Source organism: Vulpes vulpes, chromosome 7 (genome assembly GCF_048418805.1).
Source record: "Vulpes vulpes isolate BD-2025 chromosome 7, VulVul3, whole genome shotgun sequence".
Classification (NCBI taxonomy): domain Eukaryota; kingdom Metazoa; phylum Chordata; class Mammalia; order Carnivora; family Canidae; genus Vulpes; species Vulpes vulpes.
The window spans coordinates 25,586,818-26,453,155 of record NC_132786.1 but is presented as its reverse complement, the minus strand read 5'-3'; the positions used below and the strand labels follow the sequence as shown (position 1 = coordinate 26,453,155).

General features: G+C 39.4%; 1 protein-coding gene, 1 long non-coding RNA gene and 2 pseudogenes across 22 annotated transcripts; 3 read left to right on the top strand and 1 right to left on the bottom strand.

The window, feature by feature from the left end:
- The first annotated feature begins 85,531 nt into the window (after positions 1-85,531).
- On the top strand, positions 85,532-663,006 carry PSD3 (pleckstrin and Sec7 domain containing 3). 21 transcript variants are annotated; one of them, XM_072763298.1, is made up of 17 exons: positions 85,532-86,102; positions 223,429-223,537; positions 268,207-269,290; positions 272,032-272,427; positions 335,260-335,454; positions 335,556-335,636; positions 337,468-337,580; positions 340,337-340,395; positions 367,623-367,712; positions 462,754-462,797; positions 480,671-480,864; positions 553,792-553,862; positions 585,933-586,090; positions 588,855-588,999; positions 609,466-609,609; positions 633,735-633,793; positions 638,060-640,328. In XM_072763298.1, the coding sequence occupies exons 1-17, from the start codon at positions 85,794-85,796 to the stop codon at positions 638,091-638,093; spliced, it is 3,285 nt and encodes a 1,094-aa protein (XP_072619399.1). In that variant the 5' UTR covers positions 85,532-85,793; the 3' UTR covers positions 638,094-640,328. The 21 variants fall into 21 exon arrangements, with proteins under 21 accessions (XP_072619399.1, XP_072619398.1, XP_025849501.2 ...); XM_072763299.1 differs by lacking the exons at positions 633,735-633,793; positions 638,060-640,328 and adding exons at positions 254,232-254,314; positions 662,653-663,006 and having other exon boundaries at positions 85,586-86,102; XM_072763300.1 differs by lacking the exons at positions 85,532-86,102; positions 633,735-633,793; positions 638,060-640,328 and adding exons at positions 159,168-159,258; positions 254,232-254,314; positions 662,653-663,006.
- LOC112916176 (ubiquitin-conjugating enzyme E2 E1-like) lies at positions 101,892-103,808 on the top strand (annotated as a pseudogene).
- On the bottom strand, positions 253,136-278,417 carry LOC140599653 (uncharacterized). The gene is made up of 4 exons (XR_012002541.1): positions 278,341-278,417; positions 278,074-278,239; positions 258,580-258,677; positions 253,136-257,622 (listed from the first exon to the last, which is right to left on the bottom strand). It is a non-coding gene; the product is annotated as an uncharacterized lncRNA (long non-coding RNA).
- On the top strand, positions 659,640-660,201 carry LOC112916279 (methylsterol monooxygenase 1 pseudogene; annotated as a pseudogene).
- Positions 663,007-866,338: the final 203,332 nt, after the last annotated feature.

Below are 866,338 nucleotides of genomic sequence, written 5' to 3'. Positions count from 1 at the left end.
GGCTGGCCTCTGGGACTAAACCTCTCCCAGGTGATCAGCAGGGCCTTCACAAGAGTAACCAGGCAGGTCCAGCACCGGCTGGGCCACCAGTTAAAGCTGGTGACCAAGCAGCCAAGTCACAGGACCTCAGAGGGGTATGCTGGGCAAAGCTTACAGGCTATGGAGGAGACACCCAAGGCTTAAGGGTGACAGAAGGGGACCCCGGGGGAGTAACAAAATATTTACCTTCTTGAATGCCAGTGAGGGTGTGCCAGGGCCCTGGAACTTTGTATAAATATGACAACTCATTAAGCCTCAGAACAATCTACAGTTAGGCATTATTATCCTGAATTTACAGGTAACACCAGTAGAGCTGAGAAAGGTGGACAATTTGTCTGACCTCACACGGTAGAGAGTGGAGTCTGAATGTGAATGCAGGTCTGTGTTGTTTCAAAGCCTCTGCATGCCACACTGCCAGTCCCTGTCAGAAAGAATGTTATTCCAAAAATGGAGGTCTCAGGAATCAAAAACATGAAAATTACTTTTACACCCTGATTACCTTATCTCCAGTTCTGGCATTGCCTAAAAAGTCAAGACTTTTCGTACTATTACCACAGCATCTTCCATAAAAAATAGCCTGGAAAAACAAAGATTACCCGCTGGCAAGATGTAAAGCAGTGCAACAGCAGCTGCTTAGAGATTGCAGCTTACGTTGTGGTTTCTAGAAATGTATTATGTCGTGTGAACAGAGAGCACCTATGTTGCTCAGTATTTCTAAATTCCATTTGAACTAGTACAACTCAAGTATTTTCCTCTGTTTCCCAGAGCTCTTCTGAAAAACTGGATGAAGTTTACTCCTTCTTACCTTTTCTCTCTCACAGATGTAACTTTTAGCAGGAAAATTCTTCTAAAGGAAGAGAGTGTAAAAGCCTATGAGGTGAATCTCAATCTGAATGAGCATCCTCTAAGTAATTGAAAGCTGATCGCCTCCTCCTAAACCCTTTAGTTTCTGGTTTCTGCCTTAGGAGTGCGCGGTTTAGGTGTGAGCTGAGGGCTAAGGTGGCTTGGAAGGCAACCTAGATGACTGTTGCTTTGAGCTCTTCACTTATTGACAGTATGTCTGCAGGGAGGTGCATGAATAATCTTGGAGCAACCTCATGCTTAAGTACGGATAAAAACAATAAAAAAAAAAAACTATAGGCATTAGTTCTGCCTTTGGCTATGACTTTTTTTTTTTAAGATTTTATTTATTTATTCATGAGAGACACACAGAGAAAGAGGCAGAGGGAGAAGCAGGCTCCATGCAGGGATCCCAAAGCAGGACTCCATCGCAGGACTCCAGGATCACGCCCTGGGCTAAAGGGAGACGCTCAACCGCTGAGCCACCCAGGTGTCCCTGGCTATGACTTTTCTAAAGGTGGCTAAGTGCCTAGCCTCGGTTCTTCCTCTGTAACAGGAGAAGAGATTGCTGTCCTGAGCACTTTCTGAAGGTGCACACGAGTTGTGCCTTTCCACAACGTCAGCTTCATTCAGTAATAAGGCAAAGTCAATCATAATTATAGAGCAGGCTCGAGATCCCAAAGTCAACCACTCACCAGGTGACTAAACGTGGCTTCTTCCATGCACGCAGAGCGGAACAGAAGGCAAGTCACACGACAAACGAGGTAACAGAAGCGGTGACCACACCCGGAGTCAGTCTGTGGGCGCGCAGCTGAGACGGGGCCTCGGTCCGGGGGGTCCGGGTCGGGCCGGCCCTTGGCGCTTCTGCTGTTCCCGCGGGGCAGGGCCTCGGGGATCTCCTGTCGGAGACCTGGGGATCGACCGGCAGAGCCTTCGGCAGCCGCTGCCCTTTCAAAGTGGTCAGACACACAGGGGTCACGTCTGAGGATGCTGACAGTTCGCGGCCCAAGTCCTCCCCGTAATAAAGGGATTGAATCAGTCTCGGGCTCCTGCAGACCCCCTGGTTCTGCGTGTGGTCAGGCCTGGGTCCCCAGGACACCTCCCAGGAGCAGTACCCTTACCTGCTTAGTCATTGCTTGGCACAGGCCCCTGCTTGACCTGAGAGACCCCATCTTGCTCTCTACAATGACCATTTCGTGGGGTTAGTGGGCATATTGAATGAGATTACATGAGACAATATGTGAAAGTGCCTCACACAGTGCCTGGATCGTGATAAATAAAATATTGAATGAACACACAAAGGAATATTTTTAAGCTTTTTTAAAAAAATCATTTACAGAATAATTATACCAGTTTATCATAGAAAATATTTAAGTCCATTTCCCACATAGCTTTCATTCTTGTAATTCATGGCTTATTTTCCTTAGTAGGCTACACATAGTTATATGTCTTTTTTATTTTATATATTTATTTTTTAAATATTTATTTATTTGAGACGAAGAGAGAGAAAGCACACACAGAGGCAGAGGGGGCAGAGGGAAAGATTCTTCAAGCAGACTCCCTGCTGAGCTCGCCAAGAGGCTCCTTTCCACCACCCCTGAGATCGCGGCCCCTGCCGAAACCAAGAGTTGGACACCCAACTGAATCACCCAAGTGCCCTGTACATCTTTTTTTTAAATCACAAATTTCACATAACCAAACAACTTCCACCTCTATTTTCTTTATACGTTGATTTCACAATTAAGTCAGAAACTTATACAGTGTGGCACATTGGTATCTTCATTGTCCAGAGATTGAGTCAAAAGGCTCTGAGATGCCTGCTATTTGCACAGCCAAGAAGTGACTTGGGTCTGGACACCTAATTTGACAGTGCCTCTGCTAAGTCTGCTCGGTTCTCAGTGCACTGAGGGGAGCATTGGGTTCACAGATAGCTCAGGGACAGCTATCATTCTAGCTGACCCTATTAATGAGAGGAGAACATTTTAATACTTGCACACTTTCTCTCATGGCAAGGGTAATGCTTGAGAAAAATGATGAGCAGCAGTGAGCACCAGGTCCCTTATTAGGTGTCTGATGTGCATCAGCTCACACAACCCTCATACCCTTATCCAATAAGGTTGGTCTAGTATTTCCCCCATTTTCTACTGAGGAAATGGGGGAAATAAGTTAAATAACTTGCTCAGGGTCACTTTGTTGCAAGAATTCTATGTCTTTAGTGCCCGTGGTTCTTGGTCAGGCTGCTCTGAAGAATGAAGAGGTAGACCAGATGAAGAGTGGTGGGCAGCAAAGTTTTATCAATCAATAGTACAAAACTCTCTGAAAGGGTTGTCATTGGAGTGTCTAAGTTTAGAGATTTTTAGGAGCTCTTTTGCAGAACTTTCCTAAGCAATCCGAGTGTGCGGAGTCGTGCCATCAGGGCTTGGTCATGTATCTGTCTACCTATTCGGTTAGTGTCCACGTGTGGATGGTGGTTTGTGCTGACATCTGGGGCTTATGTCTTAACTGCCCCCTGCCTGTGATGGTGACAAATGCTTTGTGGTTACTTGTCTTTTTTAGGACGTTTAGCAAAAGTCACTTCTGCAAAAGCTGCAAAACGCAATGTCAGTGTGGTCCTGTCTAAGCTGTACAACAGGATGTCAGTGCTGTTTTGTCTCAGCTGGCCCGACTCCATATCTTCTCGTTGGGCCTGGCCCTGACTACCTAACTGTCCCACTAACTCCCATCAACTTGACTGGTAAGCAGTAGAGCTGGGACCAGATCTAGTTCTGTAGGCAACAGAGTTTTAACCACTGAGCCACAACAGCGAGAGCTGCGAAACATGACATGCTGACAGCACTCTGACCATTTGAAAATGGTAGATGTGTCTGTTACAGAAAATTGTGTATTTGGGGCCCATCACACCATCTGTAGAGATCTGGCTCTTCAGTAGAATTTTCCTCAGAAGGTGATTTTCACGGGAGGAGGCTTTCTGAAGGAGAGACTTTACCAAGCACTGTGGCAATTTGGAAGAAGGAGCCAACAGGGCTTTGTGGAGTTGGGTTCAACTTCACAGATATATTTGAGCTGGATCTTATAGGGTATGTAACAATATGCCAAATAGAGAAACACAAGAACCAGCGAGAAAAAAGAAACAACGTTAACAAAGATCTGGTGACATTTAAAGGACTGGGATAGTCAGGGAATGGCATCTTGAGGAATGGCATTGGAGTAACTGTGTCAACAATTTAGGATATAGGTTGGGGGGCATAACACCAGGAGATTAACCCACGAGGACAAGCTGGCCAGGGTAAAGCATTTGTATGTCATCATTTAGCTAATGGCCAGCCCCTTCTACTTTTTAAATAAGGAAATTCCATGCTCAAATTCTTATTTTAAGGCTATAAAAACATCAAAGTATAGCATCATCTGAGACCCCAGTTGTTTTAATGAGAATGTACTAGGTTTGAGAATGTACTAGGTTGTGCTACAATAATAAACCCCAAATTTTAAGGGCTTAAAACACATTTATTTTTCTCTCCCACACAATGTGTCCCACATGAGCTGGCAAGGGTTTTGCAACACATGATCCCTCAATATTCCGTCTTGGAGCTGCAGCATCTGGAGAGAACACAAGTCCTCCTCATCAGTAAGGGAAGAGGGGATTACTCATACAGCCTTGCCTAACCGAAGAAGAGCTAGAATTGTTGATGAGCAAATGAAATGTTTGGTGAGCTTTAACTGTCTTTGCCATGCCAAGAGGAAAAGAATTTTAAGACAATCTGGCCATGACAAAAGAAGAGCCCCTGGAGGGGTGATAGGTAGGGTTAGATGCAGCACCTGGAATTTGTAGGGCCGGGGTCAAGTAGCCATGAAAACTTGGTCCTTTTGTATCCTGTCCACATGCTTCCACGCTTTATCCCATCCCTGCTCACCTCTACTGAGATATTTGTAGATACTTCAGAAGTAAGCTGATAAACATTCTAGGTCTAGTGGGGGCTGGAAAGACGTGGTATGTGGAGATCCAAGGCCATAGCTAGTTAGTAACCCCAACAAGGTTTCCAGAGTGTGGGTCCCATTGTACCCATTTCCCTTCTCACCTCTCTCTCTTATTTGGGAGAGAAAATAAATGAAGCAACCTCTGAATGAGATGGGGAGGACAGAGGAAGGAGAAAGAGAATAAAGTACTGTATACTAGATCAACACGTGACAAAATGTTAATAGTGGTTGTGAGAGGTGGGAAGATCATGGACTTTTTCTCTCTCTTTTACCTTCTTTCTTTTCTGTATTTTCACATTTCAAAACTAAGTATTATTAGTTTTCGTCATTGGGCAACTTGCTTTATTTAAAACATGATTCATGGGACACCTGGGTGGCTCAGCAGTTCAAGTGCCTGCCTTCAGCCCAGGGCATGATCCTGGGGTCCGGGATTGAGTCCCACGTCGGGCTCCCTGCGTGGAGCCTGCTTCTCCCTCTGCCTGGGTCTCTGCCTCTCTCTCTCTCTCTGTTCTCTCATGAATAAATAAACAAAATCTTAAAAAAAAACATGATACAGAAGCTGTACTATTTATTCTGCCAGCGGCTCTGTGAAGTTGACACTTAAAATTTTGATTTGTCTACATTATGCAATGAAGAATAGAAAAGATTAGGGAAAAGTCCTCCAACTTCTTAGTGAAACTAGTCTTGAACTCAATCAAGGATCTGAGGATAGAGTTGGGCCCCTGCCTGGGAAGAAGATCCCCAGGAAAGGGGCTGGAAGCTGCTTGGGTTGTGGTGGGGGTGGGGTTCTGCTCTCCCAGGAGCACGTTTCTTCAGGGCTCCTTCAACGTCTGATTCCTCTCTCTGTCTAGAGAAAATTCTCCCCCATTTGCTTATGATTAAATAGTAAAAATAATTACTATTGATTTTAAGAATCTTATATTAATATTAATACTTTTAAAAACCCTTTGTAAAAGCCAAACACATGTTAATTATGTGATGATTAGCACGTTTGGCAGCCATGGAGGGGAGGGTTGGGACATTATTTATCTGGACAGACATAAAGATGAACACTGAAAGGACAAGACGTCTGGGGTTTGTCATTGAAGCGATGTGAATTGTTTTCCTGTGTGAATCAAGCCAGGATGGTAACTTGTGTTTATGTCACTATGAACATTCTTTCCCTCTGCATCACTGGAGACATTATGCAGTCATTCTGATCTCCAGCTGTTTCTAATCAGATTAAATGAAAATGAAAAAATACCCTGAACTGAACCCACACCATCTACAGATAGTTCTTGCTTCAAGTAACAGTGGGGGAGTGACATGTTCTTGTCACTTCCTTACAACATATTTATTTCATTTCGGATGGAGAGAGAAGCCTACTAAGAGCTACTAATCAAGCAGAAGATCTCTTCTAGTCTTGCTCTGGATCCCTTGACCTTTGTAGGGCCCACTAGAGAGATTGTCCGCCAAGCCCAGGCATTTAGTACTGTGTTTGAAAGAGGCCACACATTATAGCTAAGGCCTCAGAAGATATCATAGATTCTGAATAGCAGCCAAAGCCAACAAGTACTTTAAATACCAGGGCTAGGAAATGTGTCTGTAAGTAAGAATGCACAACATTTTCTCTTTTGCTGATAGCTGCAAACATCTCAAAAAAAAAATTGCTTCCTATGCTATTATTGTAAAGGAATAAAATGGTAATGTTTTGTGTGAATTGGTAGATTGTAAGTGAAATTAGTAAGAGCAAAATCTGTGTCCTTTCAGTTTCCATTTACTGAACATCTCTGCATCGTAATCTCGCCCTTCTAAATGTCAAGTTTCCCATCAGCATAACTGGGGCAGTACTCCTCGCGCTGGAGTTTTGAGTGAGGCTCACAGCGAGTGAGGAAACAGAGGATGGAATAGTCTCAAAGCCAGAGAAGGGCAGAGTAAGGAGTCAGCCTCACCTTCTTCAGACTCAGAATCTGGGCTCTTAACCTCTAAACTGTAATAGAACTGGAAAAAGCCCATGTAAGAAAATACAGGGCGATTTTTCTCAACTGGAGGAAGAAAAACCTTTTTGTAGTATAAACAAATGAAGAAACCATAAAGGAAAATGTACAGATTTAACCACATGAAATTTTAAAACTTTTATATAAAAAAAAAAAACACTTTCTAAAAGTTTAGGAGGTTAACAACAACTGAACAAAACATTCACGACATGTATAAGTTAATATTCTAAGTATACAAAAGGGACAAATGTCTGAGAAGATGGATACATTTTAAAAAACCGTAAACTAAAAATGTACAAAATAAGAAATACAAGTGGCCAGTAGACATGTAGGGAAATATTCTAAGCCAGAAAAATTACCCAGAACACTTCAGGGCTTGAGGGTATGTCCAGGCTCCGAGACTCCTTGTCTGATTCCCGTTTCTCCACAGGCCTCAGCTTGTCAGAGCAGGGCCCCTGAGGCCTGCCGGGTGGGCCACCACGACGCCCTCGCACCCTGTCCCGCCGCGGGTCCACGCCATGCAGGGCAGCCTGCAGGACAGAGGGCGCTTGCGCATTCCCAGATTTGACTTTCCTGGTGTTGACTATTTGTGAGCTATTCTGCTGAAGCTTGACTTTAGTCATGGGCAGGCGATCACTTAGCTAGTGAGTGAGCCTGACTGACTGCTAAGCATTCCTAGTGAGCTGTTCTTCCCTGAGTGCATGTTGTTTTAGGGTTTCGTGCCTTTGCCTTCCCTGTTTCCTACCGTCTTTGCTTCCCTTCTGCCCCCCAAGGCCAGAGCCGGCACCGCCTCCTCTGAGAAGCCCACGCTGCATATGGCAGAGAGCATCATGTCACCTCTTTACTCTCCTCACACTCCGTGTACGCGAAGACTGACATGCAGGTAAAGCACACAGACCCGTGGGCCAGGCTGTCTGGGCTCAGTCCCAGCTCTGCGGCTTACAGACTGTGTCATCTTGAGCCAGTTCCTTCTCCGTGCCTCAGTATCCTCATCTGCAAGATGGGGGACACAGAAATGCTGGAGGCCTTGAGGTAGGTGACAGGGTGCTCAGGACGGTGACACCTAGTAAGTGCTGTTCTATCATCCTCCTATAAAACCTCCCACTCAGGGTAGTTAACTGTTTATATGCAGAGCAGGACTGAAAGAGCAAAAAAGAGGACCATCAAAGCTCAGTTGTGCAGACAAAGTACAGTTCTTTCAATTTGTTCTTAAAGTTTCTGGGCTTCCTCTTGACAGACGACCGACCGTCACCTCTACTCTTCTTGCTCTGGGAGATGAAGCAACCAAAGTCATTCCAGCTTTGTAAAGGGAGTTTGATCCAATCATTTAAATAGCCCATTGATCATGCTGTCTTTGAAATAATTGCTTAGACTCTTATCTGTGTTCTCCAAACCCACCCACATCCTCCAGGTGGGCATCTGAGGTTTAGGAGGGAGAGGGAATGTCCTGCCTCTGCCTGGGGAGTGTCAGGACCTCCAGGACTGCAGTGCCCTCTGGTCCTGTCTCATCCCCACTGATGGGCCTTTCACTGGTGCTGCTGCTACAATTCACACTCACCTCCCCCTCGCTCAAGAAGACCTGCCAGCCTCTCCCTGCTGATGAGCTCCTGCAGATGCAGCTTCCTCCGAGTCTGTGTCAGGTTTCCCCTCCTGTTCGCTGTCCAGATGGTCTACACTTCCCCCCCTCCCAGCTTTCTTGCTGTTAGTGGCCTCTCAGCGTAGTACCTGCACCACATGAGACGTGTGAGGAGCACAGTAGCACAAACTGGACCCTTTACCTGCCGGAATGTGCTGCCCTGCCCTGATTTATGCCAGGACAACCAGACTCCTCAACTCTCCTGCCCCTAATACTTCCAAACTCTATCAAACATACATACAACCTCTTCTGACCATCTTATTCCTACAGTCCATCGAAGTAGAATGAAGGCCTTCCTCCGTTTCTTGTGGATTGGCTGTCCCCACCTCCCCTTACATGAAACTCTGATCTGCACATCTGGCCTGAAATTTAACAGCTTTCTTCCCTTCATATCATGTCTGCATAGTGCCTGTCTTTCAGGCCTATTTTGTAATGGAAAATCTAATTCAAAAATCATGTCCACTAGAATCTTAATGCTAATGTTTTCCTTTTCTTTTCCCTTTGGCATTCATGCCACAGCCTTAAATCCCCTCAAGGCTGGCAAAGAAAGAAGTTTAAATACTGTCAACTACCCTCTCCAACACACACACACACACACACACAATGGAAACGTGGGCCCCGTTGTTTGCATTTGTTTCCCAGCCCCTGAGCTCCACAGTGACAGACCTCACCCCAACCACTGAGCTGGTCTCTGTCTCAACTTGGACACGGACTGTCCCTACCACTTACCCTTAGGCATCTTACTTGGCCTATCTGTGTCTGTTTTTTCATTTGTAAAATGTAGATAAGAATATAACTTTGTGGGATTGCTCTGAGGGTTAAATAACAATACACAGAAATTTTTCAGAGCAGTGCCTGGCGCACAATAACTGCACAAAAAATGAGAATCATTGCTATCAGCTCAGTACTTCTCCAGAGTGATTTGCTCAATAAATGTTAACTGAAAGATCATACAATGAGGTAGCAACTAAATTTAGGGCATAGATCGGGAGTTCTGATTATCAGACCAGAACTATCAGTTTAATTGCACTGTGTCCTTAAAAAGAAGCCATTTGTAAGGCAGATGCAATACTGCTGTATGTTTTGTAATCATGTGTCTAATCCTTACAGGGGAACTGCAATTAGCCTTTCTTTTGCCTAATGCTATGCATTTAAATATTTAAGACTTATTCCCAAGGCTACTTTTAAAAACTAGGCTGAGAGAAAGTAAAGACACAAAAATAATAACAGCAATAGGGAAGTGAAAGGAGCAGGGCTGTAAAAATCAAAATAGGGGATCCCACTTGCAGCTCTGGTTCATATGAGCCAAATGACTGTGGGTAAGCATCACCTTCCAGTCTTCCTCTTGCAGCTGCACCAGATGTCTAAGTTCATTCCAATAAACAATACTACTCCTTACTTCTTTGAAGAAAGAGCATGTAACATTATGAACCAGACTTGCAGCCTTGAATTTGCTTACATAGCCCTTTAATTTGGTTCAGGATTCCTTCAAAGTCCTCTTGCAAAGAAAGGCATTTGAAACCCACTGAAACCCCCCTTGGACTACAGGAGTCTTGTATTCAGATGGGTCTCTTGTACAACCAGAAATATTGAAGGGGTCTAGATACATGTACTTTAGATCCCTTATCTCAAATGACTTTATTGATTTAAAGATATTGATGAATTTAAATGTAAATTATTTATGAATTAAACAGTAACAGCAAACACTGTTAAACACTCCTTGAGAATTTCCTAAGAAAAAAATTAAAGCGAAAAAATTAAATTAATTTATTTTACTCTTTTTACCCATCATCATGAAGATATTTTTGGTCATACTTCTCAAATTTTCTTCATAATATTTAATACAACCTGGTTTTAATGCTGTAAGAATCTTGGCATATTTTTTTATTATAAGTTAAAAATATTTTATCATTGTAAATGCCAGTAGCAAATCTTTGATATTATATGCATATGAATTTTTTATTTTAATGTGCATACTCTTTTTGAATGGACCTGTGAAAAATAGCATTTTGGGAAAAAGTTAAAGAATTGTCTTTAGTTCCACCTCAATTATCTTAACCTTCTGTTAATTAGTTTATGTGTATATACATAGTCTAATGACTGTTCACTTATCTATTTACCTATCTGAAGTTTAAGAATATATTGACAAAATACTTAAATACCCTGTAACAACATAGTCATGAGTTAAATAAACCACGAAGATGAGAGTGAACATAGTGATATAGACATGCATCAACTATGCTGATGAGAAGGATATTAGCATTTATGAATAAGGTTCCCCCTTTTTCCTAGAGCACTAGTTCTTCACTCAGACTAGTAATTTCTCATTTTCACTTTTTACTTTTAGTTCTCAAAATCCATCCTTTTTATTTTCTGTTTACTTTTTTTTCCCAGAGGGGCAGGGAGAGAACATGTGTGTGCACAAGAGAGAGAGAGAGAGAGAGAGAGAGAGAGAAGGGGTGGAGAGTGAGTAGGGGAGCGCTAGTAAGAGAGAGAATCTTAAGCAGGTTCCATGCTCAGCAGGGCCCGATCTCACAACCCTGAGACCATAACCTGAGCTGAAATCAAAGTTGGATGCTTAACCTAATAAGCCACCCAGGTGCATCAGTTTACTTTTTATTTATTTATTTATTTTTAATTTTTTTAAAATTTATTTATGATAGTCACACAGAGAGAGAGAGAGAGAGAGAGAGGCAGAGACATAGGCAGAGGGAGAAGCAGGCTCCATGCAGGGAGCCCGACGTGGGATTTGATCCCGGGTCTCCAGGATCGTGCCCTGGGCCAAAGGCAGGTGCCAAACCGCTGCGCCACCCAGGGATCCCCATCAGTTTACTTTTTATTTTCATATTATACTCTACTGTTAATTGAGTATCTTTTCCCATTTAGACTTTAGATGCTGTTACATTCCTTTTGTGGAATCTTTAAAATTATCTTTTTTCTCCTGGTTCTCCCTTTCTTCCCTGTAATCTTGTGGCCCTCCTTCTCAGCATGTCATACTGTCAACACAATTACATTGGTTGCATTTGTTTCTGAGCTTTATATTTTTGAGCTTTATATATAGCAAAATTGTGTTTGAAAGAAAACTATCAATCCTGTTAACTGCCCCCAAACTCAATCCTACCCTTGAATCTGCCAACAAATCTGTATGGGAATGTAGGAATTAAGTAATAGTTTGTACTGAACAACCTCTGCTGAGATACAATAGGCTCTCCTCCTAATGAAAAATCATGCTCACTTTCTCTTTTTGTGGGGTAATATTTTTCCTTACTGAGTGATATGCAATTACTTGCGATCAAGAAGGAAGAGTTAATTGAACTGAGATGAAAAGATACATAGAGAGGTACAGTTCCTCCAGCATTAACAGCCCTCCATATGTGTAAGTACAAAGAAAAATTCTGAATCAACTTTTAGAAAGATGGATAAAGTTAGCTCTAATGGACTTGAATAAAACATGTTATTGGTAGAAAAATTCCAAAGGATTCATTTGTCAATCTGTGAGTCTAAAAGTCTCATAAAAAATCAGGAGAATCAAAGAATGTGACAATGGGAAAGGCCTAGAGATCATGTAGAGGCCCACACATCTTAAGGATGAGAAAATGAGGTCCAGTGACAGGAAAGGACCAGCCAGAGGCTCCTGAGGAATTACTGGTAGAGCCAAGAGTAGAACCAGGCCCACTCCAGTGCTCTCACTGGAGTTTGTTGAAGATGCCAAAATCAGTCTTCTGCAATCCACTGCTGCAATAGTTTGTCCTGAAACCTACTGGAGACCTTAGTGATTATCCTAAAATTGACTGAAGGAAGTTGAAGGATATATTTTCCTATTCTTTTGATTGATTTCACAAAAAAATACATTTAAGTTGGAGTTAAAATTCAGGCTACCAAAAATGTCTGTATAATTTCACCATGGTTTTGAGTCTTTTTAGTGTATTGATGGTCTGTTTTTGTATATTATAATAAAGGTACATTGAAGTTTCCCCTATTATAAGTGTATTGTTTAAAACAAGTTGAAGTGTCTGAGTAGGGATGGTTTAACAGAAACACTTGGGAGGAAATTCGAAAGCATGCCTTCAGTATAGAAAAAGAGCAAATGTGTTGATTTTTCTTTTGGGTGTGTTGGTTTTCTTTATGTCTTAGTAATAGCATAATATATGGAAAATTCATAGGACTTTATTTTAGCAAAGAAAATGAAATGGAACAGTTACTTAATGGTACAAGACATTTGGGCAAGAACCCAAGCACCTGGATATCTAAGATCTATAGCCTTCTTTAGAATAGCTGTTCCCTTCTTGTGTGTATGACTTTCATAGTCACAGATTGAACTATACAGAACTCTAACTGCCTCTATGTTTCTATAACTAAACCTCAAGTCTACCTTAAAATTTCATTCTTTCTGAAGATAAAAATCAAAGGCATTTGTAAATCACTTATACCCTAAAGGGTTAGCATCCAAAATATATAAAGAACTTACAGAACTCAACACACCAAATATTAATAATCTAATTAAAGATGGAGGAAGACATGAATAGACATTTCTCCAAAGAAGATGTCCAGATGCACATACACATATACACACACACACATATTACTCAACCATAAAAAGAATGAAATCTTGCCATTTGCGATAACATGGATAGAGCTAGAGAGTATTATGCTACTTAAGTCAGAGAGGGCAAATACCATGATTTCACTTATACATGGAATTTAAGAAATGAAACAAATGAACAAAGGGGGTAAAAAGAGACTAAGAAGCAAATTAAGAAACAGACTCGTAACTATAGAAAAAACCTGATGGTTACCAGAAGGAAGGTGGATACGGGGATGGGTTAAATAGATGATAGATTTAAGTAGTACACTTGTAATGAACACTGGGTGTTGTTTGGAAGTGTTGAATCACTACATTGTACACCTGAAATTAATATTATGCTATATATTAACTAACTGGAATTTAAATAAAAACCTAGAAAAAAGGAAATGTGATCTAAAAAATTACATCACAGAAAGATTCTTTAAGATAGCTCTTTATTTTTCCCCTTGTTCATTTGTTTTATTTTTTAAATTTCACATATGAGTGAAATCATAAGGTATTTGTCTTTCTCTGACTGACCTCTTTCACTTACCATTCATTATACCTTCTAACTCCATTCGTGCGATATATCTATCTATATCTATATATCACATCTTGTTTATCCATTCGTCCATGGATGGACACTTGGGCTGCTTCCACAATTTGGCTATTGTAAATAGTGCTGCTATAAACATACAGGTACATGAATTCCTTTGAATTAGCTTTTTTCTTTTTGGGGGGTAAGTACCCAGTAGTGTGTCTACTGGATCATAGGGTAGCTCTACTTTTAAATTTCTGAGGAACCTTCATACGGTTTTCCAGAGTGGATGCACCAGTTTGCATTCCCACCAACAGTGTAAGAGGGTTCCCCTTTCTTTACATCTTCCCCAACATCTGTTTTTTCTTGTGTTGACTTTAGTCATTCTGACAGGTGTGAGGTGATATCTCATTGTACTTTTGATTTGTATTTCCCTGATGATGAGTGATGTTGAGCATCTTTTCATGTGTCTGGTAATTATCTGGATGTCTTCTTTGGAAAAATGCCTATTCAAAAATGCCTATTCATGTCTTCTGCCCATTTTTAACTGGATTATTATTTTTGGTATGTTGTATTCTATAAGTTCTTTATATATTTTGGAATACTAACCCTTTATCAGATATGTCATTTGCAAATATCTTCTCCCATGCCCTTTAATTTTGCTGATTGTTTCCCTTGTTGTGCAGAAGCTTTTTATTTTTGTGAAGTCCCAATAGTTTATTTTTGCTTTTATTTACCTCGTCTCTGGAGACATATCTAGAAAGAAGTTCCTATAGTCCATGTCAAAGAGGTTATTGCCTGTGTTCTTCCCTAGGGTTTTAATGGTTCTATGCCTCATATTTAGGTCTTTAATCCATTTTGAATTTATTTATGTGTGTGGTGAAAGACACTGATCCAGTTTCATTCTTTTCCAAGTTACCATCCAGTTTTCCCAACGTGATTTGTTCAAGAGACTGTGTCTCTCCTATTGGATATTCTTTACTGCTTTGTTGAAGATTAATTGACCATATAGTTGTGTGTTCATTTCTGGGTTTTCTATTCTGTTCCATTGATCTATGTGTCTATTTTCATATCAGTACCATACTGTTTAATCACTACAACTTTGTAATATAACTCAAAGTCCAGAATTGTGATACCTCCAGCTTACTTTTCTTTTTCAAGGTTGCTTTTGCTATTTGGGGTCTTTTGTGGTTTCATACAAATTTTAGGATTGTTGTTCTAGGTCTTTGAAAAATTCTGGTAGCATTTTGATAGGGATTGCATTAACTGTGTAGATTGCTTTGAGATGTAGAGACATTTTAACAGTATTTGTTTTTCAGATCCATGAGCAGGGAATGCTTCTCCACGTCTTTGTGTCCTCTTCAATTTCTGTCAATGTTATAAAGTTTTCAGAGTATAGCTCTTTCACTTCTTTGGTTAAGTTTGGTTAAGTGAAATTGAGGTATCTTACTATTTTTGGTTCATTTGAAAATGGTATTGATTCCTTGATTTCTCTTTTTGCTGCTTCATTATTGCTGTATAGAAATGCAGCAGATTTCTGTGTGTTGACTTTGTATCCTGGACTTTACTGAATTCATTTATCAGTTCCAGCTGTTTTCTGATGGAGTCCTCAGGGTCTTTTATATAGAGCATTAACTGGACATCCCTGTCTTGTTCCTGACTGTAGAGGAAGAGCTCTCGGTTTTTCCCCATTGAGGATAACATTAGCTGCGGGGTTTTTTTTTATAGATGACCTTTATGATGTTGAGTTGTGTTCCTTTTCACCCTTCTTTGTTGAGGGCTTTTATCATGAAGGTATGTTTGTACTTTGTTAAGTGCTTTTTTTGCATCTATTGAAATGATAATACAATTCTTAAAAAAAAGATTTTATTTATTTATTTGAGAGAGAGCAAGAGAGCACAAGCAGGGGGGTGGGCAGCAGAGGGAGAGGGAGAATCGGGCTCCCCACTGAGCAGGGAGCCTAATGCCAGGCTCAATCCCAGAATCTTGGGATCATGACCTGAGTTGAAGGCAGAGACTTAACTGACTGAGCCACCCAGGTACCTCCATCATATGGCTCTTATTTTTTCCTTTATTAATGTGGCATATCATGTTGACTGATTTGCAAATGTTGAACTGTTCTCGCAACCCAGGAATAAACTCCAAGTGGTCATGGTGAATGATTCTTATCATGTATTGCTGGATTTGGTTTGCTAGTATTTTATTGGGAAATTTTGCATCTGTGTTCATCAGGGATATTGGCCTGTAGTTCTCTTTTTAGTGGTTTCTTTATCTAGTTTTGGTATCAGAAAATGCTGGCCTCATAAAATCAATTTGGAAGTTTTCCTTCATTTTGTATTTTCTGGAATAGTTTGAGAAGAATAGGTATTAACTCTTCTTTAAATGTTTGGTGGAATTCCTCTGGGAAGCCATCTGACCCTGGACTTTTGTTTGTTGGGAATTTTTTTGATTACTGATTCAATTCCTTTGCTAGTTTTCAGTCTGTTAATTTTTCTTGTTTACTTCTGTTTTAGTTTTGGTAGTTTTATATGTTTCTAGGAATTTATCCATTTCTTCCAGGTTGTCCAATTTGTTGGCATATAGTTTTTCATAACATTCTCTTATAATTGTTTGTATTTCTGTGGTGTTTGTTGTTATTTCTCCTCTCTCATTTGTGATTTATTTTATTTGAGTCCTTTCTCTTTTCTTTTTGGTGAGTCTGCCTAAAAGGCTTATCAATTTTATTAATTTTTTCAGTGAGCCAGCTTCTGGTTTCATTGATCTATTCTACTGGGGGTTTTTTTTGTTGTTGTTGTTTGTTTCTATATAATTTATTTCTGTTGTAATCTTTATTATTTCCTTCCTTCCTCTGCTTTTAGGCTTCATTTGTTGTTCTTCTTCTAGCTTCTTTAAGTGTAAATTTAAGTTGTTTATTTGAAAATTTTTTTGCTTCTTGAGGTAGGCCTCTGTTGCTATATATATTCCTCTTTGTTTTTTATTTTATTTTATTAAAAAATTTTTTATTGGAGTTCAATTTGCCAACATATAGCACAACACCCAGTACTCATCCTGCCAAGTCCCCCCTCAGTGCCCATCACCCATTCACCCCAAACCCCCACCCACCTCCCCTTCCACTATCCTTTATTCATTTCCCAGGTTAGGTATCTCTCATGTTTTGTCACCCTCACTGATACTTTCACTCATTTTCTCTCCTTTCCCCTCCATTCCCTTTCACTATTTTTTATATTCCCCAAACGAATGAGACCATATAATGTTTGTCCTTTTCTGATTGACTTATTTCACTCAGCATAATACCCTCCAGGTCCATCCACGTCGAAACAAATGGTGGGTATTTGTCGTTTCTAATGGCTGAGGAATATTCCATTGTATACATAGACCACATCTTCTTTATCCATTCATCTTTCGATGGACACTGAGACTCCTTCCACAGTTTGGCTATTGTGGACATTGCTGCTAAAAACATCGGGGTTCAGGTGTCCCGGTGTTTCACCACATCTGTATCTTTGGGATAAATCCCCAGAAGTACAGTTGCTGGGTCGTAAGGCAGATCTATTTTTAACTCTTTGAGGAACCTCCACACAGTTTTCCAGAGTGGCTGCACCAGTTCACATTCCCACCACCAGTGCAAGAGGATTCCCTTTTCTCCGCATCCTCTCCAACATTTGTTGTTTCCTGTCTTGTTAATTTTTCCCATTCTCACTGGTGTGAGGTGGTATCTCATTGTGGTTTTGATTTGTATTTCCCTGATGGCCAGTGATGCGGAGCATTTTCTCATGTGTGTTGACCATGTCTATGTCTCCCTCTGTGACATTTCTGTTCATGTCTTTTGCCCATTTCATGATGGGATTGTTTGTTTCTTTGCTGTTGAGTTTAAGAAGTTCTTTATAGATCTTGGAAACTAGCCCTTTTTCTGATACGTCATTTGCAAATATCTTCTCCCATTTTGTAGGTTGTCTTTTAGTTTTATTGACTGTTTCTTTTGCTGTGCAGAAGCTTTTTATCTTGATGAAGTCCCAAGAGTTCATTTCTGCTTTTGTTTCTCTTGCCTTCATGGATGTATCTTGCAAGAAGTTGCTGTGGCCAAGTTCAAAGAGGGTGTTGCCTGTGTTCTCCTCTAGGATTTTGATGGAATCTTGTCTCACATTTAGATCTTTCATCCACTTTGAGTTTATCTTTGTGTATTGTATAAGAGAATGGTCTAGTTTCCTTCTTCTGCATGTGGATGTCCAATTTTCCCAGCACCATTTATTGAAGAGACTGTCTTTTTCCAGTGGATAGTCTTTCCTGCTTTGTCGAATATTAGTTGACCATAAAGTTGGGGGTCCACCTCTGGATTATTTATTCTGATCCATTGATCTATGTGTCTGTTTTTGTGCCAGTACCACACTGTCTTGATGACCACAGCTTTGTAGTACAACCTGAAATCTGGCATTGTGATGCCCCCAGATATGGTTTTCTTTTTTAAAATTCCTCTGGCTATTTGGGGTCTTTTCTGATTCCACACAAATCTTAAGATGATTTATTCCAACTCTCTGAAGAAAGTCGATGGTATTTGGATAGGGATTGCATTAAACGTATAAATTGCCCTGGGTAACATTGACATTTTTACAATATTAATTCTGCCAATCCATGAGCATGGAATATTTTTTCATCTCTTTGTGTTTTCCTCAATGTCTTTCAGAAGTGTTCTATAGTTTTTAGGGTTTAGATACTTTACCTCTTTGGTTACGTTTATTCCTAGGTATCTTATGCTTTTGGGTGCAATTGTGAATGGGATTGATTCCTTAATTTCTCTTTCTTCAATCTCATTGTTAGTGTATAGAAATGCCACTGATTTCTGGGCATTGATTTTGTATCCTGCCACACTGCCAAATTGCTGTATGAGTTCTAGCAATCTTGGGGTGGAGGCTTTTGGGTTTTCTATGTACAGTATCATGTCATCGGCAAAGAGGGAGAGTTTGACTTCTTCTTGCCAATTTGAATGCTTTTTATTTCTTTTTGTTGCCTGATTGCTGAGGCTACGACTTCTAATACTATGTTGAATAGCAGTGGTGAGAGTGGACATCCCTATCGTGTTCCTGATCTTAGGGGAAAGGCTCCCAGTGTTTCCCCATTGAGAATGATATTTGTTGTGGGCTTTTCATAGATGGCTTTTAAGATGCTGAGGACTGTTCACTCTATCCCTATACTCTGAAGAATTTTGATCAGGAATGGATGATGTATTTTGTCAAATGCTTTCTTTGCAACTATTGAGAGGGTCATATGGTTCTTGGTTTTTCTCTTCCTGATATAATCAATCACATTGATTGCTTTATGAGTGTTGAACCAGCCTTGCATCCCGGGGATAAAACCCACTTGGTCATGGTGAATAATCTTCTTATGTATTGTTGGATCCTATTGGCTAGTATCTTGTTGAGAATTTTTGCATCTGTGTTCATCAAGGATATTGGTCTGTAATTCTCCTTTTCGGTGGGTTCTTTGTCTGGTTTTGGAATTAAGGTGATGCTGGCCTCATAGAATGAGTTTGGAAGTACTCCATCTCTTTCTCTCTTTCAGATCAGCTTTTGTAGAATAGGTATGGTTTCTTCCTTAAACATTTGATAGAATTCCCCTGGGAAGCCATCTGGCCCTGGACTTTTGTGTCTTGGGAGGTTTTTGATGACTGTTTCAATTTCCTCCCTGATTATCGGCCTGTTCAGGTTTTCTATTTCTTCCTGTTTCAGTTTTGGTAGTTTGTGGTTATCCAAAAATGCATCCATTTCTTCTAGATTGCCTAATTTATTGACGTATAGCTATTCATAATAAGTTTTTAAATCGTTTATATTTCCTTGGTGTGGTGGTGATCTCTCCTTTCTCATTCATGATTTGGTTAATTTGAATCTTTTCTCTCTTCTTTTAATAAGGCTGGTTAATGGTTTATCTATCTTATTAATTCTTTCAAAGAACCAACTCCTGGTTTTGTTGATCTGTTCCACAGTTCTTCTGGTCTCTATTTCATTGAGTTCTGCTTTAATCTTTATTAAGTCTCTTCTTTTGCTGGGTATAGGATCTATTTGCTGTTTTTTTCTCCAGCTCCTTTAGGGGCAAGGTTAGCTTTTGTATTTGAGTTCTTTCCAGTTTTTGAATGGATGCTTATATTGCATTGTATTTCCCTCTCAGGACTGCTTTTGCTGTATCCCAAATATTTTGAACGGTTGTATCTTCATTTTCATTAGTTTCCATGAATCTTTTTAATTCTTCCTTAATTTCCTGGTTGACCCTTTTAGCAGGATGGTCCTTTACCACCACGTGTTTGAAATCCTTCCAACTCCTTGAGTGATTCAGTTCTAGTTTCAAAGCATTATGGCCTTAAAATATGCAGGGGATGATCCCAATCTTTTGGTATTGGTTGGGACCAGATTTGTGACTCAGTATGTGGTCTATTCTGGAGAAAGTTCCATGTGCACTTGAGAAGAATGTGTATTCAGTTGCATTTGGATGTAAATTTCTATAAATATCTGTGAAATCCATCTGGTCAAGTGTATATTGAAAGCTTTTGTTTCTTTGGAGATGTTGTGCTTAGAAAATCTGTCGATTATAGAAAACACTGTGTTCAAGTCACCAAGTATAAGTGTATTATTATCTCAGTATGTCTTAACTTTGGTTATTAATTGATTGATATACTTGGCAGCTCCCAGATTCGGGGCATAAATATTCATGATTGTTAGTTCCTCTTGTTGGATAGGTCCTTTAAGTATGATATAGTGTTCCTCTTCATCTCTTACTACAGTCTTTGGGATAATCTTTAATTTATCTGATATTAGGATGGCTACCCCTCCTTTCTTTTGAGGACCATTTGAATGGTAAATGGTTCTCCAACCTTTTATTTTCAGGCTGTAGGTATCCTTATGTCTAAAATGAGTCTCTTGTAGACAGCAAATAAATGGGTCTTGCTTTTTTATCCGGTCTGAAACCCTGCGCCTTTTGAGGGAATCGTTAAGCCCATTCACGTTCAGAGTTACTATTGAAAGGTATGAATTTAGTGTCATCATAATACCTACTCAGTCCCTGTTTTTGTGGATTGTTTCCTTGGACTTCCTCTTTCTTTTACAGAGTTTCCCTTAATATTTCTTGCAGAGCTGGTTTGGTGGTCACATATTCTTTCAGTTTCTGCCTCTCTTGGAAGCTCTTTATCTCTCCTATTCTGAATGAGAGCCTTGCTGGATCAAGTATTCTTGGCTGCATGTTCTTCTCATTTAGGACCATAAATATATCCTGCCAGCCCTTTCTGGCCTGCCAGGTCTCTGTGGAGAGGTCTGCTGTTACCCTAATATTACTCCCAATAAAGGTTAGGGATCTCTTGTCCCTTGCTGCTTTAAGGATCCTCTCTTTATCTTTGAAATTTGCAAGTTTCACTATTAAATGTTGGGGTGTTGAATGGTTTTTATTGATTTGGGGGGATCTCTCTATCTCCTGGATCTGAATGCCTGTTTCCCTCCCCAAGTTAGGGAAGTTCTCAGCTATGATTTGTTGAAATACACTTTCTGGTCCTCTGTCCCTTTTGGCACCCTCTGGAACCCCAATAAATGTAGATTTTTTTCCTTCTGAGGCTGTCATTTATTTCCCTTAACCTTTCCTCATGATCTTTTAATTGTTTTTCTATTTTTTCCTCAGCTTCCTTCCTTGCCATCAACTTGTCTTCTATGTCCCTCACTGTTCCACCTTGTTAACCCTCATCATTAGGACTTCCAGTTTGGATTGCATCTCATTTAATTGTTTTTTTATTTTATTTTATTTTATTTTATTTTATTTTATTTTATTTTTCATTTAATTGATTTTCAATTTCAGCCTGATTAGATCTAAATTCTGTAGTCACGAAGTCTCTTGAATCCTTTATGCTTTTTTCCTGAGCCACCAGTAGCTTTATAATTGTGCTTCTGAATTGGCTTTCTGACATTGAATTGTAATCCATATTCTGTAACTCTGTGGGAGAGAGGACTGTTTCTGATTGTTTCTTTTGTGGTATTTCCTTCTAGTCATTTTGCTCAATGCAGAGTGGCCAAAAACAAGTTGTACTGGAAAAAGGAGAAAGAGAGAGAAAAGGGGGGGGGGGGGCAACAAACAGAAAACAAAAAACAAGGGAGAGTATCCTCTGATTCTATATACTGTAAATCCCTCGACACCCCCTGGAATTTTCCAGCACTGCTTGGTCAATTACTTGCTTTTCCCCTGTCCTTACAGCTGGTCTTTGGGGGGAGGGGCCTGCTGTGCTGATTCTCAGGTGTGTGCACCTGGGGGAGCTGCCCAGCCCCCTGCCAAGTGCACTGCTCAGTGGGAGCTGTTTATCCTGTGAGGCCCCTGCTCAGTCCCAGGTACAAGGTGACACCAGGAGGAACAACAACAGTGGCAGCAGCCAGCTCTCCAGCTCTGGCCAGCTGCCCAGTAACTACCACAGTGTCCCACTCCGCAGGGGCCTGGATGCTCCGGGGGCGAGGGGCGCTAATCTGCCCAGCTCGGGGCGCCCAGCTACAGGAGCGTCCTTGCTGCCCTGTGTCCTCCCGGCCTCTGCCTGTCGCGGGGAGCACCGGATCTTGGGCTGTGTCCCTCAGTGCCCTGGGCTCCAGGGCCTGCACCACTGTGACCGCGCTCCCGGGGCGCGCAGCCCCCTCTGCCCAGAGGTGCCTCTGGGGCTGCGCAGCCCGCTCGGTGCGGAGCCACTGCCCGAGCCGCCCCCGAGCTGCTCCCGGGGCCCCGCCTTTGCGCGCTGCAGCCCTTTAGGGCGCTCCGCCCGGGGTGTGGGCCACGCTCTCCCCCGAGGGCGCACCTCCTCTGTGAGTGCCCCTGGGAAACCTGGGGGCTCCACTGTCCCTCCTGGGATCCTGCCCGAGCTCCCTGCAAGCACCTTTCCCTCCGGGAAGATTGGTGAAGCTCCTGCTTCTCCGGGCCTGGGCTTTCCTGTCCTGGAGGCTCTCGTTGCCCGGCTTTAGCCCGGCTCCTTGCGGGGGCCCCTCCCCCTTGGATGCTTGCTTGCTTATTTATTTATTTATTTATTTATTTATTTATTTATTTATTTATTTATTTTTCCGTCTTCCTACCTTGATAGAAGCACGAACTCTTCTCACTGTAGCCTTCCAGCTGTTCTCTCTTTAAATCTCAGGCCGAATTCTTAGGTTTTCAGGATTTGAAAGTTATCTGGTTAAGTTGGTGGGGACAGGTGACTTGGGGACCCTACTCTTCCGCCATCGTGCCCGGCCTCCCAATTCCTATATATTCCTCTTTGGATTCCTTTTGCTGCATTCGAAAGGTTGTCCACTATTGTGTTTTCATTTTCATTTGTTTCCATGTTTTTTTAAAAATTTCTTCTTTGATTTCCTGATTGACTCCTTTATTGTTTAGTAGCATGTCATTTAACTTCCATGTATTTGTGGTCTTTCTAGATTTTTTTCTGACTGGATGGCTCAGTCATCTGGGCAGCCAGCTCTTGATTTCAGCTCAGGTCATGATCTCAGGGTCATGGGATTGAGCCCCACTCTGGGCTTCACATTTAGTATGGAGTCTGCTTCAAACTCTCTCTCCTTCTCCTTTTGCCCCTCTGCCAATCTTGCTCTCTAAAATAAATAAATAAATAAATCTTTTTAAAAAATAGTGCCATGGTACGACTTTAATCTTTTTATATTTCTTAAGGCCTGTCTTGTGCTAATATACGATCTGTTCTAGAGAATGTTCCATGTGCACTAGAAAATATTGTGTATTCTGCTGTTTTAGGATGGAATGTTCTGAATATATCTGTTCAATTCATCTAGTCCAGTGTATCATTCAAAGCCATTGTTTCTTTGTTGATTTTCTGTTTAGATGATCTAAGTCCATTGATGAAGGGGAGTGGTAAAGTACCCTAATACTATTGTATAATTATCAATGAGTTCCTTTATATATGTTATTAATTTTTTAATATATTTGAGTGCTCTCATATTGGGGGCATAAATACTTACAATCACTATATCTTCTTGTTGGAATGTACCATTTCTCAAATCTTCTGTTACAGTCTTTGTTTTATTTTTATTTTTTTTATTTATGATAGTCAGGGAGAAAGAGGCAGAGACACCGGGAGCCCGACTTGGGATTCGATCCCGGGTCTCCAGGATTGCTCCCTGGGCCAAACGCAGGCGCTAAACAACTGCGCCACCCAGGGATCCCCCAGTCTTTGTTTTAAAATCTAGTTTGTGGGGCAGCTCCAGTGGCACAGCAGTTTAGCTCCGCCTTCAGCCCGGAGTGTGATCTTTGAGACCTGGGATCGAGTCCCACGTCAGGCTCCCTGCACCGAGCCTGCTTCTCCCTCTGCCTGTGTCTGCCTCTCTCTGTGTGTGTCTGTCATGAATAAATAAATAAAATCTTTAAAAAAATAAATAAAATCTAGTTTGTCTGATATAAATATTGCTGCTCTGGCTTTCTTTTGACATCCATTTGCATGATAAATATTTCTCCATTCCTTCACTTTCAATCTGCAGAGTCTACAGTTCTAAAATGAGGCTCTTGTAGGCAACATATAGATGGGTCTTGCTTTTTAATCCATTTTGACACTCTATATCTTTTGGCTGGAGCTGTTAGTCCATTTACATCCAAAGTAATTATTGATAGATATGTATGTATTGCCATTTTATTGCTTGGTTTGTAATTGTTTCTGGAGACTTTTCTCTGATCCTTTTTTGTCTTTGTCACTTTTGGTCTGTCTTTTCCACTCAAAGAGCCCCCTTTAATACTTCTCACAGGGCTGATTTAGTGGTCACAAACTCTGTAAGGTTTTGTTTGTCTGGGAAACACTTTATCTTTCCTTCTATTCTGAATGATGGCCTTACTGAATAGAATATTATTGGCTGTTTATTTTTCTCATTTATCACGTTGAATATATCAGGCCACTCCTTTCTTGTCTGCCGTGTTTTTATTGAGAAATCACCAGGTTACTTTAAGGGTTTTCCCTTTTAAGTTAAGAACTTCTTTTGCTTTGTTGCTTTTAGGGTTTTTCTTTATTGCTATATTTTCCAAATGTAATTACAATAGTGTTGGTGTTGGCCTGCTTTTTTTGATTTTGATAGGAGTTCTCTGTGCCTCCTGGATGTGAATGTCTGTTTCTTTTCCCAGATTAAGGAAGTTTTCCGCTATTATTAACTCAAATGAATTTTCTGTCCCCTTTTCTCTCTCTTTTTCTTCTGGGACTCCTATAATACAAATATTATTAAGTTTGATGGAGTCACTGACTTCTCTAAGTCTATTCTTGTGTTGCATAATTCTTTGTTCTCTGTTTTGTTCAGCTTCATTCTTTTCCATTGCTTTATCTTCTATGTGACTAATTAGTTCCTCTGCTTCTTCCAGCCTGCTGTTCATTCTATCAAACATGCTTCTAATCTCATTTATTACACTCTTCATCTCTGATTGATTCTTTTTAACTTTTTTCTGTCTGTTGTAAGGATCTCTCTGATGCCTTTTATTCCTTTCTCAAGCCCAAAGTGTATGTTTATGATAGTTGCTTTAAATTCTCCATCAGGCATAGGGGTACCTGGGTGGCTCAGTCAGTTGTGTCTGACTCTTGATTTTGGCTCAGGTAATGGTCTCAGGGTTGTGAGATTGAGTCCCATGTCAGGTTGTGCACTGGGCATGAAGCCTGCTTGGGATTGTTTCTCTCCCTCTCCCCCTCTTTCTTTCTAAAAAAAAATCTCCACTAGGCATGTTACTTATATCTGTTACTTATATCTCTGGCCATGACCTTGTTATTTCATTTGATATAAATTCTTCCCTCTTCTCATTTTTCCTAAGTCTCTGTCTTCTCCTGAGTGTTAGAAAATCCAATTATGTCCCCTGCTCCTAAAAGTAATGGCCTTATGGAGGAGAGATCATATAGTGCCCAGGGCTTGGCACTTCAGACAGTGTCTGCAGCATGTGCCACATGAGCTGTGGTGTTGTGTTTTGGCTGCTCTATCCTTCAGGCCAGTCATCTACAGAGGCTTTCCTTGCTTGCAGTGGCCAGTGTTTGGACCCTGGTCTGAATATGGTGAGTTTTAACTACATGTGCTATGGTGTACTTATTAAATAAGACCTGATACTTCTTCCACTAGATCTATAGAACTCCTTCCACTAGAACTGTAGAACTCTCTGGTTGGGTGCTGTGATGTGGACAGTTTTCTGATGCTTTCTATGGAAGGGTCCCACTGCACTGGAACAAGGCAAGCTTTTCGGAGGAGGAAAGTTCCACCAGAGTGCAGAGGTATGGCATTGGGTGCAAGCAAGTTAGGCAGCCACTGTCAGCACTATACTGCTTCCCATAGGTGGCTCTGTGTTTATGCTGGCAGGCCATGGAGGGAAATGGCACCAGCCAGCTCCTTTGTCCCCACAGACCTGTCTCCATGAATGCTGCTTCTCAGGGACAAACTCCAAGAAGAGCAAATTATCTCCCCACCATGTGCCCCTAGGTGCTCTTCAGATCACTGTCCCCATGCTGTCCTACCCCTGGGTTGTTTGCCTGCCTTCTTTCTATGAGTAGCACGGTGCCCTCCAGGCTCTGTCCCAACCAATCCCACTGACCTTTAAAACTCCAGGCTTTGAGCCCTACTGGTTGCAATAACTCATATAATTCAGCCCCTCTCATTTTTCAAGCTAATGGCTTTGGGGAAATATTCTCTTTGTGTGTTCCCCTGTGTGCTCCTCTCTCTCTTACCCTTTTCTGTGACCATGGCTCTCTCTCCTCTGCAGAACATGCAATCCATTTCTCTCCTAAACTACATCTCCATATTTACTACCTTCTTCAATGTGGCCTTTTCTCTCCCTTTAGTTGTGGAGTTTGTTCTGTCAGTCTTCAGGTTGATTTCTGGGTTATTTAGGATGATTTGATTGCTATCAAGTAGTGTTCACAGGACAAGACTCTGCCACCTTCACTCTGCTGCCACCTTCCTCTACCAACATACTCTTAATTTATAGAGAGTAAACTAATGGTCACCAGAGGGGAGCCGGGTGGGGACATGGGTGAAGTAGGTGATGGGGATTAAGGAGTGCACTTGTTGTGATGATCACAGGGTGATGCATGAAATTGTTGGATCACTGTATTGTACATCTGAAACTAATAGAACACTATATGCTAACTATAGTGAAATTAGCATTTTTAAAAATGAGAATATTACTTTTAGAAATGTAATCAGGGGCGAAGGGGCAAGATGGTGGAAGAGTAGGGTCCCCGAGTCACCTGTCCCCACCAAATTACCCAGATAACCTTAAAATCATCCTGAAAATCTACAAATTCGGCCTGAGATTTAAAGAGAGAACAGCTGGAATGCTACAGTGAGAAGAGTTCGCGCTTCTATCAAGGTAGGAAGACGGGGAAAAAGAAATAAAGAAACAAAAGGCCTCCAAGGGGGAGGGGCCCCGCGAGGAGCCGGGCTGAGGCCAGGGCGAGTGACCCCAAGACAGGAGAGCCCCGTCCCGGAGGAGCAGGAGCTGCACCAACCTTCCCGGGGGAAAGGGGCCCGCAGGGAGTTAGAGCAGGACCCAGGAGGGCGGGGATGCCCTCGGGCTCCCTGGGACACTAACAGACACCTGTGCCCCGGGGAGAGTGCGCCGAGCTCCCTAAGGGCTGCAGCGCGCACGGCGGGACCCGGAGCAGCTCGGACGGGCTCGGGCGGCGGCTCCGCGGAGGGGGCTGCGGGGCGGGAGCGCGAATCCAACAGCGCAGGCCCCGGAGCACAGGGCGCCGGGACACAGCCCAGGATCCGGCCTCCCCCGGGACAGGCAGAGGCCGGGAGGACTGCAAGGATGCTCCTGCCCCCAGCTGAGCAGATCAGCGGCCCCGCCCCGGAGCCCCCAGGCCCTGCAGACCGAGAGCCCCGGAGCTACTGCGGGGGCTGACTCCGGGGTCCCAGAGCTGGCCCCGCCACTGGGGTTGTTCCTCCTGGGGCCTCACGGGGTAAACAATCCCCACTGAGCCCTGCACCAGGCAGGGGCAGAGCAGCTCCCCAAAGTGCTAACACCTGAAAATCGGCACCACAGGCCCCTCCCCCAGAAGACCAGCGAGACGGACCAGTTCCGGGGAAGTCAAGGGACTTAAAGTATACAGAATCAGAAGGCCTCCCGGGTTTTTTTGTTTTGTTTTTTTCTTTTTGATTTCTGTTTGCTTTCCCCACCGTTTTTTCCCTTTCTTTCCTTTTCTTTCTCTTTTTCTACTCTCTTTTTTCTTTTTTTCTTCCATTTTTCTTTTTTCTTTTTCTCTTTTCTTTCCTTCTTTCTCTCCTCTATTTTTCTCCTTTTCCCAATACAAATTGTTTTTGGCCACTCTGCACTAAGCAAAATGACTAGAAGGAAAACCTCACCTCAGAAGAAAGAATCAGAAACAGTCCTCTCTCCCACAGAGTTACAAAATATAGATTACAATTCAATGTCAGAAAGCCAATTCAGAAGCACTATTATACAGCTACTGGTGGCTCTCAAAAAGCATAAAGGACTCAAGAGACTTCATGACTGCAGAATTTAGATCTAATCAGGCAGAAATTAAAACTAAATAGAATGAGACGCAATCCAAACTAAAAGTCCTAACGCCGAGGATTAACGAGGCGAAGAACGAGTGAGTGACATAGAAGACAAGTTGATGGCAAAGAGGGAAACTGAGGAAAAAAGAGACAAACAATTAAAATACCATGAAGATAGATTAAGGGAAATAAACGACAGCCTGAGAAAGAAAAACCTACGTTTAGTTGGGGTTCCCAAGGGCGCCGAAAGGGACAGAGGTCCAGAATGTGTATTTGAACAAATCATAGCTGAAAACTTTCCTAATCTGGAAAGGGAAACAGGCATTCAGATCCAGGAAATAGAGAGATCCCGGCCTAAAATCAATAAAAACCGTTCAACACCTCGACATTTAATAGTGAAGCTTGCAAATTCCAAAGATAAAGAGAAGATCCTTAAAGCATCAACAGACAAGAAATCCCTGACTTTTATGGGGAGGAGTATTATGGTAAAAGCAGACCTCTCCACAGAGACCTGGCAGGCCAGAAAGGGCTGGCAGGATATATTCAGGGTCCTAAATGAGAAGAACATGCAACCAAGAATACTTTATCCAGCAAGGCTCTCATTCAGAATGGAAGGAGAGATAAAGAGCTTCCAAGACAGGCAGGAACTGAAAGAATATGTGACCTCCAAACCAGCTCTGCAAGAAATTTTAAGGGGGATTCTTAAAATTCTCCTTTAATAAGAAGTCCAGTGGAACAATCCACAAAAACAAGGACTGAATAGATATCATGATGGCACTAAACTCATATCTTTCAATAGTCACTCTGAACGTGAACAGGCTTAATGACCCCCATCAAAAGGTGCAGGGTTTCAGACTGTACAAAAAAGGAGGACCCATCTATTTGCTGTCTACAAGAGACTCATTTTAGGCAGAAGGACACCTACAGCCTGAAAATAAAAGGTTGGAGAACAATTTACCATTCAAATGGTCCTCAAAAGAAAGCAGGGGTAGCAATCCTCTGTCAGATAAACTAAAATTTACCCCGAAGACTGTAGTGAGAGATGAAGAGGGACACTATATCATACTTAAAGGATCTATCCAACAAGAGGACTTAACAGTCCTTAATATATATGCCCCGAATGTGGGAGCTGCCAAATATATCAATCAATTAATAACCAAAGTGAAGAAATACTTAGATAATAATACACTTATACTTAGTGACTTCAATCTAGTGCTTTCTATACTCCATAGGTCTTTTAAAAACAACATCTCCAAAGAAACGAGAGCTTTAAATGATACACTGGACCAGATGGATTTCACAGATATCTACAGAATTTTACATCCAAACTGAACTGAATATACATTCTTCGCAAGTGCGCATGGAACTTTCTCCAGAATAGACCACATACTGGGTCACAAATCGGGTCTGAACCAATACAAAAGATTGGGATCATTCCCTGCATATTCTCAGACCATAATGCCTTGAAATTAGAACTAAATCACAACAAGAAGTTTGGAAGGACCTCAAACACGTGAAGGTTAAGGACCATCCTGCTAAAAGATGAAAGGGTCAACCAGGAAATTAAGGAAGAATTAAAAAGATTCATGGAAACTAATGAGAATGAAGATACAACTGTTCAAAATATTTGGGATACAGCAAAAGCAGTCCTGAGAGGGAAATACATCGCAATACAAGCATCCATTCAAAAACTGGTAAGAACTCAAATACAAAAGCTAACCTTGCACATAAAGGAACTGGAGAAAAAACAGCAAATAGATCCTACACCCAGCAGAAGAAGAGACTTAATAAAGATTAAAGCAGAACTCAATGAAATAGAGATCAGAAGAACTGTGGAACAGATTAACAAAACCAGGAGTTGGTTCTTTGAAAGAATTAAGAAGATGGATAAACTATTAGCCAGCCTTATTAAAAAGAAGAGAGAGAAGACTCAGATTAATAAAATCATGAATGAGAAAGGAGAGATCACTACTAACACCAAGGAAATACAAACGATTTAAAAACTTATTATGAACAGCTATACGCCAATAAATTAGGCAATCTAGAAGAAATGGACGTATTTCTGGAAAGCCACAAACTACCAAAACTGGAACAGGAAGAAATAGAAAACCTGAACAGTCCGATAATCAGGGAGGAAATTGAAACAGTCATCAAAAACCTCCCAAGACACAAAAGTCCAGGGCCAGATGGCTTCCCAGGGGAATTCTATCAAATGTTTAAAGAAGAAATCATACCTATTCTACTAAAGCTGTTTGGAAAGATAGAAAGAGATGGAGTACTTCCAAACTCATTCTATGAGGCCAGCATCACCTTAATTCCAAAACCAGACAAAGACCCCACCAAAAAGGAGAATTACAGACCAATATCCCTGATGAACATGGATGCAAAAATTCTCAACAAGATACTAGCCAATAGGATCCAACAGTACATTAAGAAAATTATTCACTATGACCAAGTAGGATTTATCCCCGGGACACAAGGCTGGTTCAACACTCGTAAAACAATCAGTGTGATTCATCATATCAGCAAGAGAAAAACCAAGAACCATATGATCCTCTCATTAGATGCAGAGAAAGCATTTGACAAAATACAGCATCCATTCCTGATCAAAACTCTTCAGAGTGTAGGGATAGAGGGAACATTCCTCAACATCTTAAAAGCCATCTACGAAAAGCCCACAGCAAATATCATTCTTAATGGGGAAGCACTGGGAGCCTTTCCCCTCAGATCAGGAACAAGACAGGGATGTCCACTCTCACCACTGCTATTCGACATAGTACTGGAAGTCCTAGCCTCAGCAATCAGACAACAAAAAGACATTAAATGCATTCAATTTGGCAAAGAAGAAGTCAAACTCTCCCTCTTCGCCGATGACATAATACTCTACATAGAAAACCCAAAAGCCTCCACCCCAAGATTGCTAGAACACATACAGCAATTTGGTAGGGTGGCAGGATACAAAATCAACGCCCAGAAGTCAGTGGCATTTCTATACACTAACAATGAGACTGAGGAAAGAGAAATTAAGGAGTCAATCCCATTTACAATTGCACCCAAAAGCAAAAGATACCTAGGAATAAACCTAACCAAAGAGGTAAAGGATCTATACCCTAAAAACTATAGAACACTTCTGAAAGAAATTGAGGAAGACACAAAGAGATGGAAAAATATTCCATGCTCATGGATTGGCAGAATTAATATTGTGAAAATGTCAATGTTACCCAGGGCAATTTACATGTTTAATGCAATCCCTATCAAAATACCATGGACTTTCTTCAGAGAGTTAGAACAAGGAGGATCCCTGGGTGGCGCAGCGGTTTGGCGCCTGCCTTTGGCCCAGGGCGCTATCCTGGAGACCCGGGATCGAATCCCACGTTGGGCTCCCGGTGCATGGAGCCTGCTCCTCCCTCTGCCTGTGTCTCTGGCTCTGTCTCTCCTTCTATCTCTCAAGAATAAGTAAATAAAATCTTTTTTAAAAAGTATATAAAAAAAAGAGAGTTAGAACAAATTATTTTAAGATTTGTGTGGAATCAGAAAAGACCCCGAATAGCCAGGGGAATTTTTAAAAAGAAAACCATAGCTGGGGGCATCACAATGCCAGATTTCAGCTTGTACTACAAAGGTGTGGTCACCAAGACAGTGTGGTACTGGCACAAAAATAGAACATAGATCAATGGAACAGAATAGAGAATCCAGAAGTGGACCCTCAACTTTATGGTCAACTAATATTCGACAAAGCAGGAAAGACTATCCACTGGAAGAAAGACAGTCTCTTCAATAAATGGTGCTGGGGAAATTGGACATCCACATGCAGAAGAATGGAACTAGACCACTCTCTTGCACCATACACAAAGATAAACTCAAAATGGATGAAAGATGTAAATGTGAGACAAGTTTCTGTCAAAATCCTAGAGGAGAACACAGGCAACAGCCTTTTTGAACTCGGCCACTGTAACTTCTTGCAAGATACATCCAAGAAGGCAAAAGAAAGATAAGCGAAAATGAACTATTGGGACTTCATCAAGATAAGAAGCTTTTGCACAGCAAAGGATACAGTCAACAAAACTCAAAGACAACCTACAGAATGGGATATTTGCAAATGACGTATCAGATAAAGGGCTAGTTTCCAAGTTTCCAAGATCTGTAAAGAACTTATTAAACTCAACGCCAAAGAAACAAAGAATCCAATCATGAAATGGGCAAAAGACATGAAGAGAAATCTCACAGAGGAAGACATGGACATGGCCAACATGCAGATGAGAAAATGCTCTGCATCACTTGCCATCAGGGAAATACAAATCAAAACCACAATGAGATACCACCTCACACCAGTGAGAATGGGGAACATTAACAAGGCAGGAAACCACAAATGTTGGAGAGGATGCGGAGAAAAGGGAACCCTGTTGCACTGTTGGTGGGAATGTGAGCTGGTGCAGCCACTCTGGAAAACTGTGTGGAGGTTCCTCAAAGAGTTAAAAATAGACCTGCCCTACGACCCAGCAATTGCATGGCTGGGGATTTACCCCAAAGATACAGATGCAATGAAACGCCGGGACACCTGCACCCCGATGTTTCTAGCAGCAATGTCCACAATAGCCAAACTGTGGAAGGAGCCTCGGTGTCCATCGAAAGATGAATGGATAAAGAAGATGTGGTCTATGTATACAATGGAATATTACTCAGCCATTAGAAACGACAAATACCCACCATTTGCTTCAACGTGGATGGAACTGGAGGGTATTATGCTGAGTGAAATAAGTCAATCGGAGAAGGACAAACATTATATGTTCTCATTCATTTAGGGAATATAAATAATAGTGAAAGGGAATATAAGGGAAGGGAGAAGAAATGGGTAGGAAATATCAGAAAGGGAGACAGAACATAAAGACTCCAAACTCTGGGAAATGAACTAGGACTGGTGGAAGGGGAGGAGGGCGGGGGGTGGGGGTGAATGGGTGACGGGCACTGAGGAGGGCACTTGACGGGATGAGCACTGGGTGTTATTCTGTATGTTGACAAATTGAACACCAATAAAAAATAAATTTATTATTAAAAAAAAAAAGAAATGTTGTCAGTTCCAAGTATACCTATTGCCATAAAGGGTTTTCAGTCATTTTAGGATTTTCCTGCCCCCTTTTTTCTATTTTGAAGGGTCATATACATTCCAGAGGCTTGTCTAACATCATAGTCAGGGCAAAAGTAGCATTTGGGGAAAACACAAGAGCTCTAGTTGTTTTCTGTCCTACAGTGGCACCTAGTGAGAAGGACAATTGCTTCACCCTTGGGTGTGGACCCCTCTGCATACTGGTGCTCGCTTGAGTGAATTCATCCCTATCTCAGTTTGGGCAATAGCATCCACACTCTTGTCTCAACTAAGAGACACTCTTCATATGTCCTCAAATAAGACCACTGACTTTTCTTTAAGTACGTATCCCCATTTCTCAGTTTTTGCCCACACTATCCCCTCTATTTGTAGTCTTCTCCATTCAGTAATCTTGTCTCAGAACATTATTCAATCTTGGAATATTTGTGAGTTGTGGCCACAGTGGGTCCTTATGCCTGTCTGACAGCAGTCCATCCATGTGAAGTAACAGTTGCCCTCCAGCCTTATGTAAACTGTCCAAAGCCTATAGGTGCATGTAACTTGGGTCCTCAATTACTAACTTTTACATTCAGTTTTTAAATTGAACTCACCATAGACAAGGGAAAAAAATCTGACTAGAGTTATGACAAATAAATATAAGAGCAGAATGGAGAATCAAGAGACCTGCTCCCAGGTCTCATGAATGCCACTTAGCAGGCTGTGTGACTGAGTCCCTCAGCATGTCTGCACCTCTGTTCCTAACTAATACAATGACGGAGTGGGATTAAAGGCCCCTTCAATACTAAAATCAGTGGAAACAGCTTTCTGATGGGCCCACCTTTCCTCTGAACTCTTCCCTCAAGTGAACTTGATTTATGTATTCACCACGACGCACCTCTCTGCTCAGGGAATAGTAATTCCCTCACCTCTGAAGTACTCTGTGGTGTGAATGTGCCTTAAATAATTGAATGAGAGAGAAGGAGAGAAGAAAGAAAAGAGAAAGTAGCTCACTTACAAAAAAAATATTAAGAAGAAATTTTTTGTAAGCAACTGGAAATCTGTAGTGTATCAGGGTTCATTCTATGACATTAAATTAGCATATTAAATTACCTTCACCTTTGTCTTCATTCATTGTATTTTACCTTTATGCTTGTTTATGCTGATGACTGATTATATCACGTTCAGTTAACAGCATAAATAAGATGATCTATCTATCTATCTATCATCTATCTATCTTTTACTTTCAATCTATATACAATTGAGTTTTCATCTCCTAAAATAACTGATTATGGAGATGCCACCTCCTGAAAGAAGCTCTGTGATCCCTCTGAACCAGAAATAATCTCTTTCTGTTCTAAACTTCTTATGTTTTTATCTCTCATATCACCACATATTTTATATTTTTGTATTTGTGTTCTTTTGTATTTTACATTCTGTACTGTAAGGTGCTTGACAATAAAAGAGACCAAGTTTTGTATATTAAAGAATAGCCACAGAATCTAATGCATGGTAGTGCTCAAAATATGTTTTCTAAATGAATAAAATGACAATTGCATTTCACTATGATAAGCTGTGTAAAAAAAAATCAGTGGAATGCAAAAATTTATTTCTCTCTCAGAGGTTGTGGACAGTCAGGTATCTGTGCTTCGGGGTGATGTTTGCTTCAGTTCTGCTCCATGTGTTTTTCACCTGGGACTCAGGCTGAAACAGACACTTCTATTTGGAATGCTCACTTCTATTGTTGAGTGGTTATAAGAAGACTGGTGGGAAATCTCAAAGCTTCTTCAATCATCTATTTGGAACTAGCAGGAGTTACTACTTCCCTCACTACTACACTACTCAGCCGAAGCAAGTCACCCAGCCAAATCCTACTTCATTGGGAAATATTCTTCTCCCAGGAATGAGGAGGAACAGGTTCAGAAGTGAGGGAATATTTACTGAAAAATAATATAATCCACCAGAAAGACAATGAAGGATACAGAACTAAAAATAAGCAGATCCACAGGAGATCTCCAGTGTTATAACAACAGTATTGCCAAGCTAAGCAAGTGCATTCAAAAAGCTCTTTCACATTAATTTTCCATCCTTATATAATTTCTCGTTAGGAAGTTGTTGTATACATAGCTCTAGCCTCCATGAAAAATATACATAGATGAAGAAAAATTCAGATTAGCTATAGAATAACTTGCAGGTCTTCTTCCCCCAGGAGACTAAGAATGATGGTTTCTTTCCATTTCTGACCTAGGCTTAGAGAAAAAATGGATAGAACATCCTTAATGAAATGAAGTTAATTAAAATTTTTTGTATCTTTTTAAGATATAATTTGCATATCATAAAATTCATTCCTTTAGAGTATACAGTGCAATCCAGTGGTTTTAATATATTGAAAGAATTGTGCCACCATCATCACAATCTAAATTTAGAAAATTTTTCTCCTCAAAAAGAAACCAGTACTCCTAGTATTCTCTCCTTATTGCCCATCCCGCAGTCCAAGACAACCGCTAATCTACTTTCTATCTCATCAGATTTGCCCACTCTGAACATTTCATAGAAATGGAATAATAAAATATCTGTTTTCAAGGTTTGCACATGCTGTATCGTACTTCATAATGTTTGATGGCTGAATAGTGTTTCATTGTGTGGATATACTACATTTTATTTATCCATTCATCACTTAATAGACATTTAGGTTGTTTTCATTTTTGACTATTATAAACATTTGTGTATAGGTTTTTGTGTGGACATATGTTTTCATTTCTTTGGGTACATATGAAAGAGTGGAGTCAATGGGTCAGATGGTAATTCTATTAACCTTTTGAAGAACTGCACCATTTTATATCTTAATCAGCAATGTATACAGTTCCCAATTTCTCCACATCCTAACCAATGTTTGTTATATCTGTCTTCTTGATTCTAACATCCTAGCGATAGCTTACTGTGGTTTTGATGTGCATTTTCTAAATGACTAATGATGTTGAATACCTTTTCATATGTTTATTGGCCATTTGAATACCTTTTCTGAAGAAATATCTACTGAAAGACACTTCTCATTTTTAATTAGGTTGTTTCTTTACTACAGAATCCTAAGAGTTCTTTATATATTTCTAGTTATCAGTCCCTCATCCAATAAGTGATTTGCAAACATTTCCTTCTGTTCTGTGGTTGTTTTTTCACTTTCATGATGGTTTCATAGAAAGAAATCCTTTTACCTTAGCTCTTCAGTTTACTTCTTTCATGCCAATGCATCTGTATTTCTTTATCTGTAATAAGATGCTAGACTGGGTGCTGAAGGCTATGACTTCACATGCCTTTGTCCCCATAGTTTCACTTTGTTCATTTTGTCAGCATAAAGGAAGTTAACTTAGCACTGGCTGAGGCTACCTCCTTTAACAGAAACATAATCACACTGCCTGTGTTTGCACACCAACTACACTTGGATGAGCCCTGCGCAACTAGATGAGCCGCAGTTCAGTTGTGGCTTTATGGGAGCAATGTCTGCTCTTACTTAGGTGAAGCTCTTTCTGCCTTGAACTGAAGTTCAAGGTCATCAATGCCTTTCAGCATCACTGCTAGTTCTCCTCTGGGTCATATCACCATGAGATGTATTTTCTGTTATGTTAAGAGTTATTTAACCCTTCAGATTTAGTCCCAAATAATCTAATTTGGAAAGGCATAGTATTGCATGGACTTTAAATGAAGTATCTCCCTTGCAGTGGTGCAGAGAAAGCTTCATTATTTCCAGTTAATGTTCCATGACCATGCCTGCATATTCCCAATCCTCTGATTTAAAACCTAAACATATGAAATGACCTAACAAAAAATGTTAAGCCCATAAATTTCCAAACATGAATGTGACTTTCTAAATCTGAAGTCCCTTGAGAGCCCTTTGTTTCCAATATGCAAGAAGGCCGTGGTGTGCAAAGCCTGCTTTTAGTTTCAGGCAGTTTTCCAATTAGTGAATTGTAAGCTTGTGTGGAGCTATTACAGGTCAAATGTTCTTAAATTAATTAATAAAACTGACTGGAAGCCCAGAGAATTTAGGACAATTTATGGAGCTTTCAGAGCAGTCAGATCTGCTGTGGACAAAGTTAGAGATACTAGTTTCACCACCCTTGCTTCCCAATTTCCTCTTCCAATATATTGAAACTTATTTAAAACATGAAATCATATGCAAATAGTCAAACTCTTGGACAGTGACAATACTATGGTATTAGGTAGAATTTCCCAGAAGAAGTCTTGAGACAAAAATTGACTCCCAAGAGATTTATTGGGTGTGTCATCAGGAACCACTTCTGTAAGAGAGTAAGGGACATGGGCTCAAATTGTATTCTCAGCATCTGGGATGTGCTGAAACTTAGCCCTTGTTATAGGACTGAGGTCAAGAGGTGAACAGGGGTAGGTTCTGATGGGGATACATATCTTGTGGGTAGAGGTCTCTACACTGTCTTCAAGTAAGGGAGGATGCTGCTATTAATAGAAAGGGTGGCCCACTTCTGTAGGCCCAGAGGGCTTGGGGAATTAAGAATTTCAAGATCAAAGGGGGAAGCTGAAATCAACTCAGAAGTCCTTGGCTAAAAGTTTCATCTTTTTTTAGAGGTCTGCTGTTCTCACAATTATCCTGAGTCTGGTAGTCAGCTTTCTCTGCCTTCTCTATCCAGCATTTGAGAGCCTCTTTGTACACTTCAATGAGGTCCTCTTGCTTCTTCATTTGGCTCTCATTTGCCTGTAAATTGCCTTCAGGTTTTCTCTTTTCCAGAGTGTCAACCTATTTTAGTAATAGCTACTGAATTACTTTATAGTTACTATTTTCTCCAGATTTTGGACACATCTGGTTCTTTATACCAGCTACTGCATTTCCTTCCACTGGTATACCATTTCAATTTGCTACTGGTAAAAGGTTTAACAACCAAACCAAGTATTAGTTTCCTATGGCTTAAAAAACAGAAATTTATTCTCTCACAGTTCTGGGGGCTAGAAGTCTGAAATCAAGGTATCAGTAGAGCCAGTCTTCTTCTGAAGGCTCTAGGAGAGAGAATTCCTCCTTCCTATTTTTGGTAGCTCCTGGCATCCCTTGGCTTGTGGCTATATGACTTTACATTTTGCCTCCATCTTCATGTGCCTTCTTCCCAACATGTCTCTGTCTGCATGTTTCCCCTTTTTTCAAAAGGATGCCAATCATTATATTTAAAGCAATCCTAAATTTAACATGATCATCCTGAAACCCTTAACTAATTACATCTTCAAAGACCTTATTTCCTTTTTTAAAAAATTGTTTTAATATTTCAAATCTTTATTTAAATCCCTGTTAGTTAACATATAGTATAATATTAGCTTCAGGAGTAGAAGCTAGTGACGCCCAGTACTCATCATAACAAGTGCATTCCTCAATACCTATCACCATATACCCCATCCCCCACTCACCTCCCACCATCAAACCTCAGTTTATTCCCTATAGTTACCTGTCTTTCTTATGGTTTGCCTCCCTCTCTTTTTTTTCCATTTCCCATATGTTCATGTGTTTTGTTTCTTAAATTCCACATACGAGTAGAATCATATGGTATTTGTCTTTCTCTGAGTGACTTATTTCGCTTAGGATAATACTGTCTGGTTCTATCCTTGTCATTACAAATAGCAAGATTTCATTCTTTTTGATGGCTGAATAATACTCCACTGTATGTATGTATGTATGTACATATATATAGACCACATCTTCTTCATTCATTCCTCAGTCCAGGGACATTTGGGCTCTTTCCATAATTTGGCTATTCTTGATAATGCTGCTTTAAACATTAGAACATGTGCCCCTTCAAATTAGTATTTTTGTATCTTTTGGATAAATACCTAGTAATGCAATTGCTGGGTCACAGGATAGTTCTATGAGGAAACTTCACACTGTTTTCCAGAGTGGCTGCACCAGTTTGCATTCCACCCAACAGTGTAAGAGGGTTCCCCTTTCTCTGCAACCGCACCAACATCTGTTGTTTCCTGTGTTAATTTTAGCCATTCTGACAGGTGTGAGGTTGTACCTCATTGTAGTTTTGCTTTGCATTTCCCTGATGATGAGTGATGTTGAGCATCTTTTCATGTGTCTATTAGCCATATGGTTATCTTCTTTGGAAAAATGTCTGTTCATGTCTTCTGCCCATTTCTTAACTATATTATTTGTTTTTTGAGTGTTGAGTTTGACAAGTTCTTTATATATTTTGGATACTGACCCTTAAGCAGATATGTCATTTGCAAATATCTTCTCCCATTCTGTGGGCTACCTTTTAGTTTTATGAATTGTTTGCTTTGCTGTGGAGGAGCTTTTTATCTTGATGAAGCCCCAATAGTTTATTTTTGCTTTTGTTTCCCTTGCCTTCAAAGATGTGTCTAGTAAGAAGTTGCTCCAGCTAAGGTCAAAGAGGTTGTTGCCTGTGTTCTTCTCTAGGATTTTAGTGGTTCCTGTCTCACATTTAGGTCTTTAATCCATTTTGAATTTATTTTTGTGTGTGGTGTCAGAAGTTAAAGATCCTCTTTCCAAATAAGGTCATCTTCTGAGGTTCTGGATGGATGTGAATATGGGTGGTAGGGGAGAACACTATTCAATCCACTGTAGATAGCTAGTTTTGCCAGAGACCATTTGTGCTTTTCATTGTTGTTGTTAACTATGGAGCAAGAAAATCTCTGGAGAGTCAGAAAACATAGTAACTATTACTCTATGACCTGGGAATTAATATAGTTATTTTGGAGACAAAAAACTAATGCTATTTTTCATCAATATTTCTTCAATAACAAATTTTTTAAATATTTAATCAATAACATATTTGATGTTATTTAACTTGCCCAGAGTCATCCATCTGTGGATGTGAATATGAATTTTAACTTTCTTAGGCATTTAAAAAATTACGAAATATTCAAACATACACAAAACTATGGAAAATAATTTAACACCCAGGAGAGAATGACCCATCTTTAAGAACTCTTTTTTAAAAAGATTTATTTATTCATTTCAGAGAGAAAGAGAGAGAGAGTGGGAGGGAAGGGGCAAAGGAGAGGGAGAGAAAATCTTAAGCAGATTCCATGCTGAGCTCAGAGCCCAATGTGGGGCTAATTCTCATGACCCTGAGATCATCACCTGAGCCAAAACCAAGAGTTGGAGGCCTAACCAACTGCATCACCCAGGTGCCCCATCCAACTTTAAAGAACTCTTAATATTTGGTTGTGTTTGCTTCAGATACTTAAAAAAAATCATAAAAACAGTTAAAGAAACCTTTTACATTATTAGTCTGACTCTATTTCTCTCCCTTCTTTTGCAGAAAGACTAATATGAATTTGGTATTTATCCTTCAGATGACTTTCTTACATCTCTTGATGCACATGTGAACAAACTCGTGGATACATATTTGGAAATGGAGACTGGCTTTTAGGATATGTGCATCAGGGCTGGGACCAGGGTGAGGCAAGCAAAATACCTGGAACACAGCTTTAATGTTGTGTCCTGGGCACCTGGCTTGACTCAACCTGGCTGACCCCAAGCGTAAACATTGTCAGCTTTCATAAATATTACTAAATTACTCTTCCATATGTTTGCACTGATTTACTTTCTCATTGGCAACATGTGAGGGTCCCAGTTATATCACATTCTTGTCAAATTTGATGTCAGACTTTAAATTTTTGCTACTCTGATGGATGTAATCCAGTTTGTTAGTTCAATTTACATTTTGTTTATTACTAGTAAAATTGAGCTTGTCTTCTAAGTTTATTAACCTTTCAGATTCCCTTTTTTCATGACTTGCCTTTCATATTCTCTACCTTTTTCCTACTGTATTGCTTATATTTTTCTTATTGGTTTATAAGTGTTCTTATGTTCTGGATCCCAACATTTTTGTATTCTATAGGTTACAGATATTTTCTTCCAGTCTGTCTTTTGTCTTATATAGTGCCTTTTGTTATGTAAGAGTTTTATGTTTTATTTTTTTAAAGATTTATTTATTTATTTATCAGAGACCTACAGAGAGAAGCAGAAACAGAGGGAGAAGCAGGCTCCCCGAGGGGAGCCCGATGCAGGACTCAATCCCAGATCCTGGGATCATGTCCTGAGCCGAAGGCAGATGCTCAACTGCTGAGCCACCCAGGCATCCCAAGAGTTTTACATTTTAATATACTCAAAAATATGTGTTACTTTTATTGATTATATTTTTCTCTTCCCCAAACCTGATGTTATAAAAGGTAATTTCATAAATTTTACTCTAAGATCAAAAGTTTTACTTTTTACATCTGTCTTTAATATATTTGAAGTGTATTTTTGTGTATGATATAATGTTTTTACATGAATAACCAATTTTCATGAAGATAATCAGCAAAACATGCTTCAAGAATATGCATTAATTTTTGACTCAGGAATTTCATGATTAAGATTTATCACAAAGAAAGGAACAGAGATGTATGCAAAGACTTACTAGAATGATGACCACATCACTGCTTACTATATGGAAGAATTGCAGACAATCCAAATATTTAACAGTGGGAGAACGGATGAAATAAATTTGAATACAGCTATATAATGCATATAGCTATAAAAATAACACATTTGAAGAAAATTAAATGACATGGAAATAAATTAATTATAGGGTCTCATTGGAAAAGGCTGGTTAAAATAGTGTATATGTATGAAATGAATAAATCACAGGATGGAAGTTACAGCATAGGAAATATAGCTAATGATACTGTAATAGCATTGTATGGTGACAGATGGTAGCTACCTTTCTGGTGAGCATTGCATAAAGTATAGACTTGTCAAATCACTGAATTGCACATCTGAAACTAATTTAACATTGTGTGCCAAACATACCTCAATAAAAAATCCAGTGTATATGATCTAATATTATTTTTAAAAGAAAATATAAATACAAGATAAGTTGAAAAGTTATTTATTGAACTATTAATTTTTATTGTCTCTGGGTCATGAAATTATGGATGGATGATTTTATTTTATTTACTTCTTTTTTCACATCTATGTTTTCTATACTTAAGATGTTTTACTTTTTATTAAAAAACTGTAAGTTATTTTGAAATAATCACTCCAAGGATTAAGGTTAACAGAGCATTCCTATGTGATTAATGAAGAAGTCAAACATCCTGCCCCATAGTCTTCCATACCTGTGTGACCACAGGTACTGATCGGAGGTTCAGAAAATGTCATTACATTGCACCCTAAGTTATGGAGGTAGAGGCTCGCTCAAACGATATAGACTTTCAAGGCGATACCATAACCACTTTTAATTCACATTTAGTTTTATACAAGTAGAAATCAAAATTGCAGTTCAATGAATAAACTTTTATGAGGTAAATGTAGGTATTCTGGCAGTTATAAAAGGTGTTAATCTGTTTTGAGAAGAGGCAGGGAGTTTCTTATCGTATAGAGGATGCCATATATGATTTGAAGATACTTTCTCCTGAAATTGTGCAACAAGTGGGAAGTCCAAAATTTCTCCCGACACAAATTAACCAGGTTGTCTCAAAAACCAAATAAAACCTGATGTTTGGTGAGATCTTTCTGAAAGAAGCTTTACTTTTTCATTACCCCAGCAAGACAATATGTACAAGATGTTTTGTGAAAAAAAATTCTGAAAAATTAGATGAAGATAAGATTGTAATTTTTTATATTTTGAAAAGTTTTATGATCATTAAAAAGTAGTAAGATTAATTTAATAGATACATTGTACCCAGAGGTATGCTGGTCAATGATAACAACTGACTCTCCAGAGGGGGGAAAAAAGCTCTGATTTGTAGCATCCACTGATTTCTGTGATGTAAATACTTCCACAGTGGCCAATTTCAAGCTCTCATGGTGACATCATTGAAAGGGGAGTTGGGGAGGGAAGCACAAAATTCACTCTCTCTGGTGTTATCCAGATCCAGCACACACTGATTATACCCAACAGCCATAATTAATAAATATTAGCAATTTTTCCATGGTGATTTTTCACAAAATAAAACATTATGAACAATGTTGATGTCCTCCTTGTTTCTCTCCACAGATCCATCTCCTTATCTTCCTTTCCCAGAGACACCACTATCAAGAATCCAGTATGTATTCTTCCAGACTGCATCTTCACACCTTTACTATAATACATATGTAGTCAAAACTGTAATTATGCTTTGTATATTTTGAATTTTACCTAATATGATAGCAGTATCTATCATATTAGATATGATAGTTCATATTCTTCAGCTTCTTTTTCTCTCACATTATGTTTAGGAAACTTACTCATATTGATACACATAGATGTGGCTTGTTCATTTTAAATGCTCATTATGCTAAATTATATGAAAATATCACAACTTATTTATACATCCTCTTATTAGTGGACTTTTGTTTCCAAGTTTTGCTAATACAAGTGATGCTGTAACCATTGTAGATATGTCTCAGTGTGTAAAGTTACAATGCCTAGAAGTAAAACAAATGAGTTGTAGGGGACGGTTATTTTCTACTTTAGTAATATTGACAAACTGTTTCCTAAATGGTTGTACCAATTTATACTTCTAGTAGAATTATATGAGAATTTCTCATTTTCATATTGCTAATCTTTATTAATTATTACAATAATTGTAATATATAATGTATATGTATTACAATTGTATATGTAACAATGTATATGTATTACAATTGTTATATACAATAGAATATTTTAAGTTATATTTATTGATGTATGTATATTGGTACATTTTTAAGACATCAAATTTATTATAAATAAGCAAACTAGACTATATAAAGAATTCCTATAAATAAGTAAGAAAAAGCAAACAAAATAAAAATGGACAAAATGTATTGCCAGCTGAGTCATAGAAGATGAAGCCCAAAAGGTCAATAAACACCTGCTTAGGAAGGAATGCTAGTCCTCACCTTCTCCCCTTCCTACTTGACACATGGTTGTCCAGCCAAGGACTACATTTCCCAGCATCTTACAATGATTATACTAAGTGGAAAAAATAGACACTCCAATTTTAAAGGAGTTTGTTAAATAAGTCATGTCACATTCTTTTGAGAAATTAAGATTTCCTTTATAAAGTGAGTAATTCTCATCCATTCCAATTTTCTCTTTTCGGAAACACGGAATTTCACCTACTCAGTTTATTTAAAATGAGACAGATGGGGCAGCCCAGGTGGCTCCAGCGGTTTAGTGCCGTCTTCAGCCCAGGGCCTGATCCTGGAGACCCGGGATCGAGTCCCTCATTGGGCTCCCTGCATGGAGCCTGCTTCTCCCTCTGTCTGTGTCTCTGCCTTTCTCTCTCTGTCTCTGTGTAAATAAATAAAGTCTTTTTTAAAAAAATGAGATAGACTTATATACTCCACTGAATTCTTAAAAATCAAAGTTTTATGGCAAGTTTTTTTAGGCTAATTTAAGTTTCTCAAAATTAACACTTAGAAAAATGTCATTTCTTAGATTCAATTAAACCTACTGAACCTATAAGGGAATCTGACAACATGTATGATGTTACGGTAATTTTTTAAACGACAATAAGTTTCAATGATCTCAATTGTAAGGATGATATTATTTGCTCTACCTGTTTTATGAGATTGTTATAAGGACCAAGGAAGATAATGTAGGAAAATGCTCTATAGAATCCAAAATTTATATAATTGTTAGGAATTAGAATTACAAATAGGATTTAAGTAGCATGCATTAGATTTTATTTGAAGTTCCATACGTCTTGTTTCCAGTTCTACTGACATACTCTATATATTATCTACATACATATTCCATACTCCATATCAAGGCCTGACTTTTGATAGTCACTACCATCTCTGGGTGTGTGTGTTGGTGTAGGCTGGAATAACATCCATGTGGTTGAGTACTTCTATGTGAGATAAGACTCTTCTGAGAATTGCTTTTATTCAGAGCTTCTCCTTTCCTAATGGCAACTTAGGAGGCACTTTCCAGATTGTTTTCAAGCCTTTCTTAGCTAAAGCTCATCATTTCTAGTTGTGCCTTGGAGTTTCTTTCTATCACTGATTCAGGCCCCATTCTTCAATGGGGAAAATTGTCAATTTCCTGGAGTTTTGTGTCCAGCTCGTCACACACAATTAAAGCCCATGACAGTTAGGTGGGCAGCACATAAGTGGCATCTCTCTATTTTAGCCTGCTCCATCAGCTCCTCTCCCCAGTAACTCTGTGCCACCACAACTCTGCTGCATGACAGTCCTCAAGTGTGGCCAAGGAAAAAGAGAACTCATGAGGACAGAGGGAAAGAAACAAGAATGCCCTGGAATGTGATTTTTGCTTTATTAGCAATTAGCTGATTTTTAAAAGTTGGAAAGAATTGTATCAATGTGTTGAAGAAGTGAGTATATAGTAGAAGTCTCATTATTTTATTGATATATTTGAATTTTGTTTCAAAAATTAGAACAACAGTGTTCTTGCAACAACATGTAAGATAATTATTTTATGCTGTGTAGCTTATACTTGCAGATGTTAGGTATACGTGATGGGGAATAAAATGAGAACTCAGGTGATTATGTGGTAACCAAGGTGGGGTAATTAGCAGAGTGAGAGTCTCTGTCCTCCCTCCTACCCAAAATGGGGTTAACATTCATTCACTTGTTAAGCGTTTACTGAGGAACTCCTATATATTAAGAGATATCCTAGGTGGTAGACACAGCAGAGGTGGAAAAAGGTGAGGTCCTGCTCTCATGAAGCTTGAATGGTAGGGCATGGAGGAGGCTGAAGGCTAAGACTTAAACAAAGAAGCACATGATAATGAAAATAAATAAATACAAACACATCAGTTTGTGGCAAATGCTATGTAAAGATTTTAAAAAGTGATGTGAAAGAAACTGCAGTCATCAAGAAAGGTCTTTCTGAAAACGTACCATGTAAGCTGAGATCTGAATGATAAAGAGCAAATCATATAAAATCAGGTGAGAAGAACACATAGCTGGAAGGCTCAGCTAATGCAAAGGGCCAAGTTTAACAAGTCCCAGCAGAACAAAGAAGGCCAGTGGGCATGTAGTGGGGTGGTGAGGGCAGATGGCAAGGACGTATGTGTGGATAGGTAAGTCAGATCACGCAGAGCTCTATGAGACAAGGCCAGAATCACAAGTCCAGGGGTTTAATCCAGAATGAGGTCCATTTTGGGGAACTTGGTTCTTAGGAATGAGGTAATGAGGAAGCCTAGGTTCTTAGAATCAGGCAATGCCAGGTTTAGATAGTTTATCTGGGTTGGTTCAAGGACCAGTCTTTAAGGGTAAAGAGCAGACATTTGGAAGATGGAAGCCATTATAGAAACTGTATCCTGCCCTGAAGGAATACACTAGCAGGTACTAGGTAAATTGGTGATGGTCTCAGTTGATGGAGATGAAACATCAGAACAAGGTAGGACAGACTGGCATCCTCTAGGTAAAGGTTTAGTAGGGCTACCATGGCTCTTAACTCATGTAAGCATCATGTAAGCACCAGTTCAGCCCTGTGTATCCCATACGACAGACATGGGGCAGCAAACAAGCTCCCAAACCCACTCGCTTGAGTGTGGGAGCTCTGAATGTACTGCAAGGTCTGACTTTTGTTGGCTAACAACAGCCTCACCAGGTCCAAGCCTAAAGTTGGTAGATCGTTTTGGCAGGGACAGGGCATATGTAGCTACACAGTACTGGAGTAGACTGAGAATGACAACCAAGAGGGAAAGAATTTTGCTTTTAAAGATTCAGGATCAAATTCAAAGTCCTGCACCTTTGAGTTTGGGCACCACTCAAGCCAACCAAGCCTTTCAAGTTTTTGACATTGTAAGGCAATCACTTTGTAAAGGAACAAAGGTAAAAGTTCATTGTGAATAAGACTTGGTTATGTATTCCAAAGGAAGAAATGCCCAGGATTAGGCCAGGCACAAGTTCAGGCTTTATGTGTCAAGAAGTATCTCAGAATAGCAGAAAGTGTCCCTTCTTCAAAAGTGGCATCATATCTGACAACAACATCCTTAATTTTTGTAACCAGGAAAAACTCCTGACAGCCTGAAACCCCATACTCTTCTTACTAGACCATACTGTCTTCCAAGTAAACATATTCCTAAGCTTTTTAATTGATTGTAGTAAAATTAGACCATAATTATGAATTGAAATGAGGCATATTTCATAGAGATAATATATAATATTAAGTTAAAATGTGTGTGCCTGTTTGCTCGGTGGAAACCAAAGATAAGTAATATACCAACTGCATATATCACATGAGGATCTTTCTTAAAAAGTTAACAAGAAAATCATTATTTTTTTATTAGAAGCTTTCGTTTCTTGGTACCTGTGTTCTAGGCACTGTGCTGACCACATTTTGCATGATTTCATGTCACCTCTATTGTGTTATTGTTTCTAACTAAAAGTAATGTATTCAAGGAATCCTAGGATTTGGGGGGCCATCTGATCTGACTTATACCATTTGACTTATGGCAGCTTTTCCATTAATGTAATCTTCTTCACCTCACGGAACTTGGGTAATCACTTATGTGTACTTCTCTCTTTTGAGGGGAGGATGAGGACAGTGACAAATTAACTCAACTAAGTGCTCGGACCATAGATATTAGAGATAGAAAGGCTTTGGGAGGTATAAGCTAGCCTTGTGCCTTCAGAAGATTATGCACAGGAGGGCAGGAGAGGTTAAATCACCTTCTCTGTGCCACAGAGCTAAAAAATGGCAGAATGAAAACCATAGTCCAGATCTTCTGTTAAGATCCTCCCACCTTTTAAAATCTCCTTCTTCTAAACTGAACTTTGTTGTGAAAGCGAGATTCAATGTGTTTGAGATATGGCCCATTTGTACCATGAGATCTCCTTGACCAGTTCAAAGTATAGAGTGAAGAGGTAAGGGTAGAATAAAAAATGGTATATTATGTTTCTACCTGGCGGATTCGGAAGAATTTAAGAAAGGCAAAAAAACAAAATCTGTAGCTCAGAATAGGCACTACCCCAAGGAATAAGATCATAGCCTTATCCCAGTCCAAGCTGGAACAACATTCTACCCAGATGATGAAACAAACATGCCTCCCTCCTGCCCATCTCCACTCACGCATGTCTGTTCCATCCCTCCCATCTGCTGACATCCTAAACCTCAAAACATCCTGAGGCTGCAGGTCAGGATTAAAAAGGGAAGGTGTTAAGAGGTACTTTCAGCAATCTCAAGTGTTTTTTAAAATGCAAGAATAGTAATTCACATTAAAAAGTCACATTGTAGTGTGTGTGTGTGTGTGTGTGTGTGTGTGTGTGTGTTGGGGAGGGAGCACTCTTCCTGATGATTGTGCCTGAATCCTGGTCTTTCCTGACTACTAATGAGATTTCCTGCAAGGCAGAGAAATTGCCTCTCACTCTGTGAAAAGAGCCAGTCCCAGAAAGATCTCTGGAAAGACAGAAAGATCTAAACAAACATAGACCATACATTGATTTAATGCAGATGCTGACTCTACCAGGAAAATGAGAAGAAAGGGGAATATTTGGAGAGAAGCAGCATCTCTTCAAAGGGAAAGCAAAGCAAAGCAAAGTAATACATTAAAAGACAAAGAATTGGCAGCCAGAAAATGATCTTGTAACTAACATTCATAACCATGTCAATTAGAACACATCAAAAAGTGACTCTGGAAGCAATAGAGAAAACGTAGAGCTTTAAAAGAGGGTAAGGAATCCAATCAAAGCATGAAGCTTGCTCACATCCAAGCTGTGAAACTATCACCTCCCTGGTAAAGAAGGATTGAGGCTCAAACTGCTCTTATTCTAGCATGATTTATTTACAGATAAATTATATATCTATAATTAAGCACATAGATTTAACTGAAATGTTTAGCTACAATATTACACATACCATGTTTGTTGAATTATACTTAAATGACCACTTTGAATTTAAAATACCATTAGGGAACTAGGTAGTGGGGGTAGAGTGGGGAAAAGAGTAGAGGATGGAGAACTCCAAGATCTAACTTTATTTGCATAACAAAAGCCCATCCTAGATTGGGGCTTTCCACGCCTTTGTCTGCTTGCTGGAAAGGGGGTCATGTTGGAGTTAAAGTCCCCACGTGAAAGTCTCATCAGCAGATTGAGGGTGTGCTGGTGGACTGAGTCAGTGAGTGAGTCAATCCCTGCTCCACCCAGGAGCAAAATGACAATAGCTCCTTTCAGGGCATAGGTGTGAGTCATGTTTGAGCATCAAGCTCTGCAATGCAACACCATGACATCACCTCTGCAGCCTACTATTTGGCCCACAAAACAGTTGTGGAGGCAATGACTGAATCTGAATCAAATTCAACTCTGTTAAGTTTACCTTTGCAAGGTCAACATCTGCTACTTGCTTTTTGGCCAGCCAGCAATCTAGAAAATGAGTGTAGATGACTTGGTTAATGAGGTTTTAATAATAGAAATCTGGGTCCTGATTAAATTTTGTGCAGCATGTCTTTGAGGATGCTAGTGTATCTTGCAGGATTTCTCAGAGTTGTCAATTATATATAAAAAATTATGACAGCAAATGCTCTTTTAAAAAGTATCCTATATATTAAATATGTATATGAACAACTTTGTGCATATATACACATATATCTATATATTAATTTACTTACATATACATATTATAAGTACTTAATGCTACTGTATCTGTGTGTATATATGTATACATAGGCATATGTGTGTGTGTACATAAAGTTGTTCACTGTAACTTTTTTTTTATTGCAATAATAAATCCAACAATAAATGCCCAACAATAAGATATTTTAAATTATATTAGGGGCCATATATACAGTGGGATGTTATGGAGCTGTTGTCAAGAAAAAAGTGTATCAGCATACATTATGAAAGAAAGCTCTGGGATAGGAAAAAAAGGACCATTTATTTTATTTAAAAAAAGGGATATATGTAAATATAAATGTATATTAAGGCTTAAACAGTCTCTGAAAAATAGGGAAAATAGCTATTAACTGGTTAGGCTCTGGAAAGGTATTTGTGGGCAGGTGAAGGTAGAGAGGTGTGAGGGGGAATTTGTTAAAATGAAGTTTTTCTTAATGTATCTTCTAAATATAACAAACATTAAAGAAGGCACAATGATTGCATCCAATAATCAGAGGCCAAATGTAATTTCTAAGATATTGGCTGCTGAACATATACTGTAAAAAAAGTTCCAAGTTTCCATTCATAAGGATTCAAGTGCCCCCAAAACAATCTCACTGTTAATGTCTTTATTCTGCCCTGTTTTCTCTTTAGCTCTATTTTCAAGGAATTGAGGCATTCTCTTTCTAGGTATTTTCTTTCTCAATTATTCAGACAATCACTGATCTAATAACAAAAGGAAGCTATTAGAGATACTATGTGCCAGATATTACTCATACTTGATAAATTGCATGCCCAAGGGAATATGAAAAGAAGCACATCAACAAAAATAGAATGTAATTCATGTTGATTAATACAATATGTGCCAAACAATTCTTTTTTTTAAAATTCTTATTTATTTATGATAGTCACACACAGAGAGAGAGAGAGGCAGAGACATAGGCAGAGGGAGAAGCAGACTCCATGCACCGGGAGCCCGACATGGGATTCGATCCCGGGTCTCCAGGATCGCGCCCTGGGCCAAAAGCAGGCGCTAAACCACTGCGCCACCCAGGGATCCCTGTGCCAAACAATTCTTGTAGGGGAGGAATAATAGCAGCATATGTTAAGAAATGTATCAAGTGAACATAGGAGATTATGGCCCTCATAGGTTTCAATTATTCAGTGGACTTCTCTGGGTTGTTAATTTTGGATTAGGCATGATGCCGGGCATGAGCAGGGGGACAGTATGGTGAAAGGAACAGATTAAGTTAAAACAGTAATTACAGTGCAATGGAGTAAGTGGTAATGTGGAGGTCAAGAGGAAAATACATCTAAGCAAATGCAAAACAGTATATAAACATGAAAGAATGGGGTATGGAAGGAAAGACAAGAATACTGCTGTTCTTGGGCATGGAGGATACATATCTCCAAATGTCTGTTCAACATGTCCACTTGGATATCTGATAACCATCTCAAACTGTATATACCCTACACTGAGCTTATTCCTCTACTCTCTACCTCCAGCAGCTTCTCCTAGGTCTTCCTCTTCTTAGTGAATGGCAACTGCATCCTTCAGCTGCTCAAGCCAAATGCCTACAAGTCACTATTGAATCTTCTCTATACTCCATATACAAAGTATCAGCAAACTTTTCTGGATCCCCTGAAAGGATCCAGAACCTGATCACAACTCAGCAGTTCTATTGCTTCCATCTTGGTTGATGCCACCATCATCTCTGCTGCGCTGCCCCACTTTACCTACATAGCAGACAGAGTGATCTGTCTATACAGTAAAATAGATCATATACTTCTCCAGATCAAACCCCACCTTGATTCCCAACTCACTCTGAGTGAAAGCTAGAGTCCTCACTGGTTGATCAAGGTCCTGAGTAATCTGACCCTTCCCCCTCCTCATTCTGCTTATCTCCTCTCCACCCACAGAAGTCTAGCTCTTCCTCCAGCTTTCCCCCCCTCTGCCCCCACCACTGCCCCCAGGCTCACCTGTTCCACTCCCTCCAGCTCTTATCCAATGGCCCTTCTCAGTAAATCTAATTGCCCTTTGTAAGTTCCAATTTCTCCTCTCACTCTATCTTCTTTTTAATTTTTCATATCATATGTAACTATCAAACATTCTACATTCTATGTATTTATTTGGTTTATTATTTGCCATTTAAAATCCACCCCAGAATATAAGCTCCAGAAGAATAGAGATTTTTGTCTGTTTGGTTCACTGCTGTATTCTCAGAACTTAGAATAACATTCAGAATATTATAGACATTCAATAAATATTTGTAAAATTCATGAATGAGTGATTGGGGTCTGAATAAAGAATGAAATGATCAAAGTTGAGATTGAAGGGATACACAAGGGTCCAACTCTTGAAGGTGCTGTGGTAAAATTTCATCAAACAATAGAGGGGCACCTAGGTGGCTCAGAGGTTGAGCATCTGCCTTTGGCTCAGGGTGTGATCCCAGGGTCCTGGGATGGAGTCCCACATTGGGCTCCCAGCAGGGAGCCTGCTTCTCCCTCTGCCTGTGTCTCTGCCTCTCTCTCTGGGTCTCTTATGAATAAATAAATAAAATATTTTAAAAAATTAGAAAATCACAGGACAAGAGAGCTGGTTATACCATTTTGTGTGTGTGTGTGTGAGAGAGAGAGAGAGAGAGAGAGAAAGAGAGAGAGAGAGAGAGACTTAAATACATATAGAGTATAAAGAATGCAATGGGTGGGGGTAAGACAGGACAAAATGGACAAAGGATTTGAATGGACATTTCTCCAAAAAGATATCCAAATGGCCAAAAAGGACATTAAAAGATGCCCAACATCATTAGTCGCTAGGGAAATGCAAATTAAAACCACAATGAAATATCACCTTACTAGAATGACTATAATCAAAAAGAGGTAATGACAAGTGTTGATGAAGCTGTGGAGAAATTAGAACTCTCAACCATTTCTGCTGGAATTCTAAAATGGTGCAGCTACTGTAGAAAACAGTTTTGCATTTGTTCAAAAAAGCTAAATGTATAGTTACCATATGACTCAGCAATTGTGTCTTGATGGCTCATTTCTTCTTGTCACTGAATAATATTCATTGCATGGATATACTAAAATTTGTCTATTTACCTATTGAAGAACATCTTTGTTGCTTTCAAGTTTGGGCAATTGTGGATAAAGATTCTATAAACATTCATGTGCAGGTTTTGTATGGGCATAATTCTGTAACTCGTTTGCAAAAGCAAGATTAAATATCAAAGAGCGTGATTCTAGATCATAGGGTAGACCCTATTTAGCTTTGTAAGCAACTGACAACCTGCCTTCTGAAGTGGTTGAACCATTTTGCCTTCTCACCAGCAATGAATGAGTGTTCTACTGCTTCACATCCTTACCAGCGCTTGGTGTCAGCAGTGTTTTGGATTCTAACCATTCTAGTACCTGTATAGTTTGTTTTAATTTGCAGTTTCTTGATGAAAAATGTTGAGTATTTTGGATGCTTATTTGCTATCTTTCAATCTGTATTATAGTATTATATAAAAAGCTTCCAGTATCTCCAATCTAAGTATGAATTGCTTATTTTTAATCTCCCCACATTTCCAACCTTAGATTCCAGTTGAAATTGGGGAACTGAATTTAAGGAATTTAAGGACAGACCATCGCTAGTATGCCCACTCTCTGGTATAGGAAATCACTCATGTAATATGTAAACATTGACTCATAGCATGAGACTGACCATAAAGCCCAGAAGTTAGTCCGTTTGGCATTTCTCCCTAGAAGATACCACTGTTTTTACTACCTTCCTTGCAGTTTATATATTCTAACTTAATTTAATGGCATTTAAACATGCCCAAATAGGCAGAGTGGAAACTCAGAGCTACCTTTGAATCTTCCTTCTGCTTTACCTTGCACATTAATATAGCTACTATACCTCATGAATTCTACTTCAAAATGTTTCTGGAATCCGTGTCATTTTCTTCATCCTCACTGACAAATATCATTGCAATACCTTTTAAACTTTTTTTCCCCCTGCTATTGAGGCCTGATGTGGTGGTAGGAGGCTTCCTATTATGATCAGAGATCTAAGATACCCACTTCTACTTCACCAGAGTACCTTCACTTTTTGTCTGTTTTCTATATTGAGATTCAACATAGATTTAATTTTTTTGAAAGGGTCCTCCAAGCATAAGCAACCAAAAAAAATTCCAATAAACTGAACCTTATCAAAATTAAGACCTTATGTGGATCAAAAGACACAATCAAGAAATGAAAAGAACAGAAGAAAATATTTGCAAATCATGTATCTGATAAGAGTCTTATAACCAGAATACATGAAGAAGTCTTCAAATCAATAAAAAAGAACAAATATGCCAATTTTTAAATAAACTCAGCAATTTCACTCCCAGGTATATATCCAAGAGAATTAAAAACATACGTTCACACAAAAACTTATACATAAATTTTCATAGCAGCAATATTTCAAAATATCCCAAAGTGGAAACAACCCACAGTTGATGTCCATCAACTGATAAATGGATAAACAAAATATGGCATGGGCATACAATGGGATGTTACTCAGCTGTGTAAAGGAATAAAGTACTGATTCATGCTGCAGCAAGGATGAACCTTGAAAACATTATACTAAGTGGAAAAAACAGACACAAAAGGCCACATATTATATGAATCCATTTATATGAAATATCCAGAGTGAACAGATACACACAGAAAGTAAGTTAGTGGTTGCTGGTAGATGGGTAGATGAAAGAACAGTGAATGACTGTTAACAGGTATGGAGGTTATTTCTGGAGTCATGAAAATGTTCTGGAATTATATAGAGGTGACAGTTGAACAACATCGTGGATAGACTGAAAAACACTGGGCGTACTAAAAAAAAAAAACACATTAAAGTGGTGGATTTCATGTTATATGAATTATATCCCAAATAAACATTGCAAAAAAAAAATGGTGTCTTCCAGAAATTATCTAGAGATTTAGAGACAACTTTGTGATCCAGAAAATAAATGGATGGATGAAAGAGACTACTATGGATTTCTGCTGAGGGGGGGTGGGGGGTTTGTGGAGAATTCTTTTTTGCCAGCCTGAGTGATCCTCTCAGATAAGCAGAGTTGGACTTAGTTCTCAGGTTGCCATACTGTCAGGGTCACTGCTGTCGCGAGCAGTTTGAAAATGCAATTGTTCAAACTGAGTGCACACAAATGCCTGTAAGAACATGATGATAGGCCAGTTTAAGGGCTGCTGGCCAATGCCTTCACCTGAGGTAGGGCAGAGCTTTCATACATTCTTGTAAAACTCAGGCAGAAATGAGACTAACTACTAGAAATAAGGAAACAATGACAAAACTAAAAATACCACTATAACTATAAAAGCACATGGGTTTCATACATCATGGGAAAATAATCTATTTATGCATTGAATGCTTTTTCTCTGGCCACCTGTGGAGTTTGGGATAGATGATCCCTTCAAACCAGCACTCATCTGAATTCATTCCCAAAAGAAGAACACAGAAGTACAAGATTTGATTTTAATGGCAAAAGACAAGTGTTTTTTAAAATATGAGCAAGTTAAAAGCTGGTTACCCAGAAATACATCAAATGCTGTACATCTTGGGAGGAAATGGTCTGATGAACCTTTTCTTGGAGCCACTCCCTGATCTACAGCCAGAGTAAGAACAATAAAAAAGATATAGTCGAAGCAGCAAGACGGAGACTCCATGTGGTTGTTGAGGCAAACCCACCGCAAGAGAGAGGAACTTTGAGAAAAAGAATTCAAGAGTGGTTTTCAACGTATGGAGTAGTGGGATCTAGCCTGTTGTAAGTGGAGCAGTCTCCAAGTGTCAACTTCCTTAGGAGACCCAGGATTGTTGAGGGGCCCTGACTGGTAGGCAACCTTGTCTGGATTTTCAAGTTAAGACTAAGATGACCCACGCAGGCAGGAGGAAGGAAGAGGTCCGCGATAGACTGGTATGTAGAAATTCTGTGTAGTGCACAAAGTGGAAAGTTACATTATATCTTGTGTGTTATTGTAGGCTGACAATACTTGAGTTCTTAATTTATACTAGAGCAATAGTACTCAAAAGCAAACAAATAGTAACTTGACAGATATTTGACTATAATCACTGCATATTGTAAGCTATATAAGGAGTTACATATTTAACTCACTCCCAAGGAAAGAGAAATGCAAGGATTTTTTTTTTTAAAGGCAAAGAAAGTATACATCTTTTTGATTAGTTTTCTCATGTTCTGTCATCATGCAAAATGAAATTCAGGTCTGAAGGGCAGTAAGCAGTAACAGATATGCAACAACCATCTGGAGTGGTACATGAGTAGTTGCTAAGGAAACGATTCCAAGAAGGAATCCATAAATGCCTTCACCAAAGCCAAATAATGTGAAGTGTTGTTAAAGAAACAGTGTAGGATTTTTCTTAACTTCTTGGTTAAGGTAAATCAGATCTAATTATATGTTAGATCCTACCATGCTAATTCCTACCCAAATTGCTGAAATCTTTCATGAAAATGAATCAAACTGATAATTCTTAATAGGAAACTTGAGAACAATCAAGCTCTCTCAATGTTGCATAGCTTCTCAAAATAATTTATAATCTTAACAGGAATACCACATCTTCACACATTACTCTCTTCTCAAAACTCATGGGATTCTTTTTCTCTTTGTGTTATACTCAACAGGTCCTACAGATCCTTTTCCTGTTTTAATAAGTTTAGAGAAGGTAAACTTAATTATTTTAATTTCACGTAGACTTGTGAACACAGACTGACCCACATTATAAAGAGACAGCATGCACGTTATCACAGCGTACCTGAAACGTATCTGGCAGCCATTAAATCATCTGCTAAATTACCTTCATGTTTGGGCAGGATTATGTGAATGAGGGAGTGGAGAAGGGAGAAATAACTTTTAGGTAAGTAAGAGTCAGAAGAAAAATCAAGTAGGTGGAGAGCCATGTTCCTCGCCTTGCCTTCTGTGCCATGGTATCCCCCCAGGGAGTCTCACAGCCCCTTAGCTGAAATTCGTGGGGTCAGGTGAGGGGTCTTTCAAATTTCTGAGTGTTTTGGACATCAGGAAGGTAATCTGCTTTGGATATTTGACCATGTCATGACATGACCTCCCCAGGGTGACTGGAGCTCATGACCACATGTATCAGCATGTCTGCAGTTTAATGTAAGAACGTCACTAAGTAGGATAAAAAATGACTGAAACAGCCTCTTGTCAGTTCAGATCAGGTTTTACCTTCAAATGAATTCTGAAAAATCCTTTGGTTTTTAGAGATTATTTTGGAATTGTGGATAAAAGATTATGAACCTGTAATGAAATGAAAGAGCTTGCCCTCTTTGTCTTGGTTGTAGGTGGAAAATAATCTCAGATATCTTCTTCACCCTCTGTGTCCCTTTGACACTTCATAATAGAATATTTTTAAAAAATATTTTATTTATTTATTCATGAAAGACACAGAGAAAGAGTCAGAGACATAAGCAGAGGGCCTCAATCCCCAGACCCCAGGGTCATGATCTGAGCCAAAGACAGATGCTCAACCACTGAGCCACGCAGGTGCCCTATTTTTAAGATTTTATTCATTTATTTGAGAAAGAGAGAGAGAGAGAGTGAGTGTGTGTACACTCATACAAGCACATGCAGTGGGGCAGGGGCAGAGGGCAAGCAGACTCCCTGCTGAGCAGGGAGCCCCACTAGGGGCTTGAACCCAGTACCTGGGGTCACGACCTGAACTAAAGGCAGACGCTCAACCACGGAGTCACCAAGACACCCCTATAATGGAACTTGAGCAAAAGAGCAGCGCTGCAGTGCTCGCTTTGGCAGCACATATACTAAAAAAAAAAAAAAAAAAAAAAAAAAAAAAAAAAGCAGCGCTGCAGGCCCCAGTCTGAGCCCCACTCTAACAGATCTATGTGTCTTGGGAGAGAAATTTGACATTCATTCAGAGATCCTTGTTAGTGATACAGCCCTTCAAAGGATTCTCTAATTGCTGATTTTGGTGAATCATGGTGAGTATATTACCTTCCAGATAATTATCTTGGGAATCTTTCACTCTCTCATTCACCGTCACCTAAATTTTGTCAATCATTTATCTTAGCAGTTCAAGATTATCTGATGATAAAAAAAATGTTTACTTTCCAAGCAAATGTAAATGTATGAGGTATCCCTGCCTATTCTTCTGTTTCTTCTCTTCCCCCTGAGCCCTCTACCACCACTCCAAGTTAAATGGGATTGAAAATATGAGCAAATTCTGAAAAACCTTATTTTGATAACTAGCACAAGCATAATGAGTATAGTCAATGTGAATCTCTTTGGCTGTGAACCAATTTTCATGGCAGAGCTGTCAGTGTAGGAACTGAAAATTCAATTTTCTTGGTCTTCAGACCTACGCAATGAAGAAAAGTTCTTAGCTGGGAGAACTAAGGGCTGTGTTAGCAAGGCTCCATTGTAGCCATGTAGACTAGGGCTGTCTAACAGAAACATAATGTGAGCCATACTTGCCATTTAAAATTTTCTAGTTGCCACATAATATAATTGCCAATAATATACTTCATGTAAGCTCATATCTAAAACATTAATTTTCTGATATGTAACCAATATGAAAATTAGTGACAAAATATTTTACTTTTTTTCACACCATGTCTTTGAAATCTTTTGGCTATTTCATACTTAAAGAACATCTCAAAAAAAAAAAAAAAAGAACATCTCGATTTGCACGAGTCACATTTCATTTTTTTTTTAATTAATTTTTATTGGTGTTCAATTTACCAACATACAGAAAAACACCCAGTGCTCATCCCGTCAAGTGTCCACCTCAGTGCCCGTCACCCATTCCCCTCCAACACCCGCCCTCCTCCCCCCTTCCACCACCCCTAGTTCGTTTCCCCGAGTTAGGAGTCTTTATGTTCTGTCTCCCTTCCTGATATTTCCCAACATTTCTTCTCCCTTCCTTTATATTCCCTTTCACTATTATTTATATTCCCCAAATGAATGAGAACATACACTGCTTGTCCTTCTCCGATTGACTTATTTCACTCAGCATAATACCCTCCAGTTCCATCCACGTTGAAGCAAATGGTGGGTATTTGTCGTTTCTAATCGCTGAGTAATATTCCATCGTATACATAAACCACATCTTCTTTATCCATTCATCTTTCGATGGACACCGAGGCTCCTTCCACAGTTTGGCTATTGTGGCCATTGCTGATAGAAACATCGGGGTGCAGGTGTCCCGACGTTTCGTTGCATCTGAATCTTTGGGGTAAATCCCCAACAGTGCAATTGCTGGGTCGTAGGGCAGGTCTATTTTTAACTCTTTGAGGAACCTCCACACAGATTTCCAGAGTGGCTGCACCAGTTCACATTCCCACCAACAGTGTAAGAGGGTTCCCTTTTCTCCGCATCCTCTCCAACATTTGTTGTTTCCTGCCTTGTTAATTTTCCCCATTCTCACTGGTGTGAGGTGGTATCTCATTGTGGTTTTGATTTGTATTTCCCTGATGGCAAGTGATGCAGAGCATTTTCTCATGTGCATGTTGGCCATGTCTATGTCTTCCTCTGTGAGATTTCTCTTCATGTCTTTTGCCCATTTCATGATTGGATTGTTTGTTTCTTTGGTGTTGAGTTTAATAAGTTCTTTATAGATTTTGGAAACTAGCCCTTTATCTGATATGTCGTTTGCAAATATCCTCTCCCATTCTGTAGGTTGTCTTTTAGTTTTTTTGACTGTATCCTTTGCTGTGCAAAAGCTTCTTATCTTGATGAAGTCCCAATAGTTCATTTTTGCTTTTGTTTCTTTTGCCTTTGTGGATGTATCTTGCAAGAAGTTACTGTGGCCGAGTTCAAAAAGGGTGTTGCCTGTGTTCTCCTCTAGGATTTTGATGGACTCTTGTCTCACATTTAGATCTCTCATCCATTTTGAGTTTATCTTTGTGTATGGTGCAAGAGAGTGGTCCAGTTTCATTCTTCTGCGTGTAGATGTCCAATTTTCCCAACACCATTTATTGAAGAGACTGTCTTTCTTCCAATGGATAGTCTTTCCTCCTTTATCGAATATTAGATGACCATACATTTCAGGGTCCACTTCTGGGTTCTCTATTCTGTTCCATTGATCTATGTGTCTATTTTTGTGCCAGTACCACACTGTCTTGATGACCACAGCTTTGTAGTACAACCTGAAATCTGGCATTGTGATGCCCCCAGCTATGGTTTTCTTTTTTAAAATTCCCCTGGCTATTCGGGGTCTTTTCTGATTCCACACAAATCTTAAAATAATTTGTTCTAACTCTCTGAAGAAAGTCCATGGTATTTTGATAGGGATTGCATTAAACGTGTAAATTGCCCTGGGTAACATTGACATTTTCACAATATTAATTCTGCCAATCCATGAGCATGGAATATTTTTCCATCTCTTTGTGTCTTCCTCAATTTCTTTCAGAAGTGTTCTATAGTTTTTAGGGTATAGATCCTTCACCTCCTTGGTAAGGTTTATTCCTAGGTATCTTATGCTTTTGGGTGCAATTGTAAATGGGATTGACTCCTTAATTTCTCTTTCTTCAGTCTCATTGTTAGTGTATAGAAATGCCATTGATTTCTGGGCATTGATTTTGTATCCTGCCACGCTACCAAATTGCTGTATGAGTTCTAGCAATCTTGGGGTGGAGGCTTTTGGGTTTTCTATGTAGAGTATCATGTCATCGGCGAAGAGGGAGAGTTTGACTTCTTCTTTGCCAATTTGAATGCCTTTAATGTCTTTTTGTTGTCTGATTGCTGAGGCGAGGACTTCCAGAACTATGTTGAACAGCAGTGGTGAGAGTGGACATCCCTGTCTTGTTCCTGATCTTAGGGGAAAGGCTCCCAGTGCTTCCCCATTGAGAATGATATTTGCTGTGGGCTTTTCGTAAATGGCTTTTAAGATGTCAAGGAAAGTTCCCTCTATCCCAACACTCTGAAGTGTTTTGATCAGGAATGGATGCTGTATTTTGTCAAATGCTTTCTCTGCATCCAATGAGAGGATCATATGGTTCTTGGTTTTTCTCTTGCTGATATGATGAATCACATTGATGGTTTTACGAGTGTTGAACCAGCCTTGTGTCCCAGGGATAAATCCTACTTGGTCATGGTGAATAATTTTCTTAATGTGTTGTTGGATCCTATTGGCTAGTATCTTGTTGAGAATTTTTGCATCCATGTTCATCAGGGATATTGGTCTGTAATTCTCCTTTTTGGTGGGGTCTTTGTCTGGTTTCGGAATTAAGGTGATGCTGGCCTCATAGAACGAATTTGGCAGTACTCCATCTCTTTCTATCTTTCCAAACAGCTTTAGTAGAATAGGTATGATTTCTTCTTTAAACGTTTGATAGAATTCCCCTGGGAAGCCATCTGGCCCTGGAGTCTTGACGAGTCACATTTCAAGTGCTCAAGAGCCACATGCTCTTGGCTACCATATTGGACAGTAAAAGGAATGTGAAAGTGTAGAAAGCAGAAGTCTGGGGACAAAATGGCTCCTACTTTGACTCTTCTTTCACATTAATTCTACTACATATTGTAAAGAAATGTAAAGACCACCAACTAGGTGGAAAATAATGTCGGTACCTCCAGTAAGCTAATGAAATACCCAGGACTCATGCTAAGAATTGTGTGTCATTCCTTGGCTAGGTAGAAGTCACACTTTGGATCCAAAATTGGGGTAATAGTGTAATCAGAAACGTGTTGCCCACTGGTCTTTTTGCAAAGAAATTTGCAGAACAGGTATCTCTATTGCTTTCAGCCCTGAACTTCTGCTGGTAGCAACTTAAACTGCTCTAAGGAAAACATGAACATGGTAAATGCTAACAAGTGAATGTTAAAATGATTTAAAAATAAAATTCAAGCATGTTTAGGCAGTTAGCCTTCTTGCCTTCTGGAACCAGGGAATTTAAGTCTTACAATCTTATTGTGCAATAATGAGTTGCATCTAGATTTTGACAACTACAAAATGAGAATAATATTTAGTGTTTATTATAGGCATTGTTCTCAGTGTATTACTTGCATTGATTTGCTTAATCCTCACAATAATTGTATACAGAAGACACTGTATTTTATTCCCACTTGAAGGATGAAGAAACAGACCAAAGAGATAATTTATCCAAGATCACACAGCTAAGAAGAAATGAAATAGTATTCAAGCTGGTGTTAGTAATCATAATTCTGTAACCTACTACATTTATAACATGAGATAAAAATAAAATGAAACCTGATTGCCTTAAATAGAAATCACAGTATAAATGCAATATTAAAAACAATCTTTTAGTGAAAATACCTTTGTTAAAGGAAATCCTATTTGCTGTGGCTTTGTTTTATAAATATATGTATTTTTTCCCTCTTTTAATACACATGTTAGCATAATATGTAGAGTGCTATGAATTTTGCTTCTTTTTAAACCTAATAACTTAGCCTTGAGATCTTTTCACTTGAGCATTAATATAGTATTGAGTAGTATTTCTTTTTTTGATTCCCAAATTTGCTTTATTTTTTAACATTTTATTTTATTTTATTTTTCATATGACAAGTGTACTTTCTAATCCCCATCCCTATTTCCCCCATTCCTCCACCCACCTCTCCTCTGGTGACCATCAGTTTGTTCTCTAGGGTTGAGTCTGTTTCTTGGTTTGTCTATCTCTTTTTTTTCTTTCATTCATTTGTTTTGTTGCTTAAATTCCACATATGAGTGAGATCATACAGTATTTGTATTTCTCTGACTAACTTATTTTGCTCAACATTATACTCTCTAGCTCTGTCCATGTTGTTTTATGATTAAATTATATGTAACAAACTGCTGAAATTTAAACTCATTCATTCATTTCATTCAAATATCATCTATTAGTGAAACTTTCTCTGATCATTTAAAGTATAATAAACTTTCCCAGCCCTTGGCAATCTCAATCTTTATTAATTATAAATTTATACATATAATTCCATATGATAAATATATAAATTATAAATTTATGTATAAATTCATTATTCTGAATTTACTTATGTGTTTGTGCTCTTTCTGTCCTTAATAATGTAAGCTCCATACAGGCCAGATTTTTTTTCTGTTTTGTTCCCTCCTATATCCCCAGTACCTGATAATAATGTTTGGATCTTAGTAAATCCTCATTATGGATTTACTCAATCCTTAATTGAACAAATGAATCACCTTAAAAAAAATGTATTTATTTGAGAGAAAGAGAGTGACAGCCCAAGCTAGGGAGAGAGGCAGAGCAAGAAGGAGAAGCAGACTCCCCACTGAGCAAGGAGACCAATGTGGGACTCGATCCCAATACCCCAGGATCATGACCTAAGCTGAAGACAGATGCTTGAACTACTGAGCCACCCAGGTGCCTCAAATGAATGACTTTTAAAATATTTATTCATTTATTGATGCTGAAACAACACATATAGCAATTAGGTACATAGTCTTTGGAACAAAATAGATTAGAATCATAGCTGCCTTTTACTATTTGTTAAATATTTAAAAAATAGTAAATGCCTTGATCTTGTAAGGTTATTGGGAAGATTAAATAGGACACTTATTTCTAAAAGTAGCATAGAGGCTGGCACAAGGCTATGCTCCATGAATATTGTTGTTGTTAAATTTTTATTACTTATCCATTCATTAAATAAACACAGTGCCAAATACTGTGCTAGGTGCTAAAGGAGTTGGAGTTAAAAAAAAAATACATCTCTTTTGAGATAAATCATAGCTTTTAATACACTGCTGGATTCATAAGAAGTAAAGGAGCTCTTAAAAAAAAAAAAGAAAAAGAAGTAAAGGAGCTCTTTAAGAACATCCATGTCCCACAAACTCTAGCCCACAACCCCCACCTCCCAACCACAAAGTGAGCTGAAAGCAGAGTCAGAAGCTGGGAGCAGTATAGGAAAATGAGAAGTGTAGTGTTTTCCTGAGAACAAAGGCTATAAGCAGTACTGCCCTAAGAAGCTCAGGCCTCGGGGATCCCTGGGTGGCTCAGCGGTTGGAGCCTGCCTTTGGCCTAGGCGCGATCCTGGAGTCCTCGGATCGAGTCTGGCGTCAGGCTCCCGCATGGAGCCTGCTTCTCCCTCTGCCTGTGTCTCTGCCTCTCTCTCTCTCTCTCTCTCTCTCTCTCTCTCTGTCTATCATGAATAAATAAAAAAATAAAAAAATCTTAAAAAAAAAAAAAAGCAGCTCAGGCCAGTACCAGGTGGATAAGGGAAATCTGCCATTCTGACAAAGAGAGGACTAAAATAGTACCTGATTAAGTAGTAGCAAAAACAGACAGAAATTCTGAGGAAATCTACATGATTTCCATGATTTTTTAAGATGATGCAGATATGAGTTCAAAAAGATCACCAAAAATACAAGTAAATAAGCTACCATGTTGCAGAAAAAGGAAACAAACAGGTTTAGACCCCCAAGGATTTCACATTTTTAAATTATTAGATAAACAATTCATAATATAGAAATAAAGGATGGGATTTTAAATTTGATGAGGAAACAAAATGACAGGTATATTTACAAAGGAATCTAATAGCACTTTTTAAATTGAAAATATAATTGCTGAAATTAAAAACTCAATGGAGAGGTGAAATGGGGGATTAATAGCAGCTGAAGAGGGAGTCTCTGAGGGCATACATAGAAACTATGAAAAAGAGATAGAGGCTTGTGGAAAAGAGAATGAGAAACCTGCCATAGGTATAACCAGAGTCCCAGAAGCAGAAGTAGAGAATAGGAAATATGGATGAGAGGTGATAACTGAAGAGAAAAATGGGTTTCTGATGAGAGTAGACTCCCCAAACAGGATAAGTAAAAATAAAACTACACTTAGATAAATCAGAGTGAAACTGCAAATATCCAAGCAAAGAGATCTTATAAGCAGCCAAAGAGAAAATGCAAATCGCTCACAAAGGTATAACAATTAAACCTATAGCAGACTTCTGAACAGAACATAAAAGCAGCCAGAAACTGTGGAATAACGTCATGAATAGTTGAACGAAAACCTAGAAAAGCTGTTTACAGAGTAAGTCTGAAATAACAACCATTATAGACCATCAAGGCTGGGAGAATTGCCACTAGCAGATCTTTACTAAAGAGACTTCTACAGAATCCACTTCAAAATAGAGAAAAGTGGTTCCAGAAGGAAGGTCTGAGATGCAGGAAGGAATGGTAAGCAAATAGATTAGAAAACATCTAGCTTATAATAAAAAAAATTATGTCTAGTTGTCAAACGATTCCAAAGCTCTTGCATTTTGGGGAGAAGATGAAGATAATGGATTACAATTAGGCTTTGTTTACTCAAGAAAGATTACTGAAAAAAAAAAATAGTAATAGAACTTTTTCATTTCCAAACCAGAAGCAAAAAGAGAATGAGAAAGATAAATGAATAGAAGTCATGTTAAATATTTTTTAAAGACAAAGAAGAGGGAGAAAAGAGGTGTAGAAAACAGACAAAAATAATAAAATAAGGTGGAATAAACAAGTCTAAATATGTCAATAATCACAGTGAATGTAAATGTTATCATCTTACAAAAACAAACTAAATCAAAGAGAGAAAAAATTCCAGCTATGTACTATTATACGAGATATGTTTAAAACAAAAGCACCAGGGCAGCCTGGGTGGCTCAGCGGTTTAGTGCCACCTTCAGCCTGGGGCGTGATCCTGGAGACCTGGGATCGAGTTCCGCATCGGGGTCCCTGCATGGAGCCTGCTTCTCCCTCTGCCTGTGTCTCTGCCCCTTTCTCTCTCTGTGTCTCTTGTGAATAAATAAATAAAATCTTAAAAAAAAAAAAAAAGCTCCAGAAAGTTTAAGTACAAGAATAGAAAATGATATAGCAAAAAAAAAAAAAAGAAAATGATATAGCAGATAAATACTAATTTAAAGAAATATTATATTAAATAGCTTTTTGAATAAAGAAAACAAAACCACCCAAAATCTTAACCACAATGATTTTTAATTTTTGTAAATTTTTAATTTTTTCCCAAATTTCCATATTTGGATATTACATTTGTGATATGCTTTTAATTTCAATTCAGTTTTTTTCTTTTTAAAATTATAGTATAATATAATTTCCCATGTTTTCAGATTGTTTGTATAATATTTATTTTGAAGGCAATGCTAACAAATATGTTTGACCTTTTTATAATTCAATTATATTTCTTGCATGACCTTTGCACTAGTGAATTTTATAAGTTCATTACCAACTGTGTGAAGTAAAAACTCATTGTATGTATCCTAAATGCTTAGAACTTAAGAATTTATGTATCTTCTGAGTGCTTCTTGATTTAGGGACTGCCCGTGTTCATTTTATGCATGCCACTCAGATTTTAGAGATTTTGAACATAAGCCTACTTGGTCTTTGCAGGCTGAGCATTGCCCTCCTTTGCACATCCTCACATAGCACCACCCATCCTGCAGATCATTTTATTTGACTCTTCCTGTCTTTCTAGAGGGCAGAAGGCTGCTCAGTTGGTTGGGAGTTGCAGTTGAGGATACAGAACCTTTGTACAAAGTCTCAGGATGGAGTACGAGACTGAAATAGAAGTGCTCAGAAATACCAACAAGAGATGACAACAATAACAAATGTTATTCATACAAGACTTCCTACGGGCTATGCACTGTGTAATCATATTACATATGCCAGTGCTTACTGATGAATCCAGAAAGGCCTCAAATACCTGTCTGATTCTTCTCTTTTTCTTCCTCCCTTCTTTGTTTCCAAATAAATTAGAGACAAGTGAGTAGGCATTCAGGCTTCTTTGCCTGTTTGCAGAAGCTGTAAAGTTGGCATCAATGCTTCCATTCATCTGCCTTTCTTCTGGGTCAAGAGGGCACAATGACAATATGGATTATGAAACAAAGGGGTGTTAACTTGGGGGCAGGAAGTCAAAACAGAAAAAAAATCCAAATAAACACACCATAGAGGTCAATGTTAATGAGCACAGAACCAGCTCACAACTAAGATTTTCCAAGCCTTTAAAGAACTAAGTAAAATTTGATTATGTTTCAATGACTGGCATCACAGAAAAGCCAAATAATAATAAGACAGTAGTGCTGTACATAGACATTACTTACATACATAATTATGACTTTATGCAAGCAGATGAGCTTCTTTGTTATCTCTGACACAAACCTTAGTTTTTCTCCTAGGAGTTGGAAAAAAGTCAATGTGTCAGCAATTCATCTATTTCTGCCTGTTGGTTCATCATGCAGAAATTAAATGAGGTGCATAATGTGAATTTAGATGTCAACATTCTGTTGAATTCTAGAGAGATGTACTAAAATGTTTAGTTTGCATTATAACAAATTTGTGTCAGTCTGAGTTTGTTAAATTTGGATTATGGAAAATTGAAGATTTGCATAAATCTAAATTCTACTAAGGACCCTGTGTTAATGGATTCTTCACATTATTTTCCCAAAGGATAACTTTGATCTGTTCAATCCAATCATTAAAATTTTCATTATGTAGTTTGGAAAGCAATATTTTCTTCAACCTCAAATATTAAATTAATCTTTTGAACAGGTCCTAAAATATTTAGTAGTTTTATCTGACAGGTTAATCATTTGACGTGAACATTATCATGATGTATTAAAAAACAAAATAAAACAATAAAAAAGGTTCGCCCTGGCAATCATTCAGTTGGTGTGTGCTAGAGTCACCTGTAGGCACTCCCCAGGTGCTTCTTGACAAATGGCACTGATCTGGGAATAGAGGCTGGTCAGGCCCCAAGCTCCAGGCCCCAGAACTCAGTTGAGCATGTCTAAGTGAGCTACCTTGGGCCCTGCCCAACTGATAACAACAAGAATGATAATCACTATTTAAATGAGGTGGGTTTTAATATTGTACAACACAATAATAAATATCAGCTTATGTAAAGCAGCCTGCAGCATATGCTGTGTATTGGTTCACTTCTGTAATAGCTTATCCCACAGCTGGCTCCTTCTATAGCTAATGGCCCTGCTACCCTCTTGGATGCCACCACTGTGGATACCAATCTAATCTAAGCCCTCATCCCCCAGACCTAGGCCAATGGTAATCCTTTCTGCATATTCTTGCCTTACCGTCATTCCACTTAAACCACCCTCCACAGTCAAGCTAATTGTGCTCTACTAAAGCTATCGTCGTGTCATACCACCACTGAACAAAGTAGAATGGTACACAACTGCTCTCCTCCATCTGGCTTTACAGTCTTCCCTGTCTGCCTCCTTCCTCTCCTTCCTTGTTTCCTCTCTCCTCTTCTTTCTTCATTCCTTTTGACTTTGGATTGAATTCTATTATACATCTAGAAGAGTACATCTCTTAGTAAATTCTCACACAACTGACTAGCGACCCAGACATTCCTCCTTGCTCCTTCCCAGGCTCTACCCACACACCTTAAAGGTAACTGCATCCTAAGTTCTAAGAGCAGGAATTAATGTAGTCGATCTTTACTTTCATTAACCTCCTACATGCAAGACTCAGGAAAAGGCTCTAACACAGGGAGCATGACGATGTCGTGGGCCCCCTAGACCTTGTCACCTATGGCGGCCAATCTAATTGGAGTCCCACACTGATGGATCCAAATGCCCTGAGATGTCATCTGCCTTAATCAGAATTTGCTCGGGAGCTGCCAGCTGGAGGTGTCAAGGTGACAGCTAATGAGAATTCGGTAGGGAGAAACTGGCAATGGGTAGCATTTGCTGATGATGTTCTGAAGCTAATATATGCATTTCACCTCCCTCCCATTTTCTCCATCCTTGCTCCTTAATCATCTCCCCTACTTCCTACTCAATTGCATTTCAATTAACAAAGCCTCAAAAGGCACCTGAGACTTGTGGCAGTCAATCCATAGAGTCCTCAACTAATACCCAGGGCCTCCTGTATCTCAAGTGAAATGTCTCCTGAGTGGAAGAGTCTTTGATGCTGCTCTTACCTAAAGAACATTCTCCCCATCTTCCAGGAGCAAAGGCATGAAAATATTTTTTTATCTGTGATTCTTTTTAACAGTAATTCAACAAATGCTACTAGTTGTTGCCTTATTGTAAAGTTGAGATTTTTCTTAAGCATTTCTACTGAAAATATAACATAAAAATAGTATATTAAATATTGAAGAAAAGTCAGTGGGTATTACTCATAATCCCAACCTAACTATACAACGAGTTTAATTTTGCATATCATCTCTCAAATCCTGTCCGCATTCATTTCAATTGGCCTGATGTAGCTATTGTAGCTCTCATATCAGAAGATTCAGTAGCTTTTTGTTTATGCAAATGAAAGGAGTAAGTTTTAAAGCACCCCCCTATAAGATAATTTTAGTACAGAATCACAAAGTTTTGCCTTTCTCTTCTACATATCCCAATCATTCCCATTGCTTAACTCAGCTAAGCAAATGGTAGCCACGCCAGGACATAAGGTGCCTGGATTCTTCCTCCTGCGCTGTCAGTCCCTGTTTACATAACACAAGGATGTCATCGTAACTTTGTTAGGCCTCAGAATCTTCAGGAGGAAAGTACAGAAGTTAAGACCTACTCCCATCTACCTCACAGGATGTTTTATTAACTCAATAAATCCATACTGAGTACTTACTACACATGCACGGGGCCCCTGCCAGGATGGGGCAAAGCAGCACAACTAGCTACTAGAGCACCTGGACGGTGGACAGGTGAGGGTTCGGGAAGGAAGAGGTCATGGTTCCACTCCAGACCATTTTTTCCTACAAAACCTTGCCCTTTGACATTCATGTGACTTGTCACACTGCATCCCGTGTCTCTGTCACTTCCCATCACTTCTTCATTCACTTGTTCCCAGACTTCCTCTCCACTCCAAATTCTGTCACTTTTTGTAATTGCAACATTCCTAGGCAAGTCTATGTTAATTCCCTGTCATCTCAGTTTCTTTACCTCTGTCTCATATGATCTTCTTTCCCTCTACTTTAGTTGCCTTCACTTATAGTTGCACTCTGGACAATTTGCACCAACTCTGAAACCTTGAATGCCAACATCAAGCTCCCAAACTATCCATATCCTTCTAGTTTAATTATTTATGTATCCCTACTATAGATATCCTTTAATCTCATCATGCTTCCACTTCATTGATCCTCCCACTTTCTCACTATCCAACAATATTCTCATAAATACCTCCCTTCCTGTTTAGGTTCAATTCCATACTCCACCATTATAATCGTTTTTTACACATGCCATAAATTTACTTATCTGACATTGCTTCATAGATGTGTTATGGGCAAGTATCCCCAGTAGCAGCATAAGGAATGAATTAAATTAGAAGGAAATTGGAGGCAAAACTGTTGGGAAATGATTCCAACAGGATAAAGTGATTCCACAGATATAAATCTAGTTTTTGAAAAGGTAAATGGGCTATATATAAACGTATGGTTGTGCCAATTTACATTTAGTAATATCTTCATTAAGAATTAATAATATTCGACTTGATCAAATAGTTCGACCTTGGGTTTGTCATGGTCAAGTCATCATGATTTTTAAGTAAATTCCCCAGATTATCTCAATCTCTTTATGCCCACAAGCTGTAAAATATTTATAGTTTGTGGCTTGGGGGCTAATCAGGCCTGAAAGTATCTTTCCACAGTAATTGGAAAAAGCCTCCCATACTCAGCTGGCTATTTTTAAACACAAGCAGTCCTTCCAAATCAGATTGCTTTAAACTTGGAAAAGAAGCACTCTTATTCAGGACATGTGTGTAGCAGCTTTGAATGTCTAAGACCCATTTCCTTCAAAGTATCTGGATTGAAATAGTGCCTGGAAAAAGTGACTACAGTAGCAATAAGTTTGAAAACCTCAAAAATAGTCATACAGATTTTAAAGCTGTCTTTAAAAGCAAATAAACAAAAACTAATTTTACACAAATTACCTGTGAAATGAAAGAGGTCAAGAACAGCTCTACTCTAAATAACGAAAGAAATGAACAGTGGAGAAAGAAACGTGTTGAACTGAATTGATGCCAAGAGACCTCTAGCAAAGAGCTATAAATGATTATTTTATTCATTGTTGTTTCAAAATCCAAAAATTGTAAGTGCACACTGGTGTGTTTGGTTCTGTAGTGGTAATGCATGCATGGATATGTTGATGAAAGCAGTTTGCTGCCTACTGAAAAGGAGGTACGACTCAAGCACCCCCCTTCATAGGCTCTGCAGGTGTGGCACCTGCCCTACTTTCACCTACTGGGACATCCTCAACATAGTGGTAACCCAAAGAAAATGATGGAAAAAAAATAAATGGATCTCCTAGGAAAGGCAGCTGAAAAAATTAGTTTTAGTTTTAATAGGACAGAAAGCATTATAGTTCTAGGGTAGTTCTAGGACTAGAATGATTTATCCTAAGGAAAGTACAGTGGAAAAAAAAAAAAGGAAACAAAATAGTTCCAGTAAAAAAACAAAAACAAAACAAAACAAACTTGACAGATTACGACTAATAGATATTTACAATGTGACTAGGTAATTTTATACCAGTATAAAAAATGTAATAGTGACATGCATCTATCATATACTTGGGCCTCTGAGGAGACATTTGAAAGATAGCATGGTGGGTGGAAAGGGCCCTCAGGAGATGGGTTGGTTCCAGCCAGATCTCTGACTCTTACCACCACTGACTTTGAATAGTTAGCTTCCCTTTTCTGACAATTCTTTGCTCTTCTTAGACTAAAATGTTGACATCCACCTTAGCCAGGAGGAATGACATATCATAGACTAACCAGGACAGAGTCTATGGATGTAGATGCGCTAAAGAGTGGAGTAGAAAGCCAGCCTCCAGTGGCCCTCATCCTCTCTGTAGAGAGGAAGTGACATTATCCACTAGGGGAAGAAGCAGGAGCCTATGTGAGGAGAAAGTTTGGAGGAGTGTCTTAGTGAGCAGAAGGAGATCAGGAAAAGCTGGCAAAACCACTGTAACATTTATAAGCACAGATATGTAGTGAACCCGACAAATGGCTCCTGGCAGCAGCAGCATTTCCCAGTGTGTGAAGATGGAAATCGTTGAGCAGTGGGAGTTGGAGAGAGAGTAGGGGTCAGGAAAAGGTCCCGCAGTCAAATCTAAAGAAATATTGCCGCGTGCATTCCCTTTTTGAAGATTCATGGAGTGTATTAGCATATTGAAGGCTCTGGGGAGACCCACAGGAAAGAAACAGGATTAACTATTTAACCCCTGAACTCGCTTGACCATAGAAACTTTTTGAAATGTGCGTTTATGATGGTGACCAGAGGGGACGTGCTTGGGGAGATGGGGGGAATTGGGGATGGGGATTAAATATATGCTTATCATGATGAAAAAATAAAATTAAATGAAAAGAAATCATGCTGGAAAAAACTATGTTTGTTAAAATTTCACCAAACACAATACACTGTTCTAGGGTATAAAACCCAAGCTTGCTAACAGGGTGGCTAACACCCTGAAGGATCGAGCTCCTGCCTCTGCCTGCCACAAACTTAATGTTTAGTGCTGCTAAGCCAGATCATGGGGGGCTCATCTCCAGCGGCCACCCCCACCCCCTCCCCCACCCCCAGTCTGCACACTCCACACTGCCTGGCTAACTATGAGTTATGGTTTCTTTATGTATGTTTTGCTCACTGAAAAAACAAATGTTCTCCCACCTTTCAGACTGGCTAATTCCTGTTCATCTTTTAAGATCTGTGTGAGAAGTATCCAGGAGGCCATGCTTGTCAGGGGTATTTTGTAACTTTGAGTGTAGTCATATATTCAGAAAAATAACTTGCCTGTGCATAGCAATGCCCATTCTATAAATTGCTTTCTTACATATTATCTCATTCAGTCCTTGCTTCTATTCTACAAGGGAGACCTTATTATTATCATCATTTTATAAGTGAGAAAATGAAGATCAGCAAGCCCCAGTGACTTGCTCAAGATTACCCCACCAGGAAATGGCAGAAGCAGGGCATTTGCAATTCAAAGCCAAGGCCTGCCCATACAGTGGGTATGTGAGCTATTAGAAATAGTCTCAAAGCATTTAAAGCGCTTCCTGTAAAAAAATCATCTGCTTCTCCCTCTCTTTCTGTGTGTCTCTTTTTCTGACATCATCACTGCCAGCATGATAGTGTCTGCCTCTTGAATGGGCCTTTAGTGACTGAGAAGGACAGAGAATCTAGGGTGGAATAAACCTCATTTGTACCCTGTGCACATGTCTCTTCTCACAGCTGCTGCTGTTCCCAATTTTCTGCTTGGCTGGATTTTTTTTTTTTTTTTGGCTGGATTTTTTAAAGAGTGTTAACTGTGTTTTTCCTATTGCTAAATGCAAAACAAACAAAAAGCACAGTCACATGTGTATACACATGCTAGTATATGTCTTTTCAAAGCAAATATTTTAATAACAAGGAGCTGGAAAGGATGAAACTTGTCTCTAAATTTTTTTTTTACATCATTTTCTATATATTAAAAGTAGAAAGTGGACAGCCCTGGTGGCTCAGAGGTTTAGCGCTGCCTTCAGCCCGGGATGCGATCCTGGAGACCCGGATCGAGTCCCACGTTAGGCTCCCTGCATGGGGCCTGCTTCTCCCTCTGCCTGTGTCTCTGCCTCTATCTCTCTCTCTCTGTGTCTCTTGTGAATAAATAAATAAAATCTTAAAAAAAAATAAAAGTAGAAAGTGACTAAAGGAAAATTCTCCACCTACAGTTGTAAACGCTCAGCCCAATAAAGACCTGTGCTCTTGTAGGGCTTTATCTTTACTAGTTGCCCCATGCCCTTGACTTGTGTGGAGTTCACTTGGAATAGACTATCCCTAGCCTGCTTATGGTCCATCCTCCCCTCCTGCTGCCCTACTCTCACCTCCAGGAGCTGCTGAACCTGGACAGCGTATGAGGAAACAGCCTCAGAAAACCCCTTGCACCAAGATATTAGTGGTATGGTGGGTTTGCACCTCCCAGAGTAATTAGAATTTTAAAAGAGAATCCACCCTCACCCCTAGGTGACAATTGACCCAAAGAAATTAATCTGTAAGGGTGGAACTATTGGATCTATGTCACTCTGACGAGCATCTCTTTTAAACCAAGCCAAGTCGGGCTTCCTGGCATCTTTCAACTCACATCATATGGAAGGACATTTTCTTTCCCCACTTATAGGGCCATCCTGACTACCAGAGGGAAGGAAGTAATGGTAAGTTGAAATAGAGGCCCTAACACATATGTGTGTGAGATGGAATAAACAACCATTTTCCATCATTGAAACAGCTGCACAAACCTAATGAAAAGCATTCTATTTCAAACAGTTATACTTTTAAGTATTGCTTTCTGCCCTTTACCCTCTACTCTTCTTTTACTCCTTTCAAGATAAATAGGACTTTTTTCCCCTCCTGCTATTATATTTCTTTCTGAAAGGCACAAACTATGTGAGAGAAGCACATTCATTCATATCCAGGCAAGGTAGTCAATGCCGCCTGGTGTGCCAGGCAAAGGGGAAGCGGATCCATGTGCCCGTGTCTGGACATGGCCACTTGCCCACTAAGTTCAGTGAACCATACTGGCTCTGTTCTTCTCCCAGCAGAAAGGACATGCTGTGTCTCACAGACAGCGTTTCTGTTTGCTTCCTGACAGGAACATAGCCTGAGGGCTGCAGAGAGTGACTTGGATGTCTGGCACTAGTTACTAAGGCTGCTGCCTGGCCAAGACACCCTCAGAGTCTCTGTTGATTTATCTAAACCCGGAGGTGCCAGTGTGAACTGTGGGAATTCCTGAAATGTGGTACGAGTGAACCTGGTACACTCACATCCAGCACAGTATGGAGAAGTTGCTCTTGCTAGATCCTCAAAAAATGTTTATTGGGCTGGAGAACTGAACTGAATGCACTAACAAGTTGTCTTTCACACACTCAAAGTCACTTCCTCCTCAAAAGCTTTAAAGGACCCCCTTGCTTTGTTTTCAGGGCACTTCATGATCTAGAACAAACCCCTCTAATTTCCATTGTAAAGCATGCTTTGCACACACTCCATCATTTTGAGCCCTATCATGTGCCCTAAACTTACTACATAACATACCATTTCTGTGCTTTTCCCCTAGGTCCTCCTGCCTTGAATGTATAACTCCCTAATCTTTACCTAGTATAATACTGACATACAAGGCCACCTCGGGTGACACTTCTATGCAACCTGCTGATGGCTGTCAGAATCAATCTCTCTCTACTTGTACCTCTATTCAATATTTATAACCTTCTGTCTTATATTAAAACTGTATTTTTCTGTCTTCTCCATTAAATTACAAGCTTCTGAAAGACAAGAACTTGCCTATATATACACCATTTCTTCATTTTACAAGTATTTATTGTGCTACACTCTGTGCTGGGGCCTAGGTATGAGGCAAAGAATAAAATCATATGGTGCTTGCCGTGGTACTGGGTACCATTGAGTCGAGCACACATATGTGTCATCATATGTGCTGTGAAACCTATTGCAGAGATGCATCCCTAAGTAAATATTTTCTGAACTGTCCCCCCTTCCCTACTCTGATCTCACCTTGATCTTCGAAAGTCAAATGCTCATCATGCTCCTCACATGTCAGTTCACTCCTATTCTAATCTCCTTATCAAATGGGTGCTGGACCACACCCTACATTCTCCTCCAAGCACATTCTCTTATTATTCAGTATGCAAAATGTTCAAATCTTTAAGTTCTGGTTCCTTTTTGCTCAATAATTCCAACTTTACGTCATTTTTCTCCTCTTGTATTTTACCGTAAGAGGTCAGAAGAAACCAAGTCACTTCTTCAACACTTCTGCTTAGAAATTTCCTCAGCAAAGTATCTAGTTTCCTAACTGGCAAGTTCTACTTTCCACAAAGTACTAGAATACAAACACAATTTAGCCACGTTCGTCACCATGTTGTAACAGGGATTGCCTTTTTTTTCTCCATTGTCCCATAGAATGTTCCTGACTTCCACCACATGTTCCTGACTTCCACCACACATTGGAATGGCCTTTAATGTTTGCATTTCCATCAACATTCTGTACATGATTATTTATGTATTTTATTTTTTTAAAGATTTTATTAATGTATTCATGAGAGACACACAGAGAGAGGCAGAGACACAGGCGGAGGGAGAAGCAGGCTCCTTGTGGGGAGCCCGATGAGGGACTCGATCCCAGGATCCCAGGATCACTACTTGAGCCAAAGGCTGCTGCTCAACCACTGAGCCACCCAGGTGTCCCCATGTATGTATTTTCTAACATGGAAACCTTCCTTATAGCTTTCCTTTCCTTTCTGAGCTCCCGCCACAATTGTTTATAAAAGTCCCTGTATGATCATTTTAGCTTCCTCTAACATACACCTGAAGGTCTTCCCACCTTTACCTATAGTCTAATTTCAATGCTACTTCTACCTTTTTAGATATTTGTTGTAGTAGAACCCCATTTGTTGGTATGAATTTCTGTCTTAGTCAACTCAGGCTGCTATAACAAAATACCATAAACTGGGTGGCTTATCAACAGTAGGAACTTATTTCTCAAGGTTCTAGAGTCTGGAAAATCTGAGATCAAGGCACTGGCCAATTCAGTGTCTGATGTTCATCCTGGTTGTACACTGCTGACTATGCCCACATGACAAGAGAAGGAACAGCCTTCTGGCCTCTTCTTTTAAAGGCACTAATCCCACCCAAAGGACTCCATCCTCATGACCTGATTACTTTCTAAAGGCTCTACCTCCAAATACCACCACATTAGGAGCAGATTTAAACATATAAACCTTGAGGTGGGGTGGGGGGGACACTAACATTCAGTACATTCAGCATTCGTCTATTGACTATCTCCAATGTCCCCTCTTCTGAGCCCTGCAGCACGTTGGCCTCATTGCCTCTAAGGACATTTACTTACTTGTGTCTGGATTCAGAGTTTTCCATGTAGGCAGCACCTCCACTGGATCTAAGCTGCTTCTGGGCACTGACTAGTGCGTACTTACCCCTGTAGTCCCTGCCACACAGATGCTCAACAATATTTGTTGAAATGGTGAATTTGTGTCACTTCATGGCAATGACATATATGCCACTGATGTTAGAAATCTCAACTGATGCAAAACAGAGGAGCATAGAGGAAGGGAGGGAAAATAAAACAAGATGAAATCAGAGAGGAAGACAAACCATAAGAGACTCCTAACCATAGGAAACAAATGGAGGATTGTTGGAGTGGGGGTGGGGGGATGGGGTAATTGGGGGATGAGCATTCAGGAGGGCATGTGATGGAACGAGCACTGGGTATTCTATGCAAATGACAAATCACTGAATTCTAACTCTGAAACTAATAATACACTATATGTTAATTAATTGAATTTAAATAAAATAAATTTAAGAAAAAGAAACTCATTTGTTCAATTTGTCTTCTCTTAAAAGGAAACATCAGGATTCAAATTCTTCTCTATAGTCCTAACATGGTAATTATTCAGTAATGTTCTGAGTTAGGGCAGATATTTTTATATTACACATAGAGGTTGAATCTGTGCTCCAGTGAGGTATGGTTCTAGTACTGCAATCTGGGTAGGGTTCGTATCTTTTTATCACTCATCTCCAAAACAAAACCTAGGCCTGTCTCCAATTAACATCATTCCTTTGACCTGAATTATAGCAGAGGTCCAGAAATCCTAAAAACAAAGCAGGGAATCCATTTTGGATAAGTAAGTATTCCCAAATATTATCTAGCCTTCTATTCTAGACTTCTTTCTTCCTGTTACTTAAGGGATCACATCATTCTTTTCTTGGGAGAGAAATTGTGTTTAACAGTAATCCAGGTGACTGGTTTGATTCTGGATCATTTTGCCCTTGCAGGAGTTAGGGAATAAAGCAAAAATACCAAACTCCCAAGGACGGAAGATCGCTGTGTTTTCCCATCAGAGCCTTTACACAGGAGCATTATTGCAGCAATGTAGTAGCATTATTATTGCAGGGTAGAGAGTGATGCTCAATCGATATGCCTTTAGTAATTGTTTTTATTAAGACCTAAGACCTAATTAAACTTCCCTCACTTCTATTTAAACAGTGCCTCAGCGGGAAAGTTGGTATGCCACACACACAGCTTTCCAAGTTCACTGCTGCGTTAGTCGTAACTTGATAGTGTTTCAAGTGAATTTATTGTTTGGCATATATAAAAGATTATCAATATGTAGTTCTGATCTGAGTTTACAACTAAGCCAAATGTTTTACTTAGGGTAGAATAGTTGCAACACCAAATTATTTTGGATTTTTGAGAATGGTTGGGAGTTAGAAAAAAGAAAATTTCTTTTTTTGTGTGTGTTTTTTTTTATTGGAGTTCGATTTGTCCACATATATTATAACACCCAGTGCTCACCCCATCAAGTGCCCCCCTCAGTGCTCGTCACCCAGTCGCCCCAACCCCCACCCACCTCCCCTTCCACTACCCCTTGTTCATTTCCCAGAGTTAGGAGTCTCTCATGTTCTATTACCTTCTCTGATATTTCCCACTCACTTTCTCTCCTTTCCTCTATAATCCCTTTCACTATTATTTATATTTCCCATATGAGTGAAACTATATAATGTTTGTCCTTCTCTGATTGACTTATTTCACTCAGCACAATACCCTCCAGTTCCATCCATGTTGAAGCAAATGGTGGGTATTTGTCGTTTCTAATGGCTGAGTAATATTCCATTGTATACATAGACCACATCTTCTTTATCCATTCATCTTCCGATGGACACCGAGGCTCCTTCCACAGTTTGGCTATTGTGGACATTGCTGCTATAAACATTGGGGTGCAGGTGTCTCAGTTTTTCACTGCATCTGTATCTTTGGGGTAAATCCCTAGTAGTGCAATTACTGGGTCGTAGGGTAGCTCTATTTTTAACTGAAAAAAGAAAATTTCTAAAACTTTTTGAAATCTTTTTTCTTTCCTTTCTTTCACCATAGGAACAATATGTGACTGGCATCAGAATAAATGTTATTGGCAGAAAGTGCTAGAAAGGGAAGGATTACTGATGGTTGGAGTGTCTGGCAAAAGTGTCAGAAAGATGGTGGAATCTATACAGGATCCCAGAAGGCAGTGGCATTTCCAGAGGTGGGGACGACAGAGAAGGGAAGGACCCAACAAGGGTCGAAGTGAAAGCTTTGCATGGAGAGCACACCTGCTCCCATGAGGGGGATTGCATGGAGGAGCAATGGGAGAAAAGTCTGGAAAAAGAGGGAAGGTACAGATAAACCAGTGGCTAAGATTATCCTTATGTTGGAAAGTGATGACCACAGCTCATGGGCATGGCAGACTTGGGGTCTAAGAAGACAGATGTAGCAGCAGCTAGTAATATCAGTTGAATGGGGATGGAGGGAGCATTGAGGGAACTCCAAGTGGGTTGGAATGAGAACAGGGAGGCACTGACAGGCACTTGGCCCCTGTTTGGAGTTAGGACAAAAAGGGCTCAAGTGCTGGCTTTGTCTCTTGTTAATGGCCTTGGGCAAGGTGCTTCATCTCTCTGGGCTTCAGTTTCTTCATCCTATGGCCTCTTGAGGACTAAACTGGATAGCACATGAGAAGTCTTGGCACATGATGGCACTAGATAAAATTGCAGCTACTGTAGAGTTCAATAGAGAAATGAGTCATTTCCTCTAATTAGTTATAAAAAGTGCATTTAAACATAATCCCTATTGATCTAATCAAGCTTTATTGAAGGCTGCTTCTAGTAAACTCATAACACTGTGAGTCACTGAGGAATAATCTAGAACAGTTAGAGATTAAACGAAGGAGGTATAGCCTCTGACTCTGACCTAGCTCTCAGAAAAACAAACACCTCAAACCTCGCTCCTCATACCGCAAACTGTCCCACCCCACCGCACCCACCCCACTGTAAAGGGGAGCCTGCCCCCTGCCAAGCTGCAAGGAACCCCACCTTTGACTGTCCAGAGCTTCCACAGTGGAAAAGTTTTTAGAAACCAAAAGAGCCACCTGGGCATGACACAGAAGAGCATTCACATTCCTTATGGCCATCGCTCTTATCTGTTCAAGAACTTTTTCCATTTCACTTCCAAACAGTCAGCTTGTGTGATCAGATACTAGGGTAGACACCTACCAACTTAAAACAGAAAGAGTCACTCAAAACATACCCATGTGTGTGGAGTCAAGATGGCAGGCAGCAAAGGAAATAGAAACAGAATAGAAACAGAAAATGGGAAAACTCCACCTACTTCTTCCAAAAACTATCATCACAAGGTGGAATATCTGACATGGTGTCAGCTTCTGAAGAAATGAACTGAGCTTGCTTTTGGGGGAGAGACCAAATTGGTCACAGGGGAGTGAGTGTGAAGAAAAAGGCAAAGGACTTGAGGGGATCATTTGCCTCTGGTACTTGAAGAGGATGTGAGGAAATTTTTCTTTTCCTTTTTTTTTTTTTTACCTCTCCAAATCTCAAGTGTTTGTCTACAAAAGAGAAGATGAAGTTGGTCCCTTAATAGATGCATTCTGAAGCAGTGTGGCATCATGGAAAGAGCATAAACTTTGGAGCCTGAAAGACCTGAGTCTGAATCCACTTAATTGCTATGTCACTTTGGGAAAATAGTTTAACTTCTGAAGACTTCTTTGTCTTTGAGACAGTGACTTTGTGAGGATTAGAAGTGACATATATACATGTATCTAAAATGCCCATGGCAGTGTCAGGCATATAGTAGACATTGGGTAAGTGGTAACTGTCTATGTCAGCATTAACATGTTCACTATTATGCAAATCTTGTATAAGCCACTACTGTGAGGTGTACTCTAGCCAGTAGATAGAATATCCTGAAGAATCTTGAAGCCTTATTTGAAATAGCATGAATAGGGACGCTCAGTGCTTATTATTGGCATTGCTCAGACTTTCCTAAGTTTTATCTTTCAGTTCAGTCTGTGTCCCGGCCTCTCTTTAGCTTTTTCGTCCTCCCCAGCCATTGGGGTTTCACTTCTGCCAAGCCCTTCCTCAGTCTCATGCCCTACCCCTACCTCTGCCCCGTTTCTCATTCTTTCTTGACTCAATAATGCATTTTCCAAGCACACAGAGCAGGAGAAGCTATAGTTACTACCTTCTTTTCTTCCTATCAGGCTGTGGATGACCAACAGGTCATAGACAAATTGGACACGGTGACTCCACAAATTTCCCCCTTTAATTGCCAAGGGCAGACCACTGTGGATGCCACCTTCTGAGAGAATGAATGATTGTGGAGGGACAGGTTGTGACTTCTTTGACTTAAACTCCAAAGAGAATACTTCCAGGAATCCTTGGGATTCCCTGGAACATGCACCTCTAACACTTGTTCTCTGGAATTCCAATTCTTAGGAGAATTACTTATCTTCAACTCAGATAACAAATCTTGATTGTACCATTTTTATACAATCTTGAATCATTTAAGCTCTTAAAGACACTAGGGAAACCACTTTAGAACAAATGTAACACATGTGTGGTGAGTAGTTCTTTGCTGGGAATCCAGGCTTTGGAGAAGGGAAGAACACATAGGCTGAACAAGCTGTGCTAATTGGGTCTACCCATTCTAGTGAGGAAAAAGAGCCAGACCTGGATGAAAATCTCAAATTCCTGTACTCTCAAGTCACACTGCGTTAGCAAGTGACTTCATTTCCCTTATTCTCTCTTTTCTACATTTCTAAAAGGAGGATCCTGCTGCCTACTTCCTAAAGTTGTCATAAGGTTTAAGTGAGAGAAACAAGTTCTCTAATACCCCTTCCCAGTGCCCACTCATCCCTTGTTCAGAGTCTAGAATGTTCCTTTTCTCTCTAAAAGTAATAAGAAGAAATCACTAGCAGAAATAGAGTACCATTTAAATTATCTGTTGTTGCGATCGCACCTTACAAATCTTGAAGGTCAGTGCTGGTGCGAGTCAACCTAGATGCTTTCAAAGAAATCTTGAGTATTCAGAGAAATCAGAGACAATTATTTAGATTTATTTTTGATATCATTATAACAAACCCATGCTATCTTAAAGACCTAATATATATTAATTTTGTGTTTACAAAGTGTTCTTACATAGATTATCCCATTTGACCTTCAAAATAATTCTGTAAGGCAGGAAAAGCAGAAATTTATTTCTCAGGTAAATGCACTGAAGTTCAGAAACATGCTGTGATAAAGAAGATGTGGTCTATATATACAATGGAATATTACTCAGCCATTAGAAATGACAAATACCCACCATTTACTTCAAGGTGGATAGAACTGGAGGGTATTATGCTGTGTGAAATAAGTCAGTCAAAAAAGAACAAACATTATATGGCTTCATTCATACAGGGAATATAAAAAATAGTGAAAGGGATTAAAGGGGAAAAGAGAGAAAATGAGTGGGAAATATCAGAAAGGGAGACAGAACATGAAAGACTCCTAACTCTGGGAAACGAACAAGGGATGGTGGAAGGGGAGGTGAGTGGGGGGATGGGGTGACTGGGCACTGAGGGGGGTACTTGACAGGATGAGCACTGAGTGTTACACTATATGTTGGCAAATCGAACTCCAATAAAAAAATTAAAAGAAGAAAAGAAACATGCTGTGAGTCAGAGCTAATAAATGATCACGCCAGGACTCAAGCATATGTGTCCAGACCCCAATTCAGTCTGACTCTTCCCTCATCCCAAATAATTTCTTAGCTCTTAGATGCTTCCCATCACATGAGAAGCATAAAAACATGCATGTGATTATCCACTGAAGAGTAAATATATACATTTCATGACATAGCTCTAATCATTCCATTGGGTCAACCAGTCTTCTCTAGGCCTCAGTAGTATGTGGGCATAAATTCCAAGAGTTACTAACATTTTGTGAGAAACCATGATGTAATAGCTACTATGCTAAGTAAGCCCTTTATATGCACTTCCACCTAATCCAAATTATCAAAAAGGTTAAGTAATTTGCTCAAAGTCACACTGGATTCAGAGAAATGTTTGTCTGGCACCAAAGCACATGTTCTCAATCACAGTGCTATTTACATCATAGCAGAAACCCATGTTTCTCTGGCACTTGCCCCAACTTCTCATACAAAACTCCAGCTTCTCTTAAAGATGCCCCCCAAGTACTTAAGAGTATCCTAAGGAGATGTCTTAAATGTGTCCTCCAAGTAAGTCCTGTCAGTCCTTCTGGAAACTCTTTAGTGACATCTACTTTATTCTCCTACTCCAAACCCCACAATCTAGAAATATTTGGCTGTAATCGGGATCCCTGGGTGGCGCAGCGGTTTAGCGCCTGCCTTTGGCCCAGGGCGCGATCCTGGAGACCCGGGATCGAATCCCACGTCGGGCTCCCTGTGTATGGAGCCTGCTTCTCCCTCTGCCTGTGTCTCTGCCTCTCTCTCTCTCTGTGTGTGACTATCATAAAATAAAAAAAATAAAAAAAAATATTTGGCTGTAATCACTTCTGTGGTAGGTTTACAAATAAAAATTAGAAGAAAGAAGTGTCCTGAACATACCACCACGACCACCATAGTTCTTTTGTACATTGTTTTATTTGGAGGTTGAAGTTCTCAGATAGTTGTGGGAAGGAGGCATCCAGCAATTATTTCACTTCCCTGGGTCTCACATTTCTCAACTGCCAAATGAAGATGATGCCACCTCCTCATGGGATTGTGTTCTGCCTTGAATAGCATAAGGTATGTAAAGCACCTAATGTAATGCCTGGCACCTGTAGAAGCTAAAACAAAAAGATGGTTTCTTCTCACCGAAATCCCTGTTCTGTACAAAAACATGGCTCCTTGCCTTATTAGCAGCCAATCAGTTAACAAACTAGTATTACTGAGGGATTCCAGTGTCCAAGCAAGGACTTTTATTGGATAATGGGTGAATTACATAAAAGGACCAGGCATCACTCATACAGCATTTTTGTTGAAAAACAGTGTGAATCAGGCAGACCTAAATGAAAATCCTGACTGTTAAAAATAAATAAATAATTTTTTTAAAAAAGTTAAAATAAATGTTCTCAATCTCTGGTTCTGATCAAAAAGAAAGAAAGAAAAACAGTGTGATCAGATCCACGTATCATTATTTCTGCGGAGGGTCTAAGACTTGGACATAATGTTGTTTTGCCAAAGTTTTCTCTGCGATGGTGTTTGTCATAAAGGAGGCACCACATCCCATGCGTATACTAGACAGCCCTGGCACATTTCTAAGTAGATATACACAGAGTCCTTTGTCAGCTGCCTGGAAATGCAGCAGAGCTTCTGTAACCTTGGTTGTAGAGAGTGTGCAAAATGTTTAAAAATAAAAATAAACGGAGAGCCCCAACCACCTATCCTGAGAACTTCCCAAGGGAGCCTGGCCGTTGGTGGTCAGCCAGGGCCTCAGCCCTGACATTGCAGGGGTGCCCTCAATGGAAGGCGATGGCTGTATATGTTCTCATTCATTTGGGGAATATAAATAATAGTGAAAGGGAATATGAGGGAAGGGAGGAGAAATGTGTGGGAAATATCAGAAAGGGAGACAGAACATAAAGACTCCTAACTCTGGGAAACGAACTAGGGGTGGTGGAAGGGGAGGAGGGCAGGGGGTGGGGGTGAATGGGTGACAGGCACTGAGGGGGGCACTTGAGGGGATGAGCACTGGGTGTTATTCTGTATGTTGGTAAATTGAACACCAATAAAAAATAAATTTATTATAAAAAAAAGGAAGGCGATGGCTGGGCCTCAGGGGGAGAGAGCTCACACTCGTGTGCTGCATAGCAGCCGACTTTCGGGGCTATGTGCTCAGTTGGTCTCAGGGCATAATTCCCTAGTTTCCTTTCAGTCAAGCTCAAATTGAGAAAGAAAAGACCTTTCCCACTTCCTGCTCTCTTCAGTCCTCATGAACAAGGCCACAGAACTCAAAATGTTCTTTTCTATTGTGAGAGGTATTGAGCCTGTAGTAACATTCTGCAAGTGAATTACTACTCAGTGAACTTTCAGGTGAATCACTGTAGCTCTCACAAAGGCTAAGTATTTTTTTTTAAAAGAAACTAAAGCCCCTTGCATCTAGTTTGTCACCTGAATATTTTTTCTCTTATTTCATCTTTCTCTCTCTTTTTTCCTTATCTCTTTTTCATCTTTATGTCTTTATTTTTATTCGTGCGTGTGTGTGTGTGCATGCGCACTCGAGTGATGCCAAATATTTTGATGTGGGACTATGGGACTAATCCTGGGGAACTCCTTAATAACCACAGAGTTTAAAGAGGAAATTCATTAAAACACTAAAGCTGTTTACAACTGTGCATTATTGGTACAGGCAAGGTAGATTAAAAATACACTTTGAAGTGTCCTGGAGGCTTCATCTATAAATCACGTAGTGTCTCACAAGTCAAACACCAAAGAACAGGTGTAGCTAATATGGAATTTAGGATTAAAAAGAAACAAATAACTTTAGTGTTTTCATTTCAAATATGGGAAGGGGACCTTTAATTAAGAAAAAAGAATTCTGTCAAATGCAACAGGGTGAGAGTGGCGGAGTCTTGACCGTCCCCTCCCATCCCTCATTCCTAGATTGTTCTCCAGCAGTCTGTCTGTTTTTGTGATTTTATGAAGTGAGTGCTGAATCCAGTCCCACAGCCAACATCATCCCTGTTCTTTGAAGACCCTCCGGGTTCTGAAGGTGTGTCATTTGCTTCCTCAGGCTGTCAGTGGAGCCACGGGGCCAAGTCATATCTGCTCACAGCTGCTAGCATTTGCATCCCTGGGCACTGAGATCTGAAACTCGACCCTGGCAAGAGCCAGCCCTACCCCCTTGGAGGAAACGGCTGAACAGCCTGAGCTACAGCAGATGAAAACTTCCTTCCTCTTCATCCAGCCGCAGCACCCCCCCCTCCCCACCCCTGCACCCGCCAGAGCTCTCCCCTCCCGGTTTCCAGAGGCCCAGGCCTGGACAGCAGCCCCAGGGGGCCTGGAGGAGGGACACATTTTCCCAAGTCCCAGCACTGGCTTCCTGGCAGGCCAGGCGCACACAGGGCTTGGTTGCTCCTCCCTCTCGCCTGCTGCAGAAGGGGGGCCCTGGGGCAGAGGAACCCGCTGCTTTCCGTTGCGCCACTCTGAAGGAGGAGAGAGAGGATAAACCCCAGGATCTGGATGTAAGGAGGGGTGGCGTTTACAGAGCCCCACATCACAGGCTTTCCCTGGCCCCTGCCTCCAAGAAATTTGGACGACTACTGCCCCTGTCATGCAGACTTCGTAGCCCAGCTCCCATAATGAGCCAGGAAAGCAGCAAACCCTCCATGGGCTGGGAGCACCGACCCCAGGACCTGTGGAGCATGGACCCTCGGTCTTGGGATCCCTTGAGATGTTCAGTTCCACAGGCCAGCCTGGCTCACACTACTGACAAGGGCAAAAGTGCTGTGCTGAGGAGAGGTGTTGCCACCTGCCAGGTTCTCCCGAAGAGCTGTGAAGAGGGCCCCTGCAGCACAGTGCAAGCCAGGAGAGCCAGGCTCTACATGTACTGTCCGCCCATTCAGACTTGCCGGAGCTCCCCGGCCCCGCCTGCCCCTCTGCCTCTCAAGGTAAGAGAGTGTGTGTGGCTGAAGCCACAGACCCCAGCTGTTCCCCCGGAAGAGGAATAGAGAGTGGGGTAGATGTGCCCACAAGGGTTCCCAGCTCTGAACACTTAGGTGTCCCCTCCACTGTGGATGGGGTGCACCTCAACAGCAGAGGTACTCACCAGCCACGGTCCCCTGGGCCCTGGATCTTTCCTCCGTGCTCTGCCACCTTCCCAGCCATTAGCCACATTTTGTTTGGACAGAGAATGAATAACTATTTCCCAAGATCTCTGCCAAAGACAGGAGGAGAAAAGTCCGGCAGAACAGGACCAGAGCAAGAACAAAAGAGGTGTACAGACCTTTACTGAGCCCTATGCATAATCCAGCCATCATACCAGATGTTTTCTTATATCCTATTTATCCTCATAACCACCCTGAAAAATAGAGGCCCATATCCCCAATTCCAGATGGGGGAACTGAGATGTGGCTAGGCAAAAAATCCTCTTCCTTCCAAAAAGAAAAGAGCAGAAGCAAAGTGTGTTCTCCAGAGTGAGCTCTGGGGACTTTGGGGAGGCTTCATTGAATTTTGTGGAGGCTTTCAGAACTTGGGACTCAGCCACATCTTTACATTCTTGACCTCCTATGGCCCACATCTACTTCCCATCACCCTTTCTTGCCTCAAGAGGATCTATAGCCTCCCAGCTTCCATTTTCCAGCAGAAAGGGAAAGGATGGGTATATCTGTTTGATCTTCAGGGTCTCTTCCAGCTCTTACAGGCTTTATCTCCTCCAATCACGGCCATGCTGACTCTTTGCTATTAGCTTCTTATTCTCTGCATCTCTGACTCCACCTCCTCATCATGCTGATCTCTGCATCTCTGACTCCACCCAGTTCAAGTATATGGCTGCTAAAGTGGGTGGACAAAATAAAAAATTATGCTTTTATTTTCCCTTTCTTCACAGCATGGACAATTTGCTATACTTTGCACATATATAAGTGACAGCAATGAGGGTGAGGAAGACTATGTTTTGGAGTTGCTGGGATGAGATAGAAGAGTAAGGACTCTTATTGGGGTATGTGGAAGGTTGACATGGAGAAGATTCTCAGGGACCTCACAGGAGAAATGGATGAAAATCACATGGAAAATGGGTCTTCCATGGTCTTGGAAGTGATGTGGCTTTATCTAGATTCTGTGGCTCTCTCCTGAATGCTTCTATACATCATCCTTCCTTTCCCTTTCCGTTTGTAATAGGGAGCTTGTACAGTCACAGTTAAGAGTGGGGGAGAAAGGGTAAGCCCAAGTTCTACTCAGAGGGGAACTCTTGGAAAAAGAGAGATGCTAGCTAGCATGCTTCCTTAAGAAATAGTTTACATTCCTTCCTAGTTTTTGTATCCCTCATTTCCTACAGGGATTTAGAAGGAATGACATACCCACGCATTAGAGCCCTCTCTCTGTATGTGGGGTCACACAGTAGTTTATGTACTTTAAGGCTGGTCTGATAACTTGAAAACTCTATTTTCTTACCCTCCCCTCAGAACGGTTGCCATTTCTCTAGGGAGAGGCACCTTGGGAGTTGGTCCAAGTGGTAGATTTCTTACTTGCCTGCCTCACTGTAGCCACTTTTGCTAATGGGCTTCCAGATAAATGCACTATATAAAGTAGGGATTGCAAGGTTCCAGACTAAAAACTTAGATTTGTGTACAAAAGTGTTGGGCCAGGGAAAGAGACTCTCAGTATTCCTGTCTTAAGGGAGAGAAGAAGAGCTAATTAGAGGACTTCTGAGGAGGACCAGGGAATACATGGTCCCTATAGGGTGGGACACAAGGTGGTTAAGAAGCAGGGCTAAAAAAATTAACCTTGGGTTTTCTGGTTAGACGTTATGATTCCTCCACCACAAGAAGGCAAGTTGGGAAATTAGCACCCTCAGACCACAAGTCCTTTAAATGCCCTATGGCAGTTATCAACCAGGTGACCTCTGCCCGGTCTTTTGTGTTAGAGAAGGAGAAATTAACAGACAGAGATTTTCCATCTGCTCAGTCCTGATCAGACTAAGTTGTCTAGATTTAATAGATTAGTGTATGAGAATTCCCCAGTCTTCTCAGAGTTTGGAATTTAGCTATATAAGTCACAGCAAAGTGGCAGAAAGGTGATTAAAAACATCTTAAAAAAAAAAAATCTTCTTGTCACCTGTAAGTGGAAAACCCTTGATTACCCATCATGGGAAATTTCATTTGATGTACTCAAGAAAAATGTGATAGATTGTATTTGTTAAAGTGAAATGCTGGTTATATGAAAGCAAAGCCTACATATACTACATGTGCATAATAGGATTGATTTTCAAGCAGAAAAATCTGGATCTTAAGTATAAACCCTCTTTTTCACAGTACTCCAGATGGCTAAATTTATTCTCTCACAATTGAAACAAATGTGCTTCAATGTGAAAATTGTTGACTTAATCCTTCCAAGTTATCACAGGGAGTAAGTGCAGCAAATCAAATCAAATAAATTTATTGATTCCTAATTTATAGTAAAAACAATTATAGCACTGTGCAACCAACAGAGGACTTCCAATGCACTATTTCCTCTTATTAAAACCTCAAAACTCTATGAGGATATACATTATTATCATCCCCCTTCATGGATGAGGAGACAAGATGCTTGGGGATGGTCAGTGACTTGCTGGGTCCCATAAACAGGATATGGAAGCTCAGGACAGAACTCTGGTTTTCCACTCAGAGGCCAAAGCTGGCCTTCTCTCAGTATCTTCCGAGAAGGTGAGATTTCCTTGGAAGGCAACCCACTACCTCCTAGGACCTGTGATACTATCTTCCTACTTTCTCTGATGGAAAGGATGGGAGAAAAACCCTCAGGAATATCACATCTAGTGACTAGCCTTGTCTAACAAGGGCTGCTTTCTAGAAGCAATGAAGGCCTGGGTTTGGAGGACTTGGAGTTGCAGCTCTGGACAATGCCAATTGAGGGCTATAACATTCCTGTGGTGAGTCTGTCAATGTGAATCAGAAAATGTTCCATGGTCTGAAGCCAGAGCCAGCCCTAACAATTTGTTGGGCCCCATGTTCTGCTGCCTCTCTGTGGGAATGAGAGGAACTGTCAGTGTGTGGCTTTCAATTTGGGGCAAAAGATACAAAGATAAAGAAAAGAGATATAACACAAGAGAGGGAAATAAACCTTCTCTATAATAATTTTGGGAAATTTCCAATTTTCTTAAAACTAGGTCTCCATATCTTACAAATTTTATATTTTGAAATAACAATGACTTTTGGTATGTAAATGACAGAAAATCTTCCATCAAATACAATTTTTATAAGCCCCCTTCCCAAATTTTCACTTACAGCTTTAAATTTCCTAGAAATTTTACCTTTTTCTATTGGTCTTCTTTATTCTCTTCTTCTGTCATCTCAAAAGCAATCACTTTTTTGAGTTTTTATCACCAGCTTCTAGGAGTGTTCAGGTTTAGAAGACAAGGTGGAGAATGAGCAGGACAGACCTGGAGTCCATGAGGGATTTATGCGGGAGGGAGACAGAGATGGGTAGTTCTTTAAACTAGTGAAGAGAAGTAAGTGTCTACTGCCCTTTAGGAAGGCCTTGTCAAGCAGACCAGAACAAAAATAGTTTTAATTTTCTGTGTCTTGGATCGTTTTGCCTTAAATAAGACCCATGTCTGAAATATAAGTTTGTAAAGTGCATTACATTTTTGTTGGAAAGGTTTATTTAGAGTAAAGGTCTCTGGCACTGAAATTAAAGAGTTGAAAATGAAGTTCTGGTTCAGGCAACTAACTAGCTAAGTGGCCCCTGACAACTCATTGAACAAAGCTAGGTTATCACATTTTCTGAGGTCTGTCCAGTTCTGACACTGTAATCAGTATGACTCTATTAATCCAGAGAGGGAAGGAAACTGTTTAATGAAATAAAAGTTAAAACAATCAGCTTGTCTCTAAAGATCAATGATTTTGTAAAATGACCTCACTGCAAGGAAGATACTTAGTGGGCTTGCCTCTCTCAGGGAGGTCTGGGACTCCAGGAGGCACTAGTGTGGTTATATACATGAATAACACAGTGCCTGGCACTTAACAATTAGCTGAAGGAGTGAATAAATAAAGGAATGAAACTTTGAAAGGCTGATTAGCATTCAGTGAGATCAGAGTCAGTGCCTTTTCTGGGCAATAAAACAAATCCCTACCACGGGATTTTTAGGGCTAGAATTCCCAGCCGTCTATCCCCAAATGATTGATACTTCCTTTTTTGACCAGATTCCAGGTGAATTAAATTCCCCTCTGGTGTTGAATACTGACCCCCCCTCCCAGGTATGTATTGTAAATACATACATTTGTAAACGACCCCCTGGAAAAGATAATTTATCTTATCTAGGGTAAACACTTACCCAAATCTGTTGGACTTTTCTGGGCTGTCATAAGTTTAGAAACTGTTCTGCACATAAAATGGTATTCTAGATAATCCTTTACATTAATCCTTCTTGGTGAGCATTTTAGAATTTTAAAAAAGAAATTAGAACAAAGAGCTTGCACAAATGCCTATATAGTAATTTTAACAACAGTATAGATAAATGTGCAATGGTGTCCCTTTTAAAAAATTTTGGTACTTAGGAGACGGTGTTGATTGGATTGAAAAGCTTATCCTTAGTCTATTTTACACTGCATTGGTTTTGACATAGATGTCTTGATTTATTACTTGAATAAATGAAGTCTGAGATAGCACAATGGGTTTCAATTCTTTTTTATCTTGTGATTTGCCTTGGTGTTCCCATGGCAACATTTTCTTGCTCTTTTTCTCTCCTTACCCTTTCCTTTCACATTCAAATACACAAGTCCTGTGGATCATTGTACAAGTCCTACCGTCATAGAACTACATGCACTGCAGTATCTTGATTGGTAGGAGAGAGGAGAGAACACATGGGCGGGCCACTTTATGGTTGGGTGCCCCTGTGACATACAGAAAAGCAATTGGAATGGGAGCTGGGACTCTAATTCAAGTTAGCTAAGTAAGGACAAGTCTCTTCATTCTGGGTCTTAACTCCTTATCTGTAATGTGAAAAGATCAGACTGCCTTCTTCCTATCTAGTTCTATGATTCTAAGTTCTTGCCAAGCCATTTGTGTCTACTCTAAAATTCAACCAAAACTACAGCTTTTGATGACAAATTTCTAAAAGACCATCATATTTAGAAGTTACTGTGAGTTGGAAAACTCCTTTATTAGTAAAATTAGATGCCTCTCCACTATCCAGAGGGTAAACAAGAACTACTTGTTTTTAAAAATACTTATTTATTTTTAGAGAGAGAGTGCAAGCAAGGGGAGGGGCAAAGGGAGGGGGAGAGAGAGAGAGAATCACAAGCAGACCCCCTGCTGATCACAGAGCCTGATGGCAGGCTCCATCTCTAGACCCTGAGATCATGAACTGAGCTGAAACCAAGACTTGGATGCTCAACCAACTGAGCCACCCAGGCGCCCCAGAACTAAATACATCTTAAGGGGCAGCCCGGGTGGCTCAGTGGTTTAGCGCCGCCTTCAGCCCAGGGCCTGATCCTGGAGACCTGGGATCGAGTCCTACATCAGGCTCCCTGCACAGAGCCTGCTTTTCCTTCTCCCTGTGTCTCTGCCTCTTTCTGCCTCTCGTTCTGTGTCTCTCATGAATGAATAAATAAAATCTTTAAAAATAAATAAATACACATTAAAACACTTTATACCAAGTGTTAATTGTTTTTATAAAATATTAGTAGCATTAGACGAGTATTAGTTTGGCCCAAGACATTTGGACAAAGAGAATAAAATTGAATGTTTTTTATAACTATACCTAGGAGTTTTGTCTTGTTATTTTCTTATATTAAAAAGGAAATAAATGCTGAAAGGAGTTGTTCAGTGTTTTTAAAATCTCTTTAATCACTTATTCAGCAAAAGGAGCATTTGAAAATCAATTCCAATCAGAAATTAAGACCTAGAGTGATGAAGAGACTTGTCCTCACTTAGCTACTTTGAATTAGTTCCAACAGATTGCCTCAGTTTAACTTTGAAGGTTTGTGTCCTTGAACAAAAGTGTTCTATTTATAGATTTAGTTAGGGTTCTTGGTTGTGTATGATAGAAATAATCAAGGATTCTATCCCAAATGCAGGGGACTCATTGGATGAAGGACACATGTCTAAGAGTGGGATCTCATAAAACCCTAAGGCAGAAAAGTAAATGGGTCTCAAGACCAGCTGGAGTGAAGGCTCCAGACCTTTCAGGACTCTCTATCTCGTTTTTCTGTTGGTCTCTGCTCTTCTCTGAATTATTTTTGATTTCTGCACATCTGCTTCCTCTATTCCCTCTTCCAAAGGAGGAAATATGGTCACCCACAATTCCCAGGTTTACAGCTCCTCTCTAGAGACAATGCAGACTATGACTGGAACCCTTTAGACCTGCTTCCCAATCTCCTGGGAAGAGGCTCCTTGGTCCAGTGTGGGTTGGGTGTCCCCCCGGTTTACTATGATGAGGGTGGGGGCAGGTGCAGCTCACAGGGTGCTACTGGGTCTGTGAAAGCCCAAAGATGGTGATAAATATGTATATCTTAAGAAGAGACAGTTTCTAGAAACTAATGGGACATGGAGAGGTGGGCAACAAATTTGGACAACCAAGCCAATAAATGACCAAAAACACTTTCAGGTAGTTTTCGACTAAAATTTATAACATGATTGCTTTGTATAAATGTCCTATCTGAGCCTTCTCAAATTTTAGAGAATCCATTTTTATATGCTTTCGGGGAGATTTTTAAAAAGAGCATGCCTGGGAGCACCAGGGTGGCTCAGTGGTTGAGTGTCTGCCTTCAGCTCAGGTCGTGATCCCGGGGTCCTGGGATCCAGTACCACCTGGGGTTTCCTGCAGGAAGCCTCCTTCTCACTCTCCCTATGTCTCTAGTTTCTCTCTCTGTATCTCATGAATAAATAAATAAATAAATAAAATCTTTTTTTAAAAAAAGAGCATGCCTGAACTAAGCAAAATGTTAGGATTAAACTATTGCCTTATGGTTTATGAATAGATTTGCTTCTAGAATCCGTACTAGTTATGACATTGTAAATATTCTCTTGCAAATATGTTTCTTCGTCATAGGTTTTTCAGAGACTATAGGATGCTATAAGATTTACAAGAAATTGAAGTCCTTAGTGAAAGTGGAGTTTATAGACTACCATCTCAGATTCTACATGTGATCTCTTGCACTTTACAGCAACTCACTGGGACTCCTGACCCACTATTCAAAAATTAAGAATAACAAAAATTGTATGGGTAAGCCATATTCCTTGAGCCACATTATATTGATTCCTTGAATTGAACCATGTCAACAACAACAAAAAAAAAAGATGGGCAAAAGAAGGAAGATGGTCCCATATAGTTCACATTGTTAGGCTATTGCAGGGCTGCATTTTTAGGAGGTTTACTTTCCCTCATTTTGAAGTAATCAGCAGCTGCAATGCTTTTTTGGCTGGCCTTTGTGTTGTACATATTTCCTGTGATTATATTTAGTCAACTTTAACTTTTTGGAATTTAACTTTCAATTTTCAGAATGTGTGATTTTGTATTAACCTTTTAATTACCAGGTCCAGCAGATTATGAGCAAAAAGCTTCAGGGCATTATTCAATCACTTACAATGTTTTATCATTTAAAGATCCCACTTTACCAGCAAGGAGCATGGTGACTCTTTATTGAATTCTTAAAGTGATTGTATGATGAAGGAACAATTAAAATGTCATACCATTTATCCCCTGCCATAAGCAAAAAGTTCTCAAGAGAGTTTGTTATATATACTTGATCTTTTTCCATAAAGGATTTCAAGTGTACTACAACTATAGCACAAATAATAAATAAAAATAATGTTGGGCAGCCCTAGTGGCTCAGTAGTTTAGCGCCGCCTTCAGCCCTGGGTGGGATCCTAGGGACCAAGGATGGAGTCCCGCGTTGGGCTCCCTGTGTGGAGCCTGCTTCTCCCTCTGCCTGTGTCTCTGCCTCTCCCTCTATGTCTCTTATGAATAAATAAATTTTTAAAAATGTTAAAGGTAAATAGTAATAAAAAATCAGGTCTAGGAAAATATAAATAAGGATCAAGATGAAAAAGAGATCAAGTCAAAATCAGGAAAAGAACAACAATAACAACATAAGTACCATAAAAGCTTACAGAGTGGTGTTTTTGAGAGATTTGGATTTGCGTTTCTAGGTACCCATGCTGTAAGGGACATGGTTAACTACCTAGTTCCCATTGTGAGAAGGGGAGGAGGGAAGGAATGGAGAAGGGGAGGAGGAGGGAAGGAAAGGAGAAAGGGGAGAAGGAGGGAAGGAAGAAGAGAAGGAGGAAGGAGGGAAAGAAGGAGAGAAGGAAGGAAGGGGGAAGGAAGGAAGGAAGGAAGGAAGGGGGAAGGAAGGAAGGAAGGAGGGAGGGAAGGAAAGGAGAAGGGGGAGAAGGAGGGAAGGAGGGAGAGAAGGAGAAAGGAGGGAAAGGAGAGAAGGAAGGGGGAAGGAAGGAAGGAAGGAGGGAAGAGAGAAGGAAGGAAAGAGGGAAGGAGGGAAGAAAGGAGAGAAGGAGGGAAGAAGGGAAGGAAGGAAGAGGGAAGGAGGGAGGGGAGGAAAGAGGAAAGGAGGAAGGAAGGAAGGAAAGAGGGAAGAAAAGAAGGAGAGAAAGGAGTTTCTTTAACATGTTCCACAGAAATAATTCAGAAAACCAACTTTTGCTTCCCCTTTAAAATAGCAATAAAACAATAACATTTTGGATAAAATCTTTTCTAAGGAGCACTTGATATTTACTATTTCCTTGTTTCTTAAGATGTATATACAACATAATTTAATTTTCTTGATAATTTAAGTAATTTCTATAATAACAGTATCATTCATTAGCAACTTTACATCTATAAGACTATTTGCTTTGTATGTAATGCCCCCAAATACTCTGCTCTCTGAGTTCTTGTTGATTTTTAGTGATTTTTCTGTTTCTTCCATGCTGGCCTATTTCTCATTACTGCTATTAGTGTGCCTACATCCAGCATCCACCACATGCCAGGAAACTAGATAACAAATTTGTTTAAATTGTAAAACAAGTTTGTTAATTATGTAAAGTAAAAGTAAAAAACCTCTATGTGAGGGGTTGAGTGGCTCATTTAGCAGACAACCTCATGAATTTTAATATGGATGTTTCTTTTGGTTTTGTGTGTTCAGACCTGATACTTTTGTCATGACTATGGTCACAATGTGGATGAATAGTTGCTAAAGAAACAACTTCTGTATTCATCCATTCAGTAAATATTTTTTTCTCTCCAGATCTATGGCAGGCACTGTTCTAGGCACTAGGAATCAGCAGAGAATAGAACAACCACAGTTGTTGCTCATATATCCTGTTAAGAGCAGGAAATGAAACAAGGAAATAAGACCTGAACATCAACGTCAGATTGAGACAAGTGCTTGGGAGAAAATAAAACAGAAGGCAATGGTAAGGTGAAGAGTGTTAGAATGAATCATTTGATTTGTGTGGTAAAAGTTGGCCTAACACAGAAGGTGACTTTTGAATTAAGACTTAAATGAGCAGCAGGAGCAGGCCAGCAGAGGATTGGAAAGAGGAAGGCTCAAGGCAGGGTTAACACAGGAGTCCCGCATACCTGCAGGATCACGAGTGACCATGGTTTCCAGAAAAGTCAAAGCCATAGAAAAAGGAAGATCATGGAGAGCTTCATAGACTCAGGTAAGAAGTTTGAATTTTATTCTAAGGACAATGGGAAGCTTTTGGAGAGTCTTAAACAGGAGAGCAACACAGATTATAGGACTTAATATTCCTGACTCCCACTTCCTAATCTTACTGAAAAATCCTTGAGGCACACCATTTAACTCCCTCTGGATGATAGGGAGCTCTAATTTTGTCCTCAAAGTCCTTTAGTTCTGAACCAAAGAGCTATGATGAATCCATGAAGCATTAAGACAGGCTAAGGGGAAGGATACTCCAGTTACTCAAGTATTTGACATTTCCCTGGATGAAACTGCATTCTGGTGATAGACAATCTAGCAGGTCCTTTCAATATTTGTGACTTTGAAAAGTTTGATTTTGTTTAGGATAACAATGTTTAGGATTTAAATTTTTAAAAGTTTCTTTTTTATTATAAAATGTTTATTGTTTATTGTTTATTATTGTTTATTATAAATGCACATAACAGGTGCGCCATAAATATAGCCTCTAGATTGCCCATGGCATAGTCACTCTAAGTGACCTCCTCTTTTACTAATCCCTTCACTTCCTTCCTCATGTCCTCTAGTTTCTCCACCTCAAGTTTGTACGGCATTAAACTATGAGGCTTCCAGGCTGATGACTGGTCAAGCAAGGGGTAGTTGGCATTGTTGGAGTCAATCCAAAATAGAATAAAATTTCACACTATCTTTGGGGTCATACATTTAGCATAGTGGTATATTTATAAAAATATATTTCTCTGTGGCTTAGACCAATGTTTAAGGAGTTCTGGGGTGGGCAGTGACCAAGGAATTACAGTAATATTTCTGTTTGGCTCAGCCTGTTGACCTGGTTTTCTCAATGTACTTTGTGAATAATCTCTGTGAATAATGTCCTCTCAATAGTGATAACTGTTCTCCTAAAGAAATAGCTTTACTCCATGCTTTGAACAACCTATGAAATAAGTATTTTTACCATAAATAATCATTCCTACTTTTCATGCCATCTGAGAAAGCTAATGGCAAAATTCTTCCCATATTCATCCTCAATCTGTTTTAGTAAGTGAACTTTCTCTTACAGTTCTCTGCAAACTGCTCTTCCACCTTTCTGTGCAGTTTTGTGAACTATCTATGGCTGACTGCCTTCTGGGCATTTAGTGGGTTATCTTGTTGTTGGGAGCCTCTGAAGCCCTTTGGGGGAAAAAAGCATTAGAAAAATCCAACTAGAAAGAATCATACTGTTGACTACTGTAAGTTACTTTAGGCATTGTTAAAAGAATTTTTTAAATCTCTTTTTTTTTAGTTTTCAAAATAAAAATGTTTCTGTAGGCCCTTTGGGCAGACATAAAACAGGTGGGACATTCTTTCCCTGCCTTTTATAAGCTTGAAGGTTGAGACAAACAAACATATATGCTAAGAGGCATTCTTAGACATAGATAAGAGACATCAGCAGAATAAGGACAAAGGCTTGCTACTTTGTGAAATAATCAATGTAGGCCTGCACTCTGGTGATGGCCAAATAAGAAGGTTGTTGTGCAAGTTACTACCTGCTCATCATGATTTGAGGAGAAAAGTCACCACTTCTGTTCCATTTAGTCAGGGGAAGATTTATATTTGGGATTAGCTTCAGGAGCTTTCTGAGTGAAGGAAGGAAAAGTATGGCTCATAGAATGTAAGGAGGATTTACTATGGACTTTCTCCTGAGTTCATGTGTAAATTTTCTTATTCATTAATAAGGAACATAACAACTAGTACAGTTATACACACATAGAGTGAATGTTTTCCTAACTAAAAACTAAGATTTCTGGGTTGTGAGTTTATACCTTTTATTCAAAATATAAAAAACAAATTTAGAATAATAGACTGCATTTACTGAATAAAAAATATCACAAAAAGTAGCACATATTTCAGCATAAAAACATGCATCATGTAATCCAACATTGGAGAATTTGAAGTCATGACCAGAAAATCTGGACGTAGACTGCCATGTTTGTGCAGTAGAGAGAGGTAGCACCCCCCCACCCATGGAAAAGATTTCTCCTCACCTTATAAGATTTCCCTTCCCAGGTGGCAGGCAGTGATGGCAACTGATTAAGGTCACTTCGCAAGGTGTTGCTAAGAGACAGCAGACACACAGGGATGGGTCTTGTAAGCTTGATCAAAGCCAGTGAATCTGAAGCTGTTTCCTGGCCAGAGTGCACAGGGGGACAGGGAGGGGAGGTCGGGCTTGGGATGCTTCTTTGAATGTGGCTCCTTGTACAAGGCCCACAATCCTGCCTGTAGCACGTGAAGGATTCTGTCATTTGGACAGCAAATCAAAGCAGGTGATCTGGGATGGGAATGAGCAGAATATGGCCTCTGAACAAAAATGAAGTTTAGAACTTTGTGACACCATAACAATATGTCAGTTCACAGAAGTCATGTATACATTGTCTCTTCTACATCTTTCTTTCCAGACAAAATGATTTTGGAGACCTCTTAGGCCTTTTAATCATGAAGACAGGCCAATGAATTTGTAGTTTTAATATCCCTCCCTTTAGACTTGCCTAGCCTATGCTACAGGTACAACCTGTTGCCTTATGAAAAAATTGGTTCTTACTCTGTTAAGAGCAAGAAAAAGAAGAAACTAGTCATTCATGAATTATGACTATAGTGGGTCTCAAAAGCCATCACCATGTTCAAAGAAAGAACTATTTTATTATTTTTAATAAAAATCACACTAAAATCTCGCTCCTTACTCCCATCTTCCTGGACTAGCAATAAATTCAGTCTCAGATATTTTCAGGGTTCCCTGTCCACTAAAATTGGGTCAAGGGTCCTGAAACTTCCATGGTACAAAAGCATTCATGAATTCTTGCTTTTACTTGTCCCTTCAGGACATAGTCTGCATAGCACCATGGTGGAGAGTACAGACCCTGGAGCCAGATTCTGGGTATGAGTCTCCGCTCTGCCTGCACCTTCCTAGCTGGGTAGCCTTGGGTAACTTATTTAAATCAGTACTTCAGTTTCCTCATCTATAAAATGGAGGTGAGGTGAGTTCTTACCAGATAGAAAATAAGAATTAAGTTCCAGTTTGTAAGGCACATAGACCCATGCCTGGCACAGGGAATGCAGATACTGGGGACCTCCTCCAACTTTGATCATCAGTTCTCCATCTACTACAACCTTTGCCAAAGGTTGTCATTCTAGGCTGTGTGCTTTCAGGTCTGGCAGCTCCATTGCTTCTCTGACCCAGAGCCTGGGGTCTGGACTCTGTGCTTCTGGAAGAGTAATACATAGGAAGGAGACAACTCAGGAGTAGGGGAGTGGAGGTAAATGTCTCTCTAGCTGTAGGCCTGAATAATGATTCCTTTTCTTACCCCCTTCCATCTCCAAATGGTAAAGACTCTCTTTGTTGAATCATAACTTCTGTGTTATGTGCACCTAATATGTGAGTTCTCTATTGAGTCATCATCTCTTGCAGTCCAAAACTGATGGACCTGGGAGGAAAGGAAACGCATTGAAGCTTAGAAACCTTCAGAAAACAAAAGAGAGCTCTCTGTAGTTGGAAACGTGAAGTGATTTGCCTCTGAGCCCTAAAACAAGGTTAGGAAGAGTGAGGCAGAAATATGAAAGCCTGTAAAATCCCGGCTAAGTGCAAGTCATTTCATAAACATACCCACCCTTCCTTTAATTTCTGCCTTCTCCTGTTTAAAACTTCCCGGAGAGCGCTGCCTCTGAGCAGCCCCCTGAGATTAATCAGAATTTTCATTGTACCCTTTGTCAGGCTCAGGTCAACACCTTCCTCTCCCAGACACTTGTTTTAGCATCTTTAGTGTCTTCTGACAGAAGGGAAATGTCTTGAGAGACACTGTGACTTGACATGATAAACCTCCCTAAGACACAGCAAAGGGCTCTGCTTAGAGGGAAGGGCACTGAAAAAAAATCAAGAGAAAATTCACAAATCCCTATTAATAAATTATTCTGCCCCTCAAGATGGTTTAGAGAGGTTTTTAATTATTAGACCACATTCTAAAAATAACTCAGGCTGGGTCTGCCTCGCCTAAGAGGAAATAGTTAAAGAAAATTTAGATTTTACAAAAATTTATTGATAGATAAACTATGCTGGTTCTTTGGATTCAATATCCTGGATTCAAGATTCAAGTTACTTGGTTAGTTCCAGTGTCTTTTTTTTTTCTTTTTAATTTTTGGGAGATAAAACCAACCTTGATTTACACTTTGGATCCTGTTCAGATGCATCTTAAGTAGGATAGCAAAGCAGGGAAAAGCACAGACCCTGGAACCAATGTTCAAATTCCAACACAAACGTGTTAATTATGTGACATTTGGCAAACATTACCTGTAGTTTCTTCAGTAAAGCAGGGAGAGCTTCACCCCAGCTTCCAGCAGCTGTTGCAGCCCCCTCCCTGGGTACCCTACAAGGCAGCTTGGCTGACAGAGCATGGGCTCTGCAGTCTCAATTCTGCTGGTTATGGTGGGACTTGAAATAGGAACTCTAGAACTGATGCAAAGACGAGTGAGAAAAGCTGCACATAGGTCTTCAATAAATATTATTGAAGACTTCAACAAGTCTTGCTCAGGACAATAATGTGCCCAAAGTGCGCAATGATGTGCAAAGTGGAGTGCACAAGAACATCTATTTGGTACAGAAAGAAAAAGATAGACTCCTTTTTATATTTTTACATCTGGTCTTTTAAAATTTTTATTTAGTGTTATAAAATTTATGTGATATATCAATATGATAGTATTCATTGCAATGACTGGGTTCGGGGAAAAGACTTAAACATTACTAGGTATAAGACACTAAAAAGTTATATTAAAAACAAATACTACTTACGTGACAATTTTGTTGAGGTCTTATGCTTCGTGTAGCATCATGATACATCTGAAATAGGGCGGGAGTGCCCAGGACTATGATCTGCTTCTGCTCCAAATTCCAGTGTGTGGAGCGTTTCCCCACACCACCAACCAATTCTATAGCATCTGGGTGCCCTATGATTCGACTCAGTTCTGATGGTATCAACATGGAGACAGCGTCAGATCCCACAGGTTCAGTGTTTAATACCAAACCAGATTGCCACCTTTGCTTCTGAACTATTGCTTCTAGATTGGAGCTTTCCATGACTACTCCTTGAGTTCAATTAATTTGCTAGAGCAGCTCACAGAACTCAGAGAAACAGTTTAGTTACTAGACCACAATTTATTATAAAACGATGTAACTGAGGAACAGCCAGATGGAAGAGACTATAGGGTGAGGTAGGGGAAAGGGAGATAGAGCTTCCATCCTCTCACTGGGCAGGTATGCCACTCTCCAAATCTCCAGTGTTTGCTCACCTAAAAGTTTCCTGAGTCCCACCTTTTCTGGTTTTATGGGATCTGAATTGCACAGGTATGATTAATACTAACCATTGGTAATTGAACTCGATCTCCTGTCCTTCTCCTCTCCAGAGTGGTGTGGGAAGGAGGAACTGGACTGCAGTGCTCCAATTCTAATCACAGGTTAGTTCCTTAGGGACCAGCTCTCACCCACAGAGGGCTTTCCAAAAGTTACTTCGCTGACATAACAAAATGTATCTTCACGGCCCTCATCACTTAGGAAATTTCAAGGGTTTCAGGAGCTCTCAGCCAGGAATGAGACAAAGACTAAATACATATGTCTTATTATAAATCATAATATCACATACAGGCAATAGGCTGTTTTGTGATACTCCTACCCAGAGGGAATCTCTTCTAGTCCTGAATTCCCTACCACCTAAAAATAGGATCTTACCTTATCTTATAGGTTGAGATTTGGAGTAGGGTTGCTAGATTTAGCAAATAAAAATAGCAATATGTGAGACATACTTTTGCTTTTCAGTATAATTATTTGTTTACCTGAAATTCAAATTTATTGGTGTCCTATATTTTATTTAGCAACACTTGGTTGGAGGTGGACTTGTCAACTTGTCCTTGTTTGAAGTCAACTTGTTGCACTCAGCTAAGTGATCTTTGACAAATTATTTAACTTCTCTGAGCCTCACTTTCTTTGTACCCCTCCATTATTGTGAGCATCCTTTTTATAGAGGATGTCAAGTACTTGCACAGTTCTTGCACGTAGTAAAGTTCTTACTAAATTCTAGATGTAGCAGCCGCCGGGGCAGCACGGAGGAGCCAGACACAAAGAGAGGGGCTGTTTGCGGGGTGGGGTAGGGGGTTCACTATGTCGGATGACGATTCAAGGGCCAGCACCAGCTCCTCCTCACCTTCGTCCTCCAACCAGCAAACCAAGAAAGAAACAAACACCCCCAAGAAGAAGGAGAATGTAAAGTCAGCATGAGCAAAAACTCCAAACTCCTCTCTACCAGAGCCAAGAGTGCTGGTCCCAAGGGCGATAACATCTATGAATGGAGATCAACCATTCTGGGGCCTCCTGGATCCATCTATGAGGGTGGTGTATTCTTCCTTGATATCACTTTTACACCAGAATACCCCTTCAAGCCTCCAAAGGTTACATTTCGGACAAGGATCTCTCACTGTAATATTAACTGTCAAGGAGTTATTTGCTTGGATATATTAAAAGGTAATTGGAGTCCAGCACTAACTATTTTTAGAGTTCTCCTTTCTATCTGCTCCCTTCTTACAGACTGTAATCCTGGTAAGGTTAATAATTCTTTTTCTTTTCTTTTTTCTTCCTTATCTGAAAAATACTTGTTTTGATAAAGTACAAAGCTTTTGAAGAACAAAAAGCAGGGATGCCCGGATGGTGTAGCTGGTTGGGTGTCTGACTCTTGGTTTGGGCTCAGGTCGTGATCTCAAGGTTCTGGGATCAGGCCCTGTGTTGGGCTTAGTGTGGGGTCTGCTTGGGATTTTCTCTCCCTTTGCCCCTCCTGCTCATGCTCTCTCTCAAATGAATAAATCTTTTTTTTTTTTAAAGGACAAAAACTAACCTTTTTTGAAAGAAAGTTTCAATCAGGGATGCCTGGGTGGTTCAGCGGTTGAGCATCTGCCTTTGGCTCAGGGCCTGATCCCTGATTCCCGGATCGAATCCCACATCAGGCTCCTTGCAGGGAGCCTGCTTCTCCTCCCTCTGCCTGTCTCTGCCTCTCTTTCTGTGTCTCTCATGAATAAATAAAATCTTAAAAAAAGTTTTAATCAAGAAAAGTTCAATCTGCTAGTTAAAAAAGGCAGCAACTTCTATGCTATAGGAACAAAGTGTTTTAAAACTAAGACTTAAAAAATTGCCTTAGATTTTTACATTTTTCATATGGTTCCCCTAAACCACCTACTTCTAACTAAATGTTGAGTTTCTTTGCTTAATAGTTAGTGGTTCTCAGACTGATTAGGGGTGAGAGGAGGCTAATTTCCTTTTATTATTAAAGATTTACCATAAGAGATTCTATTTAGGTTTCAACTTAATTGTTGGTTTTGACCTGGCAGCCTGGTTTTTTTCTAGGTAACTCATGTAGAGGTAAATAGTGTTATATTGCAACAGCCCAGAGGACTTGAAGGAACAGTCAGTGTGAACACAGCTGGATGTTCATCATAGCCTTGAACATCCCAGTTTTTATTGAACTTACTTAACACTCCAGTTAAGTGGGTGGTGGTTGTTGGGAGAAAAATAGAATGAATTAAGGAGATGAAGCCACACTAGTGCTAAAGCCTGAGCATTCTTTCCCCCTGCATACAGTTTTAGAAAGAAAAAGTGCCCAGGACAATGGAATGGCATTTCAAAACCGATTTTGATCACAAATACTTTGCATATTTCTTCCCAAGCTGTCAATTTATTGGCTAAAATTTGAAACGTTCCTTTCCTTTCTTCAAAATAATTTACATTTTTTTCCTCCAGCTGACCCTTTGGTGGGAAGTATTGCCACTCAGTATATGACCAACAGAGCAGAATATGACAGAATGGTCAGACAGTGGACCAAGAGATACGCCACATAAATTGGGTTTTCACAATGCTTACATAATTTGTCTGTCACAGAGAGAGCTGCTTATGATTTTGAAGGGGTGGGGGAGGGTGGGAGTTGGTAAAGAGTAGGGTATTTCTTTTTTTTATATAAATTTATTTTTTATTGGTGTTCAATTTGCCAACATATAGAATAACACCCAGTGCTCATCGGGTCAAGTGCCCCCCTCAGTGCCCATCACCCAGTCACCCATCCCCCCGCCCACCTCCCCTTCCACCACCCCTAGTTCGTTTCCCAGAGTTAGGAGTCTTTCATGTTCTGTCTCCCTTTCTGATATTTCCCATGGAGTAGGGTATTTCTATAACAGATATTATTCAGTCTTATTTCCTAAGATTTTGTTGTAACTTAAGGTATCTTGCTACAGTAGACAGAATTGGTAATAGCCACTTTAAAAACTGTTATTAGTTCTGCAATATTAGCTGAAATGTAGTACAGAGAATAGACATTTGGGTTCAGTTGCTTGTAGTCTGTAAATTTAAAATAGCTTAATTTTGTACAGGTTACACACATGGCGATTTATGTAAAGTCCTTGCAAGACTACAATTTTTTTTTGTTCAAAAAAATTGGAATTTCTTTTCCCTTCTTGGGAGGGAACATTGATATTTAACAGTTTTTTTTTTTTTAAGGGAACAGACCCGACTTTATTCTTTTGCATGTGTATATCCAGTTATCTCAACATCACTTGTGGAAATTAGTCTCTCTTTTTTTTCCAATGTAATTATCTTGGAATCCTTGTCAAAAGCTAGCTAACCAACACTCACAGTTGTATTATTTTGATCTATATGTCTGTCCTTCACCAGCACCAGTTTTATGAACACAGGATGTTTTCCCACTTATTTAGGTCTTCTTTAATTTCTTTCAGTGGTATTTTATAAAAGCATACAAGTCTTTCAGCTCTAATTTAAGTTTATTCATAAGCATTTCATTCCTTTGATGCAATTGCAAATGGAATTGTTATCTCAAAATCCTTTTTAGTTGTTCATTATAGTAAATAGTATACTACTGACTATTGTATGTTCACTTTGTATCCAGCAACTTTGCTGAATTTATTTATTTATTTATTTATTTATTTATTTATTTATTATATTTATTGGAGTTCAATTTGCCAAATTATAGCATAACACCCAGTGCTCATCCTGCCAAGTGCCCCCCTCATGCCCATCACCCAGTCACCCCAACCCCCCGCCCACCTCCCCTTCCACTACCCCTTGTTCATTTCTCAGAGTTAGGTGTCTCTCATGTTTTGTCACCCTCACTAATATTTTCACTCATTTTCTCCTTTCCCATCCATTCCCTTTCACTATTTTTTATATTCCCCAAATGAATGAGACCATATAATGTTCGTCCTTTTCCGATTGACTTATTTCACTCAGCGTAGTACCCTCCAATTCCATCCATGTCGAAGCAAACGGTGGGTATTTGGCATTTTTAATGGCTGAGTAATATTCCATTGTATACATAGACCACATCTTCTTTATCCATTCGTCTTTCGATGGACACTGAGGCTCCTTCCACAGTTTGGCTATTGTGGACATTGCTGCTATAAACATCGGGGTGCAAGTGTTCCAGAGTTTCACTGCATCTGTATCTTTCCAGTAAATCCCCAACAGTGCAATTGCTGGGTCGTAGGGCAGGTCTATTTTTAACTCTTTGAGGAACCTCCACACAGTTTTCCAGAGTGGCTGCACCAGTTCACATTCCCACCATCAGTGCAAGAGTGTTCCCCTTTCTCCACATCCTCTCTAATACTTGCTGTTTCCTGTCTTTTAAATGTTCCCCATTCTCACTGGTGTGAGGTGGTATCTCATTGTGGTTTTGATTTGTATTTCCCTGATGGCCAGTGATGCAGAGCATTTTCTCATGTGCTTGTTGGCCATGTCTATGTCTTCTTCTGTGAAATTTCTGTTCATGTCTTTTTCCCATTTCATGATTGGATTGTTTGTTTCTTTGCTGTTGAGTTTAATAAGTTCTTTGTAGATCTTGGATACTAGCCCTTTATCTGATAGGTCATTTGCAAATATCTTCTCACACTCTGTAGGTTGTCTTTTAGTTTTATTGACTGTTTCTTTTGCTGTGCAGAAGCTTTTTATCTTAAGTCCCAATAATTCATTTTTGCTTTTGTTTCCCTTGTCTTTATGGATGTGTCTTGCAAGAAGTTACTGTGGCCAAGTTCAAAAAGGGTGTTGCCTGTGTTCTCCTCTAGGATTATGATAGATTCTTGCCTCACATTTAGATCTTTCACCCATTTTGAGTTTATCGTTGTGTATTGTATAAGAGAATGGTATTTAATCTCCACATGTTTGAATTCCTTCCAAACTTCTTGTGATTTAGTTCTAGTTTCAAAGCATTATGGTCTGAAAAAACGCGGGGGACAATCCCAATCTTTTGGTATCGGTTAAGACCTGATTTGTGACCCAGTATGTGGTCTATTCTGGAGAAAGTTCCATGTGCACTTGAGAAAAATTTGTATTCAGTTGCATTTGGATGCATTAGGGGCATAAATATTTATGATTGTTAGGCCTTCCTGTTGGATAGATCCTTTAGGTCTACATTTGTTACTGTGCTAATAAACAATATTAAAACAAAAATAAATAAATAAATAAATTTTATTTATTTAGATGTTATAATCACAGATGACACTGTTACTTGTAGTTTCAAACATTACACAGTTTTACGTATTATTACCTAGTTTCAAGTATTTTTGTACAAGTCTTATCTCCTTTATTAGAAGTTAGGATTGACATCTGCACAGAGATGCACATAATGGGCTTGTAATTTGTTGAACTCTGCATAAATATAGCCTCTATCACTTCCGTGGAGTCTGGTTGACTGGCCACTTGGCTGGCCCCTTCTTCCCATTCTCCTATTCCCTTCCTTTCCCTTCCCCCATAGGAAGAATAAAGCTTGATTCCTAAGTTATTTTAAGCAAGTTAAGCTCTTGTGGAAAGGCTTCAGTCAGTTTTTATAGGCCAAAAGATCCCACAATGTGTATAAGATTTATCGTTCATATTAAATTGAAAAGTTCCCTTGTGTAATTCTTTGGAACTACTGATGAAAATGAATGGTATTCACTAGAACTGTTGTAAAGATTTAATGACACTTGCATTCAAGCTGCTGAAAGTAAATAATTACGCTGCTCAATAGCTATTTTTCTGCAGAATTTAGACAGTTTAAAACAACTTGCCGTATGTTAGCTTGACATTAATTCAGGGTGTGTGAACAATCTCCATTAGAATTGTGGGCTAGATATGATGGAAACAGACATTTTTACAGAATTATGAAGCATAACAAGGATTGGGGGAGGGGACTCCAAGGACAGTGACAGGGTATAGTGGGAAGGACTTCCTGGAAGGCTCATCTGTCTAGATCACACCACGAGAGAATGAGAGGTGCCCAGAAGAAAGAACCACTATGGTCCCCACAGAAACAGCAAGCCCAACTCCAGATGACCTGTTTTTCACTGCACCAAGGCACTTCACTCATCTCCCATGCCAGCTCTTTGTCCTGCGCCCATTTGCTATCAAAAATGAAAGTAAAAAATCAAGACTGAATGTAACCTTATCTTTAAAAAATGTTCATGACCTTAGCTTCCCCCATTTCAACTCTGTTACTCTTAAGTATCCCATTGGGTTACCCATTTCTCAGGTATTCTGGGAGCTCTGGAAGTATCCTTTGAAGAGGAAGAAAAAATTTTCCTTGGCCCAAGATTTTTCTAGCTGGACTAAGAATTAAATTTACAGGAGACAGATTAATAGGAGAAAAAGCCCAGTTTTATAAAGTACACATTGAAACCCAATAATGAAATTGAGACATAAATAAACGACCAAGGCAGGCAGTTTTTATACTTTTTACCCAAAGAGACAATAATCTATGAGGCATTGACAAGGCAAACTTAGCTTTGGGAACTTTGATGGCAAGGAATTGTAAACAGAATCTGGGTTTTGGTAGTCAATTACTAAAGTAACAAGGGTTATTTACACAGCCTGCTCAGCTCTAAATTTCCCATCTCCAGGTGTAAGGATGTCTCTTTACCTCCTGGTATAGGCAGGGTACCTTTCACATGGGAGATTTTTTTCCTGTTTTGAGGGCGCTGAGGATGGTCTAAGTGTCCTTCTTGCACAGGCTGTCTCTTAAGTAACTTTGGCCTCTTAAGGCCACCCAAAACGAACACAGAGTGGTACATTTTGGGTGGCCTGCCCTTAGCCCCTACAGCTCCATATGCAGGCTGCAGAGGAGCCCAAATCAGGGGACTGGGAAGTCAGTCTTGTATTCCCAGTCATGGACTTGAGCCATGAACAAGTGAACTTACGTGAACCTTTGGGCGTGTGGAAGATCCCTTTCTTCCACATCAGTATCAGAAAGCATTTCTCATGTGCCTCACTAATGGAGGGATTTTCTTTCAGAGCCCAGGTGTCCATGTTGAAAGCTAACGGGAGACCCCTGCAGTTGGCAGAAAAGACATAGTACATAGAATGATGCTAGGAGCACTTCTCTAACCTGGCCAGTAAATAGTACGAAGGGCTACATTTGATAAATCCAGTGGTTACCCAGTTGTCTCAAAGGGGGAAATGAGTCACACATTGGTGACTGCTGTGGGTCTCTCCAGAGCAACTCCTACATGCTTTCCCTATCTTGCTGTGCTTCACTTCACTCTGAGCCTTGGGTATCACCCCTTGCTGCTGGCTCAAGACACACCAGGAAAAAGTATGTCTGGACCACCAAACTGTATTTCTATATGATATTTCTGGCTGCTCATTTTTGTGGGATTTCCTGTCCTTTCACAAGCTATTTGAGTGATGCTAATGAAAGTTATGATTCAGACTTGAGCTCATTGAATGCATTGGTTAGAGTCCAAGGGCTGTACTGATGCCCCTTCTGTGGGAGATGTTTTGAAAAATGCAGTGGCTCTTGGTGCAGTGACGACTTTCGGTTTCCTTATCTCTCAAATGAAGATTTGGAAGCAATGTCCCTGGAGTGTCTTCCATCTCTAATATTCTGTGAGCCTCTGAGATGGAATAATAGGTATGAACATGCTATAAAGCACTATAAAGTAGGTGTCACTACTGTTACTTATGTTTTCCTCTGCATCGTATCACAAACTAAGATGTAGCATGTTACCAATTTCTTTCAATAATTCCTTCAAATTCACCAATTTTTAAAAATTATAATTAAGATAATTGAATGTCTACCCAAAGAACTCATCAGTCTTATAGCTTCAGCATTAACTCTCATTCATTTAACAAATATTCCTTTCCAGGCTCTGTGCTAAACAGTAGAGATATAAATAATAATAATAATAATAATAATAATTCACAGATTTGTTCTTGAAGTGTAAATAATCTACCTATGAAGACATATATTGAATAAGTAATTAAAAGTATTATGAGTGTTATAAGGAAGGTCAAGATGCTATAGAAATGTAAAAAGGGGACACCTACCCTGGTTTGAGTGGGTAACAAAAGCTTCCTGCCAGAAGTAACTATCCAGGTTAATATAACAGTTAATATTGTTGAATATTTATTACATGTCATCATGTCATGTGCATTATTTCACTTAGTCTTCACAAAAGCCCCGTCAGGTAGGGTCTATTATTATTTCTACTTATAGACAAAAAAAAAAAAAAATCAAAGCACAACAGGTGAAAAACATGCCCAAGTCTCCCAGCTAGTGAGAGCTAACACCTGGAAACAGGCACAGGTAGTTTTATACCATACACTTTACTGATTCTGGGTAGAATAGAAGCTAGACAAGCTTATCGGCAAAGGCTGGGTCGGGTCCTGCAGTACTTGATGGACTGTGTGAAATTGCACTAGAAGAAAGTATCAAATGGTTATGTGTGAACTTGGGAGGGAGTTTTTCACTGTTCCTTAAGATGATAATATTTTTGTGAAAGAAAAACAAGTTGCTTTAAAATCCAAGAAAGGAGATGGGATGGTTTATATACAGCCAGAAATATTAGGGTTTGTGAGAGGTAGAGTTTCTCTAATGTAAAACTTTCTCATAAGTAAGATAGATGGCAGTCTAATTTTCTAATAAGCCTTGAGTAATAAAACTCAACAATGATCTTAATGAAATTCCACCTGGTATTTATCAGATGGCAATAACAGTAGATATTCACTGTTTTGATAATAAAATAATTTAGCTAAAGTCACAAAGGCATTGATTCTAGCAGGTTCTTTTTCTCAATACTTGGAATTACTGTTTAGGGAAGAAGTGGGAATAATGAGGAAATATTACAATGGTGGTAAGGAGGAATTTTCTTTCTGACATTTTAAGCATAGCTCTAAAAAAGTTTAACTTGAACATTTCTTAGCTAGGAAGGATATAGCATTTAAAAGATAAACGTGCTGGGCAGTATTTAGATTCTTCAGTATTATTAGAACATTCCCACCTTAACTTCAAAAGAAGCAATTTAAGCATGTCCAATATTACTCTATCTAGGTGCATACCAAAAGCATCTTTAATTACTAGGAATTACATGCCACTAAAGCCTAATTAACTAGAATTCAGGTACCTGGACTTCACAATTAACTCAAATTGTATCTAAGGCTTAAGGAAAAATTGCCAGATAATAAAGTGTCAAAAAAATCCAGCTTATATATTTTAAGAGTAAAGCATGTCATGCTGACTGTGCACCTCAGGCCAGGATTCTGTGCATTCCAGTTCTGCTACACTTGGGATTAAAGGCATGAATTTGGAAATCAGATGGACCCAGCTGAGAGTCCTTATTATACTTGCTATTAGTCTCCAGGCAAGTTATTTAATTTCTTGATAGCTCAATTCATTCACCTGCACAAAAGGGATAATAATACTGTCTTGCAGTAATGTAGGAAGAGTCCAAAGGGTTTGCATAAGTAAAGCAGAGAGTCAGCTCAGGTGCTTGGCAGATAGGTGTTCAAGAAACGGAAATCTTTTAAAACCAAGATTTAGCCAATCCAATATCAAAAATAATAAAGAAAAATGACATTACACTTGGTATTCAGTACTCTTATGGAACATTATGCCTTCATTTTTTTCAAAAAATTATTTTTAACAATGATAATTAAAATTAAAATATTTCCTGGTTAACCCTTGGTAAGCTACAATTAAAATCAGGTAACTAGAATGCCCAATTTAGAAAATATTCAGGTTAATAAAGACTTGACTTTTTACATATTCAGAAACTACAGTGTTTTATCTGCAAAAAAAAAAAAAATAGGACCACTTTTCAGAGTCAATGAAATGGTCAACTCTGATTTTAGTGAAGTTTAAATAGACTGCCAGGTGGGAATTAGTGCTATTTTTCTCTGCCTTTTTATCTTTTTTTTTAAAGAGTTATTTATTTATTTTTATATTTTTTGAAGATCCTACTTATTTATTCATGAGAGGCACAGAGAGAGAGGCAGAGACACAGGTGGAGGAAAAAGCAGGATCCCTGTGGGGAGCCCAATGCGATGCGGGACGAAATCCCAGGACCCAGGGATCATGACCTGAGCTGAAGGCAACCACTGAGCCACCCAGGTGTCCCCTTCTCTGCCTTTTTAAGTTAATTCTGAATTTGTCAAGTCTCACTGTCTCACACATGCCTTCTAATTAATTTATTAGTTTGGTTTTTTTGCTGAATACTTTTTAACATCTTTATTTTGCAGGGCTAATAGGCTTTTTTCTTGACTAATTTTGAGTGGTTCTGAATTTTCTTTTGCATTTGAGGCAAAATAGTCAACTCACATACATATGACTTTGAAAAGATCTATTTTTCAAATATAGATTATATCATGTGTGTATAGTAACACCTATGTAAAAATATACTAATCTATCTGGTCAATATGGATTTTGGTATAATTTAATGTTTCTCAAAATGCAAACTTTAGGTTGTAACATAGCTTTTATTACTTTTATTTTAAAAGTTATGTATTTTAAATAATACTGGTATATGCCTTCTGCTTATAGAAATTAATACTGGTTTGTCATTTATTGATGCGAATTCTAAAGATTTCTTCTTAAATTCATTAAGTAATTTGTTGTAGGATTTGAACAGATATTATTCATATGCAGCTAACTTTGTGCATGATGTGTGAGGAGGTAAAACTAGGGAAACAGTGGAATATTGCTGCTCTTAGCTGCACGACTTGAGCAAGTCACTTTTTTTTTTCCACATCACTTTCCTAAGCTTTGGTTTCCTCATCTACGAAATGGAAATTGGACCTTATGATCACCGCACCAATTGTAAGCATCCTGAGCCTACAACCAGATTTTAGTCATCTTTCTCTCCCAACTACCAATATAGTGAGAGAAACACTGTCATGTGACTCAATGTATGACTGTAAGATTGAATAAATTATCTGGAACTGGGATCCCTGGGTGGCGCAGCGGTTTGGCGCCTGCCTTTGGCCCAGGGCACGATCCTAGAGACCCGGGATCGAATCCCACGTCGGGCTCCCGGTGCATGGAGCCTGCTTCTCCCTCTGCCTGTGTCTCTGCCTCTCTGTGTGTGTGTGTGTGTGTGTGTGTGTGTGTGTGTGTGTGACTATCGTAAATAAAAACTTAAAAAAATATATTAAAAAAATTATCTGGAACCCCTTCAATTCTGCCATTTGAGGGTGCCTCTAAGTCTATAGTAATTAATATGTCAATTTTCTTTTCAGTTGCCTACTCATAGAAACACATTGCATAGCCACAAGCTGAATATCCAAACATTGTTTAGTGTGTGTGTGTGTGTGTGTGTGTGTACGCGCAAGCGCACCCTGGACATAAAAAAATACAATGTAGGAAACAAGAGAAGTGTCAGAAATGGTGAATATCCTCAAGGAGTTTACAGTTTACAGGGAAGGTAGTAGAGGGCAAGTTAGGCATGTAGGTGAGCAAATATAATTGGATGTGGCGAATTTCACCCAGGATGGGCAGGTGAACGTTGTCAGCAAGTATGAGGAGGAGATAGAACATGGCCAGGAAGGAAGAGGAGTTTAAAATAAAAGGTAAGAAGAGAAACATTCTAAACAGGATTAGCCGTGTATGTAAAGTTTCAGCAGCGATGTTTTTAAACATGTAATTTAACAAATTTACTAGCCCATGAGCAAAATAGCAATACCTGTTTAGTCCTGCTTCAGGGACATGTTAGTATTTGCAAACTAACATGCTTTTTGGTTGAGTCATTTCATTAATTTTGTCTCGTTGCCAATGATTAAATTATTAGCTATGTCCTTTTTAAATTTTCCAAAATATTCTCTAACTATAAGAATCTTGACCAACTAAATTACTTTATCTCTTTTGCTTGTTTGTTTTCTAAGTATGGTGCGTGTGTGTGTAGGAGTTATTTATAAGGACTGCCAACTATGATTTCACTTATTTCTTTCTGAGAAATTCTTTTTTTTTTTAATTTTTATTTATTTATGATAGTCACACAGAGAGAGAGAGAGAGGCAGAGACACAGGCAGAGGGAGAAGCAGGCTCCATGCACCGGGAGCCCGACGTGGGATTCGATCCCGGGTCTCCAGGATCGCGCCCTGGGCCAAAGGCAGGCGCCAAACCGCTGCGCCACCCAGGGATCCCTCTTTCTGAAAAATTCTAAGCTGGTATAGGAAAATGGGAAAGGGTGAAGACAAATGAGGCATGATCAGATGCCACTGGTGGAGCCTGGCACCTGGCTGATGCCATGCAAATGTGCCAAGGCTATAAAGAAAACCCTGGCTAATGAATGTGCCCTACTGTGTTTTGTGACTGAAGAGGACAAAGAAAGGGCCAGTCACAGTAGGTAAAAGCCAGGAGCCTTCAACAAGGGGTTGTTGTTACCTTGCCAAAGAAGTTATCTAGATAACTGGGTACAGACACCTCCTGAGCCACTTGCTATTCTAAAGCTTCATGCCCTTGCATGACTGGTTGCTTCCATTTATCATCTTTCATTTCCCTCTTTCTTCCTTTAGTTAACTTTGTAATTGAGGGAATTATAAAGAAGAATTTCATCCTATCAATAAAAAACAGCGTAAGAATGAAATGACGATCACTTTGGCTTCATCAGGGAAGCATATTCTACACTAACAAGATTTGTTGACATGTATTAATGTTAGTGTTGAGCTGTATATAAAACCTACAGATCTCTGTGACTATAGGTATAAGGAAACCAACAGTCCTATCAGTGAAGCTGCAGATATTTATGCATTGATAAATAAGAGGTATTGATAGCAAAATCTTTATATAGATATTTCTAAAGCTGCTTCTTAGAAACTCAATTAAATTTTAAAGTGATGTATTTTTCAATTTTCCTCTAGTTTCTTGAAACCACATGCTCCTTAAATCCCAAACTTCAAAATGTATTCACTTCCTTCACCTGACATTATTCACAAATAAGGAGAAAAACAAACCCCAACTCAACAAAATCTAACATTTCAGGGAGTTGGGCCCTCCAAACATCATAATATGATATAATTGTTACCATTTGAAAGATCAATGACATGTAGGGCTCCAAAGCACTTATCTCAAGCACTGATGTTACAGCAGCCCAGGCCAACTTGCTAATCCTTTGGGTCTCAGTGCAGTTACTTGGGATGCAATTTGAGGCACAGCACAAAACTAGAAGTTCCCATGGTTATAGGAGACAGAAGGCACCCTGGACTGGAGGCTGGCTATCCAGAGCTGAAGGGGACTCTGACAGGCTGGAAAAAAGAAAATGGTCCAAGAGAAAGAAAAGCCTTGAACTATCTATCAAATGTTGTTTCTTGCTTATTTCTCTCCTTTCATTGTCTCCATAATCTATTCTTTAACCTTTCTTCTTTTTGTTGTGGGAGTGGTTAAAGGTCTCAACTCAACATGCTACAAACATAGAAAATTTTTAATTTTTTTTAATAACTGATAATAAACTTGCTCTCATAATTTCCTTGATTAGGTACCAAGGGAGGAGAAAGAGGAATCTATTTGATTTCATCAAATAAAGTATCCCCATGTAATCTGATACTGTTTTAAATCCCAGACTTTTCTAAAAGCTTAAATCTCTCACCTTCCTGTTAAGGCTAGTTTTTTGTTCAAGAGCAACTACTACTGCTAGTGTTGGGAAGAATGAGTTGCAGAACTTGGCATGCCCTGTATTCCTTGTCCTTCTCCTAATTTTCCCATTTTTTCCTTTGAGCTGCATCCTATGCAGGAGCAGCAACAGAGCTGGAGGATAGAGCAACCATCTTCCTAGGAGAATGGAGGCAGTCTACAGAATCTAGAAGCCTGGGTGTGCTCACTCTTTGTTGTCCCTGCTATGGTGGCCGTCCCTGGTCCGATTCCTGGCATGATGATGCAGACTCAGGACAGCTGGGTCTATTTGGGTGGAGGGAAGTGCCCATGACTTAGACCTTGATCATTCTGTTTTTCACGGTCTCTACTAAAACAGGGATTATAGTGTAGGTAGCAGACAGAATTTGCATGGGCAGCATTCAGCTCCGAAATGTAACCAGCCCAAAAGATCATTGGAAGATAGTCAAACTTTCTTGTGGCTCTTGCCAACAGTATGTGCTATATCCCTTCAGGCTGGGCAACTCTGCTTTGCATAGTGATCTCAAAGGCAAGCTATTGGCTTTCCTCCTTTGGTTAATTTCATTTGGATCACAAAAACCAGCTGGGTTCTTGCCTTGATACCCAAAGCCACAGAGAACTGGAATGACAATGTCCTCACTTTCTCCTTCTTTGGTGTGCTCCATGCTATGGTCCTCTTTCATTCTATTGTCCTAGGTACTGCTGAGCTCTTGCCATCAAAAATATCCAGATAAGCAGCTGGCACCATTCCTTAATTTCCAGAAACACCTCCAAACTTCAGAGGACTTCTGTACAATGTGCTAAATTATTCCAATTCAGAGAAAAAGAAGGGATACTGGCAGTATCTTAGTTGGACCTAGCTGGTAGAGTAGACAACACTTAAAGTATCACAAAGAAAAATTGATTTTTGTGTGTTCGCATATGTACATGTGCATATGTACAGTTCTTTGAGTTTCAACACACACATATATATACATATATAATACATACACCTGTAAATTTGTGCAACCAACCACTAGTATGATCAGGAAAATATAACCGTTACATCACCCCCAAAAAACGCACTTGTGCTATTCCTTTATAGTTATACATCCCCCTCACTCATAATCCCTGAAAATCATAGATCTGTTCTTCAGTACAAGTTTTGTATTTTCAAGACTGTCATAAAGGTGAAATCATAGGTATATAATTTTTTGAGACTTGCTTCTTTCACCCAGCTAGTCTCAAGGATTTTGAGGTTCAACCAAGTTATTAGTTATTGCATATATCAATAGTTGTTCCTTTTTAATGCAGAGTATTCCACTGCATGGGTGTTCATCCATTTACCCTTTGTAAAACATTGGACTGTTTTCAAGTTTTAGTGGTTATGAATAGAGCTGCTATAAACATTCATGTACAGGTCTTGCATGAACATTAGTTTTCATTTCTCTAGGGAAAATACTCGGGAGAGAGATTGCCAGGTCATATAATATGTTTAATTTCATAAAAAACAAAACAAAACAAAACAAAAAAAACAGGGGATTCCCTTGGTGGCTCAGCGGTTTGGCGCCTGCCTTTGGCCCAGGGCGTGATCCTGTGATCCCAGGATCGAGTCCCATGTCGGGCTCCCAGCATTGAGCCCACTTCTCCCTCTGCCTGTGTCTCTCTCTCTCTCTCTCTCTGTGTCTATCATGAATAGATAAATACATGATTCTTTAAAAAACAAAACAAACCTGCCAACCTATTTTCCTAGAATTGTTCTACCATTTTGAACTCCCACCAACCATGTAGGAGAGATCCCATTTTTCCTTTTGCCAGGATTTGATATTTTCTCTGTTTTGTATTTGTGCCATTCTAATACGGGTATAGTAGTATCCCCTTGTGGTTTTAGCTTGCAATTTTTTAATCATTTAACTTTAAATTTTAAATAATCAATTAAATTTTTTAATTTAAATGATTTTATCATTTAAATCATTATATTTTATTTTCTTTAAGTTAACTCTACCCCAACTTGGGGCTTGAACTCACAATTCTGAGATCAAGAGTCACATGTTCTACCAACTGAGCCAGCCTGGTGCCCCTCATTTTAACCATTTTAAAATATACAAGTCAGTGGCATCAAGTACATCCAAAATGTCACACAACTATCACCTCTATCTAGCTCCATAACTTTCTTATTACCCCAAAAATAAATGCTATTATTTTTAAAGTTCAGTTTTCAATTGTACATTGTTAGTATATAGAAATAAGACTCTTGTGTGTTTACTCTGTATCTTGTGACCTTTCTGAATTCACTTACTAGTTCTGGGAGTTTTACTGTAGATTTCTTGGGATTTTCTACATAGACAATTATGTAGTCTATAAATGAGAATAGTTTTTATTTATTCCTTTCCAATCCATTGAGTTTTTTGTTTATTTAATTTTATTTTTAAAATTGCCATTTTGTTCTTCTTTATATTGTCTGATGCCTTTTAGTTTAATATTTCCTTCAAGAATGGTTGCAATTACTTATCTGAGCACTTTTACAATAACTATTTAAAGTCTTTTATCAGATAATCCCAGTACCTATGTCACCTTGTTGGTATTCACTGACTATCTTTTCCCACATGAGTTAACATTTTCCTGACTCTTTGTAGGCCAAGCAATTTTGGATTGTATCCTGGACTTGTTGAATATTATCTTAAGACACTTAGAACTGTTTAAATCATATGAAGAATACTATTTTTGTTTTAGCAGATAACTGACCTGGTCAAGTTCAGACTACAATTCCAACCCTCCTTTTGTGGTCTGTGGTTCCAATGTCAGTTCAATTTTCAAAGTTTTTGCAGTACTAGTTTCATTTGTCTCACAGGTGCACCACTCAGTGGTCAGTGTGGGAACTGGGTGGAGTTTATCCATTAACTCAGTTCTCAAAGTCTTTGATTTACTAATTAGCATCAAATCCTTGCATGGGTATGACAGGCTTGAGCCTAGGAGTTCATGAACAACTGTACATAGTCAGTTTCCCCAGATGCTCTCTCTTCACTATCTCTCTAGTATTTTCCAGTTCACTAGTTTCCCTTTTTTGATCCTCTGGCAAGAAACTTTCCACTTTCATACTTGTACCATAACTGGGGCCAAATTACAGGAGGAGATATGAGAGGGAGAAGATGAGAGAAATGAAAGAAAAGGAAAGTAATGGGATTTTATCCCACTTCTGAGAGCTGCAACTCCACTGAACAGAGGAAAAAAAGCTTCTCTCCTTTTGGGTTTTGGAGTTGGGGCTCTAGCAGGTTGCTGTTGCCACTGCTATCACTGCCGTCATCATTGCCACAGGATGATCTGGTGGTTCATACCTGAGAAATCGGAAAAAAACAAAAAATAAAGAGGTGATTTCCCCTACACTCTCTGAAATTTAGTAGATCCCTTCATTGTTTCTCAAGGCAGAACTGCAGTGCTTCTCCTGATCTCTCTCTATAGGTATCACAGTGCTCACTTCCACATTTCCAGCTACCTCAACTTCAGGCTGCAGCACACGGAAGGGAAAATAAAATGATAAACTTACCAACAGTTTCAGTGCCAATATCCTTCCCTGATCTGCCTGTTAGTATATATTTCTTTTTTCAGTTCTTCAAATATCTGAACGCTGATTCCTATTTAGGTTTTATAGTTGCATTCAGTGAGAGAACAGGTGGCATGTTCTTATGCCATCATACCTGGAAACAGAACTTCTGATACATTTTGCATGATGTAATTTTTTTAACCCAACCAATTTTGATTTGAAGAAGTGTTGTTAATTAAGGCATTATTATATAAAATTAGAATAAAAGATTACTAGATCTTTCCATGCCTCAGGTTTCTCTTCTGAAAAATGAAGATAATTTTTACTTTACTAAGTTGTTATGAGATTTAGATAAGGTAATGTATATGTAACACTTAGAATTGTGCCTCAAACATAATGTTATATAAGCTTTTGGTATCATCATTATACACCATTTAAAGACATTAATCATTTTTGTAAGATTAGATCTATTTTGATATTTCAAATATATGTGCACTAGAGATAAAAGATAAATTTTAAGCAATTATATAGAATTTAGGAAAAATGTAAAATAAATATAGTATCAATTTTATACTTAACGTATGAAAGTTAAGCAAGTAAAATACAATGAAATTTAAATGTGAAAGTTAAGCAATAAAAAAAAAATCCATTGAAAATTTGGAGTTCTTTCTTTACTATAGATACCTAATTGTAAAAATTAACCATGGTGTTCCTTGAAGGTTATTGCAAATGTGAGTTTTCATATTATATGAATATATAATTTCTCATTGTTTCTCTGAAGAACAATTTAGTACGAATCCAAAGCTCATTCAATTCTAAATGCTGAAAAAAATTGGATTCCTTACTAAAACCACTCCCTCTATTTGGGAAGCACTGAGTCTTATTTTTCAAACCAATAACAGTTTACATCTGCTTAGTTGAATTTTCCTAAAAAAATCCTGTCCAAGTTGCTTTAGAAGTGTCCCTTCCATTCTTCCTGTTGTTTGTATATAGGAACAGTCACACTAACAATTCTGTATATTTTGTCAGGCTTTTTGTTGTTCTCAGACATTCTTGGGGCTTAGTCTTTAAGTCAGGGATCAGACACTCAATTACAGTTTTTCAAAGGAGGAGAGCCATAATTTTAACTTGATTAGCTGACATCATTCTTTAATTTAATTCATATTTCCAAAATGTCAACGAAGTCCATCCCTGTTTCTCCTTAGAAATATTTTCTTCAAATGTAAAGAAAATCAACTCAAAAATCCCAAAATCATGCCTACTTAAATTATACCAGTACTATGTGAAAAGTCTGAGTGAAAAAAATCACTATCTCCAAGAGGCAGTCTCACTAAACTTCTGTACTTGTATGTTGTATCTTACTTGACACCCTCTCCCTGCTCTCAATAGTCATCCTCCAAACCAGTATAGTCCCAACTGGAAGAGATCAGCTTTCACATCTCCTCATGCTGTCATTCTTCCCTTATGCCCATGGGGCTAGCTCAAGAGAAGGCCTACAGAGGACAGGGCAGTTTCTGAATATTGAAATCTACCTTCCCTTGTGCTGGAGAGGAGAGGGCACAAAGTATGTCCTTTATGTCACTGACATCTGAGGAGAAGTGACAATTACAATGTGATCTGGGCTTTCAGGGATTACCTCTAAAACTGATCTGGAGACCCTAAAATTCCCTTCCTTCAGACCTATAGAGTCAGTTGCAGGCCCCTCAACTTTAATTTTTCTCTCCTAGCAACTTCTGAGTGTGAGAAATGAGAGGCACTATCTGCTACTTAATGAGTGAAGGGTGACAAATGGGAAGATGGTCTTTTATTAAGAGAAGATAAGTGCTAACTAGTTGCTCTTGGAACCTGAGTTCTGCACTTCTCTGCTGCTAGACATCCTGTCCATTCAAATCACTCATCAATGCATAGAATGGCCTTGAGGAAAGCCTTCAGAATATCTACAGATTGGGTCAGACACTTTTATAAATAACCAGAGTTTTCTGATTTCTATAGGAAGGTTACTTGGCCTAACAGTGTTTTCAGACAGCTTTAGTCATTTATATGTTGTCTTCGTGATTTTTTTTTCCACAACTAAGTATGTCTAAAGTCAAGATTTGATTTTTTTTTAAGATTTTATTTATTTATTCACAGAGAGAGCACGCACAAGCAGGAGGAGTTGCAGTGGGAGAGGGAGAAGCAGGCTCCCCACTAAACAGGGAGCCCATGCAGGGCTCAATCCCAGGACCCTAGAATCATGACCTGAGCTAAAGGCAGACACTTAACCAACTGAGCCACCCAGGAGCCCCAAGATTTGATGTTCTAATTACATGCTTTCTAGCATATGTTAAAATAGGTACGTCTATCAAAATATATCAGAATCTCTAAGATGGGACCCATGTATCAGATCCCCAGGTGATAATAATGATTTCAAAGATCCCCAGGTGATAATAATGTCTGGGCACTGTTGGTGAGACCTCATGCTTTAGAGTTGTTGCACAAAAAGGTGAGATGTTGTATATGAATGTCTACCCAATAGCTAGCACATAAGTGTTGAATTTCTTATACTTCTACTAACAAAATGGGTGCTTCTTTTGTATTCTTTCACTGATCAGCAGCTAAAAAAATCTCAAATTACAAATAAATATGCTTTTATAGGTGATATATTCTAAATATATGCTTTCATTGGTTTCTATCAGTGAAATCACCATGTCTTGATTTCATAATACTGAGGTAAAGGGCTTCTATTTTGTCAATGCTGGTTACTTGAAGCTCTTTTCTGCAGCAGAATGGTATCACTGTTAAGAATATGACCGAATGGCTACATGCAAGGTGATCAGTTGGCCATGAAATCCAAGGAAGGATTTTTTTGTTTTGTTTTGTTTTGTTTTGTTTTTTGTGGTGGTATCAGGCTCTGGGTATATAATTGTGAATAAAAGGGGTAGATTTTTACCCTCTTCTCATTTATGGTCTAATGAAGGAGAAAGACCGCAAATAAAACAAGCAAACAAATGAACAAATGGGAAATAGAATTACAAATTGAGGAAAGTACTACAAAAAAAAAAAAAAAGAATAGACTGTGGGTGAAAAAAATGGGCGGAAGTAGAACATACTTTACATGTGATAGTGAGGAAAGACCTCTATGAAAGACAAGACATTTATGCTAAAACCTAAAATGTGGGAAGAATTTTACAAAAAAAGAGTAGAAAGAAAGAGCATTTCAGGTTGGAATGCAAAGTCCTGAGGTTGGAAAAAAGCTTGGTGAATTTAGGGAATTGAAAGAGCACCAATGTGATAGGATCCCAGAAAAAAAAAATAAGTAGCACGCTTACTTACTTATTACTGATGTATTTTGGTTTATTCTACACGCTGTGGGAAGTCACTGAAGAGTTTGAGCCAGGGGATTACTATAATTGAATATATATTTTTAGATTACTCTGACGATAGATTGGATACAGGCAAGAATGGAAGCAGAGAACAAGATCAGAGGCTATTCAATGGTTCATGAAGAAATGATATGAACATGGACATGAAATATATTGTGAAGTAGAATTGACAGAAAATGGAAAAGAAATGTAGGGGTTGATTAAGAGTGAAGGAAGAATCTTGAGCAACTTGAACCATGGCAAAGACCACAGACAAATAAGTTGGTGTGTGAGGGTGGGGGTGGTGCATCAAGAGCTCAGTCGGGATGTATGAAGTCTGAGATGTCTCTGAATTCATCCAAAAGGAAAGGTTGGGGAAGCAATTGAACTCTGGCAAGAGGATGGAGCAGAAGATAAAAGTTTAGGCATCATCAGCAGATTGAAGATATTGAAGACAACAGATACAGGTGAGATTACTCAGGGAAAGACTGTAGAGGGAAAAGAATAGAAGTTAGGGCAAAGCCTTGGGCCTCTGAGCATTTAGAGATTAGGCAGCAGAGGAGTCACAAGGATCAGGCACAGACACTGGCCAATCTGAAGAAATGCTGGTGACATCCTTAAAATGGGGTCTTGGAAGCCCCCTGCTGTGCTATTTTATTTTATTTTATTTTTTTAATTTTTTTTTAAAATTTATTTATGATAGTCAGAGAGAGAGAGAGAGGCAGAGACACAGGCGGAGGGAGAAGCAGGCTCCATGCACCGGGAGCCTGATGTGGGATTCGATCCCGGGTCTCCAGGATCGCGCCCTGGGCCAAAGGCAGGCGCCAAACCGCTGCGCCACCCAGGGATCCCTGCTATTTTAAATAAATGTTTCTCAGGGCCCAGAAGAAGATCTAAGACAGCAGGAAGCCTGGGGCAGAAGTGGCTTAGGACTGTAGCTATTTACAAGTGGTACCAAGCATTTCAGTATTTTAGCAACTGGTATAGTCAAAGTGGTGCAGACCAGTTGAATATCAGTACTGGTACCTGTAAAGGAACGAGGAAAAGTAACCAGAGTGGTAGACAGAATTTTTGGTGTCTTAGAAGCTGGAAGGTTTAATTGTGTCTAACTCTGCTGAGATGAGGCAACACGCAGACCTAGATAAGAGAAATTTCAGTGGAAAGATAGGAGTGAAACCAAATTATAGTAGGTTGAGGAGTAAATGAAGAACAGTATGTGTATGCCACTCTTTGAGAAATTTGGCTACAAAATAGAGAAGAAAACTGAGTAAGTGGATGGAGGGATGTGTAAAGAGACAGTAAAATATATTTGCATGCCAGTGAGTAATAGAGGGGAGTAAGTGTTGGTGATACAGAGTCCAGGGGAGAACCAAAATAATACAGCTTTGAGAAGAATAGAGATGAAATAGCACCAAGAGTTCATCAAAAGCTAGCGAAAGAAATGCGGGCAGAGGCAGGCCAGCATGGAGATTTGGTGGTAGCGAGATGAAAGATTACAGCCTTGTCTGAGACCTTATATTTTCTTTTTTAAAAATTCTAAAGTTTTTAGTATTTATTTAAATTCCAGTTAACAACAGTTTAATATGAGTTTCAGGTGTACAATTTGGTGATTGAATACCTACATAAAACACCTAGTGCTCATCACAAGTATGTTCCTAAGGGATCCCTGGGTGGCACAGCGGTTTAGCGCCTGCCTTTGGCCCAGGGCGCGATTCTGGAGACCTGGGGTTGAATCCCACATCGGGCTCCCGGTGCATGGAGCCTGCTTTTCCCTCTCCCTCTGCCTATGTCTCTGCCTATCTCTCTGTCTGTGACTATCATAAAAAAAAAAAAAAAGCAAGTACGTTCCTAAACCTATCACCTATTTAACCCAGCCCTCAGCCCCCTCCCCTCTAATAACCATCAGTTTGTTTTCTATAATCAATAGTCTGTTTCTTGGTTTGCCTCTTTCTTTTGTTCCCTATGCTCATTCATTTTGTTTCTTAAATGCCACATGAGTGAAATCATATGGTATTTGTCTTTCTAATTCATCTAGCTTAGCATAAAACTCTCTAGCTTCATCCACATTGTTGCAAATGGCAAGCTTTCATTCTTTTTTAATGGGTGAGTAATGTATTCCATTGTATAGATAGACCACTTCTTCTTTATCTGTTTGGACTGTTTCCATTTGGACTGTTTCCATAATTTGGCAGTTGTGGATAATGCTGTTGTAAACATTGATGTGCATGTATCCCTTGTAAATTAGTATTTTTGTATTCCTTGGGTAAATACCTAGTAGTGTAATTGCTGCGTCATTGGGTAGCTCTATTTTTAACTTTTTGAGGAATCTTCATACTTTTCCACATTGGCTGCACCAGTCTGCATTCCCACCAACAGTACATGAGGGTTCCCCTTTCTCCATATCCTCACCAACACCTGTTGACCCTTGTGTTGTTATTTTAGCTATTCTGATGGATGTGAAGTAATATCTCATTGTGGTTTTGATTTGTGTTTCCCTGAGATGAGTGATATTGAAGATCTTTTCTTTTGTCTGTTTGCCATATGTGTGTCTTCTTTGGAAAAATATCTGTTCCTGCCTTCTGCCCATTTTTAATTAGATTTTTCTTTTTTTGAGGGGTTATGAGTTTTATAAGTTCTTTATGTATTTTGGATATGAACACTCCAGATATGTTATTTGCAAATATCTCCTACCATTCCATCAGTTGTCTTTTAATTTTGTTGACTTTTTCCTGTGTTGTGCAGAAGGTTTTTATTTTCATGAAGTCACAATAGTTTATTTTTGCTTTTGTTCCCTTTATCTCAGGAGACATATCTAGAAAGAAGTTCTTACAGTCCATGTCAAAGAGGTTATTGCCTGTGTTCTCCTCTACGGTTTTAATGATTCCATGTCTCACATTTAGGCCTTCAATCCAAAATTCCAAAATTGAATCCAAAATTCAATCCATTTTGAATTTACTTGTGTGTGTGGTGAAAGACAGTGATCCAGTTTCATTCTTTTCCATGTTGCCATCCAGTTTTCCCAACACAATTTGTTCAAGAGACTATCTCTTTCCCATTGTATATTCTTTACTGCTTTGTTGAAGATTAATTGACCATATAGTTGTGTGTTCATTTCTGGGTTTTCTGTTCTGTTCCATTGATCTATGTGCTTATTCTGTGCCAATACCATACTGTCTTGATCATAACAACTTTGTAATATAACTTGAAGTCTGGAATTGTGATGTCTCCAACTTTGCTTTCCTTTTTCAAGGTTGCTTTGGCCACTCAGATCTTTTGTGGATCCATACAAATTTTAGGATTGTTGTTCTAGTTCTGTGAAAAATGCTGGTGGTATTTTGATAGGGATTGCACTAAATGTGTAGATTGTTTTGGGTAGTATAGTATTTGTTCTTCAGATCCATGAACAGGGAATATTTTTCTATTTTTTTGTGTCATCTTCAATTTTTTTTCATCAGTGTTTTGTAGTTTTCAGAGTGTAGGTCTTCTACCTCTTTGCCTTGGTTTATTCCTAGGTACCTTATTGGTTTTGGGGCAATTGTAAATGGTATTGATTCCTTGATTTCTCTTTTTGCTGTTTCATTATTGGTGTATAGAAATGCAACAGATTTTTGTACGTTAATTTTGTATCTTGCAACTTTACTGAATTCGTGAATCAGTTCTAGTAATGTTTTAGTGGGGTCTTTCTGGTTTTCTAGATACAGTATCATGTCATCTGCAAATAGTGAAAGTTTGACTTCTTCCTTGCCAATTTTGGATGCCTTTTATTTCTTTTTGTTCTCTGATTGCTATGGCTAGGACTTCTAGTACTATGTTAAATAACTGGTGAGTGTGGACATCTCTGTCTTGTTCCTGACTATAGAGGAAAAGCTCTTAGTTTTTCCCTGTTAAGCATGATGTTCAGCTGTGGGTTTTTAATATATGGCCTTTATTATGTTGAGGTATGTTCCCTCTAAACCTACTTTGTTGGAGATCTTTATCATGAAGGTATGTTGTACTCTGTCAAGTGCTTTTTCTGCACCTAATGAAATGACCATATGGTTCTTATCCTTTCTTTTATTAACATGGTGTATCAAGTTGATTGATTTGTGAATACTTGCAACTCTTGCACTCTTGCAACCCAGGAATAAATCCAACTTGATCATAGTGAATGATTCTTTTAATGTATTGTTAGATTCAGTTTGCTAGTGTTTTATTGAGGATTTTGGCACCTATCTTCATCAGGGATATTGGCCTATAGTTTTCTTTTTTAGTGGTGTCTTCCTCTGGTTTTGGTATCAGGGTAATGCTAACCTTGTAAAATCAATTTGGAAGTTTTCCTTCCTTTTCAATTTTCTGGAATAGTTTGAGAATAGGTATTAGTTTTTCTTTAAATATTTGATAAAATGCTCCTGTGAAGCAATCTGGCCCTGGCTTTTGTTTGTTGGAAATTTTTTTGATTACTGATTCAATTCCTTTGCTGTTTATCAGTGTGTTCAAGTTTTCTATTTCTTCCTGTTTCAGTTTTGGAAGTTTATCTGTTTCTAGGAATTTATCCATTTCTTCCAAGTTGTCCAAATTGTTGGCATATAGTTTTTTATAATATTCTCTGTATATCCATGGTGTTGGTTGTTATTTTTCTTCTCTCATTTGTGATTGTATTTATTTGAGTCCTTTCTCTTTTCTTTTTGCTAAGACTGCCTAGAAGTTTATCAATTTTATTAATTTTTTCAAAGAACCAGCTCCTGATTTCATTTATCTATTCTACTGTCATGTTCTATTGTTGAGTTTTTATCTCATTATTCTGCTCTAATCTTAATTATTTCCTTCCTTCTGCTGGATTTAGGCTCTGTTTGTTGTTCCTTTTCTAGCTCCTTTAGGTTGTTTGAGATTTTTCTTGCTCCTTGAGGTGGACCAAGAAGGTGCATATCTGCTATGTACATCCTTCTTAGGACTGTATACATCCCTTGTAGGTCCAAAGGTTTAGGACCATTGTATTTTCATTTTCCCTTGCGTCCATGTATTCTTTTTTATTTTTTCTTTGATTTCCTGGTTGACCTATTCATTGCTTAATAACATGTTGTTTAACTTCCATGTATTTGTGGTCTTTCCAACTTTTTCCTGTGGTTGACTTCTAGTTTCATAGCACTGTAGTCAGAAAAAACTTATGCTATGATCTCAATCTTTTTGTATTTGTTGAAGCCTGATTTGTGACCTAACATGTGATCTACTCCAGAGAATGTCCCCTGTGAGGGCTTATACTTTCTTAATGAAGAACAGCAAACTGAGGTCATCGCCAATAGTCAAGAGATAAGGTGGGGTTTGGGGAGCAAAAGAAGCTTCTGCCCAATTTCTTTTTGCAAATTTTTACATAGTGAATAGCTTTATTATATGTTTAACTTTCTGTTTCATTTTATTTTTGTCTTTGCTTGTATATTTTGAATCTGTGCAACTGAGGAAGGGGTTAGCAAGGAATACTCAAGTATATTTGCACCAGACAGACATCAGTATTCACTTAGCTTCAGAATATGGAAAGCAGAAAACCAGAGAAAGGGTTTGGAATAGCTGATGAGGAAGCCTGAACAGACACCATATATACTCTGGAGTCTGAATGGAATGTTTTCTGTCGGTTGAAATATGAAAATGAAGCAACTGCCCTGTTAACATGGTCTCCACTAACCCATATCTTGGTTTGCCCATGCATTTTTCTGTGCTAGTTAGATTCCATGCATGGAATATGTCCAATCTTTCCATCAGGAACATTCTCTTTACTTTGTGGTCGTTCAATGAATAAAAAACTCTGACTCACTTCAACTGAGAGGAATGGTTCCAAGACACATTTTAGATTTGATATAAATATTCAAACATCCAGACTCAGCCTGGCCTGGCTAATTAGGGTAGAAGAGAGTCAACTTTCTTTATCCTAAAGCTGCAATGTAACAAACTGCCCAGAGACCACAACGGGTTTCTTTTGTGGCTTCTGAGTGTTAGATTTTGCATTGAAATAATTTCTTTTGTTTGTTTGTACTTGAAAAAGATGAAAGGGAAGGAAGCTACCCCATGGGTGAGAAAGTTGTTATAAATTATCACACTTAGATGAGATTAAAACTCAAAGAAGCAAAACAAAGGGCACAGTATTTGACATTAAGGAGGAAAAGAAAATTCAGACCAAGAACCAAATATTTTCAAGATAATAGAATTATTTTTCATTAGATGATACATTAATAAGGCACATAGCAACACTTTTAGTATAAGACAAATAATTTGGGGGAAGTAATGTGTCCTCTTGACATATACATTAGCATGCAGTGTGGAGCCTGAAGTCGGACTGTGCTGAATTCTGTATCTACCATTATTTGGTAGAATGGCTTTCCAGTCATGTTTAAGGTAATCTGAATACAGGAAAGGAAACGCTGAGAAGATTAAATATCTGTTATCACAGGTCACAGAATGGGGCGTGGATGTAGTTGGGTCTGGGACTTAGCATACTGGTCCTAACTGTATTAATTTTGCTTTGTTAACACACTTTATCTTTAGCATCAATTCTACACTTACCTTTCTAAGCCTTTTGCCTTTTCTTGCTATCTTGGAGATTGAAATAGTCCTTTTACCCCAGAACCAGTGATATAGATCATTGAAAACGCCTGCAAATCATCTAGGAAGTAGATGTGTCATTAGTTATGTATGAACTGCTTCGTCAGTAACCTTCAGCTGTCCATATTAGTTAGGCAAGGCTAAACTCTTCCTTGGCAACATAACACCCCTGAATCTCAGTGGATTAACACGACAAAAGTTTATTTCTTGCTAATGCAAAGTCAAGTAAGGGAAGAGAGATCAAGAAGGTTATGCAAAGGCTTTTCACCGTCACAGTCCAAAAATGACATATATATCTCTTCCACTCACATTAAATAGGATTAGCTGCACTGTGTGGCTACCTGCAAAGGGGGTCAACATGTGGTCTTCTGGGTGCCCAGGAAGAAAGAAACAGGACAGACAAGCTTCTACCATGCATTTTCTTTCTGTTGGCATTATATATATCATATAACCTGTAATGTGTATAGTGTTCCTATTTTCTAAATAAGTTAGTTCAAAAGTCCCTCAAGCCTCGACTTGCAGATATGCCAGAGTTAACAATTATTGGCACTCTTAGATGCTATTAAGGGGAAATTTGATTAGCATGATTCCTGTTTGGGAGTAGGCTTTGAGAAAAAAATCCTATTTTTATAAAATAGTTTCAGATTCATATAATTAGCTTATTAAAACTAAGATTAATTCCCTGGACTGCATTTGGCAAATTCCCAAGTGAAGTTTCTTTGCTTCATTTTTCAGCATAAAGACAAGTAGGGGAGATGAGAGGGAAAAAACAGAAACATATGGGGCAAAGAAGCTGGCTCCATGCAAGATGATTATAGGAAACATAATTTCCTTGTTCCCTTCCTCCCTTCTTTTCTTTCTTCTTTCCTTCAACAAATATTATTCAATCTCTGCCATATGCCACAAACTCTGCCAGGCACCAAGGAAACATTCACAAACAAGGTCGTCATTGTCCCCATATTAGGTTAACACTGAGTGCTGTAACAGATAAACCATCAAATCTCAGTGGTTTAACACAATAAAAGTTTGCTTTTGATTCATGTAAAATCCAAAATGTGTGTTTCAGAGCAGTAGGAGGCTGTTTTCAATCAAGTAGTTCACTCACATGGCTCCACAAATTTTACATGTGACTTCCAAAGTGTATGACTGTAAAAGCCAGCAGCAGGGAAAACACATGGATGATCTCATGGAGGGATGTTTATAGTCCTGGCTGCGGAGTGCTCTCCACCACTGCCATGTCCAAACGCAGGAAGGGCGGGCCAGAGCAGGAAAGACTTACTGCACCGTAGAGAAACAGACTCAAGGAGTCCTCTTTTGGTTTACAGAAATAAAAATAAAAATTTCATTTATTCACTTGTTCAACAAATAATCATTAGTGCCTTCTCCTTCAGGCATTGTTCTAGATACAGGATATACTACAGGGAACAAAATAGACACAATTTGGGACACCTGGGTGGCTCAGCTGTTAAGCGCCTGCCTTCAGCTCAGGGTGTGATCCTGGAGGTCCCGGATCAAGTCCCACATGGGGCTCCCTGCATGGGGCCTGCTTCTCCCTCTGCCTGTGTCTCTGCCTCTCTCTGTGTGTCTCTCATGAATAAATAAATAAATAAAATCTTTTTAAAAATAGACACAATTCTTCTCTCATTAGACTAATGGTAATGTTTAAAATATTCTTAACCAAAAATTCTACTTTTAGAAAAAAGTAGAAAAAATTCTTCTTAAGAAAATCTTGTATATATAAATAAGAAACTAGGGGTGTCTGGGTGGCTCAGATGGTTAAGTGCCTGCCTTTGGCTCAAGTGGATCTCAGGGTCCTGGGATCAAACCCTGTTTTAGGCTCCCTGCTCAGTGGGGAGCCTGCTTCTCCCTTTCTCTCTGCCCCTCCCCCTGCTTGTGTTCCCTCTCTCTCTCTCTCTTAAATGAATAAATAAAAGATCTTAAAAAAAATGAACACTCATACAAAATGTTTACTACATTATTGTTTGTAAAAGCAAAAAAATATGGAAATAAATGTCCATCATTGGAAAAATAAATTATAATATATTTATTCAATAGACTACTATAAAGCAGATAAACTTTGAAAATTTGAGCTACAACTATCAACATGAATAAATCTCAAAACCACAATATTGTATGAAAAACAGTAAATTTCAGAATGATTACTAATAAACCAGAGTTACATTTAAACAAATTTAAGAACCCCAGAAAATAATACTGTATACTCTTCATGAATGCAAATATATTAAAAATTAAAAACATGCATCAACATGGTGAACACAGAATGTAAGATAGTGGTTGTTTTTTCGAAAAAAAAAAAGCAAAGCAGCAGGGAAATGGATTGGGGAGGGATACACAGAGGTCCTTGTGTGTATCCATAAAGCATAAATTCTCTTAGAAGAATCTGAAGCAAATACGGCATAATGTTTACATTGGATAAATCTAGATGTAAACAGGTGAGTGTTCACCATTTCATTACCTATTTTTTGTTATTACATTTGAACTGTTTTTGGTACCCTCTTTAACTGCTCATTGCCTCTATCCTCTTTCCATATTTTTCCTTCCCAAACATCCTACATATCGCCTGGCTAGTGTCTCAACTACTGGTCCTTTCAAGGGGGACATTTTCCCTTCTTGCCTTTAGGTGATGCATCTGAGGCAGTACAGAAAGGCTGTTAGTGGGGAGGAGGAAGGAACAGGGCACGGTGTTAGGCTTTCAAGTGGGGAGGAAATGGTATGTAGAAACATGGTCACTAGAGCTCCCTACTTACACTCAGGTCTGTACCCAAACACCTGTCCTCCCCAGTTAGTCTGACTTCCAAGTCCTGGTGCACCCAATGGACCCACTCACCATCTTGGAGCCTCAAGTCCTGACCTTTAGGCATCATCAAGATTTCTAGTAACAAATATTCCCATTTTGCATGGATAATTTGTCCTCTCTTGATGACTCTGGATTCCTTCCCCACCTTGGACTCCTTGATTAGCTGTAGTCATGCAGAGACTCCACTCCATTCTTCAAGTTCTGAATTTTGACATTGAAGCACAGTTAGAGAAATCCCAAGAAATCCATACATATATTTATAGCAAACCAATTCTCAGCTCCTGATACTTGCTTTTATGACTTTCTGTATTTTTTTCTAACTTTCTGGCTTTATTATCATAGTAGCTTTTCCCGACCACCTGTCCTCTCTTCCAGCCCCCATCTTCTCTTCCACCTACCTTTATTCCTACCTGAGGATCTTGCCGTGGGAAAGCTGAAACAAAGCAAACTGTGGACACCTAGCACAAATGCTCCATTCCCCTATCACCTTTCTCTATTTTTATTTCTACATCTGTTCTCTCTTCTTTTGTTGTAGTTCGCAAGGAAGAGGTTTTCCTATTTGTTCCCAGAGTTAATTCATTTACCTGTGCTCTAAATTTCTTTACATCTAAGCTGAGAGATATTATTTCTGTATCTTGTCATCCTCTTCTAGCATCTTGTGTAGTCTGTCATTTTCAGTTAGCTTTTTGTGGTGTTTTTTTTTTTTTTTTTGATTGCCTGCACTGTTCTAGATGCAGTGGATATAATAAAGAATAAAAATGTGGCTCCTGCCCTCAGCTACTTAGGGTAAGATAGTAACATGCTTTTCCCTTGACTATTATAATATAGTCAGCACAACACCATGACAAATAGTTCTCCAAGTATTCTCAGGAAGGAACAATTATTCTGATGGGGGATTTTTATTTTCTCAAGCTTTTCAACTGCCCTGAAGCCAATTTTCCCCATTCTAGCAGCAAAATTATAGAAAAGGAGAAAATGAATGTAAATTAATTCATTAATCCATTCAGAAAATATTTATTGAGTGCCTATTTTGTGTTAGCACTGCTGGGATGCTGGAGGCTTCTTAATGAGCAAAAAAGGACAAGACCCTTGCATTCCTGGAGCATATAGATAATTGAATAAGAAAAGTCTTAATTATACAACTAAGTATGCTATAGTGAGTGCTAAAAAAGGATGTTGCTGGATCATGTAAGAGCATAATAGAAGATGTGGTCTTCTATTAGAAGCAAAGAAGTCTTCCCTGAACCTGGGATAATGGAACTAGGAACTGAAGAATGAGTGCTGGTTATGGAGGCAAGATGAGGGCTAGCCTGTGCAGAGCTCCAGGATGGGAAGGGAGCTCAACAGGACATAAGCCTAGAGGAGGCCATCAAGGGAAGGAGATACCATGGAAGGTTGGGAGGCATGCATGTCAAGTGAAGAGATGCCATGAGGGAGGGACTTACAGATTGGGGTAAGAAGTTGTATGTTTATTCTAAGAGCCATGGAGTTGTTGATGATTTAAGAAAAAACAGATCATAATCGGATGTATAAATAAATGAGCACTCTAGCCTTAAGGTGAAGAACAGTGTAGAGGGGTTAGGGGTCAAGCACTAGACTTAGAATTGGGAATTATAGGTTCCATCTCCAAGTTTTATAAGTCCAGTGACCTTGGGCAGATTCTTTTCTTCCGGAGACTTCATTTCTTCCGGACAGAGGCTTGTATGTGACTAGGTTCTAGCCCACAGGAGGTCCTTAGCCCATTTGTTTAATTCTATACCTTTTAAAATCTCTAAGCCTCATAGCCAAAATCCATTTGATAGGCAGGGATATGGGTGAGGGATGTAGACTCTGGAACCCACAGCATTTCTGTGATGAGTTAAAAGAACTTCAGGCAAGCCTCCCGGGCCCAGGAGAGGTGGAATCACTTAAATTAGAACACTTTTTTTTCCTAGTTTCCAAATTGCATTTGTCAAAAACAAACTTAGCAGAGCTGACATGGCCTCCTTAACCTACATCATAAGTAATGAGATCTTGATCTAAGAATTATTGCAATCTCTGTCACGAATTGGCTGGCTTGTTTGAGCAGAAGTGCTATGTTTTTAAAATCCTGGCTTCTTCAAGACTTCAATTTTCTGCTCAGTACTGGTTGGAACTAAGAATTTAAGTGTTTCATTCCTTTCCTTGTTGTGATTGTTTTCTACTAATGGGTAATGGGTTAGTCAAATAAGAGGTGAAGCTAATAAGTGGCAGGGACGGGGTCCCAATGCAGAGAGTCTGACTTCAGACTCCAGATTTCGCCAGGCCACTCTGCCTTATCACTAGTTAAAGCATGCTCAGGAGCCAAGAGGATAAACACCTAGATGTCTCCCTTTTCATTAAATAAGAAAATAAAGCCATCCTCACTGTTATCTTCTCTCATAGATCTTAGAGGCACAGGAAAGTGTTAGAAGCATAGGAAGCGCATCCATACCTATGATTTAGGTGTAAGGAATCCCTGAGCTCCTGCCTATGTGTAGGACTACAATGTAGGAAATATGCTCCTCCCTCCTCATTGGAGAGTATAATCTCCTTTGATAGCCTGTGAACCATGCTCCCTTCCCTACTTCCAGTTCATATGTTGAAGTCTTAACTTCCGGCACCTCAGAATGTGACTGTATTTGAAGACAAGGCCTTCAAAGAGGAAATTAAGATAAAATGAGGTTGGATGATTGAGCCCTAATTCAATATGACTGGTTTCCTTATAAGAAGAGATTAGGACACAGACCACACACAGACTGAGGGGCAATACTGGGGGCCAGAGAGAGCAAGTGTTCATCTGCTTGCCAAGGCGGACAGGCCCCAGGAGAAACCAAACCTGCTGATGACTTGATCTTGGACTTCTACCTCCTGAAACATATTTCTGTTATTCAATCCTCTAAGTCTGTGGTGTTTTGTGATGGCAGCCCTAGCAAACTAATACAGAGCCTCATGTAGCTCTACCAAATCCATGTAAAATGAGAAAACCTGATTAAGTTTCCTTGCTTTCCTGCTCATATGGAATAAATCTGACTCTGTGACAGTTTTCTATATTTTGTGAATGAGGCTGCCTACTGCTTAAGCAAATTGCCTTCCATTTCTTTCAACTCAACATCACATAGGTTTCACATTTATTGACCATATTGATGATTTGGAATCTCCTCTCTTTCTTCTTTCTCATTTCTCTTATGAAGATAAATAAGCTAGCACTTTGGCAGTTAAATTGCCTAGAGTACACAAAGTATTATTAATTCAGTAGCGAAGTACCTTTCATAGGTTACCCGTATATCATTGTAAGTTAAATGGGGTTTTTTGTTTGTTTTACCATGATTAGTGCTATAAACCATTTCTTCGGAAATCTTTCAAAGGTGTGGGCTTTGCGGAGACAAAGTACACCCTGCCCTTATAAAAGGATCCCATAAAAGATGTCTCTAGCTGCTTTAGCCACCAAGGTGTTAGGTCTGCCAGAACCCTGTGGCCTGTAGGAGAGGGTAGGGCCACTTCCCTTTGAAGAGCCGAAGAAGTTGGCTCCATTGCCCTACCAGGTTCACTGGCATTTAATTTCAGTCCCCGAGGGCAGCTCTCAAGCTTGGCCTCACCCTGGCTGCTGCTTCTGACAGAAGCTTTAGAGAATGAAGTAGAAGCTTTTGGCCCTGTTCTTTGAAGTGTTTGGTTGTGCCCATACTGTTTGTTCTAGGTTTAGGCAAGCCAAGGATGCTAACTGGTTTGTCAGTGGAACTGCTGCATACAAAGGTGGAAAGTAAATCTGAAGGAAGATTCATCTGAAAAAAAAAATCTAACCATTAAGACACTCAGTGGCCCAACTGAACTTTAAGTAGATGTCACCTCACAGCAGAAACTTCAGAGCAGGAGGCCCATCTGGCCACAGCATTATGGGGCAGTATGATGCCGGGGCAGTATGATGGCCAGCTTCTGCCTGGAGCATGGGCACCTTGGGATCCTTGTTCGTTCAAAGAGGCTCCCATTCTTAGGAAGGAGAGGGGCTGTTCTCTGACTTATTAATTCACATAATTCAACATGTCCCTATTGAATGCCTGCCTTGTGCCAGGCATTATGTAAGATGTGGGAGGACAGTGGTAAATAGACATGATCCCTGCCCTTTGGGCTCAATAGTATAGTTGTGCAGAAGTAAAGGTTGTGTTTCCTTCCCCCACCCACCCTCTGTATCTCCTTCTTCTTTGTCCTTTCTTCCATTCATCTGTCCCCTGTACTTCTACTCCCGGAGGTTTGCATCTGAGGAAGACAGTCACAGGAAGAGTGATGCTCACCTAGGGCAAGAATGCTTAATGGTAGAATTTTATCGTCTGGGTAGAAGATCTTCTATGATAAATGAGCATCTTGTGGACCCTCCAATCACACAATCCTGAATCCCTTGTTTTGTGATGAAGTCTGCACACTGCAGTCATAGTGCTGTAGCCTAGAAGCCTTGTGGAGGTCCACAAAGGCTGCTCCAGAGTGCCAAGAACTACAGGCTTGCAAATCAATAGTGCATGCTGAAATTAGCAATAAACAGCTGAGTGGCATTGCATTTCTCTGTTGAGGCTCTTAAATACATGTCTACTCAGGCACATAGTTTGGTTCCTGCTTCCTGCAAACAGATATATGTCCCCGCATACACAGGAATGAGAGGCCTGCTGGCAGTGAGCCCCACAGAGGTGGTGGGGTTTGTAGAGGGTATGCTGGCAAATATAATTGCTGGCGGCTCTTGGTCCCAAGGATGCCAGTCATAAGATTTAATTCTTAATTCTTCAGATAGTATGTGGACTGAGGATGGATAGGGAGCACTCTTGATCAAAGACAAGTATTCCCCTGAGGCTCACACCTGAGAACTTTGTCCCGGTTCCTACTCAGTTCAATGCCTTTTCTTCTATTGCAGGACTAACCAATCATTTCACTTTTTAAGAATTGAATGATAGTAAGTTTCAGTATTAAATACTGTTTAGCCAACAGTATTTCTGTGAAACTTCTTTTGTTGACTCTAACAAAACATCATCAGATCTTATTAAATAGGTTAGCATCTGGAGTTTCATTTGGATAATCCAACATTGGATCAAATTTGTAAGAAAAAAGTTTATCTTGCCTTAAAAACTTAAGGCAAGAGTATACTTGGGTATTTCAAGAGGCAGAAGGAAATGATAAGGGGAGTACAATTAAGTAGGAAGTAAGCATGGCCCTTTGTTAAGTCTGACTTCAAACAGATGCATGGTGCTGGGAATTTACTTCATATATAGTGAATAAGTAAGTGATGCCCCAAGAAACAAAACTGATCAATGCTGAAATGATGAATAAATCAGGATCCCTATCAGATGTGGAAGTGTAAGATCTAATTATTTCATCTTTTTCTAAACAACATTTTTTGGTCCCCACTGGATGATTCCAATAAGAATCTTGGAATTCTAAACTTGAAACTGATTTCAATTGTCCTTGGTAACCATTTATTAAGAGCATAAGGGATGATGGTTATGGCTTAAAGAGTGATATAAAGAAAAGCATTTGAGAACATAGTAATGATTAGGTTGATAGAATCCTGAATTCAACTGGGATCAAAATGCCTACCTGCAGGTTATTGTGAGAATTAAATGAATTAGTGGATATAAAGCATCTAGCATAATGCCGGCACCTAGGAGATGGCCAACAATTGTTAATAGCTTCTTCTCAGCCCTCTCAACACTAGCTGAGTTTTAGCTGAATCAGATAGTCGGTTTCTTTAGCTTCCTTCCTTTTCTAGGAATTCCTTACCCTTTCAATGGAGATGTCACTAAGGGAAGGAATTATTACCTTTCTTTTGTGCTATAAAGAAACTTCATCTTTGCAAGAGCCCAAAATTTTCTAACTACTTGGTGAACTTCTATAGAGTCAGTCTTAGAGAACAACAACTGGGAACTGCTATTTTCAAGTGCTCTATGCTGTTGCTTAAAAATGTGTTTTATTTTTCCAAGAAAGATGCCTGACATATTCAAGGCAGTTTTGCTACTGTCATTCTCAAGTCCCTTAACGCTTCTGATATATTGAAAATAAAAGACATACGAAAGGAAAATCTAGGGCAGCCCTGGTGGCTCAGCCATTTAGCGCCGCCTTCAGCCCAGGGCCTGATCCTGGAGACCCAGGATCGAGTCCCACGTCGGGCTCCCTGCATGGAGCCTGCTTCTCCCTCTGCCTGTGTCTCTGCCTCTTTCTCTTCTCTGTGTCTCTCATGAATAAATAAATAAAATCTTAAAAAAAAAAAAAAGGAAAATCTAGGCCCTTTGGTCAAGGATTTGATACTGTGAATCTCTTAGTTTTCTATTATCTCTCCTTAAAATTTTCTCCCTATTTCCTGTGAGAAATAAAGTCCAAATCCCTGATAATGCCATTCAAGGATTTTCATAATTTAGACCTTAACTTTTTTCAAAGTCATCTCTGTCTCTCCCTGGAACATACCTAAGTCTTCACATTTTTCTTCACAGGCTTCCTCATCTCTGCACCAAACTCCTCTTCATTCTTGAAGAATCTCTTCTATGAAGTTTTATGGTATTCATAGAGCAAGGTTATCATTCTTTCTTATGTCTTTAAATTCCACAGTACTTTTCATGGTTTATTGTAATTATTTTCATGTCTTTGTCCTCACTGGACTACAAAGTCCTGGAGACCAAGTCCTGGGCACTGGAAGTCGCTAGATTAAGGACTATAGAATGAGTTGAAAAGGAAGTAAATATAGTGAAAAAGAACAGATGATAATTTATATTCATTTAATATCTTGCTATAAGCTGGGTACTTTGTTGCAGTGCTGGATGCTTTCTCGGATATAATTGATAAAATCTTATTTAATCTATTCAACAGCCATACAGGGATTAACCCATTTGCAGATTAGTAAATGGTTTAAGGATAGAGTGACTTCTTTAGACTAATTAAGAATAGAACCTAGATTTGAATCCTATCTGATGTTCCAAAACCCAGGCTCTTTGCAATACACTAGGCTGGCTCAGAGAAGGGAGATGCTACAATGGAAGATATAGGCTGGCATTAGCAAGCAGTATAGATCTGATAGGGGAGGAAAAGCAGTAGGGTACCAGCTAGTGGAGCAATTGAATTGTAAACTAATGAGGGCCTGGATAAGATAATAAGTAGAGAGTACTTAATGAAAGTGATAGACACTGACAAGGAGGAACCAAACTGAGAACCAAGCAAATGAAAAGCTGATTCATAGAAATCACCAATGCAAACAGGACATGGTCCAGATGTGGTTGAGGGACAGAGGACCTGCAGTAGGGGCAGGAGACAGTCCTTGGCCTGGATCCTCAGAGGTAGCTGCTCCAGCATGTGGAACAGAAAACAAAAAAGACTCAGGTCCTGCAAAAAAAAAATCATAATGTGTTAAGTCCTATGTGAATATTTGAGATTGGACATGAGAGGTGGTCAAGGTATTTTTCACCTATGAACCTAAAAGTGACCTGAAAAAATAATAGTCTGGATCCATTTCTTTTTCAGCTCAGATTTGTCAAATTCACAGGGCATATCAGCTGCTGCTCAGAAAGGACAGCACTCAGCCCCATAAAAGCACTGACAGATGAGAGGGCTGTTTGAGTTGTGTTTGGCTGAATATCACAGTATATGGAAAGGTTGACCATAAATGATCACTAAAACTGTTTGAAATATTGTTTATGCAGCATGATTCTGCATATATGAATTCTTTCCACAGCCATTTTGGCTGAGTATTTGCTAGTCTATAGTATTTGACAAAATGTGTGGTCTGATGCTGAACACAGAATTGTCCTCCTGGCTAATATGTGTCAGGTCTTGAGTCTGCTCTTTTTCCAACTCTTCTGTTCTGTTCTCTCTCCCCTTTTCGGACCTTTTATTTCTATAAGGTCCAAGTAGTTTAAGGACAAGAACCAGATAATTATAGAGTAGAGATAAGACAGAGTAAGGGGTATATTTTTCTTTAACTCCCTCTCACTTACATTATTGGCCAACTCACTGATAAGATATTTCTTTATTTGATCTTACCAGAATGGTAGTCGTTTTTAACTGGAGATGAGAGCAATTTTTCTTCTCTTGTAAAGTTGTGCTTTCTTTTTAGGAAGCATGATTCTTTCACAGGCATTTAATTCAATTTAAAAAAGAAAGAAAATTGAACTTTTGGCAGCAAATTCAAGCATTATGAATGAAATTAAAACGCCCAAGTCTGTGCTCAAGAGCATTATGTGGATTTATGATACTCCTTTGAGTTCTTCATGAATTCAGCTATTTTAAGTTTCAGTGACCCGTTAAAAAAGCACTTTCATGCATGGTTTTTGTTTATATCCTCGATTTTTTTTCTAAAGAAAACTGCAGAAATTCTATTGGTGTTTAGACCTGGTCAATTTCATAGACTGCCTACTTTGCTGGCGCAGAATAAAAGTTTCTGGTATTTCAATCACTAACATTCAGCTGTTACATATGATTTTTTTTAACTTTATGTATTATAGAACTAGATGTATCATGCCTGATATATTTCTTCTAAATATGTGCCAGTTTTCCGTGGAAACATGTTGAGGACTTACATAGGACCTTCATCCCACAGTTCATTAAGCATATGGAAGGGAAATCATTTTGCAGAATGTAATTCTAGAAGCTCGGTCACCTGTAAAATCACTTTGGAATCTGATATCCTTAAAAAAAAAGAGCCCACAGGGATGAAATACCATATGTTAGGTGTAATGTGGGAATCTGAATCTTTTTCTTCTCCTTTGTTATATAAGTTTTAAAAACCACATGTTCATCCAGCTGTTTCTAATCAGTTATGTTTTGTTCCCATATAAACACATACACATAAAATAAGACAATTTTAATGAAAAGAGAAATTTTCTTTTTCCCTTAAAGTTTGATGATAGAATTCATGTAGAACTCTAAATTATGAAAATGTACAAGGTAAGAATCCAAAAGAGAATTTACAACAAAATGCATTTTGATTGTCTCTTTTTCTTGTCTCCATTTCTCAAATATGTTCATTCACTTAACTCTATAAAAGCACATATTTTAAAATATTATTAGCAAATAAGATTTTTTGGTCTCTTTTTAATGAGAAAAGATCAATCAGAATATTTTTGCTGACAAGATCAACAGAGAGAGATCCTGGTTGTTCAGAGCATGTTGGGACACATCCTTACTGTTGTCTTATCTATTTAAAAGCTGTCTGGGCATATAGTCCAGTGTGTTTATCTGATACATATTGACTTACAGCTTTTAGCTTTAGCTATCTTTATGTACAGCTCAGGAAAGTTCAAGAGGTATAGCATTTCTAGCAGTTACAAGGTGACAGAGAAAATATTTGGTCGCACCTTTTGTATTGAATTTTACTTAAATAAACAATAGTAACTTAGATTTGTATATGACTTTATAGTTTATGGTTTTCATATATATTCTCTCATTTAATCCTCACAAACTTATACCTTTTTTACCATGAATTTAAGGCTCAGGGGACATAATTAAAAAGTGTCAGGGTGCCTGAGTGACTAAGTTGGTTAAGCAACTGATTCTTTGTCTCAGCTCAGTTCATAATCTCCTAGTCCTGAGATGGAGCCCCCAGCCCTGCATCAGTCTCTGCACTCAGCCCAGAGTCTGCTTCAGATTCTCTCTCCCTCTCCTTCACCCTCCTCCTCTACCTTTCTCCCCACTCATGAGTGTACTCACTGTCTCTCAAATAAATAAATTTTTTAAAAATAAAATAAGGTACACCTGGGTGGTTCAGTGGTTGAGCATCTGCTTTCCGCTCAGGGTGTGATCCTGGGGTCCCAGGAATGAGTCCTACAGCAGCCTCCCCTCAGGGGAGCCTATGTCTCTGCCTCCCTCTGTGTCTCAAATAAATAAATAAATAAATAAATAAATAAATAAATAAAATCTTTTTTATTTTTTGTAAAGAATTTTATTTATTTATTCATGAGAGACACACACAGAGAGAGAGGCAGAGACACAGGCGGAGGGAGAGGGAGAAGCAGGCTCCATGCAGGGAGCCCGACGCGGGACTCGATTCCGGGTCTCCAGGATCACACCCCGGGGTTCAGGCAGCGCCACACCGCTGCGCCACCGGGGCTGCCCAATAAAATATTTTTTTAAAAAAATAAAATAACATAACATAAAATGAGTGTCATAAAATGGGGCCCATTCACTTTGGCAGTGTATCTTACCATGCTAGGGTCGTATGAGCTGCTAAAGATAGGATAGGATAATTAGCTAGACCAACTCAGAAGAGCCTTCTCTGAGATAATGCCGTTCCCATTTGGCTTCTGACTCACAGGATGTAGGGGGCCATACAAACGTAAATAAGGTAGGTTCTACATAAAATGGGATCAAGTCTCACAGTATGTAAAATGTTGAAGTTAAAGAAATCTTACATACTATGTGGTCCAAGCACAACTCACAGACAGCATCCCTAACTACTCCCCTCCCTTTTGCCTGGATACTTCCAATAAGAGACATAGTACTTCACAAGAAGCTTATTCAACAAACTCATCATTTGCATTGATATTCTGGTCTAAGCCACCATAATTTCTTACCTAACCCACTGAGTCTTAGCAGTTCTTTTCTGCTATCTTTCTTGTCCTGCCCCAACCTCCATGATCTATTCTTCATACTGCAGCAAATGAACAGTTAAAAATGTAATCAGGTCGAGCTATTCTCATGCTTAAAGTTTTCTAAGGTATTCCCACCATGCTTTAAATCTAAATCTGAATTCTTACTATGGCCTTAAGGTCCAATGGCCTGGCTTCCTGCCTAAGTCTCCTGCCCCTCACCTTCTTAAGTGTGCACTGACCACATGGGTCTTTTTGCTGTTCCCATTTCATGATATTTGCATGCTGCTCCCTGTGCCTGCTGAGCTTTATCCATGCATCTGTGTATGGCACATTTCCTCATTCAGTCAGATCAATGCTCAAATAGCATCTCCTCAGATCAGCCTAGCTAAAATAGGTCCCCTCAAATCACTCATAAATGCTTGATCTGCTTTATTTTTCTTCATAGTTTTATTATTCCTTTATATTATTTTTTATATTCAATTTTAATTAACACACTGCTATAGTAGTTTCAGATGTACAATATAATGACTTAACAATTCTATACGTGTTTATTTGTGTGGATGTTTATTGTCAGTCTCCCTATTGTACTCCATGAGTTAGGGACTTTGTCTCTTTCATTCTTCACTATGTGCCACAAGTAGATATTCTATATATGTTGATGGAATGAATATATTTGTTATTAGAAAACTTTCCTTTCCATTTTAAGACTGAATTTATGTGGAATGAAAGATGTGTATAAATTTCCCCAATCTGTGTTTTTTCCACAACACCACACCATCTCATTTAAGTCAGCAGGAAGAGATGAAGTTGGTGGTATAGCTAAAACGGCAAAGGAAACATGATAAGTTCAACTTTGGATATGCTGAGTTTGAAGTGTTACTGGAACACTTAGACTAATATGTCATATACCATAGATGTAAAAACTGAAACTCAGAAATGAGCTCAGATACTTGCATTGACTTTGTAATTGCAGCTGTGGGAAAGGATGACATTGCCAAGAGTAGAGTAATAGAAGAAAAAGAACAGGGAAAGAAGAGAGGTGGGAAAAAAGTAAAGATCAGAATCTTTACTTATGGAAGCAATTTACAAAGAAAAAGATCCATGTGGTCTCAGAGTCAAAGAAGAAAGAAAATCAATATAGGGAAGGTCAAGTAGGGTAAGTACTGGGCAGAAGGAGATGCAGTTTCAACAATGTGGGATAAAAAGTCAAATTTTTCAGGATTGAGAGACTAAGGATGAGGGGCTTAATGGTTAAGAGTTCTGGAATTAAAGTGCCTGGATTTAAATCTAGACTTCAGCATTTACTGTATGCCCTTGGGCAAGATTTTTAATGTCTTTATGCCTTATTGCATCATATATTAAACAGGAATAAAATTAATATCTATCACATTAAGTATTATGAGAAATAAATGAAATAATTCATTTAAATAGTTTACCCCAGTACTTGACCCCCAGTAACTGCCTAAAAAAAATTAGTTATTATTTCTTTTGGTAAAAGTTTAGAATATCAAGGAAGGAGAGAGATAAATTTTTGGAAATTAATAGGGTCAAGGGAAGACTGCTTTTTTAAAAAAATAGATTTTATTTATTTATTCATGAGAGACACAGAAGCAGAGACACAGGCAGAGGGAGAAGCAGGCTCCCTGCAGAGAGCCCAATGTAGAACTCCATCCCAGGACCCCAGGATCATGACCTAAGCCAAAGGCAGACGTTCAACCAATGAGCCACCCAGGTGTCCCATAGGAAGTTTGCTTTTGAGTGAAAAATCCGGTAAAGAAAGGAAAAAGGATCACAAACTTAGGAACAGTGCTTAGTTTTTGAAATTCTGAAATAAGAACACAAAACAGATTATAAGAATGAGAAGAAATACGGATATTTTTATAAAGAAAAATGTATTCGAAAGTCACCTTGATAGATCAGTCCATTTTCCCAGCTTGTTGAGAGCTTTTGAGTCCTTGTTTCTTATAATTTCATATGCTGGCTAATAATTCCAACACTTGAAGTGATAAGCTTGATAAATTTGATAAGCACTGCAAAGAGCTAAGAATAGATTTCCACAACATGCTGTGAGAAAGCCTCTCCAGGTTGCCATTGATCAACATTGAATCAAGTGGCTATTGATTTAACACAATCTTTTCAGAATTTTAGTTTGGAAGTCATCTGAAAGGCCATCTGACCCAATCTCCTCTGAATTCTCTCTACAACGTCTTTAGCAGGCAGTTTCATATAAGCTGTATTTGAACAGCATCCCATTTGATATATTGCAAGCCAGACCTTTCTTCCTCAGGTTAGATTCTTCAGCATGTAAAGTTCTCCCACTGATTTGCCATGGGCCTTGAAATGGTTACATTCAACCACTCCTTAGGTTTATTTATTTATTTTTTTAAGACTTTGTTTGAGAGAGAGAGAGAGAGAGAGCACACACACAATGAGGGAAGGAGCAGAGGGAGACGCAGACTCCCTGCTGTGCAGAAAGCCTGATGCAGCGCTCCATCCTGGGACCCTGGGCCAAAGGAAGATGCCTAACTGAGTGAGATCACCTAGGCACCCCTATCACTCCTCAGATTTAAGGGACAGAGGATTCTTTTTCTTTTCTTTTTAAAGAAGACTATTTTAGAGAGAGAGAGAGAGCACACACAATGAGAGGGTCAGAGGGAGAGGGAGAATCTCAAGCAGACTTCCCAATGAGCAGGGAGCCAGAAGCAAGGTTCAGTCTTGGGACGCTGAGATCCTGACCTGAGCTGAAACAAAGAATGCTATACTCAAACTGACTGAGCTACCCAAGCACTCCGACAGAAGAATTCTTTCAAACAAATATATAACCTGGGATTGAAGACACTGGTAGTGACTTGTCTATAACAGTCCTTTGTTAGTAATGTAGAATGACCTCAAGGACAGGTAAATTCTAATGTGCAATAGGAAAGGTTGGAGCACAGAGGATGTTAAAGAGCATAAGATACTGCTAAAAGGGTTAGTTCTAGAGAGTTGTGAAACAGAAGCACAGGGCATCAAAGGAAGGGAAATATTGAAGGCAAATTCATCCTTCTTCATACCCCTGGCTTGTTCTAACTCGAGGTGGATGATGGGGTGAGGTGTCATCTAAAGAGGAGCCCAGGCCTGAGCATTTCAAGTACGGGCAATAAGATAGTCCATTTAGCCCATTTAAATGGACCTAGCCAGAAGTACATGGATCTGGTCTAAGCTAAGAAAGCTAAAGGTATTTTTGGTCTATCTGTGGTGAGATTTCCAACCCCAGTCACGTAATGCTACTACAGTCTAGTCTAGATGCAGTCCAACCCAACCCAGCCCAACAAGCTCTGAGTTCATCTAATCTGAATCTTCTGTTTCCTCATTTGTAAATTACCTTATCTATTAGAATTCAGAGAGCTGGTTAAAAGGCCTCTGGTAGGTCTTCCCACTTTTAAGTTCCATGATAGTAGCTCACCCTTAAGATCTCCCTGGAGACTCAAGAGGTCACAGCAGGAGGCAGATAGGCAGTGGCAGCTCTAGAATTTTAACCTAGGACAGAATTGGGGCCAATCTATTTGAAGGGGAAGGCTGCAGGCTGTCATGGAGCTGCATCTTCTTGGCAAGTGGCTGTTTTTACCTTAATTGCATAAGCATTGGTAGTATTTAGGGGAGGTTAACAAGATTTGGGGGAATGTAAACCTCCCCTACAAACAACCACTTGTGCCATTTCTGGAAATAGTTCTGGGGAGATGTTGTGGTAATTCTTCCAGCTTTATACTCCTGGCAATCTCCATATCCTTTGTTCAGCTTTAGGAAACTAAAAGGCCCAGCAGTGGTATTTGAACACTATATTCACCATCAGAAGATATTCCTTTTTCCTTTTTTTTTTTTTTTTTTTAGATATTCCTTTTTCATCAGGAAACTTTAGTTAAGATTTGGACAAGAGAAGTATAAAAGAGAAACTAATTTGTTTAAAAAAAGAAAAGAAATGAAAAGAAGTTTAAAAAAAAACTTCCTAATTCAACAATGAAATTATGACTGCTAATGAAAAAATGAACTGATCTATTCTGGCCATGAACACTTTACCATTTATGATGATAACACTAGCATCAATACTAAACACTGTGCACCTATTAATACCAGTTTTCATCTTCATAGTGTTTCACCAATAACTAATTAATTAAACAAACCTATTTTAATTAGTTGCCATGGTAGCAAATAAAGATACACAGAAATAGTTGCCTCCATCAAATCTGTTCTTAGCTCCTGAAACATAATTCAGTATGGGCAATAAATCATCATTATGATCATTATGTTGCACTATAATATGTTTAGAATGGCAATTATGTTATAATGTTACTAATGAAAAGATTCACAAGTACACATAAGTACATGCAAAAGCAGATATTTATAAAGATAATTTTTGTTACACAAACATTTTTTCTGTTACTGAATTGGATAGCTAAAAATGAAAATTTCATCTATAATTATTACTCTGTATCTTATCTATTATGTTTCTTCCTGGGTACCCATCCTGAGAAGAGGGTCATCAGAATGACAGAGGCTGAAAAAAATCTGCTGTTAAATTAACAGTGAAGAGAAGAGTTAAGGGGAAGGGTGGGAAGATGACCCAGTCACCATCTTCAAGTGTCTGAAGGGTTATTGGAGGGAAAGACAAATTGGACTGATGGTTTGTCCTCTAGGATCCAGACCAAGGTGCATGGTGGAAACTCCGGGGAAATATGATCTAAGACATCATGGCATTATGGTTATGGCAAACACTCTGGAGTCAGATGGGGCCTAAATCCAGACTCTGTCCCTTCCATAAATCAGGCTACCTACTCTAAGCCACAGACCTGCTGCTCGGGGTCATGTGGGGGTTAAATTAAAGCACTGAGAATGCACTCAGGCCTATGCCTTGTATACAGTGAAGAGTGCTTGAGTGTCAGCACTTCATTAGTGGAAGGTTGTTAAAAAAGGAATGGGTTGCTTTGTGAGGCAATGACTTACTTCTCTGTCACCAGAAGTAATGTCACTTGTTAAAAATATTGTAGAAGGGCTTTCCACTTGAGGGTGAGATTGAAATAGGTGATTCCTGGGTCCATATGATTTTTTGGAAAGGGAAGGTGGAAAGACTTCTTTTATCTTTCAGCCTTTTCTACACTGGATTCTTTCTATAATGTAATGCTTGGGAGACTGACTACGTTGGTGACATGGTATTATTGGTTAAATGATACTAATTATATGGAGCAAACTTTTCTTTTCAGACTTTTGCTCTGAAATAGCCATAATTCTGGGGGAAAAAATCCACTTGTTTTGACAATCTAGTCTCTACTAGGTTTCCCTCTGAGACCCCTTAAGTCATTTTAAGTGGAGATTTTTTTCCAACTGGTTTCCCTAAGTCAGTGGTTCACTGTATTTAAAATTACAAATAACTTCCCTTAACATCCAGAATGTTTGATGTCACAATCACATTTCCCTAAATATTTATATCAACCTCTACCTTGTCATTTGACTCTTCTGTCAGTGAGCAAGCAGGGAACTGATCTAGGTTTTAAACAGTAGGAGCTTCTTTCTCATCCTTTTCCCCATTTTTCTTTCCTTCTTTCTAAACAATACTGCATGGTGACAACTCTGGTCTAGTTGCACATTGCTGCTGAAATCCACAACATTCGGGGCTTGTCTGTGGGACATGATGTTGGGTTGGTCCCAGCCACTCCTGAGACTGCTACTCCTAGGAGTGTGGCTGTTACTATGACAAAAGGGAACAGCGAACTGACTAAGAGCCTTCAAGAGAGGCTGAGACTGAGCCAAGGGCAAAGGAAATGAGAAAGTGAATCCTGTAGAGGTAACTAAGGCAAGGGTAAAAGGCTCAATATAAACAGTACAGGAAGAGAATGGAAACAGAAGAAAAAGAACAGCACAAAGCAGAGAAAGAAAGGAGGTTTAAAATCTGTTCTTTTACCTTCAAGCCTACATCTACACAGATCCTTCAAATGCAGCAAAAATTATTCTTCAGAGAAAATAAAAATTAAAGTTTGAAGGCCAAAATAGATAGTAAGAGAAAAAAATGTCCTTTTACAGATAGCCATTTTAGAATTAATCATTTACTAGCAGCACTATTACTGCGTAGGCAATATAAACTAGTCTATCCGGTATGGGCACTTTCCTTAGTAAACCACAGATGAGAAAAAAATTAAAGGAGAAAATCTCATATTCAAGAATAACTAAAAAGTCATTTTTCGGAACAAAATGGATTTGAAGATAAATCCCTGTTGTTCGGTGCGTGTGTGTGAGACATCTATGTGGCATTTTTACCAAATGACAAATTTTAGAGCATTAAAATAGCCCTCCTTTTTGATGTTTATAGTGTCAGAATTTATGTAGCTAAAATGTGGGCTTATTCAACTTATATTCAGAACAAAATGAGAGGCAAGTTCTACACTCTGACATTATGTTGAATATCCATCAACTACAAAACTACTAACACTTTCTTTGAAAATATTTTCCTATCTGAAAAAATTCCACAGCAAATTTATAACTTAAATTATAAGTCAACTTGGCTTTCAATTTGTCCCTAAATATTATATTTAACATGTAACACAACAGATGATAAACTATCACTCATATGGGTTGTGTGTGTGTGTGTTTTGGGGGTAGTGTCAGATGATAAAATGTTGGGGGTAGTGTAAGATGATAAAATGTTGATTTTTAAAACATAGAAATTGCTCCACAAATCTTACTGTCTTTTCTATAAGGTAAAAGAATTTTTATTTGTAATTCATTTGACAAATGAAGATGGTAATTGGAATAAAATGATCAGGATACATGACTCATTGGCTTCAGGTTGGCATCCTCCATTGGTCCCCTCCTTCCAAGTGTCCAGTGGCCTGAGAATCCCATTCCCAAGTCATGGGGAGTGGCAATAGGGACTCCCCTCAAAAAGTGATCATTTCTCTAAAATAGAGTAGATCATTGGATATATCCAATTATTAATTTTTTTAATAATAAATTTATTTTTATTGGTGTTCAATTTGCCAACATACAGAATAACACCCAGTGCTCATCCCGTCAAGTGCCCCCTCAGTGCCCGTCACCCATTCACCACCAAAGGAGGTGCCTCCTCTTCCACCACCCCTAGTTTGTTTCCCAGAGTTAGGAGACTTCCATGTTCTGTCTCCCTTTCTGATATTTCCTACCCATTTCTTCTCCCTTCCCCTCTATTCCCTTTCACTATTATTTATATTCCCCAAATGAATGAGACCATATAATGTTCGTCCTTTTCCAATTGACTTATTTCACTCAGCATAATACCCTCCAGTTCCATCCACATCGAAGCAAATGGTGGGTATTTGTCATTTCTAATGGCTGAGTAATATTCCATTGTATACATAAACCACATCTTCTTTATCCATTCATCTTTTGATGGACACCGAGGCTCCTTCCACAGTTTGGTTATTGTGGACATTGCTGCTATAAACATCGGGGTGCAGGTGTCCCGACGTTTCATTGCATCTGTATCTTTGGGGTAAATCCCCAGCCATGCAATTGCTGGGTCGTAGGGCAGGTCTATTTTTAACTCTTTGAGGAACCTCCACACAGTTTTCCAGAGTGGCTGCACCAGTTCATATTCCCACCAACAGTGTAAGAGGGTTCCCTTTTCTCCGCATCCTCTCCAACTTGCCATCAGGGAAATACAAATCAAAACCACAATGAGATACCACCTCACACCAGTGAGAATGGGGAAAATTAACAAGGCAGGAAACCAATTATTAAATTTTTATAGTAAAATGTTATGATGACTTGACTGGAACAATTGCCTTGCAACCTATACCAAGAGTGCATAAGAGTTTCCTCATGTGTAAAATAAAGAAATTGAGTTAAATAATCTCTAATGTCCCTTTTAGTTCTGTCTACAAAGTTGATTGAATCCCTTACTCATGGTTTTATTTTTCTACCCCCATTTAGTTAACATGAAGAAACAAACCTGTCATCAGAATGTCACCCACTTTCTTCACAAGTAGCACTTATCTACACTATGATGAATCTAACATACTTGTTAATGAATTTTCATCCTAAGTCTCCTTATTGGAGAGCTTTTAGATGATTTGTTGAGAAGTGAGGGAATACCTTCACCTACATATGTGTTTAGTACTTTTTCAGATTATTCTTGACTTATGTCAAACAACAAAAAGCAGTTCAACAGGGTAGATAAAAGAATGAGTTTAAATTAGTTATATCACTACCCTGTTCCCCGCTGTGATTTTACTCCTAGAAGTAGCATGGCAAATATGACTAAACTGGTAACTGTTTTCAGAATACATGATTCTCATATCTTCCAACAACAGAATGCCCTTAGAGCTTTCAAAGTAGTATGCTTATTATTTTGTACTTGATTATGTGTACTGGGGCTACGTATTAATCAATGTAAGTAATGTTCTTGCTTTAATAGAAAAACCCGTAAATTTCAGTAGCTTAACACAATAGAAGTTTATTTCTCATGTACTTCACAGAATGTATGCTGGTGAATGTTCTGGTTGCTCTGGGCACTGGCAACTCCCTCATAAACACGTAAGAGAACAAGGAAGATTTTTGGGTGTCAAGCTTTGAAGTGGCATATATTACTTCTGTTGACATTTCATTGACCAGAACTAATAAAATGGCCCCATCTAGATACCTTTGGGCTAGGAAATATAGTCTTCCTAACATGTGTAGGAGGAAATTAAAACAGGCTAGTAAACACAGGGGATTGTTTCTGCCATAGTTATTCCATAGCAAGGAGCCACATTTAGCAATGAGTTGAAGAAGAGGAGCCTGAAGGGAAAAGCAGCTTATCCAGGTATATTTCTTGGCCAGAGTTAGGATGATCCTCAGAGGCTGTAGCAATGATCATGTTGAGTTTCTCCTGTTTGAGTAATTCAGAAATGAAAGAGTGGTAAAAGTTTAGAAATTAAGTTGATTTGGGGCTGGAGAGGATAAATGTTGAGTTGGGGAAAACAGTGTTTTTCTGTAGTGTGTGTGTGTGTGTGTGTCTGTGTCTGTGTCTGTGTCTGTGTGTCTGTGTGTATTGGGGGAGTATTTACAGAATCTGGAGATATTCTCTGTCAGATATTGGCTTCGTATTTTTGCCTGGATGCCCCACCTCTTAACCTTTCTACAGTCTACACTTGCTTATAATATGCCTTATTTTCTTCGTCGTTGGCTTAAATTCAAGATCTCTCTAAGCTGTAGGACACCTGGGTGGCTCAGTCAGTTAAGTGTCTGCCTTCAGCACAGGTCATGATCTCAGGGTCCTGGGACTGAGCCCCACATCAGGCTCCCTGATCAGTGGAGAGTCTGCCTCTCCCTCTCCCCCACTCTCCTACTTGTGCTTTCTCTCTCTCAAATAAATAAAATCTTTAAAATATTTTTTATCTATTTATTCATGAGAGACACAGAGAGAGAGGCACAGACATAGAGGGAGAAGCAGGCTCCATGCAGGGAGCCCGATGCAGGACTTGATCCCAGGACTCCAGGATCACTCCCCAGGCTGAAGGCAGGGGCTAAACCGCTGAACCAACCAGGCATCCCAATAAATAAAATCTTTAAAAAAAGATTTTTCTAAGCTGCAACCTTAAGAAGCTAGAAAAAGAAAAGCAAATTAAATCCAAAGTAAGAAGAAAAATGGACATAGAAACAATAAAAGTAGAAATCAATAAAATAGGAAATAGAAAAACAATATAGATTATAAATGTAACAAAAAATTAATTCTTTGAGAAGATCAATAAAATTGACAGGCCTGTAGCTAAACTGGTAAGGAAAAAATAGACACAAATGACCAATATCAAGAATGAAAGTGAGAACATGACTAGAGATCATAGAGACATTAAAAGGATAATAAAAAAAATGCTATGAAAAATTTTTTTGAATTAATTTTGACAGTGTAAATGAAATAGACAAGTTCTTTAGGAGCTCACTTAAGAATTAGATAACCTGAAATAGATATCCATATATAGTTTATATGTTATTATTACATTCAATTGTATATACATATATATGTATATTTTAAAAAATTTAATTTGTAATTAAAAACCTTCTCCAAGAAAACTCCAAGTCCAAATGGCATTGCAGGTAAATTATAATTTCCAAACACTTCTGGAAGAACCAAAACTGAATCTACACTAACTCTTCTAGAGAGTAGGAGAGAAGAAAATATTTCCCAACTCTTTTATGAAGCCAACGTTACCATGATATTCAAATCAGAAAGATAGAAGAATGGAGATGTCAAACCAATATCCTTCATGAACATAACTGCAATGATAGTAAAAATAATTAGCAAGTTGAATTCAGCAACACATACAAGGTATAATTGTTATGAACTGAATTGTTATGAACTGAATGTCCCCTCAAAAAAACCATATGTTGAAGCCCTAACCCCAATGTGACTGTATTTGGAGACAGGGACTTTATGGAGATAATTAAAGTTAAATGAGGTCCTAAGTGTTGGACTCTAATCCAATAAGACTGGTGTCCTTATTGGAGTGTGGACACACAGGGGAGAGACTATGTGAGGAATAGCAAGAAGGTGGCTGTCTAGAAGCCCAGAAGTGAGGTCTCTTTGGAAGCTAATCCAGCTGGCACCTTAATCTTGGACTTCAGAACTGTGAAAAAGTATATTTTTGTTGTTTAAACCACAAAGACTGTAGTATTCTTTTATGGATGCTTTAGCAGACTAATGCAATAATATATGGTGATCAAATGAGGTTTATCTCAAATGTAGGGTTGATTTAACATTTGAAAATCAGTCATTGTAATTCACCAAAATTACAGGATAAAAAAGAAAAATCATATATCAATAGATGCAAAAAAAAAAAAAAAGCATTTCACAAAATTCAGTACCCATTCATGATAGAAAAAGAAGAAAAACCTCTCAACAAACTGGGAATGGGAGGGAACTTTCTCAACGTGATGAAAATCATCTGCCAGAAACTTGTAGCTAACATCATACCTATTAGGGAAAGACAAATGCCTTCCCCCCTAAGATCAGAAACTAAGCAAGAATTCTTACCAATTTGATTTAATATCATACTAAAGTTCCTGATCAGTATAATAAAGAAAGACATAAAATTATCTTCATTCACAAATGACATGATCAGCTATGTTAAACATTATAAGGAATTTATTTCAAAACTGTTAGAATAAGTGAGTTTAGGAAAGTCACAGGACACAAGATCAATACACAAAAATAAAATTTGTTTCTCTGTATTAGTAGCAGAATATTTGAAAGTATAATTAAGAAAATAATAACATTTACATATCATGAAAAATTATGTGACAATGGGTATAAACTTAATATAATATGTGTAAATACTATACACTGAAAACTATATAACACTGAGGAAAGAAATGAAAGGAATCCTAAGTAAATGGATATATATATATGTATATATATATATATATATGACATGTTCATGTTTCAGAAGACTAAGTGCTGCTGAGATTTTCAATTCTCTCCAAATTGACCTATGGAGTCATTGCAATCCAAATCAAAATCATAGAAGGCATTTTTAAAGAAAGCAACAAGCTGACTTTCAAATTTATATGGAAATACCAAAGACTAGAGGAGGCAAAACAATTTTGAAAAGGAAGAACAAAGTTGAAAAACTTATATTACCCCATCTCAAGATAATTTTTTAAAGAATGACATTAGAATGACTGGATATCCATGTGAGAAGACATTTCACTTATACCATAATATAAAAATTAAGTCATAATGTAAGCATAAAATCCATTTATTTATTTGTCAGAGATGAAGAGAGAGAGAGCACGAGGGCGGGCCGGCAGTGGTGGCAGGCAGAAGGAGAAGCAGGCTCCACTGAGCAGGGAGCCCCATGTGTGACTCAGTCTCAGGACCCTGGGATCATGACCTGAGCCAAAAGGCAGACAACCAACAGAGCCACCTAGGCATCCCTAGACATAAGACTTAAAACCATAAAACTTCTAGAAACAAACATAGGGGAAATCTTTGTGACATTATATTAGGCAAAGATTTCTTTGTACACTAAAAACACAAATCATAAGAGAAAAAAGAAATTTTAAGCAGATACCTTATGAAAGAAGACACAGAAATTGGAAATAAGCACATAAAAGGATGCTTAGTGCCCGTCATCATTAAGAAATGCTAGTCAGGGCAGCCCAGGTGGCTCCTCGGTTTAGTGCCGCCTTCAGCCCAGGGCCTGATCCTGGAGACCTGGGATTGAGTCCCACGTTGGGCTCCCTGCATGGAGCCTGCTTCTCCCTCTGCCTGTGTCTCTGCCTCTCTCTCTCTCTGTCTGTCTCTTATGAATAAATAAATACAATTAAAAAAAATAAATGCTAGTCAAACTACTAACCACACACATGAAAAGCCAAAATTAAAAAATAGAAAAGGATAATACTAAATGTTGGCAACAATGTAGAATACTGGACTCTCACACCTTGCAAATGGGAATGCAAAATAATATGGTCAATTTGGAAAAATATTTGGTATTCTAAAAAAATAGAGTTAAGCATATATAAACCATAAAAGTAGCAATACCATATCTGGGTATTTATCCAATAAAGAACATGTATACACAATAAAACTTGAACATATATATGCATACTTTTTTTTTTGTAAAAGCCTAAAACCGACACAACTGTCCATCAACTGGTAGAGAAACAAATTATGTATCCATGCAATGGAACACTACTGAACAATATAGAGGAATAAACTATAGATCCATATAAGAACACGCATGAGAGGTACCTGGCTGGCTCAGGGGTAGAGCTTGCGACTCTTGATTCTCCCACACCAGCTGGGTATATTACAATTCAACTCAATTCTGACACTATCTACCTGGAGACAGCATCATATCCCATAGGTTAAGGGCTCAGTCTTTAAGAGACTAATGGCAAGACTACCTCTTCTTCTTCAGAAACCACAAGTCCAGGTTGCCACCTGGGCTTCTGACCAACCTGCTATAGATTGGAGGTTCCCCTAGCTCGCTCCTCAGGTTCAGGTAATTTGCTAGAGCAGTTCACATAACTCAGAGAAACAGTTTACTTACTAGATTATCAGTTTATTATTAGAGGATATAACTCAGTGACAGCCAGATGGAAGAGATGCAAAGGGAAAGTATGGGGAGAGGGCACAAAGCCTCCATGTCCTCTCTGAATGAGCCATTCTCCCAGAATCCAGGTATTTGCCAACCTATACTCTCTCCCAACCTGTGCTTTTTGTTTTTTTATGGAGGCTTTATTACATAGGAACGATTGATTAAACCATTAGTTCTGGGCATCAATTCAACCTTCAGCGCCTCTCCCCTTTCCTAGAGGTCAGTGAGTTGGGATCCTATAGTCACATGGTTGGTTCTCCTGGCAACAAACAACAAGTCCCATCTTCAGGTGAGGCCCAAAAGTTACCTCATTAACAAAACAAAAGACACTTTTGAAACAAAGATTTTATTTTATTTTTTTTTAATTTATTATTTATGATAGTCAAAGAGAGAGAGAGAGGAGAGGCAGAGACACAGGCAGAGGGAGAAGCAGGCTCCATGCACCGGGAGCCCGACGTGGGATTCGATCCCGGGTCTCCAGGATCGCGCCCTGGGCCAAAGGCAGGCGCCAAACCGCTGCGCCACCCAGGGATCCCAGATTTTATTTTTTTATTTGAGAAGTTCAAGAGAGAGAGCACAAGTGGGCAGAGGAGGAGCAGAGGAAGGAGAAGCAGACTTCTCATCTGCGGGGAGCCTAATGTAGGGCTTGATCCTAGGATGCTGGATCATGACCTGAGCCAAAGGCAGATGCTTAACCCACTGAGCCACCCAGGTGCCCCACATTTTAATGCTCTAGTTGCTTAGGAAATTCTGAGGGTTTCCTGTGCCAGGAATGAGGATAAAGATGGAATAAGTATTTCTTATAAATCATAATATCATAATACTTAAAATTCGTGAACTTTACTGTCTGTAAATTGTACCTCAATATAGCTGATATCAGAGGGAAAAGACCCTTTTTTCCAGGGTTCCTGATGGGATTTATTTGAATCAATAGACCAAAATAGCTGGTCTCACAGATCTTAGAAGTGAAGTGACTCAAAAAGAGTCACTCTGTCAGAATTGAGCCTCAGGCATGTGTCACTTCTTGCAAGTAATTCAGCAGTTTTGTCTAGAATGAGAGTCTATAATGGGAAACAGAAAACTGGTAGATCTCTCTCCTTTCAGAAACATTTAAATTTACAGAAAATTTCAAATGTAAGACTTCATAATGCATGTATTCTGTGATGAGAGTTCTAGTCAAAGTTCTCTTAACTACTTTGGTGATAGTGCTTACCAACATTACTCTCTGTAGAGTCAATGAGATTCTTAAACTTGTTACTCCTTCCTAAAACAACAAGAGAGAATTCTTTCATTCATTTATGCATTCAATGAACATTTGTTGAGCATCTCCTCTCTGCGAGGCAATATGCCCCGCTGGAGACAAAATAAAAATGAATGAATAAGGTGTGGTCTGTATCCTCTGGAAAGTGCTATCTGCTTGGAGTTTGTTGGAGTCACAATTCAGAGCATTCAATGGGATTTGCCATTGTCACTAAAGACTTGCCAGAAAGACTGAGGATAATGAAAATAAAGAATATTTTTAATCTAAAGTCCTTTAAATCCCCAAATGCTGCAATTTTTCAAGTGGGAAGGCCAATCTTTCCCAGTCATAGAAAAGGAAATGAGGGCCTCCTAAAGATTAGAAGTTCCCATCCCAGGGTGAGACAGTGAGTGAGCTGACACTCTATCTGTTGCTTGGCTCTTTTTCAGTATTCTGGAGGCCCCTGGGGTCATCTTCATTGTCTCCTCTCATTACAGACTGTAGAGCAGCCTGTTACTATGTTATGCTTTATTCTTGGAGAAATGGCTGGTTACTTTTACAATTCAAACACACACATCACTGGTAATTTCCATAGGTCTCTTCTACTCTGTAAAAAATATTATAAGTGAAATGCTTATTTCAGCAAAGAAATACTTTGTATGGATTCCGCCTTCAATACAAATACTGCTTTTGAAACAATTCCTTTTCATTTGTTGAATGATTCAGAAAAAAAGTGTTTTGTCTTTTTTTTGGGGGGGGGGGGATAGGGACTTTTTCCCAAATATTTTCCACAATTATTCTGACGGTGAAGCAATTTCTGGTGAAGATAGGTTTTCAAGTGTGAAATGGAAAGGCAGCTGTAGCTATGTAAAGATTTGGTTTTTGTTTTTTTTTTTTAATTTTTTTTAATTTTTTTTATTTATTTATGATAGTCACAGAGAGAGAGAGAGAGAGGCAGAGACACAGGCAGAGGGAGAAGCAGGCTCCATGCACCAGGAGCCCGACGTGGGATTCGATCCCGGGTCTCCAGGATCGCGCCCTGGGCCAAAGGCAAGCGCCAAACCGCTGCGCCACCCAGGGATCCCTGGTTTTTGTTTTTAATGGTTGAGTTGGTACACAGTATTGCACTAAAAAGCTTTATCTTCTCATAAAAATAAACTAGTGCAATCACATGGTATTCTTGGACCAAACTTTCATTTGTCATTTATTCAATGCCACCTATGTGTCAAACCCTGTGTGAGGCAGGACGGTCAGGAGAACTTATGAAGATGGCAATGTTCTGTCTGCATTGTCTAAATATAGGAGTCACTAGCCACAGTTGAAATATGGCTAAAAACTGAATTTTAATTTAATTTTAATTCATTTAAATTAAATGGGTACATGTGGCTAGTAGTTATCAAATTGGACAGGATACGTATGAGGAATAAGTAATATGAAGCGTCTCAACATGGACAATGTGGTTGTGGTGTACTAGGCTAGATGCAGATAGAGGTAGGATTGTTTCCAGTGACATCTGTCCACAAGGGTGCCCAATGTTTCAGAATCATCACCTTCAATGAATCTACAATGAAAGGGACTTCTATATAAGTCTATATCCCTTGGTACAATGTATACTGTGCATACTTCAGTGTCCATGTAAATATATATGTGCCCACATATTTATAGTGAGAAGATAAAATACTAGGACTCTTTCAAGCTAAGAAGTGTAAGAGGATGGTGAATAAAGCTCTGTCTTAGGTTCTATTGAAGTGTCAATGCAATAGATATCAAAGTGAATGTGAGGCAAACCTCTACCCCATATGCAGATTTTTAAGGAAATGGTCCTGAGACCCTCTTCCATAATATTGGGTCCTACACCCATATCAAATCCATAAAAAGAAGTGAGAGTATGAGAAGAGTGGGAGCCTAGCTCTCCTTCCCGTCAGGAGGAGGTGGGAGGTGCTACTCTCTAATTTCAAGCCTAGTGAAAGGACTTCAAGGGGCCCCTTGTAGATGTTTGAAATTGTTCCCTGTGCCTGGAAAATACTGAGGATGGTGGCCTAACCCATGTCCCAAAAAGCTATTGGAGACTGCTGCTTCCCGGGAAACCCAGCTAGGAGCCAGTTGAGCACGGTTTGAGGGCAGGGCCAGAGAGCTCTGGCGGCTGTGTGGTTGGGACTAGTCTGCACTTGCAGAATTGGTGAAGCCAGGGACAGGAGTGTTTCTGCGAACCAGATGTGGCTTACACGCAAGAGAGCTGGTCTCGGGGCAGCCCTCTTGGGGTGGATTCAAAAGGGTGCGCTAGAGGGAGACTGAGCGGGAACGGGAGATGTCCTGGGGGGGCGCGCCCACCCCCTTCCCTGCCGCACACTTCCAGCTAAGCGGAGATTTAATGCCAGGTCAAAACTTCTTTTTAGCCACTTCCCTTTATTTTGGTATCTTCTAGCGACAAGACTGTCCTCGTGACATAAAGGTGTAAGACGAACGCACCATAAGCACCGTGCAGCCGGCCACGTGGACGTCCACCTCCGGGCTGACCGGCGGGAGCTGAGCCCGGGGCTGGCGCTCGCCCCGACACCTCCCTTCCGCTTCCCCAGACGGGGGCGCCGGTGCCGCACGCGACACGGGACTTGGGCGCTCGGAGGAAAGCGCCGCCCGTAAGGGAGCGGGCCCGCAGCACGCTCGGTGCACAGTCGCAGGCTAGTGCGCGCGGCTGTCGGCGGGGACCCTCCTGGGTGGACCCGCGGGGCGGGGGGGGGGGGGCGTCCGCAGCCGCCCCAGCAGCCCTCCCGGGGGCACCCCCGCCGCCGCGGCCCCGGGAGCGCAGGCGCGCGGCTCCCCCTCCCGGACCCCTCCCCGCCCTTCCAGGGAGGAAACATCCCGGAAAGCGCCTCTCACTCTCCTCAGGGTGGGAAGACTGCGGGCGGGCAGGGAGACAGCGCCGGGGGAGGCCGCCCCGAGGGCGCGCGCGCCGGACCCCGTGGGCTCAGGCCCGGGGCCGCCCCTTCCCCTCCCACTCCCGGGGGCCGCCCCTTCCCCTCCCCCCGAGCTGCCCCGCCCCCTCCCCGGGCACCGCCCCCTCCCCTCCCCCTCCCCTCCCCCTCCCCGGGGCGCCGCCCCTCCTACCCCCAGGAAGTCGCCCCTTCCCGCCCCCTTCCCGCCCCCGCCCCCGCCGGCGCTCGGACGTCTCCGGGGGCCTCGGGGGCGCGCGGGCGGACGGACGGCCGCGGCCTGGGCATCCTCCGCCAGGGTGCGCTCCGCCGTCCCCGCCGGCCCCGCCGGCCCCGCCGCCCGGCCGTCCCGGGAGCCCAACAAAGAGCGCGCCGCCCGCCCGCCCGGCGCTCCCCGAGGCTCCCCGAGGCTCCCCGGCGCTCCCGGCCCGGACCCGGCGGCGCGGGCGATGGAAGATGGAAGGCGGCGGCGCGGCGGTGAGACCCGGGAGCGGCGGGCAGGGGGCGTGCGGGGCGCGGGGCTCGCGGTCGGGGCGGGACCTCGGCGCGGTGCGCCCGGCCGCGGTGCGGGGCTCCGCTCCCTGCTCCTCCGCGCGTCCTTTGTGTGCGGAGCCCAGGAGGGCTGACTTGGTGGGGTGAGGTGCGGGCGCCCTGAGAGCCGACTTGGGCGCGGAGCCCGAGCCGCGCGCACCCCTAGGGACCGGGGCAAGGACGGCGCCGGTTCCCCTCCGTCCGAGGCAGCTCCGGTGCTCGGGGCTATCGCGTTTCTCTGTCCGAAAGAAAAGCAGCAGAAACCCGCAAAACAAATGTGCCTTAAGCGAGCAAACAGGGGAAGACTATTTGGTTTAATACTCTCAGGAGCTTTTAAGGACGTTTCATTCTCTGTCTTACATGCATTCAACTTTTATCTGCTGTTTTCAGCTGTAAACTCTAGCAAGTGATGTTCCGAGATTAAAAAAAAAAAAAAAAAAAAAAACCAGGTTAGCACTTGGAGAACGTGGGTTTAGAACGGTGTCGTCGACTTCAATAATGAATATTGCTTTACCGTTCCCCTCGAGGTGAAAGGACGTCCAACACCCAGAACGCAGAAGATGTAAAAGGCGTTAGGATTCGTACTATAGAAACCGTTTTGCTTGACAGCGGGATGCAGGATTTCCACTCCAGGGTAGCTCTTCAGTGCGTCCAGGTGCCAGGTGTTGGTGTGGGGCAAAGGCAGATCACCAAGTGGGATTCTCAGAATAAATGCTTCAGTTCATTAACTATAATTGAATATATATAAAGGATTTTGCAGAGCCCAACAGCCAGGTAAGTAAGACAGAATTTCTGCCGTCAAGGAGCTGCTTTCTAGTAAGACAGACTTCTGCAGAGGTCATGATAGAGGAACCCAGAGGAAGGAGAGCTTCTGACCTAAGGCTTGGAAGTCCTTGGAAAGGAGCTAGCAGTTGAGCAGGAGCTTGTAATTGTAGTGAGGAGGGTTTGGCTGGCTTTTTGTGTGTGGCGGAAAGGATGTTCCCTGCTGAAGGAAGAGAAGTGCACGTTCTATTCTATAACAAGAAATGCTTTACTGTTCTTTCTTAGAGTATTTACAAATCGAGATTTTTTTTTTCCTCTAAAAGTCATTAAATTCCTCTTCACTAAAGAATGCAATATGCTCGACAGAACCAGCAAAACAATACGGAATAAATGAACACCTTCCCAACCAATTTTTAGTGCCCTGATGCATGTGCTTCTAATAACTTTCTTATATCCATTCACAGATATATCACAAATGTCTGATTTGTCTTGTCAGATATTTCATTAACGTATGTTTTTTTTATACTAAAAGGAGCAGAGTGGTACCCTGGAAAGCACTTGGGTGGGACACTTTGTCACTGACTGAGTTATCGCTGTTGTCTTGGGCAAATCATTTAATCTCTAGCTAAAGTTTTTTCTTTTGTAGGTTGAGGGGATTGGGTAGGTGCTTTCTGAGAGAGCCGTCTAGCACTAGCAGTTTATGCTAACATGCTTTAACATGTATATGTATCACTTAGTGATGTACTTTTTTTTTTTTTTAAGATTTTGAGAGAGAGAGAGAGAGAGAGAGAGAGAGAGAGAGAGGTGGGGGAGGGAATGAGCAGTGGGAACGGGCAGAGGGTGAAGCCGACTCCCTGCTGAGCAGGGAGCCTGATGTGGTGCTTGATCCTGGGACCTGGAGATCCTGACCTGAGCCAAGGCAGACGCTTAACAGACTGTCTCTCAATTTGTATGCTTGTGAACAGATCATCACTCTTACCCTGGCCATTGAATGTGGAAGAGCCATTAAAGCTGAAAAGCTAAAATAACCTTATTTTGAGGTGAAATTTCACGGTTGAATGTTATTTTTAAAAAATGCAAGCATAAGCTTGACTTGCAAAACTCAATTTGTGTTGGCTTTAAAAAAAGTTTTGTTGACACTCTTCATCTGTGAACAAAGAATAATACTTTACTATGTACATTGTACTTAAGAAGTTCAATTTTGCTTTTAATTGAATAGTAGCAGTTGAAAAATGAGATACCTTGGAAATCCTTTTAAGTTAGTAAATCTTGGGAATTTGGAAATAAAAATAAAATAAAACAAAATCAGTTAATTGAAAAAGGAAAATTCAGAGATACTTTCCATAAATGGCTCTATTCACTTTTTAAAAACTTGGTATTTGTGTATTTGTTTGCTAATCCTGATGGAAAATATGAATGGGATTTAGTCTTACCTTACATTTAAAAAAAAAATATGTCCAAGTCATTGCTACTTTTAGAGGTGATTTTTTTTTTCCCTTTAGAAATTCTGGAGTCTTCTGTCCTGCCTTATTCATAAACCAACATGTCATTGTGGTAATGGGTTAAGTTCAGTCATTTTTTTTTTTTTTAGATTTTATTTATTTATTCATGGACACACACAGAGAGAGAGGCAGAGACACAGGCAGAGGGAGAAGCAGGCTCCATGCTGGGAGCCCGATGCAGGACTCGATCCCAGGACTCCAGGATCACACCTTGGACTGAAGGCAGGCACTAAACCACTGAGCCACGCAGGCGTCTCAAGTTCAGTCATGGTTAAGCTGAGGGAAAAACTACGTGAACATTAAAATGTGAACATTAAAATTTGGCTTCAGATTGGTTTGTTCGAGGTTTACCTGAAGTATGTTGTCATGTGGCAGTTATGAAAGGAGTGTTTCTTTGGGCTTGGGTTGGATTAGGAGGTGAGTAATGGATGGTGATCCTTTCCAATATTTAGAAATGAATTCGGACACAATTGAAGTTTAAGCAGTCTGTGAAAAATAATCTGGTGATCAGTAGGTGACCAAAGTCCACTTAACCTCAGGACATGCGTCAGGCTCACAGAAGGCTGGGGATCTAGTCTAGCTTTAAATTATTGTTGTTTTGTGGGTTCTCAATATTTAGGGACTCTTCACCTGTAGTCTGGGCCAAACATAGAAATCCTTAGCTTCCCTTTGCTGAGAGTGGAGGTGATTTATCTTGAATACTGCCTTTTAGTTCTTTCTGAGCCCTTTTACAGTTAAACCAGCCTAACCTTATGTTAGAGGAATACAGGATCCAGATGAATTTCTCCAGAGCATGTGTTCAGAGTGCCTGTGCCTGTATAGTTTGTGGTGTTTGTGATATTATGTGCAGAATCAGAGATTTACCAGAGAGAATTTTAGTGGTGACATTTTGAGAGTGTGTTCCTTTGTACTTTTCCTGTGTTTCCGAGTTACAAGACCATCTTCCAAAGACGTTTTTCACATACTGCAAATTGGTGTTAGTTGCAGTGGCTACAGTGGCAATATCAATCACTGTTGCAGTTTACAGAAGGGAAAAAGGATAGCTTGCAGCATGTAGTTAACAAGTTATTCTTAAATCTAGATCACCAGATTTCCATGCTTCCTTTGAAAAGAAGGTGTAACTCCTAACAATAATGAATCTTTGCTCCTGCTATCTTATTTATATAAAAATAGCACATGTCCTTGCAGTCCTTGTTTTTTGCTGAGCCCAGAAGGTCAACATACTGGGCCCCAGTCGGCAGGGACTTTGTCGACAATCTGGGGCACAGAGGTGGTGAAACATTTTTGCTCTTGGGCATTCCTGTGTGAGGGAGTCATCAGCTCCTCACCCCTTCTTCTGTGTTAGTGCCAGGCCCTGGCCAGGGCTCGCCACTCATTTCTTGAGGCTTGCTTAACTTTGAACAGTCATCTAGTATGAAACTCTTTTTTCTTTGGCCACAAGTCAGTGATATGAGTCAGAATAATTGTACATGTTGATGGATAGTTTTCAAGTTTATTCTTGGAGTTAGGGACTTAGGGTAAGTGGAAAAGTGAACATTTGACTGAAGCCTGGGGCTCTTCTCCTACAGAGTATTCTCATCTGGGTTGTCTGAGGAGCAACATTTTCCTTTAAGTTTCATATTAAGCTGTAGCTTCTAGAAAAGGCTTATTTTAAGCATTTTAGAAAAGTTTATTTAAGTTTTCAGGAGATGCGTTGTTACCATCTCCTTTGAGACCTTACTGTGTGCGTTGACAGATCACCTTCTCTCCTCCCCATGACAGCCCCATGAGGCCACTACTGTCATTATGTCCATTCTGAAGTCTGGAGTTGCTAAAAAGGGGCAGAATAAGATTTAAATTCAGTATGGTTTTCTTAACTACTGTTCCGCTTTTATGTCCTCAAAGTTAGTGTTGTGTATTGCTGAAACTGAACTTTTGGCTCTCATATTTAGATTCTTGGAGGTCTTAGAATCTGAAATTGGTTGACTAACCAAAAACCATTATTTTACATACGGGTTTGTTTAAGTAGTAGGACAAGGATTGTAGTTTGGCTTAAGAGATGGAAACTGTGTAATTTTCTTTCAGAAACACTCTTAGTCTCTAAAGGGATCACTAAGTGGATTACGTAAGAAGTTCCATACAGTTATAAGCAATTCATTGGAATTCAAAATAAGGCAGATTTCACAATTTAAAATTACTATAAGGCTCACTTCTTTTATAATTACATCACCTGAGAAGTAATCTAGACTTTTTTTTTATATATAATTGTCGGTGTTGACACAGAGAAGGCTGCTTTTTTCTTCTCATGAGCGGGACTTAGGCTGTTGAGAAAGGGAACCTGAAACAATGAGGAGGAAAATGGGGAATGAGCTGAGGGCATTAATGAAAAGATTGGGCGGCAGCTGCTCCCTTTTCACTTGCCTTCTGTTCCCAGACTTTTGCTAAGAAAAAGTGACTTATAGAAATGAAGCAGCTTGGTTCTTCCTATGGCTATTTGGTCTGTGGACAAGGCAAGTAGAAAAATGTGAATAGGTGAATAGAAGAGGCTGTAGCTTCTTCTTCTTCTTTTTTTTTTTTTTTTTTTTAAAGATTTATTTATTTATTTATTCAGAGAGAGCGAAAGAGAGGCAGAGACACAGGCAGAGGAAGAATCAGGCTCCATGCAGGGAGCCCGACGTGGGACTCGATCCAGGGTCTCCAGGGTCACACCCCGGGCTACAGGCGGCGCTAAACCGCTGCGCCACCGGGGCTGCCCTGTAGCTTCTTTTGTTTGGACTTCAGGAGATTATTGGTTAAGGGTCAATGGAACTGTATATTAAATACGTATATGTATATGAAATTTCTCTGTATATGAAAATGTGTACATACGTATATATTTTTTTAATTTTTATTTATTTATGATAGTCACACAGGGAGAGAGAGAGAGAGAGGCAGAGACACAGGCAGAGGGAGAAGCAGGCTCCATGCACCGGGAGCCCGACGTGGGATTTGATCCCAGGTCTCCAGGATCGCGCCCTGGGCCAAAGGCAGGCGCCAAACTGCTGTGCCACCCAGGGATCCCTACATATGTATATCTATATGTATTTCTCTGTATATGAAAACATACACTCTTTCTGAATTTAGATTTTTAGTAACCCTTTCCAAGAAGTCATCTGATAGGCACAGTATATATTCACACATAAGACCCTGGGAGAAAGGGCAATCTAGATGTAAGACTGAGTGCGTAGACAATGTGGTTAAATGATTGCTGCCTTTGTGATTAATAATATTTTCTAACAAAATTATATTAGGAATACTGAGAAATGACAGCAGGCTCTGTGATCTTTCATAGCATCTCCTGTGATCTTTCCTTCATGTCTCTAAAAGCTACAAGTCCTGAGTGTTTAAAGAAGCAAGATATTTCCTTGAGTCTGAAACTTTTCATTTGAATATCAGAGTTCACTCTGGGCAGATGTTTATTTTCAGCTTCATTTCTAGTGGCTTCAAAGGGTCCATGAACTGCCTGCCCCATCTGCTGATGCTTATTTCTCCCTATACAAATCCCCTGTGCAAGAAAAAGTCCAGTTGCTTTCCATGAACTAGTATCTATAAGTAAATTAAGGCAGAAACTGAAATCAGACACTATTTATTCATTTAGCAGATGTTTAGTACTTATTGTGTGCTGAGTTCTGTGGTAGGCTCTAAAAAACCTTGTCTACTGACTAGTAAGAAAGCCTGCCAAGAACATTCAGAGGCATTTGGGTACTTCTGAGAGTCAGACCTCACAATCTGTAAATACTGATAATGTACTTAAGAGCTCTGAACTTACAAACTTTAGTAGAATCAGTGAAGTTTCTGTTATATCAGTAATGTTACATAGAACTTTCTGCTGTGATGGCAACATATCTGTGCTGCCAGGATGGTAGTCAGCAGCCTCATGTTGGAATGTGGCTAGTGAAATTTAGGAACTGAATTTTAAGTTTTATTTATTTAGGCGGATTTAAATAGCCTCATGTGCTAGTGGCTAATATGTGGGATAACATAGCTCTAGAGCAAAAATGCACTAATAGATGGGATTGGCTGTCCTGGGCAGTCATTTCACAGTTGACCATCTGGTTGCTTATGATATGATCACTGAACAAGGCTTTGCTGCATTTTTAGTTTTGCACATATTTACCTGATCATGTCAAATAATATGAAAGCAGTGAGAGTGTATGGAAGCATGGGATTATAATGCAAATGAAAGTGGAGGTAGAATCATTGAAAGTGATAAGGAAAAGTATTCTGCAAGATGGAGGAAAACCTTTGATAAACTGGAAAAACTTGAGTGTCTTGTTATTATATGAATACTGGGTTATATTATACTATTATATTAATATTACCATTATATTACTATTGTATTAATAATGAGTTGTTTGAAAACTTGCTGAGATGGTGAGAGCATTGCAGTTGACTTTTTTTTTTGTTACAACCTGTGGATAGTGCTATAATTTCAGGTCCTTTTTGATCTGCTTACATTGCAGTGAATATGAGGGTATCCAAGTGGCTAGGCTCTTTCCTAGGACCCCTCAAAGCTGTCCTGGAGGCCCAGTAGATTTTCAGTGTAGATGAAACTCAGAAAGACGCCTGAATAGTATAGATATTGGCAAGGAATTGTGCCTGGTTTTATTTTTTTATTTTTATTTTATTTTTTTGTGGGTGCCTGGGTTAAAACTATTCCGTAATAGAGGTGCTTCTGCACCATCATTAGATACCAAAACACAGTAAGACAATGGAATGCAGAAAAAAAAATTTTACTCTTTGTCTCCCAAATACTTTTTTTTTTTAAAGATTTTATTTATTTACTCAGGAGAGACATTAGAGAGGCAGAGGCAGAGGGAGAAGCAGGGAGCCTGATGTGGGACTCGATCCCAGGACCCCAGGATCATGACCAAGCAGAAGGCAGAAACCTAACCAACTGAGCCACCCAAATTCTTTTTAATGATAAGTCCAGGAGGTGGACAGCCCTGTTTGCAGGCTCCAGGATTTCTCCAGGTAGGCATATGGGAATAGCTTTGAGTGTAGCATGTGTGAAATCATGAGAGAATTCTCATGGTTTAGGCCCTTGTTGAAATACATTCCAGTTTTGGAGTTTTGTAACTTGTGGTGAATACACTATGAAATCAAGGCATAGCAATGCAAAAATTTGGGGATGGGAGGAGGAGAAGGAGTAACATGGATTCTGCATTTACTACATGCCGGGTTCTTTGTGAAGCGTCCACGTGTGTGTGTGTGTGTGTGTGTGTGTGTGTGTGTGTAAATTTGTATATTCTTGTATGTTCTTTACCATATTGTGAGACAGGTGGTGTCCCCATTTTCAGAGGATGAAATTGAGGCTTATGAAGGTTTAAATGGGATTCTTTTAAACACAACTTTCTTGACAATAAAGTTTACATACCACACAATTTATCCATTTAAAGTGTAGTTCAGTGATTTTTAGTGGTCACAGAGCTGTGCATTTGTCACCATAGTCAGCTTTAGAGCATATTTATCACCTCAGAATAAACTTTGTATCTATTAGCTGTCCCTCACATTCCAACCCAGGCAACTGATAATCTTCTTTCTGTGGATTTGCCTATTCTGTATAATATGTGGCTTTTTTTTCAATATGTGACTTTCTGTGTCTCCTTTCATTTAGCACAATGTTTTCAGTGCTCATCTGTGTTGTACTTTATTCGTTTTATTGCTGAGTAATATTCAGTTGAATACACAAGATACATATCATTTTTTCATTCATCAGATAATGGGTTGTTTCTATTTTTTGGCTATTAGGAATGATGCTGCTTCGAACAGGCATGTACAAGTTTTTGTGGGGACGTATGTTTTCATTTCTTTTGGGTATATACATAGGAATGCAATTGCTGGGTCATATTAAAACTCTTATGTTTAACACTTGGAGGATTTGTCAAACTTTCTCACAGGGGTCGCACTATCTTACATTTGCATCCACAGTGTATGAGAATTCCCATTTCTCTACATCTTCATCAACACTTATTTTCTGTGTTTTTGATATTAACCATCTTAGTGGGTGTAGAGTGTTATTTCATTGTGGTTTCCCTCATGTTGTTAAGCATCTTTTCGTATGCTTGTTGGCCATTTGTATATCTTCTTTGGAGAGATGTCTGTTTAGATCCTGTGCTCATGGTAAAATGGGTTGTCTTTTAAAATTGGGTATTTGTCTTTTTGTTATTGAATTGTAAAATTTCTTTAAATATTATGGATACAAGGCTCTTGTCAGATATATGCTTTGCAAATATATTCTTCCATTCTGTGGGTGGTCTTTTCATTTTCTTATACTTTGAAGCGAGTGAGTTTCTTTATCTCAAGCAAAGCATGAGAGGGCTTAGCACACTTCACATACTTAACTGAGGTCAGTCAACAAAATGACTTGTTAAATGGCTTGTGTAATGAATGTCATTTTGTTTGTTTCTGGCTGGAGAAAAAGATAGGTTTAGCCTTTGCCTAAGCAACTCAGGCAGGATTGCAAAACTATCATGTGTATTGAAAATAAAACTCGGAAGTCACTTCTCTATAGAATTTTATGTATAGAAAATAGTCCTTTCTTCCTGGATTAGAGAGAACTGTTTAAAAGGAATAGGAGACTGTACGTAGAAGAGCCCTCTTTTGAGGTCCTGTAATTTTATGATCTAAATAGTGTTTCCCATATCTGTCTCACAGGAATTACCTGGTTTTATGTAATTTTTTTTTTTTAGAAGGAATTACCTGGTTTTAGATTTCTAGAGCCAATTGAAGGTTTTGGTTCAATAGTTCTGAAGTGGCAGTTTTCATCAACACTTCATATGATTAGGGTCAGAAATACTTGAGAAATTGTGGTCTAAACTGGTGATAATAATGACCTTTTAGTGGTTGCTCCTATAACTTAATTAGACCTTTTTATTGGGTGTGCCCTCCAGGGATGAGCATCCTTCACTGAAGGTTATTACAAAAAGAAGATCCAGCTGGTCTGGCTACTTTGGTTACTGCAGTTACTGATCTTGATCCAACACAACCCAGATTGTCTACCCCCCCCCCCCATATAGTAGAGGTGGTACCACTATAAAAATTAAAAACAAGGTTCATAAACATTTTCATGTCATGAGGTTACCACCATCCTCCTGAGAGTATTGCTCTCTCCTTTTCTTCTCTTTTAAGATGTGTTTATAAATTTCTTAGCATCGTTGAATCCCGTAGCCACACAAATCTCCACGTAATTTGGATGGTAGGTTACTTACCTGGATGGGTGGGAATTATTTTCATTCTTAAAGTCACACAGCTTTTAAGTGGTAAAACTGATCTTGCTTTTACCCTATATTATTATTGCTTGTAGTGCACTGTGGATGCCAAGAGGAAAATTCTAGTACTTTGTGTGGTGCTTTGGCATACAGTAGTTACTCAGTAAATGTTTGTTCAGTGAAGGAGTTTAAGACCACAGTCTATTGAATAGCTAAGCCCAGGAACTCTTCCAAAAAGGTATGGACAGAGTCGGTGCTCTGACATTTAGCCTTGTGTCCTGGTGGAGTAGAATTTCCAGACTCAGAAATGATGGCCTCATCATTTTTTGCCGTTGACCTTACTGTGGGTTTTGTTGCATCTCCTGTTTTAGAGGAGTGCCATTTTCCCCTACTTTGCAGACAGCATTTATGGTCTGCTTTTAGAGCTTCAGGAGTGTGACTTTTCATTTACAACTTTCTTACAAATGATAACCGAGGGCACAAGAGATAAGAGTAATGTGTCACTGTGAATTTCCTCACACAGACCTCTTCCTTATGGCAGAGAAAGGTACGTATGGGCTGTGTTTGCCTGGAGTTATGTAATGGTCTCGGAAATCTGTTTCATCTATTCTTTTGATTTTACCGTATTTCATTCTTGGTTCATTTTCTTTTACCTTCCTTATGTGGCTTGTATGTCAGTAGATTGTCTCTTATGTTGTTGGGTTCTGTTTGGAAAAAAAAAGTCTAATAAAATGGCATATTCTAAAACAGACCTACAAAAGGTATATTTACATTAAAATATCTATATATTTTAATTTTTTAAAAAGATTTTATTTATTCATGAGAGACACGGAGAGAAAGGCAGAGACATAGGCAGAGGGAGAAGCAGGCTTCCTGCAGGGAGCCTGATGTGGGACTCGATCCCAGGACCCCAGGATTATGCCCTGAGCCAAAGGCAGATACTCAACTTCTGAGCCACCCAGGTGTCCCTATATATTTTAATTTGATATGTAAAAATATTTATGTATTTCAAAGAACTTGGTAGGCTTAGAGTGATTAAAGCCAACATTTTAAAAGCACTACTAAAATAAATATATCTGTGATTAAGTAGTTTGTGAGAAAAATGTTTTAATTTATAATACTATCTGTCAAGAAGGTTCACATCTGATCAATTGTGCTTTAGGAAATTATTGACAATTTTGCACAGGTTCTTGAAAACGTTATTTATAATGAAATCAACTAAAACTATTTTTGCTATAAGTTCTATAAGGTGCATAAAACCCTTAAATTCATCTAGTAGCTGTTCCCCCCGAACAGGTTTATTTTAGTAAAAAAAAAAAACAAAAAACAAAAAACACATGAGCTAAAAGGATAAACACATGAGCTAAAGGATAGCTCACATATGAGCTAAAAGGATAGCGGTTGTCTCAGTGTATGTAGGGGTATTTGCATCATGAGTCTTATAAATTTTACTTTGTTTCTATACAGCAAAAACAATTTAAAAGTAAACTATTGTTGGTAGAATTTTCTTATGGTCATTTAAATGTCTCTAAAACATTCCTTTTAGCTTTCATGGAAACAACTTGTTCATATATACCCATATGTAATTGTTTTACATAATATTTAATTGAATTTCACAATTTCAGTAGCAAATATAACCTGGCACAAGTCAGTTTGGGAGCTAACATAGTTGATTCTTGGTGACCATCAGCTCAATGATAGGAGCAGAATTTCGTAAGCTTGACAGTCTTGATTACTAGCTCTGGGCACCGAGTAGTAATGGGCATCAGCTAGGATATTTCACGGGATGAATGTTCATTCTGGAGTTGGCTTATTGGAGGCTGGTTAAGAGCTTCTGCTATATTACATGACTTCCTATATATAACTTCAGAAACAAACATATATATGAGAATTAATATTATTAAGTAGAGAATTAGACACTCGTTTTTTTGAAAGTCAGTTTTGTCTTTTATCTGCCTCACATTTCTGTTTGTGTACAGAGTTACTTTACTCCTGAATAATTTTTTTCTGCATGTGAATTTTTTTGAAATTATTTTGCTTTCTTTTTTACTTGGAAGATAGCTGAAGTTCTTTTAAAATGTGGTTTATAAAAATATGACCCACCCATGTCTATCTATTGAGTGAATACATTACTAAAGTATTAAAAAACACAATTTTTGTCTTATATTTAAGTTCAGAGATTCACTAAATCTAGGTTGCACCCAGATTTTTTAATATTATTAAAACATTAAGTGCTTTGTACTTTGTATCATAATTTCTCTTTTTTAGAAACTGAAGCCCATTATATTGGCCTGGCACCTTTCACCTGCTTCAGGAAAGGTGTATATATTGGGACCATCTCTTCAGTGTGCTCTGGTGAAGCAAGATCCAGGGTTTTGAGAAATCCTAATGCCTTTGGAGTGTTTTAGAGTATCTCTCAGTTTAGAGAACTATTTCTTTACAAATACTGTTTTTTTATGAGGTTTACTTAATTATCAAATTGGGACAGCTTTGTTTTTTCCAAAGTATCTAAATATGTATATACATACAAAGTGCTTTATTAAAATATAACCCTTTGGAAAGGCTGCAAAGTATGCTGTTATATATTATGTACAGATTTGTATCACTGTTCTCTTCCATTCACTCATATATTTATTAAACAAATATTTATTGTCTCCTATGTACCAGGCATTGTTTTAGATACTGGGGATACACAGTGGTCAACAAAATAGACAAAAAATGCTTTTGCAAGGTGCGATAGACTGTGTATGTGTGTAAAGTACTTTGGGGAAAAATAAAGCAGAGGAAAGAGATTAGGAATGAGGTAAAGTTGCATTTATTTATTTATTTTTATGATAGTCACACACAGAGAGAGAGAGAGAGAGAGAGAGAGAGAGAGGCAGAGAAACAGGCAGAGTGAGAAGCAGGCTCCATGCACCGGGAGCCCGATGAGGGATTCGATCCCAGGTCTCCAGGATCGCGCCCTGGGCCAAAGGCAGGCGCCAAACCGCTGCACCACCCAGGGATCCCTAGAGTTGCACTTATAAACAGGATCATCAAGCATGACCTCACTGAGGTGCTTTGTGATAAAAGGCCTAAGGAAAGTAAAGTGAGTCATGTAGGGAAGAGTACTTAGGAATAGTGGACAGCCGATCCTAAGTCCTGAGACTGAGGCATGATTCCTGCCTTCCATACTGGTCCTACAAGACCAGTGTGATTGGGGTAGAGTGAGCAAGGAGGAGAGCAGACACCAGTTCCTGTGAGGCTTCTGGTCTTATAAGCTAGTGTCAAGGGCTTGGGCTTCTACTTAGAGTGAGCAAAGAAACCAGAGGAGAATTTCAAATAAAGATGTGACATGATTTGGCTTCTGTTTTAAGAAGACAGACTGTTGCTGTGTCTCATGACCTAAACTTAAGTGGGGAAGGGTAGAAATGAGGACACCAGTTAAGAGGTTAATGTAGGAACCCAGGTGAGTGTTGCTGACGAGTGGTTATGTTTTGAAGGTATAGTAGGGAAGCTTTCCTGAGTGACAGGATGTGAGGTGTAAGAGAAATCAGTGGTGAATTGCAAGGTTTCTGGCTTCTGCAGCTTGAAGGGATGGAATTGCACCAACTAAGCTACAGAGATACTACTTTTGAGGGAAAGAGCAGGAGCTCAGTTTTGGAGATGCCCCATTGGCAGTTGGATGTATCACTCTGAATTTCAGAGCAGAGGTCTGGGCTGGAGGTAGACATTTGGGAACTGTCAGAGTATAGGGATTGGATGGAATCCATAAGGGGATGAGCATAGATAGAGCAGCAGAGAAGTTCAGGACCAAGAACTTGGGTGACTTCCACACTGAGGTTGGGAGATGAGATGCAACCAGTAGAGTTGAGAAGAGGCAGGAGGAAAACCAGGAGAGTGTGGAGTCTCGGGAGCCAAGTGATGAAACTGCAGGACAGTGAATCAGATGCTCCTAACATAAGGGTCAAGACTTGTCCTAGGTATTTAGCAATGGGAAGGTCGCTGGTGGGCTTAACAACAGCAATTTTGGTGGAGTATTAGGGACCAAAACTGGTAAGAATTCAAGAGAGAGCAGGAATAGATAAATGGAAATATCAAACGTGGACAAATATTGCTCAAAGGGAAGGTGAGAAATATAACTGAAGGGAAAAGTGAGGTCAAAAGAGATTTTAAAATGGGGAAAATAGCAAGATGTTTGCTGATAGATAGGTAAGAGGAGGAAAAAAGGAATGAGCCTTCATGTAGTAGCATAAATCTTGGGAGAACATTGGTTTTGTTTGATAAAGCTAAAATCATTTGGCTTGCTATTGTAAACACTAATTTTTGTTAATGTTGTCTGTATTTTCAACATACAACGTTCTTATCTTCCCATCTCCATCAAAAACCAAAACCTTTTCTTTTGTCTGAGCCTTTAAATAAATGATGTTTTGGTATGGATAGTTTCTTTTCATCTTACTCAACCTAATGTAGTCCTTAGTTCTGCACCTGTATGCATGGGCCTGAGGTACACTCAATTCACATAATTTCTTTAGTAGCTGTTGACATTTTTTTTAAAACTTTATTTTTTAAGAGCAGTTTTAAATCCCAGCATAATTGAGAGGAAGGTACAGAGGTTTCCCATTTATCTCCTGCCCCCACATATTTGTAGCATCCCCCATTTGCATTTCCCATCAGAGTGGTACATTTGTTAAAATTGATGAACTCACACTGGCACATCATTATCACCCAAAGTCCAAACTTTGCATTTGGGATTTACTCTTGGTGTTCTGCATTCTGTGGGTTGGCAAAAATGTATAATGATATGTATCCTTCATTATCATATCATACAGAATATTTATACTGCCCTAAAAAGCCCTCTGTGCTTTGCTTATTCATCCTTCCCCACTGTCCCAGCACCTGACAACTGATCTTTTAACTATCTCTACAGTTTTCTTTTTCCAGAATGTCATATAGTTGGACACATGAAGTGTGTAGCCTTTTCATGTTGGCTTCTTTCATGTAGTAATATGACTTAAGCTTCCTCCATATTTTTTCATGGCTTGATAACATTTGTTTTTAGTGCTAAGTAATATTCCATTGTCTAGATACACCACAATTTATCCATTCATCTACTGAAGGATGTCTTGGTTGTTTCCAAGTTTTGGCAATTAGGAATAAAGCTGCTAAGAATATAACATCTGTAGGTTTTTGTGTGGATGTAACTTGGTATTTACCGTTGGGTAAATACAAGGAGCATGATTGCTCAATCACATGGTAAGAGTACATTTAGTTTTGTAAGAAAATGCCAAATTGTCCTCCACATGGCATTTTGCATTCCCATCAACATTGAATGAGAGTTCAGAGGTACTACTAATGAGCTTATTTCTTTCTTCTTAGGTTTTTTTTTTTTTCTTCCTCCTTTCTCTTATTATCAGGTCCTCTCGAACAGGAACTTTTTGACTTTCAGAGCAGGTAGTATTTCAGAATCTTCTGTCACCCAGCCTTTGCATTTTTACTGATCTCTGCAAGAAGGCTATTGGCTCCTGGGTATATGTGTAGTAATTAGGTAGCTGAAGAGACTCAAGCTACATTTATTTGTAAGAATGGCAGACTTCTGGGTCTTATTTAAGTCCTGAAGCACCACATACTGGTGAAAGCTTCGTAGATGGCTCTAGATTTGAAGAGGTTCTTATCAAAGATAACATTTTTTTTTTTTTTGGTTGAGGAATAGTTTGAAGTTAATTAATTACATATAAATTCTGAAAATTCATTTAAGTTTTACATTTAGTTTCTGCTAAAATTTAGATATTGTATCTTGTCCTGAATTTAATTTTCAGGACAAGATATGAGGCATATTTTTTAGGACCATCTATATCAGTGCTGTCTAATGGAAGTATAATATAAGTTTTATATATAATTTTGAATTTTCTGGTAGCCACCCTAAGTAAGTAAAAAGAGACAGGTGAAATGAATTTAAATAATATAGTTTACTTAGCACAGTATATCCAAAATATTGTCATTTCAATATGTAATTATAAAAATTGTCAAGATAATTTGTATTTTTTTCATCCTCAGTCTTAGTCTGATGTGTATTTTATATTCCTAGCATATCTGCCATATTTCAGATGTCCACTGCCCCGAGTGCTTATTAGACAGATCTCTATGCAGAACAGTGGGAGATATAGGGGTAGTTTTGTTTCTGTCTTTATTTCACTATCCTCTGTGAATATCAACACACTATTGTTAAAGTGATAATGTTTATGGTTTGTTAAATAATTGAAGTAGGATGGGCATTTTAAAATCTACCCTAAAATGAATAGATGAGTGTGTGGAAAACATAATTATAAATATGCAGAAAAAAACACTAAGCTGTGATTGACTTCAGCAATGGCTAATGGAGGCAAGGGTCTACATAACTTAAAAGTGGCTGAGACTTTCTGATAATATGTTTTAGCAAAATTATCTAAAATAATTTGCTTCTTCAGATAACCTTCGAGTATTAGTTGTAACAGCAACTTTACTAAGAATTTTGAAAGATGAGAAGCACCATCCCAAATGCACTTAACATGCATTTTCATTTGATTCCCACAAACCGCCCCATAAGGTAGATAGGGACCATCATGACTCATATTTTACAGATGGGGAGCCTGAGGTGAGAGGTTTAGTAATTTGCCCCAGGTCACACAGTGTGGATCCAAGATTTGAACTCTGAATAGTCTGATTCAAGAGCTTATTTTCTTAAAATCTGTGTGAGACTGCTTCCTCAACATATCTTAACAATGCATCTTTAAATTGTATGATTGAGGGGTGAAGAATGGGGATTGCTTGATTTAGGAAATCAATATATTCTGGAAACTTGACTGTGAATTAACTCTTTAAATAAATCACATTCTGTTTATCATTAATTTGTCTTAATTTTAGAGTTGCTTTGTCTTGATTTCTCACCTATCTTCCATTAAAATGGAGCCTCAACACTTTATTACTCTGTCCAACTCTGATTTGGGGGAAAAAAAACGCCTAATAATATGTAAGGCAAACCTTCAGTGTAAGAGAGAACTAGAGTTCAACAACAGTAACAACAACTTTTGAGTGATTACTGCATGCCAGGCATTGTGCTAATAAGACTTGTACTTCTTATTTAATCATTAAAATGATGCTGCACGGTTGGTTTTCTCTTCCTCAATAAGTCAAGAAAGCACCAAAAGCAGTGCCACTGCAATCTAAGGCAATTAGATTCTGTGAGAATTACTATATTTGATCCTGGGGATCATATTTTAAGAGAGACACTAACAGTGAAAGGACAGTTATGTAGCTGAATGGTAGGTGAGTGGTCAGAAAATAATGTGATGTTAGGAGAGGTGGTGGAAACTGTTGTCTTTAACCTAAGGAAAAAAGACTCAGTGAATAGAATAGTTGTCTTTAAGTATTTAGGACAAGGAATATGATCTAAAGAGAAACCTGACTATGAGAAAGGAATATACTTTTCTGTCTTTCTCCAAAGAATATAGAGGAAAAATTTACAGAATAATATATTTTTATTTCTGAATAAGAAAGAACTTTCTCTCAAAGAATTGTTTGAAAAACTAAACCAACTTTTTGTTTAGCTTTGTTTGGACAGAGGCTGGGTCCTTACCTAGACATTTTAGTTTAATGCTTGTGTTTGGAAGATTTGGATTATGGGAATTGGCCATTGAGCAAGTTGTCCAATTCTTCAAATAAAAGTTTTTTCCATTCTTGGGGGTTTGTGATTTTGTCATAAACTATGTCAAAATCAGATGTTTTTGTAATATAAATAATTGTCTCAGTTAGTTTGTAAATTAAGTTGGAGATTGTGATTTAATAAGAATGTCAGAGCTTCTGAAATCTTACCACCTAAACTCACTTTGCAATTGAGGAAACGAGAGAAAGAGAAGATAAGCCCCAGTTGGACAAATAGTCAGGTACTGACTTCCGCTCCACTGCTTTTTTTTTCCATTACCATTACTAACGTATAGGGGCAACAGACTACATCACCTACAGCACATGTTTAAAGGTCCTTTTTAGTCTTATCCAGAGCTAACAGAATGAAGCAGCTGTAAGTTCATTTTCTAATTGGGGCACATTGGAGTCCTTTCGTTGTTATCTCATCTGAACTTGGAGCTTAGTGATTTTCCTAAAGACAAACATTCTGTTTCTTCATGGTATATTAGTTCCTTGAAGACATATGCATCTTCACATTGAAGGCAGAAAGAAAGAAACAGTGGTGCTGAGAATTTATTGTGCATTCAAATACTTATTGAAGATCTCTGTGTGCCAAACACTTTTCTAAGCACAGTTGTACTGTCACAGGCTTTACTCTGAAATGGGAAGCCATCAAATAGTTTTGAGCAGAGGATTAAGAGATTTGCTTTTTATTTTTTACTTTTATTTCATTTAAGTATGGCTGAAATAAAAAAGGACTCTAGGAGCTTCAGCCAGGCATAGTCTGCCTTGATTGAGTGAGACACACTTTTTGGCTGAGAGGCACAAGACTGGAATAACTGCTGTCAAAGGTTCATATAAATTATATATGTAAGTTCACGACAAAACAGGTATAAACCTCTTGAAAATAGTCTACCGTATACCAGCTTGTAAAACATTATAACTTCATGATGGAATTTAAGACCTGGGTTTGAATCCCTCCTCTCTGTGGTAATCTGATTTTGAAACGTATTAATTCTCCGAGCTTCAATTTCCTCATTGGTGAAATGGGGGTAAAACCTTTTTCAGGGGACTTTTTTGATGGCTAAGTGATTAAAATGGGACCACACATGTGAAATCCTCAGCTCAGTGCCTGGCACATTTCAAGCATTCAGTCAAACTAGTACTATGATAATTTAGTCAAGGGAATTTTATGAATGGGTAAATTATTTTAAAGATAGATTTGGGGTGGTAACTCAGTGTTAATTTATTTTTAGTTTAGACTAAATGTCTTAAATACCTTTGTCTAGAAGCCTTGGCATTGACCCAATGCTTAAAATAATATGCTTTCTTAACACTGTTTTACATGTATATGAAATTAATCCTTTTGTTTGTCACTAGCTGTTGTGTCACAATGTGGTAAATTCTAGAGCTCTACTCCACATTCCATGGACCTTATCAGTTTTGCAGTCTTGGTTATTGATCGAAGCAGCAGGAAAGAGCCCTGCCTGTAGGTCATAGTTGACCTGTAGCCATGGGACTGGTTCATGGTGAAGCTTCCCTGGGTTTTAGGGTGTGTGTGTGTGTGTGTGTGTGTGTGTGTACACTCTGTTATCCAGAATCTTTGTCCTCCGAGAGTAAACAACACCTTATGATTCTATGGATAAGTTCACCTCTGTAATTTTTTTTGTTTGCCTGGAAATTCAGTCTGACTTTCAGTTCCATATTCTATCAGTATTCTATCTCTTCTGTTTATGGCTGGTTAAAAGCATAACGAAGTTGACTTGCCAGTCGCAGGTGATACTGGGGCAGAGCTCTGTGTGAGCTGACCTGGACCTCTGTAAAACGCGTCTTCATGGTGCCCGTCTTTCCTTGGGCTGTGGCTGTTGGGTGCTTCTAGCCCAGCTCCATGTCTTATTTTCCTGAGGCTTTAGGTATCATCTAGCTGAGTTGATAAATTCATGTGGGTTAATGGGAAAGGGTTAGAGGACATTTTAACTGTTTTTAAAGGCACTACTTTGCTTTCCTCTCCTCTCAGTTGCTTGAAAATACTTCAGCAAAACTTAAGACCACTGTGTTAACATAACCGTACAGCATTATTTTCAGTTGAGTCATTAGTGAATGTCATAGGAGTCTTCTAGATCATTAAAAAAGGTAGGTGTGTGGCAGGACTCTTGTGAAGATATGGGCAGGTATGGCTTTCCCCCCCCCTTTGGATTGTGTAATTTTTAAAATTCTACTTTAAAATATAAAATTTTAATTTTACACTTTTTCTGACTTGGGAAAAGGCCTGGTAATTGGGATATACAGAAATATTTAAAAGAGACAACACAAAATCAACTAATCCTTCTACTCAGAGATTAAATAACCTTTTTTGAGACATTTCTATTTCCTCTCTTATCTAAGTATATGTGTATATATGTGTTTACATAGAATACCGTTTTACATTGTGTTTTACTTTGCTTAATATTATAATATGAGCATTTCCCCATATCATTAAAACTATTTACAAATACAGTTTATTATTTATTATTTTTTGATGAGCACACTTTTTCTTAAATTGAAGTATAGTTGACATACAATGTTACATTAGTTTCAGCATATATGTCTTTTTTTTTTTTTTAAGATTTTATTTATTTATTCATGAGAGATGCAGAGGGAGAGGCAGGCTCCATGCAGAGAGCCCGATGTGGGACTCCATTGTGGGACTCCAGGATTACATCCTGGACAGATAGTCAACCACTGAACCACCCAGGCATCCCAACAAATATGTCTTTTAAATGGCCACCTGCTATTTAATCTTAGGGCTTTTCTGTGACTCATTTAATCAGTTCCCTATTATTGAATACCTAAGATGTTTCTAGTTTTTTATTGTGATTATATATATATATATACTTTATATATAAAGGCTTTTACATAAACTTCTGTGTCTTTGATTATTTCCATAGAATATTTTCCTAGGAGAGGAGTTTAAGAGTCAAAGGTGCAAACTTTTTAAGGCCCCAGAATCCATGTTCTTTCCTGGAAAGGTGGTGCCATATACATTTTACCCATCATCATAGAGAGTCAGACAGAAATGTGTAGTTTTTAGGCGTTTCATGTTAGGGCTGGCTCCGTTTTAGCCATTATCCTAAGTTTACACCTTTAAAAAGGAGGTGGTGGCATCACAGAGCTGAAATCTTTGTATCTGGAAAAGATCTAGTCCTACTTTAATAGTTTTATAGATGAAACTGAGAACTACAACAGTGAGCTAATTAATTTACCCAGGATCATATAGCTTGTAATTGGCTGAGCCAGGGTTAGAGACTTGACTCTTTTTTGTTCTGTATCTTTTCTTCCTCAGCTTGAACCTGGTGCACCAGATAGTTGTCTCCAGGACTGAGCTACAGGGGAATGAGGCCAGATTTTTTCTTTTTCTTTTTTCTTTTTTTTGGCTATAGGAGATCCTCCATTTGGTGTACAGTACAGTACTATCATCTGGCCTCCTGACATGACTCCTAACCGTATTCTTAGCAAAATCCCCTGGCTTAATTTTGCTAGGCCTAGCTTGAGTTATGTGTCTATATCTGTGGCCAAGGGAGTGGAATGCCTTGGCTAGGTCTGTGTCACATTGCCACATGCATGGTCCAAGGTAGAGATAAAGGGAAGTTGTCAATTTGGAGTGAGATTAGGGGAGAGAGGATTCCAAGAAGAGGTGTTCTATTATGAATAGAGAAAGTGCTGGCCAGGCAGAAACAACAGCTGTTGGTGACAGATGAAGTGGGGCTGGCCAGAAGAGGCATATGTTGTATAGAGGAAGAGTGAGCCCAGGGGCCAAGAGTGGGCTAGAGCTTAGCCTAGAAAGAATAGAAATAAGTGAGTTAAGGAGGTGTTAGGTGAGGGAGATAGGGATGGGAGAGAAGGGAATTAGAAAGGTAGGCTGAAGCAGATAGTGCAGGACCTTATAAAGTAGGCTGCTTGGATTTTATCCTATGAAAATGGGAAGTCATTGAAGGGGTTTAGGCAGTTTGACATTTTAAAAAAGATCAGTCTCAGGGCACCTGTCTAGCTCCATTGGTAGAGTGTGCAACTCTTGACCTCGGGGTTGTGAGTATGAGCCCCATGTTGGGTGTAGAGATTACTTAAGAATAAAATCCTTAAAAAGATCATTCACCATTCCATTTTCCACACTGTAGAAGGGGAGCAGGGCACTCAGGAGGCATTTGTAGGTGAGGGAGGAAGGCTTCTTGGATGGGAATGGTGGCATTTGTGATACAGACAAATAGATAAATAAGCCATACTTTGTGTAGATCAGTAGGACCTGATTGTTGATGGTTTGTAAGGAGAAGGGAATGAACTAGATTCTGGCTTGATTAACACAATGGATGGAATTGCCATTATTGAGGTTTAGCACTCTTGTTGGTATTGTTTTGTGTCACCCAATTCCTTCTACCTAGACTGTGGATGTCCTGAGGATAGGATTAGACATCCTCTATTCATCATTAGTTGTAGCACAGAGCTGGAGTGTGTGATAGGCACTGGGTTCAGCATCTATTAGGTGGGTGGTTGAGCCTAGTCACCTTCCAGGATGGGCCTTGAGGGGAGGCTTAAAGTAACAACGACAAATCCTTATTTGTTCGGACATACCTTAATGGATTTTAAAATTTGCTTGAGATACAAATTGTGTGGGAAGAAGGTACCAAGAGCTGCATTTTATAGCAAATGTAATCAGTCCTTAGAGTTAAAGAAATCTGCCTTAATTTATTGAGCTGTAACATTTTCTATTCCCTGGTATTCTCATTAAATCATCTACCCTATTCTTGTTCTTCTGGGTAATTTTTTTTTTTTTTTGCCTAAAATTCGTATTTTTCTTTTCTTCCTTTGGCATCCTGATATGAAAAGTAAAACAAGACACTATGTAACTAGCCACGTTGTTTTTGGGTGGTCCTTGAACCTTTGATGCTGCTTTGATTATCTCTGTTTCTTTCAGTCTCTTTTTTTCTATTTTACAAAAACCCTCATTCTGAAGTGCCTGTGAGCATGAGGCCCAGACCAGAAGAAATAAGTCCAGTGGCCCAGCAACCAGCTCCCTGAGGTTGTAGGGCCTACTAAACCATTTCCCAGAATGTGCCCCTGACATGTACGCACAATGCCTTGCCGGGTCTCAGGAGTTGCTCACCCGTGCTGGTGCTTTGGTTTGTCTTATTCAAGGCTGTTGCTCTCTCTGGTATGCTTTTTATTTCCTCTCAGGAGAAACTTTAAAACAAAAGGGCTAGAATAGAAGCAGTTTAAGAAAAATGGGTCCAGAACATAAGCTACCCTTGTCTGGTGTCCTCACTGTGTAGGCTGTGGTTGAGGGAGGATGCTCCGACGACCCCATGGTTTGCTTGGCCTGGGTGTGCAGTTAGTTTTGAAGCCACCAGCTCAAATGGGAGACTCTAGTCTACAAGTACACACCTCACCTTCTGGGACAGAAACATGCTTTTTGTTCTATCATTGCTCCATTTGCTGCAGATTTTTTTTGGTTATTTACTTAAATTTTATTTATTTGAGAGTGTGTGCATTTGAGAGCATGAACTCATGCTTGAGAGCACGACTTGAGAGCATGAACTTGTGCACAAGCCTGCTTGAGAGCATGCTTGTGTACAGTCAGAGGGGAAGCAGACCCCTGCAGAGCAGGGAGTCCCATTCGACTGGGGCTGGATCCCAGGACCCCGGGATCACACCTAAGCCAAAGGCAGGCATTTCATCCACGGAGCCACCCAGGGCCCCTGTGGCAGATTTTTAAAACAGTAATTGACTACAAGAATCTCAGAAACCAGAGTTATTTTCCCTACTCTTATTTGTATACTCCTGAAGGATTATTAGAACTCTAACTTCTGTTCCTTAAAATTTTCTAAGGAAAAAAATGCCCCAAAACTTTGGGGTTTCTATCACACTCCCAAATCAATGCTTGTTTTTTACGTGTGGTTGTATCATTAAATGTTCTTGTGGAAAAATTATTTAAGGAAGTAGAGCTGTAGAGGGCCTTGGCTTATGGGGATTGGGTGAACATTTTGAGTTAGGTAATGAGGCAGCTACAACCATGTGGAACAGAAGTGATGATTGGACTAATTAGTTAAGCCATTTTGTAAGTGCCATGCCGACCCAAGGGTAATGGCCTAGAAATGCCGCCTTTCCTGATTTATCTGATTGATGAAGAGCAGGTTTTACACATGGGGTTTACTTATTTTTAAAATTAGGGATTTGCCTGGTTTTCATCTGTTTCAGTTTTATTTTTCTGATAGAGGAGAGGCAGGTATATCTGATTTTGGAGTGTGGGACTAGGGCTTTTCTGCTTGTTTCCTTCTGCACTGCCTTGTTGTAGTGGAGCAGATCTAATAGGGCACCTGTAGTCAAGCCTTAGGTCTTTGCAAACAACTGGAGTGTTTTATTTGGTCAGTGAACAAGCAACTTTCTAGTGGCAGGCCTCTTGACATTTTTATATACCTAACTTCTTCATGTGTACATTTATCTGTCTGTCATTCCTTTGGTGTCTATTGTGTGCCAGATACTATTAGATACAAAGGATACAAATATATGTAGCATTAGAGACTTTATTTTGTTCAGTGTTACTGCCCCAATTGCCCCAACTGCTTGGCATGGTAGATAAATACGTTCAGATTCACCTCATGCAATTCTAGCTGATTTGGCAAAACAGATTTTTTTAAAAAGAAATTTCTGTAGACTGAATCCCATTTATTTCCTTGTAGTTTCAAACTTTAAGCTGAATCTCTTCAAAGATTTGCTTTCTTTTTTTCTTTTAAGATTTTATTTATTTGTTCATGAGAGACACAGCAAGAGAGAGGCAGAGACACAGGCAGAGGGAGAAACGGGCTCCATGTAGGGACCCCGATGTGGGACTTGATCCTGGGACTCTAGGATCAGGCCCTGGGCCGAAGGCAGACCTCAACCACTTAGCCACTTAGGTGTCCCAATGCTGCAGATCTTTTAAAAATAAAAATACAAAGTGAAAAATTTTGCCAAATTTTAATATGGTATCAGGTGCAATTTACTAAGCACTTTTACACATGCTGTGTTGTTCTATCCTGCCGCCAACTGTGAGGCAGGCAGGCATACATGTCCTGTGGTAACCCCGATACTGGGCACATTGTGTGGAGTGCAGAAAAGTTAGCGGATTTTCCTCAGGTCTCATAGCCAGTATGTAACAGAGACAGAACATTACCTTGTCTTCCCTTTCCTGGCTAATCTTAGTCTCTTCTTAAAGGAATACTTTCCTCTGTAGTCAGTTCACAAATGGCTACAGTACACCCACTGGGTTTAAAGAATCCTTAGGGGCATTCAGCAGTAAGTAAAGTGTCTAACTCTTCAAAAACAGCATTAGTTATATATATATATATATATATATATATATATATATATACACACTAATCAGATAAATATAGCACTATTAAAACATTCTTATGAGACTTTCTTCACAGAGTGAACATTTTGTCCCAATTTGTCCATTGTCCTTAACCTTAAGTGAGAGTGATGGGTTTTCTGAAAATCTGTAGTGAGGTGAAGAGCCCAACAGCATTCTGAGCCCTCTGAGTGTATTTTGTGATATACAGTGGAGTAATTACACCAAATTTGTAGGAGTGTCTCGAGGATTACATGGTAATCCATTTAAGCAAGGTGCTACTCCTATGAGGTACTCAAGGTTTGGTAGCAAGAACAAAGTAAAACAAAACCAGGTAAAAACCTAAACACCAAAGGGGAGAATAAAACTATTTTTAGGTGCCTTCATTTGCTTTATAATTGAAATTCTAATTCTAATTTTTATTTATTAATGCGGTCCCTTCAAAGACCTCTACTATTAACCTAATTTCAGTTATTCCATGTATGTGAAATGATCAAAATCATTCTTTTTAAAATAAAAATTTCTCAATTCAGTATGACCTTTCACAGTTAATCTGAGTTAATTAGCCTTTATTACATCATTACCAGTTAAGGATTTTGAAGACCTATTGCTCTGCTACACAGCATCCTGTGGCTTGGGAATTTGAGACACAACTGGAATCTTAGTCTTTAAATAGAATTTTGGGTAATAAAATGAAGTGGGTTATCAACAGCAAAGCTTGATTAAATATGATTATAATGTTATTAATTTAGTCACTAGAGATCTATTAAAATCAAACTAATTAGAAAATATTTAATTGGCTTCTAGGAAATAATAGAAAATGTTATAGGGTGATTTGCTACCCAAAATCAGGAACAGAGAATTAGAATTGATTCTGAGACCTTTTCGTGGTACTGAAATACATCATTCTAATACTTAAATATTTAGGGAGAAAAGAAATCCAAAACAACTGTTTAAAATATTTCGTCTGTCTTATGAGATAATGATGAATATTGATTTAATTATTTGGGTAATATTTTTGTATAGTGCAGAAGTTTAAAAAACTCAATATTTTTTATAGCTACAGTTAAGGAATTATAATAATATTCATAAATTTGCTTTGTTGCCTCATTTAAAAAACTGACACTTCCTTAGAATAGTCTAATGGTTCCTTTAGATCTTTTCTTTTTAATTTTTTTATTGGAGTTCAATTTGCCAACATATAGCATAACACCCAGTGCTCATCCCGCCATCACCCAGTGCCCAATCACCCAGTGCCCATCACCCAGTCATCCCAACCCCCCACCCACCTCCCTTTCAATTACCCCTTGTTCGTTTCCCAGGGTTAGGTGTCTTCCATGTTTTGTCACGCTCACTGATATTCTTACTCATTTTCTCTCCTTTCCCTTTACTCCCTTTCACTAATTTTTATATTCCCCAAATGAATGAGACCATAAAATGTTTGTTCTTCTCCAGTTGACTTACTTCACTCAGCATAATACCCTCCAGTTCCATCCACGTCAAAGCAAATGGTGGGTATTTGTTGTTTCTAATGGCTGAGTAATATTCCATTGTATACATAGACCACATCTTCTTTATCCATTCATCTTTCGATGGACACCGAGGCTCCTTCCACAGTTTGGCTGTTGTGGACATTGCTGCTATAAATACTGGGGTGCAGGTGTTCCGGCGTTTCACTGCACTTTTAGATCATTTTTTGATGGAATTCTTTAAAAAATCTATTATTCCCTTTTTTGAATTAGAAAATGTGTGCTTAATGCTGCTTAACTGTTTTTGATGATTCATGTTGACTGTTTTCTAGTATTCACTTAAAGTTGGCTTTATAGGCTATAAATCTGTATCTTAAAGGCATTATGGTAAACTATTTTGATGTATGGTTAGCCAGGTTTTAAATAACAGTTTTAAATAATAGTGTTTAATAACCAGGTTTAAAAAAACAGTTTTAAATTATGCCTTTTAACAATTAGGTATTCAGCCCCTATTGTAGATGTACATACAGAATCTTAAGAAAAAATGTTTTAAGTACTTTTCAAGTATTCGTTTATTTATTCCTTACAACTTAATGAGGTTGTTTGTTTTATAATTATCCTCATTGTGAAGTCACAGAAGTTAAGTACCTTGTCTAAACTTACCTACTGGTAATTAGTAGCATTTAGATTTGAATTCTTTGATCTGGCACCAGAGCCTTCACTCTTAATCACCAAGGTAGTGTGACTTTGTTGTGTAACAAATGGATTTTGTTTTTCATTTTGGGTAATCTGTGGCCTGTTTCGTTTCTATCCTGATTTTTATATGTTGTGAAACTTTTTGTTCACTCATTTGTTCATCAACACATATTGAGCACCCATCATGTGGTGCTGAGGGCTCAGCAGGTGATCCAGGTAGGCCCTTACCTGTTGGAGTTCAGTCTCTAGCAGCTCATGACTGTTAGTGCTTGATGTCTAGTAGGAGGGAAGACAGATGTAGCAGAGTGTGATTTACTGTGGGGTTACAAAGAACTCACTGAGAATTGAGGGGCTGGAGAGGTAAGCTGGGTTGAGCTAGAGTGGGAAGGAGGTGTGAGGAGAAGAGGGGTGACCTTCTGGTTAGAAGGAACAATTAAGCACAGAGGCTGGGGTGAGAGGCTCTGTATGTTGTTCAGGGAACTTTAAATTGTGGCTAAAGCTCAGTGTTTTGAATTGGGAGAGATGAAGGGTGTAAGTAGTATAAAAGTGTTTGTTCTAAGTTAAGATAAAAGAGTAAAATAAATAACTTTATGCTTTACTGTAATTTCTGCATAATAAGGCATAGAAACAGAGTATATGGCTTCCATACCTGTAGAGGAAACAATGATAAATCAGTTCAAAAGGAGGCAAGAAAGATTAAAATAAAATAGGTGGTATTAATAGCACAAAATAAGATGGTACATCTTACAGATGTATTTGTAATTACATTAAATGTGTATGGACTAAATTAAAAGACAAAGATTTGACGGACTGATAAAAACCAACCCACCAGAGAAGGCCATACTTTTTTCTTGGTTCTCACAATATGAGAAATGGCAAGAAGTGGCCGTAAAATAATATACCCCCATCTCCTCAACTCCCCTTGTACTCGGGAAGCTGTCACCTTCCTGGGAAGGGCACTGGACTGCCCACTGTAAGTGCAATGGTCGTACTGGGAGCTGGCAGGTTAGTTGTTCTGGATTATGAAGGACTGGCTCCCTACTACCTTGTGAGACCTTTATGGCAGAGGTGGGAGTTTTATGTACATCCCTAGTGACTTATGCAGTGTTTGACATGATAGTATTTGGTATACATAAATATAAGTACCTTTTCTAGTATTTATCATGTGTATACACTTGATTTCCATATGAGGTAGTTTCACTTTTCCATAATATCTGTTAAAATATGTATAAGTATATAATAAATATTTCTTAATTCAGTCAAGGTTAAATCTGACTTCTGCATAGGGATATTCTACCTCTGAATGCTTTGGAGGCTTGTTTGTATAGCACAGAAAAATAAAAATCACTTCTTTACATAATAAAGAACCTAATAACCTACTTTTCCATAAATATATTTCATAGGTAGAAGAGTATTCTTTTGGGGTGGTGGTGGGGATGGGTGAAATAGGTGAAGGGGGTTAAGATTAAGAGTACACCTATCTTGATGAGCACTGAGTAATGTATAGAATTGTTAAATCACTTATATTGTACACCTGAAAGTAACATAACACAGTATGTGTTATAACACACTGGAATTAAAATAAAATTTAAAAAAATAAATTAACATCCAAAAAAGTTCTTCCTTGTGTTTTGAAAAGCATGATTTATTTAATACCAAAATAAATACTTTGATTATATAAAATCTATAGTAAAATATTAATAATAAAATAATAGAAATATTTTTTTGAAAGAAATATTGGGCAGAATATGTCAAAACGCAATTTCGTTTTCTGGAGTAAATGTATTTTTGATTCTATTAACCCAAATGCTTAAAGTTCCCTTGTTGACCAAGAATATACTGCTTGATATAAAACTCAGTTGACTTCATGTAAGAGCTACTTATGAGTGGAAAGAATTACAGAATCCAAAGTAAAAACGAGACATTCTGTTTTTAATCACAATATATAAAACTTAAAACCTGCAGCCAGAGTCTAATTGGGCGTACTTTTTGCATTAGACATTTTGGAAATGTTTATTGAGAAATAAGGTATATGCTGTTTCCCCTCAGTGTCCTGGTGGTCCTCTTGTCTAGGGATTTATTTGGCTGTCATGAAATCACAGAATTTTAAGCCAGGGAAAGGTTCTCAAAAAACTCTTGTCACTCTTTCATCCTTCAGATGAGAAGAAAATAGATCCACAGTGGTAAGAGGACTGGACTGAATTTCTATGACTAACTCTAGAAGGAAATAGAAAGGGAGAGAGGTTGAGAGGGTTAGTGTCAGAGAGAGAGAGAGATGAGAGACTGAGATTGAGAGGAGGAGGGGCATAGAGGATGATAAAGAAAACAGTAATGTCCTTCATTGCTCCTCAGAACGGGGAAGTAAAGCAGGGATCTGACACAGTGCAAATATGGGGTGAGCGGACACTGGCAGTGGTCGGGAGCTAGGAATGTTCTATACCCTCAATAGAAATCCTGCCTCGAGCTAACTGAGACTTGCTGGCTGTACTTCAGTCCAGCGACTGTGGAGCTAGCTGTTTCAGGATATATAGAGATGTTAAGTAGAGAAGAGGCAAATTGAAATTTATGTGTCTGATAATTTGTCAGATTTCAGATTTTTCAAATCTTAGCAAAAGGTACCTTTTCTGCTTTCTTTTCTACTTTCAAATCTGAGCCAAGTTGTTTGACCTTCCTTGCTCGGTTGGAGTTTGACTTTTTAAAAAGAGTCATAATGCAAACAAATTTTCAGAGGTATTTTGATTGTTTTAGTTATCCTTTCCCAGTTCACACAAGGTGATCTGCTGCTGCGAAGCAAGTGTTGAAACGGTGTATGTGGGTGAGCGGCGCTGGTTTTTAATGTTACCCACGGTGCCCTCTGGACTTTCATCAAGCCTGTGGTGTTTACCTGGCGCCAGATTTAGGTTCTTAAATCCCTGAATACCTCCCTCAAGTCAGGTGGGAGCCTGGTAGTCTTAGCTACTATCAATTGTTTTCTTTGGTATTACTGTGATACCTGATTAACAACTTCTTAGAAAGTGTGTGCTCTTCACTTGTTTGTACTCTAAAGGCCATTTCTGCTTATATCATTGGAAGTCTTTCAGTTTGACCTCTTAATTTGTAGGTTCTATACATACATAAATTATGACAGTTAATATGTTCTCATTACACAAGTAATGTATGTTCATTTTAGGAAAATCAGAAAATAGGGAAAATAAGAAAAAATATAAAGTACTCTATAATACTCCTCCTAGAGAAAGCACTGGTAACATTTTAGTGCATATCTCAATGGTTTTCTCTGTATGTTTATTCACATAATACTAAATATATTTTAATAAAAATGAGTTTGTATTGTATATATTGTTTTTGTACTAGCATTTTTCATTTGCATATTTTATAGCTCTCTCATGTCAATAAATATAGTCTTGCATTTTCAAAAGACAGGTCTCTTCTTTAAATTGTTAACTTATTTTATTTAAATTCAGTTTGCCAACATATAGTATAACACCCAGTGCTCATCCTGTCAAGTGCCATCCTCAGTGCCCATCACCCAGTTACCCCAAGCCCTCCCCCCACCTCCCCTTCCACAACCCTTTGTTTGTTTCTCAGAGTCAGGAATCTCTCATGGTTTGTCTTCCTCTCCAATTTTTCCCCACTTAGTTTCCACCCTTCCCTTATAGTCCCTTTCACTATTTCTTGTATTCCATATATGAGTGAAACCATATGATGATTGTCCTTCTCCGACTGACCTACTTCACTCAGCATAATACCCTCTAGTTCCATCCACCTCAATGTGAATGGTACATATTTATCCTTTCTGATGGCTGAGTAATATTCCATGTATATATAGACCACATCTTCTTTTTCCATTCATCAAAAGACAGATCTCTTTGCCTCTGTCTTTTGAAATACAGGTAAGTACAAGAAAACAAAAAAGTCCCATAATCTCACAACCCATGTTGACATATTTGAATGGCTAATAATAAAACAACTAACATTAAATGGTTGCTTACTGTTCTGTTAACTCCTTTAATCCTCACAGAAGGTATCAGAATTGGATACTCTTATTAATCTTGTTTTACAGATGAGGATACTGAGGCTGTGTTTAAGTACTTTCCCAAAGCCATAGAGCTAGTAAGAAATGAGTTTGGAATAGGACTCAGGCAGTCTGGCCCCAGAGCCAATTTCTTAACCATATACCAAAGAAACAAACAGAAATACTTTTATGTCCATTTTAGCATTCATTCATCCCCTATCCAGTCCATTTCTGTTGATACAAGAGGGATCATACACATTTTTCTAAACAATAATAAATTTGGAGATCCTTATTGGTATACACAGAGCTATTTCATTATATATAACAGCTACGTAGACATCCTTTGTGTATCTTGGTTTAATTATCTAGTTCACTGCAATGGACAATTTGGTTGTTTCCAGATTTTGCACCTATAAGCAATGTGGCAATAATATTATTATACTAATATTTATTAAGTGATAAAACCAGGTACTATTTGTAAAGTTCAAAGAACAGTACCTGTTATATAATAAGATAGTTATTGTTATTACTGTTAATACTATGTGCCACACCCTGTGCTAAAATTTTATTTAATCTTCAAAATATCCCTAAGAAATAGTGTTATTATTCCCAGGTAAGAAAACCAAGGCCTAGAGAGGTTAAACAGTTTTCATTGTGTCACACGGTGAAGTGAGTAAAACCCAGGATTTGAACCTAGCCTTGTGATTCTGGGGCACATGATCTTCACTACTCCAGTCTATATATGCCTAACGTTTGGCTCCAGGGAGTTGTGATCCTCCCAGTACCCAGAAGTGGAGGAGCCTGAATATATTTATTTTGGTGAGAACATTTAAGTTCTACTCTCAGTAAATTTCATTTTTTACAATACAGTGTCATCAACTGTAGTCACCATGTTTTACATTACGTCCTCATACTTTATCTATCTCATAGCTAAAAGTTTGTACCTTTTCACCAATCTTTCCTTATTTTCCCCACATGTAGCTCCTGAGAACCACTTTTCTACTCTGTGTAAATGTTTGACTTAAATTTTTTATTTCTGGCTTTTTTGTTTGTTTTTAGATTTCACATGTGATACTGTGCAATATTTGTCTTTTTCTTTCTGGCTTATTTCACCTAGCATATACCCTCAAGATACATCATGTTTTTGGAGTGACAGGATTTTTCTTTCTTTCTTTCTCATGGCTGAATAATATTGCATTATATATACATATATTAATATATATATATTATTTATATAAACATGTATGTAATTATATGCATATATTTATAAATGTATATTTATGTCTAATGTACATAATGTGCATATTATATATTTATAAATATACAAATACACCACATCTTCACTATCCATCCCTTGATGGACACTTGGGTTGTTTCCAAATCTTGGCTATTGTAAATAATGCTGCAATAAATATGGGAATGCTGATATCTTTTCCACATACTGTTCACATTTCCTTAGGTTATATCCCCAGAATTAGGATTGCTGGATCACATGGTAGTTTTTGTTTTTAACTTTAGAAGAAACCTCCATACTGTTTTCCATAGTGGCTACAACAATTTACATTCCCACCAGCATTGCACAAGGATTTCCTTTTCTCCACACCCTTACCAATATCGTTATCTCTTGTCTTTTTTTTTTAATATTTATTTCTTTTAGAGAGGAAGAACATGTGAGCAGGGGGAGGGGCAGAGTGAGAGTGAGAGAGAATCCTCAAGTAGACTCCTCGCTGAGTGTGGAGCCCAGTTGCCGGGCTCAATCCCAGGAACCCTGAGATCATGACCTGGGGCGAAATCAGGAGTCAGATGCTTAACTGACCGAGTCACCCACATATCCCATATTTGTTTTTTTGATGATGGCTGTTCATGTAGTTGTGAAGTGATATCAGAATGTGGTTTTGATTTGCATTCGTTGATGACTAGTGATTTGAGCATCTTTTATGTACTTGTTGACCATTTGGATGTCTTCTTTGGAAACATAACTATTCACTTCCAATGCCCAGTTTTTAAAATTAGATTGTTCCTTTGTTATTGACATGTGTTTATTCTTATCTTTTGATATTAACTCCTGATAGATATGTGATTTGCAAGTAGTTTCTCTCATTCCATAGATTGCCTTTTCACTTTGTTGATGATTTTCTTTTCTTTGCAGAAGCTTTTTAGTTTGATATTATCACACTTGTTTATTTTTGCCTTTGTTGTCTTAGCTTTTGGTTTCAAATCTTAAAAACCATAGCCAAGGGCTGATTTCAAGGCCTGTGTATTCTTGTAGGAGTTTTATTTTTTCACATCTTATGTTTAAGTCCTTATTTCCATTTTGAGTTGATTCTTTTTGTTTTTGGTGTAAGATGGGGTCCTTTTTTGTAGATTGTTCTTTTGTTTAAAAAAAAAAAGATTGAATTCTTTATAAAATAATTAGCCCATCGACTTTCATATGCATTGAAAATGTTTTTCCAATGTAAGCATTTTTAATGATTATGTTTTCCATTATGTGGAGATATTGTAATTTATTTTAATGGCCAGTCTTTTTGCTTCTAGTTTTTTATTGCAGTGCTGTCAAGAACATCCACTTAATATTTTCTTATGAAATTTCTTAGAAGCATAAATGGTAGATGGAAGGGAATACACATTTTTAAGGCTTTGATTCATATTGTTCTATTTCCATCTGAAAAATATATTGGCCAGCAGTGTATAACACACTGCCTGTGTCCTCATAATTGATGATATTACCTGGTGTTATTAAGTAAAAAAACCTTGGCTAGTATGTACTCCTGTGTTTATGAGTTAAGATTGAGATTTTTTCCATATATTTATTAGGAGTTGATTTTTTTTTAGGAGTTGATATTTTTTCATGAATTGTCTGTTCAAGCATTAAGGAAGATTTTAACTTTATGAACCATTTTTCGATTGTTATTCCAGTTTTCTACCAGTGGAATGAACTGCCTCACCTTCCCCATGGATGATACTAACGTAGCAGTTAGATACTGCAACTGTTTAAAAGCCAGGGAATGAATATCTATTAACTTATAATTATAAGTCAGTCTTTAATCTTTCTGTTTTAATCTTACAGGTAAAGAACAAGAGGCTTCGATAGGCCAAGTAACTTACCTAGGGTCCCATAGTTGTAAATGGCAGAAATAGGATATACACCTGCCTAACCTTGTGGCACATGTTTCTTCCACTCTAACCATGTAGCCTCCCACTCCTGGGCATATCTTGTGTAAGAAAGCACATTTATATTAGGTGTTAAGTTAGCTGGTTGAAATTTAAGGTACATTTTGACCAAAAAGAAGAAATTTTCAGAAAATACCTGTTTAGAAATATGCTAATATGATATAGAGTACTTTATTTATTTTTTTTTTTTTTTATTTATTTATGATAGAGAGAGAGAGAGAGAGAGGCAGAGACACAGGCAGAGGGAGAAGCAGGCTCCATGCACCGGGAGCCCGACGTGGGACTCGATCCCGGGTCTCCAGGATCGTGCCCTGGGCCAAAGGCAGGCGCCAAACCGCTGCGCCACCCAGGGATCCCGATATAGAGTACTTTAGAAACTTGGTGTATTTTTCTGTTTCTTTTTCTGCTAATTCTTCCATTAAGAACTGTGATATAGGTCGCCTGGGTGGCTCAGTCAGTGAAGCGTCTGCCTTCAGCTCAGGTCATGATCCTGGGGTCCTGAAATCAAGCCCCATATCCGGCTCCCTGCTTTGCAGGGAACCTGCTTTCCTTCTTTCTCTCTCTCTCTCCCCACCTCTGCCTGCCACTGCTCCCCCTGCTTGTGTGTGCTCTCTGTCAAATAAATAAAAGCTTAAAAAAACAAAACAAAAAATCAAACTGTGATTTATTAGGGGCATAGAAAATGGGTGGGGATTAGGCAAAGACCTTTTCCTTAATAGCTTTGACCTCTTCCCCTTACCCACACTTTCAGGGGAGTGATACTTCACTTGGCTTTTCTTGCTAGTGCATTTCTCTTCATACCCTGGCATTAGAATGCTGCTTTCCGTGTTTCCCAATGCCATGGTAACAGTGCACGGTAACTGCTTTCCTTGAGGTCAAGGAAAAAGACTTCATATTTTTCTTGCTGTTTGATCTGTTGTTTGTAATTGGCACTTTGATGTACCCTTTTCATCTGGTGAAAAGTAAGAAAGCAAGAAAGCACTGAACAGTCGACACTGCAGGACTTGTGGGAGGCAGTAGCTAGCAGGCCTGTTAAGCCCAAGCCCTTTCTGACTATGAGTTCTAAGATAGCACCTCTGGAGTCTTTTGCCACCAATCCTCTGCCCCTTTACTCTCTGTGCCTTTCTTTTTTACCTTGACGTGGTATATATTAGAATTTGTTTGGGGCAGCCTGGGTGATTCAGCGGTTTAGCCCTGTCTTCAGGCATGATCCTGGAGACCCGGGATCGAGTCCCACATCAGGCTCCCAGCATGGAGCCTGCTTTTCCCCCTGCCTGTGTCTCTGCCTCTCTCTCTCTGTGTGTCTCTCATGAATTAAAAAAAAAAAAATGTTTTTTTTCAGTCTACCCCCAACTAGGATGTGAGCTTTAGGTGAGTGGAATTTTCTCTTGTTCACTGTTTTACGTGTACCCTGGGACAAGCTCTTCGCAGGAGTTTCGTAAGTATGTGTCAGGCCACAGGACTTGGTAGTGAGAAGCCTAATTTGCTCTCCCTAGATCTCTTCCCCTTGAAGGCACGTTTGGATTTTATTTGGTCCTTTCTGGGAAATTTGGTAAACTCCAGGGGATTTTGAAGTCCATGAGGTCTCAGGGCCCGAGCCAGGTGAGAGTTCTGCGAAGAGGGGTTTATAGTTGTGAAAGATTTGCATGAAGAATAGCTCAGACCTTGGTTTGGATCTTGACCTCAGGTATTTTTAGTCATTGTATGAATTTGAGGAAAGCTTTCTGGGCCTCTTTGCTCATCTGTAAATGTGCATGATAATACCCAATTCCTTGGTGTGCAAGTGAAGGTGAACTCTGGCAGTGTGTAGAAACAACTGGTATATTTTTTAAAGATTTTATTTTATTTATTCATGAGAGATACAGAGAGAGAGAGGCAGAGACATAGGCAGAGGGAGAAGCAGGCTCCTTGTGGGGAGCCCAATGCGGGACTTGATCCCAACACTCAGGATCACACCCTGGGCCGAAGGCAGAGGCTCAGCCGCTGAGCCCCCAGTGCCCCAATAGTAATAGTTAGAATACCTAGTAGAGGTGACACAAGCTTAGATGTTATATAGCGTCTAGTACCCCCGTGTTTCTTTTCTTTTTTTTTTTCCTTAAGATTTATTTATTTATTTTAGAGAGCGAGCACGAGTGCTTGAGTCTGTGAGCAAGGGAGGGGCAGAGGCACAGAGTCTCAAGCCGACTCCCTGCTCAATCTCAGGATGCTGAGATCCTGACCTAAGGGAAATCAAGAGTGGGATGCTTAACTGACTGAAGCCCCCCCACCCCCGGCACCCCTACTCCTGTGTTTCCAATTTTGCCTCCTGGAGTAATAAACAAGTGAGTATCTTCTTCAGTCACCGTCATTCAGGTACTTAAGATCAGATCTTGTGGATGATTTATATGCCTTCAGAATTCATATGTTATCTTGTTGATTTCGGCCCTTTTTCCCCCCCTTCAGAGCTCTCTCTGGACCAGCTTACTCAGCGCTGGCAGTTTTCGTGTTGTGTGTTTTGGTCAGTCTGAGCTGCTGTAACAAACAACCATAGACTGAATGGCTTACATATTAGCATTTCTCATGGTTCTGGAGGTTGGAGTCTAGGTTCAGGGTGGTGGCGTGGTGGTTCTGCAGTGAGGGCCTGGTTTCTGGCTTATGGGGCCGTCCTTTGCTATCTTTACACAGGGGAAAGACAGCTCTTTGGCTTTCTGTCCCCTTCTTATAAGGGACACTAATCCTATTCTCCAGAGCTCTACCCTCATGACCTAATTACTTGGCAAAGGCCCGCCTCCAAATACGATTGCATTGGGATTAGAATTTCAGATGCAGATTTTGGGGAGACACAAACACATTGCCCAGTGTTCCTAACGTTGGCCACCTAGCCTGCTGCTCTACTTCCAGTGGTGGGGAGGTTGCTGTTTTGCTGTAGAAACTATTCCATTGTTTGGATTCCTTTAAGTGCTTTGAGGAATGACTTATATTGAGTCAAAATCTGTCTTTGTGGCTGTGACAGAAAAGTGCCTGCCTGCACTTCACCGTTTCTCATAGACTCCCCTCTCTCCTCCTGTTATTTGCTCTCAACAATATGGTAATATTAGCATCATTGGGAGAATTAATCACACTTGTTTTCCACAGGCCAAAGATAGATAGAGAAATGAATCTGTAATACATAATTAAAAGAGGAGCTTAATTGACAGTGGGATACTGTATTTGGTTTTTTAATGAGTAGCTTCCATCAGATCATTCTCTATGAAAACACATTTGAGGTAACAGGCTATTCATTCCTTATTATTTGAAACTGTAAGATTCAATACCTTTCTTTTCTGTTTAATGTGATAAGCATTAAGTCTTTACCTGAACTCTTCATAGTATTTTAGATCTGGGAGGTACCTACACACTGAATTTCCTGTAGACCCTTCTGTGGCAAATACTTATCTTTTCTGCGCTCAGTTTTTTGCTGTGGTAATCAAAGGAAGTCAGCAGCTGGGCTCAGCCTACCCTGGCTCACTCCCTGCCATCAGGCTGGGCTTGTGAGTCTGAGGAACCCTGAGTTCTTCCAGTTTGCCTCTGTAGACTGTTGAAGGCAGCCTGGCTGGCTGATGGGCATCCTGCGGACAGTATCTATGATCCAGAGCCTGGGTGGATGGAGGAGACTGCCCACTGTGGTGAAGTAGTGGCAGGAGCGGTGGCTGCAGCAGGCGAGGCTGTTCTGTTGTAGGACCTTGGCGATGCTTTGCCCTGCTTGGCTCCTGTCTGAGCTTGCATCTGCAACCCTCCTGTACACAGTGAGCTCCCTGAAACCTTGCCAGTAACCAACGCCTTTTCTGCCTAAACTATCCTGAGACAGTTTCTTGTTTTTCACCAGGAACCTAGACAGTACATTCTTATTTGAGTGTTTTCAAGTTGTGGTATAGGATTTTGGTGTTTAATCATCTCTGCCTAAGCACATCTGAGGTTTGCATGTTCTAGTTAAGGAATGTACTCCTTAGGGTGTATAATTGCTATTTATGTGGCAGTTAGGAGTTATATCTTCTCATCCTTAACTGATTTTCAGAGTACTCTTCTAAGAAAGATTAATTTGTTTGTTTGTTTTAAATTAAGTTCTATGCCCAGCATGGGGCTTGGAACCCTACGAATCCTATGCTATACTGACCAAGCCCCAGGTTCCCCAGAAAGATTTATATTTTGACCCTTTCAAAGCAGATACTGAAAGAGTAGGCAGTCAGACATGACCTGGAGATATAAGTGGTGATAAATAGGTGACACGTCAGAAGCCTGAGGGTACAACATCCTGACTTTGTCTTTTAACATCTTGGCCTTGCTGCTTCCAGCACCCTGAGGCTGACAGAGCAAGAGCCACAGGCACAGAACATGTATATGTACTTTCCTCTTCAGCCTCTGCCCCATGGTAACCTGTGGCTTCATTATAATATATTTATGTTGTGGTTTTGACCACCCTACCCCCCCCAACGCTTATAGGAGAAGATGACTCTGACAGTTCTATTTGTGTTTGTTCTGGCAAATACCTTGTACGGCCAAAAAACTTGCCTTCTCAACCATTAGAAGGAATCCCTTAGATGATTGGAAACAACCTCAGTTGGAGACTGCCCTTGCCGTGACCCATAACCTCTGCTGACATGAAAAGACCCCTGACTGGTGCAGCTGCCCACTTCTAGGCCTGCCTGCTCTCCCACCTTAACACAGTGCTCTATGCTTGCTACTTTCTTTCTGTCTTTATTTGAGCGTGGGTCCTCACATAAATCCTTCATGGGGAATCCAAGACCTGAGACCACTCACACCACACAGACTCTCCCGCTAGTAATAGTACTTCTATTTATTTTATTTTTTTAAGTGGACTCCACACTCCATGTGGGGCTTGAACTCATGACCTTGAGATCAATAGTCGGATGCTCTCCCAACTGAGCCAGACAGGTGCCCTGGTAATAGTATTTTTTAAAAGAAGGTGATCAGGTGGTGAAATGCCAGGATATTGAAATTTTGGATGTGGAAAGTGTTACAAAATGGTAGAGCTATGACTGATGTCAGCAAGGTTACAATCTATTATGAACACTGAAGTTTTTACCAAGCTCCATGTAAAGGTTCAAATTGCAAATAGGTTTAAGAAAATAAGGTAAGTTAATTTATCAGTGTTTGGATATATCAGGGTAAATGAGGATTTTTTTCCCTCCTTTTACCTAGCAAGTTATTTCTTATTTCAAAAACTAGATAGTTAAAAAAAAAAAAAACAAAAAACAAAAAACAAAAACTAGATAGTTAAGAAATAATTAATATTACCTTGCTTACTTGTATACGTTTATGAACAGAAATAAACTTTTAAAATTCTTAAATCTATATGTAATTTGGAGGGGTTTTTAAAAAAAATCCCTGTGGGCCATTCTATATGGAGACCTATGTCTGTGGTGTCTACAAATCCATAATAATAATCTATTCATTCAGAATATTTATTTCTTGTGACTAGGATTTTCAGATACCTGAAGGTCCTTGGGTTTACTTTAAATTATACCCATTTTTGTTAAATCATAGGTAAGTTAACAGGAATTTGGGTCTGTGGAGTATGATAGCCAAGGCTAATATTAATAATGTTAATATTAATAATACTAATACTATAGCAATTTGGATATTGAATTTTCTTACAGATGAACACTCTATGAATACCATACCTTGAACAAATGAAGTATAGTGTGACCTCTTTTTTAGAAATGGACCCAAGTAAAAGGCCATAAGTATAAAATAGTTTTTAACAAGACCTAAACATGGATACTTTGTGTTTCATTACTGAATTTACCCCCATTAAGAATTTGTATTGTTTTCTGGTCATTCTATAAATTCACATTATACTGTGGATTTATAAATCTAAATTCAACTATTTTGTTTTCAGGATTTCATTAAGATACTGTGCATTATGGGGCACTTGAACAAAGAATATTTGTGGGAAAGAGAGTTTTAAAAGACTATGAGTATAATGTAACTTTACTTAGTACCTTAAAACTGTTACTAAAATGGATCCCAGTAAAAGAAGACATACTGAACATTAGCTTCCCCCTGCCACCTGACATGTTTATTAAATAAGTAAATTTTATATTAAAACATAAAGATTTAAAAGAATGTTCTTTTCAAAAAAGACAATTTAGAAGGCTTTACTCTTATTTTTATGATTTTGCGGTAGCTCAACACAATGCTGGATCTTTTTACTTTGGAATTACATTTATATCCTCCATTGCATTTTGAAAAATTAACATCAGTGGTGGTGGAGTTTTATTTTTTTGTGGGTGAATTTTATCTTTGAGTCAGACTATAACTTTTAAAGTTTGCTCTGTAGGCCAGGTGATAGCAAGCTGGGACATAGTATTTTTTTAGTGGGACATTAAGGTGTGTCTGAAAAGAAACCTCCTGTCTTATGTGATGTGAAAACTGGTTTTGGAAATTACTTCAGAACAGGATTTCTAAATGATTTGCTTAGGATTTCTTGAAATAACAAGTGTGGTTTCCTAGGGAGGCTCTTTGAATGAGGACAATTCATTTAGACATACAAATTCTGTTTTTTTTTTTCAAGTTCTGTTTTTAAAAATAAAGTTCAATATACTTTATGTTCTGCCTGTGAAATCTTCCTCAATGTTTGAGTATCCCAATTAGGCAGAATTGGACTTGGAAACATTTTTTCTGAGGTGGGAAATCTCAGTTATTGGGTAGAAATATAAGATGATTTTAACCAAGGGCAATGGCTACCCTAAAGCAGTGTACAGTGTTTTAGGTGGGTATATGTAGATATTTTTATTCCCCTCAGGAAAAGGTACAGTGTATTCACCATCTTCTCCAAGGTTCCTGGAACCCCAAAACAATTGAAAACCAAGAGACTCTCCCTTCTCTGGCACTTCAGGAACTGTAGGAGCATGGAGATGCATTTCTGTACCCTGTTTCTTAAAATCTAGAGCTGTCCCAAGGAGCTGAAATGAATGTCTTCCATGGGTGTAGTTGTTCATTTAGCTCCTCAGAAAGGTTACCAGTTTCATTTTGGTGGTTTAGATTTAGATCTTTCACTAGCCTCTTGAACTTCTTGGACATTGGAAGCAATTCCCCTCATAGCGTCTGGGAATGTACAAATGGGCCCTCAATACTTAATCCTAATTCTATGCATTTGGAAGCAAGTGAGTTTTGGTGGAAGCCTGTTTTTGCTCAGTCGTTTGATTTTTCTGGTAACCTGCATGTTACTTTTGTGTGCTTTTTACCTTTGGTTACTAACTTGATCATATGACTCCTGGCAGTTAATGGATATATATATATTCAGGATTCTATTTATTTGTTTGAAAGAGAGTGAGAAAGCCGGATTGGTGGGGAGAAGCAGAGGGAGAGGGAGAAGCAGGCTACCCGCTGAGCAGGGAGCCTGACTTGGGGCTCAACTTGGGACTTGATGCCAGCTCCCTGAGGTTGTGACCTGAGCTGAAATCACAGTTGGCTCCTGAGCCACCCAGGAGCCCCATTTACTGCTGGTAATCTTAAGATACCTTTGTAGAAGATTTGAAGTAGAATCCCCTGATAGGTCTTAGAACCTACACGAAAAGGAAGCCAAGTAAAAGACTTTATGGAACAGTGTATTCCCATTTGCCTGGAATAGTTTGGGCCAGGCAAGAAGATTGGAATAAGTTTTTCTCTTAAATCTCAGTTTTGTTTATCAAAACTTCTCAAACATTTCCCTTGAATTACCCCTAAAATACTAAGTAATGTTCCTTCTCCCAACCTTGCTTAAGTGCATGCCCTAAAGCAATATGCTGCCAGAACATAATTTCTTTTATAAAAATGTTATGCTCATTTTGCATTACATTTTAGAATATATTTATTTTAATATACAAATCAGGTTTTAAATGATTGTTTATTCAAACTGAACTCTAAGAATATGTATCCATTGGTCCTGGGACCTTGTGTACCCCTTGACACACCACTGAGTAACCCTGAGGATTTGAAGATACCCATGTTTGAGGAGCACAGTTGTAGGGTATAATTAGAAGCTAAGAGGTCTGGGGAAGTATACATTTTTAAAAACTACTTTGTCTGACATTGTAGTATAGATTGTAAAAACTTTGTGAGAAGAGGAATGGCAATCCCTTTTGCAAAGTATATAGTAGTTTGAAAATTATGAAGAAAACATAACAAGAATGGAGTTGCAAGGTCAGAAGAGAGAGCCTTCATGCCCTACCACTTGTCAGTTGTAGAAACAACAGGAGAGAGAGAGAGAGGTACTTTGCAAGTCCGTATTACTTTACTACCCCAACAGTAGAAGGAAGGGTTTTCACCTTGCTTGAAAGGGCCCAGCCAATGAAAAGCCACTATACTTGGAACTCCAAGTTTACTCCCCCAGTAGACTGTAATAGCCCCTCTCAACTTCCTCCTTTTCTCTAAAACAGCATTCCTCTCCTTTGTTCTCCAGACTTAGCTATGGTTTTTGCCATAGCGTGGTAGTCTGTGTGTCCTCAATTGCAATTCTCTCCTATACCCAAATAAACCCATTTTTGCTGGCAAAATAACTGGCAGTTTTATATTTAAAGTTAACAGTATATAGCCACCTAATTAAGAAATCCATCTTATCTCAAATAGCCCAGTGCATTCCACCCTTTAGTGAGAGTCAGGTCAACTGTTTCCTGACTCTGGGACTGTGTGCCACCTGTAATCCTGGGAAAAGTTATACATCGCATTTTTTTTCCATTTTAAAAAGGGAGTTTAAAATACTTGCTGCCTATTCCTCTCATAAGATGTTCTAAAGATTAATGAGATCATGCTAGTAATGTACCTTAAACTCTGGAAGAAATGGGCACGGCATGGCTTTTACTCTGCCATTAAGGTCCTATTTATTTGTTTACATGCTGCTTTAAACAATAAAGTCAAGTCCTGTTTTAAGCTGGAGGCCCATCCAGTCGGTGTATCAAAATGAGTGGTATGCTTGTTGTTTTCACATGTTTTAGCTTGCCTTCTGCATGTTTGACTTTTGTATGTTGGATTGCATGTTTTTCTGTAGACTTTGCTTACTACATTTTGCAGTTTCAAGTCTGTTTGTGGGACTTGGCTTTGTTAGTAACTCTAGGCTGTGATTTTTAAAAGCATATAATTTAAATTTTGTGTACTATTTGAGTAATAAATTGTCTTTCTGGCAACCTGATGTGCATTCTCACCAGGGGATATGATGCAGGCCGAGGAGGGGGGCTGATGAGAGGGGAGAGAACAAAGCCTTGCCAGCAAAGCAAAGTGGTCCTTTTGTGAATGGCCCAGTAGGGATGCTGATTCCTGAGGGGCGTAGCCTCCTCTCTCTGGGTAGATCTTCCCAGGTTTCATTTGGAGAAACCTCTTGGGCTTGGCAAGATGTGCTCATAAATCTTTATGTAGCCAAAACCTGACTAGTATAATAACTGCGTTTAAAAGTCAGATGCCAGAGTGTTCAGAAAGGCATTATTTCTGAATTATCAATGAATGAAGCTACTGTAATAGAAGACAGCAACGTTTAAAATAATGTTGATATTCAGGATGGCAGAATTGGGGGAGTTGGGAATGAGATGGGAGAAATACAATTTTAAACATAAGATTCCACTAAAGTATAATGCTTAATTGTTAGCGATTTTAAGCAATGAGTTAGGCATATTTAAAAATAGCTTTTTAACATGAACGAACCTTTTTGTGAGTTGAACTTCAACGAAGAATAAGTTGGTCATGCAAATTGTTGTTAGTGGTCTGTTTTAAACATTTTAGGGCTGGGATTAAAAAACATTTTTAGGCTCTAAAAGCAAAAAGTCTGACCTACAAGCAACATTAATTATAATAATAATCCATCGTATATAGCTTAGTGAAAATGTGTCACTTTCTTTATAATGTTATGTTTTCTTTGAGTTTCAAAATATGCAAAAGGAGTCGGTTAGATGTAAAAATGGAGACCTGTGAGTTGAGTGAATTGAGAATAGTTGTAGACACAGGAATCATTTGTGCCCCTGTGGCTAAAAACAGCCACTCTGCATTCCAACAGCTTTGGAAATCAAGGGGGACCTTGCAAAGAGAGAAGTGAAGGTAGTGGTTGCTCATGAATTAGCATTGTAAGGAGGAAATCATTGCTTGTGATATGAATTGGTTCTGAGGCAACAGAATCCTTGAAAAAAGAAAGTAAGTATCTCCAGGGTTTTAAGGAGTAAAACATTATTTTTGTGAAGTGTAACAAGAGATATTGATTAGAATTAGAAATAAATATTTCTTAGAACTTAATTGAGCTATTTTGCCTGTAAATATAGGCAAACACAAGTGGGAACTATGCATATATATATATATATATATATATATATATATATATATATATACTGCCTTCTTAACCAGGTATTATATTTTTGATAGAAAGTATTGAAATGTTTAAATTCATTAGTTTTCATGACTCTTCTTTCCTCTGTATATGAAGAAGGCCTACCTATTGTGGCTACATTACTGAAAGCAGCACCACGATTCACAGAGAAGTAGTAAGCAAATCATACAAGTATGGAATACACAGGAAGAATGGACCCATCCGATGGGGCCAACTTGATAGCTCCCACTGTTTCCAGTGACATATTTGCTTCATGTTGCAATAATATGGCCTTTATATTGTAGCTAGAAGCAAAGCCTTAAAATATTTGCTGTTTTATTAAATTTGTAGTACTGTTAATTATTTAACAGTTATTTGTAGTACTGTTAATTATTTAACATTGCTACTGACCATTCATTTCCACTCCCTGCCCATTTCTTATTTACTCCTGGCAGTGTTGTGTAGTAGAAATTGCTTGGGCAAGGTAAATGTAAAGAACTAATCATTGGTTCTAGTTTTTAACTACTTTGATGGTCTCTACTCACCCTCCTGAGTAATTTTGAAAAAGAATTTATTTTGTTTATGCTTTGCATTTCAGTTGTTGCTAGTTGAGTATGTATAAAATAAGAAAAGAAAACCCCTGAGGTTCATAAACTGAGAATCCATAGCACGCAGAAAACTTTGAGAACCTGGTTTATGCATAAGAAAAGTTTTGAAGGAATTTTTTAGTTTTAGAAGCAGAAATTAAGGAAGTCAAGTTCTTTGTGGGTTGTAATGTATGGGAATATTATGGTCTAAGCAGAAATCTTCCAAAGATCTTGGTTCTCTGGATGGCTTGATGTGACCTTTAACCCTGTGTGTCTTTTTTGAGATACAATTGATTATGGAACCTAGATCTCAAGTGCTTGTAATGATTAAGGTGATACAATATATGAAGTTGTATACCCAGGCACTCCTGGCTCATAGTTTGTAATCATACATACCTTTTTAAAAAATTAAAAATTTTTTTTTATTAGACACTAAGAACTATCTAGGCTAGTCAGTTCTTCGACATTTGGAGGTATTCAAACTTCAGCAGGCTGTGGAAGGATTCAAGCATAAACTTGATAGTCAAACTGAAATAACTCCAAGTCCCATCTAAGAATTATCTTTTTACCCAGTTAAAAAAAGACATCTTAATTGCATATTACATTAGCAATATGGTTTGCCATTTTTTTCCAAAACAACTTTTTTTTGTCCCACAAAAAAAATCCCTTTGTTGCATGTCTTTATTGTTAAATCTTGCCAACTTTATTTTGCTATTATTATTATTTTTTTATCTTGCCAACTTTAAAGCCAACCAAAGACATAAGTTTTTTAATGTTGGGGAAAGTGTTGAAGGAAATTCCTGATAGGCACAAGGTTTTAAGAATCATGGTTGACCTGTCTTCATTTTGAGACTAATACAAAATCTTTGCAGAATGAAAGCCAGTGTTGTAGATTTTACAAAGTTTGATGAGGAAAGTAGGTAATGTCTGTTATGTGCTTGAAGGAATGAGCTCTGGGCAGTGGTGGAAGCACATTCATTGTTGACCAGGACTTAGAAATATTTTTGTCAGATACCTGATTTGATGGGCTGTACCTTAATGACAATTTTAAAGACCTATTAGAGGAATATTTATATCTACAAATAGCTTCTGTGTATATTTATTTTTTATGACTCTTATTTTTTGTTTTCTCTTGCCTTTAGATAGCGTAAATTGTAGCAACATGTTCTGTTACTATGTTCTGTATTGCTGTCCCATTGTGTTGACAGCTGTGTAGACTACTGAGTACTGAGATGACTAACTAAAAAAGACAGTATTGTTTCTACCACTGTTTCATTAACAATGCTTATGCTTAGAGTTTCTCCTGTGTATTTAGCTAAAATTTCTCTGTTGCTGAATTTCATCATTTTTCAGTGGAGCTGTAAAATGTCTAATTGCTATACTCTCTTTAACTTCTGGTCTTTGAGAGTATGATTACTCCTCAGAATTTTTTTATATTTGTCCTAAGCTTTTTTACTCTTTGCAGAAGTCTCATTTTTCAGGTCCTTAAATCATCTTCCTTATTCTTTTCAGTTAAGCTTGGAACTCTAATAAGGCTCTAATTGGGATCTGTTGGATGTACGTAGAGTATAAAAATGACTTAGTTACCACCTCCAATTTTTGGCAACTCTGTTATGTGAGTATCAGCTAATGATCTACTGTGACCCTTAGTATATTTATGCATTTCCTAAGTTGTTTTCATGAATTGTTTTGTTCAGTTCTGTGTTTGACAGGTTTCCATTATTGAATGATTTCTGATTTAATTTATTACTCTGACATTCTAAGAAGCCTTTTCCAAATTACCTCTAAAGAGCTGTAGTTCTCTCTTTTGCTTCTCTCTTGCCTATTTATTATCTTCATGGCTTTTGCTTCTTTGTATTTTAACCGGGCATGTCATTGACTATGAGTCTTTAGAGAATACCACGTGATCATTTTTCCCCTTTATTTAGCATTCTTTAACTATCAAACACTCCAGTCCACATTCTGGCATTAATAATTTTTCAGAATTAGTGGATGCTTGACTATCGTTTTGTTAGGGCATGCAGCTAAGTGATGAGAAGTCAGACAGGGGACTTCTTGTCTATTTTATCTTGATAGGCTACTCATCAGTATAACAGATATTATTGTAAATGAAAAGAGTAGCACAGTATTAAGTGCTATAGGAATTCCAAAGGAAAGGATAACATGATAAATGATGTCTGGGATGGGATAGTTTTCAGGTCAGGGATGGGATTTGTACTGTGCCTTGAAGAAAGAGTTGAGTATTAGTGAGACAGTCTACCTTTACCTGGCCTCATGTTTCTAGTCAAAGGGACTGCCATGGAAAGAGGAGAGACTTAATGATTGGTGAGTTGGGGAGAACAAAGATTCTCAATGCAGCACCTGCTGGGCATCTGTTCAGAGGCAGCCACATTTGGCTTTTTCTGCCTTAAAAGACTTGACCCTGCTGGGATGGCTTGGAGTTGTCTAGCTGTGCCAATGACTAGCTAGAGAAGTCTGGCTAATTCTTATCATAGATCTATAGCCATTTTCTTTAGCCAGCTTTATCAATAACAAAGATGATATCTTGACTCATCTTGACTTATTTCTCTCTTGATTGGTTGTGAGCTTGGAGAGAAGGTGGAAGGACAAGGTTGGTGGAGACATAAGGCATTAAAATACTGAGGAGATGAGTAGTGTTGGTTAGTGAGAGGTAAAAATTGAAAGCGGAGATAGAGCCAGACTTTGCAGGGCTGCAGAGCATGGACTTTAATTTGTAGGCTGAGGACACTTTCAAGTTTTTGAACTCTAGAGTGTATAGAGTCTTGTTTTGGTAATATAAATCTGATAGTGCTATAGAATGGATTCCTATTTTTATACTTTTTTTTTAAACCTTCAGTTGGATTCATGGAACTTCTGGCTTTGGAAGTTATGATGTAAGATATTATAAATATGCTGAAAGCATATGTAGTATATTTTAAAGTCATTCTCCAAAAAGAGTTTAAGGCCCAATCATCATTAAACATCTTTGTATTGCTTGCTTATAGGACATGTAGGAAGAATTTCACCATTTACTCTGGATCGTCTTGTAATGCCTTTGCCAGTTTATGGAACTTCTTTTCTATATGTAGTTTGCTAAGGATCCTTTTTAAAATAATAAATTGATGTTGAATTTTATCAGATATTTTTCTACATGTATTCTGATGATCAGATAGATTTTTTTCCCTTTTATTTGTCAGTATGGTAGATTACATTAATGGAGTTCTAAAATTAAAACAGTTTTGCTTTCTTGGAATAAAGCCAAGTTGATTGTAATGGATTACTTTTTTTTAAATATTGTTGAATTCACTTTGCTAATTTCTTGTTTAGGATTTTTACATTTAGTTTTGTGAGATTGACGTCCAGTTTTTGTTTGCAGGAAAATGTGTAAAATGTAACTCCTTGAAATTTCAGAAGGAATCCATGCATTGAGGGACATTAAAAAAAACCCCAAAAACAAGTCCCAAATTGGAAATAATAATACATGGTGTATGATTAAAAACTAATTAATTAATTGATACAAAAAGGAAGGAACTCTGTAAAGAAAGTCTTCCTCTCATCTCAGAAACCCATGTCTCCTGGCCATCTGTTACCAGACTCTATGTGTGTGTGTGTGTGTGTGTGTGTGTGTGTGTACCCATACATCCCTCCCATAAATGGTTGCATATTCTACACAGTTTTCTGCTTCACTATTTTTAATTAATAATGTACCTTGGAGATAGCTTTAGAGTAGCACATAAAGTCTTCCTTATTCTTAAATCTTTTTTATATTTCATTATAGAATAGGTCATTAGATCTCTATTGATAGACATGTGAATTATTTGGCTTGTTGGTTTTTTGTAGACTAAATTCATACAATTGGAGTTGCAAAAGGGGTGTGTACCTTTTAGATTTTGACAGAAATAGCCAAATTCTCTTCCAAATTGGTTACATCTCTTCACACTCCCAACAGTGTATGAGCATGCCATGGCAAATGTCCGAGAGATCCTGACTACTACAGCACAGGTCACTGGGTTTCTTTGTCATGCCAGTTGCACCCACTCTTCATCCCACCAATAAGTGTATTCATTATTAACTTGATGATCTTGGTGATCTCATAAGCTTTTAGCAAGCAGTGATTGCCTGCTTAAGAGCCTTTCAGGAGCCTTGGAAATGGCTATGTTCTAACATAGTATTGTTCTAATGTCTACCTGATCCCAGTCTACCTAACTTATCCCTGTCCCTTCTCTTTGCTCCTTCTTTTCCAGATCATAGTGTAGTGGGATAGTGGAAATAAATTCAGCAAATTCTGGCTTCTGTCTTAGTCTCCTTTCCAGTGCTTATGCTGATTGGAGAGGATAGGGATTGAAGAGATGACATGGAATTAGCTCTTGGAGAATTGGACTCTGTCTGGGCTCTTCTTACCTTTGATTTTGTTGCCCTAAATTAGATTAATTTCTCGAGTTGTGTGCAATCACCCTTTCTTTCCTGAGGGATTATTTATTCTGAAGCGTAGGTGTATTCAGGTGATTGATATGTACTCCTAGATTGGCCGTCATCTCTTACTGAATTATGAGTCCTTGTAGTTGTGGTCATGGAGGTCTCTCTTGCCCAGAAACTTCTAATATAACTGGCTCCCTCCAATTGGGTACCACATAATTGAATACCCCGAAGTCCAAACTCTTTACCCTGAGGTTTGAAAGTCTCCAGTGTTAATCTGTTCCTTTAGTAAATCACCTACTTCCTTATTTTGAAGTGCAGTCCATCTGCACCACCTGGGAGGTTCTTAGAAATGCAGAATCTCAGGCCCTACCCCAGATCTGTTGAGTCAGAACTAGAATTTTAGCTAGATCTCCAGTGTTTGGTGTGTGCCCAGTGCAGTTCAAGAAGCACCAATCTATTTCACTTTCTCACCTTCCCTCTGTACCTTGCCATCACCTTAACTGGGTTGTCATTTTCTGAACGTGTTCTTTACTTCCCCAGTAGCTGCCTTTCCTCAAATGATACCATTTTCCCCACAAATGTCTTTTTCTGTCAACTTCCTTCTGTTTTTCCTTCCATTCATTCAGTTTATTAGGATCCATAGCTAAGAACTATGATTTGGATTGGTTTCAGACATCATTGATAGTGTAGTTCCTGCCTACTGCTGGTACCAGTTCTCTGGAGGACTGCTTAGCAGTACATATCAAGAGTCTAAAGTGTGCTTTTTATTTGACCCCAAAATTCTACTTATAGGAGATTTTACTAAACTAATAATCAGAGGAGAATGTAAAGAAATGTGAAATGGATAGAAAGTTGATCACTACAACATTACTTATAATAGTAAGAATTGATAAATTAATAGTGTTACAGTTATATAGCAGACTGTTACATAGTCAAGAAAGTGAGATGCATATGTATTACTGAAATGAAAATATGTTAGCCTTATGTTACCAATACAAAATATATTATTAAAAATGCACGTTTAGGAGGACCTGAATGGCCTGAATGGCTCAGTTGGTTAAGCATCTGCCTTCGGCTGGGGTTATGATCCTGGGGTGCTAGGATCAAATTTTACATTGGGTTCCCTGCCCAATGAGGAGCCTGCTTCTCTTTCTTCCTCTACTCCTCCCTTCCTCTGTCAAATGAATAAATAATGCTGTCTGTCAAATGAATAAATAAAATCTTTAAAAAAATGCATGCTTTAATTCTTGTACTCCAAAGACTTATAGTTGACTAAGTAAGAGATATATAAACCAAATAATATAGAAATACAAGTATAGTAATGATGACAGGCACAACTAACATCTGTTGTGTATTTATAATGTTCTGGGCTCTGTTCTAAGATCTTCATATATATTATCTTCCTTTATCCTTGCAAAAATCCTATAAAGTGAAGACTGTTGTTATTTCCACATGAAGAAATTATGTTATTTTCATAGATTTTAATCTTTTCCAATATGGGTAAAAATTGGCGACTTTGGTTTTAATTTGTACTTCATTGATTATTAGCAAGTTTGAACATCATTTAGTGTATATTGGTCATTTGTATTTACATTTCTCAGATCATTTTTATCTTCTACTTGTTTTTCTGTTGAGTATATCTTTTTCTTATGGGTCTGTTGGAATTTGTTGCATCTTCATTACTTAAATATATGTTGCAAATATTTACTCCCAGTCTATGCTTGTCTTTTACCTTGTTTACATTACCTTTTATTGTTTGTCTTTACTGTCAGACTTCTGGTTGTCATTCTTGATTTTTATTTATTTATTATTTTATTATTTATTTCTTAAAAAAATTTTATTTATGAGAGAGAGAGAGAGAGAGATAGAGAGAAAGGCAGAGACACAGGCAGAGGGAGAAGCAGGCTCCATGCAGGGAGCCTGATGTGGGACTCGATCCCCCGTCTCCAGGATCACACCCTGGGCTGCAGGCGGTGCTAAACCGCTGCACCACCGGGGCTGCCCAATTCTTGATTTTTAATAGTGTCTGCTTGCTTTAGAGCCCTTCTCCCTAATAAACTGTTGGGAGTCTTACCAACTTAGAAGAGAACATTTACCCCAGTTGTTCATATGCAAGAGCCTTGAAATGTTCTCCTGATTAGTGTATATATATTTAATTGCATGGACCTTTGAACATGTATACTTTAATCATTCTGAAAATCTGTTTTCTGTTATCTCAATATGTGTTTGCTGGATTATTATGTTTCAGATAAGGGAAGTGTTACACTAATAATACCACCATCTCCTTATATTTTTAACTAATTTGCTCTTGTACAAAAAGATGATTTGTTCTCAGCTCCCCCAGGCAAAATTAGGGGTCTGTAATCACTCATATCAGTAGTCTTCACTCATAAATTTATGTGAGCTACCAACCTCAGTTAACCAGATTTTACTATATGTCTGAGTAAAATGTATAGGTAAATAATAAAGAGTTTATCATTATTTGGAACTCTGCTTTTATTTTTCCACAGGAACAAATCAGGTCTAGGTTTCTTTTTTTCTTTTTCTTTTTAAGATTTTATTTATTTATTCATGAGAGACAGAGAGAGAGACACACACAGAGACACAGGCAGAGGGAGAAGCAGGCTCCATGCAGGGAACCCGAGTGGGACTTGATCCCAGGATTCCAGGATCACGCTCTGGGCTGAAGGCAGGTGCCAAACCACTGAGCCACCCAGGGATCCCCAGTTTCTAGGTGTCCAGCAAGCCCAATCAAGTATTCTTAAAATTAACTCTTTTTTTTAAAAAAAAGATTTTATTTATTTATGAGAGAGAGAGAGAGAGAGAGAGAGAGAGAGGCAGAGACACAGGCAGAGGGAGAAGCAGGCTCCACACAGGGAGCCCGATGTGGGACTCAATCCCGGGTCCCCAGGACCACATCCTGGGCTGAAGGCGCTAAACCGCTGAGCCACCCCGGCTTCCCAAAATTAACTCTTAATACTTAGTAAAGCACTAAGTATTATTTGAGCCCAGCCTAAAAAAATATAGCTTATCACATGATTTTTATATTCCAATTATAGATGTAAAAATAGAACAAGCCTCTAATCTGCAGAAGCTCTGGTGATCTAGACTGTGGGGTATGTGGGTAGGTGGGTGGGAGGAGGGTATATGTAAATGTCTTTAAAACTATAAAAGTGAGGATACCTCTCAGTGAATCATTTATTCTCCAGTGTTCTGTATTTAAGAACAAAGGTAATTTGCATTCACTCATTATTCTTTAGCTCATGGATTGTCTGTTGAAAATCCGTGTTTGTGAGGGTGACTTGCCTTTTGTAGCCCAAAGCCTGCTTATTCTTCCCTTTGACTTTCCGCAATGGAGGGCAGCAAGGTGAGTCTGTCTCTGCTCTGGAGTTCCTGCCACTGCCTCCCCCTTTAGGCCAGCTTCCCTGACTCCATCCCTGGAGAGGCCCCAGAACCCCTACTTGCCTTGCCTCAGGGGAGTATGCATTCAGGAAATGGGCTGAGTGAGTGGACAACAGCTGGTAGCAAAAGAATGGACCTCCAGGGGCTTTTTAAAAAGCCATGAATTCAGCTCTTGTATTTGTTGAACACACAGTAAAAACCAGGTTTGGGAGCAGGGCTAGATAGTGATTAGGTGAGGAGCCGAGTTCTCCTTTTGGCCACTGTCTTCTCTTTGGTCTTGTAGTCCATTTCCTGCTTTGCTCTTTAGTTTTGTTTTTTTTTTTTTTTTTTTTTTTAAATTTATTTATGATAGTCACACAGAGAGAGAGAGAGAAGCAGAGACACAGGCAGAGGGAGAAGCAGGCTCCATGCACCGGGAGCCCGATGTGGGATTCGATCCCGGGTCTCCAGGATCGCGCCCTGGGCCAAAGGCAGGCGCCAAACCGCTGCGCCACCCAGGGATCCCTGCTCTTTAGTTTTGATGCTGTTTTTTAATGGCTTTCTGTTACCTTGTTTATCTCCTGGCTGTTTTTGGTCTCTCACTACTCTTGAGAGGCCCTCTGTCCCAATTTCCCTTGGTGCTGTTACTGATTTTGAATATGTAACCTATTAGCTTGTCAAGATAGTAGGGGCTAGTTATAGGGGAATTGTAAATTCCCGCCCATCAATTGGGCCATCCTCTTCTCAAACAGGAGTGTTTTTTTCTGCTTGTTCATAGGCAGGCATGTGCCAGTAATCTTTTTAAAGGGAAAGATGCTACACATGATAAAATTTGAATATCTCTATTTATAACCATGTAAATGGAAGGAATGGATGGTTTTATTTTTGGTGTTTCAGCAATACAAATTTCTTAGTTTTAGTGGAATAATGGAGTATATTTGAATGAACTACAATAACAAGGAAAATATTAGTGGAATAACAATTCCTTGATAAGTCTTGTGATTATTTCATTAACAACTCATTTGTACTTCAAAGCACAAAAGGTATATTCATGGAAAAAATATGAATGTGAGTCCTTGGTTTTTTGATTGCATAGATGTAGAAATAATTATAGAATAAAAAGTGCACTTATGTACATATATGTATATATGTATATTTGTCTGTGTGCTTGTTATCAGTTTCTATGGCTGCTGTAACAAAGTACTGCAGTGTGGTAGCTTAAAACAACAGGAATTTATTCTCTTACAGTTCTAGAGGCCAAAAGTCTGAATGAGTTTTAGTGGCTAAAATGATGGTGCCAGCAAGGTAGTGGTTCCTCTAGAAACTAGGGAAGATCAGTTTTCTTGCTATTTCCAGCCTCTAGAACTGCCATTTCTCACATTCCTTACAAGGGGCATTTGGACCCTTCACTGCTCTAATAACATAGCACTGTTTCTCTCATTCTTGCTTTCCTCTGACTTTCTTCTTTTTTGTATCAAACCTTGGCCCACCTGAGTAATCCAGAATAGTTTCCTTATATCAAGAAACTTAATCACGTCTTCAAAGTATTTGCCATATCAGGCTGCATTCACAGATAGCAGGGATTAGAACGTGGATATGCTGGCCTGTTGCAGTGAACATACATGTTTGTGTCTGTTTAAAATTCTCTGGGTCCTCTGAGCCAGTCTATAAGCAAGTGCACCCTAGTAGCAATGAACATACTCAATCACCCAAAGTCCAGTTCTTGTATCCAAATACTAAATAATATTCTTCACTGAAAGGGACTTTTTTTTTTTAAAGAAACAGCTGATTGTAGGGAGAAGCCTGGAATGTCCTGTTGTACCAGAAAATAAAGTGGTACTCATGGAATAGTGGAGATATGTCCAAAAAAACAGAGGTCAGGTAGAAATTCCACTGGCCAAAACCAGGCAATCTGAGCTTTGAAGTAAATAATGAAAGTAGATTACAGCCCACCGAATAAAATAGTAAATTCAGCCTTTACTGATAAAAATAAATTTATAGGTTGAAAATTTGATGAGGAGCAGGGTATTTACATATTTTCTAAGTATTTTTCTACAGCATAATAATTACAAAGAGAAAAAGTTGAGATTGTCAGTGGAAAAGCCTGGCAGATCAAAGTGAATAAGATTAATAAGTAAGTGGGACAAGTTAAATTTGTGCGCCCTGGAGGATGGATGCAAAGAGCAGAATGGCATCACTTCTATGATATTCATATGGAAGATGCATAGTGTGAATTTAATCATGAGGAAATATAAAGACAAACCCAAGGTGAAGAACATTCTACAAAATAACTGGATAGTAATTTTCAAAAAGTATCATAGCTAGGAAAATTAAGGAATAAAATGTAATGTAATAGTGGGGTCTAATGGCCAGTTGGTAGTTCTAAATTTCACTGTATGAGGACCTGGTTAGCTACTTACTAGTGGACCCTTGATTTAATTAGGTAGGTCTTTCTTGAGCTGATTACATTCTGCAGAGAAAGCTCTTTATCTATTTGCCTGCCTGCAGGGTAGACTCTAGGGTGCAGCCAGCATTTTACAGCCTGGGTGGGAGAAGAAGACTAAGCATCTTAACGTTTAGCAAATAAATCCCCATTGCCACTATAGTATCTTGTGTCATTTGTGCCTGGTGTCCCTCAGCCGGAGGTGTTCTTCAAAAAAATGTCTCTAGTGAATGCAACTCCATTCTTTTGCCTGGGTTTGCCTGGGTTACCCCCATTGAAGTGGGGGTAAGGAACTGGGGAGCTGATAGTTCTTTTTTACTAATCCTCCTTGTTTTAGCCACTCCTCTCTCCACCTTCCCCTCCCCTTAGGCTGTGAATACTGTGTGGTGTGACTTTGGTTCTGTTCTCTCTTGACAGAATGTAAGGTACTTGTTATACTAAATAACTTCTTTTTTGCTCTTAGCTCTTTCAGCCTTCCCCAATGTGGTAGTCGTCTAGGTTGCCATAGTAAGGTACCTCAGAGTGGGTGGTTTAGACAGTCACAGATTTGGAGGCTAGAATCTGGGATGGGGTGTCAGCAGGGCTGGTTTCTTCTGAAAGCCTCTCTCCTTGGCTTGCTGATGGCTGGCTTCTCCTTGTGCCTTCATATGGTCCTAATCTCCTCTTCTTATAAGAACACCAGTCATATTGAATTAGCATCCACCTTAATGATCTAATTTTTATTTTAACTTAATTACCCCTTTAAAGACAGTCTCCAAATAAAGTCACATCTAAGGCACTGGACTTCAACATATCAATTTTAGGGGACACAGTTCACCCCATAGCACCTACCTAATTGACTGTTGCCTTTTGCAGCATTAGCACTCAGCCCTGCCTGCATGTAAGATGGCATGCACAATGCCTTGTATCCACAGGCCTGATTTCTGCTGGGCAGTGGGAGCAGATGAGATTGGAGGATCAAGTATGAAGTGTGAATGTTGGAACCAAGTATTTGTTCTTAATGAGTTCTGAAATACTGTTTTTAAAATAAAATACTTTATTTTAGCTTTTAATCATCCCTGGCTTAAAGCATTTCTAATACTCAGCTCTAACTGACTAGGAGGCTCTCATATCCTCTGAACCCCACGGTGAAATTGAAATGATAAGGAAATGAAAGAACATACAACACCCTCCTCAAACTCTGCTCTCAGCCCCTATTCCACCCTTCTCTTCCTCTGGCCGCATCCATCTCCTCCCAAATCAAACTGCTTTTACATCTAAAATTTGCTTGCTGCTTTCGGCTTCTCCTCTTGATGTTTTGTAGCTAGACAATTAGAATTATTTTACATCATGTGTTTCTCATGTGTCTAAGATCGGTGATTCAGCAACATCCCGAGAGTTGGGTAATGTAATAGAAAATTCTTTGCAAATTTGAAAAGCTATATAAAAAGTAAGATTGAGATTTTATTTGTCCTGTCCATGTAACAGTGGACTCGCATCTTTAAATGCTGGGCCTGTTTTGATAATCATGTCATTGTAATGTTATCACAGGGGATTTGTGTTATTCCTCCTTAATGTAATATTTGTGAAGGTGGCTCAGAAGTATGAAGAATCTTTGTGCTTCAGAATTTGAAGGGATTTTAGAGATAAATATGAATAACATTCTTTATCAACAGAGAAGCTAAAGTCCAAAGATAAGCGTTAGTGTGGGATTGAGTGGAAATTCCTGGTGGGATTAAAGTCTAGATCATCTAACAGTCCATTTGCTAATGTTACTTCATATCCCATACTTCTTAATGCAATTTATGTTTCTAAATGACTGATAAAAATAAAAGATCTATTTTATTCAATTAGTAATACAGAGGGAAATGTGGACTGAATTATATGGGGCTTCCTTCAAGTTGCTCATTTCAAATACGATTTTTCAGAGACCTGCAAAAATTATTGTAGAGATGGGTACTTGTTTATAACACTTGGCATGGGAATAAAGTGTATATATATATTGATATATATAATTTTATATATATATAAAATTAATGTAGGTAGAATGAATTTTATTTCACTAGGCAAGGTGGAGGAATGTTAATGCTTTGATTCAGGTTTGAAAGTTGGGTTTTAGGATCCCTCATAATTGTCATAGTGTAGGGTGCTTTATCAGAGTGGAACCTTTTAGTGTATTTAATTCTGGGTAAAGCATCCCTTTAAAAAATATTTCTCTTCTCTACAGTCTGAATATACTTCGAACACCACTTTACTTCCAAACTGTAGTACAGATGTGCTCTGTGAACTGGAGTCAGCATCTCCCAGGAACTTTTTTTAGGAATGCAGAGTCTCAGGAATCTCAGGCACCACCCTGGACCGGACCTGCTTAATCTATATATTAACAAGATTCCCACATGATTCATATATACAAGAAAGGATGAAAAACATTGGTCTAGGACAGTGGCTCACAAAATTCAATCCCTGAAGCACCAGCATTCACACTGCCTGCAGCATTATTAGAAAATGCAAATTCTCAGGCCAAACATCCAGACCGACTGACACAGAAACTCTGGGTGAATCCAAAGTACATGTTTTAACAAGGCCTGTTGATGATGCTAATTCATGCTGAAGTTTGAGAGCTTCTCTAGAGCAATGTGTTTGCACCAGTTTGAGTGTGATTTACGATGAGATACACATTTTACATCATGCTCTGACACACATACACGCACACACACACATGTTCATGTGCACATGCACACAGTAACTTAGAAATTTTATAAAGCAATGCTTATCTTACTGCAATAGTAAGATATCATAGTCTGGTATTTTCAGTTTTATTTTTTTAAATATATATGTGTGTATAAATTTATTTATATAAAAACCTGATCGGGTCATTAATGGGTGATGAGATGCACATTGAGGAACAATGCTATTGAAGCAGAGCCTCTTCTTTTTTATTTGTTTTCTTTTATTTCATTTCATTATAAGTCTACTCTTTAATCCCCATCATGTATTTCCCCGGTCCCACCACCCACCTCCTCTGTGGTAGCCATCACTTTGTTCTCTATAGTAAAAAGCAAGGTCTCTTCTTTTGTGCCATCGCCCTTTTCGGCAGTCTGGTAATGCTCTGGATGTCTTGTCAGAATAATGCTTTCTAAGTACATTTAATAATATACGTGGAGCTTCAGGAAAACCAGTGATAGTATTTAACAGATGTTTAATGATTTATATTTAACAAAATATTAAACAAATTTGTGATATGGTAATACATTTCTTTATTCATAATTAAATTTAGTGGTGGATCTAGTAGCTACTGTCATTTCAAAGTAGGGATGAATGTAAATTGTGTTTTAAGATATCTGCAGTAACCATTATGGTGTGAAAATGGTTGTGATTTCCATTGGTAACAAAGTTGCAGCTACTGATAATAATACTGTGGTTCATTGCATACATTCATATTTGAAAAAAAATGCTATATTTCAGCTTAAGATAAGTGAAAATAAAGATGGAATTTTTTTTCCCACTTCAGGAACTTCAGGTTTCCAGAATTCTATTGATAGGCCATTATGGAACTGAGGTTAAGAACCCTTAAGGGCTGAAGAGGAATGTTCCTTTAGAGAACAATTTTCAGGCTTTAAATTGAAACTGTGCCAAAAAATTATCTTTCTGTAATTTCTTAAAACTGGTACTTCATTGATGGTATCTTTTCTTGTTTTTTAGAACCATAGTAATGGATTTTGTCTTTAGGATTTTCTTTTCTGTTGTTTTACTGAGACCTTAAGAGGTCACCTGGAAGCACAAATCCAAGCTATTGATAATGTCCCTTCTCCAGTCTCCCTGGTCTCAGTACATGGACCCAGTTGCTTAGGCCAAATTCCTGAGAGTCATGGGTTCTGGATTCATGATTTGAATCCACAATTTATAACCTTGGACAAGTAACTTACCCACTCGTTGCTTCTTTCTGTATGTGGGGTGATAGTAGTGCCCACCTCACAGGATGGTTCTGAGTGTTAAATGAGATACCCCATGTATTGCATTAGCGTCACCCAGTCCAAGCTTGTTCTGCTGGCCACATGACAGACCAGTAAGTTAAGGGCAAGATGTTGGGGCAAGGAAAGCACTTCTATTCAGAAAACCAGTGAACTGATGGTAGACTAGGACTATTGTCCCAAAGAACCATCTCCCCAGGTGTGAGATTTGAGATTTTTTATGTTAGGAAGAGGGGGAAGTGGGAGAGGGTTGGAGTCCAGAGGTGACTGATGTCTCTAGATATCTGAAGGAGGTTGTGTAACTTCTTTGTCCTTGGTCAGTTGATCTTTGCATACAGAAATCTGGTCCTGTCATTCTGTAAATCTTGAACAGAGAATAGTAATTTTTGTACATACTTTCTTATCTCCCTGGGTGAGGTAGATTTTGGATGGAAAACAGTTTTTGCAAATCTTAGCTGTAACATGCCCATGTGCAGGTTACAGTAAGCAGAAGTTTCTAAGCTGTAGGTCACAGTATCAAGGGAAATAGAAGCAATATGGACATGAGAAGTTTCTCTCTGCTGCATCAGAGCAGTGATTTGCCAGGACTAAGTGATTAGCAAATGTTACTCATTATAATTATCCCTGATTTCTCCTTTTCTCTCATTCCTTAAATCCCAATTTATCAGAAAATTTATGTAGAATCTACTTACAAAATATATTTAAAATTCATCTACTTCAGCCAATGTTCTACTCTAAGCCTCCATAGTCTACTCTAAGCCTCCATAGCCTCATTGTTCTACTCTAAGCCTCCATGGTCTCTAACTTGGACTCCTAACTGTTGCCTGCTTCCTCTTGATGCATTTCAGTCCATTTTCCTATAACAATCAATATTCTTTTAAAAGCTTAAATGAATGATTTTTAAAAAAATGTTAGTGAATCACTGTATATTACAAACCCTTTACTGGCTTCCCAGTAAACCTTTCTTTGACCTACACACCTTGTGTATTTGGTGCCTGTCTCCTCTCTACTGTTACTTTCTGCTGTGTTATTGTCCTGGCCAATCACTAAAGTTTCCCATTTACCCACTATTTACCCACTATTCTGTAGTCACGTTGGCTTTTCAATCATTCCAGTAGTCTAACCCTTTCATGCTTAAGGTCATCCTGTATGACCCTCCCTCTGCTTAGATGGAGGTTTCTGGCCCTCCCCAGCCTCTCATTGTTCTCATCTCTGCAAGCATTCATTCCTCAGAAAGCCTTCCTTAACCACTCTACCTAAATTAGGGCACCATATTCCTCTTCTACCAGTCTGAAGCTCCCCAAATACATCAAAATGTTGCTATTTCCTCTGTGCTGGGGAAAAGGATGATTAAGATCCTGTAATTATCAAGCATGTAACTCCAAGAGGAGCATGCACCTTTACCAAAAAGATAAATTTTACACATTATGAACATTAAGTGATAGTAGAGCTATTTTAAGAAATAAATTGTTATCTCAAAATTGTACAACTGGCTTTTTGATATTGGTATTAAAGAACAAAGAGAAGCCTGCTCATTGAACTGGTCTGCAGTAGCGTGATAGAGTGAATCAGAACTTCATCATGGGCCTTCTCACTACTGTCAATCATTTCTGCTCCAAAGAATATAATAGAAATAATAAAATTTCCCTCTTTGAAGTAATTTCCTGGTTGCCAATAAAACCCTTTGTGTTTCTCTCAAAGTGAATGGTCAAGTATGCTACTTAGACATGAGAAAGGAAGGTGTCTCATGACTGGAAGGGTGGAAGCCAGTGAGGGCAGTGTCTGGATCCTGATTGATTTTTGAATTTGGGGTAAAGTGGCAGAAGAATGGCTCCCTGACTGAACTAGGTCAGGTTTCTCTGTGTTTTCCAGCTTCTGCCTTGTTACTGATTTTTAATTTATCCTGGGCCAGAGAAAGGAGGCATTTCTGATTCTTGGCAGTTGCCTAAAGCAGCCAGGAAGAAGGTCATAGGAATTCAGAACCATGATGTGAACCACTTTCACTGTTACCATTGTAGTCTTTCAAATAGAGGACTTGAAGGAATTTCAAAGAACAATGGGACAGATGCTTAAATTTAGGACAATTAGTGGGATGCCTGGGTGGCTCAGTGGTTAAGCATCTGCCTTCAGCTCAGGGCGTGATCCCAGTTTGGGGATCCTACATCAGGCTTCCTGCGAGGAGCGTGCTTCTCCCTCTCTCTCTATGTCTTTGCCTCCCTCTGTGTCTCTCATGAATAAATAAATAAAATTTTTAAAATAAATAAATTTAGGACAATTAGTATAAAGATTTTTTTTTAATTTTTATTTATTTATGATAGTCACAGAGAGAGAGAGAGAGAGAGAGAGAGAGAGAGGCAGAGACATAGGCAGAGGGAGAAGCAGGCTCCATCACCAGGAGCCCGACGTGGGATTCGATTCCGGGTCTCCAGGATCGCGCCCTGGGCCAAAGGCAGGCGTTAAACCACTGCACCACCCAGGGATCCCTAGGACAACTAGTATAAATGGGATGACTGGCACTTCTGCTCTATGCCCCATGTTTGGCTGAATGGTGTTCCTTATTATAAAAAATATGGTCTCTTTCTGGGGAAAGACTACTTTTTGTTGGCATATTTTAGTAGAACCCATGCACAAATATTCCTGCTATGTGCTGTGGGGTAATGGTAATCATTTGGAAAATGATGCATCTAAAAATAAAATACAGTTTTCTAATTACAGAGAAGTAACATGAATTTAATTAAAAAAATTCCAGCAACCCGCAGCTGATCTCATATTCAATGGTGAAAAGCCAAAAGCTTTTTCTTTAAGAGTAGGAACAGACAAGGATGCCAACTCTTGTCACTTTTATTCAACATAGTATTGGAAGTCTTAGCTGCAGCATATAGTCAAGAAAAAGACATAAAAGGCATCCAGATTGGTAAGGAAGAAGTAACACATCACTGTTTGCAGATGACATAGTATTACATATAGAAAACCTAAAGAGTCCACTAAAAAACTATTAGTACTGATAAGTGAATTCAGTAAAGTCGCAGGATACAAAATTAATATACAAACATCTGTACAGTAATAATGAACTAACAGAAAGAAATTAGGAAAATGATCCTATTTACAATAATATAAAAAAGAATAAAATACTTAGGAATAAATTTAACCAAGGAGGTGAAAGACCTGTACTGAAAACTAGAAGACATTGTTGAAAGAAACTGAAGATGACACAAATAAATGAAAAGATATATTGCAGTTATGGACTGGAAGAATTAATGTTGTTAAAATATCTATACTAACCCAAAACAGTCTACAGATGCAGTGCAATCCCTATCAAAATACCAATAGTACTTTTCATAGAACTGGAACAAACAATCCTTAAATTTATATGGAACCATAAAGGACCCTGAATGGCCAAAGCAGTTTTGAGATGGAAGCACAAAGTCAGAGGTATCACAATCCAGATTTCAGAATATACTTCAAAGCTATGTATGTTACTCAAAACAGTATTGTCTGGGCACAAAAATAGACATGTACATCAATTGCACAGGGTAGATAGCTCAGAAGTAAACCCACACTTGTATGATCAATAAATCTATGATAAAGGAGGTAATACACTGGGGAAAACAGTCTTTTTAATAAATAGTATTGGGGCAACTGGACCACTTTTCTTACACCATACACAAAAATAAACTCAAAATGGATGAAAGACCAAAATATAAGACCTAGAACCAAAAAACTCATGAAGGAAAACATAGGCGGTCAACTCTCAGACGTTGCCTTTAGCAATATTTTTCTGGGTCTGTCTTCTCAGGCAAGGGAGACAAAAGCAAAAACCAACTATTGAGACATAAAAAGCTTCTGCACAGCAAAAGAAATGAACAAAACAAAAAGGAAAGCTACTGAAAGGGAGAAGATATTTGCAAATGACATATCTGATAAGGGGTTAATATCCAAAGAAACTCATCCAACTCAACTTGAAAAAAAAAAACAAATAATCGATTAAAAATTGGGCAAAGCACCTAAATAGACATTTTTCCAAAAGAAGACAGATGGCCAAGAGACACATGAACCTATGTTCAACATCACTCATCAGAGAAATGTGAATTACAATCACGAGATATCACCTCATACAGTCAGAATGACTAATGACTATTATCAAAAAGACAAGAAATAACAGTGTTGATGAGAATGTGAAGAAAAGGGAACCCTCATGCACTGTTGGTGGGAATGTAAATTGGTACAGCTACTATGAAAAACTGGAGGTTCCTCAAAAGATTAAAAATAGAAGTAGTGTGTAATCCAGGAATTCCACTTCTGGAAGAAGAGAACAGAAACACTGATTTGAAAAGATATATGCACCCTTGTGTTTATTGCAGTGTTACTTCCAATAGCCAAGATATGGAAGCAACCCAAGTACCCATCCACAGATGAATGGATTAATAAGATGTGGTATATATGTACGAGGGAATGATACTCAGCCATAGAAAAAATGGAAAGCTTGCCATTTATGATAACATGGATGGACCTAGAATGTATTATGTAAGTGAAATAAGTAAGAAAGACAAATACCATATGATTTCACTTATATATAGAATCTAAAAAAACAAATCAGTGAACAAACATACTCAGAAATACAGATGAGTGCAGAGAACATAAATGTAGAGAACAAACTGGTGGTTGCTAGAGAGGTGGGGGCTGGGAGGATGGTAGGTGAAGGGGGTTAGGAGGTCAAACTTCCAAATAAGTAAGTCACAAGAATAAAAATTACAGAATAGGGAATATAGTCAATATTGTTGGAATAACTTTGTATGGTGACAGGTGGTAATGACATTTATGGTGATGAGCATTTTGTATCACTATTGTATACCTGAAACTAATATGTTGTATATCAACTATATACTTCAATTAAAAAAAATATTGTACCATAGTTCTGCTCCCCATGAAGCCAGAGTTTTTGTATTTTTCTTATTCCCCTATATATGTATGGGAATTTTTCTCTATAATTGCAATCTTGAATTGATCATCTTGTATTTTGCTTTTTGTTGTGTTCTATTTTTCATGTTTCATTTTTAATGGTTGTGTAGAATTCTGTCAAGTAGATATGTCATTATTGCCTAAACATTCTCTTGTGTTTGGTTTGCTTTATGATGTATTTTTTATGATATATTTTAAATGATGTTCTTGTTATGTTTTAATTTTGCAGGCAGAGACATTTGTTTGGGTTAACAATGCATCAGCGCATTCCCAGAGTGTTGCCAAGGCCAAATATGAATTTTTATTTGGCAGATCTGAAGAGAAACCTCCAAATACTAGTAAGTGTTTCCTGACTCTCCCCCTTCAGGTAACAGATGTGAAGTGCTACTGAAATTTCAAATATCAGAAACTGAGAATTCTTCAAACCAAGAACTCATTTGAAATTACCCAGAACAGGCTACAAGAATCACATCCTGTATTTCTTAGAAAGATTGTTTTGAAGAATAATTAAAGTGAGGAGGTTTCAAAGGGGTAGGAAGGCAGCAATGAGGGTGGAGAAATACTCAGTAGGTGATAAAGGGGTTATCAGTGTGTTTGGGAGTTAGCTCGGAAGGGATGTTGCTTGTAATTAGGAGCCTGGGCTCTGGAGCTAGACGTACTGCATTTGAACTCCATCCTTGTAGTTTATGAGGTTCGTGACTTTCAGTAGGCTGATCTGTTGGTGTGTCAGTGCTATCACCTGTAAAATGGGATTATACATGTTATAAAGACAAAAGTTACATATGTCTCCGAGTTCTCTTAAGGTTTTAAGTATATTGACCTTTATGAAGATCTTAGAGCCATGTGTGGCATGTAATAAGTGCTATGAAAGTGTTTGCTGATGTTATTATTTATTGTAATCCTCATCCTCATTTCCCTGACCTTTGAAGGTGGGATTTAGATGTACAGTCCTGACTTTCCCCGATTTTATCACTGTCTGACACTGATTTTTGTTTTGGGTAGTCAAGGATTCTGACCTAATATAGCTGTTGTTTAGTTGAAAAAATATTAAATAATAACTGCATTTTTTACTTACATGTTAGATAGGATTATGTAATGGACCCCATAATATTTGGGGATAGCAAGAATGTAGTGCACATGCAGCTGTTTAATAATTTCTTTTATCTTAATAATGAATACTTATTAGATATTTCAATAGCTGAGGACTCTAATGAAGTATAAATCAGCTTGATTATTTTTTAAAAATCGTTCTGCTTTCATTAAAGTTCTCGAATTTCTATTTATCATTCAGCATAAATACCTAACTATTCTGGGTTTGAGGTTGGGGCACTTAATCATCTATTCACTATTTCTCAGACAGGGAATACTGATTCACCCAAGACTATTTAAAAGTCCTTGACATAGCCTTATCTTTGCTTGTCACATTGTGATTTTGTGCTGATTAAGCTTTTTTTGGACTTTGATAAAAAGTTATTTTTACTTCGCTATGTAGAGATAGTATCAAATGTCTACATAGTTCTCTGACTTGGTGGGTGAGTTTGGTTCTTCCTTATTCAGGTTTTGAGTATACCTGTATACCTGAGGCAAATCAAAATGAAATTTTAATGACATTTTAAACCTATTTTTATTGGCCTTGGTAAAAATGTTAGTATTATTTGTTTCTAGTGTGAAAGTATGCATGCATTTATTGAATAGATATATTTAAAGAACACTTATTATGTGTAGTCACTTGTACTTGACACTGTGAGGGGCAAAGAAGTTAGAATTCTTTGCCTTTAGGAGCTTTTCCTTTGGTCAGGGAGTAACATTTCTGTAAGTGACTAGAGGGAGGGAATGATTACTGTCAGCTGTGACTTCATGAAGCAAGTAGAAGTTGGACTCTTTTGTAAAGGATGACTAGTGTTCTGATTAGTAGGACGTCTGGGGAGGGCATTTCAGATTGGAAGGGATGATATGAGTAAGGGTATGGTGGTAGAAAATAAAAATTGTTTGAAGGACGGGAAAGAGACTAGCCTGGTTGGTTAACAAAGCATATCAGTAAGAGAGAAGTTTAGCAAGATAATCATTTAAAAAGGGGCAAAACCATGTAGGGCCTTCTACGGCAAGGTAAAGAGTTTGAATTTTATCCAGGTGTGCAAATGAAAGTGGCAAATCTAGATGAATTGATCTGGAAATTGGAATAGAGTAGCAGAAGCTGTTGCTTACCACAGGAGGGTTGTAAGATCATTTTCATATCTTTATGTATCTTTTCATATCTTTACAAAATTTATGGCGTATTTTTTTCATTTCAAAAACACTATTGAAGTTTTTTACATAGACTAGTCATCTGTCATCCAAACACTGCCCAAATTTAGAAGACTGTAGGGTAAGGTAGTAGAGAGAATAGGACAGTGTTTTATTTGAATTTGATTGATGGACATACCTCTTTCCACAAAGATTTTTTTTTCCTTAAAAAAAAGTGAATTTAATAAGTGATTTAGACTAGGTGCTTCAGAAACAGCCTGCTGGAGAAATGGACGCATCCCCAGTCATACTCTGGTGTCGTCGCTTGAGGGGTAGAGCCCTAGTAATGACATTTTCAGATCAGGCACAGTCACTTGGTTTGTGATCCCCAGTCAGGCCCAAGGAAAGTGGTGCTGCTACAACAAGAGAAGGCTTAGACTTTGCCATTGAGCAGGGATTTAACAGGAGTTGTAGGTGGGAGGTTCCAGGGAAAACAAGTCAAGATTATTTGCCAACTGTAGCTTACCGCGGGGATTTTGAATAAATGAAAGGCTTAGGGTGTTGGATGGGATACAGGAGAACATGTGAATAGTGGGAAGAATCCTTTGGCTTGAAATTAAGATCTAGATTCTCGTTATCTGCCCATCAGTATAGTGAAAGGAAACAGATAACTGTGCTTCTCTGGTTTCTGTGTTCCCTCTGCTTCCTGGAGCTGCAGCTTTCAGGAGCTTCTCAAGGGCTAGAGCAGTGGTTGGTACTTGTTGAGAGGCTCTGAGCTATGTGTGACACGAGTTGTGATGTGACTTAATGAGGCTGTGAGCTACCAGAGGTAGGTTCCCCTCTTCCATTCCAATCAGCTGTTGGAATATGTGTGAGCTGCATTGAACTTCAAGGAGATAAAAAGAGGTATCATAGGAGCCTCACCTGGGTTAGCCATAAGGCCTATATTAATTAGTGTTTGGGTGGCAGTGCCTTTCAGTTTTCCCCTGTAGGTTGCCACACTTTGATGACCAGCACGGCTTTTCTAAACTAGTCAAATAACATATAGTTTAACAGGAGGGTGGCTTCATTTTGGGAAAGCATATTTTTTTATGTGTTTGTAAGGCAGTATCAAATGACCATGGTTGGTTGGTCTTTCTTTTGGTCACAATCTGGAAGGAAAAAATATTTGAGAAAGTCTTTGAAGAAAACTAAGACTCTGTTCCTTAACTTATAGGGAGAAAAGGGACTTATGGAAGTGTGTGAGGAAGTAAAAGGGCCTATAGGATGCTAGAAGGGGAGTCAACTTCTTATATTAACTCTTAGAAGTTGACAGAATCTTACTCCTGTATTCTTTATTGATCTATAGACTTTTTAAGGTAAGTAGGCAAAGAAATGCACCTCAGAAATCTTAAAGAACTTGCCCATGGATACATAGTTTAGATGCTTTAGAATGAGATGGAGATCAGAGAGGAGGTGAGGGGCCTGGGGATTGATATTGGTTTTCCAGAGCTCTGAGGGGGGAAACATCACTCACATGGAATGAAATCCAAGGCTGCAGTACAGATGGGGTAGAGATCCAGGTGTATCTTCACATGATATCTAGAAATGGACACAAAACTGGTGTTCGACTGTTAACCTTAAAAGTAAAAGAGCCTCTTAACTTTACTAGCAAATCAGCTTATTCAGGAATAGTAGAGCGATTGCAGTTTGGGACATGCAAACTATGGTAAAACAGCAGATCAAAGGAGAGGAACCTTACTTTATAGAGAGAAAGGAAGTTGGAAGGGGCTGCTTTTAACAAAAGTCTATTGGAAGACAGTGAGAGTTTAAGGTGGTGACATTTCTCATTGGTTGAGTTGTGGCACTATTGGCTGAGCTTATTGCTGGCCAATGAGAAATTCTTCCTTTTTCCCACTGGAATCACGAAGTAAGCTTTTTCCTGTTGTGAAACCACAGTGCCTCCCTTCATGTTGAGGTCTGCAGTTGGCCAGTGGTAGAGCATGAGAGCTCCCCTGTTGGTCTCCCCACTCCATTCAGACTGGGGAAAACCCACAAATTATTCCCAAAGTAAATGCAAAGCCACTGAGAAATCATTTCACAGCTCAGGACATAGAAAACTCATATTAATAAATAAGTCCATAATCCATAACATTGATCAACTCACAATAAAATGGTATAAATTGCAAAAAGGAAGGAACTTGCATGGAAGGAAGGGAAGTCCCTAGATGCACAACAAATAGGGAATCAAGACCCAAAGAACTAGAGGCAGTAGAATATTTTGAAATTGTAAAATTGGTTTGTTTAAAAGATAAAAGAGGGGAAAGAAACCATTATGATGAAAGAACAAAGTATGAAGTAGAGAACACATATTTGAACATGAACCAAATACAACATTACAGAAAATAAAAAAAATATGTAGATAGGGGAATAAAAAAAATTCCACAATGTGGGATTAGGTGCACATTATTAAGTTTACATTTGGTGGGGGCTGATGAACTCTTTTTTGAAGCCCGCATCCCCCCTGCTTATCGAATGTTATCTATAGAGAAGTGAAAAGAAGGAGAAGAGAAGAACATCTGTAATTCCCAGCAATATGGTCTCATTTTGGTAAAGTTCTCGTTTTTTCTAAAGATTTTATTTACTTATTCATGAGACACAGAAAGAGAGAGGCAGAGACACAGGCAGAAGGGGAAGCAGGTTCCATGCAGGGAGCCCGATGTGGGACTCGATCCCAGGACTCCAGGATCAAGCCCTGAGACAAAGGCAGACGCTCAACCACTGAGCCACCCAGGTGCCCCAGTTCTGATTTTTTTGTTTGTATGTTCCATACCCTAGAGTGCACTAATGTTTCTTCTTTTCTTGTTTCTTCCTTGTTCAGTAAATATATGAGTGGTTACTCTGTAGCAGACATTGTTATAGGTTTTGGGACTAGAGTAATGAGCAAAATTATCCAAATGATATGTGTGTATAATCTGAAACCTATAACTTTTACCCAGTCATGCATGGCCAGAAACGAGAGTCACCTTCTGTACCACTCTCCATTCCCTTCCTTGAGGCATGCTGCCAACATGGGTCTCCCAATCTCTCTCTAAACCCTGGGAGCCCTACCCCTCACTGTTCCAAGTGAGGACCCCACCACAGTCTCCTCCAGTTATTCTTCCCAGTGGCAGTGATTGCTGTTTTGACTCATTATTGCTTTTTTATTCAACTTTTTTTCTTTTCCTTTTTAAAAAAGCTTTTAGTGTAATTGCCTCATAGATAATATGCTTACATCTGTATTTCTTATCTACTTGAAACGTATTATTAAAAAATATTAATTCTATAATATGAAAAATCAGAAATTTGGCTCATATTATATTCTACCCATCCCCCGTAACAAAAGTTGTGTTTTTATTATTTACTTGGTTACAAATATTAATATTTCAAACTTTGTTTCTTCAGCCATCCGTTCTAAAAAGTCATCTCACAACCTTCTATAAAATGAGAATGCAGCACCTCTGCATTTCCCCTTCTGTCTCCCCCTTCCCCATGCTAAGCCTCCATCCAGCTCACCTTTACTTCTACAGGAACTGATGGCACAATCTTCTGTTCTGTAATATGACAAAATCTTTTGTGTTTTGCTACACATTGACTCTAAGAATTTAAAACCAGCACCAGCATTAGCAGAATGTTAACATGGTTGGATCTGATGTGAAACAGAAGTAGATCCTGCGTTAGCTGCCTGCCGTTCATGGGGTTGGATCTGATGTGAAACAGAAGTAGATCTTGTGTCGACAGCCTGCCGTTCATGGGTATACAGTTGACCAGAGCAGGAGGGAGAAAAGAGTGAGGGGCGGGGCCAACAGATTGTTATAGTTTATTCATCAGTTGTTATGTCTTCACTTTATCACTAGGTATATCTGTATTATTTGTAATAGGTCATTCATTTTCATCTTGAACAATCCTTAGAACCTTCTGACAACTTGTGCTAATTTGTGCCAAAAGTTTTCTAGGCCTTTATCCAGCTGTTCTACTTAGATTTTAACAGAATTTTTTAAAAAAGATTTTATTTATTCATGAGAGACACAGAGAGAGGCAGAGACACAGGCAGAGGTAGAAGCAGGCTCCCTGTGGGGAGCCCGATGAGGGACTCGATCCCAGGACCTGGGATCACGCCCTGAGCCAAAGGCAGATGCTCAACCACTGAGCCACTCAGGCGTCCCTAACGGAATTTTTTTGTTTGTTTGTTTGTTTATTGCATTCTTGATTAGATGTACTTACTACTTCTTGGATTCCACATTTCATTCTTGGAATCTTTTTTTTTTTTTTTTTTTTTTTTTTGCTGGAGTATATCCTTTAACCTTTAGTAATACTTTTGGAGAAGTTCTGGGATTGGTAATATTTCTCAGCTTTGTATGTCAGAAAATGACTATCCTGTTTTTATGCTTTGTTGTTTTTTTCCAGAGTGAATGTCTAGGTTCCTTTAAAAAGTCTGATGTTACTGCTTCACTTTCTGTTGCACCCATTGGTACTGATGTCATTCTGATGCTTGCTCCTTTATATGCCATCTGCTCTTTCTCTTTGGAAACTTTTAAGTGTTCTTTTTACCACTGTCCTCTGATGTGTCAGGAGGCGTGAATCTTTCATTGTACTTTCTACATGACACCTGTTGAGCTCTTTCAGTTGTATTTTTCTGTAGCTCTGGAAACATTTGTTCTATTTTTTCTTTTTTTATTCCCTCTCCACTTTTTTGATGGTTTTTACTTCAAAATTCCTGTTACAAAAAAAAAATCCTATTACATGGATGTTGTTTTGCTAGGATTTGGTTAATGGTCAGTGTCTCTTATTTTTTCTCTATTTTAAAATATTACCTTATATTCTTTCTAATAAAATTTGAAAATTTTACTTTGAAATTTTTTATCAAAAATTTTACTTTGATAATTATATTTATAATTTCAAAAGCTGTTTCTCATTCTCTGATCACTCAGTTTTCATTGTAATCTCTTCTTTTATGTATCCATTTTAAGTTGAATCTCTAAAGAATTAACCATATTTGTTTTTTAAGATTACCTTCTGTTCATATAATTTCTACTTCATCCAGAGTCAGTTCTATTTTATTAAATTTTGGAACTTATCTTGGAAGCTGCTGTCTTTCCTCAAATGTCTGTTGGAGTTATTCTTTTCCCATCCATATGGCATGAATTAAAAGACTGAGTACCCAAAGATAGATACCTAGAATTTCTCTGTATGTGTGGAGTGCATCCCCAGCAGGCCTCTTTCTTGTAAATAGAGAGGGCTGAGAAGAATCTTGATGAGTTCAGATTTGTCAACTGGTATGGGGTAGGCCGGTGGGCTGCCTGCTATAATCAGGCTAAGTGCTTAGAGACCACCAAGCCTCTAGGTAGGGAGGATGGTGGGAGAGGGTCTAACATGGGAAGCTGTTTTATAGATAATTCTTCAGTTAATCAGAGTGACATCTATTCTTCTTCCCATTCTGGGTATGGACACCTGTCAACCCTGGGCTTTTTGTTTCTCTGGGCTTTATCTGAACCCTTCTGGGTTAAGGTCTTGGTTGTGATTTCTGCTTTATTTTACCTGTGATTATAACCCTATCCTTTTCAGTCTGAAAAACTCATTAAAATTTCTGGCTTAATAATTTTCCTCTTTTTCTCAGAATTGTTTTTTTTTATTTTTTTTAATTTTTTTATTTTTATTTATTTATGATAGTCACACAGAGAGAGAGAGAGAGGCAGAGACACAGGCAGAGGGAGAAGCAGGCTCCATGCACCGGGAGCCCGATGTGGGATTCAATCCCGGGTCTCCAGGATCGCGCCCTGGGCCAAAGACAGGCGCTAAACCACTGCGCCACCCAGGGATCCCTTTCTCAGCATTGTTAACAAATTTATTCTCTTTTGAAATTTGCTTTCATTTTATTTATTTTTTAAAACAAGATTTTATATATTTATTCATGAGAGACACAGAGCGAGAGAGGCAGAGACATAGGCAGAGAGAGAACCAGGCCCCCTGTGGGGAGCCCAATGTGAGACTTGATCCCCCAGACCCAGGATCCTGCCCTGAATCGCAGGCAGATGTTCAACCACTGAGCCACCCAGGGGTCCCTGTTTTCATTTTAATAGGACTTAGAAAATGAGAGGAGGCAAACTTGTATCCTTGTCTGTCATAGTAACCCAGAAGCCTGAATGTTTCTTTTTTTTCCAGTTTTGTTGACATAATTGACAGCATTGTGTAATTTTAAGGTATATAATATGATGACTTGATGTATAAATATATTGTGAAGTGATTACCATATTAAGTTTAGTTAGCACATGTATATGTCACATAGTCACTATTTCTTTCTCTTCTTTTTTTGTTTGTGGTGAGCATATTTAAGATCTACTCTTTAAGCACATATTGAAGATCTACTCTCTTCTTTTTTTTAATAATAAATTTATTTTTTATTGGTGTTCAGTTTGCCAACATACAGAATAACACCCAGTGCTCATCCCATCAAGTGCCCCCCTCAGGGCCTGTCACCCATTCAACCCCACGCCCCGCCCTCCTCCCCTTCCACCACCCCTAGTTCGTTTCCCAGAGTTAGAAGTCTTTATGTTCTGTCTCCCTTTCTGATATTTCCTACCCATTTCTTCTCCCTTCCCTTCTATTCCCTTTCACTATTATTTATATTCCCCAAATGAATGAGACCATATAATGTTTGTCCTTCTCCGATTGACTTATTTCACTCAGCATAATACCCTCCAGTTCCATCCACGTTGAAGCAAATGGTGGGTATTTGTCGTTTCTAATGGCTGAGTAATATTCCATTGTATACATAAACCACATCTTCTTTAATCCATTCATCTTTCGATGGGCACCGAGGCTCCTTCCACAGTTTGGCTATTGTGGCCATTGCTGCTATAAACATCGGGGTGCAGGTGTCCTGAAGTTTCATTGCATCTGTATCTTTGGGGTAAATACCCAACAGTGCAATTGCTGGGTCATAGGGCAGGTCTATTTTTAACTCTTTGAGGAACCTCCACACAGTTTTCCAGAGTGGCTGCACCAGTTCACATTCCCACCAACAGTGTAAGAGGGTTCCCTTTTCTCCGCATCCTCTCCAACATTTGTTGTTTCCTGCCTTGTTAATTTTCCCCATTCTCACTGGTGTGAGGTGGTATCTCATTGTGGTTTTGATTTGTATTTCCCTGATGGCAAGTGATGCAGAGCATTTTCTCATGTGCATGTTGGCCATGTCCATGTCTTCCTCTGTGAGATTTCTCTTCATGTCTTTTGCCCATTTCATGATTAGATTGTTTCTTTGCTGTTGAGTTTAATAAATTCTTACAGATCTTGGATACTAGCCCTTTATCTGATACGTCATTTGCAAATATCTTCTCCCACTCTGTAGGACGTCTTTTAGTTTTATTGACTGTTTCTTTTGCTGTGCAGAAGCTTTTTATCTTAAGTCCCAATAATTCATTTTTGCTTTTGTTTCCCTTGTCTTTATGGTTGTATCTTGCAAGAAGTTGCTGTGGCCATGTTCAAAAATAGTGTTGCTGTGTTCTCCTCTAGGATTCTGATAGATTCTTGCCTCACAGTTAGATCTTTCATCCATTTTGAGTTTATCTTTGTGTATGGTATAAGAGAATGGTCTAGTTTCATTCTTCTGCAAGTGGATGTCCAATTTTCCCAGCACCATTTATTGAAGAGACTGTCTTTTCCAGTGGATAGTTTTTCCTACTTTGTTGAATATTAGTTGACCATAAAGTTGAGGGTCCACCTCTGGATTAAAAGAGGTGGCATTGATCTGTGTGTCTTCTGTTCCATTGATCTATGTGTCTGTTTTTGTGCCAGTACCACACGTCTTGATTACGACAGCTTTGTAGTACAACCTGAAATCCAGCATTATGATGCCCCTGGCTGTGGTTTTCTTTTTTAAAATTCCCCTGGCTATTTGGGGTCTTTTCTGATTTCACACAAATCTTAAGATGATTTATTCCAACTCTCTGAAGAAAGTCCATGGTATTTGGATAGGGATTGCATTAAATGTGTAAATTGCCCTCGGTAGCATTGACATTTTCACAATATTAATTCTTACAGTCCGTGAGCATGGAATATCTTTCCATCTCTTTGTGTCTTCCTCAGTTGCTTTCAGAAGTGTTCTGTAGTTTTTAGGGTATAGATCCTTTACCTCTTTGGTTAGGTTTATACCTAGGTATCTTATGCTTTTGGGTAACAATAGTAAATGGGATTGACTCCTTAATTTCTCTTTCTTCAGTCTCATTATTAGTGTATAGAAATGCCACTGATTTCTGGGCATTGATTTTGTATCCTGCCACACTGCCGAATTGCTGTATGAGTTCTAGCAATTTTGGGGTGGAGTCTTTTGGGTTTTCTAGGTACAGTATCATGTCATCGGCGAAGAGGGAGAGTTTGACTTCCTCTTTGCCAATTTGAATGCCTTTTATTTCTTTTTGTTGACTGATTGCTGAGGCTAGGGCTTCTAGTACTATGTTGAATAGCAGTGGTGAGAGTGGACATCCCTGTCGTGTTCCTGATCTTAGGGGAATGGCTCCTAGTGTTTCCCCACTGAGAATGATATTTGTTGTGGGCTTTTTGTAGATGGCTTTTAAGATGTTGAGGAATGTTCCCTCTATCCCTATACTCTGAAGAGTTTTGATCAGGATTGGATGCTGTATTTTGTCAAATGCTTTCTCTGCATCTTTTGAGAGGATCCTATGGTTCTTGTTTTTTCTCGTGTTGATATGATCTATCACAGTGATTGCTTTACGAGTGTGAACCAGCCTTGCATCCTGGGGATAAATCCCACTTGATCATGATGAATAATCTTAATGTATTGTTGGATCCTATTGGCTAGTATCTTGTTGAGAATTTTTGCATCTGTGTTCATCAGGGATATTGGTGTATAATTCTCCTTTTTGGTGGGGTCTTTGTCTGGTTTAGGAATTAAGGTGATGCTGGCCTCATAGAATGAGTTTGGAAGTACTCCATCTCTTTCTATCTTTCGGAACAGCTTTAGTAGAATAGGTGTGGTTTCTTCTTTAAACGTTTGATAGAATTCCCCTGGGAAGCCATCTGGCCCTAGACTTTTGAGTCTTGGGAGGTTTTTTTTTTTTTTTTTTTTTTTTTAATTTTTTTTATTTATTTATGATAGTCACAGAGAGAGAGAGAGAGGCAGAGACACAGGCGGAGGGAGAAGCAGGCTCCATGCACCGGGAGCCCGATGTGGGATTCGATCCCGGGTCTCCAGGATCGCGCCCTGGGCCAAAGGCAGGCGCCAAACCGCTGCACCACCCAGGGATCCCTCTTGGGAGGTTTTTGATGACTGTTTCATTTTCCTCCCTGGTTATCAGCCTGTTCAGGTTTTCAATTTCTTCCTGTTCGAGTTTGGTAGCTTGTGGTTTTCCAGAAATATGTCCATTTCTTCTAGATTGCCTAATTTATTGGCAGATAGCTCCTCATAATAAGTTATTACAATCGTTTGTATTTCCTTGGTATTGGTGGTGATCTTTTTCATTCATGATTTTATTAATTAGAGTCTTTTCTCATTTGTTTTTGATTAAGGCTGCTAATGGTTTATCTATATTATTAATTCTTTCAAAGAACCAACTCCTGGTTTTGTTGATCTGTTCCACAGTTCTTCTGGTCTCTATTTCATTGAGTTTTGTCGAATCTTTATTAACAGTCTTCTGCTGGGTGTAGGATCTATTTGCTCTTCTTTCTACAGCTCCTTTAGGTGCAAGTTTAGCTTTTGTATTTGAGTTCTTACCAGTTTTTGGATGGATGCTTGTATTGCCAAGTATTTCCCCTTTAGGACTGATTTGGTGTTTCCCAAAGATTTTGAACGGTTGTATCTTCATTCTCATTAGTTTCCATGAATCTTTTTAATTCTTCCCTAATTTTCTGGTTGACCCTTTCATCTTTTAGCAGGATGGTATTTAATCTCCACGTGTTTGAATTCCTTCCAAACTTCTTCTTGTGGTTTAGTTCTAGTTTCAAAGTATTATGGTCTGAAAAAACGTGGGGGACAATCCCAATCTTTTGGTGTCGGTTAAGACCTAATTTGGTACTCAGTATGTGGTCTATTCTGGAGAAGGTTCCATGTGCACTTGAGAAGAATGTGTATTCAGTTGTATTTGGATATAAAGTTCTGTAAATATCTGTAAAATCCATCTGGTCTAGTGTATCATAGAAAGCTCTTGTTTCTTTGGAGATGTTGTACTGAGAAGATCTGTCAATTACAGAAAGTGCTGTGTTCAAGTCTCCCAGTATTAGCGTATTATTATCTAATTTTGTCTTGGGGATCCCACAGTAGCTCGGCTGTTTGGCTCCTGCCTTTGTCTCAGGGCACAATCCTGGAGTCCCGGGATTGAGTCCTGCATCGGGCTCCCAGTATGGAGCCTACTTTTCCCTCTGCCTGTGTCTCTGCCTCTGTCTCTCTCCCTCTCTATGTCTAACATACATACATACATACATACATACATACATAAATAAATAAATAAATAAATCTATCTTAAAAAAAAATCCTGTCTATGTTTGTCTTAACTTTGGTTTTTAAGAGATTGATATACTTGGCAGCTCCCACATTCGAGGCATAAATATTCATGATTGTTAGTTCCTCTTGTTGGATAGGTCCTTTAAGTCTGATATAGTGTCCCTCTTCATCTCTTACTACAGTCTTTGGGATAAACTTTAACTTATCTGATATTAGGGTGGCTACACCTGCTTTCTTTTGAGGAACATTTGAATGGTAAATGGTTCTCCAACCTTTTATTTTCAGGCTGTAGGTGTCCTTAGGTCTAAAATGAGTCTCTGGTAGACAGCAAATAGATGGGTCTGAAGCCCTGTGCCTTTTGAGGGGATCGTTAAGCCCATTCACGTTCAGAGTTACTATTGAAAGATACGAATTTAGTGTCATCATAGTACTTACTCAGTCCCTGTTTTTGTGGATTGTTTCCTTGGACTTCCTCTTTTATTTTTAAAGTGTCCCCGTTAATATTTCTTGCAGAGCTGTTTTGGTGGTCACATATTCTTTTCAGTTTCTGCCTATCTTGGAAGGTCTTTATCTCTCCTTCTATTCTGAATTAGAGCCTTGCTGGATCAAGTATTCTTGGCTGCATGTTCTTCTCATTTAGGATCCTGAATATATCCTGCCAGCCCTTTCTGGCCTGCCAGGTCTCTGTGGAAAGGTCTGCTGTTAACCTAATACTTCTCCCCATAAAGGTTAGGTATCTCTCGTCTCTGGCTGCTTTAGGGATCTTCTCTTTATCTTTAGAATTTGCAATTTTCACTATTAAATATTGGGGTGTTGAATGGCTTTTATTGATTTTAGGGGGGTATCTCTGTCTCCTGGATCTGAATGCCTGTTTCCTTCCCCAGGTTAGGGAAGTTCTCAGCTATGATTTGTTCAAATACACTTTCTGGTTCTCTGTCCCTGTTGGTGCCCTCTGGAACCCCATTAAATGTAGATTTTTCCTTCTGAGGCTGTCATTTATTTCCCTTAACGTTTCCTCATGATCTTTAAATTGTTTTTCCCTTTTTTCCTTGGTTTCCTTCCTTTGCTTTTGGTGTGAGAAGGAAGCTGAATAATTCTTAATGATGGAAGGTTTTGGGTAAATGTGGAGCATCTTATTGATTCTGTTGACCGCCTCCCCATTCACACAGAATTCCTGGAAGGCAGGATGCAAACAAAGTAGCATTGCAGCCTAACCCTATTCATTGCATCTGGACCCGGGACCCAGGAAAGCTAGGAGACATTGCTTTAGGAAAAAAGTGGGTTGGTGTAGAAAATCACAAACGTTTGAAGTAACAAATGACAAATCCACTAACTCTAGGGTCTTCTGTTGTATTATTTTCTTGTCTTCATCACAGATACAGTTGGTTTGTTATTTTATGCCTAGTCCTTTGGTAAATCCTCTATCTTTGACACATTGTATTTAGTTTGCTCCTTCCTTTACCCTTCCCAGCCTCCTTCCCACCCATGATAGGAAGCAGAAAGATAATTTTACAGTATGATACGCAAGTATATATTAGACTAGCTCACCAATCCTTGGCCCTTATTAAATTGGCCAAATGTCCAGATGTCTTCTGTTATTTTAGCTATTGCATAGACCCTGCTGGATAGGCTGTAGTCTTCAGTGGTCTGTTCTGGCATGGTGAAGTAGGCCAGGAAGTGACTGTAATCTTTGTCTCTGGGTAGCGTTTTGGGTAATGATAATCCAGCATTTCATCTTCTCCTGGCTTGGTCCACATATGTGCACAATGAACTATATACTGGTAGCCTCAGCCACCTCCTCAGAACTGCCTGGTGTTTCTTGGACTGAGATAGCTAAGGAACGTTGCAGAAATCAATGTGGAGGGCATGTTGAAAAGCTTGTTCCTCCTCTCTGCTCAGTACAGTATTTTAATTTTGCCTAGGAGATCCATTTTTTTTGAACCATTGTTCATTGTATTTTTTTTTAAGGCACCTATTGAAATACTGAACAGGATTTGACTTTGAGAGTGGGATACGATCAACTTTAGAACAGGACATCTCAATCGGAAAAGAGAGCTCCCCCCCCCCCCCAAATTGAAGTATAGTTGATACATAAGGTTAAATTAGTTTTAGGTGTACAGCATAGTGATTTAGAAAAAAGCTTTTATCTTGCTAAAACTAAAGGCACCACATGTAGTTGAGATCAAACTTATTTTAGGTACTTATTAGCCATTAAGGATTCATTTTTAAGGATTTCTCTTCTTTGTTTCATACTAGATGTGTCTAGTGTTTCATACTAGTGTATTCAAACACATACTAGTGTTTCAAACACATACTAGTGTTTCAATGTGTCTGTGTTTCATACTAGAGAGATAGTCTGTTCTTGACTTGCAGAACTTGCCGAGTGCTGTTGGGATGTTTTAGAGTAAATTTGGGTCCTTGAGATGGATCCCTGAACCAAATATTTTATTGTCAAGTGTAGAGACTGCTTTACAAAGTGTGCCTTTGGCAGCATTGCTCTCCGTCTTCCTTAAATCAACTGTCTAATCTTAAGTTTCCTTTTATTTTTAGGTAGAAGGTGTCTTTTCCCTTTTATTTTGCAAAGCAAGGGTTATATGCAGCCGTCTTTCATTCATGTTTAGCTTAGCCAATGTTTTATTTAAAAATTAAGCTAACTTTTAAAATTTGGGAGATTCCATACAAAAACCCAGATTTCAACCTTCTGTTAAAAATCTGAGACTGCAATGCTCAGTGGGCACTGATGCTAAGTAGCAGCTGGCCCTGTTGGAGCTCAGGTTCACCAGTGGTCACCAGCCCTTTTGTGTGGTCTCCTGTTTTGCCTGCCTTATGCTTGTAACCTCCTGAAGTTTGTAGGCATTTTGAGCTTATGGTCTCTGCTTCAAAGTCATACTAGTGTAAGACTTGACACATTCAGTCATGTTTTGCAATAATGATTCATTATGTCATACTTTGCAACCCTGACTAGCATCCAGCAGTGGGTATATCATGAAGCTAATGCGGAGGACTTTTCCAAGGCCTTGAGAGACATAGCAGTTTTTTCTTCTTTCTCTTAATGAGAATACCCCAAATTGGGCAAGTTTCAGGAGGCACAAAACTAAATCTGGCCCTGCCAGCATGAAAATCACCTTTTCATAGAACTCTTAAAAAGAATGAAGATTCCTGGGCCCTACCTTCTCTAGGCCTATGCAATCAGAATCTCTGAGCAAGGCACTCAGGCATCTCTAAATTTTTTTTTTAAGATTTTATTTATTCATGAGAGAGAGTGAGAGAGAGAGAGGCACAGACGCAAGGAGAAACAGGCTCCATGCAGAGAGCCTGATGTGGGACTCGATCCTGGGTCTCCAAGATCACACCCTAGGCTTGAAAGCAGCGCTAAACCACTGAGCCACCTGGGCTGCCTGGCATCTCTAAATTTTTAAGCAGCCCTCCAGGTGATTATTATACACACAAGCTTAAGAACCACTTTATTAAAAATACTGATTCAAAGGGATACATGCACCCTGATGTTTATAGCGGCATTATCTACAACAGCCAAATTATGCAAATAGCTCGTGTCCACTGACTGATGAATGGATAAAGAAGAAGTTGTATATATATACAATGGAATATTACTCAGCCATCACAAAGAATGAAATCTTGCCATTTGCAACATGTGGATGGAGCTAAATAAGTTGTTCAGAGAAAGACACCATATGATTTCATTCATATGTGAAATATAAGAAATAAAACAAATGAGCAAAGAAATAAAACAAATGAACAAAGGGAAAAAAGAGAGAGAGAGAGAGGTGCAAACTAAGAAACAGAATCTTAACTATAGAATACAAACTGATGGTCACCAGAGGGGAGGTCAGTGGAGGGATGCATGAACTGGGTGATGGGGATTAAGGAGGGCACTTGTGATGAGCACTAGGTATGGTATAGAAGTGCTGAATCACTATACTGTACACATGAAACTAATATTACACTGTACATTAACTAACTGGAATTTAAATAAAAACTGCATTTAAAATTTTTCTTACTACTAAAAGGATTTATCAATACATTTGAACTATGATTGTGGATATATTTTACAGACATTCAAAACCGAAGGGCTTAGGGACCACTGCCAGTTTGAAGACCCATCAGTGAAATGAGAAGACATCTCTGAAATTAAAAAGTAATGTCAATAGGAAAATGTGATTTGATTATAAAAATAATGTGCATTAATTTTTAAAGAATTTATGAAGAAGTTTTCACATATCTGTGATAATTTGTCTATTCATGTGGAATTTCATCAGCAATTTTTGTTTTGCTAGTATTTATGTAAATGTTTGCTTTGGAAAACATTTTTGTATAGGTGGAATGAGGTAAAAATTCTGGAGTTACTATAACGTCAGACAGTAATATGAGGGAAAGTAAGATTGCAGCCTGATACAGCTGCCTCTGTTCTTATTGCTTGAGGAGGTTGAATGGTTATTTTAAGGCAGTGGTTTTGGAAATTTGTGGGGATGTTTTTAATTGTCACAATGATTGGGAATGAAGGTTGGCTACTGGCCTTTCATGGGTTAGACCAGGGATGGTAGGTATCCTGTAGTGCTTGGGACAGTTCTGTACAGGGAAGAAGTGTTCGATATGCTGCATGACTTTGAATGTCCTCCTAGATGGTACCATAGGGGAGAAAATGTGTTTTTAATGATCTGGACTTAGGATATCTAAACAGTGTTTTCTGCATTATTTTAAATATTGCTGCATTTTCTAGGATTATAACTATCATGTGAACCAAGGGAAGATTTTACTTAGTTTGGAAATTTACAAAAATTGTCCACTGTTTCAAAATACCATGTCCCACAGGCCATGTTCCTGCTGTTGAGTTGTCCACTTCACACCCTGTTAGTCTGTGCTCAAGCCTTGCTGTCCAGGTAACTCTGTGCTTAGGTGCAGGCAAGCAGCTGATTAACCTAAGTACTTACATAATGAAAATAATTTTAATTTTTGTATTGCATTTAGTAAATTGCTGAGTGTACCACATTCCATAAATTATTATATTAATTATCTTGAACTTTACATTTAGGCAGGTTATATTATTTTTAATTGTCACTTCAGGATAATAAAGGAGGAGACATTGTAAAATATTTGTTATAAAATCATGACCTGAGTTGAAGGCAGACGCTCAGCCCTTGAGCCACCCAGGTGCCCCTGAGAATGTAGTATTTAAAGGAAAATCAGCAGGATTAGTTGGAATATGGAAGGAAATCAGGACAGGAAGATTATTTGGGAAACGAGAGAAAGGCTTTTAATAAGGGATTAATTCATGCCATATATGAATCTAGTAAGATTAAGACTGGAGTGTCTAGAAATTAAGAGGTAACTGAATGCAATAAAATAGAGAAATGTGTGTATGTTTAAAGTTGTTTAGGTTAAACCTTGTGGTCTTATGACTTGTTAAAATCGCTCAGGGTAGATGGTTGCTGTTTCCTTGAAATGACTCCTCACCCCATGGCAGCCCACAGTGGCTTTTGTCACTGAGACAGAAGAGTGACTGCATCTCCTAAGTAAAATTCTGCATGTATTTACTGCTAAGCGAGAATGTTTTCTGGAGTATAGAGTGGCAAGTATTTGAATACCAGGACTGGTGTGCCCTAAGCAGCATGATATGGTTTAAAATATGTGAGGAAACAATATTCCACCTGCCACTGTCCACCACTTTCTTGAGCGTTCTCATGTCAGGCTGAGTGAGGATGAGGACTGGTCAGAGCCCAGGGGCCTCAGCTCAGTGGACCAGGACATGGTGAGTCTTTGTTCCTTTTAGGATAATCCTACACCTGGAGGTTTGATTAATTGATAGGCACAACATGATTTTGAAAACTGGACCATCTTTTAGGATAACACTTTAACCTAATTACAGACAGATTTCTAGGTTTTCCTTCAATGAGTAGATATCCCCCCCCCCCCCCCCCCCCGCCCCCGAAAGCTTGGAAGGAAATTTTTTGAAACTACAGAATTGTATTCCCGAGTTCTAAATTGTTCACATTCTGTTACTAGTGAGACGACACTGTCCTCTAGTGGACAGAGTGTGTGGCACTTCCAGTAGCAGTTGTCAAGTTGTCAAGTGCTTTTCCTGCAGGCAGATTTCCTGCAGATTTGGAGGTCACTAATATGCTTTTGTTCTTTCTGCCTAATCTAATCTGGGGGTTTATAAAAATTCCAGTGGTGTACAAATACATAATCTCATTATGTTATGAAATGAAAGATTTTGGATTTTTTTTGAAGGTTTTATTTATTTGAGAGAGACTTGGCTAGACAGAGAGAGAACACTAGTGGGGAGGGGTGAGAGGGAGAGGGTGAGACCAGATGCCCCGGTGAGCAGGGAGCCTGACACAGTCTCCATCCCAGGACCCTGGGACCTTGACCTGAGCCGAAGGCAGATGCTTAACAGACTGAGCCAGCCAGGCATCCCAAGATTTTGGAATTTTTATGGAAAAAAAAAATCCACTTCAGTTTTTGAAATAGAGATGTTAACCAACTATACCATCAGATGGACATTTTAGTAGGCTGCTGATAATAATATTGCCTGAATATAAGATACATTAAAATAATACATGAAACCCAGTCTGGAATGCTATTTGTTTTTTTTCCCCTCATATATAAATAAATTTTGGCAAAAACTTCCAAAGAAGTCAGTATTACTGGAGATGTAATGATTGAAAGACAAATGTGGAAAGTCCTAAATTTTCCTTAACAAATAGGTTTTTGGTTTCTGTGCTTGTTTTGCTCTGTATTAAATTATGATATAGGCTGATAAAGTGACTAGGATATTTTTCTTAATTTTTTTGGTTCAATCCTGAGTGAACCATTTCACACACTTATTATGTAACAGATACTCTACTAGAAAATTTTTATATTAGTTTAAACCTCAGAAGAATCCTCTGATCCTCTGATACTAGTGTCGTGTTCCCTCCCCCACTTTATTTCATGGATGAGACTCACTGAGATTTAAATAATTTAACCTTAGGTTTCACAGGCATGGGGCTGGCATGCCAGCTTGAGTGTGACTTCTGAGCCTAAGTCTTCCCACAATGTCCTAGGTTTTCATAGAGAATCAGAGTGGGTGCCACTGTTCCCCCAGCTGCCATCTACGTGAAACTGGACTGTAATTCTGACTTAGTCATTGGTAGTATGATATTGGATAAATTATTTAACTTTTTGGCTTCACTTTTTCTTCCTTTTTTTTTTTTTTTTTAAATCTTGAAACAAAATCTTCATGTCTCCCTGAGGTTTGGGGAATGAGGAGACGTTGATATGAGTCCATGCCTTATCCCAGTCAACCAAAGGCACCCCCTCATTTATCTCTTCTACATATTGGACTATTGTGTGAGATACCATTTGAAGGCACCACTTTTCCTCTTAAAACATTTTTGTTTTGTTGGTCTGTGTGATTTCTGAGGTCTCATGTAGATCATTATTTTTTGACAGGTGTTGATGCAATGTAGTACCCCTTTGTATTTTCGTTTGAGAGGGAAAGGAGATAGGACCTAAGGCATCAGATTATTTAATGCATGTTCCTTCCTTTGGTAGCAATGCTGATGACAAGGCCATTAAATGAGGAAGAAAGCAGACTCTTGATGGAGCAGTCTTCTGTGTCTCAGGATACTGAAAAGTCTCAAATCTTTTATTTGTTATAATTGGAGCATCCAGCCTGCCCTTGTTTCCTTGCAGTGTAACTTCCTCAACCCAAGCCTCTTCATCCAGAGGGAAATTATAATGCCAGGAATGTGATAAAAGTAAAAAATCATAAAAATACTGAAACATAAATTAAAATATCTATTTGCTGTTGACATTGTAGAATTAGAGATTTCTTGGCAAAATACACGAGAGCAATGAGCAAGACCAAGCACCCTTTCATACATTGCTGTGTTATCTGTGTTTTCTTTTATAGTTTTTTTTCCCCTTGTTGTGTCTGTTCTGTTCGTATATTGGAGTATCCAGTCAGTATTCACTCACTTGATAAGACAGTGGTGCTGACAAGGCCAGAGTCCAATCCTAAGGAATAGATAAGTTTATTTCAGTATATCAGGAGACCTACAAACAATTTTACAAAAATATTTCTGTTGATTATGAGGGTGGCACCAGCAAATGAACAAGGATGGCTCAATGTAAAACCCAACTAACTGTACTAAGGAAAAAGCAGTTTAGAGAGCTTGCCTTTTTGATGCACATTGTTAAATATTTAATTGGTCTCTTTAGTTGTCCTTGGAACAGCTGGCATGGTGAACTTTGAGTTAGTCCTGGTGAAAATGAAGAGAATTCTTAAAAGAAGCTTGACACCCTGTTCTTTTTTTTTTTTTTCACCCTGTTCTTTTTAAAGGAAAAATGACTAGAGATTCTTTGTGGTGGCAAGTTCCCTAAAATGTGTTGGGAAGTGAGATTTAAATAGCTTTGGTTCTTATATCTAGGTGATTAAAAATAAGAGGAAAAAAGTAAGGGCAGGAAATAAGTATCTCTTGTTGAATACATTTGAATAATCTTTACAAATATTTATTGAGTATTTGCTGCATACCCAATACTGCTAATCACTACTTATGGGAAGCTGATGAATTTATGAGCAAGATGGTATACTCGGAACCACTAAATAGAAGATGATGTATTTAAGTGCCAGATAATTGGTTTAAACCTCATGAACAGATGACTAATTTCATGCTAAAGATCCTGCATAGAGACAGACATACGTTATAAAAGGAGACAGACTGTCAAGATCAGAAGCAGCATGGGAAGCCAAGGAGATGTGGTCATCATATTATGTACAGGAGAGGAGAGAACAGAGCAGTGGGTAAAAGCATAATCAGAGGCTTCTTGGAGGGATGATGATGTGTTCTGTGTCTTAAAGTAGTTAGTATTTGAACATAGGGAAAGAATGGGGAGAACATTGTGTTCTGGGAGAAGATGAGAGTGATGTGGAGAGCAGTAGAATATTGACTCCAGTGGAGGGGTGAGTGAAGGTATGAATGTCATGGCCTTTAGTATCAGCTCAGAAAGGTGTGATTTGCAGTCTGTCCTGAGAAGCTTTACTTACTCTCTGTCCGGAAAAGCTTTATTTAATCCCTCTCAATCTGATTGAGGGCCCCCTCTGTACCTTAGAGTACAGAGCTTTTGAGTCAGTCATTCTGAAAGGCACTAATTTATTTGTAGATTTTTCCTGACTAAATAGGACTTCCACTACACCTGTGACCCTGCCTGGAATTTGGCTATTTTTGAAATTCCACATTCTTCAATTTACCTATTATATTCATGGTGGATTACTTCTATGATAGTTTGATTTTAACTTTTTTATGTTGAATCTTAAAATTTAGATTTTTGTGCTCTATTGGTTTCCTCATGTGCCAAGTGCAAGACATTAAAAATTAAATTCTGTTTAACAATACATTTAATGAATTTGTCTTAAAAAAAGACTAATTGAAAGAAAATTAAAATTTAGCCACTATGTATCATGAATATTATAATGTTTTATTTAGCTGCCCTTGTATTGACAGTGTGTTATTCCACTGGTATTTAGGAACTCATTTTTATCTCTGAATTTGAATTTTATAGAGATGTTTTACAGCAAGCCATGAAATGAAATTGAAACTTGAGGGTCCTTGCTGGTATTTTGCTCTCACCGCCCACCCATTTGCTTGTAACTCTAAATTTCTCCATTTCCTCTGTTTATGATCTTTGACATCTTCTGATTTGGGTATAATTTTTTGTTCTATGGTTTTTTTTATACTGTTCTATGTTTTTTTTTTTTATACTCCCAGTATAAAAAAAAAATATTGCCCAGACCCTTTGGTGCATTGACATTTTTTTGAATGACTTGAACTAAAAGGAAAATTTCTTAGGTGAGTGAAAGCTGTGAATGTCTAACATGAAACCCTCTGAGGGAGGATTTCTTAACTTCAGAGGGTCTATGAGGCCCCTAGAAATTTTATGCAGGGTTTCTGTAAATGTCCATCTGGATGTTTCTTATTGGGAAAGGGTCCATAGCTTTCTCTAAGAGATCCACGATACCAAAAAATTAAGAATCACTTCTGAGACTTGGGGAACAGAAAAATCAGTTTAAGGACTATATTTTCCTAGTCTTACAAATAAAACTATTATCCTAAATCAACAACACTAATAAGATGTTTATTGTAAAATAACCTCTGTGAAGTAGTTCAGTTACTGAATCTCTGTTGTCATTGTTTTTTGCAAGATATATCTCATACTACAAAGGTCAAATGGATTGATTTATACTTTATTTCTTCCTTTTAAAAAACTGACGTATTTACTGTATAGGGATTGCTTTCTATAATCTTTATAAATATGAGGAGTGGTGAAAAATGTTTTGGGTCCGTATATCCATGGATTGCCTTGTAACTTAACATTGTCATCATCCTAGTAAAGAATTAATGAGTACCTTTTAACTTTTGAACAGTAGGATAGTTATCTAGGATATAGAAAATGTGAAAAAGTAAGTGGGGAAAGCATTATGAAATCATGAATATATAAGGACCCAGTGAAAAGTATAGGCAATATATATTTTAAGAGTAAAAAGGAGGGAATGATCACAGAGTCGGGTCAAGCATGGAGGACCTCAGTGAGAAGTAGAATTTATGTGGGGATGGTCATGACTGATGAGAAAGGCATAGTTGGAAGAGAAGGAATAACTGCCTAATAGTTTTATGGGAACACAGCCATGGATTAATTTACTATTGTCTGTGGCTGTTTTTGCTACTGTGGCAGAGTTGCATATTTGTGTAGAGACCTTATGGCCCATGGAGCTTAAAATATTTACTATTTAGTCCTTTACAGAAAAGATTTGCTGATTCCTGAGTTAAAGAATTATAGCTTTAATTTAGTCACACTGGGAATTTGTTTTGTTTTGTTTGGGGGAAGGGAGGCATATAATGGGACTGTGGTGACAACAATGCTGTGAGAAAAGTACTTTAGGAAGATTAATATAGCAAAATTACTTAGAGTGTTTTAGAGGATATGAATTCATGCCGAGGTGGGGAGGCTGCTTAGGACCAGTAGCTAATTCCTAAAGCAATAGTACCTGCTCTAGAGAAGCGATAGTAATAATATAAATGAAGGGATAGACGCATAAGACTTTTAAGAAACTATAGTCTTGGAGACTAAAGATATGGGGAAATGTGAGGACTCTAAGGTGACGGGAAGTTAATGTTACATCAAAATAGGAATTCTCTCTCAGAAGCTAGCTTTTCAGGGAAGGTGATCACTATGACTTTGACATGTTGAATATATTACATGAGACATCTGTCAGGTAGTTTAGTATTGTTGACTCTTTGCTTTTTCCCTGCTTCTCTGGATGGACCCAACTTTCCAGGGATGGTAGGTACAATTTCAAGGGGGGCTGCCCTGAGACCCCATACAGGATCCCAGAAAAGAGAATTTATTTCCTCAGTCCAGGTTTCCTTTTTCCTGGTAGCACCTTTCAAAGCTTGAAGGCAGGGGGTTGGCTTGGTGAAATAAGGAGGATGTTTAACACATGTTTGATTACTGGCTATGGAGCAGCACAGGGCACAGCTTCCAAAGGCTCCCTGGAACATACCGATTCAAGTTTTGCCCATCATACAAAACTCTTCCTTTACATTCTTCACATGAGACACACATCCCTCCTAGATGCCTCCTAAGATCCCCCCCCACCCCTCCCACTGTGCAACCGAACTAGTTTTTTTGTGAACTGCTTCTAGCTGTGGTTCACTCTGTTTGTTTTCTCATTATGTTGTCATTAACTTGAGTTTCTCATATGTTGTCCTTATCTTAGGTTGACATGTAGGAATGTAGCCTCAAGACCCTTAACTCTCCTTGGGAAGATTTCCTCTGTGTTTGGCTTCCTTGGCTTCCTTCACTCTTTTTTTTTTTTTTTTTTTTAAGATTTATTTATTCATTGAGAGACACAGAAAGAGAGGCAGAGATACAGGCAGAGGGAGAAGCAGGCTCCTCACAGGGAGCCTGATGCGGAACTCGATCCCGGATTCAGGGATCACAACCTGAACTGAAGGCAGGCGCCCAATCGCTGAGCCACCCAGGCATCGCAGCTTCCTTCACTCTTGTACTTGAATACAAACTGGTCCAGAGTTCCCTTGTTTTCTTTCCTTGTTCTGTTACTGCAGTCCAAGGCAAGACCCCACCCCAGATGTCTGGTCTGGCTGATTGATAGTTGCTTCTGAATTAATTATTTGAATCATTGACGTCTTTCTCTTTCTATCTATAGTGGTCTCCATATGATTAGTATTTCCCGCTCAACAGAGGTGTGAGGTGGGCTGAAGCTTGGGAGAGATGTTGGGTCTGGACAACTGGAATTATCAGGGTAGAGCCCTACTTTCAAATACTATTTTGTGGTTTTCAGTTACTTTATCATGTGACCTTTCTAGTTTTAATCTTCTAGCAACCTTGTGAGGTAACTACATTATTGTTTGACTTGTGAATCAAAATTAATTGCAAATTTTTATTTTAGTGAATACAAAAGGCTGGAAAAAAGTTGACTTTTAATGATTTTTTAAAAAAATAATACATGAAAGCTGAAGCTCAGAAAGAAAAATATTTGCCCAAATTATATAGTAAGTAATGGAGCAAAGACTGATTCCTAGTAGTAATAGTAATATTAGCTAGTTTGTACTAAATATTTCCTATGTGCTGGGTGCCCTTTTAAGCACTTTATGTGTATTAACTCATTAGGATGCCTTTGCCACCATACCAGTTTGTCTTTTGGATGATAAATATTTATTACAAGCTCTTGTATTTTAGAAGGCAAAGAATGCTAAGTTCGAAGAGCAGTAAGCTGAGAATTGATCGATCTTTTTTTTTTTTACATTTGTTTTTATTTAAGTTCGATTTGCCAACATATAGTGTAACACCCAGTGCTCATCCCATCGAGTTCTTGATACTACCTATAATCAAAGGGCAGAAGAACCATGACCAGGACCAGGACGGTATATTGCTGTACAAGCCAATGGGGGGACAGTTTCTAAAAGAAATGGTATTCCCTTCTGTCCTTTGGCTGAGCAGATTGTGCTCAGTTTTGGGGGCTGAGTGGAGAGTTTGGTTCCCTGCCATCTAGCTCATGGATGCCCTTATTGCTCCCTACAGAGAGATGAAACTTTACATTTTACACTGACGTAGTTGAGATAAGATGAGAATTTTTGAACAGAAACTCTTACCAAAAGAAGGAAAGAAAATAGAGATAGCAAATAGAGGAGTTTATAGGATAGATAATTATTTAAGTATGGCTCACTGAGTCCTTCTGGCTAGCATTCGTTGCCCACTTGAATACAATTTGGATACTTACCAACTTTTCTATGTTAGGGGAGATTCAATTCCTCATAGTATTTGCTTTCAAATTTTACTTCTGTGTATGGATAAGGACCCCTCAGGTCACCTCTTTAGCTCAAGACTCTACTTTCCTTCTAATGCTGTCCTGGCACCCTTGGGCTCTGATTCCACCCTGGGCCCCATATGTGATGAAGGCAGTTTCCTGACTGTAAACATTTTCCTCGCTAATTATACACAACCAGAGTTTTGTGCCATCTTGAACTGCCCTGCGCTTTGATATTTGTGCTTCCTGAGATCTCAGAGGTATGAGGATACAACAGGTAACAAAATAAAAAAAATCAGTGACTTCATGGCAGTTTCATTTGGATCTTTGGAGGCTTATATTTTTATTACATTCTGAATAATGTTAATTAGCCAGTTGTCAGTGTAAGAATCTACTTAGGATAATATTGGAAATAACTAGACCATTCGACAATAACTAAATTATATTACTACTAAAAATGATGTTTATGTGGTTTATATTAATAAAAATAACATGATATGAATACTATGGTAAAATAAGTTAATACAATCAACAAGAAAATAAAAGTTCAAATCCCCAAACTCTGCTAGATTAAGATATAAGAATGAAGTATAATCTAATGATTTTGTTTCCTTCTACTCTTCTGTATGTGGGCTGGCAACTAAATTCCTTCTTCTTCCTTTTTTTTTAAACTTTGGCCTGAGAGATGTTTCTTGCTCTTCTTATCTTCTAATTGTGTGTCAGCAAGGTTTCTTCAGCTTTATACTCTTGATCTGTAAAAAGCAGTTAATATCCTATATACTCCCAAATTAGGGTAAGGATGTTTTCCTAAAAAGCTTGTCAGAAAAGGAGTGGCCTTATTTATTTATTTATTTTTAAAGATTTATTTATTTATTTATTTATTCATGAGAGACAGGCTGAGAGGCAGAGACATTGGCAGAGGGAGAAGCAGGCTCCTTACAGGGACCCCACGTGGGACTCGATCCCAGATCCCAGGATCACGACCTGAGCTGAAGGCAGGCGCCCACCGCTGAGCTACCCAGGCATCCCTGGAGTGGCCTTATACTCAAGTTTTTACTGTTCCTATATTAGAGATGTTTTTATTATTTTGAATAACAAAGAACTTTTTGGAGAAAGCACATTAGTTTGAAACAACTACAGATAATGCTAGTTGGGATGTTTACAGAAATCACTAAAACAGGTTAAAAAAAAAGAAGAAAATGTTTAAACACGTTTAGTAATTATTTCTGGGGAAATGATCCTAGAGTTGTAAGTGTCAGAAGTCACTGTAATGTAGCCTTTTAAAGATGACTTCCCAAGGACATAGAGTAAGTGGTTACATTATGAGTATCATCTAAAGTGAATGGATACTGTAGATTAGGGTAGAATTTCCAGTTACAGCATCACACAGATTTAAATATTGTTGCATCTCAATGTAAGACAGAACTGAAGATGTAATATAACTCAAAATAAGATGCTATGGTAGCAAAGATCCTAGTGACGAATTGCACGTGAAAAGCTTGAATAATATAATTCTCTGAAATATAAGTGAATAAAAGCTAATATTTTTGTTTTATGTGGTATGTTGTTAAATACATATATATACAAAATTAACATGGAAATAACAAAATACAAAATTAGCATAACATGTGCAAATTTGTACAAATATGGACAAATTAACAGTAAAAGTGCTAATAGATAAACTGAGATCTTTTAAAAAAAACTTTTTTTTTAAAGAGAGGTGGAGAGAGGAAGGAGGGGCAGAGGGAAAGGGAGAGAATCTTTAGCTGACTCCACACCCAACATGGAGCCCAGAAGTGGGACTTGATCTCATGACTTTGAGAACATGATTTGAGCTGAAATCAAGAGTTGGACACCTAAGTGACTGAGACCAACTCAGGCACCCCAGGTCTATTAAAAGTTTTAAGAGTTTGTTTGAGCAAAAATTAATTTGAATCAGGCAGCATCCAATATAGGAGACAGACAGGAGTTCCAATTTGCTGTATGAAATGAAAAACTAAATAGGCAGAAAGGAATGGAACAAGGAGGTTATAGTAGGCAACAAAATGGGTTGGTTATTGTAAAGTCACTTTCCTATAGGGGATGGCTGGGGCCTGTCAGGCATAGTATATAACTAGTACTGATCAGGTGATTCATTCCTGATTGAGTGGTGTAAGATTACATTGGTGAGAGTGCCAAAACTGTACTTCAGATATGTCTCAGTTTGGTACTGTGGAGCTTAGGAATAAGCGAGACCATTGCCTGTTGGTTTTTTTGTTTTGTTTTGTTTTTACTTTTTTATTATTTTGTGTTTTCTTTAATATGTTACATTTCACTGTAGAGTTAATTTTTTTTTAACAGTATTTTGGAGCATAAAGCTCTGGCATCATACCAGTCTTGGTATTGCCCACCACTCCTCTGTGCTCACTTGGATTTATTTCATGTTGTATCTTCCTAGATTCTATTTATCTGTCTGGGTGAAGCTTAAACATTCAGATGTATCTTATGATAGAGACAATAGACATATATAAACTAAATTTCAGTAACCTTGAAATTGGATTGAGTTTTTTTGTTTATTTTTTATTTTTAAGATCTAAGAACCAAACTTAAATTAAACTCTTGATTTACTGGAATTTGCTTAATGACAGACAGTTATTTCAAATAAGGAACTATTGTTACCAGTTCTTCTGATAGTATTGTCTTCCACATGGATTTAGGAATTAATAAAAGCTAACAATAAAATATGATATGGTGATAAGAATTGGCATCATATAGGCAGTCTTGATTTGTAAAAGTTTAATTCTGAAATCTCATACTAAATTAGGTAACAATTTGCTTGCTTGTCTGTATTACTTTGAAGATTTTGAGAAATAACACATATCAAATAACAATTTATTACCTACTGCTTATCATTTCTGAACTAAAAGGGGCAGTGCTAGGGATGCTAAAGAGGAGAAATACCTTACTGATTAGAAATTTTGTTCTTGGGCAGTGCCTAGTTGTTCATTTCTCTTAAAAATTTATTAGAAAATTTGTACCTGGTCTTTTTTTTTTTCCTGGCTTTGTTTTATCAGATATGGTAAGGCACACAGGCATGGAAGCAGTTGTCATGAAGGAAGAAGTTTATATCCACAGATCCCTAGAAACAGGAAGCATAGTAGGTATTCAGGGCAACATGGGGAAGGAGGCCAAGGGGGCCCAGTCTTTCCGGTGGTTCCTTGCAGGAAGGAATGGGCAAGCAGGATAGGTCCATGAGTATGTTTAGGATTGGATAGTTTGAATAATTTCATGGGTGTTCTGGTCTATCATGGTAGTTCCTACTTGTCCAGTACAAGGCCCTGGAGTGATTTAGGATAGGGGGAATATTGGTTTAAGAGTGTGAAGGATTTATGAAGGAAATGTGGTGTGGCTGTAGATTGGTTTGTATATCAAAAGTGCACTCTCCTGGGAGTCCATTGCTATCTCCAGGAAACAGCTACTGGGGCGGGGAGGCATGCGTTGCCTCCTCAAGAGCCAAGCTCCTAATGCCAGAGCATCAGTACAGCAAATAAGAAGATACAGTCAATATAAACTTTATATTACTGTACAAAATGTTTTATAATTTAAATTTCATACTTTATTAATAAACATTGGTTGTAGTTAGTTGGCATACTTTTACTTATAAAATATTCCTTTACATTCTAATGAAAAATAAATCCAGCTTTTTTGATTACTTCACTCTGTCATTGATATTTCTAGAAAAACTATTATATTTTACAGAAGAAGTATAAACAGAATATTGGTTTGAATTTTTTAATAGTTCTCCGAAGTATCTTGTATTATGCATCCTTTAATAACAATGACAGTATTATTAGATTAAGTTTCAGACATAAAATAATTTCAAGGATGGTACTTCTGTCAGTCTAAATAAAGAGGTAAACTGAGGCAAGCTTGAATGACCAGAAATTGAGTTTATTTGGGAATACCAGAGCAATTGCAGTTTGGGAAATGCATGCTGTATTTCTGGCCAAGGAGTACAGCAGTGAAGGGCCAGCCAGGGTTCAGGCAGGTAAGTTCTTTGGCTTGAGGATTGAGAGAGAGTGGTAGCAGATACTTGTAGGTCAGGAGATAAGTCTTGGAATAGGAATAGGAATAGGAATCTCTCTCTTAGTTGCTAAGTACTGTTTTTCTGTGGGTGCCTGTGTGAGTTTCTCCATCCTATATCCTCTGGTTCCATTTTAGATTGAAATCCTTTCATTTAATCTAGTTATGGACTCAACTGCTGTTTTTGTATATACGATTTTTAGAGATGGTGCCCATGAGAGACTAGAGAATATGTAACAAGTCTATTTTTGAGCTTTACTTTTTGAAATAGAAGATTTTAGAGTGTCAGTCCAAGATACTGTTAGTTAAAGCCTAATGTGAAATGCTAGACATTTGGAATTGGAACATTTGTGAGGTGGAGACATATTTCTTCATGGTCCCTGGTAATTGCGGTTGGATAGCCTTATAATAGCCGTAACTTTATCAAGCATCCTTATTCTTGTATTTTACTTTCTTTGTTTTTCTCCTTTAACATTAGCTTAGTAGCATGCAGATTGGATATATTGGATCCATTTAGAGACTGGAGGAAAGTAAGATGGGGGAGGAGCATTTCACATGCTGTTGCTTTAGCCATTCAACCCTTTTTGTTCTGTTTGTAAAAAAACAGTGTAGCTGTTAAGTATTGGAAGTAGTATGTTTTGCTTTTTCTTTCCCACGGGGTCATCCACTGACTTTGACTTGGCATTGGGGAGGGTGCAGGCTCAAAGGATGTGACAGAAAAGTCATGATACATAGCCTAGCCCGCCAGGTAGCCCTTGAAACTACCGGGAAACTGTGGCCTTTAACTGTGTTTCATAGGGTCGTGGAGAGTTGTGTTAAATAAAAGCTTGAATTAAATACTTGAACTAAAGGTATATTTTTCTCTAACATAAAAGAAGATGAGAGTGGGAGATCTATGGTGGGTTTGGGCACTCATTTTCTGTGTCATCTCCCTAACTAACAGGATGCCTACAATTAAGGATGGCTACTTGGCTCTAGCCCCGTTCCATATTCCCGGCAGAGGAAGAAGTTGGGGAGGGCAAAAAGGTAAACGCTCCTGTTTCTTCCCCAAAAGCTTCCATAGAAGGAGCTTTTTTTGAAAGGCATGCCTAATAACCTCCATCTTCCCTCTCATAAGAAGTCAGTGTCATTGATTGGTTAATGTTTACATGAAGCCAGTAGAGGTTTCTCTTTGCTTGTCCCATCAACTCTGGAAAAATAGAAGCTCTTCTTGGAGAGGTTTTTGAAAAGTTGGTAGTTTTAGTAAAAAAATGTGATATTAATACTAAAAGAAATGATGATTATGGAAAACAATAATAGTGAGCCTTGAGCTTTTATTATATACTGGTTGCTACTCTGAGTGCTTTATATATTTATATGCATAGTCATTAATCCTCAGAATGACCCCATTGTTTTCCTCATTTTTTATGGATGAGGATATTGAGCCTCTCGGAGGTTAAATAATTTGCTTAAATTGACATAATTGGAAAATAATGGAGCCCAGATTACAAGTCTGGAACGTGTGCTTTAACCACACTTTAATATTGGCTATAAATTAAAAACCTGCAGTTTAGAAATAAGGAAACTAATGCTGGACGATTTTAAGCCATTGTCTCCAGGTCCCTTGAGCAGTCAGCACTAAACTCCTTCTGGACATTATTTCCGTTGTTTCTGTGTGCGGTGTCTGGGTGCCCTCTCCACCTTTATCCTCTTATATTTGGGCCAGTGTTCTGGAGAGGTGGCTATTTTTGGCTTTCTGTGGTTCTAAATCTTGAAAATTATGTTCTTCCTTTAGAATTCTTATACTTCCTTATACAAGGAAGCCCACAGGAGACAATGTAGCCTAGTGGTTGAGAGGGTGGACTTTGTGGCCTTCTTGCCTATGTTTGCATCCTGCCTGTGCCAGTTCTAGCCACGTGACCTCAGACATGTTACATCCCTATTTTGTGTTTCAGTAGTCTTATCTGTAAAATGGGTTAACTGTAGCAGCAGCCCAGGGGGCTGTTGGTAGGAATAGATGAGTTAATACAATAAACCTGCCTGGTGCCTGGTACATAATAAGCATTATATATGTATTTTCGTTTGTGATTTTATTACTTAGTGAAAAGGTACATTCCAAAGTAGGTTTCACACATTTTCTAAAACCTGTTAGCCTCTTCTCAGTAAATGCATATGGAATTAATGAAAATCACCATCAGTTGCTTTGTGTTGTTGGCCTATGCTTTTGACACTGGAGTATTAAGGTTATAGAAGATGAGTTCTTTTTGCTGTTTGTATTAACCTCCATTACCAAGACTAAAGACCAGTATTACATTATGCTTTTCATCTTGTGCTGTTATTCACCTCACTTTTCTCATCTACAAAACTGTTTTTACATATAGTATTTTTATTGAGAATGTGTTGGAAGTATTGCATATGTCCAAGGTACTGTTAGTGATGTAAAAGTTTATGCCATCATATTTAAAACCAGATGTTAAATATGAATTTTTCATATCACATTTTCCAAGTAATATCAATTACCTATGAAATATTAATTTAATCACAGTAATGATAATGTAATCATCAGTAAAATGACTTGAGATGGCAGCGTCATTTAGTAATGAGATAAGGACTGGCAAAGCAAGATTTCTGTCTTCCTACAGCAGTTTTTCAACATTGTATTTGCTTTTGCCTGTTCTGTTTAAAACAGCATAGGAACTAAGCCCTTTTAAAGGGAACCCATGCATTTCATTTCACATATGTCATTCTCTCATCAGAGAAAATGCTGCATAATCCTGAGATGACAGCCCCACCTCTGATGTCACTGAGGATGGTACAATCCTCTCAGAGCCTTCGCTGGGGTTTCTGCCGCTGCACTGGGGAAATGGTTACATTAAAGCTAACTCCCGGCATCTCAATTATCTCCTTGGAAGTAGTTTTCACAAATATAGAAAAGCCCTACGGTGGTTGTTTTCGGTAAGCTACCAAGGTAGAGAGAGACAGACAGAAAGGGGGTGAGTGAGCGAGCGAAAGAACAGGCAGCTTAGCCTTTGTGAGAGAGGATCCAGGCGGCAGCACCTCTCCGCGAGGGTTTCTGGTGCTCAAAGTGCTTCCACTGACATCACCGTGTGCAGTGCAGGGCAAAAGGGGCTGCCAGGAAATTTGAAACTAATTTGCTTCCAGTTGACTAGAACAGCAGATTTTGAATTAGCTGCCTTTTTTTCTAGCTAACTTTTCTCGAGCATTAAGCTGATGAACTGGGCATTTTCTATGATCAATGGGTAACTGCTGGAGCTGCAGTAATCTCTGTGAGTAACCTCTGTTTGTAGGTCTGCGCAGGCAAATATATTTTATATCTCTCTCTTGTAAAATGCTGCTGTGAAATGATCCATCTGTATTACTGACTGCTTTTGCTTACTAGTCTTGTCCTTCGACTGTCCCGGTAGGAGACTCCTGGGGCTGGACCAGGTTGTGCTGAATCCTGACATAGGGAAGAGCATACTGCATTATTTAGGGATGCCTGAGCCAGTATTTTTTAAATTCCCCAGTCATCAAAAAGATGCCACCTACCCCCTGAATGCTTTTGCCCAGTACCTTACCTGGCTTTAACTGGGAATGTTTATTTTAACATCTGACATTGGATTCTCCAAAATTTTTATTTTTAAATAGAAAGCAATATTCTTACCTGTGATTTCATTTCCTTTCATTGTTTTTTTGTTTGTTTGTTTGTTTTTGTTCAACCGAGCTTTCCTGAGAATACAGTTCTCTCAAGCTATTTCTCTACTCTGTTTGTGATGTATTGTATAGAACGAGGCAGGAAAACGGGCTACCCCTGTAGTTTTAGAAAGACATAATATTGTGGCGCTGGATGGGAATAGGGGAGGAGTTTCTCTTAAAGAGCTCAAACCCCTTTCCATCTGCATGCCTAATGTATGGCTATGACCACATGGTAGCACCAAAAATGTTCTGTGAACACTGTAGTTAAAGATGAGATGGTATCTGCTGGAGATTTATAACAGGTGTTTTAATGCTTCGGTTTATACATAGGGGTGTGCCTTTTTGTGTCTATTGAAAGTGTCACTTTTAGAGTAATACAAGATTTATTTTTCTCTCACCAGGGTACTTAACTCTCTGTAAAATCTCCATTTCAGATCTATTTGGGATTATTGCTCATGTTAGTTTGCAGCTGAATCCTTAGCAAGACTGTGGGTCTCTTTTTGAGCATGAAAATTACTGAATGCAAATCTGAATCAGCTAAAGCTTCTTACAGACTGCAGGCTGAGCACCTAACATCTGTCTTGACACAGCAGTGTGCAGAAGTCCACAGCTGTAGTTGATCATCACTGCTAGGAGCTCCAGCTGCTTGGCAGGCATGACTAAAAAAAAAAAAAAAAAAAAAAAAAAAGAAAGAAAGAAAAAAGATGTATTTTGAAACATCAGTTTCAGTTTCTTAAATATTAAAATATTTCATAAAATATTTTAGAAGAATTTCTATTAATACTACCACATTTGTATCAACTTTAGCAGAAGAGAGCCTGCTGTAAACAAAACTGTGGAATTCTTTAAAAGTTAAAGTTTTTTTTTGCATTTCAAAATAAAATTAAAACAACAAGTAAAGATCAGAGAGAAGTGTTAAAGTTGGGTTTTTCAGAGAATAGAATGGTGGTTATAAGGTGCTATGGGGTAGACAAGTGGCGAGATGTTGACCAAAGGGTACAGACTTCCAGTTCTCAGATGAAAGAGTTCTGGGGATCTGAGCTACAGCATAGTGACTGTAGTTAATAATATTTTATTATGTACTTTGAAACTGCTGAAGAGAGGAGATCTTAAGAAATGGTAAGTATGTGACATGATGGAGATGCTAGTTTAAACTATGGTGGTAGTCATTTTGCAGTCTATAAGTATCAAATTAACAGGTATACGTTAAACTTACACAATGTTGTATGTCAATTATAGCTCAGTAAAGCTGGAAAAAAATTAAAAAATAAAATTACGTTTTTAAGAGTTTGAATTCCTAGACAGAAAGAAGCAGTAGAAAATGGATAGAGTAGATGAAATCAGAGGAGCAAGTCTGATCAGAAGTGGTAAAGCTGAAAGGAGAAGCACGATGTGTGGATATAAGAAGAAACAAAAGTTACGAGAAGTGGATGACAGTGGAGGAACTTAATGTTTGAAAAAAGGAAACCAGCTTTAAAAAACAATGATTTTAAAGCTGGCTTAAAATCAGGTCTTACAGCTTTAGTATTTCTTCTCCATGACAAGAACAGTGTTCTGCACACTTGCAGAGACTTTGGTTTACAATTAATGGGCTGTTCTTATCTCACTCATTTTACCTTCTGTATGCTGTATGCAGCGCCACTCCTTAGCTTGCAGAGCATCCTCTGAAGTTGACTGGGATGGTAAGCTAGTCTCATTTCCCCAGGGATTAGAACTGAATGAGCAAAAAAAGGTTCTGAATCATTAGTATGTGAAATTTCGCTCGTGGTAAGCACAGCTGTAACTATTAATCAGTCAGGAAAATAGTTTTCAATTTATGCAACAGTCCCTCTACTTGTGTGCACATACTAATAGCTTGTGTCGTGGTTAGCAGGCGTTTTCCTTGTTTTTGCAGCATGTAAATAAGTACCTGAAATGTCTGTGTTTTTAGAGATGTATTAGTGACCAGACAGTAGCCAGCATTCTCTGTGACTTTTATTAGGGTGAAGGATATGTACTGAAATACTTAGATTACTCACTTAGTAAATTCTCATTACTCATACTCATTTTCTGTTATTTTTTATCATGCTAAATATGTTTTCTACTGCTTAGTAAAAATGGACTAGATTCTTTTCTTTTCTTTTCTTTTCTTTTTAAGATTTTATTTATTTATTCATGAGAGACAAGGAAAGAGAGAGGCAGAGAGAGACACAGGCAGAGGGAGAAGCAGGCTCCATGCAGGGAGCCTGATGTGGGACTCGATCTGGGGCTCCAGAATCATGCCCTGGGCCTAAGGCAGGCGCTGAACCGCTGAGCCACCCAGGGATCCCTAGATTATTTTCTTAACGGCAACTTTTTGTATTGCATTGCAAATCTGGATAGTACATACATGTGTCATTGTTACTGGAGGGGTTTATTGATTATTAGACTTAAAAAAACACTGTTATTCACAGTTAAGGATTATATACAGGTGAAAATTATTTGAGATTTTTTAGCTCTGTGAAGCTTTTTATATTTGCTTTATAAATTGGACCTTTGTCTTCCAATTTTTTGTAATTGATTTATGAAATTTCAGACTGATGGGGACAAAATAGTCACCTCCTGTTTATAGGACTGAACTCCTGTTTGACAAATCAGGGGGACTTTAAGCTTATTTCTGTAAAATCTCCAGTGTTAAAATAATTTAGAAATATATAGTTCTTTTATCTTACTAACTCATGATATAAGTCTTAAGGTGTTTGCTAGCTGATACTCATTAAGGAAAAAAGAGTACCGGGGACATTATTCCACTTTTTTTATTTTTTATTTTTTTAAAGATTTTATTTATTCATGAGAGACAGAGAGAGAGAGAGGCAGAGACACAGGCAGAGGGAGAAGCAGGCTCCACAAAGAAAGCCCGACATGGGACTCGATCCTGGGTCTCCAGGATCAGGCCCTGGGCCGAAGGCTGCACTAAACCACTGCGCCACCTGGGCTGCCCTGCATTTTTTTTTTTTTTTAAGATTTTATTTATTTATTTGAGAGAGAGAGAGAGAACAAGGAGGGGAGGCACAGAGGAAGAAGTGGACTTGCAGCTCCCCACGTGATCCAGGGATCATGACCTGAGCTGAAGGCAGACACTTAAACGACTGAGCCACCCAGGCACCCCGATATTGCATTTATGAACGAAGTACATGGAAAGGAGAGAAAATAGATTTTTAGGGGCTAAGTTAGCTACAATTTATAAAGAAATGAAAATCTGTTGATTTGTACTCATAAAAAATAGATTACAGGCCCGTAGTGCACTCTTGAAAGTACCTCATCAGAGTGAATTTGCCCATGCATTTTAATGTTACGAGTAATATATCCAATTACAGGTACATTAAAAGTCTGGGAAAATACCCTGTTTTTAGAAATTGAAAAAGCTTACCTTTCCCTCAACCCTTTACCTTTAAGCTCTCCTGTTATTTCTTTAAGGCTCTGTACAGATGTTCACAATGCTCAGGCTGCATTTGCATTATTTCAGGATTTTATGGTCTTTTTGCATAAGTAGAGTTGAGTCATTGACCATTCATTGTGAGAGAAATATACTATGAGATGTAAAATAAAGAAGAGATTATTTGACCGTAGAGCGATTCTCTTCCTCTCTTAAGAAGGATTCCAGGATAATTGGAGGGCAAATCCAGACCAGAATGAGCAGGCCTTTCTCTTGGTAGGAATGAGGGACTGTATGCTCCATTACTTGTTGTCTATTTGAATAAGCATTTAGACTTTTCAGTTGGGAGGTAGGAGCTCTTGGGATTCTCTTTTAGAATAAAAAAAGGAGCCATTAAAGTGTAGTCGGAACAGCCTCTAAATTATTGTAGTAGATATTGTTGTAGTTCTGAGGAGAAGTGCTTCTCATACTTTAATGTGTATACAAATAATTTGGTTTGTTTTTGTTTTTTTTAAATATGGATTCTGATTAGGAAGGTCTAGGGTGGCACAAACTCCTGGGTGATGTTAGTGCTGCTGTCCCAAGGCCACACTCTGAGTAGGAAGATTCTAGGACAGTACTTTGAAATAGAATTTCCCTGATCACAGAAAAATGTTCTATATCTGTGTGGTGCAATATGGTAGCCACTAACTACATATGGTATTGAGCACTGGATTTTCAATTTTATTTTATTTTAATAAATTTAAATTTAAATAGCCATATGTGGCTGTGGGTAACATATTGGGCAGCATAGCATTTAGAGTAAGATAATCTAATAGAGAAATTTATTCTTACTGGTAATAGCCCCTGCACAAGATAGTGTCCTTTTACTTTTACCACTGCCTGAGCTTTGTCTGCAGTAGATAAGTGTGTACAAATGGGGGCTACTGGATGGCAAGCTCCCTGAGGGCAAGAGCCATGTTGGCCTGTTTTCCAGTGTTCAGCACATACTTGGCTCACAGAAAATGTTGGCTGAGCAATTGGAAGAATTCGCTAGCTGTCATGTTAGGAAGGACCCCTGTATTTTCAGCATTCTGTTCAAGCTTGTTCTTGGGACTAGGGGACAGAAAGGTGGATGGCACTGACATGTAGTATTTTGCTTGTGTTTTGGTAGGTTTCTTTTTATTTCTGTTTTGAGATTCTGTTAAATGGTATCCTGATGGCTATAGGACATTCTTTATTTATTCATTGATCCAACAAATATATATCCATTTTCTAGGTATAGTTGTCCTGGGCTCTGGGGATATAATGATAAGGAAAGCAAAGTTCCAGCCTTTTGTAGTTTATATTCTCATGGCAACAAAACAAAAACAGTACAGAGCAAAAACAAAAACCTCTTCCTAAAAATGACTAAGTTCAATTATAATTACGGTTCTTCTGGGGCTGTAGGCATAGACTTGACAGTCATAGTCTCTTGGGAAACCGAGGTACTGTTGCTCAGAATCCCTCACGATAAACCTTTTTACTTGCTTCACATTTCAGTTCCCTGTGTCACAGTCTGCAGTCGACTTGCCAAATAGTTCTTACTTTTTTCCTTTGACCATTTTCTTTTTTTTTTTTATTTATTTTTTATTTTTTATTATTATTATTATTTATTTATGATAGTCATACAGAGAGAGAGAGAGGCAGAGGCACAGGCAGAGGGAGAAGCAGGCTCCATGCACCGGGAGCCCGACGTGGGATTCGATCCCGGGTCTCCAGGATCGCGCCCTGGGCCAAAGGCAGGCGCCAAACCGCTGCGCCACCCAGGGATCCCTGACCATTTTCTTTTAAGGGGTTTGCTAGCCAGGATAGAAGAACATCTATTTCATTTACTGGTCCTCAAACAGGATCATTATTAGAAGGGCCACATCTTTTTGAAGCCCATCTATGGAGGAGGCACATTTCCTCATGATTGGAAGAAAAACAGGATTTATTTTTAATGAGATATAACTGACATATAACATTATATTAGTTTCAAGTGCATAACGATTCAATATTTGTATATTTTGCAAAATATTCACCACAGTAAGTCTAGTTAACATCTATCGCCATATATATAGTTTTTTTTTCTTGTGATGAGGGCTTTTAAGATCAACTGTCTTAGCAACTTTGAAATGTATGATACAGTATTGTTAGAGTCACTGTCCTGCACATTACCTCTCTATGACTTCTTTCTTTTTCTTTTTTTGTATATTTTTTATTGGAGTTCGATTTGCCAACATATAGAATGACACCCAGTGCTTATCCCATCAAGTGTGCCTCTCAGTGCCCATCACCCAGTTACTCCATCCCTTCCCCCCTGCCCACCTCCCCTTCCATTACCCTTTGTTCATTTCCCAGAGTTAGGAGTCTCTCATGTTATATAGCTGGAAGCTTGTGCCTTTGGACCCCTTCACCCAATTCACCTAACCTTCACCCCGTCTCTGTAACCACCACTCTGTTCACTGTCCATGAGTGTGGATGTTGTTGTTGCTGTTCTTAGATTGCCACATGTAAATGAGATCATACAGTGTTTATCTTTCACTGATTATTTCACTTAGCACAGTGCGCTCAAGGTGTCTGTTCATGTTATCGCAGATGGCAAGATTTCTTTCTTTTTTTATGATTGACTAATATTTCATTGTGTGTGTGTGCGCATGCATGTACATGCATGTTTGTGTGTGATTTTCTTTATTCATTTATCTATCGATGGACACTTGGGCTGTTTCCATATCTTGGCTCTTATAGATAATGCTGCAATGAACAGGGGGGTGCCTTTGTCTTTTCAAATTAGTGTTTTCATTTTCTTTGACTACCCAGAAGTGGAATTGTGTTAGTACTATTTTTAATTTTTTGAGGTACCACCATACTGTTTTCTGTAGTGACTGCACCAATTTACAGTCATTCCAGTAGTGCACAAGGGTTTCCTTTCCTCTACATTCTCTCTAACACTTGTTATTCTTGTGTTTTTGAGAATAGCCATTCTAAGAGGTATGAGGTAATATCTCATTGTGGTTTTGATTTGCATTCCTGTGATGATTAATGATATTGAACATCTTTTCATATACCAGTATGTATATCTGTATGTCATATTTGAAAAAAAGTCTTTTCAGATCTTCTGCCCATTTTTATTTTATTTTTTTCTTTTAAAGATTTTATTTATTTATTCATGAGAGACAGAGACAGAGAGAGACAGAGACAGAGACAGACACAGACACAAGCAGAGGGAGAAACACGCTCCATGCAGCAGCCCGATGTGGGACTCCATCCCGGGTCTCCAGGATCACACCCCGAGCTGAAGGTGGCGCTAAACTGCTGAGCCACCTGAGCTGCCCCTTCTGCCCATTTTTTAAAATTTTTTATTTATTTATGATAGTCACAGAGAGACAGAGAGAGAGAGAGAGAGAGAGAGAGAGGCAGAGACATAGGCAGAAGGAGAAGCAGGCTCCATGCACCGGGAGCCCAATGTGGGATTCAATCCCGGGTCTCCAGGATCGTGCCCTGGGCCAAAGGCAGGCGCTAAACCGCTGCGCCACCCAGGGATCCCCTTTCTGCCCATTTTTAAATTAGATTTTTTTCTGTTATTGAATTATAGGAGTTCTTTATATATTTTGGATATCAACTCTTCCCAGATGTATGATTTTCAAGTATTTTCTCTCAGTTAATAGGTTGCCTTTTCATTTTATTGATAATTTCCTTTACCAAACAAGAAACTTTTTAGTTGTATGTGGAAGTTTTTTTTTCTCTTCTGTTTTGTTTTATTTCAATCCTGTCCCTGTTTCCCAGAAGTGGATGGCTATTTAACATACAACCCAAAACACTCTTGAAATTGATCATGTTAACATTCAAAAGTATCTCATTTCTTTCTCAATATATTAAGTTAAAAGAAAAAAGAATTACTGGGTTTATTTCATCACAGGAAAAGCATCTTTACTAAACAACAGGAAAAAATTTGTTAGGGATCTGACCAAATACACAAAGCGGTAGATACGATTCCTATTAGAAAAGGATGACTCCTAAAGGAATATAAGTAGCTACCTCCCAAAGTATATACATTTCACACAAGTATGAAAAGCTCTTCTTCTCTCTCCCCTCCCCGCCCTCCAACACATATGACACTACATTTTCATTCCTTTGAGGGGAAAAATAAATGCAGAAAAGCTATGAACTCTTATTAATTCAGATTCTACTAGTGTGTGGTTTATATTTAGGTAAGTGCTAAAGTTCTTTTTTTATACTTTGCAAATCCCTTTGTCACACATATGAAACCAAATTTGGGCAAGACTAATTCAGTAAGACTTTCTGGAAGAGAAATAGCTATTTTAGTATTCACGTGGATTCTTACATTAGTAATAGATTTAGACTGACAAAGGTGAAGGAAAAGCTTTAACAAGTTAGGTGTAAGAGCCCACAGCAGTTGGCACAGGCTGCACAGTAGCTTTGTGGGAAAACGTTGAAGTTAGGGGGGACTGAGCAGAGGGCATGAGGTGATGCTGGGTGTGGATACTGGCTGGAGTGAGAGATGTGGTGGTCTTTGCCCTGGCTCAAGCACATTTCCCCTTTACCTGTGCAACAGCCAGTAGCCTGTGTTGTTATTCCTGAGTCTGTTTATGCTAGTTCTTTCTCTCCTGTTTATTCCTTCAAATGCTACCAGAATAGACTTTTCTAACATGCTAAATGGACTTTCCATGCTTTGGCAATATTCACTTTTGAATCCCCTATGTTTAGTAATAGGTAATTAATAAATGTTTGTGAAATTTGAAGGAATTTTGGAAATGATAGGCATTTAATGGGAATTATCTATGTTCTGTTTCAAAAGGGAACAGAAAAAAAGTCTTATGGTAAAAGAATTTGATATTTAAAAAAAAAAATCACCCCAATACAAATAGTCCTGATTTTTAAAAATAAGTAATAAATCAGAGATTCTAAATAAAAAGGTCAGGATTAATATTTTATGAAGTTTTGTTTGCCGTTAAATGCAGCTTAAGTGGTGACATGAAATGCAAACCAGAAATAAACTGCTCTTGCTTTCTAATGAAGAAGTGTCTTATTTGAAAGTAAAGATATGATGCTGTGCTGAGTCAGGTCTAACCTGGGCCATGTGATGCTTAAGGCTATTTCTACCCAGAAGCTACATCTGGAGGCTTTTCAGTCTTTATTGTGTCTGGTAATATTATTGCTGTTAGAAATAAAGGTCTGGCAACTCAGAGGCCTCTTAGTTTAAAATATGAGCTAACATGATGTCACTTATTTTATCTATTTATACTATAGGTAATGTACAGCTAAAATTCTCTTGACATTTGTTAGGGGAAAGATGACTTCTTGCAAGGGATGGTGATTAAGGGAAGACTTCATAAGGGAGAAGGGATTTGAGTTAGGTCTTGAAAGATGAAGACAATATGGTCATTTAGAGATGGGGAGAAAAACTGTGTCCTATGGGAAAAGATTTTGAGCAAAGGCAAAGATGTGTATATATAGTTAATCTTATTTCCACTATATATTTCAGAGAATCTTCAGTTAGAGAAGTAAAAGTATAACATATTTGTATGTTATACTTCAGTTAGAGAAGTAATAGTATAACATATTTGTAAAGAGAGTTGAGCAAGTGAAGTAGTTTGGGAAAAATAGATTGGGACGGAATTATGGATCCTTACTCTGGATCAAGGAGTTTGGACTTTAGACTTTATTCTGTAGGCAAACTGCAGAACTACTGAAAGCAGCATAATTTTTCATTTAAGAATAAAATGGGAAAATGAGGCTGGCATTATCTAACAATTTTGGAAGATTTTTAAAGTTTAGGGAAAAGGTTGAAGACACACATATTAGGGTACCTTACTACAATAAAGATAGAGGGGTGGGGGAGATTAAAGCATAGTAGAGGTAGAATAGAAAAGCTCTGATTTTTTGTTGTTGTTGTTGTGTCATGTTGGTAGAGTACATAATCCATTTGAGCCTGGTTTCTTATGTAATTGTTAGGTGGCTGAATTAATTCTTAAATACCTTCAACCTTTGAAATTCTATATTCTTTCGTTCTGGAATTCTTTGTAAATGTATATTCTAGCTTAGAGAACTAATGAAAAACCTTTAAAATCTAAAGGAAATATTTCCTACTGTGGACTAAGTACTTCTGTATTCATTTTAAACTCTTTTACTATGTTAAAGAAAAACATCTTTTTGGATTATTCACTTTTTACTTTCATTGCATATTAATAATAAATTTATAGCTTTAAAGTGCTGAAGAAACTGGTTAATGGAGAGAAAAATTTTAAAAGCCCAAAAAAGTGTAAAACATGAAAAATGTTTTATGAAAGTGTAAAAAGGTATAAACAGATGCCAATATAAGATATTTCCCAATTTGTTTTATGAAGCCAGCATTACCCTAATACCAAAACCAGACGAAGATGTAATACAAAACAACTGCAGACTAATATTACTCAGCAAAAATACTAGAGGAAAAAAAATGTCAATATGCCACCCTAGTAAGAGAGATCTTACTGTTTTTAACAGTCTTTGTTTTCAAAATCAGGATTTGAAGAGCTGCTCCCTCTTCAGATTTCAGCAAGCCACATTCTCTTAGTTCTGTCTTACGAAGGTATTATAAGTACTGCCATCATAGAGAAGTGCTTGTTGGATTCCATCCATACTATATTCAAATTTAATTTTAAAAATGTATTTCAAATTATTTTAAAAATGGAATATTAAACAATATACGCTCTCAGATGTAATACCTTTCATTATATTTTGTATACTATGGGATACCATATATAAATTCATGTTTCCAAGTTAAGCTCATTTTTTGCATGTCTTGGAATTAAGTTTTTCATGTCATTTAGTGTATATATTCAGACATTTATCTAATATTTCATTAAATAGAAAGGTTGTAGTTCACAGTGCTTTAACAATAACAACCCAAAACAAAAAATGTGCTCTTTCATAAAGTTGTCAAAGTGAGTATACTACATTTCCCGTGTAGATGAGGATTTTCTTGATACAAAGTAACCAAAACCATGTTCAAAAGGAAATTGGATATCAAAGCTGGTATAACTTTAACTGTTATCCATAAACTCCCAATTTAAATCTTTCTTCATCAGAACATTTTTATTGTTCTCACTGCCTACCATTTTAATAAGAAAATGTTGTAAACTTGGTTCAATATAGTAAATATATATTAATTATTGTCTTTACTGTGATATATATATATATATATATATTGGGGTTCTGCATAACACACCATTTAAGTTTTATGCAGCTGGGATCCCAGAAACTTTTCTTAACACATTAAGTATCCTAATCCATTTTGACTTCACTTTCATTCTCAAAGGATGTTCTGAAAGCCTTTTTTCCCCATAGAAATCCAATAGCGAAGGGGAGGCTTCCAGCTGAAAAAGTGTTTACTGACTTTAAATAGATCAAATCAGTCTCAGAGATTGCATTGCACAGATGCTGTTGGCTGGATCATAAAGCTGTATGTTTTTATGCCCAATGTAAATATTCTAGTTACTACTTCATAAGTGGTATATGGAAATGAAATACATCTTACTGTAATCTATTTTTGCATATACAGCAGTTGAGTTGCATGTATGAGACTTTATCAAAAGCAGGTGTGATATGGATGTGTCAGTAGATTGTCTTCTTCTACACTGAAACCTTCGTGGTTGCCCTCGTGTAAGCTAAGTGGAGGGGACCACTTGCAAAGTTATGAGAGAGATGTATTGCAGGGTGGTTGACAGGCAGGAACAGTGAAAGAATCAAATAAGGATTATTGAGTGCCTGCTATGTGTGGATATTTATTAATACACGTTGGAACTTGTTCAAAACAAGTTATATGTCCATTCTGTTGTATTCATAGGTGATCATGGAGGAAGCACTTTACTCCCACCGAATGTCACAAATGAATTTCCAGAATATGGGACCATGGAGGAAAGTGGAGACGGCCTAAGAGCTTCTCTGGGGTTTGATACAGAGTCTCTGTCAGGTGCCCCACGAGGGCAGCAGGGGGTCCAGTTTGTCGATGGCCCCCACTCTAGGCTCAACAACGTTACAGAAGGACCACAAGATGGCAAAGAGTCCCATCCTAGATGTCAGCTCAAGGAACAGAGTTTACAACCCATTGATGATTTGATTTCAACTCTGAAAGCCACAGAAGCCAGAATAGCTTCAGGAACATTACAGGCTACAAAGGTACTGGAAAAGGATGCTGTTTCTAGTTTTTCAACTCAGCAGGTGGAGGAGAAGCTGGACACTGCCCCTTATAAAACAGAGAGACAGAGAGCCAACAAAATATTTCCTGCTGGCCGAGAAAAAGGACCAGATGTACCTCTTTCAGCTGAAGTTACGACTGAGGAGAACTCTTATTCGAGCATCCAGAAGGATGTGACTGTACTGTTAGCTGGAGAGGCTCAAGTAGAGCTTTGCAGGATAACTGATGATGCCAGGAAAGGGGCTTTGCATGTGCAGGGGCCAGCTGGTCCAGCATCCTCTCTGGGGAGCCCAGCAGCTGCCCATGCCTCTGTAGGTACTGTTGGTTTTCTGAGGGAGATGAGGTCTGATCAAGGTAGCTCCACGGGACGCCCAGGCCGGGTCAAACATGTGGAATTTCAAGGGGTAGAGATATTGTGGACAGGAGGGGAGAAAAGAGAGCCACAACAGCCTGTGGATTTTGAGATTTCACTGGAAAGGACGACCCCTCCTGAAAGCAGAGAGTTTCCCCAAGTGCCAAGCCATCTCATCTCATCTGCTGGTTTGTATAATTCAGTTGGTTTAACTGAGAGTGTTTGGGATGAAACCTGGAGCGCTTCATCAGAGAAGCCGGGAGCTAGCTCAGGGGCATTCTCGCCTCTGCCTCTTGTTGACAGTGGAGAGGATGAAGTCTTCCTAAAGGAAAACAAAGAACATCTTGAGAAGAAACCTGAACTGGAGAGAGACAAGGAAAGGTGAGCTTCCATAGCCAGTCTGCTATCTGTGATGCCTGATACGCATCATGGGAGACCTTTATCCTGTGCTTAGCTGTGAGAACTCCACACAGTACACTGGTCCTTGTACAGTGGGAGAGGAGTTCCTGTAAGCTAGATTGGTTTTAAGTCTGTAGGATATGTAAGTGCTTTTGTTATAAAGTTGTGCATTAGCCATCGACTAGGGGAAGCAGAGTTATGGAGAAACTGTGAACCCTAAATCATGTTGATACATTTCTGACATTTTTTATATTTGCCAGGTTTAAAGTTTTCTAGCATCAAGATAACTACAATACCCCACAGTTATCTTTAATATTATGAAGAGATTTAGAGTCTTGATGTATCCTAGAGTCATATTTTAGACACTTCTTCTGGGTGCAACACCAGTGCCTGCATACAAGCTCCAGACATGAGTGAATACTGAAGCTTTGGGTTCAGGCTGCCTCAATTTCCTGGGTTTAGTAAGGAGGTCAGGAGGTCAGAAGGTGACTCATAGTTCAGTTGTCCCATGGCATTCACCTGAGAATCCCTTCTTGCAAGTAGCATGTTTTGATTTTTAAGCCTGAAAAGTCAACTTATATATATGATATTTCCTGATCTTTCCATGCATTTCTGGCAGCTGTACCAGCTTTAAAGGCTTGATAAATGGAAGACATGATTTGTCTTTCTTCACTTCTCTTGATTGCAGTCTTGAGCATGCAGTGCTGCTTTTGTCAGAGTCATTTATTGTGTACTATCATTCCAGTTTGAATTCCATCAGTCTTCATAAGACCACATTTTATAGTTTATGTGCAGGAACATCTGTGTCAAGGCTGAAGGGCTTTTGTGTGTGTGTGGTTTTTTTTTTTTTTTTGGCGCAAAGAAATGCCTTTTTCTCTGCAGTTAATTAACAAATCCACCTATAGCAATGCTCCTTTAGATGGTTACCAGGATGTCTCTCCTTTCTACTCCTGCCTCCCCAACTCCCTAATACATAAAATCTCTAGACTTCCCTTAAGAGCATGTGGCTCACTAATGATATTCCCACTGGAATATGCACTTATGGATATTATAAATTCATTCCTCCTTTTCTCTCTCTCTCCTCTCACAAATGGTGTTTGGTTGTTCACAGTGTTCTTGACCCTGCTAGACGCTGGGCATAAAAGGATGTTCACAATAGGTAATGGCCTGTGGTCACTACCTTCATGGAGTTTACTGCTGAAGATAAACACTGACCATATAAATAGGTTAATCATAAATTGTGGGAGGTTCTGTGAAGAAGAAGAAGAGAGACATACTGGAAAAAATAAATTCAGTTGATAGCTCTGAGAAGGCCTTTTTGTGGAAATGATAAGTAGGCTGAGGCTTGAGAAATGAGTATGAGTTAACTAGGTGGAGAATGGGGAGAAAACTATTCCAGGGAGGATCAGCACATGTAAAGGGACAACATGCAGAGGAGGGCTGCTGGGATGCCTGACTACATGCACTTCCTATAGTTGTGTGAAACAAAGGCTTTATGGCAAGTTTGAAGATGTGGAATTCCAGCAGTGTGGCTGGACCACAAGGAGGCCAGGTGGGAGTGGGAAGTGAGTGTGGAGGGGGAGGGAGGAGCTTCCTCAAAGGAACTTCCCCTTTGATTCCATAAGCAGGAAGAAGTTATTAAGAGAGATAAACCCAGTATACTCTTTGGTACATGGTAGACTTTGTAGTTTAAAAACAACAGAGAAAAAACAAAAAACAAAAAACAAAAACAAACCCACAACAGAGACAACTGTATGGTTGATGTGAATCCTCATAATACCTAGGAATATGGGTACTTATGAGGTAGTTTTTTTTTCCTGTTATTCCTATATCTAGGAATCTGAGGTTCAGAGAGGTTAAGTGAAGTTTTCTAAAGTGACACAGCTGCTGATTGGCAATCCAGCATTCAGCTGCAGCTTTTTCTAACTCTTGATCTCCTCCTCTTACTGAGTTTTAAAAATTTTACATAGCTATCCTAACATTCATTTTTATTTTATTTTTCTAACATTCATTTTTAATATTTGAACAAAATGCTACATACTAATTAATTGATGCTTCACCCATATATATTAAATTGTAATTTGTTTATAGTTTTTTCACTCTTTTGGTTAGCCTTGCAATTAACATGTCTGTTGGCTTAAAAAAAAATTTTTTTTTTTTAAAGGTCCTTTACTGGCTAATTTGGTGCCTGAAATCTCTCGTGCAGTGCTGCCTTGTTGTCAGCAGAGGGCGGCCCTTAGATTCTAATGTATTCATCTTCTTAAAAGCTTTTGGTTTTGTTTAAACCAGAAAGTATTAAAAGACTGATGAAAGTTTAGTGTGTTTTACTCCATTAGGTTTACACACTATATTTATCTGTGTCTGTTAACACTGAGTATGATAGTATCTGTTAATAATTTGAATTTGTGGAGTTTAGTTCATTAAAATGAGAAAATTTAATATTTTATCCAGATATATTCATTAGACCAGATTAGTCCCATGATAGGAAACTAGTATGAAACTAAATAAATTATTTAGGGAGTTGTGTAGCACATGTATGCTAAGAGGTTTCTCAGCCTATGTTTCCATGATAGCTTCCTTTCCAAATATATTAAAATATAACCCCAAAGAATATAATTGTTAGCTTTACAGAATATTATCTTTTTTATATGGTTGAAATATAGGAAAAAGTAAAAAGAATACTAACCTAATATTGAACTTCTTTATTCTTATTTCCTTTCCAGGATTCTTGAGCAAGAGGAGCACTTTAGGGGAGGAGAAGATGATCTCCTTGGGCATGGGTATGCAGAGGACTCCACTGATGTGTACAGCTCCCAGTTTGAAACTATTTTGGACAACACTTCGTTATACTACAGTGCTGAGTCCTTGGAGACATTATATTCAGAACCCGATAGCTATTTTAGCTTTGACATGCCCCTCACTCCGATGATCCAGCAGCGCATTAAAGAAGGCACTCAGTTCCTGGAGAGGACATCGGTGGCAGGACAGCAGGATGTCCTGAGCATCTCAGCAGTTGGTGAGATAGTGATGGGCTGTTCTAGTGAGATCGCCAATGGGCTGAATGACACCAGTGACTCCATCTACACGAAAGGCACCCCGGAGATTGCTTTCTGGGGAAGGTACTAACCCTATTCTCATTACTTTCATGCAGTGGTTTTGGTATCATTTTTTCTTTGGGAAATCTGAGTGTGGAATATGTCTGAGCAGCATCTGGCCAGTTTATGTTGGATATAAGTGAATGATGTGAGTAGAAAGTAATTGAGGGGCAGGCAGAATACGCTTTAGCAGTTTACCAAATTGGCAAGCTGTGGTTATCGTATTAGGTGACATTTCCTGGATTACCATATGTAAATTGTCGTGAGCAAATATTTGTGGGTGAGGAGTGGGTGTTAGTTCCCATGGTGCAGCTTTGGTAGCAGTGGTATGGTGCTGTGAAAAAGAAAACTGAGAGGTGTTGACTTTCGTTTTGGCACTAAGGTTGGTTGATGACTTGGAGCAGGTTGCTTGACTAGGCCAGAAATTCCTTAATTGCAAATTAAGGATTTTGGGTTAGATGGTCACCAAAGTCTGTTCCAGGCCTTTGCTGCATGAAATCCTGTTCAGTCAGGCCTTCTTCCTGTTCCTGAGATGGTGGGGGAAGAATCTGATTGTATGAATGCTTGATAGAGCCAGTACCTTGGTCAAAGCTATAAATACAAATATTAAAAAATCGCAATTTCTACATCTGCGAAATTTAGGATTTAAATCTATCTGGGGGCGGGGGGGATCCCTGAGTGGTGCAGCGGTTTGGTGCCTGCCTTTGGCCCAGGGCGCGATCCTGGAGACCGGAGTCCCACCGGTGCATGGAGCCTGCTTCTCCCTCTGCCTATGTCTCTGCCTCTCTCTCTCTCTCTCTGTGTGTGACTATCATAAATTAAATTAAAAAAATCTATCTGGGAGATAAGATGACAAGTAATATGGTTTCTATCTGCCATACTGGTCATTTAGTGATTCCCTGTCTATTTATGGATTATCCAGCATTTCATTTCTTCTTCATCATCCTCAGGTCACTTACCTATCCTTTAGCATCTTTATCAGTGGGCAGGAAATGCTAAACTTCTTAGCGATTTTCTGAATTTAGTTTTTTATTTAATTTACTTGAATTAAAGTATATCAGTGCATGTGTGTTGGGAGAGGGGGAGGGGAGGTTAAATGGGGATAAACTATTTTAAAGCTGTATGAAAAAGTGTCAGCGCTTTTTTTCAGTCAGTATTCATGTTATAGGTTTCCAGTGAACCTCTCTGTGTGAGCAGACTGTCTTATGTGGAGCATTTTCTATAATTCGTTGAATGAACACATTTAAGACCAGCATGTTATAGCATTGTAGCTATGCATTGCCATGTGAAATGGACCACGGATGTTGATTATCTTCTTGGGTCACTAGTGAGATAATGAAAAAATACTAGCCTTAAAAGCAGAAGACCTTGGTCTGAATTACTTGGGCAAGCCACTTACTTTCTCTGATATTATTGGCAAAACAGGGTTAATGATACCCAGTATGCTGTGTGGCTATGAAATTTAAAGAATTAATATAGATTTAAGCAACTAGCACAGTACTTGGCACAAAGTAGGAGCTTGAGTAAAGGTGTGAATCAGAATTGGCTTGGCTGCTAAGTCCACATTTAGGCTTCCTGCATCTCTGAGAGGGGGTATCTCTGGAGGGGATCTTGGAGGGGAAGGTTTCTCTGAGGCAGGTGGCCTCCTCTCAGAGGGGAAACTTTTTGCTTTGCTCATTTATCCTTCTGTTTTACCATCATCTCTGATAACTTTAAGTTGTGATAAAATGCAATAGCATAGGCACGCAGATAATTTTATTAAAATTTCAGTCCACCTTTCTGGGGTAAGTTGAAGTTTATATTACAGACCCAAAAAATAAGTTGGGGAGCCCAAGCATTTTGGGCTGAGAGGCTTTGTTTACAGAAGCTGCAGGGACGGTAAGAAAAAGAAGAGGTGAACATCAGGGAGTCAGATCAGTAAGAAATTAGGTAAAAGGCTTATCAAATGTATGGTTTGTTTACTTGGAATAGGAAGTAGTCATTATTGGGCCCAGCATGGGTGCCAGTCATTATTAGGGTAGAGTTAGATAGTTAAGAGAGTATTCGGGTAGATTACAGTATTTTAGCATCTTAGATTTAGACAGCTGTATACTTCAGGCCTTCTCAAGACAAAGCTACAGTACCTGCATTGTAAAACCACAGAATCTTGGCCAGTAGTAAGACAAACCAAGAAACAGACTCGGAACAGTCTGATGGTTACCAGAGGGAAGGTGGGTAGGAGGATGGGTGAGATGGGGAATAAGGAGGGTAGCAGCATTTTCATGACAAAAAAAACCAACGCTAAGTGTTAATATTATGAACCTGAATCCAGGAAAAAAATTATAGCTTTTTCAGGTAAGTTTAAGGAAAGGACCACTCTTTTTGTCTGTTGCACACAGTTTATTTAACAGTATGATTGATAGAAGAAATGATTTGGTACTTTACCATTCTATGCAGTGATTGAATCTTCTTGAATTTTCTTATATATAGTAATTACAATGCTTACATGACTTACACTAGAATTGCTTTTCCTCATTCAAGTTTTATATAGAAGAAAGAAAAGAATGCTTCTTCTCTATTAACATTCTAAGAGAGAGATTATCCCTATTTTTTCTCTAAAACCAGTTTTATCAGAGAAACAAAGCAACAGTTTCTATATCTGCCAGACAAGAGTTTGGATTAAGCTAGTATGTATAGATAGATGTGTGTGGGGGGGTATGTCCATGTGTGCATGCAGGAGCTAATTCTTGTAGTCCAGAGGTAATACTTGGAGAATGCCCACAGAGTTTACTATAGAAAAAAGTCTTCTCACCATGTCAGAAAGTTATTGGGATACGTTATCAGCTTGCATTACTTCAAGAATCAGTTTCTGAATATTATTTTTCTTCTCACTTTTAAATGTAGGTGTTTCAAGCCTTGAAAATACAAATAAAAATATGAATATAATGAACTCATTTTTCCTGTTAAAAAAAGTCATGTGTCACCAGCAATGACTACAAAAAGAATCCAAACAAAACCTCCCTACCTCAAAACAAACAAACAAACAAAAACCAAAAAGAGAACAGATATTTAAATGTACTGGTTTTTAACAGAAAAAAAAATATTCTTTGTATTGTTTGGATGGATGAGGTGGGGATTAAGGAGCACACTTTTGATGAGTACTGGGTGTTGTATGGGAATGTTGAATCACTATATTGTACACTTGAAATTAATATTACATTGTATGTTAACTAACTGGAATTTAAATTAAAGCTTAAAAAAATAAGATGGAATTCTAGTACTGAATAAGGAGTGTTCTTAGAGATGTGCCAGCCAAACTTCTCTTCCAGCCCTGGCACTCTTCTACATGCTTCCTGACTAGTGGTCATTCTACCCTTCCTTGAACCCTGCTGGTGATGTGGTTGGACCTGTTTGTGTTCTTTGAGTTGGCATATGATAATAAGTGGTTATAGGGGGAAGAGGTTTTGTTTTATGATATATATCTCTACTCAGGGTTAAAAAAATAGAGTGGGCTCAATGATCCTAAGAAATTTTAAAGAAAATAGGTAACTTTTACATTTTTCTTTACTCCCTCTTCCTTATTGATACTTTCAAGTCACAGCACCAGAATTGTAGGTTAAAGAATTATGACATTTTTCAGCTTAAAGGGGTCTTAGATAATCTGGTTTTATGGTAAAGAATCCAAATCCCAGTTTGATGGGATAGATTTACCTCGTGAGAGATCCTGTACCAAAATTACTGTATCAGAATTCAAATTGTCTGACTCCTAGACCAGATACATTCATTGTTCTAGGCTGCCTGGTCTCATATCTTTATTCTTTTTCTAAATCTAATTTCTCTCATTCATAAGTCTATAGCATCAGGAGTCTGTAGTTGGTAATTGTAACCAAGTGGTGGTGGTGGTGGTGGTGGTGGTGGTGGTGGTGGTGGTGGTGGTGGTGTGTGTGTTTAATTTGAGAAAAAATTTGCCAAATTGATAATAAACATGTCTCCATAAATTTTTAAAGTAATCAATGCGCAGGCTTTTAAACATTTCCTCTACATTAAAACATTCTTCTGCATAGGTAAGGAGATAGACTATTGAGCCTGTTAAGGAGATCCAGACTAGAATGCTGACTGCACAATTGTCAACCTGATTGACTTCCCTCAACGAAGCACTCAGAGACAAAGTGTTATAATTCAAGGGAGAAAAGTATTTTCCAATTTTATTAATGTTGTGACATTTACATAAGCAAAGTGACAAATAAGTGCACATGTTTAGTATTTTGTCTCTATTCACTGGTCTTGCTGTTTGCAGTAGACTGGGGGGCTCTGACCATATTAAATAATGAGAATCTGAAAAAGGCTCAAAGGAGAGGGGATGATACCACTAATCATATGACTAGAGACTAATGATATGACTGTCTTCCTGATAATGCTTCTTTGATTCAACTAGACCTCAACCAAGAAATTAAACCCATTTCTATTGAGGCATTGATGTTATTTTATAAAATGTTAGCTCTCAGCCAATAGAAAAGATTATAAGATTACTTAGAGGTTGTCTTTCAGCACAATTTAATATCAAAGGCATCCTATAGGTTTTATTTTGTAAACACATGAGTGTGTAATTCTCATAAGAAGCCAGGAGAGGGACGCCTGGGTGGCTCAGCGGTTTGGCGCCTGCCTTCAGCCCACAGCATGATCCTGGAGTCCGGGGATGGAGTCCCACATCAGGCTCCCTGCATGGAGCCTGCTTCTCTGTCTCTGCCTGTGTCTCTGCCTCTCTCTGTGTCTTTCATGAATAAATAAATAAAATCTTAAAAAAAAATAGAAGCCAGGAGAAAGGAGCTAGTAATGTTTTAATTTTCCAGATAAGGTAAATAAGGCATAGCACAGTTGAGTAACTTGATCAAAGTCACACAGGTGGTAAGCAGCACACCCAGGATTTGAACCCGCCAGTCAGGCTCCAGAGTCCATTTATTGTTCGTTTCTAAACAAAAATGCATTTGACACGGCCTAGGTATATTTTAAAATCTTTTTCTACGACAATATATGCCTTTACTTTGTTGCTAAAGATGATTTCAGTGGCAATATTTGACATGATTTCTTTTGAACGCAGGATGACACTGTTCTCTGTTGTGTTGCTTCTTTAAAGACAGGTGCAAGTGTTTGGAAAAGGTGATGAGGTTGTCCTATTGCTTCAGCAAAACTTAGTTTTGTCTCTCAGGCACACCTTCCAGTTTGGGATTTAACCATGAGTTGGTGGCCAGAGGTGGGGGGTTGGTTCTTCCCTTATTCTCTCTCTCTGCTTAAGTCAAAGAAGAAAACATTTCAAATCTATAATATTCTATTGTCAGGTTGGAAGGGACGTTTTTAAAGAGTACACGTGCTCACTGTCTCTTAAAGATTATATACTTTTGCAATAATCAAATAGATCATTCTTTATAAAGTGAAAAAAACCTCTTAAGACCTTGGACTAATAAACCTGGACAGAAATAGTTAAGTTCTCTCAGGTGCTCTGAGTGCTCTGAAGACTGAATATTGGTGAGGGAGCTGCACATCAGTCAGGAAATAGCTCACCCTATGAATGTAACACAATATTTTAATGAAGGAGCAAAGAGGAGCATCCCCTCCCTTTGTGGTCCGCTACACAGCACTCAGGCTGACAGGGTCACATAGCTCCAAAATTAGAAAGGATGATTATCTACTTACAGTTGTACATGTTCCAATGGGTTCCTTTGTGTCTGGGTGCTTCTCCCTCGCTGGCTTATCCTCTGACGATTGCGGCTCCAATCAGTAAGTTCTGACTTGAAGACTAAGGCACAGATGTTGTCACTGTGTCCATTAACAGAGCTGAACATTGTCCATTTCCATTGAGCTTGGGTTTGGACAGATAGGAAAAGAGAGATCAAATACAGTAATATGGCAGGAGCTTTCTTCTGGTTCTCTGAAATATATAAAACTGCTTTTTAAAATCACCTGTTTGGGGTAATGGATATATTTTATGTCTCAGCTTCCTAGTTTTCCTTTCAGATAGCACTCCAGATACAGAGGCCAGCAGAGGAGGTGAATTGCATCTGTGTGCAGCTGGCTTGCCTGAGGGAGTGCTTCAGCCCACCCTGAATCCTCTCTGAATTGGGTAGTTTTGGGTTTTGTCTTCCTCTTGTTCCCTCTGCCCCTTCTTACATGGAATGCAGGCACTTAAAAGGATCCCTTTCTTTAGTGTCTTTCTGTCTAGGAAAAAGTCATGTGAAATAAGATTAATATAGAAATTTGGGAAGTGTGATTTCAAAAATTCTTTTGATTCCAATTTAAGACTTGCAGGCACTTTAATATGAGGTATAAGTATTAAAATAAGAAATTAAAATAATGTGGTATTAGGTAAGCTGGTGACCGAGAGAAGGATTTGATCTTGTGAAATGGTTTTTAGATATCTGGCTGACCACTGAGTTCCCAACTTTTCTTGGATCATTAGGAGTGGGAAGCTCTGCTGTCTCATAGGTTCATTATTGGTGATTTGCTGTTGCCCTAGTAATCTCTTTAGTCCTTTTTTTTTTTTTTTTTTTTTTTACGCTTTAAAACTAGTTTTGCAGACTATGGGTTCTCATCTTTTTCTTTCTAGCTTGCTTTCTAGGAGTTATAATGGATTTTTTTTTTTTAATTAAAGGGGCTTCTTGCTGAGTGATGAGTGATGTGGGCTTTCCTAGGAGAGCCAGGCATACCTGGGTTTGAATCCTGCCGCAGTTACTTACTTAGTGTGTGATCTTGAGTGTTATAGAAAATCTGGGAACTTTTCTAAGTGTAAAATACAATGAATAATATCTATCTGGTAAAGGAAGGAGAAGCAAACGGGATGAATCAAGTGACAAAAATAAAGAAAAGGAAATCAAGTGGCTGGTGTACATAGTAGGAGATAAATAAATTAAAATTTATGTCATCATGCCACTCTACCATGTGCTCAAGTCCTGTATCAGCCTCTGAGCTGCCAGCACAGTCCTCTCAGCTCTAAGCTATCTGGCATACCTATTACTGGACTTCCTGATACATCCTTTCTTTTCATAAAGTACAGTGCACTGTGGTAGGGTGGCATAAATGCGGGGATTTGGGGTCAGAAGACCAGGAGGTCAAGTCATCCTTTTCACTGGCTGCCTGATCTTGGGTAGGTTGTTTTACTTCAGAAAGCCTCTGATTCCTAATGGATAAAATGAAAGTAACCTTACCATTCAGTGTATGTTTTTGTTGTAAGAATTTGCTAAGTTCTAGTTTGTGGATATTTATTTTAAACCTGTTGTGAGTTTTTTTTTACTCTCAGTAATAGACTAAGGGATATAAGAAAATAGGTAAGACAAGCCTGGTAAAGAAAAAAAAAACATGCAAGGATTTGGTGACTGTTTGAGTACAGGACATGAAGGCTGAGTCAAAATCATTGTAAGACTTCAAGCTTAGAGGACTTACTGAATCCAGAAGTAATAGGAATTGGGGAGATCAGGGTTTTGTAGGAGAACAGCTTGTAGTGGAGTCATTTTACACAGGTTAAATTTGAGGAGAGGGATGGTGCTTTATGTAGAAATGCTGGTGGGAATATGAGATTGAAAGTTGGCTGCAGAGACTGTGGAGTGACCTTGTAGAGGTGAAGCCCACAGCTGTGGGTGCACGCGGACTCATGGAGGGTGAGGGCTGCGTGGAGGCCAGCTGCAGAGACGCGCACAGAACACCAGGGTGCTGCTTGTGCATCAAGCACACATTGATCCGTTTTCCTGCCAGGAAACAGTATGGTTTTTTAGTACAGTGTGAGTTCTGAAGTCAGACTGTTTTGGTTCAAATTTTGGTGAATGATCTCCCTAAACCTCAACTTTCTTATCTAGGAAAAGTTCCACCTGATTCATACTCAAAGTATGTTGGCTGTTATTGTCAGTAATAACACTGCTCCCTCAAGTGGAGGATCTTTTATCAAAGACCACATTAAAAGACTTCAAGTGATAAAAGATGTTGGTCAAGGAGGATCACAGCTCTAAATAAAAACTGGACTGGCGGTTAATACTGTAAACTGGTTGGGGTGATGCAGCAGTCTTTTTATTCATATATCAGTGGAATATTTAACTTTTAAAGGAAACAACACTTCCTCTCAGCAGAGATCACTTAACACAAGATTTGTAGTAGTGGATGAGATGTTATCCATTGATTTGTGGTTTCAGGGGGGAAAAAGAGAAATAAAGTTCTTTGAAGGTATTTTACATGGACTACCAATTTTCAGAACTCCAGATGGGTACATTTCCAGTGCTTTAATCTTTTTTTTCTTTTTCTACTGCAGATCTCATAAGCTTTCTATAAACTGATGTATGGAGTCTGGATTAAACGGGTTCAAGGTCCTAGCAGAGCCTTAATACTCAGTACCTGAGTGGCCATGGTGCAAGTTGTATTCAGCATCATCTTTTTCATGAATGCTAATGAGGATTAATATTAAACTATATCTAAACCAATGTTAGATAATACTTTATCTTTATAATCCCTGTATCCCATATGCTATTTCATATTCCTGTGCCTAAACATCCATCTGCAGTATTCTACTGGTCTCTGAATTAAGAATTATGAAAGGAAAGCCTTATAAACTACACACACTGAACCAATAAGATTTTTAATCCTTCTACTTACCACCTTGCTTCCCCGAATATTGACCTGGGAACTTGTTAGGAGTGCAGGATCTCAGGCCCCACCTCTGACCTACAGGATCTTCAGTTTAGGAAGATGTCCAGGTGATTTACACGTATAATGAAGTTTGAGAAGCACTGGTCTAGAACAGTGGTTCATGAACCAAGCTAAAGTAGGAAAAGCTCTAGAATAGGGTTTTCTAACCTGACTTCACATTACAGTTACATGGGAGCTTTTTAAGATTCCGACTTCCCACACTTTATGTCTAGAGGTTCTCATTCTTTTGTTATGGGGCGACATCTGGACAGTGGTGACAATGATAGCTTTAGAAGATTTCCAAATGATTTTAGTGTTTCGCTTAGGCCGTGACCTCTCAGAGTTTGTTAGAAATGTGTACCACAGACCTGACCCCTGGACCTACCCAATCAAAATGTCTATTTTAACAGATTCCAAGGTGATTCATAAGTACTTCAAAGTTTGAGATTGACATGCGGTAAAAACTCTTTAGAGGCAGGATACAAAACTAAGTTAGACAGTCTCTCCTCTTAGGTAAGCAGGGTCACTGTGCTGGTGGCAGGGAGAAGCCTAACAGAGGTTTGTAAACATGAGTGGTCCTGGCTGTGAACCTCATTTCATCTTGCCCGTCCTTGCTCTAGAAATAATAGGGATTGATCCATTTTCCTGCCAGGAAACAGTATGGTTTTTTAGTACAGTGTGAGTTCTGAAGTCAGACTGCTTTGGTTCAAATTGTGGTGAATGATCTCCCTAAACCTCAACTTTCTTATCTAGGAAAAGGGATAATAATTTAATTCCACCTGATTCATACTCAAAGTATGTTGGCTGTTATTGTCAGTAATAACACTGCTTGAAGTATTTTCTTTAAAACTTTTTTAAAGTCATCTGAAAGGAATAGGCTGTGGTCAGATCAACTTAGCTGTTGTATATCTGTATTAATGATTCTAAGAGCCTTAGATTACTTGAAGTTGAGGATTTTTAATGACAGTTTGTTTTACTCTCTTTATAGTTATTTGGCAGCTCTATCTCAACACAAAGAAGGTGACATTGTTGTAGTCTAGTAATATAAAAGTTTTAGTACAGAGAAAATAAGAGGTATTGCATAGTTATTGCAAAACAAAATCATAAAAGTTCTTTATTCACAGTGTTACTGGTAGTTTCAGGATTCATCCTGTACTATTGTATGTAGTCAGGTATGGGCCTGTCCCTTCTCTTAGGCAGTGATCTTCACAAGTCTTCAGTGTGGAGACTCAAAGAATCTCTGTCACAGGAGCCTGCACATACCAGCACTTGGTTTTTGTTCAAAGAAGAACTTAATTACCAGCTGCTACGTACTTGGTGTCTCCAGAGAGCAGGCAGATAAGATAACTTCACAAATAGTTCTAGTACAGGCCTAGCGAGCCAGCCTCAGGTAAGGTCCTGAGGCTGGGGCTGCTTCCAGTCTGAGGTGTCCTAAAGGCCCTCTGGAAGTGTTGCTTCTTGTGGGGGTTATTGAGGCAGAGGCAGATACATGTAAATGGTCATGGGGGGAGTAGGCAGGGTCACTATCGGGATGGAGCCAGACTGAGGCAGAATTGGTAACATGTACTTGGATTTGGGGACTCGAGGGAACTGCGAACCTCTTTGCTTCTGTTAATGTTTTTAGACTGAACAGGTGCTGCTACACTCAAAGGCAGCCATTATATGGTTGACTTTCACCACTTCTGAAACACTTTAGGCATACCAAAAAGTGTAGAAAATAATAAATACCTGTGACCTCATCAGCCAATTTAAAAAATAAACATTGCAGATGCATTGCCAGTTCTTGTGAATGCCTGCATGGTACCATTCGTCTCTTTCTCTTCTTTAGGGTAACCATGACCTGTGGGTGTTTGTCACTCCTGTATAAATGCATCTGTAAACTACTAGATAGTATTTTTTTATATTTTTAAACCTTATATAAATGTTACTATCTTCTCTCCTTTTGTTTTTTTTTTTTATCTTCTCTCCTTTTGTAACTCACTTTTTTGCTCAGTATTTCAAATTCATTCTTACTGATTCATGAAGTCCAAATTTATTAATTTATTTGCTGTATAGTATTCATTACATGGATGTATACTATAATTTATTTCCATTTTCCTATTTATGAACACTTTGGTTGTCTTGTATTTTTGTTATCTCAAATGGCATGATGGTGAACACATTCTAATTCATGGCCTTTTGTGCACTAATGAGAGTTTCTCTAGGTGAGGTGTATATTTAGGAATAAAATTGCTGGACAGTAAGTTATAATCATTTTCTGGGTGAACCGAGGCATTCTTGAAAATGTGTATATTACATTTTCTTTGAGAGGATATAATTTTATCTACTTCTGTTTATAATTTTTAGTTATTTTACCTCCTGATCCTTATAATTCTGATAATCCCAACAAAAAGAGCTGGTGCCTCAAGGAAATGCATGGGAAGGAAAACGAAGTAAAATACTTCTTTTCTTTCCTGTTGAGAGCACTGAGTGCAGACTCTGTTATCCATTAGTTGGGTCTGGTGGCCGTCCTTTCTCTGGACGCTTAAGGCTCCCAGTTTGGAAGCACCAGTGACAATTGTTGCTCCTCTGACATTTGTGACTGTTGCCTGTCTGGTTCTGGTTGTGTGAAGCAAGACTTAACAACAGGGCAAATGAATATTTTCACATTAGTGTTATAGCAGAAAAACAGAAACAAAACTAGAAATGAAAATAGGAAAGCACAAATCACCTAAGATTGTGAATTTTATATAGTATAAATGAATTCAATCTTTTCCCCATGTGTGCACTGCAAGAAATGGTACTTCAAAAACAGTACTTCAGAAATCTTAGTGCTATTATGGAAGAACAATACTGAAATTACCTTTTTTTTTTTTCTTTTTTAAAATGATGCTGGGCAGAAAAAAAAAAATGATGTTGGGCAAACTTTCCCTCCTCCTATAAGAGCCACTCCAGGTCAGCTAGGACAGCTGTCCTTCCTCCCTGTGATCAGCTTTCTGTCTGGCTTCCAAAGAGTTAAGTGGAGGCTTGTGAGATCATGTGTGACTTCACTTGGTCTGGACTTTTGAAGCAGATCTCTTGGAGGGAAGCTGCCTGTTGAGAAGGAGGCTGGCTGAGAGTGGGGTGGGGGGCATGCTCCCTGAACTTCTTTGCAGTCTTTATCCCACAGCCCCTGAGGGACAGAGTGGCGTTCTGGGAGCATGTCTCTGTGGAGTCAGCGTGGAACAGTTGGTACTCATGACAGAAGCAGCTGTGTAAGTATATTAGAAGAGGCCTTGCTGATGATGAAGGTTTGCTGAACACATGGAACGGGAGAATATTCTTTGTATTCCTGACAAAATTAGGGGCAGACTCTTTGCTGACAGACGTAACTGGAATTCAGTTTGTTTTCTTTGTCTCCTCCTAGGCAGTACTGGATTCTGTATAATTGTAGTTACAGAAAATTCCTGGGATTTTAAGTTGTTTTATTTAAAATGGAAAACATTGTAAGAAAGTCTTAGAAAATGATAATTCATTTGTATTGTTTTCTAAATAAGGTTGAAAAAATGAAGAGGGTGTATTTGTTTTAGGGTCTGTAATGTTTGGACAGGATGAGATTATTTTCCTTAGTAGAGCTGTGCTGTTCTTGGAGGTGCTCAGACACAACTGTAGTGTGCTTTCAGCTACCTTTTCTGAAACCGCGACTAGGCATTGGAAGGTCACCAGCTTACTACCTCCATAGTCTACCTCTGAGAAGGTCTCTCTCTTATTTCATATTCATAAATAAGGCCAGCGATGGTAAAGAAAGGAGCTTGAACCCAGTGTGTTGGTACTTTGTCCATTCTTGAGATGCTTGAGGTTAGAGGATTCACGAGCACCTAGATGCCCATGAGAACCCTGGCGTTTGGATGCCCAGGATGGCCAGCTGATTGTAACAGATGTGTTGGTGGGTTGGTATTGGCTAAGTTGAAGTTTCTTGCCTTGATAACAGTTTTTAAGTTCATCATTTTAAATTCATATTTCCAGTATTTTATAATGTCATTTATCTTACATAGCCATCAGCACTAAAAAAGCCTCTTTCCAATTGGATATTTTGTTTGATAGCTTTAATAACAAAGGACAAAGAGAATACTTGATAAAAAGGATGTGGAACATTTTGTGACAGGCTTAGTGGTTATGAGTTTGGACTTAAGCTATTGATTGAGTCTTAGGCCTATTGATTGAGTTTTATCTGTTTTTTTACGGTTTGACCTCTAGTAAGTCACTTAACCAGCCTTCAGACGTGACCTCAAGATGGTGACAGCACCTAACCTGAGAGATGATGTTGTGAAGATTAACTGAGGTGCAATGCATGGCAAGCACTTGGCAAAATTTCTACTGCATTAATAAAAGCTCAATAATTATTAATAAGCTGGCTTTTGTTATGTTTAAGTTGCCCTTCCTTACATCAGGCCCGTGAGGGCACTTAGACCTCAGAGGAGGTGGTGGTGGACTTGTAGTTGTTGCATGCCCACACCACAAGCATGCAGGGTTCCAGGCAGTGCCCTGAGCCTCTGACAGACAGGCTTTCCCTTGACAGCTGTTCATCAACACCCTGTGAAAGCTTCCTTATGCTTGTGTCCTGTTGATAGTGTACTTGTTCCATCATCATTGGAGGGGAGCACAGCACTGCATACACATGTACCTCGGAGGAGGAGTGTGACCCACACTAGGAGTAATGCTGAAACGATGGTCAGAACCAAGCCACTCTTTCTGCGTTCTTTCCATAGGTGTACCTTGTCCTTTTCCACCGCTGGTGGCTGTTCTGATAGGGTTTCTCTGTGTTTCCAGCTTGGCCCTTTCTATCTTTATGCTCCCGGGGTTAGTAGCTGTGCAGCTTTTTAAAGCTGCTTAACTTCTATCTCCCGAATGATAACTTGTGGATAATGTCTTTTTCTTATTAGATCTTTTCTTAATGCTTATTGAGATTAAATAAGATAAAATATGGGGCACCTGGGTGGCTCAGTCAGTTAAGCGTTTGCTTTCAGCTCAGGTCATGGTCTCAGGGTCCTGGGATTGGGCCTATGTCGGCCTACCTGCTCTGTGGGGAGCCTGCTTCTCCCTCTTCCCCTTTCCCAGCTTGTCCTTTCTCTCTCAAATAATTAAATAAAAACTTTTTTAAAAAGTAAGATAAAATATGTGGAAATGCTTTAGCACAAAGTCCTAAGTAACAACAGATTTTTTTGCTCCTCCAAAATTTTTTCCATTCTTCTATTACTGTGAAAGGAAAATCCATACAACTTGTAGATGGGTCTCTTTCCCAGTTTTGCTTTATAAAGGTCTCATATATAGATCAGTGTTTCTAAAGCTTTTGCTTAAAATGATTTTCTTGTGTGTTATAGTTTACTTTGTCTAGTGTCAGTTTCTTTGTCCCCATGACTTTCCCGGGCAGTCATTATAGCTTTTACATTTAATTTTGAACTAGTTTTCAAAACTATGAAACAAATATGTGCCAAGTGGTAAAAATTGAAATCGATGTTCTTTTTGTTCCCACGTTGCTCCCACTTTGCAGAAGGAACCTCCTGATGATTTCTAGTGTGTTTTTTAAGGCATGGTCTGTGCCGACTTTGGGAACCATGTTTAGACTGCCTTACTGGTGCAAAAGTGCAGATGTGGGATGGAAAGTTCTGTCAGATTTGCCAGCTCCCTCTGTAGCTCAGTTCCTCCCTCCAGCTCTGCGGCAGCATGTTTGGAATGTTTGGGAGCTCCTACAGGGAAGCTGCCTGCACAGCTGGGCTGTGTCACCAGGAGCCGCATGCACTGGGCAGGTCCAGCTGTAGCCACACTGCTGTGGTTCATGTGATCAGGCCAGATTTTCTGTAGGATAGTGAGGCATACTGGGTCTGACCCTACTGTGAAATGTTCAGTCCTGGAATTCTGGGGAGGCAGAATCTGTGTTGGGTTCCAGCAAGGATTTTAGTCATTGTTTAGCTGGCTAGAGGGTGTGGTTCAGTCAGCCCTTTGAGCTGCTGTTGTGTTAGGCTTTTTGTCATTAATAACACTGGGTGGAGGGAGCATACAAGTAGGTGCACTGAATGTGAAGTTGGGAGATACAAGTTCAACTGCAGCCTTGCTGCTTACCAGCTGTGAGCCAGGCCAAGGCATCTTTGCTTCTGTTTCTTTACATGGAAAATGGGACTCTTGTGAGGGTGGGATACAATAATGCATGTGAAAGTGCTAGGTGGACTGCAAAGTCCTCTAGGGGTTTTTAAATTTGTTTTTCTTAATGGATTGTTGGAAGGACTGGCTTATTTCTCTTGATTGGCTTAGGTATGTTAAATTCTTTGCCTTGGAGAAGGAGGAATGGTCTAGCTGGACCTGATCCCACCTCTTTGTGAAGGCTGCTGATCCCCTCTGCTGTTGAATGCTCCTGGCATACCTATAAAGCCTGCACTGGGAATGGGGGAGAGCAGTGTGATGTCTCAAAGAGGCCACTCCATTTTGTTGATTCAGCTGGTCCTCTGTTGAGACCCTACTTTTTAGCAGAGGAAGCACTGAGAACTGAAGGCCCTGGGCATCTCCACTGGCCCATCTGTGCTATTGATTGTGAGATCTGGGAAGAGTCCTTTCCTCTGCTGATCTCTCACTTTTCTCATCTGTAAAACAAAGGCGGTTGGACAGAAGACTTTTTGGCGTGTGGGAGTGGAGATGGTGACTAGATATCTGACTTTTTCTATCTTGCCTCTATCTTAATTATATCCATCATCTTACTGATCAATTCTTACTGCCCCTTTTAAACAACTTAGGACAGTTATCTTCTTAGGACAGATAAGACAAGTGAGTAATGAGGCTAAACATCAACTTGATGTTACTCTACTGCCCCTTTTAAACAACTTAGGACAGTTATCTTCTTAGGACAGATAAGACAAGTGAGTAATGAGGCTAAACATCAACTTGAGGGATGTTGTATTGATTTGTGAGACCTAAATATAATGAAAACCCTTTAAGAGTACAGGGTTAAGAGTGAATGTCAGATTCTCCTGTCTATAATCCAGTGACCTTGACAAGCTTTATTTTATAGCATGACTATCTAGAACTAATCATCTTTGATTAGGGCTTCCATGTCTTAGATCTATTGTTACAGGAGCTGTGAGTACCTGATGGGAGAGAGAAAAAGGATACCATGGCAGGTGGTAGCTGAAATAGGGATGCCACCATGAGAAGAAACGGAGTGTGAAAAGGAGGGGCGTTTTGCCAGCCTGTGTATGAGGTGTTTGCATTGCTGTGGCTTGGTTCTCAGTACTATTCATCCATTCTGGTTTCTTAAGTTTTTTGTTTGTTTGTTTGTTTTTTAATCTAAATCTTATTCACTATTGGAGCACATTTATCATGTGTGGACATTTTAGTCTGGCTTTCCCAGGATAAGACTGCATTTCTCGGTGACAGAATGATAGGGAAACATTTGTATTTCTTCAGTATTTTGCTGCTAAAAGATAAAAAGAGTTAAAAACCGTCTCTGCAGCTTATAAATCAGATGGCTTTAGGACTGGCCCAAGTATCGTGAGACAGTCATTGCTTGCTGTGACTTGTGTTTAGTGAGTTCCTTAGATCAGCCGAGCCAACTGTTGGAGTCCTATGGAAAGTGTCCTTGTTGAAATAATTCAGCTACAGAATTCCAGGATTCATGAATTCAGGTCAATGATTGGTAGGAAGACAATAGATTTCTTATGTGATTGGCTGAGTAGCCCAATAATGTCCATATGTTAAAGAGATTGTCTCTGTTGTGGACTCTTCTGTCTCAGTGTAAGTAGAGATTCTGTTGCTCAAGATTTCATACTTCTTGCCAATTCCTAAAGGTGAGGTCTCCGACATTTACCTTGCATAAACTTTGTGACAAGTAGATCAATACCTACTTAAATGTCAAATGTATAAGTGCTGCTTCAGGATTGGAGGTGGGGATATGGCCAACAGGTTTAGAAGGTAATGAAGAATAAACCTAAGGACTAAGTCAATATAAGATGAGTTTGGCCTTGCATTTTCTGGCATCATGACCTTGGGAGAACTGGTGTATTCCATCCTTGACTATGACTTTGAATTCACCGTGATAATTGCTGGGCATTATCTTAAGCTTAAAAATGAGAGAACCAAAGTATCCACTGGAAACACAGCCAAAAAATGTTGGCATATTTTAATGTAATAAGGAACTGCCTAGTCTCTGAGCTCTACCTTCTCTGTAGGTCCTGGTACATTCTGGAGCTGATCATTCTGGAGCTCCTCACTGGTAGGCAATATGGATTTCACATCTCAATCCTTAGAATATAACTTCTTTTTAAGGAGAAAAACATTTTTATTAGCAGAATATTTTACTGGGAAATTTAGGTTGAACAAAACAGGCACCACTATTACACACACACACACACACACACACACACACACACACACACGGCTATTCACAGAAATATCCCAACATGAGAGAGAACATAGAGCATTTACATTTGAGCCACAGTCCTTGGATTCTTGAAATGTCAGCACTGCTACATACTGATTCTTAGCTCCATGCCTGGCTTCATTTGGTTGCTGCAAAGTGAGAGCTGGCCATCTCCTGATTCAGCAATATCTCTTCCTGGTCTTCTTGGGATGTCTCAGGGCCACACAGCCATAGGGCCAGCTCTGACAATGAGCTGAGAGATACATCTGGAGAAGCTGGGCTGTTTGCCAGGGGTGGGGTTGCCTTACCCAGTATGTGTTAAGTATTAAAATCCACCCATATTGGCTAGTGTAGAATTAATATTTGTCGTGTGTTATACTCAGTTTTCTGAACCATACCTAAAGACAGCAATCTGCTCTATCTGTACACCAAGTTGATTAAAAGTTGAATTAGATATACCTTCTTAAAGAACTTATAGAGGAAGTCTCATTGTGAAAAATAACAAGATTTAGGTATTTCTTTCCCTTCAAAATATATAATATATAATAAAATATTAATATTAAATAATAATATTTATTATATATAATAGTATATAAGAATATTATATATATAATAAAATATTATATATTTTGAAGGGAATACAGCCACCGGCTATCCTTTCTGTGCTTTGATGCCATTCTCTCACTTGCTTTTTTGATAGTGTGTTTTTCTCCTTCCTGCTTTCCGTCCTCTGTCTTTCCTGTCTCCTCTATCCTCAGAATTCACATTGCCACAGGGTCTTTTCCTTTCTTTGAATATTTAACCATGTTCACGTCTCCCCTATTGTTTCTCCAGTCCACATTCTTATCTTGCGGAGCCTCAGTAGCCACTGACGGACGGGCAGGGTCTTTAGGTTGCTATGTTATTGGTATGGCCATTGCACATCTAAGACCCATGAGTCTCTGATAAGCCCAGGTTGCCTCCAGGCCTGTCTATGAAAGGTAGACATGTACAGGAGCCCCGGTGTCCTCTGGTGATGCAAGTGGTAGTAGGAAGAGTGCTGCGCTGGGAGTTGGAAGACTTGGGCTCTAGCCCTTGTTCTGTTTCTTCTAAATTCTTAACCTGTCTCTTCATTCACTCCATTTTCATTCATTGCATTCATATGGAAAATGAGATTATATTAAATAATTCACAAAGTGTGTTTTCAACTCCAAAAATCCATTACTTGACTCTGAAATTACACAAATTCTGGCTCCTTAGATTAGCTCTTTGTAACAAATTAGAACCTTCTTTACAAGAACAAATTGAAAAATCATGAGGAGACTGTGGAATTGGAGCAGGTAGGATAACACCAATATTTATCAACAATGCTCATAGAGTTGATAGGATGGAGAGCAACTGGCGGGAGAGGCCGTTTTTCCATCCTTTTGTGATCTTTTTTGGGCTGTGTACACAGCTTGACTTTTGCATTGTTCTTCCATGGAAGCAACATCTACCAATTACCCTTTTTTAGTCGGAGTTGGCTGAAAAGAAATACTTTTTTTGAAATCCAAATGTACTCTGCTAGGAAGATGAGCGCAGAGATAGGAAGCGTTAGTTTTCCTTCGCTTGGCTGAAGTGACTGAATGTTGCATCTTCTTTATCCCTTCTTAGAGTCCTTGTTTCTCACATGAAAGCAGAAGTGTGACCCACAGCAGCTGAAATGAAACCAGAGTGTAGGAGGTTAAAGTCCATGTAATTCTCTCTGGATTCTAAGTTATCCAATGTCTGGATATTGTATCCCCTGCATTTAGGAGAAATATTCTCTGCTCTTTGAACTGAAGTATGGACTTGGCAGTCAGAAGCCTGGGGTTTTTCTAGTACTTTACATTAGCTCTGTGGCTCTGGGCATGTCACTTACCCATTTCTGAGCTGATCTTGTCTTTAAAATGAGGGAGTTGGGCTAGGCAGTATTTAGATTTATTTCCAGAGCCAGCATGCCATGAGCCCTGTAATTTTGCTCTTCATCTGCGAGACCATGAGAAAGAGGTGGCAGTGAGGGAGACAACAGTGACAGCACTCAGATTCTTCTTATGCCTTGTGTGGCACTTACAGCCTCCTTGAGGGCATAGGCTTTCTTTTAATTTTTGTACAGCACTACATTTGGGTTACCACAGTGTTTTAAAATTGAGTCTTCTTTTGGGTTGGTGTATTGATTTTAGCATTTATGAAGGCATCAGCAATCTGAGGCTCTCCCTGTGAGGAGATAACCTCCCAGAAACATGAGCGGATTTCACCCTGGATTTTCCTTGTCATGGTGGCGAAGTTTTGAACTATCTGCACCTTCAAGAGGAAAATGTCTCCCTCCGTGGAATGGTAGAAACTTCTCTGTTGATCTCTCTTTGTTTTTTCTTCAACAAAAGCCTCAAGGACATTCGTTGTTCCCAAGCTTGTCATAAATGTCTGTTGGCATCCTGGTTGAAGGACCTGCTTGTGGATTTCAACCCTTCCTGAAGCTTAGCAAGGGACCATCAGTATTTCTTCAGGGAATTCTTTGCCTTTGCCTTCTTGATAACAATAGTGCCATTCAAAACATTTGTGACAGGCACTGAGGAGGGCACTTGATGGGATGAGCACTGAGTGTTATACTATATGTTGGCAAATTGAATTTAAATAAAAAAATTTTAAAAATGTGTATTCTGATTGATAAAGTTGAGTATGTGCATTGAATATATTGTTAGGAATTGTTTTCTGCTCCTGAGGAGATCTGAAAGAATCCTTCTCCTATTTTTACTTCTTTTTGGTAGCACAGGGCAACTTCAGAGTTGGCACATTGCCCTGAGTTTAAAATACATCCTGTCTCAGTGAGGGATGCCACTATATCCAGTCCTGGAGAATGCTTTTGTTTAGGCTCGTACCACTGACTTAAGGGAAGGGTATCCCTGTGAGTGGAGATTATTACAATTGCATTTAGTTATCTGTGCTGTTGGCAGAAATAGGAAGGATTTCATTTACTTATATATGCTTATTTTATTCAAAATCATAGTTTCAACAGGAGGGTATAATGCTGAGTGAAATAAGTCAATCGGAGAAGGACAAACATTATATGGTCTCATTCATTTAGGGAATATAAAAAATAGTGAAAGGGAATAAAGGGGAAAGGAGAGAAAATGAGTGAAAATATCAATGAGGGTGATGAACATGAGCAACTCCTAACTCTGGGAAACAAACAAGGGGTAGTGGAAAAGGAGGTGGGCAGGGGGATGGGGTGACTGGGTGACAGGCACTGAAGGGGGACACTTGATGGGATGAGCCCTGCGTGATATGCTATATTTTGGCAAATCAAACTCCAATAAAAAATAAACAAACAAAACAAAAAAACCCCAAAATCATAGTTTCAGTATTCTCTCCTGTCATACTTTTAGACTGGGTTACAGTTTGATTTATTTTTGTTTCTCTCTTCTGCTGTCTCCTAATTGATATACTGATGAGATGTGCAAAGCTTTGCCTGAGGGAGAAAAGGGGGTCAGAGGGCTCAAGTAGCCCCCACCCGTGTGATGACACAACTAAGAAGGCATGGATGTGGTAGTTACAGAGCTCTCTGAGTTTGGAAGTACCTGCCCTCCCAAAGCCCTGTCCTCTACCCTGGAGGTGATGACTGAGGATGGAGCTGCTACCCTGCCTCTGTCACTAGCTCTGGGACCACAAACAGGGCCATGTCAGTCGGATCGAGCAGGTGCTGACTGCCCAGGGGCCACTACTCCAGCGGATTGCAAGATTTCTCCAGCTGACTGCTGATGCGATAGCCTATTCTCTCCCCATCTTCTTCAAGATAATATCTGTATTGATATGCCAAGCTTCTATGAGTAATCTCAAATCAGAATAGTAATAGTGAAAGATGCTATTTACTTTTGAAGAAAAATACTAATTTACTAGATATATTTCTACCTCCTGATTTTTTCCCATTTAGAACAAACTTACCCTCAAGTTAAAACTTTGTTCTACTGGGATCCCTGGGTGGCGCAGCGGTTTGGCGCCTGCCTTTGGCCCAGGGCGCGATCCTGGAGATCCGGGATCGAATCCCACGTCGGGCTCCCGGTGCATGGAGCTTGCTTCTCCCTCTGCCTGTGTCTCTGCCTCTCTCTCTCACTGTGTTCCTATCATAAATAAAAATTAAAAAAAAAAAAAAACTTTGTTCTACTTAAATAACAATATTTTAGACAATCTAGGCTAGTTTGTGAACTCATATGATGTGCTTTGATCCATCCGTGGTTGTACATTCCTAGATTTCAGTACAAGGCTTTTCCCACCAATTTGGAATGAACTGGTCATTGTAACCAGTTTTGTATGGGACAGTTGTTTCAGATCCTAGCCTTATAATGACATCATTTTCTTTATACTCAAAATAAATGCTGTGCAGACTAGATTATTCTGGAATTTGACTGCTCTATTTTTCTCCCAATTAAAATCTGTTGCAAAGGAACCCTGCTAGTGAACAGTTTCCCTTATAAGTTATTGTTTTTGTGCTTCTCATTTTGCTAGTAATAAATCTTATTTTTCCATGAGAAAGCAGTCCATTCTATTTAAGGTGGAGTGGGAGTTGTGGTTGAAATTGCGAGCACATCCAGTGTGTTCTATTTTGATTTTCTAGCTTCAGAGTATTCAGCGGAAATGGTTTAATATCAGTGCGGTTTGGGTTCAAGGGTATAGAACAGTAAGAGCAATAAATATGGTGAATAAAAGGAGAATCATTATTCTATTTAGCCAAAATAAAGTGTACTCCAAATTGTTTATACATAAGACCTTGAAGTAGAGGAATTAGTAATTAGTAATAGAGTTTTCAAGTTTCTAATGGAAGGTATGCTTGTTTACTTCAAATTATTTATATGAAAAACAATAGGGGAGAGGTCACCTTTTTTTTTTTTTTAAGATTTTATTTATTTATTCATGAGAGACAGAGAGAGAGAGAGGCAGAGACACAGGCAGAGGGAGAAGCAGGTTCCATGCAGGGAGCCCGAGTCCCACTGGATTCTGGGTCTCCAGAATCACACCCTGGGCAGAAGGCGGTGCTAAACCACTGAGCCACCTGGGCTGCCCTAGGGGTCACCTAATAGAAAATTCCACCCTCTTTAGAACTCTCAGGGAACGAAGGCCAGGGATCTTCTTTACTTTCTAGGATATCTTCATATTTGATGAATAATTACCTGAACTCATGGTTTATCCTTGGGAAGCCACAGCCCTTAGATCATTATGGGTAATTTATATGATTTAAAGGGTATTAATACATGTCTTGCTGTAACTATTTTACGTAATCCCATCAGGCTAACTGCTGGACCTCTTTTAGGGCTAGAATTCTAAGTATGCAATGGCTTAGAATCACGTGTAGGGAATCACGTGTAGGGCTAAGAAACTCTTTCTTTATCAGGAGATTTATCTTCACAGCCCAAGCTGGCCATTTCCTGACAGTATTACCTTGGGCAAAAAAAACAAAAAAACAAAAAAAACGGGCCTTTTGTCCCTTTTAAAAGGACAGTAATATACCTACTTCCTAGAGGTGTTTCAGTTAAGATAATGCTCATGAAGCACTTAACATACAGAAAGATGTCAGTTGTCATCATTATCAAGTTATTCCATATACTTGAAAATGTCAGTGTTTTCATTCTGCTTTTTATATTATTTCCATCAAGCATAAAATCTTAAATTAGCAACAGGGGACATTATTGCATACTCATTTCCTTTCTACTTCTCCACTCTACTTTGTACCTCTTGGTGCCCTTTGGTCAGGAGTCGCTAGGTGAGGATTAAAGCTGTATCTCACAGCTATTATTAGAGGAGGAGAAAATCCAGAATACAGAGTTCTTTGCAGTCATCTTTCCAGGGAGAGGGAATTTCCTAATGTCTCTGGTGGTACTTTATTGCGTAAAGAGAAAAAAAAGTAGAAAAATTTAGATAATGTCTGATTCCTATGCTTTGATTTTTAAGTATGGTGATTTTAATTCCTCATGCTGCTGTTTGTCTATCTGGAATAATAACTTTCAGTAACCGGTTCCTTATAATTCTTCCAAAGATTTTCTTTTTTATTAACATCCACAGCAGAAACATAGCTTTCTTGAGTGGTGCATTGACATCAGGTAAAACAACATGGAAACTGAGTATCTCTTTTTAAAAGTTAGAATAATATGAAAATTTATGGGTCTCTGCCCAAGAAAAATCCCATGCCTGATTCCATAATGACAAAAGGGAACATAAGAGAAAAACCTCTGTACCTTAACATTTTACCAGGCTTTCTTTAGTCACTACACTTATTCTTTGATATATATTTATGTCTAAAACCTTTGCTGAAGAGCTCTCATTGACTGAATATTAACAAAATCTATGTATTAGTAAAACTATAAATTTTTGTGAGATTGAACTCGTCTTAAAACTAAAGAAAAACTTATTTATTTTTAAGTAATCTCTATACCTAACGTGGGGCTCGAATTTACAACCCCAAGATCAAGAGTCATATACTCTACCAACTGAGCTAGGCAGACACCCATAAAGAAAACATTTAGATTGCTACAAAGAGATCCAGAAAAGATTTTTCCCTTTAAGCGCATGGTAGGAGCATTTTTGTGTCAAAAATGAACTATATCTAATAGACTACCTCTAAGCAGGCTCTGCAACACAGAAGGTATATAAAGGCATGTAAACTTTGAAACTACGCAGTCTTGAGCTGCTTTGGGATAATGGGAATGTACACAGTGATACCATACAGAGTAGTTGTGGTTTTTGTCCACGGAGCTCTGGTTGTGGGCTAAATGCTAGTTGGTGTGATCTTCAGTCAGCTGACTCAAGTCCCATTGTGTATCCAGTGGTAGGCTCCAGGTACTACTTCCTTCCTGGGATTCTAAGACATTTGAAATACTGACTAAAATGGGAAGTTGGTGAAGTCCATTTGATTGTTGGCCTTGGGAACAGCAGAGGAGGGACTCTTTTTCTGCTCCTATGACAACAAGTAGCTAGGGTTTCCTCATCAGCTATACACCTCTGTTGGCCTTGAGTATTCTGCTTACACATACAGTAAATTCTGGAAGGGGCCAGGGACCCTTTGTAAGGTCAAGCTTTTAAAGTTCATTGTTGGGATCCCTGGGTGGTGCAGTGGTTTGGCGCCTGCCTTTGGCCCAGGGCGTGATCCTGGAGACCCGGGATCGAATCACACGTCGGGCTCCCGGTGCATGGAGCCTGCTTCTCCCTCTGCCTATGTCTCTGCCTCTCTCTCTCTCTCTCTCTCTCTCTCTCTCTCTATCATAAAAAAATAAAAAATAAAAAATAAATAAAGTTCATTGTTAGCCCTCATATATTGAGCCATGCAGGATTTTTCTATAGGTAGTATGGTTCAGTGTACAAGACTTTTCTTTTCCTGATCCTTCTAAGGCTTCCTGAGAATGGTTCATTCCTGTTAGCAGCACGCAACTGTCTCTTAAAATACTAAAGAGAATTTTGTCCGTCATCATCAAAGTTGAGTCACCCAGGCATGCCTGGGTGATACCAGCTGGCTGGGTGCAACCCAGAGAAGCCCACCCACTCACCAGCATCCTTCTTTTTACCCAGTTCAAACAACACCTGCACTTCCATTCATTTCCACATGGGATCCAGGGAGCTCTTTCTCCTCATGGCAAGTAAGAGTGATTGATTCCTCCATGCTAGTGGGTTTGCTCGCTTGTATGTGTGTTTAAACAGACATTTTTAAAAATAAGAAAGTATAGAGAACTCCCAGTTTTATCAGATGGTTGACAATGGAACTTGCTTTGTCAGAAGCTTAATAGGGTGATACTGAATTCTACTCCAGGCATTCCCAGCATTCCCCAGGGGCTGCTTTCATGAGTTGTCCTTGCTAAGAATGCATAACATATGCTTTCCGTGCTATACATGAACATGCATATGCACGGGTATATACGTCAGCAAGCCATAACAAGTAGGACAGTTTACTAAGCCATCATAAAGTTAGGTACTACCTAAATGCCTTATGTATGAATTGTCACTGCGGCCAGGACTTCACCAGGCAGTTTAGGTTATAAACTTGATTTTTATTCAACAGAAATTATGAGACTTCTTTTACTTTCCATCCCCTACTTAGGTTGTTTTTAGTGCTTTTTTTAGTAGCACATAAGTATTTTAATAACCTGACCAGGTATAGTAGGCTGTTGTAGAATTTTAGAGGAGAAGGCACATTCATAATCCAGCCCTCTCCTAAACACCCACCTACCCTTCCCCAGAGTTGTGCAGATGAATGAATATACTAAAAGTTAAGGAAGTGAGGCAGCTTGCCTCAAATATCACAACTAATGATGAAATGGAAACAAGAATTCAACTTCCTTGACTCCAATATATATCCTGCTGTTCCATAATGTCCTTGACATGTACTTCCCCATCTGACCACTATTTGTAAGTCTGCCTTACCACACTGGCATTGTAGGCCTGTGCTGGGGAGGCAGGATAAGCAGTATGATGTCTTAAGTCAGACTGTCTGGATACACATCATGGCTCTGACATACTGCTTACTTGTGCCTCAGTTTTCACATCTGTCAAGTGGACATCCTAATAATACCTACTTCATAGGGTTGATATGAAAATTAAGTATGCAAATGCCTGTAAAAGTCTCAGAGCAGTGTCTGGAACATCGAAAGTACTTAATACACATTAAATGTCATTTTTTTAAAAGAATTTATTTATTTATTCCTGAGAGACACAGAGAGAGGGAGAGGCAGAGACACAGGCAGAGGGAGAAGCAGGCTCCATGCAGGGAACCCGATGTGGGACTCGATCCTGGGACTCCAGGATCATGCCCTGGGCTGAAGGTAGGTGCTAAACCGCTGAGCCACCCAGGGATCCCATAACTGTCATCTTTATCTGAATGCACATAGGCACTGAATGGCAGTGCAGAGAAATTGAGTGTGGTCCATTATAGATTACACTGAAATGTTTACCTCCACCTGGGCAGACCAACTAGGGTTCATTTAGTTCATGTAGCATTAGCAAAATATATACGAACCATCCAGGTCATCTCCAGAAGGCTGACGTGTTTGTCACAAGTATGAGACATTTTGGCTTAGCCTGCCCTCCAGTACACACCTCCCCATCCCAGCCCATAACACAGGAGTGATTAGGGGCATGAGGCTTAGCTGCTTAGCATGATATGGTGGGATGTTTTCAGGCGGCAGGTAGTTCTTGCTGTAAGCTCTTTAGGCTTATTCACTTGGCAATCACATTGCTTTGAAGTAATTCAGAGACCTGGAGGACAAAGGGATCAGAAGTAGGATCATGGGATAGTTACTTTTTACTAAGCATGAGCCATTATTTTGTTTGTTCATGTAAAAATGTAAATTATTATGTGGAACAGTATGTGGGAGGAGACAGAAAGGTTTTTATGGAGCGATGGCACTGCATTGTCTGTCTATGTGAATGATGTGGGTGAAATAACCACAAAGTATGCTAAGTAACTACCACATCTGTCAGTCCACTGCCATAGGCTGCAGAGGAGGCAGGGAGATATTGTGTGAAGCTAATTGTGTCATCACTGTGTCATGGGAGAGCTACAGCCAAGCCCAAGTCTTGCTTTGTGTACTAAAATACTTGGAGGATAACCCCATTGGTACTTTGAGCGGATGATACCTGTGGTGAGTGGTGTGTTCTAGAACTACTGGAGTTCTGAAACCTTCTTAGGAAACTTGCTTTTCTCTGGAGGAGTAATCTTGCTTCCAGCTTACATCTGCAGAAGCATTTCTCCTCAGTCGCCCCTCTGTGACTGGCCATAGGCTGTCACTCCCTTTGCTTTGCTGTAGTAAACATGCTCTGCCTTTAAGGGCCATGGGTTGTATGAGGAAAAGCAAATTCAAGGTGCTTTGGTGGAGAGAGAATTCTGTGAGGAAGGTGTTCCTAGAGAAACCAGGGAAATTTACCTTTTGATAAAGGATCTTTTAAAGGAAAAGCTTTGCTGTATTGTTTTTTGGTCATTTTCCTCTTTTAGGCTTAAGAAACAATTTTCCTTTAAAAGTAAGTTAGATTAGGGCAGCCTGGGTGGCTCAGCGGTTTAGCACCACCCTCAGCCCGGGGTGTGATCCTCAAGACCCTGGATAGAGGTCCCACATCGGGCTCCCTGCATGGAACCTGCTTCTCCCTCTGCCTGTGTCTCTGCCTCTCTGTCTCCCTCTGTGTCTTTCATGAATAAATAAATAAAATATTTTTAAAAAGTAAGTTAGATTTGTGTTTAAAAGTTCAATAGAGAAAATGTGTTTGTATTAGGGATGCCTTTTCTGTCTGTGCTCTGATGAGATAATAATTCAAGAAACTGATGAATTCACCAATTCAGAACACTTGTAAATGGTGTACTCTCAAGTTAGGATGCTGGCACACTTCCATGGCTGCTCTTCTGGTTAAAATGAGAAGCAATACCTTGGCTGCTTTTGAGAGGGCTTAGAGCTTAGTGCAAGAAGTGGTGTTTTTTTTTTTTAAAGATTTTATTTATTTATTCATGAGCAACACAGAGGGGCGGGGGCAGAGTCACAGGCAGAGGGAGAAGCACACTCTCTCTGGGGAGCCTGCTGTGAGACTAGATCCCAGGATCCCAGGACCTTGAGCCACCTCATGGGACCCTTGAGCCACCCAGGCATCCCAAGAAGTGGTGTTTTGAGATTTAGTTTCCTATTCAAAGACCTCTTCTTTATGTTTGTTTCAAAGTTGGGTTTGAGTTATCTGCCATTTCCATTTGATAAGCCCATTTCCTCTGGGTCATTTGTAGAATATTTGTTTTATTGAACATAATTTTTTTGAAAAATTGAACTGTGGTTTGCATGTACTTTAAAAAGTTTCTGTAGGGACGCCTGGGTGGCTCAAGGGTTGAGCGTCTGCCTTTGGCTTAGGGCATGATCCTGGAATCCCAGGATCGAGTCCCACATCGGGCTCCCTGCATGGAACCTGCATGGAACTCTGTCTCTCTCTGTGTCTCTCATGAAAAAATAAATAAAATCTTTAAAAATAAATAAATAAAAAGTTTCCCTAACTCTATGTAGCTTTGTTGTTGTTTGTTTTTTTATTTTTATTTATTTATTTTTTTAATTTTATTTATTTATGATAGTCATACAGAGAGAAAGAGAGAGAGGCAGAGACACAGGCAGAGGGAGAAGCAGGCTCCATGCACCGGGAGCCCGACGTGGGATTCGATCCCGGGTCTCCAGGATCACGCCCTGGGCCAAAGGCAGGCGCCAAACCGCTGCGCCACCCAGGGATCCCTGTTGTTTGTTTTTTTAAACAGGACAGGACATATTTAATGAATAGTGATACTTAACTTTATTAATCACAGAAGTACTTTGGAGAGCAGATGTGGAGTATTTCCTTTCAAGGAAACCATATTCTAACACTTGTCAAGAGTGGTAAGACCATGAATGCAGTCCTTTGGATAGTATTTTAGACTTAATGTTTCTTGATCACATCATGAAGCCATAGCTCTACATGTAATCAAAACTTAAACTCTAGTATTAATGGCAGAAGATTGTTTAGAAACTAAAAGCCCTGCTCAGGGCTGCCAGGTGAATACAGGTGTGAGCTTTGTCAGATAACGTTGTGTGATAACTGGTTAAGCCATGTGATTCATTCAATAAATGAGACAACTTAAAACCATTCATAATTATGCTTTATTAGAGAATTGGGAGAGCTGTGTCTACACAGGGCAGGCATCTAGAAGAGTCCTCTATCATTTCATTCTCAGACTAAGCCTCCCTTACCCAGTGACTGGCTATCTGATGTACAACAGCCAGCGTGACATTTTGAAGATAAAACGAGTTGTTGATCTGATTGAAGTTAGAAGAGAGTCATCCTAGTTCTCACCCAGGGTGGAGTACTTGAAAACCTTAGAGCTGACTAGAATGTTTTAGAGTTTCTTCTCTCATTTCATTTAGTGTGTACATTTTATGGTCTCTTGCCAGTTCGTAATAAAGTGTTCAGAACAGTGATATCTTGATAATTTAAGTGGTATGAAAATTAGGCCATTAGGAAGGAGATGGAAAGCATAGTCAGTTTCTTCTGAACCTACCCTGACTTTCATTGAACTTGCTCTTACTCCTCTTGAGTTCTGTGTAGTTGAACCTATGTTCATTTTACCTAGGTAATGTTTTAGATGACATTAATGTGGAAATATTTGAGCAGTTTATTACAATACGGTATTTTGGTATTGGCATGTGTTGAGAAGACTTGTTTACCACAAAGCAGTGAAAAGGCTCTTGGTAGAGAGCTGCCCCTGGTCAGAGTGTCCAAGAGCTTACTCATGACTGATTCCAGAGCATCTCACATTTGCTATCTATCTTCTACTTTCTGAACCTTGATTTTTGCATGTGGAATGCCATCTACTGGAGTTTTAAGATTGTGTATAATATTTGTATCTGTGACTAGTAATATTATGTATACTACTGCTATCTGGGCTTCTGGTTTTTGTTTCTGAGCATAATCCCTTGCCCCACCTTGAAGTCTCTTTAGTTCCTTTCTGTCCTGGATATGTAACTAAAAGCCTTACCCGTTGGATCAAACCAGAAACAAAGAAGTTATTTTTTTTTGTATTAGTTTCTGAGTTAGAATTTAGTGATTCATCAGTTGCATACAACACCCGGTGCTGATTTGCCTCCCTGTTTTCATCTTATTTTATTTTTCCTTCCCTTCCCCTTTATTCATCTCTTTTGTTTCTTAAATTCCACATAAGAGTAAAATCATATGGTATTTGTCTTCCTTTGACTGACTTACCTCGTCAGTATAATAATACCCTCTGGTTCCATCCATGTTGTTGGAAATGGCAGGATTTCATTTTTTTGGTGGCTGAGTAATATTCCATTGTGTGTGTGTGTGTGTGTGTGTATACACATACCACCTCTTCTTTATCTGTTCATCTGTTGGTGGACATCTGGGCTCTTTCCATAGTTTGGCCATTGCTGCTATAAACATTGGGGTGCAGGTGCCCCTTGACATCACTATGTTTGTATCCTTTGGATAAATACCTAGTAGTGCAATTTCTGGGTCATAGGGTAGCTCTATTCTTAACTTTTTGAGGAACCTCCATACTATTTTCCAGAGTGGCTGCACCAGTTTGCATTCCCATCAACAGTATAGGAGGATTCCCCTTTCTCCACATCCTTGACAACATCTGCCTTGTTTCCTGCCTTGTTCATTTTAGCCATTGTCACTGGTGTGAGCTGGTATCTCATTGTGGTTTTGATTTGTATTTCCCTGGTGTTCGGTAATGTTGAGTATTTTCTCATGTGTCCATTGGTCACTTGTTTGTCTTCTTTGGAGAAATGTCTATTCATATCTTCTGCCCATTTCTTGACTGGGTTTTTTGTTTTTTGGGTGTTGAGTTTGATAAGTCAAAGAACTTAAATTGAACAAGATTTGCATGTAATATTAAAAACCCAACCACTTTAAAAGGAATCTAATTCTAAAAAGGAAAGTAAGTATATATCTGTTGAAGATAATTTCAAAAAGTAAAGTATATATTCATTGAAGACAACCTGAAAAGCACAAAGAAGAAAACAATCTATTATTCTACCACCAAGAGATTAGTACTGTTGCCATTTTGGTATACACATTTTCAATGTGTGTGTGTGTGCACGCACGTGTGCACAGAATGTATCAACTTTATTTAAATAGAATTTCCCCAAGTTTGGTGCAGACATTATTTGTAGTATATGAGGTAATGAGCATGTTTCATTAATAGTTATATATTCTAAAATGTATTACAAAATTATAACTAGCACATCAAGCCTGTGATTTCATGGTTGCAATTACTGTGTAAGACCTTTAGTTGTTGGGCGTCCTCCGTACCTCTGCAGTGCCTCACTCCTTAGGTGATTTCACTAGGTCTTTAATATCCAGCACATCAGCAATCTGGTCAGCTCTAGCATCTATATATGTATACATATTATAAAATTTAGTTTATTTTTTTAAAGATTTCATTTATTTATTCATGAGAGACACAGAGAGAGAGGTAGAGACACAGGCAGAGGGAGAAGCAGGCTCTCTATAGGGAGCCCAATATGGGACTCAGTCCAAGGCCCCAGGATCATGACCTGAGGCAAAGGCAGACTCTCAACTGCAGAGCCACCCAGGCATCCCTAGCTTCAAAATATATTAATAATTCAATTTTAAAAAAATAATTCTTTACCATCACAAATGCCTCCATGATCCAGACAATCCAAGTCATGATGGTTTATTATACTATCCTTTTAACTAGTGTCCCACTTCAGTCTTTGAACAATCTCTGTTGGCTTCTCATCTCAGAGCAAAAGCCAGAGTCCTTACCATGACCTATAAGTCCCTACAAAATATACTCCATGTCTACATCCTACACCTTTATGATCTCATCTCCTTTCAGCCTTCTTACTTGGCATTACTCACGTTGGCTTCTTTCCCCTTATTTGAACACACCAGACATGTTTCCACCTCTGGTTCTTTGTCCTTGTTATTCGTCTTTCTGGAATACTATCTCTTAGTCTCAATGCCAGCTCCTTCACTTCAGGTCTTTCTAGTTAGCATTTTACCTGGCTACCTTCTCTAAAATTCTAACACCCCTAAGCCTCATATTCCCCTTTCCTGCTTTATTTTTTTCCCTAACCATGTCACTTAGATGCAGTATATGTTAGTTATTTTATTAACTATCACCCCACTAAAATGTATGCTCCACTAGGATAGGGGCTTTTGTTTGCTTTAGTCATTGCTGCATTTCCAGCACCTAGAACAGTTCCTGGCATATAGTAGGCACTCAGTAAAACCTTGTCAAAAGAGGAGGTTAAATAAAAATCATGAGCTGACTTGAATAAAGTTAAGTAAATCAATACATGGGGTAAAGGGATATATAAAAGCCTTGAAAGTGATAAAGGAATGATGTTTGAGAAACACTGATTTAAGGAATCTTTGTTTCTTTTGTGTTATTATAAGTGGTGCTGTACTATATATTTTTACATAATTTTTGTGCATGTTTATGATTATTTCCTTAAACTGAATGCTTAAAAGTATAATTTCTGATTCTTAGGATATACAGCTTTTAAGTTTTAGTGAAACTAGAAACTTTACAGTTCACACTCCTCCCTCCAGTATGAGTGTCCATCCATATTCCTTCCCATGCCCCACTGTGCAGTTATCTCAGTACATTTTTTTGTATCTTTGCCAGTTGAATAGCTAAAAAAGCTGAGTACCTTAACCTGTACTTCTTTGACAACTTCTATGTATGAGCATTTTGTCACATGTTTAATTCTGATTTTTTTATCCTGTTTTGTGAATTGTTTGCTCATGTCTATTTTGGTCTGGGCTCTGGTTGTAGTGGATGGAAAACCTACATGAACTGGTTTTATGATATCACAGACACTCTGGTTTATATGGAGGAATAGAATACAAAGGTTCCTCCTCCCTCCTAGAGACCAGAACCTGAGAGTCAGACTGCCTCTGTCATCCTCACTTTCCTGCTTTCCTTTACATCGTGGATTTCCTTTTGCTCCAGGCCTCTCTGCCCTCCCATAACTCTTTGTTCCATCCAGCTTTGGCATGTGTGTCACTTAGTTCAGCCCTTGTTTTCACAGGACCTTCCAGTTCAGGGTACCCATCATCATCTAAATGCCATGTGTCACTGTGTCCCAGGTTTCTAGGAGTGAGCAGTCGATTGGCTCAGTCAGCTGAGATCAGGAGAGCCGGTTGAGGTACTTGGGGTCTGTTCTCTCCAGGCGCTGTGGATGAAGCAGTTTCTCTACAAGAGACACAGCAACTAGAATGTTCAGTAGAGTGCTTTTGCCCATTTTTTGATTTGTTGTATTCGTTTTTTTCTTTTGGATACACAGAAGTCCTTTACATATGTAGGCTAGTGTTGTCTTTATCTCATGGGTGTTTTTCTGTCCATTTAACATTTTTACTTTTGCTTAGTGCTTTTGCCATATAATCTGTTACTTAAAACATGATTTCTGCTGGTGTAATGTTTACAAATACCTTCTCTGTGAGGAAATTATACATTTAACTATTTTCTTCTAGTTCTTTATGATTTTATTTTTTATGTGCCCCTTGAATTGTGTTAAATGTTAGAGGAATTTGAGAAATAATATCTTTGCCATATCCATTCCAGGAGTATAGTCTTTATTTAGTATTAATTTTTTCCTCTCAGCAAAGTTTTGTCGCTTTTAGTTTTGTACTTTTAAGTTTATTTCAAGCTATTTTATAAATTTTATTATTATGAGTAGGATTTTTTTTTGTTATATTTTCTAACTGTTCCTTCATGGTTTATTAAAGCTATTTAAAAAATATTTTAATTTTATGACTGACCAACTCTGGCAGGCTGGCTCATACTAGTTCTAATAACTTTTTTACTTGATACTTTAGGGCTTTACATTTGGAGAATTTTAATAAATAAGTAATTATCACTTTATTTCTACCTTTTTCTTTGCCTTCTTTCTTTTTCCATTTTTTGGTGGTAGAACTTTTAGAATGAGAATAATAATAGTTGAAATCTAATAGTTGTAATAAATAAATGTAATAGTTGAAATATTGAAATTTAAGGCATGTCTGACTCTGTTGCATTTTGTTAGGGATCATTCTGATTAGAATGCTCTGGGAACCTATAAGTAAGTGAAACGAGTGAAAAATGGATCTTGACCTCCAGTTGTTTTCCACTGTCTTCTCTTAGAGCTTGAACATTTCACACTTTTTCTGGTCCAACCAATGTCTCTAGAAAGTCCCTGTTATGATGCCTCCCATTAACATATTATACTTGCTAATATGGTATGTCATGGATTTAGTCTTCTGATGGATTTATTTTTCTGTTTCTGGTTTACTATTATAGAAAATTGATAAATACACCTTAAATAGAAATAGAAAGTGTTTTGATGGTAATGTCAGCAGAAAACCTTCATAAGTTAGCAGCTGCATACCTCTCTAGCTTCCTCTTTTGCCTGTTCTGTGTTCTGCATACCTCCCACTTCCACCCCATAAACTTCAACCTTAGTGAATTTTTGCTTTCTTAACTATATTTTGTTCTTTTGCATTGGATTTTCCTGTTCTTTTTCCCCAGTACATCCTCATCCTCAGGGTCAACTTCAGTATTATTTTATCTAGGAAGACTGATTTTCTTAGACTAAGTTGGGTCCTACCATGTATTCCTAATGCACTTGGGGTTTTTGTCTTTTGAATAACATTGTGATTTTTAAAATCATGCCTTTAAAAAATTGTTACAGCTATTCAACTGTGCCCTCATACTGCAATGCTAGAGAGTATATCTTGTATCTATCTGCCTGATTGACCATTGTGTCTGACACATAAAAGTTCTCACTCAATAAATGCTTCTTAAATTGATGATTAACGGGAAACAGGATCATAGGTGAAGAGGAAAAAATAAAACAAGACAAAATCAGAGAGGAAGACAAACCATAGGAGACTCTTAATCATAGGAAACAAACTGAGGGTCACTGGAAGGGAGAGGGGTGAGGGGATGGGGTAACTGGATGATGGACATTAAGGAGGGCATGTGATGTAATGAGCATTGGGTGTTATTCAAGGCGAATGAATCACTGACTCTACTTCTGAAACCAATAATACATTGTATGTTCATTAATATAATTTAAATACAATTTTTAAAAAAAGAGTATGGAGGATAGTGCTTTGCGTGCTTATGGGTGAATTTATCAGTAAGATCCTGCAGAGAGCTGCCTGGATTAAGTAACAACAGTAGTAGCAAGAGAGAAGTTGGAGGAGTTGAAAGGGGTAACAACAGCATATGCTTGTGTCAAAAGCATTTAGTTTTACCTGGATCTCAGCCCCTGCAGTACTGAAAGAAGGCCTGTCTTCTCTTGCTGGTGTTTGAACATAGGGTTTTGAGGAATTTGGAAGGCTGTTTCATACACAGATGAACTCTGTGTACCCTTGTGTACCCTTGGACATGAAGGAAAATATAACCCTGTACTTTATGCCTTTACCCTTTAATTTATTTGCTCCTTGGGGTTGAAGTTGTGCAGCTCCTGGACTTCTACATTGTCTGCAATGGCAGGCTGCCTCATCAATTTCAGGAACCCCACCTACAATAAAGACCATATTTAAGAAGTGAAAAAATGCAAAAGGAAAAACAAGAATGTTTATAAAAATGTAGTGTTTGGTGCTCTTTTGTTGTCAAAAGAAAAAGGAAGCTTTGCTTTTGTGAGCCTGATGGTACCAGCTGATGAAAATATCTCCAGCCGTGAGGGAAAAATTATCATATAGTTTCAGTGTTCTTTAAGTGAGAGTAAACTTGTTTTCCTATGCTTCTTTTTTGACTATTACTGTATCCTCTTATAAATTATAAAGTGTGAACTCAGTACTGAATACTAATAGGAAGATCAAATACATTTTTGGTTGTTATTTTCTAGGTCTCATTTACTCATACTATGTCTTTCGGAGGAAATCTGCTATTTGACATAATGTTGAACTGAGGGTTGAATTTTTATTAAAGACAAACAGCAATTGAGCTGATTTTATGTGAGATTACTGTATGACTAATAAACAAGTTGAGACTGTGCTTTTTGGCAGTTTGCAGTGCTGAATTTTTCAGTTCAGTGTAATTCTAGAGCTGAACACGGGCTCAGATTTAACCCTTTCACTTTGCAGACCAGGTAGCTGAGATATTAAGTGACTTACCTGAGGTCATGTGACTTTCCAGCTGCAGGGTCAGACTAATAATAGTACACTGTTGTATGCACTTGATGATGGTAACACTCTTACCTGCTTTACAGAAGAGGAAACTGAGGCACAGAATAGTAACTTGCTCACCTACACACAAACCTTTGCACATCAGCCAAGGACTGGGTCTCGCATCCTTGCTTTTAACAGCTGGATTGTTTTGCTTCTCCACTCAGTCCGGTATTCTAAGTTACCATACTGCCCCCTAGATTGTTTCAGCATTGCTGTTTCCCCTGTATTTGGTTCCTGTAGATGTTTTTCATACCTGAAAATGGTATTAGCTTTTCCCCAAGACACATATATACTCTGTCCTCAGAGCTGGTTGAAGCTGAATGGATCTATTCTGTGATTAAGGAACCTTGAGACAGGAGATAGATCTACAGGCAGTAGGGGCAGTTTCCCCAAAAGACCAATACAGCTTCTGTAGGGACATAGTTTAGGTTATGCTGCAATCCTTTTATTTCCTTTCTCAGCCATGGAATTTTTTAGGTAACTAATTTGTTTTCCCTCAAAAACCAACAGATGAAATTTGTTAATACTATAATAGGCAAAGGTACTCCTATACTTATGAAATATTTATGTGCTATAGATCACAGAAGGTAATTTCTTTTTTTAAAAAAAAAAGATTTTATTTGTTTATTCATAAGAGACACAGAGAGGGAGAGAGGCAGAGACAGGCAGAGGGAGAAGCAGGCTCTATGCAGGGAGCCTGATGCGGGACTCCATTCCCAGGATGCCAGGATCACGCCCTGGGCTGAAGGCAGACGCTTAACCGCTAAGTCACCCAGGTGTCCCACAGAAGGTAATTTCTACTGGTATTCTTTGAAATGAGTTGTTTTATGCATCTGTTCTATGTCCTCTCGAGAAATAGCTAAAACCCAGGGGCTTTGGTGCATAAAACTTGCTGTAAAGCTAGGTTTACCACCAAATGGATCTGTTTTAGATATGGAACATATCTATCATCAGGAAGACCAAGTAGACCTGAACACATTTTACTGCACCTTAGGAATCCAGAATCCATGGTGTCCAGAGGGCTTATTCATTAAGTAGAAAGTTGCTAAAATTTGGTGTTCCTAGAGCTTTTTTGAGGGAAAAATAGTGGTTCTTTTTTTCTAGTCAGGTTATATAAGATGGTAGCCTTTTAAAAATTTCTGTTTATAAAATTACAATAAAATTTTTCTCTCAAACTTTAGGGCATCTTTAAATTCATCTCCTATATATTATCTCAAGGCAGAATTAAAGAAGTGCCCTTTTAGAGGCAGAGCAAGGGTGCTAGGGGATTGTAAAGTCAAGTCATTTGAAGGCTTGGGGAGTCTGCATGGGGGCATTTGAATTGAGCCTGGAGGAATGAGTGGATTTCCTTATGCTAGACAGGATGAAGCACTTGGAGCTATAAGGGAACAGTAATCTGAGCAAAGGGTGGTGTAGTGTCCAGGGAAAGATGCAGAGGGGACGGGGGCTAGGGACTCGATCAGCAGTACTAAGAACCAGTGCCATGCTGGGAACAGTGTGATGAACATCATGCTGAGAGAGGTAGGAAGATATTCTGTAGGCTTTGGAATTGTTTTTAAGAGAATGATATCCATCCTATGATAGTAGGAGAACTTTGGACGAATGGAAATTGGATTAGAAAGAAAAGGCCCATGGTGATTGAATGGGTCTAAAGATTTCCAGGCTACCATAAAACCTTGAAACTTTTTTTCCTTCTGTATTTTTTAATGAGCTTTTATTTTTTCTATACATAGTTATTAAATTTAATTTAATATTAAATTTAAATATTAATTAAAAATAAAATGTATAAAATTTTTAATATTAAGTACCTTGCCTTTCATTGTAAAGAAAAGTGCCCTTGTCAGGGAATTAAAAAAAGTTTTTAAAAATCATGAATAAGACAGTTTTTTTCTATTATCAAAATTTGGGATGTGATAACTTGGTTGTTCCTGTAACTTATAAATAGACTTGAATCCTTAGTTATTATTAAGTGTCTAGGCATTTCTCATTACTAAATAGATATGACAGAGCCTTCGATGGAAAAATTAGCATCTGTTCAGACTAGTCTGTATTTAAAAAAGGCTATTTTGGTAACTTAGGCTGCTTTCTACAATTAGTTAAGGGAAAAGTGGAAAATTAGAGTATGAGGATGATGTGTTTCCTCCAGTGAAATCTGTGAAGTGGAAATAACTCTGAACCAAGGAACTAGAGGATTTGGCTTGTAATTCTTCTGCCTGTAACTTTTAAATTATGCAACTCAGGGAATCTCGTTAACTTCTCTGAGTCTTTTTTTTTTGTAAATTAACATAAACTGTCCACCTTACAAGGAGTTTATGAGACCCATGTGGTTAAGAATGAGAAATACCAGATTTTATTGCAGATATAAAAAAAATCATATTCGTTATCACTGTCCTTCCAAAATCAGTCTAACTTCCATTTCTTATCTTGGCTAAAAGTTGGTTAAATTCACTATTACTCATCCAACACCCGTATGTCATACAAAGCCAAAAGCCTGGAAGCCTACTTTGATTCCTCTCTTTCCTTCATCTCCCAAGTATAATTGGCTAAAACATCTTACCAGTTTTACTACTTTTCTCACAATTCGGCTCATTAGCTCCATATTCATTACCTTGTATTGAGTCTTTTGTGTTTCTCACCTGGACCTTTGCAATAGTTTAATAATTGGAAGTCCCTATATTCAGTTTCTCTTCCTAACAGACATCTATATGGCACTATTTTTCAGCTGCCAATTTAAGTACTTTATAAATTCCAACTAATTTAATCCACCTGTGTAATCCAATCACCTTCCGTAATGCCACTTAGTGATCTCTCTCATATCTGGCCATTTTTCCTGCCTTCTTAGTCTTGTCTGGCTTCCTTGCCTGCATATCCATTCTCCTCCTTCCCCTTCTCCTGAACCCTGTAATTTGGTGACACTGGCCTGTTGCAGTTCTCTGAACAAACTATGCAGTTTTACTCCTCCATAACTTACACATAGCCATTTCCTGTGCTGGGAAAGCCTTCCTTTCATCACGATCCACCTGGTGAATGCCTCCTTTTGGTTCAGGGTTGTGCAGAATATAACCTCTTCCATCTAAAGCACTATTTGATCCATGATTTCTATCTTGTTTATAGTTATTTGTATAGTTTGTCTTCACTCCCTAGATTGAAATCCTGGATTTTGGGAGCTATATTTTGTTCTTTATTCATCTCTGTATACTCCGTACCTATTGTGAAGTCTGGATACTTAGTAATTGATGTCAGTGAGAGAACATCGCAGATGGTTACACGTATCTGTCAAGCCTGTGCTCTTCCCATGATGTTAACATTGTGCAAAACAATGTCGAAACCATCATGCTATTCATATCAATTTGGTATGAGCTGATGTTAGTTATATTATAGCACTTAGAACTTATAGTACATTTGAAAGATAGAAGATGTACTTCCTCTGGCTATAGAAATATCTGTATCATTCTTGTGACTATGATATGGAAGTAGCCCTGGGTATGTGTAGACATAATTAGATTTTTAAAAAATCAGAAACAAAACTTTCAAAAATTTTTCCAAAGGGCCTTTGCCAAGACTTGTATGCATTCCCAAGCATCAGAGATAATACAATACACATTAGTGAAGTCAGTTGTACATAATAAACTTTTCTTCCTTAATGATAACACTTTTATTTTCCCAACAGAAAAGTACAAAAGGAACTCTTTTTACATCACAGAGAATATAAAGTATTATGACATTATACCATCTGAAGAGAACTATAGGAGAACCTATAACTTGGGTTAGCAGGGAAATTACTGTTAATATTATTCTGTTTGGATCCAACAATTGCATAAATTCATACAGAGTGTAGTGTACCTGTACTAGTCAGGGTTCTTCAAAAAACAGAATCAATAGGAGCTATATATAATGAGATTTATTTTAAGGAATTGGCTGACATGCTTATGGAGGCTGAAAGTTTCCATGGCCTGCCATCTTGATCTTGAGACCCAGAAAAGCTGGTAGTGTAATTTCAAAGACCTTGGAGCCAGAGAAGCAAGATTCTGAGTCTGAAGACCAGAAAACCAGGAGTGATCAGGGCAGGAGAAGATCGATGTCCTAGTTAAAAGTCAGGCAGAGGTCAAACTCAGCTTTTCTCTCCCTTTTTCTTCTGTTCATACCCTTGGTGGATTGGATAATGCCCACCCATATTGAGGAGGGTGATCTGCTTTCCTGAGTTTACTAACTTAGATGTTAATTTCTTCCAGAAACACCCTTACAGAGACCCAGGAAGTAATGTTTAACCACATATTTGGGCATCCTAGGGCTCAGCCAAGTTGATAGATAAAATTAATCATCACAATGCCTTTAGTTTTATAAAGGGAACATGCAGAAGAACTTAAACATCTGACCAAAGGAAGTGGCTGTGAGCCAACTACATAGATCCTGCTGGGTATTCTGATCTTGCCATACTTTGACAGCCATCTGCATGGAGGCAGTGGGAGAGATCAGATTTACCAGGTCATTCTTAGTCCATGAAAGGTAGCCATCAGTCAAACCAGTCAAACTATATATCACAGTTTCCTATCTTAAAGCAGATATTGAAAGCATCTTCATTCAAAATAATATTGAAATGCTTTGAGCTGTTTTTAACCAGTGAACAGGGCTCCCTTCCCTCTCAGCATTCATATCCTAATTGTTAATTAACAATAATCTTATAAAATATAATGATTAGGATGAGGGTGCATATAGCCAGCAGACATTTCAGTTATGCCCTCTAGGCGTGATTCCCAGAGTGGCCTACATCCTGTAAATCTGATTCTTTTAGGGGATGGTTCCAAGTCATGTGCTTTGTTTAGAATAAGCTTCCAGGTGACTCTTAAAGACAATGAACTTTGAGAAGTACTGGTGGTAATTACAATGAGACATACTAACAACTTTACAACTACTGGTATAGGGTTTTAAATTTGTTATAACCTGGGAGGCTTACTTGAAATATAACTAACCCATTGTTTTTCGGACTTTACGTCTTGAGTGGGTTGGAGAAGTTGCCTTTGTAACAATTTCCCAGGTGCTTCTAATGCAAACGTTAAGTTCAAGAAACTGCTCTAGTATATGACAGCACTGTAGTAAGTCAGGGTTTTCTGAATTGTATTTCTCCAGGTGTCAGTAGAGATGGTCTCAGTACAAAATAAGCTTGAGCAATGTTGAAAGTTAAAAGGTTTTATTTGTTGTTGTCTTTAATAACTCCACTTTTCAGAACCTGGAGCACTAGGAATGGAATACTATTTTGGGGGACATGGGGGACATTTGAAGAAGGTGGCTCCTGTCCCTTTTGTTCTAAGACATGACTAAAGAGGTGATGTTGGACTTGTTTATAGTAGGGCACACTGTGGTCATTGGTACTTTGAGTTGGGGGTTAGTCTGTCTCTTTTAGGTGTCTGTATTACAGTCAGATATTGAATAAAGCTATCTTGGTTCTACTTTTTTATTAACTGCTGTCCCCAACCACAGCAAGTTTCTTTGGAGTATTTATCATAGATGATGAAGTGTGAACTTTAGGCATTGGTATGTGGTCCCTGGATTGATTCTGGGGAGTTGTGGGGAACTTTTTTTCCCCCCATTTCTATTCTGTAAAATTAAGAATTCTGGGAAAGAGAAAACATTAGAATCTTTTAAAAAGTTTAATAGTTATCACTATTTTTGAGTGACTAATTTTGTTTAATCTTTGTAGTAACCCTTGAATGGAGGTATTATGATCTTCATTATTTGTAGGTAGGGGAGCCAAGGCTAAAATAAGTGATACAACGGTGGTGAGGCTGACCCTTGAGCCTAAAGTCTGTTTGAGTCTCTAAACTCATAATTTTTTTTCCGTAGGGATCTTGCCTTTCAATTTCGTTTAAGATCTATATTAGTGCATTGAGTTGTTTACTGTGGGAAATACTCTAAGACTGTAGATTAAAGTCGCTCAGTTTCAGGTTTGTTTTTTTAAAATTATTTATTCATGAGAGACACAGAGAGAGGCAGAGACACAAGGAGAGGGAGAAGCAGGCTCCCTGTGGGGAGCCCGTTGCAGGACTTGATCCCCAGACCCCGGACCTGAGCCGGAAGGCAGATGCTCAACTGCTGACCCACCCACTCTGGTGCCCCACTCAGTTCTAGTTCTGTGCCTTTAGTAGTTGTGTTTTGGGGAAAGGAAGTAATCTCTCTGGGACTCACTTTTTTTCCTCCATTAAGATTGTAGTGCTTTCCAGATCTTATCCTCAGCATATTAGGAAAATTTTTGAGTGTGTGTATGTGTGTGTATTCAGTATAAAGTCCCATCTGTAACTGTAAAGGAAGAGAGCAGGTAATGGTATTCTCATTTATAAGAATGAGAATCCCCAAACTTTGGCAAGTTTAAAATGGTATCAATGGGGGTTACTTCTGCAAGTATTTTGGTCGCTGTGAAGTGACTAGCATGTGACAACACTGTGACAAGGTGCAGAAACGTCATCTCTTGGGTGACTTGGAGCTGGTGGCATTGCAGCAAATTGCAGAATTTAGGATCTTCTGTGACAGGACCAAACAGCTAGCCTGATCTCCAGTAGGACAGGACTTTTAACACCTTTGATGGATAAAGGGGAGTGGAGAATTCACACCTTTGCAATTATTGCCACTTGACTTGCGCTGTCTTCTTTTATTTTAAGTGGTTGGGATAAAAAATCTTTGGATAGGAATGGTGAGATTGACTTAAAGTATGTTTATATCTTATTTTATCAACCCTTGTTCCAAGGATAAGAATTGAGAATGTGAAAGTAAGACTGTCCAGGTGATTTGACTGTAGTTGAGGGAGAAATTTAAAAATGAATTTTAAGAATTTTAAGAAAGAATTTTAAGAATGGCGCCACAGTAAACTCTGTTTCCTACAGACACCAAAGGAAGGAGTGTATCCTTTGAGTAGAAGTTCCAGACTGGTAGGTTTTCTTTTGTTTGTGTATGTGTGTTTGTTTTAATTTTACTCCTTGGGTGTTTTTCTAGCTATTAACTTAGTTTTTTCTGTTCTTTGTCTTCCTTCCCTCCCTCCTTCCTTCCCTATTGCTTTATAAAACTAGAGTTTTTATACCTCAGAATAAAATTTCTTACATATACCTAAGAAATAAAATTAAAGAATAATGCTTATATAAAAACTAGAACTGATTGGTTATTGATTCATCATTTTTGAATGAGTATATATCTCCCTAGCAGGAATAGGAGTTGGGGTGCCAGAATCTAGGAGCAGGGTGGGCAAGCAAATATTTTTTTTCTATAAACTTTAAAATACTTACGGTCGTCTGACATGTATTTTTTATTTTAGAAGAAGGACAAAATATTCTATGGAGTCAATGTACTAGTGAGGACAGTATATTTTATTTTCTGTTGTGAATTTCATTCTGAAATGTCAGAATATTCTCTGAAAGTCACAAAATGTATGTGCAAGCTGTTTCCTGGGGTAATCTCTGATACACAGCTTTATGTGGCACATAGATGGGATTTGCTAAATGGTTCCATTGACAGCTATGGCATTTAGGTCAGGAAATAAACAGATGGTCATTAGGGAGATATGGCTTGGGGATAGATAGATTTCACCCCAAGACATCACATCTAGGCTATTTGTTCTAGCTGCTTTAAAAGTTGAGTTTGAGGATATTTCTACTTTATTCTTGCACCATGGTGTGAGGTATTGCTCATAAGAGTGTGTATGTCCAGCTTGGGATGAGGTGAAGGGGTATCAGGAACACATTATAGGGGATGGACTGTAATAGGGAAGTAGGGACCCAGGTTTGCCTTCCTATTCTGAAGTGAGTGGCACTCTTTGAGGAGCTGGGCTGGAGAGACAACAGATACAGTCTAGGGCTCTGCATGGTATTTCTTTTTCAGGAAGGCATATGTGACCAGATCTCCTTCTGCTTGCTTGTCTTTGAAGTCTAAAGACTCAGCCTGGGCCATCTACTAGATTCAGGCCACCCAGGATCTTCTCATGGCCCTCCCTGCAAAAGTTTCTGTAATACAGAAGCATCTAACTGTGTGAAAGTTTGAAAGCTTGTGTTCACAGAGTTTGTGTTCCATGTAGAATAATAGTTAGGATCTAAATGGGTAGTAAACAAAACCAAAACCAAACAACAAAAAAAGATTTTATGAAGATTAAAGTAAAACTCTGAAGAACTTCTGAGTCTTTATTACAAAGAGGACTTAACTGTATTGTGAATCTGCAGGGGAGGAGGGGGTGTTAGAAGTAAATACTCTTTATTTCCCATTCCTCCTTTTTATGGTATGAAGGGTATTTATTCTATAGATTATTTTCTCTCTTTGCCATCCCTTTCTCAAAATACAATTTGAAGTGATAGAATTGATTATGATTCAATAGTAAAAAATATATATATATATTTAAAGCCATGTATATAGAAGTTCATGAACTGTATGGAGTTGCAGCTTTATTTGTGTGTTTGTGCATGCATGTTAAAAGCTCAAAATTTTGATATTATAGTAATATGAATATTTAATATTATCTGTAGTGTGTTTGAGTTAGCTAGGAAATAGTCTTAATTTCTACAGAAACTGGCCAAAAAATGAGAAAAGTATTTATTTTTTTAGAGAAAGCACAAGAGTTCTCATTTGCTTTTTACCTATTAGGCCTTAACTAATTCACATAAACTATACTTTATCATTTTTCTTAGGAGGAATAGTTAACCATAATTTTTAAAGTTTAGCATTTTGGAACTTAGTATATTGTTGTTTTTTTAAATTAGAGGAACAAAATTTTAATACTAATGATCTCAAATGTGTTCTTGGTGCACATTGTCTTGGAGATAACAGCTTTAAAAATACTGCTCTCATTTATGCTGAAAAATAGTATTTTAAAAAGCACTGTTTAGAGAGTATATGACCTTTTGAATGGTGATTTTTGAGAAGTGGGTCATATACTTCTGGAATTAAATGTAAATACCAGAACTTCAAAATAACTTGTCTTTTCCAAAATGGAGGAAACAGAAGCCAAAGAATTCTGTGCCATCATTATTTTACTCTCATGACTCACAAACGAGCAAATCAAGAAACAATATAATTTTCCTTTTAAAAATTAAATGTTATTGAAATTTAAGGTAAGTATAAAGTAATAAAAACAAAAAGGCATAAAAATTTTTAAAATCTAAGATGCTCTTGATTCAGAAATAAATCATTATTTTAAGTACCACTGGAAAATAATATACCACTAATTAATTATGACACAATGCTTTCTAATACTTAGAAGTTTTTTCTTTCTCTGACTTTTTTCACTTAGCATAATATTCTTTAGGTCCATCTTTGTTGTTGCAAATAGCAAGGTCTCTTTCTGTTATAGCTTTTTATAATATTCCATTGTGTATTCATATGCTGCATCTTTATCCATTCATCAGTCGCTGGACACTTGGGTTGGTTCCATATCTTGGCTATTGTAAATAATATCACAGTAATCATAGGGGTGCATATATCTCTTCAAATTTGTTTTTGTTTTCTTTGGGTAAATACCCAGCAGTGAAATTACCAGATCATATGGTATTTCTATTTAAACATACAGATTTTTACATAAAAATAAGAATCTTAGTTGCTTGTTTTCATTACCTTCTCCATACATAATACTTTTGTTTCGATACCAATTAATAGGATAATCCTTTTGGAGACCTTGTATACATATCAATTAAGTCAAGACAAAACCAACAATGAATAATATTTCTTTGTACACAGGTAATGAACATCTGTCTGGCTGACAGGGGTTATACTTTGTAAGAAACCATCCTAATTTCAGAGACTATGAAATTTAGAAGAAATTAAGAGTCAATGGAATATGATATGTACTTGTATTTATACAGTTTTGCCAAATTCAGTACCACTTTTGCTTCATCTCTCTGGAGATGCACACGGGGAAAACAGGAAGGGGGAGAGGATATCTAGTTTCTGTTCAGGAGCATCCCTGGCTCTTCCTGTTATCACCCTCCTCCCTTATAGGAAGGCTTATGATTAGGTTCTGGAGGATTACTTTCAGGGCTTCAAGCTAGTTTGGTTTGCCTTTGATACCATGCCCTCCGTTATTAGTTTTCTGGACTTTCAGAAGTGCTCCTCTCCCAGTGCCCTTACCTTGACTAAGAAACTTTGTCATTTTCAGTTTACTTGAAAAATATTTTCTGAAACCTTTTTTGAGACTGAGCCTACCCTTTGGGAAACACAACTTTGTTATCAATTATTTATTTTTTTTATTTTTTATTTTTTTTTAAAGAATTTTTATTTATTTATTTATTTATGATAGTCACACAGAGAGAGAGAGAGGCAGAGACACAGGCAGAGGGAGAAGCAGGCTCCATGCACCGGGAGCCCGATGTGGGATTCGATTCCGGGTCTCCAGGATCGCGCCCTGGGCCAAAGGCAAGCGCCAAACCACTGCGCCACCCAGGGATCCCATGTTATCAATTATTTAAATTATCATCTCTGCCTGGACAGTTGTGTAGTGGACAAAGTTTTGGATTTAGAGTTGGAAGACATGACTCCTAGGGCAAGTCACACCTTTTGGATATCAATTATAATCATGTGAACAATGAATAGGTGATCTATTACTTGAAAATTCTGCAGGTGCTTTCCTAAGGCCGCATGATCTAATGGTAGGTGGTTGTCGTAATTATGTGCTAACTTCTTCGCACCACTCCAAGGGTCTCAGAGTGATAAGTAGTTATATGGCCTGAATTATTTTTTGCTCAGCTGTGAGTCCTGGTAGGGTTTCTTTTATTTAAAACATGTACCAAAATGGATACCTTTTTATATTTCATTTGTACATAGGGATACTTTTCTAAAATTCACTCAAAGAATTTGTACTTGGAGGTTCTGATCATCATTAAAATGAGGTGATATATGTAAAGGGCTTGTCACATGCCAGAGTGATAGGAAATGTGATTTTTCTTTCTTCTCATCTGATTTTAAAGACTCTTTTTTTTTCTTTTTTGGAGAGGGGAGGTGTTCACTACATTTGTTGTCTAATGTGTCCCTTTAATTCTCAGCTTATTTGGGGAGCAGATTGTCTTGTCTTGTGTCCAGAAACTGAATCTGTTCCAGCTCATGTTATTAAACTACCTCTGAAATCCTGCAATTTCAATTTTAAAATACCAAAATACTTGGGAAAAGGGTTAGATGGTAGATAGCTGATATAATTTACATTAAGGAGCACCAGGCTCCCTCCACTTGCATTGCAGGTGATTGATTTTAGGAGGTGATGGTGTGAAATCAAAGGGCAAATTAAGATGATAAACAGCTCCCTAAAATTTGGTAATTTTTTTTGCATGGGCAAAGTAGTTTATTTCTTTTTTTTAAAGATTTTATTTATTTATTCATAGAGACAGAGAGAGAGAGGCAGAGACACAGGTAGAGGGAGAAGCAGGCATCATACAGAGAGCCCGACGTGGGACTCGATCCAGGGCCTCCAGGATCACGCCCTGGGCTGCAGGCGGTGCTAAACCGCTGCGCCACCAGGGCTGCCCAAAGTAGTTTATTTCTAAATTAAACTTCTACATGGTTCAGATGATTTATTCATTAAGCAAACACTTTGGTAAGAATAGACTGTGTGCCAACTGTCTGGTAGGCACAGTTCTCCTGGTTTTCTCGCTTATTACCTCATTTGTTTAAAAATATATATTTTTTTAAAAATCAAAGATAGTTTCAAGAAACCTGTAACTTTCTAAAACATATTCCTTGGAAAGGAAGGCACCCCATGTCTGAGCACCTCCTCCTCTCTTATGTGACTCAGTGATCCGAGGCAGTCATCTTGCATTGTCTCATCTATTTTTAACATATAATAAATGAAGATGGAAAGAAACTGGTTTAAGCATCATGCCTGGGAACATACAGAGCTTGGCAACTGGCAATGGTGCTTTTCTTTTTTAAGATAATGAATATGGTCTTTTCATTTAGTAAATATGGTTTTACTTTTCTGAGTTATTAGGAATTGAGTATCCCACTTGGATTCTGTCTACTTTGTTGCCACTTTTTTGTCTTTGCTCCCCATTGTGCAATATTACGGAGTAGGTGATGTTTAAAAATAAATAAACCTGGGGAAAAATGTCTAGAGAGAGCTCACTGGTAAGTGTTTTCTACTGGTCAGAACTTCTAGATTCCATGAGAAGAGAAGTCCTTAAAATTATTGAAGTAATAATTTTCTTATTGGTGTATAAGGGTAACCAAAACTTCATGGTGGAGACTTTCAGCCTTTATTTAGGCTCATGAGAGGAAGCATCCAAATTATTATTTTTAGGCATCTTCTAGTGAGGTTGAGTGGTCTGTTTAGAATATAGTCGTTGACTTTTCTTTTTAAATTTTTTGCAATTTGATTTAGGGCACTTTTAGTGAGCAACCATTTATGTGCCAGCCTATTGTACTAGGCACTGGGATAGAAATGTGATGAAGATCTGGATTCAACCCCAGAACGTCACAGACCAGCCCAATGGGGACCATGGTGTAGACAGTATGCACAGTATGCAGTGGATCCTTGTTCCCTCCACAGGATGACTTAGGGGATGGCTGGAGTCTGGCCTTGGATGATGCTAAGGGTCGCGGAAACATTCTCAGTAGTAGAGGAGGAACTAAAAAACAGCCTACTAACTTTGGAAGCTAACATGTGTCTAGGATACTAACAGTCTGTTGTTTTTTAATTGTGCCTTTTCTGACCATAGATGTTTGAGAATTGGAGTTGATTTGGGGTCTTTTGAGTGAGGGACTGCTTTGGAAGTACAAGTGAATTCAACACCCACCCCCTGCTCTCTCCTCTCTAGTGATAGTTCCCTTTCTGCGCCGTCCTTAGTCCTTGTTTGGAACACTTTTCCTGAAGATACCTTGCCAGGACACATCCCTCACTTCAGTTTTCACTCAAATGGCACTTTCCTGGTGCCATGAATAAAACAGCAAGTCTAGTCCTCCCCATGTCTTTACCTGGCTATATTTATCTACATGACATTTAATCACTATCACTATCTGAATGTTAGCTCCATGAAAGCAAGGACTTTTGCTATTCAGTGCTTTATTGAATACTTAATATTTACCTAGGACAGTGTCTGACTCATAACATATTCAGGAAATATTTGTGGAATGGTAAAAGAGAGGGAGGACCTTTATTTGGTTTATTGTCTGTCTCTTATTAGAAGTGAAAACTGTACCAAAGACAGGGCTTTTTTATAGTCATTCGGTACTCCTAGCACCTGTGGTATGTCCAGCACATATTACATGCTTTAATAAGTTATTGCATAGAGAATTACACAATTTTGATGTGTACACTTAAGTATAGTTATACTAAGCATGTTTAGTCATATGGATGTCCCTTAAAAAGTAGACATTTTTATTCTCACATGCCAGTGTTATACCTGAAGTAGAACCTATAGTTATACTGCAACAGAAGACAGGCCACACAGCATATTGTTTAAGAGCTTGAACTTTGCAGATAAAACTGCCTGGCTTGAGCCCCATCCCAGCTTTGCCATTTTAGCATTGTGACTTATGAAATGACTTATGTCTCCATATCTCAGTTTACTCCTCTGTAAAATGGTGATGGTAGTACTTCTCATAGGGTTGTTAAAGGGGTTGTTAAAGGGGTTATAGGTGAGGCAGTATAAAATGCTTAGAATAGTGCACAGAGCACAGTAAACATTCCAGATGTGCTTACAAAGTAAATTTAGACAAAAATGTATATGGCCTTTCTTGCTAACTCATTCATCATCATAGGCAATACAGAGTGGAAAAATCCCTTTTTATTCCTGTAGCCCCAGATGATGATGATCTCTTTGATCTGTCTCCAGATGAGCTGGAGTAATGTAAAGAGATGAAAGCAGGACATGACAGAGATAAGACTTTATTTCCTTAGGGAATGATCGTCCTGCCTTCTTCGTGCTGATTTTCCTACACTCTTGTTAGGGAGCTAATTTTTTCTCTTTAAAATTACACACGCAAAAAATTGTTAAGCAAATCTGAGAAACCTCTGTCAAATACAGCAGCTTACAGTGTAGTGGCAATAAATAGCACTCAGAGAAAACCCAGTGTGGAGAGGATGTACTGACAGGCCACGGTAGTAGGACATGTATGGAGCTGGTGAACGCAAACAAAAACCTGCATCATCTGGATTGTGCCTTCAGAGGAGTGTGAAACTCTAGAGAGGTGAAGAGTACAATTATTTATTGGAAATAAATGCTTCTAAGGTAAATGTATTCAGTTGTTTGGTCAGTTTCTGTGCCACTGCTTTGCATGTTGGTGCCCTCTTCTGGAAGACTGCAGAACGTGAGCCTGATGGCCCGGTAGTGAACCTCCCAGAGCTGAGGGGTGCTGCAAGGCAGAGGTGCCCTTCTAGGTGCAGCAAAACTGTGATATGGGACGGTGAAAACAAGTATTCATAAAAATTCAAAGAGAGATCATAGAACACTAATAGTGATGATAACATTTGGATATATCTAAATCTAACCATAAAAATATTCATAAAGCCTCTTGTTCTTTGGAAAATGAAAGAGAAAAGGAAGAGAGACAGAGGAGAGTACAAAACTGATCTAATGTTCCCTAGCTAGATAATACTATTTAGTACCTGGACCTGCAAAGGTGTGTGTGTGGGGGGGGAGGGGGGATGTTTGATCAAGCTAAATTTGTATTTACAAGTATACTTTTGAGTTTAGGGATGGGGTACTTATGTTCACTAAGCTAATTTTAACTGTTTTACCCCTAATGGTTATTACTCTCAAGTAAATTACATTAAAGAAAAATTAAGTTCTAAGTTGAGACTTCTAGCAGGGGTTGATTAAAATAAAAACATTCAATTTTGATTAGGATACATATTCTAACTCTAGCCACTGCTTGCAAGATAGAAGACGGCTGTCTATCCCTGACTCGGTTTGGTGCCTCTTGACCTGTGTGCTCTGAGGGAAATAGATTCACAAGATTGGTTTAGATGCACCAGCCTTTTAAATTTTTCTTTAAATTACAATATAGTTAACATACAATGTTATATTAGTTTCAGGTGTACAGTATAGAGGTTCAACATTTCCATACATCGCCCTGTGCACATCATGCTAAGAATACTTCTTAATCCCCATCTTCTATTTTACCCAACCCCCCCATTCCCCTCCTTTCTGGTGATCATCAGTTTGTTCTCTGTACTTAAGAGTCTGTTTCTTCTGTGCAAAGAATCATAGGAAAAGGGAGGGAAAACTGAATGGAAAGAAATCAGAGAGGGAGACAAACCATGAGAGACTTAACTCTAGGTAACAAACAGAGTTGCTGGAGGGGACAGGGTTGGGGGGCAATTGGGTTATGAGCATTCAGGGAAGGAACATGATGTGATGAGCACTGGGTGTTATATGCAACTGATGAATAACTGAACTCTACCTCTGAAACTAATGATGTACTATATGTTGGCTAATTGAATTTAAATTTTTAAAAAGTCTCTTTTTGGTTTTCCTCCCTCTCTTTTCTTTCCCTTGCTCTATTTTTTTTATTTCTTAAATTCCACACATGAATGAAATCAATATGGTATTTGTCTTTCTCTGACTGACTTATTTTGCATAGCATTATATTTTCTAGTTTGATCCATGGCATTGCAAATGGCAAGATTTTATTCTCTTATATGGCTGAGTAATATTCCATTGTGTGTGTGTGTGTGTGTGTGTGTGTATACACACACCACATCTTCTTTTATATACTTCTTTTATATACTGTGTGTATATATATATATATATATATATATATATATATACATACACACCACATCTTCTTTTATATACTCGTTGGTTGCTGACACTTGGCCACTTCCATATCTCGTCGGTTGCTGGACACTTGGCCACTTCCATATTTTGGCTGTTGTAAAGAATGCTGTTATAAACATAAGGATGCATGTATCCATCTGGTATAGTGTTTTTATTTTTTTTAAATAAACACCTAGTAGCGTGATGATTACTGGATAGTAGGATAGCTCTACTTTTAACTTCTTGAGGAACCTCCACACTGTTTTCCAGAATGACTGCATCAGTTTGCATTCCCACCCTCCGTGCCAGAGGGTTCCTTTTTCTCCTATTTTTGCCAACACTTGTTTTTTGTGATTTTGATTTCAGTCATTCTGACAGGTTTGTGAAGTGATATCTCATTGTGGTTTTGATTTGCATTTCCCTGATGATGAGTGATGTTGAGCATCAATTTCATGTGTCTGTTGACTATCGGTATGTCTTCTTTGGAGAAATGTCTGTTCATGTCTTCTGCCCATTTTTAATTGGATTGTTTTTTGAATATTGAGTTGTATAAGTTCTTCATATATTTGGATACTGACCCTTCATTGGATATGTCATTTGCAAATATCTTCTCTCATTCTATAGGTTGCATTTTATTTTTGGTGATTGTTTCCTTCACTGTGCAGAAGCTTTTTATATTGATGTAATCCCAATAATTTATTTTTGCCTTTATCCCCCTTGTTTCAAGAGATGTGTCTAGAAAAATGTGGCTATAGCCAATGTCAGAGAAATTACTGCCTGTGCTTTCTTCTAGGATTGTTATGGTTTCAGGTCTTACATTTGGGTCTTTAATCCATTTTGAGTTTATTTTTGTGTGTGGTGTAAGAAAGTAATCCAGTTTCATTCTTTTGCATGTAGCTGTCCAGTTTTCCCAATACCTTTTGTTGCAGAGACTGTCTTTTCCTACTGGATATTCTTACCTGCTTTGTCAAGGTTTAATTGACCATGTAATTGTAGGTTTATTTCTAGGTTTTCTGTTATATTCCATTGAACTATGTGTCTTCTGTGCCAGTGATCACCGTTGTGATTACTATAGCTTTGTAATATGATTTAAAGTCCTTAATCATGATAACTCCAGCTTTGCTCTTCTTTTTCAAGATTGCTTTGATTATTTGGGTTTTTTTTGTGGTTCCATACAAATTTTAGGATTGTCTGTTGCAGTTCTATGAAAAATGCTGTTGGTGTTTTGATAGGGATTGGATTAAATGTGTAGCTTGCTTTGGATAATAGAGACATTTTTAACAATATTTGTTCTTTGGATCCATGAGCATGGAATGTCTTTTCATTGCCTTGTGTTGTCTTCACTTTCTTTCATCAATGTTTAAAATTTTCAGAGTGCAGGTCTTTCATCTTTCTCATTCTGTGTTATTATAAATATTCTCCCTAAGGGTATTAAATTTTTTTTTTGCTTATAATTGTATTACATTTGGCAATAGTATCCTCGGCTAAATCCCAGGAGTGAGGTTAGTGAGCTCTGGCAGTTTAGTCTCTTTTACATGTTTCTTTTTTCATGTGTCATAGGGCCAAGTAGTAGCTCCTTCCTCCTCAGTCAAAGGAAGGTGTGTTTTGATGAGTTTGGCTTTGTGTATGTATGCATTCATTTAGAGTGTTAATGCCTTCCTTTAAATGAAAAAAATTGAAGTTAGATAATTCGGATTTGGAAAACATGAAAGAATGTAATGCCTTGGCATGGGGGATAAGCTAGTGTTTTTCTGTGTAGACATATTGTCCAATTTCATACCACCCTGTTTGCCCAGAATGTGCAGTGCATAATCACAGTCATTAAAGGGTATGATCAATTTCAGACTGTTGACTTATGAATTTGCAAGGATATGGAATGTAGTTACCCCTTTTATTTCCTTTTGTCAGGGTAGAGAGTGATACAGTATCATTAGAGATTTTTAATGCCATATAAAGGCAATGAAGTAACATAGCCAAAAGCTATATCTCATGAAAGATGTAAACTCAAAATATGCAGTGACATTTTAATAGCATTCTAAGAAAACAAGATAGTCCATCTGTGAATGATTCATTCTTCCTTTCTTGTCCACTGGAATTGGAATTCACTGATTTGTTCACTGAAGCTTCTGTGCAAATAATGAACATGTAAGTGGTTTTGCATCACTTTCCTCCTTATTTATTATCAAGCTAGACATCTAGTAGTAGCTGCTTTGCAAATGATTCATCTCAAATTTTTATAATGTGGGATGCCTGGGTGGCTCAGCCATTGAGCGTCCTCCTTTGGCTCAGGGCGTGATCCTGGAGTCCTGGGATGGAGTCCCCCATCCCAGTCCCTGCGGGAAGCCTGCTTCTCCCTCTACCTATGTCTCTGTTCCTCTCTCTATATCTCTCAGGAATAAATAAGTAAAATCTTAAAAAATTTTTTAGAATGTAGTTGTATTAAAATTGACTTAATAATATTGCAGCAAAATTATGTTCTCATTTGAGAGCTAGTCCAGAAAAGCTGAGTTTAATATGGAAAATCAAAACAAAACAAAAAAACTCCTTTTAAAAAACAAAAAAGCAAAACAAACAAGCAAACAAAAAACAAGAAACACCCCCAAAACCCTGAATCATCTGGATTATGCCCCCAGAGGAGTATGAAGCTCCAGAAGAGTGAAGATTCCAATTCTTTATTGGAAATAAGTGCTTCCAGGGCAAATTGGTAAGTTTGGTCAGTTTCACGTTGGTGACCTGAATACTGAATGCAGAACTGAATAAAACGAATGAAGTTTATTTAAAACAATATCCTGAGCCAGAACCTCTAGGTGACACTTAATTACAATTCTTCATTTGTAAAGACTGAATTACGTTTTCCATTCCAAACAGAGAAATAGCCATTAGGAGTTTCTATCATTAGATTTTACCTATGGTTCTCTTAAAGTCTCTGAAATCATAAGTAAATGCTGTCCTATCTAGAGAGATGTATTCTATATAAATGTCAAAAGTGTGTTTATTTGAGGTAATTTTCTTTAGAGAAGTCAAGTATTAGTTGCTACTAAGAGCTAAATTAACACTTGTATACAATACAAATAGCAGTTTACATTTACATTTACTGCCTGATGTAATTATCTCATGTGGTCGTCCAAATAACCAAGTAATAATCTTAAAGATGAAGGGAGTAGTAGTAATGATAAGAATTGGGTCTGGTGATGGCACCTAACATTTATAGTTCACTATGAGCCAAACACTACTAAGTAAGCATTTATGTGGATCTTTTACTTGAATTTAGCATCTTCTAAATTAGTAATTATTACTGGCACTTGCATGTAGAATCTCAATAATAAGAAAAGAGACCTCCTAATTCTTCTACTGTAATGGAACTGTGTTCAGATGAATACGCTGCTATACATATTTCTTTTTTTTTTCATATTTCTTTATTGACACATTTCTGAGTTCCTTGGGCATATTGGACATTACAACCCCTTACCAGATGATCTATTCACATTAGTGGAGGGGACTGCTATGCCCATATTGAGTTCCTACAGGTAGTGGATGGTTGCTGTGGCTACTAGACAGCTCTGTCTGAGAGTCATATGGATGCCATGTTTTATTACATCTTCAAGCCAAACTCATCATCTTTTCTCTGTTTCCTGTTTCTGTATGTGCATGTGTGTGCTCACATGCCCCCCTCCCCACACTGTTACACATTCTGTTGTCTTCCTCTTGTATTTGTTATCTTGGTTGGTGGCAACATATTTTGTCCAGATTCTAAGTCAGTTAGCCTTCTGCCCTCTCTTTGAACACAACTCCAAACACATACCAAAGTATTCATTATGTTGTTTGAATTTACTTTTTAAATATCTTTCAGAGCAGGATTTTTTTTTAGATTTATTTATTTATTTATTTATTTATTTATTTATTTATTTGAGAGAGAGTGCACATGGGGAGGGGCAGAGGGAAAGGGAGAAAGTCTTAGACTATGTGCTGAACATAGAGCCGGAGGTGACTGATCTCACAACGCTGGGACTCTGGACCAGAGCTGAAATCAAGATTCAGTCAGTTTACCAACTGGGCCACCCAGGTGCCCCTCAGAGCAGGTATTTTTAAAAATTATTCACATGAATTATCTTTCAATTCAGGTTCAGCTGTCCTAGCTATCAAAATACTCTGGGCTCAGTTTTGTCTACCTAAAGTTTTTCTTCCATGGTACAAAGAAAAGTGATCTTATAAAAATCCAAGTCTAATGGGGTGCTTGGGTACTTTGACTGTCTGACTCTTGATTTCCACTCAGGTCATGATCTTAGGGTTGTGAGATTGAGCCTAGAGTTGGGCTCCACTCTGAGCATGGAGCCTGCTTAAGACAATCTCTTCCTGTCTCAAATAAAAATAAAATAAAAAAATAAAATAAAATAAAATAAAATAAAATAAAATAAAATAAAATAAAATAAAATAAAATATATAAAATAAAAATATAAAATAAAATAAAATAAAATAAAATAAAATAAAATAATAAAATATCCAAGTCTGATCATTACCATTTCCCCTCTTTAGACCTATAGTGATTTTCCCTGGGATAGTGGTGGCTCAAAATCCTGATACACATCAGAATCATCTTAGAGCTTAAAAAGAAAATGTGAAGGCCAACGGTCTGAGAATTCCCTGGAGTAGGCCCCAGGCACATGTCTTTTCTGAAAGCGTCACATATGTTTATATTGCCATATATCTCCTTGGATATCTAAGGGAGATAGATAGAATGTGTCTAAATGGAACTTTTTTCTCTTAAAACCTGTGCCAACTTTGTTTTCTCTATGTTAATTGAAGGCAACTCCACCTTTCAAGTTGCTCAGAACTCCCATGACCACTTTAAAAATATATCTGCCTCTCTCCCCAAACTGCAATTCTTGATCTCTCTGTTCTATTTTTTTTTTCCATAGCAGTTACCACTTTCTAACATACTATGTATATTTATTTTTTTCATTTATTATGTTTGTTGTTTAGTTTTAGCTCCCCTGGAGTAGAAGTGTTTTGTTTATTGAAGTATACATTGCCTGACACGTGGTACGATATTTGTTGACTCTGTAAAAACAATCATACCAGAAAATGACTAGCAGTAGCAAAATTAATAGTACTAGAGGATATAAAGGACTTGGGTACTGAAGTGCCATTGTCCATGTGCAGCTCTGTGCCTCAGTTTCTATCTGTAAAATGTTTATAGTACTATGTACTTCATAAAATAATTGAGGATTAGATGAGACAATTTCTAGGAAGCACTTATCTCCGTGACTGGCACAAAATAAGTACTTAGCCAATGTTAGATGCTGTTAGGTGAATGGGAACCATTGGAAGAAGTGTAGCTACTCTGAATAATTTCTCAGGTATATTTCCTCCAAGATTAGATATGCTATCTCTGCAATGCCTGAGAAATGAATATCTTACATAATGATGGCCAACAAGATTTCCTTTCCTTTCTCAAAGGCAATTTTTTATATTTCAGGATTTTAATCTTGCTTATGATATACTTAGAACACGTTCTGACTGACATTCATTCTACCCATGAAAGCTAATGCATTTGTACCAGTTTTCCTGAATCTATCTAATCTATCTATCTAAGTTCCAGGCCTTTTATATCTGTCTTTGCAGCCTGAAGAATGCTTCCAGAGTCATTGCACCCTCTGGTCCTTTCATTCCACTTGCAACTGGAGTCATTTCTTTCCACTCTTTGGGATTCTTCTGATTGGTCTTTATCTAGCTTTTACAGTATGAAATTGAACCAAGTTACTGTTTGTTGTTGTTTTTTATGCACAACTCCCCTAGTATACTTTATAAATGCAGTGGGATGATGGGTAGGGGAAGCCTTGAACCTTTAGCCTAATGTATTTTTTTTATCCTAGTTTTATTATCTCAATTCAATAAAATTTAAATACTTTTTTAAAATTAATTAAAAGTGAATATGAAACCAGACAATGTAACTGGTACCCTCTGCTGATATCAGTCCTTCTAGAACATTCCAGTATTAGTCATAATGAATTAGAAGATTTGTGCTGCGTGTCATTGATAGCATAGAAGACAGTGGAGAATGTGGACACAGCCAGTTCAGTTCTTGCATCCTTTTAACAAATGGCTATTGAATAACTTTAGCCTATTCCTGTGATGTGAATACAGAGTGAAAATCAAGATTGTAGTAGACGAGAGAGATGGGACTTTTAAAAGAAGAGATAGAATAAAGGTAATTTATCAAGTGCTCTGAGAATGCAGCAAGAGGGAGTTGGGGTATGATTCTTAAAAAGTTATCTCACTAGGGTTCTTGTAGAATCAACAAGAATTTGCAAAACTTGGGGCATCTCAGAATTTTAGGGTAGGGGTAACAAGAGAAGCAAAGGGAGCAAGATGGAACAAGGGTACGAGAGCATAGCTAAAATTCCTGTGTGGCCCAAGCATGAGGAAACTGGTAAATGATAAATCTAAATGATCTATTGGGGTCACCTTGTGAATGGTCTTATCTGACATACTACAGAATATGGATTTTTATCTTGTGTAGGATTTTTATGGAGGCCTTTTATTACATCTGTGGTAGCAGTATGTAGGCTGGGAAAGAAGGGTGGAAATACAGAGAAAATAGTTTTTCCTTTATATTTAGAGGACATCAGAGAAGAATCAGTAGGTCATGGACAACTGAGAGAAGGTCTTGGTGAAACTATAGAACAATAGTTTAATAAGGAATAAGAATTGAATCACATAAGTCAGTCAAAATAAACCCAGAAGGAATCTATTGTGAAACATACTACCAATTGACAAGGAATGCCATAATTGGAATTCTTCGAATAAGTTTAGAACAAACATTTTAGGAGGTAGGGTTACCAGGTAAAATATAAGATGGCCAGTTAAATTTGAATTTCAGATAAACATTGAATGATTTTTATTAGTGTATGTCCTGTGCTTAAAAACTATTGTTTATCCGCAATTCAGATTTAACTGAGTATCCTATTATATTTACTTAGAAAAATTGGTAATCCTAGTATGATAAAAAGGTTATGAGAATGCCCCACGATCACACTCAACAATCTGATCCTTCTTTTGGTGATAGTGTTACCATATTTGTTTGCAGGTGTGAGGTATGGGCTCCAGTGAAGCATTTTCTGGAACACAGGAAGAACCTTTTGGGGAATCTTTTCTACATTTAAGTGGCTATTAGGGATTTCGCCTTAGAAAATTGTAAAAGTTACTTGTGAAAAAGAAAAGAGAGTTTAAAAAAAAGGGGGGGAAATTGAAACTACTGAAAGCATCTAATATTCAGTGGACTAGATGGATAATGTCTTGTGTATTCCAGGAAACAAAATGGGGTGTCATCCCTCCTGAGAGGGATCATCCAGTTTGCTTTATCAAGTGTGAGCAAGGCTGGGTTGCCACTGTTGTTTATGCTCCTGATATACAGTGGCTCTTGTGTTCTGGCTTCTGTTTTTATTAGGGTTGTAAAAACATTACAAAAACTAACAATAAGCACTCTGCCAAGAAGGTGAGGTCATAGTAATGACCTCACAGGGAGCTAGGTCCTTAGAAGCCTAGAGACCAACAGATAATTGGACTTATAGGGCAAAGAGTACTGGGAAGGGGCTTATAAAAGGACATATGTGTGGCCCAGGCACCCTGGGCTCTGGGATGAGTTCTTTTTGGGGCCTGTCTGATTGCTGGTAAGTTTATATTTATATTGCTAGGCTTTCTGATTTAAATGAAACAGTTTCTGTTCTTATTCAAGTAATCTCTTAAATCATGAAGTGGGACAGAATGAAGCCATCTAGGAATGAAAGTATTTATCCTCACTGTAGTCCTTATTTTCTATTTTATTGAAGATTTTTAAAAAAAAAAATTATTTATTCATGACAGAGAGAGAGAAAGAGACATAGGCAGAGGGAGAAGCAGGCTCCGTGCAGGGAGCCCAACATGGGACTCGATCCCGGGTCTCCAGGATCACACCCCAGGCCGAAGGTGGCGCTAAACTGCTAGACCACTGGGGCTGCCCTTATTGAAGATTTTTTTAAGAAGATCCAGAGAAGTCTGATTTTTACAGATTTTTAAATTACCTCTTTTTGATGAATGTAGGGAGAATGAGGTGAAATAGCCTAGGTTGGGCAAGAGAGTAGGAAGAGGGGAAACATAAGGAATGAAAAATAAGAAACAGGAGTGACTGTGACCACTACATTTAAAAAATACATATACTCATTAGGATAAGTCTCTTGTATTTGAACAAAATTTTTGCAGTGCCGTATATCTGGTGTAATTATACCATTTACATGGAGTGATTAAATATATGCCATAAATTTGTGATGAAAAATGAGCAATAAGTGGCAGTGTAATTGAAAAGAAAATTCTTTCTTTGGCATTGTTTTTTTCTCCATGATAGCTACTATATAGAGTAGGAGAATGCATGCAGACACAACTGCAGGGATTTTCTTTTATAATTAAAAAGATTACTTGATCGTCACTAAAATAGTTCTTGGAATTAATATTTTATGTTTCAGCCATGAATGTGGGAAAACCTGAAATGTGAATTCTCCTTTAAATGAATTTTCTGATATGAGTTTACTTATTATAGCTTTGCTGCATATAATGATTAAATACTCATTTTTCTGATAGGATGGATTTCATAAAACTGGCTGGTAACTGTGGAGGAAGGTTTAGGATGAAAAAATATCTAAATGTATTTGCCTGAAGATCTCATCATAATGAAGCAATTTATATTAATTGGTATCTGTCTCTGTTGGAAAATTATTTAAGGTGGCTAATTGTTTAAAGAAGGATTACTAAACATCTTAGTTTGCCTGGGGCAATTCCAGTTTATGTTTGTTGTCCTGGCATCGACTGTGGTTTAACATTTTACGTTGACTTTAAAAAATGAAGTATTATCATTAATAGCTGCAGTAAAATAAGTCAGCTTGGGTTTGATAAGCCTCCACTTGGTACTTCTAAGCTTCTCTGCAGTCTCCTCTGGGATGTGTGAGTGGACGTGTGCGTTGAACAGAATTTTCACATACTTGAGTCTAAAAGACCATGTGGGGTAATCTCTCTTTTCCCTCCCTGTATGCTCCCTGTCAAGGACAGCATGTGGAATACTTGTTGATACAATGAGCTCGGAGAGAAGTCGTGAGGGGCAGTTATCTGCCTCCAGTCTGGCAGTGGTTGGGGATGTCTGGGGATGTCTGGGGCTGTGCGGTCCCTCGGAGCTACTTGATGTATGGGCTGGGCGGATAGTGGCAGGAGCTGCATTTGAGGGATAGTGAACCTGCTAGGCTACCACTTAGTTGGTGTAATTTCCAATTACAATGGAAAATTGTGAGGTAGAATAAGTAACAAAAATAGATATTGAATAGTTCTGCTTAGAAATATGTTCACTTTTTGCTATAATGATTTTTGTCATTTTTACTGTAAGTTTACAAATAATTTTTTATTGGCAGTACCTTTTTTAAAAACATTATAACAATTATAATTACATATTTAGTGATTTTATCATCCCTGTTCCCTCTTCCAAGTGTCTCAGGCTAAACAATAAATGGATACTCATAATTTAGGACAAGTTAAAGAAGAATATGATAGAGCAAAGACCTGCAGAATGAGGCCTCTTGGCCTATTTCAGCCTAACCTGGAATGGTATTAAGTTTTAAGAGGTTGAAAAAAAACCCCAACAAGCATGTGTAACAGAGAACTTATGTGTCCTTACCTGAAATATTTACTATCTAGTTCATTACAGAAGAATTTCTATGTCTGGTTTAGAGTCTGTGGTAAGTATGTTGGAAGGCTACTTAACGTCTAGTTTATCACAAATGTATCTTTTCCTCATTTACCAGTTTGGAAATTACTGCATTTTTGGTGTCCATGTTATAAATTGCGTGATGTAGCATTCTATAGGCAGCCACAGACTATAGTTTGTGATCTTTTTCAAGAGCAGAGGTGCTCACAGGTGGTTTGCATGGCTTACTGAGGCCCTCTTAGGATGTTTATGAGGTTGAAGTTATTTTATAATAACAGTATACAGCATTATTTTCCTTTTTCACTAAATTGATAATCACACTGATGGTACAAAAGCCATGGTGAGGGCTTCAGCACAAATCAACACAGAGGCACTAAACTGTCCTAATCGTTCTGATGTTCTTTACTGTCCTGCATGCAAGATAAAAAAGCCAGTCTCACCTAAAAATTCCTTGATAAAAATTCCTTGATAATTATATTTTAACCCTTGGGTACATACCCTTTTAATTTCACATGTGATGAGATGGAAAATATGCATAAAACACTTCCCCTGATGGTTTTCTTGAGGACAATTTTGTATGCAATTTGAGTTGTGACTTATAAACTAGTTACTTTTTAGGAAATGCAATTTTAGGAAAAATTTTGCCATTTTTTCAGTGTAGCTGATAAGCCATGGCTATTGGCAGCCATTTTCTCAAAAATTAATTGAGTAAGCCTATCAATACTTTAAGAAAACAATTGATAGTATTTGTTGCCAACAATACAATGTGAGCTTTCAGTCAAAACCTAGAACTGTGGAAAACTTCTATCTTCCACTAAAAGTTTAGTAGCTTTTCCGTACTTAAAGATTTTGATGAAGATAGTAGTGGTGACATAATAAATGTGATTTTCAAAACTATTGTATAAATAAAATGTGTCAACCAATATTTTGCCAATGACCAGTGCATGGTACAGAATCTTGCCTGGGTAGAAGATCCATTTAAAGACGAAGACAAATTTTAATATGAGTACAAAAAATTCTTTGATACTATATTGACACTAACCTTTGGGAAACTACCACTTGTCTTATTTTAGTGCCATATAAAAAAAAGAATATCTACAATTATCTGAAAAGTATATTAAAATACTTCTTTTTCTAACTAAATTATCTGTGTGGGACTGAATTATTTTAATTTCAACCAAAACAAAATATTGGTTACAAATAGATGTGGCAGTGAGAAACCCAGCTGTCTTCCAGTAAGCCAACCATTAAAGAAATTTGTAAAACATGTAAATAATTACTGCTTTTCTCACTAAATTTTATGTTATTGTTTTGGAAGTTATAATTATTTTTAATAAAATATTTATATTCATGAAATGAGCTAGTTATTTTTAAGTGAGTTAGTATTTAAATTTTTTCTTTTTAAATTACTAATATGGTGAATTATCAATAGATATAACAACTCAGATAAACACAAAGGTCTTTGGAGTCCTCCATATTTTTTAAAATGTAGAGGTACTGAGATTAAAAGTTTTGAGAACTGTTCATCAAGGGTTTAAGCCATCACTTTGAAAGACATTGAAATATAACAGCTGGAAGTACTTTTATGAATAATTAAGTATAAAACTATCTCATCTAAATTTTTTCATTTGGTTCTATGGCACGATAATTTCATCAGCTAGTTTCCCTTTTTGTCACATAAAAAAAAAAAAAAACTTTTCTGTTCTTTTTTTCTTCTTTATCAATTCTCACAGCAATGCTGGTGTAAAAACAACCCTGCTAGAGGCTCATTCTGAGATGGGGAGCACTGAGATTCTGGAAAAGGAGGCCTCAGAAAGTCTCAGTAATGGTACCCGCAGCAACGTAGAAGCAGCCAGGAGGCTGGCCAGACGACTTTATCAACTAGACAGATTCAAAAGGTCGGATGTCGCAAAGCACCTAGGCAAGAAGTACGTTCTGTACTAGGGCTGGTGTTTGCATATGTCCTCGTTTGTGTCTCATTTTTAATAGCTTGAATTTGAATAACAAAGTCTGTCTTGTTTTCTTATAGCAATGAATTTAGCAAACTAGTTGCAGAAGAATATCTGAAGTTTTTTGATTTTACAGGAATGACCCTGGATCAGTCTCTCAGGTATGATTAAATATCACTTCTGTTCTTTTTTGCTTCCAAATGATTAGTTCTGAGAAGAGAAAGTAATGCTGAAACTAAAATCTGATTTTTCTTTTTTTTAGAGCACAGTGACTTTGTGATCTTAGCCCAGATAAGGCATTAGTAGAATGAAAATTATATTGTTTTTATAAAAACACACATGAACTCATATTTTGTATCTAGTAGATGACGTAGAAAAGAATAGTGACAAAGTAAGTCTTGAGAAGAAGAATCTGGGAATTTGGTTTTCAAATGATCAGTTTAAAGAAGGCACAGATTTATAATAACCAAATAGCCTTCTAAGATGATACTTTGGAATTAATTCATGAATGGAATAAAATGAATATCACCATACTAGTAAGCAGAAGATATCTGCAAAACTGTTTTAGGTAGTAACATATTTTGCTCATCTGTTCAAATTAAAGTTTAATAAACACACTGATCCTCACTTTTCACACCATATGGTACTGTAAATTTCTAGGAGCCACTGAAGGTAAAACCCAGTCAGCAGTTACTCTTATAAACTTTGTAACGTGTCAGAGCCTGGAGGAATTGTGAGATCATCTGTGTAACCCTATAGTTTTATAAATCAGGAATCTTGAGAGGTAAAGTGAGGGTGTTTGGATTAGAATGCACAATAGTGACTTATTCAGTGGCACTTCGCGTGAATTGAGGGCATGCATAGGTTTTCCCACTGAAAACAGATAAGAGGAGAGGAAATATCTATATTTGTAGTTTGCTTTCTGATGTGGTTTATAAAAGACAGTTATGAAAAATTAAAGTTTGATCAATATAATTTAGATTTAACAAACTAAGGTAGCAACATTTTCATCATAGAAATAAGATTTTTTTAAAAAATATTTTATGTATTTATTCATGAGAGACACAGAGAGAGAGAGGCAGAAACACAGGCAGAGGGAGAAGCAAGCTCCATGCGGGGAGCCCGATATGGGACTTGATCCTGGATCTGGGGATCACACCCTGAGCCAAAGGCAGATGCTCACTGCTGAGCCACCCAGGTGTCCCAGAAATAAGATTTTTATATGTTTCTTTTAATTATAAGATTTCTTAGAACATTTTAAAGGATTTTTTTTTCTTCCCATCAGGGAAGTCCATGTCCATATCCTTTGTCAAGTGAGGATTTTATCACTAATAGACAATACTCTTAGTGACTCTGACTTAGATTGGTGTGTGGTTCTAGGCATATTTTTACTTTTCAAAAATTTTTATACATAAATTAATTTATTCTTAACCTAAGGAATAAATTAGGATTTTGGCTCCCAATTTTCTTCTCATATAAAAAGTAATATAATATGATAATAGGCAAAATAAAATTAACAGAAACCTACTGTACACAGGATAATAATATAGTTGTAATTTTAACAGTGTGTCGGTAGCAAATACAATCAGTCATACAGCAAGATGACAAACAGTGATCCAAGTGTAGTTTTAAAACATAGCCTACATGGTTATGGGTTCAGTCTTGAGTGTTCTTTGTTTTTTATCTGACCTATCTTTTAAATGGCTACTTGTCACTTAGTCATATGGGAGAGTTACTACCTTCCCAAAGCATTTCTTAATGTATTAACTACATGTTATTGGTATTGCCTTTCATCTTTTATATTGACATTTTATAGAATTAAATAAATTCATATTGAATGGCTATCTAGTAAGTGATTTAAAAAAATAACTGTAGAATATCTATCTTACTTTGTATAATTAATTTCTTGTATAGAATTAACTTTAATTGTCAAACATAAAGAGTATGCTAATCTTTTCTAGTTTCACTTTTTTTCTCTTAAATCTTTTTAAGGTATTTCTTTAAAGCATTTTCTCTTGTGGGAGAAACTCAAGAACGAGAGAGAGTTTTAATACACTTCTCCAATAGATACTTTTATTGTAACCCAGATGCCATTGCTTCACAAGGTAATTTGATGCAAATGTTTATATTTCCAAAAACAAGTCTTATTTTTCTCACTATGAAAGTTATATTTTATTGTGGAAAATATGGAAGATTATACAGAAGAAAATGAAAATCATCTAGATATCTCTAATTATCTGGAGATAACTATTATTCACTGATATATTTGCTTCTGCTCTATTTGTACAATGTTGAATTCGAATCATTCCGGAGGTTTTTTTTTTCCTGTTGTTTCCTTTTCGTTTTGAGCATTTTCTCATGTCATTAAATATTCTTTAAAAAACATGATATTTAATGACTGCCTGATATTCTTTTCATTTTTTTTTACTTTGCTTTCCAGTTCCATAGTATGACGAGATGCTTTAAGTTGCTCATGCGGTCACTCAGAGATTTTACATGCAAAACATATTGTAATAAATGAAATGCCAGTTTTCTTATTTCTTCTCCCTATACATCTGATCTCTAAATTTCTTGAAATGCATGTTTGCTTAGTTTTGTGGTTAGGGATAATAATGTTTTGGGAACATTTACAAATCGCACTGGAGTTTGTAGTGTGTCTCCAGTGCTTTGGTTTGATATTCATTGTAACAGCACTGACCACTGACTTTGGTTTGTGATTTTAATGAACTATGAGTTTATATTCGTTGTATTATTTTTAAAATGCAACTTTAAACTATTTATTTTTCACCCTACCAAAAGGTTTCTCCTTCATGTTGATTCCTGCAATAAAGCAAAATTTTCAAAGTTTGACGCATTCATTTGCCATTGGAGAATCTTTAATAAACACAAATCTGAAATAGATCACTAGTACTAAATGCACAAGAAATAACAATTCTGTCTTAGCTTCAGTATTGTCAGTTAACTGGGATGAGTGTACTTATCCCCCAGCCTCTGCCCTCTAGTGTGTAGCTAAATTAGCTAACAAACTGATCATTAGAGTCACTTCCTCTCTGTGAAATGGAAACTTAATTTTCTTTAGTCCTTTTTTTGATTATATTTAGATTACTTATTCACTGTTTCTATCACTATCAGGATTGAGTAGAGAATGAAAGGGATAGAAGGGAGTTGTTTTTATTAAAACCTCCTTCAAATCTAATAAAATGTTGACATTCCTTTTTTTTTTTTTTAAGACTTTATATATTTGAGAGAGAGAGAGAGAGCAAGAGAAAGCACAAGCAGGAAGGAGGAGCAGGCTCCCCGCTGAGCAGGGAGCCTGATGGCAGGACTTGATCCCAGAATCTTGGGATCATGACCTGAACTGAAGGTAGACACTGGACCAACTGAGCCACCAGGTGCCCCATATGGTGACATTGCTGAGTGAAATAAGGAATATGGATGTGTACACTCAACTGGACATTGATAAGGATATATGAGAGTTGGCTGCTAAGTTTTACAAATGCTTTCAAGGAATTTATTTTAAATGTATTTAAAATTTAATAAACTGGAACTGGAATAAATATACTTTTGGGCATTTAGTAGCATCTCCTTAGAGACCTTAATGACAGAAATCACCTACTATACTCAAAGGCATACTCCTGAAGAATAAGTGGTCTTTAATTCATGAATTCAGGAATTAGGAAGGCCTTACTGTATATTTGGCATACACTAATAAGATTTTTCTGTATCTGCAACCACCTTTGTCTACTATACTTAGTTTGAAAATTGCGGGAAAAGAATGAGAGAAGTAATTCTAAGGTTTGGAGATGAGAAGCTTAATTCTTAGTGCTTTTTCTTTTCCTTTATAAAGTAAGGAGAGAGTGATGTTTCTGTCTAAATGTGACATTATATGTCCGGTTTAAGCAACATTTTCCCCCTGAATATTTTTCAATCTTTACAGATTATTGTATTTTTCAATCTTTACAGATTATTGTATTATTGTATTTTTGTTTGATCCATAGTATCCTGGACCAGTCAACCTACATGTTGCCTTTAATGAATTGTCAAGAAAGAGGATAACTATTCCTGCCCATATGTTTTTAGCCAGAGAACTGATACCCAGACAGTACAATGAAAGACCCAAATCTTAGTTTTCTTTGACTTTTGCTTCTTTCTTCACTTTCCTCCCAGGAAGTAAAAAAAAAAAAAAAAAGAAAGAAAGAAAGAAAGAAGAGTAGCAAATGACTTATTTTTGCTTCTGTATCTTGTGTTACAGAAAATTGGGAAAATGTAAATAAAAAGATAAAAATTATCTCACTATCCAGAGACAATAATCTTTTAATATAATGTTACATATTATTCTAGATGTATTTATATTTAAATGGTACCATACTGCATATAATGTGTTTTTTATATAATAATTTATTGTGAACTATTTCAACATGTATACTTGGACAACATTTTTAGTGACTTAAACATAATAGGATTGTGTTTTTGGAAGGTTTTATTTACTTGTTCCCCATTGTAAGCAACGTTTCTTTGGATACACTTGTATTTTGTATAGATCTTTATTTCCTTAGTGAAAAGCCCTATAAACTAATTTGATATGTCAAAAGATACTGTTTCAAAGCTTAAGATATGTACTATCAAATTGCCCTCCAAAGAGGGAAGAATAATATAGTTTATCACCAACAGAGTCCAACTCTGTACACTGAGGTCCTTTTAATAATTTATCTATTTCTTGTCTCCCTAACAGATATGATCAATGGTGGCTAGCTACATTATTATGTGTTCATAGGTTCTTAATATATGCTACTTTAATGATAATAAAGAATCCAACAGGAAATAGCGAATCAGTGCTTTCTTTCCTTGTCTCTTCTCTTAGATGGAGTCCATTGTCTCACTTGTGCAATGATGCTTCTTAACACAGATCTCCATGGCCATGTAAGTATAGGTGTGTGAAGCTGTCTTAGAGAAAGTGAAATATCTTGGGCTTATCTTTGCTTTTGCATTCACATGTGCTTATTCTCTGCCTCCCTACTCTCATTCTCTACATGGCAGGTAGGTAAATGTAAATCCTTGGAAAAATAAATAACTTTATGAGCATAATTCACTTAAAAGTGAATATATTGTCTACATGTGTGGAATTGTCTTATCTGTAGTGAGTATGTTCTGTATCTTCTTTCTCCAGTAGATGGCAGAGACAGAGCATTTGCTTTTTTGTTTCATTTTTTTGGTTAGCTATTTGGGTTAATATTTGATGGAAAGGGGATATAAGTTAGATCTGAAAATGTTAACTGTATTTTTACTAAATACAGTAGCTAGCCAGTCTTAGGATCAGCCTTTTCTACACTTCTCAGTTCACATTGGCCTTTTACTAGTTGAAATATCAAAATAATCTAATTACTGTCTCATCTTCTATTTAAGATATAGAGTGAAATTTAATTTATAATTATATATAAATTTTTACCTATCATAGATGTGAAGTTTTAGCATTCACTTAAACTTTATATTAGAGAAAATGAAAGTGTTTTTGTTTAATATAGGCCAATATGTACTTAGCACAAAAATTATTTCATTAGTCCCAGGTCCATTTATTTTGAAGAGAAAACCATGTTTCTTATAATTAAAGAATCTAGATCATTCCTTGATTTGCTATACAATGTATTTTGCAATTTAAAAAAATCACATTAAAAGAACTAAAACTTTAGGTATCCATCCAAATTTGATCTCATATTCCAAAAGACCATATAATTTCCTTAGGAAAGGCAAAATGGAGCTGTATGGGGCCATTGAGATGGTTTGAAGGGAAAATAAGTGTTCTATCATCAGAAAAATGAAGAAGAGTAGTGATAGTTAACATTGCCTTCGCAAATCTCACAATACTCAACCAGGAAGTTCCTACTGCAATTTGCATGAGATAAATTTAGAATAACCTATTGATTCAGAGATACGTGTCCAGAGGTGATACAGAATAAAATTAGTAGATACTTTCGAAGGACATTTTGGGGTAATGGCATCGTAATACATCTTGGGGAAATGAAAGTACTAGGATTCCCATAATGTGAGCCTTGACATGAGAATCAGAATCTAAACTCATCCAGCTTGTAACGGGGATGACCGGTCAGTAGATAGTCCTGACCACTGTTTTTTTCTCCTTTCTTCTCTGTCTTATGGTGACAGTTACAATCCTGTCCCCATTCTTTTCCTCCCACATAATTTCTCAACCTAACTTTCAGCTGAAAGAGACAATTTTGAATACTCTTGTCCACATATAACTTTGACCCAAGTCAGTGAGTTCCAGCATAGGTATCTTCTTCACATGAGATATTTTGAGGTCTCCTTCGCATACAGTGGTTTTGCAGTTAGTGTCTGTTGACTGAGAAAATGCGTAATTACCAAAAAAAAAAAAAAAAAAAAAAAAAGTCCAGTAATACTCTCAATTCTTATTTAAGAGTTGAGGATCTCATAGAACTTCTGTGGAAGTTGCTAGATGAGAGACTGGTTTCTTTTAAAACCTGAATTGCTTTGTGGAAAGCTAATATTGCTTTAATAATACTTTCAAATAAACTTGTGTATTATTAATCACAATACTTTGAAGCATAGTAGTAAATAAAGGTGTGAAGTTTGTTTTTTATTCAGATAACTCAGCATGCTTGATATCCAAACTAGCCATGGGCACCCTAGTGTCTATGTCCATAGGTTCAGAACCACAGACCTCGGATTTGCTCTTGCTCTGTCTTCAGACCACTTTTGAATAACTGGAAAGAGATTAAGTGGAGCATCATACTTCTTTTTGGCAACTAGAATGTAAGAGTTTATAGGTAAGAGGCAGTATACAAATGAGCAGTTTAATATTATCCTGATTTATGCCAATCATACATAATTAACACTTGGCTGTAGTGACAGAATTACGTATAAGAGGGAGAATATTATAGGTACAATAGCATCATCATATTTTTAGTGATTATTAGGTCTTTGTTTTTGAAAAATGTGTGCTATATACTTAGGATTATCTGTTGTTTAGGTTTTAAATAGTAGAGGTGCTTTTTAATCCTTAATTACAATGGATGCTGTTAAAAGTTTGCTGAATATATAGTAGTTTCATAAAAACTAACCATATGAAAATGTGTTTCTTTTTCTTCCAACTCTGGATTCACTTAAAAAATAAATTTTCCTTCTAGGTGGTAAGTTTTTATGCATAATTTTGGATGTAGCTTCTCTTGCATCATGATTGCCTGATTTATTGTTACAGTATTTGTTTGACTTAATAGCATGGCCCCTTTGAAGGTGAATCATTCAAAATATAAAGTGAATTATTTCCAGTGTTAGCCATTTTTCACCTCCTTAGGCTGTACTGCCTAGGCCATCATCACCTCTCATTACTTAGTCTAATACTAGAATAATCCTCTTGGGGAGTGAACTAATAAACCATTTTCTTTTTCTTCCTTACCCTTGTGCCATGATAGCAATACAACAGCATGATCTTTCTCAGGAGTACTGAGATAAACTTGTCCTCATGCTTTCAGTGGGGGAGGCATAACTTGGGAATTAGCTTCTTTTGGCTTTTTTTGTGTGTGTGTATGAATCCTCCTTGAAAGTTTTATTTACTCTAAGGAATGATGATACATTGAAAATGCACTGGTATGGGCCTTTGTTCGTTCTGTTAACTTTCTTACTAATAAAATGACAAAACGAATACTAATAATATAGCATATCTAATATAATGTTATATGTTGGAATGCCTTTCTGCCTTTCTTTTTAAAATTTATTCTATCATTCAGCAAACACAGTATGTCTACTCTATCCAAGTTCTGTGCCATTTGGGTAAGGATCGGGAATGAATGAGACATTCATGGAAGTCAAATTTCATTTCTGGTAGTGTTGGTTAGGCTGATTTCCATTATTCCTTTTAACTGAAGAATGATAGCAGGTAAATGAGGTGCTATGGTGGAAAAGTACTGGTGTGCTATTTTACTTATACCTTAGATTATTGTATTTCACTAAGTAGCCTAGGGGGAAAAAAAACAAACTGAAGAAAATGCAATATTTTTGGGAGAAGTTCATTCAGATGTTATAATTTTGTTGGAGCTAAAAAACGATGATTACCTATTTTAAAAAATATGAATGGCACATCATTATTTTAGTAATAGTATTGACTTGGTTTTGTTTGTCTGCATGTGGTTTATTCTCTTAGATTAATTAAGTATTTTATAATTATGGTCACATGGCTAATTTGCTATAAGTAATCTCTTATTTTTAAAATGCCTTCATCTGTGAAATATGTATGTAAATTAAATTTTTGCACATACAGATAAATTTCTATTAAAATAAACTCTAGAATTTATTTTTCTCTTACTGTACTAGAACTAAGTTGTATTGATGTTTAAACTACCAATGTGGAAAGAGCTGAATCTGAAAATCTTTTTTCTTTAAAGCCTTGTGTTTTATTGGAAATAGTATGAATAAAAAGATTTTGTCATGTTAGAATAAATTCAAACCTATTTCTTTTCTGGACTAATATTCAAATGTACTTTATTGACTCTAGCTCTCTGGTACTTCTATCATAGTTGAGATTCAACTATCTGCCAGGATTATCATTTGGACCGAAGACAGGTATCAGGGGCAGGACAATAAGCAGGAACTTCTCACCAGGACTGGACCCTGAGGTGGGAGGAGGTTTTAGATATAGACTGAGTTGTAATGAAAAGTGGGATAGATAAGTATAGAATCAGTTGGTCAGTTTCACAACTAGAAGTCAAAAGAGATCTATAAGACAGTGGCTGCCAGGGTCAGACCATGGTCAAAGGCAATAGCCAGGACATTATTTTTAATGTGGCTTAAGATTTTTAGTAGCAATTTTACCCGAAGTATCTTATGTTTTTCAGTAATGGCAGGAGCTAGCCCGCTCTGCAGCAGGTGTAAAGGGGTTGGGGGTGTGGTTCTGGAGTGGTGGCTCTATGTGGCTCAGGCAAGGAGCATCCTGTAGATATCTTTGGGATACTCTGAGTGTGTTGAGTATCATCCTCAGTGGTCTGAGTTTAGTGTATGAGGCAGGACCTTACTGTTTTGTTTTTGTTTTGGTGTTCAGTTGTAGGTTGAATAAGGAATAAAATGCAATGGGACGCCTGGGTGGCTCAGCGGTTGAGCATCTGCCTTCGGCTCAGGGCATGATCCCAGAGTCCCGGGATCGAGTCCCACATAGGGCTTCCTGTATGGAGCCTGCTTCTGCCTAGGCCTCTGCCTCTCTCTCTCTCTCTCTCTGTGTCTCTCGTGAATAAATAAATAAAATCTTAAAAAAAAGGAATAAAACCCAGTTAGTATACCATACTAGTAGGGGGCCATAAAGAAGTCAAGGAATCAAGTATAGATTTTGTTAATAGAATAGTGTTAAAAATATATATATGTAGTTCAGTTTGATATAGGTCACAGCAGTCCATTATTTTTCAGTCTGTAAACTGCACTGGTAATTGTGTTTTTAATTTCTAGGTTTGCTCTGTAGGATCATAGAGTTGTAAATGGTGGGTAAAATATTTGGTTTATTATCAGAAGTGGAAAATGACTATTATAAGTAGAATTGTTTAATACATTTACTTTTCATGTATGTTGTTTTGCCTTTCTACTCACAAAAGCATCACAAACCTTTGTGAGGTTGATAAGTAGGTTTAATATCCTTAGGAAAGCTCTTGCTGTGATTATCGTTATTTTAACTGGAAGCTACCTTGAGTACCTTTTGCCTACTGCCCTCCCTCCTGTATAGCTTTCTTCTCTATGGGCTCCTCTCCTGTCTATGCTGTCCCATATCCTTGATATCCTTGATGCCCTCTGCCAGGAAAGCCATCCCTGGCATACATTAATTTTCCTAAGTTTTACCCTACTGTAGATTCTAGCCTTGTTCTTAATTTCCATTCACCCAGCACAACTCCCATCCCCTGGGAATCCTCTTTTCCATGTCCTTGATACCAAATCTTTCTTTTCACCTCTTTGAGAGCTTCCCAGCCACCGTGACTTCCAGAAGGCTCTCATTCCTGGGGCTTCTCAGTGATATTGGTAGTTCACAGAAGCATCAGGTCTGGACCAGAATTGCCAAAGGTTTCTGGTGGGGTGTTGGGTTCAGTTTTACTGTTACTGTTTCTCTGGTCAGAATGAGCATTTTGGGGATTGCCTGACAACTTTAACCATCAGCTGTGGAAATGTTATCCAGAAAAATGTCTTGATTTCAGATTTTTAAATTTTTTAAAAGATTTTATATATTTATTAGAGATGGAGTGAGAGAGAGAGAGCAAGAGAGAGCACAAATGGTGGGGAAGGGCCGAGGTAGGGACAGAAGCAGGCTTCTGGCTGAGCAGAGTAGGGAGCCGGACATGGGGCTCAATCCTAGGCCCCTGAGATCATGACCTGAGCTGAAGGCAGGCATTTAACTGACTGAGCCACCCAGGCACCCCTCAGATTTTTCAATTTTAAAATGACCTTTAAGATACTGTCACAGGGATCCCTGGGGAGCTCAGTGGTTTAGTGCCTGCCTTTGGCCCAGGGCGTGATCCTAGAGTCCCCGGATCTAGTCCCACATCAGGCTCCCTGCATGGAGCCTGCCTCTCCCTCTGCCTGTGTCTCTGCCTCTCTCTCTCATAATCTCTCTCTCTCTGTGTCTCATGAATAAATAAATAAAATCTTAAAAAAAAAAAAAAAAGATCCTGTCACATATGACTATGTGAATTTTCATAGGAATGCTTGCTTACTTAATCATGTCACAGTTAACCATTTACTGGTGCATTTTCTTCTGTGACTGCTCAAAATGAAAGCCTCCTTTCCTTTTTCTCTTTCCTCCTTTCCTTTTCCTTTTTTTCCCATTTCTTTCTCTTTAGTTACCTCATACCTCTTTTTTCATTCTTCACTTTTTTTTTTATAGTCCTGCTTTTTTAAGAATAGGTTCATACATGGAAAATACAACTCAGATATCAGTTGGGTCAGTGGGCTCATTTAGGGACCTCAGGTAGTATAGTTTATACATTATTCAGTTGCTGCATTCCTTCTTACTATTTTGAATTTTTTACATTTGCACAGTCATTAGTAGAAAATGATAAAAGAAAGTAGATGAAACTCCATATTAGGTCTGTTTTTGCTCTTTCTTCCTGTGAAGTGAGGAAGGTGATTGAAACCTCTCACCTCTAATTCCATTATTTAAGTTAATATTTGTCCTAAAGTACAAGTTTAGTCTTTGTAATATGATAATGAGGTCAGTATCTTTTCCTTTATCTTCTCAAATTTCAGAGGAAACACTTTCTATGAAGTTGTGATAGAATCTGTTACTACAGTACTTCTCAAACTTGATAGTATCACATTCCCTTTATACTCTTAATTCTTTTTGAGGGCTCCAAAGAACCTTTGTTTATATCCATTAATATGTACTATGTTAGAAACTAAAATGGATAATATTTTTAAATATTTATTAAGTTATTTTAAAGTAGCATTAATCATTAACTGAATAACATACTATTTTAAAATGAGTGGATTTCATATTTTAGTTTATTTTTAGGTGTACAACATAATGATTCATTATTTATATATATTACAAAATAGTCACCACAATAAGTCCAGTTAACATCTGTCACCATCCATGTTTATAATTTTTTTTCTTAGGATGAGAACTTTTAAGCTACTCTTAATTTTCCAACATTCACTATGTGACTGTAACTACAGTCACCATGAATTACATTATCTCCCAATGTGGTATTTATTTTATAACTGGAAGATTGTACCCTTTTTAAAAATTGAAGTATAGTTGATATACATTGTTAGGTTCTGGTATACAACATAGTGATTTGACAGATCTCTATGTTATGCTGTGCTCACAGCTGTAACTACCATCTGTTACCATACAATGCTATTACAATACTTTTAACTATTTTCCCTATACTGTACTTTTTGTTCTGTGACTTACTCACTGCATAACTAGAAGCCTGTGTCTCCCAGTCCCCTTCACCTATTTTGCCCAACTTCCCATCCTCCTCCCCTCTGGCAGCCCATCAGTTTGTTCCTCTGTATTTATGAGTCTGTTTCGGTTTTTCTTTCTTTTTTTTTTTACTTTACACTTATTTTTTCAAGTTTTTTTTTTAAAAGATTTTATTTATTTATTCATGAGAGACACAGAAAGAGAGAGAGAGAGAGAGGTAGAGACCCAGGAAGAGGGAGAAGCAGACTCCATGCAGGGAGCCTGACATGGGACTCGATCCCTGGTCTCCAGGATCAGGCCCTGGGCTGAAGGCGGCGCTAAACCACTGAGCCACCCCGGCTGCCCTTTTTTCAAGTTTTTATTTAAATTTTAGTTGGTTAACATACAGCATAATATTAGTATCAGATGTGCAATTTAGTGATTCAGTACTTACAAAGAACACTCAGTACTCATCACAAGTGTACTCTTTAATCCCCATCACCTATTTGTTCATTTGTTTTCAGATTCCACATATAAGTGAAATCATATGAGAATAATTCTTTTTTTATGAATAATAATTATACTTAGAAAAACAAAAAAATCAGTGAAAAGAATAGGATTGAAAATTTTTGCAAAACTCTTTCATATTTCACTTAATATAAGACAGCTAAACTCTCTGCTGCTGTTATTTATTTAGTTGCAGGATGTCACAAGTAATGTAGCTTCTAGAAAACTCCACTATAACTTGTGAGAGAGAGTGACAAAAATGTTCTGAGTATTATTTTAACAGGAGGTTTGACCTCATAAACACTCTGAACAGGATCCCTGAGTCATACTTTGAGAAGCACTGTGTTACAGTATTATTATCAGTTGCTGTATTTTTTTTCTTTATACCACTTCTAGTTCTTTTGTCAATGGTAGTTTATTACACAAGACGCAGGAAAAGTCCAAGTAATAGTTCATATATCCCTAAAAGTTGAACTTCTAAAACTTACATTAGCTCTGTGATTGGGGTTTATGAAAGAGTACATTGAATATCACAGTCATAGCTACTTGGTTGGAAATTTATAAAGGATCCTGCTTTGCCTGCTAATCAAAATATAAAAAAATAGACACCTGAGGGTGGCATAATACGATTAAACATATTTGTTAGAGAAGAGTACAGAACAAAAACAAAATAGGATCTTATAGCAGAGCTACGGAACTAGTATGTTTTTTTTTTGTTTCGTTTTTTACCATTTATTGTAACATGTTGGAGAGGGTGGGGTTGTCATGTGGGAAGGTATGCCTGCTGTGTTTTCAGTATCCCAGGATTTATGGGGCCAGATTTTATGAATGTATCATGAAGGCTTTTAATTTCTCTGAAAGCATGTTTCCCACAATGCTTCCAGAGTCTACATTATTAAAAAAAAATAATTTTAGGGTTATTTTGCCTAATTCTGCAACCTGTAGGTCAGAGTATATATATTGTGTTCTGTTTTTCTGGGTATTCACAGGAATACCTGGCTTTGCTAGCAGCTCTCTCTTGTGACTGAGTTTGGGTTAGGTCTTGACTGGAGCTTTAAGAAGGCTTCAGACGAGATCTGGCGTGTTCAGGGTAGTATGGCCGTAAATGGGTAGGAAATATCAGAAAGGGAGACAGAACATATAAAGACTCCTAACTCTGGGAAACGAACTAGGGGTGGTGGAAGGAGAGGAGGGCGGGGGGTGGGGGTGAATGGGTGACGGGCACTGGGGGGCACTTGACGGGATGAGCACTGGGTGTTATTCTGTATGTTGGCAAATTGAACACCAAACAAAAATAAATTTATTATTAAAAATAAAAAATAAAGAAGGCTTCATACCTCCGGTTGTCAGGGAAGGCATGCTCAAAGCAAAGACCTGGTCACTCTTGTGCAGAATTTTGGCCAGCAGCTTGAATGGTTTGTAGGTGAGCCTAAAGAAGGAATGTCTTCATCTTAACTTTGCCCCTTTGCTCTCATTGTTACCACTAAAGTTGGGAGCTATCAGCTGATTAGGAAAAAAATGCCATAATTTTAATGGTAAGGCACAGAATACATCAGGATGCCTGGATGCATGCTTGCTCATGGTGTTGTCCTCAATACAAATGCCACCTCCTTCCAGTGTTCTTTTTTTTATTTAAAGATTTTATTTATTTATTCGTGAGAGACACACAGAGAGAGGCAGAGACATAGGCAGAGGGAGAAGCTGGCTCTCTGTGGGGAGCCCGATGCGGGACTTGATCCCAGGACCCCAGGATCATGACATGAGCCCAAGGCAGATGCTCAACTGCTGAGCCATCCAGGTGTCCCTTTCCAGTTTTCTTTTAGATCAGGGCTCAGAAGGGTACCTAGCTGGCTCAGTTGGTGGAGCATGTGGGTATAGAAATGACTTAAAATTAAAATCTCAAAATAAAAAAAGAATCAGGAGTCAGCAAAGTATGAACCATAGGCAAAATCCAGCTAACAGTCTATTTTTGTAAGTAAAGTTTTGTGGAACACAATCGCATCCATTTCTTTACATCTTCACACTAAAATGACAGTGTTGAGTAGTTGTAACAAGGACCTCATGGGCTGTGAAGCCTAAAATATTTCCTATCTGGTTCTTTCCACAAATTTACAGAACTTTTCTCTTCTACATCCCCTATCCTTAGTCCTTGAAACCTTCTCTGTCTCCCAACCCTAGTAATGTTGAGGATGATCCTTTTACTTGCACTCTGAATGAGAACATGTTAAAAACATCCGAGTTCAGTTTTTCAGAAATGATACATTTATCAAAGAATTTCTCTCTAAAAGGGATTTAATATATCTTTAAAAGAAAACAAATGGAATAAACAGCTTTTTATTTTGTATTATAAGAGAACTTATTTGAAAATAGCAATATAGGGGCACCTGGGTGGCTCAGCAGTTGAGCATCTGCCTTCAGCTTAGGGCATGATCCTGGGGTCCTGGGATCGAGTCCCACATCAGGCTCCCTGCAGGGAGCTTGCTTCTCCCTCTGCCTATGTCTCTGCCTCTCTCTCTCTCTCTCTGTCTCTCACAATCAATAAGTAAAATATTTTTTTAAAAAAATAGCAATATAATCATTTTGGAGGAAAGCCTTAAATTTTTCTGGGGTATATGAACCTCCAGCCCTGGGTTTTTCTTCTTTTTGCTTAATATTTTCTCTCATTAAGGATGCTGCCTTAATTGGCAAATATTAAAATTTTGGGCCTGCCTTATTTTGGGACTTCAAATAAAATTCTTACTTTTTGTTGGTTTTCCATTCTGTATGTTAAATTTTAGGTTTGATTAAAGATGCCTCTTGGTTTTAAAGTTAATTATCTAGAGATTCATGTTCATTGAACATCTCAGATTATATTGGAAATGTTGCGTTGACTTCAATAACAATTTCTGTGGCTCTCAGTGTATCAGGAGGCTTTTTCACATCTCTATGCTTTATTCGTTTAATGGAAAGGAATCCAGAATATAAAAAGTTACTACAAAATTGCTGCCTTGGCATGTAATTGGCCAGCATTTGTTTCAGAGCAAGCCTACTTTTTTCCAAAGTTATTAATCAATTTGGGAAGAAAATAGAACCATGTCATTGTGTGAGTTTCTCTGTGATAGCTATATATGATTGAGATACAAAATCAGTGATTACAGATAGCTTTGTTCAGTGGACAGTATTTGAATAACAGTATTTCAAAATAATTGATACAATTTGCTAGAACAAGAAGGTATCATGTGAAGGAGTGTTTCTCGACAAAGAAATGAAGACAAAGACTTTACTTCATTTTACTTTTAATCCATGATAAAAATGGTATAAAGGGCAGCCCCAGTGGCGCAGCAGTTTAGCGCCGCCTGCAGCCCGGGGTGTGATCCTGGGGATCCGGGATCGAGTCCCACGTCGGGCTCCCTGCATGGAGCCTGCTTCTCCCTCTGCCTGCGTTTCTGCCTCTCGTTCTCTCTGAATAAATACATAAATATTTTAAAAAAAGAATATTAAAAAAAAATAATAAATACAATTTAAAAAATGGTATAAAAACTCAGGGAACGTTTAAACATAGATGTTAGTAAGGCACAAATGGACTAATGAGAACGTTTGCCTTTCCTCCTAGGCCTTACCTAGAAATAACAGGGAGTCAGAGGAGGAGAATAAATAGCAGATGTAAATAGCCTCAACTAATGAAATATTCAGTAAGTTGTTGGGCATCTTGGACTAATAGAAAGCCATTTATCTTGGTTATTTTCTTGCATTAGTCAGACAAATTGAGGCACCTGGTGTTGGGTTGATTATACAAATTCTTCCTTACTATGGAGCACCCAGAATGTATGAATTGTTTTTGTTGGTTTGAATTCACATATCCATTTTCCCTCTAATTGCTCTTTTCCTAATTGTTATTTCAAAATACAGATGAGTCAGAATGGTATCTTTAAACTAAGGTAGTCTGTGAAAGTATACAAAAAGTGAAACACTTAAGTAAGTAATAAAATAAATCTGACTTTAGAACGCAGTATGATTTTATAAACCAAAATAACGCCAGAGACTTTACCATTGTTTTTAAATGTTATAAAACATAACAATTGTTAATTAAACAATGAAAGTTTTATTTATACCATATAATAGAAATTTATGGTGCCCTAAAGAAGCTTTTTTGACTTAGTGATCTTTAAACATATTCTCATGAATCTTTCAAAAGAATTTTGAACAAAAAATAGTATCCTTCCATTTTAAAGATGTCCTCTAAATTTTTTTTGTTATAAGCTTAAATAATTAAAAAATAATTTTTGATGTGGAGAGTATTGACATTAACAAATATTGTTTTGGGCGGCCCTGGTGGTCCAGCGGTTTAGCGCCGCCTGCAGCCCAGGCGTGATCCTGGAGACCTGGGATCGAGTCCCACGTTGGGCTCCCTGCATGGAGCCTGCTTCTCCCTCTGCCTGTGTCTCTGCCTCTCTCTCTCTCTCATGAATAAATAAATAAAATCTTTAAAAAAATAGTGTTTTGTTAGAGTCTAAAGGTTATACTGAGGGAATAGTACTTCTAAATGACAGCAAGTACTTCTGAGTATCTGTTCCTTCAAAGAACAATGAGAAGACTTGCAAAAATTGGTCAAAAATCAGTGTTCTCAGAACTTTGGAGATTAACAAAGGCTTACAAACAATCCAAAGAATGTTTATTGAAGAAAACAAAAAACAACTGAATATCCATAAGAACAGTAAAATTTGTGGTGTTTTCACTTGCAAGATTATCATTCCCCTCTCCCCAGCTCCACAGTAGTCTTGAAAACCAGTGGTCTCTGACAGTCAGTAAAAAGTGTCTGTAAAAACCGGAAGTTTAGCATTCACTGGAATGGGCAGTTAGGAGCTCCCTCAAAAGCCCCATTCCCAGGGAATTGTCATTATTTGAATTGTCTGGAAGCTCCCTGGAAAATCCTGACTTGCAGAGCTTATTTATCTACTGTCTCCTGGAGCATTGAAGGTGTTTCTTAACACACACAGAACCTGATGCAAAAGCATTTAAGGAAATCTCTATCCAATAATAAGCTGGCTGCTGAGCTCACTGAGACTTCAGAGGTCAACGTTGTTCCTGAACAGCAAAGATTTAGTTCAGGAAAAGCCACTAAAAAAAGCAATACAGTAACAGCAAACAGGTGGGAAGGGGAAGGAATCTGATTTATAGATTTGCCACATTATTTAAAATCTTTAGTTTTCAACAAATAACTATGAGACTAGCAAAGAAATAAGAAAGTATGGGTCATACACAGTAAAAGAAAGAAGTCCATAGAAACTGTCCTCAACGAAAGCCAGGCTTTGGGATTAAAAATATTCAACTATGTGCTGTCTAAAAGGGACACTTTTTAGATTTAGAAACAAATAGGTTGAAAGTTAAAGAATGAGAAGAGTAGTACCATGTAAACAGTAATGGGCAGGAAGCTGTTTTTATGTTAACATCAACAAAATATACTTTAAGACCAGAATTACTAGAAACAAAGGCATTTTGTAGTGATGAAAAGGTTAATGTACCAAGAGGTTACAACAGGTGTAAGTGTAGGTACTTAGTAAATAGCCCTGTAATAAATGGATAAACAACCTACAAGTGGAAGGTAGATAATACACCCAAAATCAAAGCACCATAATATACAAAGCAAATACTGACAGAACTAAAAGGAGCAATAAGCGGCAGTACTGTAATAGCCTTTAATGCCCACTCTCATGAATGGATAGATCACTTAGAGAATCAATAAGGAAACAATATATTTGAACAATACTATAGACCCAGTGGACCTAGGAGACATCCATCCATCCAACAGCAATAGAATACATATTAAAGTGCACATGTTGCATTATCTAGGATAAATCATGTTAGGCTGAAAAACAAGTCCTAAAAAATAGAAGATTATAAAAATTATATCAAGTACCTTTTCTGACCACAAAGTTCAGAAAATGAGAATAGAAATCAATAACAGGAGGAAAACAGGAAAATTCACAAATATATGGAAATTAAGTCAGTGTATCAAAGAAGAAATCAAAAAGGAAATGAAAAAGTATCTTGAAACAATTAAAAATGGAAATACAACATACTAAAACTTACGGGATGTAGCATAAACAGTTCCAAGAGGAAACTATAGCTACAAAAGGAAACTATAAAACATATATACTAAAACTAAACTAAAAACTATAAAAGCTATAAAAGGAAACTATAGCTAGAAAAAACAAAGATCTCAAACAACCTAATCTTATACCTCAACAAACTAAAAGCCCAATGTTAGCCAAAGAAAAGAAATAATAAAGATAAGATTAGAACTAAATGGAATAGAAAATGGAAAGCAATAGAAAAGATTAAGAAACTGAATTGGAAAAAAAGGAAAGAAAGAAAGAAAGAAGAAAGAAAGAAAGAAAGAAAGAAAGAAAGAAAGAAAGAAAGAAAGAAAGAAAGAAAGAAAGAAAGAAGAAAGAAAGAAAGAAAGAAAGAGAAAGAAAGAAAAGAAACTGAATTGGTTCTTTGAAACGATAACGATAACAAAACTGACAAACTTTTAGGTTAGACTAACCAAGAAAAAAGAGAAGACATTAAACAGACACTACAGAAATCCAAAGAATTATGGAAAACTACTAATTAATGATTATACTCCAGTTTATTAGAGTAAATGGATAAATTTCTAGAAACACACAGCCCGTCAAGATTGTTTGAAACAGAAGACCTGAACAGACCCATTGTGAGTAAGGAGAGTGATTCCGTATTAGAAACAAGCCTCACAAGCCAGTACCAGATGATTTTGCTGATGAATTCAAACATTTAAAGAAGGATTAATGCCAGTCTTTATCAAATTCTTCCAAAAAAATTCAAGAAGAGGAGAGGACCCTTCCAAACCATTTATAAGAACAGCATTACCCTGTTACAAACAGCAGATAAGGTCACCATTAGAAAAGATAATTACAGGCCACTAATGAAGACAGATGCACAAATTCTTGAAGTACTAGCAAACCATATTTAAAAGCACATTGATAAAGAACATACACTGTGATAAAGTGGGATTTGTTCCCAAGAGGCAAGGATATTTCAACATACACAGATCAATAAATATGATATATTACATAATAAAATGAAATAAGTTATATGATCATCCTAATAGTTGCAAAAAAAGTATTTAGCAAAACTTAATAAATATCCTTTGATGATAAAAACTCTCAATACATTGGATATGGAAGTGTACCTCAACAAAGACCATACCACTGCTAACATTGTACTCCATGGTGAAATGTTGAAAGTTTTTCATCTAAGAATGAGGCAAGGGTTTCCATTCTCACTATATCTATTCAACTTAGTAATGCAAATCCTAGCCATAGCAATCAAGGAAAAGAAAAGAATCCAAATTGGAAAGAAGTAAAATCATCTGTTTGCAAGTGATATGATCTTAAATATAGAAAACTAAAGACTACACACAGACAAATGATAGAACTAATAAAGGAATTCAGTAAACATTGAAGATAAAAAGTCAATATACAAAAGTCTTTTGGTTTTCTATAACTAATGACAGAGTATCTGAAAAAGAAAACAATCCCAGTCACAATATTATCAAAAACAATGAAATACCTAGGAATAAAAGGTGGTGAAAGATCTGTACACTCAAAACTAGAAGACACTAAGGAAAGAAATTGAAGACACAAATAGACATCCCATTCATGATTGGAATAATTAATATTGTTAAAATGTTCATAGTACTCAAAGTCATCTATAGATTCAATGCAAGCCCTATCAAAATTTCAATGGCAATTTTTACAATAAAGGAAAAACAGCCCTAAAATTTGTATAGTATCACAAAAAAACCCCAAAGAGCCAAAGCAGTTTCGAGGAAGAACAAAGCCAGATATATCACATTTCTGGATTTCAAACTATACTACAAATTTACAGTAATTAAAACAGTATGGAAGTGGCATAAAATAGACACACAGACCAATGGAACAGATTTGAGAGCCCAGAAATGAATTCCACATACACAATCAGCGTATGTGTTGATTTTATATATATGTATGTATATATATATATACACACACACATATATAATTATATATAATGATTATGTATTATATGTTATATGTATACATTATATGTATATAAACATTTGCTTTTGTTTATTTTTTAAGATTTTATTTATTCATGAGAAACAGAGAGAGAGGCAGAGACACAGGCAGAGGGAGAAGCAGGCTCCATGCAGGGAGCCCAACGTGGGACTCGATCCCGGGTCTCCAGGATCACGCCCTGGGCTGAAGGTGGCTCTAAACTGCTGAGCCACCCAGGCTGCCCAATGTTTTTCTTTTAAAGAGAGAAAGAGAATGAACAAAGGTGGAGGAAGGCCAAAGGGAGGGGGAGGGAATCTTAGCCAACTCCACGGTGAGTGCAGAGCCTGACATGGGGCTTGATCTCACAACCCTAAGATCATGACCTGAACTGATATCAAGAGTTAGACACTTAAGCTAATGAACCACCCAGGTTTCCTATAATCAACTCATATTTGGCAGGGGAGCCAAAAATACTCTATGGGGTAATAATTGTCTCTCCAATAAATGGGGTTGGGAAAACTGGTTATCGACATGCCAAAGAATGAAACTGGACCCCTATATTACACCACTCACAAAATTAACTCAGAACGGAGTAGATTTATACATAAGGCCAAAAACATTGGAAGAAAGCTCCTTGACATTGGTTTTGGAAATTATTGTTTTTAATCTGACACGAAAGCAATAGCAACAGAAGTAAAAATAGGTAAGTGGGATTACATCAAACTGAAAAGTTTGCATAGCAAAGGAAACCGTCAATAAAATGAAAAGGCAGCCTATAGAATGAGAGGAAATATTTGTATATCATGTATCTGATAGATTAATATCCAAAAAGTATAAGGAACTCTTACAACTCAATAGCAAGAAAAAAATTAAAATTGGGAAAGGAACTGAAGTTTTCCAAGGAAGATCAATACACATGGTCAGCAGGTACGTGAAAGATGCTCACCATCACTTATCAGGAAATGCAAATCAAAACCCCAATGAAATATTATCTCACACCTGTTAAAATGGCTGTTATCAAAAAGACAAGAGGTAACAAGTGCTGGTGATGATTTGGAGAAAAGGGAACTCTTGTGCATTGTTGGTAGATGTGTAAGTTGGTACCTCTTGTCACTTCTGTGTACCGTATTGAAGATTTTAACTGGAGTAATTAGGTAAGGATAAAAACATCAATATCAGAAAGGAATAAGTAAAATTAACTCTGCAGTAATCTTGTATATAGAAAATCTTAAGGAATCTACAAAAAAACCCTTTAAAAATCTCAAAAACAAGTTCAGCAAGGATGCAGAATGAAAGTGGAATATACAAAGATCAATTATATTTCTACATATCAGTAATGAACAATATGAAAATGAAATTCATTTACAGTAGCATTAGAAATACATAAGAATAAACTGAAAATAAGATTAATATATTGATGTTGAAAATTATAAAACGTTCAAAGAAATCAAATGGAAGGTTATCCGTGGTCATCCTATAGGGATTGGAACACAATGTTCAATTGTCATACTCTCTAAAATGATCTTTTTTTTTTTCCTCTAAAATGATCTTAAAAGTACAATCAGTGTAAAAATCCCAGTTGGCTTTCTTTTTTCAGCAGGGGGGGGGGGGGGGGAGGGGGGCAGAAATTGATAAGTGAATCCTGAAGTTCATGTAGAAATGCCAAAAAAAACCCCTAGAGCCCAGAAATAACTGGGAGGACTTACACTTTTTGATTCTAAAACATACTACAAAACATTGCTAAAAGAGGAGACAAATAAGTAGAAAGACCTCCCATGTTTATGAATTGGAAGACAATATCGTTAAGATGTTCATACCACCCAAAGTGATCTGTGGATTCAACAATTTGTATCAAAATCCCAATGGCATATTTTACAGAAATAGAAAAAACCTTAAAATTCATATGGATTCGGAGGTACTGTGGATAGCCCAAATGACTTTGAAAAAAAACTGAAAGACCCACACTTCCTGATTCCAAAATATGGGTGTACGGCTACAGTAATCATGAGTGTGGTACTGACATAAAGATTAGCAAATACATCAGTGGAATAGAATTTACAGTGCAAAGATAAATCCTTCCATATTTAGTTTATGGTCTTCAACAAGAATGACAAAACCACTCAATGGAAAGTACAGTCTCTTCAAATGGTGTTGGGGATAAATGATATCAAGACAGAAAAATGAAGTTGGACCTTTATACCATATAAAAAATTAACTCAAAATGGATGAACAGTTTAAATATAAGAGCTAAAAGTATAAAACTCCTAGAAGAAAACATAGAAGAAAAACTTCATAACATTGGGCCTAGTAATGATTTCTTGGCTATGATACCCAAAGCACAGGCAGCAGAAGCAAAAATAGACAAACAGGGTTATAATAGACTTAACTTTTGTGCGTGAAAGGACACAACAGAGTTAAATGGATGGGAGAAAACATTTGCAAATTCTGTATGTGGTGAGGAGTTAATATCCTGTATATGTACCAAAACTGTAATAAAAAATGAAGCATGAACATTAAAAAGACAAAAGTGGTAAAATTAACTAAAATTACAATATAGGTGATGGAAGCATTGAATAAAAGTATGTAGAAAGTGTCATCAAAATATTAAAATGTGGATGAAGAAAGTAAAAGAGGTAAAGCTTTGGAATATGTTTAAAATTAAGTTTATAGCAGCATTATCTACAGTAGCCAAATTATAGAAACAGCCCAAGTGTCCATCGATTGATGAATAGATAAAAAAGAATGAAACCTTGCCATTTACAACAACATGATGGAACTAGAAAGTATTATGCCAAGCAAAATAAGTCAGAAAAAGAGGAATACCATATGATTTCACTCATATGTATAATTTAAGAAATGAAAAAAGCAAAAGGGAAAAAGGCAAACCAAGAAACAGACTCTTAATTATAGAGAACAAAAACTGATGGTTACCAGAAGAGAGGTGGTGGGGGTATGGGTAAAATAGGTGATGGGGATTAAGGAATGCACTTGCTGTGATGAACACTGGATGTTGTATGGGAATATTGAATCACTATATTGTACACTTGAAACTAATAGTACACTGTATGTTAACTAACTGGAATTTATATAAAAACTTTAAAATTTGCTACCAAGTTAATACAGGATGCTGTTTACATAGGATATTTTATGTGAGCCTCACAGTAACCACAAAGAAAGAAACTTAAAATAGACAAAAATGAGAAATGAATCTAAATAAAATTTGAAAGAAAGCCATCAAGCCTCAAGGGAAGAGAGAAAGAGAAGAAAGGAATAGAGTGGAATTATAACACAGCCAGAAAACAGTGAACAAGATGGCAATAAGTATATGCTTATTGATAATTACTTTAAATGTAAATGGACTAATTTCACCAGTGAGAAGACATGGAGTAGCTGAATGGGTAAGAAAACAAGAGTCAATATAGATGTTTCCTATAGGAGCCTCACTCCAGAAGTAAGGACACACACAGGAAGTGAAGGGATGGATAAAGATATTCCATGGAAATGGATATGAAATGAAAGCTGGAGTAGATAAACTTGTATCAGACAGAGTACACTTTAAAAGACTGTAGTAAAAGACAGAAAGGTATTGTGCAATCTTAAAGGGGTCAATACAATAGGAAGATAGAATACTTATGAATAAATATGCCCACAACACAGAAGCAGCAAGATATAAAAAGCAAATATTACCAGACCTAAAGAGAGAAACTAAAAGCAGTACAATAACAGTAGTAGTGTTTCATAAATTGACAGACCATTCAGGCAAAAAGATCAAGAAGGAAACATCAGGCTTACGTGCCACATTAGACCCAGATGTATTTAATAACTATATACAGAACATTCCATCCAGAAGCAGCAGAATACACAAACTTCTCAAGTGCACATGGAATGTTCTCCAGGATAGATCACATTTTGAGTCATAAAACAAGTCTTAGTAATTGAAGAAAATAAATCATATCAAACATTTTTTCCAATCATAATGATATGAAACTAGAAATTACAAGAAGATAATGAGTAAAAAACAACTCACAGAAACTTGGAGATTAGATAATAAGGCACTGAAAAACGAGGGTGAATCAAAACAGAAAGAAAAAACATCTAAAGAAACATGAAACGAATGTGACATATAAAAATTTATGGGATGCACAGTCCCAAATCTGCAGCACACAACAAAAGTGGTTCTAGGAAGTTCATAGCAATATAGGCCTACCTCAAGAAAAACAAGGAAAAACTCAGTCTAACTTTATACCTAAAAGAACTAGAGATAGAAGAGCAAAGCCCAAAATTGATAGAAAGAAGATCATAAAGATCAGAGAGGAGATAGAGACCAAAAAGAAAAGAAAATCCGTGAAACTAAGAACTAGTTCTTTGAAAACAGAAACAAAATCAAACTTTAAGCTAGACTGACCAAGAAAAAAAGGTAGAGGACTCAAATAAATAAAATAAGACATGAAAGAGAAGTTGCAACTGATATCACAAAAATACAAAGGATCATAAGAGCTACAATGAACAATTGTATGCTAACAAGGTAGACAACCTAGAAGAAATGGATAAATTTGTAGAAACATACAATCTTCCAAGACTGAAAATGAAGAAATATAAATGTTAATAGACTTTTGCCAGGAAGTAGATTACAACAATAGTCAGAAGCCTCTTAACAAATGAAAGTTCAGGATCAGATGGCTTCATTGGAAAATTCTATCAAACATTAAGAAGATTTAATATTCTTCTCAAATTCTTCCAGAAAATTGGAGAGGAAGGAACCTTTCCCAACACATTTTACGAGGCCAGCATTATTCTGATACCAAACCCAGGCAAGGACAACCAAAAAAGGAAAATTATAGTCCAGTATCCTTGGTGAACATAGAAGCAAAAATCTTCAACAAATTATTAGTAAGCTGATCCAGTAATATGCAAAAAGATCATACACCATCATCAGGTGGCATTTATTTTAGGGTTGCAAGGACAGTTCAACATCTGCAAATCAATCAACATGATCTATTAACAAAATGTATGATAAAAATCATATGATCATCTCAGTAGACACCAAAAAAAGCATTTGATAAAATTGAATATTCATTTATGAGAAAAACTAAAAGTGGATATAGAGGGAACATGCCTAAACATAATAAGTATCACAATCCCAGAGCTAGCATCTTACAGCTGAAAACTTCCTCTGGGAACAGGAATAAGACAGCATTGCCCACCCCTACCACTTTTATTCAACATAGTATTGGAAATCCTAGCTATAGCAGTGAGACAAGAAAAAGAAATAAAAGGCACCCAAATCAGAAAGGCAGAAGTCAGATTTTTCACAGATGACATGGTATTACATATAGAAAACCCTGAAAAATCCACCAAAAAACTGTTCAGTTAGAATTGATAAATGAGTTCAATAAAGTTGCAGGCCATAAAATCAATACATAGAAATCCATGACACAAATAAATGGAAAGATATTCCATGCTCATGGATTGGACGAATTACTATTGTTAAAATATCCATACTACCCAAAATAATCTACAGACTCAATACCAATCAAAATCTTAATGGCATACTTCACAGAACTTAAAACTTTCAAGTTTTGTAAAATTTATATGAAACCACAAAATATTCTGAATAGCCAAAATGATCATGAGAAAGAACAAAGCTGTAGATATCATGCTACTTGACTTCAAACCATAATACAAAGCTGTAATAATTAAAAAGTATGTCGTTAATATAAAAATACTCATAGATCAGCAGAATGAAATGAGAGCCCCAAAATAAATCCATACATGGACAATTAAACTACAAAAAAGAAACCAAGAACATACAATGGAGAAAGGATAGTCTCTTCAAAAAGAGTGCGGGGAAAACTGAACAGCCACATCCAAGATAATGAAACTACACACACTATCTTATACCATACACAATAATTTACTCAAAATGAATTAAAGACGAATATAAGACCTGTAACCATAAAATTTGTAGAAGAAAACATAGACAGGAAACTCCTGGACATCAATCGTAGTGATGTCTTTTTGAATCTGACACCCAAGATGAGAAACAGAAGCAAAAATGAATAAAAATGGGGCTATATGAAACTAAAAAGCTTCTGAAAAGGAAAACCATCATCAGAACAAAAAGGCAATCTACTGAATGCGAGAATATATTTGTGAACCATATATCCAATAAGGGGTAATATCCAAAATATGTAAGGGACTCAACAAAAACCAAATAACCTCATTAAAGAATGGACAGACAATATGAATAGACATTTCTCCAGAGAAGACATACAGTTGGGCAAAAGTTCAGCATCACTAATTATTGGAAATGCAAATCAAAACCACAGTGAAATATCACGTTACACCTGTTAGAATGGCTATTATTGAAAAGACAAGAAGTAAGTGTCTGATGGGGTATAGGAGAAAGGGAACCCTCATACACCGTTAGGATTGTAAAGTGGTGTAGCCACTATGGAAAACATTATAAACATTATGGAAATTCCTCAAGAAATTAAGAATAGAGCTACCATATGACCCAGTTATTCTACTTCTGTACATACTTTTGAAGAATACAAAAACACTGAAAAAGATGCATGCCCCCCTTTTCTCATAGACCAGATCTGGAAACAGGCTAAGTGTCCATCAATAGACGAATCGAAAAAGAAGATGTGATATATAATGCAATATTAGCCATAAAAAGAATGAAATCTTGCCATTTGAAATAACATGGATGGACCTTGAGTATATTATCCTAAGCAAAATAAGTCAGATGGGGAAAGACAAATATACTGCGTGATTTCCCTCATATATGGAAAGTAAGAAAATAAATGAACAAACAAAACAAACTCGTAGTTAGAGAAAACAGAGTAGTGAGTGGTTACCTAAGTGTAAGGGAACTGGGGAGTGGATAAAATAGAGCATGGTGATGGTGGTAACTGTATGCTGATAGATGGTAACTCAGCTTGTGGTGATGATCATTTGGTAGTGTGTGCAGATGTCGTTATATATGAAGCTGTACACTTGAAAAATATACATACATTTATACATACATACATGTACATATATATACATACAAGAAAGTTTTCTGTGATTCCACTTACATAAAATATCTAAAGCAGTAAATCCAGAGAAACAGAAAGAAAGTAGAATGATTGTTACCAGAGGCTCAGGAGATGGGGAAAGGGGAGTTGTCTTTTAATGGGTATAGAGTTTAAGATTTGCAAGGCGCAAAAGTTCTAGAAGTTTGTTTTACAACCATATGAATATACTTAACACTACTGCAATATACACTTAAGTATGCTTAAGATGGTCAATTTTTTTTTTTGCTGTGTATTTTTTAGCCTTAGTAAAGTGCAAAGGCAAAAACAACTTACAACAAAGGTACAAGAATCAACACCGTATTTTTTTAAACTTTTTTTTTCTTTAATTTATTTATGATAGTCACAGAGAGAGAGAGAGAGAGAGAGGGGCAGAGACACAGGCAGAGGGAGAAGCAGGCTCCATGCACCGGGAGCCCGACGTGGGATTCGATTCCGGGTCTCCAGGATCGCGCCCTGGGCCAAAGGCAGGCGCTAAACCACTGCACCACCCAGGGATCCCTCAACACCGTATTAAACTGGCATCCAGTCATATGTCTAGGTCAATACAATAGAATTGAGAATTTATAAGTATACCCCTTATATTTACAGTCAGTTAAAGTTCAACAAGGATGCCAAGATTGTTCAGTGCGAGAAAGAACAGCCTTTTCAACAAATGGTGCTGGGACAAGTGGATAGCCACATGGAAAAGAATGAACTCAGATTTGTATTTCCTACCCTGTACAAAAATTATTGCAATGTGGATTAAATACCTAAATATAAAAACTAACCATATAACATTTTTAGAAAATATAGGAGTAAATCTTTCTGACTTTGGATTAGGCAATAATTTGTTACGTTTGACAATAAAAACACAAGCAGCAAAAGAAAAAAAACACATAAGTTGGATTTCATCAAGATGAAAACTTTTTGTGCTGCAAACAGTACTATCAAGAAAAACTACAGAATGGGAGAAAACATTTTCAAAGTATATATCTGATAAGGAGTTTTGTATCCAGAATATATAAATAACTCCTACAACTCAACAATAAAAGGCAAATGACTCAAGAAAAGGGCAAAGGATTTGAGTAGGCATTCCTTCAAAGAATATATACAAATGGGGTAGCCCTGGTGACTCAGCGGTTTAGTGCCACCTTTGGCCCAGGTTGTGATCCTGGAGACCCGGGATCGAGTCCCACGTCGGGTTCCCAGCATGGAGCCTGCTTCTCCCTCTGCCTGTGTCTCTGCATCTCTCTCTCTCTCTCTGTGCCTCTCATGAATAAATAAAATCTTTTTTTTTTTAAATAGAATATATACAAATGGCCAATATGTGCATGAAAGGGCACTGAACATCATTAGTCATTAGGGAATTGCAAATTAGAACCACAAGATGGGAATTCATATCTATGAGACATGGCTAAAATAAAAAGGACATAAATGTTGGTATGGATGTTGAGAAATTGAAACTCACACCTCTAGTAGGGTGTAAACTGGTGTGGTCTGTTTAGAAAAAATTCTGACAGTTCCTCAAATGATTAAACATAGAGTTACTGTACGACCTAGCAAACCCACTTGTGCGTTATATATATAGGAGGAATGAAAACATATGTCTATACAAAAACTTTACAAAAATATTTATAGCAACATTATTCATAATAACCAAAATGTGAGACTAGTCCAAGAAGCCATCAATTCTGAATGGATAATTTGGTATATTCACACAATGGAATGTCATTTGGCAATAAAATACTGATACATGCTGAAATATAGATGTGACTTTAAAAGAATATGGTAGATGAAAGAAGCCAGTCAAAAAAGGCCACATTTTTTATGATTCCATTAATTTAGATGCAAATCCATGGGAATAAAAAGATTAGTGGTTGTTAGGAGATCGGTACTGAGGATGGGAGTAGAAATATGAGACTGCTAATGGATATGGGGTGTCTTTTAGGGTGATGTAAATGTTCTGAATATAGATAGTAATGATGGCTGCACAACTCTATTCATATATTAAGAATTACTGAATTAAGAATTCTAGGGGCACCTAGGTGGCTTAGTCAGTTGAGTAGTGGACTCTTGATTTCAGCTCAGGTCATGATCTCAGGGTTGTGAGATTGAGCCCCGAGGTGGGTTGCATGCTCAGTGCAGAGTCTGCTTGTCCCTCTCCCTCCCCATTTGCCCCAACCCTGCCACTTTCCCTCTTGCTCTCTCAAGCAAATAAATAAATAAATAAGTTACTGAATTGTATAACTCTAAAGAATAAATGTTATGTAGATTATATTTCAATAAAACTAGTATTTGTAAAAAATTATAGTGAGTGGACACTCCATCATATAAAAAAATCAACTATTTTATTTCACTTTTTTTTTCTCCTAATAGTCATAATTGTCTACTTTTTTATAGTTTTTTTTTTCTCATGTAATATGTTTTTATACTTGGGAGTCCTTTATTGATTATTATTCATTACTTATTTGAAACAAAAACTGTATAAACTGAAATGAGAGTTTTGATATCTCACGAGTATAATACTACAATGGTTTAAATATCAATCATTCAAGAAATTTTTGTTATGAACAATACAAAATTGTTACAAAGGATAATGTTACAAATATTCGAATTCACCAGATCACATGTTAAAGAAAATTTTGATTTTTAAACGTTGGTTAAATCATGTCCTCTTTTGATTTTGAGAATTGGAAACTGACTGGCTTGGGAAGGAATTTATTATGTAGTCCTTATTTTCATTTTCTCAGGTCTTCATAACTTAACCAGAAAGACCTTGTCAAGTCATATCAAAATGACTTAATAGTCATTGTTACTTTTTACCTTGAGGTACCTTTTTTGATCTGATACACTTGATAAGGATTTGGAAGGTTGAAATAATTTTGCTTTTCAATATAATGTTGAAATACTATGTTTTATTAAAGTTTCTGTGCTTTAAATAAATTTTCATCAGAACCTAGGGCTGCAGGTTTAACTTACTTAAATTATGGGAAGTATCTACCAAATAATTGGCAAAGCCAGTTTTCATTATTAAAGTATTCATCCAATCTTTCATGCCCTCTTCGCTGATGGAAGAGGCAAGGTTTTTAACAAAATTATTTAGCACTTTGACTACAATTAATTAGATGAGATTGGTTGGATGATTTGTTTCATGTTATAAAGCAGAAGAGCAGTTTTGAGAGGAGGAGTGGGAAGTGCTTACTTTTAAGGCATGTAGATGTATATGTTACCAGGCAGATCTGTATTTTTGAAGTTAAGGTTTTGTATACATACCCTCTTAAAACTACCCATGGCTTTGCATCCTTTTTAAAGCCTTAACATTTTTCCTCAACTTGAAAATTAATGTTCCACCCCACTCTTAGTCTTTTCTGAAAAAGCCTCACAGAACATACTTTTATTTGTATGCATATTGTATACAAGGATATTCCTATGTTGGTACACTTCATTTCGCTTGGACCACATTTTGCCAGTGATCCCATGCTGGTGCATGTGTGTTCTACATCTCTCTCCTGCAGTCATGACAGACTTCTGTTGATGTTCATATTGAACCTCTGAATCCTTCATGACTGGAAGCTCTTACTAGTTGACTGAAGCTGGCATAGGAGTTTTATTAGTTTTCTCAGTCTAACATATTTGTATGTTCTCTTTCTTTGTAGTTTAGATTTCCTAGTGTTTTTCATTTTGTTTATTTATGTAGTCTTTTTTTGGTTAAACTTGTTCTAAAATCAACTTGGAAATGTGTTTGGAGACAATTTTCCATGGGTCTCCTGCATTTAGGTACATTTTGTGAACAGAAGCTTTGGTTGCCTTTGTTCTGGTCTATTTTTTCAAAATTGTTTCTCTAGTGAGCAACTTTGGAAAATATAGTGACTTTAGAACAATAGATAGGTTTGCTTTTGTAGCCTTGGATGATAGGAGTTGGTTTCTTCCTTTAGAGCAAAAGCAATTGATAGACATGGTTACTGTCCATTAAAGATATTCAGATTTCCAAATTATAGGGCTCCTTTCCTTGTCACAACCCACTGTGTATGCATATCTGCTGGCCATGTTCAGATTCTGTGAGAATTGGGACCCAGGAAACTGGAACAAGAAAATGCTGGTATTTTGGCTACTCCTATTGCTGTAATAAATTCCTGTGCCTCTGACTCAGGAATCTTACTTCATCTGCCAACATGTGAGATTGTGGTAGACTGTGTTAGCTTGAAAGTGGGCTAAAATCTCAGATCCTTCACAGTTCTTGACGATGTGTAGGAACTCTGATAGCCATTTATTTGCTTATTTCATAAATGGCTATCAGAGTTTAGCTCAGAAATGTCATTTTATACATATTTTTCATTAAAATGACCTTATTTGTATATAAACATAGCATAGGCTTTTCAGCTGTTTTCTTAGGTTAAAATAAAGGTTTGGATAATTTGTTATTTATGTTTAATGACTTTTGAAAGCATAATGTTATCTGTTTCTCATGCATATAAGTTTATACTATATGTATGTGTGGATATATATGCACATATACAGGTCATGTGTATTTATTCATGTTTTGAAAAATCCAGTCTTGCTTTGCTTAATTATATGGTTTTAAGGATTCCGTGTATGTGTGTCATTAGAATGTATCATTTGCCTCTATTCCAGAATATTGGAAAGAAGATGACCTGCCAAGAGTTCATTGCAAACCTCCAAGGGGTAAATGAGGGTGGTGATTTCTCCAAGGATCTACTAAAAGTGAGCAATGAAATATTTGTTTTTAAAGATATGCTTATATTTATCTTTGCTGCTTATTTTTTAATCTAAAATAAACAGACCAAGGATCACTTAAGCATTTTGGTTTTGGTTTTTGGTTTTGTTGATGATATTTCTATTGGACCTCTAATGTGTCAGTCTGCAAGTACCCTTCAGTGAATAATGCTAAAAGTTCACACTGTGATTAATAATTAGTGATTCAAATAATGGGTAGTTTTTATTTTATTTGTAAACATACTGCCAGAACTTGAGAAAGATCACAAAGGTATATTTACTATGGAAACAAAAAAGCATTTACATACTATAATGGAAGCTGTATTCAGTTCCTAGTTACAGAGCCACTTAGGTTGTCTCTGGAAATCTGAGTAATGGTAGAACGTCTGAATTATTTGTAGTCAGCTTCATTATTGGTAACAATCAGCATGTTGTTCCCTATCAGATTATTTTCAAGGAGGCAACAAAAATCAGCTTTACAATTTATAACATTCTACAGCAGTATAATGAGATGATATTCATTTCTTAAAGTGAATACAAAATAGTGATTGATAATGGTTGTATTTTAGAAGTTCAGTATAAGATGTGTATGTTGACAATGTGAGCTTTAAAGATTTCTGTTTGATTCTAGCCTTTTTAAAATCTTTGTACATGTGTAGATTTCTTTGGCAATTCCTTTGAATTTTCTAAGGGTGACACGTGAATCATGGTATGATCTGGAAAAAGTACCAGTTGAAAATAAGTCCTTTATTATGTTTTATGATATTTTTTAAATCATATAAAATATAGAGAGTTCTGTATTTTGAAAGACACATGTATATGGAAAGTGAAAAAAGGCACAAGAATATGGTATTATGAGATTCTCTTTATTGACTTTAATTGCAGCTCATTAAAAAATTACACTATGGAAAAAGCAGGAAGAAAAGTAGCTTCAGGTTACTATATAAAGAAGGTATTTTTTAAGTTGTTTCTTTAAAGGACAAATGCTGCCATTGCTGAAGCTATGGTTCTGAGTGAGAAACGGTATTGGATTGTGACATAATAAATATATTCTTTATATCCATTGAAGATGTACTATAGACACATGTTAATAAGCCTTTTTTCAGCTTAGTGGTATTAACCTGGAAAATAATGCAGTCTTTCTAAGATAAGGATTGGTGAGGCTTTTACCAAGTTATGTCAGAAATGGAAATTGGCAGGAAAAATTTTCATAGTGAAGCTTTTAGATTCTATTGGTAGGCTTGTGGTAACCTGCATGACTGTGGATGAATTATTGGGCAGGTTTAGAGCATGTTTGATGAGCTGTCTGAAACCAAATGTAGTTAACATACAGTCCAGTGGCTGCCATTCACCTTGGGTAAACATGTGTTCTTTGATTGACTCTGCCAAGAATTTTCTGGATGATTGTTACAGTTGTCCATTGAGATCATGTTTATAAACCTCAGGGGGGAAAATATTTATTGAACTCTTTTATTTACTGTAGGAAGATGACAGTGAAATGACACTGAAAAATGACAGTGGTTTTTTGCATGGAAACTGTCAAGTAAAATACCGATTCCCTTTCATAGCAAAGACTCCAGCCACTCACCCACCTGAGATGGGGGAGTGTTCCATTTCAGTAAGAATCTGGATTTTACTGCAGATTCCATCTAGGAAAGGTTTTCTTCAAACCATTTTTGTTTCATTTCTCTTTCCCATGTGGCTGTTCTTTTTTCCTTTCCTGCCCTCTGGCTCTTCCCTCCTCCTCTTTTCCCTCCCTTACTCCTCTGGTTCTGTTTCTGTTTTTTCCTTTCTCTTGTGCTCTTCTTTTTGTCTTTCTTCTTTTTCCTCTTCTCTCTCTCAAACTCTCTCCCTCACTCTCTTTCTCAATGGCTGTTTCTTGATTCTCTTCGGGGATAAATTACTAGGTGGAATGTTGATTTGAACTATTGTGGGAAATGACACGTCACACAGATAAACACAAAACATTTGATATTACATTACAGATTCTGAGTAACCTAACCCCTCTCAGTCTTCTTCTACCCTCTCTCCAACTTGAAAATTGCAGGCATGTACAATCAGTTTATGAGGTGAGATGCCTAGAGTTACATGGATTAAACTGAGGCTTTCATTGCTACATATAGATCCTATTACTTTTAGGTTTCTTTTGGATCAAAAATAACATTTGGATCTGTGTCTATTCAGATTTCTTTGGACTGGTAGTAAAATTTCACTTAATGTCTATTGTCAGTGTGGTTGGGTCATAGGAAATACTTAGTGAAGGCCCTGTGCTTTCATTGGGTATTGTCACTTGGAGAACATGCTGGAACTAATTGGGCACCTTTCCTCACAAATCTAAGAAAGATGGGTGGTTCTTTTTCCCTTAAAATGAACAGTTATTCCATATTAAAATTAAAATATAAACTGATTCTACTTGTTCTCAACAGAAATGGTTATCAAAAAAGATAAACTTTAATGTATTTAAAAGTATGAAAGACGAGAAATTTATTTCAAGCCTTCACTTTGGAGACTTCAGTTATTTAATATTTTGCTTTAATTTTGCCTTAGACTTTGTGAAAGGGATAAATGCTACTTTGTGTTTTTTTAAATAATTTTCAGTTCCACTGCAGTGTCCGTTTTGACCTGATGACCTAAGAGATAAATGAGTGCTTTGTGCAAATAAGAATGTTTCTCCCACAAGTTGCTTTGAGTATACATTCTAGATGCCTATATTGTAAAGTAGAAATAGCTGAATACCAAAAAGACAACCAGTTATAGAATATTATTTAGGTTCTTTAAAGCTGTCATCTGGCTGGGAGGATGTGATGTTTGAGAGAGGCCTTTGAAACATAGGTACCATTGTAATAGTAGACTTATTTTGTTTTTTAGTTAGATTATTATTGTATTTCATTTCCCACCACCTTTCCCACCCATAAACATTAATGATCTCTGTCATAAGTAGCTTTCTCTATTATTTCACCAAACTAGGATAGCAATTCATTTAACGAAATATGCCAAACAATCTGGCGTGTTTTATGCCTTGCATAGGGACTGCCCATCGCACTACTTGAATGTGGTTTGTGCTTAAACATCCTGGAGGGACGATGTGGAAGAGAAGGGGGAAGGGAGGCTCTGCTTTGGGTTCTGGTAGACTTAATAAGACATTCCTAAGATTTTATAATAAGTAATAAAGCTCTTACATACACGAATAGAGAAGGATGAGAATGTAAATGTGGGCCAGCTCTGGGTTGGAGACTGAACTTTTTGAGAGACACTGTAGTGTGGTGATTATGACTGTGGACTTGGGAGCTATAATGACTGGGTTCTAATCCCAGCTCCCCTCTCTTATTAGTTTAGGGATTGTAAGCAAATTCACTGAAACTCTGTCTCTTGATTTCCTCATCTGCGAAATGGGTGATTTTATTAATACCCACCTCATCAGTTTTAATAATTGAATGAATTAACACATAAAGCCTTTAGAGTTCTAGCATGTAATAAATACTGTATGTGTTAGCTGTCATAGCTTTTTATTTTTAATATTATTTTATTCTTAACCTAGCTTGAAGTGGACTGGAAAGGGCCTGCATCCCTTTAGGGTTTGGATCTTAGGTGTTTTACAAGTACTAGGCCATGTGGGATTAGCATTAATTCACAAGACCTCTGTTACCCATCCGTTTTTAGCCTAAGCATACACATTCTCTTGGTCTTTTAAATGGACCATCTGTGACCTTGACCTTGAATATTTCCCCTTTCTGTGGTAAGATTTTTAACCCTTATCATTTATAGCTTCCTTTCTTTCCAGAGACTTGTTGATTCCAAAGAATGGCCATCAAAATTTTCTGCAGGATACATTTGTTCCTTAAAGTCTGTCTTATCATCGTGGAGGCACCTGAAAATGAACCTTGGTTAGCCATATGTTTTCCTTGCCTTTTTACCTTGTTAACAATAAGCGATTTCTCCTAGATCTTATCCCTCTTGCCACAGTTTTATATGTGATATTTGGTTTGGATCTTTGAAGTTGCAAGATTGGAGGTCCTGAGCTTTCTTACCTAGGACTATTTGGAGAAAATATAAGAGAGCAGTTGGACATCTAGCAACCTTTCTTTTTTCCCCCAGTATTTTTCACCACTTCAAATAATTCACATCTCCATTAATATCCCAGGATTATTTGGGATCATCAAAGGGGACTGGAATTAATTTCCAGTTAATTAATTGAATCCTCAAAGGTTCATCAGGATTCCAGGACCAGTTTAAGTTTGGTCTTAAACTGTTCTGTAAGTTTTATATCTTCTGAGTTTCCTATAAATCTCTTTTCTTGGTTTTAACAGAAGAGCTACATTTTTATCTTCATTCTGCTTTCCATTTCTAACGCTGGCAGTTGATAATCCTTCATTTCTCATTACATATAGGGGGAAACACAGGAACTTTGGGAGATGGCCACAGTTATATTATATTTAGAGGGAAAGTAGCCATTTCAAAATATATTTACATGAAAAAATATATATATATTTACATGAAAGCATGAAAGAAGCAATGGGAAATAAGGCAAAAAGAGCCAAAGAAAAGTGTCATGTAAACATATAGGATGGAAGGTAAGTTATTGTCTGCATAATTTTTTGGGGGGGAGATTCAAATTCAAGATTCAAGATTTTGGCAATGAAACATGAAACCCTGGTTGTTTTCTAACTCAACTTTCTTATTGCCACCTACCATGTGATACTCAAGTAACATTCTTAATATTTTTATCCTTGTCATAGTTAGTCTTTAAGTTTCTTTTTTCTTGAGCAGCAGTTGAATTCAATAGGTGCCAAAGGAAATTAGAAAAAAATTATCTAAAAAAATGTCTTAAGAACTTTTATACCATCTTAATGATGAGAGAGTAGAAACAACAAACCACCCACAACTTTCAAAATGATTCTAATACAGCTAAAAAAAAACTGAATACATTTTGCAGAGGTTTTGAAACATAACTCCTTTTAAATCTGCTTATGTACACAAATAGCTTTAATAATAGCTCGGGTTACAAGGCAGTGTCACTGGAAATTAAAAAAAAAGCAAGGTAAATAAATCTTGCTTGGGCAAGTCAATAACATGCCATCCTTTCAGGCTCCTGGTTATGATTAGATGTTTGACTTTAAAATATCTGAAATTTAATTTTTGTGGGTAGAAATTACTTGCATGTTGAGAATTTATTAACATTATATTAACTTGCACTCCAGTGAGGGAAAACCAAAAGTTTTCACTCTCTCAGGGATGTAGTTACTGGTGAAAAGTGGTTGAGAGAGAAAGAGAGAGAGAGTGTGTGTGTGTTTGTGTGTGTGTGTGTGTGTGTGTGTGTGTGAAGATTACAGGGTAGGGGGGAGTGGCAATTAAATTAAATTGACAGAATGTTAATCAGTATGCCTGGCTTAGTGGGATTTATATGCATCATTCCATTAAATGGAATGGTAAATAACATAGTGAATTAAATGGTTACATACTGTATTGCTCAGAATCCCAATGAAAGTTCTTATTCAGATGTGCTTGTTTTCCTTTAGCTTTCACTAAAGACAGAATTTCGGTGAGCTTCTTTTATAAGAAATTTCTAAGACTATATAAGCTGCTGTATATAATCCTTAACATAGGTAGTTGGCTGAAAGCATTATGTTCGGGCAGCCCCGGGTGACTCAGCGGTTTAGCGCGGCCTTCAGCTCAGGGCGTGATCCTGGAGACCTGGGATCGAGTCCCGCATCGGGCTCCCTGCATGGAGCCTGCTAGTTCCTCTGCCTGTGTCTCTGTCTCTCTCCCTCTCTCTCTCTCTATGTCTCAAACAAATAATAAATAAATCTTAAAAAAAAAGAAAGAAAGCATTATTTTTTTTTTTGTAAATGCAGTTTTCCTATTTGGTATTATTAGGGAAAAATAATTTGTGAAAATGATGGAGAAATTAGCCAGAAGGGTATCATTTAAACAGATACACTTAAAAGGTCAGCAAAAAAAAAAAAAAAAAATAGAGTTAATTTTTTTTCAAGTTTTTAAAGTCCAGTTAACATACAACTTAATATTAGTTGCAGGTGTAGAGTCCAGTGATTCATCACTTACATGCAACACCCAAACTTATCACAAGTACCTCCTTTTTTTTTTTTTTTAATTTTATTTATTTATTTGAGAGACAGAGAGACAGAGACAGAGACACAAGCAGGCTCCACGCAAGGAGCCTGTTGTGGGACTGGATCCTGGGACTCAAGGATCACACCCTGGGCCAAAGGCAGGCGCTAAACCGCTGAGCCACCCAGAGATCCCCCACAAGTGCGCTCCTTAATACCCATCAGCCATTTAATCCATTCACCTGCCCACCTCCCCTCCAGCAATGCTTTGTTCTCTAAAAGTAAAGAGTCTGTTTTCTGGTTTGCCTCTCTTCCCCTTACCACATGTTCATCTGTTTTGTTTCTTAAATTCCACATATGAGTGAAATCATATAGTATTTGTCTTTCTTTGACTGACTTATTTAGCTTAGCGTAAGATGCTCTAGATCTATGCACATGGTTGCAAATGATAAGATTTCATTTTTTGATGGCTAAGTAATATTCTGTTGCATGTGTAAGTATATATGTGTAATATTTGACCACATCTATATCCATTCATCAGTCGATGCACATTTCGGCTCTTTCCATAATTTGGCTATTGTCGATAATGCAGCAATGAACATCGGGGTGCATGTATCCCTTCAAATCAGTATTTTTGTATCCCTTGTGTAAATACCTGGTAGTGCAATTGGTGGACTGTAAGGTATTCTGTTTTGAACTTTTTGAGGAACCTCCACACTGTTTTCCAGAGTGGCTGCACTAGTTTGCATTCCCACCAACAGTGCAAGAGGATTCCCCTTTCTCTGCATCCTTGCCAACACCTGTTTCCTGTTTTGTTAATTTTAGCCATTCTGGCAGGTGTGAGAAGGTATCTCATTGTAGTTTTGATTTGTATTTCCCTGATGCTGAGTGATGTGTCTGTTAGCCATCTATAAGTTGGCTCTGGAAAATTGTCTGTCCATGTCTTCTGTCCATTTTTTAACTGGATTATTTGGTTTTTTTTGGATATTGAGTTTGATAAGTTCTTTATATATTTTGGATACCAACCCTTTATCATATATGTCATTTGTAAATATCTTCTCCCATTCCATAGACTGTCTTTGAGGGGTTTTTTTGTTGTTGTTCCTTCACTGTGCAGAAGCTTTGTATCTTGATGAAGTCCTATCCCAGTAGTTTATTTTTGCTTTTGTTTCCCTTACCTCAGGAGACCTATCTAGTAAGAAGCTGCTATAGCCAATGTCAAAGAAGTTATTGCCTGTGTTCTTTTGGATTTTGATGGTTTCCTCTCTCACATTTAGGTCTTTCATCCATTGTGAATTTCTTTTTGTGTAAGGTGGTCCAGTTTCATTCTTCTGTATTTTGCTGTCCAGTTTTCCTAACACCATTTGTTGAAGAAACTGTCCTCTTTTTTTTTTCCATTGGATCTTCTTTCCTGCTTTGTCAATGTTAGTTGGCCATATGGCTGTGGGTTCATTTCTGGGTTTTCTATTCTGTTCCATTGATCTATTTGCTTATTTTTTATGCCAGTACCATAGTGTCTTGATCACTACACCTTTGTAATAAAACTTGAAGTCCAGAATTGTGATGCCTCCCACTTTGCTTTACTTTTTAGAGATTGCTTTGACTCTTTGGGGTGAAAAATACATTTTAAATAAAGATTAATCTGTCTTATTGGACAAGGAAGAAATATGATTAGGAAATATCCTGTGAAGGTTGATAACCATTAGGCTTTTCAATCAGTTACAGTTGTATTTAAGGGTAAACAAACAAAAATCAGTCAGCGGTTAGACTTAAAGATCAGTGATTTTTATGTGATCTCAATCCCTGAAAAGGACCTGCTTCACACAGTGTGACATGAAGGAAGAGCTGTAAGAATTCTTCTTTAAAAAAGAGCAAATCCAGGCCACTTCACTCCCAGGCTTCTATCTAATTTAACCCTTTCAGCCAGGGAGAGGGTTGAAACACCTAAAATTGCCCTTCTTTTCTTTTAGCCCAAAACTGACCTTAAGCAACATCCCGCACTCCCCCTACACACATCACTTTTGCTTTCATCTTCTCTTCAAATATTATCACTGAAGACAAAAATCTGACTAAGATCGGATTTTGTTAATGTCAGTACTCTGGTTGTGATATTATACTGTGGTTTTGCAAATGTTACCATGGGAGAGAACTGGGTAAAAGGTATAAGAAATCTATTATTTCTTACAACTATATGCAGATCTGAAATTATCTCAATAAAACTTTCATGAAGAAAAGGCTCACTTAAAAAAAAATAAGGCAAATGAGCCTGTTCTCTCCACTCAGCCAGAAATTTAGGAATCATATAAAAATCAGCTTAATGAAATTTTACCACTCTTGGGTCTTCCTTTTAAAATACCAAATCGGGACACATGCGTGGCCCAGCGGTTGAGCATCTGCCTTTGGCTCAGGCATGATCCTGGGGTCCAGGATCGAGTTTCATGTCTCTGCCTCTCTCTCTGTTTGTCACTCATGAATAAATAAATAAAATCTTAAAAAAATAACAACTATCAGGGTGCCTGGGTGGCTCAGTGGTTGAGTGGGTGGCTCATTAGATGAACATCTGTGTTTGGCTCAGGTCGTGATCCCAGGGTCCTGGGATCGAGTCCCTCATCAGGCTCCCTGTAGGGAGTCTGCTGTTCCCTCTGCCTATGTCTCGCCCCTTCTGTGTCTCTCATGAATAAATAAATAAAATATTTTAAAAATAAAAAAATAAAAATAAATTACCAAATATCAACAGGATAGGTATAACTGTGTAGCAGCATTAAAAACAATGGCATAGGGATCCCTGGGTGGCGCAGCGGTTTGGCGCCTGCCTTTGGCCCAGGGCGCGATCCTGGAGCCCCGGGATCGAATCCCACATCAGGCTCCCGGTGCATGGAGCCTGCTTCTCCCTCTGCCTGTGTCTCTGCCTCTCTCTCTCTCTGTGACTATCATAAATAAATAAATTTAAAAAAAAAATTAAAAAAAAAAAACAATGGCATATTAAGAAAAAGGCAATGGGAATTATTTTGAAGAGTTGAAAGCTGGAAAGTCATGTAAATCTACCTTTATGATTACTCCAGAGAGTGTAGAGATTTTTTGAGAAGATGTGGAAATAGAAATGGAAAAGATGATAAAGAAATGATCTGTCCATGAGAGAAGGAATAGTGATGTGGAGAGGAGTAATTGATAGTATTGAGAAAAATATATTGACTATTTTATTATTTCGAGTTTATCATTAGAGTTTCTCTTGCTAATTTGTTACCCTGAATTGCCTATCTGCCACCTCTTATATCACCTGCATTCTAATCTGCGTGGAATGGAAGAGCAATAAAAGGTAGAACAACCATAATTTTTTTTCTGAGTTAATGTTTGACCTATTAGGCTGAATGTCATGGTAGGCTTTGTGGCCATTTGAAGTGAATAGTATCAGATCTGGAAAGCAAGCCCAATATTTTACCTGATTAACTTTTTTCAGTTTCCTCATGTATAACATGGATAATACTACTTTCCTCCAGGAGTCATTTTGAGGATTAAGTAAGATGATGTGTGTTCAGTGGCTAGCATTATGTGATCTAAAATGCATTCAAATGTTCATAAATGTTAGCTTCCTTGTTTTTTCTACTACTATAGTTTTTGTGACTGGGTTGTGGAGGTCACTGGCTCAGAGCCTATCTTAGCTGCCAATGACTGATGATGGACCCTCGGTGTTATTTCAACTCTTTGTGCCTTTGTTTCTTCTTTGTAAAATAAGATATTTGGGCTGTGCCCATAATCTGTTTGGCTCATCATGTCTAAGGCCTACTCCTGTTCTGTCACCACCACTTGCCACCTGGACCTGAACGTCTTGCTCTGGTCTTCTGTTGTGCTCATATTTTTTTATCTAAATATTCCATGGCAGATACATTGGAAAAATCTTACAGATAATCTTTAAGGTACCTTTCAATCTAAGTATTGGAAGCATTCTGAACATCATTTTTCCTCTTTGTAAACTCAAATCATATCAAGTTTTATCCTTCATGTTGCATTTATTGGTTTAGACAAACAAGTGTGTACCTAATAGTGAAAGTTCAGAGTTAAATCCAGGAAAATCACTTTTGTTGTAGCAGCATTCTCAAAGGCTTAGTCCTAAAGAATTACATGAGAGGAAGAAAGAGGCTGCAGTCAGAAAAAAGTCTGAACTTTTTATAAATGAAAAGCTTGAAGTGGATTCTCAAAAATACTTGATCTGAGTTATATTCGGAGTATGTAGTTGAAAATAGGAACTTATGGGTGGTATTTAAGTGTAGCTAAAAAAAGAGCATCAACTGTTGCCTAGAGTAGGTGAGTTCTCTTAGAGAGAAGGTCATGGAAACCTGGTAGCAACAGTATCTATGGAGGAAAAGGGCTTGGATACTTATCCTGGTATAAGCAGGATAGCTTTTAAAGAGAAAAGCTATGTTAGCAAGCTTTTTCAGAGAAAAGCTCTAAAGATTCTTGTTTAAAATAAAGAATACTGCTTTTTTCAGTAAAATGAATCAAGCTGAGTTGTGACGAAAGGTTCGTGGTGTGTTTCTCCTCCTGCTTTCCCCAGGGAGATCTAGAAACATGCTTCGCTTTCAGTCCTGTGCTCGTCACGGACTGAATAATGATGCTGCTTTTTCATATGGTTCAGACCTTGAATGAAACATGGTGACTGTAATGAGGATAATACTTTGAAGTAGCTGAAAATCCACAAATCACGTTCATGCTTTAAAAAAAAATTACCAAAAAAAAAAAAAATTACCAAGGGACACCTGGGTGTCTCAGTGGTTGAGCATCTGCCTTTGGCTCGGTTAGTGATCCTGGGGTCCTGGGGTCAAGTCCTGCATCGGGATCCCCACAGGGAGCCTGCTTCTCCCTCTGCCTGTGTCTCTTCCTCTCTCTCTGTGTCTCTTATAAATTAATAAATAAAATCTTTTTTAAAAAATCTACCAAAAAGAAGTCTGGTAGAACATTTTGGCAGAACAGATGCTACTTAAAGAGTACGAACAGATTTTTTAACCAAAAAAAAAAAAGGAAGAAAAAAGAAAGGAAAGAAGTTTGAGTAGCAAGATAGTAATCATTATGGGTATTTTAATGGAGTATTAATGATTCCCACAGAGATTCTATTTTTAATTTGATCATGAAGGAGTGCTACAGAATTTCATATTCAGATATCTCTATGGAAGTTAAATTGTATGTTTGGAGATTTTTTTAAAACATCATAGCATAATCTGTCAAGGTTGCTGCTCCTTTCACTCAAGTATGAACATATGATATTAGTATGAATGTCATGAATTTAAACCATTGTCCTTTTGCTTATGATACACCACATGGGGATGGGTTCCTTAGGAGTGATGTGCTTTTTTTTTTTTAAATAGGTCTGCAATCAAATGTAAATGAATTGTCAGCAAATACGTATTATAAGTACAATGCTTACCTATCCATTAAGGATACAATGAAACAAATTTTAATAGAAAGGCATTTTTAGCTGTACAATAAAAATGCGATAAACAATTTTTGTGGTTGTATTGATGTTTTACTCATGTAAAGGTCAATTGTCTGAAAAAGACTCAGAAAATTGAAAACACAAAGTTAAAATAAGACCTCTAAACAGCCAGAATAAATGAGTGTTACAGTGTCTGTGTAACAGACCTTAATATTTTACTCAGACCCGCATTTGTGGCCTATTTTGAATAAAAACCACAATTTTTACTTCAAAATTTTCATCCTTATCTCCTTCCTTGGTGTATCCTAAGCAAATGGCCATGCAGACACAGGTGGATACTTGATACACAAACGACTGCTTCAATCTATGAGCTGGCTGGGGCACTTGCCAATCTCAACCAGCTCTTTACTGACAAAGTAATAGCCATATCCAATTAGTTTTTCATGAACATACTTCATAAAACACGAGTATTTAGGTTGTCATTTAAATTTTTTATTTGAAAATTTAACTTAATTTTGTTATTTTCCCAGTTAGCCATGAATTGGAAGGATGAAGCTGGAGGAAGTGCTGTTAGCTCTATGGACCTTAGCAAGAAGTGATGTGATAATTAGGCGATGAGGAAATGAAACTCTAAAAAGCTCTGGGTCTCCAAATGGAACAGCTGGAGTTGTTTTGACAAAGGATAGGAAATCTATGTAGTCAAGTAACTTCTCAGAGAAGTTATACTTAATTACATTATTTTATATTATATGGCACATCAAAGAAATGGTTCTATTTAATGAGTTGTCAAAATTGTTGCATTAAACTTTAGTTCAAGGAGACAGTGTGAAATAGATTTGGAAAGATTGCCAACAAAACTATTTTATAAAGATTTTGGTATTTAAAGAAATTAGTGACATCAGAAAATCCAGTATTGTAGAATAATTCGTTTCTCTACTCATTTTTGAACTCCATTCCCTGTCAATGTTGGATTTTTTGTTGTTAATTTAAAGCTTTTTATTTTAGTAGTTGTAACATTTACCCTTCCCTCAGACTTGTCATAGATTGCAGTATAGTTATTGTGCTGTAATGCTGCTTTTTCAGAAAAAAACATGAAATAGCATTTTCCCACACTTCACAAGGAAGTGTTTCTAGTATGATTTAGGTACACAGCTTTACTGTTGACCAGTAGACATTCCTGCACTTCTCCCTCATCATCTCAGCTACCTGTTGAAAATTCTGATGGTGGGGATCCCTGGGTGGCTCAGCGGTTTAGCACCTGCCTTTGGCCCAGGGCATGATCCTGGAGACCCGGGATCGAATCCCAGGTCGGGCTCCCGGTGCTTGGAGCCTGCTTCTCCCTCAGCCTGTGTCTCTGCCTCTCTCTTTCTGTGTGTGTTACTATCATAAATAAATAAAAATTAAAAAAAAAAGAAAATTCTGATGGTTTCATGTAAATGAACTACTATGTTTATTTCAACACACTGCCGTTTAAAGAACACCATTAAGGGAAGTCAGTACTTCATCCTAGGCAAGTCATTTTACCTGGTGGTTACTTAATTCTAGAAGCAATCAAAAGCAATTATTCCTTAAGAATGCAACATAGATAAATTTTGTTTTGACTTCTTTTTCTTTTGTTTTCTTTCACTTGTAGAAACATAAATCAAAGATGAATCTGTGTACCTAATATATTACCTTGAAGGGTTGTTTGCATTTCAGGTTGTCGTATGTTGTAGACTTCACCAAAGAAAGGCATATTTGAAAAGAGTTATGGACTTTGAGAGTATCTGAATTTTTATTAGATGATATGGCTTGTTGCTTGTGTATGACCTCCTTGGCCCTTTTTTAAAAAATTTGAGTATAGTTGACACACAATGTTACATTAATTTCAAGCGTACAGTTTAGTGATTTGACAAGATTATGTGTTGTGGTATGTTCACCACAAATATATCTATCATCTGACCCATTATGTTGGTATTATAATATTCTGGACTGTATTCCTTATGTTTTGCTTTTTATTCCTGTGGCTTGCTTATTCCTCTCCCTCTCACCCATTTTGCCCAACCCCGGACCCTTCTCCTCTCTGGCATCCATCAGTTAGTTTTCTGTATTTATAGTTCTGATTCTTTTTGTTTATGTATTCATTTTTTAATTTAATTCCAGTGTAGTTATCGTACAGTGTTATATTAGTTCAGGTGTGTAATATAGTGATTCAGCAGTTCCGTATATTACTCAGTGCTCATTAAGATAAATGTATTCTTAATGCTCTTCACCTAACTCACCCATCCCATCCCCTCTCCTTCCCTCTGGTAACCATCTGAATATTCTGTATAGTTAAGAATCTGTTTTTTTATTTGTCTCCGCCCCCCACTTTGTTCATTCGTTTTGTTTCTTAAATTCCACACGAGTGAAATCATATCACATGAGTGATAAACGAGTGTTTATCTTTCTCTTCCTGGCTTATTTCATTTAGCATAATACTTTCTAGGTCCATATTCTATCAAATGGCATGCTGTCATTTTAATGGCTGTGTAATATTCCAGTGTGTGTGTGACATATTCTTTATGCCTAGGTGGCTCAGCGGTTGAGCATCTGCCTTTGGCTCAGGGCGTGATCCCAGGGACTGGGATCGAGTCCCACATCAGGCTCCCTGCAGGGAGCCTGCTTTTCCCTCTGCCTATGTCTCTGCCTCTTTCTCTTTCTGTGTCTCTCATGAATAAATAAGTAAATCTTTAAAAAAAAATAAGATGAAATTTGGTAGGATTCATGAGTTTCTGCTTTGGTAAAGACTGTGCTAACTATATTGGGGAAAGCAGAGATGAGTGAGACATGCATCTTGCCCTGAAGGAATTTTTAATATAATATAGTAGTTCGCAACTCTGTCTACACATTAAAATCATTTGAGGTGAGAGGAGAAATAATAGGCAACTACTGTATGCTTACTTAGGTGGAAAGTATTAAATGGTATAGACTCTTTGAAGTAAGGTCTTGAACTTTCTTATAAAACTAAACATACATTTATCCTATGAGTTAGCAATTCTAGATAAATGAAAGCCTATGTCGCAAAAATACTTGTTAGCAACCTTATTCATAATAGCTCTAAACTGGTAACAACTCAAAAGTCTATTAACAGATGAATGGATGAACTATGGCATGTAGTGTGGTGTTCATGAATGAAAAAAGCTTTATAAACAAATGTATGCAATGCATGGTTATACCATGTATGAAGTTCTATTATAAGCAAAGCTGACCTATGGTGGATAAAAAAAAGTCTGAGGTTGTGAGAGTGGGAATATCTTAGGAATGGGCATGCAGGAGGAACTTTCTCTGGTGATGCTAATATTAAAAAAAAATGTTGGGGAAAATGTCACTTGTGGAGTTGTAAACAAAATCTTGATGTCTTCTCCCAGTTCTCCCCTCCTCATTAATTTCAAATCTCTGGGTCCATCTGCATTTTTAAAAGCTCCTCAGACGTTTCTGATGTCTGAGGAGATATGAAGGATTCTTGAGTAGGATAAAGTACAAAAGCAGACATGTTAGTTTTCTATTGCTCTTGTAACAAATTACCATAAACTCTGCAGCTTAAAACAACACAGACTGATTTTCTTACTGATTTGTAGGTCACAGGTTTGGGTTGACCTGGATTTTTATGCTCCACGTCTCACAAAACCAAGTCAAGGTGTAGACAAATTTACCTCTCTTTCTGAAAGCTCTGAGGGTAAATCCATTTTCAAGCTCATATAGGCTGTTGGCAGAAATCAGTTCCATGTGGTTATAGGACTGAGGTCCTCATTTCCTTGTTGGATGTTGGCTAGTGGTCATTCTCAGCTTTTAGAAGCCAGCCACATTCCTTGGCTTCTGGTGCCTTTTCTTATCTTCACACCCAGCAATGATGGCCCAAGTTCTTCTCCTTCTTCATGTCTCTCTGACCTCCCTTCTGCTTCATATTTCCTCTGCTCTTCTTTTTGGCACGTCTCCCGAGTGACTGTTCTGCCTTCCTCTTATATTTTGGAGGGCTTGTAAAATGAAATTGAGCCCACCTAAATGATCCAGGATGGTCATCCTGTATTAAGGTCAACTGATTAATAAATTTAATTCTACCTGCAGAGTTCCTTCTCAGCAGCACATATGGAATGAGAATCATGGGAGGGAGGGCAAGCATGTTCAGACTACAGTAGAGTTATGTATAAAATGCTTTGGGCTTTCAGAATAAAGAGAAATGACTTCCAACTAGGGATCATGGAAACCTCCTTTGAGAAAGTAGAATTTAGTTAATCATTTAAAAGGCGGTTCTTATGGATTCTGCGAGGCTAAAATAGGAGAGAGAACTCTAGATTAGAGAGGTGGGGTAATAGTTTAAGTGCCAAGTGTAGAGAATGGAAAGGTGACAGTGTGTGATGCACTTAGAACATCCGTGTGTATTGGTTATTTACACTGAGCTGTTTGAACCACTATAGCATAAAATCAGATTTTTTTTTTAGATTAAAGTAGAAGAATAGGAATGTAAAAAAGTTACACACTTAATGTAGAAATATCATTTTTAAAAAGACTGGGCAATTTTGTGATGTGACTTTTGTGTCAACTTTTCTTCTGCTGTTAGAACCCAGTAGAATTACATATGAAAGTCTAAAGAGTTAGTTATGTATTTCTAAATTTTTCAGAACTCCAGATATACTGATGAAAACCTGGGGATTGTGGCCTTCCATAAAAGTATACCACTCTTCCTTCATATTTCCCCACAATACTTAACTCTTGACCATTTTTAGTGGACTTTGTACCCTGCTATAGATGGGGGATAAAATATGAATACAATCGCAGCTTCTGTGTAGAGTGGCATGGCCCTGTGGCATCTATCAAAAACGTCAGTGTTATCCACTGATTTTTTTTTAATTTATTTATTTATTTATTTATGATAGTCACAGAGAGAGAGAGAGAGAGAGAGAGGCAGAGACACAGGCAGAGGGAGATGCAGGCTCCATGCACCAGGAGCCCGATGTGGGATTTGATTCCAGGTCTCCAGGATCGCGCCCTGGGCCAAAGGCAGGCGCTAAACCGCTGCGCCACCCAGGGATCCCCTATCCACTGATTTTTTAATATTAATTTAACATGAAGGAAAATTTTTTATAAGGATTAATTACTTTGTTACCTTCTTTTTACCTAATTTATCTATAAGCTTTTATTTATTTATTCATTCATTTATTTATTTATAGATAGGGAGAGGTGAGTGGAAGGAGAGAGAGAGAGAGAGAGAGAGAGAGAATATCTTAAGCAGGCTCCACACTGGGGCTCGATCTCACAACCCTGAGATCATGACCTGAACTGCAATCAAGAGTCAGACACTTAACCAACTGGGTCACCCAGGTAGTTTTTAAAAAGATTGTGTGAAATTTTTATTTTGAAATACATGCATCTATCTAAAAAGTCTTAGAATACTTCTTGGTAACCTTTTAAAAATACAAAGGATGTAACTGCCAATGGCCATTTTATTCAGCCTTCTAAAGATATGCACATAAAAGCTAAAATAATAAGATGAGCACAGCTAGCTCTTTAAACTTCTGGTGCATACTAAGCATTCCAGAGTCTTCCCAGACTTTTCTTCCTAGGTCTTGCCAGTGTCTGTTTTCTTTCCTTCTCTTCCCAGCTCTACCCAAACCTGAAGTGGTAGTCATTGATGATTGGAGTCCTGCTAAAGAAACCACTTCTTCTGTGTCATTTTTTACTAGCTTTAAGAAGAGAATTAGCTGTTGTTGTTGTTGTTGTTGTTGTTGTTGTTGTTTTGGAATTGCTTTCTGCATTCTGGGTAAATTGTATATAAGTTATTCATACAGTAGTTAATCTAGCTATTTAGCACCTGCAAACGAAGCACATCTTTTTCTTGTCATCATCCTGCCAGGATCTCTGCTGGTGTTTTGATCAAAACTTCATGCTTTCATATTCAAAATTACTGGGAACTCTTTCAGATTTCATCTTTTTCCAGTCATTTACCCACTTTTATATGCTAAGGTATATTTTCCCAAGAGCTCTAAGAGATTGCAATTACTTTTACTTATTTCTTACTCTTCATATTTCCATAATGCTACTGACTTTGAGATTATATATTTTTTTGTCTGTCTACTATACCAGGTACATTTTTAATAGGAAAAATTGAATTAAAAATATCTGAAAACTAAACCTTTAGAAACTCTCTTCAGTAACTCCTTCAAGTTCTTATGGTCTTATATTTTCCTTGTTTATGGTACTTTTAATAAATCTTACTATAAGGATTTTTCCAGTGCTGTTAACCTCCAGTAAATAGTGTCAGTACTTCTACAGGTACCCACATATATTTTTATGAGAAGGCCAAACTCTGATTTGTGGTGTGCTTTACATTATTAAGAAGTAGAGAACTACCTGGCAATATTTGCACTTGAGAAGCGCTTTTTAACACTAAAAAATTAGTGTTTCTAAACTTCACATTATTTCCTATGAGCACAGGAGGCCATGAGGCAGCAATTCTGAAATTATTACTAAGATTAAACAAATAAGCATATAAACTGTAGATGGTAAGAGCCAGGTTTCTCTCTATAGGAGAAAGACATTGCAAATTACAAAGGGGGTAAAATTAAACCCTTTGGTGTCAGATTGGAATTGGAGTTATCAGTATGAATTTATACTTTTTAATAAGTGGTATTTTTTTTAATTATTTATTTTTGATAGTCATACAGAGAGAGAGAGAGAGAGGCAGAGACACAGGCAGAGGGAGAAGCAGGCTCCATGCACCGGGAGCCCGACGTGGGATTCGATCCCGGGTCTCCAGGATCGCGCCCTGGGCCAAAGGCAGGCGCCAAACCGCTGCGCCACCCAGGGATCCCGAATTTATACTTTTTAATGTAAAGACACAGAAATATAGCTGGGTGTGTATATGCTGGATTATTACACATCCAGGTATTTCCTGGTTCTGCCTGCTGAGAGGATCCAGAAGCAGTGACCTTCCTAGCATCCAGACCTTGATTTTAAGTTTTATTCACCAGTAAAAGGAACCAGGGCTCCTTGGGGAAGTGTGTGGTTCTAGGCGTGAGGCAGGGAAAATACAAGGGGAGCCTGGAACATCTCAGGATGCCAGAAAGTTAAGGAAGTGCTCAACAAAGGAGAGAGGCATGCCAGGACCCCTGGCCAACCTGGAAGGACGCCCAAGGTCAATGCTGAAACGATTTGAGCAAAAAAATTATATTCGATTATACCCCATAGAACGAAACAAGTATTCATTGAAAAATGCCTAACCTCACTATAAACATGAGAAAACATAAGCAAACTCAAACTGAGGAATATTCCATAGAACAGCCAATTCTCATCAGGAGTGTCAAGGTCATGAAAGATTGGAGAACTATAAACAGATTAGAGGAGTATAGGAAAACACAGTGACCAAATGGATCATAGAATCCTGGATAGGGTCTTGGAATTAAAAAGAGACAGTGATGGAAAAACCGGTGAAATTCAAATAAGTTCTGTAGTTTAGTTTAATAAGACCATACTGATGTTAATGTCTTGGTTTTAGTCATTATAATATAGTTTTATAAGTTAACATTAGGGGAGGGCCAGGTAAAGGGTATTCAGAAACTCTGTACTATTGGTACAGCTTTTTTCTAAGTCTAGAATTATTTCAAAAGAAAAAGAGAAGATGCTGGGTACTTAAATGTACAAGGCTGTGTGTACAAGGACATTAATTGCAGCACTGTGTACCAAAGCAAGAAATTAAAAGTAACACAGATAGCCATCTTTGGTAAGGGATTAAGTAAATTATGTTATATTCATACAATTAATATAGTCATAAAAAGAACCACATAGCATTGTGTGTACTTACAGGTATGTCATAGTGAAGGGTTGAGAGTGTACAGTTTCATTCAGGCTGCCTGGATTTTCATCCTCTCCTCCATACTTAAAACTAATTCTATGACCTTGGGCAGATTATTTCTCTTTTCTCTGTTCACCAGTTTCCAATACATAAGTACATGGAATGGCTGTGAATATTAAATGTGAAAACACTTGTAAAGCTTGTGCTAATAATACTTAGCAAGTGTAATATTGATTAAATATTATTTATTATTTTTTAGGAATAAATGAAGGAAAAAAATCCAAAATAACATTATGTATTAAATGATGCCATTTCTGTTAAAAAAAAATTGTGGGGCACCTGGGTGGCTTGGGATAGCATCCGACTCTTCATTTCTGCCCAGGTCATGGTCTTGAGGTTGTGGGATTGAGCCCCGTGTCAGGCAGGCTCCACACTCAGTACTGAGTCTGCTTGAGATTCTCTCTCAATCTCTCTCTCTCTCTCTCTCTCTCTCTCTCTGCCTCTGCCCCCAACCCTGCTCATGTGTGTGCCTGTGCATGTGTGCTCTCTAAATACATGAAATCTTTAAAGAAAAAAAAAGAAGTCTACTTAAATCATATGTATGAATTTTAAAGATCAGATACTAATGTGTTAATGGTGGTGGTGTTAGGGAAGGTTGGCAAATTAGGGAACTTGCACATTCTAAGTTAAACTTTTAAAAATATATTTTCTATAAAGTATATAGTTGGACAAGTATATTTATTAGCTTTTAAAAGAAACCTGCTATCAATAATTATTAAATAAAAATTATTAAATAGAAATAATTATTAATAGAAATGGAAACTGTATCGTAAGGCTAAAGGAATTGGTTAGTCATTCTAGATGAGTCTTCAAGATCATATGACTTGTGTTCCGTTATAGTGGAAAGTATAAGAGATTTGACTCTGCTCTTAATCATGTAAAGCTACTCGATATCTAATCCTTGGCAACACGGTTCTTGACTTGGAAAATGAAGAAATGAATGGCTCTAGCTGATTATTCTAGCCTATGAAAGGTTATTATGAGGGTGGATATGTCCAGTTTTTTGTCTTCATGGGATCTAACCCAAAAGGCATAAATTGTAGATTTTAACCAGAAATAAGTAGTTCTAGTAATTTTCATCAAAATGATTAAACTCTGAAGGAGAGCACCAAAATGATGTAATCTCTAGGCTTATAGTTTAAAATAGATAGGTATTAATTGCTTTTTGACCCCTAGGTAGTGGTGTGGCCCACTATGATAGCAAAAGCCATTTATATTTATATACAGTATGGATAGAATATACTTATAAATACCTGTATATAAATACCTGTAAATAACTACACATTTTTTAAGAATATGCTTGCTTCATATTTGGAATATGACATCAATTTTTTTGTGATTAAAAGGTTTGTGTTTCTTTTTTTGTTTTTGATTTGTTTTGTTTTGTGTTTCGTACTTTCTTCAGTACTTATAATATTCTGAAGTTCTTTATGGTGCTAGGACTCTATGCTTGACCACTCTGATCTGTACAGGTCTGTGTGGAAGATTTGAGTACATCTGTTTTTGTAGTTTTAGACTGTACTGGGTTTCTAAAAGGATCACAGGGTGGGCTAGGATGAAATCTCAAAAATAAGTATATTCCAGGAATATAGGAAGACTATTTCTAGAAACTGGAATAAAAGGTAAAATGCTCTTCTGTTCTTTTGCATTTGTAATTCCTTTTTAATATCTTCCCTATAAGAGGACTCTCAAATTTGAATCACTAAAGCTTTCGAAAGAAAAAAAGTGAAAATGTTGAAAGCATATTTTCCTCATTTGACTCTTGGTAATGGTTTTACACTCTTTCCTCCTGGTTTTGTTAAACAATTTTGTTCAGATATACAACCGGTAGTTGACCTACTATTTTAAAATAATTTAGGTTTCATTTACATTTCACTTTTACTTCAGGACTCCACCTGCTTTTTTCTTCTGTTTGCAGTAGTTACTGTTACATCCATGGTAACTGGATGGCAGAGAATGTTTCTTTTACGATAAAATTAGATGCAGTGCATCAAAGCCCATATTATTATATTGCAATCTCTGGGAAGCTTAACATAGATAAAGGAGGGCATCCCCAAATGCAGTGTGCTTGTAGATAAGGTACTGGTGGATAATCTTAGCACAAGATTGGGTTATACAATATTACATTTTAAAGATACTGACTGGTATGTATAGCTAGGCCAACATACGAATGTAGAGTCTATACATGAATAGCACAGCTGGGATGTCAAGAGTTTCCCACTTTTTCTTAAATACTTTGATTTCTTAAATTCTAGAATTTTAATATGAGATAAAATTGGTTAGCTGTATGGGCACTGCTCATGTGAGCCAGTGCTTTGAAGGTAGAATCGTGATAGTAGCAAGTCTAGGAAAGAGCAATAGATTTTTGGAGTCACATCATCTTGGGTGTAGTTCTGACCCTACCACTTAACTGGCCTTGTGACTTTGGGCAAATTATTGCAGTTTTCTGGAGATCTTTTCCCTTAACTGTAAAATGGAGACAACATTAAATCCCCTTGAACAGTTGTTACAAGGATTAAATTAGATCTTGTGTATCAAAATGTTTATCACATCTTCTGGCTCATAACTATTACCTCCACCCTACCCTACTTGTTCTAATCTACCTCTTGCTCAGTGCTTTGTTTTCCAATATTTAAAAAACAAAATATTACCTAAGTCAAATTTTAAAAATAAGAAAAAATTTAAAAATATATATTACTTAAGTCCCTTTTATAGATTTGGGCCTGAAGATTTTTACAGGCTTTCTTTATTCTTTTTATTCTTTCATTCATTGTTGACTGTGTACCAGAACATTTTCTGGAGGATCATATAAACTCTTAGGAAGGCACCCAAGCTCACACTCAGGAGAATGTTAGAAGACACTGGGAGAAGTCTGAAGGGGAGCTAAAAGGTGTGAGAGGGTTAACGTTGGCTCTATAGAGGAGGTTGAGGCAATGTTTTTTGGTTTTTTTTTTTTGGTTTTTTTTTGGTTTTTTTTTTTGGTTGAGGCAATGTTTAAGCAAAATTAGGAGGAACAGAAGACAAAGTGACAGGGATAGAGGGAATAATTTGTTCATTTGGATATGGGGATGAGTGAGAGAGAGGATTTCTGAATGTCTGGTGGTGTCATTTTACTGAGATTAGGAATTCAAGGGCAAGAACTGGAGGTAGTCTTTTTAAGGTTATCTAGTCTGATATCCCTGAAATTTTAGATGAGAAAACTGGAACTATTAAGGGTAGGCTCAAAGAGGAATTGAGATTTATTCAAGGTCACTCAGACACTCTCCCTGATTTATTAGGAGTGCAGTAATTTGATTGCTGAAAGAGGCCCTAAAAAATGGGACTAAAGGTTTTATTATGTGTTTTACTTGAGAATTTTACGCCTGAAACACCAAGGCACTTCTGTCTTTGTAGGAAGAGGAGGTCACTGCAAGCTGTCAGAATCGAGGAGGAGTAGTGAAGTGGGAAAAAAAAAAAAAAAGTTGCTGAGGTCAGATTCTGAGGAGTGAGTAGGTTGCCAACACCCATTGCTAGTAAAAGGAGTGTGTGAGTGACCCAGGGTGAGTCAACACAGCAGAAGCAGTCAGCCTGGAGCCAGGGTCAGTGACCTGTTCAGCAGGCCAGGTAGGGATCAGAGCTGAGGGCAGAAGACAAAGAAGCAAGGCCATGTTATATAAATATGGAGTTGGTGCAGAGCAGTAAGGTGGGAAGCTGTTGTGAGGTGGCTGAGGACCTCTCCCACAGGCTGGCCTGCCAACTATGCTCTTGAGGGTTTTGCTGACTTCTGACATCTTGCAGGTTTGTTTCTCTGAGCTTTTTCATGAAGAAGAAAGTTACCAAGCAGTCTTTTATCCCAGATTTGATGTTATATTATTTGTGGTATTCTTTTGAAAAGACCCTATGTTCTAAAAATAGCTAATAGTGTTTGCCTGCAGCTCAGATCATGATCTGGGGTCCTGGGATCAAGCCCCATTGGGCCGCCTGCTCCAGTGAGGAGCCTGCTTCACCCTCTGCCTCTGCTGCTCCACATGCTTGTGTTCTTTCTCTGTCAAGTAAATAAGTACAATCTTTAAATAAATAAATAAAAATAGCTAATAGTGTTAATTTCATCTAGTCTCATATAATCTTAAAAAATTGGTTTTTATTTTTTGCTACTAAAAAAGATAAGTTAGAAATCTGTGACCATGTTTATTAGTAAGTAAAAGGTAGAGCGTATTAATAAAATGGACTTATCCTATTACTATTAGACATGAAAAATGGAAGTTTAAAAAATTAATTTTGGAGTACATAATGCTGTTCTTCACTTCCAATCCTATAATAAAACACAGATGTTTTAGGAAATTTTATGGTTCACCGTAGAGTTCAAACAAATGTATTTATATTTGATGTTTTCCAGGTTTGCCCAGCCCTCTGTTTCTTTAAATACTGATGGTATTTCAACAGTGAGCCTAAAACTAATAATTAAGCATAGGAACACCCATTTTTTTTCCTTATATATCCTAGTCTTCTTTCTTGCACAAAGATTTGTTTATTGCCTAAAATCTATTTCTGCTGGGAGAATCATATGTTTCCTTGTTACCGATTATAGCTGAGCATAGTTTTCAATCTAAATGAGTTTTTCAGTTGCTTAATATTTTCTTTCTTAAGGATATTTATTGCTAAATTCTTATCCATTTGAATTTTTTCTGCTTTTCCATATGTGCCTTCCAAAATGATTTTTTAACATTGAACTTATTACTAACTAAATCACAAAATAAAAATCAACCTTTAGTCCGAGTTGTCCTGAACAATCTGTGACACTTATATGCCACAGGATCTTAAAAGGAAAAGAAAATCATTCTTAGGGGTTTTGTCTTATAAATATATTAAGACAATTTTAGAGAAAAGAATGACTAGAATTTCTTATAGAGCAATTTTTTTTTTGGAGAGAGGAGGTAGTCGGAAAGCTTAACTTTATCTGCTTTTTAGCAATCCAAGAAGACCATTTCTGGAACATAATCAGTGAATTAAAGGTGTAATCCATCCTTCCACCCGTGTGATGTTTATATTTCTTTCATGCAGCCATTGTTCTGGTAACTAGTATGGGTCTTCATTTTGGTGCTAAGAATAAAGTGCCAGTTTGGCATTCAGACCTATTAATGTTGTGATTTAACCTATATCCAATAATGAGTAGAATTTTCAAAATTTAATGTGCAGTATTTACCGTAGACCCCTTTATAAGATGATTACTAGGTGGATTCAAATGTACCATTCAAATGGTGGATTGTGTCCCCAGAAAAAGCAGCTACATATAGTAAACCATATTGGTCCAGACAATATGGATGTTATTTAGTCATAAGTCATTAGGGTTAGAAGTCACTCCTGACATGATTCTGATGAACGCTCTCTGTTGACAAATGAGAAAATGGGTTTCAGGGAAATAGTGACTTATTCAAGGTCGTAGTCAGTATGGTTCGGCAAAGACAGAATAGAGAGGAGTAAAAGCTAATTTTCTTTCTCACTGCCATGGTTTTCCCACCTATGAAGATGCCTTTGATTTTGAAATGACATATGTAAAACTGGTTAGTGAAAAATCATGATAATAGTTTGTGATACAGATGCCAAGGTCTAGAATTAACACTCAGTTCTGTTTTTTGCCAGGGTCCCATGTCAGGGATCACATTTCATGATTCCTACTACATTGTCCTTCTCCCAGTCTTACACCAAAAGACTTCTAAGATCAAACAAAGATAACATGGCAAGCAGAATTCCTGGGTTCAAATGATAGTTGTATCGGTTTCTGAGTTCCATCTAATTTTCTTTCTAATCTTTCTTGTTGAACTAAGGCACTGTTTCTCAACTGTGGCTATGTTAGCATGATTTGGGAGAATTATAAACACAACACAAAGCAAACAAAATAGTGCCAGACTTTACCCAGAGAAAGCTTTGATTTTAAGTGATCCTGGATGGAATTAGTGTTTTTACGGCTCTTGAGGTGATTCCAGTGGAGAACTAAGTCAGCAGACCTGATGACTTTGAAGGTTCTTTCAAGTTCTAATATTCTGCAATTCTCAGAGTTAAAAAAAAAAAAAAAATGTCATCTAGTCCAACTTCTCACTTAGCAAAATCATCCGTTAGTATTTGAAAAGTGGGATCTTATTTTTATGTTAACACGTTGAAAGAATACCCATTACCATCAGAAATTTAAGATTCTTAAAAATTTTTTTCTGATAAGCAACCATATCGGCTTTTGGAGAAACAGATAATAACTTTAATTCCTTATTTGATGACTTTTCTAATATTTGAAGATTACTTTTATGATTCTGCAAAGTTGCCTCTGTTGATGGGACAATATGTCCATATCCTGACATCCTGGATGGCTGTCATCTCTGTGAAGTGTGTTCCCAGAAATGAACACAACCCCTTGATGATGACAGGAGGGAGCCTAGGTGGTTTTGGTGATTGTCATCCTCTGAAACTCTTACTGAGCATAGGGTTAATGAAAGACCCTAGTTTCAGTAAATAATTAATTATTTACTGACACTCACTGGTTTACAAATATATTCACTAATAAATACCATAGATTATGTAATCCCTAGTATTTTTTTAATTCTAATGTACCAGGCATGGTTCTAGTGTTTAAGTATATTAACACATTTGATTATTGGAATAACCCTATTAGGTAGATACCATTATTATCTTCATTTTATAGATAAAAAGAAGAAACAAGCCAAGAAGCATGACAGGTAGGTATTTTGCTTCTGATTTTTATAATGGGTGGCAGAGCTAGAATAGGAATACTATAAAACCTCCTACAGCAGAACCTGTAACTCTTCAGCCTTTCAGTAGAGGTCTCTTCATCTGTAATGTAAGAATCTTGATTTCTAAGTACTAAGCTCCAAATTCTTATGATTCTATGTAAATTAATACTAATATAAAGATACTAATCAATTTAACATAGTATATGCAAAGATTTCTGAAGCCAAGAGTTTTTCATTTATTTTATTATAAATCACATATACATTGCCTAAATTTGCACAAAAAATTAATCTTTTTATTTTATAGTAATACAGACATGCATACATGCATAAACATGTAAAATAAACTCTGGGGATCCCTGGGTGGCGCAGCGGTTTGGCGCCTGCCTTTGGCCCAGGGCGCGATCCTGGAGACCCGGGATCGAATCCCACATCAGGCTCCCGGTGCATGGAGCCTGCTTCTCCCTCCGCCTGTGTCTCTGCCTCTCTCTCTCTCTCTGTGACTATCATAAATAAATAAAAAAAAAAAATTAAAAAAAAAAATTTAAAATAAACTCTGTTCATTCATCCATCATCTAAAAGTCTAGGGAGAATCTGGCCTAAATCCTGTTATATTTCATTTCATAGAATTCTAGACCTCTAGAGTTTTAAGCATTGTGACTCATGATTTGAATTATCCTTAGTTTGTAATTGTGAAAGTTGGAAATTAAAGGAGTTATATGGAGAGCATGAGGTTTATGCTTTATACCTAAATAGGTATAAAATTTTATACCTAAATAGGTATAAAATTTAGGTATACCTAAATTATAAGAGATGTGCTCAGATTTGTTATAATTACATGCTGTTTTAAGAAACTTCAAGTACTTCAGAAACTACTTTCCATAAAAACAATTTATATGCTAATTATGTTATTTTTATTTATTCTTTAAAGTAGTTTTTTTTTAAGATTTTATTTATTTATTCATGATAGACATAGAGAGAGAGGGGCAGAAACACAGGCAGAGGGAGAAACAGGCTCCATGCCGGGAGCCCAATGCAGGACTTGATCCCGGGTCTCCAGGACCGTGCCCTGGGTCAAAGGCAGGCGCTAAATCGCTGAGCCACCCAGGGATCCCTTTAAAGTAGATTTTTAATGAATTCTGCTAGATAATCTTTGTTCAATTTGCCAAGTAAATTTTCTAAAACATAATTTTATTATCTAGATGAGTGTTTCTTCAATTAACTCACAGAAAATTTCAACTGTATCATTGAAAAATCATTTCAAGAACACTTGTTGATACCTAGTAATCCTTTGTGTTCTCACAGTTTCACCAGCCTGAGAAATTTGTATTGATTCTAACTTTTTATGAATATTATTTCTTAGTCCTTATCTGATTCATTCTGAAAGCTCAGTCTTTCTTTGTAAGGCTTATATATTCAAGGTTGCCAGTAAAAACCACGCCACTGGGGAATGGAAACATTTCAGAGAAAAATTGACCTTATAGAACTTAGTCTTCATCTGCTTACTTTAGCAGATATGTTTGTATGATTGGTGACAGAATATAAAGTATAAAAACTGCAAATAAAACATTTCTGCTCCCTTTGAATATTAACCTACAGGGTAGTAGGTCTCCTTGTGCTCATTTGCAGTCCATGCACCAGCTCAGTATATTTTTCTGAACTAGTATTGTGAGCCTCTCAGCCATCAGTTTGATTGTTTATGCTAAGGCCTTTGGTGGTCTTGTGAATATGTGTCAGTATTGCCCTCTAAATTATTGGCTTTAGGATTATGTGGAAAAGCAGTCTTTGATGTGAAGATCTAAGTTTCCCTTTAACAGAATTTTAAGTTGTCATCTCAGATAAGGACTATTGCTTTTGTCATACAGAAAAGCTTTGTAGTGACGCTGCTATTCTTTGGAAGCTTTGATTTCAGCTTTAGAAAGAATGATTTAACACCTTATAAAACATCAGAATGAGAAATTGTGATCTTCCTTTCTTTTTGCTGACTTTGATATTTACAGTCATGGACTCATAGACTTAAATGGGAGTGAAGTGGGGCTTGAAGACACTCTGGCCCAGTCACGTCATATATAGGTGACACTACCTGGCACTATGCCTCTGTTCCTTTGATGTCTCCCCATGCCACAAAGAGCTCCATGAGGGCAGGGACTTGATCTGCATTGTTCACTGTTAGGTCTCCAGTGCTCCAATAGGTGAAGAGCCTAAGACTTAGGGAGGGAAAAAAGACTTACCCAAGATTGTCCTTCCAGAAGTTGCAAAATATGACCCAGAAGCTTTAACTTCTGACTACAAACTTTGTGCCTTTTTTATGATTAAAAAAAATAGACTTTACTTAATTATTCAGGGGCCTTAATCTGTATAAAAAGGCAGAATCATACACAGTTTACATTTATTCGATACTAATTTTCAGGCATAAAACTACTTATTTCATTGAGCCCATAGAGTAAAACTCATTGAGTGTATTTTTATCCATATGTTTATAGGTGAAGAAACTTGGACTTTTAAAGATTAATTTACCAGGAGTTCTATGCAGAGTCAGAAAGCCAGGATTCAAATCCATTTTTACCACATCCCAAGTTTAGTGATCTTTCTACTTTTGCCTTTTATGTGGGGCCAGTGTTTGCCAGAATAAAGAATGATCCAGGCCCAAAATAACAGTACCTTAAATTACTTAACCTTTTATGTCGCAGACGTTACACCTGTAAAGTTTAAGTGAGTGCTGGCTTTTCCTACAGGTCTCTGATAAGAAAAGAAGCATTGCTTCCCAATTTGGGTCTTATATGATTTGCAGGCTTCAGAGGTTTCCTAGTAAATTACAGATAGCATCTGCCTTGGGCTCAGACCATGATTCCGGGGTCCTGGGATCGAGGTTCAGGTCATGATCCTGGTGTCCTAGGATCCAGCCCTACGCTGTGCTCTCTGCTCAGCGGGGAGTCTGCTTCTCCCTCTCCCTCTGACCCTCCCCCCTGCTTGTGCTATCACTAGCTCTCTGTCTCTCCAATGAATAAATTTTAAAAAAAAATTAAAAAAAAGAAACAATAAATTATGGACACCCTTGAGATGATATAGTATTTACTTAGTTGGAAACTAATATCTATGGCTGGCAGAAAAATATTGCCTTTTATTGTTTTTATTCTGGAAAATGGAGAGGAACAATGATAAACTGGGAAATGAGTGGAAGCATATTTGTCCACATTCTTTGCAAATGATAAACCTCTTACCCATTGAAATTTTGTCTAAGCTTAATTGGACTAGTTTCTTGGGACTCAGGACAATCTCATTACATCTCCACTTTGGTATATAAACCCATCTATCAACCACTTTTTGGGAAAAGTCCTGCATGAGTAATACCATTGTTTCCTCTACATGGAGACTGGAGATTTCAAGAGGGGATGGTATTCCACAGCATTGCACGCTGGTGCAGAAAAGAGGCAGTTGCTATCACTTTTATTTTTCAACTGTGGATATTCCAATATTTATTTCTTCTAAAAAGATGTTAGAAACGTAGATGTCTTATAATCATGACCCTAAGAAGTAGAATTTTTTTGAAAAGAACTTTCCATTTTTTTCCCTTAAGAATTTGTATATTCTTTACCTGGTACTAAATTCTGGTATCTTTTTATTTACAATATACATTTAGCTAAAGTACTAAGAGACTGAGGGACAGTTTATAACTTCACTCTTATCTTCTCTATTTCTACATGTAATAAGACATTCTAATTAAATGTTATAAACAAGGTTGCTCTCTGTGAAGACTAGACTGTGTCCTGCATCTTCCACTTTGTTCTTGTCTTCATTGGCTGAAGAGTCAAGGATAGGAAATAGGGTGTATTGGCAAGAAAAGACACTTTATTTTGGCCATTTTTAATTTTTTCTCTTGATTTCCTTTGTGTTATAGTGGTTTCCAGTAGTGGGGCTTATGACAGATTGTTTGCAAAGATAGTCACCTGTACTTCTTCACATCCTGTTTTGCACATGCTCTTCCACCCATCTTTCCCCTCCCCTTGAAGTCTGGGCTGGCCCTAGTGAAGTGGCAGAAGGGATGCTGTGAGAGTTCTAGACATTAGAAGGAAGAGTTTCTTAGCCACCATGCAAGAAAGGAAGCCCAAGCTATCCTGCTGGAGGAGGGAAGCATTTGTAATAGGAACTTCAAAACTCTGCTTCCTGTAGGAAGCACCACTTCCAGACATAAGAGTGAGGTACCTTGGATCCTCGAGCACCAGGTAAGCCCAGCTAACACACATGGGGGCAGAGATAGGCAGTCTCCTGTGAGCTCTGCCTCAAACTCACATCCACAGAATCATGAGCAAATAAAACAGTAGATGTTATATGCCACTGGCTTTGGGGGTAGCTTGTTGCAGAGCAAGAGATAATCAAAACAGGATTTTTATTTCTTCCAAATCTTTCCTCTTTTCTCATAGCTGGTTACTGATCATCTAAGTACATCCATGAACTAATAATATTCCTGAAGGTTCTGCTAATTGATCAGTTACAAACAGACTTTGTTTGTTGTGGTAAAAATGTATTGACATTATTTTAATAGCTCTTCTCATTTTGTCCTTTGCCAGCTTTTTATTTGTCTTCACTTAGAGCAGATTCTGTGTCTCCTGAAATGCCCCTAAGAGGTCATTTCTATGGAGCACACAGAGAGGCCGATTTCTCATAGTGTGTAGACGACAAAATATTAGTCTTGTCTTTCAAAAGAAAAATAATGAAACAAAAAAGATAACCTATTTTCTCTAAAGAGTATTTCTGCTACCCCAGTATTTCTGCTACTACATACTCACCTCTCAAACTCCAAAGTAACTGAACATTGTGCTCATTGGTGGACAAAGAACAAAACAGAAGGATCTGGGATAAAAAATCAAGCAAAGACCAAGATAGTCCAGGGAGAGTTTACAACATATATTGCTTATTCAAATTGTAAGTATTCCCAGAAAACTTAGAAAGTTACTTTACATTTTCTGAAAGGATCTGAAACCATTTTTAAGAATATGACTTTTAATTTCCTGAGTAGAATGAATGCTTATTCTGAGGTCCTAGTGTCAGCTTCTATAAGCAATTTCCTTTGAAAACTCAAGGTAGTATTTTTCTCATTTTGTTGTCAGTTTTTTATACTTCAATTAAAGATTTGTCATTTTTTCTGTTGTCTTTGGGTCTAGCAATTTCTTTATTCAAACTCTCCCAAACAGTTGACTAAAAAGACTTACTAGAATCACGTTTGATTAGGCAGTAAAGTTTGACTATCTAATGGATAGAAGAGGCTGGGTTTAGAGGATCTAAGTTGCCTTTATTAATAGAAAAATCATATCAGGCCCACCTTAATGATTTATTTACGGTTTCACTTACTTCCAGTCATTATTTATGGGGTAACATGATTCTATGAGCAGTAGTCCATAGTTAGAATAAATGTTTTGCTGTTTGATGAGAGGATTCTTTGAGGTGAAGGGGAGGAGACAATTTTCTAGAAGAGGCTGAGGGAAATGATTTTTAGGACTAAATTCTCTTTCCTTCATTTTATTTAAAAATATTTTCGACCTTACCTAGGTATGTGTTAATTTTTGCTTAGTTACCATCTTTCCAACCCTAACGTGCTATTATGTACTCTTAACAACCTCTGAGGCCCTGGTTCCGACTGGACATTTGGCGATATGTGGGGACATTTTTGGGTTTTACAACTGGAGGTGGATGGATGCTACTCATATTAATACACAGAGACCAAAAATGCCGCTGAACATTGTGCAGTGCATGATATCAGGCACACAGGAGGTGATGATTAAATGAGTATTAAATGGATGGTTGAGAGGTCAGTGAGTGTAACAATAGATTAGTCTCTCATCCTTCTCTTGCCTCAAAGATACTGAGCATAGGCTTTGTTAAAGCTCACATGGTCTTCTTGTTAATCTGTATAGATAAAAGGGTTTTGCATTTCCTACACACAATAGAGATGAAAGATAAATAAGTTTTTAGTTATAATGTGGGGGTGGGTATATGTATGCATACACACATGTGTGCTTATATTAGAGAATACTTGCCACTTACCAACTAGAGATCAAGAGATTAAGGTATTAACAGATGAGAATTAATGACAAGGTTGATCACACTATGGGACCTTCATCCTTATAATGTCAGGTCCTCATTTTGTTGTCCTAGGATTGTGGAATACATGTGATTTTTTAGAGCTGTTCCAAAGTAACATTCCCTGTTAGGAAAATCTTAAAAGAAGTGGTAGTTGGGAATAACACAGCATACCAGTTGTAATTAGAAAAAACACTTTATTTCTTCCTTTTGAAAGTCAAGAACTAGTATGGCATATGATGCCCCTATTTTAGAAAAGGGGCAGCTTTTTTGTTTTATGGTGCTGTCTTTTCTAGTCTCCATGGAATTCTGGCTTCTCTATTTTAATGAAAGAGGAAATAAATGAATGTGCTAGAGTTTTTACTGGATGGTAACATTGTTTAATGCAGTGGGGCAATATTATTTTTAAAAATTGATTTAATAAATAACTTCTTCAGAAGGAAGGCTTAGCAGGGGATTTATTTCCCTCTCTTGTATAGTAGGCCAGAACAGAGATATGAGGTTTTTCCCCCAGAATAGCATTTATATTTTTTCATAGTGTCCTCATTTCATTCATTGCTCAGAGTGATTGATGGCTGTTTTGAGGAAGAACAATGTTTAAAGGTAATATATGAGACAGGTGCTGGGTAGTTCTTAATGCACAGTTACTAAAAATTGTCCACTTAAAATCCATACCTTCTCTAATTCATACTTGGAAAACTGCATCTTTTTTGTCTTGGGAGCTGTGAATTCTGTTTATCCCTTTTATCTTTGTTGCACACTTCTTTAATGTAATGGCATGTTCTCAGGAATACTATATGAGTCTAGATTTAGCCCTCTGTCTTGAATTTCAGATGACAGTCCCAAACAAGATACCACATTTGAACAGAACTTGGTATTGAATATGGACTAATGTGGTGGATTAAAGAGATCTCATAAATTCAAAGCAAGAAATAAAATGGAAAGCAGAACCAGTTTGAACTGTTCCTTAGCTCACTGCTTAAACTTTTACATATTCCTGGTAATTATGGGAATTTATAGGATTATGGATCCTGAGAGGAGTCCAGTTCAGAAATCTCTGCTGACTAGCAAAGGAAGTTCAGAGCCCCAAATGGGTGAGAGGAATTAGAGACTTAAAGTTCTTATAGTTGATGAAATCTACATATAAAATTGTACCTGGGTGGCTCAGCAGTTGAGTGTCTGCCTTTGGCTCAGGTCGTGATCCTGGGGTCCTGGGATCAAGTCCCATGGGAGGGAGATGCTTCTCCCTCTTCCTATGTCTCTGCCTCTCTCTATCTCTCATGAATAAATAAATAAAATCTTTTTAAAGTGGACCCTGAACTTTATGGTCAACCAATATTCGATAAAGGAGGAAAGACTATCCATTGGAAGAAAGACAGTCTCTTCAATAAATGGTGCTGGGAAAATTGAACATCCACATGCAGAAGACTGAAACTAGACCACTCTCTTTCACCATACACAAAGATAAGCTCAAAATGGATGAGAGTTCTAAATGTGAGACAAGAGTCCATCAAAATCCTAGAGGAGAACACAGGCAACACCGTTTTTGAACTTGGCCACAGTAACTTCTTGCAAGATACATCCACGAAGGGAAGGCAAAAGAAACAAAAGCAAAAATGAGCTATTGGGACTTCTTCAAGATAAGAAGCTTTTGCACAGCAAAGGATACAGTCAACAAAACTAAAAGACAACCTACGGAATGGGAGAAGATATTTGCCAATGACCTATCATAAAGGGCTAGTTTCCAAGATCTATAAAGAACTTCTTTTTTTTTTTTTAATTTTTATTTATTTATGATAGGCACACAGTGAGAGAGAGAGAAGCAGAGACATAGGCAGAGGGAGAAGCAGGCTCCATGCACCGGGAGCCCGACATGGGATTCGATTCCGGGTCTCCAGGATCGCGCCCTGGGCCAAAGGCAGGCGCCAAACCGCTGCGCCACCCAGGGATCCCTATAAAGAACTTCTTAAACTCAACACCAAAGAAACAAACAATCCAATCATGAAATGGGCAAAAGACATGAACAGAAATCTCACAGAGGAAGACATAGACATGGGCAACATGCACATGAGAAAATGCTCTGCATCACTTGCCATCAGGGAAATACAACTCAAAACCACAATGAGATACCACCTCACCCCAGTGAGAATGGGGAAAGTTAACAAGGCAGGAAACAACAAATGTTGGAGAGGATGCGGAGAAAAGGGAACCCTGTTGCACTGTTGGTGGGAATGTGAGCTGGTGCAGCCACTCTGGAAAACTGTGTGGAGGTTCCTCAAAGAGTTAAAAATAGACCTGCCCTCCGACCCAGCAATTGCACTGTTGGGGATTTACCCCAAAGATACAGATGCAATGAAACGCCGGGCACCTGCACCCCGATGTTTCTAGCAGCAATGTCCACAATAGCCAAACTGTGGAAGGAGCCTCGGTGTCCATCGGAAGATGAATGGATAAAGAAGATGTGGTTTATGTATACAATGGAGTATTACTCAGCCATTAGAAACAACAAATACCCACCATTTGCTTCAACATGGATGGAACTGGAGGGTATTCTGCTGAGTGAAGTAAGTCAGTCGCAGAAGGACAAACATTATATGTTCTCATTAATTTGGGGAATATAAATAATAGTGAAAGGGAATATAAGGGAAGGGAGAAGAAATGTATGGGAAATATCAGAAAGGGAGACAGAACATAAAGACTCCTAACTCTGGGAAACGAACGAGGGGTGGTGGAAAGGGAGGAGGGCGGGGTGTGGGGGTGAATGGGTGACGGGCACTGAGGGAGGGCACTTGACGGGATGAGCACTGGGTGTTATTCTGTATGTTGGTAAATTGAACACCAATAAAAAATAAATTTATTATAATAAAATAAAATAAAATAAAATAGCTTATTAGTTCAATTACTACATTTTAAAATTACTCTTTGTTTCGATGGGAAAGGGGCTAGAAGAATAAAAATTTTCCATCAGTTTTTTTCCACAGTGCGTTTCTTGAGCAGGCATTTCAGGATATAGAGAAAATGTAAGATCACAAGGATCTTATTCTGTGGGGTTTTTTTTTAAGATTTTATTTATTTATTCATGAGAGACACAGAGAGAGAAAGGGGCAGAGAGAGAAGCAGGCTCCATGCAGGGAGCCCAATGTGGGACTCAATCCTGGAACTCCTTTGAGCTCTGAACTCTAGACCTATTGAACTTCTTTCAACTCCTGAACACTTTCTACTCTCTCTTGCTTCTAGGTCTTCATTCATTCATGCCATTCCCTCTGCCTCTAATACATCTCAATTTTTTTTTCCTAACTCCTACTCATCCTTCATGTCTTCCTTTATATGTCCCTTCTCTGATAAGCCTTCCCTGTTGTTGACTTCCAAGTTAAGTGTGCTTTCTGTTTCATCCATAGCATCTGGGTTTTAATTGACTTTAATGTTTACACTAGACTATAAATTTGGAGAAGACAAAGACCATGTCTATTGTATTCATTGATGTATCACCAGTGCCTGACACAGAGCTTGATGCATAGCTGGTTCTCAACTACTCGCTGAATACTTGAGATGAGTATCTAAGTGCTAAGTTGTATGAAATGAAAAAACACTGAAGATAGAAGTGATTTGAAAAAATGGGAATTTGACCTGAATTATAAACTCCTTCATGGGGTAAGTTTGGCATCTTTTTTCTCCTACTTCTCTTTTTCTCTCCCTTCTGTTTTTCTATTATTCTTATAACAACTCATTCATTCATCCAGCAGATATTTTTTGATGTCTTAATATGCTTCAGCATTATTCTGGGTGCTGAAGATATAAAAGTAAAAAGGAGTGGAGTTCATATTCTGATGGACTAAATGGATAAAAATGAGTTAAACTGGAGTATAGAAATTAGCTTGGTGCTAGTAAGGCAATGAGGAGGACCAGCTTAATGAATAAGGTACATTGCAAGTTGGACTTTGAATGGCTCCCCTTAAGAGCATAATTTAACTTTGGAAAGTAGGTGTGTATTGGAGAAGTATATATAGCTTTTGAGTAAAGGAGACTTTTAGTCTGTAATTAGTATGCAGCAACTGAAAGTAAAAAGTCCAACTTAGACAAGATTGTCAAAATAGGGGTAATGATACCCAACTTGGAATAGGGTAGTAGCGGAGAGGTAAAGATTGTTAGAAGAGACATTGTCTGTGTGTGGGGGGTGTGTGTGAGAGTGCACATGTGTATGGGGGAGTGTTGGACTTCTTTTTATTTTATTTGTTTATTTATTTTAAAGATTTTATTTATTTATTCATGAGAGACACAAGAGAAAGGCAGAGACACAGGCAGAGGGAGAAGCAGGCTCCATGCAGGGACCCTGATGCAGGACTCAATCCTGGGACTCCAGGATCACACCCTGAGCTTAAGGTAGATGCTTGGCCAGTGAGCCACTCAGGTGTCCCTGGACTTGTTTTTAATTCAGCAATTTAGTTTCTAAAGAAAATGTCCTAGATGATGGACTGTATGGATAAAGGAAATAAAGGAGAGAAATAAATTAAGACTATACATTTAAGAGCCTGGAAAGCAAGAAACAGAGGGGCAATTAAGATATTTTGCCTAAGTTGAATCAGATTTCATCAGACTTAGGTTCACTCAATTGATGCTCATTAGGCTCTCACTCTTTATCATTCTCGTGTATGTGTAGTCATACAGCTACACAAGACCAATGAGGCCTGTGCTGTCATAAAGTTTACATTTTAATGGATACCCAAATGAGAGGATGGAATTGTAGATCAGAGTTTGGCAATCTTCTGTAACAAATATGAGTTGAAGCCATGGGATGTCTAGGTAGCAGATAATCTTATAGTTTACTTAAGTTTTTATATCTAGGGTTTGCTATAGTAATGTAATAATTGTAAACAGTTATATGGCAATTGATATGAAAATAAAAAAGATAAGAGAAAATCAGGGAATTACTGTGAATATCTAGCTATACTCCATTTCCATATGTGGAAGAAGTACGGAAATAAAGACATTTCCTTGTCTTTAAATTCTGAACTGTCATTTTATTAAAGCTCAGTAACTTAATGTCTCTCTTTGCTTATTACTTGGCAGTATCTCACTAGCTCATCGATGTCAATTTAGGCTTGTCTCCAACAAATGCATGAAAGAAATAGGGACCAGTAATTCATATGATTTTTAAATAGATTTATTAGCACATGAGTGCCTTTCTGGGTTTAGGGAAGTGAAATAAGGAGAGACCCATGGTCATAGCTTCTCTTGTCTTTTCTTCTTTCTTTCAATAATGTCCCTGAACTGTGAGGTTAGTGTCTTGGCTCAGAGATAAGGATGGTTTGGCATTGATTCTTCTGTTGCTATCTCAAGCTGTTTTTTTTTTTTTTTCCATCCCCAAGAACAGCACTCTCAGTGGGTGTGGAAGTGGGTGGGACGTGAAGCAATGGTTCGCATTGCATTGCCTGGCTACAGCTTGGCATTTCTTCCCTTTTTCTTTTGCTCTGCGTCATTGCCACTAGTGCCACTAATTTTACTTACCCCATCCATCCTTGTTTCTTTGGGAGTAGCCCAGTGTCTCAGCATTTTATTTTCTTTAGAGGTGTGGCAATGTTCTCAATAATCTAGGAAATGTTACCCATTCCATTTTACAGGGTTAATGCTAGAGGAATTGGTGAAAGAAATACAGTGGGAGAGAGAGAAGGTCCCTCTCACTTGATCTTCTGCTTTTCTCTCTGATTGTCTTCTACTCGGGACATATCCTAAATGAATATATTTGAGATTCCTCAGTTGCCAAAAAAGAGGGGATTTAAAATGGGACATAAGATAGAAGGGTTGTAAAAAAAGAATGCCAACCCTATTCCTTCCAGTGATTCCAGAAATCAAAAGCAAGCTTTCTTGAAGGATTTTTACCCCCTTAGGACAAAGTGTGGTTGAGAGACCTGGTTTTCATCTTTTTTTTTTTTTTTTCAGATCCCAACCAAGGAAGTCTGTAATATTAATTTCTTCCAAGCTCAGATCCTACTTACATCTCCTCCTTTATCTATTTTTGTCCCTATCTGTTTGTAGGCTTTCTTCTCAAAGCTAGCTATTTTCTAAGTTTCCTAAAGAAGAAAGAATTCTTAGGGCTTGTATTGAGTTAGACCTTAAGGATGAATACGGGGTGAGGTGGGGTGGAGGCTTATTACGGACGTGAGGTACAAAAGAAATAACATAGTTGGGAGCCAATACATAGAACATGTTTTCTATAGTGAAAGCCTAATGAAAGGTTATTTGGCAGAAAAGAACTAGGAAATTAGGATTTGCTCAATGAGCTACATGGGAAAAATTCAATTTACTTTATGTCTTAAAATCTTTTTACATAATTTTGTTTTTCCTCCTAACTAACTTTGCCCCAAGCTCACCTGCCCACTTCAGATCGTCCGGTATTGCTGTCTAGTGGTTAGGATTGTTCTTTGTTCATTTACTTCCCCTGTATCCAAGGGTAAATCATTTATCCCCACTCTCCTTATTCTATTCTTGTATTCACTTATTCCTTCCTCTATTTATTTATGTATTTATTTGTTCTAGAATCATTTGTTAAGTAATAATTGCCTTTCTCACATTAACCATTGCATATTCACACTAACTTTTATACCCATGCTGGAAAGAATTATAAAGAAGAGTCTAGCCATAGAAGTACTGCTACTTGTTTTGGCTACTTAGTATGTTGGTGCCTCATTTTTCTTCTTCTGGTGATCAACCCCTTGATAACGGGCATCAGCATGCCTGATGCCAAGTCTCCACTCCTCATAATACTTCCACAGTCACCTGTTTCCCAAACCCTAGGTTTGTGTTTTGGTCTGTTTAGTATATCTATTTTTTACTGACTGTTGTTTTTTACTTTTGAAAACATAATTTTCTATGGAACTTTCTTTATACACATAAGTTTACAGTCCTTTACTTATATTAATATAGCTGTGATAGCAAATCACTGCTGTGGCAACAGCAGGCTTCCATAGGTATTAATATGTATAGATACAGAAGTTGACTCTCTAATTTCTGCTTCAGGAAACATGAGATTTAAAATCAATAAATGGTTTTTGCAGTGACAGTGTGTGGGTGAATCAACTCTTCTCTGGAAATTAAGTCAGAAGAAAAAACATGTTCTTAAAATATATTATTTTTATGTACTTGGCTTTCATAGGATTGTTTACTTATAAAGGGCTACTGTGCTTTTCTGTCTTTATACCTACAAACTTCATTATTTCATAAACAGTGCAGTGCCACTGACGCACTCTTTGAGCTATTACTGCGTATGCAGCACTAGGAAAGATGGTGATGGAGATATAGAAGGAATAGGTTTCTGTTCCTTTCTTTGAGAACTCTGTACATGTGAGTGTGTCTAGGTGTGTTTATGTGTGTGCTTTTTATATTTGAGAATTAACAAAATAAGAAGGGAACTCTGTTACATGTATTTTTGTATTTCAGGGTGTTGTTTGGTGCTGGGCATTTAATAGATCTTCAGTAGACAAATAAATGCCTATATGTCTAACTTGGATTACATTAAAATACTTGACTGAAGGATCCTTTTAATGACTTGCTGTAAAATGAAAAAAATGCACTGGATGATGAAGTCCAAAAATGAAAGGAAAATTACTTCCATATTGGCACAAAGGCATTTGAGGAATTTGCATGCCTAAGTGTTGCTTATGGCACTTTGCTTTCTTGAAGATGAATAACAATACTATTGATGATTATGTCTAGTCTGCAAAGGAGCTGGATCACAGTATGATTTACAGCCATAAATTTTTTAGTTGCATCTGAGTTCATGTATAGCCAAAGGAACAAATACTGTGTCACCTTTGAGAGGCATGAGTTTGACCATGCTACGCTAATTCAGTGCAGCAGGATTTTTTCCCCAAGTACCTATTTGTCCACTTGCATACTAGTGCAATGGAACATTTTTTTTTTTTAAAGATCTATTCATGACAGAGAGAGAGAGAGAAACAGAGACACAGGCAGAGGGAGAAGCAGGCTCCATGCAGGGAGCCTGACGTGGGACTCGATCCCGGGACTCCAGGATCATGCCCTGGGCTGAAGGTGGGCGCTAAACTGCTGAGCCACCCAGGGATCCCCAATGGAACATATTTTGAAAGCATAAGTTCTGGTGTATGTCCTTGATCTTACAGTCTAAGTGTGGAAACAAAGCTGGTGATATATATGCAACAACTAGCAAAGGACACAAGACATTCTGGAATTGGTGACGAATTGCAGATTTCACACAAGAGTGCTGTAAGAGTTCAGAAAATGAGAGCGTGGCAGATAGGTGGTACTCCAGGGACGCTCTCTTTGGGTGATGAATTTTGAATGGGCCTAATGGATGGGATTTAGACAGATGGGAAGGGGGCTTGTGGTGAGGAGGAAAAGGACATTCTGGGGTTAGAGATTTGGGGGGAGGAGGGAGAATAGTTAATAGTGTTGGCTAGCAGTTGGAAATGGCCAACTAAGGTCTGACTGCCCAAGTCTTGTGGTTACTGAGAGGATGTCACGCTAATGGGAGACACTGGAAGAGCAACCAGGGGCTTGAGGAGGTGGGTGTGCTTCCCTTGCTCCATGCACCGCTGATGCCACTGCCATGTCCTCTTGTGAAGTGGGAGTGAAGGAGAGACAATGGAGAGAAAGATTTAATGTTTGTCCCTTTCTTCAAAGACTAAATTTACTCTTAGTATAGATTATTTATTACCCAGATCAAGGGAAACCTTTTACAAGGCCATCTAGGTAAGAAAAATCTCAGATCGTCACCTGTGATTAGTGCTTATACTGTGCTGGAAAGAGAACATTATAAGAACATACACATTTTTAGATTCTGGTTGAAGTTTTTCTTGTGTTTGTCAGCTCTCTAAAGTAGACCCGGCAAAGGAAGGCTGACTGTTGCCTCTTTAAGAAAGGGAACAACCTGCTCCTTGTCGAATTAGGGAATCTCTAAGACTCTGTCACATACTTTTTAGTCCCACTGACATATTACTCCCACATCCTTGTGGGTAGTAAAGTTAAAATTTTTTAAATGTTCTTTGATCTTCCACCCACTGATCTAGTAGACATTTAAGTTCAATACTGCAGCTGGGAGAAAGGGGAATTGAAATATAATTTATACTGTTAAAAAAGCCTCAGAAATCACAGTCTCTATGTCGGCACTAGTTTAGAAATCATAACAATAAATTGACTTTCATTTTAGAATGTTATTAGTCATCACACTTTAAATTACATGGAATTACTATCTGTGACCTACTTAAAATGGTTGTCCTTGCACTGGGAACAACATGTGTATAGCCACTGGTTGACTTGTAGGCCTTCTACAAATCTGTCTTTTAATTGCTACCTGATTTTGAACATTGAGAGGTTAAATGAATACTGACTGATTCTAAATGGACTGGATCTTACTGGGTGAAGAAGTACAACGAGCTTTTGTTCAGGGAATTATCTAGTAAATAGCTAATAGTAATTAAGTGCTTCCCCCCTGTTCTGTGTTAGTTAGGACACATTTTCCAGAGTGATCATCTGTTTATGCGGAGTGATTCCTAGAGCAGGAGTCGAGACATGCAGGTCCTCCTATAGCCATGATGGTACACTGTTCTGTGACCTTGGGCCAGTTACACACAGCTTCACTTTCCTCCTATATAAACAGAGACATTGCCTTATCATCTCAGTAAATGTCAATCTTTTTAATTTCTGAGGTTTTTATGCTCCTGGTATTCTGCAGAACTCTGGAGGAATATGAAAGGATCAATCCAGTTCCTTGGTCTCAGGTGGCTCAAGTACTTGGTTCTGATTACCTAGGACATGGTTGACTCATCCCAGTAGACATTTGTAGGCATATCTCAAAATGAATCTTACATCAAATAGCACTGTTTCTTCCCCCAGCCTTTTGGAGCCTCTCCTAGAAATTTGGTAGATTTTATTCAGAAATAATTGATCCTTAAAAGGAACCCATTAAGTATATTTAAAAAGAAAAAGAAAAAACAGAAATTGCATACATCTTGTTTTGCTAGCCCTGAAGAGAGTGCTCCAAAGTGGTATCCTGTGAGTCAGATGGCAGTGATATTCACTGGGGTTCTAAGAGAGGGTAGGCCTTTGTTCTCAGAGGGATGGGGACAGTGGGCAAAGTCTTCTTTCACCAAGAAAATTGATAGAATGTTCATGAAATCTCTTTGTTTACACTGGCTGATGAGGCTTACGCCTCAGTATAAATATTTTTATCTTCATGCTTGCTTTTAGAATAAAGGCTCCTTTTGGTTTCCCCAAATTCTGAGGAAGAGTGATATAAAATAAGAAAAATTAGAGGTGCTTGGATGGCTCAGTCAGTTAAGCATCGGACTCCTGATTTCCGCTCAGGTCATATCAGGATTGTGAGATTGAGCCCTGCCTAGGGCACTGCTGTGCTGAGCCCAGAGCCTGCTTCAGAATCTCTCTGTCCCTCTCCCTCTACCCCTCCTCAACCCCTCACCCCTGCTTGTGTTCACGCTCTCTTCCTCAAAAAGAAAATAGGTAGAAAAAATTAAAACCTTTAAAAAAATCACCACTAATGATAAATCACAAATTTTGAAAGTGACCTTTGAACCTTCTTTGCTTTTCTTGAAGACTTGATGAGCTGTTGTAATTATGTATGTATTTAAAGCGCATTACATGAATGCATCTGCATCTCTGCTTATGGGTATTATATGCCATCTGCAGAGCACTGTGGGGGTGGTCAGGGAGGAGGGTTTCATACTAGACTGGATTTTTCTTTCAGTTTTTCTGGCAGATTTCAATATGAACTTCTTTAAGAATATTTCGTTTTTCTTTTCTTTTCTTTTCTTCTGGTCAGTTTGCATATGATACTTTGTTTCTATCCCATCAAGAGCTTCTCATTCTTGCTGCTTTTTGCTAATCATAAATAGCTCTAAATATATGTAATTCCAGTAGATTGAGGATCTGGATATAGTTTTTTTTTAAGTTTTTTTCCCTGCATTACTGCGTTTTACTCACCAAAATTGTGCTGTTTTTCCAGATTTATATTAAAATAGATTGTCAATTCAAAGGGTCTTAAGAGGTTCAGAGTGCAGTTCTGCCAAAAGTATAATCCAGTAAACATCTGGTAGTTCAGGTAGGTGGGAATGATTGGAATGTACCTATGTGCTTTATTGTCTAGTCCAATCAAACAGGGTCATGTTATTATACCCAAAGCTAGGGCTTTGAGCTTCCTTATATATCCCAGCATGCTCCTCTACTTGCTGAGTATCGCTGCAGATTTTCTCTGTACATATCATTTTTGCCATACTGGGTATGGTAGTTACCCTTAATGGGGTGGGTCAGAATGGAATAGTCATAATGGCCTGTGGGTTTCTATATTTTACACTTTGTGCACCGAGGACAAAATTTACATATCTTTACTTTTCTGTATTTTAGTGAGAGAAATGTAATACATCACTATGAACAGAAGAGAAATACCTCATTTCTATTTAAAAAAATTTTTTTGAGTACAGTGTTACATTAGTTTCCAGTATACAACATAGTGATTTGACAAGTTTATACATTATGCTGTGCTCAGCACAAGTATAGATACCATCTGTCACCATATAACGCTGTTAAACAGTGTCACTAACTGTATTCCTTTTGATGTGCCCTTTATGGGCATTACTTATACATTACTTATACATACATTACTTATCATTCCATAACTGGAAGCCTATATCTCCTACTCCCCTTCACCCAATTTGACCATCCTACTACCACTCTTTTACACTTACCCACTAGCAATTGAGTTTGTCTCTGTATTTACAGGTCTGATTCTGCTTTTTGTTTATTCATTTGATTTTTAGATTTCACATATAAGTGAAGTCATATGGATTTGTCTTTCTCATTCTGGTTTTTTTCACTTAGCACAATATCCTCTGGGTCCATCCATGTTGTCACAGATGTCATGATCTCATCCTTTTTGTGGCTGCATAATATTCCATTGTGTGTTTGTGTGTGTGTGTGTGTGTGTGTGTATTTTTATATAGTTACAGCTTCCTTATCTGTTCCCCTATTAATGGACGCTTAGGTTGCTTTCATCTCTTGGCTAGTGTAAATAACAGTGCAAAAAGCATAGGGTGCATATATGTTTTTGAATTATTAGTTTCATATTATTTGGGTAAATGCCCAATAATACAATTACTAAATCATAGGGTATCTCTCTTTAATTTTTTGAGGAACCTCTACACTGTCTTCCACAGTTGCTATACCAGTTTGCATTCCCACCAACAGTGCACCAGGGCTCCTTTTTCTCCACATCTTTGCCAACATTTATTATTTCTTGAGCTTTTGATTTTAGCCATTCTGACAGGTAACTCAGTTTTGATTTGCATCTCCGTGATGATGAGTGGTATTGAGTATCTTTTCATAAGTCTGCTGGCCATCTGGGTGTCTTAATTGGAGAAATTTTTCAAGTCTTCTGCCCATTTTTAATTAGATTATTTGGCTTTTTGGTGTTGGGTTTGATAAGCGCTTTACAGATTTGGAATATTAACCTTTTATCAGATATGTCATTTGCAAATATCTTCTCCCATTTAGTAGGTTGTCTTTGTTTTGTTGTTTCCCTTACTGTACAAAAGCTTTTAATTTTTTTATCATCCCAATGGTTTATTTTTGGTTTGATTTCCTTTACCTTAGGAGATTTTTGTCTAAGAAAAATGTTGCTATGGCCAATGTCAGAGAAATTATACTGTCTGTGTTGTCTTCTAGGATTTTTGTGATTTCAGGTCTTTCATTCATTTTGAGTTTATTTTTGTATGTGATATTAGAAAGTGTCCCAGTTTCATTATCTTGCATGTGGCTGTCCAGTTTTCCCACCACCCTTTATTGAAGAGACTGTCTTTTCTCCATTGTATATTCTTGCTTCCTTTTTCATAGATTAAGTGAACAGATAAGCATGGATTTATTTCTGGGTTTTCTGTTCAGTTCCATTGATCTATGTGTCTGTTTTTGTGCTAGTATCATATTGTTTTGATTACTATAGCTTTGTAATGTATCCTGAAATCTGGAATTGTGATATCTCCAGCTTTGTTTTTCTTCCTCAAGACCACTTTGACTACTCAGGGCCTTTTTTGCTCCATATAAATTTTAGGATTTTTTTGTTCTAGGTCTTGAAAAATGTTATTAGAATTTTGGTAAGGGATTACATAGACTCTGTAGATTGTTTTCAGTAGTATGGACATTTAAAAAAAAAAAAAAAAAAAAAAAAAAAAGAACACAGCTGAGACATGAATATATGCAGTAGTCATGTATTTTCTTTTTATTAATATTTTATGACTATAAAATTACTAAATACTAGTTATAGAAAATATTTAAAGTATTAAAAATGCCTTCACTATTCCTGTAGCCCAGAGACAATATTTTTGAATATTTCCTTCTAGTCCTTTTTATCTATGAAGCTGAATGGTTTAATCTCTTTGTAATCCCTTCCGCTGCCTACTTTCTTAGAAAAACTAAAACCAAAAACACATACAATAGTATGCAAAAGTTAGGTGTCTTTTATAATTTCTTATAGGGAGAAAAAGGTAATGGATAGCATGGGAAAACAGATAAACATTACTGATGATTCTAGAGAAATGAACATGAATGAATAAATGGATGAAAGGACAAAGTGTGAGTGTAAAAGAGTGTTATTTACACTATAACATTGTGTAGTGTTCTTTTAGTAGATGGAGGTAGGTGGTTTGCATGGGAGCAGCAGCAGGAGGTAAGAAACAGTCAAAGCCAGCTGACAGTGGAAGGTTCATGGAGGGTTCACTGGAGCCCATGTGAAACAACCCCCCCCCCCGTACCAAATATCCTTGAAAAAAAGAACCCTGTTACAAAGTGGGAAGAGGGGGACGCCTGGGTGGCACAGTGGTTAAACGTCTGCCTTTGGCTCAGGTCATGATCCCAGGGTCCTGGGGTCCAGTCCCACATTGGGCTCCCTGCATGGAGCCTTCTTCTTCCTCTGCCTGTGTCTCTGCCTCTTTCTTTGTGTCTCTCATGAATAAATAAACAAAATCTTAAGAAAAAAAATCAAGTGGGAAGCGATGCACAAGAGATGACTCCCAGAGGCAGGACACAGTGGGTACCTTCTTAAGCCACCTGCTGCCACAAATCCTTCTGAGATGTCTTTGGCATTTGGTTTGAACCCTGTGGAACATTTTCTATGTTTTTATTTACCAAGTGTCAACTTGTCTCCTTTAGTATAGGAAGGGGAGCTGAAGCAGACGAAAGTTTGTGAGATGGAAAGAATGATTGGTTCAGATTTAATTTATGTGTGGAAAAAAAAAATCACTAAGGCAGGCTGTATGGAAAAAAAGCCAAATAATGTTTTTCTGAGTCTGTCAAGATGGCAGGAATTCATCAAAGCCAGTATTGTGATTGCTCTGTGTAGAAAAAGGCAAGAGAAATTATATAAATAACTAATATACAAATATATGAAATAGATAATATATCAAGGGATGTATAAAACTGACTCCCTTTCTGCAATTTTATGTCTCCTTTTAAAATTGGAGCAAAATATGTTTAGGCTCAAAAGGCCAAAACATTATAATTGTAAAAATAAAAGCAAATTAGAATTTTTTGACCACAGTTATGATGTGTGACCTCACACCAGTAACAGGTGCTCCTGGCAAAAGCAAGACAATTACTTAACTTGGTATATACTTAAGGAAAGTTCCCCTAATTCTCATTCTGGAACATTTTTTAAATTGACATTTTCTTTTAAATGGCTTCACTCCTTGTTTAAAAAAAAAAGTAGGTCTGTTGTAAATGTAATCTTGGGGTGTAATGCTTACTACCTGAAACATGATTTACTTTGATGGCTTATTTATTTTTATTTAATCCTGTTGTTTTGGTTTTGTTTTGTGTACTGGAGAAGAAAACAAAAAGCCGCTGTTGATACTGGGACTCCTTTAAAAAGGCTGATTTCATTTCTGCTGGCTAATTTTCATTTTCTTTTCTAACTGCACCATTTTTTTCATGTTTGAAGAGCTTCAGGTTTCTAAGTCCAGGGGTTTGAATTTTTTTTTTTTAAGTAGGTGCGTCCTGGTCAACCACATGTCTTTGGAGGCTGGCAGGAGACATCTGCGCAAGGTTGGGCCAGCGGCCATTGTACCACCCTTCTCTGTCCTGGGGGAGGTGGAGACGGTCATATTCACACTTCTATCTCTGTAACAGAGATAAAATTGAGAGATACTACCTTGTAGTTATTCCTTTTGATTTCTAAAATTCTCATTCTGTGAGATCAAATTAGCCATTTTTGTTTTTTAAAGAATTTATTTATTTATTAATGAGAGACACAGAGAGAGGCAGAGACATACACAGGCAGAGAGAAGCAGACTCCATGCAGGAAGCCCAACGCGGAACTCGATCCCGGGTCTCCAGGATCACTCCCTGGGCTGAAGGCAGACGCTTAACCACTGAGCCACCCAGGCATCCCCAAATTAGCCATTTTTAAACCATTGACTAAAGCAGACATGGAGAATAGTTTATAAAACTATAAAATGATCTATTATAAAGGTTAATCAGATCATGCTACTCTGCATAAAATCCTTCATCCTATAACTAACCTCCACACTTAGAAAAATAAATTTAGACTCCTTATCAAGACCTGCAAGGCTCCTGTGATCAGACTCCTGACACTGACCCTCCAACCTCACCCCTACCTCATGTCTTGCCAGTTTTTTTCTGGCTGCACAACCTTCAGCCCATTGGCCTTCTTGCCACTCTGTGAATACACTAAGCTCATTCCTTCTCTCAGCCTTTTTATTGTTTCACACACTCAGAACTTAATCAGCAGCCTCCTCAAAAATTGGATTCTCAAGCGTGTATGCCTCTGCAGTGCCTGAAAAGGTAAAAATTGTATTTCCTTTATCCTTGCTGCTCAGGTTCAGATTTGTGATTTAGGTTTGGCCATCCAGATTCCAAGTGAGATGGACCTAAGCCGTGAAGAGGCCGAATCTGCTTGTAATAGTGCTCCTCTTTCTGCTGGAGTTTCATTTTTCTGTAGCTTCCATGGCAGATATGCCAATGTCCATTGCTTATGTACCTATCCAGAGGCAGGATGAAGGGCCAGTTATGTTTGAGGTCAGGTGGTTCTGATGGCAGCACTGTGTCCTGATCGTGGTCAGGGCCCTGGCCCTGATAGTGGTGCTGTTCTGTGGTACAGCTCTGCTACTATTTCCTTCACACTCAGCCAGGATTTTTTTCATTAGCCCTTCTAGCAATCTATAAACTGTTTAATATCTGGTAAATCACAGTCTTAAACTTCCTAAATAGATTCCTTTCTCTGCACTTACACCCTGACCAGTATTTGTGCTGTGCCTACTCTCTCAAGTAGCACTTACCCACCCCGACCATTACATTCTGTTACTCACTTCATGTTCTTCATAGCACCTAAGCAACCTGGAATGATTCATGCATTTGCTTATTCATATGTTGGTGGGTTCCCTCACTGAAATCCATGTTCTAGGAGGGTAGATGCTCTTTGTTTTAGTGTGCCCATCTATACCCAAAACAATGCCTGACATGTAGTAGTCTCAGTACATATTTATTGAATGAATCTCTTTGCCAGTCCAGTTTTGGGGTAGCTTCTGAGAGAATTGAGATAGAAACTAAAGACCTAAGTGGGGTTTGGTAAAAAAAAAAAAAAAGAAAGAAAAACAAGCATTATTAATAAGTGATATCCATCATGGGCTATAAAGAGCAGCAAGGCATGTGTTTGCCATGCCTGCTGTAGACTTTCACAGATGAGGCACAGCATTGATACCTGTGTTTAGAAAGCATTTTCAAGTAATTTAATATTTTTAAAAATCTGTTATGTTTAATAAATATAACAGATAAGTCTTTAGACTTAGTCTCTAGAAATAAGTCACATTTTAAAATTACTGCCAATTTATAAGCTATGTAATTTAGAATTTGTAGAGTGCTTACTTTTCTTGAACAATCAGAATTAGGATAATTTAAAGAATAGCAGGATATTTTCTTCAAGTGTTACAGTTTGTAGATGGACAATAAACAAATACATACATGAATACATTAATACAATTAATGTCCTAAAATTGGGTGTTTAAATCTGCTGAGTTTAGACCATTGCTTTTTAAATTGCAGGTTACTGGATCATTAAATTAATCTGTTTTGTAACTAGCATTTCTTTCATTAAAATGGAATAGAAAAAATGCAAGTACATGTAGGAAAAGTACCTATGGGAAAAGTATTACTTTCTGAAATTTTTGTTTCAGATATATATTTGTGTCTTGTATGTGCTGTGCTGGGTCATGATGAAAATGTTGTTACTGAATATTGGAGCGAAACTGCCTGAAAAAAACATGGAGAGACAACTGTATGATCCACAACTCATCAGTGATAGAGCTTTACCCAGAAGTACTGCTGATATTGAAAGTTTGAAATTTGGGGACTCCTGGGTGGCTCAGTGGTTTAGCACCTGCCTTTGGCCCAGGTCGTGATCCTGGAGTCCCAGGATCGAGACCCACATTGGGCTCTCTGCATGGAGCCTGTTTGTCTCTCTCTTTCTCTCTCTCTCTGTGTCTCTCATGAAAAAGAAAATCTTAAAAAAAAAAAAAAAAGTTTGAAATTTGCCTGTGGATGACCTTACCGGTTTTTAAAGCTGTCATACCCTACTCGACCAAACAAAAGCTGTGACCTCTGCCTTCCGGAGAAGACAGATTGGTATTTGTTTTAATTCAAGCACTCTTTGGGGAGGCTCTTACTTCCTATTCCAAACTTTCCCATCTCACATGGTACTCTTCTGAGGAATATAATAATTTTTTTCTATCCTGTTACATTTCCAACAAGCCTTACACTAGAAGCTAAAATTAGCAGGAGGTAATATACACAAGACCAAGCTAATAGACTCTGAATCCCAGTTCTACTACTACTGCCCTTGGGAATGTTATTAATTATCTGAGTCTTGCTGTGTCTATGAAATATGGGTGTGGTGACAGTATCTATCTCATAGTCTTGTACTTTTTTTTTCCAGGTAATTTGTAAACGAGTGCTCAGGACTATAACTTGGAATAGTAAATATGATTGCTGCAGGGCTGCTGCCCATAAATCCTAAGCCTACATGCCCTGAAACTGCCAAATTAATGTGGTCAGAAATCAATTGCACAAATATTTTTTGAGAATCCATTGCTCACCTGTTGCTGTGGGGAATATAGAAAGTTTCAAGTTGCTTATAGTTCTCTGCAGAGGAAAAGTCTCATATACTTGACACGTGGGTGGAGCAAAATAACTGGTAGTGCTGCTGTGAATTAGAAAAGAAGGAATAAGGGTTCCTGGAAAGGAGAGGAGGGTGAGCTTGGAGGTGTTTTTTTTTGAAAACACCTTGTTGCTCTCTCTCCTCAAAATGAAATCTGAATCCCAGTTTATTAACTTATGGACTTAAATAACTTTATCTGAGACTTTTATTAGCAAATTCTTTTCCATTGCTTAAAACTACAAGACCATATTATATGTAGAAGATTTTTGGGGGTAGCATCAGGACAGAGAGAGTTAGATGAGTTGAATGTTTAACGTCATTGAGCTAATAAGGCATCTTGATATAACAGTTTCCAATAGAGATGAGTGTGCAGTGGACCACAAACTTCAGAGTTCCTTAGCTGTAGCTTCTGTATTCATCTCTGTGCTTGGAGATTGCCAATTGGACCAAAAATGTATCTACCCTCACTAGCTCAGGCTTCTTCCCCTCTGGACTGTACAGGGATGGGCACTGCCAGTGCTTTTGTGTATGGCTCTTTTGCTCTTCTTCCTTGGCTAATAAATAGCTGACAGTGCGTATTTCTTTAGATATTGTAATATATGCGTTCAGCATGAATACTTCTGGCTTGTTGAGGTAACTTTTTTGAACTACTGTATGATTATGTAATACATAGTTGTAATAGAAAAATTAGGAAATAAATATAAGCAAAACAAGAGAAAAATTCTCCCATAATGACATTTTGCAGAATAGCATTCCATTGGATATTTTTTCAAATAGCTTTGCTACATAACAAACAACCCCAAAATCTTGATGACCTAAATCAGATTTATTTCCTTCTCCTATTACATATTGGTGGTTGTGGAATGGCTATGACTAATCTCTGCTCTGCTCCAAGTGTCTTCTCATTTGGAGATCCAACCTGGACAAGGGGTTCTTCTGTGTACAGGCCCTTCTTGTGGTAGAAGGAAGACCAGGAGAGGCTGAACCCAACCACAACGAACTTAAAGCTTCTACTGGTGTGTGACATAGATCATATTTAAATACTCATATGCTGTTCGCCAAAGCAAGTTACATGGCTGTGGCCAACATCAATGGCGTAGGTAGGTTTTCTTGGGAAACCTTGGGAGAAGGGTGTATATAGGGATTTGTGAAAAACAGTACAATATGATAGTTTTGGTCACAAATATTCCTTCACACCCCAAATATACATGTATCCAGTAATACAACAACTACGTTCTACTTTCCTGTTCGTGAATACTAACTTCCTTCCACAGGCAAACATACCCTCACCCCCTCTCCAAAGAAGAGACATCCAAGAATAGCCTGTGTTGCATTCTTCATGGGTTTTATAATATAGCCATAAATGAAAACAAATTTAAGTGGTGTGGTCTTCTTTTTTTCAATTCATATAATAAATAGTCTTTCCATATCCATTTATATTTTAATAAAATTTTAGTGCTTGCATTGCATTTCATTATTTATGGCATACGGGTTTTTACCAGTCCTCCTGTTAGTAGACATTTGTTTTTAGTTTTTGCTATTTTAAACACCTGTTTAAACATTTGTTTTATTTCTCAGTTATTTACTTAGGAATTGCTGAGTCAAAGGATAAATTCATATTTTTAGTGCTTTTCCTTTGTATTATAAAATTATACTCCAGAAAGGCTATTCTGTGCTGTTTCTGGACCAGTTTGACAGGTTAAAATACTATGTTATTGTTTCCTTTTTAAGTATTAATTTCCTTTCCTTGTGTTTATTGAACATTTTAGTATTCATTTTTGAATCGCCTGTTTATTACTTTTTTCCAATTTTTTGAATTGGGTTTTTCATCTTTTTCTTTTCTTTGATTTATCTCTAAAATTTGTACTTTAACGATTTTTTAATCTTTGTCTCTCACCTATGCTGCTTATTTTTTTCTGGCCTGTCTTTTATTTATTTTATTTATTTTTTCTGGTCTGTCTTTTAACTCTATTTTTTAAACTTTCAGTTTCTAAATATTAATCAGGGCAAAAACCTTATGGATAGTATACTGGGTAGAGTGCAGGAAATAGACACACTGAGACAGGGCAGAAGGTCTCTCAGTAACTGGGAGGGCCTGGGGTGAAACTTGAAGAGCAGGAAGCACTGAGATTCTCTTTCTTTCCTCTAGACTCCGTATTTAATGTTTCCCCCCTGCTGTGGACGTGTGTCTTCCCAGAACCGGAGCATTCTCCATTTATCTAGTAAGAGAAAAAATGTTCAGAATAAAGTAAATAATCTTTATTTTAGTGGCAGTAAAGTTAGTGATTGAAAAGAATACAGAAAAAAAAAAACAGAAAAAAAAAGAAAAGAATACAGAAGTGTATGTTTTCAATTGGGAAGCGATACTTTGGTACATCATGCCTTGCTTTGATTTTTGCTTTTTCATCCTTTTGGCATCTTTATTTTAGGTCTTACTGCCAGGAAGTTAGTTTTCAATTGATCAGCTTTTTTTCTTTATCTTATTTTTCTTTGTTTTTGTTTGCTTATTTGTTTTTAAATCAGTGCCACAGTTTTAGGAACAAACCGGTGATGTTGCAGTATTTTCAGGGTTAAAAGCACTTTGATTAATGTGAAATTCATGGCAATATACTTCAAGCCAAATTCTGAAAATGATTGCTTTGAGATTCAACTGCATTCATTTATCTTGGTTTTAAAATGCAAGGTTTACTTACTAATTTTCTGGCTTAGTGTTCTATATTCTCATTAGAAACACACTCATGTTATTTTACTTTTAAAAAAATAATGACCCTAAAGGTTGGCAACTGGTCTTTTAGAAATAGCATCCATTGTAATGGATATATATCACCCAGTCTTCTGTGGAAGTTATTTGTATGTTATTTATTTTAACTAACAGTTCTACTTCCAGGGAAATTCTCTATGTGGGAGTGTGTTTTCTGTGGGTGATTATTTACACCAACAAAAATGGCACATTGTTGTTTATATTCTTAGAAATTTATTTTAAACTTGTCCTTGAAAAGTAGATGGCTGATCTCCTCAGAGTTCAAATAATCTCCTGCTAATGAAGAATTGAAGGAAAACCATTTTGGTTTCAACCCCTTGAATCAAGTTAGATTAAGCACCTTTAGGTACCTGGAGGGGACAATGACTGTATAACTGTGGGTAAGCCATTCCTGAGCGAAGTGGGTGCTAGGTAGCTGCAGGTCTCATTTGCATGTTGGTCACTGAGCTTCACTCTCTTTTACAACCATGGAAGACACATGAGAAAAATCACTGTCATGGTTCATAGACTGTGAATTCAACAAGAAAACACCTTCTATAACCAGGAGAATAATAAGAAAGCTCAGGAACTGTTGGTGCCTTCTTTTTGATGGAGTCCTAGCAGCAAAGAATTAAAGGACACTTTATGCAGCTCTTGACACTGACAAATAAGAGTTTTCTCTTGCTAGAATTTCTCCCAGTTCTAGTCCTCACAAAAACCAAGACAGTTATTAGAAAAGAGATAGGCGAAGGATATTTTAGTAGAACATGAACATGGCCCTGGCAAGCAGTGTGCAAAACAATAAAGTGCCTTTTGTAAAGAGTACCAATTAAGGTATAGATATTTTACAAATAACATTTGTAATAACATTCTATGTCATTTCCATCTTATAACTCTGAGAACAATCCCTAAGTAGGTGATATGTATATGTGTACATATATATATTATATATGTATATGTACATTCTATGTCATTTCCATCTTATAACTCTGAGAACAATCCCTAAGTAGGTGATATGTATATGTGTACATATACATATATATGTACACATATACATATACACAAGATTTCCTTATTTTACAGAATTGAAAACTACAGCTCAACATATAGCATAGTTCCCTTGGCAGAAAATGGCACATCTCCCCATCCCACCCCCCATCTTTCTTAACCACTGTACTGTGTTTGTGTGTGCTGCAGTATAATATTCTTAATTGATCAGGTCATGTTTTGAAGTTATTAGGGAGAAAGAATGTGGGTCTTAGATATAGAGTTACAAACAGTTCCATCTATTTCAAGACTATTTTAAGCATGTAGAAACAACTGCTGGTTACGAATTGGAAGGTTTCAGCCTTCCTCTGCAGATGGATGAGCTAGCTATCAGTGTAATACCCGCAGTGATAAACGTCACTCAGAGTATCTGAAGGCGACACCACAATTCCTGGGAAACATCTGCCTTGAGAAGTACAATGTTAAAACTAGATCTTGAGTTTTTTTTTATTTTGCTTTTATTTTCAGTTCTTTCACATAGTTTTCAAACAGTATGTAGGCAAAAAGTCCCAAGAGCCATAAGTCATCCTATGAACGTAGTATTACACATGGAGACATTTTCATGATTTTTTGTGTGTGTCAGATTGAAAAAGATTGAAATGAAGTATTGTCCATAAGTTTCTACTTCCTAAGTAGGTTTTTACACCCTTGGGACAGCTTATGGCTATGCTATTGTAAAGCTTATTGTAAGTGGTAAATAATTCCATTTTAAAAATAAATATCCACTTAAAGACAAATACTAAACATTATCAGATAAACTCATTGCATTTGAAGAAAATTCACCTTGACAGATACATGTGCATATCTTGGAATTTATTTGTTGTGTCCTGTTGGGAAACCATTTTTTGTTTCTTTCTACAATGAAGAACTTAACTCATAATGATAGCCTTTGCACTCTTTTGGTTTAACTGGATTGTAATATAAATGATCAACTATAGACTTTTGATAATTGTTAAGATTGCTTTGTTCTGTATGAGAGGTCCTTTGCTATATGCTAGGTTTTAAGTTGTGCAGTCTTCACATAGAGGCATGTTAAAGTAGCATATTTTATACGGGTTTGAAATTTATAGCGAGCTGAATGAAACTTGTTTTGTCATTGAAATTATTTATATCAACTCAAAATATCCAACTCCAACTTTGAGCTATACCAACTCAAAGTATCATTTCCAAAAAATGACCAGAAAAATTTTAGTTGTAATTTAAGATGTTATTTTATGAAATTGTGGAACTTTAAATCTGCCAGGGCCTAAGAGGTCATACCATCTGTACAGATGAGTAAACTGAGGCCTTGAGATGTGAAGAGATTCTTCCAAGGTTGCTTCAACTTCACTTAGGGTTTTGTTTTTTTTTGTTTTATTTATGATAGTCACAGAGAGAGAGAGGCAGAGAGACAGGCGGAGGGAGAAGCAGGCTCCATGCACCGGAAGCCTGATGTGGGATTCGATCCCGGGTCTCCAGGATCGCGCCCTGGGCCAAAGGCAGGTGCCAACCCGCTGCGCCACCCAGGGATCCCTCACTTAGGGTTTTGAATCTCAGCCTAGCATACTTTCTATTCCACTGCTTCTTTAGACGTAGGCAGAGGTAAAGAAAGAAAAGACGAGGGGCACCTGGGTGGCTCAGCCAGTTAAGTATCTGCCTTCAGCTCGGGTTATGATCCCAGGGCCCTGGGCTCGAGCCCCACCTGAGATCAAGTCCCATGTTGGCAGGGGGACCACTTCCCCCCTCCCTCTGCCTGCTGCTCCTCCTGCTTGTACTGTCTCTCGCTCTTTCTCTTTGTCAAATAAATAAATAAAATCTTTAAAAAGAAAAGAAGGACAAAGGGACAAAAGGAAAGGAGGCCTCAATATTCTGTAGATTGGTCTTTAGTGTGATGTGAAATCCATTGGTTTCGGAGTCTAGTAGTTTAGAGGTTTGGCTTCTGTTACTGTCTTTGCCCTTGCTAATATTGGTCTTATTTTCCTCTTAAATAAAAACTATTTTTTGCAGTGTTTTATGTATCTGGTCCTATTTGGGTGTTTTGTTGGTTTCTGATGGGAAAGTGAATGTTTATACATTTTGTTTTATAAAAGGGAGTTTCTTTAAATCTTTATTCTACAGAGTTCAGATCATTTATAAACAGGTAACTGTGTTTAATGATAAAATTATAAACCCCTAAACAGCTGCTTGGAAGCCATTATTCCATTCTGCAGGCCTGCTAAATGATGAAGTTGTGCTTCTGCTTAGTCTTAGCTCCCAAAGTAAATTGTTGATTTTCTTAAACAGTTTTCAGATTATTAGAAGTATATAGCAGGTGTAGATGGTAGGTGTAGGATTTGGCCTGTAAGCAATGTTCACACTGTTTAAGTGATGTTTTATATCTTTAAGAACTTGATAAAAAAAAAAAAAAAAAAGCCACACTGTAGAAAGTACATCATATTTCCAGTTATTAATATGAATAAATATACCCTTTTGATGACTCATTCATTATAATCTATAATATATCAGCCTATATTATAAATTCTGGGACTTTATGTAGCTCTTTAAATTATATTTAATTTAGTGATTAAGAAATCTGTTTTCAGAGTGAAATAGATCTTTGTTTTTAAAAGATATGTCTAATGCTAACACGAGAGCCCCCAAAAGTGGTGATTAATTTCTTAGGTCCCATTTGGTTAAATCTTGGCTTAGGAAAATGATAACAGGATTTGGCTGAAGTAAGATTCTATCAAATCCTCTTGCAAAGAAGGAAGCCTCACCACATTAAAATTTTCGAGGAATTTTGTCATTGATTAACTAATGGCCTGTGGGAAAAAGTTTATTCTTGGAAGTAAGTTTAAAAAGTTAACCATTCACCAGTGGTCAGTAAAGAAAGGAAGAAATAAAAGCAGACTATATAGAATCTCTTGCTTTTTGTTTTTTTAAGGCCTCTTTACAATTTACACGATGTGTAGTACTAGGAAGAAAACTAATAAACTTTGTTTAAATAATGGAAATAATTAAAATGCCTTACATCTTACTTTTTCATCTGTCTTAAAACACTCATTCTGGAGTGCCTGGCTGGCTCAGTCGGTGGAGTATACAACTCTTGATCTCAGGGCCATGAATTCAAGCCCCACTTTGGACTTAAAGCTTATAAAATAAAATAATAAATAAAATAATAAAATAAAATAAAATAAAATAAAATAAATATAAAAAAATGTAAAATTTAATTTAATTTAAAAACCCATTTTGTATCTCAATATACCGATCCAAACGTTTCTTATGATTAATTTATCTTTCCTACTACGTGAATTACCACATACCACGTTGTCACCATGAAAGTAAACTGAAATCAAATATTGGGTCCTCTTTCTTAATTGCAACTAGATCTGTCAGTTTAGGTAGGCTAAATTGCAATAGTAAATAATCTCAGATTGTATAATGGCTAAACACATTAGAAGTTTATTTTGCTTCTTACCCAGTTGTCCAAGACAGGTATTCTTGGTGAGCAAGTTGTTGCTTTTTTCTGTGAAGAAAAATAGCAGTCAGTTTCCATTTTTTAGCTTTAACAAACCCAGGGACACCTTAATTTTTTTATATCTGGCTTGTAAAAGGAGAAAGAGGACATGGGGGGCAGGCAGGGAGAGGGGGCTCCTTCTTAAAAAGCTTTGACCTGGAAGTGGCACACGTTCCTTCCACTCACATTCCATTGGCAGGCATCTTGCTGCAAGTGGAGCTGAGAAACAGTGGGTGTTTCCAGCAACAGCCCTATTAGCCTTAAGTTAATTCTACCTGTTTTCTTTTTACTCATTTTAATGAGTTTACTAGAAAATTTTAAAGTACGTATGTTTCATTATATTTCTCTTGGACAGTACCTGCCCCAAATTTTTCCCCAAAACTAACGATGGTATGATTTAAGGCTGAACACCTCTTCCCTGTCCTAGTTAGAATGGATGAAAGTGGTAGAGCCAGATTTGTTAGAACTAGCTTAATCAAAACTAAGTATTTCCTGATAAACTTAATTGATGAGTATGACTTGATGAGTGATTATGCTACTGTATTACTGTGATACAGCTCTCATCAGTCCTTGTTGTTGTTCTTTGTAAAGAAGCTTTTCCTTCTGCTAGAGGTCTTTAGTCTTAGAGACTTATCTCCAGAGAATTTTAGAATTGCACAGAATAGCTCTGGTCCATTTTTCACACTATTTGTCTTAGATTCTCTGTTTCCATTTATTGGTTCCTCTTATATTAAAATGTATTGGATTGTATTGGATTGTTTTTCCGTTTGCTTGGGTGGCTCAGTCAGTTAAGTGTCCATCTTTAGCCCAGGTTATGACCCCGGGGTCCTGGTTCAAGCACCTAGTGGGGCTTCTCACTCACTGGGGAGTCTGCTCTCCCTCTACCCCTTCCCCACTGCTTGTGCTTGTGTGGGCATATGCACACTCTCAAATAAATGAATAAAATCTTAAAAATAAATAAATAAAATGTGTATTGGATTGTTTTTAATATCTAAGAGTTAGTAGTATTTTGAGGGGGTGGTATAAATTTCCATATACTTGGCTAGCTCTAAGGATCCCTTGAATGACTGCCACTAACCTAAAAACCATTTTATTATCAGAATAATTTAAATTCATTATCTAAGTAAGACATGGAAGAGCTTTCATCTAGAAAGGTAACCTCACATTTTAATTAATTTGAGTTCGGTAGGATATTTTTCCAAGAGACTTGGGAGCACTGTATCAAGGGGAACGTGTAAACAGAGTTGGCTGGTGGGTGGGAATGGTGGGTTGCTGTTTAAGCCATAGGAAATAAGAATGTTTTATTAATGATTATTTACTGTTTATAGCCCAGGCTTAAATAGGTACCAGGATCTTTTTAATCTTCATTACTTAAGTGAAACTCTGGCTTGAGCTGCTTTATTGTTTGTTTCATGAAACTTGGACAGGAGTATTTTCTGATCTCAAAATCAAGTCTTTCAGAGCATCAGGATCTAGCTTTACTATTCAATTATCACAAATACATCTTCTATATATCAGGTGCTATGCTAAGTGCTTCATCTGTGTTTCCTGTCTGTACCATCTTCCATAATGACATTTAATAACCACAATTGTTGACTCCCCTCCTCCCCAAAAAGGAAACTGACCTTTGGTAAGGATAAAAAGAATTTGTTGGAGGATCATCAGGTAGCTCATAGAATGGAGGGGGAGATTATTTGAGAATCGTAGTGGAAAATGGGCTCCTTCCAAGGCAGGCTGACAGCAGAGGAAAATATCAAGTTGCTTCCATGAGAAAGGTGCAGTTAGGACCCTGCACCAGCCACCAGGACTGTAACAGGAATGCTCTGTTACTGCCTCTCCTCCCATGGGAGCACCAGGTGGTCAAACCTAGGTCACAGGGCCTCTGCTGCCAGCTTATACAGACAGAGACTATCTGAACCCCACCTCTGGCCTACAGTAGGGGTTTCCCCCAAAGTAGGAAGTTGTTCTTGATGAGTAGCCTAAAATCAACAGATGTACACTGAGTTGTTTCCCCCGTTTTTTGCTGAGATTTCGAGAATTCACATAAATTACCTAAAGTCATACATCCAGTCAGTGATGAAGCCAAGGTTTAAACTCCAGTCTGTTTTGGCTCATAACCTTACATTTTACTGCTGTCTTAAGGCTGTTAACCTTGTAGAAGCCACAGCTATAGTCTTGTCCACATTGATTTTGAATGAAGCAAGGAGTATTAAATAGAAAATCTGTTGCTTTGTTTAGTTAGTTTTGTTTTTTGAAGGTTGCACATTTCCAGCTGGTCTGGTTCCATTGGAAAAATCTGGCTCAGTTTGAGAAGTTGATCATTGGATACTCTGTAATATATATAGTTTAGCCTTTGTCTATTTCAGAATAAATTGTACTCCTGAATTTTCTTCAATATTTTTCTGAACCCTTCAGGAGTTTACTTGAAGGTAAACCCATACCAATCCAACCTCCCACCTGGACCTTCTACCCATGGAAATGACTTTCTAAAGCTCCAGATCACAACTTTGATATTTCAGGAATTTGAATGTTCCTAACACTCTGTTCCATTCTTTCCTTCGGTTGGAATTTCTTATTAAGAAGTTAAAATAGTATCCATGTAGTTGGAGCAGTTTGATTTACTGTCCTTTTGAAAATGAAAGCCACAGATAGATTTGGACACAGAAAATGTCCCCAAATAACAATTTTTGAAGTTCCTTTTTTGACTAATATAACCATGGCTAGCTACTGCTTTATGCTTTAGTTGGTTAGACTATTGGTCCCTCTCCTTCCGGTTTATCTTTCAGATTCCGTCTCATCATCGGCTTCCTCAGGGAAGCCTTACTAGACTTCTTAAGACCAGCTCTGAACCTGTTGGAGACTCTCAAAGTACCTTGTGTTTCTTCTCACATCAGTGGCACAGTTATTGTCTTCCATTTGCTTGTGGGATTATTTAATTATCTACTAATTATTGATTCTTTGACAAATGTCTATCTCAGTGTAGACTCAGTAGGAGCAGGAACCTGTCTGGTTTTGTGACTGTTCTGTTCTTAGTGCCTAACATAGTGAATGAAGGAAATTCTAGTGGTGAACAAAATTAAGTTGGTCTTTTGTCTTGCACCATAGAGCTTATAGTTACTCTTATGTAACACTAAGTGGTGACCATTTTTGGTGACATTAAATATGACTTGAATAACTAAGGACTGATAGAAACTGATAAAGTGACCTAACCTATCAAAGCAAACTAATCAAAGAATTGGAAAATGAAATTTTGTGGTTTCTAAGGATTTTCTGAAAAAGAGACAGCAAAGAGTGGTGCTCTCTCTATACAACTCATGTGGGGTTTTTGGGAGAAAAAATGAAAGTAGAGTCATGTACTTTGATTAGCATTATTTTTTACTCATATAATAATTGTCTTTTGTGTGAATCTCTACAAGGGCAGCAATCTCTGACCAGTTTCATTACTCCCAGACACTGTGCCTGACATGTGTAAAGGACTTAGGGAATATTTGTTGAATTAACACTAAATGTTATAAAGAGATTATCGTGACTGGATTTACTGGATTAGCTTCTGGGGCAGATTATTTTCTCAGCACTTACCATCCCATCTATAATTATTGGTTTACTTCCTAGAAGAACATCTTTTATGGCTCTGAAATGATAACCATTTCAGCATTTGTATTTTGTGTGTATGTTGGGATAGAATGAAGAGTACCTTCTTGTGGCACAGAAAGAAGAATTTATAGTGTCTCAGGTATACATGATAGGTTTTTCTAGCATCCTAGAAGGCCTAAGCTGAACATGACAGTGTTCTAGAAAATTATGTTATGAACACGTGGTTGAAGTCTTCCTTCTGTACTTTCCTGTACTTCTAAATAGCATATTTAATATTTGACCCTTATCTAAATGTTTTACATCACTGGATTTGGTTTTATGATGGAAAAATGATAGGTTTTTTTTTCAAGTTTGGAACTATTACATGCTTACAGGGTGTCTTTCCCCCCTCAAGAATGTTATTTAATTTTAAATGTAAGAAGGTTCTATTTAAAGATTTTTTTTCCCCATCCTGTTGCTTTGTATGAGGAACAGATGGAACTAAAGCATGTGATAATAGAGGCAAGATTGAGGGCTGCTAGAGTGAGGCAGTGTGCCTTCATAGGTTGAACAAGTCATAGGGATTTTGACTTTAAACTGCCAATTGCAGAAGACAATTGGTTATTCCTTAAAATTAGACTTTTTAGATGATGAATTATGACCCAAAGAAACCTGTAGCCCCACTGCTAGACAGAACTTTTCACTTTTGTTCAGGGCTGAGATATGTAAAGATAAGCATTTTCCTAAAGGTCTGACCTTTAGGAAAAGGGACAGTGGACAAAAGGAAAGAGACTGTGAAACTTGCTTGTTAGGCTGAGACTGAAGGATAGAGGGACTAGAGAGTAGGTTCAGTGTCTGTTATTGGAGGGTGTGTCTGGTCCATTAAAGTAGTAGATTGGTGACACATGGCAATAGAGCTCAAGTTCAAACTGTCAGCACAGATGTCAGGCAGGTGAGCCTGCACGAGGCCTTGTGTGGTCGGACCACCTGTGGATCAGGATCGAGTCCTGGGGTGTAGAGCTCTAGAAGAATCTAGGCTATCACCATTTGCTGGGGTTCAAAATGGGTCCCCAGATTGGAAAAGTATCAGTATTATAGGAAAGCCTGAAAGAAGACAGGAAAATAAAGCAGGGAATAAGTTTTTATCTAATGTATCTACTTTATTACTTAAAATCATTTGTTGTTTTTATGTACTCTCAGCAGTCACAATAAAGTAGACATTGTCCTCTAGAAGATTAACTAATTTTGCAATCATGTTGCTGTATGGAAAGGAATAGGACCCAGAGAATGGGAGCATGCATACCTCATTCTTGCCCCATCGGGAACAGGAGGCTGTCACACATTTTCTTGGACCCTAAGACTAGTTCCTAAGCTATTGGTGGAGTTGATTTTTCAGGTCTTCCCTGCAGTTATTGTATGAGTGGCTGGCGTCCACTTTACTTTTAGAGTCAATCTTCCTGTAGTGAAGTTTCCATTTCCGGGTAACCATTTTAAGCCTTACTGCAATCTGAAAAAATGTGTGGTCCTAGAATCCTTAGCTTTCAAGAAGCAAACAACACAGGAGAAAAACAGCCTCTGTTAGAAATTAGGAAACCTGGACACAAGTCTCAGTTCTGTCACTTATTAGTTAGGAGATCCTAAACAAGTCACTTCATATTCCTGGGTCTCAGAAGCCTTCACTGGTGAAGTGAAGAGATCGAAGGTGATTATTTCTAAGGTCCCTTGTAGCTCTCTACCAATGAGCTGAAATCCAAATGAATGACCTAGAAGACAACCACTCATTAGCACCTTTATGACAGTAACACTAGCACCAGTATTAAATATGTGGGGCCACATGATAGTCATGGCCAGAGAGGCTCAGTGAGCACCTGACTCCCAGATGAACATTCTGTCACTTTACTCTCTTTTAAAAAAGACAGTGTGTTCTAAAGAACCGAGGGAAAGCCTCGAGAACTTTTTATATTAAGTGAATGTTACATCCACCACTCTGCTCTAAAAATAAAGTGAGCTGGTTTCATTTCCTCCTGCCAGATCACACGTCTCTCCCCACCCCCAGCCCTTCTATGTATCATGTCAATAATTTTACCTCTGGACAGTGGGTATTTAGAATTTATACCTAATTTATACCACTTTGGCTTATCTCCAGTTATCTCTTCATAATTCAGTCTTTATCTTTTTCTGCTCGTGATTCCATGACATTTTCCTAGAAGGAAAACAAGTGTCTACATAGATACCATTGATGCTGTCTTCTCTATTTCATTTGGGGCCTACAGTCTTAAGTTCATTGATATTTCAAAGTATTTACCATTATAATTATGGAAATAGACTTTCCTGTTTTTTCTGACTTTTACCCCCAATGGGCTATGAGCTACCTAAAGTTAGGGGCCTCATACTGGTGTTGTATATATCCCTAGCACCTGGTATCTAGTTGGCACACATGAACAAGGCATTAAATTGGGTTAGTTTCTCTGGAACTCTGCCTGTGGAAAGGCTTAGGGAGTTTTTCTGTTATCCATTAACTGGGACACTTTTTTAGCAGCCTTTTAGGGTTTAGTATCCTAAGTCAGAGAAAGCATCAGGAGGTGAAGTGCTAATTTTCAGACTTCCAGTTAATTAATTTGTATAATTAAATTTCCCTTACCCTTTTTATTTCATGTGGAAGTGACTTTTATTTTCTATGAAAGCTTTTATGTGAAGTTATTTTAACTTCTAAATAGCTGGTGCTCTCTAGGAGGCCTCCCTTTATTTTATAGCAAGCAGGCTTTCTGTGCACTGGCTGGCTAAAGTCTAAGGACAGTCAGGCCCACTCAGAGCAGGATGGGGCAGGACAGGGCCATCCAATAAGTCTCTGAAGTGATTCATACTGAATCTAGTTGTGAACCCCATAAATACCTAATCATGATGACAATGAGGGATATGAAATAAATGTAGAAAAAGGAAAATAAGACTTGTTCAGAAAACAATTAGAAAACCATATGGTTTAAATATTATTTAAGATGTGAAATATTACAGGCAGATTCACAACATCCCTTTTTTTTCAAGGATTTTTAAAATTAATTAATTATTTGTTTATTTATTTGACACAGAGAGCACAAGCAGGGGAAGCGGTAGACAGAGGAAGAGGGAGATGGGCTGAGCAGGGTGCCCGATGCAGAGCTGAATACAAGGACTCTAGGATCATGACCTGAGCTGAAGGCAGGTGCTTAACTGACTGAGCCACCCAGGTGCCCGTAACTGCATCCTTATTTATGATAGTAAAGACTGTAAAGTAAATGTCCGATAAGACGATTCTGATAACATATGATACCTCACCACACTGGAATACTATGCAGCTATTAACAAGAATAAGGTAGCTTTGTGTTGATGTAGAAAGATCTTGAAAAGAGAAAAAAGCAAGAAACAAAAAGAATATATGCCATGCTTTCATTTATAGCCCATAAGAAGGGAAAAAAAGCACAACATACACTCTCACAGTGTATGTGGATGGATTATCTCTGGAGGGGTGCATGGGAAACTGGCAATAGTGCTTTTTTCTGGGCAGAGGACTGGGAAACTGGTGTGGGAGGGAACTTAAATTTCACTGCATACTCTTTTGTACCATTAGGAAATAAATTGTGTATTAAATATATTCATTTTTCAGAAAAAAGTTATGATGAATTTTCTTAGAAAGTTTAACAACATGAAATGCAGTAGAGAAGCAAAGCTTATTGCATATTTAAGGAGTTTAATTATTCGACAAACAGTCCTTGAACTCCTGCTCTCTACCAGGTACTGTTGTCGGCTCAGAGGGGCCGATGACTTCAGACAGCAATGAGCATTATAAAGACCAGAAGATAGAGGTTACAGTAGAGAACAAGAGGGGTGGAGACTGGGGCTCTTTAAGGAAGAGTGACAGAGAAAGTCTCCTGGAACGAGTAGCGGCTGAGCTCAACCCTGAATGATGAGAAACCAGCTATGTGGAGGATCAGGGTGGGGCAACAGAGTTCCAGGTGGGAGGACAGCAAATAGGAAGTGACTCAGGAAAGCTACAGTAAGGAAATGAGCTTGCATTTTATATGCGGGTTTAGTGAAAGCTACAGTCCAGGGCATGAAACTGGAATGGAGAGACAGTCCTGACTGAAGGAGAGAGTGTATTGGGAAGTGGTGGGAATTAAGCTTAGGTCAGTAGGATGAGGCCACACCACTGGTCATGAGTGCTAGGGGTCCTGCCACCTTCTCCACATACCTCTTGGTGGACATGCTCAGATAGGTATCATCTGTTGTTAATTCGTAGAGTACTAGCAGCGTTGCAGTGGTTCTCTTCACTCTGTCCAGATAGAAGTTTCGAACAGAAAATATAGGGGAAGCAAAGGGAAGGAATTTTCCCTCCCCGACTTGCAGAAAGATTCATTCTAGGCTTAAAAAGGAAGGGGCCAATGTAGACAGCCATAGTTTGTGTAAGACTGTATGGTTGGTGGCATGATCCCGAACTGAACTCTCTCATCTATAAAATGGTAGGGATTGTAATGTGACGTCAACCCACTTCACAAAATTGCTAAGTTGCAATCAAAACAAGATAACAAATGTTGCTTCTATAAAGTGTTAACAGATGAAAATTGTTATTAATAATGACATTACAGGAATAATAGTGCCATTTGGGCAGTCTGTGGGTAGAAAGAGAATATTTCTGCTAAACAGAAATCAAGTTGTATGTCACAATCCATTTCTGTACATACTAACACGTGATTTTCATTCTTTTTATGTAACCTTTTTGGTGGAGAAAAGGAAATTCAGTTCATCAGGAAACATGTTTTAACTCCTTATTATAGTGACTAGCAAATATCCAAAAGACATATTTCTTTTAAACCAGTGCTCTGTTTTATAACCATGCTGAGGCAGGGGCTTTTGTCTTTTACAAAGTACTTTTTGAATTTTTATCTTGCCTCTGCTGTTAGTTCCTTCATGGGTTCTACCTCAGGCTTACTTGTGTTAAATGAAGATATGTTCCTATATAAACATCATGCATATTTTAAATCTGAATTATGCATATTTTAAGTGATCAACTTTATCATAATGTGATAGCACTTCTTTTTATGTCTTTGGAACATGCTTTGTAATATGTAAAGCTGCTGCATTTTTGTTTTTGTTTTTATTCTTTAATTTAAAGAACAGTTATGCAATTGCTTAAGATTACCTGAGAAAAGAGGAAAAATCAACCACATAGTAACCAAAAAGATGTTATAGACTCTGAAATGGATTCTTAGAGGAGATCCCCAAGATCTTCTAAAAAGCTATCATCTATTATTATTTTAGACAAAATTCTATCAAAAATAAATTTCTTTTCCTTTTTTTTTTTTTGTTTATAACAGAGTTGAAGTATCAAGTGCCTTCAGAGATAAAAGATGGAAAGTAAAGAAGTCTAGAGGAGGGTGGGAGGAAGCCCCTGACCTGAGGGTGAAACAAAACCCCAAGTCCAAATATCACTTTGCCTGGGCTGATTGACAGTGGATAAAATGGCCTGAACACCATTGGTGTTAAGTGGTGGTTAAGTTCTGTGCTTTACCATGGACCATACAAAATTTATAATCCTGAATCATCGAGGGAGAGTTCAGACTTGAGGATTGGATCAATTGAGGCCCCACTCTCTTCCTAGATTGGCATTTTACAAACTATTTTAAAATTTTTAAATTTGTATTAATACTAAAGCTTCGTTTATCTGGAGGTTATCTAGCTGACACTCTTTCTACTCCTGAGAGGCCAGATAAGTGAGACATTGTATTCCTGAGTGTTATACTCGAAACTGACTCTGTGTGTCAGGAAGGGAAATTATTTGGTCTTCTAATAAACTCCAATTTGTAATTCTTACTCAGAAGGTTGTATGTGCTATTTACACTGACAAGCATTTACAGCTATTGGAAAAACTTACTTCTTTTTATTGATTGGAATTGGTTTTATTGCTCTTATCCTAAACCATATTTAAAATTAACATGCGAACTGACTTTTTAGTGTGATAGGAAGGTAGCATAACCTTTTTTTATTCTGGATTTTTCATACAATGTGACACAATTCCTGTCTAAATATATGACTAAGTACTCTAAGGTCATAATAAACATTTAATTCTTCAGAAGGCTATACAGTTTAAATGACTGTTAAATAATCTGTGGCCTGGAGAAAGAGGAAAATAAATGCTCTTTGGAGATGCCTTTGTGGCTACCACCCTTTTCCTAGCCCGTAACTCATGAGCCTTTTGATTTCCATCCTTATTCCCCCCTCCTTTTGGAGATTTATCTCTGTTCCCACCCCACATGGTGCCTAGCAGGTTACTTGAGACTTTTATTTGTGCTATCTTTATTTTGTTGTTGACATTAATGAGCTTGCTGCACAATATCACAAGAGAAACGGTGTTGCTATTTGGAATGTTAATGAATAGCTTGCCTGGCCAGTTGCCATTTGTTCCAGCGTGTGAATATGGAGCGTGCATGCGCGTGCGTGTGTATGTGTGTGTGTGTGTGTGTGTGTGTGTAAAAGAGAGGCGAGTAGCAGGGGTGGGATTGCATTTTTTTCCTCTTCGCAGCCAGTGACGTGAGCCGTGCCTGGAACAATCAGACTCGCTGCAAACAGGGTTGTTGAAGATGCTGGGGGAGGCAGCCTGGTGTTTCTTAAGCTAACGCAGATCTCGGCTCTCGGAGCTGCTCAGGCACAACCCGACGGAGTTCCTTCAGCATAGAGCCTTTCAGCGGTTGGAAAGTGCCTTTCTATTTCTCCCAACCTCCTTCCCGTCAACCTGCAACATGATTGGCGTGAACAGTGTTCAGAGTACCAGCAAGGTGCGGGTGAGGACCTCAGGTTCCGTGAAATACTCCCGGGAGGATTCTATCCGGCGGCAGTCCCACCGGTCAAAGTCTATGAAAATTTCTAACTCCTCAGAGTTTTCAGCTAAGGATACCAAGGTAAAGAAATACCACGTTAAACTGCATTGACAATTTGACAGTCTTTGCCAGTGTCGAATGTGCAGTGACAGAATGGGAGAGTAAGGTGTATAAAATGGTTCTAAGAGAATCAGGTGAGATCAGTTGACAGGGGTGGTATTTGAACTCCAGATAGGAAGATTGTGGTTGCATGGGTCAGTTTTGTAAAGAGCCCATTTGTGGAAGAGAGAAGGTGAGGCAATGCTCAAAATGAGATGACTGTGAGAAAGTGTTGGTCGGCATATCGATCTTGTTTTTAGTCTCAGAAAGGTTGCCTTGACAGATGATTTGCCAGTGCAGTGTATTTTTAGAACATCAGGAATACAGAGACATTGTGTATGATTTTAGCATTCAGTTAGTCCCCTTGCTTCCCCTTCCTTCCCTGCTCTGCCCACAGTATATGGAGCTGAGGTACAATAGCAACCTGGTCTCACTAAACTACATTCTTGCCTTGTACGGAGTCATTAGCCTGAGGTATATGTAATCGGGAAGATTTTCTTCTTTCATTTTTCTTACACGTGTGCTGGCTGTGCTGACATTAATTGCTTGTCTTTTTGTGATTGTCTGTAGGATGATATTATCTCTGTTCATATGAAATATGAAGGGAGTGATTACGTAGTGAAATGGGCATTTACTACATGCAACATATTCTTGAGATTCTTCCCACCACCATCTGTGTGAGCAGGGTACTCAGAAACACTCCCACTCCACAGGTTTAAAAATGGAATCATAGAATCATAGGATCATAGAACTCTAAGGCTGGATATGTAGATGATTATGATGGAGATTTCGGAGGTATGATAATGCACAGAAAAAGCCTCAGAAGGTAGATCTCTGTGTCCTTTCAGTGTTTTCACAAGTCATGTATCCAGACCCCCGGAGAGTGACATTAGGCTTTCACAACCTCCCACCTTTCACCTTCCCGGTCCCCTTCTATGGCCTTTACATTATTGAAAGCCTTTGGCAATATCAGGTTCCTTTCAAAGTATGGCAGGGGTGAGGAATGGGGGGGGGGGGCGTGCAGAATACCTTAATGTGACTTTAAGAAACATGTTGGCTTTCTAGCCACCTGCCACCCCCTTAGATCATGACACAGTGGGATGTAACCCACTGTGGTTATTAGCATTAACAAATTTTCTAGCCAGAACGTCTTCAAATATAGCTCTTTCCCCTTCGGTATTTTTTTTAAAGCTGTAGCTTTGGGGAGAAACATGTGTCTTCACGTGTCCTGTTCACATGTAATCTTCACCGTCCTGTCAATAGGACCCACACAGTGATGTATCGGTCTCTGTTGAGACTGCTGTGAGACCTCCTGTGGTGTCATGACTACTGTGTCATGCTATGATAGACCTGGATGGCTTATCATACTGTTAAATAACTAAATGTATGTAAGCATATGTATGATTCTCAACATGGCTTTAACATTAGCTTCTACTAGGAATGCTAAGAAGCATCTTTTAGATTTTGTTTTAACATGAATTTTACCCTACAGTATTCAGTCAGAGACTTTGGGAAATTAACAGATCATCATCATCTACCACCAATCCTGATGGTAATGTGAGCATTATAATATTAGTCTGTTTGCCCAGAATTATGGTTGTATACTGTAATTAACGTTGGAATCTAGCATAGATGTGAGAGGAAAAGACTTTCTACTGTCTTCTCTGTTTGTATAGGTTTTCTTATTTGACATTGCATCTGTGCAAGAAAAAGCCAGGAATTTTTTTTTTAATAACACAAACATTACAAGGAGTGAACAGTATAAAAGACCCCTGGTAGAATTGTAATCAATATGTCATCATATAATACTTTGGAAATGATAGATTTTTTAATTATATTTTTTAAACATTTGTGGTCTTAAGTTCTAGAGTGCATATTTAAGAATGTAATTCAAGTCCCCAATATCTCACAAGAGATATTTTTGTAGGATTATGTAGTCTTTTAAAACTGAACACCAGGAGCTAATAGAAAATCACTAGAACAGGAAATTAGATAGATTGAACTTCAGCTTTTACTAGCCATTTTTACTGTCTAAATGGAGTTAACTGAGTAACACTAAAGATTGTACCCTAAATACAGGGGATTGAATTGTATTATAATTGCATAAATACATATCAACACATATTTCTATCCACAGTGTACACATTTTACTCTGGGGGGTTAATAATCAATTCTTGTCCACTGGTAGTACTTTGTTAGCATTCAAATTAGTGTTTCTTCCTGCTAACCATGTAAATAACACTCTTTAATTATCTGACTTTTTATCCAAAATAAAAGAGATCTACTCCAATGATTAGAAAAAATTTCTCCCCTAATCCATTCCAAAAATTTGGTAAGGTGTTTGTGATATATGCTCCTGGGATTTAATTTTCTCTCTCTGGAACTCTGGTTCTTTCTAGAATAGGGATATCAAATGTCCTTTATAGAGAGTTGGAGTTGGAACATGTTTTGTATTCCTTAAAAGCTTTCATTTTTCATGTTTGTAACTTCTTTTTTGTTGTTTATTGAAAACCTAATGGTTTAATGTAAATTTGATTCAACGGTTTTCCTCCCTTTTTATCTAGTTTATTCATATTTGTTCTTCATTTGAAGTCTTAAAGGACTTCTGAAAGGATTAGGTATTTTTGCCTTTGATTTTAGCAAAATACCTTAAAAGCTTCCCTTGATCTAATCATTTTAAATGAAGAAAACTGAATTTTCTAATCTTTTGTGGTTAATTTTGACATAGTCTGAAGAATGTTATTTGTACTACCAAAACACAGTCTATATGTTATTTTCTTTGAAACTTGATTTTCTGTATGGTCTTTTTCTTTTTTCTTCAAGGTATTTTAAACTATTCTTTAGATCTCTGGATAGAATGTGGCTTTGTCCTTTTCTAGGTAACATTGCTTATATCAAGTTCTGAAGCAGATAAAATGGATAGGACACATGTTCACTATGTTTTAGAAGAATATGCATTTTTGTGGAGGACACAGTCAATGTTCAAATGTATTAACTAAGTCTTACTTTGACTTAAGCTGTTTATCACAAGGGTCTGTCATTGGAAGAGTTACCAATGAGGCTCCTGGCCATGAGGGGGCAGTGCAGACCTTCCTGCTGTCAGGCCCAGCTGGTTGCTATGACTTTGACAGAAGTAACGTTATGGGATCAATTTCTTAACAGGCAAGTGCTCGAGAATTTGGTGTGTGTAGTATAAGAAATGTTGAGTAGGCCTCAATTCTGCCAGGAATTTCCACAGGTCTCCCTTGAATTTAGTTATACCTCAAATATAAATTATTTTGTTATTCCTTATTTTTTAACTTGAGTAAGTCAATTACAAGTTTAAAACATAAGTCTGTAAAAGTTGATGTTGATAAGATCACTTATTTACTTCATCTCTTGCCAGACTGCAGGGAGCCCAGCAGAGAGCCTGCTTCTCCTTCTGCCTGTGTCTCTGCATCTCTCTGTGTCTCTCTGTGTCTTTCATGAATAAATAAATAAATAAAATCATTAAAAAAAAAAAAAAAACCTGGTACTTTGGATAGTGCAAAATGGAAGAAGTTGGCCGTTTGCTGTCTGTGCCAGGGTGTTGCATCCTGGTGTTCCCTATAATTAGCACTGTGTGCCTAGACAGATACTTCTCCCTAGGACTCATCCATAAAATGCAGGGGTTGATAGAATGATAGCTTTGTTCTGAGCAATGTTAATTTTAGAAATCTTGCGGGGGCTGATGGGGGTTATTTCCTCTCTAAAAGGAACCTAAAGACTGAGCTAGATTCAGGGAAGATGAGTTTTATATGTATTTGGATAAAACTCTTCCTGTGCTATGAGATGTTAACCATAAACATGTAAGTGCCTAATTCATTGCTTTGTAAAACATGTTGCAGTTGTGTTGAAAGACCCCATCAACTCTATTCTCTCCATCCTGCATAAGCTTGCCTGTTATTTCTTTACATTGTTAGGTAAATGTTACTCATTTCCCCTTCTATGAATCAAATCTATACAACAAGGGAACCTTAAAGATACCACTACAATGCCCATTGCAATCCAAAGTTTTTCATGAGAGGTTTGCAGATTGTTGTCATTCTCTACTAGATCCCTTTTGTGCTTTAGATTAAGGCTAAAGCCTGGGAAGGAGATTCTGGTCAAATGGATCATTTATATCTGTCTTTTTAAAAATGTATATCTCATACATTATGGGAAAAATCCTTAGTCATAATTTGAAAAATTTCGTGCAAATGTCTGTTTATATATATTTTATTCTTAAATGGAAGCAGAACATCTTTTAATCTTGTAAATTCATCCCTACTTGGATCCTTTCAGAAGGACAGGAGATTCAAACAATTGGGATCAGAATTCAAGAACATCTCTCTGTACTAGTTATAACTCTGACACTTGAGAAAATTAGAGAGCAAGTGTTTTTTACAAAACAAATCTGATAGTGTAAAGATAAAAATAATTTTATCTCCAGAAAACATCTCTGTGTTTTTCTTTCATTGGCTCTACACTAGAGTCACTTCTTGTGTTTCAAGAAGTTACACTTTTCCTTCAGATGTGATTCTACTAGACTAACAAATTTTGATGTTCTAAAGTGGTCTTTACCCAAAGGAGGTGTTAGGAAGAGACCTGGCTCCTTCTGGAAGATATTTCTGCAGACTATATTATTATCAATAGCCGTTTAACTCTCCTATGACTTTAGTCAGCCTTGCCTCCAAATAGAAGCTTTTACTACTTTTGGGTTTATTTTGAAATTATAAAGCTAGCAAAGTGATACTGGTTTTTGTTGTTGGTTTGGGTTTTTTTTCTATTTTCGTTTAAGCCCTAACCCTACCTCCCACCACCACCAACTTGTTTCTGAGTTTCTCAGTTCTTGCCAGTACTTTCATGTAAATTAATATTTTTCCCTTAGATTATACAAATTATTTGAGGTGTTGGGCAAACTGTGTTCCTGATAAAATGACCCTTGTTGACCCTTGAATATAATTAAAAGCAGATCTTATCATTTACTCATTTTTCACTTGATTAAAGTGCCAGTAGAGTTGTGCTTGATTTGAGTGTCTCTAAAATAATTCCCAGTGTCATACTGTGTTCTTGATCTGCTACCTCATGTCTTTCTATTTGAACACATTCTTCCAGTGATGGTACTCTAAAGCAGGTGTTTCAGGGTTTCCATGTAGTATTTGGACATTGTAAGGAAATTGCTGGCCCATGCCATCATTCTTGGCAAATAGTATAATACCCTTGTCAGAATCAAGGAAAAGGAAAAAAAATCTATCAGATATTAAGATCAGAGAGTTCAGGGTGGAAAAAAGAATCCTCTCATTTTTAAGAGTTTTTGAAGCTTGAGGGAACTTAGTAGCATCGTGATAACCTGAACTTAACCATCTGGGAGCTCTTGTGTGGGAATATGCATGGTGACCAGATGTCCTGATTTCCCAGGATGATGCCTTTCCTTTATTTATCCTGTTATTAGATCATGCCTGGTTGCCTGGTTTATAATTTAGAGATTGCATTCAGTTTAGGGACTAATAGATTTTTGGAAAATGTTTCTATTTACTCATCCATAGTGACACAGAAACCATGAGGAGCTGGGCAGGGTGGCTCCTCCTCAGTCATTTATCATGGGATTTTCTATTTTATCTTTGATCTTAATTAAGATTTGGGAGCATTATCTTATTCTTTAAGCAGATCACTTTTCATTGCTTTTTAAAAGCCAATCTTTCACATTCTGATGGTACAACATTTGGTTTATTTGTGCATATAGGTCATCTGATCTTTGTGGAATTTGTTTTTCTAGGTAGATTACTTAGAGTGCTTCATGTCAAAAATTTTAAGAAAGTACTGGCTGAAACTCAGTTTTTATAGTCTGACTCATCTCATAACATAACACTGGTTGTAGCCTACAGTTAAGTGTTGGAAGGCAGGATGATACCCAAGGCACTGGAGTCATTAATATACTTACTCATCACCAGATTCAAATCTGGCAAGCCATGCTTTTCTTTGATTCTACCAAATTATACAATATTCTATAGCTTTTCCAGACACAATAATCCCCTTGCATCCAGGTGCAATTTAGTGGGGTCAGTTTCCACTCTGTAATTGAGAAATCCGCTGGATCATGCTGAGCTGTTTACAGCTAAATAGGAACTTCACTAGACCCTTGGAGCTCCTAGCAGCTCATGACAAGGGAGTTCATTCCTATTGAGCTTTTTATTAGTTTTCTTCTAAGATTTCCCAGTGTAAGCAAACTAGAAGTGTTGAGGTCTAGCTAATTAAGTAGACTGAATAGGCAGACAGATATAGGAGAATGCTTTGACAGAAAAAGCTCTTTATAGGCACGTAGGATTGCTAAAATACCAGCAGTGCACTGATTTATGACAATTCTCCTCAGAGTACTTTTTAAAGAACAGGTAAAATAGAACGACTCTCCAGAATACTTTAATTATGATTGGGCAGTATTTTAAGGGGATTTTTGTATGTTTCATTAACCTCCTGTTGTGACCTCTAAGACTATTGATTAAGTGGTATTTACATACTGCAAAAGCATAACTCTTAAAAAATAAAGATAATAGTATGCTTTTTTCTCCATGCCTATGTAAACCTCACTAAAATGACAGTAGAACTCCATAGATCTTAAAGGACACAGAATGAGACCTGATGCCCTCAAAATGTCAAAAGAAAAATTGAAATATGGAAAGCTTACAGACCTGTCAACTATTTATCACCCCAGAGAAAGCTGAAACCCAAGTGGCTGCAGGCCTGGAAGCCAAGAAAAGATGACTGATTTTTCCCCATAGAACACAAGGAAAGTCTAGGAATTGGATGCACTGGTTACATCTAAGGGCGGTGGGTCAAAACAAGAAGACCCTTTAAAGGTTCTGAATTAATAACTGGACACTATCAATGCCCTCCCTACTTTGTAGAGTCGAATGACCTTACTCTCCTCATCTTCTGCAACTCCTGTCTTGGAAGATTAGCCCAAAAGCTTTGGACATAGGAATTCAGGCTTGGTTGAGGCCAATAAATAGTGAGATTCTCACATTGAAAATAGCAAATTTAAGGGTAAAGTACACACATTTCACAGTGGGTAGACTCTTCCCTTTCTCCTCATTCATGTACTTTTTCTTAGTTACTTGAAGAATAGGAGGTTTGTATCTAGTAAACAGGAAATCTAATAGCAAAGAGGCAGAGGAAAACCTCAGGATGATAATAAAGGGAAACCTTAGAACATCAACTATGCAGGAGATAGAAACCAACCAGTTTTGAGTGGGAGAATAGAGGTTTCCAAGGATGCTTCCAACAGTGTCACTGAGAAAATATGTGAAATGTTGGACCATATGGAGGAGGAGAGTCACGGTTCTTTTGGAGATTGTGGAGGTGAATTAGACATAGGCTTTTGAAAATGAAGTAAACAACAAAATCAGGTAATAACTCCAGAGAAAACAAAAAGGTCACAACAAAACAAATGAAACAGTGCATACATAGCTCAGGGGTGAATTACATCTGAGCAGTCATAATAATGTAAGCACTGAAAATGGATGTAGTGCTAAATTGTGATTGTGATATAATTTTAGTGAAAGGATTAGAGGTGCAGGAGGGGAGAGAGAGTGAGAGTCAGCTGTGTGTATGTGTGAGTGAGAAAGAGGGAGAGAGAGAAGTGCCCTTTTTCCACAAATCAATAGGTGAAAGTCAATAGGTCATACTGAAAATACAAAAAACCAAAAGGAATTGAAAGAGATTATTTCTGGGCAGCAAGAATCAGAGGTAAATCAAGGGATTGTTATATTCATTATATGCCTTTTAGTAGTTGCTTTATTATAAAAATTACAGACATGTGTTGCCTTGTTAAGCTTTTTAAAATGAATAGAAAATAGCAAACACACACACACACACACACACACACACACACACACAAGACTAGAATATTTTCCAGTGAATAAAATGTTCCTGTAGAAAGGCTAGAGGAGGAGTTGGCAACAGAGTAGGACACTGGGCTTGCCTCATCCCATGAATATAACTAGATAACTATCAGATCATCCTAAATGCCCCAGAAATCAATCTGAATACTGCCAAAACAAACTTCACAACTAAAGTTAGAGAAAAGGACACATCAAAGAAGGTAAGAAGTGTGGATACACAGGCTGGAAGAGAAAGGGAGCATGGCTGCTGTGATAGGGAGGGAGCCACAGTCATGGAGTAAGAGGCAGATGAGCACATAGGAGAGCTCATGGGGCAAACAAATCACCATTGTAATTGGCTTGGAAAGCAAGAGGGTCCAAATTTTGTAGTTCCTGCAAACAGTGGGGCTTAAAGCCTAGAGTTTTAAAGGTCAGCCTGCTTGGCTCTGGGAGACCTCAGAGGGCATTGGGACTACTCTTGAGGAGAAGGCAAGCAAACAACCTGTGGACTTGCAGTGAGGAAACAATTTGAAGAACACCCAGGGCATAGAGTGGGGAGGTTATTTGCGCATCTCTTGGAGCTCACCCCAGAGAGAGAGCATTCACAGACAGCCTTCCAGGAAATAAGGAACTGGCACGCATTATTTCCTTTCCCTGCCTTCAGCATAAGCTCAGGCCATCTGCAGGAACCAGCACAGCACCAACACTCGCTCCCTAACTTGCTTACACCAAGCCCCACCCCCATGCTCTAGTGGAACAGCCCCTCCCAGTCTTGCCTTAGCCACAACATGTCACCCCTTCCCCCAGAAGACAGGTCCAAACCCCTGCTCACATCAATCTCCTGATATGAAAGTTTTTGTAGAGCCTTTTACTAGTGGAAGTTACAGGTCTCAATTCACAAGCAGACAGTGCATACCTATATAAAATGCACTACATTCAGGCCAAGGAACAAACACTGCCCACAGCAAAGGGAGACTCCGCAGACAACTGGCCACAAGGATAAAGCCCCCAGGACACAAAAGCAGAGCACAAGCAGCACACATTGGAGACAATTCCAAGAATGCCAGAATCTAAGCAATAGGGGACACTGCACAGCAAGGCACTACAAGACCTCTTCTTCATAAGGCCATTATCCTCAAGAGCAGGAGATTATAGCTGACTTTCACAACACAGAAACAGACACAGAGCCTTAAACAAAATCAGAGGACAGAGAAATTTATCCCAAATGAAAGAACAGGACAACGCCGCAGCCAGAGATCTAAGTGAAACAAATATAAGTAATATACCTGATAGAGAATTTGCAGTAACGATCATAAGGATACTCACCAGACTTGAGAAGAGAGTTGAAGACATGAGTGAGACCCTTAACACGGAGGTAAGGAATAATATAGCAGAGATAAAAGGCTCAATAATTGAAGAGCACACTTGATGAAATGAACAGCACAATGAAAGAAGCAGAGGAATGAATTAGTGACTTAGAAGACAGAGTAATGGAAATTAATCAAGCCAACTGAAAGAGAAAAAAGAATTATGCAAAATGAAAACAGACTTAGGGAACTCAGTGACTCCATTTGTAACAACATTTGTATTATAGGAGTCCTGGAAGAAGAGAGACCAAAAGGAGCTGAAGATTTATTTAAAGAAATAATGGCTGAAAACAGCCCTCATCTAGGGAAGGAGACAGACATCCAGATCCAAGAGACACAGAGAACTACTGTCAAAATGAACAAAAGCAGATCCTCACCAAGACATAATCAAATTGGCAAAATACAGTGATAAAACATTTTAAAAGCAGCAAGATAAAAGAAGAAAGTAACTCAAAAGGAAAACACATAAGGCTAGTGGGGTATTTTTCAGCAGAAACTTTAAGAGCCAAAAGGGAGTGGCATAATATATTCCAAGTGCTGAATGGGAAAAGCCTATAGCCAAGAATAGCCATCAAGGCTATCATACAGAACAGAAAGAGAGAGTTTCCCAAACAAATGAAAAATAAGAGGTTGTGATCACTAAATCAGCCATGCGAGAAATATGGTTTTAATTTTATTTAAATTCAAGTTACCATATACTGTAATATTAGTTTCAGGAGTAGAATTTAGTGATTGATCACTTAATATAGCACCCACTGATCATCCCAGCAAGTACTCTGTTTAATACCCATCACCCATTTAGCCCATCCCCCCCAATCTCCCCTCTAGCCACCCTCAGTTTGTCTCTTAACTATAGAGTCTCTTATGGTTTGCCTCCCTCTCAGTTTTTCTCTTATTTTTCCTTCCCTTCCCCTATGGTCATCTGTTTTGTTACACAAATTCCACATGAGTGAAGTTATATATATTTGTCTTTCTCTGACTGACTTACTTAGCATAATATACTCTAGGTCCATCCAGCCATGCAAGAAATATTAAAGGGGACTCTTTGGGTGTAAAGGGGACACTAAAAGTGACAGTATAAAAGTAGGAAACACAAAAGCTATAAAAATAAATACTTCTTTTAAAAAATCAGTCATGAAACCCACAAAATAAAAGTACAGAAAGTATGAAAACATAAACCTAAAGTGCAGGGAAGAGTAAAGAATGAGTTCAAACCTAAATGACCATCAACTTAATATAGATTGCTATATGCAGAAGAGGTTATATTCAAACCTAATGATAAGCATATATCAAAACCCACTAATAAACATGAAGAATAAAGAGAAAGAGATCCAAATATATCACTAAAGAAAATAAGCAACTCATGAAACAGAGAAAAGATCAGAGAAAATATTAAGAAACAATCATAAAACAAATAATAAAACAACAGTAAGTATATATCAATAATTATTTTGGTTTGTTTTATTTTTTAAGATTTTATTTATTTACTTGAGAGAGAAAGTGAGTGCATAGAGGAAGAGGGTGAAGCAGACCCCTGCTGATCAGGGAGCCTGATGTGGGGCTCAGTCCCTGGGCCCTGGGATTATGACCTGAGCCAAACACAGAGCTGGCTGATTGAGCCACCCAGGTGCCCCTCAATAATTACCTTGGATGTAAATGGACTAAATACTCCAATCAAAATACATAAGGTGACAGTGAATAAGAAAACTGATACTCATCTATATACTGCTTACAAGAGACTCATTTCAGACTTAAAGACACCTGCAGATTGAAAGTGAGGGGATGGAGAAACATCTATCATGTGAAGAGATTTCAAAAGAAAGCTGGAGTAGCAATATTTATATCAGACTAGACTTTTTTTTTAAGATTTTGTTTATTCATGAGAAACAGAGAGAGGTAGAGACAGGCAGAGGGAGAAGCAGGCCCCATGCAGGGAGCCTGACACAGAACTCAATCCCAGGTCTCCAGGATCATGCTCTGGGCCAAAGGCAGCGCTAAACCACTGAACCACCCAGGCTGCCCCAAAGTAGACTTTAAAACAGAGACTAAGAAAGAAACAACGAAGGACACTATCTTATAAAGGGATAATCCAGAAAGAATGATAATTGTAAATATTTATGCACCCGATATAGGAGCACCCAAATGTATAAAATAGTTAATAACACACATAAAGGAACTAATCAATAATATAATAATAGTAGGGGACCTTAACACCTCACTTACATCAAAGTACAGATCATCTAAACAAGATCAAGAAGGAAACAATAGCTTTAAATGACACACTGGACCAGATGGCTTTAACAGATATATCAGAACATTCCATCCTAAAGCAGCAGAAGACACATTCCTTTCAAGAGCACATGGAACATTTGTCAGAATAGATCACATATTAGCCCACAAAACAAACCTCAACAAATTTAAGATCAAAGTCATGCTATGTATCTTTTCTGACCATGACACTATGATACTAGAAGTCAGTCATAAGAAAAAAATCTGGAAAGACCATAAATACACGGAGGATAAATAACATGATACTAAGCAATGAATGAATCCAACGGGAATTAAAAGAAGCTATTAAAAAATACATGGAAACAAATGAAAATAACACAATAGCCAAAACCTCTGGGATGCAGTAAAAGTTGTTCCAAGAGGGAAGTTTATAGCAACACAAGCCTACCTCAAGAAGCAAGAAAAATATCAAACAGCTTAACCTCTCCCCTGAAGGAGCTAGGAAAAGAACAACAAAACCTAAAACTAGCAGAAAAAAAGAAATAATAAAGATTGAACAGAAATAAATGAAATGGAAAGTAAAAAAAACAATAGAACAGATTATAAAAATCAGGAGCTGGTTCTTTGAAAAGAACCGATAAAATTGATAAACCTCCAGCCAGACAAATCAAGAAGAAAAGAGAAAGGACTCAAATAAATTAAACCATGAATGAGAGGAGAAACAACAACCAACACCAAAGAAATACAAATAATTATTTTTTAAAAAGATTTTATTTATTCATGAGAGATACAGATAGAGAGAGGCAGACACAGATAGAGGAGAAGCAAGCACTATGCAGGAAGCCCCATGTGGGACTCGATCCCGGGACTCCAGGATCACGCCGGGGGCTGAAAGCAGGCGCTAAACCACTGAGCCACCCAGGGATCCCCGAGGTTGGACTTCTGTGTCAAATTCTAGGATATTTGAATGAACAGTATGCTAGTCTGACTGGTCAGAAACTTTATACTCTTGTCTTTCAAAATTTGGGGAGGAAGAATTATATAACCCAGGCTCATTAGTTATACACAGAGGTGGAAATAGGAAGTGAAAGCACATTTGGTTTTAGGGAAACCAAAGGTCAAGGAAAAAATTATAAAGGCTGTAAAGTCAAACTGCCTATGATTCCATTTTGAGATCTTCCACTTAGTAGCACTGAACCTCTCTGCACTCTCTTTTCCTTCTCTGTAAAATAGGAGTAATACCCTTTGGTGGTGGTATACAGAGTATAAATGATGTAGGTCTTGCACAACCCTAGGAACAGATCTTGGCACTTGTTAATTACTCAGTAAATGTTAGCTGTTGACATAATTTGTCCATGATTCAAAATAAGTGATTCTCCCAATGCCCAGCATATGTTTGCCATGGGCTATTGATTCTCATGGAGTTGATTTGGCATGAAATGGAAAGATTCTGGATATTTAAATTCAAGTGTTCTGTAAAGTCTGAGGAGGATAGGAGTAGACTGCATGCAACAAAAGTAGTACCTTTTATTTATGTGTCATTTAACCAGAGTACAATGGTTTCATATCATCTTCACAATTCTGTGACGTAGGTGTTGTTATCTATTTTTACAGATGAAGAAAGCAGGGTTTAGTGTTAGTGGCTAAAGTCATACAGTTGATTGAAGAGGCTGGTTGGATACAAGTCTACTGATTTCTAGTCCATCGTTCTTTTTTCTATGTTTGCTGCTTCCCATCATAATTGTTATACTAGGATTATCATCTTTGAGGTCTTTGTCTTTTCAACAATTTTTTTTTAAACTTACTGTGGTCAAAATAATTTACAAGGCATTGTAGAGAACACAGAGAGGGAAAAGACTTGATCACATGTGCAAGGAGTTTAAAATTTAGTATTATCTAGATTTTCGGTTGAGGTAATATATACATGGTGTGATAAACATTGAAATAGTATGGAAGATTATACATTGAAAATTCTCTCGCCCCAGAAGGGATCCAAAGGCAATCACTGTCAATGGTTTTTTCTGCATTTCAGAAGTGTTCTGTAGGAGCATACATTTATATTTGTACATACACATATGCACTGTTTTACACCTTTTTCTTTTAACAATATGTCCTAATATATCTACTTCATTTTTCGTTTAAAAGACTTTAAATATGAATGGATAACAATATATGTCTGGTATTGTTAAATAAAAAATAAACTATTTTTTTATTTGTGCTTGAGGCATGCAAAAATGGGCCACCCTTCTCCCATAATTTAGGAATATAACTGATACGTCCCAAATCTGCCACTGCCAGTACCTAAGTCCAGGTCCCATCATCTCTACCCAGACATCGCCAGTCTTTCTGCCACTTCCTGTGCTCTCTTGCACTTCCTTCTCCACACAGAACCCCGGGTAACCTATAAGAACATGTGCTAGAGTAGGTGTCTCCTCCATGGTTGCCTAGCACACACAGAAACTCCTTATTTTCTGGTCAAAAAGTCCTATGTGACCTGTCTGCCTATTGGCCCTGACCGCAGGCCTTCAGACCTACCATGCTCAGGTATGCCAAGGAGCTGCTTATTGATCTTCCCTTTATCTTTGTATGGTTGCCCCTTGTCCACTTACATTTTGAATTTCCTTGCATAGAGGTCTTCTTGTCCATCCAGTTGAAAAGCTAGTCTTTTAAGGTACCTTATATTAACTACCTTATGATAATTATCTGGAAGTCTACCAGAAAATGACAGAATCACCTTGATGCATTTGTCTGTTTTCTTATTCCTTTATTGTCTGTTTCTACCTCTACTAAATCTAAGTTCTATGCCTGTGTTTTTCACCACTGGACTTGTATTAATATCTGATGTCATGATAGGTAGTAGAGACTCAGTAAATATTTATTGACTGAATATATGAATGAATGAGTGAATAGTTTTAAGGCATTTGTTTATATTATATTGTTACAAGTGTTACAACTGTTATACTGTATTATTGGTGTTACAGTAGGAATTATAGGCTTCTAGTAGTGAAGAATGAAACTATTTTGTGTAAATACTTACAGTATATATACACTATTATAGAAAAAAATATCATTGGTAGTTATAAAAAGTAGTTTTTAAAAGTTACTTAAGAATTTCCTGTGACATATCAGCTTATGATAAAATATTTGTTGTACTTACCGTACAGTAGAGTGATATAGTATTTATGAATTATGCAAGATATGCCATTTGAAACAGTTTATAAAGATTCAATAATGTGTTAAAGGATAATTTGAACTACTATCAATTCTTGTAGTATGTGAGAAGTTTCAGGTATACAGCATAATGATTTGATATTTGTATATATTATAAAATGATCACCTTACATATTGACAGAACAATTTTTTTGTTGTGATGATGAATTTTAAGAACTATTCTCTTAGCAACTTTCAGATATGCAATAGAATATTATTAACTATATTCACCATGCCATACGTTACATGCCGTAATTTATTTTGTACCTGGAAGTTAGTACATTTTGACCTGTTTCAGCCATTTTATTCACCCCCTAGTCTGGTAACCATCAATCTGTTCTCTGTATCTATGAACTTGGTTTTTTGTTTGTTGTTTTTGTTTTAGATTCCACATATAAGTGATATCATACAGTATTTGCCCTTCTCTATCTGACTTGTTTCACCTGACATAATGCCCTCCAGGTCCATCCATATTGTGTCAAATGGCAAGATTTCACTCTTTATTTTGGTGAATAATATTCCATTATATATGTGTGTGTGTGTGTATATATATATATATATATATATATATATATATATATATATATTTATATACCACACTTCATCCATTCATCTGTCAGTGTTTCCATGTCTTGGTGATTGTAAATAATGCTGCAATGAACATGGGGCTGCATATATCTTTTTTAATTAATGCTTTTTGTTTTCTTTGGATAAATGCCCAGAAGTGGAGTTACTGGATCATATGATAGCTCTACTTTTAATTTTTTGAGGAACCTCCATAATGTTCTCCATAGTAGCTGCTCCAGTATACATCCCCACCAACAGTGCACAAGGGTTCCCTTTTCTCTACATTCTCGCCAGCACTTGTTATCTCTTGTCTTTTTGATACTAGCTTTCCTAACAGGGGTGAAGTGATAACTCATTGTGGTTTTGATTTACATTTCCCTGATGATTAGTGATGTTGAGCATTTTTTTCATGTACTTGTTGGCCATCTATATATCTTCTTTGGGGAAAAAAAAGTGTCTATTTAGATCCTCTTTAGAAAAATGCCTATTTAGATCCTCTGCCCATTTTAAAATTGGATTTTTTTTATTTTTGCTGTTGAGTTGTGTGTATTATATTTTGGGTATTAACCCCTTATCACATATATGATTTGCAAATAATATTTTTTCCCATTCAGTAGGTTGCCTTTTTATTTTGTTGGTGGTTCCTTTGCTGTGCAGAAGCTTTTTAGTTTGATGCAGTCCCACTTAACTGATTGTTGCTTTTTGCTGCCTTTACTTTTGGTGCCAAATCCAAAACCATCGTTACCAATAGTGACATCAAAAAGCTTACCCTCTGGGGTATCCCTGGGTAGCTCAGCAGTTCAGCGCCTGCCTTTGTCCCAGGGCGTGATCCTGGAGTCCTGGGATTGAGTCCTGCGGCAGGCTCCCGGCATGGAGCCTGCTTCTCCTGCTTCTCCTGCTTCTCCCGCTTCTCCTTCTGCCTGTGTCTCTGCCTCTCTCTCTCTTTCTCTCTCTCTCTCGAATAAATAAATAAAATCTTTTAAAAAAAAAAAAAAGCTTACCCTCTGGGGAACTTGACGGGATGAGCACTGGGTGTTATATGTTGGCAAATCAAACTCCAATAAAAAAATATACATACATATATACATACACACATACATACATACATAAATAAAGCAAGCTTACCCTCTATGTTTTCTTCTAGGACTTACATGATTTCAGGCCTTATATTCAAATATGTAATCCATTTTGTGTTAATATTTAGGTATGGTGTAGGAAAGAGGTCCAGTTTCATTCCTTTGCATGTAGCTGGCCAATTTTCCCAACATCATTTATTGAAGAGACTTGTACTTTCTCCATTGCAGATTCTTGGCTTCTTTGTTAGAAATTAATTGAAAAAAAAAATATATATATATGACTTTTTTTCTGGGCTTTCTAGTCCATTGACCTGTGAATCTGTTTTTTTATTATTATTATTATTTATGATAGTCATACAGAGAGAGAGAGAGAGGCAGAGACACAGGCAGAGGGAGAAGCAGGCTCCATGCACCGGGAGCCTGATGTGGGACTCGATCCCAGGTCTCCAGGATCGCGCCCTGGGCCAAAGGCAGGCGCCAAACCGCTGCGCCACCCAGGGATCCCAGCCTTTATTATGTTAAGGGATCTGCTACAGCTCTAACAAGTAGAAGAAAATTCTGCTTAAAAATTTTGGGGGATGCCTGGGCGGCTCAGCAGTTGGGTGACTGCCTTTGACTCAGGGCATAATCCCAGGGTCCTGGGATCGAGTACTGTGTTGGTCTCTGCATGGAGCCTGCTTCTCTCTTTTCCTATGTCTCTGACTGTGTCTCTCATGAATAAATAAATAAATTCTTTAAAAAAAATTTCTTCTTTGCTTAATAAGGAACTTAGTATAGATATTGAATCATTATATTGTATACCTGAAACTAATGTAATGTTATATGTCAATTATACCTCAATTAAAAAAAGGAACTTAGTGGCTACTTAGTATTTAAATTTTTGCTTACATTTGCAATAATGTTTTTTGTACTAGCATATTTAAGGAATTTTCCCAAAGACACAGGTGCTAATCAAATGGAAAGCAATTGTAAGGTGTAGGAAAAGCACTTTAGGAGTATAAATTCTCATAACACCTTATTGACCAACCTGTCCCTCAAAATGAATGAATAAAAATGTGTGTGTGTGTGTATGTGTGTAATTGTTTGGAGTATTACATTAATAGAAATGATAATTAGCAGTTACAGTTTCTGTGTGTAAAAGCATCTTGTACATTGTAAATAGGAAGTAAAATTAGTTGACTGTTAGCCAGCTAATTCTCCAATAGATCAGTCAGGTTTAGCATCACATTTTGTCACCCTCACTTAAGAGGCCCCTGAAGGCAGAATGTAATTATCTGCACCTAGCATAGTGTTACTCCAGACAATAGAATGTTCTCAAAAGTGTTTATTATGTGATGAATTATGCATATTAATTATACCTCAGATTGCCTTTCAATAATATAAGCATTTTTTAATTAGTTTTCTAGTGCTTATATGTGTTTTTGTTGGCATGTCTAGTCAGTTGAGTCAGACAGTTAATAGTTCAATATTTCCGCCGTTGCTAGCTGGGTTTGTAAGTGTACCACAACAGAAGGTTAAGTTAATTGTCTAAGACATAGGTTTTGATTCTGTTTACATGGTGACTGGATCCAAAAAAATAAATCTGATAACAGATGTGGAAAAACAAAACTCAAAATAAGTTACTTTGTATTAAGCATGCTTCTGTCACCCTGAGTGAGAACTAGAGATGAATGTTTATGATGTTTGTGAATATATGTCCTTTAATGTAGTGCTCTTTAAACTTGGGTACATGAAAATTGCCTAATGGGTATGGGAAAACAAGTGGATTAAGGGAATCAATTTTGAGAAATTCATCTTTAGTACTTCTCCCTAAAATGATTCTACCCTCTGTGAATGCTCTTATGGTCAGAGTTTTAGGCTGTTTATTGTTTTTCACCTCTGCTTGACAATTGCCTTCTGCCACTTAAAAAAAAAAAGAGGGGGGGGGGCAGCCCCAGTGACTCAGTGGTTTAGCACCACCTTCAGTCCAGGGTGTGATCCTGGACACCCAGGATTGAGTCCCACGTCAGGCTCCCTGAGAGGAGCCTGCTTCTCCCTCTGCCTGTGTCTCTGCCTCTCTCTCTCTCTCTCTCTCTCTCTCTCTCTCTATGAATAAATAAATAAAATTTAAAAAAAAGAATTACCTACACGTGATGAAATAAATGACAGACCAATTTAATAAAAGGGGGGTATAGCTCTTATCTGTAATCTTATTTGGTACATTGCAAACATGTGAAATCCTACAGGAATAGAAGGGGCAAGCAAGAAGCCTATTCTAAATATTGATTTTAGAGGAGCCTCTAATGAGGGAGATAATGCAATTTGTCAATATTATTTGAAGGCACAGAGAAGAAAATGGAAATAGATCACCATTATTTTAACATATTTTGAGTTTCTCTAAACAATTTGAAATTCATTTGGTTACTAGTTTTATCATTAGTTTTTAAGTAATGTCTTTTTCAAACATAGTCATTTTTTGATAATAACTTCCAGAGGAGTACATATTTAATTTTATATTTAAAAGTCTATTTGATCTGATTATCTGCATGAAGCAGCATTGCACTTGGAAAAGATTGCTATGGTGTTGATGGTGCCATAATTCTTTCTGGGTACAAATTTTACTGTGGTCACTGTCTCATTAAAGGAAATTGGAAGCTATCTAATTTATCCTTTGTACTTTTTATTTATTTTATTTTATTTTATTTTTTTAATTTTTATTTATTTATGATAGTCACACACAGAGAGAGAGAGAGGCAGAGACACAGGCAGAGGGAGAAGCAGGCTCCATGCACCGGGAGCCCGACGTGGGATTCGATCCTGGGTCTCCAGGATCGTGCCCTGGGCCAAAGGCAGGCGCCAAATGCTGCGCCACCCAGGAATCCCCCTTTGTACTTTTTATAATAACTAAAGGACCACATGTAGAAAAAAATCATGGGAGTTTAGAGATGATTGAACTAAAATACATGAACATCATAGATTGTAAAATGTGCCTCTCGGTGGAAGGGTGGGAGAGAGGGAGGGGAGGAAGAAAGAGAGACAGAGAATCTCAGGGATACACAATGCATGATAATGGGGAAAACATCAGAGAACCAGGTGTGGGCAGTCAGTGGTGCTGCTAAGCCTTGAATAAAATTGCATTTTATCATTTCAATGAAAAGCAATCAAAAGTTTAGAACAAAGACTTAAAAGTAAATTTAGACCAAGATACCTTGATCTCTGTAATTTAAGCAATTTACTTTTGCTTTCTCATTCTTAAAATTTAATGAACTTCAAATCTGAAGAATCATTCTGTCCTATTTAATCTCAGTGGAGATTTGGTTATTATCTACCTCCTGGGTTAAGTTGCAGGAATTTCACTTAAACAATTGATAAACTTCAAAGCAGTGGTAGGTTGTTTTTTTTTTTTTTATTTAAATTCAGTTAGCCAACATGTAGTACATAATTAGCTTCAGATGTAGTGTTCAATAATTTGTCAGTTGCAGTAACGCACAGTGCCTTCCTCAATGTCCATCACCCAATTACCCCATCTCCCCTACCCACCTCCCTTCCAGCAACTCTGTTTGTTTCCTATAGTTAAGAGCATCTCATGGTTTTTCTCTTTCTCTGATGAATTCCCATTCAGTTTTCCTTCCCTTATCCTATGATTCTCTGTGGTGTTTCCTATAATCCACATATGAGTGAAACCATATAATAATTGTCTTTCTTTGATTGACTTATTTCACTAGACATAATACCCTTCAGTTCCATCCACATTGATGTAAATTGGAAATATTCATCCTTTCTGGTGGCTGAGTAATATTCCATTGTATATATAGACCATATCTTCTTTGTCCAGCAATTCCACTAGTGGACATTTACCCCAAAGATACAAATGTTGTGATCCGAGGGGACACCTACACCCCAAAGTTCATAGCAGCAATGTCCACAATATCCAAACTGTGGAAAGAGCCCAGATGTCCGTCAAAAGCAGTGGTTTTCAACAAAGAGTTCATATCAGAGTCAGGAGTAGAGCATTTAAAAATGTTCATGTATTTTCTCAACTGGAAATCTGATTTAGTAGATCTGGGATGGGACTCAGTGATCAATATTTTTAAAGAATCCCTTGACTCATTTTGGTGTGTACCCTTACACTTTTGGTTGAAACCAGTATGGTGAAGACTATGTTTTCCCTATGTACCAATTCTGGAAATATTTCTGAAAATCAACCTATGGGTATGCTCATTCTTTACTCAGATATCTGTCTTCCATTTATATCTTTGTGTATTAGTTTCCTAAGGCTGCTCTAACAAACTTGGTGTCTTAAAACAACAGAAATTTATCTTCTCATAACTTTGGAAGCCAGAAATCTGAAATCAAGGTATCAACATGGCTGCACTCCCTTTGGAGTGTCTAGGAGAGAATCCCTGCCTCTTCCAATGTATGGTGTTTGCTGGCATTCCTTCACTTATGTCTGTATCCAATTTCTGTATCCATCTTCACTTGGCCTTCTCTTCTTCTGTCTTCCATAAATCTTCATCTTCCATCGTCTATAGATACCACCCAGACCAGATACCCTCCCCATCTCAAGATATTAACTTAATCACATTTGCAGTCCTTTTGCTATATACAGAAATGTTTACAGGTTCCAGGGATTAGGACGTGGACATCATTGGAGGATCCATTATTTATCCCACCACAACTGGTTATCACCTCACTGCATATATATATGGGTTGCTATGGGCCCATTAAGGTTGATTTATCCCCAACTATCAATTCATAGTCACCAAGATATAACAGCCTTTCATGACAATGTTGCCCAGAAACCTTGTTCTCTTGGAGCTAGACCAAATAATCCCTCACAAATTTATTCCTTAAATTAGGGATAAATTATTTTCCTGAGCTATAGACTACATCTCCAGTTTTAGCCATTTATATGGCAAGTACCTTTAGTTGTAAGTGGACTGAGGATATAGAATCAGTGTGGCAAACCAATCATGGTCACCAAAAAGGCATTTCTAGTATATGTCCTAGCAGCAGTGGCTCTTGTTGAAAGGTCATCCTTTAGAATATTACAGTGACTACCATTATTGAATATATTCTAAGAGAGGCACAAGCCTTGTTACCTTTTCACCTGGGCCTTGACAAGCCAGCATTTACAGTGCTGTAAAGGTTGGTCTTGAGAGGAGAGAATGTAGTTAGTTGAATATAGCCAGTTGATTTCTGAGAAATGTGATTTTTGAGTCAGTTTATGAAATACAGCTATTGGACCTTGAGAGAAGTTAGTTAACACTGGACTTCAATTTTTTCATCTATAAAAGGAAGAATTTGTTTTATGATCTCTAAGGCTCCTGTCCTGTCATCTGTGAAATTTCATTTTGTTGTTTCTGTCAGGTTTAATCCAATCGATGGGTAGTGAAATGAAATAGAGAGGCAAGGCAAAAGTTGGTCGGAAATGCAAATCCAGACCACAATGAGATACCACCTCACACCAGTGAGAATGGTGAAAATTAACAAGACAGGAAACAACAAATGTTGGAGAGGATGTGGAGAAAGGGGAACCCTCTTGCACTGTTGGTGGGAATGTGAACTGGTACAGCCACTCTGGAAAACTGTGTGGAGGTTCATCAAAGAGTTACAAATAGAGCTACCCTACGACCCAGCAATTGCACTGCTGGAGATTTACCCCAAAGATACAGATGCAGTGAAATGGCAGGACACCTGCACCCCAATGTTTATAGCTGCAATGTCTACAGTAGCCAAACTGTGGAAGGAGCCTCGGTGTCCATCGAAAGATGAATGGATAAAGAAAATGTGGTATATACACATTATTCTATTATACAATAGAATATTACTCAGCCATTAGAAGCGACAAATACCCACCATTTGCTTCAACGTGGATGGAACTAGAGGGTATTATACTGAGTGAAGTAAGTCAATTGGAGAAGGACTAACATTATATGGTCTCATTCATTTGGGGAATATAAAAAATAGTGAAAGGGAATAAAGGGGAAAGGAGAGAAAATGAATGGGAAATATCCAAGAGGGTGACAGAACATGAGCGACTCCTAACTCTGGGAAATGAACAAGGGGTAGTGGAAGGGGGAGGTGAGCAGGGGGTTGGGGTGACTGGGTGACAGGCACTAAGGTGGGCACTTGACAGGATAAGTACTGGGTGTTATGCTATATGTTGGCAAATTGAACTCCAATAAAGAAAAAGGAAAGGAAAGAAAGAAAGAAAGAGAAAGAAGGAAGGAAAAAAGGAAGGAAGGAAGGAAGGAAGGAAGGAAGGAAGGAAGGAAGGAAGGAAGGAAGGAAGGGGAAGGGAGGGAGGAAAGAAAAAAAAGAAAGAAAGAAAAAGAAAGAAAGAAAGAAAGAAAGAAAGAAGAGAAAGAAAGGAAAAAAGAAAAAAGAGAAAAGAAAAGAAAAGAAAGAAAAGAAAAAAAAGAAAAGAAAAAAGAAAGTTGGTTTGAAACAGGCTTTTAATGGGATATGCTCTAGGGTGAGGTTCCACAGCCAGCAGGGGAGGGAGAGAGCGGGAAAGTCGTGGCTGGGGAAGTTACGCCCAGGGGAGTGCAAGCAGGCTTTTTAAGGGGAGAGGGGGGAGGGATTGTGTGTCTGTACTGGATGATAGGTATAAGGCATATTACTGGTAAATCAGCATGGAGTGATAACTGCTTATGCCCTTATATGGGATCTGGGTAAAGTACGGTTCAGGTTTCCTGCATAGGTCCAGTCTCCCCCTGATGATGTATTGTTGGGTGGTCTGCTGTGATGGGAAAGTTCTGAGGTGGGGGCAACAAGGTGGAGGGTTGGCCTCCATTTCTTTGGTCCCTCCTGATCCCCCTTGATCCTGCCAGCCCAACAGTTTCTTGAGTAGAAATTAGAGAGCTTCGCAGTTCATCCCGACATTATTAGTAAAAGGCTTGTCCCTTTGCCATTAGTAGGCAGATACAAATATGATTTTTAACTTGGAGCTCTCTTGCTTGTATGATAGAAATATAATAGTAATGGATGAAACAGTTGATAGAAAAATTCTGGCAGTCCTAGGATCATCTTGGATATATTTCATATTACTATAAGCTACCTTTACTTGGGCTTTATGTATAGCGTCTCCATCAAAAACTTAAATACTGTATCCTAATAGAGTTCACTAAGACTGAGAGTACATTTTCGCTTTTAGGTCTTCATGCCATAGTTCCTCTTTTCTGAGTTGTGGTGCTTTGGAGACATCTCAGTGCATCTGACATATGGATCTAAAGTTCACAAGAGGTCACATGGGCTGAAGATAAACCCTTAGGCTCATCCACATTTAAGTGATAAGATGAGGAAGATATGAGTAATGGGGATTATCCAAAGAGGAGAAAATAACTGTATTATGTCACAGAAAATAAGGAAAAAAATATTAAGAATATTCAATGCTGCTGATAGGCAAAGTGATACAGGAACACTGAAAAGTGGCCTTGAATTTATAATGAAGCTGACACATTTATTGTGATCAGTTTTTAATGGAGGAGCAAGAATGAAAGCAAGTTGCTTGAGTTGAAGAGAAGACAATTAAGTACAGATATGAATTGCAGAAACTTCTCCCAGAAATTTGGCTACAATAGGGACTGAGGAACGAAGGGTGATAACTAAGTTGCAGAAGTAGGGTTCAGAGAAACTGGCACATGTCTGAGAGCTGATAGAAAAGAGCTAATAAAGGAAAAGAGGTGTTACCACAGACAGCCTTTTGTAGATGTGGGATGTCCCTTTCCTTACCATCAGAAAGACAGAAAAAATGTATTTTAGGGAAGATGGCAAAAAGTTAGAGGCTTATGAATGAAGTGTCTCCTGAAGTTTGAGATGATGAATATTCAATGGCATTAACTTGTGCTCTTGTTTAATTTTCATTATTAGGGCTGAATTAGGGTCGGCTGTGAAGCTCAGGAGGATTACTCTAGGGGCTAGGTCAGCACTGCGTAGCCAACCTCCTTGACTTCAGGGATGGGTCCAATTATTATACCTCATCTTCCAGCCACATGGATTAGTCTGTGGGGAAGACAGGTGATCTAAACCACACCAATTAGAATCTTTTCAAGTTGGAGTTAGGAGAAAGAACTCTTTTCTCTTATTATAAAAGAGGTAAATGAGTGTTGCTTATTGTAGACAAGTTGCTTGTGTAGTAAGGAAACAAGGAATGGAGATGTTTGGGGTGAAAAGAGGAGAATTGTTGAGAAGAGAGGAGCAGAGTTTTGAATGCCTGTGTCCTTGAGGCCAGGTTCATCCATGTCTTTTTTGATTTGGCTATAGAAACCAATAGTTCACTCTCATGCTCAAGGTAGCTCTAGGTTAATGTCTGAAACTAAAGAAACCTTAACTAAGGTAGGGGATATAATTATGGAGAAGTCAGAGTAGGATTGCTCAAGAGTTTCAATGTTTCTTTTTGGGTACAGCAAAGAGGCAGGGGGACAAAGAAATTGAGGATATTAATAACAAGACTGGTTGATGTGGGAGACTGTGCACGAGGATGGAAGGGATGACTGGTGCTAAAGATAAGGGGAATCAAGGGAATTCAGTTCTTAACTAAGCTAAGTAGATAAAAAAAGGGGAAGTTGTGATGAAGGATATGTAGTGTTAGATGCATTTGCAAAACATCTTTTCCTTTTTTTTTTTTTTAAGGAAAATAGTGTCATTATAAAGTACCAGAAAAATTCAAGAAAATCCCTTTGTAATTTTGCAATGAAAAGGATAAGGAGAACATCCACTTCTTAGATTTGTCATGTTATAATATATACACTGGGAGGGGACTACAATATGGCAAGTTTGCTGAATTTTATAGGATATTTTATAAAAGATTTCTTTTTGCATGATGTACAGCTGAATAGGATTTTCTATTTTGGAACTCAGTACATCATTAAAGAGAATATTCTCAAGGGCAAAATATTTGGAAAAAACTTGTTCTAGGACCGAATTAAATGTATTGAAAATTTTTATATGTTTAGATATCGTTTTCAAGTATCTGCCTTTAAGAATCGATTTTTTTTATCTTTACTACAAGAAGCAGGCTCCATGCAGGGAGCCCAACATGGGACTCAATCCCAGGTCTCCAGGATCAGGCCCGGGGCTGAAGGCAGCGCTAAACTGCTGAGCCAACGGGGCTGCCCCTGATCTGTCTCTCTCTCTCTCTTTTTTTTTAATAAATTTATTTTTTATTGGTGTTCAATTTGCCAACATCTGTCTCTTTTCAGTGCAGTTTCTCAGCTCACTCTTGCTTGGGGGTTCAAAATACTCACACAAGTAATGAAACACATTCAGAAAGGATTTGCCAGCAGGAGTTTCCAGGCTTGAGTTAGACTTCTATACTCTCTCTGCACTTCTAAATAAGTGTAGCCTCTTGAGACATTTAAACAGTGTGTTGCTGTAGTTCTTCAGGAAGTTTAGTTCTTCAAAAAGAATATCCAATCTTTGTCCTTCAATTTACCCCTTATTTTAATTTGATGTTCTATCAGTTTTTACATGTGAGGATGCATTCTACCATGTCCTGATAGTGATGAAATGCCTCCTAATTTTTATTAGCTTGGTAATTATCTAGTATTTAAACTGACTGTTATAGCCACCTTCAAAATTCCCACAGAATCTTTGAAAATACTGGCTAAAGATACATGGATTAAATCTTAAGTAATATAAAGTCTATAACCTAAATGTCTTTGTGCTGAATCTTTGGCGAGTCATATAGGTCTAAGTCCTTTTTGAAGAAAAACATTCCAACATCATTATAATGTTATGAGGCAGTATTCTTTTCTTTGATACAATTTGTTGCAGTGGTTTTATATCTTAGAGATACATTTGTGTTTTCTTTTATATATAACTTACTCAAAATTAAGAAAGTAGAGATGTGGAATAGCATTTTCTTGGATGATTTTCATAGTGGAACAATTGATTTCAAGGATCTTATCATATCTGGGAGAATCAGAGGCAATCAGGTTGACTTTGTCATTAGTGTTGCCAAGGTGCTAAGGAAGTTTTCTGTCTTTCCCCTTGACCACCTCATGCACACCAGGGTAACACTCATTAGCTATAAGCACAATTATGAAGTTAGACTGATAAAAACTGCATGAGTCATTAGTATAAAACTCTAAAATTATTCCACGATCATTCTCCATAATCTAGCTTCAGCCCCCCCTCACATGTATCTTGCTCATTAAATTGTTATGAAAGCAGTTATATTTATTATATCAATGAAAAAGATATTCACACTTCAGTATCCAAACTCATGAAACTATAAGACCGTATTTTGAATTAAAAAATGGAGTACACAGTCTAATTTTCATCATATCCTAATATTTTACTATGGTACAATGCAATACAGTGTTGTGTGTCTTATTTATAAAAGTCATTTTTTACTTGGTGCAAAATCTATTTTACAAAATGCTGCTTTTTTACCCTATGCTCATTTGTTTCACCTGTGTATTCCTGATCTTTCAGAGCCAACAGAGTGACCAACAAGGGGATTGGGAGTTGCTTGCTGACTCCATTCAAACCTTTTGGCTTTGGTCATTTGCTGAATTAAAAATATTGAATAGAACTGAAAGAATATTCCATCTTATTTTCTCTTTTTACAGGCTTTGTACAACTCTATTAAGAATGAGAAGCTTGAATGGGCAGTGTAAGTACCTGCATGTCAGCATTTTAATAAATGAACTAGTTCTTTTCTGTCTTTCTTTATGCTTTAGAGGTGATCCTAGAGAAGGATTAAATATGCATGGCCAGTTCTCATTTTACACCAGTGTCTAATGTACTTTGTGTAAATCCTGAGAATCCCATGTCTTTTTCTTGGTACCCAGCATGTATTGGCTTTTAGTCTAGTGGCCTTGCCTAGAGACAATTATCTCTTTAACGTATTCTTTTTAAAAAACAGCATTCTAGAAGAAAATCTGATAAAACTGCATCTATTCCAGAATCCAGTACCAATTATTTTGGTACCATATACTTGTTTTAATTCCCTCCTTCCTATCATCATAGTTCAAGGTTTTCCAGTCTATTTCCAGTGACACTAATTATACCAAGATATTGATAGGTAAACTTGAGAAATGATGGATTGAATAAAGCTAAAAAAATTTTTTTAACTGCTGAACTTTCAGCAGTTTGTACAGTGCCCTTCTCCAAGAGAGGAATCAGATTTGCAATGTTTTCTGAACCTTTTCAACAGTATAATGTAGTGTTTCAAGGTACATTTGGGAGATACTATTATAGATAAATGACATCTAACCCTATGTAGTCTAACAGTAGTACTCTTGCGGAATTTTCACTGATCAATGCAACAATTAAGAATTTAACTTAAAAAAAAAGTTACTAAAGTTGTCCATAAATTAGATCAAAATATGTCTTTTAAATAGAACTGCATATGATTTTTATTTTTGATTTTCACTGATAGTAAGAATTCAAATATGTTTTTCTACCATGCGACGTAACAAGAATCTGCAAATGAACTTAGAATCAGAATTTGGAGGATAAATCTTATTCCTTTCATCTGTACATTGGAAAAAAGTGGTTTAGCATTTGACTACATATATCTTACATAAAACAGGCCAGAATGAATTTAAACAAATGCTACTTAAACTGTTTCCAGTAACTGTAAGATTGTATGATACTATTTTAAATTAGGGATTTTGAATTTGAGACTAATATTTACAAGTACATGTGATATGTCTATATTTATATACATCATCAGACTCAAAGACAATATATCATTTCAAGGAAAACTTGTTAAGATAATAAAAAGAATTCATGGCCTATGCTCCAAGGTGATCACTTTTGGACTTATAAGTCATGAATAAAAGTGAGTTTCCTAGAAAAATTTCATAAATAATATACTTAGAATCTTGCTGAGATATTAAAAGCATATCCTGGGGATCCCTCAGTGGCTCGGTGGTTTAGTGCCTGCCTTTGGCCTGGGGCATGATCCTGGAGTCCAGGGATCGAGTCCCACATCTGGCTCCCTGCATAGAGCCTGCTTCTCCCTCTGCCTGTGTCTCTGTCTCTCTCTCTCTCTCTTTCTCTGTCTCTCATGAATAAATAAATAAAATCTTTTTTTTAAAAAAAGGCATATCCTGACCTCTGTAGAGAAAATTAATCTCCTCTAGAGAAAATTAATAAAAATGAAGTATAAATATAGTCATACTATGGGAGAGAATATTTTGAAGATTCCTTTATAAAAGTTATTTTAAAAGCCAGATAAATGTACCTCTGAGGATCTGTTCTGTAAATCTAAATTCTTGATGTAGTGAATTTGTTACAGTAGTTTTTTTTTAACATCTTTATTTATTCATGAGAGACACAGAAAGAGGCAGAGTTATGCCCCCTCTTCCTATGTCTCTCCCTCCCTTTCTCTCTCTCTCTCTCTATGTCTCTCATGAATCAATAAATCAAATATTAAAAAAAAATAAACTTAGCCTTAATCATCTGTCTGAACTTTGTCATATATTCTCCATTTCTGTTAATAGTACCAGTATTTCCCTACTTAGGGAATTTGGCCTCTGGTTAGATTTTGGCCTCTACATTATCTTTGACTCCTCCCATGCCACTTTTTTCACTGCTGCAGATTCGACTCCAAACAGCACCCTTCCTCTCCATTCCTACTGCTACAGTCTGATTTCAGGCAATCAGACTTTTTGTATCCTAGCAGGTGCATCCGTCTCCAGCCTCTTTCTACTACTTTAACCTATTTGAAGCACTCCCCTGCTCTAAAACTTCACTTAGGCTCTTTACATTCTGTCGGTAATCAATTTTTTCTCCAATATTTGTCTTTACATAGCCTACATTTCAACTAAGTTAACTACTATGCACACATCCCCGTACTTGCCTCATGGCTACCTGCCTTTATGCTGGTATTCATGAAGCAACCTCTGCCTAGAATCCACATCTGTACCAATCTTTTGTATTCAAAGCCTGCCATTCTTTGTAGCTGAGCTCCTAACCGGAAATAATCTCAGCCCTTAGACATCCATTTTACTTTATTTAATGATACTATCAGCTTCTACTCCTCATTATAGTTATTTGTAGGAATGTTCCATTACTGTAAGCTCTTTAAGGAAATGATACATGTCTGCATTTGTCCCTTTATATCTTCCTTTACTGAGTATAGTGCTTATAGGCAATGAAGTCTACATAAAAGGCTATGGAAAGAACAATAACGATAGTGCAAGGAATTGCGTTTCCTAAAAGATCAGCCTACCATTGTATAGTTTAGACAATGGTTAGTGAGAAAGAAGATGCTTCTACAAAATTTGTAGGATAATGTATACTTGCTTGGGAGGCTACTTGATACGGACTGTAGAAGCTTAGAAAAAATCAAATTATGCAACTGTGGAATGTTATAAAATGGAGAGACTTAAGAGTTTTTAGTCCTTTGGCTTTCTAGCTGGATTTCATAGAGCACTAGAACTTCCTAGAACCTAGGAATACATCTAGGTACCACTCTAGGTGATCTGAGTAAGGAGAAAGAAGGACAATAACAAGGGCCCAGTTCTACATTCTAGAAGCATCATGCCTATTTCAGATGATCAAAGCAGCCTCACTTTTATCTTTTTTGAAATGTGTATTTCAAAATCCACAGTTCCCAGTTCTCACTGGTTCTCACTGTATCTCACTGATATCCCAGTGTTCTCATTTCTTATATGAAGAAAATGAAGTTAAGAACCATTCATTAAGGGATGCCTGGGTAGCTCAGTGGTTAGGCATCTGCCTTCAGCTCAGGGCATGATCCTGGGATCCTGGGATCGAGTCCCACATTGGGCTCCCTGTGAAGAACCTGCTTTTCCCTCTGCTGTATCTCTGCCTCTCTATCTTTGTGTCTCATGAATAAATAAATGAAATCTTAAAAAAGAAAGAAGCATTCATTAAGAAATCCAAAGTTACAGTCTAGTGATAAAGCTAGAATTTGTTAAAATGTTGTTTCAAATGTTGCTCTGTAGAAAATGGCCATATGAAAAGGGTAGTTTTATTTCCATTCAATCGTGTTTTTCTTGTAACTTAGACTGATTTAGATGAGCCACCTTTAGCTTGTGAATGCAATTTATTGTCCTAAATTTGTTTTCCTTATCATTTTCTCTTTTATTATAATACTCCCTATTTTTTATTATTTGTAAACATTAGAGTCCTCCAGGAAGAAAAATTGTAATTCCCTATACTTACCTTTTAGATTTGAACTTATATTCTAGGGATCCCGGGATGGCTCAGCGGTTTAGCGCCTGCCTTTGGCCCAGGGTGTGATCCTGGAGTCCTGGGATCGAGTCCCACATCAGGATCCCTGCGTAGAGCCAGCTTCTCCCTCTGTCTGTGTCCCTGCCTCTCTCTGTGTGTCTCTCACGAATAAATAAATAAATTTTTTTTTAAAAAAAAGAATGTTTTGAACTTGTATTCTAAAGAAAAGGGTACTTTTCTGTCTTATTTTTTAAATATTTTTACCTTGAAGTTAAAATTATTTTGTTTCCATCACAAAAAGATAAATCACAGTAATTCATTTTTACAGTGAATTATTCTGTTAATAACTTTAATATCCTAAAGCCCTAGTGAATTTAGATATATGAAGTTATTAATTAAGATGGTGTTTCTTTTTTTTTTTTTTAAAGATTTTATTTATCTCCAGGGATCTCCCTAAGGTGGTGTTTCTTAATAGTATATGTAGACAAAGGAAAACTTTCTTACTTAAACAAATTATTTTGGATCAAGACATTTATATCATACTTTGATCTAAGACGTCCAAAAGTAATTTCGTTTTTTATTTCAGTTTTTATTTTTTTAATTATTTTTGAGTAATTTAAAAAATATTTTCTCTTTTAATTTTGATTCCAGTGTAATTAACATATAGTCTTATATTAGTTTTAGGTGCATAATACAGTGATTCAGCAGTTCCATATTTTACTCAGTGCTCATCAAGATAAGTGTTTTCTTAATCCCCTCCACCTATTTTATCCATCCCCCACCCACCTGCCCTCTAGTAAGCATTTTCTTGTTCTGTATAGTTAAGAGTCTGTTTTGGTTTGTCTCTTTTTTTTTTTTTCCTTTGTTCATTTGTTTCATTTCTTAAATTCCACCCAAGTGAAATAGTACGGTATTTGTCTTTCTCTGACTGGCTTATTTCACTTAGCATTGTATGCTCAAGGTCCATCCATATTGTTGCAAATGGCAAATTTTCATTCTTTTTTAGGGCTGAATAATATCAGTGTGTGTGTGTGTATACAATTCTATACAGACATATATATAGAATTGTATACACACACACACACACACACACACACATTCCATCTTTATCCATTCATCTTTCAGTGGACACTTGGACGGCTTCAATAATTTGGCTGTTGTAAATAATGTTGCAATAAACATGGGGGGGTGCATGTATCCCTTTGAATTAGTATTCTTGTATTTTTTGTGGTAAATACCCAGTAGTATGATTACTGGATTATAGAGTAGTTCTATTTTTAATTTTTTGAGAAACCTCATACTGTTTTCCACAGTTACTACTACAGTTTGCATTCCCGCCAGCAGGGCACAAGGGTTCTTTTACTACACATCCTCACTAACACTTGCTTCTTGTGTTTTTTAGCCAGTCTGACAGGTGTGAGGTAATGTCTCATTATGATTTTGATTTGCATTTCACTGATGATGAGTGATGTTGAGCATCTTTTCATGTGTCTATTGACCATCTGAATGTCTTTTTTGGAGAAAAGTCTGTTTATGTCTCCAGCCCATTTTTTTTTTAAGATTTATTTATTTATTTATTCATGATAGAGAGAGAAAGAGAGAGAGAGAGGCAAAGGGAGAAGCAGGCTCCACGCCGGGAGCTCGACGCATCCAGCCCATTTTTTAATTGGATTTTTGTTTTTTGAGTGTTGAGTTCTATAAAGTCTTAATATATTTTAGATACTAACCATTATTAGAAATGTCCTTTGCAAACATCTTGCCCATTCAGTAGGTTGTTGTTTTGTTTTCTTGGCTATTTCTTTTCCTTTGATGTCGCCCCAATAGTTTATTTTTACTTTTGTTTCTCTTGCCTCAGAAGACATATCTAGATAGATGTTGCTACTGCCAGTGTCAGGGAAATGACTGCCCGTGTTCTTTCCTAGTACTTTAATGGCGTCAGATCTCACAGTTAGGTTCCTAATTCATTTTGAGTTTATTTTTGTGTATGGTGTGAAAAAGTCATCCAGTTTTCTTCCTTTACATGTTGCTGTCCATTTTCTCAACAGCATTTGTTGAAAAGGCTGTCTTTTTCCCAACACACATTCTTTTCTGCTTTGTTGAATATTAATTGATCATATAATTATAAGTTTATTTCTGGGATTTTCTGTTCCACTGATCTCGGTATCTTTTTGTGTCAGTACCATACTGTTTTTTTTTTTAAATGTTTTTTTTAAAATTTTTATTTATTTATGATAGTCACAGAGAGAGAGAGAGAGAGAGAGGCAGAGACACAGGCAGAAGGAGAAGCAGGCTCCATGCACCGGGAGCCTGATGTGGGATTCGATCCCGGGTCTCCAGGATCGCGCCCTGGGCCAAAGGCAGGCGCCAAACCGCTGCGCCACCCAGGGATCCCTACCATACTGTTTAGATCACTACAGCTTTGTAATATAACTTGAAGTCCAGAATTGTGATACCTCCAGCTTTCTTGTTCTTTTTCAGGGTTGCTCTGGCTATCTGGAGTCTTCATGATTCCATACAAATTTTAGGATTGTTTTTTGTATTTCTGTGAAAAATGCTGTTGGTATTTTGATGGGATTGCATTAAATGTGTAGTTTGCTTTGGGTAGTATGGACATTCTAACAATATCTGTTCTTCCGATCCGTAAGCCTGGAATGTCTTTCCATTTCTTCAGACCATCTTGAATTTCTTTCATCAGTGTTTTATAGTTTTCAGAATACAAGTCTTTCACCTCTTTGGTTAAGTTTATTCCTACTTATCTCATTTTTTGTGCCTTGGAAAAGGGAGTATTTTCTTAATTTCACTTTCTACTACTTCATTATTGGTGCACAGAAATGCAACAGAGTTCTGTACATTGATTTTGTATCCTATGTATTTACTGAATTCATTTATCAATTCTAGAGGTTTTTTGTTGTAGTCTTTTGGGTTTTCTATCTAAAATATGGTATCATCTGCAAATAGCAAAAGTTTTACTTCTTCCTTCCCAAATCGAATGCCTTCTTTTCTTTTTGTTTTCTGATTATTGTGGATAGGACTTTCAGTTCTATGTTAAATAAAAGCAGAGAGAGTGGATATCCTTTTCTTGTTCTTGACATTAGGAGAAAAGCTCTCAGATTTTCCCCATTTAGGATGATGTTGACCGTGGGTTTTCATATGAGGCCTTTATTATGTGGAAGTATATTCCCTCTAGCCCTACTTTGTCGAGGGCTTTTATCATGAATTGATCTTGCACTTTATCAAATGCTTTTTCTGCAGATATTTTAAGATTCTTATCCTTTCTCTTACTGATGTGATGTAGTCCATTGATTTGCCAGTAATTAACCACCTTTCATCCCTGCATTAAATCCCACTTGACAGTGGTGAATGATTTTTTTAATGTACTGTTGGATGCAGTTTGCCAGTATTTTATTGATGATTTTTGCATGTGTGTTCATCAGAGATATTGGACTATAGTTCTCTTTTTTTACTGTGTCTTTATCTGGTTTTGGCAACAGAGTAATGCTACCCTCATAGAATGAATATAGAAGTTTTCTTTCTTCTTATAGTTTTTGGGAAGGATAGGTATTCACTCTTTAATATTTGGTGGAATTCATCAGGGAAGCCATATAATCCTGGACTTTTGATTATTGGGAGTTATTGATTACTGATTGAGTTACATTGCTGGTAATAGATCTTTTCAAATTATCTATTCCTGCTTTAGTTCTGGCAGGTAATATGTGTCTAGGAATTTATCCATTTCTTCTATGTTGCTTGGTATGTTAACATATAGGTTTTCATAATACTCTCTTACAGTTTGTATTTCTGTGATGTTGGTTGTTATTTCTCCTCTTACACTTCTGGTTTTGTTTATTTGAGTTCTTTCATTCATTCTCTCTCTCTCTCTCTCTCTCTCGATAATTTTGGCTAGAATTTTATCAATTCTTTGATCTTTTCAGAAAACCAACTCATTTCATTGATCTTTTCTATTGTTTTTTTTTAGTTTCTGTATAATTTATTTCTGCTGTAATCTTTGTTATATCCTTCCTTCAGCTTGTTTTGGACTTAGTTTGCTGTTCTTTCTCTAGCTCCTTTAGGTATAAAGTTAGGTTGTTTATTTGAGATTATTCCAGCTTTAGGAGATAGGGCGGTATTACTATATAAACTTACCTCTTATTTTTTTAATAAATGTATTTTTTATTGGTGTTCAATTTGCCAACATATAGAATAACACCCAGTGCTCATCCCATCAAGTGCCCCCCTCAGTGCCCATCACCCAGCTACCCTCAACCCCCGCCCACCTCCCCTTCCACCACCCCTAGTTCGTTTCCCAGAGTTAGGAATCTCTCATGTTCTGTCGCCCTTTCTGATATTTCCCACTCATTTTTTCTCCTTTCCCCTTTATTCCCTTTCACTATTTTTTATATTCCCCAAATGAATGAGAATATATAATGTTTGTCCTTCTCCGATTGACTTATTTCACTCAGCATAATACCCTCCAGTTCCATCCACGTTGAAGCAAATGGTGGGTATTTGTCATTTCTAATGGCTAAGTAATATTCCATTGTATACATAAACCACATCTTCTTTATCCATTCATCTTTTGATGGACACTGAGGCTCCTTCCACAGTTTGGCTATTGTGGACATTGCTGCTAGAAACATTGGGGTGCAGGTGTCCCAGCTAAACTTACCTCTTAGGATTGCTTTTGTTGCATCCCAAAGATTTTGTATCATTATGTTATCTCCTTTTTTCTCCATTTAATTTTTTATTTAAAAAAAAATTCTTGGTTGACCCATTCATTGTTTAATAGCATGATATTTAACTTCCATGTATTTGTACTCTTTCCAGATTTTTTTCTTGTAGTTGATTTTTAGTTTCATACCATTGTGGTCACAAGAGATGCATGGAATAACTTCAATATTTTTTAATTTCTTGAGACTTGTTTTTTTGGCCTAATATGTGGTCTATCTGAAGAATGTTCCATGTACACTTGAAAAGAATATATTCATAGTCTGTGAAATGTAACTTATTAAGAATCTGAATCATAGCCCACAATGTTTAATCTGTAAGTACCTGTTTTTCTCAGCCATTTCAAGTATTCTGAACTCAAGTGTATAGGAAACTGGAGGAATTTGTTATCCAATTCTTAGCTTTAAAGGGCAAGTTAAAAACAAAACATCTGCTTTCTATGTAAGCAGCATATCTCTCAATGCTGATATAGATGGATACTTAGAATACATAAGAAATTATTATCCTAACAGTTTCAATATCCATAAAGATGATGATGAAAATGATGTAATTTACAAATATTGTTATCTTTGCTTTACATTATCGTTAACTTCAGAATATGCTGAACAGATAGTTGGTGACCGGGTAGAACATGATTATAATGTTACTATCCTACTTGTCCCACAGCAATTTTAAAATCACTGAGGTGCAAAGAATTATGGAAGCGGGGCTATAAGGAATTCATTTTTCTAACATGCTGATGATTTAGAATTTTATACCATCTATATTAATTGCTAACGTTTTGATTTTTGTTAATGACATAAGAGGAAAATACTATAACGCATATAGTTTCTAAATGAAGTATACTATGTATGCAGTAGCTAATATAGTGCCTAGACATTTTAGACAATAGTCTGGATTTAATTAAGCATTTTGTATGTGTACATTTTAGCATACATACATTTTCAGGGGTGAGGAAAATTTAGCCAGGTCAATAATACTAAAAGAAGTTATTTTAAGTTGCCCATTAAAAATTTCTCAGTAGATCTTTTGGAAACCTCTTATTTGATCCCACTACGCTTTCAACAACTTTTTAAAAACCTCTTATCATTTATAGTTAACTTTGTCTTAGTTGGAAAAGCATGCTACAGTCCTTGTACATATGGTCGGCTCCTTTGTTTAAGAAAGCCAAGTTACCAGCCTGCATCATCCTCACATTTGGCAGCATTTTTTTTGATGGTAAAAAACTAAAGACGGAGTTTGACATTTTTAATACAAAGTCCGTCTCTTTTTTATAGTTCAGATGTCTGTGTGAGAATAAGATCATTTTAGAAAATAAAATATATTTCTAAGTTTCATCAATTTTTAAATTTATGTATCTTTTTTATTTTATACTGTTGGTAAATGACAAAGACATTCATTTTAAACTCACTCTGCCTTGTGCCATAATATAATCTGGTATCACAGAAATTTCTTGACACATCAGCAGATTTTTAAAATAAGTTTATTCTTTATTTTCCAACAATCACCTGATCATAATATTTGGATCACATTCAACTTGGTGTTCTGTTCCTGCACTCAACTACTATGTTTATTTTTTAAGAACGGATTTACTGAGGTACAATTTTCATGCCATAAAATTCACTCATTTAATTGTGCAATTTCATGATTTTTTTGTATATTTATAGAGTTGTATAACAATCACCAGAATTCATCACCCATTGTTACCACTCATAAAGATCCCTTGTGCATGTCATTCAGCATATTTGATATGAACTCTTCCCTCTTGTCCAGCCCTTCACTGGTTTGTGCACAGCTCTATTGAGGTTTATAATACAATACTCTATTTTATTTATAAAAAAAAAGTATATTACCCATTATTATATGTATCTATTTCCTCTGTTGGACTATAAGTCCCTCAGATGGTCTTAATCTTTTTGATATACACATTGCCTAGCACACTGCCTGACAACTAAAGGCTCATTTTAATCATTACTGAGCCAGCACCCACTCCATCTTGGAGAGACAAGCAGGGGCTTGACCTCTTGCTGTCTGCCATGCTCCACAGGCATCCCTGTGGATGATGCAGTGACTTTCAAAAAAAAATTTTTTTGAGGTTTTATCCATTTATTATTTATTTTAGCAAGAGAATGAGCAAGAGAAGGAGAAGAGAGGGAAAGAATCCCAAACAGACCCCATACCAAGCACAGAACCCAATGTGGGGCCTAATCTCAAAACCCTGAAATCATAACCTGAGCTGAAACCAAGAGTCAAGACACCCAACCAGCTAAGCCACCCAGATGCCCCAAACCTAGAGATAGAAATAGACACCAGATCCAAGAGGCCCAATGAACCTATAGGAATCAGTTCTGCCTGTAGCAACCTACAGATTCAGTGCAGTTCCCAGAACATTCCTAAGTGACTTTTTTGTTGTTTTGCAAAAAAATAGAAACCTATTCTAAAATTCATAGGGAATCTGAAAGAACCCCAGATAGCCAAAATAATCATGAAAAAGAACAAAGTTGGAGGCCTCACACTTCATGATTTCAAAACTTAACTATAAATCCATGGTAATCAAAAACATTGCAGTATTGACAGAAAGAAAGATATAAAGATCAATAGAATAGAATGGAGAGCCAGAAATAAACCCTTCCATATTATGATCAAATGATTTTCAACAACTTGCTATGATCATTCAAATGAGAGGACACTCTTCAACAATTGGCATTTGGAAACCTGGACTTAGACATGAGAAAAAAAAAGAATTTGAACCTTTATCTCACACCATATATAGTAATTATCTTAAAATGGATCAAAGACCTTAAATATTAGAGCTAAAATATAAAACTCTTAGAAGAAACATAAGGGGAAAAACTTCATGACACTGGATTTGGCAATGATTTTTTGGATATAACACCTAAAATACAGGAAACAAAAGAAATGTTAGATAGCCGAGTTTCATCAAAATTAAAAAATTTTGTGCATCAAAGAACATTGTCAACAGAGTGAAAAAGTAACCCATAAAATGAAATAAAATATCTGTAATTCAAATATTTGATGATGGATTAAGATCCAGAATATATAAAGGATGACACTTCAACAATTAAAAAACCAAAACATTAAAAAATGGACAAAGTACTTGGATAGATTATTTTCCAAAGAAGATACACAAATGGCTCATAAGCATATGAAAAGATGCTCAACATCACTGATCATTAAGAAAATACAAATCAAAATCACAATGAGATACTACTGTATACCTGTTAGGATAGCTACTATCAAATCAAAAGAAAAGTGTTAGCAAACATGTAAAGGAACTCTGCGGACCGTCTGAGAGAATGTAAAATGCCATAGCCACCTATGGCAAGCAATTCCTCAAAAAGTTTTTTTTTTAATGATTTTATTTATTTATGATAGACATAGAGAGAGAGAGAGGCAGAGACACAGGCAGTGGGAGAGGCAGGCTCCATGCCAGGAGCCCGACGTGGGACTCGATCCCGGGACTCCAGGATCGTGCCCTGGGCCAAAGGCAGGTGCTAAACCACTGAGCCACCAGGGATCCCCCCTCAAAAAGTTAAAAAAAGAAAGAATTACCCCTCCCCCCAAAAAATTACCATATGTTCCAGCAATTGTACTTCTGAATATATCAAGATTATTTTCTTGATTTCTCTTTCCGCTGCTTCATTATTAGAGTATAGGAATTCAACGGATTCCACGGATTCCTATACTTTGATTTTGTATCCTGCAGCTTTACTGAATTTATCAATTCTAGTGATAATTTTTTTTTATTGTGGAGTCTTTAGGGTTTTCTATATATAGTATCATGCATATGTGAATCCTAAAATTTCTACTTCTTCCTTACCAATTTAGATGCCTTTTACTTCTTTATGTGGCTTAATTGCTGTGGCTAGGACTTTTAGTACTATATCAAATGAAAGTGGTAAGAGTGGACATCCTTGACTGGTTCCTCACCTGAGTGGAAAGGCTCTGTTTTTTCTCATTGAGTATATTGGCTGTGGGTTTTTCATATAGGCCTTTATTATGTTGAAGTATGTTCCTTTTAGACCTACTTCACAGATTTTTATTATGAATGAGTGTTGTACTTTGTCAAATGCTTTTTCTGCATCTAATGAAATAGGGTTTTTATCCTTTCTGTACTCCTGTGACATATTTCATTTGACTGTTTTAGAAATGTTGAACCACCTTGTATCCTGGGAATAAATCCCATTTGGTCATGGTCATGGTGTATGACTTTTTTTTTAATTTTTAGAGAGAGAGAACATGTATGTGGGGAGGCACAGAGGAAGAGAATCTTCACGCAGACTCCCAGTTGAGCACAGACTCCAGTGTGGGGCTTGATCTCACAACCCATAAGATTGTGACCTGAGTCAAACAGTTAAACAACTGAGCCACTCAGGTGGCCTGGTGTATAATTTTTTTAATGGATTTTTTTGTTGGATTCGGTTTGCTAAGGTTTTGTTGAATTTTGCATCTATATTCATGAGAAATATTGGATTGTAGATCTCTTTTTTTTGTGGTATCTTGACAAGCAGTCTTGAGAAAGAAGAACAAAGCTGAAGGCATCATAAGTCCCGACTTCAAACTATACTACAGATCTACAGTAATCAACACAATATGGCATTGACATTAAAAAAATTAAACATACAGATCAATGGAACAGAATAGAGAACCTAGAAATAAACTCACAGAGATTTGTTCAATTAATTTTTGACAAGACAGCCAAGAATATATAAGGGGGAAGATTATCCCTTCAATAGATGGTTTTAGATAACTGAATATACACCTGAAAAAGAATGCAAATGGGATGCCTGGGTGGCTCAGCATTGAGCCAAAGCTCAGGGCATGACCCCAGAGTCTCAGGATTGAGTCCCACATCTGGCTTCCTGCATGGAATCTGCTTTTCCCTCTGCCTATGTCTCTGCCTCACTCTCTCTGTGTCTCTCATGAATAAATAAATAAAATCTTAAAAAAAAAAAAAAAGAAAAAGAATGCAAATGGACCTCTATCTTCAACTTTGCACAAAAATCAACGCAAAATGGATCAAATCTTTGAACATGAAACCTAAAACCATGAATCTCCTAGAAGAAAACAAAGAATAAGCTCCTTGATATTGATCTTGATAATAAATACATTTTTAGATTTAGGAATAAAAGCAACAACTAATGGAACTACATCAAACTTTTTTCAAAGTTCTACACAACAAAGGAAACCATTAACAAAATAAAAAGGCCACCTACTAAATGGGAAAAGACATTCACCCTGTTGGTGTAAATGTTAACTGGTACAGCCACTATGGCAAACAGCATAGAGGCTCCTCAAGAAATTAAAACTAGAACTACCTGGGGCACCTAGGTGGCTCATTTGGTTAAGTGTCTGCCTTTGGTTCTGGTCATGATCCCAGGGTCCTGGAATGAGCCCTGCATTGGGCTCCCTGCTCAGTGGGAAGTCTGCTTCTCCCTCTTCCTCTGCCACCCTTTGTGCACATGCTCTCTGTCTATCATAAATAAATAAAATCTTTCAAAACAATAGAACTACCATTAATCCCACTTTTGGATATATAGGCAAAGGAAACAAAATAATCTGAAAGAATAACCTGAACTCTCATGTTTATAGCAGAATGGCTTACAATATCCAAAGTATGAAAAAAATTTAAGTGCCTACAGATAAGTGGGTAAAGAACATGAGGTGTGTATATATATATATATATATATATATATATATATACACAATGGAATATTACACAACATCTAAAAAAAAGTGTGTGAGTGTATAAAATATGTAGGGTGATGGATGTTAACCCAATGAGGGGACTCTTTTCACAATATGTATATATATATATATATATTAAATCCTCATACTGTGTACTCTAAAAATCTCACTTTAAATTGTCAATTACACTCAAAAAAAATAATAAGCAGCATAGAAGAGGAAATGTAATCCGTACAATAACTAATTATAATTTTCCAGGATTTTTGCAATATCCAGAAGATATTTTCTGAACATCAGTAGTGACCATTAATTCAAAATAAATTAATAAATAAATCTCTTACATTTCATTAATCAGTTATTACAGAGGGAGAAGAGTTGGAGAATCCTAGGCTAACGTCCCATGACCACAAACTAGATAACTGTCAAATCATCCTAAATAACCCAGAAATTGACATGAAGACTGACAGAAAAGCTCCACAACTAAAGGGAGAGAAGACATTGAAGAACATAGGAATTTCAGAGATGTGATTTAGGGGAGAAATGGAGGCCATGTGCTACAGAGGGGAGAGAAGTGTAGTTGTAGAGAAGGATAAAAGAGAGTGGAGCACACAGGGGAACACACAAGGAGAATGTTTCCCCAAACCGTTGGTTTGGAAAACAACAAGGATGGGATTTCATGTCTTCTTGCCATCAGAGGAGCTTAGAACCTGGAGTTGTTTTTTTTCCTAAGATTTTTTATTTATTCATGAGAAACAGAGAGAGAGGCAGAGACACAGGTATAGGGAGAAGCAGGCTCCATGCAGGGAGCCCGATGTGGAACTGGATCCTGTGTCTCCAGGATCAGGCCCTGGACTGAACGTGGTGCTAAACCACTGAGCCACCTGGGCTGCCCAGAACCTGGAGTTTTAAAGGTCAGTGGGCCTGGCTTACTTAGAGACTAGAGGGCACTGTGCTACTCCTGAAGAGAAAGGAGACGAACAAAGCAGAGAGAACCAGACAGTATTATGCTGAGCAAAATAAGTCAGTCAGGAAAAGACAAATACCATATGATTTCACTCACATGTGGAATTTAAGAAATAAAACAACTGAGAAAAAGGACAAAAAAGAGAGAGAGACACACACACACACACACACAAATCAAGAAACATATTTGAGTGTAGAGAACAAAATGATGGTTACTAGAAGGAGGAGGTAGGTGGGCAGATAGGTTAAAGAGATGATGGGATCCAAGGGAATGTGCTTGTTGTGATGAACACCAGGTAATATATGGAAGTGTTTAATCACTGTATTAAAACATGAAACCTCTTACACTGTATATTAATTAACTGAAATCAACAAAAAACTTATGGTGGCTCAGTAAGTAAAACTTGAGTGTCTCAGTTGGTGAAGTGTCTGCCTGCAGCTTAGGTCATGGTCCTGGGCTTGAGCCCCACGTCAGGCTCCCTGCTCAGTGAGGAGCCTGCTTTTCCCCTCCTCCTTGGCTCCTGTTCTCTGTTGCTATCTCTGTCTCTCGCTCTCAAATAAATAAATCTTTTTTAAAAATTTTAAAGTGTATTAAAAATCAGTTCCTCAGTAAAGTGGAGAGGCAAATGGATAAACAAATATGGTCTAGCATAAAATGAAATAATATGGAGCAATAAAAGAAAACAAACTATAGATTTACACAATATGGATGAATCAAATATAATTTACTGGGTAAAAGAAATCAGTTTTATGCTATTTTGAAAAAGGGAAATCTATAGCAATGGAGGACATCAGAAATTTTCAAGAATTGGTGGGGAAAAGGAATTGACTAAAAGAGGGCAGCAGGAGGGAACTTTGTACACATAGTGAACACATTTAGCACCTAAATTTGGTTTTAAATACCATTGTCCAACAAGAAAAACCAGACTTCTTGGAGACATTTCTTTGGGGGTTGAAATAGGGAAAATTTAAGATGAGCTTGGAATATCATCTTGTGTTATCTAAAAGAAGAGCTTAAAAAACAAAAAGGAAAAAGAGGGAGGCATGCTGAAAGGACACAGAAACCTCTTTGATAGAACTCCCAGTGGCCAAAGCTGAAAAAAATGGAGCAACAAATTTAATAATGATAATATTTTATCAAAAGAATAAGATTATATCCATGTGTCCATACTTACAGAAGAATTCCAATTACTAATGTAGAATAAATGAGGGAAATAAACCCATTTGATCAGCACAATAAAAATTATCATAGGCAAGATCCACTGATGAGTTCTCATATTAGTGTTGAGAAATTTAAGGAGAAAGAGGGTATTTTCATAGTCACAAATTTTCCCCAAGACATTCACAAACGAAAATCACATTACAGAATAGAAACTTGCCAGACAGCACCTTAACCAAGTCATAAGGTTAATATCACTTGTCATAAAACATATATACCCTGATCTGATGCACTGAGAGGATGCATCACCCTGATAACCTTCCCCAAAATGTACAACCTCAGTCTATTCAAACAAACCTAAATGAGGGATACTCTACAAAATCATTGGCTGGTACTACTGGTACTAGTACTCTTCAAATATCAAGGTCATGAAAGACAAGGAAAGATAAATGTTCTGTTGGTGACTGAAGAAAACTAAGAAATCATAACAAGTACATGAACTGTGGGATCATGGAGAGATTCTGGAGCAGGACAAATTTTTCTGAATAAAGTTTTAAATTTAACTCATAGTATTTTGCACTATTGCTTTCTTCATTTGGAAATATTTACTATGGTTATGTAAGTTAAAATTAGGGGAACTGGATAATGGGCAGATGGGAATGTATGTACTATCTTTACAAACCTAGAATTATCTCAAAAATAGAAACAAAATATAGGTATCTAAGGATCATTCCAGTGTTGTTTTTATATCTCACAATAATCAAATAGCACTGGAGAAAAAAAGACTTTTAATTTGATCACCAGATAAACACTTTTGATAATTATCAATTTTGTGGTTTATTTTAAATATATTTTAGTTGTGGTTATTTTGAAGTTTTAATAAATATATTCACTAATCAGTATCTAATGGGCAATAAAACCATAGGTGATTTGGGAAATTGAACAGGTGAACCAAAACAAATGCTCTTAATTCGGTGATGTGTTCTTCAGCTGTATATCAGAGTTTATTTTCTTCTCTTCACTCCTCTTTATTGAGTGTAACCATTCACTTTATGCCTCTTTCATACTTAATGTACATTAGAATCTCAGAGTTAAATTTCCCTCCTTGAAGGAACAGAATTTTTAAAAGACTAGGCAATTACAGGTTTTCTCATGGCTGTTAGGATGCCCCACACTTTCGTGGCAGCTGAGAAAGTAGTCACTATAAGATGCCAAAGCACTGTGGGTAACATCACCATCCTACCTCATTGATAGGTTTACCAAGGGCTTTACTATAAAAGAATAACCTGGTTATTTGGGGGAATATAATAATCTATATAATATATATAATGAATAATCTATAATTGTATTCTGTATACTTGGAACTGTTCTAAACCATGTAAAAATCAAAAATCAAAACCAAAATCATGATCTTTGCCAAAGAATCTCCACCCTTTTGAAAGAGGACAAGACAGGAAGAAACTGTAGTGGGTAGAAAGAGCAAAGGCTTTAGCTGTTTTGCCATCATAGCCTCATTATTTCTTTGATTACTAGATCTGTGGCCTTGGGTATTTATTCTGAGTTTGTTTCCTCATCTGTGCTACAGAATACAAATATCAGTCTTAGAAAATTGTTATAATCATTGATACCTGGCACATACACACATAGTAAATGATAGCTGTTACTATAGTCTTTGTTATCAAGACTGATAGACTATTGGAAAACATGATAGCTTATTATATTAAATAACTTTAGTTATTGAATATTGTGTTAGGTGCTCAATCTGTGTTTCCTCCCTTTAGAGATGACGAAGAGAAAAAAAAATCTCCATCTGAAGGTACTGATGAGAAGGCTAATGGAACACATCCAAAGACCATCAGTCGTATCGGGAGCACTACCAATCCATTCTTAGACATTCCTCACGACCCGAATGCTGCTGTGTACAAAAGTGGATTCTTGGCTCGGAAAATCCATGCAGATATGGATGGAAAGAAGAGTAAGCACAATTTATTGTCATTGTCTATTTCACTTATTTCATCCTGAGGCTCAAAATTTAAAGTGAATTTATCTGAAGTAAAGTCACAAATGAAGAAATATTATATTAGGTTTATCTAGAAAAGTATTAACTGAAGTTTGGTGAAACCTCTAACCCTAAGGCAGAAATCCATCCTGGCACCTGCTTTTCTCCAAGTAAAATTATAAAGCTTCAGAAATGGAAGACCTCTTACAGATTATTCATTTCCAACCTTTTATTCACTTATTTACCCTTGCCTTCAACAAATATAATTCTAAGTACTTAGCATGGGCTCAGCATCAAAAATATAGCAGTGAATAGGATTGGCAAGGTCCCTGTCTTCATGGAGTTGATATCTCTGATTGGTTGAAGGAAAGGGAGAAGAGTGGATTTATAACACATAGAATAATCAATAATGTAAGAGCCCACAGACAAGGAAGGGAAAGAATTTCAGTCCACACACACGTTTGAATGGATTGGCCTTTATGAGAGATGGATGGGAGGTGTGTTGTAGGTAAGCATGGTATAATTAGTATTGGAAAACTAAAGGAGTCCCATCTGATGGCTCTGTGAAATGTGAGACATTGTTATCTACTGACAGGTAATGACATTTGAAATTTAAAAGAAATGAAGTGTGTTTCTGTGCTTGGAATAGCCGATGCAGAGAGTGAAATAGCCATTTGATAGACTTGAACAGGTTAAGGTAAGCTGGAATGTATGCTCAAAATTAGTAGGTTAAACCTTTAAGGTGTTCCTTTCTCCCTACAAACGCAAACATGCAGTGCTTGGATGGACAGTACCACTATTTCTATCTGGCTGGGGACTTTTTCTTAATGTGTTAGCACATTCTATTGAGTTACAGTCAAGAGAAACATTGTAATAAAGTGGCTTTGACACTGCCTTATGATGCTAAGTACGTTTCTTAGTTTTTCCAAGTTCCTTAGGAGTACCTCTACTATACATCTTGTACACTCTATATACTAGCCTATTAGACTACTTAATTTTCTCTAAGAGAATTATTTCAGGACTCTTATAGTTGCCAGTGACAGCAAGTCTGACTGGCTTAGGGAAAAAGGCAACGACACACTTGAAATGAATTGTTTCCAGGACATTTTGTCCATTTCTGTATCTGCAGTACATTGCATGTCACCTTTACTCTTTGAAACAGGTCTCTTTTACATTGCTGGGTACAGGATTATTAGCAGCATTATAGAGCATGTGTTCAATTTTGTCAACAAAAAGTATTCTCCTTCTTTCCTGATTTTGAATTTACTATATATTCTGGGGCAGAACTCCGATTTGTATGACTGAGGGATAGAATACTGAATTGACAGCTCTCACTTGGTTGAAATGCAAAGAGGAAAGCTCCCTCAAGAACAAATAAGATAGGGGGCACCTGGGTGGCTCAGTTGTTAAGCATCTACCTTTGGCTCAGGTCATGATCCCAGAGCCCTGGGATAGAGTTCCACATTGGGCTCCCTGCTTCATGAGGAGCCTGCTTCTCCCTCTGTCTCTACCTCTCTTTCTTTGTCTCTCATGAATAAATAAAATCTTAAAAAAAAAAAAACAAGATACGGTTCTCACAGAAAAGGAGTTCTTTTTGGTAGACAAAGCAATAATCTTCTCTTGGTTGCCACCATACACACACACACACACACACACATACCCTTTCTCCGGCCACTTCAAATGAAGCTTTTGCTGAACATAGTACCATTTTCCATTTATAGCCACAGGTATATTCATCTCTGTCCCACATGTTTTGCCTAGGAATAACTCCCATCTCTAAGGTTTAAATTTGCAGGTTGTTGTCCATTTTCCTCAGGTGAGGATGTAAATTTCACTCTATGGGCTAAATGAAAAATACAGAAATATCTGACATACTTCATATAAAGTACTAGATGAAAAAAGCAGAATAACTGTAGTTTAAAATACCAGTTCAGGAAAGGCTCAATAAAGGAAGCAAAAACAGCAATTTTACTACATTCTGCTGAACAAAGATAACAAAGTTAACCTACTTGAGCATCTTTTCATTGACTCACTTCCCTAGCAATGGATTGACATAATTGGTTAACTCATTCCAAAGAGTCCCCAGATTCAGCCTACCAGTGAAATTTTCTTTCTTTCTTGTTTTCCTGGGCCACTTCTGAGGATTATTTAAGAGAATTCCCTTGTTGGAAGCTCTACTCCCTTAGCAGCCCACTGTATATGCATATAGGTACAAAACCTGGGAGTTGCTTAGTAGTTGAGCCATCACAGACCTTTTATATCATGCTAGATTTTCTTGCCAATATAACTCATTTAGAGCCTTAGTTAACTCCTCTAAGAACTTTAGATTCATTAGGGCAATTTTTAAGTGTCATGGGACTTTTGTCATTTTAGCAGCTTAAGAATTTCTGCAAAGGGGAGATCCTGCCCCTGAACACCAGCACAAGGCCCTGCCTTCTGAAGCCTGGAGTTTCAAAAGTCAAAAATCCCAGACTTGCCTGGGATACTGCCCAGAGGGCATTGCCCTGTTTCTGGGGAGGAGTCAAACAACCCAGAAGCAGACTGTGGAAACAGCAATCTGAAAAACACCAGGAACAAACAGTGGTGAGATTATTCACTCTTCTAGGTGTGCCTCCCTGAGAAGCAGCATAGGCAGATACTCCTGTCCAGGAGCAAAAGAACTGACTAGTGCTACTTCCTTTCCCACCCCTCAACATAAACAGTAGCCACCTGTAGTGAGCTGCAGAGTACCCACATTGGCTGTCTAACCTCCTTACAAATCCAACACCCATGCAGTCTGGTAGTACTGCCCTTGTCAGTGAAGCTTGCCTCAGTCCCAGTGCTGTAGACCTTTTCCACAGAGGAGCAGCAAAAACCCCTGCCCACACCATGGCCCCTGACCAGAGAGTTCTACATGACTTCAGTTTAAGTGGAAGTATCAGGTCTCATTTAACAAGCTGACCAAACAAGCAAAGACCAAACACTTCCCACTGCAGGCAACGAGAGACTGCAGGTGACAGGCCTGAAGGATACAGCAGCCAAAACACAGTAGCAGAGAGCACACAGCACACACAGAGAGAGAATCTGAATTCTGAACTACCAGACCCTGGACCTATATGATCTCTTCCTCAGAAAGTCATGACTATCAGGAGCAGGAAACATACAGGCTTTCTGACACAGAGAAGAAGACAGAGACAAAATCCCAAGGTGGAGGAATTTCTTGAAATCAAAGAACAAGATAAAAGACACAGCCAGATATTAAGCAGAACATGTATAAAGTAATATGACTGGTGGAGAATTCAAAGCACAATCGTTAAGGATATTTGCTGGCTTGAGAAAATAATGGAAGACCAGGGAGACCCTTACCACAGAGATAAGAGTAAAAAAGAAGTCAGAAGTGAAAAATGTGATAACTGCGATTCAAAACAGACATGATGTAATGAATACAAGGATGGGTGAACCAGAGGCACAAATAAGTGATGTACGGAATAAAATAATGAAGCATATTGAAGCTGAACAAAAGAGAGAATTCTGCAACATGAGAATACACTTAAGGAACTCAGGGCCCCCATCAAACATAATAACATTCATGTTATAGGTGTGCTAGGAGAAGACGACAGAGAAAAGTTGACAGGGAATTTATTTGAGAAAATAATAGACGAAAACTTCCCTTAACTGGAGAAGGAAACAGACATCATAGATCCAGGAAGCACTAAGTAAGAACTCCCATCAAAATCAACAAAAGCTGGGGTGCATGGGTGGCTTAGTTACTTAAGCATCTGACTCTTGATTTCTGCTCAGGTCATGATTTCAGGGTTGTGAGACTGAGCCCTGTGATGGGCTCTGTGCTCAACAGGGAGTCTGCTTGAGATTCTCTCTCCCTCTTCCCCTCCCTCCTTCACTCTCTCTCAAATAAATAAATAAATAAATAAATAAATCTTTTTAAAAAGTGAAAGCTGGCCAACAACATACTGTAATTAAATTTTATTAAATATACTGATAAAGAAAAGAGTCTTAAAAGGAGCAAAAAAAAAGGGACCTAACTTACAGGGAAGATTCACGAGGCTAGCTTCAGATCTTTCAACATAAATTTGACAAGCTAGAAGGGAGTGACATGATATATTCAGAGTACTGAATGGGAATAAATCTGCAGCCAAGAATATTCTATCTAGCAAGGGTATCATTGAGAATAGAAGGAAAGATAAAATAGTTTCCCAGACAAAAACTAAAGGAGTTTGTAGCTATTAAACCAGCCCTATATGAAATATTGAAGGGGACTCTGAGTGAAAAGGAAAGAACAAAGTGACAAAGACAAGAAAGGAATAGAGAATAATCTCCGAAACCAACAACAAAACAAATAAAATGTCACTAAATACATATCTATCAATAATTACTCTGAATATAAATGGACTAAACACTTCAATCAGCATATAGTGTCAGGATGTATTAAAAAAAAAAAAAGACCTATCTAATGCTGCCTACAAGAAACTCAGTTTAGACCTGAAGACACCTGTGCATTCACTGAAAGTGAATTTCTCCATTTGGAGAAATGCTTACCATGTAACTGGATGTCAAAATAAAGCCAGAGTAGCAATATTCTGTCAGAGAAACTAGACTAAACCAAAGACTGCAAGAAATGAAGAAGGGCATTATATCATAACAAAGGGGACAATCTAACAGTAAGGTCTAGTGATTGAAGTATTTATATGCATAATATGGAGGCATCAAATATATAAAAAAACAAACATAAGGGAACTCATTGAAAATAATACAATAAGAGTAGGGGATTTTGTCACCCCATTTATATCAGTGGACAGATCACCTAAGCAGAAATTCAAAAAGGAAACAATAACTTTGAATGACACACTGGAAGTTCACAGATATATTCAGAACATTTCATCCTAAAGCAGCAGAATGCACATTTCTTTTTGAGTGCACGTAGAACATTGTCCAGAATAGATCATGTACTAGGTCACAAATCCGTTCTCAGCAAGTACAAAAAGATTGAGATCATGCCATGCATCTTTTCTGAACAGAGTGCTAGAAACTTAAAGTCAACCACACACACAAAAAAAACTATGGAAAGACTAAAAACACATGGTGGTTAAATAATGTTCTACTTAAACAATGTGTCAACCTGGAAATCAAAGAAGACGTAGAAATGTACATGGAAACAAATAAAAGTGAAAACAATGGGGCAGGCGGGGTGGCTTAGCAGTTCAGCACCACCTTCAGCCCAGGGCCTGATCCTGGAGACCCAGGATCGAGTCCCACGTCAAGCTCCCTCCCTGCATGGAGCCTGCTTCTCCCTCTGCCTGTGTCTCTGCCCCCCCCCCCCCCCCCCGTCTCTGATGTCTCTGTCTCACTTCTCACCCACTCTAATCCAATCTTTATAAAAGAGGCAGTCTCGAGAACTAAGACTGCTCAGCCTTATCCTGGAGTGGAGTATCTAGCCAGGGTCTCAGTTTTCCCAGAGGGGTAGACCATATGGTAAGGTAAGGAAATGGGTGGGACGTAGGTGTGCCTCCACAATGGGAGATAGGGTTCTTCTAGCTTGTGTGACACAAGGAGTAAAATCCGGTACTCCCCCTCTTTCCTCTGGATTGCCCAACTGTGGCCATGGCCCAGTCTTCTTTGTTATCACTCTTAGTATCGATCGTTCCTCCTGCGTCCATGGCAGGGTCACCAGCCGGTGCAGATTCGGTTGGCATCATTCTGATTTGCTGCAGGGGCTAGAATGTGTGTGGCACATGTGTGGCTGTCATTCTTTCTGCATCCCCCTGCTCCCTTTGGTTTATCTGTTGTGTCTTCTACCCTGCCTTTATTTTCAGTTCCAACTCTGCTCTGTCCTATAGCTTTATTAAAACAGGAGTGTGTGGGGCTGAGGTCAGGAGTATAAGTACCTGTCTTAGGCGCTATTCCTTATACAACAAAAATATTAAATATTTTTTCCTCCTCAGTAAAAGGAAAAAAAAACCCTAATAGATTAAATCTTAAAAAAAAAAAAAAAAAGCAGTGAAACAATGGTCTAAAACCTTTGGATGCAGCAAAAGGAGTCCTAACAAGGAAATATATAGCAATATAGGGTAACCTCAAGAAGAATCTTACCTAACCTTATTCCTGAAGGAGCCAGAAAAAGAACAATAAATGAAGACTAAATCCAGCAGACAGAAGAAAATACTAAAAATTAGAGCAGAAATAAGTAATATAGAAACTTAAAAAACAAAACAAAAAAAATGATAGATCAATGAAACCAGGAGCTGGTTCATTGAAAAAATGAACAAAATTGATAAGCCCCAAGTGAGACTTACCAAAAAGAAAAGAGAAAGAAACCAAATAAATAGAATGGGAGGAAAAATAGCAACCAACACCACAGAAATAATTATAAGAAAATATTATGAAGACCTATATGCCAACAAGTTGGACAACCTGAAAGAAATGGATGTATTCCTAGAAACATATAAACCACCAAAACTGAAAGAGGAAGAAATAGAAAACCTGAAGAGACCAATAATTAGCAAATAAATTGAATTAATCCAGGCCTAGGTGGCTTCACAGATCAATCCTACCAAACATTTAAAGGACAATGAATACCTATTCTTCTCAAGCTATTCCAAAAAATACAAGAGGGAGGAAAACATTCATGCTATGGGGCCAGCATTACCCTGAATTCAAAAATAAATAAAGACTCAACTAAAAAAGAGAGCTATAGGCCAATATCCCTGATGCTTATGATGTACAACTTCTCAATAAAATAGTAGCAAAACAAATCAAACAGTACATTAGAAAAAAGAAATCCTTCACCAGGGTGCCTGAGTGGCTCAGCCAGTTCTAGCATCTGCCTTTGGCTCAGGGCATGATCCCAAGGTGCTGGGATGGAGTCGTATGTCAGGCTCCCTCTTCCCCATGCTTTTGCTCTTTCTCTTGCAATCTCTCTCTCTCACTCTCTCAAAAAATAAATACAATCTTTAAAATAATTTTTAAAAATCATTCACTACTATCAAGTGGGATTTATACCTGGCCTGCAAGGGTGGTGTGATATTTGTAAAGCAATCAACATGATCCACTACATTAATGAAAGAAAAGACAAGAACCAAACGATCCTTTCAAAAGATGCAGAAAAAGCATTTGAAAAAATATATATAACATCCATTCATGACAAAAAAAAAACAAAAACAAAAATCCTCAACATATAATAAAGGCCATGTAGGAAAAACCCACAGGTAGTATCCTCTTCAATGGGGAAAACCTGGCAAGTTTTCCTTTACAGTCAGGAACAAGACAGGGATGTCTACTCTAACCACTGTTACTTAACACAGTACTGGAAGTTCTAGCCAAGCAGTCAGTCAACAAGAAGAAATAAAAGGCATCCAAATTGGCAAAGAAGAAATCAAACTTTCACTCTTTGTAGAAGACATGATACTCTATATAGAAAACCTTAAAGATGCCGTCAAAAAATTGCTAGAAGTGATACACGAATTCAGTAAAGTTCATAGGACACAAAATCAACATACAGAAATATGTTGTACTGAGTAATCAAGGAATCAATCTCATTTAAAATTGCACCAAAAACTGTAAGATACCTGGGAATAAACCTAACCAGAGAGAAGATCTGTACTCTGGAAACTATAGAACACTTACGAGAGACATTGAGGAGGACACAAAGGAATGGGAAAAAAATTCCATGCTCATAATTGAAAGAACAAACATTGTTAAAATTTCTGTACTACTCAAAGCAATCTACACATTTAATGCAATCCCTATCAAAATGCCACCAGCGTTTTTCTCAGAGCTAGAACAATCCAAAAAGTTGTATGGGACCACAATAGATCCTGAATAGCCAAACCAAACTTGAAAAAGAAAAGCAAATTGGAGGCATCACAGTTCCAGGCTTCAAGTCATATTACAAAGCTGCAGTGATCAAGACACTATAGTACAGCACAAAAACAGACACAATCAATGGAACAGAATAGAAAACCTAGACATGAACCCACAAATATATGGTCAATTACACTTTGACAAAGCAGGAAGGAAAATCCAAAGAGGAAAAAGTCTCTTCAACAAATAGTATTGGGAAAACTGGATGGAAACATGCAAAAGAATGAACCTGGACCAGTTTCTTATACCATACACAAAAAATAATTTCAAAATGAATGAAAGGCATAAGTAGGAGATAGGAAACCATCAAAATCCTAGAGGAGAACAGACAGCAACCTCTTTGACCTCAGCCACAACAACGTCTTAATACTCATGTCTCCAAAGGCAAGCAAAACAATAGCAAAAATAAACTATTGGAACTTAATCAAAATACAAATCTTCTGCACAGTGAAGGAAACAATCTGCAAAACTAAAAAGCAACCTTCAGACTAGAAGGTGATATTTTCAAATGACATATCAAATAAAGACTTAGTATCCAAAATATATAAAGAACTGTCAGGGATCCCTGGGTGGCTCAGCAGTTTAGCGCCTGCCTTTTTGGCTCAGGGCAGGATCCCAGAGTACCAGGATTGAGTCCTACATTGGGCTCCCTGCCTGGAGCCTGCTTCTCCCTCTGCTTGTGTCTCTCCCTCTCTCTCTCTCTCTCTCTCTCTCTCATCAATAAATAAAATCTTAAAAAAAAAACCAACCCCCCAAAAACAAATAATCTAGTTTAAAAATGGGCAAAAGACATGAATAGACATTTTTTTCAAAGAATACATCCAGATGGCTAACATATACATGAAAAGATGCTCAGCATTACTCATCATCAGGGAAATGCAAATCAAAACCATAATAAGATACCACCTCACACCTGTCAGAATGGCTAATATTAACAACACAGGAAACAACATTTTGTGAGGATGCAGAGAAAGCGGAGCCCTCTTACAATTTTGGTGGGAATGCAAGCTGGTGAAGCCACTGTAGAAAACACTATGGATGTTCCTCAGAAAGTTAAAAATAGAGCTACCCTCCAATCCAGTAGTTGAACTACTAGGTATTTACCCAAAGGATACAAATTTAATTCAAAGGGATACATGCACCTCCAAAAGATACATGTTACTAGCAGCAGTACCAACAATAACCAAATAATAGAAAGAGCCCAAATATCCCATGGGGACTGATGAATGGATTAAGAAATGTTATACAAGGGAATATTCCTTAGCTCCCCACCTCAAGAGGAATAAAATCTTGTCATTTGCTATTACGTAGATGCATCTAAATATTAGGCTAAGCAAAATAAGTCAGTCAGAGAAAGACAAATGCCATATGATTTCACTCATATGTGACATTTAAGAAACAAAAGAGATCAACATAGTAGGGAACAAAGAGAGAGGCAAACCATATAAGAGACTCTTAAATATAGAGAACAAACTGACGGTTGCTGTAGGGGAAATGAGCAGAGGTGGGAGGACCAGTTAATTTTTAAATTGATGATAGGTATTAAGGAGTGCACTTGTGGTGAGCACTGGGTATTGTATATGATGCATCACTAAATTCACTAAATCACTAATTTCACTAATTCTGAAAATAATATTTCTATACATTACCTTACTGGAATTTAGGTGAAAATTTGGAAAAATAAAAATAAAAGAAGTTATTTTGGAGTGAGAAGGATTGTGACATTACTGCAGTACATCCTTAGTATAATATATGTTTAACTTTATAAGAAACCTCCCATCTTTTTTCTAAAGTGTCTACCATTTTACATTCTGGCCAGCTCTGCATGTTAAATCCTCTTTATAAAATGATTCCTTTATCATGAAATGATCCTCCTTATTCCTGGTCATTACTTATTTTGAACTATAATTTAATAATGGTGACTCCACCTTTCTTCTTAGTTTTTGTTTGATATTTAGACATTTTCCCCACATTGTTAATCTGTTATCTTGTCTTGAAAATCATTGTATAAAACATATGACAGAACTTGTTTTTTATTCAGCTTATGATCTCTGTTTTCGTTAGAGTGCTTAGACCATTTATATTTGTAGTAATTACTGATATAGTTGACTTTAAATGTTCAATATTGCTATTTATTTTTACTTATTCCATCTTTTATGTTTTCCTCTTTTCCTGCTTTGTTTAGGATTATGCGTATGTTTTGTGTGGTTCTGTCTTCATTATTAGTGCATTAGCTGTGCCTCTTTAATAATTTTAGTGATTTTTTTTTTTTAGGATATGCAGTATAATCTTTCATTTGGCACAGTCTATTCTCAAATTTTACCACTTCATGTGTACATTGAAACTCTTACAACAGATTATTTTCTTTTCTATTTTCCTTGCTTTTGTGCTGTCGTCCTCTGTTTTACTTGTGTATAAAACTCAGGACATTGTGATTATTTTTGCTTTAAATAGAAATGTAGTTTTTACTTTTGCCCACAAATTGACTATTTCTGGCATACTGAGTTTCTCTTTGCATTTCCCAATTTCCATTTAGTACCTTTTTTTTTCCTGCTTAAATAATTTCCTTTAAAGTGTCTTGTAGTGACATCCTGTTAGCAAGAAATGTTCTGTTTTATTGTTTTTTTTTAATTGTACACTGCACCTTGATTTTAGGAATTTTTTTATTACTGGTTGCAGAATTATTTGCCAGTGTTTTCCTTTTCCTTCAGTAATTTAAAAAATGTTCTATTTTTCAATGCCCTGTGTGGTTTTAGACAAAAAGCCTACTGACATTATTTGTTTCTCTGCACCTATCGTGGTTTTATTCTCTCCTTCTGGCTACTTTCAAGATTTTTCTTTTTATTTTTGATTTTCATCAGTCTTATTATGAGCTGGCTTAATGGGATCTTCATTTTGTTTTCCTTGTTTGGTATTGTTTGACGTTCTTAGTTTCATCAGGTTACATTTTTCACCAATTTTGGAAATCTTTTGGCCATTTGTTCTGTTGCACTCACTCCTCTTTCTGGGATTCTCCTTTCCTGTATATTCAACTACTTGATATTACACCAAAAGTTCATTAAGACTATTCTATTTTTTTCTAAATTTTTTTGTACTTTTAGGACTTTCTTTTAGTAACTTCTTTTTACTGCTGTTTCTTCAGTTTTGCCATAGTAAAATTTACCAGCACAATAGCAGACAAATTGATCGGTGGGACAGAATAGAAAACCCAGAAATGAACCCACAAATATATGGTCAACTGCTCTTCAACAAAGCAAGAAAGAATATTCAGTGGGAAAGAGATAGTCTGTTCAATAAGTGGTATTGGGAAAACTGGATGGAAACATGCAAAAGAATGAAACTGGACCAGTTTCTTACACCATACACAAAAATAATTTCAAAATCGATTAAAAGCCTAAATGTGAGTTGGGAAACCATCATAATCCTAGAGGAGAACACAGGCAGCAACCTCTTTGATCTCAACCAGAGCAAGTTCTTACTATGCATGTCTCCAGAGGCAAGGAAAACAATAGTAAAAATAAACTGTTGGGACTTATTCAAGTTAAAAAGCTAATGCACAACAAAGGAAGCAACCAACAAAACTAAAAGGCAGCCTATGGAATGGGAGACAATATTTAAAATGATACATCTAACCCGAAAACTATTATCCCAGACCAACTTGCTGCATTAAAAATTGTCCAACAACACCTTTTTGTTTAGATTTCATTACATAAAATTAATTTTTAAAATAAAAACATTGGCATTTACTTTTAAATTATATTAATTTATGAAACCATTTTCTTGTGTAGAATATGCACTGGCACTAAAACAGAGTAAAGAAGTCTAATGGGTATCTACAAAAATTATTTCTGACTTCTGTATTCACCCAAATTTTGTGTTTGCATATGTGAAATAAAATGAAATTTCAAATAAATAAATAAATAAATAAATAAATAAATAAATAACTGATACATCTGATAAAGGGTTATTATCCAAAATCTACAAAGAATTTCTGAAACTCAGCACCTCAAAAACAAATAATCCATTGAAGAAATAGGCAGAAGATATGAATAGACGTTTTTCCAAAGAAGACATCCAGATGACTGAAAGACACTGAAAAGATGTTCAATATCACTCATCAGTGAAATACAAATCAAGACTATAATGAGATACCACCTCATACCTATCAGAATGGCTAAAATGAGCAACACAGAAAACAACAGACTTTGGCACAGATGCAGGAAAAAGGGAGCCCTCTTACACTGTTGATGAGAATGCAAACTGGTGCAGCCACTGTAGAAAACACTATGGACATTCCTCAGAAAGTTAAATATAAAACTACCCTATCACCCAGCAGTTGCATTACTAGGTACTTACCCAAAGGATACAGAAATACTGATTTGAAGGGGTACATGCACCCCAATGTTACTAGCAGCATTATCAACAGCAGCCAAATTATGGAGGGAGCCTCAATATCAATTTATTGATGATTGAATAAAGAAATTGTGATGAGTGTGGAGAGTTAGGATGGCAGAGTAGTAGGGGTACCCTGGTCTTGCCTTATCCTTTGAATAGCTAGGGTAACATTGAATCATTTTAAATACCTAGGAAATTATTTGAGGATTAAGAGAACAGTCTGCACAATTGGAGAGAATGTGGCATGTACAAGCTGCAGAGATACGAATAGAGGAGAGAAAAGGCACAGTGCCATGAAGGGGAAGGAATACTTTCCATGGAGGAAGGAAAGAGAGAGAGGGGAACAGAGAGCAGCGTTTTGGTTTAGAAAAGCACTTCCCCAAAACCATTGACTGGGAATCCAGAGGAACTGTCACAAGTTTTTGCAAGCAGCAGAATTCAAATTTTGAAGTTTTAGAAGCCTGCACTCTTCACCAGAGTCCAGCAGGGTAGGCAGTGTTTCTTCTGGGGAGGAAGGTGAAGGCCCAGGGGAAGAAAGTGTGGTGCAGGTGTCCCCTGGGTCACCCTGGGAGAGATTACTCCCCTCCCTGAGTACATTGGGAAGAGGCTACATTGTCTCTCTAAGGACAAAATACTCACTGAGCACCTTTGAGTGGCTGTTTGTTAGCAAGGAATAGAAGTACAGAGGGCAAATAACCTGTTCGCAGTTTTTCACTGTGCTTCACAATCACATCCAAGCACCTACACTGTCATATGATTACTTTCCTCGGACAGAATAGCACCAGAAACAATGCAATGAAGCTCTGCTCCAAAAGAATAGGTTGGGTCCGAGCCATATCAAGTCCTTTAAGAATTTGAGTTTTGTGTCCTATCCAGGCACCAGAGATAAAACATAAGAGAACTGTGTCGCCAGGTGTGCCTGTGGCCCAGGCACAGACACATTGAGGATGGAGATCATACTGAAGCCTGAGACACAAGAAGGGAGATTGTTCTCTTTTCTGTGAAGGTTTTCTGAACAGCAGCAGCCTGAGCTCCCCTCTCTGGGGAGGAGAGAATGGGGCAATGCCATCTTTCCCAACTGCATAGTTGGACCTCAGTGAGCAACACTCAGTGCCCCCAGTGGAATCTTGAGCCACTTACACCCAACCAGGCCCCTCTGCATCCTGCAGGTGCATCTCTACTATAGCAGGTCAGACTGAGAGTTAGCACAGCAGGTTTCTCCCGCAGAGGAATAGCACAAGATCCCTGCATGCACCAAGTCTACTGATCTTAGAGTGCTCCAAACTGTCATCTTCACCCCCAGTGGAAAGAGGACCAGACTTTCTTTTTTTCTCCTTTTTTTTTTTCCCTTTGGAATCAGGTCTATAGTTTTTAATTTGTTTTGTTTTGGTTTTGGTTTTGGTTTTGGTTTCATTTCCAAAGCCATTTTTAGGATCAGGTTTTTTTTGTTGTTGTTCCTCTTTTTTTCTCTTTGGAATCAGACTCATCATTTTTAGTTTGTGTGTTTGGGATATTATGTCTCTCTCTCTCTCTCTCTCTCTCTCTCTCTCTCTTTAAAAAACCAGCTTATAGTTTCAAGCAAATCAAAGCATACCTGGTTAAATGCCTAAACATTCCCCACTGCAAGCAAGGAGGAACTCTAAAAATGACTAACCTGTGGAGAAGTATAGCCAGAACACAACAGCAGAGTACACATAGCATATACCAGAAACACCTTTTGAAGTGCCAAGCCCTGGACAGTGTAACCCCTTATTGATATATATTGATATATTATATATATAATATATCAATATATATTGATATATATCTATTGATATAGCATCAATATCAATATTGATATATTACCCCTTATTGATATAGCATCACTCTCAGGAGCAGGGAACATAATAAGCTTTCATAACATGCAAAAGACAGAACCCTATACAAAGTAACAAGATGAAGGAATTCTCTCCAAAGAAAGATCAAGAAAAAAATCACATCCAGGGATTTACTAAAACAGATACAAGCAATACATCTGAACAAGAATTCAAAACGGTAGTCATAAGGATACTAGCTGGGCTTGAAGGAAACATAGAAGACACCAGAGATATCCTTGCTGCAGAGATAAAAATCTGAAAACCAGTCAGGCCAAAATAAAAAAATGCTAGAACTGAGATGTAAAACCAAATGAATATAATCACAATGAGGATGGGAGAAGCAGAAGAGACAATAGGTGATAAAGAAGATAAAATTATGGAACATAATGAAACTGAAAAGAAGAGGGGAAGAAAACTGTTAGATCATGAAGGTTGGCTTAAGGAAATCAATGATTCCATAAAGCGAGATAATAGCCATATCATAGGAGTCCTAGCAGAAGAGTAGGGAAAAGTGGCAGAAGTTTTATTTGGACAAATTATATTGAGAACTTCCCTTAGCTCAGAAAAGAAATGGGCATTGAAGTCCAAGAGGCACTAAGAACTCCCCTCAAAATACACAAAACAGGTCAACATCATGACATATCACAGTGAAACTTAAAAAATACAGTGATAAAGAGAAAATTCTAAAATCAGCTAGGGATCAAAAGATGCTTTACCTACAAGTGTAGATGCATAAGGTTAGCAGCAGACCTGGCCACTGAAACTTATGAGGCCAGAAGGGAGGGCAGGAAACATTCAACATGCAAGTGAGAAAAATACGCAGCTGAGAATACTTTATCCAACAAGACTGTCACTCAGAATAGAAGGAGAGATAAAGAGTTTCCAAGAGAAGTGAAAACTAAAGGAGTTCATGAATACTAAACCAGCTATGCAAGAAATATTAGACCAAAAACAACAAAGACTAGAAGGGAACAGAAACAAGCTATACAAACAGGACTCAGGAGGTAATACAAAGGCACTACATTCCTATCTAACAATATTCTGAATGTTTGTTTACTCAGAAAACATAGGGTATCAGAATAGGTTTTTTTTTTTTTTAAAAAAAAGACCAATTGATAAATTCCTTACACACGATGGACTTTAGACCCAAAGACACCTCATTTCAAAGTGAGAGGATGGAGATCTATTTATCATTTAAATGAACATCAAAAGACAGCTGGAGTAGCCATACTTACATTAGACAAACAAGATTTTAAACCAAAGACTGTAATAAGAGCTGAAAAATAACACTGTATCATAATACAAGGGTCTTATCCAACAAGATCTAACAATTGTAAATATTGATGCCCCTGAACTTCGTGACAAATACATAAAGCAATTGGTAACAAACTTAAAGAAATTCATTGATAATAATACAATGACAGTAGGGGATTTTAACACCCCACTCACAGCAATGGACAGATTATCTAAGCAGAAAATCAACAAGGAAACAAGGGCTTTGAATGACACACTGGACCAGATAGACTTAACATATATTCAGAACATTTCATACTAAAGCACCGAATACACATTCTTTTTAAGTATACATAGAACATTCTCCAGACTAGATCGCATACTAGGTCACAGATCAGGCCTCAACCAATATAAAGAGATTGTGATCATACCATGCATTTTTTTCAGACCACAACGCTATGAAACTTGAAATCAATAACAAGAAAAATTTGAAAAGACCACAAATACATGGAGGTTGAAGAATATTCTATTAAAGAATGAATGAAGGCAGCCCAGGTGGCTCAGCGGTTTAGTGCTGTCTTCAGCCTAGGGCGTGATCCTGGAGACCTGGGATCGAGTCCCACATCAGGCTCCCTGCATGGAGCCTGCTTCTCCCTCTGCCTGTGTCTCTGCCTCTCTCTCTCTCTGTCTCTCTCTTATGAATAAATAAATAAAATATTTTAAAAAATAATGAATGAATGAGCTAACCAGTACTTTAAAGAAGAAATATAACAGTCCCAAATCTTTAGGATACAGCAAAAGTGGTCATAGGAGAGAAGTATATAATGATACCAGTCTTTCCTAAGGTGCAAGAAAAGTTCAAATACACAGCATACTCTTACACCTAAAGGGACTGGACAAAGAACAGCAAATAATGCCTAAAACCAGCAGAAGGAAATAATAAAGATTAGAACAGAAATCAATGATATGATACAGAAATAAAAAATCAGAATGGATCAACAAAACTAGGATCTTGTTCTTTGAAAGAATGAACAAAATTGATAAACTCCTAGCCAGACTTACCAAAAAGAAAAGAGAAACGATCCAAATAAATGAAACCATGAATGAAAGAGGAGAGATCACAACCAACACCAAAGAAATAGAAATGATTATAAAAGAATATTAAGAGCAATTACCTGCCAATAAATTGGGCAATCTGGAAGAAATGAATGCATTCCTAGAATCATATAAACTACCAAACAACAGGAAGAAATAAAAACTTAGAACAGACTCATAACCAGCAAAGAAATGGAGTCAGTAATCAAAATTCTCTCAAAAGAAAAGGAGTCCAGGACAAGATGGCTTCCAAGGAGAATTCTACCTAACACTTAGAGTTAATACCTTTTTTTTTTCCCAAAACTACTCCAAAAAAATAGAAATGGAAGGAAAATTTCCAAACTCCTTCTAGGAAGCCAGTATTACCTTGATTCTAAAACCAGGCAAAGATCCCACTAAAAATTACTAAGAATTACAGAGCAATATCTCTGATGAACATGGATTCAGAAATTCTCAGCAGGGGCACCCGGGTGGCTCAGCAGTTGAGCATCTGCCTTTGGCTCAGGGAGTGATCCCGGGGTCCTGGGTTCAAGTCCCACATCAGGCTCCCTGCATGGAGCCTGCTTCTCTCTCTGCCTGTGTCTCTGCCTCTCTCTCTCTCTCTCTCTCTCTCTCTCTCTCTCTTTCTCTGTGTCTCTGATGAATAAATAAATAAAATCTTAAAAAAATTCTCAACAAATACTAGCCAATCAAAGCCAACAGTTCATTAAAAGAATTATTCACCACAACCAAGAAGGGTTTTTTCCTTTGGGCTTAGTATCCCAAACTTAATCCACATGATACACTACATTAATAAAAGAAAGGATAAGAACCATGTGATCCTCTCAATAGATGCAGAAAAAGCATTTGACAAAATATAGTAACTATCTTGGTAAAAACCCTAAAGAAAGTAGGGAAAGAAGGCAGCACATACCTCAACATCATAAAGGCAATATAGGAAAGATCCACAGCTAACATTATCCTAAGGGAAATAACTGAGAGCTTTTCCCCTGAAGTCAGGAACACGACAGGGATGTCCACTCTCACCACTATTGTTCAACATATTACTGGCAATCTTAATCTGAGCAATCTAAAAACAAAAAACAAATAAATAAAAGGCATCCACATTGGCAGGAAAGGAACCAAACTTTCAGTTTCTCAGATGAAGTGATACTCTGGAGAAAACTCAAAAGACTCCACCAAAAAACTGCTAGAGCCAATATGTTTTGGAAAAAATATCCAATGGAAAAAAAGACAGTCTACAAGAATAGACAAAAACCTCTTTTACCTTGGTGGTAGCAACTTCTTACTAAACACGTTGCCACAGGCAAGGGAAACAAAAGCAAAATGAACTATTGGTTGGGATGCCTGGGTGGCTCAATAGATTAAGCATCTATGTTTGTCTTGGGTCATGATCTCAGGGTCCCGGGTTGGAGCCCTGCATCAAGCTCCCCAATAAGCAGAAAGCCTGCCCTTCCCCCGCTCGTGCCCTCACTCACTTTCTCTCTCTCTCTCTCAGATAAATAAAATTTAATGAAAATAATAAAAACAACTGCATAGCAAAGACAACAACCAACAAAACTAAAAGATAACCTACAGAATGGAAGATGGTATTTGCAAATGACATATCTGATAAAGGGTTAGTATCCAAAATCTATAAAGAATTTCTCAAACTCAACAAAACAAATAATCCAGTTAAGAAATGGGTAGAAGACATGAATATACATTTTTTTCCAAAGAAGATATCCAGATAACTAACAAACATATAAAAAGATGTTGAATATCACTCATCATCAGGGAAATACAAATCAAAACCCAAAATGACATACCACCTAACACCTATCAGAATGGCAAAAATTAACAACACAGAAAACAACACATGTTGGTGAGGATGCAGACCTTCTTGCACTGTTGGGGGGAATGCAAACTGATTCAGCCACTTGGGAAAACAGTATGGAAGTTCCTGATAACATTAAAAATAAAGCTACCCTACAACTCGGCAATTGCACTACTAGATTATTTACCCAAAGGATACAATAGTACAAATTTCGAATGGGTACATTCACCCCAATCTTTAGAGCAGAATTGTCAACAATAGCCAAAATATGGAAAGTGCTCAAGTATCTATAGACTGATGAATAGTAATGAATATGTGGCAGAATAGTCATCAAAAAGAATGAAATTTTGCCTTTTGCAATGACATGAATGGAATTAGAGTGTATTCTACTAAGCAAAATAAGTCCATCAGAGACAGACAAATACCATATGCTTTTACTCATATGAATTTAGAAAACAATACAGATGAACAGAGGGGATGGGTAGGAAAAATACCATAAGATAAAAATAGAGAGAGAGAGACAAACCATAAGAAACTCTTAACTATAGAAAACAAATTGAAGGTTGCTGGAGGGAAGGTGAGTAGGGATGGGCTAAATGGGTGTTGGGAATTAAGGAAAACCATTGTTGTGATAAGCACTTGGTGGTATATGTAAGTGATGAATCACTAAATACTACTCGTGAAACCAATACTACAATATATATTATCTAACTTGAATTTAATTAAAACTTAGAAGAAAAAAATGTATGTTCTGGAGATCAGAAGTATGATGAATATAGACAATATTAAATTATTAAAAACTGTTAACTGAACAAAAGAACAGTCGGCAATAATTGGATTTCCTGAAGTTGGTAAAGAGCCTATACCAAAATCCTGTTTCCAACATCATACTTACTAATGAAAGACTAAATGCTTTCATTTAGTCATCAAGACTAAATGAGACTGAGAAAGGGGGCAAGGATTTATATGCTTACCGCTTTTACTCAACATAATACTGGAATTCTAATCAGTGCAATAAGGCTAGATAAAGGAAAAAACTTAGAAAATTAGATGGGAAAATAAAACTGCCTCAATTCATAGATGACATGATTTTTTATATAAACTTCCAAAGAATCTACCAAAAAGTCCTGGGATTTAGTGCAAAAGAAAAATCATAGTATTTAGTTGTGAGTTCAGCCTTGTTGCAGATTAAAAGATCTACATGGTAAATATATCCCATTTCTATATACTAACAATGAATATAAGGAAACCAAATTAAAAATGAAGATCCATTTACAGTTACTTTAAGGACAAAATATTACTTAGTGCAGTGGATTGATTTGCCCCCCACCCCCCAACCAAAATTCATATGTTGAAGTTCTTACCCCCAGAGTGACTTTATTTGGAGATTAGGCTTTCAGGAAGTAATTGAGGTTAAATGATTTCATAAAGTTAGAGTCCTAATCCAATAGGATTGGTGGCCTTAAAAGAAGAGGAATCTTTCTCTCTCTCTCTCTCTCTCTCTCTCTCTCTCTCTCATTCTCTCTCTCACTCCCCCTCCACATGCATGCACTGAGGAAATGCCATGTGAATACTTGAAGACAGCTCTTCCTAGAACCCAACCATGCTGGCACCCTGATCTCACACTTACAGGCTTCAGAATTGTGAGAAAATAAATTTCTGTTCTTTAAGCCACAGTCTGTGTAATTTGTTATGGCAGCCAAAGCATACTAAGACACTTAAGTATGCCTTTAAAACATGTACAGTATTTATGTGCTCAATATTATAATATTGTGATGAAAGTAATAAACTGAATAAATGGAGAAGCATAGTGTGTTCAGAGGTAGGAAAATTCAGCATATGCAAGATGTCAATTTTTTTCCAAATTGATATGTAGATTTAATGCAATTTAATATCCAAATTCTAGCAAGATTTTTGTAGACATAAAGAAGCTTATTTCTAAAACTTCTGTGGAAAGTCATAGGCCCTGGAATAGCTTAAATGTCTTGAAAAAGAATAAAGTATCAGGAATGACTTTATGTGATATGAAGGCCTACTGTATCCTGACACTACTCAAGAGTGTGTGGTGTTAGTGCAGGTATAGTCACACCTATCAATGGAGCAAAATAAAGAACCCAGAAATAGAACCATACATATATGTTCATCTTATTTACAGTGGTGCAAGAACAATTCAGTGGAGGAAAGATAAATTTTTCAACAAGTGGCACTGAAGCAATTGGACATCAACAGGCAAAAAAGAAAAAAAAATTAAATTAAAAAAAATTTAAATCTTGATCTAAACATAACATCTTATATAAAAACTAACTCAAAGTGAATCACAAAGTTAAATATAAAACTTTAAAACTTCAAGGAATAAAAACACAATCTTTGGAGTTTAGGGCCAAAGAGTTCTTAGGTCTGACAACAAAAACATGATCAATAAAGGAGAAATTGATAAATTCGATGTCATAAAGATTAAAAACTTGCTGTGTGAATTCCATTGTAAAGAGGATAAAATATAAGTACAGGCAAGAGGAAGTATTTGCAGATCAAATTTCTAATAAGGAACTACTATCAAGAATATATAAATAGGTCTCAAAAATCAATAGTAAAAATTAAGAAAAGAAAAACCAGCAAAAATCCAATGAGAAAATGAGTAGACATGAGGCTGTAGAGACATATTGCTGCATATAAGCACATGAAAGATTGTCCAATATCATTAACTGTGATGGAAACTCAAAACCACAATGAGATTTTGTTACACATGTATCAGAATGGCTAAAGTAAAAGTCAGTGACATCCTATGGTGGGGTGGATATGGAGACATTGGATCACTTTGTATTGCTGGTGAGAATGTAAGATGGCAAGGCCACTCTGGAAAACAATTTCTTATAAAACTAAATATGCAATTATTATATACCCCAGCAAATACACTCTTATCTTAAATAAAAATTTATGGCCAAAAAAAAAATTTATGGCCACACACTTTTTATACAAATGTCCATAGTCGATTTATTTGTCATAGCCAAAAATTGGAAACGTGCCAGATGTTCCTTCAACAAGTTAAATGTAAACTGTATTATATACACACCTGGAATACTACACAATAATAATAAAATTAACTATTGATACACCAGGCAACTGGGATGACACAGAGAACTATGCTGAATGAGTAAAAGCCCATCTTTTTTTATTATTATTTATATGTGTCATGAGAGATACAGAGAGAGGCAGAGACACAGGCAGAGGGAGAAGCAGGCTTCCTGCGGGGAGCCCGATGTGGGACTCGATCCCAGGACCCCAGGATCTTGCCCTGAGATGAAGGCAGATGCTCAACCACTGAGCCACCCAGGTGCTCCAATAAAAGCCCAACTTAAATAGCTACATACTATTTGATTTCATTTATATAAAATTTTGGAAATGACAAAGTATTAAAAATGTTGAACATATTTCTGGTACCACTGGTTAGTAACTGCAATGATAGAGTATGAATTTATTATATACGTCATTCAGTTGTGCTGAACTTGCTTTGTGCTAGTCTCAGGATATCAATAACCAATGTTCTGACTGCACTGGCCCTTTTGATTTTATTATAATTGCAAGTTGCCCTCAGCAACAACCATTGGGAAACTTTGAAAATAAGGTTTATGACTTATAAGAAAAAGAGAGATATAAAGAGAAGAAAGAAAGAAAGAAAGAAAGAAAGAAAGAAAGAAAGAAAGAAAGAAGAGAATTTATTATACATATATATAACACTATATATAACACAATATTCTGTGTGTGTATATATATAAACGTGTGTATATATTTATACACAACAGAATATTACTCAGCCATCAAAAAGAATGAAATCTTGGCATTTGCAACAAGGTGGATAGAACTAGAACATATTATACTAAGTGAAATAAATCAGCCAGTGAAAGACAAATATCAAATTATTTCATTCATATGTGGAATTTAAGAAACAAAACAGACGAACATAGGAGAAGAAGGGGAAAAAAGAGAGAGGAAAGCAAACCATAAGAGACTCTTAAGGACAGAGAACAAATGGAGGGTCACTGGAGGGATGGGGAGAGAGGCTAGATGGGTGATGGATGTTAAGGAAGGCACTTGTTATGATGAACACAGGGTGTTAAATGTAAGTTGATGAATCATTGAATTCTACTCCTGAAGTCAATATTACACTGTATGTAAACTAATTAGAATTTAAATAGAGGGACACCTAGGTGGCTCAGTGGTTGAGCCTCTGCCTTCAGCCCAGGTCCTGATCCTAGACACCACATCAGGCTCCCTGCATGAAGCCTGCTTCTCCCTCTGCTTGTGTCTCTGCCTCTTTCTCTCTGTGTCTCTCATGAATAAATAAATAAAATCTTAAAAAAACAAAAAGAATTTAAATAGAAATTGGGGGTAGGGTGGGTGGGAAGGGAACCATTAAAAAAAAAAAAAGGAATTCTAAGCATGTGAGTACAATCGAACTCTTTAGAAATGTATTTGGAAATCCAGAAGGGAATTTTTTGGCTTCCCAGCTAATCTTCTCCATGCTCTACCCAACTCCTATTTGTTGGACTTTCAGAAATATCTGGTTGAACTGGTTTGTCTCAGTGAAGCTGCTGCTGCTTAGAGATGTACCAGAGTGGCTGAACTGTTTCTGAATGCATCTGCTCTTCTCTTTTGAGAGGTGGTCAGTATAAGTAAATTTGGAATATATTTTATGCCACTCATATCTAATGTGCTTTAAAATATATCCCTTTTCATGTTTAAGACATTAAAAAAATCAGAACAATAGTGAAGGCTACGGTGAGAAGAGTTCACGCTTCCATCAAGGTAGGAAGACAGAAAAAAAATAAAGAAATAAGAAAGCATCCAAGGGGGAGGCGCCCCGCGAGGAGCTGGGCTGGCTGCGAGGTGAGTGCCCCAGGACAGGAAAGCCCAGGCCCGAAGAAGCAGGAGCTTCACCAATCTTCCCAAACACAAAGGCGCTTGCAGGGAGCTCAGGCAGGAACCCAGGAGGGGCAGTGGAGCCCCCGGGCTCCCAGGGGCACTAACAGAGGAGGTGCCCCCCGGGAGAGAGCGAGCCACACACCGCGGGCGAGCTCCCTAAAGGGCTGGAGCGTTGGACTGGCAGGGCCCCAGGAGCAGCTTAGGCGGCAGCTCCGCATGGAGGGGCCTGCGCCACTCCAGGACCGTGATTTAGTGGCAGAGGCCCCAGGGCGCAGGGGGACACAGCTCAGGATCCAGGAAAGGCGGACACTGACAGGGCCCAGGACAGTGAGGGTGCTCATGCCACATGGTGGCCCTGAGCTGTGCAGATCAGGGCCCCTGCCACGGGAGCATCCAGGCCACTGCAGACTGGGAGCTGCAGTAGTTACTGCGGGACCTGACTCTGGAGCTGCAGAGCTGGCTGCCACCACTGTTGTTGTTCTTCCTGGTGTCACCTTGTACCTGGGACTGAGCAGGGGCCTCACAGGATAAACAGATCCCACTGAGCCATGCATCTGGCAGGAGGAGGGGCAATTCCCTCAGGTACACAAACCTGAGAATCAGCACAACAGGCCCCTCCCCCAGAAGACCATCTGGAAGGACAGGAGAAAGCAAGTTCTTGACCATGCAGTGCTGGAAACTTCCAGGGGAAGTCTAGGGACTTACAGTATATAGAATTAGAGGATACCCCTCCTTGTTTTTCGTTTTCTCTTTGTTCTCCCCCCCCCCCGTTTTTTTTTTCTCTCTTTTTCTCCTTTTTCCAGTACAGCTTGTTTTTAGCCACTCTGCACTGAGCAAAATGACTAGAAGGAAAAACTCACCACAAAAGAAAGAATCAAGAACAGTACTCATTCCCACAGAGTTACAAAATTTGGATTACAATGCATGTCAGAAAGCCAATTCAGAAGCACAATAAAAAGCTACGGGTTGCGCTAGAAAAAAGCATAAAGGATTCAAGAGACTTAATGACTGCAGAATTTATATCCAATCAGGCAGAAATTAAAAAACAATTGAATGAGATGCAATCCAAACTGGAGGTCCTAATGATGAGGGTTAACAAGGTGGAACAGTGAGTGACATAGAAGACAAGTTGTTGCCAAGGAAGGAAGCTGAGGAAAAAAGAGAAAAGCAATTAAAAGATCATGAGGATAGGTTAAGGGAAATAAATGACAGCCTCAGAAGGAAAAATCTACATTTAATTGGGATTCCCGAGGGCGCTGAAAGGGACAGAGGTCCAGAGACTATATTTGAACAAATCATAGCTGAGAACTTCCCTAACTTGGGAAGGGAAACAGGCATTCAGATCCAGGAGATAGAGAGATTCCCCACCCCCGCCAAAGTCCATTAAAACCGCTCAACACCTCGACATTTAATAGTGAAACTTGCAAATTCCAAAAATAAAGAGAAGATCCTTAAAGCAGCAAGAGACAAAAGATCTCTAACCTTTATGGGGAGAAGTATTAAGTTAACAGCAGACCTCTCCACAGACACCAGGCAGGCCAGAAAGGGCTGGCAGAATATATTCAGAGTCCTAAATGAGACGAATATGCAGCCAAGAATACTTTATCCAGCAAGGCTCTCATTCAGAATAGAAGGAGAGGTAAAGAGCTTCCAAGATAGGCAGAAACTGAAAGAATATGTGACCACAAAACCAGCTCTACAAGAAATATTAAGGGGACCCTGTAAATGAAAGAGCAAGTCCAAGGAAATAGTCCACAAAAACAGGGACTGAATAGGTATCATGATGACACAAAATTCATATCTTTCATTAGTAACGCTGAACGTGAATGGGCTAACGATCCCCTCAAAAGACACAGGGTTTCAGGGATCCCTGGGTGGCGCAGCGGTTTGGCGCCTGCCTTTGGCCCAGGGCGCGATCCTGGAGACCCGGGATCGAATCCCACATCAGGCTCCCGGTGCATGGAGCCTGCTTCTCCCTCCGCCTGTGCCTCTGCCTCTCTCTCTCTCTCTCTGTGACTGTCATAAATAAAAAAAAAAAAGAAAGTCTCTCTCTCTCTCTCTCTTTAAAAAAAAAAAAACAAAAGACACAGGGTTTCAGACTGGATAAGAAAGCAAGATCCATCTATTTGCTGTCTATAAGAGACTCATTTTAGAGCTAAGGACACCTACAACCTGAAAATAAAAGGATGGAGAACCATCTACCATTCAGCTGGTCCTCAGAAGAAAGCAGGAGTAGCCATCCTTATATCAGATAAATTAAACTTTATCCCAAACACTGTAGTAAGAGATGAATAGGGACACTATATCACACTTAAATGATCTATCCAATAAGAGGACCTAACAATCATGAATATTTATGCCCCAAATGTGGGAGCTGTCAAGTATATCAATTAATAACCAAAGTTAAGACATACTTAGATAATACACTTAACTTGGAGACTTGAATACGGCGCTTTCTACAATCGATAGATATTCTAAGCACAACATCTCCAAAGAAACAAGAGCTTTCAATGATACACTTGACCAGATGGATTTTACAGATATTTACAGAACTTTATATCCAAACGCAACTGAATACACATTCTTCTCAAGTGCACATGGAACTTTCTCCAGAATGGACCACATACCGGGTCACAAATTAGGTCGTAACCGACACCAAAACATTGGAATCGTCCCTTGCGTATTTTTAGACCATAATACTTTGAAACTAGAACTAAACGACAAGAAGAAGTTTGGAAGAAAATCAAACACGTGGAGGTTAAAGACCATCCTGCTAAAAGATGAAAGGGTCAACCAGGAAATTAGAGAAGAATTAAAAAGATTCATGGAAACTAATGAGAATGAAGATACAACCGTTCAAAATCTTTGGGATACAGTAAAAGCAGTCCTGAGGGGGAAATACTTGGCAATACAAGCATCCATCCAAAAACTGGAAAGAGCTCAAATACAAAAGCTAATCTTGCACCTAAAGGGGCTGGAGAGGAACAGCAAATGAAACCTTCAACCAGAAAAAGAAGACAGTTAATAAAGATTTGAGCAGAACTCATTGAAATAGAGACCAAAAGAACTATAGAACAGATCAACAAAACCAGGAGTAGGTTCTTTGAAAGAAATAATAAGATAGATAAACCATTAGCTAGCCTTATTCAAAAGAAGAGAGAAAAGACTCAAATTAATAAAATCATGAATGAGAAAGGAGAGATCACCACCAATACCAAGGAAATACAATTTTTTAAAATGTATTATGAGCAGCTATACGCAAATAAATTAGGCAATCTAGAAGAAATGGATGCATTTCTGGAAAACCACAAACTACCAAAACTGTAACAGGAAGAAATAGAAAACCTGAACAGGCCAATAACCAGGGAGGAAATTGAATCAGTCATCAAAAACCCCCCAAGACACAAAAGTCCAGGGCCAGATGGCTTCCCCGGGGAATTCTATCAAACGTTTAGAGAAGAAACCATGCCTAATCTACTAAAGCTGTTCAGAAAGACAGAAAGAGATGGAGTACTTCCAAACTCGTTCTATGAGGGCAGCATCACCTTAATTCCAAAACCAGACAAAGACCCCACCAAAAAGGAGAATTATAGGCCAATATTCCCGATGAACACAGATGCAAAAATTCTCAACAAGATACTAGCCAATAGGATCTAACAGATTATTCACCATGACCAAGTGGGATTTATCCCCAGGATGCAAAACTGGTTCAACACTCATAAAGCAATCAGTATGATTGATCATATCAACAAGAGAAAAAACAAGAACCATAAGATCCTCTCAATAGATGCAGAGAAAGCATTTGACAAAATACAGCAACATTCCTGCTCAAAACTCTTCAGAGTGTAGGGATAGAGGAAACATTCCTCAGCATCGTAAAAGCCATCTACGAAAAGCCCAGAGCAAATATCATTCTCAATGGGGAAACACTGGGAGCCTTTCCCCTAAGATCAGGAACAAGACAGGGATGTCCACTCTCACTACTGCTATTCAACATAGTATTTGAAGTCGTAGCCTCAGCAATCAGGCAAAAAAAAGAAATAAAAGGCATTTAAATTGGCAAAGAAGAAGTCAAACTCTCCCTCTTCGCCAATGACATGATACTGTACATAGAAAACCCAAAAGCCTCCACCCCAAGATTTCTAGAACTCATACAGCAATTTGGCAGTGTGGCAGGATACAAAATCAGTGCCCAGAAATCAGTGGCATTTGTATACACTAACAATAAGACTGAAGAAAGAGAAATTAAGGAGTCAGTCCCATTTACTATTGTTACCCAAAAGCATAAGATACCTAGGAATAAACATAACCATAGAGGTAAAGGATCTATACCTGAAAAACTACAGAACACTTCTGAAAGAAATTGAGGAAGAGAAAAAGAGATGGAAAAATATTCATGCTCCTGGATTGGAAGAATTAATATTGTGAAAATGTCAGTGTTTCCCAGGGCAATTTACACACTTAATGCAATCCCTATCAAAATACTGTGGACTTTCTTCAGAGAGTTGGAACAAATTAAGATTTGTGTGGATTCAGAAAAGACCCCAAATAGCCAGAGGAATATTAAAAAAGAAAACCAGAGCTGGGGGCATCACAATGCCAGATTTCAGGTTCTACTACAATGCTGCGGTCATCAAGACGGTGTGGTACTGGCACAAAAACAGACACGTAGATCAATGGAACAGAATAGAGAATCCAGAGAATGGGCTGAATGCAATGGAGTGTGCATTACACTTGGAAAAGAGCGTGAATCAGTCACTACTGGAACTGCACAAACTGGCCACTGATAAAAATGACCCCCACTTGTGTGACTTCATTGAGACTCATTACCTGAACGAGCAGGTGAAATCCATCAAAGAATTGGGTGATCATGTAACCAACCTGCGCAAGATGGGGGCTCCCGAATCTGGCATGGCAGAGTATCTCTTTGACAAGCACACCCTGGGAAACAGTGATAGTGAGAGCTAAGCCTTAGGCTGTCTTCCCATAGCCACAGGGTGACTTCCCTGGTCACCGAGGCAGTGCATGCATGTTGGGGTTACCTTTACCTTTTCTATAAGTTGTACCAAAACATCTACTTCTTTCGTTTGTATCATTCCTTCAAATAAAGTAATTTGGTAAAAAAAAAAACACACACACAACTTTATGGTCATCTAATATTCGACAAAGTAGGAAAGACTATCCACTGGAAAAAAGTCTCTTCAAAAAATGATGCTGGGAAAATTGGACAGCCACGTGCAAAAGAATGAAGCTAGACCATTCTCCTACACCATACACAAAGGTAAACTCAAAATGGATGAAAGTTCTAAATGTGAGACAAGAGTCCATCAAAATCCTAGAGGAGAACACAGGCAAAAACCCTTTTTGAATTTGGCCACAGCAACTTCTTGCAAGATACATCCATGATGCAAGAGAAACAAAAGCAAAAATGAATTATTGGGACTTCATCAAGAGAAGAAGCTTCTGCACAAATAAACAGTCAACAAAGTAAAAGACAACCTATAGAATGGGAGAAGATATTTGCAAATGACCTATCACATAAAGGGCTAGTATCCAAGATCTATAAAGAACTTATGAAACTCAACATCCAAGAAACAAACAATCCAATCATGAAATGGGCAAAAGACATGAACAGAAATTTCACAGAGGAAGACACAGACATGGCCAACAAGCACATGAGAAAATGCTCCAGGTCACTGCCCATCAGGGAAATACAAATCAAAACCACAATGAGACACCACCTCACACCAGTGAGAATGGTGAAAATTGAAAATTAACAAGAAAGGAAACAACAAATGTTGGAGAGGATGTGGAGAAAGGGGATCCCTCTTGCACTGTTGGTGGGAATGTGAACTGGTATGGCCACTGTGGAATGGTGTGCGGAGGTTCCTCAAAGAGTTAGAAATAGACCTGCCCTACGACCCAGCAATTGCACTGCTGGGGATTTACCCCAAAGATACAGATGCAGTGAAACACCAGGACACCTGCACCCCAGTGTTTCTAGCAGCAATGTCCACAATAGCCAAACTGTGAAAGAAGCCTCGGTGTCCATCAAAAGATGAATGGATAAGGAAGATGTGGTTTATGCATACAATGGAATATTAGCCATTAGGAATGACAAATTGGCCACGTGCAAAAGAATATTCGTTGACCATAAAGTTGTGGGGCCCACCATTTGCTTCTACATGGATGGAACTGGAAGGTATTATGCTGAATGAAATAAGTCAATCAGGAAAAGGACAAACATTATATGGTCTCATTCATTTGGGGAATATAAAAATTAGTGAAAGGGAAAGGAGAGAAAATGAGTGAAAATGTCAGGAGGGTGACAAAACATGAGAGACACCTACCTCTGGGAAACAAACAAGGGGTAGTGGAAGGGGAGGTGGGCGGGGGGTTGGGGTGACTGGGTGATGGGCACTGAGGGGGGGCACTTGGCGGGATGAGCACTGAGTATTATGCTAAATGTTGGCAAATTGAACTCCAATAAAAAATATTTTAAAAAAATAAATGTTATTTTTTTAAAAGGGAGAATTATGCAATTCCAAACAGGTGACAGGACTGTTAACAGACTTTCTACACTGATATTTCTTTCTCCTTTGATCTCTAATTCTTCTAAAAAATCTCTCCCCAGATCACATTTCTTCATTTTCTTTCCTGTAGTTTTCTCCTTGGCTAGAGGTTATGACATTAAATTTATTTTGCCCCTGATGGCCTGGATTAAAATAAACAGAAGAGGGGCAGCCCAGGTGGCTCAGGGGTTTAGTGCTGCCTTCAGCCCAGGGTGTGATCCTGGAGACCCGGGATCGAGTCCCACATCAGGCTCCCTGAATGGAGCCTGCTGCTCTCTCTCTCTCTCTCTCTCTCTCTCTCTCTGTGTGTCTCATGAATAAATAAATAACATCTTTTAAAAAAATGAACAGAAGGGTATCCATATAACTTAAGACATACCTTTTCTAATTACTTTAAATAAATGTATTCTTACAGCTGAAAGAGAACTTTAAAAAACTTCTCCCATCATACCATAAAGTTAAGTATTCCAGATGGCAACTAAGGTATCTTTATGGCTCACCATCAACTGGAAGTTCCTTTAGCAGCCTCTTTTGTTATCTGTTAGCTCAATACACATATTGCTCACAAAATCTGGCAGTTGTTGCACATTAGTCTTTCATCCTTTGAAAATATGAAATGTGATCATTAAATAATTTTATAGAATAATTATTTCAAATAATAATTTAATGATATTAAACATGTTTCTTAATTTGTGGAAGTTCAAGGATATAATAACATATTACATCTATTCAGAATTAAGGACCATATATCAAATTTAAACATAAAGATACTGAAAAGTATGATTTCCTAACTGGACAAGGAGTCAAAGTAGAAGAGAATGAATTTTATCTGAATAACTATCTGGTTATCAACATCAATTGGTTTACACACCTTACCAGAGTATTTTACATTTAAAATTTTTTTTCTGAAATGTTATTTGCTTAATACTGACAATAAAAAAGCTTTATCTTGTCGCTTGATACATCCTGATTTAGGAATCTAGTGTTAAATAATAAATATTGTTAGGGATTCCTGGGTGGCGCAGTGGTTCGGCGCTTGCCTTTGGCCCAGGGCGCGATCCTGGAGACCCGGGATCGAATCCCACATCAGGCTCCCAGTGCATGGAGCCTGCTTCTCCCTCTGCCTGTGTCTCTGCCTCTCTCTCGCTCTCTGTGTGACTATCATAAATAAATAAAAATTAAAAAAAAAAAGAAAGAAACCAAATAAAACTTTATTTAAAATAAATAAATAAATAAATAAATAAATAAATAAATAAATAAATATTGTTAGTCTAAAAACTCCAGAAAGTTTAGAAGTTGTTGGTAAGTTATTGATTTTGATTACTATATAAAAAGGCAAATTATGGGACATGAAGAGCAAATATTTTATTAGAAAAGGTTGAAAGCTAATATTTACAAATCAGTAATAAAATAGTAGAAGGGCAGCCCTGGTGGCTCAGCAGTTTAGCACCGCCACCAGCCCAAGGTGTGATCCTGGGGACCCGGGATCCAGTCCCACATCAGGCTCCCTGCATGGAGCCTGCTTCTCCCTCGGCCTGAGTCTCTGCCTCTCTCTCTCTCTTTCTCTCTCTCTCTCTCTCTCTGATGAATAAATAAATAAAATCTTTTTTAAAAAATAAAATAAAATAAAATAAAATAAAATAAAATAAAATAAATAGTAGAAAATATGTAAAAATGAACTACTACATAAAGCCTGAGGATCTTGGTTTTATATAATTTCCTACTAACCTGTAGAAGCTTTCAATCCATCAAATAACTTTTTCATTGCAATTCTCCAATATGCTGTAAGAAGAAATGCAAATAATAAAAAGAAATAGACTGTGAGACATGGAAATAATGAGAAGAAAATATTCCAGGAAGATTTGTGTACTACGAATGTTCTTTACTTTTACCCTCTTCCTGAGAATGAGTGTAAAGAAGTGAAATATAAAAAATATAACAACTTCAACAATATAACTGTGATTTCATTCTTCTTAAATCAAACCTACAACAGTCAACGGATAAGACTGTCTAGGGTCCACTTTTTAGCTCTCAGACTTTAAAAGAACTTTCTTATTTATATAAATTTGGTATATGCTATTCAAAAATGCTTAAATTGGGATTTTAGCAATAATTTTCTCATATAATGTGTTCTCATTCAGTATTCCCTGATTGTTTAATAAGCCCAGAGAGATTTATTTCCTCCTTTTTGGGTCAAAAATAAATTATTAATCACTTTGAAGATAATTCCTCTACATTATATTGAAAGACTAATAGTTTTCTTTTATTTAATATTTTTAGAAAATTTTATTTGGATAATTGTAGTTTCATATGGAGTTGTTAGAAAAAATATAGAGAGATACCTTGTACATTTTTGCCCAGCTTCCCCTAATGATAAGATTTACCAAACCATGGTATAATATCAAAAACAGGATATGGACATTGATTTATCTAATGTTACTTAGATTTTCTTAGTTTTCCTTGTACTCATTTGTATGTCTGTGTATGTATTAAATTCTATACCATTTTATTACCTATGAAGGTTCATGTATACACTGCCACAGTCAAGATACTGAACAGCTCCAGTACCACAAGGACCCTTTTATAACCATACTCCCCTCCCTCTGCCTCTGCTAATCCACTATCCCTAAATCCTGGCAAGCACTAATCTGCCCTCCATTTCTAAAATTTTATTATTTCAAAATGTTGTGTAAATGAAATCTTACAGTATGTAACCTCTGAGCTTGGCTTTTTTGGCTCTGCATAATTATCTGGAAATTTGTTTTAGTTGTTGCATGAATCAAATAGTTACTTTATTTTTACTGATGAATAGTATTCCATGATATGTTTGTTTAGCCATCTACCTATTGAAGGATACCTGGGCTGATTTTTTGCCCTTATGTTCATGTATAGGTTTTTGTACAAACATAAGTTTTGATTTCTCTGGGATAAATGCCCAAAGGTATAACTGCTGAGTTCTATGGTAGTTTCATGCTTAGTTTTTTGAGAAACTGGAACTTTTTTCTATAGTGATATTACTTTACATTCCCACCAGCAAGTATGAGTGACCTAGATTCTATAGGATCCTCATCAACATTTGGTGTTGTCATCATTTCTATTCTGATAGGTATGCAGTGATGGTTCAACGTAGTTTTAAATTGCATTTCCTTGATGCCTAATGATGTTGAACATCTTTTCATGTGTTTTTTTAATACCTGTATATCTTCCATGGTGAAATACACCTTCACATATTTTTCCCCATTTTCTAATTGGATTGTTTGTATTTTATGTTGCTGAATTTTGAAGGTTCTTTAAATATCATAGCTATTAGTCATTTGTCAGATATGTCATTTACAAATATTTTCTCCCAGACTGCAGGTTGTCTTTCACTGTCTCCACACTACTTTCACAAAGCAAAAGCTTTTCATTTTTATTAAAGCAAAAGCTTTAATTTATCAGTTTTTTCCTGAGTCAAGCTTTTCATGTAATATGTTTTTAAATTAATTCACTAGGCAATGTTAAATATAAATTACATAACTCAAATGTTACCGATCAGTATATAGTGAAAAATAAATCTCCCTCACAAACATATCCTCTATCAGAGTTCTCCTCCCTCTAAGGAACAAACATTGGCATCTTAATATGTTTTAGAGATATTCTATGCATATATTTGTATATAAATATAGAACTGACTGGTTCTTTTGATGGTTCTATATATTTCATTGAATAGATGTTCTGTAGTTACGGAACCAGTTTTAAAATGCATTAAAATTATATACATTGCTTTTCCCTGTATTTTCAGATACATTGTTTTTAAGAGAATGCATATTGTTTGTTCAAATATTCTCTGCCCCTCTCTCTTAAGCCTGTCCTTATGAGAGGATTATACATCTGTTCCTGAAGATATCATGTAAGGTGCTTAAGCTAACAAAATATTTGTGTCTCTTCTGAGTAGAAACCTTAAGAACTACCACATAGTTCCATCATCTCTCTTTTCCCTGTCACAAAAGTGACATCACCCAGATGGAGACTGCTACTTCAGCCTGCGCTCTACAATAGAGAGTAGAGGTACAGCCAACCTAGGGGCAATATCTAATTTTGAGTGACATGCCAAAAAACCTGTTGCCATAGGCCACTGAGATTTGGGGGTTGTTTGTTACTATTGCACCACAACTAAGTGATATAGAAGCTGGAAACACAAACGTGCACCCTAAGCAACAACAACAACAGTAGCAAAGCCACTAAAAATATCACTGTCATTAGCTCTGCTGCTGGGAGTGGTTAGTGAGGAAATTATTACTGGAGGCTGGAATGAACTCATAGTGTTGGCGAGTCTATCAACTTCAACAACTGAGAAGGCAGATAATGTACTGAATATACTTATGCCTTAAAAGAAATGAGGAAATACAATGTTACAGGAGTATCTGGTTAATATTGGCTGTAATGGAGAAGTTACTAGAAAAGAAGTTACTAGAAATGAACCCAGGAAAGAACTGACTGAGTAGAAAGCAGAGATAAAAGAAAACAGAGAGAATCCAGAAATTCTGGGTCCTCTATGGTAAACAAAAATAAACTATTTTTCATCTTCTACAAACAGAAGACAACCCCAAGGATTTCTTTAAGTGACCAAGGGCATTTAAAAATAAGGCTTCTAAAAAAATAATAAAAATAAAGCTTCCGGCAAAGACACACACACACACACAAAAAGAAAAACTTTTATCACCAAATAGTACAGACTTAATTTTTTTTTTTTAGATTTTATTTATTCATGAGAGACACACACAGAGAGAGAGAGAGAGAGGCAGAGAAACAGGCAGAGGGCGAAGCAACCTCCATGCAGGGAGCCAGACGTGGGACTCGATCCTGAGTCTCCAGGATCATGCCCTGAGCAGAAGGTGGCGGTAAACCACTGAGCCCCCGGGGCTGCTGAATACAGACTTAATTTGGACTTTGAAATTAGGCCATTGACTCACTTTTTTTGTTTTACTGAAGTATATTTGATATACTATATCATATTGATTACAGATATACAACATAGTGATTTAGCATTTATATGCATTACAAAATAATTACCATAAGTCTAACTACCTTCTGTCACCATGCATAGTGATTACAGTGTTACTATTATTCCCTATGCTATACTTTATATCCCCATGACCTACATACTTTATAACTAGAAGTTTACCTCTTAATCCCTTCCCAAATTTTGCCCATCCCTCCTACTCCAACACCACTAGTTTGTTCATTGTATTTGTGTTTCTATTTTATCTGTCTCTTAGATTCTATATATAAGTGAAATCATACAGATTTTGTCTTTCTTTGTCTTATTTCACATAGCATAATACTCTCTGGGTTTATCTATGTTGTCAAAATGCCAAGATTTCATGCTTTTTTTATGGCTAAATATGCCGTCTTTTTTATACACACACATACACACAAACATGCATATATATGTGTATGTGTGTTCATGTGTATATATTCTTCATCCATTCATTTATTGATGGACATTTAGGTTCCTTCTATATCTTGATGATTGTAAATAATGCTGCAGTGAACAAAGTGGCACATGTATCTTTTAAAGTTATTTTCATTTTCTTTGGGTAAATATCCAAAAGCAGTATTGCTGGATCATATGGTAGTTCTATTTTTAATTTTTTAAGGAACCTCTGTATTGTTTTCTATAGTGGGTACAATAATTTACATTTCCACCAACAGTTTCTGAGGGTTCCCTTTCTTTATATTCTCACCAACATTTATTTGTTGTCTTTTTAATAATAGCTATTCTGACAAGTGTTAGGTGTTCTCTCATTATGGTTTTTATTTGTGTTTCCCTGATAACTAATCATGTTGAATTTATTTTCATGTATTTGTTAGCCATCTGTTGTATCTTCTTTGGAAAAATACCTATCCAGATCCTCTGTCAGTTTTTTAATCACCTTGTTTTTTTGCTATTGAGTTGTATGAGTTCTTTATGTATCTTGGATAATTCCTTATCACATATACCATTTGCAAATATCCTCCCTCATTCAATCGGCTGCCTTTTTTGTTTTGTTGATGGTTTCCTTCACTATGTAAAATATTTTTTATTTCATATAGTCATAATTGTTTATTTTTGCTTTTGTTGCCCTTGCCTGAGGAGACAACTCCAAAAAACACTATAAAACTAATGTCCAAGAGTTTATTGCTTTTATTTTTCTCTTAGCGTCTTTATGGTTTCAGGTCTTGCATCTAGGTCTTTAATCCGTTTTGAGTTTATTTTTGTGTGTGGTATAAGAAAGTGGCCCAGCTTCATTCTTTTGTGTGTAGTTGTCCAGTTTTCCCAACACCATCTGTTGAAGAGAATGTCTTTTTCCCATTGGTATTCTTGTCTTCTTTGTCATAGATTGATTGACCAGAAAAGCCTGAGTTATTTCAGGGCTATTTTGTTCCATTGATCTATGTGGTTTTGTGCCAGTACCATACTAATTTTGATTACTATAACTTTATAATATAGTCTGAAATCAAGGAGATTGATACCTACAGAATTGTTATCTTTTCTCAAGATTACTTTGGCTATACAAGGTCTTTTGTGCTTCCATAGATATGTAATGCTATGAAAAATAACAGTGGTATTTTAGTAGGTATTCCATTAAATGTGTAGATTTCATTGGGTATTATGGAAATATTCACAATATTCTTCCAATTCATGAGCACAAGATATCTTTCCATTTATATGCCATCTTCCTTTTCTTTCAGCAGTGTCTTATAGTTTTCAGCGTACAGGTCTTTCCCCTTGGTTACATTTATTCCTAGAAATTTTGTCCTTTTTTTTTTAATTTTTATTTATTTATGATAGTCACAGAGAGAGAGAGAGAGAGAGAGAGAGAGGCAGAGACATAGGCAGAGGGAGAAGCAGGCTCCAAGCACCGGGAGCCTGATGTGGGATTCGATCCCGGGTCTCCAGGATCGCGCCCTGGGCCAAAGGCAGGCGCCAAACCGCTGCGCCACCCAGGGATCCCCAGTACACTTACTCTTGATGGGAAGTAAGGAGAAGAAGTGGATATACCTGAATAGGTGTCATTCAACTGAGAGCTGAATTATCAAAGGAAGCCCATAAAAATCTTTGCACACAGAGATCATGGATTTAAGTATTCTAGCAAGGAAGTAGATCATGCAAAGCCTTAAGATGAGAAGGATCAAATGAAGCTAATGCCTATTAAGGTGCTTACTTAAATTTTCTTAGCACATAGAAAGAACCTAATTGCCCTTTCTGCTACAGAATATTATCATCATCATCTTGGAAATTCCATGGCCAATGGAAGATTCATTGAGTAAACTAAAGAGAACAATATAATGTCATTCTTTAATGTCATTTTTAAGCAACATATGATATATTCTTAGCAGAAGTGTTTAAAAGAAACAAGTGTAAAATCTCAGTTGTGTGTGAATAGTGAAATTATTAGAAAGTAATATACCAAAATGTCAACAATGATAGTCTCTGATTTGATTGGTGAATTTATAGTTTTTTTATGTATTTTTTTCACTTATTTCTCTTTATTTTTTGTTTACTTTTGTATTTTTGCTATTAATACTGAGGAAGCATGATTTACAATTTCAGGGAAAATCAATATTTTATGTTAAAACATTTGTTATTTATTTTTTTTAAAGATTTTGTTTATTTATTCATGAGAAACAGAGAGAGAGAGAGAGAGAGAGAGAGATGCAGGCAGAGGGAGAAGCAGGCTCCATGCAGGGAGCCCAACATGGGACTGGATCCCAGGTTTCCAGGATCATGCCCTGGGCCAAAGGCAGTATTAAACCGCTGAGCCACCCAGGCCCAAACATTTGTTATTTAAAATGTGACATTAATCCAATTGTATCTTTTAATGTTCTAATGAAGTAGAATTATATCTAAAAATCTAGAGAAACATTTGCAAAATAATGATAAATCAAAAAAGATGTTACAAACATGTATCATAGCGGAGTTAGCAATAAAAAATAATGACTTATGGTAACACGGGTCTGTATTTTCCTTTTTAAAGATTCACTTAATGGTAGTTGTGATACAGTTCTTACCATAAATAAACTGGAGCTAAGGGATGATCATATAGTTGACAAAGGTGGTTTTGTGTTGTTTTAGCAGCAGTAATTTGTTTAAAGTCTGCTTGTTGCACTGGGAATGCATTCCTGTTTGCCTTTTTACAAAGTGGGAAGCACTTTAGAGCACCAGAAATTTAAGTAAATGGAAGAAGTTTGACCTAAATTGGAAAAGCCAAGAATTTAGCACACAGCACCATCCATTCAGATAGAGTCTACGACACCTCTGTGTGAGCAGCCTTGTAGCTTGAGGATCCAGAGTCATATTTCAGAAGAAGGAGCTGGAAGCCTTTCCTAAAGCTTCTAAGTTTGGAGAAGAGTGGAAGACTGCTCTTAAATGCCCTGGAGAACAGATTCTGTCTGGACGCTGCTCATCCTTGCTGCTAGGAATTATTTTTACTGACCTGCAGTAGCTCTTACCTAGGAACATTCTAAAGATGTCAGGAGCCTTGGGCTGTTTTACAATGACAATAGCTTATTTGAATTGCTATTTGTAGAAATGCGTGTTCAGCAGGTCTTTGACTCTGACTTTTCTCAGTCATAACATTCTTATGAAGTTGAAGAAACCTGATTTGATGTCACTTGATAAGCCTATGTGCCTGATCCAGCAGTTACCTGCACTATTCAGATAGACTTAACCTTACATTTTATTTTAGCACTTAGCTCTCTGTAAGTTTTATAATGAGCTCTATAAATTGCTGAAGAAATTATGAAAAAATGTTAGTATGCTTGATTTTCTTGTAGTTCAGTGTTCATACCTTTCATGCATAATGAAGTTATTGAACTTCAGTAACATTTAGCTGTGTCCAACTTGTTAAGATGGTTATTAAAAACAAGTTCTTCTGCATCCTTCTTCACTTTATAAGAATTATGATCATGTTGATTGTAGCTAATTATACTATATTTCATATTTGCAAGTAGCCGAGAGAAAAGATCTTAAACATCTTCATCGTGAGAGAAAAAAAATGCTACTACACTTACTGTGGTGATCATTTCATTATATACAAATATCAAATCATTATATTATATACCTGAAATTAGCATAATGTTATATGTCAGTTATACCTCAATTTAAAAAAAAGGACTTTTGAGGTCTTATTTCTTTCCTAGAATTTTGAAGTTTTACCACAAATGTTCATTGTATAAACTCTTGAAAACCATAGTAATTTGTCAAGCTATATTTGTTCTTTATGAGCCCTTGTCTTTGCTAATAATCTGATTTTCGTATCTAACATCATCTTGCTGATATAATCTGTATAAAAATTTTATCCTGCCTGCTCTTTTCTCTTTAAGCAACCTGAGTTTTCTAACATGTTTCACCTCAATGGTAAAGTAAATTTTTTTAAAGATTTTGTTTATTTATTCATGAGACACAGAGAGGCAGAGACACAGGCAGAGGGAGAAGCAGTCACAGGGAGAAGCAAGCTCCATGCAGGGTGCCTGACACGGTACTCGATCCCAGGTTTCCAGGATCACACCCTGGGGTGAAGATGGTGCTAAACCGCTGAGCCACTGGGGCTGCCCGAGAAAGTAGATTTTTAAAAAATTCTCTTTAGCATTTGTTCAGTCATATCATTTGCATGCCTATTTGGGACTCCGATTTTTTCCATTTTTCTTCCAAGTTTTTAATCTGCTCTCTGAAAATGGCAACAAATTGAAGTACAAACCAGAGGTTCCATTCTAACCTAGAGGGAGCTCAATAATAAATATGCCATATTTCAGACAGATATTAAGTGATCCAGAGAAAAAGCCAAGGGAGAGTTGTTAAATAACAAAAATTAAGCTGAGTAAATTGAAGATCTAATTGGCTTTGTAAACAATTGGGCAGCATCCCATCTAACAAAGAAAAAGGAACTGTAGGAAATAAAAGGTTTTTAAAGGCAGAACATAGAAAAGAAAAGTATTAGCAAAGAATATATTGTTTTAGGCATGGTCACCCTCCTGAGAGGAACTGAAGGGGTCTATCAGTGAATTTCCTAGTGCTGACCTTGAAATTCCATGTCGACTGGCTAAAGGTTATATTCCTGGCAGGGTTGGATAGGAGTTGAAACTGAACTTTGGTCAGGTATTGAGTCTTGGTTTGCTTACTTGGAGCCTTATAAATGAAGGAAGCTCTAAGGATCTTTGTAGAGCAGCTATTGTCTTAGCAACAGATTTTGTTCAATCTTTGAGTTAAGGAGTAGCTTCTGATCATATTTATATTTACTTCTAACCAGAGTAGTATGGTCCCACCAAAGGAAGCAAATCCTGAGTTGTAAATAATTCTGTAGCTCCTTTCTCTACCTTCATGATGTAAATCCCCGAGTCTAACGATGAGATATAACAATTTAGGGCAGAGTTGGAAAACCTGAGAGGCATTACCTGATTATGCAGCAGCCATCTTAGCATTCACAGGCCCAAGGAATAACATCACAGACAAAGATAAACCCTATCAGGATATAAACTACTTCCACTAAGCTGGCACTGTTAATAGACAAGAGTTTGGGTGTGTGGGGGGTGGGGGTGGGGGTTAAGATTTTATTTATTTATTTATTTATTTATTTATTTATTTATTTAAGAAAGAAAGAAAGAGCACAAGCGGGAGGAGGGACAGAGGGAAAGGTAAGGCAGGCTCCTTGCTGAGCAAGGAGCACGATGTAGGACTCAATCCCAGGACTCTGGGGTCATGACTTGAGCCTAAGGGAGATGCTTAACCACTGAGCCGCTCAGGTACCTACAAGTTTTTGATGGCAGATCCAACGATCTGAAAGGCAAACTTTCTCCCATTTGCCATGGCCTGGGAGACCCAGATGGTGGCATTATCTTTTCCAGACCAGTGCCAGAGTAAAGAACAGAAAGGAAAGAAGAAGGGGTTACCTGTTTAGTTAAAGTATGAAATCTTGATCCAGCATGTTGGGAGGAAGCAGTCTACCTCAATGTCAGCGACTTCACTTCCCTCATCAACTTTTTTTAAGATTTTATTTATTTATTCATGAGAGACACAGATAGAGAGAGGCAGAGACACAGGCAGAGGGAGAAGCAGGTTCCATGCCAGGAGCCTAATGTGGGACCGATCCGGGTCTCCAGGATCACACCCTGGGCTGAAGGCGGCGCTAAACCAACTGAGCCACACGGGCTGCCCTCCTCATCAATTTAATTTGGAGTCTCCAACATCTGTACAGCACCACATGTCAGGTGGAGACTTCTTTATTTGTGAGATGCATATCCAAAATTTAAGTCCCTGATTTGTGACTCTCATCTGGGTACTAAGAAAGATCTGGTATAGTCCCTTCCAGGAAGATTTAAGGGCAGTCTTTGCTCTTAATGATTCCAAATCAGAAGAAGAGCAGCCATCCTACTTTTTTTGTATACAGAGATGTTCTAGTAGTTCTAATCACATATATTTACTTGAATTCTTTCTTAACCTTTAGGAACCTTAACTAAAAAGTAAACAACTGTGAGCTGTCTTTTACATTAGCGTTCTGTGAATTTAGCAGATTTATAAATACTTTTTTATGATTTCTAGAAACATGCTTTTTTCCCTCAGGAAATTTCTTAGCATTGCTTAAAACATGTTTACTAATAGCTGCAGATATCTTTAATTCCTGTGTAAAAGGGAGCAAAAAGTGGGTAAGCCTATGTTTAGTGATTAGTGTTTCATTATTTTATCTTATCTGGAAATGTTCTAGATATTTTGATAATTTTCCATTATTTAACTTCACTTAGCAAAACTTTAGAATTTTAAGCTACCAAAGAGATTTGGAAAACTGTTTTTAAGTACGTATGTTTTATAAAACATACTTACTGCTAAAAAAAGTTGACATAAAACCTTTATATCATCCATATATTTATTTAATTTACTTGTTCTCAATAATTATTTTGAGATTACCTGTGAAGACATCAAGAAGCATTAGGCAAAGTCAGCCATTATTCTGTTATTTTTTGCTGACAAGTTTTGCAACAGATATAACATTAACTTACCTGACTCATAAACCCAGAAAGAGTAAGGAAGTTATGTCTGCATTATATTCAATGTTTATAATTCTAAGATAAGTATTTTAATCAAGCCAACAACCTTAAACTAGCTTTAATATAAATATCTTATGGTCACATGAACTTAAAAGCATTTGTGTTGATTTCTATTTTATTTGAGATTTTAAAATAAGTGCTTATTTTTAAACCAATTAAATAGAATGCTTTGCAAATCTCAGCAAATGTAGAAATGAGGTAGAAAATGCTGCATATCTACAATAGATAAACATATAAACAGAGATCTTGTTTTCAGATTTTTTTAGCCATAGGACTGGTATTATGGTATGCAATATTCACTAGTCTGTAAAAGAACAGTTGGATCCAAACTGTTTTACTGGCAAATAGAGTAAATTAAGGTTACCTGCTCAAATGGTTTAAGTTTTTCCTGCTAATATTTATGGAAACAACACATGATTTTTTTACCCTTCTAAATTTAAAATGACCTTTCCTTTTTTCATTCTACTTCTGAAAAGAATTACTTCCCTGAGGTTTGTACTTTTAATATTTTCATCTCTGGCACAGGGAAAGAATGTGAGTTCCTCCAAGAGGAAAACTTTGTTTTTCCAGACCAATAATTTAAAAGCCTTTGAGATAAACAGGATGTTTGGAGATCAGTGTGAAAGAAATAGGTAAATTTTGAATTGCCTCTAGTGCTGCATGTCTGGTTTTGAAAAGACTTGTAAAATAAGGACAGTTTCTTTTCATCTTAATTTTCACTTGGCTGTTTAAGGGTATAAGGCCGCAGTTTATCAGAAAAGCCCTGAGTAGACTGGAAGAGGCGTATAGGGCCCTCCTTTGAAAGGTAGATATGAAGGTGTCTGTAAGGACATTAACTTGGGCTCTTGTTTACATTCATGTCCTCTTTTCAGAGCAGGGAAAACTATTCAGAGAGTCACTAGAATGAGTACTCACAGGGGAAACAGAAGAGAGCAGCAGGAGTTACATCAGTTATATCTGTAGCCTTTCCTATCAGGTATCTCTTATCTTTAATTTGTTACCAGCTTTTTACAGTGAAAGTTTTAATAAAGTTATTTGGGGAATTTTGAAATTTTTGCCTTTAGGTTCACTTCTTACATAATTTTATCTAATTAGAATGTTCCTCATAATGGCCATTGTAATTCTAGATTGTAATTCCTCTGAGGGATGGCAGTTCACTCAGACCCTAGCTGCATATAACAACTCACATTTCTGTTGGCCAAGAGAAGGCCCTGTGCACACCACCACTAATTTCCATGGAACCTTGGCCTGGGGAAAGGGTTGAACCAACAAATCCAAGAATGGGGACTGCAGACTGTTTCCAAACAAAATACAGAACTGCAGCTGCCACCCACAGTTCCCAATGTTGGAATCCCAGGAAGGATTCCAAACAAATGGAGAACCATGGACTAAACTGCCAGCAGTTTCCTGCATGGAATCTGGAGATAGAATTGAGGACTAGGGTTTTCCACTAAAAAACCTAGGAATTGCAGTCTGAAAGACTACGTGGCTTGGCTTTTGGCAGAATCATCTGCCAGTTCAACTGGGCTAGAGGCAGAACTGTCTGCCAGCTCCAACTGATGTTCCTTGGAAAGAAAAGCCGGTTAGATTGGGTGCTCAAAGTAAAGAGAGCAAAGCTCAGAACCAAGAGGGAACTTATCCACAGCGTTTGGAAACTGCAAGAAAAATAGTGACCTCAAAGGGTTTGTGATACTATACATTTTTTTCATTGTTCCTCAGGCCACCAGAAGTCTCCTTTGGTCCCAACTACTGTCACCAAATCTGTGTAAATAACAAATATTCAATTGAGTCAATTTGAAGATCTAATTGGCTTTGTTAAATGGTTCATTAATCAGGCCGCATCCCATCTAGCAAATAGAAAGGAATTCTATTCAGCAGTAAAAAAGGAAAGGTTTTTAAAAGTAGAAAAGGAACAGAAAAAAGAAAAAAAAAGTTTATTCACAAAGAATGCATTGTTTTAGACAAGATCTTCCTCCTAAAGGCAACAGAGGTTGTCTTCCCACAAATTTCATAGTGCTGACCCAAGAAATTCTGTGTTGATTGGTCAAAGGTTACATTCGTGGGGAGGTTGAAACTGCATTTAGGTTAAGTAGTAAGTCTTGATTTGCTGACTTGGGGCCTAAATATAATTGAGTCCATCTCGGGCCTTTGGTTTTCTTTTTGAGAGTGAAGCAAGTGGGTAGGTGCTGTATCACATACAGTGATTAATATGGACCTGTGGGTGAGGTGGCATTTCAGCAGAGACCTGGTTGATGTGAAGGGGCAAGCCACGATGATATTGGAGGAAGGAACATTTTAGCTGGAGAGAATGTAAGCTATGTTCCTTTGTAAAAAAAAATTTTTTAAGTTTTACATGACTACTATCTGTTTTTCCTGAAAATATATTTAGCGTCATTTTTGTGATTCTTGCTTCCTGCGTGCCGAATCCTGTAGCTCTGAGTTTATGATAAGTTCTTCTCGTGTTCTGCCCTCTTTTCAACCTCAGCAAACATCATTTAAATTCTTCCTGTGCTTCAGTAATGGTCACCAGTGACGCTATCTCTACCCAAGTGGAGAAAGATAGTTGTTTATAAGTTAGGTTTGTACATTTTTGTAGCTTATTACTTGGGTAAAAAGTTCTCCATCATCTTTTGTCCTTTCTCCTATTATTTTTATTGTTTGTAATTGTATTCTGTATCACTAATATTAAGATGGAGCCTGAGACAAATAGAAAAAATATATGTTAATAAATGTGTTGCACTTACCCTAGTCAAATTAAGAGTGAAAGGTGTATGCTCTATTAAAAATTTATCAATTATGTCAGGGGAGTATTCTCAAAATATTGATTTTAACAATAAAGAAAAAATTCTGAATACATGAATGAAATTTTTTAAAAGAAGCTCTTATGTTTTATCATGGAATTTGGATGCATTTTCTTTTAGCAGACAGTATCCTTAAAGAAAAATACACTTCTAGGGACGCCAGGGGGCTCAGTGGATGAGCGTCTGCCTTTCGCTCAGGGCGTGATCCAAGGATGGAGTCCTGCATTGGGCTCCCCGCTGGGAGCCTGCTTCTCCCTCTGCCTGTGTTTCTGCCTCTCTCTGTGTGTCTCTCACGAATAAATAAATCTTAAAAAAAAAATAAAAGTACACTTCTAAAAGATTCACATATATTAATTTTCAGAAGTAGGTACTGTTTTATTATTCTACAGAGAAAAGAAGTGAAACATGAAAAGGTTAAGTGACTTGCCCAATGTCACTCTGATAATATCACAATCTCAAATCTGATGCTTTCTATAAAAAATAATATGTTGATGGGGCACCTAGGTGGCTCGGTGGTTGAGCGTCTGCCTTTGGCTCAAGTCATGATTCCAGGGTCCTGGGATCGAGTGCCACATTGGGCTCCCCTTAGGGAGCCTGCTTCTCCCTCCTCCTGTGTCTCTGCCTCTCTCTCTGTATCTCTCATGAATAAATAAAATCTTGGGGGGAAAAATGCTATGTTGGCTTTCATCCAGAGGCTGTCTTATTAAGGGATGGTGGTTATTAACAATGTTATGAGACTTGCATAATTGAGATCCACATTTTGATTCAGTGTCTTAGCCCAGACATACTGTAGAGAAAGAGAAGGTTAAAAGAAAACCTTTATTTTTCTTTCAAAGTCCTGTTGAAAACTAAATGCTTATTTAAAATCTTCTGACTTCTAAATCCTACTTATTGGTAGAATGAATGACTTCTTTCGGTCTTTAACAACTTGAAATACCATTGTGATTTTCTTAGATTGCTACCATGCTACCATTTGTTTACACAGCTTACTATGTTGTATTAAGTTTTATTATTAACAAAATGTGCCTACCTCTATATACAGACTCGTTAGGGGGAGCATCTGTGTACTGTTAATCCTTACGTAACAAAATTCTAACAACATTGTAACTATAGTTACATTGTAACTATAACTATGCTATATGTACCATGTAGCATATTCATTTTATAGATTTATAACTCGAGATGTTAGGTGACTTATCTAAAATCAGAAAAATAATGGATATAAAGGTGTAAATAAAATTCACATTTCTTAGCAACCAGTTCAAGGCACTTTCTGCCATTCTAGGAAGATCAATTTAGGTAAGAGTTTGATTTCTTAAAGGCATAGAACCACATCCAGAACGATCATCAGCCCATTAGGGGACATTTTTATGTTGAATATTCTCACAGTCCTCTATTTTGTTTCAGGTTCTGTTGTCTATCAATTAAAAAAACCTAGTCCTATATATAAGAGAAGGAAATATTTTACTGGATACAATAGTAAGAATAGGTTATATTTCTGGTTCCATTGAGGCTGCTGCTTTTTTCCTTTATAAAATACAGTTGAGTACAAATAACAGCTCCTAGTCTTGAAGAGAAAAATTGCAAAGATTAACTGACTTCAAACATAAGCAAATTGCCTCAAGTGTTTCAAATATAAATGATGTAGAAATATAAGATAATAATAGTCCTATTTTATTTCTACTACTCTGTTATGAACCCAGGATAAACACTGTCAGTAGCTTAATCCTGTGTGACTCATCTTCCAAAAGTAACTTCTGTTATGTGGAGCTTCTATTCCATTGCTTCAAGTAGTAGTTTAAAAATGTCTGAGTTACTCTTGTAAAGAAGGAAGAAATGTTTCTTCTGCCCTTCAGAATGCTTCTGACTATACTAAGAATTAAGTTGACATGAGACAGGTAAACAGGAAAAAAAAAAAAGTTTTATTACATGGACACAGAAGCCCAATAATGAAACCAAGACCTAAAGAAATGACCAAGGCAGGCAATTTTATACATTTTAGACAAAGACACAATAGACCTATCAAAAAATTTAACTTCGGGATCTTTAGTTAGTAAGGAATTCTAACCAGAGTTTGGGCTGGAGGAGTAAATTAGTAAAAAATAAGTAACAGTGGTTGTTTATACTGTTTTTCTCATCTCTAAATTTTGTCTTTGGTGATAAGAATGCCTCTACCTCATGGTACAGTGAGGGTACCTTTCACATGGAGTAAGGGGCAGGCAGGGCTAGGTAGGGAAAAATAGGTAGGGGACTATAGGATCAGGCTCACAGAAATCCCAAAAATGCTGAAGTGTAAGGAAACCAGAGATAAGGAAACAAACCAGATCACCCTGCCCTAGGTGTCTTTTTATGACAATCCCCTGTGACCAACAAAGAATAATCAGACCCAAAGGAAGCCATTAAAGGTGGTATCACCATCCTTACTCAAACCAGGACATCACAAGAATGATAAGGCCCCAAGCTCCCTGCTCAATTCTAAATAAAAGACTGTTCGCAGAGGCCCCGTTGGCAAACCTATTGGGACCCCTCTCACTCCTGAGAGCTCTCTCTGTACCCTTGCTTAATAAACTTCTGTTGCTTTACTCACTCTCCTTTGTCCATGAGATTCATTCCTTGACTCCATGAGACAAAAACCTACTTCAACATAAGAGATTCTTATTTCTGTAGACAAAGTGTGTTAATGGTGGGGAGATCAGAGAGTGCTTTTTGCATTGGTTGCTTCTTAAGTAGCTTTTATTGAAAAATATATAACAAAGTGGCACATTTTGGGTATCCTTCCCTTCACCCCTAAAGTTCTCTGGAAGTTTTGATACAGGAGAGCTTGGTTCTTGTCTCACAGAGTCAAAAAATGAATCTTGCGGACACAGGAGAGTAAGTAAAGCAATAGGGGTTTATTAAGGAAAAATACAGAGAAAGCTCTCAGGAGTGAGAGAGGTCCTGACAGGGTTGCCACTGGGGACCTGTAGGACTGACCTTTTATTGGGAACCTAACTAGGTAACTCAAGATCTTGAGATTTCTTTGTACTATCTCAAGTGATTGATGTATGGCTATTTGGGGGTCTGGTGAATCTCATCTCTGGGATTGTCTGGTAACCATCAAAGGGGGAGATACTCCCTAACTCCTCAGAGCCAGGGAGCCTAACTTACTTTCTTCTGTTTTGATGGTCTTATCTCTGTTTTCCTTGGGATTTATGGGAGCCCGTATATTTTGGGGGCCTGACTCTGGGCCTTTACCTTATCTTTCCCTGGCTAGCCCCATCTGTCCCTAACTCATTCTTACATCAATTTCACACATTAAAAGTTCAGGTGGTAGGTGGTTCTGTCTCCTCCAACTAGTCTCCTTGTTCTGACAGTAGGTCTGTTCAGTTAGACTCATTTCAGGTAGTGGTGCTATGAGTGTGTTCTCAAACTGAGACCTAGGGCTTAAATAATCAGGTAATAAGTCAGAGGCATGGAAACAAAAGAAAAAACAATGGTTAATGATTAGATCAAATTATAAACTACTTTTTGAGTTTTGAGGGCAGTCAAGAGGATTTCTAGATATCAGCCTCAAGCATCTTTAGAGTGAGGTCAGGTAGCAGCAATCTAACAGATTTTTGTCGTTCAGGTGTCTTTGGGGATCTATTTGAGTGGCCCACTGGGCAATAGGCATGAAGACTATATATGAGATTGTGTTGATTGCTATGAAGTTTAAGTTGTTCATAATCAGTTTGTAGGGCCTCAGGAAAAAGGGTAGTTTTAGTTATCAAAAGGTTACGAGTCAAAAGGATGGAGGAAGAATTGAAAACATTATTTTGAAGAGTTGTAGCCTAGACATTGTATAAAAGTATAAGAAATCAGGATCTAGTTCAGTTTATAATGGACTGTATTACTGTGGATATTCTAATATCCACAAAGGTGTGTTTCAAAATATCATTTTTTCCTTCTGTAATGACCATTACCCTACCAAAAATAGCCAAATTAATACTAATTTGTTTGCAAAATAAGTCAAGTTTAAAAAAAAAAAAAACTTTGTCCTTTTTATTTACTTAGTACAGCAAGAAGAACAATTGGTCATATAAGCTCTTTAAATCTGGTCTGCTAAAACTTTTTTTTTTTAAGATTTTATTTATTCATTCATGAGAGACACACAGAGAGAGGCAAAGACATAGGAAGAAGGAGAAGCAGGCTCCCTGCGGGGAGCCCGATGAAGGACTTGATCCCAGGACCCAGGATCACATCCTGAGCCAAAGGTAGAGGCTCAACCACTGAGCTACTCAGGAGTCCCTGCTGAAACTTTTTATAAGGAATCTCCAAATTGAACTTTTAACAGTCTCTTAAGCCAAAAGCCAAGCAAAATACTTGCCATCAGATTTAGCCTATCATTCTGTGTGCACTAGGGTTAATAATACTCTTCTTAAGGTTCCTAAAATATCTTGAGGTTCTTAGGCCTGCCAGGAAGTAACTTTCTTTACTCATCTGTTAAGGCTGCTTGGGAACCCCATAAACAAGGTAGCAGGCTATTTTTCCAATGGGCTTTATTGGATCTATAAAGTCAACTTTAGAACCTTAAAGCTGTCTGGTCATATCTTGAGTTTATGCATGTCTCTCAAATATGACAGTCTGCTCAAGTCTTTCATAATATAACCAATGTTTCAGGGGTGCCTGGGTAGCACAGTTGGTAGAGTGTCCAACTCTTGGTTTCAGTTCAGGTCATGATCTTAGGATCGTGAGGTTGAGCCCCTCATCAGGCTGTGTTCAGCATGGTGTCTGTTTGATATTCTCTCTCCCATTCCCTCTGCCTCTCCTGCTCCTGCTCTCTCTTTCTCCCTCTAAAGTAAGTAAATAAAAATAAATTTATTTATTTATTTTACCAAGGTTTCCAATTGTTACAAAGAAAATACATTCTTATTGAACTTAAGCAAATAAATATGTTGTCATGAAAATATAAGACTAAGAATTTTTTAATTCTGTAGGAATCTGGTAGGGAGAAAAAGATAAATGTTTCATTTTGTTCACAAAGGTATATTTTATCAAATTGCTCTAAGTCTTAGTTACTTTAAGAGAAAAACTTTCCCTAAATCTGGAAAAACAAACATTAGGAAAACTAGCAATGCTACAAACAAAATTGTTATAAAAATTATAACCATCCCCTTCAACTCATTCGGTCCCATGTTATTAATTCTACTTTTGCTTGAATCCAGTTCTTACACTAGTTCCAGAAACCTTTAGCCAGTGTCAGTATATGATCTTAAGGTCATCAGAAACTTGTACTTAGAGTTCTTCCCTTGAGTCTTACTAAAGATGAAATGCATTCATTTACAGGAAGATTCTGCAAACACATCTGAGTTTTAGCTTAATTGTTGTGAATGATCAAAGACTTAAAAATGGCCATGGCTAAAGATCAGATCAGAGTTCATCATATTGCAGTTGACAGAGAAATTTGGTCATTTCTGGAATGTATAATACTTCAAGACAATAACATACCGGGGCATATTATATTTTTGTAGTATATACCTATGCAAATATAATATAAGAAGGTTAAGTATCACTTATTTGATAGTGCTTCCCATGTAGTTTACATTTTTTTAAAAACCTAAGTCATTTATTATCTCTTTCTTATGTAGAGAGCACTTTCTTATGTAAAGGATCCTTTGAATCCTCTCATCAGACCCAATCAGTGATTCATCAATTGTATAGAATACCCAGTGCTCATCTCATCACGTGCCCTCCTAATGCCCATCACCTTGTTACCCCAACTCTCCACCCCTTTCCCCTCCAGCAACCCTCAGTTTGTTCTCTAGAGTTAAGAGTCTCTCATGGTTTGCCTCCCTCTGTTTTTATCTTATTTGATGCCTCCTCTTCCCCTATGTTCATCTGTTTTGTTTCTTAAATTCCACATATAAGTGAAACCGTATGGTATTTGTCTTTCTCTGACTGACTTGTTTTGCTTAGCATAATACCCTTTAGTTCCATCCTTGTCATTGCAAATTACCAAATTTCATTCTCAAAACTCATTATTAAGTAAATTTCTTTGAAATTTAGCTGATACAGACTGCATAGAAAAATTTCTTTCTAGAGGTTCCTTTCCAGTAAACCTTTTACAACTTTCTTTTTTACATTCAGATTTTGTCCTGAGATTTCTGTCTTTAAATAACTAACTTCACTTTAGGACAAAATTTTCTTTTTCCTCAAAAAAAAACCTATTTCCATTCCTCATACTTTTTCATACCAAAAGCATGCATTTTACTTTCCTTTCTTACCAAGATTTTTTTTCTTTTTATTTTTGGTAGCTTTGACACAGGCAGGCTGGGTTCGTGGACCCAGAGAGGGCCCCCACAGAACCAGCCAAGAAGGTTCTTGGCTTTTCACAGCATAGAAATCAAATGCAAATTGGAGAAAGTGAAAACAGAATTTATTAAATAGTGTGAGTAACAGAGAATAGCAGTGTCTGGAAGACTCAAAAAGAAAAGGAGAATAAGTCTCGTCATTGCTTGGGGTTAGGGATTTATATTAAAAAGGGGTCTAGGGTAGGGGATCCTGGGTGGCTCAGTGGTTTAGCACCTGCCTTCGGCCTAGGACGTGATCTTGGAGTCCCAGGATCAAGTCCTGCATCAGGCTCCCTGCATGGAGCCCTGCTTCTCCCTTTGCCTGTGTCTCTGCCTCTCTCTCTCTCTCATGAATAAATAAATAAAATCTTAAAAAAAAAGAAAAGAAAAAGAAAGAAGAAAGAAAGAAAGAAGAAGGAAAGAAAGAAAAGAAAGAAAGAAAGAAGAAGAAAAGAAAGAAAGAGGTCTAGGGTAGTGTTCATTCCTTCAGGAATCCATGGTGAGATCCCATCAAAGGCAACCATTAAGTGAACAATACATGTTATTCCATAAATTACCAAAGGTAGGTATATTGATGCTGATGTAGTTTTTGGATACCTAGGTAAGATTTGATGGAGTCCAGAGCTGATGGCCAAGAAAGAATTCTTGAGACATCTTCCATGCAAAATTGTGGCTTTATTAAAAGCAGGTGATAGGACCCATGTGCAGAAAGAGCTGCTGCTGCTTGCTGTTGCCTGCTGACCCAGGATTATGAGGAGCAAATGATTTTATGCTTTGGGGCTGGGGGGAGTAAAGATAAGGGAAGTTCCAAAAGGATCTTCATATGCTAAGGAAGTCAAAGGATACTAGAGGCCTTTCTATTGTCAAACCAAGGTTGTTTTTCCCTCTAGCAAGGTATTAACATTTAGACAAGGGGTGCCTGGGTGGCTCAGTGGTTCAGCATCTGCCTTTGGCTCAGGTCGTGATCCTGGGGTCCTGAGATCAAGTCCCACATGGGGTCCCCATAGGGAGCCTGCTTCTCCCTCTGCCTGTGTCTCTGCCTCTGTGTGTCTTATGAATTAATAAAATCTTAAAAAAAAAAAAAGACAGGAGGTTTCTCCTGGAGGAGAACATATATTCTGCATGCCTCAAATATTTGTCATGGGCTGCAGGTTATAGGAACATTTAATTCTATCTACATTTCCTTCTTCCTTTGTTTCCTACGCCAATACCAGCCTCAGTCGAGGTTTGTTTGAAGCTAGTTCTGGAACATGCTCAGTATCTGGCTTTTCTTAGATATTATTAGGTGTTTGGAGCTTAGGATAAAACTTAGAGAATGATTAACTTTCTTGTTTCCCCCTTGAAGTGGCTTAAGCTTCTTTGGCTTATTCAGAGATAAAATATAGAACATGAATAAGTGGGGCCAAGCAAAAAAACAGCAGAGACAAAGTTACTTCCAAATAGAGTCCCTTCAGCTTCCCTGCCTCAGCTTTATCCATATATATTAATTGAAATTTTTCACTCTCAGAAGCTTTAATTTCTAGTGAAAGCTAAATTACAAATGTTAACTGTTGCACCAGCATTGTTTTAGATTGGTAAATTTGTGAATAGAATTTCTTAAACCATGTGTTGTTTTTTTTTTTTAAGATTTTGACTATTTATTCATGGGAGACACAGAAAGAGACAGAGACACAGGCAGAGGGAGAAGCAGGCTCCCTGCAGGGAGCCTGATGTCAGACTTGATCCCTGATCCTGGGATCATGCCCTGAGCCAAAGGCAGATGCTCAACCATTGAGCCACCCAGGCACCCCTGTTTTTTCATAGTACAGTCTTTTAATAAAGCACAAAACATGTTTAATAACAGACCCAAATTTATTTTTAGTTTCTCTGTAATTAAGAAATCAAAAATACATAAACCTATGTTTAGTACTGAATGTTTATTATTTTCTTATTTGGAAATGATTAGGATATTCAGTGAATTAAACATAATTCATCACTTAACTTAGTGAAATTTAAAGGTTTCAGGTTACCATAAAGATTTGGGGAAAGTAAAACTTTACCTAAAAAATGTTTTCTTATTTATAGCTATTAGATTTACTTGTTCTTAACAGCTATCCTTCAAGTAGCCATAGAAACTTCAAGAGACATCAGACAAAAGTCAGTTATCTTCTCAAACTGCTATTATTTTTAAAAACATTTTCTAACAGGTAACATCAACTTGAGTGTAAGTAAACTCAGGTAGAATGAAAGTGTGAATGCTGATAACTTTGAAGCAACATCTGCATTAATTAAACTAACAACCTTGAATTCGTTTTTTATTGATTATTTTTCCTAGATCCACATGAACTTGAAAAACATTTGGGTTAGTTTCTGTCTTTTGGAAATTGTAGAATGCTCAATCCTTACAAGCACTTGTCTTCAAACCAACTAAATAGACCTCGTTTACAAATTAATTTTACCAATACCATTTGGAGGCAGAAAAATTATCTCACATTTACAATATATACATATGAGCACATGCACAAACATGTAGATAGATATGAACAAAAATCTTACAGCTTTTGTTTTTACTAATATTTGTGGAGAGAGTGTTATAGGCTTCATTCCAAATCTTTTTTTTCTCTTTTGATGAGACTTCCCCTTATGTTTATATTTCAAAGGATGGCTTTTAGATCCCAAAAAAGATGGGGGAGGAAAATTTACACCACAAAAACATAGAGAAAGTATTTCCAAGTTTTCTCCCAGGTGGACTTTTTGGGAACATATTGGCCTTCCATCAGAGGCACTGGATCCTCTGGGCACAAGAGCCCTTTCAGCAGTTTTTATTTTAAAAAACATTCTTATCTCCTGGACCCCCCTTTATTTTCTTCCATCTCAAATAATTGTGGGTTGTATTTGCATTTCAAAGACATGATGAGATTTAGGATTTTAAGAGACAGAAAAAAGAATTCAAGTTTTGTGTTTTCTTTCCTCAAGAGTTTTACGATAATTGCTATTTAAAATCTATCTTCCTTTAAAAAAAATAGATTATTTGAGAGAGAGAGAACAGGGGGAGAGTGAGAGGGAGAGCTAAGCAGACTCTGGGCGGAGTGTGGAGGCAGACATGGGGCTCCTAATTCATGACTCTGAGATGACCTGAGCTGAAACTAAGAATTGGTCACCTAACAGACTGTGCCACCCAGCTGCCCCTCTGTCTTCCTCTTTTTAAGTGCAGAACAGTTTAATATCCTCATCTTTTATAATATCTATAAGCATTTTGAGAGTAATAGGTGATGTTTTGGGATTGGTAAAAATAGGTGGGCTTAAATTGATTTTAGATTTGTCTTTCTGGTTTTGTAGAGATTTGTAAGACAAAAAGTTTTTTTCCATTTCCCTCAAAGAACTGAATTACAGCCTGAACATCAAGGGATTTTATTTATTTACTCATGAGAGACACAGTGAGAGAGGCCGAGACATAGGCAAAGGGAGAAGCAGGCCCCCTGCAGGGAGCCCGATGTGGGACTCTACCAGGACCCTGGGATCATGACCTGAGCCAAAGGCAGACGCTCAACCACTGAGCCACCCAGGCATCCCTACTAGGGTTTTTAAAGACTTTATTTATTCATTTGAGAGGCAGAGAAAGAGTAGGAGCCATTGGGAGAGGTAGAGGGAGAGAGAAGAAGTGGGAGCCCAACTAGACTTGAAGGTTCATCCCAGGACCTGGAAATCATGACCTGAGCCAAAGGCAGACACCTAACCATCTGAGCCATGGAGGTGCTCCTATTTGCTTTTTTTATATTAGGGTGATTGGGACCAAAAGATGTATGCCTTTATAAAGTCTATAAGGCATTTTAACAAAAGTCTTCTTTCTGAATACACAATTTAACCTTGTCTTCTGGTAGACCCTGAATATTGGCCTTTCCCAGATCTTTTGTACAAAGACCTATGAGAAATTATGTTCTTTCATTTCCTTTGTGAAGGACTAGTTGGGAGGATGGGGGAGTATGTGGATTGTCTGGCCTGCCTCATGGCCATAATATACTCATGTGCTGGAAGACTCCCCTTTAGCAGCCTGTCTAGTTGTGAGTGGGGTTGTAAATAGTCATTAATCTCTTTAATTTTTCTCTAAATTTGGTACAATCTTTTGAATGTAGAGGGGGAAAAAAGTCTATAATTTGAAAGATCTGCTGTTTAGGGATTTGAATTCTTTGCAAAGGTAGGAGCAGGTCTTAGGATACATTTGCAAAGGTTATTGTATAGGAATGTCTGAAACTGGCAGAGCTAACTTGATTAGAGTAAACCAAGCCCTGCTGCCGTCCCACGCACTTCTGCTACATTCAGTTTCAGGCTTTCAGCCTTTACAGGAATAGCCTGTTTACAAGAAATAGCATTTAATATATAGTTTGAACCTATAGATTAGTCCAGGGTACTCTGCAAATCTTGTAGGGAAAGGAAAGTTAGGACAGACAAATATGCAGCCAGATTTCAACATGGGAAATCTACATTGGATGAAGGCATTAATTTTTGTCTTAAGCCTAATTCTTTTTTTGTTTGTTTTCATCTTTTCCAGGGAATCCCTAAGTCTAGCCATTATACTAATGAGACAAGTGAGAGCTCCCTATAAATTTTTTTCTTTCAAATATAGCCAATTTAAAGAATCCATTGTCTGACCATTGATGAATAGGATTTTATTAATTCCAATAATGACTCAAGCTAATAAGCTTCTTAATGGAAAGACTCAGAAGCAACTTTCCATGCTTAGATTATGGGAACAAGAGGCAGCCCTGGAGAAGGCATAGGTGATGCAGCTCCTGTGATCCTAAAGTTTACTCCTAAAGATAGTCTAAGAAAGCAAAGACCTTTATTGTATAGGTGGTAAAAATTATGTGGTGCATATCATGTCTCCAGTCTCCCACAAATGTGAGATGTCTCCAGTCACAGACCCACTAATCCCTGGGCAGGTTCTACTGGAATGGGACTTTTTTTTATTTAGTATAATTTTATTTTATTATTTTATTTTATTTATTTATTTATTTATTTATTTATTTATTTATTTATTATTTTTTATTTACCGCCCCCACCCCCGCACTAACAAACAACCAAGATTGAAACAACAAAGATACCTTAGGGCAAGGACCTCTTAGGACAAATTCCCTGACAGCTGGTATAGCCCTACAGAGAGTGCTGCTTGTAACTGCATGTCTTAGATTCCCACCCAGTCTTACTAAACTAGTCTCTAGGGTACAGCCTGCTAAGTGCACCCTCTGGATGAAGGAGACCAGAAAGAGTATTTTCACTTAGTCTCCAAGCCAAACTCTCAGGACAAGATGAAAGAAAACAAAAAAACCTCAATCAGGCTTTTGTTTGTTTTGTTTTGTTTTGTTTTGTTTTTTAAAGATTTTAATTACTCTTGAGAGACACAGAGAGAGAGAGTCAGAGACACAGGCCAAGAGAGAAGCAGGCTCCATGCAGGGAGCCCGATGTGGAACTCAATCCCAGGTCTCCAGGATCATGCCCTGCGCTGAAGGCGGCGCTAAACCACTGAGCCACCCAGGCTGCCCTATTTTGGTTTTTTTAATGCACATTAGCAGCTTTAGCTAAGCATTGGGTTTCTCAGCATTAAGCTAATACCTATAAGGAATGTGCCGTTGGGCTGGGGATTATGTGTTCTTTTACAGTGTACCTCACTGCATGATAGTTTTCTTGAGGTTTGCCAGTGATCTAGTGTCAATCTGTCCTGTTCCGTGACCAATTTATCCTAACGTAGGAGTCTTGAGTTAGGTGGCAAGTGCCCTAACAGCTTTTAAGTGTTCGACCTATGCCAGCCAGTTTTGTGGCTTTGGCTTCCAAGATGTCTCTTAAGGATAGCCTTTACCTCATATGCACATTAGCCCTCAACAAAGCTTGTCTTAAACAGATGCTGGTCTGATGAGAACCATGAACTCAGTCTGTAAAGCAAGCTTGAACAACAGGTGTATAGGGCCTATGCCTGTGTTCTGTCCTATAAGATACCTTTGTGTAGCAAACAACACAAAAAACACTGAGAAAGGAAAATAACCATCTCTAAGAGGAAATGAACTAGTAAAACCAAGAGTATTCTACCAAAGTTTTACCAAGAATCAGTAAGTAAGCCCAAAGAACTAGTTCCATAATATTTTCTCCTGCTAATCTAACTTTATTTTTTTAATTTTTTTAAAGATTTTATTTATTTATTCATGAGAGATACAGAGAGAGAGGCAGAGACACAGGCAGAGGGAGAAGCAGGCTCCCTGTAGGGAGCCTGACATGGGACTGGATCCCGGGTCTCCAGGATCAGGCCCTGGGCTGAAGGCGGCACTAAACCACTGAGCCACTGGGGCTGCCCTAATCTAACTTTAGAGAAAGGAAAAAAAAGCACCTTGCCACTTGCTCCATTGGACTCTGCAGATGGGGTCCTGAAAGCTGCCATGGTAAGAAATCTTACCTTCTGCAGGCTATATATCAGATGTCCCAAGATCAGAAAGCTGCAGAATCTTCAGAGAAAATATCAAGCAGAATTTGATCTTGCCAACCATGCCTACTGTAGGAAAGGAAGAAATAATTTTTCCTGTGCCATTCAGGATCTTTCTTGACTAAGAATTAAATTGATATGAGACAGTAATAGGAGAAAAATACCAAAGTTTTATTACATGCAAACAGAAGCCCAAAAATGAAATTGAGACCTTTAAAAATGGCCAAAGAAGGCAGTTTTTATACTTTTTAGACAAACAGACAATAAATCTGTGTGGAATTGACAAAAGGAATACTTAATCTTAGGAACTTCAATTAGTAAGGAATTCTAAGAATTGGGCTGGGGTAGTAAATAAGTAAAAAATAATAAGGGTTCTTAATATAGCCTTCTCAGCTCCAAATAAGATTCAATCTCTTGGTTATAAGAATATCTTTACTATCTGGTAAAAGAAGGGTACTTTTCACCTGAGAGATGTACATCTTGTTTTCTGGAGTCAAAGGAGGGTGGGATTACAGTGTTCCTTTTGCGTTGGTTGTTCCTTAGGTTCATTGGTAGTTTCTTAAGTTTCAACTTTATTAAAAATAATGGATATGCCGAAGTGGCACATTTTGTGTAGCCTGCCCTTGGCCTTTGCTGAAGTGGAACATTTTGTGTGGCCTGCCCTTGGCCTTTACACTCTATAAAGACTTAGTAGTTGTTATTGATGTACTTTTCAAAAATACAGGTGAGGTTTGGTGGTGTGAGGTCCAGAGCTAGTGATAAAGAAAGAATTCTCTTTTTAAAAAAATTAATTTATTTTTAAGTTTAATTTCAGTTTGCCAACATATAGTATAACACCCAGTGCTCATTACATCACATGCTATCCTTAATGCCCCTCATGCAGTTACCCCATGCCTCCACCCTCAGCAACCCCCAGTTTGTTTCCCAGAGTTAAGAGTCTCTCATGGTTTGTCTTCCCTTCTGATTTTCCCCCATTTTGGTTTCCCCTCCTTCACTTATGACACTATTTCTTATATTCTACAAATGAGAGAATTCTTGAGACATCTTTGGTGCAAAATGGTGGTTTTATTAAAGCATGAGGACAGGACCCATGGGCAGAAACTGCTGGTGCCCCTGGCCTGTAAGGGTGGCTGATTACATACTGGGAAGTTGGAGGGAGGTAACCAAAGAGAGGTTTCAAAAGGACTTTCATATGTTAAAGAAGACTCCAGAATCCTGGAGGTCTTGCCAAAGTCAAGTTAAGGTTGTTTTCCCTTCTAGCAAGGCATTAACAATAAGTAGTTGGGAGCTTCCTGGAGGAGCATTACACTCTGCACACTTCAAGTATCTTACTAATGGGGGCAGATTATAAGGACATTTCATTGTATCTAAATTTCCTTCTGGAAGCTAGGTTATTGATAAAAATGCTTTTTGTTCATGTAAATTACTAGGACATTTGTAAACTGAGGGAGACTCATGTCTTGCAAGATTCTGATCTAAGTTAATTATTTGTTTTTCTTTCCTTAGCTTTAGGTGAGCCAGGAGTGCCTGGGGAAAGTCACATCTGGGTGGGGGGTGAAAGGGATGCAGGGTGTCAGCTTGTGCTTTGTCCTCTCCTAGCTTTCTGTTCCCTCATTGGTTATGATGGTGCCTGAGGATATTTATAGGAAAAAATTAAGGATAAATTCACAAGGATTACCCTTAACTTTCTTAACGATTTGTAGGACTGTCATTTATGAATCTGTCTAAATCCTTTGCAAACCAGTCACAGAAAGCAAACTCCGCCTGCCTGTGTTGTACCTTCAACTACCTTAGGGACCCCTAGGTGGCTCTGTCAGTTGAGGGGCCAACTCTTGATTTCAGATCAGGTCGTGATCCCAGGGTCCTAGAATCAAGCCCCAGGTCCCACTCCCCACTCAGTAGGAAATGTGCTAGACTCCATCTACATTCCCTCTGCTCCTCCCCCTGCATTCTCATTCTCTCTCTCTCTCTCTCTCTCTCCTCCTGCCTTCAAATAAATAAATAAATAAATAAATCTTTAAAAGAAAAAAAAAAAACCTCCCTCAGTGATGTAGAATTTAAGAATTTGGCCTTCTACCAAGATAGGATACCTCTTCCTCCTGTAAGGAAGATACTTTAGGAATTTTCCCAATTTTCAGATGATGTCACTAGAAAAATAGAGCAGCTCTAAAAATGTCTTGTTCCTTTTACAAATCTAATATAAATGTATCCCAATTGTACTAGTATAGAAGAGCTATGCTGAGCACATCCCTGTTTCCAAGTTCAGCAAGGACTTATTTGGGAATGCCCTCATTGGTATCACACTGTATTTTAAATATCTTTGTCTGTTAACATAAGGAAATTGAAGGTATTTTGCATAGAGCTCACATTTTCACATTTCTTTTGGTTCCACACCTCATAGAGCCTGCAGTGTTAACCTTCAGATCATTACTCCACAATTCTTTCTCATAAGTGCGGATGTGGCTTACTGATCTTCTCTACTCTTGGGGGAAATGGTATTTTTGTCATTTTACTGGGATAGTGGAAGAATGCTTTTCAAGCCAACAGACAGGAAAGATTTGCATATTAAGAGAAAAAATTAGGCAATGTAGTACTCTATCTTTCAATATATATTAAGTTTTTCTCATATTAAACTTGAATAAAAGCAAAAATTGATGATCAGAGAACCCAGAGTTACCAGTGGTCAGAAACAGGATGAATTGATTTTGATGTAGGAAAAAATTCTCTGATTTTTTAATAAATTAGAAAAAATGGAACACTAAGACCTTAGCCACAATTTGTTTCCAGTTTAGTTCAGAAGAAATTAAAGTTGGAGAGTATAACATGCATATATAAACTTTTACACAAAAAAATAAAAAATAAAAAAAATGAACAGCATGCCTATATCTTTTGATGGATTAAAAAATGCATAACTATTTTCTGGCATATATCCAGCATTACATTGCTCAGAAATATTTTCTGATTCCTTCCTCTTTATGAAAGAATGACAACTGGTGCTTTCCATCCCAGTTTTATATTTCACTATTTTACAAAGATCAATGACAATAAGTGAAGCCAAGGTATTATTACTGTATATTTCCAAAAAGACTTCTTCAAGTGTATAACGAAGATGAGATAAGAACATTAATAAGAACTGATTTGTAATATTGAAGATTTAATGATAGTTCCAATATCGCCCATCTTTGGAACAACTGTCAGTTTCTCTTTTGCAGAAATGTATATTCTGTGTGTGTGTGTGTCTGTGTGTGTGTCTGTGTGTGTGTATGTGTGTCTGTGTGTGGTGTAGAATAATAACCACAGAGGTTTGTTTTACTTTTCTTCTTATTTTAACCTACTGTGGGCAGGAAACAGCCCCCTAGCCAGAGCTATTAATCAAGGAATGTGGACTGATTCAGTTGTACAGATTGTTTACCATGGATGTCCCTTCAAATCCTGGTTGGGTGATGCCTTTCCTGGTGAGTCAGGGTCCATGCTGAGTCAGCTGTTAAATAACTTGAATATAACTCCTATATTTGAGTTAACCAAGACTTTGTATCCTAAGTCTAGCTTAACTGATCTTTCTCTGCATACAAACCAGAATAAAAGTATCCAATACTATGGAAACCAAGTACCACAGGTTAGGTGTGAAGTTGGAGAGCTAGGTTCTTGTCTCACAGAGTCGAAGAATGAGTCTTGAGGAGAAAGGAGAATGAGTAAAGTGGCAGAAGTTTATTAAGCAAGGATACAGAGAAAGCTCTCAGGAGTGAGGGGGTCCCAACAGAGTTGCCAATGGGGGCCTCTTCGGACAATCTTTTATCTAGAACTGAGCAGGGAGCTTGGGGCCTTATCATTCTTGTGATGTCCTGGTTTGAGTAAGGACTGGTGATACCACCTTTAATGGCTCTCTTTGGGTCTGATTAATCTTTGTTGGTCATAGACCACTGTGACCCCTTTCCTTCTATTCTTTTTTATTTAAAGACTTTATTTATTTATTTATTTAAGAGAGAGAGCAGAGAGAGAGGCAGAGAGAGGAGAGAGAGAATATCTCAAGGAGACTTCACACAGAGCCCAATGTAGGATTCAGTTTCACAACCCTGAAACCTTGACCTGAGCTAAAATCGAGAGTCCTATGCTTAACCAACTGAGCTATCCAGGCACTCCTCCTTCTATTTTTTATCTTTTATATCATTCACTTCTATCATATTTTGGGCTTTTTCTCTCATCTGGGCAATTGTAATAGCCTCCTCACCAGTGTTCCATTTTTTAATTTCTCTCATCTTGCCCTCAGCACTTATCTCCTGTATTCTGCTATAAGTGAACCCTTCAAAGATTTCAAAATTCTCTACAAAATAAATTCTTTAAAAAAAAAAAAAGATAAGATAAAAGAGCTAGAGGGTCTATTTTGGCAATATGATGGCCTACAAATTCCAAAACTTCTCTTATAAAACATCTAAAAATGATAAAAATAGAGGAGCCTGGGTAGCTCAGTCAGTTAAGTAAAGTGTCTGCCTTCAGCTCAGGTCACGAGAGGGTCCTGGGATGGAGCCCTACATCAGACTCCCTGCTAAACAGGGACCCTGCTTCTCCCTCTCCCTCTGCCCCACCCCCCAACTCAGGCTATCTCTCATGTGCTCTCTTTCTCTCTCAAATAAATAAATAGTTGAGAGGAAAATATATTGAGAGAAAAAATATGGGGCTCAATCCCAGAACCCTGGGATCATGACCTAAGCTGAAGACAGACACTTAACCTACTGAGCTACCCAGGTACCCCAACAAGTAAATCTTTGAAAAAAAAAAGGAAAATAAATAAAAAATAAAAATGATTAAGTATTTAAAATTTCTTTTATTTTTAAATTTTTATTTAAATTCAACTAATTAACATATAACATTATTGGTTTCAGAGATAGTGGTCAGTGACTCATCAGTCTTATACCCAGTGCTTATTACATCATGTGCCGTCTTTAATATCCATCAACTAGTTACCCCATCTCCTCACCCCCTGGCCTTCAGCAACCCTCAGTTGGTTTATTATAATTAAAGAGTTTTATGGCTTGTCTCCCTCTCTGATTTCGTCATTTTACTTTTTCCCTCTTCTTCTATGATCCTCTTTTGTTTTTTCATTTCCACATATGAGTGAACTCGTAATTGTCTTTCTCTGACTTATTTCACTTAGCATAATATCCTCTAGTTCTATCCACTTCATTGCAAATGGCAAGATTTCATTTTTCATGGCTGAGTAGTATTCCTCTGTGTGTGTGTGTGTGTGTGTGTGTGTGTGTGTGTGTGTACACATACATACTGCATCTCCTTTATTCATCTGTTGATGGACATCTGGGTTCTTTCTGTAGTCTGGCTACTATGGATATTGCTGTTGTAAACATTGGGGTGCAGATTCCCCTTTAAGTCACTATGTTTGTATCCTTTGGGTAAATACCTAGTAGTGCAATTGCTGGGTTGTAGGGTAGTTCTATTTTTAACTTTTTGATGAACCTCCCTAATGTTTTCCAGAGTGACTGCACCCTTTCTCTACCTCCTTACCAACATTTATTTCCTGTGTTGTTCATTTTAGCCATTCTCAGTGTGGTTTTGATTTGTATTTCCCTGATGCAGAGTGATATTGAGCATTTTTGATTTGTATTTCCCTGATGCAGAGTGATACTGAGCATTTTTTCATGCATTTTCTGATGGCCATGTGTATGTCTTCTTTGGAAAAATGCCTGTTCACGTTCTTCTGCCCATTTCTTGACTTGATTATTTATTTTTTGGATGTTGAGCTTGATAAATTCATTATAGATTTTGGATACTAGCCCTTTATCTGATAAGACACTTGGATATATCATCTCCCATTCAGTGGGATGTCTTTTGGTTTTATCGATTATTTCCTTTGCTGCGCAAAAAGCTTTTTATCTTAATGAAGACTCAATAGTTCATTTTTGCTTTTGTTTCCCATACCTTTGAAGACAACTCTAGCAAGCAGTTGCTGTGGCCAAGGTCAAAGAGGTTGCTGCCTGTGTTCTCTAGGATTTTGATGGATTCCTATCTCATATTTAGTCTTTCATTCATTTTAAGTCTATTTTTGTGTTTGATGTGAGGAAATGGTCTAGTTTCATTCTTTTGCGTGTGGCTGCCCAATGTCCCCAGCACCATTTATTGAAGAGACTGTCCTTTTTCCAGTGGATAGTCCTTCCAGCTTTGTCGAAGATGAGTTGGCCATAGAGTTGAGGGTCCATTTCTGGGTTCTCTGTTCTGTTCCATTGATCTATGTGTCAGTTTTTGTGCCAGTACCATATTGTCTTGATGATCACAGCTTTGTAATATAGCTTGAAGTCTGGCATTGGATAATTTTCCTTTTCAACATTCCTTTGGCTATTTAGGGTCTTTTCTTGTTCCATACAAATTTTAGGATTATTTGTTCCAGCTTTGTAAAAAATGTCAATGATATTTTGATAGAGGTTGCATTGAATGTATAGATTGTTCTAAGTAGCATAGACATTTTAATAATATTTGTTCTTCCAATCCGTGAGCATGGAACGTTTTTCCATTTCTTTATGTCTTCCTCAGTTTCTTTCATGAGTGTTCTATAGTTTTCTGAATGCAGATCCTTTGCCTCCTTGATTAAGTTTTTTTCTAGGTATTTTATGTTTTTGAGTGCAGTTATAAATGGGATTGATTCCTTAATATCTCTTTCTTCTGTCTCATTGTTAGTATATAAAAATGCAGCTGATTTCTTTGCTTTGGTTTTATATCCTGCCACTTTATTGAATTCCTTTATGAGTTCTAGCAATTTTGAGGTGGAGTCCTTTGGGCTTTCCCTATAAAGTATCATGTGATCAAAGAGTAAGAGTTTGACTTCTTCTTTGCTGCTTTGGATGCCTTTTATTTCTTTTTGTTGTCTGACTGCTGAGGCTAGGACTTCTAGTACTATGTTGAACAGCAGTGGTGACAGTGGACATCCCTGCTATGTCCCTCACCTTAAGGGAATACCTCTCACTTCTTCCCAATGAGAATGATATTCGGGCTTTTCATTTATGGCTTTTATGATATTGAGGTATGTTCCCTAAGAATGAATGACTATAACAATGAAAGTGAAATCCTGTGAGCCATGTAAAGTGCGTGAATACAAATCTGGGGAAGGAAGCTAAACCTCCAGCTGCTATACCTTCAGAGTATCTCCAGATCTGGAGATTGAAGGAATATTGGAAATAAAATTACACAATTTTTAGCACAGAAGGACAAAAAGAATATGAAGAAGCAGTTAAGAAACCTGTGGAAGGGAATGAGCAGTTTAAAGTGTCAGGTTACAATAGTGAAGACAATGGAGGACAGACAATATTTAAAGATCTAATGACTACAGGTGTTTGGAAATAATACACAGAAAACCCAAAGAACACCAACCTGCATCATTTTAAAGAAACCTCTTTTTAGACCTAATATGCTCAAGATAGGCATTGCAATAATGATGGGAGGGAACCAAAGGATAGTGAAATAATATCTTCATAAGAAAATATAATTGTCAACCTAGAACTTTTTTTTTAGATTTTATTTATTTATTCATGAGAGAGACAGAGAGAGAGAGAGAGACACGCAGAGACACAGGCAGAGACACAGGCAGAGGGAGAAGGAGGCTCCATGCAGAGAGCCCGATGTGGGACTCGATTCCAGGTCTCCAGGATCATACCCTGGGCCCAAGGCAGTGCTAAACTGCTCAGCCACCCGGGCTACCCTCAACCTAGAACTTTTAATAAAATGAAGCATTTTTATATAAACAAAAATAGAAAAAGATTTACTTACAAAATGACCCTCACTAAAAGAAATTATAAGTATACATTTAAAGAATTAATTGAAAGGGACCTCAGGGTGCCTGGGTGGCTCGGTCAGCTGAGCATCTGACTCTTCATTTTGTTTTGTTTTGTTTTTTTTTTTGACTCTTCATTTTGAAGCTCAAGTCCTGATCTCAGAGTCCTGCGATGGAGCCCCACCTCAGTTTCCAGGCTCAACAAGGAGTCTGCTTGAAGATTTCTCTCCCTCTCCTTCTGCTTCCTTGCCCTGCTCAAGTTCTCTCTCTCTCTCTCTCTCTCTCATGAATAAATAAATTTTAGGGGCACCTGGGTGACTCAGTTGGTTAAGCATCTGTCTTCGGCTCAGGTCATGATCCCAGGGTCCTGGGATCAGGTCCTGCATTGCACTCCCTGCTTACCAGGGAGCCTGCTTCTCACTCTCCCTCTGCTGCTCCTCCTGCTTGTGCTCTGGCCCTGGCTCTGTCTCGCAAATAAAAAATAAATAAATAAAATATTTAAATAGATAATTAAATCTTTAAAAAAATCTTTACCTCAAAAAAAAAAATCTAAGGTAAAGAAAGTGATAATGAATACAGGTAATAGTAAAGAGGAGAGTAAATCTAAATAGATAATGGCAGTTTATAGAAAAATGATATCCCTTTTGGTAGTGTTTAAAAAAATAAAGTAACAGGTACCATTATCATGTAAGACTGGAGGCAGATGATTAGAATAAAATACTCCCAAGATCTTTGTATTTTCAAAAAGAAAGAAAGTATCTTTAGGTTTTGAGTATGCATATTAAAAACAGCAATGAAAACATAGTCTAGTGCTTAGAGTGGTGTCTTTTGATCAAGGTCAGTAAACATCTTTTCACAGTATATACCCCAGTATTTTAAAAGTCTATCTACCCACTCCCTATCACCTTCATAACTTAAAGCCTTTTAGTAGGAAACATTGGGTTTCCAAACTCACTTATTCCTTCTATCATGTTTATTATGTAACCACAGTTACAACTCTTTCCCTGGTCTTCTATACTTAGTAATCTAGAGTTATGAAATCAGTTTTAACTCATTCTACAGTCATCATTATGAGGAGGATGCTCCTGGTTCATTGACCTCTAACCCATGTGCTTCCCATGGCAAGTCTTATCACAGATGCAAGAGCCATAGCAGCACTATGTGTGTGGCTTTAGGATCAGAACAGTTGAAATTGCCTCTCGAGAGCCTCCTTAGCTTTAGTGCATAGTAGTCTCTTTCTTCCCTGAGTTCCACTCATTTGCACTCACAGACCCGTATGTAAAGTGGAGGTAACAGTATACCTTATATTTAGCATTGTGGTATGAGTTAAATGAATTAATACATGTAAAATCATTTAAAGAAGTGTTTTTATGACACACTAATTATATACTGTTGAGCACTTGCTTCTAGTCATCTGTTAGGAGAATTGATTGTTTACTCAAAGACTTAAACAACTACAATATAATTGATCAAAAACAAGATTTTAAGTTTTAACTTTCTGTAAGAGATGAAAAAGTAGAGAATGCAAGCAGTTAATGCTCATTGACTTAAGCATTTGTCATCCATAGTAACTTAAGATCACATTTCATTTGGAAGGTTCTTTGGGATCTGATTCTAGTAGGCTTGGTGTGGTAATGATAAAGAGCTATTGAAATTTGGGGGGAACATTTACATGGATTCATGGATTGGAGATTTCTACTTGAAAAGTATAAAATAGGTTTGTAGATCTTTGAAATGAAGGAATCTCAAGATGCCTCTAAACTAGTTTTAGAATTTTGGGGAAAGCCTTTAAAATCCAGGACTCTGATACTCCTATAAAAACAATGGGTTTTCTTGAAGATGGCAGAGTATGAGGAACCAAAGCTTGCTGTCTCCCACGGATACAACTAGGTAACACTCAAATCAGCATAAATAACCCAAGAAAACAAGCCCGAGACTGACAAATTCGACAACTAAATGTAAAGAAGTGGTCACATGAAAGAATATAGGAAGAGTGGCAAAGAAAAAAATTTTAAAACACCAAGAGAAAAGTAGACATTACTTATAAGGGAGACCCTATAAGAAAATGAGCAGGTTTTTCAGCAGAAACTCTATAGGCTAGAAGGCAGTGGCCTGGTATATTTGAAATGCTGAAAGGAAAAATCTTTAGCCAAGAATATTCTTTCCAGCAAGGCTATCATTCAGAACAGAATGACAGCTAAAATTTATCAGAAAAACAACAACAACAACAAAATATAAAGGAGTTCATGACAACTAAACCAGCCCTACAAGAAATATTTTTTTTTCCTACAAGAAATATTAAAGGGGATCCTTTGAGTGGAAAGGAAGGGAAAGGCCGAAAGTTGAGAGTGTGAAACGTAGGAAACACAAAAGCAGTAAAAATAAGTGTATCTTTAAAAATCACTCAAAGGATTTACAAAATTAAAGGATGTAAAATATGACACCATATACCTAAAACATAGGGGTGAGAGGCATAAAGAATGGGTTCCAACTTAAGCAGCCATCAACATAGCATGGACTGCTATATGCAGAAGATGTTATATACAAACCAATAGTAGCCACAAATCAAAAACCAGTAATAGATATGCAAAGAATAACAAGAAAGAAATCCAAGTATTTCACTAAAGAAAGCCAGCAAACCATGAAAGAGAACAAGAGGAGATAGGATAGGAGAAAAAGTATAAGAAAAACCACAAAACAAGTAAGAAAATGGCAATAAGTACACATCTACCAACAATTACTTTCAATATAAATGTACTATCTTATCTAATGGATAAGACCAAGGGTGGAAAACAACAATATGATACCACTTCACACCTGTCACAATGGCTAAAATCAACAACACTAGAAAAACATGTTGGCGAGGATGTGGAGAAAAACAACCCTCCTGCACTGTTGACCGGAACATAGACACATGTACTTATTGTGAAAAATAGTATGGAGCTTTCTCAAAAACTGAAAAATAGAACTACCCTATAATCTAATAATCACAAATTTACCTAAAACATATAACAACACTAATTCAAAGATATATATGGAACCCTATGTCGATAGCAACATTATTTATAATAACCAAATTAATGGAGCAGCCCGTGTTCATCAACCGATGAATTGATAGAGAAGATGTGATATATATATATAAGCCATAAAAAGAATTAAATCTTACCATATGCAACAATGTAGGTGGAGGTAGAGAGTATAATGCTAAATGAAATAAACCAGAGAAAGACAAACTCATATGCACAATATAAGAAAGAAAACAATGAAAGGAAATGAGAAAGACCTACAAACCAAGGAACAGATTCTTAACTATAGAGAACAAACTGATGCTTACCAGAGTGGGGGTGGGATGAGTCAATAGGGGAAATAGGACAAGGGGATTAACGAGTATTTATCATGATGACATATAAAGAAGAGTCAACATCGATTTTTCTCAAGCTATTCCAAAAAAAAATAGATGAAGATGAAAAGCTTCCAAATTCATTCTATAAGATCAACAATAAGCATTAGCCTGATAAGAGAACTAGAGGAAGATACTACAAAAACAAAACAAAACAAAAAACAAAAAAACAAAAACCACAGTACAGGCCAATATCTCTGAGGATGCAGAAATCATCAACAAAATACCAGCAAACCAAATCCAACAATATATTAAATCATTAAACAACAACAATATATTAAATCATTGAACAAAATCAAGTGGGATTTATTCCCAGGGTGAAAGAGTGGCTCAGTATTTGCAAATGTATCAACATGATGAGAGAATAAGAGAAAGGATAAGATCCATATGATCTTTCAGTAGATACATAAAAAGCATTTGACAAAGTATAACATCCATTCATGATTTTTTCTTAAAAAGCCCTCAACAAGATAATTTTGAGGGAACCATACCTCAGCATATAAAGACCTTATATGAAAATCTCACATCATACTAAACAGGAAAAATACTGAGAGCATTTCACTTATGTGAAGGAGAGGATAAGGATGTCCACTCTCACTACTTTTATTCAACTGGAAGTTCTAGCCACAGCAGTAAGACAACAAAAAGAAATAAAAGGCATTCAGAAGAGCAAGGAAGAAGTAAAACTTTCAGTAGTTGCAGATGACATAAGACTACATAGAAATCCCTACATAGACATCCCTAAAAGTCCAAAATAATGAAACTGGACACTGCTAGAACTTGGGAGCCCTGGATGTCTCACTTGGTTAAGTGACTGCCTTCAGCTCAGGTCATGATCCCAGGGTCCTGGGATCTAGTCCCTCATCAGGCTCCTTGCTCAGTGGGAAGCCTGCCTTTCCTTCTGCCTGCCACCACCCCTCCCCCCCACTTGTGCAGGCTTTCTCTGTCTCTTTCTCTCTCTCTCTCTGTCTCCCCACCCCCGACAAATAAATAAATGAATAAAATCTTTTTTAAAAGAATCCTACTAGAATTGGTAAATAAATTCATTAATGTTGCAGGATATAAAATCAATGTACAGAAATCTGTTATATTTCTATACAATATTAATGAAGCAGCAGACAGAAATTAAGAAAACAATCCCCTTTATAATTGTACCAAAAATAATAAAATACCTAGGAATAAACCTAACTAAAAAGTGAAAGACCTGTATTCTGAAAACTGTAAAGCACCGATGAAAGAAATTGAAGACAACACAAAGAAACAGAAAGACATCCCATGCTCATGGATTGGAAGAACAAATCCTGTTAAAATGTTTGTACTGCCCAAAGCAATCTGCAGATTTAATGCAAATCCCTATCAAAATACTAACATTTTTCACAGTACTGGAACAAACAATCCTAAAATTTACGTGGAACCACAAAAGGCCCTGAATAGCCAAAACAATCTTGAAAAGCAAAGCAAAGCTGGAGACATCACAATCCAGACTTCAAGTTATGTTACAAAGCTGCAGTGACGAAAATGGTGTGGTACTGGCACAAAAATAGACACATAGATTAATGGAACAAAATAGAATACACAGAAATAAACACACAACACATGATCAGTTAATCTATGAAAAAGGAGGAAAGAATATGTAATGGGAAAAAGTCTGTTCAACAAATGGTCTTGTGAAAACTGGACAGTTATGTCCAAAATAATGAAACTGGACCATTTTCTTCACCATACACAAAAATAAAGCCAAAATGGCTTAAAGATTTAAATGTGAGACCTGAAACCATAAAAGTCCTAGAAGAGAGCACAGGCAGTAACTTCTTTGACATCACACACAGCATTTTTCTAGATATTTCTCCTGAGGCAAGGGAAATAAAAGCCAAAATGAACAGTTGGGACTACATCAAAATTGAAAGCTTCTGCACAGCAAAGGAAACAATCAACAATACTAAAAGCCAACCTATGGAATGGGAGAAGATATTTGCAAGTGGCATATCTAATAAAAGGTTAGTATGCAAAATATATAAAGAACCCATTCAACACCCAGAAAACAACCCAATTAAAAAATGGGCAGAAGACATGAACAGAGAGTTCTCCCAAGAAGACGTCCAGATGGCCAATAAACACATGAAAAGATGCTCAACATTAGTCATCAGAGAAATACAAATCAAAACCACAATGAGATATCATCTCACACCTGTCAGAATGGCTTAAGTCAAAAACTCAAGAAAGAATGAGTGTTGGTGAGAATGTGGAAAAAAAAGATCCCTCACTCACTGTCGGTGGGCATGCAAACTGGTGCAGCCACTGTGGAGAGCAGCATGGAAGTTTCTCAAAAAATTAAAAATAGAACTACCCTAGGACCCAGTAATCGCACTGTTAATATTACTCATCCATAAAAATAGAATGAAACTGTGCCATTTGCAACAACATGGATGGATCAGAGAATGTGATCCTAAGCAAAATAAGTTAGAGAAAGATAAATACCATATGATTTCATTCATATGTGAAATTTAAGAAAAGAACAAATGAACAAAGGAAAAAAGAGAGACAAAGTAAGAAATGGACTCTTAAATATAGAGAACAAACTGATGGTTACCAGAGATGATTTGGGTGGGGGGATGGATGGAAGTGATGGGGATTAAATATGATGGGAAAAAAAGCAAAAAAGAAAAAAAGAGAGAGAGAGAGAGAAACAAGGAAAAAGAAAAGGGTTTTTCTAAGTTACTTTCCACCATTAGCTAGTATTTGCTTTAACTTAGGTAAATTATCCATGTTATTAAATGAAGCATCCAAAGCTTTGAAAAGTTGGATTGTCAGGAGCTCCCCAGTTAGGGATTTTGGGTGAGATGGGTTGTTAAGACAGGACTAGAAACCAGCTGGTCTTTCTGGTCAGGTGCCTTCAGCACACCATGCTGCTGCCTTTGGTTTCCTCTGCAACAACTCCTGCAGCCTGTGGTCACTTCTGTGTGTACTGTTCTCACATTAAGTATATCAGAATTTGACATCTTTGAACAATATAGTCAATATTTATGTTATATATATATGTATAATTATCTAGATTTTCTTTATAAAGGAGATAATGATGTACTGTTGATGATCATTTATTTTTGAGTACATCCTTGCATAGTGAAAACAGATGGGATGATTTTTTTTTTTTTAATTTCCCCTGGAAACCTGCAGAGTGGATGTTTTGAGTCTTTTTTTGCCAGGTGAATATATCAGTATGGTGTTGGCAAGGGCACCTGTGTTCTGCAGGTTATATTCACACAGTTCCCAATCCTAAGGATTCTTGAGTCTTCAGTCAAAGGAGATTTAAAGGATTTGCTTAAGAATAATGTATTTCCTAATTTAATCAGGTGTCCAAGTTAAGACAGTATAAAGTTAGCCAAATAGTTGATAAAGAAATAAGAATAAGTGGTCGTCCCTCCCTATTTGGATAGACATGTTTAGAAAAATGGCATTCGGGTAACATTTTCCAGTTACATACTTTAATTAAGATTAAGAATAGATAGATAGATAGATAGATAGATAGATAGATAGATAGATAGATCTCAATAAGGAAATTCTACTTTTTACTCCAAGAAAATGTAAACAAAAAGAATGTAAGGATTTCTGAAATAAAATTAATTTGGAGAATTTTTATGAGGGTACTTAATGTCTGCCTTACACTGTGCCAGATACTGTGAATTATAAAAATGAAGGATACCTACTCTCAAGTCATTCATAGTCTCCTGAGAGACATTAAACAAAAATATTGTATTATATTTTGGCAAGATCTGCAACTGAGGTATCACAGGTTGCCATAAGAATAGTAATAATTAAACTTATAATCCACTTGGTGGGTGTTTGTGTGGAAATGCCAACAGGAGTTCTTTTATATTCTGAGATTTTAATGTTTTCTAGAAACTTTGACAGGGCTATAAATGATCTAGTACAATGAGACTTTTAAGCTTTTCTTGGATTAATATGTATTTCCAGAATGTCTCACTGCTTTCCCAGTCCTTAAGTTCTGTCTACTCAAGTGCAGACTATAGAGCCATGCTTCTGGGTTCAGATTCTGGCTTCTCTTCCTTGTTATGTGACCACAGGTGGATTATGTATCATTGTTTCAGTTTTATAAAAAGACAAGAGTCATAATACCTACCTCAAAGGATTATTGTGGGGATTTAGTGAGACAATATATGGAAGACATGTTTGGAATATTGCCTGTTACAAAGTTAAGCCTCAAGAAAATTTTAGTTCTCATTGTTACTAATTTTGGAAATTAATAAACCAGGAACATTGAAACACAATCACCATGTTGATTGTTTCAATTTTGTCTAAAATGCTATTTTCTGTCAAATAAAATTTTCCTTTTTTTCTCCTTTCTAGCTCCAAGAGGAAAGCGAGGATGGAAAACTTTTTATGCTGTACTAAAGGGAACAGTCCTTTATTTGCAAAAGGTAAACATAAGTTAAATAAATGAAGCCCAGAAAATTTCATGAAATGATTTGAGAAGGTATCCAGGAAATATTTACTTTGCACAGAGGCTACATCAGACACCCTAAAAATTATTTAATTGATGTCTAAATTCTTTTTCAGATTTGTTTTTGTTTCTGGTTAAAAAATTACTTTAGAAATTATATATGTATAATTGTATATATTATATAAAGTATTTTGCACAAAATATTTTAAGGTATATGTTATATATATTTTGTAGAATATATTAAATATATATAAATAGTGTATATGTGCCTGTGATCAGAACTATATTCCATTTGTGTTCAGTTAGAAATTTAAAATATAGGTTGATAAGTCAGACTGCATACAGTCTATGTAGATACAGACCTGTGGCAGCACTTGTTTCAATGCTTATTTATACTATAGATTAGTTAGATCCTTCATTTATCTCCCTCACTATTGCTATGTGACAGTATCTCTTCATTTAGTGATTTGCCTTCATTTAGATCTTACTTAAATCTAAAAACACATTTTCATTCAAGTATATAATCCAAATTATTTGGGTAAGTTTTCCATCAGACCATTTCCTGCCTGGATCCTTTCTTCTGATCCCAGAATCTGGAAATCTGTTTGGGATCAAGTTTGTGTGTTCTAGCCTTTGTAAGGTAATCCCTGGAGCTTCTACTTCCCTAGCTCTGTGTATGTGGACATGGAAATATGTGTGTTGACTGGAATAAGGTCCACTGCTTCCCAGGGCCAAACAGGATTTCAGCTCTAATTGTGAAGGGCAGCTTGGAATTTGGGCAAATAGGTGGCAAGGCAGTAACAACACTGCCCTTTAATGATGACTGAAAGGAAAAAATCTTATTTTTTTAATTGCGGTCAAAAACACATAACATGAGATCTACCCTCAATTCATTTCTGCATGCACAGTGGATAGTATTAGCTATCAGAACAATGTTGTACAATATGTCTGTAGAAATCTTCCATCTTGGGGGGATCACTGGGTGGCTCAGTGGTTTAGTGCCTGCCTTTGGCTCAGAGTGTGATCCTGGAGTCCTGGGATCGAGTCACGCAGTGGGTTCCCTGCATGGAGCCTGCTTCTCCCTCTAACTATGTCTCTGCCAATCTGTGTGTGTGTGTGTGTGTGTGTGCGTTTCTCATGAATAAATAAATAAAATCTTTTAAAAAAGAAAAACTTCTACCTTGCATGACAAATAATACCCAGTGAACAGTAATCCTCCCATTCCCCTCTTTCCCCAGTCCCTGGCACCAACCATTCTAACTTCTGTTTCAATGTGTTTGGGTATTTCATATAAGTGGAAACAAGTAATATTTGTCCTTCAATGACTGGCTGATTTCATTTAACATAATGTGATGAAGGTTCATCCATGTTGTAGCCTATAACAGAATTTCCTTCTTTTTTAGGGCTAATACTACATTTTTTTTACTTCATTCATTCATCTGTGGGTATTTATGTTGTTTCCACTTCTGGTCATTTTAAATAATGATGAAGTAAACATGGAGTGCAAATCTCTCTTTGATATCCTGATTTCAATTCCCATTGATAAGGGTAACACAGAAGTGAGATCACTGGATCATATGGTAGTTCTATTTATTTTGTGAAGGAGGTCTATATGGTTTGCCATGGTGGCTGAATTATTTTCAAGTCCCACCAACGATCCCTGGATGGCGCAGCGGTTTGGCGCCTGCCTTTGGCCCAGGGCGCGATCCTGGAGACCCGGGATCGAGTCCCGCATCGGGCTCCCGGTGCATGGAGCCTGCTTCTCCCTCTGCCTGTGTGTCTGCCTCTCTCTCTCTGTGACTATCATAAAATAAAAATTAAAAAAAATTTAAAAAAAATCAAGTCTCACCAACAGAGCACAGCAGTTCCAATTTCTCCATATGCATGTCAGAGTACTTCTTATTCTCTTTTGTTTTGTTTGTTTTGTGTTGTTTTGTTTTGTTTTTTTTCTATTGAGTTATAGGAATTCTTTATATATTTTGGATATTAATCCCTTATCATATATATGGCTTTCAGATATTTTCTCCCATTCTGTAGGTAGCCTTTTTACTCCCTTGTTTCCTTTGCTGTACAGAAAGAAGCTTTTTACTTTTGTGTAGTCTCACTTGTCCATTTTTGCTTCCATTGCCTGTACTTTTGGTATCACATCCAAGAAATCATTTCCACTGTCCATGCCAACAAGATTTTCTGTTATGTTTTCTTCTAGGATTTTTAGAGTGTCACATCTTACATTTGAGACTTTTTTTTTAATTTTATTTATTTATTTATTTATGATAGTCACAGAGAGAGAGAGAGAGGCAGAGACACAGGCGGAGGGAAAAGCAGGCTCCATGCACCGGGAGCCTGATGTGGGATTCGATCCCCGGTCTCCAGGATCGCGCCCTGGGCCAAAGGCACACGCCAAACCGCTGTGCCACCCAGGGATCCCTTGAGACTTTATTTTGAGTTAACTTTTGTGAATGATACAAGATAAAAATGAAATTTCATTATTTCGCATGTGGAAACCCATTTCCCTAGTACTGCTTGTGGAAGCAATCATCTTACCCCTTCTGCACTTGGCACTGTATGGAATATTAGTTTACTACTGGATAAGCATAGGATTATTTCTGGGGTCTCTTTTCTGTTTAATTTGTCTGTGATTCTGTCTTTATGCCAATACTATAATGTTTTAATTACTGTACCTTTGTAATATATCTTGAAATCAGGAAGTGTGAGGCCTCTAAATTTGTTCTTTCTAAAGATTGCTTTGAGTGTTCAGGATCATTTCCAGTTCCATATGAATCTCAAGGAGGGTTTTTCTATTTCAATAAAAAATACCATTGGGATTCTGATAGAGATTATATTAAATCAGTAGGTGACTTCGGGGAGTATGAACATTTTAACACTATTGCCTTCAAATGCATGAACATGAAATGTCTTTCTATTTATTTGTTTTTTTCTTTAATTTCTTTTAGCAATGTTTTGTGTCTTTCAGTGCATAAGTTTTTTTCCCTCCTTTATTAAGTTTATTCTTAAATATTTTACTGTTTTTGATGCTATTGTAAGTGAAAGTGTTTTCTTAATTACTTTTCAGGGTTGTTCATTATTAGTATATAGAAATGCACCTGATTTTTCCAAGTCAATAAATAGGTTTCTTAGTTTTAACAGGTTTTTTTGTGGTATCTTTAGAGTTTTCTATATATAGGGTCATGACATCTGTGAGTAGATAATGTTAATTCTCCAGTTTGGAAGGCTTTTATTTCTTTTTCTCACCCATTTTGGCTAAGACTTCAGAACTTTATAGAGTAGAGGAGGCAAGAGTGAGCTTCCTTGTCTTATTTTTTTCTTAGAAGAAAAACATTCAGTTTTTCGCCATTGAATATAGTGTAAGCTGTGAGCTTTTCATATATGGCTTTTATTATAGTAAGGTAATTTCCTTTTATTCCTTGTTGAATATTATCATAAAAAAGCTTTGGGGCACCTGGGCGGCTCAGTAAGCTGGACCCCCCAGGGTCCTGGGGTCAAGCCCCACATTGGGCTTCCTCTCCTCCCCTCTCTTGCTATCTCTGTTTCTTAAATAAATAAATAAAACCTTTTTTAAGAAAAGTCTTCAATGTTTATTAAATGCTTTTTCTGCACCTATTGAGAGATAATCATGTGGTTTGTAACCTTTTTTCTGTTAATATGATTTATCATATTAATTGATTTTCATACATTGAATTATCTTTGCATCCCAGGAATAAATTCCACTTGGTCATGGTGTGTGCTCTTTTTGATGTAGTGTTGAATTTGGTTTGCTAATATTTTCTTGAGGATTTTTGCATCTATATTCTTCAGAGATACTGACCTGTAGTTTTCTTGTGTATCTTTTTCTGATTTTGGTATCAGGATAATGCTGACCTCGTAAAATGAGTTAAAAGTGTTCCCTCCTCAATTTTGGGGAAGAATTTGAGAAGAATTGGCATTAATTATTCTTTTAAACTCTTCTTCAAAAGAAATTATGGGTGAGCCATCTGGTCCTGGACTTTTCTTCATGGAGGGGAGGGCGTTATTATTGATTTAATCTGCTTACTAGTTATAGATCTGTTTTGATTTTTTATTTATTCATGATTCAGTCTTTTTTTTTAATTTATTTAATCAGAGAGAGAGAGAGGCAGAGGGCGAAGCAGGCTCCATGCAGGGAGCCCGACATGGGACTCGATCCTGGGTCTCTAGGATCACACCCCAGGCTGCAGGCAGCACTAAACCACTGTGCCACCAGGGCTGCCCCATGATTCAGTCTTAACAGATTGTATTTTTTTCTGAGAATCTATCCTGTCTTCTAGGTTGTCCAATTTGTTCATAGTTGTTTCTTATAATCCTTTTAATTTCTGTGGCGTCAATTGTAATGCCTCATTTTTCATTTCTGATATTATTTATTTGTAGTGTATCTAAAGGATTGTCAGTTTTATTAATCTTTTCAGAAAACCAATTCTTGGGGTTCCTGGGTAGCTCAGTTGGTTAAGCATCCGACTCAATCTCAGCTCAGGTCTTGAGTTCAAGTCCCTTGATGGGCTCCAATTTGGACATGGAGCGTACCTACTTAAAAGAAAATTCTTTTTCACGGATTTTTTTTCATATTGTTTTTCTGGCTTCTGCTTCTTTAATTACTGCTTTAACTCAAATATACCTTTAAATATAAAGTGAGCCTCTTATAGACAACATAGTTGGGGGTTATTTTATTATCCATTGAGAAACTCTCTATTTTGATTGGAGAGTTTAATCCATTTACATTTAACTATTAATAGTGAGGGACTTACTACTAGCATTTTGTGGCCTTTTGACACATTTTCCCTCTATCAGTGTCTTCTTAGGCATTTTGTTGATGTTTTGTAGAAACATGTTTTTATTGCTTTCTCATTTTCTGTTGTGCATCTTCTGTATATATTTCCTAAGTGGTTACCATGGGGCTTACATAAAATATTTTATAGTTCTAACAGTCTCTTTTAAGATGACAACAGCTTAACTTCAATCATATACAAAAACATACACTTTCACTGCCGATCAAACACGCACAATTTATGATATTGATGTCAGAATTCTTTTGACAAAGCTTTGTGTTTAAAATTATTCTTGATACCTTTCTCTTTTAACTTGCATGCTGTAGTTGTATGTGATTTGCACACCACAGCTGCAGTATTACATTAATCTATATTTGTCTGTATATTTACCTTTACCAGTGAGATTTTTACTTCATATGCTTTCAAGTTACAGTTTCACTTTCTCTCATTTCAAATTCTTGTTTTGTTTTCATTACACTTCTGGTAAAGCAAGTCTGATTCCCTCAATTTTTGCTTATGTGGAAAAATCTTTATCTCTTTTTCATTTTTTAAAGGACTAATTTGTTGAGTAAAGTACTAATTTGTTAGTTTGCAGGTTGTTTGTTTCCCACTGTTCTGAATATATCATCCTGTTTTCTCCTGACCTGCAAGGTTTTTGCTGAGAAGTCCTTTGAGAGTCTTAAGAGAGTCCATGTTTATTTAAAGTCACTCTTTTCCTACTTCCAAAAGTCTCTTCATCTTTGACTTTTTGATTATAATGTGTCTTGGTGTAGTTGTCTGTAAGTTTATCTAGATTTGAGACTTTTGGGCTTCCTGAATCTAGATATCCATTTCTTTCCTGATTTGGGAAATTTTTGGCCATTATTTATCTCAGTATGCTTTCGTCTCTTTCTCCCTTCTCTTTAAGGGACTCTGATAATGTAGATTTTTGTCCAGTTAATAGTGTCCAGGGATCCCTGGGTGGCGCAGCGGTTTGGCGCCTGCCTTTGGCCCAGGGCGCGATCCTGGAGTCCCCGGATCGAATCCCACATCGGGCTCCCGGTGCATGGAGCCTGCTTCTTCCTCCGCCTGTGTCTCTGCCTCTCTCTCTCTCTCTGTGACTATCATAAATAAATTAAAAAAAAAATAAATTGTTAAAAAAAAAAAAATAGTGTCCAATAGATCCGTTATGCTTTCTTCACTCTTTTTCATTCTTTTTTCTCTTTGTATTTCTTTGATGAATTTCAAGTTCCTTGTCTTCAAGTTTGCTTATCCTTTCTTCTTGCTCCAGTCTGCTGTTGAACCTTTCTAGTGATTTTTTTAGCTCAGTTATTCTATTATTTAGCTCCAAAGTTGCTCTTTAGTTCCTTTTTATATTTTTATCTGTTTAATATTCTCATTTTGTGCACACATCTTTTTCTTGAGCACATTAAGCATCTTTATGATGGTTAATTTGAACTTTTTATCAGATACGTTATATACCTTTTCTTAGTTAGAGTTAGTTTCTGGAGGTTTATTTTGATTTTCTGTTCAGGCCATATCTGTTTGTTTGTTCATTTGTCTAATAACTTTGTTTTGGGATCTGTATGTCTAAAGTTACATCTCTCATCTTTACAGACCATTTTTGTATAGGGAAGACCATTACCAATCTGCTTGGCTAAGATTCTGGGGACCTCTAAAACTTTTTTGAGGTATGCAACTTCTCTGTGCCTCTGCATGCAGTTTCTCAGGAGAACAGTCTTGCATTCTTCTTTTTTAAGCACTAGTAATTTTTGCTCTCTCATGTTTATTTGTAGCAGTGCAAATGCTCTGGTTTTACAGCACCAAGCCATTCAGCTCCCTCTTCTGAGTGACAATCAGGCATCCAGAGTATGCCCCATCAATACCCCAAGTCAGGCAAGACAGATACCATTTCCCGTAGGCAGCCCTCTGATAAGAAAGCCAGATATGCACTCCACACCTATATCTCCCTCTTGAGAGAGAAGCCTTAGGTTGTGCACTTTTCTCCCAAACTCTAGCAGGGCGTACTGGCTACAGTAAGCCACCCACAACTTTCCTTTAATTTCAGCAACGTCCAGGCATCTAATCTATGCCGGTTCACTCAGAATTCCAAGCCAGACAAGCCAGAAACCATTCCTTGAGAAACCTTCAGAAAAGCCAGATCATTTTATTTTATTTGTTTAATTATTTATTTTTTCCCACTCTTCACTCTACCCTGAGGGGAGTAGTCAAGAGTCAGGGTGTTTTCTGGTAGTGCTGACCTGTGGCAGTTTCAGGGAGAGGCTGACACAGGTAAAGTAAAATTGTTCTTATCTTTCAGTGTGGTTCTTGGCTTTTTGCTCTCCTATAGTACTGCAACCTCTTCATTGCATTCTGAAATTTTTACAAAGGCATTTTGATGCATATATCATGGCTAAATTGTGTCTCTGTAGGGGAACAAGAACTGAGACTTTTATTTTGCCATCTTACTGACATCACTTCTAGGAAAATATTTTTAGATATAGTTGGACTATGATATATAGTTTTGGCATTTTTTTTTTTACTTATAAGCATTCTTGAATTAAAATTTTTTTCAGAAGCATATTTTTTGGTCAATCTGGTATCTAGTGACTGTGATATGGTAAGTCATATGGTTTTAATTTTTTCCTCTCTCTTTAATAAAGTTTACAAAAGCATTCATTTTTAATTGCTTATAGTATATTTTCCATTAAGTAGATTTACCATAACTTCATCTTTTTCCCATTTTCAAACATACCCTCATTTCAGTTGATTTTCAGTTAAAATTATGGTGTATTTGTGCACGTATCTGTTTATATCTGGAAGATAGAGCCCTAGTAGTGTCACGGGTCATAGGGACAGGATAGGAACTGCTTAAAACTATTGAGACATAATTCTAAATTCCTTCCAAAGAGGCTGAACCAATATCTATTCCCCACAATTATTTATGACAATATCTGTCTCATCAGAGCCTCTCCTCGCCACATTACTTACTGTTATTTGTATATCTGAAGAGAAAGTTCCCATCCATTTTGAACTACTTGTTTTTAGTGTACAAACACATGCCCTTATACATTTTATACTCTTCTATAGCTACCTTTTCATATGTGTTTTTCTCTGGGAAAGAGCCCTTCCTTTGCTATAACATCTACAATACTGAGTCAGGTAGCATTCCCTATATGATGGCACCCACACTTGCACCATTGAGATAATAAAATGCTTTGGAATGGAGATATCACTAATTGGAAATATATTTCATATATTTTTATTTTAAACATTTCAAATGCTCTAATAATGCCCTATATAATAAAATTGAAAGAATGATTTGCTTTAAAAACCACCCTTCCTTAGGAGTCCACTCAGTCCAAAGGACTTTGAGTGTACTTTATTATATCAACACTTTGCATATTGCATATTGCCAGAGCAGCTTTGTAAGGAAAACTTTTATAATTCTCTTTTGTTCTATTCTTTATTGGAGGCTTTTTTTTTTTTAGATGTCTACATTGGGAAGAACCGTATCTTACACGAACCCTTTTGTTTTCTTGCTTTTGTAATAGTTTAGGTAAGGAATATTAGAGCATGGGATGCTTCACCTTGGACCAGAGTTCTCTTTGTTGATATATCACCTTTGCAGAAAAAGGTGTGGACTTAGCTGAAATCCAAAGATTACAAAGAGGTTGCAGCATCCTTCTAAAATGTACACATTACTTTGAGTTACAAAACAACAGGAGAAATGGAGACTATCATTGATATTAGATTATCCATGTTCTTACATGGTCAGATATCTTGTATTGTCTTTATTTCCCTATGGAGCCATTACAGCTTCTAATTTATAAGTCAACTGCTTTGGCCTCTGCCAAAGCAGCAGGTATGTACATGCTGGGTCCACACTGGTTCTTTCAGCTAGCTTTGTCTCTGTAGGAAACAACCCTTTGAAATTAAATTTCACATTGCACGGTTGTTTCCCCAGCACAATTCCTATTCTTTTGGCTTACTTTTTCATTTTCTCTAAAATCTCTATAAAGGGCATGGCTGTCTTTGGCAAAACCATTTCATTGAATACTGAGCCACAGGATTTCCACCCACTCCATCCCAGAGTGAGCCTGGGAAGAGAGAAAAATACTCTTGCATTCAACATTTGACAGAGGCAATACAAAGAGAGATGCTGTTTCCAGCTTACCAGCTTTTCCTATCTTGTTGCCCTCTCCCTCAGTTTAAGTATATTGGACTGAGTTTGACTCATTCAGATAACTGAAGAAAAAGGACAAATATTGACAAGGAAATAATTTTGTGAACTTTGAATTTTTAGCATCAGTTTGTATTAGAGCTTCAAACTTAGATTGCCCACCATTCCTTTTTTCAGGTGTTTTCACACTATATAAACTTCTTAGCATTAAAGATTCCTATCCAAAGACTTCCAGTAATTGTTCTGTACTGGGTCCCTTCCATTTTTCTCAGGTGCTCAGATGCTCTATCACTGCTCCCTACCACATCATGACTTCTGATATCTTGGCTCCTAAAGGGACAACAGTGGGTAGTGGGGAGGGGTGCTGGATAGTATTGCCTAAGATAGGAAGACACAGGGCTTCTACTCTCTTGATAAATCAATCAAGTAAATATTCTAAAGAGATTGTAATGACTGGCAACTCCCTCCTTTAAAGCCCACTTTCTCCTTATTATAAATATTTACACACTGTACACATACACAAAACCCCTCTCCCATTTAGTTAATGGCATATTTAGGTGCTCATTCCATTATCAGATGCTTATCATTTACATTTAAGCCTTTCATCAAGACTTCCCAGCTATGAAATATCCTAACAATTTTTACCCATATGGAACAATTCAGTTAGTATTTCCTGATTAAGAGTGAAGAATAAGAATAACCACCTCCTCTTTAAAAAAAAAAAAAAGTCATTCAGAACTAAGAGTTCTGAAGCCTCAATCTCCATTTACGCCTCCTTTTCTACTTCCATCCCAGCCAAAGAAGCTTATCCCAAAGGTTTTTAGTGACCATTATAAGAAATTGAAGCGTTAATAAATATCTAATAACTCTAAAGTTTATAATACTGCTGGTATGTTTATAACCTTCTCTGTTGCATGACTATTCCTATATTTTAAAAAATCCTTACAGAGCACTGCTTTTTATCTAATCTCTAAGAGAATAGTCATTTCTTGATCCAAGCATCATACAGCAAAGAGATAGGAAATGGGTTGGCAAACTTATTAATAAGCCAGTTTACTTCAGTGATATTCACCAGAAATGACTGGTTTATTAGTATGATATAGTATTTAAGATATTTTGTATATTTGAGTATCACAGCTTCATAGGAGGATATTGTCCCCATTATTTAAATTAAGAATCTGAGGCTCAAAGGTTAGTTAACCTCCTCAAGATTGTGAAGATAGTAGCAGCTATACTAGTATTTTTTCCATTAAAGTATTAATTGAATAAACACTAAAGCTCTATTTTGTGATTTTTCTAATTACTAGACATTTATTTTTTTCAGATTTTATTTATTTATTCATGAGTGACATAGAGAGGCAAAGACATAGACAGAATGAGAAGCAGCCTCCCCGTGGGGAGCCCAATGCAGGACTCGACCCTGGGACCTCAGGATCACGGCCTGAGCCAAAGGCAGATGCTCAACCACTGAGCCACCAAGGCACCCCTACTAGACATTTAAAACAAGCAGTTTTGGAGAGATATTCTTTAACTCTACATTCTCAACCAATACATAGCAATTACACAATAGCTTATTTTCTTTCCCTTTAACACCCTGCTTTGGTAAGAACTAATGGTTACCTTCTCTCTCTTATTGTGCTCCCCTGGTTCCAGCTATTGTTTTAACTAAAATATGAGACTCTCTAATCATCTTCTATAGTTAGAGTAACTATTTGAAATTTTTCTAACATTTTCAATTATTCTTCCTTATTCCCACAAACCATGAAAAATCATGAAAATGTCAACATTCTCACCATTTCATGACTCCCAGGTGGACACATAAAAGTACTCCAAGCATTCTTTATCAGCTGAACTTTGGCAAAGAAACTACTAGATTAGGACTCCAAGATTAGGACTTTGCCTGTTTTTCAAAGTGTTATACACTCGTGACATGATTGTGAACAAGATACAGTCCCTAAAGTTTATGCTTTATCTGAAGAGATCAAAAACAAAAACAAAACAAACTATCTGAATCCAGCTTAATAGATGCTACAAAAAGTACAATTTGGAAACACTTAAATGAGCTTCAGGAAGAGAAGGGGAGATTGTGGAAGAATTCATGAAGTAGGTGATATTTAAGCCTACATTTAAAAGACAAATAGAAGTTAGTCATACAAAGAATTGAAACAGGAGAAACCTGTGTGATGCCTAGTTGTGAGAGACCACAACACATTTAAGGAATTGCAGTGTCAGTGGAGAATAAAGGATATTCAAAGCAGATGAAAGAGCCTAGAAAATTATATTTAAGAGTTGACATTTTGGGATGCCTGGGTGGCTCAGTGGTTGAGTGTCTGCCTTTGGTTCAGGGCACAATCCCAGGGTCCTGGGATCAAGTCCCACATCGGGCTCCCCATAGGGAGCCTTGTTCTCCCTCTGCCTGTGTCTCTGCCTCTCTCTGTGTGTCTCTTATGAGTAAATAAATAAAATCTTTTTTAAAATGCTGAGATTTTGTTGTAGAGCAATGTGGAGCTATCAGAAGGTATAAATGGGATGTTACATGATCAGAGAAATATTTTAGAAAGATTAGTTGGACTATATAATAGAGAGGACTGGAGTCCAATTAAATCAGAATCATAGAGGCCAGATTAGCTTGAACTATAGTAGGAGTAACAGAAAAGGAGAAACATAGTTTAACTAGAGAGTTCAGTTTGTAGTGTTGAATTCAAAGTGTCTTTGGAATAATGAATAATACATGAATATATCCAACAGTTATGGATATTCAGTTCTAGAGCTGAGGAGGGAACCTAGAAATACAGACCTGGTGGGGCAGCCCGGGTAGCTCAGCAGTTTAGCACTGCCTTCAGTTCAGGGCGTGATCCTGGAGACCTGGGATCAACTCCCACATCGGGCTCCCTGCATGGAGCCTGCTTCACCCTCTGCCTTTCTCTCTCTCTCATGAATAAATAAATAAAATCTTAAAAAAAAAAAAAAAGAAATACAGAGCTGGAGAGGCATCAAAAAAATAGTTAATGATTTCAGCCATTGAAATAAGTGATGTCACTCAGAGTAGAGTGAGGAAAAGATGGAAGATAGAGCTAGGGGAACACAGATACTTCATAAGTATTCTAAGAGGAACAGACAGTGAAGGAGCCTGAGGAGCCTAAACAGTGTAACCAGAGAGACAGAGAAATGAGATGCAACAGATGTCAATTTGTAAGAAGTTAAGTAGGATAGGATAGGACAGGAATTGGAAAGTATCACTTGAATTCACCAACAAGGAAATTACTGATAAATCAGTTTCAGTATAGTAGCACGTATGGAAACCAAAATGGACTAAGAGTTAAAGACACATAGGCAGATGGGGCACCTGGGTGACACAGTTGGTTGAGCATCCAACTTTTGGTTTCTGCTCAGGTCTTGATCTCAGGGTGATGAGATCAAGCCCCTAATCGGGTATACTCAGCTGAGAGTCTGCTTGAGGCTCTTTCTCCCCCTCTCCCCGACCTCAAATAAATAACTCTTTTTTAAAAAAAAAGGCATACAGGCAGAAAATATATAGACAACTGTTTTGAAGAGGCTTGATTTATAGCTTTCCCTTTGATCTTCACTCTGCCTTCTCCGATACCCTCTCTCTGTGAATTTTACCAATAACATATCCCCAGTTCCTAATACATTTCTATTGAATTTCTTTTCTTTCCTGTTACTGATTTTTCTCTAAATAAAATACATCCTTTTCTTTCTTCTTTTTCCCTAGACAATTCCTGACATTATGCAGAGCCCTTGTTTTGCTCCTCTGGGGTACACATAGTCTTGTTCATGACCACCCATTTCCCATTCTGCCCTTGCTTAATATTACTTAGTCACATTTGTCTCTAACTTTCAAGCAAAAAGTAAGTCCACAGAGTATCACAATAGTAATGTTAGGACTATTTATAAAATGTCATATTGAGAGCTATGTAAGAAACAAACTATCCCTTAAGAAAGCTTAAGCTTACCATGTAGTTGAGAAGACCAGTCTCGTGCAATGAAGGGCTAGGGATATGATATTAACCAAGTGTATAGATGGAAAAAAATAGGATAAATGGAGTAAAATTAGATGAATAACTGATTCCAGTTTCTAGTACTCTTTTTGTACACCAAAATAGGGTGTACAAAATACAAGGATTTTGTCTGTCTCCCAGGTAAGTAAGAATACACTCCTGTCTTTGTTTAGTTCTCATACTTGCAGTATACCTGAACCCAGGCAGCTCATCCCTAAGAAATGTATACCCTTGTAATTATATTATTATTATTGGAATATAAAGTATTCATTATAGATGATTCTAGTATTATCACTTTAATGTAAGAGTTTATATATGCTTAAAAATTTTGAAATTGTGATGAATTAATGATTAAATTCTTATTGGTCTTGATGATCCATCATTATTAATTCAGATATTAACTTCATATCCATTTGTTAACTGAGAAGGAGTCATCTGCTAGCTAAATGCTTAGACAAGCCTTTGCTATCACAGAGCTTCAAAAGTTCTCTTTTGATTTCTATCATGGGCTTTGTGCCTGACCTTTGCTAGTCTGTGCCTTTTTCTTGAAAGTAGTTTTTTGTAAGCTTTATGACAGTGTTTCTATTACAGGTCTGGTGGTGACAAAACTGAACTATGTTACTCTTAAAATAAATTGTCAGGTGATTGATGGATTTGTTCAAATGGGCGTAGGTTGTTGGTTAGTACAGGGCACTAAATTACTTGATTACTGCATTCTCCAGACCAGGCTCACAAGAATCTTCTCTTTTATCTCAAGGGTGTAGAAGATAACTATTCAAACCTGATGTATTTATCTTCATCAGGTCTTTCAAAGGTGAAAAGCCAGTTCATTATCTAAAAATTTATTTGCTGTTAGAGGGAGGGGCAAGATGGCTGAAGAGTAGGGTCCCCAAATCACCTGTCCCCACCAAATTACCTAGATAGACTTCAACTTATCCTGAAAATCTATAAATTCGGCCTGAGATTTAAAGAGAGAACAGCTGGAATGCGACAGTGAGAAGAGTTCGCGCTTCTATCAAGGTAGGAAGACGGGGAAAAAGAAATAAAGAAACAAAAGGCCTCCAAGGGGGAGGGGCCCCGCGAGGAGCCGGGCTGAGGCCGGGGCGAGTGTCCCCAGGACAGGAGAGCCCCGTCCCGGAGGAGCAGGAGCTGCACCAACCTTCCCGGCGGAAAGGCCTCCCGGGGAATTGGAGCAGGATCCCCAGAAAGGCGGGGATGCCCTCGGGCTCCCTGGGACAGTAACAGAGGAACTGCGCCCCGGAGAGTGCGCCGAGCTCCCTAAGGGCTGCAGCGCTCGGCGGGACCCGGAGCAGCTCGGAGGGGCTCGGGCGGCGGCTCCGCGGAGGGGGCTGCGGGGTGGGAGCGCGAATCCAACAGCGCAGGCTCCGGAGCACAGGGCGCCGGGACACAGCCCAGGATCCGGCCTCCCCCAGGGACAGGCAGAGGCCGGGAGGGCCCAGGACAGCGAGGACGCTCCTGCCCGGAGCTGAGCAGATCAGCGGCCCCGCCCGGGAGCCCCCAGGCCCTGCAGACGGAGAGCCCCGGAGCTACTGCGGGGGCTGAATCCAGGGCTCCAGAGCTGCCCCCGCCACTGGGGTTGTCCCTCCTGGGGCCTCACCGGGTGAACAACCCCCACTGAGCCCTGCACCAGGCAGGGGCAGAGCAGCTCCCCCAAGTGCTAACACCTGAAAATCAGCACAGCAGGCCCCTCCCCCAGAAGACCAGCTAGAGGGACAAGTTCCAGGGGAAGTCAAGGGACTTAAAGTATACAGAATCGGAAGATACTCCCCCGTGTTTTATTGGTTTTTGTTGTTGTTGTTGTTGTTTGCTTTTTGATTTGTTTGCTTCCCCCACCCCTTTTTTTCCTTTCTTTTTTTCTTCTCTTTTTTTTTTTTCTCTTTTTTTTTTCTTATTTATCTTCCTTTTTTCTTTTTCTCTTCTTTCCTTCTTTCTCTCCTTTTTCTCCTTTTCCCAATACACCTTCTTTTTGGCCACTCTGCACTGAGCAAAATGACTAGAAGGAAAACCTCACCTCAAAAGAAAGAATCAGAAACAGTCCTCTCTCCCACAGAGTTACAAAATCTGGATTACAATTCAATGTCAGAAGGCCAATTCAGAAGCACTATTATACAGCTACTGGTGGCTCTAGAAAAAAGCATAAAGGACTCAAGAGACATCATGACTGCAGAATTTAGACCTAATCAGGCAGAAATTAAAAATCAATTGAATGAGATGCAATCCAAACTAGAGGTCCTAACGACCAGGGTTAACGAGGTGGAAGAACGAGTGAGTGACATAGAAGACAAGTTGATGGCAAAGAGGGAAACTGAGGAAAAAAGAGACAAACAAAAGACCATGAGGATAGATTAAGGGAAATAAACGACAGCCTGAGGAAGAAAAACCTACATTTAATTGGGATTCCCAAGGGTGCCGAAAGGGACAGAGGGCCAGAATATGTATTTGAACAAATCATAGCTGAAAACTTTCCTAATCTGGGAAGGGAAACAGGCATTCAGATCCAGGAAATAAAGAGATCCCTCCCTAAAATCAATAAAAACCGTTCAACACCTCGACATTTAATAGTTAAGCTTGCAAATTCCAAAGATGAAGAGAAGATCCTTAAAGCAGCATCAGACAAAAAATCCCTGACTTTTATGGGGAGGAGTATTATGGTAAAAGCAGACCTCTCCACAGAGACCTGGCAGGCCAGAAAGGGCTGGCAGGATACATTCAGGGTCCTAAATGAGAAGAACATGCAACCAAGAATACTTTATCCAGCAACGCTCTCATTCAGAATGGAAGGTGAGATAAAGAGCTTCCAAGACAGGCAGTAACTGAAAGAATATGTGACCTCCAAACCAGCTCTGCAAGAAATTTTAAGGGGGACTCTTAAAATTCCCCTTTAAGAAGAAGTCCAGTGGAACAATCCACAAAAACAAGGACTGAATAGATATCATGATGACACTAAACTCATACCTTTCAATAGTAACTCTGAACATGAACGGGCTTAATGACCCCATCAAAAGGCGCAGGGTTTCAGACTGGATAAAAAAGCAGGACCCATCTATTTGCTGTCTACAAGAGACTCATTTTAGACAGAAGGACACCTATAGCCTGAAAATAAAAGGTTGGAGAACCATTTACCATTCAAATGGTCCTCAAAAGAAAGTAGAGGTAGCCATCCTTATATCAGATAAACTAAAATTTACCCCGAAGACTGTAGTGAGAGATGAAGAGGGACACTATATCATACTTAAAGGATCTATCCAACAACAGGACTTAACAATCCTCAATATATATGTCCCGAATGTGGGAGCTGCCAAATATATCAATCAATTAATAACCAAAGTGAAGAAATACTTTGATACTTGGTGACTTCAATCTAGCTCTTTCTATACTCGATAGGTCTTCTAAGCACAACATCTCCAAAGAAACGAGAGCTTTAAATGATACACTGGACCAGATGGATTTCACAGATATCTACAGAACTTTACATCCAAACTCAACTGAATACACATTCTTCTGAAGTGCACATGGAACTTTCTCCAGAATAGACCACCTACTGGGTCACAAATCAGGTTTGAACCAATACCAAAATATTGGGATCGTCCCCTGCATATTCTCAGACCATAATGCCTTGAAATTAGAACTGAATCACAACAAGAAGTTTGGAAGGACCTCAAAAACGTGGAGGTTAAGGACCATTCTGCTAAAAGATGAAAGGGTCAACCAGGAAATTAAGGAAGAATTAAAAAGATTCATGGAAACTAATGAGAATGAAGATACAACTGTTCAAAATCTTTGGGATACAGCAAAAGCAGGCCTGAAGGGGAAATGCATCGCAATACAAGCATCCATTCAAAAACTGGAAAGAACTCAAATACAAAAGCTAACCTTACACATAAAGGAGCTAGAAGAAAAACAGCAAATAGATCCTACACCCAGCAGAAGAATAGAGTTAATAAAGATTCGAGCAGAACTCAATGAAATCGATACCAGAAAAAATGTGGAACGGATCAATAAAACCAGGAGCTGGTTCTTTGAAAGAATTAATAAGGTAGATAAACCATTAGCCAGCCTTATTAAAAAGAAGAGAGAGAAGACTCAAATTAATAAAATCATGAATGAGAAAGGAGAGATCACTACCAACACCAAGGAAATACAAACGATTTTAAAAACTTATTATGAACAGCTACACGCCAATAAATTAGGTAATCTAGAAGAAATGGATGCATTCCTGGAAAGCCACAAGGTATCAAAACTGGAACAGGAAGAAATGGAAAACCTGAACAGGCCAATAACCAGGGAGGAAATTGAAGCAGTCATCAAAAACCTCCCAAGACACAAAAGTCCAGGGTCAGATGGCTTCCCTGGGGAATTCTATCAAACGTTTAAAGAAGACACCATACCTATTCTACTAAAGCTCTTTGGAAAGATAGAAAGAGATGGAGTACTTCCAAATTCGTTCTATGAGGCCAGCATCACCTTAATTCCAAAACCAGACAAAGATCCCACCAAAAAGGAGAATTACAGACCAATATCCCTGATGAACATGGATGCAAAAATTCTCAACAAGATACTAGCCAATAGGATCCAACAGTACATTAAGAAAATTATTCACCATGACCAAGTAGGATTTATCCCCGGACAGAGGGCTGGTTCAACACTTGTAAAACAAACAATGTGATTCATCATATCAGCAAGAGAAAAACCAAGAACCATATGATCCTCTCATTAGATGCAGAGAAAGCATTTGACAAAATACAGCATCCATTCCTGATCAAAACTCTTCAGAGTGTAGGGATAGAGGTAACATCAATATCTTAAAAGCCATCTAGAAAAGCCCAGAGCAAATATCATTCTCAATGGGGAAGCACTGGGAGTCTTTCCCCTAAGATCAGGAACAATACAGGGATGTCCACTCTCAGCACTGCTATTCAGCATAGTACTGGAAGTCCTAGCCTCAGCACTCAGACAACAAAAAGACATTAAAGGCATTCAAATTGGCAAAGAAGAAATCAAACTCTCCCTCTTCGCCGATGACGTGATACCCTACGTAGAAAACCCAAAAGCCTCCACCCCAAGATTGATAGAACTCATACAGCAATTTGGTAGTGTGGCAGGATACAAAATTAATGCCCAGAAGTCAGTGGCAATTCTATACACTAACATGAGACTGAAGAAAGAGAAATTAAGGAGTCAATCCCATTTACAATTGCACCCAAAAGCATAAGATACCTAGGAATAAACGTAACCAAAGAGTTATACCCTAATAACTATAGAACACTTCTGAACAAAATTGAGGAAGACACAAAGAGATGGAAAAATATTCCATGCTCATGGATTGGCAGAATTAATATTGTGAAAATGTCAATGTTACCCAGGGCAATTTACATGTTTAATGCAATCCTTATCAAAATACCATGGACTTTCTTCAGAGAGTTAGAACAAATTATTTTAAGATTTGTGTGGAATCAGAAAAGACCCCGAATAGCCAGGGGAATTTTAAAAAAGAAAACTATATCTGGGGGGCATCACAATGCCAGATTTCAGGTTGTACTACAAAGCTGTGGTCATCAAGACAGTGTGGTACTGGCACAAAAACAGACACATAGATCAGTGGAACAGAATAGAGAACCCAGAAATGGACCCTGAACTTTATGGTCAACTAATATTCGATAAAGGAGGAAAGACTATCCATTGGAAGAAAGACAGTCTCTTCAATAAATGGTGCTGGGAAAATTGGACATCCACATGCAGAAGAATGAAACTAGACCACTCTCTTTCACCATACACAAAGATAAACTCAAAATGGATGAAAGATCTAAATGTGAGACAAGATTCCATCAAAATCCTAGAGGAGAACACCGGCAACACCCTTTTTGAACTCGGCCACAGTAACTTCTTGCAAGATACATCCACGAAGGCAAAAGAAACAAAAGCAAAAATGAACTATTGGGACTTCATCAAGATAAGAAGCTTTTGCACAGCAAAGGATACAGTCAACAAAACTAAAAGACAACCTACAGAATGGGAGAAGACATTTGCCAATGACCTATCAGATAAAGGGCTAGTTTCCAAGATCTATAAAGAACTTATTAAACTCAACAGCAAAGAAACAAACAATCCAATCATGAAATGGGCAAAAGACTTGAGAAATCTCACAGAGGAAGACATAGAGATGGGCAACATGCACATGAGAAAATGCTCTGCATCACTTGCCATCAGGGAAATATAAATCAAAACCACAATGAGATCCCACCTCACACCAGTGAGAATGGGGAAAATTAACAAGGCAGGAAACCACAAATGTTGGAGAGGATGTGGAGAAAGGGGAACCCTCTTACACTGTTGGTGGGAATGTGAACTGGTGCAGCCACTCTGGAAAACTGTGTGGAGGTTCCTCAAAGAGTTAAAAATAGACCTGCCCTAGGACCCAGCAATTGCACTGTTGGGGATTTACCCCAAAGATACAGATGCAATGAAACGCCGGGACACCTGCACCCCAATGTTTATAGCAGCAATGTCCACAATAGCCAAACTGTGGAAATAGCCTCAGTGTCCATCGAAAGATGAATGGATAAAGAAGATGTGGTCTATGTATACAATGGAATATTACTCAGCCATTCGAAATGACAAATACCCACCATTTGCTTCAACGTGGGTGGAACTGGAGGGTATTATGCTGAGTGAAGTAAGTCAATCGGAGAAAGACAAACAGTGTATGTTCTCATTCATTTGGGGAATATAAATAATAGTGAAACGAAATATAATGGAAGGGAGAAGAAATATGTGGGAAATATCAGAAAGGGAGATGAACATAAAGACTCCTAACTCTGGGAAACGAACTAGGGGTGGTGGAAGGGGAGGAGGGTGGGGTTGGGGGTGAATGGGTGACAGGCACTGAGGGGGGCACCAGACGGGATGAGCACTGGGTGTTATTGTGTATGTTGGTAAATTGAACACCAATAAAAAAATAAATTTATTTTAAAAAAATAAAAATTTATTTGCTGTTATAAGATCCTAGGAGCTCTCTGTGCATATAACAAGATGATCTTTTTGTTTCTTACATTAATTGGAAAAGAGATTTGTTCCAATTACCTATAGGGTTTTTAAAATCTGATTGGAAAGAGAGGGCTTTTTTTTTGTTTTTTGTTTTTTGTTTTTGTTTTTGTTTTTTTGCAGTGTTTGTCTGAAATATAGGTAGCATCAGGAGTGCGCCTAGAAGGAAGATACTGATGTTTTAAGTCTTCTAACTGTGATGATGGTGGCCAGTCTGGGGCTGATATAACAGATGCTTAGTGCCAGGATCCGACTAATCCCTAAGAGCAAAAATCTTTCCTGTATTGTCAGAGCATTTTTATTTCCTTTCATGAAATTGCTGGCTCCTGTGCCCTTTCATACTTTGAAAAGCCTGTGTGGACTTCTCTTATTTCTAAAACAATGGAAAATGCATGAAAGATAAAGATAATTAGGCTTTAAGCCTAGTGTTTCCATGGGAGAACGATGATCCAAGTTTTCACTAGTCATAATTTAGATGAATGATGTAGTCCAGCAGAGAAATGTGACCATTATATAAGAGATATTTTAGAAATAATCACATCAAAAAAACTATAAATTTATAAAAAGACACTATATCTAGAAACACACCTGGTCTCTGGGGCTTAAGTCATATAGACTGTACTCTGAAGATTTCTGTTTAAAACACAATTCTCATTCAGCTGAGAAACTAGCAAATAGAAACTAGTTTGTTCCTAAAAAAATTTTTTGTCCCCCACATGAAGAGATGATGTGGTGCTTTGTGGTTTCTTCCAGATTATTCAACTGTGAGAAAGATCCCAAACTCAAACCTTTTTTTGTTTTTTTCTGCATTGGCTTCTCAGGTCCCTAGGCAGTGATTCTCTCTTCCTCTTTGTCTTCCTCCCTCTCACTTTCCCTCTTGTTTCCTTTTAATAAATATTATACCCTCATCAATCATGTGAAAGTTGTAAAGGGAACCAAGAATTAGACACTAACTGGATCTCACAGGGTTCTGAACCGAATGATGGTAGGATGGACAGACACATGAAAGCACAGGCTTTATTTTTTTTTAATTTATTTTTTATTGGTGTTCAGTTTGCCAACATATAGCGTAATACCCAGGGCTCATCCCATCAAGTGCCCCCCTCAGTGCCCATCACCCAGTCACCCCCACCCCCTGCCCACCTCCCTTTCCACCACCTCTAGTTCGTTTCCCAGAGTTAGGAGTCTCTCATGTTCTGTCTCCCTTTCTGATATTTCCCACTCACATTTTCTCCTTTCCCCTTTATTCCCTTTCACTGTTTTTTATATTCCCCAAATGAATGAGACCATATAATGTTTGTTCTTCTCTGATTGACGTATTTCATTCAGCATAATACCCCCCAGTTCCATCCTCTTCGAAGCAAATGGTGGGTATTTGTCGTTTCTAATGGCTGAGTAATATTCCATTGTATACATAGACCACATCTTCTTGATCCATTCATCTTTCGATGGACACCGAGGCTCCTTCCACAGTTTGGCTATTGTGGACATTGCTGCTATAAACATTGGGGTGCAGGTGTCCCGGCATTTCACTGCATCTGTATCTTTGGGGTAAATTCCCAGTGGTGCAATTGCTGGGTTGTAGGGCAGATCTATTTTTAACTCTTTGAGGAACCTCCACACAGTTTTCCAGAGTGGCTGCACCAGTTCACATTCCCACCAACAAAAAGCACAGGCTTTAACAGAATGTTAGTGATGCCTACAACTGAGAGGAAAGCAGAAAATAGCCTCCAACCAATAAAAATTCTAATTGTTGTATTAGAAATATGGAAGGGTGCTCAAGATTCTTTTTTTGTGTGTTTATAAACTTGAAAAGACTTCTTAAGTCTTTTCATATATTGAGTCAAGGAATCCTATTGGCTTTTTCAAAGGCTGGTTTTTAAAATTTTTTTATTTAAATTCAGTTTGCCAACATGTAGTATAACACCCAGTGCTCATCGCATCAAGTGCCCCCCTCAGTGCCCGTCACCCAGTTACCCCATCCCCCTGCCCACCTCCCCTTCCACAACTCATTTCCCAGATTTAGGAGTCTCTCATGGTTTGTCTCCCTCTCTAATTTTTCCCACTCATTTTCTCTCCTTTCCCTTGTTATCCTTTCACTATTGCTTATATTCCCTGTATGAGTGAAACCATATGATGATTGTCCTCCAATTGACTTTCTTCACTCAGCATAATGCCCTCCAGTTCCATCCACATTGAAGCAAATGGTTTCATCCTTTTTGATGGCTGAGTAATATTCCATTGTATATATAGACCACATCTGCTTTATCCATTCATCTGTCAATGGACACCAAGGCTCCTTCCACAGTTTGGCTATTGTAGACATTGCTGCTATGAACATTGGGGTACAGGTGTCTTGGCTTTTCACTGCATCTGTATCTTTGGGGTAGATCCCCAGCAGTGCAATTGCTGGGTCGTAGGGCAGATCTATTTCTAACTCTTGAGGTACTTCCACACAGTTTTCCAGAGTTGCTGCACCAGTTCACATTCCCCCCAACAGTGTAAGAGGGTTCCCCTTTCTCCACATCCTCTCCAACATTTGTTGTTTCCTGTCTTGTTAATTTCCACCATTCTCACTTGTGTGAGGTGGTATCTCAGTGGTTTGGATTTGTATTTCCCTAATGGCAAGTGATATGCAGAGCATTTTCTCATGTGCTCGTTGGCCATGTGTAGGTCTTCTTTTTGTGAGATGTCTATTCAGGTCTTCTGCCCATTTCATAATTGGATTGTTTGTTTCTTGGGTGTTGAGTTTAAGTCCTTTATAGATGTGGATACTAGCCCTTTATCTGATATGTCATTTATAAGTATCTTCTCCCATTCTGTAGGTTGTCTTTTAGTTTTGTTGACTGTTTCTTTTGCTGTGCAGAAGCTTTTTATCCTGATTAAGTCCCAATAGTTCATTTTTGTTTTTGTTTCCCTTGCCTTCATAGATGTATCTTGCAAGAAGTTGCTGTGGCCAAGTTCAAAAAAGGGTGTTGCCTGTGTTCTCTTCTAGTATTTTGATGGATTCTTTTCTCACATTTAAATCTTTCAACTGTTTTGAGTTTATCTTTGTGTATGCTGTAAGAAAATGGTCTAGTTTCATTCTTCTGCATGTGGCTGTCCAGTGCACAGAAATCAGTGGCATTTCTTTACACTGACAATGAGACTGAAGAAAGAGAAATTAAGGAATCAATTCCATTTACATTTGTACCCAAAAGCATAAGATACCTAGGAATAAACCTAGCCAAAGAGTTGAAGGATCTATACCCTAAAAACTACAGAACACTTATGAAAGACATTGAGGAAGTCACCAAGAGATGGGAAAACATTACATGCTCATGCATTGGAATAATAAATATTGTGAAAATGTCTATACTACCCAGGGCAATTTACATGTTCAATGCAATCCCTACCAAAATACCATTGACTTTCTTCACAGAATTGAAGCAGATAATCTTAAGATTTGTATGGAACCAGGAAAGACCCTGAATATCCAGAAGAATATTGAAAAAGAAAACCAATGTTGGTGGCATCACAGTTCTGGGCTTCAAGCTGTATTACAAAGCTGTGATCATCAAGACAGCGTGGTACCGGCGGAAAAACAGACACATAGATCATTGGAACAGAGGAGAGAACCCAGAAATGGGCCCTCAACTCTATGGTCAACTAATATTCAACAAAGCAGGAAAGAATATCCACTGGAGAAAAGACACTCTCTTCAATAAATGTGGTTGCAAAAATTGGTCAAAGGCTGTTGATGTAACCATCACTTCCACATAACTCTTTCAGTTCAGTTGTGGAATCATTAAAAATATTGATCCTAAATTCCTAATTCAGTCACCAGACTGATGCTAGAAAATTTCCTGGGCTTTGCAGAAGTTCAGGACCTTTACTGAGAAAGGATTTCAAGTCCTTCATGTTCTCCTGTGTCTCTAAGTGCTTCCTCTCTATGTAGACTAAGGAGGGCTACAGTGCAAAGTGTTCAGTACATAAAAAGTTCTCCTAGTACAAGCCAGTGCCTCCACATTATTGTAGCAGTAATATAAGCATTTTGAATCCTTTGCCTTTAACTTGTTTATTTTGTCCCTAATTCTCTTTAGTGTACTGTAAAATAGGTCATATTTTTCGGACTGTAACATTGCTTACCTAACATGGGAAAATTAGGTTCCTTTCCATTTTTAAAATTCTACAAATAATTAATTTTCAAATGTGTAATTAGTTGAGTAATGGGCTAAAACATGCCTTCATTTGATTTGTTCTTACTCTTCACTTCCCACTTTTGTGAAAACATAGCACTTTATGTGTTCCCTCGGAGAAGAAAAGGAAACTGAATGGTTTTTAGAAAGCTATCTAGCCAGAAATATTTAAATTTTTAAAAAAGATAGTCATCAGATTATAAAAAACACTGTTAATGCCTTTTTAAAAATCAAGGATTAATTGACTGCCTAGAATCCAGTTTCCCTTAGTTCCTAACATTTTAATTAATATCATCATAGTTTCAAAGAAGAATTTGTTCTGTTTTCCAGTCTGTATTCTCTCAGTGGAAATCAAGACCATTACAACTTGCTTTAAGTTGTTGTAAGTAGGTATACCAATTTACATATTTAGTAAGGCATGAAGTTAATAATATTTTGAAAACTGTAAATCTGAGAATCTTTTTCATTGATGTTGAAGAATTTCAGTTGCAATTTGGTCACTTTCCAAACTGGACTTTATATTTATCTGAGAGTACAAGTTTTCAGACCGATACCAGTTATTTGTACAGATGTAGATGATTTTTTTAGTATGTTATGATTCAATTTTATTAGATGTTTAATTAACAAGCTTATTATGGGACAGGAGAAGCTTTCCATTCCATACTTTAAATGGAGTTAAAGTAAACAGCATCGTAAAATCACATTGTTGGTGCTTAATAGGGTGGTGGAATGCTCTGATGAATCACACTAGATAGGAAGATTGTGAAGGAACATGGAGAGAAGAGTAACAGGTTTTTCGGCACTAAAATAATGGACAGTAGTTAGATGTCATGGAGCATTTTCTTTTCTTGCAGAAAATTTCTTGATTGTATTTATTTTGCTTTTTCGTATATAGTCTGCATAGCAAAGAATCTTATGTTTGAAATGGTTTGATGATAATTTATCCCCTATTTCTTCCTTTCCAATTCTATCATTTAAACACTATCTTCTGCTTTAAGTAGTGAAAAAGAAGTCAGAACCAACTGTGTAGGATAAAGTCATTTCTTTTTATATGGCTGTCAATCCTAATGTTTCTAGTCTCGGGATTTGCTCATTTTCTAGGGAATTGGAGCTTCAATTTCTAGTGAGAGTTTAGAATGTCAAAGATATTTTGTTTTTATTTTTTGTTTTTATTTGGCCTTTGTTTTTTTTTTTAATTGAAATGTAGTTGACATACAATATTATATTAGTTTTGGGTATACAACACAGTGATTCAACATTAGGAACTTATCACCATCATAAATCTGCTACCATGTCACCATACAAAGTTACTACAATATTATCCACTTTATTCCCTTTGCTCTACATTGTATCTGCCTATCTTAATTTATTTTATAACTAGAAGTATGTACCTTTTCATCCTCTTTACCCTGTTTTTTGTATCTTTCCAACCCTTCTAATTTGGCAACCACCAGATTGTTATCTGTATCTATGAGTCTGTTTCTGTTTGTTCAATTCTTTTATTTTTTAGATTCCATATATAAGTGAAATCATATGCTATTTGTATTTCTCTGACTTAGCATCATACCTTCTGAGTCCATACATGTTGTAAATGACAAGATTTCATTCTTTTATATGTCTTGAGAAATATTCCATTGCATGTATGTATACACATACACACACACACAACACATACACACATACACCCTACATCTTTATCCATTCATCTGTTGATGATCACTTAGGTTGCATACACATCTTGGCTATAGTAAAAAAAAAAAAGTTGCAATGAATTTGGGGCACATACATCTTTTTGAATTAGTGTTTTTGTTTTCTGTGGATAAATACCTGGAAGTACAATTGCTAGCTCATATGAAAGTTCTGTTTTTTTTGGGATGCCTGAGTGGCTCAGTGGTTGAGCGTCTGCCTTTGGCTCAGGGCGTGATCCTGGAGTCCCAGGATCAAGTCCCATGTTAGGCTCCCTGCATGGAGCCTGCTTTCCCCTCTGCCTGTATTTCTGCCTCTCTCTCTCTCTCTCTCTCCTTCTCTGTGTCTCTTATGAATAGATAAATAAAATCTTTAAAAACCAAACAAAGAGTTGTTAAAAAAAAAAAACAAACAAAGAACCAGCTTAGTTTCATTGATCTTTCTATTTTTTTCTTTCTATTTCATTTATTTCCACTCTGATCTTTATTATTTCCTTCCTTCTACGAACTTTGGGCCTTCTTTTTTTTTTAGTTCCTTTAAGTATAAAATTGTTCATTTGAAATTTTTCTTGTTTCTTGAGGTAGACCTATATCACTGTAAACTTCCTTGTTAGAACCTCTTTTGTTGAATCCCATTGTTTTGGACTGTTTTATTTTTCATTTGCCTCAATATTTTTTTTCCTATGTTTTCTTCTTTGACCCATTAGATGTCAGCCTGTATGTGTTTCTTGGGTTTTTTTCCTTATAATTTCATCCCTGAGGTAACTTTATAAGCACCAATGGTGTCCCAAACAATCCCTACAGGCTCTGAACCTGGAGCCATGCCTGGGGACCTAGTTCCCACTTCCGGGCAGCCAACACAATGACACTGCCCTACCTGCCCTCTTCCTGCATTCAGGCCTCCTGGACTGATGGATTGGTATCTTGTTTTTATCCATTCAATCTCACTGTGCCTTTTTATTAGAGCATTTAGTCCATTTGCATTTAAAGTAATTATTGATAGATATGTACTTATTGTCATTTTATTGATTGTTTTCTGGTTGTTTTTATAGTTCTTCTCAGTTCCCTTCTTTTGCCATCTTCTGTTTGGATTTTGTGATTTTTAGGGGTGTGTATTTGCATTGCTTTCTCTTTATTTACTGTGTGTCTCTTACAGGTTTACAGGTTTTTGGTTTGTGGTTACCATGAGGTTCATACATTGCTTCTTATATGTAGCAGACTATTTCAAGTTGTGAGTGGCTGAAGTTCTAGTACAGTGTAAAAGCACTATATCTTCCCATCCCCCCGCCACATTTTATATTTTTGATGTCATATTTTACATCTTATTATTTGTTATGTCCCTTAACTAATTGTTTTAGGTCTAGGTGATTTTACTGCTTTTGTTTTTTAACCTTCATAGTAGCTATGTTAGTACTTGATCTACTACCTTTATTATATGTTCACCTTTAGCAGTAAGATTATTTCTTTCATATTTATTTTTCTAGTTATGGCCTTTTCTTTTCCGCTAAAGAAGGCCCTTTAATGTTTCTTGTAAGACCAATTTGGTGTTGATTAATTCCTTTAGCTTTCGCTTTTCTGGGAAACTCCTTATCTCCAATTCTGAATGATAACCTTGCCAGAAGAAGTAGTCTTGGTTGGAGGTTTTATTCATTTCAATACTTTGAATATATTGTGCCCTCCTTGAATATATTGTAAAGTTAGTCCTGAAAAACCAGCTAGTCATTGTGTGGGGATTTCCTTGTACATAACTGGTTGTTCTTATTTTACTGCTTTTAAGATTCTCTTTAACTGTTGACACTGCTTATTATATGTCTTGGTATGGGCCGTTTTAAGTGCATCCTGTTTGAGGCTCTCCGTGCTTCCTGCACTTGGATATCTGTTTCCTTCTCCAAGTTAGGGAAGTTTTCACCTGTTATTTCTTCAAATCGTTTCTGTTCTTTTCTCCTTCTGAGACACATTTAAATGAATGTTAGTATATTCATGGGTCCTTTAAATTATCCTTTCTTTAAAATTATTTTTTCTATTTACTGTTATATTTAGATGATTTCCACTACTTGTCTTCCAGATCACTGATCCATTCTCCTGCTTCATTTAATTTGCTGCTGCGGATACCCTCTAGTGTATTTTTCATTTTGGTTACTGTATCTGTCAATTCCAATGATTCTTTTTTGTATTTTCTATCTTTGTTGAAGTTCTCACTGTTTTTATCCATTCTTCTCCTGATTTCAGTGAGCCTCTTTATGACCATCACATTGAACTCTTTATCTGATAGATTGCTTATGTCTATTTCATTTAATTCTTCTTCTTGATTTTTGTCTTGTTCTTTCATTTGAAATATATCCCTTTGTCTCTTCATTTTAAGTAACTTCTTGTGTTTGTTTCAATATGTTAGGTAGATTGGTTACATCTCCCGGTTTTGAAGGAGTGATTTGATGGAGAGGTCACTGGGGCCCACTTCTGCAAACTTTAGTCACCCAAGCCCTTTTGTTGGCAGTGTGAACGCTCCTCTATTGGCTGGGTCATGACTGGCAGACTCAGTAGTTTTTTTTTTTAAGGTCTTATTTATTTATTCATGAGAGAGAGAGGCAAGAGACACGCAGAGACACAGGCAGAGGGAGAAGCAGGCCCCATGCAGAGAGCCCGATGTGGGACTCAATCCCGGGTCTCCAGGATCAGGCCCTGGGCTGAAGGCAGCACTAAACCGCTGAGCCACCGGGGCTGCCCGGCAGACTCAGTAGTTAACAGGACTGGCTCAACGTGGCTGTCTGTGAGGCTTGGCCACAACTGCTGTGGGCACCATGGTGAATGGAGTTGACTCCCAACTCATCTGGCCAAGCATCCTGGCTGTGACTGCTGTGGAAATTATAGAGTGCTGGGTTGGCCCCCAGCATAGCCTGCTGAGATGCCTGGCTGTGACAACTGTAGGAGTGCTGATGGTGGGACAGGTCTCTGATACAGCTGGCTGTGAGGGATGGCTGACTGTTGTAGATGCTCTGGTGTGAAGGGATGGCTCCCAGGGTTGGGGGTTGGGTCACTGGTACCAACCAAGGCTACCACCATGTTTTATAGGGCAGAAGGCCACCTGAAAGGAGTGTTGTGCTGGGGTAGACAGTTTGGCAGTGTAAATCCACAGTGTTAAATGTTAGCATTAAATGAATGATGCTAGCACAGTAGATGGGGACTGTCAGAAATGGTTCCTGCCAGCACTTCCATCCCCAGAGAACGTTCCAACAGATTCCTCTCTCTGGCACACACCCTAAAGTTAGTCGATGGATCTCCTTCTCTGTTAACCTAGGCACTTTGGAAACTGCTGCCCCTGTGCTGGGACTTGGAGCAAGTGAGTTGTGTGCACACACCTAAAGGCCCCCCAGACACAAGCCCCACTGATGTTTGAAGCCAAACATTATGGGTGCTTATCTTTCTGGTGCAGATCCCCTGGGCTGTGGACTCCTCCTTCCTCATGGAGGGCCCTCTTTGGTTCTGAAATCCCTTTCCCTGTGGGTCACTGAACCAGGGGTATGGTTCCTGACTAGACAGCATCTCTGCCCCTCCTACCCAACTCCTTGTGGATTTTTTCTTGTATCTTTAATTGTGTATGATCTGTTCTGCTGTTCTTCAGTTTGTTCTCAGAGATAGTTCTATTTGTAGTTGTAGCTTTTGGTGTGTCAGTGAGAGAGGATGAGTCAGGATCTTCCTATTCCATTATCTTGATCCTCTACTATTTTGCCTTATTTTTTCATGGTAAAGTGGTATTACTATCAACTAGAAAAAAATAAGTTTATTAAACTTAAATTCCTAGACCTCGGTTCCATCCTAACTACATAGATTTTGACTACCATTTCTGTCCTAAGCAGTATTTTCCTTCCAATGTAAGGTAAACTGGCAGTGTATCTTAGTTTTAGAAACTGCCATAGAATCTCTAGAGTCCTCTTCAGCAACATTGATATAATTTCTCCCAGGTTTGATAATCACTGTTTGCTTTTACTTAGGGCTATAATAAATGTTGCATTTTAAAATCTCTTGAACTTTAAGCACAGTCTAAGAGTGTGGTTTTAAATGAAAATATCAGCAGATAGAATATATTCTATTTTTTTAAGATAAAATCACACTCATCCCTCAGAATAATTTTTTTCTGTATGTGCATGGAACATTAACAAAAATCAAATATATTTTGAAAACCTAACAAATTTTGAAAAAATAAAGTAGATTTAACAGACTGCTAGAAAATCTCTGGTCACAAGCCAATAAAGTTAGAAATATATAGTGATAACTAAAACTTTAACTACTTTAAAGTTAAGAAACATAGTATTTGACATGACCGAGATCAAGGAAGAGATCAAAAAATAAAACTACAAACTATCTAGGGAACAATAAAAAAATACTCATCCTCAAACTATGTATAACCTGTAATCAGAGGAAAAATTCTAGCCTCAAATTCTTTCTTAAGAAATCAGAAAAGCAAAAGAAGTAATCATTTTAAATTCAAACAAAAAAAGAAAATCAAAAGAAACTAGTGAGAAGGAATTAAGGTAATTCTGTGTGTCAACACAGAAATTTCTAGGCTGATCTCTGTGCAAACTCCAGTATCCAGTGTATTAGAGATATGGGTGTATGGAATTGGAGATAGCATATAAATTTTATGAAGATAATTTTGGCCCTGGCCTTCTATGCCAGGCCCATGATTTACCTGCTCCAGATTCCCATATGGAACTAAGTGGTTAAAATGAGTGGATGGCCAGCTACCCAGGGTTCTGTTGTAGCATAACCATGAATTGATACCTCCTACTCTAATGACAGTTCCCCTGGAGGAGATTTGTGAATCTTTGCAATGCCACATACTAAGGAAAATCTCATTTAGAAAAGACAAGACCCCAGAACATAACTAGATTACAACTTTATGTATTAATGAGAATTATAGAACAGATAGGTGTAAATATATTGTATTTAAGATTGCCTTTTGTTTTCTGTATTTGTCATACTTCTCTGGATAACTGTCCTTGTCAATAGCAATTCTTAATCTCTGAGGCTTAAATAGACTTGTGATTTAAAGTAGTAATTTCATCATTTAATATTATAAATTTGGGTAATCTTTATATTCCTATTGCTATTTGCTATGTATTTTAGGTTTTATTTACCTTTGTCTCAACACTGTCACTGACTGATCATTGAGGATCAACAGGTGCTGTTTATTTCTGACTCAGTTTGAATTAATAGCAGTAGTACATTTGAATTGCTTGATTTGTGGAGGGGATGGGGGACAGAAGTAGGAGGTACGAGAAAGTGTAATTGATTTTTTGGAGATTTGTAAAACCAGACTATAGGAGAATAGATAATGTCTTCCTTTAGGATTTTTTACTAGTTTGAAAGTAAGAGGAATGCGTGCTCATGTTTCTTTACAGAAGTACAAGTTTATTTAGCATGTCTGACAAAATATGAAAAGGGGAAAGAAAGGACCTTAAATACTAGAAAACATCTCCTAAAACAGTTTGTAATATCCACTATATTTAATTGCTTTTGAAGTCCTTTTTTATTCTAATGGATCTGCGGAAACTACTAGATGTAATAATATGATAATAATAATCAAATTTGCTTTAAATTATTATTGTACTAGTTGGGATTTTTTTGTTGTTTTTATTTTGGAAGGAAGCCATACAAATGCCTTTATAAACTGCGTGTAATTTATGCCCAAAGATAAATTGCATGTATACATGACAGTGTATATAATTTCCATTTCATATAATTTTATCCATTTTCCAAGTTTATTATTAATAGAACTAAGCCTTCTCCTGTAGATTAAACTGATTTTCCTCTTTTTTTTCAAAGAATAGCTGGAGAAATCATTTTATTCTACTGTTCATTTTCTTTTGATAATACTAGATTCGAAAGAAAGTAGCAAGAAAAATATAGTATCTTTAGAGCAAAGAACACAATGGTGTGGTTTTCACCATTAGTATAATTCTGTTGATGGGTATTTGAAGTAGCAAAGAATTTTTTTTACACCATGTCACTTTTTTCATGCACCTTCTTGGATTTTCTAATTTCTTTTAATTTTAAGGATTTTTTTTTTCTTTATCGTAAAAAGAGGTGAAATGTGAACATGTTCTTGTCTTAGTTTTCTTTGTATCCATCTATCCATCTATAGGATGAATATAAACCAGAAAAGGCCCTGTCAGAAGAGGATTTGAAAAACGCCGTGAGTGTGCATCATGCGCTGGCATCCAAGGCCACAGACTACGAGAAGAAGCCAAATGTGCTTAAACTTAAAACGGCTGACTGGAGGGTCTTGCTTTTTCAAGCCCAGTATGTTTCATTGGTTTGGCTTGGTTTGGTTTGACTTCTTAGTTTGCATAGCATCACCTTAGACCAAGAACTAGAATCAGAGTCTTCAGGGGAAATGTTTTGAGGTAGATTCAAAACATTTCTTAGGCAATTACCTAAGAAAACTAGAATCATAAATAAAAACCCTGAGTTCAGGTTTTTTTGTTTGCTGCAAAGTAGCCCTATGACTTTTAGTCAGCCACTTACCAACTCCAGAACTTAATATTTTTATGAATAAAATACAAAGGTTGTAGTGTACAAGTTTTATCACACCATAAGTAAAATAAACCTGGATTCAAGTCACCATTTCCTAGCTCTTTGTCCTGGTGTGTAATTTAACCTCTCTGAACCTTAGCTTGTCACTAGTGCAGACGATACTGTTTATCTCATAAGGTCTTTGTGAGAATTAAATGAGATCAAGTATATAAAGTACTCCATACAGTGTCTGGCACATAGAAACTGTTTTAGTTAGTGTAGATTTCCATTTTGTTCCCTCTGTCTCTCTTCTTTCTCATTCTGAGCTCTAATAGTCTGTGATAAAATTGAAAGAAAAAGATAGAATTATATTGTAGGCAAGGAAATGGGATGGATTGCCAGTTTAATAAGGAATCCATGATAAACTTCAGATTAGAAGTGAAGCATTTCACGTGGAGAATTCTGAATTTTTGAAGTAAGAAACTTTGGATTTTCAGAACTGAGCCTCTAGAACAAGAATTTTTATAGAAGCACACATAGCATCAGTGTCTGTGGCAGTGTTAATTCTTCATGGCATGCTTTTCACAGCCTGAGCCTGACTTCAGAATCACTCTCAGCACACCACCAATTGACTGCATTAGGCACCAAACTTAAAATTTGACATCAAGATAGTGAACACAAACATCTGCATGCTTGTTGATTGTAGCAATGTCAGATCAAAAAAAGAAATAGAACAGTAGCAGGTACTCTGGTGGTTTGTGAATGTTGAATTTGCGGAGGTATGAGATAGCTGACATCGGGTGAGGAGGAAGCTGTAAGGAAATCCAAGTTACACAGGATTTTTTTTAATGTGGGAGTAAGACAGCTTTAACACCACAGAGGGAATCAGAGCCAGATGTATAATTGCAGTTATTAGTCATCAGAGTCCTTCAAAATATTCTATTCCCCAACATTTTTTCTTGCTAAAATACCAAATATGATAACTAAGAAGCTCTAATTACTTCAGATAGAATTGATGCAGAAATCAGTGAATTAAATTAACAGAGCCCAAGAAATCAGATTAGAGAAGCATATGGGGTGCAAAGAGGAGTTGATTTCTAGTGTGGTCTCAGGTTAGTGTGGTTTCTCAGAGTAATCAGTAAATGAAATGATTTTAAATGGGTTGAAATTTTGTCCATCTTCTGTTTATTGCTTATATACATGATGGATAATCTCTCCTGGCTCCTGACTATTTCTCCCATGCATTTATGAATTCACAAATATTTATTAAGTGCTGTCAGGGCTGGTCTCTGCAAATATATGACATTCAAGTTAAAATTATGTTAGTCACCAGATGATTTTCACATCCTTTCAGGTATATTTTTAACATCCTTTTGAGATATTACCAACCATTAATCTCATCTAGGTTAAGTGTACGCTTTAATGACTTTTGGAAAATTTACAGAATTCTGCAACCATCACCACAATCAAGTTTTGGAAAACTTCCATCACCCCAGATTCTCCATGACCATTCCGTACTCACTCCCCATTTTTACCCCCAATCCCAGACACTACTAATCTCCTTTCTGTCTTTATAATATTGCCTTTTCTGGACTTTTCATACGCATAGCATCATATAATGATATGTGTCTGGCTTTTTTAAATTACCATAAAGTTTTGGGGGTTCATGTATCTGCACTTCTTGCCTATATTGCTGAGTAGTATTCCACTGTATAAATATGTACCGCACTTTTAAAATTCATTCCCTAGCTGATAGACATTTGGATTGTTTCCTCTTTTGGACTCTCATGCTATGAACATTCACATAAAAATCTTTTTGTGCCTGTATGTTTTTATTTATCTTGGGAGTAGAATTGCTGGGTTATATGATAAATTTATAGTTAACTTTTCAAAAACTGTCAAAGCTGCTTTCCAAGTGGGTGTTCTCTTTTAAATTCCTTTTAAATTCTATCAGTTTGTCACTCAGGTGGATTTTTAAATTGAATTATGTGATTGGAAAAGATGAGTTAAATTTTCAATTAATTTTTGACTGAGCCTAGCATCAGACAAAGTAGGGGTTTAATATTTATTTTCAAGTGACTTTGCTTTTTCCCCTTCTGTATCCTTGAGGGATAATCACAGCCTTATACTATAATGATCACAGGTTCTAAGACCTCTTATTACCGTGGTGATTGCTGTTGAAAATGTTAATCTTAGTGAAATTTTGTCAGGAATTAATTGTACCAAGAAAAATAATTTTATGTGCCATTTTAATTCAATTTTGAGGGGCAGCCTGGGTGGCACAGCTGTTTAGCAACACCTTCAGCCCAGTGCGTGATCCTGGAGACCCAGGATCAAGTCCCACATCAGGCTCCCTGCATGGAGCCTGCTTTCCCTCTGCCTGTGTGTGTCTCTCTCTCTCTCTCTCTCTCCCTCCCTCTCTCATGAATAAATAAATAAAATCTTTTAAAAATAAAAAATATAAATTAATAAATAATAAATAGAAATGAGCAATATGTAATGCACTTAAGATAGAGAAATGCCCTGATGTAAATTTATCTGTTTCTCATAGGAGTCCAGAGGAAATGCAGGGGTGGATAAACAAAATTAATTGTGTTGCAGCTGTATTTTCTGCACCACCATTTCCAGCAGCCATTGGATCTCAGAAAAAGTTTAGTCGTCCACTTCTGCCTGCCACTACAACAAAATTATCTCAGGTAAGTAAGTCATTGTGATAGTGTTCCGACTTTCGGGAAAAGCACTTTGTAAAATAATCTTATTAACATTTGAGTGGAATAATACTCCACATTTTAGCAGCAGAGATGAGACCTTGCCCTGGGAGGTCTATTGTATAAATGGGGCAAAATGCAATATGTTTTACACTTCATATTGGAAGCTGACACAACTGAGTCATGGTTGGTAGGACACATACTTTGAATGAGTTTCCAAAATTTATATTAGTTTATACTACTCAGTCACACAGGACTCATTTACTTTGTTTAAAGAACAATTACTTTTTTTAATTTAAGTATAGTTGAGACATAATGTTACATTAGTCTCAGGTGTGCAGCATAATGATTCAACAAGTCTGCACGTTATGCCATGCTCATCATCAGTGTAGCTATCATCTGTCCCTCTACATCTGTCCCTATACAATGCCATTGACTCTATGTCCTGTGCTACTTTTCATCCCCATGACTTCTTCATCCTGTAACTGGAAACCTATTCCTCCTATTCTCCTTCACCCATTTTTTTTAAACTTTCAATTTTATTTTATTTTTTTAAAAGATTTTATTTATTTATTCATGAGAGAGAGAGAGAGAGAGAGGCAGAGGGAAAGCAGGCTCCATGCAGGGAGCCTGATGTGGGACTCCATCCCAGGTCTCCAGGATCACACCCTAAGCTGAAGGTGGCGCTAAACCGCTGAGCCACCCAGGCTACCCTCCTTCACCCGTTTTGCCCATTCTCCATCCCTCCTCCCCTCTGAGAACCATTAGTCTATTATTCTCTGTATTTATGAGTCTGTCTCTGCTTTTTTGCTTGTTTATTCATTTGTTTCGTTCTTTAGATTCTACATTTAAGTGGAATTATATGGTATTTGTTTTTTTCTGTATGACCTACTGCGTTTAGCATTATACTCTCTAGGTCCATCCATGTTTTTATAAACGGCGGGTTTAGGTTTTTGGTCTTGTTTGTACTAACAGCTCATATTTTTTAAATGACTGGCTAGTATTAGACATCCTGTCTTGAAAAATAAGCTTATTTATTTATTTATTTTTCATTTTATTGAATTTCTTCCATATCCCAGGCTGTATTTTATGCTGGATATATAAGAATATTTCCAGGGGTCCACTATCCATAGTACCATGGGGCAGAGATTTCCCTGCCTCTCAGGGAGCAGCTGAGTAGAACATATGGGTTTTCCTAGCTAATCAAGACAATAAACAGTATAACAGTATTCCAAATGTAGTCTCATAAGCTTCTCTCCTGTTGTTAGATTGATCTGTCTAAAGATCATATTTTATTGTATCCCTCTCCTACTTAAAACTCTGTATATAGGCCAGTTTTGCCAATTTAAAACCTGTCTGTGGTGCCCCTGTTGCCATTGACTAGTTAAGGATTTTGGAAGCTATTTTGATGTCCTTGTGAATTTCTTATTGGTGAAATAATAGAAATAGTTTAATCTGGCTCTAGTCAACTAGGTCGTACTATTAACTAACTTCTCTACATACCTGATATCATGGATTATCAATGTATTATGTACCTATTAAACCTGAGACACTATTTTAGGCTCTGAAGACAGACAAATGAAACCCAGACACTCTTTGGATACAAAACATGCAAGTAATTATAATACAGTTTGACTAGAGTACAGGAAACATAAGTCCAGAGTGCTAAGGGAGTATAAGAAGACATTTAGCCTGGCTTGTAGGTGGAGGAGGAAGTGTGCTATCTAATATGAAACTTAAAGGATGAACAGCAGTTAGTTGTGGTGTGGGAAGAGAAAATGATGCAGCAGAGGATCAGAAAGGCCCAGAGGAGAAAATACTGAGATGGGGGAATCACATACAATTTATCAAATGTGACTTGAGCACAAAGTATTGAGAAAAGGCAAGATACATTCCTCTGTAGAAGTAAGTAAAGCCAAATGATGAAAGGTCTTGTATGTCATGTGTAGTTTTTTGGATGCTTCACTGGTTCCCCAGCATTCTTAAGACAACAGTTTAAGCAGGAAAGTAATGTGACCAAATTTATACTTTAAAAATTACTTATGTTAAAATAGGAAGAAAGTATCAGAGGAGGAAACTACTAGAAGTAGAAAGTCTAATTTTAAAGGCAGGGGAAATAATGAAAGGAAAAATAACAAAGTTATTTGTAGAAGAGAGGAATAGAAGTGAAAATATTTGCGAGATCTTGAGAGTGTGGACGGTATGTTCCTATGGCTCACTAAAGAAATAAAGACTGTCATCTAGGCATCAGCAACTGGCAATTGTAGTGTCTGACTGGCCTTTGTGACCTCATCATCTGGTTTTCATCCTGTTCTTCTCTTGAGGGTTCTTTCCTGGGTCCTTTTCCTCTTTCTACTTCCAAATGTTGTAATGCTCAGTGCTCAGAAGCAAGCCAAAACGGACACTTGAGAAACAATTTTTTAAGGAAAAACAGGGAGAATGTTGTGCCAAGGAAAAGGGAGAACGAGGAGAGAAATCAGGTAAAATTAGTACAAAAAATATCTCCTATGAAGTGGCAAGGATGTCACTGGGTCCTTTGGTGGGAGTAGTTCATGGAGTGATGGAAAGAGAAGCCACATTAGTCTTCTTTGAAGGACTGGAAGGTGGTAAAGAAGTGGAGGAAGGGAATATGTACAAGTACAAGTCTTGCCATGGGTTTATGAAAAATAGACTAGTGGTAAGAGGAGACTCCTTTCTTGGTTTAATGACAGACTCTTTTGGTTTTGTTAATTAGTAATTATTATTATCATGAATTGGATACTCCCCATGTAAACATTACTATTACTCTGTAGTTCAAAGACAACCCAAAACTGTTAAGAATAGAAAGGACTGTACAAGGCATAATGGCATTTAATTTTCAAAGATAACAAATATTCTAAGAGAACAGGTCATCTTATTGAGGACCAAGAACAATGTTAGCAGGATTCTCCATCTATCCAATTAAACTATGACTTCTTAAAGCAAATGCTTTCCCCCACTTTAATTTTGGATATTTGAAATAAACAGTAAACCACATCATATAAGGAGAGAAAAGAATTGAACAACTAGATAGAGGCTACAGATACCTCTGGGTTTTGTTCTATTAATTTCACTAGGGATTCTCCAGTAGTTATTTTTCAATAGACTGGTCTTTCTCACAATCATTCTTATGAAAGATCCAGGAGAAAGATAAGTTAAAGTTTAAAAGAAGCATTAATAAGCATAGAGCAACATGCAAGTTTTAACTTGTTCTTTCCTTCCTATGGATCTACACTTCTATTTACTTTCTACTTTGAAAATGTACTTCTGTTCTATTTATATATGTGCTGTATATTAGTAAGTCATTGGTGCATGAAAATGAGTATGTTCCTCCATTTGTGTATTTTTTACAAGACCGAGCAAGCAAGCACCTTTATCAAGGCAAAAATCTCTTATTTTAAACAAATGTCTTACACTGGAACTAAAAATAGAATACATAAAAGTTTTAATATTTGTCCTGATTTTGAACATAAATAGACAGAGATTTAAAAAAAAAAAAAAACAACTGCTTATGTAATGTGATCAAAATGATGGATAGCATTTTAAATAAGGCAATAACCAAAAAGAAATGTGTTCCTTTGTCACATAAGATGACCAAGACTTTTCAGGAATTTAATTTCCTTATAAAAAATAAGACATTTTCCTCCTCCACAAGTAAATCACCAAGTCTTTGTGGGCCTCAGTTCCATCTGGAAAATGAAGAGATTGTTCTAGAATGTTTTTAAGGTTCTTTCACTAGCTGTGTATTTTTTTGCCCAGGTGATTATCTTTGTTTACTTAAAAATGAAGATAGTTTGCCTTTGAGAGTAACAGGACAATTTAGAAATAAATATGTAAAACCAAGCACATAAAGAATGTGATAAAGAATAGTTTAGAAAAAGGAAGAGAAGAATTAGTCCGCACACAGCCTGTGCAGTATTTGGTGCACCCTCCACATCAGATAGAGACTCTGTGGAGGCATTTCTGGAGGAGTCATAGTGCACTTTAGTGATTCCTGGAATATGTGTCAAGGTGCACCTACAAGGTTTCCAGTGCCTTGGAGATTAATCCTCATGATTTAACCCTGGCATTGCCAGCTTTAGCACCATTGCCATTTTAGCCTAGCTAGTTCTTTGTTGTGGTGGTTGTACTTTGAATTGTAGGATGTTTAGCAATATTCCCAGCCTCTCCGCTAGATACCAGTATCATCCCCCTAGTTGTGACAACCAAACATGTCTCCACTTATTGCCAAATATCTGTGGGGTCAAAACCCACTCTACTGCTACCTGCTGCTGTTGAGAACCACTGAATTAGCCAAGCCATCTTTCCTTTCTCCATACACCCACAGCCTGGCTGTGATTCCCCTAAATGCCAGAACCACTTGGATAATTTTAGTTTACAAAATACATGTATAACAGTGTGAGTACCCAGCTGGAAAAAAAAACAAAAACTTAATAGTATTAGGAAAAAACTAAACATTCCATTAAAAGATTGTTTGATGATTTTAAAGACATACTGTTCATGATCACCCTGTCATTTGCAAGCTTTTCGTTAATTTATTCTTGTCTTCTATCGAAAACATATTAGCCTTCATTATTAAAATTGATTAGTCAGTGCAGTGCAGTTCTTTCTGAACAACTCTGCTGTGTAGGAGTCATCTTCTTTGGTTGTTTTTGTGGCAGTGTTGCCAAAGCACATTTTTCTTCTTCTTTTGAGGGTGGGGAGACTAGTTTGAAAATTTAAGTTTCATTTCTCTTTCTGGTACAGCACTCTCAATTTAGGATTTCATGGTTGGCCCTCTGCAGGATCTATTCAGGACCTCCCTTTGTACACATCAAAGTAATCGTTTTCAGGCTTGAATATGCGCAAGATGATCTGGGGACTTTGAAAGTGCACATGCCCCAGCATCCCCACCCCAGGTCAGTCAAGTCCAGATCACGGGCCCAGGAACATGTATGTTTTAATACACACCAGGTGTGCAGATCATACTTAAAGGGACTGCACTGTAAATCCTACAACCCCCCCCCCTCCCTTACACTACTTCTCTGGAGACTGTGAAACTGAACTGGACCCTGGTGCTAGTTCAACCATAGAGATTGACAAGAGGCCAGATGGGAGTTTCAGGCAAGACTTTATTGGGGCTTATGCTTGAGCACAGGGCAGTCAACACAAAGGAAAACTCCTCAAGTGGGCTCCCCTGAGGCAAGGTTAGGGGAGTTTTTAAAAGAAAATTGGGTAGGAATAGGGTACTGTGTAAGCATGAGAGGCAGGGGTTTATTAGTACCTAAGCATTTAAAATTCATTTTTCTTCATATTTCACATGTCTGAATAGTATGTGAAGTCTCCACCCCTAGGTGTGATTTTTAATATTATTATGAGGGAAAAAGTCCTTACAAGTTCAGCACTGGGGTCCATCTTGGTGCAGACTGGTTTGGTCTGGTCTTTACCAGTCATCATAGTAAATATCTTCCTTTCAGTAAGCATCCTCACCCTGCATTCCTGCAAGATGTGCCACTCAGGAGGCACAGAGTTTTATCTTTCTTTTTTCTCCTTATGGAGAAGGCAAGGAACACTGTTCACAGTCAGGGTTAGGGGACGTGAGTCTAGTCCCTGCTCTGTCTCACCTGTACCTCATGCAGTTACCATTTCCTGATATGTAGTCCTCTTTTCTTTGAATTTCAGCCATTCTCCTATAAAGGTCTGAATCAATGATCAATGATTATTTGAATCAATAATCAGTGATTAGTTTGTTCACTAAATGTTAGCTGTTGAGGGCCAGGCTTTGTGATAAACACTGACTGGAAACAAAGGAAAACCCTCTGCTTCCCTCTCACCCCTCTTTTTATCCTGTGGTTTGACCATCAGGGCAATAGTGGCCAGGGGGCCAGATGAGTGTGGCAGGGCTCACTCATAAACTGGCCCTATATACACAGAGGGCAAGGAGAGACTGAAGAAAGAAGTAGACTGCTTCAGATTGGTAAGTGGGTAAGTGGTAGTTTTAATAAGCAATGGAACTTACTTAAGAGGTTTGTCTCAGCTGGCCACAAGATGAGATCTTTATACCCACCTGCCAGAATCATAAAGTTGAGACAGAGGCCTTCATTGAGACCATTCAGATGGTTTCAAAAACACATTACTATTTCAAGGCTATGTCCTTGGGGCAGCTTCTAGTTCAGGAAAGGCAAGTAGAATGTCCATCTCATGGACAGGGAGGAGGTCAGGAGCCTCCAATTGCCCAGATTCAGTTTGCCTGTCAGCCAGTGGTTACATCCTCTTGATGACCTCCACCGACAGGCAAGCATTAGGGCAGTAGGATTTCACAGGAGGAAGTCGTTCTTGTAATTGTGTCTCTCGCTGGCCAAAACCACACCCTTCCCACCCCATATACTGTTGGTCACAAATCCTGTCACTTCTGCTTCTTAAATAACTTCCATATCCTACCCACATTCCTTAATTCAGACTTTTGTCATCTTTCACTTACATCACTGGTCTCTTAGCTTTTTTGATTATTCACCTTATTAATACTAAATATATGAGCAGATATCCTCCAATATATGTATATATTTTTATAAAAATATACTGTATGTCCTATTATCAGTACAACATGGAAAAATGCTGACCATCATTAGTTATTAGGGAAATACAAATGAAAACCAGGAGATGCCACCTTATACTCATTGAGGTGGCTATAATTTTTTTTTAATTTTTCAAGGAAAATAATGTACTGATGAGGATGTGGAGAAATTACAGCTTCGATATATTGCTGGTGGGAATATAGAATGATGCAGCTACTTTGGAAAACAGTTTGGTGGTTCATGAAATGATTAAACATAAAGTTAACATGTGACCCAGCAATCCACGCTTTGGTAGCAGGAGAATGAAAACAGCTTTTTACACAATGTTTTTGCACAAAGTTCATAGCAGCCAGGGGTGGAAATGGCCATCTGCTGATGAATAGACAAATAAAGTGTGATATATCCATACAATGGAATATCATTCAGTTGTAAAACACAATGAAGTACTGATACATCCTACAAAATAGCTTGAAAACATTCTGCTAAGTGAAAGAAGCTAGTCACAAAAAGAAGCATATTGTGTGATTCCATTCCAAAAGGATCTCTCTTAGGAAAATAAAATGTCATAAAATTAAACTGTAGTGATGGTTGTAGGATCCTGTGACTATACTAAAAAATAGTGAATTATATACTTTAAATGGGTTAATGGTATGCTATGTGAATTATATTCCAATGCTGATTTTTAAAATTCTCCTCAGTGGATCGTCTTGCCTGGGTTGCACACAACCTACTTTGAAAAACTCTTACAGACTATTTGTATAACCACTTGAGATCTCTCTTCCTCCAGTCTTGCTTTGCTCCAATCCATCCTTCACAGTTGTGGCTAAAATATGACTCATGTGCTATCACTTAAACTTAATTGGCTCACTTTTGCCAAAAAGATGCAGTCCACACTCCTTGGCATCGCCTTAAATGGTTGACTACACTTTTCCAAAATAGACAGATTTTTTATTTCTTAGACATCTATATTTAACATATATTAAGTATTCAATAAACAATTAAATCATGTTGAAGGTATGCAGAAGCTCACTAATGTTTAAAGTCTTCAAATCTCTTAAACATAAAATGATAAAATATTTCTGACAATAGTTCAAACTGACTTAAAACTAATATTCTTTATTCTAAATTCCATATAGCTTGGGTGGTTTGATGAGGCTGCAGTATTTAGCAATTCAACTTATACATTTCCCAGAAGATTCTTAGAAATGTCATTACCTTCTAAATCATCTACTTTAAAACAGCACAAAGGAACCAGTCTAAGCCCTACCCTCTTTAAGTCTTCTCCCCCTTTATTAAATTATTTATTCAGCTACTGTTTACTGAAGAACCTATATATCAGGTACTGTATTAGGTATGGGCATTATAAAAATAGCTAAGATGATTGTCTTGGCTCTCAGCTAATGAGAACTTAAGGAATGTGTTAATGTTATTCAGGTATTATATAAAAACTATTCCATTACTATCTTTTCTGCCCAGTACTGCACACTACAGGATTTGAGAAAAAGGGAAAAAAATTGACTGTTTTCTGCCTTTAAAGAGCCTGTAATCAGTAAAGGAGATAAAATTCACACATAAGTCAAAGTATATTTTGTAATAAGCATGCAGTACATACATTTAAGTGTTATAGTAATGCAGAAGTGGAAGAGATTCTGAGATCTGGAATAACACTGGTTTTGAGTGAATATTAAATTTTGGCAAGGATATAGAACAATGGGAATTTTTAGGCCTACTATGGAAATGTAAACTGGTAGAAACAGTCTATAAAACAAGTTAATGTCATCTTACAGATGTGCATATTCTAAAACCCCCCAATTCTGTATCTTGATTACATTGTAGGACAGCTTTTGCCCTTAGCCACTGGCAGCATGTTCAATGTAGCATCATTTATAATATCCTAAAGAGACCTGAAAACAACTTAAACATACTGCAGTGAGATTATAGTATGTCCTACAGTGGAATGGTATACGTAAAAGAAATTAGAGTATATATGTGAATAAATCTTAAAAACATGTTGAGTGAAAAACAAATTGCAAAAGGAAACCTATAAAGTAGAACATATTCTCTATTTTTATGGATCCTTATATTTGTACAGGAGAAGCATAGAAAAAGAATTAGACAGTGGTGCCTGGGTGGCTCAGTTGGTCAAGCAGGAGACTCTTGATTTCGGCTTAGATCTCAGAATTATGAGATCAAGCCCAGAGTCAGGCTCCATGCTCAGCAGGGAGTTTGCTTGAAATTCTCTCCCTCTGCCCCCACCCCTGCTTTTTCTCTCTAAAATAAATAAATAAATCCTAAAGATGAGTAAATTTTTATTTTTTTCTTTAGATACATGAGCATTTTTTATACATATCATTCAATATGACTTTTTGTATATCTGAAACATTTTATTAAAGAAAAGAATACAAAACATTTAATTTATTGACATGGTCTGATTACCAAATTCTTTGTCAAACCTTCTATTAAATAATGTACATGTTTCAGTAAATACACAAAAGAAAATTATTTTGAAAGGAAGAAGATAGGGGCACCTGGGTAGCTCAGTTGGTTAAGCCTCTAACTCAGTTTTGGCTCAGGGCATGCCCCCCAGATCCTGGGATTGAGCCTTGCATCAAGCTCTGCGTTCAGTGGTAAGTCTGCTTCTCTGCTTTTCTCTCCTTCTCCCGCACCCCCTCCCCTCACTGGTGAGTGCACACGCACGCTCTCTCTCTCTCTCTCTCTCTCTCTCTTAAACAAACAAATATTTAAAAAAAAAAAAAAAGTAGGAGGGGCACCTGGGTGACTCAGTTAAGTGTCTGCCTTTGACTCAGGTCATGATCCTAGGGTCCTGGGATACAGCCCCATGTTGGGCTCCCTGCTCTGTGGGGAGTCTGTTCCTCCCTCTCCCTCTGCTGCTCTGTGAGTACTCTCTCTGTTAAATAAATAAATAACATTTTTTTAAAAAAAGGAAAAATCTATTGATACATTCTTCTTAGTTCCAAAATACCACAGACTGGGTAGCTTAAATGACAGAAATGTTTTTCTCACAGCTCTGGAGACTGGAAGTCTCAGATCAAGGCAGCAGCAGCATCAGGGTCTGGTGAGGGCTCTCCCCTTTGGGTCACAAATGGGCTTTTCTGCATCCTTACACGGTCTTTCTTAGAGTCTGTGCACAGAGGGAGTGTGTATTCTCTGTCTCTTAAGTGGTCTCTAATTCTATCCTATCAGGGCCCTACCTGCAAAACCTCATTTACCCTCAATTACTACTTTAAAAGCCCTATGTATAGAGATAACTACACTAGGCTTCAACAGAAATTTTGAAGGGACACAAGATATTCAGTCCATAACATAGTCTGCAGCCTTATTTTTTTTTAAGATTTTATTTATTTATTCATGAGACACACAGAGAGAGAGAGAGAGAGAGAGAGGCAGAGACACAGACAGAGAGAGAAGCAGGCCCCATGCAGGGAGCCCGATGCAGAACTCAATCCCGGGACTCCAAGATCACGCCCTGGGCCAAAGGAGGTGCTAAACCTCTGAGCTACCCGGGCTGCCCAGTCTGCAGCCTTCTTGGAGAAAGAAACAAAAAGATAAATGAGAAGTTGTAAATAAAAGTTACTGAAGTATTGCTTTCATCTACTTTCAGTATTATTAGTGTACAAGTGACAGGTTTGAATAAAATCTCAAAGTTTTTTTTTTCTCCCTCTACTTTTCTGGTATCTTGTTGGGTTTTTACTTTAATTAGTTGATAATAATTTGAGGGGAGGCTTGTTTGTTTGTTTTAGAGAGAGAGAAAGCAGGAGAGGCAGAGGGAGACAAAGAGAGAGAATCTCAAAGACTCCATGCTGAGCACAGGGCTGACCTGTGGTTCAGTCTCATGACCCTGAGATCATGAACAGAGCCAAAATGAATAGTCAGATGCTTAACCGACTTAACCACTCAGGCACCCCTAGTTAATTAATATTTAAAAATGAATTTTGTCATCTTTCATCTACTCTACTTGCTCCTGCCCTCTCTCTCATTTAGTTTTCCACTTATGTACTTAGCTTCTTAAAAACTGTTCATGTTCTCTTTATTTTGATGGCTTTAGACTTGGATTTTTTTCCTTGTTTGGCCTTTAAGATGTGCATTGTAACAAATCCCTAACAAATACATTTGACTCATAATTTCTGAATATCTTTTTTTAATTTACAATGATGCTATTTAATCTTAATTTATGGTCATAATTATTCACTTCCTGGTAGTCTTTAGTTCTTCCCTCTCTATATAAAAAATTTTTTTTGAGAGCAAGAGAAAGAGCATGATCTGGGGAGGGGTAGAAGAAGAACAAGGCTCCCCCTTAAACAGGGAGCCCAACTCAGGACTCAATCCCAAGACCCCAGGGTCATAGCCTGAGCCTAAAGCAGATGCTTAACCCATGCACCGTAGATAAAATGTTTATATCTTAAAATTATGAGCCAAGACCCTGTCCTGGTGGGCCTAAAGGGGTGACATTAATGACTTAACCTCTCCCCCCCTGTTTTGGGGTGTCAAGATGTCAGGGCTTAGTTACCGAGGGATAAAGGGTTTTCATAACCTGCTCAACCTCTAGATAGTGATGATATCGTGGCCTTGTGTGACACCATCAGAAACTGCCTGGTTTCACCCTGAGAACCACCAAAATGATGCCATTTGTGCAATATTACTGTACAGTCAAGTTGTAGAAGAACTTTTGAGATATAAGAAAATCCACCAAACACAAAGAGATGGAAAAACATTCTATGCTCATGGATTGGAAGAATTAATATTGTGAAAACGTCCATGTTAGCCAGGGCAATTTACACATTTAATGCAATCCCTATCAAAATACCATGGAGTTTCTTCAGAGAGTTGGAACAAATCATCTTAAGATTTGTGTGGAATCAGAAAAGACCTCGAATAGTCAGGGGAATATTAAAAAAGAAGACCATAGCTGGGAGCATCACAATGCAGATTTTAGGTTGTATTACAAAGATGTGGTCATCAAGACAGTGTGGTACTGGCACAAAAACAGACACATGGATCAATGGAACAGAATAGAGAATCCAGAAATGGGCCCTCAACTCTATGGTCAACTAATATTCAACAAAGCAGAAAAGACTATCCACTGGAAAAAGGAGAGTCTCTTCAATAAATGGTGCTGGGAAAATTGGACAGCCACGTGTAGAAGAATGAAACTAGACCATTCTCTTACACCATACACAAAGATACACTCAAAATGGATGAAAGATCTAAATGTGAGAAAAGAATCCATCAAAATCCTAGAGGAGAACACAGGCAACACCCTTTTTTGAACTTGGCCACAGCAACTTCTTGCAAGATACATCTATGAAGGAAGGGAAACAAAAGCAAAATTGAACTATTGGGACTTACTCAAGATAAAAAGCTTTTGCAAAGCCAAAGAAACAATCAACAAAACTAAAAGACAACCTACAGAATGGGAGAAGATATTGCAAATGACCTATCAGATAAAGGGCTAGTATCCAAGATCTATAAAGAACTTATGAAACTTAACATCCAAGAAACAATCCAATCATGAAATGGGCTAAAGACATGAACAGAAATTTCACCAAAGAAGACCTACACATGGCCAACAAGCACATGAGAAAATGCTCTGCATCACTTGCCATCAGGGAAATACAAAACCAAACCACAATGAGATACCACCTCACACCAGTAAGAATGGTGAAAATTAACAAGACAGGAAACAACAAATGTTGGAGAGGATGTGGAGAAAGGGGAACCCTCTTGCACTGTTGGTGGGAATGTGAACTGGTACAGCCACTCTGGAATAGTGTGTGGAGGTTCCTCAAAGAGTTAGAAATAGATCTGCCCTATGACCCAGCAATTGCACTGCTAGGGAGTGCAAAGATACAGATACAGTGAAATGCCGGGACACCTGCACCCCGATGTTTATAGCAGCAATGTCCACAATAGCCAAACTGTGGAAGGAGCCTTGATGTCCATCGAAAGATGAATGGGTAAAGGAGATGTGGTCTATGTATACAATGGAATATTATTCAGCCTTTAGAAACGACAAATACCTACCATTTGCTTCGACGTGGATGGAACTGGAGGATATTATGCTAAGTGAAATAAGTCAATCAGAGAAGGACTAACATTATATAGTCTCATTCATTTGGGGAATATAAAATATAATGAAAGGGAGACCTCAACCATAGAGTTGAGGGCCCATTTCTGGATTCTCTATTCTGTTCCATTGATCTATGTGTCTGTTTTTGTGCCAGTACCACACTGTCTTGATGACCACATCTTTGTAGTACAACCTGAAATCTGGCATTGTGATGCTCCCAGCTATGGTTTTCTTTTTTAATATTCCCCTGACTATTCGAGGTCTTTTCTGATTCCACACAAATCTTTTTTTTTTTTCCACACAAATCTTAAGATGATTTGTTCCAACTCTATGAAGAAACTCCATGATAGGGATTATGTTAAATGTGTAAATTTACCCTGGCTAACATGGACGTTTTCACAATATTAATTCTTCCAATCCATGAGCATGGACTGTTTTTCCATCTCTTTGTGTCTTCCTCAATTTCTTTCAGAAGTGTTCTGTAGTTTTTAGGATTAGATCCTTTACCTCTTTGCTTAGGTTTATTCCTAGGTATCTTATGCTTTTGGGTGCAATTGTAAATGGGACTGATTCCTTAATTTCTCTTTCTTCAGTCTCAGTGTTAGTGTATAGAAATGCCACTGACTTCTGGGCATTGATTTTGTATCCTGCCACACTGCCAAATTGCTGTATGAGTTCTAGAAATCTTGGGGTGGAGTTTTGGGTTTTCTATATACACGTATCATGTCATCTGAGAAGAGGGAGAATTTGACTTCTTCTTTGCCAATTTGAATGCCTTTAATGTCTTTTTGTTGTCTGATTGCTGAGGCTAGGACTTCCAGTACTATGCTGAATAGCAGTGCTGAGAGTGGACATCCCTGTCTTGTTCCTGATCTTAGGGGAAAGGCTCCCAGTATTTTCCTTTTGAGAATTATATTTGCCGTGGGCTTTTCATAGATGGCTTTAAGACATTGAGGAATGTTCCCTCTAGCCCTACACTCTGAAGAGTTTTGGTCAGGAATGGAAGCTTTCTCTGCATCTATTGAGAGGATCCTGTGGTTCTTGTTTTTTCTCTTGTTGATATGATGTATCATGTTGATTGCTTGACAAGTGTTGAACCAGCCTTGTATCCCGGGGATAAATCTCACTTGGTCATGGTGAATAATCTTTTTAATGTATTGTTGTATTGTAATTAGTACAATTAATTAATGTACTAATTGGCTAGTATCTTGTTGAGAATTTTTTCATCTGTGTTCATCAGGGTTATTGGTCTGTAATTCCCCTTTTTGGGGCAGCCTGGTTGGCTCAGCGGTTTAGTGCAGCTTTCAGCCCAGGACCTGATCCTGGAAACCCGGGATCGAGTCTCACGTTGGGCTCCCTCCATGGAGTCTGCTTCTCCCTTTGCCTGTCTCTCTCTCTCTCTCTCTCTCTCTCTCTCTCTCTCTCTCTCTCCTGAATAGATAAATAAAATCTTTGAAAAATAATAATAACTCTCCTTCTTGATGGGGTCTTTGTCTGGTTTTGGAATTAAGGTGATGCTGGCCTCATAGAACAAGTTTGGAAGTATTTCATTCCTTTCTATCTTTCAGAAAAGCTTTAGCAGAATAAGTATTATTTCTTCTTGAAGCTTTTGATAGAATTCTCATGGGAAGCCATCTGGCCCTGGACATTTGTGTCTTGGGAGGTTTTTGATGACTGCTTCAATTTCCTTGCTGGTTCCTGTTCAGGTTTTGTATTTTTTCCTGTTCCAGTTTTGGTAGTTTGTGGTTTTCTTGAAATGCATCCAATTCTTCTAGATTGCCTAATTTATTGGGGTATATCTGCTCATAATATGTTTTTAAAATCGTTTGTATTTCCTGGTGTTGGTGGTGATCTCTCCTTTTTCATTTGTGATATTATTAATTTGAGTCTTTTTTCTTTGTATAATACTGGCTAATGGTTTGTCTGACTTTTTAAAAGTATTTTATTTAGGGATCCCTGAGTGGCGCAGCGGTTTGGCGCCTGCCTTTGGCCCAGGGCGCGATCCTGGAGACCCGGGATCGAATCCCATATCGGGCTCCCGGTGCATGGAGCCTGCTTCTCCCTCTGCCTGTGTCTCTGCCTCTCTCTCTCTCTCTCTCTGTGACTATCATAAAAAATATATATATATATATATATTTTATTTATTTATTTGACAGAAATACATAGCACAAGTGGGGACGGAATCAGAGGGAGAAGCAGACTCCCCACTGAGCAGAGAGTCCAATGTGGGGCTCGATCCCAGGACCCTGGGAATAGGACCTGAGTGGTTTATCTATCTTATTAATTTTTTCAAAGAACCAACTCCTGATTTTGTTGAGCTGTTCTACAGTTCTTCTGGTCTCTATTTCATTGAGTTCTGCTCGAATCTTTATTAACTCTTTTCTTCTGCTTGGTGTAGGTTTTATTTGCTGTTCTTTCTCCAGTTCCTTTAGCTGTGAGGGTAGCTTCTATTTGAGTTTTTTTCCAGGTTACCTTGTATCTGAGTTTTTTGAGGAATGCTTGTATTGCGATGTATTTCCCTCCTAGGGCTGCTTTTGCTGTATCCCAAAGATTTTGAATGGTTGTATCTTCATTTTCCTTAGTTTTCATGAGTCTTTTTAATTCCTCTCTAATTTCCTTGTTGACCCATTCATCTTTTAGCAGGATGCTCTTTAACCTCCACGTATTTGAGTTTCTTCCAAATGTCTTCTTGTGTTTGAGTTCAAGTTTCAAAGCATAATGGTCTAAAAATATGCAGGGATAATCCCTATCTTTTGGTATGATTGAGACCATATTTGTGACCCCGTATGTGGTCTATTCTGGAGAAAGTTCCATGTGCACTTCAGAAGAATGTGTATTCAGGTGCGTTTGCATTAAAGTTTTGGAAGTATCTGAAATCCATCCGGTCCAGTGTATCATTTAAAGCTCTTATTTCTTTGGAGATGTTGTGCTTAGAAATCTATCATTTATAGAAAGTGCCGTGTTGAAGTCTCCCAGTATTACTGTACTATTATCCAAGTATGTCTTAACTTTGGTTATTAATTGATTGATATACTTGGCAGCTCCCACATTTGGGGCATAAATATTCATGATTTTTAGGTCCTCTTGTTGGATAGATCCTTTAAGTATGATATAGTGTCCCTCTTCATCTCTTACTACAGCCTTTGGGATAAACTTTAATTTATCTGATATGAGGATGACCTTCTCTTGAGGACCATTTGAATGGTAAATGGTTCTCCACCCTTTCATTTTCAGGCTTTAGGAGTCCTTAAGTCTAAAATGATTATCTTGTAGACAGCAAATAGATGGACCTTGCTTTTTTATTCAGTCTGAAGCCCTGCATCTTTTGATGGGATCATTAAGCCCAGTCATATTCAGAGTTGCTATTGAAAGATATGCATTTAGTGTCATCAGAATACCCATTCAGTCCCTCTTTTTGTGGATTATTTCTTTGGACTTCCTATTTCTTTTACAGAGTTCCCCTTAATATTTCTTGCAGAGCTGGTTTTGTGGTCACATATGCTTTCAGTTTCTGCCTATCTTGGAAGCTCTCTCTCTCTCCTTCTATTCTGAATGAGAGCCTTCCTGGATAAAGTATTCTTGGCTGCAAGTTCTTCTCATTTAGGACCCTGAATATATCCTGCCAGCCCTTTCTGGCCTGCTGGGTGTCTGTGGAGAGGTCTGCTGTTAATATAATACTTCTCCCCATATAAGTTAGGGATCTCTTATCTCTTGCTGCTTTAGGATCTTCTCTTTATCTTTGGATTTTTTTTATTTATCTCTTTATCTTTGGAATTTGCAAGTTTCACTATTAAATGTCGAGTGTTGAATGGTTTTTATTAATCAATAAATTAGGGGGGACCTCTCTATCTCCTGGATCTGAATGCCTGTTACCCTCCCCAAGCTCTCAGCCATGATTTGTTCTGATATGCTTTCTGGCCCTCTGGCCCTGTCGGCATCCTCTGGAACCCCAATTAAACGTAGATTTTTTCCTTCTGAAGCTGTCATTTATTTCCCTTAACCTTTCCTCATAATCTTTTAATTGTTTTTCTCTTTTTTCCTCAGCTTCCTTCCTTGCCATCAACTTGTCTTCTCTGTCACTCACTCTTTCTTCTACCTCATTAACCCTCGTCGTTAGGACTTCCAGTTTGGATTGCATCTCATTTAATTGATTTTTAATTTCAGCCTGATTAGATCTAAATTCTGCAGTCATGAAGACTCTTGATGCCTGTATGCTTTTTTCCAGAGCCACCAGTAGCTTTCTAATTGTGCTTCTGAATTGGCTTTCTGACATTGAATTGTAATCCATATTCTGTAACTCTGTGGGAGAGATTACTGTTTCTGATTCTTTCTTTTGTGGTGAGTTCTTCTTTCTAGTCATTTTGCTCAGTGCAGAGTGGCTGTATGAGTGGGCTGCATCAAGAATATCAACCATGCGGCGGCCCCTGTGGCTCAGCGGTTTAGTGCTGCCTTCAGCCCAAGGCATGATCCTGGAGACCCAGGATTGAGTCCTATGTCACACTCCCTGCATGGAGCCTGTTTCTCCCTCTGCCTGAATCTCTGCCTCTCTCTTTCTCTCTCTCTCTCATGAATAAATAAATAAAATCTTAAAAACAAACAAACAAAAAGAATATCAACCATGACCCAAGAAATTTCCCCTAGATTAGTCTTCCAAGGTCAGAGGCCAAAAATTGAAAACAAATATCAGAGCGAAAAAACAAAAGGACCTCTAAAGTGAAAAACAAATTTTAAAACAAAATAGTAAAAAATAAAAGGCCAGGAATCCCAAAGAAGAAGAAAAAGAACAGAAAAGAAAGAAAAAAAAGGAGAAGAAAAAGAAAAGGCTGGACTGGGAGATGGTGGTGGTGAGGAAGTGTAGTAGAGGGAGAATGTAGTCTATCTGAGGGGTTCTAGAGGATGATCCTCTTGTTTCTGAGTACATTAAGTTCTGTATGTTAGAAGATGCTCAGTCCCAAGTTTATATAAACCAGAAATACTTGTAGAGGGCTCCAACATTGACCCCCAAAACATAAATGTGATAAAAGAGGTGGGCACAGGGCAGCCCAGTGGTGCAGTGGTTTGGCGCCACTTGCAGCCCAGAGTGTGTTCCTGGAAACCCAGGATTGAGTCCCACATCGGGCTCCCTGCATGGAGCCTGCTTCTCCCTCTGCCTGTGTCTCTGCCTCTCTCTCTGTCTGTGTGTCTATGAATAAGTAAATAAATAAATCTTAAAAAAAAGAGGGGGGCAGAATGGGAATTCTCACAGAATGAACCAGCACGGTTGGTTCTGGGTGCATACTGGTATGGTTTAGAAGGTAGTAACTTCTGCCATTGTAAAACAAAATGAGGCAGAGAAAATAAAAAACACAAAACAAAGAAAACATATCATGTATATCTCCAAAATTAAGTTGAATATGTTGAAGGGAATTTAGAAGTGGACAATATACCTAGGACCTGTATTTGTAGAAATATCAAAGTCAAAAATGAAGAATCTTAAAAATGAAGAGGTGGTCAAATATTGTAGTTAAGGTGGGAAAAGAGAAAAAATGGAAATTTATAGTCTGATATAAAAACTAGTTGTACTGGAAAAAGGAAGAAAAGAAAAAAAATAGGAGGGGTACCCTCTCGTTCTATATACTGTGAATCCCTTGACTTCCATTGGAGCTTTCCAGCACTACTCGGTCAAGAACTTGCTCTTCCCCTGTCCTTCCAGCTGCTTTTCCAGGGGAGGGTCTGCTGTGCTGATTCTCAGGTGTGTGCACCTGGGGGAGATTCCCCACCCCCTGCCAGGTGCTGGGGCTCAGTGGGAGCCGTTTACCCCATGAGGCCTCTGTTCCCTAGCAGCCTCACCCCTCCCAGGCACAGGGTGACACCAGAGGAACAACAGCACTGGCAGCGGCCAGCTCTCCAGCTATGGAGTCAGCTCCCCCGGTAACCACTTGTAGCTCCCAGTCCACACTGGCCTGGATGCTTCCAGGGCAGGGGTGCTGATCTGCATAGCTCGGGGGCACCCAGCGGTCAGAGAGTCGTCGCTGTCCTGTGCCCTCCCTGCCTCTGCCTGTCCCTGGGGGAGCGCAGGATTGTGGGCTGTGTCCCCCCACGCCCTGGGATCCAGAGTCTGTCCTACTGGAATCGCGCTCTTGGAGCCTCAGCTCCTGAAAGCAGCAGGGCACAGCCCCCTCGGTCCAGAGTCCCTGCCTGACCAACCGGCTTCTCCCTGAGGCCCCACCGGGCACACTCCAGCCCTTTACCGAGGTCTGCCCACAGTCTGTGGCCACTCTCCCCTGGCGCACTTCCTCAGTTAGTGACTCCGGGAGATTGGAGGCTCCGCTGCCCCTCCTGCAGTTCTGCCCGGTTTCCCTGATGAGCACCTTTCCGTCTGGGAAGAATCTGGTGCAGATTTTTTTTTTTAAGATTTTATTTATTCTTGAAAGATAGAGAGGCAGAGACACAGGCAGAGGGAGAAGCAGGCTGCATGCAGGAAGCCTGATGTGGCACCAAACCACTGAGCCACCCAGGGATCCCCCGGTGCAGATTTTTAACATTCCTGCTTCTCTGGGGCTGGGCTTTCCTGTCCTGGAGGCTTTCACCACCAGCCTTAGTCCAACTCTTCACCTAGATAATAATTTTGATTTATAAAATACCATATGGAAAAAATTCAGCTGGAAATTGTGGTGATGATATGTTGTGCATGTTAAATTTTTACCTTTAATTCTGCTTGTGTTCGTCCACAGTGACATGAATTTTGGGAACAGAAGGGGAAAACTCCTCTTTTTTTTTTTAATGTCATGCCTTTTATAAGAAGTACAAATTGGTATGTCCTAAAATAAGAAGTTAATAAAAGAGGGAAATCCCTTTTGTCTGCTATTTTAAAAACTATGATATTATTATACAATATATATTTATTACCCACTTTAATCAGTTCCTTTCATTCACTTTCATCCATTTATGTCTTACTGTGTATGTAAAACTTATATTCAACAAGAATTTGGGCAATATATTTGTGAAAGTGGAATATTAAAAAAGTGGTTATGCAATTACAGGAATGCAAGAAAATGCCAATCTTTTTCATTTTTAAAATGTTGTCAGAGGGTTTGATCAGCATCTTTCATTATTGTAAGGTGATAAAAATGGTGCGGGTAGAATGGGAGTTCTCTGACATAGGATCAATCATGTTGCGTTGGTGCTTGGTGCCTATCTATAGTAACACTGTCTAGGCAAGAATTGCTCTATAGGTACATTTAATTGAATCACTACTTTGGGTCAATATGATTTTGAAAGAAGTCAGAACCTATACTACTTTGGAGGGAAAAAGCATAAGTTGCTGCATTTTTTAGAATATCATCTGATAGTCTACAGAGAATGATTTATTGGTGGCATTGCTTTTCTCAAAATGGAAAAAAAAAAAACTAAGCAGAGATGCTCTTCATTCATTGTGACAGACGGAGGAATCAGCAGCATTGCTGAGTGAACAGGGAATGAAAAAGCCAAATCATGCAGGACTCTAAGGATAGGTGCTTCACTGGGGCCTTGCCTTTTGAAGTATTCCTTAGGAAGCCTGGTCTCACTCCATGACAGCTACCCTTGATAAGGGGCTCTGAAAGTGTTTGGATTTCAGCAAGGGGCCTGGTTGTCATTCTGCAGAGGTACATATGAATACTAGTCTGAGAAAGTTGTTAAGATGGGGCAGCAGCGGCACACTGGACTGTTTTGATTAATTAAAATCATTCATCATCAGAGATTTTGAAAGGTACTCTCTGATTTTTTTGATTGACTTATTTTCCGGATGCTAAATAGCTTAATAATCTCCTGCAGGAGGAACAGCTGAAATCTCATGAAGGCAAGCTGAAGCAGATTACCACTGAGCTGGCTGAGCACCGCTCCTATCCCCCAGACAAGAAAGTTAAAGCCAAGGAGATAGATGAATACAGACTGAAGGATCACTATCTGGAGTTCGAGGTATGTTGAACCGAAATGTAGTAAGTGCCTATGCCTAAGTTATTTTATGATTTTTCTACCAGGCAGGTGTTTTTCAGCTACCATAACTGTAGGACATGTATCTTGGCCATGGCTCTAACTTGGAGCTCCAGGCATGGTCTAGTTCATGCTCCCACTCATGTCCAAGATTCTATTGAAACATCAAACAAACATTAAAAAATAATAATAACTGTCAGTTTATGTGCTTAAAAGCAAATAGCCTGCTCATTTGGGATAAGGTGTGCCTGCTGTGAGAAAAAACAACAGTAGATGGACAATGCCAGAATGGGCAGCTGCTTTCTATGTGTCTGTGTCTTTTCTAACAGACTTTGAGTCTAAATAAATAAATAAAAATACAGTGGAGGGAATGAGCTACAGGGTGATATGAAACATCAGCTTCTTCCTGCATGCCTGCCTTTAGGCAACACTGATGCATTGTTCCTCTCCTCACCTGTATCCTTCAGAAGGAGATTAATAGATCAATTGTGTCATATCCATGAAGTATATAGCAAGTACAGTTATTAAATAGAATGAGGAGGGGCAGCCCGGGTGGCTCAGTGGTTTAGCACCGCCTTTGGCCCAGGGCCTGATCCTGGAGACCTGGGATCGAGTCCCACATCAAACTCCCTGCGTGGACCCTGCTTCTCCCTCTGCCTGTGTCTCTGCCTCTCTCTCTCTCTCTCTCTCTCTCTCTCTCTCTCTCTGTGTGTGTGTGTGTGTGTGTGTGTCATGAATAAATAAATAAAATCTTAAAAACAAAGAATGAGGAGGATCTGTAATCTCTGGGAAGGTGAAAAATTTTACAGCAAGGTGAAAGCAGTATATATAGTCAATGTTAGCTTTGGCTACATTTTCTCCCCAGTTAGACAGTATCAGGGTTAGGAAGGATCTTCTGACTCCCTCCCCCACTTCAGATGCCACTTTCAGACATTTAAAGTGTCTTTTTGTTTTGCTTTACATGGATAGCATATAGTCCAAAATGAAAAAATCAGTTATTTTAAAATTTCTCACATGATTGTGTTTTCTGTTAGGTGTGCTAAATCCATCTTTAGCTACTGTTTTTCTTCTAGTTAGAGTCTGTTTTACTTCCCATTATTCATCTCCTTTATTCCCATCTAACCATCCTGTTTCCTCACATAGGAAGGAAGAAAGCCTTATCTTGAAACTCAGAATCATCTGAGCACCCTCCTCCTGGCACCTGTAGGCCCCCACATCTAGCCAGGAGTCAAATCTCAGTGTTCTGTCTCTATAGTGTCTTGCTTCTGTCCCTTCCTTATCACAGGCATTGCTTTTATAGTTCCTCTGCTCATGCCCTGGGTTTTTCATCTCTCACCTGAATGTGGTGGTTACCTCCTGCTCTTTAGTTCTCTTCTGACAGTTTTCTAAGGCTTAACCCAGACAATGGCATTCCTCTCTTCAGCAGTTGCCATGACTTCCCCTACAATTCTCCCCACAACTTATCTTATGAATAAAGTCTCGATCCTTAATTTAAGAGGATTTGGATTTTTTCTATGTTTCCACCACACTGGTCTTTCCACAACAGCCTTTGTGTATGTTAGTCACATTTCTGCCCACTCTCTCCAAGCACACCTTTGTTCCTTTACTTTCTTCTGCTCCAAATGCTCTTCCCTGCACCTTCATTTCTAAGAGTCCTGTTCATCTTTCAAGATGCAGCTCAAATTCCTCCTCATGTAGTTTTGGAATATTGTTGGCTTCTGGAGTTTATGGACAAGAAAAAATTCTCGAGATGTCATTGGTGCAAAAAAAATAAGTTGATTTATTATTAAAGCACCCGGAGTGGACACCTGGGCAGAAAGAGCTGCACTGGGAATATGAGCAGTGATTGGTTATGTATTTTTTAAGTTTGTCTTTACAAGGAAGTTTCCAAAAGGATTTTTGTATGTTAAAGAAGCTTTATAGGATCCTGGAGGCCTAACTGTTGTCACACTAAGGTTGTTTTTTCCTCTAGCAAAGCATTAAAATTAAGACAGTTGGGAGTTCCTGGAGGAATGTCATTCTCTGCCTGTCTCAAGTATTTGTCAATGGGCTGCAAGTTGTAAGGAACTTTAATTTTATCTACATTTCTTTTGCCTTTGTTCTCCACATCAACCTTACCAGCAAAAGACCTGAAAAATATTTTTAAAAAAATAAACAAAACAACTACAGCTCATCTTTCTTTCCCCAGGCTTGTTCATTCTTGAGAAATGGGAATATCTCAAAAAGCAATCATAATTCTTCACACTCCTAGAGTAGCTTTCACCTATAGGCCCTTTTATTTTCACACATGCTAATTAAACTTCCCAACACCTCAGTCCCCTGTTTCTGGTCCCCAACAACTTACTTTCAGTCCTTGCCTTTGCAGATTATAAGTCTGCTCCCAGGAGATGGGGGGTGGCTGCACGACCATGGGAGGGTTGTCACTGCTAAAAGCACTCCTTATTTTCAAACGTGCTCTGGTGCCCCCTTTTCAAAAATGCAACCTAACAAGAGCAGCATTTTCATTTCCTGATGAAACTTAGACCAAGCTTTGTGGGGATAAATGTTGCTTTCATCATACCATCACCTCAGGGAACCTGAAGATTGTACCCACAGCCTCTGGCTCGTTAAAATCATATTCTGATGCTGATGTGTTAGGCATGTTAGGTTGTCTCTCAAACTGCATTAATTTGTGTCCACCAGGAATGTAGAAGAGTAGATGCTATCCAAACAGGCTTTTGTAAAAGTAATCCTTTTTAAAAATGAATTATTATTTTTCATGAACTTAAAATTGAAATAGTATATCTTGTGGGGTCCACTTTGCTATTCTTTCAGCCACCAGTATTTTCCTTGTGTGTGTGCTTATGGAGATCTTTTATATAGCAGTAAGTACCCTGCTTTATGAACAGCATTCCCTGAGCAGACAACTTCATTCCCCAGATGGATCTAATCTCATTCCCTGAATAGGGGACGTGAGAGTGGTTGATCACCTTGTATATTTTATCACATTCTGGAACATGCACTGAGTGCTCAATACATATTCATTGAATGAATGAGTGGAATTTTATTATTATATATAAAAAATAACATCAAAGAAAGTCGTTCTCTGAGATAGCTTAGTGTAGGTCCCCTGAGAACAAATCTGATAGGCAGATGAGAACAGAAAGCACTAGCATTCTCCATAGTTCAGTGTGAACCTCAAATGGACAGTGACAAGAAGGGGAGTTTTAATCCCATCTGCATGCAGTCACCAAGAAGAATCAGAGACAGAAATGAGCTCTTTCACCTATTCCCCTAGAAAGGGCCTCCCTTTGGTTTCAGACCACAGAAAGTTCTTATAATTTTTTACATCTTGGTAAAGACAAATGTTTTTTGTTGTTGTTTTTTAAGATTTTATTTATTTATTCATGAGAGAGACAGAGAGAGGCAGAGACACAGGCAGATGGAGAAGCAGGCTCCATGCAGGGAGCCCGACGCGGGACTCAATCCTGGGACTCCAGAATCATGCTCTGAGCCAAAGGCAGATGCTTAACCACTGAGCCACACAGGCATCCCAAGACGAATGTTTTTATTTTGTTAAAATATTAAACTTTTAGTAATTACACTGGGAGTTGTTCCTAAATGTATGCATTTCAGTTGTTTATATCCCAAGGTGTTTTCAGTACCAACAGTTCTTCATGGTGGGCCAAATTCACAGCTCTTCCTGTGCCTCAGAAATATTCTCTTATCAACAACAATAGCCATTGTTGTTGATAAGAGAATTATGGAAAGACTTCAAATATCCATTGACTAATAGATGGATGAAGAAGATATATACAGAAGATATATACACACTGTTACCCAGCCATCAAAAATAATGAAATCTTGCCATTTGCAGCAATGTGGATGGATCTAGAGAGTATTATGCCAAGTGAAATTAGAGAAAGACAAATACCATGTTTCACTCATGTGTAATTTAAGAAACAAAACATGAACATAGGGAGAAAAAAAAGAGAGGCAAACTAGAAAATAGACTTTTAATTATAGAGAACAAACTGAGGTTTGCTGAAGGGGAGATGGGTAGGGAGATGAGCTAAATGGGTGATGGGTATTAAGGAGGTGCCCTTATAGTGATGAGCACCAGGTGTCATATATAAGTTATGAATCACCAAGTTCTACTCATGAAACCAATATTACACTATATGTTAACTAACTAGAATTTAAATTAAAACTTCAATAAAGAAAAGAAGAAAGCACTACCTTTTACTGCCTCTTAATTTTTCAAGAAGTATTTGTCTTAGATCTGACAATAAATATATAAAATGCCCCCAAAAGAAGAAAGAAATATTCTCCAAACTCTGACAGTATGTTACTAGAAATTGTACTAAATAAATAGGTTCAGAGTTTGTTTCATTTTTGTTTTAAGGTCTATACAAAATCTACAGAAAAGAAAGCAAGGAAACGTCCATTTATCTTACTAGCCTTAGCGTGTAATAAATAGATTCTCTTTTACTTAAAGCAGCAGCTTTCCTTTAGAATGGGCTATCATTGACTTAATCCGTGCCTATCTCTCTGTTAACTGTTAGTTAGCAGGGAAGGGCAGTTGTTTTGTTTTTGATTAGATTGGTACCCCCAAGCTGTGGCTATTAATTCTTTGGAAGAGTTCACCTGGAACCTAAACTCACCTTTGAAAGAGCTATTACACATCAAAAAAAATGAAAGAGCTATTAGACATCACAAGTCTCTGTTCAGAAACTCACCAATTTCAAAAAATAAATATCAGTAATAGCCTCACTTCTTTAAAAGTAATTTCTACTTTATTCAGTTCCTATTTCACTTAAAATTGTCTAAATGCTTCTGGTGCATTTGGAAATTTTTCAAGATATGAGAGAGATGGATACTTTGAATCAAATATAAAAATTTACAAAACTTGAGCCAGTCAAAGCACAGTAGGCTGAGCTGTGCCAGGAAACTCCTGAGACCTTTAAGAAACAGCCCTGTTAAGGAGATTCCTTTGATAGCATGGTAGCCCCATAAATTTGTCTTAGTTTCTTCAGCCTTAAAGACAATAGCAATTAGAAAGTGAAGATACTATTTACACCGAGATCTTTTTCATGTAAGAATTAGGTTTTCAGAGGAGTTAAGATGGCAGAGGAGTAGGAGACCCTACTTTCATCTGATCCCTAGAATTCAGCTAGATAGTAATCAAGTCATTCTGAACACCTGTGAAATCAACCAGAGATCTGAAAAAAAAAAGAATTGCTGCAATTCTACAAATAGAAAAGTGACCACTTTTTGCAGGGTAGGAGGTGTGGAGATATGAATCCAAGGCAATACATTTATTAGAAGATAAACCACAGGGGGAGGGAGTCTCTGTAAACATGTTACCAGAAACTGTTATAAGCAGCATAGAACAAAATCAGAACTTTTAGAAGTCTGCCTGAAAGGTCCTCAGGAGGTGAAGGGGGATGGAATCCCAGCATGGTCTCAGGATCCCCAGGGTCTCAAAAAGAATGCAGGTGCCTGAGTGTGGCAGAGTTCCCAAGCATCGACAGGGAATCCAGCTGAAAACATCGAGTCCAGATGCTGACTTTTTACTCAGTGTTGCAGTAAACCATGAATGACTGCATGGTCAGGTGACCACTCTCCAAGCAAATGCCCAGCAAGAAGCAGAACTATGGTGAGAGCCCCCTCCATCCCCTGAGAGGAGTGGCATGGGGGCAAGCCAAAGGAGTCCATAAAGTTTGGAGGCTGGAAATGGAGTCCTATATCCCAGATAAAAATGCCTGGTCACAGACTGGGTGAACAAAGAGGACGGAAACCAGGGAGACAAGAGTGGTTGACTACTTTTCTGTGAGTTATACTGAAAGGTAGAGGGCACAAATGTTTAGCTCCAGGGCTAGAGTTGGGACACCGCCATTTTCATCCCCCACATCAGTACAGAAAGCCTTCAGGCAGCAAATCAGGCACAAAGAGCAATCTAGAGCCTCTCACACTGAGCACAACCCCTTGACAAGGGCAAATGCAATTCCACGTGGGGAAAGACACCTGAGAATCAGCACAACAGGTCCTTCCCCTAGAAAACCAGTAGGAACATCCTGCTAATACCAAGTTTACCCATTATAGAGAACTGCAAAACTTCAGCTCTTGAGGAAGGCAATATTTAGCATTCGTGGTTTTTTTCTTCTTATTCTTTAGTCTTTTGTTTTTATAATTTCTTCCTTTTCATCTATTTCCTTATTATATCAAATCTTTTTTTAGATCTTTTTAAATTTTCATTTTTACATTTATGTTTTTTTCCCCATTTTTGGCTTCCTTTCATTCAATTTTATTTTTGTATGTGTTTTTTGTTCTTTCCTATTTTGGGATCTAGTTTGTGTTAGCAACAGACTGAAATATACCCAAGATCTAGTTTATCATTCTGCTCAAATTCTTCTTTGATTTTATTCTGTGTGTGTGTGTGTGTGTGTGTGTGTGTGTGTGTGTGTGTGTGTTTCTGTTCCTTACTGATTTGTTTACTGTATATGTTTCTGGTGGTGGTGTTGCTATTTTTGTATTTTCTCTGTTTCATCTGTTCTTTTCTGGACATAATGACAAGACAGAAAACCTGGCCCAAAAGAAAGAACAAGAGCCACTACTCATTGCTAGGGATTTTATCAAGACAAATATAAGTAAAATGTCAGAATGAGAATTCAAAACAATGATTATAAAGATACCAGCTGGGCTTGAGAAAACCATAGAAGACACTAGAGAATTCCTCACTGTAGAAACAAAAGAACTAAAATCTAATCAGGTTAAAATCAAGACTTCTCTGAGATGCAATAAAAAATGGAGGCTCTAACTGCTGGGATAAATAAGACAGAAGAGAGAGTCAGTAGTATAGCAAACAAAATGATGGAGAATAAGGTAGCTGAGAAAAAGCTAATTATTGGATCATGAAGTGATTTGAGGATTTGAGAGATCAGCAATACCATAAAATGAAACAATATTAGAATAATTGAGGTCCCAGAAAAAAAAGTAAAGAGAGAGAGGAACAGAAGGTTTATTTGAACAAATTATGGCTGAGAACATCTCTGATCCGGGGAGGGAAACAGACATTAAAGTTGAGAAAGCACAGAAAACTCCCTGAGAGACAATAAAAATAGGTCAACACCTCAATATATTATAGTGAAGCTTGCAAATTTCAGAGAGAAAGCCCTGAAAGCAGCTGCAGACAAGAGGTCCTTAACCTACAAAGGTAGAAACATAAGGCTGGCAGCAGACCTGTCCAGAGAGACCTGGCCAGCCAGAAAGGACTGCATAATATATTCCAGGTGCTAAATGAGAAAAATATGCATCCAAGAATACTTTATCCAGCAAGGCCATCATTCAGAATAGGAGGAGTGATAAAGAGCTTCTAGGACAGAAAGAAAATGAAAGAATTGTTGATCACTAAACTAGCCCTCCAAGAAATATTAATAAACTGACTATCTGAGTGAAAAGAAAGCCCAAAAGTAACAACGATCAGAAAGGAACAAAGACAATTTACAGAAACAGCAACTTTAACCATAATAAAATGGCACTAAATCCTTATCTTTCAATAATTACTCTGAATGTAAATGGACTAAATACTCCTAACTAAAGTCATAGGGTATCAGATTGGATGAAAAAGACCCATCGATATACTGTCTATAAGAGACACATTTTAGACACAAAGATACTTCCAGATTGAAAGTGAGGGGATGGGGAACTATTTATCATGCTAATGGACATCAAAAGAAAGCTGGGGTAGCCATCCCTATTTCAGACAAATTAGAGTTTAAGCCAAAGACTGTAATAAGAGATGAAGAAGGACACTATATCATAATAAAAGGGTCTATCTAACAAGAAGATATAACAATTGTAAATACTAACTTGGGAGCGGCCAATTATATCAACCAATTAAACCAAATTAAATAAATACATTGATAAATAATACAATAATGGTAGAGGACTTTACCACCCCACTCCCAGCAAGGAACAGATCATCTAAGCCAAAGATCAACAAGGAAACAAAAGCTTTGAATGACACACAGGAGAAATGGACTTCATAGATACATTCAGAGCATTTCATTCTAAAACAGCAGAATACACATTCTTCTCAAGTGCACATGCAACATTCACCAGAGTAGATCACATACTGTAGATCACATACTACAGAGTAGGGTCACAAATAAGGTCTCAGCCAATATCAAAAGATTGAGTTTATATCCTGCATATTTTCAGACCACAGCACTTCCAAACTTGAGCTCAATCACAAGAGAAAATTTGGAAAGGACACAAATACATGGAGGTTAAAAAGCATCCAACTAAAGAATGAATAGGTTAACCAGGAAATTAAAGAAGAATTTTTAAAAGTCATGGAAACCAATGAAAATGGAAAGACAACACTTCAAAATCTTTGGGATGCAGCAAAGGTGGTCCTAAAAGGGAAGTATATAGCAGGACAGGCCTTTTACAAGAAAAACAAGAAAAGTCTCAATACATAAGCTAGACTTACAACTAAAGAAGCTGGATAAAGAACAGCAAATAAAGCCTAAATTCAGCAGGAGAAGAGAAATGATAAACATTAGGGCAGAAATCAATGAAATAGAAACCAAAAGAATAGTAGAACACATCACTGAAACTAGCAGCTGGTTTTCTGAGACAAGATCAGTAAACCCCTAGCCAGACTTATAAAAAAAGAGAGAGAGAGAGACAGGATCCAAATAAATAAAATCATAAATGTAAGAGGAAAGATCACAGTAACACCAAAGAAAAACAATTATAAGAACATATTATGAACAACTATATGCCAACAAATTAGGCAACCTGGAACAAATAGATGCATTCCTAGAAACATAGAACTACCAAAACTGAAACAAGAAGAAATAGAAAACCCAAACAGCCCTATAACCAGCAAGGAAATTGAAGCAGTCATCAAAAATCTCCAACAAATAAGACTCTGGGACCAGATAGCTTCCCAGTGGAATTCTACCAAATATTTAAAGAACAATTAAGTCCTATTCTTATGAAGCTGTTTAAAAAAATAGAAATGGAAGGAAAACTTCCAAACTTGTACTATGAGGCCAGCATTACAATAGTCCCAAAACCAGACAAAGACTCCACGAAAACCAGGGATACAGAGCAGTATCCCTGATGAACATGGATGCAAAGATTCTCACCAAGATACCAATACAAAACCAACAGTGCATTAAAAGGATTATTCACCATGAGTAAGTGGGATTTATTCCTGGGCTACAAGAGTAGTTCAACATCTGCAAGTCAATGAAAGACCACATTTATTTAAAAAAAGAAAAGAAAAGAACCTCTTGATGCAGAAAAGCTTTTGACAAAATACAGCATCGTTTTTTGATTAAAACTCTCCACAGTGTAGGGATACAGGGAACATACCTCCATATCATAAAAGCCATCTACAAAAAGTCCACAGTGAATATCATCCTCCATGAGGAAAAACTGATAGCCTTTCCCCTAAGACCAGGAACACAACAATACTAGAAGTCCTAGCCTCACCAATAAGACAACAAAAAGAAATAAAAGGCATTCAAATTGGCAAAGAAGAAGTCAAACATTCCCTCTTCACAGATGACATGATATACTGTATTTGGAAAACCCAAAAGATTCTACTCAAAAATTGCTAAAACTGATACAGGAATTCAGCAGAGTTGTAGGGTATAAAATCAATTCATAGAAATCAGTGGCATTTCTATACACTAACAGTGAGGCAGAAGAAAGATTAAGGCATCAATCCCATTTACAATTGCACTAAAAACCATAAGATACCTATGAACACACCTAACCAAAATGTAAAAAATCTGTACCCTGAAAACTATAGAACACTTATGAAAGAAATTAAGGAAGATAGAACATTCCATGTTCATAGGTAGAGGAACAAATATTGTCGAGAACAATCTACTCATCCAGTGCAATCCCTATCAAAATACCATTGACATTTTTTCACAGAGCTGGAACAAATAATCCTAAAATTTGTATGGAACCAGAAAAGACCTCAAATAGCCAGAGGAATGTTGAAAACCAAAGCTTGGTGGCATCACAATGCCTGATTTCAAGCTGTATTACAAAGCTGTGATCATCAAGACAGTGTGGTACTGGCACAAAGACAGACACATAGATCAATGGAACAGAATAGAGAACCCAGAAATGGACCCTGAACTCTGTGGTCAACTAACCTTTGACAAAGCAGGAAAGAATATCCACTGGAAACAAGACAGTCTCTTCAACAAATGGTGCTGGGAGAATTGGACAGCCATGTGCAGAATGACACTAGACCAGTTTCTTACACTACACACAAAAATAAACTCAAAATGGATGACAGATCTAAATGTGACAGGAATCCATCAAAATGCTAAAGGAGAACACAAGCAGCAACTCTGACCTTGGCCACAGCAACTTCTACCTAGACACATCTTCAAATGTATAGGAAACAAAAGCAAAAATGAACCATTGTGGTTTCATCAAGATAAAAGCTTTTTGCACAGCAAAGAGATAGTCGACAAAACCAAAAGACACTCTACTGAATGGGAGATGGTATTTCCCAGTGTCTTATCAGATAAAGGGTTAGTAAACAAAACCTATAAAGAACTTATCAAATTCAGCACCCAAAAAAACAAATAATCCTGTCAAGAAGTTGGCAGAAGATATGAACAGTCATATCTCCAAAGAGGAGACAGACACATGAAAAAATGCTCAACATCGCATGGCATAAGGGAAATACAAATCAAAAACGTAATGAGATACCACCTCACACCAGTGAGAATGGCTAAAATGAACAATACAGGAAATAACAAATGTTGGAGAGGATGTGGAGAAAGGGAAACCCTCCTACACTGTTGGTAGGAATGCAAGCTGATACAGCCACTCTGGAAAACAGTATGGAGGTTCCTCAAAAAGTTAAAAATAGAGCTACCCTACAACCCAGCAATTGCACTATAGATATTTACCCAAAGGATACAAACATAGTGATTAAACCTGCACCTCAATGTTTATAGCAGCAATGTCCACAGTAGCCAAACTATGGAAAGAGCCCACATGTCCATCGACAGATGAATGGATAAAGAAGATGTGGTCTATATATACAATGGAATATTACTGAGGGACACCTGGGTGGCTCAGTGGTTGAGCATCTGCCTTGGGCTCAGGTCTTGATCTTGGGGTCCTGGGATTGAGTCCCACATCAGGCTCCCTGAAGGGAGCCTGCTTCTCCATCTGCCTATGTTTCCACCTCTCTCTCTCTGTGTCTCATGAATAAATAAATAAAGTCTTTTTTAAAAACCAATGGAATATTACTGAGCCATCAAAAATGAAATCTTACCATTTGCCATGACATGGATGTAATGAAGGTATTATGCTAAGTGAAATAAGTCAATTGGAGAAAGACAATTACATATGATTTCACTCATATGTGGATATTAAAAACAAAACAGCATCATAGGGAGAAGGAGGGAAAAATAAAAAATATGACAAAAATCAGAAGGGAGACAAGTGTAAGCAACTCTTAACTCTAGGAAGCAAACTGAGAGTTGCTGGGCGGGAAGATGGGTGGGGAAATGGGGTAACTGGGTGATGGGCATTAAGGAGGGTACTTGATGGGATGAGCACTGGGTATTATATACAATTGATAAATCACTAAACTCTACCTTGATGCTAATAAAAGTATTAGTTAATTGAAATTTCTAAAAAACCAATTAAGATGTTTTTATTGGCATCAATAATTAATCCTTAGACCTAAGTAGTGAAAGGGAAATGGTGTAGCTGCCCAAACTTATTAAAAATATAAGTGGGCTGTAAGAGATATAATGAAAAGGGATTAGAGTTGGATTAATAGAGATTGGTTTCTAAGGTTCATTGTAGAGCCAGCTGGAAACCTGGTGGCCAATGCAATGTCAGTGAATTTTATGTGGCCATCAGACCTAATGTCAGCATTTTTGTTTGATTACCATAGTGCTATATTTTTTTCATTGTAATTTATATGCACTGAGAGAAGATAAGCAGTATCTTCTCCACGACTCCCTATTATATCACATCTGGTAGGTTTCCACATTGACTTGTTGGCCTGGCCCCTGGAGGCATTTGGGTTTGCCATCCCTAGAAAAAAGGCTGCAGCCAGTTGTATATATTTTGTCTCAGTTAGATGAGACATTTGAATATGTGCTTTGGAGTCAACTAGTCCCTTCATATTTAGAAAGTGGATACTTGCAGGTATGTGTTTTCAGGTCCTAATCTTAGGAAAAAATGTCTACTTCCCGGATGGCTCAGGCTAGAGGCAGAATAATGTCCCCTTGGCTTCATGTGGTAGGTTTAAGTGAGTTCTCACTCCTGAATTGCGACCTAGTGTACCATATGCTTATGGTTTAAGACCATTAGGACTCACACCAACCACATGGCTAGAAACTTCAGTTTTAGAAACAACAAATGTCCACTATAACAAGACATAATAGTTTGGGGACAGAGTATTTTAAATCTAGAAAATCTAGGACATTCTTGAAACATGATGCAATTTTTTCTGAATTTCTAATTTTTCTTGACATGTAAAATGGCATGATTCTTTCTGAAATTGATATACTTGGGAATAAGAGCCTATTTGACACATCCTCATTAGAGAAACTCATATTTAGAAGTGCACATAATATAAATATCTAGTTGCAAACCCTCAATTTTATTGTTGGGTTGTTTTTGGCATGGTGGGTGGGTGGGTGGCTTGATATATTTTTTAAAATAAATTCTTTGTGATCTTAGCCTTGTTTCCTCAGATTGTTCATCTTTAATTTGTCAACATTAGATAAGTAATTCTCACATTGTAGACCACTTTTCCTCTCACAGGAGCAGTGCAAGGGCATACCTCAATACAATGTCAACTGTCACAAGGCAAATCCACCTCTGAAGCAAATGATCATGCTATTAATTTATAATGGCTTTGATCATAAAGGTACAGTGATAGCAGTTATTACCCTTTTCTCTCTCGTGAAAGTAAGGGAGAAATTCCATTCACTTAGAGAAGTATCAGTATTAGCAACTGAATCTAGACTGGAATCTAATGATAGTACAGAAAACATCACAGAAGTATTGATAATGTCTGGATCTGAGAAGCTGTATTGCAAGTTAATAGAATTGTTAAGGAAATTTAAGAATTTTTTTTTAGTGGGATACTATTGTATGTCAAATGCTAGAGAACTTAGATTGGTGATTAATAATAGAGACATCATTCTTGCCATGCCATTTGGAATTGCATTTTTATGACAAGGCTAAGAAGCTCAGAAGTTTGCTCTGTAAGTGAAGATATATGCTTTTAAAAGGAGAAGTTAAGCAACAGGATCCTTTGAATCATATTTTAAGTAGATGATCAAAAAGAGCTAAGACCATACCTGAGAAGACAGAATAAACAGCCAGCCATATGACTTAAAATGACTCATTGTCCCTATATCCCTCCTTATTCCTGAAATATTTGCTCTCATGAGGGTCACTGCTTTGGGTTAAGGTATTAGCTGCAGGATAAGGGCAAATGCAGTGATAAAATAGTAAAATTGGGAAAAGGACTGGGCTGGGAGTTTAGGAGGCCGTTTTAATCTTATCCTTGATGTGTTTGTTACACATTTATTGTCTCTGGGCCTCAGTTTCCTAGCTATTAAAAATGAAATGGGATTGGGTGAACTAACCCAAAGATCCCAGAGGGCTAAATGTCCCTTCCAACTCTGTATTTTTGAAGAGAGTGATGTATTACCACCACTTAGTTTATTAGTTTGTCTCATGGAGACCCCTAAGAGTGTTAAACATAGAACAAGAATATTCCGATTTGGTGGGAGTACTTAGCTAGTTCAATCCATAGAGCATACAGCTCTTGATCTTGGGGTTGTGAGTTTAAGCCCCATGTTCGGTGTAGAAGCTACTTTAAAAAAAAATTAAATCTTTAAAAAAAAAAAGATATTTTGATTTAGGGATGTCAGGAGATCTAGACCAGTACTATCCAATAGAGATATAATGCAAATCACTTATATAATCTTAAATTCTCTAGTAGCTACATTTAAAAATTAAAGGAAACACGTAGAACTTACTGTAATAAACTTATAAATTTAACACAATATATCCAAATTACATTATCATTTTAACATGTAATCAATATAAAATATTAAGATATTTTACGTTCTTTTTTTCTTACTAAATCTTGAGAATTAGTAATTATTTTCCACTTACACCATATATCAATGCAGACTGGCCACATTTCACAGGTACTTTAGCTACCTGAGGGTAGTGGCTGCTGTATTGACTAATACATGTATAAAACCATTAAATCTGCTTAAAAGTCAGTCAGGGACTTGGAGGTCTGGTAACAGGCCTGGGTAGATTTAATGGCTAATTTAAGAAGTGGTAAGTGAGCTGATAGGCAGCTATTAGGCATCTATAAAGCTTTACAATGGTTTGCAAGTGGTTTTCATTCTGATTTAGCACTGTAGCAGTAGTTTAATATTTTGATTATTACTTCTGGTTAGAAATACAATAAACAGGAGGCTCACCTGGTGTGAATGATGTTGCCTATAGCCTTGTGTCCTTTTTCATATCAGTAACTTTTGAGATAGGAAAAAACGAAATACATTTCCCTTACAAAGAAAGTTCTTATGCAAACAATGTGAATCACCTCCTTTCTGGTTCCTGTAGACTTTTTTTAAATGACCCTCCCTGTCTCATCTGTTTGTTAACTGCTGGTGCTGAATCCTTCTCTTGGATTAACCTGCTGAATCAGAACAATGAAAAGGTGGTGTGTATATTGGTTTTGCTTTTTTATTTTCACCCAGAATACTTTATCTCTAACTACATTAGACTTTTTTCCTATTTATTCTAGAAGAATCTATATGTTTTTGATATAAGACTTTTAAAAACTTCAGTATCTGATCTGAGATGAAGAGGCTTTGGGGTGGGGTGCTGTAACAGGCTATTGAGATTCTTTAGATGTATCTGGTTTAAAATTACTCAAAAGACTTATAATGAAAATGTAAACTTTTTAAAAAAAATTTCTGGAAATATTAGGGAATAAAACCATATGCAAAGCAAAAGATGTTTTCTGTAAGAACTTTCAGCCAACATTCTTTGGAAGACTAGAAATTGGTTCTGTTCGTGTCATAGACTTCTTTTAGGAGTACTCAATAATTTGTCTACTTGTGTTCCTCCGTGAGGTGTAGCTCACACACACCAAGGGATGTGCAAGGTGTTTTCACAGCAGGTTTCTTCCCTGACCGGGTCTGGCTTTTGGCAAAATTGTGAAATAAGTAAAGCATGGCTGGTTTTCCATTTCCCTTCAGTGCCCTATGTGGAACTTGAGACCTGGAGAGAGCAAGGGACTTAGCCATGGTTGGGTTGCTTGGTGTTCTGACTCCACTGTTGGGAAGTTGCTTTACCAAGACAGGCTCAAAATTGGACACAGATAGTAGCTTATGGTACTTCTCTTAAAGGGACATTTGAACTGAGAATACAGAAAGTGTAAAAATGTTTTTAGCTCAAAAGCAATTAATAAATCTCAGGAATGAAATATCATGGAAGATTAGTGGGGAAGGTAGTTTAAAGCCAAGGTCTTTCAAAGCCTCCTCAAATCCGACCTTTTAAAAATTTCTTGGAAAGACTGACTTTGGGTCCTTATGACTGGCATTGGCCTTTGTGGAACTGTGAATTTGTGACAAGCTATAGTAAGGACTTTGGGAATGTGCTGCTAAGGGATATGACTTTAGGGAATTACAATATAATCAGAAGTATTACCAAGATATAAACCAAGAGACTAAGAGTTTTTATAAAAATGTTGTCATAAAAACTAAAATTTTGTTTTAGATGTTTTAGATGTGAGTTCCATAAGGAAAAATTTAGTAAGAGACAAACTTTTATTCCATAAGAGTTAAATTTAGTCATTTGTCCAGATAAATAGCGTTTCTCTAGCTCACATTACTTAACTTGGGTATGTAAAACTTGACTTTGTATCCCTGTTTCAAAGGACAATATCTTTTCCATTTTTTTTTAACAGCAAACTTTAATACCATTAATCCAGAATGAACTTTCTTTTTTTTTTTTTTTTGAACTTTCTTTTATATTTAACTTTATACTTGGCTGCTTCAAAACCCTCACACAAGGCCAAACTGTGTGGGTCCATTGAGAATAGGTGTAGCTAGAGCTCCCAGAGCCAGAAGCCTTGTGGATGGCAGTTCTCTGTACGAATGCCCCAGGGTGGGTTTGGAACTAAACAATTCATTTCTTGAACTTTCCACCAAGAAAACAAAATGTGTACTATTTTCTAAGTGAGCTTTGTGGACTTTAAGAATTTTGACTTTAATTTTTTAAAAGGGATAGAAATCTGTATACTAATAAAGACTGGGTGTGTAGAAAGGGTTTTGAAAGCAAGAGAAAGTAAATGATTGAGAGAGGTAACAGTGTTTTAAAAATTATTTCTTAGCAGGAATCAGGACTATTCTTTAACAATCCAAGCCTTGGAGTGCCTGAGTGGCTTAGTGGTTGAGCATCTACCTTTGGCTCAGGCTGTGATCCCGGGGTATGGGGATTGAGCCCCACATCAGGCTTCCCATGGGAAGCCTGCTTCCCCTCTGCCTGTGTCTCTGCCTCTCTCTCTCTGTGTCACTCGTGAATAAATGAATTAAAAATATTTTTAAAAATCCAAGCCTTTTCCTTTTCTACAAAGGTAAAAAGCACTGCAGGGGACCTGCGTGCTCTGTGTTGGCAGCCAGGCAGGCCCTGAGGAGAGCAGTAGCTGGACCAGGAGGTGGAATGGATCCACTGATAACCATTCATCTCCCCTTGCTCTCTAATGGGCCAGTGGAAGAGCTTTCTAGGTGCAGTGGAGGAGGGCTGAGTTCCCACCTGGCAAAGACAGAATGCCATAGGAATATCTGGGCTGGGAGGGCCAAGGGCAAAAGAATGGAGACAGAAAAGCTCTCTACAAATCCAGTCCTTCTTGTATATAGTAGAACTTTTTGATCCCTTCTGCTTACATTATTATACAGAAGCAAGCTTTTTGTTTTAAAGTTTTTAAAATAGAAGCCACAAAGTTCGTTTGGGGGGGGGGGTATCCCTGGGTGGCTCAGCAGTTTAGCACCTGCCTTTGGCCCAGGGCATGATCCTGGAGACCCGAGATTGAGTCCCACATCAGGCTCCCTGCATGGAGCCTGCTTCTCCCTCTGCCTGTGTCTCTGCCTCTCTCTCTTTTTGTCTCTCTCATGAATAAATAAATAAAATCTTTTAAAAAGAGAGAGAGAGCCAAGAGGTGAAATAAAAAAAAGTGGAATTCACATTTCCTCAGATTTTCCCAGAAAGCCACAAATGCAGACTATACAGATTGAAATGTGTATATTTGCTATATTTAGGCAGTGCATTACCACTGCTTGCTGAGGCCTAATATGAGAGTCGCATAAAGGAAAAATTTCTTTTTAAAAATGTAAGTCTTAGCATAGCTTTCAGATAAGAACTTCCAGAAAGCTCCTTTGAATGTCATTGCTTTCTTAAGTTAGCAGGTAGTGGTGGATGAGCCAGCTTGTTAAGAATAAAGTCTCTGCAAATCAATTCTGCCATCATTCCATACAACGCAAAATGGAGATGAACAGTCTTTATTTGAATAAGCAGTTACTTGAAGAGTTCCTTCCTCTATGGTTTGCATGTTTTTATTTTTTAGTTTGTTTCCCAGTGTAGAAATCTAAGAGCAAAAGTGTTTTGCCGTGTATATGACATTATTGGTTTCCTTCCTTCATTTTGGAATGTCCTTTTACCCTACCTGCATGAGAAAGGCAAATGTCAGGAGGAAATGTATTCAGGATTTGATTGCTAAAGCAATGAGGTCTGAATACAAATGGCAGTACCAAATTAAAATTGCCAGTACAGTGTTATTTTCATTCTGGTTATTACTATTGTATTCATGTATCAGAAATCAAAAGGATATAGTCTACCTTTAAATGAAATAAATGGTATGCAGGGTTCAAGAGAAAATAAGCTGTTCAATCAGATGCATATACATTCTTTTCAAATTATATCAATAGTTTGGTTGTTTTTTTCTTTTTCTGTTTTTGTTTTTCTTTCTTTTTTCAACCTAAGCAACAGCTTGCTTGCCTTAGACATAGTGTTTTCCATTCCTCCCCAGTAGGCATTGCTGCTAGTGAAAGGGATATTCTACATATTGAGAAGCATTGTTATAGGTAATTAAAGACCAACTTTTTGGGATCCCTGGGTGGCGCAGCGGTTTGGCGCCTGCCTTTGGCCCAGGGCGCGATCCTGGAGACCCGGGATCGAATCCCACGTTGGGCTCCCGGTGCATGGAGCCTGCTTCTCCCTCTGCCTGTGTCTCTGCCTCTCTCTCTATCTCTCTGTGACTATCATAAATAAATAAAAAAAAAAAATTTAAAAAAAAAATAAATAAAGACCAACTTTTTAATAAGCAAATATAGCAAAACAAAAATGTAGTCAAGAGGTTACAGACAGAAGAAAATTTTATTTTAGTAGAGAAAGAAGGCATTAATCATTTGAATTGTCTTTAGCTCTTGGTGGTCACATAAGGCTTCATGAAAACAGCAAATCTTAAGAAGGAGATTAAAGAAGAGAGCTTCCTGAATGGACAAAATCACCAAAAAAAAAAAAATTTAGAAGTTCTGTAAGAGAGTAGCTATTATACTTGGATTTGGTAAAATCCCATCTCAAATTGTTTTGATAGTGTACTAAGGTTTTGCAGTTACACTGCTAGAAATCTATTCACACTGTTGAATTCCTGAGAAAGAAAGCTAAACATACAACTACCAGATTTTCTAGAATTGATCTGAGAATGAATCAGCAGAGACTAAGACAAATTTTTTAATAACTTTGGCCAAAATGAATAAAGCCTAGTTTACAGCTTTAAAAAATAAAAAAATAAAAAAAATTTTTAAATAAAAATTAAATAAATAAATAAAATAAAAAATATAACTTTGGCCTACGGCAGCAAATTGTCCCTGAGGTACATCTTATTCTCAAATTTTCTTTGCCTTTCTTTTTTTTTTTTTTTTTTTTTGCCTTTCTTTTTTTTTTTTAAGATTTTTATTTATTTATTCATGAGACGCAGAGAGAGAGAGGGAGAGAGAAAGAGAGGCAGAGACATAGGAAGAGAGAGAAGCAGGAAGCCTGATGTGGGACTCAATCACTGAACCACCCAGGCATCCCTTTCTTTGCCTTCCTTAATGAAAGAAATATCTCTGAAAGAACTACATAACAAAGAGTGAATAACAATTTATGAATATAGACAAATGCCACACTTACAGTGGCAGTGTCAACAGCAGGCCACCTGACCCCAAGACTAGACTTTTCATTGCCACCAGTCTTTTCATTGCTTTTCACTCATTTTTTTATATTCTGTCTCATTTTTCACTTGCCCTAGAGGGACCATGTTAATTCTTACATAGTGATTACTTTGTGGCATGAAATTATATTAACTAAAACATTCAATTTTTGCTGTTTCTTCTTCCTTTTTTATCATCTGGCTATGAACATTATTATCACAGCAAAGATATAAAATTTTAATATAAAAAAACTTTTTAATATTGTTATTATTTGTTTACTATCAACAGATGATTATTAATATTGACAAGGCTATTACTCTCAGACCCAGGGAGTCTAGTTTCTTCAGTCAGTATTGAAGTATTTACCCAAGGGTAAATGTGATGTAAGTTACATGTAGATGATCAAGCATGGGAATTCAGATATAAATAACCATTGAAAAATAATCCTTGGATCTTTATAATGGCTGCTGTTGTTAGAAGGTAATGTAGAAGCTGCTCTTCATGTCAAAACAATGTCTAGTAACTATCAGAAAAAGAGCCACCATAGTCTGTTTACAGTGGTCCCACTTCTCAATTTATTTTTAAGCTCAAAGTGGGTCTTCATTTACTGTTATATGAGATGCTCAGAAATATGTCTGTTTTAGTTACCATAAAAATATGATATAAACTACTTATCTTTCTCAGCACAGAGGGAGAAAGAGAGAAAACTGAGAAAATTTAATTCTTAAATTTTATTTATTTCTTTTCAGAGAGAGTGTGCATGTGGTCAAACTGGTGGGGAAGGGCAGGGGGAGAGAAAGAAAATCTCAGGCAGACTTCATGTTCAGCTCGAGCCTAACACAAAACTCAGTCCCACAACCATGAGAACATGACCTGAGCCAAAATCAAGTTGGACACTTAACTGAGTGAGCCACTCAGGCACCCCAACAGACCCTCTGTTTTAAGCATAGCAGCCTGCCTGTCATTGCACTGTGCAGGGTTTGCCCTGCATGTCATCATGATGACCATACTCAAGTAGATGTGGACATGGGAAGAAAATAAACAAGTCTTTGATGAGTAGAGGGTCATGAGTCTCATTACTGTTCCACAGGGTCAGCCCTTCATGTTTTTCTGGAAAACATAGGAATGGTAAAACGCTGAAGAGTTATGTGTGTCCCCAGGAGTTACTGACTTAGGAATTCATCAGGCATCTATTCCTCCTTTATATACATGTTATTTTAATTTTTCTAGTATTTTCCATATTGAGAGTTGAAAATATGTGAAGGTGTATTGAGAAATTTTATTTTTTCATATTTGTTCCCATTTCATTCAAACATTCAACATTTATTCAGTGTACTCTATGTGTTCTCTGTGTTCTCTGTGCAAAAGCCAAGTCCTTAAGCTCATGTAATTATATTCTAGGATTGGCAGGAGAAAGAGAAACAGGATTTTTCTAAGTAAAATTTAAGCCTGATAGAAGTACTAAGGAGAAAAATAAATCAGTGAACAGTATTAAGAGTAGGCATTGCTATTTCTAGGCCATTTTAAGGATTTGAGGTTGGGAAAGATTTCTAAGGATGAGAAACCATTGGAGAATTTTGAGCAAAGATGGCATGCTCAAGTGAACTTATTTTAACATCCATTCATTATTAGAACTTTCAACAAAATGGATGTGTAGGAAACATAGCTGAACTTAATAAATGCCATTTATGACAAACACACAACAGACATGGTATTCAGTGGTGAGAAGCTGAAAGCTTTTCCTCTAAGATCAGGAGCAAAACAAGGATTCTCAGTCTTGCCATATTCATTATACACAGTATTAGTAGTTCTAGCTACAACAAGCAGACAAGGAAAAGAAACAAAAGGCATCTAAGTTGGTTAGAAAAGGAATGAAACTGTCACTATTTGTAGATGACATGATATTGTCATATATAGAAAACCCTAAAGACTCCACCAAAACAGTACTGGATCCAATAAATGAATTTAGTAAAGTTGCAGGATACAAAACTAATGTACAAAAAATCCATTGTGTTTCTATACACTAATAACAAACTAGCAGAAAGAGAAAAAAATCTTTTAAAAACTCACCTGGGTGGCTCAGCAGTTGAATGAGCCTCCAGCTCAGGGCGTGATTCTGGAGTTCTGGGATCAAGTCCCACATCAGGCTCCCTGCATGGAGCCCTGCTTCTCCTTCTGCCTATGTCTCTGCCTCTCTCTGGTCTCTCATGAATAAATAAATAAAATCTTAAAAAAAAAAAAACCAACTCCCATTTGTAATTGCATCAAAAAGACTAAAATAAAATACCTAAGAATAAATTTAACCAAGGAAAGGAAAGTTCTGTACTCTGAAAGCTATAAGACATACATGAAAAAAATTAAATGGCACAAAAGAATATGGAATATTTATGGATTGAAAGAATTAATTGTTAAAGAATTATTACAAAGTCTGCATTGCCCAATGCAATCAATCTACAGATACAATGAATTCCCTCTCAGAATACCAATAACATTTTTCACAGAACTAGAATAAATAATACTAAAATTTATATGGTACCTGCAAAGACCCCAAATGGCCAAAGCAATCTTGAGAAAGAATAAAGCTTGGAGGTATCATAATCCCAGATTTTAAGATATACTAACAAAGCTAGAGTAATCAAAACATGTGCTACTGGCACATAGACAAAATAGACACATAGATCAATGAACAGAATAGGGAGCCCATAAATAAACCCACAATAACATGATTGATTAATCTTCAACAAAGGAGGCAAGAATATACATTGGAGAAAAGACCGTCTTTTTCCCTCAGCAAGGGAAATAAAAGCAAAAATAACTGCACCAGAATAAAAAGCTTTTGCACAGCAAAGGAAATTAGCAATAAAATGAAAAGAAAACCTATTGAATGGGAGAAGATATTTGCAAATGATATATCCAATAAGGGGTTAGTGTCCAAAATAGATAAAGAACACAAACAAATTAACACCAAAAATAAAACAAACAAACAAAAAAACAGTTCAGTTAAATATTGGTCAAAGGACTTGAATACACATTTTTCCAAAGAAGATATATGCATGGCCAACAGATAATGAAAAAAAAAAGTTCAACGTCATTACTCATCAGGGAAATGCAAATAGATACCACAGGTATTACCTTGACATCAGTTAGAATAGCTAATATCAAAGACAAGAAATAACAAGAATATTGGTGGAGATGTAGATAGAAGGGAACCCTTCCATACAGCTGATGGATGGGGATGAAAACTGGTATAGCCATTATGGAAAACAGTATGTTTCCTAAGAAAACAAAAGGACTAATTTGAAAGATATATGCACCTATATGTTTATCAGAGCATTATTTATAATAGCCAAGGTGTGGAAGCAACCTAAGTGCTCACTGATAAAGAAGATTTAGTGTGTGTGTATATATACACTATTCTGTGTGTGTATGTCTATACACACACACACACACACACACACACACAATAGCCAAGGTATGGAGGCAACCTAAGTGCCCACTGATAAAGAAGATTTAGTGTGTGTGTATATATACACACACAGTGGGATATCATTCAGTCATAAAAAAGATTGAGATCTTGCCATTTGTAACAACATAGATGGACCTAGAGGGTATTATGTTAAGTAAAAGAAGTCAAAGACACCATCATTTTTATGTCAAATTTAAGAAGCAAAACGAACAAACAAAACAAAACAAAAAAGAATCATAAATAACAGTGAAACCAGTGGTTGCCTGATGGGTAAGGGAGTACAGGGATGGGTCAAGTAAGTGAAGGAGACTAAGAGGCACAAACCGTAGTTATAAAATAATAAGTTACTGAGATGTAAAGTACAACAGAGGGAATATACTCAGTAAGATTATATAACTTTGTATGGTGACAGATGTTAACAATACTTATATCATGGTGAGTATTTCATAACAAATATAAATATCAAATTACTGTGTTGTACACCTGAAACTAATATTGTATGGCAACTATACATTAATTAAAAATAAACATTTTTAAGTTAAGTTAAAGCTAGTGTGCAAGGCAAGCAGTGAATCAACAGGGAGTATATTTGTAAATTGCTTTTAAACTATCTGATGTACCAGTTTAGAGACTGAAAACTTGATGATCATGTTCAAATGATCAATGTTGGTCAAACAAACTTGTATAGTATTGCGCACTCTTTTCTGCTTCCCTAGCAACCTCTACCATCATGCTAGCAGACCTGTGATTTTCTTTGAGGGGGTCAGTATACCTAGCCCCAGGAATGGAATCATGATTTAAACTAGACATGATAACCTTTACTCATATTGCTAGCCAACCTGGCCCACAAAGTTTCTGCTGAAAAATCAGGTGAGAGTCATGTGGGTGTTCCCTTATATGTAACTAGTTGCTTTTCTCTTGTTATTGTTAAGATCCTTTTTTATCTTTAGTTTTTGGCATTTTAATTATTGTGTGTCTTGATGCGGACCTCTTTTGGTTCATGTTTGGAGCTCTTTCTTCTTCCTGGACTTGGATGTCTGTTTCCTTCCCGAGAGTAGAGAATTATACAGCTATTTCTTCAAATAAGTTTTCTACCCCTTTATCTCTTTTCTTTCTGGGGCTCCTATAATGGGAAGATTAGTACTTTTGATGTTATCCCAGAGATCCTTTAACCTATCCTCATTTTACTTTAAACTTTTTTCTTTTTGCTGTCCAATTTGGATTATTTCCATTACCTTATCTTCCAGATCTCTGATACATTCTGTATCTTCTAACCTGCTGTTTATTTCCTGTGGGGTATTTTTCATTTCTGTTATGTACCCTTCAGCCTGATTTGTTTCTTTTTAATATTTTCTGTCTCTTAGTTGAGGATCTCACTGAGTTCATCCACTCTTCTCCCAAGTCTGATGATCATCTTTATCAGGTAGATTGCTTTTCTTCATATTGTTTAGTTCTTTTTCTAAGGTTTTGCCTTGTTCTTTCATTTGGAGCATATTCCTCTGTCTCTATATTTTGTCTAACTCTCTGTGTTTGTTTCTATGTATTAGGTAGGTCAGCTATGTTTCCTGGTCTTAAAAGTAGTGGCCTTATATAGAAGGTATCTTGTGGGGTGTTATTCTATATGTTGGCAAATTGAACACCAATAAAAAATAAATTTAAAAAATGAAGGTATCTTGGGAATCAGCAACTCTCCCTGATGACCAGAACCAGGCACTCTAGGGATGTCCCCTGTGTGGGCTGCCTGTGCTTTCCTGTTGTGATTAGGCCACACCACTTCAGGAGTGCTCATAGGTAGAGCTAGCCCCTTGCCAGGCTGGCTGTAATGTAGTCATGACTACTGCAGATGTACTGGTGTGTAGGACTGGCTAAGAGGTCCAGCTGCAGCTGCTACAGGCATGCTGGTGGGTGGGGATAGCCTCTGTTATGGCTTGCTGTGCAGCCTGGTGTGACTTACAGGTGTACTGGAGGTGGGACTAGCACCCATTGTGGCTGGCTGCAAGACTCAAGTAACTGTTGCAGCAGTTCTGGTGAGCAGGCCTGATCCCCCTCCATGGGCCAGTAGTTGCTTTGGAAGGGCACAGGTCCTGGTTGATGCTGCCTGCCAGGTGTTGCAGGGATGGTAGGGAGCTATTTTGGAGGAGCACCTGCCAGGACAGAAAGATTGGGGAGGGTGAGGCAAAAGGCTAGCAAGATAGATGGAGAATGTCAGAACTGACATCGGCCAACCAAGCCTGCTAGGCTAAATGAGGGCATTAAAAATGGCACTTGCCCACACTTCCATTCCCAGCGAAAGTTCTGCTAGATCCCTGCACCTCCAGCACATGCCCTAAAATTATTCAATCAATGTCCTTTGTGGATATCTCAAGTATTTTCACACTGCTGCTTTTGTGCTTTGAGTGATATTGCACACAGGCCCTTTAAGAGTGGAGTCTCCATTTCTGGCTCTCCCAGAATTAAGATTCACTTGATTTTCAAAGTCAAATGTCGTAGGCATTCATCTTCCCAGTGTACACCTCCAGGGGGAGGGTGTAATGTAGGGGCTAAATCCCACAATTCTCAAGGAGGACCTCCACACTTGTAATAAATAATTCTGCCCCTTGTGGGTCCCTAAGTCAGGGATTTAGTTCCTCACCATATCTCTGCCCTTCCTGCCCTTCTCAATTTGGCTTTTTCTCCCTATCTTGTGAAGAGTCATAATAGTTTTCAGCTCTTTCTCAGAGTGAGTTGCACTACACGTATTTGTACCCTTCATATGTTTTTGAGAGGGGGTGAGTGCAGGATCTTCCTACTCCTCCATCTTCCTCTCTCCCCAGCTTTAACTTCAAACTTAAATTTCACAGTTGGTCTTAGAAAAAGAGATAAGAATCACATCTTCTCTGAAAGAAAGGAAGAAAGGAAATAAACTCTCCCACATCATTTTCCTTAGCCGCAAGCCTTTAGATAGATAGAGATTTACATATTCAGATGAATCTGTAATCTCAGAAGAATATGAGGAAACTCTACCCGCTGAATAATTCTAAGATTAAAGACGCCCTAAAATATTTTCAGTATGCATTTGGTTTGATTTTAGAGAAGGCTAAAAGGCAAGTCTGCATCAGTGGGGTTGGTAGTCTCTGTCTCTGTAAACCTTTTTAACACACACACACAGAGTAAAGCCATTTGGAAGTTTATAAAGACCCATCAGTTTCTTTTTCTTTATTTCTCTTAACAACAACTGAACACTTCATTTTCTAGTCCCCTATCATCCTTTGCTTTGCCTTTTCTTTTCATCTGATGACTCATGCTCCTACTCTTCTGTGCTATTCCTTTTGTTTGTTGACTGACTGTAGAATTAGTGTAAAAGCTGTAGAATTAGTGTTTGAAATGGTTTTCCCTTTATGTGTTTTTTAGTTGAATTTTCCCAGTGGTATCAGTTTCTTCAAAGACTACTAGAAAATTGGCGCTATTACCTTCTCTCCTTTTGTCCCCTTTAAGTCATCTCAAAAATTCATCTTTCATACCCGTTTTATTGTATAAATGCCCCAGCTTCATAAATAGTATGCCTTCTGCTGGTTTTCCAAATCTCTTTTTAAACTGCCTTTAGATCATTTTACTAAAGGTTGTTCATATTGGGAGTAGTTCCTCCTGCACTTTTATCTTGCCACCAAAGCAGTGTAGAGATAGATTAAAATAATAAACTTTCATAATAAATAAGACTTTAGAACTAGTATGCCCTTTGGATATTGTTTAGTTCAGTCCCCTGATTTGACTGATGGGTAATACTGATAACATTTTTTATTAGCAGATGCCCTTATTAAGCCCTTTTACAATTTTCTGAGATAAGCTTAGTATTTTATTCTTCTACTTTGTTACTTTATTAAAATTGGAATGTATATCAGTTAATAATGCCTTCAGCTGCATTTGACAATGCCTGATGAACAGTGGCTTAAACCCTAAAAATATTTATTATTCATACTTTACAAGATATTCAGAGATAATAGGGAATCTTAGATTTGGATCCAACTGATTATATCTTCAAGAACCTGGGTTCTTTCAGTCTTTCCAGTTTTCCCCAAGCTACCATCTGGTCCTTTAGTCTTCGTGCCCGCTGCCCTATGTCATGGGGTGTAGTTTAAGCAATCATATCTAAGTTGAGGAAGAAATAAGAGTGAAAGGGGGCCTTGCACCTGTAGTTTCTCCTCTAAAGCCTGGCCCCCTTATCAGAAAGTAAAATCACCTTCCCAGAAGCTCCTCAATACATTTCTCCTTACATTTTATTGGCAAGACTATCACATGACCCATCTTAGCTGCAAGAGGGGCTGGGAAAGCATTCATGTTTTACAGTGAGAGGAATCTTTGTAGTGGGAGGAATATAGGAGTAGCATAGGGGATTGAGAATCCCTTTTGATTGACTAAATTACCAACAACTGTCAGAGTGGTCATCCTAAAATATACATGTATATATTTTCATATCCAGGGAGGAACTATATCTTAGACAATGGGTTCTGGAGTCAGATTTCCTAAGTTTAAACCCTAGCTTCTTTGCAAACTTTGACTTTGGACTTCTCTCTGCCTCTATCTGCTTTACTGTAAAACAGGGATAATAATGTACCAATTACATACATGATTATTGTACTAATGACTTAAAGTTAGCATATGATGAGTACTGCCTATATATGTCATTATCATCATCAAGCAAAGCTTGGCATCTCCACACAGATACCAAACTCAGAGCAAGCTTAATTACTAGCAACTTTTTCCCACTTTTGAACAAAACAACCTAAAAAAGTAACTTCCAGTAGCGTCAACCTCATAATTATTAACTTTAAACTAAGATATACAAAATCTCAATCTGACTAGGAAAACCCTTAAGAGACTTATAGTCATAACAGAATTTGCTTGCCTCTGTTGTGATAACTTATAACTGACATGTCATTTTGTTTAGAAATAAAACTCATTAGGTTTTCTATAAATGCTTCGTGTGTCAAAGCAGTATGGTGAAAGGCTTCTTTTGACTAGAATCTATCAAATCAAGAACCTGGGACCCATCCCATCTGTAATTTGCAAGATCTCTTTCTCTTTCTATATATATATATATATATATATATCATATATAGTATACTATATAGTTCTGTAGTGACCTAGATAAAAACAAAAGCACCAATTACAGTTAGAGAAAAAAAATCTCTGCAGTGTTTTTTTTTCCAGGTATTTTTAGGTAAACATACATGGAGATAGGAGAATGAAATGGCTGCTTAAACATAATATTCAAGAAATAGTTGATGACGAAAAAAATTTTGTAGTATGAGAAAAGTATCAAAATATTATATGAAGTTTTATAAGAAACCATAATACTCTGAGAAATTGATAATTCTAACAGAAAGTGATGTTGGGAAACCCAGAGCAGCTTCTAGAAAGTGTTGTGGTCTTGTAGGGTACTGGAGAGTAAATTCACCATAGATTCTTTGTAGAAGTACGGAGAGTAGGAAAGAAGTAAACAACCATATCCAAACTAGGTTCAAGTGAGGGCCTAGGTCATGTGAGGGAAGCTCGAGTGACGGCGCAATAGGGGCCATCTGATTGCCCACAACCAGAGGTGATAGCTCCTCCAGCATGTACCATTCTTGAGCCTTAATGTTGAGGAAGCATGATTCCTCCATGCATTATGAACAGTGTACTGACTACCATTCTTCTCTGATTTTCCCTCCAGAAAACCCGTTATGAAATTTATGTCAGCATTCTAAAAGAAGGAGGCAAGGAGCTCCTGAGTAACAATGAAAGTGAGGCTGTAGGATTGAAGAAGTCACATTCAAGTCCTTCGCTGAACCCAGATTCATCTCCAGTTACAGCCAAGGTCAAGCGTAACGTGTCAGAGAGGAAAGATCACCGACCTGAAACACCAAGCATTAAGCAAAAAGTTACTTAGAATCCATCTGTGACCAGGAAGTACTGGTCATGGAGCAAAATAGAGTTTTTCAAGATCTTTCTGGTAAACCCGTGAATATCTTTTTAAACAGTCTGTGACTAAATGGTGCATTAGTAACCTTTTCTATTGCATAGCTTTGTTAGTTTCTGTACTGATTGTCTCTTTGCTCTTGATTTCTTGGCTTTGATGATTTTTTTTTGCTACTTGATGACTAATGCACCTTTTTCATGAGGGGAAGGGATCATGATTTCAGAATGATTATGTGTCACTTTTCCTTTGGTTTTTTCTTGTTTGCACTCTGCTCAATTGTTTTATGTATTCTCAAATCAGCTATTATACTTTTTTAAGGTTAAAAAATTAAATTCCTTGTGGAACATTTAACTGGACAAACTTGGTAGTTTAGCAAATTCTAGCCAGAGTTAATATAAGCCTTTATATGTGAAATCTTGCTCAGTCACTGAGGTGAAATTGAGCACTCACAGAAATTCAGTTAAGAATTAAAATTCTGGGAATCAAGATGTCCCACTGTGATGCAGATGTGCATACATCTTCACACTTACTGTTGAGTTCTGACTCTGCTGGAAGCAGGGATAGGAGGTGTGAAGATCAGAGGACTGGAGAACTTAAGAAGTGCATTAGCTTCCTTGAAGTATTGATTTCATTTCAGCCAAAGAAGGAAAGAGAAAGTGAAATCTTTCGCCATTGAAGGTTGTGGAAAGACGACACCAAGTTCATTTTGTTTCCTAAAGGGTAGTGGCAATAATCGACTCTTGGGGAGCTGTAGCAGTAGGCTTGCCATTGGTGTGCAGGAAATTGTTACCTCATTCCCAGGGTCTAGACTAGGAATCCAGAATCATCTCTATCGTCAATACTCTGCCATTCAGGAATTAGGTTATTTTAGGCATGGTGTTATCTCCTGATTGTAAAATATTGGAGTCTTCCTAACAAAATAATGTTGAAAACAGAACTCCTTTTGTTCTTTTTTAAATCAAAACAAAGTAAGACAGGAAAAAGTAGCTGCAGTTGTTCAGCAATGCAATGAATATTGATTCTTTAAAATAAATCTGAAAGTAATAAATTGAATGAATTGTGATTGGAAAACTGGAATCTACTGGCTACATAAGCAAGGTTACTTAGTTTATTCTTATCTCAGTCTTTTTGATAGCCAATTCAGTCCGCTACTACTGAACTTTCTCCTGAGAACAAGTACTTTATTTTAAATCATTATTTTCTATCTACTCAAATTTTATTAACCTTACAGTCATGAGTTTTTTCCAGTGATGGTCCCTTTGCAATTTAGGATAATAAACATCACATTCTCCTGTAGAGGTATAAAAAGTGAAAATTGAGCCTTCTATTAGTTAGAACTTTCTGATTTTGAAACCTTGATACTTTGTGATAATTAAAGCTATAATCTTCATGACTTCAGAGATAATAGAATCACTTTGAATACTCTTCTCTCCCATACATATTTGCTATAGTTGTGCTCAGTTTATTAGTTAAAGGTACTATGACCAAAGAATCAGGGACTCTGCATGAATAGCATGGTTCTGGTAAATTAGGGAAAACCTGCTATTAAACCATGGTGGTTTCTAATGCTGTATTGTTCTGATGTACCAGCATTTAATCACAAGATTATTTATTAACATTTACTTCCTTTACCTATATAAATGCCCATATTTGCTAGTGCCCAGAAAAGAGAAACCCCATGCTAAGGTTGTAGCTGCTTGCTTTATGATAAGTATTTTGCCACACCTTGAAAAGTTCAATCTAACCCTCTATCTTGTTTACATGAAGGCAATGACTAATTTATGTTTCAAACCCAAAAAACAAGGTAGTTCCCAATATAGCGCTGTGTACCTGATTCGTTTTTGTAGCTTCTGACCAAATCCAAGATTTCCATGAGGGAATCATCTCTCTTCCTCAAATCTGAATAATTAACCTATTTGTTTTCTGCCTAGATACTTACTCATACCAAGCAGAAAATACCTAGACTATATCATCTCTGAGCTTCAATAACTAAAGAAAAATAAACATCCCTGATTGGCTTGAATGTGTTTGTCCATAGTGTGACTGTGTCTGTGTATATAGAATGTCTGTGTGTATTTTACTTACAGTATATAATAGACATGAAATGGTACCTTGCTACAGTGTTTCTGACATTTAGAGTAGTTCTGAAATGCTCAGTTAGCATCAGCAGCACTACAGCATTATTCCTATTATATGACTTACTACTGTTAGCCTACAGGAACTTCTGTAGGATATGCTAATAGATAAATGGATGAGAAGGACATTTTGAAGCTGCCATATACTATGTTTGCATAGTTCCTCTTTAAAAACAACTGCAAAAGGTTTTTCTGTGAGCCAGGATCCTAGATTGCCCTGACATGATGTTGCCCATCTGCAGGGGATGGGTTGAGAATACTTCTGCCCTATTTGCTGTCAGTGCACCTAGCAGGCCAAGAGTTTATTCAATAGGAGGAAGTGGTCCCTGATTTGACTAGATTCTAAGAGTCTTGCCAATAGCCAACCACATTTTCCTTTGTGATAATTTTTTTACTATGATATCTAGTCAGAAGAAATTGAAGACATTTCCTTTCACAGCTATTCCAAGCCTGCTACCTTGTTCACAGTACAGGGGACCTCTCCTTCTCCTTTCCTTCTTCCCATTCCCACTTCTCACCCATATCTCAGCACCAGGAGCCTTGGGATTTCTCTCCATGTGGTAAATTATTATTCTCCTTCACATAAATACACTTAATATTTTTTGTACAGAAAATCTTGATAGTCATCAAAACACCTTGGTGATAGTCTTGTTGCATAATTGACCGTGGCTAATGTATAAAATCTTTGAGAGTTTTCGGGCTTTGTTCCCCCACCTTGCATGTTGACTTTTACAGGTGTCAGAAATCTCTTGATAGCAATCAAACTTAATCACTAGCATACAGAGTCCTCTTTTTTTTTTTTTTTTTTGCCAGGCTTATAGCCCTTATTTAAAGTGCGCTTTTTAGAAACATTTTGGTACGTTTAGCAACACCTACTTCAACCAAGCAATACTTCCATGTTTTTAATTAATCTCAAGTAAAACCAATATGTGGGAGAGTCCACTGGTAAAACTGTAGTTCCAATTGATCCTAGATAAAGACGGTAGAAAGCAACTGTGTGAGACCGTCTAGACTTCTCTGTTATACTAATTCAGAAGATAGGACAATGTCCTAGTCAGGAGTGATAAGAGAGAATTAATTCTGAAAGAAAAATTGGCTGGCTTTCCAAGGCCAAGCTACAGGTGGTTTCTTGAGTTTGTGTTTTACCCTGTGGCCAAACCATAGAACTTCTGAGGCTAGATAATAATTTATACAACCTAAAGTGAAGGAGAGTTTTCTGCTGTTCCTGGCCTATTACTCCTTCTGATGTAAAAAGCTTGAAAATCTGTTCTTAGGTAAGGAAGGGCCTGATTTGGTATGAGCTAAACCTCTTCTCTGTCTTTATCCCTAATCATAGACAATGGGAAGAATATTGAACTTTTCAGAAGTTTCTCTATTTCTTACTAGCCAGACTTTCTTGAGTACAGTTAGTTGTCATTGGATTTTGAATTCACAGAGAGTTTCTCAGCCTTATAGATCCAAATTTCTGTACTTTAGCACTTATGGACCTAGTCAAGTTTTCAGCACATTGGTAGCTACCTTACCTAGTTTCAGCGGTGAACAATCTCTTCACTTTTCAAATGACAATTTTTTCCAATTGTCATTAACACTGTTAAACAAAGAACCAAAGTGGCATCCAAGGCTTGTTAAAGTAGAGTTTAGTTAATGAATAATAGTGTGACTTTGGATTTAAATAGCATCTTTTCTCAGCATCTAATTTGCTCTGACAAAAAGAGATCAGTCAGCTTTGTGACTGCAGCTGTATGACAGCAGAGGGCTCATCTGCAGCTGCAATGATGAGCCCTCTGCAGCTACCTTGCTCCAAAGCTTTCTGGCTGTCTCTTCTCCCAGGCCAGTTCAGGCCATTCGTCTGCCTTCGCCTTGGGTCAACAGATATCTCCATTAGCCTTTTGACATCCTGTACTGTCAAGTCACCTACAAGACTTTAAAGGTCAGTAGTTCACCATAAAATAATCCCAACAAATGATAGGGAAGTGCTTTGTCATTGCTTCTCCTCTCAGAATCCTTTTCAATGTCTCACTGATAAAAGGGGGACTAAAGTCCAAAGCCATTGCCACTCTCCTTTTGTACCTATAGTATCCAAATCCCAAGTGGGCATCATTCTGCTTAGGATAATAACGCCCATTGCATGCAAAGAGAATATCTTCATAGACAGAATGTCAGTAAATACTTGAATCTGCATGATAGTTTGTTGACTTGAATGCAACAGCAAGAAAATATTGCAAGTTAAGTAATTGTATATACAGTTTCCTTAAATCTCCTTGGCTTGTTCTTTGTAATTTATGTGTGTATCTGTAGTAGTGCAGGATTTTGGAGAATATTCATATCGATAGTATGTCAGACATCAAAAAAAATGCTTTCTGTCACCTGCCAATGTTGTATTGTGGTTATTTATAGTTGTACGTATGTATATGTATCATTGTGTAGACTGTATATCAGTATATGGTATATGTATATCAAATTTATTTTTATCTTTAATAACCAGTGTGATATGAAAAGCAAGTAAAAACCTCATAGGATTGATTATATAATGCAGTTATTGAGAATATATATAGTGGTACTGTTTTATTAAACTTAAATTAAAATATTTTGATTAGATTTTTAATAAGATTTTATGTTAGAAAATTCCATCTTTGATCTTTGAATCACCAGGGCAAAATGACTCTGAACTAACTTTGTGAAACTATTTCAGTGTACTGTGTACAACACTAAGGGGGTAGCTCATTGTAATTTTAGATACATGGAAAGAGGGGGAAAAAACAGACATCCTATGCAGTCTTAAAAACTTCAGTATTCTGGGCGCTTAACCATAAACTCAAACTGGCAGTTTTGGGCTTATTACAAATTGTGATGCTTTAAAGCACATGTTCTTTATTGTTGTAATTAGTCCAGAAAAATAGAGCTTTCAGAAGAATTAAATAAGTGCCCACCATATCATTTTTGTGCCTGTGTCTATTTTACAGTAGATCAAGCCACTCTTCTAGCACCGCCTCTTTACCCTCTTTAATTTAAAGAAATATTACAATGTTAAAGTATATCAGGGTTTCCCAAGATCAGGTACTATATTCTAGGTTTGCAGTTGTACAAATTAGCATCTAGTGTCACAAGTAAAAGAATTTTAGGGCAGGCTGTGGACCAGGTTAAAACTTAATTTAATATTTTTATATTTAGGTCTCTTCCTGCCTCTCCCCAAAGAAGAGCCACTGGCCTTAGTTGTTTGAGCTTACTGCTTATCTTACAGTGTGTAAATATATAATTAGAGATTAAATGTATATTAACCAGCATGTTTGGTGTATTTAAAGCAGCAACTGAGTATGTCTGAGTGAGTGGTTGAGTGCAGTATATTTTTAAAAATACTGTCTCCTATTCTTTGTATCTGATTCAGAGAATTGGAGTTGTAGAATGGAAGACCAATCTTTGGTTCCAGTCTACAGTAGTGTGTTGGTAGTTACATTGGAATTTTTTTTTATTAAACTACAGTTTCAAACTATTTTTGCAAATATATCATATTTCCTAATTTGTTATTGACATGCAGTAAACTGGCTCTGTGACTAACCAGAAGGATCTTTGTTCTGCAAGAGTGTGTTTCTTTCTAAAAATTATAGTGATTTGCAAAAGAATCCATTTGATTCAGAAAGTATACATAAAAGGAGTAGCAAAAATAAAGTTTCGTTTTGGGCCTTAATCATTTGAAATGTTTGGACTTTTCATATAAAGCCATGTATGTTATAAAGCCAAGTAACCATTTGGCATGGATAATAATATCCACTGTATAGAGAGTATATATGCACACTGATTTTTAATGCCATCAGGATACTTATTTAAGGTATACAAATGAGACTAATTAGACCAAATTGAAATCAGAGGGCTTGAGGGGGAAGTATGTGAGCTGGTTGCCTTCCATTTAAGGTAGACATACATGTGGTCAGTCCTCTGCTCCTGAGAGATTCAGAACCAGTTAACTGCCCCCTTAGGTGTGTAAGGGGAAAGTCTTACACATGTAGGTCTCCCACATGTGTACATACACTTGCACACATGTATACATAGTGGATGTTTTAAGTTATACAAACTTAAAACACAAAGGGCCAGGGTGTAAAAATGTTGAACGAAGTGGGTGGAAACTGCATCACAGGAATATTTTCTAAGGTCTAGGGAGGAGTTTGAGCTCTAGAGTCTGACTTTGAGAAGCATCGGATTTTTAACAAATATATGAATACATATATATCACATCCACCAAATTGAAGGCTTTCTTATCATTCATAAGCAGCCAGTCTCCAACATCTTGCAGTACCATGGGGACATTCCAGAAGGCTGATGTTCACTGTTTACCAGGGTGGCACTGCTGCTTGCCCTGGAGATCATTCCTTTGAGAAAGGAACACAAATAGAGAAGCAAAAAGGCGCTTACCATAGGAGCATTAATATGAATTGTCCACATTCGCTTTTCAGCCATACTGGTGAGAAAGCTCAGATTGAAGTTATGCTGAACAGTTAAGCACTTTTCTATCAACAATGACAGTAAAGATGGAGATGAAAAGAAACTTAGCTAAAATATATTTCCCTTTGCAGGGTAAAGAACTAAACTCTCACTAATAGTGTCATAAACACCTTCACTTCAATTCCTGAAAATCTTGGTTAATGGAGAGAAATTTGGAGTTTCACTTACCATTTCCCTGTGAGCTTGCATAGATAAGACTTTAGACACTCCCAAGAGAGTCCTATTCAGAAAGCTCGGTTAAGGACAGTACTGTAGGTCTGAGGCTCCTTGCTCTGACCCCTGAATACTGGGGCACTACAGAGGATGACAATGTATTCTCTCTGCAAAGAGGAGCTTCTCTTCTGGCCTTCCACTCCACTTGGGCTTCTACTGAGCAGCAGGCACATCCTGGATTTCAATGTTGTTTCCCTGGCTTTAGGAATCCAGCTGTTCTAATGAGTAGACCCTGCTGAGGAAAGATATCAACTCTGAGAGTGACTGAGTTACTGGAGGTGACATATGACAAAGGTATTTTAAAATTTTTCTGACTGACACCAAGACCACATATTTTGCCTTTGCACCCAGATTTCTGGAAATGGATAATGTTTCAGTTCTGTGGGAAGGGTCAGGGAACACTAAGTTTATTGCTTAGCATTTCTGCTCAGTGCTTATTGCTTAGCATTTCTGCTCAGTTTAGATGAGAGCTGTTGGGTAAAGGCCTAAATGCCTCCCTCCATTCTCTTCTACCTCAGGTTTTAGGAGCCCATTTCTAGAACAGAAATTTATATGAGTGGAGAACCAATACTGTCAGCCTTGATTACTGTAGGACAGGCAGGAGGGTGGTAATATGTATCCTGTAATATAGAACAAGCTTTTAACTTGTCCAACCTAGTAACTGGATTATGTTTTCTGTGACTCAAACTAATTGGCAGTGTGGAACTTTCATTTACCTTCAAAGTTTTCTCCACCAATCATTGCAGTTTCATTGCAGTCCTGGTGCCATAACTCCCTGCAAATTGTGAAAGTAATTAGTGACAAAATAGCAGCCTACTCCTTTTCAGTGGCCAGACTGTCAGCATTAGCAGACTTAGGTAAGCTAGTGGGACTGAATTATGTACTGGAAACCTGTTCCTCATTATCACCCACCAGACTGAAGACATGCCATCTCCTAGAGAATTATGGCATTTATGGTGGTCATCTTTTTAATGGAACAGTAGCTTATGCGGATATTGTTAAAGCATTTAGAGACTATTTTGAAAATTAAGTTTACATTTTACAATTGCTTTATTTTTTATTAAAATAGTTGTATATAAATACTACTCCATTTCACTGATGTTAAAGTAAACCTAACCATGTAGACAAGTGTGTCACCTGATATGTATAGAAGCTATGATATATATATAGTACTTTTCTCTATTGTGTAAATGTTTATGAATATAACTGTTCTGTGTTTTTATAAGTTGGGGATAATTTGTTGTTTTACAACAACAAAATCAATTGAACTTAAGTGGCTTTTATGTAATAGAAATTATGCAAAATAGTGAAAGATTTAAAATATGTATATGATATATGTAAATGTACAAACTTTAGAAAGAAATAAATTAACAAATTTCAATCATTTAGGAGAATATTTTTATTTGCTTATTTAAGCAACTGTATAATACCTTTAAAAATCAAAACACAACACACCCCATCCTGCAATAAAAAGCCCCACAGTGGCCAGGATAATTGATTAAGATGTTAAGAAAGTCAGATCGTTACCTCTCACCTCCATTAACATCTGTAAAAACCCGTGTTTGCACAAAGATGTTGATGAGACTTAGGGAGCCTACTGTCTTCATTAGCAGACTTTGAGCAGAGAAAGAACAAAAGTTTTGAAGCAATTTCAAAAATTCATTTTGCATTTCCATACTCCTAACATTTTTTATCAAAGTAAAGGGACTGGAGAGTTCATTATTGTGCTAAAATGCAAATGTTGGTCACTGCTTTATGGTGCCTAGTGTATACATCTGTGTTCTCATAACCAAACTTAATACTAAAACTAAGATCTGTTGATTTGAAAAATGAAAAAATAAAACTCCACCCTAATCACCTAACTTCTGAATATTTGAGAAGATGTTTTATGCTTGGGTATTTGGGCTTTAGGAAGCAAGATAGCTGATAAATGAATGAAAGTGCTGTCTGGCAGAGATGAAAACTGCTGTTATGTGTAAATTTCAAAGAAATAAATAGCTTGGGGTGGGGAAAATGGAGGAGATAGGCTCTTTGGCACCCGTTGGCTTCCACTAAGATTCCCTGTGTGACTCTCAAATGAATCCTCTTAAGTTAAAAATAGACCTGCCCTGCGACCCAGCAATTGCCCTGCTGGGGATTTACCCCAAAGATACAGATGCAATGAAACGCCGGGACACCTGCACCCCGATGTTTCTAGCAGCAATGTCCACAATAGCCAAACTGTGGAAGGAGCCTCGGTGTCCATCGAAAGATGAATGGATAAAGAAGATGTGGTTTATGTATACAATGGAATATTACTCAGCCATTAGAAACGACAAATACCCACCATTTGCTTCAACGTGGATGGAACTGGAGGGTATTATGCTGAGGGAAGTAAGTCAATCGGAGAAGGACAAACATCGTATGTTCTCATTCATTTGGGGAATATAAATAATAGTGAAAGGGAATATAAGGGAAGGGAGAAGAAATGTGTGGGAAATATCAGAAAGGGAGACAGAACATAAAGACTCCTAACTCTGGGAAATGAACTAGCGGTGATGGAAGGGGAGGAGGGTGGGGGGTGGGGGTGAATGGGTGACGGGCACTGAGGGGGGCACTTGACGGGATGAGCACTGGGTGTTATTCTGTATGTTGGTAAATTGAACACCAATAAAAAATAAAAATTATTAAAAAAAATTAATCCTCTTAAATAAATATTGAATCCTACTGTACACCTGAAACTAATATAATGTTATAATGTCAATTATATCTCAATTTAGAAAAGAAACAAACATGAATCCTCATTGCCCAGTTGTCTGTTCAGGATCAGGAGTTTTATGTATCTTAGCATATTCTATTTATTGCAGAATTTAGTATTAAAAGATGAAACACTCATGAGAAGAAACTAAAACCCAGGGAAAATTAAGATAGGAAAGAACTATCAACTCTAAATAACGTCTCACCTCTACATTAATTCTATTCCACAGTACTGTGAGATTTAACAGTGGGACTGCTGACTCATGCAATTTTTACTGAAAAATTATAAGCCATGGTAAGTATTAGAGGTAGGCATATTTTTTTCTAATATCAGAAAAAAAATTCTGGATACTGTAGACTAGTGAGCTTGGTATTAATTCTAGGCATAGTTAAGAGAGAATAAGGATGCAACAATTACTACAAGCCAGCATGGATTCTCAAGGACAAATCATTTCAGACTATTTCCTATTTTGTAAGATTAAGTAGATTAGAAAATGTAGTAGACAAAATGAGCCATAACAAAGAATTTAATGTGGTCGTAAATATATCTGGGCAAAATGGTGAAATAATCGACATAATACAATTGGTGGGTGTGTAATCATTTGAATGGTGCTAAGATACCTCTCAACCTAGAAGAGCATGTCTAGTGTCCTTATGCAAAGCCTGCCTTTTGGCTCCAGCTGTCCAACATTTCAATTAATAACTTGACTAAAACTACAAAAAAAATGTGTTTATTAAAAGTGTGTATGTAAAAAAGCTGGGAGAAAATGATTTTACTAAAGGATAGAATCAAAATTCAAAAAAAAAAAAATCTCACGAGGCAGGGAAATGGGACAAATTAACAATGTGAAGTGTTAAAGTGTAAGTGTGTAAGATTTTACATATCAGTTATTAAAAAAAAAACCAACCATACAAGGTCAAGCTAAGACCTTCTGTTGCATAGTATAGCAAACACATAGGAAAGAAATTCTCCAGCTTTAATCCACAGCAAGCTCAAAACGAACAGTGATGTAGCCACCAAAAACACTGGTGCATACTTTGTGTGATATAAGTATGATTTCTAAAACAAGAAGGTGAGTCACTACACTAATGCTCTACACTAATGAGACTACACCAGGATAAATTGTCTTGAGACTTGAGATGTAAACAAACCAGAGAGTATGTAAAATTATCAGTCAGGATGGCAAAAATCATGAACAATGTAATGAGAAATGTAGCATATATGAACAGAGAACGGTTAATCCATGACAGAACTAAGGAATACTGATTTAAAAGTTAATGAATCTTATGTGGAAGGGAAATGAGAATTGTGCTATAGCAATCTAAGGGGTTTAACTAGGATTGATTATTGGAATCTACAAGAACTTAATAGAAGGAAGAGCTTTCCACACAAGGCTGGCCACAGCAGACAAATCACTTGCCAATAGAGTAGTTCAGATTTGGTCTGGCACCCATGTGGAAGGTTGTAATATTGAGAAATAAGTATAATTTTTTATAATTTTTTATAATTTTCAGGTGGGCAGTTGGATTGTAGTAACAATGACAGATAATATTATTATTTAAAATATCTATCGAGCACCTGGCCCTATGCCAGCTACTTAGCATAGATCCTCTCATTCAGTCTTTATGAAATTCTGTGATATAGCACTATTATTTCCCCCATTTTACAGATGAGAAAAAGCCTGCATCAGGTTCCATCTCTTCAGATATTTAGCATTTTAATACCTCAACAGCTTCTATCTTGATATACAGAAGTCAGAGTCAGTACCTTTCTTGTCAGCCTCCGTTTTGAGAAGCAATGACTCCATCACAGGTGTAGGAATCTCTGTGTATCTTTGGGAGGAGCTGGCAGTAAAAATAGTCTTTATAGCTCCATATGCCTGGATGCCACCCACAAAATTATGAATGAATTGATCTGGAATATGGAAATTTTAGAAGTTCCCTGGGTGATTCTATCATGCACCCAGGCTTGAGAACTACTTCCTTGGAGCTTGGCAACTTAGTAACATCCCCTTGGACATTTTGGGAAAAGTAGAATCTTAGGCCTCACCCCAGACCTGGTGAGTTAGGATTCTGCATTTAAATGATGTCCCCAGGTGTACATTAAAGCTTGAGAAACCCCGCTTTAGAGCAGTTCCCAAACTGTGGTCCTGAAGCAGCACTAGCAGCATCTCCTGAGAATTTCTTTAAAATACAAATTCTCCATCCTACCTTGGATCTACTGAGTCAGAAACTCTGGGGATGAAGCCCAGCCATATGTGCTTTATCAAGCCCTTCAGATGGAGCTGATGCCAACAAAGTTTGAGAACCATTGCTTTGTTAACTCACATGGCTACAGAAGCCTTCTGTACTCACAGAGGGCAACTGGTTGTTTCCTGCCATTATTGTGCATGATGCAGTGCTACCCATTCTGCCTTGTATCTCTTAGCTCTCCTCATAAAGAAGGGAGACCAGGCTTTGACCACTGTATTATGTGAAACGTGACCTGGATGTTGCTACTGAGCTGGCCAGAAGGCTTGCTTATACGTAGAAGTGAATGGGGAGCCCAGCACTCTCTTCTCTGTGTTAGGGGGCTTCCTACTGACCCATTGCATAGACCCTGCCTGAAGTATGTGCTTTGGGCTTGCCCTTCTGAAACAGCTCTTTCTGTCAATTCATTTGCCTACCCTTGCTTTAAGGACAATCTGCTGCTCCTTTTCTAGGTAAACTTTCCTGACTACAGATAGTTCTGTCCTAAGTTATAAGAATTTTGGGGGAAAAAAAACAATTTTGGCCACACTACCATAATTTGTGAGAGGCCTTTATGGCCTGGAAGAGTATATCCATGGAATTCTTAACTGGCAATCTCTCTAGAGTACAGTTGCTAGATAAAATATAAAATGCCCAACTACATTTCAATTGCAGATTAACAACAATGGCTTTTTAGCATATGCCCCATGCGATATTTGAGACATACTTATACTATGGAAAGTATATGTCGTTTATCTGAAAATCAAATGTTACTGAGTATTCTATATTTTATCTGGGAGTCCTCCCAGGGGGTCCCTTTACGTAGCATTTCCTTTGCTGGCCAAAAAGAGGATTTTGTCAATATCTTCAGGTTAATAAGATCCACAGAAGCTCATTTGTGCTGACAGACTCAGAGGATGGAAGGGTAAAGTCACATGTCAATCTTTTAAATGAGAATAAAAATAAAATCATAAAGTGACTTGGAATGTTGCTATTGTGGTAACAAACATTTTCCCCCTTAGGCATATCTACAAAGTATAATTTAGCTCCTCAAGGGCAGAAAAAAACACTCAACTTTGTGTGAAGTAATGTGCTATGTATGTGGCATCCCAAGAAGCTGCTCAATGAATATATTTTGGATGGAATCAAAATGAAAGGCATTATGTCTTCTAGGTCACCTTTCCTTTGAAGTCATTTGTGACACTTTTCCCTACTAAGGAGTGACTTTACAAACATAATTCACAGGGTCTTGGATGGACACCACACTATGTAGTGTTAAATGTACATGGCCTCACATGCTTATTTCTGTTCAGTAGAATAAATGGTTAATAACAGATATACTGGAATCCATAAGAGCTGCCTTTAACTCCACACCATGCACCTTACTGGTTGTGTGACCCTAGTCAAGTTACCTAATCTCTGTTCCTGTTTCCACATTTTTAAAATGTGAATAATAACACTCACTCATCAGGTTGTTATGGAGCTCAAATAAGACATTACATATAAACACTTAACACAGTATTTGGCCCTTAACAAACCCTTGTAATAATAGTAATATAAAATAATAATAATAGATAATATTAACTAACATTACCTTATTGATGGCATTAATTCCATTAATAGTAGTTGTCAGCTTGTTCCTCTGGCTTCTCGCCCAGGAAGAATTGTGTTTTTAGCATATATCTCAGCTCATCCACATTGTGTTGATTTTGTAATTTAACTCTTAGAAGAATTTTGGAGCAGGCTACTTTACTAATCCACAGTCTGCACATAAAGGTTAACAAGTATTTAGTACTACTATCAGCTACTTTTGATGATACTACTACTTTGATGATATCTACTACTAGTTATGATCTTGGTCCTCTAGAAAAGTATTGTTCAATATGATAGCCACCAATCACATGTGGAAATTTAAAATTCTGTTTTAGTTACCTGACCTACATATCACTAATATATAACATATATATACTGGGACACCTGGGTGGCTCAGTGGTTGAGCATCTGCCTTTGGTTCAGAGCATGATCCTGGAGTCCTGGGATCAAGTCCCATATTGAGTTCCCTGCGTGGAGCCTGCTTCTACCTCTGCCTATGTCTCTGCCTCTGTGTGTGTGTGTGTGTCTTTCATGAATAAATAAAATATTTTTTAAAGTAACATATATATAGCATATGTTATATGTGTTATATACACATCTCCATCATCTACTGGACAATACTGCTCTAGATGCATTTTTAAGCTGAGATTTTTCATGCACTTTACATAGCACATAACCATGAAAACATCTTTATGGATCAAGACTTAGGTACCAAAAATTGATTCATTCATTTAAGAAATATTTGTTCTGCCATGGAACCATGCTCAATAATAGCAGCAAACCATATATCCAAACATTACTTTAGCCCTTACATAAAAAGATAAGTATACTATCGCTAAATAGCCTCAGAAAAAAATTCCAATAAAAATAATATAAAGCATAACAGATCTAATTGAAATAAGTTAAGAACTAATGAAATTTACTGAAAAAATTGTGTAATTCAACCCAATGAGCAAGTCTGCTCTGAGTTTTTGTTTTTACTTCTTCCTTTGGAATATGGATCGCTATTCCTCTTCGTTTCCCTACAACTATTAAAAGAGGGGTGATAGAATGATCTCCCTGAATGTACTTCTCCAGTTTGTCTACTAGGAGATATGGAAGTGGGGCTACTCCATGCTAGGGTTGAGAACAACTTGCAGCCAGGTTGTGGAAAACTTTGAGAGGCAGTGTCTCCACCCTGCCTGGTTTTTGGGCAGTGTGATCTGTGGTTTGCCTCTCTGAACTTGATGTTTAGGTAATCTATGATTCCTAACCATAATAAGAGACATGCTCATGGACAGGGGTAGATGAACGCTCAGATGTGGGAATTTCAGCTCTACCTGAAAGCATCTACAGCCCATCTTTTCTTAGTATATTCTCCTCAAAGCCTAGCTAAATTCTAAATCTAAACAGTTGTAAATGCCCACTTGGATTTCCAATGTACCTAAAAGGCACTTGAATCAGGGAGGCTCAGTAAGTTTTTTGGAAAAAAATAATTGTGCTATTAACAATGATGACAATTGGAAAATGGGGGGACTCCCTCCCCCAGAAGAACAGCACAGATCCACACCACAGGAGTCCCTAAAATTTGAAGTTCTGAAAGTCACAAGTATGAGATAAAAAAGTTCAGATACAGGCAGGGTTAATGCAGGGTTCTGACCAAAACTAGGGACAAAAATGTGATGGATTGCTCTTCTGTGAGTCTCACTGAAGAGTGGGAGGTGAAAACTTTCAGATTGGGCTAGAGACTTGGGTGTGGCCATATTCATCTTGCTAATCATGGCTGAAAGCCTTCAGGGAGCAAAATAGCACCACTTAGCAGACTCCAGAGCTGCTTACCAAACCTTGTCTCCCCATGCACTGGAGGCACATTTTCACTAGGGCAAATCCACCTGAGAATCAGAGCAACAGGCCCTCTTCCAGAAGACCAGCAGAAAACAAATCACACAAAGTTTACTGCTCATGGAGAGTTATAGAGCTGTAAATCTTCAGCTGTATGGGAAAATATTATCTACCTACCTTTGTATTTTATTCTTCATTTTTTAATTATTATTTTTCACTCATTTTATTTTTAATTTTTTTCCTTTTTCATATTAATTTTATGTATACTTTATAAATTTTTTTAAAATAATTTTTATTGGTGTTCAATTTACCAACATACAGGATAACACCCAGTGCTCATCCCGTCAAGTGTCCCCCTCAGTGCCTGTCACCCATTCACCCCCATCCCCGCCCTCCTCCCCTTCCACCACGCCTAGTTCATTTCCCAGAGTTAGGAGTCTTTATGTTCTGTCTCCCTTTCTGATATTTCCCACACATTTCTTCTCCCTTCCTTTATATCCCCTTTCACTATTATTTATATTCCCCAAATGAATGAGAACATACACTGTTTGTCCTTCTCCGACTGACTTACTTCCCTCAGCATAATACCCTCCAGTTCCATCCACGTTGAAGCAAATGGTGGGTATTTGTCGTTTCTAATGGCTGAGTAATATTCCATTGTGTATACTTTATATTATTTTCATTTTTAACTTGCTTTCATTGTATTTTACTTTATCTATTTTTTTGTTGTTGTTTAATGGGATCTAGATTCTTTTAAAAGCAGACTATCTGGGCTTGAAAAAAAAGCATATAAGACACTACAGAACCCCTTACTGCAGAGATAAAAGAACTAAAATCTAGTCACGCTGAAGTTAAAAATGCTATCACTGAGATCCAGTCCTGAGTGGAGGCCCTAAAAATAAGGATGGGTGAAGCAGAGAAGTGAATCAGTGATATACAAGATAAAATTTTGGAAAATAATGAAACTGAAAAGAAGAGGGTAGGAAAGGTAATAGACCATGAAGGTAGATATAGGGATCTCAGGAACTTATTAAAGCATAATAATATATCTTAGGTATCCCAAAAGATGGAAAGAAAAAGGGGCAGAAGTTTTGTTGAGAAAATTTGAGTTGAAAAATTCCCTAAATGTGGAAAAACCTAGACATCCAAATCCAAGAAGCACAGAAAACTCCCATTAAACTCAAGAACCAACCATCACCAAAGCATAGCATAGTCAAATTCACAAAATACAAAGACAAGGAAAAAATCCTGAAAGGAACAACAGGGAAAAAGGTTTTGTTTTTTTTTTTTTAATTTTTTTTTTTTTAAATTTATGATAGTCACAGAGAGAGAGAGAGAGAGAGGCAGAGACACGGGCAGAAGGAGAAGCAGGCTCCATGCACCGGGAGCCCGATGTGGGATTCGATCCCGGGTCTCCAGGATCGCGCCCTGGGCCAAAGGCAGGCGCCAAACCGCTGCGCCACCCAGGGATCCCAAAATGTTCTTAACCTATAAGAGAAAATCAGGTTCACAGCATATCTGTCCACTGAAACCTGGCAGGTCAGAAAGAAGTGGAAAGAAATACTGAATGTGCTGAAAGGGAAAAATATGCAGCCAAGAACTTTTTATCCAACAAGTCTGTCATTCAGAATAGAAGAGATAGAGTTTCCCAGGCAAACAAAAACTAAAGGAATTTGTGATCACTAAACCAGCCATGCAAGAAATTTTAAAGGGGACTCTTTGAGTGGATTTAAAAAAAAAAATCTCCAAAAACAACAGACTAGAAAGGACCAGAGAATATCATCAGAAACACCAATTCTGTAGGTAACACAACAGCACTTAACCGATATTTTTCAATAATAACTCTAAATGTAAATGGACTAAATGCTCCAATCAAAAGTATTATCTTAATTCCAAAACCAAAGACCCCATTAAAAGGAGAATTACAGGCCAATATCCCTGATGAACATGGATGCGAAGATTCTCAACAAGATACTAGCTAATCAAATCCAACAGTACATTAAAAGAATTATTCACCACAATCAAATGGGATTTATTCCTTGGTGCAGGGGAGCTTCAATATTTGAAAGTCCATCAATGTGATACACCACATTAATAAGGATAGAAACACATGATCCTCTCAATAGATGCAAAAAAAAAAAGCATTTGACAAAGTACAGCATCCTTTCTTGATAAAAACTCTCAACAAAATAGCAATAGAGGGAACATACCTTGACATCACAAAGGCTGTATACAAAAGACCCACAGCTAATATCTCCCTCAATGGGGAAAAAAATGATAGCCTTTCCCTTACAGTCAGGAACAAGACAAAGATGTCCATTTTCACCATTACTGTTTAGCATAGTACTGGAAATCTTAGCCTCAGCAATCAGACAACAGAAACAAATACAAAGCATCCAAATTGGCAAGAAAAAAGTCAAACTTGCATTATTTGTAGGCAACAGAGAGTATATGTTGAAAACCTCAGAACCAAAAAATTGCTAGAACTGATACATGAATTTTAGCAAAGTTACAGGATATAAAATCAATGTTCAGGGGGCACCTGGGTGGCTCAGTTGCTTAAACATCTGCTTTTGGATCAGATCATGGTCTGGGGGGTCCTAGGATCGAGTCTGGCATCAGGGTCCCTGCTCCATGGGGAATCTGCTTCTCCCTCTGCCTCTGTCACTCTCTCTCTCTCTGTCTCTCTCTCTCTCATGAATAAATAAAAGTTTTAAAAAGTCAATGTGCAGAAATCTGTTGTATTTCTTTGCACCTATAACAAAGCAGCAGAAAAAGAAATCAAGGAACTGATTCCATTTACAAAGGCACCAAAAACAATAAGATACCTGGGAATAAACCTAATAAAGAGGTAAGAGATGTATACTTGGAAAACTATAGAACACTTATGAAGGAAATTGAATAGGACACAAAGAAATGGAAAAGCATTCCATGTTCATGGGTTGGAAGAACAAACACTGTTAAAATGTCTATACTACCCAAAGCAATCTATACATTTAATAAAATTCCTATCAAAAAACCACCAGCAATTTTCACAAACAACCCTGAAATTTATATGGAACCACAAAAGACTCTGAATAGCCAAAGCAATTTTGAAAAAGAAAAACAAAATTGGAGACCTCATGATTCTGGATTTCAAGCTATATTACAAAGCTGTGATCATCAAGGCAGTATGGTAATGACCCAAAAACAGATACCTAGATGGGCACTGAGGGAGGCACTTCACGAGATGAGCACTGGGTGTTATAGTATATGTTGGCATATCAAACTCCAATAAAGGGGAAAGGAGAAAAAATAAGTGGGAAATATCAGAAAGGGAGACAGAACATGGAAGACTCCTAACTCTGGGAAACGAACTGGGGGTGGTGGAAGAGGAGGAGGGCGAGGGGTGGGGGTGACTGGGTGGCAGGCACTGAGGTGGGCACTTGATGGGATGAGCACTGGGTGTTATTCTGTATGTTGGCAAATTGAACACCAATAAAAAATAAATTTATTATTTAAAAAATATATTAAAAAACAACAAAACAAAACAAAAAGAAAAACAGACACCTAGATCAATGCAACAGAATAGAGAACCTAGAAATGGACCCTCAACCCTGTGATCAACTAATTTTTGACAAAGTAGGAAAGAATATCCAGTGGAAAAAAAGTTTCTTCAACAAAGGTATTGGGAAAATTGTACAGCATGTGCAGAAGAATGAAACTGGACCACTTTCTTACACCATACAAAAAAATACATTCGAAATGGATGAAAGACCTAAATGTGAGACAGAAAACCCTTAAAAATCCTAGAGAAAAACACAGGCAGAAACCTCTTTGACCTTAACTGTAGCAATTTCTTATTAGGTCGCTGAAAACAAGGAAAACAAAAGCAAAAATGAACTATTGAGAGTTCAAACAATCAATAAAGCTGAAAAGCAGCCCATAGAATGGGATTTTTGCAAATGACAAATCCAATAAAAGGTTAGTAGTATTCAAAATCTATAAGGAACTTACCAAACTCAACAACCAAAAAAACAAATAATCCAGTTAAGAAATGAGCAGGAGATATGAATAGACATTTTTCCAAAGAAGACATCTAGATGGCTAACAGACCATCTAGATGAAACAGATGCTCAACTACATTCATTATCAGGGAAATACAAATCAAAACCATGATGAGAAACCTCTACATACCTGTCAGAATGGCTAAAATTAATAACATAAGAAACAGCAGGTTTGGGTGAGGATGCAGAGAAAGAGGAACTCTCTTGCACTGTTGGGGTGCAGCTACTCAAGAGAACAGTATATAAGTTCCTCAAAAAGTTAAAAATAGAACTTCCCTATGATTCAGCAATTGCATGACTGGGTATTAACCTGAATGATACAAAAATGCAGATTAAAATACATACATGCACTCTGATGTTTATAGCAGCATCAACAATAGCCAAACTATGGAGAGAGCCCAAATATCCATCAAGCGCAAATGTCCATTATATATATTATTTATTTATTTATTTATTTATTTATTTATTTTTATTTATGATAGTCACAGAGAGAGAGAGAGAGAGGCAGAGACATAGAGGGAGAAGTAGGCTCCATGCAGGGAGCCCGACGTGGGACTCGATCCCGGGTCTCCGGGATCACGCCCTGGGCCAAAGGCAGGCGCTAAACAGCTGCACCACCCAGGGATCCCTATATAGTATATCATATATCATATTCTATTCTATTTATTTATTTATTTTTAAAGATTTATTTTTTATGATAGAGAGAGAGATAGACAGGCAGAGGGAGAAGCAGGTTCCATGCCAGGAGCCCGACGGGGTACTTGATCCCGGGACTCCAGGACCTCACCCTGGGCCAAAGGCAGGCGGGAAACTGCTGAGCCACCCAGGGATCCCCTATATTTATATTTTATTTTATATAGCAATCTATTTTTTATATTATATATATAATAGAATATTACTCAGCCATAAAAAAGAATGAAATCTTGCCATTTTCAATCATGTAGATGGAGCTAGAGTATATTATACTAAGTGAAATAAGTCAGAGAAAGACGAATACCATATGATCTCCCTCATATGTGGACAGAAAGAAAGAAATTTAAGAAAGAAAACGGATGAACATATGTGAAGGGGGGAAGGAGAAATGGAAGCAAGCCCTAAGAGATTATTTTCTTTAGATTTTATTAATTTATTCATGAGAGACACAGAGAGAGAGGCAGAAACACAGGCAGAAGGAGAAGCAGGCTCCCTGTGGGGAGTCTGACGCAGGGTTTGATCCCAGGATCAAGCACTGAGCCACCCAGGTGCCCTGCCCTAAAAGACTCTTAATGATAGAGAATAAACTGTGGGTTAATGGAGGAACATGGATGGGAGATGGGCTAGACAGGTGTTGGGTATTAAAGAGGGTATTTGTGATGAGTACCGAGTATTGCATGTAAGTGATGAATCACTGAGTTCTACTCCAGAAACCAATATTGCACTGTATGTTAAGTAAAATTTAATTTTTAAAAATATGATGAAAATTGTTATTTACTGAAAAAAGTCTGTACAAAGCATTTAAATATATTATTTCAGTAAACCCCTACAAATAAATTGCCCCAGGTTACTCATAAGTGATAGTACCAGGATCCATGCTTATAACCACAAAGCTAACTACTTGTATTAGTTAGGGTCTAATGAGAAGAGAAAATGCACAGTAATTTGATCAAGGACAATTGAATGCCAAAAAAAAAAAAAAAAAAGAGTAGTATAAGAAAGGACTGAAATGGCTCAGCCAGAATTCTAAGGCTTTCTGCAGAGATTTGAAAAATGGCAACAAATGAAAGTATCAGCATCTTAGGTCAGCATCCTTGGCTGTGGAGTATGTAGATTCACTTTTACCTGAGAACCCTCTACAAGAACCATTTAAAAATGCTTGGAACTATATCTTGAATAATTACACAAAGTTCCAGATTGCAACATGGGGATTCTTGATAGTTCACAAAGTTCTTTATTTCTTGTTCTGTTTACCTGAATTTTTGTTTCAATTAATACCTTTCATGAAAAAGTACAAAATTCAAAAGGATAAACATGCGAAAACCAATGGAAATGTTTTAAAGTACTTCTCTTTAATCACTTTTGTATCCAGCTTCCTTTGATCTGTGGAACTTATTATTTTACAGAGTATTTTAATATACCTTATGATTGGGAAAGAATCAAGGTAGTATATGCTTTTGGCAAGATGCTTTGGCTGTGAGGTGATTGAGGATACCTGGCACTATTTCCTGCATAGGCTCTTGCATCACAAAAGAATATATAAATATATTCATAAAGATCATCATTAGTTTCAGGCTCCATTTGGAATGGAAGCTGAATATGCACATCCTTTGGAAACTCTGATTCTTGGAACTGGATTTTCCATTGGAATCATGCTTTTATGTGATCATGTCATTCTCCTTTGGGCATGGGTGACCATTAGTTTGATAGAAACTATTGATGTCCATTGTGGCTATGACATTCCCCTGAACCCTTTAAATCTGATCCCTTTCTATGCTGGTTCTCGGCATCATGATTTCCACCACATGAACTTTATCGGAAACTACGCTTCCACATTTACATGGTGGGATAGAATTTTCGGAACAGACTCTCAAATTTACTGCCTATAATGAAAAGATGAAGAAGATTTAGAAAAAGATGCAATAAATATCTCATCTCCACCATCCTGAAAGCACATGCCTTCCTGAATTGAAGCGAATAGCTAACCTTGCTTCTGTGGAGCAGAAATAAACATGTGTCTTGGCTGCTAAATGATACAAAGAACATTAACAACCTTTAATTATCTTCCTAGCGGGAACTTTTTCTACTTTTATGTAAAAAGTTATGTATGTGTAGAAATAAGTAAATCTATAACGAAGTATGATTTTTGTGAGGAGGTTGTAAAGGCCGTGTTGCTAACCTTACAGAAAGGTTCTAAGTAATGGAAGAAGTATCAGTCTGTCTTTCCCTCGTAACACCAGAGGCCTGAAGCTAAGACTGGTCTTTAAAATCTTATAAAGATATAGTGGCCATTTCAGTATCTCTTAGCAGGGTGTTGGCCTCATATTGAACTTTAAACATTTTCTAGAATTTGCCTAAACATCCAAGTATCATGGGTCGAACCTTATGGATCGACAGTGAGAGTGAGATGGCCAAATCCAGAATAGCCCGCCCCAAGAACTTCCACTCTGGTCCTGAGCTGACTGGTTTAGGGTGATTCTCCTTCTCTGAGAAGCCCTTTCAGACAGCAATGTGCTACTGGTATCTATAAATTAAGGAGTTTCCAAATTGTCATAAATGGGATATTTTAGTCTAAAGGTTTTTGGGTTACTTGAAATTGTTTTTAATTGAGCTTTATTTGTGCTATTTACCCTTTCATTTTTGTATATCAAGTTTTCATTATACTTTTATACTTAAAACTGTATCTTGAAACATTGTGAACTGACTTGCTGTATTTGCATTTTGAACAATTGAAATAAATGTGGGTTTTTTTTGGTCTGATTATCTGGTTTCCAATTTTGAACATCAGTAGTGATTTTTTTTATATCTTATTCTTATAAGGAAAAGTACAGAAGTCATTAGATCACTAAGTTTTGTAATAAAAGGAATAATTCTGCTTTTTTTTTTTAAAAAAAGGACTGAAATAATGAGTAAAGGGTAAGAAAAACACTAAAGAAAATAGGAGTACTAAATAAAAGGTGCAGCAACTACCAGTAAGGCTGAGAAAAAAGCACTCAAAGAAGAGTCCACATCTCCCCCAGGGCTGAAATCCAGATCTTGGAAAGGCATGGCTATACTCACTAAATGGTAGATAACTTGCCATGCCACTATGCCAGTAGAAGCTGTTGGGCATTTGCCCTCTAGAAATTGCTAGAAATCTATCCTCAAGTATGCCAGGGAAAGTATCTCATGGGAAGGTATTCTACTGGAGTCACTCTGCGAAAAAACTGCCCAAGGAGATGCAGGAAGAAGCTTCTGGCCATTGCAGTTTGCTGACCACTGTATACTTCAGGAACCTGGCACTGGAGAAGCTACTCAACCTGCAGGATCTGGATGCTGGGGACACTGCATCACTGAAATAGCTGAGTGCTGGGCAAGACAAGTTCACTGCATGAGCCATGCTTACTATAGGAACTAAGTGCTGGAAAAGATTCATGCTATGGAAATGAGCACAGGTGAAGCCACATCCACAGCAGGAGAGGCTTTGCAGGAGACTGCTGAATGGGCACTTCCAATCCAGAAAAACCCCCTCTACTAACAAAGCTTTTGTGCCAGCTGGCAAAGGAAACAGATTTCAAGGGCTCAGACCCACTTTTACAGAGCAGGCAATGAAGTATGAATTTAGACCTAGAGGCAATACATTGATAACTGGCATACTGCTGAGTCAAAAAAAAAAAAGTCTCCATATAAAGAAAACAATATCTGGATTCAAATCCTGCCTAATTTATTGGTGTATAGCTGCTCTTAATAAGTTTTTTAAATCGTTTGCATTTCCTTGGTATTGGTGGTGATCTCTCCTTTCTCATTCATGATTTTATTAATTTGAGTCTTTTCTCTCTTCTTTTTAATAAGGCTGGCTAATGGTTTATCTATCCTATTAATTCTTTCAAAGAACCAACTCCTGGTTCTGTTGATCTGTTCCACAGTTCTACTGGTCTCTATTTCATTCTTCCTCTGCTGTGTGTAGGATCTATTTGCTGTTTTTTCTCTAGCTCCTTAAGGTGCAAGGTTAGCTTTTGTATTTGAGGTCTTTCCAGTTTTTGGATGGATGCTTGTATTGTGATGTATTTCTCCCTCACGACTGCTTTTGCTGTATCCCAAAGATTTTGAACGGTTGTATCTTCATTCTCATTAGTTTCCATGAATCTTTTAAATTCTTCCCTAATTTCCTGGTTGACCCTTTCATCTTTTAGCAAGATGGTCCTTAACCTCCACGTGTTTGAAATCCTTCCAAACTTCTTCTTGTGATTTAGTTCTAGTTTCAAAGCATTATGGTCTGAAAATATGCAAGGGATGATCCCAATTTTTTGGTATCAGTTAAGACCTGATTTGTGACCCAAATCAGTTTTTGTAATAAAAGTTTTGTAATAAAAGGAATAATTCTGCTTTTTTTTTTTAAAAAAAGGACTATTCTGGAGAAAGTTCCATGTGCACTTCAGAAGAATGTGTATTAAAAGATACAGATGCAATGAAACGCCGGGACACCTGCACCCCGCTCTTTATAGCAGCAATTTCCACAATAGCCAAACTGTGGAAGGAGCCTCGGTGTCCATCGAAAGATGAATGGATGAAGAAGATGTGGTCTATGTATACAATGGAATATTACTCAGCCATTAGAAATGACAAATACCCACCATTTGCTTCAACGTGGATGGAACTGGAGGGTATTATGCTGAGTGAAATAAATCAGTTGGAGAAGGACAAACATTATATGTTCTCATTCATTTGGGGAATATAAAAAATAGTGAAAGGGAATAAAGGGAAAAGGAGAAAAAATAAGTGGGAAATATCAGAAAGTGATACAGAACATGGAAGACTCCTAACTCTGGGAAATGAACTAGGGGTGGTGGAAGGGGAGGTGGGCTGGGGGTGGGGGTGACTGGGTGATGGGCACTGAGGGGGGCACTTGATGGGATAAGCACTGGGTTGTTATTCTGTATGTTGACAAATTGAACACCAATAAAAAATAAATTTATTAAAAAGAAGAATGTGTATTCAGTTGCATTTGGATGTAAACTTCCTTTTTTTTTAAGATTTATTTATTTATTCATTCAGAGAGAGCGAGAGAGAGGCAGAGACACAGGCAGAGGGAGAAGCAGGCCCCATGCAGGAAGCCCGATGTGGGACTCAATCTCGGGTCTCCAGGATCACACCCCAGGCTGCAGGCAGCACTAAACCGCTGTGCCACCGGGGCTGCCCTGGATGTAAAGTTCTATAAATATCTGTGAAATCTGTCTGGTCCAGTGTATCATTGAAAGCTCTTGTTTCTTTGGAGATGTTGTGCTTAGAAGACCTGTCGATTGTAGAAAGTGCTATATTCAAGTCACCAAGTATAAGTATATTATTATCTAAGTATCTCTTAACTTTGGTTATTAATTGATTGATATACTTGGCAGCTCCCACATTTGGGGCATAAATATTCATGATTGTGATAGGTAGGTCCTCTTGTTGGATAGACCCTTTAAGTATGATACAGTGTCCCGCTTCATCTCTTAACAGTCTTTGGGATAAACTTTAATTTATCTGATAAAAGGATGGCAACTCCTGCTTTCTTTTGAGGACCATTTGAAAGGTAAATCGTTCTTCAACCTTTTATTTTCAGGCTGTAGCTGTCCTAACTTCTAAAATGAGTCTCTTGTGGACAGCAAATACATGGGTCTTGCTTTTTATCCAGTCTGAAGTCCTGCACCTTTTGATGGGGTCATTAAGCCCATTTACATTCAGAGTTACTATTGAAAGATATGAATTTAGTGTCATCATGATACCTATTCAGTCTCTGTTTTTGTGGATTGTTTCCTTGGACTTGCTCTTTCTTTTACAGAGTCCCCCTTAATGTTTCTTGCAGAGCTGGTTTTGTGGTCACATATTCTTTCAGTTTCTGCCTGTCTTGGAAGCTTTTTATCTCCACTTCTATTCTGAATGAGAGCCTTGCTGGATAAAGTATTCTTGGCTGCATGTTGTTCTCCTTTAGGACCCTGAATATATCCTGCCGGCCCTTTCTGGCCTGCCAGGTCTCTGTGGAGAGGTCTGCTGTTAATATAAGACTTATCCCCATATAAGTTAGGGATCTCTTGTCTCTTGCAGCTTTAAGGATCTTCTCTTTATCTTTGGAATTTGCAAGTTTCACTATTAAATGTCGAGGTGTTGAGCGGTTTTTATTGATTTTAGCGGGGGGGATCTCTCTATCTCCTGGATCTGAATGCCTGTTTCCCTTCCCACATTAGGGAAATTCTCAGCTATTATTTGTTCAAATACATTTTCTGGACCTCTGTCCCTTTTGGCACCCTCGGGAACCCCAATTAAACGTAGATTTTTCCTTCTGAGGCTGTCATTTATTTCCCTTAGTCTATCCTCATGATCTTTTAATTGTTTTTATCTTTTTTCCTCAGTTTCCTTCCTTGACATCAACTTGTCTTCTATGTCACTCACTCGTTCTTCTACCTCATTAACTCTCGTCGTTAGGACCTCCAGTTTGGATTGCATCTCCAATCATTTAACTGATTTTTAATTTCGGCCTGATTAGATCTAAATTCTGCAGTCATGAAGTCTCTTGAATCCTTTATGCTTTTTTTATAGCCACCAGTAGCTTTATAATTGTACTTCTGAACTGGCTTTCTGACATTGAATTGTATTCCAGATTTTGTAACTCTATGGGAGAGAGGACTGTTTCTGATTCTTTCTTTTGTGGTGAGTTTTTCCTTCTAGTCATTTTGCTCAGTACAAAGTGGTCAAAAACAAGTTGTACTGGAAAAAGGAGAAAAAAGAGAGAAAAAATAAAGAAAAAAGGGGAGGGGTAAACAAACAGAAAACAAAAAACAAGGAGGAGTATAATTTGATTCTATACTGTAAATCCCTCGACTTCCAGGGAACTTTCTAGCGCTCTTGGTCAAGAACTTACTTTTCCCCTGTCCTTCCAGCTGGTCTTCTGGGGGAGAGTCCTGCTGTTCTGATTCTCAGGTGTTTGCACCTGGGGGAGCTGCCCAGCACCCTGCCAGGTGCATGGCTCAGTGGGAGCTGTTTATCCTGTGAGGCCCCTGCTCAGTCCCAGGAACAAGGTGACACCAGGAGGAACAATAACAGTGGTGGTAGCCAGCTCTCCAGCTCTGGAGTCAGCTCCCGCAGTAACTTCCACAGTCTCCCAGTCTGCAGGTGTTGGATGCTTCGGGGGCGGGGGGCACTGATCTGCACAGCTCGGGGCCACATGGCAGCAGGAGCATCCTTGCTGCCCTCTGTCCTCTCGGCCTCCGCCTGTCCCGGGGGGACACAGGATCCTGGGCTGTGTCCCCCAGCGCCCTTGGCTCCCGGGCCTTCACAGCTGGAATTGCACTCCCAGGGCTTCGCAGCCCCCTCCTTGCAGAGCTGTCGCCTGAGCTGCTCCTGGGCCACAGAGCGCTGGCTCCAGCCCTTTAGGGAGCTGGGCCCAGGGTGCGTGGTGTGCTCTCCCCCCAGACGCACCTCCTCTGTTAGTGCTTCTGGGAGCCTGATGACATCCCTGCCTCTCCTAGGATCTTGCCCCAGCTCCCTGTGAGCGCCTTTCCATCTGGGAAGATTGGTAAACTCCTGCTTCTCTGGGACTGGGTTTTCCTGTCCTGGGAGCACTCGCCGCCAGGCCTTAGCCCAGCTCCTCGTGGGGGACCCCTCCCCCTTGGATGCTTTTTTATTTCTTTATTTTCTTTCCATATTCATACCTTGATAGAAGTATGAACTCTTCTCACTGTAGCATTCCAGCTGTCCTCTATAAATCTCAGGCCGTATTCAGGATGATTTTCAGGATGATTTGAAAGTTATCTAGGTAAGTTGGTGGGGACAGGTGACTTGGGGACCCTACTCTTCTGCCATCTAGCCCCTGCATGATCACAGCTCTGTAGTACAACTTGAAACCTGGCATTCTGATGCCCCTGGCTCTAGTTTTCTTTTTCAATATTCCCCTGGCTATTTGGGGTCTTTTCTGATTCCACACAAATCTTAAGATGATTTGTTCCAACTCTCCAAAGAAAGTCCATGGTATTTTGATAGGGATTGCATTAAATGTGTAAATTGCCCTGGGTAGCATGGACATTTTCACAATATTAATTCTGCCAATCCATGAGCATGGGATATTTTTCCATCTCTTTATGTCTTCCTCAATTTCTTTCAGAAGTGTTCTGTACTTTTTAGGGTATAGATCCTTTACCTCTTTGGTTGGGTTTATTCCTAGGTATTTTATGCTTTTGGGTGCAATTGTAAATGGGATTAACTCTTTAATTTCTCTTTCTTCAGTCTCATTGTTAGTGTATAGAAATGCCACTGATTTCTGGGCATTGATTTTGTGTCCTGACACACTACCAAATTGCTGTATGAGTTCTAGCAATCTTGGGGTGGAGTCTTTTGGGTTTTCTACGTAGAGTATCATGTCATTGGTGAAGAGGGAGAGTTTGACTTCTTCTTTGCCAATTTGAATGCCTTTAATGTCTTTTTGTTGTCTGATTGCTGAGGCTAGGACTTCCAGTACTATGTTGAATAGAAGTGGTGAGAGTGGACATCCCTGTCTTGTTCCTGATCTTAGGGGAAAGGCTCCCAGTGCTTCCCCATTAAGAATGATATTTTCGGGATCCCTGGGTGGCGCAGCGGTTTGGCGCCTGCCTTTGGCCCAGGGCGCGATCCTGGAGACCCGGGATCGAATCCCACATCGGGCTCCCTGCATGGAGCCTGCTTCTCCCTCTGCCTGTGTCTCTGCCTCTCTCTTTCTCTCTGTATGACTATCATAAATAAATAAAATTAAAAAAAAAAAAAAAAAGAATGATATTTTCTTGGGCTTTTCATAGATGGCTTTTAAGATATTGAGGAATGTTCCCTCTATCCCTACACTCTGAAGAGTTTTGGTCAGGAATGGATGCTGTATTTTGTGAAATGCTTTCTCTGCATCTATTGAGAGGCTCCTATGGTTCTTGGTTTTTCTCTTGTTGATGTGATCTCTCACGTTGATTGTATTATGAGTGATGAACCAGCCTTGCATCCGGGGGATAAATCCCATTTGGTCATGGTGAATAATCCTCTTAATATACTGTTGGATCCTATTGCTTAGTATCTATTGAGAATTTTTGCATCTGTGTTCATCAGGGATATTGGTCTATAATTCTCCTTTTTGGTGGGGTCTTTGTCTGGTTTTGGAATTAAAGAATTAGTTTGGATGTATTCCATCCTTTTCTCTCATTCAGAACAGCATTAGTAGAATTAGGTGTTATTTCTTCTTTAAATGTTTGGTAGAATTCCTCTGGGAAGCCATCTGGCCCTGGACTTTTGTGTCTTGAGAGGTTTTTGATGACTGCTTCAATTTCCTTCCCGGCTATTGCCCTGTTCAGGTTTTCTATTTCTTCCTGTTCCAATATTGGTAATTTGTAGGTTTCCAGGAATGCAACAATTTCTTCCATACTGTATGCCTAATTTGTGGCATATAGTTGCTCATAATAAGTTTTTTAAGTGTTTGTATTTCCTTGGTATTGGTTGTGATCTCTCCTCTTCCAGTCATGATTTTATTAAATCTAGCTGATTTGTCCATCTTATTAATTCTTTCAAATAACCAACTCCTCGTTTGTTGAGCTATTATGCAGTTCTTCTGGTCTCTATTTCATTGAGTTCTGCTCAAATCTTTATTATTTCTCTTCTCCTGCTTGGTTAGGCTTGATTTGCCATTCCTTCTCCAGTTCCTTTATGTGTAAGGCTATGTTGCATATTTGAGATTTTTCCCATTTTTTGAGGGATGCTTGTATTGAAGTGTATTTACTTCTTAGGACTGCCTTTGCTGTATCCCAAAGGTTTTGAACAGTTGTGTTCATTTTCATTAGTTTCCATGAGTCTTTTTAATTCTTCTCTAATTTCCTGGTTGACCCATTCATGTTTTAGTAGAATGGTCTTTAACCTCCATGTGTTTGAGTTTCTTCCAAATTTCTTCTTGTGATTTAGTTCTAATTTCAAAGAAATGGGATCTGAAAATATGAAGCAGACAATTTCAATATTTTGGTGTCAGTTGAGACCTGATTTATCAACTAGTCAGTCTCTCACATTCTCTTTTTTGTGAAGCGTCTCTCTGATTCTCTTCTATATGAACTCTAGAGCTGTCTCAATTTGTTTCAGATGCTTTTTTCCCTATTTACATGCAAATTAAAGTTTTAGTATGCTTTTATCCTGTAGAGGAAATCATACTGTAGGCATGTTTTTATTATTTTTTTATTTTTTTAATAATAAATTTATTTTTTATTGGTGTTCAATTTGCCAACATACAGAATAACACCCAGTGCTCATCCCGTCAAGTGCCCCCCTCAGTGCCTGTCACCCATTCACCCCCACCCCCCGCCCTCCTCCCCTTCCACCATCCCTAGTTCATTTCCCAGAGTTAGGAGTCTTCATGTTCTGTCTCCCTTTCTGATATTTCCTACCCATTTCTTCTCCCTTCCCTTCTATTCCCTTTCACTATTATTTATATTCCCCAAATGAATGAGAACATACAATGTTTGTCCTTCTCCGATTGACTTACTTCACTCAGCATAATACCCTCCAGTTCCATCCACGTTGAAGCAAATGGTGGGTATTTGTCATTTCTAATGGCTGAGTAATATTCCATTGTATACATAAACCACATCTTCTTTATCCATTCATCTTTCGATGGACACCGAGGCTCCTTCCACAGTTTGGCTATTATGGACATTGCTGCTAGAAACATCGGGGTGCAGGTGTTTTTAAAGTTAGTTTTACTTGAACTTCTTTGTGATTTGAGTGGTTTTTGTAGAATGTGTTATATTCTAATTCAGACTGCTTTCATTATGCCAGGAGACCCAGGAGGTGTGTGTACCTCAGACACTTATCTCCTTTCTTCCCGATCCTTTATATTAAAGCAAGATGTCTAAATTAGACACCAATAAAAAATAAATTATTATTAAAAAAAATAAAGCAAGATGTCTAAAACTTACCTCTTGTTATTTTCAGAATTAAATGAAGTAAAACATATAGAATTCCTAGCCTAGGATAGGCATGTATTAAATGTTCAACAAATATTAGTTCTTATGTTGGTAATCTTTCTTTAAAGATTTTATTTATCTGGATCCCTGGGTGGCGCAGCGGTTTAGCGCCTGCCTTTGGCCCAGAGCGCGATCCTGGAGACCCGGGATCAAATCCCACGTCAGGCTCCTGGTGCATGGAGCCTGCTTCTCCCTCTGCCTGTGTCTCTGCCTCTCTCTCTGTGTGTGTGTGTGACTATCATAAAAAAAAAAAAGATTTTATTTATCTATTTGACACACAGAGAGAGTACAAGTAGACAGAGTGTCAGGCAGAGGGACAGGGAGAAGCAGGTGCCCTGCTGAGCAGAGCGCACTGATGGGGGTGGGGAGGCTCCATCCCAGGCCCCTGGGATCATGACCTGAGCTGAAGGCACATGCTTAACTGACTGATTCACTCAGGTGTCCCTTATGTTGTTATTCTGAAGCACATTGTAGTGCTTTCACTGGTTCCTCAGGCATCAAGAATCCTCAGTAGAGGGAGAACCTGACTTTTAGTTCTAGATCCTCTCTTAGTAGCGTGTGCTAGCCCTGTTTTCCTTTCTAATTCAGCTTGAGTTTGACAAGTTGTCATTTTTATCATTTTACCATATTGAAAAAAAAAATGTTCTGATATTTTTCCACTGAGGAGAAATGTTTCTTGAAAAGCAATTAATCATAAAAGCAGATGGAGTGGTAATGAATACAAATGCCTTGTGGATCCTAGTAGGAGGGCTGGAATGGTACTCTGCCTCTCTTTCTGCCTGAACTGCCTGCATTTAGCTCCTGTGCCATTTGGTATTTGGTAAGATTTACTTTTCTAAGGGAGACAGAAGATGAGAGACTCCTAACTCTGGGAAACGAACTAGGGGTGGTGGAAAGGGAGGTGGGCAGGGTGTGGGGGTTACTGGGTGACAGTCACTGAGGGGGGCACTTAAGGGGATGAGCCCTGGGTGTTATTCTATATGTTGGCAAATTGAACACCAATAAAAAGTAAATTTATAAAAAAAGATTTATTTTTCTAAACTGAGCTGTTTCATTTTTCTTTCACTTTACATTTTTCTTCTCCCTTTTCTGATACTTCATCTATATTGCTCTCTCTTTCACTATCATATCCTTTCCCTCCCCTGCATCCTCAATAACAAATAAATGATTACTCTGCAGTGTGTCACTTAAACAAATAGTTTATATTTAGAATATTTCTCCTCCCAGATTGGAATTACCCCTCTCATTCAGTTTCCGCTTCTTTTTCCAGCTGCTTCTACTAAACCATCACTGCCTTAGGGATAGACTATATAACATTTTAATGCATTCTGGTTAAATTACTTACTTAGGATGGGACACTGAGAAATAGTTGCCCTTGAAACTCAAACCTTTAATGAACAAGCTGGTTTTTGTGTCCCCCCATGAGCAATGGCATATCTTATGCAAGATGCAATTGTGACTGCAAAAAATACAGAATACTCAATTATAATTGTTTAGGACTCCATGTAAATCATTCCTGTCAAACTTCTTGACTTTATAATAGGAACTATTCTTTACATCTCTACTTCTTCACTGTTCAAGAGAGAGCCTAACATGCAAAGAATTCTTAGGCAATGTAGTATGCTGAATGGAGTATGCTCCCCAAAGATATCTAGGTCTTATTCTCTGGAACCTGTGAATGTTTCTTTATATGCCACAATAGAGTCTGCAGATTAAATCAGGTTTAAGGATCTGGAAATGGGAGATTATAACTGGAATCTAGATGGGTCCAATATAATCAGTGGGATCATATGAGAGGGAGGCAGAAGATCAGGAAGAAAGTAGATGTGTCAACAGAAGCTAAAGGGTTGGAGCTGATGTTAAGAAGGGGTTACAAGCCATGGAATGCAAGTAGCCTCCAGAAGCTCAAAAACGCAAGAGGATGGGTTCTCCCCAAGAGTCTCCAGAAGGAATGACTCCTGCCAATACCTTAACTCAAGCCCATTGAAACTAATTTGGCACTTCTGGTTTCCCAAACTTTAAAAGAATACATTTTTTGTGTTTTTAAACTACTAAATTTTTGGTAATTTCTCACAGCACCACTAAGGAACTAAATCAAGCAATGTTAGTTACCTTTTTACAAAATGTATTAACTCTTAACTTTTAACTTCAGCAGAGTTAAGGGACTTGTCCAAGTTCACAAGAATGGTTACTGACAAAGTATTGATTAGAACTAGGATGACTCTATGTTTCAGATAGCTTGAAGCATAATAAATACCCAGAACTGAGCGGTTTACAACAATGAACTTTTATTTAGCTCACAATTTTACAGATCATAAATTTAAGCTAGGCTTGCCTGGGTAGTTTTTCTAATGTTCACTGAGCACATCCATCCAACTACAGTCAGTTGCCAGATCATCTAGAGATTGGCTGACCTGTGATGGCCTCATCTGGTAGGGTTTTATCTTTGTTCCACATGATCTTTCAGCCTCTAACAGGCTCACTCAGGAATGTTTTCATGGCAGCTGCACAGAGCTCCAAAAGAGACAATGAAAATATGCAAGATATTCTGGAGCCTGGAACTAGCACATCATTTCCACTGTGTTTTATTGGCCAAAGCCAAGTCATAAGTAAGTCCAGATTCAAGGAGGGGAAATAGATTCCCCTTTTTGATGGAGAAATTGAAATTAATATTGGAAAGGATGCTGGTGAAAGATTGGTACATTGATTTTGCAATGTACCCTATCATATAATTTATATCTTAAATTGGTCCTTTCTGAGAATGAAAGGTGATGCCTTTAAGAATTACATCAAGAAAACAGATATAACCCAGGACTGTCCCAAATGTAAGGGGATTAGGGCCCTTATCTCCTGAGTCCCAACTCAAGGCCCTTTTTATGTCTCTAGGCTGTGTTATCATACTGCTTTTATGATGTTGGGAGGAAGACACAGAACTTACAGAGGATAGACCAAATCTGAGTCCAAGCCAAAGACAGCATAAGTGCTATTCCTGGTGTCCAGGTAAATACCTATAAAGAATTTATTTCCCCATTTCTTTCTATAACACAAGTGTCTTCTTCAAGTGTCTTCTTTAAAACTCTTCCCTGGGACCTCTAGCACATCTCAGTGGTTATCAAAGTGTCCTTGTCAATAAAAATAGTTGCTGCTCTCAGTTTAGCTCTTGGTGCTAGCTGTTCAGTGTTATGTGTGTGTATGTGTGTGTGTGTGTGTTTAATGTGAATGTACATTTTATAAATATAAAAATATAAAGAAAATAATTTCTAGAGTTCCCAACTGAAGCTTTTCATGTAAGCATGGGTGTATAAAACTTACCTCTGTGAATTCAAACCTTGTCATATATTCCTGTTGACCTGAGCTATAGGGAATCTGGCCTCCTTTTCTAATCCTGTCAAGACTTGTAAAGGCTTATTTCAAAAGCTTATTTTATAGGTTGGTTTATAAAAAGGTTTATTTTTTGTTCAAATAACATAGTATTTTTAAAAAGGACAATTTCTCCATCAACTTTAGAAATATTTGTACTATGGCTTGAAGTTATGAGCTGAGGCATTTTGGAACTTTTTTAAAAAACTTAGAAATCCTAATGGGCCTTGTAATAACCTCTGAGCAAGCAGGCCATTTCTGGAGAGATCATTCAGCTAATAGTAGGTGATTTGTCTGGTTCCAATTCTTCCATCATAATATTCTTAGATCAGATTTTGTGATAGCACTCATTTCCTACCTTCATTAAGTCTAGAAGCCTCTGTTTGGCTTTGCAGTCATGTCCAGCTTGATGCCTGTGGCTCTGAAACAGGTAATTTGTCAGCCTGTCAGGCTTATTCTCCCACTTTCCTTTATGTGTGCCATTCTGGAGAAATACATTTCATCTCTCCTCTGTTGGTAGAAGCCAGATGATAGTGACAAGGGCTACTACTGCCCAATCGCCACTGGGTGGGATGGGGGTGGACAGTATGTGTCTTCACTCACAAATGCCTATTGTTTCTTTTCAAAACAGCCAGCATAGGAGGCCACACTCTGTGATAAGGGAGGATCTCAACTCTGCCCAACCTGCCCTCTCTCAGATTGTGACTAACCATCCAAGTGCTATAGTTACCCTTAATTATATCTGGCCTATTAACTCTTTTCTTAACCTCCATCTCACTCCTCACCCTGCAAAACTGTAAGCAGGATGTCCCCACCCATTACTCAGTGCTTGTTTTTACACTCTATAAAGCAAAATCTAAATATTAAAGCACAGATATTGACAAGGTACAAGTCAATGAATTTTTATGAACTGAACCTACCCATATACCTAGCACTCAGATTGAGAGACAGAATATTACTGTTATCCTTAGAGGCCCCTCATATTTCCTTTCAGTCTCTATTCCCTCACCTCCAGAAGTGACTAGTATCCTGTTTTCTCATGCCATAGATCAGTTTTATCTGTTTTTGAACTGTATAATGGAAAATCATACAATATGTACTCTTTTGTGTCTGGCTTCTTTTCTCAGTTATGTTTCTGAGGCTCAGCCACATTGTTCTTTTTTTAATTTAATTTAATTTTATTTATGATAGTCACACACACAGAGAGAGAGAGAGAGAGAGAGAGAGGCAGAGACACAGGCAGAGGGAGAAGCAGGCTCCATTCACCGGGAGCCCGATGTGGGATTCGATCCCTGGTCTCCAGGATTGTGCCCTGGGCCAAAGGCAGGCGCCAAACCGCTGCACCACCCAGGGATCCCCCCCTTTTTTTTCTTGGCTCAGCCATATTGTTGTGTGTAATTGTAGATTATTCATTCTCTTTGCTTTATAATACTCCTTTGCATAAGCATACCACAACATGTTTGCTCATTTTCTGTTAACAGGCATTTCAAGATTGGGATTATTATAAATAGTGCTTGTGGTGAGCATTCTTAGACATGATTTTGGTGGACATATATATGCATTTCGGTTGGGCATATGCCTAGGAATAGAATTTCTGGGTCATTTTATCTGGGAACAATAATTTTTTAAGATTATTTATTTATTTATTCATGAGACACACACACACACAGAGGCAGAGACATAGGCAGAGGGAGAAGTAGGCTCCATGCAGAGAGCCAGATGTGGGAGTTGATTCTGGAACTCTGGGATCACACCCTGAACCCAAGGCAGATGCTCAACTGCTGAACCACACAGATGTCCCCTGGAAACAATCAGTTTCAATAGATCTTGACAGTAGTTTTTTAGGGTGGTTGTACCAATTAAAATTACACTCTCATACATAGTATATGAGAGTTCTGTTTCCTCTATATCTTCACTAATAGTGGGTATTTCCTATCTCTGTGGGTGTGTAGTGGTATGGCATTGTGGTTTTAATTTTAATTTCCCTGTTAGCTGATGAGGTTGAGAGCATTGAGTTTTGTAAGCCCATACCTCAATGCTCCAAATGGTCCCATGGAACCCCACAGACTGCTGTAGAGACCTGGTTCTTGTCTGCTGTGCATTGTGTTGAAGACAACTTCGTGGAAGTGGAGGTGCTGGTCAGCCAGGCTTGGGCTGTGATGGGGAAAACCTATAAGTTCCAAATCAACTTACTAGGAACTTAGTACACTTTAGACAAACCTTGAATCTTAAAACCCTTCACAATGGGCCACCATCCCTTTGGCAAGGGCAGTAGGCCCCTGGACAACCAGAGGCCAATCCAGAGAAACACTGCCGACTATAGTTAAGTTCCTCTCAAAAGAATTGTGTGAGCTAGATAGAACCAACTCCTAAATGAGAAAATTAGAAGTGTAGCATCTGAAACCTCTCTGAGAACATATAAGCTTATTATTTGACTTTCATCCATAAGACTTTCCTGTTACATGGCCTCAGATGAGTTTCCTGACATTCTTCATTATTTTGCAGACAAAGAAACTGAGCTCAAGACTGTGGCTTAATTTAGTTTTCTCTATAACCCCATGAAATAGTACTATTATCACAGGTACATCAAAGTAATTGTTTTGAGCATCAACTTCTCTATTTATTATTTATATTTATATTTAATTCCAGTATAGTTAACATACAGTGCTATAGTAGTTTCAGGTGTACAATATAGTGTCTCAAAACTCTATACATTACTCTGTGTTCATTGTGATAAGTATACTCTTTAATTCCCATCACCTATTACACCCACCCCATTCATCACCCCTCTGGTAAACATCAATTTGTTCTCTATAGCTAAGAGTCCGATTATTGGCTTCTCTCTCTCTCTCTCTTTTCTTTGTTCATTGGTTTTGTTCCTTAAATTCCTGTATGAGTGAAATCATATGATATTTGTCTTTCTCTGACTGACTTATTTCACTTGGCTTTATATTTTCTAGCACCATCCACATCACTGCAAATGGCGATATTTCATTCTTTTATATGGATGAATAATAGTCCACATATTTATATTCATTCATTAATCAGTAGATGCTTGGGCTCCTTCCATGATTTAGCTATTGTAAATAATGCTGTAATAAACATATGAGTTAGTGTTTTTGTATTTTTTGGGTAAATATCCAAATATCTAGTGCAATTACTAGATATAGGGCAGTTCTATTTTTAACTTTCTGAGAAGCCTCCTTACTGTTTTCTACAGCGGCTGCACCAGTTTGTGCATGAAGGTTCCTATTTCATATAAGGTTTTTATTATGTTAAACTATGCTCACTCTAGACCAACATTGTTGATAGTTTTTATCATGAATGGATGTCGTAATTTATCAAATGCTTTTTCTACGTTTATTGAAATGATCATATGATTTTTATAATTTCTCTCATTTTTAAAAAATATTTTATTTATATATGTATATATGTGTGTAGTATATATTTGACATAGAATGAGAAAGAGAAAGAGAGAGAGATAGAAGAAGTAGGCAGAGCAGCAAGCAGAGAGGCAGGCAGAAGCAGGCTCCCTGCCAAGCAGAGAGCCCAATGTGAGGCTCAATTTGAGGACGCAGCATCATGACCTGAGCCAAAGGCAGATGCTTAACTGGCTGAGCCACCCAGATACCCCTATCCTTTCTCTTATTGATGTGACATTTCACATTGATTGATTTGTGAATAATGACTCACCTTTCCACTCTTCCATCCTTTATCAGTGAATTTTTTTAAATGTATCATTGGATTTGGTTTGCTTATATTTTGTAAAGTTTTTTTAAATTCCAGTGAATTAACATAAATTGTAATATTAAGTGTACAATTTAGTGATTCAACAATTCCACACATCATGTGGTGCCCATCACAACAGTGCACTCCTTAATCCCTATCACCCAGTTAATCCCTATCATTTTCCCAACCACATCTCTTCTGGTAACTATCAGTTTGTCCTCTATAGTTAAGAGTTTTTCTTAGTTTGCTTCTCTCTTTCTTCCCCCTTTGTTAGCTTCATTCATTTCTTAAATTCCGCATATGAGTGAAATCATATGGTATTTGTTTTTCTCTAACTGATTTACTTTGTTTAGCGTAACACTCTCTAGTTTTACATGTCATTGCAAATGGCAAAATTTCATTTTTTATGACTGAGTAATATTCCATTGTATATATACCACATCTTCTTTATCCATTCAATTGATGGACACTTGGGCTGTTTGAATAATTTAGCTATAGTAGATACAACTGCTATAAATATTGGGGCATATGTATCATTTGACTTAAGATTCTTGTATTCTGGTAAATATCCAGTAGTGTGATTGCTGGATCCTACAGTGGTTCTATTTTTAACCTTTTGAGGCACCTCCATATTGTTTTCCAGAGTGACTGCATTAGTTTGTATTCCCACCAAAAAGGTAGTGGGTTTCCCTTTCTCCACATCTTCACCAACACCTGTCACCTGTTGTAGCTTGTGTTCTTGGTTTTAACAATTCTGACAGGTGTGAGATTTTATTTGATTTGATTTTCCCTGATGATGAGTGATGTTGAGCATCTTCTCATGTGTCTGTTGGCCATAGGTATGTCTTCTTTGGAAAAATTTCTATTCATCTCTTCTGGCCATTTTTTAATTAGATTATTCATTCTTAGGGTGTTGAGTTTTATAAGTTCTTTATATATTTTGGATACTAACCCTTTAACAGGTATATCATTTACAAATATCTTCTCCCATTCTCTAGGTTGGTTTTAGTTTTGTGATTGTTTCCTTCATTGTGTGGAAGCTTTTTTATTTTGATGTAGTCCCAATAGTTCATTTTTGCTTTTGTTTCCTTTACCACAGGACATGTATCTAGGAAAAAGTTGCGATAGCTGTATAAGAAAAATTACTGCCCATGCTTTCATAAAGGATTTTTATGGTTTCAGGATCTTTAGTCCATTTTGAAGTTATTTTTGTAGATAGTGAAAGAAAGAGGTTCAATTTCAATGGTTTGCTGTCCAGTTTTCTCAACACCATTTTTGAAGAGACTTACTTTTTCCCATTAGATATTCTTTCTTGCTTTGTCAAAATAAATTAACCATATAAGTATGGGTCCATTTCTGAGGGTTCTCTATTCTGTCCCATTGATCTATGTCTGTTTTTTGCCAGTACCACACTGTCTTGATGATTACAGCTTTGTAATACAGCATGAAGTCCAGAATTCTGATGCTTCTAGCTTTACTTATCTTTTTCAAGGTCGCCTTGGTTATTTGGACTCTTTTGTGGTTCCATGCAAATTTTAAGGTTGTATTCTCTAGTTCAGTGAAAAATGCTCATTGTTATTTTGATAGGGATTGAATTAAATGTCTAGATTGCTTTGAGTGCTATATTTTAATTTTTACTTTTATTCAAAATCAATTACTTAGATATCATTAGTTCCAGAGATAAAGCCTAGTGATTCATCAGTTACATAGAACACCATTGCTCATTCCATCAAGTGCACTCCTTAATGTTGAACACCCAGTCATTCCATCCCGCCACGAACCTCGCTTCCAGGCACCCTCAGTTTGTTTCCTATAGTTAAGAATCTCTCATGGTTTATCCCTAAGATTTCATTTCATTGTATTCTCCTTCTCTTCTCCTACGTTCATCTGCTTTATTTCTTAAATATCACATATGAGTGAAATCATTTGATGTTTGTCTTTCTCTGATTGACTTATTTCACAATATCCTTATTTCCTAATATCCTTTAGTTCCATCCTTGTCCTTGCAAATGGCAAAATTTCATTCTTTTCGATGGCTAATACTCCATTGTATATATATACCCCACTTATTTTTTAATAATAAATTTATTTCTTATTGGTGTTGAATTTGCCAACATACAGAATAACACCCAGTGCTCATCCCGTCAAGTGCCCCCCCTCAGTGCCCGTCACCATTCACCCCCAACTTCCACCCACCTCCCCTTCCACCACCCCTAGTTCATTTCCCAGAGTTAGGTTTCTCTCATGTTCTGTCTCCCTTTCTGATATTTCCCACTCATTTTTTGTCCTTTCCCCTTTATTCCCTTTCACTATTTTTTATATTCCCCAAATTAATGAGACCATACAATGTTTGTCCTTCTCCAATTGATTTATTTCACTCAGCATAATACCCTCCACTTCCATCCACATTGAAGCAAATGGTGTGTATTTGTCATTTCTAATGGCTGAGTAATATTCCATTGTATACATAAACCACATCTTCTTTATCCATTCATCTTTCGATGGACACCGAGGCTCCTTCCACAATTTGGCTATTGTGGACATTGCTGCTAGAAACATCGGGGTGCAGGTGACCTGACATTTCATTGCATCTGTATCTTTGGGGTAAATCCCCAGCAGTGCAATTGCTGGGTCGTAGGGCAGGTCTATTCTTAACTCTTTGAGGAACCTCCACACAGTTTTCCAGAGTGGCTGCACCAGTTCACATTCCCACCAACAGTGCAAGCGGGTTCCCTTTTCTCCTCATCCTCTCCAACATTTGTGGTTTCCTGCCTGGTTAATTTTCCCTGGTGTGAGGTGGGATCTCATTGTGTGAGGTGGGATCTCATTGTGGTTTCGATTTGTATTTCCCTGAGGACAAGTGATGCAGAGCATTTTCTCATGTGCTTGTTGGCCATGTCTATGTCTTCTTCTGTGAGATTTCGGTTCATATCTTTTGCCCATTTCATGACTGGATTATTTGTTTCTTTGGTGTTGAGTTTCATAAATTCTTTATAGATCTTGGAAACTAGCCCTTTATCTGATACGTCATTTGCAAAAATCTTCTCCCATTCTGTAGGTTGTCTTTTAGTTTTGTTGACTGTATCCTTTGCTGTGCAAAAGCTTCTTATCTTGATGAAGTCCCAAGAGTTCATTTTTGCTTTTGTTTCTTTTGACTTCGTGGATGTATCTTGCAAGAAGTTACTGTGGCCAAGTTCAAAAAGGGTGTTGCCAGTGTTCTCCTCTAGGATTTTGATGGAATCATGTCTCACATTTAGATCTTTCATCCATTTTGAGTTTATCTTTGTGTATGGTGAAAGAGAGTGGTCTAGTTTCATTCTTCTGCATGTGGATGTCCAATGTTCCCAGCACCATTTACTGAAGAGACTGTCTTTCTTCCAGTGGATAGTCTTTCCTGCTTTGTTGAATATTAGTTGACCATAAAGTTGAGGGTCCACTGGGTTCTCTATTCTGTTCCATTGACCTATGTGTCTTTTTTTGTGCCAGTACCACACTGTCTTGATGACCACAGCTTTGTAGTACAACCTGAAATCTGGCATTGTGATGCCCCGGCTATGGTTTTCTTTTTTAAAATTCCCCTGGCTATTCGGGGTCTTTTCTGATTCCACACAAATCTTAAAATAATTTCTTCTAACTCTCTGAAGAAAGCCCATGGTATTTTGATAAGGATTGCATTAAATGTGTAGATTGCCCTGGGTAACAGTGACATTTTCACAATATTAATTCTGCCAATCCATGAGCATGGAATATTTTTCCATCTCTTTGTGTCTTCCTCAATTTCTTTCAGAAGTGTTCCATAGTTTTTAGGGTATAGTTCTTTTACCTCTTTGGTTGGGTTTATTCCTAGGTATCTTATGCTTTTGGGTGCAATTGTAAATGGGATTAACTCCTTAATTTCTCTTTCTTCAGTCTCATTGTTAGTTATAGAAATGCCACTGACTTCTGGGCATTGATTTTGTATCTTCCCACACTGCCAAATTGCTGTATGAGTTCTAGAAATCTTGGGGCAGAGTCTTTTGGGTTTTCTATGTAGAGTATCATGTCATAGGCAAAGAGGGAGAGTTTGACTTCTTCTTTGCGAATTTGAATGCCTTTAATGTCTTTTTGTTGTCTGATTGCTGAGGCTAGGACTTCCAGTACTATGTTGAATAGCAGTGGTGAGAGTGGACATCCCTGTCTTGTTCCTGATCTTAGGGGAAAGGCTCCCAGTGCTTCCCCATTGAGAATGATATTTGCTATGGGTTTTTCATAGATGGCTTTTAAGATGTTGAGGAATGTTCCCTCTATCCCTACACTCTAAAGAGTTTTGATCAGGAATGGATGCTGTATTTTGTGAAATGCTTTCTCTGCATCTATTGAGAGGATCATATGGTTCTTGGTTTTTCTCTTGCTGATATGAGGAATCACATTGATTGTTTTATGAGTGTTGAACCAGCCTTGTGTGCCAGGAATAAAACCTACCTGGTCATGGTGAATAATTTTCTTATGTACTGTTGGATCCTATTGGCTAGTATCTTGTTGAGAATTTTTGCATCCATGTTCATCGGGGATATTGGTCTATAATTCTCCTTTTTGGTGGGGTCTTTGTCTGGTTTTGGAATTAAGGTGATGCTGTCCTCATAGAACGAATTTGGAAGTACTCCATCTCTTTCTATCTTTCCAAACAGATTTAGTAGAATAGGTATGGTTTCTTCTTTAAATGTTTGATAGAATTCCCCAGGGAAGCCATCTGGCCCTGGACTTTTGTGTCTTGGGAGGTTGTTGATGACTGCTTCAATTTCCTCCCTGGTTATTGGCCTGTTCAGGTTTTCCATTTCTTCCTGTTCCAGTTTTGGTAATTTGTGGCTTTCCAGAAATGCGTCCATTTCTTCTAGATTGCCTAATTTATTGACATATAGCTATTCATAATATGTTTTTAAAATCGTTTGTATTTCCTTGGTGTTGGTAGTGATCTCTCCTTTCTCATTCATGATTTTATTAATTTGAGTCTTCTCTCTCTTCTTTTTAATAAGACTAGCTAATGGTTTATCTATCTTCTTAATTCTTTCAAAAAACCAACTCCTGGTTCTGTTGATCTGTTCCACAGTTCTTCTGGTCTCGATTTCGTTGAGTTCTGCTCGAATCTTTATTAACTCTCTTCTTCTCCTGGGTGTAGGATCTATTTGCTGTTTTTTCTCTAGCTCCTTTAGGTGTAAGTTTAGCTTTCATATTTGAGGTCTTTCCAGTTTTTGAATAGATGCTTGTATTGCGATGTATTTCTCCCTCAGGACTGCTTTTGCTGTATCCCAGATTTTGAACTGTTGTATCTTCATTCTCATTAGTTTCCATGAATCTTTTTAATTCTTCCCTAATTTCCTGGTTGACCCTTTCATCTTTTAGCAGGATGGTCCTTAACTCCCACGTGTTTGAGGTCCTTCCAAACTTCTTGTTGTGATTTAGTTCTAATTTCAAGGCATTATGGTCTGAGAATACACAGGGGACAATCCCAATCTTTTGGTATCGGTTCAAACCTGATTTGTGACCCAGTATGTGGTCTATTCTGGAGAAAGTTCCATGTGCACTTGAGAAGAATGTGTATTCAGTTGAGTTTGGATGTAAAGTTCTGTAGATATCTGTGAAATCCATCTGGTCCAGTGTATCATTTAAAGCTCTCGTTTCTTTGGAGATGTTGTGTTTAGAAGACCTATCGAGTTTAGAAAGTGCTAGATTGAAGTCACTAAGTATAAGTGTTTTATTATCTAAGTATGTCTTAATTTTGGTTATTAATTGATTGATATATTTGGCAGCTCCCACATTCGGGGCATATATATTGAGGATTGTTAAGTCCTCTTGTTGGATAGATCCTTTGAGTATGAGATAGTGTCCCTCTTCATCTCTCACTACAGTCTTCGGGGTAAATTTTAGTTTATCTGATATAAGGATGGCTACCCCTGCTTTCTTTTGAGGACCATTTGAATGGTAAATGGTTCTCCAACCTTTTATTTTCAGGCTGTAGGTGTCCTTCTGTCTAAAATGAGTCTCTTGTAGACGGCAAATAGATGGGTCCTGCTTTTTTATCCAGTCTGACACCCTGCGCCTTTTGATAGGGTTTTAAGCCCGTTCACGTTCAGAGTTACTATTGAAAGGTATGAGTTTAGTGTCATCATGATATCTATTCAGTCCTTGTTTTTGTGGATTGTTCCACTGGACTTCTTAAAGGGGAATTTTAAGAGTTCCCCTTAAAATTTCTTGCAGAGCTGGTTTGGAGGTCACATATTCCTTCAGTTCCGCCTGTCTTGGAAGCTCTTTATCTCTCCTTCCATTCTGAATGAGAGCATTGCTGGATAAAGTATTCTTGGTTGCATGTTCTTCTCATTTAGGACCCTGAATATATCCTGCCAGCCCTTTCTGGCCTGCCAGGTCTCTGTGGATAGGTCTGCTGTTACCCTAATACTTCTCCCCATAAAAGTCAGGGATTTCTTGTCTCTTTCTGCTTTAAGGATCTTCTCTTTATCTTTGGAATTTGCAAGCTTAACTATTAAATGTCGAGGTGTTGAATGGTTTTTATTGATTTTAGGCGGGCGGGATCTCTCTATTTCCTGGATCTGAATGCCTGTTTCCCTTCCCAGATTAGGAAAGTTTTCAGCTAGGATTTGTTCAAATACATATTCTGGCCCTCTGGCCCTTTTGGCGCCCTTTGGAACCCCAATTAAATGTAGATTTTTCTTCCTCAGGCTGTCACTTATTTCCCTTAATCTGTCCTCATGATCTTTTAGTTGTCTCTTTTTTCTTCAGTTTCCCTCTTTGCCATCAACTTGTCTTCTATGTCACTCACTCGTTCTTCCACCTTGTTAACCCTCGTCGTTAGGACCTCTAGTTTGGATTGAATCTCATTTAATTGATTTTTAATTTCTACCTGATTAGATATAAATTCTCCAGTCATGAAGTCTCTTGAGTCCTTTATGTTTTTTTCTAGAGCCACCAGTAGCTTTATAATAGTGTTTCTGAATTGGCTTTCTGACATTGAATTGTAATCCAGATTTTGTAACTCTGTGGGAGAGAGGCTGTTTCTGATTCTTTCTTTTCAGGTGAGGTTTTCCTTCTAGTCATTTTGCTCAGTGCAGAGTGGCCAAAAACAAGTTGTACTGGGAAAAGGAGAAAATGAGAGAATAGAAAGAAGGAAAGAAAAGAAAAAAGGAAAAAAAGAAAAAAAAGAGAAGAAAAAGAGAAAAAAAGAAAGAAAGGAAAAAAAGGGGTGGGGGAAGCAAACAGAAATCAAAAAGCAAAAAACAAAACAAAACAAAACAAAAAACAAAAACAAAGTGGAGTATCATCTGATTCTGTATACTGTAAATCCCTTGACTTCCCCTGGAACTTTCCAGTGCTGCGTGGTCAATAATTTGTTTTTCCCCTGTCCCTCTAGGTGGTCTTCTGGGGGAGGGGCCTGTTGTGCTGATTTTCGGTTGTTAGCACTTAGGGGAGCTGCTCTGCCCCCTGCCTGGTGCAGGGCTCAGTGGGGGTTGTTTACCCCGTGAGGCCCCAGGAGGAACAACCACAGTGGCGGGGCCAGCTCTGGAGCCCTGGATTCAGCCCCCGCAGTAACTCCAGACAGAGCTCACAGTCTGCAGGGCGCTGGATGCTCCGGGGGTGGGTCCGCTGATCTGCTCAGCTCGGGGCAGGAGCGTCCTTGCTGTCCTGGGCCCTCCCGGCCTCTGCCTGTCCCGGGTGGAGGCCGGATACTGGGCTATGTCCCGGGGACCCTGTGCTCCCGGGCCTGTGGTGTTGGATTCGCGCTCCTGGCCGGGCAGACCCCTCTCAGCAGAGCCGCCGCCCGAGCCCCTCCGAGCTGCTCCCGGGTCCCGCCGTGCGCGCTGCAGCCCTTTAGGGAGCTCGGTGCACTCTCCCCGGGGTGCAGGTGCCTGTTAGTGTCCCAGGGAGCCCGAGGGCATCCCCGCCCTCCTGGGGTCCTGCTCTAACTCCCTGCGCTGGCCTTTCCACCCGGGAAGGTTGGTGCAGCTCCTGCTTCTCCGGGCCGGTGCTTTCCTGTCTTGGGGGCACTGGCCCCAGCCTTCGCCTGGCTCCTCGCGAGGACCCTCCCCCTTGGAGGCCTTTTGTTTCTTTCTTTTTTTCCCTCCTCTTCCTACCTTGATAGAAGCCTGAACTCTTCTCACTCTAGCATTCCAGCTGTTTTTAACTTTTAGAGGGATATCTACCAACACTGTAGGAGGGTTCCCCTTTCTCCACATCCTTGCCAATATTTGTTATTTCCTATCTTGTTAACTGTAGCTGATCTGACTGGTGTGAGGTGGTATCTCATTGTGGTTTTGATTTGTATTTCCCTGATGGGAAGTGATGTTGAGCATTTTTTGACGTGTCTGTTGGCCATGTGTAGGTCTTCTTTGGAGAAATATCTGTTCATGTCTTCTGCCCATTTCTTGACTATATATTTTTGTTTCTTGGGTATTGGGTTTGATAAGTTCTTTATCGATTTTGGATACTAGTCTTCTATCTGATATGTCATTTGCAAATATCTTCTCACATTCTGTAGATTCCCTTTTAATTTGTTGATTGTTTCTTTCACTGTGCAGAAGTTTGTATTCTGATGAAGTCCCAGTAGTTCATTTTTGCTTTTGTCTTCCTTGCCTTTGAAGATGTGTCTAGCAACAAGTTACTGTCAATGAAGGCAAAGAAGTTCCTGCCCGTTCTTCTCTAGGATTTTGATGGATTCCTTTCTCACATTAGGTCTGTCATTTATTTTGAGTTTATCTTGTGTATGGTATAAGAAAGTGGACCAGTTTCATCTTTCAGCATGTATCTGTCCAATTTTCCCAACATCATTTGTTGAAGAAACTTTTTTCCAGGAAAGAATATCTTCAACAAAGCAGGAAAGAATATCTGATTGTTTCCTGCTTTTCGAAGATTAATTGACCAAAGTTGAGGGTCAATTTTCAGGTTTTCTATCCTGTTCCATTGAACTATGTGTATGTTTTTGTGCCAGTGACATACTGTCTTGATAATTACAGCTTTGTAATACAGATTGACATCAGACATTGTGATGCCACCAGCCTGGGTTTTCTTTTTCAATATTCCTCTGGATTTTTGAGGTCTTTTCTAGTTGCATACAAATTTTAGGATTGTTTTTTCCAGCTCTGTGAAAAATGTCAATGGTATTTTGATAGGAATTTCAAGAAATGTGTAGGTTGTTTTGGGTACCATAGACATTTTAACAATATTTCTTCTTCCAATTCAATGGGCATGGAATGTTTTTCCATTTCTTTGTCTCTTCCTCAATTTTCTTTGTAAGTGTTCTATAGTTTTCAGAGTACAGAACCTTTACCTCTTTGACTAGGTTTACTTCTAGTATCTTATAGTTTTGGGTGCAATTATAAATATGATCAATTCTTTTTCTTCCACTCCATTGTTAGTGGAATGAAATGCAACTCACTTCAGTTCATTGATTTTATATCCTACCATTTTCCTGATTTCCTGCATCACTTCTAGCAATTTCTGGATGGAGCCCTTTGGGTTTTTAACAAGGAATATCATATCATCTGTGAAGATTGAAAGTTTGACTTCTTTGTGATTTGGATGCATTTTTTATTGTTGTTGTCTGATGGCTGAGGAAAGGACTTCCAGTACTACACTGAACAGCAGTCATGAGAGTGAACATCCTTGTCATGCTTCTCACTTTAGGGGAAAAGATTCCAGTTTCTCTTTTAAGGCTGATATTCGCTGTGGGTTTTTTATATATGGCTTTTATGATATGATGGTATTTTTCCTCTATCACTATACTGTTAAGAGTTTTTATCAAGAAAGGATGCTATATTTTGTCAAATGTTTTTTATGCATCTATTGAGAAGATCACGTGGTTCTTATCATTTTGTTTTTGTTGTTATTGTTAATGCAGCATGTCACACTGATTGATTTGTGAATGTTCAACCACTCTTTGGATATCCTTTGGATATTTGCACTCTAGGAATAAATCCCACTTGGTCATGGTGAATAATCCTTTTAATGTACTGTTGGATCCTATTGGCTTGTATCCTGGTGAGAATTTTGGCATCCATGTTCGTCAGGGATATTGCTCTGTAATTCTCCTTCTTGGTAGGATCTTTAGTTTTAGGATCAAGATAATGGTGGGGACATAGAAAAAGTTTGGAAGTTTCCTTCCATTTCTATTTTTTTAAACAGCTTCAGAATAGGTATTAATTTTTCTTTAAATGTTTGGTATGGATGCCTGAGTGGCTCAGTGGTTGACCATCTACCTTCAGCTTAGGTCATGATCCTGGGGTCCTGGGATCAAGTCCCACATTGGGCTCCCGGCATGGAGCCTGTTACCCCCTCTTCCTGTGCCTCTTCCTCTCTCTTTGAGCCTCTTATGAATAAATAAATAAAATCTTTTTAAAAAATAAATGCTTGGTAGAATTCCCCTGGGAAACTGTCCAGCCTGGAGTCTAATTGGGAGATATTTTGATGACTGCTTCAATTTCCTTGCTAGTTATTGGTCTGTTCAGGTCTTCTATTTCTTCCTGCCTCAATTTTGGTACTTTATAGGTTTCTAGGAATGCCTCCAGTTCTTTCTGATTGTCTAATTTATTGGCATATTATTGCTCTAATATTCTCTTATACTTGTTGACATTTCTTCAGCGTTGTGATCTCTCTTCTTTCCTTTATGTTTTTATTTATTTGGCCTTTTCTCTTTTCTTTTAGATAAGTCTGTCTGGGATTTATCAATCTTATTGTTTCAAAGAACAAGCTGTTAGTTTCATTGATGTCTTCCATTGTTCTTTTGATTTCTATTTCATTGATTTCTGCTCTGATCTTTATTATTTCTCTTCTTTTGCTGAATTTAGGCTTTCTTTGCTGTTTTCTCTTTGCTGTTGTTGAAGTAAACCTATACTTCATTCAGCATAATACCCTCCAGTTCCATCCACATTGAAGAAAATGGTGGGTATTAGTCCTTTCTGATGGCTGAGTAATATTTCTGTGTATATATAGACCACGTCTTCTTTATCCATCATTGGTCAAAGAACACCATGGCTCCTTCCACACAGTGGCTATTGTGGACATTGCTGCTGTGAACATTGTGGGACAAGTGTCCCGGCATTTCACTGCATCTGTATCTTTGGGGTAAATCCCCAGTAGTGCAATCTAGAACAAATGGATGCATTTCTGGAAAACTACAAATTACCAAAACTGGAACAGGAAGAAATAGAAAACCTGAACAGGCCAATAATCAGCGAGGAAATTGAAGCAGTCATCAAAAACCCCCCAGGACACAAAAGTCCAGGGTCAGATAGCTTCCCATGGGAATTCTATCAAACGTTTAAGAAGACGTAATACCTATTCTAGTAAAGCTGTTATGAAGGATAGGAAGGGATGGAATACTTCCGAACTCATTTTTATGAAGCCAGCATCACCTTGATTCCAAAAGCAGACAAAGACCCCATCAGATAGGAGAATTATAGACCAATATCCCTGATGAACACAGATGCAAAAATTCTCAACAAGATACTAGCCAATACAAATTGAACACCAATAAAAAATAAATTTATAAAAAAAAAGATACAGGCCAATAGGATCCAACAATACATTAAGAAGATTATTCACCATGACCAAGTGGGATTTATCCCTGGGATGCAAGGGTGGTTCAATACTCGTAAAACAATCAGCATGATAGATCACATCAACAAGAGAAAAAACAAGAACCATATGATCCTCCCAATAGATGCAGAGAAAGCATTTGACAAAATACAGCATCGATTCCTGCTCAAAGCTCTTCAGAGTGTAGGGATAGAGGAAACATTCCTCAGCATCTTAAAAGCCATCTATGAGAAGCCTACAGCAAATATTATTCTCAATGGGGGAAACACTGGGAGCCTTTCCCCTAAGATCAGGAACAAGACAGGGATGTTCACTCTCACCACTGCTATTCAACATAGTACTAGAAGTCCTAGGTTCAGCAATCAGGTAACAAAAAGAAATAAAAAGCATTCAAATTGGCAAAGAAGAAGTCAAACTCTCCCTCTTCGCAATGACATGATATTGTATCTAGAAAACCCAAAAGACTCCACCCCAAGATTACTAGAACTCATACAGCATTTCGGCAGTGTGGCAGGATACAAAATCAATCCCCAGAAATCAGTGGCATTTCTATGCACTAACAGTGATATGAAGAAACAGAAATTAAGGAATCAATCCCACTTACAGTTGTACCCAAAACCATAAGATACTGAGAAGTTTAAGTTTTGAAGCATTGTGATCTGAAAATATGCTGGGAATAATCTCAATATGCTGATACCACTTGAGACATGTTTTGTGACCTCATGTCTGATATATACTGAAGAATGTTCCATGTGCACAGGAGAAGAATGTATCTTCTGCTGACTTAGGATGAAATGCTCTGAATATATGTGAAATCCATCTGGTCCAGTGTGTTACTCAAAGTCCTTGTTTCCTTGTTGATCTTCTGCTTAGATGATCTGTTCACTATTCACAATTTTTAGATTTTACTTTTGAATAGACTCTTGTATTGTAATAGGCAGTCCTTCTTCATCTCTAGAGCAGTTTTTGGTTTAAAATTTAGTTTGTCTGATAGAAGGATGACTACTCCAGTTTCCTTTTGTTGTCCACTAGCATGATAAAATGGTTCTCCATCCTCACTTTAAATCTGATTGTGTCTTTGAGTCTACAGTGATTTTTTTTGTAAGCAGTATATCAATGGGCTTTATTTTTTATTTATTCTGATGTCCTGTGTATTTTGATTGGGAGCATCTAGTCTATTTACATTTAGAGTAATTATTGAAAAATATAAATTTAGTTTCATTGTATTTCCTGTAAAGTAATTGTTTCTGTAGATAGTTCCTGTTCCTTTCTGGTGTTTGTTATTTTTGGATTCTCTCTTCACTCAAAGGATCCTCTTTAATATTTCTTGCAGGGTCAGTTTAATGATCATAAATTATTTTAGTTTCTGTTTTCCTAGAAGATTTTTATTTCTTCTTACATTCTGATGACAGCTTTGCTGGATAAGTATTTTTGGCTGAATATTTTTCCCATTTAGCACCCTGAATATATCATGCCAGTCCTTTCTGGCCTGCCAGGTCTCTGTGGTCAGATGTGCCACCAGCCAGATGTTTATACCCTTTTAGGTTAAGGACCACTTGTCCTGAGCTTCTTTCCACATTTTCTCTTTATCTTCAAAAATTGCAATCTTAGCATAATACCCTCCAGTTCCATCCACGTTGAAGCAAATGGTGGGTATTATGCTGAGTGAAGTAAGTCAATCGGAGAAGGACAAACAGTGTATGTTCTCATTCATTTGGGGAATATAAATAATAGTGAAAGGGAATAGAAGGGAAGGGAGAAGAAATGTGTGGGAAATATCAGAAAGGGAGACAGAACATAAAGACTCCTAACTCTGGGAAATGAACTAGGGGTGGTGGAAGGGGAGGAGGGCAGGGGGTGGGGGTGAGTGGGTGATGGGCACTGAGGGGGACACTTGATGGGATGAGCACTGGGTGTTATTCTATATGTTGGTAAATTGAACACCAATAAAAAAATTAATTTATTAAAAAAAGAAAATTGCAATCTTCACTATTCTATTTTGAGGTGTTGACCCATTTTTATTGATTTTGAGAAGCGGTTCTCTGTTTCCTGGACTTGAATGCTTGTTTCCTTCCCCAGACCACGGAAGTTCTCAGGTATAATTTATTCAAATAAACCTTCTCTCTCTTTCATCTGTTGGGATCCCTATAATCTGGATATTACTTTGCTTTATGGAATCTCTGAATTCTCTAAGTCTTCCTTGCTGATCTAATAGTTTCTTTCTCTCTTCTTTTCATCATCCTTGCTTTCCATCATTTTGCCTTTTATATCACTGACTTTCTTTTGCCTTGTTTATCCTGGTAGTTAGAGCCTCCTTTTTTTTTTTTTTAACTGCATCTCTGTGATACTAGTTTTAATTTTGGCCTTACTAGATTTTAGTTCTTTTGTTTCTACACAGAGGGGTTCTTTAGTGTCTTCTATGCTGTTTTCAAGCCCGACTAGTATCTTTAATCATTTTAAATTCTAGTTCAGACATCTTACTTACACCCATATCGATTAAATACCTGGCAGTGAAGACTACCTCTTGTTCTTTCTTTTGGAGTGAATATAATCATTTTTTCCAGAATGGAAAGAGAGAAAGAAAAAGCAACAACAACAAGAAAAACAGCAACAGCAAGTTCTTCAGAAGGTGTTTCTGTTGCATGCCCTGTACCCCCTGCTGTTGTGTTTTGAGTGCTTTTTCCCACTGGTCTTTACAGAGTTCCTCCTTGCTTATAGTGGGGGAGCATTTGGACATCTAAATAGGTATACTTTGATTTGTTTGTCAAGAGAAGTTTGTAAAAGAAAAGTGAGAAGAAGAAAACAGAAAACAAAAAGCCTAATCAAAGACATAGAGAAAATGAACAAAAATGCAAATAAATAGACAAACAAAAATTTATTAGCCTGATTGCATAGAATAAGAAGGAAAGAAAGAAAAAAAGAGTAAGGAAAGAAGAAAAGAGAAAAAACTAATAAGAAGCTTGATCCAAAAAATAAAAGAAGTAAAAAAAATAAATAAGAGAAGCAGACAAATGAACAAAAAACTATACGCCGGATACACCCCCCAAAAGTTTAAAGTTTAAAAGACAAAAAGTTTAAAGTTTAAAAGACAAAAGAAAAATAAGAGAAAAAATAGATAAAAAATAAAAAATAAGAAATAGAAAAATAAAAAAATCAAGAAAAGAAAAGAACAAAGGAGAAAAAAAGCAAGCCTCATCCTATTTCTCATCAGAAGTTGAGGTTCGAGAGCATTCTCTAATCAGTGGACTTGGTACTTTTAGGGGGCTTGTATTGGTCTTCGGAGGGAGAGGCCTGCTGGGGAGGCTCACAAGCTGACTTGTCCTTGAAAAGATGCCCCTGCCAAGCACAGGTAGTTTAGCATAGAGGACTCCAGCCTCCACTATTTCTGAAATCTGACTGTCCTGGGGTGTGTGCAGGGGAGAGAGAGTGGTGGAGGAGGAAGAATATGGTGTCATCTTGCCCTCTTATCCACAGGAAGGGGAATTCCTGGCCACCACTCTTTAGGAGGCCCTCTCAGAAAGATGAAAAATCTCCTGTGTCCTGGCCTTACATCAGTTCCCTGCCCTTAACTCATTAGTCCCCAGGTCATTGGTGTGCCCAGAGCCCCAGATCTCCTGTATTTTATCTCTGGCTAGAGGCTGGGATTCAATATTCCAAGTTTTAAAGGGCCTGGCAAGGAGCAGGCCTGTTTACCTCCCCCTGAAGAGGTCTTCATGGCATGCATCATGCCATCCCTGAAGAGCAGTTACACAGTGTGCATGCAGAAGCCAGATTTACTGAAAGGTGGAATCAGGTTAACCCCTCTGCACATGACTCAGCCCCCCACTCCGTTCTGTCCCAGAAAAGCTGTCATACAGAGACTTGAATCTACTGTGGCAGACAGGGAAGAGCAGTGGCCAGGTTATCTGAGGTCTGTTGGGGTGTATGTTCTCTGCTCAGTTCTGCCACAGAAAGGAAGCCACTCTCTGTGCACACAGAGGTCTAAGCCTATTGTTTCTCACAGCAAAATGTTGTTAAGAAGCTTTCTGCCCTTTTGTGCACACTCTGACCTTGCTGCTGAGCAGTGCTCAGTGGCTCCCAGCTGTCCTTTTGTTCTTGGAGAGGCAAAATATATTTTTCCAAATGTACTCTGGGAAGGGGAGCAATCTCTCCAAGTGCACCCAGGGGATCTCCTCACCGTGGCTCATTGTGTGATCCCTACCCACTGTGTTCTGTCCCACTTTCTCTCTCTCCCTGACTTTGCTCCACAGAAAGGGTTACGGCTCCTTCATGACTTCCAGCCTTTCCTTGCCCCAAGTTCACAGCTCTGAACATTGCATCTGCCACGTTCTCTCCCTCCAGCTGTGCAGACTGTTTTCTTAATTCTCAGATCATATTCCTAGTGGTTCAAAATGAATCGATGTTGATCTAGCTGTGCTTAAGGATGAGACAAGCCCCTACTACTCCATCTTCTTCCAAATAACAACCCTTGCTAACCTTCCAAACTTATCTTTAAGCCTTGCTGTTTGAAAGTACTGAAAATAATCAACCCTCTTATTTTTGCAGCCAAATAAGAGGGGCTAGGGAAATGTTCTCCTTGTGCATTCTTGTGTGCTCCATTCTCTCTCTTTCTTACCTTTCTCCATGACCATGGCTCCCTCCCCTTTGCAGCACCTATGATGTGTTTCTCCCCTAAGCCACATCTCCATACTTCCTACCTTCTTCAATGTGGCTTTTTATCTCCCTTTAGTTGTGGAATTTATTCTGTCAATCTTCAGGGTGATTTCTGGAGTATTTATAATAATTTGGTATTTATCTAGTTAATTTCCTGGGTTCAGATGAGCCTAGGTCCTCCTACTCCACAATCTTCAGGTTTCAATCATTGTTTTTATGTCTAATGCATTTTGACTTGTGGATTACTTATAAAATAGTGGGCTATAAAACATAAACCATTGAATCATTTAATGCAACTTATTTTTCACAGCAGCAGAAAAGTGAGGTTCTAATGTGGAAAATGTTTGCCAAAAGGCGAAGTGTAATGCTAGGGCCAGGATGGAACCATGCTAGAACCTAGGTCTTCTGGCTCTTAAGACTGAAAATACATGGTGGTACATTCATGTGTCTGAAAATATGTGATGATACATTTGTGTGTATGTTAACATGAGCATATGCATTCATAATTTTTAGGAGGCTATTGATTGAGAAGTGGAAGTTACCTTCTGGATCATAATGTTCCTTTTAAACATTCCATTTAAAGTTTTGGATATAAATTCAAGAATTCAGGGTCTTATGTGTCAAAGAATGGGAATAATAGGGAAAAATACCAGTTTTGATAATTCTCTAGTCCTCATGCAGTGAAAATCACTTAACAGAGAGCAGATACTTTTATAAGGATGATGTTTCTCTCAGGGAGCACCTGGGTGTCTCAGTGGTTGAGCTGAGTTGTTTTTTTTTTTTTTTTTTTTTTTTTTTTTTTTTTTTTTTTTGAGAAAAGCCAGAATAAAGCACTTTTATTGCAATAATAAAACTTGAAACTCATACGTAGTACGGGCAGGTGGGGGTGGGGGTTAGGCAGCAATAATTTCACCAAATCACTACACAGGACAGACAAGGGGTGAGAGGGGGAGGAGGAAAAGCCAGGAAACTCAGATCAGCCGGGGGAGCCGAACATCAAAAACCAGGAGATGCTGAAGCTGTGATGACCAGCATCATTTTCTCAAGACAACACTCAAGGGTTTGTCATGATGGCTGGGCTTTCATCGGGTGTTATGTGTCTACAAACAGCACCTTCAATTTAAACTTTCAATTAAAGTTCTTAAAATTTGGAAAGTGGAGCTCAAGTAGCTATGAGATTACAAAAGTCCTGAATATCCGTTAGAAAAACCACAGGATGGAAAAACAAAACAAAACAAAGAGCCAGGCCATGAAGAAGGCTTCAGAGGTCCCTGCTGGCCTGGGGACAGATACCTGTAGTGTCCAATATCGCAGTGAGAACAATTTGCTTCCAAAAGGTAGAGGGTTTAAGGGGGGGGGGGGAGCAGGGGAAGGATAGTGGAGGCCGAGGCTCTCCCCCTCCCCACTTCAGTTTCAGGTAGGGCTTTAATTCAACCCAAGGACATCTCTCAACTGGGAGAGTTACTTTGGCCCTCAACAGTGCCTCAAATCTGCTATAGCTTTGCAGCGCAGGAGCAAGAATGTTTAATATATAATAGATAAAAATTTCATCCAAAAATAAAATAAAATAAAATAAAGATTCTTGTAATCCCCCCCCCCCCACATCAATTCCTATTCTAAAATTAACCCTTTGGCTCAGTTTGTGATCCCGGGTCCTGGTATCGAGTCCCACATTGGGCTCCCTGCATTGGAGCCTGCTTCTCCCTCTGCCTGTGTCTCTTCCTATGTGTCTCTCATGAATAAATAAATAAAATCTTTTTTTAAAAAATGATGTTTCTCTCTTTTTTTAAAGAGTTAGAGTTAGAGCCCAGGAGCTCGGATGGTCCTATCTGCCCATATGGTGGAGAACTCCCGGGAGACCTGAGTTGAGGGCAAGGCTCAGAGTGAAGTTCAGACTTGCTGCTGATGTTCAGGGGGCCAGGGAACATGTTGACTGGGCTTAGGAAGTCCTTCTGATTTTCCAGGCTTTAATCATCTGTTGGAATTCCAAATTACACAATTTCATCTGGGTGCATGGATGAGCTTTCTGGTGTCGCTCACGTGTCCTTAATGCCTTGGAATTCAGAGCCAGGCTCAGGGCCTGGGTCAGGACAGAAACCATCTAGTGTTAGGGTTAGGGCCCAGGAGCTTGGATGAGCTGGCGTTGGGCAAACCTCCCAGCAAGGCTGTTAAGGGCAAGGCTTAGCATGAGGCTCAGGTGCAGGGCTCAGGTGCATGGGGGCACTGAGCTTGGAACTGGTGTCATTGGGCCCTTCAGATTGTTCGAGATCTATCTCTGTGCCACTTTCCCAAATGGCACTGTATCAATCTCAGTGGTTGGCCAAGCTTTCTGGTGTCACTTATGTGTCCCTCCGGATACATAGCCAGGCCCTGGGGCTGGTTGGGGTAAGAACCCAAACTAGGGTTGGGTTAAGGCTCTGGAGCTTGGAAGGTACTACCTGCCTCCATGGTGGAGACCTCCCCAAGGCTGAGTGGAGGGTGAGGCCCAGCATGAGGCTCAGTCTCGCAGTTGATGTGCAGGCATGTGCTGAATATTTGCCGGGGATCAGGGAGCACTTCATCTATCTCGGGCTCCTCCTCATTGTCCTCATACAAATGACACTTTTTCCACCTGGGTGTTGGCTGACCTTTATGGTGTTGCTCAGTAGTCCCCCATCCTTCGAAGCTCAGAGCCAAGCCTTGAGGCATGGTCGGGAAAGAACCCAAATTAGAGTTAGTGTTAGGGTCCAGGAACTCAGTAGGTTAAGGTTTTTTGTTTTTTTTTTTAAAGATTTATTTATTTATTTATTCATGAGAGACACAGAGAGAGAGAGAGGGGCAGAGGCACAGGCAGAGAGAGAAGCAGGCTCCACGCAGGGAGCCCGACGTGGGACTCGATCCCAGGTCTCCAGGATCACGCCCAGGCTCCAGGCGGCACTAAACCGCTGAGCCACCGGGGCTGCCCGTAGGTTAAGGTTTTAAGGTTGCAGTTAGTGTTAGGTTAGAGTTAGGGTCAGGGTCAGGGTCAAGGATAGGGATAGGATTAGGGGTAATGGTAGAGTTAGGGTGAAGTGTTGGTTAGGCTTAGGGGTCGGGGTAGGTGTAGGTGTAGGGTTAGGTTTAAGGTTAGGGTAATGGTAGGGTTAGGGTTAGGTTACATTCAGGGTCTGGGGCAGGGGCAGGGTTATTGTTAGAGTTAGTGTTAAGGGTAGGATTAGGAGTAGGGGTAGAATTAGGAGTAGGGTTAAGGTTAAGTTTAGGGTTAGGGTTAGGGATGGTGTAGTGGTAGGGGTAGAGGTAGGGTTAGGGGTAGTGGTAGAGTTAGAATTAGGGTTAGGGTTAGTGTCTGGGGTGAGGTAGGATTAAGTGTAGGGAGAGGTAGGGGTAGGGTTAGTGTTAGAGTGGTTAGAGTTAGGGTCAGGATCAAGGTCAATGAATTAGGGGTAGGGGCTAAGGTTAGGGTTAAGGTTAGTTTTAGGGTTAGGCTTAGGGATGAGGTAGTAGTAGGGGTAGTGGTAGGGTTAGGGGTAAGGATAGTGTTAGAGTTAGGGTTAGGGTTAGAGTTAGGTGCAGAGGTAAGTGTAGGGGTTAGGATTTGGGTAGGGTTAGGGTTAGGGTGATGGTTAGGGTTACTCTTACAGTTAGGGGTAGGGATAGGGGTAGGGTTTGGGGTAAGATTATGGGTAGGTGGAGGGTTAAGGGTTAAGGGTAGGGGTATGGGTTAGGGTCAGGGTAAGGGTCATGGTTAGGCTTAGGGTTAGGATTAGGGGTAAGGATAGAGTTCAGTTTAGGATTAGGTTTGGGTTGACGTAAGGCTCATGGTAGGGGTAAGGTTTGGGGTAGGTTTAGTGTTAAGGTTTGGGTGTAGGGGAGGGGGTATGGGTAGGGGTTAATATTAGGCTTAGAGTTGGCATATGGTTAGGTTTCGGTTAAGGTTTGATGTAGTGTTAGGGGTAGGGTTGGTTAGGTATAGGTGTAGGATTAAGTTTGTTTTTGATTTAGCCATAGAGGTAGGGTTTAGGTTAGTGTTAGGGGTAGAGGCAGGGGTTGGGGTTAGGGTTAGAGTTAAGGTTATGGTTATGGTTATGACCCTGGAGCTTCTAAAGTCCTATCTGCCTATGGAGACCTCCCCGGAGGGCTGAGGTGAGGCCAGGTTGAGTGAGAGGCTCAGACTCACAGCTGATGTGCAGGCGGGGGCACTGAATATCGACCCTGCACTCAGGGAGCTCCTCATCTATCTCAGGGTCCTCCTCTCTGCCCCTCATCTGAATGGCATATTTTCCACATGGGGGGTCAGCTGACCTTTATGGTGTCACTTACTAGTCTTCCATCCTTCGAAGTTCAGAGCCAGGTCTTAGGGTGTGGTCAGGGCAGAGCCCTAATTAGGATTAGTGTTAGGGCACAGGTGCTCGGACAGTTAGTTAGGGTTATATTTAGGGTTAGGTCTAGGGATTAGAGTTATGGTTAGGGGTTACTGTTAGGGTTGGATTTAGGTTTAGGTTTAGGGTTAGGGTTAATGTTAAGGTTAGTGTTAGGGTGAGGGTTAGATTAGAGTTAGAGTTAGGGTCAGAGTCAGGGTCAGGGTTAGGGTCAGAGTCAGATTCAGAGTCAGGATCCGAGTTAGTATTAGCTTTAGGATGAGGGTGAGGGTTAGGATTAGACATAGGAGTATGTGTAGAGGTAGGGCTAGGTGTAGGGTTAGGGTAGGGTAAGGATTAAGGTTCGCATTAAAGTCAGTTTAGGGGTAGGGGTAGCGATATGGGAGGGGTAGAGCTTGGGTTAGGGCTAGGGGTAGGTGTAGGGGTAGATTTAGGTTGATGGGTGCTTGGAGCTGTAGGGTTTGGGTTAGGGTTAGTGGTATGGGTAGAAGTAGGGATAGGGTTAGGGGTAGGGTCAGGGGTAAGTGTAGGGTTAGGGTTAAGGGAGGGCTAGGGTAAGGGTTAGATGTAGGCATAGATATAGGGGTGGGGGCGGGGATAGGGTGGGTGGGTTAGTGTTAGGGTCAGGAGTTACAGATAGGTTGAAAGCTAGGGGTTAGGGTTAGGGTTAAGGTTAATGTTAGCGTTAAGTATTAGGGTTAACGTTTAGGGTTAGGTTGAGGATTATGAGTTAGGTTCTGGTTCTGGTTATGCCTTAGGGTTTGGTGTACTGTTAGGCTATGGTTAGGTTTAGGTTTAGGGTTTGGGTTATGGGTTAGGGTTTGGGTTATGGGTTAGGGTTTGATTTAGGGGTTAGGTTTAGTGTTATTCATTATGGTTAGGGTAGGGTTATGGTTTTGGGTTAGGGTTACCGTTAGGGTTATGATTAGAGTTAGTTTTTGGGTTAGTGTTGAGGTTTGGTTTGGGGTTTAGGGTTGGGGTTAGGTTTAGGGGTTAGTTTTAGGGTTAAGGGTTAATGTTAGGGTTAAGGTTAGGATTAGGGTTTGATTTAGGGTTAGGATTTAGCATTATGATTAGTGTTTAGTTTTAGGGTAGTGGTTATAGTGTTAGGATTTAGCGTTAATGTTAGGGTTAAGGTTAGGGTTAAGTTTAAGATAGATTTAGGATTATGCTTATGGGTTATTGTTAGGGTTAATCTTAGTGTTACTTTCAGGGTTATGGTTAGGGGTAGGGTTAGGGTTAGGATTAGGGTTAAGGTTATAGTTAGGGTTATGGCTATGGGTTAGTTTTAGAGTTAGTATAAGTGTTAAAGTTAGGGTTAGGGGTTAGGGTTATGGTTAGGGTAAGGTTTAGGGTTAGGGTAAATTTGAGATTTAGGGATTAGGGTTAGGTTTAGGGATTAAGGTTACAGTTAGGATGAGGGGTTAGGTGTAGTAGGTTTAGGGTTATGGATTAGGGGTTACATTTAGGGTTAGGGGTTAAGGTTAGGGTTAGAATTAGTTTAAGATTAGGTTTATGATTTGGGGTTATGGTTAGGATTAGTGTTAGGGGTTAGGGTTAGTGTTAAGGTCAGGATTAGGGTTACAGTTAGGGTTAGGGGTATGAGTTAGTGTTAGTTATAGGATTTAGTGTTAGGGTTAGGGTTAAGTTTAGGTTTAGCATTAGTTGTTATATCTATTTAGGTGTTATGGTGAGTCTTAGGGTTAGGGCATAGGGTTAAGCTAGGATTAAAAGTAATTTTATTGTTAGTGATTCAGTTAGTATAGCTAATGGTTGGTTAGGGTCAGGGTTAGAGTTTGGGTTACTGTTTATGTTTATGGTTTAGGGTTAGGGTTTGGGTTACTGTTAAGCTTAAGGTTAGGGTTAGGATTAGGTTTAGGGTTAAGAGTTATGGTTAGGGTTAGGTTTATGATTTGGGTTAGGGTTAGGGTTAGCATTAAGTGTTACAGTTTAGGGCTATGGTTAGGGTTGTGTTTATGGTTAGGTTTAAGTGTTAGGGTTTGTGTTAGGTATACCATTAGGGTAAGGTTAGAGTTAGGGTTAGGGGTAAAGGTCGGAGTAGGGGTAGGGTTTGGGGTAGTCGTATGGGTAGGAGTATGTTAGGGGTTTTGGTAAGGGTAGAGGTAGGGGTAAGGTTAGTGGTAGAGGTAAGGATTGATGTAGGAGTAGGGTTAATGGTACTGATAGTGGTAGCATAGTGGTAGAAGTAGGGTTAGGGGTAGGCATAGGAGTAGGTGTAATGTGATGGTAGGGGTATGGGTAGGTGTAGCAGTTGCGTAGGAATAGGGGAGTGGAATGGGAAGGGTTAGGGGTAGGGGTACGTGTAGTGGTTGGATGGGTGTAGGAGTAGAGTTAGTGATAGAAGAGTATAGGAATACAGTTAAGTGTAGGTGTAGGGGTAGATGTAGGAATAGGGGTAGGGGTATGGTAGCGATCTGTGTAAGGGGAGGGGTAAGTGTAGAGGGTGGTTTAGTGGTAGTGGTAGGGGTAGGATTTAGGAGCAGGTTTAGGTGTAGGGGTAGGAGTAGGGTTTGGAGTAGGGGTAGGAGTAGGGTTAGGGTTAGGTGTAGGGGTAAGGGTAAGGATTGTGGTAGGTGTAGGAGTAGGTTAGTGGTAGGGGTAGGTGTAGGGTTTGGGATAGGGTAGTGGAAGAGCTGAGAGTAGGGTTAGGGGCAGGGGTAATGGTAGGGTTAATATTAGGTGTAGGTGTAGGGTTAGGTGTAGCATTATGGTTAGGGGTAAGGGTAGCAGTAGGGATAGGGGTAGAGTTAATGGTAGTGGTAAGTTTAGTGTTGGTATTAGGGTAGGATTATAGATAGGGATATGGGTAATAAAGGGTTAGGGTTAAGTGTAGGGTTAGAGGTAACTATGGTTAGGGGTATGTGTAGGGATAGGGTCAGGGGTAGGTGTAGGTGTAGGGCTGGTGGTAGGTTTAGGGGTAGTGTTAGGAGTAGGTGTAGGATTAGGTAGATGGTTAGGGGTAAGGATAAGGGTACAGGTAAGGAAGTGGTAGGGGTGGCAGTAAGGTTTAGGGTAGGGGTATGCATAAGGTTAAGGACAGATGTAGGAGTAAGAGAAGCAGTAGGAGTAGGATAGGGTTCAGAGTAGGGGTAGGATTAGTGGTAGGAGTAGGATAAGGAGTAGGGGTATAGTTGAGGTTTGGTGTAGGGGTAGGAGTAGGCATAGGAGTAACAGTTAGCTTAGAATTAAGAGTATGGATAGCAGTAGGTGGGGTAGGAGTAGGGTTAGGGTTAGGTGTAGGGGGGGTTTAGGGTTAGCAGTAAGTATAAGGGTAGGTTTAGGGGTAAGGGTAGGTGTAGGGTTATGAGTAGCTCTGAGAATCAAGGTTTCCTTGAATGCAACTTTCAACTATCCTCTCATATAAGGAAGTTAAAACCTATCTCAAAAGGGATTGTGGAGGCACAATGGAAACTCACTGTACTTAACTCTGAGAACAAGTGTTCCTTGAATATAACTTTCAACTAGTCCATATCATAAGGGAGTTAGAATCTATCTCAACAGTGGGTGTAGAGGCACAATGGAAATGCACTGTACTTAACTGTGAAAAAAAGCTTTCCTTAAATACAGCTCTCAACTAGCCTTTAATATAAGGGAGTTAGAACCTATCTTAAAAGTAGGTGAGGAGGCACAATGGAAATGCACTGAACATAAACCTGAGAAACAAGTATTCCTTGAATACAGCTGTCAACTACCCTCTCACATAAGGGATAGAACTTATTGCAACAGAAAGTGTGGAGGCACAATGGAAATGCACTATACAGGTAGGGGTATGGCTAGGGGTAAGAGTCATTTAGGGGCAGGGCTATGGGTAGGGGTAGGTGTAGGGGTAGGGTATGTTTAGGGGTATAGATAGGGGATAGGGTTAGGGGTAGGATTAAGTTTAGTGTCAGGGTAGGGTTAGGGATTGGGGTAGGGGTAGGGTATGGGTACGGTTAGGATAGGTGTAGATGTGAGTGTAGGTGTAGGAGTAGGGTTAGGTTATGGGTCGGGGTAGGAATAGGGTTAGGGGTAGAGAGTAGGGTAGGGATACAAGTAGTGGTAGGGGTTGGGTAGGTGTAAGGTTATGGTTAGAATAAGGGGTAGAGGTACTGATAGGAGTAGGGTTAGGGTAGGGTTAACTGTAGGATAAGGTGTAGGGTTATAGTAGGTGGTGTGGGTGTAAGGTTATGGATAGGTGTAGAGTTGGGGTAGGTGTAAAGTAGGGTTAGGGGTTTGGTTAGGGTTAGGATTATGGGAAGGGGTAGAGGTAGGCATAGATGTAGGGGTATGGGTTGTGTTGGGAATCGCAGTAGGGTTAGGGGTAGTGTGGGGTAGTGGTAGGAGTATCATTAGGGATAGGTTTGGGGTAGAGGTACATGTAGGGGTAAGGGTTATGGTAGGGTGAGGGTCAGATGTAGTGGTAGGGGTGGGTTTAGATGTAAGGATATGGTAAGGATATGAGTAGGGGTAGGGGTAGGAGTAGGAGTAGTGTTAGGGTTAGGATTAAAGGTAGGGGTAAGGTTAAAGGTTGATGTAAGTGTAGGCATAGGGATAAAAATATTGGTAGATTAGATTTGGGGTTAGGGTACAGGTAGGGGTAGGTGTAAGGTTAGCAGTAGCTGTAGTGGTAGGGTTATTAATATGGGTAGAGGAAAGGGTAGGAGTAGAAGTAGGGGTAGAAGTAGGTTTTATGATAATGTAAGGTATAGGGTTTGGAGTAGGGCTAGGGGTAGAGGTAGGTTTAGTGGTAGGGTTAGATACAGGGGTAAGTGTATGGCAGATTTATGTTTAGGTGTATGGGTAGGGGTAGTGATAGGGGTTGGACTAGATTCACAGGTAGGTTTGGGGTTAGGAGTAGGGGTGGTGGTAGGAGTAGGGTATGGGTAGGTGTAAGTGTAGGGGTAGAGTTTGGGTTAGGGATACAGGTTAGATGTAGGGTTAGGTGTAGAGGTAAAGGTAGGGTAGAATTAGGTGTTGGGAGGGATTAGGGGTCGTGGTAGGGTTAGTGGTAGGTTGAGGTAGATGAAGGGTTAGAGGAAAGGATAGGGTTAGGGGTAGGGGTATGGAAAGGGTTATGGATAGGGTAGGATTAAGCATACAGGTAGGGTAGAGTTAGTGTTGGGGGTAGGGTAGAGGTAGGGGTTGTGGTAGAAATAGATTAATAGTTAAGGGTAAAGGTAGGGGTAGGGGTCCGGGTATGAGTACAGAAGGGGGTTGTGGTAGGGATAGGGATAGAGGTGGGGTAGGATTTAGAAGTAGGTTTAGGTGTAGAGATAAGTGTAGTCAGAGGGATAGAAGTGTTGGGCAAATGTGTGGTTGTAGGTTTTAGGGGTAAGGGTAGGTGTAGGGATAGGCATAGGGTTAGTAGTAGGGGTAGGGGTAGGGCTAGAGGTAGGAGTAGTAGGTTTACAGGTAGGACTATGAGTAGGTAGGGTGAGGTTTAGGGGTAGGGTTAGAGATAGGGGCAGGGTTATTGTTAGGAGTATGGGTATGAGAAAAAGTAGGGTAAGGGTTAGGGTTGGTGGATGGGTTAGGGGTAGGAATAGGGCTAGGGGTAGTGTTATAGGTAGGGGTAGGTGTATGGGTAGGGGTAAGGGTATGATTAGGGTTAGGTGTAGGGGTAGGCTAGGGGCAGGAATAATGGAAGGGTAGGTATAGGTGTAAGGCTGGGTTATGTGTAGGATTAAGGGTTCTGGGTAGGGGTAGGAAGAGTGGTAGGGGTAGGTTTACAGGTTGGGTTAAGGTGGGGTAACGATAGGGGTAGGATAGGATTAGCTGTAGTGGTAGGGGTAGGGATAGGAGTAGGAGCCAGATTAGGCATAGTGGTAGGAGTAGTGTTGGGGGTAGGGTTATATTTAAGGGTAAGGGACAAGGTAGGCATAGGGTTAGCATTAAGATTATGGATAGGATTTGGTGAGAGGTAGAGGTAGAGTAATGTGTAAGTTTAGGGGTAGGTGTGGAGTCAGGGCTAGAGTTAGGGGTACAAGTAGGGTTAGGAGTACCTGTAGGGTTATGGGTTTATGGGTAAGGATAGGTGTAGGAGTAAGTTTAGGGGTCAGGGGTAAGGTGTGGGTAGGAGCAGGGTTAGGTATAGGGGTAAGGGTAGGTATAGAGTTAGGTTTAGGGTTAGTAATAGAGGTTGGGTTTGTAGTAGGTTTAGTTTTAGGGAAAAGGGTAGGCATAGGGTTAGGAATATCAGTAGGGTTAGTTGTAGGTGTAGGGGTAGGATTAGTGGTAAATGTAGGTGTAGGTGTAGGCTAGGGTGAGGTGGAGGATTAGGGCTAGGGTTAGGGTTAAGGGTTGGGGTAGGGGAGGTGAGGGTTATGGGTAGTATTAGTTCTAGAGGTAGGTGTAAGAGTAGGTTTAGTGTTAGGGGTGGGTAAGGGTAGGTGTAGGAGTAGGGGTAGAATGAGGGTCAGCGCTAGGAGTTGGAGTAGGGGCACTGGTAGGTAGGGGTGGGTGTAGGGGTATGAGTAGGGTAGGGTAAAGGGTAGGGGTAAGGTTACATGTAAAAAAGCATTTAGGGTTAGGTGTAGGGTAGGCTTTTTTGCAGTGGTTGGTGTAGTGTTAGGAGTATGTGTAGGGGTAAGGTTAAGCGTAGGATTAGTGTTAAGGGTAGTGCAGGAGTAGGAGTATGGTTATGCGTAGGAATAGGCATAAGAGTAAGGATCAGAGTAGGGTTAGTGTTATGGGTAGGGGTAAGCATATGGGTAAGAGGTTGGGTTAATGTCATTGTAGGTGTAGGGGTAGAGTTATGGGTAGGGTTGAGGTTAGCAGTATGGTTAGATATATGGTTGGGGTAGATGAAAGACTAGAGATAGGACTAGTAGTCTTATGGGTAGGGGTATGAGTAGGTGTGGGGTAGTGGTAGGATGAAAGTTAGGGGTAGGTTTTGGGGTAAGGACAGGGTTAGGGGTAGGGGTATGGTTGTGGGTAAGAGTAGGATAAAGGCAAGGTTAATGGATGGGTTAGGGGTAGGATTAAGGGCAGGGTTAAGTGTAGGGATATGTGTAAGTGTAGTGGTATGGATAGGTGTAGGTTAGGTTTAGGAGTAAATTAGGGTTAGGGATAGGTTTGGGGCTAGGTGTAGGGGGTAGGGGTACAGGTTGAAGTAGGGGTAAGAGTAAGGGTAGTGGTGCCATAGGATTAGGGTAGGAGCTGGGCTAGGGATAGAGGTATGGGGAGGGGAAGGGCAAGGTTAGGGTTAAATGCAGAGGTGGGGGTAAGAGTAGGAGTAGGATTAGGTGTGGAGGTTGCAGTAGGATTAGGGGTAGGAGATGGTTAAGTATAAGATCAGGGGTAGGTGTAGGGGTAGGAGAAAGTACCAATATGGGTAAGGTTGGGGCCAGTTCTGTTTTTTTTTTTTTTTAATTTTTATTATTGGAGTTCAATTGGCCAACATATAGCATAACACCCAGTGCTCATCCTGCCAAGTGCCCGCCTCAGTGCCCATCACCCAGTCACCCCTACCCCCCACCCACCTCCCCTTCCACTACCCCTTGTTCATTTCCTGGAGTTAGGTGTCTCTCATGTTTTGTCACCCTCACTGATATTTTCAGTCATTTTCTCTCCTATCCTTTTATTCCTTTTCACTAATTTTTATATGCCCCAAATGAATGAGACCATATGTTTGTCCTTTTCCGATTGACTAATTTCACTCAGAATAATACGATCCAGGTCCCTCCACGTCGAAGTAAATGGTGGGTATTTGTCTATTCTAATGGCTAAGTAATATTCCATTGTATACATAAACCACATCTTCTTTATCCATTCATCTTTCGATGGACACCGAGGCTCCTTCCACAGTTTGGCTATTGTGGACATTGCTGCTAGAAACATCGGGGTGCAGGTGTCCTGGCGTTTCATTGTATCTGTATCTTTGGGGTAAATCTCCAGCAGTGCAATTGCTGGGTCGTAGGGCAGATCTATTTCTAACTCTTTGAGGAACCTCCACAGTTTTCCAAAGTGGCTGCACCAGTTCACATTCCCACCAACAGTGTAAGAGGGTTCCCTTTTCTCCGCATCCTCTCCGACATTTGTTGTTTTCTGTCTTGTTAACTTTCCCCATTCTCACTGGTGTGAGGTGGTATCTCATTGTGGTTTTGATTTGTATTTCCCTGATGGCCAGTGATGTGGAGCATTTTCTCATGTGCTTGTTGGCCATGTCTATGTCTCCCTCTGTGAGATTTCTCTTCATGTCTTTTGCCCATTTCATGATTGGATTGTTTCTTTGCTGTTGAGTTTCATAAGTTCCTTAAAGATCTTGGAAACTAGCCCTTTATCTGATAGGTCGTTTGCAAATATCTTCTCCCATTCTGTAGGTTGTCTTTTTGTTTTGTTGACTGTTTCTTTGGCTGTGCAAAAGCTTTTTATCTTGAATAAGTCTCAATAATTCATTTTTGCTTTTGTTTCTCTTGCCTTCATGGATGTATCTTGCAAAAGGTTGCTGTGGCCAAGTTCAAAAAGGGTGTCGCCTGTGTTCTCCTCTAGGATTGTGATGGAATCTTACCTCACATTTAGATCTTTCATCCATTTTGAGTTTATCTTTGTGTATGGTGTAAGAGAATGGTCCAGTTTCATTCTTCTGCATGTGGATGTCCAATTTTCCCAGCACCATTTATTGAAGAGACTGTCTTTTTTCCAGGAGATAGTCTTTACTGTCTTTGTCTGGTTTTGAAATTAAGGTGATGCTGGCCTCAGAGAACGAATTTGGAAGTACTCCATCTCTTTCTATCTTTCCAAACAGCTTTAGTAGAATAAGTACGGTTTCTTCTTTAAACGTTTGTTAGAATTCCCCTGGGAAGCCATCTGGCCCTGGACTTTTGTGTCTTGGGAGGTTTTTGATGACTGCTTCAATTTCCTCCCTGGTTATCGCTCTGTTCAGGTTTTCTATTCCTTCCTGTTCCAGTTTTGGTAGTTTGTGGTTTTCCAGAAATGCGTTCATTTCTTTAGATTGCCTAATTTATTGGCGTATAGCTGCTCTTAATAAGTTTTTAAAATCGTTTGCATTTCCTTGGTATTGGTGGTGATCTCTCCTTTCTCATTCATGGTTTTATTGATTTGAGTCTTTTCTCTCTTCTTTTTAATAAGGCTGAGTAATGGTTTATCTATCTTATTGATTCTTCAAAGAACCAACTCCCGGTTTTATTGATCTGTTCCACAGTTCTTCTGATCTCTATTTCATTAAGTTCTGATCGAATCTTTATTAATTATCTTCTGCTGGGTGTAGGATCTATTTGCTGTTTTTTCTCCTGCTCCTTTAGGTGCAAAGTTAGCTTTTGTATTTGAGGTCTTTCCAGTTTTTGTATGGATGCTTGTATTCTGATGTATTTCTCCCTCAGAACTGCTTTTGCTGTATCCCAAAGATTTTGAACGGTTGTATTCTTCATTCTCATTAGTTTCCATGAATATTTTTAATTCTTCCCTAATGTCCTGGTTGACCCTTTCATCTTTTAGCAGTATGGACCTTCACCTCCACGTGTCTGAAATCGTTCCAACTTCTTCGTGTGATTCAGTTCTAGTTTCAAAGCATTATGGTCTGAAAATATGCAGGGGACAATCCCAATCTTTTGGTGTCGGATAAGACCAGATTTGTGAGCCAGTATGTAGTCCATTCTGGAGAAAGTTCCATGTGCACTTGAGAAGAATGTGTATTCAGTTTCATTTGGATGTAAAGTTCTGCAAATATCTGTGTAATCCATCTGGTCCACTGTATCATTGGAAGCTCTTGTTTCTTTGGAGATGTTGTGCTTAGAAGACTTATCAATTGTAGAAAGCGCTATATTCAAGTCACCAAGTATAACTTTTATTATCTAAGTATGTCTTAACTTTGATTATTAATTAATAGATAAGCCTGGCAGCCCCCACATTCGAGCATAAATATTCATGATTGTAAACTTTGGTTATTAATTGACTGATATACTTGTTAGTTCCGACATTCAGGGCATAATTATTCGTGATTGTTAGGTCCTCTTGTTGGATAGATCCTTTAAGTATGATATAGTGTCACTCTTCATCTCTTACTACAGTCTTCAGGATAACCTTTAATTTTTCTGATATAAGGATGGCTACCCCTGCTTTGTGTTGAGGACCATTTGAATGGTAAATGGTTCTCCAACCTTTTATTTTCAGGCTGTAGGTGTCCTTCTGAATGAAAGATGCGGGGAGGGGGGGGGGGGGTCCTGGCCTGAGCTCAGCTCTCATGAGCAAGCATGCCTAGAAGCCAGCTTTCAATTAGCTGCGTGTGAGAACACAGCAGCATTCCAAGTAAGGAGGTTCCACGGATACCGCATTCCTGGACTCGAGGACACAAGCCATCCAAGCTCATCTTGTCACTTGCCTCCCATGAGCCTCTGACCAACATCTATTGAGGATGTTCGAAACTCCGTCTGCAGGCAGTGTGGACCTGGGAGGACCGCAGGTGAGCTCAACACGCAGAAGGAAGATCCCCTGGGAGACAGCTTTCAACTAGCTTCTCAGTTATGGAAGGTAGTATGTAGCTCCCATATAAGGGAAGAGTTCCTCGGAAATCACTGCATTGAGCTTGGAGACACAAGTTTTCTGGGCCTGCACCTTCCATTGTCCCCTCTGACCAGTTCTTTCACGCCTTGAACATGAGCCTTTTAGAAGCAAACATACAGGCGGTCAGGATGTGGGAGGTACAGGCCATGAGCTCAACGGTCAGGAGTGTGTATGCCTTGGAGGCAGCTATCCACTAGGTGCTCATTTATGGGCATTAGAACACAGCTCCACTCTTATTGAGGATGGTTTTGGAAAAAGCTGGAAACCTGGAAAATCTGCCCCTATGCGGCTTGGAGGCAGATGTCTGCAGGCCACTCATTTATGGAAGTTAGTACATAGCTACACTCTAATTGAACAAGGCCATTGGCAATCGCTGTGTTGAACTCAGATACACATGAGTACAGGCCTGCCACTTCCACATGTTATTCACACAACCTCTTCCCGCACCTAACATAAGGATGTTAGGAGCTATGTCTACAGGCAGTCAGGATGCAGGAGGGTCTGTCCCTGAGTTCAGCTCTCAGGAGCAAGCATGCCTCGAAGCCACCTTTCAACTAGCTGCATTCATTGGAGTCAAGACGTAGCAGCATTCGAAGTAAGGTTGTTCCATGAACACGTCTCTACTTCACCTGGAGTCACAAGCCTTCTCAGCCTGCATTTTGCCACGTGCGTCTCCCGAGCTTCTGGCAAACATCTCTAGTGAGGAAGTTCAAAACTCATTTTCTGTGCAGTGTGAAACTGTGAGGGACAGTGTGTGAGCTCAACTCTCAGAGGCAAGGAACCCTGGACACTGCTTTCATCTAGCATCCCGCATATGCAAGTAAGTATGTAGCGCCAATCTAAGAGAGGAATTCCTCGGAGATCCCTGGGTTGAGATTGGAGACACTTGTGTTCTGGGCCTGCACCTTCCACTTACCTCTCACACCACTTCTGTCACCCATCGAAACTAGGCGTGTTAGAAGCGAAGTGTACAGGCAGTCAGCATGTGGGAGTTACAGGCCATAAGCTCAACTCTCAGGAGAGTGCATGCCTTGGAGGCAGATATCTGACACCACTCATTTATGGGAATTAGAATCTAGCTACACTCTAATTGAACAAGGCTTTGGCAGTCGCTGTATTGGACTCAGATACACGAGGGTACAGGCTTGACACTTCCACTTGCTGTTCATGCAACCTCATCCAGCACGTAAATGAAGGATGTTAGGAGCTATGTCTACAGGAGTCAGGATGCGGGAATGTGCGGGCCTGAGCTCAGCTCTCACGAGGAAGCATGCCTCGAAGCCACCTTTCAACTAGCTGTGTTCTCATTGGAGAGAGGACGTAGCAGCATTTGAAGCGAGGTGGTTCCATGAATACCTCTCTACTTCACCTGGAGTCATAAGCCTTCTAAGCCTGTATTTTGCCACGTGCCTCTCCCGAGCTTCTGACAAACATCTGTAGTGAGGAAGTTCGAAACTCAATCGGCGGGCAGTGTGGAACTGTGAGGGACAGCATGTGAGCTCAACTCTGAGAGGCAAGGAACCCTTGGACACTGCTTTCAACTGGCATCCCGCGTATGCAAGTAAGTATATAGCACCAAGAGAGAGGAATTCCTCGGAAATCACTGGGTTAAGCTTGGAGACACTTGTGTTCTGGGCTGCACCTTCCACTAACCACTCACACCACTTCTGTCACGCATCGAACCTAGTCCTGTTAGAAGCGAAGCATACAGGCAGTCAGCACGTGGGAGCTACAGGCCATAAGCTCAACTCTCAGGAGAGTGCATGCCTTGGAGGCAGATATCTGACACCACTCATTTATGGAATTAGAATCTAGCTACACTCTAATTGAACAAAGCCGTTGGCAGTCGCTGTATTGGACTCAGATACACGAGGGTACAGGCCTGACACTTCCACTTGCTATTCACGCAACCTCTTACAGCAAGTAAATGAAGGATGTTAGGAGCTATGTCTACAGGCAGTCAGGATGCAGGAGGGTCTGTCCCTGAGCTCAGCTCTCAGGAGCAAGCATGCCTCGAAGCCACCTTTCAACTAGCTGTGTTCTCATTGGAGTGAGGACCTAGCAGCATTCGAAGTAAGGTTGTTCCATGAATACCGCTCTACTTCACCTGGAGTCATAAGCCTTCTAAGCCTGCATTTTGCCACGTGCCTCTCCCGAGCTTCTGACAAACATCTCTAGAGAGGACGTTCGAAACTCATTTTCTGTGCAGTGTGAAACTGTGAGGGACAGTGTATGAGCTCAACACTCAGAGGCAAGGAACCCTTGGACACTGCTTTCATCTAGCATCCCACGTATGCAAGTAAGTATGTAGTGCCAAGAGAGAGGAATTCCTTGGAAATCGCTGGGTTGAGATTGGAGACACTTGTGTTCTGGGCCTGCACCTTCCACTTACCTCTCATACCACTTCTGTCACCCATCGAAACTAGGCGTGTTAGAAGCGAAGCATACAGGCAGTCAGGGTGTGGGAGGCACAGGCCATAAGCTCCACTCTCTGAAGTGTGCATGCCTTGGAGGCAGATGTCTGCGACCACTCATTTATGGGAGTTAGGACCTAGCTACACTCTATTTGAACAAGGCTGTTGGCCATCGTTGTACTGAACTCAGATACACATGAGTAAGGCCTGACACTTCCACATGCTATTCATTCAACCTCTTCCAGCTCGTAACATAAGGATGTTAGGAGCTCTGTCTCCAGGCAGTCAGGATGCGGGAGGGTCCTGGCCTGAGCTCAGCTCTCACAAGTAAGTATGCCGAGAAGCCAGCTTTCAACTAGCTGCAGTCTCATGGAGTGAGGAACCAGCAGCATTCCAAGTGACAAGGTTCCATGAATACCGCTCTCCTGGACTCGGAGACACAAGCCATCCAGGCACGCAGCTTGCCACTTGCCGCCCACGAGCTTCTGACCAACATCTATTGAGGATGTTCGAAACTCCGTCTGCAGGCAGTGTGGACCTGGGAGGCCCGGGGTTGAGCTCACTTTGCAGAAGGTAGATCCCCTGGGAGACAGCTTTCAACTAGCTTCTCAGGTATGGAAGGTAGTATGTAGCTCTCATATAAGGGAAGAGTTCCTCGGAAATCACTGGATTGAGCTTGGAGACACAAGTTTTCTGGGCCTGCACCTTCCACTTTCCCCTCCTACCACTTCTTTCCCACATTGAACCTAAGCCTTTTGGAAGCAAGCATACAGGCAGTCAGAATGTGGGCCGTATAGGCCATAAGCTCAACTCTCAGGAGTTTGAATGCCTTGGAGGCAGCTATCCGCTAGGCGCTCTTTTATGGGAGTTAGAACCCAGCTCCAACTTTATTGAAGATGGTGTTTGGAAATCTCTGTATTGAATTCAGATACACAAGACTCCGGGCCTGCCACTTCCACATGCTTTTCCCACAACCTCAGCCAGCATCGAACCTAAGGATGTTAGGAGCTAAGTCCTATGACTTAGAATATGACTGCAGAATTTAGATGTAATCAGGCAGAAATTAAAAATCAATTAAATGAGATGCAATCCAAACTGGAGGTCCTAACAACGAGGGGTAACCAGGTAGAAGAATGAGTGAGTGACATAGAAGACAAGTTGATGCCAAGGAAGGAAGCTGAGGAAAAAAGATAAAAACAATTAAAAGATCATGAGGATAGGTTAAAGGAAATAAATGACAGCCTCAAAAGCAAAAATCTACATTTAATTGGGGTTCCAAAGGGCACCAAAAGAGACAGAGGACGGGAAAGTGTATTTGAATAAATCATAGCTGAGAACTTCCCTAACTTGGGAAGAGAAACAGGCGTTCAGATCCAGGAGATAGAAAGACCCCCCCTAAAATCAATAAAAACTGTTCAACCCCTTGACATTTAATAGTGAAACCTGCAAATTCCAAAGATAAAGAGATCCTCAAAGCAGCAAGAGACAAGAGATCCCTAACCTTTACAGGACGAAGTATTAGGTTAACAGCACACCTATCCACAGAGACCTGGCAGGCCAGAAAGGACTGGCAGGATATATTCAGGGTCCTAAATGAGAAGAATATGCAGCCAAGAATACTTTATCCAGCAAGGCTCTCATTCAGAATAGAAGGAGAGATAAAGAGCTTCCAAGATAGGCAGGAACTGAAAGAATATGTGACCACAAAACCAGCTCTGCAAGAAATTTTAAGGGGGACTCTGTGAAAGAAAGAGGAAGTCCAATGGAATAATCCACAAAAACAGAGACTGAATAGGAATCATGATGACACTAAACTCATATCTTTCAATAGTAACTCTGAATGTGAATGGGCTTAATAAACCCATGAAAAGGCCCAGGGTTTCAGACTGGATAAAAAAGCAGGACCCATCTATATGTTGTCTACAAGAGATTCATTTTAGACATAAGGACACCTACAGCCTGAAAATAAAAGGTTGGAGACCCATTTACCATTCAAATGGTCCTCAAAAGAAAGCAGGGGTAACCATCTTTATGTCAGATAAACTAAATTTTATCCCGAAGACTGTAGTGAGAGATGAAGAGGGACACTATATCATACTCAAAGGATATATCCAACAAGAGGACTTAACAATCCTCGATATATATGCCCCGAATGTGGGAGCTGCCAAATATATCAATCAATTAATAACCAAAGTTAAGACATACTTAGATAATAATACACTTATACTTGGTGACTTCAATATAGCACTTTCTACACTCGATAGGTGTTCTAAGCACAACATCTCTAGAGAAACAAGAACTTGAAATGATACACTGGACCAGATGGATTTCACAGATATCTACAGAACTTTACATCCAAATGCAACTGAATACACATTCTTCTCAAGTGCACATGGAACTTTCTCCAAAATAGACCACATATTGGGTCACAAATCAGGTCTGAACTGGTACCAAAAGATTGGTATCATCCCCTGCGTATTCTCAGACCATAATACTTTGAAATTAGAAAAGCACATGGAGGTTAAGGATCATCCTGCTAAAACATGAAAGGGTCAACCAGGAAATTAAGGAAGAATTAAAAAGATTCATGGAAACTAATGAGAATGAAGATACAACCATTCAAAAACTTTGGGATACAACAGAAGCAGTCCTAAGGGAGAAATGCATCAGAATACAAGGAGCCATCCAAAAATTGGAAAGAACTGACATATAAAAGCTAACCTTGCACCTTAAGGAGCTAGAGAAAAAACAGCAAATAGATCCTACACCCAGCAGAAGAAGAGAGTTAATAAAGATTCGAGCAGAACTCAATGAAATAGAGACCAGAAGAACTCTGGAACAGATCAACAAAACCAGGAGTTGGTTCTTTGAAAGAATTAAAAGGATAGATAAACCATTAGCCAGCCTTATTCAAAAGAAGAGAGAGAAGACTCAAATTAATAAAATCATGAATGAGAAAGGAGAGATCACCACCAACACCAAGGAAATACAAACGATTTTAAAAACATATTATGAACAGCTACACGCCAATAAATTAGGCAATCTAGAAGAAATGGATGCATTTCTGGAAAACCACAAGCTACCAAAACTGGAACAGGAAGAAATGGAAAACCTGAACAGGCCAATAACCAGGGAGGAAATTGAAGCAGTCATCAAAAACCTCCCGAGACACAAGAGTCCAGGACCAGATGGCTTCCCTGAGGGATTCTATCAAACGTTTAAAGAAGAAATCATACCTATTCTACTAAAGCTGTTCGGAAAAATAGAAAGAGATGGAGTACTTCCAAACTTGTTCTATGAGGCCAGCATCACCTTCCTTCCAGAGGCAGACAAAGACCCCACCGAAAAGGACAATTATGGGCCAATGTCCCTGATGAACATGGATGCAAAAATTCTCAACAAGATACTAGTCAATAGGATCCAACAGTACATTAAGAAGATTATTCACCATGACCAAGTAGGATTTATCCCTGGCATGCAAGGCTCGTTCAACACTTGTAAGGCAATCAGTGTGATTGATTATATCAGCAAGAGAAAAACAACCATATGATCCTTTCAATAGATGCAGAGAAAGCATTTGACAAAATACAGCATCCATTCCTGATCAAAACTCTTCAGAGTGTAGGCATAGAGGAAACATTCCTCAACATCTTAAAAGCCATCTACAAAAAGCCCAGAGCAAATACAATTGTCAACGGGTAAACACTGGGAGCCTTTCCCATAAGGTCAGGAATGAGGCAGGGATCTCCACTCTCACCACTGCTATTCAACATAGTACTAAAAGTCATAGACTCAGCAATCAGACAACAAAAAGAAATAAAGGCATTCAAATTGGCAAAGAAGAAGCCAAACTCTCCCTCTTAGCAGATGACATGATACTATACATAGAAAACCCACAAGACTCCACCCCAAGACTGCTAGAACTCATACAGCAATTCGGCAGTGTGGCAGGATACAAAATCAATGCCAAGAAGTCAATTGCATTTCTATACACTAACAATGAGACTGAGGAAAGAGAAATTAAGGAGTCAATCCCATTTACAATTGCACCCAAAAGCATAAGATACCTAGGAATGAACCTAACCAAAGAGGTAAAGGATCCATACCCTAAAATCTACAGAAAACTTCTGAAAGAAATTGAGAAAGACACAAAGAGATGGAAAAATATTCCATGCTCATGGGTTGGAAGAATTAATATTGTGAAAATGTCAATGCTACCCAGGGCAATTTACACATTTAATGCAATCCCTATCAAAATACCATGGACTTTCTTCAAAGAGTTGGAAAAAATCATCTTAAGATTTGTGTGGAATCAGAAAAGACCCTGAATAGCCAGGGGAATTAAAAAAAAAAAAACCATAGCTGGGGGCATCACAATGCCAGATTCCAGGTTGTACTACAAAGCTGTGGTCATCAAGACAGTGTGGTACTGGCACAAAAACAGACACATAGATCAATGGAACAGAATAGAGAATCCAGAAGTGGACCCTCAACTTTATGGTCAACTAATATTCGACGAAGCAGGAAAGACTATCCACTGGAAGAAAGACAGTCTCTTCAATAAATGGTGCTGGAAAAATTGGACATCCACATGCAGAAGAATGAAACTAGACCATGCTCTTATACCATACACAAAGATAAACTCAAAATGGATGAAAGATCTTAATGTGAGACAAGATTCCATCAAAATCCTAGAGGAGAACACAGGCAACACCCTTTTTTAACTTTGCCACAGCAACTTCTTGCAAGATACATCCATGAAGGCAAGAGAAACAAAAGCAAACATGAATTATTGGGACTTCATCAAGATAAGAAGCTTCTGCACAGCAAAAGAAATTGTCAACAAAACTAAAAGACAACCTACAGAATGGGAGAAGATTTTTGCAAATGACCTATCAGATAAAGGGCTAGTTTCCAAGATCTATAAGGAACTTATGAAACTCAACAGCAAAGAAAGAAAGAATCCAAAGGCAAAAGACATGAACAGAAATTTCGCAGAGGAAGACATAGACATGGCCAACACGCACATGAGAAAATGCTCCACATCACCTGCCATCAGGGAAATACAAATGCAAACCACAATGAGACACCACCTCACACCAGTGAGAATGATGAAAATTAACAAGACAGGAAACAACAAATGTTGGAGAAAATGTGGAGAATGGGAACCCTGTTGCACTATTGGGGGGAATGTGAACTGGTACAGCCACTCTGGAAAACTGTGTGGAGGTTCCTCAAAGAGTTAAAAATAGATCTGCCCTATGACCCAGCAATTGCACTCCTGGGGACTTACCCCAAAGATACAGAGGCAGTGAAATGCCGGGACACCTGCACCCCAATGTTTATAGCAGCAATGTCCACAATAGCCAAACTGTGGAAGGAGCCTCGGTGTCCATCGAAAGATGAATGGATAAAGAAGATGTGGTTTATGTATACAATGGAATATTACTCAGCCATTAGAAACGACAAATACCCACAATTTGCTTCAATGTGGATGGACCTGGAGGGTATTATGCTGAGTGAAATAAGTCAATCAGAAAAGGACAAACATTATATGGTCTGATTCATTTGGGGAATATAAAGATTAGTGAAAGGGAATAAAGGGAAAGGAGTGAAAATATCAGTGAGGGTGACAAAACATGAGAGACACCTAACTCTGGGAAACGAACAAGGGGTAGTTGAAGGGGAGGTGGGTGTGGAGTTTGGGTGATTGGGTGATGGGCACTGAGGGGGGCACTTGGTGGGATGAGCACTGGGTGTTATGCTATACATTGGCAAATTGAACTCCAATAAAAAAAAATGAAAAAAGAAAGGTTAGGGTCAGGGTCCCGGTTAGGGTTTGGTTTTCGGGTAGGGTCAGGATCAGGGTTAGGGTTAAAGTAAATGGTTAGTTAGGGTTAGAGTTAGGGGTTAGGGGTTAGGGGTAGGGTTAGGGTTGGCATTTGGGTCAGTTGTATGTCTTTGGAGCTTATAGTGTGTGTTTGGTTTTCTGTTAGTGATATATCTAGTATTATGGCTAAGTTAAGGTTAGGATTTTTTTTAATTAATATATTTATTTTTTATTGGTGTTCAACTTGCCAACATACAGAATAACACCTAGTGCTCATCCCGTCAAGTGCCCACCTAAGTGCCCACCACCCAGTCACCCCCACCCCCCGCCCACCTCCTCTCCACCACCCCTAGTTCGTTTCCCAGAGTCAGGAGCATCTCATGTTCTGTCTCCCTTTCTGATATTTCCCACTTATTTTTCCTCCTTTCCCCTTTATTCCCTTTCATTATTATTTATATTCTAAGGTTAGGATTAAGTTTAGAGTAGGGTTATTGTTTGTGTAGGGTTATTGTTTGTTTGTAGAATGTGAGTTTGTGTCTTGGCATGTGCCTGGCATCTGAGACTCCCAGTATCTTTGGTGGGTTTGTTTTAAGCGAGATATTCTGGTTGTTGTTTTGAGGATGTCCTGGCTCAACCAACTCAGAGGCCTCTCCCAAGAATCCCTGTCCAGGCCTCTGCTAGGGTTAGAATAGACATGGAAGGCATCTCCTGAGCTAAGGAGGGGATTTGTGGCTCTATGTAAGGATATTCAATTTACTTTCTGTTTTTATCTGTATGTGTGCACCTTTGTCATCAATACCAACAGTTGTTATTTTTAAAGTTTTATTTAAATTCCTGTTTGTTAACACAGTATTAGTTTCAGTTGTACAACGTAGTGATTCAACAGTTGTATACAATGCTTGGGACTCATCACAGATGCCCTCCTTCATCCCCATCTCCTGTTTTCTCTATTCCCCCATCACCTTCCACGGGTTTTTATTAGTTTATTCTCTATAGTTAAGAGTGTGTTTCTTGGCTTGCTTCTCTAATTCCCCCTACCCTTTGCCAGTTTGTTTGGTTTCTTAAAATCCACATATGAATGCAACTGTATGGTATTTGTCTTTCTCTGACTGACTTATTTCAGTTAGTATAATTCTTTTCAGGTTGTAAATGGCATAGTTTCATCCTTTCTGATAATTGAGTGATATTCCAGTGTGTATATTTACCACATCTCTTTTTATTCATTCATCGTTGATGGATATCTTGGCTGTTTTCATAGTTTGGCTATTGTTGATAGTGCTGCTAGAAACATTGGGGTGTATGTTCCCTTTGAATCTGTACTTTTGTATCCTCTGGGTAAATACCAATTGTGCAATTCCTGAATCATAGGGTAGTTCTTTATTAACTTCTTGAGGAACCTCCATACTGTTTTCCACTGTGGCTGCACCTATTTGCATTCCCACCAGCAGTGTAAGAGAGTTCCCCTTTCTCCCCATCCTCACCAATATCTGTTGTTTCTTATGTATTAATTTTAGCCATTATGACAGATGTCAGGTGATATCTCATTGTAGTTTTGACTTGCATTTCCCTGATGATGGGTGATGTTGAGTGTCTTTCCGTATGTCTGGTGGCCATCTGGATGTCTTGTTAGAGACAATGTCCATTCATGTCTTCTGCCCATTTTCAATTGGATAATTCATTTTGGATGTTGAGATTTATATTTTGGATACTAACTCTTTATTGGATTTGTCATTTGCAAATATCTTCTCTCATTTTGTATGTTGTCTTCTAGCTTTGGTTGTTTCCTTCAGTGTGCAGAACCTTTTTATCTTGATGAAGTCCCAATAGTTTATATTTGCTTTTGTTTCCCTTGCCTCAGAGGCATATCTACAAAAAAGATCCTATGGCCAAGTCAAAGACATTACTGCCTATCTTGTCTTCTTTTTATGGTTTTAGGTCTCCCATTCAGGTCTTTAATCCATTTTGAATTTATTATTTATATATGGTGTAAGAATACACCAATGGTGTATGAATACACCAATGGTCCAATGTGGCTGTCTAGTTTTCCCTACGCCATTTTCTGAAGAGACTATCTTTTAACCATTGGATAGTTTTTCCTGCTTTGTTGAGGAGTAACTGAACATAGAGTTATCTGTTTATATCTCATTTCGGTTTTCCATTCTGTTCTATTGATCTACTTGTCTACTTCTTGCGCCTGCACCATACTCTTCTGATCATTAGAGCTCTGTGATATAATTTGAGGTCTGAAGTCGTGATGCCCCAGCTTTGGCTTTCTTTTTTCAATACTACTTTGGCTATTTTCAGTCTTTCATGGCTCCATACAAATTTTAGGATTATTAGCTCCAGCTCTGTGAAAAATGCTATTGTTATGTTGACAGGGATTGCATTAAATGTGTAGATTGCTTTGAGTAGTATAGCCCTTTAAACAATATTTGTTCTAATCCATAAGCATGAACTGTCTTTCCATTTTGTTTGTGTCATCTTCAATTTCTTTCATCAAATTTTTTATAGTATTTACGGTACAGGTCATTCACCTCTTTGGTTAGGCTTAATCTTATGTGTCTTATTGTTTTTGGTGCTAGTATAAATGGGATTGATTCCATAATTTTTCCTTCTGCTGCCTCATTATTGTTATATAGAAATGCAACATATTTCTGCACATTAATTTTATATCCTGAAACTCTTCCAAATTCATGTTTGACTTCTAGTAATTTTTTTGGTGGAGTCTTTTGGGTTTTCTACATAGAGTATCATGTGGTCTGCAAATAGTGAAAGTTTGACTTCTTCCATGCCTATTTGTATCCCTTTTATTTCTTTTTGTGGTCTGGTTACTGAGGCCAAGACTTCTAGTACTATGTTAAATTGGAATGGTGAGAGTGAACATCCCATCCCTGTCTCGTTTCTGAGTTTATAGGAAAGACTCTCAGTTTTTCTCCACTGAGCATTATATTGGCTGTAGATCTTTGGTATATGGCCTTTATGATGCTGAGGTATGTTCCCTCTATCCCTACCTTGCTGAGAGTTTTTTTTTTTTTTTCAAGAAAGAACGCTGTATTTTGTTGAATGTTTTTTCTGCATCTATCGACAGATCATATGGTTCTTATCCTTTCTTTTATTAATGTGGTGTATCAAATTGATTGATTTGTGAATGTTGAACCACGCTTGCAATCCAGTAATAAATCCCACTAGATTGTGGTGAATAATTATTTTAATGTACTGCTGAATTTTATTTTATTTGCTAGTATTTTACTGAGAATTTTTGCATCTATGTTCATTAGGGGTATTGGTCTGTAAAAAGTGGGGTCCTTGTCTGGTTTTGGGATCAAGGTAATGCTGGCCTCATAGAACGAATTTGGAAGTTTTCCTTCCATTTCTATTTTTTTGGAAACATTTGAGAAGAATAGCTATTAACTCTTCTTTAAATGTCCAGTAGAATTGCCCTGGGAAGCCCTCCAGCCCTGGACTTCCATTTGTTGGGAGAGGTTTTTTTAAAGATTTTATTTATGTATTCATGAAAGACACACACAGAGAGAGGCACAGAGAGAGGGAGAAATAGACTCCCTGAGGGGAGCCCGATGTGGGGCTTAATCCTAGGACCTGGGATCACGATGAAAGCTGAAGGCAGACGCTCAACCACCGAGCCCTCCAGGTGCCCTGTTGGGAGGGTTTTGTTGCTTGAATCAGTGTCTTTGTTATTTATGGGTCTGTTCACATTTTCTATTTCCTCCTGTTTTAGTTTTGGTAGTTTGTACATTTTTTGAGATTTGTCCATTTCTTCCAGGTCTCCCAGATTGTTGGCATATACTTTTTCATTGTGTTCTCTTATAGTTGTTTTATTTTTGTAGTGTTGATGGTGATCTCTCCTCTTCCATTTGTGATTTTATTTATTTGGGTCCTTTCTCTTTTTGATAAGTCTGGCTAGGGTTTTATCAATTTTATTAATCATTCTGAAGAACCAGCTCATTATTCCTTTCTACTGTTTTGTTGTTGTTGTTGTTGTTGTTTCTGTATCATTTATTTCTGCTCTAATCCTTATAATTTCCCTTCTTCTGCAGGCTTTAGGCTTTGTTTGCTGTTCCTTTTCTAGCTCCTTTAGGTGTAAGGTTAGGTTGTGTATTTGAGACTTTTCTTGTGTCTTGAGGTAGGCCTGTATTGCTATATACTTCCCTCTTAGGACTGCCTTTGCTACACCCCAGAGGCTTGGACAAACATGTTTTCATTTTCATTTGTTTCCATATATTTTAAAAATTTCTTCTTTAATTTCCTTGTTGCCCCATTCATTCCCTAGTAGGATGTTCTTTAATCTCCATGTATTTGTGGTCTTATAATTTTTTTTTCTTGTAGTTGACTTCAAGTTTCATAGTGTTGTGGTTTGAAAATGTACATGGTATGATCACAGTCTTCTTGTACCTGTTGTGTGCTGATTGGTTGCCCATTATATGATCTGTTCTGGGGAATGTCCCATGTACACTTGGAAGGAATGTGTATTCTACTGCCTTAGGATGAAATATTCTTAATATATTTGTTAGGTCTCTCTGGTCCAGGGGTGTCAAAACCATTGTTTCTCTGTTGCTTAGAATATCTGTCCATTGGTGTAAGTGGGTGTTAAAATCCCTTATCATTGTATTATTATCAGTGAGTTTCTGTATGTTTGTTGTTAATTGGTTTATATATTTAGGGACTCCCATGTTGGGGGCATAAATATTTACAATTGTTTGATCTTCTTGATGGATAGTCTCCTTAATTATGAAATAATGTCCCTTTTCATCTCTTATTACAGTATTTGTTCTTTCTTCTCTTTTTAAAAAAGATTTTATTTATTCATGAGAGATATACAGATAGAAGCAGAGGCAGAAACATAGGCAGAGGGAGAAGCAGGCTCCCCAAGGGGAGCCAATGTGGGACTTGATCCCAGAACCCTGGGACCACACCTTGAGCTGAAGGCGACACTCAACCACTGATCCACACAGGTGTGGTTTCAAATCTAGTTTATCTGACATAAGTATGGCTCCTCCAGCTTTCTTTGATGTCCATTAGCATGATAGATGATTTTCCATCCCCCAACTTTCAATCTGTAGGTGTCTGTAAGTAGCATAGAGATGGATTTTTTAAAAGATTTTCTTTATTTATTCATGAGAGACAGAGAGAGAGAGAGAGAGAGAGACATAGGCAGAGGGAGAAGCAGGCTCCCCACAAGGAGCCCAATGTGGGACTCAATCCCAGACTCCAGGATCATGCCATGAGCTGAAGGCAGACCCTCAACCACTGAGCCACCAAGGCATCCCGGATCTTGTTTTTTCATCCACTCTGATATCCTGTATCTTTTGATTGGAGCATTTAGTCCATCTATGTTCAGTGTGATTATTGAAAGATATGAATTTAGTATCTCTGTGTTACCAGTAGAGTTGGTGTTTCTGGTGATGTTCCCTGGTCCTTTCTAATCTTTGTTGCTTTTGGTCTCTTCTTTTCTCCACTAAAAGAATCCCCCTTAAAATTTCTTGCTGGACTGGTTTAGTGGTCATGAACTCCTTTATTTTTACCTATCCAGGAAACTCTATCTCTCCTATTCTGAATGACAGCCTTGCTGGATAAAGACTTCTGGCTTCATATTTTTCGCATTCAGCATGCTGAATATTTCCTTCCACTTTTTTTCTGGTCTGTCAAGTTTCTGTGGACAGATCTGTTGTGAACCTAATTCGTCTTCCCTTGTAGTTAAGAACATCCCCCACCCCCACCCCTGCCACTTTCAGGATTCTTTCCCTGTCTGTATATTTTGTGAATTTGATTTTGATGTGCTTTGGTGATGGTCAGCTTTTGTTGAGTTAGTGGGAGTTTTCTGTGCTCTTGGCTTCGGTGTCTGTGTCCTTCCTCAGATTAGAGAAGTTTACATAATTTGTTCAAATAAAACTGCCCCTCCTCCTTTTTCTTCTGGGAATCCTATGATGTGAGTGTTATGTCATATGATGTTTTATATGATATGTTGTTTAGATGATATGTTGTTTTAATAAATTACTGAGTTTCCTAATTCTGCCTCTCTGGTCCATTACCTTTCTTGTTTTTATGGTTTCCACTTGGGATTGCATTTCAGTCATAGTATTTTTAATATTGGCCTGATTAGGTTTTAATTCTTTTATCTCTACAGCAAGGGATTCTCTAGTGTCTTTTGTGCTCTTTTCCAGCCCAGCTACTATCCTTATAATCCTTGTTTTAAATTCTAGTTCAGACATCTTTCTTTTTTTTTTTTTTAATTTATGATAGTCACACAGAGAGAGAGAGAGAGAGAGAGAGAGGCAGAGACACAGGCAGAGGGAGAAGCAGGCTCCAAGCACCGGGAGCCCGTCGTGGGATTCGATCCCGGGCATCCAGGATCGCGCCCTGGGCCAAAGGCAGGCGCTAAACCGCTGTGCTACCCAGGGATCCCCAGACATCTTTCTTATATCTGTATTTATTAACTCCCTAGCTGTGAGTACTACCTCGTGTTCTTTTGGGGGGGTGAATTTCTCCATCTCATTATTTTTTCCAGAAATAAAGAAGAAAGACAAAATATAAGAAAAACAACAATAAAAACAAACACCCCCAAAACTAGATCCTGGGTGTGTTTTGGCCTGCTTGTTAAAAGAATCTAAATCCCATAATAAGAAAGAAAAAGTAAAGTACAATGAAAGTAAACAAAGAAATAAAGTGTATACATAAAAACTAAAATTAAACCATTAATAAAAAGGATTGAAGAAAATAAATGAAAATATAATAAAGAAATAAAGAACAACAACAACAAAAAGAAATAAAGAACAAAGTACAAAGGAAGCTAGATCCTACTTTCCCCGTAGAGGTGAAGCTTTGCAGGCCTCTCTGATCAGTAAACTTGGTGGGAGCGAGTTGCTTCTGCGGGTCTTCTGGGGGAGAGGCCCGTTGAGTTGATTGTCAGGTATGGAGAATGCACCTGCAGTGCTCAGAGGCGGGGCTCAGTGTAAGCGCCTCTGACCTCCACCAGGCGGCGCTGTTCTGTCCTCTGAAGTCTCTCAGCCCTGATGGGCGGGATGAGCCTGGGGGCATTGGGTTCCTTGGCTCTTGAGCTGAACATCTCGCCCCCCCAGTTTGCAGTGAGCCTCACAGAAGAGCTATCAAGCCCTCTTGTCTCCGCAGTCAGAACCCTGCGTTCACCCTGCCTGTGTCTGAACTTTTTTGTTTTCTTTTATTTTGCTTTATCTCAGACAAGTGACTGAATTTTAAAACTCCAAATTTTAGGGACTCCCCTGGTGGAGACCTGTGCTCTTCCTGCCTGGGAGGGTCTTCTCTCACTTCTGTCTTTTGCTGGCCCGTCCCAGGAAAGTGATCCCATGACTGCACAGGGGTTTGCAGTTTATGGCCACACAGAAGAGAAAGCTGGCCCCTACCCATTGCTCTCAGCTGGTTTCCCTGCTCCTGTGCCTAGGAACAGTCCTGTGACCCTGGGGATCCTGAGCTTACCTTGTAGCTCCAGGGGCTGCCCCCGACTTCACCACCTGAGCACTGTTAAGGCTGGTGTGTCCCCCACTCTAGCAGACTTCTGTAAGTTCTGATTTTGTGCTCTGCTGCTTATAATACTGTGCATAGACCTGTAAGCTGGCTGTCCTGCCTGCTCCTTGCCCCTGCGGGAGATCAACTGATTGATTTTTTTAAGACTTTGTTTTTGTTTGTTTTTTCTTTGTAATCTCTACCCCCAACATGGGGCTTGAACTCACTACCCCAAGATCAAGAGTCACATGCTCTGGGCAGCCCCAGTGGCTCAGCAGTTTAGCGCCGCCTGCAGCCCGGGGTGTGATCCTGGAGACCCTGGATCGAGTCCCACGTCGGGCTCCCTGCGTGAAGCCTGCTTCTACCTCTGCCTGTCTCTGCCTCTCTCTCTCTCCTCTCTGTGTATTCTCATGAATAAATAAATAAAATCTTAAAAAAAAAGAGTCACATGGTCTTACCAACCACACTGAGCTGGCCGGGCTTCCTTTGATTGACTGATACCTATTAATTGAAGCAGACATGCATCATATGTCAGGGCAGAAATTGAGCCCACACTGTGAGGTTTGGTGGAATCATTTGGACCTTGATAAATGTTAAAGAAAGCATAGCTTCCCTGGGAGCCCAGGGACCAGGGCCTACATATGTTAAAAGTGGCCAATTTCCTTTACCAGTATTCATTTAACTGATTAATTTAAAGTGCTATTGAGTGGCAAATGTCATTCTAGGATTGGGATATAGCAAGAATGTTCTAGGATTCAGAGGTAGCTAAATATCCTTCATTATGGATTCAATGTTCCAGTTGGATGCAGAGATAGACAAGCAAGCAAAGATATATAAAACATGGCACTGGGGTGCCTGGCAGGCTTGGTCGGTGGATCTTGATCTCAGGATTGTGAGATCTCCCTCCATGTTGGGTATAAAGATGATGTAAAAATAAAATATTTAATAAATATGTGGATAAACAAATAATGACATCAAAGGTAAGTGCTTGCTTCAGAAAAAAACTCAAACCAGACTATGTCTAACCTGCAACCTATTCTTTATTGCCCTTGCTTTCACTGCTTTGCCCAGATGACATCTTCCTCAAGTGACAGTCCCGCCTGAGTGGGAGTGGGCTTCTTTCATTGTAAGACCTGTGTTCCCCCTCAGTCTACAAGGAGAAAACACCTGTGAAGGCACGAGTTAGGTGGATCAGCACAAACCTAGGCAATAATCATTCCTGAACCTGGTAGCCAGAGCTCTGCCTCCTTTTAGGACCCAATGTCATAAAAAAAGCCTGCATGGTCATTGGGTTGGATGAAGGGTGGAGGCTGAAATAGAATTATGAATAATAGGGGGGAAAACCAGAAGCTGGAAGTAAGAAGGACAAATTTCACCGTCTGTAGCCTTCAAAGGGATCTGATGTCCTTTCCTAAGAGAGACCACCCTCTGTAAAATGTTTCCTATCACTCCTCGCTCATTGTCCGAACCCAGCAACCTCATCTCCATGCCTCCAACACCTCTCTGGAGTCATGATTTGTAGTATCTTAATCTATTCTATCGTGTGACTAGAACATCATGTATGTAACCATTCTATTGCTGTTTGACAACATTCAGGGGGATTCTGACTTTTGTTTGTTTGGGGGGGGGGTGTATATCTATTACTGTGCAGCTATCTGATCCTTGGGCTGTGTCACCCTAACACTGAAATGGCTTGAAACTACAATCTTTATCATTTCTGGTGCTGGCATTGTGTGGCTAGTTGGGTTCTCCTGGTCGACCCAGTGGCTTTCCCCTGGAGGTTCAGCTGAGTTTGAAGGTTAATCTTGGCCACATTCACACTTCTGGGAGTAGATCCCAGCTGTGCATCAACTGCTTCTCTTGTCCTAGATGCCTCTCCACCTGAGAGCCAGACCTTGGGGCCACCCTGTGAGGGGGCTCCTGAGGAGTGAGCTGCCCATGGGGGGAGCCCTGGGGCTGCCTGTGTGTGGGAGCGGGGGAGGGGCGGGGGCTGGGGTCCCTTGATCCCCTCCATTGCCTGGCCCTCAGGCCGTGCCCCACTCTCACCCAGCCCCTACTTGCTAGGGTGTGGAGGATGCCTTCCATACTCTGGCATGAAAGATCCAGCAGCACAAGGTGTGCAAGGTGAGCCCGCCGGATGAGGGTGGCCCAGGCTGTGTGGGCTGCAAGTGCTTGCTGTCCTGGCATCCCTTCCAGGGTCACACTGACAGCCCCACTAACCCTCTATGCCCCAAGAGCATAGGCACAGGGCAAGGAAGGGAGGAAGTGCCCCCGGAGCCCGGCCAGCCCAGGTTCCCTGGGCGAGGGAGCACAGACCTCCCAAGGCACTTTGCACAGACCATGGTGAACTGAGGCCACTTCCCCCCACCCCACCCCACCCCACCCCCACTGTCACTCTATCCCAGCCCCATCCTGGCCCACAGGACACAGACTGAGTCACAATAAAGTCTGTGATGGTCCTGACCCTGGCATCTGGACGACCTTGGAAGGCACATGGGAACATCAGCTTTGTGTGCCCAGCAGCCCCTCTGCAGGGGCTGTTCAGGGGCCTGGAAGGTGCCTCCTCCTTTCTGTGGGTCTGTCCACGCTGCTTGCACAGAGCTCTGGGAGACACAGAAACAGGCTGTGCATTTTAACACAACATTTTATTGAACTTTCAACAGCAAACAGGCTCAGAGCCGAGGGTGTGTGTGCACATCTGTTCCTTGTCCTGGCGGAAGGGCAAGAGGTGCTCAGGCCCCATGCTGTGGAGCCAGGTGGACACACTCCTCGTGCCCCGCCCAGCCCTGACAGTGCCCCTGGCTCCCCAGGAGGAGGAACATGATGCCAAACTCTGAGCAGCTCAGAAGGACTGTGCTGCCCCACCCCTGCCCTGGGGCCACAGGGATAGAGCCTCTGAGAAGCTTCTACTCTCCATGTGCTTCTTCAGCTTGGGGAGACCTCTGTCTAGAATGTGCTTGTGATGGACCTGGAATTTCAGTAGTTTGGGGAACCCTGGAAATAAAGAAGCCTGAGAAAGCCCCAGGCCCCCAGGGATCAAGGCCTCCTCCCACACAAGGCGGGGTGGGGTGTCCTAGCAGGGGCCTCCTCTCCCATGCCCTGACCACAGTGTGCTCACAGCCCTCTGAGCCCTGACTGGACCCACTCTTCCCAGAGAGCAGGTCTGCCTTCTAGGCCAGAGGTGGCAGGCCCCGGGGACCCTCATCTTCACAGAGACCCCATGGGGTGGCTGCCCTGGGCTGAGTGAGGATCAGGCCTATCTGACCCAGCACCCTCTTTCCTCCAGTGGCTGCCATGGGGGTGGGCAGGTCCTCAGCATTGAGGGGCAGTGGGTGGAGGCCACAGGGAGGATAATGGGTGTGCACTCTCTGGGGCTTGGGAGAGAGATGGGTGGCCATCTCTGGGGCTTGGGAGTCAGGCTGGGGGCACACAGTAGGGGGAGATGCTGCCACCTGGGCTTTATCTGTTATGGACTGGCTGGGTGGCCTGGGGGACGAGCAGGCAGCCAGACAGGAGGCTGAAGGAGCAGCAGGAGTGCAAGACTGGACCAGGACCCCGAGGGCCACCTAGGGAGGTGGTGCCCTTGTCAGTGGGGAGGCAGTCTGGGTGGGCATCCCCGCCGGTTCCATGGCTGCAGCAGACCTGCAAGGATGCTCTCCTGAGCTCCAATTCCATCCAGTGGCCAGGCCAGCCCCTACTATGCATGACGTGCCTCTCATTGGTCATCAGCTGGGCCAGCGCCCAGAAGGCATCCTCCTCAGTCAGGAACATCAGCAGGATGGCCACAATCTGGCTCAGGCCCTGCCAGTAGCCCACTTCCTGCAAGAGCCAGAGCCCCATGGAGGGTGTCCACCCCTGAAGCCCCCTCTGAGCCCTCCCTGCTTGGGCGTCAGGCTCCCATGGCTCTCTCACAGCCCTGGATCCTGGAGAGTGCTCCCAGAGGGCAAGGAGAGGAGAGTGCAGGGCCACCAGGGCCAGCTCATGCACCAGCATCATGCAGCCTGCTACCGAGCCCTGCAGCTTCCATGCCAGGGCCCCCTTCCTCAGACCAGGAGGAGGGGCCTCTGTGAGGTGTGCCAGACTGAAGGGGACCAGCCAGGTCTGGAGACCACACCATGAGGTGTGGGAGGCTCCATGGAGGTAGCAGGGCCAAGACACTGCTATGGAACCGTGGAGCATCTGAGCTGGGATTCCTTGGGGGACCTTTCTGGAATGCACCATGGAAGGGGAGCAGCCTCCTGGTCGGCCACAGCCTCATGCTCCTATTCAGGGCAATAGGAACATTCCTCCCACCAAGGTTCTGATTAGGTCCCATCTCTTCAGGGTCCAGACCCGAGTTTTAGGATAGCAGTGGTGCATGCAAAAGCCCCAGGAAGCCCCAGCACTCAGGCACCCTCCCTCCCACAGGGAGGTCTGCACCCCAGCCCCCTGCCTGGGTCCTAGAGGAGAGAGGGACGGTGGGATCTGGGGTCCTAACTATGAGTCCAGGACCAGTTGGTCACCAATACTTGCATCTTGGGACAGTGGGATCTGGGATCCTAACTTTGAGTCCTGTTGGTCACCAATACTTAGGACAAGGACACCCGCGGGGCAGGGACACTCACTGTGTTATACACAGAATAGGCCAACAGCACATGGAACAGGGCTTGCTGCCTAAAAGGGGGGACAGCAGGGTGCTCCGCTTAGTCCGCTCCCATCCCCACCCCAGCGAGGCCAGCGAGGTGCGGACATCAGCTCCGCAGGCCCTGTGGTCTTCAGGGCACTCAGTGGGGGCTCATTCTCTGGGGGTCAAGTCTGCACATGGTGACAGGCAGCGATCTCACACATACAGCGTGCTGGAGGTTTATCTGCATTCTGGGGTTTTCTGTGTGCCTCCATGAGAGCTCCTGCTGTGGGGTGTGCAACGCCCCCTGGGAGCCAGGCTTTCCCCCTGCCTCTGCTCCTGGCAGCTCCTGACACCTGTCCTCCTGCTCTGGCTTGTTCCCAGTGTCCTATGAACACCACCAGCCACCAGCTGGCTGCCTGCCCTGAGCAAACGCAGCCGGTGCACCATGGCACTGAGCACATCCACAGCGCCTTCCTATGTGTCTCTGAACTGGATTTTGTGTGGGGGACCCCATGCCTCTCATCCCAGAGCATCTCGGGTGCTTCCAGGTTTGAGCCATCATGAAGAGAGCAGGGAATGTTCATATAGGTTTGACATGGATATAAGGATTCAAACCACTTGGGTCACTATCTGTGAGCACTTGAAGTGTACGGGGGGAGGCCCCGCTCAGCTCTGCCAGAAGTCGCCCATCTGCCTTCCCGCATGGCTGCTTGACTCTGCACCCCCTGTTCCCACTGCCCCCATGCCAGGGCTGCTGGAGGCCAGCTCCCCCTGGGCCAGGGGTCACAGGTCAGCCTGACCCAGCTGCACTCTGAGGGCCATGGGAGACACAGGGATCACCAGGTTCCTGACAGGGAGGAGCATCGACCTCTCATAGTGAGACAGTCTGAGCAGCCCCCCCAGGAAGCCCCAGTGCACCCCTGCCTGGCGGCTCCTTGGCCCCATCTCTGGCACCCCTGCAGGTCAGCCCCTGTGGGTCCTGGGCTCCAACACACACTGCCCGCCACTGAATGCTGCACACAAACAGAGCTCCATCCTCTGCTCCATCCACCTGCGCCCACCCTGTCTGGGGGCACACTGCCTTCCCTTCCCTCCCGTGCAGCCCCTGGGGACTCTACAGACACCTGGGCTTCTGATGGGAACAAACTGTCCAGAGAACTCCAAGGTGGCCAGGGAGGTGTGAACATGTCCCACACTAAGCAGCTGTACCACATCCTTGCAGGGGGGCAATGGTGTGGAGGTGGTGGTGTTGGGGGAGATGGTGTGGGAGGTGATAGCGCAGGGGGCATAGGTGTAGGGAGATACGGTGGGGAGCGGTGGAGTAGGATGATGGCGTGGGGGGCAATAGTGTTGGGTGATGGTGTGTGTGTGGGGGTGGAGTGAGGGGGATGACATGAGGAAAGATGGTGTAGGGTGATGGCATGGGGGTGGTGGAATGAGGGCTATGGTGTGTGGGGCAATGGTGTGGGGGGCATGCAGACACAGGGCATCTCCATTCTCTAAGACGCATACAGGTTTATAGATAAATTCGACCCTAGATCTGGGGTTTGCTGTGACACACTTGCTGCTGGGGACCTGTGTGGTTAGCACAAGACCCTGGCTGGACCAGGGGCGGCATCTGGGCAGTCATACTATATATCTTTACAAACAGTGCAAAGTGTCTAAAACAAAATTCACAAAAGGGAGGTGGGCAGGGGGTTGGGGTGACTGGGTGATGGGCACTAAGGGGTCACTTGATGGGATGAGCACTGGGTGTTGTCCTATATGTTGGCAAATCAAACTCTAATAAAAAATATACAACAAAATAAAATAAAATTCACAAAAATCAGAAATACATAAAAACACTGAGGGTGGGTGTCACTCTGATTGGTCCAACCCTCATTTGGTCCATGTGTGTCCAGTCTAGCAGCGGCTGTGCTGCCTGGCCCCCAGATCCTCTTACTGTCCCTCCACAGCCCCCACCCCTGCTCCCTCATCTTCATGGAGCAGCTTCACATGCCCTTGGGGTTCAGCTCATACAGTGACACCTGGAGGCCCTGTCCTGGTGGCCTCCCCATCCCCAAGACCCTGGGAGGTGGGGGGCACATGGGTCATCCTGAAAACTTTACCATGCGGCAGTGTTTTGTTTTGTTTTGTTTTGCTGCCGTCGTTCCCCCTGGCCTCAGAGGGTTCCCTACCCAGAAGGCCCCTGGGCCTCCCCTGGGGCCCCTGGAACCCCGCTTGCCCAGCAGCCTCACCCGGACCCCATAGCGGTCCCAGAACATGATGTGGTTATGGAAAGTTCTGTTGATATCTAGATCTATTTGTTTGATGTCCTGGGAGGAGACCTGGGCCTCCTCCTTCATTTCCTGTGCCAGGGAGGAGGAGCTGGCATCAGGGACACAGAACCCTAACTGTTACCAGCTGGCATCCTAAGCAGGGAGTATGGCTGGCCACCATGTGAGTGTGTCCTGCAGAAACCTCCTTACTTCCCCTGTGAAACAGGGATGGCACAAGCGCCCACTGTGCCCATGGGGCCTGTCTTAGGGCCTGTGCTCAGCTCTTGTGGGTGGGGAGAGGACTGAAGGTCAGCCTTGGTGGGGAGGGGACATGGGGGATCAGCCAGGGGTGGGGGGGGGCGTGCTCCCAGAGGTCAGCCCCGGATGGGTAGGGGACACAGGGGGTCAGCACCAGGTGGGGAGGAGACTGAGGGTCAGCCCTGTGCAGGGAGAGGACACCGAGGGTCAGCCTGCATGGGGAGGGGACATGAGGCATCAGCCATAGGTGGGGGGTGGTGCTCCCAGAGGTCAGCCACGGGGGTAGAGGGGACACTGGGGGGTCAGCCCTAGGTGGGAGTTGTGCTCCCAGGGGTCAGCTCTGGGTGGGTAGGGGACACGGGGGCATCAGCCCTGGGTTGGTAGGGGCTCGCAGTGATCATCCCAGGGCTCCTCCCCTCCCCCAGCACAAGGCCTGTCCAGGACTGAGCCTGAGGCTATGCCCTGACCTTGTCCCCGAGGAGGCTGCTCCAGGAAACCTGCTCCAGGGCGCTGGCCCCTATCAGGGCACCTGAGGATACTGAGAGGGTCAGGGGGGCCTCTGCTCCTAGTGCCCTCCTGAGTCCTAGTCCCCCCCCCCCCCACCAGGTGGGGCACAGCACAGGCCGGCTGCCCTCCCTTTCCAAACATCCTCATCCGAGAGCTCATCCTGCTTCTTCCAGCAAGAACCTGGCACCAGCCCACCTGATCAGCCCCACTCAGGGCTCCAGGCCTGACTGCAGTGCCAGCTCCCATCACCCCGATGCTAACCTTGCCCAGGAGGAGCTCAGACACCTGCAGCCCTGTCCCTCTCTGCACCCCAGGCCACCCTGCTCCGGGGATGGTGGGACTGAGGTGGGGGCAGCAGAGAGGTGGGCGGGGCTCTCAGGTCGGAGAAGTACCAGGAGATGCTGGGGCCACCCTGGGTCCCCGGGCAGGTGACTTTCCCCCCTCCCCCAAGGTTCCCCTAAGCTCCTGCCCAGGCCTCCCCTCAGGGCCATGTGTCTGCCGGGAGTGGAAGGGCCCTACCTGGTATTTCCCTGGGTTCCTGGCTTTAATCTGCTCGATGTCAAGCAAATGCAACCACATCTGTCCCTGTAACTGGGGTGGGACGTCCCCCCCCTTGAAGACCCGGTGACTCAGCTGCAGGAAAGAAGGCAGTTCTGGTGAGATGGGCCCAAGGTGGCATATCTTCAAGCCCAGGGAATGGGAGGCATCTAGAAGATTCTGCCTTTGGCTCCATGGTGTCTCCAGAGAGGCTGGGTGTCCCTAGAGCTGGGCCCCATCCCCCACAAGGAGCAGAAGACCATGGCTCTGACCTGACGCTCCCTCACCACCATCTTTGGGCCTGGGAGGTTTCAGCTCCAGCAGCCGACTCTCCCCAGGCAGGGGACTCTCCCAGGGACACGGCAGGAGTGGACTGTGGGTGGCTCCCCAGCGCTGTCAGGACAGAGTGCCCTCAGGGGGCACCCAGCGCCCCACCTTCTCGCTCTGATGATAGTGGCCCCATTTCCTGAGCCACTTGTTGGCATGCCTGGTCTCCTGGCAATGTTTCTGGAAAAGGACAAACAGGAGCAGCAGATGAGTCTCCAGCCGTGGGACTGTGCTTGGTGCCACATCCAGTTGCCCTGCAGGGACTCAGAGGAGCCAGAAAGGCACAGGGCCGCTCCTGCTGACCGCGGCTCTAGGTCTGGGGCACGTTCCCAACATCCCATGCAGTGCTGGGACAGGGGGTTTGGGGAGATAACCCTGGAGATGTCCTGGGGGATGGGGTCTGAGGACAGCTGGCCCTAAGCCCACTGTCCACATCCTGCCCAGTGCCCAGGACAGGCTCTCACCTTGGCTTCATGGGGGCTGAGGCCAGGCAGCTCCTTCTCCCTGGAAGGCAAGAGACGCAGAGCACTGAGGCCCAGGCTCTGGCCCCACAGCCCCCACATCTGGGCCCAGGGGACTCAGGAGGGGAGAGCTCCCCCCACCCAGGGAGGGCAGGGGCTGCCAGCTGCCTGTGGGTTGGGCAGCATTCTGGGGATTCTGAGAAGGGTTGTTGCTGGCAATGGGCTGGCTGGGGGCCCCTCAGCACCCCCAGGAGGTGACATGCCCCTGTCCTGGGATGGACCAGCCTGAGAGCTGTCAGTGTGGCCCAGGGGCTCCTATGACCATCCATCTGAGGTCCCCCCACCCTGTCTTCCCAGGGCCTGAGTGCCCAGCATCTACTCGGCCCCCTCTGTACCCTAGCCATCCCCCTGCTGTCCCCTGACTCCACCCCTCTTGCTATCACCTCTGCCACTCTGACCCATTTTTACCTCTTGTCTTCTCAGAGCCCCTGAGCACAACCTACTCCTGACTCATCCAAGCAGCCACTGGGCAGTGAGCAGGGCTGAGGGGGCCAGGGGCAGCCCTGTTGGCCCCACATGGAGTCTCCAGCCTCCCTGACATTCTTGTGGGGCCATCAACCCAGCAGCCTCCTCCCCTCCGACCAAAGCCACTGGGCTGTCCCCCTTCCCTCAGCCCCTTTCCCTTGTTCCCACCCCAGGGCAGCCTCCTCCTCCTCTTCCCTCCTCCTGCTTGTTGTGCCCAAGATCGTGAATCCGAGAACCACCAAGGAGCCGACACCGATGCAAACACACGAGGGTTTATTTACAAGCTCGAGCTTGGGTCCAAGTGTACCCGACACAGCCGAGCAGGGACTTGAACCCCGAGCAGGGACTTGGACCCCGAGGTGGGTTCCAGCTTAGTTTTAAGGGCTGGTCTAGGGGACCTCCAGAAGGGCTGGAGCAATTCCTCAAGTTCTGTTTACATTCTGATATGGGGCTTTCAAGGGCATTGAGCTCTGTTCTCATTCTAATATGGGGCTTCCTGCCACTGGCTTGGGCTCTGTTCTCATTCTAATAGGGGCTTCCTGCCCTTGGCTTGGGCTCTGTTCTCATTCTAATAGGGGCTTTCTTCCTGTAACTGAAGCAAGGTAAAGTTCAGCTTATTCACAGGGGCCTGGGATGGCTGTACTTGTGCTAACGCTGAACTTAAAGTGGAATGGCCTTAATTTTTCTCGGCCTCCACACTGCTCAAGCTGGTCAACCCTCCCTCTGCTGTCCACCCTCCCTCCCTGAACTTGCCTTGTCCCTAGCATCTACCTGCAGCTACACAGAAGCTTTCGGTACTGTGGAGGCCCTGGCCTGGGGGGTGTGAGTGAGGAGCACCCTTCCGACCTCGCCACAGACCAGACCACCCTCCTACAGAAAGCATGCCATCATCCCAGTGCCCCACATCCTCGGGAGCCCCTGCTGAAGGGACTGGACAACGCCCCCTCCCCACCGCCCCCTGGCTTCAGGAGGCAGACATCTGGCCCTCCCTGAAGCAGGCATGGAGGCCACTCTTCTGAGTGCCCAGGGATCTGTCCCCAGGCCCAGCCCCCTTCTTGCCCATTTCCCGGGTTTGCCTTCTAGGTCTCTCAGCTCCAGCCCAGGGCAGACATGGCCCTCAGAGGGCTCCAGAGGATGAGGTACTGACCTGGGGGCATGGGTCATCTTCCAGAGAGGCATTCTTGCAAATGCAAACCACCCCTGAGATAGATGAAGGAATGTCTAGGGGACTCACTGCAGAAAGCCCCGATGGTCTGTGAGCTTCCACAGTGACAGGTCAGCATCATCCCAAGGGTGCTGTGGAGACCCTGCTTGGCATACCCGTGGTGGGACCGATCAGAGCCAGGGACATGAGAAAAGGAAGGAGCAGAATGGCTCCTCTCTCCCTTAAATCCTTAGGGAGCCCAGGACCCTCTGAGATTGGCCAGGCACGAGAGGAAGGGCCTGTCTGCCCAGTGGGAGCAGCCTGACAGCCTCACCAGCCTTCTACCAGCAACGATCCCCACCTGGGCCTGACCTGACCTGGTGACTATGGTCCCCACCTGGGCTCATCTGCTACCAATGACTAGGATCCAGGATGGACCCTCACTTGCTACTGAGCCTAGGACCGTCCCCAGGGTTTCATTTGTTCCTGGTGACTATGGTCCTTTTCAGGGCTGACCTGGCTCATCCTTGGCTTTGATCCTCACCTGGGCCTCACCGGGTTCTGATGCCTCCAGTTTTTTCCTGAGGCTCTGGCTCCTCTTGTTTTCATTTCTTTCTGGGCCCTACCTGCTCAGCTTAGATTAGGATCCCTGATTGGGTCTCACCTCTACTTGCTGGCTAAAACACCCACCTGACATCAGGTGTTCTGTGGACTATGATTCCCACCTGGGCTTTACCTGCTCCTACTGGCCCTCTCTGAAGCAGGCGTGGAGGCCACTCTTCTGAGTGCCCAGGGACCTGCCCCCAGGGTCTCAACACCCACTTGGGTCTCATCGACTGGACTCTGGCTATGATCCCCACCTGGTACATCACTGCTCTTGCTGCTTATGATACCATTTGGGCCATACTTGCTCATACATACCTAGGTATGAATGCCACCTGGGCCTCACCTGGACCTGGTGACTATGGTCCCCACCTGGGCTTGTCAGCTACCAATGCCTAGGATCCAGGATGGACCCTCACTTGCTACTGATGCCTGAGACCATCCCCAGGGTATCACTTCTTCCTGATGACTATGGTCCTTGTTTGGACTGAGCTGGCTCATCCTTGGCTCTGATCTCCTCTTGGGCCTCACCTGCTCTTGCAGGTATGATCCCCACCTCTAGTGGGTGCTCTAGTGTCCATGATACCTGTCTGGGCCTCACCTGATGGTATTTGGCTATGATATCGGCTCTTTCCAAGGCCAGCAGGGTCCCCAGGTCCTTTTACATGGTGCTGCAAACCAAACCATCCAAGAATGACACCGCATGAAAACCTTCAGAGGACACATGTGTCTGTGTGTGCTCCCTGTTGGCAGATCCCCATCTGTCTGATTGGAGCATGGAGACAACCCTATAGCTCCAAGGGGGACATGTTGGGCTGAAGGATCACACACAGGCACTCACTGTCTGTAGCTCGCCACCTACAGTCTACCTTCCCAGACACTGTCCCAGGACACACCGCCATGCTGGGATCACAGAGCTCTCCCACCCCATTATCAGGAGCACATGAGGGGACCCAGGAGGCTCCACATAACTGCTGACGTGATGCTTGGGGTGACGTCTCCTAGCCCGGGGCAGCGCCGAGATGGTGGTGGATCGGCTAGCCAGCGAGTGCTCCTGTGGGCTTGGAGGGGGGAGGGGATCGAAGGTTTCTCTTAGATTCCACAAGCACAACGACCAAAGGGAAAAAGCAATGAACTGGACTTCATCAAAATTAAAAACTGATGCCAGCAGAAGTGTGATCAAACTACCCACCCTGAATGCAACGATTTGTGAGTAGCCTAAGGGGGCATCTGGAGGGAGCACAAGAGACTCCATGCTCCAGTTCATGAAGAGCAAGCCATTTCTCAGGCCAGGAGGACCGAGAGAGCCCTGACCATCCACCCCAGACCACGGGGGGAGGGGCGTGTTGTCATGTGTCAGGGTCCATGTATCTAGGATGGGCTGGAAAGGTCATGGCTTAGATCTCCCCTGCAAAGTACAGGGCTTACAGGGGAGCAGGGGTCCCAGATGAGCTGCCTGAGCTCTGACCACAGGCTCCTTCTCTGGACTGGCTCAGCAGGGTGGCATCCCTCACCCCATGGAGCTGTGGAAGGGCTGCAGGAGCTGCCTCACGGTTATTGCATGGGATTCAGGGTATTCTCGACCCCAGCCTGGGAGCAGTGTCCATAATATCCACACTGTGGGAGGACCCACAATGTCCCAGGACAGGTGAATGGAAAAAGATGCCCAGCGCCCCCACCCAGACCAACAGGCCCCACAGTGGCCTTCGGGGAGCAGGGAGAAGCTGCCACTCACCTGTGACCTGTCACTGTGTGAGCACCTTCTCTTTATGCACTGGGGTACTGGGGAGAGTGGGATAGTTCGGTCGCTGTGAGCCAGATCCAGAGCACAAGTGCCTCCAACTGCCTATAAACTCACAGTGAGCACCAGGCAGCTGTGGAACCATGGGGTGCCACAGTTCTGCCCACAATAGGGTCCTGCATTATCACTGTAGGTTGATGGGGTCCAGTCAACACTTAGCCTTTCACCCTGAAGGCCAAGGGTCCGGGGGATGGTCCTGTCACCACGCCGGGTGGGAAGCGGAAGCAGGCACCCTCCCACGTCCTTACTTCCCATCCTCAGGCCCTCCAGGCCTCCCGCCCTTCTAGGCAGACTAGGTGTCGCAGATGTCCTCCTGCCCCCAAAGGTTCACAGCATGAGTTTTGCACTTAACATTTGAGCGGCTTCTGGGTGGTTTAGTAAGTTAAATGTTGACTCTTGATTTTGGTTCAGGTCAGGATCTCAAGGTTGTGGTATAGAGCCTCATGTGGGGCTCAGGCTCCTGCAGGGGTGAGGAATCTGCTTCAGATTCTCCCTCTCCCTCTGCCCCTCCCCACTTCACATTCTCTCAAATAAATCTTTTAAAAATTAACATTGAAGACATTTGAGAAATCTCTGCAGAGGTGTCTTCATGTGTGTAATGGCCATATAAATGCCTCTCACAGACCAACCATGATTTGTATCAGAAACCCCTATTTTTAATATTTATTCAAGTATAGTTGACACACAACGTTATATTAGTTTCAGGGCTACAACTTAGTGATTCACAATTCTGTACATTACTCAGCTCTCCCTGCGAGAAGTGAAATCACCATCTGTCCCCATACAAAGTTATTACAATGGTACTGACTCTATTCCCTACGCTGTACATTTTAAATTCCTGTGACTTCTTTGTCTTATTTTAATTATTTTATTATTTTTGCTTTGCATATTTTTTATTGGAGTTTGATTTGCCAACATATAGTATAGCCCCCAGTGCTCATCCCATCAAGTGCCCCCCTCAGTGCCCATCACACAGTCACCCCAGTCCCCCCACCCACCTCCCTTTCCACTACCCCTTGTTCATTTCCCAAGTTATGAGTCCCTAATGTTCTGTCACCCTCTCTGAATATTTCCCACTCATTTTCTCTCCTTTCCCCCTTAATCCCTTCCACGATTTTTTAGTGAATGGATTTTTAGTGCCCCCCTCAGAAGCAAATGATGAGTATTCACCATTTGTAATGGCTGAGTAATATTCCATTATATATCCCACATCTACTTTATCCATTCATCTGTTGGTGGACACCAAGGCTCCTTCCACAGTGTAGCTATTGTGGACATTGCTGCTATAAACATTGGAGTGCAGGTGTCCTGCCCTTTCACTGCATCTGTAACTTTGGGGTAAATCCCCAGGAGTGCAATTGCTAGGTCATAGGGCAATTCTATTTTTAACTCTTTGAGGAAACTCCACACTGTGCTCCAGAGTGGCTGTACCAGTTCACATTCCCACCAACAGTGCAAGAGGGTTTCCCTTTCTCCACATCCTCTCCAACCTTTGTTGTTTCCTGTCTTGTTGATTTTCACCATTCTTACTGAGGTGAGGTGGTATCTCATTGTGGTTTTGATTTGTATTTCCATGATGGCAAGTGATGTGGAGTATTTTCTCATCTGCTTCTTGGCCATGTCTATGTCTCCCTTTGTGAAATTTCTGTTCATGCCTTTTGCCCATTTCATGATTGAATTGTTTGTTTCTTTGCTATTGAGTTTAATAAGTTCTTTATAGATATTGCATACTAGCCTTTATCTGATATGTCATTGGAAAATATCTTCTCCCATTCGGTAGGTTGTCTTTTAGTTTTATTGACAATTTCTTTTGCTGTGCAGAAGCTTTTAATGTTGATTAAGTCCCAATAATTCTCTTTTTTTTTTTTTGGTATTTTTAAAATATTTTATTTATTCATTTATGAGAGACCGAGAGAGAGAGAGAGAGAGAGAGAGAGAGAGTGAGGGAGGCAGAGACACAGGCAGAGGGAGAAGCAGGCTCCCTGCAGGGAGCCTGACATGGGACTCCATCCTGGGTCTCCAGGATTATGGCCTAAGCCAAAGGCAGACAATTACCGCTCAGCCACCCAGGTGTCCCTTTTTGTATATTTTTATTGGAGTTCAATTTGCCAACATATAGTATAACACCCAGTGCTCATCCCAGCAAGTGCCCCCACTCAGTGCTCAACATGCAGGCACCCCAGTCCCCGCCCACTTCCCCTTCCACTACCCCTTGTTCATTTCCCAGAGTTACCAATCTCTAATGTCCTGTCACCCTCTCTGATATATCCCACTCATTTTCTCTCCTTTCCCCCTTAATCCCTTTCATTATTTTTTACTGAATGAATAAAACCATATGTTTGTCCTTCTCTGATTGACTTATTTCACTCAGCATAATACCCTCCAGTTCTATCCACATTGAAGCAAATGGTGGGTATTCATCATTTCTAATGGTTGAGTAAATTTCAATTGTATATATATAAACCACATCTTCTTTATCCATTCATCTTTTGACAGACACTGAGGCTCCTTCCACAGTATAGTCCCAATAGTTCATTTTTTCTTTTCTTTCCCTTGCCTTCGTGGATGTATCTTGCAAGAAGTTGCTGTGGCCAGGTTCAAAAAGGGTGTTGCCTGTGTTCTCCTCTAGGATTTTGATGGATTCTTGTCTCACATTTAGATCTTTCATCCACTTTGAGTTTACCTTTGTGTATGGTGTAAGAGAGAATGTTCTAGTTTCATTCTTCTGCACGTGGCAGTCAAATTTTCCCAGCACCATTTTTTTTGTATTTTTTTAAATTTTTAAATTTTAAATTTTTTTTATAAATTTATTTTTTATTGATGTTCAATTTGCCAACATATAGAATAACACCCAGTGCTCATCCCATCAAGTGCCTCCCTCAGTGCCCATCACCTAGTCACCCCAACCCCCGCCCACCTCTCCTTCCATCACCCCTAGTTCATTTCCCAGAGTTAGGAGTCTCTCATGTTTTGTCTCCCTTTCTGATATTTTGCACTCATTTTTTTCTCCTTTCCCCTTTATTCCCTTTCACTATTTTTTACATTCCCCAAATGAATGAGACCATATAATGTTTGTCCTTCTCCAATTGACTTATTTCACCTAGCATAATACCCTCCAATTCCATCTACATCAAAGCAAATGGCCCAGCACCATTTATTGAAGAGACTCCTTTTTCCAGTGGATAGTCTTTCCTGCTTTGTCGAATATTAGTTGACCATAAAATTGAGGGACCATTTCTGGGCTCTCTATTCTGTTCCATTAATCTATGCGTCTGTTTTTGTGCCAGTATCACATGGTCTTGATGATCACAGCTTTGAAGTACAACTTGAAATATGGCATTGTGATTCCCTCAGCTCTGGTTTTCTTTTTCAATATTCCCCTGGCTATTTGGGGTCTTTTCTGATTAAACACAAATCTATGATTATTTGTTCCAAGTCTCAGAGGAAAGTATTTTGATAGGGATGGCACTGAACATGTAAATTGCCCTGGGAAATATTGATATACTCACAATATTAATTCTTCCACTCCATGAGCATGGAATATTTTTTCATCTCTTTTTGTCTTCCTCAATTTCTTTCAGAAGTGTTCTGTAGTTTTTAGGGTATAGATCCTTTACCTCTTTGGTTAGGTTTATTCCTAGGTATCTTATGCGTTTGAGTGCAATTGTAAATGGGATTGACTCCTTAATTTCTCTTTCTTCAGTCTCATTGTTAGTGTATAGAAATGCCATTGATTTCTGGGCATTGATTTTGTATCCTGCCACACTGCTGAATGACTGTATGAGTTCTACAGTCTTGGGGTGGAGTCTTTTGGGTTTTCTGTGTACAGTATCATGTCATCTGTGAAGAGGGAAAGTTTGACTTTTTCTTCGCCAATTTGAATGCCTTTTATTTCTTTTTGTTGTCTGATTGCTGAGGCTAGGACTTCTAGTACTATGTTGAATAGCAGTGGTAAGGGTGAACATCATTGTCTTGTTTCTGATCTTAGGGGAAAGGCTCCCAGTGCTTCCCCATTGAGAATTATATTTGCTCTGTACTTTTTGTGGATGCCTTTTAATATGCTGAGGAATGTTCCCTCCATCCCTATACTCTGAAGAGTTTTTATCAGGAATGGATGCTGTATTTTGTCAAATGCTTTCTCTGCATCTATTGAGAGGATCATATGGTTCTTGGTTTTTCTCTTGCTGATATGATGAATCACATTGATTGCTTTACGAGTGTTGAACCAGCCTTGCATGCCGGGGATAAATCCCACTTCGTCATGATGAATAATCTTCTTAAAGTATTGTTGGATCCCATTGGCTAGTATCTTGTTGAGAATTTTTGCATCTGTGTTCATCGGGGATATTGTTCTATAATTCTTTTTGGTGGCGTCTTTGTCTGGTTTTGGAATTAAGGTGATGTTGGCCTCATAAGACTAGTTTGGAAGTACTCCATCTCTTTCTATCTTTTGGAACAGTTTTAGTAGGATAGGTATTGTTTTTTTTTTTCTTTAAACCTTTGCTAGAATTCCCCAGGGAAGCCATCTGGCCCTGGACTTCTGTGTCTTGGGAGTTTTTTGATGACTGCTTCGATTTCCTCCCTGGTTATTGGCCTATTCAGGTTTTCTATTTCTTCCTGTTCCAGTTTTGGTAATTTGTGGCTTACCATTAATGTGTCCATTTCTTCTAGTTGGCCTAATATATTGGTGTATAGCTGCTCATAATACGTTTTTAAAATCGTTTATATTTCCTTGGTATTGGTTGTGATCTCTCCTCTTTCATTCATGAATTTATTACTTTGAGTCTTTTCTCTCTTCTTTTTAATAAGACTGGCTAATGGTTTTTCTATCTTATTAATTCTTTTGAAGAACCAGCTCCTGGTTTTCTTGATATGTTCTACAGTTCTTCTGGTCTCTTTCATTGAGTTCTGCTTGAATCTTTATTAATTCTCCTCTTCTGCTGGGTGTAGGTTTTATTTGCTGTTCTTTCTCCAGTTCCTTTAGGTGGGAAGTTTGCTGGTGTATTTGAGTTGTTTCCAATTTTTTGAGGGATGCTCGTACTGTGGTGTATTTCCCTCTTAGGACTGCTTTTGTTGTATCCCAAAGATTTTGAATGGTTGTGTCTTCATTTTCATTAGTTTCCATGATTCTTTTTAATTCTTCCCTAATTTCCTGGTTGACCCATTCATCTTTTAGCAGGTTGCTCTCTAACCTCCACGTATTTGAGTTTCTTCCAAATTTCTTCCTTTGATTGAATTCTAGTTCCAAAACATCATGGTCTGAAAATATGCAGGGGACAATCCCAGTCTTTTGGTATCAGTTGAGACCTGATTTGTGACCCAGTATGTGGTCTATTCTGGAGAAAGTTTCATGTGCACTTGAGAAGAATGTGTATTCAGTTGCATTTGGATGCAAAATTTTGTATATATCTGTGAAAACCATCTGGTCCAGTGTATCATTTAAAGCTATTGTTTCTTTGGTGATATTGTGCTTTGAATATCTGTCATTTGCAGAAAGTGACATGTTGAAGTCTCCTACTATTACTGTATTATCTAAGTATGTCTTTACTTTGGTTATTAATTGATTGATATACTTGGCAGTTCCCACATTAGGGGCATCAATATTCATGATAGTTAGGTCTTCTTGTTGGTTAGACCCTTTAAGTATGATATAGTGTCCCTCGTCATCTCTTACTACAGTCTTTGGGATAAACTTTAATTTATTTGATATGAGGATTGCTACCCAAGCTTTCTTTTTAGGATCATTTGAATGGTAGATGGTTTGCCAACCTTTCATTTTCAGGCTGGAGGTGTCCTTAGGTCTAAAGTGAGTCTCTTGTAGATAACAAATAGATGGGTCTTGTTTTCTAATCCAGTGCAAAACCCTGCATCTTTTGATGGGATCATTAAGCCCATTCATGTTCAGAGTTACTATTGAAAGATATGTATTTAGTGTCTTCGTAATACCTATTCAGTCCCTGTTTTTGTGGATTATTTCTTTGGGCTTCCTCTTTATTTCACAGGGTCCTCCTTAATATTTCTTGCAGAGCTGGTTTTGTGGTCACATATTCTTTCAGTATCTGCCTATCTTGAAAGCTCTTTATCTCTCCTATTCTGAATGAGAGCCTTGCTGGATATAGTATTCTTGGCTGCATATTCTTCTCATTAATTATCCTGAATATATCCTGCCAACCCTTTCTGGCCTGCCAGGTCTCTGTGGAGAGGTCTTCTGTTAATCTAATAGTTCTTCCCATATAAGTTAGGGGTCTCTTGTCTCTTGCTGCTTTCAGGATTTTCTCTTTATCTTTGGAATTTGCAAGTTTCACTCTTAAATGCTGAGGTGTGAATAGTTTTTATTAACTTTTGGGGGGTGACCTCTCTGTCTTCTGGAACTTAATGCTTGTTTCCCTCCCCAAATTAGGGAAGTTCTCAGCTATGATTTGTTCAAATATGCTTTTTGGCTCTCTGTTCATCTCATTGCTCTCTGGAACCCCAATTATATGGAGATTTTTCCTTCTGAGGCTATCATTTTTTTCCCTTAACCTTTCCTCGGGTCTTTTCATTGTTTTTCTCCTTTTTCCTCAGCTTCCTTCCTTGCCATCAACTTGTCTTCTATGTCACTCACTCTTTCTTCCATCTCATTAACCCTCGTCGTTAGGGCCGGGAGACCTGCACCCCAAAGTTTATAGAAGCAATGTCCACAATAGCCAAACTGTGGAAGGAGCCTCGGTGTCCATCAAAAGATGAGTGGATAAAGAAGATGTGGTCTATGTATACAATGAAATATTACTCAGCCATTAGAAATGACAAATACCCACCATTTGCTTTGATGTGGATGGAACTGGAGGGTATTATTCTGAGTGAAATAAGTCAATTGGAGAAGGACAAACATTATATGGTCTCATTCATTTGGGGAATATAAAATATAATGAAAGTGAATAAAGGGGAAAGGAGAGAAAATGAGTGGGAAATATCAGTGAGAGTGACAGAACATGAGAGACTCCTAACTTTGGGAAACGAGCAAGAGTGGTGGAAAAGGAGATTAGTGGAAGGTTGGGATGACTGGGTGACAGGCACTGAGGGGGACACTTGATGGGATGAGCACTAGGTGTTATGCTATATGTTGGCACATTGAACTCCAATAAAAAAAAATTAAAAAAAAAAACCAAACAAACAAAAAACCCTCATCATTAGGACCTCGAGATGGATTGCATCTCATTTAATTTTTAATTTTTGCCTGATTAGATCCAATTTCTGCAATCATGAAGCCTCTTAAATCCTTTATACCTTTTTCCAGAGCCATTAGTAGCACTCTTTTTTTTAAGGTTTTATTTATTTATTCATGAGAGACACAGAGAGAGAGAGAGGCAGAGACACAGGCAGAGAGAGAAGCAAGCTCCATGCTAGGAGCTTGATGTGGGACTCAATCCCAGGACTCCTGGATCATGCCCTGGGCTGAAGGCAGGTGCTAAAATGGTGAGCCACCCAGGGATCCCCCACCACCAGTTGCTTTCTAATTGTGCTTCTGAATTGGCTTTCTGACATTGAATTGTAATCCAAATACTTTAACTCTTTGGCAGAGAGTACTGTTTGATTCTTCCTTTTGTGGTGAGTTTTTCCATCTAGTCATTTTGCTCAGTGCAGAGAGGCTGTATGAGCAGGCTGAGTCAAGAATATTAACCACAACCTAAGTAAATTTCACCCTAGATGATTCTGACAAGGTCAGAGACCAGAAATTGAAAACAAAGATTAGAACGAAAGAAAACAAAAGGACCACTAAAGTGAAAAACCTATTTTAAAACAAAGTAGTAAAAAAAAAAAAATAAAAAAAATAAAAAATAAAAAAAATAAAAAATAAATAAAACAAAGTAGTAAAAAAGAAAAGGCCAAGAATCCCAAAGAATAAGAAAAAAAGAAAAAAAGAAGAGAAAAAAGCAAAAATAAAGAGGAAAGAAAAAAGAGAAGAAGAAAAAAGGGGGACTGGTGGGACCTCATGGTGGTGAGGAAGTTGTAGTGGAGGGTGAATGTAGTCTACCTGAGGGTCCTAGAGGGTGATCCTCTTGGTTCTGAGTATATTAAGTTCTGTATGTTAGAAGTAGCTCCGTCCCAAATTTATATAAACCAGAAATACTTGTAGAAAGCCCCAACATTGACCACCAAAACATAAATGAGATAAAAGAGGGGGGCAGAGTGGGAGTTAAGGGAGAGTATAATCTCACAGAATGAACCAGCGTGGTATACCACTTGGTTGTGGGTGCATTTTGGTCATGTTTTAGAAGGTATTAACTTCTGCCATTGTAGAGCAAAATGAGGCAGAGAAAACAAAAAACACAAAACAAAAAACCCATATTGTGTATATCTCCCAAAATGAAGTTCAGTATGTTGAAGGGAATCTAGAAGTGGAAAATATATCTAAGACGTGTAATTTTAGAAATAGGAAATTCAAAAAGGAAGAAACTTAAAAATGAAGAGGTGGTAAAATATTGTAGTTAAGGTGGGAAAAGAGAAAAATGTTGGAAATTTATAGTCTGATATAAAAATGAGTTGTATTGGAAAAAGGAGAAAAAAAAAGAATGGGTATCCTCTACTTCTATATACTGTAAATCCCTCAATTTCCACTGGAGCTTTCCAGCACAGCTTGGTCAAGAAATTGCTCTTCCCCTGTTCTTCCAGCTGGTCTTCTGGGGGAGGGTCTGCTGTGCTGACTCTCAGGTGTGTGTACATGGGGGAGATGCCCCCCCCCCGCCAGGTGCCAGGCTCAGTGGGAGTTGTTGACCCCCTGAATCCTCAGTTCCCTGGTGGCCCCGCCTATCCCAGACATAGGGTGAAACAAGGGAAGACAAGAACAATGGTGGCAACCAGAATTCCAGCTCTGGAGTCAGCTCCCCGCAGTAACTACTGCATTCTCCCAGTCCACACTGGCCTAGATGATCCTGGGCAGGCGCCAGTGCACTGATCTGCACAGCTTGGGGGCACCCAGTGGCAGGGAGTCCTTGCTGTCCTGTGCCCTCCCTGCCTCCACCTGTCCCAGGGGAGTGCAGGATCATGGGCTGTGTCCACTCAGGCACCCTGGGATCCGGGGCCCTGTTCTGATGGAATCGTGCTCCCAGGGTCACAGCTCCCGACGGCAGCAGAGCATAGACACCTCTGTCCAGAGCCACCTGCCTAAGGGACTGGCTTCTCCCAGATGCCCTGCGGGGTGTGCACTCTAGCCCTTTACCAAGACTAGCCCACAGTTTGTGGGATGCTTCCTCTGGGGTGCACTTCCTCTATTAGTGACTCCGTGAGACTGGAGGCTTCACTGCCCCTCCTGAGATTCTGCCCGATTTCTCTGCTGAGCAATTTTTCATCCGGGAAGAATCAGTGCGCATTTTTAAAGTTCCTTCTTCTCTGGGATTGGGCTTTCCTGTCCCAGAGGCTTTCTCCCTGGCTCCTCACGGTGCCCCTCCCCCTCTTGATTCTTTTTTTATTTTTTTCCGCCTTCCTACCTTGTTAGAAGCGAAAACCCTTCTCTGTAGCGTTCCAGCTATTCTCTCTTTAAATCTCAGGTCAAATTCATAGGTTTTCAGGATGGTTTGAAAGTTATCTAGGTGAGTTGGTGGGGCCAGGTGAGTTGAGGACCCCTACTCCTCTGCCATCTTGCCCTGCCCCGACTTATTTATTTTAGAACCATACACTTATAGCTCTTAATATTCTTCAGATATTTTGCCTATCTCCCACCCACGTCCCCTCTGGCAATCAGCCAATATTATCCATCACATTAACAAGAGAAAGGACAAAACTATATGGTCATCTCAAGAGTTGCAGAAAAAGCAGTTGACAAAATACAACATAAAAACATAGTGGGTGGGGATCCCTGGGTGGCTCGGCGGTTTTGCGCCTGCCTTTGGCCCAGGGTGCGATCCTGGAGTCCCGGGATCGAGTCCCACGTCGGGCTCCTGGCATGGAGCCTGTTTCTCCCTCTGCCTGTCTCTCTCTCTCTATGTCTGTCATAAATGAATAAGTAAAAAATCTTAAAAAAAAAACAAAAAAATATAGTGGGTTTTGAGGAAATGTCTATCAACAGAATAAAGGCCACATAGGAAGGCCTGTAGCTGACATCATACTCAATGATGAAAACCTGAAATCATCTCCCCTAAGAGCAGGAACAAGACAAGGAAGTCCCCTCTTGGTACTGGGAGTCCTACTGTAGTAAACAGGCAAAAGAAAAGGCATCCTCACTTGTAAGGGGAAAGTCAAACTGTCCCTATTTGCTGAAGATAGGGTACTAGAAACAAGAAACCTGAGAGACTCCACCAAAAACTGTTAGAAACTGTTAGAAACTGATGAGTGAATTCAGTAAAGTTGCAGGACAAAATGAACATACAAAGATCAGTAGCCTTTCTTTCTACCAACAATGAATACTCAGAAAGGAAATTAAGAAAATACTCTCTTCTCAGTAGCATCAAAAAGAACAAATGATTAGACTGAACCAAGGAAGTGACTTGTACGCTGAAAACTACAAGACTTTGGGAAGACATACTTGGCTCATGGGGTGGGGGCCTTCATTTTGTTAAAATGTCGATAGTACATGAAGCGACCCTCAGTTTCAGTGTAATTCCTATCAAAATCATGGCAGATTTTAGAAATAGAAAAAACAATGCTAACATTCGTCCACCCCGACAAATGACCCTGGACAGCAAAAACAGTATTGAAGAAGCAGAACAGAGCTGGATGCAGCACATTCCTATTTCTTTTTTAAAAAAGATTTTATTTATTTATTCATGAGACACAGAAAGAGAGTCAGAGGGAGGAAAAGCAAGCTCCATACTAGGAGCCCAATGTGGGACTCTATCCCAGGAATCCAGAATCAGGCCCTGAGCCAAAGGCAGATGCTCAACCACTGAGCCACTCAGGCATCCTATCACTTTTCTATTTCAAACTATATCACAGAGCCACAGAATTAAAACAGAGTGATTCTAGAGCACCTGTCTGGCTCAGTCGGTTAAGCATCCGATTCTTGATCTCATCCCACCTTGATCTTGGGGTCATGAGTTCAAGTCCTGTGCTGGGCTATGGATGAGGAATGGAGCCTACTTTAAAAAACCAAAACCACAATGGTGTGGTTCTGGCATAAGCTGATGGAGCAAAATAGAGAGTCCAGAAGGAAATGTGCTCTGATATGGTCAACTGGTCTTTTTTTAAAATTAAATTTGATTTAATTTAAATGTAATTAATTAACATATATTGTATTATTAGTTTCAGAGGTAGAATTCAGTGATACATCAGTTGGATATAACACCTTGTGCTTATTATATCATGTGCCCTCCTTCATGCCCATCCCTCAGTTACCCTATTCTCCCCACTCCCCTCCCCTCCAGCGACCCTCAGTTTGTTTCCTATGATTATATATATGATTTTATATATATATATATATATATCACATCTTTTTCCATTCATCTGTCCAAGGACATCGTGACTCCTCCCACAGTATGGCTATTGTGGACACTGCTGCTGTGAACATTGGGGTGCAGGTGTCTTGGCATTTCACTACAACTGTATCTTTGGAGTAAATCCCCAGCAGTGCAATGGCTGGGTCGTAGGGTAGCTCTATTTGTAACTTCTTGAGGAACCTCCATACTGTTCTCCAGAGTGGCTGCACCAGCTTGTGTTCCCACCCAAAGTGTAAGAGGGTTGAGTGAATTTTGGTGGAAGTTGTAAAAGTTTTGTCCACATTTCGTTTCATATCCTATGGGTTTCAATTCATTGTTCCTTAAGTATTTCTGGAGAAGCTGGGATGTTGTGCTCCATTTCAGTGAGGTTAGCATATAGGACTCAGCTGGAGCCTGGAAGGAGGCAGGTGCCTTCAAGGGAGTGAGGGCATGGCCTCCAGCACAGCCTCCTACAGTGCCTGAACATCCAGCAGGGGGTGCCCAAGCCTAGGCCTGGACCCAACTGGGCAGGCAGGCGCAGTTGGCCTTTTCCACCTGCAAGCCTGCAGTACAGGAGCCTGGTCGTGCTGGGGAGGGTTGGGGAGGGTTGGTGAGGACTTGGGGCCGCATCCGCACTGACAGGGGTTCAAAGCCCCCTCAGGACCCAAGGTGAGGCTTCAGAAAGACGTGGGGCCATGTCCACACTGGCAGGAGCCTACAGCCTCCTCAGGACCCATGGTGAGGCTTGGGGAGGACATGGGACAGCATCCAGAATGACAGGAACCAAACATCCCCCACCACCACCTCAGGACCCACACTGGGGTGTCGGAGGATGTGGAGCTGCGTCCATACTGACGGGAGCTCTGGCCTCTTCAGGACTCACAGTTAGGCTTGGTGAGGACGTGGGGCCGTGTCCACACTGACAGAAGCCCCTGGCCCTCTCAGTACCTGCAGTGATGCTTCAGGAGGATGTGCGGCCACGTCCACACTGGCAGGAGCTGCCAGCCTCCTCAGGACCAGTGGTGATGCTTCAGGAGGATGTGGGGCCACATCCACACTGACAGATTGATGTCCTCAGGACCCACTGTCAATGATTTGTGGAGACGTGGGGCCGCGACCATGCAGACAGGAGCCTGGCATCCTCAGGACCCACTGTGAAGGCTTGGGAACGTGTGGGGCCCCATCCACGCTAAAAGGAGCCCCTGGCCTCAGGACCTGCTGTGAGGTTTCAGAAGATGTGGGGCTGCATCCACACTGACAGGAGCCTCCGGCCTCCTCAGGAGCCACAGCGAGGCATTGAGAAGATGTGAGGCTGCATCCATGCTGACAGGAGCCCCCAGCATCCTAAACCTACGATGAGGCTTCAGGAAGATGTGGGGTCACATCCATTCTGAAAGGAGACCCCAGCCTCCTCAGGACCCACTGTGAAGGCTTTGGGAAGATTTGGGGCCATGTCCATGTGGACAGGAGCCCCCAGCCTCCTCAGGACATGGTGAGTTATCAGGAAGATGTGGGGCTGTGTCCATGCTGATAGGAGCCCTTGGCCACCTCAGGACATGCACTGAGGTTTCAGGAAGATGTGAAGCCACGTACACACTGACTGGAGCCTTCAGCCACTTCTGGATATGCAGTGAGGCTTTGGAAAGATGTGGGGCTGTGTCCATGCTGACAGGAACCCTCTGCCTCCTCAAACCGCGGTGAGGCTTCAGATGTGGGGCCGCATACATGCTGAAAGGAGCCCCCGGCCTCCTCAGGACCCGCTGAGAAGACTTCAGGAAGATTTGGGGCCGTGTCCATGTTGACTGGAGCCCCTGGCATCCTCAGGACCTGCGGTGAGGCTTCAGGAAGATGTGGGTTTGTGTCCATGCTGTCAGGAGCCCCAGCCTCCTCAGGACCCAAGGTGAGGCTTCGGGAGGACGTGGGCCGCATCCACACCGACAGGAGCCCTGGCTTCATCAGGACCCAAGGTGAGGCTTCAGGAGGATGTGGGACTGCGTCCATGCTGACAGGAGCCCCAGCCTCCTCAGGACCCATGGTTAGGCTTGGTGAGAACATGGGGCCGCGTCCACACTGACAGGAGCCCTTGGCCTACCCAGGACCCATGGTGAAGGTTTGAGAGGACGTGGGGCTGTGTCAGCACGAATAGGACCCCCACCCTCATCAGGCCCCAAGGTGAGTCTTCGGGAATACATGGGGCCCCGTCCACACTGGCAGGGTTGCCGGTCTCCTCAGGACACACAGTGAAGGTTTGAGAGGACATGGAGCTGCCTCCATACTGACAGGAGACTGGCGTCCTCAGGACCCACTGTTGACAATTCAGGGAGACATGGAGCCACGACCACGCAGACAGGAGTCTGGCATCCTCAGGACCCGCTGTTAAGGCATCGGGACATGTGGGGCCCGTCCATGCTGACAGGAGCCCCCGGCCTCCTCAGGACCGGCTGTGAGGGTTCAGGAAGATGTGGGGCTGCGTCCATGCCGAAAAGAGCCCCTGGCCTTCTCAGGACCTGTTGTGAAGGCTTTGGGAAGATTTTGGGGCCGTGTCCATGCTGACAGGAGTCCCCAGCCCCCTCAGATCTTGTGGCGAGGCTTTGAGAGGACATGGGGCCATGTCTATGCTGAAAGGACCCCCCCGGCCTCCTCAGGACCCCTGTGATGCTTGAGGAAAATGTGGGGCCACACTGACACTGACAGGACCCTGTCCTCCTCAGGACATGCAGTGTAGTCTTCAGGACATGTGGGGCTGTGTCCACACTGACAGGAGCCCACAGCCTCCTCAGGACCAAAGGTGAGGCTTCAAGAAGATATGGGGCTGCATCCATACTGACAGAAGTCCCTGGCCTTCTCAACCCATGGTGAGGCTTCAGGAAGTTGTAGGGCCATGTCTACACTGACAGGAGCATCCAGACTGCTCACAACCTGTGGTGAGGCTTCAGGAAGATGTGGGGCCACATCCACGCTGAAAGAAGCCCGCAGCCTCCTCAACCCATGGTGAGTCTTCAGGAAGATGTGGTGCCATGTGCATGCTGACAACAGCCCCTGGCTTCCTCAAGACCCAAGGTGAGGCTTCAGGAGGACGTGGAGCCGAGTCCACACTGACAGGAGCCCCTGGCCTCCACAGGACCAGCAGTCAGTCTTGGGGAGGATGTGAGGCTGTTTCCACACTTACAGGAGCTCCCGGCCTCCTCAGGACCCAAGAAGAGGCTTCAGGAGGATGTGGGGCTGAGTCCTTGCTGACAGGAACACCAGCCTCTTCAGGACCTATGGTGAGGCTCGAGTAGCACGTGGGGCTGTGTCCATGCTGACAGGAGCCCCTGGCATCATCAGGACTCACCCACTGGGAAACTTCAGTAAGATATGAAGCTGCATCCATGCTGACAGGATCTCCTGGCCTCCTCAACCTGCGGTGAGGTTTCAGGAAGATGTGGGGCCTCGTTCATGCTGAGAGGAGCCCCTGGCCTCCTCAACCTGTGATGAAGGAACCTTCCTTCCTGTGAGGCTTCAGGAAGATGTGGGGTTGTGTCCAGGCTGACCGTAGCCCTCAGCTGCCTCAGAACCCAAGGTGAGGCTTCAGGAGGACATGGGGCTGCGTCCATGCTGAAAGGACCCCCGTCCTCCTCTGGACCCAAAGGTGAGGCTTCAGGAGATGTGGGGCTACATCCACATTGACTGGACCCCCAGCTTCTTCAGGACTCGCTATGAAGGCTTTGCGACATGCGGGGCCAGGTCCAACTGACAGTAGCCCCAGCCTCTTCAGGACCTGCAGTGAGGCTTCAGGAAGATTTGGGCCATGTGCAACTGACAGAAGCCTCCAGCCTCCTCAAGACCTGCGGTGAGACTTCAGGAAGATGTGGGGCCACGTCCATACTGACAGGAGCCTCTGGGCTCCTCAGGACCTGCAGTTACGCTTCAAGAGGACATGGGTTCGGGTCCATGCAGGCAGGAGCCCCCAGCTTCTTCATGACCCCCAGTGAGGCTTGGGGAGCACATGGGGATGTGTTCATCCTGACAGGAGGCCCCAGCATCCTCAAGAACCACAGTGAGGTTTCAGAAAGATGTGGGGCTGCCTCCACCCTGAAAGGGGCCCCTGGCCTTCTCAGGACCCAAGGTGAGGCTTCAGGAGGACGTGGGCCCTGTCCACATTGGCAGGAGCCCCTGGTCTCCTCAGGACCCACAGTGAGGCTTCAGGAATATTTGGGGCCACGTCCACACTGACAGGACCCCCGTCCGTCCTCCTCAGGACCTGCTGTGAAATCTTCGGGACATGTGGGGCTGCATCCATGCTGACAGAAGCCCCTGGCCTCATCAAGACCCAAGCGGAGGCCTCAGGAGGATGTCAGGCCCCTTCCATGCTGACTGGAGCCCTGGGCCGACCCACGGTGAGTCTTCAGGAAGATGTGAGGTGCATACATACTGACAGGAGCCCCTGGCCTCCTCAGGAACCGCTATGAGTTTTTGGGAGGACATGGGGCCGTATCCCAGCTGACAGGAGCCACCCCCGGCCTCCTCAGGACATGCTGTGAGGCTTTGGGAGGGTGTGAGGCGGTGTCCACAGTGACTGTAGCCCCAGTTGTCCTCAGGACCCACTGTTTATGATTCAGGAAGACATGGGGCCCCATACACACCGACAGGAGCCTGGTGTCCTCAGGACTGGCTGTGGTGAGTATGGGGCCTGATGGAGGCCCCGACATGCCTAGAGAAATTGGCCTTTTAGGACCCGCAGGGGAGGGTACAGGGCCATGTCCACAAGAACAGAAGTGTGACTTTCTCAGGACCTGCTGGAGGATTCTAGAGCCATCGGTCGGATACACAGCGACTTCGGCAGGGACTACTCAAAAACACAGGTAAGTGAACAGTTAGAATTAATGGTAGGGTTATGCTTAGGGTTAGGGTTAGGGGTTAGCAGTTTGGGTTAGGGTTAGGGGTTAGCAGTTTGGGTTAGGGTTAGGGGTTAGGGGTTAGGGGTTAGAGGTTATTGTTAGGGGTTAGGGGTTAGGGGTTCAGGGTTAGTGGTTAGTGTTAGGTTTAGGGGTTGGGGGTTTGGGTTTGGCTTCAGGTTTGGTATAGGATTAGGGTTTGGGTTCAGGTTCGGGATAGGGTTAGGGTTCAGGTTTGGGTATTGGTTAGGGTTTGGGTTTGGGTAGAGTTAGTGTCCGGGTTTGGGTTAGGGTTTAGGTTCAGTTCAAGTTAGGGTTTGGGTTTGGGTTTGGGTTAGGGTTCAGGTTTGGTTAAAGTTAGGGCTCGGGTTCGTGTTCTGGTTAGATGTTAGGGGTTAAGGTTCAGGTTAGTGTTTGTGTTCAGGTTTGGGGTAGGGTTCAGGTTCCAGGGACCAGTTAGGGTTCTGGTAAGGTTTCAGGTTAGGGTTAGGGTTAGCGTTCGGGTTCAGGTTAGGATTGGGTTTGGGTTAGGGTTAGCGTTTGGGTTCAGGTTTAGGATTCTGGTTTGGGTTCAGGTTAGGGGTTAGGGTTCGGGTTAGGGTTTGGGTTAGGGTTTAGGTTCAAGTTCGGGTTCTGGTTTAGGGTTAGGGTTCACGTTCGGGTTCAGATTAGGGGTTAGGGTTTGGGTTAGGGTTCAGTTTAGGGTTCGTGTTAGGGTTAGGGTTAGGGTTCAAGTTAGGTTTCAGGTTCGGGTTCGGGGTTCAAGAAGAGTCGGGTTTGGGTTAAGTTTCGGATTTGGGTTAAGGTTTGGATTAGGGTTAGTGTTTAGATTCAGGTTGGGGTTCGATTTCGGGTTTGGGTTAGGGTTCAGGTTAGGTTAAGGTTCGTGTTCAGGTTAAGATTAGGCTTCAGGTTAGGGTTAGGGTTAAGGTTCAGTTTTGGGTTCAAGTTAGGTTTAGGAGTTAGGGTTCAGGTTCAGGTTAGGAGATAGGGTTTGGGTTCGGATTAGGGTTAGAGTTGGGTTTGGGTTCGGGATAAGGTTAGGGTTTAGGTTTGGGCTTAGGGTTAGAGATTAGGATAAAGTTATGATTAGGGGTTAGCGTTAAGGGTTAGGGATAGGGGTTAGAATTAGGGGTTAGGGTTAGGTGTTAGGTGCTGGGTTAGGGTTAGGACAGTAGGTGAGGGGGTAGTGGAAAACCTGTCTCCTAGAAGGCTGGTTGTTCACAATTCACTACGTAGCATTTCCACGGACCCTCCACTCCTGTGGAGCTACCTTCTACATCCCGTGTGTGAGAGGCTTCTGGCAAGCTGCCGAGGAGGATGCTTGTGTCTCCGTGTTCAGTACAGCGCCTTTCTTTCCATGGCAACACCTCACCTAGAATATAGCCAGCTGCTAACTAGCATAGGTGAATGGCTAGTTGAAAACTGCATTCAAGGAATGCTTCTTTCTGAGAGTTGAGAAAAGGGCCTGTCCCTTCGGCCTCCACACCAACTGTGGACATAACTTCTAAATCCCTTATGTTAGAGGCTAGTCAGGAGCTGCCTGCAAGGAACTCTAGTTTCTCTGAGTGCAGTAGGCTGCATTTCCCGTGAGCCTCCCCACACGTGCTTTTGATCTAGGTTCTAAGGCCCAGAGATAAGATGGTAGTCAAAGCTGCTCTCCAGGAATGCTGGTTGCTCACCATTCACTACAGAGCATTTCCATGGGCCCTCCGCTCCTGGGGAGCTAGCTTGTACCTACCATGGGTGAGTGGCTAGAGTCCAGCTGCAGGCCCTGAATGCTTGTGTCTCAGAGTTCTGTACAGAGCCTTCCCATTTCATCTCCTCACCTAGAGTGGAGCTACCTTCTAACTACGATAGGTTAGATACTAAAGTTACATTCAAGGAGCGCTTCTTTCCGAGTGTTGAGCAAAGGGCCTGTCCCTTGGGCATCCACACATACTGTGGACATAGCTTCTAACTTCCTTTTGTTAGAGGCTAGCCAGGAGCTGCCTGCATGGAACGCTTGTTTCTCAGGTGCTGAGTGAGGAGGGGACAGCATGACCAGCACTGCCCAGTGTTCTAGTAGAGAGGGGACAGCACAGCCAACACTGTGCAGTGTCCTGGGAGAGGAGGGCACAGCACGGTGTACACTGCCCATTGTCCTGTTAGAGGAGAGGAGAGGAAAGCACAGCCAACTCTGCCTGGGGTCCCAGGAGAGGAAGAGACAGCGGGGCCAACACTGCCCCGGGTTCTGGAAGAGGAGAGAAGAGTGTGGCCGACACACCCAGGGTCCCAGGAGTGGAGGGGACAGTGTGGCCGACACTGTCTGGGGTCCTGGGAGAGGGGACATCGTGGCCAACACTGACTGGGGTCCCAGGAAAGGAGGGAGAGTGAGGTTAATACTATCCAGTGTCCCATGAAGGAAGTGACAGTGTGGACGACACTGCACGGTATCCCCAAAGTGGAGAGGACATCGTGGACAACACTGCTCAGTTACCTATGACAGGAGGTGACAGCATGAACGACACTGACTGGTAACCCGGGAGAAGAGGGGACAGCGCAGGGGATACTTCCTGGGGTCCCAATAGAGGAATAGACAGCATTGCCGACACTGCTGGGCATCCCAGGAGAAGAAGGGACAGTGCAGCCGACACCGTCCAATATACAGGGGGTGGAGGTGACTGTGCAGCTGACATTACCCAGTGTCCTGTGATAGGAGGTGACAGCGTGGACAACAATTCCCCGTGTTTGCAAATTGAGGAGGCGAGTGTGGCCAACAGTGTCTGGTGTCCCAGGAGAGGAGGGGACAGCACATCTGACACTGATTGGTGTCCACGGAGAGGAGGGAGAGTGGGCTGACACTGCCCTGGGTCCCAGGAGAGGAGGGGACAGTGTGGTTGACACTGCCAGGGGTCCCAGGAGAGTAGGAGACAGTGTGGCTGACACTTCCCATTGCCGCAAAGAAGAGGGTACAATGCACCCAACAGTTCCCAGGGTCCTGAGAGGAGGGGACAGCTGGGGCCAACACTACCCAAGGTCCCAGGAGAGGAGGTGACAGCACAGCTGACACTGCCCAGTGTCCCCAAAGTGGAGGTGACAGTGCGGCTGACACTGTCGGTGTCCCAGGAGAGGAGGGTCCATCACGGCCGACAATGCCTGGCATCCCAGGATAGGAGGGACAGCACAGCCGACAGTGCCCAGTGTCCCGAGAGAGGAGGGGACAGCGTGGCTGACACCGCCCAGGTCCTGGGAGATGATGGGACAGCGTGTCTCACACTGCTCAAGGTCCCAGGAGAGGATGGTACAGCGTGGCCGAGACTGCAGGGGGTCCCCGGGGGAGAAGGTGACAGTGCGCCGAAACTCCCCAGAAGAGAAGGGGAGAGCACAGCTGACACTTCCCAGGGTGTTGGGAGATGAGGGGACAGAGTGGCCAACACAGCCTGTTGTCCAGGGAGAGGAGGGGACAGCACAGCCGACACTGCCTGTGGTCCCGGGAGAGGAGGGGACAGTGCAGCCAACATGGCCTGGGGTCCTGGGAGAAGAGGAGATAGCATGGCCGACACTGCCTGGGTCCTGGGGTGTTGAGAGATGAGGGGACAGCGTGGCCAACACAGCCTGGTGTCCAGAGAGAGGAGGGGACAGCACAGCCAGCACTGCCTGTAGTCCCGGGAGAGGAGGGAACAGCGCAGCTGACATGGCCCAGGGTCCTGGGAGAGGAGGAGACAGCAAGACAGCATGGCCGACACTTCCTGGGGCTCCGGGGGGAGGGGAGAGCACAGCCAACAGTGCCTGTGTCCCAGGAGAGGAGGGGACGTGTGACTGACACACCCTGGGGTCCTGGGAAAGGAGGGACAATGTAGCTGACACTGATGTCCCAAGAGAAGGGGAGGGGACTGCGCAGCCAATACTCCTAGGGTCCCAGGAGAGGAGCAGACAGTGCGGCTGACTCTGCCTGGTGTCCCCAGAGAGGAGGTGACAGTGCAGCTGACACTCCCGGGTGTCCCAGGAGAGGAGAGACTGTGCAGCCAACACTGTCTGGGGACGTGGGAGAGGAGAGGACAGCGCAGCTGATACTACCCAGTGTTGTATGACAGGAGGTGACAGCATGGACAATGCTGCCCGTTGTCCCCTAAGGGGAGGGGACAGTGTGGAAGGCCTGAATGCTTGTGTCTCGTTGTCAGTACAGCGCCTTTCTATGGCACCTCCTCAACTAGAGTGGAGCTAGCTTCTAACTCCCATAGGTGAGAGGATAGTTGTAACCTACGTTGAAGGTTTTCTTCATTCTAAGCGCTGAGCAGAGGACCTGTCCCTTGGTACTCCACAACTACTCTGGACACATCTTCTAACTACCTTATATTAGAGGCTTGTCATAGGCTACTTGCAAGGAACGCATGTTTCTCAGTGTGCAATAGGACACATTTTCTGCGAGTGTCCACTGGGGCTTTTTTCTAGGTTCTAAGGCTGGTCGGTGTGAGTATAGAGCGAAGCTGCTCTCCAGGAAGGCTGGTTGCTCCCAGTTCACTACATAGTATTTCCATGTGCTCTTCACTCCTTGGAGCTAGCTTGTACCTCCTGTGGATGAGAGACTAGTGACAAGCTGCAGGCCCTGAATACTTGCATCTCAGACCTCAGTACAGTGCCTTTCCATGGCACCTCCCGACCTAGAGTGGAGCTGGGTTCTAATTCCCATAGATGAGAGGCTAGTTGAAAGTCGCGTTCAAAGAATGCTTTTTTTCTGAGAGTTGAGCAGAGAACCTGCCCTTTGGTCCTCCAGACCTACTGTGGACAAAGCTTCTAAACCCCTTATGTTAGAGGCTTGACAGAAGCTGCCTACAGGGAGCACTTATTTCTCAGAATGAAGTAGGCCACATTTACCACGAGCCACCTGAGGTGCTTTTGTTGTTGTTGTTGTTGTTTTTTTTTTTTTTAAGATTTTATTTATTTATTCATGAGAGAGACACAGAGAGAGAGGCAGAGACACAGGCAGAGGGAGAAGCAGGCTCCACGCAGAGAGCCCGACTGGGACTCGATCCCGGGTCTCCAGGATCACGGCCTGGGCTGCAGGCGGCGCTAAACCGCTGAGCCACCGGGGCTGCCCCTGAGGTGCTTTTGATCTTGGTTCTACGGCTGGTGGGTGAGAGGGTAGTTAAAGCTGCTCTCCCGGAACGGTGGTTGCTCACAGGGCACTACACAGCACTTCCACGGGCCCTGCACTCCCGGCTTGTACTCCTGCCAGTGAGCGGCCAGTGGCAATCCACAGGTTCAGATTGCTCGTGTCGCGTTGTCAGTACAGCGCCTTTCGATGGCACCTCCTCACCTAGAGCGGAGCTAGCTTCTATCTCTCGTGGTTGAGAGGCTAGTTGTAAGCTGCACTGAAGGTTTCCTTCTTTCTAAGAGTTGAGCCGAGGGCCTGTCCCTCAGTACCCCACAACCACTGTGGAAATAACTTCTGTCTTTATATTAGATGCTGGTCAGAGGCTGCTTACAAATAATGCTTGTTTCTCAATGTGCAGAATGCCGCATTTTCTAGGAGTGTCCACTGGTGCTTTTGTTCTAATTTCTGAGGCCGGTAGGTGAGAATGTAGAGCAAAGCTACTCTCCGGGAATGCTGGGGAGCATTCAGCATTCACTGCCTAATATTTCCATGGGCCCTCCCCTCCTGTGCAGCTAGCTTGTACCTCCCGTGGTTGAGCAGCTAGTGGCAAGCTGCAGGCCCAGGATGCTTGCGTCTCAGAGTTCAGTACAGAGACTTTCCATTTCACCTCCTCACCTAGAGTGGAGCCACCTTCTAACTCTAATAGGTTATATGCCAGTTTAAGGTTATGATCAAGGAATAGTTCTTTCTGAATTTCATGCTAAGTGTCCATCCCTTGGGTCTCCCCAACTACTGTGAACATAGCCTCTAACTTCCTTATGTTAGAGACTATTTAGAAGATGCCTGCAAGGACTGCTTGTTTCTCAGGTCCTGAGAGAGGAGGGGACAGCACAGCTGACATTGCCCAGTGTTCTGGTAGAGAGGGCACAGCACAACTGACACTGCGCAGTGTCTTGGAAGAGGAGGGGACAGTGGGGCCCACACTGCCTGGCATCTCAGGAGAGGAGGGGACAGCAGGGCCAACACTGCCTGTGGTCACGAGATATGAGGAGACAGCGCAGCCGAACTTCCAAGTGTCCTGATAGAGGTGGGCATTGCAACTGACACTGCACAGTGTCCTGAGAGAGGAGGGAACAGCACAACCAACAATGTCTGGTGTCCTGGGAAAGTAAGGGACAGCGTGGGTGACACTGCCCACTGTTCTGGGAGAGGGTGGGATATCTCAGCCAATACTGTCCATTGTCCTGTTAGGAGTGTGGAGAGCATGGAGGTCCTGCCCAGGGTCCTGGGAGAGGAAGGGGCAGCAGAAAAGACACTGTCCATTATCCTGGGAGAAGAGAGGACAGCACAGTCTACACTGCCCTTTGTACTGTTAGAGGAGAGGACAGCATGGCCAACACTGCCCGGGGTCCTGAGAGAGGAGGAGACAGTGCGGCCAACACTGACTGGTGTTTTGGTAGAGGATGGGACAGCATGGCCAACACTGCCTGGTTTCCTGGGAGAGGAGGGGACTATGAATCTGACACTGCCGAGTGTCCCATGACAGGAGGTGACAGTGTGGAAGACACTGCCTGGTGTCCACGAAGTGGAGGGGACAGAGAGGCCAACAATGTCTAGTGTCCTGGGAGATAAGGGGACAGTGCGGCCACCACTGACTGATGTCCCCGGAAAGGAGGGGACAGCGCAGCAAACACTGTCCAGGGTTTCGAGAGAGTAGGCAAGAGTGTGGCTGCCACTGCCCAGGGTCCTGGGAGAGGAGGGAACAGCATGGCCAACACTCCAGGGGTTCCAGGAATGGAGGGAACATTGCACCCGATATGCCCAGGGTCTCGGGAGAGGAGGGGACAGCGTGCCTGACACTATCCAGTGTCCTGTGACAGGAGGTAACTGCATGCCCCACATTGCCTTGTGTACCCAAGCAGTGGGAAAAGCACAGATGACACTTCCCAGTGTCCCATGATAGGAGGTGACAGCATGAAGGACACTGACCTGTGTCCCTGGAGAGGAGTGAACAACATGGCCAACACAACCCAGAGTCCTGATAGAGGAAGGGACAGCTCAACTGACACTGTCCTATGACAGGAGGTGACAACATGGGTAACACTACCCGTTTACCTAGAAGTGGAGTGGAGAGCACGGCTGACATTCTCTGTTGTCCCACGGTAAGAGAGGATCACGCAGCTGACACATCTAGGGGTCCCGGGAGAGGAGGAGAGGGCATGGCCACCACTACTCAATGTCCCATGACAGGAGGTGACAATGCACACGACACTGCCCAGGGTTCTGTGACAGGAGGTGACAGCACGGAAGACACTGCCTGATGTCCACCAGGTGGAGGGACAGTGCGGCTGACAATGTCTGGTGTTCCGGTAGAGGAGGGGACATCATGGTTGCCACTGACCAGTGTCCCCAGAGAGAAGGGGACAGCACGGCTGACACAGACGGGTGTCCCCAGAGAGGAGGTGATAGTGTGGCCAACACTAACTGGTGTCCTGGAGAATAGGGGACAGCATGCCTGACACTGCCAGTGTCCAAGGAGAGGAGCGGAGAGCGCGGCCGACACTGCCTGGGGTCCTGGTTGGTGAGGGGACCAGACCCAAAACTGCCTGGGGTCCCAGGAAGCAAGGGGACAGTGCAGATGAAACTGTTCGGGATCCTGGGAGAGTAAGGGACAGCAGGGCCGACACTATCCGGTGTTACAGGAGAGCAGGGGACAGGGTGGCCGACACTGTCCTGGGTCCCAGGAGGGGAGGAGACAGCGCAGGTGACACTGTCCAGGGTCCCAGGCGAAGAGGGGACAACATGGCCAACACTGCCCAGGGTCCCAGAAGAGGAAGAGACAGTGTGGGCAGCACTGTCCGGGATCCCAGGAGAGGAGGAAACAGCATGGCCAACACTGCCCAAGTTCGTGAGAGAAAGGGACAGCATGACCAACACTGTCTGGGGTCCCGGAAGTGGAGGGGACAGCACGGTGGACACTGCCCTGTGTCCCAGAGAGGAGGGACAGTGCGGCTGACACTACACAAGTTTCCGGGACAGGAGGGGACAGTGTGGGTAACACTGACTGGTGTCCTTTAAATGGAGGGGACAGCACGGCTGACACTGACCATTGTTCCGGGACTGGAGTGGACAACACAGCAGACATTGCCTTACGTCATGGAGAGGAGGGGACAGCGTGACTGACAGTAATTGGCATCTCTGGAGAGGGGAGGATAGCATGGGCGATACCGGTGTACCCAGAGAGGATGGGACAGTGCAGCCAACACTGACTGGTGTCCCCTTGTGAGGAGGAAACAGTGCGGCTGACACTGCCTGGTGTCTCAGAAGAGGAGGGGACAGCATGACCAATACTGACCAATGTCCCCAGAGAGGTGGGGACTGTGCAGCCAACACTGTCCAGTGTCCTTGGTGAGGAAGGGATAGCGTGGCTGACACTGCCAGTTGTCCCAGATGAGGAGGGGACAGGGTGGCCTACACTGCCCTGGGTCCCACTAAAGGAGGAGACAGCGTGGCTGACATTGCTCGATGTCCTGGGAGAGGAGGGAACAGCGTGGCTGACGCTGCCCAATGTCCCTGAAGTGGAGGAGACAGCATGGCCGACACTGCAGTGTCCCTGGAGAGGAGGAGACAGTGCGGCCAAAGCCATTGTTGTCCCTGGTGAGGGACAGAATGGTTAAAACTGACCGGTGTCCCCGGCGAGGAGGGGACAGTGTGGCTGAGACTGCTTGGGGTCCCTGGAGAGGAGGGAACTACACTGGCCGAGGTCTGGGGAGAAGAGGGGACAGCACAGCCAACACTGCCCAGTGGCCTGTGACAGGAGATGACAACAAAACTGCCCATTTTCCCCAAAGTGGAGGAGAGAGCGAAGACCACCACCCCATGTCCTGTAACTGGATGTGTCAGCATGGATGACACTGCCCAGTGTCCCCGAAATGGAGGGGACTGCATGGCCGACACTGTTCGGTGTCCTGGGAGAGGAGGGGACAGCACAGCTGACATTGACCGATGTCCCTGGAGAAGAGGGGACTGCACGGCCAATACTGTCCAGTGTTTCAGGAAAGGAGGGGATGCCGGTATCCCCTGTGACAAGGGAACAGCACAGCCAACACTGTCTAGTGTCCTGGGAGAGGAGAGGACCTAGTGGATGAGACTGACCAGTGTACCCGGCGAGGAGGGAACAGTGTGGCAGACGGTGTTGCCAGAGAGGAGTGGACAGAGTGGCTGACACTACCTGGGGTCCTGGGAAAGGAGGGGACAGCATGGCTGACACTGCCCTGAATCCAGGACAGGAGGGGACAGAGTGCCTGACACTAAACTGTGTCCTGAGACAGGAGTTGACAGTATGGACAGCACAGCCTAGAGTCCCAAAGTGTAGGGGCCATGCAGGGGACACCGTGTGGTGTCCTGGGAGAGGAGGTGACAGCGAAACTGACACTGACCAGTATCCCCAGAGAGAAGGGGACAGCTCAGGCAACACTGTCCAGTGTCTCGAGAGAGGAGGGGACACCACAGCAGACACTGACCAATGTCCCCAGCAAGGAGGGAACAATGTGGCAGACACTGCCCTGTGTCCTGGGAGAGGAAGGGACAGCACAGCAGAAACTGCTGAGTGTCCCAGGAGAGGAGGGAACAGCATGGCTGACACTATCCAGTGTCCTGTGACAGGAAGTGACAGCATTGATGACACTGCCCGATGTCCCCAAAGTGGAGGGGACAACGTGGCTGACACTGTTATTGTCCCAGGAGATAAGTGGACAACTTGGCTGACACGGGCCAGTATCTCCAGAAAGGTGCCACAGCATGGCCGATATTTACCAGTGTCTCCAGAGAGAAGGGGACAGCACGACCAACACTAACCAGTGTCCCTGGAGAGGAGGAGACAGTGAGGCCAACCCCAACCATTGTCCCTGATGAGGAAGGGACAGAGCAGTCAAAACTGACCAGTTGACAGCACAGGAAAGACTCCACTGGAAGAAAGACAGTCTCTTCAATAAATGGTGCTGGGAAAATTGGACATCTACATGCAGAAGAATGAAACTGGACCACTCTCTCTCACCATACACAAAGATAAACTCAAAATGGGTGAAAGATCTAAATGTGAGACAAGAGTCCATCAAAATCCTAGAGGAGAACACAGGCCACACCTTTTTTGAACTTGGCCACAGCAACTTCTTGCAAGATACATCCATGAAGGCAAAAGAAACAAAAGCAAAAATGAACTATTGGGACTTCATCAAGATAAGAAGCTTTTGCACAGCAAAGGATACAGTCAACAAAACTAAAAGACAACCTACAGAATGGGAGAAGATATTAGCAAATGACGTATCAGATAAAGGGTTAGTTTCCAAGATCTATAAAGAGCTTATTAAACTCAACACCAATGAAACAAACAATCCAATCATGAAATGGGCAAAAGACATGAAGAGAAATCTCACAGAGGAAGACATGGACATGGCCAACACGCACATGAGAAAATGCTCTGCATCACTTGCCATCAGGGAAATACAGATCAAAACCACAATGAGATACCACCTCACACCAGTGAGAATGGGGAAAATTAACAAGGCAGGAAACCACAAATGTTGGAGAGGATGTGGAGAAAGGGGAACCCTCTTACGCTGTTGGTGGGAATGTGAACTGGTGCAGCCACTCTGGAAAACTGTGTGGAGGTTCCTCAAAGAGTTAAAAATAGACCTGCCCTACGACCCAGCAATTGCACTGTTGGGGATTTACCCCAAAGATTCAGATGCAATGAAACGCCGGGACACCTGCACCCCGATGTTTCTAGCAGCAATGGCCACAATAGCCAAACTGTGGAAGGAGCCTCGGTGTCCATCGAAAGATGAATGGATAAAGAAGATGTGGTCTATGTATACAATGGAATATTACTCAGCCATTAGAAACGACAAATACCCACCATTTGCTTCAACGTGGATGGAACTGGAGGGTATTATGCTGAGTGAAGTAAGTCAATCGGAGAAGGACAAACGTTGTATGTTCTCATTCATTTGGGGAATATAAATAATAGTGAAAGGGAATAGAAGGGAAGGAAGAAGAAATGTGTGGGAAATATCAGAGAGAGAGACAGAACATGAAAGACTCCTAACTCTGGGAAACGAACTAGGGGTGGTGGAAAGGGAGGTGGGTGGGGGTGGGGGTGACTGGGTGACAGGCATTGAGGGGGGCACTTGATGAGATGAGCACTGGGTGTTATGCTATATGTTGGCAAATTGAACTCCTATAAAAAGAAATTAAAAAGAAATTTCAGAAGGAAAAAAATCCAACAAAAGGCATTTTTTTACATGTTTGTCATATGTGTGAAATAAATATAATTTTTTTGAATGATTTGATCTTATCTTTAAAATAAACACATTTCTGTATGTTGGCAAATTGAACACCAATAAAAAATAAATTTATTATTAAAAAAATAAAATAAATACATTTCTTAAAAGCAAAAACAAAAAACAAAACAAAACAACAACAACAACAAACCTGACACGTGTTCCCTGCAAGGAGGGGACAGTGAGGCCAAGACTGCCCAGGGTCCCGGGAGAGAAGGGACAGCATGGACTACACTGTCCAGAGTCTGGAGAGAGGAGGGGACAGCGCAGCCAACACTTCCCAGTGGCCCATGACAGATGACAGCTCAACGACACTGCCTGTTTTCCCCGAAGTGGAGGGGAGAGCAAATATCACCACCTAGTGTCCTATAACTGGACATGTCAGCATGGACAACACTGCCCAGTGCCAAAGTGGAGGGGACTACACAGCTGACACTGTTCGGTATCCTGGGATAGGAGGACACAGCACGGCCAACATTGACCAATGTCCCCAGAGAAGAGGAAACTTTGCAGCCAACACAGTCCAGTGTCCCAGGAGAGGAGGGGACCACGTGGACAAGCCTGACCGGTGTCCCTGGCGAGGAGGAAACAGCATGGCAGACACTGACCATTGTCACCAGAGAGGAGTGGACAGAGTGGCCGACACTACCCAGGGTCCTGGGAGAGGAGGGGACAGCACGGCCGACAGTGCCCTGTATCCCAGGACAGGAGGGTCAGCGTGCCTGACACTAAACCGTGTCCTGAGACTGGAGGTTGATAGCATAGATGACATGGTCCAGAGTCCCGAAGTATAGGGGCCATGCAGGTGACACTGTCCAGAGTCCCGAAGTGTAGGGGCCATGCAGGTGACACTGTCTAGTGTCTTGGTAGAGGAAGGGACAGTGGGGTCAACACTGACTGGTGTCCCCAGAAAGGAAGGGACAGCAAGGCCGACACTGTCTGGTGTCCTGGCAGAGAAGGGGGCAGCATGGCTGACACTGCCCAGGGTCCCAGGAGAGAAGGGGACGGTGCATCCAATCTAGCTGGGGTCCCAGGAGAGGACTGGACTGTGCAGCTGACACTGCCATGTGTCCCAGGAGAGGAGGGGACTCCACAGCTGACACTACCAGTGTCTGGTGACAGGAGGTTACAGCGTAGATGATACTGCGCAGTGTCTCCGAAGTGGAGAGGAAAGCATAGCCGAGACAGTCTAGTGTCCCGGGAGAGAATAGGACATCATGGCCAACACTGACCCGTTTCCCCAGAGAGGAGGGGACTGCATGGCTGACATGGCCTGATATCCCAGGAGAGGAGTGGATTGCGGGGCTGACACTACCCAGTGTCCCATGACAGGAGGTGACAATGTGGGTGACACTGTCCAGTATCCCAGGAGAAGAGGGACAGCACGGCAGACACTGACTGGTGTCCTGGGGGAGGAGTGGAAACGTGGCCGACACTGCCCCCAGTATCCTGGGATAGGAGGAAAGAGAGTGGATGCCACTGCCCACTATCCCGGGAGAGGAGGGAACAGCACGGCTGACACTACCCAATATCCCATGACAGGAGGTGACAGCACAGATAACACTGCCCAATGTCCCCGAAGAGGAAGGGACAGTGCGCTGACACTGTCTGGTGTCCCAAGAGGCAGGGATAGTGCAGCTGATACTGTCTGGGGTCCCAGGAGAGGAAGGAGCTGCATGGCTTTCATGACCCAGTGTCCCGTGACTGGAAGGTACAGCACGGCCAACACTGACTGGTGTCCCGGGAGAGAAGGAGACAATGTAGCCAACACTGATGGGGTCCAGGGTGATGAGGGGACAGCGTGGCCAACACTCATTTTCCTGGGAGAAGAGAGGACCACGCATCTGACACTGTCCGGGGTCCTGGGAGAGGTGGGGACAGCGTGGCAGATACTGTCCAGTGTCCTCAGAGAGGATGGGACAATGTGGCCAACACTGTCCGGTGTCTCAGGAGAGGAGGGGACAGTGTGGTGATACTGACTGGGGTCCTCGAAGAGGAGGGCAAAACATGGCAGATCCTGACCAGTGTCCCTGGAGAGGATGGGGCAGCACTGCCAATGCTTTCCGGTGTCCTAGGAGAGGAGGGGTCAGCATAGATGACACTGTCTGGTGTCCCAGGATAGGAGGGGACAGCGTGGCCACACTGACTATGGTCCCAGGAAAGAGGGGACAGTGTGGCCAACACAGCTCGAAGTCCCAGGAGAGGAGGGAAAGTGTGGACAACACTGCCCTGGGTCCCGGGAGGGGAGGGGACTACTCAGTTGACACTACCCAGGGTCCCTGGAGAGGAGGGAACAGCATGACTGACACTACCCAGTATCCCATTACAGTAGGTGACAGCATGGATGACACTGGCCTGGGTTTCCGAAGTGGAGGGGACAGCGTGGCCAACACTGCCTGGGGTCCCAGAAAAGGAGGGGACAGCGTGACTGACACTGTCCAGTGTACCAGAAGAGGAGGGGACAGTGCAGCAGATAATGACCAGTGTAACTGGATTGGAGGGGACAGCATGGCCAACACTCCACAGGGTCCCAGGAGAGGAGGGGACAGTGAAGCCAAATGCCCGGTATCCCGGGAGATAAGGGGCCAGCATGGCTGACACTACCCAGGGTCCCATGACAGGAGCGGACAGCATAGATGACTTCGCCTGGTGTCCCTGAAGTAGAGGAGACAGCACACCAATACTGCCCGGTGTCCCGGGAGAAGAGGGGAGAGCACAACCGAAACTGACTAGTGTCCCCGGAAAGGAGGAGACAGCGTGGCTGACAATGTCCAGGGTCCCAGGAGAGGAGGTAACAGCATGGCCAACACTACCCGGGGCCCAGAGAGAAGAGGGAACAGCGCAGCTGACATTGCTCAGGGTCCCTGGAGATGAGGGGACAGCGCAGCTTACACTACCCAGTGTCACATGACAGGAGGTTACAGCACAGATGACACACTGCCCAGTGTCTGTGACAGAAGGTAAAAGCACGGACAACACAGACTGGCATCCCCGAAGATGAAGGGACAGCACGGCTGACACTGCCTGGATTCCAGGAGAGGAGGAGACAATACACCCAACACTGGCAGGGTCTGGGTAGAGAGGGGACAGTGTGGCCCACACTACCCTGTATCCCAGAAGAGAAGGGGACAACACGGCTGACATTACCCAGTGTCCCATGATAGGAGGTGACAGAGCAGACGACATTGCCCAGTTTCTCCAAAGTGGAGGGGACAGCGTGGCCGACTCTGACCTTTGTCCCTGTAAAGGAGGGGATAGCGTGGCCAACACTGTCTGATGTCTAGGGACAGGAAGGGACAGCATGGCAGACACTGACCAGTGTAACCGGAGAAGAGAGGGCAGCATGGCCGACACAGCCCAAGGTCACAGGAGCAGCTGACAATACCAAGTGTACTGTGACAGGAGGTGACAGCACAGAAAATTCTGCCCTGTGTCCCCAAAGTGGAGGGAACAGCATGGCCCACACTGTCCGGTGTCTCAGGAGAGGAGGGGACAGCACTGCCATAATGACCAGGGTCCCCATACAGGAGAGGACAACGCAGCCGACAATGCTCAGGGTCCCAGGAGGGGACCACATGGCTGACATTACCCATGGGGCTAGGAGAGGAGGGGACAGCACAGCAGACACTGCTGGGGTCCCCAGGAGAGGAGGGGACAGCTGGCCAACACTGCCTGGGGTCCCTGGAGAGTAGGGGACAGTGTGGCTGACACTACCCAGTGTTCCGTGACAGGAGGTGACAGCACAGACTACACTGCTGGCTGTCCCTGGAGAAGAGGGGACAACATGGCCAACACTGTCCAGGGTCGCTGAAGAGGAGGGGACAGCACAGCTGACACAACCCAGTGTCCTGTGATAGGAGGTGACAGCAGGTACTACACTGCCCCGTGTCCCCAAAGTGGAGGGGACAGTGTGGATGACAGTGCCCAGTGTCCCGTGACAGGAAGTGACAGCACAGATGAAACAGCCTGGTGTCCTCAGGTGGAGAGGAGTGCAACTGACACTGTCCAGTGTCCCAGGGGAGGAGGGGACAGCACGAACGATACTAACTGGTGTCCCTGGAGAGGAGGGACAGCGCAGCCGACACTGTCTGGTGTCCCGTGACAGGAAGTGACAGTGCTAGCGACACTGCCGGTGTCCAGGAACTGCCCTCTATTCTGGGAGAGGAGGAGACAGCATAGCTGATACACCCCAGTGTCCTGTGACAGGAGGTGACAGCATGGATGACACTGCCAGTGTCCCTAAAGTGGAGGGAACAGCACATCCAACCTGTCTGGTTTCCCAGGAGAGGAGGTCACAGCATGGCTGACACTGGCTGGTATCCCTAGATGGGAGGGATCAATGCAGCTGACACTCTCCAGTGTCCCAGGAGAAGAGGGGACAATGCTGCCACCATTTCCCAGGGTCCTGGGAGAGGAGGGGACAGCACAACCACACTGCTCAGTGTCCTGTGATAGGAGGTGACAGCGCAGACTACACTGCCTGGCGTCTGAGAAGTGGAGGGGAGAGCTCGGCCAACACTGTCTGGTGTAACCAGAGAGGAGAGGGCAGTACAACCAACACTGCACGGTGTCCCAGGAGCCAAGAGGACAGCACAGCTGAAACTACCCAGTGTCCCATATCAGGAGGTGACAGTGCAGATGACTCTGCCCAGTGTCCCCAAAGTGGAAGGGACAGCGTGGCCCACTGTCTGGTGTCCTGGGAGAGGCAGAGACAGCACGGCCGACCCTGACTGATGTCCCTGAAGTGGAGGGGACACCCCGGATGACACCATCTGGTGTCCCAGGGGAGTAGAGGACAGCACAGCCAACACTAACTAATGTCTGTGGAGAGGAGCGGACAGGGTGGCTGACATTCTCCAGTGCCCCCAATGAGGAAGGGTCAGCACGGCCAACACTAACCAGTGTCCCCAATGACAAGGGAAAAGTGCAGCTGACATTGACTGGAGTCCCTAGAGAGGAGATGACAGGGTGGCCAGCACTGCCCAGTGTCCCATGACAGGAGGTGACAACATGGATGAAACTGTCCCTGAGGAGCCTGGCTAAAGCCTGGCTGCAAGAGCCTCTGGGACAGTAAAGCCCAGCCCAGGAGAAAGAGGAACTTTAAAAATCCACACCGGATTCTCTCCAGATGGAAAAGCCCCTAGCAGGGAAAGTGAGCTGAATGCCAGGAGGGTCAGTAAAGCCTCCAGTCTCCGAGAGTCACCAATAGAGGAAGTGCACCCCAGGGGAACGCATGCCACAGACTGTGGGCCAAACTCAGTAAAGGGCTGGAGCGCTTACCTGGCGGGGCATCTGGGAGAAGCTGGTTAATCAGGTGTGGGCTCCTGACAGAGGGGTCTGCGCCCTGCTGCCTCCGGGAGCCATGGCCCTGGGAGCACAATTCCAGCGGCACAGGGGCCCTAGATCCCAGGGCACAGGGCAGACACCACCAACAATCCTGCATTCTCCCTGGGACAGGCAGAGGCAGGGAGGGCACAGAACAGCGAGGTTTCTCCTGCCACTGGGCGCCCCCAAACTGTGCAGATCAGTGCACCCCACTGCTCTGGAAGCATCTAGGCCAGTGTGGACTGGGAGACTGTGGTAGTTCCTGCAGAGAGCTAACTCCAGAGCTGGAAGTCTGGCCACCATCATTGTTGTTCCTCCTTGTTTCACTCTGTCCCTGGGAGGGGTGAGGCCGCCAGGGAACAGAGGCCTCACGGGGTAAACATCTCCCACTGAGCCCAGCACCTGGCAGGGGGCGGGGCATCTCCCCCAGGTACACACACTTGAGAATCAGCACAGCAGACCCTCCCCTGGAAGAACAGCTGGAAGAACAGGAGAAGAGCAACTTCTTGAGCAAGCAGTGCTGGAAAGCTCCAGGGAAAATTGAGGGATTTACAGTATATAGAACTAGAGGGTACCTTTCCTTCTCCCCCCCCCCCCTCCTTTTTTCAATACAACTCGTTTTTATATCAGACTAAAAATTTCCAATTGTTTTCTTTTCCCACCATTTTTACCACCTCCTCATTTTTAAGTTTCTTCCTTTTTGACATTCATATTTCTAAAATTACAGATCTTAGATATATTTTCCACTCTAGGTTCCATTCAACATACTCAACTTAATTTTGGATATTTTGTTTTGTTTTGTTTTGTGTTTTTTGTTTTCTCTGAATCATTTTGTTCTACAATGGTGGAAGTTAATACCTTCTAAAACATGAGCAGCATGTACCCAGAACCACGCAGAACACCATGCTGGTTCATTCTCTGAGATTATATTCTCTCTTCATTCCCACTTTATTCCCCTCTTTTATCTCATTTATGAGGTAGTCAATGTTGGGGCTCTCTCCAAGTATTTCTGCTTTATATAAATTTGAGACTGAGCTACTTCTAACATACAGAACTTAATATATTCAAAACTGAGAAGGTCAGCCTATAGGACTCCTCAAGTAGACTACATTCTCCCTTCACTACAACTTCCTTACCACCACCATCCTCCAGTTCCCCCTTTTTTCTTCTCTCTCTTTTTTTCTTTTACCTTTAATCTTTGTGTTTTCTTTTTTCTCTTATTTTTTTCTTCTTCTTTGGGATTCTTGGCCTTTTATTTTTTTATTACTTTGTTTTAAAATTTGTTTTTCACTTTAGTGATCCTTTTGTTTTATTTTGTTCTGATCTTTGTTTTCAATTTCCAGTCTCTGACCTCATCAGAATCATCTAGGGTGAAATTTACTTAGGTCATGGTTGATATTCTTGACTCAGCCTGCTCATATAGCCACTCTGCACTGAGAAAAGTGACTGGAAGGAAGAACTCACCACAAAAGAAAGAATCAGAAACAGTACTCTCTGCCACAGAGTTACAGAATTGGGACTACAACGAGATATCCGAAAGTCAATTCAGAAGCACAATTAGAAAGCTACTGGTGGCTCTGGAAAAAAAGCATAAAGGATTCAAGAGACTTCATGATGGCAGAATTTAGATCTAATCAGGCCAAAATTAAAAATCAATTAAATGAGATGCAATCCAAACTGGAGGTCCTAATGATGAGGGTTAATGAGGTAGAAGAAAGAGTGAGTGACATAGAAGACAATCATGGTAAGGAAAGAAGCTGAAGAAAAAAGAGACAAACAATTAAAAGACAATGATGAAAGGTTAAGGGAACTAAATTATAGCCTTAGAAGGAAAAATCTGCATATAATTGCAGTTCCAGAGAATGCTGAGAAGGACAAAGGGCCAGAAAGTATATTTGAACAAATCATAGCTGAGAACTTCCCTAATTTGGGGAGTGAAACAAGCATTCAGATCCAGGTGATAGAGAAGTCCCACCCCCAAATCAATAAAAACTGTTCAACACTTCAACATTTAAGAGTGAAACTTGCAAATTCAAAAGATGAAAAGAAAATCCTGAAAGCAGCAAGACACAAGAGATTCCTAACTTATATGGGGAGACGTAGACCTCTCCAGAAAGACCTGGCAAGCCAGAAAGGGTAGCAGGATATTTCAGTGTAATAAATGAGAAGAACATATGGCCAAGAGACTATATCCAGCAAGGCTCTCATTCAGAATAGAAGGAGAGATAAAGAGCTTCCAGGATAAGCAGAAACTGAAAGAACATGTGACCACCAAACTAGCTCTGCAAGAAATATTAAGGAGGACCCTGTAAAAGAAAGAGGAAGCCAAAGAAATAATCCACAAAAACGGACTGGAGAGGTATTACAATGACACTAAATTCAGATTTTTCAATAGTAACTCTGAACATTAATGGGCTTAATGATCCCACCAAAAGACACAGGGTTTTGCGCTGGATTAAAAAACAAGACCCATCTATTTGTTGTCTACAAGAGACTCATTTTAGACCTAAGGGCACCTACAGCCTGAAAATGAAAGGTTGGAGAACCATTTACCATTTAAATGGTCCTCAAAAGAAAGCTGGGGTAGCCATCCGCTATCAGATAAATCAAAGTTTATCCCAAAGACTGTAGTAAGAGATGATGAGAGACACTATATAATACTTAAAGGGTCTATCCAGCAAGAAGACCTAACAATCATGTATATTTATGCCCCGAATATGGGACCTGCCAAGTATATTAATCAATTAATAACCAAAGTTAAGATATACTTAGATAATACACTAATAGTAGGAGACTTCAACATGGCACTTTCTGCAAATGACAGATCTTCGAAGCACTACATCACCAAAGAAACCAGAGCTTTAAATGATACACGGGACCAGGTGGATTACACAGATGTTTACAAAACTTTGTATCCAAACGCAACTGAATACACATTCTTCTTAAGTGCACATGGGACTTTCCCCAGAAGAGACCACATACTGAGTCACAAATCAGGTCTCAAGTGATACCAAAAGATTCGAATTGTCTCCTGCATATTTTCAGACCATAATGCTTTGAAACTAGAACTCAATCACAAGAAGAAATTTGGAAGAAACTCAAACACATGGAGGTTAGACAGCATCCTGCTAAAAGATGAATGGGTCAACCAGGAAATTAGAGAAGATTTAAAAGATTCATGGAAGCTAATGAAAATGAAGATACAAATGTTCAAAATCTTTGGGATACAGCAAAAGCAGTCTTAAGAGAGAAATACATCACAATACAAGTATCCCTCAAAAAAAATGGAAAAAATGCAAATACACAAGCTAACCTCACACTGAAAGGAACTGGAGAAATAATAGCAAATAAAACCTACACCAATCAGAAGAGAGTTAATAAAGATTTGAGCAGAACTCAATGAAATAGAGACCAGAAGAAGTGTGAACAGATCAACAAAACCAGGAGTTGGTTCTTTGAAATAATTAATAAAATAGATAAACCATTAGCCAGCCTTATTAAAAGGAAAAAAGACTCAAATTAATAAAATCATGAATGAAAGGCAAGAGATCACCAACAATACCAACGAAATACAAATGATTTTTAAAACATATTATAAGCAGCTATACGCCAACAAATTAGGCATTCTAAAAGAAATGGATACATTTCTGGAAAACCACAAATTACCACAACTGGAACAGGAAGAAATAGAAAACCTGAATAGGCTGATAACCAGGGAGGAAATTGAAGCAGTCATCAGAAAACCTCCAAGACACAAAAGTCCAGGGCCAGATGACTTCTCAGGGGAATTCTACCAAACATTAAAAGAAGAAACAATAGCTATCCTACTAAAGCTGTTCTGAAGGATAGAAAGGGATGGAATACTTCCAAACTCATTTTATGAGGCCAATATCACCTTAATTCCAAACCAGACAAAGACCCCACCAAAAAGGAGAACTATAGACCAATATCCCTGATGAACATGGATCCAAAAATTCTCAACAGGATACTAGCCAACAGGATCCAACAGTACATTAAGAAGATTATTCACCATGACTAAGTGGGATTTATCACTGGGATACAAGGCTGGTTCAACACTGATAAAACAATCAACGTGATAGATCACATCAAGAGAAAAAACAAGAGCCATATGATCCTTCAATACATGCAGAGAAAGCATTTGACAAAATATAGCATCCATTCCTGACCAAAACTCTTCAGAGTGTAGGCATAGAGGGAACATTCCTCAGCATCTTAAAGCCATCTACGAAAAACCCAGAGCAAATATCATTCTCAATGGAGAAACACTGGGAACCTTTCCCCTAAGATCAGGAACACGACAGGGATGTCCACTCTCACCACTGCTATTCAACATAGTACTAGAAGTCCTAGATTCATCAATGAGACAACAAAAAGAAATAAAAGGCATTCAAATTGGCAAAGAAGTCGAAATCTCCCTTTTCGCAGATGACATGTACCTACACAGGAAACCCAAAAGACTCCACCTCAAGATTGCTAGAACTCATACAGCAATTCGGTAGTGTGGCAGGATACAAAATCAGTGCCCATAAAACTGTGGCATTTCTGTACACTAACAATGAGACTGAAGAAAAAGAAATCAAGAAGTCAATTTCATTTACAGTTGCACCTAAAAGCGTAACATACCAAGGAATAAACATAACCAAAGGGGTAAAGGGTCTATACCCTAAAAACTACAGAACGCTTCTGAAAGCAATTGAGGAAGACACAAAGAGATGGAGAAATACTCCATGCTCATGAATTGGAAGATTTACCATTGTGAAAATATCAATGCTACACATTTATTGCAATCCTAATCCCATGGTATTTCATGGACTTTCTTCAGAGAGGTGGAACAAATCATCTTAAGATTTGTATGGAATCAGAAAAGACCCCGAATAGTCAGGGGAATATTAAAAAAAGAAAACCATAGCTGGGGGCATCACAATGCCAGATTTCAGATTGTACTACAAACTTGTGATCATCAATAACCAAACTGTGGAAGGAGCCTTGGTGTCCATCGAAAGATGAATGGATAAAGAAGCTGTGGTCTATGTATACAATGGAATATTACTCAGCCATTAGAAACGACAAATACCCACCATTTGCTTCGATGTGGATGGAACTGGAAGGTATTATGCTGAGTGAAATAAGTCAATTGGAGAAGGACAAACATTATATGTTCTCATTCATTTGGGGAATATAAATAATAGTGAAAGGGAATAGAAGGGAAGGGAGAGGAAATGTGTGGGAAATGTCAGAAAGGGAGACAGAACATAAAGACTCCTAACTCTGGGAAACGAATAGGGGTGGTGGAAGGGGAGGTGGGCGGAGGGGTGGGGGTGACTGGGTGACAAACACTGAGGTAGGAACTTGACGGGATGAGCACTGGGTGTTATTCTATATGTTGGCAAATTGAACACAAAAATAAAAAATTGAATAAAAAATAAATTTATATTTTAAAAAAACAAATAGGGGAATATTGAAAAAGAAAACCAGAGCTGGGGCATCACAATGCCGGATTTCTGGTTGTACTGTAGTCATCAAGACAGTGTGATACTGGCACAAAAACAGACACATAGATCAATTGAACAGAAGAAAGAAGTCAGAAATGGGCTCTCAACTCTATGGTTAACTAATATTTGACAAAGCAAGAAAGACTATCCACTGGAAAAAGGACAGTATCTTCAATAAATGGTGCTGGGAAAATTGGACAGACACTTGCAGAAGAATGAAACTAGACCATTCTTTTACATCATACACAAAAATAAACTCAAAATGGATGAAAGATTGAAATGTGAGACAAGATTCCATCAAAATCCTAGAGGAGAACACAGGCAACACCCTTTTTGAACTTGGCCACAGTAACTTCTTGCAAGATACATCTATGAAGGCAAGGGAAACAAAAGCAAAAATGAACTATTGGGACTTCATTAAGATAAGAAGCTTCTACACAGTGAAAAAAACAGTCAACATAATTAAAAGACAACCTACAGAGTGGGAGAAGATATTTGCAAATGACCTATCAGATAAAGGGCTAGTATCCAAGATCTATAAAGAACTCAACATCCAAGAAACAAACAATCCAATCATGCAATGGGCAAAAGACATGAACAGAAACTTCACCAAAGAAACATAGTCATTACCAACAAGCACATGAGAAAATGCTCTGCATCACTTGCCATCAGGGAAATACAAATGCAAACCACAATGAGATACCACCTCACCCCAGTGAGAATGGGGAAAATTAACAAGGCAGGAAACCACAAATATTGGAGAGGATGCGGAGAAAGGGGAACCCTCTTGCACTGTTGGTGGGAATGTGAACTGGTGCAGCCACTCTGGAAAACTGTGTGGAGGTTCCTCAAAGAGTTAAAAATAGACCTGCCCTACGATCCAATAATTGCACTGCTGGGGATTGACCCCAAAGATACAGATGCAGTGAAAGCTGAGACACCTGCACCCAATGTTTACAGCAGCCATGTCCACAATAGCCAAACTGTGGAAGGAGCCTCAGCGTCCATCAAAAGATGAATGGGTAAAGATGTGGTCTATGTATACAATGGAGTATCACTCAGCCATTAGAAACAATGAATACCCACCATTTGCTTCAACATGGATAGAACTGGAGGGTATGACGCTGAGTGAAGTAAGTCAATCGGAGAAAGACAAACATTATGTGGTTTCACTCATACAGAGAATATAAGAAATAGTGAAAGAGATTATAGGGGAATGGAGAAAAAAATGAGTGGGAAAAATCAGAGAGGATGACAGAACACAAGAGTCTCCTCACTCTGGGAAAGGAACAAGGGGTAGTGGAAGTAGAAATGGGAGGGGTGATGTGGTGACTGGGTGATGGGCACTGAGGGAGCACTTGATGAGATGAACACTGGGGGTTATACTATATGTTGGCAAATCAAACTCCAATTAAAAAAATATTTTTTTAAATAAATTTATTTTTTTTATCAGTGTTCAGTTTGTCAACATATAGAATAACACCCAATGCTCATCCCGTCAAGTGTCCATCTTAGTACCGGTCACCCAGTCACCCCGATCCCCCGCCCTCCTCCCCTTCCACCATCCCTAGTTCGTTTCCCAGAGTTAGGAGTCTTTATGTTCTGTCTCCCTTTCTGATATTTCCTACCCATTTCTTCTCCCTTCCCTTCTATTCCCTTTCACTATTATTTATATTCCCCAAATGAATGAGAACATACAATGTTTGTCCTTCTCCGATTGACTTACTTCACTCAGCATAATACCCTCCAGTTCCATCCATGTTGAAGCAAACGGTGGGTATTTGTCGTTTCTACTGGCTGAGGAATATTCCATTGTATACATAGACCACAGCTTCTTCATCCATTCATCTTTCGATGGACACTGAGGCTCCTTCCACAGTTTGGCTATTGTGGACATTGCTGCTAGAAACATCGGGGTGCAGGTGTCCCGGCATTTCATTGCATCTGTATCTTTGGGGTAAGAAAGATCTGTCCTCTTTCTGGGGTTACAAGGTACACCACATTATTCCAATGCTCCATCCTTAGAACAGTACCTTTCATTGTCCTCAAAAGTCCCATGTGCAGGCTCAAAGTGAGCCCTGTGAAAACCTTTTTTTTTTTTTTTTAAGATTTTATTTACTTATTCATGAGAGACACAGAGACAGGCAGAGACAGAGGCAGAGGGAGAAACAGGCTCCATACAGGGAGCCTGATGTGGGACTCGATCCCAGGACCTCGGGGTCATGCCCAGAGCTGAAGACAGAGGCTCAACCACTGAGCCACCCAGGCGTTCCAAGCCAGACACCATCTTGAGAGCATTCAGCCTCTCATACTATCCTAGCAGAGGGAGGGTGATGCTCTCTCCAACTTCGGTACCATCTAGAAAATATTTGCAGCCAGCCTTGCCAGACTCCATGCATATTATTCATCTGCAAAATTATTGGTGGTGACCTCCTTAACCTAGGTAAATGGGAGAATCAGGTTGGCCAGGGCTATTATCCCCAATTCCCATATCACCTGCCCACCCCTCCAATATACACACACCCTTAAGTTGTACAGTCCAAACCAACTTCCATCAACTTTGCTCATTCTCAGCCACTGTCTCTGCAGAATACTATAGTAGTCCCACTGTGCCGGGACTGAAGCGCTAGGTACTAAGCCAGCACCTTGGACCCATTCACTACAGAAATTAATATTTGTTGCATCAACAGATGCATTACAGAAGTCCTTGCCATGATGGCAAGTGGAAATGTCATTGCAACAGAGGACCTAACAACCTGTGCCAATCTCCACAGCCTCACTCCCTGGCTCATCCTTGGACATGTGACCTGGTCCTAGACAATGAGGTGGCAGGAACCTCAGGTCTTTGCCTGCAGAGCAAAGCCTGAGGTGGAGCCGAGGCCAGGAGCCTTTCCATCACTGCAGAAGTGGCCTAGGCCAGGCCAGTGCCAGCACCGCAGAGCGCCAAGAAGCCAAGTGTTCCATAACATTGCTGAGGGCTCAATCAAATTTGTCTTGAAACCCCGCACATGCTAGCTCCTCCCCCTAACTCAAAAGAACCATAAATGTCCTCATGTTCTTGTCCCAAACAAGATGACCATCTGCATGGTATATAACCTACAAGATACGCCTGCCAGTCAATGGGGACATAATCAGCAAAACGATACTCACATGTAATTCAACCACAGACAAACATCTCATGGGAAGCTCAAGGCATATAGATAATGTGGGGGAATTCCTGAGACCTTAATTGTTGGCCAATCTCACTATCATCTTTTTTTGCCTTCAAGTTTAGGGGCAGGGACAGGCAGGATAGGACAGACATTCAGCCAGCACCTCGGGATCACCCAGGTCTGCCCTTGCCTCCTGTTCCCCAGGTACCACTATCCACCATGACAGCTCCGGGCAAAACTGTGTCACCAACCGTCCCACCCACCCCCCACCTTCTGCCTCACCCACCTCAGGCCTTGCCAGACCCAGACGACCAGGGAAGCCACCATCCTTGCAGTGATAGACTGTAAACCCCTCCCAGCTGGCCAGCCCTCTGGGGACCTCCCACACCCCCTGATAGTAGTGATAGAAATGCAGCAGGAATCTGAGCTGTACTGTCTTCTCATCTCACCTTCACTGAGAAGTATGGGATTCTGCCCATGAAATGTACTTTGTCTTTACATTTACACTCTTTTAAAAACACATTTTCTTAGGGACTTTTACGCCAACTGTCTTCTGCAAGGTAGAAGTTCAGTAACGAGATTTCTTCCAGTACAATTTCACTTTATGTACTTCGATGAATCCCTGAAGCTGTAGTGTATAATGTGAGGTGTGTAGTTTGCCATTTCTTTCAAGTCTGAGAGACAGAGGGAAGAACACATTTGATATTTATTTTTGTTGCTTTCACAGTATGATGACTTTTCCTGCCTTCATCTCCAGACCCAAGGACACAGAACAAAGGCAACACAGATCTGCACACTTCAAAATGTCAACTGGAATCTGCAAGCCCAGGTTCTCACAGGAGCTAAAGGTTAAAGGCCAGGGTGACAGGGGAGGCAGATAGCAAGTAACCAAGAGAAAATGTCATGTGTCTGTGGCCACCTTCTCTACCTGTCAGAACCAAGCCGCGGCTGACAGGTGGGAGCCACGCCTGGACCTGGCCCCTCTGCCTGGGCTGCCCTTGAGCATAGCAGAAATGCTGAAGAAATGCTGAGCTGGGTGTGGGTGTCCGGGGGAGATGGGCAGTTGGCCACACCGGCTACCTGCCAAGTACCTATAAGACCAGTTCCTGGTCCTCAGCTAAGGTTAAACAACAATTATGTTTATTTATATATTTACTGTGACAGGTAATGTGCTCAGTGCTTTGAGTGACTATATTCTCTCCTATCATTTTTTAACACTTTATGGAGGTATGATTGAGATACAAAAAGCTCTCCATAATTAATGTATGCAACTTGATCCTGACCCTAACCCTAATATCTAGTTAGGATTTAGAATATGTTCTGATTTAGAATATGGTTCGTAAATTATATGACGGATTTTAGGAGCTGGGGAAATCCAGGACCAACCTTACCCTCCCTTGAATGTGATAGGTTGTTAACACATTCTGCCACATGCTATCTGCAGAGTGACCACACGAGGGCACCAGTGAGCACACAGCGCAAACCCCGCCCTCCACAAAGCCAATGCTTCCCTCATCCTGTACAACCTTGCTCATTCAATGTTTACAGATCATTTTATCGATTATTAAAACCGTGACTTTGTTGAATTTTTTAAAAGCCAAACTAATTCCTTGAAACTGTTAAAATTATGTTTTCTAAAATTCTCGGAGTTGGTCCTGGGGAGCAAATGAAAACCTGGGGGCCTGGGAAAAACTGGTATTGAATATTTTAAGATCTACTTAGATAACAAGTATGAATTGTACTCTACTTATTTTCAGAAATAATTCGTCTCAACTAACAGTATTGAACCCACACAATACAGTGCATTTCGAGGGGAAAGCAAAAAACAAAAAACAAAAAACAAGAATCAACAGCTTCAAGAAGCAGAGAAAGAGCCACACCCAGGAACAAAGAATGCACACCTCAGAGGCTGTGCTCAGGCCAGTGAGCAGTCTGCAGATCCTCTGTAGCTAGAATGCCCCCTGTGCCCCAGGAAATAGTGGGTTGGGCAGAGCTTGTACCCTGATGATGCACTGTCCTAACCAATAGCAAGTCTCCTGGTCATTTCCTCCATGAGATACCTCCAACCCCTGACGCCTCCAGCCTGTTTCTTGGAACTCCCAATTCTCTTTTTGGCCTCATTGTTTACTTTTCCCTTCACTTACATAGTATATGTATATGTTTAATTACATACTATTCTGTCATTTAAATATTTTTGTCATGTTCTTAATGACACTATGCTTTGCACCATCCACCCTGATTTACAATCACTTATTGATATTGCACAACCTAACTGGGGACTCAGAATATCCTCACAGCGTTCTGGCAAGGTCCTCGCTAAGCCAGTTCATCCTGCAGCTGTTGCAGTGAAGGCCTGATCCAGGCACTGCTATTTTTGTGCAAGTAAGACAGCACTAGCCAAAACTTTGGCTCAGCCACATCAAATGGCATGTAGGCCCACCCTGAAGACACTTGCTAGTCCAATGTTCCCCCAGCTAATGTCCATGCTACAGCCATTGTGTCAAATGGGAACTCACTATGAGAGGGGTGGATGACAGACAGAATTCCTGAGATAGAATCTATCTTGGAGACTACCTTGGAGTTCATCACATAGTTCTTGAATGAATAAATTAATCTAAAAATATTTCCTAATTTTATAAATGATGAACCTGAATCTCACATTGACTTACCTAAGTCATATTGGAAATCAGTGACAGAGCCAGACTGAGATTGAGTATGACCTCCAGTGTGAATACTGAGAGTGGCTTTTGCTGGAGCCACAACCACCCATTTAACTTTTCTGGACTGACAGGCTCTGGTGTAACTCTTTGTGTGGCATATCCTGGGAACAAAGATCATGTCAGTGTCCCAGAAATCTCTTACACTGATTATAATGAGACTTTATAATGTCAATGGAGTCCCAAGCCATAAGCCATCTCAGCGTTTGTCTGCAAAGATATGGTATATGGGAAACCCCCATATTAATAGAGGGTAGAGGAAGATGGAAAAAGCAGAGCAAAATACATGGGTTCTCACTACACTTCTGGCCCCAGATGACACAGTGGTGTTCAGTAGGATAAGCCCCCAAATGCCTCCAAAACCTCCACAGAACTCACCCCTAAGGTTTGAAGCTGGGCTTCATACATGGGTCATGAGCACTCCTGGAAGCTCAGGTAGGATGAAATGAGACATAACAAAGCCACAGCATTGACAGATTTGTATTCAGGGAGCAAAGGATTTCTCCAAATATATTCTGGAAAAGGTAAAAAAGTCACAGATACAACATTGATATTTTTAAATTAAAAAGAAAGCAATGCATATCACAGAGTAAAATTCATTCAGTTAATATATATTTATTGAGTACCCACTTTGTGCAAATGTAAGCTCTAGTACCACCTGGGAGCTTGCAGACAGTATGGGATATAATGACTGGACAAATACCCACCATTTGCTTCAAAGTGGATGGAACTGGAGGGTAGGTATTATGCTGAGTGAAGTAAGTCAATCGGAGAAGGACAAACATTATATGTTCTCGTTAATTTGGGGAATATAAATAATAGTGAAAGGTAATAAAGGAGAAAGGAGAGAAAATGAGTGGGAAATATCAGAGAGGGAGACAGAACATAAAGACTCCTAACTCTGGGAAACGAACTAGGGGTGGTGGAAGGGGAGGAGGGCGGGGGGTGGGGGTGAATGGGTGACAGGCACTGAGGGGGGCACTTGATTGGATGAGCACTGGCTGTTATTCTGTATGTTAGTAAATTGAACACTTGGGGTTGGTAATGGCTGAGTAATATTCCATTGTATACATAAACCACATCTTCTTTATCCATTCATCTTTCGATGGACACCGAGGCTCCTTCCACAGTTTGGCTATTGTGGCCATTGCTGCTAGAAACATCGGGGTGCAGGTGTCCCGGCGTTTCAATGCATCTGAATCTTTGGGGTCAATCCCCAGCAGTGCAATTCCTGGGTCGTAGGGCAGGTCTATTTTTAACTCTTTGAGGAACCTCCACACAGTTTTCCAGAGTGGCTGCACCAGTTCACATTCCCACCAACATTGCAAGAGGGTTCCCTTTTCTCCGCATCCTCTCCAACATTTGTTGTTTCCTGCCCTGTTAATTTTCCCCATTCTCACTGGTGTGAGGTGGTATCTCATTGTGGTTTTGATTTGTATTTCCCTGATGGCCAGTGATGCAGAGCATTTTCTCATGTGCATGTTGGCCATGTCCATGTCTTCCTCTGTGAGATTTCTGTTCATGTCTTTTGCCCATTTCATGATTGGATTGTTTGTTTCTTTGGTGTTGAGTTTAATAAGTTCTTTATAGATCTTGGAAACTAGCCCTTTATCTGGTACGTCATTTGCAAATATCTTCTCCCACTCTGTAGGTTGTCTTTTAGTTTTGTTGACTGTATCCTTTGCTGTGCAAAAGCTTCTTATCTTGATGAAGTCCCAATAGTTCATTTTTGCTTTTCTTTCTTTTGCCTTCATGGATGTATCTTGCAAGAAGTTACTGTGGCCGAGTTCAAAAAGGGTGTTGCCTGTGTTCTCCTCTAGGATTTTGATGGAATCTTGTCTCACATTTAGATCTTTCATCCATTTTGAGTTTATCTTTGTTTATGGTGAAAGAGAGTGGTCTAGTTTCCTTCTTCTGCATGTGGATGTCCAATTTTCCCAGCACCATTTATTGAAGAGACTGTCTTTCTTCCAGTGGATAGTCTTTCCTCCTTTATCGAATATTAGTTGACCATAAAGTTCAGGGTCCACTTCTGGGTTCTCTATTCTGTTTCATTGATCTATGTGTCTGTTTTTGTGCCAGTACCACACTGTCTTGATGACCACAGCTTTGTAGTACAACCTGGAATCTGGCATTGTGATGCCCCCAGCTATGGTTTTCTTTTTTAAAATTCCCCTGGCTATTCGGGGTCTTTTCTGATTCCACACAAATCTTAAAATAATTTGTTCTAACTCTCTGAAGAAAGTCCATGGTATTTTGATAGGGATTGCATTAAACGTGTAAATTGCCCTGGGTAACATTGACATTTTCACAATATTAATTCTGCCAATCCATGAGCATGGGATATTTTTCCATCTCTTTGTGTCTTCCTCAATTTCTTTCAGAAGTGTTCTATAGTTTTTAGGGTATAGATCCTTTACCTCTTTGGTTAGGTTTATTCCTAGGTATCTTATGCTTTTGGGTGCAATTGTAAATGGGATTGACTCCTTAATTTCTCTTTCTTCAGTCTCATTGTTAGTTATAGAAATGCCACTGATTTCTGGGCATTGATTTTGTATCCTGTCATGCTACCAAATTGCTGTATGAGTTCTAGCAATCTTGGGGTGGAGGCTTTTGGGTTTTCTATGTAGAGTATCATGTCATCAGCGAAGAGGGATAGTTTGACTTCTTCTTTGCCAATTTGAATGCCTTTAATGTCTTTTTGTTGTCTGATTGCTGAGGCTAGGACTTCCAGTACTATGTTGAATAGCAGTGATGAGAGTGGACATCCCTGTCTTGTTCCTGATCTTAGGGGAAAGGCTCCCAGTGCTTCCCCAGTGAGAATGATATTTGCTGTGGGCTTTTCGTAGATGGCTTTTAAGATGTCGAGGAAAGTTCCCTCTATCCCAACACTCTGAAAACTTTAGATCAGGAATGGATGCTGTATTTTGTCAAATGCTTTCTCTGCATCTAATGAGAGGATCATATGGTTCTTGGTTTTTCTCTTGCTGATATGAGGAATCACATTGATTGTTTAACAAGTGTTGAACCAGCCTTTGTGTCCCGGGGATAAATCCTACTTGGTCATGGTGAATTATTTTCTTTATGTGTTGTTGGATCCTATTGGCTAGTATCTTGTTGAGAATTTTTGCATCCATGTTCATCAGGGATATTGGTCTGTAATTCTCCTTTTTGGTGGGGTCTTTGTCTGGTTTCGGAATTAAGGTGATGCTGGCCTCATAGAACGAATTTGGAAGTACTCCATCTCTTTCTGTCTTTCCAAACAGCTCTAGTAGAATAGGTATGGTTTCTTCTTTAAACGTTTGATAGAATTCCCCTGGGAAGCCATCTGGCCTTGGACTCTTTTGTCTTGGGAGGTTTTTGATGACTGCTTCAGTTTCCTCCCTGGTTATTGGCCTGTTTAGGTATTCTATTTCTTCCTGCTCCAGTTTTGGTAGTTTGTGGCTTTCCAGGAATGCGTCCATTTCTTCTAGATTACCTAATTTATTGGCGTATAGCTGTTCATAATATGTTTTTAAAAATTGTTTGTATTTTCTTGGTGTTGGTGGTGATCTCTCCTTTCTCATTCATGATTTTATTAATTTGAGTCCTCTCTCTTCTTTTTAAGAAGGCTGGCTAATGGTTTATCTATCTATCTTATTAATTCTTTCAAAGAACCAACTCCTGGTTCTGTTGATCTGTTCCACAGTTCTTTTGGTCTCGATTTCATTGAGTTCTGCTCGAATTTTAATTAACTCTCTTCTTCTGCTGGGCGTGAGATCCATTTGCTGGTTTTTTCTCTAGCTCCTTTATGTGTAAGGTGAGCTTTTGTATTTGAGTTCTTTCCAGTTTTTGAATGGATGCTTGTATTGCGATGTATTTCCCCCTCAGGACCACTTTTGCTGCATCCCAGAGATTTTAAATGGTTGTATCTTCATTCTCATTAGTTTCCATGAATCTTTTTAATTCTTCCCTAATTTCCTGGTTGACCCTTTCATCTTGTAGTAGGATGGTCCTTAACCTCCAAGTGTTTGAGGTCCTTCCAAACTTCTTGTTGTGATTTAGTTCTAATTTCAAGGCATTATGGTCTGAAAATATACAGGGGACTATCCCGCTCTTTTGGTATCAGTTCAGACCTGATTTGTGACCCAGTATGTGGTGTATTCTGGAGAAAGTTCCATGTGCACTTGAGAAGAATGTGTATTCAGTTGAGTTTGGATGTAAAGTTCTGTAGATATCTGTGAAATCCATCTGGTCCAGTGTATCATTTAAAGCTCTCGTTTCTTTGGAGATGTTGTGCTTATAAGACCTATCGAGTATAGAAAGAGCTAGATTGAAGTCACCAAGTATAAGTGTATTATTATCTAAGTATTTCTTCAGTTTGGTTATTAATTGGTTTAAATATTTGGCAGCTCCCACATTCGGGGCATATATATTGAGGATTGTTAAGTCTTCTTGTTGGATAGATCCTTTGAGTATGATATAGTGTCCCTCTTCATCTCTCACTATAGTCTTCGGGGTAAATTTTAGTTTATCTGATATAAGGATGGCAACCCCTGCTTTCTTTTGAGGACCATTTGAATGGTAAATGGTTCTCCAACCTTTTATTTTCAGGTTGTAGATATCCTTCTGTCTAAAATGAGTCTCTTGTAGACAGCAAATAGATGGGTCCTGCTTTTTTATCCAGTCTGAAACCCTACGCCTTTGGATGGGGTCATTAAGCCCATTCATGTTCAGAGTTACTATTGACAGATGAGTTTAGTGTCATCATGATATCTATTCAGTCCTTGTTTTTGTGGATTGTTCCACTGAACTTCTTCTTAAAGGGGAAATTTAAGAGTCCCCCTTAAAATTTCTTGCAGAGCTGGTTTGGAGGTTACATATTCTTTCAGTTCCTGCCTGTCTTGGAAGCTCTTTATCTCTCCTTCCATTTTGAATGAGAGCCTTGCTGGATAAAGTATTCTTGGTTGCTTGTTATTCTCCTTTAGGACCCTGAATATATCCTGCCAGCCCTTTCTGGCCTGCCAGGTGTCTGTGGAGAGGTCTGCTGTTACCCTAATACTCCTCCCCATAAAAGTCAGGGACTTTTTGTCTCTTGCTGCTTTAAGGATCTTCTCTTTATCTTTGGAATTTGCAAGCTTCACTATTAACTGTCCAGGTGTTGAACGGTTTTTATTGATTTTAGGGGGGATCTCTCTATTTCCTGGATCTGAATGCCTGTTTCCCTTCCCAGATTAGGAAAGTTTTCAGCTATGATTTGTTCAAATACATATTCTGGCCCTCTGTCCCTTTCGGCGCCCTTGGGAACCCCAATTAAACGTAGGTTTTTCTTCCTCAGTCTGCCGTTTATTGCCCTTAATCTGTCTTCATGGTCTCTTAATTGTCTGTGTCTTTTTTCCTCAGTTTCCCCTTTGCCATCAACTTGTCTTCTATGTCACTCACTCGTTCTTCCACCTCGTTAATCCTCATCGTTAGGACTTTTAGTTTGGATTGAATCTCATTCAATTGATTTTTAATTTCTGCCTGATTAGGTCTAAATTCTGCAGTCATGAAGTCTCTTGAGTCCTTTATGCTTTTTTTCTAGAGCCACCAGTAGCTGTATAATAGTCCTTCTGAATGGCTTTCTGACATTGAATTGTAATCCAGATTTTGTAACTCTGTGGGAGAGAGGGCTGTTTCTGATTCTTTTTTTTGAGGTGAGGTTTTCCTTCTAGTCATTTTGCTCAGTGCAGAGTGGCCAAAAACAAGTTGTATTGGGAAAAGGAGAAAAAGAGAGAGAGATAAGGAAAGAAAAGAGAAAAAGAAAAAAGAGAAAGAAGGAAAAAAAAGGAAAAAAGAGAAAGAAAAAGAAAGGGGAAAAAAGGGGTGGGGGAAGCAATCAGAAATCAAAAAGAAAGAAAAAAAAACAAAACAAAAAAACAAAAAACACGGGGGAGTATCTTCTGATTCTGTATACTTTAAGTCCCTTGACTTCCCCTGGAACTTGTCCGTCTCGCTGGTCTTCTGGGGGAGGGGCCTGCTGTGCTGATTCTCAGGTGTTAGCACTTGGGGGAGCTGCTCTGCCCCTGTCTGGTGCAGGGCTCAGTGGGGGTTGTTTACCCCGTGAGGCCCCAGGAGGAACAACTCCAGTGGCGGGGGCAGCTCTGCAGCCCTGGAGTCAGCCCCCGCAGTAACTCCGGGGCTCTCCGTCTGCAGGGCTTGGAGGCTCCGGGGCAGGGCCGCTGATCTGCTCAGCTCGGGGCAGGAGCGTCCTTGCGGTCCTCCCGGCCTCTGCCTGTCCCGGGGGAGGCTGGATCCTGGGCTGTGTCCCGGCGCCCTGTGCTCCGGAGCCTGCGCTGTTGGATTCGCGCTCCCGCCCCGCAGCCCCCTCCGCGGAGCCGCCGCCCGAGCCCCTCCGAGCTGCTCCGGGTCCCGCCGAGCACTGCAGCCCTTAGGGAGCTCGGCGCACTCTCCCGGGGCGCAGGTGCCTGTTAGTGTCCCCGGGAGCCCGAGGGCATCCCCGCCCTCCTGGGTCCTGCTCTAACTCCCTGCGGGCCCCTTTCCCCCCCGGGAAGGTTGGTGCAGCTCGGGACGGGGCTCTCCTGTCCTGGGGACACTCGCCCCGGCCTCAGCCCGGCTCCTCGCGGGGCCCCTCCCCCTTGGAGGCCTTTTGTTTCTTTATTTCTTTTTCCCCGTCTTCCTACCTTGATGGAAGCGCGAACTCTTCTCACTGTAGCATTCCAGCTGGTCTCTCTTTAAATCTCAGGCTGAATTTGTAGATTTTCAGGATGATTTGAAGGTTATAGGTAATTTGGTGGGGACAGGTGACTTGGGGACCCTACTATTCAGCCATCTTACCCCTCCTCCTGAAAGCTTTTTCAAATTTATCTTCTATTGATCCCACGATCCAGACATCTTCAAAAGATGGTGTTGCTGACATACTAGTAATGAGGGTGTTCTTCAAACATTGGAAAATTCAAGGGCAACATAAATTCTAAACAGAAACTACTTGACTTGGAATGTTCATTCATTCATTCATTTATTCAAAAGTATTATTTACAATATTCCAGGGCCTTTAATGAGTACTATATATATCCATCTTTTAATAGGTACTGGATGAGTCTGGCTGCCACATTGTTACTGAAGTTCAGTTAAGTTAAACAGGTATTACAAATGCTTTTCCTCAGGAAAGCCATTGCAAGTTGACCAAGTGCCAGGTGTTGCATATGAATACTTCTCACTGACCTCACCTCAGTGCTGGGCATGATTACTCTGTTCCTGTTTTTAAAAATTTTATTTATTTATTCATGAGAGACAGAGAGAGGCAGAGACATAGGTAGAGGGAGAAGCAGGCTCCACGCAGGGAGCCCGTTGTGGGACTCGATGCCGGGACTCCGGGATCACGCCCTGTGCCAAAGGCAGATGGACAACTGCTGAACCACCCAGGCATCCCAGATTGCTCTGTTCCAATGGATGATCAAGTCTTGGAGAGTGCATGGCAGCACTGACAAGGCTATTATAAAGTGGCTTTTTGGAAAAATATCCTGGGAACTGGTTTTGCTGATGACTGATAATCTTCCAGCTGGAGTCTCCACATGATAAGCAGAATTCCACTGAATCCAGCGTTTAAAGTTTCCTGTTATGTTATTTGTTCCCATTAGCCTATTAATCTCAACTCCTAGAATATACAGTGAAAACTAGAAATAACCTAGTGTATTTGCCTGTCTCTTGCATACCACTGTCTCCCACCTTCCCAAATCCAGTATATACTGAAATACTGTAGTTTATTGCAATGTTTAAAAATAAATGGTATCTAACAATAAGAGATCATTTAGAAGACCTGAGAGAAAAATGTAAAAGAAAATGGCAAGGAAAGGGAGAAATTTGGGGAAAGATGGCAAAGGAGAAAATAAGCCAAGGTACCTAAGGAACATGCAGAAAAATAGCTTTCTTATGAAATAGCCTTTGAACCCTCCTGCTTCCTTCTCTGCTGGGTGCCCTCCTGGGTGACAGTTGGGTTTCCCAAGTGTACGGTCACCACCAGTGTGTTCTATGGTGCTTGTCTGCAGAAAGCCCAAGTCACGAATTTGTGAGTCTCAAGGGCTTACTGCCTCTGATCTCTGCGAAGCTGAGACCTCACAAGAGCATGAGAGACCCAGACAGCCAACCCACCCTCATCAAGAGGTCTCCCAGGGAACTGAGGGTGACACAAGGGTCACAGGACACCAGACCAAGCCTCACTCTCCATTGCTGCTGACTGGATGCCCAGAAGGAAGCCAAATCTAGCCCAGGAGAAAGGACTTTCCGATCCTTGATTATGTTGTGGGTGGCCCACTGAAAGGGGCAAGAGGTGACTGGGACCTTGGAGTGTGCTGACCCAAAAAGGGCAGATCCCTGCATGAACATTTCAAGGAACCCTCCCTCCCTCCCAGGGCCTCTGGGGCTGTCGATGAGGGAGGAAGTCTCCAGAGTGAGGTTAAGTGGTTGTCAGTAGTTGCCTGTGAGCAGGTGGACAGGGGCCTGGACATAGAAGGTCCCTCTCTGCCCCTGGTTTGCAGCCTGCAGCAGAGGTGCCCTCTATCGAGCCCAGACACTGCCTTTAGTAAAAATAGATGGCACCTGTGGGGTCGTTGCATCTGTGCCATGTGACTCCTCATGGGAGCTGGGGTCTCAGGGGTCTCAGGCACAAGGATGGGCTGCTGGGAACAGCTGCCCCTCTCTGACCAGTGGGAGAGCTTTGTTACCATGTGTCTATTCACCATACTGGGCTCTAAATAATTGATAGATAAATTCAAATTTCTGAAACTCATTTTTCCAGTGACCCCATTTTCCCCATGAAGTTCCACTTAGTTTAATCAACTGAGAATAACCTTCATCTCCTGCCTAGAGGGGACCCCAGGGAACATCTATTTGTATGAGGATTCAGGGGAAAAAAACACATCCTTAACCTGCTTCAAAACTGCTGTATCCACACAAGTAGACCTTGAAAAACAGTAATTTTTTTCAGCTGAGATGGATATATAGGAGAATTTCGATCATTTGGATTCTTGGCTCAAGCATGTTGCCTTCACCCAAATTAGTAATTTCTTAAAGACTTTACAAACCTACATTCCAAGTTTGGCATACTCTTGCTTTTCTTTACATTCAGGGCTTTGAAACAGAAAAATAAGAGAATATTCCTTCAGATTAAATTTGGATTTTGCCAACATTCTATAAAGGTGGTCTTTTTAAAAATATCTTTCTAGCAGCTTCTTTTCTTATTTTATTTAAATTCAATTCGTTTGGATAAAGAAGATGTGGGTTATGTATACAATGGAATATTACTTAGTCATTAGAAACGACAAATACCCACCATTTGCTTCAACGTGGATGGAACTGGAGGGTATTATGCTGAGTGAAGTAAGTCAATCGGAGAAGGACAAACAGTGTATGTTCTCATTCATTTGGGGAATATAAATAATAGTGAAAGGGAATATAAGGGAAGGGAGAAGAAATGTGTGGGAAATATCAGAAAGGGAGACAGAACATAAAGACTCCTAACTCTGGGAAATGAACTAGGGGTGGTGGAAGGGGAGGAGGGCGGGGGGTGGGGGTGAATGGGTGACGGGCACTGAGGGGGACACTTGACGGGATGAGCACTGGGTGTTATTCTGTATGTTGGTTAATTGAACACCAATAAAAAATTAATTTATTAAAAAAATTCAATTCGTTAACACATGGTGTATTATTGGTTTCAGAGGTAGAGCTCAGTGATGTATCAGTTGCGTGTAACACCCCATGCTCATCATCACATGTCTCCTTCATGCCTGTCACCCAGGGATCTCATCCTCCCACCTCCCTTCCCTCCACCGACCCTCAGTTTGTTTCCTAGAGTTGAGTCTCTCATGGTTTGTAACAGCTTCTTGCAGATTCCTTGAGCTGCCTGATTCTAAATAAAGCCTTCTTTCTTCTGTTTGTGCTTTTAGAGGAAAAGCGTCAAAGCCTTTGCAACTGTGCTGGTAACTTGCCCGAGGCAAAGATGCCCTGGGGACTGAGCTTTCTAGGCTTCTGCTGGCCAGAAGCAAGGACAGTAAAAGTAGGTGTGCATGGCAAAGATGTACTTGGGGGCTCCTGGCACATCTCTTATGGCACAGTTTACAACTGAGGAAAATTGTGCTGAACTATTTTTTCCTACTCTAAGTTTCTGGTGGTTTCTTGGGCCAGTGACCTCTGCTGACCTGTGACCCACGTCTCAGTTCCTACAACAGGTTGGGTTCTTCTCTGTTGTCCTCAGTTTTTGGCTTCCTGTCCCCAGCTTGCCTTTCCTTTATTCTGTGTCTTCAGATGGCTAAGTTTTCTTCTGTTCTCTGACCAGCCCGAGGAAAGTGTTGAAGGAAGGGATCACGATGACAGGAAGTGGCAGGTGCCTCTCAGGTCACCATGGTTTGTCACATCTGCTTCACCGTAGCTGACTGAAAAGCAGGAGTGAGAGAATGAAGAGGGGCATCTTCTCAGTGTGGGCTGCTGGAGCACCTGGGCCTCACCTCACTACTCACCTAGCACCTGCAGTGTGAATGCCCCACCTGTGTTGGACCCTAGAGCAGGTGGGTACTGTGGCAGCTGTGTTGAGGGATGGTATGTGTGTGGGACAGACAGAGACAGAAAGAGACAGAGGACAGAGAGGGAGGTTTCATGGCCAATGGAAGGCACTCCTTTCTTTTTCTCTCTGGAAATATAAAAAAGGGATGTTTTAGGAATTTGGTGTATCTAAAAATAGAGAGCTTCTCAGCTGATTAATTTTTTTGGCCCTTCTCTTCTGCACTTAGATAGATTTCTCACTGATTCCTCATCTCCTCAGAGTGGGAGCACCTGGTCTAGTCCAGTGACTTTCCTATGAGAAGCCAATGATAAAACTGCCAAGGGAAAAAGATAATATCTGATATACAGCAAACATTCGATATATTTTATTATTTCTAATTATTATCATAATTAACCAACTCAATACTTTTTTCACTCAATAGTGAAACCACAAGAATGTTTTATATTAAAATATCTTTTTTAAAAAAACCTTTAATAATAAGTCCTAATATAGAAGAAAAATAAACAAGTGATCCCTGTGTGACTAACTGGGGTGACTTGGTTGCTTCTTTTCATCATGTAACATGGAGGCTTATGTGTGACCTGGTAGTTTACAGGTGTCAAGTTCATTGGATTCAAGCTTGAAACACTCTGATCAGAAAATGCAACCATTATATTACCTGCTTTATAGGCAGACCACATGAATCCCCATCTCTTGCTTAGCTCCGACCTCACATACTCATTGAATAGCTCATTTTCTGTGTCTCAGACATGAAGCTGGATGCTGAACCACAAGACATACATTGTTCATCCTTCCTCATGGAGCTTCTAAGTCAAGATGTGCAACAAAGGAAAGGCAGAAAAGCAGGAAAATAAAAAATGTGTGTAGCTTCATAATGACTTTTTGGAAAGAATCCGTAGGGCTGCTTGTGCTTACCTTCATTATTTGCTTTCCTGTTGTTTTCCAAAAAGCAACAAAAAAGATTGACTTCTCTAAAAGTGAAGAAATGAAGGGCATTCTGTTAGGGCCAGAGAAGCCTGACCAAAGAAAGCTCAATGTCTGTACCCACGATGCCTGACACCCTCTGGCCAGTCATTAAATCACTGGCCAGGTCATGTTTGTGTACTCCAATCAAGAAAAAGAATTCCAAAAGCTATTAAATTTATCATTTTTTATTTCCCTTTAAATTTTCTGGAACTTCATGTCTTCTTACAGCAATAGAGTTAGTGTTTTCTTAAGAACTTTATACCAGAAAAGAGGACAGGGAGCCTAGGGATCCCAAGAGAGAGAAGCCAACCCGGATGGTTCCTACATGCCAGTCTGACGGCTCCTTTAGACTTCACCACTACTGGCCTCCCTACTGCATGTGCTGCTAGTATACGCTGACTTTGGATGCCTTCTCGTTTTGGGTCTGGGACACACCTCTCTTCTCCTCTCTAGCAACTCTTCTGCCCCCACCGTGGGCCCCTCTTGCTTTCTCTGACTGATTGTCTTCTTCTGCCCTCCTGCCAGGCCTGGTTGACCCCTCAGCCTTCCTCTCTCCTCTATATACTTCCTCATGGCCACATGGTGTGGTGACTTGGCAAGAATAACACAAGATCATACAGATGCAAGTACTTCATAAAGTGTACAGTGGAGTCCCATTATACATGCATCTGATGTTCATGCACTCCACAGTGCAAAGCAAAAACAAACAAACAAAACATGTGTATGTGCCCAAAGAAGAACTAGATGGGGGTGACGATGTGCTGTGTGCCTTTGCCTCCATAACATCTTATTGGGCCAGTTACACTCAGGTGTTTAAAAATAATTTTCAAGAATATGTCCTAAACACAAGACAGACTGGTACTCAACCCAGGAGGCAGAAATCTGTTCAGATGCTGAAGGGGGGATTCTGCATGAACATTACTGAGAGAAGTCTGTCTGTATGTCATTCTGTAACTTACAGGTGACATAAGGAAATTGACTATGTGTCATTTCTGCTGTCACATGACCTGAGACCTTCCAGAACAAGAACCCCACCATAGACAAGAAGCTGTGATGATCACAATGGAAAGGTAAGAAGAGGAAGTGTGAAGATGTCACTAAGAGTATAGAGAATCCTGTTCAGGATTGACATTTCTTTTATATTTTTTAAAGATTTTATTTATTTATTCATGAGAGAGAGACAGAGAGAGAGAGAGAGGCAGAGACACAGGCAGAGGGAGAAGCAGGCTCCAGGATCACACCCTGAGCTGAAGGCGGCGCTAAACCGCTGAGCCACCAGGGCTGCCCAGGATTGACATTTCTTTTAAAAGATAATTGTGTATTATCATCCGGAACTATTTCTGCAGTCCACCTTTATTTCCAGCTCTGTATTGAAAATTCCTGTGAGCTACTCAACAATCTTGCCCTTAACTGTGGAGTCCAGACACAAATCTTCCTCTTTGCTCTACATTTTTCCTGCTCTTGGATTTATATTTTTAAGTTTGAAAATGCTCTATTGCCTCAGGATGCATCAAGCCAAATTAAAAGAACATGCAAGGCTGACACAAAAAAACTGAAGCAATCAACAAACGCCAAGTGAACCACAAGAAAGCTCTGCTCCTTTGGGACATGTTGGCCTGAAAAAAAAGTTGTACCATGCTCTGGAAACAGGACCCCCCCAAAAATTATATGTATATATACATATATATAATATATATAAATTATATATATTGCTATTATATATATATATATATATATATATATACACACACACACACATATATTGCCCCCAAACTCTCAGTCTAAAACTTGTTTTGGGGCTAAGGAAGAGATTTAGCCATCAGGGGAGAATCAGGAAACCTAAATTCAGAATTTTTATGCTAAACAAGATTAGGGTAATACATTTCATAAAATGATCTTAATATAGATGTGCTTCTTATGTTAATAGTCTCCTGCTACATAAGATGATTTCTCAAAAAAACTTTCTGTGCCAAACTTCACAAAATTAGACCTTCAGACGTTCAAATTTTAGTTAATTTGGAAAAGATGGTGGGAAGCAGAGGACTTTGGTCAGACTTAGCAGTGATTTTGTAATGGACACTTGTTATGATTACTTATGATATTATATTATGATCCTTTTAATTAAAATTATCATATATATATATTCCCCAAATGAATGAGACCATATAATGTTTGTCCTTCTCCAATTGACTTATTCCACTCAGCATAATATCCTCCAGTTCCATCCATGTTGAAGCAAATTAGTGAAAGGGAATAAAGGGGAAAGGAGTGAAAATATCAGTGAGGGTGACAAAACATGAGAGACACCTAACTCTGGGAAAAAACAAGGGGAGTGGAAAGGGAGGTGGGTGGGGATTTGGGGTGACTGGGTAATGAGCACTGAGGGGGGTATTTGGCAGGATAAGCACTGGGTGTTATGCTGTATGTTGGCAAACTGAACTCCAATAAAAAATTTTGTTTTAATTTAAAAAAATTATCTCATATAAAGTTTAGATCCTTATTATCAGAGTTGGTTATTTAATCATGGATTAGATTCATAGAACAGCAACTTGGTTATTATTCCCTTACTACTGGACACTGAAATTTTAATTTTTTTTCTGTCATAGATTACACTTGACTCTCTTTTGGTTCTTTGGAATTGTTTTTGGGTGTGTAATACAGTTCAAATGACACAAACTGTTTCACTTCACATAGTGCTAGTTTGCCTTTCAGAAACATTGCTGGTGTTCCTAGGAATGAAGAACCCTTCCTCTATCCTCACCAACATTTTCTGTTATTCTTATTTATAATTGCTAGTTTGGGGAATCATTAATGGTAACTTACATTTGTCCTATTTTCTATTTCTTTATCTACCATAGGAAAGGCTGTTCATCTGAGGCTCCAGCTAGGAGCCCACTAATTTCCTCCCCTCAGTGGGAGAACCTTTCTGTAATAAGGTCACACTTCAAGGAATGCACGGCCTCATGAGTGTGTCTGGGCCGCATGGACAGCCATGGATCATGCTTTGATTGGGATAAACCGGATTTAAACCTGTCATCTCCCCTGTGACTCTCACGAGTGTCCCAGTTTGGGGGATAACTATGTGGTCACTTTAGTGGTGATGGAGGGGGTGAGCCAGCCAGATAGATCTGTCACATCACCCACCTTCACAGGCTCCCAACTTCAGGACTGTGAGGTCTGAGCTCCAGCTCTGCCTTTCTGTGATAGCTCTTGGCTCTGTTTCTTTATGAAGAAGCTGAATTTTCATGCTTTTGACTAGTCTCAGTTTCATGTATTTGGGATTTTAGAATGTTATCAGTTACATTTATCATCTATGATTTTTCTAATTTTGTAGCCTTCTTTTTTAATTTTTTTTATAAATTAATTTTTATTGGTGTTCAATTTACCAACATACAGAAAAACACCCAGTGCTCATCCCGTCAAGTGTCCCCCTCAGTGCCCGTCACCCATTCACCCCCACCCCCCGCCCTCCTCCCCTTTCACCACCCCTAGTTTGTTTCCCAGAGTTAGGAGTCTTTATGTTCTGTCTCCCTTCCTGATATTTCCCACACATTTCTTCTCCCTTCCCTTCTATTCCCTTTCACTATTATTTATATTCCCCAAATGAATGAGAACATACACTGTTTGTCCTTCTCCGATTGACTTACTTCACTCAGCATAATACCCTCCAGTTCCATCCACGTTGAAGCAAATGGTGGGTATTTGTCGTTTCTAATGGCTGAGTAATATTCCATTGTATACATAAACCACATCTTCTTTCTTTTCAGAATGTAGTTTATTAAATTTCATTTAATCCTATGTCTCTGAATACACTCTCCTTCCCGATGATGATAAATTCCATTTCTTCCATAGTCTGGAAAAGATAGATCTTATAGAACAATTCTGTTATTTCAGTATTTTTATGTGTAAGTCAGATAATTCAAGAATTTTTTAAAAGATTTATTTATTTATTTATTTATTTATTTATTTATTCATAGACTCAGAGAGAGAGGGGCAGAGACACAAGCAGAGGGAGAGGGAGAAGCAGGCTCCATGCAGGGAGCCAGATGTGGGACTCGATCCCGGGTCTCCAGGATCACACCCCAGGCTACAGAAGGCACCAAACTGCTGCGCCACCGGGGCTGCCCCGATAATTCAGTAATTTAATGCATTGTATGGTGTCTGTTATGGATCTAAGTTAAGCCACTTTCATAATGATGCTTTATATTTCTTATATTATGTTTTGTTTTAAGATGGACACAAAGGGAATAGTTTGGGAACATTACCCTGTGATGATTATATATTAAACACTTAGGCCAAATGTAAAAACATGTATTGATATACTTTACAATATCCAGGGAGTAATAATTATATGTTCGTTAAAGTCAGGCAGCAAAAGGAGACATCACTTAAAGACAACATTAGGTAAAATCAAAAGGCTTTTCGTTAGCATAATAACTACTATTCTTTGGGAGATGAGATAACAAAATTTTCCGAGTACAGAAATGTTTCCATCTGTCTTGGTAGATGAAAACCACAGATGTTTAGGATGGGAAGAGACATAGGGTCTTGTGGAGAGACGAATGAGACTTTTGGAAGGATGCTCATGGAGGGAGACTCTTTCTGGGTTGCTGCTCAGTTAGCCAGCTTGACTGCACCCAAACTTGTGTGTGTATATGAACACGTGCACTTTTCTAAGGATGGTGTCCATAACTTCCACCAGATCTGAAAAGTGTCCACAATACCTCTATAATTGTGAATGAAAAACCCAGTTGCTTCATTTCATAGATGAAGTTATTGATCCACAAAAAGATAACACCAATGCGCAGGGCTAAAAATCTGATTAGGGAGTGAGCCAAGACTAGAACTTTGTAGTTGGATCTCTTGCATCCCAGGCTTGCTGTAGAAGGCTGCCTATATCTATTTTCAGTAAGAACTTATTTCTCTTCTTCCTCTCCATAGCAATGAGTATTTGCTGCTTGGGTCAACCCTAGGCAACGTGTGGAGAGGTAAATTCTAGGCAGCTTACCTTAGCCTTCTCAGCACCCACTCTACCTTTCTGCCCCTGTACTTGTTACATGTTTCTCCATCTGATCTTGTCAATCTCCAGCTGTTGTCACCTACCAGAAATCTTTGTTGGGTACTAGGGTGAGCATTAATAAACATCGGTTCTCAGGAAGCCTGGATGGCTCAACGGTTTAGCGCTGCCTTCAGCCCAGCGCTAGATCCTGGAGACCAGGGATTGAGTCCCACTTCAGGCTTCCTTTTTATAATTTTTTTTATTGGAGTTCAATTTCCCAACATATAACATAGTACCCAGTGCTCATCCCACCAAGTGCCCCCCTCAGTGCCCATAACCCAGTCACCTAAACTACCCACTCACTTCCCCTTCCACTACCCCTTGTTCATATCCCAGAGTTAGGTATCTCTCATGTTTTGTCACCCTCACTGATATTTTCACTCATTCTCTATCCTTTCCCTTTATTCCCTTTCACTAATTTTTATATTATCTGAATCAATGAGATCATATACTGTTTCTTCTTTTCCAAATGACTTATTTCACTCAGCATAATACCCTCCAGTTCCCTCCACATTGAAGCATATAGTGGGTATTTGTCGTTTCTAATGGCTGAGTAATATTCCATTGTATACATAGACCACATCTTCTTTATCCATTCATCTTTCATTGGACACCGAGGCTACTTCCACAGTTTGGCTATTGTGGACATTGCTGCTATAAATATCGGGGTGCAGGTGTCCCGACATTTCACTGCATCAGTATCTTTTGAGTAAATCCACAGCAATGCAATTCCTGGGTCGAAGGACAGATCTATTTTTAACTCTTTGAGGAACCTCCACACAGATTTCCAGAGTGGCTGCACCAGTTCACATTCCCACCAACAGTGCAAGAGGGTTCCCCTTTCTCCACATCCTCTCCAACATTTGTTGTTTCCTGTCTTGTTAATTTTCCCCATTCTCACTGGTGTGAGGTGGTATCTCATTGTGGTTTTGATTTGTATTTCCCTGATGGCAACTGATGCAGAGCATTTTCTCATGTGCATGTTGGCCATGTCTATGTCTTCTTTGGTGAAATTTCTGGGCATGTCTTTTGCCCATTTCATGATTGGATTGTTTGTTTCTTTGCCGTTGAGGTTAATAACTTCTTTATACATCTTGGATACTAGCCCTTTATCTGATAGGTCACTTGCAAAAATATTCTCCCATTCTGTAGGTTGTCTTTGAGTTTTGTTGACTGTTTCTTTTGCTGTGCAAAAGCTTCTTATCTTGATGAAGTCCCAATAGTTCATTTTTGCTTCTGTTTCTCTTGCCTTCATGGATATACCTTGCAAGAAGTTGCTGTGGCCAAGTTCAAAAAGGGTGTTGCCTGTGTTCTCCTCTAGGACTCTGATGGAATCCTGTCTCACATTTAGATTTTCATCCATTTTGAGTTTATCTTTGGGTATGATGTAAGAGAATGGTCTAGTTTCATTCTTCCGCATGTGGATATCAAATTTTCCCAGCACCATTTATTAAAGAGACTGTCTCTTTTCCAGTGCATGGTCTTTACTGCTGTGTCGAATATTAGTTGACCATAAAGTTGAGGGTCCACTTCTGGATTCTCTATTCTGTTCCATTGACCTATGTGTCTGTTTTTGTGCCAGTACCACACTGTCTTTTTTTCATGTTAATCCATTTAAATTTATTTTTTTAATAATAAATTTATTTTTTATTGGTGTTCAATTTACCAACATACAGAATAACACTCATCCCATCAAGTGCCCCCTCAGTGCCCGTCACCCATTCACCCCCACCCCCCACCCTCCTCCCCTTCCACCACCCCTAGTTCGGTTCCCAGAGTTAGGAATCTTTATGTTCTGTCTCCCTTTCTGATATTTCCCATACATTTCTTCTCCCGTCCCTTATATTCCCTTTCACTATTATTTATATTCCCCAAATGAATGAGACCATATAATTTTTTTCCTTCTCCGATTGACTTACTTCACTCAGCATAATACCCTCCAGTTCCATCCACGTCGAAGCAAATGGTGGGTATTTGTCATTTCTAATGGCTGAGTAATATTCCATTGTATACATAAACCACATCTTCTTTATCCATTCATCTTTCGATGGACACCGAGGCTCCTTCCACAGTTTGGCTATTGTGGACATTGCTGCTAGAAACATCGGGGTGCAGGTGTCCCGGCGTTTCATTGCATCTGAATCTTTGGGGTAAATCCCCAACAGTGCAATTGCTGGGTCGTAGGGCAAGTCTATTTTTAACTCTTTGAGGAACCTCCACACAGTTTTCCAGAGTGGCTGCACCAGTTCACATTCCCACCAACAGTGTAAGAGGGTTCCCTTTTCTCCGCATCCTCTCCAACATTTGTGGTTTCCTGCCTTGTTAATTTTCCCCATTCTCACTGGGGTGAGGTGGTATCTCATTGTGGTTTTGATTTGTATTTCCCTGATGGCAACTGATGCAGAGCATTTTCTCATGTGCATGTTGGCCATGTCTATGTCTTCCTCTGTGAGATTTCTCTTCATGTCTTTTGCCCATTTCATGATTGGATTGTTTGTTTCTTTGCTGTTGAGTTTAATAAGTTCTTTTTAGATCTTGGAAACTAGCCCTTTATCTGATACGTCATTTGCAAAAATCTTCTCCCATTCTGTAGGTTGTCTTTTAGTTTTGTTAACTGTATCCTTTGCTGTGCAAAAGCTTCTTATCTTGATGAAGTCCCAATAGTTCATGTTTGCTTTTGTTTCTTTTGCCTTCGTGGATGGATATTGCAAGAAGTTACTGAGTACCACACTGTCTTGATGACCACAGCTTTGTAGTACAACCTGAAATCTGGCATTGTGATGCCCCCAGCTATGATTTTCCTTTTTAAAATTCTCCTGGCTATTCAGAGTCTTTTCTGATTCCACACAAATCTTACAATGATTTGTTCCAACTCTCTGAAGAAAGTCCATGGTATTTTGATAGGGATTGCATTAAATGTAAATGGCCCTGGGTAGCATTGACATTTTCACAATATTAATTCTTCCAATCAATGAGCATGGAATATTTTTCCATCTCTTTGTGTCTTCCTCAATGTCTTTCAGAAGTGTTCTGTAGTTTTTAGGGTATAGATCCTTTACCTCTTTGGTTAGGTTCATTCCTAGGAATGTTATGCTTTTGGGTGCAATTGTGAACGGGATTGACTCTTTAATTTTTCTTTCTTCAGTCTCATTGATAGTGTATAGAAATGCCACTGATTTCTGGGCATTGATTTTCTATTTCTATCCTGTCACACTGCTAAATAGCTGTATGAGTTCTAGCAATCTTGGGGTGGAGGCTTTTGTGTTTTCTATGTAGAGTATCATGTCATCAGCGAAGAGGGAGAGTTTGACTTCTTCTTTGCCAATTTGAATGTCTTTTATTTCTTTTTGTTGCCTGATTGCTGAGGCTAGGACATCTAGTACTATGTTGGATAACAGTGGTGAGAGTGGACATCCCTGTCTTGTTCCTGATCTTAGGGAAAAGCCTCCCAGTGTTTCCCCATTGAGAATGATATTTGCTCTGGGATTTTCGTAGATGGCTTTTAAGATGCTGAGGAATATTCCCTCTATTCCCACACTCTGAAAAGTTTAGATCAGGAATGGATGCTGTATTTGGTCAAATGTTTTCTCTGTATGTATTGAGAGTGTCACATGGTTTTTGTTTTTCCCTTGCGATATGATCAATCACATTGATTGCTTAATGAGTGTTGAACCAGGCTTTCATCCCAGGGATAAATCCCACTTGGTCAAAGTGAATAATTTTCTTAATGTATGGTTGTATCCTATTAGCTAGTATCTTGTTGAGAATTTTTGCATCCATGTTCATCAGGGATATTGGTCTATAGTTGTCCTTTTTGGTGGGGTCTTTGTCTGGTTTTGGCATTAAGTTGATGCTGGCTTCATAGAACGAGTTTGGAAGTACTCCATCTCTTTCTATCTTTCTGAACAGCTTTATTAGAATAGGTAGTGTTTCTTTTTTAAAGGTTTGATAGGATTCCCCTGGGAAACCATCTGGCCCTGGACTTTTGTGTCTTGGGAGGTTTTTGATGACTGCTTCAATTTCCTCCCTGGTTATCAGCCTGTTCAGGTTTTCTATTTTTTCCTGTTCCAGTTTTGGTAGCTTGTGGTTTTCCAGAAATGCATCCATTTCTTCTAGATTGCCTAATTTATTGTGTATAGCTGCTCATAATAAGTTTTATAATCATTTGTATGTCCTTGGTATTGATGGTGATCTCTCCTCTTTCATTCATGATTTTATTAATTTGAGTCTTTTCTCCTTCTTTTTAATAAGGCTGGCTAATGGTTTATCTATCTTATTAATTCTTTCAAAGAACCAGCTCCTGGTTTTGTTGATCTGTTCCACAGTTCTTCTGGTCTCTATTTCATTGAGTTCTGCTTGAATCTTTATTAATTCTCTTCTTCTGCTGGGTTAGGATCTATTTGTTGTTTTTTCTCCAGCTCCTTTAGGTGTAAGGTTGGCTTTTGTATTTGAGTTCTTTCCAATTTTTGTATGGATGCTTGTATTGTGATGTATTTCCCCCTCAGGACTGCTTTTGCTGTATCCCAAAGATTTTGAACGGTTATATCTTCATTCTCATTAGTTTCCATGAATCTTTTTAATTCTTCCCTAATTTCCTGGTTGACCCTTTCATCTTTTAGCGGGATTATCCTTAACTTCCAAGTGTTTGATATCCTTCCAAATGTCTTCTTGTGATTCAATTCTAGTTTCAAAGCATTATGGTCTGAAAATATGCAGGGGATTATCCCAATCTTTTGGTATTGGTTAAGAACTGATTTGTGACCCAGTATGTGGTCTATTCTGGAGAAAGTTCCATGTGCAGTTGTGAAGAATGTGTATTCAGTTGCATTCGGATGTAAAGTTCTGTAAATATCTGTGAAATCCATCTGGCCCAGTGTATCATTTAAAGCTCTTGTTTCTTTGGAGTTGTTGTGCTTAGAAGATCTGTTGATTGTAGAAGGCGCTATATTCAAGTCACCAAGTATAAGTGTACAGTTATCTAAGTATGTCTAACTTTGGTTATTAATTGATTGATATACTTGGCAGCTCCCATATTCTGGGCATAAATATTCGTGATTGTTAGGTCTTATTGTTGGATAGATCCTTTAAGTATGATATAGTGTCCCTCTTCATCTGTTACTACAGTCTTTGTGATAAACTTTAATTTATTTGATATAAAGATGGCTACTCCAGTTTCCTTTGAGGACCATTTGAATGGTAAATGGTTCTCCAGCCTTTTATTTTCAGGCTGTAGGTGTTCATGTCAGGCTTCCTGCATGGAGCCTGCTTCTCCCTCTGCCTGTGTCTCTGCCTCTCTCTCTGTTTCTCGAATAAATAAATAAAATCTTTAAAAAAATAAAAAATAAACATCAGTTCTCTGAGAAATGACTGCTATTCTTCTCCCTGACCACTTGCTGTGTGTAATTTCTTTCACCCTCTGTATGTATTCATGCTTGTGTGAATCTTCAATTTCATTAAAAACCCAAGTTTCATTTTATGTAAGATTTGTTCCAAATGATCTTGGACCCCTGGGGCTACAGACTGATCAACCCCTGTAGTGTGCTCCCTCCTTCTCCCTGCCCAATGGTTAAACCCTGTCCCACTTCTGTATTCTGTGTTCTATATTTTCACACTGGTCCCTAATTGTCCAAGGATTCACAATCAGTCGTATCTCCTAAAGCAACTCCTAAAACAGAAAACAAATTCCCCACCTCCCATAAAAATATATGGGCTTCATATTTAATTTTTCCAGTGCTTAGATTTGGGCTACATAATTGGAGATAAAATTTCTGGCTATTAAAAATACCATTGTATTACTGATTGAAGCTATCTGATATATAATCACTCCTGAACTTATTTACATTTTAAAAGAGAAATTCTTGGAACAAGTACCTCAGTGCCAGGGCAGTCAATCTCACTGTTGTATAATTCAGACAATCCAGACATTAATGATGGAGATGCCATCTGATAACAGTAATAGCAGTTAACAGATGCTTGAGTACGTATTTTATGCCAGGTCTAAATTCTTTTAGACAACCTATCACCTGAGTTCTTATTTCTTTTTTTTTTTTAAGATTCATTTAATTATTTATTTATTTATTTACTTATTTATTCATGAGACACACGGACAGAAAGGCAGAGACACAGGCAGAGGGAGAAGCAGGCTCCATGCAGGGATCCCGACGCGGGACTTGATCCTGGGACTCGTGCCCTGGGCTGAAGGCAGCTGCCAAACCACAGAGCAGCCAAGGGATCCCCTGAGTTCTTATTTCTTAAGAACCTTAGGATAGGCAGATGTTTTACAGATAGGCAGATAGAGGCCCTGAAACATTGAGTAGCTTGTCTATGTCACATGGCTAATAGCATTGGGCCAAATGTTTAACCTCGACACCCCACTGTCTTTTAGCAAGAGGTTTCCAACAGTGAAGTCAACTTAGAGCATAGGTATTCACCTATAATGCATAAGTAAGCTGTTCTTAGGGCTTGTCTTTGGCTTTTAGTCCTGAAAACCTTTTACTGACTTAGTCTGCTCTCTGGGTCTGTAATGCTTAGAAACTGTAAGGATTGGGGGAAGGAAGGAGAAGGTCAGCCTCCTGAGATACCTTCTTATTTACTCTTGGATCTCTGACCTGAGCCTACTTTTCTCTGGCTATATATAGCACATCCAGCTGGGAACTTTAAATATTTGTTTTATTTTATGTTTGAGAAAGAAGACTTGGTATGAATGTTTGCTCTCTTTGTGTTTACTTTACAATACTGGAGTTAAATTTGAGCTTGCAGGATCTGATTACCCTGACTTCTGACAAACTTGTCTCTTCTCCATCATGCTACACTGCTGATTCCCAGAGGTTATTTCGACCTGAAATTTAAAGAGAGAACAGCTGGAACACTACAGAGAGAAGGGGTTTGGCTTCTAACAAGGTAGAAAGGCAGAAAAAAATAAAAAGGAATCAAGTGGAGGAGGGGCACTGTGAGGAGCCAGGCTAAAACCATTCTGGGGAAGCCTCTGGGACAGGAAACCCTAGCCCCAGAGAATCAGGAACTTTAACCCCAAAGGATTCTTCCCAGATGAAAAAGTGCTCAGCAGAGAAATTGGGCAGAATCTCTAGAGAGGCAGTGAATCCTCCAGTCTACTGGAGTCACTGAAAGAGGAAGTGTGCCCAGGGGAAAGCTCGGCACAAACTGTGGGCCAGTCTCCTTCAAGAGCTGGAGCGTGAGCCCAGCAGACCTTGGCTGGGCGGGACGGGGAAGGAAACGGTCAGTCAGGGAGGGGCTTCGGACAGAGGTGTACGGGCCCTGCTGCCTTCGGGAGCCCCACAAGAGGGGAGGAGGCGGGGGGGGGGGCGCCGATTCCAGCAGCACAGGCCCAGGATCCCAGGGCACAAAGTAGACACAGCTCATGATCCTGCATTCCCCCTGGGACAGGTGGACGGCAGGGAGGGTAGAGGACAGCGAGGACTCTCCTACCGCTGCCGGAGGCCCCCAAGCTGTGCAGATCAGCACAACAGCACCTCCCCAGGATCATGTAGGCCACTGCGGACTGGGGGACTCCAGGATCAGGCCCTGGGCCGAAGCCACCCAGGCTGCCCCAAGGTTGATATTCTTACTCAGTCCACTCATACAGCCACTCTGCACTGAGCAAAATGACTAGCAGGAAGAACCCACCACATAAGAAAGGATCAGAAATAGTACTCTCTGCCACAGAGTTACAGAATTGGGATTACAACTTGATGTCAGAAATCTAATTCAGAAGTACAATTAGAAAGCTACTGGTGACTCTGGAAAAAAGCATAAAGGATTCAAGAGACTTCATGACTGAAGAATTTAGATCTAATCAGGCCGAAATTAAAATGCAATTAAATGAGATGCAATCCAAACTAGAGGTCCTAACGACGAGGGTTAATGAAGTAGAAGAAAGAGTGAGTGAAAAAAGATGACAATCTGATGGCAAGGAAGGAAGCTGAAGAAAAAGAAAAAAATTAAAGGACCACAAGGAAAGGTTAAGGGAAATAAATTATGGCCTCAGAAGGAAAAAAAATCTATGTACAATTGGGGTTCCAAAAGCACCAAGAGGGACAGAGAGCCAGAAAGCATATTTCAAGAAATCATAGCTGAGAACTTCCCTAATTTGAGGAGGAAAATAGGCATTCAGATCCAGGAGATAGGTTCCCCCTGAAAAAATAAAAAAATAGTCCAACACCTCGGCATTTAAGGTGAAACTTGCAAATTCCAAAGATAAAGAGAAAAACCTTGAAGCAGCAAGAGACAAGAAATCCCTAACATATATACAGAGAAATATTAGAATAACAGGAGACCTCCCCCAGAAAGACCTGGCAAGCCAGAAAGGGTAGGTAGGATATATTCAGGGTAATAAATGAGAAGAACATACGGACAAGACACTATATCCAGCAAGGCTTTCATTCAGAATAGAAGGAGAGATAAAGAGCTTTCAAGATAGGCAGAAACTGAAAGAATATGTGACCACCAAACCAGCTCTGCAAGAAATATTAAGGGAAACTCTGTAAAAGAAAGAAGAAGCACAAAGAAATAATCCACAGAAACAGACTGGATAGGTATTACGATGACACTAAATTCATATCTTTCAATAGTAACTCTGAACGTGATAGGGCTAAATGATCCCATCAAAAGATGCAGGGTTTTGCACTGGATAAAAAAGCAAGACTCGTCTATTTGCTGTCTACAAGACACTCATTTAAGACCTAAGGACATCTATAGCCTGAAAATGAAAGGTTGAAGAAACATTTACCATTCAAATGGTCCTCAAAAGGGAACCCTGGGTGGCGCAGCGGTTCAGCGCCTGCCTTTGGCCCAGGGCGCGATCCTGGAGACCCGGGATCCAATCCCACATCGGGCTCCCGGTGCATGGAGCCTGCTTCTCCCTCTGCCTGTGTCTCTGCCTCTCTCTCTCTCTGTGACTATCATAAATAAAAAATAAAAAAAATAAAAAAAATAAAAAAAACAAAAAAAACAAAAAAAAACAAATGGTCCTCAAAAGAAAGCTGGGGTAGCCATCCTTATGGCCATCCTTATGTCAAATAAATTAAAGTTTATCCCAAAGACTGTGGTAAGAAATGAAGAGGGACATTATATCATACTTAAAGGGTCTATCCAACAAGAGGACATAACAGTCATGAATACTTAAACCCCTAATATGGGACCTGTCAAGTATATCAATCAATTAATAACCAAAGTAAAGACATATTTGGTAAAAATATACTAATATGAGAGACTTCAACGTGCCACTTTCTACAAATGACAGATATCTAAGCAACATATCCAAAGAACATCTCCAAAAAACAAGAGCTTTAAATGATACACTGGACCAGGTGGATTTCACAGATATTTACAGAACTTTATATCCAAATGCAACTGAATACACATTCTTCTCAAATGTGCATGGAACTTTCTCCAGAATAGACCACATACTGGATCACAAATCAGGTCTCAAGTGATACCAAAAGATTGGGATTGTCTCCTGCATATTGTTAAGACCAAAATGCTTTGAAACTAGAACTCAATCACAAGAAGAAATTTGGAAGAAACCCAAACACTGGAGGTAAAAGAGCGTCCTGCTAAAAGATGAATGGGTCAACTAAGAAATTAGAGAAGAATTAAAAATATTCATGGAAATTAGTGAACACGAACATAAAAACATTCAAAATCTTTGGGATACAGCAAAAGCAATCTTAAGAGGGAAATACGTTGCAATACAAGCATCCCTCAAAAAATTGGAGAAAACTCAAATACACAAGCTAACCTCGCACTGAATGTAATTAGAGAAGTAATAGCAAATAAAACCTACACCAAGCAGAAGAGACTTAATAAAGATTCAAGCAGTACTCAGTGAAAGAGAGACCAGAATAACTGTGAACGGATCAAAAAAAAAAAAAAAAAAAAAACAGGAGTTGGTTCTTTAAAAGAATTAAAAAGATAGATAAACTATTAGCCAGCTTTATTAAAATGAAAAGAGAAAAACTCAAATTTACTCAAATCATGAATGGAGGAGAGCTCACAATCAATACCAAGGAAATACAAATGATTTTAAAAACATATTCTAAGCAACTATACAATAATATATTAGGCCATCTAGAAGAAATGGACGCTTTTCTGGAAAACCACAAATTACCAAAACTGGAACAGGAAGAAATAGGAAAACCTGAATAGGCCAATAACCAGGGAGAAAATTGAAGCAGTCGTCAAAAACCTCCCAAGACACAAAAGTCCAGGGCCAGATGGCTTCTCAGGGGAATTCTAGCAAATATTTAAGAAAGAAACAATATTCTTTCTATGAGGCCAGCATCACCTTAATTCCAAAACCAGACAAAGACCCCACCAAAAAGGAGAATTACAGACCAATATCCCTGATGAACATGGATACAAAAATTCTCAACAAGATACTAACCAATAGGATCCAACAACACATTAAGAAAATTATTCACCATGACCAAGTAGGATTTATCCCCCGGACACAAGGCTGGTTCAACACTTGTAAAACAATCAATGTGATTCATCATATCAGCAAGAGAAAAAACCAAGAACCATATGATCCTCTCATTAGATGCAGAGATCCCCCTTAATATTTCTTAAATAGCTGACTTGATGGGGACATATTCCTTCAGTTTCTGTCTGTCTGGAAGCTCTTTATCTCTCCATCCATTTTGAATTGGAGCCTTGCTGGATAAAGTTTTCTTGGCTCCATGTTTTCCTCATTTAGTACCCTGAATGTATCATGCCAGCCCTTTGTGGCCTGCCAGATCTCTGTGGATAGGTCTGTTGCTGGTCCAATGTTCCTACCCTTGTTGGATAGGAACCTCTTGTCTCAAGCTGCTTTCAGGATTTTCTCTTTATATCTGAAATATGGAAGCTTCACTATTAAAGGTCATGGTGTTGATCTATTTTTATTAATTTGGAGAGGGATCCTCTCCATCTCTTGGACATGAATGCCTGTTTCCTTCCCCAAGTTAGGGAATTTCTCAGCTATGATTTGCTCAAATATACCTTTGGTGCCTCTCTTCTCCCTCAGAGATTCAAATTTTTTTTTTTTTAATAGCATCATTGATTTCTTGAAGCCTCCCCTTATGGTCCATTAGTTGTTATTCTCTTTTCTTCAGCTTCCTTTCTTTCCACCAACTTGTCTTCTGTGTCACTTACTCTCTCTTTTTTATGCTAGCTATTAGAGCATCCAACTGAGACTACTACCCCGTTAGAGCATTTTTAATTTTGGCCTGATTATATCACATTTCTGCACTAGGAAATTCTCTAGTGTCTTTTAGTTTTTTTTTCAAGCCCAGCTAATAACTTTATAATTGTTATCCTGAATTCCATCTCCAACATTTTACTTATATCCATATCGATTAGATCTGTGGTAGAGAATATTACCTCTGGTTCTTTCTTTTGTTGTGAATTTCTCCCAGTCATTTTGCTCAGAGAAGAATGGATGAATAGTGAGGACTATCAAAAATATCAACCGCAACCCAAGTGAATATGAAGAGATCAAAACCAAAAAAGAAAAAGAAAAAGAAAAGAACAAAATCAAAATAGGGAAAGAAAAAAAAGCAGGGGGAGAGAATATAATTTCATAGGGCAGACAAAACAGGGTGATGGACTTGGTCCTGAGTGTATTTTGGTGTGTGTTAGAAGACACTAAATCCCAAAATTGTACAGAAATCAAAACTTTTATATACATATACAAAAATAAAATTGAATAGAATGAAAGGAAGCCAAAAATGAAGAATATATCTATAAAATGTAAATGTAAAAAATGAAAGTTTAAAAATCGCTTAAAAGCAAAGAGTTGATAAAATAAGAGACTAATTGAAAGGAGAGAAAAAGGAAATGGAAAATTTTAACTGAATGATAAAGGAATCATGAGAAAAACAACTCAAATTCTATATACTATTTTCTCCCAGCTCTGCAGTTTTACATCCTGTGTGGTCCGTAAACTTGGTATTCACCTGTTCTTCCAGCTGTTCTGGGGGATTGGCCTGCTGCACTGATTCTTTTTGCCTGGGCAAGTTGTACCACTGCTTGCCAGGGGGCTAGTCTTAGTGGAAGCTGGTTTTGGTTCTCTATGTGGCTTTTGTTCTCCAAGGGCTTTCCACATCTCTTCAGAGGATCAAAATTTAAATGGCCGATCTCCAGCCTCAGAGCCAAAGGATTGCAGTCCCTTCTCTTCAGTAAATCCTCCGGGATAAATGGTCTTCACTTTTGTGTGTGCCAAACTCTGCAGACTCATGAGGTATGTGCTGGCTCTGATCCTCCTGGGGGAGTGGAGGTGGAGGGGGGAGAAAGCAGAGGGTCAGCAATTTGTGCACTTTCAGGGCCCCCTTTCTGAGAGTGTTGCCTGGTCATGGGAGCAGCCTCTCCATCCCTCCCAGGGTAAGATGGAGAGTCCCGAGTTCCTGTCCTTTGCAGGGTCCCCATGTAGAGAGCAGTCAGTCAATTGGGCCATGGCTGGTTTATGGTGAATCCAGGTGAGAGCTTCCTCCTGGGCTCACTGACCACAACCAATGCTTGGGAACTCTACTGGAGCTCAGGCACCTCTGTTCTGTGACTACATGATCATGGATCATGGATCATGAGACCACACTGTCTCACCTATAATTCTGCCTGTTTCACCATCTGAACACCTTTAAGGTAGGGATGTCTCTCACCAGAATAGATTGCTAAGGCATCTGATTTTGCCCTCTGGGGCTATATCACTTTCTGGTAGCTTCTGGAGCTACCCCATCCCACCATTTATCTTCTGATATATCCCCTCAGAATCACTTCTTTGCACATCCTTTTTTAAGATTTTATTTATTTATTCATGAGAGACACAGAGAGAGAGAGAGAGAGAGAGAGAGAGGCAGAGACACAGGCAGAGGGAGAAGCAGGCTCCATGCAGGGATCCAGGATCCCAGGTCCCAGGATCACACCCTGGGCTGCAGGTGGCACTAAACCACTGCACCATGGGGGTTACCTACTTCTCTGCACATCCTGCCTTGCAAAAAGAAGTCACTTTTCTACTTGTAGAAAATATTCCAGATATTATTTACTTACATCTCAGGTTGAATTCATGGATTTCAGAATGATTTGATAGTTATCTAGCTAAATTCAAGGGACCAGATGAAACAAGGTTACCTACTCTTACAACATCGTGTCTTCCCTCTGCCCCCACCAAACTCCAAAATTTCTATTTGAGTATTTTAAAAATATATTCATATTTTGAACCTCCTTATTGATACTTTCTATTTGATGAGACATTATTCTCACTTTCCTTCAGTTCTTTAGGCATGGTTTTCTATATTTCTTTGAATATATTTAAAATATCTGATTTAAAGTCTTTGGCTTATAGGTCTATCATGTGGGGTCCCTGAAGGAGTTTCTATTAGTTGCTTTTCTCCCCCTGTGTATGGACAATGCTTTCTTGTTTCTTTGCATGCATTATCTTATTTTTGAAAACCAAAATTTTAAATAATACAATAAGGAAACACTGGGAATCAGATTCAGCCTCCTTCTGGGGTTTGCTGTTGTTGTTTTGTAGTAGTTGTTGTTTGCTTTCATTGCCTTTTCTAAACTAATTTAGTAAAGCCTGTTTTCTTTATTATGTGTGGCCACTGAAGTTCTGTTCAGTCAGGCTATGGTCAGGTAATGATTGGTCCAATTACCTCAAATACCTGGAACCAGTAAGTCTCCCAGGCTTTGCCAAAGTCTTCTGTATGAGTGCTGGGCACACCCTCACAATCAACCAGCAGTTGACATTTATGCTTTTGCCTTCACTTCTTGCTTGTTCAGAGTCTCAATGTCAGCAGGAGGTGAGAACTAAAGGTCGTCTCTTGCCTTTCCTGAATTTGCACATAGCCTGGGGTGTCAGAGCTTTACGGAGTTCCTGCAGGCATTTTATTACCCAGTCTTCCTTTTATGCTTTCTAGTCAGCTTGTTGTTTGTCAGCTTTTATCCATTGCCTCAGGCAGCTTTAATTGTTTTCAACAAATGCCCCTGGGGAAAAGGCTTTCAGGCTGATCCAGCTCCCAGCCAGCTCAAATAGGGGATGGTTGCAAGTAGAGAACCTCTAGACAGATCAAGTAATGACAATTCTCAGAGCAAGAGGCACTGATTGAGCTCTAGCTCTGTTTCTTGGCTCCAGTGGCTTATAAGCTGCTGGTTCTCACTGTGAATCCAGGTTGTTTGTTTTTGAGGCTACCGTGTAGCTGGCCTAGGATAAGTAAAATACCACAGAGCTTGTTCTTAATGAGATTCAGTTACTTGTCTTCATTGAACGCTCTCCGGATTGGTGAAAGCCTCTGGTTAATTTTCAGACCTCTGGTGTGTTTATTCTGACAATTTGTGCCACTGTTTGCTTGCCTTTATGGAAAAGAGGATTTTTAGAGGTCCTTAACTCTACCCTTTTTTGCTGCTGTCACTCCAGGACATTTATTATAACAACATACTTTAAATCACACATAAGACTAATGAGCTTCAAACATTTTGCTTGTTTATACCAGAAGAGAGATACCTAATATTATGCACTCTCTTGCATACTTTTAAATTAACAGCAAAAATTATTATAAGTATGCAAAAAGGATATAATTTCCAACATATTGTCAATATGTTGACATTTATAAATGAAGTTGTTACACACTCTCTTAAATGTGACCAGTGAAATCTAAATGCACTGGAGCACTTGGGTGGCACAGTGAGTTAAAGACAGACTTGGTTTTGTCTCAGGTAATGATCTAGGGATTGTGAGATCAAGACCTGCAGGAGGATCCATACTCAACATGGAGTCTGCATAAAAGACTCTCTCTCCTCTCCCTCTGCCCCTAACCCCTACACACTCTCTATCTTGAATAAATAGATCTTAAAAAAAAAATCTAAATACACTATCTATTTGATATCCACCCTCTTCCATCTCATCCATTTAAAAATACATGAACAATTTCCACTTAAACAGTAGAAAGTCTGTATGGAGCCTCATTCTTTCAGATTCTTATTTAAATCTCCACAGAATTTTATCCTAAGGTAATATTTTTCTGCTGTAAAGTCTTTTATTGATAAGTTTTTGTATACCAACTGAAATTCATATTTTTTCCCAAAATCTCCTGGTAACATAAGGTTCTAAGTATTAAAAAGTGTCTTCTAGGTTGAGTTATAATTAATAGTGGTATACAATGGATCAAAGCTTAAATATATACATTTTCATTATTATCAAACTGAAAACATTTTTAAGTGAAATTGCCTCTCTTAAGGAGATACATGGGCTTCTTCTCCATAATTAACTCATCTACCTTTTTTTTTTTAATTTTTATTTATTTATGATAGTCACACACAGAGAGAGAGGCAGAGACACAGGCAGAGGGAGAAGCAGGCTCCATGCACCGGGAGCCCGACGTGGGATTCGATCCCAGGTCTCCAGGATTGCGCCCTGGGCCAAAGGCAGGCGCCAAACCGCTGCGCCACCCAGGGATCCCAACTCATCTACCTTTTAATGGAAATACTTATTGGTAGATTGTGGCAGGATGTAGTACCAATTCTATTCTTTCTTCTCACTTTTATAAATGTGCCAATAAATCTTATTCACATAGATAAGTAGATGCAAATAGAAGGAATTTTACTATAAGAAATCACTAAATTCTCTTAATTCCTTGTTATTTGGCAAAGAACACTTAAGTTGTGAACTCACAACTCAAATTAAGTGAATTATCAACTCAAATTATTTAATGGTAAGTTAAAGGCATGAATAATCATTATTCAATTTTATTGAAAGCAAAGACTTAGAAACCACCTGACTAGCATAGGATTGGTCACTTATCCAAGTCATTTTCCCAGACCACTACTCATGTTCTATACTGATCCTTAATGTGGAGAGCCTGTACTTAGACCAAAGTTGTATCCAAAGGCAGTTCTTTTTTACCAGAAAGAACATAGGAAGTTGAGAAGCAAATAAGTGGGTCTCTTAAAACTAACCATGTCCATGGAAAGTCCTTACATACCTCAACAATATGCATTCTCACTCTGATGACCATCAATTCTCCATTCCACAGTATTGATTAAGTATTATTATTAAGTATTAAGTATATTATTATTAAGTATTAAGTGACCACAAATTAAGTGATCATGATGCACTAGGTATATTACTTTCCCTCTCCTAAAATATTCAGATGTCACAGACACCCAATAATTAGGATTTAGGCTGACTACTCAATTAAGTGTCCTCTTTGATGTACTGTACTATACCTTCTCCCAAGGATTTAATCACATTTGATAAATCTAGATGTAAGTCAACACATAGAAACCATAGAAAATCATGCTTTCCAGTAAAAAAAAAAAAAAAAAAAGCAAACTCTAGATTGCTTCTTACATAACTAATTTAAAATGTTCCTTAAGGGCAGCCCAGGTGACTCAGCGGTTTAGTGCCGCCTTCAGTCCAGGGCGTGATCCTGGAGACCAGGGATCTCCCTGCATGGAGCCTGCTTCTCCCTCTGCCTGTATCCCTGCCTCTCTCTCTCTCTATGTCTATCGTGAATAAATAAATAAAATCTTAAAAAAAAAAGTTATCTGTAAGTCCTTTTTTTTTTTTGTAAGTCCTTTTAAATTAAATAGGAATTATGCATAATCATCGAGTGTAATTTTACTTGAGTATTATTAAGTTATTTCAATGCAGGACATTTGTTCCTTAGCTTGTTTCTTGGTGTGCTTTTGAAAAGCAATGCATAATTAGACATTTCATGAATTGAGTTATATTGTCTATAATTAGGCAATTTATTATTTCAAGGTGTTTAAAAAAATAATAACATATCCTTTCCTGAGTGAAAATGCATCTTCTAATGTGCCTTTCTTACTAAATTTTTGTTGTTATATAAAAGTTTTGTTACAGTGGAGCTTGGGGGAGGGCACTGCTACCTCATTTTACTGCTACTTTGCCTTAATAGGTTTTGCTTTTTTTTTTTTTAAACTTTACAAAACTGTACACTCCTTCTTCAGCTCTGGTAGGGAGCCCAGCAGCTGGTCTATGAAAAGGGTATTACAAAATTTTACATCATAAAATGTATGTAACACTGGTGATAATATGTGTTTTAAAAGATATACTTTAAGATATCTCTGAAACTTGATTCTTATTTCATTGGAACATAAATAAATAGAAGTAATGATAAAAGATTATTTTGCTTGATACGATGTTCTTTGCTGCTATGTGGATCCATGCAAATTAAGGAACTTTGTTCATATTTTATAAAATTAATATTTTATTCAATGTGATTAAGAGGAAGGATTTCAGTATTTTCCTAACTTTTGCTAGAAAGAAATCAAGAGCAAAGTTTGTATTTTGAGAGAGACTTTGCATTACTTAAAAAATTACTAATTATCTTCACTGCCTCCTGCAGGAATATATTTGGGGTTAAAATTATTTAAATAATTTCTGCTTGATGTTTTATTTTAGCCCTGGGCTATACTATCCTTGAAGGTTAGTCCAGACCAGGAAAGCAAACATGCTAAGTCCCTTAAAAAACAACAAATATGAAAGTTCTCTCTCAGCCTTGAATACAATACTTCAAGCTCAGCAAAAAACAATATTGTTTAGATTGTGGTTTTGAGCCTATGATGAGGAAAACAGATCACAAAATCCAATAATCACCAGAATATTGAATTGTATCTTACTCATATCCCCAACTTAGAGAAAAGGAAGGGAAATGAGAGAAGAGGGGAAAGAAGGGTCTATTTGGGCACAAAATTGTGTTTTATGATTTTTAAAGGAGAAGCTACAGTTGAAAAAAATCTCATTTTGGTTTAATACAAAGTTTATCTGAGCCAGCTTCAGATGGCTTTGTCTAAAGAAAACCTACTCTGGATATTTACAATGGAATATTACTCAGCTATTAGAAATTATGAATACCCACCATTTGCTTCAACATGGATAGAACTGGATGGTATTATGCTGAGTAAAGTAAATCAATTGGAGAAGGACAAATACTAGATGGTTTCATTCATATGGGGAATATAAAAAATAATGAAAGGGATTATAGGGGAAAGGAGAGAAAATGAGTGGGAAATATCAGAGAGGATGACAGAACATGAGAGACTCCTAACTCTGGGAAATGAACAAGGGGAGTGGAAGTGGAGGTGGTGGAGGAATGGGGTGACTGGGGGATGGGCACTGAGGGAAGCACTTGACAGGATGAACACGTGTGTTATACTATAGGTTGGCAAATTGAACTCCAATAAAAAGAAATATACAAAAAATAAAGCAAGCCCACTCAAGGCAGAGTTCCTGATTCAACCACATGTTTTGTGGTGACTGCCTTCCTCATGTTAGATACAAATAGGGCCATATAAGGAGGATATTTCCTTTCTTTCAAAAAATTCTATTTTTGATAAATTATTTCAGGCATCCTGAATCTGAGTAGTGATGCTTTTCCCTCAAAAATGGACCACACCCTTTGTATTAGTTATCTACTGCTATGTAAGAATCTCCCATAAACTTGACAGTTTAAAACAACTTATATTTATTTTCTCACAGGAATCTCTGTGTGACTTGCCCAGGTCCTCAGCTTCAGAGACTCTCATAATCAGGTGTGGACCAAGGCTGTGGTCTCATCTGAAAGGTTTACTGAAGAAGGATCTGCTACCTAACTCACTGGGTTTTTGGCCAGATTCAGTTCCTTGGGACCTGTTCGACTCAGACCCTCAATTTCTTGTGGCTACTAGCCAGAGGTTGCCCTCAATCTTAGCTGATTGCTGCCCTTAACTCCCTGCCACATAGGACTCCCAGCATGGTCACTTACTTCATCCATAGCCAGCAAGAAACAGTCTGCTAGCAAGATGGAAGTTGCAATCTTCTATAATGTAGTCAGCAAAGTGATAGCTTTGCTGCATTCTGTGTATTAGAAGCAAGTAACCAGGCCCTCTACCCACTCATGGGGTAGGGGATTACACAGGGGAAACCACACAATGGGCATGAAGGGGACCATTTAGGGTTTCTGCTACACCTTCTTACAGAGTTCTGTGTCTTTGCATAATATGTGTCCTCTCTTCAGAGGCCACTGCCACTTATTTTGGCCTCGATAGATTGTGAGATATTGATCATATGGAAATCCTTTTGGTTTTCCTTAAGAGTGTTAGAAGAAAAGGTAAAGGTACTAAGAAATATATGTACTTGCCTTTGCCTCAGACCTTTTCAATCCCTCTTGAAACCCAGCCCTGTTATGAGATGGGACATCAGTTCACCCTATTATGTCACATACTCTTCCCATTTTATCGACACTAATGCCCTCACCCTCCTTTTTTTTTTCTTTAGTTTTTGGGTTTCAAGTAGAGACCTGTGTAACTACAGGTCTGGAATATCAAGATATCATGTAGTCCAGCACCTTTAATTCTTTAGAATGTTAGTGGGTTATATGAGGAAGAAGTTTTCCAGGGTGGAAACATTTGAAAATGGACATAAACACTAACAGATTTCTTCAAGGTAGGTCTTCTCAGAGATTGCAATTTGCCGATGTTGAGACTCTCCAAATGGGAACAAGTGGGCAGTGTTAAAACAATGCATTCACTAGGGGTGGTGGAAGGGGAGGAGGGCGGGGGGTGGGGGTGAATGAGTGACGGGCATTGAGGGGGGCACTTGACGGGATGAGCATTGGGTGTTATTCTGTATGTTGGCAAATTGAACACCAATAAAAAATAAATTTATTATAAAAAAACCCCAATGCATCCAGTTATCAACTTTTTTTTTTTATGTGATGTGTTGTAGAGCTCTTGTTTTGCAGAGCTTGACTTGGGAATGTTGACCCTCTTCTGATTCATGGTTACCAGTACTTCTGTAGTCAAAGAAGTATGGAATCTTCTGCCCTAGAGGCCTCTAGTCCTTGCTGTTTCCTGGCCCAGGCACTGCAACATTTGGATGGCCCACTGGCTGCTCCTCAGCTCCTGCTCCAGCAGTGCCGCACACTGTCTTCTGTGGAGGCTAGTTCAATGCAGCAGGCAATCCCTTACGCTGGGTCCTTTCAGGTCACCTTTGTCCTGCAGTGCCCTGGGCATCCAGGCCCCACCTCTGCAATCTTCTCTCTCCATTTGGCTGTCATGGGTAGCTCCAGACCTCAACAGACATTTTGGGCAAGACTTAGGCTGCAATATCTGTATGTCAAGGACCTCAGGGCCAATTTCTCCAAGGACTCTTAAACAGTGCCTTGGTCCCACTAAAGCACAGAGCAGCACTGCAAGTCTCCAAGATCAGAAGGCATGTGATGTTCATCAGTGCTCCTGGAAAATAAGGTTTTTCTAGAAAACTCCCTCTTTTGGTGTCAGGTGGTTTGAAATCAATCTCTCCCTTCCTCGTGGGAGAGGGGAAAGGAATTCGTCCGTGAAAAGGTTCTTTAAAGAAATCCTCACTCCAACTGACCAATCTTACCTTCTGGTGTGGGCTAAAAGTTGTCAATAAGGAATGTGGACCTGGCCTCCCTACAGTTTGATGGTCCAACTGCTTCCATGAGTTTGTGGGTGCCTAATCTACATCGACATCTTTGGTATCTCAGGTAAAACTTTGAACAGTCTCATTTAACCGGTCATATAGGAAGAATCACAGGCCCTACCAGATAGCGATGTGCCCCAGAGGAGAGGAGGCCCACAATATTCAAAGCTGTGGCCCCCAAGCCTTACTATCTTTTTCCTTTTGAAAGATGCTGCTGTTTACAGATATCTAGTCAATAGATTGGTAGACTGCCGTATCTACTTTCATTTAAGTTGTTCAGCTTACTTGAAAAGAAGATATGAAAAATTCCTGGAAAAAAAATGAGACAAGTGTCAGAGACTGTACATACTGGGTTACTTCTCTTTAGAATTCTTCATTAGCCAAATATGAGATAAAATAATAATAAGCTAATAATATTTTATAAAAGACCTATTTCCATGATTAGTGATTAGTTGTAATATGGACTCACTTTCACTGTGAATTCATCTTTTCTTTTTTTAAAAAAGATTTTATTTATTCATTTGAAAGAGATAGCAACAGAGAGCACAGGTGAGGAGACAAAGGAGAAGCAGACTCCCTGCTGAGCATGAAGACCGATGTGGGGCTCAATCCAAGGACCCTGGGATCATGACCTGAGCCAAAGACAGACACTTGACCAACTGAGCCACTATAGTGAACTCATCTTAATTTTACTTGTATGTGGAGATATTAACTGGTGAGGTTGTGATGTCATCTCTGAGTCACAATAATTTAAGAAACTGCATTTAGGAACAAAAAGAAATTTCTGTAATTGAATCTGTGATGTCAGAAATTGTGAGTAAACAATTCACTAATTTACAAGACTTTATGTGAGGATTTTTTTGAAGTTTCTTACTTAATAAAGACAGTTACATGTCAGAAAAATTTTTCTTTCTGATGTTTACATAACTTTTATGTTAAAAATAGTAATTGGATATATACTTTTTTTATATTATTGGGAATATTGCATAATCAAAATCATTTAGAGACCATGGAATTAAACAGCTTCAGCACAATTCTGAGGATGAAAGACCTAGCCTATGCCTAGAGGTGAGGGAAAAGCTGGGTTGCTTCTAGTCTTTATCATCTGACTATAGTCCCCAAAATGCTGGGGAAGGGACTGAAGCAGAGGTCTCTTGAGTCAAAGGTTGAAGAAGTCACTGCCTCTACATTGAAGAGCAAGGGTTAACCTTTACAATCTCCCAGGATCAAGGCCCATATGTACTCTTCTGCTCCATCCCAGTGAGCATCCCACTTTGATTCCATGGCCAATTACTGTTTTGGATCTTCAGAGTTTCATCAAACATATGAGAAATAAAACATTAATAAATTTGATTCTGGTCACCATATTTAAATTTCAGCTAGTTATGAGTTCTTTCCCTAAAACAAAATTTGTTGACAGCATTCCTTTGCTCAAACCCTATGATAAATTAGGAAAAAGTGAGCTTCTGGGTTTAGGGAATGGGCAGAGAGGCTTCAAGGGGGTCAGGACAGTGAAGGGTCTGCCCTCCCTTCTCTAGCAGAAGGCTCTTCTATGAGGAGGGCAGAAAAACCGCCATGGCAGTGTTCTGCAAGCAAGCTTCTTCATAGACTGGAGTAGGACTTTCCAATATACTGTGACTAGACCATTTCTAAGACACAGGAGAAGCACTGAGTGAGGCCCCAGCACAGGAAAACAAGGTATTAATAAAGAGCTTGTAGACAAGGTCAAAGAAACAATAAAATCCCCACACTAGCAACCAAGGAAAGCCTTAATGCCTGCAGGCCAAAAGGGGTTGCCAGGGCCTGAGCTATAAGTGCCAAGGGGTGCTCAAGAGAAGCACTGGTTGGGCTCTCCTTCTCAATTGCAGCAATGTTGCTCTCAGAGGACTCTAACCGAGTCCAGAGACTTGGGGTCAAGGGGAGAGTGCTCTACCACTGTCCTGTGGGTAGAGGTTATGGATGCTCCTCAACCCCTGCATGTCCAAATGACAGCAGAGTAGAGGCTGAGGAATTGTGGGATAGGAAGCTCATCACTGTAAAAACTCCTCCCTGGTTGGAACAAATAATGTTAAGATTTGTATGGAATCAGAAAAGACCCCAAATAGCCAGGGGAATATTAAAAAAGAAAACCAGAGCTGGGGGCATCACAATGCCAAATTTCAAGTTGTACTACAAAGCTGTGAGCATCAACACAGTGTAGTACAAAAACAGACACATAGATCAATGGAACAGAACAGAAAACCCAGAAATGAGCCCTCAACTCTATGGTCAGCTAATAGTCGACAAAGCAGGAAAGACTATCCACTGGAAAAAAGACAGTCTCTTCAATAAATGGTGCTGGGAAAATTGGACAGACACTTGCAGAAGAATGAAACTAGACCACTCTCTTCTAACATACACAAACATAAACTCAAAATGGATGAAAGATCTAAATGTGAGACAAGAATCCATCAAAATCCTAGAGGAGAACACAGGCAACACCCTTTTTGAACTTTGCCACAGCAACTTCTTGTAAGATACATCCATGAAGGCAAGGGAAACAGAAGCAAAAATGAATTATTGGGACTTCATCAAGATAAGAAGCTTTTGCACAGCAAAAGAAATAGTCAACAAAACTAAAAGACAACCTACAGTGTGGGAGAAGATATTTGCAAATGACCTATCAGATAAAGGGCTAGTATCCAAGATCTATAAAGAACTTATTAAAATCAACAACAAAGAAACAAACAATCCAATCATGAAATGGGCAAAAGGCATGAACAGAAATTTCACCAAAGAAGACATAGACATGGCCAACAACCACATGAGAAAATACTCTGCATCACTTACCATCAGAGAAATACAAGTCAAAACCACAATGAGATACCACCTCACACAAGTAAGAATGGTGAAAATGAACAAGGCAGGAAACCACAAATGTTGGAGAGGATGCAGAGAAAAGGGAACCCTCTTGCACTGTTGGTGGGAATGTGAACTGGTGCAGCCACTCTGGAAAACTGTGTGGAGGCTCCTCAAAGAGTCACAAATAGAGCTACCCTACGACCCAGCAATTGCACTACTTGGGATTTACCCCAATAATACAGATGCAGTGAAAAACTGAGACACCTGCATCCCAACGTTTATAGCAGCAATGTCCACAATAGCCACACTGTGGAAGGAGCCTTGGGGTCCATTGAGAGATGAATGGATAAAGAAGATGTGGTCTATCTATACACTGGAATATTACTCAGCCATTAGAAATGACAAATACCCACCATTTGCTTCAACATGGATAGAACTGGAGGGTATTATGCTGAGTGAAGTAAGTCAGCCAGAGAAAGACAAACATTATATGGTTTCACTCATATGAGGAATATAAAAATTAGGGAAAGGGATTAAAGGGGAAAAGAGAAAATGAGTGGGAAAATCAGAGAGGGTGACAGAACTTAAGAGACTCCTAACTCTGGGAAACGAACAAGGGATAGTGGAAAGGGAGTTAGGTGGGGGGATGAGGTGACTGGGTGACAGGCACTGAGGGGGGCAGTTGACAGGATGAGCACTGGGTGTTATAGTATATGTTGGCAAATCAAACTCCAATAAAAAAATATTCCAAAAAAAGTTTTCTAGTAAGCCAGAAGAAAACAATAAAGTGAAAAAGGAACTCTCATGATACAGTATTTCAATTTTCCCTGATCCTCCACGTGTAAGATCATTAAAAGCTTTAGAGAATGACAGACTCGGATCCTAGCTATGTCACTGGAAATTAATTTTGGACAGAACACTCACCTTTAAACTTCAGCTTCTTTATGTATAAAATAGGGAAATAACAGTAAGATCGACTTCATAAGGTGGTTAAAGGGATTAGAGTAAATGAGATAATTAATGTGCATACAGTGCTCAGCATAGTGTTGAGCACATAACAAATTCTCAGTAAGTGGCTCCTTCTACAGCTACCACCACAGTTGTCTCAATATCACTACTGCCTTGTAGCCTCTCATAGCAGTGAAGATGTGGAGTATGAGGGAGGTGCTCCTGTCCCAAACTCTCCTGCCGCTCCAGTTCATAGGGAAAATGTGCTCTTCCTGCGAATGACAGTTCTAGGTCCTTCAAGAGTTTGACAAAGTGTGACACTCGGTCTCTAACCTCTTTGGGTAGTTTTATAAACTCCTTTCACTGGATCCACCTTAAGCAAAACTCTAAAGTTGGTGATGTTTGCCTTTGGATTTTACTATGCCCCTTTTAGTGTCTATTTCCCCAGGATCTGAGCTCCCCTTGCCTTCCCCCAAGTGTACCTGATAGTTAAGCTCTTCTCCTCCATTAAGTCTTGCTTCAGTGGCTGTGCCAATGGAAAGCATCTCATCATACAATTATACTAAAAAGTTGGCATTTTATCAGCACTCAATGCCTTAATCCAAAGAAGAACTATCTTATGTAATCTCATCATTTTAGGAAAGTGGGTGAGTAGGGGAGCAGATATTTATGATAGGTTTGACTCCACCTGAATTCTTCAAATCAACAGCAGGATATGTGAGAGCTGAAATAATATCATCCGTTATTATGTTTATTTATCATTGTACTGGATTGAATAGTGTCCTCCCAAAATTCGGATCTACCTGGAATCTACCTGGAATCTGTGAATGTGATTCAAAAACAGTCTCTTTGTTTTTTATTCAAAAACAGTCTCTTTGCAGATACAATTAGGGTGTAAGTTAGGATGAGGCCAATCCTGGGTTAGGGGACAACCCTTGATTCAATCACTGGTGTCTTATAAGAAGACGCCAACGCACAGATACACACAGGGAGGAGAGACCACATGAAGATACAGGCAGAACACAGTTATGCTGCCAAAGGCCAAGGGGGATCTCCCCTGGAGCCTCTACAGCAAACATGGCTCTGACAACACCTTAGCTTAATTTCTGCCCTAAGACTGTGACCAAAATAGATTCCTGTTGTTTTAAGCCACTCAAATGGCCATAATTTGTTAAGGCAGCCCCAAGGAAACTAAGCAGCTTCTGCTGCCACCACCATCATCGTCATCATCATCATCATTATCAAATCACAACAAGCTGCTATTGAGCTTATATAAGCATCTATGAAGTTCTAGGAATGTAACAAGAGTCTGAATTTAAAAATGCAAATAGCTGGCCATGGACACTGGGCATCCCATGGTATGGTAAATAGCAATGATGAACTGTGAACACCTGTACTCCTCTTCCAATGGCCTCAGAAGGTCAAGCAAATCCTTTAAGCCTCCTCTCCTAATTACTTCAAGAGGGTGAATTGAGACTTTTCTTCTTATTATACTGTAGTAGTTGCAGAGCTGAGCAGGATTGAGTTGATCCTCAATGCACTACGTTACCTTAAAAAAATAAAAAAGGAGCCATTTATCTTATCAGCAAAATAAGTTTATTTGGGAATAGCAGAGGAAGTGCAATTAAGGACAAGCAAACAATGGCAAACCATAGGCAAGTCCAGAGAACAGAAAAGAAGGACTTGTTTTAATAGGGGAAAGGAGGTAGTTTGGAAGAAATGTTCTCCTGAGCCCTTCTGGACTGAGCTGCTTCTGGATGAGAAGTCCTTCCTTTCTCCCGCTGGGTAGAAAACTAATGTAAGGTAAGGCAGTGCACGACATCTCCCCCTTCAGGGCTTCCTGACTCCATTTTTATGAGGTCTCCTTTATTTCTTTTTATAGCCATAACCCATAACTCATGAAGTGCCAGGCATCATGAGCGGGGGGCAGAAGGAAGTGATGGAAGCTCACCTGGCAAGGACACCACTGTCCATGGTGACCAGCATGATGAAGTGGCTGTGGGTCATCATGACTTCCAGTATCAGGGACTGAGACTTGGATAGGAAGAAAGGGGCTGGAGGGTCACTTCAATGATCTACTGAATGTGTTCCCCCAAATCCATATGTAGAACCTTAATTCCCAAGGTGATGGTATTTGAATGTTGGCCCTTTGGATGGAGTCCTCATGAATGGCGTTAGTACCTTTTAAAGGAGGTGCCAGAGAGCATTTTTGACCTCTGCTGCAGCCTGTGAGGACACAGTCAGAAGAAGCCTGTCTAGGAACTGGGATCTGGATCTTACCAAGCATCTCATCTGCTCACATCTTTACCTTAGACCCCCTATCCTCCAGAACTATGAGAAATAAATGTGTGTTATTTAAGCCATTCAGACTGTGGTATCCTGTTATAGCAGCCTGAGACTCCAAGACATTTTAAATTTCTTGTGTACACATCCTTTTCTATTCGTCCAAGGTTGTGGCTGTTAGGTGAGGCCAAGACAGTCATTGCTCAGGTGACACATAAAAAGAGTTTAAATGGGTGTCAATGTATATAATATGTGAATGCAATAGCTGTTACATTTGATGAAGGAGAGCTGAAAACCTCGTATACTCAACATACAAATAAGGAAATCAAGGCCCAGAAATATGACATAACTTGAAAGTAAAAATAGTGTCACATTTGGAATTCAAGACTATATCCTATGATTTCTATCTACACCCTGGCAGTAGCCAGGAAGAAGAAAACAGGCAGACAACAAATTACATTTCAAAGGGTGGGAACACAAGCCATGTTAACTCCTAATGCTGTCCCAGTGTGGACAACACCCTTATCCTGGATTATTTCATTCAAGCCTCTCAGACCCAGGAAGGTTCGTATTATTTTCACTAGTTCAGCACGACATTGAATGTTCATTACGACCTGAGTTGTAAGGAAAAGTCCAAAGTGTGATCTGTATTCTCTGATTCATAAGACTTGCATGTATATAATGAGTAAAAATATGCTTTAGCTTTCTAGAAAATTCACTTGTGTAAAGACACATTCTGTCAATGTTAAACAAATATTTTTTTGCATAATAATTATGTCTGTCATATTCCTTCAAAGAACTCATAGCAATATTTTGATGTCCTTAAAAGTTAAGAGTAAATAGTTAAGATGTATTTCAACAAGGCCAAGAAATGATGCTGCACATTGGAAACAAAGTCCCAGGAGTCTGTTGCCTGGGAGCATCACCCCCCTGGTTCAATATTTTAGGCATAGGCACTTTGTGTTCTAACACTGGGTTGATTCTAAAGAATCCAGTAATGTGTAAATTCTAATTTGTTGTCTTTCATTGGATTTCTAATCCATGTGGTTTATGTATACAACGGAATATTCCTCAGCCATTAGAAACGACAAATACCCACCATTTGCTTCGACGTGGATGGAACTGGAGGGTATTACGCTGAGTGAAATAAGTCAATTAGAGAAGGACAAACATTATATGGTCTCATTCATCTGGGGAATATAAAATATAGTGACAGGGAATCCAGGGGAAAGGAGAAAAAATGAGTGGGAAATATAAGAAAGGGAGACAGAGCATGAAAGACTCCTAACTCTGGGAAACGAACTAGGGGTGGGGGAAGGGGAGGTGGACAGGGGGTGGGGGTGACTGGGTGATGGGCACTGAGGGGGGCACTTGACAGGATGAGCACTGGGTGTTATTCTATATGTTGGCAAATTGAACACCAATAAAAATAAATTTACAAAAAACAAAAACAAAATGTGTTGGAAAAATGTAAAATATAAATATTTTTACTAAACAAAATTAAAGTACCAATGCCAAGATAATAACTTACTTTCAAAACTCTTCCATAGCCTACATCAGTTGTAAAATCAGCTGTATGAGTGTCAAGGAGAAAGAAAATTATTCTAAGCTTTGTAACTTTCAAGATAAGCAGGCTATAAATAATTTTTTTTTTTTTACTTTGACCTTGTCTCTTGATGGAAAAAGTAGTTATCAATGAGCAGAGAAGCCCAGCATGTCAATACTCCCCAGTGTATGTGGACTTCTCTTTGGAAATGTCCATTCACAGTTTCTCTTCTAGGGTTGCTCACATCAAAAACTGGAGTGCAAAAAAAAACCAAAAAACAAAACACAAACAAAACAAAACCTAGAGTGTAGTGCTAAGGAACATGGCTTTGGAGTCAAATTAATTCAAACAAACATTTATTGAATACCCACTATGTGCACACTGAAGATAAAATGGTAGACAAGATAGACATGGTCCCTGCCTATGAAGGTCTTATTCTAGTGGAGAAGACAAACAGTAGAGAAGCAGATAAATGATAATGTTTTGAATAGGAGTAAGTCCTGTGAAGTAGTGGTGCAGGGTCAGCAGAAAGAACTTAGGAGGATTACACTAAGACTTCTGAGGGGACTGAATGATGATGGTGACCTGGGTGAAGGTCTTGGGGGAAAGTTTTCAGGTAGAGATCACAGCACATATCATGGCCCTAGGGTAGGAGCAAGCACAGCATCTCAGGGACCAGGTGAGCAAAACAGAGAGAGGAAGGAGAGGAGGGTGGAGGGTGGGCTTTGGTGAAGAGTTTAGCTTTTATTCTAAATGTAATGGGAACCTACTAGAGGCCTAAGCAAGGAAGAAACAGACCTGACTCCTGTCTGAAAAAGGTACCTCTGAGAGCTGGGAAAGGGTAGAGACTGCAGGGAAGGTGGGGCAGGAAGGGCAGTCTGGAGGCTTCACCACAATTGAGGCAAAGGCACAGTGGATGTGATTGCAGAGGGAGATGGCACTGCTGAGAAGTTATCAGGGGCAGATCAGTTCTAAAGTCAGTTCCAGGATCTGATGGGGACTGAAGGACAGGAAGTAAGTTTTTTTAATTTCAGGAAGTATTTTTGGCTTGGGCACCTGGGCAGTGCCATTAATGGGAAAAAAAAAAAAGTCTGTGATTAGAACACATGAGAGGAAGTATGGCCCAGTTCTTGAGTAAGTGAGAGGGACTGGTGGCCTCAGATAGGGCCCTGAGTTTATTCAGAGACAGTACAAAGGCCAACCACACAGGTATAGGTACAGGCAGGCAGATTGATAGGTTTTGGGTTGGAGAATAAGTTTCTAGTGTGATTTCTCATGTTTTATTTGTGAAAGTAAAAAAGACATTGCCAGCAAAGATGTGACTTTCAGGTCTTGGAGGAGGACACATGTTGACCAGGGTACAGGAGGATCCATGCAACCCAGAGAACACGTAAGTTTTGTGGTCAGAGGCAAAGCAAGATCACTCAGCATATCAGGGGCTTGGAAGTCTATCATATTAGGGTTACAGAGAGCCAAAGGGGTAAATCCTGGATGACCTGTGGATGGAGGGAAAACAGGCCAGCCAGGCCTAGGGGGGCAAGGAAAGAAGGAAGTGGACAATCAGTTCCACATGGAGCTGCTTGCAGGATGTGTCAGAAGCATGGGAGAAAGGCTGTCTATTCTTGGTGAGAAAAGACAGTTTTGCAAAGAATACATGGCTGTAAGGTGTCCTTTTCATCCTGCCTGGGCAGACTCATGATAGGGAAGGGATTGTGAATCCAGGTCTGGTACTTAGTAACTCACTGACCCAGACAAGGCATTTCTCATCTGGAAAAGAGAGGTTGTAATGTTACTTACATCAAATTTTGTTATGAACATTGGAAAATTTATTAGGTACAGTTTTAGATATGAAAGATCCATTCAACAACTCTTCAGTACTATTATTTTTAAAAATCCAGTTCTCACAATGACAATGAATCACTTCCATACTATGTTGTTTCATCATTTCCCAAAAATGAAAGTGGATGTTTTGAGAAAATTGTCAAGCATCAGAAAGACCCTCTTAAGAAAGGCATCTTCTAGTGCTGAAGGCACTAACTGAATCTCTGGCCAGCTTTCTGATAACAGTTTAGTGCTGGAAATAATTTCTCAAACTAAGAGTGTGGGTGCATACAAACACACACACACACCACACAGAAACACACACACTGCACAGGTGCCTCTGGCAAGAGCTGACATCATATGCTTAATGAGTGGAGGAGCTGTTGGGCAGACATCCTGGTGACCTGAGAGTCTGCCATGAAGCAGCTGGTATCTACCTCTCCTTGGCACTACCTCACCCTCTCTTCTCTCTGCTTGAAAATTGGACTCCTTTTTTTAAAATAGAAGAGGAAGCTGTCAGCGGCTAGACTTCAGACTTGTTTATATGGCTAAACCCTATGGACACAGCTCCTCAGCAGCCTTCCTTAATGACATAAGCCCTAATTCTGCTCTCTGCTGCACTGGATGGAACCTGGCATCAACTACACATGTAGGAATTACAGATTGTATGGTACAAGGGAGTAGAATGGATTATGGAGTGTTTCATGCACCCAAAGTATTCTGTAAATGGAATGGAGATAAACTAGTCTATGCTCTGTAACCTGCACAGGAAGCCAGGGTGAACTGTGGCCTAAGACTTATCACCTTATTAGTGCAGAGCTAAGACCATAAACTAAGACTTATGGGTCTCATTCTTGTGTTACGGCTTCATATTTATTTTACTAACATTTAATGTACTTTTGTGGGAGAAAAATGAGAAAATTCAGATGAGTGATAACAAACCATAATACACATGAGACCTCTCCCACCAAGAGAAAGTCATCATTGACATTTCAGGGTATAGCTTCCCATCACTCCCTTCCAGATCCAGTTTTGCACAAGCAGACCTTCTTGGCAGAATGTAGGTCATATATGGAACCCTTGCTGCAAGGGTGTTTGGACGATAGACTAACTTGCCACTTCCATAGTTAATGATGTAAATGGACTGAGGAGGGTGTGTACAGTAAGCCAAACCACCAGATTAGACACCATAGTCTGTTGCTGTTAGCATGCACATTTGTATAATGTTATTTTATGGTTGCATAATGTTATTATTTAAACTAAATTTCCTTACTTGTTTCCTTAAGACATAACCTAGAAATAATGAGTCCAGGTTAGCAACTTCATAACTTTTTCCCCCAGGTCTTTGCTATGCTCCAACAAGCTGTTCTGCAAAAAGATTACACTCATATGTTAGAGTGTTCACGCAACTCCTAACTAGTGCTAGATATTACTTTTTCTCAAATATTTTCCATATTTGTCACCCTCCCTCAAAAAAGACCCAAAAAATTACCTCTCACATTTTCAATAGCTTTATTTTTAACTACAAAGTAGAAATTGCCTAAGTAAAAACAAGTTAAGGTAAACAGCAGGAATCCAAACATTTGAAAATGTGTTAAGTTTTAAGCCGGTGTTCTAGCTCAGCACCACAATGACAAGAAAAAATGATTCATATTAATTCAAGAATTTCCAGCGCATTATCACCATTTTTATTTACATAAACACTTCAAATACCAAGTTAAACTCAATGCTTTTAAGTCTTTTAAGCATTTTTTTTGATTCAGAGAGATATCAATTTTACCCACTTTATCTGGTCCCATCTCAAAACATTGCACATTAATGCTCTTTTACTTCATTAGCAGCACCAACTGTACCTTTTCTTTTTACATTTATATTCTGAATGCTTTTTCTGTTTTTTGTTTTTTAATCATTGAATTAATCTAAAGAAAGAGGCGCATTCTTCACACATATAAACTAGTTCTGAGAGCATTTCAGTCTTTAGAAGTGTAAAATATGTCTGTGACTTGATGCGAAACTACTGGAAGCTTGAGCAGAAATCAAGATAATTCCCGGAACTAAGAAACTTCAAATAACTAAAGGGGTATAACTGAATACATGTGTTCACAACCTTCAAAAAGAAACCTTTATATTCTAATACCTGCTCTTCTCTCTAGTAGTTTAATTGGTCCAAACCTAAAGCACAGGATTACTTCTTGAGAAATCTAATTCCTGAGCTTTCAGGAAACTTGAAGTACTGCTTATCAATTGTGTGTTCCCATTATACAGTATTTTTATCAGCCTGGACTCACAGGGGCTGGTCATCCTTTCTTCCCAGACACTTAACAGACGACATGTACCCAGCTGGGCATTAGCTTGAGGGAGATACCAAAGAAATATGAAACATGGTTCTTTCCTCAAGTAGTGCATGGATGACATGAGCATATCAAAAGGTATGACAAGGTAAAAGGGAGGCCTTAGTAATGATCACCTAGACTAGGGGTTGGCCAACTGTGCCCACAGCTTGAATCGGGCCAACACCTGATATAGAAATAAAGATGTACAAGGACAGTCACATTCTCCCATTCACAGGTTATCTGTGTGTGCAGACTTGTGACAGTATGACAGTGTTGGGATGTGGCTGTGGGGCTATGTGACTGGGTGACTGCATGGAGGTTGGCATCCGTCAGTAATTCATTCCTTCTTATTGGTCAGTAGTACCACAATTTGCTTATCCATTCCTCTGTTTATTGACCTTTGGATTGGGGCTATTACAAAAAAACAAAAATTAAAAATTCTGCATCAACATGGTGTAAGTATTTATGTGGACATATATTTGCATTATCCAGGAGTGGAATGAGGAGGCTGTATGGTAGGAATATGTTAACTTTTAAAGAAACTGCCAAACTGTTTTCCAAAGAGATTGTGCCTTTTTACATCATGATGAGCAGTTAAGGAGTGTTCCAGTGCCACTGTATTCTCACCAATACTCGATACCATCACCCTTTTAAAATTCTAGCCAATTTGAAGTATGTGCGGGTAGTACATCATTGTAGTTTCATTTGCATTTCCTCAATAACTAATGATGTTGAGCATATTTTCATAAATGTATTTGCCATTTCTTTATCTATTTTTGTGAAATATCTCTCTGAGTCTTTTGTGTCTGATCTATGCATGATGCAGGGGTTCAGCTGAAATTTGTTGTAGGTGGTCCAAATGTCAGTTCTGTTCTCAAAACTTTGCCTCACTTCTGTGGGTCTTTGCTGTGCATGCATAGTTCAGGAATTTGGTTGGATGCATAGAGTTGGAGAACACCTTCTCTGGACCTCTCACTCTGCCATTTCCCTGTACACTTGGGCCCCTTTCATTGCTCCTTTTGAACATTTAGCCACCAGCCAAATAACAGGAGGCTGCTGCCTGGGGGAAAAAAAAAGAGTGGGAGAGAATCCATCCCCAGATAGGTCGCCTCTCCAAGTTGTGACTTCCTTCATAACCTTCCCTTTTTATATATTTTTCAGAATCTGTAGGGTTATTTTAATTTGCCCATGTTTTTGATTGTAATAAGCAAGAGAGATAGGCTGTCCTGGGCTTACCCCACCACAATAGGACTAGAATCAAATTACTAAATTGTAGGTAATTTTCCTATAACTTAGTCTTTCTACCAATGCCAGTAGAATGATTTTTCCAAAATGCAATTATTGTCTTGTTATTTCCCATCTCAAAAGTTTTCAATGACTCTCTATTCTAAAGGATAGAGGCTAACCTCCTTAGTGTGGCATATTAATTCTTGTGTGATCAGGCCTGTCCTTCTTATTGGCCTATGAAGAGCTCCCTTTCCTCTCCCCTGACCCTTCTCTCTCTCTCTTCAAACATACACACTTTTTTCAAGAATATCAAGAATTCTGGCAATAACTTTCAGAAGTCATAGTCTCCACACTCATAGATAATTGTTGGATAGCTAATCAATGGCTGTTGAGGTTCAACTGACCTGCCATGTTGAAATTCAGCCAGACTTGATGGGGGTGTATAAGGATGACTGAATTGGAAATATTTCGTGCATTTCACTATTGAATAGTGAGGAGATATTCTGCATATAACAGATTTATCATTTTTATATAAACTGTTTGCATTCTTTTTCTAATTTAAATTCAGTTAGCCAACATATAGTACATAAATTGTTTCCGATGTAGTGTTCAATAATTTATCAGTTGCATATATCATGTGCCCTTCTTAATGTTTGCATTCTGTTAGTAAAAAATGACAAGATTCTATAGGTTTAGTGACAGATCTAAAGAGACCGAAGTCTCACGGAACATGCTCCTTGTAAGAATTTGAGTGGCATTGGTAGTTACATGGTGAGTGAAAGCAAAGTCCTTCTGGTAGGGAATACTTTTTAGGCTTGAGTGACTCTTTCCAAGGCCCTGAATCCTTTGGAAGAAGCGTCAAAAGCACCTTGTTTTCAAGGTAGGCAATTGTAGAATTGCTGGGATGAGGTAAATAATCAGCAGTTCAGTCCACCTCACAGGCAGGTAGCATCTGACTCTGAATTGTCACAATGATGATTTCCTGGTGGCTGCTGACATCCAATTGCGAGGATGATTAATCTGCTAAAACACACATGAGGATTTGGAGATGCTTCACAAACCATTTCAAATATAAAATTGCCCTACATTTTTTCCTAATTATTTCTAAATAAATAATGCCTTAATAATACAACAACAAATAAAGCTGTGAGGTGTTAACTGACTGGTAACATGTGGTCAGTATGATAGTTATTGACAACTGGAAAAGCAGTTAAGGAAAACACAAAGTATCTTTCATTACCAACTTTCAATTTTATTATAGTCATGGAATAAATTTGGAGAAAGATAATTTCTATGGAAATTATGACTTCCTTCATAACCTTCCCTTTTTATATATTTTTCAGAATCTGTAGGGTTATTTTAATTTGCCCATGTTTTTGATTGTAATAAGCAAGAGAGATAGGCTGTCCTGGGCTTACCCCACCACAGTAGGACTAGAATCAAATTACTAAATTGTAGGTAATTTTCTATGGAAATTTTCTATGGAAAATGATCACTTTTCTCATTCTGTGTGATTTCTCTTATTTTTAAAAATTGGATTGTAGATATTTTGTTCCATTGCAAGGGTGTAGGCAAATATCAGAATGTACACAATTATGTTTCCTATGTGTGTGAGTACAACATATATATCTGCATATAGCAATTCTAAATAAATTATCAGACACCTAAATCAGACTGAATTTAAAACCAAAATACAAGAGTGCCTGGGTGGCTCAGTGGGTTAAGCCTCTGACTCTTGATTGGGCTCGGGTCATGATCTCAGGATCCTGGGATCAAGCCCCAAGTTAGGCTCCACACTCAGCAGGGAGTCTGCTTCTCTGCTTCTCTCTCTCTCTCTCTCCCTCTCCCTCTGCTCCTCTTCCTGTTCTCTTTCTCTCTAGAGTAAATGCATAAATCTTTTAAAAAAAACAAATAAAATTTTTAAATAAAGCCAAAATAGGTATAATCAGACCTATTTTTATAAACTTTGAACCACAATCCTTGGTTTGGCATAATGTTACATATAATTAACTTTTTGAGGCTAGAAAGAACTGGGTTAAATCTCAAATTTTTTAATCAATATTGCTGTATAATGCTGGTCAAGTTAGTCAGCCTCTCTTAGCCTTAAGTCCTTTTCCTTTCCTTAGTTTTTTCATATAAAATGTGTTAATATGGTTGGGAGAATAAATTTAAAATTTTATGTAAAATATCATATAAATGCTCAATAAATGGCTCCTAGAAATATTTTTTAAAGATTCATTTATTTATTTGAAAGAGAGAACACAAGGCAGGGAAGGGGCAGAAGGGGGAGCCACCCCTCTGAGTGTTGAGCCCTATACTGGGCTCCATCTATGTGAACCATGAAATCACGACTTGAACCGTGAGCTGAAACCAAGAGTTGGAGGCTTAACCAACTGCACCACCTGGCAACCCAGCTCCTAGATTTATTTTTTAATTTATTATTACTTGTAACTGGGGACAAATAAAAATATATATAATCTAATTAATTAGTGCAAGTCAGAATTGACACACATATCTATTTTTTCAAAACAACCCTCATCAGCCTGATTTTTCATCTGATTCAAATCCCTAAGCCAGATGATTCTTTCAGCAGAGCTGAGGGGGACCCAGAATAGCAACTTCCTGGGTCTACAACTCCTGTTTCCATTCTAAATCTCCTGTTCATTGCTCTTATCTTGTGTCTCCCCTTTTTCCACATCTGCCACTTTTTAATAGATTAATCACTTCATCTGTAAAAAATTCTGTCTTTCCTCAGAAGTCAAATTTATGAAAGCTACCTTTAGGGGCTTCCTTTTTAGTTTTCTTGTGTGGTATGTGGTGTCTGTCAAAAACATCTAAAATGCCTAATGGTTAGGAAATGTGGCCAACAGGTTCCCCCATGAGTGCAGATATTGTGGGAGACAAGTAAGCTCCTCTCTGATGCAGTGACTCCTAAGAACACAATATTTAGGGCTTTCCCCATCTCCACAGAGTGGTTTCAACAAAGAAAACTTGATGGATTTCTAAGGGGACAAATAAAACACCCTCAACACAAGCTATGATTTGCATCAAACTTATTAATTTGAGACATTTTATGTGATTTTATTCCTCTTATTAGTGATTGTTCTTTATATTGAGTTCATAGAAAATAAATTTAATTCTAGATTTGTACAGGAGATATGATAAATATGAAAGTCTTTAGCAATTTACTTTAGAGGATTAATTTTAAAATTCACAAATATATTCATCTTTTTTTCAGAAAGGTCAAGCTTATTTTTAGTTCATTTTCATATTTGGAACTCTTTGTTCAAATTAAATGAAACACAAGGTCTCCACAATTCCTGTTTATACTTTTATAGCAGCACCACACCACTAGAACAGAACACATTGGTGCTGGTTATGCCTTAAAACAAAATAAACATAATAAATTCGATTAATCCTGATCCCATGGAAGACTATAGTTTGAATGATCATATAATGATTAAACATTTATCTTCCTCAGAAAAAGCATTCAAAAGCTTTTCTCAGCATCTATTTTTAAGAGTCACAGAAAGCTTGAGAGTTTGTATCATAATCTCTCTTTTGCCTGCAGGCAAGATTATACTTACATTATCTCCCCAAAGGTAGCTATAGCAATATGGAAAAAAAATTTTTAATGCTCTCATGTGTACAGTTAGCATTTACATAAGAAATGCCAGCAAATAAAAAAATCAAAAAAGGGAATAAAAGAGAATCATGTTATTTTTGAGAGGCTGCTGACAAGTCTCATTTTTTTCCCCTTCCTTTGACTGGAAGACTTTTGCTCATTTGTCTTTGTCTTTTCTTTCATACTGTTTTCTTTTCTTTCCTCCTTCTTATAGATCTGATTATTTTTTCAAGAAAAGTCATTCAGGAAGAGGAGCGATAGTTTAAGGGCAGTTACACTCCAGTGAAGTGAGGGGAGCTGCATCTGTTTGCACACAGAAATCATTTGTGATTTCAGCTGTTCCAAAGCAAGGACTTGGTTTCCCAGAACAGCCCTGGCCATCAATGTCAGGGCTGCTGACTGCCAACTGATTCACTCAAACTTTTCTGGGTCCCTCAGGCTCACCGAGTTTATTTGGGTGCTTTGAAATAGAAGCCAAATGTGCATTTCCATGACCAAAGTCTATACTAACCTGTTCCCAGCCACAGGTCTCTGGAGGAGAGGAAGTGTGGGGTGGTGTGGGTGGGTGGTGAAGACAAACTTTGGGACACTCATTTCACCAGGAGGCATGTTCAGTCCGGAGTTCCAGACTGATTAGCAGGTCCACTGGTCTGAAGGTCTCTGAGCTGTAGTCATCATACCGGAAGCATCCTGAGGCACTGGGAGTGTAAAAGTGGGAGGTTGGGGAATTTAAATGACTAAGATAGAACAAGAAGTGTCTGACATTTTTCCCACTTCTGAATTGACTTTGCCATGCCTGAATGTTTCTCATACAGACCCCTGTACCCTTTAGTCTTACAAGCAGGTCTACTTAGTGATAACTGTGCCTGACTTCAAACTTCAGCTGTACTTTTTTGCCTGTGGCTTCTCTGAAGCTTGCCATGCATTCATACAGGCACAAGCTGAAATTGGAGGGAGTGTATGCTCCCTGAGGCATCATTCGATTACTGGGAGTGGGGGAATGGCTGGGAGCTGATATTTCTCACCTTTACCCCTTTAGCAGAAAATTCTGAGAAGCATTTCATGTGCTCCTGAGAAGGTGTTGGTGGCCAGTAGATAATGCCTTCTTATGTCAATGTGTCCTGTATTCCTGCTGCTCTTTCCCTGGTCTTTCATTTCTGCTCTCTAGAATCACTTCTGAGGTACACACCATGCACACAAGCCCTTGTCTTGTATTCTGCCTTTGAGAGAACCTGGACTAAAACAGGCCCCTAGGATGAGATTTGGGAGCCAGATCTGATGACAATGAAGACCTCATGGCTAGTAATTGCCGTGCACTAGGATCAAATTACTGACTTTTACCTGGTAACTGGAATGTGTGAATCATCAGGCCATGTGATATCTCTACCAGTTGGATGATTCAGGGACAATATAAGTATAATTAAAACTGTTATAATGATCATGGACATAGCTGGCTTTTATTAATTTCTTAGAGGACTTGAAAAAAAAAGTGATAGGTTTACAATGAGATACCACCTCACACCAGTGAGAATGGGGAAAATTAACAAAACAGGAAACCACAAATGTTGGAGAGGATGTGGAGAAGGGGGAACCCTCCTGCACTGGTGGTAGGAATGTGAACTGGTGCAGCCACTCTGGAAAACTGTGTGGAGGTTCCTCAAAGAGTTAAAAATAGACCTGCCCTACAACCCAGCAATTGCACTGCTGGGGATTTACCTCAAAGATACAGATGCAATGAAATGCCGGGACACCTGCACCCCAATGTTTCTAGCAGCAATGTCCACAATAGCCAAACTGTTGAAGGAGCCTCGGTGTCCATCGAAAGATGATGGATAAAGAAGATGTGGTCTCTGTATACAATGGAATATTCCTCAGCCATTAGAAATGAGAAATACCCACCATTTGCTTCAACATGGATGGACCTGGAGGGTATTATGCTGAGTGAAATAAGTCAATCAGAGAAGGACAAACATTACATGGTCTCATTCATTTGGGGAATATAAAAAATAGTGACAGGGAATAAAGGGGAAAGGAGAAAAAATGAGTGGAAATATCAGAAAGGGAGACAGAACATGAAAGACTCCTAACTCAGGGAAACAAACTAGGGGTGGTGGAAGGGGAGGTGGGGGTGACTGGATGATGGGCACTGAGGTGGGCACTTGATGGGATGAGCACTGGGTGTTATTCTATATGTTGGCAAATTGAACACCAATAAAAAATAAATTTATATAAAAAAACTGGTAGGTTTAAGATTTAGCAACCCAGCAAGAACACCTGAAGCTGACCATCATAGGGTAACTTCCAAGACAATGATATCCTCCAGGGAATAATACAGAGTTGGTAGAATGGCCTTAGCACAGTGTTGAGGAAGGATCAGAAGCTTCAGAAAAGTGGAAATATTAAAGTGGATTTATTATGTGATACCACTATACCCTGTTCGGAGGCCCTGAAAAACATTTCCTTCACTAAGGCTAGTAACAACTCTTTTGGGGAAAATATGCTGGTATCAGTGAGTAGCATGGGGTGGCTCACCCCTGAAATCTGGGGTTGGTGATAGGAGACATACCTATGAAAATGGTTTCCTTGGGTCAGTGGGGATTAATAGGGCTCCAGAATGGCAGAGGCCATATGGCAGTACAAAACTGTAAGGAGCAATGTAATAAAGAGGAAGAAGGAAAAGCATGGAAATTTACATTCCTGAACCACAAGAATTTGGTCGGACAATGGCAAGTCTCTCATGGTGTTTCAAGTGGAGACACAGATGAATAGCTGACTTAGGGTGTTGTTTGAGTTGTAGAACAAATAAAAAATCAAGTTAATGAGACATCTGTGTTGAGTTTTCAAAAAGTCACTCTGTATTGTAGAAAATAGAGCATAAGTAGCAAACATAGATGTGGGAAGAATATTTAGAGACCGGCACTTCCTGTTGATGAGAATTCCCAGAAAAACGATGCAGAAGAGAAGATAGAAATAGAGGGCCAATCAGAGACTCCAGTGTTCACTAGAGTTAACTCGTGGTACAGGAAAAGGACCTACTAAGGAATGAGAGAATGTGCAGTCAGTGAGATTAGAGGAAAACTGAAGGACTATGGTATTAAGACAAAGGTACTCTAAATAGGATAAAATTAAAAAGGGCCAAGTGATGGACTATGTTGAATCCTACTGAGACACTGAGTCATAAATCCACAAGTCATAGAGAAGTGACTAGTGGATTTGGCAAAATGGAGATCAATGATGATGTTGACAAGAATTGTTTCAGTAGTTGGATAAAGAAGACTATGGGAGTGAGGTAGAGTTACCACCATCAGTAGTCGAGTTGGACAAGAAACACTTGGGTTCAAATCTGAAAATAAGGTTACATTTGTTCAAAAGAAGCTACTAATCCTATTCAAAAACCATTGTGTTATGTTTGGCAGTTTAAAATATTTAGAAAAAAAAATGACATGATTTCCTAGAAAGACCAGGAGATAAAATGAAGGATCCATTTCCTAAGAAAGAGTGATTCCATGTGAGTCATGAGAAATTATGAGACTGAGAACATTATGAGACTTTATGAGACTGAGGACATTATGTGTCTCTATTTTCAGAGTGGAAATTCAGAAAGGTGGTAAAGATTAACAAAATAAACCAGGTGTTGATCTGGAGAAAGAAGCAATGGAAATCACATGGGGATTAGGAATAGTAGAGATGGAGCTGAAGCCAAGAAAATGTCCTGAGGCCACCATGAAGGTAAGAGATGGATTTAGCTGGGTAGGATTTAACATGTTTAGTGATAAGAAGAATACACTATTTAAACTTTGGAATATTTCAATTCACCTTTGTTTTTACTACTTAATTTTTTAAAAGAAAGTAGAAGTCACAAAAGTAGGCTGGTAATAACAATTTATATTTGCGCAGACAAAATGTATGTCTGTAATTGATATATTATACATTGATCCTTTTGCCATCCAAGTGTACACACAGTGTAAGCATTATGCCTAACCCACATACTATTACCCTCCATGTAGCACATCAATAAATTACAGTCATCGTGGCTAGGATGGCATGGGAAGATAGAACATAAACAAACATTCCATGAGGATTCAATTTTCTAACCATGAGTACATGAAGAGAAAATAAAATGTGTTAATGAAGTTCAAAATGATTTACTTGGAAACGTTTTTTAGTAGCCCTGCCATTATTATGCTTCACAGCATTTTTAAGGGCAGGCAATCTAGTCATCACCCAACCTTACTTGTAGCCAGTCATGAATAGTTAAAGGCCAAAAGATGTCTTGGAGGACACTGGGAATTTTGTTCATGCTGTTTAAGCAGAAGTGGAGCTGATATTTTAAAAGACTAAAATATTTTATAGATTTTAGGAAATGATGCTCTAGTTCTCGCCACAGAATAAAAACACAAGGTTGTGTCTCAAATGAGGCTATGAAGTTTCCTTTAAATTACATAGACTGCCCAACTGCCCAAAAGGGAGGCCTTTCATCTACCTCTCTTTGAGGAGTTAATGATTATCCCAGGAGAATCATTATTTTCCCAGAGCAGATCCTGTTTTACTTTTTGTCTGAGCTACATTTATTGTGTCTTACTGTGAACTTCAAACCCATGCAAGTTTGATTTATTGTGTTTAAAGGTGTAACTGAAATCAAGTTCGCTAAAGAAAGAATCTACATCTAGTCTTAATTGTTTTATAGCTTTGTTGGAATAGTTTCTTCTCATTGTTTGTCAATCATAACTTGCTTTGGAGATTAATGTCTATAGCAGTAAGCTTAACCTAGAAAAGTAACCAGTTTTAACTTTACATTTTGTTGCCAAACTCACTCAACTGTTTAAGTAAAATTCAGTCTTTGGTAAGTTACGATATGATTTGAATTTCCCCAAATCCTGGTCTTTATACCAGAAGTGAGGCTCAGTTAATGTTTAAGTGGATTATTCCTCTTATCAAAGGAAAAGATTTCAATAAAGACATTTGTAAACTGAACAGTTAAAAAAGAGTTTTCATGGTTCTTGTCTGTATTAAACATTAGCCAGCTTTTCCTCTTTTTTTAAGATTTATTTATTTATTTTAGAGAGAGAGCACGAGCAGGAGAGGCAGAGGGAGAGAGAGAGAGAATCTCAAGCAGACTCACCCTGAGCTCAAGCCTGACACAGGGCTCGATCTCATGACCCTGAGCCCATGACCTGAGCCAAAACCAAGAGCTGACCCCTTAACTAACTGTGGCACCCATGTCCTTGGTGGATTTCCCTTTTCTTAAAAACAGTAAGTAAATGTAGAATATGTATCAAGCCACCCACCCTAGGTTTCCATCAGACTTCCTATCTAGATATCCCATGAATATGCAAGATACAAATATATATATAAATATCCTGTAGTATGAGCATGAGATGATATTTATTTTATAGAGCAAACACATGACATTAAAAGATATTGAATCCCTTGGGAAACAAACGGGGCTTTGTCTCAAGTTCTCACAGGCAAAACAGCTCTGTGTTGTGTGGGCCAACTACTTTCTGCCATGTGATAGAAACAAACAACAGCTACTGTGTCAGTGACTGTCAACAGTCAGTGTCTCAGAATCTTTGGGTTGCTTGCCCCAAATTTTTTCATATCTATTCTCTGAGAAGTTGAAAGAACTTTAGAATAATGTGCAACTTTCCAATTTATCTCTATTCCCGGGATTTGTTTATCTAAAGCCACCTAAATGTGTGCTTGTCTTCTTTAAGGCAAGTTTGAAATTGACCATCCCCTTGGGAAGACAGAACTACATTCCACTGATTGCATTGTTGTCTCAAAGCATATAGTAAACATGACTACAGAGGCTTCAGGGTGAGGCAAAACCAAAATAAACCCTTTGTCTGAGCCACCAGTACTGAAATCATTTGTCATATCCATAAAAGACAATATGTGCTTTGAATGAAATTAGATTAAAATCACTAGAATATCCCAGATTTGTGTAGAAAATAAAATAGCATGGAAATTTTTTCTTAAACAAATAGTTTCCCCATCTGCAATCTGTGGATGAGAATGTTACCCACCTCTTGGGGTTATCATGAAGATAGATGAGATGATCCACACAAATCTTGAACAAGCTACTTGAACTTAAATCAGAATAAAAGCCAGATACATAGATCTGAAATTATTTTTCGAATAAGCTGGCCATCCTGGAACAAAACAGTGATCAATAGTTTCGCTTGAATAGAATTGCTCTAAGAACTAACAAATTTCAGTGACTCTAAGAACTGTGAGTAACATTTTCACTGACCTCAACAGGATATAGAATGCTACGTATTTTTTTAAAGCATTGTTTCCTATTTATTGCACTTTTCTAAATTTCCTTGACTAGTTTTTGTTTTAAGGTGGTTTTTTTTGCAATAACTATAGATTCTTAACAAGTTGCAAAGGCAGTGCAGAGAGGCCCTGTGTACTATAGTAAATATCAAAACCAGAAAAATGGACATACGTACAAGGTATGGATACAACTGTCATTTCCCCCATGTGCAGATTCATACAAACACCACCTCAGAATGAAATATGGTGAATTCCCTCAACATGAAGGAGTGATTTGTTGGACCCAGGAAATTTAACAAAAATCCCCTACCCCTGGACAAGCAGAGCAGGACTAACTCCATTTTGTGCTACACCCACCACCTCCTGTATGACCCCCACATGACCTGCTTATTGCTTAAGACGCTGCCCCACCCTAGTAAAGCCCAGGGCACACCCTAATTGGAAATCGGCTCATAACAATGTAACCCTGCTTTGTGCCCGCCAAAACTGCGCGCCAATTCTTACCAAAGTAATAGGCCAGCTCAAATGGATAATATAGGGTAAGATGTAATTCAATCGGCCACCTGCGTGTGGACCGACATGACTGTGCAACTATCTGCGTATCCCATGGGCCACTGGCCCCTATAAAGCTGCTACGCCTCTTAGTCTCAGGGTCCAAGTCCCTGCTCCGCTGTGTCGGGTACACTTGGACCCAAGCTCCAGCTTGTAATAAACCCTCGTGTGTTTGCATCGGTGTCGGCTCCTTGGTGGTTTCTTGGATTCGCGATCTTGGACACAACAGATTGCCCACAGTGTGCATCTGATGCTATCACATTCTGATACTATAAGACACAACAAGGACTAGGAAATGTGACATCAGAAACCTGTGGCTTTTGCCCTAGCTGAGTCGTTCACGAGCTAGCAACCACAAGCAAGTGTCTCAGTCACTTTCTGAATCAGTTTCCTCATTTTACATGGGTTGGTTGTTAGGAAGTACCAGACTAATTAATACATGTAAAAGTACTCATTGAAGTCAAACACCATGAAAAGGCCAGGTGCTGTTATTAGCTCAGGAGGAATAAAGCTTGGTATCATCTAACCTTTATCACTGAACTTCATTCATTTATCACAATGTGCGTAGCTAGAATGAGTGGAACTAAAGACTAACACTTTTAACTCTCTTTAACTTTTAACTCTCCCCATCATACAGCAAGATCTTGGAAAATCAAGTGTCAGCTGGGAGTAAAAACTCTCTCTGTTCCACTTGCCATCACAAGCATGAGTTGACTGGGTCATTTCTACCTGGTTGAATGTAGAAATAGTTAAAATCTTAGTCACCCAAAAGTATATCTTCTGGGATAGTTCCTTGTAATCTCATTTGGGTTGCTTTGAAATCTACGAGTCAGCCCATGACCAAAAAAAACTTATGTAATTCCCCTGAAAAACCTTTTGTAGCTCCTATGAAGCTCATGAAACTGTAAAGCAATTCTGGCCAAAACTATTGCACTAAAATTAGAATATTTGTAGCTATAACATGGCTTGCATCAGTGTAAAAAAATAACTTGAATATTCAACTATAGGTGATTTGTTAGGTAATTTTTCATAACCAAACATAAAAATAGGTAGTATACAAAATATTTATTGAAATAGAAATATGTTCAAAATATGTAATTCTATGAAAAACGAATAGTTTATAAACGGCTTTATAACAAATTTTTATACAGCAATATATTCAATATCTATTCATAGAAAACCATCTGAAAGGCCATGCACCAAATTGTTACAAATGTCTTATTCTGTATTTATTTTCATTTGTTCCTATTTCCTGCAATAACTATATATTCTTTTTTTTATAATTTGTTACATTGTTGTAGAATTTGGGTATGGCAAAATTCATTTTAAGTATGGCATTCAATGAGTTTTGAAAAATGTACACAGTCATGTTAACACTATAGAGAGATACACACAATATAGAGAACAATTCCATCACCTCCCCAAGTTTTCTTGTGCTGACCATGAGCACCATCCCCAGGCAATCATTGATCTTCTCTCTGTCACTACACTTTTGCCTTTTCTAGAATTTCATAGAACTGGAATCAAATATCTAATATGTGGTTTCTATGTCTGCTTTTTTTTTCTTCTTCATATAACATAATACTTTTGAAGTTCATTCATATTGTTGTGATCATGAATAGTACAAACCTTGTTATTGCTTTGTCATATACCACTGCATGATATACCATAATTTATTTATCTATTTACTAATTGGAAGACATTTTTGTTGTTTTCAAGTTTGGTTATCATGAAAAAAGTTGTTACTGAACACTTGTGTACAAGGCTTCATGGACATTGAAGTAGAAGTGCTTGGTTAAACAGTAAGTTATATTTACAAAAAAAGTCCAAACTGTTTTTCAAAGTGACTGTCTCATTTGCATTCCCATCAGCCATATATGAGAGTTCCCATTTCTTCACAGCCTCTTCAATACTTACTTTTGTCAGTCTTTTTAATTTTAGGTATCCTAGTACTTAGGTGATGACATCTTTTGGTGTTTTTAGGTTTCATCTTCATTTTCCTAATGCAAATATCCTTTTGTGGTTATATGTCTGTTCCAATCTTTTATCAGTATTTTTACAGATTGTAAGTCTTCATAATCTTGACTTTTGAGAGTTCTTCATAAAGCACTTTATCATATATATTTTTGCCCCAGCCTGAGCCTCACCTTTTCAGGTTTTTTGGATGTCATATTTATTTTTTGAAATTACTGCATCATTAATATACAATGTTATACTAGTTTCAGGTGTACAATACAGTGATTCAACAATTCTATATATTATTTAGTGCTCATCAAGATAAGTGGACTCCAAATCCACTACACCCATTTCATCCATCTCCCCACTCACCACTCTCTGGCAAATACTAATGTGTGCTCTACACTTAAGAGCATGTTTTTTGTTTGCATTTCAGGATTTTTTTGTATATTTTTTTAATTGGAGTTCAATTTGCCAACATATAGTGTAACACTCAGTGTTCATGTCATCAAGTTCCCCCTCAGTACCCATCATCCAGTCACCCCATCCCCCCACCCACATCCTCTTCCACTGCCATTTGCTTGTTTCCTAGAGTTAGGAGTCTCTCATTTTCTTCACTCTCTCTGATTTTTCCCACTCATTTTCTCTCCGTTCCCCTATAATCTCTTTCACTATTTCTTATATTCCACGTACGAGTGAAACCATATAATATTTGTCCTTCTCCAATTGACTTACTTCACTCAGTATAATCACATCCAGTTCTATCCACGTTGAAGCAAATGATGGGTATTTATCGTTTCTAATGGCTGAATGTATATATATACCACATCTTCTTTATCCATTCATCTTTCGATGGACACCAAAGCTCCTTCCACAGTGTGGCTATTGTGGACACTGCTGCTATAAACATTGGTGTGCAGCTGTCTCAGCTTTTCACTGCATCTGTATCTTTGGGATAAATTCCCACCAGTGCAATTTCTGGGTCATAGGGTAGTTCTATTTGTAACTCTCTGAGGAACCTCCACACGGTTTTCCAGAGTGGCAGCACCAGTTCACATTCCCACCAACAGTACAAGAGGGTTCCTCTTACTCCACATCCTCTCCAACATTTGTTGTTTCCTGTCTTGTTCATTTTCACCATTCTTACTAGTGTAAGATGGTATCTCATTGTGGTTTGCATTTGTATTTCCCTGATGGCAAGTGATGCAGAGTGATTTCTCATGTGGTTCTTGGCCATGTGTATGTCTTCTTTGGTGAAATTTCTGTTCATGTCTTTTGCCCATTTCATGATTGGATTATTTGTTTCTTTGCAGTTGAGTTTAATAAGTTCTTTATAGATCTTGGATATCTTTATCAGATAGGTCATTGCGAATATCTTCTTCCACTCTGTAAGTTGACTTTTAGTTTTGTTGACTGTTTCTTTTGCTGTGCAGAAGCCTTTTATCTTGATGAAGTCACAATTGTTCATTTTTGCTTTTGTTTCCCTTGCCTTCATGGATGTATCTTGCAAGAAGTTGCTGTGGCCAAGTTCAGAAAGGGTGTTGCCTGTGTTCTCTTCTAGGATTTTGATGGATTCTTGTCTCACATTTAGATCTTTCATCCATTTTGAGTTTATCTTTGTGTATGGTGCAAGAGAGTGGTCTAGTTTTATTCTTCTGCATGTGGATGTCCAATTTTCCCAGCACCATTTATTGAAGAGACTGTCCTTTTTCCAGTGGATAGTCTTTCCTGCTTTGTGGAATATTAGTTGATCATAAAGTTGAGGGGCCACTTCCAGGTTCTCTGTTCTGTTCCATTGATCTATTTGTCTGGTTTTGTGCCAGTACCACACTGTATGGAGATCACAGCTTTGTAGTACAACTTGAAATCCTGCATTGTGATGCCCCTGGCTCTGGTTTTCTTTGTCAATCTTCCCGTGGCTATTCGGGTCTTTTCTTATTCCACACAAATCTTAAGATGATTTGTTCCAACTCTCTGAAGAAAGTCCATGGTATTTTGATAGGGATTACATTGAACGTGTAGATTGCCCTGGGTGGCATTGACCTTTTCCCAATAATAAATCTTCCACTACATGAGGATGGAATATTTTTCCATCCCTTTGTGTCTTCCTCAATTTCTTTCAGAAGTGTTCTATAGTTTTTAGGGTATAGATCCTTTACCTCTTTGCTTAGATTTATTTCTAGGTATTTTATGAGTTCGGGTGCAATTGTAAATGGGATAGACTTCTTGTTTTCTCTTTCTTTAGTCTCATTGTTAGTGTATAGAAATGCCACTTTTCGAAATATCAGAAAGGGAGACAGAACATGAAAGACTCCTAACTCTGGGAAATGAACTAGGGGTGGTGGAAGGGGAGGTGGGCAGGGGGTGGGGGTGACTGGGTGGCGGATACTGAGGTGGGCACTTGATGGGATGAGCACTGGATGTTATTCTGTATGTTGACAAATTGAACACCAATAAAAAATAAGTTTATTTAAAATAAATAAATACATAAAATAGGAAAAAAAAGAAATGCCACTCTTCTGGGCACTGATTTTGTATCCTGCCACATTGTCAAATTGCTGTATGAGTTCTAGCAATCTTGGGGTAGAGTCTTTTGAGTATTCAGTGTACAGTATCATGTCATCTGTGAGGAGGGACAGATTGACTTCTTTTTCCAATTTGAATGCCTTTTATTTATTTTTTTGTTGTCAGCTTGCTGAGGCTAGGACTTCGACTACTATGTCGAATAGCAATGGTGGCAGTGGACATCCCTGTCATATTCCTGATCTTAGGGGAACATCCCTGTCATGTTCCTGATCTTAGGGGAAACACTGTGAGTGTTTCCGCATTAAGAATTATATTTCTTGTGGGCTTTTCATAGATGCCTTTAAGATGCTGAGGAAGGATCCCTTCATCCATACACTCTGTAGAGTTTTGATCAGGAATGGGTGCTGTATTTTGTCAAATGCTTTCTATGCATCTATTGAGAGGATCTTATGGTTCTTTTTTTTTCTTTTGATGTGATCTATCGCGTTGATTGTTTTATGAGTGTTGAAACAACCTTTCAACCCGGGGATAAATCCCACTTGGTAATGGTGAATAATCTTCTTAATGTACTGTTGGATCCTATTGGCTAGTATCTTTTTGAGAAAAAAGATCTGTGCATCTGTGTTCATCAGAGATATTGGTCTATAATTCTCCCTTTTGGTGGGGTCTTTGACTGGTTTTGGAATTAAGGTGATGCTGGCCTCATAAAATGAGTTTAGAAGTATTCCATCCATTTCGATCCTTCAGAACAGCTTTAGTAGGATACATATTGTTTATTCTTTTAATGTTTGCTAGAATTCCCCTGGGAAGCCATCTGGCCCTGGACTTTTGTGTCTTGGGAGGTTTTTGATGATTGTTTTAATTTCTTCCCTGGTAATTGGGCTGTTCGGGTTTTTTATATCTTCCTGTTACAGTTTTGGTAATTTGTGGTTTTCCAGAAATGCCTCTATTTCTTCTAGATGGCCTAATATATTGGTGTATAGCTGATCATAATACATTTTTTAAATTGTTTGTATTTCCATGGTATTGGTTGTGAGTTCTCTTCTTTCATTACTGATTCTATTTACTTGAATCTTTTTTCTTTTCTTTTTAATAAGCTTGGCTAATGGTTTATCTATCTTATTAATTCTTTCAAAGAACCAACTCCTGGTTTTGTTGATCTGTTCACACTTCTTCTGGTCTCTAATTCATTGAGTTCTGCTCAAATCTTTATTAACTCTCTTCTTCTGCTTGGTGAGGGGTTAATTTGCTATTTTTCCTCAGTTTCTATAGGTGCAAGGTTAGTTTGTATATTTGGGTTTTTCCCTTTTTTGAAGGATGCCTGTATTGCAGTGTATTTCCCTCTTAGGACTGCTTTTGCTGTATCCCAAAGATTTGAATGGTTGTATCATCCTTCTCATTAGTTTCCATGAATCTTCTTAATTCTTCCCTATTTTCCTGGTTGATCCTTTCATCTTTTAGCAGGATGCTCTTTAACCTCCACGTGTTTGAGTTTTTTCCAAATTTCTTCTTGTGATTGAATTCTAGTTTCAAAGCATCATGGTCTGAAAATATGTAGGGGACAATCCCAATCTTTTGGTATCACTTGAGACCAGATTTGTGACCCAGTATGTGGTCTATTCTGGAGAAAGTTCCAGGTGCACTTGAGAAGAATGTGTATTCAGTTGTGTTTGGATGCAAAATTCAGTATATGTCTGTGAAATCAATCTGGTCCAGTGTATCACTTAAAGCTCTTATTTCTTTGGTGATGTTGTGCCTCGAATACATGTCATTTGCAGAAAGCACCATGTTGAAGTCTCCTACTATTAGTGTATTATTATCCAAGCATGTCTTTACTTTGATTATCAATTGATATACTTGGCAGTTCCCACATTCGGAGCATAAATATTCATGATTGTTAGGTCTTCTTGTTGGATAGACCCTTTAAGTATGATATAGTGTCCCTCCTCATCACTTTCTACAGTCTTTGGGCTAAACCTTATCTGATATGAAAATTGCTACCCCAGCTCCCTTTTAAGGACCATTTGAATGGTAAATGGTTCTCCAGCCTTTCATTTTCAGGCTGGAGGCATTCTTAGGTCTAAAATGAGTCTCTTGTAGACAGCAAATAGATGGGTCTTGCTTTTTTATCCAGTCTGAAACCCTGTGTCTTTTGATGGATTATTTTGCCCATTCACGTTCAGAGTTACTATTGAAAGATCTGAATTTAGTGTAATCATAATATCTACTCAGTCCCTGTTTATGTGGTTTATTTCTTTGGCTTCCTTTCTCTTTTACAGGGTCCCCCTTAATATTTCTTGGAGAGCTGGTTTGGTGGTCACATATTCTTTCCATTTCTCCCTATCTTGAGAGCTCTTTATCTCTCCTTCTATTCTGAATGACAACCTTGCTGTATATAGTATTCTTTGCTGCATTTTTTTCTCATTTATTACCCTGAATATATCCTGCTACCCTTTCTGGCTGCCAGGTCTCTGTGGAGAGGTCTGCTGTTAGTAAAATATTTCTCCCCATATAAGTTAGGGATCTCTTGTTTCTTGATGCTTCTAGTATTTTCTCTTTATCTTTGGAATTCGCAAGTTTCACTCTTAAATGTCAAGGTGTTGAACGGTTTTCATTGATTTCTTTTTTTGGGGGGGGGGGACCTCTCTATGTCCTGGATCTGAATGCCGTTTCCCTCCCAAAATTAGGGAAGTTCTCAGCTATGATTTGTTAAAATATGCTTTCTGGCCCTCTTTCCCTCTCAGCGCTCTCTGGAACCCCAATTATATGTAGATTTTTCCTTCTAAGGCTACAGTTTATTTCCCTTAACCTTTCCTCATCGTCTTTTAATTGTTTGTCTCTTTTTTCCTCAGCTACTTTCCATGCCATGAACTTGTCTTCTATGTCGTTCACTCTTTCTTCCCTCTAACTAACCCTCATCCTTAGGACCTCCAGTTTGGATTGCATCTCATTTAATTGATTTTTAATTTTGGCCTGATTAGATCGAAATTCTGCAGGTATGAAGTCTCTTGAATCCTTTATGCTTTTTTTCCAGAGCCAAGAGTAGCTTTCTAATTGTGCTTCTGAATTGGCTTTCTTACATTGAATTGTAATCCAAATTCTGTAACTCTGTGGCAGAGAGCACTGTTTCTGATTCTTTCTTTTGTGGTGAGTTCTTCTTTCTAGTCATTTTGCTCAGTGCAGAGTGGCTGTATGAATGGGCTGAGTCAAGAATATCAACCATGACCTACATAAATTTCACCGTAGATGATTCTGATGAGGTCAGAGCAGAAATTGAAAACAAAGATCAGAATGAAATAAAACAAAAGGACCACTATATGGAAAAAAATTTTTAGGGATCCCTGGGTGGCGCAGCGGTTTGGTGCCTGCCTTTGGCCCAGGGCGCGATCCTGGAGAACCGGGATCGAATCCCACATCAGGCTCCCGGTGCATGGAGCCTGCTTCTCCCTCTGCCTGTGTCTCTGCCTCTCTCTCTCTCTGTGACTATCATAAATAAATAAAAAAATTAAAAAAAAAAGGTAAAAAAAATTTAAAACAAAGTAGTAAAAAATAAAAGGCCAAGAATCTCAAAGAAGAAGAGAGAAAAAGAATAGAGAAAAAAGATGAAAAAGGCAAAAGTAAAGAGGGGGAAAAAAGAAGGAAAAAAGGAGAAGAAAAAGAAAAAAAAGGGTGGGAGGACTGAGAGATGGTGGTGGCGATGAAGTTGTACTGGAGGGAGAATGTAGTCTACCTCAGGGTGTCTAAAGGGTGATCCTGGAACAGAATAGAGAATCCAGGAACAGAATAGAGAATCCAGAAGTGGACCCTCAACTTTATGGTCAACTAATATTTGATAAAGGAGGAAAGACTATGCACTGGAGAAAGACAGTCTCTTCGATAAAAAATAAAGGGTGATCCTCTTGGTTCTGAGTATATTAAGTTCTGTATGTTAGAAGACGTTCAGTCCCAAGTTTATATAAACTAGAAATACTTGTAGAGAGCCCCACTGACCACCAAACATAAATGAGATAAAAGAGGGGGGCAGGGGCAGCCTGGGTAGCTCAGCGGTTTAGCGCCGCCTGCAGCCCAGGGCGTGATCCTGGAGACCCAGGATCGAGTCCCACGTCAACCTCTGCCTGGAGCCTGCTTCTCCCTCTGCCTGTATCTCTGCCCCTCTCTCTCTTTGTGTGTGTCTCTATGAATAAATAAATAAAATCTTTAAAAAAAAAGATGGGGGCAGAATGGGAATGAGGAATCTCACAGAATGAAGCAGCACGGTATACCACTTGGCTCTGGGTGCATGCTGGTCATGTTTTAGAAGGTATTAACTTCCACCATTGCAGAACAAAATGAAGCAGAGAAAATAAAAACACACAAAAGAAAACAAACAAAAAAAAACCACATTTCGTGTATATCTCCCAAAATTGAGTATGTTGAAGGGAATCTAGAAGTGGAAAATATATCTAGGACCTGTACTTGTGGAAATATGAAAGTCAAAAAGGAAGAAACTTAAAAATGAAGAGGTGAAAAAAAAAATGAAGAGGTGGTAAAATATTGTAGTTAAGGTGGGAAAAGAGATACAAAAAATTGGAAATTTACAGTCTGATATAAAAATGAGCTGTACTGGAAAAAGGAAGAAAAAAAATAGGTGTATCCTCTAGTTCTATAGACTGTAAATCCCTCAAACTGCCCTGGGGCTTTCCAGAGCTGCCTGGTCAAGAAGTTGCTCTTCCCCTGTTCTTCCAGTTGTTCTTCTGGGGGAGGGTCTGCTGTGCTAACTCTCAGGTGTGTGTATCTGGGGGAGATGCCCCACCCCCTGCCAGGTGCCAGGCTCAGTGGGAGCTGTTTACCCCGTGAGGCCTCTGTTCCCGGTGGCCTCGCCTCTCCAGGACACACGGTGAAACAAGGAGGAGCAACAACACTGGCAGCGGCCAGCTCTCCACTTATGGAGTCAGCAACCCCAGGAACCACCTGCAGCTCCCAGTCCACACTGGCCTAGATGCTCCCAGGGCAGCGGGGGCGCTGATCTGCACAGCTTGGGGGCGCCCAGAGGCAGGAGAGTCCTCACGGTCCTCTGCCCTCCCCGCCTTCGCCTGTCCCGGGGGAATGCAGGATTGTGGGCTGTGTCCCCTGACACCTTGGGATCCGGGGCCTGTGCTGCTGGAATCGTGCTCCTGGGTGCATGGCTCCTGAAGGCAGCAGGCGCAGACTCCTCTGTCCAGAGCCCCTGCCGGACCCACCAGCTTCTCCCACCAGGTGCGGCTCCAGCCCTTTACTGAGATTGGCCCACGGTTTGTGGCATGTTCTCCCCCGCCCCACCCCGGGGCGCACTTCCTCTATTAGTGCCTCTGGGAGACTGGAAGCTTCACTGCCCCTCCAGTGATTCTGCTTGATTTCTTCTGTCCAGGAGGAATCTGGTTTGGATTTTTTAGTTTCTGATTCTCCAGGGCTGGGCTCCGCATCACTTGCCATCAGGGAAATACAAATCAAAACCACAATGAGATACCACCTCACACCAGTGGGAATGGGGAAAATTAACAAGACAGGACACAACAAATGTTGGAGAGGATGTGGAGAAAGGGGAACCCTCTTGCACTCTTGGTGGGAATGTGAACTGGTGCAGCCACTCTGGAAAACTGTATGGAGGTTCCTCAAAGGGTTAAAAATAGATCTGCCCTACAACCCAGCAATCGCACTGCTGGGGATTTACCCCAAAGATACTGATGCAGTGAAATGCCGGGACACCTGCACCCCGATGTTTCTAGCAGCAATGTCCACAATAGCCAAACTGTGGAAGGAGCCTCGGTGTCCATCGAAAGATGATGGATAAAGAAGATGTGGTTTATGTATACAATGGAATATTACTCAGCCATTAGAAACAACAAATACCCACCATTTGCTTCAATGTGGTTGGAACTTGAGGGTATTATGCTGAGGTGAAGTAAGTCAATCGGAGAAGGGCAAACATTGTATGGTCTTATTCATTTGGGGAATATAAAAAATAGTGACAGGGAATAAAGGGGAAAGGAGACAAAATGAGTTGTTATATCAGAAAGTGAGAGAGAATATGAAAGACTCCTAACTCTGGGAAGCAAACTAGGGGTGGTAGCAGGGGAGGTGGGCAGGGGGTGGGGGTGAATGGGTGGCAGGCACTGAGGTGGGCACTTGACGGGATGAGCACTGGGTGTTTTCTGTATGTTGACAAATTGAACACCAATAAAACATAAATTTATTTAAAAAAATAAAGATATAAATTTTTTTAAAAAGCAATCTAATTCCTAAAACATTAGACTATGAAGTAAAACTATAAACTTTGTCCAAGACATAATAAAAAACTATAATCCAGATAGTACATTTTTATGATTAGAGAAACAACATTCACAATTTTCAGACTGCAACCCTAGCAACAGGGAGTAAATTTACTCATGAGACAGTAATGAAGGACCCAGCTTCTATTGAACCTGATATTTTTAAGTGACTTCTTGGATACTTGCATCTAAAGGGAATCTGGAAGACTGCCTATATCTCTTCCTCAGTGACTTTCATCACTGACGTTCCCAAAATCTGTGCACAAGGCAAAAAAACAACAATGTGCCTTTAGAAAAAAAAAATCTTTGGGCCTTTTCTGCATCAGGTACTGTTATAGGCACTTGGGTGGACACAGACAGTAGACAGGAAACATAAATACATAAATTACACGGTTCTATGATGATTAATTATTTCAAGCTCCCAAAATGATGCCAACCAGTTCACAAAAATTCTTTGGACTTTCACATCAGCTTGCCTTGTCTGAGCTGGCTCTGACACATCACGATATGAGAAACGAGGCAAGAATAATGCGGACAGCACAGAGGAAACAAGGCAAGAATGATGTGGATAGCAGAAGGGCACAATTCATATTGTGAATCTCATGGACAGGATGTGGGATGTGAGAGAGGAAGAAATCTAGGAGAACTCCAAGGTAAATGATCCACATAAGTAGAAGTGGAATAAAGAAGTCTATAATGGAACACTGGAGTGGAGGGCCTGAGGGGAATGGAATCATTTTGTTTCCATAAGTTCAATTTGAGATGTCCATTAGACACGAAGTGAAAAGACAACACTGAAGGTTCAACCAGGAGTGGACTCAGGTAGGGGATCCCAGGCAGTGAGGTCACTTCTTTGACAACAGAGCCCAACAGAACTTGGAACCCCTGCAACCAGGCACCCGCATTCTAGTGCAGCCCCACATCAGGCTCACTTGGCCAGAGACATCCGCTAGTGAAAGATGTTCTCTTGCTGCTTGCCTACTTCCTGGGGCTCTGGCTTCCAGAAACTCCAGGGACGCAGCTTTTTCACTGGCCTAGACTTTGGTTCCACCGTCACACCCCGTGCCTCAGGGCATTTGCCAGGCAGCACCCTAAGGTAATACAGAGCAGCCCAGGCCAGGCCACCTGTGCCAGCCATCCTGGGCAGCCCCATACCCTCCTCTTCAGTTTCAGGGAACCAGGGATGTGTGGGCAGGTCCCATCCAGGCTGGAGGAGGTTGCAGGGCAGCAGGTTCCCTGGTGATCCCTCCATGGTCACACTGATAGCATGGTGGGCAGGGTGGAAAGAGGATTCCTGAGGTGCCTCTTACCCATCCCAGAGTTAACTAAAGGTCCTAGAGCTGCATCCTTTTTCTCTCCTTGGGGGAGGTGTGTGCTGACTGTGGTGTGGTGTGTCTGGAATGGAGTCAGCTGGGTGTGCGGACCAGCCAAGACAGCCAGACTGGGCGCTGAAGCCTTCTGCCTGGCTGCCGGGCACTGTCTTTACAGAGCTCCACACAGGAGATGGGGCAGGAGTGGGAGGAAGAGATCCTCTGCTCCACCTCCTTGAGGAATGGGAAAGTGCCCTGCATAGCTAACAGGGGCCAGTGTGGTCTCAAGGTGAGTGCAGGGGCTGGGGACACCCCACACGCAGGGCCCCAATGCAGCAGGAAGGGCCCCGGGTCGCAGAAGCCAGGTTGCTACTCCCCTGGGCTCCCCGCTAGACTCCTGCTCCCACAGGAGTCTGGATTCCCCCTCCTCCCCAAACTTGCCCCCATGGCCCTGTGCACAGATTTGTATGAATATCAGAATAGAGCCTTCAGGGAATCCCAGGTTGCAGAGTGGTTTAGCGCCTGCCTTTTGCCCAGGCCCTGGTACTGGAGTCCTGGGATGAGATCCGCCTCGGGCTCTCTGCATGGGGCCTGCTTCTACCTCAGTCTGTGTCTCTGCCGCTCTCTGTCTTTCTCAGTCTCTCTGTGTTTCTCATGAATAAATAATAAAACTTTAAAAAAAGAGAGAACAACTTCACACCATGTCTCATCCCATGCGGTCTCCAGTAGTTTGCACTGCGCTATGCTTTCTCCTAACTGGTGCTCCCAGGAGGCCTCATTGGCCTGAGAGTCCTTCCCCACCTTCTCCAAGGCTTGAGCATGGACCTGGTGAGTTGGGAGACTTTTTCCCAAAAGGACACGGGGCTCACTGTACTATGTCTATTGCTCTGCAGTTAGGTTTTGAAGGAGCACATCCCTGCCCCTCCCCGCCCCCCCGGGGTCAGGCACAGGGGCCTCGTGTGCTGCACAACATTTCAGAAGGCCAGGTGGTTCCCACAGCCATTGAGCCCTTCACTGATGCACGACTTTGATGTGATTCCCTTCTGTTGCCAAATCACAGTGCAGTGCTGAACATCCTGCAGCCCTCATACCCTGAGCACTCCACCTAAGGAAAAGTCTTGTGTTGGCATCTCAAGAGTGGAACATGGGGTTAGAATTCAAGGGGTGAGGCCATTAATGCAGGGAGGTGCTGTCAAAACTCAGCTGACAAATGATACTAAGCTCTCCCACTTGAGATTCTTGTATTGATCCAAAATTTTTAAAAAATTTATCCTCTAGGATTATTTATTTACTGAATTGTTCATTTGTTTGTTTGTTGTTTGTTTGTTTGTTTTTGTTCAAGAGACAGAGAGCAGGGAGTAGCAGGGGGAGACTCAGGATCCTCAAGCAGACCCTGCCCTAAGTGTGGAGCCTGCCAGGGGCTGGATCTCAGGATGCTGAGATCATGAACTGATCTAAAACCAAGATCAGATGCTAAGTGACTGAGCCCCAGGCATCTTGCCCCATTTTCCTGCTGTGGGGACTCCTGCGGCACCTAAGCACTGAGAACTAGGGGCTTTGGTCTGCGCTCCAACTCCCAGCCCTCCTGATGGCTACAGTGCAGGCTGCGTGTCTCCTTTGTTCCACCTTAGGGTGAAAGTGCCTCAAGCACGAGGAGATATCAGACCTGCCTGGTGAGGCCCAGCCAGGTTGAGCTGCTGGAGGACCAAGTACAATGCCTCGTGCCCACTTTGCTGTGCAGGGACATCACCTACATCTCCAGTTTCCTGGATACACAGGATTTGGCACTTCCCAAGAGGTTCTGGACATGCTGTTTACAAAGTGAGTACCCTGACCCTCCACAGCCCAGTGGGATGGGCTACCTACTGGTTGGGAGTCATGGGAATGTTCTTGAACTTCTTGGAACCTCCATCTGCTCCTCTGACTGGAATAGAGTCACACAGGGCCTAGTTGTACCCTGCAGGGAAAGTAGCCCCAGAGCCTGGCCCTGTGGCAGGTCAGCTAGAGGGGCTGTGGTTGTGCTCATCAGTCATCGTTCTCCCCATGATGAAGCATGTCCCTCATCCCCAACCATTACCATGGTCTTGAGCTGGGCTATTTTCCCAGGAGGGAAAAGGAGGTTTGAGAGTCCATCTGGGGTCTGTGTCCTGGGGCAACCAGAGTAGGGATCTCCGGGAATCGCAGGGAGCCCCAGGCCCATTCAGATATCGGCATTGGGCCTGGCCAGAGCCCTTTCATTCCTCAAGCATTCAGGAAGCCCCAGCAGGTGCAGGCGCTTCTCCAGGAGTGGCCCCATGCACAAAGCTGACTGAACCCCAGGGATCTGGACTAGTCGGGAGTCAGAGGGTGACAGCAGCTATGACAAGAGGTCACGTCCACAGGATGTTTCATGTGATGCCCCCCTGCCTTCCTCGAGATAGGGATGCAACTTCCCTTCCTGTGTTGAGATGGAGGGAGTCCTAGAGCAGTGGAAAATGTGAGTGAGCTCTGGCTAATGCAGGAGGGCCTTCCCTCTCCAAGAGGGCAGTGAGGGGGTTGTGAGTCGGAGGGGCTGCTGGACCCTCACCCCACACATCTGCAATTCCTGTGACAGGTTAAAGGTCTAAGGGCCCCTCAGGAAAAGAGGAAAGGAGAGCTGTGGATGGGGTGTGGGCTTTGTTGGATAGCAGTTGGGACCTTTAAGGAAATCCTTCCCTGCACCCATCCCCTCATTACCCTCTTTCTATACCAAATCTGGGACCCAGAGCAAAGCAGGTGGGGAGCATCGCACTCACCAATCTGGTGGCACCTGGACCTGAGTGCTCAGCAGGTGCTCAGGAGAGCCAGTGAGGGCTCAGGGACCAGATGGCTCTTGCCCCTTGGGAGATTAGAGTCAGTGGAAGGACACCCACTGGTAGCCACTCCTGAGTGAGGCAGTGAGAGCCACAGCAGGGAAGGTGGCCATACCAGGAGGGTCCTCGCAATGCCTGGCAAGACACGGAGCCCGTTTGTTCCCTCCTCACTTGAATATTCCCAGAGCAACAGCGTGAACAGTGAGGCCAATGACAGGCCAGACACCCCTCCTCCCTGGCCGCGTGCAGGTGGATTCAAGGGACAAATGGGCAGGGAGCCAGACTGAGGAGGGAGTCCCACTTCCCCAGGAAAGATAGGGATGTCACACCACTGGTCATGGACTCCCACTCACAGAGGCTTCATGCCAGCCCCTCCTCAATGAGCAGGCCTGTGTCCGGCATGACCGCCAGATACCAGGTGGACAAGGAACAGGACTGGCCTCTGACAGCCACAAGTGGGAGGCCTGGGGGCCCCAGTTCCTACAGGGCTTCCCTGGGACACCTGTGTGTGAGGGAGCCCTGTCTTCTGATGCCTCTGCTGAACCTGTCCATCGCCAGGGCCATCTCCTCTATCCTGGATGCCTGGCTGGAACACTATTCAGAGGATTTTCACCAACCACCAGAATTTCCATGGCTGACAAAGCTGCTGGCATACACAAGGCTGAACATACCAGACTCAGACATGGAGCAGCATGCCCAGCGTCTGCTCACACAGTTCAGACACCTCAAGCCAACAGAGCCAGAGACTGGAGGTAAGGAGAACTGGGGATGGCTGAGGTGGGACAGGGTGGGCCACACAGATCAAACCTCCATGGAGCTCGCTGGGAGCAGTGAGTAGGCTCATACACCTCACCATGGCCTGCAGTCTGTGGAGACCTCCCAGGGACTGGTTCTTAGACTCACACTCGTTGAGTGGTGGGAAGACTGTCCTTGATTTGGGAGGGATGTGGAAAGTCCATCCTGGTGATTATACTTTGTCTTCTTGGAGCTACAGCTTCCACCCCCGAGCAACATCCTGAACCACCTAAAGAGCCTGCCAAGGCTCCCACCATGGGGCCAGCTAAAGCTTCTGTGCCTGACCTGTTCGAGCTGGGCATGACAGTTGGTGCTGAGTGCTTGGCCCAAATCAAAGTGCCAACTGCTGAGTCCAAGTCAATGCATGTCGTTGTCACACCTCTGATTAATTGCCCCAACCTGGAGGAGCCACCTGCACCCTTGACCACCCTGTAAGAAGAGCACGCCCCAGTGCCCACTATCCAAGTCCCCAACACGCCAAATCAACCATCAGCCTAAGTCGAGCAACCAGCATCAGCCCCCAAGCAACATGCTGAACCACATCATGCTGCCATCCCAGCTACACCTATGGGGCTTGATAAACCTTCAGAGCCTGAGGTGATCAAACCTGACAATGCTCCTGGAGCTGAGTGTTTGGCTTGAGCCTAGATGCCAGCTGCTGAGTCCAAGCCAATGCATGTAGTAGTCACACTTCTGATTCACTTTCCCGACCTGGATGAGTCACCTGCTCCCTTGGCCACCCCAGAGGAAGAAGAGGCCCCGGTGCTTGCTATGGAAGTCCCTGACATAAAGATACAGCCACCTGCCTCTGGTGAGCAACGACCCTCAGTCCCCAAGAAACATCCAGAACCAGGTCAAGAGCCCACCCGAGCTCCTATGGTGAGGCCTGATGAAGCGTCTGGACCGGAGGTGATCAAGCAATTCATGGTTGCTGGAGCTGAGTGCTTGGCCCAAGCCGAGATGCCAGCTGCTGAGTGCAAGCCAAAGCACGTGGAGGTCACATCTCTGATTCACTGTCCTGACCTGGAGGAGACATCTGCACCCTTGGATGCCCTGGAGGAGGAGTAGGCCTTAGGGCCTGCAAACAAGGTCCAAGAAGTACTGGAGTAGCCAAAGACTCGGTGGACCAACCAGCATCAGCCACTGAGCAACATCCTGAACCACCTCAAGAGCCCACCCAAGCTCTGACCTCAGGGCCAGCTGAAGCCCATGGACCTGAGCTGTTTGAGCCAGGCACAGCACTTAGTGCTAAGTACTTGGCCTGAGCCAAGATGCCAGCTCCTGAGTCGAAGTCAATTTACACGGCAGTCACACTGCTGTGGTGATTCACTGTCATGACCTGGAGGAGCCACCTGGACCCTTTGCCACCCAGGAAGAAAAGCTCACCTTGGTGCCTGCTATTGAGGTCCCAGACATGCCAAAGCAGTCACCTGCCTCAGTGGAGCAACCAGATTTGGTCCCTGAGCAATATCCTGAACCACCTCAAGAGTCCACCCCAGCTACTACTATGGGACAGGCTGAAACTTCTGGGACTGAGGTGGTTGAGCTGGACACGGCTGCTGGAGCTGAGTGTGTCACCCAAGTAGAGATGCCAGCTGCTGAGTCGAAGCAAATACATGTGGTGGTCACACTGCTGATTCGCTGTCCCGACCTGGAGGAGTCCTCTGCACCCTTGGTTACCCCAGATGAGGAGCAGGACCTGGAGCCTGCCATCAAGGTCCCCCACAGGGTGGAGTAGCCACCTGCCGCAGTGGAGAAACCAGCTTCGGCCCCTGAGCAACATACTGAACCACGTCAAGAGCCCTCCCCAGCCACTAGTACGGGGCCAGCTGAAGCTTCAGGACCTGGGGTGATCGAGCCAGTCATGGCTGCTGGAGCTGAGTGCTTAGCACGAGCTGCAATGCCAGCTGCTGAGGCCAAGCCAATGCACGTGATGGTCACACCTCTGAGTCACTGTCCCAACCTGGAAGAGCCACCTGCACCCTTGGCGACCATGGAAGAAGAGCTTGCGCCTGTGCCCACGATCAAGGTCCCCGACATGCCAAGGGAATCACCTGCCTCAGTAGAGTCACCAGCTTCAGTCCCTGAGCAACATCATAAACGATGTAAAGACACCAACATAGCTACTACTGTGGGGCCTGCTGAAGCTTCAGGACCTGGGGTGATCGAGCCAGTCATGGCTGCTGGAGCTCAGTGCTTGCCAGCTGCTGAGTCCCAGCCAATGCACAGAGGGGTCACACCTCTGATTCACTGTCCTGACCTGGAGGAGCCACTTGCTCCCTTGGCCACCCTGGAAGACGAGGACGCCACAGCACCCATTATCCAGGGCCACGACATGCCAACGCAGCCACCAGCCTCATTCGAGCAGCCAGCTTTGGCCCCTGAAAAACATCACGAATCATGTCAAGAGCTCTCCCCAGGTAGTTCTTTGGGGACGGGTGAACACTCAGGGCCTGAAGTGATTGAACCCGTCATGGCTGCTGGAGCTGAGTGCTTGGCCCAAGCCGAGATGCCAGCTGCTGAGTCAAAACCAATGCACTTAGTGGTCAGACCTCTGATTCCCTGTCCCGACTTGGAGTAGCCACCTGCACCCTTGTGCGCCCCCAGGAGGAGCAGGCCTTAGGGCCAGCAATCGAAATCCAAGAAGTACTGGAGCAGCCAACAGACTCAGTAGAGCAACCAGTGTTGGCCATTGAGCAACATCCTGAACCACCTCAGGAGCTTGCCCGACCTCCAACCTCAAGGCCAACTGAAGCTTATGGACCTGAGCTGTTCGAGCCAGGCACAGAAGTTGGTGCTGAGTGCTTGGCCCAAGCCGAGATGCCAGCTGCTGAGTGCAAGCCAATGCACGTGGTGATCACACCTCTGATTCACTGTCCCGACCTGGAGGAGCCACCTGCACCCTTGGATGCCCTGGAGGAGGAAGAGGACTTAGGGCCAGCAATCAAGGTCCTAGAAATACGGAGCAGTCAACAGACTCAGTGGAGCAACCAGCATCAGCCACTGAGCAACATCCTGAACCACCTCAAGAGCCCACCCAAGCTCTGACCTCAGGGCCAGCTGAAGCCTATGGGCCTGAGCTGTTTGAGCCAGGCACAGCAGTTGGTGCTAAGTACTTGGCCTGAGCCAAGATGCCAGCTCCTGAGTCGAAGCCAATTTACACTGCATTCACACTGCTGTGCTGATTCACTGTCATGACCTAAAGGAGCCACCTGGACCCTTGGCCACCCAGGAAGAAAAGCTCACCCTGGTGCCTGCTATTGAGGACCCAGACATGCAAAGCAGTCACCTGCAACAGTGGAGACACCAGGTTTGGGCCCTGAGCAACATCCTGAACCACGTCAAGAGCCCACACCAGCTACTACTATGGGGCCTGCTGAAGCTTCAGGACCTGGGGTGATCGAGCCAGTCATGGCTGCTGCAGCTGAGTGCTTAGCACAAGCTGCAATGCCAGCTGCTGAGTCCAAGCCAATGCACGTGATGGTCACACCTCTGATTCACTGTCCCCACCTGGAGGAGCCACCTGCACCCTTGGCCACCCTGGAAGAAGAGCTTGTGCCTGTGCCCACTATCAAGGTCCCCCACCCTGCCAAGGGAATCACCTGCCTCAGTAGAGCCAGCGCTTCAGTCCCTGAGCAACATCATGAACGATGTCAAGAGACCACCATAGCTACTACTGTGGGGCCTGCTGAAGCTTCAGGACCTGGGGTGATCGAGGCAGTCATGGCTGCTGGAGCTGAGTGCTTGCCAACTGCTAGTCCAACCAATGCACGAAGCGGTCACACCTCTGATTCACTGTCCTGACCTGGAGGAGCCACTTGCTCCCTTGGCCACCCTGGAAGACGAGCACCCCCCGGCGCCCATTATCGGGGTTCCGGCCTTGCCAACACAGCCACAAGCCTCAGACGACAGCCAGCTTCGGCCCCTGAGCAACATCACGAATCACATCAAGAGCCCTTCCCAGCTACTACGATGGGGACTGGTGAAGACTCAGGGCCTGAGGTGATTGAACCCGTCCTGGCTGCTGGAGCTGAGTTCATGGCCCACGCAGAGATGCCAGCTGCTGAGTCAAAACCAATGCACTTAGTGGTCAGACATCTGATTCCTTGTCCCGACTTAGAGTAGCCACCTGCACCCTTGTGTGCCCCCAGGAGGAGCAGGCCTTAGGGCCAGCAATCGAGGTCCACGAAGTACTGGAGCAGCCAACAGACTCAGTAGAGCAACCAGTGTCGGCCATTGAGCAACATCCTGAACCACCTCAAGAGCTTGCCCAAGCTCCGACCTCAAGGCCAACTGAAGCTTATGGGCCTGAGCTGTTCGAGCCAGGCACAGAAGTTGGTGCTGAGTGCTTGGCCCAAGCCGAGAGGCCAGCTGCTGAGTGCAAGCCAATGCATGTGGTGGTCACACCTCTGATTCACTGTCCCGACCTGGAAGAGCCACCTGCACCCTTGGCGACCCTGGAAGAAGAGCTTGCGCCTGTGCCCACGATCAAGGTCCCCGACATGCCAAGGGAATCACCTGCCTCAGTAGAGCCACCAGCTTCAGTCCCTGAGCAACACCATAAACGATGTAAAGACACCAACATAGCTACTACTATGGGGCCTGCTGAAGCTTCAGGACCTGGGGTGATCGAGCCAGTCATGGCTGCTGGAGCTCAGTGCTTGCCAGCTGCTGAGTCCCAGCCCATGCACAGAGTGGTAACACCTCTGATTCACTGTCCTGACCTGGAGGAGCCAGTTGTTCCCTTGGCCACCCTGGAAGACGAGGACGCCACAGCGCCCATTATCCAGGGCCACGACATGCCAACGCAGCCACCAGCCTCATTCGAGCAGCCAGCTTTGGCCCCTGAGCAACATCACGAATCACGTCAAGAGCTCTCCCCAGCTAGTTCTTTGGGGACGGGTGAACACTCAGGGCCTGAAGTGATTGAACCTGTCATGGCTACTGAAGCTGAGTGTTTGGCCCAAGCCGAGATGCCAGCTGCTGAGTCAAAACCAATGCACTTAGTGGTCAGACTTCTGATTCCCTGTCCCGACTTGAGTAGCCACCTGCACCCTTGTGTGCCCCCAGGAGGAGCAGGCCTTAGGGCCAGCAATCGAGGTCCACGAAGTACTGGAGCAGCCAACAGACTCAGTAGAGCAACCAGTGTTGGCCATTGAGCAACATCCTGAACCACCTCAGGAGCTTGCCCGACCTCCAACCTCAAGGCCAACTGAAGCTTATGGGCCTGAGCTGTTCGAGCCAGGCACAGAAGTTGGTGCTGACTGCTTGGCCCAAGCCGAGATGCCAGCTGCTCAGTGCAAGCCAATGCACGTGGTGGTCACACCTCTCATTCAATGTCCCGACCTGGAGGAGACATCTGAACCATTGGATGCCCCAGAGGAGGAACAGGCCTTAGGGCCAGCAATCGAGGTCCACGAAATCCTGGAGCAGCCAACAGACTCAGTGGAGCAACCAGCATCAGCCACTGAGCAACATCCTGAACCACCTCAAGAGCCCACCCAAGCTCTGACCTCAGGGCCAGCTGAAGCCTTCGGCCTGAGCTGTTTGAGCCAGGCGCAGCATTTGGTGCTAAGTACTTGGCCTGAGCCAAGATGCCAGCTCCTGAGTCGAAGCCAATTTACACGGCATTCACACTGCTGTGCTGATTCACTGTCATGACCTGAAGGAGACACCTGGACCCTTGGCCACCCAGGAAGAAAAGCTCACCCTGGTCGCTGCTATTGAGGTCTCAGACATGCAAAGCAGTCACCTGCCTCAGTGGAGCAACCAGATTTGGTCCCTGAGCAATATCCTGAACCACCTCAAGAGTCCACCCCAGCTACTACTATGGGGCAGGCTGAAACTTCTGGGAGTGATGTGCTTGAGCTGGACATGGCTGCTGGAGCTGAGTGTGTCGCCCAAGTAGAGATGCCAGCTGCTGAGTCGAAGCAAATAGATGTGGTGGTCACACTGCTGATTCAGTGTCCCGACCTGGGGGAGTCCCCTGCACCCTTGGCTACCCCAGATGAGGAGCAGGTCCTGGAGCCTGCACTCAAGGTCCCCCACAGGGTGGAGTAGCCACCTGCCAGAGTGGAGAAACCAGGTTTGGGCCCTGAGCAACATCCTGAACCACATCAAGAAATCTCCCCAGCCACTACTACGGGGCCTGCTGAAGCTTCAGGACCTGGGGTGATCGAGCCAGTCATGGCTGCTGCAGCTGAGTGCTTAGCACGAGCTGCAATGCCAGCTGCTGAGTCCAAGCCAATGCATGTGGTGGTCACACCTCTGATTCACTGTCCCCACCTGGAGGAGCCACCTGCACCCTTGGCCACCCTGGAAGAAGAGCTTGTGCCTGTGCCCACTATCAAGGTCCCCCACCCTGCTAAGGGAATCACCTGCCTCAGTAGAGCCAGCGCTTCAGTCCCTGAGCAACATCATGAACGATGTCAAGAGACCACCATAGCTACTACTGTGGGGCCTGCTGAAGCTTCAGGACCTGGGGTGATCGAGCCAGTCATGGCTGCTGGAGCTCAGTGCTTGCCAGCTGCTGAGTCCCAGCCCATGCACAGAGTGGTAACACCTCTGATTCACTGTCCTGACCTGGAGGAGCCACTTGCTCCCTTGGCCACCCTGGAAGACGAGCACCCCCCGGCGCCCATTATCCAGGGCCACGACATGCCAACGCAGCCACCAGCCTCATTCGAGCAGCCAGCTTTGGCCCCTGAGCAACATCACGAATCACATCAAGAGCTCTCCCCAGCTACTACTTTGGGGACTGGTGAACACTCAGGGCCTGAAGTGATTGAACCCGTCTTGGCTGCTGGAGTTGAGTGTTTGGCCCAAGCCGAGATGCCAGCTGCTGAGTCAAAACCAATGCACTTAGTGGTCAGACCACTGATTCCCTGTCCCGACTTGGAGGATCTACCTGCACCCTTGGCTGCCCCCAGGATAAGGAGGTCTTAGGGCAGGCAATCGAGGTCCACGAAGTACTGGAGCAGCCAACAGACTCCGTTGAGCAACCAGTGTTGGCCAAGGAGCAACATCCTGAATCACTTCAAGAGCTTGCCCGAGCTCCAACCTCCAGGCCAACTGAAGCTTATGGGCCTGAGCTGTTCGAGCCAGGCACAGAAGTTGGTGCTGAGTGCTTGGCCCAAGCCGAGATGCCAGCTCCTGAGTGCAAGCCAATGCATGTGGTGGTCACACCTCTGATTCACAATCCCGACCTGGAGGAGCCATCTGCACCCTTGGATGCCCTGGAGGAGGAGCAGGCCTTAGGGCCAGCAAACAAGGTCCAAGAAGTCCTGGAGCACTCAACAGACTCAGTGGAGCAACCAGCATCAGCCACTGAGCAACATCCTGAACCACCTCAAGAGCTCACCCAAGCTCTGACCTCAAGGCCAGCTGAAGCCTTGGTCCTGAGCTGTTTGAGTCAGGCGCAGCAGTTGGTGCTAAGCACTTGGCCTGAGCCAAGATGCCAGCTCCTGAGTCGAAGCCAATTTACACGGCAGTCACACTGCTGTGCTGATTCACTGTCATGACCTAGAGGAGCCACCTGGACCCTTGGCCACCCAGGAAGAAAAGCTCACCCTGGTACCTGCTATTGAGGTCCCAGACATGCCAAAGCAGTCACCTGCCTCAGTGGAGCAACCAGATTTGGTCCCTGAGCAATATCCTGAACCACCTCAAGAGTCCACCCCAGCTACTACTATGGGACAGGCTGAAACTTCTGGGACTGAGGTGGTTGAGCTGGACACGGCTGCTAGAGCTGAGTGTGTCACCCAAGTAGAGATGCCAGCTGCTGAGTCGAAGCAAATACATGTGGTGGTCACACTGCTGATTCGCTGTCCCGACCTGGAGGAGTCCTCTGCACCCTTGGTTACCCCAGATGAGGAGCAGGACCTGGAGCCTGCCATCAAGGTCCCCCACAGGGTGGAGTAGCCACCTGCCGCAGTGGAGAAACCAGTTTTGGCCCCTGAGCAACATACTGAACCACGTCAAGAGCCCTCCCCAGCCACTAGTACGGGGCCTGCTGAAGCTTCAGGACCTGGGGTGATCGAGCCAGTCATGGCTGCTGCAGCTGAGTGCTTAGCACGAGCTGCAATGCCAGCTGCTGAGTCCAAGCCAATGCACGTGATGGTCACACCTCTGATTTACTGTCCCCACCTGGAGGAGCCACCTGCACCCTTGGCCACCCTGGAAGAAGAGCTTGCGCCTGTGCCCACTGTCAAGGTCACCGACATGCCAAGGGAATCACCTGCCTCTGTAGAGCCACCAGCTTCAATCCCTGAGCAGGATCATTAAAGATGTCAAGAGACCACCATAGCTAGTACTGTGGGGCCTGCTGAAGCCTCAGGACCTGGGGTGATCGATCCAATCATGGCTGCTGGAGCTGAGTGCTTGCCAGCTGCTGAGTCCCAGCCAATGAACGTAGTGGTCACACCTCTGATTCACTGTCCTGACCTGGAGGAGCCACTTGCTCCCTTGGCCACCGTGGAAGATGAGCATGCCCGGCGCCCATTATCGGGGTCCCCACCATGCCAACGCAGCCACTAGCCTCATTCGAGCAGCCAGCTTTGGCCCCTGAGCAACATCACGAATCACATCAAGAGCCCTCCCCAGCTACTACTATGGGGACTGGTGAAGACTCAGGGCCTGAGGTGATTGAAACTGTCATGGCTGCTGGAGCTGAGTGCTTGGCCCAAGCAGAGATGCCAGCTGCTGAGTCAAAACCAATGCACTTAGTGGTCAGACTTCTGATTCCCTGTCCCGACGTGGAGGAGCCACCTGCACCCTTGTGTGCCCCCAGGAGGAGCAGGCCTTAGGTCCAGCAATCGAGGTCCACGAAGTACTGGAGCAGCCACCAGACTCAGTAGAGCAACCAGTGTCGGCCATTGAACAACATCCTGAACCACCTCAAGAGCTTGCCCGAGCTCCGACCTCAAGGCCAACTGAAGCTTATGGGCCTGAGCTGTTCGAGCCAGGCACAGAAGTTGGTGCTGAGTGCTTGGCCCAAGCCGAGAGGCCAGCTGCTGAGTGCAAGCCAATGCACGTGGTGGTCACACCTCTGATTCACTGTCCCGACCTGGAGGAGCCACCTGCACCCTTGGCGACCCTGAGAGAAGAGCTTGCGCCTGTGCCCACGATCAAGGTCCCCGACATGCCAAGGGAATCACCTGCCTCAGTAGAGCCACCAGCTTCAGTCCCTGAGCAACATCATAAATGATGTAAAGCGACCAACATAGCTACTACTGTGGGGCCTGCTGAAGCCTCAGGACCTGGGGTGATCGAGCCAGTCATGGCTGCTGGAGCTGAGTGCTTGCCAGCTGCTGAGTCCCAGCCCATGCACAGAGTGGTCACACCTCTGATTCACTGTCCTGACCTGGAGGAGCCACTTGCTCCCTTGGCCACCCTGGAAGACAAGCACGCCCCGGCACCCATTATCGGTGTCCCCGCCATGCCAACGCAGCCACCAGCCTCAGTCGAGCAGCCTGCTCTGGCCCCTGAGCAACATCACGAATCACGTCAATAGCCCTCCCCAGCTACTACTATGGGGACTGGTGAACACTCAGGGCCTGAAGTGATTGAACCC

Excerpts from the sequence above, each read along its gene's own strand:
- PSD3 (XM_072763297.1), top strand. The coding sequence starts at position 85,794 with ATGAGCCAGGAAAGCAGCAAACCCTCCATGGGCTGGGAGCACCGACCC. Across the intron at positions 337,581-340,336 it reads AGATGCCATTGCTTCACAAG|ATGGAGTCCATTGTCTCACT; the intron begins GTAATTTGATGC and ends CTCTTCTCTTAG. Across the intron at positions 609,610-662,652 it reads ATCACTATCTGGAGTTCGAG|GACTATTCTGGAGAAAGTTC; the intron begins GTATGTTGAACC and ends TTTTAAAAAAAG.